Below are 1130224 nucleotides of genomic sequence, written 5' to 3'. Positions count from 1 at the left end.
GTGTTACTCTCTTTGCTTTGTTCTCATACATTCAGGACACGCATCATTACTGTGCTGTGAGATTATAGAAGTGAAGACGCTACCTCACCAAAGTCATCCCCCAAAGCTATTTTTATATAAAATTAAGCCTTTAAGATGGATGCAGACTTGAAAACAGCTGGTCATCAATGCACCAATACTCTATTTAACCACAAGCAAAATGTCAAGTGCAAATGTGCTAAAACATTTTCACAAGTTGCCTGGCTCCCTGCCAGCTCAGCTCTCAGGGCCATTGCCGTGGGCAGCCTGTCCATATAGACTGCAGCCACATGAAAGATTGTATTGCATTTTTCAGACTCTATCTCCATGACAACCCTCCCGAACAAACCCTACAGAGAACCAAGGGCCCTTGCAATACCCAGACTTTGCCAGGAGTCAGATACATGGCCATGCATGGGACCCGGAGGTCCTGGAACTGCTGATTTGAAACAAGCTTCAAGATGTGACCAAGGGAAAGTACCGTAATTCCATCAACTTTACTGCTACACAGCAAAATTGACAGCAGCAATCCTACTGGGTGAAAAGAACAGAAAGTATGAAAAAAAAAAAAAACCAACCACAAAAAGTAGTAGTAAAACTGACTGCTGAGAATGTACTAATTTTTTTCAAACTGGAACAAAAAAAAAGCTTAAAAAGCATACAGAAATTATAATGAAGCATAAACATGACTTCTGACTGATTCTATTTATGATAACCTTATTTTTAGTAGAGGCCTTATTTTTACATCTTCCCAGTGCAGGGTTGCACTTTTCCCAGAATTCCTTTTCCAGAGCTATCCCTTTAAATTTGGCAGAGGCTTTATTTCTACAGACGTTGTTTTACAGCTTTTTGTTATTTCTTGTCTCACTGGTAAGTACTCAAATTTTATTGCATTTACTCTTTTGGATTCCCAAGGAAATTGCATATTTTCATCAGGATTCATAACATAAGGGACCTCTTCTGTTTTCTGAAGCATTGCAGAATATTCTAATTAAAACTAGCTCTAAGACTAGCCATCAGTCTTCAGTGCAGTGCAATAGGCACCTCCCTCCAATGTAAGCCTTTGTATTTATTGTAACTATTTATATAAATTCTGCAGTCAGCTCTGAATTCACATAAACCTAACACCACTTAAATTAATTTTGTAAGACTTTTTGTGAGACACTGCTGAATAATTTAGTCAAATTCAAGTTGATTATAAATAGTTTCTCTTTACAATAACCAAGTTTGAAATCTGTGGTTTTAAGAGGCAATCCAGTTTATCTTGTAAAATGGGATGGAAATACTATGTTTCCAATACCCATAATCAGTTATATTTTAATCTGCGCAGGGATGTTTTCCTCCTCTGTTTGCCCCACCATTATTGGGCCTAATGGATTGAGTTAAAGGCAGCAATCTTCAAAATCCCACTCCTCTCTTTGAATGTTACTACACAAAACAGACTTCTGGCACCACCCTGGCTTCTGATGGGTTTCAGAAATAATTGTTGATGATACAGTAAATTTGTTTTCTATCCCTTGCGTTTAAATCCCAGTCTTACAAAAACACTCGTGCATTTGTTCAGTTTTATGCACGACTAAGTCTTTGGCGTTAATGAGACTGCTCATGTGCATAAAGTTAAGCATACGTGCAAGCATTGTATGATCAGGGTCTTAGGATGCCAATTTGCAGTAATAACAGATTTGCATAAACTCATGATCCCAAGCACTGGATTTCCTGCTCATTATCAATAGTGAAATTTGTTTAGCTATTTTTCATTCACTGATGTTATGAGCCTTTTTCTGTTTTTTAAAGTGAACTTAAAGTTGCTTTTCTTGCCACTCCTGAGCCATTGTTGATTTCATCTGTGTCTTCCTGAATGTATGTGGGGTTTTTCCCTCCTGATGACACACTTATAAATGCCCACCTTAACCATGTTAGTATCAGCTCATTTATGTTAATGATGAAAGATCGGGTCACACCACTTAAGCTGAAAATATGTTCCTTGTTGTGTAAGAGAGCTGCAGAAATACCATGTGCAAATAACTAGCTAGGACTCATCAAACTCCTGTGCACAAGTCATGGCTTTTGTCATCAAGGGGTTAGGCCCTAAATGAAATTAGTAGCAGCTGTAACCCATTTAGCATAGATGCCAGCTAAGGGAGAGGCAGCTTGTATACCTCTGTGGCAGGTGGGTTGCATGGAAGCAGAGAAAAGCAGAGTATAGCCTCACTGAAATTATAGTGCACGTCCTAGTGAAGGATAATCTCCCTTCTTATACTCAGCTCTGATTTGTCTTTGTTACTATTGGCACTTAATGCCTATAACATAACTCCTAAAGACTTTGGGGTTTGACACCTTGTTCTCAGAAGCAGTGGTTCATATTGTCCCTCTCTAAGTGGATGGGGCAGAGCCATGTACCCACCCTCCTCTGGCAGGTACTAACAAGGACATACCTAACCAGACACCCTCCTCTCCGTGGTTTACCCAGCACCCACAGCCTACCTGCAGTTGCCTTACAGCCCCCAGTATAACCACACAACTGAGGAGGCTGGAGTGCAGCATTTGGCTTTGCAGTGGGTAAGGGATCTCAGTGCTGCAATGGAGAGGCAGAAAAAGACAGAACTGGGATACAAAGGTAAAAATGGTGATACTTGGTGGGTAACAGAAACAAGACGTGAGTGTCTCCTAACCCAAATATGTAAAGTTTTCAAAGAGGGGAAAAAAAATTAATAAATTCTGGGACAAAATGGAAAGCTATCATCTAGCAAACCACATACTTCCCTGTCTGAATAACTGAACTTGACAAAAGAAAAGGGGAATAGTGGTGGGGAAGAGGAGGCGATAGCATTTAAAGGGGGGGGGGGGCAGGGGAAAACACCACCAGATTTATGGTTTATTGGGAAAATTAGAGAATCATCAAATAGTAACAGTTTGCAAGGATATCTTCCCTGAAGCTAAACAAAAGTGAAAAATTATCAACTGTATCCTAAAGTAACTCCCAATGATATCCTGTATGCTACCTTTTTAATGAATGATTTGCATGCAATATTTCTAGGCTAAAAATATTACAGGTAGTGAATCAGACAGCGTAATCCTGAAGAAACAGCAGGAAAAAGTTTACAATAAGAGACGAAAAGGGAAAGATCCTGTGGTTCTGCTCAGCTTCCATGAAACCATGTAAGCCTATGAGATCTGCTTATACTGTCACATGGCTTGAAGCGTCTTGTTTCATTTGTTTTTCTCCTTTAAAGATATTGCTTTCTTCAGAAAGAAATTGTGTTCATGGAATACATATGCTGTAAGCTACAAATGATTAGCAACCTTCTGGATCTGACAACCTTAGGGTGCCTTCATCTCAGAAATATTCTTCCCTGCATGTGTTGTATGTCTGTGCTGAGAAGGATGAACAGAAATATACTCTGTACTTATACATAATGTACAAGTTACATGAAAACATTTTTTAAAGTAAGCTGTCCTTTCAAGTGGTCAATGTAATCTTAACTATGTGAATGACCAAAAAGTTAGATTCTCTCTACTACCTACATCTACTTCAAGTCCATTCAGAAATGAACACATGTTGCATGGCTATTTTAGGCTTCCTCCCCCAGATCAAATTTCAGGCAATACTAATGGAGGATACCGTGTGTCTTCTGCACACAAGAGCTGCTGGTGAGGGGCTGTATGTAATGACAATGAACCAATAGTATCTCCTCCAGGCCTTGTACAGTGCCAATGCACCCTGACCTCAGAGGCTTTACCTGTCAGGTTCTACAGATGAGGGTTACAGGCTTGTTGCCAAAGCAAACATCCTCTCCAGGAGTGCAGCCATGTTTCAGATCTCCCCTTTCTATAGCAGGAAGAAAGGAGGGGAATTTGTAACAAAAGAATGCTCTCGATGTGGTTCTCAAGCATGCTGCATGGAGGTAATGAAAAAATCTGTCTGCTTTTGTGACAAAAGCAGTGGCTGAGACGGGTTCTGGTTCAGGTTACCTTAGGTGCCGGTTGAAATGAATGTACTGAAATAGCAGGGCTGATACCAGTACAGAATTAGTGCATGGCTCCAGCTGTACGAGGCAGGAGGCTGGCGCTGTGCTGTCGGGGATGGTGGGAGGCTTGCAGGAGTCAGCCCAGGAGAAGGCACTGCCAGGCCTGTCACCGGTGCATCCACCGCAGTGAGCCACCACACTGTGAGGCTCTGAGGGCTCCTCTTTAGGGAGCAGCAAAAAGCCAAGTGGGAGGCTCCCAAGGAAGGCTGCACTGGAAGTCTGAGATAAAGTGGAGGGGGAAAAGGAAAGTGATGTTGTTGGTAATAAAGTCTCTTGTTCAGCATTACGTGCGAGCATGTTTTCTGTGATCTGTACCACAGGCACATTTAAGAGTGCTTCTGCGGGTTCCTGGAATTTCACAATGCTTTACTTTACTGAACCTAAATTTCAAATTATAACTCCCACATCTGTCACTAATGAAGGCAGCAAAACTTTAGAGATTTCTGAAAGCCATCTGGAGCCACAGAGAGCAAAATCTCTGGAGGCCAGCCCAGGAGGAAGGTATTAACCCTCCTAGTGCTGGTGGAAAAGCAGGAAAGCCAGTTAATATTACTAAATAAATGAGTCTGTGTGTATCTCAAAGCCTTACTGTAATTATTTTCAGTGCAGCATGCTTTCTTTACCAGCCCAGGGCCCTTGAAACCATAATCATAAGGGGAGCACAAAGTGGCTCCACTGTCTCTTTGCATGTGTTGCAGACTGGAGCAACCTGAGGGTATCAAGTACAGGTCTGTCAGGGGTGGAAATGGCAGCGGGGAGTGTCCCACTGTGTCTGCCTTTTGAAAGACAGGAACTCCCCTTTCTCAAACAGCTCTGTTCCCCTACCAGAGGCTGCATCTGATTGCAGCTTCCAAGCCCTGGCTTGGCTCCTGCAGACGATATTCCTGTGACTGACAAGCCTGCTCCTCTGCCACTTATTTGTTCAAATGGGTTCAAAAGTTCTCAGCTTCCTGACAACTTTTTTTTTCTCCTTTTGTTTTATACCAATCAGTTAATTTGCTAACATCACCCTCCATATCTTCTGATCTTAGGCAAGCTGGCTGGGTTTACTGGTGCCTTTATCACCACATTACAGCCAGCAGTGAGGAATGCAGGTCAGAAGGGAAACAAGGAGGGACGGCTCTTTTGAAATGGGGAGGAACAAGGTCAGGGCGGTGGGGCAGAGGGAAGAGGGTGGAAGTGCAGAAAAGGGATGTACTTTAAAAACAAACTCATGCTGCACTAATCCAGCTGCTATTCAGTTTTATCCCACTTTGCTTATACGTTGCTAGAAATCTCTTTTTATCTTAGTCTCTTTTTTTCATTCTTATTCTGCCTGTTATAAAGTCTTCAGGACACAACCCTATTTTTCTTACATGTTTTATGAAGTGCTCCGTGTGTTTCACAACGTGCTTTTATTAACTTCTGATCAAGGAGTCTGTTTCAAACAGAAACATTGGAACTGATCAGAAATGGGAACATTTTTCACAAAAGGTGATGGTTGTTGTTTTGAGATCGCTTTATTTTTTAGTTAGAATTTCCGTCCTAACCAACCACAGAGCTTTTTTAGATCTCTTCCAGTTACTCCAGATTTACAGGAGTGTGAATGAAAACAGACTGCAACTTTTGTCTTTATTACAAAAGGGACAGAGATTTAGAAGGAAAAGATACATTGAGCAGTTTATTAGACTAAAATTATGCTGTTTGACTTTGGTAGCTTTACGCTTGTTTATATCAGTGGAATGATCAGAGATGCTCGTATTTGTTTTTTCCACTGGTCTGCATGTCCTAGGTGAACAGGACAGTCCTGCTTTATCTCTCACAACATTATTCCAGATCATGGTTGAGCACAGAGGCATGACCATGAGGAAACTTGCCTTTACTTCTGCTAGACGTATACCAGTCGATAAAGAGAAATCCATTTTCTTTCTACCTAGCACTAAAGTGGAAGAAGAAAGGGTCTCTCTCCTTTTTTTTTTTCCTTTTTTTTTTTGTGTGTGTGTATGTGTGCGTGTGCGCAGCAAAGCAAACAAAAGTTTAAAGTAAACTTTTTCAAATAACTCTTTTTCCTGGCAGAACTTTCTCTGCCTTCTGCTGGCTGAAGGGCATTGTACTTCATGAAATAAAAGAGGAAAAGATCTGCTGGTAGAGACTGTTTACTTTAAACTTCTGTTTGTTTTGCCTCCACTCTAGGAAAGAACGCAATATTTCTATGAGCTCTGTTAATTTTTTTATTATTTTTTTCTCCCTTTGACTGACTTGAGCACTGGTGAAAGCACTGTATTGACAAACAGGAAACCAAAGGACTTTCAATCCCTGTAGGACAGAGATAGCATGAACTGTTGCACCGCAAGCTTCTTTTAACTGATCCTCTTCATAAGTGAATGGGTGTTACCTGGTAATAACCCATGTACTTGGGCCGGAATTTTCAAACCAGTCTCCTAAGCAAAAACACTGGTACTGAAATCAATGGTGGTATTATTAAACCACTTCAGACACTAATTTTAAAGAAGAAAAAGGTATGCAAGTGCCAACCTATGGGTTTAATCAGTTGGTCACCGTTCGTGGAAATACTGCCACTTTGAAGAGCTGTGTTTCAGATCCAGTTTCCAGATCGATAGACCAGATGTGCTGATCTGGGAGTTGGTCTCCACACGGTGGGGAGGTCCCTGGGAAGTGAAAGCCCCGGGGTTATTGCAGGCCAGTAGCATCTGTTTGTGGTGCCTCATCACTTTGAAGGCAGCAGCTCATGAATTGCCCACCCTAAAGCAGCTGGAAACTGAGTTTCCAGCACAGGGTTTCCCTTGTCATCTGCTGTGGATTCTGTGTGTGTCTTAGCGTATGTGTGTGCTCTTCTTACTTGAGGAGGCTGAAGATGAGAACATGCAAAGGATCATATGGATAAAATACTCAGTCCAGAGTGATGTTTTTCAGGGTGGTGTGGTATCTGACATTTTGTACTATTTACTCATATATAAGAACAAGGTTGAAAAGGGAGGAGCAGGGGGATACACAAAGGTGATTGCTAGGAAGACAACTGCCATCGTATGTGCTGGATCCAGTGTTTCTGGGAGATGTTACTTACACCTAGTTTCTTAATAACAGAGCAAGGATTGTTTTTCCCCCTCTTAATTCATAGCCAACAACAATGGCGACACTGATCCACTTAATACCGAAGTGCCTAGTAACTGGGAGCAGTGGATCTGAATAGGGCATGCTCCAGCTCCTGTAAGGGTTCAAATCTACATCCCCTACCTGTCAGGAGCATTTTCCAGGCACCTGCTGATAAGCTGGGATTCAGCAGAGTAGGGGCACATTTTCCTGACAAATCTCACCTACTGAAAGCAAAACATCATGGGGCCAAGAGGAGCCTGAATGTCTGTCACTTTGGAAGTGCACTGAAACAGGAGGTGGAAGCCTGTGCTCTGACAGCTACTTCCATGACTTTTTTCCTGACATCCCTGCCCCCACCCCCCAACCATTTATACTGTCCAGCTGTTAGGGATGAGCAGGAAAAGAGCAGGAAGAGCAAGAGAACAGAAATAACCCTGAGACTAGAGACCAGAAGCCAGGACTTCTTCCTGCCACTGTCTCAACTGTGCGACGTTACTGCCAGAGTCAAGTGCTCCAGCTTTCTTATCTGCAAAGATGTGTCAGGGAAGGGAAAAGCAACTCTTCTCTTTCTTCTCTCATGTTAGGAGAGTAAAGTTGACACTATGGTGTTTTTGAGGCATTCTGCCTGATGGTCATAGGGTGTTTACTGGCCTCTGCCTTTGAACAATGCCACACAGCAGGCTTGGGTATCACTTGGGCACTGTATCACTACAGATCCCCATGTACCTGCTCTGCTCTGTGCAAAGTCACGGGCAGAGCTGGAGGCACCTGCACAGCTTGGGGTCAGACAGGGAGATAGCTGGGGTTGCAAGAGAGATGCTGAGAGCAGATCTGGGGGTCCTGATTTTGGTGGTTGGCCTTTAAAGAGCTCCTTGATGTACCTTGAGCTTCTATAAGATCTGACCCTAAATATTGATCTAGAAAGTGTTAGATTTATTTTAGCAATATGAGCTCCATTCCCAGGATGTTCAGGAACATAGATCTTCAGAGTAAGAAGGGATTAAAAACTTCACCTCCTGTGTAACAAAAAAACTAAGAACCTTATCTGAAAATGTCTGCCTCGAGCTCGTAGCTTATGATGAGATATTGCAAGACTCTTAAAATTCTAGGATCTCGAGAATTCTTGCCCATTCAGCCCCTTTCCCTTTCTCGAGTCTGCCGCACTTCTTGAATAAAAAGCTCCTGAAAATATGTATGTAAATGCAGGGCATTTTACAACATGCTTGTGAGGCAGGCAAATGGGTTAGGCCTTTGAGGAAGCATGAATAGGTTAGGATTATAATTCATTGTAATGTCATGGCAAGCTGCAATTTCAAAGGCATAAGTCCTCCATTTTGTAGCCAATAAAAAATTTAAAGGGACAACAACCCAATTTGCTTTATAATCAATAAAATGTACAACTTCTTTATCTTATTAGAAGAGGCTGTCAATTGCAGTCAACCATTGTCAACAGGCCGTTTGATCTATCAGTGAAACAAACCATTACAAGGAACACAGCGCTGCTGCTGTGGCTTTTGCGGTGTTTTTAATGAGGACTGGCAATACTTCTATTCCATTACAAGATTCAAAAGTGAATTTATTGGAGTCACACCCAGGCTTAAACTAGGAAAGTGGGGTTTAAAAATAATTAACTGCACTTTTCCAAGTATCTCAATAGATTAAGGAATCATTCAGAATAAAGCAACTCCCTGTCTCTCTGAATGGTATTTAAATCTAGGGTGGCATTATGTGCTGGTCTGCTTCAGCCTAACCTTGAGATTGTGCAGGATTAAAGAGCACACCTGGCTGCTCGCGAGTGGGCTAATCAAGGGGAGTGAAGAGTCTGGGCACTGATATGAAAAGAGACAGGAAGGAGAATAAAATATGACAGAGTAGGAGGGGGTTAGGGGCTGTTTGGCAGGTGTCTCCCACCATGGTTGTGGCAGTCTCTGTACAGAGTGGCCCTGAAGCTCATGCTGGCACCCAGTACTGTTGCATCCCTGCAGCATGTAAACTGGACAGTCCTGGAAAGGGAACCCTCCCTGCTATGCACACACTGCTGGCTCAGGCCCTCCACACCTGTCCTCTATGCTTCCATGTCCCCTTAGGTGTTGGGCCATATAATAAGATGATGAAGGTGACACAGGGCAGGCTGAAGCCTCGGCCATGGCTTCTGTAGACATGTTTCCCTATTAGGAGCCCCCCCAACCACATGGCATCCCTCCTGCAGTGCCATGACTACTCACCCAACTCAGCTGCTGACATATGAGGGTCAGGACAGGGTTTCCTTCCTCCCAGCCCTGGAGGAGGGATACTCTGGGATTAAATCTGATCTGAAGTTGAGATGATAAATGTGGGACAAAAGCTCCTACAAAAGGCATCTTCCTAATTCAAAGGTAATGCTAATGGAAGGCATACCCTTAGGTCATGTAATTTCTGAAATAAACTACAGAGTAGCCCAGTAAGTCAAGGAGAACTGATTTGCAGCTCCTCCTCCACCTCATACTGTGTCTTAGGCACTTAGCTCATAAGAAAGTAAATCTCATCCACCTGGCAAAATACAGGGGGCTGGGAACAGCAGCACCTCTGCTGAGTCTCGCCTATCGTTTGCACTTTGGGGTGCGAGTGCTCTTGGCAGAACAGGTAACTCTGCCCCTGGGAAAGGGTTATCCTGAAAAGTGTCTGTGGACAGTCAGCCTTGCCCTGACCACATCTCCCTGAGAAGCTGGGTTTGGGAATCCCCTCTGTGGCCTTTAGAGCCGCTTCAGAAGCCACTTGAAGCTGGATGGGACCCAGAATTGTCAACAAGCTGAATAGCCTCTTGCAGTCCTGCTGTGAACTGATTATCACATCTAACAAAATAATTTGCTGGAACAAGTAACACTTCAGACTCTGTTGTTTCAGGTGAAACTTAGTCCTAGTAAGTATAAATTTATAATAACAGCCACAGCATTATGAGTTTCCCGACAGTCAGGCTTAATTCAAATGCGTATTTCAGACCCTTACGGGGACACTCTCATCTTTGTACACTGGGATTTGGGGATTTACACACATAATTCCCATTAACACTAACAGGAGTTACAGTATGCACATATATTCCCCTCTCGATGCAGAGATTTCCCCCTGAGGATAATAACTATGTTTTAAATTCTCCTTCCACGGCGGTTTGCTGTGATATTACATATGCTCAGACGTAAGCCCCGGGTCCCTCCAGGAGGGGTGCACCTTGCAGCCCCCCCGGCCGCGCACCCACCCGGGGCTGTCCCTGACTTCCCCTGCGCGACACGGACGCGCTCACCGCACAGCAGATGCTGCTCATAATTAAAGCACAGAAAGCGCCGCTTTGCCTCTACCCCGGCGACGAAGCCCGCGTTGGCAAACACCCCCTCCCCGCCGCCGGCCCGCCCGGCGCGCCGCTGCCGAGGAGCCCGAGTGCCACCTGCCGGGGGCCGGCCCCGCCGCGGGCAGCGCCGGGCACAGCTGGGCACAGCTGGACACACACAGCTGGATACAGCGGGGCCCGGCGGAAAAGCCCAGCCCGAGGCGAACGGGGAGGCGGAGGGGCCGTACGGTTTGGGCCCGGTGCAGCCGGAGGCGCAAAAAGCCGTGCAGGTAAACGGTGATGGTGTCGCATCGGGGGATGTGGCACTTGGTGGGAGAGGGAGAAGGAAATAAATAGCTCCCTCTTAAGTCCACGCAGAATTCATGCGTCTGAAAAAAAAAAAAAAAAAAACCACAAAACAAACAAACAAACAAAAACCAACAAGAGTAAGGTTTCTTAGGGTGGTTAGCTGAAAAGGGGAAAGAAAATGAGAGCTGACTTCATTCTGTTTCCTGTCATTTTTTTCAGAGCTATTAAGAGCACTGCTGAAAAACTTCTATAAGGCACTTCACTTAAACAGGATTTAACCTGATGTTTAAATGAGCTGCCCAATCAAGGCCTGGAGGGTACTAGAATATCCTCTCTGGAAGTGTACTCATTATACTCTGTTGCATTTGTAATGTTTTGCAAATGCTTGCTTGTCTAACAAGATCTACTCGCATAAAATGCGTTTGTAGCATAACTGTAATGGGGAAAAAAGGTCATAAATATTGTACTGTGCCTGACCAAAACCTATTCATTGTGTCCCATTCTCTTTTTAGTGAGTGTGAAGTTGACCCTGTTGAAATTAATGGGTTGATTCTTTTACAAAGTGTGTGTGACAGATAAATCAAATTATGTAGAGGTTGACAGGGCAGTTGCTTTTGAGAGAGATTTTTGGGTTGGTTTTTTTGATGCCGATAGCTTCGATGTTATTCAGTGCACTGGTAGCTGCAGTGCTCCTCTGACAAACCCACTGTGTCTTTAGAGTAGGGTGGTCCCTGGCTCACACAGCGTAGAAGAGCCAAAGGCAGAGTCTCACTGATCCAGACAGCCCTGTGTTGCACCTAGAGCTGAGATGCTGACTTTTCTCTCATTGCTGAACTAGTCTTAGCCACAATTCCTCCATGAAATCAGAACTGTAGTTCTGTTGTATGTATGAATTTCTAACAAGAATTCGCCATCACACTATACGTAAAATGCAGGACCCAAGTTTATCTAGCAACAGAATGTGGAATGCCCAAATCACCTTTTTTAATAGTTGTGTTTTAGCCTAAACTGGACTGTAAAGCCACAACCATTTTGTCAGGTTTTTTCCAGGTCGTTCACAGACTTATCCTCATAGAACTACCAAGTGGCACATGGAAATGGTGTGTCCCCATGCCTGTGCACATACACCAGAGTTCTTCCCTTCATACATTAAGCTTCGCTGTTTCATGCAAGCTAAGAATTTGGCCTTCTGTGTATTTCTGTATCTGCAAACAGAAAATCTTTGTTAATATATGCTGTGAAATGCTGGAGGATCTCCCAGCTCATTGCAATTATGTGTATTTTAGATCAGAGAGGTGATGGCTTAGACTTGGAGGCTCTGCAGAGAGTGTTGCATGTTATGCTAGCGACACAGCTTTGGCTACGGGCCCTGATCCAATGCCAGTTGCAATCAAATAGTCAAAGGTCATGTCTACACAGCATAAAGAAATTGTAATTGTAGCTTGTCCTAGAATTACCCTTAGTAGTTTAAGCCAGCTAGCATGAGAAATAATAACACAAGCAAATGTATAGTTGAGAGCTACCAGATTACAAAGGTCTCTAATGTGGGTTGGTGGTGCCTTCTGGAAGCCACCTCCACACACACACTGGGACGGACCAAGTCTGTGTCATGTTTGTGGCCAGTGCTGGGCCACCAGTGTGCCCTGACACCTCCATTCCCCACATGGCAGCCCTGGTCAGAGGGGCAGCAGGACCTCCAGCCACCACCCTGCTCCCAGGACACTGTGGCCAGAACTGCCTCTTCCCTGCCCCAGCTCCCGCTGCAATTCCCCATGAATCACGTAAGTCCATGAGTGCCAGAACAGGTGTCCCAACTGCCCCTTGTCCCCAGATCAGGATAAGGCTGTCCACCTACCAGCTAAAAAAGGCCAGCTGCTGGAAAGCAGTGATTGCAGAGTGGTGCCTGCTGTGATTAGAGGGGAGAAAAGTCTAATCTTCATAGCCTGGGGGAGGGCAAAAGCTTGAGAACATTTTCAGAAAGAGACAGGAGGTACTTAAAAAGAGTAAAAAAATTATTATTCATATAAAGAGATAGATGTAATATATTTAGATGTCTCTATAAATATTTTGCAGTATTTGCATGATTTTTTTTTATGTTACCCTCCATATTTTAGGGTTCTGGATTATTATTTCAAAACATGTACCTTGTTTTAACAGCACAGGTTCTCTTCTTGCAATAGTGAGAAGCAGAAAGAAAAAGTTGGTGAACTGGACTTCTCCCATTCCAGTGTCCAGACTTTTCATCTTAGAGGAAAGTTACTTATTATCCTATCTTTAAGAAGTTAACTGTTCAGAGTGTATTTTATTGTCATTTTTTAATACCATGGGAATGGCTTTTTATATCATTATGCAAAAGCAAGGGGATCTCAAAGTACTACTTAAAAAAATACAGGAAAGGTCATATACTTCTGCAATACCTGCCTTAAAAATGAAGTGGTTTGCTATGAACACTGATTATTTTAGCTCAATATCTGTGAATGCTGTTGGGTCACCCTGAAATTGGGGTGGGGGGGAGGGGAGGGGAAGGAAAGAAAAGAAAGAGGTAGAAGAAAAGAAATGAGAAAGAAGCTTTACATTGCTGACCTTTCTTGAAGGCAGACTTTCAGCAGATCACTTTGACCTGTCTCTTGTCTACCTGTCAAGATGATTATTTGTTCTTTCACAGTGCCTAGAACAATTGCAGGATAAGGGTTTGTTTACTCTTTTGCATCATATTGAAATCATTTACTTTTGTAATTGTGGACAGCTGGAAAAGGAGTTAGGGAATAAGATAGGAACAAGAATTAAGAGAACTGGAGAGAAGATGAAGGATTTTAAGACAGGGCACCAACCAGTTTTAATGCTTAAAATCACATAGGAATCTCTTATTGAATACTGAAGACTACTATATAACTTCTGTAGATGAAAAGTAAATTACAGTTTTAACCAGATGTCGTTCTCTCACTAGAACAGTAATAAACATGAGCAGATATATTTCTCTGTTATCCACACTTTTGTCAGAATCAAAAACTTGGAGGAGGGAAAGAGTTACTATCATCTCATTTAAAATGCTCTGGTCTCTGCTCCTAGCCATTTTGTGTGTTCAGTCCCATGTAAGTCCTTGGAAAGCAAAACATAATACCCTGCCTGATTTTTAAAAGGAATAAGAGCTCTTTTGCAAATTCTCCTCTCCATTTTCCAGAGGCTTTTTTTAAAAGCCACTGTTTTTTTCTTAGTACACTGTTATTGTTTTTATCTTGTTGCATTGTTTTTTTGGAGAAGAGTGTTTTAAGGACAATAGCATAACGTTTAGGAATAATGACCCTACTGCCTCATGCTGGCACTGCTGTTCTTACTCACAAAGCCACATGTCCTGTCTGTGAGAATAACTAAAAGACAATAACTAAGAATAAGCTTCAGAACACAACAAGCATATATATTTTCTCAGTGTTGCCACCAGGGGCATTGGGTCTTTTTTGATCCAAGTGTGATAGTATCCAAGTAATCCAAGTATCAGCCTTAATGACTTTTTGTTTTAGAAGCTTTCTAATTAGTCATGTAAATTTTTCAATAGCCTTCAATTTTCAAACATTCAATAAAGAGGAATCTCCTTTTGTTTTGAAACTGCTACTTGCACTTTTGTTTGATTTGCCCCAGTTTTCTTATTAGAATACAAAGTCAGCAATTGTTTCCACTTGCTACCTGATCTTTCCATAATTAAAAAGTAATCGGACTGGTTTATGGATTTACTTTTTATAGGAAAAACAAAACTCCCCCATAATATACTTACAAGTATTTTGCCCAGATAATTTTTTCACAAGTTCCTATGCAAATATAGGTATAGCTGGGATATATACTTATATTGGAACACCTGTCTATCATGCTCCTTTAATTTAATCAGAATTACAGGCTCGCTAGGGTCCAGCATCAGAAAGTGCAATACTAACTTATGTCAAATGAATCTTTAGAGATTTTTTTCTAAGTGTTCATTCATATTTGGGTTGATTTTCCTCCTCTTCTACCCAAAAGGGAGGACTTTACAGTTCATGTCCATGCAATGCTGCTTGTCAGTAGTCCCCTCCTCCTAGCTCCTGACATGTTCCAATTTCTGGTCAGGTCCTTCAAAACTAATCACAAAAGTCTGCACAAATATTTCATTTACTTTATTCACAGAGCAGGTATATGAGAACACTAAAGCTATGTGCCCTTATTGATTGGGTTTTAGTGAAATCAGAGTAAAAATTCATGTACCAGATGATTTTCAGACAGCCGCTACCACTGAACATTTCAGTGATGGATGTCACCAAACAGGAGGTCACACCACAGCATATGCACTTGATTGTGTTGTGAAGTGACTTCATTTGTATGCAGCAAGGACGGTGAAGCATGGGGCTGCCTCTGGAGGGAACAGTCAATCCTGCAAACATTTATGACACTGCAGACTAGTCTGGTGAAGTTTACCTGGCCCTTGTCCATGTAAAATGTTTTGTCAATCAGGGTTATCTGGTCAGAGCTTTCCTGGAGTCTCAGTACTACCAGTTCATGGAGCAGAGGAGTGGAGGGACATCAAAAAGAGTCTTTATAGTGTGTCTTGGAATATTTTTTGGAAAACCACTGAACCAGGATTTGGGATTTCTGACCTCAGTTTCCAGGGACTGCTTTGGACAAAGAAAGCTTTAGCATTTCTGTGTATTGCCACAGCTTAAGAACCGGATGCAGATCTCTCTGCATTATGTGGAGTAAAGTCATTCCTTTAACGCTGTCTGGTGCACACGGGACTCTGATCTCAGCTAGGGTCTATAGCCATTATCTTGTAACATGCTATGTTACATGTAATGAACATGTAATCAAAGTGTTATTGAATGTTTGTCTGAATAAATTACATGAAGATAGGAAAGAAAAGCTAGATTAATGTCTGTACTGCAACTTGATAAAGGTGAAATCTGAGCCTGAGTTTTCCACATCCCAGGCCTTGTTCCTGCTCCAATTTGTGAAAGGCACCATCATTACTTGTTCCTCTCTTTCTTCAGTTTTAGCAGTGCTGCTTAAGTCCCTGTGAATCAAATCCTTTGTTTTCAAGTTCTTCTTATTTTATTTTTTTAAAGTCTCAGAAAACACCTCAAATCAAATTCAGGTAGAATGAAACATTTTTATTTAACCTCAAGCAATTTTTGTTTCAATTGTGAATAATTCTGAAAAAAAAACCACAAAACAACCCAAAACAAAACAAAACATTAGGTTCAGGTGGACATCAAATTACTTGGGGTTTTTTAAGAAATGTCAGTGGTGAATCAAAAAAATCAATTATTTCCACAGATCTTTTCTTAGCTCTTTATTCATACAACCTGCACATCTGTCATTTCTTTCTCTGCCGCTTTCATTTTTAATATCTTGTACCTGTTCCTCTTCTCCCAAGATCATTTGTAAGAAGAGTTATCTCAAGTTTGTATTTTCGGATGTACTGCTTGTTATCTTACAATCTGCAAACAAATAAAAATGTTTTGTATCTCCTCTATCCCAAGGAGGTCAAATGCTACAGAACTGAAGCCACAGCAGCTTCTCTTAAATATAGTTTCGATGACAAGGGTGAACTACTTATTTCCATCTTCATTTGTTGTTTTCCTGAGAAAGTAACAGTTCATTAAATTTTGTTGGATTTTGGTCACCAAAAAATGGGGTTTTTAATGAAAGACATTCAGATTTTTTTATTTTGGGGGGGTTTTTTTTGGCTCTACAGAGTGATATAACCAGCCATACTAAGTGCCATGATGCAACTGATCTAGAAATAAGTTTCTAATCAAAAGCAGCATATATAAGGAAATACAGGAAAAAAAAAAAAAAAAAAGGAAAAATATTACCAAAGCATCATAAATAGTTTGTGTGTGTATATATATGTGTCTCTTTTTTAAGACATGCACTAATTCACAGGTTTCAATTAGTACAGATCTAGTAGAAATGAGCTGAAAATCAGCCCCACATTTTAGAAATTACTTCTTATGTGGTGACATTAGTGATATTTTGCCAAGTGTGTAAATGTGCTCGGGTGTCCATAAAGTCAAAGGGGTTACTCCTGCGTGAAGTCTCTCTAGCACTGCCTGGGGTGGGCAACATCCCAGTGCAGGAGCTGTATGTGAGTGTGGGTACAGGTTGTAGCATACAGAGACAACAAATTTGGCTGGAGAGGAGCCACAACAGTGAAAGGCACATGTATACACATGCTTGTGGGGAGACTGAGCCAAAAAAAAGCTGGTAAAGAGGGAAAATGGACAGGTGGATTTCAAGAGAGGAGTCAGCAGTGGCTAGGAGAGGGACATGCCAGAGATAAGTTTTACCAGTGACTGAAAGCCAGCCATTACACCACATTTCAATTAGTTTAGCTCCACAACAGCTCTGGCTTCACAAGTTAGGCTGAAGTCCACATTCACAGCTTCCATTTTCTACATACGAGTTTTGTAGGCACACAGTTACACTAAGTCTGGGCATTTGGATGTCTGCCTGCCCAACTTTGTGTGTTTATTTCTCATCTGGGAATAGAAGCACTGGGTTCGCTCATGGAAAGAAGTGAATGAACTCATTTGCAGGTGCAATCTTAATGTATTCTTAAACTGCTGGCCTCTTTGCGTTTCCCAGTTCAGTTTTATAGTGCTGTTTTGGGGTTGGGATTTTTGGTGAGGTTTTTTTTCTTTTTTTAAATAAGTAGTCCAAAATGTCCCCTAACTGATCTCTCTTTGATCTCCCAGAATCTTTTTAACTGGACTTGCCCAATGCTTAACAATGGCAGGGGGAGGGGGAGAGCACAGAAGAAAGGTGCACAAGGATCATTTGACCATTGGCATTTGGTTCCAAACCTCAGAGTAAATGTCTATATTCTTTGTTCTTTCTAGTAATGTAACTTTCCAAACATGTAAAGTACAGTATGCCAGGAAACTTTGTAACAGTTAATTCATTTTTGTACAGTTCCCAACTGCCAGAAGTCAAGGGAGCAAACGAGAACATAGTGTAAGCCACAGTTCACATGGCTATGCTACAGACCACGAAGACCGTTGATTGATGCAGTGTGAGTTTACCCTCCAGGATACAGCTGAGGTTATTGGTGGGACAAGGAACTGAAGATTGTGTTGCAGCTATTGGCTTCATTCATGAATTGTTAATGTAGAAGAATAAAAGAATTCACTCAAGGCAATCAATTTCCCTTTAAAAATACAACAATTCACCCCAAAAGAGTGAAAGAAGGCTTAAGTGATAAATTGCAGGAATATTGCTTTCACATTTGACACCCATTAGCCCTGTTTTATATTGGGAAAATAGTATCATTAAGCAAAGTAGACAGTGCTTTACAACTATTAGCTTATGAAAAGATTCAGCTACTACATAAAGATAACTGTTATTAAATAGGAACATTTTGCAAAGCTTTTAAAGGATAAGAAGCAAGAAAAGTTGTCTTTGGTAGTATAGGTCTTTTTCTGCATGCTTTCACAAAAAAAGCACATCTCACATCTTTAAAGACAGAACAATGGGAGCTATTTGAGTTGAGAGGCACTTAATGGGAAGCTAGATTCCCTTAGCAATAAATGCATATGCCTGTATAAACTGAAGGAAGTTGCTGTCCTCCTCTGAAAGCACTGTGTGCTGAATTCCCTCAGTGAAATGGGGCAACTATTGTTCTGCCCCAGGAGAAACCATGGAGCAGATGTAGGGTGGTCGGTGTCCAGTTCTTCAGGGTTCTTCAGTTCTCAAGGGCCAAGCTAAATAGGACCTCCTTCATCGTTGCCAGCCTTTTCAGACATAAGCTGAAACCACTTTCCCCAGCAACTTGCACCCCGTAGTCCTTTTCCAACACAGATCATAAACACTCACTCAATTTTATAATACACTATCTTGTAAGCTGTTAAATAAAAAATATGTGACTGAGTTTCAAAACCCCTGCCAAACAAACCTTCATCCTAATGTCCAGAAAATGCTGTTCTTTTTATCTCCATGTCTAATTTGAGACAGATAAAAGTTTCTCACCATGCTTATCCATCTGTAACATGTCTTCCCACCACATTATACCCCAAACATCCCTTAGAGAAGGAAGAGTGTAAGGCTGATAGAGAGGGGGCAGTTCATTTTCTAACTTATGCCCTCTCCATTCTGAACTAAAAGCATGTACATCTATTGAAACCATTAGCTCACATCCCATGTGCCAGGTTATGTCCTAAAGCAAGGCACAGCAGTATTAGAGATGCAGGGATTTGTGACAGGAAAGGATGAGAGAAGTAGAATGGTGAAGACTGCATGAAGCATCAAACACAGGAACAAGGAGAAGAGAATTCAGAGCAAGGGTTAGTTTTTGCACTGAGTGCTAACTAGAATAAAAGACTTGGAGCTCTCACCCTTGCTGTTTCTCATGCTTTGTACCTGCTTTCTGAACTGTGGACACTTGACTATGTAATCAGGTTTTATTCCTTTTAATCATTACCCCTATATTTAGTTTATTTTTGAGGTGAAAACAACATTTTCTAATGCCCTGAGAACTTTCTATTCTAGCTAGTGCCAGACTATGAAGTGAAAATCACTTGGGATAAGCACTGATCCTTACTGACACTACACAAAAAAGACCTGGAAAGCCCTTGTTACTGGCTTGTAAACGTGTGGACATGGAAATGCTTTTCATACAGTGTGTGTGATTCACATGAGCCTTTGCCTATATTTTGCCAGCACCCTGTCTTCTGTTTCAATAGCATTACTTCAACCATCACTTGCCCAAAGACCTTCCCTGGTCTCAACAGCGGTCTTCAGGAGCAACTGCTTTTTCATCATCTGCCCACCAGAATATCATCACCAGCCCGTTTTCTTCCATCAGTTCCTCCTTCTTTCTGTTTTCCCTCACCTCTCTGGTTCATTTTTGTCTCTGCCAGCTTTCCTGATCTTCAGCACGCAAGAGCTGTCTGCCCTCAGCATCACAACAGAGCTAAGTGCAGAAGATCTGTGTACCCAGTCTCACATCTGAGATAAGCTCCAGCAACGAGAGGAGGTTGGAAAGAGACAGCAATATTTGTTTTGTTATTGTTCAGTATTTCTAATATAGGGATACCTCAGCCTCTCAGTCAAGATAGATATTTCTCTGAGGTAGGTGCTGAGTCTTCACCTAGTGAGAGATTTTCCCTGCCTTAAAACTTTTATAGTCCAATAGGCATGACATACTATCCACATTTTGTATTAAGAGTGATTTGCTCCAAAAGCAACATGGAACTATAAATTGAAACCAGTTCTTCTCAGGTTGTATCTACTGCCTCAACCACAAACCCAAGTTTTCTGACTCCTGCAGGCTATTTAGCAATTGGAACTCAGAAATATTTCACAGTCTCTTTCTCTTAGTACCTGTAAATTGGGTCTTACTGAAGCCAAAAGGGTTGTTTCATTCTAGCGATGTTTGTAACTTTGCTGTATTTTGTCATGTTTGAATTCAAGCCTATATACCACTACCACTTTTCTGTGCTAGATAAGAATGCCCTTTTTCCTCAGTACTAAACTATTAATAATGTTTAAAAAATCAAGTCCAGAAGTAAGCACACTCCTGCTTAAACTGTACTGCACCGAGTAACTCCAACATACTTTGCTTGCCTCCTTTTCATACCTACATCAGAAAAGTTAGTGCAGCATACATTATGATTGCTGACAGTTATTTTCAAGCGTGTCACTGTTTTGTATGAAGCTTTGTAGTAGAGCTTCTTGGTAATCAGGAAAGGTGCTACTTGGACTTTCAGATGCCTGACATATGCGTATCTAAAGTGATCCAAATTGTATCTCTGTATATTACAATTATGCTTAATGTCACCATTCTACCCCACATATTTCATTCCGGCCACTTGAATTCACTTGAAGTGAATGAGCAGCACTTCTTCCCCAGCCAAGCATTCATACAGCTGTGCTGTAAATTCGAACTCATATCCTTGTCATTTTCTCCTACACATTGCCCAAGTTTTATTCAAGTTATCCATAGATCGTTCTGTTCTTCCCAGATCAAGGGCATATATTATATTTGCAGTTGCCATTTGATTGGCAGCAAGGATACTATTAGGTGCTAAACAATCTGAAAAACTAGGTCACATAAATTTGCAGAGTGTAGTTCACTGAATACCTGTGGAGATTTACATATAGCACATTGTATGGATTTCTTCTGAGCATCCTTTGCCCACATTGTGCTTTAGAATGATGTGGTGGATGGGAATGTTCTAGCAAAACACCCTTCATACTTTCTATAGGACTATCCTGATGCTGGAGCTAGTGCTCCTTGACAGTTGAGCATGAGCTGGGAAGTGAGTATAAATGGAGCAAAGTGACTTGAGGGCCAAGAATATAATAAAGGTCATGGAAAGCAATACCAAAAAAGTACAGAAAAATAAGTGATTTCAGACTTAATTTATGCAACTTTTTGTCAAATGTATTTAAATGGAAGCCAGGAGTAACTCTGTCATCTCATCCTCTAAATACTTCCATAGTCCTCACAGCACATCAGTGTGAGCAATACAGAGGGCCACACTAAGCCCCGGACTAACACCACTAATGTAACTCCAAATTGTCAGGTTAGGTACAGGCAACATTGTGTAAAAATCTATAGCTTGTGTTACTGAGGCCCCTAGTTTAGGTACTGTAATGGTCTCTTTTGGCCTGTGAACCTTTGAAATAATCATTCTACTTTTTAAAGAAGACTCTTAAGCATCTTGAGGTCATTGCATTGGGTTACAATTGCAGCTATAAAATGACCAGTAACAAACCAAATACATTTCTTTTCTCTTTTCTGAAGCGTGCTTCTTATGTTGCAGACACTGCTTCTCTCACTCATTATAGTGAGATCCCTTATTGCCCAGTATTGTACTAACTCTGTCTGGTCTATTGTATTGTGATAACACTCCTTTGCCCATTGTATTAGGTTAGCACCTCCTTGGCTATAATAAGTATGAAAAAAAATTCAGGGTTTAACTTGTCAAATGGAACTTTTCAGTGACTTATTAAAAGAACCCCTGCGGTATTACAAAATGCAGGTTTTCTGTCATCTAACTAAAAGATCCCTTTAGAAACCTTCATTTTTTATGTGTGTAAAGACAATTTCTTCTAGTGAAACTGTTTGATTCTTCCCTGAATGAAATCAAGTGTTTTAAAACTTTTTGAGGTGCCCCAAAGGCTCACTTCTATGCCATGGAACGTGAAAGACTATGAACCTCTCACATAATCGTCACATAGACACTTTGCAGTGTGCTCCTGGCAGCAATCGTTCATTACATACTGCAGGCTTTCATAAAAAAAAAAAAAAAAAAAAAAAAAAAAACACCACCAAAAAAACCCTACCAAAACTGAATAAAATCAGGGAAGAGAAAACTATGAACTGTGTCTTTCTTGATCATGAGAATTTGGGGGAAGCAAAGCTGGAGAGAAAGCTGTTGTCAGAGATTGTTAATGAGGTTAAGATAAATTGTTACTGGAGAGTTCTTAGCTAATGAAATAGGGTAAGAAACAGAAATGTGGAGAGAGATGGCATCCCTGTTAACCTCCTTCAAGCAGATATACCTTAAGTGTTGTTGTCTTTTGTACTTCACAAGTAAACAGTAACATTTATTTGTACAAGTGGAGGTCATAAGTCAGCATTCTTTTCTCTCCCCCTACATCCCTGCATGGAGCACCTTCCTCCCACTACAGCACATGAATTAACTGCCAGAGAAGTAAGTTGCTGCAAGTGAATCAGGTCCTTTGACTGTCTTCATACATATTTGTTGTTTCTCCCTTTCTCTTTATCCCTTGTGCTGTAATGATGAGGTGAAGCTGGGCTTTTTTACCTTTCAGCATCCCTATGGCAGCCATTAACGTACATGGTAATCAACATAGCATATACACAAGCAAAACTGAGAACATTTTAGACAAATAACTCTGCTTTGGTCTTTTTGGTATTGTTTGGTTGGTTTTTTTGTGGGGTTTGGTTTGGTTTTTTTTGCTTATTTGTTTATTAGCAGCACCTGTGGTAAACATAAGACCAGTTTTGTGAGCAGTTTGGGAAGACAGTGCCTCCCACATCTTCCTGCAAGTGCACAAAGGAGGGAAGGGAAGAGACAAGGTTAGTGTCTGACTTGCTGTCAGAGTGGCATAGTCAGGGCACCGCAGGAGGAGGCAGCATCACCTAGAGGATGTTTTAAATGGAGCTCCCTTTCCATTCTCTGGACAGCTAAGAGTATTCATCAGTCTCTGGTTTTATTCAGTCTTCTTCATAGTATAGTTTAAGTCCTCTGGCGCAATGTAAATTAGTGAGAGATTTAGAGAACTGCAGCATGGGCTGTTTAAGAGATCAAGGATCCATCTTAGGGGTATTGTTGCACTGCGCTTCTCATTCCGCTTTGAGTTTGGGACAGTCACTGTGCCTATAGTGCCACAAAAAAAGAGGCAGGCTGAAAATGGTGAGATGTGTTAGCATAACTTTTCTAGATAAGAAAGAAAAGCAACTGGGAAAAACAGAACATATGAAATTCAGGGGTATTCCAGAATAGCAAGACTAAGAAAAAGAAAATACCTGAAGCTCTCTTATATTGTTCTGAAGGATCGAGGGAGGGATCAAAGAGAAAAAAAAAAAGTTTATCTTTGGTTCCTTTTTTTCTGCATTGTACACTTGCTCCTGGCTTCAGATAAGAGACTGAAGTAGACACCTTTTTCCAGCCTTCTCATCTGAAGAATTTTAAATGGACTTCAAAATGGAAAAGTAGAATTTTTTTTATATATATCTACTTTATTGTGTAGCTTCAAATTATTCTCATTTCTTTCCAGAGTAGTTTTTAGTGTGTTATTTATTTAAACTGTTTAAAACCTTTCTATCTTCTTTTGTTTACAAGGGCAAATCCAAATCATTTTCTCCCAAGACAGAGAGCCAAAAATAAACTACTTAATGCTGAGGTAATAAAATGGACAAAGTATCACCTGTGTGTTTCAGTTTAAATCCCTTTTCCCTCATGTTATTTCAATCTGCCGATTGAGGACACCTAAGAGTCTCTCTGTAAAAACAATAGGTTTCCAATTAAGTATCATTAGTGGGACAAAACATCTGTTTTGGGTCGAAGATCTTATAAGGCTCTAGAGCAAAATGAGTGACAGTGAGGCCAAAGTGCTATGACGAGAAATCGAACTGCTGCCTCCCTGGGAAGTCTGGCATCTCTTTCCTCTCTCCAGATCAATCTGAAAGTGTTGTCAGCTTCTTGTGTGCCTTGTGCTCTTTAGCAAAGTACGGCCCCCTTATCTCTCAGGGTTGGGGAATACCCTCATGAAAAACCTGGCTGCTTCCCTGAACCTGCCCTTTCACAGAGTTACCAAAAGTATTCTCCTCACCCTTTATACCACCTTTCATTGCAGGCAGCTCAAGCCCACTTTAGTGACTGTTCTTCCCCCGTTTATAAAGAAGCACACTGCCTCATTCTGCCTTTGGTCGTGGTCCTTGGCAGTTTATTTCTCACAGCTAAAGGTCCATGGGCTCAGCCCAGGTCCATTTTGAAGCTCTGTCCACAGGTCTCACCCTACCTGCGAGGAAGAGGCGATTTACCCATTAAATGGCAACAAATTCCCATTTGCTGTAAATTCAGGATGATAAGGCAGACTGTTTCAAGCCTATCACTAAATGGCTCCTTGAAGTCGGAGAAATGTCTCTAGAAATACCTTTAATGGTCTTCATTTCAATATACTTTGAACCTGCTGCTTCAGTAATTATCTTCTTCAGTGCTAAGGTTGGCTCACCTACCTGTGGTTCCACGTGTAGTGTAGACAGTTCTATAATTTTAGAGCCTATTAACCACTAACTTACAAGTCTATGGTAGTTTTATTTTGTGAATGCTTTGTGAAGCTTGAGCTGATAGCCTATTTGCTTGTTTTTCCTTTTTTCTTGTTTCCCAGGTGACTGGCCTGGCTTTTCAAACTGTACTGTGAGATCAGTTTCTTCTCCATGCTTCATTAAGACAGAGAATTTGTTACCCTCTTTTCAGATATTGCCTAAGTCGTGGTACATGCACTGCTGTCAGTCTCTTTTTATCTTTTTCTATACATTTCCCAACATGTTGGGTGAGTGGAAATTTACAGATGGAGCTGCTGATGTGCTTTCATGTAGAGCATATTTTCTTTTACAGCTGTATGTCTCATATTTTAATTTCCCTTTGTTGTTACCAGCAACTTTTATTCCTGTAAGACGAACTGTTCCCACATTCCTCCATAGCTGCTCCTAGCAACTTTTCTTTGTAGATTGGTAGGTGAGGAGAACTGAAAGGTTATAGGGCTGCTACCTTCCAGAAAGACACTGAATTATTTAGTATCAACACTTCTACCTAAAATTATAGCATCTTTTGACTCCAAGTTCAACAATGGCACTGCCATCATCTATTAGAACAATGGCTTCAGCCCACTGATACTACAGAAAGCCCAGGAGCTGTCTGGAGAGCCTAAACATGGCTTTCAAAAAATCTTTAATGCTTATGAGTAATAGTTACACTAAGAAAGAGATTTGAGCTTTATAAATACAAAAATCTTGTGTAAGGAGTCTTGGTGTTAATAGGCAGTGCTTCTGTAACTCGGTGTGAGATGGCAGCCTGCACTGAAGTTTAGATGCCCATGGTGACTAGACCAAAAATGCAAGTGGTATAGAATGTTTGCATAACTAGTTAGGAGTTAAAATAAATATATACGTTTAAATGCATATATTTATTATACCTTATAGGGTTATATGCTGCATGTATATATAAGTGTACAAGTACAGAATGGAGTGGTAAAGTTGACATTCACTTCAGAAAACTCACAGGTGTGTGAATCAAAATAGTTTTATTGGCTGTAGGAAAGGTCTTCAATCAATCTTTAAATTAAGAGGATGCCAAATTTCCATTTACTTTTAATTCTTCCACTCTTAATTTTAAGTGTCACAGTGTCCAGAAATTCTGGAAAAATTAATAAGAAAGTTTGAATTGTGTACTAGAGAATACTTATGGGTTTTGTGTTTTGCGGCATAAGTACTCAATTATTGGGTTCATGCACTAATAATCAGTTCAAACGAATTTAGTTGCTAGAAAGCCTCTGGAAAAATAAGAAGGTAGCATCAACAAACATCTTCCTATGTTAAAAAATGTAAAATAATGGGTTAGATACACAGCTGGGGTAAATTGACCCAATTCCATGTAATTTACTGAGCTACATTAGTTCATCCCAGAAGAAATGCAACCTTTGAATGAATCACAACTAAATTGTCAGAGGAGAAAGGAAAGCAAACAAGACAAAATCATAGAAAATGTATGTGGAATCTCTCTGGCTTCATTCCATTACCTTCCCTGAAGAATTAAAAACCTGGACAATTATGTCCAATTTCAGTTTTGAGACAAACGGTTTTTGTTGATCAGTGCAGGAATTCCTTGAAAATTAAATTCAGAAGTTGCTTTCCCAGTCATTTGCTTTTGAACACCAAGAAAATAACAATCTTCCTAATGTTTTCTCCAGAGATGAGGAAAAGGAAATGAATTTAGATATTGCTATAAAAAAATAAATCAATGAACAGTTAAGAAACTGAATGGTTTCTGAAATAAAGTCTTAAAGAACTTCTTAAAATGTTCTGAGAGGTACCTATGATAGAGCAGATTTTCAAGCCCTATTCCTATTGAGAACCATTTCATTTGAGTGTTTGCACTGAAGTTACAGTGATTACTCAAAGAACAAATTAGTGTCAGTATATACTAGATATAGCTCCAGTTAAACTCCGTGAACAGATACCATTACTTCCATGCGGCGTAGAAAGTGTAGTGAGCTAGAGTCTGCCTTTAACTTTTGCCTATATTCATACTAAAAAGCCTTGAAAATAGAATTTGAGCATTTTAACATTAAGGCTGTACATACCATGCTGGAGAACAGCATTTGTAGTGTTCTAGCCATGTTAAATTCTTCCTGCAGCAAAAGACAGTTTTTATCATAAAACTGTTAGAATTGTTCCCAGTCAGATGGGTAAGAAATTTTCTGCAAGATGGGAGAAAATGCAGTTGTGTAAGAGTGTAAGACACCAGTCAGCTGAAAATTGCAGGCCTGGATCTGCATCCAGATCCCACATCTCCTGGATACATGAATTTGTTCAGCCTTCATTCTTTATATTAGGGGGAAGAAATTAATTCTTCATAATCTTATCCAAAGGTGTGTTCAAGAGCTAGTTTGTCCTCTGATGTTTATGGGCAATGTGGAATCACAGCACTGTAGTCCTTGATAAGCAGATATGAACATCACTGCTCCATTTAATATTTTAAACTGTAACTGTCTTTTACAGAAAATGGGATTATGATTAATACATGTTGTAGTGGGAATAATCATGTAGCAACTTTCTTTTAAAGTAATGAAACATATGGTGCTCAATTTATTACTCAACTAAATTTCACAGTAACTTAAAACCAAAATTGTGTTCTTTTAATATTTGGAAGTCGTAGTCATTGATTAAATACTGGTAGGTGATTTTGCTTTTTTTTTTTGAGGGTAAAGTCAATGCCTGTTGTTTGAACTGGCAGAGTATTATCTGCTCCTTCGTTAAGAATAATACATTGCTTACCTTATCTGACCCATGACCTAATGTCACAGTGACCCAATGCTGTGAAACTAAGGTATCACACACATATATTCTGTACCAAGAACAAGTTCATATTGAGCTTCCTTCTGATACCATAAACTTATCTGATACTCTGACACTAGAAAGTGATGATCCAAATTCATCATGTTCTAGCAGTGGTTCTGTGGTATAAGGGAATGAGTCACTAAGGTGAAGGTCTATGAAACAGAAGAATAATCATCATTATACCTGAGAATATTGGCTTCTGGAGAAAAAAGTCAGTGCTTTCCCCTTCATTCATAAAGAATCCACTTTAGGTGGAACCACAAAATAAGTAGCAATTTTGAGAATTCATTATATATTTGTACAACTCCACACTTTTTTTAAAAAAAAAAAAACAAAAACAAAAAACACCACTTAATTCCTTTCTTAGGAGAGTCTGAAGTTTTGCAGCCGTAATACACTTAGCCTGATGTAAAGAAAAAGAAAGACTTGAGAATTTTCTTCTTTCTAAGATTCTCCCACCAGTGACTCAGGCTTTGTTCCTCCAAGAATAGAAAAGTATCCTCATGCAGGATTACAGAGGATCATGATCCTTTTCTGAATTGACAACTTTTTTATGTGCTCACAGTGCCTCCTGCAAAAGGGTTGTTGATGCTGAGTCTGCTAAACCAGATATGCTGCTTCTTCCTGCCACCGATCCTAAGGCACATGGGATGGCCTGGGATCTCCTCACTTCCCTGCAGCAGTGCCCACATTTTATGTAGTCGGAATACATCAGAATAAACATTACACAAGTATTTTTCCCTCTGGATAATTTACTAGCCATGATAGCTCTAACCAAGCATGCAATTACAACCAGTACCTCAGCCTATAGGAGAACAATGTTTAATGCAGCACACAGTGCTCTTCTTTGTCCTATATGTGCAGTCACCATTTCATCCCCAAAGTGACTGAGGTGGACACGTGACAAGGCTAAATTTCAGGGCTACCTGACTTCCCATCAGTACCAATGCCACAGCAGCTAATCACTCTGTGACCATGAAGTCTAAGTTAGGGTTAAGATAAACTTAGAGAAGTTATCTTCCAGTGCAATAGAATTACATAGCAAACACCCGTCCTCAAATATGACGTGACTCAAATCTCAGATGGCAAGTTGTCTAACATTTAACCCTACTGAATGACTTGGGAAAGAGTATATACTGAAAGGGGGGGAAAGTCCTGAAGCCACTGAATCAGTATGCTGGCTGATGAGCCAATGATGATAGCAAAGACGGTGGACTGTTAGGCTTCAGAATGTGTTTTCCATATTTGAATGAAAATAAAACCGTTTGAGTATCTTAGTAAAGCTAAGCTGTATCAAAACAGTCTGTTTGCAGATTGAGAATGTCAGAGTTGGATCCCACACTCTTTTTTTTTCTTAATTTCATTCTTTTCTCTGGAAATGATAGGCAAATCCATGCTAGGTGTCAAGAACAGTCCCACTGACTACTTCACTGAAATGCACAAAGACGCAGCTTTGGCTGAATAGCGTATATTAATGAAAAACAAATTTATCAAAACAAAATCCTACAGCTATATTATAAATCTAGACCAACAGCATCTTTCAAACCATGCATACTCCAAAAACTAGACAAAATATACATCACATTTCTACCTCTTTCATTTTGCAGACCTTGTATCCAATTCCCACAGTTATCACTCTGTTGGTAGTGTGCCAGAATCAAACTGGGATAGCAGCAGGGAATTGGACCTGTTGGTTTCTTTCTAGTAAAAGGAATGGAAGTCATAAAAAACCAAAAAGCACCTTTTAAAACAAGCTAATGTAACAAAATCCCTTTGTGAATGTACTGGAATCAGCATATGGCAATTTAGCCCAACCCAGAACACATTCTTATTCATTAGACAACGTCCAGAGTCTCTGGAGAGAATATCAAACATTATCTTCGAGGCTCTACTGCAATAGCAAATGCTGAATATTTTGAGAAAAAAAATTCAAGGAGTGAATGATAAATATGAAATAGGTGTGAAAATATTTTTTTAATAATTTTTAAAGTAATATTTCTTCATCTTTAGAAATAAGGAAAACTGAAAGCTAAAAATCACTTAGCTTAGCCAACTGATTATATCTATTTTAACCTGGTATGGTTGCTTGGGAGCTGTTTTGCTAATCCCTGCTTTGTTGTTAGGCTATATATTATCAGGATGGAAATGGCATCCCTGCACCATAATTCAGCAATGTGAATACAGAACAAGGAGAGTGCAGAGCTATCGGCGGCAGTACAACAGCAGATAATAAGACTCTGTTACTCAAGCAGAATGTGTTATGTAAAGACAATTGCAGTGTAGAAGCAATAGCTCTAATCAGGTTAATTAGGCCGTATTCATGTTTCATTTATGGTGCAAGTGGCCTGTAAATTCAAAGCAGTCTACCTCATCTTATTGAACTCCTTATACAGCCATCATGCTCACTGTAACACTCAACACCATATATTTTCTTCCTGAAAAGAAAAAAAATCACAAGATTTTTCCTGTTGCTTTTTAAGAATTCTGTTTCTTCATTCTTTATGGCTAAAAAGAAGAAAACAAGGAAAAGATAAAGGTTGTGTATAAAGCCCACATTAAAGTTCCTTCCTCTGCAACAAAATTAGGCACTTAGAAGTTGTTTGTGGAGGGCCTGTTTAATTGCATTTTATTTATCTTTCATGTATTTTCTTGCTCACTAACATGGCATGTTGACTGTTTAAGAAAAATCATATTGGCTTTAAAAAGTGTGGCTCTCAACTTTCCTCCTTTTATCCATTTCCTTAAAGTGATAGATTGCCTGTTTATTCCCTCAGAGCTAGCTGGAAGGACATGTCTGCTTTGGAGAAAGGATTAGAGCCCAGTGCTGTGACCCTCAAACTCTAGCTGTGTCTCCTCTCCATTTACTGAATTTATTAGGTTGTCCCTTTAAAGTAATAACGGGTACAACAATTCTGAGATCACTTTCTCCTCACCCCCAAGAAAACAAGGCTGGGTAGAGAGGACTTATTAAAAAGAGAGAGGACATGCTGCAGATGAAGAGAACACAGCAGCTTGCACAATCTTAGTTATTTTAGCTAACTGTCTAGTAATCAGGTGTCTACATGCTGGTTGTGAGCTTAGACTGAGTGTTCCTCATTAAAAAAAGAAATTCAGTATTTTCACTACCCAGTTAGAACAAATCTATTCATGTTACACCTTTATTATAAAGCCTTTTATTAAACTTGAAAAATGTTGTAGCTCCATTTTAATGTGTATGTGTCCCTTAGACATTATTTCAATATGCTGTTAATAACAGTGCTTAAATTAATAGTCTCACTTATATAGTTCTGTATATAACATATATAGTTTCTTATACATTTTGTCCTGTGGAATTGTGGCTAGTTAAGCACAATAGCACAATATTACTACAGAGGTCAAGCTGTGGCACTGATGAGCAGTGTCATAAAAGCAGGGAGACCGAAGCAGGAGAGTTTTGCATGTTACCACTTACAGTATTATACTGCTGCTGTGCATTTATTTCCATTCTGGCTGCAAAAAATGCGACTGTTTTTAAGGCATTTCTAACTACATTTGACAGCACATACATGCCAGACAAGGTATGCTGCTGAATTTCACAGGGTCCACCAGGGTGGTGCATATCTCACACAAGCTAGCACCCTAGAAGAAAACATCAGGAAAAATCCATTTTTTGCCATCTGAACCCACACTGAAACAACAACCCAATTATTAATGTCTTGTAACAGTTTATATGTCTATCGTATATTTTAAAATATTTTACTAGACACACATTTCATTTCAATGAAGGTCTGACTGCTCATCCAATTCTGTATCTTTCCCTTCATGAAAGAAAGCAGCAATATTAAAATTCTCAAGATTTCTGGAGATGCCGAAACAAGACAGCCTGTATTTGACTTCTGCCTTTCCCCTGTCTGTCTGGCTAGCACAGCTGTGGGAAGCAGCAGCAGAGTGGAGAGGCCATGCGGCTGCATCCCTGACTCCAGCTCAGGTGCACTGGCACCACAATAATAAACTTCATTATTCCTTAGTCAGGTGGCATCTCTCCAAGTAAATGAAGTAATTGTGCAAAGGGACTGTTTGATGGGGCCTGCAGTAAATATATTCTCAGGCCCAATGGTGGAGGCCTCAGGACCTGTGCTCTGGTTTCACCCTTCTCCTCCCTGATGAACAGCAACAGCCGAGAAAACCTTGTTTTCTTCTCAGAGGATAGAGTCTAACTGCCTGACTATGTGCATTACTTGCAGGTATGTTGTACCTTTCACAGCCTCAAGGAAATATGCATTCCTGAGCTCTCCTTCCTACCCCCTCAGTAACCCTTGTACCCAAGTGTTTTTTTACATGATATTTAATTTACCATTTGACCAAAAGACAAGCTTAAATTCAAAGTAAATATTATACATATTTTTTTTGTAGGTGTTTAACTGAGGTTAGGGAGCAAACTCCCTCCTGACTTAGTTTTGCTAAGGACTGGTCTAAATGTTATTCCTAAAAGTGGGAAATTCTGGATGTATTTTCCTAAGAGTAGCAGCAGCCAAAGCCCTGTGAGAACCCACTGAGAAGGACCCAACACTCCCAGCTTGCTGAGGTCCTTCTGGAAATGTAACTTGGTTTTTTATTAGATTCTTCTTATAAACAAACAAATTAATTTCCCTCCTATTTTCATAGCATAAACTTTGACCATTAGCCAGAAGATAATGTGAAGGTCATACTGACAAGATGTGTCTTCCCAGGTGTGGGTAACAAAGTATGCTTGCAAAGACAACCATGGTAGATACCATGGAAAGACAGTTTCTCATTGCACGTCTATGAGCTCTAAGGTATCTCAATCCTAAATCTACACAATCAATCACAAATTCTCCTCTAAAAGTAGAGTTTGAATGTGACAGAGCAAGGTGTGTCTCCAAAACTGTGACCCTCAGCAAGAACGAATTATCAGGAGGCTGAAGACATCATTGGAGAAAAGTTAATTATTTCAGTTATGATTGAGGAACTATTTTTATTTCATTTTAAATTTTAATTATTGCTTTACTAGACAACTATGATGTGGAGAAATTGGGGAAAAAATAGCAAGCAAGGTATTTTGAAAATAACTGTTTCACATAGAAAGTAAGTCAGTTGAAATCATGAGATGATTTGAAGTTTTCAGCATTCATGACCTCAGAAATGTTTATTTTTTGATTGATCAATACGCATTCTAAAATACGCTTATTTGTCAAACTAACATACCCAAAGAAACATGTGATAACATGTGCCTTTATAAAAGAGAACCCGGTATGTTCACCTTTACTTTATCCCCATCATGAGGGGTTTGATATTACCCCTGGTTTTAACCCTTGTGGGTAAGTAACTTAACTGCTTTGATGAATTTAAAATAATAGATTCAGGAAAAGGTTTCAGAATGTAAATATAGTTCACTTAAAAACATGAACTTTAGCATTTTATAGAAAAAATTATTTTCTGACTTTTTTTGTTGTTTAGGGAAAAAAGGCTTTTGGCTATGTGCTGAACTAGAAGTAAAGTTAATTAGAAAGAGTTATGCCATATGTACAAGATGAGATATAGCCTTTCATACTAAAATACATTAACATTTTGGGGTGGATTTTTTTCTTTGTCATTTCATTACCCTTTTTTTTTTCTCCTTCTCTTTCAGGGAGCCAGCATCTTAATTACCGTAAGTAATTTTCCTATCACCTAATATAATTATAATGAGTGAAATTCAAAATAGAATCTGAAAAGTATATCAATGTTTAATATAATTTTACAACAGCTAATTTTGTTCAGGTGCAATACAAAATGAGCAAATTCATCTTTTTTGTTCCATACATTCTCATACAGGTACTTTAATATGTTCTGTAGAGTCTCTATAATGTTTTATGGGAACCATTTCTTTGCAGAACCCGATTTCAGTGAAAACAAGGTTTATACATTTAATTATGAAAGTGTGCTTCTCAGTGGACTTCCAGAGAAAGGACTTGCACGAGCTGGAATAAGAATAAAAAGTAAAGTGGAAATTAGTGGTATTGGGCCCAAACTTTGTCTTATTAGGGTAAGATAATGTATTCAATTTGAAACATAAAATTCTCTTCATACTTGACTTCTTTTTTAAGCTTTTGGGAAGTAATCAAGTTTCATCATGTGTTGTGCTTACTCGGGGAGAATGTAACTAACACTATTATTTTTTATGCAGTGCCCTAAATTCTATTTGCACTTTGCCAGGTAATTCTCAGCTCAAGCCAACCTTGGGCCTGAACGATTTCTTCTGCTTTGTGGTCAGGGAGACAATGGAATGTAATTTGAAATGCACAATAATTTATTACTGGATCAATCCAATTGTTCCAAACTGTACAACCTAGGATTATTTAATCAACTGATTTCATAACCAGCAAACGAAAGGCAATAAAACATGCTACAGTAGCTGGATGTGATTCAATATTTAGCATAATTGTCATCTGGTGGCTTCTTTTTCTGCAGGGTCCCAAATGACATTCTTTGTCATCCTCAATTGTATATTTTTACTGCATGCTGAGTAATTACTAAGAGTTTTGATTATGTGAAAAACACTTTTGCCTTTAACAGAAGCCTATACGTGTTTCTAATGCATGTATTGAAACGCACCCCTCAATTGCTTTACACAAACTCCACTTAGTCTTCTGTATATGTGAAAGAAAAATGATCTTTTTGAAAGCTTTTATTTGGCAAATTGAAAACTGCAGATTAAAAAGACTGGTGACTGTCTGATAAATGCTTGCAAATGCTGTAGCCTTCCAGCCTGAATTAGCCTTCTGTTACTAGGTATTTTTGTAAGTTCAAATTATAATAGATATAGATGGGAAACATTGCTTTTCCATGACCTTTGCAAATAGCTGGATTTTTTTGCAAAAAAACCTAAGGAAATAAGAGAAACATATCGGCACTGGTGGGAAGAAGGCTTCCCTGGCAGAAAGGAGGCAGAAGCAGTCTTGTCCTCACCCCACATCCTCCGCCATTCCTGCCAAAACATGCCAAAACTCTTGATGTCCCAGGGTAAGTCTTCACCAAATGTGACTCCTGTTCCCTAAAACCTTCCAACACCATTTCAACTGCCCTAGTGCCTTTAGGAAAAAGTTTCTGTTTCAAAAATAAATACAGAAATCATTGCAGGCAAGAAAAAGAAGAGAAAAGAAAAAAATCAAGAGATTTTGGGGCAAGTTCTAAGCTAAAGGTAACAATACATTTATTCCCTTCTGCTCTGGGAAAAGTTTATTTTGCTGCTGTTATATTTAAATTAGACAGTTTGGAGGGATGGTTCAGGGAATTAATCTTTCATCTGTAGCCTACTAGTTCACGTTCAGCCCAAGCAAAAAGCTGTGTTCCCTGGGCAGTTCCCAGCTGACAATTTTTTCATTGTAAGAATTGCCAGCTGTGTTGAAAACCTAGCAGACAGCATAAGTCCTGACTGGGCTCCAAGGGCTGGGGAAAACTACCTTACCCTGACCCTGCAGAACAGTCCCAAACCTGACCGTATGCAATATGCCAGAAGCATGTCCAAGAGGCAGCATGAGGGATTTTCTGCGTAACAGTCTCCTCTGTAAGCTTCAGTTACTGGGGTTGGCAGTGATCTCCACCAACAATAACAAAAATAAATATGAAAGTGCAGTCTCCAGTGATTTGCTGTATGAGGATTTAGTTTGTGTGGCTTTTTGAGAAATTAATCCGCGTCTTGCATCACATCTCCAGCCTGAGGTGTCAGAGAAAAGTCTCTCTAAATTGTCAAAATATATTGAAGGGAAGAGTCCTCTGAGAAACTAAGCTAAACATGCCCCATTCCCATAGAGTAGAAATCATTTGAGTTATGCACAAGTTTAGCACAACTTTCTGCTTGCCTGGATGAGCCCCACGTTGAGGCTGGAGTGTGAAGTGCAGAGCAGGGTTGAGGCCAGTGCCTGAGCCTTAGGGTCCGCAGCAAAACATGTAGAGAAGGACAATTTTTGTAATCCGCTCTCCACTGCTCAAACTAATTATGACTATCTGACTGGCCCAGCAGCCATGTTTTTATTAGTTTCTGACTGCTGTCTGTGCTCTGTGACCCCAACGAAGGAGACGACGGAGTTCACAACAGGAGTTAATGATACTTTATGCAACATTAACTTTCTCCTGCAATTTCCTGCAGATCTTCCCTGCTACTTTTGGGGAGCAACCTGCTTCATGCAGCTCTTCTCTAGCTCATTTCTTCATACAAGTCAACCTTTGGCAATATGGGTTATCTATGAAACAGAACAGAGTGCAGTGACTGTGGAAATATCGCAGTCATTTGCATTACTCTTTCCTTTTATATGTGACAATATGCATATTGATACTATCTATGTTAAATGACAACTTTTAAGATTTCCGTTTGAAGAGGGTTTGTCTTATTTAAGTGTGACGTGAGTAAAGCTCTAGTTGCTTATGTGCATTGAAAAAAGTTAACTGAAAAAATTAAAGAGGAATTATATTCCCCCTTTGTTCTAGATTCACTCAATTGAAGCAGCAGAGTACAATGGTGTCTGGCCTACAAGCTCATTCTCTCGATCACTGAAACTGACCCAGGTACTAACTGGGCAACTTAGTAATCCTATCAAGTTTGAATATAGCAGTGGCCATGTTGGAAACCTTATGGCTCCTGATTCTGTCTCAGATGATGGCCTGAACATCTACAGAGGGATTCTGAATGTGCTGGAGCTAAGTATAAAGAAGATGCAGCATTCATACAGCTTACAGGAGGTGAGCTTTTGTTTTGGCTATTGTGGTTGCTTTGTAAATAAATAAACCTTCTCTTCAGATACTTCTACTGCATTTTTTTAATTCATCTTTGACATAAACTTCCCTATCAAGAAACCCCTAAGCTTGGGAAATCATGATTAAGTTGTTCTTATGGGACATTTGATGGAGCTGCAGCTAAACAGGACAACAGAATAGCAGATTTTTAATCTAGTTGATCAAAGTATTTCAGAAAACACATTTGCAGTATTAGACCCTTAAAAAATCTGGCTTGTGATTCAAGAGAAACTAAACTCCTGTGAAAGCTGAAGCCTACATAAAATTTGAATACTGTATTAAAACAAGCTTAAACATACAGCACAAGATTAAAGCTAAAATAACAGTAATTTGACTTTTTTACCAATCATATACACTTTAATCTCTTCTAGCTCCTCTTTTAGGAGGAAAACAGTATATATGCCATGACATTACTGTAATAGCTTTGACAGTTGCAGTGATGCTCTGTTGGAATTTCCACTGTTTTTCAGGTTTTAATATCTTAGTCAAGGTAAATCATCTGATATTACTATTCACCACAGAAATTACAATGTGTTTCGTTTTTGTGAAACCATATTTACATTGATTAGACTACATTCAATTCAGAGATCAGCAAAAACCTTGAAATTATTATACTTTCATGTTATTTTTATTGAAAATGCAGACTGGAGTAACCTGAATTTTTAAAAAGTTTATTTTTATGTAAGTAGAGTTGTTTCTGGAAAAGGAACTACATGATTTAATATTTTCATGCTGCTTGTTGCACATAAAAACCTGGGTGGTGGTGTCGCATATTCTGCAGTGCTATTTTCTCATATCTAGTTTTACATCTTCATTCTTTCTAATTCAGTTTAGCAATATGTCCTGCTCTCACTGCTGAGCAGTATATGTGACTTCACCTCTTCGAATCATTTCCAAGTTTTCTTTGCTTTTCTCAGATAGCAACTGATTAATGAGCGTTGGCACCTTTGCCTGGCAATCTCGAGTCACTCTGTAAAGGAAGTTAAGCGTTACTAGTCCTAAAATTTGAGCTACAGAGAGGTTTAAAGGACTAACCTGGGAAAGTCTACATCACATCCTGCAGGGTGCAGAGTAAGGGTATCCAAGCTAGCTGTGACCTGCACGCAGCTAGAAAGTACAGCTAGGCAGGAGGCTACTTCATCCCACTGAGCCTGGTGGGCTGGACTTTCCCATTTAAAGTCTAGATGTCTCTACCACACCCTGCAGTCTGCAGAGGAGCCCCACACCCATATTTGCAGTGTACAGGTCTTTCAGAAAGCTTGGGCAGTTTTTATTTCTAGCCCTTACCGAAGACACAGTGTCTTCAGGAATACTGTTAAGATGAAGATGAAGTGAGTATGTCTTGCCTCCTAACCACCACATGACCATTTCACTGTTCTGACATAGCCCAGAGCTGCTCTCTGGAATGACTATGCTATCAATAACAATAAAAAAATCATGAAAATAACCCTTCCTCCTAAAATGCAATCAAATATTTTCCTCTCCAAAATCTCCTCACTGACTGAGGAAATTTAAGAGCTCTTATAAATATATATGCTTGAAATATTATTGAAGATCTGAGCTAAAACTGCAAACTCAAGAAAACCAACTCTGCTATCCTGAAATTCTTTTTAATTATTGCTCTTCATATTGTGACAGATCATCTGATATTGCAAGGCCTGTTCCATAGGCATTTATAAGCTGTCTATAAAAGCAAATTTTAAGGGCAGAATGTCATCTCCAACCTTAAAATACTTTGCTGTTGAGATTTTATTTTGACTGATCAAATTATTTTGGCACTTTTTATTAATATTCCTCAAATCCTATTCCATAATCGGCAGCTCTAACTGGAAATTGTTACTCACCTTTTCTGAGACTCCAAATCTTGTCTCAGTGAAACTCGAGAATTTTAGTTCTTTCAGTGAAACTCTGATTTGGCTTACTGGAAACCTGTACATGTAAAAAAGAGGTGAAAGTAATGATCATCCCGATTTTTGCTTCTGGAGAGTACCATGAATAAAAACCCATTCATTTCTATCAGAAATTTTGAAAATACATAATTAAACAGGAAAGTCTATTGGGGAACTGATGAAGATTTGCATAAGAGTGAACTTCTCTGATAATGTTCTCATTTTTGCCAGGCTGGGATTGGAGGTATTTGTAACACAACGTATGCAATTCAGGAAAACAAGAAAGCAAGCCTAGCCTATGTGACCAAATCCAAGGACCTGAACAGTTGTGAAGAGAAAGTTCAAATGGTCACAGGTTCAGCATACACTCATCCATGCCAGACCTGCCAGCAGGTAGAGGGGTATTATGTATATGTATTTTATATTCTTATACAGAAAGCCATTTGGCATCCATGCTATCTCTTGCTTTGTAACACTTAGAATGAGAGAAGAGTCAGATCTGCTGTATCTAGTTATCAACATTTTCCTTCTGTATGAAAATCAGATCCACAGAGTAGCAGAGGTCTGTGCTGCAGACTGTCATGTACTGCAAGCACACTTCAGCTAGCTCAAACTAGCTGGCTTGGAAACCATTAATTGTCAGCATGAGTTAATTCACCTACTCTGTTGAGTAAAAAACATAGTCATGATGTCCAGTTTCTGCTATTCAAGATAGGTACTGATGCATCTTATTATAATCCCGTCTTTGAAATAAGAAATCATGTGGCTTATACTGCTGCTCTGCTCAGAAAACATGTCTCCTTCTCAAGGGAATAACCAATTACTTATATTTGGGAAAGGGAAAAACCGGCTAACACTTCTTAGCAGTAAAAGTAATGGAGCCAGGCAGTGTGCCTGACTTCTCCCATGGAAGTGTGTACACAGAATTCACATAAACCGCTCATGTGGCCAGTGAACAAAAAAGGCCCTGGAAAATAAGTGGGTTGAAGTGGGTGATGTAATAGCTTCTAGTCACAGACTTTAGAAGTTCAATGACTTTCTATTTTCTTTGTTTCTTTGCTTTTTTATATTATAAAGAGAAACAAGAATTCCCGGACAACTGCTACTTACAATTATAAAATTAAATATACACGTAATGAAGCTGTAATTACACAAGCTGATGTTGAGGAAATCCACCAGTTTGCACCCTTCAATGAGATAACAGGAGGAAATGCTATAGTAGAAGCAAGGTATTGTACATATGCCTTTAATTCAGCAACTAACTCAGCATCTCAGTAATCTGGTCAAACTCCATAACTGAAATAAATCCTTTACTTCCACAGCCTATTGTTTGCCAGTATTTAATTACATAAAATCCCAAACAGTTCATAAAAACAACCTTCACTGTTAGTTGTAAATCTGAAACATGCACATCACTATCCAAATTTTGTTAGCTAAACTTGGCAGGGTTTGACTATTTTATTTCTCAGGGATATTTGATTTATGTCATAAAAGCCAAAACAAATGTAATTCCATCTGAAAAATTGTGAACTAATATATTTGCAGTAAAATACTTTGAAAGACAGTTACTCTCTGAAAGAGAGTTCCCTGGAAAATAATAATGCAGTAAGAGACCCTGGAGACTAGTTCACAAGAAACCTAGATAGGACTTTGGATTCCAATATACTTCCTAAGTACACTGGGCTGCTTGAAAATCTCCCATCAAAACTTTTTCGTGGTAGGAAATTGGGGTTTATTGCAAAAAGATTGGGCACAAAGCATATAAAATGTATTTGATGTATTTTGCTTTTCCACAGCAAATTTTGCATATTTCTTAAACAGGTTTGGGGCAAAATGAGAATATGGTTGTCTAAGAAATTATACCCCAGCTCATTTTTAGCTCAAGCCCCCAAAATTTCAGTGTTTGAAAAGTTTTTCATCTGCATCAAAATGATCTATTGAAACAAATGTTAGTTACCTGCTTTAGTGATAGACTCTGCGGACAGGAGTACCCTAATGAAGAAGGAAGCTTTTAGCATAAAATTTGCTGTACAGAAGATATACTTCAGTCTTACTTTTCAACTGCTGTAATCTTGCGTTGCTCCATTAGCTTCTGCAGGAATCTATTGGTATAATATACAGTTTTGGAAACTGCAACATCAGAAAGTTCATGTCAATAAATCACTAATTAACATCATTAATATGAGGAACATGTTCAGTTTGGCTGACCAAAAACAAATAAAAGAACAGTAAAGGTGAAAGTGGCTTTACTATGTCATGCAATCAAGGTGAAGATAGATACAACTGCTCTGTTTAATCAAATTATAGGTTGTTGTGAGTGAGCATTAGTCTGGAGCCAATGGACTTTTGCTGATTTAAACTCTCCTTCTGCAAGCCCACATAGCCTGTCTTCCTTACTGTTCTTCCTCAGGTATTGAGCCCCCAGAAAGGCTACTGCCTTTACTTTTCCCATGTTCTCTGGTTCTTTTGCATTGCCCAACAGAAGGGGCCAAATATGATAAGTGGGAAGATGTGGATATGTCACCTAATTCTTCAGAAGTTATTTCTATAATGCACTGTGTTAAAAAAAGAAAACAAAAATCTAACATCAAGGACTTAAAACATTTGGAGCTGAGATTTCAGACCTGTTCATCATAAGCCTCTTGCAGCACCTATTGTTTCACCATTTTAATCCTATCTTTATATTGATTTGCTCTTCTCTTCAGAATATAACATTTTCCCATCTATCCTAGGCAGATATATCTCTTCCCAAAATGATGAAGATGAAGACATAATAGATTCATCATGTTCTGGAAGGAGGAGTTAAATCTGTCCAAGTGTACCTGACATTATACTTTCTGACCCAAATGCCCTTTCAATAATATTGTATAAAATTTTGAGAGAGTAAAATCTCTGCTGATTCTGTAGCGATTTCTATTCAAATTCCAGTGGCTTGTCTGCAAAAGCAGTTATATGCTATTTTCTGCAGCAGTTCTCTGCAATCCATATGGAAGGAGTGGATAGAAATGATACAGAAGATCATCACAGAGATTCCAAAATAAACACACCAATTTTCTACAGAGATTTTGAGATGCTGTGTATTACAGCAATATTGCTTTTGGAATGTTTTCAGTTGTTCGGTACAAATGCCTAACTTTATTATAATGTCCCAAATGACCTATTTTAAGCATAATTGGTGGAATAGGATGTATCCCTTTATCTGAATATGTAGCAAAGACAGCAAATGTTTACAAAGACAATCTCTCATTGGAATTATTCTTAATAACAAAGGATGATTTCAAGGTGCCTGTTGAAAAATTACCAAAAACTTGAGTACTTTTCCAAAGGCTAATCCTGAATTTATCTGGCCCTTTTTGTTTGGGAAATCCAATTTGAAACTTCATGAGAACCTTTTATCTTCTGCAGTCCCCAGGACATTCAGCTTGCCAGGCAAAATGGGAAGGGAATTGTAATAGTACATGTAAAAAGATTGTAGCATTTCTTATTACATCTAACAACTTTCAATTCCTTTTGAAGCTTCCAGGAGGCACAAACATTTAAAAGCTTTTATGAACTTCTTAAAATTTTTAAGTGATAATTTCTGACAAAGTTTCCCATCAGTTATTTTTCTATAATCCTTAATTTACTCCTTAAGACACAACACACCGTTCCTGTGATCGTTAGGCCACAGCTCCTCACCTCCCACTTCTTCCTTAAATTCTCAAGCCACGTTATTCCCAAAGGAAGGCAAAGGCTGCCTCTGATCTAAGCTCAGCTGTGTAAGTGCATACCTTCTCAGAGTACAGTTCTGAGCATCATGTCCAAATATATCTGTTTGTAAGTATCTTTGCCCCTCAATAACAAAACCCTTTTGAAACAGCTGTAGTTGCATTGCAATGCAGGGAGGCAGAATTGCTGTTTTCTTTTTAGTTTGTACCCTACATCTTGTGATGTTATCTCCCTGGGTTTCTCCATTCCAGGCAGAAACTTGTTTTGACTGATGTGCAGAAGCACATGGCAGAGGTCCCACCAAAAGAATTCCAGAATCGTGGGTCACTTCAGTACCAGTTTAGCAGTGAATTGCTTCAACTTCCTGTCCATTTATTCAGAATAAAAAATGTGGAAAGCCAGGTAAAGTTCAGCCACTGGATAGACTCTTTGTTGGAGGTTGGAATCTGTACATGTGGGAAACAGTGCATGTGAGCTTCCTGCATTTTAATCTTCCTGCAGATAGAGGAAAGCCTGCAAGACCTAGTAGAGACCACATCTGAACAGCTTCCCAGCGATGCACCAGCAAAAGCCCTCAAGATTTTGCACCTCCTCCGGGTAGCAAATGAGGAGAATTATGAGTCAGTGTGGAAGCAGTTCTCAAGTCGGCCAGCATACAGGTATAAGCAATACAAGTGGTGATTCTTCTGCTGATGAACTCTGTTGGACACCGTCTGGAATGCAGATCTGGAAAATGGTTCTTGCCTTTCCAATTATAGGCGCTACATTTTGGATATAATTCCTGCAGTTTCCAGTCACCGTGCACTCAGGTTCCTGAGACATAGAATGGAAAGGCAAGAACTCACCAACTGGGAAGCAGCTCAGACAGTACTTGTGGCTCTGCACTCAAGCACACCAACTCAGGATGTGATGGAGGAAGCAATGGTAGGATTCTCTAAACACTCTCAAATTGCTCCTTACTGATTTTAGCATCTGTTGTATTTATTCCTTTGACAAGATGGCAAAGGCTTTGAAAATATAAAGGTTTTATATCCTCTAGTGGGGTTAAAAGGAGTTTATTTCCTGACTATCTTAAGGGGAGGAGAATGCAAATCAAAGGGCAAAAATGTATCCAGAATAAAACAGGAAAGAAAGAGTAAAATACCTCTCAGGGACAGAGGGTATTGCTGCAAACAGTGGTTTCTAGTCTCCCTTTGTCCAAACAGACTTTATAGTTACATCAGATTAGATCTCTAACTGAGTATCTACAAAGACTAGGGAGTAAGAAATACGTATTTGTTGTATCCGTGTATTTGTCCTGATTGACCTAGCAGGATGGGTATAAATCAGTGCAGATCTATCAAAATCAAGGGAATTGTGCCAATGTGGAGACCACGTAGGAGAAAGTCTAATGATTTTTACAATTTTTTTCTCTTCTGCAGCATCTAATTCTAGTCTCAGATGCAGGAACTTATCTCTGCCTACCCTAGGTAGAGACCACAAATCTCAGTTTTGCCCCCTGTAAAAGCCGTGACAGCTCAGCTGTTAACTGTATGGTAATGCTCTGCTTCCCACTGAAGGAAGCAGTGGGCTGGTGCCTCCTGTCAGCTCCGATGTTTATACGAAATATTCCTGTCTGCCCAAAGCACTGAGGTCCATTCACAATTTATCTAAAGTATTTTGTACCTATAGCTGAGGCAATTATAAAACAATGATGAATGTTTCTTGAATAATGTGTGGTTTTCCATTCCATAACTAGGTGATTTCCTCCCTTTGGATTATAACCTATGCCAAATTTAAATCTGAAACACTATAAAAGCAACGGATCTGCCTTCCAGATGTTACTTGGAATTACTTTATGATTACATTGTCAAATACAGTAATATCCACTGATTAACTATAAATCCATTGATACAAAAATATCAAAAGCCTGCTTTTGTCTTGCATTTGGCAGAAACATATTGTTTCTCTTCATTAATGGTGGTAACAAGCAACTGCTTTCTCACCAGCTCATCATGAAAAAACATTGCCCACACTCAAGTACTGTACTTGGAAAGGTTTGCCATCTCAGCTATGCGTCATTGTGCCACAAACAGTGCTCTTCATCAGACTCCTGCTCTGAATGTCTCCAGGTAACCACATTGTTATTTATCGTTTAAAAGGAAAATTAAGCCTTGAATTCTTTCTTCATTATTCAGAAACCTGTATTTCACTTCTCTACAATGTTTCCTTTGGGGAAAGGAACCCCAGTTGGTTAAATGCAGCATTTTTATCTTTAGATTAACACACGAAAGAGAGTGAGAGGAAGAAGCATATAACTCATAGCACTTTCTATCTGAGTGTCTCTGAGTGCTTTATTGCCAATTATTAATGAAGTCCCATGGCACTGCTCTAAAATACTTTAAATATAGGTACTTATATACACTTATAAATAAACTAAGTGACACAAAAGCTCAGGTTTTTGCCCAAAGTCATGTAGCCCAGCCAGAAGCAGAGCCCAGTCATCCACATAGACTATAAGCTTTTAATAATAGTAATACCCTCACTGTTCTGCACTGCTTTTAATCAGTGGGCCTGAAAACAATTTAAATAGGCAGTAAATAACATTTCCTAGTTGTAGAGATGCATGTCACGGTTTACAGAGGTCAGCCACTCTGATAGTGATCAGTCTATCACAGTGATAGAGAGGAAAAGAGAAATAGGTGCTTTCAGTCTTAGACACTGGTCAGTTCACCATCCCCAGTAAGAGCAGGGGGTTCACAATACGTTGTGTGCCTGCCATGATTTTTTTCCTGTAGTACACAGACATGGCCTACATCTCCTGTGTTATGATTGCCGCCAATGCTCTAGGGCTAATTAAATCTGAGAAGCCCAGTGCCAGGGAAAGAAAATTCTTTCCCAAAACAAGTGATTGTATAAGCTTATTCAGTGCATTTCAAATGTCCATTCATTTGATTAGTAATATCAAATGGACTGTTTCTGCATCAACAATGGATCTCAAAAGTGATATTTTAAAGCACGGGAACTGTATTGAAATTATTCCATAACATATCAGTTTCTTTTTTTTAGAGCCATTTGTTAGCACTGAAAACAGTTATCTATTAGGATTTAGTTATTTTCTCATATTCAGCCTTCAGACAACTACTTCTAATCTCACCACATGACATAAGTGTGATCCAGTTGCTTATGATGAAGGCTGTAAAATGACCTGATGATTGCATTGGCAGCTATTAATCCACACTAAAAAGTGGCTGTCATAGCTGAAGTTAAGGGCACCACCACTAACCATATCTTCAGGAATCTTATTTAAGGGCCTGAAGAGTTTAACTGTATCTGCATTTTTGCATGTGCCTTCAACCATGAGACAGAGATATTCAAACAGCATTATTGCAGGGTTGCCGACTCACCCTGAAAGGCAGTGGGAACTAGCTGCTAGCCATTATTTTTTCCTTTAAAAATCTTACTTGATAACTGTAAGGTATAGTGATGAGAAAGCTTTTCATTGCAGCTTTCTTGGCTATGCTTGTTCTATGAATAAAATGTCCTATTCATGAGGACAAAAAGAATTTGAAAATATTTAAAATAAGTGAATTGAACAAACTGAAATTATCAAAGTCAAACCTCAGAATAGGCTGGGGGATGGGATATAGATAAGAGCTGGAATTGAACTCAACGGATTTGTTTTCTTTTTTCAGCTACTTCATGGCTTTGCAGGAGAAGCATTGAGCAAGTCTAACACAGAAGAAATTTTCCTGGCTTTGAAAGCCCTTGGGAATGTAGGACATCCAGCCAGCATCAAGCACATCAAGAAATTTTTGCCAGGATATGCAGCTGGTGCTTCAGATTTGCCACTCAAGGTCCATGCAACTGCTGTGATGGCCCTGAAAAACATAGGCATGAAAGACCCAAAAATGGTAAGGAGACAAAGCTGCTTCCTTTGCACTTGTGATAACCCAACACAAGGCTGCTAATTGATGATGGGTGATGAGGGGAAAGCAAACCTTTTTTTTCAAATATAGCTGTAATATGGGTTTTGTTTTAAAAATACTTAACCGTTCCTTAGTTGGCATGTCTTATTCCTTTTGACATTAACCTCTAGTATTTGAGACTGCAACAAAAATCCCATTAAAAGGATATATTCATTACCCTGTTGTCGAAGGTAAATCAGTATTTCCATTGCAAACATTTATTTTTCCAAGGACATTAGACAGAAAGCTAAATTATTGACCAAAATGTGTTTAGTGCTACTTCAACTTTGGTATGTGAGAGAACCACAAAACAAGGTTTTCAGAGAATTGACATTTAATACTAAGTGTCACATCTAATCGTAATTCAAGACCAGATCTTATTGTAAATAGATACTAGAGGTTTGCATCCTAATTACAAATTTACAGACATTGTGTGGGTTTAAGTCATAAACAGAACATTTACTAAATGTGACTTTTGTCCCTGAACAAGATAATGATTACATATCTCATACAATGGTTACACAGGCATACTCTCATCCACCACAAACATCACTACAATCATTTTCATCTTAGATCAATCTGCTTCTAAAAAGAAACCTTCCATTTTCAAGATTTTTTTTCCCAATATTGAAATTTTTTATTTATATAAGTCTATTCTTAATACAAAAAGTAAAATAAAAGCTTTCATTAACTATTCTCTTACTAATCTGTATCAGTTTTTCCATTATACTCACTTTTTGCATATGACTCCCAGTTTGAGTGCACTTATTGATCCACAGACAATAGTATGCTGCGATATGCTTTTAAGCAAAAGAATAAAGAAACAATTTACTAGAATGCAGGAGCTAGATGGGGAAAATCAGGGCAGGAAGAGAGAATAGCAAAGGTAGGAGTTAGGGTATTTGCTGGGGAAGAAAAAAAGCCAATTTAGTTTTTGAAAACAGTGCTGCGTCTCTGATTGCCCTTTGGCCTGGCTTTCTACATGTGACCCAGACCACTGTTTAGTTCCATTTTTTATGCATTTTCTTTGGGGAAAATTGATCTGAAGCACTTTAATGACTGTGACTGGATTTTTCATTGTTCAAAAACTAGTTTAATGCCTGGCTTGCAGATAGCTATGCGCCCATATTTGCATTAAACAGACTTAATACATGATCTGTCTTTTTTATTGTTCAATTTGAAAAGGTAGTTGCATTTAGAAACCACTGCATCCTTTTCACCACTTTTAGCTTGGTATTTGACAATCAACATGTTCATATTAATAAAACTAATCAGGGTGTTTCCAAAGTTTATTGAAGTTTTCTGGATCAGTTTTTTCATTAGAAAGTGTGGATGTGCACTGTCCCAAACAGGACAGGACTGTGCAGAGGGGCTGCCAGAATGGTGTTGCACCATTCACATCCATTTTGAAGTTGGGGTCAAAGGCTTCAGTGCAGCTCACAGAGACCGCAAAGGTTCCAGTACAAAATTGGTGTTGATACTGAATTGCTGAGGTCAAACACATCGGTCACAAGTAGTACTGTGGAAATTACATTTGTTGCATAAACTTTTGGTTTTAAGTTGTCTACAGTGGCATAGAGATTTCTGGTAGTAAACCAGATTTCATTTTTATTTTATTATTTAGCAGAAAGGGCCCCAGGAGATCAAATGATTAGAAATAAGGCATACCTGTATGGGTAGGGATAAGTGGTCACTGAAACCACTTCTTAGGTATGTAATGGATCCATGAAATCTCTTTCACCTAGAGTGGTTATGCTGCAGATATATTTTGCTATAGCTCAAAAAAGGATAATAGACTTGATATAGAAGTTATCCAGTGAAGTTCCTTCACTTTGATTGTGTAGGAAGTCAGACTACATTACCATAATGCCCCTTCCAGCCCTCAGTCTATGAAACCAGGAACCTGTTGCCATAATAATTAAATAATACAAATTTTTACCGTACTAGTGATGAAGAGATCATTCATCGGTGATGAATGGTTATTAGCAAAGTGTTCAAACATCCTGTAAATTTGAATGTATCTATTATTCTCAGGTCCAGGCTATTACCCTTGAGATTTTCCTGAATCGCAAAATTAATCCTCGGATCCGAATGTTAGCTGCAGTGGTTTTGCTTGAAACCAAGCCAGGTCTTCCAATAGTGATGACACTAGCTGATGCTGTGCTGAAGGAACCTAGCATGCAAGTGGCAAGTTTCATCTACTCCTACCTGAGAGCCCTGGGTAGGAGCACAGCTCCAGATCTTCAAGTGATGTAAGGAAAATATGGATCCCTTCCCTAGATAAAAAACTTGTTGCAAACTAATTGAGGTGTTAATGTGCTCACCAAATTTTTTCAGGGCTTCTGCTTGCAGAATGGCTATCAGAGTATTAAGTCCCAAATTTGACAAATCTGGATATCAGTTCAGCAAGGTTTTCCGCTTCAGTATGTTTAAAGGTAAGATTCAGAAGATTTTGTAGAGGAATATATACAGGTCAATGTGTGGAAAAAAAAATTGTTCAGTATGAGAACCCAATTCTCCTAGCCAGCTGGTTAGCTTCATGTTAGCTCCATATTCTCCTATGTTCAGTGAAAAAGAAAAAAAAAAATCTCAGGCTCTCCATTTGGAGAGTGTTTAGGTCCCTGTGTGTTTTGCATTTTACACTGCCAGCATGAAATTACCAGAGGGCTTGTGGGGCTCTAACCCTCCATTTTCATTAGTTGGTGAAGCACATGCTCCTGTATCAAATGCTGTAGTCTCAGTGGTGCTTAACAATTTCATACCATTGTTCAGCACCAAACAAACAGAAGGGACCTAAATTACTGCTGAAGTGGATTAATTTCTACTGGTGCTCAACACCTACAACTCTTGCTGAATTCAAATGTGATGCTAAATACACTTCACCCCAACAGTAGTGACCCGTGAAACAGTAAACTCTGAAAACATTCAGATGTGACAATTCATTGCACCCATAAGCAACTAATTCAGGCTTATTGTATAAAGATTTTTCTTGTATCTTCCTAACAGGATTCTTTACTGGAATGAGCAGATCCACACATGGGATCTGAAGGCTGGCCAGTTATATCAATGAGAGTTGCACACAAAAATGTAGTCAGAGCGGGGATGACCAGATTAGAAAACAGGTCTTGCTGGGCCAAATTGTTGCTATTTCTATTTTCCATGTATGTTATTTTTCTCAGTAGAGATTTTTTAAGCAACTCCCCTATGCAAATGACCATGACAGCCTCAGTGATTTGGCATATGTAGCTGGCAGACTAGGGAGATTATATCTACAAACACAGTTTCCTTACGCATGCTGTTTATCTAGGAGGACTTGGATGTTTTTAGCACTTTTGTTATTCACTGGTACATGTAAAGATTCTTTTCAATGTAATAAATAGAAAAAAGAGATTCTGAAACATCTGAAATCCACAGTGCTAAGTGTACTTTTGCCTTCTTTTTGGAGGGGGAGAGTGGTTTGAAAGACTTTTGTAGATCTTATTGTTTCTGTGCCTCTGTTGCATGGTTTTTGCATGACCATTTAATCCGCTCTATAATAAAAAAAAATGTAATACACACCACAGCAACCACAGTAATATATGACACACATGCTTGCTGCCTCAGAGGTAGACACAGAGAGTGCCCAAAGAAATAGTCACTAATACAGACTGTGTGAACTTTTGTACCATTTAAAATGGATTCAAGGAGAGATACATTTTCCAGTAATACACAGATATATGTTTCTAGTTTTAGGTACTTATTTTCTCCTCTTTACTTTTGCTTTTAAAATGAAGCTATCTGAATTTTCGCAGTGAGAAAAAAGGGTGCAGTACACATGAGGGTAGCTGGCAGAGGGCTATGTGAAGTGAATTATTTTGTTCTGGCTGTAGCCTGGAAATGCAGCACATTAGAGAATTGCTGTTAATTCTTGGTGAAGACCACTGTCAGAAATTTGGTTACCATGCATATGTAATATTTAAACCTCTCATCCTGAAGAATAGGAACAAGATCCTTTTCTCACACATGCTAATCTTAGACTTGGAGAACTCAGCTAAAGTCAATCCTCTATTACACTGGTGTGGGAGGAGGATCCATCCTCCAGCTTTCTGATTTGATTTGTTACCACTAGCCACAGGTGAAATGTGTTGCAGTGAGTCCATTATAGAGGAGTTACCATAGTGACGGCTGTAAGGCAGTACCTGTTTCCTTGCTAAAAACAAAAATGTGCCCTCAGCATCACAGATCTTTGTGGTGCTAATGCTGAATTTTTAATGACAGGCAATACTGTCAGATGAATCTATCACTAATCTGGAACCTGTTACACATGGCTCTACACATTGCTATGGAAATCAAAGGTATGACCCAGGTTCCGCTCAGTGTGAGGACTCTCAATATGCACAGATTCATATAGTTAAATATGTGTACTAATGTTCATAGGTACCAAAGACTGCTTTCTTTGATCACTGATTTTTCTTTCCCTCTTCTTTGGTGCAAGACATTTAGTCAGATATATGCAGGTGCCATCACACTCTAACAGTGGAGTGGCTACAGTGCATCATCTGACTGTGTCAGTAGAATTTTCCATTGGTAAATATTTTCTTAGAGCATTAGCACTGTGTAATGCCTGAGGTATGGAAAATATCCCTGCTCTCTTCAAGTCAATGAATTCTGTACAATCATTTAATGATTTATGAGCAACACTTCTTATTAAGTATCAATAAGTACCATGGGGTTTTTTAACTAACAGTTTTTGTAAGTTAGAACACCAAGAAAGAGCCTTAACAAATTCAGTAAAAGTACCATGCCTCATTCTAGTGTCCAATCCATGTAACACTTACATTCTCACTAAGCTCATTCAGAGAAAAACTAGTCTTCACATTTCCAAGTCTCAGGGCAGCTTATTAGTAATTTCCCAGTGTGGCATCACTTTGCTTTTTCTTTTCTATAGGATCAGCATTAAAATGTGGGTTTTTGTCATCTTTCCTTGCTATCTGCTGAAGGTTCTCCACTGATTCCTCTGCCACCAATGGGGTTGCATAAATATCTGTATTTTGATTGTAGGACCTGTTACTGAACCACATATGTTGTAGGTAGATAGTGCGTAGCGCTTTGGGTAGCACATGAGCTTCATATAGCAAAACAATGAAGGTAATGTAGTGAAATGCCAGTTCATACAGATTTAGTAGACTAAGTGGATTGCTTTTCCAACAGACTGTTTCTCAAATACATGAAAAGTTGGACTCTGTCCTGAGAAATTAGAAATCAAAATTAGTCCCAGTAATCTGGTACGAAAAAACTTAGCGTGAGGAGTAAATGAGGGTAAGGGACCATCAAGATCCCTGTCTGCATGCACAGATTCAGAAGAGAATGGGAAAATGTTGACTCACAAGTGAGATGTTATCTGAAACACCGAACGTGGCACTAAAGAAGTAATATGGGCATGGGTATTCATAACGCCCACATTTGTGAGCCAAGCAATAATATTTTCTTTAACTTTTGGCTAAATAATTTTGAGAATTTAAGCACTCCTTTTCTGGAAAGAGGTCAAAGACTCCCTCTCATAATGTTTGAAAATATATTTCCTACAACTCATCAATAATTTGTATAAAGGTATGAAAATTGTTGGTTTGGATCTTCCCGGGCTGTACTGGATTTCCAAAGCTGATTTCTGGTGGTGCTGCGATTTAATCAGTATATGGTGCCTTTGTCTAACATGAGGATGGCAGAAATTTAATGTAGAGGCTCCTAAAATACTTCCCTGTCCTCCAACTAATGTAGGAAGAGAAGAGAGAGGAAGAAAAGAAGCATGACAGGGATACCTATATATCATGTCATCCTGGTTCCTCTTGAAACCTAAAGGAAACTTAGAAAACCATTGGGGATTACTGTAACTCAGAAAACAGGACTGCATAGACCTGTGCCAATGTCGGGAAGAATACATGACTGTGCTCTGCACTGATTATCTGTATCTAAGAACATCATAGATTATAAATCTAAAGTAGAGAAAATAAGTAGACACAAAATATGTTTGCTCAAAGTTCACTCAGTAGTTAACAATTACTTAACAATTAGTGCATTTCATGTAAGAAATTACAGCATTTGGCACTAGATGTATTAAATTGCCTCTGAATCATTTGAGAGACAAATCTACACCTCACCATCTGTCCTTATAGGACATCTATATCACTTTCCCTAAACTATTAGCAAAGGATAGCAAATCTGTTTTCATTTCTGATCCCCTTTGTCAAGTTGCCCTAAATGATGTCTCACAAAAGCATTTCATAAGCTGAAGTTACGGAATCTGACTGAATGTAAATAATATAGCAGAAGCAATTGGAAAAAGAGCATAAGCACCATGCAGTGAGCAAGGGGCTTGTAATTTTGCCCATTAATAGTCTAAAAATGCAGAATATTCTGTTTATGACTGTTTTATAACATCAGTTTTATAGCTGAGTTTTCTGGTCTTTCTCATATCATGCTATATCAGTTGAATTATGCAATTAGTAAATTGATACAATCTTCACACCGTGGCTTTAAAAACTAACTGTGCCATCCTTTACTGCCTATTTCTCTTCAGAGTTCCTTATGAGTGGACTGGCAGCTAAATATTTGGTATTGAATAATGCAGGCAGTTTCATTCCAACGATGGCAATGTCCCAGCTGCGGACACATTTTCTTGGAAGAGTGGCTGATCCCTTGGAGGTAATTGGGTCTATCTGCAGTTTTCCCTCTCATCCCTTCTTACGACCATCATCCAATTGGCATTGACACTTTACTTCTTCCCACAGGTGGGAATAGTGGTTGAAGGACTGCAGGAGATGTTTGCTAAACGTTACTCTCCTGACAGGGACTGGGAGACGGACTACGACTTCAAGGAAATCCTAAAAACGGTAAATTCTCAGGGAAAAGAAAATCTCTAAGCTATTTCCTCCTCAAATGTTACAAAGAATTAGACTTTCTTCCTCTTCTCATGCAGCTCTCTGACTGGAAGGCATTCTCCAGTGACAAACCTTTTGCATCGGGCTACTTGAAGATGTTTGGCCAAGAGTTGTTCTTCGGTGGACTCGATAAAAATGCCATCCAAAATGCCTTGCAGGTATCATTTTGAAAACACCACCACCCAAGCATCAAAAGCTTTAAAACAGTGTTACTTTCACACATTTTCTCCCTTTTTTTAACTTTTTAATTCAAGAGGGTTTTTTGTCTTTAGTATTAATCAAGGCAAATAAGGTCAATCTTTGATCAGGATTAGCTATAATCATTGCTGGCAGACTTTCCCCTGAGGCATAGTTAATGACACAGATCATGATATTTAAGTTCTGCTTATTTAGACAAGTTGAACTCTGTAATTGCAGGCATGGTATGGACCTGACGAAAAAATCCCTTCGATAAGGAGACTAATCAGTAGCCTTCAAAGTGGTGTAGGGAAGCAGTGGACCAAGGCTTTACTGTCCTCTGAGATCCGTCGTATTGTGCCCACCTGCACTGGGTTCCCGACAGAGACCAGCTTCTATTACTCTTCTGTCACAAAAGTGGCAGGAAATGGTAACGTATTTCAAGACCTGAGCAATGCAAACATGCTTGTCAGGATTGGGGACGATGTTTAATGCTTTTTTTTCTTTCTTTGTAATAGTTCAAGCACAGATTACACCTTCTCCAAAGTCTGATTTCAGATTGCCTGAGTTACTAAATGCCAACATTAGGCTGCGATCCAAAATGAGTCTAAGGTAAATATTTAGTATAAAATAAGAATAATATTTCCAAGTGACAGAGGCCAGAAAAATTCAACAGCTGTTTGCTATCTGAACATAATTTTACCCTCATTCTACCTTTTCAGCATGGCTAAGGAGATGACCTTTGTAATGGGCATCAACACACACATGGTCCAGGCAGGGCTGGAAGCACACACGGAAGTGAATGCTCATGTACCTGTGAATGTTGTTGCCACTGTCCATATGAAGGAAAAAAATATCAAAGTTGAAATTCCACCATGTAAGGATGAGACTAACATAATTACTGTAAGGTAAGACAGAGCACATACTATCTTTCTATGCAGCAATGCAGACTCCTTCCAAATAAAACAGATCATTTGCTTAGAGATCTTGTCTTTGACTGACAGCTTGGGTAACTGGCGATGATTGGTGTAGTTTATTTCTTTTAAATGAAGTGACATGTACCAAAGCTTTGCTTGAAAATATGCATTACTTCATGTGGTCCTCACCTGAAAATCTTCTTTAGGACCATTTCTCAGTTGTTGAGACCCATAAGCTATTTGAAACAGAAATGGCACCAAATTTCTATCCCAATATGTGTATTTGGACTGGAGACACTAGGTAAGATTTAAACCAGCTGAATCCTATTAGTTATAGTGGATAACCTATATATATTTGCATTTGATGCCTTGAAGTGTAGAGGATTTGGTGTTTCTTGTGTTTTAACTTGTTTCCCTGTGGCTGCCATTTGGTTTTCTTACCTGTTAGGTCTACTTGATTTATTATCAGTGCATGCAATTACAATACACTCTGGAAAACTGTTGTAACCAGATGCCAAACAAATGAAAACAGATGGAAATACAAGCACAAAGAGAGGGAGGAAACAGAAAGAGTATGTCCAAGGAATCAAAGCAGTAGACCAAAGCTTAGAAAACCTTCACACACACATAAAAAAATACTGAGAAAGACAAGCCAAAAATTCATCACAAAGGAAAAAGCATCACTGACAACAGAAACCAGCTATTATACAATCAACAGAAATGTTAACAAGTTTCTGCTCTAGGAATACAGCCGTAACAAAAGAGCTCAGTTGCCTCATCCAGCTGCAATTAACATTCATGGCTGCTGGCCCAGAGAAGCTCTGCAGGTCTCCTCAGTTTAGCCACCAGTTAGGCTAATCATTATTCTCCCTTGCCCTTCAATGGGGATCTGGACATCTCATCCTCCTCCCTAAAATGATTCCTCCATTCCATCAAATGTGATTATAAACAGGTTCTCTGTGCAGAGAAGGGAGTCTTTTGGCAGCTCACAGAGCAAAAGTTAGCTGTGTGTAAGCTGCTGGGACACCACAGCCCAAAAGTTTTGTTCAGTTTCTTGTGAAGACCAGGACAATCTGCTCCCAAGGTCATCAGGGACAGCAGGCACCAGCTCTCACTAGCTCTAACTGTTGGCGAGGGTGAGGTGGATATTAATGAACTCAGTAAGGATGCTGAACTGAAATGAGAATATTGAACACTGATATGGAGTTTAGAGCCTCAAGCAGAGCTACGAATGTTAGCAGAAGGGTTCTCCCTGCAAAGCAACATAAAAAATATTTTGACTCCTTTGACTTAAGGGGAAATAAATCAGACACAAAAAGGGTTAAATGCATTGCCAGAAAGCATAAAGCAAGTCAGTATCAGACACAAGGGATTACAGCAGAGGAATCCATGAGTTCCAGCCCAAGCCCTGCTCTAGACCCTACAGCATTATCATTTATAAAGTGAAGTAGTCACTTGGAAATAGCTCTATAACACCAAGTATATGAGAAAGCTAATACTCACTAGCTAACTTTTAGCACCACCAATTTTTCTCCAAAAAGCATTCCCATTCACTGTTACAAAACAAATGGTCAGTGGAAACCACACAGAGCAATGAAACAGCAATGAGTACAAGTGAAGGCAAAGCAATAACTAGAGAATGTAGCACTGAACCACATCACTGAGGATATCAAAGACCAAGTAAAGTTAAAAGTATGAAGAGAAATAAGCAGGCATGATAGAGAGAGAAAGGACACATATATATTCTTTATAGAATGACTCAAAAATTTTAGTTTAACATAAGATTTTCTCTTCCTTTTGCATAGATCCATCAAAGAATAAAGAACCTACTGAATTCAATATTTTAGAGATATTCTGACACCTTCCCTTGTTAGCTTTAAATTCCCCATTTAAAGAAATGGTTCGAGAAACCTATTGCTCTTTCATTTGTTTGTGAGTTCTGTTCAAAATATTTTAGTATTGGGTATTTTGTCTTAATGGTCAGTGGGGTACCATGTCATTAAAGCTAGTCAGGATGCGATATTATTTTCCTCTTCATCTCTCACATTCAGATGCAGGAAGCAAACAGTCTTCAATAGCATTAAGTTCAGTTATATCCTACACACCATACAGGTTATAACCTGTCACAGCTGTGGGATTTATATAAATTTTCAGGAGCTGAAGAGAAACTCAGGTGAGCAATCACAGACTCTAAAGAAAAAAAATAATGAAAACTTCAGTGATAGAGAGATTCCATTCCCAAGACAGATCCGCACATTACCGACTCAACTTTCTTTATAGCAAAAATCAGATCAAAATAATCAATCATACCATGGAGAGAATATATAGCATGTGTTTCAATTCAGTCCTATCAAACTTAAATTTAATTAAAAATAATGGTTATTTTTAAGGCTCTTTTAACATAAATATTTAGTATACTACAGATGGCTACTTAAACATAATTTTAAATAAAATTTACAGGAAGAAGTAAAAATCAAATAAATTTCAGTGAAAATTAAAGCCCTGTGATTAAAGTATAAATATGGAGAGCTGCCAGAGAATGCACTTTGAAAATATATCACATATTCATAATGACAGGCTACTGAAGTATATACATAAGCTTGAATAGAGCTTGTATCATAGGGCTTTTTTCTTGCTTTAACTGTAGGATAAGCAGAAATTGCTTCACATGGGCATCTTATTTAAAAGATGAATTATGAAATTACAACACTGTGTACAACACGTATCCAGCATGTGTAGCAGAAGATGCAGAAGAGCCAGCGTATACTGTGAGCTCACAAGGCAGTGCAGTGTGTTCGGGGACAGAGAAGGGAAATGACTGGTGCTCCAAATCTCTGTTTTTATAACACCTTTGCATCAAGATCAGAAGGATGATGTGTAGGAAAGGCAGAAATTTTCATTTCACCACAACAGAAAGAGAGATAAAGATCTGGTTGGAGGATTGTCTCTTGCTTCTCATTTATTTAGATACAATGCCATGCTGTGCTTTAAAACCTGGGAAAATAGTTTTTCATTGATTTTTTTGTTTTAAACAGACATTGAGCTCTTCTGTCCTCATGTTAGGGATGTATGTAAGGCCACACTCACTGAAACATCAGTAGGCCCAACACAGCTGAATTGCTTGTCCCTTACCCCTGCAGTGAATTTGGCTTATACTATAGCACAGCTCTTCTCTTATCCAAAAAATACACTAATACATATTGGAAAATCTCCTTTTTATTTTTTCTCCCTTGTGTGGGATCAGAGAGAACAGATTCTTTCATACCATAGCTTTAGGCCTTCTTTGTGACTGTTTTTCTTGTTAAAGCACCAGAGCTCGCTCTTGTAGCCTATTTTTACTGTGCCGTGTGATTCTGCAGACATTGACATGTGTCACCTGTGATGCAGCTACATTTGTTGGCTCTCTGTGCTCAACAGGGAGGAATCGATCTTCCACTTTCATTAGGTGGCAGGAGTAGACTATTGGCATAAAAAATACTAAAAAAATTGGAAAAGAAACCCCAGGGCTTTCTGCTTGGAGACCCAGCCTGCAGTTCAGTGGTCATTTGAATTATTGAATGGGATTAAAATAAAAGCCATTTCCCTTTTTGTCCCTTTACCCAGATGAGCCATCTGAAATGCAAGTTGATTTGTATTTTCTTTTATCCCCTCAGCTTGTTAGGGAGAATATTTTATTTCAGATTCCATTCTTCAAGGTTCTCCTATCACCCAGCATGGAGCGTTGCTGTCATGTCCTTATCTAAAATAGAGAGAGATGCAAAAGAAAACAAAGCCCACAGGTGACACACGTTTTATTGAGGTGTTCCACATGAAGAGCAATTGTGTGCTTTACAGTGCACACAGCACGGTAGGAGCCTTCAAGACGAAGAGAGGCTATCAAATGAATACAGATTCATCTTTCAGATAGGTTAGATTGGAATTGCTCAGGCTACTACAGTGTGGACCATATTAAAATAGACACCATTTTGCAGACCATCTTTCCATTCACTGTCACAAAGGCCACCTCCATTAGTAGACCGCGATAGCCCCAGGACAAGCAGATCAACTTCATACGTGAGAAACAGCACGTGGGTAATTTTGAGCTGGATGTTAGCACTGATAAATGGCTAATAAGGTAGAGTTCATGTTAATAGCTGAGGGAAATAGGTTTTCATGTCTCAAAAGTGTTCAACATTCAAGATGTTTCTCTGACCCAAACCAAAACTCATAAGTTATCACAGCACTGTAGCAACTTCCACAAAGAATGTTGGGTATGGAGCTAGGGGATCAGAATATTTAACCATGAGAGTCTCAGTCTCATGCTGCACCTTATATCACTCATCCTAGATCCTGACTACTCTTAGAGTCCACAACACTGGAAACTATGTACTGAACACATTTATGTAAATAGGCTCTAAACCTTCCTATGTATCTCTCTATGATGTCTTGCCAAGCCATGAGTACCAGTCAATTTAGATCAAGCTGGATGATTTCAGACTCCTTTCTTTAATTCTGCTTTAACAAAAGTTGCATAGGAAATAGCATACAATAGCCACCAGTCCCTAGGTTGTTTTTGAAGTTACGACAGTATTTACGCAAATATATTGTGAAAGGAAATGAGAACTAGGTTTAGCAGTGAACACACAGAAGATGAGTTTAAGAATTTAAAAGTCCAGAAGATCAAAATAGGACACTCAGAAATATGTAATCCACAGCCAGGCTTCTAAGTGGGCTGTTCCTCAAGGTGTTAAGCATATGGAGATCACATCAACTGCAATGCTTTTAACCTGTACACATGATTCTAAAAACCTAACTGAGCTATCTGCCCCTGAGATTGGTCCCTGTCTTTATTCACTCTTAGCAGTCCTTGAAAATACAACTAACAGGAAAGATGCTGTAAATATCTGTAAAGCAATTTGCAAGTTATGATACTTGTTGCTGAGTACATGCTGCAAGACATTATTCAGGTCTTTTCCTCAGCGGTGCTTTATCGATACAGTTTCCTCTAATGTTTATTCTGCAGGTCTAAGACATTAGCTGTTACTCGAAATATTGGGGATTTGACTGCTGGTAAGACGACTCCAGTTCTTCTACCTGAAGCAGTGCCTGACATAATGAAGATGTCCTTCGATTCAGATTCTGCGTCAGACGAGACTGATAACAGGGTGAATGATGTAGTGTCTGACTATTCTTTTGGGGGCTTTTAATCAGTGGGAGGCCATTTATTTTCTCCATAGGAAAATGTACACTTCATCTCTGACCAATGCTACTTCGCTCAAATAAGTCAGGTTCAATCTAATAACACAAATAGCCCTATAGTAACAGTATTTTAAAATCTTGAGTGTAATACATTAGACTTGCAACACTTTTTCAAAAGCAAAAGCATTTTCTTTAGTAATTAATTTTACACTGCCATCTACAGGATAGGCCCACAATCTTTAAAATACTTTGCAAGCATTATGCAAGCATCACATTCCTGGGGCAGCCACAAATGTTCCACGAGACACTCTGTTGCTCAATTTGTAGAGCCAAATTTAATGCTTATAAGCATCCTGATTCAAGGATGGATGGCAGATTGTGTGTCAAGTCAAATGACTTCCTGATCTACAGTTTTCTATAAAAGCCAGTACAGACTTTCTATGGTAGGCAGCGTTGTGAAGGCATCGCCATGATAATTCACTCAGTGAAAGACTGACAGAGGTAAGGAATACACTGTCCTGTTCTGGTTTCATTGTTGTCCTGCAACTCTGAAGGGTTTTCAGATAAAATAAGAGACAAACAGAGGATGAGTACAGCACTTTCCTATGGAGAAGTCAATAGGCACACATACTGCCAGTGAGAGCAGTTTCCAATATTCTGGAACAAGCAAAGTTCTTCTGCTTTGTGCCTCTGTGCTGCCCTTCCTGAAAACTCAGCACTCCACAGTTATTCTTAAATGAATAACAACTGAAAAACGGCACTAACTGGAACATTTCACAGTATCATTAGAATTTCCTTTGGAAAGAAAATATTAGCATTAAAATTCCAGTTTTTCAGTGGGGTTCATACAAGTTTGGAATCTTGTGAGACAGGATAAACTGAGTACAAAAATAGTTGCAAACCTGTATTACATGTGAAATTGAAAGCTTACGATTATGTGTCTTTAGCTATTTGCTTCATCGCTCCAGGAAATCATAGTTTTCATTTAATGGATTTGATTCTAATTTTAATTCATTTTAATTTGTTCATCTGCAAGCAATGCTTATCACATGTATATTACATAGTTTTGAGTGGAAATTTCTCACATCTGATATGCTTTGACCAGCTAGTTGATATAGTCTCACATTCATGTTAGACCTTAACTGAGACAGAATTTTCATGAACACAGGTGAAGGTTCTGTTGTTTGACCCAATCAGAAATCAAAGGAAAGGACTCCAGTCAGTCTAGAGCACACTCAGATTTATCAAGAACCTGTTAAGAGTGTCTAATACTCCAGGAAAACAATATAAAATATTTAGAATTAATTTGTGATACAATTTTCCATTGTTATAGCCTGAAGCTCTTTTTACACTAGATAGTCTAATCAAGCCATTCAGTTGATAATTTTGTCCAATTGAAACCCAAGTTGTCTTATGTCATGGCCTTGCTATCTCAAATAAACTGGTTAATTCCTCCTGCGGATTACATGTAACTATTACTGAAACAGCACTCATAACAAGCAATTATTCCTCTTACTGTTGTCCAGTTTAACTTGACATGTGTATTATCTAATAGGACAGACAGTCTGCAGATGTTTCATCAGGAAATTCCTTTTACTTTGGACACTCTTCTTCCAGAAAAGAGCCATTTGTTCAGTCCTTGTGCTTCAATGCAAGTACATTTGGGGTTCAAGTGTGCATTGAGAGGAAAAGCATACATGCAGCATTTATCAAAAACGTGCCTCTTTATTACCTAGTTGGAGAGCATGCCCTTAGAATGAGCTTCAAGCCAGGTAAATACAACTGTACAAAAAAGAAAGTGATGGGTGGGTGGGTAGGGGTGTGTGTATATACCCATATATATTTGTACATGTACATATATATATTTTGTATCTTAAGTACCACTAAACTACCATAAGACCTATCAGCCCTACCAGTATTGGCAACAGACTATGCTTGTAGCAGGAATCCGTTTCTCCCCACCTCATCTGAGCAGCAATTTCCCAGCTCTCCCAGCAATGCCACTCAGCATGGCCAGCATCAAGCAGAGCTGATATGTGCCTGTAGAGTGTGTCTGATGCATCCTGAATCATTGGATTTGGGATGCAAGCACAGAGCAATTGGACATGGGCAACAGATCTGATGCAGTGTCCTGTAGCTACACTCTAAAAACGCAGACTCTTAAAGGGAATTATGGATTAACCCTGCCAGGATCTAGTCCTTAATGTCTTAATCCATGATCATAAGAAGTAAAAGCACAGCAGGCCACTGAATCTAGGTCTCCTAAGTATCAAACTAATGGCCTAACTATTGGGCCATTCTTTACAATTCAAGAGTTGAGCCTCCATTCATCTCTGATGCCTAATTCGCTATACCATACTGTTATCCAATTAATCAATCCAATTCACTTGACTTAAATCTGCTGATCATTCTGCTTATTGACTTGAAAAGAACCCAGTAGCATGCTAATATTTTAAAATTTGGCTATTGCCCGTATGTGATTTAGCTATTACATATTTTTTTTTAACAAAGTTGCTCAATACCAAAAATAATCTATGAGCATTTAAATTTTCATTTGAGGAAGAATGGCTAAACAAATTATAGCAAAAATTGGCTTATTCTATTATTCAGTTGCTAATGCTAACAGCAATACTAATTGTCATGCAATTTCAGTTTACACAGAAGCACTTGAAAAAATACAAGTCACAATTCAAGCAGGAGACCAAGCTCCTACAAAAATGGTACGTTTAGTAACATTTGAAGATCCAGAGGCACAAGTATCTTCCCGCAGAAAAGCAGTTAAAAGAGTGAAGAAAATCCTTGATGATACTGATGACCAGGTACTGCTGTAAAAATCCATCTCTAGATTTGTGGGAGACATTTAAAAAAGCTTAGTTATTTATATTTATTTTACTAAGCAGCTTCCTTTGTTTAGATAGTATACAAAAATTTGGAAAAAAAGACAGGCTTTTGGGTACACAAGTCTTTCTGCAGGTCTTTTGTTTTCATTCGTCTCTTCTGCAGGTGAAGGATGTTAGAAAGAGCAGGTTGGTTTTGTAGGTTTTTCTGAAAACCTCTTCTAAGACACAAAATAGCTGTTGTGTGCCCAAAAGGCAGTCTGTTCTTTCCAGCTACTGCAACTGTAGCAAAAAGCTCTGACACCTGCCTACACAATTTGCCCTGAGATAGTCACAGCTACAGCACTGTAATTACCAACATTAGTTACGTGTAATTTTATGATCAACAATTTCTACACATCTTCATTATCACAAAAGTGTTTGGAGTATTGTTCTACTTTTGTGTGGTTTTAACACATTATTATGAATTTGCCTTATTGTGATGTATTGCAAGAATGCTATCAGGCGTACATCTTGTCTTCTAAGGCAGCAGAGAGATTCATAGTATCTGTATCTCTCAGTAGTATCATTTCTGTATTTGGTTTTACTTACAGCCTTCTGCAGAAACACAGAAAAATAATTTTGTTTTTCCAATGGTACCATTGACTAGGGGACAAGAAAATCCAGAAGTTCATCGTCCAGTGCCAGCAGCACCAGTGGAAGTGCCAAGAGTACAGCAAGCAGTCCCTCCAGCAGCGACTCTGACAACAGAGCATCACAGGGAGGCACCCAGATAAATCTGAAAGCAAGAAGATCCAAAGTCGAAGGAAGGAAATTCTACCCCTTTGGGGACAGCGGCATTAGCAGCAGCAGCAGTAGCGGTGGCAGCAGCAGTAGCAGCAAAAGCAGTAGTAGTGGCAGCAGTAGTAGTAAGAGCAAAAGCAGTAGTAGTAGCAGCAGTAGTAGTAAGAGCAAAAGCAGTAGCAGCAGTAGTAGTAAGAGCAAAAGCAGTAGCAGTAGTGACAGCAGCAGTAGCAAAAGCAGTAGCAGTAGTAGCAGCAGCAGTAGCAAAAGCAGTAGCAGTAGTAGCAGCAGCAAGGGCAGCAGCAGTAGCAGCACAGGTAGCATCAACAGCAGCAGTAGCAAAGCATCTAGTATAAAGCATAAGGCTAAGCAGCAGTCCAAAACCACACCATTTTCATATGCGAGCGCTGCTGAAGGAGAGAGAAGTGTCCGTGAGCAGAAGCATAAAACACAGAGTAGCAGCAGCAGCAGAAGCACCAGCAGTGGCACCAACAGCAGCAGTGAAAGCAGTAGTGCTTCCTATCGCCACAGCAAATATGACAGACAAGCTGAGACGAAAAATGTCAAGTCCCAATTTAACAGTCACAGTAGTCACGACATTTCTACAGAACGGGTAAAATTTTCTGATGCTTTGGCTACTGCTAGGAGGTGATCCTTACTGAGCTGTAGGTAATAACTTCTTTTGGAATTTTGCAGGAATATCACCTTCCAAAAGTATACCAGCTCCGCTTCAGATCCGCTCATGTCTATTGGGTAGGTCCTTAATTCAAATGCACATTCCACATGGTGGCTATAGTTGATATGAATCAAGCATATTACTGAAGGGCTTTGTTTGGTTTACTTCACTTGAGCATTCCATACTGTCCAATTGACAATGGCCAAAATAAGCAGATTTATTACTAAAATACTGACTATTACACTACATCCTTCTGTTGTTGCAGCACTTGCAATCCTCAAATTTGGGTCAGGACACCTTTGGGCTAGATGCTGTACAATGCAACCAAAGCTAAGTTAACAAAGACCATGGGGGAATTATAAAACAGCAGGATCTTCCAATGGGAATAGCTGTGTCCACAGGTTTTAGGCTATCATGGCATAATCATCAGGTATGTGGATTGTATCAGAAACCAGGTTCAGTATGCATTATGGCACAGAGGTGTTTTAAGTATGTATTAGAAGGATGACAATGTAGCAGCATTTGTAGGTGTTACCTGTAAAGTTATTATGTATCCTGCTTGTGAAAGAGGAAGGTGATTTACAGTGTTTTTAATTAAATTGTTATCTCTTTTTTATATCTAAAAATATGGATATATTCGACCACTTATTAAGTGTCAGGTTTTATTTTCCCTAACATTAGACCTAGATAATGTGATGTTGCCATTTGCAATCACTGTGCATGTGGTCTTCCCATTGACAGAGAGGTCCAGATGGATCCAAGGCACATTCCTAGCTGATGTATTTCATGTGTGCATATGATAATAAAAAAAATATTCTACATATGTCTTAAGTCTGTTACCTATAGAGGGAGGCTGATAGCTCTGATTCTGATGTCTACACTGTAAAACTAGAGGCCATGTCATAACTTTTTAACCTATTTTTGCTTCATAGCATCCAGATCATAAGATATCAAGCAGCTCATCATCATCTTCCTCTGAGTTGGGAAGCAGCCACCGCAACAGCAGCAGTGGTGGCAGCAGCAGCAGAAGCAGTCACCCGAGCAGCAGAAGCAGCAGCAGCAGCAGTCACCACCATGGAGAAAATGCTGGCCACAACTCAAGGAGGAGCCCCGTAAGCAGAGGAGTCAGCAGCCACCACAGCCATGGTTCCAGCCTGACACATGAGGTACTACTGTCTGTGTGGTACAAGTGATCAGCTGGGCTTTGCTGACTGCAGAGCGGGAACTGTAGCTGTGGTGGCACTCTAACTGGTTGAGGGGGTTAAGCTCAGAAAGTACTCTCAAGTCAAATTTTTAAATTGAAAGTCACAGTCTGTTGAGATATTTTCCCCCATGAAAATATGTTTCCAAATTCCCTCGGCTTCAGGGGTTTGTTTGCTGGTTTCTTGGGTGTATTTTCCTTCATTTGTAAAGATTTTTGCAGTAAGTGAAAGCCTGGATTTGGAAATTATAAAAATTGAAGGGAATGGGGTGTAAGTTAAAGGAGAAAGAATTTTATTTTTCCTATAAAAGCCCAAAATGCAAAATAAACTGCATTAAGGTAAAAATGGGGAGGAAATAAATGGGTTTTATTTAAAGATTTTTTTAAACGTAATTAGGTTTAGATGTAGACCTGAGGTCATGAGTGCATGCAGAGTATAACTAAAATCAGACTCTCCATTGTCATTACTGATTGCTAAATGTAAGGTTCCATTAAGCACAGATAATCTCTATATTTATTACACACTTAGTATTCTATATTTGTACTAAGTAAAGGTACCTACATAATAATACAACAAATAGCTCTGCAAATGCAGGCAATGTCTATGGAAACTGTGCTGCTAAGGATTTCAAAATAATCAATTGGCTTGAAGGAGCTGTACTATAGTAAAATATGTTGTGAATGTGTGTATGCTATGAAGATATCTAGTATATATTGTAGTCAGCTATTTGAAATATTGAAATAATGAACAAAATCTTACTACATGCATAGATAGTTTGGAAGAGTCTTGGATCCCTCATCAAAACAATCACGTCTTTGAAAATTCCTGGTGGTAATGAAATAATCAAGATTCCAACCAAATTTATCCTTAAATATTGGGGATATACAAACATGTACCACAAACTAAACTGACAAAGGATGTGGGCTGCTTCCTGCTATCAGTACACATAAACTGGACTGCAGACTCTCCAGTGAATACACAGAAATACACAGATGGTTGGGGGTTGTTTTTCAGCGCAACTTCCTGGGAGACGTAATTCCACCTGGCGTTACGATTGTGGCACAGGCAGTAAGGAGTGACAACAGAAATCAAGGTTATCAAGCTACAGCATATGTTCGTCCTGATGCTGCCAAAGTTGATGTGCAACTAGTTGTGGTTCAGCTGGCTGAAACCAATTGGAAAGTGTGTGCTGATGCTGTAATACTGCCTCTGAAAGCACAGGTAAGCCCACAGGCAGCTTCACCTAGAGAGACATCTAAAAAGCCCAGAGTTTTTTTAATAAGCACAGAGCACCTGCTGATTAGCAGAACTAAACAGGAAAAACATACATATTTTGAAATGCTTCACAATGTTTGTGAAATTTCAGAAAATGTTGCTATCTTTCACCATTCTATTGAATTAAAAATAAAAAATAATAAAAAAAAATCAGCTGCTTCAAAATCTAGCAAAAAAATATATTGACTTTCAAGATACATCAAAATATGACCAGTAGAAGTATAAAAAATGTTTGAAAAATCGACTGCTTCATTACTACTTATTTATTGTTTGCTCTCCTCTGAGTTTGCTTGTCTGGGAATCTGGCTGGTTTTCTCTGTATAATTCATTTTACAAGACTCATAACTCAAATGCATTTGAAATGTTGTAATTCTTAGGATTTATATGAAAAGATGGAAAAAGTAAAGTTGGGTAATGGGTTGATGCCTGAGAAAGCATCATAAATAAAGAAACAGGTCTTTCCTTTTTTGTGTCTCCCTGTGCTGTGCTTCCCACGTGCCTTTTAATGCAAGAGACCTTTGTGTAACAATTTACAAAACTCTGCTTTTCGCAGTTGTGCTTAACAAATTCAGCATGATATTTCAGTATAGAAAAAAAGTGGGGTGGGGTTCAAATCAAGAGGTATTGGGGAAGACTAATAGAAATTATAGTACAGTCTTCCTCATAATCTATTGATTATGAAGTTACCAAGTCTAAAGAAATCTCAGGAAATTATGACAAACCTAATGTTTCAGGGGCTGCTTTGATATATGAAGATGTCTCAAAGACATGTACATGTAGTTCTGCACAGCCTAGCAAACTTTTTTTCTACTATGCCTCAGATTTTTCCAGATGTAGTCAAAATTTCTCTGTGAGCCTATTTAGAGCAAAAGAAAGACTTGGAAACATTAAGGATCAATGTGAAGTTTCAGCAAAGAAGAAAAACTTGCATTTTGAAATAGTCAAGGGTGGTTCTGTGATTCTTTTCTGAAATTTGGGTGACTGTTTCCTTGTTTGTAAAGGCCAGACTGAGGTGGGGCAAAGAGTGCCAGGACTACAGGATAGCGGCCATGGCTACCACGGGCCAACTGGCAAGGAAGCCAGCCGTGCAGCTGAAGGTGCAATGGGGAGATCTTCCATCCTGGATAAAAAAGACAAGTACAGCGTATGTAATTCGTTCTTTCCTAAATTGTTATTTTGCCTTTATTATGCTAGTGGACTTTATAAAAGCACTGAAAGAATTGGATGAAATTTTTCAATCCAAACATGTTTGGGGGTTTTTTATATGGAAAACACAAGTTCAGTGGCGCAGAAGTATTTTGTGAATGTGCTCTACTTTCTTCACTTGTTTCATATTAAAAGATATCCCCCAAATATTTAAAAACTTGACATGCTTAATTTCATTTTCCATATTAAATAATTTGATAGTTCAAAATGTCTTTTTTGTTTTGAAATGTTCTTCTATTCAGTCTCAAAAAATACTCATTTAAAATGAGCAAAATAAAACCAATGTGTTTCCTCTGGGTAAATCAACCATTTAATTTGACCCAAAGTATTATTTCTTTGACTTTTCAATTCTTCCATTGTTTCCCTTATTTTTCAGAACTGCCAGTAGTCCTCATCCTCCCCTGTCTGCTTTTGCTCATGTACCTGAGTTTGTCACATCTTGTTTATCTCTAGATTCATGCAATACGTTCCCGGTGCAGCACTCGTGTTGGGCTTCTCAGAAGTACATCAGAGAAATCCATCTCATGAATTTATAGTAAGGGCAGCTGCAACTTCTCCACGAACAATTGATACAGTAATTAAAGCTCCTGGGGTACGTGTCAATTTTTATTTTCCTTTTCCTTACCTTGAACAGATTTTCAACTAATAACATTTTGATACCTAATGTAAAGAATAAAAAGCAAAACATTCCCTTTTAGAGAAGCTGCTATATACCTGACTACATGACATGGGACTTGAAATACATACAAGAGTACTCTTGATTTTGTGCTGCTTTGGTGCAATGTAGCAATAAGTTGAAAATCAGACTCTAGTCAAATACCTTATTTCCATGCTGAGAACAGCAGTTAGGCCCAAATTGTCTCAAGTATGACTACTCTGCACTCACACCTTGATTCATGTTACCCAGTGTGACTAGTTCAGGAGGATATATAGGGGTCTCAGATAACGGAGGCCTTGAGAACACCTTGCACTCCATTGCAACCATGTATGGCATCTATCTTTGTTGTCACCCAGGTCCCACATCTGCAGTAACCATGCTTGATGGGGCAGGGCAGAGCAAGTTATGACAGCCACAAAAACAACTCTGCCTTAACCAAGCTGGAGCAGTTAGTTACACTCTCAGAACAGCTTGCACAGGCTGGATCTGCAGAATCCCACTGATTAATTGGTCCTTGTCCACCAAATCCCTATGCACCGCTTTGAAAAATTTCCCCTATGGATCTCTGGCAAATTAATAACAGCTAGCCATTCATACACAGAGAAATTAGTGTGTCTTTAACCTTCCATGGTGCTTCAGTATTGCAGGCTCTTTAATATATGATAATGAAGAAGTAGGCACACTAGGCATTAATTTGATTCTCTTGGTAAATGTAATTTGTAGCTACAGTGAGGGATCTTACCCCAATGCTCATCATGCCAGTTTTCAGCCTGTAATGGATGCTGTTCACTTTTCCAGACACATCCATCAACTTAGTCAGTTATTTAACTTGTTACCCTATTTTTTAAGAAGTTGCTTAATTATCACTTAAACTTCATATATGTCGATTACTTTCCAATATCCTTAGCAATGTCTCAAAAAGGCAAGAAGTATGACTAGAAGAGAAGACAATTATTCCTCACAAAAGCTTAAGGTTTGGGTACATCCTGGAGAGACTAACACAACTGCAATTGTATAAATGCACCTTCAAGATTTGTTTTTCAAGATAGGAGTCTTTTTTTGTTTGCAGTCATATCTTGAGCAATATGGTTCAATTTATCATAATGTATTTTCATTTCTGCTTTTTCAGATAACACTTTACTATCAGGCACTCCGAATGCCATTCACTCTGCCCTTAGGCCCATCTCCAACTTACAAGACTAGAGATATCACTGCCTGGAATTTATTTCCTGAAATAGCTTCGCAAATAGCACAAGAAGATCAATGTAAATATTACTTATATGCTTGTCTCATGAATAATCAATGCTTGTAGATCTGTCCTCTGCCATGACTGGGCCTTGCCCTTCCTTGTAGTGGTCTTCTAGGGAAGCATAGCATCTCTAACCCTGCTTTCTCAACAGCTCATTCCTTCACTTAAAAGCATGTTTGTTGGCAGGTGAATGAAGAGACATCAGACTGATGTAAAAATTCAGAGTTCAGGAATCCCTCCTGTCTGCAAGGACTAAAGGTTGTCCTTTGCGCCTTCTAAGAAGGTGCCATCTCTGCATTGAGAGGCATCAGATGATGGGTACAAGATAGATCATGTATTTTCTGCCCTGTTTATTTTCTTCAAAAAGGAGTCATGTGAGTCTTGGTTGGTGCCTAGCACTTCTGTGGGAAATGCGAACTACTTTTTATCATGGTTAGTTGCTATTTTTAGTTTCTCAATAATTTGGTACATTTTAGACCCTGTTAGCTTGAGTTCTGTGTTTAGCATGTAATCAAAATCAATACTAGTATAGGCTATATCTGGTAGTTATTCTGTAGTGCTATCCTGTCCTTACAGACTCTGGCAGCGTTGAATGCTTCTGCCAAGGAGATAATGAAGTTTTCTTCCTGTTCACTGGGTAGTTCAGTCTCATAGAGGTGGCTTTCAATACTTTGCAGAAACACATATGCCATTGTCACATCTGCCATTTCTTTTCTGGTTTTGTTTTGCAGCCACATGTGAAGTCAGCGAGGGAGATTTCAAAACATTCGATCACGTGAGCCATACATATTCTTTCAATAAAAGCTGCAACCTGATAGTGGTCCAAGACTGTACTGAACACCCAAAATTCATCATTACTACAAGAAAGGTTGATCCTCAGTCTTTCTCAAGAGAGGTTCACATAAATACAACCTCAGTGTAAGTGTGGTTTATCCTGAGGGCTCAGGAATTAGGTATAAAGTTTCAGGGAGTTAGTCTGGGGATGGGAGATGTCTAGCTCCTAGGTGAAACTGGTTTGCAATCAGATAGTAGGGGAAAGACAGGATTTCCAGAAGGAATCCTCATCTGAAACTCTATGGTTTAATTGCTCTTGTCTTCAATTTCACAGCCACTGTTATCTGATAATGTGCTTATTAAGTCCCCATGCTCTCTTTTCTTTAAAGTTTGAATCTCAAAACCCAAAGTCCCAATGAAGTTTGTACTTTGGAAAGAAAACAGCTCATTCATTCATTCAAAATTCAGATATTCAAGTTGGTTCTCTGCTAGCTTTGGTCACAAATATCTCTACTTTGCACATTTGAAATTAACCACTATTTTCTTCATATTTTCCTTTTTCTGAAGGAACATCACAATCTGTCCTGCCGCAAATTCATCTCTCCTTGTGGCATGCAATGAAGAACCAGTTCTATCACACAATGGAGTTTCTGAGTATGCAAAAGGTAAGCTGTGATACCCACTCTTCCAGGACTGACCTGGAAACTAAATATCAAGAAGTTTTTACAAACTCCACAGAAAAATCCCAATGTAAAAAAACCACAAGTGGGATTAATTAAAAAAAAATAAATAAATAGAGACTTTACTTTCTTAAGATTTGTATTGACTTACATCCCTGTTTCCTACAGTATATACACTCTTACTTTCCTCCAGCATAAATTGTATGTCCAGGTTGGTGATTGTTTAGAAAAAAAGTTCTTGTAGTCACAGTTAGATGCTTTGGTTCAGATATTTAGCTGGAGGACCACCAATATCATTATCATTTCAAGACTTAGCAGACTCAATACAAAAGTCAGTTCCAACTATAGGAAACACCAGTACCAAAATTTTTACAGATAAAGAGATAATTTCTTCTATTTTTGCTTTCTCTCTCCACCAAAAAAAAAAATCCAACTGTAGCAGCAAAATTATCGTGATGGAAAATACATTATGGTCTATTTTATGCTACTCAGTTTCTCCATTAATTTGAAATTAAGTAGATCACCTTATGATTCACTATCTTTTTACAGACAGTGTTAAAATTTATAGAAATGGAACAACAGTTATTGTGGAAGTTCCAACGCACGGACTGAAGAATGTGACTTTTGACGGCGTGATCCTTAAGGTATTGGGCTTTCAAGGTTACTACTTTCTTTCTGTTTTGTACCTTGGCAATGTAACAGACCAACACTTCAGTATTCACTACAAAGCTGTGCTATTTTATAGGTTACCGTTGCTTCATGGTTGAGAGGAAAGACCTGTGGAGTTTGTGGAAATAATGACAGAGAAAAGCACAATGAACTCCTAATGCCAAATCATAAGCTGGCACACAGCTGTTCTGCTTTTGTTCATTCATGGGTATTGCTAGAAGAAACTTGCTCTGGTGGTGAGTAGATCTGAAAACACTTTATGCTTGGGGAGAATACGATTTCACTTTTCCTCTGCCAATAGCTAGAAAAAAAAAAATTTAAAGCAGCAGATAACTTTTACTTAGAAAAGATAATGGCAATATATATCCATTTTAACTTCATTAACCACTGACTGTTTAAAACACTGCCTGCGAATAATGACACTATATACTATAGCAAAAGTCTTTGTCTTATGTGCAGTTCAGTAATTGATTCTACTATAATTTCTTACACTGAGTAGCTTTTTTCTTGGAGAGTCAAAATCAGGCCTAATCTTGCTCCCACTGAAATGAGTGTGATTTTGACCACTGAATGAAAGCAGTTTCAGCTGTTGTCTGCAGACTTAATTTAATCAAAGAAGTTGCAGACTATCAGTCAGATCTTAAGTTTATGTAAATTTTCAGAGTGCACAAAATTTTATTTTTGTTTTGCACCATCTGATGGTGCAATCTCAGGGAAATATTTAGAAATACTCCTAAAGTAAAAGAGCATCCTCTCACATGTATCTGGAAAAATAATGATGATGTCCCATAACATCAATACAGTTGTGTTCTGTAGGTCTCCATTTACCTTGGACCTGAGATAACTTTATTGAAGTTAATGGTTGTTTTCTCCTTGACTTCAGTGGCAGCAGAATTGTGCTTATCTGTGTGTCAGGAAACGGAGTCATAGCTGGGATCCTGTTAAGTTACATTATACCTTTCTAGTGAGATAATTGCAGCATTATAAAAATCATCCAATACAAAAATTATCCTTGATGTTATTATATAAATGCTGCCTTTTTTTTTAATCCATTCACTACAGTTGACATTTTTCCTAATGCAATGAAGTAGCCATTGTGCTTGCAGTATCTATTCTTAATAGCTTTCAGACATGAGAGGTTATTTTCTGTGTATTATGTAGTTCTAAAAAACTGGGTATACATGATTCCATTTGGATTATATTGTGCAATTAGATTTTAAAAATAGCTCCCCTTTCAGACTCTTTCCTCTATCCCCCAACTTATTATCATCCTATCTCGATAACCTCGCTACTGTGAAAATGGTTTGTCAGGCACCTGTGTTTTAATAAAAGCTGAAGAGAAAATATGGACCTTTATTATTACAAGGATCGATTGGGATTTATTTCTATAATTTTAACTACTTTTCCTTTTCCTCTTAGGGTGCAAGCTGCAGCGCAGTTATGTGAAGCTGAATCGAAATCCTACTATTGATGGAGAGGAATCTACGTGCTACTCTGTTGACCCAGTACTGAAATGTATGAAAGACTGTACTCCAATCGAAAAAGCTTCAGTTAAGGTTGGCTTCCACTGTTTCCCAAAAGGTATGATATTTTTCTCTCTCTGTCACGTACTGTAGGAGCTCTGCTGGAGCACTCAAAAGAACAAAACACAGCACAACCACGTACAGACCTGTATTGCTCTGGCTCCTCTCTGAGCTGCTGTTTTTAATCCCATTAGTGTTTGCTATAACCACTGACAGTACTGGCCAGCTAAAAGCTTGTTTAGATGATGGCAGGTAGCATCATCTGAGAAAAACATTTGAGGTGGTAAAAGGGACAGCAATGATCGATAATTTTTTTTTCACATTTTCAGGATCTCCATAAAGTTGAGATAAGCAACACTGAGTCCTTTTATGCACAGTACAGCCTGCAATTTTGTGTAGACCAGGGCAAGTAAGGCAATTGAAAGTCAGTCAAATAGTGTGACATGACTGCTGTGTTTAGGCTGCCATGCTATGCCACTGTGCAATACATCAGCAAAAAACACATTGATGAAATGTTCTCTAGATTGTTCCAAAAAATGGTTTGTTTTTGAAGGTATTTTATACACACACACTCGTGCCCCAGATTTTTAAAAATACTGGTCCTTTTTCTCCTTTCACTTATACCAATTTGTCATGGATGTGATGCATTATCTAATACAGGTCCACACTGAAGTTATATAAGCATGAGAGGAGAATCCAGCCTGGCACCTACAGATATTTCTGGTGCATCCCTTCCCAAATCTTGTAATGAATTACCTACCATTAGGGAGTATCTACAGAAGTGATCTGTTCTGTGTGTTAACCATTGTTGGCCAAATCCACTGGGATAGCTGGGAAAATCCTGTGAGTTTCACTGAAGCCAATGGACCCCTGTGTTGAGTAATACTGGGGAGGAACAGAGTATTTTATGTCTGATTTTAAACAACATCTCTGTAGAACTTTGCACTTTGCTTGTGTTACTAATATCGGCAACGTGCTGAATCAGCCCATGAAAGCAATGAGTATCTTTCTATAATAGTCAACCATCTCCAACAGTCTATTCAACAAGTAGCACAGAGAGAGTGATAATAGTTTTCTGACAGCTCCCTGAGATGTGAATAGATGCATCATTTTATGAAAAGAAAAACCCACCCTCAACAAAAAACCTTCCAAAATCTTGTCATATCCATGTTTCACAGATTTCTTTTGTGTGTCCAATCTGTATCTCTGAAATGTCATCACCCCAGGCCACTCACTGCCTCAGAATATTAGGCTATAATAAAGCTGTCTCATTCTCCCACAAAAATGTGTGAGAAAAGAGGAAAATCAGAAAGAAAGAAAAAAGATATATTAGTTGTCGCAGCCATTGCTGCTTTTACAGCATCTTCAGGCTTTCCTGGTTCATTTACTGAACCAGAGACGGGGAAGTCTGCTAGCAGCACTCCTAATCAAGGGCATTTTTATTTATTTATCCTGACAAGAAGGAGGAGAAAGGGGAGGAGGACGAGGAAGGAAAAAGATGCCATTTGCAATTTTTAGCAATATGATTGCTTTATCTTCACATTAAGGATCAATAGGAATACAAGGCAAGCCCTTAAAAATAGTTCTTTTTCTTTCTTTGTTTGATGACTTGGAGAAGCAGCAGAAGCAAAATCCTCATCTTTCTCAAGCTGAGAACATGTATTTGCATACACTGGACAAAGACATTTTCTCATCTCTTTATATGAAAACTCAGACCTGATAGTCTGCTGTTTCAAAAGAAGGGACTCCATCACTGTCACCAGTGGAGCAAGGATAAAATGAAGTACAGGGATGCAGAATTTCCCCTGTTGTGCTCAAATCAGTGAGACTGTAGTCTTAGGATCTTGACTGAGGCAGACATTGCTCCAAGTTTAAGTCCACATATTGGTTTACATTTCAAACATGCCACAAGCCCTACCCACAGGGACTGTAGTTACTCAGCCATGATCCAGTTTGCTGAGGAAACTATTTCCTACATGGATGTGAATGTGATCAGACCCACACTGTGCCCAAGAGTAAGAAACATAACAAGAATTAATGTACATAAAAAACAGAACTCAGACATTTTGTAGCATTTCTCATTTCACAGCTTGAAAATATTATATATTTTTAAAAAGCATCTCCAGCAACTTTCTAGGAAATATTTATTATCCAGTATATTATGCAAAACCTGCGCTCAGGTTGTACAGTAATTTAGCCAAGGGAGAGTGCTAGCATTTCAGGAGATAAGCGACTGATATAACCTGAACTCATACAGCGGTCTCCAGGTTTCTCTGTGATGAGAGATGGCATGTTATATATGTATTGTCCAACTAAGGGATAAAACAAATGGAGGTAAAATTATGAAAGCTTTACCCATTCTCATTATACAAACTTAATCTAAATGAATGTCCTAATATTGTTCCAGATGCAATGATAAACCTCCAACTAGCTAAGAATATTTATTGGGAGGATGAATATCATTATTCCATTTAGATTATTTCAGCATTAAGGGATATGGCTTATTCAAGCTGCTGTTGATAAAGCAGTGTGGTAAGGTTAATACTGCAACTGACAATGCTCTGCCAGATTTCACAATATATGGGAAACTTTAATTAGAAGTTTATGAACCTCTGAAAATTCTCCAAAGGGCTTATCCTTCAGAATGAACTTCGACAAATAGTCAGCTGAAATACGCAGTGATATGCAGCACTAACATAAAAAGGGATTGCTGATGTGTATTGGTACGTGGTGGTCTTACATTGACGGTGGCTACTTTCAGTACTTTTACAGCCTCCTGCCTGTTGTCTTTGTGCTTCATGAAATGTTATTCATTTTGCTTTTAGGGAAGTATTATAGTAATTATATCATGGATGAAAATCCTGCTCTAAGTCAATGAGTCAGTTAGATGTCAGTTGTGGGGGCAGGATTTTATTCTTTACTTGATGAGGGAGTTGGCAGCCATCAAAACAGTATTTCCTTGAAATGTGTTAATTTGCTTCATGTTAGTTAACAATGGCTTTGCTCTTCTGACAGATACTGCTGTAAGCCTGCTGGAATGGCAGAGAAGCAGCGATAAGAAATCTGCATCTGAGGATGTTGTGGAGTCTGTGGATGCTGACATTGATTGTACCTGCACTGGTGACTGTAGTTAAGCTAAACGCTTTAGTGTTGTGCTATAGACATACTATATGAATAATTGAATAGCTGGACAGATAAGAAGGGAACGTAATAGCTGTAGTAAAATATTAAGAAACGTGCTTGAAGAAAATAAGCCTACTGCATTGCATCCAAAGTCAAATGCATTATGTACAGTCTGCACTGCTTAATAAATATGTTGTTCATTAAATAAGTATTCATGTGGTCTCTCTCTTTATTTTTCCCTATCAACACAACAATCAGACCAACTATAATATTATCCAGAAATTCTGCTTCCTTTTATCTGAAATATAATTACAGCAGTCCTCTCTTAAAATTATGTTCACTAGGTGATGAAAGAAAAACATGATTACAGCTACTGCTAACATTCCATTGTGCAAAGAATTTCATATTTAGCATACTAAAGACACAGTAAGCATTTGTTTTCTTTTATGTTTTCTGGTAAAGAGCAAAGTCTGTTCTTGGAACTGTTCTGCAAAAAAATACATTTTACTCCCAGCAAGACCATTAGCCTTAGTACATTCTACAAAGGAATGAATTGGACTGCTAGACTCCCACTGTAGCTTTCCAGAGAGCTATAGTGTGTGACACAGTCCCCATTTTCATTTAAATTTCAATGGATGTGCTGTTGCTTCATGAGCTAAAAGTATGAATAGGAACTTTTTTTTATGGTTTACCATCTCCTATTGTATATCTATGAAAATGATGCCTTAAAAAACTTCAGGGAACAGTAATACATCAGGTAGCATTCCAAATACTCCAAAAAAGTAGTATGTAGAAAACTATATAAGATCAATAACATCATAAAGCTAAAATAAAGTACAAGCAAGACAGTTAGACTGTGTTTAACCAGGGGAGTGTCAATCTACTAGCTTTCACTAGGCCTATACAGGAAGGCAATTCCCTCCCACCCCAGGGTACCAGAAATAGGTGGCACCTTCAAACCCTGTGCAACGGCAGAATATCTCTTCACCTTGTACATGAATCAGCCATGCAGTGAACCATGATATGTTTTCTGTAACAGTCAATAGCAGCCAGCATGCTCTTCCAAGAGAAGCCTCAGCCTGGGCGAGGTACTGCAGAACCCAAATGCTGTCAGGAAACTGTCATTAAAGAAAATACTTTTCTTTCTACTAAAAACTGAGCTATCAGAAAGATGATTGAAGACTAAATAGCTGAACAATTACAGAATAACATTTCTCAGTGCTTTTCTTTCAAGAGCAGAAATATGAGTAATGTATAGTACTCCTCTCGGTCTCTCTCAAGTTGCAGCTTGACACCAACTAGAAATTAGAAAAGACCCAGTTTTAATCTGTGTACTGCACTTACTTCCTTCTGGAATTAAGGAAGTAAATTATTATGAGTTTCTTCAAACCAGGGCTCAGTGGGCTGAGCCCTGATGCCTGGTGCGTACGCTGTGGTACCATGTTTGCCTCTGGCCCTAAGCCTCTCTCCTGAGGATAACCTAATGTTGTGGGTTAAGCCCAGAGGGCAACCGACCCCCATGCAGCTGCTTGCTCACTCCTCACCCCACCTCGCAATCCTCCACACCCCCGATGGGATGAAGAAGAGAAAATACACCAAAAGGCTTGGGGATCGAGACAAGGACAAGGAGGGCTCACTCATCAATTATGGTCACAGGCAAAAAGCAGACTCGACTTGGGAAGAAAGAACATCAATTTAATTTGAACACCACCACCAATTTATCGATCAAATCAGAGTAGGACAGCGAGAAACACAACATCTTCAGATTCCTTCCCCCCACCCCTCCCTTCTTCCAGGGCTCAGCTTTGCTCCCAATTTCTCTACCTCCTCCCCACCAGGGGTGCAGGGAATGGGGGTTACGGTCAGTTCATCACCTGTTGTTTCTGCTGCTCCTTCCTCCTCCTCGGAGAACTCCTCACACTCTTCCCCTGCCCCAGCGTGGGGTCCCTCCCATGGGAGCTAGTCCTCCATGAACTTCTCTGACGTGAGTCCTTCCCATGGGCTGCAGCTCTTCATGAACTGCTCCAGCGTGGGTTCCTCCGTGGGCTGCAGGCAGATCTCTGCTCCACTGGTGACCTCCATAGGTGGCAGAGGACAGCCTGCCCTCTCACCAGGGGCTGCAGGATGTCTGGCACACCTCCCCCTCCTGCTCCTTCTTTCTTCAACTGACCTCAGTGTTTGCATAGGTATTTCTCTCACAGCTCTTCCTCCTCTCAGTTTCCCCTTCTCAAACATGCTATTACAGAGGTGCAGCTGCTGTCACTAATTGGCTCGGCCTTGGGCAGAGGTCAGAGTTGGGGCAGCTTCTAGCAGCTTCTCACAGGAACCACCTCTGTAGCCCCTCCCCTGCTACTAAAACCTCACCACACACAAACCCCATACACCTACAGAGAACAAAAGGGGATTACCCACCTCTTTCCCTTCCCCAACCTTAATTTAGTCTATATGTTGTATTTGAGAACCTTTGTGTGTACTGGGTCTATATGCAGTTAGCCAGTGCTCTATTCAACAGTATGTTCAAACTAAAGCCAGTAACATGAGTTCTTGTGCTATGTTTTTATTTGTAATAAAGCATTCACAAATTCCCTGTACAAAAGCTGTGTTTTGCTAACTCATCAGAAGTGCTACACTGCAAAAAAGGGTAGCCCCAGACAAGAGGGGAGATGAAGACCATTGCATTCCACTTTTCTTTAACGTATTTTTTTCCCTGTGGCTTATGGGAGATTTGCCATTGACTTTCATAGGATCAGACTGTCATCTTTAAAACAACACCTTTCTCTTTAATCCACTGTTTACAAAAGAGAAACTTTTGCGAGTCAACCACTTCAGATAAGACAAAGGTAGCAAAGAGATGTAGTGAGAGAAGAAAAATGAACTTTCATGCTCAACTACTAGAACAGGAATTTAGTAACAGCAAAGAGCCATTAGTAAGAGAAGTAATTCTGCTGGCAGTAAAACACAGTCATCTACACAGAAGCATGACACTAATTAACAATGATCAAGCTGGGATGTACAGTACAAAAAATACAAGCAGCTCATAAAGGCAAATGCCTTCTCCCAGAAACAATTTACAGACTGTTAAAGTCACTGGAAAAAACTTGAAGGCAGTGACTGTTCAGCAGTCCTAAATTAGTTTATTCTACAGTGATGATATATAATAATACTACATAATGTACAGCATTAAAAAACAGTAAGTGTGTCAGGTCAGGCCTCTCCCTGATGAAGCCCCACTTCGGATCCTGCACCAACGAGAAGGTACTTCCAGTTCCCCAATTAAAGGGAGCCACCAGAACAGCTACGCATCTCTTTCTGCTAAATTGTCATGCCTGGAAAAAGGTATTCTACCCATGCTAAAACCATACACGTGTGCCTTTCCCTAGCAGAAGCGCCTTGGTTAGCACTTTCCACTATCTGTGGTGTTCATGGACAACAGAGGTCCCAACAGCAAAATGTTGCATGTGATGGCTTGATCCCAGAAGTCCTAAAGAAACTCCTAGCTCACGTACTGCCCCAGACACAAGGAAAGAAAGGTAAAAATGCCCCACAATGTCAGAGCACAGCCAGGGGATTCGCTCACCATCACCCTACCAGTAACGCAGACCAGGCTAGGGTCCAGGCTCAGCCAGAGGGGAAAACCATCACTAGCAACACCCAGGCACATTGCTTTCACTGCTCTGCACAGGGCATGGGTGAGACATGGCTCTTATTATTTCCATTTCAAAGGGGCAGCTTTCATTTCTGTCCAGTTCATGTTCATTAGTGCCCTCTTGCTGAGACAGCTGAATGCCTTTGACTGACTGAAAGACTCCACTGATGTTGCAGCTGTAAAATCCAAATATAATGAAAGTTAGTAAAGCCTGAGGTTGGCAGTGGGCACAGCAAAGCAAAACACTTAGAACCAGCTCATTTTGCCAAAGGAATTAAGAGCATTAGCAGTACAAGTGTGAAAAAGCCCTTCTGGAGATTCTAATGCACCACACAGACATTTCCAACCCATCTGGGAGGATATCTGCAGTCCAGATTTAAACCTCATTTGGAAATCATGCCTGTCCTATCTTATAAAGCAAACCAAAGTTATATAGCCTACGGAGTATTAAAATGTGTACTTCGCAAGCTGAGGTTTTATGCACTCTACTTTTCATTCTTAGTGCTTTTCAATGATATGAATTAATGAACTCTGGATTTTACTGTAGTAATCAAGGAATATGACCTTGCAATTATAGTACTCCAGTATTGTTTAAAAAAAATGAGTGTCAGCAAAAAGATGCAGGCCTAAGCATCAGCCAGGCTTGAGTCCTAATCCTGCCTTTGCAGCTCTGTAATGTGGTTTTACATGAGTCTGGGGATTTCTGTGCCTCATTTTCTGCATCAGAAGGATATGACTACTCACCTAGTTGATGGAGTCAGAAATGCCTATGAATTTATAGTCCCGTATGTCTTTTGTAAGTTCTTCAGTGATTCTAGAGATGAAGAGTAAATTTTTCCACTAGACCTCCTAACCACATGAGTATATTTTATTGCTAAGTTGAAGGTTTTCATTTTCAAATTCATCCAACTGTAAAATAAGTATACGTTTGGAAAAAATCAAAACAACGTACTTAATTTGTTCATGGTCAACTTTGGTTAAACCTTAGTGGATTATTCATAAAAGCCTAGAATTGGATCCTGCTATTACAGTGGGATAGACAAAAGGCAATTGGAGACAGAGTCTTTTGTATCCTAGACAAAGACAACAAACCTTTTGTCCATCAGACTTGACTCTTTTGATTCACTAATTTTAAATGACACAGTGACTTTCAGGAAAGCATGGTCATTCTGCTCCAGAGAAAGGAGCTGCAGCATGATAGGAAAGGAGAAAACTGTTAATATCAGACCCCTCCTGGAAATGAAATGCCTGCTCCACAGCATGAGCATTGAAAAAAATAACATGTACAATTCTAACCCCACTGAAGTCAATGGTTAAACTCAACAGAGCTAGGCTTTTACTCAGCATGTTTGAATGAGTTATTAAATGAACTTTAGTTGTCCCTAAAAATAAATGTACTGTGTGGATCTAAGTGCAGCTGATGAATAAGAAACCTCGGGAATCTAGCAAATTCAGTAGTTGGGGCTAAAACCAGAGACAGCACAGAAGGTTGCAGAAGAGAGTAGCTATTAGGGCCATCTGAGCTTTATGTTGAATCTCAAGGTCTCTCATGCCACCTACTGGCGGCTTTGTTTACTAACAATGGTTTAAATCTTTTTTCTCCAGGTTTATTTATAGGTCTGATACATTCCAGGCAGTTTTATATAAATTCTAATCAAGGTTTGGGGTGTTTTTTTCCCCCTAACCTCCACACTTGATTACTATGTGTTTTTTTCCTGTAAGTACATTACAATTCTGTACCTTTCTGAACACCATTTCACATTGTCTCTGGAGGAAAAAGACATTGCCTAAGACATTCTCATTTCTGTTATTGCCGGATAGGCAGTAATTACATTGCAAGCAGGGCTGGGAGAACAGTTTAGTAAGAAAATCCAAAGCTGTTCGAAAATAGCACTTATGGTTCTTCTTCAATCAGTCTGAGAAGGTTGTTATTTTGGTACCTGAAAATGCTTTAATGTACAAAAAAATACCTGTTTTTCCCTCTTTTTTCCCTTGCAGTTCACTTAACTGTAATTCACATTGAACACTTACATGTCCTAATATTATTAAGTTTACTTTCAGATGGGTTTGGGGAAGCAGGAATTATATATAGACAGATCTGATCACAGCACTTCTCTTCATTATCTATAGCCTGTTTCTTCCTGACGTCCCAGTTTCCCTTCCCTATTTATCTGTGTCCACTGGCTTGTTCAGCTTCTCTTAGCAGGACAAATGTGACACAACAGCACACCTTCACCCAGTTCCTGGGGGGAGCAGGCAGCCCTGCAGCTGTGCACCACGCCCCATCTAGAAGCTATTCAGGCAGCTTCAAAATTCACATTGCACCCCATGTTAAAACATCAGCCTGATGAAGGTTTTGGAGCTTTACAAACTTGTGCTCACTCTTCTCTCTGTGCTTTATTTCTGCAGTATCTTTCACTCATCTATGATTACAAACAGGCTAAGGGACAGGGACACGTGTGACACAGCAGTTGTTGTAAAGGTGAGTTGTTGATGTTAGGCAAGGTTGGAGTTCAGGGCCCAGAAGGAGTTTGAACATCCAAGACCTTTGTGGATTATCCTGGCATACTCCAATTTCCATCTGCATAATAGAGGCAAAATTAAATCAAAATCTTTACCATAGCAGCTATTCATTAGGTTGTGCATACTGTTGGTTCAAATAGTTCAAATAAACTTGGGTCCAGTTACTGGATAGCCACATTCTCCATCATCTTTGATGCACTTTGTCTCTAGGTAAATTGTAAGTGCTTTGGAGAAAAATACTAATTGGAGATTTGCACCATCAAACCCCAAGTCCTCCATGAACTCTTCAAGGGTCACTATAACAAATATAGTGCTAAACCACGGTGCTGAAATAACAATCCTCAGGCTTTTGCCACATCTTTATTTTGTCTCACTGGGAAAAAGGATCAGTCTCTTTTCGTTCTGAAGCTTCAGGGCACTTTCATGACTCTTAAAATCTTCTTCTCAGTAATGAAATGAATTTCAAAACATAGTAAGTGGTGACAAATGCATGAAATGTTGTGACTAGCTCCCCTCAAACTTATCCCTATTATATTTTTACATTACTTCCTCCATGTACCATCTTAACCTTTGCAGGTACAAGTAACTCAACATTTTTCATAATTATATGAAACAATATTTAAGTGCCTTGTTTAATAGTGGTCATATCTGTCTCTCATGCGATTGAGAATTTACTCTAGCTAGAGCTGCTTTGATGCTTTCTTTTCTTGCCAGCCGTTAAAACGATAATTATAGAAAAAGAAATAAAGCCAAGAATTCGGGCTGAATAAGCTAACATGCTAGAATTCTACTTAGATTCCTGCTTATGTGGTCAAAACAAGACTATTAATATTCAAGATCTGTCCATGACCATGACACTTGGGGGATGGTATATACAGTAGATTCAATATTGGCATGAGAGATTGATGCAGGCTCAGGCTGAGGCTAGAACTGGCAGTCAAATGTTTATCTCATCGTGACACTAACCTGTTTACATTACTTCAGACTCAATGCAGATACACCGGTATCCCTGAATGTCGTTCCACCTTTGTGAAATGTGGCTATACCACTTCCATTTGATACTAACTTGGACGTCTCTACACCATCATCCATAGTGCCCTTATTGTCTCTGATATTACGATTCACTGTATTACCAGACCTGACTTTCATGTGTCTGAAGCCAGAGTACAATCTTCTCCCTAGAGTGATGTATTAAATTCCATATATTAAGGAGAGTTAAGCACTTTAGGTAGGATCTAAGGTATCTTCCCCCTCCAGTCTGATAGCTACCTAGACTATTCAATAGGAAATGCTGAAGAGGTCATCATACACATCCCATTCCCCAAGGCCCTAGGCTCCCTGGCAACAGGTTTCTGTACCTGAAATCATCTTCTGGGTTCTGGCAGCTACCTTGCCCCTTCTGAAACATAGCTGGGGGATGGTGGGGAGGGGGAGAAGTCTCACATCTCAGGTGACTGTTCAGCCCATTAAATCATTGTATGAAAATAGGTGGGAACCACAGTTGTATCACTGAATGAGCATAATCACAGATACTGTGCTTTTGTGGGGCTCAGTGATAGGATTAAGGGGTGTAGAGGAAAGAACATCTTGTGTGAGGCTTTTCATTCTTACATGTGAGAAGGGGCTGAGCCCTATGGCTTTTCCAGCACTTCTGAGCAGAGGCAAGGCTGTTCTTTAGGATGCTGGAGAGCTGCACAGATTGTGAAAATTAGGCACCAATAGACTTTGCTATTTAAAGGCATAGAAGGGAGTATTAAGGATTTCAGTCTTGCGTATAAGAACCTACATTTTATCTATGTCTTTTACTTTCCTTTGTGAAGTTGGACATCAGTCTCTACAATGCTATAGCTTCACATTGGAAAATCCTGATGCAACCAAACTGAAATGCTCCAGAGAAATTAATTGGTGACCTTGCCTGACAGACCAGAATAAATCTGGCAGACAGGTTGCCCCCTTTGCCAAGTCCTCAGATCCCCAGCTGCAGCCATACAGATTACACAGCTTCCTGGGCCAGGTAAGGTTGCCAGCTCCAAGTCCAGCAACCAGCCAGCTCCCCTGTGCTGCCTCCTGCCTTCAGCTTGGCTCTGCAGGCTCCAAAGCGTGCCCAGGGCCAGCTGGTTAGCACCAGGCAGACAGGGAACCTGGCACTCCCCCCACCTTTTGGCCAGCTGGTAGATCGACAAAATGGATTGCTCCACTCATGAGAAATGTTGGGATGCTGACCCCTCCCTCTTGTGCAGAGTGAGACGCAATGTGACAGCCTGAAACTCCCCTGAGATGCAGTTCCTTTTCGCAGTGCATACGGGCTGCTCTCTGCCTCATTTTCTTCACTTGTGCAGGGGATGGAGGAGCTTTTCAGGTGTGCTATGATGAGGTTATTTCATTTATATTTTTGAAAGGATCTGAAGCCCAAAGCACTAAATTTTTGTACATCATTTGGCATCCCATTCCAACTTTCTCTTGGTGGGTAGGCACAGACTAGCTGAATTAAAGGCCAAGGTTTAGGTTACTGACACAGGCAAAGCTCTGTGCTTTGTGTGCTACTCAGTCCTACCAAATCTGTAGCTTTACATGAACAAACACCTACAGAGAGAATCCTGGCCTGGCCAAGGCAGAGTCATAGCTCAGACTGTAGTATTGATTTATATCATGTCAATATAAATAAAAATACAATTAAGAAGGATTTCTCATATCTTTCAAAGCTTTCACCACCAATTCTAAGGTTAAATTCTTTATAGTAGAAACATTTGAATGTCACCTTCACTCAACTGCTGCACTTTTTCAGCATGGCACTGAGGAGTGGTTGAAATGCATAAGTTTTTGCTCCTCTTGAATCCTTGCCTTATCTTTAGCATCCTTTTGGACAATACTCCTTCCTTAAAAGTCTCATTTAAATGTTTTTTTTTCAATTATTTATATATGCAGCTGATTTGTTTTGAGATTAGGTGATCAGGACTGTATACCTGAACTGCTCCATGTATAACAGAAATATAAATATTTCCTGTAATCGTGTCAACCCCTTCACCGTTGTTCCAGTCGTCAAGTCCCCTTTTAACTGCAGCTCTATATTGAGCACAAGAGAAAGCATTACACTACCACAACAGCTTACATCTGCATAACCTCCAATAATTTCTGTGCTGTAGACAATGTGAGATTTTCACCACTGCTAGCTGTAAATGTATGTTTAGCCAAGCTGCCAAAACTCATATCTTAACACAGAAAATCCTTCATCCAATAAGGCTGTCATTACACTTCCACCATTCTACAAGTACTTCATCCTAAGGCAATCAAGATGGTAAAAAATAGTACTTTTTTAAAACCAACAAACTCAAGCAGGGGGTGTTTGGAATACAAAATGACGTGGGATCACCCAGGGTTGGCCCCCTCAGGAAGATACCTGATAATTTCCACATTACATCATCCTTGAACTTCAACCATTTCCTCAATAGTTACACTAATAGCACTGAAACCATTGAACCTCCCTGTTTCCTTCCACATCCACATTCACTCTAGGAAAAAACAAAGTTTCTTGTGCTGCAAATACGTTGGTAGATCTTTTAAAACAGTGTATGAGAAATAAAATATGTGTCATAGTCTGCCATACTATTCCAACGACTCAAGTCTGAAAACTGCAATATTTTTTTCTGAATGACAGACTGAGAGGTTGCTTATTTGGTTATCACACAGCAATTTCACAGCTACTGGCTTTCATTACCCCCTTCCTTCCCCAAAAGATTTCCTTCATATGAAAAGACCCTTCCTACTTTAAGTTCTTCTCTTTGCCTGAATACTTCATTATGCTATTTGTAGGGCTTATTTTTCCCTTGTTAGGCAGAAAGCAGGGTCATAACGAAAGCGCTACATAATCAAGTGTGTCTCAACAAGCTGAACAGATTCCTACAGCAAACCCCCAGGAAATCTAACTGGAGCCCCCTCCACTCCTACCAGCTGCTGCTGTGCTTATCTTCTAGGCAAGAGACTTGGTGAGCTCCTTTATGGCCTTGCCTTTGCGGGAATGGAGCAGCGGGAAAGCAGGCTTACTCACACTTCACCCTGACTTTTAGATGAGAAGAAGCCTTCCTTGTACAGTTATATGCTCACAGTAGAGGCTGATAAATAGACTGATCCATAAATCAAACCACAGAGTTAAATAAAAACCCATTAGCTATGTTCTCTGTAGAGGGCCCTTCTTGTCTGGCTCCTGGGGGTCCGTCGTTTGCAAACTCGCTGCCACTAGAGGGCAAACGTGACCAAGCCATTTAACAAAGGAAATATCTCTCTACATTAGTATATAATTAATTTTAATTATGGCTTATTGTGTGAGAAGAAGCCTCTTTGTCTAACTGTACTTTCAGAAAAGATACAGTAATTACATCTTTTACCAGACACACCAATATCAAACACACTAAAAGTATTCACAGTTGCAACTGTGCCAAACACATTGCCACTTCATTACATATGTCCTTAAAAACTGTATAAATATGCAGGTCAAACAGTCTTCTCAAATATTCAAGTAAAAATCTGGTATACATCTTGATATGATTCAAATCAATACAAGTGAAAACAAACTAGATACATTTCACCTTGTGGAAAATAATTATTTTGAAAAATATATTCACAGTAACCAGTCGGAAGGTTTCCAGAAAACTGTTGAGATCTCACTCTGGGAATCTCCTATTAAAGAAGGAGGTGATACAAGGAAACATCTAGACTGACTTCCTCTACAAGACACTTGTCTGGCTTTCACCTCATTCTGAATGAGCATTTTGGCAGTTCAAGTATCGTCCAATAGCTCTTTATAATGGCTTCAGGGTCTGCTTCTGGTGTTAGTCACTATCACATAATATGGGCATTTAGCTATTCAACATTAGTATACAGAAGGTAGTTTCTAGTGTAACAAAGTGAAAGGAAGGAAGTAAAAATGACACACAATGCCTGGGGAATAACTCAAGATGTAATTCAAAGTAGGAGGAGGAAATAATATTATTTGATAATTTCTTGAAAGGTTTGTGCAGGTGATTTTCCTAATGGAAAGAAATTATAGGTTTGGAAAGATCCTGCAGTCATACAAGCCTGCAGAATTGGTATCAAAGCTCAGAATCTAGCAAGTCCATTCTCCCCTTAACGTAAGCAAGGCAATATTTTTCTTCAAAAGGAGGTCCAGCTTCATAACTGCAATGAGATGCAATTCCACTGATGTCTCTGGAGTTGCATCTGCCTCTGGTAGCAGTAAGTGTGACCCCTCCAGCATCAGGATTTTATAAAGATTAGCCCAGCAAGCACATAAAATATCAAAAGCCACAGGAAATTTTCAGCATTTTCCTTCAGCTCCTGAGAAGGGAAGTTGTCAAAGTAGCTGTCTGCTAAACATATCATCTGCCTTACTATAGAAAGAAGGATGTCAACACTGCATGTCAAATCCAACCCTGAGATATATTTTTTAATGGGCAGGATCTGACTTAGACAGATCCCAAATCTCTCTGCAATTACCTGCATCTGTAGGAAAGGCACAAAAGGATTTATCTTAAAAGAGCTCTCAAACTATTTTCCAGTCTTGCTTTTTGTGACAGAAGCAAAGTAAAAATCTTAGGAAAATATTTTCAAAGACATTGTTTGAGGAGATTGTAAGTTTTAGTTGTTCCCATGCCTTCACACCAGCAATAGTACTACTTGAGTGCAGTTTAGCCAATGACAGTTTGCTCTCAGCCACCACCTCTCCCAGGGGTCTAGTGAACCTTCCCCCATGAGCTCCAGGCCTCTGTCAGCACCCAGGCACCATGACACACAATGGCTTTCAGGAAAGAGACTACTCAGAAGTGGGCTAATGCCACCAGAACTATTCACCTATTACTACAGCTTATTACCTTCAGAAAAAGTCTTTGAGATGATGCAATGTGAATTGAAATGACTGTCTATCTCTACACCCTTCCTTAGCCAGGGACCCTTCAAACATAGGAAGGGAGGGCACAGAAATACAAGAACATTAAGAGAAAGCTGGACACTTTCAAGATGTTTCAGCTTAACCAGTGCAATGTATCGAGTAAGCTGGCAGTCCCGTGACATGGCAATCAAGGGACATGCCATGGCAGTGGGAATGGACACCTCTTCTGGAAGCCAGTGTTCAAATGGGCACAAGAGGTGAATTAATTCATTCCTGCCAACATGGAGTACCATCTTTTCCCTGCTAGTCTTTCTTCTTGCTCAAAGCACATTTCAAACACAAGCAGTACTGTGACCTAAAGCCTAAACTCTGCTACAAGAACTCTAGCTTCCAGGAGCCCTTCCCACAGGTAAAGGGAAGTCATGTCAGCCAGGTATGAGAGTCACCACGTTTCATAGCTGGTTCCTCAGGTTCATTTTTCACATCCCACTGCAGATGGTCACTTCAGAGGTGTATCTAGACAATATAACTAATTAATTATGTTGTATTAGCCCTAGAGCAGATCTACAGATGCATATCACTAATGATAGCACTTTAGGATTATGACATCTGATCCTTTTTTTTGTCATTTTTACACCTACACAAAGTATGTACAGGAACCTAATGTGTCTTTTTACAAAAATTTCGTGAATGTTCACAGAGGGAAAAAAAAGGAGAACCAAGCCTTTATGGTTAAAGGGATTTTTTTTGCTTTTGTAACTAACCTTTATTCTCTCCTGAACTGATTCACTAAGCATACAGAAATGTGCTTTGGTGGACCAGGGAAGCAAATCTCTGGACAGGTTTTGCAAGTGCCCCTGTGGATTCTTAAGCAGAGCACAGAGGAACTGTTCATAGTTAAGCCAGCAGTGTGCAAGTATTAGGGGATGAGACAGCACATTGGCTGCTTAGCCAGCACACCTTAGTTCCTTCCTTTCTCCTTCTTTCCCTACTTAGACACGAGAATAAAAATGAAAAGGTGAGTGCTGTAGAAGGTGATTGTCTGAAACTATATGAACAAGATTTTCTCCCCTCTAGGGGAATTCTCAACTGAGTGGGTAAACTCCCACCATTCTGCATTGGACTGGTTGCAACAAGTCATCCTAGTCCTTATTTTTTCCTACATTTCTGGTATCTTTCTCTGTTATCATGAGCCAGTTTATTCTTTAAGGGATATGTATAATTTCAGCATATCTTAAATTTTTAGAAGGGGAAAAAAGACTTCGAAGTGTCACATGAATTTTCAGAGTATGGTGGTCCCTAATGGGACAACATTATGGCAGAAATGGAGTAACACTGCATTCTGCTTCTCAGCTGATGTGCTTCTTCAAAAGAAGGAAATGTTTTCTTCATTCTATAGAAAAGGATGTTCCAGTGCCAAACAAATGGGCAACCTTCTAGGAACTGCTCCCCAAGCAGTCTCTCTGCAATTGCTTCTGGTTGAAGACAGCACAAGAATTCAGTTTTTCACAAAGGCATTAGGTAGAAAAGCTTTAATTATTAAAGAGTGTGAATTAAGCAGATACTCTGCTGCACCTACAGTGCCTTGGTGAGAAGGCGCTCTGTAAACAGAATTATTATTTCATCAACACAGTAGACTCCTCACTTAATGGCTCACTAACTGGGCCAGAGATGAGATTCGATGTGAAGAAATCAATGACTCAAAGCAAGAGATTCAGCAAATATGAAACACCTAGTGCTTAGCTCTTAGGATTGCATATTGTCTCCTGTGGAAGTGACTCATATCATGCAGGGAGAAAATAACACTCCTGCTGCTGCATCCAACTGTATCCATAGGAGAAAAGACTGAACTGGTGCTTGCTAGCACTAGATTCCCATACTTTAGGGTTTTTTTATTTGCTTTTTGGTGTTCTCTTTCTGTGCTATAGCTGCTAAATAAATAAGCATTGCTACTTCATATTTCCAAAATGGTCTTAGTGACTTTTTTTGTTTTGTTTTGTAATTCATGACATCAAAGTCAGTATTTCTTAGCAGTGGTAGCCTTATTTTGGTGTCCACCAGATGTATACATCAATCACAATGACTGTGCTGCACCGCAGAGCAGAAGCACCAAAGGGCATCCTGCAAAATTAAATGGTGAGAATAATGAAGTCCTTCAAAATTCCTCTCTGTTCTAACCATTATAACAACTTGAGAGAGCAGAGAAGATTCTTTCAACATGTGGCTAGAGGTGCATGACACTTCTTCAGACAGCTGGCTAGAGGGTAAATGGCAGGAGCAATAAGTATCTATCTCTCCTCCCCAGGAATGAGCATGATTCATGGATGAAGAATATTTTATTTTCCTACTCAACAGCATACTGAGGCTTTACTGTGAAATTACTTCTTAAGTTTTCTCCTTCTTTTCAGTGCTAATTTAGGGATATAAAACTCACCACGCTGGCTCACTTTTCACTGAAGTGATTTCAGCTTCTCTTCCAGATTCTCAGGGAAAATCTCAGCTTTATATTCATCAGCTCCTAATGCAAAACAGAGAATCTGACTGCAGAGAAAGGTTCCTGGTGTGGCCGGGAGTATCTCTGCAAAGGGGGAGAGGCAACTTAAATTGCAGAGGAAATCCTTTATTAATAGTGCCAAAGGACTGTACAAAACCTAACTAAATCTCTGAAAGAAGGAGGGATTAATATCCCATTTTACAGGGAGAAAAGTGAGATAACAGAGCAAACACCCAGGAAAATTAACAGCCAGGATCACTGCAGCTGCAGATCCACATCCATTCCCATGGGTGGAGAGCCAAATTTGGGCAGAATCTCTTCTGCTGGTGTGGTATTTTATTTATTTGTGGCTATAGAAGGAACACCCCAGCAAAATTTCTCTCAAGCAATTTTCTTCAGAATATCCTGTTGCTTCTCATTTGGATTTTTTTCCTACTAACATGCACCTTTACCAAACAGGACAATTAACAACGTGACACAAAAAAAAAATATAAATTACACAGAACTGTGTTGAAATCAGACTGCCACCTTTCATATGTTTTTGAAGATAATCTGTCTTTCTGACACACCTTTCTGACTGCTTTTTGTCAGGGGGAATAATGCAACACAGAAATACACTGTTGAAAAATGGCAGCTTCCAATGCCTTCCTCAAAAACAGCAATGACCTTTTTCTACATGTAATTGCACTAAATTCACCAAAAGCACATAATGGACAGGAATACAAAATGAATCACAGCATTTCTATATGAAACAGCTGTTCCATGAGCTGGCCATGATGATTTTTGACTATATGACTGCATCTGTAGTTTGGAAACAATTAGCCAGAAGCAATTACTTATCTTGAGTTGTCACACTTGTTTTATCAGCTCTTTAGGGGGTTCTCATGTAATCATAGAACTTGCAGAGCTGAAAAAGCAGGATTTTCCTGCTCCAGTTGGACCAAGAAATCAAATGCAAATCAATGACAGCATGTTTAAATAAAATTTGTACGATCCGATTTCATCCATCATTTTCTTCTTTTCCTTGTTAAGACAAAAATATTACATGCTCTCAAAGACTCAGGAGATCTCAAAATATATTTAGTAGTCACACCAGTACACTGGAATCAGGAGAACGCAAATAAATCCCATCCTTCATTGCCTCATACTTTCCACTCCTCTAATTTGCAGTGGTAAATTTGAAATCTGAATAGTCTCATTTTTCAGAAAGCACTGAGCACTCCCCAGTGTCTTTTGCAGCCACTGGGACATGCAGTTGTGACAGTCAACACCTATGCAAATCTGGGCCGAGTTATCCGCAGTGAGACAACTAATGCAGCTGAGAAAAAGAGTTGCTTTGCCATCTCATAAGGGAATGAAATCTCTATAGTGAGATGCTGGCTCTGTTAGAGGTAACTCAACAACATTACAATAATGTAAGCAGCCTTAGGAATAGGCTAAAAGTCATTAGGAGGTTGGTTTTCAGAGCATATCAGGACGATATATGGCACTGTCATGCATTCAGGAAATCATGTTCAGGTTTTATAAACCACAAATGCAAATAAGGCCTGGCAAGCTTTATACTGTGAACACATAAATAGATTTAGCATATGTAAGCCATTGTGTAGCTCAACTGGAGAATACATACTGTCCAGGAAAAGATATGCCAGCATAGTAAGAAGTTTCTTAGTAGCATGAGGTGAACAGTACCCAGGACAGCCATGTCAAGCTTTCTAATTTCACATTTCTGAACAAGAACCAAGACACAAATGTCTCACCTACGCTGTTGATATTAGACATCATTTTCCAGGACATCCTGAGCAGTTAGACAAATGCAGCATAGCTGCACAAACGAACTTGCTGTTGCTTTTATTAAGTTATCTGGCTGCTTAGGTATAGGCCACAGCCCCTGGACAGTTGCTCTGAGCACTCGTTTTGCAAGCAATAAGCATCACTTTTCAGGAAACTAGTAAGGTTCAGACCTTAACTGCTCAAGTATGTATTAAAAGGCTATTTCCTTTCAGAGCTGAATTCAGAACACCCATTTGTGCTCATACAGTTCTTTTAAAACTAACTTCTTTATCTATAACCTTTCTTCGCCTTTTGTTTCAGAAGCAGCTTTTGAACACGCAAGCAGACTAGGAATCTGTTTGTGCTTTCCCTGTTGAAACATTCACCAGCCTCCTGTGCTGAATCCTGATTCACTGGGTCCTGCACACTGCCAGGCTCGTGTCCTCTAACAGTACTAGTGTGACTCCTGCTCTCAGTCCACTCCTGCTTTCTGGGCACAAAACCTTTTACAGAAATGGGGCTCTGGGGCTCAGCTGCTATAGGTGCACAGGACAGGCAAAGAGCTGAAATGCACCTCATCCTGAATGCCAAACACGAATACTCTGCCTCACAGCTCAGGGGGTAATGAAAACTGGAGACACAAAGGGATTTTGCACTAGATTTCTGAAAAATCCAAGCTGAGCTGACATTCTAAGCACTTCTCTGTCAACAAAGGCTGTTTGGGATTTACAAACTAGCTGTCCCTCCTGAAGAGTCTGATTTATTTGGTATGCTTTGAGCAGTCTTAATGCATGCCAAGTTTTTATTCACAGCCACGGCACTTTGCATAATACCCGAGTAGAGTATTTGCTTAGGAAGTGGTAGACCTGGATTCCAGGCTTTTCCCTGCTGAGGAGGGCTGACACTACGGCTTCCACCTCCTGCAGGAAAACGCAGGAGGGACTGGGCCAGGCAGAGCCTACAAAGAAGCACAAACCTAGATCCAAGTGGAAGAGATCTGGGACCCAGTTTCTGCTCTGTGGGATGTTCAAACATCTAACATTAGATGGCATCTGGATTAAAAAACAAATGCAAGCCAGAAATAATCAAGGACATAGAGAGTGGGACCAAGAATACATCACTCTTGGCCAAGCTCCATAATCACTAGGTTAGGTAATGATGCCAGTCCTCTTGGCAGACCTTATTTGCAATGTGCTGATGCAACTATATTATTTCAGTTCTGCAGCAGCTTGAATGCCACGAGGTATGTGTCTCTGTACATGACACAGTGCAGGCATATTTTTTTCTCTTTTATTGAAGCAGTTTGGTACAAACAACCTTACCATTCCCTGGGTCAGAGAGAAGTTATACATAATAGTCAGTAACGTTAATGTAACTACTACTGTTTCACTATTATTATGCATTTCTAAACTGGGATTGTATCTGTCCTTGGTATCCATGGTACTGCCTGCACATGGAGCAGGAATCTTTCCCATTTATTTTCAAAGATATTCCATGATTGCAGCAGTCATCCATTTAATTGGGGCATCATCCCTCTGTTTCAAGTAATATTTGATTAGGTTGCAGAAAAAGGAAAGCAAAATTGAGAACCCCCTATCCAGGAATGAATACCCTAAAGGATTTTAGAATAAATATCCTCAAGGATTTTAGAGTAAAGATGATTTGACAAGGAATAGTGAGATGTTATAATTCATCTGCCCTTGTCGTTATTAACACATCTCACCTTCCCTACAATGGGGATGACATTTGCTGGACAGCTGCATTTCCAGGACAGCACCCTAAGATCAGGGAGCATGCAAGAGACACTGCCTCATTCCTCCTCCCTGGATAAAGCCTTTGGTGTACAAAGACTTCTGCCTATAGCCCGGAGTTAAGTGCCTCTTGGATGGAAAGGACATTTCCCCCTGGCTTGTTGAAGTGGCTCTGAGCATAGCAGCTTTCATGAATCCTACCCTTGAGCCCTACCGATCCTATATGGTATCGGGGCATCTAAGAGTTAGATACCTTGACTCCGAGCATAAAATGTCTCGTATCTCCTTAGAACATTAGCCCTCGGTTTTACTCCATGCAATTTCCTATCTAACTGATAATATAAATTTATAAATGCATAGGTGCATTTAAACCTGCAAGGTACTCAGATTTCATAGAGATGGAGAGGTCCCTAAGATTCAAGTATCAAAGACAACTAGATGACCTTCTAGGAGAACATAACTCTACTTTAGCTAGTTCTCAAGATAAGCCACTTGCCCAACAATAGTCATGAGCAGTTGTTGCAAGGGTTAACTACCATGCAATTTGCCTTAGTGGAAATGTCAGACGCTTGCAAATAACCAGGAGATGTAGTAGTACAACATTAAAAATAGGTCATCACAGTTTCCACAAGAAACAGGTCTTTTTTTGACATTAACCTGCCTTTGACTCACAGTCTACAAAAGTTAGATCGTTTCCTAGGAAGTCTGCCACACTGAATGTGCAGTTTTTAAAACCTGATGTTATGGCTGTGCTATTATTGTGCAGCATACATTGCCTGCACAGCAAGATTAGAGATCCATTTCCAAAATTAGGGTCAAATTTATAAACCCGCATACAGTGCATTGTCTGTTACTGTAATAGGATTTTTTCCTTCATACTCTTTCCTGTTTAATGCAAAGTGAAATTCCATTTCATCTTTAGTAAACCTTTTAGCCAAAATATAATTTTGACTAATAAAACCTCCATAAACACAATCACTTTTATTATGTATGACTGCAACAGTCAGACCTTGATAATAACACTTGGCATGACTGGCAGCAGCAAGGTAACCATGGACACTGTTCTCATAACGAAGAGATAAAAAATTACATCCCAGTAATTTGGAGATACTTTTTTTTTCTTGAAACAGAAAGTGAAAAAAATGTGTATATTTACAGATACATTCCTTTGTCAGATGCCATGCCTATTACTGGTAACATTAATAATGTTATAGTTTTAACAGTGGTGCTTGGAAATACCAGCCTGAGGTCAGAGCTACTGAGGTTAGAGAGCTGCCCGAACAGAAATAATAGTCCTTGTCATCAAGGCCCAGAGTTGGAACAAACAAGACAAACAAGAGTAGAAGAAAATTTTTTTTACCTCCATTTTTCAGACAAAGGAAAAGAATCACAAGAAGACAATCTTTAACAAGTATAAATTAGTACAATCTCATGGACTTTGCTGTCTTTGGAGTGACTGTTTTTCTGTATCTATTAAGAATAGTAAAGGTCATCAAAAAGCATTGGACTAAAAGCATCAGTCCTGCACAAACAAAACTATATCCATGTCCTCACTAATCTTTTGCATTATGTATAAATTTTTATAGATATATTTTAAATAACAGTTTCTATAAAGACTGATCATAGAGCAGACTGTTTTACTGACATTTTTATTGTCTACAGAAACCTCTCGAGTTCTGGAATTCCAGCGCAAATTGCATCCCTTAAAGAGCACATCAATTTTATCTGTGCATTTTACTAGCCAACTTGCCTTCTCTTCTTTTTACATGGGTGTCATAAACTGGTATTTGGGTTGACTCAACTCAAACCAGCTGTTGGTTTTCTTGTTTGAATTATTTTTCTATCACACCCTGCTTGTGCCCTTTGCCTTTCTCCATACTGACAGCTTTGCCAGAGTAAATCTTTGCTGTTCAGCCAGATGCAAAAACAGCCTGCAAACAAGGTTAGTGTCCTTTTTTGGTTAGGTATGCCTAGCCCAGACTGCAAAGTCCTGACTAGTGTGCCAGACTGTTTTCACATTTCTTATTCTGTATTACTAAAAAGGTGTCTTTGAATCATTAGGTCATCTACCTCTAATGAGCCAAAAAATTGATAATGATGCTAAAAAAAAAAATCATGTGGCACGATGCATATACTCTGCCTCAAATATGTACAACATTACGTCCTCTCAGTCCCAGGTAATTTAAAAGAATCTTTCCAAGATTTTCTGAGTAGTCTGAATCCAGGCAGATTAAAAATTATACAAAAGATACAAAAGGCAATAAATCCGTAGCTCACCATAGCCCATGGAGTGCTCCCTAACACTTGTTGGTTTGAAATTTCTTCTGTTGCAGTGGCAAGCAACTGGCTGCACTTTCACCTGGAAACAAAGACTGAATTATTATCTCTGATGTCGAGGGAATGTTTAAATTTCTTGCGTTACAGTCACTTGAAAGTTCAGCACCTAGCCTGCAGATGGAGAGAGAGGGCTGTGGTTTACACGCTCGCTGGCGTTCCCCACAGAGTTACTCCCTTAACTTCATCCAAATCTCAGCACCGCGGTTCTCTCAGACAAGCAGGACGTGGACTAACAGTGTGGCATATGCATAATTGAACAAGTATTTCTAAGGGCACATTCTCATCTCAGCCATAGAGTTATAATTTGGGAATATGTTTTTGAACTTCTGAGTATATTAACTAGAAGCGTGTCAGACCAGGAACTTCTTACCTGATAGGAACTTCTGAGTGTTGATGCCATTGAATGAAGGAATTCAGAAAATAAAGTTATTTTCTTCTGGTTAGTGGCTGGTATCACCCCAGTGTTTTTATAGCACTGAAAATCTGCTCAATATCTCTGACATTTCTGTCATTCCCAAAGCCTGAGTCAGGTGGCTAAGAAATTCATGTTAAAAAGAGAACCTAATTTACTTTCCATTTTCTGATCACTTATAATTTTGAACACAAATATTGATGCAATAAAGCTATCATCAGAAGAAAGGAAAGATATTTCTGACACACAATTAGAATGGATTTATACACTAAACCTTCAAATTATTTTTCCAAATAATTCAGTGATAAAATATGTATTTGTATATAAGAAGAGAGATAATGAGCTATAAGTATCAGTATATGTATTCTTACCCCAAAAGCACTTTTATAGAGAATGTTTATTCTGTAATAAAGAGAAAAAATTGAACTCAATGCATTTACAGACAAATCCAACAGATAAGTAGAATGATCTGCTTGTTGAAGATTTCTTCATGTTACAGTTTAAGAAAAAAAAAAAAAAAAGATTGCTGTGAACTGAGGACATAGGCTCCACTGAAGTTAACAGAAATTCTCATATTGGGAGCAGAAATTCATCCTGTGAATATCAAGGTGACTGCTTCTTCACTCAACCACCACTCAGTCACCACTTGGCTACCACTCAGCTTCCACTAACCACCCCTCAGTGCCTTTGGCATGACACTGAAATGCTCAGTTAGGGATGTATTCAAAGTCTCATTGCCTTAACTTAATTTGAGTAACCTTCTGAGCAACATTTTTCCGACCTTGCTGAGATTTTAACAAAATAAATTAAAATATCCATATCTTAGGGATGCTTTGGCACAACCACTGTAATCACTGGTACAGTCCTGTCCTGTGCTTAACGAGAGGGACCACATATTCTGGTGGACACAGCACACTATGTGAAATGAGGAGTTTATAAACTGTTCTCTGAAAACCCAAGGAAATTATTTTCAAATATCTTTAGGCATGCTTGTTATTCAGTCCTTCTGAGTAAACAGATTTATACAAAGTTTTAGTGATCTCACTGTAGAAGATCTATAGATCAGCAAAACAAAAAAACAATAAGAAAAAAAGGAACACAAAAACAGAAAACAAAATAATAGTTTCTCGTAAATAGTTGCAGTGCGGAACAAGCAGCTTGCTGTATACTTATGCATTTGGTAGTACTGCTACGATCCTATAAAAATAGGATTTTGAATGAAGGAAAAGGCAGTAACTCTGCCCAGAATGAAACACATCAGGCTCATGATAGTGCTGTAAATACCTTCTATAAACATCGTTTCATAAATACAAGCATTGGATTCAGCCACTCATTGATAGGCCTCATTGTGTGTTTCTTGAAAATGTTCCTTTTAAGAAGTATTTCTTTGGAAAATTATGTTTCTTCATGCAATATTTGCATCTAAAGAAGTGTATTTTTCCACTCTGAGCAAACTGGGAGATGAAAAAAAAATCAGCTTCATTATGTCCCATCCCTTCTTAAAATTATCACTGGAGAAAGGATGGGATTTCAGTAAGATTTTAGGTGATTAGAGAATAAGATATATAGAAAACCTCCCTGAGATGGCTGAAAGGGTCTAGCAGTAACGCTAAGGATCCAATCACCAGTTCTATGCATATATACACACTCAAAAATATAAGTAGATTTTGAATCAACAGAATTCAAAGGTTCAGAGCCCATTCTTTTGTATTCGTAACAGGATTTAACCAGTATGAAATTTAAACCCAGCCCTTTCCACACCTATAGAGCGTCTATAGAAGTTCTCATATTGGAGGATAGAGAGAGAAGCCCCATCCATTCAGACCCCATCTCTCTCACAGCACCTCTACAAGATCAAATCAGCAAATGGGCAAATTAAACACTGATGTGACTTGTTTAGTCTGGAGAAAAGGAGGCTGAGGGGAGACTTTGTCACTCTCTACAGCTACCTGAAAGAAAGTTGTAGTGATGTCAGCCTCTTTCCCAAGTAACAAGTGAAAGGACAAGAGGAAATGGCCTTAAGTTGTGCCAGGGGAGGTTTAGATTGGATAGTAGGAAAAATTTCTTCACTGGAAGGGTTGTCAAGCATTGGAACAGGCTGCCCAGGGAAGCGGTGGTATTTAACCATCCCTGGAGGTGTTTAAAAGACATGTAGATGTGGCACTTAAGGACATAGTTTAGTGGGGGACTTGGCAGTGTTAGGTTAATGGTTGGACTCGATGATCTTAAAGGTCTTTTCCAACCTAATCGATTCTATGATTCAAACTGCTACAGTTGTGTGCTCACCAACAAATAAATCCTTGTCCTTGTCCTCTGCCAGTGCTTTGCTCTCATAAAACAGCTCTTGTAACAGGGATCAGGGAAGAGAAATTACATTCCTTTGTCTTCCCAAACTAATGTTCAAAGTGAGAAATAACAGGAAAGTCAGAAGTAAAACAAAAAAACACACAAAAAAACCTCACTTCATGCAAATGCATCTGGAATTCAGTGCTACCAGACATCAACCACTGAAATACTGCAGATAGTTCCAATGCTTACACAACATGGAAGCAAAGGCTAATCATAATTCATGCCATGCAATGTAAAATATCAGGGATGAGAGAATGATCTTTCTTTATTTTCTGTTTTGTGATGATAGGTGTAGCGCTTGGCGCAAGATAACTGCTTACCCTAAAGTGCATTGCATTGGTCACCTCCCAAAGATGTTACCAGGTTAGTGGTTTGAATAGACACAGTAGATCTCCTGCTGCGATACACAGCTCTCCAAGATATAACTATTAATATAAATTGTAAATTACAAATGTTCATTCCTAAAAATTTGCTTTAATTTCCACTATGTTCCATTCAAGTATATAATCCCAGCACACTGAGGATTATACTACACATCTCTAATGCTATTTTTTCTTTTTTGGAGCATGTCTTTTACCCAAAATACATGAAAGTAACATTGCCATTAATAGATTATGAACTACTAATGTAATTATCATTTTAAGCAGCAGCAAAAAATAGAATCTTTTTTTTTAAGTTACACTAATCCACTCATATATACCATTAGAAAGAATAACATCCTGCATCTTTTAACAAAATTTCTTAGAACTTCACTTTTCTGATTCTTAGTAATTTAAAGAAAAAAAAAAGATTCAAAATGGGGAAAATTATGGTTTAAAATATCTTTATTGTCTTCAATGCACTATAATTTTAGTTTAGATAATGTTATTCTACTAAACTTCAAATTGTGTTAATTTTTCTCTTTCTACTTCCACATTTTTTTCCTCAAGTACAGATCATGCATTTCCCCCATCTTTTGTTTCTACTTGAAGGTTGATTTTTCCTAGGAACAGCTTTGTTCAGCAACAAGCAGACAGTCATTTTAGCTTCTTTATTCCACTTACCCCTCATTCTCAGTTATATTCAGTATTTTGTGGATATAAAGGATACATCTAAGGTGAGTTGAGACACTATTCATAACATCTTTCTGCCCACCCCCACCACAATAACAATAATCAGAGACAAGGTGTCCTTGTTCTTTCCTTGCTACCAGAACATTCAGGATTGACAACTCTATACTGAGTTGCTCAGTTAATCATACATGTTCTGGTGGAAATTATTACCTTTATTACAAAGCTGTGTATAGATAGAACTAAATGCTCATCTTTGCAATAAAGAATGTGCTCTTGTGTAAAATAATTACTCCATTATCAGGTGTGCTTTAAGTATTGTGAAGTTGCTAGCCCTTTTTCCTATTCTGTGAGGATTATAAAAAAGAACTTGAATTTCCAAAGTACAGGATTTAAGACTATCAATTATTTCCTTCTAGGGTCCCTCCCTTTCCAAAAGAAAATAATCTCCTCTGAAGAAGGTGTCATTCTTATGACAACAGAGGGAGTGCAATATCACACATTCAGTGAGAACGTTAGACCTGATTCAAAGTCCAAAAATTTGAAGTACATGGAAAATATCCTATTAACATTAGCGAGCCGTTCATCAGCTCCACTGAACAAAAGCTTCCCCTCACTTAAGGTCCTGCTGATAGCTGTCAGGCCCTTGAAAATTTTGACATCCTGGTTCCAGTTGCATCAGCTCCCAGAGTAAGATTTATACAGTTTTTCTGCTCATCTTTACTGGTAAGGTATATTCAAGTCCTCCTTCCTTGCTTCAGAAGCATGTTTTATATAGATTAACTTTTAGATATTTACTTCAGCTTGTTAAAATGACAAGCATTATAGCAACCACGCTGGCATTAATACCCAAAGTCATATGTCTTTTAAGATACATAGATTTTTGAAACCAAAGAGTTTCCTCCATGCCTTGCAATCCATGCGATACTAAAACTTGAAAGAAATGACTGTTGTATAATTACAATTTCCTGCAAAAGACGACCACTAAAATAACTTACAACTCTGAATGTTAGATGTAGCCAAACTCATTTACGCCTTCAGAAACATCAGGAAGTTCTTTGATTCGATAAATACTCTTGAGAACTGATGGGCTAAACAAGGCTTCCCTGCCAGGTGTCCTCCTTCATAAAATAAAACATCACAGGAGCATGTCAAGCAAAAGCAAAATTAAGACACTTACAAGCACCAGGTGTAGACAGAAAAGAAATAAATACCCCAGGACAAGAACACAAAACAGGAAATCCAGCCAGGAAAATGACAGTTAGGTAACAGACCTTACAAATAAAGCAGATAAAGGAAAGAAAATAACATATGTATGTCATCAGGGAAAATGAGTTACATTCAATCCCCCACAATCCAACACAACTACTTCCATTTTTTTGCATCCAGAATTATCATTGTAAAGGTTTTTGATTTAGAAATGGAAGCTAAATGGAAATCACAGCTGAAAACAGAACTGCACTGGAAAATATCCCAGTCCAACTGAGTACTGAATACATATACCCCAGAGCAGAAAAAAGGCCTTAATGAAGACTAATCCCAAAACCACAAACTTTCAATACTCTCTGCTCAAAGGCAGCAAACAACAATAATTCAACCCGTATGAACCAAAGCTGAAATATTTTCTCTGCCCATGCCCAAAAAGATGAATCACAGTAAGAGATACCCAGCATTTTTCACTAAGGATTGATTTTTGGTTTACTACAATCTGTAAGTAATACTGCTGCAAGCTTCCCCCCACAACTCTCACCCCTGCAGCAGCACTACAGAAATGCAGTCAGAATTAGGATAAAATAGGTCATGTCAGCTGAACCCAGGAAAGCCAAACTGCAGAAGCAGCAACAGCTATAGCATTCATCCTCCCATTCCCATTCCCCACACAGGCCTGGTGACCTTGCCAGTGCAGTGGATTGGCCCATGCTATTGTGGCTGGCTCTTGTGTTTCCTGGTGCTGCACAGATGGGCAATGTAATATGTTGGTATGCCATTGCAGACAGCAGGAAACACTTCCGTCTTTTGGAGCGAGGGGTCTTTCTGGACACGTTGGCTATAGCATTTTCTGGATAGTCTCCATTACTTTGAAGGACACACTGATATTTTGATCCCAGATGAATGTGTTCTGCTCCTCCAGCTCATTAATGCCAATCTCTTCTACAATAAATAAGCTCAGTAGCTGGTCTTCACTGGCCTCTCCTGGATGATTTATGTCATCAGCTTGCAATAAGTCATGCTGAAGTTTCCCTGCCCTAGATTCACTCCAACATTGTAACTAGTTGGGCGACTTCTTTCCAGTCTTTCAAATCCATTATTCAGCAAGCCGGTGCTGATGATGCACTTTCAGCCAGGTTGCTTTCATCTTTCATTTTATTAAATGCAAATTGGATTTGAAAATGAAGGCGGACACTGCTGTAATCATACTGGCAGGTAACAGTGTTATTCAGCTGTCAACAGAATTCAGCCTAAATAGATCATGGCACAAGAAAGAAATTGTATCAATGACTTTTCTTTGCTTGTATTTAAATATTACATCAAACCTAGACTGTCACAGGGGACAGAAAGCGAGCACAAGTTGCAAACATAGCATTCTTATTCTACATCCTTTCTCTTTTCTCTTTCTTTTACTCCTTAGTAAATCCAAGGGGAGCTCTTAAAGTGTGAAATTTGTGCATTGTTTGCCAAAAATGTAGGAGGATGATAATAAACCAGACAGCACCAGTGCCACAGGGTCCCACTTTATATTACTGGTTTAGATATACTAAATAATTAAAATGTTAAGAGCATATTTTACACATAAATACTTCTACATTCCAGACAGCTAAAAGTAAATCAATAGAAAACACTAAATACAGATATATACCATTGATACCGATTTGCTGGTCTCTATGTTATTTGTAATAAATAACACGATGGTCTGCTTTTATCAAAGCATCTATTGATAATTAATCAATTGTATTAACATTTCTGAACTATATGTGATCATATCCTTATGTAAATTACAAACCAGCTGTGGCACAGTCAAAAATATCAATGAGTATTAACTAGATTTTAACAATGATTTTGATGAGGCCTGGTTCATGAATTGGACAGTGTTCATTTTTCCTATCTTTGCTAACATTTTAATACTAAGGAACATGTCAATACTCAATGTTCTTTGTTATTAATGCAAAAATATGCTGAGGCTTTCATTAGATAGTGTAGTAGATAGATGTTTGACTGTATTTTTTTGCAAATGAGGGATTATTCCCTACAAGGAGGAAGGCAATGAAGCTACAATCCCTCCAAAGAACAGACTAAACGCTCTGAAATGTCTCAGCACAGGACACAGCATTTAGCACAGTCACAGATGGGAAAATCTTGTTTCTTCTTTCAGTGGTGACATTTTATTAACAAGTGGCAATGCCATAAGAAGATGGGAGGGTTAAACATCTGGCCTGAGGTCTGGCAAGACGCACCCAAAGTTTTGAGTACAGCATCAGAATCATAACTGACATGTCTCATTTATTCTGTTCTTCTGTGCAAGCACCAAAGTCTGTTGTCAAGTGTCTAATTGTCTCATTTTGATTGCAGCAAGCAGCTTTCTCACCCACTAAAGAGCTATAATTTTGTGCACTCACCACTTACTACAAATGCTGTCAGAAATGGAAACGAACAAATGGGAGAAATACTTAAATCCTACCACCCCTCCAGCAAATGAAAAAGCAGAAGAGAGCAAATAATCCTGTTGGAGCAGTCAGAAAGGGGACTCAGCCTCTTGCCTTGCCTCTCTCCTAGCCAAGACAGAAAACTTAGCAGCGCAGCCCATTCACACCAAGGTCCCTTCATACCTAAAGGGTTTCAGAGGTGGCTGCTCTCCTACACTGGGCCACTAATTCCTGCATTCCTCTGTGCAGGTTCCCTGAGAAAAATGAAATCAGGTTTCCTCCATCTGCCAGAGAAAAGTCCAACTAGATAGACAAAAGTCATCATGAAGCCAAGTCCTGCAAATTGAGCTTGGACTCAAGTATCTTTACCCCTCCAAAAACTACAGAAGTATGTCAGAATGACCCCTCAAGGTCTTACAGACACCTATGCTGACAGAGTCCCAAGCAAGTTTGGACCCAGGTGTTTTGCAGTTCAAGGATCTTGGTTGTTTCGGGTGGAAAGCAGGGAATTTATAGCACTTTGCATATATGCATACATACATATATATTTTTGTGTGTGTGTGTGTGTGTGCACTTTCGTTTGAAAAGAGTCTGATTTATTTGAATCAATTCTAATCTGAATTTCCTAAATTTTTTTTAATTTTTATTTCTTACTAGACCATTCATGAATGTAAGAAAGCGTACTGTGTACACTACTTACGTACGTATGTCTGGTATGATTGCTTCCAGACTGTGTATTCCATCTCTAACAGAGTGCTTCAGTGTTTGTGTCACAAGAAAACTCACCAATATCTTTAATAAGGATGGTACTTGTATACTCTGACAGATGGAGATAAGAAATCATTTTGTTTTTTAAAAATACAAATTATTAAATACACTTTAATGCCAGAACTCACTCAGCTCACAGTCCCTTTTACTGTATCAAGGATTTCTTTGCACATAGACATACTTCAGTGTTGGGGACTGACCTACTGAGAAACACTTACTTTCCCAACTGACTACAGCAGACGGAGAGTTCTGCTGTGATTCAAATCATGTGTCTGCAGCAGAGGCCACTGTGAAAGTACCATATGCCACAGTCCTGCATAGAAAGAGCTGGAAAGGGAGAAGGGACATCCCCACAAGGGACATGGGTGACTCCTTTCCTGTTGCTTCTCTCATTTCCCCTCCTGGAAAGGTGACAGTGGTTCCCCCTCTGAGCAGGCATCCAGGAGGCAGTCTGGATTATCACACCATGCTTCTAAATACAAGGCCAACTGAATCTTTACTGAATAGCTGTTGTCAATGAAACCTCCTTCCAAGTGAAATGTCTCATGTGCTGGTTCATGACTAGTGTAGACAGCTCATCTCTCCAGACTCTGCAGCTGGTAGCACTGCTGAGAAGATGGATGGAGAGCTATAAATTCATGACTCTGGGAATCAGTACACACACTACCAGTGAATGACGCATGCCTGTACAACTGATGGATATGCCTGGTCCATAAAGTCTGCTTGGGACTTAACTTTCAAAAGATCCCTGGGAGAGACAACGTCGTTAAAACATGGCTTTTATAGTCAGTCATTTTCATTTGGAAGCTGAAGGCAGCTCTTCCCTGCTCTGCTTTTATATTCTGCACTATCAGATATTCCCAAACACCCTACAAAGTGGCTAAGCCTGCAGAGCTGAGATAGTGAATATTTACAGCAGTGCTCAGCAGCCAGCATCTCTGAATCTATCAACAGCTCCTTGCAGGAGGAATCAACCCTGTCTTTCTCCCTCTGCACAAGTACTTTAAAGAATAATTTTAGAAAGCAAATGAACCATTGCAGAACCATTAAAAGAATTAAATAATCCATAAGAAACAGTAAAACGGCACAATAAGGAACATTTAATGTTATTAGAAAAGTCAGTTGTGTGTGGACAAAGGCTGGCTGACAAATGAGAACAATATTTGTTCACTGTGACTGATCTACAGCAGACCTACAGCCAATGGTACCAGATGGTGGGGCTGGTTTTTTGTAAACACACCTCTTCTAGAATCAAAAAAGCCCGATTAATCGACCATGGATCATGGTCCTATAAACTAAGCAAAGCTGTGCCTGTCCAGCACTGTTGGCTGACATTTCCCATTGGGGAAGCATTAGAGAAAAGATCCTAGGTTCTTCGAGAGGCATCTGCATTGACTGGGAAGCACACACACACAAAAAAAAAAAAAAAAAAGGGGAAATGGAGTAATTTTGACTGTGAATCAGGTGATACAGAAAAGATCATATTCAGCCTTGCATGCCTGTGATGGAGAATTCATTTGATTTGAATGGGCAGGCTTCACTTTTAATCCAATATTTTTAGTCTTTCACCCAGAATACAGGTATATAGAGCTAAAGAACTGTGCAGCTGAGAAACCTATTGCACACAGAGTGGGTTAGTTGGATGATAACCATGAAAAGGATGTTGATTCTTGGTTTGAACTGTTATTTGACAATACTAATAGTGTTCTTAACTCTAGCACTATGATGGTATTTAATCCATGGATTTCAAAGAGCTTTTCTACAATATAGAGGATGAAATAAATTTCCAAAACAAATAGCCGTAAAATATTCATCGGGGGAAAACTGACTCTAGTTATTAGTCTGCAACAGCCTTCCCAACCCATTGCACACATTATTTTGTTCATTGGCACAGCATCACAGCTAACCCTGCTGTCAGTCACATGAGTATTAATGACTAGATTAATGACCAGCAGCAGAGCAGCTCCATTCAGTACAGTAGATCAGAATTACTAAGAATTACAATCTAGTATCTTCAGGTATAGAATAAATTTCTGGGAATATTTTTTTTTTCCTGTGCTCACAGAGAATAAACTTTCTCTGTCCACAAGATGGCCCTCATAGTATGTTGTCTGTGCTATCGTATACAGCATCCTTGCCTTGTTTATGATGCATAGCTTGTAATATTTTGGCTTCACTTTTTTGTTTTTTTTAAAATATATATATATATATATATATAAAGTCTATTTCTCCTCTTTTACCTTTTGCTAGCAGAAGACAAAGCAAAATTCCGAATCTGCCAGATTAATTCACAGGCTCTGGAGGAGCACCCACTGGCCCCAGCACAGCCACACATGGTCACACATCCCACAGCATAACTTTTGCATACCTATGACTACTGTGAAAGAGTCAGTTTTGTGTATCTGAAGAAAGGTCTTTTCCCTATCACAAGGGCTGGCTGCTGCAGGTCAGATGCCAAGAGAGCAGAGCTCCTCCTTGCTCTCCTATCTTGACGTTTTGCATCTCCTGCTTGTCATTGTTTTCTCAAGGATTCTTGGTATTCCTTCTGCAGGCATATTCGACCTGGCATTGTTTCATTTCCTGTGGTTTTGCCCCAATAGCCATATGATCAGGCACAGTGACATCAAGCAAGGAAACTAAATTGTTTCTTTCAGTCTCTGGCTTACACCGGACCCTCTGCAGGCTTTAGCTGTAGTGACAGGGCTCGGGTGTCTCTCTTTTAAGGCTGATGCCAATCTAGAATTGGGGAATTTCATAAGAGCACTTCCTGAAAGTTTACCTCAAGATGATTCAAAGCAGACCAAGGAATTAAAGACCTATATAGTCTTCTGCATAGAAATCTTCTCATTTCCTGTCTGAACGTGTTCAAAATTTTAAAATGGAAGTGCTACAACAAGGAGTGGCAGCAGGAGAAAGGACAACCCCATCTCAGCCCAGCTGAGAAGCTTTCTAAAACCATGAAAAACTGGGGTCGATTCATGACAATGTGATGCTGATTTGGTAAAGCGTGGGGCTATTCCAGAACAGACTGGGGTACCACTCACAGTTCAAACATATCTCTTGAATAAAAGAGCAGCAATAATTTATGCTCCAAATATTAGTCAGGTATACCTATTTCCCGTGTTATTCCAGCGCTCCAAAATGGTGAAAAGTACAATTAAAAAAAAAAAATCATTACAAATTCAGTTAAGAATGTATTGTTGTTTCTAATTCCACACAGTGGGGCAAACTTTAGGCAAGAAAAGAAGCTGAAAGTCTTTCCATCCTTTCTAGATGCATAGGGCTTAACAGGGGAAAGGAACTTGAGCACTGAGGTTTTGGGGATGCCAAACTTGCCAGCTTCACCCTCTCCAACTTCAGTCTGTCACTCACCTCTGATCTGTGCATGCAAACTAAAATGCAGATAACTCAGTCAGCAATGCTAGTCTCAAGCAATATATTTGTTAGCAACATCTGTGTAGCTGATTACTGATCATATATCATTCAGTATAATGAAAAGCTTATGTGAGGTATTAGAAAAAGCCCAATAATAAGACAGTTCTTTAAAGGATGAAAGATGCATCCTTGAGCAGTTCCAGAAAACTTTGCAAAAACATTGAAGATACACTGAAACAATTATTTCTTGATTATCATCCCAACACATGATTTGAACACAAAAGGAAAACACTGTATTCCATTAAACAGCAATAAATTTTGATCTGTAAAACCAGAAATAATTCTTTGTAGGTAGATAACCTGCCAAAACCAATTATAGTTAAATAGCACAGCTATCATTTAATGCAATCAGTGTACTTCTACATCTCCTTTAAACTGCTGAAGATGTTAACTGATGCCAATAATGCAAATTAAGAGTTGCTGTGAAACTCAATTCTCTCCTTCTCTAAGAAAAAAAAAAAAAAACATCATTTGTACAGCTTTGAGGAACCAATCCATGATGTTTACGTGGCATATCAGCTCTTAAATTTCTGACCTATAAAAGAGTTTGTAATACCAAAAGAAGCACAAGAATTAAACAACAGCCATATATCAGACCAAAGTCAGTTTAGCTCTGTATTGTCCCCTGAGTTAGTGACTACCCAGCAAAGGGTGGAAGAAGGGAGGAAGCATCCTCTTCTGCAGTTCTCTCCCAGCACTATTACTGCTGCTACTGGACCTACTGAACTCTTCTAGTACTGAATTCAAAACCAAACGCTGTGTATTTCTCTTACCATAATCAGTTAACACACACACATCAGTAGCAGGCTTCCACAGCCCTACGCAGAGGATGGCCATTGATTTACAAAGTGCAAACTCTCCTAGGAAATCTGGATCTAAAAGAAATTTCCCTTGATTTCATGACAAATCAAGGGGTTTTAAATTGCTTTTCTTTTAAAAAATGTTCTTGAAGTCCTTGCATGGATTTGTAAGACACAGTGAGTCAGGGTCTGTGACTGTTTGCATGAACACCAACTACACTGAAATGCAACACCCTCATATGCTTACAATCAGTAATCTGTCTTCTTGTCTTCAGTTTGGCAGAGTCTGTTTGAGCTTTTAGGTCCATCTAAATGCAAACTGCAGAGGGGGCAAAATTCAAAGCAAAAACATGTCAGCAAATCCCTACAGAAGCTGTGCTTCATTGGTTCATTCCAGTGTCAGCAAAATATGTCTGGATCTAGATCTGAACTGAGCTTGTTCACTATTGCAATGAAAATTTATTGATGACACTTTCACACTGTTCCCTATAATTGTCTTTTTTCTATATTCCATACACCATTCTGTTCCTCTTCTCTAAATTAATTTTTCTCTAAATTTGGCTCCCCACTTACTTTTCCTTCACCCTCTTGAGGGTGGACCCTCTTGATCAGGACGAAATTTTCTTTACTGTGAAGTTCTATGGACTTTATGTAATTTGCAGTTATGGATATATAAAATATTTTTAACATTGATCTCTATGTGATGTCTTTAGAACTAACTGCTAAGCAAACTCTTCAGTGTTTCATGTAAGCTTGAAAACAGGTATCACAGAGGAAAAAGCTTTAGGTATGAATAGCAAGAGCCCTTGCACAGTAATGTTCAAGGAGCCAACACACTATAAAGCAGCTGGGCAGAAGTGGCCCTACTGCTTCTGGCAACCCAGGTGGGATAGGAGGAGAAAGGAGATAAAGAGTGTCCAGCAGCTTTAAGACTCATATTAATTTTTCTTTCTCCTGAGAGAAATGAACACTTAGAAGTTTTTCCAGGGAACCATCCATCATGCTGAAAAATTTCATGAAAAAAGAACCGTATATCAGATTGTATCTCTTCTGCCCATAACGGGACCAAAGAAAAGAGACTGTGTACTGGGTCTGGCTGAGCCAGAATTGGTTTTCCCCTGTAGCAGCCCTCATGGTGCTGTGTTTTATGTTGGGAGCTGGCAGGGTGTTGATGGCACACTGGTGTTGTGGCTACTGCTGAGTAGTGCTTACACAGCACCAAGGCTCTTTCCAACATTTCCCTGCCCCAGTGGGACGGGGTGGGCAAGATCTTGGGAGGGGACACAACCAGGACAGCTGACCCGAACTGACCAAAGGGATATTCCACACCATATGATATCTGCTCAAGTATAAAGCGGGGAAAAAGGAGGAACGGGGTGGGGGGTCGGGTCACGCTTGGTCCTCTGAGGCAACCACTACACCTATTGGAGCCCTGCTTCCTGAGAAGGCCCGACATTGCCTGCTCATGGGAAGTAGAGAATAAATCTGTTTTCTTTTTTTGCTTCCACGCGCGGACCTTTGCTTCGCTTTGCTTATACTAAAACTGCTTTTGTTTTACCCATAAGGGTTGTTGGGGTTTTTTTTTCCTATCTTATTTTCTTTCGCCTCTTTGTCCTGTTGAGAAAAAAAGGGGGAAGGGGGGGGGAGTGATAGAGCGACTTGGTGGGTACCTGGCATTTAGCCAAGGTCAAACCACCACAGACTGAAAGGCATGAAAGTCTCCATGGGAAGAGATTTCCACTCTTCAAACATTTTGATACGCAAACAAATTGATACACTGGACACAGAAATCATGTTTTGTTTCTTTCTTTTGATGTCAGTGCAGTCTCCGTAACGCAGAAGAGGAGCCTGGACGTCACTGAAAAAAAACTTCTGCCTGCTGTGCACTTCCACGCTGCTCTTATGCACAATAAGTCACTGTGAAATATATCCAGACCAATTGATGTCACCGCACTGCCTCTGCTGCTTGGCTGCAGAGGCAGGTGTGTTAAAGAAGGAGCTTTGGCTTTATTTGCTCTTCATGATTTCCCAGACATCTGCTAAGAGGCAAAATAAATGGGCTCAGTCTCTGCATGCAAAATTAAGCAATAAGGGTGGGAAGATAATTTTATATAAAAGTACTTAACCAAAAGTAATATAAGCATGAGTCTCACTATCTCTGTGAACTATAGTGCTCAAACTGGACAATAAATCAAAGAAGGCCACAGAAAAGCATAATATTGGGTAAAACTAAAAACTGGTGCCAAATAATTTTTCATGGCCTTAGAAAGAAAAGATACGATTAAATCACTTCAGGCTTTTTTGAGACTAGTATTCATAAAGGTACCAGTATCAGGAAATAAACACCTGTTCTTTAAAATCTATTATTTCTTCTTTAAAATCCATTGTTTTTCTTTAAAATAAAAGATAATTTCAAACTTCTACCCAAGGTGAGATTCAGTTTTCAATGGGAAAGTGGGATGACCTGAAAGAACAACTTGTTTAGGGAAACTATTACATGATTTTCAGCCTATTTAAGACATGAGTTTCAATCATAAATTAAATTCCATCCCCAGGAACTTTGGCTAAAAAAAAAAGAAATCTTTAGGACAGCCTCTGCCATTGCTAGCAGCTTTCAGCATTCCAGATCCCACAGCTGCTGAAATAACACCATGAGTTATCCAAAATGATTGTCTAATACTCGCAGCTAAAGCTAGCATTTCCTTGAAGCTACTGAAATCCATGCCTTTTCATGATGACTTGAATGATACAAGATACTGTATCATATTGCACACATCAATATTTTGCAGATTATTTCTCTTAATGCTGATGTTTTTATCACAGGTCTTCTATTGACAGAAGAATATGTATCAACACAGAATTTCTCTATACCAACAGAGAAACACAGTACAAGGGAGAATTGGAAAGGAGGGAGGCTGGAGAATGTCCTGAATGTAAACCCTGCATCAGAGTACAGGTCAATAGGGAGAAACCAGGGCATAATATAGTACCTTCTCATCCTTGATCAACATTAAATGAAAACACTTTTTGAGTAATCTGTTATTCTTAATACACTCTCTCTCCTTAATCTTATGATAGTACAAATTGAGATTAATGCCACTAAAATTAATAAAAGTACATAAACAAAAACTAGCACTACCAACTTGGTAAAAATCAGAATGAAAATTGAGTAACTTGACTGAATCTTAAGTGGAGCCTATCAAATACTATATAACATCAATTACTATTGCCTTGTTCTGCTGTGATTATTGTTTTTTTCTGAGAAAAACATCACAGCTTTTCATAAACACTGAAATGTGTTAAAATTAAGGTCTGCATTTTAAAAATCTACACCATAATTTTACTTGTCCAGTTGGCCAGTTTGAAACAATACTACTTTGTGACTGTCTTTAAGGTCAGGTCTTGTAGAATGGCTAGCTCTTCAGGGAATCCTCCTTGAAAATTATTTGCACTGTTGTTCCCATATTCACTTCTCTGGAGAAATGTTTTATATATATATACATATATATATATATAAAATATATACTCACATGCATGTGTATATACATTTGTATACACATCCTCATATTCTGGGTTTGTATCATGGTCCTTTGTGGCTTGTGTCCATGGAAATGAACACTTGCATTCATTCCTGCAACATCCATCACAGAAATCCTTCTTGATGCTGTGAACAAATAAACCAGCGGCAGCTTTCCGGTACTCTGCCCCTGCACTTGGCACAGGTGTGGGAAGCAGCTAACAGTAGCAGTTACATGATTTACACACTCCCTCTACAGGGACCATAAGAGCCCCCTCAGAACCTGTAGCGCAAGCAAGCAAAGCTTAGGCACTGCTGGGGTTCCTTCAACTCAGATTTGAGGGTTTTGAACAAAATCAGGGACAGATTTTGTGCTTGTTGAAACAATTTGCTCCACTAAGCTCCAGAAAGGTGGTGCTCAGAGGAGGGCAGGGGGAAACATGCCATGAAAGAAAGGGATGTGTCCAGAGCACACAGAGCACCTTCCAGCAGAAATGTCCCTCTTGCCCAGCAGAAATGTCCTTTTGGGACAGCCATTCCTCAGAGCTGCCAGTCAGGAGCCTTTGACTATCACATATTAACAATGATAGTGCAAAAAAGCCTGCGCCAAGTGTGAGCTTATGACATGTGAAGAGTCAAAATTAAAACCTCGCAGATATCTGTATCTCTCTATGAAAAATATCTTCTTTTTCAATATTCCTGCAGCATCTATACTCATCAGTTATTTCCCTAATCTGTGCCTTAAAAAGGTAGCCATACAACTTCACTATAGCCCTAACACAATTTTCTGTTTCACTGAGTATTAGCTTTTTGCTTCTCCAGCAAATCTATTCCTCTGCAATGCTATCAGAGATGCTGCCAGGTGACAGACCAGTTTTGCATCTGCTTTAATGCTACCAGGCCATCAGAACAGATTACACACTTTTCTGGGAGCATAATTTGACATGCTGACCACTTATTACTGGCAATGAAACAGAAGTAAAGAACATGATTTGACTTCCAGGATGAAAAATGAATTTGCAAGGCTGGCACTTACAGAAGAAAAAAAAAAAAATCCTTTCATTTATATACTGAAGATGTTTGTCTTTAGTTCCTGGCACATAATTTGAATAGACCCCTGAAACACATTTGAGATCAAAATTAGGCTTTAACATGGATCAAATATGGGAGGCAGTGAACCCTCTGCTTTCAACATTTCAAAGATATACTTCCTAAATTGCAATAAATGTCAGTACTCACTTTCCAGACTAACCTTCAGGGTTCTCCTATTTAGACCCTCCTCAGACAGCAATTAGATAAAAGACACCCTTTTTTTGTGAATGTTCGATTCAACAAACTTCTTGGGCAAACTCCTTTGCCAAGCACTTCAGGAACGGTGAGAGTAAAACCCTGTAGAGCTCAGAGTCCAAGGACAACACACTCTACTTCATGACAGCAGATCTTCCTAGGGCGTGCTAAGCATTTCTTCATTGCGGTTGAGAAAATCAAAGTATCCCTGCATATAGCCATGCAATTTTGATTGCCATTATTGAGAAGGGAGAAGAAGAACCGGCCCAATTTCAGCAGTGAACAAAACATGCCAAAAATGGGCTCAGGGTGACCTCTTGGATACCTTGAGTTGGTGCAGCTAAACCAGCGGGGCTGCGGCCATGATGCTTGAAAATCATTTCTAGTGTTACATCTGGTTTATGTGGTCCTGTGAGATCCCTGAGACCTATCTATATAAAAAGGCACTATTTGCTCACCTCTGAAGACTGAAGGTAAAGATTAATTGACAGGAATTGGGGAAAGATTAATGGAAAAATTATGCCCCGTGCCAAACATGAGGTTCAGTTTCAGGCTGTTTTTTATTCTGTTCAATAAATTCATAGTCAAGAAGATTGAAAGAAACCAAACTTGAACAAGACATCAGAGTGTCACAGAATACTAAAAATCAAAAAAAAAGGAACATAATATTATTAACTGTATTAGGAAAGCTTAGTGGATATCCAAGTACTGTCATGTTTTACTTTGGATCCAGTATTTACAGTAAAGTGCACGGCACTTTACTGTATGATACCTCTTTAGAAACAAAGCTTCTCGCTTGTTCAGTAATATGACTTAATTATGCCAGAAAGTAAAAAGCACTTTGAAGATCCAATAGCTTGAAACACGCAGTTGCTATTTCCAGTTCTGACTTCTTTATTGTTAGAGACCAGAGTTTTAAAGCAAAATGGTTTGGGGTCAATATTTGGAAAAGCGCATGCCTCTGCTCCTGGCTCACTTTTTGAGTATATGCAGTACCATTCTTCACGGCTAAACAGCTACCCAAGAAGGATCATTATCACATCTATTTAATCACTGCTTTCAGGTACTTCCAGATATCTTATGGAATTAAGAATTTCAGAATGTTGTAAATTCTCAAAGTCTCTTCTCAGTACTTTCACTTATATCACTAAATGCTAATTCCATAGATTCCTTCCTGAACTTCCTAAACTACCTAGTAGGAAACCTTTTTATAAAGGGTAGTCTAGCTAGCCTGCAGCCTTGGACCCGATTCCTCCTCACCTCCTCAAGGATTTGTGGATTTTCTAGTGACAGAAAACAGGAGTCTTCAGAACAGAAGTCGAGGTTTTAGGGCATTTTCCTACCAAGAGCTCACAGGAACTTTGGACAAGATACTCATTCAACTATTACCTAGAACAAGAGACAATTGTATAGACTTATTTAAACACAGAGGTCTTAAGCCTGTAAACTAAACTGTGTGAAACTGAACTGTGTGACCTACACATTTACCCAGAGCAATGTCAGATGCCAGAGCAATCTATCTGGCATCTTGCTTCCAGTGCCAACATTGCTTTTACCACCTGGCACTGAAACTCTGTAAGATGTAGCAACATGTTTTGCAGAAGCTGTTTGTTTTCTGGCCGCATGGGCAATTCAACAGTTTAATTCATAGCATAAAATGAAACTTTGTCTAATTCTGGGTGGATGGTTTTAGTTTTATTCTCTTCAGTTCCTCATTTGCATGGGGTGTTTTAGGCATTATTTTCCCTTTGTACACTGACCAATGACAGCTACAGTGCCTGTCCCAGCAAGCTAGTTTTCCTCTTTACCTTCATTTTCCTAGTTGTATTTTTTTATGGTGAGTTCTGTGATGTTGACTAATGCGTCGCCCATCACACGTGTGGGGAAATCATCCCTCCCCCCTGCTCAGTATACATTTTAGCACTGTATTAAATTCTATTAATTTCTCGCTCAGAGATAATACCAAGAGTCCATTCACCCTCTCTTCTCAAGGTGCAGAGAGGAAGTGTTTCATGAGCACATCTCAGCCCCAAACATTTTTGAGATGACAGGGGAGTTTATGGTTTCTTTTTTCTTTTTTCTCATTTAAACATTTTAAGAAGGACCATAGGTCACAGTCGCATTAAAGTCTTTTTCTCTGGAAATGCTCTCGTTGCTACAGGAAGCACAATGGCTCATATGACTTAATTCTACCTGGAAAACTAACAAGTAAGTGATCATAGAATACCTGAATAGATTTTCAGTGATCAAACTGAGTCTTTTACCAGACAGGGTCTAACTTATGCAGCTTTCTTTTGTGTGTGAAAAATCCCATTTCTCTTTGTTCATTTAACAGGGAAAGTCACCAGTCCCAGGTTGTTACTGAGGCTGCTATTATATGCTTTAGGTTTAGAGCAGTGCTCTTAATACTGTGAAACTGAACCCTACCTCAACAAGCTTACCCATTTTCCTAGTAAGTGCCAAACAAATTGTGAGGGAAAAAGAAGAAAAGAAAAAAAAAGCACAGCTTGCAAGACAAGAATGACAAGAACATCATTCCCTATGGATTTTAAGGTTTTGGCATTTATTGATATTAAATCCCTTTTCCTAAAAGGAGAGATCCCTTATAAAACAGATTTATATAATTTGTGTGGTAATTTGTTCATACAGAGTGGAAGAGATCCACATTTAAGGGCCTGCTCTGCTCTTTAGGACTGGAATCTCATTCTTTCATAGACTACATAGCTGTCCACATTAGAGAAACTTTGGCAACTCTTTGCTCTCTAAAAATTATGGACTATTCCTATGTCCTGGTTTTGGCTGAATACAGTTAATTTTCTTCCTAGTAGCTAGTATAGTGTTGCGTTTTGGATTTAGGATGAGAATAATGTTGATAACACAGTGATGTTTTAGTTAGTATAAACACTGCTTAGTAACAAGTCAATGACTATTCAGCTTCTCATGCTGCCCTGCCAGTGGAGGCTGAGGGGCACAAGAACCTGGGAGGGGACACAGCAAGGACAGATGACCCAAACTGGCTAAAGGGGTATTCCATACTATAGGACGCCATGCCCAGTACATAAACTGGGGGGAGTTGACTGAGGGGCATTGCAGCTCAGCTGGGCATCAATCAGCAGTTGGTGACTAATTGTATTGTGCATCACTTGTCTTGTATATTCTATTATTATTTTTATTTTCCCTTCCTTTTCTGTCCTATTAAACTGTCTTTATCTCAAATCTTGAGTTTTACTTTTTTTTTTTCTGATTCTGTCCCCCATCCCACTGAGGGTGGGGGAAGTGAGCGAGCAGCTGCATGGTGCTTTATTGCTGGGTGGGATTGAACCACAACATCCTATCAAGCCTTTCCATGGAAAAATATTCTCAAATATTTGAGGCTATATAAGTACAAAAATATTCCAAATAGGAAAAACTTTTAAAAAAAAAAAAAAGGGGGGGGGGGGAAGCTTGATGAATGTTTTTAATTGAAAATTTGGCAAAAACAAGAACAACAGAAAAATTACATTTCCAGATTAATCTGCTCTTCCTAAATCTTGTCTGGGAAAGAGCCAGCATGAAAAAAATTGGAAAGTAATGAGACTACACGTTTCCCACAATACAGGTCACAGTAAAATTGAATGAGTTTCCTGATATAAGATTCTGAGTCCCATTCCTCACTGCACCCTGATGATGTAAAGGCCTCCCAGGACAAAAAGTGTGGAGAAAGAAGATTGTTTTCACAGAACCCTGCCCACTGCTAAAAAGAGCATCTAAAAACAAGGAACTCCAAAACAGATATAAGAAAATAAAATGTATGTGTTTTACCTTTGAAATTCACATCTTTTATTTTTCCTCAGATATATCCTGTGAGTTTGAAAGAAGAGATATCACAAAAAAAATATATTTTTAACATTTTTTAAAAATTAAGTTCTGTGTTTGAAGTTGTTCTGTCATCTTTTCCTTTATGGCAACACAGAAGCAGTGTATCAAGGTATAATCATTTAGGTATAAGGTATAATCATTTGCCTTAGTTCTTCTATAAGAGGTGTATTATCATAGCTTATTTTAGGAGAACTGTATGCATTAATGCAAATCTGCAGTAATTTAGTAGAAATAGGCATATTTAATCCAAATATGCTATACACAGTTTTCATATACACAAGTACTTACACAGCTAAAATGCGTGTCAAAGCAATTTTAGATGTGTAAATTTAGCCAGCAGAAATAAGCTCTGAATAGATTGTTCAGCTGGGCTAGACTCTTTTTTTCAGGAAGTAAATTAACTGCACTGAAATCTTTACAGACATGTGCACTAACAGTATATATTATTCAGAAAAAGAAAAAAAACCATATCCTAGTGGATTTTATTTTTAAAGTATTATATGGCAGTGTCCTACTATTCAGTCCATTTAACCTTATTTATGAGGTTAATTTCTGCCAGTGAAAAAGACAGAGATATTAGAATGTTCTTCAATGAATCAAAGTTATAACAAGATCCCTTTGAAACTGAAGTCACTAAAGTTCACACATTAAAGAGAATGTATGGTTGTATTGAGAAGTACTTCAAAATTGGCTTTTCACAATAATCTGGTATTAGTGGACTACACAGCAGCAGCACTGGTAAACTATTCATTAGTGATTAACTGATTCAATACTGATTATTCCTTTACAGGAAAACATCCCTTGTTTGAGTCCTGAGTACTACTTTCTCATCATGCCATTTGAGGTTACACAGCTATGAAAACCCAGTTGTTTTCTGAGGGCTGTCCTAAGCCACAGATTCATCACAGAAATCCCAACTTCGGTGACTATCTGAATGTTGAGTATTAAAGTGTTTAGGCTAAAATATATTAGGCCCAAGTCCTGCACCACAGAAATCAAACACTGACTTTAAAATTTCCATCCTTGACGATAATCAGATTTGACCGTGTAAGGTCCTAAGCAATCTGATCTAAAGCTAGACCTACTTAGACTGGTGGTTTGTATCAAATGAACTCTTGAGGTCTCTTCCTACTTAAATTATTCTGTGATTTCCTGGAAAAAAAATCAGTAGGTAAAATGAAAAACTGCGAAGCAGAACATAAGAGGTTTTCACAGTAACTACAACAGAATTGTTGAATAATATTGCTAGAAACAAGATTCTGAAGTGAAGAGACAGAAATAACAGCTGAAGAATATTTTGTTGAAGAGTTACTCAAGAGTTACTTAAAATGGTCAAGTGAGCCTTTCAAGGCACATGATAGCACAGGCTTTATAGACATAAATCCCCTTCCTTCTCCAGCATTTTAAAAAAACGGTTTAAATGTGCTACTTTTTCCCTTTCCACAGATATGGGGAAAAGGACTGCTCAGATCATCAGAATGAGTTAACTTCTTATTCTTTTTTCTTTTTTTGTTTTAATCAAACAGCAAAACTTCTAAAGGGTATGTCACAAACACTTTGAACTCAGGTGGAGTTGAAAGCACCAGGACAAACTAAATACCTCTCACTCTTAGCTGAGCACTAGGATGTGTGCAACAATTCAAGGTCTGAACTGAAAATTCAAAGCTTACAAGGGAATGGTAAGGAAAGTGCATGGAAACTTCTGGTTCAAATGTGTCAGACTTGGAACTTTCACCATCAAGTACAACAAACAGCAATACCATAAAATGCACTTCTTCACAGGGCAACACCTGCAAGCCTCAAAACAGAAAACATTAAAATGGTTACTGGCATGAAATATTGAGCTCTAAAGCACATAATTAAGGATAACTTTACCTGTCAGTATAAAAGAAACATTTTTTCAGGGATTGCCAGTGAGAATTTTTACTTATTAAAAAAAAAAAATCTATTGAAAACTTGGATGTGAACTGAAAGAAAACAATTGGCAGTTAATTGGGAAACTAAATTGTATTGTGGAAGTTCTGATTACAGAGACAGGCTGAAAATTGGATTTTTCTATAGAAATCCAGCTCTTCTGGAACAAAAAACCTTGAACTGAGAAAATAAGATGAAAGAGGGAAGAACTTTACTTTCACCTTTCTTTTCTGGCGAGCTACTTTTGCTCTTTTGTGTCAAAGTAGTTTCTTGTCTCATTAGAAGGTTTAAATTGGTTACTTTTTCCATGCTCCATTCTGTGTCACTGAGATTTGATGTTCAGACACTGATCCTGATGCAGAATCCAGTTACCAAGGCAAGAGAAGCAAAGGTTAAAACACTTGAGATGTATGAAAGCTGGATTCAGCCTTCAAAATTTTATTTCATTTGCAGCTATATGCACAGTCTCCTGAACACTGTGATGGATGTTTATTGTTGAGAAATATTTTCAGACTTTTGATCCCTAGCAAGACTAAGGGCAGCAGATGAGTTTGCTTGTACAGTACAAGGCAAGAGGACATTGAGATGAAAAAGGTGAAAAGCTAGAGATAGCACTGCACCAACTGTCTGAACCATCTTCTTCTCTACCATTTGACTTGCACCTGGGAAAGCACTATGGTTGTACCAGTGAAGAGAATATTACAAATATCTTTCAAAGGCATGTCCTTTGAACACAGCTCTTTTACCTCTCTATTAGCTTGGTCAAACAAGAGAACACAAGAGTTTTAACTCCAACACCCTCATTTTTTCTGTTTTCTGAGAAATAAGTCTTTCCCAGGGCATGTTAGTATATTCAAAGTCACAGCTCCCAATATATTTGAACTAACAACACTTTTATCACCACTCCTTCCTGCAAAAGCTTTTGGCTCAGCCACAGTAGGAGGGAATGGGATTATGAACAGGACTCATGCCACTTGCAAGGCCAAAGCTTACCATCTATTAGACATACATCACCAGTGTTTGAGAAAGAGGAAAAAAAGAATACATTGATCTTGTGAACTCACATTGAAGGACAGGCCAAAGAAAAGAGTCTAACTTGTATTAGATGTAAACTACAGTCACTGAACGACAATAAACATGAATGTTTCTTGACCTCATTATTTTCCTGTGCTGTACTACATTTCTGAAGTATCAGCCTGAGCCTAAGAACAGTCAGAGTCATTGTTAGACTGGCACTTCCGGGTAAAAAGCCATTTGGAACAGAATGAACATCAACACATGAAATAAACCAGTAAATAAGAAACTAGAAAGTCAGAAAAATGTAACAGATGACCTCACCTGAAATGTTCTTTAAGATAAATTACTATTCTGGAAAGACTAACAGCACAATTCCAAAGTAACACAACCAAATACACAACCAAATAACACTGGCCATGAAAAAAAAACCAAAACCAACAAACCAAAAAAACTATTACTTACAATTTATTGTAAATAAATAGATACAGCAATAAGGATTCATAGTAACACTATTATTGCAATCAAAGAAAGCAGATGATTAATACAGTCAATAACTGTTTGAAACATCCTGTGGTTTGGAAATGCTCACAGCTAAGTTTAGAAGCTAATCACATAGCACTGCCAAAACAAAGTCCAGAAGAGATGTCAGCAGCACCTTGCTCTCTCAAGCTCCAGAAAACCACCACTGAAGTACCTCAGAACCAGAAACAGTAAAAGCTTCAGCTATACCTACTGTGAAGTAGCAATCACAACCAAAAGGGAGAAAGAGAAACTCCTTGACTTTGACTTTTGGTTACAGTAACAACCGTGACTGAAATGGAAAAAGAAACACACAGAAACAAGGACAAGATTTGTGCCTTGGATTTTCCCCACAAGGGAGGACAGAGTCTCACAGCAGATCCATACTCACCTGTGTGAGGAATCTAGGTGCTCCCCACTTCTGCAGCCCCTTTACATGCACCCCTGACTTCAGAGTGAGCCAAACAAATCCCTCTCTCCCTTCACTCCCACTCACACCCTACTAGCTGAAACTCCTGATAAACTTGGATTTGAACTTGGATACCAGATTGTAGTCCAGAGCTCAGACACATTCTCTGTTTGTTCACTTGGAGTGAGGAACAGTGACATCTCAAGTCACATCAACTATCTGCCCAGTGAATATAAATAAGTCCTTATACCTGCTTAAATATAGAAAGTTACAGTCATCCATTATGACTTTAACATGACTCTAGAGGCCTTCAGAATGAAAAAACAGAACACTGAAGAAAATCTAAAGGGCCTTCTCTTGACTAAGGATAAAAACATCACTATGAAATGAAATGATCATTTGATACTACAATGCCACCACTTTTAATCATGCACTTCAAGCAGGTTTATAAAAACATTTTCAGGTTAAAAGGGAATTCCCTACCCAAGTAACAAAAGAGACTGCACTGGCTTATGAGTTCTCTAGACGTTCAGATGTTAGAAAGCAAGAAAATTACATATGCCATACATAATATCAAGTTTGGTGATAACATCACCCAAAAGAGAGCATGTCCCCACAGCCAATACAGATCAAACCCATTCCATCAGGATCCTAAGGTCAGAGTCCATGGCAATACATTTGCTTACTCTTGGTCCTTACACATTTTGCTACATCTTGCTATCAGCTCCTGAACACAACCTATGAACTATGGCATTTCCCTGATTCCATTGCAGGGAGCATTCCAAGCCCTTCAGCAGTATAACAGGCAATCCCAGTACCATACTGATTATTTTTTCCACCTTACTCCTAAGGGACTTTACACAAATAAGGAGAGAGACAGAATCTGTAGGCACAGTCTTTGGCCTTACCTATAGCTGAATCTGTACTTACAGACTGCTGCTCTGTGTGAAGTACAAGAGAGGAGTCAACTCACTGAAAAGTTTGTTAGGCCCAGTTACTGAACAGAATATATAAAGAAGTCACCAAGAGAGCAGGAGAGAAGATATCTGTGCCTGTCCATAGTGTGTGACTCATAAGTGAGATTATTTTAACAGTCTTTCCTTAAAAATTACACATGCATTCAACTATGTTTATAAACAGCAGATTCCCACTCAAATTTATGAAATGTCACATACCTTGTTTGAATTAAGTAGTCAGAAAAAAACAATGTAATTCCTTCATAAACAGGTATTTTTTGGAGGAACAGTCACATCAGAGCAGGGGAGAGCTCTGTGTCCCGCATTCCACAGTGGCTTACGCTGACTTCAGAACTGAGAGATGTTGCAATACACAGCCTGTCCTCCAAGGAAGTTCTCTGCTTCAGATTCTGCATGGACCGTTACATCAGCTACCACCAAAACTGAAGGTTTAGTGCTCTGCTCCACACTTGTGTGAAAATCCTACCATGTTGCTTGCTAAGCATGCCATGCAGGTATGTCATAGCACACACAGTTGGGTAAAAAAAAATTTTTTAAAAAAGATATTATTGCAGAAATTAAAGTTAGCATTTCCTGACTCTATTGCATTAATTTTTGAGATCATGTTTTGATAAGCTGTGTTTTTAGTTCCCCTTATGTGTATTTAAGAAACAATAAGAGAAATACAAATTATCAGATTTACTCTGAGGGGTTTGATAGGGAATTTAATAGCTGATGAAGGTGCAAGGGTTGTGGAAGTTAGTGGTTTTGTTTTGATTCCTTCAAGATCTTCCTAAGGCTCTGCACAGATGTCCAGAGACCATTTCCACTCCATCTTTTTATATAAATGACAGCATAGCAGAGAACTGGGGAATGTTCTGTTATCCTCCTTCCTGAGGATGCACATCAAACAAGATAGCTTTCCTGTTCAAAATCTATTTCTCCATTTTCAGAATTAAAAACATCTGGGTTTCCCATGTCAACTCATGACATCTTGAAACTATTCTGAAATAAATGAAAGATCATTTTTCCACTGCTCAATATTCTGACGAAGGCTGAGGAGTAATTTTACAGTAATTGGAAACAAAACATTATTGATTGTAAAAAAATATTTCAAAATGGAATTTTTTTATTAAGTCAAAATGTTTTTCAGCAGCAATACATGACATTAGTTTCCATAACGTTTCCAGAAAAGGTCAGCCATCTCAGTGTAACTGGGCTATTTCTGCACAGGGCACAGGACTGGGCCCCAGTAGAACCATATCCTATTTCCCATTTACTATTACTGACCTTCAGCACATTAGCCTCTCTCTGTGGACCAGGGATGCCGACTTGCAAAGGGCTTTGTAATAAGCAGGTGAAAAGCACTTATCACCTCTTAGTCTAAACCTTATTAATTAATGACAGAATAATTGGTTTGGTCTTCTTGCTCGTTAGGTTTTGATGTGTTAAATTGGTTTATCCTAATGGATAGATTGCTAATGGATCACTTCTGTGAGATGAATTTCCAGTCAATGAATAATACAAAAAAAGTGTTTTCTTACAGACATTTAAAGCATGTATGTAAGGCTGTATAACACAGGCTTCACAAATACAGTGTGAAGTACCAGGAAGCCTAATTTAATCTGCATCTAGTTAGTTCTTTCAGAGATGAGATGTGTGAACCTTGTTATCTCAATTCATTGACAGAGTGTAGGCGTCTCCAGCCATAATAAATCCTATCTTCCATTTCTCAAGCCAGTAATAAAGCATAGAATTCAATGAGTCTAGTTTCTTTAGAGTCCTTTGAATCATTCTTAAAACTCTATTATTTTGAAATGTTCCTCCTGCATAAATGATCTCAAATCAATGTTTTGCAAAGATACAGGAATTTGCTTCCCAACATGTAATAGAAGAAAACTGTCAGCTACAGAAACTGTTATTTTGTTAATAAATTGATAGCTTTTTTTCCCCCAAAATTATTTAGAACTACTAATTTTCTGTCCTGCCCTGATCCTGAGGAAGAGAGTATAAAAAGTGAAAAATTGTATCCTCCCACTGAATGTCCTTTCTGAAACAATTCATTACTTGCTGTTTTTAAGTGGGCATCACATATGACTCATGGTGTTAAGATATAGTTTGTCAGAGACCAAGGAACAAGAGATATCATTTAATTTCTATTCATCTTGAGATTATATGTACAGGGATTTGTGTGTGAGAAATAGGCTATTCCTTCAATTCTAAGTAAGCAAGAGATATTCAAATTAAGGTACAGTAGCCAGGGCCAGGAAGAGTCATTTTTCAATTCCAAATAAATGCTGTGCTTCCTTCTAATGCTTTTGCTTTGTCCACCTCCCCACATCAGTCAGCACAGCCACCACAGAAGCCAGAGCACCTCTTGATCTTTGCCCTCCCACCACAGCCTTGACACGACTTTCTTCTCTTCTCTAGTCCTTCCCCCTGCCTCAACTCATACTTGGTAAGGACAGAACTAGCTGGCAAGGTGAAAATACACAATTATATTTATACTGGGTCCTTTGATGCCCTCTGATTCTCGCCAATTAATAAGTTCCTTCTCATATTTTACTCTATTTTTCATTACTACAACAGTTAGACACCAGAATGCCCTAGACTGTTTTTTGTGTTTGCTGCCTACTTATCTTACGGGCAGTTCAAGTAGACCGACAGCAGTCCTGGAAATTTTGTCCAAACAATTTTTTTGTCTATGTAATCCTGAATTTCTTCCAATTCCTGTTAATTCATAGCAAAAAGAAAAGATCACTCTATGTTCTTGGAGACATTCTGAAGCAACTTTCATACATTTTAGAAGCATCTGCTATAACATATTGAATCACTGCCAGGCCAGAGCATTGAAATCAAAGATTAAAAACCAAAATTACTCATGCTTTTTTAATAATTAGAAGGAAGCAGGTGTTTTCATTGTTTCAGGACATTATTTCAGCACAGCACCATATTGCCCCATATTATCTGTTACAGAATTACCATAAACACTGTAACTATCTATCATGTCTATTAGAAATAACAAATACAGCAATAACTAATTAATTATAGTCAATATATTATTAATTATAAAACATAATGCATAGGAATTATTCCAAAATAACATGAAGTGAAAGCTGCATACCACTAAAGTAAAAAGTAACTGTTGTGAACACTAAGATCCAGAGTGTGCATTAATACCCAGGGAAATGCATGAACCTGGATCAGAGCAGAGTGAGAGTGAGAACTGACCATCAAGCTCACACCATTACAATGAGGAAGTCAGTATCTGACCAGTGAGTATATGTATTAAACACAAACATCTGGTATCAAACTACTGAAAGACCACTTTATCTTCTGTATCTATGTAATATATATATTAATTTTCTTTTCTCCTGCTCTGATCCTGAGGAAGAGAATTAAAAAAGTGAAAAATTAAATTTTTTTTTTATATATAAAAGTTATAGCATCTTTTTCTTCCTTCTTCTGTGGCTATCCTTTGGTCCTGAAGGACAATGTCTTCATACCTTCTACTGTAACACCTAAGAAAATGAAGCAAGGAAGAGGTGAGAGAGATACAATATGAAAGAGGACAAAGGAGAGAATAAGAGAGGAGATAAAATTAAATGGAGAGAAAAAAATTGTTTGTCTTGATGATTTTATTACTGAAGCTTCATTTCATTCTGGTCCCTAGCATAAATGAGAGAGATGCTAGCTGTGGAGAGGAAGAAGGAGGACAGCATGTTCACAGCTGATTGGAAGAAGTATTAGCTAGTTTCAGTTTACAAAGAGGAGCAAATATGCTTACTGAACCAGCCACACCAAACACATGAAATTTGCTTTTGAGAAAAGGCACACAGTGGAACTACTGGCATAGAAAAGCTCTCAGGAGAGATCTATGAAAGTGCTTGCACAAAATATAAGTTCTATCACCATAACAAAGCAAGCAAAGGGCAATTGTTCCAAACACCTGCGTTCTGCTCATCAATTTGTTGATCACACCCTTGTGATTCAATTTTGTTAGAAACCTGATGATCTCCCTGACAGCCTTTCATTAAGCAGTAAAAGCTCCACACCCAAACGTGTTAGTGTTATATTCATGCATTAGAAAACATATGGCACAAATTTGTAATTTGAGTTCTGTGCCATTGCTATTGCTGTTAGAGGCCACCTTTCTCCTCTAACCTCAGAAGGAGACAAGAAGTAAATACAGACTCAGTAATTTCCTGTTGGGCTTGCCTTGTTATGGTTTTACTAATTTATTTTGTCATGTAAACACTTTCACAGATGTGTCTGACAACCTCCTCTAGTTCTATTATACGCCTTTTCTCAACAGCAAATTACTTGTGCTGAGGATGGCTTGCTCAGTGTGAATGTTTTCTCTTTTTGGCATGAAGCACTCACAGACGTCAAGGTTGGTATAAATTTGTATCTTAAAGGCCAACTTCTCTCCCCATCTGTCAACCCATGTAACCCCATCTCCTCTGCACACTGAACAAAATCAAAATCACTGGCAGAAAACAAAGCAGAAGAAGAAAGCAGCAGAAGTCTGAGAAAGCAATAATAATGGCTTATCATTCATGGAGCCGCAGGAGTTCAATGAAGTGAAAGGGAAGTTGTAAGTTCACTTCTTAGATGGCACAGTGATTTGGAAACAGAGATAGGACTAAACTCCACCTTCTGTCCCTGCTAGACCACCAGGCAATTGGATCTCATCTTGTTATGACCTGAGCAAACATGTCAAAAGAGCATTACCTAGTTTCTCACAGTTTAAACTGCATATTTATTCATAAAGGACAGCTTGTGATCCATCTGATTGGATTGCCATACAGTATGCATTTGTTATCAGAGATTGCAACTAGAATACAATATTTTATTTAATTCTTTTACATATAGCTTCAGTAAGAAGGGAATTGAGAACTAGCTTTTCCTGCAGAATGACCATTATAATTTATTTAGATAAATACTGGCAAATTAATATAATCAAGAGACTGTCTCTACATCAGGCACCATTCAGTAGATTTGAGAATGACATGTCATCTTGCTGAAGGGATGAGCCAGATGTTCAACTTCTCTGTTCAGAGAACTTACTAAATAAAGACTGATAAGAGAAAGTGGCATGAGACAGCTGGGACTGGTTATGAAGAAGATGCTGTTGCTCAAGTGATACAGGAACTTAAAGACCCTTTGAAACAAACCTCCATCAGACCTGTGTGAAACTATGGAAAAACATATCACAGTAGGCAAAAGCAAGCTAAGACTTTTCTTTTTAAAAAAAGTCCCAGCAGCACTAACATACAAGGAAATAAGGGGACAGCAAAAGCAAAGATTGTATCAGCAAGCAATGGGAGTGAGCGAGAAGGAAGACAAGCAGAAGGTAGTTTTATTTCTGGATATTGCTAGTTCTGAAATAGTTTTCAGTAGGCCTTGGTCTGGTTAGACAGAGAAATAACTACAGTACTATATACTGACATATGACATATACCACACTAAAAATGACAAGAGACATTTAAACAAAGTATAAAAAGGGAGTAGAGTCTGTGACTATTTTAAAAGTAAAGAATTAGTCTCTGTGGAGCTGAGCTCTTTCAGGCTGTGTTACAGTTCAGATCTACAATAGAACATTCAGAAGGACTAGAAAACTTAGGAATTACATGTTGGCAAGCAAAAGGTAGTCAAATTTGAAGGCTGAATGTTATCCTGACACCAAGGACAAGGAAAAATTCAAAATAATGTGGGAGATAAAGACAGAAATGTGCACTTCAATCTTCAAGACTGCAAAACAAAACAGAAGGGTAAAATATCACTAAACAAACCCCTGTATTTGGGGAAAGATGCAAAAACTTCAAAAGATTCTATCACTTTGCAAGAATTTGGGAATATCAACAGAGTTTTCACAGCGTAAACACAAAGGATAAAAAGAGTAACAGTAACTCCAAGGAATTTTTCAGAGAACTGGCAAATATTACAGCAGAAGATAAATGGACTACATCTGAAAGGCAGTACAACATTTAAATTTAAAAGCATACATTCTTGGCTTCACTGTAAGTGGACTCAAATGCCCAAGCCAAAGGAATATTTCAAAGTGCCAAAAAGTTTTCATATCATGGCTGACCTTTGCCCATTTCTACCACCTCTGGTTTTATGGAATTCATAATATTTTTCCTGCACAATAAATATAAACAATTAAGTTGTCCACTGATGCGTTCTAGCAGATGGTTTTTCAAAACACTTTAAAGCCTCAATTAAAAACAGATTCAAACCTAGAAGACACTATAATGAAGTACTTTCCAGATCTGATAGCACACCATCATGTAGCAACATGGATTTAAGCAGTTTTCAGGAAAGTATGATTTGAGACATGTGTTACTCCAGCTCTCTGACAGAATTAGATGAACCATCTTTATTAACGTGCTAAAGCACACAGCTTTACAAACTGTAAAAAACTACAAAACTTTGTTCTAAAACAAACAATATCATTGGCTAAAGTCTTATTTAACTGAAAAAACAGGAGTACACTGTTTGAGAAGTCTGGTCACATTACTGAGAAAATGCAAATACAGAGGAAAAGGAACGCAACAATAAAGTCTAAATAATGGGGGTCTGCACTTTAAGCTGATAATACCGTGCTGGATATACTCTAGCAAACACTGTCAATGCAGATGGTAGCATAAGGTCCAGATAGACATGAGCAGATCAAAACTAGTTTTATTCCCAGAACTGAGAAAGAAGGAAGGAATGAATACTGATTTGGAGGTGGTGATCTCAAATGAGAAGAAACATACCGCATACTTAAACAACTGAGCAGAAGAACTAGGGGATTTATCTTCTCCTGACAGCTCTGAGGCTGTTTTAGGAACATCACAGTTCCTCCCACAAGGCAAGGCATCATAGACCATAACAGTACATTAACTGGTAATTTAGGTAATGGAGCGCTTGTAAGAAATTGAAATTGTGCCTTTAACTGTTGCTAGCCTTATGCATACCTAGAAAACAAAAATGTGAGGAATCACTCCTTTAAAGAACTGTTGGTGAGGAGCTGCGGGGCTGGCTATGGTGGGAAAACATGCATACGGGCAAAAGCACAAAACCAGTGCAAGTGCATACTGTTTGCGAGTTTCTACTGAACACCATTTACCAGCATTACTCATTAGAAAAGGTGCAAGAGAGGAAAATAAACTAAATTTTTAAAACATTTACTTCTATGAAGAATTTTTAGTCATAACATCTGCAAGGAAAATGAATACCACTTGAAAAAAAGAAACAGAGGTCTGAAACTATTCTTTTGAATGCCATGGAGCTTCTTTAAATTCAGAAATTGTTTAGGAGGGTAAAAGTATGCTTGGGAGCTCCAAGTAAAATATTTTGGCATTTGTTTCATATTCTTCAAGCTAGAAAATTTGATGTCTTTGCTTGTGGTGAACTATTGGCCTTACAAACAAGTCACACATCTCACCTACTTATGGACCTTGCTATCCTTAAAAGAGGAAAAAAAATGTTGAAAGTCATTAATAGTACATGGTCTTTCTTAACTCCTATTGCCAATATGCACAAATGTTAGACCCCTTACCACATGAATTATACAGGAATCCATGGAGATCATAATCCTTTGCTTTGTTTCATGTTTACCTTTCATTCTGGTTCTTCATTGTCCTTAAGTGAATTAAACCTACTATATGTGAAACTTGATCATTAGAAGGTATTGGGTTTAAGGTAGAAATTAATTTTAATCACAGTTTTTATTGTTTTTTCTTTGCTAGTAAAAAAATCAAACTTTTTCTCCCTCTTCTCCTCCTTTACAATCTTATGTTAAAAACCCATGATAAAACTGTTTCTTTTAAGAACATCAACAATTGAAGTTGCTCATTTATAGATACATAATAAGCTAGGAAATGAAAAGCTATTTGTACAGCATTACAGGTACAGTGTAATGGACCACAGTGGCCCAATATTTTCTTACACCTACTAATATGTTCCTTGACCTCTAAACTCATTCTTAAAAATGTGAACCACCTAGTCTGTGAACAAAATCAAGCATGTATCTCCCAGATGATAAAATTTTCATGTGCTGTTGCATGTGCAATTATTAGGTGATGCCTGAATATGTTTCAAATAGGAACTTTTATACTTTATTTCACAAATTATTATAGAGATTACATTGAAATTCAGCTGCAGAGCATTTCCAAATGCCTTGCTTTTGGACCAACACACCTGTACTTCACATACCACAGAGAACATACACATTCAAGAAATTAGAGACAGAAACAAAAATAAGGAAAGGCATTTGACATTTCCCAGTCAGATTTGCTCAATAATATTTGTGACAGGAATTATTCTCTAAAATGTCAAACTCGAAGGGGTATACAGTCAGCAAAGTTTTAGGTATTACATGACTACCCACACCCTACCTATTTTGCATTTGTCAGGAATATTATTATACAGATACTACACAAAGACAACATTATATTGGATACATAGTTTCCAGACTATGCAAAATAATCCCAAAATAAAATTAAATTAGGTCAAAGAAATTTCACGTTGGATTTTCCCATTCTATTTCAAAAAGGAAGAAAGTATTTCCTTACAGCTGCCCTGGTTCAGCTCTGTTTACATATTATGTCAAGTTTCCAAACCTTCCTTCATTTGATTTGTTGATACAGTGTCCAGTAAAATATTCTTGATCATTAACCAGGCCTAAATATTTTTTTCTGTTTTGTTTTACATAAACATGTGGTTGGTTGGTTTTATTTAATTCAGAACTTTTCAGTCATCCTAAAAATTATGAGGTTCTTAAGGCATACTTGAGGATAATTCCTCAAAGAGGGATTTTCCTGTTTTACATATTAAACCTGTGGATGAGATGGAAAGTATGACCAACAGCTTGTTTTCTCGTTCTGCTCTAGACCATTTCAGGACTTCAGAAAAAGCAGCTGATTTTCTCTTTTTAGATATCTGAGACACAGAGCACGTCTCCAGCTGTTCCTGGCATCACCTGGGCAGACTTCAGCTGCTCCTCTCCACATGAGGAATTTTACCACTGAAGCAAAATGAACAAGATGAACTGATGGTCCCACAAGAGCAGCAATTTGTGATTCCATCTTTCTTCACGGGTAACAAGTTTCTACCCCCTCTCTCCAGTTATCCATTGGGCTCTGGCTTCATGAGCCTTTGTGTCTTCCTTGTACAGGGTTTTAAGCACCCTGTCATAATTTCAAAATCTAACAGATGTAGTGATTAGCTTGTACTGACTCCATCTGTTCAGCTATGAACTTCTTCCTGCTGGGATTGTAAATGCAGATGGGAAAGAAAATTACACTTAATTGTTTTGGGGTTTGGGTTGGGGTTTTTTCATCTGTACAATCTTCTGGAAGCTGAAATACAAAACAACAAAAGAACACAAAAGACAAAAGCCCAGAGCAAACAAACGTAGCAGAATTATTGCCATCTAGGTCAAATAAATCTAAGGAGATAATCCACTTATGATAGTCCTGTGATATGGAATTTGAAAGGGAAAATAGTGTAAGCCATTAGTGGATGAAAGCTGTAACAAATATATAGTAACAAACTATCAGACATCATCTCTCATAAATGTATGCACTAAGTAATTTTTTTCTGTGCTTCATCACGTCTTTAGACAAAATCATTTAGATTTCATAAACAAAGATCTGACATTGATGAAAGAAAAGTAATTATTAGTATGACAAGTCCATTACTAAAACAGCTCAGTTAATGTCTAGCTCATAGGAATTCCATCCCCACTTTCTCACTCAGCCAGAACTTTAAAATGTGTTAATAAATCTGACTAAATCCCCTAAATAACTGATAGAGCCTAATAATTTTAGAAACTCTAATAAAAGTACTATTGAAAATCATTAATAATTCTATACCTTTATGAGCATAAACCAATTTCAGTCACAACATGAAGTACATTTCAAGAATGTACTTTGTAATACATTTTTCAGTGTAACACTAATAAAACTTACATCGCCCATCACATAAGCAAAAGTGTCTGATGCAAAGTGTCCTGTCTGGTGATCTTGATTATACACCAAGTCCCAAAAGCCCCAGGTACATAGAGAGGGAAAGAAGAACAGCAACTTAGGTGTAAAGCTCTTCTCTGCAGGGTAAACAGTATGGGAGCAGGGATCGTTTTACTGGAGCAGGACAGGAAGGGAACCCAGCATATAGGCTCTCTGCAGAGTACCTGCATAATTTTGAGAAGCATTTTACTGTGCCCCATGGGCAGAGACTGAATACTGGCCTGTGTAGCATCAGTAAGGCCCATGAACTTAATGGCACAGATAGGAAATAGAGTGGGTTTTGCCAGTAGTTTTATACACCTCTGCTTTCTGTTGCTCAACATGGTGCAATCCTGGCCAAGAATTGCACCTGTCTACTCTCAGAAATTGTCATATTTGCCCTTAAAGGGGGGCAAAGACTTTCAGGAGTCTCCTGAAAGACTACACAGAGATCCAAAAATGGATTTCAGTCATACAAATCGTGTCGCAATACTGAAAAACCCTTCACTTCACAAGGACACTCAGAAGCATCTCAGCTTTGGCAGAAAGATCTCTTTGGCCTCCAGCTGATGGATGAAGCTGATCATGTTTCAAAGCTCAGGCATTTTTCTACCCATGTCCCTCTCTGATCCCCTATGTAGCTTTATAGTATGCTCAATACAGAGGTACAGGATCAAACACCATGCAAGTATCTTGATACAACTTGAAGGAAGAGTTTCTTCTTCACTTATCCCACATCCCTTTACATAAAAAACCTCCACAGTGCAGCCTTCACCTAAGGGGAGGGAAACCCATCTTCATGCCCTTCTCTGTCTGACCAGTCCCAGACATTTTTCCTGGTGATATTGGTGCTCTTCAGGAAGGTGGAGGAATAAAGTTGGGAACCTCTCAAACAAAGCACAGAATCAGTTCTAGTTCCTCCATATCTGAAAGAAAGCTCTCAACAATTTAACAATTACAGTCTAACATACTAAATATTGCCTAGCTTGAAGGCAGGTCCATCTTTTCTCCCACTGCATTTTAGAAGAGTATCTTTGCTCAAAAGTCTGGATAAAGATGGGAGTATCGATCTTCCAAAGAGTGGCCTGGCAAAAGAAAAGTCCCTTTTCTCTTCTTCCTGCTGTGGAAAGCACCTGTGCTTAAAGGAGGGATGGGCTGAGTACAAGCTCTGACCTTAGCGGGACGTGACAGCAGGTGAACTCCCTTCAAGGTCCTTCAGGATCTTGCAGCAGACTGTGCCCTGATTGTTGGTCCCATTGTCTGAAGTCACCTCTCACAACTTTAATGGCAAACCAATGCCATCTGATTAGAGGTAGCTAGAAATCTATCAAATCAGAAAATATTGATTCAGAAAGAAAAAAAAAGAAAAAAGCAATAATTTTAATAAAATCTTTTTCAGAAAAAAACAGCTGAAATCGTGATCCCTCCTATGTCAAAAATAGGCAACACACCTTCAAACACAGCTGCTAGTGCAAGTTATTTGTATATGGGCTTATCTGTAAAAGAACGTTTATCTGAAAGAATGACACAATTACATGCAATGATTCAAAATGAATCAAAATTCCAATAAGACAAATGCATGGTGTTTTCAGTTGCAGCATTTTAAGGTTCTTTTTTTTGATAGTAAACAGCAAAATGGGAAACAAACAACTTCATTTAGAAATAGCAATAACAAAATTAATAAAGATCGGAGTGCATGGCATGGCAGGGGGAACTAGATGATCTTTAAGGTTCCTTCCAACCCAAACCATTCTATAATTAATTGATCACATTTTCCTGTGTATTTAAACTGACTTAGAACACTTCAATGCCTTGCAACACTATGGGCAACACTTAGTGTGACAGTAACAAGTGAAAGTATCACATTTTCCCATGTGGTTTGTTAATTATAGCTGAATAAGGTGATGGTCAATATTGCACACAATTAAATGATGAGTTAGGTAAATTGAAATCCATGCAGAGTTAAAACAACATTCCAAGATGATGTTACCACGTAATAAAATATTTCAGATGAGGATAATTATATGCCAGGCTAAAATGATGAAAATAATGATCCTTTCTACAGAGGATAGAAATGGTTTATTCTTCCCTCTGCACCAATAAGAGTACCAGTGTGACTTTTATATTGAATAGATGTATTTTATTTACACAGACTATTTTCACATAATTAATTGTTGCACACAGAATTTGTTCCTTCTCTTGATATACAAGCCATTTTAATAATTATAAAGGGAAGTGCAAGGTTTGGAGCTTTCTTCGATTCTTACAAATTAAAACCTTTATGCTGTGTTATACATACGTATGTGTGTGTGCACATCTGTTTATGTACAGACATACTCCTAGCAGAAAAGTAATGTGCAAATAATTTGACTCCACTACTTCAATATTGCTGTTATGTTTTCACATTGCATATTCGTTATTATTATTTGGAGTATGATGCCAAGCAAGCATATATTCTGTGGTAAAAATATGAACATCTACAAATACTTAAACAGATAGGATTAGTTTATTAGCAGTTACAAGACTAGCATCTTATGTGAAAGCAGATAAAGTTATGGGGTTTTTTAGTTTGAAACCATATTGTTGTTTCTAAAATTAAAGATTTCTATATATTCTTAAAATTTTGTATTCATATAATTAACTAAACTTGAATTCTGTAGAAGTAGGAAACAGAGGAATCAGGAAAATGTGTTACTTTTTAAGAGCTAATAAGTATTTCCTCTCCAAGAAAAAACGTTAGAAATTTTATGATGTTTTCATAGTCTTTTGTTCTCAAAAGTAAGTTTTATTTCCAAAAAACAAATTGCACTTTTGACTTAAAAATTTTTTTCTCCTAAAAGATACAAACCAGCTTACCTCTTCATTGTAACTGCATCCGTAGAGCAACTCAGTGATAGAGGCTCTCCTGTTAGCTACTATCATTTTCCAGTGTTGTAAGAAAGGTATTTTTACACCAGTCTGGAAGTTCAGGCTTCCTGCAAGTAGCACTCGAAGGACCAGGATCTGTGTGCAGCTCTTTAACATGTGCTCTACACCACCTCATTTCCCACATGAAACCTTTGTGCCTTCTCGCACAACCTGTCCCTTTCACGGGGACTTCATATATCATTCTCTTCATCAAAGGCAGGAATATGTTGCAATTCTGAAGGAATTCATAATGGATACACCCCAAAGAAAGACTTTCTGGCTGGTGAACACCTTCTCAATTTATTTCCGATGGGATTTTATATTTATCAAGGTAAGAAAGCAAGCTTCTCTATCACATATACAACTAATAAAAACCTTCATTAAAGATAAGGAGGTTTCAAAGTTAAGCACTTGGGAGTTAGAAAATGCCTAAATTAGTGTTCGTTTTGCAGCCAAAGTTTACACTGTATGTACATATGCACCACAGAACAACCCTTAGCTGTTTTTCCCACCGGCTGTGAGCCAAATAACATATCATTCCCTAGTCCCATCTCCACAGACAGCTGAACTGCTTCAGTTGAATTTTTTCCCAAAAAATTCCCTTCAGGAAGTCACCCAACATGACTTTTTCAAGCAAAAGGTTAATGTTTCAAAATTCAATAAATGTAACCGGTCATACTTTTAGTTCTCATGGAGTCTCACAGATGGTCCCATAGGCAAGATTGCCACCTCTTTGCAAACATGTATATAGACAATGAACATCCTTCTGGAGGATTCAAGGACACAGAATTCACTAGAAAATAAAAGGGTCCATCTGTTGCCCAACTCACCTACCCTCCCCTGCCATACAAGGAGCAGGAAAGGAATGGGATAGGTCATTATGAACATTACACTTAAGCCACATAGTTATTTCAGGACTGAGATCACATTGCATGAACCTGATCCATGCAGCTGTTCATGACACCACCTTGAATGACTATAACCCTACCTGCCCATATTGAGATCTGCCTCAGGTGCTATGAATCCCCATTCAGTTGTGCTGACCTGTCCCACAGTGTTCCATTTCCCACCTGATCTCAAGACAGAATCCATGTATCTGCTCAGCAAGCCTGGCTGCCATTATTTTATAATCTGTATTTCTGCTTGCTCTTTCCTTCCAGGTCGAGCATTCAATATTATACTACTGTTTCATATCCATAGCAAACTAATAACCAAAGACGGGCAGGTTTCTTCAGGCACTTGAGCTCGGAACATGATTTAAATTCCTGCCCCATGTAACATATACTAACAAGAGGTCTCTATTAGATTACATGAAAAGGACTTGCAGGTAAATCTTCTCTCTCTTGCAATTATTAAATTTACTATTAAGATTACTTACAACTGAGCATCATTTGTATGATACAACTATGATGTGTGATTACATATAACTCCAGCATTTTAATTCCACTAGAATATAGACCCAAACTGGCCAATTTGATTGTATACTTATTTCTTTCATCTTTATTTGAACCATGGGCATTTATCATGAGCCAATTTCCTGAATGAATGCAAGGCCATCACTTGAATTCCATTACAACATGCAAAGGTTCACGCTGCACTGACACTATTTCTGATATTCCTGCTACATTATTTGAAGTTAGATAAGGTATCACTCCACTGCACGCCGGAGCATGAAGTGTTGGCATATCCTTAAATTGTTTGGGGTGGTTTTCTTTTTCCATTACATGCTTTTTATTTCCATCACTGTGAGAATAGAATCAAATCCAAGACTGAATCTTTCTGCAGATTTAATCATGTTTCCCTTGTTTTAATTGCTATTTAAAAGCATATTAATACCTATCTACATACCTATCTTTATTGTACCAGCTCAAATTAAGTAATTTCTTGCCTTCAACAAATTATTTCAAAGCAGATGAAAAAAGTACAAGTCAATGCTTTAGAAAGCACAGCTGTGGCTGAGGTGTATGTACGCTCCTGGCAGCAGTCAGAGAGCATTTTGCTAATGACATCCAGATAGGGATTCTCTTTTAGCTCCTTATGGTTTTCACAATTTGAACTCTGAACTTTTATAAACTGCTGTTACACAAACTAGGCTCTTCCTCCCAAGAAACCACAACTTAAGCAATGAAGATACAGCCCTGAAATACATTCAAAAGATTTACCATCAAGGCATGAGAAATAAATACCGCTCTATTCACCAAACATACTTACTGTGTAGCACACAACTGCCACAGTTTGTGATGGTAACAAGGAGGGTAGCTTACTTTGATGAAAGTTGGATGTCAAAGAAGTTATCTGGCCTTTGGAGCCTTAAAAGTACAGCCCTACATTCTCTGGGGGCTTTTGCATTTCAGCTATAAAAGCTCATAGGGCTTTTTGTGGCTGAGTTTGAATCATATTTAAAAAATGAAAACCATGTGAGCCTCTTTCTCTATTTTTACTGCCGTACCATTAAACATCTGTAGACTGTCATAAGTGGGTTTACTGACATATAACTGAAAGCAAATCCCTTTATCTTCTCACCAAGAATAATGACATTAAGCTGAGGTGATCATCATTAAAAAAAGATCTCCATGGCTTCAGTGCCCAAATATATTCCTGAACATTCAAGAGAACCAAAAGTTCTGTTTCTCTGCAGATTTAAAAAAAAAAAAAAAAAAAAAAAAAAAAAAAGGGAGAAAAAAAAAGAGCATGGCATAAACACAGAGGACAGCACTTGAATTTCCACACCAAATAATAAATGGAAAAATAAAATAAACTGTATTTCAGCCCTCTTTGACTTCTAAAGTGTAACAGGAAGTTGGACTTCACATAAATCTTTATCACACCTTTCAGGTTATTTCAGCAAACTTTTTTCTATTAAAATATAATACAAATAAAAGAGAACTAGGTGTTAGTAAAATGAAATAATTCAAAAGAATTCTCACTAGCACCTTCTAAACTCTGTGTCTCACTCTACATCTACTGAGAATCCCAAGATCCCACAAGGAAAAAACAGCATGGATAGTTAGGGAACGTCCTGCACTTGGCATTTTACCGTGAGTGCTACAGTGATGCAATGAACAGGTTATATGACCATTAAAAACCGTAATAAATGAAACTTTTTCAGCTTACTAGTGAACACAAAACCTTATTATGTACTACTCAATTGTGACTGAATAACAATTTATGCCCATCCCTAATATTTCAAAGATAACCAGAGCTTGTTTTTCAGTAAAAATGTTTTCATTATTTTTCAAATTCTCTTAAGGCTGCCTAAAAAAATCTTCATTCTGTCTTGCTTTTTCTATCCACTCCACAATTCCAGCTTTTCCCTGTTTAGAATGCCATAACACTTTTAACTAGAATGATTTAGTTATATTTATCACGCAAAGAGTTTTGAGTAAATTGGAAAGGTAGGCAGTCTGGAGAAATGAAGCTGGCTGGAAGCTTTGGATGTTGGCATAACAACATGTAGTTTTGACACTGAGGGCGGAATCTGTATTTCTTTGTTGAGTGAAAGACAATAAAGCCTTCTGGTGGGTTAATTTATAGCCTTGGGATATTTTTAAAAAACCAAGTAGATACTTTTATGTTTTGTCATGATGTCTCAAGAAGACATTTGTCAGGTTAGTCCTTTAATGCATCAGGAATCTTGTTTACATATTAATAAATTTAGATTAACTGTAAAGATTTTGGTAAATATTTGTCAGGCCTTTGTGGATACATGTTAAATATAAATAAATTGAGTTCTATCCAGTCAAACAAACTGGGCAGATTCAAAGGGGCAGAGCTTCAAACTGCAAATGTACATTTTTAATAGCACATGAAGAAACAGCCAGGAAAGTGTGGAGCCTGTGCGCTATGACATTTTTTCCTGCAACCCCTGCATTGTTTTGCTAAATAGTTTGTTAAATAGTGGCATGTTGCCTCACACATGCAGCATTATTAGCTAACAGTGAACAAGTTTTGCATAAATTAATATATCGGGGGGGGGGGGGGGTGGGGGCGGTGGGGAAGGGAGGGATCTACTTATTCATCTTCCCCAGGTAAGTAGAAACTTTCCTCATAACCATAGATGGAATGGAGTCCTAACTAGTAAGGATGAGTCCCTCTCATGCAAGTTGAAGAAGTCACCCAGACCCTCCTTTCCTCCTGATGGCACAACTTGAACATACTGTCTTCAGCACAAGTGCCATTACTGAGCATCGTTATTTTAACCCTACTCACCCATCTATTATTATCTTAGGCAGGCCATGTGGTTGTGGACTGTCATGTTTACTTGAGGCATTAGAGTAGGACTAACAGATACATTGCACTCATGAAAAACTGCGATGTGAATCATTATTGCTTAGTAGCAGTAGAATCATTCACTGTAAGTATAACTCATCCCCACACCAGATCAAGCCACTCTGAACTGGCAGCAGTTATTTGTTAATACTGGGGTGGGGCTGGGGTGGGGGGGTGGTGTGGTGTTGGAGGGGGATGATTTAGCAAGCACATCATATAGAAGTCATGAAATGAGTAACACAGTCCTAGGTTCCCCTCATGTTCTCACTGTTGTTCCTTGCAGAGAAAGCAGGTAAGATGCAGCAGAGCTGGTCTGATTTCCTTGGCCAAGCAGACCCTCCTGGTAAGAGGATGGGGGCTACAGGTGCTGTTTGTGTCCCCTCAGAGTGTTAATTCTGTTCAGCATGTGCCCTCCAATCAGAAATTTTCTTTAAAAGGTGACAGTTACAATGCCTGTCCTTACTCGTTGGTTTGCACAACAGAAAGGCTGAGAGGATGGCAACTGTGAATTTGCAGTACTAACACTGTGTACTGCATTATACTCAGTCCTCTGCCACGTGCATTTGACTGACAGTGGTTCTCAGTTTATTTATTCTGTTGGAACTCAGTATTTTTGCATCACTTCTTGTTCTGAAAGATATTATACATTGATTTTGCTGCTAAGTACTTATGAACAAAACAGTGGAGGAGATAAGCATTTCTTAGTCCCGAACATAAGCAATAGAGATGGACAGCTGGGGGAAGGAACTGTGAAATAAAAGCATACCAGAATTGTAACAGTGTAAAATCTTGTTACTTCTACCATAAAACCCCACCACTGAGACAGAAAATACAAAGCAATTAGAAAGGGGAAGAAAGAGGCAGAAAAACTAGAGGAAAGATGAAAACCAGAAATTACAAGAGGGTTTGGCAATGAGAGTCCTGAATAAAGTGCTATAGGTAGGTTTTCCTCTCTCTATTGGTTTGTTTCCTAATAGTTTCTTCTGTAGTAGACTAGGATTACAGATTAAGCTATTTTTCCATGTGAGTAAAAATAATTGATTCAGTCTCAATGTGGGCACCACTTGAACTTAACAAATCTGCATTTGAAGGGGCAGTCCCACTTTCATACCAAATGAAATGAAAAACAAAGTTTCTTCCATATTGGGTAGTGGAACATAACACTAGAAATACCAGCAAAAATCATCCAGCCCTGCTTCAATTTCTCTTCCATTTCACAAAAGCAGCAGTATTACTTTCCATAGAAAATGCTAATATCCCTTGAGCATATTTAAACTTGTTAATCCTGTGTCCTCACCTCCCTCTGAGACTGCTACACACTAGGTGAATCCCTTGACATGGAATTACTACCACATTGCAGGTTGATTTTATTAAATCGCCCAGGGCAGGAAATCCAAGTGTCTCAAGCAAATGAAGAATTCCTGTTCTGCTCCTGAGAGCTGTACCTTCCACACAGTCTTGTTTGAGAGATTTCCTTGCTCTGACTGCACATAGTCGGCAAGGCCTGAGGTAAGTGGGAAAATTTATAATTAGTTACTGCTCTCATGTGACCTCAATCTCCCTGAGAAATCAGGATCCCGAGAAGAGTGCTTTATTGGAGCTGCCCTCTGGGTAGCATGTTCTCACAGAACTGTATTTCATGTGAAATGTTTTATTATTAAAAAATAATCTACCACACAACTGATTTTTTTCTCCTTTTTCACAATGAAAATAATCCATATTCATCTCACCGTCCCGGCTTCAAACCAACCTTTCTTGTACTGGCCAGAGTATAAATAAGAGATTTCACCTGCCTCAGAAATTGCGTAGTGGATGTGCTGATGCTGGAGGCTCGCAGGGTCTTTGGCTGCTCCACCCCACCTCCCTAGGGCGCCTGCACATCCTGGCCGCAGGGCTCAGCAGCAGCCCCTGGCTCCAAAGGGCTTCCACAGGCCACTTGCTGATACGGCTAAAGCATCACATGCCAGCCTCAGGAGTGTCACCCGGAAGGGGGGGAGCTCTGACAAGTGGGATTTATCTGGGGTCTTTCTGGAGTGACCTGCAGAGTAAAACAGACAGGGAAACATTACCACATCATCTTGCCTCTTGGCGAGAGCACGATCACAAAGAATGAGTCTTCTGGCTGGGATTCTGTTGGCATGTGTATGACACTATCATTTAACCCACTTTATACACTTTTCCTTGTCTCCAGCCAAGTTTTTTCCTTGTTTGGCAATATGGATTAAGATACAGAAATATGGACTAAGCTTATGCATTCAGGCCATGGTACTGGACTCTGTCAAAAGCTATTTTGAAATCCAAGGAGGCTACATCTGTAACTTTCTCCATCTGTTCTTTGCATAATTTCCCTGAAAATAAGTATACCAGACAACATCACACTTGAGATTTTTACATTTTATGAAGTTATACTGTCTCGGTTTTGTCATTCAGGATTTTTCCAGATGTTTTGTGATCTCACTTATAATTAACAAGATCCAAGTCTGACACTAGCACTGAGATCAGACTCAGACACGTACATTCAATAGTCTAACATAATTCTGATTTTATTTCTTTTTATTTACATCTCCCAATCCTTTTCTATGGAAGAAAATAAAAAATGCATCCAAATAACAACTTTGAATATCATCAGCAACTCCTAATAATCTTTTTAAAATTACTGCTTTATTAGATTTCAATGCTGAACATTCACACTGCAAAATTATTGTAATTCTGTATTTCTATGGAAAACATGTGGTGCACTGACACATACATCCTGGGTTGAGTCCCCTGTTATTTACTCCACAGTTCTGAAATTAAAGTGGCATTTTTAATTTTCTCAGCTGAGAAAGCAAAACGAACTAAGCAAAACGTGGCAGTATGTATGACTGTGCAACACTAATTACTACACTGGCAGAAGCCACCATCACTCACATGTAATCTTAAGAAGGATTTGTCTCAGGATGTTATTTTTCTACACATTAGCACTCTAAAGTCAGTCAATTTTCATGATCTACTGACATTTTAGCACTGGCAGGGCTATACGCAGCACAAACTGCTGAACAAAAATAAGTGGTTTATTGACGTAGTAGGTGATATTCTATTATTGGGATATCAGTATTATAGTAATTCATTTGGGCTTTTTTTTTTTTTTCTTTTTATCAAAATATCATCCTCTTAAATTAGTTACAGTGAGTTGGATAATTCTTAATAAAGAAGAGACACACAAGTTGGAAGAATCATCCCTGCTTAATTACAGCAAAAATCATAGTTCCTACTTGATGACCTAAAGTGTTTTAAAAAGGAAATTTTTATATATGAATGATACTTTCACTTGACAATTGTTTTTCCTTTGTTTGAAAACAGAAATATTTGAAAGAGTTTACAGAAGTTCAGGGGAGAAACCTGGTCCTCCTATATATATTTGCAAATCATCTAGTGCATTCCTTTCAGATCACTGAAAGCATATAAAAAATAAACTACTTCCCAAGAAGACACTCCTGTGAGCAGAAATACACCCACCAAACATGGTGAAATGTACACATTTATTTGGGAGTGAAATGAAGCGGTGAGGGATATGTTGTGGGATTAACTTGTGTCAAGTTGTGAGTTATTTCATGGAAGGAAGTAATTTAAAAACATATCAGTATTTCTTCAAGCACTGAATGATTTACTATAGCTCTGTCAAATCTTCTAGAACTGAAAACTGTTCCATCAAAGTCAATGTGAACTCTGACAGTGAATTCAAGAGAAGCAGGCTTGCACTAAGCATACCAAATAAAATGTAATATTAAACATCACAAACACTTTAAAAATCATTTTACTGGTTCTGTTGTACTGAACGAATAAAACACCACAGCAAGAATTATAGTCTCTCACTAAAATGGATTAATGATTTCTTGGAAGAGAAGATTACTGAAAAGTTATGAACAAAGACTGACATTTCTGTATAAAAATATAAACACTTCTTACATACATGAGAATAGTTTATTCAGCATTGAAGGTTAAATCATTCAAACCACTATCCTTCATTCTGGCCGCCAGCTCCTACTCATGCACAATATAGATGGGTCACCCAAAGAGTAAGTGCAGAGGAGATGTTGGTACAAGACACAAAGCATAGCCCTGGGCTGCAGCTATGATGCTTTGATTTGGCAGTCTTCAAACAGACAGCAGTAGAGAATGATGAGTTGTGATTTCTCTTATGCAGTTCATTTTAGAATTATTTTTTTAATTAAATAATTTTACTTTAAAAGTGACTGCATTTCTTTCTTGGGGATTTTTCTCCATTTCCCGAGAATCCTTGCCATTTCCACAACGTGAGGCCTTGCATAATGGTTGGGCAAAAGCGGGAGGCAGAGGATCACTGAAGTAGTAAGGGGTTATTTCTATCTTGTCAGATTCAGACATCTTAGACTTCTTAACTAAAGTGACAGAGGAATTTTTTATGCTTATTTTCTAAAGCTCATAGTAAGAAGAAAGTGTTGGGGTTTTTTTATTCCAGCTTTTTCCCAGAAAACACTTACCATTACCCTTCCATATGCGAGTTTCTGATTCTATGGACTGTAGTACAGCAGTAAAAACTATCTCCTGGTTTAATGTATTTGCAGAGAATCATATAATACGTGGCTGCATTTGGAGGAGATATATCCGAAGGAGACATTTTATTTTACATCATGTAAAATTTTATACTGCCATCACATTCTCTTAAAAATCACCCTTTCTCTTCTGGGAGATTATGTAAAACCATAAATAAGCAATTTTAATGTGTTCTGTTAAATTTTAAGAGCCAGGATGTGCAATCAAAGAGAGTTTTTTGTTTGGATTGCTTGAAGCTGAAATTAAAGGGGATCACTGCTGGTCTCCCACAGTAGCAGGCAACATGGGCTGGAAGAAGGGTAACTGCAAAGAACTTCCAACATCAGAAGTATAGAGTGCACTAAAGATTTTCTCAGAAGGCACAAGTCTGTTGACAGAGTAAGCCCAGCAACCAGAAATCCTGCTTCATCAGCAACAAATACTGATAAGAGAATAAGCTGTACTGATGACAAGCCTGACTTGGGACACATGGCTGAGAATTGTGCAATAAACATGAAATAATTTAAGTTGGAAGTGATCCTGCAGGTCATGTCCAACTCTGTTCCGAGCAAGGCAAGCCTTGAAGATGGGTATGACCTTCTGCTTTTGAAACTTGATGGTGCAGCTTCCTGGAGTTTGTCACCATGGAAAGAGAAATCTTGTCAACCATAGAAGGGCTGGTAACAGCCAAGATGGAACAGCCAAGGGCCTTAGATATTGTCACCACTACAGTAGAAAAACACTAGAGAAAGAAAACAGGAAGGTCACATCACGCACATACCAGATGAATGCATCAAGTTCAAGGTCTCATACTCATAAAGGGATTTGTTTGTCATGAGTTAAGCAACAATTGGACCCCAGGGCTCAGCGCAGTTTTCTGTTGAGGGGTGAGCACTCCAAACATGCATTGCAGAGTCATGCTCCTTCCCTGCTGGGGGGTCAGTCACATTGGTTTTTGCAAACCAGAATATCTTCAAGACAGATGACAGATGCCAAATTACTGTTTTAGGAAGTGGGGTTGAATAGCTTCAGGCAATCATGGGTTAAAGTTCTGCCTTCATCTTCCCCTCCTGGCTTGTGTTACACAGACTAGAAGGAGCAGCAGATAGCATGTGGTGTTTCAGGTACCTGGGGAACTTAATGGATGAAAATTAATGCACCCAAGAAATTACTAGAAGTCACTGCTCATCAGGATTTACAAAAATAAAAATTTTAATCCTGAATTGGAATTTAGACTTTATCACTTGTCCGTGCCATTGCAAAAGTTTATCTTTAAGCTACCAGGCTGCTTTGGCATGAACTATTGTAGGTTCTCCTGCTGGAGCCCTCACTTCCACACAGCTCTGCCTTCAGTGAGTGTGAAACAAAAATAGGACTGAAACATGTAATCCAGTGAAGAAATTGTTTCAGATTACAAATATCTGAATTTATAACTGATAATGGAATTTAAAGTATTTTTCCTCTGCTGGCTTCAGAAAAAATACACATACACACAAATTTTGCTGAGAATGGTAGCTACTTGGTAGCAATGTTTTACTGATAACATTTTTTTGCCTCAAGTATTTTAACTTGTCAACTTCCTACTGGCAGTAGATTTAAAAAAAAAAAAAAGTGAAGTGGATTTATATTTGCAAACTTTTGTAGCATGTATTTATTTTGCAACCATGGTGCTGAAATTAAACAGCTAGATAGATACATGTTTATATTTCTGCAACCACAGGACTTTTTTTTTAAGACTCCATGAATATGTTGATAAGAAACCAAGTCCTTAGTATGTCTATGTCACTCTTTAACTTATCCTAATTATAAATAATTTTTTTAATTGCATTGGAAATTATTTAATATTTAAACATTGTCCAGTCACTTCAGACATCATCACGTTTACAGGAGGCAGTAGAAAAAAGGGACAAGCGAGGCAAATAGATTTGTTTTCAAAGTATCATCATTGGGAATTGCTGAAATGTTCACAGGAAGCCTTTTTCCCCACACGAGGAGGGTCAGATCTGTTATGGCAAACAGTTGTGACTGACTAGACATCTGGTATTTTTGTGTTATTAATTCTTCCTATAACTTGCTGCAAATACTATGTTTATTTGTTTTCTTGTTTCTTATAAATAAGTTGTACTGAGTAAGACCTTATGTTTTAGGTTTTGCACAATTTTCAGGCTCTCTGATCAAATCCCTAGGTTTCCACCAATAGATATATTCCTCAATTGCACTGCCTACCCCTTCTAAACATAAACCACTTCTAAAAAGTCATCACACTACTACATTTCTCCAGAGCTGGATAGGACTTTTTCCTATGGTATTTCTCTCCTTTAAAATGAAAAAAAAAAAAAAAGTTAGATGGAAAAGGAAGACCTACTGAAAGAAGCATAGTGATCAGACCTGGAAATACTCACACCTACGTTCTCCTATTCTGCTAGGGTTGGATCCTTTCTGCACACTCCCTAACTCAGAAAGGGAAGCCTAATGTTAAGAATTTGTACTCAGCCATAGGGTTTAAGATACTTTATTCAGAAACTGTGGGTCACAGATGTATATTGTATCTATCTGCATAAAAGCAGAGCATCAGCTACATAAGGGTCAGACTGCAAATCTTTTTGATTTGCCAGACTATTAAAGTGAAACAAAAATGAGAAAAAATATGGATTACTACTTACCAGAGAAGAACAAATCACAGATGATAAAGAAAAAACCGCAACAGTCATTGCCTTTTTTGGCCTTCAAAAAAAAAAAAAAAAGTAATTGTGAACTAATTAGTTTAAATAACCAGGAAAGCTTGGAAAAGCCTGAAGAAAATATGAGTTAATGAATCTGTGAGTTACATTTAAGAATCCTATAACGATAGGCAAGTGTTGGTCCTGCTCACCAGCCTGATCTCCTCCAAGGGCATGAGTTCACAAAACAGCTGAGTAAAATTAACAGCTCCTCAGCAAGGGAGGTCTCATTGCCCTTGCCTTTGCTGATGTACTTCCCCTCATTCTCCCTTCACTTCACACTTGCAAAATTTCTGACACTGCAACTAGAGCAATTCAACTCGTTACACCTGTAAACAGCTACTCCCTCTTTTCCTGCACTCATTTTTTTTTGACATTTTTGCAAGTTCAGTCAACTCATGGTGCATTCAAACACCAAAACTGGTGCAAAGGCAGCAGCAAGAAAGAGCACGTGGCCAGACACACTGTCCTCCCAGCCATGGTTCAGCCAGCTCATTCCAAAAGCACCCCAGAAGCCCAAGAAGCTGATGTAACAGCAGCCTAGTGAACATTTTGGTGTAGAGGGGATTGTTTACTTGACAGTCTGAATTGTTGTATTTACAACAGAAAAAGGTCTCCTTCCAAAGCATCCAACTGGATGTACTAATGGTTATGAGAAAATGAGCCATGATAGTGGTTGTTCCATGTAGAGAATCAAACATGATATTTTTCCCATTGTTTACCCAGTTCCAGGGTCTGAGAGGAGACACACAATACACCACCGCTCCCCACATTGCTGCATCCACTGGTCACGAGCAACCCACTTTTGAAAAGTCATTTATATGACAATAAAAAGCATGCTGTTACTGAACCAATCAACATAGCACTAACATGAAATATTTTCTGAGATACACACTCAATACTATCTGATGGCCAACGGGTACTGGAACTCATAACTGTTTTTTTTCCTTGCAGCTATTCCTCATCACAAAGCAGTAAACTCAGGGTTATCTCAAGAACACAAAATGCAACTGCTTATATTAAATAGCCCCTCTTTTATCTCATCTTTGGAACAGCATTGCACTGTTAGTATTTAAGATTTCCTAGTAAGTATTAAAATTAGCTCACATTCAGAAGGAAAACATTGTCTGTTCAAGGAGTAAACACCTTCCTCAGTAAAATGCAGCAAGACTGAACTGAAAGTCATTGTTTACTGAAATCAAAGACCAGTTTTGCCATTTTTAATGGTGGCAGATCATAGAAGTTTAAATTGAAAAGCATCTGGGTTTTTTTAGGAAGCAACAAAAGTTAGAAATTCCCTTGGGATTTGAGTGCTTTTCTCAGAACTCAAGTATTGAGAATTAAATCTCATGCCAATCTATGCAGTTAATCAGCAGTGTGCTGTGCCACCAGTAACATCCTGGGGGAGTGTACCAGCAGGCAAAGCACGTCTGAAAGGTCCCAACACCTTGTCCTAAAAGGTGTCACCACAGCTAGAGAACTGGTACATATGTTCCTGAAATCATTCCTAACATATTCGACTAAAGTAATAAAAACACTTAAATACAAATATCAGAAAACAAACACACAAGGGAGACACTTTGCCTCAAGAATCAGATCAAAAAGACCTTGAACCTTGCTCTCCATCTTTGTATCTGGGTAACAAGCTACAGATATTTGCCTAATCCTCATGATGAGCAACACCTTACTGATGCTTTGCTTCAGCAGGTTGATTCAGCCCGGGCTAGGGCCTCAGTGCTTCCTTACGTAGCCTGCCATTGCTTAAGATCCCAATTAGACTAAAATATTCTCCCATCCTGAGGATTTCCTTGGTCATTAGTCAGAAATGAGATTCACTTTCTTCCCACCAGAATGCTTATTGCCCCTGTCTGCTCTGGAGACACTAATTACTGCCTAATAGTAAATAGACAGCTCGTGACTGCTCACATCATTAGCCAATCTCTAAAGAAATCCTCAGCACATTGCTAAGCAGACTGCCCTTTTCTCCCTGCCTGGACAATAACCTAGTATGAAGCTGTCCCACTGTTTTTTTTATAATCTCATATTCTATAAAACATATAATTTGCTAATCATACAACACAGCATATTGATGGCTCTCCTGTGAGGTGAAACACAAGGATAATCAAATCACTTTCAGTAGTAACAGATCCTTGGGTGACTGTATCCTGAGCCGCCACTGCAGGCTACCATGTCACTGGACAAGAAAAAATATTAACAGCAAAGCTCACTTTTTTGCAGGATTCATAGCGTATGTGAAACTAATGAGTCTGTGTAATCATGTTGACAGATATTTGGATAAAAACACTTTCATTCCAAACATGAAGCTCCCTCAGCTCCACTTTTATTTGCATTTTCTAAGCATGGATCATCAGAACTTGACCTTGTCTGCCTTAGACCACCAGCTGCACTGGGCTGCTCATGTGACAGTGAAGTTTACGAACACGCACCTCCTATCGAATTCTTGCTGTCCTCCTCTCTACCTTCACAACTGTTATCACACATGTGAACGGCAGTGGCTGGCTTGAATCCAGTGTGAGGTTTTTTGTCATAAGGATTACTTTTAACAGCTTCAGATCTCTTTTGTTATGCAAAAATATCATAACTCTCAAGATACAGTTTGATAACTTTAATGAGGCTTTGCAATTTACATTCAACATGTATTATTACACAAAATATAAGAAATCACATATACATATAAACTTTTCTTTGTTTGTTTTACAAGTCAACCAGTATGAACTACACAAGCTACATTTATTCACATAACAAAATGGATCATTGACGAGCTTCATTCACCGATCAAATATCTCAACAATTTACAAACCAACATTTTTTTGCAGCTGCTAAAACAACAATGTTCCATAAAGAACAAATAATTTATGTCAACAAATACACTGGCATCACATTCTATGAAACGAAAAAGCTGAACTGAGCACTGACTGAACGCTTCCAGATTTCAGCAGAACCAACATGAAGAAACAGTACGGAGCTTATACCAGCATCAAATCTGTCCACGGTTTATCAGCTCTGTGACTGAGAAAATAAATCACATATAGAAATTCTTTAGGGTGAATTAAACCGTTTCATTTCATTACAGGGTTATTTAACCCACTTATTTTTCAACCTTTTTAAAACAAAAAGGAAATAGCTTTTAAAGCAAAAAAATGAAATATTTAAACCTTTCGGGTTTTTATTTTCTGACTTAAACTATTCTCACATACAACATGAATTTTTAGCTTGTGAATAGTTTTGATCCCTCAGACTGTCTTCTTGGTGAATCAGTTTTTAACTACTTTGTCCAAATATAACAATTCACTAATGTAGTTATTTGAAGTAGGTAAAAATAGCAGAGACACTTCTATCTTAATCTCTCTGCTACAAAGTCTCTAATACTCTCATTTTTGCTTCTGAATACCATACAGTCACAAAAACCAAAGCTTCTTTTAGCAGCATTAAAGGTGAAGGGCCTCCTACGTAAAGTCCTGGAAACTTTCACGTACCTTCAAATATACTGAATGTCCTCAGCTCTTCAGACACAGACCCTGCAAAAACTGAGTGTGCAGTTTGTTTCCACAAACAAAACCATGCTCCCAGTGCAGTTCCCTGCAGAGGTGCTCATTTGGTCACCCACATTTTTCATGAGATGCGTGTGACCTTTTACAAATGAAGCGGATACACCTCATGAGCATTTCAATATATGCATTAGGGGAACAGTTCAAGAAACTTCCTTCAGTTTGGGGGGAAAAAAAAAACAACCTACTCTTTTTACAGACTGACAACAGCTTTATGCCGGTTACTTTCACAAAATTTGTTGAAAGGAGTAAAAATTCACCAATAGCTCTGAAAATGTAACTATAAGCAAGCTGAGCTGATCTGCTTCTGTGTTCCCACAGGGAACCTCATGTTTTGTCAGTGATTTCAAAGGAATGCTTACACTGATGAAGTCTGAAGCTCTCTCAAGAATTCATGGAACAGCAAATAATTAAGAAGTCAAGTCAATGAACCAAGCAAACTGGATCATTTAATAAGCTGGGCACAAGCTAAATATCATTTATATACCCAATTGAATACCCTTATAGAAAAGATGGTGGATTTTACCCTAGGAAACAGTGACTCTGCAAATGATTTGGGGGTATCACTGGTAGATAAAATCTGCTTCTTCTAACAATTACCTTGGAGATCACTTTCGCACTTGCATATGTTCTTAAGAAGCCTGCTAAGGTAAAGGATTTGGTGTGGCGTATTGTAAGGAACCCTGTCCACTTTAGTACCTATGATTTATCATTCTACTACCAGTTTTGGAAGGGATGTATTCTAAAGGGAATTAAAACATTCAAGTGCATCTTTTGGAGTAGCACTATCAAACCAGTAAGCAACAAGAGCAAACCACTCACAATTTAAAACAAATGCCAAACCACTGAGCCTTGGAATTCATTTGAAGGTATTGCCCGTGTATGAGCGTTGCCTCCCTCATCTCTTCATACGCTGTGTTTAACTTTATTGCCCCACAGAGCTGAGTGGCTGTAGGTTTATTTGTTTGGAACTTACTGGTGACTCAGATATTGCTGCAACCTTCAAAGAATTCTTGATGGAACTGAGTTCCCACATGTGTAAGTTTATGATGTGCACGCCACAACATCCCCTTGTGATCTTGTACAGGTTTTTAAGTACGGCTTTCCGGAGAAGAATGTACACCCAGGGATCTAGAATCTGGTTCCATGTTGCCATTCGGAGAGCAAAAAGTATAGTTTCACAGGTCTCCTTTGAACGACTCTCATTTATCCCAATTCTGGCCATTGTCACCTGAAAATGGAACATTTTAAAATTATACATCAAAAAGATACACCAAGAGAGCATGTAAATGAATGAAATCATTTCAACATTATCTCTAACCTTCACATGTTCACAGCATCAATGCATTCCAATTGCAAAGTAAATACTTTCATGCACATTTATAATCCTAGAAATCCTCTAATGTTTCACATAGGACGTGCATATGTCTTTGCTGAACTACTTCTGCTGAACCTTGAGCAGAGGATGGCAACCAGCCAGAGAATACCATCCAAAAAACAGGGATTGATTTGAGCGAGAAATGAAATTTAGCCAGAATTTCAGCTAACAATGAATGCCAAGACTGTTCCAGGGATTGATTTTTTCAAGTATATAGGCTACTGGTAGATCAGAACATTTTTACGAAAGGTATTTATTTTTTTCCATTTTCCAAATTCAAGTCTGCATAAGGAATACCAGCCCCTTGATTTCATCAAGAAGATTCACAGGTTTTAAGCTGCAACAGAACATAATTTATTGACACCAGAGGGTTTAGTGATTTCTAGGAAAATTTAAGCCATGGTGACAAAGGCCACTGAAACCCCTCCTCTTGCCAGTGGAGACACAGTTTCATTCACCTGTGTAGGTGCTGCACATGGACAGACCTCCACCAGTAATAACACTGCCAGAGCCAAGTTTCACATGGATGGAGGCATTAGTCTTCCAGTATAGCTCAGCAGGACTGCTTCTGGCAGAGGATACCCAAGAGCTACACCAGCCCTGTAAGTTGTGGCTGGCCTCTCCATTTTGCAGAGCTGCAGCCTAGGCTTTGAAACACCAGACCTAGTGAAACACATACCCTGGGGCTCCTGCCCAGCAGAGCCCTCCTTTACAGGCTTTCTGCCACTGAGGTTTTGTAACCTGAGTTCCTGTGTGAAGAAAGCCTGACTCTGCAAAGCCAGGAATCTGCCAGAGAGCGGTAAATTATCTCTCTCTATTATTAATGTTAAAAGCACATGAAGACTTTTTTGGTAGAAAGATGAAACACTGTAAGGCTTTCAGTTCCAAAGCCTTTAAAGTGATACAGTTATTTAACTAAGAAACAGGATATTTTACAACTGATGCTACAAGTACGCTGATTTATTGGGCGATGAGAGGCAGGGCCAGTCTGTCCGAGTGCAGAGAGTCGTATTTTCACAAAGATACATTGTAAAAAAAAAAAAAAAACAAAAAACAAAACAAAAAAAAACCACTAAAAAATAATAATGAATGAAGAGAGAAAACTACTGCTCAAGATTCCAGAAACCTATTTTACTCTTTTACTCCTTTTTAAATGTTTCTCTGTATTTCTGGGCCCTACCTATAGCTTGTGCAGGTCACCACATCTGAGTATAAACTTGAGTGGAACAGAGTGAACACATAAAAGGAGACTGTACTTGCTTGCTTAAGTGTTTGATGAAGCATTTCTGTACGGACATCTATGGGAGCTGCGAAGAGAGCCCCTAGGAACATTCCTAAGGAAGCTGGTAAAACTGGCAGAAGCACAGCTGGGAACTGGTGTGAGGAGGAGGAGGAATGTCTGAGCACCGAGCCAACGCAAACACTTACAAGTCAGTTCCCTGAATCTGCTTTTCACCCCACAAACGTTGGGCGCATTCCTCTCTGACATCAGCAGCCCACCCAAACTTGGACAACTCCTTTGGTTTCTGCACAGGATGTTTTCTCAGGACAGTCCTACATTTTATTTATTAGAGGTCCAATACCATAAGCCAAACTCAGACAGAATACTCTTTACTCATGCAAGTAGAACTGGGCAGCAAATGACAGCACAACAGAGCTCACAGAGCAACGTTCTTATCCGATATACCACATGCTTGACTTAATACAGAGATACAGTTTCCTAATCTGCTTCTTGATGTTCTTCAAAATTCCATTTGTTGTTCTTCTCTTGCATTCTACAAAGTTAATAAATGCCAAATCCAATGCAATTCCATGCCCGGAAAAGGAAGCAGTAGATGTTGCTATCTAGGAAAAGTAGATCCATCCAGATTTTGTAAAACTGTATTATCTTCTCACATGTTATCTAGCAAACTTGTGAGATGCCTTTCCACTTAGTAGTAATCACATCTAAGTGAATCCATTCGTTTGCTGTTCAACTTGCTGTCTCACCGTAAAGTACCTCTGTTTTGAGTATGAATTTACATAAAGTACATCAGGACAACAAGGAAATTTGGTACATAATTTTATGGATTCTGATACTTGGAGAAGCTTTATCCAGAACATATTAAGTTACCTCTTCTGAATACTGGATATACAAAAAATAATATATCTGAACTCACAAGCAACAAGTAGAGCTTATGTACATAGTTAAATGCTTAAGCAATTCAGCTGTGAATCCCTGTATTGAAAGTAATAAAGTCTACATTACCTACAAATTTTGTTTCATAAAATAAGAATTTTCTAGCCATATTACTTATTTCATTTGGGAATGTTATGCAGAAATTAAAAAATGCTTCCTTTTGTATCACTAAAACCAACATAAAATAATATCCCAACTTTTTGAAGGTCTGAGAGGCTGAGATTTCTGTATAGGCCTGCACTAAGAGAATCTCAGTCCACCCCCAAGCATGAGCAATTTTATCCTAAACATTTGTGGCAGAGCACCGGTAGTGACAGACATGTTATCATCACATTGTCTCCAAGTATGAAGTGAGATAGCTTCTCATTCCTCCACAGAGCCTGCACTGTACTGGGACCTCTTCCATGTCTTCTGAGAAAACATGTAAGAAAACTGCAAGCAACTGAAGCCAACTTCATCAAAAGACAGGGCAAAGGGGAAGCCATGTCCTGGCTACTGGAGCCTTTCTAAAGTCATCTGATGATTTCTAGAACAAGACCCTAAACTCCAGCTGAAGAAGGGTAGAATGGAGTGAGGCCAATATAAATTATTATTTCTATTAAATTTTCATGGTCAATTTTTAATTTAAATTTAAAATCTTAAAATACTATTCCAAAGTACTATTGAAATCATAAGTGACAAAAGGGCCTAATATGCTACCAGCTGTTTAATAAAGGATTTGTTTGAAGAAAAACATACAGACAGTCTATATTCACTCCCTAGGTGCAAGAAAGTCAAGTCACAGAACTGACACAAGTCACCATCTCAGAAACTGCAATCAGAGCTTGCTGCAGTGTTAAGCTGACTTCTGGGAGCAGGACCTCCTCTGCAGGCACAGAAAGACACTTCTTTCTTCTTATTTGACTAATACTGTTCAATAATTAGTTGAAAGTCAAGGAACCAATTCAAAGACTGACTTTTATTTCATCCCTGTAGATCCACCAAGTGACTATGATGAAGGAATTCTGTCTTCTGTAGCCAGCAGTACACAAGTGGGGAAGAGGCAACATGATTGCATCATACCTAGTTGCCTTTGATCTCCACAACTGAATTTAATATTCATGTAGATTCAGCAGTATGACTTGAAAATTAATCTTCAGCTGGTAAATAATAAACATCACTCATGACATTTTCTAACATATTTAGAAATGTAAAAATCCAAGTAGCATTTTGCTGAATTATACAATGTTTATCTATTAACACAGGTGTAGTACATGTCCTTGGTTTGCAAAAAAATTGAAAGTATCACATGATGTAACCAATACAATTCAAACTTTCTTTAGGAAAGTAACTACAAAAGCATAAATTTAAAAGCTACTTTTTAAACCAAGGCTGCCTACTTTTAAGATATAAAGTTACTCTGACTCGTATTAGTCCTTGATGGCTTAAGCAAAAACTTGAGAATTCCCTGACCCTAAAAAAAAATACAGAGAAATCAAATTTGCGTCAAGCAAGGACTTGACACAATACATTAAACTTCTCCATCCTTTTTGTCCAATTTTAGGCTTCACTAAAACCAAAGCTCACTCTGCAAGATCCAGAAATTTCGATGGAAAGGTTTTAAAAACATTTTGAAATTGGTGACTTCTACAATTTTGCATCTAGCAGACAGCATCTGTCCCTCTGGGACAAAGCTCACTGCAACAAACTGAAAAAAAATTGCTCCAAAGCTTTGCACCACTCTCCAAATATAAACAGCATCACTTTAATTTCCCTTCCAATTGGATCTCAATTATATGAGAACAACTAATAAGCTAAATGGCAGTGCTGCTTAGTCACATTCCTGTTAGTACTCAAGGACAGCTAGTCAAAACAAGAAGCAGACTTTACAGCTAGTTAGGAAATAAGACAAACTGTAATGCTATTTTGATGCATTTCACCACATCGGCTCTAAATCCAGGTTCTATCCTCGACTTCAGGAAACTGGATAAAAAACAGTTATCAAGAGACTGACATGGAAAGCAGAGCAGGCAAATATCAAAAATTCTCTTCCTCTGTAGCTCAGCCTTCAGGCTCCACTTCCTTGTGGGAACCTTGCAGACCCTCCCAAACCTCTTCCTCTTCCTTTGGATTTCATTACAAGCAGTTCTGAGAATTTCCATTAGTGGAAGAAAGTCCATGTTTTTTTCAGTATTTGCAGAGTACTTATATTTTATCACTGATAGTTCTGTTGAGTCCAGAGGTGCATATCCCCTTCTCACAGGACTCACAGTGGTATTCCACTGATTATATCCCACTCCATGGAAACAAAAAATACATAATTATTTTGAATTTCCAGAAGTTTTTGGAACTGCCGTATTTATACATGCTACAAATAAGCTGTAGTCTGCTACAGGCAAGAGCTGATAGAAGATGATACTTTGTAGTATGCTATAAACACAAACTTTAAGAAAAAAAAATGCAAAAGAGAGGGAGAGAGAAATCCAAATGTATTTATCTTCACATTTTATGTACCATTTTATGTCTCCTAAGAACAGCCATTACAAAAGAAACAGACAGCAAATTGCCTATATCATTGCTATATAGATATTGCAGTATATAAACTAAGCATTTGTTGCAACAAAGCTGAGTATGCTTCATTTTATTTTTTATGTGATTCTATATGTCAGCTTAAAAGCAAGAGCTTCCAAGAAAAATACGTAGCGCACCACTTCTGACATCGAAGTGTTAGTACACACACTGTACTACTTATGCCACATAATGCTTTTTATGTTCTAGATCTGCAACATGTTCTTCCCCTAATGTTTTCCTTTCCCTTTTTAAAAAAAGACAAGAACCATACCAGACGATCATTTGGTCTAGCAAGTAAATTTTAAGTGGGTATAGAGATTTTATAAAAACTGTGCATTTAAAAAGGAATTTAAGAAGACAAAATGCTTTAGCAAGTTTTCCTCCACATTAAAGTCCAGAGGGTACTTTTAAGAGGATATGTAATATTTCCATGTGTAAAGTTTTGCAGGATCAGCTCTTCACAAGTAGCAGCAAAATAAGGGAGTCCCCTTTTCTCACTTCTGTGAAGAAATAATAATGCCACTAAAAATTAACAATGAATCCACTGGCTCACTATTCAGTTGGGGAAAAATCTGCGTCTAACTCCCGAAATCAAGTTCTAGTCCAAAACAGGTAAATCAAGGCTGATAACTACTACCTGCCATGATACGCATCCCTAAACATGCAAGTTTACTTGTTACCTGTTTTACCTGTTAAAGGCAGCTAGTCTGAGAAAGACCTTTCCCCTATCAGGGTCGCGTTCTCTCTCAAGAAACACAGAACCCAAATGAGAAACAGAAAAGATTCAGATGACCGGAGGTACCTGAGGTTGCAAAGACATTTTGTAGAAGTTTATTTAGCCTCCATGTGCTCCATATTTACCCTTCTTAAAATGGAGCTGCGTAAACCTTTTGGAGGTACTGTAAAGCTAAAGTAAAGGTGCTCAGGGGTGTTCCTAAAGCACTACTGATGTGATAAAACTCAAAAAAGTATAGACAAAACAGGAAAACACAACATTTGCCACAAGGCAAATGAAAATAGTTCCTAATATTTCTTTCTCAGACACAGTAGATTCTGTGACCAGGCAATTTCTCACCAGGTGATGATGCTGCTTAATGAACATGGTACCATTCAGGATTCATGTGCCTTGTCTCATGTTAGCAAGATCAAAGCCTTGAAACAGAGTGTCCAAGCAGCCCTCTGAAATGGTAGGGCAGATCTCACATCAACTGAATGCCAAAGAAAGGACTGCAGTGTAGCAGCATATATACAACACTGCAGCCATGACATTAAATTAATGCTCTGTGGGTGTTTGTCACCCAGCAGCTCAGCTCCGTCTGACCTTGCTATATGATCCCTCCTTGCTGAGGCTGTTCAGTTCTTCTGAGCTTTCTGCTCTCCTCATGCAGACTCATGCAGAGGACTCACCGTCTATTGCACTCCATTACTGTGCCATTAGAGTCAAGAGTGACATTTTCACCATCTGTGGTTTTACAGTTTTATGCAAAGTATTTATGGATGGCAATACACTTTCTGAACAAACATTTGGAAACATCATTTGAAATGAGATTTTTATGTATGCAAGAATTTGTCAAAATTACTGAAAACAAATGTAAAGTGCCACAACATTATACTCACTGTTTATATTTTATTAAATGCCTTTGGCATTACCATGCTCTGTATAAGGCAGGAATAAAATTATGAAGTAAGCCTCATAAACAGAAGGATTTTTTTGTGTGCATAAACTTGCAAACATTAACTGAAAGTGAAGCTTTTATTTTCTGTCAACTTTCCAGAGAGGCTGTGGATGCCCCTTCCCTGGAAGGGTTCAAGGTCAAGTTGGACGGGGCTTTGAGCAACCTGGTCTAGTGGAAGGTGTGCCTGCCCATGGCAGGGGGGTTGGGACTAGGTGATCTTTAAGGTCCCTTCCAACCCAAACCATTCTATGATTCCCCTTAGACATTACCTATTTGCATCTGTTTTGCCATAACATAAATTCAGATTGGACTTGAATGAAGCATTCCAGGTCACCTCTCTTTTGTTCCTCAAAAAAAATCCAGATATTTCTAGCTTGGAATGAGTTTTTTCTTTCTTTCCTCTACTCCACGACAAAACTAGAAATGCTTTGGTTCAACTAGCTGGCAATGTAATTACTCTCACAGCTCAACTGATTAACTCATTTGAAAGGAAAGCAAAATGGATATGGATAGAGAAGATTTTTAGCATTGAAAACAGTAGATGACTCACTTCATAATGAAAAGACATAGTGTCCGTATCAAAGTCAAATAAACAACCTGTTTCCTGAGCAACATGTTTTAAAGTTACAAGAAAGCCTGCTTCCATTGAGCGAGGAACGTATTGTTGCCTAACAACAAGGCCTACAACAAAAACCTCTTGTACAAAAAAATCAATTTTACAGATAAAATTAAAATATTCTTTACCCAGAAATGCTGAGAGAAACTTCACAGGACAACTGCTAGACCTCTTGGGACCAGAAAACAATAAGTATTTCTAATACTGAATAATAAGGACCATCCTGAGAAGCACAAACAAATCAAATAAATAAGTATTTAGGGATGTAAGGACTATACATATTCAGGATCCATTTATTCCTCCATTAGGGTCAGTTGGGTAAAGCTTCAAACCCTGGGAATAGCCTATTACGTCTCTTTTCTTGCTCTCCTTTTTCAGGTTTTCACACTCATTTGGAAAACAATCACATTTTTATTGGTTAAATAAATATTCTCATGATTTAGGAGCAACACCACTTCTCTCACCAATACCCTACAAATACCCAAAGAAAGAGTGACAAATAACACATAATACTGGGGAGGAAGAGAACTGTCTGAATACAGAAAAAAAGAGACAATATACAGACAACCTGGAGCAAAAAGGAGCTGCAAAGGTCCATAATTATATTAACAAATTCAGCATTTAATTACTATTATGCCCAGGATCAAATCAATAGCTTAGAGGTGAACTGTCTTTTTAAACATCACCACGTTCATGCTGCTTCATTACTAAAGACATCCTCCACTGTATTTACATGTCTGAGGAGAGATACAATATAGCCTCAGCTACCAGAGGCAAATCCTCCACTTACATCTTTAAGAGCAAGAAAATGTTCTTCTACAGGGAATGCAGAATCTGCCAATTCTTACCTGGCCATTTTTTTAATTCTCCCAGATTTGTTACTTTTGTCTAAGAAACCAGGAATTAGGCTGAATTCTCTAAGGGTTCCTTGGACAGGTCACTCCCTGATTTCAGAGGAACAGCACATACGTGGAGGCTTTCAGGGCAAATACCACTGAATCCAGAGGTATCCATACATATTAGAAATGTTAAAAGAAGGGAGAAGAATTTCACAGTGAGTCAGTGATGATATATAGTGGCCTTTTCACCTCTTCTAGAATTCAGGAATGCAGATAGCTTTGATGTGTGAGGAGCCTGCAAGACCGAGTAACAACTCTAAAAAAGTAAAAAACCTGCTCTACTGTCTACCAATGGAGTCAGAACTTCAATTTAATTATTTGAGAAATTATGGAGTTTATTACATGGGTGTAGGGGGAAAATAAGGAGGGAAAAAAAAAAAAAGATGTATTAATTTGTAATTATATTTTATGTATGTTTATGCTTACCATGTATGCAACATACACAGTGGAAGAAACAAAATCTTTTTAAAGACGGATTGCAGTCATAGTCACCTAATGACTTGGTGCTATCTTGCAGTATTTTCAAATCTGCCTGGGGGCAAATGAAGATGTGATGTGTTCCTTTCATGTTATTTTTTTAAAAAACACCTTTAATAAAGTGACTTATTCTATACATCATTCTGAAGAAGTACACTAAGAAGCTATGAACGGAAATATCAAAGCTAATGAATTAGCAATATATTTACCAAGCTGGTATATATAATTTGCAATTTTTTTTTTTAATATTGGCAAATAAATTAAAAGGGACTTCTGTGCAGTTGGACCACCTTTTAGGTGGAGGAGGGAAGAGAAAAATCAGATCTCCATTTAAGAGTGATTTATTTCTCACTACTTCTGCAAATGCACGCTCCTGGTAAAATGGGAATTCAATTTTATTTCCAACACACTAATGAACTGTAAATCCTAAAACAAATTGCTACCGCTTACATGGATCCTCACGTCCTTCCTGCTTCACCTTCTGTTTTAACACCTTTCCATGCAGTAAGGCAGAAGAGAACACAGCTGGCCACATCCCTGCCAGCACAAGAGTCTTCCTCCCCGTGTCCTGATGTTTGTCATAACATGGGTGACGAGTTGCTCACAGGCAGATTCACAACATGCTTTACATCTCCCGTAACACTGGGGTGGCCACACAGCCATGCACAGCCAGCTTATGCCAGAGTTCAAGCCACCTGAGGCAGCTGGCAGCACACAGGTCTGGGACAGCAAGTAGGGGACCAGCTGGAGATCAGTCATTAACTTCATTTCTCCAATGACAAAGAAATCTTTGGTTTCTGTGAGTTTAGTATTGAGACCTAATTGTCTTACAAACCTCACTTCAGGACATTCCTTACTCAAATGCTCATCTTCAGACTTCTTTGGGAAACCTTGCAGAAAGACAACTCCAATGCCTTTCAAACCCGCCCTTAGCACATGTCTTTGAATAAGGTCTTCACAGGGCTCATTAAAGAGAAGAGCTAAGAGCGAGCTTACGAGCTGCTCTGCACTCCCTGCTCAGTCTGGAGTAGATAAGAGCAATCCTTCAGCAAGAGACAGTATATCACCTACAACGCAGCTCAGGCTCATTCAGTCGCTCAGCTATTTCACCTCATCCGATATGAGAATTAATCCAAAAGAATGAGTCGCAATTACTAAAACCTTACTGTAATTCCTGGTGTAAACCCTTTCTGTAGTGTTCTGCTACATGACTGTTACTATTTCTAAAAGCACATACACAGAACACACGACAGAATTGTGCTCCTGCTCTGCTGGGCACTGTGCACGCACACAGTAAACAGGCACCTTCCTCAGGGAGCTTGTAACCCAAGTTGCAATTGAGCAATTTCTGAATATTTTAATGTCAAATTTAAGTCTTAAGAGCACATGAAATAAGAATTATTGCTCTGTTTTAAATCTAAACAGCATATTTCCCAGAAGAGGATCCAAATAATGCGTTCTCTTAGACATGAGCTGATTCTACACCACTACTGAGACAAGTAACTTCTGCTAGAAAGCATTTATAACCACCATGAAAAACTTACAATTGTGAATTAACAACATACTAAATATCTCACAGAATATATGAACGTATATCACACCCTGATGTCTGTCGTGTTAAACCTGGTGAGGATGAAGGACTTCCTGGAGTTGTTCCATGTGAGTGTATTTGTCCCAGAGATTTCTCAGCAACAAGTTTACCATTTAAAGTCTTTAGACAGTCAGGAAAGAGAGCTTTCCTAAAATAACCATCCAACCATGGTTATGCCATGTATAATTTTCCAAAAATGGTTATGCAGTGTATGGTATTTTCAAGCAAGAAAGGTCTGAATAAGTGTAATATCTAGGAAATAGGAAGAATTCTCTCATTTCAAACAAAATTGGAGTGTATGTCAAATTGACTTGCTTTCTAATATCAAGCACAGAATCCAAAAACTTTACCAATTGAATAAATAAGGGGAGATTATGAATGGCAAATTTATTTGGCTGAAGTTTTCAGAATTTAATTTTTTGAGATGGCAACTTCAAAATTGAAAAAAAAAAAAGATTTTCTGTGAAAGTCACTGACATCTATTTGGAATGAAATAATCGTGTTTCAATTTATAGATCTTTATGGTTTAATTCTTACATATAATATAAATTTAAAAATCAAGCAGCAAGCAATTTTGCAGTAAACACAGGGCCACGTTGCTTTGAAAATGCAATGTTCTCACATGACTGGAAACTGCCTTCCTTACTTTTTCTCTCCCAAACAAACCAATCCCATTGCATTCTGATGGCACTGCATTTTCAGAAGAAGGCTTTACATAAGTTTTTCCAAACAGCACAAGTAAACGTAGATAACAAAAACTATAATTATGCTTCCGCAAAAGCCTTTGGTAAAGGACAATCTGTCAATCTCAGCTCTTTTTCCTTCCCTGGTTCACATCATTACTGCAGGACAGTATGCTGACCACCATCCATTTCTTCTCCAGAACTTCTTTCCCGTTGAGAGAGTATCTCAGTTGCTCAACTCCCTGACTTCTGTGACAGGAAGGTAAACACTTGAATTACAAATATAGCCATAATTAATATAGAGTTTCTAAGCACTCTATGATAAACTACGCCCTGGCCCACACTTAAAAACATTTTTTTTAAATGATTCATATTTCTCAGAAAGGCGAAGGCCTGTAAGATCTCTACAAGCTGTAAAAGATGAAAATAGGAACAGACTGATTCTGAACACAGAAGCAGTACCTTTGAAATCCAATATAACTTTAGGTGGGTATACTCTAAACCAATGCTCATTCCATTTCTCATGTAACCTGGTGGAAATTTGCCAGCTGGGCCTCTTAAGAATCCAAAATAAAAGAAAGGTCTCTACAACCAACTGTCACGTCCCGCTCAGATGAGGGAGACAAGTGACTCAGATTCGCAAATCCCCAACGGAGCAGACACTAAAACAAGACATGAACATCTTATCCAAGGGTTTCTAGCATCGTATAAACACATCTGAATAGGTAGATTTCATTTTTAAATGCATTGTATTAAACTTTGCTATTCTCTCTCTGCAAACACCTGCGATTTCTTTCCATGGAGTATTTTCATGGTGGCATCACAAGCACGCTCAAAATTGTCTGAGTTGCTGCTTAAACCTTATTCCACAGGAAACTAAGCTAAAAAGACATTTCTGTCTTGAGACTAACAAAAACTTCAATCAGAATGAGTGTTCTCTTTCCTCCTAACCCCTAAAATCAGCTATTTATTCTAAAATATCTTTTGGGCCATAATTTTAGGAATTACAGTAACATTTCAGCAATTTAACCTTGAGTATCAGAAGCTCATTCAGAGGAACTTAAGCAAGAATAGTAATTGAATTTGCAGAGATGTATTGAGAAACTCAGCAAGCACTTAAAAGGTCATGATATGAGGAAGAGTGAGAGCCCTTCTTCTAGTGTAGCTTGAAAGACAAGCAAACTCATATGAGATTTTTTTTCAGTTTCCAGAGGAACTCAGGGAGCATTTTATTCAGTCAAACAGCCGCTCCTGATCTGACCTCTTCTGACACAGCAAGGACTGGAAGAGAAGTAACAACCTGCAGTCAACAATAACCATTACTGTATTGATGCTTCAGGCTAGAGATAAAGAGATGTATCTAGAAGGCCTGCTAGCAAAAAGCTTTTTTCCTTTCCCTATGAAACTGGTTCATTTATTAAAAGCATTGTGGCAGAAATGGGCTCCTGAGATGGGTTTGCACCTGACTCAAGAGATGCAGTGACAACATCTAACAGGTACTTGCATGGGCGTCCTGCAGCAGGTCACCTCTCCTGTACCACTCAGTCTGCCACAGGCAGGGTGTGAGCGTAGCCCTGACCCAACTCAAACTACATCTTCCGTACTCTGACAACACAGTCCATTTTTGTATGGTGTCAACAGACAACTGTTCTAGCAAAACATGACAAGAATTCAATGACAAAAGCCAGCACAAACATAGTCATTATCATTGATTATGTCCTTTAAAATCTGAATCTTGAAAATGACAGACAAAGTGCATTTTTCCCTGTGAAAGTAACTTTTACAGCAGCATTCAAAGCTGCAAGGTTCACTAAACATGTTTAAGAGTATCTCCCTCAGTCTTCAGAAACAGACAACTGGAAATTGAAAGCCTAATTTATTCTTTTTCAACAGAAAAGATCACTTTCCTTGTTGACAGTGCCTGTGCAGGCACAACGAGCTCACAGAGGCTGCAGCTTTGACTAACGTGTTTTGATAGTGTAAGAGAATTCACTTGTGCAGAGCAGCCACCCATGAGATCTGGGGTGGCTGTACTGTGCATGGTGACAAGGGCCTCGCTGGCAAAGCACGGACCTGCATCTTGGGACGTCTTGTATCTGCTTTTCCTCAGTTGCATTTTCTGATTATGAAAATCACCAGTCATGAGAGCACAAGAGAAGGGACAATTTTTTAACTATTTTGTTGTAGGGACAATACAACTAGAAATATTTGAAGGCATAGAAACAGCATTAATAAAGCAACGAGCTCATATACATGATGCCCATTGCACGTGTAAGCATAATGTAGTATAACAGAAATTTAAACTGCCAGCTTAATAAAGAATACAGAAAACAGGAATGGAGGGAGGTGCTTCAAGGGTAACACAGGTATGAACTCCCAGCAAAGTGTCACTGTGCATGCATATACATGACTACACATACAAAAACACTAAAATGAGATGCACAGAGGATTGCCTTGTACAAAGCAGTACCTTATACTGTATGCAACTACATGGCCTAGAATTTAGTTAGTGTAAAACCTGCAACCTACTGACCTTCTTCAGCACATACCAACCATAAGTCTGTCTCAGCACCCGAAATACCTGGTGGAGCAACCAGGGTGGCATGGAATGGGGTTATTCCACCAAGAGCCTCCCTGTTAATGCACCACTGCCCTTCTCATCTTTTCCGGCAGCATATTCACTGAAAGGACCACTCAGACCAGCTCCAGAAGCTTCTAGGCTGGAGTGATTCAACAATTTGTAAGCTAAATGTAGCCCTAAGTGCACAAAAACCAACCATCAAGCCTTGTTGCATGAGACAATCTGAGGACAAGAAGAAGGCAGAGCAAATTCAGAGAGACACAATTAGCATAACAAATTGGAAAGGGAAGAGATTACATGAGAAGAGACTGCTAGAAATTAATCTAGGCAGTAAAAATCAACTGAGTAAGAGCTGATTTAATCATATGAAATAAAGAGCTGAGGTCTTTCAAAAAAACACCAGGAGTGGCTATTTTCTGCAGTAGAGGGGAGGTAAAACTGGAACGAAAGTAATCAGATAACTGCATGGAAAAAGATCTTAACAAGAATAATTTGAATGTAGAAGTATTTTTCTCAGGATAAGACTGTGTTCCATACATGAAAAAAATCAGACATTTCTCCATATCATAATTTGTTCCCATAGATAAATTCATTCTGAAATAAACTCCTCCTGTCCATAATTACAGGGAGTTCACTTTGCTACTCCAAAAACAAAATTTAAAATATGTTTATCCCTTGAGCCCCATAGAATCTGACGTACTGATCAGAATTTGCTCATAAGAACACAGCTCCAAAAACAAGCTGTTTCATGAGAGGCCAGACATCGTCACAGCCAAAAACCGCTTTATATAACAATCTATTTCATCAGAGATACTTATCACAAAATGCTCCAGCGCAACTATTTGCTTTGGGAATCCAACCCCTAGGCACCAAATTTATCCAACAAAATTCACATATCCCTAGCAAAGGGCTAAGACTTTAGCAAGCATGAAAAAAGGTGACTTACTACACCGAGAAATTGATGTTACTATCTTTGGAACATATTTTCCTGGAATGACCCATCACAAAGCAAAATTATTTGGACTGTCACAACAAATGTGCCTCTGCAAATCATTGACTACTTAGATTACCGAAAAACTCGTGAATTTCACATGTTGCTTTTTTTGTGAATTCCCTCCTGCTCTCATCTCTTCAAAAGGAGATAAATGTTCCCCTATAAGGGAAGAAGCAGGGAGTACTCCTCATTCTGGTACTTCATTAAGGAAAGATTCCCACACAGTGACAGAAAATTTGAAAAAGCTGCTCACTTTTGAGGAACAGATGAGATGGAGCTTCAGAAAAGAAATCAGAAGGAGGAAAAGAAATCAGAAGGAGGAAAAGAAATCAGAAGGAGGAAAAGAAATCAGAAGGAGGAAAAGAAATAATCAGAAGGAGGAAAAGAAATAATCAGAAGGAGGAAAAGAAATAATCAGAAGGAGGAAAAGAAATAATCAGAAGGAAGTCCCTGTCCAACAGCCCCAGGCAAAGCTCCACATGAGACACGCCATGGGCTCCGCTTCTGAAAAACTCTCCAGATCTGCAGGAGTCTTAAAACAGAGGTGGTGATTGATTATAATATTATATATTATTATATGTAATATTAAATGTTATATATATATACATTTATACACATATATAAAGGCAACAAAACAAGTTCACTACCACTGAGCAGGTGCAGAAGTCAGTTCCCCACCAGACAACATAAAGGATGATTCAGGGTCTTGTGCTTCTAATGTCACCTAAAGGTGATTTTAGCACAGGACAGTGACTGAAAATATTACTCCACTTGGGGGGGGGGGGGGGGGGGGAAGTCTACTAGTGAAGTAAATCTGCAGTTGGATTACAGTATTGGATAGACTTGATTTTGGTACATATGACAACTGACATAACACCAGACTAGATTAAAAACAGAAGAAAAATAAACAAAGCAAACCCCTCATCAGATGGAGAATCACACCAAATAAATCCGAACTCTTGTAACTGCAAACTACGTGTGGCATAAACTGCATCGTCTTCCTCTGCTTTCGCTTCCAAAGGTTTGTTTGGTTTCTAAGTGCTTTGGTTTATTCACTCTCAAGTAACATTTTGTTTTGTATACTCTTTGGGATAAAGAACATGAGTAAAATTCACAATTCAAAGATTGACACTGACTTCTAGATTTAACTTCAAGAAAAAATTAAACAAGCAAATGATTGCAAAATAACCATGTATTTAGCTACTTTACCAAATAATTTCACCTATGAACACCTGCTCATATTTATTTCAAAAAATACTTATTTTGATATATGCTGATTATATAATAGAATGTAAACCATTTGTTTCACAAATTAAAAGCCCTGAGAGGTTTCAGATAAATTGGACAAGTTGATTTGGATCAGCAATTCACCGTACATCACACGCCTTGATAAACCCTGGATCTCTTTATTGTAACACTTTAGCAGTACGTTCCTGGCAAAGCTTTATTCCACTGCATCTGTATGCTCCACCACAGTCCAATAAAGCTTGATAAATTAACACTGCACTTATAATTCTGCCTGTATTCAGTGAACAGAATATCAAAACAAAGATTGAGTAACTCAGATAATTAACTTTGATGTAAACTCTACAAACCTAATAGCTAAGAAAGGTAATGCCTACCAAAAGGATCCCATCCTATTGCCCTTCCCAGACTATCAAACTCTCTGGCTTAAACACTAATCGTTCACTTCCTTGAAGCTTTGTTCCAAGAACTAAATCCTACCTTACACTAATTTTTTTTAACTTCTTGTTTCTAACATAAATTTGTCCCTATTGCAGAACTATTTTCCATACTGCCAGGCTAATTTTGGTGATAGTTTGTCTGTTCTCATTTCAAAAGAGATCCAGAAGCAAAGCGTCACGAGCCCAGAACTCACAGAGACCACTGACAGATTTGCCACCCAATGAACCAGAATTGCTTGTGGATCACCTCCCTCTGCAACAGAGTCCCAAAAACTACCAAGTACAAAATTAAGCAAGAATCCATTCAGTGGTCTGCATCGCCAGCTGATGAAAACACCAAACTGAAAAGGCTCTGAAAAATTTTGCTGCTGAAATAACAATTCATTGTCAACTACAACTTAGATGAAGTTAAATACTTTAACAAAAGTAGTGCTGTGATTTCATTAAAGATTGTCAAGATTTTTTAATTATGTTTTTATAAGTAATAAAAATTGAAAAGCATAACAAAATTACGAACACTGAAAAAACAACCACAGTAGTTGCAATTTAGTGTTCCTTCACATGTTGAATAAACGAAGTATCTCTCTTGAATTAAAAAAGTCTATAGCTCTTTTGACACTCGAGGGCTTTTTAAAAATCACAGTAATTCCAACCTTTAAGGACAGTTACTTTATCTGAAAATAAACATCACCAGAGGGTAATATACTGTTTTTTCATTAAAAGTAAAGCCACAGTTGATTTTCTTGAAAACCATTCTGTGGCTTGCCCCAGACAAATTTCAGGAGGTGTCTGGAAGTAACTGGAAGGAAGTTCACTACAAAAGCGTGCTACGCTGTTCTGACAACTTTGTTTATAGCCTATACACTACAGCCATGACACTGACAAAACCCAACATGAATTTAAACTATGCTGCAGAGCAAGCCTCGAAAAACTCTGTGTGTGTGTGTGTTGAACAAAAGTAAAAGAGATTTTGTGCATTTCAGTGAATCAGAGATTTGTATCCAGACTCTCTCCTTGAAGCCTATTAATTCAATGCTACCTGCCAGATATACCCAACTGCTGCAGCTAATATCAGTATCTAATTTTGAACTAGTTCAGGTAACTCCATACTATACCATAGGCAGTGAGTAGATTAGATATAGCTGGATCTGATTCAGATCTCAGATTTAAATTTCTATATTTGTAAGCTCAAACCAAAATTTCTCCTCATTCGTATCAGTGGAAAACTATGGGACCTTGTTTCTAAGAAAGAAATTAAGATCTCATATTATTTGCAACTTAACCTCTCTCACCCTAGTAAAAAAATAAAATTTTCTTCAGTAAAAAGATTCACAGTTAATATCAGCTTTATAATGCCATCATACAACAGGAGCTGTCAAAATCCTTCCCCTATCATAATCCTGCTTCCTTTGACCCTGCTCGCTGACAGAGCACACGCTAACATGAGCAACACTTACCGCTTTGGAAGAGTCACAGCAGTTACCAGCAAGCAGACCTAAGTTACAGCCAGGACAGCTGAGAGAGCGCACCAACTGCACGCAGCAGTTTTCCTAGTATCTGTCCAGATTACAAACCCAGCTTGGTTAGGTCTAAACCAAATTTTTATTTTAACCCACTGCCAACCACTGGTTTTTAACATGACTCTAAAACCTTAATACCTTTAATACCCTGCTAATGGAGTAGAGGATTTTTATGTTCTTAACTGTTATCTTCCATAACACAGTAGCTGTAAACTGTAATAATAACAACAGAATACCATAAATAAAAAATTATATGAACCACAGTACAAACTAAGCAGACTTGCCACTCCAAAATTTCACTGAACTTTTGAACAAGCTCAGTATTTGCTCTGATTTATTCTAGCCCCCATTCTGCTACCACTGTCTGCTTCACAGCACGGGAAATACTGTCCTCACAGTCCCTACATATTTATCCTACTCAGTGTATTTTGCTTCTGATTAGAAGTGGAGAATAATTACCATTTTTGTTATAGATGCACAGGTACATATATTCTGGGCACTATGCTGTAAAATTAATACACAGAAGAGTGAATGGAGCTGTTATCGCAGCTAAAAGCACCTTAAAACCTGGAGATAAAAAAGTATTACTTTTATACAGTGATGTGCATTAAAAATTGGCAAACACATTAGGCTCTTACCAGGAATGGACTCCAGCAAATGCAAGAAACACACATTATAGCCAAGAGCTGAATGATCATTTCAAAATGATGAGATCTGCCTTGTCTTTGTTGACTTTTAAATTTGACTCTTAAGAGGGTAATTCCTGTGACAGCATTGCACAAGAATGAAATAGCAAGGGCCAGTAACCCAAGGCAAGAAAAAAGTAAGAGATAAAATCTGTCTTCCCAGTCCTCAACATGTTCTGTTTTATAGAAGCACCAGGTCCTCGATGCTTGAATTTGATAGGCTCTAAACCTAAGAATAGGCAGCAAAGCTATAAGAACAGCAAACAGACATACCATAGTCAACATCATTTTCACATGTTTAGAAGTCATTTTTGTAGAGTGAAATATTGGCTTAGTGACTCCAATGCACCGTTCAACAGCCATCACACTGCCCAGGAAGAGCGGGCACAAACCAAAGAAAACCATGCAGATGCCAAAAACACTGCAAAGAATGTTGGACTGGTTAAATCGAATCCAGTCTTTATCTGATGCATACACAAACACCGCAATGGCTCCATTGATGAGATGGCCGAAGAGATCTGTGACGACCAAACCACTAGCAAGAAGCAAAAAGGAGGCTTTTGATTTCTGTCTAAACCTCTGATATGCCTTCAGGAGAATTGCTATTGCAAGACTATTGGACAAAATTCCCACCGTCATGAAGATTATCGAAAAGAAAACTGAAATCTTCTTCTCCGTGTGGCAAGTTGTGTTTTTCAAGATTCCAAATCCAGCCAGCCCTGGTGATTTTGAACTGTTCATGGTTAGGAAAGGAGAGGCAGCCCTCAAAACATTTCAGCAGTCTTGCAATCAAAAGGCATCTGCAATATTAAAAACAAATATACACACACTGTAAAAGGCATACCACTGTTCAAATGACATTTGAAGCAGAAATTCCATAATATTAGTCTGTGGTACAAATCTAATTTCCCTTTTTTCTGAGTGATATGATATGGTGTCATATTTTAAGCACATCAGTCACAGGATAAAACAATTATCTGCATGCATTATACAATGCAGATATAGCGTACAGTATCTTTATAGTCTCTGCATATATAAGATATACAAAATAATGTATAAAATATAGAACGCTTATGTACATATAATCAGAGAAACCGTACAAAACATGCTGGTGGTTAAACTACATATATAAACAAATGCTTTTGCAACATACTCCTAGAATGAAAGTATTTATCAGCCCAACCACAGTCAAAAGTGAAATACTCTAACTGGAATGTTTTGAGATGATAATCACACTCCGTTTTTCTTCTCACTGTTAAGCATTTATTTTCAAAACAATGTCCTAACATCTTCCAAGTAATTTTCCTCTCACAATTCAATGTTCTAAAGCCTTAACCTAACCAACACTGAAGTCTCCAACTTCCCAGCTCCCTCTCTGAAGCACAAACTTAAATTTCAGACGCTCCCTTATTCAGAAGCCAATTCTACAAGTTTCTTTACACTTTATCTCCCGTCTATACTCTCAAGACACTCCTGCTGGCAAAAACTTCCCGTGCAGAAGGACGAGCAGCTTTAATAACGCATATTACAAAGAGCCGCCGAAGCCTCTCAATCACTGAGCTACATCAGACACGGCTACGCCGGGACCAGCCGGTACCTCCATCCTTCAGGACGGCAAAAGGGGAGCGGAGCCGGCAAACTCCCCGCACGGAACGCCCGCGCCCGCCTCCCCCTCCCCTCGCCTCCCCTCCCAGAGCGGACCCCGCGGCCGCGCGAGCACGTGGGCAGCCCCGGGGGAGCGCGCCCGAGCCCACGGGGCTCCCGACGGCCGCCGGCAGCGCCCTTAAGTGCCCGTCGCTGCCGCCGGGGGCGGGACGGGGCAAGCCCGCCGCGCCGGGCACAAGTGCCACCGGCCGGCACTGGTACCGGCCCCGACCCGCGGCTCCGCAGCGCTTCTGCCGCCTAGCCCCGCCGGCGCGCACCGCTCCCTCGGCCCCGGCCCCGGCCCGCCGCCGCTCACCTCCGCTTCGCTCTGCGGCGCCCGGGAGAGGCGCAGCCCCGCAGCGCGGTGCCCCGCTGGCCGCCGCCGCCCGGCCCGCCTCACACACACACCCCCCCCCCCCCCGCCTCCAACCCCCCGGCGCCGCCCGCCTCCCGCCCTCCCTTCGCCTCCCCCCTCGGCCTCCCGCCCTCCCTCCCCGCCGGCCGCCCCCGACCCCGGGGCCCGGCCACCCCCAGCGCCGGGGCCGCCGGGCTGCCCGTCGCCGTCCCCCCGGAGGGCCGTGCCGTCGCGCCGCGGGGGTCGCTGCTGCCCCCCGCGCTGCGCAGCGGGGGGGTCCGTGGGCGCCCGGGGACGCGGCACCTGCCCCCTCCGGCCCTTCTAGAGGGGGCTGCGGGGCAACTGGGGCAGCCCCGCGGGCGCTCGGCGTTGTCCCCGGGAGGTGAAGGCCCTGAGGTCAGGCCGCCCCCCGCCGCGGGAGCAGGTTGCGGCGCAGGGAGCTCGCCCCTCGCACGCCAGCGCGGAGCCTCCGGCCCCGCTGTGCCGGGGTGCCCAGAGGTGTCTCCGGCGGGGAGGGCCAGGCTGCCGTGTCACATCACGGCGCCGGGCGACGGGGCCACCCCAGCCGGGCAGGATGAGCTCTTGCCCCACGGTGCTGCAGCCACAGCAGTCGCACTCACGGGGCAACCGGGAGACCGCAGCCGTCCGCAGCCGCAGCCTCCCCCTGCACTTTCCGTGTGCTCCTGCCCGACCGCCCTCTCGGCCAGCACCGGGGAGCTCGGGCCGGGGTGGCCCCCAGGAGCGCTGCCCGCGGGGGCAGCTGTGCGCATCACCAGACACACGCCCCTCGCACCCCCCGGACCGTGCAGAGGTAACCGTGCGCCTTGGCCCGTTTCTCCACCGGAGCAACATGACAAGACCACGGCCAGAGGAGGAGTTAATGATACTACCGATAAGGCTCGAGATCCAAAGGTTCTTCGTTTCCCATCACATACTCAGGCTGTTACAACTTGAAGTTATAGATAACTTCTAAGTGCTTTCATCCATCAATGTCCAGGACTACCAAGCAGGCCTGAATGGGAATTTTTATTAAAAACTCTTACTACAGAAATAAACCAAAATATAAAATCAAGGTCAAAATATCAAACTGTAAAGTATTACAGAATTTGTCATGGGCAAGAATGATGGAGAGCTTGCATTTGTGTCCATTGACACAGCCTTGTGTTGTACTACTCCTAGCTCCACAAGGCAATTATTTAAAAATTAAAATACTCAAACCTGTTACACCTTTTACTTACCTTCATATCATGAAGACTATGGATATAATTTGCCTCTCCCTAATCCACCAGTGAAGTAATACAGGCGAGCTAAATCCATTCTTTCAAATAGTATCTCAAGTCACATACATAAACAGTTAAAAGCACCATGCAATGGCCACCTTCCTCAAAACACTCAGATTTTGGCATCTTATCATACAATGAGCAAAAATGGTCAATTTGGTCTGACTGGGACCTATAAATGCCCAGAAATTCTTTTTAAGACAACAATAAAATATAAAAACCTCTCAAAATATATTCTTGCCCATTAAAGTTCAGAGGAAAAGAGTATTTTATGTTTCCCTGCCCAGAAATAAATGGAGACGGAGATCTCAAACTACAAACAGCTTGCACTGTGCCCTTCCTTCCTAGCCAGATTTCTTCACCCATTCCCCCTGAAATGGGGGGCAATTCTGTTTGAAAAGAAGCAATGAAGCTGGTACTTAAAGACCCTGAAGTCTGGGAGGTAGAAGCTAAAATGCCATTATCAGGTAGATCAAGCCAAAGAAAAGAACAGAAAAACCTCAAGACAGATGTTTCAGTGTGCTTATAAAAATGTAGTTAGAGTAAGAAAGGAAAACTCCCTTGTAGAATGCATCCTGAGAAAAGCAGTGGTCTGCTAAAAGGAGGGAGAGTGACATTTCAATTGCTGCAGAGGTGGGGAAAAGAGAGCAAGAAATAGTGTTAGGAAAGTAAATATATAAACTTCCATCTCTCTTTTCAGACAACCTGTACAGCTACACAAAGTGCTACATCACAGTTTCGTACTGTTAGCAAAGCAGTAGGCATGTTAAGCATCAACATAAACAGGACAGATATGTCTGCAGCTCAGCCCTGAACACATTTGTGTGCTCCTGCTAAAGAATAACTGAAATAATGGCTACTCTAGAATTAGATGACTTTGTGGTCTTATGGCTAAGTAGGATGGTGACTTCAGAAGATGTTGGAGGAGTGAAAACTGGCAATGACACAAGCGTAACTAAGTTTTTCATAGTGACCAATGGTCAGCATTTTTAATTCCTGTAAACATCCAATTCCAAGTAAACATTTCAGTAGCAATATCAAAGGTGGTAGAATGCAAATATAAACAGTATCTCTTCCTCTTTTGTCATCTTCTCTTAAATTTCTTGTGCAGCCTTCAGGTTACTATATACTTTTACATTATTCACAGTTCTTGCTGCAAAACACTGAAAACTCTTTTTTTCTTTGTACATGACAACAGTAAATGTCATCTTTCCAACTAATCGCGTTTAGTGAAATATCAGTGATATAATAGTCTTTAAGAGACAAAAGTAGTAAATCAAAATAACTATATATGGAAATTAATAAAATAGGATCAGATTTGGGGCACCTCAGTCAAATAAAACTGTCAGTGAAAATCCTTCAGTTAAATGTCACATTGTTCAGGCCGTCATTGTTCAAGACAAGACTTCTGAGCTCACAGACATTGACAGAGAGTCCTACAGCACTCATTGCCATGAAGGGTTAGAGTTACTGTCTTCCACTTCTTCAAAATCAGCAGTCTTTCAGGACTTCCTTCTCCTCTGGAATTGGTGTTATCCCTGCCAACCCCATGGAGCAACTTCTATCAAAGATCTGACTATACAAGATGAATGAAGTATTCAAATGAAAAAGCAGGTATTCAGATGAAGATAAGAAAGGAGATTTAGAGTGGATGGGATTTACGTCAGGTGATATTATACATTTATGATGCATACACACCATTCTAAATATTGTATGACTGAGAAAAAAAAATTAAAAAATGAATGCAAATGATGAGCTTCAAGAGGCCAATAAACAATATGGAGAGGTGAGTTGGGCAGAGGCTTGCTCTGTTCTGAAGTTAGCAATAGGCAGACAGCAGAAACATGGAAATGAAAAAATCACTCCTGAAAGTCTGACTCACTCCTTAAGAACACTAGCATTACTAATTCTTCTTGTATTTTTAGTGGCATTATTCAGTATTCCCATTATTAGAAAATTAAGAATAATTTACATGTCTATTTGGAGGTTGTTGACTTGGTTTTACAGCAGATTTCTGAAGAGACTGTGATTTTAAATCACATATAAGTGAAGGACAATTCGCAATATCATTTCATGAAACAGTTAAGACTGATCAAGGCTGATTTTGCTTTAGAAATTAGTTGCACCTCATGTCTGGAAAATATAGGCAGAAAATTAGGTCAGTAATATGGAAGGTGATGATGTACATCATAAAAAGAAAAAAAGGGCACAATAAAGGATGTCACCAATTCTTAAGCATTTGAAGGCTCATGTAAATTAAACAAATAAAGCTTTCTTGAAAGCACTACATGACTGTCGTGTCCCCTTTCAAAATCAGGTATAGTTTCTGATTTATGTATTGGCTTAATAGCATTAAGAAAAACTGTGTAAGTTTCTGCCCAAGCTAGAAAATAGACATTTTATAAGAACACATGCACTATCATATTGGTGTGCAGTTAGACAGTGTAGGTACCTGAAGCAAGCAATGGAAGTTGCAATATGTCTCCTCAAAGATCTGGTCTCAGGATTCTGGGTTTCTTGATTCTTGAGGAGGGTGGATAAAATACAAACTTTCAGTATCCTGTCATATTCAAAGTACTCATTTTGAAATATATTGAAACGATTATCTGATTAAAAAAAGTATGGTTCAGCAGAACGTACTGAACAGCTCATCCATGGCTTTGTCATTCAGATAACTGCCACTCTGACCTTCATGCCTCACCATGAAGTAGTTCGTAAAGCAGTCACAAATTCTGGCATAAGTACTGCCTGAATTGGGACACTGGCCAATGCAGCTAAAGGAGGAAATTCCTAGGTAGTTAAATATAAATTAATGGTGTTTTGTAACAAGCCCCAAATCAGTTCAGGAGGTTAAAAACACCAACATGCCAGTAGGCATTCACTATCAGAGTGGAATAAAAACAAGAAAGGTCATCAGGAATCATAACAACAAACATTCATCCTTCTGCTGAGATTTCTACCTGCTGATATCTGAAAATGGACTGTTTGCTCTTACTGGAAGTACAGCTGTGGATAATGGTGTTTTATTTTCTAAACATCCCTATCAGCAAGGAAGTTCAATTCTTTGCTTCTTGATAATGAGACATGCCTCCTGGTAGATGAGGTAAGAGTTGCTGTAGACAGCACAAAGGCGAAATATTCACTGTTTCCTTATGAAGTTTGGGGGGGGGGCGGGGTGCAGAGTTTTGCTAGAATTTGTGATGTTCATATTTGCATTGTAGCTCTTTTCACTAGGAAGAGCAAAGACAGATTCTCTGTTTTAATATAGGTCTTGAGCCTGTCACAAGAAGAGTCCAAGAAGTCCCTTCAGAGGCATTCCTTTAGCCAAGGAATTTTGCTGCAAAATGGCTGATGACCTTATTGGTACCAAATAAACAGATTGTTTCTGAGATACCATCAGACCTGAAAAGCAATTCCTTGATGAGCAGACCAAAAACATCAGCTAAATTTCTGAAACAACTGAATTTGACCTAGTCGCTGTGGTCAAACCGTGTTAGCAGAGGAGAGAGCTCAAGCATCCATCATCCAGCTATCAAATACGCAGACAAAACTTTAAGTGGAAAAAGTTACTAAACCCAGAAGTTTCCAGTCTAAGTCAGAATATTTGCAATACACCCGGATATGCAATACAACAACAAAACGATTCTTTACTGCCTTATTCACATTTGTTCTTAGCAATGTTTGCATAAACATAAAAATGAAGATGCTGCTTATCCGTCAGATGATTCACTAACAGATCATGCCAACCAATGCTAAATATTAGAAGTGGCTAGTGAAGCCTTTCATTATGACAGTTTATTGTTTTGAATTTGTTCCTATTTAGTGATACACTTTCATCTTAATCACATACTGTCACTCTAAAATTATTTGATTACTACATACAATGCCTAACTTGGTTATAACAAAGAATTGGAGGACATTAATTCCCCTTCTTTCTTCTTCACTTGCAAACCTTGTGTATCTGGTACTTTCTTGATACCTTTTTTTTTCTGTTAAGTCACTACAAGGAATACACAGGAGATGGTTAGGATCCTTCTGCGTGTAGATTGATTCTTTCTTATATACAGTTTTTGCACTACCTCGTACAAGTATGCCCCTTAGAAATGAGGGAAGAGGAACAGAATAGCAGCAGGTTGTCTCTGAAACATCTTTTAACTACTTTTTAAATATTGACTATGAAATAATCTGAGGATGTTTTTCCTATAAATCCACAAATTTGCAAGCATTCCCTTCAAGAATTTAATGAAGAGTAGATTTAACAGTCAGAAATATATTTTTTAAAGTTCAATATGACGTTTCAGAATCAAGGGTTATCTCCTTTACAATTGTATAAAGTCCCCATTTTTTGTGCTACCATAGACACAAATCCTTAAATGGCCAGAGGAGCCACATATCGCCACTACTAACATGAATCTTGCCTGGTCAGGTGGGGATAATTTGCAGTGAGAGGGCTTAATCAAGACTGGAAGTACTGTTCTACCCATAACAATAACAGTGTAATTTTCTTTTGTTCATTTTAAATATGTGGGACAAAATGTTCTCTCTTATGACTCACCTCTTTAATATTCTGACACATGAGAACAAACAATCTACAAAGTGATACTAAATGCTGAGCCATATTAACTCCTTTTCTCTTCCATTCTCCAGAATGGAGACACTGCAAAATCAAGTCAGAAGAAATCTTTCATCAAGTATTCTCTTCAATCATTCTACTCAAGTCAAATTAAATAAAGAAATCATTTCCTTCAAATTGTCCTAACCTATTATATTTATGCCATGTGACATAATGGCCAAAATAAGTCCATTACACGAATAGATCTCATTAACAATATGCCCGCTGTATGCCTTCAACTTCTGTGGTGTTATTTGGTTTCTTTGCTTGTACACATGTTTAAGGATTTAATATGTGAAGTTTTGATAGATTAAGCACTTCTAAAGGATATTTTGAAACTAAAGGGTCATATTGTTCTATTGGTTGCAAACAGAATTTCTACAGTGACTTCAAAGAAATAATTTACTTAAAATCAATGCCCCTTAGTTCACTGGGTTCAATGCAAGTTCTAGTAGTCATGCCATATTACCTTACCACCTAGTTTCTGATCTAGCTGACAGGTAGAGAACTCTCCCTTCAGAATTCACCAGTTTCACAAACAAAAAAAAAATCATATTCTCTCAAATTTCAATAAATAGTTACAGAATTAAAACACCAAACAATGAATGCACTAGTTATGATCAGTGGTTTTAAAGAGACATTTTTCATTTCTCTTTTTAATTATGTGATTTTGAATTCCTTTCTTTGGGAGGTGTGGTCTATGTATTACTTTTAATTGTGGCTCAGAAGAAGGGTGAAATGCTGTTAAATGAAAAAAGTTTTCACTTAAGGAATATGGTAAAGGGTGATGTTATTGAGAAAGGTAACTCATCAAATTAGTTACTAATCCAGGATTCTTCTAATTAAGAAGTTAATTAAGAAGAGAGGCAAATCATATTTAAAATACTATTTTTTGTGGTTTTCTTTAAAAGGGGGAATTCTAATCCATTCTAAACCATTAACTTTGGCAGAAGGGTGGAAGGAAAATCTAACAATTTATTGCTAGGCAGGTTCAGTGGCCTGGAGACCTTTCACAGAGGTTTTAGTAGCCTCAACCCTGCAGGAGGCACAGCTGAAGGTCATAAGAGGCCTGTACAACTCCTCAAGAGCTGTGATCATGCCCCACACCTACTTGCATGTGAAGTAGTTTACATATTACAGCCTACATAGTACTCAGTCTGAAGTTCATCACTCATTGCTACTGCAGAGAAGCTGAAGGGTTTGGGGGAGGAGGTAGGGGAGGGATGCAGGTTACAGGAGAAAGCTTGTCAATACTGCGATGGTCTTTCACAGCCAGGGCACAGTCAGGATGGTATGAACAGTCACAGGACTGACCCTGCCCTGAAGAGTTTACAATCTGCGTAAGTAAATAGATACAAGAGGCTGAAACATTCTTCTCCCAAGAAACATAAAGCTCTTTTATAATTGTTTGGGGGATTATATAATGGGTTAAAATAAATGAGTATGAAACAAACATTTCTGAAAATGGTCATCCAGTTGTAAAGTCACTTTCCAAATACAGAAAATAAAATTGTGGTCATAACTGGAAAATTCCTATAAAAGTCAGTGGAAACGATGGAAGAGATTAATTTGGAATCAATCAGCATTGTAACCTTTACATTTTTATATCATTAGTTAAATTATTTTATCCTCTTCCTTCCAAAATGCAAATTTAACAACTATTTGGAATGGTGGAGGAATTATTTATATTTTAATAATGGGAAAAAAGGTTCTATCAAAATAATTATTACCCATCTGTTTTACAGTGCACAACACCAAGATTTCTGGCAGCATATACTTGGCAGAACTCTGCAGTTTTTGCAAGCTTTAGTCAAAGAGACTTCGACAACTTTACTTTCCTTAAAAAAGTAGAAAGATGTTAATAACCCAAAAATATTACTTCTTAACTGATGTAAGTTCTCACCAAGACAATTTTCACTGAACTATGCAGTAGTATTTTTGTGGATTTTTATTAAAGATGTTAACATAATCCCTTCAATTATAAAAGACGCTCAGTAGAGTCAGAACACTGGTATTTAATGTTAGTCACGTAGTGGCATATTCAGAACCCTTTTGCTCTGTTGTAACAGTGAAGAATGTATTTCACTACATCACAAAATCTTTAAAAGGAGCTTCTAATTATCAGTGAAATTTCCCCAAACAAGAATAGAAAACATTTCTTTACTGAGAGGGTGGTCAAACACTGGAACAGGCTTCCTAGAGAGGTGGTTGATGCCCCAAGCCTGTCAGTGTTTAAGAGACATTTGAACAATGCCCTTAATAACATGCTTTAACTTGGTCAGCCTTGAAGTGGTGAGGCATTTGGACTAGATGATCATTGTAAGTTCCTTACAACTGAAATAGTCTATTCTACTCTAATATATACTAGCAAGTAGGCAGGTTAGTTTTGATTTTCTGGGTTTTTTTCCTCTGATTCTCCTCTTATAATTTTTCATATTTTGAAGTAAAAATACCTCAGTGTTATTTTAAAGTATATCATAAGATACAAATCCAAAGTCCATTAAAAAGCAATAGGAAGATTTCAGTTAACATCAGGGGGCTTTGGGTTACAAACAATATAGATGCCAGCTGATTAGCAGAAAAAGCAGCCCTAGAATAGCCAACTATTATATTTCAGAGATACAGTTCTATCCCTGAGCCATGCCACCATAGCTAGAGATTGATAGAGATGCAGAAATACGTGATTGCTGCAGATAAATGATAAAAAGTTATCTCCATATCTTATCATCCAAATGTGAGAAAGAAATTTTGTTTACTATACACCAAAGTAAACTAAATGAAATTAGAATAAGGCAACAGCTTAGGCAAGTAAATCTAATTATAGAAAAAGCCTCATGTTTTCACAACATGTTTTTTTCCCTAGAATTGCTAGTATCTTAAAGCAAAGTGTGATCTTTAAATTTTAGACTCAACATCAAACCACAACCAGAAGCAGGAACTCAGCTTCAAGGCTTCCAACTGAGTGAAAGTATTTGGATTTCCTGGCAGAAGATAATTTTTAATGAAGAAATAAATTCATCTTAATGTAAAGAAAAAGCACTCATTTACGATGTGGATAAGTTTCTCTGTTGATATTTAATTAAGAATGATCTAATTTCTTTTAATAAGTAATTCTCACAGTGTTGGCTTACCTCAACTAATATCTATGCTAAAGAAAGGTGGTAAACAAGTTTATATCTTTAATTAGAAGAAATTTCATTTTCAGAGTGATAGGCAGCCATGTAACCATTCAGCTCTTACTAAATTAATACAATCTGTATAGATATAGCCTTAAGCCAAGCAGACAATTTACTTCCGAAATCTCAATAAACCAGTTGCTCTTGATAAACAGTGGGATTTGATAAACAGTGGACTAATGAAAGATAATGATATTTCCAGTAATAGCATTAGTGGAGTTTCACTGGAGAGAAGAGAGAACAAGAAGTTGTTCAGAGAGGAACTAGACCATCAAAGCCTTCAAGCATATTATGAAGGAAGAGAGCAAAAAGAAATTCACATCTAGTGCATGTCAACACACTGATTTTCTTTGGCTTTGTTTTCTGGAGGGCAGAGGGTTGGATTTCTAGGACAAAGAAAGTGTTCAAGTTTGGGAATGGACCTCTGCATGACTGGATTGACCAAGAAAATCTCAGATGCAAGGATTTAGTAACCAGTTTAAAGATAAACATTTAGTAATGTGTCCAAAGATACAGCAGCAGAGACAAAACAACTGTGAATTAGAGTTTTGCAGCCACACTCTCCAGGTACTGATGCTTGATGAGAAAGTTGAGGTTTACATACTCAAAACAGAAGCATGTTCAGAAGTGTCATAAAGGTTCTTAGAGAGCAGTCACACTCATTTATATATAGATATTAGATCACATATATAAGTGAGTACAAGCACAGAAAGACTGAATCTGACTTCTAATGTTTAAAGAATGGAAAACTCTGGGCTTTCTTCAGCAGCCTAAGTCCATTTATAATGCTACAAGGTTGTAAAAACATGATAAGGATTTTTATTTTTAAATCTTTAATTAGTAACAAATCAATTAGTAGCTTTTTAACATTCTGATTGCCTGAGGTCATAACTAGTTAATAATAAACCCAGAAATTATGTATCAGACTTCTACTTTCTAGTTTAGGAAACTGGAGTAGGCCTAGAGCTGTTTACTTAGTAGAAGTAAAACACATGAAAAATTAAGGAAATGGAAAAAAAAGGTACCAAATTAATCTGTAATACTAGCACTATGTAGCACTGCAGTGAAAACAAGAGAGCCTTTGAGTATCCTGATTTGGGTTAGAAAAGTGCTAAACAGGGGTTAGTCTGTAAGGCTGCTGGAGAAGTACCATTTCTGCTGAATTTTGACTAACTAATCAAATATCAGGACATTTATAAGAGGACATTTATAAGAGGACATTTTATCTCATCCTGAGTAACAGCTTTGATTCTTCTACTTTCTAACATTAAGTAATTGGCCAGTATGAGGTCAGATTTATTTCCTTCTGAGAATTACTTACCCCTTAGGATGAAGTACAAACATTGAGCTCTTATCACTTCAGGTCCTAGCGCACTTGAGCTGTACTTAAGAACTAAAAACTGCCAGTAAATTTCCATGTTTTCATTTTGAATGGCTCCTAGCCCTCTGGTTTATTTTTCAAGAGGATCAGTCTTTCCCATTATTTTTTCTTAGCTTTCATAGCTAATTATCCACTCTTTCTGAGGTCCTCTGAAGATCTCCATGATGTCTGATAAAAGCTGACTAGCAGAGAAATTGTCTAGGAAAATATGTTACTGTTTCTCATGGCTAGAAAAATTTAGATTGCTCAACCTTGCTACCATAGATGATGATGAGTTTGGAATGAATTAAATAAGAGGAAGGATTAAGGGGTTAGAATGTGAGTTTTGAGGAAATACTGTAAATAAATCAACACAGGCTGGCTAAACAGAAATTAAACAAGAGATATGATTACCTTCTACACGAGCATAAATATCAAAAACAAAAAAAGAGGAAAAGAAACTGTTTAGGGTGAAGCTGAAGGAGACAAAACTAGTGCTAACCGGACTAGATTGGGCAATGGAAAGCATCAGAAGAATGTACTAAAGGCGAGAGGTGGGTGGTTGTGAAGTGTTCTGGTAAGGGTGCTGGTGCAACCCTGAACAGGATAGCCAAACCTGACAGCCAGGTTCAACCACATAAATTTTATTTTATTTTATTTTATTCAGTGGGGGGTTTAATTTATTTATTTTATTTTTACATTTGAAGTGTTGGGGTTTTTATTTTGCTTTGTTTTGCCTTTATATGATTATTTTCATCCTAAAGACCAGAAGAAAGATGGTGAATCATTGAAGGCAAGATTTGCATGAGTAGATTTTTTTTTTTCCTATGGGACTGGAAATGTAACATTTACAGAAAGACAGTGTGATTTTTTGGAAAGATACTAGCAAACTGTGAAAGACAAGAAAAGAAATTTTAGTGTTTAAAAAAATATTTTTACTTAATATTTCCCACTTTCTAATAATAAACACTACAGTTTTTTAAAGTTCTACATCTTAAATAGTAACAGCTACATTCTAAATGTAAAATAGCACAAACATAGAGCTCAATTAGGAATATAGAAATCAACAATAATGATATTACACTTTTAGACTGATTACAGAACTTGTATTTTTTTCTAAGAGAGGATCAATTTAAAATTGTCTATCTAATATTTTTCCTTAGCAGCTACACTTTTCAGATGTATTGACTGATCAGAATGAATGAAATTATGTTTTTTATTTTTACTCCACTATTAAGTCCCAAGTTAACCTGGGACTGTACATGCCATGATAATATCATACTTGATACAGATCAATGTTCAATAATAACTTTTAAAAATTCCATACCTGAATGAAAAAGAAATAAAATTAGGAACTTGTGGCTGCATGAAATCACTGTCTCTTTCATGACACCTTCAGAGTCAGAAGGCCAGGAGAAGTTATTGTTTTTATACCTCATGCTTCCATGTTTCTCTTTGACAATTTTTTTTCATAATGTGAATGTGAAAACAGCATATGCCAGCAATCCCAGTAACCGCAGTAAATGTCACAGGCAGAGGAGCACATATCATAAGCAGCATACAGTATTAAAAAATAATAGGTCAAAGTGACTCAGAGGTTTTTTAAGAGTACTGAGCACAGTATCCTTTCTTTGCCAGAATCTACTCTTTGACAAAATTCAGTGTGATCTTGTATTTTTCATCAGCTGTGTACAGCAAGTTAGATTTAAGGTTTTGCTTAAGGTCTCTGTCCTTATATTTGCTAAGGTATATTGACAATAGAATAATAAACTGGAGATAAATTGCTGAGGACCTAATTAGCTATGTAGCAATTTAGATATATTCAGAGTTACCTGTGGATGGAATGCATCAATATCCATGAGCTCTTAATATATCCTTAAGATGTATGTTATCTTTTTGGGGAATATATTAATTGTAGCTGAATCCACAAAGAGATAAAAGTTTTTCTAACTGAACCAACATTTAAAAAAACCCAATAAAACAAAAACTAACAGTAACAGGTTATGGGACAATCTTCTTTTTTAAAAATTCAGATAGAAAAAAGTTAAATTTAAGAAAAAACTAATGATCCAAAACATGTTTTTGCTCTCTTCCTTCATCATCTTAAGCAAACAGCAAATTAGCCTGTACTTTCTATAAACAGTGTCCACAACTGGACCCTGCATTGACGCTGAGGCCTTTGGAGGACCAGCTTGTTTTGTGCTTGGCACAACCCTCTTGTTCACAAACTGTTGCACTGTCCCATTGCTGACCCAGGTTTTCAGGTTAACCACAGCAGTGTTGGATGTGCTAATAGGAAAAAAATAGGAGAAATATTAAAAATAATAAAATCTGTTAAAGAATCATTTTCCTTAGAATTAGTGGCTTTCTGATTCAGAGTAAAAATGAGTTACAGCTTGAAACACAGAATATAACGATGCAACAGTATCACTGTTGATTTAGGTTTTGCTAACTGAGCAATCAAGTTACTTACCGTTCCACAGTTCAGTTCTCACTGAAATAAAGGAAAATCATGGTACATTTCCCCAGAATGTTTGGGGACAAGCTGTACCCAAGAGTCTTGCTGGTGCAGAAGGTAAAAGAGAGAAACTATAGTTAAAAGTTGCTTCATTGAAACACTAGCAAAGAAGTCAGCCATGCTATTAAATTTCTGGTGTGGATATAGACAATAAAACAAGGTCTACAGAAATAATTTGGTTTAACAATACAGGACATCAACGACAGCTTTCTAACACCAGATAATTTAGATTAAGCAGTGAATCCGTGAAAAAAAATAAAGTATTATGGGTTACATAAAATTCATCTACATGCCCATGATTTCAGATTTAAAAGTTCCATTCCACTTTATTTTTGAAGAAAACAATTGCTTGGGATATTTAATGTGCAAGGTTTAAGAACTTAATCAGCTATCCTCTAGAAAAATGCTACTCCAAGCTAATGGATTTTGGCTAATGAAAATGATTCTGTAGCAGAGCAAATACTTTGTCACAGTTTTTTACGCTTTCATGTATAACCACAATGAGGTGGCTATATTTCAGTGCCCTGATAAACTACAGGATTGCAGAATATCAGGGTTTTTTGGCTAGATTTAGGACCAGGATTTCCCCAAGAATAGTGTTCCAGCTGTGCAGTTCAAATGACTCTTCCCTTGGCTTACATCCAGTCTCAGCCAATCCGTCTCCCAGCATCAGGTAGGTTTCACTCGGTATTTTGAACAGTACTAATTCAATACCACTGGTTCCAAAACTAGTTCTGACTCTCATTTGTTAAATGCACTCTTTTAGGATCAGAAAAAGAAAACTTCTTTACCTGCTTTGCAGCATAATAGTACTTAGAAACATTCCTTAAGGCAGGAGAGTGCAGGAATAGAAAAACAGGAACGATACAAGCATGGGGATCACACCTTGCTGCTTGATTTGACTGCCTGCAGCAAAACAGGTTTCTATGCAGACTCAGTGTATAGATCATCTAGGTTACATTTAGCTACCTCTGTTCCTATAGTTCTTAAAGTCATGCACTCTTAAATACCACTTATGTCATTGTTCAAGTTCTCCTGGTGACCATTTAGACAAAGTGGAAGGGCAAGCTACCAAGCCTGGGGACAATTATAATACTAAGAAACAATTTGTTTTTCATTTTGTAAGAGACTTCAGGCTTGAAGATCAGAAGAAAAAAAAATTTAAAATCACTTATATCAAGCAATACACCAAAACCCTTCCTCTGGCTAGAAAATTGATCTAAAAATTAGAGGGAGAAGATATATTACTTGCTTTAGTAAACTGTAAGTGCTAATTTGTCATGAAATATTATATCTAAATAAGCTCATACTATTTGCAATTATGCTGGAATACAGTTAACTCAAGCTCAGATTCATGCCACTACATATTTGTCCCATGTGTATAATGTTGACAGGATCATATCTCCATCAGAAATTGAATTTCTGCCTTTTATTTCCAGTGGGCCTGAATGTGAGTAATTTGCTCAGGAAGGAAGCAATTAAAATTCTAACAGTCTTAATTTTGCTGCAACCAGCTACTGTTACAGCTGACATTTATATTTCATGTTCCTTGTTTTCTCATACTTCACACAAAACCTTATCCATAGACTGCAAAGAACCTAAACATTTGAATCACATTCAGTATGTTTTGAATCAGGCACTCAACAGTCATTAATGAATTTGGAAAAAAGTAATTCCAACAGGTTTGAGCAGCAGTCATCTACATCTCATCCTATTTCCCTAAATTTTGATTAATTGTCATAAAGTGCATGATCTTTGGTGTTCTGTATTGATAATAAAATTAACCTTCATGGGGGTTCACAACTTGGCAGGCAGGGTTTTGCTGTCTCAATCATAACTTGTGAAAACAGACAGAACTATTTTTTTTAAACTGAATGTCTGCTACGTGAGTGACTGACATTCCTGCACCACTGCATTGTAAATGTTTGATTTTTCTCAGGTATGGGACATATCTAGGTCCCCTTCACAAAAGCCTAAATGCAAAAATGACTCTGTTGTGTTCAGTCTCACAGTTTTAACCAAGCTTAGTTCAAGCATAGATTTATCCCAGAAGCGTGAAAGAGATGGTTCCTGTAAGTAGAGAAGTTAAAGATGCTCAGTGCTTGCCTTTGGGCTTCTTCGAATCTGGGGTCAGCACCTTCCATCAATAAACATCAACAGTTCTTATGTGTTGCTTCTGAACCTTCTACCAATGGAACTGCAGGTCCTCTGGATCAAAAGCTGTTGTCTGGTTCTGTCCCTTCTGCTTTCCAGTTCCAGCCCAACCCGTCTGCAGCCAGCATTACTTTACAGGTTTTCCTGCCATACAGCAGAACTCTTGTATGAGCCGAGGTTTCAACATCAGTATCTTGGTTGATAAATAATCTTTGTAATGAGCACCAGTTTTGCCCTTATCAACAAAGAAAGATCTAAGAAAAAGGATTGAGAATGAACTCTAGTTTTGGTTTTGGTTTTTGTGGGGGTTTTTTCCACAGACAAAGGCACATCATTTCCATGCGGATGTTAGAATTATCACCTTTAAACACAGCAGAAGACTCATCTTGACAGATGCAGCAGCACTGTAAATTATTGGGAAGACTGATATAAAACAAGATGATGGATAAAATTGAGAAATAATGTTCTGGTATTGGAGCCTATTTTAGTCTTGGCGATTGATGATACATGTCCAGAATTCTTATTCTTTGTTGAAGGGCTGGGAGAGAGAAATTGTGCAAGTAGCAAAACTTGGAAACAGGTAAAACAGCTAGCCTAGAATAATTACCACTTACCTGCCAGAAGACAAAACAGTGTATTCTTTGGCCCAATACATCATCCTGCTTTCCCCAAAGGATTTGTGAGAACAGCTTTAAGATACTGGTCCCCTGCAATATGTTCTGTTGAAATACAAACAAACAAAAAAAAAATTTATGGACCCAAAAGCCTGGCAAAGAAAATCATTACCAAAAAAATTAGAAGAGGGAGTTAAGAGAAGAACAAGTGGATGCACTAATAGGATAGGAGGGAAGCACCTGGTGTTTAATTGAAGAGTAACAGAGACCAGGAAACATAGAGAAATATTTTGGTGAGAGGAACATAAAGGCAATAGCCAAACAGCACAGTCAATACATGATACGCTGTGAGAGGAAAAGTCAAGGAAAGCAATTGCTTCTTTGGGAAATCCAGATATCAGTCCATAGTGCCACAAAACAAAATCAATTAGAAACAACTGGGCTAATGAGAAGATATTTACACTAATAACCTTGAATGAGTTACTGAGCAACTGGAAGCAGATAGAAAGCTTCAGATAAATTCTGAAAAGCAGTATGCCTACAGAGGAGCAACTGGGAAGTCAACTACAGTCTGGTTAGCACAGGGACCAGCAAACCACCATGAGGGTGGTCCTGGCTTGGGGCAGGGCCAGTAAAGCAGACTACTGTGGGGCGCTTACTACAGCTTCACTCTTCACTACACGAGCTCTCTAGCCCTAAAGATGCTTACAAACTCCATATCTCCCTCTCCCTAATACAGACTTATGATAGCAAGATAAGTTCCAGTGTTGGGTAGGAAGGAATGTGTGCATGTGTAAAAGAAGTTTTATATTTGTATTTCCCTGATAGACATTAAATAAATATTTAATGTTCTTTTGGGAAGCAAGAGAAATTCAGACATTTCTTTTATAAGAGACATATGCTTTCATGACCGTGAGACAGCAGAAAAGGCCAAGGTGAAGTATTTTCACACATTTCTCTATACCTAAATTTTGGCTGCTGAATATTAGTCCTAAATAACACAAAAAAATGAAAAAGAAAATTGGTAAAATGTTTACGTAAAGAGGATTACCTTTCACTGTAGTCAATTTATGAACAAATCCCGTATTTGGACACATGCATATGTGATCACCATTGGACATCCACAAGACATATTCCCATCTCTACACATAAGCAGAGCTGACTGCATTACCAGCGATGCCAGCTTTGCAAACACATTCAGGCAAATACCTAGGCCTTACCTATTGTCACTGGGAACTTTCTGACACTCATTTGAGGCACAGACTGAAAGTCAAACCTCATGAAAGTCAGAGAACCCCCATCAACTTCAGCAGGGCAAGGACTGCATTCAGCTAAAGAAATGAATGGCTGTTCACTCACAGTCAAGATACAGACCAGACTGCATGTCTGTCATTAGAGCAAGAGCCATGGATGGTATAATACTGGAAACATGTAGACCTATATTTGGTGCAGCTAGAAAAGGCTTCATTAAAAATGAGGAAAACAGCAGAAAACATTTTGAAAGGGATATGATGATAACTGGAGTATATAAGTACCTAGGAAAAAAAGGAGATAGAAGACAGACTGAGTGTGTCTGTATGGTTACCATACCGAAACCATATGCCCAGGAACAGTAATAGACACAAGATCACAGAGCTGCTTGTCCTGGAGCTGAGGTACAGAATGCATTTTCTCCCTTAAAATGATTATCACTACAATGTATTGAAGGTGTTAAGCGATACTTATAATCTAGTAAGGATCCATAATGCTCAGCATAAACAATTTTCTTTTCTTTGTTTTTAAATACAGTTTTTTCCAGTTAATGACTTGAGCAATATCCTTTATGGAGAATAGCAGCTAGGCGACAGTTGGGTCTTGCAACAGTATGATGTCCACAAGTTTAAGAGTATTACACAGAATTTTTTTTTTTCTTAAGAAAGAAGTGGGAAATGAGGGAAGTGAGTAAGATTTTTAAGATTGGCAGATTATTTTCCTTTATGTAAACAGCCTCGGGGGATTTGTTGAGACACAGTATTCAAACAAGCAGATTTTATTTCATAATAAATTAGCTTTTAAATTATTCTGGCATATTCAATCACACAAACAAGTTTTCCCAATTCAGAAAAAAAATCTCAGACTTTGTTCAATTCCTTTTCCTTGCATCAGAAAACAACATTATTTTCTCCTCAGACAACTCTTACTTGCTTTTTTCCTGAATCTTGTGATCTCATTTTCATTTACATCACCAGCCATTCCTACCATTGGGATTTAGAAATTTATTAAACATTTCATGGTAATCTTGATAATGTATTTGTGATGTATTGAATCCAGTCCTAATGAAGGTTTGTTTTAAAGAAATGTAAACAAGAGAGACTTGTTCTCATCTAATGCAATTTGGCAGCAGAAACTCCCCTAGAGAGGAAATGAGCTGTCCCAAGGTTAGTGTACTGGTCTGGAACTCAGAAATTCCTGGTTTAGTTCCCTGTTCTGCTGTATACTTCCTGAATGACCTTAAATAAATCTTTCTCTGCCTCTGATCCCCATGCATAAAACAAAATAATACCTGCTTCCTGGTTAACAGATGAAGGCAAATGAAACACCGCTGAAAAGAACTCAATGCCTGTCAGCCCAGTTGAGCCATTCTTATTCAGATTGTCGATTTGCTCATGCTGCCACCTCATCTCTACAGTTTTCTTCTGCGAACAGACCATTTAGCAAATGCCTTTCCTGACCTTTATTCACCCCAGTAATCTTTTCCTGTCTTTCCTCTCCTCTATACATTCTTGACTGCCTGTTGCATGTGTCATCTTTCATCCCTGACCCAGCACCCATCATTGACACCTGTTTTCAGGTACAAAACCAGGTAATTTTATAGTCCAATAAAGGCAAATTATTCACTCTGTTCTTCTTCTTAAGCTTCTGGAAACTATAACATATATAAGACAAAATTAAATCCTTTAAACCACTCTCATAAATTCTACCTAAACTAATGCATATTTCATCCTGGATGCTTGGACCAGGGTGTTCTTTCAAGAGACAGCCCTGGACAGAGTACTTAGAAATCTGCAGCTCATAATGAACCATGATAAAATGTAAACCACAGAACTTGCACTTTAGAGTGATTTCTTTTAAACACTATTAACCATATATATGCTATTAATAAATATAGGACATTTTATAATATAAGAAGAATTCATATAAAATGTCAACACTGAGAGAAGATGAAAGAAAGATCCAGAATAATTAGCACTTTCAAAAGTATTCCTTGAGATAAATCAAAGGAGCTTTGCTAATTCAAACTACTGAAAACCAGACTGTTGATTTAAAAAAAAAAAAAAATGTTTACATTGTAACCAAATGTAATGCTATTATTTATAAACCCAGCTACTTTCAGTCTGTGGTTACTACGGAAATAAAACACACATTCTCCAACACCTATTTTGTAAAAAACAAATGGAAATCCAGACTCAAGAGATACGTATTTTGTTCTATTCTAGACTTGGATCCATGCGCCTGTATGACTAGTTTTTGGGGTGCTTCTTACATTCTTAATCCCAGCTTCAGAGTCATTGTATCTGTTAAATCTGTTGGCCAAATATGTAGCAAAGACTGTACATACAGTTACTGCCAATGGAATTCAGAATTATAGTGGAAAGCGATGACTCAGACCAATGGTTAATATTTCTAACAATCCTATTCCAACTCTTTGTCTCAGGATGATAACATTATTTTTACAGTATATTCTTGATGAGAAAAACCCAGGGAAACCTTAAGGATAATGCCTTCCAGAGTTTCAACAGTCACATTTAGAGGTGTGAATATAAATAAACATAGCTTACCAGCAGTCTGTTACAGTATCACCATTCTTATTTGCCTGCACTGTATATAAGGGCACATTGAGTTTTCCTGTTACCCTTTCCATAGGAATGACATATATAATAATTCTGTATTTCCATTCTGAAGTCATAGGTATTAATCTATTGGACATCATCACTCACCCTTTTTTGGTAAATGCAGTTCAGGATGCAATGCCATCCAAAAAAAAACCCCAAAATCCTAAATCAAGTTGTTTCATTGAATCAATATGAAAAAGAACAACTTCAGTTGCCTTACCTGGAGTGTCACACACAAAAAAGTCTCTGATTATTCCCTCTGCAAAGAAACATCAATTCTACTCTTAATCTCTCAATTTCCTGACTGAAATCCTGCTGTGCATATTTTGCACAGCTCACCGTAGTAGGCAGGAGGCTTATATTTGGTTCCACATTATTCTGCTCAAAGCAACATTTATACTCAATTTCTACTTTAGTACAGGATTAAAAGTTTGCTGCAGGAGGGAAAGTTTTTAAAGGAAACTATCCAAATTCAATTAAAAGTATTTGGCAATTATCTCTATTGCTTGCCCTTTAAGATATTACCTGCTTTAGACAACAGTTAGACGAACTATGAAGCTAGAAATTTATTTTGTTTTCTGTGTACTGAGAATAAAATTTACCGACAAGATGGAGAAATTATGATAGAATAGTCAGAGTATTCTCTTGACTTTTGATTAAAAATAGTACTGGAGCACTTAAAGAAAAGATACTGCAAGTATACTGGAAAAAAAAATCCCATATATTTATTCCCACTGCATCATGGTTGGCCTCCTAGTCATGATTTCACTTTTGTTTAACAGTGAAAATAGGAAATAAAGCAGAGACTGATAGACTACATTGAGTCACAGTAGCATGACTAGGGGAAAAAAAATATAAATTAATCACGTAATTTAATTTGAGGGTAGAAAGTTTTAGAATTAGGACTGGGTAAATCATAGCCAAGTAAAAGATGATGAGTTGGTATTACCACATTACCCTGCAAGTGTATTCTAATCCTGATCTGATCACCTCTAGAGAAGGGAGCTCAGTCCAATCCTTGCTGTCTTTTATAAAAATAACAATAAAGGTGTTAGGTACAACTAATACTAGTGAAAATTATTGCCAGCTGAAAACCAGAGTACAATAATCAAATGGAGGCCATTATATTTCACTCATATCCCAACTGTTGTTGGCAGTATCATTATAAAATCAATTTAACTACGGACAGGAGGGAAAAAAACTCCACAATTTCACAAATAACTGACCCAACTTTTTCCCAACCATTTCTTTTCTTTGATTCTCCTATATGGTGATATTTTATCTACCAAGAACTAGAGAAAGTAATTTATATAGTTGTTGTGGTTTAAACCCAGCCAGCAGCCAAACACCACACAGCTGCTCACTCACCCTCCCCTACCCGGGGGATAGGGGAAGGAATTGGAGAGAATTAGAGCAGTAAAGGGAGACTCATAAGTTGAGATAAAAACAGTTTAATAATTGAAATAGAATAAAACAATAACAGTAATAGAAAGGACAAACGGGTAATGCACAATGCAATTGCTCACCACCCACTGACTGACACCCAGCCCGTACCCAGCTAGTGATCCCGAAATACCAAGATCCTGCAATCACAGTCCTGGAAGCAAGAGAGAACCCCCTCATTCTCAGACAACCTTCCTTTATATACCGTGCAGGACACTACATAATACAGAATATTTCACTGGTCAATTGGGGTCCAGTGCTTTGGCTCTGCTCACTCCCAGCTTCTTGTACACCTGTGCACAGGCAGGACATGGGGAGTTGGAAGGTCCTTGATCTCTTAGCAACTGAAAACATTAGTGTATTATCAACATTCTTCTCATACCAAATCCCATACTGAATCCAAAACAGCACTATTCTAGCTACTATGAAGAAAAACTTACTCTATCCCAGCTGAAAACAAGACAGTCGTACATGTAGAGTGGGGTACATGACATTTGGTTGAGCTAGTCTTTCTGTCTTTATTTTCTTTTTTTAATAAAACTGTTTTCACAGGAGAGGCTAACAGAAAAATCTGGAGAAAAAGTATCAACTCAAGCCCTTAAGACAACCTTTTCTCTGTAACAAATAGCTTGCAGTAAAAAGTTTAAGTGGGGATTAGTTTGCAGGCAGTTTCAGAGGAGGAAAAGAAGTTTCTTCTCTCTGCGTGTCCAGCATAATTGTTGCAGTACCACTTTGTAACATAAGTATGGGAATGGGAAGGCAGATGGGAAGTGCATAATACTGTGTCAGGACCTCATATCTTACAGACTAAGAAGTATATACAAAGCTGGAGTTAATGCTGTGAAACCAACGCTTGCAAAAGAGTTTCAGCTCTGTATGTAGATCAGCAAACCCATCAGCACAGCCAGTGCAGGACATTAGGACATAGTCCAGCACTGGGAGCAAATATTGGCCACTAGCAGTACCTTCAAACAATTCAATATCATGATCAAATCAGCACCACAAAGCACCCCTTGTTTAGAGAAATTTCATTTCTCTACAGTATAATATTCTCTCAGCTAATTTCTTTTTTTTTTTTCTGAAAGGTTTCCCAGAAAGCATGACTACTGACTCACTCACTGTTTTCCACAGAACTTGTGCATCAGGTTTTGTTTTCTTTCAATCACATTCCAAACCCTCCTTGCTGTTAAGTAAACCTGGATGTGATCTGACACTCTGAACTTGAAGATGGGCATAAGTCAGTCTGCTGGGAAGTCTATATTATATTTTGCAGTGCTTCAGAAGTACAATTCAGACTGTTAAATTTTTCAGTGTAGCCTTTTCAAAGATATGCAGCATCCAGTCACGGCTTTTGGCTGTAATTCCTGTATACTAAAAAATAAAAAATGAAGTAAAACCTATAAAAATAACAATATTGATCATTTATCAAAAATGACCCCTGGACTGACCCTAATGATGTATCTAGCCTACCCAAAACATCCCTTCTTACTTTACTTCATATTCTTTACTGCGTTCTTCATATGAGCTAGTCTTGACAGATATGTTCCACTTAATCTAAGCTGAATTTACCGGGTAACTGCTTAAACATTTTTCCTGTGACTACAATGCAAAGCAACAGTATTTGTATGCATTTAATTTGGTTGCCAACGTATCAAGTGACAGCTTGAGATAGTGGAGGGCTTAAAGAGTAGGAGAAAGAATGGAGGGTGACTGCATCCATAACCAGTGCCTAACCAAGCTATTTCCATCTCTCCAATGCCACAGCAGATGAAGCAAATTGCAGTTATTTAATTTGTGCTTGGAGAAAGAAGAATGGATTTTTTAACTCCTTTAAAAATCCTTTAATTCTTTTTTTTTTTTTTTTTTGCCATCTGAGAACCAACCACTTCAGAAGTAAATGCACCATAAGGGGCAGAAGAAACCACAGCCTCTGATTGGCTCTATGGGAATGGTGACATGGGTTTTCCATCACAAATCTGACTCCTATCTGCAACAAGATACAGCCAATGCTCTCATTCATCTCCCTAAATCATATTTGTGTTGATAGTTTCTAACAGTGCTATTTCCATTTTTATTCACTACTACGTTATTGTAAGACAAGCATGAAAAATTATTTGTCTGTCTTTCATCCTGTCTCCTTCTCCACATTATATTTTACCTTCACTAGAGTTGTACCTGAGCTGGAAATCACAGCTGAAGACTCTGAAGCTCACACTGGCTGGAAGTTGTAACTCTGATGCTGTCTTAAAATATGAAGCCCTGGTCCAAAAAACTGCTGACTTTTAACAAGTTTAAAACCTGTCATAATGTTCTGATCTAAACCTGCTGCTCACAGTTTTTAATAAGTGAACATTATCCTGAACCAGAATGTGTGCATCACCTAGAAACAGACTAGGTTCGATATGCAGAACTGATCTTCTAGCTCTATTTTTATACACAATCAAAGGAAACCCTGAATCCCAAATGGAATCAGCTTTTAAGAGACTCCAATATGAATTCAGGTTGAATTCAAGTGTATCAGAAAGAAATATGTCTAAAACAGCAAAATACCCTCTCTTCTCTACCTTGGTCTCTTCTCTGAGCTTGCTTTGATTTTGATCCATAGCTTCACATTTTACGTTGATTTTCAGGTTCAAGAAAATGCATAATCCTACCAAGTTCCTCTGCAGATGATGTTAAAACAGAAACTGTAGATAATTGAATTTTTTTTGGTTTGGGAGCCAACAGAAAAAAAAAGTTAGTGGTTGTTGTTTTGGATCCATCCCAACTGAAATGTTTCCACACACTCAGCCAATTAAGACAGATCATTTGAAATTAAACAAAACATTTCATTCAAGCAGAAGCGAATCTGACATACTTAATAGTGCCAGCAAATCAGAGTCAGAAAGCAATCAAGAAAAAAAAGAAACACTTCATGTCCCTGACCCTGTGTACCAAAGGTGGTGATCCTGTTGCTCTTGGATTGCAGATGACTTGCAGGCGGTCCAGGGACCACTCCCATGCCAGGCTTGGGTACGTGAGGGAGCAGGGCTGCCTTTTGTGGGAACGTGCTGGCTGCGTCCTCTGAACCCTTCTCTACAAGAAAGGAGCCAGCTGTGGCCAACACTGCTTGCCTGGATCAGTGACATGTGACAGGGAACTGTTGTCAGCTCCTGCCTGTGAACTTCTTTCAGTTTCCTCTACTCAGCTTTTGAGTTATAGCTTTTTGCTCCTTGATTACATGGAATAAGGAACATGGCTCACAAAGACAAGTTTCACCTTTTTCTGTTGGAAAATCATTCAAAATATGTGTTACTTGAGCATTTAATACTGCCTTGTCCACACCAAGAAGAAATTTCACTCTAGGTCTTCATCCCATGAGTAGACCAGAGCAGTAGACCAGAACATCTTGAGACCAAACCCTGTTCAGCTGACTTCAGTTTTATGAATAGCATCCAAATCTCTTCATTAATAAAATTCAGGTATCAAATGTTTTTTGGAAATATTACAATAGTTTCCTGGGGTGTATTTTTTGTCATCTTGTATTGTCTGAAATAGTACATTTTAAGAAGTAATTTGTTCACCAAAAAAACCCAAAGTTAGTCAAAACTATTAAAAAAAAAAAAATCACACACATCTTTAATTCTGCTGGGGTTTAATGTAAACTAATGTGATAGTCTGGGGTTACTCAAATGTTTTTCAGAAGATATTTAAATTTCTAAATAATTTCATGCTTTTGCTTTTTTTGAAAACAAAATTGGATGATCACGTTGAAACTCCTCCTGAAAAAATAAAGTAAAACAATCTTTAAGCTTAAGTATAACTGTGAGACTGATCCTCCTTTTTTCTCTTCCTATACAACCTTTTTGTGAGAAGAAAAGCCTTGAATTTTAACATATAAATTAATGACCACATAGACAAAAAGTAAATTCAAGTTAGTGAGACCGGTAATGGAACCACCATTCACACAAAGTGTGCATGTGTGAGTCACCAAAAAAAGGAAAAACGTTATTACATCTGTTTTTTCAATACAATAAAAGACACTATTCGTTATTGTTCATTCCTTTTAGAAGTACTTCTGACAGCCAAGTTTAGTCAAACTGTTGAATTTAATAAAAACAGGGGAAATTGCATTTTCAAAGTTCACTTAACACTCAAAGTGAAATGCAGATGTTTAAATCACCACAAACATCAACATTTTGTTTATTTAACAAAGATCTTGAGGAGTTCATGTGCCTCTTCTGGAGACATGTTGTACACTCCTTTCCGAGACTACTCCCGGCTGATGTCAAACTCTCCTGGCTTGTAAATTTGGCTTGACACTAACTGCACTGCACTAATTGAGAGGAGGACTTTGAGGCTGCAGGCCCATGAATAAAACACAATATGCCTTCACATCCGCAGATAGCAGATTGCTGAAAAAATAACAGCGGGGAGATGAAGGAAAGAACTAGAATTTCTGCAGGAGTTTAAACATTCTTTTGCTGGTACAAAGAATAAATTAATTTTTCCTCTTCTGAAATAAAATTCAGTAGCAATTCAGAGTTGTATAATTAGAATTATCCAATATCAGGGTAAGTCAAAAGGCACAAAAAAAGGTGGCTGTTGTAAAAAAGGCAGGCAAATTTTTTATCACATTTCACCTATCAGAGTCTTTGTGACTCTGTTCTCCTATAGCTTTTTTCTTAAAACCTTATGTAGGAAAAACCAAGTCCTACTCACCCAGCTTCCTCTGGACAAACTGCTTCTGTTCTGAAGCCAAAAGTATATGAATCGCACACTGTACTTGTTTCTTTTATTTATTCCCCATGTCTATCTTCAGCCTCAAACCTTGAACTACCAAAAATAATACTAAGTCAGAGGAAAATGCTAGTGGGATTTTCATAATTTAAAATAAATTAATAAGGGTTCCCTGATCAGGACAGCCTTCAACTATGCAAAGTGTTTCTGCAGTTGTGTACCACACTGGTTGAATATCAAGCATCAATCCTCCTGAAATATATGAAAAACATTAACAAGGTGATGTCACTTCACAACTGTGAAGATCAATTACCAGGATTATGTTCTTAATTCATATTCACCTTACAAAGGAGCTGAGAGTAAAACAGATGAAGAACAGACTCTCAGTTACAGCAGCAAGTGAACGCACACTGGAACACTACAAGCTTTTGGTTTTGCTTTGCACATAATGGAAATGTTGCTTAAGACCTGTTGAGCAATCTCCTGTAAGGAAATCTGTGATTATGAGAAACCTTTTCCTAAGGGATTTTCTGTGTTTTGGAAGATGTTATGTGCTTTGATTTGTGAGGTGTTTGAACTTGAAAATGTTTGAGGGTGGGGGTATAGGCCTTTTTTTTTTTTTTTTTTCCCCCCTCTTTTGAGTGCTTAGTTATTTTATTTTGTTGTTTGGAAACAACAGTAAGCCCAGTAAACAGTTATTTCCTTACTTTTTTTATCCCCCAAAGAGAGGTAGCTTTTGTTTTGTTATGGCCTCCTGGACTGCACTGACAATCCAAAACCAAGCATAAGGTGCATATTTGTACATTGCACAATTTCAGGCACTTTTGGGATGCCACCAGACTGCAGCTGATTTGGAAACAAATTAAGTCACTGGGGACCTTTTCACTGACCTCACAAGGCTTTGGCAAGGCCTGTGAAGATCACTTCACTAATTTAGTAATTTCCCTTGTGAACATCACCAGGAAAGTTGAAGCACACAGGTATTAAGATTGCACACTAGAAATAATTACAGGTTCACTGTTAAAGGGTTAAGGAAACATGCCTCTGTCAGTCTTTCTGATCCTCTCTCCAGTTCCTCATGTTTTGGGAAGCTAATTCTTTTTTTGGGGTCTGGTTGGGTCTTTTTGTCACTACAGGGCAAAGTCCCATCTGGGAATTGTCCAGCATGAAAGTGTTTAAACAAACACACTTCTACTTAGTCTGACAAGTGCCTTCTCTCAATGTGGTTTATTCTCTGCTTGCCACATCGTAGAGGCAGTGTCCAATTAATAGCAATTTAATAAAAGTATGTTTACAGTTATGTTCACACAAAAACTGTAAAGCATTTTTTACCTCTCAAATTGTTTTAATCACTTCCTTTCCAATACGAAATAGCATCCATAGCATTCTTTCTTTCCAGTAACACAGTAGAGCTCACAAAACAGTAAATAAACTCAGTCTCTTTCTACCAAGTTCTACTTGGTAGAAAAAATTATTGGACTGCTGCCATCTTTTGGTTACACTCGATGATAATTGCCCTCAATTAGAGGTTGTTTTCTAAACCAAACACAGGAATAAAGTATTCTCAAGACACTTATGAGTTTGTTGTAATAAAGGGAATTCTCTAAATAAATACAAATCCAGGAGTATTTTCTCTGTAGTCACTAAAATTTCACAAACAACTTTAGTGTATTTATACAAGGATCTATAGGAAGGTTTGCTTGAGACAACAGAATTTCAGGACACTTGAGAACAGTAGATTTTAGATTTTTTTTAATTACAGACCCATCACTAGATAACTTGTGATCCTTATTTTTGTGTTTCATTCTTGGCTTTGTAAAACTATTTTATATTTCACTACTTCCATGAAAATATAGTTGTATTTTCTGAAGTCTTTACCAATTTGTCCTTATGATGTTTGGAACTTAATATACCCTCACAGACCTGGATTATCAGATGCTTTGAATTCTGACTTCTCTGATCCATCCAAGTTAAATGGCAACACGTGGGCAGAGTTAGAGACTATAGAGAGAGCAAGCACATGCTTCCCATTGGTTTTGCCTTTACGTCAGCTGATGAGCAAGGACTAAAACTGCAAGCTTCCATCACTGGTCCAGCTTTCTCAGATTGTAAATACATCCACAGCTGTTTCATTTAGGAGACCAGAACACAATCGATGCAAGGAATACAGTTTACAAACAATTTAGCAGCTGAATGACTATAGCTCACAAATTATCATGCCCAGCTGGAGTGTTTCAGAAAGCATTCAGGAAGACGTACACAAAACTACTTCTCTTAATTTCAGTGAGAAAACACGGTGAGAGCCTCCTACTTCCTGACAGTCCTTTGATAAACAGCAGAAGAGATAAAAAAAAGAAATTATTGCAACATAGCTGTGACTTCTCAAGATTCTGTGATAATTCCTCTAGTCCACACTATCTGCAGCTGGAATTTCACAATATAGGGATAGAACATGTCTTTTCATGCTCAAGGTGCAGAATATTTTCCACTTAGCCTTTAGGAATATGTAGTCCACCATGCACCCAGCAGGTAGCTCTGATTCACTTAGAAAGATACGTGTATGTGGTACCGATATCCTAGTTAGCTAGCTAAGATAGTATTGGCCCCAGTTAAATGTAGGCACATGTGGCCACCTGATACATCTTTTGCATCCAAAATCAGCAGAAGGACAAGTACGTTAACATCATTCAGTGTATAAAACCATTTATATCGTTATGGGGCAGTTCAAAAAAAACTGATCGATGCCAAAAGCATTTCAAAGCTACCTTTTTAGTGTGACTGGAATATAATGGAATTAGTTTTATTAATGTTATTAAATATATATGTTAAGTTAATGCTCAAAGGTACTAATTAATCAGTAGCGGAGATGCTTGGTTTTGGTAGTGCATAAACACAGGTTACCTATATTCTGCCAGGCTTACAGTCCATTTGATCAGGACATTTTTATTTTATTCATGAAGTTATAAAATGCAGTATATTAACTAAACCCTTATGTCACTGATGGGGAACCTGTGGCACACAGGTCAGAAATGGCAAACAGTGCTACAGTCAACGGTACACAAGCACAAATAAAATTGCCATAGCTGTGGAACAGCCTTTGGATGACAAAAGGAGCTGTCGGAGTTTAAACCCAGCCAGCAACTAAGCACCACGCAGCTGCTTGCTCACTCGTGCCCCCTCCCAGTGGGATGGGGAGGAGAATCAGAAAAAAAGTAAAATTTGTGGATTGAGATAATAACAGTTTAATAACTCAACTAAAATATAAGTGTTATTATAGTTATTATAATATATGATATATTATTATAATAAAAATTGTAATGAAAAGGAATATAATGAAGAAAGATAAATAAGACCCAAGAAAGGAAAAGTGATGCACAATGCAATTGATCGTTATCTGCCAACTGATGCCCAAGCAGTGATCCGCCCCTCCCAGCCAACTCCCCCCAGTTTATACACTGAGCATGATCTTCTATGGTATGGAATATCCCTTTGGCTAGTTCGGGTCAGCTGTCCTGGCCATGCTCCCTCCCAGCTTCTTGTACACCTGCTCCCTGGCAGAGCATGGGAAACTGAAAAATCCTTAACTTAGGATAAGAGCTACTTAGCAACTACTAAAACATCAGGGTGTTATCAATGTTATTCTCACACTAAATACAAAACACAGCACTGTACCAGCCACTAGGAAGAAAATTAACCGTACCCCAGCCAAAACCAGGACAGGAACAAAAGGTACAGAGGATGACCTGGAGGAATTAGCGTAAGAGGCAGGGGAGTATTTTGCACAGGCATAAAGAGTCTTCTCCATCACCAATTAATTCTCTTCCATCTATCTGGAAGCTTTCCCAAAACTGACATTTAATTTCAAGGCTCAGAAAATATGTTTCTTTCCAGGTAATTACTTTCTCTAGTAATAAAGTTAAATACAGCAAAAGATCTTTAAATATCCCACAAATTTAGTAAGAAGCAGGCTTTCATATATGGCTCTAGATACAAAGTACTGCTTATCCCAACCTGTGTGAAGATACAGAATGCACTCAAGGATAGGTGTTGCACAGAAAATGCCAGCATGTCTTTAGGAAAACACAGATTGAGAATATTTGCAATATATATAACAGTTCTATAATATGTTAGTTGAACTTATTTCAGTGTATATAAACTCATGTATTTAAAATACATAATCCACATGACCCATTTGATGGCTGCACCAAGTATACACGCAACATGCTCAGCCAGACCAAGGTGGTTGTTGGTGACACATAAACAGATGAGAATTCCAGATGTAGATGTCCATGCCCAGTAGTGACACCAGCTCTTAGAAAATAACATTGTTACCCTTTTGAACTGGGCAAAACATGTTGTATAACGATCAAGGAAATGAAATAAAGATATTTGCAGTGGAGATTTCAGTGCCACTTCTCAGGGTATAACCTGTGCTTTATATAGTTGAAAAGAGTTCTACCAGTGAAAGAACAGAAGGTTGATATAGCACCTTGTGACTTTACAAAGGAATAAACAGTCTACACTTGCTGTCAGGCTGCAGTATGTTATTACAGAGCACCACATTCAAAGAGCAGAAAGCAGACTTGTTATTAATTTCAAACTTATAGAAGGACAAGTTGAATTTCTCTCAATAAGGAATGAATGCTTTAATCATGATTTTCCTCTTTAATTTCAAGGTTCCAGGAAAGACTTCTATGAATTTTCATAGAAAAAAGAAGCCTTCTGATATCAAAGTGGCCCTTAAAGTATTATTTAAAGTATTACTCAGCCAGCACTGCAGAGACTATATTTGCTTTAATATAAGGGTGTGTGTGAATTTACCAGACTGTGTTGTGGATTTCCTCATAGTACACACCCGCCAGGCTCACGCTGGCCACAACTGATGCAATGGGCTGTGCCTTTAGCATGAAAATGAGCTTGATGTATGGTGAGTAATAGAAATTAAATAGTTCATAATACAATTTACTTTAGACTGTTCAAGTGTTGCTTACAACATCTCTTCTCCATAGGTTTATAATCAGTCACTGAGATGGCTTTGTGGTACATCTCCAAACATGGCAGGCTTAACCACTTTGTTTCAAGCAAGCTGACATTATTGAACTGGCATTACTGCTGAGGAGAAAAAGCTGGCCACATGCACAGCTGCAGGAAATGTTGAACAAAGTTTAGGATAAAATGGGGAAAACAGAAGAGCCATTTTCAGCTCTCAAATCTTTAATGTGGTCTACAGTCTGATTTGATGTAGTGGTCACATTCCTCTCCCTTATCCACCAATCCCAGACCTAGATGAGGAAAAACATGGTTTGGGCAAACTATTTTTGTTACTACTGTGTTAACTACCTGTCACCCCAGCTGAGAGGACCTGTCAAATTTCCAGATATCAGTGGTACAAAAGGACTGGCGGGGGCTCCCAAGCACATCTCAGGACTTTATAAAATAAAAAAAGCAAAGAAAAACATCCAAATACCCAACATTATCCTTCTCAGTATCTCCCACATTGATATCAGCTTCACCAAAAATAAAGATCTAGGCACAAGTGCACTGCTGCAAGTAGAGAGTGTTTTTTAGTCTACCACGACTCATGGTTTTCCTGCCAGTGACTGATCTAATGTAATCTGCTTAGCTGATACATAAGCACTAGTTCAGTTCCTTCCCCATCTACTTTCTTTCCTCTACATCTAGAATTCACAGATGCCCTTGAAGATTCTGGATCATTTGCCTACATTTCTAACAGAGCAAATACAAGTGTACATCAGTTATATGTATTTCATTTGAGAAATTCTCTTGCAAAGGGCATTTAAACCTGTAAAGTTTGAGTTCTTGGTAGAAAATCTCTTCTTAGATAAAGGAAGTTCAAAGTAAGAGCAAGATTTGACTCTTTGTAGCTTCAGATACTGGAGCTGGTTTCTTTCAGTTTTATTCTTTCCTACTGACCTGAGACAAATAAGAAGCAGCTTCAGAATCAAATCCAACTTGCAACAGTGTACAGCTGCAGAGCAAAACTGCTCATGTTGGTTGGTGGCCAAGAATAAAAAGAAAAATGGAAGTTACTCCACCTGTGTCCCTCAGAGTACTTAGTTTTTGTGGAAACGTTTTCCTATATGAGACTTTTTCTTCTGATTTACTGAGAGTAAACCACAAGCATCAGCAAAGTGATTTGTGCCATGCTGTGAAATCACAGTGATATACAATGGTCTAGGAACAAAAATTTGTCTAGGAACAAAAAGCATTATACAGAGTTCAGAGTTCTTTCTGACCACAAGTGAAAACCCACATTTCTTCCTAGTGACAGCAAGTGTTATGCATCAGTACTTACAGAATTGTGTAAGAAACAACTGTCAAATTTGTCTGACATTGAAGCAAACGCTTCCAAATATAAGGGTTGGGGAGGAACTTCAAAACATCTTTAACTCTTGAAAGTACAAGAAAAACCTCAGTTCTACATCCTCCTGAAATATGTGTCTGGTCTCCATTAATAGAAAAATAACAGGAAACGGAGCTCGGGAAGATCACAAGAGCCATCCACACCTTCACCCTGTGCACAAGCTCCATTGTGACTGGAGTGGTGTGTCTCATCTAGCAATGCTTTCCTGGCACATCCTGGAACAGATAGCTGCTTGCTAAAGATATTCCAGTCATGACCTAATTAGTTCTGAGCTTGCTAATTCTAAGATATTTTTGACTGAATTATTGAGCTATAAAGAGCAGAATTGCAGTTGTGAGCTGAATTATACCTACCTCCACCAAGCAATTACTTTTTTTCAATCCTCCATCTTTTAGAAGATGAGGGCCTGCCAACCTCGGGAAACCAGTTACGTCATAAAAATAGGAATGAAACCCTAAGAGTGCTAGTGAGCACAGCATGCAGCCCTTTCACAGTCAGAGTTGTCTCTTGAATCAACTTGAGTGACGGAGAGGCTTTTTTAACATAATCTTGTAAGCAAACTATACTGACAAATTCGAAATATCACAGAGAATGCCACTGTATCTAAAGGATGCTGTTAATATGGCACTACAAGAGTAAAGGAAAAGAAAGAAAATGAAGAAATAAAACTGTAAAACAGACAACAAAGGGATATGGAAGAAAATTACAGTCAGAGAATGAAGCACTTTGCATTAGTAGATCATGTTTGTTCCCACTTGCTTCTGAGCAAAGCAAGGTGGTCTGTGCTCTTTTCCAGCAGTGCCTGAAGAACCGCAATGCCTCTGCCAGAGCCAGGCTCCTTGAAGCTGTTCAGTATTTTGGGTGGGAACACAATGCAGCAGAAGGCAAAGGGGGGGATCACAGGAGCTGACCAAGCATCCTACACTACAGCAATTCAAGGCCTCTGAGCAACCCCAGGCTGACCCTTCATCTAACTCAGATCAAAGGCTGCAGCAGCTTCTGAAGCAGAATACAGAGAGTCAGAAACACCATTGGTATATTGTTACAGCAAACAATTATCATACACCTTCCAAAAGCACATATGGGGCTACTGCTCCCTCATGTGCACTCTCTCTCAGCACTGTGTAGCAGACTTACCGGTAACGGACCGAGAAAGGAAACTGCTCCAAAGACAGAACATTGCACAACAACATTTCACTTACGTGGTACTGATCAGATGCCAATTATGTATCATTTAGTATTGTGTTTGGATAGTAAATCGGGCAGACTCAGCTAAAATAACACAGCTTGTTTTACTAAGTCTTTATGTAAATAAAACTATTGTACTGTTCCTATTCCATACTTATTGCTTCTCCCTATGGGCCAGATTCTGCCTTTCCTCTACCCAGTAGAAACCAATTTCATAAGTTTTTCATTAGTTTCACAATATACATTTCACAACATACAATAGTCACAAATTTGACCTTTCTCCAGCCATTTTCTGCAAAACTTCTCTCATTCTCTGTGAGATACAACCATTTCTTCATCACTTTCCCTGAGGGCAGAATGAAAAAGACACAGTCATTTACATCTAGATACATGAAATATTTCCCCAACTCCTTAAATGTAATGCCATAACACATCAATGTTATGATGCTGTTGTGGTCTATCAAAGTGAACATGGAGTCCAAAGTCAGTGCAAGCTGTAGACACATGATATACTGACCAACTTAGTAACTGAACAATTAGACATCAATGGAAAACAAAATCCAAATAAATTTAAATTAGGAAGTCACTCACTAGTAACTATTACCAAAACAAGAAGGCACTCATACGTTCCCAAAAAATCAACAGGCACGGATATATAATGTCTGTACTAACCACTTTCTCCAAGTCTTGACCAAAGAATGAACATAGCTGGCTTTTTGGAGAGGCTGCCTTTATTTACACAGGTCAGTAGGTTGGATCAGCCAACCAGCACAGAACACGTCTTTTAACCAGGAGACTTGCCTATGCAGATTTCACTAAGTACTGCCAACAGCCAGTTAAGGAAGCGTGCATTATCTTGCAGAATTACGAAAGTCTTCAAGGAACACAGGGTACAGAAATCTAATATCAACTGACTGCAAACACTAACTCAAATTACATAGTTTGCACACCAAATAACCGTGAAGAACTTGCAAGTACAAATATTTCAGAAATATGTGTTGAAGAGACATAGGAGAAATAAATAAACATTGGATAAACATTTGTCTTACAGCATACAGAATGTTACTGAACATGTACCTACCTAGTGACTTTGATAACTGTTTATTTGTGTACAACAGATAATTAGCTTGTTGTGATAATTGTTGTGGTAATAAATAATTATCTTCTTACTGTATGGGCACAGGTTTCCAAAGTGAAATTTTCCTTTAAGGAGTCTGATGATGGAAGTGCAGGAGACTGATCACAAAACATACAGCAAAATCCTTCAGCATAAGCATAAATGCAAAACTGCAAACCAGGTGACCACTCTAGGAAATGAATGGGATTTGGCAAGAGTCACATTTATAGCTGTGTTGTAAAATTAGACCTCAGGCAGACTCTGCTTTATATCAAGAATCATTTCACATTTGTCCGCTGACAAAAATTGAAACAGAAGCATTGCATTAAGTTCACTCAATCTACTTATAAATCTCACAATACACAAAAAACAGAACCACATTTAGGCAAAATACTTGCCATTTAAGAGGTATATTGGGGTTTCTCCAACAGACCCTTGGATGTACTCTTCAAGCAGAAATGTGGGTATACATCCTGCATAAATATCGTTAGTGAACAGTACTGAAATCCCACAATAAACAGGCAATACACAAAGTTGGTCAGACTCATTGGAGATGCATGCCAAAAAGGAAGAGGTAGAGAAAATAAATGTTCATATGCTTTAAAATACCCATTTCCAAATCATCGTGCATCAGTTCAGATTGACCATTATCCAGGTGTAAGGTAATTACTTTAACACCTATCCCTTCTGCGTGTCTCCGTCTTGAACACTTTCCACTTTCCCAACCACCTTTCCTTTCACTTTCAAGTTCCTTCATATAACTAATTTTAAATTAATTTTCCATATAATTATGTTTTTACTTATATTCACCACTAACCAGCCTCTAATTTCTTTTTTTATGCTCCTCCTGTGTTTTAAAGTCTTGCATCACAAAAAGATGTGGCACTGTGTCACTTGTAAGACAGTAAACACCTCATCCAAATGCAACTTGAAAAGGAATAAAAAATTTTCAGCACATTTTAGAATTAACCTTTTGGACAAAAGAATCTTTCCTGAGAAAGCTTTGCACTACAAGTCAGGTCTTTAGGTCTCAGTCAAAGACCTTAAATGTGTGACTCTATTCAAGTCAAATTTATATCAAGTTAGGGGCTTGCATCATATTCAGGTGCACTTTCCTACATTTTTTGTATAGACAGCAATATTGACAGAGGAAGTGTAATGATTCTCAATTGCACTATTATGTCAGATAAAGAGACTGTCTTCTTGGCAGCTGCTCACAGTCCTAGATCAATTACAACAGTTCACATTGAGTAACAATTGAGATATTTCAAACTGTTCCTAAGTATATTTCCAGGTCATTTCAAGTATTTCCAATAGACCTGTTTAATTCTGGGTTGCTGCTAGAGATTTTAGCATACCCCATGCTCAGATGTAGTATTTCTAGCAGAGATAATGAAAGCATTTCATTTTAAAAAATAGTATTTCCGCATTTTGGATATTACTTGGTAGTCTGAACCACATTAAAGTAGAATACATGTTTTATTCAGGATTTGATTGACATGCTTGTCTCAAAAAGAGTAAAAACCCAAATAGCTTTCTAAACGTTTTCATGGACAATGAAGAAAATGGTTGTTCCAAATTGCAGGATGAAAAATGAGAAAAAATTATGAGATGAAATAAAAACAGAAAGGTCAAATTTAAATGTATCTAAGAAGTCAAAAGAAACTTTTAACAGCTATTTATGGCTACTGGATGTAAGTGATAAAGATAGCAAAACATCCGATACATTGGTAGATGCTAGAGAATACTTTTTCCCTGTAAAGACTCACCTGTATGCAACTGATATTACACTCATTTCCTGACATAGCATCCTGAGCATCATCCTGAGTAAACAGAGCAAATAACTTCTATCTAAAGTTTAATCAAAAACATGCTACAAGGCTTAAACATCTGGAAATATCTTCTGTCTTCTGTATCACAAATTTTATTCCAGGAGCCTACAGAGCACTGAAGAAGTCACCTGAGAGCAGAGCCAACATTTGCTGCAGGCAGCGACAGTATATCTATGGACCTTACTGGGCACCACATCTGCTTGCAGAGAAGCCAGTGCTGCTGGCTACATTGCTCAGAAACCTGGTGGCCAAGACTTTCTGAAGGTGGTATTGGGGGTGAAGAAATAACGTTGGTAGCTTTATCTGTAAGTTGGAGCTAATGGTACACACTGAGACTCTCTGTGAAGGAGCTCGTAAAGGCACATTGGCTGATGGTGGTAAACAGTTGAACTGGAAGGCAATAAAAAAGTAAAGGGCATTACTGTATTGCCCGACTTCCAGAGAGTTTTACCGAGGTTCTGCAGTGGTTAAAAACTCTTCTTGTAGACCTAGGCAAAGAACCCCAATTAGTGTTTGGAAAGAGTATCTGTCCTTTAAATATGTTTTCATTTTGTTTGACAAATATAATCCTCCTGCACTGTTTTGGTATAATGCACAGATTAAACTGGTGAAGCAGAAGGAGACTCTTTTCATTAGGAAACATGGAAAAAATTTCAGCTGGAAGAAAAAAAAAAAGTGTCATTTAGACAGCATAGTCAAAACCCATATTCAAAGGACAAATAAACCCAAGAAACTGAAAAGGTTAAAATGGAGTTAAAACCTAGCAGGAAAATTCAGCATCTCTACCTTTAGGACATGTATTAAATACATATAATATTCAAATGCATTTTTTAATGGCTTATATTAACTTTATGTGGGGAATTTTTTTTTTTTTTTTTTTTTTTTTAATGGAAGCATTTGTAAACAAAATCCCAGACTCAGCAAAAACATCCATCTGGATCCCATGCTGCACAAAACTGAAGCTGGATGGCTGGATGTTCATGGTTGTGTAGGTTTGTGCAGAACAGAAGGCAGCACCAGATAGCAATTGTATTCCTGAATTGTCCTTCTCAAATTAGACATTTGCTTCTAATCACAATTGTCAAACTGTAATAAAAGGAGAAAAATAACAGCTTTTAAACAATGTACTACAGCTGTGTACAATTTTTTTTCTTATAGAACCTTACCCTGAAATCCTACCAGGTAAGGAAAAGGAACCAGGACACCTGGACATTCTAGCTGCCTTCAGAATAATCAATTATGTAATTTTTCTACCATGTAAGTAATTTTTAAATTTGTGCCTCCATTCCCCAAGCTGAACATTCTCGCATAATTTTGTGACAGATCTCATGGGTTTCTTTAGCTTTGTGTTCTCATGTGCTGAAAAGTTTAGAGAGTTAGACTTCAACAACAGAAAAGAGGCACAAGAGCAACAAGCTCTTGGAGCTCTTTCATGGTGAAACTCACCAAGAAATTCACTCAGCAGTCAGAATCTATTACAACTGTTAAGCAGGTATTCTTTATTAGCAGCGCTGGGGTCGCCCTGGGAATTCTCCACCATAAGGGCTCCCCTGAACTAGCAAGGGACATCAGTTTACATATTCATTAGATTTCCTGGAAAGGGGTGTCTTATGATAATGAGTTCCCGGAATTCATTTACATAGTTCGAGCATGCGTAGTAAAAATAGAGTGAGGGTCTTCGGTGGTCGAGGGAAGAAATATGTGATCCTCTTCATGGTGTCTGCTCTTTCCAGAGCATGTGCTGTGAAGTAAAGTCCAGGTGCCTTCTTCCTAAATCAGCGAGATCATCCTCCCTAGATTGCATCTCTGTGTCCTTTTGTTCGAGTTCCTCTTATCTTAGATTGCCCAAGTGCCCGTTGAAGGCATTGAGTCTGCTATCAGTGAGTTATATAGGGAGCGTTTTGTTTTTGTCTAGACAGACAAAGAGGCCTAGGGAAAACAGTTGAGGAGTCCTTGGGAAACAAACACAAGCAAAACCTTCATGCATCACAGTTTAGCCTTAATCAGAGATTCATTTGTGTGAGCCCTTTCAATGGCCATGAAGAAGTACAGACCAATAAAATGGGAATTATGATTTCAAACTGAGCTACACTTTTTCTTTGGGCATCTCTTGCAATGAAAAGAATGAATGTAGCTTGGGACATTGCCATTCTGTCACCCTCTAGGAAGGGAAAAAAAAAGGGAAAAAAATTGTGTAAAGGTAATTCAAATATCAGGTGCAGGACTGAGAAAGAGCATGGTGATGTTTCTTCAGAAAGGCACTTGTAGCAGAGGAGAAGCTAGATCTCAGATCATTTGCTTTGCCTTGCGCTACTCACTTCCATGGCTTGTAACAGTAGAAGTGTTCATTCCACCAGGCACACTTTCTAGTACATGCAGCTTCTTACAATATCCTCACTGCAGCCACCTGAGGCATAAGTAACAACTTCCTCGAACATGAAACAATTGCAAATTAACATATAGTAGCCAAGCACAGCAGTAACCCACTAACTATCTGTTTCCCTGTCCCCCTTACTGAATTCCTGAGGGCAAGCAAAATAGCTTACAGCTGATGGAGGTCTGAAGGCTGCATATGAATCATTCCCTGTCTCTTGAGCATCCTGAGTCATCTTCATTGTGAACAAAACAATGTTATTTATTTATTGCCCATCACTGTAGCATCTGGGTGCCATGCAGGGTTTAAAATCAATATGCTGGCAGGCAGAGAAGTACAGCACAGGCTCTAGACTATGTCAGATGGTTGTTAGATGTCATTGTTGTTAGCACAGCTTTTTTTGCTTTGCTTTGTTTTTTCCTCCTGCTGCTGTCACTCTGGCAGTTGCAGTAAGTTGCTGAATTTTTCCTGGCTTTCCCATTGTTTGAGATTCTGGATGAAGTCAGTGACTATGCAGAGCTGAGAGCTCAGCCTTGCAGATAAGTAGAAAGCAAGAGCTGGACAAAATGTATGGGATTTGTTGGTAACATAGCTCCAAATGCTGTCATGTTATCAACTACCCTTTTTATATCAAAGCCAGTTTCTAGGGTTTTTTTTTATTTCTAGGTGTGTCATCCACATGTATTTTAATGGGAACAGAGTTTTCAGACAGTGATTTCCAATGCATTTACCTTTCACCAGATAATCCTGTTCTACATTTAGTCATTCACAGATTATGCAAGTAGAGAGCTGCTTTTTCTCTAAACAAATCCTTCTGCATTTCCTTTGGCAATGCTTCTCTCCTACATAAACAAAGAAAACCGTGTAGAGAACATTTTACTTACTAAAAAAAGTCAACACACTGTACCAGGAAGGGATTTCAGGACTTTTTCCCAATTTAACATTTTACTAATTTGTATTTGTTGGATTTAAGCTTCTCAGCCTTCAGATTTCAAGTCAGTTGAGATATATACTTCAGGGTAGAGATGTCTTTAACAAAACATGGTAAGTATCTGCAAAACACAGGCAGCAAAGAACAGAAGGAATCACTGAATCATAGAAACCTTTAGGTCAGAAAAGACCTTTAAGATCATTAAGTCCAACCATTAACCTCACACTGCCAAGTCAACCACCAAACTATATTCCTAAGTGTCACACCTACATATCTTTTAAATACCTCCAGGGATGGTGACTTAACCACTTCCCTGGGCACCCTGTTCCAATGCTTGACAACCCTTTCAGTGAAGAATTTTTCCAACTATCCAATATAATCCTCCCCTGGTGCAACTTGAGGCCATTTCCTCTTGTCCTAATGCTTGTTACATGGGAGAGAATACCAACACCCACCTCTCTACAACCTCCTTTCAAGGTAGCTGTAGAGAGCAGTAAGGTCTCCCCTGAGCCTCCTTTTCTCCAGGCTAAACAACCCCAGTTCCCTCAGCAGCTCCTCATAAGACTTGTGCTCCAGACCCTTCAGCAGCTTTGTTGCCCTTCTTTGGATATGCTCCAGCACCTCAATGTCTTTCTTGTAGTGAGTGGCCCAAAATTGAACACAGTATTCCAGGTGCAGATTCACCAATGCCAAGTACAGGGGGACAACCGCTTCCCTGTCCCTGCTGGCCACACTATTTCTGATACAAGCCAGGATGCTATCGGCCTTTTTGGCCACCTAGACACACTGCTGGCTCATATTCAGCTTGCTATCAACCAACACCCCCAGGTTCTTTTCCACCAGGCAGCTTTCCAACCACTCTTCCCCAAGCCTGCAGAGTTGCATGGGGTTGTTGTGACCCAAGTGCAGGACCCAGCACTTAGCCTAGTTGAACCTCATATAGTTGGCCTAGGCCCATTGATCCAGCCTGTCTAGATCCCTCTGTAGAGCCTTCCTACCCTCAAGCAGATCAGCATTCCCACCCAGCTTGGTGTCATCTGCAAACTTACTGATGGTGCACTCAATTCCCTTGTCCAGACAGTAACCTTTACAACATTTCTAATAGTTCTTGGCAAGTCTGAAACCTAATAATCTCACCAACTTTCAGTAGTTCACATACTTGGGGTATCTGACTTTTGGAGTGCTCTGCATGAATATTTATCATTTGTTTCCAGAACTTCTCAATCCTGCTGAGTTTAATGGAAATTCGTAAGTATTACATTCAAAGATGTCAACGGATATCCCAGTTAATCACACATACACACATTAAAAACTCAATATGCTCTAGACTGGAGGATACTCAAAAAAATTTGACATAAAGTCATCCAATCCTCAGAAGAGACACTGACAACCCACAAATATGAGGCCATTGGAAATGCTGTATATGCAAGTAATGATTCCCCACATAGAAAATGCAAGAAATCTTACTGACTGTTCTCTGTGACTTTGAAGCCTGGAAATCAAGCAACTATTTAGAACCATTGAGCAAAACCAAAATTTCAACAGCAAAAGAAAGAATCCTGTGAGATTCACAACAGGAATTTTTTTACATTTTTTCTTTTAATTTTCTTTTCCCCTTTCTTCCGTACTTTAAACAGCATAGCCCCCATTCTCATATGATTTATTACAAAAATCTAAGAGCCAAAGGGTTATTCTGGTTATCTTGGTTAAGACCTTTAAAAGGGCATCCAGAAAAATCACAGCTGGAGGGGCTCTGAAATTCCTGTGGAGAAATGGCAGCAATTTGGAAAGGGACTGCATTGGCAGATAGCTGCAATAAATCTCTAATTTCTCTTGCCCCATGAATACATCATTGTTTAACTTCTTCCACAGAGGGGAGTACAGGGCCCTAGTTGTAGGATTGATTTGTTTGAACAATGGCTTCTGTCTGTATTTAATTACGTTAGCACACAAAATGTACTATCACCTGAAGCAACTGTCACCCTATCTGTTGGTCCTAAAGGCAATATAGAGATAACTGGTTGGAAATAATTTTTTCTGCAACAAACTATTAGGCAAGGACATGAGAAATAGAGATTTCTCAAGAATACAGTTACATTGTACAGTCTCTTCCATCATTTCATCAATGTGTCTCACATGAAGGTAAAACAATACATAGAGAGCACATCAAATGAATATAATTTCAGAAGAGCCTTCTGACTTGCAACCAGTTGCTTCACACAGTGAATTCTCACCTATTGTCAGGCATCAAAGCAAGGGATACCACTATGACCCTAATGCCTGATGAGTAATGTCAGCAAGAAAAGCTTTGTCAGTATGTCAAAAAATTAAGCCATTCGAACTTCCATCAAGGGCGATGGGAGGGAAAAATTCTCTGATCTCTTTGCTAAAGATGCAACCACTCCATGTCCCTGCACTCCAAAGGTTGTCTAAGGAACTGGGGGAAATGGAACAAGTTAGAAAGCATGGTAACAGAATATGTATACAAAGAAAGAATAAGCTACATTTTCCTTAATGATTCCCACCAACTCTAACAGCATTCCCTTTCTACGCACAGCAGAGCACTATTCCTCTGCACATTTCCATCCACTAACTCCTTTTTCCTATCCAGGTGCTTGCAGCTTGGATCAGCAGTGACCAACACAGTTCAAGGGCTTCTGCGCACCTGGGGATCCAGTTCACAAGGGGATGAATGGATTGGTGCTACCGCATCATCCAGTTTCAGAGTTCATTAAGGAGCTGTGCAGACACAAAATCTCTAGAATATTCTCATTTCTGCTGCTCTCTTATCCATTATCTCTCAGGCTGAAGAGGATCTAAACCACTCCTCCCCCCCAGTCCAAAAAAAAAAAAAAAAAAGGAATCAAACATGCTTAGGGTCCTTCTGCAGAATTTGACGATTTCAAAATGACCAATTCATCATCTCCTTCAGCCTCTATAGTGCTCCAAGAGAACATTATCCTCAAAATCCAAGTACTTTAGATGATCCTACCAGAGGACTGTGCCTGGGCCTTGCTGCTAGCCATTCACACTGGTAACCCGTACAACACAGCCGTAGTAAGGTTTAAGGTCAGTCCTTGAAACCTACCATGAAGATAGGATCCAAAAAGAGCCAGACATCCATGGCAAACTTCAGCTCCTCAAATGTGGTGGATGGATCAACAGAGACAGAGGATGAACACCTAACATCTGAGTAGCAGTAAGGAATTACTTCATGGATGACCTCTCATCCAGACCTCTTTCTGCAAGAGCTGCCCTCTGTGCTCCTACAAAGTCAACCATCACCTTCAGTTCAAGCTAGAGGCAAGAATTTACACAGCCAATTTCTTTGCAGCCTTTCAGCAATGATTCAATGCTTCCTAACTGAGACATATGCCCAAAATATGCCTGATACTTTGGACCAGACAACAACTGGCCAGGAAGCTTTCTGGCCACAATTCATGGTCACAGTTCACAACTGAATTTAAAGGCAATCTTGCAATAAAAGTTTAACCTGTGCCTATGCTTTGCCCTTTTCAATAGAAGGAAGACTGAATTCTCTTGCATTTCAAGCCACTAGCAAAATTCAGAAGAAATCTGACAGATTATATATTATTTGCTGGAGTGTCATTTTTCTTCTCTTTAATACATCTTGAATTTTTTCTTGACTGTTTTTACATCATATTTTGAGTATAAAAACACCACAGTGCACAGAAAAAAATTACAGACACTGCAATTTAAATTTATCTATTAAGTTACTATAGTTTCAGAGCTCTATCACATTCTATTATATACACAGTAACAGACAAAAATTGAAACCAGTAATTCTGTGTAGTCTTCAGCCACCTAAAAAACAGTAGTAGGTGACTCGAACCAACAATTCAAAATTTATTGTCCATTTAGTTTCAAGTTCAGTTTAAGGAAATCTATTAGGAACATCACAAAGTAAATTTTATACTTTCTGAGAAAAGAACTTCCTCTGCATGTTAAAATAAAATAAATCCTGTTCCTGCAGTTTGGGGAAATTTTTCCTTACTGTCATATAAGAATGTGTTTTCTTTCAATTGTTTAATTATATTCAGAGGAACCACATTTTGGCAATTTTAATTCCCTGGTTTCTGGAGTAATTTCTTACATGGCATACCAAATAAGAGGAAAAAAAATTTAAAAAATACAAAACACACCAGTACCTGACAGAAGTTAATGCATAATAAAGGAAAGAATTGCAGCTGCACATGCTTATAAGTGAACCTAACCAAAGGCACAGACAGGAAAGTTAATGTAATAAGACATTATTAAAAAAGACAGATGATCCTCAAGAACTTAAAGACAGTTGGCAGCTCTTACTGATCTGAGGTGAATCTTCAAATGAAGCTTTATTGGGCAATTTCTTGGTGAAAAATTTGCAAGGGTCAGACAAGATAAGGCTTTTATGCTGATTTGTGAAGATAAACAAATGATTGGTCAGAAAAGTAGTTTTCCAATCATGTGAAACATGACAAAGTATCCTAAGAAAAGACAGCGAGGCAAAACAATATTTAATGTTTTGGGTTGATCTAAAATTTTCAGTTTCATTTTCATCTATTTATACTTGGCAATAAATTCTATCTTAACTGACGAAAACAAATCTAGAATTTCCATTTCAAAAATATTAAAAAAGTGGCAAGCAGCTACATTTCAAACTGTGAGTGCCACTGGATTTTTAATTACATGTAAATAAATGCAAAAATACCTCATTATCTGCATCTCTGAATAGAGTATGCAGTTTCTGGGAATGCATATGTATAGTAACTGTACATGGAAATGATCAAAGAGCTAAACAGCTCTATGGTAGAGTGACCAATTACTGACTGAAAAAGTGTGATGTAAATTGGGCTGTGTGAGCCACATGTACCAAGAGCTCGGCTCAGACCACATCTTCTGTTCAGGCACTGTTTGTACTGAAACATAATTAGTTTGTTATATTGTGCATCTTCTAAACACTGTGTGTCCATTACAGAGCCCTCTACACTCAATGTTCTCTTATCTGTTGTGCTCTTGTTCTTTATTGCCAAGTCCTGAGCACTCTATTCCATCTGTCAACACCAAATAGTATTTGTGTTATGTAAACCATAAAAGCAGGTTCAGTCCTTTCTACATTCCCTCTCTGTATTCAACTCATGATCTATGGATCCACTCAGAAATTAATTACTACTGACTAGGTTAGTTAGTGGTTTGTGCTGTAGCACCTATGATACCTTCCAGGGTGTCTGGATGGATATCTCAGTGTGTAATTTGCAAACATACATTATGATAGATTATGTAAGATAGATTTAAGCATATGGTGCTGGAAGTTGTTTATGCATAGAATTTTAGTATTTTATGTAAGATATTGTGTTGTTATAGAATGTCACTTTAAATTGCTTAGAAAGCTTAATTTTTATTTTTTTTAAATCCCTGAGTAATTTCAAAATTATTGTCCTTTGCTTCGTTTTAATATGAAAAGACAATAACTTTGACATAGTAACACATTAAAACCTTGATGGACAGCTTTGTAATGTGAAGGAAAGCATTTTTAGGAGGTTATAATTCTTCCTTATCTTTAATACTATAGATCTGAAGGTGCCAGATCACCTAAAACACAACCTCAACAAACAAAATAGAGTAGCAGATATAGAAAAAAAAGTAATACAAGGTCACATTTCTATTTGATTTATTCAAACCAACTTTAAAGTCACTTGACTTTCAGTCAACATGAGTAGGGCAGTGTATGGTCACTTAACTGCACAGAAGCTAAATAGATTAGCATTGGCAGTATTTGATTGTGAAATCAAGTCATGAAAAAACATTAGCCCTTGTTACATGTTCTTAAAGAAGAATAGTGGAAAAACAGTAGCAACAATGCAAATGCTGACAGAACCCAGGCAAAAATTTCAAGTGTATCATCAGCCTTTATAATACAAGGACTGTGCTATCTGGGAAGAGTAGCTAGTATTAGAAAGAAACAGTAAGTAAAGGTATACATCCTTCTATAAGACTGTTCTGCAGCACCTGTTTAGATATCTGCAAATAAAAGCCAAGTAGTCATGAAAAGTTGCTGCAAGGATATTTATGAAATTTGCCTGAAGCTGGTTCCTCGGTAATTGCGATAATAAAGGCAACTAAGAAAGCAATGAAAAAGGCATTTAGAAAGTGTATTAAAATTAAAAGTATTAATTAAAAACCTGGGGCTTCTCTGTAAATTTCCTAATTCAGTCAGACAAATTTCTAATAAAGGGAAATCTTCTGTATTACCATTCCCTGGCAGTCAAAGGTTACAAATAACACTGTGATACTGTTGTCCATTCGCTACTTCATTTTTCATTATTATTTCAGTTTAAACACACAAATCATTACTATATGCAGTAATAATAAAAAGATGTCTCTAAATTGTAAGGTAAGTTTCCCTTCAATGGAAAAATTCCATCTTCAACTCTAGCAATCCACGCTATGAAGGCCAGCTGCCCTGCAGCACCCTCTCCAGCCAGTCAGCACATCTTGCTCTTTCTCATGCTTGGTGGTTGTTGATTAAGCCATTATTCTATCTGATTAAAAGACTCCTTCAGCACTCAGCAGGCATCCCCCCAAACATGCTTCTGTTAGAAGAAAGCTTTTCTTTTTGTGCTAACCTTCCACCCCTGTGTCACAGTATCCAGGTTGCTCTTAAGATCAGTGTGCACCAGTTCTCCCACTGACGGAGGCTGCTACACTACACCACCAAGCCCTTCCTCAGGGCTGGTTCTCCAAACTCTGGCACTACCTTGGCACAAGTGAGTACAGCAAACCAGTGCTGACTACTACAGTGGCTGGAGAACTAGACACAGACGAGCTGAATATACCTGAGACGCCTGCAAAAATAGTTACATGCAGAAAAGAATAATTCTACAGCTGAGGATCCAGAGGAGGACCCATACTAACAGCATCCTGTGACTCCCAGCTCCCGGTACCGCTAGGACCAGTATGGTATATCTGACAGGATGTCTACAGCATTATACGGCACTGCCAGCCACTCTCAATCTATGAGGACTTCTCCTTCACAAGTACCAACTCGCAGACAAACATTTCAATTTGGACAGACTTTAGAAAGGAATTAAATCCAGAGCCTATGCAGGATGAACAATTACAGATTTCTTGGCTATTCACACGATTCTGCATCCAGGAATTCTCTGCAGGAGTAGATGATTTAAAACAGTGTTTTCATGAATAACACTGAACACAAGGAAAGCAAACAAAACCACAAGATGGACAGAAATCATTTGCTAGCTTAAAAATGCATGTGTCCCAGCTTGATTGGTTAAAGCTTCTTAGCTTCTGATGTATTTCTAAGTGACAAGGCATCAGTCTTTTTGTGTTAAAAGTGGGATTGTCAGGAGGAGAAGACAACCTCAGATTCATTCTTTTAATCAGTTTTGGACAGAGTACATTTCTGTAGCATGTTCTAACAGCTTTGAGTACAGCTGGGTAAATGACAGGGTGCTTGCTAATGAAAATTAATTCACACTGTATTCTGTACTTATGGCATCATTTCACTTGGAGAAAATATTTTCAATTAAGTTATCAACTTCTATATGTAAATATATTACAAATATTAATGTGTGTGCAGTTATTATTTTCATAACACTCTTTTACCATAAAAAGCCTTTTTTAAAAATGCCTTTTTGGACAACTTTCAAATATTGTTGTATGGTAAATAATTCATCATTTCTCTTTATTAACTATATTAATTTTAATTTATTTTTATAAATAGCTCTCTAATATATTACTAGCCTACTACTTAGTTGGTAGTAACACTGTGTTCTATAGCCCTGTCCCACAGAGCAAAATGAACTTTAAATATGAAAAAATGGTTGAAAAAAGTGAATGCAAGACAAAAAAAGTATTGCTGTTATGAAGGGAAATACAGACTTATCACTTTGCTTTTTAAAATCCTTTTTCTCAAACTTAAAATGTATTAGAACAGGGAATATACTAAACTAATTGAATTCACAGTGAGAGAGCAAGTAAAAGAAGCAATTCTTTCTGTTCACAGAAGAGACTGGGTATGAGACAAAACGATGTAGAAAGAAATTCAGGCAGGGCATACAGCAGGAGGATTGATATGCATTTAAAACAAAGCTTGGGAGTAGACCATATTTTCAAGAAGTGGAAGAGTAATTCATCTTATCATTTATTCTTTGCTAAGAATGAGGGTAATCAGAGTAATAACTACACATTTTCAGTAGAAGCAAAGAACGGTATTGTGTGCAAAAGGAACAATGTCTTGGAGACTTTTGTACCATGAGCGACAGCATTAAAAACAATTCCCCAAGCCTGTGGTTACAAAGGAAGCTTCCAAAATGCAAATAATTATGTGGACCTGAAATAATGATTCAGGACCAGTTCCTCATATGAGTGTCAGCAGAGAAATTTTTTCTTTCTTACTAAGAAATACATAAGAGAAGAACAACCCCTTTGTGTTTGTCTGTCCTGCCTATTGTGACTAGAATCCCACATCGGTGTCAAGAGTAGACAGAGCTCAGTTTGTTTGGAGCAGGAGAGTACAGTTTGGTTTACTATTTCAAAGTTGATCCATGGTCAGAGCAGTAGAAATTTGCATTGTCCCTACCTGTCATGTGTTTATGGTGAGTCTAGGACTAGGGATCAGGTGGGTTTTGGGCTAATACCTCAGATCACAAAAGCATATCCCTCTTAATTCAGTTAAGTACCTTTTATGATGGCAAGTGAGTGTCTTATCTTTGCTTGAAACTTTAAGTGATTAACATAGGTTTAAGCAATTTCAAAATGGAAGAAACAAGATGAAATGCTATGACAATTATGGAAAAAAGCCACTGACTAGTTCTTCAATCACACATTATAGCAAAAATGGGCATCACACAATCGTTCCAAAATATTCACATAAAACCCACATGGCAATGACATAGAGCTCAAGCCATGTGAAATCACAGGAACAAACCACAATAGATCATACACCATATAAAAAAATTCAAACCATTCTATTGGCTTCATCACTACTCAGAAAAACAGAGCTGACTTGTTTAGAATTGCTTAATCTAACTGTCACATCCCTGAAGATGTAGCCACAGCCATTAACATGTGCTGGCACCTCTTAGACAATATAAAGATCTCCGAGAGTATTGAATCCATACTGACACGTGGCAAAACATGGGTTACCACATCTCTGCTCTTACGTTGTAAGCCACGCTGATTAGATGAAACTACTTTGTGTACACAAAGTCTTTTTACCTCACTGGGTTTTACTGGGTAGACAGCTCCTCAGACTGATTATCTGTGGCTACACTGCCTGAAACAGTCACACCATCGAGTACTCCTTCCTTTTTGCCTGTAACAGACCCTATGTATACTCCTCGTATTATTAACTTTGCCCTTGCTAACAAGCAAAAGGAGGACAGCATCTGTGTGATGAGTAAGGACAGTGGAAAATTACCAAGTTGTTTACTGTTGTATCTCAACAAGCACTTGTTGGCTCTATTTTGGTTGGGAAAGGAAAGAAAAAAAAAAAAAAAAAAAAGAATTGCCTGATCCAAACATGAAATGTCACTATTTTATTTTATGCACAAGCTGTGGATGCCAGCAAATCAAAGAGGTTTGCAGACCCCAACCAGAACCATCTGATCAGAGCACCTTCGTCCTTCTGGACAACTTCACAAAGCTTGGCAGGAAAACAACAAAAAAAATAAGGATTTCACACACCACATTTTGGTGATATTAACAAGTCTTTTAAGTAGCAGATTCAGCTTCCACCTGCAAATGATATTCTGGAAGTGGAACAGGTGTAGTTTTACCACTTTATAATGTCTCTGGGAGAAGGATGATAATAGAGACATTTGCTTTGCACAGATGCCACCTCCTATAACAGAAGGACAATGATGGGATGGCAATCACTAGGCTAATATATGTTCCATGAAGTCCATTAACAGCTAAACAACTACCAATGCAGGCATCCTTAGGAGGCACTGCACTGGTTTCTGGAATGGGACCTAACGTCCAGAAAGCTTTATTAACAAATGGAACTACATATAAACGCTGGAGTGAATTCACCAACTGAGAACACTGTTAGAGTAACATGAAATATTAGATACTTCAGCTTTCTATCAATACCATTCAACATTTCTTATTTTTTCCTGACCTTTGCAATTGATTCTTTTAATCCCTGGACAATTTGCCTGTCTAGGTACAAATCAGATTACATCTCACTTCCACGTTATGTTCCCATCCCCTATCCAAAGGAAAGTATTCATCTCTGATTCAAAAACACAAATATTTCCTTTAGGATTTAAAACTTTTAGAGAAACATCTGCCTTTGATGCCTAAAATTCATGTCATATAACACAGTGCCCACCTTTTCCCAACAAAGACGAAGTTGTCGACTGAAAGGAAACCCTGCAAAACTGACACTTAGAAAATATCAAGTATTAACTTCTGTAGCTACCAGGTCAATGAGTTTCAGAAAAATAACGCTTCTTAAGGTCATAAACTTTCAGCACAATCCCAGCCATCACCCCAGGAGGCACTGTGACTCAGAGATGTGCCTATGACTCAAATCAACTCCTTGGCTTCCTTTTGCTCAGGCATGTGGCCGATTACTTGTAGCCCATCACTATCATCCTGCATTTTCCCAGCTCTTTGGTCAGTGAATTGAAAGATGTGTCAACTCAGCCCACATCCTTGAAATGCAGCTGTGTGCTTTAGCCCGTATGTCATCACCTTATTAGAGATTTAATAGCGTAAATATCTAGAGCTCACTGAATTTAACAAGACTGTAGCTATTGGTTTATCTGGACCTTGGGTGCAACTCCGAGATCTGTGGAACTCCCCAGTACAATAACTCAGTACTACATGTGGGACAATATAAAGTCAGTGTAATTACTGCGGGGTCCAGAAATCAATGAGTAAGTCTTTCCATTGTCATTTTGACAATGAGTCAGTTCTTTTCTATGGGAGCGGTTCCACAACCCAGGGTGGGATTGGTTCTGTAAGGCTGATAAAGGTTATACACACCAAAAACCTCACTTGCTCATTGAAATAAGCATCTGTGACCGAAAATGCTCGCAACAAGTAGAAAAATCATGCATCCTTTCCACACAGATACTTTTTAGAGTAGATGAAAAGTTTTGGAGTCCATACGCTTTCTACTTCTACTCTTACACAGCAGAACTCTGCAATACTTTGCCATGTCTTGGAAAATCCATACCCACCATAGCAACAGAGACATATCTTGCGATTCTTGCTGTCCTCGTAGATTTTCTTTCTTTTGTCTCTGACAAAATGTGAATGATGACTTAAATGGTCCAGTCAGCTGACTTGCCACCATTTCAATTTCTTTCCTCATACCAGTGAATGAAAACTGGTGGTGTTCCTTTTCAGACGTTCATACAATTTTTCTGTTTCCCAGGGTAAGTTAGGCAGTAGGTAACATAAATTCACATTTCAGAAGTGCAACTTTCAATACAGAGATTTGAAATGACAAGATAAGGACACCAGATCAAACTGTAAGTTACTACACAGCTTTAGTGAGCTGTACACAGTTTAGATCTATACACAGCAAACCCTAAGTAATTAGAAACTGGGTCCAGATTCCCTTCCCTATTTTGTAAACCTAGATCTTTTCAACAATTGTTATCTGACTTTGGAAATAATTTAAAAAAAAAAGTCCACCATCTTGCTTCATTAAAAACATTTTGACACAGTCATTCATACTGAAATATAAATAGTATACTCATGGCATATTAGACATTCAAGCCAGCATTAAAGTCTCCAACCAAAATCTCTGCATTCCTAATGGATTAAACTACATTATGTTGCAAAGTCTTTGAAATGAAATTGTACTGAGTAATTCTACTGTTCGCCAGTTATCAGCATTTCTTTGTGTTTGTTTGTGTCTACTGAAACTCCCTCAGTGTAGACCATATCCTGTAGCCAGGCATTTCCACCTGAAATTCCAATTAGAAAAACAATAAAAAGAAAAAAAGAGTTTACAGATCTGGATTCTGACAGACCGAGGACAGAAGCTGTGGGGACTCTATGGAAAGTTTTCAAATAGCTATTTTCTTTCTCAGACCAAGGAAGTTCCAAATCTCCATTTCCTGTTGTCAGTGGATCACTCCTGCCATTATTTCAATGAACAGATCCTACACGACTATTGGAAATACTGTATGCCAGGTTTCCTAAGTAATTCCTGAAGCTTTATCCTCATTTCTCCCTCAGTCCCTCCCTTTTCCCCACATAGTAAGGGAAGTGCTTAGCCTCTTTTGGGTTATGATTCATATTTGAATTACTGCATATGGCAATAACTTTTTTTTTTTCCCTAAATATAATGGCTCCTTGAAGCCATACTCAAAATATACCTCATCACTGGTCTAAAGTATTCCCCACAAAAGCTAAGTGTGGACTCTTACGGTCTCTCACAACTTCCTACTGCTTCATTTTTCCATCAAGTTCATTATTGATTCAACAATTATTTCTGTGTCACTCCTTGAATTGCATCCTTTCCCCTCTTCTTCAAAAAGTCTCATTCTATGCAAGTTTTAGACACTCTACATTTCCCCCTCCTTGACACCTTTGATGCTGTGGGCAAGGGAAGAAATCCTTCATGGAAGGTTTGTCACCACTTGTATTTCATAGTTTGATCTTCTGTTTCTGCTCTTCCTTTTGTTCCATCAGTTCCTCTTTCCACAGATCTTTCCTATTTCAGATCCTTTTGATTTAAGATCTTAGCAAATCATTCAAATGCCAAACTGGTATCTTCTCTTCCCGCCTCCTATTCCACCCACACCCCAGTTCTACGCTAACACCGGCATAAAGCAACTAGGAGACACGCTAATGTTAAGAATATAATTAAAAGCCATTAAGAGGTTTCGGCTGGCTTTCTTCCCAGTTTTCAAGAGTAAATCAGTACATTATGATAACAATATATTGCCTGTTTTTAAGATAAGTGCTTAGCTAAAATAAAACCATAGCCACAAGGATCTTAACACAACAATTTGACTATGCACACCATATTTATTATTCACAATAACATTGTCATACCATAATAAATGCAGTGGATGAATAATAAAAGAAATTCTAATATCTTCTGTATGATAACATGGGTACTAATAATTATTTGATCATTATGAATAATAAAATATAATATATTACACATCATTATTTTTCTTTATAAAGACTGTTTTTTTCTGTGAACTCTTGGAAAAATGACTTCGACTAGAAAATGAAGACCAGCATCATATTAAGATGAAAGCACAGAGCCTTCTCAGTTATATTAATACTTATCTTACAACAGTGCTTTGAAACTTCAATTTTGGCAGAGCTCTCTGACTACTTCAATATCAATAAATAAAACAGGTCAGGGAAGAGGATTAAGCCCTCACCCACAAACACTCATACTGTTGAACTCCTGGCATGCCCCCTGGCAGAGTTTTGACCTTCAAAAATTAATACCTTCCCAGACAGTGCATAAGTGCAGGAACAGCCACAGCCCACATCAGGGACCGTTCCTGATATGCAGCTTGGATACTGCCACCCTGTTATGAGAAGTAAGTCAAATTAAACACATGACATGATCTGTGCCACTTCAATTGGTCTCAGAGAATAGCCTGATTTTCTTCCTTGGAAAGATTCTGTCATGGTAGGTAAGATACATACACAGACCAAGAGATCACTAGGATAAACTCTCCTAGTTTAACTTAAATACAGAAAGCTCCGAATTATTTAGAAAGAAGCAGCATAACCCTCCATTTTAATGATCTCTTAATTTCTGGTCCAATGTTTTAATGGCAGAGCCATCTTTGATTTGTCTAATACTTTCCTTTGCTTGCAACTCTGTCAATGTCCAAGATTTTCCAATTTCTGTGTTTGACTCCGGCTTTTATATTTTTTATGTACATCTACATGCCTATACACACACATATGCATATATTTTCTTTATATGTAATATATTCATGCTTGATCCCACCAAGCACAAATCAAAAAAACAATCCATGAAGTCAAGGTCATTGGAAAACATCACTGAAATGAAGAGAGGTACGATACCTAGAACTAAATCTCGTACTTGGTGTGAAGTAGATTCAGCTGCGAGGGTTTCATTTTGTTTTCCTGTGCTATTGAAAAACAAATGAAGTGCTGGAAATAACTTCATCTCATTTGATTATATCTGTCATTAATACATTTAACAGTTTTCAACATTAATGAAGATATCTTAGGTAAAAAAGACAGGGAATACATAATCAGAAGGCTCAACAGCTCCCCTCATACGAGATGAGCTGTAGTTAAAGAATGTCTTATATGAAATTGAACTAAAATTAAAGAGCAATATTCTAATGCCAAGACTTTGATATACAAGTGATGGCTCTGAATTTGCCATCAGCCATTACAAGGAGAAACACAGACATTAAGATCTATTTGATCTATTTTCGTAGGAAAACATTAAAACATGATTTTCCCTGGTTTTTAATCCACTCTAGGATATACTAGTTATGGCCCAGATATTACCATGCCCACCTCAAAAAATAACATATAAAGGAATGCTCTAAGTTCACCAACCTTATATCATAGAATTATTTTAACAGGTGGTACTATTGTGGAAATTTTGCTAGGAAAAGTAACTACAATAGGACTGCCTTCTTCTAAACAGCAGAGGGAAATACATTTAAACAGAAATGCACAGCAAGGAACATTTAACAAAACTAATTATTTAGCAACACACAATTATCAAACTGAGTTTGTAAATTTACACTATACTAACAGAGAATTATCAAGATTTCAAATTTAGCAATACTATAAAAAAACAAAGTTATGAAAATAACTGATTTTTTTGGTTCACTGGTTAAAGCAAAGAAAAAAAGCTATTTTCCAGAATCAGTCTGATTATAAAAACAAATTATTTTTAGGTAATTCAAAACATTTAATTCTGTTCAAAGTGTTTCTTTGTCTTATGTTTAAGCCAATATTAAGCTTTGCAATTTTTCAAATAGCATGCCATTTCAAAACCAATAAATACTGAAATTATTAATGGTGGAGAATTTCAGAGAGAAGTAGAGAAATTTTTAGGAGCAGTGATCTGTGCCCATGTCTCTCACTACCAGGTGCTACCTTAATCACTAAACTATAATTTATGATTCTTTGCTACATGAATCTCTTCCCCCCCCCCCCCCAAAAAAAAAAATCTCATCTTTATAGAAAAATTAACTTTCTTAGAACACCTCCCAGGAAGCTTTTGGTTCAATTTCCTTTAGTCAAGAGAAAGAACTAAATCTAGGCTTCTTAATTTTTTATTAGCTGTTTGGTGTTGTACTACAGTACATTTTCAGTATCAGCAGTAGCAGGATGTGCTATACACACTCAGAAGAGGCAAGTCAGTAATTCAAATAACATTTGTATACTGGTTTTATGTAGCTGGCATTACAGAACAGCACTTTGTTGTGATCCTGCACCACCTTTTCATGCAGGATATTTTCAAAGACTGTTATCAAGAAAGCCTCAGAAATTATGCTAGCTTTCATCAGTTGAGAACTTCACCTATATACCTAGTTTATCTTCCATGATATAATAATAGCCTTAAATTAAGTCAGAAGCAGGTTAAAGTGAAATATCAGACTGCACATGGAATATTGACAGAATATATTTATTACCACAGACTGGAAATCTAGACAGCAGTAAAGATAGATTAAAATAGTACCTCTCTCAAAGAATAACAACAACATTGTGGTCATAAAACTTATGCAAGCAAGGAACAAGAGTTTTTGAACAAGTTACAGAAGGTAGCAACCAATGATTTTCACATGAACTACAAAAAAGATCAAGATTTTAAATGACTATAATCACTAAGAGTAACAAAATAAAGAATTGCATATTTTTTCTTCTCAAGCAAAATTGCCACTTAAATCAGTGGAAACATTCTCTAGGGAAAAACTTGAAGTACTGGAACAAATTGAGTACATATTTTTGAAAAGCTCATTGGGAAAGCAAGAAGAAATGATTTAGTATTTTCAAGGTACCAACAAAATCCTTACACAGAATTGTTTTGAAAGCTTCAAATTACTTTTTTTTATTCTCTTTGCACAGTTTACATAAGGACTTAACAAAATGAAAGCCATAATGACCAATTAAGTGAAGATTGAAGAATAAAAACAGCCTCAAAAACCTTTTATTCTCCAGTCTAAGTAGTATTTTAAATTAAGGACTCGCATCTGAATTCAAGCGTTGTTAAGGAAAAGTGAGGGCATTCCCCTGAAGCAGAGCTTTAAAATAAATTTGGCCCTGAAAAATGGTAAATTGAGTATTTCTGCAGAGTCCAGGCCACTGGACTGTGAGTGCAGGGACAGCAGGCAGTCAGTGCTGGGACACTTCTCCAGCTCTATACCCAAGTCAGCCACATGGCTCAACAGCCTCAGATAACCCAACTCATTATTGCCAGGTGGAGGCAAAGCAAAGGTTTCCATCCATCTTTTGAGGAAAGTGACTGTTATCAAACCGTGCCAGAAGTAGAGAAATAACTATAAGGCAGTTACACATTCACCCCTACTTTAAGCCCCTGCCCCAGCTTGGCCTGCAGCAGATTCCACCTCATCCCCAGACTAGTCAGCTGTGCTTCTTTCAGTCTCCATGCTCAAAATTTCAAGTTTTTAAGTTGTGCAGACTATAAAAAGCAAAACATTTGCCATGCATGGCTAAGGGAATCTATAGAAAGGGGCACTCTCCTCACTCCTTTTATTTTCTCGATTCACAGGCAACTCCACTGATGACTAACACTGTTATTTAGTTTCTGCTCTAAAGAGTACAGTTACTTACATTGCTCTTTACCCACTCACTCCAACAACAGTTGTGGTAGAATTACCACTTTAATACAGACAATTGCCCTGCATATTGCCTCTCTTCTTCCTCTATGGCTCAACCTTCAAGAGAATCACTAGAGTCTTAAGACTACAAAAGGACAAGGCAGCACAATAATTTGCTGTTAATAATTTTGTTCTAAATTCCTATTCTTGGCACAAAGCAGCAAAATTAAATCTAGATGCCTGGCACTACTTTTCTATTGAATACCCAGGAAACCTAACAAATTAAATGGAATTCTCTGATATCTTGCTGACCTCTCTTCACGTTTTCTCCAAGATTGAACTATTGCCACAAACCTGGGTAAATCCAAAGCTAAATAACTGCAACCAATAATAAATTCAAGCAATGAAAGGTAACCATTCCCTCTTGATTCAACACATATAGATATGAAACTAGGGGATTGACATTTATGAGTATGTTAAAGAAAAAGCAAAACAGAAAATCCCGCAAGAGTAAAACAAGGTGATTAAGATATGTAACACAGAGAATCCACCTCTAACTTACTGCTACTCATAACCCAACCTCAAAATGAGCTCCAACTTTTATTTTACACATGGCACAATTATCTTGTGTAACTAACCTCTGTAAGACATCATAAATATAAAGAGATGAGTAAGGCACACCAGTACTTTAACAAGGTACATGAAATTAAAATTTCAAGAATAACCACTGCCAAAGAGAATAAAAAAATTGCAAAATCTTCCCTAAGTCTTTAAGGCATACCTTGAATGAAATGTCCAACGTTGCAGCACCTGAGTCTTACAGGATCTCGGTGTGATGAAACCATGATTCTTTATCTGCTTCAATAAGTCATTTTTGATATTGAAGTCTTTCCCATTTTTTCATTGAAATCCCCATGGAAAAAAAAAAATGTAAAAGAGTTTACAAACTCATTTGTCTTCAAGCTATTAAAATCAATTCCTTATATGCCCAAGGTTAAGCACATACAAAATATTCGCAGGATTAGGGATTTAGAGAACCACTGGATAACTATAAAAATTGTTTTAACACTTAGTGAAAAATTAGTTTTAACAAGGTGAAAAGGAACATTCTAGATAATGGCTTGCTTTTTTGAAATAAGAGATGGTAATCCCCACTATCATTTTATGAGACAACAATCTCATTTTTTAGAGCATGGGCTTGACATTCTAGATCTGCATTATAAAGCCTCAACTGCTACAGCTGAGAATTTGCTCTCACTTCTTTTCCATTCCCATGTTTTTTAAAAATAAAAGACTACCAAAAACATTTAGCTATTAGACCATGTTACCAGCAAGTAATTTTTTTATCTTTTAATTTTTCCATGGAGCTGCAGTTTGATGGATACAGAATTTTTCTCCTGGGACATTTCAGAAGTACCAGTGGAAAGAATTACTGAATTCTTCAAGGGCTTAATAAATACTTTGCGAATTCAGTTTTTAAATGGTGACCTATCCAAACCATCTGCTCCAGCTGAGACAAATAACATCTTCTTGGTCCAGTTATGAATGCTCAAAATTACATTTGAACTCCATTATAATCACCCAATATTTGAGCTGTAAAATTCATCTTCTCATTCTCATTACTTACCATGAGCAAATCTTTAATCACTCCATTACATTAAATGGATACAGCTCACACGTGAAGACATTTTCATCACAAACAGTTGTGAAACAATATACATAGTAAGTCTGTAAATGAATAAAAGGTATTTTAACCAATTTTTAAAAATTAAATATCTGATAGCTTTGTATAGACAATACGTTACACAAGTATAGCTAGAATTAAAACATACTTTTGTAGTCAATGCTTAACAAAAAAAAAAAAAAAAAAGAAACAGTCAAATATCTGTCTGTGGAGCTATTTAAAATAATTGAGGATATTGTCTAAAGCTAGTCTCCTACCTAGCACCTCCTGATCTGTAATAGCAGGTTGAGTGAGCATTTCTTACCTGCTTCCCTGCAAAGACACCACAGCTTAAATCACCTTCAGCTGAACTTTAAAGGCTGATGAAGGGAAATTGAAGCAAAGCCAACTAAATTTGCACAGTAACAGGTGAGAAGCTTTCACACGATACCCTTGCCGAGGTCCGGTTAATAAGTGTGGTGATCTCCATCTGGCTGTTTTATACCATGGCAGATGTTTCTAAGCAATTGCTTTTTGTAGTTCCCCTTTACAAACTTACAACAAAATACTGTAACTACAGCAGTTATAATTTATACATTCTATTTTCACACTGCAAGTCTGCAGATAAACATTTAGTTCAGATTAACCTTTTGCAGTCCTTGTCCAGTTTAGTTTAGCACATTCAGAAATTAATTTATTATAGAATCAGATAGTACTTAGCCCAAAATAAGAAAATGTATGAATAATAACTGAATACATTAATCTAGTAAAAGTTTTTAAGGAGGACAATTACAAATATGTAAGAAAGTGATTATGTTGAGAACAGAAAATTCAGCAACTGCTTCAAGATACCACCCTACCTCTTCTTCAGCCATTAATCTTCTTCTCTTGGAGTTCATCATCTCTGCTGAAGATCTGCCAGACAAGCAGTGATCACACAAAGCACCCTTCTTCAGTACAACCAGTGAAGTTAGATAGCTTAGGCTGACCACCTATTCCACTCTCAGCTATTGCTGCAGCAGTCCTGCTTCTCTGGGTCGCTTCGACAAATTTTAAGCTTCGTACATCATTCTTGCAAAAAGTCATTCTACACTGTAATAGCACAAAGCAGCACAAAAATAACTACATATTGACTAATGTACTGAATCCATAGCTAGCACTAGCTAGATACAAAGCTAGGTATAAATAGGTATTAGTATGTTCACTATCTCAAATAAGACACATATTAGGATCACTGCCTGTTCAGCAAATACTGCCAGGTGGGGAAGGACAGGATACTGATTTTCTTTAAGACAGGCGGGGTCCTCCAGGTTACAGAATCATTGTTCTTATCCTAAGAAGGAAGAAAGCAGAGAATTCTTCCTTTCTTCTTAAAAATAAGGTTTATTGCATTTTCATGTCAGATCTTTTCCTCTTGAATCCTTGACCTATCTATGATATCTCCAAAATTACACTTACAGAATTTTACTTTTCTTACTTTGAATGGCTTTATCTCAAGTACTTTCTCCCTCCTTAACAAGAATTTTCCCATTATAACTGATCAGAGTTCACACAGCTGAGCCAAATTAAAAAGCCTTGAATCCCAGCTGAACCCCAAGGCTGAGAGTAGAGATGCTGGGGAGCTGACCCACAAACCTTTCTGGGAGGAAGCCTAGAAGCTAGTCCAGATCTCAGAAATATTTATGTCCCCTGCTGGTATCACCTGTGACTTTATCAAGACATTTTCAGTTCCCCTAGCTTCTGTATCACAATGAATCAGAGTAATGATATTTTAAGATCTGGAGCTGGAAAGCACAACTGAAGCCCTATTACTGACACCTGCCACTCTTCGCAGCATGAATTCAAAGTTTCCTGGAATAGCTCCATCTTCAAATATTTGTTTTTATGCACACCAGTGAAAAATCAATTATATCACTGAAACCCTTGATGAACAAAGGCATCACTAATTATCTCTGAGCTTTTTCAAGATCAAATGAACTTTTATTAAAGAAAGTTCTTTCTCAGAACTGGAAAGTTCAATTACATTTGTAAGAAACAGAGTTGTTTCAGCATCATTCCCCTCCTCCCATCTGTTTGCAATACCAGATGGAGATTTATTGGACATGAAGGGGTAGGGAGAGTGAGAGACAAGCTAAGGAGAAAGCAAGTAAAATTCAGTACATTTTTTAATACTGATAACATAGCTGCAGGCTGAACAGTTTATAGTAAACAACAGTATAGTAGTAAAAGTAGAATACAGTAGAAAAATAGGCAACATGCGTTTCTCCTTTGTTGCTGAAAAGAAACTAAATGTTTTGAAAAAATGTTTCTCCTCAATGGAGTTGAATTCAAACTTCCAGAATACACAGACCATAACTGCAGGCGTGATCCAGCCAGAAGTATGCAATTAATCATTGCAGTAATAACTGTATCACTGAATCTCCTTTACAGAATTTAAGTTCAAAAAACTGGGGTCTGGTAATATTTAATAATGCTAGTAATAATACTGCTTCATTTGTATTAACCATAGGCTAACTTTTTCCTTACTCAACCATATAGCCAAGATTCATGTTTTCCAGTTTCTCAATTATTTCATAAATAAAAACTAATGACTAATACTCTCGTTGATAGGAGTTGCACCTCTGACATCTTGCTGCCCATCCCAATATTGTGGGGCTGTCATCATTTCATACTCAGCACCTGTGATACTCAAGATGTCTTTCTGTGGCTACAGAGGCGTAGGATGGATGGATGGATGGATGGATAGATGGATGGATGGATGGATGGATGGATGGATGGATGGATGGATGGATGGATGGATGGATGGATGGATGTGCGTGCAGAATGTCCCTCAATGCAGGGGCAGAGACAACAAAATGATGCCCACCCAAGCCAAGGAAATAAACACAACAGATGGGGGACCAAACAAGGTCTAACCATAGCTAATATGTGTTTTCATGGGCCTTCCTCCATCAAAGCACCAAGTACACATTCATTTTAAGACACAGTCAAATGTACTCATGATGCTTTGATGAATTGACTTCATAATACAGAAAACAAGACTTTGGGACACTGTCCCCCAAGTTATCTGTCAAAGCTCTTTCCACAATCATGGAAAGAATTAGGCCTATCAGAGTGGATCCAAAACAACCAGCAAACTGTGAAACTGGCTTCTTGTGTCGCCAGGAGGAGTTCCAGGAAAGAGCCTCCAGAAAAACCTTCCCACGTGTGGACTGGATAATAAAATCCATTCAAAGGAAAGGAATTCTTAGGAACTGATGGTATTAAGAGCTCAAAGACTCAGACCTTTGGAAAACAGAATAAGGAGATGCAGACAGATTCGTGTCTTTTCAGAACACCCTTATCTCTCCTCCAACACTGATGCTGAGGACAAGGTACAACCAGGAGGGCTGTGTCAGGGTTCTGTGCAGGCAGTGACCATGAAGGAATAAATTGTGTTAAGAAAGCAGAGACTGTTGCATACTGAGGAGGACAAGAGGAACAGGAAGGGCAGCAGGTGAAGGCAGAGGTGACTGCTGGTCTGAGGAGAACAGCACATGAGGTACATACTCCTTTTACACAGACTCAGTTTTCTGTCAGACATCAGATTTGGTAAATTCTCCCAGAAGCTGCCCTAAATCAAATTCCAGGACACATCAGTAATGTCCTGCACTTGATGCAGCCAAGGTCCCTTGGAACCATGCCCTAAAGTTATTCCACATGTTATCTATCGAGTTTTGTATCCTGGAAAAGAAACAGTGCTACTTTATCTGTGGCTAATCAAACAAATATCTTCCAGAAATGATGGTCACCAGAAATGGATCTAGTACAGAGTGGCCAATGCTTCCTGTCTGATAAACTTGTGAAAGGAGGAAATTAAAAAATGCAAATATAAACATCTGCAGGTTCTGAAGTAGGGACCTAGATTCTACCTCAGTCCCTTTTTAGGAAGACAAACCTCTGTGGGGACTCATCTGTATTCCCTAACAGATCATAAAATACACATGATATTCCCCAGCACCAGCTGGCTCAGTAGGAATGTTCAGTGAAGCTTCTCCCAGACAAAAGCCAGCCATCCTCATTTGGCAGCATGAAAACGCTGAACACATTTGTGCAGAGTCTTCCCTCCAAATCAGTACACTGCAGACCCAGGTAGCTCGTGAGCCTTGTCCAGATGTGTGAAAATATTAGGTATTTGACACAACATCATCATATTTCTTCATCCTAAACAGTACTTTATAAAAACACTGGGTTTATACATTTTCCTTCAGCAGAGCTTAGATATAAGCTGCACTGCAGCAGGACAACATGCATGCTAACTTGAGACTGGTGTCCAATAGGCCATGAAATTACCAGAAATACTATCGTTCATCTCAAAGAAAGTGGAATCGTGATCATAAAACAGTATTTTAAACTGAAAGGCTCTAGGGGAAAACTTTTCAGAAATGCTTTACTGAACCTTAAAGTTCTCACGTTCAAACATAAACAGTACTTTCAACATGGCCCAGTAACAGCTTCTTGGAGCTAAACCCAGGCTCTTTCAGGCAGCAGACCACAGCAGCACTCTTCCTTGCACAATAGCTCTTGGACTAGATCAAATTCCAGCAGCACTGAGCTGCTCAGATTACAATATGGTGGCTAAGAAAATGCATCATTATACCTCACTGCAGAAAGTCATGGGTTGCCCCATTTAATTACTCAACATTTTGGCTAAGCTGCTCTTCCCCAGACAACTTTAATCTTTCCCTACCACTCAGATGTATTTATCACCTATGATAGCATCTGGGTTTTACAGCAGGAATGTTGCAACATCACTGAGGTCACAGCTGATAGAAACCCCTTCTTGCTCATTGAAGTCCTCCATGTTGGCTTCAGAGTGTAAGTCCAGGAATTTATTTTAATTATTAATTTTAAATAATTTTTAAAATGCAGAGGTTATTCTGAAAAAGCTACATACCAAGAATAATTTGTCTACCTTCATTTAGCAATGTATTTTCTTTCCAAAGCAGACCTTAATATTAAATAAGCAATGCACTAAAACCCAGTTTGAGGGGGAGCAGGTTTTACTAAGTTTTTTGGCTAAGATCTGGAATAAAAAAGTTGAATGGAAAAATTCTCATCGCAGTAATAATCTTCCTTGCTCAGAGGTACTGACAGAGAGAAGCCACCTCTGTTGTAAGTCCTTTGTTGTGTGATGCTTACTACTTAGTGACATGAAAATGGTATTTAACTATTCTGGTAATGCAGCAACAGAGAGCCACTACAAATATTCTTTTATTTTTCTGATTGTTAAACTTTGATTTTATTGATGATCTAGATGAGGGGTTCGAGTGCACCCTCAGTAAGTTTGCAGATGACACCAAGTTGGGTGGGAGTGTTGATCTGCTCGAGGGTAGGGAGGCTCTGCAGAGAAATCTGGACAGACTGGAGCGATGGGCTAAGGCCAACTGTAGGAGTTTCAATAAGGCCAAGTGCTGAGTTCTGCACTTCAGTCACAACAACCCCCAGCAGTGCTACAGGCTTGGGGAGGAGTGGCTGGAGAGCTGCTAGTCAGAGAGGGACCTGGGGGTGTTGATTGACAGCCAGCTTAACATGAGCCAGCAGTATGCCCAGGTGGCCAAGAGGGCCAATGGTATCCTGGCTTGCATCAGAAATAGCATGGCCAGCAGGGACAGGGAAGTGATCTTACCCCTGTACTCGGCACTACTGAGGCCGCACCTTGATTACTGTGTTCAGTTTTGGGCCCCTCACTACAAAAAGGACATTGAATTACTCGAGCGTGTCCAGAGCAGGGCAACGAAGCTGGTGAAGGGTCTGGAGTACGTGTCTTACGATGAGCGGCTGAGGGAACTGGGGTTGTTTAGTCTGGAGAAGAGGAGGCTGAGGGGACACCTCATCGCCCTCTACAGCTACCTGAAAGGAGGCTGCAGAGAGCTGGGGATGAGTCTCTTTAACCAAGTAACAAGCGATAGGACAAGAGGGAATGGCCTCAAGTTGCACCAGGGAAGGTTTAGACTGGATGTTAGGAAGTATTTCTTTCCAGAACGGGTTGTTGGGCGTTGGAATGGGCTGCCCAGGGAGGTGGTGGAGTCCCCATCCCTGGAGGTGTTTAAGAGTCAGGTTGACATAGCGCTTAGGGATATGGTGGAGTTGAGAACAGTCAGTAATAGGTTAATGGTTGAACTAGATGATCTTCAAGGTCTTTTCCAACCTAGATGATTCTGTGATTCTGTAATTCTGCAGCATGACTACTCTGTCATTTTCAATACACAGTTATGTTTCAGTCTGAGCATTTAATGTGAAATTACTTTTCATATTTTATTAGGACATTCCCAAAGCCATTATCATGCTCACCTAATGACAGCCTGAAATCTAAGAAGTTGGATCAATTCTTTGGATAACACATTTTTTAACTATAGAAAACGGGAATGACTTGGAGCAATGGGACAAATCTCTTTAGAGAGACACAGTATAGTAAGACATAAGAAGATCAACTTAAGCTATCATTATACAAATAAACCAGTGTTTTTCCCCATTGGGTTGGTCTTACAAGGACTTATTGACAAGGTCTGCAGTAGCCAAGGCTCAGACCAGACTACACTGAACTGCAGAGCATTGTCACTCTAGCCTGGTTAAACAAGGCTGCAAATTCAATTACCTTTTTTACAGCACCAGTCATGGTTCCACAGGTTAATGAGCAAAGAAGCTTGGAATTTGAAACACTGGAAGTCGTAGAAAAACCTTCTTAGCAAAATCCTCAATCGAGTTGCAAGAAAATAGCATAGATCTGTGTCCTGGTTTCTGCTGGGATAGAGCTAATTTTTCTTCTTAACAGATAGTGTTGTTCTGTGTTTTGGATTCAGTGTGGGATTTGATATGAGAAGAATGCTGATGATACACTGATGTTTTTAGCTCTTGATAAGAAATCAAGGACTTTTCAACTTCCCATGTCCTGCTAGTGTGCAGGGACACAAGAAGCTGGGAGGGAACAGAGCCAAAACAACAGACCCAAATTGGCCAATGGAATATTCCATATCATGTAACGTCATGCTCAGTATATAGATGAAGTTTGGCGAGGAAGCTTGCTCTCTCTTCCAGGATAGCAGGTTTGGAATTTTTCCCTCCTCTGAGATTGTCAGCCAGGAATGGGCTGGGCATTGGTCATTGGGTGGTGAGCAATCACATTGTGCACCACTCATTTGTATATTCTATTATTACTATTATTATAATTATTTTTTTTTATTTTATTTCAATTATTAAATTGTTTTTGTCTCAACCTACAAGTCTCCTTAGCTTTATCCCTCCAATTCTCTTCCCCATCCCCTGGGGCAAGGGGAGGATGAGCAGACGGCTGCATGGTGTTTGGCTGCTGGCTGGGTTTATACCACAACAACCTGCTATTTATGAGCACCTGAATTTGCACATTCCTGTAGGATAGGTATAATGTAGCTAACATTCACTGTGCTAAAGTAAAAGATAAGCATATAGACATGTTTTTGTAAGTATAGCTTGCATTTTGAATATAGAGTATTAGTTTCTCTTTAGTAATTTTACAGATGTCTGCCCTTAATCACTGGAGGTGAAGGATTGGCACCATTATGTTTCAGAAGCATCATCAGATCTTTAATGAAATCTTTTGTCCAAGGATTTTGCTGTTCTACATCTGAGCCAGAACAACAGGATCTCAAGCAGTCCTGCACTTCCTAATATCCTTCTGCTATAGCAACTCAACTGTACAAAATAAAGCAAGGCTGCAGTTTACACCACAGGAAACATCACTTCTTGCACGACCATTCTTCAAAGCATTTCATTTCACCTGAAGACCATTTAATTTGTGAGCTTTGGCTTAATCACAGTTCATGGCAAAAGGATAAAACAAAAATCCTTAAAAAAGGCTAAAGTCCTTAAGGATTAGTAGATGCTTTGTAGATTTGTAGATGCTCTGTTCAAATTAATCTGATTAAGTAGATGCAGTTTCACATGGACATCAGAAGAGAAGAGAAATCTTTTAAGTGATTTGCTTTTTTTTCTGTACTAGTTGCACCCCACCATGTTTAACAGCATCACTCCAAAGAAATTCAAACTGTTGAACCACAGAGGACTGGCACTTACAAAACCAGATGGAAATCCAAATACGTGTTTTGCACAGCAGCTTTGCAGTGCTAACCACTCACTAAGGGGTGAACAAGTCTTGCTTTCTTCTCCCTCTGAAATGTAAACATTCTTTTCTGTTTAAAGAGACACACACACAAAAACCAAACCAAAACAAAAAAGACCCCTTCACTGTAAAAAAAAATATTTCCCTTTCTTATCCGTGGTATGTCAGCACTCATTAGCTTTTGCCAATTATCATACGCTGCCTTTGAAATAGGTACCTCCTTTCGTGATGATTTGGAAATGCCAAAACAGAATCCTAAATGTAAAACCCAACAAGAATATATAGGAAACCAGACATGGCAGAATATCTGCTTTTCTACTCTTTTTCTTCAAGGAAAAGTTATTTTTTCCATGACTGAGGAAATAGAAGAGCTCTATCTATCTTCCAGTGTTCACTAAATAGATAAAAATTCTCTTCCCTACAGAGATACCAGAGAATGAAAGGATTAATCCACCTATGAAGCTGCAGCAGTGACTTCACCATAGCCCTTAGCCCTGCTGATCCCTTCTCCACTCCTGCTGGTTAACCCACAGCCCTAGGGAGGACATTTCTTAAATGCTGGACTCTGAGCGTGAATACTAGAAAGCCTTCATCTCTCCTCTCTCTTACCCATCTCTGTCCTACAAGGGACTTGGTTCTCTGGATGCAGACTAGGTCCCCAGAGGATAAGAGGAAAGATTTTCCTTTGTGATTACACTTTCTGCAAGTTATCTTGCTGAAAAACTTGAAGCTGAAAACATGTCCTTTCTTCATCCCCAGATGCCTCACATACACAATTTAATGAAAAAATCAACAACCTACTACATTTCACATTTCTGATCTCTTTTTTCTTAAAAGAAAGTAAAAGGCACATACTGTGGCTTTCAGGGCAAAAGAAAGCTATCAGTAACAACCATGCAGGGTATTATAGCCAAGGATTAGCCTATTTGAGGCTTTATCGGGAAACTACATGATAATTAATTGGCCACAACACTGAGTTTTGAAACAGAGGTTGGGTCATGTTACAAGAAGGAAAGCAGAGTTACTGCTCCAGAGAGCTCTTAAGTCAGTAGGAGACTTCAGATCCTTATTCCTTTAACATAAAACTGATTTCCCACAAGTTGTATATAAAGATATTCTGTGAAATTAGTGGTCAGTATTTATGTGACACACCGATATTTTCCAGATGTAGACTTTTATATTCTCAAGGAAAAAGGAAAAAACCCAGCTAATTCAGGGGATCCTCAAAGTAAACCTCAGTGCTGTTCATCTTCTAACATTGTATTCCTTTTGGCAATGTTAACTTAAAGTCATAAACAATAGGGTTGTATCCCAGAGAATGCAGCATGCCCTCAACCACAACTGAAAGCAATAGAGGCAGAGCATGCTGAGCACCTGGCAGGAAAAGTCCTTAATTAGCACCATTTGGAAAGCCATAATATGAGATCACTCACTCTTGGCTCTTAAGAAAGAATATGAGGTGGTCCAGAACAGAGAATGTACCCAAATCAAACACATGTGTTGACATATACCATTACCCTGCTGATTTAAATAAAAAGGGTAAGAATTTATTCTTAAAACCATTCTAGAATTGTCCTGTATTTTTGGTATGTGTAAATTTGTGTTTACCTATTAGCACAGATTCTGTGCAAACTACTTGTGTTCAGTTGTATGGATTGGAACCATGATAAAAATTGGTAATTGGGTCTCATTCAAAAGAAGCCATACTCAATTTGACATAACTGTCCTTTTAAACTTACACTGACACTGTTTATGCTCTTATGCAAATAAGAGCAAGAAATACAGAATCATTTGCAGAGTCACTCTTTGCATAAAATGAAATGACTCTTTCTTGTTAAAAAGAGAAAAAAAAATTGAAAGGAAGAAACAGTTTGAGGTAAACCATAAACAGACAATGTCTAGAATTTCTTCCTTGTAATCAGTATGCAATTGAAAACTTCACAGGCATGACAAGCTGCCTATATTCTGAAGAAGCCTCCTTCTCTCTAGTGTACGCTATATAATTCAGTGAAAGAAAATACCTTTGACAGTCTCTAACTCTCTCTTCTACCACTTCATCTTTGATTGTATTTTATTGGCATTGAGTAACCATTTTCCATCCTTTTGCTGAGATCATTTATCTCTCCTTTTAGTCAAAGCTCAACTTCTTCCTCAGGAATGCAGCACACCACAGAGCAGAAGTTATATGAAAGCATTTGTCATGCCAGTTTGAGTGTACCATGTTCAGTTCTAGCCAGAAAATTCCTACATTTCATTCAACTTATTAATGCATGTATGTTGTATGAAAAACAGTTAATATTTCTTCAAGGCTAAGAAAACTTACGTGATTCTAAAATCATGGAACAGAAAAAAAAAATCTGTGATTGCCTATGACTTTTAAAAAATTGAGCTGCAGTACTTGTAATTAATAACACCTCTCACTGACATAGAAGGGGGGTTTAGAAAAAAAGTTTCACATAGTTTTTTTGAATTACATTTTCTAAGCGGAAATAAAGGACAAAACAAAGCAACTCTAGCTGCTATTTTGTCTCCTTCAACTTTCAATACAACCATTCTACTGTGCCATGTTCCTGATTCTATGACCACCACTATCATGTGGATAATAAAATAATGTTACTTGAAGTAATGTGTTAATTTTTTCAATATGACTGCAGTCATATTAGATATTTTTCAATATGAATGCAGACTGCAAAAAAGCCAGTTTCTCTATAGACTACATGATGACTGGTTTTGTGCAATAATTAAATGATTCACTGGCGCTCTCTTCCTGAAGCAGCTAAATAAAAAAAAAGTTCATTTGCCAAAATAGCTTTTTCTATGCTATATATTATGTTTCATATTATCAATGTAAGAGTATAAATCTGACAAATTACATTGGCCACCTTGTCTAGATGCACCCAAATCGTACTCTTAGAAATGTTCTATTACAACTTCACATGATGCAGTGGAGTCAGCAGATCCAGACTCACATCTAAGCTTTTATCAGCTCTTCTCATTAATGTTGTCCAGAGACCATTTTGTTGCTAGTACTATGAAAAGACAGTGTAAATGCATACAGCATCATCTTTTAAAATAAAAATGCAAGTACAGATAAGTCAGTTCAGCAAACCATAATTTCAAAGTAGAAAATGTAACAATCTTAGCAAGCAGCCTGCTCCTGTAAAACCCTGAATCCATTCAACCTCCAGGATAACACCACTAAAAAATGCCATCTTAAGGATCCCAGAAAGAGGTTCCACATTCCTATTGAGAGGGTTTTTTGGATTTGTTGTGTTTGGTTTGGAAGTTTTTTGAAAAAATTATCAATAACTAAATACAGCATGATTCCAGTTCCAAACAGGAATACTTCTGTCATTAAATACAGTCTGGGAATGTATTTTTCATAAAAGTGCTTTTAACCATATTTGTCTTTGCCTTACTAACTCAGTTGACATCTACTGCATCAGCTACTGCAAAAGCAAGAATAAGGATGGACTCTCAACATCATCATCATCATCTTGGAAATCTCAATACTGCTTCATTGACTTACTACCATGAGCTAGTCACAGACCTACCTAAGAGTCAGCTAAACACTGAACATCCTAGGACACAGCACTGACAAGTCAGATTTAGTTCTGAAGACTATTTAAGAATGAGGAAAAGGGAGAGAACGGTACATATCAAAACTTATGTCATAAAAGAAAACAGTTACCAGATTTATAAAGTGATCTTACTGGAGAAGCGAGGACCCACTGTATTCACTTGATCTCTTCCAGAAGAAGGGTATGTGGGAAACAGAGTAAACAACTGGTTTATAAGAATTATTCACATTACTCTTGAAGTAAAAAAAAAAAAAAAAAATGTGGATAGTTGAAGAGCTGTGAATAGTAGAGTTTTGTGTATTATAGGTATGTTGCTGGACAACCATGACTCATCCAGCATCCTCCAGGCTATTTACTGAGCAATCCATTAATTGCTGCTAATTTTCATCTTGCAAATAAATTATTTTCCTATATAAAACAAGGATGCAATCATGCTTAGGACTGGAAAGACTAACACACACACACACACCATCTGGCTCTGTTAGTGTTTTAATTACGTGACTCACATGATCCTGACATTACTGTCATGGTAGAGTTCTATCAACCCCATACGAGGACCTCCCCAGCTTGTTTCCACCCTCACACTCATAGTATTCCACTCTCAATCATCACAACTGGGCCTTTCCCAGTATGAGAAGGAAGAATTATCGCACCATGAGATCATGATAACACAGCCACAAGGCAATGCCAGTACTCCTCCACTGCTATGATGTTTTAGACTAGGATGGATGTTTCCGATTTCAGAACTAGGGCCACTCAAGTCAACTGGACAGATGTTTCATGATTCCTTTTGGATAAGCGCCCGGATCAAACCTAAGCAGCCTAAAAGAAGAAACTTCTGTTTCCTTTTTTCCATTTTCTCCTTTTCTCCTTTTTTTTTTTTCTTTTTTTTTGTTTTTTTTTTTCTTTTTTTTTCTTTTTTTTCTTTTTTTTTTCTTTTTTAAGCGGAATGTCCTTTACCAGTGTATCCATTTTCCTAATTGGCTTTCTAATTATAAAAGTATTTGATCATAGTGCATATAAGCTGTGGTTAAAAACATCCCAACTATTTTAACCAAGTTGAAGTTTATGAGAATTCTTTCCAAAGCTGGCCTATATTTTTATTGACAAGGTAGTTATTGATCAGCCTTGTGTGGCAGAACACATATATTATGCTAAAAATTTAAATACTTGGAGCTCTAGCAAGAATTAAAATTTGCTGCACAACAGCATTGTTGGAAAGCAAAACAGCCCACAAAACCACAAGCAACTTGGAAGTTTGTAAAGATATGAAATAAAAAACATAGACAATTCAATGTCAAAATAAACCTCCAGAGCTTGTTTTTGCCAAATGCAAAGGCAAAACTCTAAAATACAACTAAAAGAGTCATAAGAGCGAATACCTCAGATGGCACAGGATGGGCTTTTCTCTCAGCTGAGCGCAGACACAAAATACAGTGCACTGGAACCTGTAGGTAGATGTAGATCAGACAGTTCTTGTCTCCAAAGCAAAAAGCAAGCAGAAGGGAACCAGAAAACCTCTGCAGTTTTACCCTAAAGGCAGCAGGAGCTCATCTTAAATTTTTTGCTTCATTTGAACGATCTTTTATTTCATTTGAGAGAGAACACATTAGAGATTTAACGTAACAGGAATAAACAGAATACTATTGCATGAAAACTAGACAGGAGCAAAGATTCAAAGAGCAAGTTAAAATTAAATTAATTAGCAACAATTATCATCTTCAAATCTCTTTCACTTAGTTCTTGATTACATAAATAAGTTTCTTCACTTGATTACAAATAGACAAAGTTGTTATAGAGTTAGAAATCAAGCAAATACATTTTTTAGCACTTTCATAACACTTTGAAAACTAAGTTTCAAACTGAGGAAATTTTTGCCAGGAGCTGCTAGGTAAACCAGAAGTTATAGCAAACAGCACTGGCAAAAAAAAAAAAAAAAATCCATAACCTAAGTGGAAAGGAAAATAATATTTTTAGATGCTAAAGCGTGAAATAATTCTGTGACTTCATATTTGATTTCCACCTACTGACCTTTTCCAAAGGGAATACAATCCAGTTTCTCTTTATCTCAGGAACTATCTCCAGACACTCTATTTTTAGCATCTGTCTTGCAGAGATCTTTTCCAATTGGAATAATTCATTAGAGAGGAGATTCAGCTTATAGCCAGGAAACCAAGACACTACACCTTAACTTCAGTTTGGTCTTTGGCAGATAATGAAAACTTGACAGCTTCAGTTATCCAGCCGTAAAACAGATTTTTTTTGAGGCCTTAGAGGAGAAGTGCGAGACATTGATTGTGTATATTGATTTATATCAGTGAAAAATAGGATTAGAACCTCTCCATTGAGCAACACAGCTTGTTTCCCCTACCTACTGAAAGGACCATTACCTTCTCTCCATCAATTCTCTCTTTCCCTCCTTTACCTCTTCAATCATCTGGAGGACTCACCCTTTCTCAGTTTTGTTCATTCTTCTGCCCTTCTTTCTGTAATAGTGAACAGTGATGATGATGTTTGCCTCTTGAAATGAGGAACAAAGGAAGGTACTTGCTGGGAATAATCTAGTCCTTATCTGCATGCATAGTAGTTGTGCCCTCAGTTTTCATCTGAAAATTATTTTGTCTGAAAACTCAGTCATCTTCCAGAGGTGATTCTGACATTTGTCCCTTCCTCCAGAGCAAAAATATTTCTTTTAGAAATATTCAGACAATCTCACGAAACAACTTGGAACTTGCCATGTTTCATAACAAATGACATGCATTTTCACTAACTATATGGGAATCTCTGCTTAAGGTGCTTGTAGTGAGCCTTCCTAAGGTAAATACGAGGTTTTGTGGAAAATTAACAAATTGACCTTTAAAAACATATTTAGAAAACAAGACAGCTTTTGAAATAAATCCAGTCTAGTTATACCATGATTTATTTAGCTGTATAACCTTGCAGTAGTGCACAGTATCCACTAGAACTGTGTGTATCTTTTCAGATATAATTGATAGGACTTTTCCTTCGCTTTACTGATGAATGTCCACTTTACAGCAGGTTTGCATTAATGCCTTCTTGATATAAATCAGGCCATCTTTTTTTTTTTTTTAAATAATATTTTCAGATTCCAGACCACTTTTCTGTAAAAACAACTGCAAAACAAAGCAACTTCTGCTCTGATACAAATCATCTAACATGACTCAGGCTTTCTTAAGTATCTTCAGGTCACCTTCCACAATCCATTCTCCCTGTTTGGCCTTATCCATTGTTTTCACTGTGTCCAGAAATACACTGGACAGTCAGTAGACTGTCTATTGGAAAAATCTCACCAAATATCACTTTACTCTCAAAACATTAGACCACTTCTCTTTTCCTCCAGTCTCAGGCACAAAGCAGCAGGAGGCAGCATAACAGCAAAGCCTCTTCAATAGCACAGTGTAAGAATTTGCACTTTGGTATTTGTTGCTCACACAGGTTTTCTGCTGTCATTGTAAAGATGAGCAGGTGTCAGTCAAGAGAGCAGGTGAAGAAAGGATGGAACCTCAGAAAAGTTATGTTTTTCCCTCAAACAACAGATGCTAGGCAAATCCTCGGGATCCATTTTTTTCTACTACTTGTGAAGTAAACTGGAGATGCTGTGGCAGAAACCAGTCTTTCCAGGCTTCACTCAGCAGTAAATTGTATCGTACTCAAACAGCTTTGCAAGCAGCGAAGCATAGCAAATGATAGAAAGAAAGAATTAATCTCCACCACTGCCAAAAATGTCGTGTCTTTGTTGCTATGGTTTTAATGCCTTAATAATGATGCCTCTGCACCTTCTCTAGTAACAGATTTGCCATTATGTATAGTACAGTACTTTTAGTTGTGAGTACAGACTACCTGATTCCTCCACAATACAGGCGCAATTTCCATACAACAAAGTTAGAGCTGCTGTCTGACCTGTGCTGCAGCTGTGAACTAGTATGCTGTGCAAAGCAAAACTTTCTTCCTAGGCATCCAATCACCATATCAATTCTTCCAAACTCACTGGATTAAGATCCCCCCAGTTTTTGACCTGGACAATATTGTCTATCAAACTTGTGCATATATGAACAGCTGAAAAACAACTTGATGACCTCAATAAAATTTGCATTGCTTTTAGAGAGCAAGAGACTGTGCATGTGAGACAGAATAAGCATGTTTACAATATGTTAAAATATAAGGTGTATTTCAGACTAGGACTGAAAATACAGATCAGTCAATAAGCTGCAAAAATACCACAGACAGAAAAAATGCCCCAAAAGTCAGGATTAATAACAATTATAATACCCAGTATTTATAAGACTTTCCTCAAGATGTGAGAGCATTTTAAAATAAGAATTTAGTTTCATTTCATATTGTTATTCCTAACTGGCAGAGAAATAGGCACCATATAGGTTATCAAATAGGATATAATTGGCACAGCTAGACAAAAACAAGCTCAGTGGATACAACTCATACAAAATTAAGTTTCTTCCAATAATTAAAAACACATTTTACTTCTAACTCATAGGAAAGTTAAGTTTATTCCTGGATTGTTTTCATTTTCTTCAGCCCTACTGACAGAGCCTCTGTGGTACCTGCTGTAAACAGATAATCACATAACATAATCCTATTCATAAATTCAAACTGTCTCCACAGCTGGTACCCATATTCCTGCTCTGGAACCTCAGTCAATGTCTTATTGCTGATTATCTATCTCCCACCATGCCTGTGCCCAGGGGAAGGTTTCAGCCATCTCTTCCTGCATGGATTTTTTAGATTTTGTTTCAGCTGTTCTCCCATCCTGGAACTGAAACTGTTCTGAAACACGTGAACAGAGCAGTCATATCCCCATTTCATCCTCACTTGTTATCTGAACAACTTGAAGTCTTTTAGTATAACTCATCAAATATTACCTCTTTTCCTGTAATCCAGTCCCAGTTTGAATGAATCTTTCTTAAGCAACTATTATTAAAGCAGCAGATACCATTATTATGTATTAACTGACACGTACAACTTGAATATTTCCTTGCCTTCACCAGTAATACTTTCCCAAGAACAACTTTTGTTTTTTCATGGCTGTATTACATTCTTGGTTGAGTAACTTTGCGAGTGAGGAATAGTCAAGTTTTCCTTTTCCTCTGCCACGAGTGTGTCCGGCTATTCTCACTTTATAGAGGACATACAAGTACACAAACTTTTGCTTTGCTCTATTAAATTTCTTCCTGTCTTTATTATCCCTATACTAAAGGACAACCAGTTCTTCTTTCATAATATTAGTGCTCTCTTATATATCTTTTATCTCTTTCTACTTCTCTTGGCTTTCAAAAATAGTTTTTAAACATGCATTAAAATAACAGAAACATGTCAGTAGTTGTCTTAGGCACCTTCTAGACCATAAGTCATATCTTATGTTTACCTTTTAGTTTTTACCTTTAGTTTAGCAGATTTATTTGAGAACCAGCAGATGTGCACATTAACATGCCACTTTTTCCTGTGTGCTGGGGAAGAGCTGGAATCACTATGCCATTCCTATAGATGAGCCTAAGGTTAGGGTTAGGAGAAAAAGAGTATGTATTTAGAAAGTACAACTCAAAGCAAACTAAAGGATGATGCTACTATTTCCTCTGAGCAGTGTTTAACCTCTCAACAGAGTGTGGTCCCTGACCTATAAATCAGCCTAGAGTTGAGGCTGAAAAAAAATAGAAGTCCAGAGATACATTTGTAATTGGGGATGGAAATGTGCTGCAAAATGAAACTGAGCTGCGAAAGTAATTCTGTGAAAAGAGACTGTCGCATTATCTTTGAATGCATTATCTCTGCATATTAAGTTCACACCTTGCTTCCAACTGCAGCAGCATCTGTACTCTTATTTTTGTCTTTCTCAACAGCATTCACCCTTTTGGCAGGGCTAACATAACTATCCCATCTTTATGAATTATGACCAAGACTAAGTCCCTTAGTCACATCCTAAGTGGATTAAAACAATGCAATTTACTTGGGCGTAAAGCCATCACTGTTTGCAAACTCTAGCTACTACAGGACACTGCAGCTGGTCTCCTCAACAACTGAAGCAATAGCAACATATCCTTCACAATCTACACTCATTTGTCATGGAAAAGAAACAAATTCTAGACCTGAGCTCTTCTACTAGACAGGGTCCAGACACTGGGTTTCCCAAAATAGCACCAAAAAAAAAAAAAAAAAAAAAAAAAAATCACTGAACATCTCAGAAAAGATATTTGAAAAGTGTTACTCCAGCTCCTCATTTTAAGATATTAGAAATACATGACCCTTTCCTGAGGCCAGTCTGTACCTGGAACCTGAAGCTGTCACAAACCTCACCATTCCTTACTCTAGTACAAAATACAGATTTCCAACTCACATTCTATAAAAAATACCCAGCAAAACTATATTGAAAAACTATAGATGTTATCCCTCAAGGGGGTGGCAAGAGAGAAAAAAAACCAACTATGCAACAGCTTAGCCATTTCTTTTAACAGGCTACTAGAAGCATCTGGTTACAGTGGTAGACACCTGATAAGTTACACAACTAAAAAGAGTCACTGTTCTTCCTCAAAAGGATATAGCCAAATTTAAGTGCATATGCACAAAATTAGCTTCATCTTTTTGAACTACAATGGTCAAAACCAAATCCCTTAAAGCCAATAAAGGCTCCACTCACTTTAGTCAATTTAACTTGTCCCTGGACTTCTCTTCCACAGTTTGTAAGCAAGTGGAAAAGAAAAATAGATGAGTACAAATCACATGGTTGTACTAAGTAGACTTCCAAGTCAGAACGAAAAGCTGTCTGTAATTAAAGAAAAGCAACAGATAAACTGGAACTTTTTTGGAGTCTGAAGGCTCCAAAATAGCAGGACAAAAATGCCTGGGGAATTAGAGAAAGAACAGCCTAATCCGACGTAGGGAAACTGTTCTTTCTGTACCAAGAATGCTAGACAGAGCTTATAAACCTGTCCAAGTCATTTTCTCATAGGACTACCAGTGCAGGCTAGGAGTTTTGGTTTGGTTTTGTTTTCTAACTGTAGGCAGATTAAGAAAAAGCTTTCTCTCAGTGTATTTTATTGAAGAAAAATTAAACTATTCTTCTTAACACACTAACATGGTATTTCAGAAACAAATGAGTAATTTTAGAAATAAGTGAGAAATCTTAGTTCATATTACAAAAGTGCGGAGTAATAAAACTGTGCAGAAGTTCTGGGATACGGTCTTCGTGAAGCCACTTGCTTTCAGAAGAAACTCAACCACAGTGATATGTTGAATAGAATTTTGTCTCTGGAAACAATCTTGCATGACACAGGTTAAACACATCCCTTGCCCTAGCCTGTTTCCCCTACTTGTACTTCCGTGTATGACATTACTAATACAGCTATCAAACAACTCAGGCAAGACAGTAGCCAAATGTTTTCTTTGGATTAGGCAATGGTAAGCTCTGAAAGTTTCAAGTATCATGCAGGTTCTCCACTGGTATTCACGCAAGCCTTAACTTAAAAATGGACACATAGCAATTTATCCAACTGAGAATTCAGACATGTTAGTTTGCATTTAATCTTCAGAACATGTTTGTCGACAGAAACATCAAGACAGAAATTAGCAGAGAGCATCAGAACAAAATCATGAAGTAAAGATGTGGAAGAGGTCAATATAGACACAAGCATTTATGTTGGAAGTTACTGTAACTTAGTTCTTCACTTCAGTTTACTGGAAAAAACTCTGAACTTCATTCAGGATAAACATTTGTTGTAACATAATTATCTTCCTTATTATGTGACAACAGTAGATGAGCTACCCACAAGAGAAAAAACAACATTACTGAGGTTGCAAAGCCAAACTGAAAAGTTAAGAAATACCAGATTTAAGGTTGCCTAATGCAACTTCTGTATTATGATACAAGCTTTGACTATGCAATTGCATTTTTTTCCTAGACGTCATGCACTGCACAGGATGGATAGCTCTTCTGCTGGAATTTCTTCACTACTATGTTTTATACATATTTTTTCCAACATCTTACCTCATGACTTTCCTCGATTATAAGGCCTTCAATGGATTCATGAAATAACGTTTACTGCACTCTAAAAAGAGAGATGTCATTTTACAATGACAGATACATTAAGAAAGGAAAGCAAAAAGATTAAACAGCAAAAGTCAGACCCAGAAAGTGATTTCATTCATTTAAGTAAATAGGAATTTAAGCAAGTAGACAACTCAAAATTAAATTAAGAAGTTATTTATTAAAAAAACAACAATTAAAAAAACTCAAAATAAATCAGACTATTTGGGGACTTAAAAATTAAAGTTAATTTTAAAAGATTACTTAAGGTGATTTATTCTAGCACATTTCTGGAAGAGAAACCACGTTATCTTGTTTTTAAAAGAGATGTATAGGAGCTGCCCTCCCAGTGCGATACAGTGCACAGGAGTAACATCATTAGTTTTGTCTGTGGACTGCTTCTGAGGGGTACTTCCCCTCTGTTTTGTCAGAAAAGTGACAGGTCTGAAGTATCAGGCAAGTTTAACAGGTGTTTTTCAGGCAGACCAAATGACCCTGTGATAGAATAGAAACTGCGCTGCTTTTCAGTTGAGATTTTGAATTTCCTTTATTTCTTTTTCCAGTGGTCAAATGTAGCCATATTTTGAACAATGCTTTGTACCTTCAACATTTAAATCTCTGTAGCCTTTAAAGACAAAGCCTGATGAGGCAGGAAGGGAGCCAATATTAGCCATCTGTTGAACTAGTGCTTCTGATTGAGAACAGCCCAGCTGATCAAACGCTGCAGAAAGTGGAGGCAGAGTGAGTGAGGATGAAGCAGTAATGAATTTGTCTCCTGAAAAAGCACATTAGATCCAGTCTCCATCCATTATTTTAGATCCATCTTACTTTTCACCTAAAAAAGCTTAGCAGAAGCAATTAAATACTACTATGTTAAGCATTTACAGTGAAAAAATAAGCCTTCAGAAAGTTATGCCACCTGCCAAGTTCTGATCTTTTTACTGGTCATGCAAGGTGAAGCAATGAAAGATGTTGGTGTTCATGGGAAGGTAAACGGCTCATTTGCCTTTCACAGTAGAGGCTCCCAAGGTAACCATATCCAAATTTTTGCCTTCAGTTCTAAAATCTTTGTATCTTATCAATCAAGGGAATGGAATGAAGCAAGAAAATGTAACTGGGAAAATTATAACTTAGAAGCACATTGGACAATAATTTGTGTGTATGCTCTGCTCTTGCAGGAACAAAATCAGAGGTAGTTCTGCCATTGCAGTACTGCATGCATGGCAAAAAAACCAAGAAAAATGTCATCTTCTGTTCTAAACAGTCAGCAGCTCTATTGGTTACTGATCTGATATTGACTGATCAGTCCATTGACTGTAAATGAGAGCCAAATGGGACTAGAAGGATGTTGCAGCACTGTGCTTGCACATGGCAAGAAGTGTGCTTTTCAGCCAAGAGGTCCCAGGGCAGAACAGCAGGCTATTGACAACTTTTTCCAGGGTCTGAAGTGTGGTGGGTTGTAATGACCACAGCTCCAGAGGGAAGCAAAAAGATCCACTAAGGCTGGGGGATATTAAATGGCTGTTTTACAAATCATTCTCAAAGCATACAGGTCCCACCATTTCTACCACGCTACTGAGAATTTTTATCTGGACTATGACCAGTCTGGACAGCAGTAACTCTTCTTTCTCAAGACTGACATATACAAGTCATAGGAAAGTAAGATCTTTTCCTTCAACCCAACTGTACTACTAAGCACCATGGCAAAAAGAAAAGCTATCCCAGCCTTCATTCTGCAGATCTCCTCCCCATCCATACAAGCACACTCTACACCTTCTCAAGTTCAGCAACAAATTCTGCAATGTCTCTCAACTGCCTCGCACTGAAGAGCTAGAAGATAATTCCCTGAGGGTAATACATCCCATTGACGGCCCCACCTCAGACCCCACACAGCCCCCTGAAGAGGGGGAGCTGGTGTTGACGGAGAGCTGGCAGGGTGAGTGTGAGATGCTGCATGCTGGGGCCTCCCGCAGCAGGGGCAGCTCCTCCAGTATGCTGCCAGAGCAAAACACAGAAGTATCATAAAGACAGCCAAATGGAGAACCTGGCTCTTCCAAGTAAATGAGTTAATCTCATGATAATGACTTCTTACTGTATCTGTATGGGTAAGGACGGGTATGGGTAAGGACGGATATGAAAAAAATAGCCTGCCAAGTCACAATTACACAGACAACTTTGCTTGTCCGTTCATACTGTTTAGAGGGCTAAATGTGACAGTCATTTAGCTTGGCTAATTAGCAATGAGATCTTACCTGAGTAACAAGTTGGGGATTTACATGGTCTTGTGCTTCCCTGGAAAAGTTTCAAAACCATATCTACATAAAAATGAGATGATAACTGCCAGTGCAAAGACAATGCTTTCCATTTTTTCTGGTAACAAAAATAATTTAAAACTGTTGAAGCAATGAACAAAAATAATGTGGCTTTGCCAAGTCTCAGCTAAAAAATAAGAAACCCACTGACAAAAATCCTGTTGAAGTAAAGCCCATCCAGTGAGGGCAAGAGAGCCTCACAGACCTATAAAATAAAATTTTACATCCCTCCATTTAGAAACGCTCTTCCTGCTAATTGTAGTGAGTCAGCCTGTGCACCTCTCTGTGTCACTTCAATTATTTATAAATAATTATTTTCTTTGCTCTTCAGGTAAATAAATTATATTTGCACACCTGACTAAATAGGAAGTCGGATTTACTGACTTTGTTGCTACATGAATATATGGTGACATTAAAAGAGGAAACTAAGAAAGTTAAGGAAAGAAGAACTATAATAAGATCAAGAAAGCCTCAGAGATATAAGCAAGGCCATTTTCTTTATACTAGAAAATTTTGTACAGTATTTAAAGGATGTGACACTGATTCAATATCATTGCCAAATTTAAATTATTATGCCTGTGAATCACCCATTTCAAAACATAATTCCTACTTACCTTGAAATGAAAAGAATGGAAAATCTAAACAAGGCCATGTGGTTTCCTGCTATTTTTCCATAACGTGCAATGCATTGGCACTCAAAGACATGCCAAAGCACAGGGACACAGAATTTAATACCACCTAAGAGAACTAAATTTCAAATGGGCGTGGAGGGTGCAGAGTATGTCAGCTATAACCACTTAGGAGAACACACGTCCTTAACACAAGACCTCTGAGACCCTGATATAATGGAATAACAACAAACTATAAGAAAACTCTCTTGCTCTGCAAGAGAATAGGCTGTTGTTCAGAGGGAAGGAAAGGCTGTTTTGTTCTTTTACGCAGAAGAGACAGGCTAACAGCTGGTAGAGGACTACTTTTAAGACAACACTTCTACAGATGTAAGAATTGTGGAACTCACCCTGAGACTGTTTCTGCTTCTGCTCAGCAGAGCAAAAATTGTTCAGCCTGGTGTCAGAAAAAATCTGGACAGCAGGAGTGGTTGGTTCATGATGTATTTCCTTTGAATCTGCTTGGATATTTTCTAATTATTATTTTATCTACTGGATGTCCAACTTAAAATTTATAAATAGTCCTAGGAGATAAGCCAGAACTCTTACTTGTTATATAAACCCTTTATATTCATTATATACACCACTATGTGAGATATTAGGAGGCATTGTCTTAGAGTGTCTAAACTGGGTTGCTCAAATTAGAAGATCAGGTTGTCGAAGTCAGATCTCTGTTTGAAATGGGTCTTTATAAGGCCCAGAAAGAATAGATGTTTACTAAGAGCACAGGAACAGATAGTATATAAGACAGGATGGAAAACAGAAAAGATAACAATCCCTTACATCTTGTTCAAATTGCAATGAAAATAATGAAAGAAGTTCTTTCATGTCAGTGGCATTGGGACCCAGATGCAAAGCATAGATGAGTCACCACTAATTGACAGAGGATCAGAAGAATATCCCTGACTTCCCCCCAGCCCTGCCCAAAATAAAGTCACCTGTTGTTCATTATTGGTTTCTTGTACAAAAGTTATGCATAGCTTTTAAAAAACAAATATAGGGTAAATTATGGTATTTGTCTGACCCGGTAAATAAATACTGCTTATTTCCTGACCGATTCCATCTACTAATACATAAAAACTTTAACTCATTTTCAAGACTAACACTTTTATTTGAGCTTGTGATTAACTAACCACATTGTTCAGTCTCTCTCTGTCCTGAGTCTACTCAGAAATAACCTACAGAAATGCTATAATAAACGTTATTCCCATTGCTTATCTTCAGATCTAGTTGATGAAAAATGCAATTTTCTAAGGGGGGGGCGGAGGAATGACACCAACCTCTAGGGAATGCCATTTAAAGAATTTCAGTCAGATGTTGACTGCTGCTCCACTCCCCCAAAAGAAAGTACATACCCAGGACACATTCACACCGCAGAGCCTCTACCAGTTTGTTCATGGCAAAGTTCCCTGTGAAAGACAGAGTTTGAATGGCCATATCACCTCCCTTAGTGAACCAAAAATAAAAATCTGAATAACTGTAGCTCCAGCACAAGCAACAATAACAAAAGATTTCAAACTGATCTTTTCAGTTCTGGACATTATCTGATTGCAGATTGAAATAATTTTTCAGTACTGTATAAATCTGCAATGAGTATAATGCAATTTTCTTCAAATACTTGTTCTATCACAGGTATGAAGTCTGAAAAGGATCAATATGCAGAAATTAAATATTGTTACTGTCTGGCCTGCTCCATCTAGAAAAAAAACAAGCAAGCCTCAAATTTCTCAAATTAAACGTCCACTCCAGTTAAGAAAAAATTATCTATAAGAAACATAAATGAAATCCAACATTCCTTGACAATGTGTGAAAAAATTACTGAGAACAATTTTACTGAACTCTTTTATCTCCCGATGTTTTCTTTTGTTTGTTTTAATGTCTAACAGCTATTATTAAATTCACCTCTAACTGCTGTGCTTTTCATGATAGCATTCGTTTTCACTCAGAGCTAGTTCAATGAAAGCAGCAAATATTAAGTATTTCTAACCAAATTACATTTATGACAGTCACATTTCTGAAGCAAAGGCCCAAGTGTCAGATCCTACAGTCTGGTGTCATTAAAACAGAGACTCAGACATGCTGATCCAGTCTAATTTCAGAACATTTTGCTTTCTAAAATTAGTGATGTTCAATCCACGTTTCAGATTGCCTCAACTCAATAAGGAGTCATACAATCATCTTTATTGACTATAAAACTTGCTAAAAGAGGTCAGGAATTGCTTCTTACTTCTTATTGCCACATAATTGCCTTAAGATGCATATGCAACATTAAAAAATATTATTATCCATTGGATTTATTAACTAATTCACATGAACCACAACTAAAATAAACTGAGTGTATTTCTAGAAATCTAAGTTAGGATTCCTGCTGTTTTTCATTATGGAAACTAGAGTCACAGTTTAAAGAACGTTCAAAAGATCTATATTAAAACTTACATACCTTATGACTGCTAAATGAACTACTTCATAAGAACTACCAGAGACCAGTTGCAAAGCAATCTCTATAAAGGGACAAGAAGATGTCTCTGCACTTATTCTTCTTTGACCCAGAAAAATTCTTTTAAAATATTAGTTTTAAAATCTAATCTTGATTTTAAAATGTAGAAGGAAGAATCCACCATATTTTTTGTCATAAGTGGTTAATTAACCTCAAAACTGCCAAGATACATTTTTATTTGAATTTGAATTGACTTTGATTAACTTTATTCTTCTCCCATTAAAAACCTATGTGTATTTTATCAAACTTAGACTAGCAAATCTGTTTTCTTTGTGATCAAATTAAAGGGTCTTCACTTCCTCTTTGATCTGCTGAGTAGGAGTTTCTAAACGTTTTAAACAGAGTAATGGAAGACAGGCACTCTCTTCTCAGATATTTGACAATCTCTAAAGTATTGAGAAAAGTAAACATGCAGTCCATGAATAATTTAATATTTCTTTTCAAAAGGAGCTAAAGATTACTTAAATAGAAATAAATTATTCAATGAAAAATTTCTCATTGCCAGCAATTGCAAATGTTGCAGACCTACAGCATGTGCATGCATTTGGTTCTCAGAAAACCTGTGAGTTTATGGTAACATGAACAGTTAGACAGGCAGCATTATACTAAACTCATGACAAACATACCTCTTCAAGCACTCACACTCTAGACTTTGTAGGTCATGGATTTACAAGCAACTAGTATAACAACAATTTAAGAAATCCAGGTGCATTTCATTTCAGATAAAATGGAAACAACTAGATCAATATCATATTTTGTGTGATTCCAATACACACAGCAATTGTGTCTGCTGCTTAATTACGACAGATAAAATTTAAGGGGCTGGTGTATACTCAAGCACTGACAGAGGACATCCCAGAGGAACTAGGCAGTTTCAATGTTAGACTGGACCTGACCTCAGTGAACACTAGGACTGATCTTTCAACCCAGTTCAAGAAAATGAAACTAAGAGACACTGCATGAAAAATTAATGAAGAGTACAGTCACACAATCTGCTCTAGGTATGTCAGCACCCAGGGTTAGTTGTCTTCCTCTATTTAGGGACTACAGGCTCCAAGTTTTGGTGTGTAACAAAATTAGCTATGTAAAGCTGGACAATCAAGCCAATGACCCCACAGGGAGCAAGCACAGAATAGCTGGACTGTTATGTACTCGCATCTGAGATTATTCCTATATTCTTTACGAGATGTTTATGTTTAGGTCTAAATAAATGTTACAAAAGAAAAGGGGTAGGTAAGGAATGTACCTAATCAAGGACAAAGTTTGTAGTCAGGAATAAACAGGGCATCTAGTTGCGATAAAACAGAAACCAGCAGCATTTCCAGCAGCTGCAGAAAAAAGTAACCTTCATCTGAAGGAATTCAAGACTGCAGAGAAAACAAGACTTCTGGTACTAAAAGCAAAGCAGTGAGCAGGAAGGCAACAGTTTTCTTGGGGGAGAAATGAAGAGAATTCCCTCTAGTTGTAGAATGCCTGGCAGCAATGTCTCCTGCATGCTGAAACGTGTGTAATTGAGAAAGTCTAGAAATATGCTAATAAGTAAGAGTCATTAAGATTAAATATTAGTTTTTAAAGCCACATGGGATAATGCTGATCTTTAGGAATTGCACTATACTGTGCTTGGAGTATCAAATGGAAGACATTTCAAGTAACTAAATTATGTCTATTTTTAACCATTAATTAACCTGTTCTAAATGACATTTCTCCAATAGTTTTTAACAATTATTTAGCATAACTCTTTTCCAAATTTGCCATGGTTTTCTCAGTTTAGCAGAAGTTTCTCTTAATATCATCTTCATTTGAACTCTGCAATAGCGTAGTTTATTTCTAGTAGCAATCTAGTTTTTGTATTCCAATAGAGCAAAGAAAGAAAGCAGAGAGGAGCAGCAATACGTTAACAAGGACTGAAATACCATGTACATTTGCATTCTGCTAGCTAACCCACAGCAGTGACCTATGCTTTCCCTATTACTTAGCGGTTTCTGGTGGTGGCTTGTGCAGGAAGAGCTCACGGACCAGCAGTTACCATTGCTCAAAAATGAGCTGTATGAAGCCACGCTTGTATCGTCTCAAGTCAAAAGCGCAATAATCCCACTGACGTGGATTTTTAAAATTGCAAAATGAATCTAATAATTGCCTTTTTCACTATTGTCTCATACTGGCTCAAGATACATGAGCAACATAAAACACATTAGCAGTTGTTAGCCTTATTAACCAATTCAGTGCAATAAAAACAAAAGAGTTAAGGCCACCATTTCTTTTAGTACACAAAAGAGGACTTGAGAGCTCTCTTAAATTGATCTCCTTTGGGTCTGCTGAAGAAATAATCCCTTCAACATAACGAAAGTGCACAGACCAACCACCGAGCATTTTTTTGCACAATAGAAGGATAGAATGGATTGTTATAATCTTCCAGTCTGACCTCCTGAATAAATTGGGCCATAAGACTTTTATGTATTCATCTTGTTTGAATTGGAGTATTTCCTTCAGAAAAGCATCCAGTTCAGATTTTAAAATGTCCAGTAAGGGGGAATTTATTACAATCCTTATTAAATCATTCCACTGGCAAATCACTCACACTGTTTAAGATGTGCCTGCTTGGAATCTAAATCACCTAGACTTAAATTTAATTGCATGGATCTCATTATACCTCTGCCAGCCAGACAAGAGAGCTGCTATTATCAAATCTCTGCTTCACATACGGTCAAGCTGCTCCTTTATCTTGTCCTTAATAAACTTTGCTGGATAAGACTGCAAAGACAGGTTTCCAAATCTTGGAGTTCCTCTCTTAGACCTCCCTGATTAATAAACTTCCAGACCTGCATGTGATATTCCAGTAACCATTGTACAGAGGGTAATTGCAGGTTGAGCAATTTTCTATTTTTCTATTCAGAGAGAAAAAAAATCACCTTTATAATGTTGCACTGGGAGCTCCCTCTGAGTCCTTTTCTCAGTCACTGCTTCCCAAGATGGCCTTTCCTCACAGAAAAAGCACTTCCCTGTTTTGTTTCCAGCAGCACGATTTTAGCTCTAACCATATTAAAACACATACTGTTTGGCTATACCCAGGGCAAAATGCAATCATTATGTGGCTGTGAGGTAGCAGTAGGCCCAGCTGTACAGCCATATACACATTACTCTATATCTGGGAGCATGCGTCACACTGTGCAATGAAAAAGCTGCTCAGGGAAGTCATGCAAGGATGAAACCACACCATCAAACAGTTCACATTATCCCAAACACCCGCCTCTTCAGTATTCACCATACTTTCAATCTTTGCGTAACCTCTGTTCATTATTATGTTTTTCTACCTAACCACTCCTGAAACGTGAGAACCAAGGACTAAGAAGCATCTTTGGGCTCATGCAGCCACTTGCTGGCAGTAACCCTCTACCAAGCATACTCTGAGAGCAGAGCACCAGCTGTTCTCCCAGTCTGTGCCGTGCTGGTTTCTCCTTTTGTTCCTATGGAAGGGGTGACTATATTACATCAGTTTTCCCTTGATGCGATTTACAGATGTAAATCTGCTGCACAAGAAAAGCAAGGAATACACCAAAAATTACTTGAGAAGCATGTCAGACCTGCAGCTTCCTAACTCTGCACCCAGGGGCCCAGCAGCGTGCTCGGGAGAAGAGGGTAGCTCCTGGGGAGCAAGGCAGGGGATCAGGAGGGAGCAGGGAAGGCAGCAGGCTTTCACATGTTATGGCTGTGGAAAACACACTTCTCCCAGTTCTTTCCCTAATGCTTTGGTGTAAGCCCAGCAGAAGGGAAAGTTCAGAGGGTTGGAAATCAATCTGATGAGTATGAGCGTATGAGTGTTAATTCATGACTGGAAACAGTATCTTATACAATTCTTGTATCTTATACAAGACTTCCTAAGTGGAATTTATTGTCCTGACAATGTTATACTGATACAAGATGATTTGGAAACAGCTGCAAAGCATTTACTAAAGATAAAGCCAAAACAAATAATTAACTAAAGCATGAGCTCACCAAGCTTTGTCTTCACAATTACAATCTTTAAAATGTAGTAGTCAACTGAAATACATTTCTGCAAATATGGGAAAATTTAGGGTGAGGTGAGAGGAAGAATTTGGAAAGAAACAAGTATCTGCAGTACATATTTTGCTGGCATTTTTGTTAATTACTAAATCTCAACTTATTTCAGAGTTTCAAATGTGTTCTGATTAATAAACTAGCACAAAGAACTTAGTCCTGATGTATTTATGAAATAGCTAAATACTCAGTTGCTCCCTTTAATTAATGGTCAGTATACTCACTGTTAAAGGTAAAGCTGCATTGCAGGTTAATGTATTTATATGCAGTTTTGCCTATTAACATATCTTTAAAAAAGAAAAGAAAAAAGACTGAAAACAGAAAATACAAGATTTATTGTCTTTAAACATAAAGGAGGGATATATAAAATGGGGTTAAGAAGTAATCGGAAATTTCTGCAGATTAAAATGCCTGGAATATGAAAAGACTTTCACTCTCTACTACCATTTCATTTAGCTTTTATACATATTCATTGTGTTGTAGATATCCACAACATAATTTTAGGGCCTGACAAGTACTGAAACTTAAAACACTCATCATAAGTAATGGAAATCATTCTGTGGAACAGAAATACAGCTCTAATATTTTTAATGGGGTTTTTTTTAAGTGTTGATTCTGAGAGAAAATATTTAAAATATTTTAAATCTTCAGACTTTCAAATAATGTCCAGCCTTTACATATATAGTCTTGGAAAAAAATAACAGGGATATGCATATCTGTGGGTATTTCTTGTGAGGACAGGGAGGAGAGTTCATATCCATAGTAAACAGAGCAGCTGTGGCCTAGAAATGATCACATGAAAATGTACATCAGGACATATATCCTCCAGCAAAAGAGTCTCCATATCACAAGGAGGCTGTGCAATAGTTAAGCAACACTGTATTCAAGATGCTGCTCTCCAGCCTTACTGGTAAGCATCCATCAGAGGCAGGGCAGGGCACCATTTGGCCCTCCTGCTTTCCTCCCTGCCAGGGGGATAAAAGGGAACGTTCAGCATGAGCATCAGTCATTTTTCCCAAGTATAATCTCACAGTCAGCACAAGAGAAGATGAGGTCCATTCGCTTTAACTCTTCAGAGACATAAACCCCATTTTGCCAGAGAAATGTACTGACTAATGACTATAAACAGAGGATCTGAACTTATTCAAGGTAAACTGCTGTTTAGCAGCTATGCCTGAATCAAGAGGTTCCTCTAAGAATCACTTGGCTGTTTTCCTTCTGATTTTTGATTTAGATTTGGATTGAGTAGTACATCTGATCTTGTTTTATTTAAACAAGACCAAGAACAAAGGCATAAAATAAACATCACGGATGTAGTTAGAAACATTCAATTCACATGTTCTGTTGAAAACAGTTGTAGTTATACTTCTGGGATACAGGAACAGGTATACATAAATGTAAGGCACCAAAATAGAAGCACTATTACTTTTAAATCATGAGACTTACACCAGTTTACGTAAGATAAAACTGGGGAAGACATTTCTCATAATAGGAAGAGCCACAAGGAAGCTTATGGCTAGGTCAAGAAACAGCACTTTTGTTTTTTGAGGTTATTTTTTTAATTGAAGATAATTGACCCATTAAAGAGCCTTACCTGGCAACACAGTAGATCCTTATCTCCTGAAGCCCTTTATATCACTATCCACACATTTCACAGATATGCTAAGAGTTCAGACACAAATTATGAGATGGATGTGGGAATTACTAGATCAGTACTAAGGTGTTATGCAAGAGGCTGGAATTGCCCAACTTTCAAAAATGATTGAAAGTCATTTTATTGCTCTGACTGGATCCTTGATAGTATTTCTGTTAAGTTGGTACATTCAATGAACCGAACTGGAAAAACTGACATTTTTTTCATTTCTTTTTTCTTTATATTTTGGCAAGCTCTCTGCTCTAATAAAAAACACACCTTTTTACACACATTTCTCTCTCAGAGGCTAATACAGATTACTCTGTATGGCAGTTCAATTTATCCAGCCATGTTATAAAATTTGTATGTGGTTCACTTTCACACATTTGGCAGATTGTCATTTTCCCAAACCATATTTTTCTAATTTTCCTTTGTGCTTTTGGTGCTTCATATCTTTCTAATCTTTCTCCTATTTTCCTTTCCCTTTGTCAATGGTTTGGGTCCCAGCCTCCGGCTGTAGCATGTTTCCAAAGCTGTTTCTCAGAAGATATCCTGATGTATTCCTGGGCTTTTGCCCACATAGTCTGCTTATATAGCTTCATAACAAGAGCTGGGTATGAAAATGTGTCCAAAAAAAGAGAAAGAAAATAAAAATTTTAATAGTATTTCTACTCTAAATTGAAACAACCCCAAAATCTTGTAAGGGAGACAATCACATATTCTACCAACTTTCGGGGGGGTATTTGCCAGGGATATGACCAGCCTGCCTCCAGACTTCCTTTTCCATGATTATGATTATGAAACTGAACCTCATTTTTCCACTTTGATTAAGTGCACATCTTAAGTCATTAGGCCTTCTACATAGATTGAGCTATTCTGGTTTTTACAAGTAATAAAATATTTATTTCATCAGCTTGACTGTGCACCTTGCCGTGAAGTGATTGGCTGTTCTCTGGCTGGAGGAGTGCATAACTCCCTGTATAAACAGAATACCTTCATCTATCAAACTGAATTAAGTCGTTTTAATCTGATTAATTCTGATTAATCTGATTAATCTGACAAATCAGATTTTTTCAACTTAAAAAAAAAGTCTATCAGACCAGATTTATCAAAAAAATAGATCTAGCTTACTGTAACCGTCTCAACCATTATCATTTCAGATAGGATGTACTGCAGCACTTAAGCATGTTTCAGATATCTTTCTAAATAGGTATTGCCACTTAAGAATATGGGGAATTTCACTTACAGTAAACACTAGTTATCTGCATGCATTTTAAGTATGTTGCTGCCTTCACATTTATAATCCATTTATAATTAATTTTTTCCTATTTCTAGCAATATATTAATAATTTGGCAGTAAAAAATCATGTTTTGCCTGCATAGAATAAAAGCAGCTTTGCCTCTGATTCACTCTGATTGCCTCTGTGAGACTGTTAGTAGGCCATTTACTCCATCAATGCCTCAGCTGCATGATGTGTAGAATAATGATAGTATACAGCAAGATTTACTATAGAAAAGGACTTTAAGATTTAATAGAGAAAACATTTTAGAGGGCAAATTGTATGAAGTATAAATTTACATAACTGTGTTAAATTACGCATTTGTATACAGCATGTAAAATTTTTGAGTCGTACTGCATTCATTCAACAATAAGAGAGGTGAATGAGAAAGCATTCCTCACCACACCAAAAAAAATGGTTTTTTGAACTTGAGTTGAAAAATACTGTTCCTCTACTGCCACGAGGCACTGCCAGAGAGCAGACTGCTCCATTAAAAAACAACACAAAGAAGACAGGGAGTACCTCAGCCTTTCCTGCATCCTCCACCTGCAGGCACTTCCCACAGCCCTGCCCTCCCTCAGGAGCAAGTGCAAGGTGTGCAAGTTGGTCAGGCCAGTGGCTCAAGGTGCCATCTTGTCTCCTGGAGGTCCCCATCACCACCACAGCACTGAGGCAGTCAATCCCCAGGCAGTGTCCCCAGGCTCGCAGCATGTCTTTTCACATCAACTGCTGCCTTAGCTGCCTCATCCCTGTTTGCACACCTGATGTACAGCTTGCTGGTGCTGGTGAATAGTAAGCAGGACACAAGCCTCTTCTCTACCATCCCACACCCCAACTGCCTTCCCAACTGGCTTTCACTTCCCAGATGCAATAGACTCACTGCATGAACGGTGATATGACTGCATGCATGGTCCTTTGTCCCCTGCCATGCCTCAAGCAGGAATCCTAGGCAGAAGCCCAACACAGATGCAAAAGCCCAACATTCACCCTGGTCTTACCAAATTAACATTTTCACTCAAAAACATCAAGGAGAATCAAATACATTAAATATTTTTATCAGAAGCTGGCCCTCCTTGCCACTACTCTAAGATCCTTGCAAGAGAGACTGCTTGATTTGACCAAAGCACACCTGCACGACAGCACCTTCTCTCAGGTGCTCTGAACAAGACCTTATAATGCTACCTCATGCTTTTCAGGCCATGTGAGAGCTGAAACCATGCCATTTGGGAGTCTGCTTGTCAAAAAAATAAAAAAGTACTCCAAAAGATCTCTATTGTGCAGATCAACCTACTATAAAGACTTGAGATTATTTTTTTTCCCCCTCCAGAAAAACAGATGTTACTAGTTTCTCCGTTTCATCAGCCTTATTTAAAATAGATTCAGGCAAAGAGGTAAAAAAGTTTTACTCTTGGGAGCATGAACTCTTAAAGAAATTAATAAATTCACAAAGAAACTAGAAGCAGGACTGGTATCTCTAGGAAAGGCAATAAGTGCAAATCAGGACACTGGAAGACACAGATGCCTCTTGCATTGAGACTAAAGCTCACAGGAAACATTCATACAGTGGCATACCTTATTTTAGCCATTTTTGTACTTTGTCATACAGGCTTCTTGAAAAAAGACAACTTTTTTATTATTATTTATTTGCTTTTAATAATGTTGTTTTACTCCTCTGCTCTGTCTGGAAGCAGAGCTGTAAAAACAAACTAAAAAAAGGACACTTAGAAAAGAAAGGTGAGATACCAGATAGAGGTTAAAATAAATGAGGCCCAGCTATGTCAGTGGAGATATTAGCCAAGTGATAACTGCAGATCAGCTCTAATGAGCTGAGATTTTTTCCTGCAGGGTATGAGTTACTCTGTGAGTCAAAGGAATATTTTTAAGTGGCAAATAAAATGCCACAGAGGAATTAATTGTTGCATTGTTAACTACTGATTACTCATACATATCACAATATGTGGCTGAGTGATGTCATCTTTTAAACTCCCATCCCACATGAATATAATGAGGAGATAATTACAAGAAGCTGGCTGGAAGTAATCTGAGGGAAGAGGCACGAAGCAGAAACTGATGAAAAGGTTATTTTAATCTTGACAGAGAAGAAAGTATCATTCCACATATTCCAGAAGAAATTATTTTACCTGCATCTCCATGAATTCTGACAAGCAGAGCTCATTTCTTTGTTCCCATATGTTTTTAAGCAAATATAATACTTTTTTTTTTCTTGTAAATCTTACTGACTAAGAGTTGATCATACAGAACTGAGGAAAAACAGAGTCTAGGGGAAAAACCACTCAGGGTGAACACAGATCCAAGTCATGTAGCTTGCTCTGTCCAACATGTTCTGTGAGACACCAGCAAAATGTTGAAAATCCTCCTTCCCCGAGGCATTTGGAAAAACTCTACTGTTAATCTCTAATTTTCAGTTCCCTAGTTATTGTATTATGTTTTTGTCTATACATAGCTAGTCTTGGATTATACACTTTTCAGGATTTGAGAGCAGATTTATTTACTTCCTCAGACAGTGGAAACCTGAGATGAAAATCCAGGTTTACTACACTACAAACAATAGAGAAACATTTTTTTGCCAGAAAAAGTAAATACATTCCTGTTTCATAAATTGAATTTTTTTTTTGCTTACTTAATCCTGTCATCAATCATCACCCCCTTATGAATAATCCACGGTGATGGGCTGTAGGAAAAACTGCTCAAATTCAGAAAAATCTGCATTGTCTGTCCACTTAAATGTATCACAGGACCTGTTTTCTATCTGCACAGTGACAGTATCAGGTATAAATGATTTCAGTTTGCTTTTTAATACTTTTGAGCCAGTTGCCATGGATTCTAAAGTACTTTCTGTGATTATTTTTGAGGGTAATGTTTTGAGAACTATTTATGACAGATGAGGATCTCTTACAACAATTCAACACTCCAGTCAAGCTTAATTTATTGATAATTTTTTCTACATGATGAGATTTAAGAAGGTAACTATTTCAGAAGATGCATAAAGAAACACTATGAAATCCTGATTATTATAATAAACAAATTTCTGTTACCCACCTCTGTTTCTATGTAAACTAGCAAACAGCAATTTGGCAAACAGGAAAGCCAAGGGATCTTGGATGTGAGATCATGGGAGATGGAGTGGCATTGGGGAGAAAGAAGATTGCAATCCTGCTATCAAGTTCACAGTCCAAATGGTTCAAGGGTATTCATTATTTCATTTATTCATTTATTCAAGTGTTCTCAGTAACAGCAGATTCAATTCTTTCTGCAGTAAAACAATTCAATAAAAAGGAGTTTAGTGCTAAGAATAAAATAGCAGAATTACGCACATAACACTACCTGACTCATACTAATCCTAGCTGGCTTTTTTGCTATTAGGACTTTTTATTCACTCTGGATAGGGGAATGAAGATTTAATAAAACTTCCCAAACCCCTACTTGCCTTCGAGCTGGAGCAGATAGTATAGCAGCATGGTAATTATTACTTTTTTAATCAGCCAACTTCCATGTCCAATATTGAGATGACTTTTGCTGTTGCATTTGTTATGGTAGAAATATTAATAGAACTAGGCAGTCTATCATTCGCACACAAGGAACAACATCTGTAAAAATAGTGTGATAAGACCATTCTTTCAGACTCATTGGCAGGAACAGTGAGGCCCCAAATACAAGATACGGCTGGAAAGAATAGAAAAATGAGCTGTAATGCAAAGTCTGACAAAAGCTAAACTGGGTGGAATAAGCAACCCCCTTATTGTTCAGTGTTGTTTGGCAAGCTTAAAGGCACAAAGGAGAAGAATGAAAGCTGTAAGCAAATGAAACTGTCAAGGGCATGATTCTGACACGGAGCAAAGATGAACAAAATAAAGCATGTTGGAGAAAGCACTTCGGAAACAATGAGCAAAGCAACTACCCCCCACCCTCAACCATCAAAATCAGGAATTTACACACTTCACTCATGCCATCACCATTTCTTTTCAAAATAATGCAGCAAAGCCGTAAATACGCATTCAGGCCCTTCTATGAACATTAACCAACTTCTTACTAAAACCAACACTGACTACAGGCTTGTTCATCAAGCTTATAAAGCCATATTTTTATGCAATGAAAACTGTCGTCATTAAGAAATACTGCAAAGTGGTCAGGCTGATTATCACACATTCCACCTGCAAGTAATAAAGCAGTATGCCTGCAACTCTACTCTCACATTTCCAAATGCCATATAAATAAGACATAATAATCATTTGCAACAAATCTTGAAAAATATTCTCTTCCCTATAAATACTATTGAGACAGGCTATTTTCTTGCATATGTATTAATGCATTTAATTGAAAACCCAAGGCAGCTGTTACACTGCTATTCATTTTATTATAGCCATAAAAATAATGGATGTTCAACACAGAGCTGAATACAGATTACAGCCAAAGCTATTTAGTAATTCCTTTTCCCCTGATCATTCAAGAGACTAACCACAAATTTGAAAGGCCAGAAATACAAGTGAAGAGAATATTGTAGTGAGTTTAGTAGGGTACAAATCCGAGACATTTTTGTATGTACTAAGGACTAGAAATCTAGACAATGGAGAAAATAGTGTTCCAAGCAGTCTGCAGCATAACCAATGGATGCTGTGTTGTCTACACCCTTTCTTTATTCAATCATAGCTAGAAGCTAAGCAGAACTTAGCTCTTCCCCCTCATATGTCCTGGGCAATTCAGTGCCTACACCTGAATATTGCTGAAGACCAGAACTTCTCTCAGCTGTTCCTGGGGATAGGATGAAACCATGGCAGACTCCTGTGCACTCAAAAGTTGTAGTGCTGTCTTTAAGCATAGGTCTAGGACAGCAAAATGATTGTAGTGCACCAAATCCATACAAAAATCAGGATCGGCTGTTAACACTGAAGGAAAAGTCAATAGGACCAGTAGCTACTGATGGAAATGATTCATCCCAAGCTCCTGTAGGAGTAGCAAGCTCAACGCTCCAGAAACATCTCCTTCCCTTCCTTGACACTGCTCCCCTTCTTTTGGCACACAGTAGAAAAGCCTTGACTTAGACATCTCCTTCCACACCTTTGGAGCACCAAAATCACCTACCCTGCTGAGAGACCTCAAGTGGACTTTGGCACTGCACTTCAAAAATGCAAGTTCCTCCACTCCAGTCTTAAACAACACTATAATCCTACCTACTTTTTCCAAATCTGTCCACATTTATATGAGCCTGGGAAAGTTCAAAACACCTGGTAATTCAACACAGCCAAAACAATTCTTGGAACTGGAAGGAACCTACTGGGGGATCACATCTTGTTTGCTGGTACTCCAGCAACTGTATCATATAACCCTGCTGTAAAACTGGGCTGTTTTCTGTCCCCATACTCTTCCGTTGCGCTGTTCCATTTGTGGTTAGAAATCTTTAGTGTTTCCAGACTGAAGGCAGTTCATGGCCACACAATACGCACGTATATTTTTGGCATGCAGTTGGTTAGCTTGAAGAACTCTTCTCTCCAAGATTTCCTCCATCCTAACATGCTACTTCGTTGTTTTTACTGTGCCAAAGAATGCAGGTTCTTCAGTTTGATCCTTAAAGATTCTTGTGATCACCTTATTCGGCCTTTTTTCTAAATCTGTCCAACGTTCAAACAAATGGGGAAAGCCCATACTGAGCACACTGTTGCAAATGAAAATCTTACCGTTAACCTGGATAACAACATTACCTCCCAGCTTCTCCTGGATTTCCTCCCTGTGACGCACACCACAGTCATTTTTTTCCTCAGATGCAGCCCTCTGGTGGCTTACGGTCATTCTATGAATGACTAAGTGCAACAAGGTATTTTTCATCCATCATCTCAAATGAAGAACTCTCAGTTACTGGTCCCTGAAGTTATGACCTTTCATTTTAAACAATTAAAATTCTATTAGACAAGTTTTAAAGGCCATCTTCTTGGACAATATTCCACTATTCTTTTTAGTCCTGTCATCTTTCCCAGTTTGTGTCATCAGCAACCTCATTAACCTAAGCTTATTCTTTGTGCCAAGGTTGTTGGTTTTTTTTTCTTTTAAAAAATTAAATCAGTCCCAAGATCAATTCTTGAGAAAGTCTTCTGGTAAACTCTCTAGCTCAATAGTTTGACGATTAGCACAACTCAAGAGAATAGATGTTTCCCTCTCAGGCAATGCTTTAGCTGCCTTGGACCTTATGGATCAAACCACAAATCTGAGCTGAGTTTCATGAATCTTTCCTTAGTGGCAATTCACTCCAGCTAAGAACCATGCCAAGAAAGTTGCACATTCAGTAGATAATACACAGTTCACTATGTTTGAACAGATAAGTAACATTAAACTTATATTCACTTATCTGTGATATTGAAAGGTAAGTATTACCTTATTCTTTACCAAATGAGAAAGCATTTGTACTGGTATCATGCTTATCTAGAGCTTCACCTCAATTCACAATGCTTCTGGTCCTGGAAAGAGGTTATTCTTGTAACTTCATAACATCTGTTTTGACCGTAGTTGGTCCCTTTCTGTCCTGGTTCACTTTATAGATAATGAAAACATATCAACCATGAAACAACATTCTGTTTTCTTAACATAGAAAGGACAAGGTCAACCTCTACTTTTGTAGTCCTACAATTAGAACCTGTTCAGTACCAAGATTCTTCATGCTAACGAGAAACATCCATTGGGCACTGCAGGTATTCTTACCAACAGAGCTGAAATTTCTGTCATTCTGTTGATCAGTTTCTGTATCCGATAATTAAAAATTTAGCTCACCTAGAGATACTTCAGAAAAGGCTTACTGGTTTCAAAACTTAAGCTCAGCAATTAAAATTATCAGTGAAAATACTCACTGGAAACAAAATCCACGTTGTGAAAATAAGGATGTTTCGAAAAGATGTGTGAAGGGTTTTGGTAGAGATTTCAATATTATGAATGCCTGGAGAATATGACTTGCAATGGATTTACCATGCTTGCTTTCCCATTTCAAGACAGAGAGAGTTTATATGTATGAAGTACAAATTGGTGCCTTTACTGGAAGAGTTGTCAAATGAAAGAATTAGACAAATAGTTGTTAGATCATCTGTGTTACAAGCACAACTTGTAACTGTAAGTCTGTCATTAAAAGTTTTTTCCACTAAACTAAAAGTTTTCCTCCCTGGCTTTTCACCATTCTGTAAACTTATTTCCTTATTAAAAGGACAAAGAAAAAGATTTGGGAATACTTAATAAAACAATCTTTTTAGTAAGCAGAAACTTGCATTCTTAGATGTTGCCAAGTATTGTGGTGCAATATGTTTCTCCAATTAGAGCTCATTTGAAATTCAAATATCTTATTTCTTTTATGTAGTTAATTAATGCAGTTCATGCTCCAAAAAGAAACATTAATAATAAAATATTTAACTATTCATCCCAAAAGAAGACAGGAAAAAACAAATCAATATAAAGCATAATTAGTAATAAAAATTTGAATATTATAGTGAATCTTGTTTTCATTCTCCCTGTCTTTGTGAAAAATTCAGACATGCAATGGCTAGAGAAACACAACAGAAAAGCTTTGGGGATCGTTGTTTGTAACCTTTAGGTTCAGACAAACCTACTTCACTCCAAAGAGAATAAAATTACAGTTAATTTCCAAAATAAAACACCCAGGCTTACAAAACTCATTGCCCATTGCCCATGCTACATCCAAGAGCCCACACTCCTAGTATACATTAACAGGGTAGGATAGTGGGTGCACCTTGGCAAACAGTCAAGGAACCATAGAAGCAGGTCTGCTGAGCAAAACTGTTGGGGCCGAGTACCCAACATCCACACTAATCCTGTGTCAGAGATTTGCTTTGAACTAGCTCTAGTCTGACCCATAGACTCAACCCCCCCTTTAGGAGCTGGAAAGGTTAGAAACTACACTATCCAGCCAGTGCTCTCCCATCTGTACTCCTTCATTTATACCCCACCCAGTCTGGTGGGTATGTTAGGAAACTGGCAAGAAGGAAGATAGGACCAGTTCCTTACATGTACCAACAATTATCCTCATAACTGCAATGGCACAGCACTTCATCCTATGCAAAGAAGTTCAATTTCCTTTTGTGATCCACTACCCTGTCTGCCTTGCTGTGAAATCCTGTGCTTTGCACATAGTTTCATCTATAAATTTCCAGAGACCACACTCAGCAAATATGACTATGATAGCAAGATTAAAGTACGTGAAACAAAGATTTGGGAAGGTTTGGATTTATTCCCATTGTCAGCCATGTTCGTGTGAGCTCTTGGAAAACTTCTACCTTATGCCACAAGCTGGGGTTACCTTTTGAGCTTTTGAATATCAGTTACTCTTTTTTCCCACAGTGATGATTTCCTAATAATTTACAAAGCATTCTTACTACATGGTGACTGTTTTGGCATGATTTTCAGACAAAAGATTTAACCAGATATCATCTTCCCTGTTACTCTTCAGCATCCTACATACTGGTCACTGCAGCAGAAGTACTGCAGTAATGACTAAAAGGTGGAACTGTCAGATACCCTTTAATTTCAAAGAAAAAGTAGACATTTATTTCTCCTTGGTTTTTACCTCTTTCAAATACTATATAGTAAAAATAAGTTTACAACAACTTGAAAATCTGTGTTAGTTCTCAGGGAACTGGGAGAACCCCACAGACTAATGATTCAAACTCAACAGCTACATTTTTCTGAAAGAGGTCTGACATGGCAATAGAGATTTAGGTAAGGACTGCCATTATTTAAAGAAAACTGAAAAAGGTGTTCACAACCTCTCTGTTTACAAGCAGCAAGAGCTGGGAGATAGAGCAGCCTAAACGCTTCAGGAAGTTGCTTCTGTTCAATCTACAGACCTTGTGTTGTTCTATTTAAAGCCAATTTCAATTAAAAAATATATATTTTCTTTATATTTATGCTGTCTCAATCTTTTTCTTCTTTCTAGTTGTCATTCCCTGAATCTCACACACTGAATATACCTTTTCTGAGGATAAAGTCTGTACTACAGGCTGCGTATTTCTTAATGAAAGACTGTTACTATTTACAAGTATCTTCCACAAACACTGAGGATTTTCCCTATCTTTGACTTCCAAGCCTGTAAATTTGTAAGGCAAAATGCCTTACAAATGTAGAGAGTCAGAGAATGGGAAAAGAAAACAATACTGATTATAAATTTCAGATTAAGCTCTTATTTCTAGAGTTGAGTTCTGAAGTTCATGGCAAACATGCATTTGATTTCCAAAGGGCAAATAGTCAACACCCTGACTTCTAATTGTTCTGAAAGATCTCCTGGCAGAAAGTAATATATCATTTTACTACAATATTCAGACTTTGGAACAGAAATTCTCAGAGCTGTTTTCATGAAAAACAATATGTAATTTGAAAAGTAGCAGAAGTTCACATTAAAAAGCAGAAAAAAAAAATCTACAATATGCTTTTTTGTCATCACAGACGGCACTTTAAAAACATTACACCCTGCTTTACATCTTGCCTGATAGCTTTTTCTTAAAATATTATAAAGAGGGCTTAACTTTAAGATTAATATTTCACCCTCGAATACAAAGAACAAGATTTTCAAAGCTTTATATTACATTTATCTAAAAAAATAATAAAAAGGAAATAGACAAATTGTGAACAAAATCATAGACAGAAATAAGAATATATGCATTATTCAAATCAAGGTGCAAAATCTGAATAGCAGGTTAGATTTTCCCAAATACACTGATTATATTAATAGCTATTTGAATAGCAACTGTATTATGAATAGGGTTAGACAAAATCAAATTTAACTGAAGCAACATCTGGCACACTAGAGGCATTGCAGAAGATATATCTGTAATTTGCAAAATTAGTTCCTTTAAAAGTGTGAAATATTCATCGCCCATCATATTTTTAAGATTATGAGCTCAGAACTTGATGAACACCAGATTTCATTAAATCCCCTTGTTGCATCTAAAGACTGTTGCTTACAGAGAAAAATAGTGGTGTGTTTTTCATCATCTTGAATTTAGCAGTAAGTCTGGAAGTAAAGGCACAAACAATTGCATATATCTGCCTGCGAATTGTGCACCAAATGATAAGAATAAGAAATCGGTTACTTTTAGAATAGCATTCAGGCTGAGTTACTACTTTCTCTCATTCCACCTCCAATTTTGAGAGGACTATTCACCAACATTCACCTCCACCTGCAACACACACTAACAAGATGTTTATAGTCCTACTCTGATCAGCACTTATATTAATTAGAACTAGTATTTCAAATGCATTTGGGAGATTTTTGTAGTTACATTTAATGACATTTTCACCCTACAAAGCATGCAAAGGCTTTAGTGTTATTACTGACTAGGTTTTAAAGGGATCTGCAGGCTGTATTTCATTAGTAAAACAACATTAATTTACTAGATTAATCCCACCACACAAGTATTTATCATACTTTATAAGGTTGTGCAATTTTCATGTGACATCTTATTCATGCATAGCTGGAAAATGCAAATAATCTATTAAATTGGGTAGTGGTACCATTATGTCTTATGTGCTGGAAATACCATATGTGTAAATGAGAACTCAGAAAAATTATTAAAATATATCAACATACTTTATTGCAGTAAATGCTAGTAAAATTACATCACTATTTAAATCTTAGTTGTGAAATAAACTCCACATTGATAGGCCACTATGACAAGAGACAGCTTTGTGCAGAATTAGAGCTTCGGAGATTATTTTTATCTTGCTATTTTATCAGTTTGAGACAAATTATCCTCTGAGAATAAATTGATTGAACAACATTAATATCTCAAAATAAAGTGAACAGCCAAAACACATGAGGGGTTATCTGCTACAGGTAACATTATGTATTATTTTATATACAGCTCCTCCATAGTACCTTTTTTTTTTTTCCTGTTTAAGCAGGAATTCTTAACTTTAATGTTAGTAACCAACATGCCACTGATTATAAAATCATGTACATAACCATTTCCACAAAGTTTGACATTTGAATTTGATATAAAACAATTAAAAACCAACAGGGAATTCTTGACATTTAATTTTTCTTTTTCACCTAAAAGAAGTTTAAAGAATAAATGAGAAGGCCCACAATACTTTAACTCTTCATTACCAAGAGTACGTTAGTTAAAGTAGCCCTGTGTAAGACAGAGCGTGCTCAACTGCAAGAGAAGATTGTGGGCAAAAATTTGCAATTATTAAATACAGAGAAGCACTATCCAATTTGTGCTCTCTGTCCTAAAATTACACTCCTTTTTCAAAAGAATACATCCTCATGACCCCAGTTGAGCAATGGGATGTATAAAATTTAACCACCTCCTTACAAAGTTTATTTTATTTTCAAGTTTTACTAAAGTTCAGATTTTTGTGTAAGATTATGTATTTTTACTTCTCATAACTTGAGAATTGTGTAAAGTTTTGTATCTCCATGTATTTCGACATACAGAAATTAATAATGATCACACCTGTTTGAAGATATAGATTTCATCCCACACTGGTGATATGAGACACTAGTATAATTAAGAGAAATTTTGACACCTTTGAACTTCTTAAATACAATGAAATGTATGACCTCCATGCCACTCTGTACTACTCATTTCATAAAACAAAATATATTATGTAAAAGCTTGTCCTTAAATGAAAGATATAAGAGCAAAATATTCACAACAGCATTTATAAAATGGACATTATCCCCACTGAAAGACCGCTCAACAATATTTATAAGACTTCATGCAATATTTCATAACTAGAAAAAAAAAAAATCACTTATTGTAACACGTGCAAAAGACTGAAGTGGAGTTTAGGAGCCTTCTTAAATAACACAGTAAAGAGAATGAGGACCTGTTCTCTCAAGATACTTCAAAGTGTCATAGTTTTAGACCAAAAAAAATCATTGACATAGAACATGTAAAATTATTGGCATAGTCTTTATTTTAAAAGAGATCTCTCCAAGACAGTGAAAGACATTTTTCTCAGAAGAAAAGTAAATAGGTAGTGATTGAGAAAAAACTTTTGTAATACCTATTATTTTACACGCTTACGCAAAGAACACCTTCCCAGGTCAGGCCCCACATTCTTGTTCAATTTCATTTTCAAGGACACTCATGACGTGTTATTTGGCTATAATAATCACTTGAAAGTAGCTTTTTCTAAACAAATGAGCAAATATCTGTCTTGATTAAAACGAAGCACAGTAAAAACTGATAAAGAATCTAGTTATGAGTAAAAACAAAACTTACTGCATTGCTTTTCTCTAAATACAAAGTGAACAGGAGGATAAATGCAGGCATAGCAGATGTGTTAAAATTTTTAATAATCTGAGATTTATTAGTAAAATATTCTCAGTTAAAATAAATGTTTATGTACAATATAATTGCAAATACTAACATCTAAAATTAGTTTAATGTATTTTTCAGGGTTTAGGCATGCATTTTCATCCAAACTGCGATTGTTTGTGACTTTACAATAATATCTTCCAGGTTTGAACACCAATGTCTCTCCTATGTTGCCATGTTGAAGAAAAGCAGATAAGAGGGGAACTCTGTAGGATCTCAGCAAATCATTTAGCATATGCAAAGATCAAATAAGCACTTTGTCATACACTATAGTCTCCAGTGCCAGATCACAGATACTATACAAATATATGAATAGCAATCAAAATTAACACTCTTTATTCCTATGCAGTTCCTATTGCAATAATATGGCATCTGAATAACAGCAGCAGATTCCTGGTTTAAGCATTTCTACCACACTTACTCATCTCAGTAATACCCAGACAGCATGCATTACAACCCAAATGAAAGCAAGCCTTTTTAATTCAAAGATCTTAGTTCTCTTGTTTCAGAGGAATTTTTTTTTTTTTCCTGAACTCAGGGTCTTCAGAAACAGGGTAGCTTCTTTCCAGGTCTGTCTACAGAAAAGACTACACCCAGGCCAGACTGTAAGAAAACCTAAGGTTTTATGTTTTCCACAGCTCTTTGTGTATGTGAACACATAAGGACAACAGAAGACCACAGGACTGCAGTGTGTAGCTAGGTAGTTTTTCAACAAGTTTATAAATATTTCTATAAGAAGAGATAAAATAATCCAAACTCTTTGTTGCATATGTCTAACATTCCTCAGAATATTGATATCAAAGTGTATGGACAATAAAAAAATCCTATTTTTCATAAAATGTCTGTATAAATATATCTCCTTGATGCACTCCTCAGTGATTTCTACATTTAAATTAAATGTTTGTTTTAAATGTGCAGTTGTCAGAACTTCGGGTTTATCTTCATATTTCTAGTACAAACCTTCCTTTGCAAAAGAAAGTCTCAGATAAGAATACTTATATAGAGCACCCTGGATTCATATCAATAAAAGTATTAAAATTCTGATATATGTATTTGAAAATAATTTTGTATTTTCAAATAGGTATTGATAAACTGCATAGTTCTCATTCCAGTCGTCCTTGCTTAGCATCACCTATTGCACCCCACACATCAAAGACAAACTCATCTGGAAATGCAAAGTCTCCAAGAGTTTCATCCAATGCCACTGCAAATTCATCTGGGTTTTTCTTGTCTCTTCCAGCTTCCACCATTGTTGCAGCTAAAAAGTAAAAAGATAATGCCATTATCATGAAAGTGACAGCTATGTATATGGCTAAGATAGTTTTTTAATGTCTATTTTCAAAACCAGTAAGGTCATCTTAGGGAGATTTAAAGCTTACCTACTGAATTTAGGACTCAATAGGAATTACATACTTAAATCTCCCCACACCAGCCACATTCTGCTCTGTTAAACAGGAGCACTTCCTTGAAGTGCTCATTACATATTCTTCTGTTTGTTTGGCAGAGGTTTAATTTTTAATTCAACAAACCTTCATTCTAATCTTATTAAATTATAGACTGTATTCATTACTGAAGGCACATGAAGCATGGATCTAAAAACAAGGTTAAGCACTATTCTGCAATAACAAAACCCACGCCAGTTCATCATCAACTTCAGTGAGTTTGATATGAGCTTGCTGATCTAAATCAGAAGATCAAAAGGCAAACCTGGGTGTTTTTCTCCTCTAAACAATGAAGAAAAGATCTCAACAAATCAGAGTTTAAACTGGTCAAGTTTTTCACAGAAAGCCAACAAGGGTTTGAATATGGAAAACAGCATACAGTCAGCATAATAGATATACACAACCAAGCTAGTATGGGTTTGCTAGCAACAACCCATGTCTTATGAGTTTAAACGTTGAGCATGACCTGCATTTAGAAAGGAGTAATGACAAATGCGCCTAGAGAAAACACTTGAATACCCTACTTCAGGAAACAAGAATTCAAATAGTAGGCTCAAATAACGTGTTGTGTGAAATACAGAGAAAATTAAAATCTATTTTGTTAGGTATTGGACACAGTATACTTGCAACTGCCTGAAAGAAGTTGTGCTCTCGAGAAACTACCACATGACCTCAATCAGATTTGCTTAATTTTCCATCTTAATTTTATTTAATTTTAATTAACTTTAGCTTTATTTTTTAACCCAAAAACCACCTCAAGGTAGTAAAGAGACCGAGGCATTTATTGTTAGCCATATTATTCTTCTGCTTGGATCTACATTTTTTTTCCATACCATCCAAACTAAAGAGTAACTAATTTCAGTGCATGAGTTTGCTTCAGTTATTATTACATTCAGCTCTGAAAAGCAAATCTTTAATTTCTAGCACCCTCAAGGCTGAGAAGGTTTGTGCTTATGCAACTAGAAAGTGAAAAAGATCAGTTATCCCTGGAAGCCTCAGCCAGGTGGTTCAAAACTGTGCAAAAGCAAGGGAAAGGCCTTGTTGCTGCGCACAATAAACTGGAGCCACCAAAGACTAGGAACATCTTGTATCCAGGAATTTAAAGCAGAGAGGTCTGATACAACAGAAGCCGACTGTGATATCTTGTGTACCCATGCTGTCCGGCATTTTCTCTTATTTAACACTTGGTATCAGAATTTATTCAGTTTTAGACTTTAGTTTGGAAATGGCTACACTACTCTGGGGTTGCTGCTTAGGACTCAGTCCTTAGCTGCTATGCTCATCCCTCACCTTTAGCCACTGCACAGTTTCTCAGATTCTGGGACAAATTACATGTCTATCACAAACAACAATGGATGCTGCCAACCTAGGGATATTAGAGCAAAACAAAACTCTGAGGGCTCAAACCTCTCTCAGTCATGGCACCTGCACCTCCCTGAAGGACAAAGTGTGTCAGCACAGGAGTATCTCCTGGTTAAGCTAGGCCAGAAGAATTACTGGCAGACTATCATGGTTTGAGGAAAGCAGAAGATGCTGTAAAACAGACTCAGCACAAACAGCACTGCTGTTTTCTGAGCTGTATCTCTGCTTCACAGTCTCTGTTCATATTGACAAGAAATTATGGTATTGTACAACAGATGAAACCCTCAAAGTCTGCTTCATTCTGTGATTACTTTAGACACCTGCCTCAAACTGCAAGATGTCCTCTATCTTTTGTTATACATCAAGTAACCACCACTGTCTTCTTGAGCATATCAAACTCAAGTGTCACACTGAAGGGTTTGATACCTTCTAGCCTTTTCTCATAGGAATATCCAAGTGGAAAACATATTACAGCACCTGAGAAAGGGAAGGAAATTCTAAGCCACTGAAGACCATCTTGACTGTGACAGTCTGCTGTGTACTGCAGGCACGGTGTTGTATCGACATAGCAAAATGTCTCTGCTAAAAAGGAAAATAAACTTCCCCTGCTCTGAAGTTTTATTAAATGTATTTAATATTATTTTGTTGACCTGAAACTCAGCTCAAGTTTATTGACAGTTATGAACTTCTGGCAAACAGTGTTTGCTGTTATGCAACTTCTAACAAGCTGTGAGCAAACCCGAGCCATATTCCACAATGGACATCAGCAACAGTAATTCTGAAGAAATTTGATGTTTGGGTTTTAACTATGTTCAGACGTGAGGCTCCAAACAGAATCACAGTGTGCCAAACGACACAAAACAGTCCAAGGAAAATTTACATAGATCTTGACAAACAAACTGTTGTGATTGAGACAGTTCAAGTGTAACCCAGCTTCCCAGGCACCGCTAGTGGTTCTCAAAGACTCTCAAGACCTGTTTCCCTGCCAGAAGAAACCCTGTCCCTGTTGCATTGATTCTTTCTGTGTCCCCTGTGAAGTTCCTGGGACACTGACTTGGAGGAATCTGGATGGGAAACAGACATTAAAGTGGGAACTCTTGTTCTTGACAAGCAGAAGACAAGTATTTGTCCTATCAACACCATCCTATATCCCCTGACACCATGGCAGAAGAAGGTACTTACAGAGGAGCAACTCTGGAGGTAATGAGGTGAAGGGTATGAACCAGGATATGAAGTTACTCTATACAGACACTGGGAGAGGGTTGAAGGCAGAAGAACTGTGCAAAGTGACACAAGAGCAAACGTGTCTAGTTACTTAAGATGTTAAAAAAAAGGTGCCATCAAGAGAGTAAGGACCTAGACAAGTGTTCCAGCAGAAAGAGTGGGAGCAAGGAATTTAGCCAGTTTTAAGACAAATTAGTCAAGATATATGAAAGAGCCATATGACACAGACTGCAGCGATAAAACAAAACAACACAGCATTATATTACAGTCCAATCACCCTAGTTGAAACCTCAGCATTACACAGTAATAAACTCCATCATCAACAGAAAACGTTACTTCAAACACAATTTTCTTTAAAGATTGAGCTTCCCAAATTATGAAGTAGAACCCTAAAAAGAGTTTATTATAGATTTACCAAATTTGAAAATAAAATCCAGTAAACTTAGATAATCAAGACAACTTTCATCCCAGCCAAGCAGGAGTCAGAATGTTACAGCTGTGCAAAAGCAGCAGCCTCAAATAAAAGTGTTTTCATCTGTACTGGGCAACTGTAATCAGCACTTCCAGGGTACATTTAATGCACTACATTTATTAAAGCACACTCCCCTTACGAGATTCACCCGATGTAATGAAATAAGCTTCTGTGGAGAGATCGCAGGATTGTCACTGCCGGCGTGTACGTTTTCGATAGCTTCGTGCTGACCTCTAGTGTCAGCAGAGTTGTATTACCGCACAGCAAATCCTGATGCAAGATGCAAGGCATCCATCCTTCCTGATTTTCTCACACAAATCGTACCACCGATATGTACAAATGTGAAAACCTGAACCCTGCTTCACTCCTTTCATACATACAGCCACACTAAAGCTGACCAGTCTTCTCTATCGCCCAGTGTACATACTCTTATTTCCCCAGGCAGTTAACACCACCATGGGATGGCATCCCCCTGGGCTGCACAGCTGTGCAGAACATGCATGTTTACACAGTGATATTTGCAATGCGTAATTCCCAAGGCAAATCAAAGACTACTGATTGCCAAGGCATTTAGGAGATACTTGCCAACTTGAAGAAAACTTTACTGGTTCTCAGAGGGTGACAGCTCCGTGCCAAATTGCCTCCGCTCCCCTCCCTTTTCCCCACTGCCTCTTGTAACAGCTGCACAGTAAGTGATTACAGGAATTTTATTCTAACAGAACATCTTTCCACATGCCAGATAGCCCCAATTGTTTTCACAGTTTATTATTTTTAAAAAAATCTCACTTCAGGCAATGCTCATACCTGAGAAATTTTTTACATAAAATGTGAAAAGTTCAGTAAACTTAAATGTGATGAAAGGAATTAGAAGTCTTCTCAAATTTAACTGAGAAGCTCAATATCAGGCTTCCCAGAATGTGAACAAAGAAGTATGTTGGCTTTTTAAACCTAGTCACTTTAAAATAACTTCAAACATGTTTCACAAAATCCTTATTTTCACTTTTGATAGACACATGCAGCACAAGCCATGAAAGCTACAATCTGCCTGCCACTACTACCCACCTTACACAGTGGTTTTGCTACCTATATCCAATCCTGTAACTTCTAAAAAGAACTCTTTCATAAGAACAGAAATTTCAGTATTTGTTTAGCTGTAATGCTATCAGAAGCTTTGCCTTCATCAAAAGGCAACAAATATTATTATTCTGGCCTGATACTTTAAAAGAGCTAAAATTCACATTCAGATTCCTTATGACATGACAGAAAATGAAGCGTGTCATTGTAGTTCCCAATGTTTAACATGACTTGGTTTTAGTTTCATGTTGAACATTGTCAGATCCAGCACTCAAGGAGCCATTAGAAATAATCTTTCTTCTTGTTTCTTTTTATCAAGTACTAATTCTTCTTGAAGTGGGGAAGTTTTCTTGTTTAACCAGACTTGCTACTTTTTCCTTCTTCACAACCTCCCATTATTCTCTCAGAGTAAATAAACAGTCATAAACAATATACCCCAGCATATATACAATAAAATCCTTTGGGAAAGGAAGTCTGGTGACAAAAGGCGCAGAAAACAACAGATTCAGGGAGAGTATCACTTTAGCCAAAGCATTTCAAGATAAAAACATCCATCCAATATTCCTGGGTTGGATTAGTGACCCAAGAGAAGAAGCTTGGATGACAAAAAGTTTAAACCTGTTAGGGCATTTTGACTAGAGGGTAAGTTTGAAAAATAAAGTCAAGAGTGGAGAAGCAGATTTGAAATTCTTCTAAACAGAGATAGAGAATATGCCAAAATATGTAATCTCTGGCAGTATTATAGGGAACAACAAAAAGGAAATAATCATCCAAAAGCATAAAAATAGAACAAAATAGGACAAAATATCAGTGGATGAAGAGCTGGCCAAAAGATGCTGAAAGAAAAAAGTTGGACAGGAAGCCCTTTTGGTCATCATTTTACCATCAGTAGCATTCTGGGACTGGATCCCATAGATCCAGGCTTCCTCCACCCAGAATCTTTGGGATCAAATACAGTCTATAACAATTCAAGCCTCATTGATTTTAAAAATAAATGCCACCAGTATTGTTTACTAACACTGCTTCCTGAGTCCCTCTTATTAATCAACTGTTCACATTCCTTTACCAGAAAGCACTGACAGGATTTAAAATAACCTGAATTATCTCTCAATGGTGCATTTATGTTTTAAAGAAGGCTGAAGTCAAGCCTCGGCCCAGTTTCTAATGTGCCCATAAAACAGCTGAGTAATATGTTTCCAGAGCCAAGTGTCCCTTCTGCAGATTAAGTCTGGTTTTCAGTAAAACAGAGTAAAGAGGTAAAAAGATAAAAGTGCATTCAAAAGCCAGGTATGTAAATCTCAACAGCATTTAGATCTCTGAAAATAAAAAAGGGTGCCAAAAAAAAAAAAAAAGTGTACACATTTCCATTAAATGATTTCCAAGCATTTTGCTCCAACTTAGCGATTTGTGTGTAGATTTAGTCAGCCATTCTTGAAACTGTCAAGATACTTAACTATGCAAAAATTAAGGGCTTTATCTCACCTTAATTCTGTCTGTAATTTTACATTATTTTTTCTTTCCTTTCTTTCTAACTTCTGGCTTAGAACTGGGGCACTGTTTTAGAATTCAATCACACCATGGAAGTGTCATTTTAATGGAGATGAAAGAGCAATATTAACTGACATCCAAAGCTTCTGACAAACAGAATTGCATGGGAGTGAGCAATGATTGAGATCTTAATCACTTGTCGGCTGTCGCATTGTGATGACTTGCATTTTCAACTAATCTGGCTTGAGTAATGAGTGAAATTTCTAGCTGAGTGGTGACTGGCATTCTCTGAATGAATCCTTTCCTCATATTTCATTTTCATGGGTGACTGATCACAGCCAGTATATGAAAAACTGACATGTGTTAATTGAACAGATTTGTGACAGGTGATTAGCTCTCCTTTCCTAAAGAGTCCTAGAGCTGTTTAATTGTATAAAAATGATAAAACTTTTTTTGTCATCACCATTGGTCCTTGACTCTAAGATTTCAGCTTTAGGAAATGGCTTCAAAGGTGCAAACTAAAGCTACATGAACCCTGTAGTCTCTGATTCCTGACAGTTTCTCTTTGTTTCACTGCCTTTTGGGGAGGAAGAGAAGGAAGAGGTGAAGGGCAAAACAACCTGGTTGGGAAGAAGAGTGTCTCTGAGGATAAAGACCTCTTCCTTCTTTGAGTATTTTTTTAAGGCACTCTTTGAAACTTTCCAAACTACATACTGAAAGATGAAGGACATTAGATCTTTTTGAAAAAAAAAATAATCAAGGAATTCATGGGAAAACTCTACCAGGTGCTTGGCAATCAGCTCAGCCACATATGCTGAAAGCTGAACTCCTCAGTCTACTGTACAAGAGTCATCCCGTTACAGTACTGAGAGTCAAAAACCCAGGGAACACCAGTTGCCACAGGAACTTACTTCCCTGACACAGAGCAGAGCATAGCACACCTCAACATCTCAAGAAACAATGCTCTAGTCTAGGATCTCAGAGTTCTGGACTATGGACACCAAAACCAGAAGATCTATAGCAGCTTATTCCTGCAGAGCCAGGAGCCTCGGGACCTTGGAGGTAACCTGCAAGGACAGAAGCCTCCAGAAGTCCGGCCTGAGCCGGGACTGCAACAGCTGCAGGACAAAAACAGCTCCCAGAGGGATGGCTGGCACAAGACTTGGAGCTTTGAAGCCCGAGCCAGAGACAGACTGAGCAGCGGAGCCTGCAGGAGAGCAACAGGACATGGGATCCTCCTTAACCTAAACAGAGGGTCAGCACCACAAAGGGCTCCCATGAGCATATTACATGGCAGGAGCATCACATATTGAGAGCTGCTGGGAACAGAATTTCCGAGAATTTTTAGTTTTCTGGAAATTGGAAAGTTTAGATAAGTTTAGATAACTACAGAACAGAACTCACAAGTTTTGGGCAGCTCCGCTCTCTCTTCTATGCCTTGAAGCCTACCCACAATTTTTCCTCTGAGAAAACTAGTGGAAGCTGCCAATCAGATACTTGCTGGTAGGAGCAGCCAACAAAGGACTTTTAGCTATTCAGATAATCACCTATTGTTCTCATTCCTCTGTGCTAACTGCTGCCTGTCCAACCCTCCTGCTTTGCCCTTAGCTTCATGCCAGACCTATTTTCTCTTCTGCTTTGCCTCCTCCACTTCTCTCTCTGAAAAGCTTTCTTTTCAAGTTCGCTTTCCTTTTAGCTTATCCTTTACTAATCCTTGGCTGACTTTTTCAGGTATTACCATAATGATAAACACCTTCCTCTTTGTCTCAGTATTAGCAGTTCCACAAGACAGTATGAGGACTACACAAGCCACAGCTGGCTACAGTGGCACTTATTCAGCTAGACTGCAGCTTCTTCCCATACAAACAGAAGCTCCTATTTAGTTGTTGTCAGACTAACAGAGAAGCAACAGCTGCAAGGACAAGTTTGGTGCAGTTGTAAGGAACTTATGACACTGGGCTTGGATAGTTTCTTTCATTACAAACTGATGATTGCGATAGCTAGTAAATATTCTGGAAAATTTTCCATGTTCTTCAGAGCACAGGCTTTAGAGAATTTGATACATTTGTGCAATTACTCGTCAGTTCCCTTGCTAAACACTTGCCCTTTCACTGATGATCTCAGATTGAAACTTTAGTGATCAACTTTGATGTTTCTAAGCCAAAGGGCAAAAGAGAAAAAAAGCAAACAGACATGCTTAGCCTTAACAATCCTTAAATGTGGTACACACAAGCTCCACTAGAAAATATATGCCAGAAAAAAATACAGTGATGACAGTTAATGGCAAACAACTAAATAATTCATGCAATAGTATATAGATAATGTGCAGGAAGAATAGAGGATTAATTAATTACATCATAACACTTGTAGTGAGAGATGCTTTCATTTATCAGACACACACATTTGCAGAAATACAGGCAAGTTTTTGAGACTGCACGCTGGACAAATTTTGCTTCGCTTACATCCAGAGACTAAAGTACTCAATAAATTGTAGACTACAGAAAATGAGAGATTATTTATCTTGTAGTAATGTACCTGTTAAAAACTCACCTAATTCAATATCTCTTATCCCCATGTATGTTTCAAGAAGCTCATCCACTTTTTTAATTGCTTTTTCTTCAACTTCAGTTGGCTTTGTTGAAATAAAAGGAGAAAAAGAGCAAAAGTATGATATATCCATGTAGATTTCAAAATAACCAGCAATTAGCCACTGATTATCCTCCCATCCTAGACACCTGGACTTACAAAACATACAAAAAAACCATATTATTCCACTCTCTTTCCCTCTTCTCACAAACCTGAACCTTCCTCCTAACATCAAGCCGCACAGCTCTCACATTCAAACTAAACAGGGGCCTTACATCTCCTGCCAATACAGATTTTCATCAAATCCTCATCATCTTTAGAGGAACCCAGAATAAATAATATTTCTTCTTCCTAATCCTGCTTTTACACATATTCATGTCAACTTACGTTATTAGCCTCTCCTAACAACAACCCTTACACCAGCCCAGTACACTTTGCAGTGTCAGACACAGAATCAACTCTTCGCCTGTTCCCCTGCTTTTTTTCCCCCACTTTCCTCTTTTCAACACTCCTTGGTCTAATCTACCTTAAATTCATCCATGTAATCCATAATATCTAAATATAGGCTCTCTGTTTCCAGATTCCTCAGCCCTAGTCTGCTAGACTATCCCTGCTAGTCTTTAACTTTTTATAAGCATTTCTTCCTGCAGAAGGCAGTCTTCTTAAGTCCCACAAGCTTTGTAACATCCAGATTTTTCCTTCCTACTTTACCTTATCAACCTTGTGGAAGAATAAATCAGATGTTAAATGATTAAACTATTGAAAGACCCCAAGACAACCATACCATTTCCTCCACAGTAGCAGGGCCTTTGGTCCTCAGCCGAAGTGTTTCTCTCCCTCTGGAGATTTTCGCCTCTGGCAGAGTTACGCCTTTGGACCTTGGTTCCAGCTTTTCTAAAGACAGAACAAACAACAACAACAACAAAAAGAAAATAATACCAAACAAAACTAAGTATATGGTTCATCAGAATATGATGTATCCTGCTTTGACTATTACATTACCCTCACTTTTTTTTTTCTAATCAATATCTAGACATATATAAAAATTAATTATAAATTAACTGTATTATAAGTATAGCTTTGCTGACAGGTTCTTGTCTTCAGACTTTGATATCTGCTTGACTGCACTGAAGCTAGAACTTCCAATGACCAATCCTTCTATGCAGGCCTACTGCATTCAACTTTGTATATGCACTCTGTGTAATTTTATTTCCCTATTCTACAGAAAAGTTGAAGTATTTATTATTTAATATTAGATAATGGCTGAAGTCATCAGCTAAATGCTCATTTATCCTGGTCTTTACAGGCAGACCATGTTGCAGGTTTTAGCACTGCAACACTTCTATCTTTCACTGCTGCAACGGTGCAAGCACTACTGCTAAACAGATCATGATGAGCCACGTTGGGCTGAGCTAACAACTTGATTACTAACAATCACATAGCTGAAACATCCGTAAGTGATCTGCAGGAGCTCTTCCACTGGTTTCACCAAGGTCACAATTTCACACCTGATAAATCTCTACTAAGAATATCTGGGTTCACCCAAAATTTTGGGGATTTACATAATTAATCTGGAAAGTGCTAGAAGAGAGGAAATAATTTTGCAGAACTGTTTTTAACTGTGCTATTTTCTCTACCAGATTATTCCTCCTCTTAACAGCATACCTTTCTAATAAACTCTCCTTGAGGGCAAGACTTTAACATGCTACATTAATTTTGCCCAGGTAGATTCCAATTCATCATTCTTACATAAGTAGTCAAAAATCCAGATTACTCTGCTGGCAAAGTCTTGAAAAGTAAATTTTAATTGCTTTTACTTTAACAAATAGATATGGCACAGTATCTTACATATATACTTAGGATCAACACTTTTCCTTAATCCTTTTATTGCTTCAAGGACAGTTTAAAACATCCTTAAGATTGTCATCATTTCTGCTAGACTTGTTTGAAAAAGTCATTCCTGATACAACATAAATATTTTTCTGGTTCTGCCATCATTAACACCTTAAAACTCATGATATGACAGAACCTTTATCTGCAGTACTTCAGACCAAAGCTCTCTGGCCATCACAGAAACTATTTTTAATATTCACATAATTTAAATATAGCATTTGTGTTATGCTGCCTTTACTTTGTTTCTATTAATTTTTCACCAATTCATAGAGGGACAGCTTGTGACTGGTAAGGACCAATCTTATTCAGACAAGTCTTTAATTCTGTGCTACAAGCCTTATCTAGAGTGGCTGAGGCAGCCTGTGTACACATGGTAGAAAGATATCCAACCAGTAAATTATACTTTTTTCACGTTCTGCTGAGAAGACGAAAAATAAAAGTTAGTAATTTCACACAGAGGTTTGTCTCTTATTCCCTCACAAACTTGCGTTGAAACTAACAGGAATTCAGCACCTACTTGTCCAGCAGGATCTGGATCTTATTTGTCATCTCCTTTGGGGCTATTCCAGCATACTACACCTTAAACACTATCTTGAATAAATTTGTGCCTGAAGCCTAACTGCACCTAAGGCTAGAGGAGGGATATGCTAATCTATTGGGTACTGCAAACTGTATTAATTTCTGTAGGGTGAAAAATAATATGCATCTTTCAAAAATCTGTCCAAAAATCTCTGATTGCCTCCTAATTTTCAGGTAAAAGGTATTGCCATGGAATTAGCAGGTTTCCTTCTCTACACCACAGGCAGACTGAAAGGTATCTTAATCATCTGACTGAAGTAATTACTACTAAATAATGACTGAAGTCAACAATCAAATGCTGATTTATCCTGGTCTTTACAATCAGACTATGTAACACATTTAGCACTGAATACAAATTATAGACCCATATTAAAAAGGTATTCCTGTATTACTAATTGCAATACTAATTGCAATTACTAATTACTATACATATGTAATACGACTTTAGCGTAAGGTATAACACGCACATTTACTTAACAGGAGTATCAATCTTATATCCAAACACATTAGAGATTAACTCACAACCCTCATTCTTCACAGAGGCACCAAAAGCAAAAGGAAATCTTTACATTTCTCTCATTTTCAATTTCTGCTGCTATTCTGACACCAAGTGTCAAGACTGGTGTATGACAGCAGTTCTAAACAGTATACTAAGTAAAAAAAGATTTGAAAAATAAACAGTTCAAATTTTTGCTGCTGTGGTGAAGATGGTGATTTTGAACTTGCTGTTAGTGCAGGTATGCACAAGGACTCCTACACACTTACAATTTAGTAGTATTGTGAAATTTTTATTATAGAAAAATGCTACATAGTTCGGGGAATAAAAATTAAAACTCAGTCTCTATTTTGACTCCCTGAGCTAAACCTACTTTGTTTTGTTTACCACATTTATAAAATTAATATACCTAAGGATTAGCAGTAGGTATTCATTCCTCCTACGTTAAGTATCACTTTCTCATAGTACGCAGCTGGTAGGTAGACACAGAGCTTTGCCATACTGCTTCCTTCCAATTCTGAGTATAGCTGCTGTATGATTAGAGATCCACAAAAAAGTTGGGGAGCGGGAGAGCTGGCAGGCATATAGCAAAGGAGATGCTCTAGGGAATCCCAAACTCTTTTCTGCAGCATCCTTCTGCATTAGAGAGCGGAGTCCTCAGTAAAGGGTACAGAAATAGAAAAATTTGACACACAGATGAACAGGGATTATGTATCAATAAAGGAAGAGAGGAGGTTTGAGGATCAGCACATTAGTGAAGTGATCCATGCTTTAAAACTGTATCTATATAAGTACAATTCCTGTACTTGTTTTGCATGATTGTGTAGTGGCAAAGGAATTGAGCAACTGAGACTCAGGCTGAGGCAGCCCACACTGGAATGACTGCTCGAGAAAGCAAAATGGAAGAAAATCCATTCATAAATTTTCCACTTCAAAGAAAAAAAACCAAATGTACTTTCTTGTAGCAGTTATGTTACCTTGGGTGGACACCTGGCTGCAATGGACACCTGGCTGCAATCTGAAAGCAAACTTGCAACGCAATGCAATGTTGGGATTTCAATATCCAATGAACAAGGTGGACAGTCAGGTCACTCACCAAATGCTTTCATAGGCTCTATCAACTCCAGCTTAAACATCTGACCTTTCTCCAGATCTTTTAGCATTTTGGCAACTTCATAATGCCGACAATCTGACACATTTTTTCCATTTATAGTCTCTATGTGATCACCCACGCAGATCACTTTGATTTGGTCCATAAGGCTACCTTCTTTGATCCGCTATTGTTTAAAGAAAAAAAAAAAACACACCACAATTACAAATATTTCTTTAAAAGGTAAAGAGGTGACACCACAGAGTTTCAAGAATCTCAGTTAACAACATTACCATTGAGCTTATATCAGCAGTGCATTCTGTTGATAAGATTTTCATAAAACATACTTTGGAAAGCATTCTTTTTCAAACTATTTTAATAAACATTGACTATAAAATCAATAGGAAAAAAGAAAAAAATGCAATCATACTTTAGAAATTACAGCTTCTCAATAAGCTACTATATTTATGCTTTAAAAGTGAACCCAAACATGTCAGTAATGTGAATGTTTAATTGAGGTTTGGGTTTTTATTTTGATTTAATAGCTTGACAAGAATAGGAACAGAACTTTTCTCAAGTTTGGTCCAAGGACATAAGAAAATGTGTGTGACAGACTAAAAAATTACATACAATAAAGGGCTAGTCTTAATAAGACCCATCTATAGTGATAAAACTTCTACTGTTTTCCTCATCAAGCTATACAGCTGCATGTTAAAGTATTTCCGCTGAAGTAACAATAAAGAATAAGAAATTCTTCTAGATGCCATCTCATGGAATACAAATGAAAATGATCTAAAGGTCATAAAACATAACAGAAGTTAGTGTTTATAGTTTTTGTGAAGTGGAATTTAAAAAGCGAGAAAAAAAATCTTTAAAAGATCTCTATGATTTATCAAGCCTACTAAAGGACACTTAAAATCTCAGTGATTCTGTTTATTGTTGTTATATGCTGTCATCTTTGTTTATCATGTGCTTAAGTCACGTAAGCCGTTATCCCATGGCTATTTAATAGAAAAGCTATGACATAGTAGAATATCTTCGATTTTGTAGAGATAGGAATTTCATTCTAGTATCTTCCCAAATAACATACTTTTCAATAAGGACTGATGTTGTTCAGGCTAACTTGGAGTGAAATAACAGTGGGACAAGGGAGACAAACATATTACCACCTACTGCTATAACACCTAGCCTAGCTGCATAACCATCTCAGAAACCTGCTTCTACTTTATGTGCGCATGTCTGAGCCCACATACATGCCTCCATCTGAGAGAGTCAGTGGGAAGTGTGATAGTGCTCAGTGTCCTATAATATGTTGCAACAATTTTTAGCTTCAGGCTGAGTTTAACTCTTTCTAGCACTTTTTTCTTTAACCTAGATTAAAACCAAAAAGAAGCCTCATGCTGAATGAAGAGGTAGGTATCGTACACACACCAGAAACCCAGTCCCAAAGTCTCTTCCCAGGTGCCAGGATTCAAAAGCGTGCCTATGAGACTTCAATTAAAGTTTATTCTATGTGTTGAATTAATTTTTATTTAGCTTTTCTTCTTCACTTGGATCCTAACACCACAACTGTTTAAGTAACATTCACTGGCTATGTTAATTGTGTCATATCAAACTTTTTTTTCATATGACTTCGTTTTTATCATCACTCCAAGTTAACTGACTAGAGACAACCAAGCTACATTGTCACAGTAATTAAGATGCAATTGAAATGCCTGTATTTCAAGTGCTCTAAAGTCCATTTAGAAGCTAGGATCTACATTTCCTATGCAATGCCTAAAATTAATTGCACCGCTCCATTTTATAATGTCTCCTTATACACCAGTCAGTCATGCTTGAAGTTCTACTGTTATTCTTTGAATGGCTAATTTGATTCCATAGTACATCTTCCCATCTGGCCATGTACCCAGAAAACAAATTTGTGAAAGTAGAATGATACCAAGTTCTGTTCTTAGTAAGGCAAAACAACATTAGATTTCATAGGAAAAGAACGTACAGTTCAGAGCGTCAGGTTTAAAAACAGGCCGAATTATATACCAAACCTAGGAACTGCCCTGTTATTCAAACTACAATAAAATGACTACAGCCCATAACAGCTTTTAACAACCCACAGATAGGTAAATTTAATATTGTTGATGGAACATAATAACAATTCTTCAAGGAAAATAAATATATAAACAAAAAGAATTACATCAAACTTTGAAGTAGAGACATTTACCTAGACAACCAAGTATAAAAGATGCAGCTTTTACTTTTGCATATTTATTTTCTACGCTACTTTAAAAAAATCCATTAGCTAAATAGACAACAGCAACAAAGCTCCTAGAAACCTCCTTTAAACTGATGCATTCCCACAAAGACTGCACCATCTTCATTATACTGCTTATTATTAGACCAGTACAAGGACAATGATCTATTTGTTCAGACAAGTTTTATATGATTTACTAGAAATTACAGCTTGTCTTGATAATGTGATGAGGGTTTTCCAGTCTACTCCAATTATGCAGTGGTCTATGTGATGGCTGTTCTCTCTCTCCGTATTACCAACCAAGCACAGATAGAGTAACCCTCTGTACAGTGCTGCACATGTGAACTTTAATCACTGAAGCACTGCTTTCAATGCCTTTTTTTAAAATGCCACATAAGCAGCAGCGTGACTGAATGTTACAGGCTGCATGGATGCTGCCACTAGAAATTCAGAGTTCTGTGTCTATAAACATAAAAAAATTAGGCTATGGTTTTGCCAAAATTCTTACTGAAACCTCCACTGCATCTCAGCTTTCCCAAGCATGATCTCAATCACATTTTTCCGTAACAAAGACAAGCAAACCTATTTCTAAACCACATCTTGTTTTATAACCATGGTAGCTAAGGAATGAATTAAGAATACAACCTCTCGATACAAGAAGCTCTGTTTATAATAGCAATGAGAACAGTGATTGGGACACGAGTAATCGAAGATAATTGCCAGTGCCTCACTAATAATGGATAATTGGAGTAGATTAGAGCAAAGCATCTAAAAAAGGCAGAAAATGTGATTAAGGATCCTAATACCTAGTCCAGCAAGAAGGGCAGCATCATTTCCTCAACGTTACTTGTCTCAAAACATACTATCTGGAGGTCATACAGAAGAGAAGGAGGAAAGCAATTATGATTAATATATTATACATGTTACTGCCCATAGTTGCAACTCAAATTAATTGTGGTAAATTGTGTTAATCCATATCCTTAGCACCTTTTAATTCACCCTACCTAAGGCAATGATACTGGAAAGCCAAAAAAGCACTACACTTGCACCTATTCTTATACAGCACAAAGGCTTCTGCCCTGTGAACAGTCATAAAGACTGAAAGAACATGATCTCATTATCACATGAGTGACAGAAGTTCTATAAGCACCTAATAAATGACATCAGAAAATCACTTAAAAAAAAGGAGGGGGCAGATGCAAGCAGTATCTAACACCTACTACTTCAGGGTAGGTCAGAAAATACAATGGTCACATTGTAAAGCTGATACACATTACAGAAGCAATGAACAAATGAACTAATTTTGAATGACATGAAGTACAGAAATAGCTGAACTGATTTTGAATTATGCACCTAAAGAAAAGCAACTTTATTTTTTACTTACCATATATATAATAAAAGATTTTATAGTTCTAAAGGATCATTAAAACAGCAATTAACCTGTTATAGTAACAGAAGCTTCTATAGAGCAAAGTATTCCACTGGTAATTACATTTACCTTTATAAACGGACAGCCTGTTCCATTGTCTGTAATGGTAAGCCCAAGTACATCATCAGTTTTAAGAATTTCCACTTCTTTTCGTTGTCCTTTTATGTGGGCAAATATGAAATCTTCAAGGCCAATTTGTGCACCTAAGAGCTTGTCCATATCAGCTTTATGAGTGTTCAAAGTGCAAAACATAATCTGTGCATGAGGAAAGCAAACACGTTATCTTTAACAGTATATTAGGTTTGGTGAGCTTGATAAGAAGATAAAAAGGAGAGCATAGTTCTGGCCTCTCTGACAGATCCATAGCTGAAATGATAACTCTCCTTCTCCAGCTGTCCCAGGTGAGGTAACAGTCTCCATCCACGCACATGACAGGAAGCATCAATAGCTCAAACTCTGCAGACAAGAGCTGGCAGGAAGCAAAGGAAAGACACATATCTGTGTGAGCAGCCTCTCCCGGCCTGTCTCAGCACACCAACTCTGACACTGGCATCTTGAGCTACAGCAGAACAGCTTGTTCCAGAGGTTACAGTGAGCAAACCGAAGAGCCACCACCATCTTTTGCTTTATCGTTCACCCACCTCAAATTCCACAGGATTCAAACATCACTAGGGACTGCTTTAAAACAGAACTGCTTGAAAGCAGTTGCATGGGGAAAAAAGAGAGCTTATCAAAACAAAAGGGTCATGAGAGAGCATGAAATGTTTTATATTGCTCCATGTGTTCCCCCATTAGCTCGGAGCACATCATCTCCGATGGGTTTGCTTAGTTTCCTAACCCTTCTCCAGCATAAATGGGGGTCATCTCTGTTCCAGCTTCGTAAAAGCAAGGCTTAAGAAAAAGGGCAAATTGGTTCTTTATAAATCAGCCTTTCTGAGGGATTTCCTTTCAGCACTGGGTGTTAGGCACTCCTTTTTCTCTCTACATGTATACTAGTGGTTCTTTATTTTCCTGGGCATAGGCAAGATGAGACTAACCCTACTGTACAGGGTTAGTCTCTGGGACAGAGATGATGCTTTTGCCACATGGTGCTGCATGGAGGAATGTGGCCAGTCTGGGCAGGCTTCAGGCTTTCTGCTTTTCAAGTACAGGCTGTACTGAACAGCCTAGCCAAAAAACAAAAAAACACAACCCAGTGCTCCCCCTCGCAGCTAGAGTAACTACTCCTCCCCAACTCCTTTCCAAGGTGTAGCTGGGGAGGAGTGAGGGGAGCCCCGCACAGCCTTCTCCTGGGCAGCACCCAAAATGGAGAAACTCTGCACTCCAAGAGAAACTTAGAGAATCCCTAAAATCTACTTCACTGAGGCAAAGAGCACCCCTAAAGACCATCTTTCACTTGCAGCTGGAAACAGGGGAAGAGGAGGAGACTTGCCACCCCATTTGGCCATCCAGCACAGGTGTCAAAGCCACAGCTGCAAACCATCAGGCTCTGCTGCCAGCAGTATGCACATGGCTCTGACAGGACAGGAGATAAAAGTAGATACTCTTCTACCCCCTGCCTGTATCTGCTGGACATTATTTTCCTTCAGAGCGCACCGTGGATCCCCTTGCAGCTCACTGCCCGCACAGCTCAAATTAAGAAGTACAAAAAGCAATGCCAACACATGAAAAGAAGAACACAGTGGGAAACCAGCCTAGCATTTGAGAAAAACAGCAGGAGGACGTCGCTCTGTGTCCTTTATGTTTGCTACCACTCCAGTGGCAGTACCTGGGGAGCAGTGGGCGAGGCCAGCTGCCCCAAAACCCAGACACAGACCTCTGCCCACAGCCTGCCAAACCCACCACTGCTTCACTGGAAGCGGGGGTCTCCTTCTGCCTTCCCGACTTCCCTCACTACACTTGGAAAAGTTACAAGGTTTTCTGCACCAGAACACTTCAACTGCCTTTTCTTTCCTTCCGGCACACTGGACAACAGCAGAAAAATTGAAATGAAAGTCACCAACCTATTCAAATCTATTTCAGGTCAAATGAGGGGCGAATACTTTTCCTAATGTATTTCACCAAGGGCATTTAAGTTTCTGAAGCTTTCTAGAACTTAGATTCTATAACTATTGGGGGTTTTGGTTTTAAACATTGAAAGTTTTGTAGTGAGATGGTGTTTCTTGATGAGAGGGGGGGCTTGTTATTAGTTTTAAAAAAACCAACCCAAACAGCTCTACTTCAAAGCCTAATTGCTTGTCTCATACAATCCATCAAACATCAACTGTGATCTAACAATTTAACAATGAGAGTCATAATAGCACAGCCTTAACAGACATTTGTTTTATTTTCTCAGGTAATGCAAAGTTTTTCAGCTAACCAATACTCGAGCAGTAATATCACCTAGAGGAATTCAGCTGGCTTTAAGTAGAAAACTAAATTTTAATTTATAAATAATCATCTCTAATCATCAGCTTTTTTTTAAACCAAGAAGGTTCAATTCAAACAGACTATATAAAGTTCACATATACATTTTCAGCTCTCTCTCATACATAACTTGGCCAGTTTACAACTGCAACTCAGTTCTTGTTCTTACAATGTACAACAAGCACTGTATCTTTACATTTTAGACATTAGCATCCTTCATCTGACCTTGTCAAACAGACAATCATCTAGTAACTACTGTCACACTTTTGAATAGATAAAATTGGCAACAGAGCAGAAATGTGATATTTAGAAACCCGATCCAGAGTTTCTCTTTTTAGACCTTCATCTGGATGGCATTCCTACTACAGCCTATAAGTCTGCAGAATTTTCTGTGAGTCAGTTCTGTGCTAACCACAAGGCTGAGAGAGCATCAGCCAGTCAAAAATAAAACTTAAATCATTCTTTATCCTCTTTAGTGAACAACTGCTTTTTCTCAGAACAGATATATGCAGAGTAATGTACTAAAGATGTACCTACCCAGGATAATATACAGTTACACCATCTATCAGTTACAGCACAGCTTTATTTGTACATGACTGAAATGTGTCAATTTAAAAAAAAAAAGTATTTTTTCATAGATTTTACTTACCTAATAACAGCTTATACACGTAAGTACTTAAACAACATCTACTATAGTACACCTTCCATTCACTGAAAGCTTGGTATATTTTTAATAATAATTTTCTTGCCCAGAAACGAAGCAGGAAAAAAATTCAATGTGCAATTTTCATTGTTAAGCCTTTTCTCTCTCTTTCTACCCTCAACCTTCATATGGATTCGATCTTTAACTCAGCATACCAGTGCTGTGACATTTCATGCCAACTTTAGCAAGATATTTTAAATCATAACTGTTACATCAGTCACGAAGTATCTAGGATACCTCCTTCAGCTGAGAGTTCTCTTGTGCAGCACACAGAACAAGGAAATTCCACTCAGCTGGCAGGGACCAGGGCTTATGCACAACCTTATAAAATAGATTTGTCAGATAAGATTACTAACAGATTATTCCCTGCCTCAGTATTTTCAATAGGAAGAGACTACATTAGCCAATAAAAAAAGGGTTACACTCCGTGTTATATAAAGGAACTGTATTAGCTAAGAAAGAGAGGGTTACGCTATGTGTTATATAAAGTATATATGCAGTAGCATATTGTATATGCTATATATTAATTACATTCTCATCTTCCATGTTAAGCCTACACCTTGAGAAGAACTCAAAAATAAGTTGACTGATAGATGGCATACTCAGAAGCTATTAAAAGTGCTTTTAAAATCAATAGATCTCAGATGACTTCACAGAGGAGATCATAATCACTTTCTGTATTTAAGAGATGGGGAAATGGTAATTCTACTTCTGAGCAAGATGTAACACCCACTGATATCCCTATATACATAGACGTCATTATATCAAGGAATCACCAACGCATTTTCTGGGCACCTTACTCACTTTATCCTCCCTGAGGAAAATGTGGGGACCTTGACTAGCTGCAGCAACAGCTAGAGTAACCAAGTCCTCCAAGTTCTAGTGTGCTTTTGGTACTCTATCAGGTATGCAACTTTGCCTGCCCGATACAGCACTAAAAAATAAGCATTCAATGTTTTACTGTTCTTTTTTTAAACCCAGAACACAGAAGAATTACAGTGTAAATTCTTCCACACAGCTCAAAAGTATTTCAAAAACAGATCATTATCAAAGCAAGCATCACACGTAATACGGGTGTGAAATTTAAGCACTGCTTAGGGGAACAGCAAGCAAACAATTGTTGCCATAGGGTTGGAAGGAGGTGGTCTGTAGGGAATGTTAAGTTGTTCATTTAAAGTCTTCAGTCTGTAGGCAAAATTGTGAACAATTTGTTTTGACAGATAAGCATATACCTTAAAACTTAGAACATTTTGGTGATGAGGATTTCACAAGCTGACCCTTTTCTCTAACCTCCTAAAATACACTTCGGATTTTTTCTTGTTATAAGGTCACTTTTATTCAGAAACCTAAGTTTCAGCAGTGGCTTATTTTTCAGTATTCTTTCATAAAAGTTTAAGTTGAACAGGTTTAAATCAAATACTTCTATGAAAGTTTAATGTGGCACAGCCTCACATTATACTTAACTCTTTAGCATGAGGAGACAAGGCCCATGGAACAACAGCCCAGACCCAAGCTCAGCAGTTGAACTCTTGTTACTGGAAGACACAGAGGGAGCTGCATTTCTGCCCTCAATGCTACTGGGAAGGTCTCCCTTTTCCTGTATTCCCCTTATGAAACAAAATTCCTTCCACTGTGAAATTAAACCCCAACCTCCATGAGCTCTTGACAGACACACCCACTAAGCATTCAACTTACCTCACCAGCCCCACCATACCTCACCTTCCAAAGCAAACAAAATAATCAAAAAGTGCAAATTATGAGTACACAAACCAAAAGTCGATATAGCTTCTGTGGTTTACAATTTCCTTCTCATCTGAACGAGAAATATAGTTGGACTTTCAATATCCACGTTCCCAGTGCCCGATTAGCTACTTTGAATACTGTAAAGCCCTGTGCTCCCACAGGAGCACACCACAACCACCACATACTTTAACAGACCCACATTGTCCTTTGGTCAGTGCTCATTCATTTATCATACAGGCTGCACTTAGCATTTTCTCTCTTACAGGGAGCATAACAGTCCCTGCTACATTTCCCAATAGTCACAATGGAGTAGTAATCCTAAATGGCCAAGACCATACATAAATACTTTTTCCAACTACTTTTCCTACTTCATCCTCTATAGAAAAAATCAGGGAGATATTTGTATTATTTATGCAAGTAGAAACATACACATAACTGTGGATGGGTAGTGTCGTTACTTAAGAATTGCATCTAATTTTTTTTAGCTCTGTGCTTCCTTGTTGAAACCCTGTTGAAGAAATAAAGTTAAATGTCAAGGCCAACGTGATCTACCTCAAACAGCACTCATATTAATGATACAGGCAATGCACTGCTAGAAGCTATCTTCACTCCTTCTCCCTGTGGAAAGAACATTCACGTTGAACAAGGAAAAGAAAAAATGCTGGTCATGGTAAAAGTCAGAGAGGTAGGCAGAGATGCAGGCTGAGTGTCAGGTTCAAAAGGGATAACTGATATATATATTCACCTAGGAAGATGGATGAAGAATGAAGTACCTAGACAAGAAAAGGTGAGTACAGGAAAAGCCTCAGAAAGCTGCTGTTATGGCTCACTCCTTCACAGACGCCTAGCAAACATCATAAGAGTGGAGGAGTGTCACCTCTGAAGCTATACCTGTCTTGTTCTGTCCCCATCCTACCCTACTCATGATCCAGGTCTGCACAGAAGTTTTTGTCAGTGTCTGTTCAACAAATACTGTGTTTTATACAAGCTTCTCTCTGTCACTGTTGGCAGTCAGTCACAAACCCTGGAAAGGATTCTCTAGCAGAAGCTAAACTCATCTGGTCCTGCAAGATGTGATACAAAGAGGAAATGAGGTGCTGTAACCATGCAGAGTCGAAAAGAGAAGCAACAGATGACAAGTATAGCTCATCCTGAACCATACTAGAACACTGAAGTACAAGAATCCATACCCTTGCCTATACTGCAGTAAACTCACATATCCTATTGAATATATTCACTTCTGCAACAGTTATCCAAATGCTCTCTACGCTGAGCTCTTCCCCTCACCCCACCCCCCGCTATTTTCCACCTCAGTCACTACAGGGCAGAGATCTCTCTGATAGTACTTGTTTCCGAAGGCATTCAGGTATCACACTGCCCATAGGCTTCAGCATAGCTAGGTCACAGAAACTTTCCTAGACAGGTAACACCTACAAATGGCATTTGAGTACCTCAGTGTCTTTCAGTTTGATGAGGTGTAGCTTCTGATGTTATTCTTTACACCAAAAGCAGCTTTAATAAATAGATAATACTATTTAAAATATCCAGTCTTTCCTTACTTTCAGCAAGTTCAGCAGTTGCTAATAAAGTCACATTTCATGGCACCCCTTGCCATTCACTGATCTATCCTATTTTATCTTGTCAATCCAAAATTTTGTGGCAAGACTCTGTTCCAGGTTCTTCACTCTGCTGTGACACCTTTATACCAGGAAGTATTTTGGATCCCTATTTTCACTTCATACAACTTAGTTTCCTAAAGCCAATTGAATTTCTTGAGTAAAAGATTTTAAGTTCAGTGCCTCCAGCAATAATTCTCCATCCATTTTTACCAATAAACCACGTTTTAAAAAAACCACAAGAAAACAAAAAACATTTGGTAATGTGACAGTAGAGAAAAAAAGAAAAGATACTTCTCTGGTTTAGAACAAGGCTGGCAATAGATGCACATGAACCATGTGGTGCTTCCTCTAAAACCTTTGGGGATGTCAGACTATACATCTAGCAGGAGAAATGGGAGCACACCATTCATACAAAATTGAATTTCCTGGTGAACCTGTTCTTTCTCAAGTTGGTGATGCCAAAAATCAGTAACAAAAGTTCAACAGTGGAAGAAAGAAAACTAAAATAGAAGATATTCTGACAATTATGAGAACTTGAGAGTAGAAGGTATAACTGAAGATGGAACAGAACCAAAGGGGAACAGCAGCTCAGTATGGAAAGAAAATGGAGAAGCAGAAGGTCAGAAGGCAGCTGGGAAGGTCCGGGACGTAGGTGCATTGGCTGGCAATGGTACTGGTACTTAATTACTTCATGCACCAGTGACTGGTTAAACTGTATTCACGGCTACTGCCACTTTTCTTTTACAATTTACTGTTTGAAATGGTGCTAGGTCAAGCCGCAGCAAACTCTCTGAACAAAGTCTATAGTAGTAGTCTTTACTACTTTAAAAGAGCCAGCTACAAATAAGAAAACAAGCTGTATAGCCCCATGCAGGCACAACGAAATGCTAGCACTTTGTTTCAATTTGCCACTCAGAGGTTAAGGTTCATAGAACCACGTAGGAAGAACTTGATATGGCCACTATCTTTTAACTAAGAGAAAACAACGCATTTACAAACACAAATGAATCATTATCCAAACAAATGTTTAAAACTTGGCTCAGAAAAAAAGATCAAAGAGGCAGCAGGGTTAAAAAATATCCTGTTACTGATTTAAATAACCTCACTTCAAGAGTGGGATTTTTAAAGTAATTACCTGGCAAACCAGAAAACTTTTCAAACGTCACATTCAGTTGGAATTTTAAAATGTAGCCAGATTTAAAACATTTATACCCCCTATTGCCTTCATTCTGGGTATTTACCCTTATGGATCCATTGTTGTGGTTGGGGTTTTTTAAACTGGAACGAATCGCTACAGTCAGTAATTCCTGCGCTGGAAATAACTCATCCGCTCAGCTGCGATACAAACGGTTTGACCCAGCGCTGAAGCGCCGTGTTAAACAGCAGGCTGGCAACAGGTTAACCCAGACACCAGAGATGTTTTGGGTAAAAGGGCCACCGCGTTTCCGTTTAAAAATATTAAATACAGTTATGCCTATATTCTTTCCCGTATGGTAACGCTCACATGGAAATAGAAAAAGGAATTTTTTCCCCCCCAAAGTGGAAAATACCCACGTCCGCAAAAAATTTGCAAAGCCACCTCCCACCGGCAGCCGCGGCGCAGAAGTTACCCGAGTCCCCCCGGGCGCTGCCGGCCGTACCTCGGCGGGGTGGATGTGGAACGCCTCGGCGATCTTGGCGTAGAGCTGGCGGGCGCTGCCGAAGCCCTCCACGCGGCCCGTGGGGCTGCCGTGCGCCAGCTGCGTGTGGAACTGCAGCCGCGACGCGCTCGCGGCCGGGGCCGGGTCCGGGGCCCCCGCGGGGGTGGGGGCCGGGGCCGGGGCCGGGGCCTCGCTCTCCACCAGCTTGAGGGTCTCCTTGGACTTGTCCTTCTTCTTGCTCCTCAGCCCCAGCGGCATCTTCCACGCCTGTAACGGGCTCCTGCCGCCGCCGGCCACCCGCGCTGGACTCTGCCCCCGGCGCCGCCCTAGCCATGCCGCCGGCAGGTGAGGCCCGGGCCCGGCGGCCGCCCCGCCCCGCCCCGCCCCGCCCGCTGCCCGGCTGTCCCCGGCGGGTCGGGGGGGCACCGGGGCTCTGCCCTGCCTGCGCCCCCACCCCGCCAGCCTCGGCCACAGCGGGACCCCCAAAGCCTCCCCCGCCTCCCCGCCGCCCACCGTGGAAGCCACAACCGGCCATGACTACAGCGGAGGCACACGGCCTTGGGACAGGAGCTACTGGCACAAATAAATAACCCTTCCTGCCCACGGCAGCGAACGGGGCTGCGCCAAGAATGCCGAGCTTGCCAAAGACTGGTACGGCCCATTATCTGGTCCCTGCAAAGATAGCTCTTCCACTTTTTTCTACTTGTGCATTATGTAAAGTGTATACTGTGAAGTGTACTTGCATACCTTTAATGTTTTTCCCTAAATTGTACACAAATCCAGACCATAAAAAGTTTACCCTCTTTCCACTCACTAGTTCAGGAATTTCTACTAATAAGGAAGTACTAAATATTGATCAGAATAGGTTTATATCCTCTCAGGATTAACAAAGCAACAGCCATATAAGCAAAGTTTAAGAGGCTTCCTATGGAACTGGGCAAAAGCTTTGTAATACTGAGATTTAACATATATATATTTGAAACGTGTATTTTCTAACATTTTGTAGATTTAAAATGTTTCCTTCTCCACCATGGAATAGGGACATGTATTTTATAGACTGAGATGTTCACATGTTACAGAAGACATCTGTGCTCCAATGTAACTACACTCACCTCAGTGGAATTGCTCCATTTTCACTGGTGTACTGAACCCACTCAAAATGTGAAGAGTGGAAATTTCATGAGGCAACATCCAGCACTTCCAAAGCAATCTGCTATAAAGCTGCAGAGGGAAGCAGCATTGCCTTACCACATCTTCTGACTCGCAGAATAGAAGAGACAAACCACTTTTGAAAGGAAAAAAAAAAAAAAAAAAAAGGATTCTGGCACATTGAGTTAGACCAGGTAAGCACAGGAGAAGTGAATTATTAGGAGGCAGCCCAGAGTCAAAAGTTCTTAGCATAGCTAATCAGAGAGTACCTAGAGCATCTCAGAAAATACATACAACTTCTAAACTGCTCACATGTAGGGAAAAATAGGTTTGAAGTCAGCTGGATTTCAGTCTTTGCAGCTAGCATGTGGTAAGATTTAACCAAATACTCAAAAATGCCTTTTACCCAATTCTAATCAAAGACAATTGGATTAAAGATTGTTATTCATTTTCTAGTCATTTCCACCAATAAAAAACACATTACAGAATAAACTTTCCATCACACTTCAATAGCTGACTTTCCAGTCCAGTTTGAAACCAGAAAACTTGAACTGAACATTTCTTTGAACTTGGAGAACTGTGTGTACTTTTTCCCATTATTGGAATGCAATTCAGACAGCACATTGGCGTAGATTGGATGAGATTGCTGTGAGATGAAATGGGATAAATAACAGTACCAAACTGTTTATGTTCATTCACATATTTAGGGGTTTTTGTTGTTTGGCAATTTTAAATGGGGAATTTCTTTTAAAACATGCCTTTTTCCATTTACTGAAATGTATTATAAAGGAATTGGTGACATCAACAAGTATTTATGTCTTGTCTCTGCCAACAGTGGTCTCTACCAACTCATTCCTCATCTTCTAAAAAGATAATTGGATCAATCTCAAAAAACAGTAAATACTGTTTACGGTCATCACTGATGTTACAATTTAGTTAATGTAAATTAAAACAGTCATGTTTCCATATAGCAACATACAGCAGTTGTGCAGATTTGTTTTATTTTAAAAACTCACAGATATTGACATATCCCTACACTTAGATATCTGTTGCAAAACTTTCTTCAATGACAGTGTTGATGTTTCCATGTTTCATATGGAGATGGATGGAAAAAGACAGCTGAAGTTGTACAAGAACTATGCTGATCCTACTTAAAGCCTGGGGCAACAGCATCAGTTTTTAACTGCAAAAGAAAAAATGATGAGACCAACAGAGCCGACTGAATAAACTGAAGATCACATCGTACTGTTTAATACAAACAGTATGGAGCATGTATATGCCATCATTACTTACATGATGTAACAGGTGATATTGAACTTTTTTGTTGTTTAAGTCAGAGGAAAATTGCACATATGCTAAATTATTCTCGAAAGCCAAACCTAGAGCAGCGTCTACATGAAACTGTCATAGCAGCCCGCAGCTTTGGCAAGAAACTGTAAAGAAGTGTTCAACACTCAGTTTCATCCATCCATTACTGCTACATGTCCTTATAGTTTATTAAGCTGCAAATGCTATTTATTAATATTGCTCTGATCATGCATTAGCAGCTTCAACCATTTAGTTTTAGTGAGCATAACACAGTGTTGACTGAGTGATCTGCAGAGCTAGAAATGAGTCAGACTGCTGAGAACCTTAAAAAATAGAAACCTATAATGGACACAAGACATCTTCTCCAACTACAACCAGTCCTGCTCTCAGGCTTCCTTGAATGTGTACCCACTAGGGAAACATCTGCCAACATTAATGAACACAAATTAAAACTAGATCATGAATCCAAAGAAGCCTCCAGCAATTCAGGATAGCTAGGATCCAAAAATTACTTACATTTCACTTTTTGTAAGTGACATTGTCAGAGAATTAACCATTTAAATAAAAATGTTAATAATCCATTATTAGCCTTGGTTTTAGAAGGAAAAATAAACCATGTACTAAGAAAAATAATGGAAAAATGGGTTTCAGTCCTTTTATCCTATGATTATATTGCACACTGCAGCTTATCACATTCTTCACTTTCTCAGCCATAGTACTTAGGTTGCAAGAATCGCAGCATGCAACATCCATAACGTTTGTGGAGAAATAAAACACAGCCATGTTACTGAATATGAAATGCCACAGCGCTATACTGCAAACTATCAGTATATAAAATTGTTTAACTACACATAAATTATATATATATATATATATGTACCTGTGAAGATCTTACCTGCAGCATATTACATCTTTCTGGTCATTCATGTTCCAAATTAATGTTCCAAACTGCTTAAAAGAATTACAAGTGTGACCACAAAATGAAGAGCTTTTCTAAGATATTTCAGGACCTTATCTTGTTTAATCTAGTGAAATTAAGACTGAGAAAAAATATAGCATGGTAGCATTACACTGATATAAATTATCTAAACAAAAGAATGTTGATAAAAATAAAATTGAAATTTCCTACTCATTAATAATGTTAAAAACTATTTTTAAAACCATCAGAGGATACTGCAAAACAAAGCCTTTCAATAAGATTGTATTTCCTCCAGAACTGCCTGTGACAGGAGGGGCCCAAACTCCATTCCCAAAACTTACTGATCTTCTGAGAGTTTGTTCATACTACATTAAGTATTGATATTTTGGCTTTGACACATAAAAAACATCAGCTAGTAAAACCATCCTCTGAAAGTCCATACAGCAGCAATAAACTCACTTTGCACACTGACTTCAATGTTGCAATTGTGACTCAATAGGGAGCAGAAGGGGATCCCAGAGATTTTTATCCTACTTCCTATTACTTTTAAAATCAGTTTGTTGGTATATGAGGAAAATAAAAATACATGGTGTTCCTGGATTGCTCCAAGAAGTGGTTGTAGGTCCTTATTACACTTGGCCACAGCTTTTCTGGCAAGGGCTGCTTCTCACTGAACCCAGTTTATCAACCTTTCTTTGGATACAAATACAAGCAGTTGAGACACTTTTTTAGAGCATGCCATAAAGTACTTATTGAGGGAAATGCTATACCATATTTCAGGAGCTGGCTGGGTAGGGATTGTTGTTTTTTTAATTACGTAGGGCAGCAGGAGTGTGAAGATGATAATTTGTCCTTGATGAAGCAATCAGGCATGACTAACAAGATTGTTACTGTATAGCTCCTCCCTTGAGTAAACCAGTAATTCCAGGGGAACAAAAGAAGCACAGGACAGTTACACCTTCTAGACCCAAGGGGAGCAACAGCAGACCTCTACTTTCACTCTTTAAATAACAGAACAATTAATTGGAGGAGCCTGAAGGAAACAAATCATGCCAGTAGTTCATTGCTGAGCAATTTGACAAATGAAAACCTGAGAATCTGTATTTCATGAGGAGACTTGTACTGCCATTTGCCCCGTTTGCATGCTAAACAGTAAGTGAATATATGAATATCCTGGTTCTATAGGATTTGTTCAGTAAGCAATATAGTAAGAACTATTAAATGTCAGCTGCAAAGGAGGACTAGCTTTTACTGACTGGAAAATTGTCTCTTAATGATATTTACAGTAGCATGTCCATGTTCCATATTTTTTAGTTCTAGCATATGTGCACAGTTTTACCCTGAATCATAGCAAGTTTCACTGGTGGGGTAAAACCTATTCTACCCCCAAAGTATGTCATCAGTGAGTCAGACTAGCACGCAAGATGCATGTACTAGAAAGAAATGGATTGCATTTAGTTTGTCAAGTTGTCTAGTGACCTCCAGACCTTCTTAGAAGCTTCATCAACTATATAAATTAATAAAGGGGGCCAGGTGTCAGCACAAGAGCTGCCATAACCACTATGACTTGGAACTCTGTAAGTGGATCCCTATGGGACTGATACTGTTGTAGTCAGGGAAAGTGACTAGATCTGACAGGGAGTGCTTCTCTGGCAGAGTGTGCTTTTCAAATGCAAGACTGACCATACTTCTGTTCTTCTCCACAATCACCCAAGTGTAGTGTCTTTCCCTTCCACTGTGCCTTTCATTCTTTGTTATCTGATACTACAGATACCATTCAGTCACGCACATCATTCTCTCAAACCCCTGTCTACGAAGCACTTGCTACTGGATAATCCTGTCAGCCAGACACACAGGTCATCATCAAGTATGCAAGTACCTAAAGCAGCGATGTAACAGTCTGTCATGACAGGATGAGACAGATATTAACCAGTCTAGCACTTTTTAGAATCAGTCAGCTGTCCATGAACAGAGCAAAGTCCTTACAAAGGCTATAGACTTCACTCCTTTAGCTCAGTAGCACCCCAGATATACAGTTCCTAGAATCACATTTTAGGACTGCATCACCACATTAGTGAGACCAAGTCATTGAGAAGTGGCAAAAGCATCATAAGGGCTTAAAGATTTGGGGTTTTCCAGGACTATTTTGAAAGACTCAAGGGTTATAGGGTGAAAATAAAAAAAAGATGTAAATATGTCTAGGATCATACAGCCTTAACTAAAAGCCAAGGAAAATAAGGTTTGGAAACCACTATTGTTTTCCTCTCTCAACAAAAACTAAATGCCAGCCAGTTGCACCCAGTACATCTCAAAAAAAAAAAAATTATTAACACAAAGCATGACTCATTAACAGGGGAAGTTTAGCTTATGCAAGCACAGGGCTAGTGGCACTTACCAGGAAGTAGAACTGATTCTTGGCCAAATACAACTCCCCTTCCAGGCTGCTGATTTATTTTGGAACAGGCCCTCAAAAAAAAAAATTTAAAAAAATCCACAACTAATAGCAAATTATCCAGTCAAGACAATGGTCTCCTCCAGTCTCTAAGCAACACTATGCAAGGTCAAGAATTTCATGGCACACTGATACCTGTGCACAGCTTACCCAGGGTCTTAAAAACCAAGCCAGGTACAGACTTTTTCTTCACCCATGCTTTGGCTCTTAGCATTGAAGGTACAACTGGTCCAAGAGCTTGATTCATTTACAGCACTATGCATCAACCTGATGGATGCCTCCTCCCTATGCTTGGACTGTTGAGAATCAGACATGGATACTGTTTTAAGCATTTACTAAAACTATCATATCTGAGAATTAGAACATTAATAATATCTGACTGATCATCATGATACATACTGCTCATCTTCAGCACTGTTTGTGAGGTTGGGACTGAAGGTCACAGTGAAAATAGGGGTGAATACTAGAAGAGGTCATACAAATGAAGAGAAAGCTTCCACCCTATGAAAAGGCAAATGGAAGTGAGTACATACAAAGTTACAAGAAGATGGTGGTAAGAACAACAGTGGAGACTCAACCCCAGTTCAAGAATCTGATACTTCCATGACAAAGTAAACAGGTTGGGACTCAAACCCAACCCAAAACCGCATCTGTTCAACACACCACAAATAGGCTTCAATCAGTTTCCAGCATAGATAATAAAAGAAAGGTGCAGTGGAAGAGTGGAATACTAATATCCTCATGACATCAGAAAGCCTGCTCTGGAGCAGAGTACCACCGCATGGCAGAAAGGAGAAATGGCTGTAATGTAGCTTGCCCTTCTCTTCCAATAGCTTGAGGTTATTCTAAAGCGTGATGTTGGGGAGATTAAAAAAATGTTCTTTAGAAGTAGAGGTTAACATAGACTTGTTGAATGAACTCCAAAGTAGTCAGATGACTTTTACTTTCTATGGCACTTAAGCAACCTTCAGGAGATCAAAATATCCTTCTCATCCCAACTTCATGAATGTCCATTTTATTTCCATGTATTTCAGTAGTTAGAGATACAGTAGGTGACTGAGTATTTGCTTCCTTCTCCCAAGCAGCCTTTATTAAAGTATTTTTTAAAACATAGCTTTTAAGCACATTTTTTGATTAGAAAAATATTAATTTTTGTGAATCCTAGATAGATATTAATGCTCCCTCTCATATTTTGAAGTAATTCCACATGCTATTTTCTGAAACATATAGTTTGTTACCTTTCCATAAGAAAAGAAATACAAGCATTTCATACCAGTCCTAAAGTTCTGTATTTTGAGCATGAAAACAGTTGGAAAAGTTTAGTTTGCTATACATATATATATACACCTCTAAATACACAATATACTGCAATTCCTCAATTTAACACTACTCCTCTTACCTGAATATGGTTACAAAAAATAGTCCTAATTGATGGTGTGGTTTTTTGGTTTTTGGGTTTTTTTTACAAGTTGGACTATGGTTACAAGATCCTGGATTACAAAGTGCTCAATCCATTAGCTTTTAAACTGACAAACAGGTATTTTAGGATGATATGCTTTTGAAGTCATGTAGCTTATAGCATCTGCCATCATAACAAAAGATAAGAGAAAGTTAAAAACCAACTTTACACTTTTTACTTAAAAACCACATAAGAAATGCAATGCGGAACATATTGAAATGGGAATTTTTTGAACAAACAATAATATATAGTGTTAACAATATGCATAAGCACTAAGTAGCAAATATTATCCCTTTGTGATACCGCTCCAGCAATTGTTAAGCTCCTTGTAGATTTAGGACTACAACTGACACTGTATGAAGAGATCTGCAGTTGAAAAATTGACTCGAACAGTATCTCCTAGAAGTTCTATTCCTTTGAGTAACAGAAATGGGATTCTTCTTGTGCTCATTAAAAAGTTATTGTAAATTAAATCCCAATTCCATATGATTTACTTTCCTGCAGAAAATCACATATATGAAGATAACACTGCTATTTAAGTTACCTAACAGAGTAGGTAACTACTAAATTTCCACAGGCAAAAAGCTGGCAGCAAATCTTACATATTTTCTTATGAAGAAAAAAAAAAAAGCAAACCAAAAAAAACCCCTTTGAAAGTGTTAAAGCACTGTAATATGGTTTTAAACTCAAGTAATAAAGCACGCCCACAAGGCATTTCTTTCACCAAAATCATGCCACAATCAAGGGAACCAGCCCTATTACTGTATTATAAAACTAGACTATTACAGAGGGCTCTCCATTTCCCTATGCACCTTTTAACTCTAAAGACAAGTAAGTCATATTTGTATTCAAAAAAGACTCAACTCAAGCATATGAAAGTTCATGGGCAACCCCTATTCCACCTTATGTCTTAAGCAAACTTTCCTTTAGCTAGGACCTGGGCTTCTCCTTCTTCTTCATGGGAGTATGGTTCAGCCTTTGAAAATAATGAATACTTGAGATCACCATGATCTTTAAATACTTGCACTAGCCAAATGCTTTCAGTGTTCTCTGTGCATCTTTCCACTCAAGCATAGACCTACTGCCCAGAGATTCAAGCTGTCACATCAGTACCACCCATCTTTGGGCTAAGCCACATTTGCAGAACATGGCCCATACCACTGTCTAGTGAAAAGTACTAAGTCCAAGTTCAAGTTCACAGAATCATTTAGTTTGGAAGGAACCTCTTGGGATCACGTAGTCCAAGACCCCTGCTCAAACACGGTCAGCTAGAGCAGGCTGTCCGAGACCATGTCCAGTCGGGTTTTGAGTATCTCCAGGAATAGTGACTCCTCGACCTCTCTGAGCAACCAGTTCCAGTGTTTGACCACCCTCACAATAAAAAGGTGTTTCCTTGTGTTCAGATGGAATCCCTTGTCTTTTAACTTGTGTCCATTGCCTTTTAGTCCTGTCACTGATAGCCAGTGAGAAGAGCCTGGCTCTCCCATCTTCATTCATTCCCATCAGGTGATATGCAGTGGTAAGATTCCCCCTCAAGCCTTTTCTTCCCCAGACTGAAGAGCTCCAGCTCTCTCAGACTCTCATACATCACCCTGTGCTAGACCCACTCCAGTAAATTTGTATCTTTCCTGCACTGGGGAGCCTAGAACTGGACACAGTACTCCAGGATCCATCCTCATCAGTGCTGAGGGTAGAGAATAAGGATGATCCCTCTCAGCCTGCTAGCAAAGCTTTGGCCTTTGCTGCCACAAGGGTGCATTGCTGGCTCACAGTCAGTTTTTTGTCCATCAGGACCCCAAGGTGTTTCTCGGCAAAGCTGCTTTCCAGCCAGTCAGCTCCCAGGGCATACTAGTGCCTTGGGTTATTCCTCAGGGAGCAAGACTTTGCATTCCCCTTTGTTGAACTTTGTGAGAATCCTCTGTCCAGTTCTCCAACCTGCTGAGGTCCCTTTGAAAGGCAGTACATCATCTGGTGTTACTAGCCACTCCTCCCAGTTTTATACTATTTGTAAACCTGCTGAGGATCCGCTCCATCCCATAACCCAGGTCATTAACAAAGATGTTGAATAGCATTGGCCCCAGTATTGAGCCACAGGGTATACCACTACTGACTTGCCTTCAACTGGACTTTGTGCCACTGATCATACCTTCCTGTGCCCACTCATTTGGCCAGTTTTTAATCCACCTCACTTTCCACTTATTTAACCTGTACTTTTATCAGTCTGTCTACTAAAGTCAAGGTAAACAACATGGACTGTTCTGTCATCCACAAAGCTAGTCATCTCACTGTAGAAGGCAATGAGGTTGGTCAAGCATGATTTCCCCTTTGTAAATGTATGCCAACTACTCCTGATCACCTTCTCTTTCATGTGTTTGGAAATGCTTTCTAGGAGGATTTTCTCCATCACCTTCCCAAGGATTGAGGTGAAGCTGACTGGGCCTGTAGCTCCCCAAACCTTCCTTCTTGTTTTTCTTGAAGGTACAAGGGATATTTGCTCTTTTCCAGTCTACCAGAACATCTCTCAATCTCCATGACCATTCAAGATAATTAAGAGTGGTCTTGCAATGGCATCAGCCAGCTCCCTCAACACTTTGGGGTGCAATTTGTCAGGTTCACAGACTTTAAGTTTAAGTGCACCCTAATCTGGTCCTTCACCACCGAGGTTCTAGACCTCCCCTCTGGTCTCAGGGGCCTGGAATTCCTGAAGGCTTGTTTTACTGGTAGAGACTGATGTAAAGAAGGCACTAAGTACCTCACCCCTTCTCCATGCCATTTGGCACCAGCTTCCCTGCCCCATTTGACAGCAGGCCCACCATTTGCTGTTTATGTACTTGTAGAATCCCTTCTTGCTGTTCTGCCTGAAGGCTGTCCTACAGCAAGCAGCTACTCTTGCTCCTCAAGCCACATGCCCTTTGCTAGACTCGCAGTGCAGTCCTCACACATTCTGGGGCAATAAAGAAAATGCTTTCATTTCACTGGGGGATGGTTCAGGAGTCCAAGCTGATTTTCCCAGTCTATGCTTTGTGCAGTGGAAGGCAACATACCAAAATGATAACTTTAATGTTTTCCTCTTCAAAATATTTATATATTTGTGTATTTCTACTACTATTTCCAATTTCTGTATAAATGGGTAACATTATAGATAGGGTAGGGATATAAGAAATAAAGTACTTGGAGGCTCAAGTACTGTATCAGAAATATGTGCTAACTTTGTAAAAACTGACTACAGTTTACATTAGGCAAAATAATGAAGAAACTTTTCTGATTAGGAAGATGTAAAATAAAATGAGTGGTTTTCTCTGTAAATTTTACTGCAGAAGTCACCTGTATGACTTGTACTTAACCCTTTTCTTCTCATGCAGCATTATTTCCCCCCCCACCCATCCCACAAAACAAAAGAAAAAAAAACAACAAATATTCCACTAGTTGTTACAGATTGCACTTTTAAAGCACAGACTTGCCAGTCTTCTGCATTTCCAGTGTCCTATTTAAACAGTTGACATACACAGTCTTCATTTTATGAAACTGGAAGATTTCGCCTAAGTACTTCTTTTGATGCTGGAGAAATGTTATCTGGGAAAATTACTTCAAACTCTATAATTAAGTCTCCACGTTGGTCAGGATTTTTGGGAAACGGCAAACCATATCCTATAATTCTTCTTCTCATCCCAGGCTTTACAACTTCATTTACTGTCATGGGTATGGTTCTTCCTTCTATCGTTGGCACATTGATCGAGCTGCCACACAAAGCCTAAAGAAAGATTGTATCATGGGAAAAAGAAATTGGTCAGAACTTTATTTATACCTACAACTGAATTTGGATTATTTAGAAAAGACTAGCATTCTAAACAGTATTTCCACTGTGCACTACTAAGATGTCAAAATTCAAATACAGTGTTCCTCTCTTAAAAAGTGAAGGCTTCAATTTGTCATTGAATATCACAGAATTTACCAATCTTACACAATGGCCACTGCAGGGTAACTGTACTTATATATCCTGCAAATACTTTACCAGATAATAGGGTAGTTGAGTACAGAGAGAACTCTTCACTCATACTTCTCTAGAGAAGTCCAGCTTCTCAGTTTGCAATGGAAATTGAGGTCTGTTCCATTTTTTGTTTGTTTACATTGCACAGGGGTTTACTCTAATACACTATCAACCTATATTACATCAAATTGCAGAACAACATTTAAGTGTCTATAAACAGAGGCGTACCAAATTACACAGCCATCTTAGGTGAGCATTGTGATGCTCAAAGAAGAGCAAACAACTATTTTGGTGCACCAAAACTAAAACATCACAGACCTTCTCTTGCTTTATCCAATAGTTTGTTTTCATTACTAGGATCTCTGATAATAACATTTTGATTCCTCCAGCTTCACCTGATTCAGCACACTTAGTCTATACTGATAATGCCCAATTTACATAACAATGCAATGAGTCTAAATTGGCTTTTATCTATGAAGGAACTATATTACCCACATCAACATTAAATACTGTCTTTTCTCCCTTCCTCCTCCTATTTTAGGCACTTCAGCTCTCTTCAGATGCATTTTTAGTTTTTCAGTTAAGAATCCTTTAAGGGAGCTCATAATGTGTGCAAAGAACTTACAATGCAAGCAAGAGTTTATTTCTCCACCTAATACTAATTAAGAAGAAAAATCACACCACACTCAGATACATTATCTTTTAAATGATGACCACGTCGAGGCTTCAGACCCTTAAGAACTCTGCTCAGTTGTCTTTCTGATTTTTCATTTTGAAAGCCAATGTGTTTTGACTTGGAATGGAATTTTAAAAAGCTGTACCATTTTTGTTGTTATATATAGCTCCTATAACACCTGTTCACAATAATTTATCCTCATGAAATCTATCTCTATGTACTTTGAAATCATACTGAAATAACTTATGACATAAAAAGGCAGACTTAGAATTTGTTGGCAGTGAAAATATTTAAGACATTTCTACTCTGTCCTACAGAAGTAAGCAATCGTATCCCAGCAGTAAGGAGCATACTATAGTGGATGTATTTGTTAACTGTATTTGTGTTTGTTACTTCAGCCTAATATATATTTAGCTAGAAAGATAGAGTATGAAGATTTAAAGACATATCAACCTTTATTCTTACCCTTCCACCTTCATTCTCTCCCACCTCTATAGTAAACAGATTGAAATAATATTCCATTTTTATCAAAACAACTATTGTGCTGTAAATAACTGTGCTTGCAGCCATGTTAACTTTACAAGTGAAACTTTTTAAAAAAAAACACCAAAACTTTACTGCTGCCATACAGTTCATGCAGCACAGTCATTGCATCATATTGTAACAGGTTTAAACATTTAGAGTTCTACCAAAAGAGAAACTTACCTCCCTTAAGCTGATCTTAACAGGATAGATAATATTTGATCCATCTCTCTTGAAGTGAGAGTGAGGTTTATCTTTAATGATAAAAACAATATCAGCTGGAATGGTGTTGGGTGTTTCATCACCTTCTTTTGGAAAAGTGATTTTGGTGCCTTCTTTCCATCCTCTTTTTATCTCAATCGTAAGAATTTTGTCCTCTGTTCGGACACTTCTACCATCTGGGTTAAGCCTTTTACGTGAAATCCTCATCCTTTTTGTGCAGCCATGATAGATCTCTTCCAAAGACACTTTAAGTTCATGGATTACAGGGGGATCTTGTTTACGACGTAATTGGCTACCAACTGTATTCCTTTCCCTTGGAAAACCATTCATACTAAAACTAGTGAAGGATCCAAATGGATCACCATCCACCTCCATGTCTTCAGTGTCTCTGCCACCAGGCATCCTCCTTCCAAAGAAGATCTCAAAAGGATTTGTGCCACCAAAAAAAGCTGCAAATGTAGCATGTGGGTCGCCATGGAAGGAGTACCGGAAGGTACCACCCTGTCCATCAGGTCCTCCAGCTCCTCCTTTCAGACCTATATAAGACAAATAAGCAAAATTAAAAATAAATCAAATATTACTATAAGCTTTCCTATTGTAGAGTACAATGATATAAGAACTGATAACTCGAAAAGGTCTTTGCAGTAGCGAAAGGTTGCCTTTTCAATGAGGACTCACCATCAGACTATGCAGTACCAACTAGTAATTCAATAGCTTGAACAGCAACAATGTTTTTTAAGTTCTAGAATGTCTTCTACTTCAGAAGAACGAGTATTCTGACACTGCCAATTTTATTTCATATGATTGAAGCCAGTGATTCAAAGAACTAGCATCTTAAAACAGAAGACAGGTCTGCCTGACTTGATTTTCTTCTTGTTCTGCAAACCCTGTTGGGAGCTGCATCCCTCTTCAAGATCACTTCTAGGGAAAATTATGCAGTATCATATGCAACATTTTCTATAGTCTCCATGGCTCAGCTTTAATGCAGTGTTAATTAGCTTTACCTCTGTTTTCCTGCAATTCAGTTTGAGTAAAATGTAACATGCCAATAGTCAAGCAGCCATATGCTTCCTTAATGTTTATTTTAGAATCCCAAACTTATTACAGCTTGTGTTCCTATGATATAAAATAGGTGAGAAACCTGGGAACTCTTTTCAATGCAGCCACAAAACATAGCTTGGAAGTTCCTAAGATCCATTTGGGTACAAAAAAAATCTTGTATATACTGTCACCATCTTTGTGCAAAAAATCATAACGTTCAAGTAGTTCTTTTTCTTCTACCTTCTACAAGGAGAGATCTACATCTTGTTTTTTTCTGATAAGATTGCCCTTATAATTCTCACTGGACAGTCCCTTGCACTTCCTGCTCTCTCATTCCAAACCCAGTTTTCTTAAATGCCTCTTTCCCAATAAGTGATCTCTAAGTATTTCCTCATAATAGTGCTCTCCCGCACTGACCATTTTAGGATACCCTCTCAAACCTCTAAAATGAAAGACTGGAAGTCTTCTTAAGAAAATTCTATTTCTAAACTTATAATGTTTGATTTTATTTTTTTTTCTTTTTCAGTCTTACAGCAGCTCAGCACTACAGCTGCTATCCTACTTCCATAGCCATAAAAATGTGAAGGCTTACATTAATGAAGCATACACTCCCTAAATTTGAAAGAGGGGTTTTGCTGGTTTTTGTTTTTGCGTTTTTTTTGGCTCAGTGTTTTAGACCTCCTATTCATAAGCTTAATACTGATTATCAACAGTAACCAAGTAAAACATTAGAATGAAACTGCTTTCCCCATCTCAATACCAGATCATATTAAAAGTTCTTAGCAACATGTAGTTCATCCTTCTGTCACAGTACTGTTAATGTCAAACAAGCAGATCAGTGGATTCAATCTATGATAGTAGGACACCTCCAGGAAGAACTAGCCAAAAGTTGTTGAAGGTACATCAAGTTCCTGGCTGTAAAAACACTGAGGTTTCCTCCTTCCTCTCACCTCCCCGCCCCCTGCCTTCCCTCTACCTTACAAGCTCAGATGAAACTGAAGAGCTCAGAGAGCAACTGAGGCATCAGGAGGTATTTCCAGATTCACCATTCTAAAAGTTCATACTCTGGTTTCATGTTATGCCCAAATAAACAGAAATCTACATTTTGAACCCCTGTCCAAGTATGCAGTACTAAGATGCCAAAGGCTGCACTGCTTTACATGCTTTACTTCAAGCTCTTTGGTAGAAGTGACTAAAATGGTATTTTGGGAAAGTAGTTAGGATGAGCTGCCGCACAGGAATCTAAAATGCAAATGAATCCACAGAGTAAATAGGCTTATAACGATATACAGAAAGGAGGCAGGGGGTGAGAAGGAAGAAGTGCAAGAAGGCAAAAGACCCAAGAGGCAACAAAGGCCTGTGGTATCTACATAAACACTTTTTTCCTAGAATGTTTCAGTAACAGCTAAAGCTTTGAACACTTTAGAACAAAAGACCAAAAAAACTGCATGCCTGCATCCTTTGCAGAATCTGAAGGTCTTCTACATGAATTTATGAATGTTAACAATTGTACTAAGTCCTATGGATGACAGAGGACCAAATTTTATTATGCATAAGAACACACAATTTCCTCTAAAGTACTGCTATTTAAGTGTCCTTCTTTATATTAGTTACAAACATGGCCCTGAGTGAATGGCAATGAGTGAGTGGACCTACTTACCACAACAGAAGTAATTATTTCTTGTGGAATTTCTGATACCATACATTTAAGGGGAGGGATGTTAATGACTTCCTCTGTTGCTCAATCACAAGACTGAAAGTCATATTGGTCAAAAATAAAAGTCATCCTCTCCAGATAACCATTTTAGGATAAATATGACATTTCTGAGGCCTCATTCTCTTGGCATGTTATCACTGTTTACAATTAAAGCTAAAAAATTGTTCTGGTATTTCATGACATCAGCCAAATTCTTTCCTCTCCAGGCAAGAAGCCAAGGACAACTACGGACTGGACACCTGGGCTTCTGCTCAGAAGGACTGCCCTGCCTAGATCAAGCAGACTGCCCTTCAGCAAAAATTTAAGAAAGAATACATCTCTTTTCAACTGCCCCTCAGAAAAGTGCTATGGCAAGGGAAGACATCAGTAAGAGATTCCAGAAAGCTATTTATGGGTCATACAAACTTTTTCAATTCAGTAACTTTTTGCCTGTCAAGTATTTGGGATTTTTAAAAAACATGAAAACACATTAAAATAAAAAATTAAAACTAGATCAGCATTAAAACTCTGCAATACATTTTACATTAAAAAAGCCATTGAGTCAAATTTCCAAGCAGTACAAATACATTGCCTAAAAATCAACACATATCATGTTGTTTTCATGAATCATCTATGTTTATTTTGCTTCATTAAACATAATGAAAGTGACCGATCAGAGTATAATAGAGACATACATACCTTCCTCCCCAAACTGATCATAAATGTCTCTCTTTTTGGGATCACTCAGCACTTCATAAGCTTCTGCAACCTCTTTGAATTTTTCCTCTGCGTGGGGAGATTTGTTCTTATCTGGATGCCATTTAAGTGCTTGTTTTCTGTAAGCCTTTTTGATATCCTCTTCAGAAGCCCCTTTTTCAATTCCCAGGATAGAATAATAATCTTTCCCCATCCTGAGTGTTGGAGGAATTCAGATCTTCCTTGCTCTTAAGAAAGCAGTGTCCAGTGTCTTAGCAACGTAGAGATGCTAGAGAAGGAAAAATAAAAATCAAATTTGGATTTGAAACAAACAACTGTTACAAATCAACAAAGTCTCCGATACATTAAAGAAATACTAGACAGCTTCTCCGTATTTCATTCCTTCCTCTGTTGCTCATTTATAAATAATTATACACACTGGACAAGACACAGCCCTCTTTAAAGTCCTCCCATCTACAGTACGTGTCTCCGCTCTTTCTAGAACGACAAATAATACAGGACGTCACTTCCCCGACTGCCCCAGCTGAACAGTCTGCACAGCTTTCACTCTCTCACACACACGCATGCGCGCACGCACACACACACACACACAAAATGCTGAACTTCTATTTCCTCCCTTCTTAAGCAACTAGAAAGTTTAAAGGTTTAATAGTGTGATACAGTGCCTTTCACCACCAGGGCTGAATCCAGTCAGCTCTAAAGACATAACTGCCCCAACAGAAATGCAGTCGTCCATATAAAATAATTACAGCGTTTTACTTCACAGTTTCTATAGAGACAGCCGTACATATAACTGTTTTCTAAATATATCAACATGGATTTGTACCCTTTCCAGCAAAGACTACGAAGTATTTTATACCCAAGTTAACTACAAAGCTTCAGAAATCACTCCTTCATTGCTTTGAAAATGAAATTAACCCACCATCAACCACAGTTGACTGCAGCCATGTACTACTAAGCAGTAAGAAATCAAATCTGAGTGAAAAATACCACTCACTTTACCACAACTCAAGCCACTCAATTAAAGCAGACCAAAACTGTTACCCCCTGCCCCGGCCTTCTTCTACACAAGAGGCAACACAAGACTATTATACAAGTAGAGCAATATAGCAAGCACGTATCTTTCATCTGATGAGATGTTAATAACAGAAAAATACCTGGTTCCTACACACCTGTTTTACAATACATAGTGCAAATTTTACTACTGAAGTATTTCTCATGCACTGCAGAGGGAACAGTATTAAGTTTCAGCCTGCAAGATTTCTTTTGGATCTTAGTTGAGAGCTATAGATCAAGAAATTACCCCTACTTGTCAGTATGGCAATAAACTTCAAGATTGCATAGCTTGAAAAGTAACTCCTCCCTGGAACAAAGTATTAAATAACACCAGTTTTGGTCATATCTAGAAGTTACCTGTATGAAGACATTTCTAGGCTCAATTATGAAGTTACTTGTATGAAGACAATTAGGCTCAATTGCCTTCCTTCTAATGGTAAAGAGTTAAAGAAAGGCAGCATATAGTAGCCAAGGGACCATTAAACTCAAGTGGAGAACACTAACCTTCTGATTCAGGGAGCATTATATTTGAAGCTGTTTTCCAGAACCTGCTCTAACTTAAAAGGGGGCTGATCAGAAGAGACAGAAAATTTCTCCTTAACCAGAGAGTACTGGAAAAAGATTTGGGGTTTGGGTTTGTTGTGGGGGGGTTTTTTGTTGTTTTTTGTTTTGTTTTGTTTTTTTAATGTGTCATCCCCCTATTCTTCACATCATATCTATTCTTTTCCAATTTCTGCAATAGAATTGACTAGATTTTGTCAATGTATCCAGGATTTTTTTTTTTTTTTTTTTTTTAACATTCCCCTTGGAATAGGGGTAGGAAAGATGAAGACAGAATAGAGATGAGATTTCATCACAGTATTTGAGAAAGCAAGAACTTTTGCAGACCTGTAGTTATATTTCAAATGTAACAGAGACCAAAGAGTATTGAAAGAAGGAATCAGACCCCCTTGCCACCAAATCTCTCAGGACTTACTTGCATTTTGGGAACACTGGGATCTACAAGGTTACAGAATCAATTACCTTTACAGCTGAAGGAGGAAGTGGTTGCTGAGCTCCACATGGAGTAAAGCTAGTCTTTTACTAACCACACACTTCTTTTTCTCTTTCTTTAAAATGTGCTGCTTCTGTTAATTTACGATTAGTATTTCAGATAAATTCTTGTAGACCTGTATCCTAAATTCAGCACTTTTTCCACTAGGGAGTTCTGAAAGCAGTAGGTACAATAGTTTGAATAAAAACAAGATTTCAATTGATTTCATCTAAGATATAATACCACTCCCTAAGAACCTACTTTACTTACATATGTTTTAGTGGGCAGTTTTAACCTTACTACGCTCAAGAAATCGTTGCAAATATGACAAATCACCATCCAAACCCAGCAGTGACGATACTCTGAACTACAACAGCAAACAAACTTCCATCACTATTGACAGAATAAGATTCAGAGCAGCCTTAAATTCTCTTGCAAAACTAGCTGTACAAGGGGTTACACTCAGCTGTGCTTCTATGGTATGGTTTGAGCAACCTCTGGTGGGGTCATAACTTCAGTCACTGGAAGTATTCCCACCCATGAGTGTCTGAGAAGGACCCTATGATATTTGTGTCACTGTGTTGTCACGTAATAGTCAGAACAGCAATAGCCCAGACTAGTTTCTGTATTTTTCATTACGTTTTCCAAAACCTCTGGTCAATCAAAGTGGCAGAGGGTGAGTATGCTAGTTTAAAAAACAAGGTATAAGACATCACCCCCTTTGAGAATATTATATTAAACACTTATTCGTCCCTTTGAATACCAAAAGAATACTCAAGGAGCTGCAATTAGCAAGGCTTAGCACTCCCCCCCACCCCCGCCTTTTGTAAAACATACTAATTAATTTCCCAGGTTTCAATAAAACACCCAATAGTCAGGATTTCTTCTTAAACCAAAAGTTTTTTTCCCCCCCAATATCAAAGCTTACAGAACAAATTCTGGAAACAACAAAAGTTACACTGGGACATTTTGCTGACAATCACAGTGAGTAAGTGTTCAGGCATCCGTTCTCTCCCTACAGAGGGGAACAGGCTATTCTGGCATAAGTGCCAAGTTATACCCTAATTAGGTAAGTTATTCCCTAAAAATGAAATTACTTAAGATTCTGAGAGAGATGTACAGCAATTACTACATTACTTCTACTTCCTGCCCTGCACAAAATCTTCATGTCAGAATGAATTTACAGACTGGAATTTCCTATCTTCAAAGAGTTGATGAGATAACTGGAGCTTCTCCTTCCAGAAAGCATGTTCCTTCTTAGACCTTCCTTTTATCATATAATCAGATATCTTTTGGAAATACTGCAGTTCCTCACATGCTTATTGAGTTCTTTAAACAATCTAATAGATTGAGAGATATGACTCTCAGAATTAGTGAAAAAAATTTTATTACTATTAATAAAAGACTAGCGTGCACAAGATTAATATCTAGTGATCATGCTAATAATCATTTGGGTACATCCGATCATACCAGCACTTCTTCAGACAGTGAAACCCATCTGGTAAGTGTGATAAGTTTTTACAACTTCTGATCTTCTAGTATTAGAGCAGTTTCAAGGACAGATAATAAATCATGGCTGCTAGATTTTTAGAACTCTGAAAATCTGATCTTTGCAATTCTTTATTGTTAATTTTGTTATTTTATCCCACATTCCTCTTCAGAGTTACTAAGAAAAGAAAGGAAAATCCATGCACTCTCTGCAACAAGGACTTGTGGCATTGCAGTTCCTTCAAATAAGCACAGATAAACAGAAAACAAAATAGCTTTTAAAGAAAAATAACTACATATTTAGTGTTACTGCTGTAGTCCTATCTTCCCTGTTGCCATATACACCTAAAAGTGGAAGTATTTAAAAAAACTCTTCTAGACTGTGAAAAGATTCCACTTCCAATATATTTAGATAAGATTATTATTTTTTGTTTAAATGCCTGAATAAGTGTCCCCCACAAAAAAATGGCTAGGGTCATCACCTAGTGTGCAAGAGATGAACTGATTTATGGGATTATTTTCTTCTTTACCAGTTTCTGCATTTCTACCTCAAGGTGGTCTTCTTTTGTAGTACGACTTAGAAACACCACAGAGCATTTCACCTGTAAGCCCACTTCCAGGAGTCCTTGCATTTCAGTCACCTCTTACTTCAGAGATTAATACCTTCTGTCCAAGCACCACGAGGCACCTGCACTGTATACACACCTGCTCACACACCGTACTAACTGCAGCATACTGGGATGCCTGCTCACCCTCTCCTTTGACTTTTACTTAAAGGAAGAGTGGTTGGTGTGATTTGATTTGTTTCAGAAGCATTAACAGCACATAACCCAATAGATACAATGTAACCAAGGCTGGCCTCAGCTGTGACAAGGCTGCAGTAATGCATCCTGCAACTTAGTCAAACCTCTCAGAGCAAGCCACTAAATTACGTATCTGTAAAATTAGTAAGGCCATAATCTAAGACTTTGATTAAGAGTGCTCCTGAATGAATGCTAAGCAACTTCTCAGACAGACAAATCTAGTAATGCACTTGGTTGTGATGCCACGTCAAAAACAATAGATCAGTAGATAGAAAAAAACCACTATCAATTAGCTACCTTTCTTCTTCATTCTACCACATCAACATTTCTGATATATCACATTATGAATATATCACATATATCTGATATATCACATTATGAATAAATTAACCATTTATATCATCAGTTCTTTGTTTACACAGTCTTCAAATACAACAGCTGCATTCCATTTCAGGCATACAGAGAAAAAAGTTTTTATCACCACTGTAGCATCAAAATGGTGTCTATGAAGCTTTTGCTTATAGTCGATCCTGTAAACCAATTTTCTGTCCAACTAGGCAGTCTCAGACGTGTCCTCCTGTTCTTATAAGCTACTTCTGGGTACTCTTATTGTGCACTGAGAAAGTTAGCAGCCTGTATTTGTTCAGCACTTCCTTACATCAGTGTTACTTGTTACAGTCCGAATTAAAAAACAAATACTCCTTTTGAAGTTGACTGGGGAAAGAAAATGGTACATCTTTAACTGTAACAAATTACTAAAAAGCCGAATAGACAATTTATTAAAAAAAATCTTATTCTCAGGAAGACTGAATAACATTTTGAAGCCATACTGAACTTGCCTAATATAAGCACACTCATCACCAGAGGATTTTCTATGTTCTTTGATCAAAAACAAGTGACATTGACTTTTGTAATACAAGATTTCCTTTTTTAATCTAAAACCATTTATGAAATATACACTAGAAAGCTGCAAATTGTTCCTTCAACAATTCACCTTCACTTCTGAGACTTGAGTTTGACTACTCATATGCAGCATTCCACTTAAGTTAGTATTCCAGTGAAATAATTGTTGCTTTAAAATATCCTTCCCATTATTCTCCCTGAACAACCATAGTTTAACTCATGTACATATGGACAAGTGCTACACATCAGAAGTTTGGCAGAACAGTGGGAGCAAGGTCATACCACTTCCAGGCCTTAGAACAGATGCACCGATAATGCTTTGAATTAGCTGCTTTCTTTAAAGAAGCCTTCATAAGAACAATTGAAATAAATTAAGGAAACATTCACAATAATAGGTACGCTGAACTCAAATTCTAGTTTAATCATAAATTAGCACCAGTATAAGGTTCTTTAAAGGAAAAGCTTCTAAGCAGAACAGTGCCATTCCCTGAAGTATCTGAAGTTGAATAAAAATGCTCATTAAATGGCCTTTAAATTAAACTGTTTCTTCTGCATTCCTCACCTATTAAACCTCAGAAACAAAACTGAAAAAGACAGGACTAGATCACCGAACAAGTTAAAGAGCAAACAAAACCACAAAGGCAAATTCCAGACAGATCACAACTATAAATACACATGTGCATGTAAATGTCAAGGCAGAGGAGCCAAATCCCTCCCCAGAAAAAGCTCTTTCACAATTAACTATCATAATATTTGCAAACCCACATTAATGAATAAATTGACATTCGTTTACAATGGTTTGAAGAAAGCACATCCATATACAACAAAATTTCCTGTAAGATCATCCATTACTTTCCCAGAGAAAAAAATTTTGACGATGACTTTTCACCCCACCATTTTTTTTAACTGTATGTAGTTGTTAACTGAGCTATGTTTATACTTTTGGACTGTGAATAAGGACTTGTACATGCAAAGACCATTCATTAATTCATTAGAGTTTCACTACAGAAATACTCAGTAGCTGGTCTCATATACAGAAATAAATTCTAGAGTTTACAAGACAAACAACAGATATAGTTGAAAATTTTTAATATATGTAACGGAAAATTCAAAGTGAAACCTGCAGAGCATAACAGTTCCTTCTAATCAGCCAATGGCCCTAAAAGAAAAGCTTCATTTAGTCATGCACTTCATATCCAAGTAACTACCCAAATTTATCAAAGGTTTACTTCAGCTCTCTGCAGAAACATGCTGCTACTGTGATGGAAGTAAAAAGTTCACTGTACATAAGGATTCTGGGGCTGATTTTACATCTAAATAAATAATCATAAAGTGAAATACCACATACAAACTTAAAAAAAAAATAAAGTTACAATAGACAGTGATGCTAACATTGTTAAACAACATACCTGAGAGTGACTAGGCACACTTATTTTGTATTTTTATATTGCATACATTGTCTCTTTGAGACACTCTACTTGTAAAAGATTCAAATTGAAATGCACCCCAAAGTATTTACCAGTTTACATACATGATAATTTCTTTCCTGAGGCACATGCATCAATGCAATTTAATGCAATTCACTGGCAATTGAAGCTTACATTAAAAAGACTTGTTGACTTTTGATTTCCTCACAGATTAAAAAGAAAGAAAGGTAGTGGAATAGGTACAGTCATGCTTTACAAAAATAGATATATCTCTAATGGAAGACAGATAAGTCACTGTGAAACAGTACTTCATAGGACACATATCTACTATACTTTCTATATTTAAAAGTCGATAGTATTGACCAGAAAGATCTGGTCTGCTTATTTTTGGTTCAAGATGAGATATTAAACAGAACTGTAGGATACAAAGTTATCCAAGACAATTAAATTCTTTAAGTTACACCAGCCCTAGCATCAACAAAAATATTCTCTATTTTATACTGGCAGTATCCGTTTCAGAACAGTGTTTATAATATTACTGGAATATATACTCCTGCCAATAGTCCAAAGGACGTGTTTTTAAGGTCTTCTGTGGGAAAGCTTACTTTAAATATACATTCTAGAGTCAACATGAATTTACAGCTCAAGTTCAAACGTTAAATCTCAAAATGCATACTGCTATCACCCAGAGATATACTGTTACCACTTCTGAACTTTCAAAATGAATTTTTAAGCCTGTGATTCATGCAGCCTTCAATTTTATTAGGAAAACCTACATGAGAAGACAGCAGTCACTGCTAGCATTTTTTTTTTAAATTACTTTTATTTTTGTTGCTTTTGTAACAACAGACCAAAAGCTAGAAGCACTATGCACAACTGAAAATGTCCATCATATTTTCACATTAAAACTTACTATTGTTTATTATATATTAAGTTATAGGGTTGGGTTCTTCAGAAAATTATTATTCCCACTATATATATTATGATCTATGTAGATGTACATACAATACTAGAAAAAAAGAAAAACTGATCTAAATCTCAAGTAGATTTTATATTAAATGTGGTTACACTTATCTTCAAAAACACAACTAGGACACTAGTAACACATGCACACTGATCCTTCACCACAACACAGCAAATTTATGTGCCATTAACATAACGAATTGTTTTCTCATACCTGATTTCTGTCTACTAAGTCACAATCTCTACTATAGCTGAAGAACAGAAATACACTTGGAAGAATTTTCCAAATTTAACTTTCCACAGCTGAGAGGAAGTGAACATCTTCTTGGAAGTAGGCAAAGTTCTTAGGACTCAGCTATGACGTACTGCATTGATGAAAACACAACTAAGTCCCCCTTACTTCACAATGGTGCTATTAACTACTTCAGTCAAGTATCAGTCTGCACTTAGAAAAACATAAGAAAACATCCAAGGTATGGTCACACAGTAACACATACACAAAGTATTTTCATCTACAGATTCAGGCTTCCCTCTTCTGAAGGAATAGATTCCACAAGTGCTTTTCAATTCCTTACTTAGACTTAGTGTCCATTTCAACTCCCACCCACATAAATTTCTGTAAAAGGACTCTTCTTCAAAACAAGTTGACTGGTCAACCAGGAAAAACGCCAGTCATGCAGAACATTTAACAGGTTCCCTCACAATACTGACTCACACTCGCTATTACAAACCTCAAGTAAGTTAACGACATTGTTGCCATACACTTGTGTAAACAACTATATGAAAAAGTGTACTGTGTTGGTAAGGAGAAATATCTTCTCACTGTTGTTACCAAAAAAAAAAAAAATCAAATTCATAAGGAAGCTGAAGTTCTGCTTCCTCCAAGAAAATGTTCTATTTTGACAAGTTCTGCACAATTTACTATTAAGTTCCCAGTTTGGGGCAAAGAAAGCAGAAAAATACAGTAGTGAAAGTTGTTCCCCCTTTCAGTTTTACATATAATAAGCCTGGATTTTTGTCTTTACTTTTGGCTCTGACTGCCATCACTCAGAAACTTATCCATGACTCAAGGAATTCTGTCCTGAAACAGCCCATATGCAAATGAAGAGTTAGACTTAATCATACATTTATCACACTGTACCAGTCAGGTTTCTGACTCCCATGCCACCAACCTTCCCATGGTGATTATATAACAAGTAAAGATATTGAATATGATGAACAGTTTAGGGCTTCATAATTGCTCAGCATTTCCCTTTAACATTAGTTGCTTATTATTTGATTGTATTAAGTTTTATAGCCTTTATGGTAATTGTTTTGAGAAAAAACATACTACTGTAATACAAGTCTCAGATTCTCAAGTGCTAACATACTCAGACCCTGAGTATGTTTTCAGTATTGTCACACAGGAGTATTTTATTGGTTATATCTACGCTTCACACATATGCCACAGGCTTCCATGTCACACTTCTCAGCATGAATAGTACGCCACATAACAAAACAGATACTGTTTATAAAGGGTAAAAAAAGTAATGATTAGCTCTGATCAGCGTCAAAAAGAATACAAGATTGCTTCGCAGCCAGGAAAAAAAACCAAATGAAGCGTTAGGAGGTAATAGCAAAGGAATAGAGAACAGAACAGAAAGCATTATTATACCTATACTATATATATATAAGATAATATATATAACAGAAAGCAAGTATCTGTTATATATATAAACAGAATGTTATATATAAACAAAGCATTAGTATATCTATATAGATATATAAAGCAAGTATCTGTTATATATGTTATAAACAGAATGTTATATCTATAAACAGAAATTATTATAGTAATATAATATGATATTTGCTTTCTGTAATTTATATGTACAGTACCAACTACACTGTAACACTGTGCAGTTCTGCTCCCCTCAACTGCCCAAAGCCAAGTTTATATTTTTTTAAATGTTCAGAGAAAGACTATAAAAGATGACCAAAGATACGCAAATGCTTCCACATGAGAAACAACTGAGGCTTGAGTTCTTCAGTCTGTAAAAAAAAAGACAGAAAGAAGTCACAGAGGTCTACAAGGTCTACAAATGATGGAGAAAGGAGGAGGCAGCATGAACTGTTCTACTCACATGTCTACTCATGGTCTACTCACATCCAAGCCAGAACCACTACATGAAACTAGCAGAAGCCAGTTTCAACCATAACATTAAGAAGTTCTACAAGTGATAGAATTCTCTGCCAAAGGACACTGGAAACTCAAAGATGGTTTCAGTGGGACACTGAAAAAATCCTATAGAAGAGATCCACTGCAACTTTCTCGACAGAGAAGCCAGAGCAGGAATTCCCTGAGCTGCAGTTATTTGGAAGTTAGGAAGGTGGAAAAGATGACTAAGTGTTTGCTTTATTCTAACATTCCCTGAAGCATCTACTTACGGCCACTTTCTAATGTAAATTGCTAGGCTAAACAGACCACTTAATGGACAAACCAGTTCAGCATTCTCTAGATGAGCACCCTCAGATTCATCAAAATCTCAATGAAATACAATTCAGCCACTTCCATGTCCATGCAGAATGAACACTTTCTAACACAGAACCTTAAAATGTCAGCACTGGCACTATGTAATCAACCTCAGTGACACACAAATGCTGTCCAAATATACAGGTTCAGCCAAGTGCTCCAACTAACACATTAGAAGAAAAGTGTTTGAGTACTCTTTATTCCTTGTCATGTAACTGGAGTATTGTTTTGTATATGCTTTCAAAAAAACACTCAACTCATAAGTACTGCCAAGGAGAGTTGGTGGGAGCTTTTTTCGTTTTGGGTTTTTCAGAGGTTGGTGTTTTGTTGGTTGTTGGCTTTGGGATTTTTTAAGATGTACATACATTAGAGCCATGTTACTTAAAACTAACTTGAAATTACAGTCCAGGGTACCACTCGCAACCACGCTGCCTCCTCTTTTCTCTCTGTCACCTCTCCATCTGTTTCTATGAAACAAAGTATCAGTTCCCTAAAAGCTCTCATACAATGCACAGACACACCTCCCCCTCAAAAAAATTAACTGAAGAAATGCGTAGACCTCTACTCTCATTTTCCTACCTGCTGATCTGTTTATTATAGAAACCTTGAAAAAGAAGCAATGAATATTAAGTATATCTGTATTGTTTTCCAGCTAAGTGAAATGAAGAGGGGTGTTGTTTACAATAAACAGACTTTTTTAAAAACAGGTATTTAGTAACACTTGTAAAGATGTTTCTATTATTCCTGTTTTCAGTAAGAGTGAGGCTTAACTCAACATTCCACGGATTCAGCCCCACTCTTGCAGCACAGAAGGGGCAGAGATCTCCCTACAAGTATAGAGACAGAATAGTCAGTTCATGTGCTACTCCTGCAGTCCAGCATTCTCCACCCCACGGAGCAGGGCCAGCTGGCACAAATCAAAGTAACATTTGCTCTGGGCTAGCTGAGACTGGACACAAGGCCAGCCAGCTCAGACCCTGGGAACCGTAACTGGCTCCCTACCAGTTCTTCCACCAAATGAATCCTGGTGTAGGAGAACTTCTGTGACCTAATAGTAGTGCTATGTACTGATTAACAGGAAAAGGACAATGGAAAAACAGTGCTAGTTTCCACAATAACCCTTGCTGACTTTCAAGAAATTGAAACGGAAAAAGATTTTTTTAAAAGCATTTTAAATGCATTTATTTCAATACCCTACATAGTTATCACAAGTACCTTATCAGCCAGGAAACATTAGGATGGTCAAACTGTTTTATTTAATACCTATTTCAGTGGAAGCAGTGTACAACAGCTCCTCTTTTAGCCCTTCTCCTGTAGAAAAGTGACGGTATCTGCCACCTATAACAATTTATTGGTGTTTACCTTAACTATGGTAGCAATTCCTTCATTCACAGCAAAGGAATCCTAAGGGGTTTCTTCCACCAAACAATATACTTAACCTGTTGCCTCAGCAAAGAGGCAGCAGCAAAGAATTCAGGGCACCTGTGGAATAAAGATAGTCCTTAGAAGTTAGCTGTTACTAAAAATCTCTGGGAAGCTGGCACTGGCATGACTCAGATGTGACCCAATCTGAACCTGAAATCTTTCTTTTCAATGGTTCTTAGCCCATCCCCACCACTAAGTATTATGGATTCATTCTATTAAAAAAAAAAAAAAAAAACAACAGCCCAACACACTGCCAGTTTGGAATATTAATTAGTGGAACATAACACATTACAGAATTATTTTCCTAATGGTGAAGATACTCTACAGGTTTATACTGAAGACTGATTAGGCTCATCTAGAGTTTTATCACTACTTCAGCCATGTTCCATAACTAAGGAACAGACAGAAGTCATGTCTGCAAGTTATTTTTTTCTTCTTGCAAAAGTATTAGATTTTTTCTGACATAATTAAAAACCTACCAATAAACAGAACAGCTGAGAGAAAAAAACCTAATAAACATGATACTGATCATAGTTATGGGTCACATTAAGAAGGGGGTGAAAGGTAGACGGAAGATGCTTGCACAATCCCTATCCATTCTCTACCTGGTTATTTTTTTACCTGTAATAATGACCAAAATTAATAGTTTCCAATATAAAATAAACTATTTTCTCGGTCTTGATGAAGAGAGGAACTGCAAAACAAAGAAATCCACTTGGAAGAGCAACTCAGCTACATGTATTGTTTTTAACTGCCATTATGCTCAAACAAGATGAAGGTTATTAATGCATTTCCAAATAAGGAACTGCACACATTTTTGCTGTGGACATGTGATCACACTGTTCTTACATAAGCAAACGGAGATGGTCACACTAGATGTTTTTTCCAGAGTGTGCTCGTCAAAATCCCACCCAGCTGCTCTGATTCACACAGCTAGTTTTACATGTAAGGCTGAAAACACACGCACTGAACTGTTGTATAAAGACAGGAATTTGAAAAGGAGATGTCAGAACAACTGTTAAACCTGAAAGGAGAGCATAGGTCAATAAGAATGTACTTCTGTTCACCTACAGAAGACAGAAGTACAAGCAGCCCTAGCTGTATTTATCAGAATCTGCTATAACAGAAGACAAAATAGTTGCTCATCAGTCTTTCAAATGTTTCAACCACATCCCATAGCTCAAATCAGGTTTCTTAGTTGTTTTTTCCCCCTTAGTCAACCTAGAAGAGTTTTAGGAAAAGATGGAAGGGGGGAGTTTAGTAGACCTACTTTGAAGTTAATCTCTTAAATGACTTTATTCCTCTAGAGTAAATGGTCCATGCCTAGCTAAGAGGTAAAGAATGTACAACATGGAAAGATGAACAATTAAGCAGAAAAATGTCTAGGTGTTCTAAAGCGATAATGCTTTAGAGCAGTAGCAAATTTCGGCATCTCTTCTACTAACAGACTACAGAAATTCTATAGTTCTATTATGAGTTTGGGGAAAAATTTTCACAGAAGTTCAAACTTCGTATGGTAGCAAGTCCTAGGAAGACACTTCACTGTAGAAGGTGACATATTTTCTTTTTAACCTTTTCTCTGGCCCTTCTGAAAAAATGCAATACAAAGAACAGTGATGAATTAGAGGACACCTGCAAATAAAATTTATCATTTACATGATATTTAATGAAAACATTACACAGAATCAGTTCACTCACAGGACATAATCCTAACAGACAACAACCTGTACAAAGGAAGTAAAAGCTCTCCTCTTCACATTCTCTGCAGAAGATACCAATCCATAGTCAAAAGGTTGACAGCTGTATGTTTTTTTGTTTAAGCTAAACTTACGGAACCTCCTATTTTCTCGCTCTTCACATCAAGTCATATCATGACACTCACATCACTGATTTTTGAGTGATATCTGAGATTAACCCAGCAACATTCATACCTTTTCAAGTCTATGCAGCTCATTTTAAATACAATTGGGATTTTGATGATTACACCAAGAAACTTTTAACCACTGATACTAAAGGGGCAGTTAAACTACAGCCTTCTCTAAGGTGCCTTTCGATATTGGTTTATCAAAGAAAAAATACCCTTACACATTCACAAACACAAACTGCAAACATTTTTGCCAAAGCATGCACGTAACCCTTACAATAAACTTTAAGAGGATTTTCAGTTTAGATAAGCTTGTCATAATCATGGTTTTATTGACTAAAGGGATTAGTCATTTAGAGCTTCTAAAACATCTCTTCAATTTTTTCTTCCTCACCCTCAGAAGAGGTTTACCTTTCTATGTTAGTTTTTTAATTGAAACTATGATATATGCACAATTTGGTTAAAAATAAGGTGCTCTGACTCACAAATTAAGAAATATGGTTGTTAACTAATTAAACAGTATCAGAAAGAATACTACTAGGGATCAGGCCTATATAATAGAGAAGTACACCAATCTCTTTAAAGTAATCAAGCTTTTTCCACTTCAAGATGAGAATTCTGAACATTACTGTCTTAATTCAACAAAATATGCATTTAACACACTTATTAACAGGACTCAAATGCACATTCTTCAGTGCTCTGCTGATAGAGGGATACAGTAGACACTTCCATCCTCTACAGCTACTATTGCATTATTTGTTCTCCCTCTCAAAGTCCCTCAGTCCTCATCTCTGCTCTTCTTAATCCCCATTCATATGCAACTTCCATGCTCCATCCACCAATTTACTTTAAGCAAGATCTTTCACACTTTTTCTCCCCCATCTGGGAGTTTTGCAGATGTTAACAGCAAACAAATTCTCTGGGCTCTCAAAGCTTTCCTTCCCATGACATCCACACAAAAACATCTAATCCCCTTGAAAAGTCCCACACTGAAGACTGATGACCACATTATCACGCTGACTAATATTATCCAGCTGCCTTTTTGCACTACAGTCTTCCCATATGGTACTCCGCACTGTCTCACTGCATACTTGTATGTATACTTGATGTATTTAAGGAAGAAGTGCATGTTCTCTGATTTATCCTTCAGTATTTGTCACACCTAACACATCAGTGACCTAATGCAATTTCCTAGCCTTCTGTACGCTAGTCAAAATTTTAGAGGTTAGGTCACATTTTCCTAAACTGTTCTGAAGACCAGAATCAAATCTACTGGTAAACCTCAACAGAAAACTTGGGGCAAAGACCCTTTCTTCCTTTTTATGTTTTACTATTAAATTTCCTTTCAGCAGCTTCAACCCACTTCTAGCTTTGAATCAAATACATACAAAATAAGATTCACAAGAGTAAAACATGCAAGACAAGTGGTCTAAAGAACCTACAGTATCTACAGATCTTTTCTTCAAATAATATAGTAAAACTTTTTTTTTGCTAAGAAAAGCAGTGGCTAAATGCAAGCCAAAAACCCCAAAGGTTTGGGGTTTTGGGGGTATAAAAGTTGATACACAGGGGACCAGACAGGGGCTTAGGGAGCAAATTCACTCTTGCCCTTCCCCAGAAGCCAAGAGGAAAGCTGTGTTATCATCACTGAGTGAAGGCAGATGTGACAGCAGCAGCAGAGCAGGCTGCCCTTCCTCTTCAACACTCCCATCCTCTCCCACAAACACTTTTTCCTACCCCCTCCAATTCCTCAGTACCAACCCATGAGTCTGCATTTGTCTGGAATGAAGCATAACAGGAATATTTGCTGACCAGGAAGACACAGCTGGCCATCCATCACTTGGATCATCCTGGGTAGATTAATTCTACACAGTAATCTTACTATTTCAGTCCTAAAAACCGTTCCTCTTGACCCTCATCTCTCTCAAACAAGAACTTATGTAGACAGTAATATTACATTTTTTCCACCAATGCATTTTCTTTCAGATCCAAATTGTGGATCTGAAGCTTGTAATTATACGTCAGTGCACAGGGAGTAAATATGAAAGCTCATGACAGACCAACAGTTGTTTGGATATAGAGCACATGCTGAATCTTCTCTCATTAGCTACTTAAGGGAGTTTTCTACTGATAACGTGGCAGATCCTGGACACCCTTTGCCAGTGCAGGAGCACCAGCTGACAGTTAGGATCTGAATCAGTTGATCTAAATCTCCCAAAGTGATGAAATCATCAGAAACCAATTGCAAATTTCCCCACACCAGCAATGACTTGCAGAAAGCACAGCAGGCAGATGTAAAGCCATCACAATGGTTATCCTCCTCTGATAGTTAGAAACCATAATCACTTTTCCTATATAGGTGTTTAATGTACTGAGGCAAAACTAAATAAAACGCACTATGCAGAGAGTTGCAGAGACAACTTCATAAGAAATGTAATCCTCTGATTTACGGCCCTGGAAGAGGTCTCCTTACCTGTATTAGAGAACCACTTCTTTCAGGACTGCCTTACCCTTTGGTCTGGTCACCACAGATCAAAGTTGAAGTCAATTGCTAAAGGGGAAAAAAACCGAACCACCCAACAACAGAACAGAACTCAATGCAAGCATGCACTGAAGTGTCTTAGCTTATGCAGAGGATCTGGGTCAGTTCCACCCTTCTACATCTATGCTTTTACAATACCTGAACTAGATAATTTAGAAATACCTTGAGTAGCTTTTGGTAAAAGTAGATTCCTTCATACACTTAATATTTGATTTAAAAAAAAAAAAAATGGTTTGTGTTTTTGTTTCCCAGAACTCTCCATTACTTAAATGTGTGACAATCCATACTACACAAAGTTTTCTGACTTGTCAGATTTTCCACTTAAACTAGCCATTTCTCAGTAATTACATCTACCAGAATGTTCTAGTCTGATGATTACTGAAAAAAAACAACTATGGCCTGAGAACCACGAGATATGTCATTATCTAACAAGCTTAGTTAAGGGATACACCTTCGTCCAGTCTCCAAAAGAAATACTGAAAGACATTTTAAAACTTCATATTCTCCTTAACCCCTTATGCTGTCTACTATAGAATTATTAAAATTCTGAAAGATATGTGGTAGATTTCTCTACTATGCATCCTTCTTTAATAAGAGTTACTATAGAAGTAAGGTTTATTTTACACAGCAAAACCAAAGTTCTCATGCTCTAGCAGCACAGTACTAATATTTGCTTACTAATCTACTACATTTAATTTCTTAGAAGGCAGATTTGAGAAAATGGGCAATGAGTAAGTTTTGCAAGTGAGAAAGCATAACAACCTGGTGTATGCTGTTGTAACAAGTCAGCAAAGCACTTTAAAGAATATTGCAGTTACCACTGTTAAGGGGTTATATCCTCACCCCACTCCATTACGAGATTAAAGAGAAGGAATTAATCCCATAGGATAATTTTCCCAACAGAAGTATCATTTAATAAAGGGAAATGGAGATACAGTGCTTGAGAGACATGGGTTTCTATGAGATAGGTTCTGAGTGCCATCATGGGAAATACAGATAGAAGCAACTCTAACTGTTGATAAAGGTCATTAGATCAATTTAAGAACAGTGAAAATAAGGCCAGAATATTTATAAAGTATACAATACTTAAGATCTTACTCCTCTATAAATTTGCTAAATTTCATGTTCTAGCTATCTGAAAGGCCTAAGAAATACAGTGACTTCGAGAATTTGGAAGACTGAGGAATCATACATATACTAAGTATCTCTCAGCTTTCAAATGAAGTGCCACATCAAACAGCAGTAAAAAGCTGATAAAAATACCAGAATTAACATTCACTTATCATCAGTTGTTTATGAATGTAACTAGAACACTTACAATACCAGACAGGAGTGTTTTCCTTAGCCCAAGGCATTGTAACTGCTTAAAAATATCACCAGCATTATACAGCTACTGGCTTGTCTCACAGAGCTTAGCAAAGAATCATTAGCCCATTTCGTTAACAATAAAAAGCAAAGTACATAGATGCTCCACATCTTCTATGAAGTGAAGAGTCATAAAAGACATAGCCAGTAGCCAGTATTAGCTTCAATGCATCATAGTCAACTACTATTGCTCAACTTACTTATTTGCATAGCCTGGCTAGTATACATAGCCAAATTCTCAGTAACAAAGGAAACGAAAAAATAGTTCAAGGTCAAATTATTGTTTAGAAATAGCAAGAAGTCAAGCATAAAAACGAAGTTCCCACTTTCCAAACCTATTTTTGGTTTCCCCCCACACCCCATTAACGTAGCTAACACAGCTACATTAATGAAAAGAATATGCTAATTCTTCTGAACAGCTTTTTCAGCAGAAGTACTTAAGCAGCAAGCTTCACCTAGCTCTAATTATACACTGTAATCTGCCTAGAAGCATGTAGGAATTGCAGTTTTGCGGAATATATTTACCTTAAAACCCTTTTGCATTATGCTACTTCAAAAGTTTTATAAAAGGAAAAAAAATCTAGCATGTATTTTCAGCTTCAGAATATGGAGTTATCTGGACTAGAGATCCGGGATAATCTGACTTCAGCAGCAGTACTGTATCTTAAGGTCCACTAAAATGATTCCATTTATAAACAGCCAGAACTGAAGGGGCCAATGAGAAACCAGGAACTTCTTAAGGCAGCATGAAACTACAAAGCTAGCCAAAAAAGAAGACAGCAAGATGCATTTTGACTTCAACACAGTTGCTCCCTCTCTGCATTTAGCCCCAAATTAGGCAAAGTCCAAAACAACAGTTTATTAAAAGTACTGACAACAGAGCAACGCAGACTCATTTAGGTTGGAAGAGACCTCCCACGCTTCAGTTTAAAACCACGTATGTTTAAAAAAACCCCATGATATTTATGTAACCCAGAAGCCCGTGAAGAAGCTACAGTTTGATGCATATAATTTATTAAAAATTGCAAAGCATTCTCTCAGAACAGTACAGAAAGCAGTTACACAGCTTAGTTTCCCTTCAGTATTATCTAGTCTCTACTGCTATGACAGCTAAGTAGATATTCTATGACCTTATCTAGATGTGAAGCCTTTGCAGCACTGTCATCCATATTCAGCGTGACAGTTCATCCCTATCAGGTCACAGGACCTAAACAGGGCCCAGATTAAAGCATTACCAGCTCCAATTTTTCATTAAAGCTTGTGCTTGCGCAACCAAGAAAAAAATCCCAACTGTAAAAACTGCACAGTAACAGTGACCGTTTACAACTAACAAATAAACAACCGTGGAGGCTGCAGGAGGCGGCAAGTGAAGCTGCTGGCAGGTGCCAGCCTGCCCCGTTTCGCGGGGCGGTGGCAGAGCCCAAGAGCCGTTCAAAACCGGCCTCGGGACGCGCCTGAAGGGACCCGGCGCGCAGAGCGCTGCGAGGAGCGCGGCGGGGGGGGTCAGGCCGGCGCCCCACCTCGCCGCAGCCCCTCGGCTCAACGGCTCTGCCTCTCCGCAGGGCTCGGGAGCCCGACGAGGCGCCCCAAGCCTCTCCCGCTACCGTCAAGCCTGCACCACCAAGCGCCAAGGTGCCTCCCCCCGAAACGGAGCTTGTACTAGTTTCCCCGGCCGTCCCGCGGCACAGGGCGGGCACACCGACGGCAGCCGCAGCACGGCACTACAAGTAGCCGCGCTAAGACGGGAAAAAGGCTCGGCTCCCCCCGCCGCTCAGCGCTACGGACAGCGCCGCTGTTACCCCCACTGCTCGCTCCTCCGCCAGCCCAGGAACCGGTCGGTTGGGAGCAGAGCCACCGGAGCGCCAAACGCCTCCCCAGGCGCAGTCTAACGCGGGCAGGCAGCCAAGCCGCAGCCGCAGCGCTGCCGGTTGCCCTCGGGCCCCCTTCCCTGACCGCACTCACCCGACTGACGCCGCCTCAGACACCCCCCGGGCCAACTTCGCTCCCGGCAGCCCCCGCGCCCCAGGAGCGGCTCCCACTCGCGCCCCCACAGCTCGACCCCAAATCACGCGAGATCCACCGACAGGGCCTCAAGCGTGGCCCCCCCCGCTCCCGCCTCTCCCCGCCCCTGCCCCCCGCACCACGTGACGCGTCCAGCCCTATCAGCGGCTGTCTCCCAGTCCTCGTGCCGCGGTGGAAACATCGCGAGCCACCTGTGCCGCTACCCGCCCCCCCCCCCCCGCTGAGGGGCGCCCCCGGAGACCCCGTTGCTCAGGGAGAGGCGGCGGCGGCGGCGGGGGGGGAGCGGACCTGGGCGAAACGCCGCGAGGTTTCTTCGTCGTTCTCCAGCACCCCCATGAAATCTCGCGCGAGGTCTCGCGAGGTTACGCTGCGTTCCCTCCCCCCTCCCCGAGCACGATGCCGCGCAGGAATGTGAAAGGCTCCCGCCCGCCGCCATTTTCTTTCTTTCTTGGCAGGCAGCGAGTGGGGCAGGAAGCGGTGGCTGAGCGAGTATGGCGGATTATTCCACGGTGCCCCCTCCTGCTTCGGGCGCGCCCGGGGGAGGCGGCGGCGGAGGTGGAGGAGTGAACGATGCCTTTAAAGACGCGCTGCAGAGGGCTAGGCAGGTGTGTGTGTAGCGTGGCTCTGCCAAATCAATGGGCCCTCGGGTCGCGGGGCCTGGAGGTAGCTGCTGACCAGGCCGCAGTGCCTGAGCCGCGGGAGGAGTTAGCGGGCTGCGCCCTGACGACGCTTGGCTCTAGGGAGACCTGAGGAGGGGAGTCCCTCCGCCGGTATGTGTCGGTGGAGCGGCGGGGGGGAGCTTTGTCCCATCCCCTCAACCCCTCCGCGCACGCCGTGGCGAGCGCCCGCGCCGCCCGCCCGCCTTCCTCGGGCGGTGAAAGGTTCTCCCAGTCTGTCCCCGGCTCCCTCCGCTCCGCCATTGCAGGTTGGGCGCCCGCAGTGCCCCGGCTCGGGCCGAAGCGATCCGCGCCATGGCGGCGGGGGGCGAGGGAAGCGGCGCTGTGGGTCCTTGCTGCCGGGTCCCTGCTGCCGGCCTACGGGGAGGCAGAATCTCGGCCGGCGACTAGCTGCGCGCCGCCTTATCGGGAGCCCGGCGCCTCGGCGGGCCGCTCGGGCGGGAGGGAGGGAGGGAGAGAAGGAGGGCGGCTCCGCCGCGCCGCCCGTATTGTGTTCCCTGAGGCGCCTTCGGTGCCCGCTAACCTGTTCAGACCGGTTGGGTCTGAGCGCTGCGGCCTGCGGAGTGAGGGCTGTCTTCTCGGAAGTTCTTTATCCTGAAGTTTTAGTTGCAGCTTTTGTAACACGGGCGATGTTTTCGTTATTTCTCGGGCAAATGTTTCACCTCGTCTGGTAATAACCGGTCGCGGGTTTAGCAATATTTGGAGACCCGGTGGAGTCGGGACTACCAAGGTTTGAAATAGTTTTAGCGGTCAGGCCCTCTGTGAGATACCGCAGTGTTTCGTGAAGAATCGGTAGAAAAGGAAAAACCCCTTTTAGAAAAAAGTTGCTGGTGTTTGAAGGGCAGGGTGTTTTTTAAACGGATGAAGAAAATATAGGAAGTTTTGCTGTTGAAGGATGAGGACATGTCTACTTGAAGACATTAAAAAATAAAATTTCTGCGAGCAGAACTGTTTCTAGCAGCAGCCTTCTCCTTACTTATTTGAGGTCGCTTTAATATGCATTATCTAAATCGCTCAAAATCGTTTAGAAGACCTGGAATAAATGAGGGCTGACTGAATTTTTATGTATTTATTTCTACTTGCCTTTACTTGCCTTTTGTTTAGATTGCAGCAAAAATTGGAGGAGATGCTGGCACATCAATGAATTCAAACGACTACGGTTACGGAGGACAAAAAAGACCTCTTGAGGATGGAGGTATGCACTCGTTACTGTTGCATTTATTTTTGTTGAGTATGGCCACGGTGCCAGAAAGATTGCAGGTGGTTTTTTTGTTTGTGGGTTGTTTTTGTTTTCCATAGCACAGCATAAAAACATTTTGTTCCCTTTATAGATCATGACATGTGTTTTCATTTTCAGTTTAATGGGGAAATTGTTTTAAACCATTGTGCTCTAACCTGAACTGAATGTAAGCCTGTTTTAAAATATTTTAAATGTGGTTTAAGTGCTGTGAAGAGGAAAAGGTATGCCGGGGAGGGGGGCAGATAAATTCGTGGTTGAGAAATGCTTACACAGGTATGTCATTTAAGCCTCTTGTTGAGTAGGACTGATACAGTTTGTAAATTACAATTAGGGTGGGAAGTGCTCACTCCTTAAATTCGATTGTTTCATATACTTTATTACTGCACATTTTCAAATAAAAGTATTAATGCATTTCATTGTAAAAGCATAGGACTTTAAAAAAAGGAAAATAAATTTTCTACCTTGTAGACACTTTTGCTTAGTCTGATATTTAAGTATGTAGCATGTGTGAACCCTGATAAGATCATACTTAAATCTTCTAACTTCTTGCAGCTTTTTGGATTTGCCTTATACTGCAGTAAAGTTTTCTCCTGAAATGTGTGTGTGTCGTCTTCTGTCTCTTACTAAGCAGCCAGTTTGAACTTAACAGGGTTTGATACGTATAATATACACACAAAATCCTGGCTAAATTGTGGAAAGAAATCTCTGAGCTTGTTGAAATGTTCTCATAGGTCTCACAAAAGAGCAATGCCTTTTTTTCTTTAAGAGGATTGAAACTCAGTCTACAGAATGTAACTAAGGCTTTATATCAGGAGTTCTTGTGTCCTGTAATAAAGTTTTTTTTTTCCTATTAACGGTGAGGTTTTTAATATACAAAAATGAGCTAATGATGCTTCAGATGATATATGTAATGTATTCTTTTTATTTTATGTGTAGATGGCTCTTGGACAAGTCCGAGCAGTACAACACACTGGGAGGGAATGCCCTCTCCTTTTAAAGGCAGGAATTTTTATTTATTACCTGTGTTTAGTATGTAAACATGACATAAACTAGTGGATCTTTCTGGATTGACACAAATATTTCTTGGAATATGTGTCTTGAGTTTTTGCTGCACATAAATTATGGTTGTTCATATAACCTTTATTTTGGGGTGGGAAGGAAGCATCTGAAGTCTATCTTTTCAGATAGAGGTTAATTATGCCTTTTATTCCTTTACTGTACAGAGAGGATTTGGATGGTAGTGATGTAGTTGCTTTGACTCTGCTTTTTTTTGAAGTTTTATGCTATGAAATGCTTGATATTTGGATAGGAATTTCATACCGACATTCAGATTGAGATTGCATTGCCATGTGATACTGTTGTATTTTCAGATGTTTGATCTAGATTTGTGGTCATTGTCAGAAATTTTTTTCTTTAAATCATTGTTGATTTTTGTATGGATTTGATTTTTTTTTTCTTTTTTACTATAGAAGCATCATTAGCTTGAGCAACCAACAGAGCTAAACTTTGTTCCTTGTCTTAGTTAAGTTTCAGTGACTGGGTATCTATGAGCAATCTACAGTGTGTTCTGAAAACTGCCTTTTGTTAAACTACTGAATAGATACATGGAAAAACCTAACATCTTTTCAGCTATACTAACCAAGTGCTGAGTGTTCGTGAGATTCTTTCTTTTATTCAGATGATCAACTCCCTGAAAATGGAGGAAAAAAAAAAAAAAGAAAGAAAAGGAAAAAAAAAGGAAAAGGGGGACTAAAATACACTGGAAAGTTACAATTCACACTAAAAGGTGTAAACACTTCTTGAATTTCTTGGCAAAAAAATTAAAAAAATCTTAATTTTGCAGATCAACCAGATGCTAAGAAAGTTGCTCCTCAGAATGACTGTAAGTAATTTTTATTTTGTTGCCAAAAAAACCCTAAACAAGTGTAACATTATCAGAACAAGAATTTGAAACAGTGTTCTGGTAGGTGATACTTGAATCAGTAAGATCAAAAGAATGACTGGGGGGTTACGTTTTACTTCCTTGAAGCACTGTGGGTCTGCTTTTTAAAACTCACGATGTTGTTAGCAACAGTTGAGAATCTTTTTAGCTGTTTTTAAACCTCTTGATAACACTTTAAACTTCAACTTGGAAAAAATTAAGGATATAATTAAGTTTTATTATCAAAGGAGAAGCTTAGTTGTAAATTATACTACTTGTTTTAAATTTAATTTTAACTATTTGTTTATAGCTTTTGGAAACCAGCTACCACCGATGCATCAACAACAAAGGTAGGAGTTACATTACATCTTCAGTAGAGTTTTCCTTTTTACTGAAAGAAAGCAGTTTCAAGAAATTTTTCTGAAAAAGTGATATCCATGCATAAAGCAATTGTTTTGTATTTGTGTGATCTGTTGAAATTTAGCTTCAGCAAGTCCCAAGCCAAACACTTAAAATGCATCTACATTGCTGTCTCCCTCTTCGTTTTTGCAGCCTAAACTGTGCATCAAGCTTAGTAAAAGGAAAATGCATTGCTCTTTTTTACTACTTGAGTGTAGGTAGCATAACCAGAAGTTAGAAGCAGATCTGAAGGGGAAGGGGTTGACACTATCCTGTAAACAAAAAGGAAAACAGATTTTTTAAAAAGAAACAGATTTAACACAGCATATTGCTCAGTCAGCTGTATTTGCTACAATAGTAGTTTTCTCTGCTCATTTCCTCCCTAAACAACCCCATCCAACTATTACGCTTTGGCTGGTTTTGGTAGATGAGATGCTGAAATTTGTGTATTTTCAGCATACTTTGATCAATATACAGATGAAACTTAAAATGCTACACTGGCTTTTTCTGTACCCCGCATCTCTTCATAGTAAAGAGGATGAAGGAAAACATAGATTAAATCATATGATACTTGAACTTGTTGTGGTCGCTTTTGTATATTGTCAGTTTACTTAGTACTGAGCTTGCATAATGACTTCTGAAGTTAATGGGAGGCAAGTAAGCCAGTGTGGTAGTGGGGGCACTAGCTTTCTTTAATGGAAGAATATATATAATCTTAATGCCAATTTGGTCTCTGGATGGTCATTGTCTTTTGTTTGATTTAACATTCTCTGTAGGTCTGTGATGACAGAGGAGTACAAAGTTCCAGATGGGATGGTTGGATTCAGTAAGTAGTATGGATGTGGTGTTGGAGTGAGGGATGTTAGCAGATGCTGTTCATGCAAATAATCTTTCTATATTTTCTTTCTTGAAGTAATTGGCAGAGGTGGAGAGCAGATCTCACGCATACAGCAAGAGTCTGGCTGTAAAATACAGATTGCACCAGGTAACTTCTTGTGGGTTTTTTTAGTTTGTTTATTTTGGTGACGGTTTTTGGTAGACAGTTCAGAAGGCTAATCATTGCTTCTAATTGCCTGAACCTTCATTTAAGGTACATTTTAATGTTTTGTGTAATTGCGATTATCGCAGTCTGAAGAAATGCAAAATGTTGTGATACACTGATTATTCTACTTCAGTGAAGTTCCAGTAATTTGCATATTATGTTTAATTTCATAATCTCTCTCTTACTTAACATTACTGCTAAATTGGTTTTGGTTTTTGACCATAGATAGTGGAGGCTTGCCTGAAAGATCGTGTATGCTAACTGGAACACCAGAGTCTGTTCAGTAAGTAAAACAAATTCCATGTGTTCATATATAACTGTGCAATACGCTTCATTTTTTTTAGATCTAAATATAATATCTAGACAGTACGTTTATAATATTACAGTTTTCCTCTATTGAAGAGGCAGTCTGGTGACAATTAAATGTATGTAGATCCCTCAGCATACTTGGAATTTTCCAAGACAAAAGTATGGAACTTGAACTTTTTCAAGTGCAAATCTTGTTGTAAATAATACTTCTCTAACTATGCACTGATTTCAGCTTGAGAATGAGGTGTGGGAATGTATACTAAAAAGAAATGTATGCTGAAAGCAAACTGGTAACCATAACTAGGAAGATCACAGGGAAAAAGTGGCAAATCGGTTATGTGTAAGAGTAGGAGTTACTCAAAGTCCATCTTCAGAGCAGATCTTAAGTGTAGTAGTATATTTGGTATTCTCTCATTTATGTTAGCTGCTCCCGCTTCATGTTTGCAGGTAAGGCCTGCAGCTACATGTTTTCCTTCGGGAAGGTAGTATGGCATTCTCCTCTTATGTTGCAGCCAAGCAAGCTGCTGTTCATGAAGCCATTCCTTTATGGGAATTTTCTTTCTAATTATAGTTTACTCTGCTCACATATTAGAGGGAAGAGTTTTTAACTGATGTTAGTACTGTAATCATGATTTTACTCTGATTGCAGCTGACTTACATGTGTGGTGAATACATACTTGCTTTTGTCCACTATCCTGGTAATGGTTAGAAGTACAGGTGTCCTTACTTTGCATGCTGAATCATGCAACAGATACCATGGTGTTAAAGCTAGGTTTATCTTACAGTCTGGGATTTTTTGCCTTTTCATAAAACTTAACATAAAATAGATCTACCTTAAGATTGGCTGTTAGTAGATTGAAGAAAAATTACTGTCAAATGAGAGGTTACCTGAATTACTACTGGAATTAAGCAAAGTTAGAAAAGCTTTCTCTGAAATTTTTTTCATAAATGCACTAGAAGAGGTAAATTGTAACAATTTCAAAACTTCTAATGAACACAGTTTGGGTTTTTTTTTTTACATTTTAAAGGACAAGGTTTTTTGTTCTGAATTAAGGTCTGATCAGTGTAACTGTATTCAGGGGTGATGGTCATGTTTGAGGAGGTAACTTTTACTTATGTGTGTTTGGTAAAGAGCCACTTTTTGTATTCTGACATTGAGGTGGTTTTAGGTCTACCACATTATCTTGCGATTAGTTTCTTAAGTTACTGTTACAGTTTTACTGAGTTTGCCTCATATTTCTTAGTGATAGTAATTATATTTCCTCTGCAGAAACTTTTCAAATTAAAAAAAATAAAAATTTCCAAGCAGAATAGGTGTGGGCAAGTGATGCTTGTAGGAATAAGTGTACTTAGGAATGTGTATGTTCCTTCACAGATCAGCAAAAAGACTACTTGATCAGATAGTTGAAAAGGGAAGACCTGCACCTGGCTTTCATCATGGTGATGGACCTGGAAATGCAGTCCAAGAAATTATGATTCCAGCAAGTAAAGCGGGATTAGTTATTGGAAAAGGTGGAGAGACAATTAAACAATTACAGGTATACGTGTATCTTCTTTTAAACGTGATAATATTGAATCTGGATTTGAGTGGATATTGACATCCCTGTTGTCAAATAGGAGCGGGCAGGTGTGAAAATGGTCATGATTCAAGACGGTCCACAGAACACTGGTGCAGACAAGCCCCTTAGGATAACTGGAGACCCTTATAAAGTTCAAGTAAGGAATCCTTCATAATTCAGAGCATTTTTAGATCTGTTCTGATGTTGCAGTACCTAAATAACTTGTATTCTTTTTTTAGCAAGCCAAGGAAATGGTGCTGGAGTTAATTCGTGATCAAGGTGGCTTTAGAGAGGTGCGCAACGAATATGGGTCAAGAATAGGAGGAAATGAAGGGATAGACGTAAGCATGGTTGAAAAACTTGTTCACTGTATTTTGAGATGTTCACGTTAAATTGTTAAACTGGGTTATACCACTGAAAGCTCTTAACCAGATTCCAAAAGTGGTTGTGGCTTGTAAGTATTACTTGTTGGTTGCTGAAATTATGACTTTAAATGGTGTGCAGCATTCACTTTAAATTACCAGCAGTTCTGAACAGTTTCAGCTAGCTGGAGATTTTTATCAAATAAGTAAGTTTTATGGCTAAGTATATAATGTCATTATAGAAATTGGAGTTTGGCCTTTGCAGAAGGATATTTAAGTCCACCTATTATGCAAGTCATGAGCTTGTAACTGTTCATCATAGGTGAGGTTGGTAGTTTCATCTGCTACAACCCACATTTTAGGCCTGTTACAACTTTTGTTCTTTGAGAAGCATAATATCCACTGAAATTGCTGCCACTATGAGAACTTGTAGTGCATAGGGTGTCTTTCTTTTTGATACTTTCATCCAGTACTTGCTAGGCTTGTGACTTGATATTAAAAAATTCACACTTCAGAAAGCCTCAAGTGGCATTGGGCTGACCCTAGTTTACCATTCTAATATGTGACCCTTTAATTGTGTGAATTTGGTAGAAATATTTGCATCCTCGACATCTTGAAATTTTTGTTTCTCTTTAAGGTTCCAATACCACGATTTGCTGTAGGTATTGTAATTGGAAGAAATGGAGAGATGATAAAAAAGATACAGAATGATGCTGGTGTTAGGATCCAATTTAAGCCAGGTAGGTGGTATGTCCATAAGTTTCTGTGAAGTGATTGTAAATTTACTGGATTACATATACTGGAATAGTTCATTTTTATTCCAGATGATGGAACAACTCCAGATAGAATAGCCCAAATCACAGGGCCTCCTGACAGATGTCAGCATGCTGCAGAAATTATTACAGATCTCCTTCGAAGTGTTCAGGTTGGGTACTATGTTGTTTACCATTTAAAATCTCCTGCCTGACTTTTGGAAAGACTTAAAAATTTTAAAATGAGTGTGTAACTAAAGAAAATAATGCCATTTGAATCTACTTCAAAGTTCAGTCTGGAATATGAATGTTTTTGCTTTTACAGTTACAGTTTTATAAGTTTAAGGATGATCATGATAATACTGATTCAAAGTCATGGCAGTTCTTGATCTGGCTGGTTTGAGCTGCTGCTTCTGTTGCCTTGTATTAATAGCTGATACGTTGTCATTTTGGGTTGTAATGGGTGTTTAAAAGATGGTTCAAATGCTTATTGTTAGATGAGCCACCCCACTGCATTTACAGAAGGCACACAGAAATTATATCTTTGTGCATGTGAAACTTTCTGCTTTCTTCTATATCCTTTCCTTCTTCATCTTTCATATGCAGAGTTGTACAGAACATCTTCTAAAATGTAATTTAGGTCTTCTGGAAAAGATACTACTTAAACTATCAAAACTATTTGAGTAGTAAATCAGTTTTTTCTTAATAAGTTATGTGATGTAACCAGATGGTATTAATAGTTTGTTTGCAGTAATTTTTGTAGAACATGCTAATTTTTTGCTTTTTCGTTTTAGGCTGGTAACCCTGGTGGACCAGGACCTGGTGGTCGAGGAAGGGGTAGAGGCCAAGGCAACTGGAACATGGGGCCTCCTGGTGGATTACAGGAATTCAATTTTATTGTTCCCACTGGCAAAACTGGATTAATCATTGGCAAAGGCAATATATCTTATATATATGTGTATCTATATGTAGTTAAAAAAGCTCTTAGCTTTTCTATTTGTACAAATAGCCATACTAGAGAGATGTTTCAAGGGAAGCCTTTGCGAATGTTTTCATGTACGGTAGAGCACCGTAATGCTGCTAAATCGTAACACTCCTAATATTCTTTTCAGATTTTCCTTACCAAAACACATACTGCAGTAGTTTAAGAGTGAAGAACCAATCAATTTATCTAACCCATTTTTTTTAAAGTAATAAGTACTGAGTTACATTGGTAGTGTTTGGTAGATTCTTAGAGAATGTATCTTATAATTAACTTGCATTTGATACTGCTTGATTAGCCTAGTGTTACTGCATCTGTAACTCACTCTTAAAACTAATTTTCACATATTCCAGTGAAGATCTTTTACAGTGGAATCCTGTAACAATTTCTTCTGTGTGTGTTTATTAAAATAATTACTTCTCAAAGAATTTTGTTTTACAAATAATTTACTGTATGCTTCTAAATGAAACACTTAATCTTTTGTTTGTAATGTGTTTTTCAGACACAACAAATAGGCTGACATAGTTCAGTTCTTGACCTGGATTGATATATTTTGTTGGGGTTTTTTAAATGCCAAATGATCCATATTTTGAAAACTTTGTGCCTGCTAATGATATAAGTAACTTCTCAGGATCCTATAAGAAGAGGAACTAGTTTAGGGGATTTAACTTTCTGGTTTTAGTGTACTGCAAAAAATGTGGACTTTACCATCTGGTCAGCTTCTGGGTGGTGTTTTTTGTCATCTGTGCTTGCCTGCTGCTTCATAGGGAGGTTATGCTTTAAGGCTGCATTTATTGATAACTGTGGGTATCTGTTGTTGTTCATGTCTAATCTTACATCTTTACATAAATGGAAAAAAACCACGACAATGTTGTAGGAATTTTTTGCTGTTCTTTCTGAGTAATGACATTGTGGTCTTTAAAAAACACTTTTACTAGTTCATTGCAATCAAAGCTCTGTACTATGCTGAAGACTTTTTTTACTTGTTGTTAGAATGTTCTTGTATGGCTCATAAGGATAGGTATCTTTCTACTTCTTTATCTTCAGCTCCCATGCAGTTGACTTTCTCTGATTTGAATCTTAGTATTTTTGCTTTATTGCATGTCATAAAAGCTGTATGTTGCATTGTAGGTGGTGAAACTATTAAAAGTATAAGCCAGCAGTCTGGTGCTAGAATAGAACTTCAACGGAATCCTCCACCTAACGCGGATCCAAACATGAAGATGTTTACTATCCGTGGAACACCCCAGCAAATAGATTATGCACGACAACTTATAGAAGAGAAGATTGGAGTGAGTGTATAACTATTACTTGGTTTACTACTAGAATAGGAAGCGAGACTCCTTTGTGGAGACTTTTTTTCCATTTCACTTCCAAATTACTTAAGTGTATAATAAATTGATAATAGTAAATGGTAATCTGAGTTTAAAGTAGTACAAACATGATGCACCAAAAGAAGCAAAAACTTGAAATGGAAAGAAATGGTTGCTTGCTTCAGTGTAGTACAGTGTATTTTTTAATGATGTGTTCTTGAAGATGCCCACTTTCTGCATAATGAAAAATTTTACTATTTCAAAGATATCCTTGATATTCTTAAAGCTCCTAAACTGTGTTTAGTTTTTCAGTCTCAGTATGTTTAAGTAGACTTTCAATCCAAGCTTACACTCTTTGAGTGTTTTGTTTGCATGTGTATGCATGTAATCAGATTTACTGCCTGTTTTTTGTACCTGATTGTACAGACAGATTTAATTAGCTGTACCAGTTTATTTTAAAACACTGATAGTCTTGGTTTAGCTTGTGGGGTTTTTTTAATGGAACTTGTGGAAAAATCCATTTTTACTGGTATAATTCTTATTTCTTCAAGAAAGAACTGAAATAAATGCAGCTTTTTAGTTGCAGTTACTACTGTGGCTGCTTTTAGCTCTCTTCTTTAACTAGCCATAAGCCTAATTAATCTTCAAAAAGACTGTTCTCTCCAGGGAAATGTCCGTCTTTAAAAACAATCAAACCTTTTAGATGATATTCTTAGTGTTCAGATTTATGCTTCTAAACTGCTGGAAAATGGGGAACTTCAAGATTTATTTTTGTCTGTGTGCTACTCTTGTTACAGGGTCCAGTAAATCCATTGGGTCCACCTGTTCCCCATGGACCCCATGGTGTTGTTCCTGGCCCACATGGACCTCCTGGGCCACCAGGTCCTGGTGCTCCCATGGGACCATATAACCCAGCTCCTTATAATCCAGGGCCTCCTGGCCCTGCACCTCAGTAAGTACTGCTTCATCTACCTTCCTTTTTTGTAGGGTGACCCTGGGACTGGCTTTCACTGTATATGCATGACTTGATCTTTTGTAGTGGTCCTCCAGCTCCATATGCTCCACAGGGATGGGGAAATGCTTATCCACACTGGCAGCCACCAAATCCACCAGATCCAGGTAAGAAATGTCACAGTTGTACTGTAGTGTGGATATACTTTGAGTACATCTATTTTGTCCTTACAAGTACGCACATTCCAAAGTTCGTGAGTGTTGCACTGGTAAATCTAATAGAGCTCCTGTTCAGGCTTTTCTTTACTGATTGTCAGTTTACGTATGTTTTGTGCTTCCCACATGTGGCTTGTGAGATGTTGAAATTTAGTTGTTACAGTTGGAATATACTCTTTACTAAATGTTATTGATACTGCATTCCAATTTATTATAATTTTTGCAAGACTCTTCGTTAACTGATTGCGTGCAAATCAGTTCATTTTTCTTACAACAGATGTTTTTACATAAATTTCTTCAATGAGGATGTTTTCTTTCTGTAATAGGCAGTGACTTTGTATTTTATTTTGAGCAGTGCCCCTTACAATCTCACTGATCCTGACTTTGCACAGTTTATGCTATATATTTCTAGCTTTTGTTGACCTATGTGAGGATTGATTCTCAGCGTCTTGATACAAATAGATTTTGTTCAGTCTTTTTTGAGGGATAAAATTTCTGTTGAATGCTGTTAATACAGTAAAACTAATTAGGATTGTGGATTTTGAGCCTTTGCTTGTAATAGTATTGTATTTTCTTCTGAAACCCATCTTTGTAGAATCTGTTTCTTCTGTTTCTGTTCATCTTTGTCAAGACCGGAAGTTTTTACTTAATTACGACTTCCCAAAGTTGTAGTATCCTGCTTTTCTTTAATTTATATCCTTTGGTTGGACTAGAGCATATGGGGAAATGGAACTGCAGTCACAGAAGGTATGGTAAGGCTAGATGCTTGAGTCACTTGTACCTCATTTGTTTGAGGTAGAGCTTCTTGAGAACTTCAGCCAAAAGATCTCAATTTTATTTTTGTTATAAACGGAATAAATATTTTCTGATATCCACTGGTCCTGACACAAGTTCTGTTAGTGAAATAGGAGAGGGCTTTGGAGGATGTTAGAATCTACAGAGAGTTCTGTTTATGTTCAAGTCTTTTATACATCCTTTCTTGGCAAAGAGCCATCTCTGGTTTCAGTTCTGAAACTTATAGAAGGTAGCTCTGCATGCATTCAGTTTATTATTTTAAAAATGCCTATTGTCATTATTTAAAAGTAAAATGTTTCAAAGGGACTTGACTTAAAGCTTCAGCATACTAAAAAGTGTCATTTAATCCAAAGCCACTGCTGAAATGTTACAGCTTTTTTCATACCACCTTTTTTTATAAAGTAATTTATCTACATAAATATCTGTAAGAAAAATGGCAAGTACCTTGATGTCATCTTGATGATGGTTTTATAACCATTTTTTGGGTAAATACTTCTCTTAAAAATCTCAAGTTTTCCTACATGCAGCTGGAAGTTGGTGTTTCTTTCGATTAGCATTTATTTGGATGAGTTTTGTACAGTTTTCCACTCAGTTGCTCATTTCAGTGTAACAAATGGGTTATTTTAGTATCTTTTTCAGAGGTGCTTTCTCCAGAACCATGCTTGCCTCTTGTCACGTGAGAGTGGAGCTAGTTACTACAGTCAGATTTCTTTGGAAATTTAATGAATCCTCCTCTGTGGTGTTCTATTCTAGAGAAGTAGCTACTAATGGGAATGAGGGGGGAAACCGAGTAATGGCTTATTTGATATTTGAAGGTAACCTTAGAATACAGTACATGTTAGTTTAAATCCACTGTTGCTGGTGGAAGCAGTGTAATTTTAAAATGAAGCAAGCAGCGTGTTTACATTGTTGACTGTATGCTGATACTACTGTGTACATTTCAAGTGGTTTCATCTGACTTTAATGCTAAATGAAATACTGCAAGAAATTTGTTGTGTTGTGGATTTCTTCTCCCTGAATGCCTTTTCCGGTGGATTTATTCTTTCTCTTCCATTAGTCACTCACTACCTTCCCTATTTTTTGTTGGGGGGAATATATTTCCATTCCCATGTGTAGTTATTCTAAAATATCTGTTGTGTCTATGTCCTTATGTGAAGTTCTCTCCTCAGTTGGCTGCATTTATTTGCAGATGTTTTTATTTTTTAAGGATGCAAATCATGTCAAAGGACGCTGGTTGTGTTACAGAGCATTATGTTCTCTAACAGTAAATTTGCAGTTTTTGTGGATTGCCAATTTGGTAATGTAATAAATCACTGTGATTCAGGAAAAATAAGCCATTCCTAAAGTCTGTATGTGAAAAACAGAGAGATAAGGCTCTAGGAAGCAGCATTGTTGGCCTGCCTAGATGTAGTTAAAAATAAGGGAAGCATGGAGATAGCTGCTGAAGATACAAATGTTGCTATTATTTGTTATACTAAAAAGCTGTAAGTAGATAGTCATGCTTTATAGCCATATGTTGGGTTTCATGTTTGTAGAGTACTATGTGTTTCTGTATTTTACCTTAAAGTTTAATTGACAAGCATTGCAAACACCTAGTAAGATCTGTCGTCTTCTATTTCAGAAATATGTATTTGACATGCCTCCTCCACCTGTGTCAGTGTCATTAGTGTGAGGTTGTAACAAAAGTAAAACCTCTGATGTTGTTTGGTGCTAGAATGATTCGTTGTTGCTACCATTTAGTAACATGACTGTTAAATTAATTTGAAAATCCTCTTCTGTTCATCACATTTAAAAATTAATAAATGACATTGTAGTAGTGAGGTTTCTCTCTGAAAGAATAGTTTGTACAATACACTTGTCTGAAACCTGACCAAAAGTTTGTGCTAGAAAGAAAAGGTACTTACAGGATGTACGTGGTTACTTTGTTCAGATGGATTTTTCTTTGGAGGAAAATATAAGTGCTTAGGACAGGGTTAACTTAGGGGACAGCATTCTGTTCATACTACTTTTATAAATGCTTGGTTTGTTTTCATAGGTAAGCCAGGAACAGATCCCAACTCAGCAGCGTGGGCAGCTTATTATGCTCACTACTATCAGCAGCAAGCACAGCCACCACCTGCAGCCCCTCCTGGTGGACCAGCTACAACCCAAACTAATGGACAAGGTATCTGTTTAGTAAAATGGATTCATTTTTCATTGCTGGTGGTGTAGATGTCTCATTGTTTTTTTTATTGTTGTCTTCATATATTGGGTAATTTTATTGTAAGGTAGCTGGTTTTCTTGGAAAACGTGCTGATGGCCTTCAACATCACTTTTTTTAATTTCAGCAGTAATGAGGGTAATGTATTTATCTTATATACTCCAAAGAGAATTTGCTGCAACTGGGGTTGACTTAATTATGCCTACATAGTGCAGTCAGTCGTATGTAAATCTGGAATGAGCCAAACTGCTGTCATTTGCTTAAACAGTTGCATCACTTCCAGTGGTTTTAGAACAATTATGGTTGTAACATTTAGTTGTACTAGTGTAATTGTTGTGCCTGGATGAGGCTTACCACTCAAATTTTGTACTGTGACTGGTGTGCATTTCCTGAATCTTGAAAAGATGCTGAACGCTTTAAAGAATGCTCTGTTTCTTTGTGGTGTCTTTTAGTAATTGCTTATATTTGTAGTAGCTTGTACCACATAGGTTTATAGTGTCAGATTTCAGTGATGTTACTTGGGATTGTTACTGAAAAGTTCCAACTGATTATTTGTAAATTGTGTTATGTATGAAACAAAACCCAATAGTTTTGACTTTTTAATGTAATTCAGGAGATCAGCCAAATCCAGCACCAGCAGGGCAGGTTGACTATACGAAGGCCTGGGAGGAGTACTACAAAAAAATGGGTACGTGTGCATGTGTTTTTCTGTTGCATAGTAGAGTGTTTTAGGAGACTTGCGTGTCTGATTTGAGATGGGGTTTTTTACACCCAAAAAATGAAAATGCACAGTCATGTGTTTGGAAACATATCCTGCTCTAGGGGCCTTGAACCCTGCAGAACAATGGACTTAAAAATTCATGTTGTGTTTTAGGGCATTTACTGGTACTTATGCTAGTAGTTAGCTTTGTAGAAATACTTCATACCTAATGTGATGTCTATATTTGATCACTGGGAAACAACATCTTTTAAATACTTAAATCTGAGTATTCTTAAGTATATTTTAAAAGGGTATTTTTTAAGTATTGCAGTTCAACTTTGATTAACTTTATGAAGCTGTTGTTTGTCTTGTTCGGTATTTGTTTCCTGATGCTCTTAAGATTACAGATACATTTTATTTTTTTTCTTGTAACTTGTTTTCTCTGTTCCAGGTTATTAAAGCATCGTAACTAGCTTTCATTTATACTGTGCCCTTTTTTAAATAGTATTTGATTTGCAGAGCTTAAGAGCTCTGTTTAAACTGCAGGTTATATGTTGTTGCTCTTTCAAAATACTTTGCTTGAGCTGGCTTATAAAACTAAAATGTATTTGTTTAAGTTGATGATTTCATCATTTGCTGAATAAGGAAGGAGTATGTGGTCTTGATGCATTGGCAGAAGGTGCTGTTATCTTTTAAATCATGGGAATATCTTGCAGGTCAGTGTTTTGTCCACAGTGTTGTCCCGTGGATATTGCAGTTGATGTAGGTTTGTATACTGAGGACTAGCGGGCTTATGAGTGCCAGTGCTTCCCTGATGCCTCTGTTTGACCATACATACAGCAGCATCTAGTTTGGATATTTCTGTTTGTTTGGGTGGGAGGTTTTGAGATTTTTGCACTCTTTCAACTGCATTGTTTTCTCCTGGAATATTAAAAAGCATTTGGAGTTAAGATTAATAGTGTGTTTAATTCATCCTAAACATTCTGTCAGGTTGATCTCAAATTATTTGACAAGACATAACTACCTTTATTCTTTTTTATTTTGGCATAGCATAAGCAATGAAATGAAACAGAAAATATATAATGATGATTTACTTCAAGAATTGTGTATCAGACTAAGAAAATTGCAACAGAATTCCCAAACACGTGATTTTTAAGATGTGATGGGCCTTTCCATTTTTCCTCTTCCTGTTTCATTTAACTACTTTTTTTCCAATTTACTGTCTCTGTTGGTTCAGCTCACATTCTTCAATGCAAAGTTGTGGGGTTTTTCACTGCCTTTTTAAGAATAATGTAATTTGGCTTGACTCTGCCATCTTCCGATTTTCTGTCTCTGGAAGGCAAAGTCTGGGTTGCACTAGTCTTGAATTTGCTCTAATTAAATAACAGGTAGTTTCAGGTGTTGGGATAGAGTTTGTGTGGGCGCAAGTCCAAAGAGGAGTGTGAACCCAAAAAAAGATAGACGCTGGAAGATGGAAAGAATTGCTCTTACAATGCAAAATGAAAAAATCCCAAGACAACAGTCAGATAAGAGGAAAAACAGAAGGGCAGTTCTGATCTTCATTTCTTTTTCTAGTTCAAGCTGAGTTCTTTGCTGGAAGGAGTACTTTGGATATCTGGACCTGTGTAACTTGACTGTGTAAATCATGAGAACTTTTTGTTTCTTCAGCATGTTAAAAATCTTTATATGGAAAATACCATTTTATAAGATCCACTTAGAAAAGAGGAAGAACTGACCAAGTGAAGTTGAAGGGCAGAGAATTAACATAGAGTTGATTTTAGTACTAAATGGAGGTGTTTTTCCCTGCCTCCTTAACAGTGTTAAGACGACAAACAAGGAAGGCTGTCCATCAGCCAAGTTCCTGTGATCTCCAGGCTCTTACGTACAGCTGCTACTGTTAGTGATTCCTACAGTACTGTAATGCTTCTGTCCCCATCAACCTGTGTGGAAGGGAGAAGGCAGGCATTAGTCACTCACTCTCTGACTCTTCTTTTAGATTTTTGGCAGTACAGATAATTACACAAACAGCTGTTTTGCAGAAATGAACTGAAACTTGGGACTTGCTGAGCCCAAGCAGTTTTAGTTTTGATGCTGAAGAAAATTACTTTGATAATCCATGTGGCAAGGGTGACAGTACTGAGCTGAACAAGTTGGATGTGGTACTGCAATTGGTGCTCTGGATTTTCCCATGCTTTAAGTATGAGTGATCTGAGAACTCTAAAGCACTTCTGAATATTCCCATCAAAACCATAATATTGTTTTCCAAAGTGGCTTCCTACTGGTGCAGTAGGACTTGGCTAATCACAGAGAATACTTTCCAATTTTTTTTTAAGCGTATAGAACAGTGACTTGAAAATAACCATTTCCAACTCACAAATATAGTGGCAAAGTCCCATCTCCTTTTTTAGACTCTTGTTTTAGTCAGGGCCTATTGCTTTAAGTAGCAAATACAATTACTAATAAGATTGATAAACTAGCAAAATTACTCTTGCACACTGGTAAGCCACTGTACCTGAATCTTACAGGTAAGCCAGACCATCTATTTGGTACCCTACTTCATAAATTCAGAAAACTTGTTTTAAATTTCCCTCTAGTATTACCAGGTAACAAGACAGTAGTTTAGCTTTTGAAGATATGTAGACTCTGTTATCTTGGAGACATAGTATTTTTATTTTTCCTGTACAAGAGCTGAATTAAAGATTTGTGTAACTGGGCCCTAAAAAATCTCCCAAGGATAAGAGTTCCCTCTAAACATGAAGTCGTATTTTAGTAAATGATCTATATGTCTCCACAGGAGTCTGTAAATTTATCATTTAAAGTCATTCTAATATATTGTGGGCTTGCTTTATAGTTAAGGGATTCCATAATAAAACAGTGGAACTGTTCTTTAATGATTCCTTACCACTGCAGCAGGAAAGAGGACAAAGAACAGCTTTCTCTTACTAGAATCACCCATGATGATTTGAATAGTGGAAGAACTGTAGAATCATCTGGCATTTTCTTTCTTAGCCTTCCTTAATGGGGGAGGTATTCTCTGTTTCTTGTATTTCTCTGTATGTAGTTTATCAGTCTTGTTTGTGTTACAGTTGAATCTGGATATTAATGAGCATGTACGTTTCAGTGCATTTCTGTACACTGAAAGGAAATTTTGACTAAACTGCTGGATTCCATGTGTAGGTTCAGAATTACTTACAGTACTTAGTAGAGGAACGATGCAGCTAAAATACTTCAAATTTTTACTAATCCATTTCAGGACAGAAGTCCAGTTTGACATCTTTGAGTAGATGTTAAACTTCCTATATTTTCATTTATTATTTGAATTTCAACATTGCCTTGGGATAGCTGGCTGAATGTCAGAACATTCTTGGGTCATCATGCACAAAAAATGCCTTAGCTTTGACGTTCAACTGTGCTGACAGCTATGACATAACTAAATAATTTGTAAGTAGAGTTATTATCTCATAAATTAATAGTTGTCTTGGTTTTGGCTGGGATAGAGCTAATTTTTTGTCCTCCTTAGTAGCTAGAGTAGTTCTGTGTTTTGGATTCAGTATGGGATTTGATTTGAGAAGAATGTTGGTAATACACTGATGCCTTTAGTTGTTGCTAAGAAATCAAGGACTCTTCAACTTCCCATGTCCTGCCCATGCGCAGAGGCAGCACAGCCAGAGCAACGGACCCAAATTGGCCAATGATTCCATATCATACAATGTCATGCTCAGCATATAGATAAGGGTTGACCAGGAACCTCACTCAGGCTTCCAGGATTGTGGTTTCAGGGTTCTCTTTTCTGGGATCGCTAGCCGGGAACAGGCTGGGCATCAGTCAGTCAGGTGGTGAGCAATCACATCGTGCATTACTCGTTCGTATTTCTATTATTACTATTATCATTATTATTTCAATTATTAAACTGCTTTTATCTCAACCTTAGGAGTCTTCTTACCCTTACCTCTCCAACTCTCTCCCTATTCCCCGGGGTGGGGGAGGGTGAGCAAGCAGCTGCGTAGTGTTTGGCTGCTGGCCAGGTTTAAACCATGATAATAGGGAACTTGCAAAAAGTATATCCTGGGATAATTTATAACCATATTAAAGATCATTTTGGTTAAAATAATTGATCAAAAGTGTAAGTTGTGGTAAATTGCAAGTATAAATTGTAAAATGTGATTTCAGCTCTTAAGATTTGAGGACATTTAAGTTTTTCTAGGAAAATAATTGCTTTACTGTACAACCCAAAAAGTGATGAAGATGTTTTTTAAATATATCTACAGTGTAAGTGGAAAAACTATATGTAAGTTATATAGAGGGTTGGAAAGCGGAAGATTGTATTCTGAAGACATTCAGGATAGTGGTTTGCCAAATGTTCAGATCTCCTGCTCACACTTAATGCTTTTGAGAGGATTGGGGGAATACACATATGTAAGAAGAGTGTGGATAGCTGGTATTCTTCATGTGAATTTCCTATGTAAAGGTATTTTAAAAACAAAACAACCCAACCTTCTATCTGATACCCTAGAAGACAGTTCATTAGAATCTTTGATACTCGTGTTCCCCAGAAGGTTGCTCAGTGGTCTTGTATCCAAATAAAAGGTGAGGTGGTTTCAGGTAGGGTTGACGAACTTTGAGGCCTCATCTTGTGGAAACTACACTTTTTTTCTTGAAAGGAGAACACAAGATTAGGTAAATGTGGAAATGTACAGGGTGCAGGCTTGCATTTTGTTTGTATTTATTTGATGTCGTATGGTTGGATGTGATGTTTTGTGTTGATTTTTTTTTTCCTGGTGGCTTTTCAGTAGTATCCTAATTCTGATTGTAAAACTTTGATTTGAAAAAATAACCCTTTAAGAATGTAGATCACAAAAATGTCATGTCACAATGGTAATAGTTTTGTTGGAAGTTCAAGAAACTTAAAATGAAGCACTCCATATGAAACCCTTCTGTCTGGATACATGCAAGTGTGAGGACAGATGACTAAATAGAGGATAGAGTGTGGTGTTCTCCTTACAGTCAGCAACATTCTGCAGTGTTAACTGTAAAAGCACCTTTGAGATAAAAAATTGTAAAGCAGATAGTGGTAATAAGTGGAGTGTGTTTATCTTCCTGGAATAAGAGAAGGGAAAAAGGAAGTAAAGATGTCTGCAACAAACCTACCTTGGAAGAACAGCATAATGGAGGTCCTAAAAAGTTGGCTGAAATTTTTTTTTTTTTAATACACCAGAGGCCTTGTGTATTAATCTGTCGCCTTTATAGAGTTTCTAAGCTGCAAGTTGATTTTGTTGGAAGGATGGGTAGGTCTCAGCTGTAAGTTTGGGGGAGCATGTGTGTGTACACGCCGTTATTTCTAGAGGATTGAAACTTATGCAAAGATCGGAACAAGTTTCAGGACTATATTCTGTGGTGGAGTAAATGTTTTCAAAAATGAATGCTCTTTTTGAAAAAATGCAATATGCAGTAATTTAGCAATTGGATTAAGGAGGCCAAAGCTGGAGGACTGAATGAATTGTCATCTGGTGAATTAATTAATGCAGTCTGTACAATCAGATAAAGTCAGTCTAGGTGGATTACAAAAAGTAATCTTGCCTGTTGACCTGTACTTTAATTTAAATGCTACCAGTTGTTCAGATCAGTTTAGGTCAGCAGGCTTTAAAGACTTTTGCTCTGGAACATGATTCAAGAAATGGGGAAAAAACCTGTCCTTACGGTTCCTGAATTTTGCTTCACATGGGAATCATTACGTTAAAATAATAAATAGGATGAGTGATTAAGTAAAAAGGAAAGCAGCCACAAAATTATTCAGAAGCCTTGGAGGAATACTGCAAGAAGCTAGGTGACGTTTCTTAGGCGGTGAGATTTTGAAATTTTCTCATTTCTATTGCAGCAACAAAGCTATATAATTTTAATTACTTGCAGGTCAAGCAGTTCCTGCCCCTGCTGGGGCTCCGCCAGGTGGTCAGCCAGATTACAGTGCAGCATGGGCTGAGTACTACAGGCAGCAGGCAGCATACTATGCCCAGACAAGTCCACAGGGAATGCCACAGCATCCTCCAGCACCGCAGGTATAAAGTTTAAGTGTTTTTTGGCTGCCTTCCGTTTCAGTGGTTGTAGATATCTTTTTGCATGTCTCCTGCTTTGTTACCTTTGGAGTATGCATCTTTTTTTCTAGCGAAATAACTATCAGAATAATTAATAGATGACTTTGTTTACCTGATAACTTCAGTTCTGTATCTATCCATATGTTTGGTGATTGTTTTTTTTAAAGAAAAAAGAAAAACTTTCTCCTCCCAGGGTTTTGAAAACCATGCAAGAAGCCACCACCATTTACATTAACCAATTTTTCTTTCTTAAAGGCTTCACTCCTGAGTTAGCTCGATTTAAAGGATTTTCTTTAACTTTTTGTGTATCTCTTATGTATCTCTTCTGCACAGGGCCAATAATAAGAAGTGGACAATACAGTATTTGCTTCATTGTGTGGGGGAAAAAACCTTTGTTAAATGTATGGATGCAGACGCCTTGATGAAGATCTTAATTTTGTTTGGTTAAAAAAAATAGTGTTTTTGAAAATGTACAAAATATCTATCACTACTGATAGGAGGTAATATTTCTGTGTAGAAATGAAAAATGGTTTGTTTTTAGTATTAGTGTAGATGTACACATTCCAGCAAATGTATTTGCAATTACGTGGTCAATGCTTTGTGATATAAATGTACTTTTTCAATGTATACTTTATCACTTTTAAAATGCCTGTTTTGTGCTTTACAATAAATAATATGAAACCTCCTGTGTCGGTAAGTTGGATATGTGGGTATATAAAGAACTATAGGATTGATTTGCAACGCTGAATCAAGGTACCTGTACACAAATGAGATTTTTTTTTTTTTCCCCCCATGAAACCTTGTTGAGTTTAAAAACTTGTTGTTAGCATGTTTTTCCCCTCTTGCAGAATAGTTGTAGATGGAGGATTTCTTTCATTCATTGTATTTTGCTGCCTAGCACCAGTAATCTTGATACCTTAATTTTCTTTCTATTTGATTAAAACTGCATGTGTTTAAGAAGGTGATCTTTTGGCATACTTCCATTGCATTAACAGTGAAATTTCCTTTTATACATGACCACTGTTTCAGACCTGTGCAGCTGTTACAACAGATAACTCTTGTTCTTAATTGAATAATTCAAAACTGTTCCTGCATATAACTATTTTATGGATTTTTTCAGACTAGTTATAAAATTTATTTTAAGTGTAATGTGCTTAAGCCTTCAGTTTAAAGTAGTCCACTTCAAAATTCAGTGTAGAAAAGTCAATGTGGTATGCATAGTAGTTACAAAAATTGCATCTGTCCTTAAAACGCTGTTTTGTTTGAGTGATGGGGAGTGGTTGAGAACTTCCTGCAGAGCAGATAACTTCTGTTTTTGTAAATACTCAAGTATTTGAATCAATTGATTATTTTTTTTATATATACTTGAAACTTCTTGTTGCTCTAATGCTCATACTAAAAATCTGATTCTCTTGAAATCCTATGTTTGCTCTTTGCATATTTATTGGCTCTTTGCATATATTAGACTACATGCAATACAGTCTGTCTTGCCATTGTCTGTTGAAGTGCAGGTTTGATCCAGCCAGTATAGAACTAGCTCTATAGGGGTGAGGAGGACTGTGCTGTGTATCATCCTTGATTGTTCCTTCAAGGAGCATTGCACTGTAAGTACATCAGAATGACAAATTGATGAACTGCAACAGTATCTTTTTGTCAATGTTCCACATAATGAAAATGCCATACTTGTGTGACTATTATGTTGGAATACAGTGCTGATATCTTAGGAAATCATAATTGCTTCTTAATTCAGAAACATAGGTTTGCATATATATATACATACACATAATATGAGTTTTGTGGGTAAGTATTCCTGAAACGTTTAGCAATAGCTAAAGAAAATCATGTTTCTGTTTATCTGAGTAATAGGTTTTTTTTATTAGTACTCCTAAGACAGCTGTATCATTCAGTGTTTTAAAGTATGCATATCGTAACATTGAAGTCTTTGGAACCACTTGTTAGACAGAAGTTGTCTTTTGTCTTCAGATAGTTTGCAGATACATAGTGATGTAGGTATGTTTTAAATCTGTAACTGTTACTTGCTTTATCTTTTGGAACACCATATTGTTGCTTTGAGAATAAATTTTTTTAGGGTGGCTGCACAGAGAACTAAAAGTTAAGGCTTGAAAATTGAAGTAGTTTATTCAGGTAATTAGCAATGTATGTATTGTGCTGTAGCAATAGAAGGAATTATTTTTATCCCTTTTAAAATTAGGAATTATTCTGGTAGCTTAAAAAAGGTTAGGACAGTATTTGCTATCTTTAGTGTAGGGTATAAAGTTTAATAGTTCAGGTATTTTGCATGGTATTTTGTAGATAACCTTATAGAATGGTGCATTTATTATGTACTAAACTGAGCAAAATTAAATTCACTGGATTCTTTATCATTCACAAAATGGAGGCTGTTGATTTTGATTCATTTAAGGTATAAAATCTTTATTAATTGCAAACAGTGCAATTATTTATACTTCACAGTGCCTTCCCAGACCTTCCACCTTAGGTTCTGCTGCAAAAAAGCAACAGGTAAGCACAACCTAAGGAAGTATATAAATTAATATATTTCAGTACATTAATGTTGTCCCTGTGAGATCTTTGTGGTTGTGTATTGAAAAGCAATCTGCTGCTTCCCCAGATGCATTGTTACTCACGGTTCCATTTCAGTGGAAAGTCTTTTAAGTTTTTAAACAACTGTTTATATTTCTAGGTAAATATGTATATCTCTTTTTTTAGGAAAGACAAGTAGATTGCAGTAATTAAACTTGATCAGAATAAGTAATTTCTGTTATTTTTCCTCAAATAGCTAATTGTTGGAATTAAAGAATCAAAACCTTTAAAATATGCAGGAATTACTTTGGTTAGAAACGTCAACAGCCTTCACAACTGTTTTTTATAATAGGGCACTATTCCCACTCAAACCCGTAAGACCTAAGTATAAAGAATATGACTTCATGTTGTTATCACTGAACTTGATAACTTGTCTTACAGTTTTAGTGTGTTAGTGGAATTTTTGGATAACTTAGTTTGCTTTTCATACTTGACATGGTAGGAAAACAGATGCTGGAGTTTCAGAGATTAGTATGTTTTAACTGAAAAAGCATGTGCACCAATTAAATGTTAACAGTACAGCAAATAATTTTATCTATATAGCAGTCAGTGTATCCTGTTTCTTGATACCTTAACTGAATTGCTGTATCTTTTGATAGTTTAAAATGTTTGTATGTCTTATAGATGGTCTGGTACAGGTTTTTGTTTCTGGTTTTTGTTGGGTTTGTTTTTTTAGCTTGAAGTAAAGCAGCATCTATTTGGTTTTTGTTGATTATTCTGTTTCTAAAATGTGCTGCTCCTCTTTCAAAAGTCCTGCTTATCTGTACATCAAAGAAAAATATTCAAAAATACTGCCTTCATTTTCACACACAGTGCTGAAGATGCTGCAAGCACCAAATCATAGCTCATAGAATCAGGTCCTGAGATAGTTACTACCAGTAAAGAGGAATCCTTTGAGTGTATGCCATTGGTGAGCCGATGAGCATGGACCATAGAAGGGCTCCATGTAGAAGGTAAAATTGGCAAAAACATAACAGATTTGAAATGTATCCCATACATAATGGTGTAGGGTATAATTTTTGTTTTGATCACTTTTCATTCTTTAAAGTATTATTTGTTTGACCATAAATGTTCCATAATGTTAAGTTTTTTAAACTGTGATTTAATAATATAAACCATCTATTTTAATTTGTATTTTTCTAAACAGCCAGGCTTAGATATATTGAATTTTTGAACTAAATAGTTGTGCTTCAGTTTCTCAAGCCACTTAGTATTTCATCTGTAGTTTAATATGTAACTTCATTTTTGACGTGAGAAAAGGTTAGGTGTGTACCGTTTGGATTTTGATACTGTGAATTTAGTGTTGGGGTGAGTCATTTGTTCACTTCCTTTTACATGATGATACTTTTTTCTTCAACTGTTGTTCCTAAAATATCTTGAACAGTCTTTCAGTTGTAAATTTAGCCAGTGGGAGGAGATAGAGAAGAAAAAGCCAGTCTATTGGAATGTTACTAGTGTGTGGAAGATGAGATGTTCTTGTGTGTAGCATTTGAGGTGTACTGACTTCCAGCTTTCTCACTGCTGGGCTTACAGGCATGCTATTTTGTGTTTATTTTTTCAACTCTGTCTCCAAACTCATAGTTCTTAGGAGAACAGAAAATTATTGGTCTTACCCTGATCCAAAAAGATAACTGGACTTCCTCAGAAATGTAATGAACTTGCCCAAAAGGTGTCTTTAAACGTTCCCTGCTTTTGTCCCCTCCCCCTTAGAGTGCCACAGATTAAGTAGAATGTGAAGAGTACAAAAAGTTTAAAAAGGAAGCATAATGTTTGAAATAGGAAAAGCATTTTTGTGTCCCTTTCTGCAGCCTATACTTTAACAGGACATGAAATGTCAGGTAGATAATCTCCAGTCTGGCGTGATTGCGAGTCATCTATTTCAGTTGTCCAGGTAGACAGGATCACTACTTGCACAGCCTATCTTGAAATATTTCATCTTTTTACTAGTTGTATTTTATTGGGTGATAGAAACTGTCTCTCCCCTGTTCTCTTCCAAAGTAATTTTTAAGTTTTCCATTGCATGCTAAAAGCTTTTTATTTTGCTTTTTTCTGGAAGTGGGGGGAGGAAGGGAGGACTGGGCTTTTCAGAAAAGCATACAGTTGACAGGATTCCCTCTTCCCTAGTAATAGCTTATAAAATTCTTATGTATGCACAAATATTTCTCTTGCGTGCATGTGAAATGCCTTTTCGTCCTGAGAAAAGTGTTCTCTGCAGAAACTACCCGTGTGTAAAAAGAAGATTGGCTTTAAAAGGCAACTGTGATGGGAACAGTGTCTTAGGGAGATGCAGCTTGGACTTGAGGTAAATTGAATGCTTTACAAAAATGTGGTTTTGAGCTTGCATTGACATTGTATGTAATATGGGTACACGTTAACTGTATAATGTTTTTTGTATGGTTTTTTCTCAATAAATGTAAACTGATGGATAATAATAGCAATGTTTTTGTCTTTTTTATGCTCCTATCCCTGCCTTTGTTAGTTTCAGAGGAAAGATATTGCAGCAGCTAGTACTTCTGTGAATGAACATCACCCACATGAATGAAGTAAAATGTATTTATATGGCTATTAGGATAAATATTAATTCAAAACATCATGCAGCTTATTACCATTTTTTCCAAGATGCTCTGAACTTATAACTATTTTATTGAGGCAAAAGAGTGACTTCCAATAGGTAACTGTACAAAGAGCAGTCAGCAGATGCAACCACAGGAAGATTTCTTTTTGAAATGACTGCATAAATCTAATTTGCTGCAGCTTACCTTGTCTTTATGTGAAGGCTTATACACATTCTTTAATTTAAATTGTGACTATTGTTTGTAAAATTACTCCTACAGAAGCTTAAGCTGAACAATTCAGATGGTGTTAGCACAATGACATTAGTGTTGATACCAAGAGGTCTTAGAGAAAAATAGTACAATAGCCTTAAGAAGACAGTGTTCAGAGATGCAGCAGTAAATTTATTGCATTAAGAGAGAACAGAAATTGAGAAGTCAGGCACTTTCTGAAAATATTTTTCTTGCTTCCTACCAACTTAGCTATGATAGGCTCATATTTTGTCACCAACTGTTCCTGTATCATTTAAGCAGTGAAAAATTTATAAGTTTTACAAGCAAATGTTTGTACTGTAAAAGACTACTACAAGCCTTGCTGAGGTTGTTTTTACTTTTGGATTATCAACTGCATAGATTGATAAAAGCATAACAGTTTAAAGGCAAGCCCATTTTAAAATGAACTAATGCTCTTTGAAACAAAACAACAAAAGTGAGCAGTTACGTAATCTTTTATTCTTTAAAAATAGTACACTGGGGTTTTTGAAAATCGTCAATAAGTATTTCCTTTTGCCAGTTCAATGCCTCTGGGATAGAGTAAAGTAAAACAGCTTAAATATTCAGTGTTCATGCAAAATATACCCAATAGATTTATACTACTATACCAGTTTCCAGATTGTGTATTTAGCTTTATACTGTTACACAACTGTTGGTCTTCAAATGTGGGAGTACTATTATAATTCAGCTTTTTCCTTTAGTTGATCTTTCATACATTGATTCCTTCTTTTTAGCCTTCAATACCAATTTTTGTATTGAGCAAGAAACCTGTACACTCACAATTTGAAGGTTATTCTTATCTGATGCAGGAATGACAAATCAATGCATATCCTTGCTTTCTTTAGTTGACCCCATCAGAGAAAGAGATGATGCAATAAGAAAGTTTTGAGGGGAAGAAAGATTCCAGCTAAAGTAGAGCATTAGTAGTCATCAGCTAGAAAATAAAAGGGTTAAGAGAAACAGATAATTAGATTTTCATAATAGGAAAGATGCAAGAAGAATATTTGAGAATTAAAGCAAACTAAAACGCTAACTCTTACTTTCAATGGTGAGAATACAGGTGCTAGCAGATGTGCCTCTGTTGTTGACTGCTTTACACATATATTCCCCTTCATCTTCTGGGAAGGTTTCTGGCAAGTAAAGGCAATAGGTTTCTCCTCTTTCAATATATTGATAGTCCTCAGAGTCCTGCAACATTTCCCCCTCAAACCACCATGTAACTTCAGGTTTTGGTTCTCCAGTAATTTTAACTGTAAATCTCACTGGCTCGCCATCAACAACAGATGTGTTTTTCAGTGACTTCTTAAACCAGGGAGCTCCAGATCGAGCTTGATCCTCCTCATCTTCGCAAGTAGAACCATTAATAATACTTCCCTCTTCTTCTTCTTCTTCTTCCCTTTTCTGTTTTAAAATAAGTCGATTTAGAATATTGAAAGTGGCAATAGCAGTATGACTGCTAGTGATATGTATTTTCTCAGAAACATAGTTTCTGTAATCAGGGGAAATGCCACACCTGTCCTCACTAGATAACATAATGCACTGAATCTGGATACGAAACAGGCAGTAAAATGGATTTTAATGAGGCCAGAACCTCAGGGTAAAATACAGGCATGAATGCAGATTCCATTTTAAGACTATTCAAAAGGATACAATGAACTTTCTTTGCAGTATTTCTCTCATACTCTTCAAGAATATGTGAAAACACCAAAAGCAATTTTACATTATTGCAGCAATTCACAGCAGCTGTTAAGTATAATGTTCCTTTTATACCTTTGGCAGTGGTGCCAGCAGTGGTAATCGGATGCTAAGTTAAAGGACACTTAGGACTGAAGAAAAGGTATTTTCTAATTTATACCTTCTGTAACGCAGCATCAATTTCCTTTTGTTCAAACTGCATGCGTAGTAATTTCTGTTCTTCAATTCTCCTCTGCTCCTCTTCTTCCCTGGCTCTTGCCATTTGCTCAAAACGGGCTTTCATGTTTACTTTATGAGTAAATGGAGCCTCAGATTTCTTGGCTGGTCTCACATCTACCTCCTCATCCTTGGGAAAAAAAAAAATTTATACGATTTACTACCTTTTAAATGTGTATGATAATAAAACTAGTATTGTAGAGCAGTAATTCTTAACTGAGCAAAGCCACCCAGTCCTGTTTTTCTCAGAAGTTTGTTTAATGTTGGGTTTGAGATCAAGTCTCGTAACAATTTATCCCAGGGATAGGGCAAAATACTTGCAGAAGTAATTTCAAAAAAGTTATGTAGAAAAATACTTCTGAAAACTTATTTTCATACAGAAGTTAAATAACATCTTGTGTCAATGGTAAAACCTTAGTGACTTGACTTTCATGCCATGATATTATAGTAGCTTCAACTCCTAATGCAGGTTGACCTTACAGAAACATAATTGCAGTGTCAGTCGTTAAAAGCTCAAAAACAAAAGATAGGCTTTGAGCTGATACTGAAGTGACTGACTGCTGTGGATAACAACCTTAGAATGAGACTCAGATCAGGCTTATTGACTGGCACTACCACATGATTATGTCATGAAAGCTCACATCAGTGTTTTGGGTCATAGAGCATAGTGTTGATTTACTGGTTAGACTGATAGCTTCATTTCTTGTTTTTCCCCTCTGAAAAAATGTGAGAGGTTCCACTCTGAAGCATAGATAAGTAGACATCCTTCTCTGCTCTACCCTGAGAAATTAGTGAAGAAGATAAGACTCTATCTTCAAACTGTTTTGTTTGGATCTTTTTTCTTAATTCATAGAGTGGAGAATGAGTTAGAGTTCAGGAGGAGAAGCAATTCATGTGATGCTTAATTCTCAAACGTGAATGTTTCAAACCCACAGGCTGGTAGGTTTCAGCTTGTTACCATGCTGAATTGAGAACTTTGAGCAAAAAAAAAAACCAGATCTCTGCTTGACCAGATGACTGATAATAAACTGGTGCTGTTTCCTTTAGGGATGCTGAGGTGAGGCCCCCTCATGCATCCAAAGGAGGGAACAGGAAAGAAGGGAGAAAATTTTGAAAATACAGCAAACTTTGCTGAAAGCAGCAGCACTGTCCCCTCCTGGATCATTAGTGTGCTAGCTGGGTATATCATTAACACACACACAATGCAACTTACCTCTTGAAATTTTTCAGCTTCTCTTTCTCTTATTTCTTCATCCATTGCTCTTCTCTTAGCTCGCTCTTCTTCAATCTTCTTCTGTATTTCTTCTTGAGACAGTTGTCCTATTTTTTCAAACTTGCTTTTTAAGTTCTTTGCCTGAATAGAACCACTTCTTTTTAGCTTTATTAATTCTTCATATTCTTTGCTTAGCTCAAAAGTTTCAGACTCTTCTTCCAGCTGTTCAGAAATTACAGAATGTGTAAGATGGAAAATGCCCTAGTTATTTTTATTACCTGTTCTTCCCACAGATAGGTGTAACTTAATACACTTGAAGGTCTCAGCTATTTGAAACCAGCACAGAGACCTTTTCCCTCTAATTTTTTTTTTTCCCCCGTTATTCTCAGGATTACTGCGTTTGTATTGCATCTTAACTAGGTACAGATTTCAGAATACCTTGCTTGAATGTACCCTTTGTTTAAGTATTGCTGTCAATAAACCACAAACTCAGAAAACCAGGCACCTAGCAATACAAAATACTTAGGATCTGTAATTTACCTCTTTGCTTTACTTGCAATATGATATGAAATAACTTTCTAAAATACAGCTACTTTGTTAAACAGAAAATTATTACTTTTTTTAAATTCAGTAAAAAGCAAATGAGATTCCAGGATGTCATGGCTGGAAAAGAAATGGCAGTTCTGAATCCTGTAGTCAAACCACATCTGAAGCTGTAATTGTTGATACTTTACTCCCTCCTTTTATGACCTCTGACAGCAAAGATGTATGTGCATTTTAGCTGGATGTCCCCATCTCGCCCTTCTTCCTCAGGATGTGTAATACAAAATTTACTTACAGGGTAAAAGCTAGAGCCTTTATTACTCACTCCAGCTTTGCTTAACAAAAATAAATAGATATATATATAAATTATATAAGTAAATTACACAAATATATATAAATAAATTACAAAAGTAAATAAATGTAGTCCTCTAACATTCAAAAGGGAATAATAAAGAATTGCCACCCACAGATCAAATTGAAGTGTAAAGTTCACAAACATGTTTTAGACATCTGGTATGCAAAGCAAATTTTGTGTGTGATTTTTAAAATCAGCTGTGACAGTCTTCAAACCCTTGATACACTGGTTAGAAATAAGTTGAGGCCACCGTAACTCTTTCCTAATTAACACAGCATTCCCTTGAGGAAAAGCAAGAATTTTGCGCTCTCCTACTTTCCATTTTTGTATTTTCATTTGGGAACTAGGTGTTTCTGTTCTGTATTATAAATATTACATAATCATTTTAGTAATACTGTAGAATTTTCAGAAGTGACTAAAATGAAATTAAAAATTTGAAATTGTGTTTTTAAGGGTGGCAAAGGATAAAAGCATTTTAGTGGTAGATTAGTGATGAAAATGTATCTTACTAGACACAATGTTACGTTTTAAAAATGTATTTTTCTATTTTTCATTTTCACATAAAGTATTGATTTAAAATTCCTTTTGAAGGAATCTTCAGTTACAGTCTTAAACTTTGAGATTTTAGTAATTAACTGAAATGATCTATTATATTTTTTATTCAGAACACGCTTAGCATATCCTTAGATATACAGACCTCTCCCATTTCTTGTCTTAACTGTTGAAATTCTTGCTTTTCCATTTCCAACTTTTGCCTACGCTCTTCTTCTGTGCGTCTCTTTTCTTCTTCCATTTTTTGTCTCAGCAACTCCTCAAAATTAATTTCCAGTTTGCCAGGTATGAGGGATTCTTGAGAAACTGTTTTAAACATTTCTGGTGATTCATCATCCAGCACCTGCTGGGAATTCAGAGTATTAATGATACATCCTAAAGGTACCTGTGATGAAATCTCAGCATTGCTCAGACAAAGATAACCAAATATTTTGCCACATCTGCCACAGTATAGTAAGATGCAATATGACATGTGGGTATTCCTCTAATTTTTGGGAGGGATTGTGTTTGGGGCGTTTGTGTTTGACTTTCGCTCTTTATTATTGCAATGCTAAACTTTCATAATGAAGATGATGTTAATTAAAATGCAGTCTTTTTTGCAAGATGATGGAGGTGATTTGCAAGATGATGTTCTCAAAATGCAGTTTGGGGACCTGAAACAGTTCATTCCTGTTTATTTCACAGAATATCATTAGACAAAGTACTTGTGTTTAACTGTCATTGCTCTTAACACTGAAGTACATATATCTGTAATATTTTTTGAAGCAAACGAATTATATTCCTGTTATTAAGCAATATTAGTATTCCCAGTAAGGATAACTGAACAGAACTTTCTACAGGAAACTTTCCTTCTGCACAAATTGGTTATGCTAGGTTATGTTGCCAGTTCATTGCTTTGTACAACCCAACAGCAAGGGCTTCCTCCTCTCCCAGTCCTTTTCTCAGGCTTCACAGTAGGGTTGGGCTTTGGTCATTCATGAACAGTTTGCTTATTCTGTAGACTAATTCACAGAAGATGGAAGGGCCTAGGAAAGGCAGTTTTCATTACTTCCAAAAGCAGGAAGTGTAAGAACAAACATTTTGTCAGACTGAATTTGTTGAAGCAAAGCATGACTAAAATATGAAACTGTATGATACAAAAATGGCCAGGTAGCATGACAGTCTTGAGTTATGCAGGAAGATTTTAAAATAACTTTTTGATAAAACCTATATAAATGTATGTTTGTTAATAAATTTACATAGTTACATGCACAGAGGTTGTTTCAGCAGGAATGTTCTGTAGATAAATGCGTGAGTTGGGCTCAGATACTGATCTAGAACTGTGTGGTGATGTGGCGTTTGGCACTATTTAATTGGGGCATGTTTGAAAAGCCTTGTGGCAAACATGGAAGAGCCCAATGTGCCTTAGACTGTGTAGGCATTCGCAAAGTAGTAATTGGTCAAGTGCTAGAAAGCATTAGAGAAGCAAAACTTTGAGAAATTGTTTTGACTAACTATATAAAGAAACAGAAAATAAACGTATTTTTTAAAAGATTCTTTGGCACTCCCTTTTCATTCACTTACTGCTGTTGTAACTTACACCTTTCACTGCTGTTTGTGCCGTCTTAGTTTGTAACACTGTCTTGACTTACTTTGCCCATATCCTTTTTATTTGTCACTGCTCTTTCAATAGTTTTTTTGGCCCGATCCCACTCAAATACTGCTATTCACTGTAGATGTCCTTCAGGTTTTCCCTCTGAGTAAGCTTACAGTTGGACTTCAGCTCCACCATTCCTTCCATTCTTCATTCGTTTTACATAATGTGAGCGTATTTGTTGAAATTGTATTACAGAGAAGTGGAGTCAAAAAACAAAGCTGTAGACTATTTCCTTTAATGAAAACAATGCATAGCCACATAGTTTTCAGAGGCTAGCCACAGCTAAAGTAGCAAAGAAATGTGAAAGTCTCTTGCTTGTGATGCATTAGTTCATATGCTTATCACTTCAAAAAGATATAGAAACTAAGTGAATATGAGAAGCATTGATTCAAAATTTACCAATGCATGCATGTATAAACTTTAAAAAGCTGTCTATGTGAGCAAACTAGCAGCTGTCTATTCTGTATTTTCAAATCGGTAAGTTATGAAAAGACAGTATGCCAACTTATTCCTGGTTAAAAAACACAGAAAAAAATTCAGCTGAAGTGTGGGATGCACAAAACCCTTGTGGTTAGTTCAGTAAATATTTTAGCCCTATTTTGTGAAGTGAGGCCATACTTTTTTTTTTTTCTGCAGAGTGGGAACAGATGGTAGTGAGAAACAGTCCTGTAACAACCATAGTTTGCAGCACAGTCAATCAGTTTTCAGTGGGCAATGACTGATACAAAGTAGAAGATTTCTTTTGTTAATGCTAAGACAGGTTCTTTATGCAGTCTCCAATGGAAAGAGACTGACAGGACTGAAAGATGAATGCTTCATTCTGAAAGCGATCACATTGATAATGGGAAGCATGGAAGTATAAATGTGAAATAGGGAGATCCTTCCAAAAGGAGGTGACATTTGTGTTTTCCAGCAACAATATTACTACTTCCATGTCTGTATACTTTGAAAGCGAAATTAAAATTACTAATCATGAAAAAGGTTCTAAAATAACTACTTAATTTAAATGCTTAAATAAAAATTGAATGTGAGGTTTTACTGCTTCTGAAAGATGACTAATGTTCTTAAAATGTTTAAAAGCACATCCACATTGTGTAGCTGTGGAAAGTAGAGGAAGCACAGGCTTACATTTTCTGTTACAATGGAAAATGTGGTGTTCATGTTCAGGATGCTAATTAACAGAAAACTTTCAAACATGTATATGCTGAAAATACATTTTCAGTTAGTTTTTTTTAATTACTGTCTTCACTGTCTGCAGTTACAATGCAATCATAGACTCTGTGCTGCATCTAATGGATTAAACCCTGTTTAATCTGTGAGATTTTTCTTGCCTGGACACTTGAGTTTAGGTTCTTGCTACACTGAGGCAGAAGAAAGCGATTCTTAAGAAAGCAGGAAAAAGCAGAAGACAGCACCTACTTTCTTTGCTTTCCTTTAGTTGTCTGCTAACTTTTCATAAAAATTGTAATGGCAGAAGTCCAGTAGCACTCATTTTTTTTTTTTTTTCTAGTGGCTTTAGCTTCTTTTTTCTCACTTTGGAGGTATGGACAGACATTATTTTCCATAATTGCTTACCAGTTGCAGTACGAATTTACATTGTAGTTTCTCTAGGTAGTCTTTCAGTGTAGAGGTCTTTGGCCCAGTTTTCAGGCAGAGGGAGCACTGCTAGCAATATTAGTAGTCATACAAAGTTTTAATTTGTCTCACAAGCAGTGCTTTGAATGGTGAGGAGAATTTTATTAGGCATATGCTGTTGGTCTTTCCTAATAAAACCACAGAGGGGAATGTAGGAAGACGCTGCTAGTTGAGTGGGTTATTCCACAGTTCTGTATGGCATGTCTTGTCCTTCCTTTTGAAATGAACAATACTTAGTTTTAGTTGATATTTGTGTATTTTAATACTGTATTTCCTAACATCCACCAATAAGTAACTGGCTTATACCCAAAAGCCTGCTGAATCTTGAAGCTATTGGAATAAGCATGAAGAATACAGTGAAAAGCTCCACGCTAGTTATTTTTTGTAAACAATGTTGTTGCCACCCTCTGAAATTGGGCATCTTTCTCTGCTTTCAGGTAGTGTCAGTATGTCAATCCTAGGTCCCTGAAAATTTATCTTCAGTATAATCTTCCCTCAAATTTTGGAAGTCATTGCATATCACAGAAATCTGTATTTCTCTAAGGAAGTTCCGTGTTACAAATTTTTCTAATGGTAAATGTCACAAGTTACTTTTCTGTTTCTCTGAACAAGCAATGAAATACAATGAAAACATCAATTAGCAGAGTTTGGCCTCCTTAATTTTTCCTTCCTAAAGGGCCACAGATGACTAAAATTTGTACTTGCAGTGAGCACTTTTCTATTATGCCATTAATGCTGTTTTAGCTAGTAAGAGCTGGTTGGTGGACACCCTGTAAAGGTAGGAAGATAAACTTGGAGGAGTAAAAGGAATTGGTGAAAACTTTTTGCTTTCCAAGTTTGTTGCATCTAGCCTATTAATACCCATTGGACACAATATCTGGTTTTTACTAGACTATTTAAAATCCTTTCTAGGCTTGCTGTGAGGAGGGATTGTTCTGTGATGATTTTTGGTAAATGATTGATTAGTTTACTACCTTCTAATAAGTAGTGAGGTGAACTAATTAATGAAGGACTTTAGGCATGCATTCCTATCTGTATTTAAAGTTTTTTTGCAGAGCTGCTTTCCAGTTCAGTTGAGACTTAGGTAAAAATTAACTATATACTAAACAAAAATGCCATACCATGTTCTTCCTTGCTTCAGCAAATGCTCTTTTCTCCTCTTCTATGCGTCGTCTTGCATCTTCTTCTGCTTTCTTCTTTTCCTCTTCTCTCCTCTGTCTTTCTATTTCCTCAAAACTGAGTCTGAGTTTACCAGGACGGAATTCTTTAACAGAATTTTCAGATTCTTCATCGCCACCTTCATTTATCTTCAGAGAAGAGGGAGAGGAAAAAATAGAAAGGACTTACCCAAACATAAAAATATTCTTTATAATAAATAAATACTCCGTTAATTTCTTTCTGATCTTTTTATTAGTGTTTCTTTCTCCTGGGAAAAAATAAATCAAGAGTTTCATTCCTTTAAGAAACATTTTAGTCTTGGCTTTAGCCAGGGGAGGGAGAAAAGAAGCATATTTCAGCATCCTATATATAGCTTCTATAATTCTTAAAAATCTGTTAAGTGTAATTTAAAGAACAATGTGTTATCAGGGAATGGCTGAACATATTTTATGGTCTCAGGTTGGATCATTTACTGTAAATCACTCCCTATTCACTTTCTTTACATCACTTTCATAGACCTTTATACCATCAAGTCTTTTTGTTTGCATATAAATTGTTTTCACCAATGCACTCACCAGTTAAAAAAATGCTGTAGAGTTTTATAGCAAAACTAAATCAATTAACATTTTGCTATTACTCCAGACTGAGATTCTTGTTTCTTTTCTTTGTAGACATTTAATCATCACTGAAGAATGGGAATTGAGATACTCTGATCTATTCAGTATTGCTTGTCTCCAGTGAACACTCATCTGCTAAGAGAAGCCTGTGGTTTGCAAACTGCAATCAAGAACAAAAGAACGAACCATCCTCAGAAGACATCTCAGAGTGCTTTATTTGTTAATGGAGGAACTGGACTGAGAACTGTCAGAGTATTGATAATCCAGATTTCTGTATACTGCAAGCAGCCCTGGGACTGGTATGTGGGGTAGCCAGTTAAGGGAATTACAGAAATCTTTTCTTTGGAATTTATAGGGAAAAAAGAAAGAATTGAAGGAAATTGACTGCTGAAGTCTTCCTTTAAGAAAACTTTGACTTTAAATTTTGACAACCACTGATACCAGATCAAACTGCATGTTAGAAAATTTCTTTTGAGGTAGAGAATTTGTAAATTACTTTATATTACTTAATAAATGCATATACATAAGGGTGGGAGACGTGAACAAAACTTCAGTTAGAATGACTGGTAACACCATGAAGTTCTCTCTCCTTCATTTTCTTCCCTTCTCTCCTTCACCGGTATCCCCGGCCCAACCCCAAATAAAAAGAAAAAAGTGCATTATTGATATAATGTCAAGGTGATTGGTGTGGAAAGGTTAAGTGATTTGTTGAAGGTGGGGGTGGAGAAGTAAACGACAATTTGGGTGTCTGCCTAAACCTAGAACCGTCTCAATTTGGAGCAGTCGGGAATTTCAGTGTTTCAGCTTTCTGGAGGTTCTGTGGTAGGGTTTTTTTCCTAGAGAATATAAACTTCTTGCATGTTTTTGAAATATAGTCAATATAGTGATCCTGAGCTGTTTGTCCAAGAATGTTCATTCATAATTATACTCTGTTTAAGTTAGTAAATTCCTAGAAATAATATTTTCAAAGATTTCATGTAAGATTAAAAATTCATTTCTCATTAATCATCTTTGTATGTGAATTAACAGTCATAATGATCATGATTGTACAGGGGAAAGATACTTAAATACAGAACTTAAACAATGCTTTTGGAAATGGAGTACAGTAAAGTGAGGAAATATAGAACTAAGCTATCTGGTATATCTATGTTAATACTAAGGGTATGATTCCTTTAGTATGATTGAAGAACAAACTATAGTGAGGTCTGCTTATAGTTGATCTAAAATAAGTCTGGCTTATGATAAAGAACACATGGAGGCAGTTTTACAAGTAATATAAAATAGGAAAGATGAGCTGCATTTCTGAAAATTTGGGGCTTAATCTAGTAATTTCTAGTATATTGTTGTTTATGTCAATACATACAAGAGAGCTGACCTGTCTTTTTTCATAAGACAGAAGTTGTAACTGATGTATTTATCTATCATATTTATAAATAAATATGAGAATAAGAAATAGCATTCTGTTACTACAGAATGTTTTCATCAAAAACTGGTAACTGAAACATCTTGAAGCACTATTTAAGAACAAAACAGACAACTAATTATCTTCTTGAGGACTTACGGCTTTAAGGTACTACAAAGTGTAGCTCTAAAACCTGTTAAGATTGCTGATAAATTTAAAACACCAATGGTTTTACTAAAAGAATGGTTTTACTAAAAGAATGTCTAAAGCGTTATGCCACGGTGGTAACTGAGTTAGACCTAAGGTTAAAAATACATCTTTCAAAAATTAATTTTCAGACACTTAACAGCTTGAAATATAGTTAAAGGAATAAGAAAAAAGAAGGATCAGATACAGGAAAATGTAAAAGCACATCCTATGTGAAAATTCTGTAACAACATGAACAAAACACATATCTACCATTTGCTGTCTAGCTTCTTCAAAGGCACGTCTTTCCTCTTCTAAACGCTGTCTTGCTTCTTCCTCTGCTTGCCGCCTTTGATTTTCCTGTCTTTGTCTTTCAAGTTCTTCAAATGTTACTTTCAGCTTACCAGGAGACAGTGGCTCTTGTTCATTGTCTTCATTTTCACCCTGTGCCAGAAAAATGAAATAGTCATATCTTAAATAATAGATATTTATTTCTTAGTTTTGTTTTTTTTTTTTTTTTAGATGAGTGGTTTACCATGACAAACGAAAGGCACTTGGTTTCCTTAAGGGATTGGTTTTGTTCCTCATGTTTTAGCTTCATTTCTTCATCATGTCTCTCTTGTGGTTCTGCTCTCTCTTTTTCTGTGTTCTCAAAGTTTATTTTCATCTTCCCAGGTGTTTTGGTGGGTTTTACGGGCACTACTGTAACTAGCAGTGAATCATCCCCTTCCTGTCCAAAAAGATAATTATATTTTCATAATGCTTGACTTCTAAATAGAGTAATCTCTTAATGAAACTGCTGTTTTCACCTGTGAGCACAAAAGCTTCCAAAAGAATTACCTGTATTGAGTATTAACCACAAGAATAAACCCATCTGCCTATGGCAGTCACTAGTTTTCTCATGCCTTAAGAGCATCAAGACTGAATTATTATATTTTAAACATAACTACTGGTAAACTCCTTAATTTCTTTACATATTTTCATTAACTGTTAGTTGTAAATATTCATGGTTTGGAGAAAAACAGGTAAAAGTTTGAATACATAGCAGTTGTAGCCACACTGATTCCAGTCTTATATTTACTACATAAAGGATATACTGCAGTTGGAATAAGCTAGTAGTTCTAGAGATCAGTATGTCATTTGTCAGGCAGAGTAATTTTTTTGAAGAATGTTGCTGCTTCAAAGCTATTTTCACAACTTACTTGCCAAAATACATTTTACCCGTTTTTTTTTTTCCACAAAATACCATGATTAACAGGGATACTGTCAAATAACTTACAACTAATGGGTTTTGGGTGGAGTGTTTTTTTCTTCTCTCCAAAACTGTAGTAGGAATGTGATTTTCTTGTGTTAGTGACAGACAATAGGACCTTTGGACCTAGCTTTTTGAAATTAAACATTTATTTGCAATACTTAAAATCCAAACCCATATGTAAATTAGTCAATTATAAAAAAAAAAAAAAGCTAAGGTGTTTGAACATCTGTATATTGACAGAATCCCCTTTTAATTTCAAGTTTAAGGCAAAGAGCTTTTAAGATGATACTTTCCAAAGCCAGAGGACTTAGAGTACCATTACCAGTATACCTCAAATCATTCTGGTGGCTTTGAGTATATATATTTTAGATGTTTGTAACTAACCACAAAGTATTCACAGTGCAGACTCTATTTCAAACTTAAATAAACTGACTTAAAGTACAGACATATATTTCCATATACTTTAAAAATTTGTTAGCTCCTTGGTTGAATTTTAGTTAAGTATTTGTGTGCCATTTTCTAAGTCTTCCCAGCCCAAATTACAATTACAAAACAAAGTGAATAAAAATGTAAGTGAGCATTTCTTTAAAAAAATCTGATTACCTCAGCTGCTGATTCAGTTCCCGTATTGTTAAAGTCATCAATCTATTAAATGAGAATTTCATATGATTACATTACTTCGGCTCTTTGCCTTAGATTTGCAAACACAGAACTGGAAATTCTTTTTGTATCAGTGATACGTGTGTAGCACTTAAATTCACAGAGGTGATAAAGATTGAACCTTTGTTGGAATACTTCAGATAGGTTAGCTTGTTGAGGAGGAGGGAACGTGACATAAAACATCATACAGAAAGTACACTAAAGCATTCTTGACACTTCAGTGATGAACTGAGAAGAGTACTTTAGATGTCCGTCCTTTATTTAAGCATTCCAGAATTGTGTAAAAAGAAAAAAAAAGCTAAAGCAAGCTCATTGATTATTATCTGATTCAAGTGATGTTGTCTTCCCCTGAACTCCTGCAAAAAGCCTATTGCTGTACTTGCATCATATGGTGTGTTTACTTGTTACTGTCTAAAACTAACATGCTTTCTAAAATTCTACATCATATGTACTTCTGCCTTTCAGAGTAGATTAAACATATGCTAGATATATTTCCAGTTAAAAGTACAGATTTAACAGTGTTAAAAGTCTTAGTAAAAAATACTATCCAAGTCCTTGTTGAAAACTGACGACTCCTATAGCACTGTTTTTCCTTTCTTACAACAAAAACAAACCTAAATTAAGGTTAAACAAAAATTTCCTGATGGTTCTAGTCCATCATTTAGACATTCACTCTCACTGAAATATTTGCAGCACTGAAGAAAACTTGCAAAAGGAATTAAATATGATATGCCAATGCAAAATACTGCAGAAGACAGTATTTGCTTCATTGGCATCAACAGAAGCTAGAATCCGTTCATATATATATATATATATATGCAATAAAGATTCGCAAAGTGGCAAAGGAATAAAACATGATCTGGATCTTCATGATTAATGGTTTTTACTGCATTAGTATCTTCTCATTTTTGCCTGCCAGTGGCATTTTCTTATTTCTTCTTGCTTGCCTTAGTTCATCTGTCACTGAACTGTATTCACTAACATATACGTAAAAATTGTCTGAAGGTTGATAAAATGTAAGAAACATTGTCAAATTAGTAAATTCTATAAACTCTTGTATGCATATGACACCAAAATTTCTGCCTGACTCACATTTCTACCAGGTTTATGCCTACCTGGTTTCATCTGTAACTCAAAGTTTAGTGCTTAAAAAAATTGGTACTGTAAAGAAATGAAGATGAAGATACTCTGAACATTATTCCCCGCTTGTAAATCACTACTTTCAGAAATCTTAAGATCAAATCTTTCTGATCAATGCAAAACTTTGTGTCGATTGTTTACAATTACATCCTGACTACTGTGATCAGATGAACATACCTCCTGTGCTTTTTTTGCTAATTCTCTTTGAATTTTTCTTTTCTCAATCATATCTTGTTCAATTCTGCGCTTTCTTTCTTCTTCCATTCTTTTTCTTTCTTCTTCTTGCCTTTGCTTCTCCATTTCTGCAAACTTGCCTTTAACAGTTCCTGTGAATATGAAATACACAGTTCAGTAGTTACATCTAATACTTACCTAGTGAATTATGTGGCCTTATTATGAATTATGTCGGGCCTCTCTTACCTATTAGCTTTGGAACATAACCTTTTTCTATTTTAGATGATTTTGTGTCATCTTCTTCATCAGATCCAAGCAGTTCTTTCATCTAGTTGATGAAACACAAAGTAAACTGTCTTTATACCTTAAATAAAATTCCAATATTATTGTCTTAATGTGAAAAGATTTTCACATATTAAATTGAATATTAAAATAACACAAAATATTTGCAAAGAAAATAACCTCCTGCTTTCTCCTGTTCCATTCTCTCTCTCTAACATATTGTTCTTTTCTTCTTTGCTTTTCATCTCTAGATCTCCTTTGATTCCTTTCTTCCCTTGCTTTCTGCATAGCTTCAAATTTATCCTTTACATCACCCTTGTGAAGCTTGGGCACATAGGATTTTTGGACGGGTTTAGATGAAGAAAGCAGAATCTTGGTGAAGATATAGAAGAAATGAAGATAAGAAAAAGAAGGTTGAAACAGATGGACAGAAATATTCTGATCGGATTAGAAAGAATGTAAGAACATAAAACAGAAATGCATTTGGGATTATGAACTTTGTGCCACTAGCCATCATCGATTAAGCATCATTGTATTTGTTCACACATACTAATAAATACTAAAATATCAAAAACAACATTTAGCATTGTATTACACTTAGACTATAAGTGATTGTAAGGAATAGCTACATACCTAAGTATATGAGCGTACATTTTCAATAACTATGGCTTTAAAAATGAGATACAGATTTGTATTGTTGCTTTCAATCATAAGCAGTCACCAAAGAGCCTCTCTACCCCTAACATTTAAAATAAAGACATAGACATATAATACAATATGTATTTCTTTTGCAACACTTCAACAGCCATATATGGTTTTAAAACAAATAGTATTTGTTCATTTAAAACTTCCAATACATTATATACTTATTTTTTAATATTTAGAGAAGCTCGGAAGTCTGGTGATTTCATGATATGAAGTGCCAAGATCACTGGACTTACAGGACTCTGATACAGCTGATGGACGCTTCTTTGCCAATGCTTACTCTGTGAGTGTCCAAACAGTAAGAGAAGTTCCCACCTATCAACTACTGTGAAGTTTTCTCTCTTTTTACTGTAAAGACTATAGGAATGCTCTTAATACAGTAATGCTGAAAAAAATGGCTGAAAACATTCCATGTTTCATGTTTTCCACCTAAGCCAATAGTTTTTGTTCCTGTTGGTCAGTGAGTCTATGTAGAACTATTTGAAGTAGCCTAATATTTACATTTTAGAATTAGATGTGAATGCTGCCCTGAATTTCCCCCCCAACATTTAAAGTTTCTTCATATCTTGTTACCTTTATTCTACCTTCCTCTTTCATGTTTTTTTTAATAACAGTAAGAACATATTTCACAGATTCCATCAAACTAGATAGTTTCCTTAAGCTACTTTCAAGTGCCCTTCCATTGTCTTAAAATAACAGCAATACCAGCAGACTTTTTTGTTTGTCTTTTACAATGGTTTGTAATTACTCTTTTTGCAAGCATCAGTTGTAAATGACTACATTACTTTGATTACTTTAAAATTGGTACATACCTCAGTTTTCTGTGCAATGTCATTCATGGCTACTGTATTGTGCTCTGCACCTGGTATGTTTAAGATTGCTTTCAGTTTCTACCTGAAAGAAACAGTTGTAGTTATATTCCTTTCTTTTCCTTTTAAATGATGCTTTAACCATCTTCCTGTAAATAAGTTTGCATAGGCTGAAATCGATGTATCACAATTTCATTTGGTCCTTTGAGGCTTTTGAAGACATCAATAGGTTCTAAGTATGCAACGCTAATTAAAAGAACAAGCTTATGATTCACTATTCATGCTCATAACTCCTCTATATAGTCCTTGATATTGGTTTTTAATTTCCATTAAAAAAAAAAAAAAACAACCCAACAAAAAAAAACCAAAACACAAAACCTTGGAGCCAAGCTCTGGCTGCCCTGGCTGGTTGCGAAACTGTTTTTCTCAATACTCATGCTAGCAGAAAGGAATGTGCTCTGCACCTCCGCCGCTCTGCTTCAGCCTACGGTATGAGCCAGTCAGCTCAGGCTGCATGAGGTTTGTGGAGTGCTCAGGCCAAAACCCCACAGCCTCCTGGAGACGCTGCTGGCGGGGGAAAGGGCCTGGTGGCTGGGGGAACCTACCTGCGCCTCAGAGACGCAGCTGGATCTCCTGCCCGGGTGAAGGCTCTTGCCTGAGTCTCAGCCGGGCTGGCAGCTCTCGCAGCTCTTCACCCAATACGTGAATACAAAATAATGCTTTCCTTTCTCCTAGGACTATTCTAGGAAAAACTAGTTCTAAAAACTATGAAATGAGTTAGATAAGCCACATACATACCTTAGAGAAAGTATTTATATCCTTTAATTGTGGGCTGGAAATTGCACTGCATTTTTTAAGAGAAAAGCGTTACAAATTTTAAATTATACTATATTTATTAGGAACCTAACTGAATGCACAGTTCAGGGCAAGCCTGTTCCTTTTTTTTTTTCTTTCTTTTTCCTTTTTTTTTTTTTAAATCATCGGGTCTATCAGAGGTTGTGGGAGGAAGGAAATCACGACGTGACTCCAGCACCACTGCTGTCTGTACTGTACCAATGCCCTGAGTCCCAGGCAAGCCTAGAAGCTCAGTGTGCTAAACGGTGCAAACAAACGGACTTAAAGGCTCGAAGTAAAAAGGCTGGAAAAGTAGCTTACTGCTGGAAGGGACTTCTCAGTCATGGTTTAGAGGAACTGAAGTCAGGGCATTTCATGATACAGAAAGTTAAGTTCTTACTAGGTCTTAGCCTTTAAGTTCTCTAATTCTTAATTATAAACATAATAAACATGGGAATTTTTATGTGGTGCTAAAAATAAAGAACATTAAGTGTTATTTTCATATAAGCTTTTCAAAAATACACCAATGTCATCAATGCTCACTGGTGCTGCTGTAGCTATACAGATTGAGTGAGATTCTTGGATGTCTTGGGATGTTTTTCCCAATGAAAGCAGTCACAACATATGAAACAAATAAGAGCATTTAGCTACCAATCCCTGCTCAGATTTACAAATTCCAAACTCTTCAGCTTCAACAGAGATGTTCTGGAGAACATTTGGGTGTTCCTTTTCAACAAATGGGTATGGAAAGTCATTCCCCTCCAAATCAGAGTTGACAAATACCTCATTTGCAGACTGACAGAAGTCTAAAGCATTTCAGTTTGTCACTTGTGAACACATGAACGTAAAATTACTAAGTGCTAGTTCCTATTTAGACTGTTTCAGATTAGCAGTAGCATGTTAAAATTCTGTTGTGTCTAGAAAGGCAGATAATTTCACTAGCATTCTTGTGGTGTCAAGGTCCCTATATACTTTATTATGCATATGTATATTCTGCAGCTGAGTTTGCACTTTGTAAGCTTTAGCTTCATGCACTTAAGTAAAATCTACATTGTGATGAGTATAACCTTAAAACTAGTTAAAATTTTCTGACTTCCTCATTTTTCTAAGGAGGTCTTAGACAAGTTCTTCTCTGTTCTCTTCTTTTGCTACTCTGCTTTTTAAATTTCTTCTTCCCTACTTGTGGCTGATAGCCTTTAGCCTTGTACTTCAAATACAGAAGCTGAATAAAAGGTCTACTGCATGAACCCATCAGAAGACAAAGGAGCGTCGTGCACTGGTACAATTCATGCACTGAAGTAGCCTGAGATGTAGAGACCTTCTACCCTTCATACAGGGCTAGTATGTTTGTAAGGCCCAAAAGTTAAGTAAGGCCCAAAGATAACCTTTCACAAGGAATTCCACTTCACCTAAACACCTCAAGTGAAGGCTACTACTAACCTTCACTACAGCAACATACCCTTATCTATATGGCTTCATCTTAAAGTCATTTGAAAACTCACTATTCTAAAGTCTGATTTGCTTATGTGCAATTAATTGTAGGAAGATTATGTTTACAAGTCTGAGAACACACTTCAGCTTTTGAGCTTTTAGATCAACTTTGTCTTGACCCTTTCTGATAGCTCCAACTACCTGAACCCCCTGACAATGTCACTAAGATTGCTGACAGCAGTGAGACCTACCTTCAAATAATAAATCTGAAATTTTCTTTAAAAGTGAAAAAGTTGGAAGACATTTCCTTAGCAAATTCCTGCTGTCTGAACATCTAAAAATGTGCCAGTCCAACAGGTTGTGGGCCTTCAAGATGGGAGATAAGTTTCTGCCATTTGGAATACTGCCATATCTGCTATTACTTTAGGCTACCTTTCAGTTCTTTGGCATCACTAACTCTTAATATGCTTGAAGGTTAGCCAGCTGGCTCTAAGACATTTTGCATCTGCAAGTCATCCTACCTCCACCTTTGATGCTAAAAGATATGGATATAAAGCAGTAGGGCATTAGTAAACATGATACCACCCATGTTTGCACTTTCATCCTTCCCCATGGCAGTTAAACCTTGAGCAGGAACAGCAGCAGGACCCCACCTCAGGCACCCCTCAAGGCAGATGAGTAACTTCCAATAAAGACAATCCAGAATCTTTAAGAAAAAAAAAAAAGCACCCCTTGAGTTTTGGCTTCGGTCTGTGAGGCAGTGACCACTGCTTCAGAACAACAGCGGATTGAAACTCCTTTGTATCTGCCTTACGTATTGTTGCTGAGAAAACAGAAGCAGCTAAACCAAGAAGTCCTGACACCTACAAATCACAGAAGAACAGTGCCTTCATCATCTGGAGAGCTTTGCAAAAGTATGCGGTGATAAACTTCCCAACCCAAGAAACCTTGACCTACTGATTCTCTTGTTAGGGAATGAACTAGTTATATTTTTAAGTTGTGTGTATATATATATTCTTGTTTTGTAGTATGAATTTTCCCACAGAATTCATCTAATATAAGTAATGTTTATTCTTTGAGGCAACAAGAGTCTACTTGTATATGCACTTACTTCAGAAGAGATTTGTTCTATTATGAAGCTGACCAGTCTTAAGATTCAATATCATCTTTTATTTCCTGAGATCAACTTATCTCATGAAAAGCTGTAAGAGCTCCTCATTGAAGCTTCCCACTCAGAAAAATCCCAGATTATAATGTCAAACATAGCCATGATCAAAAAATGCATTCAGCTTGTTACCAGGCTTTTCTTTGCCTATCCAGTCTCATCACTTTAGCGTTCACCTGACGCTAGTCTATTTATTTTTTCTCTCCACATTTTTACCTTCTTATGATTAGAAGAAATATCTCAGGAAATGTTAGTCTGGTGTTATAATGTTTATACTGAAAGTACTAGACTGCAGTTCCACTTTCAAAGGAGGTCTACATTGAGATTTTTCCTAGAAGTGAAATTTAACCTCCATGCTTTGATCAGTATTCCTACCTCTGGAACTGAATGGAAGAGAACATGCCATTGCTAGAATAAACTGACTGGCTGTAATGCTGAGAGTGATCTCGAAGAAGTTTCAATTGAAAATGTAATACAAAACCAATAATGTGTAGGCAACTAGGCAATAGATTAAAAATACGCTGTAAAAAAAAAAATTCAACTGTTTTCAAGCATCTTGTTTGCTGTAAATGGGTAAGCTATCACCTCTGATATGTCTTGATTTGTTATGATCATAGCACTTTTTCAACTTTTCACGCAGATTCCCTAAAACCTTACTTTAGGCAAAATAATCAAAGTGAACAAAGAAAACCATTAAGGGGACACAGAAGGTTTGATGGCTCACAAGTCCCAAAATCCATCTCCTTAAATTCAGTTAATTTCCATTTCCGGAAGGAGGTCGGAGTCCTCAGTTGATCAAAAAGTGTTGTGCAGCTTTAACCAGACAAAAAACCTCCCATAAATAATATAATTCCCCTTCATTAGAAAACACAGAAGTTCTTGCTTTTCAGTGGCGTGATTAACATCCTCACATGAGACACAGGAAAACACCAGCATGTTCCTGAACTAAATATTACATTTTACAGTAGGAGTACAAAGCCAGGACTTTAAAAAAAGTCTAGTTCCTCTGTGATTCCTCCTTTCGGGAGGCCCCCCTGCTGTCCTACGGCTACTGTGAGTTATAAATAAGCCCTTCACGGCACAGTCTAAGTTACGTTTACCATCTGTCTCTTCTTTGTGATCTACTTGCAGGGAAGACTCCATTATATAAGAAAACCATATTGTGAAAGTTGGAAACTCACTACTTGCAGCCAAAGCACTCAGCAGAGGAAAACACAGTCCACAGTGTTAAAATATTTAATGAAATACTAAATAGAACTGGAAAGAGGAGGAGAAAGAGAGCAATGTTCAGCATTTATGTCCTTACTGTAACTTGTCTGGAATGACACTGCCAGTTGTTGTACTAAATTACAGATACTAAAGTAGCTACTAAAATTATCGTGCATAGGGGAAGATCCTGAACTGGCATAAACCGTCAGCTCCACTGAAGCCAATGAGCTATGACAATTAACACCAGCAGTCTAAACTTCACGTTTTGTAAAATACAAAACTACTCCCACTTGCTTGTATTTCCTTCATTAAGTCTTCATAATGAAAGACTAGAATGCTTACCAACAATTGACCCAGATAATTCAATTTCATACACAATCTTTTCCTCAATCTTTGAGTTTATTGCACTTCATCATCTATTGAGAGTCTCATATTAGGGTAGAATAGTCCTTGCAGATACAATATTATTCATAAAAATGTATTTATTATAAAGGATTTTGTCTATGTCTGTTTATATAACATAATAAATGCTCTTAATGTGACAGTGCCATGGAGTCCAACTGCTGTGTTAAAAAAATAAAATCACCCTTCTCTGTAGAAAGATCTGTCTGTTAATTCCTTACTCTCTTCAGGTACTATTATGGGGTACATAGGCTTGAGAGCAAACGTAGTTGGGGCTGAGAGGCTGCTGTGCTATGGGGGAAGCCCTGCTGAGATCTTCTGGCCCATGATTTCATGTTCCAAGATATCTGCTGATCCTAATCAGGAGTGGCAGTAAATTGTGAACCGAGGTCCGCAAGAGAATAATCAGCGTATTTTGCCCCATGCCATGGTTCTTCCAATTCCCGCTGTGTCACAGCGGAAGAGAAGCAGTATGGTTTGAGCTCAACTCCTGTTGACTTCACTGACAGGACTTTAGAGAGCAAGGTACTGAAATGTGCGATACAATACTGGACATGAAGCACTACTGCAATTTGCTTCTTCCCTTCTCCGATGACAGGACCAGCCTATCTGCCTCTTCTCTGAAATCCTCACAGTCAACTCAGACTGACCACGGTGGTGGTCACTGTGCCCGTGCCATGCCTCTGCCCCAGAGGAGAGGTCTCCTGCCTTCGAGGAGATAAGCTGCTGTTTCCACTTGACCAGCGCTGCTCCGCTGGTAGTGCTGGTGCCAGTAAAAACCAGATAGCGTGTAATCCCTTCATGTGAGCGGTGCAGCTGCCTTCAGCACACAGCAAAGGGTCACTCCTATTGCTTCCTGAACTGCTCTTCCCCCGTCATTAACCTCCACCTCCGTTTCCCCACAGCGAGCTTCCAGAGGGCTCACCATGGCACTGTTCCTTGTTAAAGGAGTTTCAAAGCTGAATATCCAAGTATGGTAAATGACAGATTGTCTGACTTCTCTCACTGAGGAAACTACTCATTTAAAATATTCCAGAGGCACTTAGAGAAGGTATTTCTTAGACATGTCTTAAACCATCTACCCAGTTCTTGTATTTCACCAGACTGCGCCTTCTGCATATACTACACATACTCTCATACTTCTGTATGTTCCTTAATACACTTGGCCCTCTTATAAGACTAATGATTATTTTACAATTTCATTTCATTAGACATTTTTCTAAGAGCTCTAAGGTCTCTTAAGACCTGAGATCTAAGACTGAGTACTCTGTCTCCTAGCATGCAGCTACTTGCTGATTAATTTTCAAAAAATACTACTACGTTTCATTAAACATGCTTTTTTCGCAGATACTCATTGTGCTAGCAGAAGCTCTTATTTACCTAAAACAAACTTGATAGCAAATCGCTCGTAAGCTGTCACGGAAGCCCAATATTTTCTTCCAAGCCCTGGCCGTCAGAGTCATCGCCTCAGGGTGAAGCAGAACCTACAAACGCACACAGTCCGACCGCACCAAGCAAGCCGAACTCCTCTTTATGTAGAGACATGTGGCTTATGAACAGGAGCGATTTTCAAACAACTTTTATTAAACGCACATCCCTGAGAGGAGGCACCTTCCAAGGGAGCCCGCACGGCACGGCCCCGCTCCCAGGCTGCCCGACGGCGGCTCCGGCTCCCCGGCGGGATTCCCCGGCGGGATTCCCCGGCGGGCACAAGCTCTCCCTCCCTGCAGCGATCGCATTTAAACGCGGCTACGAGTCGCCGCCGCGGCGGGTGCCGCGCCGTTCCGCTGGCCACCGGCCGCCGAGCCCCGGCCGTGCGGGGACCCCCGCGCCGCCGCCCCGGGGAGCCCCCGCAAGCCTCGCCCGGCGCATCCCGCCTCCTCCTTCCGCGGCGCTGCCCCGCCGGCCGCCACCCCCAGCCCAGGGGCGCCTTGGGGGAGGCCCTCGACCCCCGCCGCGCCCTCCCCGGTGCGAAGGGGGCTGATTCTCCCGAGAGAGCTCCGGGGGGCAACCGGCCGGCGGGGCTGGGAAGGGGGGGGGGCGGCGGGGCGGGCTCCGCGGCGGCGGACGGAGGCGCCGCGGCCGCAGCGGGTCCCTCCGAAGGGCGGGGGGTGTGTGTGGGGTGTGGGGGTGCAGCCCGGGCCCGGCCAGCCCGGGCCCCGCCGCACAGCGAGGGAGCGGGGCAGCGGAGGGGGGCGAGCGCGGGGCGGGCCGGGCTGGGCTGTGCGCGGCGGGGGAGCCCGCCCGAGCCCTCCGTCCCCCCCGCGGCGGCGGAGCCGCTCTTACCTGCGAGCGCTGCCCCGGCGCTGCGGCTGGGCGCGGTGCCGGCGGGCGGGAGCGGAGCGGAGCGGAGCGGCCCTTGGCTGCGCCCGCCGCTCCGCCGCGCCGAGTTTCCATAAAAGTCGCGACGCGCGGCCGGCGCCCGCATTCCAGGCGAGCCCCGCGCCGCGGCAGCTGTCCCGGCCCCGGCCCGCCATGCCCGGCCCCTCGCCGCGGCGGGGGGCGCAAGCCCGGCCGCGCCGACAGGCCCCCGCACCCCCCCGGACAGCCGCCCGGGCCAACAGGCTTATTTTGGGCTGGAAGCACCACGGAGCTATAAATAACCGGGGGAGGGAGGCAGCCCCTCGGCCGCCTCCAGCCCGCGCGCTCCCGGCCGGGCAGGGCACCGGGCCAGCGGCGGGCGAGGGCTCCGCGGAGGGGCCGGGGACCCGCCGCCCGCCCGCCCGCCCTTGAGCTGCCCGCGGCTGAGGCGGCGGCGCCGCGGCTGCTCCACGGCCACTTCCCCGGAGCTCAGCGCCTGCCGTAACGGCCGGGAGCCGCCACCCCGGCGGCCAAGGGTCACCGCGCACCTACCGCAGCCTCCGCGCTCCCTCCCTGCCCGCACCGGCGCCGCCGGCAGCCGCTGGGCCGTGCTCGGCCCGCGGGGAGGCTTTATAGCCGCGGCCGGCGGGTTACGGCCCAGGGAGAGCCACCGACTAAGAATAGCGGTGTGACAGCCAGCTGGGGCAGCGGGAGGAATCTCGCTGTGCCGGACCTGTGAGACGGAGAGTGCGTTGGGCTCACAGCAGCGCCTTTCTCTGGAAACTTTACAAAGCAGAGGCAGAAACATGACTTTATTACATCTGAATACATTCCTTTTCCTGCCTAAAGATGACTGGTTTCCTGCACGTTCCACGGCAAGGTCTCCAGTGCAGAACTCTCCCCTTCCTATCGCACCCGAATTGTGTCTGCCGCACTGGAGCCCAACTTTCAGCTGGATTATAAATATTAGGATGATAACCACATGACCTTAGGCTTTGCAAATCTGAGCAACGGCTAGCAAAGTCAAAACATAAAATCTGTTTGTTGAAGGACAGTGCAGAACTTTGCCCCAGTACCACCCTCAAAAGCACTGCACTCATATTTCTGAAGCAAAGGCACAAGATTTCAGCTTTCAACTCTCAGTAAAATAACAGTTTTCAGCAGATAAACACATACATAACACATATATAACACATATAACCAAATTCGGGCAGATCAAAGCATATATACATTGCCCTTCTACAGCAGTAAGGATTAGACACTTTATATTCTTTGTTTCATGATTTATATTACCCCACAAAAGAAGTCTTATTCCACAACTGGAGCTCACTGTAGCAGTTTGGTTTGGAAATAATCCTGAAAAAACTCATCTCCTAAAAGCAAGAAAAGAGGCAACAGGCACAGAGAGATGAATGCAACTGAACCATTCTGGTGAGAACCATCAGCAGGGATCGGGCCCGCTGCCCCCCCACGGCCCGTGTCACACCACTTACATCTGCTTCGCCTGCGTCATGCCTGCAAGCCACGACAGCCAGCCCGAGGTTGGGGGTTTCTTCATTCATTAAGGTGTCCAGCCAAATCACTTTGTGACTTCCAAGACTAGAAACAGCAATATCTGGCTTTTTGGAGATTCACTGGCCTATGTGTTGAAAATTTATCAATGCTGTGGACCATTTAATAGAAGCAAAATTAAACAGGTTGACAAAATCAGTTTAAAGTAGACAGCTCAAAAGATGTTCCCATTTCATTTTTTTTCCCATGTATATAACAAATTTCGTAATAGCTGTTTTTTGTTGGATTTCAGGGAGCGACTGCCAATTTCAAGATGACTAACTGGTCTCAAAACTCCTGCCATATTAAATAATTTTGCATTAGATTTCAAGAGTTGTGCAAATTCAAGACTTCAATACAGTTATATGAGCAACAGTTGTTTCACTGAAATATTTTATTTAATATACACAGCTGCAGTTCATTTAGGCAATAGAAAGTTCACAAATACGCTTACTCTGACACTTGATTTGACACGTTTAGTTTGATATAAACCAAAGACTACAAAAGTGAAGTATAATAATCATTAAGAACACATTAAAAATGAGATTATTATTACAGCTAAATTACAAATGATATAAATATTTGAATCTTGCATAATCCCTACACATTCAACATTTCCAATTTCAGGAGTACAGTTATGGCAGCAGAGGATGGCTTTTAAATTTAGCTTGGTCTGATTAGCATGGAAAGTGGCATTCCAAACTGTTTTTAAAATTTGGAGATTATAAACTAAATTCTGATTTTGATTATGAATTCACTGAAGTAGAATTGCATCATACTGTCATTGCTCTGGTGCAGCTCTGGCACTCGCGTTGTCAAAGATGGTGGACCTTTGACATTCTTGAGCCATACGGCTGGTTATCAACAGATACTCCTTAGATGACTTCAAACTAAGGTGTATAAACCTTAGGTTATGAAAGAACTGATTACAGTTCTGTGTTACAAGAAGACAGCTATCTCCCATTTAAATTTATATCTCTGTCTCTGGAGTTAGGAAGGACAGAATATATGAATGCTTTTTGGGAAAAGGTCCAAAAAGACCCAGAGGTGATCAAAAGCCTACCCCACATGTACCTGCACATTTCCCTCTTCTTCTCTCTTTTTCTCCCTTCCTTCCTCCCTCTCTCTTTCCTTCTTCCTTTCTTAACTGTTTCTGAATCAAATATTTGTTGGTGGTATCTTACACCAACGAGATACTGTAATTCTTATTTCGGATGGGAAATACATCAGTTCAATTGCCAACCCGATTCTATGGACTTTTGAGAGCTGTACGAGTGCATGGAAGTGCTCTGGATTTAAAGGGATACATTTGTTTAAGCCAGATATTATCAGGCTTAAACATCTTCCCCATTTTCGAAACATTTTGGTGCTTCATTAGACCTTTTTCATTCTTCTGTTTAAAAAAATCCTTTCTGTTTTGACAGAAGACCAACTTTTAAATTATCTGGAAACATTTATAATCTCATGTGCCATGCTGTTGCACTTTCTTCAGAAGCTTTTTATAAATAATATGAAAATGGCTCACTTCAATATACATTTACTTCTGTGAAAAAGTACATTTCTGTCTTTCTGTGATGAATGTTAAGGTGTAATTTTCTTTATATCATTTTATTAGACCAGGCAAACCACAGCAGACAGTTTCCTTTGACACACTGCAACCTCTAGGTAGTATATCTGCTGTGGATATGCCATTTACTCTGTTACTTCTATTTCCAGCTATTCCTATTGATTCTGAACCCAACAAGACACCTTACTGTTCCATATAATTTCATTCACAGACTTGCAAAAAGCTGCCAAAATACAGATACTTTTGAGCAGATAAGTATGTTTAAGCTAAGCAAGATGGGTGAAAAAAAGTCACATTCCGACGCTGAAGATACACTTTGCGCATGGAGCATGGTGCCAAGTCCAGTGACTTGAATGGTGGAAATAGGCCAACAGCAGCATTTGGGATTTCTGTTCTATTACACACAGAAGTATACTTTTTTTAATAACCTATAATCAGTTGGCATTTCACAGAAGTCATATGACACATTTTCATAATTTTTATATTTATCAAATGCGTACAACAAAGGAGAAAAATGTCAGCTTCAGTAAAATCTACGGAACTACACAGGCCCTCCTTTTCTAGTATCATCATTTTGGGTTGTGTTTGCAACAAAAGTTGAAATATTTCTAATTGAAGTTTGTTTCAATATGCTAGATTTGAACAGCATGCTTCTCAAGTATCTGACTATTTAGAATTACTCCATCCTTACTTGATATTACTTGACACAGGATAGATTCCTGTGGGCAGGCTTTGGGTGGCAAAGCATATATAAATGTAGTTTAAGAGCCTAAGCTAACTATGAAACATTGTTTCAGTTTACACACATTCAAAGATTATAGATCATCCTTACTGATTACTTCTAGCACAGAAAAAAAACATTACTGCAAATTCCCTCATGCCCTCTTACTGTGCTGTGCTCCTGTCTAAAGCTCAGGATTCCATATCCTGAGCCACAGTTTTGCATTGCACATAGATGGCCACAATTGCTTAAATTTCCTCTTAAATAGACACCTGACTTCCTACAAGGAAGGGGGGAAGACAGAAATGCTCTTAAATTATAAAACACCACCTTCATTTCTGTTTCATGATTAACAAATCTCATCATACATCTTTATGTAAAAATATATTTTGAAATGCTACATATGAACTGAGAATGGTATTGGTTTCTTTACCACCACTACATAAAGTAGTAAGAGTTTGAGAAAAAGGAAAAGTTTTAAATTAATTGGTGAAGCTAGCATAGCTTTTCGAATATAAGTAAGTGCTTTCAACCACCTTGATGATGTTTAGACATTTTAAAACAAAATAAAGTAAAAAATACATACTGGAAGTCATTCCTGCCCAAAAGGTGCCTGCATTTCCTGCATCGCTTTTTTACACTGTAGTACAAAATGACTGCTTACACCCACACAAATGTAATTTCATGGCAGTGGCAACATCTTCAGTTTTGTGAGTGCGATTACTTTATTGCATGTTCACATGAATCAGAGACTGCATATACCCCAGTCAAAACACCTTCTAGATCTAGACACACAATGATTTGGAGACTCTGTAATGAACATTCTGTACTATAAGCCTTTAAAGGAAACAACTCCATCAGCTTCACTTACAAATTATCTGTGCAAAAGTACAGTATTTCATAAATAAACTTTACCCAAACATTACGGAAAAAAGCTTTGGGATACATTAAGTATAAATACAGTGACAGCTGAGCTGCAAAATTAATTTAGGTAAATACAGTAATATGCTCACCAGTTCTTCTCACAGATGTACATTTAACCTCCCTGAGTCCTCTTCCATACTTAGCGACATGATACGTTTTCAGACGCTTGCTCAGTAACAGCAATGATAGCTTCGGCGTTAGAGAAAAAGGTGCGAAGGAGTACATCAAAGTGCACTCCCATCTCGTTTGTCATGGATTTCAAGCTTACTGTACTTTTGCTTCTAAAAGCCCACTGGTCATGACATGCCCATGACCACTTACGCAAGCACTGACATGTCTCAGTGAATCTGCTCCAAGATAGGCCATTAAAAGTTCAGTGTGTCGGATTAATAGTTGCATAAGATCTTCAGCCAAACTCTCCATAGTTGAGTATCTCACCTTTTCAAAATCAAAAATGTCTTTGAGGAAGAAAAGCACTTGATCCTAGTAGGGAAAAAAAAGGAAAAACCTGTATTCACTTACAAGAAGAAAAAAAGTATGCAATGTTAGCTATTTCTTTTACATGTTTCCTAAAAACATCCATTTATGTATTCTTTTGGTACTGAGGTAAAAGTGCACTAAAATAGACCTTGCAAAACAGTTCTAGGCTTTAAAAAAAATTTTAATATGAAAATATTTATTTTCGTGGTTTCTTACTATTAGTCTTAAACTTAGGAAAATGCAAATGTATGCCTATAAATAAGATCCTAATTTCTTTTAATCTGGAAGATTTTTTTAAAAATGAAGATAAGTGGTAATTAAAAAAAAAGTTGCAAACCTTGAAGAAGCAGCATAGGTCATAAAGGGAATTTCTAGGCCCCAAGAAGCCCCACGCCAAAACAGGGCTGATATGTTCACATATAGCATAGAAATGTGCAAAAAATCCATCAGGCACCTAGTGATGTAAAAATTGTAGACAAAAGTTACACAGTAAATTTAGTATAAATCTCTATTATATAAAATTAAGTCTTCAGAAAAGCCTAAAACACCTACTATTTCAGGGCTGTAGTAACTTCAACTCCTTTAAGTTATAGGGCAACTGTGCCAACCAAGTGTCATGATTTTTTAGAAAAAGTTTTTACTTCAGTGGTACCTTTGTATTTTAAATATTTTAAGATTAATAGGCGTAAGCCCAGAAAGATCGTGAACAATCTACTCTGACTCCCATACAACGGATGAGATAATTTTATTCAGTTATTCCTGTTTAAGCCCCTATACACTATGTATAGCTGAAACCTGCAAAAAGGTAAGCAAACTGCAGTTCTGACTGGAAAAAATGTACACCTTACAAGAATCCATGTTTAAGTCTAAAGAAAAACATGAAGTATCTGTGAATGTCCATCCTGTTGTTACTTTTACAACCTAGAGGCACTCAAAAAATATAGTATAAATTTATGTCATATATGAATGTACAGTTTATTTTATATACTCATATATTTATAATTTTACATCAGCTAATTTATAAACTAATAAAAATAGAAATTAATCATAAAGTAAAACATAAAATACCACATAAAGAACTGTCTGTAAGTAAATTTAAGTTCTCTCCCTTACAAAGACTTCCATGGTGCTTCACTTTATCCACTTCTGAATGACTCCAGCAGCACTGATGAACTAGGCCCAAGGAGTAAAGTTACTCACACATTTACAAACTTAAAATATTGAGCCTTTGGTATACAAAGGAACTACAGAGTAAGGTAGTTGTGCAGTGCAATAATGATGAAGATAATAGGTTACTAAGACATCTATTTTGGAGATATAATCCCTTTATATAAAACTAGTGTAGAAAAGATCTATTCATATAAAATATAATATATATATACACACATAAAGGGATGCAACATCTCATATCTTAAGACATAATGGTAGCTGAGGACCTTTTACAAAATACCAACTGCCACTTGAAGCTACTTTTTTTATGATTAAATACGTCTTTAGCAGTTAGGAGTCACGTAAATAGCTATTCTTAGAATCAGAGAAAGGTGTCAGTGCCAATCACCTGAGCAGAGGTTCCTCACCTGATGTAGGCAAAACCACTTCTAATGACTAGGGGTGTCCTGCAGCAAGCCTCAACTCTGCTGTTGGACTGGCTATCACAGAGGTGGGGCATTTGCCTCCTAGGTCTAGTAAAATCCTCCAAAGGTCGAAGTAAGGAGCTGCTGGCGCAGAGGAGTTCTACTTCGAAACCTGCAGAGTTCCTTCACTGAGAGCTCAGGATGTGGAAGGGGGCTGAGGGAGGCTGCAATAGAGTTCCTGTCACTGGCAAGGAAGATAGTACTTCAGGTAGGTAAAGGGACAGGACTGAATTTTATTTAGGTGTGGAGATGATGCAGGGAGACGTAGCGTAAGCAGGTGAGATACAAGATTGATGACCTTGGTCCGCAAAAATCCGAGGTACATGTGTGGGGCCATAAGTCAGAGAAATTACTGTCACCACTGCTGAAGGGACCTAAACTTGGTTGAAAAATACTTCAGCTAAGACTTTTTGCTAAAAAACTGGTGTTAGGGCCCCATGAGCTAAAATTCTACAATTAGCAGCCTCTTGTCTAAACTAACATGATTACAGGATTATGGGTTGATCTGTAATTTGTTTTGCCAAACCTACAAACAGAACTTCAAATTCTTAGGAGCTGATCAGTAATTTTGGTCCACATAATTTGCAAGGCAACTTAGGTGACTTACCTTCATTTGCTGTCTTTTCTGCTTCAGTACTGACCAACAGCTTGAAGCCACAGCCTAAATGTTAAAAAAAAAAAAAAAAAAAAAAAAAAAAAAAGCCCCAAATCCTCTGTAACTTCACTATAAGAGAAATCAGTTTTCATCTCAAAAGAAGTGATCTGCAGAATACTGTATTTCTGTATTTTGGGGGTATATATTTTCTTCAGTTTCAATGTGATAACACTATGTTTAAGACTATAAAATATCAGCTGATACAAATAACTAGTTTTATATGTAGTTCATATTTGTTATTTTCAGATCTAACTTTGCAACATTTTCTTTAGTTTAATTCAAATGTGATTTGGCATCCTTGACTGATTTTACAGTTGCAACAGTTAGCAACATTCACTGGGTTTAACTGAGGACCACTCTTATATACCAAAGTGTGTGCTCAGACATAAGTAACTATTTTAGATATTAAGTAGTATGTGAACACATTGAAATGTCCTTTTTCATTTTAGCAAAAACATTCCTGCAATAGCTTCAGATTCAGCTAGGGAGTTTTGTCCAAATATGGACCTGTGAAATACAATATACCAATATCAGTACTAGGCTTTTTCCCCTCATAGCCTGTAACTATCTTCATCTAATTCTCCTTCAGTACTGCAAGATCATTTACTACTCACAAACCAGAATGTTATCACATAACTACAAAAATAAATATGTGCAGGTTACCTTTTTTTTTTTCCCTCTAGAGGGAATATTTCAATTGAAAGACAAAAATAAAAGGAAAACTGGCAGTTTATAGATATAAATGAAAGAAATGGCAGTAGTAGCTCTACCAGCTGACCGTGGCAGTAGCCTGTATGTCTGTAGCAGAGGGATGAGATCTATCTCACAAATAAACAGGCACATCTGAAAAAGTTGAAATGTTATCAACATTTGAATGCCTGTATTATATTTACGTACTTTTGTTTGCTTGCAACTTTGTGCCTTATTGCTAAAACTCTGGTATATGAACAAAAACCTGTATCTAATATCTAAGATGTGGCTAACAGAAAGTTCCCTTCTAAAATTCTGCTTCCTCAGAGAAAACTCATTTTTGCAGGACAAACAAGTTAAAGTATTTTCTCCAATACATTCAATCATTCCATATATTTTGGGCCCGGGCTTGTAGCTTTTTTAATTGCTATCTTGAAAAACCTGGTAATAAAATCTGTTTATTTTTTCTGAGGAATATTTCAGGTACATATTCAGTTGTACTGGAAGCTGAGTTAGATTTTACAGCGATGGACGGTGTAGTTTCTTTGCTTCAAAATGCTGTTATCAAGGAAATACACACTGTCTTTATCCTGCAGTTTGATTTATTCTTGTTTTTATATTGTGCTTTAAAAATATAAAGCACAGATCACTGGAAGAACAGTTTCAGCATATACAGAAGTTTTATATCAGAATGCTGACACCAATGTTATATTTACTTATTGTAATGTACTACAGAACAACGATTATGAAAATTACACATAAATACTTACCGTTTCTTTAAAAGAGGAATTTAGCCAGCGGTTATTTACTACATTCTGTATAGATATTGGTGGATTTTCTAAATCTTCAAATGAATCCATTAATATGAAGTCCAGAACAACATCATAAAAATTCAGGTTTTTCACCTATATTAAATCAGAACATGGTCTAAGTAACCTAGTTTCTCTTTCAGCAGTGGAATTCAGCATGCACCATATTCTAACTCTGTATTAACATGCAGATGTGTAATTGTTTTTAATGACTATTAAAGACACTTTGTCAGTAAAGGAGAAGTTAAAAAAAATATTATGTGCTTTCTGGTACTAAACTGCAGTGGAGGATGCCATTTCTCTAAATCAGCAGTGTAAACAAAAAAAGAGTTGCCTTTCCCACAGTTCTGAACTGTAAAAATTTATTTTTAGATGCTACAGTTTGCATAATTAAGGGTAAAAGCACTTTTCAGAAATTCAGACTCACTCCTCTAGCAGCAAGTTCCATTTCAGTATTATCCCAGTGATCCGTTTGTTCCAAAAAATGTATCATTTCATCAAAGACATCTTCAAATTTCTTTGGATTCTGTAAAGTAAAAGCAATGACTATCAAGCAAACATAACAAGAGAGATGGTTTATTTACAGTGCAAAGTGAATTCTGGTAGAAGTAACATTAACAGTAAAACATTAGTTAAAAAAGGCTTTTACCTTTCGTGCTCTCACAATTAAAGCAGACAAAATTTTTCTTCCACTTTCAGCAAGAAATACTCTGTTTGCTGTTTCTGAAAGAATTACCTAGAAAAGGTTTCAGAAAATATAGACATATTCATTCACAGGTTATACTAAGTGACCTTAAACACTTCAATCAAATTTAACATAGTTATAACCACTAGTATAGTAGGCAAGTTCCTAATAAGCTTTCAGTGCAAAGGTTCCAAAGCTAATCACAAAATTGGGACTCCTCTGCAAATATGTCCCATTTTCAAATTACAGAAATGTAAAAGCAACAAGGAAATATTTAATTACAGAACATGCTATGAAAATGCTTGCACAGGTAGAGCATTGATAGTTTCAATGACACATACTTTAGGCTTAACCAGGCAATCACTCTCCTTACTATTTACCTGAAAAGCTTGTCGAATACAATGAAGCTTAGCAAGGAAGTCACTGTCTCCTAGGCATTCAAACATTTCAGTCCTATAAAAAATAGAAAAGTTTTCAAAGACCATTAAAAAAAGCACAAGAAAATTCACCTAAGTCTAATTCCTAGAAAAAACAACTAGTACAAGTAGCTTCTAAAAAACAGTTCTATATAGAATATTTAACTTCAATTCTTGCTTTTCTTGGAAATAATTAAGTAGACATAAATCAGTACCTTAACACTCGTGAATAAATTTTGCCTTCTTCTGCTAGGTGCATCGCTTCTTCATACAATGGGCAATGGCAAAGGGAATCTAGACCATACGTATTACGAATCTCTCTGTGCTCCGTAAGCTGAAAAATATTTTCTTTTAAGTTAATTAAAGAACTCGCTAACATAATTTTTGTAAAGATAAACCAAATTAAAGCAGTTTTCCTCATATTCTACTGAAAGATGTATCCTTTTCTGCATCTGCTTAAAACAAAGGCACAACACTCAACTAGTAAACAGAAGAGAAACACCACACTATTAACAAGACTTACTTTCTAGCTTTTAAAATCTGAAAGCTACAGTTTCAGGTTTCAAGATTCAAATGTTTAATTAATACAATGGAGGCAGTCTTAGTTTTGTTTTTAATTTGCCTAGTTAAGTTTTTTAATTTGCCTAGTTAAATCTAAAGGGTCTCAAAGCTGTTAAAAAAAAATGTCAGGATACAGAGTACAGAATGATTGCATCATGCAAATCTTTAGGAAGCTGGAAATAGTAACATCCTCCCACCCTTGTTTTTGTTTTGCTGGTAAATGTCTGCTCGTTACCAAAGCATATTGTATGAAGTATGAGCATCCAGCATTTTACTACCAGCTCCCAAAAATTTTAATTATCTGCAGTTTTAATTTTGTGGTTATTACATAAATTAACGTGAACTCATAGACATTTTTAGAGAAAAAAAACCCAAAACAGATTAAGAAATCAAAGCACATGAATAACACAGAGAACTCTTGTTTACAGGGTATCATATTTAATCCACAAAACAATGGCTAGCTACAATTTCCACGACAAACATTACATCATATTATTAATGATCCAGAAAAAAAAAAAAAAATCAGAGGCTTACACATCCTTTGGTTTAGTTAATGACCAGAAAATGAATTCTAACTTTTTTTTCAATCAATTTTTTCTTTTTTTTAATATCTTGCGTGGGGGAAACAAACATGTGCTTCTAGGCTATAAAAACAGAGCCTAGAAACATCTTTAGAAAATAATTCTCACAGTAATTGAACTATATAAAATTAGTTACCCTATATCTTAGATAATTTAAAAAAATCATATTAAAATATAACTTTATGTTAAACTTCCATTCAAATTTTTAAGTAAATATATGCTGAAAAGCTTTTCCTGCCACTGAAGACCTACAGGCAAGTGCTGGTATGAGCCTTCATAACAACATTAAGAACTATGCTTCCACTGTGTCTTCTCCACAGACTTTAGTTGAGCCAATTACAGCAACCATAATTTGGCCAAGAAGACTTGCCTGCTAAAGGGAAGAATATTATCATGTGCCAATACCTATTTTTGTTCATGTAAACATTAAAGCACACCAATAAGATGATCAGTAAGAGATTTCAGTACGGGGTTGGTGTTCTGACAAGCATCACATACTGTTTAGATAGTATATATTTGTTGGAACTTACACTGATGATTTGAATCACTCATACCAGTATTCTTTTACTGTAAGCAAATACATATAATTAAGTTCATAAAATTGTCAGGTTCCATTTTAAATTGATTTTTTTGAGTTAAAAAATTTTAAAAAATTCTCTATTCCTATACAGATTTCTATAGTTCTCGAATTGAGACTCAAATGACAAGACGATAGGGAATAAGTAAAGAAATAAAAGTTTTAAGGTCAACAAAATGTTGTGAGCAATGTACACTTTCAGAATTCATCTAGCTTGAAAGTATTTCCATTTTAAAAGTATGTATTTGTTTATCAGCTGTTTTGCTTGGAAGAACAGAGTAGAATATGCTGACTTCCTAAAAAAGATTTACAGCTATTAAGACCAAAATTTAACAGTATTAATCATAGCACCAAACTGTGTTTTGTATCTGACAATTCAAAAACCCCACCTAAAAATTTGTGTTCTTATTAAACAAAGGAAGCCACACAGCTTTGAACTGAAAATATATAAGAAGGAATAATATAACCAACTGGAAGAAACAGGAATATATTTATTTCTTTCATCTGAAAGAAATCAATACACATACAGACACATACACACACATATACACACACATGTATATATAGTGTAATAGTTAGAACAGGTATGCACAAGAAAAAGTGAAAAATCTTTACTCCAGAATTTGGTTTTCTATATTTTGATTAAGAAAGTATTAGCTGTGGAACAATATATACATATTTTCCAAAATAATGACCAAAATAGAACACAAATAAGTATACCAATTTATTTCTTACCTGATCCAGCTATTACTGAAGCCATAAAACATTCCATTTACTTTATTTCATTTGCAAAGCATGAGAAGAAATGGGTTGTGAACACATATGCACTTTGTAAACAGCAACCCCTCTCCTGGAGGTTATAATTTCTGTGGTAAAAGGGATTATATTAGTTTTCTCTAGTGAACTTCAGGCAAATCACCTTCTTCAGATACTTAGGCAAACTGACTGACTCATGTGAATTAGGACTCATGTGATTTCTCCAGGTAGATGCAGGTAATCGCCATCTGCTGCCAGCAAGCCTGAGATGGTAATATCTTTAACACGTGAAGATGCCAGATCATAGCCTTTGTGGTTACAGATTAGCATAGAATCTGATATAGAAAAAATTAGCATCAAATCTGGGAGTTGGGTGAGGCCTTTGATAATATTAAGCCCGTTTTTTTTTAAACTTCCTCTCATGCTAGCAGATGAAATAAAATTGCTGTGTTACTGTTGTAATGCATATTATTGAGCTCAAATGAAGAAAGCAGTTTAATCAACCAGCTACTAAGCAGGAGAGAAGGGTATTCTTCCGCTGAGAAGATGGTTTTGATTACAGATTGGAGTCAGTTCCAACCAACATTTGGAAAGGGGGTGCAAATTCCTCTATCACTGACTTCTCTTAGCATGCAAAAAGAAGAGAGGAGAAAAAACCAAAACAAACTGAAAACCAGAAACTAAAATGACCTCTAAGTTTAACTAGAAAAGGTGATTTCCAGACAAGCTCTGATGCTGCATCGTAATGCTCCTGGAGTCATCATGGATTTTCTTTTGATGCTTTCTAGTATTTAAAAATATATTTATATATAAATATTTTATAAGCAGATGTAAACAATACAAATATGTATATATATGTAACATACGGTATTATATTTTAAATGGTCTTGCAAAGATTCAGTAATGGCCATTCTTTTTGAGATTAAATAAGTGAAAGCTTGCCTATGTAAACATCCTGGTTCAAAATAAAATTAGGGGAAGATGCTCTGAACACGCATCCAAGTTTCTAACATAGCAGAGTTCAGCTATTAGAAAAATGGACAAATCATATACAATGTTTAACATGCAGAGTACAGAACATTTTCTAGATAAGAACTCAGGCTGACATCAAAAGGAAAACTAATTCTTTGTTGTAAAAGTCCAAAGACTTGTTACCTTTGAGGAAAAAAGCGGAGAGAAAGGTTAGTTTTAAATGAGATGGTTCACTATAACTACCTTATGTGATTGGCATGCATTTATGATATGTATTTAAGTACACCTGCTTTTTACCCCACTACGTACCCCTATGCACCATGTATTTTTCCTCAACAGTGGTTCGGTATTTATCAGAAGTTAGCAGAAGGCCCCAGCACCCCACATCTTGACATCACAAGTTGGACTCTTGAAAGCTCAAGTCCTTTCTTGCCACTCCATATGAACAGTTTTTGCATAGCCACTGCCATTTTGAAACCCTTAACAGACCACTGAGGATGAAAAAGTACTCCATGCACAGCTGCCAAAAGTGCTGGCAGTTGTAACGCAGAGGCCTGTGATGATGGACCTGACATGCCAGCCCCTAAATGTCTGCTATTTCCTCAGTGTCATGTGGAGTTACATGAAGAAGAATATGAAAATGCAGACAAAGAAGAGATAAAAAGATGAATCACCCTATAGCAGCAATCTAATCTTGTAATGCTTTACTTCTATCCATTGTTGTTGATGACCACTGCACTGGACATTTATGATGACCTGCACTGGATACCTAACATCATTATGCTGAAATAATATATACACACCTTCAAAACTCCAAAGCTTGTAGTGATAACTGGTGTTTCTACACACAGTGCTGCAAAGCAGCCTCTGAAGATTACACCATGGATTATTTTTGTTCAGATGCTAATCGGTTTTCTCTACACAGATCAGCTTTGAGGCTGCATCTGCTAGTAAAGAGATGCTGAAACTCTTGTTGTAGAGCATCAAACCTCTAGAACTTGCAGTAGTTTTTAAGCCTGGGATTCCCTGACTGCTTCAGTCTAATGTACTGACTCAGTACTCTTATTTGCCACCACCAAGTTGTGTTTTAATAGATAGAAAAAATTCTCAACTGCGCAGCAAGACCTTGTTGACTACCAAAATAATCACCTGCATGAACGTAACAAAAATAAAAAATGCTAGACCTTTTAAGAATTCTTGCTTGCTTCCCCTAATAAAAAGGTCAATTTACTGGCACAGTCAGCATTCCTTAAATTCTGAGAAACTCTGCTTATCCTATATTAAAAAGGTTGATGATGATCTCTTCCTCTGGATATTTTTATCTTTTAAAATATTTTTTTTTAAAGATGTAAGTAGCTGCAGGATGAGCGTGAAACATGTTTTGGGAGTCAGAAGATGTGATGGTGATTACCAACTAAAACATTTGAGATGGTACTTTAACAAACTGAAATGATAAAGTGGTACATTCTTCCTAATACCTGGAAGAAAACAGGAAAGAAGTTCATGTATTTTCAGGAACTCCTTCTATACTTACTCGTATATATTATAAAACACCTGATACATTTTCTTTGAAGAAAACACACATTCAGAATATGATTTTATCAGAATAATTGTTGCAACTTTATTACTTTTAAGCATAATGACGAATGTGAATGCACTGTGTTGTGTGCATCAGTGGTAGTACTACTCCTTGCCGAGCAGAATAATCCCAAGGCTACGTTCTGTGTCTGGTATATAGATTTTTGCCTACATAATACCTACATGGAGGTATTATGGTACAAAAATTAGTTCAGTGCTAATATATGGGATTTGTAACAAATCTTACATATATTTCCTAAGAATTAAAAACTGTATAGTATTAGCAGTCAGTATATAGGAACACACTGGCTATTAGACGAAACTCCTCCTTGTCCTAGAAGTGAAAACATTTAATACTCTATGCAAATATCATACATAGCTAAGGTTTCTGTTAGAGGACAAGGATCAACCCCAGATTTTTTAATTATTATTTTTAAAGCTTTTAGAGCACCATTTAATGACTTGTTGGCCTAAGTTTTCCTATTCATAGCCACACAGTAAGCAACCACAGTTGTCCTTGGAAGGAATCAACGGAATCTGGCTCCCATTGACTACTCTTCATTGCCACATGGAAAACTTTTCCCCACAATGGAATCTTTTTAACTGGGGCTACATCTACTAGGATGTGTAAGGCAAATAATGGAAAGAAAAGCCACAAAAAACCCAACACAAATGAAGCATGAAGTTTGAGGAATTTATTAGAAAAGACATAGGAACAGGAAGTGTTTCAAAGTGGAACAGAACTTTCCCATTGCCTACAACACCACTGACATTTATTGGGAGGTGGAAAGCTTCTGATGGTGATATGAATAGAGAAGTTTTATTACTGGATAATGTGCTTCACTGGACACCATGCCCAAAGTAGTAGGCAGAGGTTAGCAGTACTTCAGGTACAGGTTCTTCAAAGAAATAATATTACTGTTAGCAGAATGAAAGACTTCAGCCATTAATTATTTCCTCTCTTTCTCCATGTTTTAAGACTATAAATATGAGGCACACATTAAAGTTGTCAGAATAGGGAGCTCCTTATAATTTGCTACCCAGGGCATGCTAGTCTACAGGACTGCTATACTACATTTGTTTTTGAGGTAAGACAATAGTCTACATCAAACTGGACTGATGACATGAACATGGGTGAAGTGACCAGGATGAGAACAATATGGCCTGAGAAGATCATCAGATTAGCAGTGATTATCGTCACACGTCTGAAGGCAGTCAGAACACAGGAAGGCACCTCTCTGATTTTTGTGGTGAAACAGGAAAAAAACCCCAAACCTAATATCCCACTTATAAATGCTGTAGGAATACACCTTACTGTTACTTGTCAACATTATTCCCTCTGGTATTCCGTATTTCAGGAAAGGAATAAAATATCTATCTGGAAACCAGGAAAAAGGTAACCCTACCTTTCAGTGACAGGGCTCTTTTTGAGCATTTTCTCAATCTAAAACTCAATTTCAGTCACTCTGAAGGTTTGGATGCCATATACAAATAATTACAGGCATACAGAAACTGGTGTTCTTTCCCTGTTGTCAAAGCCTGTTCCTTCCTGCACTGCTTTGTTTTCATAGATTTGAACTGAGAAAAAGACAACCTTTGTACAGAAATTACTGATTAAAAAAGAGCAGCTAAGGCTTTATTCACAAGTGTAAAAAAATCTCCTAAGCTTTGGACTAAGTCAACATTTTAATAAAGCAAGCAAAGTGTATTTGATAATAGAACTACAGATTCAGTTCTAGTCAAGATATGAAAATAAGACATGATAAATGCATGTGCACTGACAAAAAAGAGGCAGCGATGAAGCTCACTGTCAGGGAGAGCAGGAAAGAGCTTCTATTGGAAAGATGGAAAAGAAGCCAGGAAAGAGAGGGTGGAGACCTTTATCTGGCACACTCACTGCTGTATTCTTGCCAAAGGTGGTAGCTATTTTGATCACTCAGTAGGTGAGATAGCAAGAATATGAAAAGGATACTAAACACAAGCTGATGGCAGACGGTCTCAAATGGGGAAGAAAATACCATTATTTATCACAGTATATACTATCATTAACTTAAGGCAAATGGTTGTGCTTACTATCCCTTCTGCAGTGCTTCTGAAAGCCTATGTGTGTTTAGGAACAGAAGTCTGTCTGGGCTTGGGGATGGCAACTGTCTGTCTAAATCATCTTCGTAAGGATCCAGCACCTGTGTATTGTAGGTGTCCAGACTGGCACAATACTGTATGAGAAGTTGTCAAATGCATGATCCTCAGCATCCTCTTGATTATCAGCCATAGCCAAGATGAAGTTCTGGCATACCCTACTGCTATCCTGTAGAGCTCATCAAAAGGGCATGTGATTTAAACTCTGCCAACTGTCCCAGTTTTGTACAGTTCTTTTCTTGAAAGCCATCTTCCTATGTTTTGTCCTAATATAATACAGCACAACATCTTTGTTGCCTCCTAAGCAGTATCCCTATCAATTTCCATCAAAACATCTATCTATGTCTTATTTCAGAATTCCCTGTATCTTTGCTGTTGTCTCTCCTAAGGGCAGTGAACTAAATCTGACTTGACTGTGTGTCAGCACTGAAACATGAAAATAGCTTCCAGTCTCTGAAACTGGAGTCACACAAAATACTTAGTCCTGCTCTTTGGGACAGGATGCAATGTAGAAGATGAATAACTGTCAACATACAGCTTGTAGCATGATGTGACCACAAAAAATGATGTTACTTTGTAATTTCCTGGCAGATGAAATTACTAATGATTCCAGTGAAGAGGGGCAGGGAATAAAAATCACACAGCAGGATACACACATATATGAATTTCAGATTTAAAAACTTGCTAAACATTTGTATCAGCACACAGTTTAGGATAGTTACTGAAATTGTAACTGCAATCGGGTAGCACAGGATGAAAGAACAACTGCCTATTTGCCCATTAGCTGAGACAAATCCAAAGCTGGAAAAGCCTCAGACTTCTTAGCCTAAAACATTCCACTTTTTTACAAGTGCAAGAATTAAAAAAATGAAAGAAGTAGGTAAGCAAGAAGCAGCTACCTGACATCATCATATCTAGAATAAAAAAATCTGGTATGTCAATTCTAATCCAGTTACATCAAAGTGTTACTATTCTATACTAATAGCTGAAATACACTGGAAAGTAGTTATTACTCCTTCTCATTACCATAGTTATTTGCAGTACAAATTTAAAGCATTTTTCCCCCAGAGGGTGGACAAAACCTTACATCAAGGTAACACTATTCGTAAGAGAAGACCAATTCACAGTTTTATTTTACCTGCACCACACGGTGATGCCCCAGTAGCTACTAGGAGAGAGCTAACTGACCCTGTAGTTTAAGCCTAGTGGCTGATATTTAATCCAGAATTTTGATGGTGTTCCAGTTTGAACACCAAACGTCAAGTTGTTTATGGCTTTGTTAATCTTCAAGACTCCTATCAGCTGAGAATTTTAACAGATTCTTCATTAAATCTGAGAAAGGAGATTGGAGAGCTTGTTCTATTGGCTAGAACAACTGGAAAGAGAAGGTCTTCATAAATTTGTTCTGGAAGAAAGAGTTGACAGAAGTGGCTTTGAGGTATCAAAATGTGAAGAATATTTTCAGGATATGTAAAGACAATTCTGTTGCCAATTTTGACTCAAATATTTCTTTCCCAAATACTGAGACAACTTGGCTTCAGGATAGGTTGGTTATTCCACTGAGGTGATACATTGTGGGTTTTTTGGTGTCTTTTTTTTTTTTTTTTTTTTTTAAGCCAAGCAACACAGATGAGCATAATGGACTATTCCCATCTTCACATATTTGCAAAAACACTAGGAAAGTTCATTGGGGAGAAGAAAAAAATGAAGTGTACATACTATAATGGTTTACAGCTCCTCTTCAGAGCTGACAGAGTTGAGGCAAGCTTGAATTTTGGTCTTGTCTAATTTACAGGAAAGAGTAACCAGTCTCCATAGACACAATCTTAGTTAGCAATGAATGCTAGGCATACTATCACAACTTAATGTGAAGTACTAAATCAAGGTAATCACAATTTAATGTGAATTACTAAACCAATGCAATTGGTGTTATGGAAAAGAAACTGAACAATAGGCAGTCAAAATGATAATTGCAAAGAATGTGTATGCAATTCTCTCCCTTTTTACAACTGTGAGTTTAGTAGCTCGGTTGTAGTGCATATATGATAGCAATATCTAACACAGAATGTATCTATTGAGACCAATTGCCTTTCCTGTAATTTGGAGAAGAGTACTATTCAAGATCACTTCAGCTCCTGAGAGACCGTAAAAGGAGATACTCCTCACTCAAATAAGGGTGTCGCTGTATATAAAATTCTTTCAGATACTTCAAGGGAACTGCAGCAGATTTCAGCTAATAGACAATGCCCTGTTATCCAAAGATTATTTCTTTATGTAATCTTTGTGGTCTTATCCAAGAAGATTAGGGAAAGTTAGATGAAGTGTATTATATTGTGCATGGGATGTACTACAATAGGTAGCTGTCAATTTCTAATAATTTCCTCTCCAAAAAAACCCAGCTCCAAAAATGACAGTCTTCTTCATACATCTTTATATTAGAGTAAGGGAATAGGGGGGAAAAAAAAAAAAAAGAGAATAGAAAAATGCAATTCATGGTGAAAGGAACTACTATAGCCTCAACTGATGGTGATTCTTCACTCATGAAAATCCGATATATTTTTCAAAAGCAACTTCTTTTTAGAAGGAGTTGGCGAAACATTCTGCCAACGCACAAAAAAAATTTAAAATTACTAGAATTCCTAGGAAGCTGGTTACAACTAAGCAAGGAAACCGCCTTTTTTTCCCCATAAGAGAAATACACTCTGCTTACAATAATTAACAAAAAAATAAGATTCTTCTGTTCACTGTTCAAATAGATCAATGAATCTTTAAAGAAGCAATCTTTAAGAGTCTTACCTCAGCTGTGGAAACAAAGGAGTCTGTTGATGCAATGCTTAATGTATCTCGAAGGCAGAAATCATCTGTATTATCCTTTACGGTAATGTCTGTATTTTTATCTTTAAAATAAAATTTAAAAACAACAACCAAAAAACTGATTATTAGACTATCAGAAAGTTCCATTTAAGTCTTGAAAGTGTGTTTCATGTATACTTCAATGTAGTACTTCAGTTGGAAGGTACGACATTGTAATACTATGAGAGTAAATTCTCCTATGACCCACTAACATATATAAAGGTTTTTTCTGTCTTTAAAGTGGACTTACAAACATTATCTGCAATGAACAGAGAGAAGAAAAAATATTTCCCCAGGGGTTTGGCCTTTTCTTTGGTAGACTTCTGAAGATCTATCTAAAGATATTACTTTGCTATATTGATCTAAACCCTCTGTTAAGTTTTTAACTTGGCTATGTTATATAACAAATGCTCAATGCTTTAGTAACCAAGAAATAATGTTCTAAATAAAAGTCCATTAATAAAAAACAGGTTTCAGCTTCACTTGAATGAATTTCATCTTCTACTTCTCATGCCTTTTTTCATTTGCTGGTTCTTCAGGAGTACAAGTGAAGTTTTTAATCTTCACTGTATCCTCTTTCCCCAAAAAGCTTTTCCACTGAAATAACACATCCTGAAGTATTTCCTATAGTACTAGAATTCTTAAAGCATTTAAAGTAACTGATATTTTTTGCTTAAAATAATCTGCAATACAGTTTCTCTCAGTTTTCCTTTATTTTATTCTCAGATTTCAACTGTTGCACATATTACTAGCATGCGTGGCTTCGTTTTCACCATACAGAAACACTTTCACAGAAGGATTAAATTCACAAGTCAGTAAGTCAGACTTTGGCTTTATGTACCCCATACTACACTCTCAGTAGAGCACAGGCATTTATTTTGGGTTACTTTACCTTCAGACATTACACATGTGTTTCTAAAAGTCTGTTTTATTTCCAACAGTCACCAGCAACCAGCTACCCAATGTCATCCAGATCTGTTGCTACGGCAATACTTCATAAACACTGTTACATAGCAAAATGGCCAAATGCCAGTATACTGGAATGGTTTACTCATCAATTGAAATGCTACAAATCCACATAACTTTACTATTATTTCAGTGGTTGTTATGGTTTTATTAGTTATGGACTTGGAATGACAGCTCAAAAATTGCACATAACAATAAATTTCTGTCTTTGAAACTATCCACTGAGAGGAAAAAATTATTAAAAGTTTGGACAAAGATTTTACTAGATTGAGTTAGGCAGATTCCTACTTGTAATCACACCACCAATATTCATATTAGCATCTCTGATTTTTTCAGATCATTCTTAATAGTTTGTTCTTTCTTTTGACCTCTTAAAATCAAGAGGAAAAGTACAGCAGCATCCAAGCTGGTTGAGAAACAATCACATACTGGAATCTGAAGAGCTGGAACAGAAAACCAAACTGTGGTTTGTAAAGCATTTGCTTGGTCTGGTAAGAGCAGATGGGTAACGTGATGTTTCCTTATTTCTAGCTCATAATTTGCATTAATCCCCTTCTAATATTACATGAAATGCTTTTCTAATATAACTTTTTCACAGAAGCAGTTGCTGAAACTGCAATAGTACTGTTAAACATAGGATGTACAAGGATGTATAGCCTGCTTGCAGATTTTTCCACTGAACCTCTCCTTTTGGCTAAGTTGTTTTCCATAATAGATTTGCAATTAAAACAAAAGTTTCTACATCTCACAGCCAGAAAAGCCCTCCAGCACCTGGTTCAAGTGCCATTTTCTGATCCTCCCAGTCTGTAGGCAACATGCAGCACTTACTTCATGAGAAGTAAACAGCTATATTCACAAGTAGCAATGCAAATTACAAACTCCTACAAGAGTAAAGCGTAGGCCATACTTATAAAGATCTTACTGATGGCTTTAATGAAGATGTTAAGGTAAGGACCCAATGCTTATGTACACAAAATGCAGCTGTCAAGTAGTCTCATATATCAACTTAGTCACAATCCAAGAAGGTCTCCACCACCCTCACAGGGAAGTCCCAACTATACCATGGACTGAAGACTCAAAGTCTTTGGATACTGTCTGATAATTTCTGTGCTGTTGGTGTTATATGTGAGTTTATAGCTCAATGACAACAATATATCCCCAAACTGACACTGAAGTATTTAACACTGGGCTATGTCATTGATTACATATAAATGGGAATAATGATATTTAACTAAAATTTATTCTGCATATATGTAAAAAAATAATTGGTGTAAATGAAGGAACCATAGAGTTTCCAGCCCAGAATACTACAGAATCAGAGATTCCTCTCTAAAGTTTGCATTCAGCCTGCTACAGATTACGTGAAGCTCTAAAGATAATAAGATTTTGAATACATCTATATTTGCTGAAGAAGTCATAATTCCAAGTCTTCTAATATGGGCCTAAAACTGTCACCTAACATGTTAGTTGAATATGGAATATCTCTGTTTTCACTCAAAGAAAATTCTCACTACTACAAAAGAAGGCACAAAACTGGCATGTTATGACAAAAAAAAAGATGGAAAAAAGGTTGGTAATGCTGAGTGAAATAATACCTTTGGCAAGTGATATGTGCATACAAAGCACAGCCTCCCCAAAGAAAACAAAACAGCCTTGTCAGCTATTTCCAACTTTCTGGCCACCACCACGCCAAGACCCTAAAATACCATTAGCCAAGCAGGTGCTTATCAATACCCATGCTGTGCAGAGAGCACACGATTATGAAAACGCTAGAGTGGAAATTAAGTTACAGCTGAAGTACATACCATGCAAGTACCAGGAGAACATTCTTGGACACAAGAACATGAAAAAAAGAAGAGACAGCAGCACAACGAGACTCCTGGAATGAACAGCTGCAAGAGGAACTCACCCACCAGCGGCTGCAACTGCTCATACACTCATCCCTGGTTCTTACGCAGTCTAATACCTTCAGGAAAGGAATACTAGCGAGTATGTGAACTTCAAATATATTTTACTTATGTGAGAAGCCAGGGAGTTATTTTGGGTTCATTTATATTTGTAAAGAGGATGAAGTAGAGTTTCAGACATGATACTGACAACAGTAACTGCCATCAAGACTCTTGGTTGTAGTGCCTTAAGATGCATACGTGGTTCTAAAGTTAGATTAAGGGTATCAAAAAAAATCCTAGCTTTACAAGATTTTGCAAACAAGTATCTATTTGAAACTAAGCAAGTTAAAAAAACCCAAACCAGAACAAAACTACTTCCACATCTATTCACAGAGTACTAATCTAGAATATTTATTTGTCTTTGCTCTGGTAGGTTCATGTGGTAAGACAGACCACAAAACTAACCCTCTAAACTCTCAGAGAAAAATCTGACCTTTGAGATGGAACTGCACATAAATTAACTTTTTAGCATTCAGTTGGGAAACATTCACCTTCACATAATGTTTTAAAATTCTGAAAACTGTTTACATGTTATCTTTCCTCCAACCCTGAATGAAACATGGCATGAGTTCTCAAGTGTATTTGGCACTTACGTGCAGAGGTTAAAAAAGGAAAGCACTTACCCACTGGCAAAGAACCCACTGGGAGTTAAGGAATTTAGTTCCATAGTTTAGCCATGGCTTCCTATTCTCCCCAGCCCTCCCACTTCAGTGAAACATCAGTGCAGTAATACACCACAAGCAGGAAGACAGGTGAGAGAGACTTGATAGACTCTGAAGAGGAAAAAACATTGTAAAGGAATCCACTTATGAAAAGTCAGGGTGCCCCAAGAGTAGCAGGGTCCCAGTATTCTGCCAGGCTACCACACAGACAGTCACTGTGTTGTGTGCTAATCAGGGCCCTTAGATGTGTGGCTTCATGCCTAGAGAAAGGAATTACAATAATCAAGTTCAGAGAGCACAGAAGCATGAATTACTACATAATTCAGTTTCAAGAGAATGTGTCACAGTCTTCTAGTTAGTCACAAGAGGCACAGTGGTTTGTCACCACTTACTGAAGCATCCAAAAGCAGCTTTATTTACATTTAGAAATAGTCATAACTCTGAGAGTGTTGACTGAATATTCATTAAAAAAATCATCAGTCCTGCCAAGTAGCTACTAATGTATCACATGAAGTCTTACAGGATGCACCTAGAAAGCAGTGACTTTTACTTTATGTGGTTTTTTATGAAAAGAAAACAATCCCAACCTTCAGATAGCACCTTCTGATGACTGGGTCATACAGCTACAGGTTAAAAAAAGGCAAGTCAATAATGGAGCAGGGTGTCCACACAGATCATTCTGAATTTAACAGTTATTGTTAAATTATGTGTTTACATTCTCCAGTAACACAAATATCTGGGTTCAAGAAAGTGCCTATAGCTGGAGGAATCTCACCTCACTGCATATAAACAAAGCTGTTATTGACTTCAGCATAAAAATATATTTCAGGTCAGGGTTTTTTGAAAATATCTAATCAAATCTACCAGTATGTTAGCATGTCTCATGGTTCTTTGTTGGGACCACTCTGATGCAAACTGAAGCGACAGATTCCTTAAAAAAAAAAAAAAAAAAAAACAACACTCCTCCCACTCCCACTAAACCCACAAAAAGACACTTCAGTGCTGTACAATCATCCAGCCTGGCTGTCAGTATGTGCTCACACCTCAAGTAGGTCCCCATTGTGAACACACAGCTTCTGCTCACCAGTACTGGACTAGGAAACTCGCCAACTGAAGCAGTAGTCTAATGGAAAGGAACAACTGAGGAAAACTGAGTATAGGACAGCACCAAGGACTTAGTATTTGCAATTTCACCCTCCTCCTAGTACTCACAGACCTATTTGAAGGTAAGATTTGGCTGAGCTAACTGCTGAGCCTTCAAATTACATCCTTAACAAAAAGCTTACTAGTTTTCATGCAGTGAATAATCTTCTGGTTTTGTGCAAATAGAAGGCCAAATCTTACTTCCTCAGTAAAAGTTGACTCAGCAGAGCTTTCATAATTGTTTCCAAATACAGCTATAATCTTCAAGGTCCACATAAAAGTCTTCTACTACAATACTCTCACACAGGTATACAAAGGCCCATTTTCCAAGACACTGAATGCTCACCTGATCATCATTATACAAAATACAAGATGGTCTTCATTCACTCTGTGTTCTGTATTTCTTACTTTGATGTTATTCTTAAGACAAAAGGAGTCCAGCTAATTAAAAGCTGAATGTGTACAGATGACAGTAATAAATTCTTCATGCTTAAATATAAACGAGTAGAGAATGCATATAAAAATTGAATAGTACAATCCATTAAGTTTATATACATAAGCAATAAAACCCACCTGAAAACTGAGATGTACTGATTTGCAATATTTGTCATCTGGAAAAAGATGAACTTGCCCAAAATAACCTTATCATCCTCAAGAGATTTTTCACATACTTTGGAAAGAAATAATAGCAATTTCTGGAATGTTTATAATAATTTGGTTATTTTCAGACCTTCAAGATACTGACTTTGTCCATAAAGTTATTTTATCTGCTGAGTACCACAGGTTTAATGATGTATAAAACAAAACAATATGGCTACTGCTCTTATATTATAAAACAGCAAAACCAAGCACCTTGAATGCTCTAATCCAGCAAAGACAGCACAAAGTGCTTGTGCATAAGTAGTCATTTTAGCCTCTACAAGTAAAAATCAAATATACCTAAGAAAGGAATTTAAATATAATTTATTTCCTGTGATCCATAGACACAGGTACATTAAATAACTCAAGAGTATTAGGAAATATTATATAGCTTTGGTACTCTGGAATAGTGATAAATCTTCTTTCAAGATTTAAATCTGCTGAACAACTTTTCCATAAATTTGATAACTGAACTGGAATACTTTCTGATAGTTGCAAATTTTTTTTTAAGCAAAGAAATTATCAAAAGGCTAGAAATATCACTGTGTTATAGAGAATGTGACCTATGAAAGCTGTCCCTGAATCATCGTGGCATGCTTTATTGTAAAATCAAAATCTCAAAATAGAAAGACCTCACCATGAGGAACTCTGCAATTCAAATCTCAAGGAAGAGGCAGAATAAACACATATGGTGCTAGATTGCCGAAATCTGAATTTTAAGAAAATAAAGCATCATCTAATGTGTATTTTATAACCTGAACTAACACATCATATGTGCTGACAGCTGAGAAATCAGCTTAGTAAACACAAAATAAATGTATGCGTATGTTCACTTCTCTGGTCTACTGCTCTGACTCTCTGCATGACATAGACTTCTGATCCTGAAACAGATTTGAGATTTATATCCTGTGTAAACTATGTGTCACTGTTAGGTCTCTCCCTGTCATACAGCTTTTCGTTTCTTTGAACATGTAAACTTTGATTATTCATAACTGCACATTACAAGTTTCTACATTCACACAGGGTTACAGTTTTCTGCAACTTATTTTCTTTACCCTGAAGCTAAAAATCAGTGGATCTTCCCCGATTTTAAGGTTTAAATCTCTCACAGAAGAATTTAATTTCTGATCACCCTCCCATTTTCAAGTCTAATAGTTTAGACAACAGTTTCTATACTTGCACTTGATTTGAGAGGGAAGATCTTGCAATCAAGTTTGCTCAGCTGTCTAATCTGGACAGAGTCTATTTAGATAGATATGCAACACAAAGTTGTCACTGTTTCCTCTTCATTGGCATACTCATTCTCCTGTAGTTCAGAAAACATCACATCTATTTTGTCCACAGCAGTCTAGTTTGAATTCCAGGGCTGCTTATTTTAAGATGTAGGCTGTCCACTGGGGATTTATAGCACAGCACTGTGAGGACTGCCAGATACCTTAGTCATCAGATTTGAGCGTCACTGCCTTGTCTTAGTTCTTCACATTCTAAAAACAAGCGCAACCTACCGCTATTTTTGCACAGACACTTTCTAGTGACAATGGAATGGTCTGTTCAACCACATTCAGTGTGATAGTATGTTAACTCATTGTGATGCAAAGCAGATTCAAAATGCAATGTTATATTTACAGAAGGAAGTACAAGGTTAACTTGAAGGCTTACACATCTCCAATTAGCTCCTTTAATACCCTTCCTACACTAGAGGCCTCCATAAGTAAGTTAGGTAGAAAAGTCTTCTCACCAGACTTGAGAGAGGAGTCTCACAAGTGAACTTATATCCCTTTTGCCTCAGTTCTACTACACCTGTGCAAGTCTACTAAAATCAGTGGGTACTTAAAGCAAGATGTTTACACAAGTGTATTACTAGCAGTATCCCTTGTTTCTTTGCAAGGTAGTTGTTCACTGTTACCTTCTTGGCTTTCCTACCATGCATCTTTTCACAGTAGAGCAGATAGTAGCACACCCAGGGATTAAAAATGACAAGAATAACCAGCAACTGTTGCTCAGCTCCTGAAACTTGTTGCTTTACAAAGTTTCCTAATTTGTTATACATAAAAAAGAAAGAGTAACCAGTTCAGTATGCTAGCATATAGACTATTTTGCTGGCCACAGCACAGGGCTATCCAACCAACCACAGGGACCATCCAACACATTCTCTTAAAAGAAGATTTTAAACACAAGATTGCTGGAAAGGTTTTTCTTTAGCCAGTATATTAGGCTTCAGGGATGTTGACATTTCAAAGCAAGTGAGACAGACTGACAAAAGGAACCCACATATTCATTTGTTCTTCCATTAAAAGAAAAATATATTGTCTAGCAGTTGGCAATTCCACTTACATGTATGAAGACAGTATCAGAAAAGAAAGATTGATACCTTTCTATCCCCAGAATTAACAGAAAAATAGAAAGACAGAACCAACTATCTAACTGGTGGTCCTCAGTGAAATAAGCATCAAAAGATGCAAATATATATATTTGATTTGGACTAACATTTGGATTCTGTATTCAGAATGAAGACTCTAGCATATCTGACACAGGCAAACTCTTCAGGGAGAGCACAATAACCCTAGCCTTCACTTGAACTTCAGGGCATAACTGTCTTACAGAATTCTGCAGTAAAACTACTCGGGAACGTGACTGGCTTCTGCAAACCCAGCTGCACACAGCATACAGTTTAAGAACCTAAATTGGCAAGACACATGCTTAACTTTAAACAATAAAGCTTAAAGAATATCTTAAGTGCCCAACTGATTGGGGCCTGCTTGCATTCCACTTGCACCAGAGAGTAGGAAAGAATGAGGTAAGAATCCTCAAAAAAATTGTACTGGATGAAGAGTTCTTCCTCTGGACCTTTAGTTTACTAACTAACACCAGTTACAAAACTCAAATTAAAAAAAACAAACAAACCACAATACTATAAGGTTGCTAAATGCATTAGTAACAACATATTAATACTTGAATTATAATGTAAGTAAAGATTAGTGCAACCTGACCCTAGAATATAGCTTGACACTGATTAGCAGCTACTCAAACAGAAGTAGTTAAAGCTGCTATCTAGTCAATATAATGGTTATCTGTCGTAAACTTAAGTAAAATAAAGAAAAGCTTGAATAATAAATGTGCATAATTTAGGCTATCTGGAAATATGTATCTGTTTACTTTTAAATACTTGCAGCATATCTGCATGTAGAACAAGGGCAGCTTTAAATAGCAGTAGAGAGAATAAAGCCTGGTGTGACAGACATGTGCTCTTGAATCAGCTACACTACAGCACTTTGCTACAAACAGGATTGCGAGGTACGGTGGGACATAGTGCACAGACCAGATATCCCACAAAGAATTAGAGAACTAACAGTAATTTATTTTTAAAAAGTTTAGCCTGAGCTGTCAAAAGGGAAATAAAACACATCTTAATTTTTTATTTAAAACACATCTTAAGTTTTTGTAAGTTTTAGTAATTAACTGCATAAATATATGCATGAGAGAAAAATGACACATAAATAATAAATTTTACTCCCTTGTTATTGTTCACAGAAACTTTTGCTATAACTTTCCACAAAAATGGATTTACTCCCACATATAGGTTAAACTTTGAAACATTTCAAGCTGAAACAAAAGTTTAAGAAAATTCTAAGATATAAAAAGGCCTTTAGGAATGATACTTACATAAGCTACTTGTGCCTCCCATACATTATAGGGTAAACTTATGTAAATGAACGTGTATTGTTGTAGCAATGGGGTATGGCTAGTACTAAATAACAAGCCTAGTAAACAACTGCTATGAGGATATGCTACAACCATTTATGTCAGGCTGATGGGTCAGAGACTTTGACTTAAACAGCAGCAAGATTTAAACATAGTAGACACATCAGTTAAGAAAGGTTGTTTGCTTTTGCATGTGTGCACACAGACACATTTTCATTTTAAGACCTTGGAAATAAATTACAGACAGAAGTTCATCTATTTTAGTCCTAACTGAACTAATGAATTAGTAAAGGAACTATAGTGTAGAGAGCTACACTTGCTGATTTTATACAATTCTGTCAATATTCCATTTTGATATTGTGCTCAAAAGCAATCAGAAATGTTCAAAATGTTGTTTCTGCACTTTCAAGATTAAGCTGCAAAGCTAAGAGAGCTGATTACCTTTGAAGTTTTTTCAAACTCGAAGCTATCACTGTCTATATCTCCCCCACCCCGTTCTGGCTCCCCTTCCATCATTTTGCCCAAGAATGTTTCAGACAAGCCTCTCTTAAAAACAGACTTTAATGCAAGAATAAATTGTTTTAGTAGAAGTTCTAAAACAGGAATTAGCCCTATGGGCCAAAACATGTTCTTGATCATCAGTTTATATAACCTCACACTGTGATACTCCAGCCAGAAAAATAAACACTTATCCCGTCCTCACTACTTGCCATCTGTCTGGTATGATTTTTCCTGCCTCTGGAACATTTATATTCACAATGTATATAAACACATAGAAGTTAAGTGTATGTACATCCTTTTTAGTAAGAAAAAGAATTTCTAAACTATAACTTGTTAAGAACATACCATAAGAACATGTGAGAGGAGTTAAAAAAAAAAAAAAAGCAGTAACTTTCTGCCTTTGGAAGACTGTTTCCACTTATTCTACACACCACTTTTCAGAAGTGTTCAAAATGAAGACAAGTGGTTATTAAATCAAGCCCTGATGTGTGGGGAAAATGATCAGTTTTCTTTACACAAAAAGAAGGTAAATACGTGTACTTTTTTAAAAGGTTTGGAAAAAAAAAAAACAAAACAAAAACAAAACCAGGAGAAGCTATTGACTAAAACTAAGCACTAGAATGGCCAACAAAAAAGATGCAAAAAGAATGCTCAAAAAATATGCCTTTAAAGTAGCGTTAGTCATGTGTGTTTGCTGTTGTGGGGTACGTTATAAACACATAGATAATACAGCACATGTTAAAACTAGTCCTAGTTGAGTAATATTGTGGGGTATTAACTGCATAAACTGCTGTACAAATGGTCCTTACTCATGTACGGAACTGGAACAGCTTCATTCTACTTCCCCCTTTTTATCAGGGATTTAAAATTGATGGGCAGAGAAGAAAGGAAAAAGAAGGTGGTAATCAGAGTTTGCCCGGGTAACTATGTGGAACGAGGAAGCTCATGCTAAGAAGAGATCTGGGGAAAGAGACGACTGCAGCTGCTCAAATGTTGTAAGGAACAAGCAGAAACAGTTGAAAAACAGCAGATGGATTTTGTGTTAGGAGGACTGATCAGGGAAGCACAGGAACAGCTAACTGAACAAAGGTTGGGGAACTAAATCAGGTAGTTGGACTGTGGCTCAATTATGAGCAGCCTTTAGAGCTAAAAGGAGGAATAGCTTGTGTTTCATTTGGAGAAGCTCCTGAGGGAGATAGCTTAAGCAAAAGAAATAATCTGGTCAGAAGAATGAGTAAAGGTGATTTTTATAAACAACAGTTAAGTCCATGTGAGAGAAGCAAGTTTTAAATGGACAAGGCAAGACATGAGAACACGTCAGGAGTCAAGAAGTGAGAGAGACAAGGGCTTCAATAGGAGTTTTGGTGTGGAGAGAAAGAAGACAGGTTTCAGGGATGCCATTTAAGGAAAAGCAACCAAGTGTATAAATAGCCTGCATGGTTGGATTTAAGAGCAAAGCTGATGGGCAAATGGTAACAAGGGTCCTCAAAAATCAGAAATGGACTCTTTCTGATCTATTGGAAGTGTTTTTGGAAATTTCTATGCGTATCACCCCCCAAGCTAACATACAGCAAGTGACCTTGAGTTCTCCAATGTTGTTGGTTCAGTGTACAGTAAAACAGATTATTTTGAGACACTGCTGAAAAGACTTCAGCTAATCTGTTTCACTACGCAATGAAACTTCAGCTTTTAAGATAAACACAAACATACACTCCAGGTTATCAAATACCAACATAAAGATACAGATTATCAAATACTAATCTTTTTCAGTACCAGTAACTTCACTGCAGGTCTATTCAAAGCTATTTTGAGTTTTTAGTACAGTATTGCCAAAATTAAGAGTATCACTGAGAAAGCCAAGCATTATAATCTTTTCATAGACACATTTGGAGAAATATTTTTGTTTACAGTTTTAATTGAACTTTTAACTACTAATCTTACTCTACTATTCAACATTGTGCTTAGGTGCTTTCTGGTAAAGAATTTTGTTGAAGGCAATTTAGAAAGGAAGCACAATTTATATTGGGCAAATATGCCTTTAAATGAAAGTCCTAAATACTATTCACAGCAGAAGACATACTATCCAATTCAAACATCTGCCCTTTAAGTATCTATTGTGAGTCAGAAATAAGGAGTTGCAGCAATAAGTTGCAATACAAGAGACCTCACAGTGAAACGCAGTAAGCTTCAGCAGTTACTGAACTTCCATAAACTCTAAGAACTAAATTATGTTCAAAATATGAATTATGTTTTTAAAAATAGGTTTGGAATAACTTTTCTGGGCTTTTCCTCAGACCTAATAATAATTTTCTTTCTTTTATAAGAGCATTTCTTGGGATGAATATATTTCCACACTTAAAGAAAAAGCTATTGTTTTCTTTTGTTTTGATTTCAATTCTCTTTCAGCCACTAGAAAGATGTCTTCTCCTTCTCCAAGAAATTAAGATATCACTTAATTTAAAATTATCTTCAAGGAACACAAAGCAAGCAAACGTTTTCAAACTATCATAAAAAGTTATGCTGCTTTGAAATTATTTCACAGTATGTACTACTAGAGCACACCTATATGAATTATTACGAATTGCTCAGCCCCTCATTGGAGCCTGAGAATTAGAAACATTTCTTGTGCATATAAAACATAATATTCTCAAACAAATTTTTCCATTAACATTTCAGAGGCAGGAAGGAGAATACAGGCCCTAGATATTCATCTGTGGACAGTAAAACATTATAGAAGTCTGTATTAATAAAATATATAAAAACGAGCTTTCAACAGCTTCACTGATTATGCAAAGATTTTTTTGTTTTAAGAGCAGCTGGAGAAAAGGTTTCTAATATGCAAATATGTTTTCCAAAGAGTTTTGTCACTAGGTTAAAGGCTGTGCTTATTCTCTCCAAAATGCCAAGCATATCTTTGAGTGTGAGAAGAAAATTAAAAAAAGAAACAGACAAACCTTCCAAGAGAATCATCCAACAACACAGACCTTTGTGAGAGATCTTTTACTGCAGTGGCTCAAACAATTAATTTGTTTTAAATTATATAATTAATACAAAAAGTAAATGTTTTTTTAAAATAAAAAAGTAACCAATGCATAGGTATTAATGTTATTATCAAAAAGTTTAAGGGCCAGTGTACAGAAGTCACCATTAGTTTGAGTGCCAGCATTTCTTTTTACAGTAGAAGTCAAAATAATAATATGAAGTATTATGAATTCAGTACTGACAAGGAGCCCTACAATTTGAGAATTTTCCCCTCTGACCTGCAATTCTGCTAGTAAGTAAAGCTATTGTTTCTTTCCTAACTCTTTGCATTCCTCCCAAGTTAGCTCAACTAACATTTCAGTCTGCTAGAAAAGATCTAAAAAGGAAAAAAAAAAAAAAAAAGAACTTTCTTCAAGGACAGACTGCAGGAAGTATTGTAAGCTTTTAACCCTCTAGCCCCTCACTTTCACCCCTTGGAAATAACAAGACGAATATTTTGTTTCACAGTTTTCTGCCAATTGCCTCCTTCTTGATTCAGAGCAGCTTATAGCCTGCCTCAGGAAAGCCTGTTTCTAGGCTTCCCATGTTGTTTCACAGTCCTAAGAGGATCAGCACAAAACCAGCAGCAGTTCAGCCCTACATATTTGTTTTAATTTCATGTCCAGAAATATTTCTGCTATAGAAATCCTATTTTAGCTTGCTGTTTTATATGATAATGCTAGAAGTCCAGTGGAGAATGCAACAAAAAGGAACATAATTGCATTCCGTTATTTTGTCTATTTAAAATGCAAGTCTTTTCCAGGGCTATATTTATTGTTTATCACTCAACAATAGCTTACAGAGTTGAAAATTATTATTTGCAATTACTTTTAATATTACTATTAATAGAATTCTACCCACAAGGAGAAAAGGTATTTATTTATACCTGTATCTTCTGCACTGCTGGAAGTTAAATATTCAGAAATATCTGGAAGAGAGAATATTTAATTTACATATAACTAAGAAACAAAAGAAACACTTGGAGGTGCTCATTTACACAAGAACAGCATGCAACCACTTCAAGTGATGATTGCTGGCTCTGACAAGCTACCTTTTACCTGTCATAGCAGACAGAAGAGAAGCACTTTCAGCCACATCATGAAAGACAGTGGTTACAGTGACAAGCTGTTGTATTGTATGTTGTATGTTACCATGGTCTCCTCCAGAAAGCTGTTTCTCAAAGCTGGTTGGCAAATTGTTTATCATGTCAACCAACTTGAACCAGTAAGTGAGATCACAAAATGAAAAGCAAGTCTGTGGTATGATTGATCAATGGCAGCACTAAGATCTTAATTTGATTAGGGAGACGGAAATGATGGTCTGGGAAGCAATACATTTAAAGGTTCTGGGAAGGAGCAACATCTGTGACTAGTAGACAAGTAGGGGAGAGTGTGGTTTCAGGAGCCCCAGAAGTCTGACATAAGATTTTAGAGAGAAAGCTGAAAACCAGAAATTGATGGAAATTTTTACCTTTGAAAGTTTCCTTCCTGACCAAATTTGGAGTTCATTATAACCCAGGGTTTCTGAATAAGAAGTGCTAGTCAGACATTTGTGTAGCAAGTCTTTTGATAACACTTGATAGCATTTGTCCAACTGTCAGAGCCCTGTCTCCAGCTGTGGCTAATCACAAATGCTTCAGATGCAGAAAATGGAAGAAAAATCCACAAACTATATCTAACCATCATGTGTATAAGAGAAAAAACAAAGCAAATAATTTTGATTACTCTTGTGAGTCAACAGTTGAAACCCTGAAGCTTAAAAGCTGGTTATAAGCATTCTAACAACAAGCTACAAGTGTTATGATCCTATTAAGGACAACAAAAGTTTTTTCTTGTTCACTCCAAGGCCCACAAAAGAAGAAAAAAGAGCAGTAGTAAGGGGAAATGCTTAAATACCAGAAAGACCACAATGACCATTTACCCCCAAGTCCATCTCTTCCTCTCAAAGAGGAATAAAAATATCCCTCAAAACAGCATCCAAAAAAAAAATCTTTATCTAAAACACTGAAATACCCTCAATATGCCTCAGAGGCAACTTACTTCAGAACTTAACTTGTTTCACTTGAACAACCAGAAACTGGATCTGGTTATGACTTTGACAACAAGGTCTACAAAACCCCCAGCACCACATACCTTTTCCATGTGTAAGTAGCTATTCAGAACAAGTAAGTCACCTCTCAGTATTTTCTTCAATAAGGAGCTGGACATATGCAACTTAAACCACATATTAGCTTGCTTTTCCAAAACATGGATCATTTTTATGGCTTGTTTTGAGCTGTCTAGTATTTCCATATCTTCTGAAACATGAACAACAGAACTGGACACAGTATTCTAAAAACATAGAAAAACAAGATTGTATCTCTGTCTCTATGCTCATGCTGTCCTTTTCAAACAGCCAAAGATTAGCAGTGGTGTTTTTTCTACAGCACTGTGCTAAGAACTTACACTGACTGTGATGCATAATTTTCCTAATGCATTCCAAGAGTGTTTCTCTATTATTTTTCTTTTAAAATCTCTCACATGTATGTACAATCCATACTTTCCTGGATTCAAATTAATTTGTTAAGATTGTAACCATTTAAACAAATAATTCAGATCAATATTACTAAACTTTCCTTTTCATTAATTCAATGCTTTCAATGTCTTAAATGATTTTTTAAAATCAATTTCCAGCTCTACAAATGATTTTATCAGCTATGTAGTTGATAAAGTTACAATGTTTGACCAAACATCTTCGCTAAAAAGAAAACTTTTCCCTTAACAGTGGACAGAAGTATAAACAAACGTTCATGTCCATGAGCTATTATCATCTAACGTGTGCTATATCAATCCCCCAAATTGCAGATCTCTCAAAAATCTACAGTCCAAGAAAAACTACCTACCCTGAAACCATACCAGCTGGCACTAATTACACCTTTTATTATGTTGTCTGTGGTAACAGAACTGCAGATTAGCAACACTATTTCACAGGCATGTTGCTTAACTTGGGTGTTGGAGCTCTAGGGTGGTTTGCTTTTTAAGATTTGGAACTAAACTGGCGATTTCCCAATCATTTGGAACATTTTGCACCTTCCAAGATTAGTGAATAGTAAACGATGGATTAGGGTGCTTTCTTTATCTAGCTTCTTTAACAAATTTTGGATATAAATTGTCCAGGACTACTGATTCAGATTTACCAGATGCTGCCTCTTCTGACACAAATGATACACATTCCTACTACAGAGCAGAGGCACCTTCATTTCTGTTTCTGTTCAGAACTGTCATTTGTATTCTGCAGTAGGATATTATTCTTAGTAGTGTAAAGAATACTGTACTATCTTTATTTGTTTTGGTCACTGGGATTTCATAATTTTCTTGGACTTGCTTTTTCTTGTGGCTCTTGAACCCTTACATCCCTGTTGTTGTTAATACCTGCACATGTGTACACACATACACACACAAAAAGGAAAACAAGTGATCGATGTTTATACTAGCCTACTTCCTAGAAGAGTAATACAAAGCTTTCAATAGAAGTGAAACAAAATAAGTATTACATGTTAACATGCACATTTTTGTGTAGTAAAGGAAAGTCTGTTGACAGCAGCTTTCATTTTCTTTCACTAGATTACCAAATTAAAAAAAAAAAAAAAATTAAAAAAAGGGAGGGGGGAATAAACCCACAAGAGAGCATCTAGGATTCTCCCAAACATACTTTTCTGTCCCTTCCAGGAAAGTTACTAAAAAACTGTCAATCTCAAAAACGTCCTACTTCAAACATTCATACACTACACTCAGTATCATATCCCACAGGAAAGTAAACTAAGAAATTTTGAGTGAATAAATGTTTTTATATTGAGTATTGAACAAAATCATCCTCTGTATTAAATCTTCCAAGCACCACAGTGCTTGGAAGCAGATGATGTTCTTCTGGTTTTGTTCTGAAAAATTCTGAAAAAGTGAAACATTCTCTAATATATTACTTGCTGTTCAAGCCACAAATCCAAGATAATGCTGAAAAAGCCCCAAATCCTGAACAGTGAAAACACTACTCACTAAACCACTTCTTTACTTGTTTTCCTCACTCATTTGGGCCAGCACAAATAAAATTCATAATAAAGTAACAGGCATCTACTCAAGAGATCACAAATGTTTTCTACAAAGAACACTTGGAAGGAATTCAATTCTCGGAATATTCGTGATAAACAAGAATCCAGTTATCACATCTTAAAAAAATAAAATACAAATTTTCCAGGGTAACCAAGCAAAACAATAATTAAACACATTGAACATCACATTGAGTCCTTTGAATACCATTTTATTAATTTTGCCTGAAGACAGAAATTACAAATAAACTTGTAATTTAATAATGGATATACAATGCAACTTTATTTAGGGCTTATGGTTTCAGACACCAAAATAAAACATTCAAACTCTTTTCTGCTTTAAGAATTACATTAACAGGTGTGTGCAGATATGTCAGAAAGCCAACTCTGACCTAAATTTAATTTCCACCTTACTCAGAGCTGTATTTAGTAACATGAGGGCTAAGAGATGAGAGTACTGCCACCTCGTGTCAGTCAAGCTGAAGCCTAACAAACAAGACCACTGACTAAAACTAATCCCAGAACATGTTCCGCCTTTAAAGTCTAACAGCTGAGTTCAGATGCTTGATCTTGAATTATGAAAGAGCATAACAGTATCAGCCTTTAAGAACATCTTAAACTAATTCTTTAAATAATCAAACTATCTGTACTTAATCAACATGTCTGGCAGCAGCTACTCATTATATTTGTCATTTTAACATCCTGGTTTTAGTCACTCATAACCGTGAAAAATTTCAGTCACCAGGGAGAAGAGCTTTGGTAACAGATATCTGTTTCAGACTCAGTCATTCTGGTTTGGTTTTGGTTTTTTATAAAAAAATTATGACAAACCAAAAAAAGAAAAAGTACATGCATACAGAGTTTGACAGTTCAAAAAAGACGTATGTCTTTTGAAACACTCTAATACACCCATGCTATAAAAAGGGTCATATATTCTTACTGCATAAATATTTAAATACCCAAGTAAATATAAACTTTAGAAAGTGGAGAAGTATTATGAAAATTCTCAAGTATACTGACAAGACACAAAGAAGAAAATTTCTTCTCAGTCCATTCTTATCTAAAATACAAGCACTACATCAAATATTAAATAATGTAAAGAACCTGGGGGTTTTTTTTGTTTATTTACTGATAAATGTATTTCTGCTCAGTGGATATTTCAGTGACTTCCCCACCCCAGGAGTCATTATTACAAGCAATATTAATGTAAAATAGGAGTACTCACCAATATCATTAGCTAGAGAAGCAGGATCAGAGGCCCCAAGGGTGGCTTCAAACTCCTCTTGAAGACGATAAGCTCTTTGAAGAAGGGATTCAAGCTTATGAATGAATTCAGCACTAATGATATCCTGCAAGAAGACAGGCATTAGAAGATTTTCTATTTGTTTGCAGTCTGTAAGATTCCTTTGTAAAATCTAAGAATATTAAGCCTTCAAAGAGCAAACTGTGCCACATCAATTTCCTACAAACCGCACAAGGACACTGTCAGATGAATACTTCAACATCCAACGTATACACACATATTTTATTTAGTGTAATAAAAATAAAATCTAAATTTTAAAATACTTTTGAATGATCCATGATGTTTACTGCACTAGAAATAATGAAAGCCACACAGGTGTATGTTTATTTCAAAATTTAGTTCATAAGAACAAAGGAATACAAATAAAGTTCAAGCATATTATTTGTGAATATTCATAAATGGATCATCTTTCCCAAGACCTTTATCTTTGCTAAGCAGATATCCTCTCACGTGGTCATAAAAGAAAGGGATGACCCAAGGGATTTTGTGCATAGAACTAGTATATTTGGTATCTCGATAATACCATCCAGAAGCAAACACTGATGCAACAGCAATTACCAAAAAATAAATAAAGCTAATTCCCTTCCCTCCCCCTCCTCCAAATAACCAACCAAAAAAACCAAAAGGAACAAAGTTAGGTGTCCGTTAAATGCAATAACACTAAATTGGAAATTTGAATTCATTCTCAGTTTTGGTAATTGAATTAGAAGTTAAAAAGATTCAGGTAACAAAATGCTACGAATTTGTCAGGGCAGCAACAGTAGATTACAGATTGAATATACTCACTTCTACACTTTCTTCTGCAATTGCATCTCCTGCTCCCAGCTTAATGGAACCACAACTTGCTTCATCTTCAACTTGCCTGTTACGGAAAGTCAGTGCCTGCTCCCATCGACGCAGTGCTTCTTCAAAAAGCTCCATACCTAGGGGAGATCAGGAATACCTCCATTCCATCAAACACACAGCTTCCATATGTATTCACGTTTTAGAGTCACAGGAAACTATGTAGCTAATAAGCACGATTATAGCAGGGATGTAAGTTTTTAAAACAGTAATTCCCAGTCTAACAAAAAAAAGATATCTGCCTTTTTAATAAGATAAAGAAGTTCACAATATGATTAAAGCAACAATGTTCAATGTATTTTTTCCTATTGACTTTTAAAAATAATTTTATGGATTACTACTACAAATAAAGGAATTTAAAAAATACATATTTTGAAAAACTAACTCTAGATCAAGATTTCATTATCTTATGGAAAAGTTCTTAGACACATGCCAACAGGACACTGCGAAAGAACACCACAGTAATATTGTGCAAGTGTCACTTTGCCACAAAACCAAGAAATTATTTACATTCATTGTTGGTAGATGCTGAATATGCTTATTATAACTTACCCATCAAATATAAATTTTCAGGTGTGGTCACTGGAATATTGACAAGTTTAATATCATCTTCATCTGCTTTATCCCAGGAATTAGAATTGGCACAAGCACAACTGTGACAAGAGGTGGCACTCTGAACCTTAAAAAAAAATGAACAAATTCTCAAGTGTTATTATACAGAGTATCCTTAAAACTACATTCCTACCAGAGTACTTTACACCCAAGCCATCTGCCTAGAAACTCTTTTTACTATACAGTAAGTACCATGGCCTTCTCAGCATCACCTTCTGCGCAGTTTGTTCAGGAAAGTTGTTTCAGCTCAGTGAAACCATCAGGTGCATATTCAGTGCAAGTTAACAGATATTCAAGAGCCTTAAAACACTTTTACGTACCGAGGCCAGGCTTTGAACTGAACCGGAGTATTTACTGAAAAGTCCTCCATTTGCATAGATACAAGACTGAGATCCTTTTTCCTTGGCAGAGCTCAGAGAAAGAGTCAAGTTTTGACGACTACTGGAACAACTAGAACCTAAGAGATACAGTGATTTTAAAGCTGCTGCAAACTCAAAACGTTGTATCTTTCGTTAGCAAGATCTATTAAGAACTATACCTATTCTTTTCAATAAAATCCAGTTTAGAAGCAACAACAATTATTTTTTTTTACAGTTCTACATGAGAAACTACAAATTAGAACAGTCAATATCTATGACAATAAACATGCATTTGAGCATATTTTCCCATCCCATAAAAAATTAACTCTGCTTTTCTCACTACTGACATATGTCCACAAGAACAGCAAACCCCATTGTTAATACACCATTGATAAAAAAAGTTTTAATCCAAATTCGTGATGGAAGCTTCACCTTTGAGAACAAGACCAGCTTATTTATAAACACACTGTAATTTTGTTCCTAATTTGCACAGTTTTTACTTTAATAATTCAAACCTACTCAGCATTAAAGGAAAGTAATTTGTTTTACTACTGCACGCCCATCCCCTCACACCCCTCTTCTTCCCCTCTAAGAAAACAAAAAAAGAGACCTTGGGGGTTCTTTCACATACCTTTTTCTGATGCAGCTGCTTTGGTACACTCTAATACTAGATGACTTGGTTCCCATGGTGGCACTTTCTTGTTTTTCTTTCCACGTCTTCTTTTAAAGTGATGGGCCAGAAAAATAACAGATATTGCACTCACTGCTGTTACCGTGAAAAGCTTCTTTAACCCAGGGGAAAGCTTTATCTGAAAATAAGAGAGTATGACTTCATTGGAAATATACACTCCTTAACTCCCACCTTTCCTCCTCCCTCCTTTTGGTGTGTTCAACCTAGGCTACAGCTTATCTGAGGGAGATCAGAGATGCTGCTCTCACACAGCCTGAGAAACAACCAACTCTGAGTAAGGACATAGACTAACCGCTTCTCAAAATTTGCGATGACCAGTAGGTGAGAGAGTTTACAAAGGGGTTGGTGCAACAAAGTGAGTGGCTGCACTGAGAGGCATATTGCAGCACCAAGAACCATAAGGTATATTGGAAATCCACAAACTGCTGGGATCTAAGGAAATTACTTCCAGACAAACTTCTTTTTAATGCCAGGACCATATAGGGCTTCAACTGATTCTTCTAACAGCAAAAAAGTACTGAGAAGGAACCCACCCTTCACAACTAGACTATTTCTTGCACTGTGAAAGAATGAAAGATCCAAAAGCTAATATTTGCACGGTGTTTCAATTTGTGAAGAACATGTATTTAAACATATTTCTCTAAATAAAACTTTTTTTTTTAATTGTAACATTTTATTTTTGATACTCATCAGTTGCAGGTTTACAGATATTTAAATTAGCAAAAATTCATAGAATCACAGAATGGTTTGGGTTGGAAGGGACCTTAAAGCTCATCTAGTCCCAACCCCCCGGCCATGGGCAGGGACACCTTCCACTAGACCAGGTTGCTCAAAGCCCCGTCCAACCTGGCCTTGAACGCTCCCAGGGAGGGGGCAGCCGCAGCTTCTTTGGGCAACCTCTTCCTGTGTCACCACCCTCACCGTAAAGAATTTCTTTCTTAGGTCTAATCTAAATCTTCTCTCTTTCAGTTTAAAATCATTACCCTCCATCCTATCCCTACACTCCCTGATAAAGAGTCCCTCCCCATCTTTCCTGTAGCCCCCTTTAAGTACTGGAAGGCCGCTAGAAGGTCTCCCTGGAGCCTTCTCTTCTCCAGGCTGAACAACCCCAACTCTCTCAGCCTGTCCTCACAGGGGAGGTGCTCCAGCCCCCTGATCATCTTTGTGGCCTCCTCCGGAGCCGCTGGAGCAGGTCCATGTCCTTCTTATGTTGGGGGCCTCAGAGCTGGACACAGCACTGCAGGTGGGGTCTCATGAGAGTGAAGTAGAAGGGGAGAATAACCACCCTTGACCACACTTCTCGTGATGCAGCCCAGGATGAGGTTGGCTTTCTGGGCTGCGAGCGCACATTGCTGGCTCACAGTCAGTTTTCCCTCCACTAATATCCCCAAGTCCTTGTCCTCAGGGTTGCTCTCAATCCACTCATTGCCCAGCCTGTATTTGTGCATGGGATTGCCTCGGCTCATGTTCAGGACCTTGCACTTGGCCTTCTTGAACTTCATGAGGTTCACACAGGCTCGCCTCTCAAGCCTGTCCAGGTCCCTCTGGATGCCATCCCTTCCCTCCAGCGTGTCGACTGCACCACACAGCTTGGTGTCATCAGTGAACTTGCCGACGGTCCACTCAATCCCACTGTCCATGTCTCCGACAAAGACGTTAAACAGCGCTGGTCCCAACACTGACCCCTGAGGAACACCACTCATCACTGCTCTCCATTTGGACATTGAGCCACTGACAGCAACTCTTTGAGTGGGACCATTCAGCCAATTCCTTATCCACTGAGTGGTCCATCCATCAAATCATGTGTCCTCAATTTAGAGACAAGGACGTCATGCAAGACAGTGTCAAACGCTTTTCACAATTCCAGGTAGATGACGTCAGTTGCTCTTCCCTTATCCACCAACACTGTAATCCCATTGTAAAAGGCCACCAAACTTGTCAGGCACTATTTGCCCTTAGTGAAGCCATGTTGGCTGTCACCAATCACCTCCTTATTTCCCATGTGCCCTAGCGTTAGTTTCCAGGAGGATCCACTCCATGACCTTGTAGGGCACAGAGGTGAGACTGACTGGCCTGTAGTTCCCCAGGTCTTCCTTTTTTCCCTTTTTAAAAATGGGGGTTATGTTTCCCCTTTTCCACTCAGCGGGAACTTCACTGGACTGCCACAACTTCTCAAATATGATGGATAGTGGCTTAGACACTTCATCCGCCACCTTCCTCAGGACCCGTGGATGCATCTCATCAGGTCCCATGGACTTGTGCACCTTGAGGTTCCTGAGATGGTCTCGAACCTGATCTTCTCCTACAGTGAGTGGTTCTTCATTCTCCCAGTCCGTGCCTTTGCCTTCTGTGACTTGGGTGGTGTGGCTGGAGCATTTGCTGGTGAAGACTGAGGCAAAAAAGTTGTTGAGTACTTTGGCCTTCTCCATATCTTGTGTAAACACCAAGTCTCTCGTTTCCTTCTGGAGAGGGCCCACATTTTGCCTAGTCTTCCTTTTATCACCAACATACCTACAGAAGCTTTTCTTGTTGCTCTTGATGTCCCTAGCCAGATTTAATTCTATCAGGGCTTTAGCTTTCCTAACACCACATGTACAAGCAACTCGAATTAAAAGCCATTAACATAGTTCATAAAAATTCAAAGTGACAAGATAGACAAAGAAAAGAGCCATTTAACTGGAAACTAGAGTTCACATTCTTGAAATCTTGAGGAAATCTATGCTGCTTGAGAAACAGACTGCTGGGAGAAAAACAGATCTGCAGTCCTTAGGGATAATAGTGTTTCTGTAACATGTTTCCTCATACAAGAGACAGCTGCCCACACATAGTACCATGGCACTCTGGCAGTCCCTGGTTGCTGTGCTATTGGTTCATATCATCAGAGCTGTGTAATTTAAAGAAGCATTCATTGAAATCTTTGCTCTGCACTGAGTTTGTAATCAACAAGTCAAACACCTTTCGACTTGAGAACCCTGTCCTTAGTGGTACTGTATCCTGAAGTAGTACTGTCTCTTGACCAAGGCCGAAAGCCTAGCACTGTAGTCTGTGAGGAAAAGGAAATCCCTGAAACAGCACAAACACATTCTTACAAAAGACTATTGTATTTCACAGAAAAGAGTTAATAACCAAGTAACGGAGATGAAAACCTTGAAGCTTTAAGAATTAAGCTTGAAGCTTGAAGAATTAAATGCTAGAACTAAAGCTTCAAAGAACTGTAAGTGGTTTTTTTTTTAAATTTGTCTGTTCCTACAAACATGATCATAAATAAATTAACAGTGAAATGAAAACCTCTAAGGAAAGTTAATAGACGCACATAATAGAGTTGCACATGGTATTTAAAAAGGATATGAACATGCTGCAACATAAAAAATAAATCAGTGATCTTGCAGCGTGAATTTTAAAGTATATTAAATACCAAAAAGATGTGAAAATAATAAGAGGCAGCTAGACTGAGAATATCTCATTCTGGTTTATATGCAGTAAAACTTCAAAAAGTATTTACATGCAAATATGAAAAATGACATAGCTTTTGCTTACAAGCATCTAATTCACTAAAAATAAAATACAGTCATATTAAAGACATGGGTTTTAAAAGCAGAACTTTATTAGGACCTGATAATATCTATTTTTTAAAAAGTATTGACATTCCTAATTTCAAACAATTTTTTTCTTTTAGTTATCCTTGTCAATGATTCAGCATACACAGAATGAAAAAAAATCTACTGGACTGCATTTTGTACAGCCAACTAGAAACTTTTTTTCTCCTGTGTATTATGGCATCAGAATATGGCTCACTCTTCAAGAAATTTATTCTCTGAAGGATACAACTGAAGCCTTAATATTTTCTCCAGTCATTCTGATTTATTTCACTCTATCATTTATCACATATGTAGCTATCAGCAACTAACACCTCTTTCTCTGATTCTCTACAACACAATTACAGCTCCTCCTCCCTGTCTTTGACATGAAGGTGCTCTAGGGACAAATTTTACAGTTCCCTGCAGATAAGTAGTATCAGCTTCACAATACTTCCAGCTTTTGTCAGCCTGAAAACTAAGATCATAATGTACTCTCCAGCCAGATCTGAGTGACCGCTATCCATGTTGATAGTGAAAACTAGCCTATAGTATCAATGAAAGAAAATAAAAATAAATGACTCCAGGGCCATCTGTAAAAGGAAATACTGTGATGAATAGAACCTTCAGATTTTATTTGAAGGTCTTTCCACAGGTACAACAAAATAAAGCCAGCAAAAAACCTGAACAGGTTTAAAAAATAGCCTGCTTTTGAAGAATCACTGCCTTGTTTCAGCTATGTGCCACTTAAACACAAGTGACTTGAAAACTAGAACACGGATTTTTGATTTCCATTAATGAATTATCACTCAGGTTAATTTGGTGAATGGTACTGGCAATCTAGAAAGTATTTCAGACCACACTCAACACTATTATTCAAAATTTAATGACAGTTACGTTTAGTTTTTAAATACCTAAAAAATTCTACCAAAAAAAAGACAACTTGAGGATTCTGATATTTGATTTGATGAGAATCATTGTGCTGTTGCAAAATGAAGACATACAGACATTGCAGACAAAGCAGTCTCCTCAGTCAGAGATATGATGATATACTAAGTGTTTATTGGCAGAAAAAGACAAAAAAAACCCCGATTATTTTAGTTCAGTGTTCTAAATGCACTAAAAATCAAGATATTCTGTATAAGTTTAATTCACATTAAGCTCGGAAGTACAGCATTTCCATCAAACTTCTCAATGTATATCAAAAGTGACAATATTTAGATAATGTATATATTACCTGGTTTAGAGAATAATACCAAGAAAGGGGAAGATTAAATACCCGTAAAGCTACTGTCTTCAGAGAAAATCGTGCCTCAGTAACAGCTTCTTCTGACATGGCTCCTTCTCTCCCATAACCTCATAAAGTGGAACTACCTTGAAAACAGTCACAGATGGTCTCTGGAATACTCTGTCAAATGAAGGATACACACTAAATCATGCAATTGAAGTCCAGGACAGCTTTCCTCTACAAGCTCGAAGCTCTTACATAACAAGTACAGGACTTGTTTGACTGATGTTTCTGAGTAGAGATAAGACTTGTACTTAAATGAGAAGACAGCAAATTTGCTGGCTCAGCTTAGGCCCCATTCCTTCCAACTGCTCTGTGCAGAGACCTGTGTGTGTACAAGCAGGATCTACAGAGGACTCAGTCTGCTTTCATTAGCTGGCAGCTCACTTTTTATATCCTCCAAATCATATATGGCAACAACCCTTTTTCTGACATCACTACTGCTGAAAGAAGATATTTGCCAGCTAAAGAGTTAAAAGATTTGAAGGCAGACAGAAAAAAGTTTATCTCATTCAGAGCTTCAATTTTTTTGCAGACACACGATGAAGCAATACTACAGCCTGATGTAATCTCCCCCATGAAAAAGGGACATCCCCCTCAGTCCCTGACGCTAAACCCAAGGCCAAGTGTGTGACATCCAGGACCGAGGTGCTAGAAAAGGGCGGGCCCACAGGCCGAGGGAGCGGTCAGCTTTACTCACCGGCCGTTTTCCCTCCGCCGATGCCTCCGGCCGGGCTGTGCTGCGCCGGAGACGTTTCCTCAGGGCAGGAGCTTCTGCCCGCCGCGGGACGCGGAGCGGGGCCCGGCCTGCCTCGGAGGGACAGCGAGCCCCACCCCTGTCACCGGCCCCGTTAGGGACAGAAGCCACCTCCGCCCGGCGCTGCCGAGCCCTCCCCAAGCAAGACAGCCCCCGCACCGCGGGCGGGCGTGCCCGAGCCTTGCGGCGCCTCGGGCAGGCGACGGACAGCGCCGGGGTACCAGCGCCGGGGTACCGGCTCCGCGCGCCCCGCCGCCCGCGCCCCGCCGCACACAGGCCCGGGCCGGGTCCCGCTGCGCGGCGGCCCTACGGTTGCCGCCCCCGGTTACCTGCCGAACGCCGCGGCAGCGGCCACGGCCCCTCGCGGGCGGCTCCCTCCCCGCACCGGCGGCTGCTAGGAGACCGGCAGGGGATCTGCTTCCGGGACAGCGAGAAGCGGCCGGGGTCGCCCGGGAGGCAGCTCCTGTCACTGCCACGTGAGAGTGACCCGCTCCGTTAGGAGTCCGCGTCAGCCATCTTTACAGAGGGCAGCCGCCTGCTACGGACGACCAGACAAGCTAGGGTGAGAGCCTGGCGCCGCCATCTTTGTGTGGGGCGGCACTCATGTGAGCGGCGGAGACGCTTCGCGCGGCCATCTTTGTGCGGGGCGCGTCGCACGGGTGGTGGTGCCGCAGCCGCGGCCGGTGGGCGTCTGTCCGTGAGCCGAGGCGCTGGCGGAGCCGCGGCCTGGGCGCGCGTCTTCGCCACGGCGGCCTTCTGCACCGCTGCGTCCCGGGCGGGGCAGCGCCGCCCGCCCGCTCGCTAGGGTCGCTGTCCGCGGAGGTTGCGGTTCGCCATCGGTGTAAGCTGCGGGGCTGGCCGCGGCCCGGCTCAGCTCCGGGCTCCGCGCCCGGTGCATCCTCCCGGCTGCTCCGGTAAGAGGGGGAGAGTCCCGCCGGCGGCGGGGAAGGCGGGTAGGGCCCGGCATCCACGAGTGGGGAGAGCAGCGCGGCGGGCGGTTTCTCCGGCCGGTCTCAAAGTCCAGGGCGGCTCGGCCAGCTGGACGTGTCGGCACGGTGATGGCCGCCGCCGGTAGGAGCCGGCTCGTCGGCCGGGGCGCCGCGCCCCCGGGGGGCTGGGCGGGGGCCGGCGGCGGTGCGCGGCCTGCCTGCCTCCCCCGTCGGGCCGAGCTGCGGGGCGGTGGGTCGGCGGCGCGGGCCGCCCGCTCCGAGCCAGCGGTTCGCCGTGCGGGGCGGTCGGCAGGCGGGGTGGGCGCGCCGGCCTGCCTGCCGGCCTACCGGCCTGCCAGCCGGGAGCGGCCGAGGAGCGTTGAGTCCATCTACGCAAATACCTGCCAGAGTTGAAGCCATGCGGCGACGGTGCTGTAGATACGATGCAATTCCTAAAAACAATGCCTGTAAATTACGCTGCTCGTTCCCTGAGGTATTCACACGCTTAGATCACCGTGTACGAGGGATGAAATAAACTGGAGAAAAAAGGCTGGTGTAGCACCCAGTGGAAAATCACTGTCGGCTTCTGTGCACAGGCAAAGCCAGAGTTAGGAAAATCCTCTTAGAAGCATAAAGGTCAGCTGATGGGTTTCAGAGTTAGGATTTAAAGTGGTGGAAGAAAGAAATGAATAGACAATCTATATACCCTAAAAGGCAATTGTAAAATGAAAAATATCTAACCCTGTAAGAGGATATTCGCTCAACTCAGGCACTTTAATGTCCTTTCTCTTTGGAAACAATGCTTCATGACAGAAAAAAATCTAATGAAAGTGTCTTAAAAAAAATTATGCCTTGCTTGAGTGGATAGCTCTTGGTGCCTGAAGAGAAGGACCAGATACCTTTCATCAGCTTACGCAGCCTTCTTTTGTCATTTACTGGGAAAATACCAGGTTTTATCCTAAGTAGATAAAGTAAGTTTTCTACCAGAGTTAGGACTGATGGTGTCATTTTTTTTCCAAGAAAATGGGATACTCTTGTTTAGAGTTGATAGATTAGAAAAAGGTAGAAATAGGGAGGGGTGGGAGATGAAGATCAAAACCACCTACTGATTAACAGAATATAAAGGAAATCAGGGTGTGAAATTAAGGTTAATCTTCCGTATTTCTTGATCTAAGAAGACTATTCTCAAATTTGGTAACAATATTGTTCACATACATTGTTATGCTGAAGTAATTTCTGTAATAAATTCTCAAAAGGATCCAGTAAAGTTTTTAAAGAGCAACACAGTTATTTAGAAAATGGATAAAAAATTACACATCTTAAAAATCTGAATACATATGTCTAGGGCATGTATAGTTTGGAGTGAGTGCTGGTGGTTTTTTTCTGAAGTGTGAAAAATATCTACATGGCAAGTAATCAGGGAAGTTCCAGAGATCTTTAGTATTCTAAGTAATTAAATGTTCAGATACAAAGTTGCGCCCCTGTGTCACCCTTACTTTGTTGCCATAAAATGAAAATAAATGTTAAATGCGATTGTTCCAGTGCATCACTAGTAAAATAACTGTGAGTGCAAGTAAGAATCCTGAACTTAGACCTTACTGGTTTGATATGCTGTTACTCAGAAGTTATACAGGCACTATAATAAAAGCCTGTAATGAAGATACGATTACTAGTTTAGGTAATTGCTGTCTTCAGAATAATCCTTTTATTCTTAAAATCTTCTACCATTATTCCCTTACTGAACCCTGTAAATGATCTGATAAAATGGCTCCATATTTCAGAACATCAGTGGAATGAAGATGTGTATTTGTTTACTTCAACACCTGTTGAAGTGTTAACTACTATAACTAGGCAGATGAAAACATTAAGTTTAATTCAAAACATTTTTGAGAGAATGTAAAATCTATTATATTTCTTTAGGAAATATTAGGCTCCCTGTGTGAGCTTAAGATAATTTTCAGGATCAGTTGGAATTCTCTTAGCTTTTGGGATTTTTCTGTGTGTGTAGATAGATCTTCCATGGTAGGCATCACACAAGTCTGTGATGCCAAGGAATTCTGCTGAATAATAAATAGTCATGATGCTTTAAATTATGGTTCACATTTCTTTGATGGCTCATGTGAACAAATGGTTTTTTTTTAGTGAATACAAAGAATAAACAGGAACAGAAAAAAAGACTGCGAGTTCAAGATAAGTGTTACGGGCTTCTTTTTTTTCTTTGAAGTATGACTCTATGCAAGCACTAAGCAAAAATGTATTAACAAGTTCTTTTGAACAATACATGGTTCACTTAGTTGAAAGATGTAGTATGATGCATTGAGATAGGTGGGCTGAAACAAACCTTTTAGTGGAAACAATGGAGACAGCAATAAACTGTGAAGTTCTCCCCCAAATATATGGGGAGCATTTGATGAGAATCTCATTGCATGAATATGATCAGGAACAATTAGTATGAAAACTTGAGTTGTACTCCCAGTTAATTAATTTTTAACCTCATAGTGAAACAAAGATACTTCTTGTATCTTGTATATGGAGGTCCATAGTTTTCAGCTTGTGATTTTTCTAAGGTTCCTGTGAGACCACGGAATACTTCTGAAGGGTCCATAAAGGTGACAGAAATAGTCTTGTTACCACTGGACACATGATTGCTGTCTAAGAATTCCTGTCTCAGTAATATTTTTTTTAGAGTTCTGCGACATGAGGAAGGCTGATACAGATCCAGATCCTTTCCAGAGCCTTTTAGTGTTTATCTAATATATAAACTTTTGGTTCCTATGAGCTGTTCATATGAGGTATCCAGGTACTTTCCCAGTACAAACTATCACATATCACTGGGGGCATTAAGTAGGGAGATACTCCAGCTTTAGAACAGAGGTATACAATGGAATGTAAGAGAAGCTACAAATTAGTGGTTAATTACTGAAAATGTGAAGAATTGGCTTTTGGATGAGGTCAGCACAATGCAGAAGCTTGTGAAAAAGCAGATGTGTTACTGAGATACGTCAGTAGAGAAAGATAAGCAATCTTTCCAGATAGAGTAGGAAGCGGTGAAATAAAGGAAGGGCAGTGAGTGAGGGAGGGGCTACCCTGGGCTTGCTGGGACTTAGATGAAGGATGAATCATGGTTTTGAAATTAATTTTACAGTTTTAGACTTTAACATAAAATTTTACAAAATGTGTTACTGCAGCTAAGTATATTAAGCTACCAAGGTTATGGCAGTGCAGTGTTATCATGGTTGCTACAGGATGGAAGGAGGTGTATAAGAATTTTGTTAACAAAAGGTGAAAGGCCATTTGGCTTTGCCCATATAATAACATAATAATCTATAACATTAACTAGACTTCTACAAGGGATGCTTTCCATATGGACAGGAATAGGAATCACATCCATAGGTACACGAGTTTCAACATGCTTTGGTCTTTTTGATGATTATTCTGAGAAGATGCAGATTGCACCAAGAAACAGAATCTGACATGAGCAGAACTCCTCGCTTTGTTCAGGACTGGAGGTTTCGATTTGTGCAGTTCCAGGTGTGAAAAGTAGCTATTAAATACAAATCTGGTAGGGTGAGGTGAAGTCTCCACTTCATTCATTGCTTTGTATTATTACTTGGAATAATGCATTCAGAAAGCTTCTTCAATAAAAAAAAAAAATAAGCCTAAAGCTTTACTAATCCATTATACCTGTCTTTCTAAAGCATTTGTTAAATCAGCATTAATTCACACTGATTTTTTTTTAAGGTTGTTCAGGCTTTATTTGAAACTCACTTGACTCTTTTTAATGCTTTAACAGACCTTGCAAAATGTACAAGATGAAACATACATTCACGTTTCCATTTCTGGTCTGAAAAGGAACTTTACAGTTCAAAGCAGAATTGCTCATATGACTGAAATTGAGGTTTGGCCTGAAGAAGTATCATTTTTGTATTTGAAGTGTCTTTCAACAATTACAAATAGACACTGAACTGAGGACATCTCCAGATGCAGCTTATATTTGAGAGTAATGCTTTTTAAATGTCATGCCATTGGTGTAGGAAGAGAATTTACACCTCATCTTGAAAAAAAATCCTGAATTATTAATTTACTGTAGTATTTCCAGTCTTGTGAGATAAGTTCTTAAATATTTTATTGAACAGCTGTTAACATGACATTCAAAAAGACTGATAGATGCACATAGCGAGTATATGCATGCATGTTATATAAAAAATATCTTGTGTATTATTTATAAATAATTGTTTATATATAAATAAAGTACATCTAAGTATATATACGCAGGTATATACATGCATGTATGTCATAAATTATGTAAAGTATTATTCCTATACAAATAATACTTTAATAATATTACTTGTATAGGAATGCTTATAGGAATAATATAGACTATTTATACACGTGCACACACACACACACATATAAAACCCCTTTGATAACCAAAGGGAACTGAAATGACTCTTGATTCAAAGGGATCTTATTGCAAGGCAGTGGAAGTAAAGACTAAGTCAAAGGTAACAAGCTGAAAGTTTACTAGGAGTTGTGTCTGAGATGCCTGTCAGGCAAGGTTTGTTTTCCTCCGTGCTGTCAAAGCCCTAGGTTACTTAATATTCAAAGGAGTGATTGGTCATATAGCGGAAGAAACAAACCTAAAGTTACCAAAGCCAACAGGCAAAGTGGAAAGAGATGTTGATAACAGTGCTAAAGGCTGCGAACAGATCAAGGAGTGTGCGTCACTGAGTTAGGATGGAAGCTTATTTGCAAGTCTTGATAAGGGAATGCTAGACTGGACAGATAATGGTTGGGCAAAGAAAGCTTAAAATTTCTTGGTCTTTGGAGAGATGGAGGCTTCAATAGTAATTGTTTAAGTGACAAAACCGTAACAAAGCTCTTGGTTCTTATCTGCGTGAGTCAGTTGGAGGACTTGTATAATAAGAATGTTACTGAGTTCATTTTGTTTATTTTCGTTCTGTAGAACATCATAGCTTTCTGTGCAACCATCAAAATAATAATGCCAAAGTGACTCTATTTAGCATTCTTTATTTCTGTTAAGTTTCTGTGTCTGCATCAGAGACCTTGGATGGACAGAGAGAACTCAAGAGAAAAGCTTGCTGAGTGTCCAGTACTACATGTGAGTTACAAGTTTCAGTTTGCTTTTGATACATAATATGCTTCAATCTAGAATGTGTCTTTGTAAATAAATAAAACCAAGATAAAGTTTCCTTCTCCTTTGACAAACAAGTTGTGTGCTCCTGCATTTTATCCTTCACAGCTTCAGCACACTTCAGCAGTGTTGCATAAGATCCTTTTCAGAATATACAAAGACACCATCAGTTCTGTGTAGGCTTGAAAATTGTAATTCTTAGGTCGTTGGGGTGCCATGGTAGAGGCCAGGAAGTTAAATAATTAATCCAAACCATCTTTGCTCCACTCAGCATTTTGTTAGTTTATGCCCTAAAAGTCAGAAGCTTTCTTTTTAGAAGTCAGCTGTGTTTAATTTGGACTATTGGATTCTCTTAACTGTTAATAATTAAGTTATTTATACTAACTTACTTTAAAAAGGCACATTCTTTTAAAAGTTATGTATATGTTGCATATTAGATACCTAATATTGCTGCCAGCTGTAAGGAATTGGATTTTACTCATTCTTTTTTCTGTCGACAAGTGATTCCCTGGTCTTGAAGATCCTGGCTACAGGATCTCAGAAAGTACAGCTTCTGAAATGTCATCGCCTGGCAGCAATTGCCCACACTTGGAATCAGTTGGTGAGATAACAAAAGAGGAATTGATACAGAAATCTCATGTGAGTTGCTGCAGCTTACTTTCTTCCTATCACAGTTAACTCTGGTCACTTATTTTAGCTACATGTCATGTATAAGACACATTTAAGTGTTAAGCACAGATAAAATCTTCTGTAGTGGAATAGTAAGGTTTAAACAAAGTATGGGAAGAATTACGGACTTGATAAAACTGAAAAACTATTTTTCAGTACTTAACACTTAGTGTACCTTTCCCAGCAGTGTTTTCCAAAGCAAGTGAAGTTTTGATGGAAATATTAGTTAAAAGAGTTCGCATAACACCAAGTTTGAACTTTTCAGACACTGCCATTGTAGCAGTTAGTTATTTGGAATGTTAATGTAATATAGTATAACTGACTTCAAGTAGAAACTAACAAAGAAATTTATCCTTAAGTTTTTCTCGCATAACAGTTCACTTTTTGATGGAGGAGCCACTGTTTGAGAAACTGTCCCTACCTGAACTCTTGGTTTCCAGCTACTATTAATAAATAGAACAAAGAAAGACGTTGTAACCCATTTTAGTAGCTGGAAGGTGATGAAAAGCCAACCCTCTTCTGTCCATGGTGCTAAATTTCTTTATCTGAAATGTGTAACTGTTAATTTGCTGCTGAGGGCTATAATGTTTCTCTGATGTTGCATCTTTTTTTGTAAACCTTTGAAGGTAGTGTTGACTGTTCACAAACAGGAATTTGTAGTTATTACAAGTTCTGTCACTTTCATTTCCTATAAATTTAACATAAAAAGAAAATCCAATTTTGAGGATTTTTATAATAATATGATATTGATACATGTTTATGTTTTATTTAGTAGAACAATTTTTGGTTTAAGATAAAAACTTGGAGAGAGATTCAGGGTTTTACTAGGAAAAATATTCTGATTTTAAGATTAAAAGTGGGTTGGTTATCAACACATACTTTTTTTGTTCTAAAATTATTCAGCTGATACTGAGCTTTACAGTATTTTTTCGCATTTTTGTCTCAAATTTGTTTTTACTGGTGAAAGTAAATGGTGAAAGTAACTGGTTTACTGGTGAAAGTAAATGAAATAATACTTTGCTTGTGTGTTTAACTTTAATAGGGCACTTGTCAGGACTGTAAAGTCAGAGGACCCAACCTTTGGGCGTGCTTAGAGGTAAGTTGTTCTGTTGTTCCATAGTAGGGTCCTTTTCTAGTAATTTGTAGATAAAGTTGGTAGTATTTTTTTGAGGAAACAACTATAATGAAGTTCTTTAAGTTAGTTTCCTCAAGTTTTTATTTAAAAGCAAAACCTCATGTGCAGTTTTTCTATTTTTAAAATTATTTACCGTTTATCAGGTACATATTTCTTGTAATTTAAGAATAATGTGTTTAAAATGAGATTTTTTTTTTATAAGAAGTTGGCATATTAAGGTTTCTTCTTGAGTTATGATATCTTTTAGCTCAAGATTTTTTAAAAATCTGTTCCCCAGGTCTGTAGATCTGAAAAATAATGTTATTCCTGAATTAAATTATTTTTTATAAGCCTCTCTTAGCATTTGTACTAATAACATCTAGCAGTGAATGCTGACTTTTTACAGCATAAAAATGCATACTCGACTTTTTTGTTCTTAAGCAAAACAAAGAAAAGACTTATTTTGAAACTTGTAAAAGCTTGTATAAACGTTCTACAAACTTGGTACAACTTTTGTACATTCTTTACCTTGGTTATAGTTCTTCCTTAAATATGCTTTTGTCTTGCTCTTCTTGCTGTCTACAAAAAACGTAATTTTCAGTGTATTTTTAAGAAAAAAAAGACTCTGAAAATGTTGCTTCTCATTGATCTGTGATATCAACAGGAAAATATGTAGCTAATTTAGTTTTTAAAACATCTTGTGAGTTCTTCAGACATACAGCTGTTTCCAGAGATTGAAATGTTACTCTGTAGGCTTGAATTAATTTCTTGGCAAATTTTGTCTAAGTCCTGTCAGGAAGATATCTAGGCTGAGATACCAACTTTTAGGTGTATGTATGAGTATTTTTAAAAATCTACTTCATTAGTTTTCTTTTAAGTGAATTATGGTAACAGTTAAGAGATCAGATTATTTTGCTCCTTCTATCAATAAGAGATAGAAATGAAGGGGGAAAGAAACAGTCTTGAATGTCTTTTTGTTAGATGGCTTGGAGTTTAATTATATATAAAAACCCTCTTGGGAGTAGGAAGAGGTGTTCAGGGATGCATCAGTCTGGCAGGTGGGGAAATACTGTGAAGCTTAAAACATGTTTTTTATTTCTCACTTGAAGCTCTTAAACTGTTATTGAAAAACTCAATTTCATACCAACATTTCCATAGGAGAGTATTGTAATTGCAGTAGGACACTTAGCATCATGCTGTGATGTATCTCCTCTTGGATGAATTGGCATCTTGCCTTCACCTTTTTCAGTAGAAAAACATGGTGAGATCCCAGCATGTTAACTATCTGTAACTTAACAAGTATCTGTGATTATTTAATATAGAAAATTGACTGTGTTCAGCTGCTATTTGATTGTATAAATTAACGTGCTTAAAGAGTTATACAGATAACATGCTGTACCCTTTTATGTGATTGTCTTGACTCATGCAAATGAGGAATTAATGAAAATTGCTTGAAGATTGGCAGCTGCAAGATTCCACACTCAACTCAGCCAAATATGTTTTGCAATTAGCACAACTAAAATCCACAGTTATTTTGCATGTTATAACTATAATGTAGTAAGTACTTAACCATAGAGTGCTGGAAGCTCTTGTGAAATAATACTTTGATAAATAGGCGCTGCAGATAGGGGCATACGGGCATTTTTGTCAAGATGTGTCATGTTCTGAGGTTGTTGCAATTCAGTATTTTAGACACTGGGCTAACTTCTACCAAATCATGAATTGTAAAAAATACATGTTGACTTTAATCTGAATAAATATATCAAAATCGCCAAAAAATTATATTCCAAACATATTAAAAGTCTTAACACTGCCCACCAGTGAGAGGAGTTGAGTCAAATCTTGCAGCATTCTTATTTGCTTTAGGTGATATTTATTTTAACACCATGCATGTCTCTTGTTTTGTGTAGGACTCTGCAAATTTGAAATTTGAGTGAATTTTAAAGGGACTTGCAGTATATTCTTATTCTGTAAACCTGTTTGACACTGCTTTTTAATTCTGTATAATTCTCTTCTTCATATCTGCTCAACAGAATAGATGTACATATGTTGGCTGTGGTGAATCCCATGTTGATCACAGTACCACCCATTCCCAGGTATGTGTATTTGGTAGTAATAAAGTTACTTGAAGCAGTGAAGTAGAGTTAGAGAACATTTTTTACTGATTTAAGTGAAGTCAGTAACCTGTGTTAGCATAACTGTTTGGAAATCTGATTAACTATGGTTGTTTTTCATCTATAGAAGCAAGTCTTACTAAGTTAGGAGTATGTGAGTTTACAGTCTTTATGCAGCTGCATAATTACTTCTGTAATTCTGACATTATTGTGCTCAAAAGAACATGGTGAGACTTAAAAAAAGCAACAGGTACTGATGATTTTCAAGATGCATGGACAAAAGATTTTTTGAGTACTTTAGCTGATATGTAGTGCTTCACTACTTCAGTCTAATTTAGGATTGTGGCTGCTTGATGGATAAGAGGAGGGAAGTTGGATTAATGAAGATAAGAGCTGAACAAGTGTAAGATGGGAAGTATCAATAACCAGAAACAGGTGCTTTGTTTCTGCATTATGCTCCCTGATCAGTGGCTACAGATGAAGAACCTGTAGACTGAGCTGAGCGTATCCTTTCCTGCGATGTCCTGATTTTGGATTCAGCTTGGTAGGAGCAGTGGAGTGTGTGCACTGTGTTCCCCAGCAGGCTAAGTTTTTTTGCAAGGTTGGACAGCTTGTGTGCATCTGTTTGGGTCTTAAACTCACTGTCTGTTCTGTGCACACACATGTGCAAGTGGAATGCTTGCCAAAATGAAGCAAATGAGATACATCATTCTCTCTTACCAAATATATGGAGGACAGAGGGATGGCGGTTTTATTAACATGTTATTTCAGAATTGCTGACTTCCCGATTAAGTGACGTTCTTGGCACCAATTTACAATTCATCTGTCAGAAAATACACCTAAGGTTTCCCACTGAGCAATTTTTGGTCCCTAAAAATACTAAAAAAACCCCCTGGTGAATATTAAAATGAAAAAATAGTATATACCAGGGTTTTACAAGAAGCACCACCACTCCTGATTTTTTTTTTTTTTTTTTTTTTTTTTGGAAGCAGGGCCTTGAAGAGTTCATATTTATACAAATCAATAGTGCTTTAATATAAATTATATAAATACTGAGTTTTTTTGCCAGCTCTTTAAGCTGAATCACAGTTCTAAAGCCTTTGCAAAAGATACACGAATGGGAGGCTTGTAGTGCAACTGGGGAACAGATGGTCCCTGAATTTGTTGTCTATAATTTCATACCTCTTGGCTTTCTGTGGTAGTTTATTCCTGCTTTACATGCTGTTTTAGCAATGTTATGTACCTGCCAGGTAAAAGAAAGGGAATAGATAGTTTGCTTGCTGTCAGTGACATCCTTGTATTGATTTTCTTGTTACTTAATTTTGATTTCTGGATAGTAAGCCCTCTTCTGGGTTTTTTTTTTTTCAGTAAAAATCTCAAACTCACTAAAATGAGAGAAGCAAAGTTGACATGAATCAGTTTATTTCTGCTCACTCCAGTTTCTACCGGCAAGGCTCCCTGTACTGCAGATAATCATGTTCATTGTGTCCACTTCAAGAAAATTAATAAGCTGTTGCTCTGGAGACTTGTAATTATTTATGCAGCTCAAACTGCAAAACAAATATATGCTCGTGATTAAAATTGTCTGAGATACTTACATCATCAGATGTTTCTGATGTTTTTTAGTAGGGGGAGGGCCTAATGAAATGGTAGCCTACAGCTTATATTAAAAACATTGTACTTGTACAAGGCCTTAGTAAATGAGGGGAGGAGGAATTTAGGCCTCCTGCAGCAGTTGTATTTTTTAACTAATTTGTAGCAAATCCCTCATTGTCTATAAACCTGACTGGTGCTGATGTATAAGGAAGAAATACAGGAAGGATTGGTGGAAATATTTGGAGGATGATAGCAACTGTGTACACAATCATACAGTAAGCAAAGAGGTTAAAGAAAGAAAGATGAAGATTAGAACAGTAAAAATATTCTCCATCTGTCAAATTTTTATATTGCTTTATGGTATGAAGCTGTCAACAGAATTAATTGAGTCTAGAATGTTTGTTTTGATCTGAGCACCTCTTGCTGTAACTGAACTAAAAATTTTATCTTACTCTTCTGACTGATTGTTAAATAGCTTGAATTTCCTGCAGTAAACCAGTAGAAATAGACACTGCCCTTACTGTAGAGGAGGCAGCTGCCATTATGACCAACAGCAGACATTCCTGGAAAATTGGTTTGTTGTGAATTGTAACATGTCTGATGATAGGCTTTCTTATCTTTGTAATTACACAGAGGCATATCAGATATGACAGTGGCTTAAGTTCTGATTGTACCTTGTTGCTAATTTGAGTGGCTTGTACTAAAAATGAGTGTTGGATAGTTTGTGCTAAAATTTCAGTAATTGAATGGGTGTTTTGTAATATTCTAACATACATATTTGTTTCACTATTGAAAGAGCTAAAATTTTAATACTTCTGTTCTAGCTTGCATGTAACAGTATTTAATTATTCTGAAATTTCTGAATTGCAGTTCTGGTTTTTGTTCTGTTTTAGGAGACAAAACACTGTCTAACCGTCAACCTTACTACACTCCGTGTTTGGTGTTATGCCTGTAGTAAGGAAGTATTCCTGGATAGAAAATTAAGATCTCATTCTCCACTACCAAATGCAAGACTGTCTCACCAAGCACAAGATAATAGTGTTCAGGTATTTTTTTAACCTAATGAAACAAAGGCAGCTGTAGCTTTGGAGTAAACATTGTGTCTTCTCTCAAGCGAGAGACTGACTTTTCCTTCTTTCTTGTGGCTGAACTTTCTATTAATTTCTAGTTTTATAAAATTTCTTTAAAAAGACAGTGCCCAGCTTCTATGTTCTGTCTCTGTGTACTGCATGCTTCTGAAGAATGCTCTTTTCATCTTATTGTCTTGTTTGTAATCTACAATAAACTGTAAGGTACAGAAAAAGCACAGGGTTAAATCTGAGGTTACAAGATTGGAATAGTTCACCTGTGCTTCCCCATTCTGTCACCTCTTGAAAATGTTATTTACAAAGCTCATTACAGTAATTGCTGGCTAACTTTCAGGGAGGTGCAGAATGCCTTAGCATATGTTTATGGATACTTGCCTGAGATTTTTTCATACAAGCACAGTACTTTTAGAGAAATACATGCTAATTGTTAACCTCATTGAGCTAGTAATATAAGACACTTAAAGGGATTCTATAACTTAGTTTCTGAGGTTTAAACATGTCTAGTTTTCAGTTTTGATAAATGCCTGAAAAGGTCTTGATTTTTGTGTATGTATACGTGTGTGGGAAAATTTTTCCAGTGGAGTGGTATACACACAAACACTTCTGAATAGTTAAGAATGTAACTACTACGCAAGAGTTTGCTAAGAAGGCAGTAGTAACCTGTGTATATTCTATATATGTGAGTAATTTTGGTGTAGAATGACAAACATATTGTGTTAGATGCATGTGGAAAAATATGTATGAAACTAGAAATCAGGAGAATGCTATTAGTGTTCTATGGCAGTTAGCATTGCCAGGGAGTATAAATATGCCAAGGAGTAAAAATATGGCCAGTATCTGGAAAGTTCATATTGGTCGAGTAAAACACAGGCTTAAGACTGTAGTGTTTTATATGACTATGATGTCAGTGACAAGACTTTGTAAAAGTGCTTAGCTTTTTAACTCCACATTTATTAACAATTAACATAGTAGCTGAAGAGTAAGATAATGAATTAAGCATTAGCTAGTATTGGAGACAAGTTAGAGGAGAAAATGAGCAAAGCAGACATTATACAGAGAAGTTTGAAATATGCTATTTTCTTGTCCTTCAATTTCAACAAGGTTTGTTTAGGTTTGGATTGTTGTTTTGTTATCTTCTGGTTACATTAGTCTTTACTGGCATCAGTACTATTCACTCTGATAATCTTTTTTTCTAGATAAGTGTTGTCTTGGAGAAAGTTATACTGTAATTTCTTAAGTATAATTGTTTGGTATCATGCATGTATCTGAAAAAGTGTTATTTATTGCATATTTAATGTACTTATATAAAAATGACAACTCAGGTAAAACTGACACAAGTACAAGTACAGTATTTCTAAAATTGCTTTGCTTGAGGCAGAGAGCTATGGAAGAGATACCATAATGCACAGGTTGGGCAGAAAGATGGTCAGTTCTGGTGCATAGAGAGGAAATATCCTTTAGTATTTTCACATAAAAGTTTAATATTTAATATGAATGTAATCTGAGAATTTTCTCATAAAATTCCAGCAGCTCAATTGGAATAGTACCCTTGCAATATTTTTTTTTAAACATTTCTGTTGTCTAGAAATTCTTGTGACTTGATACAAAGCTGGGTTCAGACCTCTGAACTTCTGTTCTATTATACTTAACCTGGTTTAATCTTCCAAGAAAATGGGGATAGTATACAGAAAAATCAGTAGAATTTGTAAAGTCTGTCAAACATTTTGGTTAGAATTTTTATTTATGCACTCACAAAAAGAGCTTGTCATAGAATAAATGTCTGCCTGCTAATACTTTGTTTCTCTGTACATTTTGCTTCCAGCAGTTTAATTTGTCTTTGTTAAATGTAGTGAGCCATCTGGTGGCATATCAAAAACATGTACACTAACACTACTGTGTTAGCTTTCAGTGATGGCTTACTGTTTGTTATCCAAGGGAAAGAAATACTATAACTTGCCTTTTTTGATTTTTCAGCTGTTGTCATAAAATCATGCACTCTTGTCACTGCTAATCAGAAAGCAAAAACGTGGGGTTTTTCTTAGTAAACTTTATCAGGGTAGCTGTGGAATTCTATTATTCTTTATGTGCAGTGAGATTTCAAAATGTGTTCACATAATCTTCAGTTCCTAGATTTGTTGGAGAAATTATACATAAGTTTAAGAGGAAAATTGATAAATATAAGTCAATATTGTTTTTCTTTTTATTCTTATAAGGATTTTAAAATACCTAGTAATCCCACGCTGAAGATTCCTTTAGCAGCTGTATTTGATGACTTAGATATAGAAGTGGAAGAAGATGAGTTAAAGACTAGAGGTAATAAAAGCAATATTGCCCTTTATCGCATGTGTATGTCTCCAAATCTGTTCTCCAGGTATATAGTAGTTCTCTTCTAAGTGGAATTCTGCTCCAACTAAGACCTTTATTTTTAGTTTCACCTTTATTGCAGCAATCTTTATTTCCCTTTAGAGCAGAGGCTGCAGTGATAAATGTACTGCACCCATGCAAGCACCAACAAAAATAAGAAAGCGCACTGGAGTACTGTTTAGTCTAGCTGGTGTCATAGCCACTCTGGTAAAAGTATTTTTTTCTAAAATCTGTTCCAGTGTTTTCTCCTGTTCTAAAAGGTTCCTGATTTGAATGCTTTCCTGCATTTTGGGTAACCCTTTTCTGAGCCTGTAGTATGGGGTTTTAGTTTTTTGTTTTCTTCTTTTCAGTAATGGATTTCATGCACTGCCAAACTTTCTGGTATAAAAAGTTACCCTACCCTAGTATTAAACTGTTGTGAAGATGAAAATGAGAGTGTATGAAACCACAAACAGCGAAGCCTTAATTTTTCATTTCATGAGATAACTGTTATTTCTTACAAGTCTCAAACTGGTATTGATCATTTTAAAAAGGATATGTGTATTTGTTAGTAAAGAAAATATTTCTAACTACCATTTTCTTAGAAAAACCTGACCAGCAGATTGTTAAGCTATTGTTTTTGAGATGCCAGTGCATATGCCAAGGCAGTTAGTTTTCCATCAGTGATGATAAAAGAATTGTTCTAATTTATGGATCTCATACTTCTCCTTTAATCATCTAGTACCAGCTTTCCCTCTCCTAAGTCTGCTGGCATTGGCCAGAAAACCTACTTTGCCCCTTCTGTTGTCTGGCATGGTCTTTCTGGATATGTCACCACCCCACTAATTTTCCATCTGCCCTTAAATCATTAAACCATGTGTTTTATTCCCAGTTAGTTTCTCTTGCCAATGTGTGCATTTGTATATCTTCTTGTCCTGTTCATATTTTTGGGAATGTAAGTTGTATAGAAGTAATATACAAGTAGAATTGCATTAAAGTTTCCAGTAATATTGATGTGACTGTGTTAATATGCTTCTCAAAGTTAAAGGAAAAACTTCTTTAGCTCCTTTGTTCTTAAAATTTCTTAATTTTGTTTCTTAAAATTTTAAGAACTTTGTTCTTAAAATTTCTTTTGAAATGCTTTTGATGAAGCAAACATTAGAATATATCTTTGCAAGAAAATAAAGTCTATTCAAAAACTTCATTTGCAACACTGCAGGCTGGAAAAGTGCAGTGAGAGTATCTTCCTGATATATTTTCTGCTGTTAAAAAAATAAAATTAAAAAAAAATACTTAAAAAATCTATGACTGTTCTTACTTGCCAATTTCAGTAAGAATGATCGTCCTTTTCTGTAGCAGAAATTGGAAGGGCAGAGTGCAGGTTCAGATGTGGGAAGCAGGACTTTATTTCCATTCAGAGAGACAGAAAAACCTGTTAAAAATAAAGTTCTGAGTTCTGTGTATTAGAAAATTCAACTGAAGTAAACAAACTTTTTTAGAAGTAAAAGGATGTTCTTAATTTTTATTTTTCTGTCACAGACTAAAATGATTGGCGTAGTTATACTTCAAGGATTGCATAGAGCTAATGGTGTTGATTGCTGAATATTTAAAGTTTTCTGGTCGTCTTGATTGTTTGCTTATAAATGTTACCATTTTCTCATACAAAAGCAATTTTACGTTGAAATTAATTACTTCATTAATTTAACACTAAGAATAGCAAATGTTTCAGATTATTATTTTTAATTGGGATACTATGATAATTACTACTTGTTTAAATAGCCTCTCCTCAAATATTTAGAGAGTGTTTTTCATAACTCCATAATCACTGAAAGAATATATGTTAATTGTAACTTATGCATGTGGAAAAACTATAGGTGGATGTCTGCAAAGCTAGTAAACAATCTGGGCTTCAAAATAAAATCTGTGGGGAAGTCTAAACTGAGTGGTCTGTCCATAAAAATAAGGGCATATAATTGACATAGAAAAAGACTGATCGTAATTATAATTTTGATTCTGGGATAATCACATGCTGAGTAGATTTTGAGTGTTCACCGTAATCTGACTACTAGCATGAACTTGAGACAGAAGAGTAAAATCTTCCTTGAGAATCTTTTGGTAATATTAACGGTTATGGATGCAGCATAGCAACAATTTAACTGAGCAGGTAAATCTTTAAGATCAAGTAAAACAAATATTGATAATAATTTTTTAAATTACAATCTACAGCTGTCATAAAACATCAACAGTTAGTAAGATAAAATACAGTCTACTTGTCTCAAGTGTTTTAGTCAGCCAAAATCAAAACACTTAATTACTACTTCTAGTTGGATTAGTACTCCTTTAGGAGTCCTATGTTTCTTTTAGTTACAACTCTGCATTATAATTGGCATCAGAAGTGTTACATAAGTATTTTAATTAGTACATATTTTCTATGAAGTATTTTCCTTAATATGTCTTGTATCGGATTAATAGACTATTGGAATAACAGACTATTCATTCTGTTTTTCAGGTCTAACAGGATTAAAAAATATTGGAAACACTTGTTACATGAATGCAGCTTTGCAAGCTCTTTCCAACTGGTAAGCAAAATGATTGTAAATGTAATTTTTTATTTGCTTATACATGCATTTTCTCAAGATGGACTTGAGGACTTTGTAGGTCTGCGCTACCATGGAAGAAGACATATATTTGTTAAATCTGTCTTATATACTACAAACAATTCTGTCACTGATAGGAGAAAAAAAAAAAGTATTATGGTATACAGGCTACTCAGGTTTTTCCCTATTTCATTCTAATTCCTCACTGTCCTAAATAAAAAAATATGCAGTTCTAGGAATTAGAAGAAAAATCTGATAAAAGTTATTAAATTTGTGCGTTGTTTTTTTCTCAAAGGAAATGAATAAGAATAAACTCTAATGAAAAAAAGAGACATGTTAAAATCAAAAGGTCCAAATTCAGTCCTTACAAACAATGCATCTGGGACGTTCTATGCTAAATCATCCTAGGAATGGCTAGAATAGAAAATCTTGTCCTCGCATGGGGATACCAGACAACTTCACGAAGGAGAAACCTACAGAAGTTGAAGAGATAAAACCACTATCCAATTCTAAAGTTTCTTGCACTAGAAATGGTTAGGTGGGGACAGTACTTGAGCATATATCATATATGCTTGCTGTATGCATCTGCTTTTGGCTGCAACCCAAGACAGGATACAGGGCTGAATAGAAGTCACTGAGATCCTTTGTTGAGGGAGAGGAGAACTGAGGCAAATCTCTCTAGAAGGTAAGGAAGTGGACAAGGCATCTAATCATGAGGAAATGATTCTGTTGAGAAATGCTAAATTTTGCATGTATGTTAGGATATCTGCTTTCTTGGGTGAAAATAGGTCCAATCCATATGACGGATTGTGACTTCAAAAGGGAGACTGAAGGGAGAGAAGTGAAAGAGCATATGAGTTGACAACACTGCATGAAGTAAACATAATCATTTAAGTATAAATTATTTATCAATAAACATCATGTGGCACTATTGGATTCTAGAGAAAAGAAGACCTAAGATGCTACTTAAGGACTAGGCTTCTGGTGATTGTTGCTGTAGGGGTACATGAGTACTTCTGTGATGGCTAATAGCAATTGCCTTAAGTTTTAATCCCATCAGACAATGGTGGTGCTTTAACAAATGTCAGGATATGTTTGAGGAGCAGTGTTGCTGTACTGCTGAAGTTATCCTACAAGGAGATGTTTGGTTGCGGCATTTAAGGATGTAGGAAATGGAATTGTTCAATTACATAATAGAAATACTATTTTTTTTAATAATCTTGTATGAAATGGGGTTTCCTCTTGTATTTTAACAATCTGAAAAAATACTATTTTCTTTTAATCAGCCCACCTTTGACGCACTTTTTTCTTGACTGCGGAGGCTTAGCCCGAACAGATAAGAAACCGGCAATTTGTAAAAGTTACCTCAAGCTGATGACAGAACTCTGGCACAAAAGCAGGTATTGCATAATTTTGGTGATAAAACGATTATAAATAAACTCCAGAGTCATGAAGGGATGCATTAATCTGTCCTAGGTTTCTAATTTTTATTTTGTGTGTATCACAGAATTACTCTTAAAAATAAGGAAGAAAAGACTAATGTACAGGATTTAAACACTCCTTATAAGCTGTTCTTTTTCCATATCTACCAAAGATAGGAAAAATAATTGATGTAAATTGTAGTAAGGAAGATCTGACAAGAAATAGATGATAAACGTTATACAAAGTAGCATTAAGCTTTTAAAACTAAGTTTATATCTGCCAGAAATAAATCTAAAATGTTTAACTACTTTATTCTCTCTGTGTCGGTCATTCTGTATCAATGTTTTGTCAGTTTCTCTTACTTCCTTATATGGAATTTCTGTTATCTCTGTCTAAGAAAATACTTCAAAATATAAGTATAAAGGTAAAAAAAACGTAATTGTGCACAGTGCCAAGAGTACATCTGATTCGTCATCTGATTCTCTGACAAGAAATGTGGCATAAAAGGCCTGATACAGTCTCTATTTCTGTTGGATGACAGATTTTAAAAAAATTATATAGTTAATAATTCAATACCAATATTATGTTTGGTTAAGATGAATATTATTGGTGTTAGATGTGTTATAGCTGACTTGCAGGTAAAATTATGATCCCAGTAAAGATAGAAGATTCCACTTAAATGCTTGCTTTTTTATGTATAGTTATATATTTAAAACTTTTTTTCTTTAGGCCTGGTTCTGTTGTTCCTACGGGTTTATTTCAAGGAATTAAAACTGTTAATCCAACATTTCGAGGCTACTCTCAACAGGTAAAACTTTCTGATGTCTTTTAACTCTGCCTAAGCCATAAAGTCATCTCTTATTTTTAAATCTAATGCTTAAGATACCATGCTTCCTTTATTTGTTTAAAGCAAATGCAATATAAACTTTAGTTTATATGCTTCAAATATAGATCATCTGAAATGGAGCCATTAACAGTTAAGTCAGGTTTTATGTATGTTTGTATCAAATACTTGAAAGGCCTTCAACTTCTGAGACTAATTCCTTTTACCATTTTTCAGGAAAATTAAAATAATACATATCTAAAACTTTTCCTTTCTGTCAAATAAGGCTGCTAATATTTGAGCAGTCCCAGAAAACAAAAATAAAGATGTTCAAAGATAAAAAAGAATGTAATAGATTTTTTTAATATTCATCCACCAGTTATGTTTTTTAAAAAATTAAATATGCAGTATCCAATTTTCATTTAGTGTCTTTGAAAAAAAACTCCACTGCCATGTGTTTCATAAGTGGTGTTGTGGGAACTGTTAAGTTGGTAATTTATTAAATAAGCATGGATTATTATGTAGTAAAGGCATTCTTCAGTTGATCCTTCATACAGGATCTTGTTGCATTCATACAGTTTGCAGTACTTTATTAAAAGCTTCTGTGCTGGAGAAAAAATTTAAACGCTGTAATTAGAAAAGCTTACTAATATCTTCCAGGAATCTGGTGTTATTCAAAGGAATTTTGCTGCTTCAGTTAACATGTTTCATATTTGTGGACTGGAGGATTAGAACATATGATTTAATGTTCAAATGCTGTATGTAGCTGTAAAGTAAATGTTTAAATAGTAATCTCAATGTTTTTTAATTTACTCATGAATTTCTGAATAGCCACATGAATTTCTGGAAAAGTAGAAAATCAGTCTTGATAACCAAAAAGAAACTGTATGGAAACTTGCTTCTCACAGCTTTGAACACTGATGATAATGTCTTTTTCCATGCAGAGCAACACTTAATGAAAACCTTTTTAGGTTCTTCCTGGATCACACTTCAGTTGTATGTTTAGTAGTTTTCATGGCAACAATTAAAACAAAGCAGGTCTTTCATAACCAACACTCTCCTATTGCCCAGTCTCACAAGTTGGGCAGCCATGTCCCATCTTCAGGGAGAAAAAGGAATTCTTTTGCTCAGTGAAGAATGTTTATCAGTTAATCTGTGTCTTAAGGTTTGCGTCTTCTTTTTTTTTTATGTAAAGGGAATACCAGCAAATAGGCATATTAGATTTTTTTCATTACCCAAACCTCAAATCTGATAGTTGTAGATTTTAAGAAAAAGAGTGTTTTCTAGTCAGCAGTTGTGAGCTTAATAAGTAATTGCTGTGATGGATGGGAATGTTGAGCAGCAAAAATTACTATTATGAACAACCAAAATACAAAAAGGAAAATAGAAGAAAATAGAAACAGTAGTAGTTGGCAAGAAGAGGCTATTGTTTTCTCCCATGCTTGCTTTATTATATATTCTCTAATTCTCTAAAGCTACTGTGTGGATTGTTGAAATTTAGTGGCTTTTAAGATACTTCCAAACATGGGTTGTAATACTCGACAGCTCATTGTGGGAACACTGATAGTTGAGGAATCTTGTCTGGGCTTGAGAAGAATGATTAAAATCTTGTTGACAGTATGATGCAATTGGAAAGATGGGCTAAGTACATCATAATATTTTTTAATAAAGTACTTCCATACCCAGTGAAAGCAAGGCTCTGGTTGCTTTGCTGAAGATGCTGCATAAGGTTTTAAAAAACTGTCCCTAAAACATTCCATTACCAGCAAAGCTGGAGTCTGACCATACTGTTGGTAGTTGCTTGAGCTACATCTATCATTTGTGTAAGCTATGGCAGTATTTTTGTTCAAGGTGTTGATAGAAACTTTTTGGGATTCAAAGTGTTTTGGATGAAACTTGTATGATAAGATTACTTGTGACATGCAAGAAATGGATGCAGGAAACAAATATGTAGTATGGAAATGAAATTTCTTTTGAACATTGGACCTGGGACAGAGGAGCTTACCTTATTCTTTAACAGCCAGCTGTAACTTTTGCTTCAGTTATCTGTATCTTTTCCTGATAGATTTTAGTGTCTTCCAAATAGAATGGAATAATATTGTAAAACTTGTTTAAAATTCTAGGATGCACAAGAATTTTTGCGTTGTCTTATGGATTTGCTTCATGAAGAACTTAAAGAACCAGTTGTAGAACTGGAAGATGCCCAGCCTATGAGTGTTGAAGAGAGTATGGAAGAAGACAAGAGTCAGTCAGATGTAGGCTTTCAGCCCTGTGAATCCTGTGGTACCTGTGATAAAACAGAAAATGATGCTATTTTCAAACCTGTCTTAGAGGATCCTGCGGAGACAACCATGTTAATTCAGGATGATGATAACAACTCAATCACATCCAAAGACTGGCAGAAAGAAAAAATATCAAGCAACAAGCTTAAACGAGCAAATTCTATGGAAGACTTGGAAAAAGACACAAACACTACTTCAGAGACTACTGAATTTTTAAATAATCAAGGAACTGTCAAAGTACAGATACACAGCAGATTCTCAGGTAGTACTTTACTAATGTGCATTTGAAATAGTCAAATTCTTAGCCAGAATATCTATGTGAATTCAAGTGAGTTGTAGAATACAGTAAAGAGATATAGGCTGAGTAGCGTAGGTGGATTCACTTGTGAACAATGCACCTTCTCAGTTTATTTTTTCAGTTTAGGTGTTCTGAATTCAGTTTGAATTCGTTTGAAAAGCTAAAGATCTGTAGTGGGTAAGATTTCAAATAACCCAGAAGAGTGAGGTTTTTTGGTTTTGTTCTTAACTTAAAAGCTATGGGAATTGAAATGGTGCTTCATTCCTAGATGTTCAGTGACCTGACAGTGTGGTTAAATAAATGACATAAGCATTGTGTCTGTTCATTTGGCAGTAAATTTTTTTTGGGTAGAAGTTATGAAATAATGCAGATATTAATTACAGAGTACATCAGTGATGTCCACATGAATGATATATCTGCAGCCCACACCCCATCATCAAATGAAGGGATGAACACACGCTTATCAAACAGTCCTCCAAAATCATTCTCATCATGCTCTTCGCTGGCACCAGTCCACAAAAAAGGTATAGGCCCTTTATTTTCTTCCTCCTGGTGCTGAATTGCTCTGCATTACAGTTTTAATAGTGGTGTTTCTTGTGTCTTGCGCAGCAATGCAGTGTTGTTTTTAAGGTTTTGGGTTTCTTTATGCCCTATCCCTAGTGGGGACAGTGAGCATTATCTAAGCTGGACATATGGTAAGACTCCCTTCTGTAAAATTCTGATTCTTTTGACGTGTGAATAGTATTTGCCTCTGCTTTGGGAGGATGGAATAACATTTTTAGGCAACTTTCTCAACTGCACTGGTTTGGTGAGAGGGGAAACATGTGAGAACTTAGTACCCCCCTTAAAGGTAATGCTTTCCAGAGAACAAGCACATTGAATCTTCAGCAGAAGTTCCGTAAGTCCACATTTTAGTCTGTTAAGGTTTAAGGAGCCATGTGTACTTGTGCTGTAGATAGACTTGTAAATGCTAGATGCTTTCTGGTTGTTACTGTCTGTGGTGTAGAGTATTTCTTTTGGCACCTTCCACAGAATGATGTGTTTATCAGCATCCAGAGTGTTTAGACTTTTACTGCCTTTAGATATAAGACAGTGCAGCTTTAGGGCACAGGGAACAATATATAAATATTTTTTCCCTTATTTTTGTAATAGCAGACTATTTTAATAAAAGCTTGTTTTGTGGAACATGTATTTAAGGCTAGCATTAAACCAAACCAAAAAACTCCCACAACTTTAATATTGTGATCCTCTTTTATTCAACAGGCTGTCCGGGATAAGTTCTGTAAGCATTAATGTTACCCTTTTAATGCTTTAGCACTGATGTCAAATGACAACGATTTAAGGGACTTAAATCATTGACCTCCTTGGTTCATTTGTTCAGCAGTTTTGACACTGCATCTGTACTCTGTCTCCAGTTTTGGCTTCACTATTACAGGAGGGTTTTAGATAAGCTGAAGCGAGTCTATCAGAAGAGGTATTAGGTGGCTGGAGCCTGTCATGTACAAGGAGAGGCTGAGAGAGCTGGGTTTGTTCAGTCTGGAGAATGAAAGGCTAGAGGAGAACTGTTGCTGTCATCAGCATTATGGGTGGTTATAGAGAAGGCAGAGCCAGACTTTGCTTGAAGCCATGCAGCAAATAGAAATGGAAGCAAGTTGCACAAAGTAAATTTCTATTAAATGGAAGGGAAAAAAATCTTTCCAATGAGTGGCTGAATACTGGAACAGGGATGGGAGCCCAAAGGTACCCTGAGATTCTTGAAGATGGATATTCCAAAGTTCAACTAGAGCGGCTTTGAACAGACTATACCAGATAATATCCAAAGGTCTCTTCCTATGTAGATTACTGATTTTTGTCACTTCTTAATAATTTAACTTTGGTCGTCTTTACTGAGTATTGAGGAAACAGATATGTATGCAGTAGAACTGACAAGGGGAATAGTGTGGCAGCCATTTGCAAGCTCTCAAGTTGTTGGTTTTTTAATTCCCTATAATACTAGGGAAATTCCCTAGTGTGCTAAGACTTGTGTCTGGGGACTAATACCTAATTACAACACACCTATTGCCGCCTTTTTAATTTCCCCCTTGTTGAAAGTACATGGAGTATGTCAGGTGCCACAACCTTAAGATGCCCCTGCTTGTCAGTATCTTCCACTTCTTCCTGCTGTTTGTTAGCGTGGATAAATACAGCACATCCTCCATATCACTGATCAATAAAGACTTCAGAACCATTTTAAAGCTGTTTAGTGACAAAATAAGTGATTGGAAGGAACCTTAGAGAATTCTGGGCAAGAGGCTCTATGATGCAGTTTGCATCCATAATAAATAAAATATATCTGATGCATTGCGAAAAAGTGGGTTTTTCAGATTACTTCTAGTGGCCATTCTTTCTGCTGGAGATACTTTGGAGTTCAGACTTTTTTATTATTTTAGACATCTTTCTAGGTATGGGATGATACAGAGACAATATAACGCTACTGGATGGTAAAAAGACAAGAGTACTGCTTATGGGCAAACTCTTCATGTACAAAGGAGGTTGTGTTCTGTGTGAAAGATTTATTGGAGTAATTCGGTTTCCTTCTCACTGTAATTATTTCCATGTTTCACTGCCTATTTCGTTACTGGCTGTCAGCATTTTGGCAGAGTTTGCCTTTGACTCCTACAAGACTTTTGACTCATCTTTTGGGTGATATACTGACTCCAGAAGAGGTTTTGTGGTCTTCATTTTAGCCTACCATTCCAGTAATCTACAGAGCCCAAGAGACTGCTCTGGTGTGTTTACCTAATTAGTAGTGGGTTTGGGTGGGGAGCGCATGTTACTGGCTTGGGGCTTCAGATTTTTTTTAATAAGCCGCTGCTAGGCTGGACTCTAGAAGTACATTTAGCCTACTTCAGCCAACTGTCATCAGTGCTGTCATACAGTAAGCTTTTGTATGAGCTCTTCAGCCCAACACGGTTAAAACTTCCTGCAAAGATGTAATCAAATTAAATGCCAGATAGAATGTGCCTTTTTAAATTTATGCCTTTGGGGATTCCTGCCAAGATGAATCTTGTAGCAGTAGGCTGTAGATTTCAAGACTGGCAGTTTGAGTTTTACTTAAACAGAGGCAAAAGTTTCTGGTGTTTGGCCCCCATAAACTGCTTGAGGAACCTATGTGAATTGCCTGGTACTAGCAGTAATCTGGTTGTGTAATTTCTAAGAAATACTCAATAAATAGAAAACAGGGCTTGGCTCATAATTTGATCCTAAATATGTGTGATCTCTAATTATATTATGCAAAGCTGAAGGAAATTGGAATGCGCTGTATCTTGATTTACTTTCAGCATTTTATTTTTGTCACTTTATAGTTTCAACTGTATCATCACCGAAAAGGAAGAAGCGCAAGAAGTACAGGAGTGTTATCTCTGATATATTTGATGGGACTATAATAAGCTCAGTACAGTGCTTGACTTGTGATCGGGTGAGTAACGAGGGGAAGTTCTAGCTTTTAATTTATTTTTTTTTTTTCCCCTCCCCCGCCCCAGTACAAATACTAACAGCTTTATGAATACAGTCACACTCTGGTAACTTTATTCTTTTGTAGCAGGTTGTTTCATACTTGTTTACTTAAATAGTAATAGCAGCTACTACCAGCACATTGTGTTTAGACTAGCTTGCATTCATTGAGCTGGATATTTACTCAGAGCTGAAAAATAACATTTTGAGAATCGGACAGCAAGGATGGAGAAAGAGGCTTGTTCTTCAACTTCAGTTAAATATGATTAGTTTTTAGTAATGTTCTGAATATCCTAATGCATACCTCCTATTGTAAGTTCTCAGGTAGACAATGTTACAAAGAAAAGTAAAAGACAGTAGTCTAATCATACTGCTATAACAGTCTTATTAGGTAGATTAAGGATAAGAAAACTCCTGTCTTTCAGAAAATCCAAGTGAAGACACTTACTTTTACAGGTGATATGAATCATTAACTACTTTCTTAAATTGTCCTCTATTGCAAGATGTGGTACAACTCAGAACAGTTGATTTTTTTTTTTCTCTACTATTTGCTCATAAAATTACTTAGAACAGCACACGTGATCATTTTAAAAAAGTCAATTATCTAAATATGTCTAGTCGGACCACTTCAGTTTCAAAGCAATAGTATTCAAAGCTTCAGTATCAAAGCAAAATATCCAAATCTTTGCATTGGGGACAAGTTTCTTAATGTAAGGTTTAAACCTAACCCTGATGCAATTGCATGCCCTTACTGCTTCCCTTGTTTTAGATCTAAGAATGCAGAGACCTCAGGGTAATCTGGTGAGCAAGTTCAAAAAACAAATAAGAATTTTTAAAGTTTGCTTGATGTTTTACTCTGCAGCTGTGATCACTAAATCCAGCATGGGAGAAAGAAAATGCCCAGTTGGATGTCTTTTGCAGCAGCTCCAGTTACATCAGGTCAAGATAATGTCAAATACTGACAAAACAATGGGCTGAAGCTTTCTGAAACTAGTTTGTATAACAGGAGCCTGAGGCAAAAATCATAGTGCTTTGTATGACTAGTAGGAAGACAACAATTAATTAATAACACATTTAAAAAAAGCTTCAGTGATAACAATCTGCAACTTCTCTCTAAATTTTTTTTTCTTCCTCTTTTTTAGAAAATGAATTCTTACATTTCCTTATTCATAGTTATTTTGCTACCTAGTAGAATTTTCAGCTGCAGAGTGACTTAGTAGTTATGGGTGAACTTTACAGAATTCAGTTTAATTGCTGTTTCTCTTAAAGGTTAACTCTTATTTTGTTTCATTTGTTTTCTTCTTTAGCTGTCTGTAACCCTGGAGACCTTTCAGGATCTGTCCTTGCCTATTCCAGGTAAGGAAGATCTTGCTAAACTCCATTCTGCAAGTCATCAGACATCTCTAGTCAAAGCAGGGTCATGTGGAGAAGCATATGCCCCCCAGGGATGGATAGCTTTTTTTATGGAATATTTCAAAAGGTAACTAATATTTACCTTGTTTTATTTACTTATCTATCCTGAAATTCCAGTTTCTGCTCTTCTGGCAGAACATTTGTTGGTTTTCTTTCTTTTCTGTCAATGATGTTTCAGGTTTGTTGTCTCATGTGTTCCTAGCTGGTTTTGGGGTCCAGTTGTAACCTTACAAGATTGTCTTGCTGCCTTTTTCGCCAGAGATGAGCTCAAGGGTAAGAGGTTAATTACATGAACATCTCTTCTGTTTTTTTTTCCTCCTATCGCAATAAGATGATTAATATCTTCTTAACTTCACACAATTAAGCAAAGGCCACCTGTTACTGTAATACAGTCACTCCTTGCTCTTACGGGATCATTCATTTCAAAAAGGTAAGCTTCTCACTCAACTGAATATTTGAGGCAAGAAATGCCCATGAAAGTAGCTTTAGAAATGTCAATCTGAATTTGGTTTAATGAAATGGTATTAACTGAAAGTACATAAAAATTTCAAAACCTGCTATATTAATACTCATTCTCACAACCTTAATTTGGACTTAGTGAATTATTTCCCTTTTGAATTATATAGCATCGTCTCTTCAGATTATGCTGTATTGCTTCATAGTTGAAAGCATAAAACCTGAGAACCTTTCTGTTTAGTTGCTATGTCAGCACTCTTATGGCTTAAATATTGAATGCAACCTGAATTCCCTTGAAACTTTTATATATCAAATATATGTGCTTGAAGGATAACTAGTTGGATTTAGAGAATAATGGCTGGTTTTCTTCTTGATATTTGCAGGTGATAACATGTATAGCTGTGGAAGGTGTAAAAAGTAAGCTGGCTTTTACCTTTGTTTTAACTTGTCTAATTTGAGTGCTTTAATGCTTCTGTTATTCAAGGGGCATTTATTTCTGTTGAATATGTCACAGTACTATTAATCTTTTGATACTACCTTGTGTTCTGGCTGTCAGAAATTTAGTATTACAAAGGTGCAGGAGTCAGGAAGCACTGACTCACCGTACCATACTGCAAACCAAATGTACTTAACTCTTTTTCATGTTCCTTACAATTTTAGACTTTCTGATTTTTTTTGATGGATAAAATAAGAGCTTTTAGCCCTCTATATTACTAGCAGGTTTTCATTGATATGCACTAGGTCACTTCAGTGTGTTAAAAATAAACAAACTATGGCTTTAAATACTAAAGAACCAAGAAACAGAAGTGGTCTGAAGACTGCTCAAAGCCCTTTATGGAAAGGGAGTGTTATTCCTTGCTATATAACTGGTGATCTGCTGTAGCTAGTTTCTTAAAAATAAACTTAGTTGTTTTCTTTTTTCTCTTTTGCTGAATAATCAGCTTTCATGAAACATAAAGTTCTTTTCTTTCTGCTAAGAGAAACTGTTAGCTAGATGGATCTTGATTATATTCACTTGCTGCTCTGAATTTTTCACCAGTACACATTGTTTTTTCTTCTAAAGTGTCATTGTTTGTATCATTTTGGCTACTCTGTCTAGCCTACATTCCAGAAATATTTGGGGTTTACTAATGTAACGTTCAGCTTAGACTTTTGCTGATGTAGCACAAGAAAATAAAACTTTTTCAGATCTAAGTATTGGTTGTTATGTTTTGGTTTGTTTTTCTTCTTTCCTTAGGTTAAGAAATGGAGTGAAATTCTGCAAAGTGCAAAAATTTCCTGAGGTACTGTTACTACATGCACTTTAAAGCACTTTTTCTGCATGATTAGGAATGTGGTAAGACTAATGAGTTGCATGGAGTAAATTGTGTTTATGTTATATGATGAAAGAGTATCTTCATATTGGCATTTGTTTTAATAATGTCAGCAACATTTGATTATTCACCCTGTAAGAAAGTGAACCTTGTACATGAAAAGTAAAGTTGCAAGAATGGAGTTTTTCTATATTGTTGTCAGCCTGCAGAACTTACTTATACTGTATATCATAGAATTAAATACCGTAGCCAGACTGGAAATCTTTTCTGTAAGTCATGCTTGTAACTTTACATTTTAAAAGTAATCCAGTCTTACGCTTCAAAATATGAGTTGATGGCTGCAATAATCAGGAGGAATTAATGTCCCTCGTGACAAGATTGTGCAATAGATGCATTGTGGAAGAGTAAAGGTATGTTGTTCATTGCTGCATCAGTGTCAGTAACTGTTCAGGACTGGTTTTTTTTATACTGTCAGTAAAATAAGTTCATTTCTAACTCCTTGAGCTGCAGTTGATTTAAAAATAAATAAATCTGTGGAACACAGAGGTTGTGATAGTTGCCTCAGGCCACAGAGAAAAGTGATCCTTTTGGGATGAAAAAAGGAAAAGATGACATGCCCAGTGTAGTTATTAAATATCAAATAGTAGCATGTATGGTTCTTGAGTGAATCTGTTGATCCTTCTTACAGATACTGTGCATACATCTCAAAAGATTTAGACATGAACTTATGTTTTCCACAAAAATTGGGACCCATGTGTCCTTTCCCTTGGAAGGCCTTGATCTTCAGCCTTTCCTGGCAAAGGACAGTCCAGCTCAAATAGTGACTTACGATCTTCTGTCTGTCATCTGCCATCATGGAACTGCCAGCAGTAAGTATAAGATTGTTTTGTCTTTGCAGTTGATACTCACATCAGCACTTCTGTTTAAGGATGACATCCATACACTGAAGGGTAAATAGATGAGCATTGGTAATTATAATGTGAAAGATAAATGTTGTGATTTTTACCTTGAACCGTAAGATGGCTTGCTGTTAAAGAGGTGACACATCTTTAAAATTGTATGGCACACCTAAATAAAACCGTAGGTGGAAAAAAATTAACAGATCCTGGAATACTAAGTAAAAAAACCATATGCACTATTGAAAGTGAACAGTATAAATGTACAAATAAAGTTACATGCCAGCCGATGACCCATTGATTGACTCTTCTGCACAGCTGCTGTTTGTCTACAGTTTTGATGCATTGCATGCCTTACTTTTTTGGACAGAGTTCACAAAGCACCACAACAATGCCAGTATTTTTTAAAAAATATGTTCTCTTGGATGATTGCTGGCAATTAACAACAAAACAGGCCGTAACTGCTATTTATAGGTAGTGATGAGTAGCTGAATAAACATCTTACTGCTGTGTGTTAAGCTTGTTTCTGCATAGGTGCTTTCAGTATTTATAAGATTTGGAAAATAGGGGAAAGTAAAGTTTGAAGCCAGAAAATTCATAGATTTTTATAGAAGTTACTCACCCCTTCATACTCTCCATTTGTTTAGATTAAGTTGTTTCCATTTTTTCTGGATGCTTTTTCATCTTCCCCTTAGTGCTTGCTGAATGATGCTTCTCATAATCAATTTTATAGATATTTGATTATTTAAAGACTGGCAGTTGAATACGTGTTTAAAAATAGTAATAATTTAAAATATATTATGAATAGTCTTCAAAACACAGTTAAGTATGGTCTTGATATCATGTAGCCATTACATATCTATGCTGATTTCTATTATAAAGGCTACAAAGGTTTGAGAAGAGTTCATTGTGGAAGCTAATAAGGATAAATTGTTCAGACAGTCTTACTCTGATTTGAATATTATGGTTCAAAAGTGTCTTAGACAACAAGCTGCTTGAAGAGTTCAAGAACAGGCTGAAAGCAGTGTCCAACTTTCCACTAGCTGGTAGAAATTTTTTTAAAAAAGCTGATTCTGAGTTTGAGAGAAGTTAGTATCCAGGTTGTGTCTGCTAACTTCCCTTTCATGTATTGCAGAGTGAAATGGGCAGCTCTGGACACTTTTTAATAACTCTTGCTTCTAACACTCTAGGTGGACATTATATAGCTTATTGTCGCAACAACTTAAATAATTTGTGGTATGAATTTGATGACCAAAGTGTCACAGAAGTATCAGAATCCACAGTGCAAAATGCAGAAGCGTATGTTCTCTTCTACAGGTAAGAAATTAAAAGTACAATCATACTCATACAAGTCAGGTATGTAAATAACTTTCTAAGCAGTTGGGCAGCTTTTAGAAATCAGCTGCCCCACAGAATTATAATGGAAGAAAACCTGTTCTGGAGAGAGACTTAATTCTTCAGTTTTGTCCTTAACACTTGCTCTGTCACTGCTAAAACATGTGTGGAACTTTAAAATGTAAATTAAGTAAAGCATAAATAAAGCATAGTAAGATGACTAGAAAGATAGCTTTAAGCAACTGTTAGAACTAGTCACCAATTACCTCATTTTCAATTAGAGGAAAGGAATTCTGCACAAGGTGGGTTTTGCACACAGAGTCTTAACTGTAGAGCTCTAAAGGGAATTGTGGAAAGTCTTTGGGAGATGGGATGTGGAACAACAGAGCTTTTACTGTGTTGTAATTTAATTTCAGGGAATTTATAGGCTGGTCTTTTCCTGAAAGTTCAAATGAAAGGCAAGAAGTCATGTTGTTATCATCTTCAGTCTAAGGATTCTTTGTACTTGAAATAATAAAAACAATTTAACTCAATTTTCAAATCGTAAATTTCTGGTACTAAGATCAGATTTCCACTAAAATTTGACTGCAAAATAGATTGTCTCAGAGTTGCATAGGGAATGAGATGTATTCTGAGAACGTTTTAACTTTCATTAGGAGCACTTGTAGCTGCCACTGTCTGAGCTAAGCCTCTGAGTCTGACTCAGGACATCTTTTAAAAATGTAGAAGTCATGCTGTATTGCCAAGAATGAACACTGTACCTAATTGTGGGTAAACATGTTTAAATAATAAAAGAATAATATTAATAAAATTTGGTTTTAAAAAAAGAATATACCCACAAAACACTACCACACACACAAAATAGATATTATTTGAGCACAGTTTAGAAAGCTTAGTGGAGATATGTATGCATTTTTAAATTACGGCTGGAAAGTGAACTTTTACCTACTTGAATTTCATTTGCAGACTTTAAAGGTTTTTGTTAAATAATTTTGATCTGAATTTAAACAAGTAATGTATTTTAATTGGGTTCATAGCGTTTGATTTTTTTCCTATTCTTTTAGTCTTGTTTTGCTATGCTATAAATAACCTTGTTGCTATAGTTGTTAGGTCTACCTGCAGCTTTTCTGTCAGCTATTTGAGTCAACTTCCACTCTGTAAATGAACTGAGGTGGCCCAGCTTTTGTGTGATGCTGAGTCAAGTTTCAGGTCAGAGTTCTGGAGAACGGAATGAATGGTTCAAACCTGCTTTTGGAGAAGAGACATTCTATTCAAGCTAAAAACAGGAGAGCAGAGATACTTCCAGTTGGACAGCAGCAGCAGCCTCAGTGAGAAAAGTTAGGGAGATACAGGAAAAATAGGGGAATACCCCATCTGCTTACTGTTCAACCTTACTACTGAAGGTACGTAAGGAGCATCTGCCCCAGGAGTACAACTTGCAAAGCTCAAAAGATGCTTAGAGGAAATGGGCAGATGAGCAGAGCCTTATCTCTTTCTCCTGTGGTAGTAATCACCTCTGCAGTATAGTCCGCTGTCTCTGTTACAGTCAGCTGTTTGCTTTCTCAGGCTGGTAGGTTGAATGGGAACTCTCAGGAGTCTCTGAGTTGTTGAACTAAGCAGGCAAAAGTTTTCTTGTCAGCATGATACCACCTGTGCCATGGCTTGTCACAACTAAGGACAAGGATAGGTTTAACAGAGCAAGGATTCTTCGCCGCCCTTCCCACTCTTTCCTGACTCTTGTAACACATGGTTCTGTAACGTGACAGTCTAGGATCCTGCCACACATTTAGATGGTGGCTCTGGCTGTGCATAAAAGGTACAAATTTTTTTTATATGCTAAGTCAACTACTTCATGCCATAGACATGGCCCAGGTAATTTACTTGAAAGTACAGTTTTCTTTTCACAAAGTAAATTTATCTGCGCTGTACACAAAGATGTATATTTATTTAACTATTTCTATTTGTGTAATAGAAAGAGCAGTGAAGAAGCACAGAGAGAGAGGCGGAGGATATCAGGTCTACTGAATATGATGGAACCAAGTCTTCTGCAGTTCTATGTTTCCAGACAGTGGTTAAATAAATTCAAGACTTTTGCAGAGCCAGGACCAATTTCAAATAATGACTTTCTCTGTGTGCATGGAGGTGAGACTGTAACTGAGTATCATTTAAAAAGAATTTGTCTGTCAACTTGTAGCTATACAGGGATGTATGCTTGTTTTAATTAAAGGAATCTGAATATAGTAATTTCATATTGCAACTTCTATAACTTCTTAGGTAAATTAGAACTATAACTTTTAAGGAAATTATTTCTCTCATTTTAGGAGCTGACTAGTTGGAAATGATACTGTGTGAAGTTCCAATATTTTTTTTCTTATCTCTGAACATTTAAATTTGTTTATAAGCTTTTTTGATTCTTGAAGAGAAACAGTTTGGCTTACCTGATTGCTTCCTAAACATGTATATTCCCATTTTGAAAAATCCTGTCACTTTATCATCATCCTTAATACTTTGGTCTGTCAATCTAAATATTTTTCTCAGCTATGTGCTGTAAGCAACAAGAAGGTTTGAAAGCTGCAGAACAAGAAATTGGTCTGATGCAGAGTATCTAGTGCATAGCAGTGTGAAAATAGAGTAGTTATTCTGTATATTTTGTATAGGAGTGTAAAAATTTTACTTTGTGATAAATGTTAATAATAATGAGAGAATTACATTAAGCAAAACATATTTGGGGAAATACCCATATTTGAGTGCTAACATTCCAAGAAATCATTACTGTGTGGTGGTGTTATACCTACTTTCTAGTAAAAAATACATCTATATTAGATTAGCAGTTAGAGGTGCTGCCCCTGCTGCTGAACTAAACTTTTAATGTAGGAATATTGTGCCCCTGTAGTGCTTTGCAGGTGTACATGTGAGCCCTTGTGGCTGTGGCTTTCCTTTTGTAGGGCTACAGAAATGACTCCTGTACGAGTGCCCAAACTACTAGATTTTCCCTATTCAGAAGAATTCCTGCATAACACGTTACTGCTCACTATGTGCTTCAACTCAATGCTTCTTATTGTGCAAGCCCCTCTATCTCTGGCTCCCTCAAAATTTCACTACTTTCAAGCATTCATGTTGTTTGAAGTAATTCAAAAAGGTCTACAGCAAATAAGTGGATTTTGAATAGACTGTTAATGTGTTTACATGCATAAACAAAATGTTAAATATTTTAATTGTATACCTTAAGAAGCATTTCACGATCAGTATCCAGAAAGGATTCTAGCCCTTTGATTTTCATCTTTCATGTTTGCTTCTGTTATTTATAAACTGTTCAGCCTCATAGAAGACTAAAATTAGAGTGGTCTCTTTAAATACAGTAATAGATTATACTATGGTCAGACTTGTTTCACATGGTTTCTCTGAATTCATTGAAAGGTTGTTTGTTTTGTTTTTTTTTTATTTAGAGACCACTAACATAGTCTCCCCCCCAGAAACCTGCAAGTCTCTTTTTTGTTGGTTTTGTTTGTTTGCTTTTGTTCCTTCTGCAGGTGTTCCTCCACACAAAGCTAACTTCATAGAGGACCTAGTTGTAATGCTACCTCAAAATATATGGGATAATCTGTATAGCAGGTAAGTTTTGTACTGTAACTGGAAAAAATCCAGTGATACGGTTTGAGAGCAAATACGTGCCAAGCAGCAACACCAGACTTCAGAATTAGTGGCTCAGAAAAAATTATATATACTCTAGGCACAAAGCAAAGTGAGAAAATTGCAAATGGCCAATTTATATAGTTTAGTTGTGCAAAGTAATGCTAAAAGACTACATAAAGTAGTGTGTTAGTGGGATAATACTATTAAACCAATAAACATGTATGGTATGTACAAAATGACACAAAGTAGGTCTGCAAAACTATGCTTTGCAAGAGGTATTTTGAAAGAGCTCTCTGTATCGGCTTCCTGTTCTCTTGTTGGCTGGAGACAGCTTTTGTTTTATGTTGGCATTGAATCCATAGCCTCAGTTGCCAGTACTGCTTCAAAATAACTTACATATAAGCTTTCAGTATAACTACTCCACACTTCTTAACGTAGGTCAGCTTTAAGTGCTTGCTTATAAAGGAGGGATTCTTACAAGATGTGTCTCCTTTTAAAGTAACAAAAAGCTGCAGAAGAGCTTTGCTGATCACCTTAAGAACACTGTATTGCACTTGCATTAAGTATTTTTAGCTGTTAATTTCCTGCCATCTAAGCACTATAGCTATGTTTTAAAGTTTCAGTGGACACAAGGGAAAAATAGGAACAATACTGTTTCCAGCCTATTTCCACTTTCCTAGATGTATTGAATTTTTCTTCCAACCAGCAAAGGCATTATCCATTTTCTGTATGCAGAAATATTTGTTAACTCTGAAGGAAGATGTTTTTAAGCTTCTCATTAATTTCCTTTCTCTGTAAACTTTTTTAACAAGATGTTAAACTTCAATCATTTAATAGAAAGATAGAGGGCCAGAGATGATACGGTCCTCCAGATTTCGAGAGTAATCTGCTAGGTAGAAAGGAGGCATAAATTGTTATTGCTAAATATTTGTGTGTTCTGTCTGGCTTCCTGACTGGTGCATGCACCCTTCAACACAGAGTAGCTCTGAAGCAACCATGTTTTGCTTTTTGTCTTGCTGTTATCTCAGAATTATGTGAGAGTACAGTGGCGGCAGTGGGTGACAATTTAGGGTGAGGAAGCTAATTATGGTGGAAGCTGACTTTTACTGAGAATAGTATTAAGGAAAAGGAGATATTCATCTAGGATGCCAATTGACAATCCATGCCCCAGACATACTTACTTTGCTGCTCATGTGGCACTACTCCTATTCAATTGCAAATACTTTGGGGTCAGACTTGCTTCAAGAAAACATAGTATAATCCATACTTGACTCATTTCAGTTAAAAACTTGTGAACTGATCAATGCAGTCTGAAGATGAAGTGTCATCTTCAGAGGTGCAATTTAAGTGGTGGGTGACCATTTTATTAAACACATGTTATGTTGGGATGATTGAGTATATACAGAAAAACTTTTATGGACAAGTGCTGTTGCACTGAAGTAATGCTTTAATTTTCAGTTAAAATACAACACTTCTGTATTGGGGGAAGAAAAATTGTACCCCAAATTATTTTTATGGACTGACAACCATACCAGTCTAAAAGGGGAAAAAGAAGCAATGCCTTCCATGGCAGATTTTAAAATTTTATTCACTAAGTAAACAAAGTTATTTTTCACTCTTGCTTAAGAGTACATATTTTGAACTTGTAATTCATGTTGCTATACTTAAGAGCGCTCTTTTATGTCACTTAATGTAAGATTCTTGGAATAAATCTGAAGTTTTAGAAGAGAAAATTGGACGAGAACACAGCTCTGACAAAAATAATTATTCAGCTATAAAGTAGAACCTGGAATATTCTTATGTCAGTGCATATTTTAATTTTAACCTTTCTGTTGTAGTAAATGCATCTCTTAAGGCTGCTAGTTATTCAAGAATATTTTATCAGGCTTGCAGCTTCCAGGCTAGCAAATGCTGCCCATGTTCATAATGATACATATATATACACAGAGAGAGGGGGGGGTATCTTCTGTGCTTCTCAGTAACAGTGCCCCTGAGAACTTCATCTATGTAGTTTCACACAAGGAACATATGGAGAGGAGGGTCATGGAGAACAACTTTTTAAGAACAAAACAATAAACAAGTTTAGAGGCTGATGTCAGGGAAGTAGCAAACTGATGAGTCTGCAGTGGAATGGAGGAACCTGTTTAAGATAGAAATGGCTGCAACATTTCCAATAAGCTGTTTCTTAGAGGCCTTTAATTTCAGAATATTTGCTCACTGACATGTTCTTCCCATAGTAACACCTTTTGAAGGATGTGATACAGCAGAGTTTGAGATCGTTTACACTGGCTGTAGGCAGTCAGAACTTGGAAGATGATTATGTCTTAGGATAGAGTACAAAATATTACTAGGAAAATAAATGATGACGTTTGTGGATCTGTATGACTGGCATATATCCGACTTCTGTTACATATTATAAGAAGGTGACAGTTGTGATGCCTACAGGTGCATGATCTTTTTACATGGTATTTTCCACAAGGTTAATGTTTTTTTTACTTTTACTGCAGGTATGGAGGAGGACCAGCTGTTAACCATTTGTATGTTTGTCACACCTGCCAAATAGAGTCTGAAAGAATTGAAAAAAGAAGGAAAAATGAATTGGAAATGTTTATTCGGGTAAAAAAGTAAACACTTATTCATTCTACTTTTTGACATCACCTGATATTCATGAGTTGACCCAAGGGATTACCAGAAGTGCATAGGTGATTCCTGTAACAAACGGACTTTATTAAATATCTGTATACCTATATAGAATCCCTTCTTTCCTGTAGGCAACAGTAATGGTCTTGTGATATCCCAGGTAACTCTTTATATGGAAATCTACTTAGAGAAAATATGTAATGTGTTTCTTAAATTGCTTTTTTATAGTATGGAAACTTTTACAGTTTCCATACTATAAAAGAGTGCAGTCACATGGGCAGTTGTTCTTTATACTGCCAGTGATCTGATCTGTGCAGTAATACTATGCCAGCAAAAAGTTAATCGTAATCTTTATCTCTAGTTCTTATTTTAAAAATAACATTAGAGACATAAATAAACAAATAATTCCATGTGAAGTAAATACCTTAGTATTGTAATAGTTCTGTAATACTAATACCAAGCAGCTACAGTATTTGCCATGAGTTAGAGACTATGTGCATCAGTGGTGAAATAACTAGTAGTAATGACTTTGTAGTTCTTAAACCAAAAATATGTTTTGAAGTTTTCAGTGAAAATAAATGCAGAACTATTGGAGTCCCGTTTCTGCAATCTTAATTCATGAGCAGGAGTACAACAGAATTGCAGCTGTTCTTTCAGTTCTGTCTGTGCTTTAATCACACTTCAGAGGTTGTGTCAGCTTTTCCATGTTTTAACTGCGTTTGAACTTTTCAGTAATTATTTTTTTCTTTAGTCTGGTTTACCACTGAATAGTAATTATTATTAACAACATTGAGTCAACTTCAGTTGCTTTAGCTATCAGCATCTTTCCAGTATAAACAATGATTATATGTGCACTGTTGTGCAAGTATTGTTACTGGTTAGCAGACAGAAAATTATGTTATCCTCTGTAAAGATTGCTTTAGGGAATGATTGCAAAACTTATTCTATCTGAAACTTTTAAGAAGTTGTGTTGATGCTTTAGGTTCATGGCTTCAAGGGGGAAATATAGCTATATTATTACAGAGCTAAGAGATATAATGGTTTTAAAGGTTTAAGTGACTTTTTGCATATTTCTTAATAACATGAAAACATCTGTAGCCTCTGAAAAAGAATAAAATGTTAAACTTCCTAAAATCTTAATTAGAAAAAAAAATACATTTTTTTTGATAGAAACAAATTTAGTTAAATGCAACTGAAACTCTTTACTTAGTTGGTTTTTGTAATTTATACAGTCATTCACATTGTCTTGCAACAGAAACTCAGAAGACCAGGATGTGGATTTTTTTTTTTTTTTAAATTCTAAAATAGTAGAAACAAAAAATATTTCATGTTTTTTAAACTGAAGCAAAGAAAAGTCATGAGAAGTCCCATTGCATTTGTTCACCATGCCTTGCTTGGGATCATACTGGCATGTGTTCAAAATATTATGGGGAAAACAAACACAGACAGTTCATCACACAAAGAACATTCCATAAAATTATGGAGCAAATATTTCAAAACACTGTTTTATTTTATTTTACAAAAATAAGTTTTCTGCTTTCTTTTGCTACTTGAAAGTTCAGCCTTCACAGTAATTATCCAGTAGTGTTTGGTAGGTAAGCACTTGTACTTAAGAAGAACTTGTTGCTGTTTTCAGGAAAAAATAAATAAATTCTCAAGTAAAGAATAAATCATCTTTTAATATGAAGGCTACAACTACATCAGAATCTCACCATGAGAATTCACCAGGTGTTTACTGTTCTGATGTCAAGTAGTTCTTTACAGTGTTCTGTAGCAGTGTAATATTATGCTGTAATATTATACAGTACCTAAAAGAATTCAGTAGTTTAAAGTAAAAAAACTCAGAAAAACATGGATTCTTTTTCCTTTCAGCTTAATAGAGCATTCCGAGAAAAAGGATCTCCATCGACGTTTTACTGCATCAGTATGCAATGGTTCAGAGAATGGGAAGGATTTGTAAAGGGTAAAGACAGTGGTAAGTTGCGCTCCCATTTTAAAATATGGGCAATTTTTTCCTTTTTCTCCTCATGTAGTGGTACTGTTTTGTTTTAAGTAGATTGTTTCTGCTTTGGTAGAAGACTGTAGGAAGAACAGATAGAGAAGGTGGCAAAAGCTCTTAAAACAAACATCTAAGACAGGTTTTATAGGTTACAAATTTATCCAGAAACCAAATTACAGAACAGTCAAATAATTCACAAGAATGGATAATGGGATAGTTGTGGAAAGAATGTTGCTTGTTTGCAGGGGGTCTGCTGTTAGCAGCAGCAGGAAAATTGGATCTGAGTACAAGAGGGCCATGGATTTTGCTGTGCAAACTGATCGATAATGCTACAGCTTCTGGAGGAAAGGTGACCTCACTGTCAGAGCCTAAACTCATAGAGAACTGAGTAACAACTATAATAATATCATTTTAGCCTCCTTTATGTGCCTCTAAAGTTTTGAAAGGAAAACACTCATAAAATGTTCTACAGTCTTGTCTGAGTCTGCTCCAGGACAACTTTGCTAGTGGTAAGAATTAGGATTAATTTGTGTTTTACATTGCTTGAAGACTTACTGTAATCATGAATGCTTTGAAAAACTTGCTCTTAATTGAAATTCTGATTAGCTTTTAACAACTTAGAACATACTGTTAAGCAGTACAAGAACAAGCAGTAAACAAACGAGCTATTTCTCCTTCCATTTGAAAATAGAACTTCCAACCTGCTGTTTGTTTTCAGCTCTCCTGATTTTAATCATCTCTCTGTCACACTAGATCCTCCTGGTCCTATTGATAACGCTAAGATTGCAGTAACAAAATGTGGAAATGCTGTGCTAAGACAAGGTAGGTGTCCAATATTGCTGCAGCTTTGGGCTCCTTATGATCTATTTGTTGAAGTTTCAAAAAATTATTATGAATTTTTTTTTAACTGCTACTGTAAAGTGGCAATTCCTAGTGAATCTGTGTTGTGCCCATTGTGGGGGGACCAGCTTATTCTTAAAATAAAGAATTACTATCTGTAATAGACTAATCCAAGTGCAGATGAGAGTGTAGAATGAGGCGCAGAGTAACTTTAAAATGGTGAAAGTATGCTTTTCCTTTGAATCACTTGGTTTGATTTGGGGTTTCTTAATGTGAATTGGGAGATGCTTGGCTTTTAGACTGCCATATATCTGTATGCAGTTATTTGAATCTTGAAACCTAATTTGAATTGAGAGCTACTTCTCAGAGGGAAACAAACCACAGTAAGTAAATGCTATTGCTCAGTGGCATTCCTCAGGGTTGGTATTGGGACTGGCGCTGTTTAACGTCTTCGTTGGCGACGTGGACAGTGGGATTGAGTGCACCCTCAGCGAGTTTGTTGACAACACCAAGCTGTGTGGTGCGGTCGACACGCTGGAGAGCAGGGATGCCATCCAAAGGGACCTTGACAGGCTTGAGAGGTGAGCCTGTGCAAACCTCATGAAGTTCAAGAAGGCCAAGTGCAAGGTCCTGAACATGGGCCGAGGCAATCCCATGCACAAATACAGGCTGGGTGATGAGGGGATTGAGAGCAACCCTGAGGACAAGGACTTGGGGATATTAGTGGAGGGAAAACTGACTGTGAGCCAGCAATGTGTGCTCAGAGCTCAGAAAGCCAACCGTGTCCTGGGCTGCATCAAGAGAAGCATGACCAACAGGTTGAGGGACGTGGCTCTCCCCCTCTGCTCTCATGAGACCCCACCTGCAGTGCTGTGTCCGGCTCTGGGGCCCCCAACATAAGAAGGACATGGACCTGCTCCAGCGGCTCCGGAGGAGGCCACGAAGATGATCAGGGGGCTGGAGCACCTCCCCTGTGAGGACAGGCTGAGAGAGTTGGGGATGTTCAGCCTGGAGAAGAGAAGGCTCTGGGCAGACCTTCTAGTGGCCTTCTAGTCCTAAGGGGGGCCTACAGGAAAGATGAGGAGGGACACTTTATCGGGGAGTGTAGTGATAGGATGAGGGGTACAGTTTTAAACTGAAAGAAGGCAGATTTAGATTAGATAATAAGAAAGAAATTCTCTACTGTGAAGGTGGTGAGACACTGGATGAAATGGCCCCGAGAAGTTGTGGCTGCCCCCTCCCTGGAAGTGTTCAAGGCCAGGTTGGACGGGGCTTTGAGCAACCTGGTCTAGCGGAAGGTGTCCCTGTCCATGGCAGGGGGGCTGGGACTAGGTGATCTTTAAGGTCCCGTCCAACCCAAACCATTCTATGATTCTATGATTTTTCTGCAAGTTACTTGCCACTGTACATTGCAAAAACTTCTGGAGCACACAAAGATAAATATTTCTTTGTTATTTTTCAGTCAGATGCGTAATACCATTTATTTGAAATTCGTAAGTACGGATAAAAAAAATTTAATATGGCCTGCTTTATGAAGACTTTATAATTCCTATGAATATATAAATTAATTGTAGCTCAGCTTAAAAAAAATGCAGCATTAAGATTAACATTTATTTAACTGGGTTTTTTCCCAATTTAACTTAATGTCTCAGCATACAGTGGACCTACCAGTGGCAGTTCACTGGAGGCCACTAGGCCCTGCATAAACCTCACCAGTTGTAAAATGTCAAGAGTATATTTAAAAAGAATGAGTTCTTGCACTCATGAGTTTTGCAGTACCTTTTAATGATTTAAGTGCTAATGTAGAATTTAAATACAAGGTATAAAGCATCTGACTGACATGTAGCCAGAAAAAAAAAAAAATCATTTTACAATCGATAATTGATAGCAAATTAACCACTTGTTGACTTACCTTCAGCTATATTGATTCAAATTAGAACTTGGGTAAAAATGAAGACAAATAGTCTGTGGAAAATTTGTCTTTTAAGTCATGAGAGAAGAGGTGGGAGTGCCACTAAATAGTGTAGAGTATTACATATTTCTGTGATCCAGTGTCCTGATCCCAGTGCCTTAGTTCACTGTGCCTGTTCAGTTAAACCTGACTGTTAGAAGAGCTGGAATCTGGATAAGCATCTACTCCTGGGCCTACAGAGGTGGAGATGTTATTTTGAGAACATGAACCTAAATGAGTAAAACCGAGGCGTAATATCATTAGTACTGGCATAGGATGTGCTTCATGACTTCCAGATGAAGCTTTGCATGATTGAGTTAGCGTAGGTAAACAAATGTGCAGCTCTTTGTATCCTTCCTCTTTGGAAAATTTTTATACATCAAGTACAGTAGTAGGCCTGTTGAATCAGGTGGTGAGGACAGAAAAGTATAGGCAGTAGTGGGAGAAGAATAGTATCTAATAAGGGTATTGGAAACTTGCTGTGGGGCAGATTTTTCATGAGTTGCTTAAAGAAGAGGGGGTTTATTCTGGTAGAGTAGGAAATTTGTCTTCTCTGCCTAGGTTAGTGTGAAGAAGTCACTTCAACTGTATCAGACAGGATCCTTGTATTGAAGGGGCGATGTGTTGATGGTCCCTTGCCCTTTGCCACTATAAAAGGTTACGGAAAATCAGAAACGATTGTTGGATGCAGACTTGAGACAGGAGAAGGACCTCTAGCCAAAGGAATGGAATCATAAGCAAAGATTGTAATCTGTGGACTAAAAAGTCAGCCTGACCCATCAGTGCTACATACAAGGAGCATTAGTGGGGCTGTTAATGGCCTAACAGTGGTTTCTCTCTGGGGTTCTGAGACTTCCACTGTGGTTCTCTCGCTCTTATTCTTTACAATCGATATTAATTTCTTTGGTGAAACAAGAATCTTGAGTCCTTGAACTTTACTGTGTAATTGACAGGACTGCATGTCCTTATATTAATATGAATCATTGTTTCCTGTGTACCAAAAGCTACTAGTTGTCAGCTGGATTCATAAATATCAGATAAGGTGTTTATCGCAGAACCTTCATGTGTTTTATGCTTGAGGTATGTTAACTACTGGATAATTTAAAGCAGGTAGTTGTAAGGATCTAGAAGTATAAAAGTAACACAAAGTATGTCATTGGGTTTGGCAGTTGGTGCAAGATAAAGTACAAATTCAGCTTAGGGTTTTAAATTTGAATCTATATTCTTTTTTTCTTTTTGTCTTTGTTATGGACTTCAAAGAAATCATGAAAGAATTATTCTAAATAGTAATTAAAACTTTAAAAATGTTTTCAGGTGCAGATTCTGGACAAATATCTGAAGGAACATGGAATTTTCTTCAGTCAATCTATGGTGGAGGTCCAGAGATTATACTCAGACCACCTGTTCCTCCAGTAGAACCCGATATCTTGCAAACAGAGGAGAAGATTGAATTAGAAACTCATGGTCTGTAGCTATTGAGAAAAAGATGAACTTGTAAGGAATCCACCTTCCTTACAAAATGCCCAAAATACATTCCTAAAAATTTTATTCTCTTATGTCTGTTGGAGGCACAACTCACTGGGCATTACATTAACTACAGAATAGTAAGTTGAAATATGTATTACAATTTGTTTAAATAGAGGCTGTTTCTCTGTTTTGGAAGACATGTGGTTTGTACATTTTGAGTGTTTGGTCAATGGAAAAAAAGTAATTTCTGAAGTTTTTGGTATATTTGGTCAAAATCCTGTTATATCCTTAAACTTGAAAAATGGGGACAAATTTTAGAGATGTTCAATAACCCTTCTGATTCTGAATTGGGCTTCTGATATCTACAAACTTTTGCCTGTCTTCACTGTACAGTCTTGACAAGCCTAGGCATATGGGGAGTATATTTTAAATGGATTGCAATCAATTTAAAGAAAAAGGATTTTCATTTCCTAAATGCTCAGGAAAAAATTCTCACTTATTTTGCACTGTAAGTATATGAAATGGGTAGTATATAACATCCAAATACTTACTGTATTTGAATGGATCAAACATTAATGTAGACTGAATATTGTTTTAGTCAGCAAATGTCATAACTTATTACCTACTAAATTTTACATCTTATTATAGTCTTCTGTAACTCTATAAACCTGGCTAGTGTCTTTAATAGTATATGTGACAAAAAGATTTAGTCTTCTCTAGGGTAATGTTTGAGAGCATGAAGTGTGAAATGTAAAATGATTATGGACATGAGTGATATAAATTTCAGAAATTAAATTGTCTGGTCTCTTGAATTACATTCATAAACAGTTCCATTTGAAGGATTTTATTGTATTGTTAAAAATTTTCATTGGCATGATGACCTATAATGTCAGAAGCTGGATAAAATGTATATATTGCAAAACTTTACTGAATGATTCATATTGGAATGCAGAATGGCACTTGCTCTTGGTTTTGCCTGATATTGTTACCAAATAAGCAGCACTATTCAAGGCTGGATCAATTAAAAAAAAAAAATTAAACTGTGGAAGAGGGGGGAAAAAAGCTTTCTTAAACGCTTTTCATTTATTACATCAATACAAAAACTTCTGAAGTAATGCTGTGGTACTGCTCTCACACCATATAACTGTATTTCTTCACCACTTTATGTTTAGGCAATGATGATGACAGTTCTAGCTCCAAAGTAAGAAAATGCTGACATAACATTCTTCTGGATAATTTTGTATCTAGCATAAAATTAAACTGGTTTTGAACTTTGTAAAACACTTAAAGCCCTTCTGGTTAAAAAGCCACCTATAAGAGCCCTAGAAAAAGTGTCCTCCAACCATAAGTACTTGCTAATGTGCTGTGTGGGAGGAGTCAGTTCTGTCTGAATGTTAATCCCAGTATTTTCCTCAGCCTGCCTGAGAAGAACTAGAGCTAAAAGCACAGCAATGCAAATAAGAGAGGTAAATGGACAGCAGTATGAAGCCAATAACTATGTGGCTGGTACATAAGGAAAACATTTTTCAATTTTAAACTGTATTGCAGGTAACTCTTGGCCAGCCTGTTAAGTTTCTGAACTTTTATGTAAGTGTTCTTTAAATTCCGGGGGAGGTTATGGGACATCAGGACATCAGCAGCTGAGAAGCCTTGCATGTATATAGGTGTGAATGTAAGGAAACATTGAGCAGAGACTTTCAGTATTTGACAGTGCATTTGGACAATTTTATATTAGCAGATAAGGCAACTGAAGTTAATATCAAGTTATGTCTGTATGTAAGGTAAATACATTAGTTACTACTACAGACTTGTCTTACTGATAAAGTTAATTTTCTTACAAACAGTCAATAGTAACTTGCTGATCTTGGCCTGTGGAAGGATGTTCTAACTTCCAACCTCCATTTTTTGTCCTTTTTTTTCCATATTGGGGTAACTAAACTAAGCTGGATTTATACCGTTTTTTTTTTTTTTTTCCTAAGATTTTACCTCATTTAAGCTATTTGTAAGGTTCTCTAACATACTAAAGCTAAATAACAACAAATAGGTCTGCATACTTTAGGAGTAATTTTTCCTACATGGTGTTCTTAGTTGGAAACTTGGGAAATGTTTTCTTGGTTAAAGCACTGTATGGTGATCAGATTTACCAGTTTATTCAGTGTTTTCATTAATAATCTGGATGATGGAACAGACTGCCCCTGTAAAACTTGCAAGAGAAGAATGCATGGAGTGTTAGGGACATCGGCTTGACAGGGGAATGAAGTAGTTCTGTGCTAAGTGTTCTGGGTATTATAGCAGGTCAGACTAAGAGTTAAAATCCAGGGATACCAAAACAAAACCTGTTCTGGGTAATAGTAACAAAAGCATCAGATGTGAGGCACAGGAGGTAATTATTCTGCTCTACTTGGTGCTGTGCTTGTTGTGAGATCTGCTCTGTACTGTTCCCAATTTTGGATGCTATGTGATGATAAAATAGAAGTTGAGGAGAGGTTATTTCAGAGAAGAGCAACAAGACTTGATGTTGAAAATGAAGTTGTTCTGTTGCTTAAAAGAATGCTGAAGATGCAAGAGTTCCAATATGGAAATAATAGCTGGATAATAGTGAACAATTTTTCCTAGATGAGTAGGGATATTTGCCTCAGCTTTAGCAATGGTGACCTGTGCTGGGCTTACGTAGCCTATTAGAAACCTAGAAATCTAGCAGTTTTGTCAGTCATTTCCACTGGGTGTCTGGGAATCCATAGTCAAACATAATCTTAAACTGTGATGCACACAGACCAGGAATGAGACACTTTTAAACTAGCAGAGTTTGTGAAATGCCTCTGTCACTGCAGTAAAAGGCATCTTCACACTACAACTGTTTGTCATGCTTAAAAAAAACCCCAAGTTTGCAGAGATGAAATAGATGTGTTTGTGTTCCAAAGGGATGACTGTCTTGCTTTTAGCCCTTTGAGAGCTCTACAAGAGATTTCATGCCACAGAAATGGAAGTAGCCTTTTAAAGTAAGAGTGTGGGAGAACTCCAGATGGATGGCTTGTGTATGCTGGAGGGAAGGCAACAATTCAGAGAGTAGGTAAAGGAGAAGCCTTTACTGTGAAGAGCTGTCTGATTCACAGCAAAGAAAGAATGCATCTCAAGAAGGGACTGTGGAAATAATTTTTTTCCATAAGCCTTTCACCAGACTATTTGGATTCTTTGTTCATTTGTTTCTAGTTGAGGAAACACAGCAATGTGTTTGGGTGCCAGGGAAGCTGTCATTTCAAGAAGGGAAAAATCCATCGGAGTCCTTGTTTCAGGCCTGGAAATCTAGATTTGAGCTGTTAAAAGCCTGCTGTTCAGTCTGGTAACTTTAAGCCTCTCTTCTGGAGAAAACTGTGTGGGTGGTGTGGGGGACTTACCAGCTCAAAGGTTGATTTCTCTGAACTTACGAATTTTTTTGCTAGTAGTATAGCTAATTGTTCATCTAAACCCCCACCATTGAGGAGAGTGCTTCAGATACTGTGTGATGTAGCTGAACAGTACAACTGGAGGGAAAAAGATTAGCAGAAGAGCTATTGAATTACTCAGTAGTAAAATAAGGCACTTTCATAGTATGCTTCAGAGGTGAGAGCTAAGTAGTCTCTCTGCTTAATAAAGCAAATAAAAATGACCTGCTTGTTAGCTGTAAAATTATCCCATGTTATACTGACTTAAAGGCCAGTTTCTTCCTTTCCTGTGGCTGGAACATTAGGAAATGAACGAAGTTCTGAAGACAATTCTGTGATGCAAATTCATTATTTAGCTTGAGTAGTCCAGAAAGCTGTTTCTGCAAGTATAATCTAAATTAGTCCTGTGTCTAGGGATAGATATATATAGAGATAGATATAAATGCACATAATCTATTTCTCCAGTCTCTTAACTGAACTGTGGCTGGAGGCACTACAGTAATTATTTTTGGTTCTATGTTGGAGTAGTGATCTTGATTAGGTACATCCAATAAAGGTTGGTTTTTGTTTTCAAATAAAGAAATGACACGCAATTGACTGCTGTAATGGGTGTCAGTCTTCCCATCAGTAATGGCCTGAAGGTTGCTAGGGAAGTTAAAGTCTTCATTCACTGTTCAAAAGCTGTATCAAGATAAGATGAAAAGGGGCAATAGCTATTTTTATTAATTCATATCAGACAAACTCAGAACCATTTTGATAACTCTGCATATTTTATTTGAATGCTGTCATTGTCAGCTGTTGAGCTGCCTGAATGCAGCAAAAACATGTTTTAAGGTATCCCCTAATATCTATTTGACAAAAACTGCTGTAGGGTAAGCTCTCTGTGGTGAGACGCTACAAACCTGCCAAATCTGAATTTAAGGGAGAACGGCCACATCCATTGTTGCTACATGTCCCTGACAGTGGTAAAGAGATCTTGCATTTGAATTTTACAGCTCTGTCTAGATATTGTACTGTGATTTGCAAACCTACTGTGTGCAGCTGGCTCAATGGAAGATAATTTATTTAGGATTTTTTTATTTAATTATACTGTTTCTTCTCCTTGATGATATCATATTTGATGTGAAAGTCTGTTTAGCTTTGCTTGGGAATCACATAGTCATGTGAGAATGCTTAGTGTTCTGTTGACAGAGCTATGCTGGTAGGAATTAACTTCTGATGAAGCTATCCAAGTAGAGATGTCAGAAGACTGGAGCTAACAAGTAATAATGCTTTAGTCCCTATTCTGGAGGCTAGATGATAATGTACTCCTAGAAATCTGTCCTTCCAGCAGAGTGCAACACTCAGTGACATCTGAAAATTTATATTTAGAGCCTTTTGTAAATTTGTATGGACCTGTATCTTGGTAAAGAGATCCCCAGAGCAGGGTTATTTCATGTATCTGTTGAGTTAGAGGTATGTCTCACTGACAGTGGGATATCAGCATAAGGTGTTAGCAATATGTTTGGCTATAAAATATATTCCGTGGATGAAGCAGTTTTCATTTGTGGAGTAAAAGTTAAATATGCCTATCTAGACCTGACTTTTTCTTCTGAAATCTGGTGTAATTTGATGTGCTACGCTATTGCATTATCTAAGAAACCTGCTTCTCGGATTCGAAACTTATATAGTGATTGGCTAGGATGTCCTAGGTTTTCTTAAAAGGACTAAAGCCAAGAAATTTCTTTCAAGTTAGTATTATAGGCATTTATTTATAATGATACTGCTAACATTTGATTTTTTTTTTCTTTTCCTTGATTGATAGATTATCCTGTTGTTCATCCTGTAAGTTCATTCGGAAAAGCAAACCTGAGATTTGGAAAATTTACAGGAAAATTTACAGATTATCTGCTTAAAGGGGCAAGTGGTTTCTTCATATTTGCTATACAACTATTTTATACTGAACTAAGAAAAATCTGTTCCATTTATTCCTTTTGAATTCCCCATATACATCTGGCTTAGTGCAGTCTAAGCAGTTTTCTCACTGAAAACCTTTCAGCTCTTCATTTTGCCCAGGAAATGAGTAAAACAACTAGGCTTTTTCATTCTTCCAAACAGATGGCTTTTCTGGCTTCCCTCTATACTTAAGCCATCCAGAGCTGACAATTAGTAGCAGGAAGCAAAATAAGAGTTCTAGATTTCTGAAGTGTCATAAAGAAAGACAAATCACTTTCAGCATTATTTCACAGAAATTATCTGGTTGCAAACAAACTTCGTTTATATTAGCCTTCAAAATCTTAGCAGATTAGAAAATAGCCTGTTCAGTAAAAAATTTTAAAAGTGCTATTCTCCCTAACAGTGAAAAGTATAACTTGTTTTCTTGAATATATTCTATAATATATATAGCTGTTTAAAACATGTGACTTGTCTTAAGAATAGCTTCAGCCTAGCTTTCAGCCATTTAACAAGGTGACAAAGCTGTTTCTCCATAAAAAACAGTTTGAACACTGCGAGACAACAAGATAAAATTGTCATCTGTTTATAATACATTTAATATTCTAGATGTTTGCTTACAATAGCAGAGTCATGTTTTTCACAGAAAGCTGGTATTATTTACTCTGTCACAAAACTTGTGTCTTCTAAATGTGTGTCAGCTGAGGCATGCAGCTAGAAGAAGAGGGTCCATTTGTGAGAAATGTGACACTGTCTGATAGGTTTTATGGGTTGTTAATGATACTACATGCCAGGTCACTTGATGATAAGTTTCCTTATAAGGGTTGTAGATGGGTATATGTGTGAATTTAAGAAAATGCAGTAGGAACTTGATCACTCAGGGTGTTTATAAGATGAATAAGCAAGAAATTTAATTTTCTGACTTGTTCAAGAATGAGTTGATTAGCTAAATCAGGGTAAAATGCAGGTTCTGGTTGTTGAAGTGAGTGGACCCGAGGAAATACACTTGACTCTTGTCTTACTGATTATATACCATTACGAAATCAACCGTCAGTAAAAAAATAAAATTGGAACAGTAGGAATACACTGGTTATTTCTGCAGTTTTGATACACCTTTGTTCAATGCTAGTGAATTTCAAATCACTTGTTTTTCTTACTAGTTATTTGTTCAGCAGCATGGGAAGTGCAAAAATAAAGCAGTCACCATCCACAAAATGTTTTCATAACATAGATGAAGTTGAGAAGATATCATTTCCAGATACGTTCCTTCTTTCTCACATGGAACTCACAAAGAACTTATTATACCTTAAGAACTTTAGTGAGATCCATTTTTGGAATAACTTACCACATGAGAAAGTAAATCTTAAAGTACTTTGAGAAGAATAAAAAGGGCAGAGATTTGATTCTTACAAGTAAGAAAAAAACTTTGCTCACAATAGTCAGCTGTCAAAAATGAAAAATAGCTATTTTTGTCTCTTACCTCACAGGGCAATGCCAAGACCTTTTCATTTTAATTGTTTGTGAATAGTTTTGCCCAGAAATGAATATTTTCCTAGGCAACTAATTTTGTTCTGTCCAGTGTGTTTTTTAATGTACATGCTAAAACAAGATGTCCTGGTTACCATGGTGATACATTGCTTTTTTTCCCCCTCCCCTTCCCCCGGGTGTCTGTTAAAATGCCAAACCCAAATGAACAGAGATGCAGCACTTGCTCATGCTGTGAATGCGTGTTTGTTCCCACCAATGCACACACCTTCTCTTTAGGACCAGAAGTAAGATTACTTTGAGATTTTCAGCTATAACAAAAGAAATGCACTCATGCATATGAAAATGCTAATTGATCGGTGGCTATTAATTCAGTTAGACAATCTTTTCAATTAAATTCCTAGTCCAGTACTGAGGTTTTTATATTTAGACTGACTTTACAATTTAACTGTAGAAGCAAGAAATAAGGCATTTATTTAGCTATGAACTCTTCTTTGGTATCTCATCGTCTAAATAATTTTTAGTAAGAGAAATGTACTCTCTCTTAGCTTGTTTGTAGTGTAATTAATCTCCTTTCCAATCAACCAGAGTAAGTGGAGGTAATTTGTCTCTTAAACTAGATGAGTAGCAATCTGTACTTTATGTGTGACCTTGACTTTGCACACTCAAGTGCAGAGGCTAGTCTTCCTGGGATCTTCCTGTAGATACTGAAAAAGTTATAGGTAACGGAGGCACTTTCTGGGCTTCTGCTCTGCAAGCCTCCTCCAGAAGATGTTAAGTTTCCTGGTCACGCTGTTAACCTAAATCTGAAAAGTGCCTACTCTCTACTCTGGATTTGAGCCCTGAACAGGGATCTCTCCTTAAACTGTCAGTGGTGCTGGTGTCTACTCCTATGTGATGGCGATTAGGTTTAAATAAAACTTCAATCATTCACATCCTGTATGAGATCACAAGCTAATCACAAGCAAGGCTTGTCTTTAAAAAACTTTTCTGTTTGGAAAAACTTGCCTAAAGCTAGGCAGAAATGTGCCAGGTCTTTTTTTTCTTTGTGATTTAGACACCTACATCTTACTTAAAGTTTGTATTTTTCTGGTTTACATTGAACATACTACATGCTGTTCAGTTTGAGTAACAATAGAGCCCTTTATTGTGGTCTAGGACCTGAAGGAATATGCAAGGTAGTCAAAACAGTAACGGGGATATTCCATGACCTCACATGTCTTTCTGTAGCTTGTACATAATTCAAAGTATTAATGCAGAACCACTAATACCTGAGAGTGCTCCATACATGTAATAAAGGGAAGTTTCTAAAGGAGAGGGGAAGATAAAAGTGATTGTTTGGATAGGAATTTGTAACATCTGTAAAGGGTAAAACTCCTAGAGTAAGCTAACTAATTCTTAAAGTCAGTGCTGATGTGAACATTCCAGTAATGTAACTATTAATATGAACTTCAGTTTTTTAGTAGCCTTAGGCAAAAACACCTGTGCCCACATAGGTCCAGCTCCCATTCTAATCCCATTTAGTCAAAACTTCCCTGTCTCACATACATGAGATCTTCCAGACCTGGAAGTCTCTGGACTGTTGTTTTCTTGAAGCCTGAGTTAAAGTGTATACACTAGAATAATAACATGTTCAAAATAACTGAAATAAAGCAAATTACAAAATACAGTTGATTGAAATATTTCAGACACCAATATTTCAGTTTTGAAATATAAAACTTCACCCTTGAGCATTAAAAACTAGGAAGTAGAATACATTCTGAAAAACAAGGAGCTTCCTTCTTAGTATACTGCTTTTATGTTTAATGAGTTCCAATCTGCAATATTTTTTTTAATAATACACTACAGTCTAGCTATCATTTCATACCTACTGAAATTAGAAAAAGCATTTAAATGGGCATACCTCATGTGCAAGTGGTGTACATTGTACTGAATATAGTCATCAATTTATTTATTAAAAATAAGTATCATATTTTCTTAACTGCAACTTTTTAGACCAATTTTGATTAGACTGCCCTTACTTTAAATATACAGGCATAAAATGGAAATGAACTAACAACCTCCTAAATGCATTTAACTTTTGTAATTAGCAACTTGCTTTTCAACATGAAATATGACCTCTTTCAGTAACCAGCGTCAACTCTGCAGTAATCTGTGTGGCTTGTAAAACTCCTAAATTGTCTGATGTACATATCCTTTATCAATGACTGGAGATCATTCTGTTTCATAAAGAGCTACAATTTTGATTTCCCCCTGCCTTGTTCCCACCAAAAAAAAACCAAAAAACAACCCCAAAAACAGGCATTCTGAGTTTATGGCTGAAGTGGAGTAGATTTTAGACCAGATGACCACTTACAATTGTGCGCAATTTACCACAATTGCGTATCTTTTCAATTGTGACTTTAGTCAATTTTATTATTTTTGAGATGCTGACTTTCATAACTACTGTAAAGTCTTTGTCCAAGTAGTATTTGAAGTAGTGGAAATATTATTAAAGCCATGCATTTTGTTACTATGTTACTGAATTGGTAATACTGTAAATTTTAATACAAGTGGCAGAAAGCCTGTACAGTCTCTGATGTAAATTGGCTGCTGAAGGCACACCTAAATGAGTCAGTAGAGTATGCTTTCAGGCAGAATTTTTTTCTTTAAAGTTTAGGCACAAACCAGTTTTGTTTATCTAAAGCATTTTGCTTCAGGTAAAACCACTGAAAATGCTTTGGTTTTGATGATGATCTTAAGGGAAATCTAGCCTTTCTCATATTTGTTCTTTACATATGGTAGCATGAATGAGTTAAAAAAAAAAAAAAAAATAGAATTTAGGGCTCTCCATGGAATACAGTGGGCAGAACTGAGCAGCCTAACAGAAGACCTATAACAAAATAGGAAGTGATTCTGTGTAAGGATGCACATTTAAGCAGAAAATGGTCTTAACACTTTTAAAAGTGGTTTGGGTTTTTTTTAGCTCAACAAAAACTTCCCTTTTATAACTTTTATTTTCTATAACTATGTATTGTTGGAATGCTTTTTTTCTTTTAGATATATGTAATTACAAAATCCAAAATGCCACCTATAAAGTACCTACAAACAAAATTATCGAGATGGTAAAGTAATTAGTGCAGATACTTCTGAGTGTTGCGCTGAGCCAACTTGCGTCCAGTCCAGGAAGGTTTATTAGATTTGGGCCGTACTGTGGAAGTTGACCCTACTGAACCGAAGCTGGCTTTAGAAGAATGCTCTTGTCCAGGGCTTACTGTGCAGCCACCCAAGTAAATCCATATAACCAGCCAGTCCACTATGACCTCCCTTGAGTCAGAACAAATAAGCCTGAGCTGAACTCAGGAGATGAATTCAGCTATAATCTTCTTCATCCTACATGCCCTGTTTAAGAGCTAGGGTAGATCTAGAGCTGTAGCCAAGAACATAAGCCCTGTTTTAACTGCAGTGTTGGGTGGCTAATGCTGTTCTTGGGGCATGGTGTAAAGATAGCAGAATAGTTGTCACAGAACTAACCTAGATGTCCTTAGGATCAACTTCTCAATTGTGCCGAGTTGTAAAGAGTGAACTTTCATCAAATCTGGACAGTGTGGTCTTAGGCAGTTCTTTATGCACAAACATGAACTGAGGTTTCAGTGACATGGTGGGATATAAAGCATCTCAGCTCCTGATTTTGTAGAAGGTACTGATTTAGGGGGAGGGGGTGCTGATTTTTTTTTTTTAGCTTGTCCCATTGTAACATGCTGAAAAGCTGTCATTATTTTCCCTTGATCAGAATAGTGGGTTGTTTGGGGGGTTTTGGGGTGGGTTTTTTTGCTACCAACATTGATGAGGTCAGAGAAATTGTTATTATGAGTAATACTCAAGGCTGCCCATAATAAATACAAGTACCAATTATTGGTACAAGACAGATGTGGTAGCACAGAGGAAACTGCAGCCACAAGACTTAGGAATGTGATATAGTTTGGGTAGGGTATATGAGGAGCAAGAGAGACTGACTGGAAGTGAACATGTATTGGAGAAAGCAGTGTGGTGCTGCTAGGCAGGACCATATTCCTTTTATATGTAGGAATTATTTAAAAGCGGCTATAGGATACTGTGGGGAAGGGGCTGCAGGATAGCATGAGTGGATGACAAAAGATTTTGAATTGTAGGAACAACAGAGTGGATGTAGAGCCCCGGCCAGCTTCAAACAAAGCAGGTTTCTCCAGGTTTAAATGTAAATTCTCTTGGGTGGAGGTCTTAGTAAGGACTGAGATGAAGCAGGTTTACTACACATGGACTGCTTTTTTCTTCTTTGGATACTGTTAATTTTCCTCTGGAAGGTTAGCTGAGCCAAACTACCCTGTAGATACACAATGGCTGGATTAAATGAAGGGAAAAGCAGGGGGCATGTAGAAGTGGGGTAAGAGCCTCCGGACTATCCCTTTTATTAGCAGGAACCATTACCTGAAACATCACACCAGTCGCAACAGTTGGTCTTTGTTATCATCCCATCACTAGACATTATTGCTTCTTAGGCAAGATGGCAGAACATAATATTTAAGTCCTCCTCAGTGAATTCAAGGCAAACCCTGGTGTAGGGTGTGGTTAGACAATACAGTTTGACTGGTTTAATCCTGTTGCCAAAAAGTTACAGCTGCCAAAAGAGGATTGTCTTGTTCCTCCCCTCTACTGGCAACACTCCCTCGCCCCCATCTCGCATGCTGGCTCTCATTGGTCTCCACGGTGAGCCAATGCAGCTTATTTTGTAGCTGAAAACTAACACACCAGAAACAGGAACAGTTTCTTGGTGCTTTAGGAAGTATGACTGGTTTACTATGTGTATAGATGAGCACCAGAGTGGGCAGCGGGAAAGACTGGGGGGCAGGGAAGATGGGGGCAAGAGGGCTACCTTGTGTGTCAGCAGGCCATCAGATTACGTCAGCTGTTGCTCAGCTGCACCCTTAAACGGCCATGGGAATTCAAAAAAAAGTAATCAACCCAATCAATTTTGCACTGAAGCAGCTGAGAAGAACCCTCGGTTCTACTTTAAACACTTGTCTGAAATGCAATAATATTGTCAGCCACTGCAGCTGTTTATCTAACTGAACATATTTCTAAATGGATTGCAATTCACAACATTTTAGTGCTTACAGGTGCTCCTACAATAAACAGAAAAAGCACCATTCCTCTTTCAGCTTTGGGCACACTGACAGAAGACTGACTCCATGAGAACAGTGGCAAAGATTCAAGAAAAAAATTTTCTTCCCTCTCTTGTGGGATTTCAGTTGTTTTGAATCTGATCACAGGAGAAGACTTCCAAGTCAGCAATACGCAGGGAAAAGTAAGAACTGCTTGGGAAAGTGGAAAAGCTACTGAGGTTTTTCTGCAGACTCTGGCATTGCAGAATGAGGGTCTGTATGACTAGATGCACAATTTGGGCAATTAGGATTTTATTAAATCTGCTTTCTTTGCAAAAGTATCAATCAGTTAAATTACAGTAGCTACTTTCAAAAGCAATTGAAAATATTCTTCAGTACTTTGTCTTCTGTTACAGAAAATGTTTTAGTTCAGGATTTTCTAGTAATTTGGAAAGTTGTAAATTGCTCTTAATTGAAAGGTTCTTGAATTTCCTAAACCTTTAACAGAAGACTTTTGTGTTTCTTGGCTACATGAAACTCTTCCAAATGCACTATAACTGTGGTATATCAGGAAAAAAACAATGAGAGGTTACAAGGAGGGCAAGAGATAACACAGTAGTTCCTCTCCCTCTGTAGTACAGAGGTAAATAATCTATTAGAGCAGGCTGCGTGCATTAAATAGTAACTGTTGGTGATCACATACACGTCGGTAGAGAACCAGGCGGCACCAAAAATAATAAATTTGAAAGCGCGATTGGTTAATTTTTAGTCATAACCCAGAGGGCTGGACTACCCCACGGTGCCTGTTCCGAGGCGCTGCTCGAAGCGAGCGAGCCAGGAGCGAGCGCTGTCGATTGTTCAGGAGCCGCGAGCAGCCCAGCCCCGCTTCTGGGGCACAGAGGCGGCCGTGGCGGCAGGCGCGGGGACGGGCAGAGGCAGGCACTGCCTCGTACGAGCTGGGAAGCAGCACTGCCAGGCAGCAGAACGCTGCCCGCAGCCGCGCTCCCCCTTCCCTTCCCAACCGCAGCAAACCTGCAAGTCACCCGGCGCTGGCCGGCTGCTGCCGGCGGCGGCGCGGCTCGGCGCCAGAGCGGCCCGCCGGAGGGGGCGGCAGGCGGGACGGCCGCGGCGCTGGCCGGCACGGCGGGGAGCACCGCGGCCGCCGCTCGGGGCCGCGCCGCCTTCTGCCTCCGCCCGCCTCGGCCGCCCGCCCTGGGCGGGCCCGCGGAGCTCCGTCCCCGTCGCTCAGGGCGCCCGGCCAGACACCTGCCCCAGCGCAGAGGGGCGCGTCCCCTCCCCCCGCCGCCTGGCAGGGCCGCCCCCCCTCGGGGCATGCCGGAGCGCGGCGCCGCTCGGCCCCCCGCCACCTCCAGCCCCGCCCGGGGAGGGGGCAGCGGGCCGCCCCCCGGCCGCTGGTCGCGGGCAGGCCGGGCCGGCCGCCTCCGCCCTCTGCCAGCAGGCGGAGCTGCAGGGAGCGGGTCCCCGCCGCAGCGGCTGGAGGGGGAGGGGAAGGAAGCGGAAGGAGCCGCCGCCGCGCTGAGGGGAGCAGGCGCTGTGCGGAGCCGCTGCCGCCGCCGCCGCCGCCGCCGCCTGGTGCGGGCAGCACGGAGGGAGCGAGCCGCGCACGGGGCTGCGCGGGCCGGCCGCGCCGAGGAGCGGGCGCCAGGTGAGGGCTCGGGCCCGGGCGCGGGCCCGGCCCCGGGGGAAGGGGGGACCCGGATGGTGCCGAGTTCGGAACCCGCGAGGGGAGGGGGAAGGAGGGGAGGAGGAGGAGGAGGAGGGAATGCGAGGGGGGAAGCCCCCACGTGACCAGCGCGTGCGGGGAGGAGGTGGCGGCTCGCGCGCCCTGTTCGAATCAGCTGGCCCGCAGCGGCGCCTCGCGCGCGTGCGCGGCGGCCCCGCCTCCTCCTTTCCCCCCTCCCAGCGTTACGTGTGCGTAGGGGTGTCCGTGCGCGCGCCCGGGCTGACACGGCGCGGCCGGACGCACGTGCGCGGCGCCGCGGCCGCCATGTTGGGTCTGAGCTGAGCGCGGGTGGTGCGCGTGCGCGCGAGCGGGGCCGGGCCGGGTCGAGCCGCGGGGCGGGGGGGGGGCGAAAATCTCGCGAGGTCGCGCGGTCCCTGCGGGAGCGGGCCGGCTGCGGGATGGCGGCGCAGCGCTGGGCGTGCTGGGTAATGGTAACGGGGGCCCGGGGGGCGGGGACCCTGGGACCAGCCTCCTCCCCGCCATCGTGCCCCGGGCCACACGGGGAGCGGGGCGGGGTTGGGCGCCCCGGGGAAGCGCGACTGGCTCCGCTCCGCTCCCTCCTCCCCCCCGCCCCGGCCCTGCCCCGCCTCACCTCAGATCACCTCACGCCTGCCCCTCGCAGTGCCCGGGCCGCGCCGCGGCAGCCCCCCCCCCGCCTTCCCCTGGCTTCTGGCTCTCCAGAGGAGCGCCGGCTGCAGCGGTGTGGCCCGCGCCCCGTCCCGCTGCCTGCTCCGCGCCTCTCCTCTCGCACCGCCGCTGCCCTTGCGGCCGGGGCCCTCCTGCCACGGGTGCCGGGCTCGCGGGCTGTGCTGCTGGCGCCGACCCGGGGTGGGCGGTGTGCCCCTTGGTTGTCCCCCGCTGTGCTGCCGTATCGCCTGCTGGACAGGGCGCCCAACTCCACAGCGCGAACTTGGCTGTGCCTCTGAGGGCTCCAGTGCTGCTCTCAGAGCTTCCAGTCAGTGTTAACGTCCAGAGGTCCTTTGGCCCTTCCTCGAGCAGCGTGCAGTCTTGGGCCATACCCTTGCCCCCGACAAGCGCCTGCTGGTGTTTTTGCTGTCTCGGCTTGTGTTTCAACACCTGTCCCACGCTGTTGCTTCTGTACTCGTTTAGGTTTCTGCTGTTGAACCCAAACTGCTCCTGCCCTGTAGAAACGCCAATGTTTAAGGATGCAGGGGTCCAAAAAGAAAGATATTTAACATAACAAATCTGATCTCTCTTGGGGCTATGATACATGTACCATTATATCCCAAATTTGTAATGTACGTTTCTGTTTTCTCTAGTATTTGGAAAAATAATTTCAGTAGTATCCAAGCATCCCAGCTCGACAATATCCCCTTTGTCTCCTAGTCCTGATCTCTCTTAAGGGAGAGCATATGGTTCTGCTTCTTCCTTATGGTGTCTTGTCTTCCATCCCTGATTATCCAGGAACACTGGCAGTTTTTGTAGTCCTGGAGTATAACTCTGCATTTTACTAATCGGGTTTTAGGCTGCCACATAACTGATACAAAATTTTTTATAAAAGAATATGTTCTTTGGGCTTTGAAGTTGTAAGCTTTATTTTGGAAATATGTTTGCGGTTATTATTAAACAAATTGTAGCTCTTCAGTGGTTGTACATGTATTTGCATGTTTTCCACTGATATTGCCGTAATTACTGTACCGATAACATAGTGATCATTTACTGAGGCTTTTAATGTGAAGCTCTAGGTGTACTCTATATTTCATATAAATACTAAATTGTGCAACCTTTTGAGAATATGCTTTTTGGGTGTGTTTCTAACCTATGGTTAGATATTATGCTTCTCCCCCCTTCCTAGCTGCTACAAGGGCTGGTGATTGAGTAGGGACTAGTAGGTTTGGGGTTAGCAAAATTTGATTCTTTTCAGAAGCAAGTATAACTTTTCAGAAAATAAGATGACAAGTTACTGTTGTGGTTTGTTTTCGAGTATCTTTAAATCTTACGGTACTGTCTTTCAGATTAATAATATTAGCATTTGCTTAATCAGAAGTGGAAAAAAGTTTAAGGAAAAAAAAAGAGGTGGTGTGTGTTAAACAGTAGGAGAGAAAAATGCAGTTCTTTCAAAATATAAAGAGTATGTGGTAAAATGTTCAAACAAGTAGCTATCGGGTGAAATTTTCACCCAGTTGAAGTTACTCATGAAATTCCCATTGCCTTAGAAAGGGTTAGCAGTTAGTAATTTACTTTAACATGTGACTTCTAGCAAGTCATTCAGAACCTGAACAGCTGTGGTTGCAGACTTTCCCCAGCACTGTCATAGTTACTTCATAAAAACAACCATTCTATGTCTTGAATTTACAGTAAGGCTTTTTGTGAAGGACTGTTACACAGTATGACCATGTGTGTCAGTAAGGAGCAGCAATTATGACCTTAAATTGAAATACTGCTGATAATTTATGTGTCTTGTTATTTAGTCCAATATAGGTAGTTCTTGAAATTCTCAGTTGTACCACTATTAACTGAAACAGTTTTTCCTTTGCATTGCATACTCCAAGTGTATAATTACTAAGGAGATAGGCTGTATTAAATAGCTTAGTTACTAAGCTATTTAGTAATGAAGTTCAATCGTATGTTTTGTCTCATAATCTTTAACACTTCTTGAAAAAGAGAAATAGCAAATAGGATTTTTTGAGCTTAGCGTTATTACAGATCTAATGTGTAGAAATAACTAGATCTCTATTTCACAAAATTTGAGCTTCTGTTCTACAGCTGAACAGCACATGACTGTTCTATCAGTGTTTCTAACATACTTATGTAGTGAGATTCTAGAATGAAGGCTTTACTCTTCCAATATTTCCAAGAGACTTAGAGATTTGTTTTGGTTTTGGTTCTTCCCAGATCATTCTAGATACTTTAAGTTGACTTCTGGTCAGTAAGAGTTGTCTGGTTGATACAAGGTGGAAAGACTTTCACTCCACTCTTTTACCACCTTGTTGGAGAAGGGAATAAGAAAAGTTTTCTTAATGTTTCTAAAAGTACTCAGGAAGTTGGAACAAAAGTCTTTACAGTCTGCCCTACTGCCAGTTATGGGGTTCTTCTTGGTTTTTAAATTAGTCTTTCACATTTGAAAAGCTCTCTTTAAAGTCTTTAGGGCTAATCTATTGTGGTTTGCTTTGTCTTGGTTTTCCCAAAAATGGAAGTCTTTGCATTGTGTGGGAACTGATGATACAGGTTTCTCCAGTCATAAAGAACCATATTTGCAAGAGATAACTTATTTTTCAAGTATTCAGCACTTGCTTATATCCATATATTTACATTGCACTCACACTTCTAGAAATGCGGTACTGTAAGACCTATTGCTCCCTTTCTTTAGGGTTGGTTTAAATGTACTTAGATTATTCCAGACAGATATTTGTAGAACTTGTCCTTAAAAACCTTGAACAAGAAAAATTCTGCCACCTCTGTAGGCGGGAGTGAAGTTGCAGAAAGTGAGAAACTTTCTCACTTCTGTAGTGAGGAAGGTGGGTTTTTTTTTAGTTTCCAAATTAAGTGTTCTTTGCTGGAAATGAGGCTACTGATTATAAGAACTGGCTTTTGGTAAACTTACACTCTAACACTTAAGGGTATATTGTTCTAGTCTTCAGAACATTGTAAATATGGTTTCTGCTTCAAAAACTGCCTTGGTTGTAGAAGAACCGTCGTGCGAGTTTATTTTAGTTCTTGTGAAACCCTTTCTGTTTGAGTAACTTGTAAAACACACTTAAGAAATGCAGAATTGAACATTAAATAGTGTGTTCTCTTATTGGACAGTGTTTTTCAAACAAAAGGCTTGAAAAGATTCTCTGATTAAGTGCAGCTTTGTAATCAAATACTTGGTTTTGTAGCATAGTAGGTTGATAATTTGTACAGTTTGTGTTCAAAATTTGGGTATTAGTTTAACAGTTTGCATCTACTTTCTCTTATACAGTTTGTCATACAAGAGGTTTTTTATATCTTCAGACTAAAAGCTTAGTAGCTTAATTTACAATAACTGTTCTTTAAAGTTACTTTAATGCTTATAATTAATTGTAGAAATACAGAAAGGTCAGCTAGGCCAATCCTCTGCCCTTTGGAGGTGTACTGAAATCATTCCCTCTGCTGACAAAGTTCCCCTTTGTGTTGCTTGTTTCAGCAGCTCATCACCCCATGGTGAAAGTTTTACCTGATACTCAATTTAAATATTTTTGCTTTGCATTAGGCTGATTGCTTTGTGTCTTGTTGCCTCAGAAAATGGTTGAATTTCCTGGTAACGATGTTTTGTCTATTAGATTGCCATTAGCTCCTCTCCCATTTTTTCTTGTCTATTTAACATCATCATAGGACATAGGAATATGAATGTTGGCAAGACAGACAATTTGATTGTCCACAATTTTAAACATGTTTTTAATAGTTCAGATTTAAATACAGTATTTAAACACAAATATTTGTGTTGATTAGTGGGTGCACGTGTGCCAGACAAACTAGAGGTAAGAAGCGTAAAAGCTTTCTTTTCAGAGAATAGGTCAGTAGTAGAGCAGTTTTGTCAGTTTCTTACAGCTTTGCCATGAGAAATGCCTGATTTGTGTCCCTAAAATGTAGCGATTTGAACTTTAAAACACTTATTTTATGTAGAAAATTTAAAAGTCAAAAAGGAAATGAGTGTTCTTGAGAGTTTGCCTGTTGGCACATAAGTGGTAAAATCCTGCGCTTTTTTGTTGTTTTTGTTTTATTGGCGTATATATATGTACATAAGATTTGAATTTTTCGGAGCTAGTGGGTTTTTTTTTGTGAATTGAAGTGTCTCTGTAGTATCTCTAGTATAGGAGAGAAAAACAGGGATATAGCCCAAATTAAAAATTGGAGGAGCTATGCAACTGGGTTACTGTGCCACATACAAATACATTAAAGGAGGAGGAGAGTGGCAAAGCCTCCCCTGTATATTTGTGTTTGAAAGATACTCTGCCTGTACAGTAGTGTTGAAGTTAGGAATTTTATCTCCACAGCTAAAGAATCTAGAAACACCAAAAATAGATACCGTCAGAGAAGATTTACCATGCCGGTTAGTTACTTATTAATTAAATGCTTTAAGGGTACTTCAGATTGAAGGCGTGCATTGAGTGGAATTGTGCAGGTGTATTTTCTGAATTTAATCCTGTTTAGTCTTTCAATTTGTGACCTGGATGATAGAACAAAGCAGATTTACTAACTGTCCGGACAGTACAAATCTGGGAGGGAATACAAGCATTAGAGTGTGAAATGATCTTGACAAATGGGATGAATGACCTGAACTATATGGGATGCAGTTCAGTAAAGAGAAACAAAAAATAATACATTTGAGTAGCAACAGTAAACTTAAACATGAGAAACAACTGGCTGGGCAACAGTTCTGCAAATAAGCAGCTGTATCACAAAATGAACACAAAGGAATCATGAGAGTTCTATAAAAAAGCGAGTCATACTGGGATATATGAACAGGATTGGTTTTGTGTGTTAGATACGAAATTCTTCTGCAGTACGCAGAGTAAGGCCTCAGACGGTGTACTGACTCCATTTGTGTTACTTCAAACAGATTTGGATCAACTGAAGGGTATTTAGAGAAGAGTTGCAATAATGACCTTCAAGGAAGGACTGGAAGAATTGCACTTATTTAGTCTATAGCAGAGATGGGGAGACGTAATAATAGACTTCAAGTATGGTAAAGATTGCTACAGAGAAGAATGTAGTAAACTGTCCTCTATAGGTAGAATAAGAAATAATGGTCCTAAAAAGCACGAAAGGAGATTTTGATGTTAGGAAAAACTTTACCGCTCTGTGGATAGATGATCACAGGGATAAATATCTGAGGGAGGTAATGGGATATCTATTGCTGAAAGTGCTCTAGAAAATGTTAAATAACCTCCTTTTAGAGGTGTTTTAGTTAGTATAGTTGATCTGTCCTTGGCACAGGAGGTAGGATGACTTGTCAGCATTACATCTCTCCACATTTTTATGATTTTTGTAGTTTTGCTGGTCATGATTTTAAAAAAAACCCAAACTTCATGGTTGAGGAAAAAAAATAGTGATGTGACAGTTTGTAAGATTCATTTCTTTTTAAAAAATCATCAAATATATTAATTAAAGGCTTTTTTTATAAAGCATTTATTAAAGCCTTCTGTAATTTAATATTAAAAATAACTAATAGAGTACTAATTGTAGATTTAATATCATTGACTTAACCTTTAGCTAGAGTTGAAGTCTTTGAGAAGACTTCATTGAAGAGAAACAAAGTTCAAAAGATTAAGTCTGGGGAGCCAGGGAATCAGGTGCATTTCAGGATCTGGAACAGAACAAATCATGAAACTTCACCTTCTTTCTGTAAAATAGAGAGAACAGTTATTATCTGGATGTGTTTTGAGGGAGAATCATCACTTATAAAGTATCTTCAGGTTCCTGAAGAGTTTATTGTATAAATATGATGTTACTTAAAGTTGTTTTGTGTTCCATGAATTAAAAACAGATTTCAGTCTTTCATGCCCATTGCTGTGTGATAGTCACAATATGAAAAAACCTGAATAGAAATGTATCCTTTCTACTACATACACTAGTTTTAAAGAAGATTTCTCCTTTGAGATTTTTTTAGGTGATGTAAAAATATTTTATTAAATTGGAAGAACTAACCTTGACACAAATGAGTTGTTAAAGCTTTTTAGGGTTAAAAGTACTGGGCAATTGAATAAAACTGTGTTTTGAACCAAATTCAGTTTAATAAGTTATTCTGGACTTTTTCTATTCAAAATCAACTGCCTACATTCCATGTGACCTTGTTGAAGGAAATTTCTGATTTTTGAAATTTGACAAAGCTGCCTTGGGCTTAATGACGAATGAAGGATAGGCTCTGTGTCACATATGTTTGTGCTCTGTAATTAGGAAAAGGGTTAAAGTGAAACAAATTCTGTCACATTCTTAACGTTTAAAAGAGTGTAGAGGATTAGATAAAATAATGCTTTCAATCTATTACTGCCTAATTTTAATTAGGCTTTTAGGGCATTTTGCCATCTCACCAATGGTATGGATTAAACTTTACATATACTTTAACTTCACAGGGTATCATCCTTCTGTTTGTTGTAATTGATGGGAAATCGGTCATTAAACCACTGAGAAACAAAGTGTTGGTAACTGACATGGCAGGACATGGTGGAAGTTAATTCTAACAGTTTTGTATACTTTTCAGTTAAATAAATGTGATCTCAAACCTGTTAATGAGAATCCTATTTCTAAAAATTGATAAAGGAAGAATGGAAACACTGTTCACTACATTAGAGTGATGTCAGAAAAGGAATTTGTTCTTTTCCTCAAATATTTTAAGTCTTCCAGGGATTTTCCTTCTATGTATCACTGCAGTACAGAGGCTTTTTTGTAGAGTATTATAAAGGGGTCACAGTGTCTCATGCAGTAAGGGCACAAAGGCTTAAGTCTTAGGCAGAGACAGATGCACCTACTCCCTAAGCTCCACCTGAAGAGCTGTAACTGAGAAGAAATTGTCAGACAGAACTATCTGAAAAAGGCTGTTTTAATCTGGAGTTTGGAGAAGCATTGCTTGCAGAGTGAACTGGGGGAGTGTATAGGCAGTGACTGACTGAAAGACTTGGAGTGGGAATCTATTAGCGTTACAACAGATGCTGGGGTTTGTTTGGTTGGTTTTTTTCTGTTTCCAAGTGTATAAAGTTTTTCGGCAATTTTAAAAATTGTATTTTATTAATCATTCTAAAGTTAGAATATATTGGTATATGTTTTCCACCCACTACCTTCTTTTCATTTACTTGCGCTTCCTCTGTACATGTCTCTGAAAGTCAAAGTAGCAGTGAGTTTTATTGGTTAGGTATACATGATTATACTGCTTTTGTTAGTAACTACTCTAAATTGTCACTTGAAAATATTTGACAATGTTTCTGTTCTTTGCTGTGCTGCCAGTGCTGTTCTTTGAGTGTTTCCTGAAAAACTAGGCTTCAGTAAAAAGGAAGCTAACCAGATGTTCTTAGTTCTTTTCAATCCCCAGTCTGCAACTTTTTTTTTTTTTTAATTGTCCAGGAAAAACAGGCAAAATAAAAAGCCACTAAAGCTTATGATTTTTTTTTTTTTAAACTAGTTTTCTATTTTTAGCAAAATCATGGTGTTTGTTGCATCAGTTTTCTGGAAATTCTGCTATATGCAATGCATTGCAAAAAATGCAGCAAGGCTGAAAAAAGCATTCACAGTTTCATTGTGGAGGCTGCAGTAATGTAATTATTTTTCATACATGCTTGCATAGTTTTAAATCCATCTGTGAGGAAGTGGTTTGTGACAAAACAAAGTGTAGTTACCTCATTTCTCTTCAGTGTGATCAGCTGAGAATTTATCTGGATCATATAGTTGGGAATCCACTGATCCTTTGTTAAGAGGATTCCTAAGATACTTCAGATGGGGAAGGTTCTTCACATAGGTGCCATCTCAGAGCCAGTGCTGAAAAGGACAATGAGAAACATTTATTCTTTGTATGATGTCCTAGTGCAAATAAAGCTTCCTACTCCTCCCTCCCCCAAAGTGAAGTCTTTTTCAGTTTTCTTTTCCTACTTTACAGTTCATTTCAAGGCTTTTTAGATCCTAAGTCTTACCTCAGTGTGGTTCTTGACACGTAGTTTGAAGGTCTTAGCTGTTGTTGAACCAAAGAGGATTTGCAAAATTCTCTATCTTTTATTCCCATAAATGTATTGCTTTATGGAGTACAGTTTGCTGTCAGGACCATTCAAATAATCCAGGTGTGTAAGCGTAAAGGAACAGATTTCTTGATGTTAGTATCTAGACAGTCTTTTTGTTGTTGTTGTTTTATGACTACCCCTCAGAAAAACACCACACCGACAGTACAGGTAATTAATTTCTTTTTAATATTTGTGAATTTCAGTTATGTCCCTCATGATCTGAAAATATCACTCGTTAATTACAGCCCAGAAGTGATTTTATTGAAACTTACTGTATTGCAGTGAAGGGTTATTTTTTTTCTCTTATCAGAATTCTGAACGTAGAGAGGGAATCTTTTGCAGGGATATGGAGGTAAAGGCAGGCTGGTTAATGTCATTTTATCCAGCGTGACTCATGTCTCATTGATTTTCCACTTGAGAGGTAACTCTGGTGATCAGACCGTTGGTGTCCTGCTTTTTGGGTATAGCTCATAATTGAATTTAGTTGCTTTTAGATCAACTGCCTTTTTCAAAAAACTCTGGTTAGATTCTTGTATGACTGTATTTACTTGGTCCAATAAATTCTCCCCAATAAACCACTCCAAACAAAGGTCAGGAGGTTGTCCATGAGAAACAGGAGAGGCTTAATGTGTTCTTGGTACCATTTTCAGTTTTGATTTGTGTGTCGCTATAGTTTTGTTATATGACTTGTACCAAATAATCGTGTGGATGTTTCTTCTCATCCTGTATATTCTGTCAGTAGGCTTGATTTGCAGAAGTGGCATGAGCTAGAATCTGTTTGCTTATCCTCCCTTAAATGTGTCCTTTACCACTCCTGGGCTATAGTTACAGCTTCCCTAGTTGGTTAGCTCTTGCTACTACTTTGTGTCATGGTTTAAGCCCAACCGGCAACTGAGCACTGTGTGGCCGCTTGCTCACGCCTCCTGCACACCCCCACCCCCCAGTGGGATGGGGAGGAGAATCAGAAGAAAAAGGTAAAACCTCGTTGTTGAGATAAGGACAGTTTAATAGGACAACACAAGGAGAGAAGAAGTAATAACAACAATAACACTAATAAAAGAATGTATAAAGTAAGTGATGCAGTGCAATTGCCCACCACCCAGAAACTGATGCTCAGCCTCAACTGTGATCCCTCCTCCCCCCCAGCCAGCTCCCCCAGTTATATACTGAGCATGGTGTTACATGGTATGGAATATCCCCTTGGCTAGTTCGCGTCAGCTATCCTGGCCGTGCCCCCTCCCAGCTTCTTGTGAACGTTAACTGTATCCCAGCTGAACCCAGGACACTCTGAAACAAAACTCTGCTTTTCTTAGAAATTAAGTTTTGTTGAAATCTGGACAACTGTTTCTGTTTGACTTTCACTGACTATATTTTCCATAATGAGAAGATGTCAAAGAGAGCCCAAGGGTTTGAATCAGTAACAAATCAGAATATAGAAAGTCTATTTTTTTTTCTCTGATGCCTTTTTTGTGCCTCAGGTTCTGTCAGTGAAGACATGCATCAACTGGATTTCAGTTAAATTTTCAATAGAATTTTAACAGTTTTATATTTGAGTGAACAGTAAAACAGAATGAAAATAAAGTAAAACATGATGCTATGACCCCTGTTTTGCAGAAGCAGACATGAAAAATGTTTCCCCCAAGGAGTTCACAATTCCAGTATAATATAGGTTTTAACTGGGCAATGCAGATGGAAACAAACAGTAAGATGATTGAATTATTTCCTGTGCATGAGTTATAAAATATTTTTATCCTCATCGTGGAAGATTAAGAGTTCCAAGTTAAAAGAAGTAACTGTGTTTCTTATGCTTACAGAGCATAAGCAAGAGCCTGAGAGTAAGGCTTCACATTACAGCTAACCTGATCCAATGGCTATCTGTCACCAAAATACATAGTTGTGACCCCTGCTTTCCACTGGCACCTGTGCTTATTTGAGTATTACAGTAAGCCTGTTTAGGGAGCTAAACCAGCTGAAAAATAATGGCTCTTTTGTAGGGGTTTGTATTTTCTAAATCAGCTCATTGTGAGATTGGATTGAACACTAAAGCAAATGCATGGGAAAAATCAGGATGATGCACCCGAGAGTTACAAGGGAGTGGGATTGCTCCTTTTTGTAGATTAAATCACTTAACTGTAAAATGAAACCTCACCTGGGAAGTCTTGTTGCAAAATTAAAGAGAGAATGATTGAAGGCTCACCAGAGTGTGAATCAACCCTGTTGATAAGATGATAGATGGGTGTGGCTTGCTTTGCCCTTTTAGAAACATATGGGGAAAGTCATGCCTTGGACAAAGCAATAAACTAAGGAAATGCTCTTTGGAGAAATATCTAAATGGATATAAGTGGAGCAGGGGTAGAGAAAAGAGCAATGTGGTAGTTAGGATGCAAAATGACAAGATCCTCATGAGAGTTACCTCCTTGGGGTAACAGTGGAAAACTTTCTAAATCAAGCCAGCTGCTGAAAGAGGGTTCAATCACTAAAAAAGGTGTTTGTCATTGGGTCTTCATAACCTTTATTGTCAGTGAATGTGTAACATTAAACATAGACTCCTGGACTGGCACAACGTACTATTAATTATGATTCTGTTAACTCACACATGGATTTACAGTTTTATTTCCTTAGTGGCTGTTTAAATACACAGACATTGTGGAGTTGCTCTTTCTCACCACTAAGAGTGAATAAAAAATAGTTTTTAATGTTTTCCTCAACTGAGCAACAATAATCCAAACTGTATGCATGCAGAACTCCAGAAAAGTAGTGCCCACTTTAGCTGGCACATGATTTAAGATGGGGATTTTCAGTCAAAATAGACAGGTGTTTTAAATGTTAGAAGATGGTCAGAGTTAATTTCAATCAAATATTTACAAGGTAGTGATATTTTCATAAAATTATTTCAGTGATTGCAGAAAAAACCCACCTCTACTCTGATAAGAGTTTAGAGATTATACAAATCTGAAGACTTTTTACCACTGTCTTGAGTCAGAGTTGTAGAAGAATCTTGCAAAACTGAGCAAATGGGTGATAAAATAGAAGCAAAAACTAATTTTCAGAAATGTGAAGTAATGCATGAGAATAAAATAACTTTATGCAAAAAAACCCCAACCCTGACTTTAAATCAGCTATTACTGTTCAGGAAAGTGTCTGATAGACATTTCTGTAAAAACATCAACTCAGTTTTCACTAGCTGTCAAAAAAAGTAAATAGTGTTAAATATTATTAGAAAGGGGTCATAACATAAAACATTACTATTCTGTGGTAAAAATCCATGACACACATAGACCAGGCTTTGAATATGATTATCCCTCACTGATCTGTCTGCTAGACTTAGTACAGAAAAAGGCAACAAGAATAATCAAAGGTTTGGGATTGCTTCTCTATGCAGAACACCAAGGAGATAAGCCAAATAAAATATCCATTAATTCTGGGAGTGTACAGCAAAGTTATGTTCTCAGGTCTGTCATGCCATACATAGTCACTGTATTTCAGTCCTTTTTTTTGTTTCTAGATACAGTGAAACTAATTTTTAAAGGTACGGAGCTTTTAACTAATTTTTTTTTTCTCCTGTTATCAAGAAAAGAATGTGTTTAATTGCTTACTGCCCTAGGACAGATAATATATCATTGAGTTATGAGGGCTTTGTATAGTCAAGATACAGCGAAGGCTGCTTAGGGGCTATATTCTTACTGTATTTATTATTCTTTTATGGCTACAGCATTATGCTGTGGGTAGTACAGTTCATAGCAGAATAATTTCATATTTTTATACAAATTTTAGATGTTCTCTAAGAGAACTGACAATCAGATATTTTTTAATAATATTTTTTAAAAAGTTAAGCAGTTTTATGGATGGCATGTAAATTACATTTGTCAAGTTAATCCTTACTTAATACTTGATGTCAGCTCTTCAGAGGACTTATTCCTAAGGAAGCAATAAGCATAGCACTTGGTTTGACATAGCACTGTTAAATTCCTTAGAATAGTTTGAAAAAACTGCCTTAGAAAGGGTCAGTAAGGCTTTTTTAGGACATCACTGGCAAACAGTAAGTGATTTACTATTAAGAAAAGCTATGTAGTCTTCTGCTTGATATCTTTATAAATGCAAATGTGCATATGACAGAGTGAATTAATGTAATTTCTAACTTTGTAACTGCTTGTATTATTTTGAAATACATACTGTAAAGATTCCAAACTGTATCTGTGGCAAATTCAGAAAGCTACTGGTCAAATTCGTTTTGGTTTTGTAAGAAATAAGCATTTGGAGTAATGAAATCTCTATAACTGAATGTTTCAGAGGGATAAAAATCAGAAAAAAATCCATTTATTTGTGTAAGTCAATATGTAAGTCCGTAGGAAATAACTTAGCCATTTAGTCTAAGCTTTATCTCATATCTTCAAATTAGAAGTTTTTAAATGTGTTGTCACTTGATACAGTGTGGACAATCTGGTGTGCATTTCAGAGGCAAGGCCCATGCTTGTGAAGAGCGAGAACTTCACTGCAAGTGCGGATTTTGTACTGCTGTGGTGGGTTAGCCATTTAGGAAACTGTCTGAACTCTGGCAATCTGCTCATGTTTGCTTAGGGTAGGTGCGGAAACTATATAATTCACACTCTCTGACCCAGCTTCTGGCAGCTCCTTCCTGTTGCCTGAATCTGTGGTAAAATATGCCAAAGGTAGATGGTAGCTCTCTTTTCCTTTGTTCCTGTGCTTTGAGAAATTCTCTAGTGGCTGAACCTGAAACTTGAATAGCCTTTTAATGTTTCTTCAGTCCTTTTACCTTCTATTACAGGGTAATTGCAAGGAATGGTAGGATGAACATCTCCTTTTTATTTTTGGAAACAGATATTGTTAAGAATTTTAGATACCATAGCCAGACATATTTTTACATAAAAGGTTAAATGTTGTTATGTATTAAAATGCGGTCATAGTTTGCACTGTTACTGAATTAATAGCTGATGAAGTATTAAATCAGTGAAATACTATTGTAGTCATGAGTTGTACCATCTTGAGACAAAGGGTGAAAGTCAAAACTGTCAGAAATTACTTCAGTTTCAGAAAATTAAAATGAGAAAAGGCAAGATGCTATTTAAAACCTTCAAGTCTCATATGTTTTATTAGGGTAGATAAAAATGCAAACATATACCTAGGTTACTAGTACTGAGTGTATCCGTTTGAAACATCTATGATGTAGTTAAAAAGGCATACTTTCTTTATGCAGTAGCTTTCCATCATTGATAATACCATGGATCTTTTTTTTATTCTGCCAGTAAAAAAAAATACAATTGAAAGCATTAAGGAGAAAGAGTTAAAACTCTTGAGAAGTTGCTGTGAGATTTGCATTGGGTATCTAACCTTGCAGCCTTTCCTTTTTGCCAGGCTATGGGTCTTTATACCCATTTGTAAAAATGAAAAATTAGAATTCTCTTTTACAAACACATCAGTGGGAAGCTCAAGGGATGACAGGGAAAATTCATGGAAGAGAAATCCATTCAAGATTAGTAAATAGAAATCACATAAGACTTAAGAGGACCCTGAACTAAAAATAATTGGAAGCTGGAGAGGTATTGTATACAGCAGCTCTTCCATAGCCATCTGCTTATGGCTGCTGTTGGAGACAAAGTACTGACTGGATAGACCTTTTGTCAATGTGAGAAAAGAGGTTTGATGTAGTTTAAAAAAAATTGATTTGCTGTTAAAGTTAATGAGAAAGAAGTTTTGAAAATGGATAGTCAGTTAACTTACAAAGGGAGTTGAGTGCATGTGTGCATAGGTGACAGATACATTCATGTGCTTAGGTGGTAATAGGTAAGTACCTTTTGCTCTGTAAATGTGCAACATCTCAGTATCTGGAGCATGAAACATTTAGAAAGTGCTTGATACAGTATTCAGCAAGTGAGAAGGGATAATACAATCAGAATGAGTTTTTCACTTTGTAGGCAGTCTTTCATTTTATGCTTGAAACAGTGAGCATAGTTTTGAAAATGGATTGTCTCCTGTAAGTGCAGGAAATCATAAACTGAGTATTGCAAAACAAAATAACCCTGAAGAACATTAATAATCAAAGCAGAATAGCTGGGTGTTCCTTATATTGCAGAGTTGAGTAAAGGAGGTAAAAAGAGAAGCATACAGAGGGTAAACTGTAATTGTATTTCAGCAGTGTGTTGACAGGTTAATGGTAGGTTTAGAGTAACAGTGTAAAATCTCAGAAATTCTTCAAAATGCATTTTAAATCTATAAAATACGTATATTCAACAAGTTAATAAGATACCTGGAGAAGAAACAGCTGATGCATAGCTGTACTGTGTGAAAAGTTTTGCTCTTCTGGCTGAATCTTTCAAGGTAATTCATTTGTGACTTTGAAAGATTAAGAAAGTGTGAATCAGACTGGTCTGAGTTTTTACTGTGCCAGGGGCTGTAGAAACTGCAAAACTGATGAGCAAGCCTGCATCTAGATGAAAAATGTATGTGAAATGAGCCTAAAGATCATTTATCAGTGATCACAAGAAAAGCAAAGACCTGTGGTTATGGTAGAAAAAAACCCCAACCCTTCTGGGGTTTTTTTGCAGGATGATAATGACATTTTATGCCAAAGTGTTCAAATGAAAAAAATGTTCATATTGAGAAAGTAAGCAGCAACTGGAAGGCTGAGATTTTAAATGTAAATGCAGGCAAACAGAACTTTCTTTGTATTTCCAGTTAGTACTGTAAGCATAGGCAAGGGAGAACACAGAAAACCCAGGAAATCAAATGCAGCATATTGTTTATTAGTGAGTGTACTGGCCTACAAAGACTTTCTGAGCAGAGCAAGAGAAGAAAGCAAAATAGCAATCAAGCAAAACAAAATTATACATGATGCAATCATAGTCCTATTTGAATTGTATATATTCAAATAAAAAAGGAAAATAGACTACCATTGTACTGTTAAGGAAATTCTGGCCAGTTATCCTATCTGGAAGTAGTTGGATATAGACAGAAGCAGCTAGAAAAAGTAATATACTAGTTGAACTGGGACGACACAGTAAAGTTTGTGGTTTTTTAAAATCGAGGCCTCTATTACCAGTAGGTATGCTGTGATTAAAAGGAAAATGTGTGCAATAATGCTCATACTGAAAGTTTTGTTTTCTGAGCCTGGAGACAGGACAGCAATCGAACAGAAAGTGGCTGGTCACTGTTACTTCAAGAGCTTTTAAAAAATGCAGTTGCTAATGCACTTAAAACAGCTTCAATACTTGCCAGTTGAAACTTCAGGAATCCAAGTAGACTGAAATATGCATAATGGTCTTCTTATTCAGAACACTTAAATAGAGACTGAACAAAGAGTGAGAATATGAAACTATAGAGGGGTATGAAACCTCTCTGCTTAACAAGCCCCATGTCAGTTGCAAAGCAGAATTTGGAAAGAATCTAAGAATAAATTGTTTGTAAGTGCTGATATCTGTGGTTTGTCAGGATGCCCAAGCACTGAGAGAAAATTTCTGTCTGCTTTAAGTACTCCTGGGGAGTGTAGATGATGCTGAAATCCAGCTCACAGAGCAGGAATGTGCTCAAAACTGCTTTGAAAGACTATCTGCAATGGGAAAACTATCATGTGTGGCTAAATGTAGCTACCAGTTGTGCTGTGTATTAGAGCAAACAGCAAAAAGAGACAATGAAAATAACCAATATGGAAGGCTGGAACAAAAAGTAGGGATCGGTCTTTTTGCCACAAATCACTTATTTTGAGAACTGCAACAATGTTAAGGTTCTAGCATAGAGGTATATCAGTGAAACATTTTCAACAGCTGTAGTATCTCAGACTGTTTCTGCAGAAAATAGATGTTTCTCTGCTGGCTGTTTGCCAGAGACTTGACTCCATATAACAAAGTCAGTTGTGCTATACAATTTTATTAATATATCAAAGTCAGTCATAACACAGCCACATGAGCATTTAAAAGAGCTAGGGCTTTTAAAAATAACTGCCAATCAAAAAGGCAAGTAATTTATGGTTATACTCGATGATCTTAAGGGTCTTTTCCAACCTAAATGATTCTGTGTTTCTATGGTAGCAGGCTACTACAGTATTTAAATTCAAGGTTAAAATATAGTTTTATAAGCTAGTCCAGTACTTTCTAGAGCCCCTAAGCATGTGAGAACACATCTGTTTGGTTACGTGGTGAGTGGTGCTGCAATTGCATGTGCAGTATCAGCTCATGTGGCAAGGGATGCCTGTAATTCTGGGAGCATGAAAATGCATCTGGTCAGAAGACACAGCAGGGCCACAGCATAACTGTGACAAGCTTCATTTCTTTTGTTCTTAGATACCAGGATAGTTCTGGATTCCCTCCCTGCCCCCAGTCAGTCCAGAATGTGTTTTAAGCATTTAAAGCCGTAATTTAGATCAACCCTTTAGTTTAGGCAAAAAGGTGTCCCTCTATTTGTTTACTATTACCATATAACATTTCAACCCCTTGGCCAATTTGGCAATGTGCCTAAATTTAACTGAGAGTGAAGATCTCAGAAGTGTAAAAAGTTTGCAGATTTCATGGAAGTTGGAGTCCCCATTTTAAAGAGGATTGCAGTTTGAGCCCAGCAGTTAGTTGCCTGTTGTACGTGCTTTGCTAGCAATCTAGTCAGTGCATGTGTAGATGGGAATTGGCCACATCATCCTGGAGTTTTGGAGATGGCCAGAGGGACGAACATGAAGTTTTTCAGAATGTTAGAGATGAGGTGGGATATCTGTCAGAACTGGGTTGCATTTAGGACTACAAAAAGCCAGCTCATAGGAAAGCAGTGTTGCCAGTCTGCTTATAGAATAACATGCTTATCTCCTAGATTGAGTGAAAAGTATTATCAGGTGGTTAAAACATTTTCCACAAATGGAGATAACTGGAAAAACATACTTCCTTCTAATTTTTGTTTGGGTTTTTTTTTTTCTTTGGGGACAGAGGAATATTTTAAATTTTCATGAAAAATTGAGAACAAATCCATTTTAATTCTGATACAACACTCAAAATATTTTACAGGAACAATTGCCTGTAAAAAAAAAAAAATATGCTCCCATTTTCCAAACTCTCTCGTTTGGCACTTTCTTTAGTACCCGTGCAACAGCAGTTCCAAGTACAAACCATGCATAATACCTGGTTGTGTGTATGTAGTACTGCTCTATCTTGTACATCTGTGTTTGTCATTATGATAGCCTTCTGAGGCTTATGTAGCTGATGCTGTAATTTTGCATATAAAGAAGTATATTAATTGGTGTATTTCAAATGCATGCCCTTGACTGAAAATCATCTGGGGTAAAAATACATTCTATACAGTGTTTGATACAATATGCCCATTACAGTATACTTCATAGGGTAGCATGTTTGCAGTCACTGTTCCGAAAGTAAATCAGACAGAGTAGATATTTCCAGTGTAGTATTCTACAAAAATGAACAGACTGGTTTATCTTAGGGCTTTTAAGAAAGTAAAGGAGTGCTGTTTTTCTTCATCAACTTCCTTTTCATCTGTAAGCTGTTAGCAGGGTTATTAAGCTCTTGATGACCCCTTACAGTTGCAGCCTACCTGTAGGAAAAAAGAAATGTCTTTTTATGCTTGATATTTTCTGCATATTGCAATAATAACTTCATTAAGAAATAAATAATATTTTTCCTATTTACTGGTGTAAAACTATGTTCTAGCTGTGGTTAAGAGATTAAATACTATTGGAGTCTGTTCTGCTAGAATAACATTTTGATAAATGGTTACTGTAATCAAGTTAGTGTAATTAATTTTATAATGAGCTTTTCAAGAACCTGTGTAATTTAATGTATCTCAAAGATGTTAGTTACATGTTTTCATAATCCTGCACAGGAGATGTTCTTTGGATAACAGCAGAGCTATTTAGCAGCTGAATGATTTCACATGAAAAAGGCATATTATAATTTAGAGTGGGATTTTCACCTAGGATGATACAGTGAAGTGAGCAGGTGGGTAGAGAAGGATATAGAGTGATGGCCAATAACTGAGGTTAAGCATGATTTTTTGAAGTGGGACATGGAAGTTATTTGTGTAGTCTGTTTTTAGTTTTCTTGGTAAGTTAAATTTTATCAGACTACAGTAACTTTAGTGACTGATTAGTAACTTCAGTAAGGACGTTTAGTTAAGGCTACTGTCTTTATTCGTGCTAAATGCAGTTTATATTAAATGATGTCACAGTAATTGATTGTTTTCTGCATTTTTCTAATAAGATGAAGCAGTACTAGGTGGTGTGCTGAAGTGTGGAATGTAGTTTATTGTTCTTAGGGCTGTGGTACCATCTTACAAAGTTCACATCTTCACCTTTGGTTCTGGCCACATGATCCCACGCTTGTACTGCAGCACACTGTCCTTTAATATGACCCACAGGAGAAATTGATCCAGCTGGACCCATCTGAAAAGAAAACCAGAAGAGGTGATGTTTTTGTCTCAGACCTAGTTGTAGATTCATTTTGTAGCATAGTTCCACAAATATTTGTGTTGACAGAGTTGTCACAAGTATTTGTGACAGATAATTGGGATGGGTGCTGCGTTGATGTGTATAGATTAGTTGTGACTAGGTAAAATCCCAGATTTTGCCTGTCTGCTGCTACACATTATTCCCAGTTCCTGTTTCCCTCTTTCACAGTTGTGATCCTTCTGTCTTCTAGCAGTTCTTCAGGATTTCCAGTCTGTCTCTTTCTCTAGTAAGCATCCATCCATTTTGCTAATGTAGCTGCTTTCCTTATCTTATCTTGGAATGTTTGGCTGGAAAAGGGGTGATGCGTCTATCGTACCCATCCTCCCGATAAATTTCCTCATGTAGGTAGCACAGAAGAGTGAGAAATATCAGTGCAGTCAGCTGTTTTGATAACCTGCTGCTGACTGTAAGGAATACAAAGGAATAGATGTACATTGCTAGTCATTGTCATATAACTCGCTCGTTTGACCTTTTTCTTTATTTCGTGGTTTATAGAGAAAGAGGAGTCAATGTAAGGCAGTGATGAAGAGGAGGAGGTTAAGCTTTTGTTTTCACATTCTATTATTTAAGTACCAGATTCAGCTTACTTGCTTACTCGTCCGTTACTTTTTTTTTCCCTCAGAAAGAGATAGAAACAATTTTTTCTATAGGAAGATTATTTCTAAAGATTTTTTTTTTTTCCCTCTCTTATGTAAGAATAGATTTGTCTGGCCTGGTGAACCCATCTATTTTAAGGAAGAAAATGAGCATATTGAACTATCTGTTCCATTTCTTTGCCAGTTTTAGTTTTTGATAAAGCATGTCCCTTGCTAGTTTGCTAGCTTTTAAAACCTGATGATAATTTTTTCCTACTATTCTAAATTTTTCTTTATTTCATCTTGCTTTCTTATATGTAAGATAAAGTAAATATAAGTAGTCCCATTCTGACAAACTGTATTTTTACTGTATGTAATATAATCTTACTGTGTCAGAGATAGCTGAAATCTCCCAAGTATTTCCAGACCATGGAGCCTTATAATATTTATTTATTTTTACTTTTATTGCATTTAAACTTTCATTACAGCTTTAAGCTGCTTATTGTTACATATTATTTCAAGTAAAGTCTTTGTAATGTCTTTTGGTGGAAGTTGTTTTTATCATTTGAAAGTATTGCTTATTTTGATGTAATGTAAAATCAGAAAAATATAGTGCCTTCTCCAGAAAATAATTTCTTGTTAATGTAGTTATGCTAAGCTCTGTATGTGTGGGAAGAGATGCTGGCATACTCTAGATGTGATAGACTGGTGAATATAATTTGTTAAATGGAATTCATCCCTAATTTAGTAATACTACTTTGCTAGGAAGTGATATGATTTATATGTGGAGATAAACTAGAGTCCTGATAAACTGATGTCTGTGCAGGTTCTCTTCTGTTCAGAGATGATAATTTTTTTGTCTTGGGCAAATACTGTTGTAAGGTATTAGATTCTGTTTACATTAACAGCTTTTGCAGTCTTCATTTTATACAATAAACTTTCAATTTCAAGAACAATACTGTTTTAAATAACATGCTGCTGCTCTGCAGAGAATTTAGGAATTGCTGTTTTATACCACAGAGATACACCAGTTTTATTTATTAATTTGTCATCTATGCATATTCTTTTCTTTTGAGATACACACTTAAGCACAACTATGTATGCTTAAAATGTATAAAGTCTAATTGGTTTTTTCTGTGTCACTGAAATAATGTGGTCTGGAGTGTGTAGCTGATAAGAAGAAAGATAATGGTGTAATGATCAGGATGTCTCTAGGCAATCAGAACACAAAAGCTTATTCAAGATACATTTGGTGTAATTCTCCATGGAAAATGCAAAACCAGAAGATGTAATTTTGTGCCCACCTGCCAAGGGCCATAGCATGAAGCATATACTGGGTCCTGCTATGATTAAAGATTGTGTGCATGCATGCTTAGTCAATGGGTGCAGTAATTGGTTAAAAATTTATTACATGCTCATAATAGAAGGTAATGACAAACAGGAGTTTCATGATAAATGTTATGCTTTTTCTTTGTTAAACCACTTTAATGTAGAAGACTGAGTTACAGGGTCAGGTCAGACTCAGGTTCTGTCAACTCTGACTGAGTCTTGAGAGAAGTGGAATTTAGAAAGAGGCTTGAGAAAAGCCAATTTTGGCCATCGGTTTTATATCTGCACTGAGATAGACCAGTAGTAAGTTCCCAGTGAACTGCTCTTTCCTAAAATGTAAATAGTGGCCAGTGGCTCAGGTGATTTCTGAGAGGTTCTGAAGGAAACAGACAACAATTATAGTTTCAGAAATATGGTGGACTTTGCTATATTCTTATGCAAAAGTCACAGTTATTTTAATAGAGTTATATTACCGCCATTGTAATAGCAGTCTAGAAAATCATTAGGTCAATGGAAGCAGGATTTCAGAATTTAAAAAATAGTTTGGGATGAGACATAGAATAACTGAGTGTACACTGTTTCAAACTACCTAAATTGTGCACAGTTTTACAATCTGAAATCACACCCTATTACTGTCATTGATACAGATTTGTTTTGATTTGTTTTCTTTCCCAGAAAATGTTCTGCTTTTTAGTATTAGAAAGATGTGTGTAAAAGTAATGTTTCTTCTGAAGTGTTACAGTTTGAAAAAGATAATGTAAAATCTGACACAGATTTTTAAAAGAATAAAATACAAAGTTTTAAAAAAAGAATATACATTAAGGATTCTCAAGTTCTGGTGACAGAAATAAGATCTATCAAAGAGCGATATGACTGAAATAAAACATTCTGCAATGTTCCTTTCAGCCAGAGGCAGGCAAGGTCCCATAGATCTTAGAGCAGAATGAAAATGAAACAGAAGAGGGCAATTAGATATGTGTCACATTTGATCTTGTAAATGGTAACTGCACCAATGACAGATACTGTTTCTGAAGTAATTTGGGGATTTTCTGCAGTGCGGGACTAGAGAGTGCTGCTGCTATCAGGTGTCCACAGTTGCAATATCTGAACACTGGAAAAAGTTTTAATCTTTATCAGCATGCAGTATTATCATTGAGCATGAATGGAAACTGATTGTTAGATGAGGCTCAGAACAACAGGGAGAGAACAGATTATTTCTCTTCAATAAGATGATTCATTATACTCTAGATGAGATGAACAAACTATTCTCTTTTCTAGGGCTGAAATACTGTGGAAGGCTGTAGCTGTTGTCCATTTTCATAAATTAGTGACATCAAATAACTATTGGGAGATTTCTTCCTGTTGCAAGACTCTGTTCTCCCCTCTCCCTTCCAAATACACGATTTTGTTTGTTTAATGTTGTATGTAATGTTAATATATACATTGTAAGTACCATATATATAAAAAGCACCACCACACAATTACGGTGGAGGCTTCCGTTGCTTTGCTGCTTTCAGATCCTCTGTGGTGATACACCCAGTATATTCATATATTGACCTCTTTACTATTTCTTTCCTAGCTTAGGGCCATATTGAACATACTTTTAACTATGTACATGTTTCTTAATTCTTGGAGTTCCTATAAACAATCAACTTGAACTTGCTTCCCAGGTAGCCAGCATTGGCTTAACCCAGTGAAGAAATTGGTTTTTCTGCATATTTAGGAAGGAGTTTCCTCATCCTGCTGTCTTTAACTGTTGGTTTCCATCTCTGTATAAATTTGTTTTCTCTGTTGCTGGAAGTTTTCACACACATAGTTCAACATCCACTAGCTTTGCTAAATAGGCTCCTGGTTAAGTTAAATTAAAATTCAAGTGTAATTATCTGGCTGTGGTGTGTATCAGTAGAGTCTGCCTAAAGCTATGTAACACTTTAAGGAGTTCTCAAATGAAACTCCATGCTACATTGCCGTCAGATTTTTGATTGTATGTAAGATGTACAGACAATTTCTGTAAGCAGCTGAACTTCAGTCTCATTCTGAAGCAGTTCCATACTGATTAATGTATGCCCATTCCCTATAAGGTTTTAGCATCAGCACTTACTCGCTGACTTCTTATGCACCCCCAAGAGACAAATCCAGATTCCCTTTCTTACATTCTACTTTCACTTCTAACTTCTTCATTTTTAGTGGGCTTTGCAAACCGGCTTCAGGTCTTTATTGCAATATTCTCTTTTTTAAATGTTGATGTGGTTCCCTGAAGAATGACTTAGACTTAAAAGCATCTTCAGTTTCCCTTGCCCTCCTTATTCCAACTCATAAATATCTTCTAAAATGAGTGGTGTCCAAAACATACTAGTCTTCCATTGAATTTCTCTGCCATGGAAGAAGTGGTTGTTCTAGGTGAAAAAAGTTGTTCTAATTGGTTATGAAATGTTAAAAAATAATAGTTTCTTTTCAAGACAATTTTTCCAAGGAAACTTCTGGGAGAAATTATTTAATTGTTCACTTAATAAGCTCTTGTGAATGTTGTTTTCTAGTTTTTAAGCAGTAATTAAGGTGCAGTCATTTCTTTTTTTCTTAAAAAAAAAAAAAAAAATCCTGACCAGGTCAAACTTTTTTCCCCCACCTTGGTTTTTCCTCTTGTGATATGTACACATTCTAAAATGCTCTTGCTTTCCCCAAAAGTGACTAGGCACAGCAGGGGTTGTGTCTTTCCTGCTGTGTGTAAAATAGGGTTCTTTTGGGGAAAATAAAATTAGGGGAAATAAAGTGTACAAATCTGAGGAAAGACTGATATTACTATTTCAGTTGTTCCTGAAACAACTTGTGCAAATACTCTTTACTTATGGACTGGTAAAGTAATTAAAAAATTTGACATTAGGCCTCCTTCTGATTGACTCATATTTTATTTCAGGCTTTCTTCTGTATTTTTGTGTTTTACCAAAGTTGCTGTGTTACGGGATTTTTGTTGGGGTGTGTTGTTTCAATTTTGCAAAAATCTGTCAGAATCTCTCGTTACTTTTGATGTCTACATATGTGTCTTTCCTGTCAGTTAAAGGAATCTATAGGAAAGGAGACAATATAGGTTTAAGTAACTGAGAGCGTACCAGAATATTTAAAACAGAAGAAACTTGATGGCGGGGGAGACAGGTGGACACAGGCTGAAGTCACTTGATATTGGAGCTCTTTATGGAGTTCATCTCTCACTGTTTCTGGTTCCATTCCTGGTACGGCTGAGTAGCAACTGTTCCTTTTTGCTAATTCCTTACAGTCATTTACCTCTTGCATTTTCAAGTGTTTTTCCTTGCCTCCTTGTTTTCCATTCTTTATTTGTCTTCTATTATGACAGTTCTCTGCTGTTTGTTAAATTAAGAAATTCCACCGAATAATTGAAATCTAATTTGATTTAGTTATCCATATAATAGAATTTATGATACTTCATGTAACATCATTGTAGAAATATTTTTCATTATTGAATGTCACTGTAACTAGACATAATTAATCTCTTCTCCTATTTGGTTCAGTTTATATTTTGAATTGTCAACTTAATGGAGAATTCTTTTTCTGCTCTTACCAGTATGAAATCATAAGTAGGTTGAAAGTAAAGAAGACAATTTCCAAAGGCTTTGGACGTATATAATCTAACTACAATAACTGTGTATAAGGAAAAATGTGGCAAAACCTCTCAGCTTGTGTTCTGCATCATGAAGTTTCTGAATTGTCAATATGAAAATAAGTTCACACTTGTGAAGTCAACAGAATATGAAGAAAAATTCAGTAATCATTATTCTATAGTGATTTTTGGTGCCTCCCTAGTACTAGATATTCTTAAATTAAATGTGATCCCTGGTATGTTTTTTCAAGTAATAGCTGTTGGGAATTTGCACTGATGCCCAAACTCTGGAGACAACTGAAAGCATTGTGTGGCTTGGATCCATAGATTTATTTCTGTCTTTCAATATCAAATTGGTTCACCTCCACTATAAACAAGGTAGTAAACAAATTGTTTTCCTTGGGTGAAGAATAGGTTTAATGTGAACTCTCAAAAGCATTTCACTCCTATTGTGTAGATGAAGATTATTCAGGGATTTGGAGCCGTTGTAAGTTTTGAGTTCTGCTCAGTTGATGAAAATTAAATAACAGAAATAATTGTTTTTCACTATGTATCTAATTCTAAAATATATTTGACAGTGCGTTACGTAATTCATTAGTTGTAGTAATATCTTTCACTGCTTGTTTTCCTGTGTCTCTTCAAATATCTTGAAGTCGTTATCCCACTCAGCGCTTGTCAGGCCAGACCTGGAATATTGTGTTCAGTTTTGGTCCCCGCTATACAAAAAAAGATGTGGACAGACTGGAGAAGGTCCAGAGGAGGACCAGAAAGATGCTCAAGGGGCTGGGAAGCCTACCAGATGAGGAAAGGCTGGGAGAATTGGGTTTGCTCAGCCTTGAGAAGAGAAGGCTAAGGGGAAACCTTATCACCATGTTCCCGTATTTAAAGGGTGCCTACAAAGCACATGGAGACTCCCTTTTTACAAGGAGTCTCATAGGAGAGACAATGGAAAATAGGTACAAGTTACTCCTGGGGAGGTCCCGATTGGACACAAGAGGAAAATTTTTCACAATGAGAACAATCAGCCACTGGAATAATCTCCACAGGGAAGTGGTGGATTCCCCCAATACTGGACACTTCCAAGATCCAGGTGGACAGGGTGCTGGGCCATCTTGTCTCGACCGTACTTTTGCCAGAAAGGTTGGACCAGATGGTCCTTGAGGTCCCCTGCAGCATGGTATTTTATGATTCTGAGGTTTGAACACCCTAACACATGACTCTGCTGTGAATTCATTTGCTTGCACATCTTCAGTGTGATACAGTGAATCGCTTAAAAATAACCAAGAAAGATATTTTACATTTGAAACCTAACTTAGCATTTCTCATGCTAATTTCATACCATTCTTTATGTAGGAGACTTGTAAAATTAATAATTGTTTCTTAAAAACCCTTGTTACTCTTTATATGTCCTTTTGCATTCTTCTTAATTTTTAATGAAACAATTTAGATGTTTTATTGATGTCTTTGTCTTTTTCTCCACAGTTTTCAAAATCTTGTTAATGTGATGGCATAAAGTAGTAAAAAGGCATTTGGATTACATTATGGATATCAGCAATGGTGATTGATATTATTTGAGTGGCACAGTAAGAGCTGCTGTATGAAATGTCAGAAGTTTATATTTCTTCTAGTTTTGCAACGGTAAGTTTTTTACATTTTGTACTAAGTAAATATTAGCTTTTTAACTTATGTATGGTGTATTTCTTTAGAAAGTAACATACCATAACATATAAAGTAACATATTTCTGTCTTATTATTTCTAATGTCTGTCGAGTTCAGCAGTAATTACTCACCCAAGTGTACATTGAAATTTGGTTTAATTTATTTTATTGGTATCCATTTGAAGTGTCAGTTACTCATCCTTAATGTGTGCTAGCCTTAATTAGAACAACTTAGGTGAAATGGAATATCTAAATGACCCTGTTTTTCATGTTTGGTTTCAACCCCAAATGAGATCACTTTTCAGAAGGTATTGAGCTTGTGTGTAAAAGGGGAGAATATACAGGCGAGTTTATCCATGTGGAAAATAGGTATAAACAGCCATTACAGACAACACAGTTACATGGGTTTTTTCTCTCCAACTCAGTTACTGATGTTTGCCTATTTGCTGTTTGTTGTATTATTTATATTTTCTCTTAAGACAGAGTTCACTGGACACCTCACACTTTGTCCTGCATTGTTACTTTTAAATGGACAGAGTGGAAGTTAGTACAATAGCAGTTCTTTATCCATAGCTCCAGGAATACCAACAGTGCACCTTTCCAGACATTCAAGTAAGGCAGTGGGAATAGCTAACAAGCAGGAGAGTTGTAGCAGCACAAATACAACAGTTTTAAGAACATTTGAAACTTCCACTTTGTAATTGTCTTTTCTTTGTTACACAAAATGATGTGCTAGCTCATACAGTTGTATCTAGAGCTATACCGCAGTTACACAAAATGATGTGCTTTCTTATGCAGTTGTATCTAGAACTATACCAAGCAATACTTTTAGGATATATTACTTTCCTTAAGAAATACTACTTGCATTATGAATACCTGAACAGACAATATCATAATTACTGTTAACTGTCAAATAGAATTGTATTACTTAAGAGGTGTACTGGTCTTGTCCCATTCTCTGTTTTCTGCTCTAGGACCATCTGACACCTAAATAGTACATTTGTGAGAATTTATGCTCTTTTTTTTCCCTCTCCTTTGCTGAAGATGAAACCACCTATTGAAACAATTTTCACCATTTGTCATTTTCAGCCTTTCTAAATAACATGTAAAAGGTTTGATTCCATATTTAAAATTTTAAGTCTTCACATCATATGTCACTTGAACAGGTTTGTATAATCTGGAATTTGGGTAGATGGAAAAGGGAAGGTATGCCATTATGTACAAATGTGAATCTATTCATTATCATGGATATTATGACAGGTTTGTGGTGATACGCAGTTTGACACATTGAATGTTTAAAGATGAAAGGAATAGAAGGATAAGACTGAACTGATTTCTATTAAAAATGTTATTTTGAGATTCGGCAAGCTGAGTACTCTTACATTTCACCCTGAAGTCTGAAATACAGACAGTCAAACTGGATGTTTTAAACTTAGCTTTGAGTCTGAATTTACTTAAATCCAGTGTAGGTGATGATTCATCTCACCCAACTATATGAAAAGTTTAAAAATGGCGAAGGCTTGGGAAACAGCTTTCTAGTACCACAGAGGAGATTACTGAGAAGATAGAGCCAGGTTTTTTGTTGACGTAAATGATGCAGAAATAGGGGCAGCCCTGCCTGGGTATAAGAAGACATATTTTCACTGTATGGACAATTAAACACTGGAACAGGTTGCCCAGAGAAGTTGTGGAATATCTGCACTTGGACGTTTTCAAGACCCAGTTGGACAGTGTCCTGTGTAACTAAATCTGAATTTAGTCTTGATGTTCATTAGAGCAGGAGGTTGGACTAGATTGCCTCCCAAAGTCCTTTCCAACTTGGATGATTTTATGATTCTCATTCAGGCATTTTGTTTTATTTAATTTCTACTATTAATGACTGTAACTAGTTTTTGCCTGGTGTGATTTATTTTTTTTTAATCTCCTGTTAAATTAGAATTGCAATCCTGTTTTCTTATTTATGAGCAATTTGGTTTTATTTTAAGCAATAAGTGAGCAAGCAAGCAAATACAATTTTAATGGTTTCCATCTTAGTATGTGAAACCATGTAACTGGAAACTGGGACATTAAGAATGTGAGTTGATACCTCTCATTTGACCAGCCAAACTTAAATAATAATACCAATATATTATATCATATGTACAATACATAAAAATAGTGTATTTTAGTAACTAGAGCCTAACTGGAACATTCCAGCCTTACATAAGGCATAAATATGAGCAGCATTCACACACAAGTACTAAAGCCAGAACAACCGCAAATATCGAGTCAGCTACTTTGTAGCTTAGATGGAAAAGTTTTTTAATGCCCTAAAAGAATACCACAGAAAGAAGTGATACTAATACATTGCATAGGCATATTCGGTTTTACATTAGATACACTTTTGACAATATATTCTTCAGATTTGCTGTGTCTGTAGGTGTATTTTAAATATTTTTTTCTGATTGTTTTGTTTACTTTTTTTTTAAGGTTTCCCAATGAGTGGATCATGATGAACATACTTTAGGGACTTGCCATAGTATGGCTGCTTCTCGATCTACTCGTGTTACAAGATCTACAGTGGGTTTAAATGGTTTGGATGAAAACTTTTGTGGTAGAACATTAAGAAACCGTAGTATTGCTCATCCAGAGGAAGTTTCACCCCATCCTCAAATACGATCAAGGTCACCAAAGAAGAGGCCAGAGTCTGTGCAAACTCAGAAGGGAAGCAGCGGTGGAAGAACTACTGATTTGAAACAACAGAGTGCTCGGGAATCATGGGTGAGCCCTAGAAAGAGGGGGCTGTCTGCTTCAGAAAAAGATAATGTTGATAAACAAACTGTGGAAAATTGTGAAAAAAAACAAGCAGAACCTGTTTCACCAGTCTTGAAAAGAATTAAGCGCTGTCTACGTTCAGAGGCACCCAACAGTTCAGAAGAAGACTTGCCTACTAAAACAGAGAAGGAATCATTGGAGCATAAAAGCTTAGTGTCGGACAATGATGCAGTCTCCACAGGGACTAAGCAAGCTTGTCGATGTCTTATATTGGATGATTGTGACAAAAGGGAAGTTAAAAAGGTGAATGTCTGTGCAGAAGGATTTAATAATTCTGCAATAGTTGACGAGATTGCAGGCTATCAGACTGTCAATGGAGTTGGTGAGAGAGACTCAAATTCTCTTAACTGTGATGACTGTCAGCTTGATGGGAACACTAAGCAAAACAGTGCTGGTTCCTGCATGCCCAAGGACAAAACAGTAGCAGAAAATGGAAACTCATTTGCCCATTCTTCGTTGTTGCTTAATAGCAGCAAGGAGGACAGTGTTGTAGACCATTATGTGCCTTGCACAAACTCCCAAGAACAGGTAAAGTTAGAGGACCACAAAATAATAAATGACTGCTTGCCTGAGGAGCATGCTAGTCAGGCATATGAGCCAGCTACAAGGTCCTTTTCTGAAATCCAGTCATCTTTGTTAAGGGATTCGGAGGAGGAGGTAGATGTTGTAGGAGATAGTAGTGCCTCTAAGGAACAGTGTGCTGAAAACACCAATAGCAACCCGAATACTCATCATGACAGTGCATCAATCTCAGGTGAACCTGAACCACATTCTTCAGTGCTGGACTGTGTTTCGGCTCAAATGACATCTATGTCGGAACTTCAAGAACACAGATATACATTGAGAACTTCACCACGGAGGGCTGCCCCTGCCAGAAGTAGCCCTACTAAAAATAACTCTCCTTGTAGAGAAAATGGACAGGTTGAGGAAAATAAACTTAGTCCCACTGAAAAGAATGTACCTGTAGGTATTAATAATATCAATGGATCTCCCAAAAAGTCTGAAGAAATTAAACAGAATGAAAAAGAGAGAAATTGTAATACGGGAGATCATGGGAGTGATGGACTAAGAAAGCCACTTTCTGAGGCTAGGCTTGTTGCTGGATATGTACCATCTGCCAAAGAGAGTGCCAACATCCACACTGCAGAGGATGATGAGGAAGAGCCTGATGTGTATTACTTTGAATCAGATCATGTGGCATTGAAACACAACAAAGAGTATGTGTAACTATGGTAACCATGAATTCTGCTTTTGTTTCTTACCAAAAATATATGAATTAATACGTATTTAAAGTACTTTGACAAAAATCTAAGTGCTTTATAATTTTCATACTCTTCAGTCTTCATTTTTCTTCCTTGTTTCTACCTCAAACAAAATTAAACTCTATTTAATATGCAGTATGGTACAGCAATGTGGTTTATACATTTCTAGCAATATGAATTCTTTAGCCAGAACTTGTTTTTTTTAAAAAACCACATCTGTTATTTTATCTAAAAAACTAGCTGAAAACAAATCCAAAGGAATTACAACCTTTAATCAGAGTTCAGTTACTTATCAGCATATCCAGTAGGCACAGCACATACAGCTTATGAAACGAGCATTCTGTTGTAGAATTTAAGCTTAGATACCTATTTTCAGAGTGTCATGGGAGAGATCTATCATTATTCGGTTAAGGAAGATAAATTGATCAAATGCAGCAATTTGAGAGCTTTCTCCAGAGTAAATTATATCTACATTGCTGTTTATGTTCATTAAATGTAAATATATATGTTCTAATTATTATTACAAAAGAACACTATCTTGTTTTCGTATTTCTCATCTGAATGTCTGTAAGTAGAACTGTGGTAATCATACATTTGTGGTAACTCTGAAAGAGGTTCTTGAAACAAAAGGGCAATTTTCTCAATGAAGAAAGTTTATCTGGAGAAAATTTGTCTTCAAGTGATAGATTGGGCCAGAGTTTTTATTGCACAGTCTTTGTAACATTGTTTCGACTTCTGTGTTTTGCTGTTTATTAGATGTTCTACATTTTGTTGTGAGTACTGAAAGGCCAAATGCAGATGATCTTCAGTTTGCTTCATATGAAGAATTAAACCATTGCTAGTAGTTTCTGTAAATGATCACAGCGCAATTATGAATATGGGTCACAAAGCACAGATGATTAAGCCAGCAGAAGTTTGACTGGGTTTTTTGGTATTAGAGTTGCATTATTTTTATAATGAAATCTTGCTCAGTATTGGATATGAATAAATTACTTTAATCAGAGAAAATAGTGAATTAGAGCATGGTTCAGACAAACTATGATTTCAAAATAATGATCGAATATCTGCAGCTTTAGCCATCGGCCCAAAGTGTATGGACACTTTTCCTGGTAGATAGAAAGAAGATTGCTGTTTCCTAAATTATAAATGGGACTGTTGTCTTTTGACGTTTTTTGGATCTTTTTATATCTGTATGTAGGGTGACTTTAGTAGTTATGTTTGTACAAAGATACATTAGCAATGTATCTTTTTGGTATTTATTAGGAAAAGAATGGTAAAGATAATACCACATTTTTAGATGTAGCCTCAATTTTTACTTTTCAAATTAAACGTGTCCGAAATGCACAGTTTTTAAAAATCAAAATCTGCAATTGAATGTAAATGCTGTAAAAATAACAGTAGTTTTTTCTATTCTTACAATTAAACACAGATCTAAGTTGTTCTTGAAAAATTCTGGGAACGTGCCCTAGCGTTGGCTTTTGAATATATACAATTGCTTTGAAGATACGACTAACTGTTGTTCAGATTGGCAGCCCGATTGTGAGAGCTTGTTAGGGGAGCTTTTGAAATTGCAACTAGGACTTGGTAGTTCGCTACCAACTTACTGCCTGAATGCAGAATTCCAAAATAAATTGCTGTTATTTTTATGCTGTCGTATATTTCACTGATTTTTGGTGGCGAGGTAAAAGCTAGAATTCTCTTCTAGCTCAAGAAAGAATAATTTCTACTTTTCAGAAGGGAAGCATGGTACAGAAGGTAGTGTTAGCTGGAATTTTTTTTCCCTTTAAAAAAATGTGGATATAATTGGAAAATTATGGGCAGTCTTGTTGTTGTTTATATTTGCAAGAAAGTAAATGTAGTATTCTGATGGTTCCTCATGGTAACAGGATCTTTCTAAAGAACTTAAGTCTATAGTTTGATATTTGAGTGCATTTGTCCTTTATCTGGAACTTTGTAGTTCAAGAGTTAATCAAATATGGTGCACTACATCCTTTTTCAAATTTTAAAAATACCAAAGCTCATTAGAGGATACACCTAATTCATGTGTTACAAGTCTTGAATAGTGTCTTAATTATACCCTTGTTTAATCTCATTTGGTGCTTATTTTCTAAAGTGTTAAAGAAAAAAAGTTTTTAGCAGAGATGTTCTCTCTGATGAGTCAGATGCAAAGAAATCCAGGGTTCCCATGCTGCCAGGTAAAGGCTATTCACTTTGCCTGTGATATTTCTGGCTAAGCACAGTATGCTGGTCTTCTGCTTACCAGATCTTCAAATGGTACGCAGCTTCGTTTTTCTGTCCTTCATCAGTTTGTGATTAAACTTGTGGATGATTTTTTCTTTGGTTTATATTTCTATTATCTTTTAAAAGCAAATTCGGAGAAACGTTAGCATCTTGGCTAGGTTGAGGAGGCAGATATCTCCAAGAAGGCATTAATATCATTCTTTGGATGTTCCACAGTGGAAAAAAAAGCTGTTTTCTTCTGTGCTGTAGAAGCAATTTGATGTATCTGTAAACTTAGGTTATTTCTTGTTATATTACATAGCTTGATGACATAGACATTTATACAGCTGATTTTCCCTCTCCAAAAAATTATTGTAACATTGATAAAATATGAATATACCGAAACATTCAACAGCTGTTGTTAAGACTTGCTGTAAGAAAAATAACTAGATGTATACTGTGGTATTTTTGTATTAATTTTGATGCTTTTTAAATGTTGTCATGTTCACATATTTCTGGGAAAACTGGATGATACAATAATCATCCCAGAAAGCAAATTACAGAATATTATTCAGAGAGAAGGCTGAAATGATGGATATTCCACAACCTCTTTCATAAAATAGATCTCTCCTACAAAGACAGATCGAGGATCTCTAAACAGAAGTTTTATTGCAACATAGACATTCATGTAGATAATAACAGACTGATCTAGGGGGTTGCATAATTGTAGAGTATTGTTAATGTTAATTTTTCTGTTATTACACAATTTGAATTTTTGTGTATTACAATTCCTCTCAGAAAAATATGGTTTGGTGCATATTTGAGAAATTTGCTTCTGTGTTCTAGCTCAGAAACCTTTGCATTTTCTCTTGAGATATTTTCATCAAAACTGAACTTGTTGATTTAAATCTTTTTACACTGTGTAATTTTATATGCTGTGCTTAGTGTTTTGCATATGTCTTTCCTCAGGAGCGTCTCATATCTCTTTGTACCTTTTTATAGTTTAATTCTTTCTTATAGTGCAGTAGCTTACTTGAATTTTTTATCTCATGCAATATTTTATTCTCAGTACATTTTCCCTTTTGCCCAGTGTTTCATTTAGTGCACTCTTTTCTTTTGTTGTTCTTCCTCTCTACTTACTGTCTTCAGAGATTTGCAATGTTTGGCAGGTACTAGGTTGCATGTTAAACTTTTGTTTAACACTTAGCTCTGAGTTCTAGATGAAAATGTAATTGAGGAATTGAGTTTTGATGTGCATATAATGCATTATACAGTGTATTTCTAGGATCCTGTAAACTGTGGTTAGCTTTATAGGAACCACTTAGGCCTGTAGGAAAGCTCAGTGAAATATAAGAATTATATATAAGCACTTGCCAGTAGACATTCAGCTGCAAGAGTTAGGACCTTACGTTTGTTCAGTAAATAGATATTTTAATGTATCTTTGGTTTCATTTATTACTTTATAATATTTAAAATCATAATAGCTGTACTGACATTTAAAGTGAAGACAGATTAAAATGAAATATTTTGATACATCTGTTAAAACCCAGTCTTGTGGATTCTTACCTACTGTGGGTTGTGTTGTTGCAGAGGCCTTGGAAAGACAGAGGGCTATGTAGGATCATACAATCAGATGTAATATATAATTGACAATCCATAATAATACTGTTGATGTCTTTGGATGCACTTTTAATATTATATGAATGTGAAAAAGAAAAGAAGCATCTGTGGCATTTCCTGTTGGTAGAGCTTTATTCAGTCACAAATGTTTCTGCCTAATGAATTAGATTAAAACAGTTCTTTATAAAAGTTCATCTTACTGCACTTGACTTGTTAGAATCGGGTCTGGTGCACCTTGTTATACCAATTATTTGAGAACTGCCTTAAACAGAATCTTAAATTGTAACTCTAACATAATCCTGTAGGAGTCTTTTTCACTAAGGTGAACTTCTATTTTTACCTGCACCATGTTTTTTCCTTAACTGGATGACAACTGGTATTAAAAATTAAACTACTTTTCAATAATATATTTTAAGATAAAATCTCCATGTCTGTCTTCATATATATTGGGTAAGAATAAAAATACTACATCGTTTTGTAATTTATCCCCATATAGTCAGATATATGTCTCAGAATTAAGGTCACATTTATCACACAGTATAGATTTATTTTAATGTACAGATAAGTCAGATAATCTAATGTTCCTGTGTAGTGGTGTCATGTAGCTATGAGTAGCTAATACTATAGAACAAATTATCCTCCTATATTATTTTTAAGGACACCTTTGTCTTTGATTTTCCTATGAGACATACAATTTTAGTCTCAGAAGACTTTGATTGTTATGTTGTTTCATCTTAAAGAATAAAGGGAATTGTTATAAATCAAGTAAGTTACTTTTTGTAGTAGCAGTTTTAATCCATATTGGGGTCAAGAATGTTAGAGACAGCGACTATTCTGTAAGCATGTAACCTCTGAGTACTTTACAGAATATATCATCAACATAAAAGAATTGATGAAGTATGCATTTTTAGTGTTCAAGAATAATAGAAGTTAATTCTTTTAAAATGCATATATGCCATATATATTAGATTACAGTGTGTTTTAATTCATCCTTTGTTCCACACAGGAGCGGTGTGGCATACAGTGATATTTTTCTTAAACTACCTACTAAATATAAAACTTAAACATACGGACAATTGGTACTTTTTTCAAAGAGTAGTTTCTACTGTCTAGTAGACTGGTCTGTGTTCTTAGTAAGTAACAAAATTAAATCTACTTTAAGTAAAATTCTCATTTCATCTAGGAGTTGAATGCTGCAATTAGTTAATCTGCAAAACAGAAATATCAAGGAAATCAGAAACTTCTGAGTTTCTGATCAACTGGAGTTTGGTATTGCAGATAATTGCGTTACTAAAACATTGTGATAGTGGGCTGATAATGGACATACAACCACATTTATTAATTAAATCCTTGTTATATTTTACAACAGCTTAAAATGTTAAGTATTTTGAGAATTTTTTACTGCCAGCATTATTATTTTATCATGTTTTATAAGATCATTTCTATCTGTAAGTACTTCTCAATGGAAAAGTTAGAAGTTATACAAAATTATTGTGGGACTAAAGATTAAGATTTTAATTACATGAGCTATTCAATAAACACTAAATAATAGAGTTCTTCATTTCCAAGAGAGAATGCCTTGGGCATGTGCTGCATCTGCTTTTCTCTGTCTGGTAATAGGCTTACTCTAGGAGCCATTAAATGTCAAGTACATTTGTCAAATTCGTTTTTCTTTCTCTGAACATAGTTATCTTACTGTCAACTGCAGCACAATCCTAGCGAACAGCACTGTCAAACATAGTGAAATCCTCATTTAAAGAATGCATCCTGTGGAAAACGAAGCTTGACTTCTTTCGGATTTGTGTCCTTTGCTCCTTGAATTCTCTTCTCTCCTGATTTGCCTGATACCTGCTTTTCTTTTTCTGCCTGTGCTCTCACCTCCAAGAGTCCTCTGTTGCAGCATCTTGTTCTGGAAGAGAGTGCGAACTCTCCAGCGCAGAGCTGCTTCCCTCCTGGCTGGCTTGGTAGTACATGTGGATATGTGTGCTCATGGATTGGCCGGAGAATGTGAAGAGTAACAGTTGAATTCTGCTTGCCTTTCTCTTGTGGAGACGGTAGTTACGGTGTCTTCCCCTTTCCAAACTGCCTGTTTGTAGAAAACATACAGAAACTCAACTTGTCTTTCCAACTTATCAGCATGGATCAGAAATCATGGGGGAGAAATGCACAAATTTTATGATAATAATAAACACAAACTTACTATTTTAATACAGAAAAAGGTAGAAACTTATTTTCATACCCATTCATTTGGAAATGCTTACCATTTCTAAGGATCCTCGTTAGTAAATTCATCTAAACTGGAAAATTAAGTATTAGTAAATAATAAAAATCATTTTGAGGTGTAGGAAATATCAGTTGAAAAAAAAAATGCCATAGGAAATTCATGGTCCAGATTTAAAAAAAAAAGAGAAACCCAAGAAAAGTAATGTATTCACCCAACACAGCTGTGTGGAGAGTAATGCTCTGGCTGTGTTTTTGGCTATGCACACAGGGGACACTTAACAAAAGCAGTAGTAGTAAAGTGTGGTTATACCAGTTATACCGATGTAAAGTATGTCTGGTGGGACAGGAAACAAATTTTATTACCATAATTGCCTGCTTGGTAGGGAGGTACAAGTATTTCACTAAAATACTAGTAAGCATAATGATGCCACCAAGAAAAGGACAGTGACTGGCACATGGTGTGAGAGTGCAGGTATCTCTACTCTTCAGTTTTAACTAACCTAGCTCGAAATAACTCCATTACCAGTTTTAAGTATTTGTTCTGGTCTTACATGAAGTTTTCACAGCATCATGAACTACAAAACTCACTGGCAGTATCTTTTAGAAAGGAATTGCATGAGCAGTATGTATTAATGTTTGTTTTAGTCTCAGCAATAAGTTCTAATCAAGATAGGTGTTTCTTTGGTACTAGAAAGTACTTACATGCTATTTTGAGAGGAGGAAAGATCCTAATTTTGGTTTCCTTTACTTTTTGTTCTTGGTAGGAATAGCAAGCTGATTCATAATTTTTCATTATTGCACATCTTTATTTTGTTCTGCATGGTCCAAGGTGAAGATGTGCTGTTGTTCTGTATAACAACTTTTGAAAGTTTTATGCTTTCTAAGCCAAGGATCAACTCTGTGTGTCCATGGTATATTATCATAGTGAGTACTAATAAAAAAAACCATTTTACTAATTTTCTGCTGTATTTCTAACTTCTCTTCCCGTTCTCTAGCCAAAAAAAATTCAGTGATTCTTTGTGTTGCTGTTAGAACAGTCAGCTTCTCATGATTGCATATCATGTTCTTGTAATTCAATTATAGTCTTCGATATTACTATAACAGAATACTTGAGGGAATATGTTAATTTGCTCCTACAGCAAGGATATACACCTGAATAATCAGGGGGCTTCTTCCTTGGGTTTTAATGAAAACCTGTATAAACTAACATCGAGTGAGTCAAAGAAGTCCAGTAGTCAGTGTTGCCAACTTTCTCTGATTTTTTTGTTCACAGGATTTCTGTACAGTTGGGTCAGTTTTATGGTAACAGGGGTTGCCCCTATTTTTTTCCTGAAAGAAAGCTCCTTCTGAATGGTTGCTTTCCCCAACATCTTTTTAGAGAAGAATACCTAAGCAGAGATACTTGGAGGAATCTTTGTGGTATTTTCTCTCAGTAAAGGAGTTGGGACCATTCTCATTAGAGATGATGAGAAGGGAGGAGAAAGAGTTGGGGATGTACTGTCAGTCTTCCTTTCTGTGCCCTTTCTGAGGAAAACAATTTTACTGCCATTTCCTCGTGTCACTCCAAGCCTTGAAAATAGAGGAATGACAGGGACCTATATCTTCTTCCTTACCAAATGTGACTGTCCTGCAGGCAAATACTTTAGAAAGTGCTGTTAAAGGAAGATCAAAAGACTATATTAAAATGTGTTAACTGGGAGAGGATTGATGGATGATGTTTTAAACTTTCATGTTGACAGGACTGAAGCAAGTTACATGTTTGTTTAGAGGCACAGAGATGTAATTGCTACTAAAAATTTTGAAAACTTGCTGGAAATGTGGATATTTGATACAGGTGCTTTTGCACAGCTAATATTAAATCCTGGTGAGTGTGGTGGACAGCTCTTGACAAGAATGAAGCCTATAGAAATATATGAGTGGGCATTCTGTTTCTGGGGCAGCTAAGGAATTAAGAAAGAAAAGGACATCACAAGTTCATAACCAATAAAATACTGTTCAGATGCTTGAAATATAGTTTGGAGCTGTGAAAGTTAGAAGGAAGGTGAAATTAGAGTGAAAAATGGCTCTTTTGCATCCACGTAAAAGACACTAGTAGGGTTTTCTGTTTTGGTTTAGCATTTGTTGGCTTTTTAAGATGTCCTTTAAAAAAAAAAAAAAAAAGCGCTTTTTGGCTTAATTCTGCTTTGTTTTAAATATTTATGTATTATAGCCTGAGGCTGGCATTCAGAAATAGCGCTTTTTGTTCACTGGAGAAGTCACTTAATGTATACTTTAGTTGTTTCATGTATAAAATGGAAATGCAGTTTAATTACTTATCTCAGAAGTCTTTTCAAAGATCTGAAGTATGAGTATTAAATATGGATAAAGTGCAGTAAATTATGTGTAAAGAGGTTAAGCTAGAGTGGAAAACAATTTCATAATGAGTTGCAGAATTGGCTATAAGTAGATTACCTTGGTCATAGTATCTAAGCATTAGGTACGTAAAATCCTACCATATGCTGCTTTCTTCAGGCAGAGGTGTTTTGTAAGTCCTGACAGGAGTTGATATATGCCCTTAAACTCTTTTCTGTTTCTGAAGGGAAATCAAAGAAGGGCCGCTCTTCCCTAGTGCAGTAACAGATTTTTTTTAAAGCTCAGATGCACATTGGAGTACTTTGAGAGAAACTCTACAGTGTCAAAATTCCTGTATCATGACACTGGCAAAGATTTCAGGCCAAGCTTAAAAGCTGGAAGCATTATCTGGTATTTATGAACTGAAACAAACAAACCCACAAACAAAACAGAACAAACCACTACTTTTAAATGAGAAGATTGTGTTTGATCTGATTTAAAGATTTCTCCAGGAAGCCAGTCTCTTATTACAGCTGCCTTGGATTGACTAGGAAATCCTAAGTGCAATTAATGTTTACCTTTTCCTACAGTAGTTTGCACTCTTATATTGTAACATGTTTAATATCCAATACTTTCTTAGCTTAGCATCTAATAAGGGGGTTTTTTTTGAGTTGCTGTTAGTAGACCAAAATCCAGAGTGATAAATGACTTGAGAGCAGGTTTTAATCTGTACTTTGCTAGAGTGCCAGTAGATGGCAATAAAACAAAGACTTGCTCAAATCCTCACGGTTACTGATACATACCGATTTTGTGTCACAGCTCTTGGAAATACAAAAAATAGCTTTTCTTTATAAAGTAGATATTTTTTCTACATATATCTTAGCCGTATTTTGTTATGAGAAGTGTATACTCCTTCACTTAAATCCTACCTGCTCAAGAAATAATCAGTATTTTTAATATAAAATTAAATTATAGTACACAGGTTTTTACCTTCTAATCCCCAAAATTGATGTTACTGTACTTTTTATCATATGTGAACTGTAGATGTGCTGTTAGTCTTGGGAGTAGAAAGTGATGACCACCAGCTGCACAGCATTTTATCAGTTGGGATGATAAGTTTCTTCTTTTTAATTAGGCACTAAAGTATATGTTTTTGCAAGGTACTAAATGATCATTGTAAGGCAAGTATAGTTGACAAAGTAACTTCTTATATTTTAAGTAATTTCTGTGAGCATCCAAACAATTACAGGGAACTCTGCTGATTTTATTACATAAATTGCAAATAATTTCTTTCTAGTTTTCCATTGTTAATCAGTGTCACCTCTGTCACCTGTTAGCTTTATAGAAGTACTTTACGTATTCTCAACTTTTACAAAATACTGAATAGAGTTGCATTAGTGATCTAACAATGATAAATATTTAAATAAAGGGGAAAATTATCATTGTGATAATAATGCAAGTGTTCTAGATCTGTATATGATTCATGCTAAAAGCAAATAATAAACATTAAGCTCTGTGTTTATAAGATTGAATACTATGTGAAAATTTGAGGCAGTCAAAGTTGCATGAGTTTTCATATATGTAAAAGTAAATGTGAAAATATTCATTATATCATTACTTCAGAGGTGATTATGTAAATTTGAAAAAGATTATGTAAGGACTAAACTTTCAACTGGCAAGGGCCTCCTTCCATTTATTTTCATTTGAGGAGAGAGTAGAAGTGATACTGCTTCAAAGGTGAGAAAATGCCTTATAATTATGTTGGAATGTTAGATAAGTCCAACAAATAGTGCACAGTACTGTTTTGAGATACCTCTTGCTCATTTCAAGTTTGCGTGTAAATGTACTTTGGATGAAGACACTTAAGATGAAAATTCTTCTTTTTTATGGATAAGACCAGTGGCAGAAAATTTTCTCATGTGTTCCTAAATGTTTGAGCATTAAGACTTTGTAGGGGGCTTATCTTTAGAGGAGGCTTGGCATTTTTGTGGTGTTTGGTTAATGTTACCAACAGCCACTTATATGTCTGCCCCTTACATTGTCCACTAGGACAAAACTGATGCTTCACATTTATTTACCAGAATTTAACTGAAAAACTTCACTTATTTATTTTATTCCATCCACTAATTTGAATTAGCTACCCAAAAGTTAAAATCTTCATTTTGTAGTATCAGTTTCTCACTTCGCTCATTCACTTAAGGTTCAAAGTACAGTACATTGTTCTTTCGAAGGGAGAAGAAACCTTCAGAAACCACAGAGGGACTAGCCTCTGTGACTGAATCAGTCTTACTGTAATACTGAGATGAATTTATTTTAAAATGCTGAATGACATGGCCTCTTGTACAGGCTAGTGTTAAGTCATTTAATCTAAAAAAATAAGAGCAAACTTAAGAAATACCCCGTTCTTAAGCCAGATTGACTCCATATATATATATCTATCTCGCTTTCTAAAGCTTGTGGTTAGTTCCTGATGCAAAGAACATAAAACCTGTGATGTAACTGTGTACTTAGATCTGGAAATGTAAATAGTGTTATGACAGGACAGAAAGATTGAGGGGGGAAAAAAGCATCTTGAAAGTAGATCTCAGAAAACTGGATCAAAATGGAAATCAGTCACATTAAGGTACTAGCTGTGCTGTTTTCGAGCTTTATCATAGACAAGAGAGGAGGCTGTTGTGTCCCTAATCACTATTAGAACAAGGTTCATGGTAATGAATAGTGTAATAAATAATTGCTTATGGCAGGACTTCAGAAATACGACTCTGCTATGTGATAATTATTTTATGGAGCAATCCAAAAGAGTGGAGTAGTTATCACTGCAGCAGAAGAACTGAATCAGCAGGAATCCCTGCTGATCAGTATCAATCTTTAAAAAGTGGCTTTCCTTTTTTTAAATATTGGTCCCTCAGAAATCCATGTTAATGGAGGTTTTTCAGCATAGAGATACCGAAACTGTTTCTGTACTGTACTGAATTATTCAAGTGTTCTTCTGGAAGATTCCTGGCAATTAAGATGATTTAAGAAATTACAAGAAATTGCAATACTGGGACTGTAGAAACAAGGAAATACTTACTGTAGAATGAAAATTTTCCTGAAAAGAAAACTGCTTTGGGTTTTGTATGTGCTAACAATTTAGTAGTTAGAACTGAGAAAAGTGTAACTTCAGTCAGTGCAAGAGATATGACTGACTATGAGTTTACTCAAATTACGCATTTTTAGTTGTAGGAGTTTGTTTTGTTTTGGCAGAGGATGTGAGATAACTTTCCTTGGTAATTCCCCACAGATCTTACAGAGAAAATTATGTAACTGTAGCTGGATAATTTTGAGGTGGTTGTTCTTTGATTGCCTCATTGAAGGATGGAGCCAGTTTTGCAGCATAGTGAGTGAGGTTCCAGTTACTTTCTCTTTACCTTCATAAGACTTTTTCAGTTTTGGAGAATGTTAGCACAACTGCAGGACGTAGTTTGAATCATGATTGCTGTGCTTATTTACAAAAAACCTTGGAAGAGGGATGATAAAATGGTTAGCCACTTTTTTTTTTCTTTAATAGCCCTGGAAATTATGCACAGTGTCTTTTGCTTAATGCGGCAGAAGTATTATGTTACTGTTTGAGACTAAGAAGACAGAACAGACAGAGACTTTGAGAAAGTGCTCAACGTGTGTGTTGTTACTTGGCTTACTGCTTTTTCAGAGAAATACTTGGCTTTATTACACTCATGTAGGGCCAGAGAACTAAAAGTCTTGTACAAACCTGTGAAAACATCAGTGGTTCAAAACTTGAAAGAACATATGCAGACAGATTATAATATAGTTAGTTGTAAAGTCATGTAGGAATTTGAAAGAATGTGCAATGGTTTGGAGAGAATGCAGTACTGCAGCAAATGTGAAGTACCTGAATATGGACTATGCAAACTGTATTTCAGGATTAGTTTTTTCAATTTTTTCTTTGCACTGAAAGACCCCAAAATGCACGTTTTTGTGCGTTTCAATGCTTCTGATACTCACTTGATAAAATTGCAACCTTCTTCCTGGACTTCAGAATATATTCATTCATAAAAACCGAATATGGAAGTTAGAGTAAATATCTCCAAGCTAATATATTTCTTTAGCAGAGGTACAAAAAATGTACCAGAAACCTTTTTGTCTAAACAGCTTGCTCAAAACTCCCTTTTTCTCTCATGAATTATTTCATTAAAATAGTGCTATATAGCCACAGATCAACATCACATGACATATTTTTGAATGATCCTGACATGCTTGTAATATTTAACATATTTCCATGAAGACCAGAGTTACCATTTCTGAACCATTTATTTTCACTTCCATGATCACTTTAGTGAGGTCAGATGAATGTTTTAACAAGGGAAGTAATTGGAGTTCAATGTTCTTGGTTTGTTTGTTCTTTTTCCCCAAATGTAATTTCTTCTCTTTCCATTCAGACTTAATTATGTAAGGCCACCTCATTAATATGGTTTCTTCCCTCACTTTACACATGTGAATCATCATTAAATTAGCACTTCATCTAAATCTCCGACATTTGGTTGCTTTCTTTCTTCTATGTATGTAAATGTTTTAAATGAGATTATTATTTGCTTTCAATTTCATTTGGAAAAACAATCACTTAAATACAATTTGAATAAATGAGGTAAAATGGCTCAGGAAATAAAGGCAGGTATTTACTGAACATCTTCTTAGATGCAAATTTTTGTGCACACTACTGAGCCTCTGTTATTGTGATTAGAGTTAACTCCAGAGTCTTGTGTAGAAGTTTTGGCACGTGCTGATAGAAAAAGGCTTTCTGTTGTCTGGGTTAAATCATCTCCGCAGATGTCATTAAGCTCTTCTGTGGTGTTACAGCTGCATCTACATCAAACACGTTAGCAGCCTGCCTATGTTTCATTTCTCTGGAGCATGCAGGGCAGGCTTCTGCATAAGAAGTGCTGTCAGTCCACCTGAGTGTGGACAGAAGTTGCCCAACGCAAAGGTGGCAATAATCAGATGCTATTTGTAAAAACTAAGATCTTAATTCCACATATGATGATTCCTGTAACAATCTGAACTGTGGTATTGTCTCAGGCCAATTCTGATGTGCTGTCACTACTTTTGTAAGTTATTTCTGAAGTTCGTTTTTCACCTCTTCAAGAATAGCCCCATTAATTGTCTTTATGCAAAGTTGTTTTGTTTAGAAGAAATAGGAGCACTTTTCCATTAGTGAAAATACTCCACTACTGTTCCAGTATCAATGGCCTGTTTAACAAGCATTTTAGGTCTTAGTTGCATATAAACCTGAATACGTGCAGACAAATTGAAATAATAATAAATTCATAACAGAATTGTATCCTACTGTTTTTAAATAAGTTCAGTATTTTAGTTTCAAACTTCAGAATGTATGGCTGTATCTTATGTTTTCAAGTATTACATTTGAGTCAAAGGAAAATTACCCTTTTTCAAGGGGAGGCAGTAGTTTAATGTGTAGGTAGAAACTTAAATGTTTGATGGTACAAAGCCTGTATTTTGCCTTGAGGCTGTTTAATTCCCTCCACTTAAAGCCGTGCCCAATTACCAGTGCAGTCAATTGAAAAACTTACATTAGCTCAGTAACGTCTGGATTTTTTCTGTAATAAATGTGGAATTCATTGTGTTAGGCTTGTCTTTGTTTTAGCAATAAGGGAATAGAAAGAAAATTTACTGAAATACTGTAGTAGTGAATAGATCTTACCTGATTTTAATATACATTATGTTGCATTTTGTGCTGAACTAAGATACAGTTGTAGTATTAAATGTCAGAAAATATTTTCATGAAAAAAGTGAAGTTGATACATAACAATTTGCAACAACAGCGGCCATGGGTAACTACATGATTCAGAAACTGAAGTGGACAGCTGTAACTTTAAAGTTAATAAAGGTTTTAAAAGTAGTTACCCATTTTTTTAAAGGCTGTGTCACAATATTGTATGATTTCCTGACTCTGAGTTAGCTTTATAGAAAACAGTTTGGGAATTATATGTTATTTGGTACAGGCATGATAGTCACACACTCTCAAATATATTTGTTAAATAGACAGTCAAAATTGTACGTGAATCTGGGACTGCAAGTTTGAGGGAATGCTGACATTTTCATTCAACTTCTGTATTCTTAGAGGAATCTGTTTTGTATGTACTTATTTTGTACATTACTTGTTCCTTGGTTTATTGTTATATTTCGTGATTCCCATATTCTGCTATAAGGTGAGGCTTCTATGAAATGTTTAGATACAGTTTCTAAGCCCTTCCACTCCACCCTGTGAGTGGTTGAGCTTCATTTGTATTGGTGTGGAACAAAGCTGATTTTGAAGTGGAAGAGAAATTAAGTAATTTTGTTTCTGTTTTTTTAACTTTGTAAGCAAAGCTTGTTGGTCATAGCTACTGAGAATACAAATAGGTTGTCCCTGATACCATATTGTTTCAGCTAGTAGAGAATTTACATTTAAAAGAAATCACTGGGGGGATTTTTTTAATGGGTTTATATAAATTCATCTACTACTTAAAATAGATTTGATACATTTTTTTATATAGTGCAGCAAAAATGCCTATGAACTGTTTCAGATAAGCTATGAAATCTGGTAGATACTAATAGATAATCATGGCTAGTGTTTAGATTGGGGGGGCCACTTTTAAAGACAAATTTAGTGAGATGTTTTCCTTTGTCTCTGTAGTTATCAGAGACTGTTACAGACGATTGCTGTACTCGAGGCTCAACGTACTCAAGCAGTTCAAGACCTTGAAAGTTTAGGCAGACACCAGAGAGAAGCACTGAAAGATCCTATTGGATTTGTGGAAAGACTCCAGAAGAAGGTATTTCAATGGGCTTTTCTTAAGTGTTACTTGCATTTTTTTTTAAATAACTAGTAATTCATCATCTGTAGAAATCAGAGAATTATATATATACTTGCATGAACATTATGAGTTTAAAATCCTTTATCTGCTGAGCAAAAATGGCCCTTTGTTTTCTTATTAAATCTGTAAGACATAGGTCTTCAATGATTTTATTTTATATGCTTTCTTTCCTTTTTTTGGTATGTAGAAATGTAATCTTTAAATTTCTAATTGTAATTGTATTTTAAGACAACCTGAAATCTACAGGTGGCTGAAAGTAATTCATAGTAAGGCATCAGATCAAGAATTCATAACTTTTTTCACTAGAGAAATGAAATTTTGTGCTGGGAGTGAATTTGGTAGGGTACTTTTTAAAGAGCAGGAAACGCGATTCATAGCCTAAAACCAAAATGAACACCAGAAAATACGCCTGAGTTCTGGGTAACATCATTAGAATATTGTCGATGGAGGAGAATTAATTTTGATAAGGAAACATTTTCTTTTCAAACTTAAAAAATTGTAGTAACAGGCATACTGAAAAAAATGTTTAAAGCTTGAATACTTTCTTGCTGCCACATCTACCAGTGGCAAACACTTGACCTTCTAGTCTGGTAGGAACACATATTTCAGTGAAGAATGGAGTAGGTATTTTATGGTGCTCTTTTCCTAGGTTTGTAGAGACCTAGGATTGAAGAGAGGTGTGATGTAAGCCCATTGGTTTCAGTAGTTGTCTTTCCATTAAATTTTCAGATGAATTAATAGCATGCATGATGTAATAGTGTTGCATTTGATAATCTTTGTATAGGGACATACTAACGATAGTTGAAAGTATCTGGTGTAATTTTGTCTTCAAACCAAGGGAATGATACTCTTAAGGTTGACCTTTAAATAAAGTGGTCAGCTTTGTAACAATTGTGTTCTAGGTAAAGGACAGCAAAATTGGTGCAAAATATACATTGATTTCTTTGATGGGAGGTGTTTAGGTTTATCAGATGATAAAACTCTGAATCTTTTAGTTTCCTGTGTTAAGAAAGGGTACAGATCTTGGGAAGACAGACAGTAACGGAGTATTGAAGTCAGAAACACCTGATTTCAGCTGCAAAATGCATGCTTTAAAGTTTTACGCTCAATAAGCCATCATTGACCGTGCCGCTGCATATTTTAAATGCACTGTTGTGTATTATTCTTGAAAGATATCTTACCTTAAAAAGACTGTGTGCTGCGTGGCACTTCAGAAATTCTGACTTTTATTTCTGCTGTTAGCTAAAAAGCAGTATCAGGTTTTCATAACTTTTCAGGATTTGTGATTTTTTGTTTGGATATACAGTAATTGCATTAAATACTGCTTTTCACTTTTCATTCCTGTTTTTTCAGGTTGATATGGGTCTTCCGTATCCTCAGAGAGTTGTTCAGCTCCCTGAGATTGCCTGGGACCAATACACCACTAGCCTTGGAAACTTTGAGAGAGAATTCAAAAATCGAAAACGTAACAGTAGGAGAGTGAAGCTGATTTTTGACAAAGGTAAAAGGAAAGTGGGCATATGTTACAAGAAAGAAGTGACCAGTGTGGAGGTTTAATAATTCCTTTTTTGTGTTGCTTACAGTAGGTATACCTGCAAGACCAAAAAGTCCTTTGGATCCCAAGAAGGACGGAGAGTCTGTTTCGTACTCTGTCTTGCCTTTAAGTGATGGTCCAGAAGGTTCTACAAACAGTCGCCCACAGGTAGTTGTTACAAAAGGAAAGATCAAATTTTACAAAATAGTAATGAATTTTTTTCTTTTTTAATACGGGTATGTGGATAATCTAAACTGTTACTTCAGATGTTAGTGTTGGTGATGACGTGTCATTCATGTACTGAAATCAGGGAACTTATTTTTGGTTTAGGCAAATTTTACTTCAGATTTTCATGAATTTCTTTGGTTTGATTTTAGGTGGGAAAAGCATTAAAAATCCTAATCCTAACTGTACTTTTTCTAAACATGTATTCCATTTTATGTACTGTGTTTGAGCAGATGATAAGAGGGCGACTTTGTGATGAGACCAAACCTGAAACTTTTAACCAGCTGTGGACTGTAGAGGAACAGGTAATGGGAAACTCTTCCATTTTGTAGCTGTGGTAACATACATGAGATCAAAAGCAAATTGTGTGATAATGTTTAAAGCATTTAGAAGTTCAGAGTCACATGTATGTAGATACTTATCTTTTGACAGCTCATACCTCTACTAGGAAAGATGGATTTATTTTTTTTCCCTCTTGATTTAGAAAAAACTTGAGCAATTGCTTTTGAAGTATCCACCAGAGGAAGTAGAGTCCCGACGGTGGCAGAAGATAGCTGATGAACTGGGAAATAGAACAGCAAAGCAGGTAACAAGTAAAACACTTTGTGAAGTAATCCCTTTCCTTGACTTTTTTTTTCTGTATTTTAAGCTTTTTAGGAAGCACTAATAAGAGATTGTATCCAAGTTTCCCTTCAACACTTAAGTCATTTATTTCTAATCTGAGGAGGTTTTCTGTAAAAAAAACCCCAATTCGTAAACTGAGGGATTAAAAAAAGAGGGTTTGTTTTCTATAATGTTCATAATTAAAGCAATAAAATTAATTTTGCTAGAAGAGAAATTTGACATCACTGTTTGAGTGCTTGTGCTGTGGTAGTAGTGACTGCATCTTAGCAGTTGATAAAGATTCACAGAAGATTTATTTGTAGATGTTGAAGATTTATTTTTGAAGGATCAATAAATAAAATCCTATATGCTTTCAGTTATCACTTTTTCTTAAAAATGTAACATCAGGGCTTGCATTTCACTAATAACAATACAGCTGTTATTCTCGACCTCAAATATAGAATTTTAAAAGTGCCTCAAAGCTCATGGTAAAGCTGCCAGACCTAGTTGCTAATTAGGTTTTGACAGCCTGCATTTAATTCTATATAGCAAGCATAGCAACACCAACAGTTCTCAGGCTGGAGTGCTGAATTTCCTACACCTCAGTACTGTAGAATGGGCAGACACTCACAGACAGAAGAATTAGTTCTGTACTGGGGCTGAGATCCACAAAAGGACACAGATATGGAGACACTGAGTATTTCTGCATCTGACTTGTTGGGATTTTTCCCCTAAAATGACACCATTTCTCCATTTTGACCAGAAGTAGAAATACTGATGTTCTGTTTACAGTATTTTAATTTTTCCTATTTCAGTTGTGTGCTTTCAGGCAAAAGTATAATTAATTATTTCAATATACAAGATTACATCATCTCTGATCATATGTATACTTATAGGTACATTTCTCCATACCTGAAAAAATTAAAACATACGCTTACTTATTTCATAAATAAAATGTAGAGGTACTTTCTGTATGCTAACTATACATAATTTATATGTCATTGTTAAGAAAGAGTAAGTTTAGCTTCAGCAGGTCACAAACTACTAAAATTTTTTCCTTTCTATCACAATTTTTGCTAGATTTCCTGTCTACATTTAAACAATGGTAGTGTCTTTTATCTGAAAGCCTTTGAAGTGTCTGGAAATACTACAAATGCTGCATTGCAAGATAGGTAACGGTTAGAGTAGTTGTTGCAAAATAGAAAATGAGGATTTCTTGTCCTGAACCAATGTAGCATTGCTGGGAAAACTTTGAAGTGAAGGCCTGTTACATTTCATTTGACATTTAATTGTTGCATGTTGTTTTTCCTAGGTTGCCAGTAGAGTGCAAAAATATTTTATTAAACTGACTAAAGCTGGTATTCCAGTTCCAGGAAGAACTCCAAACTTATATTTATATTCCAAAAAGGTGAGACAATGTTCCAGCAGAAATTCAGTATTTCTGTTTGCATATATGTGCAAATTGAGTCTCAATCATTAATATTTTCAATAGATTTAAGTCTTGATTAGTGCTTTCTTACTAACTAGCTCTACCTTGCATGTATTTCTTACTTAATAAAGTAATATTTTTCTTTTGCCACTAGCACTGTAGTGTGAGTTGAGTGTTATTTTAGTTTTACATCAACATCTGTTAATTGCATCTCTACCAGATAATCTCGGGGACATGAAGTGTCAGAAAAGAGAACATAGCAGTCAGATTGCAGGCTGAACTAACAGGGTTGAATGATTGGTCTTGGGATACTTTCTCCTCATTTGTAGGTTTACTGTAGTTGATCTAGAAGAGGATAATGAGAACCTGGTTGGAAGAGGACAAGGAGCCTTATAATTCATATTGTACAGTCATCTTCTAATTAACAAAAACATAGAAAATTATTTATAACTGAGCATATTGAACTAGCACAAGCATAGGCTTAGGACTGAAATGACATGTTTAATCTTGATTTGCAACATATCTGATGATTAAAATAGAATGGTCATATAAATGACCATTAAAATATGGTGCTTTTCCTGATCTTGGAATGGATGAGAAAAGAACATAGTTCTGAGAAATCTTCTTAATTCGCAAAAGAAAGTTACTGCAAATGTTAAGTGCTCGTATCAGAGGCTTTCCAGTTTGCCATCCATCATGGTGATGCCATTTTACTTTCACCAATATTTTAGTCTACTATTCTGCTCTATAAACAGAGGCAGGGAAGGTGCAGACGTGACTCTGTCTGCCGCCTTGTCTATTGGAAAAGTGCTTTCTGGCAGTGTAACCAAAAAAAACAGCTGGAAACATTGATACGTCAAATACTATGGCAAGATTCATCTGTCAGAACTCTGTTTACCATACTGTGGGGTTGAAAATTTAGTTCAGAAAATTATAATGCTTTGAGTTCTTTGTCACCTTACCATTTTAGATGACCTTAGTCACATGTCTTTTCTTCTTTTCTCATAGTTTTATTTGGAAAGACTTACTACAGAATGTGATCAGTGCTGCCACCAGCAGATCACTGTATTTGATAACTAGTGGGAATACTTAATCAGTACGTGTGTGACATTTTTAACCGTATTTTTCACTAATTTGAACAGTGATCCATAGAGTTCTTTAACCCCACTGCTCTGTGTACACAGTATAACCAAGAGTGAAGCATACTTTGTTATAAAATTCTTAACATTCTCATCCTACAGTGGTAATGCTACCATCCTACAGATTTTTCTTAAGCTCATATGTAGAACAAATCTAATACTTATGTCTGCTTTCACAGTATGATTGATACGCTTATTACGAGGCCATAGGAGTAAGGTCATTGTGCCCTGGTTTGTATTAAGTTAGTGTCTCCATTTTATATTGGTATTCCACATAAGAAATACAGCAGATGAAAAAATCAAACCAATAGCATATGTGGGGGAATTGAGTTCTCAGTCTGTTAATATAGCTGTCTACTTAGAGTACAGATTGACAACACTGTACCAGGCTGTAGTTATTCCCAAGTCTCCAATGGAGATAACATAATGTGGCAGAAAGGAGATGCAAGGGGTATTGGAAGCCTGGGTCGTGCTTATGCTGTGCTTGTCCTCATTTTGATATTGAGCATGCACATACGCTATAAACTGCAGTATCTGCTTTATTGCCAACAATAGAAGTATGAAAATTGGATGCTGATACTTAAAGCACGTATCTATGGGAGAATAAAAAGCATAGATATATGTAATGTAAATGATTGTGTCAAAAGGGATGCTTCACAAGAAGGTAACTGCCTTTCTCCGTGGGGATTGCCCAGGATGCTTTTTCTTAAATGGTTACTGGGGAGGTGAGAAGCCTATTCTGTTCTTGAACATCTTGTTGAAGTTACTGTGTCCTCATACGACATAATGTCTCTTCTGATAAGAAATACAGGAAATTAAACAGGAGGCATCAGTTTATTTTCCTGTATAACCAGTATCTACTACTGGTGAAAATAAAACTGAATCAGAGATTTAGGACTGTTTAGTATTCAGTTCTTCAATTACGGCTTATCATTTTCAATGTAATGCTTATATATATCATTAGTGCACCTGCTTTTAAGCTTAATCCAAAGGATACATTTCCCACAGGAAAAACGATTTTTTAAGGGTGTGCTTTTATGTAGTATTTTAGTTCATTCTTCACCAGAAGTAGAATCATGTTAAAAAGAGAATTGAAATCCTCAGTTAAATTCCTAGGTCATAACTGTATGCATAGCAGCGCTATTATTTAAGCGTAGACACAGTTTTCCTTTCCTGATTTCCAGATCTAGTACTGAATGCGGATCTGTTTTCTATTAACAGAAAATTTAAATCACTGTGTCAGTTCAAGATGAAATACCGTCTAACCTTATAAATGGAAGTATTTTGGGGGGGTTGAAATCTTAAAGAAAATGAGAAAAGCAGCAAAACATAGGAAGTCATTGATCGTAAGGCAGAAGGTGGAAAAATTCAATGCAATGGATAGTACATTAGTCTTAGATCAAAATGTTCATTTTTATTTTGTGCACTGTAGTTCTTCTGCAGATCTGAGGTACCAGCTTCCAATCATTACTACAGACTTCATCTCTTCCCTCAAGATTGAATGAAGCTAGTCTCACTTCGTTGTTATACTTCTGTCTGCATAGCTACATTCCATATAATTTCTGTGATCTTTGCTTTTACTTTTTAAACTGTGCACAACTGCAAAATAATGCTAGATCCCTCTTTAGACATTGAATCCCTCTTTAGAAATAAATGGTTATAGTATTACAGGTTTGTAACTGATATAGGAATCTTTGGCATAAAAAGTCTTGCATAAAAAGAAGCTATTATGAACTATATATGTAAATATTCCTTATGCTTTATCTGTATGGCAGAAGCTAGACTCAGTATAAGACAATCCTCTCTTACGATTATTTAAAAAAACACTTTTCATACTTCTGGTTTTTGATTCACACTGTTTTCTTTAAATTGAGGAATGTAAAATTTGACATTTAAGATGTCAAAATGCTGGTTTGGAAAGTAGCTAAGTAAAAAGTTGAGTCAGTTTCCTTCACCCTAAATTCTTCCTTTTTGATATTTAATATTCTTCCATGGGGAATAAGTAATAGGGGCTGAGTGCCTTTAAGTAATCTATTTTAAAACTGCCATGTATTCTACACCTTCAGACAGCATTAAAGTTGAAAGCTTTTAGATATACACTAATGGAGTAATTTATCTCATCTAACATTTTTTAGGTTCCTTTTCCAGTCAGTGGCAATGAAAAAGAACCTTCAGAGAGCAATTCTTTCTAATTCTTAGAAACCTCTTTTATGTTGTAATGAACTGCCTTTTCTCTCTCTGGACAAGGAAAGATATCTGGACAATTAGCTTAGACTTAAATTTTCTAAGGCAGAAATTAATACAAGTTGATAAGTGTCAAGCATGGACTGGTCTCTTGGATGTTGGACCGGTGCAAAACTACTTTTTTATTTAGCCTCACACCATTCATGACTCTTGGAAGTCTTTTAGTATCTCTGCACTTCAGTTCTCAGTCCTCAAAATTGTAACAGCTTTGTTTTCTGTTCTTCTGTTGTTGTCAGTCTCATCTATTTAGGTGGTAGGGTTTTTATGGTAAGGGCTCTTTCTTACGCATTCTTACCAAAGAAGTATTGCACTGTTCATCTGATTTCACTTGTTATAGGGGAGAAAAACTCCCAACTGTACGAGGCTCTGATGTAGAGATTTAAGTAAAAATAATTGGAAAGATGATAGACTCTTCAGTGCAAAAGAGCAAATTTCAGGCAAGGTTTTATCGGTGAAGATTACTTAAATAATAGTCAAGGAATGTTTTTAAAAATATATCATTTTTTCACTGTAGTCATCAAGTAGACGGCAGCATCCTTTAAATAAACATCTTTTCAAACCTTCAACTTTCATGACATCTCATGAACCTCCAGTTTATATGGATGAAGATGATGACAGATCCAGTTTTCACAGCCATATGGATACTGCAGCAGAAGAGGAAGTATCGGTATGTCATTTAAATCAGTCAGAGAATGTCTTGCTCACTGTCATTTTAACCTTGTTTAATGAATAATATGAGAATAAAGCATCTTTGCCATAAAATAAGTATCATCAAGTAAATTAAATTGTGGTAAGATTCATGAACCATTTTGAATTATAAAACATCATTAATATAAAGGCCTCTAATTGCAGAAAATTTTGACCAAATCAGGAACGTAGGTATGTAAAAGAAGTAATAAAACAGGTTTCTCTTGAAACAGCTCTAAAAGGTTTTAGTTGTATATTTTCAAAAAGTGATGACATGAGATGAGTTTGAAAATCATATAAACTATATAGTTATGATTCTGGTTAAAGATGTGTTTTAGAAAAGTTACATAGAACTCTGGTAGAATTTGAATGCTGTTGGCATCATTGCTTTTGTCTTCCTTCACTGGCTGAGTTAATTATGGATTTTTTTTAAATGTACTTCAAAGCATGAACAGACTGAGTTGTCCAAAAGGCAAATTTATGTGTTTTTTAGAGTCAGATTGTGGTAGACATCTTAACCCAATGTATTATTACATCATGTAGTGTTCCACTTTCTTAACTTATCACATGCAATAATACTACAAGAATTTAGACATATGTCTTTCCCACTTCCATATAGAATCAGAGAAGGACTGTATCCTACTGCTAGGATTCTGGACAAGTTTCACAGCTGGTGTGAATCACTGTGGCTTTACTGTGCTTAGACTGAAGAACCTGACTTGTTAATTTAATTTTTTTTTTTTTTTGTGGGCCTAGTGACATCTTGTGTGTGAAAAGCTTGTTACATAACAGAAGTATTAAGGCCACCTAGTATAAGTCTATTCATTTTCTTTATTGACTTTTTTATATGCACTGCATAATCTTCCTTAAATTATTAAATTTGTTCATCTATTACTCGGTCTTAAATCCCATCTTCACTCATGTTCTGTATTCTCTCTCTGATGGTGTTTTGGTTCATCTACAGACATTCCTGATAACTTTGCATATTACAATAAGAGCCTTAAAAGGCCTGGAAAGAAAAATGCATATTAGAAGAGATGCAGATTACCGTTATTGATCTCAATGGAACTGGTTTTGAGCAAACATTCTTTTGTTCTGTATTCTCTTTAAATACATATTTTCTAAATGATCTGAATATTTTCCTGAAACATTTTGCTTTTGCCATGGTGTCCTAACTAATAAATGTGGGCACCATAAATCAACTGGGATTTATTAATTTGGATAGAAGTTGCTGGTTTGTATTTTTGCAGTGATAATGGTGGACTTGTGCCCCCTCCCTTTTTTTTTTTAAATTTGTCTTAAATTTTTTCTTTCTTCGCTAGTGCATCATTTCCAGATGGATATATTTCTGGCTTGCAGTAATGTAGAAAGGCACAGGTGAGCTCAGTTACCAAAAAGATCCCCATTATCAGTGCAAAATAGAAGCAATTTGGAAGAAAAAAGAGATCGTGAACTATATTCAAAATGAATGTACAGGATTCTGTTCTAATGTTAAAAGTCAGGTGTCTTAGTGACAGTCACTGTCTTGGAGAAGAATGCTTTGCATCAGCATGGTGAAGAGATTCAGTGTAGCAAGAAAATTATAGGAAAGGTTTTCTTCAACTTCTTTACAATGGAAGTACAAGGTGCTCTTCCCTTGTAAAAATTAAGGGTTTTGCCTGGATATTACCAGTCAACTTGACTGGCATAACCATTCCTGAAAAATTATTTTACTATTAATGAGTTATTCCCAAGTGAAGACCCTCTATTCCCAACAGAGTGAATTTACTTTTCAGTTATGATTTCTTCATTTTGTGAGTAGTCTTAATTATTCTAGAACACAACTACTTACTGTTCCAGAATGAAGTGTCCACAGAGGGAGCTATTATAGAATAGTTTATTCAAGATACAGTTATATTGTGCCAGGCACAAAATTTTTTGAGATTTGCATGGAAGGTGAATCCCTGTTTTATGTTAAGAGAATGTAGCTTTTCACCACATATTTAATCATGTCATTTAACCTTGACTTTTTGCAGTCTAGTCCTTTATATAGGTTCATAATTAAATAATTGATAAGGCCTTTAGAAATTTAACACTGAAAAGCAAGCCTCTTTCCCTCAATTCCTTTAATAAACTTACTAAATAATACAGACTCATTAATCTTCACGGGTTCATAGAAAGAAATTGAAATTATGTATGTAGGCTACCTTACAATAATTTTTAATATTATCTTGTAGTTGTTTTTCATAACTGAATGTTCCTATCAGTATAGGATCTGAAAACTGCTCTATATCAATAAAGACTTGTCATCTTTGAAAACAGCTGACATCTACCAAGTACAGCTGCTACAGTTAAATAGCCATCTTGAAACAGGCATCTGAATTAGAATGAGAGCTTCTGCCTTCTCATAACATAGAGGTCCTCAATTTTTGTTGAAGAAAATCGGATGAGAAAAACCAGAAATAGTGTGTTTCTTTAAAAAGCGAGAACCATTTGTTATAAATATCTATCAAAGTGGTATGCACCAGCCTGTAGGGAGACAAACTTTTTCATAATTTAGGAAAAATAGCAGTCTATTTTCTTAAGCTATTAATAGACAGCATGAAGTAAAGGGATGAAGGAGCTGGATAACTATGAAACTTCTACTCTACCAGTCATGTAATGATGCTTCTCATTACTTTTTATTCTTACAGGTAAAGGTGAGAAGTTAATACTGTTAAGATTGACTGTCTTCAAATAAAAAATACATATAGTGGAAGCTTGGTACTGTCTTGATTTATGGGTCTTTTAAAAATCTGAGTTTGTGCAAAAATTCTTAGAACTGTAAAAAGTTTTTGGGTGTCATTTGTTTTTATTATTTTCACAGCTTTGGAATTACTTCAGAACAGTGATCGTAACTATCCTTAGAATAGTATTATTCCATGCCATTCCACAGAATAGTAAAGAGAAAGATCAATTAATTTGAGGAAACTGACTTGAATAGCAGTTGCCAAGTATTTAAAACAAGAATAAACTAGGTTTGCCTTAAAAGCAAAGTCTTCTACTGCAGCTGCCATTTTGGTCACAGCATGTGGACAAGTGGATTATATGCAAATTGCAGTTAGGCATCTAAGATGAGAAAAAACCTAGGAAATAAAGTTAGGTACTGCTTTCTGCTTTATACTACAGCTAAGCTCTTCACCAGAAGAAACTTCTTGGTAGGATAATGTGGGTTTTGTTTTAATGCAAATAGTAAAGTATAAATAATAGAAAATAAAATATAAGTTAGCTGTATGCGCCATTTTGTTCTATGTTTTTAAAAATAATTTCCCAGTATGTTTCTTAGAATATATTGCCAGAATTTTCTCAAAGGTTTTTAATCATACATTGTGATTTATGGAATATATGTCTTGGTAGTTATTCTATTCCTAAAGTAAAGAATTCCTCTCTCTCTTTTTTTTAACCATGAACAGGATGAAGAGAGTATTCCAATAACATATCGAGAGTTGCCTGAATACAAAGAACTGTTAGAGTTTAAAAAATTGAAGAAACAGAAACTCCAGCAGATGCATGCAGAAAGTGGATTTGTGCAGCATGTGGGATTCAAGGTGAATTTAAGAGATGTTTTTCTGTTACTCAGTGGATTGTAGAAGTTTTCAAAGATAATATGGTTTGGATTTCTTTGTTTAATCTAGCAAGTTTGGTTCCGTAGTTCTTGTTCACTGTGTCTGCTTTCCCTCATCTTCCTTAATAAAAACAACCCAAGTAATTCACTCTTTCCAATAGTTCAGATTTCACTAATACTGATATTGTATGAAAATTAATAAGCATAGTCTTTTCCTCATTCATATTATGAAAATACAGCTCTAGAGCCTTGTTAAATCACTGTAGAATTCCATTTGACACTACACTCTGTTTTGACAATGGTTCATTGATGATAGTTCTCTGATTATGAATTTGGAGTCGTTTGGCTTCCACCTGAGGCCAAAGAAGGCACAAAGGTTTTGAATGAGAACAGTAATAGATTAATAATTTTTTTTGTTTTGTAGCAACTTCCCAATCCTATTAAGTAATAACTCGCAGAAGTTGAAGCGAGGACACAAAACAGTAGTTACATGAAATGAAGAAAATAAACATTAAGTTAAACTAATATGTTGTCCCAGTATCAACCATTAATAGTCAATAAGAAAGGACATCTTCTCAGTTATATTTTCTGGTTTGCAAGGCATTTTCTGTGTAACTAGTTTCTATGTTGGAACAGTTTCTTCACCTTGTTTAGTGTTATGCAGCTAGATTTATTTTCTAATACCTATCTATGTAAATGCAAAGATTGTCAGTTTTAAAGTTCAGTTCAAAATGACTGGAAAATTAAGACAGCCTTGACAGTTGACATTGACAGACTTACTTGTTAGTCCACCAAGACGCTTTTTATTTTTTGCTACTTTTTTAAAGTTAGCATGGTGTGTCTGGTTTTTGGTTTGGGGTTTTTTTGTTTGTTTGTTTTTAAGTTGGTAATTTCTTCCCCAAAAAATCAAAACTTTGATCAGGCAGGCAGACCAGACTTCTAGGTAATAAACTAGTTGCTTTTTCTACATAAAATGAAGAGTAAATTGGCATTATGCAGTGTCAAGCATTTGAAGTTTAAAAGTTTCTTTGCAATATGAATTTGATTTTATTATGTATTATAATAAGCTGTGAAATTACGTGATTATATACTATTTTCTCTCAGGAGTGCTACCTCGCTCAGTGAATGGGCTGGACGGAGCTCACCTAATAAGCAACCATTCAGATCCCTTTTAGTTGTGCATGGCCTTCAGCCTCATTTATTGCACGTTATTCAAACTGTACTTTGAATATTGAATTATTGAATCCCTTGTGGGCTTTTTATGGCTTTCATTGCTATAATATCAGAGCACTTTGCAAATACTTTTTTTCTTAGGAAATGAAAGGGATGGTATTATTTCTGTTTCACAGGGGAGAGGGAAGCTGGAGCACAGAAATTAAGGTCAAGGGTTTCTACTATCTTGGTTCTCAAATTGAGACAACTGGAACCAATTTATAATTTTAAAGTATTTAGCATTATTCTGAACTTGATCTTTCCAGAGAACAGCTCTGAGTATGCTTAGTCCCTCCTCATCAGCCCTCAAACTCTGAAAGCCATCTGTGGAAGGAAGGGATACAGCTGTGGCAAATCTGTTTGCAAGGTGTAAGATGTTTGTAACCCTCAGTGGATTAGTTGTGGCCAGCAATGTGTTGCTGTGTGAGTGGGTTTCACAGATGCTGTGAGAGAACTTCAGGTTCTGAAGGAGGATGAGCTATGGAAGCACAGGCTTGTTTCCCACATTTTTTCCCTTTTCAATTCTGTCTCTGCAGTACTCTTTACAGTTTAGATTTTTGAAAAGTTCTCCTTTTCTCGTTTTGAAAAGTTCTTCATTTCCCAGGTTTCCTTTTTTTATCAAATATTATTACATTTCTGCCCCCCTTCTCTACCATCATCCATTTTTCATCCAGTCTTGATGTTTCCGTTGTACTTTGTTTCCTCCTCTTCATGCCACACTCTTCTTGTACGTACCTGCTGTTGTATTGTCCCTGATTCCTGTCAGGGTATTAGTTCTTGTCTTCTTGCTCAGTCTGAGTTTTAGACTTCTGTTCCCTTCCATGAACGTGTTGTCTGTCCCACTTCCTTCCCAGCCACGTGGGTTTTAGTTCCAGCCCACCTATAATGTGTTACTGTATTTCCTGAGTTTGAAAGTGCATCTGTCTGACCTGTCATGTCCTGATCTACAGCCCATCAACAGCCTCCCAAAAAGCTCTACTGATCTAGTCTTACTGCTTTCTTCTGCCATGGGAAGTGGATCTCTATTTAGACACTTCATATGGTTGGACTTAAGCTATAGAAACATCACGTTCATGTATTGTGTCGCAGCAGTTCTTGTAGCCATGTGAGGATGAGCAGTGACTGCAGGCAGGACTAGGTATGCTTTTGTTGAGCAGGAGGATAATGTCAACATGGACCGTTTAAGGAGTGCGAAGCAAAGCGAGAGAAAGATTTGTCAATCCTCAGGGTTCTGGAGGGCCTCTCCTAGAGGATGAGGACTTCTTTATCCATGAATACATTATGGTCTGTGGTGAGAAGAATTCAGCTGTGTGGGCTAGCAGTAATCAACCTACATATCTGTCTTTCTATATGGGATATTGGTATATACTGTTAGTAACATAAGTGGTTATAGTTGCCGGTTTTTAAGTGCTCTTTCATCCGCTTCACAGTGTGATAACTGCGGAATTGAACCTATCCAGGGTGTTCGGTGGCACTGCCAAGACTGCCCCCAAGAAATGTCCTTGGATTTCTGCGATTCTTGTTCTGACTGGTGAGCAGCATATGCTTCTACTCGTTACTTGTAATTAGCTTGAATCTCTATGTAGCTTAATTGCTGTGTGTGTTGGAAATCTGCTCCAGCATAGGACACACATTCTGTGTTGGTTAAAGTGGAAGTTACTTTAGTGTATATTTGTGGGAGACGTATTTTGTAAGCATGTTCTGGATGTATAGAATTTTTCTTCTTAATACAGTGGACACATAGGTTTGGTACTGTTAAATAGCAGGGGAAATGATTAATTAATTGGTATCAAATTTGGTATGAATCTGTTAATATGATCACTGTTTCTGAAAGTTAAAAATAAGGAAAATATTTGACTTTTAAACTGTTATCTTTTTCTTTCCCTTGCAGTCTGCATGAAACAGAGATTCATAAGGAAGATCATCAGTTAGAACCTATTTACAGAGCAGAGACATTTTTAGACAGAGACTACTGCATGTCCCAGGGCACCAGTTACAATTATCTTGACCCAAACTACTTTCCAGCAAATAGATGACATGGGAAGCAGATCTACCATCTTGGGCTTACTATCCTCTTTGAAAAATAACAATGGCACCATTGTTAATTCTGTGCACATTTTGGAAAGACTCTGCTTTCCCTGAAATGTCGCTCACAGCATGACAGCTTCCTGGGTGTACTTGTCAAACTACAGCTTTGAGCTGTCATGGTTCTAGATCACTGAACAGCAGCTGAACATTCCTAGTGTGCAGAAGGTTTCACTGGGAGACTTTTCTTTCACCACATTAGTCATTTTTAGGTGGTGAATCTAAACACAAAAGCAAAACATACAAAAGGGTGAGCCAGAAATGAGAGCACACATTAAAGATAGAGTAAATTCCAGAGGCTTTGAAGAACTTGGTTATGATGAGATCCAGAGGAGATGAAGTATTTATATAAAAACAGTTTAGTAGCTTGCAGTTTTGTTGTGAAATAGTTTTCAGCACAGTAACTGACTTCTTTAGGCGAGGTTTTAACCAATGACAGTGTTTGCTTCTAGGACATACTCTAAAAAATACTGTCTCAGCAAGGGTTGGTTACAGGCCTTTATTAAATTGGAGCTGCTTAATCACATTGACTTTCAATTTCTTTAATTTTTTTTAATTTTTTTTTTTAAACCACGATGAACTCTATTTACCAACAGTGAAGCACTACAGGGGGCAACTGTGGCATTGCTTCCTTAACCAGCTCATGGTGTGTGAATGTTATAAAATTGTCACTCAGATATATTTTTTAAATGTAATGTTATATAAGATGATCATGTGATGTGTACAAAATATGGTGAAAAGTGCCAGTGGTAGTAACTGTGTAAAGTCTCTAATACTCAACATTAACTCCTTTAAAATAAAATACACAGCCTTCTGCCTCTGTATTTGGAGTTGTTAGTGCAACTCATCAAAGAAAACTGCCTAATATAAATCATATATATGGTAATAATTTTTCCTCTTTTGTAGTCTGCACAAGATCCATGAAAGATTGTATTTTTATTACTATTTAAACAGTGATTAAATTTAGCCTGAGCAGTGAGCAAGGGTTCACATGCATTCTTTTATACTGCTGGATTTTGTTGTGCATCATTTAAAACATTTTGTATGTTTCTTCTTATCTGTGTATACAGTATGTTCTTAAATAATGTTCAATTGTCAGGAGAACTGTGAGAAATAAACTATGTGGATACAGTCTGTTTATATATAGAATGCTTGCTGTGACTTCCTTTCTGTGTAGTTCTGACTTTTTAACTGAGATGGAAAACATTAAAAGGACATTTTAATACGTCATACAGATATCACTATGCAGACCTGCAAGATGCCCAGCGCCTTCCTCTGCTTTTCATTTTAATGGGAACTGATGGTGCTCTGCGCCTCCTAAAATATGCTTTGCCTTTTGCAGGATTAGCATTTTAGTTTTCTCGTATCTTACTCACAGACTGTTCTTTTTCAGATTGCAGAAAATTCAGATTTTAGTAGCCTTGGTACACTGTATACCATTGTCTGAGAAATTTTGTAATTATTGTGACATATTTTAGTTAATATATTTTCTATTGAAATGTACAGCTTGTGATTCGGAAACACTTGATTATTTTATAACTGTAACAGACTTCCAGTTGCTTTGAAACTTGAATACTCGGAATAATTAGCTAGAAAAGAAACTAATTCGGCTTTAAAAGATGGCAATAAGAAGGGTAATTGGCTGGCTGCACCTAATAACTTTAATTATAAACTGATCAGTATTAAGTTTTGCAATAACTTTAGGTGTAGTTACTTTTTGCTTCAGAAAAAAATCCCAATTTTAAGCATTTAATCTATTTAGAAGGTAATATAGTACAGTTATTAAAACACTGAGCAAGTCTCATATGTAAACATCTCACCTATCTAGTATACTTAGATAAATTTTAAAAACCTTAAAAAAAACAACACAAAAATTCACATTATGTATTTTAGTTTTTAATTGGAAAAGATAGTGCTCTGAAGGGCTCTCCAAGACCATAAAAAATGTGCTTTCCACATCATTCATGCTGTTGATAGGAAGCTAGAGTTGGTGAAGGTGTATTATCAGGGAGAGAATCTGTGGTAAGATTTGTTTCCTGTTGATATCCTGAAAAAATTATTGGAAGAACATAACAAAAGTACATTAGTGAAAGTATTCAGTCATTGATTCAGGATAGCTTGGGAAGAACAAAAAGCCATGGTATAATTTGAATGAGATTGGAAGCAGAAGGAGAATCTCAAGTCTGAATCACCCAAGAAAGAAGTGTCTTGGATAAGTCCTCTTTTTATTGAATATGTATAAATATTATATTTCCATATGCATGCATATACAGCTCTTTCTCTTGCATACATTATGAACATAGGCAAACCGGTATCTAATGCACATACACCAAATCAAGCATGGGAATTTTTTGTTTTGTTCCACAGAAAAGACCAGAAGAAGCAGAAAGAAAAATTAAACTGAAACTGTATGTTAAATAATTTTTGTAACTTAAAAAAAAAAAAATTAGCAGCTGATTGTTGCCTTTGTTCCCACCTGCACAAGTATGATACTCCGTACTTTTTAACTTACATTGTAATTAGGAGTAATAAAAAATACTCCAGGAAACCTACCCAGATGAATTTGTAACTTCATGGTAACTCCAGAATATTTAACTTTTTTTTGGAAAAATACTACGCCAGACAGCTGCTAGTGCTTCAAGGCTTGGTTTAGAAAAACCTGCCTTCTCAAGCTGCTGCATTCTGAAAGTCTCTTGCTTAAAGCTGTTGTACTGCAGATGTTACTGGTCACTTAATGGCACTGGGCTGGAGCTGGAACAGCACTTCCTAGAGCATCAGATGTAAAATGTAGGCTATGAAAGGACCCAGGAAAGAAGGAACAGCCAGGATATGAAGGATAAGAACATCTAAATGTAAATCTAAAACAGTCCCTTAAAAATAACTGAATTAGCATTTACAGGGCAAATGCCAAGGAAGAAAAAGAAAACAGAAGAATCTGCCCTGAATGGAAAAAGGACATGTTCTGTAAGCATGCTGATTTGAGCTATATTTTCAAGTCATGTACTGTGCTTTAAAAAGGATTAAACCCACATATACTGTAACAGAAGTCATTACTGCTCATTTATTGTACATGTTTTATTTGTATTATGTCTTCATTACAAGAAAGGTAACTTTAAAAATCCAAATCTGACGCATAAAGTACAACTTTGACAGTAAGAGCAATCATGCAACTCACTTCAACTGTGAATTCATCCAGTAGTTCCAGTAAGAGGATGCAGTTACGTTACAGGAATGTCAAACAAGCTTTTACTTAGCTATCAGAATACCAAAGAAACTCCACAATATTTTGGTTAACCTAATGGAAATACGGTATGATTTTTACAGACTTTTCTGCAGATATTACAGATAAATGGCTTACTAAAGATGCAAGCAATATGAATCAAATAATCCCTGACATTTTCCTTCTCTTCCCCCGCCCCCCTCCCCAAGTTTTGGCAATGCCAGTATGAGCCAACAGATGATGATCTGAATTTTGCATTTGAAATACTTCCGAAGTATGATTAAAAGACATCTTCATACATTCTGGCTTACAGTCAGCTTTATACGTAGACTTTAATTAATATAGTAAAACTGCTGTTAATATGGAAAATCAATGGATTGCACATTTAACTATACAATACAATCATCATTTTCACCTCAGCTCCCAAAACTGGGAAGTCGTCATTTATAATATCCTACAATTCCCGCCAGAAGACAAGGCTGTCTCAAAAAACGATGTCTGCTCCACAATAATGGATTGACAGACTTCCACAATATTCAACCGTATCTTCACCTTCAATTTTTCTGCTTCTTGTTGTAATAGTGTTCTGTGGACATGTGAAAAGTTAACTTGACTAATTCCAGCTGTTTTACAGCTGCATGTAACAGAACAGATTTTGGTCACTAAAGCCCAAGAACAATATAAGTGATACCGCAAAAATTGTTAATTAGAAGAAAATAATCAATGGGGAACTTGTACGCAGTAATCTTAAAGTTAATATGCTAAATGGTGAATGGTGTGGTTGAAGAGCTCACTGCTGGCCAGGCACTGTTTGATTTCCCATCGAATGTATGAGACCATGAAATACATATCAGAGCTGCTGTTGACTGTGCCGCTTTTAACCTGTGAAGGGCAAACAACCAATAAACAAGATACGGTTCCTAGAGTTAGCATACAGACCACTTTCTACTGAGTGTATTGTCAGAACAGAGAAAAAACATTGCATCTAAAATAACATACCACATGCACAAATTCCAGATACCTCTCAAGAAAGCAGTATTGCTTTGAACAGCATTTTAACCATGACTGTCAAGTGCATGTGAGGTGAGGCTCTGTACACACCATTACTGCGTTTCTGTTGAGAAAGAAAATGCTGCCTCTTCCTTTTACAGAAAAGAGTCAATTGTTTTGCAGACTTCCAGAAATACATCCTCCTGTGTTCCTTCTGCATCAACCTGTGAAACGGGCAAAAAACATTAGTTTTGATTGTTACAAAGATTTATCTCAGAATCTAAACACTGGCACAAAAAAATGGTCTGATATAAAATAGAAGTTGTTCTGTTTCATGTTATAAGCATTCTAACATAGAGGAGCAGCTTCCATAAACCAAATTATTCACTGTGTTTCCACAGATTTATATGAGAAGGTTCTGTAGGCTCCATCATCTGGAGCAAAGTACGTTAATCAAATGAGGGAGCTTATGCTCTTTCTCCTAAGTAGTCATGTTTTAAAATAAAATTACACCTTTGGTATACAGAACAGTTTCCAGAGATATTTAGAAACTATTTTAACATGTAATACCCTCCAAAGGAAGCCTAACAGAGTAACTTTTGATATCATACTGTTAATGAGATGAACAACACTGACTTGTTAATTTCTTTCTTGTCATCTAAAGTGTCAGGGTATGTAATGCTATGACTAACCTAAAACTTTTCAAACAGCAGTAACTTAGCAAGGTTGTGTGTTTCTGTGCACGGGTATATGCAAGCTTGGTGGATTGGTTCTGATGTTACGGTGACCTTTGGGCAACGCATGTTTTATAGCAGCACTGGTTTTGTTGTACAAGAACTCACTTTCATTGAAGAATTTTTTTCTTTAACACCCCAAAGATTCTGTTTTGGCCAGAGGTTGTCCCAGCTGTTCAAGTTATTTTTCATAACTGGACTTCAAGAAAAACAAGACCAATTTATTCTCCTATGCTGAAGAAGAGAGCAGGGCATTTTAGCAAAGAGGAATGATGTTTGTAGCCAGTAATACTTCTGAGTGTTCCCTAGAAAACATAATGTAGCACCGAGCTTTTCTGAGTGATGAGTTTCATCTCCATCCCATGCAGTGAGTGTAATGCAGGTCATTCCTTGAGGAAGGAGAGCTGTCTTTTGCCTTCACAGTAGTGACAGAAGAAGCTTTCATGACGGCTGTGTACACCACACAGATTGCATCCGATGATTATTCAATTCCTCTCAAATGCCTGGTGACAGCCTTGATTCTCTACTCAAAAGCAAGCTTCCTCTCTGCTTCTCCACGCTTAGTCTTTCATGCATGCATGCCATGGAGTTTGCCCACATTTAAATGGGCCCATGACAATGTTGCTAAAGCCTCTTTTTCTGAACTTTGTGCTGCATTTTAATCTCCAAGTTGCTGACCAGGATGCCAGACAACTGTAATGTTTGAGGACATTCCTGACCATCATACTTTCTGCCACCTCTTTATTCTGCAGGAGAATAAAAGGAGTTTCAAACTCCAAAAAATATATTTTTGAAATAGGCCATGAAATTCTTGTCAGATGCAGTGCTGGCTTGCGGACAGCTCCTGTACAGTCTGACTGCACTCAATGTACATTTACGTCCCCCTGTGCTAAGTCTTGTGTGGGAGTCAGCAGCTGCTCCTTGCAGAGATCCAGCAAGGGATCGCATTCACGCTCTGTAGCTTGGTTTTGCTCTTGGTGGCATCTGCAGATGCTGCCACGTTTGGTCCCTTGTTGCATCCTGTCAGAAGTGCTGGCACATTCAGCCAGCCCACCTCCACACACAGCAGTTCCAGCACTGGAAACGACCAGCCTGGCCAACCTTTAAGGAACCGGCCCAGTCCCCTTGACTCACTGCAAGGGTATCTTAAGTCTGAGCTGAACTACCCTCTCCCCTTCTGTGAAGCTTTCAGAAGCACAGTTCTCTTGCTTCCCTTGCTCTCTGTCATCTTGGTGTTTGCTGACACTGCTGTATTTATGTAATGCTGAAGCACTCATGTGCTGCAATAGTTTGTGAAGCAGCAGGTGGTGCCTTAAAAAGGTCAGTTCCCAAACAAGGGCAGCATGTCTTTCAGAAGTTTTCTATACCACAGAAACAAAGGGTTTAGGAGGGGGTTACTCACTAGTAGCAAAGAGAAAAGGGGAATGGTGAACCATTCTGGACCAAATGCCTACCTTCCCCAGTTACAATAAAGCTAGCAACTCGCATCTCAGCTGCTATAAAGCAGCTTGTTTTGTGTGTCTCAGCTGCCGAGACACCTATTTTCATATGACTATTCCACGGGAAATACATGTCCCACAGGGTGAAGGCCACGGCCATTTTAAAGCTCTCTTGTCTTAATATGTATTTTAATGATCTCTTTATTCCATAAATACATCTGCTCTGGCTAGCCAATCTAACCTAATCAGCACAGCTGATTGCCATTGGCTTTTCAGCAACCTCTTCTAGAATGGGCACCGATACTCAGGTCTAGATCTAGGCACTTGTGATGAAGAATGAGGTTTGTAAGCATGGAAATTGCTGCCCCTTTATGAATGGCTGGAACGCTGACTTCCTAACAGTCACAGTAAAATATGGATGAGCGTGACTAATGACAGCCCCATGCTTCCCATGCTGGCCTCCTAAATGACAAAGGTCCAATTCATAAAACTAACTTAAAGTCGTGGCACAAAACTAACTTAATGTGACAATAATTCACAGCTAGTACCACAGTAATTCAGTGACACTCTCTGCAGCTCCAGGAGAGAAAACTGCGTATTTCTCTTTCTCAGATTATAACAAACCCCATAAATGAGGACTGTTTTCAAGGTTATTCAAGGCTACTGTCTTCTCATAAAAGCAAGACCCAGATACAGTTTTCCATAGTGCTTGCAGTTTTGAAATGCCACTACGGCTTTAGGTAACTTCAAATACAGAGAAATTTAATGAGCTCATATGAAAAATGACTGGAGTAATCATCTCCATAGTACAATGTTGCTCCTTTTGGCATTAAAATCAGTCAACTAAATTTTCTGTCATCAAATCTCCATTTGTTGTAGGTTTGGGAATTTAGACCCCTAAACACATACTGCCACTGAGAAAAAACAACTGTCTGTAGAAAGGATGGCTGAGGACCACCATTTTCAGAAAGACAGACAGAGACTCTGGAATAAACTCACTAGTTAGAAGCTTCATATCAAACGTCAGTTGTCACTAACATTTGTATCTTTGTCATCAAAAAGAGTGTTAAAAACCTTGCTGAGACAGTGTAGTACTTGGTTCCCAGAGCAATGGCTCAAGCTGCCTGGAAATCCAGTGGAAACATGCTGCCCCAATACCTATTCACATCTGGCATGAATTTACCGCTGTGTTTTATCTATAATCCCCTGCTAATGATTCTGATGTATCTTTCTAGACTGGTGTCTCATCTAATGGGTCACAAGCCACCAAGGGCGGTGACACAGAAACACTTGTTCCTTTGTTCCCCACCTACTTACCTACCAGGGTTAATGATTCTCTGACAACCTTTCAAAAGACAGAAATAAATTACATACCTGCTATCACTATTACTATTGATTATCCCTTCTCTAAAGGGAAAAGCACACATTTGTCCCTCCCCAGAGGCACTTCTAACAGGGGATCAGCATGAGAAGGCTCAGAAGTGGAAGATCGTGAGAGGGTAGATGGTCACTTGTTCTTTCATAATGGTTATTGAAAATGTCTGTGATAAGAATCTAAAAACTACTGCTTACCCATCATGTGATTTCAACTGATTTTAGAAAAAAACAGTAGAACACTGTGAAAAAAGAATAAAAAGAAAAATGCATTTTGGTTGAACTTTGTAGGCTAGCTTCCATGGCATGTGATCTGAAACAGTGAAGGTTTTCGGACATCCTTGAAAATCCTCTGCTCTGGACTGCCTGCCTTATTTGTTATACTCATGCCCCTTTTCCTCAGATGACTTCGAATAGGGAACTTAAGACACCTACTAGGTGCTTTACGTTACCTAGACAGAATCAGTTTTGTCTTGCTTGACTACCAATGTATTGCTCTTCTCTATTACTTATTACCCTCCTACATACTGTCACCTGAAAAAAAGCTTTAAAGGATGAGTCAGATATTAAAAACAATCAGGTTTTTTTCTCCCTTTCTTAATTGCCAGAGGGCCATATATTCAAAGGTATTTACATTTCGCCATGTTAAAACACAAGTAGGTGTCTACTAAATTTTCAGATGCACTTTTCTGTGCAGCTGCCTTGGAAATCACTGAGAAATAAATTTAAAAACAACAGTATCTACCTGCTTACTACAGCTACCATTGTGCATTTCATTTCATTTCATTTCATTTCATTTCATTTCATTTCATTTCATTTCATTCTATTTCATTCATCTGAAATACCCAATTCCCACAGAATCAGGCAGCTTGCAACTGTTGGTTGTGTGAGTAGGGCTTTCAGTCCTTGCATTTCCAGTATGAGGTCTTTGTTAAAAAGCACCCACTTGCTGTCCTTAGAGGCAGGTGGGTGTTCTGTAACTGACTATGAAAGAAATTACAGAATATTAAACTATATCCCCAGAACATGATTTTTTAAAAATTAATTGGAAAATTTCTAACTTATTGTTACACCTACTTTACCTTCCAGAACACAATTTAGAAACTCAATGCCTTAGTAGGAAAGTGATCAGAGGACCCTGTCATTCTTCACCCTTCATTCTTCAGTCAGTTTATCTTCCCTTGTAAATACATCCCCGTGAGTTACATCACAGTTCTTCATCTCAGCCAGGTGGCTGGAAGGATCACTATTCTTTATTCCTGTCAGGTTCACAGATGTTTCATCGGCACCCAAAGTCTCCACCCTTTGTGCATGCCTCATGCTTCCACCACTGAGCAGAAACACTGACAGGTAATCTTGGTCAAAGGGAAATTTCAGAGTCCTGATCTTTTGGCAGCTTCATCAGGTCACTGTTCTTGTTTAGAGCTCAGTGGAATGGATGTTCCATTTCCAAACAGCATATTAGTTATTTATGAATGCATCTGCGCACAATAACTCGAGGTTTAGAGGTCATAAAATTCTCACTGATTAAAATGGGAATGCTGTTACAACCATACACCTTTGTCTCTTCTGTGCAAGTAAAGCAAAGAGAGAATTCCTAATGACTGCAGAGGAAGCTAGGTCAGACTTGAGTTCTTCTGTCTCTACTGTGTTTATTAGGCTCCTACCATCCGTGATGTAACATCTGTTCCAATCCAGAGAATAGGAAAGCTAATTTGACAATGTAGTCTCAAGTACACCTTGATACGGCGTGACAGGTCAGTTCCTCCTCCACTGAGAGCTCATCCAACATCTAATTCCCACACCAGACTTTTTGCTGGCCTTATGCCCAGGACTGAATTTTACTTTGCATATTTAATCTGCCTGTTTTAGGACTGAAAACTTTTAGGCTTGATAGGACAAGTTAAACACATACCACCATTGCCATGTGCTGTTCCAAATCTGGGAAAAACTTTGCTCAGTCCTAAGTAGACTTAAAATGGAGAAATCAAACAATACCAATATGGCGACCCTATTTTCTTGTTTTCTATTTAACAATTCTGATTTTCTTTCCTGTGGCAAGGCAGGGACTGCGTGCTACTGCTAAACTCTGCAAGACAGGATCACTTATACAATTAAACACTGTTTCACCTACAATTATTAGTGGTGCTTAGTCACATCACTGCAGTAAGCTGGCTAGAAAAGGTTACTGTTGAATCTTCATGGCAGTTAGGTGGGATTTAGACTCTAATATTCCTCTTAAAATCCAAAATCCACTCCTCTGAATTCTTAAGAAAGTGCATGACTGGAATCTCAAGGGACGTAAAGCTCACATGGGCCTTCCAGTGAAGAGCTGCTTCTGTTGAAAAAACTAGCCTGGGCAGGAATAACTCTCCAGAAGAAGGCAACTAAGGATTCTTTTAAAACCTTCTCTTCCTCGCTTAAATAGCTTCTCTTCAGATGCTTTGGCCATTGCCTATCCTGGGATCACAGACTGATCTGGATCTGTAAATAGCACCTTTGGGTAAGACATCACTTCCCTGAAGCTATTGGATCCCACCAGCTTTGACTGAGAATAAGAGTGCACAAGCCTCTGGTCTGTAGTTACTACCTTTGGTGGCTTTGCCTAAAATGGATTAGGAAACACATACACAGTTCTTTCAGTGAGCAGAATTATAGAGGCGGCAGCATCTTAATGGAGCATTAACATCTTCAGCCAGCACTGGTCAATGCTGGAGGGTAATAAAACCCACTTAGGAATGAACAGATTTCCAAAGCTGAAAACATGTGGTGTTATAATTAAAATCAGGAAGAAAAAATTAAACATGTTAAACTGCCTCTAGGTAAAGTCTCAGTCTTCTGTGTATATATATGATATTACAAATAACAAAAGCCAACAACTATTTTAGCCTAGCCCACACAAAAAAAAAAATGCAGTCGGAAGTATTACTGATAAGTTTTTCTGTTTTCCATCTGAATTTCCTTTCTTCATTCGGATAACATCAGAGTGGCTGCTAATGTCAATGCTTAACAGTCTGTAAAATAGGCTGCTATAAATAAGAAACTAACTCTGCGTCCTGGGAATTGCAAACTTCCCCTTTACTCTCTGCTTTCTTCAATACATGCAGCTTAAACATATTCACCGCTGAAATAGTTTTAAAACCGTAAACCTAAATGTCTATTTTCTCTTAATTTCCCACGTATCTAAGTTACACATTTTGTGTTATCTAGTTCTCTTCGTTTCAAAACAGCTGTTGATCAAGTCTTACCTGTTTTGGCTTTGTCTTTATTCTTCAAATTGTTGAGCCAAATAATGTATGTGTTTGTAAAATGTGTATTTACAGGACAATAATACAGGTTGGAAGGAACCCCAGTGGGTCATCTAGTCCAATATCCTGTACAAAGCAGGACTGGGCACGGGAAGGATGCCACTATGCCAGTCACTATGTTTGAGCTGTGTCATGGACCACATCAGACTGTATGATTAAACACATTGAGTTCACTTATCCAGGAAAACTGACTATAAAAATTTCCTATACAAGCATTCCTTCCAGAAAATAAATTATTTTGTTTCGCAGTATTTGGTGTTTTCCAAAATGGAATGGTTTTTTTTATTACAGAACTGTCCACTGCAGAACTGATAGGGAATATCTGGATCAGAATAGCTATTGAAGTCAACTGCCCTGTGCAAAAAAGTGTTCAGACCTACTTTTCAAATTTCACTATAGGTGCAAAGTAAACTTTAAAATAGATTCCCACAACTGTTCAACAATGCTTGGTCAAAAAAATCACTTCTCTCACCCATGAACAATAAAACATTAACATGCTTCTTGTATGAAAACCACATTTGTTCTGCTCCTTGCCGTACAGGCACCAGGGCTGCAGGCTTGTACCCGAGGCTGGCTGAGGAAGACAAGGATAGCCTTGGGAGCATTAATTTTAAAAGCCTACCTCTGCTGCGTATTTTGGCAGCATTCTCTAAATGCTGATAAACAACTGAACATGTACTTGTCTACATCATAAGGGTGGAGGGGGGGCATCTCCCTACTTAAATCCATAACAGAATCACATCTTTGATAGTAGATGTGTATTTTATCAGTTTAGTAAAAAGCAGATGAGGTAGACATTTCAAGTACCTGTGTTCAGGAAAAATAGAACACGTTTTTCAACCTCAAAAGGACATTTTACATGATAATGTTTATAAAGCTGATTTTACAGAGCTTTCATAGCCAATAGTTCCACCCAGAAGATGGAAGTACGTTGAACACCTACATTCATCAGAAGGAAGTACAGACAATGTACAGACATTGTAAGAAAAACAGTGTAAGCACTGTTCAAGCAATGCACGAATATTTTCTAACATACAAACACACAATGTCAGTTTCCCCCAAAACTAATGATAAAAGAGTGCAAAGCACATATCCAGTTCTGATCTATAGACTAGGCAAGTCCCTTAAGGAGCTAATGAGCTATAAGCTTTCAAGAAAAGACTGCATGTTTTGCCATTGCATAGATTGCATAGGAGATGGAGCAGAAACACAGCAGAAGTATTAAGTGATGCCTGCTAGCTGATGTCTGCAAGCAGTTGGTGCCTGCAAGTTGAGGCCTGTAACAATAAAGTGATCCATTATACCTTAAATATTAAGAAATTCTTTTACCAAACAATGTTTAACTTTGTATTTAACAAGGCCTGAGTGATTAAAATGTACAGAGAAAATATCCTAACCTTGAGAATAGATACATCCTGGCAGAAATGCTCAAACAAGGTGGCTAAGAAAGAACATCTTGGCCAGACAACAGAGTTGGGAAATATCCAAGGAGAAGAAATTGTCCTCAAAAGACTTGTGACCATAAAACGGAAAAAGGAGTAGGGGGCTAACTCCCTGAACGACCACCAATGACCACCCGAGACCCCCGCGAATGCGTAGTGTAGTTTTGCAACACCAGCATTATGTAAATGTAATAGATAGGCAGAAAGGTGGAGACTTCTTGGAAAATGTATGCATATTCATGTCTTCAAGGTATATAAAGGATGAACTTTTGTTTTAGTGTATGCACATTAGGTGGAATGATCCCCCGTGCATACAGCGCTGCAATACAGAATGCCTGCCTTCTAAAGCTTCAAACTAAGTCTAAGAGGGTTCTTTTGAGACTGAATTTACAGTAACATAAGGAAGGGCAAGGAGAGTCCACATCAAGTGAAATAAGGCAGACCATGAATGCAACAACTTTGTGAAAGTATTTAGTATAGTTTAATTCTCCCTGGGGCTGTCACTTGCCTGATGCTTCAAAAAGGGAAACACTGTGGTAGGCACAGCTCACTGGAATAAGATCTTAAGAGACACAGAGAACTCCATTTTCCTCTGCATTGCACTGTGTTGGTGTATTGTACTGAATTCTTAGTTAGATGCATCCTTGCAATGTTGGCAAGGTAGGTTTTAAAAGAAAATACAAATAAAACCAGATAATCATTCTTAAGCTTAAATAAGAAAAGTAATTGGGGATTTTCTTTTCTGCCACTCTAGAGTTTGCCTTCTGCACTTATTGTGGGGTTAGCAAAGGACACAAATCAGGACTCTCCCTTTGAGTATCATTTTTCTCAGAACTACATCATTTACTCTATTCTCAGGTCAGGACATGGGTGCATAAATTATCTGCATGTATCTCTTTTGGGAACTTTGCAGAGGAGAAGGGTTTGGGATATGTGATTTTCATATTTGCTACAGCCTCTAGAAAAAAGCTCCCATAATATTTCCAGAAACTATTATTGGATTATTTCCCTTTTAGGACAAGAAGGATCAGTAGGACTGGATATTTCTGTAGCTGAACATAAGGGACAGTTTGCCATGACAGAGAAGAGAAATATATAAAAAGAAATATAAACAACCCATGTAAATGGGTTTACAGATGTGCCAGCATATACACCAGTTAACTGCATTGATGGAATTTTTCTTACTTCTCTGTAAAGTATTGATTAGAGAATAAAAAGAATGCTTTAAATATCACTTCCTGAGCAGGTGCAAACTGAGGTAATTCACTGAAATTCATCTAACTATGCCATTTATTCCAGCAGAAAGATCTTTCCTGTGTGCAGATCTGTTTTATTTCAGGATATATACTGTCAGTTTTGTAAATTTAACTAAAGGGGTTTGGATTAACATAATCTTTCATCCTAATTCTGAAAGCCCTTATAGAGGAATAAATCCTAATACTTAAAGAAAAGCTTTCCAGCATTAACATTTAATAAGAGATTCTATACAGATGAGGTAGTGGTTCAGGATATGTTCTCAGACTCAGGATAAACCTGTGGTTTTATTCTTTCAAATTGTACTGCAGAACTCAGAAATTTGTAGAAGCTGCAACAAACCAGGAAAGCGTAAGATAAGAACCAACTGTAAAGTGCAGAAACTAATACAGTTCATAAATGGTGTTGTGTCAGTATTTTCCAAATATTGCTCATATAATGGAACTAAAAAGCAATAATTTAATTAAAAAGGTCAAGCAATTTACCTTGCATAACTGTGTCTTCCTTTCATAGTATGCGATCACAGGTCTTGATGCTTGGTAATAGCTTTCGATTCCTTCCCTGATGGTTTCAGCATTATCAGAGTGCTGACTGCACTGATTTCTCATCAGAAGGCGACTGCTCATGGTTTCTGCAGAGCAGTCCAGGCAGAACACAAGTTTTGGTTCCCCAATCTACAAAGAAAAACAGTAAGTATTCAAACCACTGGCCTGGTAAAACTGATTTGGTTTGGAAAATTTTAAAAAGAAATGTTACCAAAGGAGTCATCAAGGAATTTATTAGCAAATTACTTTTCTATTTGTCTATGCAGAAATTATGCTTATTAACGAACACCTTGTAGCAGCACTTAAGAGATCCCAATATTCAGGATCAAGGCTGTGCTTGATTGGGCTCTACACACACAGAGAAAAAGAGATATGATCTGAAAAATACTGGGTAATTGGATTGAAGATCATCAGTTTGTTCATTATTTGCAACTGTTTGCTAAAAGCCTGATGCAAACAGCACTGGACTCATGGAATGCTTTACAGTTATTTTTCTAGCCTTTGCTTTGTTCAAGCTGTGAAAAGTAAATTTTCATTCAGGGAGTGGTAAACTATAGCTTAGAATTTCAAGAGGCAATAGAAGGAAATGTCCAAATTAAAGTGTGCCCACCTGAAACAGAAATGAATATTGACAAACAGGCTCAGGAACACCATCAAATGCTTCTTATTGGACATAGACACAGAAATACATCCTATGAATTACTTTACATCACACACTATTTTATGTCAATATTTGCAGTGTAACTCTACATCATTACTACGTGTGGTATAAAGGAAGGATGTGATCTATTTCTCTTTATTTTCAAATAGGTAATTCCCAAATTCTATGAGAAACCCACCATTTAGTGCTTTTTGACTAGTGCCAAACTAGTCATAAGGGAGAGTCTGCCCTTTTCTATAAAGAAAATACATATGGATTTATTTACTTTTATTCCCAGGTGTTGGCAAATATAATAAATAATTGTCTCTATCTACATTTGACTGTAGATATTGCAGCACTTTATGGGTGAAAAAGAACTGGCAAGAAAGAGCAAAATGTTCCTTGTGTTTTAGGAGAGAGCCAAAAGTTCTAAACAAAAATTCCCATCGTTCTTTCCCCAAGATACTGAAAAATATGTGTGTCATTTAGCATAAATCTTGCAATATACTCTGTCATGCACCCTGCTCAGGCACAGCTCTCTCTGACACAAGGTTTTGTCTGAGCAATGACTGTTGGGCTGAGTCTAAAGGGATAAACTCCACTCTATCAAGTAAAATAAAGATGTTAAAGGATCAGAGAAAAGTAATGTGACAATTTTTCCATGCAGTTCTGTATTAAATCCTTCAATGATGCTCTCGGGCTTTTTCCCATTCTTTCCCTTTCCAGAAGGGATTTGGAGAACACCTTTTAGGAAAGAGTGAGAAGTCCTGAGAAAAGACAATTGTTCTTCACACTAGTGACCATTAGAAATTCATGCTTTTACCATGGCTACAGCAAAGAAAGTCTAAAGGACTGATATATAAAAATTGCCATTGCTACCTCTGTTGACAGCTCTTAAAGGAAGAAATATTCCAAAGGTAAATATTTTATGTTAGGCCTTCTGCATTTGACTGAGGTTGTCTGGACTATGTTGACCTTTCTACTACCTTAATGACTTTCTAAGAGACAGCTGAAGCCAAGGGATTATGTCGGACAGTTCAATGACAGGCTTTTATCCATCCATTTTTTCCACACAGCTCAGAAAACACTAATGCTATTAGAAGCAGCAGTATTGGGTTTGGGGATTAAAAAGCCAAAGAGGCAGTTTTAACAGACTTAGATAGAAAAGTTAAAAAAGATGTGGGCTTAATCAATGATTTAAACAAATGTCTTTTTTGTATAATCAGACTAGGATGGTGAGAAGCTATTTCATCCAAGCTCCACATGAGGAATTCCATGGTCTATTCTAAATTATAATAGAATAAATGAGGAATGATTGCTTTCATCAGTTATAGTCATATCATCACCTGACAATGAGGATATGAAGGAGTCTACTGAGTGGTAGAATCAGATAACAGTATCCTGTTTGATAGACCAGGCCTGATTTGCTTTTGAAAAATCTATATGGTTCTCTTTAAAGGTTCAATGTTGCTATTCTCTGGAATTCAAAATGTTACAGAAATGTCATTCGTCTGAGTTAAAAATTGCAGAAAAGTAAACGTAATGCCCCTATCAGATAGTACAGCAATTTTACTACTGTGTTGTTGGGGTTTTTTTAAATTACAGTTTTCCTGACAGAATTTAGCTTAAATAATGCATGCCGTGGGAACAGCTGCAGGAAGCCAAACAAGTCTAGTGTACTGGGTCTTTACTCTGTCTTATTGGGTATCTTCCACCTGGTGATGTGGAACTTATAATTTAATATTGTTTTCTACTTATCACGTAGCAGAAAGACCGAGGAGGGAACAGAGACATGTGCTTCTCTAGAATTACAGCTAGGTAAAAGTACAATTATATAACAGAAAGGAATTGGGCAAAATTGGCTGGAGAATAACGTGGTTTTACATAGCTGATTCTATTGAGGGCTGTCAAGCTTTTAAGTATAAGCACTATTCCCAATGTCTTCTAAAGAGAAGAAGCTCTTTGTTAACAATTATGCTTTTTACACATCATGTAGATATGTAGCATTATTCATTTGCACTTCGCTGACATTAATTAATAAAGCCTGATGTTCACCTCTTTTCATTCAATTATAATGTAGGAAGAAATTCTCATCGCCCTTTAGAAAAAACTGAAAAGCATTATGTCAGTAATGACTCATTTAAAAAAACGTCACAGACTTACCAAGTAGCTTACAGCCAGCCAAGTTCACCCTGTGAAAACTGAAGTGGATACATGGATACAACAGGGATGACTTAGCACATTCAAAATTATCAGCTGGGGGTCCTTGTATTTTATTCCAAATGTGAAAGGCAGCTCAGGACTACAGGATCTTTTGCTGCTGCAGTGTCTACAGGATCTGAAAGGGGCTCTGTTTTTGCACTGTATGCATCAAGACTTGTTTGCTTGGCAATGCCTCAGTCCAGGACACTCCAATCTCTAAGTCCTACTTTATAGCATACACCAAGACAGGACACGTATGCCTGCCAGAAAAGCAGCACTGCTGAAATAGTTTTTCCTTCTACACAAAAGGAAACAAATCTCCAAAGTCTTTTTAATAGTCTGTTGCACTTTAGTAAAGGAACTAACAGATCAACACTTCCATGTATGGCTTCTATAGCAAATCCTATTGCCCACTACTTTGTCCACCTTCTGATACCTAAATCTTGCTAGGCTTTTGTGGTAATCAACTAAACAAAGCAGCTAAAGATTCAGGGAGAAAACAGATGATTTCATTAAAGTTTTTATTGCCTTTCAAACTTGTATAGGACATTTGTGGAGTGTAATATGATCGAATAGATACTTAACTATTTCCCCTAGTTCACCACTTCTTTTCTCCTAAACCCTGGCAAATTCATTCATAGGCCTTATATAGAGTATTTTCTGCAGATTGAGAAATGTACAGCTGAGACTTCTCAGTAGGTCTTAGCACATGCTGCGGAAATCAATAACTCTCTGAACTGCCACGCAGTCACTTGCAAAACGCTCTTTTTATGGCTACGCCACCTGTTACTCATCACAAAAATTAAATCTGTGTTTTGCTGTTTCTAAGTGGCAGCAAGCTTTAGCAGAGCCAGCTCAATAGTAAGAGATATTAACTGTGAAGATATATGTTTTCATGAACCTACATCAAATAGTGCTTGATGAGATTTCATGAGAAGTATAGCAGCCATCCACTAAAATTAGAAAACAGATTCTAAAAATGGTGCTTTCCACTAAATGTGAATTGTTCCTGGTTTATATTAAATTTGGGTAAAATCAGCCTTTACTTCTCCTGGTATTACAGAGTCTGTGTAGGTGAAGGCAAAACCTAGAGTTGCTACAATGATGGGGTGCCAAAGTTTCAGTGATCAGCAGCACAACACCGTTGGATTGGCTCTTTACACATCCCCGTTACAATCAGCTGAAGATGGGGACCCAAGCAGCATCAGAAGTACAGTCGTATCTTAATAGGAGTTATAACAGCATTACAATTATATGGTCACCTTGTTCTCAAACTCTTCTGCTTCCTTCAGCTCCCGGGGATACCCATCGATCAGGAATCCTTTTGTGTCCCCTAACTTGGAAACCATGGCTTCCTTCAGCAGCTCTAGGACAATACCCTGCATTGGAAAGAAAGGGAGTTACTTGCTTAATTAATAAGAAAGACTGATACCTTTGTTTGTTACACTGACTTCAGTCCTACACCCTTGAGAACTGGTTTTGCTAAAAGCAGGTCCTGTGAATGCAGGTGTTCTTCCTGTCCTGCAGGTAGCTGCACACCCTACTTTTTCTTCTCTCGGGACCAGCTATATGCTACACAAATCTAGTGTTGCAACCTATCCAAGAGTTCCCAAAGTGATCTCTAGATAGCTGGGAATATTTCACAGTTTCAAAATTAATGTGAATACCTGTGAAGCTTTGGAGTACTGCTGCAGCATTTTCCAATCTGAGTGCATTTTGCTATGTCATTGATATAATTATATTACATGGAAAGTGGTAAGAGACACCATCTGACCAAACACACCGAAGAACAAAGCAATCACAATCAAGCCTCAGCACAGCTTTTAGTTTCCCCTGAGCAGCACTTCCCAGTATCTTTCATTAACTAACACATCCTACGATCTAGCTGCACTTGCTGAAGACCTGCCAAGAGTTGGGGCTGCAGACCTGCCATGTAAAAGCCAAGTCCAGCTGAGAACAACAAACTCTGTCTTCATAGTCTCCATTAAACTTTAGTCCAGCTACTCCGGGATGTCAGCCAGATCTGCAGGGAACTGCCGCAGGTATTGTAAATCAGAATAGCTGCCAGGAAGACCAGCTCTGAATCTGAAATGTGAAGCTATAAAATGGACATAAAGTTTCTGTTTCCCATACCTATTCTTACATTTTGCAATGCGTAACACAGCACCTGTCTCACTGGATTTCATGACTAATTTGTTGCCTATTTGAGTCTGAAATGTAAAGAAATGCTGGCATAGAAAGGGGAAAGAAGTGCCACAGATCTGGTAAGGAGGAAACTTCTCCCTCAAGTTGCAGATTGATTTTACTTAAATGGGAATCATCAGTTCTAGTCTATTATTTTCACCCTTTTACACAATCTACCTACCACTGCCTTGTTTAACGATTAGGACCCCAAATAAAACCATTGCTTACGCCAGGCACAGGTTCACCACATTCCATGATGTCTTTGATCAATTTACTTCTCTCCGATAATGACAATAACTCATTTTGGAGAAGGTCACCAGTGGACAGGTGAGTAAATCCATATTTCTTGGCTAACTGTTCGCATTGGCTACCTTTGCCAGAGCCAGGCCCACCTTTGTGAGGGAAAAATATCTAGAATTAGAAAAGAAGAAGTATCTACCTTTTCTCAAACTATAGCAACCAAGAAAATGGGAGGAAATTGATGAGACTGCTTATTTTTTTTCGCAAAGACACTCTATACAGTAGAAAAAGTTATATATTTCCCTTCTAATACACTACACCGCTGACTCAAAAATGCATACTGAAGTCAAAGGAGTCACAACAGTGTGAAATCTCTTGCAGAAGAGAACCTGTTCCTAAAACACCACTACTATGTAAAGGAAAAACATGAAACAGACAGCCAGTAGGGAAGGGTATTTGACTCAGTATACGTTCAGCTTGATAGCTGCAACAAATATTAGCAAACTAATGTTCTCTGCATCCTTGCGAGGGAAATATTTTGCCCCCATTTATGGAATAGAAAGGAAATGCAAAGAGATAGTGAAACCTGCCTCTGTTATGTGGGATGGATGTAGGTGTCCCAGTAACTAAACCCTCCTGCACTGTGGTAAACGTAAGAGCAAAATTTCACCATGCTTGCACCCTCTCCCTTTGAGATGGAAAGCTCACATGATGGTATGTCTGCTGATAACTGAGAGCCAGGTGTTGAAGCTGCTGAATGCTGAGGAAGGCTCAGTCATGCCATTCCCTGCAGCTGTGGTACTGCCTTGCTCTTCATGTGTGCTGCAGGGCAGTGCAAGAGGAAAGTGCTCAGCAACAAAGGGCACAGGGAGGCCTTGTCACCACCCGCTCTTCTACATCCACAACTGTACTCAGCTGGAAAAACACCTCTGAATCAGGCCGAGAGTCAAACAACCAGAGGGATGAAGGGCAGTTTCAGCCCACAGGGTGCTCAGGTGAAGCTGCTCAAGGGATTTTTCCCCCAGGCTGAAGAGAGGGCACCGGCAGCTGGCCCCTCAGCTCACCACAGCTGCAGGCTGGGTGCCCCCATTTCCTGAGTGCCTGTGGGGAGACAGAGATGGCAGGAGAGGAAGGGCAGCAACTCAGGCGAGTGCTGCAGGTGTTCTCCTGTCAGAAATGGCACCTCAAGCTTCCCTCTGTCCTTTGACAGGAGAGCTGCCACCACCTCAAGAGTCCCAGAACTCTGCCTCTCTTGGATGTCTCTCTGGCAAGCACCCTTTTTCTGGGGCTATCTCAGAGGTTCTGGACACGGCCTTGCTCTGCAGGTTGCCCTGTTCCACCTCCTCAGTGGAGGTGGCTGCTTTTCCTTCCTCACCCTGAAGGCTGACCATGTGAAACAGCAAATGTCTCTTCAGCCGCTTGCTGAGTGGCAGCTGCCACTCCAGCCCACCTGGAGAGATGGGAAGACCACAGAAATTGCTGGAAGCTACTTCTCAAGGATCCTGCTCCTACGGCTGTGACTTCTAGAGCTGCTGGCAGGGCTGAGGTGAGCACCCTGTGAGGGCTGAATGGGCTGGGGAGGGCTGAGGGGCCATGTTGGTGCTAGGGGTGGGGGAAGCCAGGAAAGCAAATTTTTGTTGTGACAATATCAGGATTTGGGGAGAAATTTCAAGGTGTGTAGCAGCATTTTTACAGTCTTTGATGGATCTGTTCAGAAGATCTACTGCAGCAGGAGGTAATTACACCCCTGTAGGGAGACAGTGTTGAAAAATCAAAAGAAGAGGCAAGGCCAAAATAAAAAACCCAACCTTTTTACGGTGAAGGTTTTTAAGCATGTGACTTCTGTATTTATCAATTGTTGGGACTTACACAGCTCTATTATGTGGATTTAAGATGCTAGAAAATGTGATTTTTCTTTTTTTATTCCTGTATTTGTTCATAGAAAGATAAACAAGTTCACAATAGAGTGAATTTGACACCATCTCCTCCTGACTTGAACTTTCTTTTAACTTTTGAATTTAATTTAAGAAATAATTGCTCTGAGCATATAATTTTCTGAAAAGTTGCAGTACTGTAGCTGAGAATAAAAATTGGGTCATAAGGCAGCAGTGTTAAAGGAATGATTTTGTCTACTGTAACCTGGAGTCTTTTATTTCAGCTTCACAAAGACAATTATCAGCCCACGGTGTGAGAATCACACTTGTGCTACAATTTTAGCTAGAAATATCTTTGTCACAGTCTCATTTTCTTGCCAATGTGGGTTGCATGTTGTTTTTCTATTGCTTTAATAAAGCACTTTTCTTTTGTAAAAGCACTGATGGAAAGAAAACAAAGAGTAAATAAGAGGGGCTACAGAGAAATAGATGCAGAGAAATTATAGGCAAATTATCTATAATGAGACTATTAAATATCTGTAGTGGCAATTAATTTTATTTCTGGTCTATTTTGGTTTTTTGGATTAGTGAGTTTGTGTGTGCACGTGCTTGTTTACACATTCTGTCTCCTGGCCCTGAATATACTAGAAGTGTGGTAATTTAATCCTATTTATTTGGTGTATATACACAGTATTAGAAAAAAAACAGCTATAAATATAACTTTATTCTGTTTCTTATATAACTGTTTCTCCTCTGAATGTAGAGCCGAAACAGAAATTTCATAATGTCCCTTCATATGCTAAATAAAACTTTTTAGAAATAACAATACAGGACAATTTTTGGTTGTTTAGCAGGTAAATATTCAGAAAAGTTGATGTGTAGTATTCTAAAAGAGAACACTGTCAGAATAATGCAATATGGAGGGCATACACCATAATGAGAATTACTGTGCCTTCAAAACATTAATTAAAATTGACCATGTTTATTTTGCATAGAAGAGTTCCAACAAAGCTGAGATTAAAATGCTGAGCCTTTTAAATAGGAAAAAACATAATTAAATAAGTTATGTGTTGAAAATGGTAATTTTTATGGCCACTGCTCTTAATTTAGTATCCCTTGATGAGTAGCAAAGCATCCGCCTGCTTGACAAATGTGTATGACCCACTTTATCAAGTCTTGTGGTTTCTTACAAATGAATGAGACTGCAGTTCTTGCTTGGCCTGATCTGTGAATAGGCTGAATGATGCTGGGAAATTCAGCATTGAGGGTCAAACACATACTCAGCATTTATGCCAGTATTAATTTACATGCCTGAAGTTCAAGTATTAGTTAATGTCTTGTCTCCCTCTGAAGGCCAGTATTTAATGTGACTGAAAAAAGAGCTATTTAGCTGGGAAAAAATGTGAAAGTACATTTCCTTACTAATTAGATACTTCCTTCCTGCTCAGGGTATATAGTTATAGGACTGCTATGTAAGCATTTTTAACAACAAATTAACCCTGCAGTCATGAGGCTTACTATAAATTTGTAGTGTTGAAAAAACTGTATTTAGTTCTTTTAGGGTCTCATTTATGAACTCTAAAAAAACCTTTAAAAAATGAGAAAAATTTAATGTACTTGGCAAAGTTTATAAGGAACAACAGCTGCATGTAAAATATAACAAAAGCTAGCACAAAAATATTTTCAGTTAAGAAGGCTTCACTGCAATTTGTTATGCTGTTCTTCAAACAGAAAAAACTTGAGGCATTGAAAAAGGTAGTGAAGTTTTCCCAATGGCTCAATTGTTAAGAGGAGGAAAATATGTCCCCACTTTGGTTGTGAAGGCGTAAAATTCTTTGTGAACATTTGTCATTTTTTCTGTATGCTGTCATCTTTTATTCTGCCTACATTTATTTTGGAAAAAAAGATTGTGTTAACCAGTGACAGACTTATTCACAGTAACCTGTTGTTCAGATTAATCATATTGTCTTGTGACTTTCATGTATGACATGAAGGTAAAGAGTTAAAGCCTAGAAAATGGCCACAGGAATTATGAGTGTGCTGTAACTTGTAGGAGAATGTAGAAGAACTACCAGCAGTTCTTCAATGTTAGCATGCTTTTGTATCATGCTAGTATTGCTAAGTGCAGTACATCTTCCTTTAAAGATCATTCATTAACTTAATAACAAATGGCAGACTAAGAAATTAAGCACATTGTATCAGTCAGTGAGATTATTCTTGGAAACTGAATCCTTTGGTGTCCCTTTGTGCTTCCTGACACGAACAGGAAGCAAGTATCTGAAAGTATCCGGAACCAGGGTACTAGACAGAGCACAGAAATCAAATGCAGGTCTGTATATGACAACTGCCCAAGCAGCACTTCTGAATGTCTAACTGCAGCCTGCCTCAGATCAGTGAAAGATCTTAGCTTAAGAAATTGAGTCTCTTACACCTGCTCTCCCTCATGCCCCAGTCCCCCCCCAGACTATGAAAGACCATAAGCCTAGGCATGTGATTCAAATGTACCCATCTGGCCTAGAGCACATCATCACAAGCAGATGAATTAATGATGCTAGAGGGAGCTAGGACTGCCGCTGCGAGCGAGCAGGGACAGGAACAAGCAATATGAGCAGTTCATGAACCAGCTTTGCTGCCAGAAATATTAATAAAGCAGAAGTGTCATACAGACAGACTGGGATGTCTCTATTTTAAACTTGCCAAATCTTATGAGTTTATCATATACCAAAATACCATGATCATTTACATAAAATGTCAGCAGCAGGATTTACAACAGAGTCCCACCATTCATTTTAAAATGTTTCAATTTCTAGACCTTATTTTCATAATAAGTATTATTCCTGTATCATGGAAAAGTGCTTGCAGGGGAAACTTAGCTGTACAATGGAACCTCAGAAGTCAGAATTGAAATCAAAATAACCCCAGTCAAGCTATCCTTATATTCAAGCTATGATTTTGGAGGACTTGATCAATTTGGCAATCCTATCAATGTTACTTGGATGATGTATACATCTAGAAATAAGCCTTAGCTTCAGAATATGGCATTTGAAGGCTTCTCAGTAGCACCTCATCTGTTCAAGTATGACTTTAGTCTGAGTGAAACCATATAGGAATGATGCTGTTACTTAAACACAACAACAAGAAAATACCCTCAACACTTTTTTTTTTTTTTCCCCCCTGAAAGATTATTTTAATCAGAAAACAACCTGGAACACATGTTGGCAGAGTGATGTGATGTTCTGGGACATCACTAAGTTTCTGTCCCTCTTAAAGAAAACATGGAGTTCATTTCATAGAAAGTCAGAGAAAGCAGCCTTCTTCAGCTTTAGAGTTAGTGCTTGGATTGATTGGGTTTTTAATTATCAGCGCTGCTCATCCTAGGTCTATCTGATTGTAGAAAGAGCTATATCTAATACAGGTATTGTAGCATAATTGAGGTTGGAAGGGACCTCATATGATAAAACCCTCTACCAGAGCAGGGTTAAATTCAAAGTTAGATCAAGTCGTTCAATGTCTGACATACCTTGAACAAATAAAGAGTTTTGGGTTTTGTGATGTAGTTTAGGGGTTTTTTTGTATGCACAAGAAGCTAGTGTCTGCAGCTGATACTGTTTTACCTGTAAGTGTAGGTGGTAATAATATCTTCAGAGTGTCAGTTGAAAAGCTGGTCTTGTTCACATTGAGCTTAAACCCTTATCAGCTTTGGTACATCAGCCAGAATATGACAAGGATTCTGCAGAGGAAATTGGTTACACTGACTAAGCTTTAAACACCACATTTAAGATTAAGTAGGGAGCTGGTCTCTGATTCAAAGTGCAGAAAGATTCCCGAAAAACTTTCTGCTTCGGTTTCAGCCCCAACAAAAGCCAAGTATGGCTATGTTTTATGAAACTTCCGTAGAGGATAGGGTGGAATAATGCTCCCAGTAATTTTGTTATGTATGACAATTCTCTGGATGTGATACAGGGTATCACATTAGTTAAGAATGATAAAATCATACATTGTGATTAAGATTTTACTTTTCATGTTGCTCTGATTAAAAAGGGTTTTTTTTGGTTGGTGGGGATTTTTTTGTGTGGTGTTTTTTTAGTGACTGGCAATAATTATCTAAGTTTTGGATATTGGAACATCCCCCAAATTTATCTTTGCATCTGTTTTTTATTTTTCTCTTTAACTTTATAGGCCAAATTTAACTTGGCTTTGCCTCTTTTATTACCCTGCTGTTATCTCCCATATTTTTGACTTGCTGGTTCTATGTCTCCACTTTGCTGTCTGGATAAAACATTGACATTGTTGTTTAATTAATCCAAGTTGACTGTTATTCCAATTAATTCCTACATTAGCTCTAATGTAAATCTTTGCTAATTAGATTTTTTTTTTTCTTTCCCTCTTTGGACAATTTTCAAGGGAAAATTGTGGGGGAGGGGACTGTCTGCTTTTTTTCCCCTTTGTCTTATAAACAGTATCTCCTCAGCTATGGCAGATGGTGTATTTATTTCAATTAGTTTGTAAACTAGTTCAGATGCACATCTTTAGAACTCTAGTTTTAAAACATCTTTATAAGCATCTTATTATTTCCTCATAAATACATTTATGTAATGAATAAACATTCCTAATGACACCTGAGCCCAAGACAGTTTTTCCTGTTCAAGTATCTACAGCAGCATGCTCCAACCCATCTTCTCTGCTTTCTTTCTAGTCAAGGTATCATAGGCTGAACGTTTCTAGTGCTGTCCACTGCAATGGCATACTTAGCCACTGAGAATTTGTGGTGCTGCTTTTTTTCTTTCCCTCCCACCTGCCACAGTTTTGTTCTGCTCCTGTGAAGCTTCTTCAAAGTTTTCTTTTGTCCTTGTACAATTCAGCGATCAGACTTCAGCTCGACTGACATGTGAGACAGCCTTACTGCCTAGGCAAATGGTATGCATTTGGCTAGTGTGTATAATGTTAAACCTGGGGTGCATGTGGGTCAACAGGTGGTTCAGGCAGACTTACCTGCCTGAAAAGACCATAAGGAAAGAGAGCTTGTGGCCACTCCAACCTAGCACCAGCAAGAAATCTCTCTCTGGGAAATACCATTTACTTTCACTACCTAGATGGAGTAAAATCAAGATTTTGCAGCCAAATAAGCAACTGTGAAGATCTCATGTTGGTCACAAAAAACCCCCCAAACAAACCAAAAGAACCCCACAGAAAAAAATATACCCTCACTCTTCACATCAGATTTAAAGAAGCTTTTCAGTAGTGGGAGGATGGCGGGTGCGGATGGGGGTATTTTGGGGAAAAGTATAAATTATTCTATGTAATTTGTTGAGAAGTAACTCATGATTGGACGTAGTCAAACTTTTCATTAGAACATTTTCACCAAAGAAAACTTAAGACTTTTGATTAAGCAGAATTTTCCTCTGTTCCTAGAAAGCATTTACTAGAAAGCCTGAGATGGATTTAAGATCAGGCATAAATAGGGAAAAGGTGTGGTTTTGGTTTTAAGCTGTAAGATGGCTAGTAGTAAAATAATAAATGAAAATTAAAAACCTCTCTTTGCAAAAGAAAAAGCAGTCTAGAGGTAAATGAAAGCTATGCCTTACCATGGACAATTTCAGAAGCAAAATTCCTTGAGTGTATTCACTTTTTAAAAAAAAAAAATCTGTGTTTGTACAAGCACAAACGTAACTTTCCAATAAGATATGTGAGGCAGAGAGAAGGAAAATTTGTCACTGTAGCAAGCAGCAGGAAGATATACTTCAGTAAGCATGGAATTACAGTTTGCTTAAAGACTGAAAATTGTTATGCATCTTTCCCTTAAGCAAAGTATCCAATGAACTCTTCAGTAACCTAATTTTACTTTTCAAACACGTAACATTCACCATAGGCTTTCAATAAATTGAGTCAACTTGTATTTGGTATAAGATAGGGCGAGATAAAAGTACAACACACAAACATGCTTTTTTTTCACCAAATCCTCTAGGTTGGAAGGAACCTCTTGGGATCATCTAGTCCAACAACAATGTTACACCAGGGTCAGTTAGAGTAGGTTGTTCGGGACTGTGTCCAGCTGGGTTTTGAGCATCTCTAGGGATGGAGACTCTACAGTCTCTCTGGGCAACCTGTTGCAGTGTTTGACAACCTTTGCAGTAAAAAAGTGTTTTCCTGTGTTCAGATGGAATTTAATGTATTTTAAGTTACCCCCATTTTCTCTTGTCCTGTCACTGGGCACTACTTAGAAGATTCTGGCTCCCTCATCTTCATTCCCTCCCATCAGGTACTTACACATATTGGTAAGATCCCCTGGACCCTTGTCCAGGCTGAAGAATCCCAGTTCTTTCAGCCTCTCATCATATGAAAGATGCTCCTGTCCCTTAAACATCTTTGTGGTCCTGCACTGGACTCACTCCAGTAAGTCATCATCTTTCTTGTACTGGGGGGCCCAAACTGGACGCAGTACTCCAGATGCAGCCTTACCAGTGCTAAATAGGAAGGAAGGATCACTTCCCTCAACCTGCTGGTATTTTTTGATGCCTCCTGAATTCGGAATGAAACTTCCACTCATTTATACCTGATTTCAGAAGTCACTTTTTTTCCTTTAAGAAAAAGAATACAGAGTGACTTACCCAAACATGGGTAATTTTATGTTAAAGTATCTATGCTCAGGTACTTGGTACTTGAAAATGTGCTCTGTATCGTAAAGCAGTTCTGAAAAACTCTTCTTGATACAAACCCAATTATTCTTTCCAAGTTACCAGTATTGAGCTTTAAACTGAAGCTTGTAAATCTTCTGGTTATAATTTGTTTAAAAAGGCTGTTCAAAGTTTATGCTAATTACATTAGTCACACTTATATAATATTGGATATTAACATGGCACTTTTCCTCTGTGGATTTCCAGGAAGCAAATATAAAGTAAACCTTGAACCTGCAAAGCCTCGGTGCATGCTAAGTATCATGAATGGTGACTAACCCATTGACTTTTTAATAGCATGTTGACACATGCAGAATTGCAACCTGTATCTACAAAAGTTGTTTCACAAATGAAGAGGTGAAGAGACTCGATTTTTTTTTTTTATCTCAAAATTTCAACCTTTTTATAAACCTCAAAATTCTGAATTATAAATCCAATCTGGTCATATCTTAACTAATGCTGGTGAGGCAGCTTTCTGTGGGAGATCATGCAATGCCACTGTAACTACAAAGGAACTAAGGTGATTTTCAATGTGTTCACACTTAAATATAACTCCTGCTCTGAGTTGTACACAACTGTTGTTAGCATGATCAGACTGAGGTTAATAACAAGATATGAAATCCTAACTCTCTTTCAAAAAACTAAACCACCACTGTAGTGTAAATACTCTTAACCAAATTGTTCTGCTAAACTTTAAAAGAAATCATATAATCAAAACTAAATAACATGGAGATTTTCAAATGTAGCAGCTAAATTAGGAATCCTACTTACCGACAACAAAAATTATGTTTGACTTCTTCAGATCTTCTGAAAAGTCTAAAATGAAAATAAAGTCTTTAGTTGGCAAGAGCTACTAATTTTAATTTGAGCTACTTTCTACACTGAACTGTGTAATACTCATGCAAGGTGATCTCATTTTACTAGATTTACTTTCTACTATAATGCTTTGCATTCCAAAAGGAGCTATTATCTACAAACCTGTTTATCTCCCAGTTCTGTAGCTCTCACTGCAGAGATGATAAAAATATTTTACCTGAAAATTAGACCTTGCACATACACATCAGTTCTTTAAAAAAAGAGAAGGGGGGGTGGGGGGGGACGACGATGACAAGAAGCAGATGCATCTTGATGTAATAATGTGCCTCCTGAGCCATTGCATTTTTATCTGACTACGTTATTACGTTATAATTGCTATGGAAGTTTGTCCACATCCCATTCAGATTTTGTATTTGGTGCACTACGTCTGAGATGTAGTCTTAAATTCCCCCGAGCCTCTAATTCAGCCAAATAATAATAATCTTAACTGAAATCCAGGTATTACTGTCGCTTTAGCACCAAAACTACTGTGTGTTCTACAGCTTTGCCTTTTACTGAAATTGTATGTTTTAAAAAAGCAGTTCCTTCTAGTCTGAGTCCCAGTCATTAGCCTGATTATACCAGTACTGAAGGCGACCTTGCACCATCTAAGCCTGCTGGAATTTTATTATGCTTTGACTTAATCGCCTACAAGACACATTAATTTACCGCACATAATTTTGTTTTTTTATTGTGATGTGTACATCTCTTATTACACAACGTCACTAGCCATAAAAGGTTTTGATTAATCCTTTCATTTCTCTTAGACTCTTAGCAGCCCATACTTTCCAACAAGCTTTTTGTAACCGCTGATTTCTGAAAACACCGATGAGATCTGATGCGCAGATTAACAGTAATATTTTCTAATAATTTTCAATCTACTGGCCTAGAGAGCGTAGAAGTATCTTTTACAAGCTTTAATTTGCATTCAAAGAGAACGAAGATAATAAAATTCTTTGAGGCATGACTTTCACAATATAAACCTGAATTCACTTTACCTTCTAAGTAACTACTTAAATACAAGGGAAAATCAAAGGTTTGAAAATTAAATGACAAATGACACTGAAAAAGAGACTCACCTCCTGTGCTCTCATAACCAGAAAAACTTGACTGATCCTCCTCCTGTTAATTAAGCAATTGACAAATTGAAATGGATATTCTGCACAGTTTGCATTTCTTCCTATATCTGCTTATCTGTGTATCTTTATCTTCTCTATATTCTAACCTCTTGGTTTTAATCTATGTTGAGATATGGTTAACAATGTCACAGAAATGCGGTTAGTACTGTTTCAGTTGGTAGAACATGAGCATGAAGAACCCAAGATAACTTGAGATGATTAACTGGCCCATATTATTTTTGCAAGGAACAGCTTTTTCAGTGTCCAACTGCACCATTAGAGCACAATATTTAAAACCAGTGTGCATGCTGAATTGCTTCCAAACTGAATATAGTATGATAAGCTGTTAGTAGTGGAAAGGCAATATTGGAGTAAGTTCTAGAAGTGAGCCACAGCATAAAGATGAAATTAGTCTTTGGTCTAGAACAACTTGAATGTGTTTACATTCAGAATGCAACACAAACTACAAGTTGTTACAAAGGCTGCTGAACTACAAAGAGGGATTACACCTGGCAAATGGGGAACTTGGCCTGATACTTCCCTGATACTTGTGCACTCTGAATTATTTTGTCACATATGGTATAGTACAACCAATGAGGAATTACAAATACTGGCCAGCAAGAGTGTCAGAGTGGGAATTCTTCGTTGTTCTTATAAATCAGAATTATATATATGCAGGACACAGTCTAGGTTACGTAGTGTCAATATACTCATACCATCAGTGCTTTAGTCTATAAAACGTCAGTAATAGCACTGACAGTAACATGCTCATATTACATCATCAGTGTGTAGTATCAACACAATACACTATGCTAGTCCGCTCAAATAGCACAGGGGTATCAAGCTGTAGTCTCTTACAGTTCTGCTTCACTATGCTGTCAAAAATAGCTACTGTTAGAAATTTGTATAGCTGCATGGATAGATGAAGTGAAACAAACAGCATGGTGAATAGAACTGGTAAACTACTGGCCACTGTAATTTGCAAAGCTCTTGCACAGCCGACCCTTGCAGGTTTCTCCTTGTGTTCCCATTATCACTGAAACAGAAGCACTCTTCATTAGGCTGAAGTACCATTACATTGGCTACACAGAACATTTTCCTTTTTTTGATTCACAGTAATTCTCAGCCTATTACACTGCAGCAGGAGAACTGCCATCTTAAAAAAAAAAAAAAAAAAAAAAAAAAAAAAAAGGCAAAATTAGAAAAAACAACTGGACTCACTAAGCTTGCAGGAGAGTATTTCAGGAAAAACTTTTTTTAAATAAGACATTAATCTCTTTCCTACAATTCAAGTGACAGTATTAAGCCTACACGCTTTTTCTTTGATGTAATCATACAATAAAATCTTTTACCCTGCAAAGGTTATATTACATATAAAAGGCCCGGTTTTAGATTCAACTTCTTATCGTGCCTTTGAAGGTTTATGGATCAAAATAATTTTAGGCACAGAGTTTAGAGTTAAGTTTCTTTAAAAATCAAGATCACAGTTACAAGTTTACAATCAAATGAAAGAGGCATTACTTCTTTCAAGTACTGCTCTTTGTTCTCCCCTGTAATTGCAGAACAAAACTGACTCTGTAACCCTGGTGGGCTGCTCAGAGCAGCAGGTGATAATAAAGGTCAGTTCAAGTCAGGAACAGCTCTAATTTTTTAGAGCTGAGATACATAAAAACTAGACACAGAACTGAAGCTAAATAAGCTATCAGTTGCTTTTATTTGACCAACCATATCTGCTTTAATAGAACAACATGTTAGCTAACCAACAAGCCATGTTTGCATAAGGAACAACTGCTATGAAAAGCCATTAAAATGAGTTCTAATCACTACTCAGAAGCAGGTAAATAGGAAGTGTGACAGTGACATTGATCAGAACCCAGAACATCAAAATAATGAATTCTGTTTATATCTGTAACTGCTCACTTTTCAGGTGCGGAAATATTATTTTCAAACGAATTGCTTTTTTTGGCCACATTTTCTTTTTAAAGTTTCTGTTTCATGATTCTGTAAGACAACTCAGCACACAGCTTGATACGAGCGCGACCACCAGCCCTGCTGAACATCCATGATAAAAGAAGCTTCCCCATGTTTCAGAGAATAAGTTATTCCATAAATACACTTTTTTCAGACAGAATTGAACAGCATCCAGCCGGGGTGGAAAGAGGTCCTGAAAGCCTAGTCTCTAAGGGAGCTGTAAGAAGTCAGGAGGAACAAATTAGAACAGTTGGGCTACAATTAATTTGGCTTTGACAAGGTATTTCTACACAGTTTTCACTATTCCATACTTCAACTCAACTTAGAACCATTTACCTTCATCCCTTTCCTCCCAATCTCCTCAAAAGTGCAACCAGTTCTTCTGCTGATCTTGGTGAGCAGCTAGATTTGCTCTTCGGTTTCTAGTCCCTTGAGACAGTGGCAGAGACTGGCATGCTGGTTAATGCCAGTCCCCTCATACTTATGTTTGACAATACCTACTTCTGATTGTGTCTTTCTATCAAGTAGGTCTCTAAATGGTGAATGGCAGGTTACCAAAGTGCTTTGGAAGATAACTTGAATTTAGCAAGTGATCACATAAGGAAAAGTCCCACCAACTACTAGATTGCTAACAGTATTTTACACCACATTGCCATCAGGAATGCTAGGTTGTGAAGTAATTTCCATAATTAAAAAAACCTGACAGTAAGTCACAGCAAATAAGGAAATGATAAAGAATTCTCCAGATCTTTGAGTTTTGTTGCTAATGAACTAGGACTCTTAAGTCATATAACTTTAAAGAAAGCAGAATTATTTTTTTTTTTTTAAGGATGGGACATTTTCTTCATTAGGATTTAGTGACAAACTGTTAATGTTAACTGTTACCTGATGAAAAGCAAAAGCTTTTCTGTTACCCATCAATAACCTCTGTTCCAGTCCTTGGGGCTTTTTTTTGTAACATGGAAAAGAAAAAAGTTCTCTTATCACCTTGTTGTTACTTGAATGTTTCCTGAAAATAATGGTGAGAAGTGACTGCTACATTTTATTCAGATTTCTAACAGATATAACTCAGAGTTCCTCCTAGAAATTTACTGGAGAGGATAAATAATCATGGATTAAGGAGAAAAGATGCGGTAGAGCTAGTTTAAAATACAGCATGATTGCTGCCTAAAATTATGCTCAATTTTCAAGATTGAATTTGAGAATGTAAATATTCAAAGGAACATGTCAGGCACAAATTATTTAAACAAATAAAAACTACATGTTTCTCTGCCTAAAAATATTGAGAGTCGAACTTAATGTGTAAGAAAAAAAAGCAGCAGAGACAAACATAACTTTAATACAGAATGACATAATGTATACAGTAGAAAGTACAGGCAGGAACTGACTATGTAGTTTTATCATGGTGATCTCATCAGCATTCCTTTGGGAATGTAGGTATATAACCACCGATTTCTCAGCACACTGTAGTTATATAATTCTCCCTTTGCTGTTTGTTGCTAGGTATGCAAAACACTTATGTACTCCTGTAGCATTTTATTTCTTCAAATATCACTACAGTTCCACATAAATCTTCCCTGTACTTCCTTTGGGAACAGAAGCAAGGGCATTATTTCCATTTTGGCAGAGATATTAGGTGACTTGTCAATGTAAACACAGTTATATATGGAAGCAGAACTAGATTTAGGACTTCGATTTCCACTTTCACATCTTTAGCCTGTAGTAGATTTACTTTGAATTCTAGTCCTTAATAAAGTAATATTAAATGAAATCTCAAATGTTTGCAGATGATGCTTCTACATCTAGTACCCTTAAAATCAGCTTTAGCTCTCAATTAAATAAACTCACTGATTAAGAATAGTTTAAGGAATCAGAAAGCAGTATGAGATGTCTGTTGAGCACTGTCTGGGTATACAATTTGTCTGCTTCAGCACAGTCCAGTCTGTCGCAACCTCTGTGGTTCTGGAGTTTGACATGTGTTTGCAACTGGATTTAATAGGCATATACCTAATCACAGAGGATAGTCTTTCAGATTGTATGTATGCAGCCCCTATTTATAAAAATGTAGTTATCACTAAGTGGCGTCCTTACATATTTTGCAAAATGTGAAGACCCCAAGCAAGCTTTATCTAGGCGAAGTTAAGCATCAGAAGAAATTGGGGCTAGTCAGAGCTCAGCTATGGAATTTGTCTTCTAAATTCCTGTTCTCAGGTTTTATGTATGGGCAATTGTTCCTTGGGAATGGATCATACGAGCCATACAGTTGCTTGCCATTAAATTTGCTTTATCATTCAAATAGCTTTTTGAGGCTGAGCTGCTTTCTGCAAGCTGAGTGTTAAAGTATGCCTCTGGAAAGCAGGGGTGGCTGTGCTCTGACCTCCTCTGGTCCAGAACTAATGAATATGTGTAAATAAGATAAGATACGTTCAGACTTCAAGGCTTTTTTTTCCCAGAAGAGTTATTTGTGTCAAAAAGGACTAGCGGTAATTAAGATGACAGAAGGGTGCTAATGTTATTTGGGGTGATCTTTGTTGGGAGTACATACAACTGGAAAATGCAAAAAAAATCAGTGTTTATAATAGCATCTACAAAACGCTGACAGATTATTAGATCACTATGATACCCTTTTACTTCTGGGTTTCTAGCAAAGACATGAATTTCTGACATTCTTTTAAAATAAACCTAATTATCAGTTCTGAAAATAAAACAAATTTATATCTATACAGAGGTAGAGATTAACTCACTTTAAACACTTGTAAACCAAGATCAAGTTATCTAGCTTTTAAAGATATGCAAGATTTTTTTCAGATTTTTCATTCTTGTTCTTCAATAGCATATAGAATAATACCTATCAGTACTTTAGAGGGGGAAAATCACAGTCTGTTTGCTATAGTGTGTGGGGGTTGGGTTTTTGTTAACTTCTGTAGGTTTTTTTAATGACAAGAAATGCATGTGATGATTAAGCATGAAAATGAAAGCAAAATTTATTTAGTTTCATACTGATTTCCAGACACTGGAAAACTGGAAAGAATTTGAAAGAAAATAACTTTTAAGGGCAAACTTACCAACCAAGGTATGCAATAAGAACACCCCTCCCAGCAGGGTAACAGCATTTTGCATGATCGGAGCAGCCTAAGAGTGTTCTGGTAAACCAAACACTTCATTTGCAATTTTTATATTAGGTTTAAAAGGCTGAACTAGAGGAGACAGCATTGTATCTAACTTGAAGAACAATTGGGACTTGATTTTTAAATATCTTTGTGTTTTGAAGACATTTGACACCTGTATTGTCTGTGCACAGTTATTATCTATTGCTCATTTTAAAATACTTCTGTCACATACAGTGTTGTTACTTTTCAGTAGATCTATATTTACAGAAAGTTCCCACTGCCTACAAAATTCTTCCCAGAAGTTATTGCTGTTTTTCCTTTAGTGTTCTTCTTTTCTGTAAATCGCCATCACTCCTTAAACGATTCTTCTCTATGTAGAGTATTTATGCTGTTTGGTATAAATTCTCCCAGGGGCTTTTTGTTACATCAAGCTACTGCAGCAGGGAACCTTGAGTGCATTTGAACCACAAACTCAGAGCTGCTTAGCTCCTTTTCTTGGACTGCTAATGACAATCTGAATGAATGGATCCCTCAAATCATACACCATTGGCACTATATGCAGAGTCCCTCTGTCCTGAACTGTTCCTTTGCCTTCTGAGACTTGGATTTCAGTGGGGTGTTGGTGTGGTTTTTTTTTTTTGTTTGGGTGGTTGGTTGGTTGGGTTTTTTAACTTTAGATGAAAAAGGTTTTTTTGCAGGCCAGTCTCAATTCAATTTCCAAAAAGAAAACGATCTTGCCAAGAGAAGGACGAGAATAGGGTGTTATAAAAATAAGACCAGTATGTGGTCTCAGATCTCATGATTTGCTGCTATTAAAAGTTGACAGCTGTGCTCAAATTTTACATCTCAAAGACCACCTCTGCTTAATGTTTGACCAAGCATATTCTAGGTTTACTAAAACACTTATTTATGTTTTATTAGGTAGTTTTATAACTTTCAATAAGGAACTTTTACAGTATTTATAAAGAACTTCTCTATTAAGAAGGAATTTAACTGTGGGAAGAAACAGTCAACTGATCTGAGATGAACTATTGTGAAGGAATTCTAAAACTAGGCCACTTCTCACTCCTTATGACTAGTATTTAAGCCCAGATTGACTAAAGTTGACTGCACAATCACGGGATACATAAGGAGTAAAAAGACACCAAATAGGAAACATATGGCTTCCTGAAAATACATAGAGGGTTTTTTTCCAATATACCCAGAGAAGCCACTCTTCTGCTTCAACACAATACAAATAAGTTATTTAAAGAGCAGTTTGTATCCCATACAGTAAAATAGCATCCTTGCAATCACTGCAGTTTAATTAATGTCAGTGTAACAATCTATAGTATGTACTTTGACAGTGATTAAGAACTATTAATATGTTTTATAAAAAGCTGATTCTTCTTCAGTGCTTTAAAATATAGGAATTGTTGCTATAAATATTTTTAAGGAAGGGCTTTGGTAGCTGTCTTTAGGTATGCTGGGCTATGTGAACAGAACTGGTCCACAGCTCTGAATAAGGTGTCTAAATCTAGGAGGCGGAGAGGAGGGGATTTAAAATACACCTTTGCATTTCTTTATCAGCTTTAGGTGCAATATAAAATGTTCTGATGTGGATCCTATTTGTATCAACTGTGTGGGATGCCTGATATTCCCCAAGAATTATGCCGTTTCTCTGGGCTATAAAGGTAGACATGTAAAATGCAGAACTCATAAATTTAGCTGTGAAGTTGTATTTTGTGCATGAAAGGATAAGGCCTCATTTTGCCAGCTGAAGGGCAAGCTGGTGTGAGGAAAGGAGGTACATTATCCTAGTGCTATTGCCTAGAAAAATGAGGGTGAGATACTGTAAATTGTAACACTTTTTCTACAGACACCTTCCACAAGCCACAGAGAAGAGCCTCCTAAGTTACTGCAAAAGTATTCAGTGGAGCATAAATGCAGCATATCTTGAAGAATTATGCTGTCACTGTTGTTTAAATCTCCAGTAACTCAGATGAGCTCACCATCCTTGTAACAGAATCCTTGCGCTCTGTACTGCCCACCAGAGCTGCAGGCAACAACTGGTTCAAAATCAGAAAAGAAATGGGGTGCAAAGACTTCAACTAACTTTGGCAGTTCAGTCTGCCCTAAAATATGTATCACCAGAAAGTAAAGCCAAATAATGTCTGTGAAAGGAGGAGCAAACAACTGTTTCTGACATTCCAAAGAAAAAAAAATGCAGACTGAGTCTACAGCAATTTTTTTTTCCCATTTCACTATGGTCTGCATGGGGGAAAATCGAGCAGTAGGCTTTCTTTTGCATGCCTTTACTACAGTGTACAATGGTGATTTTGAAAGAGAAAAATAATTCAAGTTTACAAAATTATATAGAAGCACCAAAATACAATTGGTTTGAGCTTATTAAGGGAGCACTTTGTAACAGGCAAACTGTAGTACTTTGTTTCTAGAACTGATTTTTTTTTAAAAGCATTTAATAGGATAGTTTCCATGGCAACTTGAACTGAACAGATTGTTCATTGACTTCAGTACATTTCTATTAAACATCTTTTCTCTGTAGTTAGGCCTGCCTCTCCAGCTCTTTCATCTCTTTGGATGCTTGTTCATTACCTCTTTTTGCAGATATCCTTAAACTAGATTGGACTCCACCTTTCTGTGCTCTTTAATAAAAACAAATGTTGAGGGAACAGAGTTTCACAGTCATTCTCTGAGTTTCCCAGAGCCCATTTTCTTTTCTATGGCGTACTCCTGTTTTAATCCATTTCCCTGTAGAGTCAAAATCTGTAATTCAAATTGATACCGTAGCCTATCAGTAAAAGAGAAATGGACACCACAGAAATGTTCAGCATTAAAAGCCCAAACGGCTTCTGGATACTCTTGGTTGTTTTACGAAGACCTGTAACGATTAATGCTGCACAGCATATATGAATAAAACTGTTATACCAGAAGTTCCTTATGTTCTCAAGTAAAGAGAAAGCATATGATTAATATAGTACATTCTAGATGTGACCCCTTAAATAATTTCATTAATGTTTATCTAATTTTGAAAGGTAGCTTTAGAAGTCTAAATGAAAATTTCTCCTGCTAATGGAGATGTGCGGTTTGCTCTTTGTCATATTATAATGTACTGGAGTACTGGGTCTGAAGGGTTAAATAAATTACTTAGATTGAATCTTTGATGTAGAGAAAATGGAGTCAAAATACGGTGATAACTGATATGAAACACGGTAAATGAAGGAAAACGGTCTTTAGTTAAATGAGGCTTTCAATCTGCTGTTGCCCATCAGTTTTAGGAATATTTGTGTTCTGCACTGAAAAAAAACTTTCAGGGCCTTTTCATTTTCTCTCTTGAATATTTAAGTTTCAAGCTATGATAATCAGTCAGGCCGAAAATGTTGTTATAGTCTTGGTAGCAATGGAGTCTGCTTTTCATCAGTTCACCTAAAGCCTTCCTCCTGCTCCCCTAAAGCCTGGATTCGTATGTGCTCAGGGTGGGAAATGACAGCAAGCTGTAAGAAGAATTGTCACTACATGGCAACAACTTTTAATCAAGATCTTGTTTCCTCTCCTTAGAATGAGAGCAAGTCTCTTTGAGGGCTTTTTTCCTCCACTTCGTTTTGGTTTTGCTTGTTGCTTTTCAAGTGATCTGTCACATTTTCTAATTATAAAACATTCTGCACTTGCAGCAAAGATTGGGTTATGCAATTTTCTTAATTCAATAGATTGCCTGTCGCTGCTGAACAGAAAACCTTTTATCATCTTCCAGTCTTTTACATCTACTTTTCCTAGGTCTTTGACACACTTGAGGGGAAAAAAAGAAAGGCAATCTGTCCTTTGCAAGTGCCATTGCATTTACCTAATTGCATAAGTAAATGCAGTCTGACACTGGAAGGACATGGAAATGCCTTGGTTATGGACTGGTAACTTCCTCTGAGGCACAAAAATGCATTTCCATGTTTTGTGGATGTGAAATGTATTTCCCCTGCCCCAAATATTAGAAGAGGCTAAGTATATTTTTAAGGTTTTTACTTGAAGTTTATCTGTTTTTCATATTTCCCAAATTTTACAGTTATCAATTCTATAAGTACTTGTTCAGGAGTGTATTCACTCTACAATTGTATGACTTTGTTTTAACTTTTTCTCTAAGTTGTCTAAATATTCCTCAGACTAACTAAGCTAAGGTTGTCTTGAAAGTCTTGTTCTCCCAAGAAAATAATTGGATGCTTTTTCTTCTGGAAGTCTTTGATAGGATTCACCGATGCCAATTTTTCAATACTCCCTTTTGACCTGAATGCACTTGAAATAAGCCAAATGGTAGATTTCTAATTAAAAATCCAATTCTTAAAGATAAACTTGTCTGATCCCTGGAAACAAGTGGCATTATATTGACAGCCTCTCCGGCAAAGTTGACAAATTGAATCACAAGTATAAATGAACACAGTGAGCAGTGAAAACCTGTATCACACTTAAGAACATTCCAGCAGCAAAAGACAATCCTTATTAAACCAGACACTAGTCACGATAGTGAGTTCTGCAAATTGAGGATTTTCTATAAAGCGCAAGTCTTCCCTCATTAGAAGCTATGCTGTTGCACCCAAAAATGAGTGGCCCAAAACATATTCCTGATGTCTTAATATGGGTGACAATACCTGAACCTTATCAGTTTACTGTGCTTTTATGTTTTTCAATCAAGTTATGAGTAGTGTAATCCATTACTCCAGAAAAGGCTGTAGAGATTGCTACCGCACAAAACTTTGACTGGTTCTTCCACAAGGCATTCTCAAAGAGAGGTACTGTCTGCTTTTATTTTTTGGAAGAATCAATTTTGGGCTGTCATTCTAAAAGCTTAGATTATTCCTTCTGTAATACAGGATCTGACAGCTACAGATCTGAGAACAGAAAAATAGTTATTAGTGATTTGGAGAAAATAGGGTGGGGTTTTTGGGTTTGTGGTGGTTTTTTTTTTTTTAAGTGGGTATTTCCCTCCTGTCTTTCAGTGCTGTAAGGACTTAGTGATTACAAGTGCTCTAGTTCTTGAAACATCCATGCATAGTGAGTAGGAAACAATCAGCTTGCTTTTAATTTAGTTACATGAATTTAACCGAACATTCATTTATAAAATGTACAGTATAAAGCTCAAGCTTTTTCTGAGTTATTTTTAATACAATTTCTCCTGTGTAAGCTTCCAGAAAATTCAGATCTTAGCTTGCGTTAGTGTTGCTTTGCACTGTTTCAACAACAGGTACCAAGTGTTTCTTGAAGCACTCTGCTGTATTTTGCAGCACTCCTAGATGAGCTGATGACTACATCAGTAGTTGGAACCACACCACTCATTCTCCTTATTCCTGCCTGCCAGTAAGAGGTTATTCAGGAAGAAGTAGTGTACATCCGAAGAACTCGGATACTTCTTTGTTGGCTTAGTTTACACTGGAGATTTTCCTGGCTCATTCCAAGACTGAGAAAATGCAAAGGTATCTGTGTATGTCCATTTCAGTTGTGCCAAGTGATACTCATCACCAGCTGTGGCTTTGTCTTCAGTATGTGTTGTGTTCTGCTCTAACCCCCAACTTCTCTTGTTCAGTGACTACTAAGATGTTCTGCTAAAATTCAGCCATTTTTAGCAGCTCAGCTGTGTAAGGTTGCTTAGAAACCAGCCTTCTTATCCCCCACATTCTCATGACAGATTTCCTATGCAGTAACATCACTGCATGACACATTTGTATCCAGACACGTGTTCCTTTTCCACTTGAGATTCTCTAAGTAAAGGTTGTTGGTGCTTCGTGCAATTCATAAACAGCATGTGGTAAATCACTGGAGTATTAAATCACTGCCACAGTCAAAATGAGCTCAAGTTTCGAATGCAAGCAGTTCCTCACTCCTGAGTTTAGTTATTGATCATTTCTTCCTGAGAGTAATTTCTAATTTTGTTTTTCAGACTGGGTAGCTAAATGGTATTATGATTTTATGGTAATCTCCACTCCCTTCTTTGCTTCTGTATATAATACTTGCTTGCATCCTTTCAAAATTTAGATGGTAAGGGCTTTTGGTTGCAATTGCTTTCTCCTTTATATTTGTATAAGGCATCTCATATGAACTGGGTATATAAAATATTTCTAAGTAATAGAAATATTTACATTATTTAAAATGTGACTGATAAAGATATCAACTTGCAGTTGAAGGGAATCATTGTCAGCTGCTTCATATTTATGTATCTCTCTTTTGACTGAAGGGTTTTTAGCGCTGTTTTTACTTCATTTCTCCTCTGTTTGATAACAGTATTCCACTCTTGCCAGAATGGCAATGTGTTGGTCTGGCAAAATAATGAGAAAAACTAACCACCACATCTGGCAGAAAGAATATTTGCTATTGACAAAGACAATAAGGTCCCATCGTAGTTGCCCTGTTTAGTCTCACATAAGAACCACAGGCAACTTCATTCAAAACTACAGTCAGTGCTTTTATATGGACTGTGCAATATATCATCAGTGAACCATACAGTTGGAAATTATAAATTACTATCATTTTCATATATTTTTTCTGTTAATTTTATTTTGTAACTACAAAACTTATTATTTGAACAGCATTTCAAACATTATGAACCAAGAGTATAATTTCTTTAGTGTTCATACTCTGCCAAAAGAACCTATTTAGAATGTCATTAAAATGCAAAATTTAACATCAACATAATCCAAACATGATTTAAATATACATTCTGCTTTATAAGGCATAAAGGCCTAAACCCTGCAATAAAGAAGTAGTACAGTTGTGACACAGATGATGAGAAATTTAAGAGTTTCCTGGGGTAGAGAATGTTTTAAGTAGTATTTATGAAAGAATGGGATTTAAAATGGGATTTGGAGACAGAGGTGAGCTGTCTGCTTGAAAAGAGCCAAACTGAAATAATCGAGCTAAAAAGAACAGTAAAAGGATCATAAATTAACAGAAATGAGTAGGGATAGAATATATAACATGTTGCAGGTGAGGATAAAGTGTTGCCCGGAGTACTGTGAAAGAACCCAATGAATGAACAGATGACACTGAATGAAAATTCAGTTCTGTTGGTCCTGATTTTGTCACTAGCTTTAAAATTTCACAAGAAAAGATATCTTCTGCGAATAATGAGGAAAGAGGTGAGAACATTCACAACTGCATTTAGTTGAATGATAACAGAAACACAAAATAACATTCTTTGCCAAGCTGCTGCTTACAAATCTAGAGAAGTGTTTGTGGTATTTGTGAAGAAAATGCAAACAGAGTTGTGCAAAAGTGAAAGGCAGAAAACAAAACATACAAAAACACCACCCTTAAGTATGGCGATGTGATAGGCAGATGGCTTTAAAATGTTGGGGGTTTTTTTAATCCTTCTTTTAATACTTGTCCACAGTGCATTAACAAGAATAGTAACACTTATCCTTAGCACAGTATTTAAGCCACAGAAACCTTCCATATTTCAGTTTGTGCCCATTGCCTCGTCTGGTCACTGGACACCACTAAAAAGAGCCTGACTCCATCTTCTTTGCACCCTCCCTTCAGATTTCTGTAGACATTGATAAGATCCCCCCTGAGCCCTTTTCCAGGTTGAACACTGCCAGCTCTCTCAGCCATTCCTCATAGAAGAGATGGCCCAGTCCCTTAATCACCTTAGTGGCCCTTCACTGGACTCTCTTAAGTAGCTCCATACGTTGTACCAGTGAGCCTAGAACTGGACACAGTACTCCAGATGTTAATCTTACCAGTGCTGAGGTGAAGATTAGAGAAAAGATGTATACAATGTTTTTTCCCCTCTCTAGCCTCCTTTCTTCCTATGTACATGGAAAACACCATCAAAATTTAGTTTTTAGATGTGGATAGAATGGGATCAGTAGAAAGATTGGTTACAACACACTGTAAGCATTCGTTATTGTTTTAGTCTTAAAAACACTCTCCTTTTTTGAGGGGAGAATGTTTGATTTGGTTTAAGTTACATTTCACACTTTTTTTGTACTTACATGCCTCTCCTTTGAAAAGTGTTTTACTCTTCCTTCTTAAATATACAGTAGACTTACGGTGCGTTTCAACAATTCTATTTGCCAGCATTTTAAAATTTGTGGAGGAAACTCAGCAATATATAGCGATGGAAGATATGGGCTTTTAATACCATGGTAATAATCACTCTTTTCCCATAACCAGAAAGCAACCTCTGTGTATCACAAATTTACTTATATGGCACTTTGGCTCAGGTACCCTTAAAGTTCCACCACCTTGTTCAGACAAACTGTATAGCACAGTATGTACATAAACTAGAAAACTGTCTAGAGAGAGACCATAAATACATAAAATTACCTGGTCTTCAAAGTCAAATTCTGTATAAACAGTATCTCCAGAATCCATTATCAGACTGCAATCAAGTTCATTTGGCCCTAAAATGGGAAAGAAAATTAGACTTCAGAAATGGATTGGAAATTTTCACTTTGTGATGGAACACTAATATTTCCAATTGTTCATATGTATGCAAAAACTGTGATCTGAGGAACCATTCAGATGTCCTAGAGTACCCAGGTGAATGGTATGGCTTTAATAAAGCCTTCAAAGCATCCATAAAACTACCACAAAAAATAATAAGGAATGGTTATCCTAAAAGGTTAATTGTTTCAGCTAGACTGCAGACTTATTGGGCAGGGTGTTTTGTGTGCCATGACTTGCAATTGTAAAATTGTCACAGGGATCTTGGCTCAGGAGAGAATACAAACCATGTTTAGGAAAGAGAAAAGAAATAACTGGGGATTAGCAGATAAGCATCCTGGAGTGATGTTGATGGGCAACCAAAGCAGCCATACTTCCAGCAGCAATAGTATCATTCCTATCCTACACTACCCCTTTCTAAGGTGACAGTGTGGCTCTGCCCCTTCTCCCCATCATCTTCCTGTGACAGGATCAGCAAGTCATGCAGTCTCTTGCACTTGGGATGACAAAATTCAGTTGCTGAGAAGCCTTGACCTGGCTGAGCTTTACAGTTTAGCTTCAGCTGAACTGAAGGTGCAGGCTAAAAGAAATTGGGCTTGGTATTTCAAGAAGTCGTGTTGGGGTGGTAGTTGCTGCTAAACCAGAATGGGAGGATAAACCACTAATCACCTTTCTATATAAACAAAGGAAGGGTGCAGCATGGATATCGTATTCTGGCATTATCAACCCATTCAGATTATCTCACTCCTGGGCAGTGAGGAAGAAAACAGTCTCCTGTGCCTTCTAGATGATGAAGGCCTAAACCAAATCCTGCACGTATTCAACATACATTAAAATGTCAATAGGCATGTGACTACAGGAGTACTTTTCACAGCATTAGTAACATGAGAATAACAAAAACACTGTAATAACACAGAGATCTAAAAAATGTAACCAGCCAGTAGCTACAGGTGAGTCCAATCACTGTCTTCATGTGGGGAGCAACAGGTAAACCAGGGGAAGTACAAGAGATGTGCTTTGTTTGGTGCTCTCATGTCCCCAGCCAGACAAGATCACTGATGAGGAAGAATACAACTCCTTCCCTCCTGGGTTACTGGTGTCTCTACCTGGTATGATGTTCCTGCAAGCAATGGCATTGAGGATACATAGTTTTAAGACTATTGCTGACCTGGAGTTGTTTTCTCACCATCAGAGATGTTTGTACGGGTGGCTCTTTGTAACAAGCACTATCAGTAACAGATTTTGCAGTTCAATTTCTGCCAGATGCATTTATGTATTATCTGCTTTTGTTTGCTTTTAAAGTTTACATAGTAATAATCTATGTGCGTGGTGAGCTAAACATCACTAAGAGAAAGAACAGAGGAGAGGAACTGAATGTCATGATGACTAAAACCATAACTGCTTGGTAGAGATGATGATTCCAGGGTGTCTTCGTTTGCAATCCATATTACAATTACTGCCAAATTCATCTTTGATGCAACTCTTTGGACTACGTAAGAGATACCAGGGAAAGACTTGGCTCTACCATCTGCTGGTGTTTTTCTGCCCCCCCCCCCCCATGTTCATGTATACTTTATCAGATTGATATAAAAAAAAAATGACAGGGATTCTACTCTTGCTACTGTAGAATGTCACACGTGTATATGCAGCATGCTCTCTGGCATATACACTTTACCGTCTTTTGAAAATACCTGTCTGTAAAAGATATACACAACCAAATGGATTTACAACTGCTGAGACAATCCTAATTTTTTGATTTATTTTACACAGCTGACATCTCACTCTTAACACTGTGTCATTGTTGGTAATATAATTTAACTGAGCCTTAGTTGTCACCAGCACTGGCCTACCTTGACACATCAATCACTTTTAAAGGCGCTTGTGTGCAACTATTTGATTAACTGTCACTTAACTACCAAGAGCAGTATGTATTCTTAGCTAGAAACGTTAATATGAAATATGGTGCTGCAAACTTAAATGTAAAGGTCAGGCTGAAAATGAACATTCATGCATAATGTATCTTAAGTGATAAAAGCCGTAATGGTTATACAATTTTAATATGGTCAGGCATCTTATGGCCTTTTTTCTTGAACTAGGGCACCAGTTTCCTTAGGGAAGCATAGCTCCTTTCTAGCGTATATTCCAGGAAGGTCAGGAAAATTGAAAATATGTGTCTGTCTTGGTTTCATGAAAACTAACAAAACCCATAACCATCTATCACTGAACAGTATACAGACTTCTCTACCCTTCTCAAATTGCCTAAAGACAAACCTACCAGAAATGAATTGAAACAAATGGCTACTCTCAGGACAAGATAAAGTAATGAGGGGACATATAAGTGTACTTGTGATATTTCTGGTGCAGTACGAATAAGCATGAGTAGTTTGCTATCATCCAGCTCAGTCTGTTGCTGGAGGGAGCGTATTTTGCTGAGTTTGGACTGAATCTTGCTAAAACAGGTCTTCTAGGGGAGGAGAACAGGCTTGCTAGCTAATCACTAGTAAACGTGGCAGCAGAAGCGTAACAGGCAGCCACTCAGCAAGGTACTGGGAGTCAGTAATCCTGGTGGTAGGCAAAGCTACTGACAGGCTAAGCCAAGGGGAAAGTGTGAGAAAGAGTGGATAATTCAAAACTCAGCTCAGGTTTTCTAAGCCCAAGTTTCAATCAGCAACATTTTACGTAAAACTTGTGGCAATGTTCAGCTATCAAAGGAGAAACACAAAATATTGGCTTAAGGAAAAGAGGATTGGTTAAAGTGTTTGGAAGCAAACATGCCCTGCTGCTTTCAGGGAGTCTGCAGGCTGCACATCTCATGTTCTGACAACAAAACAACTGATCATAAGTAAGTTTCATTGCCTTTTTTGAGTAAGTTGAGTTGTTTATCCTTTGGTAAGTTGGTACACTGAGAACTAGGCCTTAAAAAAAAATGCATACTTGTTTACCATTGGGGTAAGATTTTACAGTCTGAACTGTCCTAATTTCTTTCTAAAGGATGCCCCATTCCACCAGATAATCTCGGCTCTTGATTAACTTAGACCCTTTGTGTGCTTGTATGAATCTGTTGCAAACAATCTGAGTAACTGTTGAGCTTCCCCTTTTGAAATTAACACAGTTAAAAAAAAAAAAATAAATTAAGAAATGCATGAAAACTCTACTGCCATGGAGAAATAGTTCGCAAGCACCTGAGATGAAAAGGTACTCTTATGACTTAAAATATGCTTCCTCAATTTCAGTGCATGCATGAAGTTGAGGTAAGGGAAACCTGGTTATTTTCATGTGCCCTGTTTTCCTTAGGGGAAAAAACAGAGAGGATTTTATTAGGTACAGTACTGCACAATTAAAAAATAAATCAGTTGAAGTTTTTATTAAATCCCCGTTAACTAAATAATCAGCTCTCGGGGGGTGGGGAGCAGGCTGCTGAAAACAGGAACAGCAGATCAGCTAGAATGCATTCCTTTTTTTGCTAGGCTTTGTATCTTGACACCAAAGGCATCATTCATAAAGATTTGTCTTGCCATGAACCCAAGAGGATCCAATGACACAGAACTGAGGGATGAGTTGAATTAACGGGTGGTTGCAGTTGTCAGCACACCCTTGTACAAGAGCTACCACTGCCAGGTCTGACAGTCTGGGAAAATGCACAGAGGGGTGCTCAGTCAATTCCTTCACCATGAGGCTGTACTTTTAAATTTTATGCTGCATCTTACATATTGTCTGTTGCTCCTAAGCTGAATTGCAGAGGATTGGTCATGGAAAGCTGAAAGGGTATGGCTGTTACATGCAGGTGTATGATTCCTACCACAGAAATGTACCCCAGAACCAGGGGCATCATGGCTGTGTAAATGTCGCTGGTCCTATAAAACACTTCAGTGTTCTGAGCCTGGGTGGATGTCACTTTCTCTGCAAGTGTGTTCATCCTTAAGTTTTCATGAATGTAAATGTCAAGCATTGCTTTTCCACAATTTACTAAATTAATTTATACAATGAAACTAAATTGTACTGATCTGCAGTTGATTTAACTTCCCATTACAAGGTAGCTATACCCCATCATGTGAGTTAATTAAGTCTGCTCCTTGGACCATTTGTGTTTTGGCAAATCAGCTAATAGATGTCCAACCCTTGCTTAAAGCCATTACTTATTTCAAATCCTGGTAGCAATTCTATTCAGTATGGTTCATTGGCTCAAATATGCCTATACTCATATTTTAACTACTATAGTATTTGCACCGTTCATTATCCTATGAAACATGTTGCTTCTTTTAATAGCGTGTTTAAGCTCAGTAAAATAAAAATGACTTTATGTTATGGAACATGCTCTGAAGCACCGTTGAATAACTCAATACATGTTGCATATAAGTATCTGGGCAAAACAAATGCTTAGAAGAGAATTTTTTTATTTTATTGCAACCTTACACTGTTGAGCTTCATGACAGGTTGTTGCTCTTGGCAACAGCCTTAATATGTCATAGAAGGCAGTGAGAAAATTGTATTTTAATCTATAAAAATATCCAGTTGTTTTCTTTCAGCATATATTGTTACACAGTTGATTACGACTGGATTTTACAGGTGTAACATGAATTAGATTGATATGAATGCATGAAAATATTAGAAATACTATGTTTGTTTGCCACCAGGAACCAAAATATATTGGAATATCACTAATAGGATTAAAAGACAAGAAGTGAGATCAAGGCAATGCTGGAATTGTGACCTCCAGAAATTAAATATCTGGTCTCACAGGATCTCTAGAAATCTTACTCTCAGTCTTGTTACTATTATTGGTACTCAAGCACCAATTAGATGATGGTGGCATGGCTTCTGATAAAGCTCATAGCTCTCCAATTATTTTGGTTAGGAATTTATTAAGTAGATCAGACTTCCAAGGAACTGACTGGAACTCATCCAGAATCACAACCAATTTGTGCAAATTGTTTAGCTTTCATCAATCAGTCAGAGCTAGCACCTTTATGTCGCTTCTTTTGTCTTCTTGCTTTCAGTACTTAGCTCATTTAATTAGGGTATCCAGAGGTAATTATCAATACAATGCTATACAGTGAGAATGACAGTTTTGGAATCAATCTCTTGCCTCTAGGAATACAGCTAAGCACAAAAGAGGTAAGGGTGCTACTTAACAGAGAAAGCTAGTAGTTTTTATTCCTGTGTGCAGCTTATCTTGAGGCTGACCACTAAAAACCTGGGGTTTTTTAGCTAATGCACTTTTTATCATTCTCAAACCCCCTACCCCTGGCACCTCCCCCCCCCCCCCCCCCCCCCCCCGCTTGATCATTCATCTTTATCTCATTTTGAACATTACCAAATAGCCTTATGGGTGGGGTTTGTAGGCTAGCTAGCTTGGGAACTCCCTTTCAGATCTTCAAAATATGACCTAACCTTTCTCTCTGAAGTACTGCTCTATAAAATGTCTTGCTAGTAGAACAAAGTAATACCCCCTTTGTCAAAAAGAGATAATAGATGTATAGCTACTACTAGACTTCACTGTGCTTCATCAATTTCTTCTGCCTTGGCAGCCCCCAGACGACTGAAGCTATGCTGTCTGACGATTTATGGTAGATGAGTTTTCCGTTAAACAGAGGAGAGATCAGATACACGATCTTCTCTACTATACATATCTAATCTTTGTCTTAATAAAACTAGTACATTTTACAGGAAAATATTTCACCTAGAATTTTCTTCTTGTGTGCTGTTTCACAAGACATTTATGACCTTATCTACCTATATAACCCTCATGGTCTATTTGGAAGGCGGCCAGGGATGCCATCTGTAAAAAGAAAAAGTTGTGAAGTTACCAAGGAACATTTTCCTGTTCTCCTCAAGCAAAATATTTCTGACAGATGTTATGGATTTTCAGTGCTTTGATTCTTAGCTTCAATTCTCTTGCAGTCCTTTGTCCCTCAAAGGCTTTTTCTTTGAAGACATTCAAGCCTCAGTAAGCACAAATAATAAATATATAAATAAATAAACCCCCCAAACGCCTGACTTATATTCACACACAGTTTCAGAATTAGTACCAATTATTAAGGAGGAACTATTATCATTAATCTCATAGGACTGGTTTTCTGTTGAACACTGAGGTATCATCTGGAACTGAAACAGTTAGCAAGTGGAATCAATCAACTTACGAAGTTTTTGTATTAATAATACAGTTTAGTGGAATAGCCATAGTATTTTAAGGTGCGCTTGTAGATAAACAAGATGTTAGGTGGTTTGTATGAAGTTTTCAAGTGTAAAGCAATTTTTTTGCCCTTGGTTGTGCAAATGTTTGAGATTGGGCAAGACTTTGCTACAGTACGTATCTCCATACTTGAGGAATATGAGAAAGGCATCCCACCAATGTCAAATGCAGTATAAAAAATGTGGTTCTCTAAATCTTACATTAACTCACCTGCTGCAGCCTCTTTGTTTGCAAATAGTTTATTGTCAACTGCCGAACTTATGTCAAAGAACACTTCTTCTTCATCTCTGTCTGCATCAAACTAAAAAAAAAAAAAAAAGACGACTGCTTACTACTTGGCTGAACATCAACATGTAATATGATTTCTCACCCCAAGCCTTCTTGATAAAAAAATTTTCAGCAACTTCTGAATTGTCTGAAACCAATTTTTGTGACATGTATGTGTGTAAAATTTCTTCAAGTAGTTGAGCAAAATTCTTAGCAAAAAGGTTTTCTTGAAAGTCCCCTATTATATAGAAAAGAAAGCTTTCCTTGCTCTCGCACTAGCAGAAAATGTATTAGCTCAATGATAAACTAATAAAATCAGGAAAGCAATGTCCTTTAAAATTCAAATAATGTATTACCATTTTAAACTTTTTTTGTTTATTGTATCTTTTGCCTGAATTCTGATACTGATTCTCCCAAGTTTTTTCTCAGCTCTGACAGGTTTCTTTTAATGGCCAGGTGACATGCTTGACAGTGCGTTTGTGTTTTATCTTATCACGTTTATCAAGCTTCATTCATTTAGATGATCACTTATTGAAGCCTCCTTTGGAAAAAAGACTAGGACACTTTATTACTGTTGCCCTGGACTTTTTCTTATTTCTTGAATTGAGGCCAGGCATGTTACTATGGAAGAAGGGAATACTGTAACCTCGAGTTACAGGAGCAAGCAAATAATGGTCACATCATACGGCTGTCATTCAGTGCATGCCACCCTGTATAACAGTCACTATTTTCAATCGTTCTGTATCTTCAGTGTAATGTTTTAACATGCAGAATGAGTCCCAGGGCAAAAAGCATTACACTAGTGATGCAAGCTCATGAACTTCAGTGGGCTCTTTCTTCCAAGACTCTTAAGCACCTTTTCAGATGTCTCATCAATACCTGCCTGTCTCATGGCTTTTCACTACCTATTATTTTTACCATGGAGAAAGAAGTTGAAACCCTACTAGGAATGTTGCTGCAGAAGCTAACATTTATAGAGATGAAGTTGTTTTGGAATATCTATCTCAGACTATAGTATGATAGTGAGTTAATTTTAGAGAGATACTGAATTACTTGTCTAACACCCATCACTGCAAAATCAGTATCACTCTTTTCATTATGCCTTATGATGACTTATGTATTATCTATATTACTTAAGCTGTTCAGTTGCTGGTAATGAAATTCACTTTCTTATGGAATTTTCTGTCATCAACTCAAGGTAAACTCAGAGGGAAGTATCAGCCCAAAAATAATTATTTAGAGTGGCAAATGTCAGAAATAGTTCAAAACTAGGGAAAGAACATCAAAGAGACAAAGAAAGATTCTACAAACTGAGTCTATGTGAACGAAAGAAAATGGAAGCTTGTGGGAGGCCAGAGTATACTAGAGAGAGGCAACCATTGTAGAAAGTTTCCTGCCAACAAGCTTAACTCTCAACACCTGTCTGAGTGCTCAAATCCTAATTGATTTAGTCCTGATTTAACTCTTTAAGGTCTTAATATTTATGCTTAGCTCAGCTCTAGAGTTCATTTCCATCACAGACAAGCCTACTATAACTATCAATACACGGAGGTTTCTGACTGGTTCTTGAAATGGAGTTTCTGGCTCTGACCTGAGGACCACTCGGATTCATTCTGTGATGCAGCACCGTTGTCCACCTGTCTGGGCAGACATTTAGCTATTCTTGAGGAGTTCTTTTGCCATTCAGTGTTAACCAAAACTCAAAGCATTATTTTTTATTTATAAAGCAGAAATTTGTGTTTATCTATTAGAAAGACTACACCTTAACTTGTGTCAAAACTGAGGCTTGTGGAAGAACAGGTCTTAAATGAAGCTGTTGCACTGCTGTTGGACAATTTATTATCCATGCAAAAAGAGCAGCTTTGGAATGTGTGTCTCCAAGGAAGTGTGGGGATATGCTTTTCTTCTGTCACTTCTCAGCAAAAAATGTACGCATTTCATTAGATATGCTAGGGAAGACATATCATATAATATGATGTTTGCAGGTATGTGTACGCATAAAAACGAGTAAATTGTAATCAGGTCATGTCTGATTGTTACTGTGTAGGTCACACCACACTTGAAGAGATGACAGGCTTGCTTTCTCATTAGTAGCATTCCTCTGAATAATCCAGTTTACCATGAAAAAACACATGATCAATCTCAAAATGTTCTGAAGGTTCCAAGAATTTGAAACATCAACCTCCTCCATTCAAAGAACACCAGCTGTGCTTCAGTACTCTGAAAAATCTGGGCTTTGTAATGAAAGCCTATGTTGTCACCCAAAGAAGACCAATTATTTGAAGCTTGCGCACAGACTCAGTTTTCCACTCACTAAATGAGAATTGTAATACCCTGAGCTACAGGAAGGCAAGGCAGCTTTCACAGAGAAATTATTTTTGAAAGTAACCATGTGAGTTCTGTACCTCACTGAATTGCTAAACATTTTAAAATTAAATCCTTTGATAATTATTGGAGGCTTGAATAAAACATAAAAGGTACTCAAACAAACCTATTCACAAAGAACAAACAGTAAAACTCTACTTTTAGCAGAACATGTCTCAATCAATTGGTTGCTTTCCCTACTGAAAACAAATCCCTACTTGCTTCAAAACACAGCTCTTTGCAACTAAATTATCTACTGGTATCTTTATGGATGGCTCAATTTAATTATAGCCAAGGCCTATGTTTTATAGAAATATAATTTTATTAAACATGCCACTGAAAGCATTTGCAATACATAAGACATGTTAACTGTATTGTTGTCTGAATTGACATAATCTTTACCGGTGATCCAGGAAGAAGCAAAGTATTTCTTCCCTGTGAAGTCAGTGGTGTCTGAGGTCTGAACTCACTCTACAGTGTTTCCCTCAATGAGGCACTAATGGGGTTTTTTTGTACTTGGCTATCTCGGTTTTATTGCGGCAAGAAAAGATGAGGGAGGACCTCTGAGGACAAGAGAATCACATTTCTTTAAGAAACCAGCCTAAATCTCTGAGCCAAGACAGGTTTCACAGACCTTTCTGAAGCACATTTGGGGGCTATGCTTGGTAAAAATCCAGTAAAGTCCTTTTCCTGCCCAACATATACATGTGAAAGCTGCAGGGCAGCAATCCACATCACTTCTATGAGTGGTCCTGCTTCCAAGATTTATCTCCCTGTGATGAAGGAAAGTACGAGAAGCTTTTTCTACCTTCTTTCTCCTGTCAGTTAATAATGGTGTTTCTGCAGGAGGAAGAGTTAATACAGCATCATGTGGGAGGATGTGAATTTACCACACTCACATGCTGTAGTTAACAGTACACACTGTTCTGCTCCCACCTGATTTGGGGGAACACATCCCAAGGATTAAAGCAGGAACAAGAACAGATCCCTGAAGTCTCCAAGATTTCTTTTACTTGAGTTTCAGATAGTTTTGCTTTGCTCTGACACTATGATTTAGTAAAGAAATGACTAGTAGAAGTCATGTACTTCAGTGTAGATTGATTTTATTATTTTTTTAAATCAATGATGACCGGCATAATGATGAATTTTCTGGAAAGTTTATCCCAGTTTCACATGAACATTGTTGAATTGGAGGATTTGATGCTGGCACAGTGCTATATATAAAAATGATGGAAAATATTTTCTAGATCTTCTTCATAGTAAATTATTGTTCTAGGGAAAGCAGGATATACTTGCTGCTCTCAGGGAGAAAATGATTAGTGTTTCTGAATAAGTAGCCAACAAATCCTAGCAGGAGCTTCACAGAAAAACTGTCCAAGTTGTTGAACGTTGCAAATTTCCCTGGTCAATGATGATAAATGGAGGTTTGGTAATACCACATATTGAGTTGAAGAAAAAAGTGCACAGCTCTTTCCTCATGTCTGTGTCAAGCATCAAGAAAACTGAAGTTAACTAGAATTTTGGGTGAGGGTGAAGTCATTCAGCCTTGCACTGCCCCCCACAGACTGATTCACCCCCAGTGACACTGCTGGTCTTTGCAGGTGGTTTGTCCAAAATAACAGCCTCAAAATAGGGGATCATAATAGCCTTTCAAATTGGAGTACAGAAAAACTAGAAATAAATCTGGTTGCAGCAGATTCACAAGGAATTCTTGTCTGTGCACTTTGAAATAAAGTTAGAAATGGAGAAAGCATAAATAAATCCCAAGCAAATAGATGTAGTTAAAAGCATTTGCAACAGTAGATGAAAATGTCCTCTATTTTAGAACATGATGGATGTCAATGAAAACAAAATAAGCCATGTCCAAATTAAAATAACAACACTGGGCTAATTGCTCTATGGCAATATTTCCATCCACCTCAAAATCAAACAGGATTACAGGAATTGGATGATGAATGCTCTATTTGCTCTCTTTGCAGGCAAAAACTTCAACAATATCTGCAATTCATAGACGTCTGAGTGTTTTCTCTGTCACTGAAACATGTCACTTGAAGAAATGCCCAAAATACTGTACATTCAAAGGTACAGGTGATCTGATTATCAGACCCACTTGCTACAAGTAAGATGGTATTCATATGTGCTCTTTGGATCTCTTGGTCTTGTCTCAGTAGGAAGTTACTTGTCACTGGTCTTCAAGAGCAGAAGTGAGTACAGTGTGCTGAGCCTCTGACCATTGCAGTCAGCGCTAGTCAGGAAAAAAAAAACAACAGAGTTGCTTTGAGTTGTTCTTTTAAGTCACATCCTCAGGTACAGACCTTCTTGTGATGTTTGACTAATTTTTGGCTGTGGAAAATAGGCCATCAGACCTCCAGTCATAAATAGGATAGGGGTTTTTTTTTCGCAGACAAAGCAATTTCTGAAGGGAGATTTATAGTGAACAATTAAGTGAACAGGAGTTTGGTTGTGCTGCTTAGTCAGAGGGTCTAATTAGATGTATCAGCAGGAATGCTGAATGTAAGCCAAGTATTAACATTGCGGTGTTTGGCTCAGGGGTGATAGCTCCTGGATGCTCAGTGCAGTGCTAATATCCACAGCTGATGAACTGGAGGGAATTCCAGATGGGCTCTGAGAATGATTATTTGACTATCATGTCTAATAAGTGAAGGATTAGGGCTGAGATCAAAGGCTGAAAAATTAATGTTTCCTGTACCTTTCCACAGGAAAGAGAAATTTTAGAAAAAGTTGTTATATCCAGTAGACGAACTTGTAAGATGCAAGGATGAAGAGCAAGTGAGACAAATCCAGAACTGAAGCAAGCAGCAAAATTTATTCTGCTGCCAGTTTCTTTTCTGCTTAATTAATCATAACTGGCAACGGATTACCTATGATTTGAATGTTTTAAAGATTGTTCCTAAAAAGAAAAATAGTAATAAATTCAAATAGGAATTAACTCAGGAAAGTCTGCAGTCTAAAAATTGCTCTACATAGCCATAGCTGTCACTTCTGGCTTTATAATCTATTAACCAGCTATACATGGAAGTGAAACACAATTGTTTAGGAAGTGGACAAATCATCCATATATTATCACCTGCAACAGAAGAATTTCTTTTTAAATAAAAAAAGAAAAGCATAGTAAGCCACAGAAAAGAAATCATGGCTTCTGGTATCACAGTTATCCCATGCTTTTAAGAGATACCTAGTTTAGAAGTCAGATTGTACCACTCTTCTTGAAGCATTGGTATTTTTTGGTTGAAAAGTTGACAATCCTTTAGCTAGTAACATAAAGAGATTTGTAAGATTGAGCAAGTTATAATGATTTTCAGGTGGCAGTGGCTACAAATGTGACAAAAACAGCTCACTATTTTTATTCAAACTGGTTTAGGCATGGGTTTGCTCCTGAAGGACTGAAAACAAGTAAGACTAGTTTTATTTTACCCTTGGTAATACTAAAAGGTGAAGTGAGACACACACTTCGAATGTGTAGGTGCTGCTTTATAATTTTCAGACACCCACACAGAAATCCCTTTATTTTTCCATCCCTAGTCTGCTTTTCTTAATCATTACAAGCTAATTGACTTGTGCAGTTACTTCTAGAGAACTGTGGAAAATGCAAAAGAAAAAAAATCAGCAACATGGGAAAACAGCAAAGAAATACGTGAGGTAAAACATATAAGGTAGGATAATAACCACTGGGAAGGGAGGACAAGAAAAAAATTGAAGCCTTGTACAGGTAAAATAATAAGCAGAGGAACAGAAGAACGGAACTAGAATATGCAGACTGGGAGATCAGGGAATATTTCCCTATTATAAACTACTTTTAATGATACTCTTTCAAAAAAAACCACAAACAAAAAACCTTCAAACGTAAAATGAAGGGGAGAGGACATAGGGGAGATAGATTTCTCTGTAATCCATTCTCTAGTTCTAATATTATCTTACTTTTATATCAAATACTCTGAAATCTTATATTGTATCACAAAAGAAAAACTACAACTGAAATTACAGTAGAGCTCACCAGTGATTTATAAAAAATTATGCAGTTAGCAGAGGTAATAAATTGGTGTAAAACAGAAATTTAGAAAAGAAACTGAATCGGAGATTTTACCACCATTATTAAAATCCTAAGGAGTACTGCGGGTTTTCTAAAATAAACCACTTAACACCTTATTTTTTTACCTCAGGAGTTCCACAGAGGATTCATAAATCACCGCAGAGTCCCCATACTTCTATCACTAGAGTTTCTCAAGTTCCACTTGTCATGCAAGTGTCTATTGCTATGAGTGCTACTTGTAAACAAGCATGAGGGTGAATGTTCACCAGCCCTGAGTGGAGCTGACAGTTCTGTAGGGGCTGCTGCTAGCTTTTGTATGTCCCAAATTCATTTACTCAAAATAGGTGCAATGTGAAGCCACTAACTACATAATTTTTGAACACATTAGGTGCACAGAAGAAATCTAGTATGATATGAAAAAATTAAAATTAAACCATCAAATTCAAATAACATCTTCCAGTAACATTAGCGAGAACTGAAATGACCCCCAAAAAGTAAAATACACAGTTACAATGGAAACTTAACAGCTAATTTAACTGCCTTATACCACAAAATGTGAAAATATGAACATTCACACCCATGCACACAGACAGATCAAACCTGCTCTGCTCATCTAGAAACAAAGAGATGGACCCCGAATAGATTTAGGAATTTTGTTACAGCTGATATGAAATGCAAAAATGTCAGAATCTGGCCCATTCCCATCTTAGTATGAAAGAGGATATCTTGGGACACTTGCAGTTTGATTGCTGATCACCTCCCTTTTCTATTAATTTGGCAGTATATAAATAATGCAGTTACTACAAAAGAGAGGCTTTGGGGTTTTTTTGTTCTTAAAGTGATTTTCTGTTATTTCATGCTAAACTCAAGAACTTAGTGCTATGGCACACAAGTGTGGAAATGTTCTGACAGTTTAATTCCTTTCACAGTAAAACTCTGTTAAGCCAGCATCCATACTTGTATTATGGAACAGTATGACACCAAGTAAATGGTATGTCTTATCTGAAGAAACAATTAACAGTAAGCAGAAGTAATAGCCTGTCTTTGTAGGTTTATGTGGAGTAATAGCTTTTGATAGGCAGAAAGAGGGAGAAGTTCTATCGTTATGCTGTGATCATGTTGAGCAACACCCTGACTTACATCAGTTTTCAGCTGTTAAAAATGAGCGCCTCAGGCAATGTGGTGTTCGGAGTTGATGGGAAAGTCACCATGCAATTATGGGCCCTTGTAGACCAGAAAATGGGCAAATTGAAGGAGAGCTAGATTTGATTGGGGGTGAGGGGAGAAACCAATAATTTGGTGGCATGGTAGGTAGAAAATTAATGAACAGGGGCAGGGGGGCAGAAGGCAATTACTTGTTTGGTAGGGAAGCTGATGGAGGGAGAGTGGTGCCACAGGTGGAACATACATACTTTCCATAACACTAAGATGCAAAGCCCTTCTGTCTGAGCAGATACTTAAGAGCACTCGCTGTTTTTTTCTTCCCAATAAGGATATTCATCTGGATGGCTGGTGACTGTTATGTGGAAAGCAAATATATTGCTGTTTTATTTCTAAAATCACTTTTGTATCATGTTTTTCCATTTCCTCAGAGGGGCTCTGAGCTTCCAATAGGCGTTGTCCTCCACTATATATATGTATCTCTTTAACTTTTTAAAGCTGAAGTCAATTTAACATAGTGATAATTCAAAATGTTTCGACCATTTCTCTACACTACTGTGACTCCTACAATAAATATTCTATTTCTCTCTGAAGTTGTCGTCAGGAATCGGAACTGAATTAGGCAGCATATGCGTGAGTTCACATAGTATTTAAGGGACATGATCTGCATGTTTGTTTTGGGTTATCTGACTTGTCGACTTCAAGTAACTTTTCAAGCTATAAATACAGCCACCATCTCTACATATCAACTCTCTAAGCATATTCACTTTACCAATGATTGAGAACTTGCACCTTGACATGTATTACATCTGTCCACCAGCCTCTACAGCACAGTCAACTATATTAATTATTTTTGAAGATTAATTAAAGACAAAGAGATGCTTTAGCAAATGCACATATAGAGACCTTTTCTACCTTGAAAGCACAAACACTTTTTCTCATTTTAAAAAATATGCATTCCACTGTTAGAGTAATTTGCACTATGCGTTTACTTTTTGAAGGAAATTGCCTTTAAAGAGGCAAATGGTATTACAAAGAACGAGAGCAGTGGTGTCAAGCATCAAGACAGATCACTACTGAAGAGCCTGAATGGAAAACTGAATTACAGTCTGAGTTAGGAGATGCTCCATGATTTACTTGTTACTCTGTTCCTGTAGAACCCAGGAAAAAATTCAGCCTGAGGGAGAGATCATCTTATTCTCACCTCCACCGGGTCTAGAATAAATTGTTTGATTTTTTACTTTAATGCACCTAACCCTAAAGGAAGGGGAAAGACATTACTGATTACAGTCAGGTATGACTGGATGCCGTCCAAATCTTCATACGGCTTTAACAGCCCTCTGTGTCTTAGGTTGCAATATCTTTTCTTTCCTCTTATATTACTGGAGCTCACAGTGATGTTGCAAATCATGAAGCATTAATGTAAAATTCAGTGTTTTGAAACATAGACAAAGGACAGAGCAGTACAAACAAGTTGCATGAAACTCAGTCAATAACAGCTGTATTTGTCAGTTTGCTACACACAGCTCAGTGACATTACAGGAAGATCTAGAACGACCCAACTCTTTCCCATATGCCTTTGTTTTTTCATTCCACAGCAATAATGCTTGTCCTCCAGTAGTTTTTCTTCCATCTTTATGTGGGAAGACTTCTGATAGGGCTTGGATGTGTCCTTTGTTTTTTAGAAGTTCATGGGAGCTCAGCCTATTTCATAAAAACCAAGAAACTCTTTGGGAATAAACCAGTTAAGGACCAGTTGATACAGCGTAATTCCCCTACTTCCTCCAATACCATGAGATGAGTACTGGAATGTTCCCATTCCCAGAGCACCCAGTTCAGTGAAACAGATCTGATTACTAGTATGTTCAAATAAATGCTTTCCTCAATACCTTTAATTTTTAATATTGAGTGCAACAGTACTTTTCAGAAGGAATGATCCCTAAAGCTACAAGACATTAACCAGTATGTTTGTGTGTAGAGAGACTTTTCCTGAATTAAGTTTAAAACATATGTTTTCCTCTGCCTATAGTGCTCCTGGAGCTCCTGTGTCACTGTCCCTTTTGTTTAAAACAAAACCAAATCATTTTCTAGCATCAACTTCCACAGCACATACAGATCGCAGACAGGCACCCAAAATAAATATATAGCAACACTGGTTTCCCAGAAAAGGTCCATGCAAGCAGCAACTGTAATTCAAATAAGGCAACTAAAACAAATTTTAGAAGAACTCGGAAATAAAAGACATTTCTTCCTATAAATATTATTTTCCTCCAGTGATAGTTTGCACTTTGCTTCAATTAAAAGAATTGATACTGCTGCCAAATACACCTAATATTGCCCTTTCAAGATCAATAGTATTTCTCCTGTTGGCTTTTGTGGCAGAAACTCTAAATGAAAAATACTAAAATATTGTAGGTCTTTGTACTGGGTCTGGCTGAGCCAGAATTGGTTTTCCCCTGTAGCAGCCCTCATGGTGCTGTGTTTTATGTTGGGAGCTGGCAGGGTGTTGATGGCACACTGGTGTTGTGGCTACTGCTGAGTAGTGCTTACACAGCACCAAGGCTCTTTCCAACATTTTCTCCCCCGCAGTGGGACGGGGTGGGCAAGATCTTGGGAGGGGACACAACCAGGACAGCTGACCCGAACTGACCAAAGGGATATTCCACACCATATGATATCTGCTCAAGTATAAAGCGGGGAAAAAGGAGGGAAGGGGGGGGGGGTCGGGTCACCCTTGGTCCTCTGAGGTAACCACTATGCATATTGGAGCCCTGCTTCCTGAGAAGGCCCGACATCGCCTGCTCATGGGAAGTAGAGAATAAATCTGTTTTCTTTTTCTGCTTCCACGTGTGGACCTTTGCTTCGCTTTGCTTATATTAAAACTGCTTTTGTTTTACCCACAAGGGTTGTTTTAGTTTTTTTTTTCCTATCTTATTTTATTTCCCCTCTTTGCCCTGTTGAGAAAAAAGGTGGAAGGGGAGGAAATGATAGAGCGACTTGGTGGGTACCTGGCATTTAGCCAAGGTCAAACCACCACAGTCCTTTACAACATCATCTAATGGTAACACCTATTACCAAAAATATGATTTTTGCCTTTGTATCATCACAGTTTTCTAAGGCAGAATGCTACCAACTGAAAGCTAACAAGAAAAGGGCTGCATTAAATTCAACTGCAAATTTAGCTACTTAATAAAGCACGAGAACTAATGACTCAGATGCAAGAAAAAGCACAGGGTATACCATAGGCTTAAACATTAGCTGCTGTGGGGTTTTAATATGCAAAATCTACTTTTAATTCAGTAAATAATTTAACATTTGTATGTGTCTAACACCTCAGCATATAGGTTGTTTCATCTGCAATAGTTGTAGTTCTCTGAAGTGGAATTTCAGACTGTAAGAACTAGGACATTTGAAAATTATTAGCTTTTCTACTTTCCTTGGAAGACAAACATTACTTCCCAGCTAAACAGTTGCTGTGTATTTACATTAATTCTGACCCAGAATAAGCAGTGTTTCCAGTGGTGGTTTCTATATCAATAAATGTCATAAATGGCATTGGAATCCTTGATAATAAGCCTTTCTTTGGTCATCTTGAGCTGAACAGTGCTAAATTTCAATGAATTATTTATCTCTAGAAGCATGACTCATGCCAAACTCAGGATAATATTCAGCAAATGTCAGTTTGATTTCAGGATGGGTTCATAAAACCAACTTCCAATTTCGCTGCCTCAGGAAGGACCTGAATTTGTTTCCTGCAGCAAGAAGTGAGCACACTGCTATTTTAATTTCTGTACCAGAAAGTTCTGTTTAGCTGTCTAAATTATTGGAGCGTGTTGCTTCAGAGCACAAAGGAGACTATTTGATTTATAAATGAAAGCTGGCAAGCTAAGAAGATACTGACAAACACTATTGCTTTAGTCATCACAGAATATGACGTTCTTACATCTAGCATGTATTTTTTGAAAACAAATGTAGGACAAAAGCCCACGTGATTATGTAGGCTGAAAGCATTTTTTAAATATAACAAAAAAGTGGATGAAGTGGAACTGATTGACATAATTTATTTAACTTTCAAAAGCTTTTGACAATATTTCTACCCAGAAGCTATTAAATGAAACATAATTTTAGGGAAGCACTAAATAATATAATGGGTTTATTAAAAAAAAAAAAAAAAAGCATGAGAAATGTCCAAGGGATGTCTTGACAACAACTAGTACAGAGAATGCCCAGTATATTGATCAAGGAAATAGAAAGTAAAAATCAGAGAATTAGAGTAGCTCACCTACTCTGATTAGGGAAATGAAGTCTGAGAACCAATAGTGTCAAGAAATGCGTGTAATGCGACGGTAGTGTGTGTTGCTGAAGATGAAAAAAAAAAAAAACTCAAGAAAGATCAAAATGAAGCCTCCATAATCTTTCTTTTAATATTATTTCATAACTTTACCTTTGGCTGTCCACTACCTGTTTGTTTGAGCTAAGTGAATTACAGAATACCTGAAATTCTAACACTTGAGGTCTAACGCCACAGTATTAATACATTGTTGAGGTATCAATAATCTATTGCAAAAACAAGCCAAACAACCTATATGGAGTATCTATACAACACTATCTATAAAAATGCTATAACTGGCCATTGCTTCAATTTAGACAGAAAATTAGAACTTCTGATATAAAGGAGAATCCACTACTTTACACTTACTAAACAGTAATTATTTTATAAACTGGGGGTTTTCTCTGTATTAAAGTAGCTTCTGGCTATTCTCCACCACCACAGCTCCCTACACCATTGCTATATTTTTCTCTTGGATAAGACTACATCGTGGCACTTCTCACACCATGGCTGTTTTCAATGTCACTTTGTGAAACGGCATACAACTGCAGCTTCTACCCTTCCATTTCCTGCCTAGTGCCAGCATGGGGTTTTTTTCTGATTGTTTCAACCCTTGATTATTTTAGCAGAATAATCTCAATCTTACAGCTGTACAGTGATACTAATTTCTACTGGGATCCTGGCAAAACATAGGCAGCAAATTACAAAATTAAGTGTTTTTTTGTAAATTGTCTGCTTTTTGTAACGTAAGTCAGCTCAAAGTGTACGGAAGGTTGAAAAAAAAAGTAGTACACCTTCACCACTGTTGTAGTACTGACTAGAACTCAAGTGGTGACTCGACATAATAGCTATTTAGCTATAATTTAAGAATTATCAGTTGTTTTTTATTTACCTTAATATAACAGATGTTCAATTTGTTTGCTTTTATTATTAAAATTTTACTATTGATAACATTATTATTAAAACCATTCACATTATCCAGACAGAGTGGATAGCATAGGCTCCATCACACTTATAGACCCTGGAAAACAGGTTTGGTTTGGATTCAGGATAGGCTTTAGGAGAAAATATTGATTTGATTTGATTTTCTGCTTCTCAACAGTTAAGAAACAGCTATACAATTATGACTAAGAATTAATGTATGCTTATGTTAGCAACTGAAAATTACTTCAGTATAAGCTTATGGAAGCACTGTTAAAAGCAGCTCAGTGTAAACGGGTACTCTTGCATGCTTCTAAGACACAAAAATGTAAGAAATGAGATATATATGACAAATTCTAAAATTATCTATATTTCATATTGGTCATGATACTCTGAAAAGTTGTAATGTGAATGAGTATAAGCAATACAGTATTTTTACTCAGTAAATGAATGAAGTCTTAAGATGCAATTTATAAGGGTAGAACAAATTCATCATTAAGTGTTGTGATGTTTAGCTTCAATTCATTTGATACTAGGCTTAAAGATATCTTCTACTGCTTTTTTTCTGTTTAAGATTCTACTTAAACAGAAGACATCCAAGAAACTGAAGATTTCTTTACCTTTGCAGTGAAATTACTTAAAATGGAAAAAAAAAGACAGCGTGAATACATCCCAATTTTTTTTGCTTACAAAAGGAATTGGGGGAGGATTTGAGGTTCCCATTCTCCTTTAACTTGGTTTAAGCTGTAGTAAGATAGAACACAAATTATTTTAAATTTTCTCCTTCTATTTTTTTTGGTTTTAATTCTGAATACAATGACTTGGTTAATCTGACAGTAAAGATCATTTTAAACAAGAAATAATTTCAGATAGTCTTAAACATGAACCTGTTATATTTAACTCAGTTTTCTGGCATTCTTTGGCTACCTGTCCCATTTTTAAGTAATACAATATATGGCATTGTACTGTGCAGATAGTCAAATTATGTTCATGTGTCCCATCAAGCATATCCTAATTACTCATCATTAATACAATTCCAATTCCTTCCTTTTGCATATCATAAACGTTATTAGATCTTCTAACTCTTATGGAATATTACATCAAAGATAAATTATTTTTCTCATACTAAGGGACACGGTCTTCTCCAATGAGCACAATAAATGTATTGTGCAAGAAGCATCAATACTCAGACTCACTCCAAGTGGATTTGTGATAATTTATAGAACGAAGACAAGATTTGCAGAGTTTTCAAGACAGTTCAGACATGCTAGTTCTTAAAACTACTTTGTAAAATCTTAAGTTGAAACAACGACTGCATTCCATACAGTCATTATTACTAAGGAGGGAAGGAAAATTTCCTTTAGCTTGAATTTGAGTCTTCTAGCTCCCAGAAACTTTTGGAAGTCACTGTCCAAACTTCAAGAGAACTGTAATCTCTTATTTGATTCTATTAGTTTTGAGAGTAGTAAAAGAAGAAAAATAATTTAGAGGCAGATTCTAATTATTTGTAAAGCTTACTCTGTATTAAAATTATGCCAAGGGAGTAGGTGAACTGAATAAATACAAATACCCCAATAAACAAAAGTTCATTTGGACCAGTCTACACTGAACAAACTAGATCTCATTTCCATTAAAAGCCCTCCATTGGGTCTTAGGATGTTGTTGACGTCCTCCTTCCAGCGTGGAAGGCAAGAGTCTACATAGAGACCATTTATACATGCTGGCTCTACAAGCAATTGATTTTTCACACCAGCTAATTTTTAACTGATTCCCTGATGTGACCTCAACACTCTCGTACCTCATGTAATGAAGATTCTGGGTACTTGCCTGTGATTTCATTTGCAAAAGGTTTCCTAATACCCTTCTCTGAGCTGTACAACTGTTGTAAATACATAAATACTCACTGAGGTAGAGTGACTCTCTCTACATACTTATGTTCCATCCCTGCTCCAGTGAATAAATTATCACAAGCTTCTATCCCTGCTTAAGACTCTTCTGTTTGTCCTTTTTCATCCTTAAGCCAAATCATGCACTTGAAAAAGGTTACATTCAGGTCTTGTTTCATGCCTCAAGTGTCAGTCATTTTCTAGTAAATCTTCTTCCAGGGCTTTTTTTTTTCATCAGCAAAGTTCACCATGCTTGTGTAATTCATGGGGAAAAAAGGAATTTTTCAATTTTGTCTGAACTTGATCAATGTGAAAAGAGCAACTGTAACCTTTAACTTAAAGAATAATTAATATTTACAAAGTATGTCATCAGAATGGGGTTATAATAAATCGTTGTGCAGCCTTAACAAGAAGCTATCAAATAAATTCTATTGAAAGTTTTCTATAACATAACTGCTTGTTAAGCTAAGGGTTTCAGTAGAGACATCTTCCAAAGAAACACTGACATGATTTCTGTTAACAAGTCCTAATCTAACCTATGAAATATCTAGATATGTTTAGCTTACTGTGTATTACACTCACTTTACTAAATTTAGTGATTTTTCTGAGGAGTGGTCTCCTGACTGTAGGTCAATGATATAATGAATAGTTCTTAAAACCAAACTTATTTCAGAATTCACATGGCTCCTGACCCTCTTTCTAAAGTTCAAGAGATATGAGAGAACATGAATTGCATAAATGAAGAAAAGCTTCCTTCAAGCTCTGTTCACAGTACTGGAATTGAGCTCATTTGTGTCTTGCACCCCATGAACAAGGTCAGAGATGAAAGCTAAAGTACCCACAAAACCTTTAATGGCTATTACAGCAGACTGAGGTGACATACATAGCCTGAAGGACAGCAGAAATAATGTCCCTGTAAAAGAAACTGAAAAGAGCTGCCTTGAGTTTGTGTGAATCTATATTACGTAGAATCTATATAGTTAAATTCTTGCAATAGGTGAAGATACAAAGCGGATTATTGGCAATTTTTTCAGTGTATTAAGGACTGATAAATTTAATAAGCAACTTGACTAAAAACTGTATTGCCCACATTCTAGGTTCCCTTGTGGTAAGGACTCTGCGTTTACACAGAAGTCTGTTCTTTTCAGTAGAGCAGACCAAAACAGCACAGAAGGCAGGAAACAGTAGGAAACTAGTGAAAAGTATATTTTTAAATTGCCTAATTGGCATCTTGCAGTGGCGAGGGAAATGACCTTGGCATTACAAAAACTGTATTATTACCAAAACACAATGGATGGTAGAATGCAAGAAAAGACAAGACCTAACATGCTAGACAGAGCAGAGAATTTTGAAGTACTGGTATTGAAACATGAATGTGAAGCTTCAATTTGACATTCTGTTTAAAAGACAGGAGGAGAAATCCAGTGGAGGACATAATGAAAAAATGTTAAGATTTGCCTAAAATCAACATAATTTTAGCAATTATATTTTTAACAAACCGGATCAATGAGTAATATATGTATGAACAATCCTAAATATATAAATAACTGATCATAACAAGTTACAGTGAAAAGATGCCACATTTTACACATCAAGTCCTCTATCTGCTATACTGTGACTGGCATGAATGGCCACATTGTTGGCATAAAAATAGATTAACCATTGAGAATGGAGACCACAGTTCTCCCTTCACAGAAAATTACAATGATAATTGTGATTTCAGTGTTGTAGTCATGTCTGGTAAGGTTTCTTTCCCCATTTTATTATTTAAGTAGACTACTGGATTGTAGAATGTGATATGGTGACAACAAAGTGAACAGATAGTTATATTCACTGGCCATTAATGAAGCAAACTGCAGTCCCGTATCAGATGTAAAGGTACAAATGTTAACCCTGGGAGTAGGAAGAATGATAATTGTGCAAGAGGATAAAGGAAACGTGCTTAGTTATAATAAAGACAAACTGCAGAGGATTCACAAGAGAGTCTTTGCCAAGAATTTTAGGTTATGTCTACATGATACAAGGCTACGCTGTGCAGAGATGTTTGTGCTAACACTAAATGATGTACCACAGTTACAAGGAAAAAAGTAGCCATATTAGTGGCTACCTGATGTGTAATTATCAGTGAATTTAAGACACAAGGATATATGACTTCAGTGAAGTGCTGAGTTAACACAATAGCAGTGTTTCCTAATTCTGAAGTATTTCATACAGTTCTTCAAAGTACTGTTTGGTAGATATTCTTTAGTTGTGCTAGGAAAAAAAAAAAAAATCCTCCAAAGAGCTACCAGAAACATTCAAAAGGATATTCTGCAAAGGGGAAGAGGTACTAAGGGAAGATAGTTCTCACTTCAGTACTGTGTACTGTAGTGTGCTGTGTTCCCTGAGTCACACAACACATTAGTAGCCCTGCAGTTTTCTCAGTTCTCCACCAACACTGTAGCTGCATCTAACCCTGTCTTCAGCCTAAATGCTGAAATAAGACTCCAGAAGGCTAGAGAAAAATGCCAGAACCAGGTCCAGAAGATGAACTGCATCAGACTTACTGTGGACAGTCTGAGCATCTCTTCTCCATTTTGACACTTAAATGGCTTCCAACATTAAAATAACTGAGCGTTCACAAATGTGAATCAATTTAGTGTAATCTTTTATGTCTCCCCTCTCTTTCATACAGCAAAGGAAGAACAGGAGCAAACGCTCAAATAATTACAGGATGATACTAGATTGCGTGACTAGAGGCCAGTCCACGCAGACTCATTTCACCCATTTGATTCAGTTGAGTATGGCTGATATTAGAACAAACATTCAGTTGCCATGTGTGTAAGGAAGCAGAAATATTTAACAACAGCTAATGATAAGAACTTAAGATTTGGGAAATAAGGATGTTAAATACTGGAATTGTAGGACACGAGCCACTAGATGTAGTAACATTTTAATAGGACTGTGAGAGTGAGAGCTGAAAGACCATCCTATTTCTACTGATGTAGCAACTTGCATGAGTTGATATCCAAAATATTTCCACCAAATGGCAGCAAAATGGCTTTGCTGTAAAATGGGAAGTCACTGACTATAAACTTTTCACAGGAAAGATCCACCAGTGATAGTCAGAGCTGGAAAACACTAATGGAACTTTTGGTAAGAAAGCGGTATTTTAACATTTACAGCAAAGCATGGCTGAAATGCAGCTTTGGTTCTTCTGCTGGATGTTCACAAAATCAGGTATGGTTTAGGAAAGGAAAGGTTGCTTATGAATGCCATACTCAATACAAAAGGACTCCCAGAGAAGAGGTATTTTTTCCAAGCTGGTTTCTTAATGTCTCCTCTAAATAAGAAGAATTAATCTTCTTTAAGCCTCACTTTAACTACAAAAAGGAAATTAGAAGGTAATATTCATCCAAAGGACACAGCTTAATTACCTTAAGATGAACTGTTTAAATTAACTTGAAGAATATGTAGGGCATGTTATTTTAAATATCTCTTACAGTTCATTTCTCTGCATGATAACTTGGCTTAATTACTTATCTCAGCTTTAGCTTCAGCTCTGTAAAAAAACCTCTGTTAATTTTAAACATGTATCAGCTTTCACAGTGCCAGAAATGGATAAAATCTGGGATAGTATGGCTGTCAGAAACAGCATTCCCTCTCCTTCTGGAGTTCTAAATCAGCTTGTCCCATGCACTCATCAATGGCTAATTCTATAGCCACAATTGTCAAAGCTTATTTCTTTTTTCAAAGTCTACTTCATTCAAGCTACTGGGTGTACAGGGGGCAGGGCAGATTTCAAAAAGCTGGTATTTATTTAAATCATAATGCTTCCGAAGTTAGAAAAGAACATAGTGTTGCACCAATGCTACTGATCTCAGCAAAAAATTTCCACCCTCAAGGTTTCTCTGCATGCTTGCATGTACACAGATGGCAAGTTTCCAAGCTTGGTCATTCTCTGGCAGACATTAGTATTTCTGATATACTTAACTTGTTGACATAAATCATATAATCAGAGGTTGAAAATATTCTGAGGCTTGGAAAGTGTATATAGTGCACATACTTCTACATATACACAAATTACTCATCTATCTTTCCCATATAAAATATGAATATATTTACAAAGTTTGTTTAGACACATTTCTACATAAATTTCATTTATATACTTCTTTTGTAGTTCTTCAAAATATCTCACAAAGCAGTAACGCATAAAAAGTGTTGAGACACAGTGTAAAACCTAGCAGTGATGAGAGCATGCATAAACTTTCTCTAGTTCAGCAGTTCCACAGGAAACAGGTCCAGGTTCTTTCTCATATCCCAGTTTTTCTGCCAAAGATCTATCAAACATAGGAGAGACACAGAGACCTTTAATTTGCAATGACAGCTAGCTCACTTTCTGAGTCTGCAGAGATCTGGTTACCCGTTCTCAGCTTCAACTTACCTTTTACTGCTTTGAATCACCAAAAACTGAAAAACTGAAAAGTAATAGTAATTACCTCCCATCCCACATCTCATTTTCTCTGTATAGTAATTTTTTTCATTATTATATAAGCATATATATTCATGGAGCCAGATAAAGATTTAGGAACCATGCAGCAAAACAGAGGAAGACTCCTGAATCTCAAACAAAACCTCTGGTCTCCAGGTTCCCACAAATAGCTGCCTATATGCCTTGTTTGATTTGAAAAGTTCCCGAAACACTGAAGTTTTTCTCCAGCTGACATTCAAAGCTATCTGGGTTCTTCTTTGCACCCCACCCTTGGTAATGACCAAGAAACAAGTCCCCTGAAGAGCCAGGGGGGTAGAAGTCATGTTAAAAGCACATCTAATGTGATCCTGCAAGACTGTGCTCATGACTGCTGTATTTTTAAAACACCTGAGAGGCATTTGAAAATACATTGGTGGCATTGGGCCAATCAATGGGAAATCTCAGTTCAGTACCATCTACAAAGCAGAGCAAGTTCAAACCCACATCTATGACTTATGGGGAGAAAGGCTACGCTCAGATACAAGCAAGGCTAGGTTCGAGTGAACCATTCCTGACAAGTCTGTATCACTTTGCAGCCAAAAATGCAAGATCCAAGGCATCAGATGACATGTAAATGAGATCCTGAGCCTGCAGTGGAGAAGTGAGAGCACCCGGGGGAGGTGGTGGCTAACAGTCTCTATTCCTAGCATTACTTCAGGGAAGGGGGGGGGGGGGAATATATTTTTTTTCTTTTTAAGGATTGTTTAGTGCAAAACTGCATGGATGAGAGCAAGTATCACCACCATAAAATCAAGAACAGCTAGTCATTCTGCATTCTGCCAAACCAGATGCATGTTCCTCCACTGGGGTGAAGATTCTTGGAGCTGCATTCTGGTTTGAGAGAGGTGCCTGGCAGTGGCTGCCATCAGGACCTGGAAGCAGGCTGGAGGTTCAGATCATGCCTTTGTGTAACAGTTTGCTATGATAGCACTAAAACTTTAGAAATGGATTATAACTGATATTTTTGTCAGTGTATTGGTAAGTCACAGCCTGGAGCTAAAGTTCATGTCAGTGTGCAATGCTATAGCAAAACCCCCTTTTTTAACCAAATCAAGAGAAAATTTTATGTAACGCAGTTCTGTGGGGAATTTTTCTGTGACAGTTGACAGCCATTAGGCTTGTTTGATGCTAATGAGGGCAGACAGCTACATAAGGTATTTCCCTCACTAGCAACTATTTAACTTCTAAATTTGTGCTCAAAATCCATTTCCAGCTTCAGCTGCTTTTTCTGGGTTTTCTTTACTTCTCTGACTAATCTGAATGTCATTTTAATGTTTTGCATAGGCATGGTAAATTCCCTAAAAGGACAAGTGAGATAATGAAGATATCAGTGAAATCAGCATTTTATGCCAGAGGATGCTGTCCCATTCTGGCTGTTTAAATAAGGTCCAGAACCTTCTTCGAATGTTTAGCATTTCTGTCTCAATAATGGCAGTCTTTTTTTTTTTTTTTTAAAATACACACAGACTTACTAACATAACAAGCTTGACACCATAGAATTATTATAAATAAGGCAGACTGCCTAATCCTGTCTCCAGTAAGAGAAACTTCCACTCCTACAACGATGAGCTCTGTAAAATTTTTTTTCTGTCTAGACCAAGAGATACGTTCTACAAAGAACAGTTAAGCTCTCTGAGAACAGCTTTAAAAACTGTGACAGATTTTTGTAACCCAGTGATCTCCTCCCCAATGACTATACCAATATCTATACCAGATTACAGTCCAGATAAAGTGGAGATTTAGAGACCCTTTTCAAAATAGCCAGTAGCTGAGCGATGGGTATCACTAGGGTAGGAATAGCAAAGATTTAAAATTCATCTGAACAAGGCAGAGCAGAGACCTGCAGTTGAATTCTCTCTTCCTTTCTACCCAACTCCTCCTCTATCCTACCATCTTCCCACAACTAGTTTTGGTTTGATACAAATAACTAGTTTCTGAAATACAGATTATCTGGAGATACAAATCCTGCATATTATCTTGCCATCCTCACCTCTGATAACTTTTTTCTCTGATAAAAACATAACAGCAACAACCATAGCATGATCAAAATTTTTACTTTACTGAATATGGCTGATTGTCACCAAGGGCTTCATTTTATAAAAATGAGTAGCCATAATTTTTTCTTGCATATTCCTCAGTGAATTAGTAAAAAAAGTACAACTCTGGTATTTTTCACTGTGTGGGCACCATCTACTATCTGAATTTTCACTCCTTTCTCTCCAGAATATCACTTGTCCCTATGACTGAGAACAACTTAACCAAGTCAGTTGAGCAGAAAAAAAAAACCATTTCTTGTAGGCAAAGAGGCTGCTTTCTGTGGGAGATTTTGTTTATGACTTAGAGTTAGGGACATTATGATACAAGTGCTACAACAGTGTGTTCATGATGGTCTACCAAGCTGTATTGTGTTCTCTAAACTTCCCTGCAGTAGGATGAATTACATCTGATGGGATGTAAATGAAAGAGTTTCCTACTCAGAATAATTATATACGGTAGTAATTTACTCAAAGGTCAATGAATGTGATTTCCTTGAGCTTTATCCTACAGATCTTAAGGGCTGGGTCATTCATAGCAGCAGGCCTAATAATAATGAAACATCAGTATAATATCTAAAAGAGAAACATATCTTAAAATTAACAAAACAATAAAACAGTTTTCACTTGAAGTTTCCAGCTGATTCTTAAGGAACTCTTTAATAGTAATTCTCTTTAACAGGAAGTTCTCACCAGACAACAAAAATGTGATGGACTAGACCTTCAGTTAACCAGTTTTCTCCTGACACACAGTTTATCTAGGCTGGGGTGCCAAGGGTGGGGGTAGGGAGAAAGATTAATTTTTATTATTTGTAATTCACAGCACATTTTATCAGAGCAAGCTAGATATCTTTCAGGACAGCAACCACATTAAAAGCTTAAAGGACATTACTTACATAGGGATTAGGGTTTTTTTCTTTCTTTGCCTTACTTTTTCATTATTATCTAATTAAAAAAAGAGGGAAATCCTTATAAATCAGTGTTAGAAAGTGAAATGATACCATACTATATCTCTAGGAGTACTGTAGTCAAAAGAAGAAAGTACCTAACAATGATTCTCATAGGTGAATGGTATGAACCATGTAAGTATTTTTAATTGAACAGCGAGGACTGTCTAGAAGTTTGGATACACAGACCCTTTCATTTTGAAGTTCTCTCTCATGACCACACCTCAGCAGTAGCCTTGGCTTACTGGGCATGGCTGTGTACACATACCAATTATCATGTCAGCACCTGAGACTAAATATAATAATACTCTAACATACTTAAATAATTGCTAGATGGCAGGAAGGATATGGGAATGGATTAAACTGCATTCAGAACTGAAGTCCTCTGCTAAACATTAGAGTACTTGCAGATCATCTAGGCATTTACATTTTCTCCCTTTTATAATTTAATCTAACACCTTCCCCCTCAGTAATTTGTACCTTAGTTACTGTCTAGATAAACAATATATAATGTTCTAAGATTTTTTAAAAGTTACTGATACAATAAATGTCAGTATATGCATCTATTTATATAATCCATGTCCAACACTGTGATATCTATTACTATTGTCTTGATACCTTCTGAAATCAAATTGGACTTAAGTAAAGCCAGGTTTTGATTTGTTCGACCTACTGACAGATTGCTAAAAAGAATTTTAAACAGACTGTGTGTTCATTAAAATATCAGATATTTACTTCTCTTTCTTAATTGTAATGAAGTTTACAGATCTGTTTGATCTAAACAATAATCCAAACTGTTGGATATTCCAATTTAATTATTGCAAAGAAGGCGCTTTTCATAAAGGATAGAGTTACATCTTCCTGTTTCTTAGAAGTACTGTAGGTGGGGCCCTCACTTCCTTGAAAACAGAAACCAGGATCAGCCTCTGAGAGCAGGGATACCATGCACAGACTGAAAACTTAAGACATACAGAGCAGCAAACAAGTACAAGTTATGTACTGTATCAAATTATCAGAGATCAAAAGACAAAAAAAAAAAAAGATGAAGGGAAAGAATTACACCTAAGCAACCTAATCAATAAGATTTAAATGAAGAACATGTTTTATAATTCTATTAACTTAATGAAAATATGTTAAAAACAGTACGGAATAACTGTTAGAGCAGGAAAAGTAATATTGTTTGGGAATTTGGATTTTTATTTTCTTGCTCATACAGTGTCTAACAGTAGATATAATTATATCAAATGTCTGCTCATTAATGATATTCAGTTATTTCAGTGAATTTTTCTTTTCTCTTTTGGTCTGTTTGTTGATGAAGAACAACACATTTAAGTAGATGTTTAAAATTTGAGTTGTGGTTCTAAAATCTACATAAGACAAATGGTTTTGTTTCTTTTCCCTGAGTAGAATTCTGATGCTGGGTAGAAGAAATGTCTGAGATTTAGAGCTTTTAATAGCAGTGACAAGGTGCAGGTAGAGATTTAAGAAAAATATAAATCTTTTTTTTTCCTCCTGGTCAACAATGACCTTGCCTGACCTTGCTGCAAGGATTCACTCCTCTAGGAATTAGGCTAGTGTAATTCTATTTTATGCAGTTCTAGTTCTTACACTGCTCTCATCCGTGTAATATTTCAGTGCCTTCCAGGTTCAATATTATAATCAGCAGGATGAATGCAATTTTTTTTCTTCCTTCCTTCTTCTGTAGGGAAGTAGCATGCACAAGTGCATCAAATGTATGTAGAAGTGTTAATATTACATGTGTATTATACAGATACATACTAGTAAAGGCAAGCTGAAGATCCAACGCTTCCAATAGGAGAAGGTGATGATGAAGACAGCAATGATTCTTGGATCCTATGGCTTTCTAAGAAAACTCTGTCTTTCCCACTGATGGAAGGCTATGGCTATGAAAAATTGTATGATTTATTTATTTTCCAAAACAAAAAAAATAAAACTCATCAGTGAAGAAGAAATAGAATCAATGCCATGTGGAGTAAGAAAACATTTGTTATCTCCACTGCTGTTTACTTAAAGGAATAGGACAGGAAATTGGCAGAAACATATTTAGATTTCCCATTGGACAAGTGAATTTCCACAAAATGAACATGTGAAAAGAAATTACATTGTCAGAAGAATCTCAAAACTATAGATAATGCTGATCTATAAATTGAACACTAAGAAAAGGAACAAATGGTGACAAAATAACCATTTTATAAAAACACTTATTTTAAAATTTACAACTTGCTGTAATAGTACATAATTTTCCATGTTTCCTCTGTTTCAAGATCATGTGGTTTTAAAAAATGCCCTTTTGTAGAAATTTTCAGTGGTTTACTTGCTCTGGAGTATGCATGCTTAATCTCTTTTTATTACTCTCTTCCTAGCTACTCCTTTTTCTCATTTATCCCCCACCAACTTAGTTGCCTTAGGCAACTGCAAAAATTTCATTCCATATGCAATGAAATGCTGTGGAAATCAGGTCTGCCATATATATTCTCTTTAGCATCTATAGAAAGAGATCCTTTTATCCACTGGCCATGAACTTACTCATGCATCTAACTCTCGGGGCTTGGCTTTACTAATGCATCCTTGCTTTGCAACAAGGGAAACGCAACTGCATTGTAGCAGCTCTGATGATAGGTGAACAAGAGAGTCTCCCTTAATTCTCTTCACTTCTACACCGATGTAAATCTAGAGTAATTTCTAGATCTCTGTGAAATTATATTAACACACTTTGAGTAGATACCATATAGTTAAGGAGTAAATTCAAATATTACAGATTTTTTTCATATTAAAGACTTCTTTGACATGTTGCCAAGTCAGCATTTTCTGCCCATGCTGTTTCCTTGTCCTATAGTGGACAGTAATATAACATTCACATGCCATGTTACCATTTCCATATCCATCAAAAACGTATCTAAGGTGACATCTAAGGCGAACTTTGCAATTTAAATTATCTTTAGAACTCTCAAGAAACAGAGCTAAAAAGCAGAAGACGAAACCTCTACAGGACAAACATCTCCTGTTTTACAGGTCTCATCACAGAAAAGGAATTCTATCCAGATGCCCCACATGCTTTATCTACAAAGGCACGTTCTCCCTGAAGCAGCTAACTATGCTTTCTATAGGAGGACCGCTTGTTAAGGCTATAGAAATGTCACAAAATACACACTTCCTCAGTAATGAAGAGCAACTTCCAAGAATTCCAGTCCTCTCATCTTTCCAGAGTTAATCAAAATCCTAAACTGAACAGATACTCTCCGGAGAAAACAATGTAATGATTTCCTGGGATTTTCATTTTGAAATTCAGAAAGATGCTGAAGCGCGTTATTAAGGCTACCAACATCATTAGATGACTTTGCAATTAAGGATGCTTTGGCCCATCATGAATCTGACCAGCACATAGAATTAGTCATATTTGCTGTGATGAGAACGTACCATTGTGAACTACCTAGGTTACTTAGGCTTTCAAAAGAAACAAAATAGGCCATCTGTGCTCTCATGGTACCATATGTGTACCAAGCACTGTGTGCTATTACAACCAAACACAGTATGTAAATTAGAACATGTAAATAATTGAACCGGTGTCAACTGCTCATTGAATTCGTCATCATTAAGCACTTATATACTTCAGCAGTACTTGCCAGCCCTACTTCCATAAAGTATTCCTGGCTTTATTTATGAACGCAGCTTTCAGTATGTTCTGTGTTTATAGCTCCTCTTGCCCCAGATATTGCAGGAATCAGTACTCTTACTGGTGTCCAAGTGGTCTATTTACATTGCAATTTTCTTGTCATGAAAATTCTTATCTGAAACATTGATGCTTGTAGGAGACCACATAATAAGGCATATTTAAACCATGATAAGATAATCTAAGGACTTTTTATTTACTGAGTCAGTCAGCAGCCAGATATATTTATTCCTTGGAGAACCTGTATTGATTTAATCCAACTCAAGATATGCTTTCTGTTAAAATGTAATGTTTTTCTGCTTTCCTCCCCTTTCAAGACAGTCATCCAAAAAACACATGACTATTTGTAAGGGATGAAATTGCTGGCACTGGCATACCAATCAGTGTTTCAAAGCAAGCTCTTCGTTCATGCAAGTAATTTCTGAGCAAAGGGTTTGCAACCAGTTGTTGAAGGAATTTATGCTTGCAGCAAAGAATTGACATGGTGCTTACCATGTCATCTACACGCACAAGAAATTTGCTCTGTGTTACTGCATTTTGCAGAAAATACTCTCAGCAAACTGAAAGCTTGCTTTCATTATCCATGGTGTATACCTAAAACATAATTTGACTTATCTAGCTTACCTTAAAGCAACTAAGAAGCCAAGTATAACCACAACAACAATTAAGGTTTCAGAGGCATATACTAAAGGACTTACTGTGATGATTAGCCCTTTTTCCTGGAAATATTTAACCAATGGGACGGCATTCTGCTTGAAATTCATTAGTCTTCTTTGAGTGGCTTTCAGGTTATCATCAGGTCTCCCTTGCTGTTCAGCACGCTTCAGTAACCTTTCTTTCAGCCTTTGACTGGAACATGCCAGAAACACCACCAAATCTGGGGTACAGATCTGTGGAAAGAGCAATTCAAGAAGTCTGTGATTAAGTTGACTACCCAGCACTTACAGGCTTAGATATGCTACATTTTTGTAAGTTGGAACTTGATGAAGTCATTCATTTTCTGGGTTTTTTTAAGGGAAATTTGTAGGCTTAAGGAGGGGCTTTTTTGTCTTATGTGAAGGTTAGTCAATTTGTTTCATCTGAAATGTTAAGGAAAAAGTTTCATGAAAAATGCCTACCTCACCCCAGAAACCTTCTTTAGACTATATTCATCATTTGTATTACCAGAAGGTTTCCCTAGCTAAAATTAAAATTTTTAAAAAGAGCAAAACATAAATGTCTCATTTCTTCAGGAAAATGCTTGTATGGTTTCCATCTAAAAAGCCTTTAAGTAAGGTGGTATTTAAAATCGAGCAGCCACTATGAAGCTCACTGATGCCTAGGACCAGGCAAAAAGAGATCTGTTCCAAGATCCACAGTTTCTTATAACACTTTCTCTGTATCTCACCCAAGCTTCAGTGTACTCTTCAAGAGGTTGGGTGTGGTAGCTAAGAGGATTTTAATTTCTCCCATCCTTTTGGTGTGTGTGGTGACACTGTTTTATGTCACACCCATCCCCACACTAAAGGTCAGAAACTACAACCTTACGGCAATAAGAAAAAAATTCTTGGAAGTTTAGCTCTTTCCTAGTTAAATTCAAGTTGTCCTTATGGCTTTCAGTGTTCTTCATAATTTCGGTTACCCATGCTATCAAACAGTTATAGAAGAGATACCTCTGGTGTGTGAGGTGGAGAAAGCAATGACAGCCCCGCTTTCTTAGGAATGCTGCTACAATGTTCACAGGCAATCTTTGGAGGTCACCACTATTTAGTAGATGTGATGGAAAAAACAGAAGTCAGAATCGCAGAATGATTTAGGTTGGAAAAGACCTTTAAGATCATCGGGTCCAACCACAAACCTAACATTGCCCCTTCCACCACTAAACCATGGCCCTAAGTGCCACATCTAGAGTCTTTTAATTACCTCCAGGGATGGTGACACAACCACTTCCCTGGGCAGCCTGTTCCAATGTTTGATAACCCTTTCTGTGAAGAAATTTTTCCTAATATCCGATCTATACCTCCCCTGGTGCAACTTGAGGCCGCTTCTTCTCGTCCTAAAGTAGCTCAGACACCTGAATTCACGGGATTTTAAAAATGGGTCTACAAGTGTACATTAACCATATTAATAAGATCTGATTTTGTTCTTTCCTCTACCTGGTTGTTAAAAAGAAATCTACCTCTTTTAAAGACTCACCTAAAAATGCTTTTTTTCACTAGCTTAGTGTTGCCTTTTAAACATATTAGAATTCTCTGTAAGAAAGATTTGAGGTAAAACCAAAGCCTATTGTACTGTGCAAGTTTTTATCCAATTACAGATTAGAAAGGGTTTATTTGTTCTCACATACAAGCACAAAGTCATTTCTGCTGTCTGTATTTACCTGAACAAAAAAGATCATACTTTATTTTTAACTAATATTAGCAAAAAAAATAGCTTACTATTCTATAAATGACATCATCTAGTTATGTTACAAATGATGGTGGATGATCAAGAATGCTAAATAAACAACTTTCTCATGATGTTTCCTATCTTCAGAATAATTTTGACTTTGTTCAGCTTGATACTATGTAAATTTGATAGTCAAATTCGAGCTATACAAAAGTATCACCAAAACATCTACATGTATTCTAACTACTACTCGGTAGAGAATGAACTGATTTATACCTTTATGTTCATTATATGGTCATTATTAATACATCACTATTGAGGGCCAGAACAAGCCAATTATGCTTCTGAATAATCTCTATATCTAGGTCCTACTATCCAAGGATGTTAAATTGCCTAAAGGCAACCATATACCAGACTGAATAGTCAAGACTTCACAGGTGGACAATCTGGAAAATTAATAACTAAGTTCAAAAAAAAAAATCCTGTCTAGCTGAGTTTGTGTCATTTAAGGGAATACAACCTGAAGTACAGTCTGGCCTTTTCTCCTGGACATCTGAGCACAAGAAAAGTTTCTCCTAAAGTCAAAAGAAACAAACACAACTTTTCGAAACTGAGGCAATGGTCATTAGCCTTTACAAAGGAGGTCACTGACAGAGTGGGATATGGAGATGAGGAAGTAGAAAGTGCCTAAAAACCAGAGCCATTTTCAAACAATAAAGGACAATCTGATAAGCAGCACCAGCAAGCAGGTTGGTGGCCTCTCTCATTACAGAAAATTGAATAGGGTTTTAAAGAAAATCAAATTCTTTTTTATGTACATTGTAGATGATTGGACACATGAGGAAAAAACCATAAACCAAACTCCAAAAATACTAATTCTGGTAATTTTTAATGAGTATCTATTAGATTTTGAAACAATTACCTTGTAATCTATCTTTTTTTAGAATAACTGCCAGTGGGAGAGAAGCATTCTCCTTCCTCTAACACATGTACCTCAATGTCAACTTTCCTCCCCTTTTCAGACTATTCTAAATACATAATTGACAGAGTTATTCTGTCCTTTCATGGGATGAATTAATTATGACAGCTAATTTTACTACCACATAATAGCTTTAAGGCACATAATTATTCACATGAAAGACTATGAAAGTAAAGTTTCTGTGTTAGACTTTCATGCAATATGGACATTATTAAAAGTAGCTCTGTTAAATTACGATGGCTTCATTAGTAGTAGAAGCATAATGAGGAACTTGGGAATTTAAAGAGCACACTGTAGTAAAGAAATCCAAATTATGACACAGATTCTGAAAAATTTCAAAGCCTTTTAAGTCATGGAACACTACTTCCTGAAAGGGAATGGCTGATGCATGTTGCAGCAGACTCAGCGAAGAGACACCTGAAGTCCCGATATGGATGTCCAGCTGATTGTAGCTTCCTAACATACATTACACAGGGACTCAGAAATTATAACTGCAAAGCAGGGATCTAGTGAAATGAAGGACAAAAGGAGTTCATATGAGTGAGTAGTTTTATTTAGTATTTCCATTTCTGTGCATCCTAATAATAGTGAAGAAAGATGGTAAGAAATCTTTAGATGCTCCAAACTGTAGCTGGCCTTCTTACTTTCAACGCTCGCTCACGAACATCTTCAGGACTAGCAGTTCTGTGAAGTCATACCAGACCTCCTCAAGTGTAGGACTTCAGCTTTTGCGTATCACATAACTTCACATATAGCATCAAACTTTGCAGAGAATACATAGAATAAATAGATTGCTCATGAAATTAGCCCTAAAGGAGAAAGAAGGAGGAGGCAAAGGGAAGGTCTCCTTCTGTTTCACACAAACATCGGAGTACAGCTTTCCACAGTCAATCAGTTCTTTAAAGAAACCGTGGCTGAGTGAGTGCAGCCCCATAGCTAGGGAAGGATCTGAATGCCACCATGATGCCATCACGTGTGCAGGTTCTCATCTGCTCGGTCCCCATAAACTGCCCTGGCTTCAGAGGTCAGTTCCTTTTTAAGAAAATGGGAAAGCACTCCCTAGGCCTAATTTTCTTTTTTTTCCTAATTGTAAAATGAGGATAATAATGAGATACAACACAGTAATTACTGTGGAAAATTAATTAATTAGGTTTTAATTATTTCCTACTGCTTTTTAAAATGGAATGTTCTCTACAGGAGGTGAGTACTGTTGTTGTTCTTAGTTTTTTGACTACTAACAGCAACAATACAAAAGACAGTATCAGAATCCCAGGAACTAGAACTATTTTTTCTGACACTGGCTTTTGTAATTTGAAATACATTCCACTCACAGAAATAAAACGTCATTGAAAACAATGGTTTAAAATTTTCAGTTCAAGAAGCCTACTTTCAAATGAAGTATCGTCTAAAATGTTTTTTGAAGTGGAAAAAAAAGCAATTCAAGCATATTTGAGGTAGGAATACAAAGCGGATTCTGATTATGTGATGCCTCTATGAATTCATCTTTTACCTGCAGAATATGCATCTTTATCATCAGAAAGTAGCTGAAAAGCATTTATTAAACACAAGCCTCTGCTTGGTTTTAGATGCACAAAAACGTAACATCTCTTCTATATCCATAGGTATACAGACCTAATAGCACTTAATATATTTCTCCTACATGCATTTACAACCTTCAGGGTTAAACCCTTGAAATGCTATTGATATTTCACTCCTGTTCTGATGAACCACTCTGCTTCCACTCATCTCAACTGCACCTGCCTGCAAGACATGCTTATAAATACTTCAAGTTGGAATCTAACAGGCTAGTGTGATCATATGGACATCTGGGATTACTCCTCTAGAAACATATCTAGTTCTCCTACGTAAATATGAGTACAAATTTTTCTAACAAAGGAAAAGGGGTTTTTATGACTCATTTGAAAACAAACCTATTTTTTAAACTCAGAACTAACTGTTGTTGAGTTTTATGACTAGGGAATAAGTTTTATTTTGAGACTCAGCTTGTAGAAAAGGTGTACAGAACCAGCACAGACAGAAGAACTGGATTCCTTAATGCTGATTTCCCGTAACACACTCAACTTGTGGTAAAGGCAGAGGGTCTTACTCATGTCCAGAAATGCATGCGAGGAAGGACTGCGGGGCTCAGGGAAGTGAATTTGACTACTTTACTAACTGGAACTCAGCAGAAGGGAGAATCTTTGCCTATGGGAACAGACAGGTTTCTGTTTATTCACAACCTCCTGAATTTTAAATAAGACAAAGAGCGTATGGCATCAACTCAGAATAAAACTGGTGGGTACATCCTCTCATTTTTTAGAATAGTATTTACTAGTAAGTAAATCCTACTCTCTTCGGGTCTGAATCTCCTTCCTAAACTGGAACAAGGAGTAAATTGAGAGCAATTCCATGCAAGTTGTGGTGTTACTGACATAAAGCAGTATAACTGGAAAGATGCTCTCTTCTCTCTAGGAATATTTTCTACATCTCCTCTTGTTAGTGAGAGTAGTGTGGTTGTTTGCTAGACATTACATGATTACACTCTCATTATTCCTCATTAGGCAAAAGACGAAAATGCTCTGTTTCTTAATTCCTGGTATATTCTACTAGATACTCCTGAGGAAACTTAACTGACAGCTCATGAACAATTGTCATTAACTTAATAGTGTGTTTTATCCTAATTGGTCAAGGTTACTAACAAGCTAGTTTATGTCCATTGTATGGGTGCTCTCCCTTGTAATTACTGATTTGCTTTTTATAGTTTCATCTTGCTGGGTTACTAGACTGTTTGCATAGTTTTTTCTTGTTTTAGAAAAGCAAAATCATGAATCATGTTGTCAAAGAACAAATCCTGCTGGTAGAATTTTTTTCTGGTAACTGCATTTGAACCATATTCACACTGCCCAAGAAACAAGCTTCCAGCAAATTACCCAGACTACATAATTAGGCTTCCTAATAATTGATTGAGAAAGCCAGGTGTCTTTAGGGAGAACTGATTCAGATTTTCACCTGTGTAGGGCAGCTAGTCAATAGGAATCCCTATCTGTAAACACTAATGCTACAAAGAAAGGTCTAAGCAGACCTCTGGTTCAGAACCGCTCAGCAGGCATCCCCACCCAGTCTGAATTCAGAACATCAGGTCCTCTCCTGAGGGTTAAGGACCAGCAATGGATGAGCTCTCCTTTGGCTAGTCTGGCTAGCAGAGAAGAGCCCTTGTCCAGAAAAACAGGAAACCTGAGGTCTAGGGTCTCTTACCCAGCAGAAAATTGAACCACTGCTTGCCTTTCCCATGAGAGTGCTCTGGTTTCCAGGGGAGAAGACAGACAATGATAAAACCATTCCACAGGCTTCCTGCTCAGGCTTGGCTTTAAGAAAGCAACGTAAAACTCACAGGGCCAAAGAAAATGAATGAGAGGAACCACAGCGATTCAGACTCCTGACATGCCAGCCCTCCCACTCCTCATACAGATGACTGGGTACATAGATCCAGTAGAGAACTGTATCTGAGGCTCATCAGCCTGGAACAATGAAGTGGAGATTTGGGAGAAGGGAGATAGAAAATGAGAAGGGAATGAAGACCTATAGACCATGATGCAGAAAAAATACCTTTACCAGAACAAAAACCTATTGCAATGAACAGATCCTTTCCTCTTAAGATTCGCAGAAAGGTTGCATTCATTTTCCTAGTTGTTCTGGAGCCCACGACTCTTGGCCGGCGACAGAGCAGGTCTTCTATGAGAAGCTCTTTGCAGAGCAAGAGCTTGGCAGTTGGACCACCACAGGTCAGGTGGCCACAAACACCTATGTCAAATGTTAAGGAACTGCAGATATCATTTCTGCTTGGAGGTTTAAGTATTGGACTTGGAGGAACAGTACTGCTGTCCTTAGCCTGTGAGGCTGTGAGAGGATGAGTCAGTTTTTCCCAGCACCCTATGTTGTGCCATCTACATAGTTTGTTCTACTTTAGCACAATTAATTCCCATAATAATTTTCATAAGGAATATATTTGGCAGCTAAAAAGTTAACTCAAATCACAGCCAAGATGAACTAGTTATTCTTTGTAGGTGTAGTGCACTTATGAATATTCTTAAGGGGACATTACAAACAAAGAATCAGATAAAATTTACTGCCCCTGTTTATTATTTAAATTAAGATTTTACTTCTTCGAATATAGTCTTGTCACCCAGGCCATGTAACAGAAAAATAGTTTTAAGATAATGTCTACAAAAACAGTCTTTCTCTTTTGTCAAGGAATTAAATTACATTCATTAATGAATATTCATTAATTCTAATACCTGCTCCACATTTCATTTCACTATTAACAAACTTACAATTAATATATTTTAAGCAAACTTCATCTGTACTCAGTCTATTGAAACTAACAAGGCTAATGTTGAAGGAATTACTGAAATCAGAAGGAACGTTATGCATGAATGACTGAAAGTGGGGAAAAAAAAAAAAACAAACCAGAGCAGTAACTGAAATTAACTGGAAAATACTGAAGTGCGGAACTGTTTCTCCTGGGAAGGGTAAAAACTTATTGCCATGTGAGAGATTACACTGAAAGTCAAACTGCAGTTTCTTCTTCAGAAGTCATTTGAGTTCAATACACTAGTCAGAGGCATTTCATTACAGTGTTACTGGAGAGGAAGATATTTAGCATGCTTGAGCATGCTGGTACTGTAGGTGACTCGCTGAATTTCAAGCTGACAGGTTAATGGTAAATAAACCATTTTCTCCTTGGCATTTTCGAATGTGTGCTTGGAATCTAAACACCTTTCTACTATTTGCACTCAGCAGAGGTCATGGATACCTTAGAAATCTGTGGTTCAGGATAGCTTTATGCCTAGGCACAAACTGAAAGGCTGAATAAATCAGTATTAAATCTGCGCTACTATGCAGAAGGATTTCAAAGTGATCCAAGCCCAGAAATTATCATATATTTAAAACAAATACATAAACTGGAAGTTCTATTTGCTCTTAAGACATTAAATTTCATGCTTTCATTTTTTTTCCACAACCATGACTGCTTGGAAGTTTGTTTTAAAGTGGGAGATGAGATTCTCAGTCACACGACTTCAGGTCTTTATTAAAAGTCCCCCTATCAAAAGTGTTGGCAGTATTGACTCTGCTCTCTGGAATTATGAAATGGGAGTCAGGATTTGGCAGCAATCCAAGACTTCCAATGAGAGAATTTATATGTCATGTATTCAGTTTTCAAAGAGAAAAATACAAACCTTGTTTCAACTAAGACAAGAAGTTCAAAGAAAACTGAAACTCCGAGAAAACTGCAGTGCTCATGGCTACGAGTTCTCACAGGCTGCAATGAGTCTGCAATGAGTAGCTGACCATTAAGAAATGAAGCTGGTGTAAATGACCAGAATGGCAGAGTTGCTGCTGGCTGGCAAGCACTGCTGAAAATTGATATTAACAAAACTTGATAAAAGAGAGGAGAAAAAAAGCTTTAATTCAAATGTAAAATTCCTTAGATGTGTAAAATGCTTTTTAGTCCACTTATTCTAGATTGACATTATTGCTTGGAAGCAGCGTTTGTTACATCTGGTTTCTAGATCTGAGCGAAAAAACTGTGATTGCTGCAAATGATTGCTTTATCTTAAGGCGCTTTAGTCACTGAGATGCAATGTGTTTTCATACAATCCTGCCTAGCAACACGTTGAGAACTTACTGTCCACGTGAGTCTGGCAACATAATAAGGAAGAAATTGTCATCTTTTAGCTATACCTATGTTTGGGAATGTTAGCATAAATTGGTTTGCTTTGACTCATTTACTAAAAATAACTTTTTCCCACAGAAAAGTTCAGCTTCTGGATTAGTCAAAGGGATAAAAATGTTCTGGTAGTACCAAGAGCAATTACAAGCAAAGTTCAAAAATAATTCATTATCATTGTGTATGTATTTCTACACTAGAACTTTATGCAGGACAGGTACTGTAACTAGAGTTCAGACATACATGTATCCATCTGATTTTTTCACAAAATGATGAGATTATGAAAGCTTAAATAGTGTCAAGTCTCAGTAACAGCCCTGTGAGCCATAAAACCAAAGGAATTACTTTAGCATAAATGTGTTACATTAAAGATGTCTGCAAACACAGCACAGTTAGATTTTACATGTGCTTGCAAGAGAAACCAGGCACCTGAGCTGACCTTCTCCTTTTCCGCTACTAATACGGTAAACCATTTCCAATATAAATTAGCTTATCTTTACAATAACACAGCACAGTTCTTACTCGTGAAGGCCATGTAATAATATACACAAAAAGGTTCAGTAAACAGCATTCAGGGAATTATAATGTTAGTGTTTGGGAGCAAGACACATTTTATGCCCTTTGTGCCTTGCCTTTCAGTTGTTCATCACCTACTGTCCACAACATGCACTAGTGGAGAAAGGGGAGGTGACGTGGCTTAGACCAAAAGCCATATAGGCTCTGTCCTGGTCCACCTTTCACTGACCACTGTGGCCAGCTCACATCTAGATCAAGTTTTGACTTCCTGCCCCTTTATGTGACATGGGGTCTAGATACTTTCTTGATCCCACTGCATCATGCCTCACAAAGAAGAACAATATATGGGTAACAAAACAATATAGACTTCTTATAATCAATAAAGACCAGACATGCTTTCTTGAACTACAATAATGTTAGGGTTTTGTAGCCATTTTGTTAATAGATCCCCTATTTTCCTCACACTTGTTCAGTCTCTGTTTCAGCCTTACCTAGTCTCTCAATATCTTGTATTACTCACCTCTATTTCCATTCAGTTTAATAATTTGTCTTTCACATTCTCCCCCCACAATTTATTTTAGCTATTACTACATATGTTCTTGGAGTTTGTTTCTCTTCTGTGTAAACAATGGCAAAGGAGAAAGGCTGGCTATACAGTGGAAAATGCCACTTTTAAAATGAATGCTTCTTTGCTTATTTCAAGCTTCCATGGGATTACAGATGAATACGCATCCCAACATATTCAAATGATGAAGGATAAATGAACAGTCACCCTTGCCCCTTCCGCTCATTCATCCCACTGGCATCTACTCTATATCCTATATGGCTGAAAGAACTGAGAAAGCCAGCATACACTATTTACCTTTATACAAACCTACCATCATTATTTTAATTTACATTGTAAAATCCAAAAGCGTTCTAGCTGCTTTATAGACCAAATAATAATGTAAAGTCACTGTTCAAAAGCACGCAATTGCATTTTAAAACCCTTGTAATCAAAACAATTAACAGCTGTGAAGGGATCATGAATGAGGGAAAAGAGTTAAATAAATAGTAACTCCTACTTCATGCATCTTTTGGCAGTTCCCCTAAATTTAACCTTTAAAATGGCTTGTGTCATACAACCTTTTCCACTGTTTTCAGGTATGTAAGCATGCAGTGGTCTTAAAGGGACCATCTGTAAGAATAAGTATTCACCCATGACAAAATTCATGATAACAGTAAGAACTAGTTCTCATTCAGAACTTTTTATCAACAGATCTCAGTGTTCTACAGGGGATGTCTTTGTAAGAACGAGGCATATGTATTACAAAATAATGTGATTTCGCTATTTGCGTTTTGTGGGATTTCACTATTTTCTTCAGAAGGATGTTCCATTGCTTAATTGATCTAATTATAAAATGTCTTACTATTTAATCAAAACTTTCTTTGCTGAAATTTCAACTAATTATTTCTCATCTTGTCATTTTTGGCTAATGAGAACAATTCTGTTCTGTTCTTCTACACACTGCTAGCAAGAAAGCTATAACTTTTCTAAGCTGTGGAAAACACCTGTAGCATCTCCAACTGCACACCTACACAAATTATCACAACAGTTAATTACTGAATTCTCCACAACTCAATTACACTTCCCATTAAGGGATCTCTGAGTGCCTTAAAAATCTTAGCACGTTTAATGTAAATAACCTGACATGCTACAAATTACTGTCAGCCTCATCCTGTGAAGGAAGATGGGTACCACAACTGCTGATAGTCCCCTTTCCTTACCATAGGACCTTGCTACTCACGTGTGGCATTATGGCTTACTAAACAGAGAATTTTAAACAAATAACAAGCATATTTTATTTCTTTAAAATATAAATCCAAGATAAAACACTGAATATATCCCACTGGATTAAACAGATGTGGTATGTTGAAATATATACATCCCTTCTACATTTATTTTCATGGCCTTAGATATGCTCATATAAGAGGTAAGCTGCAAAGAAAGTTGAAAAAGGGGGAGTCTAAACAGACCGAATTTTCTCTCCTATGCTCCTATAAAAGCTCTACGATTCCTTCTTTCCTTTTCAATATTTATTTTAGAATAGCTAAGATTGAAAGGTGGCCCTATGTGAAGTGCTCAGGGATTTTTTCAGAGGCTCAGATAGCCATCTGTCTTTCAGGAAGAAATAGGCCTTGAGGAGTATGATTTAGCAAATCCCATTAGACTGAAAATGAAGGAACTCTCTGAGAATATAGTCAGGTCTAAAATTACTAAATCCATCCTCTCTTCTCTAAAAAAATAAAAGACCAATCTACAGCATCCTTGAGGCAATAGCACATACCAAAAAAGGAGACAAAGTTAGGAGTTCTATCATCTGTCGTTCTATCAGTCCTTTTTCCATGTAGTTTTCTAGAGTCAACAAGAGCTAACCAGGCTGGTGGTGGGGAATATTTCAATTGAAATGAGGAGATAATATAAAAGCATATTAGAATGGTGCAAATGGAATGTTCACAGAATCATAGAATGGTTTGGGTTGGAAGGGACCTTAAAGATCACCTAGTCCCAACGCCCCTGCCATGGGCAGGGACACCTTCCACTAGACCAGGTTGCTCAAAGCCCCGTCCAACCTGGCCTTGAACACTGCCAGGAAGGGGGCAGCCACAGCTTCGCTGGGCAGCCTGTTCCTGTGTCTCACCACCTGCACAGTAAAGAATTTCTTCCTTATATCTAATCTAAATCTACCCTCTCTCAGTTTAAAACCATGACCCTTCATCCTATCCCTACACTCCCTTATAAAGAGTCCCTCCCCATCTTTCCTGTAGCCCCCTTTAAGTACTGGAAGGCTGCTATAAGGTCTCCCTGGAGCCTTCTCTTCTCCAGGCTGAACATCCCCAACTCTCTCAGCCTGTCCTCACAGGGGAGGTGCTCCAGTCCCCTGATCATCTTCGTGGCCTCCTCTGGACCCGCTTGAGCAGGTCCGTGTCCTTCTTATGTTGGGGGCTCCAGAGCTGGACACAGCACTGCAGGTGGGGTCTCATGAGAGCAGAATAGAGGGGGAGAATCACCTCCCCGGACATGCTGGTCAGACTTCTCTTGATGCAGCCCAGGATACCATTGGCTTTCTGGGCTGAGAGCGCACATTGCTGGCTCACAGTCAGTTTTCCATCCACTAATATCCCCAAGTCCTTGTCCTCAGGGTTGCTCTCAATCCACTCATCACCCAGTCTGTATTTGTGCTTGGGATTGTCTTGACCCATGTTCAGGACCTTGCACTTGGCCTTCTTGAACTTCATGAGGTTTGCACAGGCTAATCTCTCAAGGTCCCTCTAGATGGCAAACTTATATGAAACATAGCGTTCATCTTTCTCCCCTTCTACAGCACAGTACTGCCTGTGCCTTTTCTATTACCTCCAGGACTCCATTTCTTAGTGGCATTACTAATGGACCCTGTGATGGGTGTTGAAGTGTTGTTTAACTGGTTTTCATTTGTAGAAGGAGAATCTGACCCTAGGATAACTCAAAACAATTTAACTCCTGCCAGTTCTACCAGTTTCACATCTCCTATTCTTTCATCAGACACATCATCAGCACAAAACTATAGAACCAAGAAATACACTCAAGTCACACTACCACACAATATACTGGACAAAAAAATGAGGCAAGGAAATGACCATTAAGCCTAAATTTCTCCTGTTTCATTTATAAAATAGTCAATCTTCTCTTTTGTTAATTATAAGGAGATATAGCTGGCAGTCATTGGCTATCTTCTGTAATAACTATTTTGTCTGTTTCCTTTCAATTCATTCTTCTAAATTTTGCCCAGAATAATACCTTATAAAAGCACACTAATGAAATGCCTCATTAGCTGCTTTCTTTTGTTACTCTGTCTTGGCAATGCCACTTAGAATTCAAAGTACCAAAATGGTAGTACGCCAGCAATTGTGAAGGACTTTGAGATGCTCTTCATGAAGGGCACTCTAAAATTCAGCACTGAAACTGCAACCTTTGCTTGTGACCGTAACTGTTACGCTAACAGCGCTTGATCAGAAAATGACACATGCTGTTTGTTTTTCCACTGAATTTAGGTATTTTGAGATTAGTTTAAAATACATACATGAAAACAACATGTGAACAGCACTCAGGAATACAGTTTTAGCTGACTAAACCTTAGAATTGTAGTTTAGAATAACCAAAATTATCTAAATTTCTAAAAAAAGATTTTTTGGTTTTTTGGTGTACGAAAACTTGCAAAATGTGGACAATTTTAACCCTTATTTTATTCCAGTATCTTCAATGTACTGTAATAAACTTGAGATTAAAAGCATTGTGAAGATATGCATTGATTTAAGTATGTTTCTGTTAACATAGATTAAATTGAACAAATAAATATAGAAATATGTCTTCCCCCTTTCTAAATCACTAAGATACAAAAAAATATTAATTGTTAGATTTGATGTTATTTTCTTCTTTATCTTGAAAGGATTTTCATTACTGAGATAAGAGGCTTGGAGTATTGGCTATATTATCAATCATCTTTTTATAAAATATTCTGTCTTCAGACGGGACATAATACAACGTAAACCAAAAGAATAACCCCTCGTCAACCTATAATTACGTACTTGCAAAGATTTAAAGAGCAATGCTCAGTTAGAAATAACATCTAGTCTTTCTCGGAATCTGACTGACAATTTCAAGAAGCTTAACTGTTGTAGAGATATGTAAGTTATTTTAAGAATAAAAACAGTCTCTTACTTGGTCCTCAAAGGAGATTGCCTGGGCAACATCTCTGGGAAATCCATCAATCACTATACCCTCTTCATCAGGGATCTGCATTAATCTCTGCTTTATCTCAGTTATGGTTGTTTCCTTTCACAGAGAAAAGAAGTTATTTATTTAATATTGCAAGGGAGGTTTTCTTCATGGTGCACATTAATACAGCATGTACAAATCCTTTGAAAGTAAACACTAACACAGGACACGCTGTACCTGAGGGGCCAGTTCTCCAGTAGTAATTATTTTGGCAATTAGACTCCATTTTCTATTGCTGCTTGTGCTGTGGATCTTCTTCCTTAACAATTCACCAACTGATATGTAGTTAAATCCATAACGTTCTGCTATTTTCAAACTCTGTGTTCCTTTACCACTTCCTGGGCCACCTATTGTTAATTATAAGCAAAACATCAAATTAACCTTTCATCGGAAGTACCCAATCACATGTGAAATCTTTGCTATCAGCACCAATTTTCCAACCATTATTAGAGCAAATCTTGCAGCTAGTTACTTGTTACTAGACATTAGAAATAGGTCTCATTTACCTGATCATAAAGGTAACAGCTTGTAAAATTACATAAAAAAAACCAAAAAACCAAACCAAATCTACCTGTGAATTAAAAATAAACACACTCTTTTAGGCTTGACCTCATTCTAAACCCGTTCCTGGAAAGGAATTTTTCTTGATTTGTAGTAGAGGAACAGACAAATGAACCAGTCCCTTCTTGAACTCTGTGAATCCAAAGATAGAGTCAGATAGTCTGAAGCAGATTCATGTCAGAAAGAATCACACTTGGTTAAATAAGCCAGTTAGATCAATGGACTAGTCATGAAATGGTACTAATAAAATATGCTTCTAAATATGTTTGCATGAATTTCTGAGGTTTTCTAATTTTAAAATACAGAAAAATATTAAATAATCAGCTGAGATGTTTCCATAGTGATTTGGTACAAGGACTTTTATTGAACCACACATACTTCTCGTATTGAGGCTTGAAGCATCTGATAGAGAAGCAATTAGTTAGGTTCAGCTTGCTGGACAACTTGAAGAATAAAGAGACCCTTCAATATAGCATAGGCAGAATAGGTATCAAAATCACAGAAAACAGCTACGTTACAGAGCAGGGAATGCAGAAGTGAAGGTCAGCTGGACAGCAGAAGCAAGAATGCACGTAAAAAAGAAATCAGACTATGTCTGAACTAAAAAGACACATCATGATGTGAAGAAAAGAAAAACTGGAATCTGGTATGTAAAAATAAGGAATTGTTTTGACAAAAATAAATGTTTACATATAGAAAAGTGTATGTTACTGAATAGTATAACAAAGCAAAACCAAAACAAATGTTTTGATACTAAATCCCAACATTAATTAGCTATGTTTTGGGGAATTGTGTGTAAGAACATTGAATTTTATTTCAATGGAGAAAGAATTAAGATTTATTAAAAATATACATTTTCTATGAACTTCAAAAAATACAGCAATGCAATGGAAGTAAATAATAATACAATGAGCTTCTTGTTAATAATCATACAACTCTTGTATATTACCTGTATTATTCCCATAAATAGCTTTTAGGCATTTATATAATTAATACAGATGTGACTGCAGGATAAGCTTTAGAGTACTTCTTCATATAAGGTTATGACACTCTCTGCATAACCATGTTCAAACCTGTGCCCCAATATTGCATGTCAGAGAGCTTTCAGTGTCACCAGTAGGGCCTAGGAACTCTTCTGTACCCCTGACGCTGTGATGGTAACTCTCCACCTGGCCTTTGTAACTCACACTGGGACCCACTGGAAGGGAATGCACAGGGAAGCTTGTGTATTGTTAAGGTGTTCCTATACCCTGCCCACAGTTTAGTTATACCTTTGGGGAGAGAAAGGTTTTATCATTATCCAATTAGTTTAAATAATGCTTAAATCAAGCCAGGTTAAGATAAATGCAAATACAAGCATTTATCCATAACACCCAATGAGTCAATACAGCTATGAATGTTCATAAAACACACAAGCAAAGCAATGGAAGAAAAACTGTATCTTATCTCTGTACAGTCAGGTTACAACTGAAAAATATTTTTCCCTCATTCAGTTCGCTTGCTGTTTCCTAAAAAGGCACACGCTTTCTCTCTTCTTTTGGCAGATTATGCTAGGTTTTACAGCTATTCTTCCATTTCAGATCTTCTAGGTGATCCAAATGGGCTTAGTTTTTCAGCTTGAACTCTTTCTTTCATAGGCTGTTTAGCTATCCTTTTCATTAGAATACAGGATGTTTCTCTTTTGTAGATATGCAAGCATCTGATATACTAGGAACCGCCTTCTCCACCAAAGCGGCTACAAAGCAATTCCGCTTTGGCCCTCCCCGCTCCCTTCGATGGCATGCTCAGCCCTCCCCCTGACAAACGCATTTCACCAAACCTTACGCTGTGCTTCACTCCTGTATCAAAATCATACCTGATACAAGTGTTCAAACAAGATAATTCTAGTTTATTACAGGCTCTTGGTAATCTGGAATAGTAGGTTTGGAGTAAGTGATTCCCAGTGTCTTTTTGCTTACATAGATGAAAACAACAGCACAAGGAAGGGCAGCTAATTGTTCAGTGATTGCTGCCAGTTTGTATGGAGCAGATTCTGCCAGATGAATGAATAGGATTATTACTGGTTACTGGAATGTCTTATTAACTCTGTGCAAAAATTTCCATAAGCAACCCTCTCTCTATATATAAAGCCACATATTGCAATCTAATGAGCATAACATAAATACTGTATCTTATATATGTGTGTGTTCATACACATGTGTAACATTTACTACTATGAATTTATGTGGCTTTATTTACTCACAATAATCCTAGCTACTGGAAACAAGGGCACTAGGTTGTGACTGTGCTTCGAAGCAAAGGGTTTATAAAACATACTGGAGCCAATGCTGTGCTTAATTCCTGCAGATACAAAACCTCCAAGGAAGGAAATTCCGTTTATTTCCCTGGAGACTCAGGACAAGTTTGAAAGAGACTGTGTTGCACCCCAGAAACAATAAAGATGCAAAGCATATATAGGTAACATGTAGAAACAGAAAATTTGACACAAAGGAAAACAGTATCCACATTCCAGCACAGAAAAGATGCCAGAAAACCAGAACTGTTACTTCAAGAAACATCAGTCTCTGTAAAACCGTAACATAGCTGAAAAAAATCTTTTTGAAACCAAGTAGACAGACTTTACAGTCCTGCTAGGCAGAGCTTTGCTTTGCCATTAAAGAGAAGCAGAAAAAAAAAAAAAAGTAGTTTGGCACTTCTGTTTTTCAATTTGAATTGTAAGCAGGAAAAAGTAATAAAGTATTTGCTTTAATGTGCATAAACTTCTCATATATTTTGTTTTTCTCAATCTAAAAATATCCCTTTATAGCAAGCTGAGATTACCCATTTACAGTCTAAGGGGAAACATTCAGGTAATAAAGAGAAAGTGATAGGACAAAATTACTTCCCACAGCAAATCATTGTAATTTATTGAACTACGTATCCATTCCTGACTCTTTGATAAATCATACTGACAAATTGTTCACAAGAAAGGAAAATCAAATCACTTTTGTTTTTCATTCTTTTCACTTATTCTGAGATTATACATTATTCAAGAAAAGCATGATTATTTTACATATTTCTTAGAAGATGTCTAGACTAAGGAACATTTGTTACATCTAAAATTATGTTTGCTAACTGGTTTCAAGTGAAGATTTGTATGCCCAAAAAAGTTTTACTAAAGCAGTTGTTTTAATTCAGTTCTGTCAATGGAAGTTCAAAATTCCAATTTTGCTTATATTGTTGCAAATTCAGAATAAAGTCATGTAATAATAAGATTTCTGAAATGACTTATGATTTTAAAAGCTAGCTGTGGACTGGATTTAACAAATCAATGGGCCAGCCCCCTGCTGACAGTGCTATCTTTGATCTATCCTTTAAAGTTTGATTATAAAAGGAAAACGTATTCTTTTATTATTAACTAATATTTTTAGTTAAATGCAGCTTAAAAACATACTGAACTATGAGGCTAATGACAGCAGGTAATTAATTTTTTAAGATCCTTGTATTCAGGCAGTATTAACAGTAAAAATGTGTTTGTCAAAATATGTTAGGAAGCACATTTTTAAACACAATCTAGTTTCTTAGTGTTATAACGCCTTAGAAACTTAATTTTCCAGTGATTCACATGTGTGCCATCTTGGTTGGTACCATCCAATTTTTCTAAAATCCAGTCACATACTCACTTTGCAGCTTTATAGCTTTACACTTCACTGGAAGACTTTTCTGCAAACACAGAAAAAGAACAAAACCCTCACCTTTATAAGCAAGTTCTCTTTTGCCTTGGAGCTACCTGGTTCATTATAAGCATGATAGATTTTATAAAGCAAAGAAGTTGTAAAAACCTTTATGGAAGCATTAAAAAGATCTTGGGCTAATGCATTATTAAAGAAAAGTTCACCTAATTTGCAAAGCAGAAGACAGGTCTTTAGCTTCTATTCATTTCAGCCCCCAACAATGAATGGGACCAGTACTATCTGAGCTAGGCAGTATGGTTAGTCATCACTAGTTAGACATAAATATGCTTAATGGAAGTTTTCGCCAGCATTTTATGCAAACTGAAAAATATGCAACGCATCTTCTGTGTACAATATTTGTCTCTCGAAATTAATAGTACACTTTTTTCCATTTTCTCTCTTTCCTTCAGTATGTTAGTTATTCTTTTGTTCTTTCCAGTATGTGTTTTTATGTGCTATATCAATAGAAAGTTGAACTTGTGAGAAATTTTCTTGAGACTGTACAAAATTGGAGAATAGCTGCTAAGCTACATATAGTATTGTGTTTCTATCAGATCACACTATAATAGACAGATTCAGAGAAACTCAGTTGGAAAATAAACCTGAAATAGCTTTTGTGGAATGTTTACAATGTTCCCTATATAAATGGATGAAAAGAAAAGCTCTGTAAAATCCATGGTCTGTCCAGTATATCCTGGCATTCAAGGATTTCACTTCAAATACTCCTGCACTCAGTTCCAGAGGTGAAAGCCAATCTCTCTTCATCTCACCTAGATCAAATCTTCATTCATCACTCTACCGCAATAGAGCTACATGGATTTCAATGCATTAAGAGCCTTCTGTGGTCACTGAAAAGGAGCCAGTTTTCTCCTTTATGAAAAGGAAGGCTAGCTACTTAATTAAGATGAAGAAAAGGCATGTGTTATTTCTCCATCTAATGCAAGCTTTATAGTTCAACGGTGCATGGAGAGATTTGCATGTTGAGATTTGTAATTTCGAAACAAAAGATTAAGAAAAATCAAATGCCTAAGGAATTCTTTTGGCATACCACAAATATCTAGAAAAATTACTGGTTTTCTGTTTTCAATATATTCCAGTATCACACTTCTGAGAACTGCTGGATGCAGAGCCTAGAGGACATGCTGTTCTTGGAGATCCCACTCTATAATACAGAGAAGACATCTCTATTCTCTCTTACTATACTATATATTCTGTTATGGAAACAATATCTCTCTTTAATATAAGTAAGGCTTTATAGACTAAAAATGTGATTCACCATCACCTGGCACCTGTGCTGTAACTATTTAAACTGTCCAGAGAATTAGACCTGGCAGTAAAATTTTGAAATCCCAGATGAAAAGGAAAACAGTTCAAAGAACTTGTATTCAGAACCAGGATAAAACATTGATTTAGACCCAAACTGCAGCTATTTCTTAATAGACAGTATGCTTGTCTGAGGCTGGAAAGTATGAGTTACTTAGAAAGGACACTGAAGAGCACACAACTGAGAACTTGTGGAGAGAGCACAATTAAGTAATGCTAACTGATCGCTCACTCTCCCTGAGGTTGGCACAGGATTCACTTGTCAAATAGATGTAGGGATTAATTTATCAATTCAGTGGACTAGTGACCATGTATGCTCACTCCAGCTGGACGTACCGATCAGTTTTCAAGGTTCTAAATACAGAGAACAATAGTCACCTATCACCTCTTTGAGCTATCTTATCCAATATTTTTAAATATCTTTTTCTGTGAGCAGCTTTGAGTACATCTACAATAGTGTTTTAGTCCAGATCTGGAGCGTGCTTTGGAAGAGCACTTCGGTTCACACTGTGGAGCTGTCTCGAAATGCATGAGCTGGGTTTTAGATTAAATCAAACTGGCAAATGTGCTCCATAAGCAAACCATGAGCTCTCCAGCTGCTAACAGGCATCTTAGTCTATAGAACATGACCACAGGTGCTCACTGTAGCCCCTAAAATGCTTACAGTTGGGATCCTATATGCTCAGCACTAACAACTGCACTTTCTGATATACTCTAACTGGACTGCACCACTTGCTATGGAAGATGGAAAAACTGTATTTAAATACATATAGACATTCAATGTATTTGCAGTACAAATAAAAAGGCAAAGTAACAAAGATAAAATCCTGTCAAAATGACTCTGCCTTCATACCTATGACAAGGATAATTTTTGGTCGAGGTCTTGCAGGATCAAATACATCGTACTCCTCAATTAGCTCAGCAGTTTCGGAGAGGTCAGTGTCGCTTTCTATTGAAAACTGTTGGATTGGAGGCAGTCGGTCGTACCGTCGGTATGGGAAGTTAGAATTATCAGGCATCACTGTAAAACAGTGAGATAAACTGGGAATTGTGGAAATACACAGAAACTCAAAATCTATTGTGTACACAGATTTAAATAAGTATAATAAATGAAGTATAAATATCTCCTAATTTTACAATGCGCTTGCTGTTACAATATTATATATTCCTTGCCTCTATTTAGCTGATTTATTACATTGGAACCACTAGGAGTCAGTTTTCTTTGGTGTTTCTTTACAAGCACATCAGCTTTTCTGTGAAAAGCTGTCCATAGCACCCAGAGTTTGGCACTGGCTTCGGAGAAGAAAAACCTTGTGTTGTACTATTAAACAGAACTCTTTTGGTGATACATGTTGTACACAGAGACACAGATAGTATTCTTGCTAATTAGTTTAATGAAATGCTGGATGGCAAGGAAAAATAACTATGGCAACTGAAAGATGAGCTAATTACTCTTTGTTAACATTACAAATAAAATAATTACAGGTATTGGTATGACATATGCTTAGATTTTATGAGACGTACCTTTTTCTGAGAGCTTATCATTTACACTGTATTTAGTAAATTAGCATATAGCTCCAATATAAACTAGAAAAACAAGTGTAACTGCATGGAAGTTACTATGTACGTCATCCATAAGGACCAACTAAAAATATAAGCCAAGTGCGCTGAGTCAACTTTGCCCCTATCTTTGCAAATGTTTTAGGTAGGATACAAGAAATCTCTGCACTAACGTGTTAAAACATTTACACAGCAAACATCCATCATTAGGCTGCAAAATGATCACAATTTCCTCTCCTGCATAGCATCTATTATGCGAGGAGCAAAACAAATGCCAAAACACAAGGAAACAGAATCCTAGAGTCGTTTGCCTAAGGAAAATCCGAATGAGGCATGATCTGGTATAGAATTAAGTATAAAACCATTCAGTAGTGGATGTAAAGTTCTTGTACAGTACAACAAATACAATCATTTCTATACTTAATACATTACCATTCCTGAAAAAAGACCTCCTGGATTGTCCTCCATTGAGTGGAGGCAGGGTCTTCTTTTCTGGGCTGACAAAAGTGTCCCATTTCACTTTTTCTGATCCTCCAAGCTCTTTCACTTTCTGCAAACAGCTTTCCAAATATTCAATTGGGTCATCGGGTTTGTAACACATTAATCCATTCAACAGACTCTGCAACATAAGATCAGAAATACATACTATAATGATAGATGGCAGGAAAAAACACTTTTACGTTGAATTTTACTTTACACGGAGAAAGTCCATATTCCTTTTATATTCAGACTCTCCACTTCAAGCCAATGTGTGAGAGTGAGGCCTGCAAAAATCGTATGATTTTGGTTTGCCAATGTCACAAAAATGATTCAGAACAGGAAGCTTCTGGCTTTGTATTTGTATTTGTCTGTTTGCACTGTAATAAAAACTGAAAATAGTAAAAAAATTCCCCACATTTTTCTTAGAACTACCACTGGCAAATATACGCAGAGCAACGGACTAGCTAGCCCCAAAAGTTACATATTCTGAGTCACCTATTAGATCACTAAAATGTATCTTTTCCTTAAAGACCAGTGCACCCACAAGCATCTTATCCGTATTGAGTCAACGCTTACACAAATAATGAAAAAAGGATTTTTAAAAATCACGAGAAATACTCAAAATATCATCTTGATCAATATTGGAAATAAACCCCAAACCAAGTTCATAGGTGCGTCCAGATTTAACTGACCAGAAATTCCCAGCCATTAGAAAGCTCCTGCCCACAGTATTAATTCTGCACCCATCGTACCTATGAGCATTATTGGGAGCATGGAAGAAGGAATGCCAGGCCCTCCTCTGACGCACGGTAATTGATTTTCCTTGACAAAGTGGTACATAAGTCATCATCTCACCTCTCCACAAGACAACTGCATCCAACCTTCTCTTAACAATAAATGTCTTTCAGGATAATTTCTGTTCCTTTGTGCTTTTCCTAATTTTTGTGCAAATAAACTTGAGGATCACAGCTGGTATCAGTAATAAACATAAATAATGCCAATTCAGGATTTGCTCAGTTGTTTATTATCTACAGTTTATACAATAATTGTTATTTACACACATCTGAATTTATAAAATAGGGTATCATCTATGGATATCTAAATAGGATATGCATCTATGCCCTTATACTGCTTAACCGATCACAGCAACTAGACACGTATTTTTGCAGAAGATATGCACCAATTTTTAAAAATTGCTAGCTCAAGCTTTGAGCCTCTACAGAAAAACAGTTTTGCCTGCATCTCTTGTTGGACCATTGACATTCTAAACGTGTTAGTAAAACATTAGCACGGTCTATGTCCTGTCATTTTCAAATACACAAAAAATTACTAGCTTCAGAATAGAGCTGGGAAAATACATACGCGTCTGTGTGTGTGTTTTATATAGATGGCAGGATGCCTGATTCAGGAAAAAAAAAAAATTCCACACTGCACAGAGAAGTAATTATCAACCATTAGTAGCAGGTAAGTTGTAGGAAGCTAAACAAAACCTCACTAAGCAGTTGCGGATTTTCCTCTCCCAGACCGATGAGAATCTGGAGAAAACCTGGAGGATAACCCCGCCTGAATTCCTCGGCAGAGCGGCCCCGGGGGTCCTCTGCCCTGCGGACACACAAGTTCGCTCCCTCCCCGGCCGCCTGAAGGAAGGCAGGCGCGGCCGTCCGCAGCGCCGCGGAGGGGCGCGGCCGCCTGCGCGCCCGCGGAGCCTCACGGCAGGTGGGCAGCGGCTCCACCGCCGGCAGCTCCCACCCCGACCCGCTGCCGGGCGGCCCCGCCAGCCGCGGTCGCCCGGCAGCACCCCCCGGCCCGGGGCCAGCCCTCCGCGGCACGGCTTCCCGCGCAAGGTACGCGCGCCGCAGCCTCTGCCGGCTCCGTCCTTCCAGCCACCTTCAGCCCGCCGCGGGGTCCCAGCGCGGAGCACCCCCCGACGGGGCGGAAAACGCTCCCCCTCCCGCTCCGCTCCGCCTCGCCTACCTCGAAAAGCTGCGGGATCTCCCTGCGGGCCAGATACTCCTTCGCCTCGCCGGCGCTCATGCCGCCAGCCGGGGACGGGGGCGCCGGCGGGGCGCGGGTGGGCAGCGCCGAGCCCCGCGCACGGCAACGGCGCGGCACGGCGGTGCAATGCGGGCGCCTCGGCGAGGCTTCCGCGGGCGGGCGAGCCGGGGCGGGGGGGAGGAGGGAGGCAGGAGGCAGGCTGCCCGCCTCCCCGTCCCCGCCGCACGGAGGGAGCGAGAGCACGCTTTCCCCGGCGGGGAGGAAGAGCGTGCGCAGGCTGCCGGGGAAAGTTTCGGGGGGTGCCTGCGGCGAGCCCCCGGGCGGGGCGGGGCGGGGCTGTGCCTGGCCGGGAGCCGCGGGCAGGGTGCCCCGGGGGAGAGCCGAGCCCAGCTCCCCGGGAGGCGCCGTCCGCTCTGGCCGTCCTCAGGCGCGCCCCGCAGGCTGGGAGGGCTGTGGCAGGGCTGCGGGGAGGGCTGTGCACGGGTGGAGCGCTGAGGTGGTGGAAGCTTCCCGGTATACCGCGGTCTCTGCCCTTGGCGTCGTTTTTTGCCGCTTTGAAGAGCGAGACATTCCATACGCCGTGGGCTATGAACTGTCATGGCTCATGAGCACCCATGATCTGTGATCCTCAGGTCACAGGAAGAGACCTGAAGACGTCTCTGGTCCAACCTCCCACTCAGAGCAAGGGCAGGTTGTTCAGGGCTTTCTCTAGTCTCATCTCGCGAAACCTCCAAGGATGGAGACTGCATAGCCTCCCTGGGCAACCTGTGCTTGGCTGGCCTCGTGGTGGAAAAGGGGTTTCTTCTATTCAGTTAACACCTCCCTTATCCTAATTTGTCTGTTGCCCACCATCACACCATTGTGAAGAGCCTGGCTCCATCTTCGTGGGAGCATTGGAGAGCTGCTATTATGTCCCCTCTAAGCCCGCCACAGGCTGAACAAGCCCAGTTCCCTCTACTCTCCTCAAGGGGAAGTGCTCTCCTCCCTGCCCATCTTCGTGGCTGTCCACTCCACTCACTCCAGTTTATCAACATCTCTCTTTTACTGGGAAGCCCCAAACGGGATGCATTCTTCTAGATGTGTTCTGAAGAGTGCTAGGTAGGGGGTAGCTTCTGTGATATTCTGTAGCATACTGGAAGTCAGAGTGGATTATTTCCGTTCCTTAATTGTCCTATATCAAGTCTGATGTTCCAATTAGATTTTAATTTTGTTGATTATCTTTTCTAACACAACTTCCATGTAGTTACACTGATGCATGAAATAGGTTACATAAGTGGAAGCTTATGAACAACAGTGAGCAACTGCTTTCTGTATCTCAGTATTTTTCAGACATGGGATAGGTCTTCTTTAGGAGTCTTTTAAGAAGCTTCTCCCCCTTGTGTGTGATTTGTGGATCACTATCAGTTTTACAAGTTTCTCCCTCTCAGGTGCAGCCATGTTCCTTGTTTGGCTGCTTCTACTGTTAAACTGCCCTCTTTTTCCTCTGCCCTGTGTCCAGCTTTTTACGTAGACACTTCCCTTTCTTCTGGAGAGGCTTCCAGTTCTCATTCATTCCTGAGCTGCTAAACACTGCCCCAGAGGCAGTCCCATGATCTGCTGACAAATGGGACTGGAAAGTTTTCCAAGTTATCCAGCTACTCCCAGCAGCTTCCACTTGAAGGGCAGCCACTAACTTCCCTTCGCAGCAGTCGACTAATGGATGGCCTGTTCTCCACTTCAGCTGAGGTATTGCTGGAAAGTAGTTTGGATTAGACAGTTTAAGATCCTTTCCAGCTCCATTTCCTATGAATCCAGCAGTGTCCACTTAGGGAAGCTGCAGTAATGTCACTGAATGGGCACTTCTCATATGTTTAAGGAGGACCTTAGCCTTTGCTGGAGAGTTTAATCAGCATTCATCTGCAGTCTTTCTCATCTTCCCACAAACTCTGGATGTGGCTTTAACCCTACTTTCTCTTGCTAAGATTTTAATACATTCAAATGTCAATTCCTTGAAAAGCACAGTATTGTAATTTGGATTGAGTGAAAAATAGAGTAGGCTTCAATGTCCTAATCAAAAGATAGGAAATATAATTGCTTTTAAAAGACCTTAAATGAAGCTTGACAAGGGGAAGACTGAATTAAATTAAATAGATATTTTCTTAAAATAAGATCTTTCCTAAGGAGGGCTAATGGAAGATGCCATTCTATTTTGGAAGACAGAGCTGTGGTTTTGGCATTTTGTGAGGTGTTTTTTTTTTTAGTTTATACAAAAATTTCAGTTGTATTATCATTGTCTCAGACAAATTCCATTTATAGGCTTTCAGGCATATATATCTTTATATATTAAACATCTATGGGTAAATTAGTATATCATCCAGTGTCCTGGATTGATAGAGAAAAATCTTTCCTTTCACATGCTTTCCATGGCATCTTCTTCAGGAACGTGAAAATTTTTTGTGTAAAGTCTTGTCTGAGATGTTTGTTTTTAACTGTAGGCTTACAGGCATTTTGCTCAGTTAGATAATGCTAACAGAAAAAAATTCTGACTTCTGCCATAAAACTATTATCATTATGCACATCTAAATTATTGTTCAAAAAAAATTTCGAGCTAATCTGATTTTTGTTGCACAAAATCAAATTCTGTGTTGCAGAAATTACCACCTCAGAAAAAATCTGGCCATTTAGGAAATCCATCAGACTGAATGTGGGAAATGTATCTGGAAAGGATTTTTTGGATCTAATAATATGGTACCTCCTTCTAGAAGTAATTTGTTATGCGTTTGCCTTTGGCAAAATCCCCATACTGACACAGGGTCACAGGTGGATGCTTCTCAAAGGCTCTGAAGAACATCAGCAGCAAAAGATTAATAATATGTTAACTAAATGGGCATACAGAGCTGGGTTATTTGTCATTTCAGGTATGTAGGTAGCATAAAGGCAGCTTTAGAAGGTTAGCTGTTTGTCATTTAACTGTGTCTGATCAAGAGCATGGATGAAAATGAAGTGGTCTTACTGCCTTAGAAAATAACACAGGATGCAAAAAAAGTTCGCAGAAATGGGAACATGGATTTGCACTCCAGAGCACTGCCCATTCCTGAAAGTATGGATGGGCAGCTCTTCATGGTACTGGGGTGAGGCTGAAGGATCACTTTGGTTATACTTCTGCCACTTCCTACCTCTTCTGGAGGGGAAGAAGCTACAGTAGAAAGAACACAATTTTGCTATCAAAATGATAACACTTCTGGAAATTAATCTTGAAAATTTCTTATGGATCCTATCATTAGGCTGATTCCATTCTCATTCTTGTTGGTTCCTCCATTAACTACACAAAGCTGAACTAATATGAAATTAGCATGGGATCAACTTGAATATGCTGTTCTGGGTCTTCTCTTCCTCTTGGTTAAACCAATTACCTGACACCCATAGCCTTCAGTCAAAGCTTAATTAGGTTCGATGTTTTCAAATATCACTTTAGAATCCCCCAGTATTTTGTAAGAGTCTTCTAATTTTCTGTCTAGTGCCTGTTCAAGCACTAGTGACTGGCATTTTTCACATAAGCTATTGCTCTGCTAGATGTCTTTATTAAATCAGAACCAATGTCCTTGGATTGTGCTTATACAGGCTGGTGCAACATATGTGGACAGTTTGCATTTGTAGATTCTGTAAGTAAAAAAATTACGTGTAGCCTTTTTAATAGAATATGCTAACTTATATATGCTTCTGATCTAGAAATAATATGATTTTAATGTAAATGCAAAACTTATTTGCAGTTCCCTATTGTGCCTAGTATCGTGTAAATTAATCTAATTTATCTAATATATCTAATATATCTAATTAATTTAATGAGAAACCTCTTTCTGAACTCTTTTGCTACAGTGTTGTTAACGTGTTTTTAAAACCAGTTGTTTCCCCCTCCCCTTTCTTTTCCACTTTGCTAAACTGTTTTTTCTTTTCTACTGATACCTAAACAGGTTACTTAACTGAATTAAATTACTAATTGAAAGGTAGTGAAAAATCTACCTAGAAAAATCTAATCTCTGGATCTAATTTTCACTGAGTCCCAGAACTGCCATTTTATGTAACTTTTGGGGACACCAAGATGAATAAAACCTGGGAGGGAAGAAATAAGATTGTGCCACTTAGAAGTCTGAGGATGGATATTTCAATCCGCTGAGAAAAAAAAATTTAAAAAAGCTATGACCAAGTCAGTCTTTAACCTTTGTTTTGATAAACTAAATAGCTGTAGCTTTTATTTTTGAATTACAGTGTAATTATTCTTGTAACCCTTCCCTGAACTCTTTCCAATTTATCATCAGGCATCTTCAGCGAAGACATCAAACAGGACACACTGTTCCAGAAATGGTCACACCAGTGCCAGGTACTGATGTGATTCAGCCTGCCTGTAACAGCCTCACAGTCCTCATTCTGTTGTTTTCACACCAATGGCCTGAATTTGTGCACTGGCCTTACTGTTGCAACGGGGTTCACCTGTAGCTGGTTATCTAGCAGACTCCCAGCAGCTCTGCGTTCCACTCTGTTTTCTCACATAGATTCCTCCACTCTAGGATCAACACCTACTCTTTATTCTTTGCTATATGACTTCATATATTTACTTGCAGCATATTTACCAAGCAATCAGTGTGCTCAGTACCGATGAGCTCTCTGTCCCCTTTGTGCGTTATCACTTCCCTAGTCTTTGTTATCTGCCAGTGGTACCAGTGATTTTTTTTTTTTTTTGGTTATCAATAAAACTGTTACACAGCACATGGCCAAAACACAGTTCCCATGGAACCAAACCAGAAATTCACTTAATATTTCCCATTTACAATTCACTTTTGAGACCAGTCAATTAGTCATTAAATATATGTGCATTAATTTTGATTGTTTCAGGTATCTTAAACAAAATATCCCGCAGCACTAAATAAATGCTATCAGATCAGCACCTTTTTTCTTCATCAGCCAAAACAAACCTTGAACAAGTATCTGTGGATAGATCCGAGGATCTATTTTTCAAAAACTGGCATTGACTAGCATTAATTAAATTTCATATAAACTATATTCTGGTATGTTCTTACCAGTTCTGTTTTTTCACTAAGTTCCATGTTAGGTGGACAGGCCTATAATTCCCTATGCCACCACCCTTTTAAAGTACTGGTCTAACATATTCCCAGAATGCAAATATTTCATGGGTTCTTAGAGGCCCAAAATGTCCTTTCCAGCTGTTTTAAAACTCTGATACAATTTATCCAAATATGCAGATTTACTCAGTTGTTTTTAGTGGCTACTATTTATAAAATTTACCTGATTACAATTGTAATGGAGACTGTTTTATCATCATCCCATGGTATAATTACATTATTTCTCTATATACAGAACAGAAATATTTAGTGGAGTCTTTCAATAGCTTTTGTTATATCTGTGCAAGCATATTCCACTAATATTGTTAGGATCCTTTTCTTTCTTCTATTTAGAAAAACAGCTATTGTAAATGCTGTTCCACCAATCTGACCACTGGGCTTTAGGTCATTTTGTTTCCCTTCTCATTTTTTTTACAGTTCTTAAATCTCTCACATATATTTCTTGCAGCTTCTAGTATTTGCTATAGAAGTTATTCTTATGTATCTTTATTTTCAAGCCAAATTGCTTTTTAATTAGTGCTGTCTTCTTTTTTTTTTCCAGTCATAGGTTGTTGGTGTTTTGGCTGTTTTGCTAGCATTTCTTAAATAATTCCCAATTATGATGCATATTTTTCTATTTAACTCCTTATCCTTGATCTGGTTCATAATAATTAGATAGTATGAGGATATTGTACAGGCATTATGTAACTTAATAAATTCAAGGTTACCACCTCAGGAAGTCCTTAAGCCTCTGCGAGATGGAAGGCAGGAGATCCTGTAGAGGTTTTCCTTGTTCTTAACTCAGTCCCTAAGATGGCTGGTCACCATTGGTGAGAACACAGACTGGGGGCTTACACAGACTTTCAGTCTGATCCATTACAGCTTCTTGATGCCTTTTGCTTTTATTTATTTCACTTACACTGAAATTCTGCCCTCCTCCCCGCAATGTTACAGAAATTGCTTTTTGGGAGGATTATTTTGTTTTCCTCAGTTACCATTTCTCAGTAACTGAATAATAAACACTTCAAATCATTTGATACTGAATTTTCAATGACTTGGAAGTGCTGTGTTATTTTTTTTCCAATAAAGTCTTAATTTCTTCGCCTTTTCATTCTAAGGATCCAACCACAGATTTGAAGGTTCTAATCTATGAATTGTCCCCAAATAGATACTGACAGTAAAGCAATTGCAGTTCATCTTATTTACTTTTTATGAACTAAGGAAATCTGGGTAGCTGTAATAATAAAAAAAAAAAACAAAACCCCAAACCACAAAGAAACACAGCAAAATTCAGTTAATAAAATAGGCTTGAACTGAATAATGACTTGTGGGTGGTGGTGCTGGGAATAGAAAAGAATTCAAGCATGGCTATTAGACTTCGACTTGGGAACACTGTAGAGCATAAGACTGTTAGAAAGTATGAGTCCCTGCTACTTATCATTTGGGTTTTACTTCAGTGGTATAATGGACCAATGCCTTAGGACATTATTTCTATAACCTGTTATTCAATCATAGAGTGAAACTCTTCCCTTGATACAAAGTACAGCTCTTGAAAAGATAATTTATTTTTTTTTAAATAGAAAGCAAAATGAATTGAAAGTAATGCCAACTCCCTATATGAAGGGCTTAGAAGAGTCATATCATGATTTCAGGGATTCCTCATGCTGAAAAACCGTCTATATTTTTTGATACTTATATCTTTACAGTGGCACAACACATTGTGTTGTCAAGTCATAAAGAAAAAAGCACAAGGTAACTTGATAGTTTTTTTTTACCTAGGGTCAAGAGGGATTCCTGACTGGACTTTTTTCAAGTAGGAAAGGACCCATAGGATATTTACAAATAAAGATTTTTGTTTCGCTGTAGTCAAACCAAAGTACTATTAATTTTGGTCAGGTTGTACATGTATGCCAAAGAATAAATGTTAGGAAAAATAATCTTTTGTGACATGGCAATCTTCTTATAATTAGGATTCACAACGGAATAACGTTGGCATGTGCTCTTGTTGAGAGTGATCATGGCAATAACTGTAGTGTTCCGGTAAAAAGTGAAGAGTCACCTATTTCCATATTCAGTGTGTATTCAGTATTCACCACAAAGGAGTAGCTGTCAAAATGTCGGTCAGCCACTGGTGTTTGTTGTTAAAGAACTTAGTTTCTTTAGAACTAAAGCTCTGTTTGTTTTTCATATTTCATAATAAAGTGGGAAATGACTGTCCAAACCCTCTTTCTAAACCCAGGAAGGCTGCAATTTAGGCAGGTATTGGCTCACAACTCTGAAATCTATTGTACGGAACACATTTTTTGTGGGGGCAATTTTAATTTTGATTGAGGTAAGTAATTTTTTAACAATCTAAAGTTCTTGAACTCATCTGTATAACTTTTTGTTCTTGCACTGCAATGAATATAATGCAGTATATAGAGATTAAAATATGCATGTTACATAATACTGAGATAACAATCAGAATATAGAACAATGGCAAGATAAAGAAATTGCATCTTAAAATACAATGAGTTGAGAGACATGAGAGAAATTGGCAAATGTTCTAACCATGGAAATGTTTTAATGTTAATTCGAAATTCATCCTGACTTTCTGCTGACGTACAAGAACATTGCCTGAATTTAGTCACCAACTTCAGTGAATGCTTTCAGTATAACAAATGAGAACTGGATCAAACACCTGTTTTCAGTAGAAGATGACACCCTGCCAGATGGCTTATTAGCAAAGATAACAGAACAGTTGATGAAAATGTCGTATGATGGTTGAACTTGAACTCAGATTCAACAAAGCATGGGTTGAAAACTTTTGGCTAAATAGAAGGAAAGATTTTAGCCTGAGATTGGATAGAGTCCGATACCGAATAGTTTTTAACATTTGAAATTACTAATAATCATCAGCACTTCTCGAATCACCAAGGCTTTTTTTTCCCTGTCATGCTATCCAAGTAGCTGTTCAACTGCGGTGCTGGACAGGACCCTTAGCCCTGTCTTACTAATACAGGAGATGAGGCAATTGTGTTCTGGAAAGCAAATAAACGCTGGCTGGGTGTTGGAGTCATGACACAAGGCAGGGCTCAGGAGAAGCTTGTTAAGAATAGCTGTTTTCAGGAGAACTTACAAAGTTCTGCTCCTCTGTGAACTTGTCTCAAGAGGCAGGTCACTATAAAATGACACAGCTGTACAAGTGACAAAGTCTGTGGCTGCGGCTTTCAGATTTATTCATAAATGTTCAGGAAAAATTTGTTTAAAATATTATTTTGACTCATGTATTTGAAAAAGTGATCGCTTGCTTCCAATGTTTTTCTTTGTATATTCTGGATCTTAGTGGGTTCCTGAAGCAAGCCTTGTCAGTATGTTTTATTTCCTTTTATTCAAGTTATCTTATAAAACTGGAATAACTAATATGTTCCTTGTCCTGATTTATTAAAAAATTTGAAAGTATGGCTGTCTCGAAGTTTGCAGTCTTAAAAATGTCTTTCAGAGCTCTCAGACTACACTGGGACAGGAAGAAACTAACTTTATTTGGTTATTAACTTTACACATGGTTATTAACTTTACCATGTGTTTCAATACTTTGTATCTGATAAATCAGAAATGAATTTATTAACAGTAACACCAAGCAAGTAATTTTTTTTTTTTTTTTTCCCTCCTGTAATGGGTACATTCTATCTAACAAATGGATCAGATTCAGGCATTTTGCTACAGTCTTTACTGTTTCTTTTGTTGCTGGCTTACAGATGAGTTGGTACTATTTGGAAAAGATTTGCATATTCAAAGATCTCTTAAATTACTTCTTTCTCTGCATTATAGAGCTAAATCACCTCCACATCAGTTTTCAACAGAATTTTTAAAATTACCCTGTAGTGTAGCTGACATTTTATTGTTCTGTATAAGTTGATTGACAATGACATTCTACAGCATTTTCCTGGCTTTCTGCTGAAACTTTTTATTCCCTCAGCCTCTAGGCTAGGGAAAAGAGAATCAAGACTTGTAGAGGTAGACTGTAGAGCTTTCCTAGCTGACTTCTCTTATGGAAACAGCATTATGAGCAATTTCTGGGAAAAAGACTGATTTTACCATTCAGTATTACTAATACATACACAGACAATACTCCCTTTCCAAAACAAATTTTTCACTTATGAACCTATGAAGATCTCCTCTGAGAGAGAAAATACATTTAGTTTCTAGAATTCTGGGCACATAAATAGCCTAATGGATGAATTTATTTCACAAAAGGATTTGAAAACCAATATGGCAATTTTAGATCACCATAACTAGATATAGAATTACTGAAGGAAATGGAAAAGATGGATTATACTATTCTGGTTCCTAGATGAGGATATAAGGCAGGCCAAATATGTTCGGTCTCCTTAATTTTAAATACTTTTTGAATCTTGTGATAAAAATCCATCCATGGAAAAGAATCTGTATTAAAAATGCTTCTCATAACATGGTAATATATAACAATCTAAAAAAATGGAAATTGTTTTCCTTATTTTGCAGAAATATGCAGGCAAACAGAACCAGATGAAAGAGCAAAAATTAATATATAGTAGCAGCACCCAAAATTTTTGAATAGGTTTAAAGTGTCCTGGTTTCAAGATGACATGAAATTAACACCGAATGCTCTCAGATCCTTCAGTAAGAGGTGCTGCACAGATGCAAAGCATTTATTATTTTTATATTTAACAAAGTCAAATGATTATAATCTTTTTTCCAAAGCTAAGTAGCAAGTAAAGTTATGTACCCTTGACCTCCTACAATGATTTTGATGGTATTATTCTGAAAAGGATAATCTTAATTTGTTCTTTTTAAGGTCCTGTTTGTGCAACTTCAATCTGGAATTCTTGCAGTCCACAAATAGAGCATACACTTCTGTACCCGGTAAATATACACTTTTCTTGAGATATATATTTAATATGAACATGCAGCTAAAGTGCAAGAATTTTTTTTTCAGCATTTACATCATGTTATAATGAGAAATTTTGTTTAAGGAAATCCTTGATAATATCAGAGAGTTAAAGTGCAGGAAGGCGATTATTGCTGAGAGAATACTTTTGCAAATGCATCCATTAAGGCACTGATTAGTTGAAACTGATTGACTGATTGGTGTCTTTTCTCCATATAAAGATCAATCACCTCGAATGAACATGTAAATTTGAATGCCTATCTTAAAATGTAAAAGGTCATTAGCTGCAGTAATTGTAGCTTTTACATTTTCATGTAATATATATTTAGCAGCTAAAACAATTAGTTCGGGTCATAGAACAGCACAGATACATAGAAATGACAGGCATGTATTCATGTAGTGATAATTCCTGTTATCACTAGGACTTTTGCTTGACAGTCTCTTTCAGTTAGAAAAATCTCATCAGGACACAAAGATAAAGACAGATAAAAAGAAAGTGTTAGGATTTTTTTTTTACACGAGAGAGTTGCAGAACAATCTAGAAAAACTTCCATAGATTTCATAACTGTATACATTCTCATTTGGGCAGTTCTCCTCGGTTTGCACAATATCATGATCAACTTAGGCCACACAAGTTGGCTTTTAAGAAAGAATTTGGGGGATTGCCTAGTCACTGGTTTGCTTTCTTGCTGAATGTGTTATTTGGTTTCATCCAGACTTTCTGCTTAGTAATAGCCCATTTGATTTTTTAAGTAAAATTCCACCTTGCACTGAGTGCCAGCACTGTAATGGTGAAAAGGCCTCTTTCTGACCTTCTGCACAGAAGGAAATTTCAACAAGACTGCATTTTTATAAATCATAGCAAAATCTGGCTCCCAAGCATTATGATTTCAATTTATGAAGTCATTCTGGCATTTCTACGTGGGAACAGTTTCCAGTAAATACGCTCAAAGAAATAGGTACTTTTCATTTCAAAGACCACGGAGTTAGAATTTATAGTATGTTGAAGGATACTCCATGCTTAGTTCAGCATGAGTACTTCCCACCTGATCCATAACCGCTTTTATGGTATCCTGCTAAATGAAGCTAAAGAGGGAACCAAACGCTCTGCTTTACACAGTTTGAGTACTCAGGGAAATTTTTAAGGTTTGCTGATCCACTGCCACTTTTGTTCACAGCCTAGCAGCTCCTCTAAAAAGTACACATGAGCTTTTGTCTAAAATCTTTTGGGGCTGTTTTGATCTACTCTACTGCATAACTCCTGGAAAAACAGAAATAATCATGCATATTTTCATTTTTAAAAATTAAATTATTCCTTCCGTTGAGAGTATTTCTTTAAATTTCTTAAAGGTCTATTTTTGGATTTGTCTTAAATTTTGCTTCTTGAGTGCAATCTGCCACTAATCAGTTCTAATAACATTTCAGTACTCATCACACAGTGATCTACATAACCTTTTCTGGCAATTTACTGGGTTCAGTTTTAGTCACTGTCCAAATATTTAATGTTAATCAATGTTATTGTACTTGGTGTATGAGTAACCTTTTTTAAAGTTGACTCAGTCCTCACTGTAGATCTTATTTCTAATACAATTTTCATAATATCAAATCTAATATTTTTTCAGGTGAAGCTGATGTGCACTCAGCCTTTAATTTTCAAAACTTTTGTGTTTGTTTTCTCATATAGCTGATGAGTAGTCCTCAATGGAGTAAAAAATGAAGACAATTACTTGGAAGACAAAAGGATATATTTAGATTGCAGTCTGTAGAGTAGTCTAAGAATACACACAATAGCTTTAAGTAATGGTTTGGGAGCTAAAATGAGTCCATCAGCAACACAGCCCTTTATTTGAGTCAATTTAACCAGCAGAGCTGAGACTACTTCAGCTCAATCACTACAGGGAGGACTTTCCTGAGACATTCAGATTCTTGGTGTGTTTGGGACACGTGACAGATTTATCATAAAGATGTCAGAACTAGTAGTGAAATAAAAATGATGTCTTCTTAATGATTCTAAGTGTTATATCCACTGCTTGAAATCAAGAGTAAAACTATGGTTATAAACTTTGCTTTATTTAGGGCAATTTAATTAAGATTCCTATCTTGTTCCTAATTAAGGAATCCATGAATTTTCTATGGGAGAATGAACCTTTTTGAAATATTAATGAAAAAATACAATGGAGAGGGTAGTTTTAAAAAGTGGGGTTTTTTTCTGCTGCTGTATTTTTCACGTATTTTATTAAATGAGAATGTTTTGACAAAAGCTTTCAGCATTGTTTTCTATTGAGAAAAATATTGATGCATTGAGACCAAATGTGGTGTGCATTCATATTTCATGACTGCCATTATACCTAACAAACTATGTAAAACTGTTTTTTCATATTTTGTTTTCTCATATTTTACTTATTTTAACAAGTTGTTGGAATGGTTTGTAACCTCATGTCTTCTGAACATGAAATACTGGATTATTACACAATTCAACATTATGGAAACTCCATGCCTGGTGATATTTGTGTCATCAATAACAGTACAGAATTGATGACAAGGTAGATGGTTAATTTATTTAGAACACATCAACTGAATTTCATTGTAGGTTTCAAGGTTTTTGCCTGTGTTCTATTCTGCAGAAGCACTGTAAAAAAATGATGTCTATAATCTTACTTTGTAAGTAACAGTAAAAAATATTGTCTAGTTTGATTCTGATGTAGAGGTAAGCAACCTGATGCTATGGATGAACAAAAGTCTAGGTTCTGCTGTGTTTACTCAGTGTTCAAAGAGAATCTATTGATAAACACAGTTCAGTACAATTGTTTCCGCTTGACAATATCAGAAGCAAGACTTCTTCCAAGTTACTTTCCTTGGGAAGTTCTGTATCTATTACTCTCACCATATTCTTTTTGCATATTTTTTATCAGTATTACTTTGCTTTTGTAAATCTTTTCAAAGTACAAACATTCTGTAGTCAAGCCAGTCTTCCACTAACAGAAATGGAAAAAACCCCAAATGAATAAGATCAATCACTAATTTGATTACTGTTGTTTCCTTCAGGTTCCGTATTTGAAGATAGCCATTTTATCAGCTCAGATACCAAACTGTAGTAGATTTGTTTGGTCAGTACAAATTTTTTAATCTATTGTATTGACAGTCAAAATGAGGAAAGTAATAAATCTGCATTTTTTTAGTGAGATAATACAGTTGAGCTATTATTGATGATTCTTTAAAAATCAGTCTTGTCAACTTACTTCATTGCAAGAGTTCCTTTTCATTTTTCTTTTGGAAGCATAATAAATACAGCCAAAGATATGTTTCTTTATCTTCTATGGTAGAAAATTATGAGGCAGTACATGCAAGTCTGATAAAAAAAGAAACACCGAACAAGGATCAAGAGTATAGAAGAAGGAAGGGATACACTATGATACATATAGGTAATATAATCAAGGTTAATACCAACAAAATTAAAAATATTTAATTGGTGGTTTTGGTATAGAAAAAAAAAGTTAGTGGTCAAAAAGTGTCAGGTAAACTGTAGCAGGCACAAATCCCTGTTTTAGGAGCTTACAGCATTATCCTTGGGATTGCTGCCTCTCCTCAGAGGAAGGCTAGGTTGGTTTGCTCCATGCTGGACAGGAGCAAACTGACAGATGGCTCTTAGAGGGCAATTTCTGGAGGGTATAGATTAGAGGATTAGGGCCTGAGCAGCCTGCTGGAGGAGGAAAGAATCTGAAAGGGCACCAGGATGTGCACCAAGCTGCAGTTATAGCAGCTTTTTAAACAGTTGGTTTAATTACAAATAATTTTGGGATACGCATCTGCTGTCCATTCTAGTTACTCAGCATGAGGTACAAGAAACATTGTGGCAAAGGTCAAGCTAAAGAGACTCAGAGCATGAAAAATACTGTGATTAGCATGAAAACAAAGCAGAATGAAGAAACAGGAGCAGTCAGCACAGAGCTTAATTTCTAAACAAAAAAATCCTGTACAGGCACAGAAGCAAACACCAAGTCTGTACTGAGAGCTGCCTAAGGGAATAAAGATGAAAAAAATGAAGGCAAAGCTTTTGGTACTATCTTGCTGGGGAAAAAAATAAGTGATACCACCTCCAGGAATAATGCCTGAAGCACTGGCACACTCATGTGTGTCTGATGAATACTAAAGCATATGAAAGACTGAGACTGTAAAGAAATAAAAGCCAGAAGTAGAAGAAATAGATCCATTACAAAATGCACTCAAGCAGGCTAAGGGAATCTAGAAGGCAAACCAGAGACCAATCTAAAAAAGTGAACCATGCTCTGTATTACATGGCATATAAATCGGAGGGAATAACAGACATTCTTTTGGAATATTCCAATGAGCTTGTGAAACTGAGTTTACCCTAACTCAGTGCTGTCTCTGCCCTGGGACGGAAAGGCTGCAATATGACCTGAACACCTACAATCAAAGAGTAACACCGGCAGTGTAACTGTAAGTTGATCTAAACATTGCCCACACACTGCAGCAGACAGCATGTGACACAAGACTGATGAGTTTGCAGCTCTGCTTTTACATCAAGAACCAGCTAAACCTTCCTGTAGATTACAGAACCAACTACATACAACCCATGAGAAATAGCAGCAATATTGACTGGCCAGTGTGCTTAAACTATTCTGACTATTGGTGAAACCTAGTATTTTACACGTCTCATCCCCTAGAAGTGATCTTTCATGTAAGGAAAATTTGCTACAGTTAATTGCTCAGCACAAGTAGCAGATGTCTGCTTGTACAGTCCATAGGTGATAACCTGTGTTTACATCATTCCAATGCTACATGACAGATTTTTTTTTTCCATTTCCTTTTCTCTTATGTAGCAAATCATACACGGTGACCTTAAAAGAACGTTATTAAAACTACAAAGTTAAGTATTCCAGAGAATGACAAAATTAAGGTCACCTGTCATAAAAATTTCAGAAGGTTCAGGAGTTTTTAAGTTAATAGGATGCTTTTAAGTTTTATTCACAGAAAAGATGTTCATTACTTCTCATGTCAGGAATGTTTCTTGGTAAGCTGAAGTTATCTTTCAGTAACATTTGACCTAAGTTTTCATTCAGTACGAACATTGGGACTTATGCCTGGTTCAGAGACGCATCATCAGGATACAGCTGATGACATTGTTTCCATGGGAAAAGCTGTTGACCAAAATGCATGATACCAAAGGATGAATATTAGTAATAAATGCAAAGAGCAAAGAACTAAGCTTAACAGAAAGAAGTTCAAAGTTGAGACCTTCTGTCACGTGTTATCTGACCATTTGCACATGTGAGCTGAAAGGTAATGAGAAGCTATCCAAGTGCATTAAATCAACTCACCAGTTTGTAAAACTACATGTGAGTACATGCTCCAAAGGATAGCTGCCTATCCTTTACAATTACTGACACATCTTGAACACATCTGAGAATGATCAGACCTAAGTGGAAACATTTGAAAGGGCAAGGAAAAAGCTTAAGCTTGGCCCTAGTCTTAAATTCCTTTAGTTTTCTGGAGCCAGAAGATGAACAGTGCAGCTGACAAGCAGGCACCAAGGGACACATGTCCACAGCACTTCTCAGTAGGTTCATAACAGGCTCACACAGAAGAGGTGTTCAGGCACAACAGGAGCTGGTGGTTATAGTCTTCAAAAGGAGTAAGTTCATTAGCTTTAGGCACAAAAAGAAAAGGCCATCTAAGTACAGGTGATTATTTTTATCGAGGAAACCAGTGATGCTTTCAAACAGCAAACGTGATGTTATTGAAATTCTAACATCAGTATGTTCAGATCCCCCTCTCATCCCCACCAAAGGTGGTCCCCCTCCACAGCTCTCCGCTTCCCAAGGCAGCTCTGCCCTGCAGCCACCAAGGCCTGAGGCCACCCTCAGCCCACAGCTCAGCACGCCCCCCCTGCCCTTGTAGTAACTTCAACAAAGCCCAGTGGTTTCAGCATATTTTGGGTAGGCAGTTGAGAGAAACGTCTGTTGTTACACCCCCAGGAGCCTCCCACGCTAAAGGCGAGAAGTGAGACCAGTGTTTTCTCCTGCAGAGAGCTGGGGATGAGTCTCTTTAACGAAGTAAAAAGCGATAAGACAAGAGGGAATGGCCTCAAGTTGCACCAGGGCAGGGTTAGACTGGCTATTAGTGAGATAATACAGGAAGTATTTCTTTCCAGAATGGGTTGTTGGGCGTTGGAATGGGCTGCCCAGGGAGGTGGTGGAGTCCCCATCCCTGGAAGGGTTGAAGAGTCGGGCTGACCCAGCGCTGAGGGATCTGGTGGAGTTGGGAACGGTCGGGGTGAGGTTAATGGTTGGACTGGATGATCTTCAAGGGCTTTTCCAACCGAGATGATTCTGGGATTTTGTGATTCTACCGCCAGCCGCGCCTGTCCAGGGGACGGGTGAGGTCAGGGTCGGGCTGCATCACACCTCACGACAGAGCCACCACGAACGCGTACGCTCAAGGCAATGGTGAGATCTGCTACCGTTGCCGCCTCAGCTCTGTAAAAACCGAATTTAAAGCAAGCTCCGATACGTGGCTCCGAGCGGGGCCACTATTCCCCCCAGCGCCGGGAGAATGACAGGCGGCAGCGCGGAGCATGCGCAGCGGCCGCTTCCCCCCTTCCGGCAGTTGCGGCGGCCGGCGCCTCGCGGAGGAGGCGGGGTAAGATGGCGGCGGCGGTGCCCGGTGCCTGCTGGGTCCGCGCCGTCGCAGCCGCCCTGCTCCTGGGGTGCTGCGGCGCAGCGCTCGCCGGCGGCGTCCAGGTACGAAGGGAGCGGCCGGCGGGGAGTAGAGGGCGGGCGGCGGCGGGTCGTGCTGCTGGCTCCCCTCGGCGGGCACAGCCCGCGCCCGCCGCCGCCCGGCTGCCCGCCCCGCCGGCGGAGCTGCCCCGCGGCGCTTACGGCGCTCTGGGAGGGGCGGTGCTGGCGTCGGCGGGCGCAGCCCCTGCGCGGCGGAGCGGAGGGCGCCGGCCGCGCTGCCGGCCCCGGGCGGCCCCTCGGCGGCCCCGCCCCGGCGCTGCCCGCGTTCTGTCCGCTGCGGGGCGGAACGTCCTGGGCTCCGCGGGGCTCGCCCCGCACGTGCAGCGTGTTTAAAGTTAAAAAAGCCTTTTAATGGGTTTGTGGATCTCGGTCTCTCTTCAGCTGCGCCGTGTAACTGCCAGCAGCCGGTGGTGTCCGGCCGTGCGCCGGCGGAGCGCCTGTGGGGAGCTTCCCGGTTAAAAACCAGGGCGGGGGCTGGGCGCTGTCCCGGGCTCAGCTGGGCTTGATTGCCGTGTGCCCTTCTCGCAGGGGTGAGGCATGGACACACGGAAGGACCTACTATTCTTTTTCTCAAGTGGGAGTAATTTCATATTTCAGTAATTACGCTTTTTGCACAGTGCCCGCACTACATTTGGAGTAGTGTTTGCGTTTCAATTCTTCTTTATTAACGAACTGTTATACTCGAAATTAATTACAAATAGGACACAAAATAGCCAATAGAAATATTTTTAGAGTCCTTGGGTTACTAATTAAACTGTAAATAGTTTGCTACTTGAAGTACAGCATGCTTTACGTACATTTTAACAGACTTTTTTTTGTTCCTGTGTGTTTTGTATGAGACCACAGGCATCAGCCCAGTACCCCTCAGAGAGTTACAGAGTCTGACTAAGAATCAGCAAATCTGCATCCTTGTCCTCTGAGACTCGTTCCCTTACCTCTGGGATGTGTTATGCCCTTTCTGTGTCCTGATTTATACTGTTAAAAATATAGGGCCCTCTACTCTGCAAAGCATGGTAGGAACTATGGATAACACAGATTATAGAGAAGGTGGTTGTCATAACTCCTGACTTTGGAAGATAAATGTAACTACCTGGAATTTAAAATGGGTTAAAATTGCAGATTCACTTACCTGCTTTTGAAAAGATGAGGAGGACAATGAAAACAAATTAATTCAAGCTCCTTTTCTCATTAAGGAAGAAACTGTAGGTCAATACCTCATTTTGTTTTGTTCTCAGAGTGTCCTTTCAAATAGAGATGTGTGGGGCTTTTGTTTTAACTAAGCTGCAAGTGACTACTAATTCTTTCTCCTTTGTTATTTAGCAAGTTTTGGGGAAGGATTTGGAGCAATTAAGTTGCATGAAATGTGCAAAATGGAATAAGAAAAACTACCTTTCTTGAAGCTTTTGTCAGGTTTATTCAGTGTTAATGTGAGGTAAACAGATGCACTGGACACTTTTGTGGAAACAACAAAATTATGAGTGGTCATTTCTTATTGCTGAAGAAATCTAATAATTTCTCCATCTTTCAGGATCAAGCAGAACAGTTCTTTAGAAGTGGACATACAAATAACTGGGCAGTTTTGGTAAGCGTGGTCCAGGTTGTTTTCTTCCAATAAAGTTGACAGTTTTTCATCAGGAGCCGTAATTGTACCAGTCACTCAAGAATTCTGTTCATTTGAAAGAAATGTAAAGATAAAGACTTGGAAACGAATAAATTTGAAATTGTGCCTGCAGTTTTATTACACTATAACAAAATTATCCTTTCAGTATGACTGCATTTCAAGCGCTCAAACATCTAGCTGCATGGCAGGATTTATAAAACAAAAGTTCTGTCAGCATTAAAACAGTTAAATTACCATACTGCATATTGAACAAAATTCTAATTCTCATATCAGAGAAGTATATCTCTTTGACCGGGAAGGAACCATTTATTTCTGATTTTTGTTCTTACTCAATCTGTTAACTTGTGATAACAAGCTTAGAATAAAATAAATTCAGGCAACATAATGTTTAGATCAACTGTTCTTATCCTATTTTTTTTCTTTGCCATGAATCTTTTATTAGCTTTGAATCATGCTGCACAATTAGTTCTTATTCACAATTCAGATCTTAATGACTAATTTGTTTCAGAACACTATTGTAATTACTCAGTAGCAGCTGTTTGTTTTCCAGATACTAAATTTGAGCAATATAAAAGGAAAGTTAACAGTAATTAATTGAATTAGAAGGAATAATTTCTATATTCTACAATGTGCAAACTTGAAACTATTAAAACATCAAGTACTACTTTAATACTACTAACAAATAGGTGCTTTTATTAGTACCCATAAAAACACACAAGGTGGAAAATTAGGTCCAAGGAGCTGTACTTTCTATCCTCAACAGATTCTCTGCTGGTTATACATTTTCAGGAGTTAATGACTAAGGTTTATAACAATTGCTGCTAATTTTTTAAGCAGGAATATAGGATTTTGCTGCTATCAGGCACCTCAGGCCTGGGAACATACCACAATCCTACCTCATCTGTAGTATGAGTTAATGTGCTGCAGTGTGAATAGCTATATTTAAAGCATAGACACATTTTTCACTGTGTTGTAAGGTAATGGAGGAAAGGGACGGACAATAATACCTTGAAATGTCACAGCTAGATTGGCCACAGTTAGTTTTCAGAGCTTTAAATCTTGCTGAAGGGCAAATGTTCTCATGGGCTGATTCCTGTGGGTTGTTTTTTTTTTTAAATTCCTAACTGATGGGATGATTGAGACACAAGGGGATCCTTTCAGGCTGAATTTTTATTATTATTTAGGCTACTACTCATTTCTTTTTATGAAAAGGCTAGAGAAAAAGATGTTATATAGTGTAACTTAAAGATGTTTCTATTTAAATTAGAGCTGTACATTTAAAGCTGAAAAATTAAAAAACTGTCTTTAATGCTTGTCCCTGCTTCTCTGGTTTTGTGATGCTAAAGTCACCTCTTCTAAAATGCTTCTTCCTTTGTCTGTTTGAAAGACTTGTAAAAGCAAAGGAAATTTGTTTCCAAAGGAGAATTGCTGTCCATGGTGTGGAACAAACAAAAAGTAGTGAACTGAGGTTAAACACAAGGACAATGATAGTAAGGAACTCCACCAGATTGCCTCTGAAGGTTTTTGAAATCTCATTGGTTTGAGGTTTTTGGGGACAGACTAAATGATATCTGACCTAGGGAATAGTTTAAGTACAGGAATGGCTGATCCCCAAACTTTTGCCTGTTAGAACAGTAGAACCTGAACTCCTTTGAGATTTTTGAGAATTTGCATTTAGATTTTGGTTAGAGCTCACTTAGCTCTTTATTATATTTGACTCCTTAAGTCCAAATGTCCTCAGTGTATTTTCCCCTGTGTGTGGCTTCTGCTTGAATTCACTTATGCCTTTGTGCAAGAATGCTCCCAGAATGGGTTTGCTATTGAGATGAGAGCTCTTCCTTTGATTTTTTTTTTCTTCCATTTGATATGGAGAAACCAAATTAAAAACTTTAGCTTATCCACTTACTATTGCTGAATTACTCCCTAAAGTGCCACTTTCTATACTTAGTTGGGTTTTATGACAATTTTTTCATGAGTCAGTATGTTAAGAACTTTTTTTTTTAACTTTTATTTTCAGCATTTGTTGCTTTGGTACAGCAAAGATTTATATAGCTTATCACGAGTTTCTTGGTGTTGCTATGTTCTTTCTGATTTGTTACTAGTTTGTTGATATTCCTGTCATCATGGTCTGATGCAATGTGCCAGGCCCATTTGTATCTTTTACACTATTTAATAGGCCTTGTTGTTTTTTCTTTTTTCCAAGGTGTGTACATCTCGATTCTGGTTTAATTATCGTCATGTGGCAAATACTCTTTCAGTATACAGAAGTGTCAAGAGACTGGGCATTCCTGATAGGTGAGGGAATCTTGGTGAATAAATTCCTTGCAAATGTGCTATTAAAGTTCTCTTGTTGTCTGAAGCAGTATAAAAATTTCTCTTCCCAGTTCAACTGGATAAAAGTAAAAAGGAGGGATATGATCACATCAGTGTATTGAAAGGTGGCGCAATATTGTTTAGAAGGAAAAGCAACAAGTTATATAATAAACCTTCCAGTTGGAATTGGCTAATTAGATTAAAAACATGAGGTGCTATCTGGCCACTAAAATGTACCACTTAGTAAATTGGTGAAAGCATAATGTGAAGATTGATAACTGCATTCAGCAGTGACAGTACTACTCTGAGATATGGCTTTTGCTGTACTTTAATTTTCTTTCAGCATGGAGACATTAGTAACCTTAACTGCATTAAAATGTAAGACTTCTGCAATTACACTGAGAGTCTCTAAACTAAAGGCCCTGAACAAAGCAGCTCCTACATATTGAAAGTAGCCTTGAAAAATCCATTTTGTGTGATGTTTTCAGAGAAACCAGAAGCTTCGTCCATACAAATTGTACTTCTCTAGTGGTAGCATAATGGTTAAAATAGTATCCCTTCTTTGACAACAGGATTAGGAAGGTGAGCAAACTGTTCTGAAGTGCTTTTTAGTTGTGTTCCTAATGAAAGTTCTAGGGGTATTAGCACAGTTCCATCCAGCTGTTTTGGAATGCAGTTTACTTGTACCAGAACTGTGGAAGTGAATTTTAGGCACCAACATCCATTGAATAATAGGCTATATGTATCCATAGGCTCCTATGGAAATCCTGTTTTTTAATGATAATTTATAGGACTGGTAGTTTCTCCAGCATACCTGCCTAAAGATGTATGGCCCACTTCATCATTGCAAAATGCATATTCCACTGGATTAAATTTGTACTGCGTTTTTGTCCAAGTCCAAAATTCTAGTATCAGGAATCCCCACTTAGCTTCCGCTCAACTGTGAATGCAATGGAAGTATCATCCTGTATCCTGTGTTTATTTTTAAAAATAAAAAGAGGGACTTCTTGGTTTTTGAAAGATGAAATGGGATGTTGAAGCCTAATTCTTGGAGGCTACACATCCAAGGGAAAGTACTGCCTGAGCACTGTGGGCTAAAAGCCACAGAAATATGGCATCTTTTTTTGCACATCTCATTCAGAAGCATCTGTCCTCTCTCCTATATAGCCTTTGAAGCATAGGCACCCTAGGCACTACCTTAGAAATTCCTTCACTAGTTCTGCCCTTACCCGAGAACTTTCATCTTCTGTGCGTCCATCCATCTTTACCATTAAGGTCATAGTAGGTGGCAGTTTTAGAAATACTGCAAAAACTACAGCATGGCTGGAGATTTTTGTTGTTCAGTAGCCTGATCCATTTCTTATCCATACCCAAAGATCTGGAAATTCATCTCAAAAAGTCAGCAATGCTTTAGACTAAGGTCAAGAATAAGACATTGAAGAAGATCTAGCGAGAGAGAGAGCCTATTTCTTCTCATTTGCAGCAGTTTTTATATGGATTTCTGTGGGTTTTTTCCCTTAGACAAACTTCTTCCTCTACCTGTTTGGTTTTTTTTTTTTTCTTTGCTGCAAAACTTCATTAAAAATCTTGGTAAGACTCAAAAAACAAACCCCAAATCACCTCTTAAAAATAAACATTTATCATGATTATTGAGGTTGGTTGTTTTTGGAGGGGTTTGTACATAGTCTCATTTTGAATGGAACTGTGTCAGTTTGGAGATTTAAATAGATTTGTCCTTCAACAAGAGAACTCATTAGGAAAATGATTTGTGGTTTTATAACTGTAAGTTGCTCTGGATTGTTGACATGTGGGCACAATGCTCTAATTCGTAAAAGAAAATTTTTGCTAAAATCCAAAATTAATCTAGAAATTCTCTTTGATTCCATTATTCATTATTTGGTAAAAGTTTTATGTCATGAAAATGGCATTAATGTATTATGTGGTTAGATTGCTTTGGTTTAACAGTTAAGCTTCAAGTTAACAACTAGATTGTTTTGCTGCATGTACAAACCACTTGTACACAGTGGTTCTGTTTAACCACAGGATATTTCATACGCTTTTAAGAATGCCATACAGTATATAAACTTTGCATGTTTGTGCTCACCTGTCTGTACTACTACTGTGCAGAACCTTTTACTGAGTGTGTGTGATTATTAATTTTTTTTTTTAGTAGACACATTCCTAGCAAAAATACAATGCTAAACTGTAGGCCTAGTGATGGCTTAGTCTGGAATATTTGCTTTTGAGTATAGTACAAAAAAATGGATTTACATCTGACTATCTCAGTAAATCTGCAAGATGTATTTTCAACACTTGCTTCCAACTAATTCTCTTTTAATCGTATTCTTTTATAAAAATAGTTTTGCACTGCTGTGCATGTATGGAGAAAAGAAACTCGATTTCTCTTCTGTAGTTGTTCTCCTCTGGCTTCTGTCATTACAGCTTCATATTTATGCCAGCATTTTATTCCCACTGAAATAATTTGATTATTCTTGAGGATTTATGCTTATGTTATTTTGGACAGCATATCTCTCTCTTTTTGCTTCCTATTTTTTTGTGTGTGCTGTGTGGAGTGATCAGCACTTGATAAAGAATAACTTTACTCTTAAAGTGCTCATGAAGAGATACAGGTGAATGATGACAAGCACAGGGATGGTGGGACACAGTTTAGTTTATAACCGGGTGCTTGAGAATCTGAATTAACAGCATTCTTTGCAGGATACAGAGCTTTCCTTTTGTAAGCATTGTTTGGGAGAACACAAAGATCACTGTCCAGGAGAAACTATGTTCAAGACAAGGTTATCCAAGGAAAGGACTGACTTCACCTTGTTCCAGATGTCTCTGGCACATTCTTCCCAGTGCTAAGTCTCCAGTGACTACTTGTTTATTTCATATGTTGACCCAAACCTGACCCTGACAGGTGAATTACAGATAGTTGGCTGCATGCAAGTTGGAACAGCTTTATAATGTGCTGGGGTGTTTTTCTTGGTACTATGAAATGCTGGTTTGTTTTTTTTCTTGGTACTATGAAGAAGACAATGTCTTGTGTCAGCCTATTTGTGTTCTTCAGGAAAATTCCATTAACACAGATAATCATAGAGTAGTGTATCAGATGTAGTATAATGGTTTGAGAAATGTTCGGGAGCTCCTCAAATTTTATTAAAAATTGTCATAATGTTTTTAATTGATCTGTCTGAGAAGGTGCAAACAGGCTGGGATTTCTTCAGTTGAGCTGCATGAAATGATTTAGTGCCCCATCAAAATCTCCAGATTTTTTATAAAGAGTTCTGCCAGTCTAGGTCCAGGCAAGTCTGTATCATGAAGTTGCTAATGTCAGCTACTTTCATGCTCATTTTTGGCCTAACTTAATCCTGCAGGTAAATAACAGATAGCTGCATTTCCATGTGGGGTATCTTTATAGTAGTGAGGATGTGCATAAGGAAATAGCCTATAACAAAACAAAATTTCACTTACAATTCCAGGAATCTTCTTAATGTTTTAAGCTATTGCTGTAATTGTGGTACAATGTTGTAATTTCTGTTTGACTGTTATGTGAAAGTAGAATGGCTGAAATGTTTTTGTCTTATTTTCCGTAGTCACATTGTCCTGATGCTGGCAGATGATATGGCATGTAATCCCAGGAATCCCAAGCCAGCTACTGTGTTTAGTCATAAAAACATGGAGCTAAATGTCTATGGAGACGATGTGGAGGTGGATTACAGAAGTTATGAGGTGACTACACTTTAATTAAATCACTGGGTCTTTGATTTTGGGCTGGGCTTTTATTATCAACTGATAGGTTAAAATGCACCCCCCCCTTGTTTTTTTTATTTGAAGTTTATTATACTAGAAACATCTTGTGTATTGCTGTTTTAAATAATGGAATCTCCACAGTTAAAATAATATATGGAACTCCTTGTATGTGTTAGGAATACACACATATTACTGAAATTTCTTTTTGGAAATGACTGTTTAGGGTCTCATCTTGCAAACAACACCACCGTGAAACTTTTGGTGTGCAACTGAAACGCGTATTAGGGAGACCTACTTAAATTTCTAATCTTAAGTATATACTTTTATCAAAATAAAACAAAAGCCATAACCTAATAATTACTGTACTTACTATATAGAAATCTGCATTCTATCACCTTTTCATTTTTGTGTAATATTCCTTCAGACAGTGTCTTTACCAGTTGATCTCAGATTGGACATCAGTTGCATGGTTTAATAGTGCTATATAATCATTACTAAAGGTTTATAGGAACATATTTAAGTATATAGTAGATGTTTTAGTTCTCTGAAGCTTTGTATAAAGAGATGAAGATACAACACTGAGATAGAGTTATGTTCTTTTTATCATGTTTTTTCCCAAGTATGGGTTTGTTGTTAGCATTTGAGCTGTGTATATCTGCATGAAGAGGAAGTGGTGTTTTATGTGATGTTTTACAATCACTATCCAGATGGGTCTTACCTGATCACTCAGACTTACATAACCAAAATTGATCTTTTTCTTTCCCTGAGTTGCAGAGGGAATTTAAACTTTTATTTTTCCATGGTAACACACACTAATGTTGGAGCATTTTGTGAGTACATGAGCAGCTTTGGCAGAATAAAGCTGTATGCTGGCAGGTTTTCAGATCAGTGAAAATGTATTTAGAAATTATAATGGTGGTAGACTTACTGGATATAATAAAGCAACAGGCTGATGTTAATGGAATAAAGTAGAAGGTACCATATGATTGTGAACCTGCAGTAAAACATTAAACAGAAAATGTCTGTTTATGCAGTTTATACTGTGCAATCTTATGTCTGGTTAGATACACTGCATATATAAGTGTTCCATTAGTTAATTCATGTAACCCAGCCTAGAGTTGTTAATCAATATTTTTCTCTTTAGAAAATTACTTTATGCTTCTATTCATAGGTCACTGTCGAAAATTTCTTGCGTGTATTAACGGGAAGAATCCCACCAAGCACACCACGATCTAAACGTCTTCTTTCTGATGACAGAAGCAATATTCTAATATACATGACAGGTGATTACAGGTTTCTGTATACAGTTTATTGGTGTTTGTTGTTCAGTTGGATGAGCCTGTTTGGAAGTGTGAAATCCCATCAGGAGTCCAGACAAACAAAAGGATCAACAAAAGGATTTTTTTTTCTTTTTTTAGCATGTCATACTAATTAAGAAAAAACCTGTAAGGCAATAGTTAGCAAGTACAGTTTCCAGTTTGAATGACATATCTGTACTATTCTTACTGTATTAATATTTTCTTTTGCTGAAGTCTGTTTGGAGAAAGAATTGTTTGCCTTTTTTTAGAAAAATGGTAAACCAGGCTGAATATCTCCCTTTAAACTACATACTTGCCTAGCTTCTGATTTTTCTGTCAGGCCATGGTGGAAATGGTTTCCTGAAATTTCAAGATTCTGAAGAAATCACAAATGTAGAACTTGCTGATGCCTTTGAACAAATGTGGCAGAAAAGAAGGTAAGAAAAAAACATTATTTAGAGGTTAAATACTGTATTTCATGAACATGCCCAAAGTCTTACCGGTAGGCCTCACCTTCAGCATGATACTATCTGTTGTCCATAAAATTGCATGGAAGCCTGCATTCAGAAAGAAGAGTTTTAATTTTTGTTTTCAGTTTCCTGCAGTTACAGCTGCTCAAATGTATTGCTTTGACTAAACCCACATCTTACAGTCAATCAGTGTGAACTCTTCTGTCCCTTAGGTACCTAGCAGCTGTCCCAGAAACTAAAAAGCAGAAGTATGTATATGTTGTTTAAAGAGAGATGGGTAAGGAGGCTCTTTTATTTCTTTCAGGTACAATGAATTATTGTTTATTATTGATACTTGTCAAGGAGCATCCATGTATGAACGATTTTATTCACCTAATATAATGGCCTTGGCTAGTAGCCAAGTAGGAGAAGATTCATTATCAGTAAGTAGATTTTTGTGATCCTGAGGACAATTTTCAGAACGCTTGAGTTAAAAGCACAGGTCCTATTGGCTTTTAACTAGAAATTTCTCTTCTAATTGCTGAATGTGTAAGATACTTAGTTACAAAATGTGATTTTGACAAAACTTGTAAGTGTACTTTTTCTGCTTGTTTTTGTGCACTGACCCAAAGAACCACACTAATGATGGATTTCTGTGCTTGTTGGCCAATTTATGCGTTGGCTAGGATAGGAAGAAATTTTATGGGAAGACTGCTGAGAGATGTGTGGGGAATATTCAGTCTAGGACTTCTTACACTTGATATACAAAACAATAGCCACTACCTTTCACCTGCTGTAATTAGATCCCAGTTGAATTACAGAAGGAGTGATGAGAGGGATCCTAGCCAGACCAAAACCAGCATGTCAGGGTTATCTAACCTGTGCAGTGCTGTAAAATAAGCTGTCTCTTCCAGCCCTGTTTTCCAAGTCCTGAGAAGCTTGGGGCAGCCCACAATTCTGTACTGGACCACTGAGAAGGAGTTCCCTGCTTTTTGGCAAACATGTAGATTACCAGGGTATAGTCTAGAAAAATGAAGAGAAACTGTATTGGTCAGCTTGCCAGCAGTATGTTTCTTCACAGCTAGTCATTTTCTTTGCATAATTTGCCTAAGAACAAAAAGCCATTATGCTTAACTTTTGTAACATGCTATTACATTCTGTTCCCTCTCCTAAATACCAAGTCCAATAACTGCTGTGTGTTGTTTTTAAGCATCAACCTGATCTTGGGATTGGCGTTCATCTTATGGACAGATACACATTCTATGTGCTAGAGTTCTTGGAAGAAATTCATCCAGCTAGTCAGACAAATATGAATGACCTAGTAAGTAGAATACTCAACGTTCATGAATATGCTAATGACTTTAACAGTTTCAAAACTAATTTATTTTGTCCACAGCGTTCTCCAAATGCTTTCTGTTATCCTGCTGTTTCTCTCGGAAGCAGCTTTGGAAGGAGGGTCTTTTTGCCATTATTGAATGTAGTTGTAGTGTAGCACTTCAAGGATTGTCCTCAGTGTGGAAGTGGTTTGCTGGCTACAGAAAAAAATTAACCAAAATTAGCCAATTTTTTTTATTCACTGAAAAATGAATAAAGTACTCATTAAATATTCATTTCAATAGAACAAAGTATTCGCACATGAAAAATGATAGTAGGAAGCTTCTAAAATCATCTTAATGGATAGCAGACACTTTGTACATGTGGGAAGGCAAGCATTGATATTGTTTTGCAAAGGTGATTAAATGGTTAAAATTCTAATTGTGCACTCACAAATGCCTGCAGAGACTAATTTCTCCATATATCTGCTTAGATTCCAGAGCAAAATACGTCCAAATTCATCAATGTTTGGAGTTAATTATATCTTAGGCAAATATTAATTGTAGCTTTCGGGGATGAGGCAGGCGGAAAAAAAACCACAACCATATAACCTATGGCGAAATTTATAAAAATGCCTGTACAACAGTTAGATGTATACACTGGTGAGATGACATAAAAAGTAATCATATTTTATTTACTCTATTAACCCTTTATACCTGTTCCAATGCTAGTTTCATTGTGGTAATATATTATGCTTTGGTGCCTTGTAGCTGTAAATCCTGACAGGCTGTGTCAGTGATCTGAGAGCCACCGCTTACAGAACACATTGTCTTTGATTCATTTTTGTGAAAGGAGCAGCTGCTGAAAAGTTTTATGCCACCCTCTGTCTACAGAGGATGGTGTTAGCCTGGCTGCTAGATGTGTAGTGGAATTCACTCTAAACAGCCCACACTTGACAGATTTTTATGTTGATATAGAATTGATTCAGTGACTAAGATTCAAGATTCTTTTACTACCATGGGAATGAAATTCTGTCCTGTAATCTAAAATCTTCTGATCATGGCATACAGATAACTTTAAAATAAATCTTGTTAAAGAAGAATATGCAAGTTCTTTATTGATTAAGTATCTTCTTCTAGCCAGTTCATTCAGACAGCACTTTAGAATTCTATTCTGTAAACCAGAAAATGAATTGATGTTTTAAAAAAAAGTCATAAAAAATGAACAGTGGTTTCTACCGAGTAAGACACCATCTGGGAAGTGGTATAACTGGTCTAGCCAGCTAGATATTAATCCAGTTGTTGGGAAAGTGTAGAAAACTTGTTAGCTGGCCAAGTAGTTTACCTTTTAAGCTCTTTGTTTAGGTATCTTCTCCGTTCTCCCTTGTGTTCTTGTTTTTGCTTATATGCTGAATACTCAGGAAGAGCTGTGGGAAGTTATCCCATACTGGTAAATTCCTTACATCATGTAAGTCGTCTTATCATATGTTGATCTGCTTATTGCTGCTTTGGGAAGGGAAGAGAACGGACCCAAATATATAATGGTTTGTGATGATCACGTACTGAGTCATAATATGCATGTATTTCAGCAAACATGACCTTTTGATTTCGAGCTGGTGCTTTTCAGGGCTTCATCTAAGAGTTCCAAAATGACATATGGTTAGTCCATGGTAAGGATATAAGACCATTTATTTGCCAGCAGTTACAGGGGATACTTTGGCACTGGAATGCCTGTTAGTGTTGTGCTGGTTTGAGAACAAGGACCTACTGCTCATCCAAGTCTGATTTTTTTTTTTTTTTTTTAAATTAACACTTTCCAAACTCAGGATAACATATTAAGTGGCTCGCTAAATAGTTTTAAAATTATTAGCTGATGTTTAGTTGTTTGATCTTCTGATGTGTTAAATGTGTTCTTTTTTAGAAGTACTGTGCATTTGTTACACTGCTTCTATCCCAACACCCCTTTACTTTTCTCCAACCACTCTTAAAGCAGCTTCCCTTCACATCCACCTAAGATTTGGATATTGCATTCCTGCAAAGAATGAGACATCTTTTTTCATAATCCACTCCACCTACTCCCCACCTGCTCCATCTGTGTTGCTAAGGGATAGCATAAAGCTGTGCAAATGACTGGCTTTCAGTTTGATCACAATTCCAAAAAAGTAAAGACTAAATTGAAATGTCACACATTTGAACTTTTAAAATAAGATTCAAATAAATTTCGAAATGAGATCTCATTTGTCATAAAATAGCTAAAAATTTTGTTAAGAAAAGTCAAGATAACAAAGTTTCTGTTCTGCGGAATTGTTTAGCTTTTTGAATAGTATCTTATTTAAAAAAAATTGGAAAAATCGACACATGAACAAATAGGTTTCATTTAGCCTTTTTTTGTCAGAAAACCTCAGTTATTAGTGTTAGTCTGCTGTGGTGTAATTGCTTTGCAGCCCTTTTCTCACACTCGTAGTGGATAGGTAGATTTTTATACTGAAGTCATCTTTTTGGTGCCATTACATGTTTTTGTTCATGATTCATCTAAACATGGTAGTGAGTTGTGGGACAGGTAAGAAATAGTTGGGTGCAGTATCAATTTCCCACTTTTAGTGCTGATGCAGTTTTTTGGGACATTTACACTCTTGAGAGCTTGGAGGAGAGAATGGTATAACTGCAGCATAGCTTTATGTATCAAATAGTGGGATTAAAACAAATACTCAGCTGTTATAGCTTACTTCAGAGACTTAGTTTTTATGTTTGTGCCCTTAGTTGGAGCAGAGCTGAGGAAAATTGATTGCATTTTGGTGAAACTGAGACTTAAGAGGGTTTGTGCACACTGACAAGTGGCTTTGTATGAGAGGCGTGATGCTGATGAGTCTAGTTCATTTTCACTTCACAGGGAGGATAACAGAGATTTGATCTGCTCCTGTCTTTTCTTTAGCAGCAGCCTAATGCCATATGCTTACAGGCTCAGACAAAAAAAAGACAAGGTATGAAAGGGAAACTGTAATGGAGCAGAGGAGAGGAATGGGGAGATAGAATTTGTCCTCTATGAAGAAAAGCCAGGTACGTTGTTTCCTCTCTGAGAAGGTTTTTAAATGTAGGGCTCTGTTGTCCTAAGAGGAGGAGCTGCACAAGCCCATGCGTTTTCTGTCAGGCTGAGCACAGAATTTCTGCTAGAAGTACGGACTGAAACTCACAAGTTTTGTCAGTCATAATCTGAGATAATTGAGGTTGTATCTGCATTGAGCTAATTAGGACCTGTGATTTTGTCCTAAGAATGCAACCTTCTAAGAGCTGACCCGTGATGTAATTAGCGATAATGAGTGCTAGATCCAGTGACTGATGGACCTGTTTGTGAAAATCACTTGGAGAATTTAAGATTAATGAAGATGAGCACCTATGTGGAGAGTGTCCATCATAGTCCTGTACGCTAATCTGTTCTGTTAAATGTTCTTTGTTGTTGGAACATACAAGGACTCACATCACTGTTACCAGGTGGTCTGCGGTTTGCCTATGAAATGAATGAATGGACAGCAACATTTGCTCATAAAACTGTCCGGAGCACTGTTGAGCTACCTACCGTCTCTGTCTAGCAGGAATGTGTGTCTAGCTCCCATATCTAGTAGGGTTGTGTGCTTGGTTGTAATGATTGAAACATGAACTCAGCTTTCCAAACTCATCAAGGAGGCCAAAGAGAGTGAGGCCTTGGGTTGCATTTCATGGCACTTTAAGCTATGTAGCATTATTAATAAAAATACAAATAAATTATTATTTATTATTTTACATTTTGTGCATTACAAGATCTCTTGAAATGGGGAATCTGTCCAGATGTGAAATTAGAGACTTTTGTGGTGAGTGTGGTAGGACTTGTGCAAACCAGCATTATGTCCAAAATGCACTGGTTTTGCCTTGAATATCTGCTGGATATGTAACAATTTTGTTATTTAATAGGCATGCTGTCTTGTCATATATTCTAAATGTTACAACAAATCTGACACTGTTATGTCTACGTATTTTCTGCAAATGTACCTTTATACAGAACTGAATCCCTTGAAAACAGTTTTTTAGTGCTGTTCTTGTCTTCCGGGTGTTTCAATGTGTGCTGGTTATAGTGGATCTGATACGTAGATAAAATATATAGGTAAAATAAACAATAAGGTGTATAGCTAATTTTTGTAGGTTTTACAGTATGTCTCTGTGAACTAAATGTACATAAAACACCTTTGATATTTGAAGATCCTAATTCTGCATTAATTTGCAGGCTATAAACTGGAAATAAGACTAAGATTTTTTCTTTTCAGTCAAAAGAAAAAGGCTTCTTTATGAAGCCTTTACTATTAGCTACTTATCACCGCTTGTTTAATCTCGCCTGCCTCCCTTTGGTAAATAAGAAGAATTTATTACCCACTTGTGTGTTTTGGAAGGTTATAGCAGTGTTGCTGCATCTATATTCAGAAATACATTTGTGCAATTTAATTTAATCAATTAGATGTAACTGATGACTGGCTTTCACAGAAGCATTTCTAAACACAAATGGCATAATTGTGAGGATAAAGATTTTCTGAAATGCATAATGAAGATGTTTATGCCTTTTTAATGTTTTTGTTCAGTCATTTTTGTCAGCTGTGGAGCTTGTACTGAATGCAAGTAAGTTATGTGTGGCATTTATCTTTCTTTTTATAGTGATTTCATTTTGGAAGGTGTATGTAGAGACTATTGATGAATGAAGGGCAGGATATGATTGTTCATCTTGGTTTTCAGTTTCAGGTCTGTCCAAAAAGTTTGTGTGTTTCCACGCCTGGGCACCGAACTGATCTCTTTCAGCGTGACCCACAAAATGTTCTGATAACAGACTTCTTCGGCAGTGTGAGAAAGGTGGAAATTACAACAGAGACAGTTTCTTTGGACAATGACTTAGCTGGTTTTGAAAGCAAGTAAGTAGTCATTATTTAGACTTGATTTGTATAGCTCTGTGCCACAGAAACAAAATAGTTATGTAACTGCCAAGGAAAGAAGAACTGTGATTTTCTGTCATTTCTTACAAAGAATCAGGGAGTTAGTATGGATCTGCTACTAATGATAAAGTTGGGGTTTGTCAGCTGAAAACTTGGTTTAAAAATACCCCTTTATTCAGGCTTGTAAATAAATGAATGACCAAGATGTGGACGTCAACAACAAAAAAATTAGTCTAAAATTTTCTTTCTTCATTAACATTTCTTCTTTAATGTGTAGAAACATTTTGTTCCTGTAAATTCCTGCTTGTAATAGTTTACTCCCTCAGATAAGCTCTGAGTATAAGCCATCAGTTAGTTGTTTCATAACAACTAGCTTTTTAAGAAACGCTTTGTTTCTGTTCTGTGAATTCTCTGGCTTTTGACATTAACTGTCGTGAGAATTTCTGTTGCTCAGATGCAACAATTCATTTGAATAAAATTGCTGGTGCAAGTTCATTGATAGAAGTTGTAACGGGGCTTTCATTACTTTGTGGACTGAAGAAAGAATTATAAACTAGTTTGTATTTTTGGTATTCTGTTGCCACCTATTGGGAACATGTAAAGGAAGATGTGCTTGTACTGCAGAATTTATTTAGCATTGTGCTTCCATTTCTGTTGCATCTTTTATGTTTCATGATACTGTCCTCTAGGACAGAAAAAAAGGCATTGAAATAGTTTGCTGTACCAGGGATGAAATCTTTTTCAACCCATAAATTTATGTAAATTATTGTCTACCTTCTTTGATCTGAGCAACAGTAAACAAGAAGTTAGTGAATAGCAGTTTTATTAATTTTAAAGTACTCGGGGGAGGTTTGAACTGAATATTAGGAAGCATTTCTTTACCGAGAGGGTGGTCAAACACTGGAACAGGCTTCCTAGACAACTCCTCAATGCCTCAAGCCTGTCAGTGTATAAGAGGCATTTGGACAGTGCCCTGAACAACATGCTTGGACTTTTGGTCGGCCCTGAATTGGTCAGGCAGTTGGACTAGATGATCCCTGTAGGTCCCTTCCAACTGAAGGGACTGTTCTATTCTAAAGATAACAGTAACTCTGGTCCTCATAATTAAAAACATCCTACATGATTTAGTATATTTCATATTTTGTTTTTATACTGTATTTTTATCTGTATCATGCGCATTAGTACTAACCATATATTTCTTAAGCTAATTTTGTGACTCCTTAGTTTAGAATAGTATTTAGTGACACTAAATTTGTTTTTTCTCTGAAGAATAAAAAAGCTTTTTGCAAATAACAGATATTTTGCCAGTCAAAAACCATGATGAAAAATTACCTATGTGGGTTTCTAATTTGTGAACAATTAAAAGGTGAAATAGGTTTTGGATGACTTTACTGTTCTGAAACAGGAAATAACTGGGATTTTCAGCTTTATTTTTGAGTTGGTTTAGTGCCAATATATGAGGTTTTTTTAGGTATCTGATATTCAGCTGAATTGGACACATGGAAGCAATGTTGAGAAATGGGCAGCCATGCACAGAGAAGAATATTATCCTTGTGAAATGTTCTGATATTTAATGAAAGCTCTATTACATTATCATGGCAATTCCAGTTAACTTAAGTCTGTGAAATTGGAAGAGATTGGAAGGAACATGCTGGTTTAATAGCTAAATAGTTTGCCTTTAGCTTGGAAGGGTCTTTGGGAATGTGTATGCCTCAGAATGGAAGCACACAGCAGTAGCTCACGGAATACTGCCTCATGTCTGTAACGTGTATGACCATTTTTAAGTGATCCTGTGTAAAACTAAGTTATTCATTGCACTATATTCAGATACAGTTTTCCAAAAAAAGGACTTCAGTTCGCAGTTTCTTGTTACCACTTTGGAAGAGTTTACAGAGAGTGTGTTTTTAATGGAGAAGAAAGCATGGACCTTGTAGAAAAGTGCTGGAAAATTGTATTATAGCTGCGTAGATAGTGATGCGGCGTGCTTAATAAATACCCTACACAGAATTCTGAAGTCAGTACCTCTTGGTATGACAGAGATCTGTTTTGCTACAGCAAATCTAGGAATTATAGCTTGAAGTGAATTTATTAATTGAAAATGTTAATGCTTTTAAAAATGCAGTTTTGGAGGGTCTGCTCTGCAAGAACTATTTTTTTTAAAGAATGTTATAAACATTACACACATCTATTTCTGAGGGTGTTAAGAAGTTAGAACACTTCACAAATTATGTGATCTTTGAATAGATAGTACCCCAATTGTCCCAAATTAATATAAGAATGAATCTTGAATGAAAGAATGTGAGTGCGTATTTGTAACCTTCTCAGTGTTAGTTAAACCATTCTGTGCTTTTTGGGAATGTCGTGGCTGTTGACACCCCAGATTGCACTCTTAAGTAAAACAGCTAGGGAAAGACTGGGCTAGCACAGCCTGATTTATTCTTTTTGGTATCATTGGGAGAGATCTAAACCAAACTTGTTAAAAATGAATAATCTTTCTAATTAGTCATGAATAATCTTGTTCATGCCTAATACTGTTTTAAAAGCCTTTGTGAAGAGGAAAAAAGTCATGTAGAATTGAACTCGTGCCCCTTAAGGGTTTGCAAGAAGTATTTACCAGGAACTATCTGATAGATCACAAATGTATACCACCAATACAAATTTTTACGTTTTACATTGGCTACTGAGTGTGCAGATTTTTTTTTATTCTGACAAAATCTATGCAGAATCTTAAGTATTTTCCTTTTTTCTGTATTGCATTCCAGTTACACTTTTTTCCTAAAAGATAATTTGCAGAGGTTTTATTGGTTTAATATTTGATATAGTCTCTTGGCTTCATTTCTTTATGAATCATTTCCTCTTTGTTTTCTTCTTCCCTCAGTATTAGCTTGATACCTTTTTCCTTTTCCTTTCACACACTGGTGGCAGTAGAATGCTACAGAATATTCGTGTTACTAAGCATAACCAGAAACTGAAATACAGACCTCAGCTCTGACACAGTCTTAAGTAGTCTGTGTTAGATCTGATTTGTTTTAAAGTTGCAAGTGTCATATGTGCAGATAAGGGCATTAAAAAACAAATGAACAAAAGAGATAAATCATTGATTACGCAGATAATGAGTAAAGAAGATGCCATCACGTGAGGCATGAACAGGTATTGGGATCATACTGCTGGCAGACTGTTCAAGTTTTCATCTAACCCACTGCTGTGACTTTGCCAAATCTTTTCAATAGAAGTTTGTTCTTTGTTACACAATTGCTTAGCAATTACTTCGTAATACGGATCCACTCCCAAGCTCAGTGTGAGCTATAGCTGTGCAACCAGATCAGAACTGGCAGTTTCATGTTGAGCACAAGCCGTGACATTTGATGAGTGAGGCCTTTGAAGTTTCCTTTGGCTTTGGCTGGGACTTGTACAAAGAACAACTACTAATTAACCAAAAGAAGAGGCTTTCTTTCTATCCACATAGTAGTAGGTGAATATTTGTCAGTAAAAGCTTTTAAAAAATAAAAAGAAAAATCCTCTGCTGTTTCCTTTCTTCATAGCAGTTTCAATCTAAGCTACGTTCACTTCAAAGGGCTTGTTCTGCAGCTGCCGCAGGCCTGGCTGGGTTTGTAGCTGCCAATTTTAGCAGAAGACCTGACAGTGTAGGGGTTCTGGGCCTTCAGCTGATTATATTTTGTCTAAATCCCCATGAAAGAGCAAAAAGTAAACATTAAGGAGTAGAAGAAATCCTGCAGCTTTGGAGAAGGAGCCTTGCAGAGTTTAGTACATCTAATAAATTAGGAGTGCGTCTCTTAAACTTGGATTGTAACTCTACAGCCAGTTGGAACACTTTCTCGTTTTCAGCTCCTATCATGAGGAAAAGATGTGTATCAGCGGAAAGCGTTGGTAAAAATTGGGATGAATATTTCTCTTGAGGGTAGTAAGAAGTGAATTAAAGACAGTGTCATATAAAACCATCCTAGTTTCATTGCTTTTGAGAATTGGGCTTCATATTTAATACTTCTCTTAAGAAGAATTGTGGTACTACGGGCAGTGACTGTTTTCCTAAAAATAAATAAATTGGCCACTTGTGTTAGGAAGGATGCTTGTGTAACAGGGAATAATTGTGAGTAATTGGTTCATTTGCAGTATGTTAATAGGTAATGTTCTCTCAATATTTTTTTTTTTGGCGTCTCTCTTCTGTCTTTTCTTCTTTTCCACCAGTTATTTTCAGTTTGATGTGCTTAATAAGTAAAGCCGTTGTTGGGTGTTCCTGAATCCATGGGGATCCAGTTAGTGAACCAATAGGTAATTTTTTTAGCAAGTAGAAGCTGTTCAGCTCAATGGGCTTTTCTTAAAATAAAAAAGGCTGAGTTTGTTCTGAGACCACTGTTCATTTTTTACCAGATGCCTCAGATCTGTAATTATTCTAAGTTTTATAAATCATTTTAAGGACTAATTCTGAAAGCTCTTGTTCTGTGAGAAATCCCAGTTCTCATTTGCATCCTGATTTGCTGTTACATCAGTGATAAATTCACATCACCTTCCCCCCCCCCTTGTATTTTCCACCTATTCTTTATGCGGAGGCTGTGAAGGACAAAAGTTGCTGTATTTGTTCTGGTGACCGCAGGTGCCCTGCGTTGCAGGAGTGGGTTTGGGCTGCCCTCCCCATAGTGCAGGAGGTGCCTTCCGCTGAGCCCCCCCCGCTACGGCACAACGGAGAGGGGAGCGGCTCCGATCCCCGGGGGCGGGGGGCGGTACCGGGGGGGGCGGCCGTGCCCGGTGGGTGCCCGGTCGGTGGCCGGCAGGTGGCAGCATTGGAACGGGCGATCGCCCGCCACTGGCCCCGGCCCGGGGAGCGGGCTCGGGGGGGGGCACAGGGCGTCAGCGGTTTTTAATGATCTTGAATGTGGAAAGGGAGTCGGGGTTGTGGTGGGGTTGTGTGGTTCCCACCCCCTCGCCCCCCTTTACATGATCAGTCTGAAAGTACTGTAGATAGGGAGGGAAGGAGGAGTTGAACTTTTTTGTCGTTTGTTGTGAGTTTGAGAGGATAACAAGATTTTTGTTTTATTTTCCACTTTTCCCACTGAACAGCAACCTTGTGGAGATGTAATGTGTTTCAGTTTGAGTAATATATAAATAAAAAAAGTACTTACAAATTAGCAGGCCTCCACTGGTCTGTATTGAATTGACACTGAGATTATGAAGCTGTGAGTTCCAGGTAGCACTGTTTTTATGGAAACATCTTCAGATGGATTTCATAATTTATGAAACATGCTAATCAGCTACACATGTAGCGTATTTTCTTCTAATGTCTTACCATTATAATAGAATAAACTTGTAAGTGTGGATTTTCTGATTCATGTGTGTTTTAATAGCCTACAAGTAATTTAAAAAAATGGATGAACCAATGCTTGGTGTTAATATTATTGCTATATTTCTTAAAGTATTTTGTAAATATATTTGAGTTTTCTTTGCTTGCTTAAAGATATACATATGCACATATACATATGCTCCTACACCTGCTAGTGTAAAAGAAGTTTTCAAGGTAATACAACTAAAATTAGTATGAAGGCTGTAGTAGGAAAAATTCTGTAGGAGGGTACAATTGCACTAGTATAACATTAGTATAAAATAAGGATGGCTGACAATAACAAAAGGAACTGCAGGTATAAATTGTGTTAGGGAGACTTTAAATACATTGAAGTGCTATGTTCGGTAATTATAGTCCCTGTTTAGCAAGATATTTTAAAAAGCAGCTTTGAACAATATATTATTTGTTCATTTGAAAGGGTGGGGGGTTTTTTTGGCCATGCCTTTTGCCAGATTTTGCTGTTTTGTAAAAAATGTTTTATTGCAAAACTATAGTGCTTGAGTCAGTTTTTCTTTGGTCTTGCATGATTTTTTCCTTCTTCCTCCAACTTTTAGTGGGATTTTTGTGTGGCATCCTGCATTTCTTCTATGAGGAACCCTCAACTATTAGTACCAGATTCTGCTTCTATCATTTCATGTTGTTTTCAGTAGAACGCTACTTTGCTGAACCTACATATACTTACTTACTCCCATGTATATTTTTAATAGGTATTGACATCAAAACAAACCTCTTGGTCTGTAGAGGTGCTGTAAAGCACATACAAGTCAATGGCAATATTTTTATTAACTTTAGCTACATGTTCTTCATAAGTGACTTGCATATGTTAATTGACTTGTACGCATCAAAGTGTTAAGTAACGGACAGGTCATGTCTAAAATTGTTGCATGGCAGGTTTAGAGGGAGGTCTTAAGTAAATCTAGTAGATAGCTGAGAATATCCAGAAATCATAGGACATTCAGACTAGGTTTTTTATTTCATTTTCCTTTGCCCAGTCCTTTTTACACCTTTCCTATGTAGCATTCTTACTTTGTCGTCTTCACCTCTTCTCCCTTGTGTGATCTTTACCTGCTATTATTTTTGCAGTTGAGTCGACTGCTCTATAATTCTAGTCTCCTGAAGCACTTGTTAGTTTTTCTAGTGCTCTTTATATGGAGCACTAGAAAGACTTTATATGGAGGTCCTGGTTTGATCTTGCTTTGCTGTCCAGGTGCTAAGTACAAATTCATGTCTGTCCTTAGAGGTGCTTATGTAGTTATGTACTGTATGTTGCTGCTCAAGAAGACCATGCAGACAGCTGTAGTATTTGGCATAAGTCTGACCAGGAAATATTTTCCTGTAATTTTGGCATATTTTCAGCACTTTGAGATAGCATGATGATTTAAATAAAATTCTATTACTATTATTAACTTCCTGTCAAAAGTACCAGAGCTGCTGTTGATGTTTGTTAGGATACGCTTTTTATGTGATTAAGAAGAAAATTTCTAGGAGGTAGAAAAATTGGGGGCAAAGAGCAAACAGGCAGCGTGAAGCAGTGTCTACGGGACTGTTAGGTCTTTGGAATTTAGTGACCAAGTATACATTAGCATTCCTTATGCTCCAGAAGTGAATCTAGGCACGTAACTATTAAGTCTCCAGGACTCAAGCAACATTACTGGGGTTTTTTTTAATATGGTATTAAGGCATATGCAAATGCTCTTAGTCTTTCCCTGTTTTGATATTGTGAAAAAGCTTACACTTGTTTTTTGAGTGCCTGAGGGATTACCTTCCAGATGGTCAGAGATTTCTGCCACTGAAAATTCATGTCTTGTCCAAAGCTGTGGGGGAGAAAGAGGCATTCTGCCTTCACAACACATTTATATAACTGATAGCTAAAAGACCATAAAATGATCTCTATCTGCTTCTCCCAGCCCTCCAAATAGGAGAGACTCTTCTCAAGTCAGGTATTTGGTGGACCAAAGCTCTTGTCATAGAGCTATTAAATTTGTTACTTAAATGCAAGTCCTTGAAATGCTATCGTTCATGTTGGTAAACTGCACAACGGTCTGGAAGATAGTAAGATACTGCCTTGCACTGCTTATTTCTGAAGGCTCTGTTAGACTCAGAGAAGTTATGCTTCATAGTGAGCATACTAAGGGCCCTAGTTCTTTAAAAAAGTGAAATGTGAGTTGTGAGAGGCGAAGAGCTGAGCTCCAAAAAAACCATTGCATTGTTGCAAGGCATTTCTTTTTTATCTGGTGAGCTGTTTGAATAGGCCAGTGCGAATTTCTGGCAACGGGAGAGCAAGGAAGTCACAATTGCATCAAAGGATGGAAAGAAAACTAGAGGTGATTACGTAAGGTGATTCTGATCACATAAAGAAATGGATTTACAGATGGCTTGCTGAACGCTGTTTAATATTAGTTTACAAAATGAGATTGTTTTATGTGCTTGGTCAAGGGTATCAGAAATCTATAGAAACTGTGGGAGGGGAAATAACAGATGCTGAATACGTCTACCAAAGTGCCCAAGCTACTGCTAAGATTATTGTACAAAATTTGTAGGACAGCAGAATATTATCTGTGTGGAAAAGAAAGTAATTCTGTAAACAAAGAAACTTACTGCAAAATGGGATTTATTCAGCATTTTTTCAGGCAGAAGACCATGATTACATGAAAGGTTGCTATTGGTAAATACTAGGAGAAACAAACAAAAAGTAATGAAACACAATAGTGTTCTGCATCCCGTGAAGGCAGAAAAAAAAAGAAAAAGAGAAAAGTGAGATACAAAGGGAGTTGGAGGAATAGCTGTTGAAGGGTTGGATATGTTGTGTCTTTTGAATTCTAGTAAATTTAATTCACTTGGCTTCAGTTACTATTTAGAGGTTCCTGGAGCTGCAAGGGAGTATAGTGGCAACTGTGGATGTTCAGCTTTCATAGAATGGTGACAGCCCATCTCCACTGTGTCAGTTACTATTAAAAAAGCAAGACTAAATTGGCCTCAACTTCACATAATATTGAAAAAGAATTAAAAAGCATTAAAACACCTTAGTCATCTGCCTAGAGGTCAGATCTAACTTAAAGACAGGCAGGATTTCTCTTTCACAAAATGAACTGGAATTTCCTACTGTGTGTATATGTGTAGAGGTGTTTTCATGTTTTGTAATATAGCACCAGAATTTATTACCACTGAAAGCAGTATATTCTCATATCATAAATGGAACAAACATATTTTCATTGCAAACTGAAATTGCTAGGTTTTTATATAACCAAACTATATTTATGTTTCTTATGGATGCAGGAATGGTTCAAATCATTGGATGACCAAAAACCATAAATTGAAACCACAAGTATTGTTTAGGGAATTCCACTTTCACTTTGTACATACTATATGGAATTAGTGAGAGCGCAGCATGACCTGCATGGTGTTCTGGTGACAGGCAGGAGAGAGGATTTAGAAGCAAATTTGAAGATGGAGAATATGCCTTCCTCCCACCTCTGCCAAGTGTTTGGGCACAAATAGTTTAATCCAGTAGTTCCAAAGAGAAGGCAAGACCACAATGGAGGCTAGGATTTCCTGTTCTGTGGGGAAGGGAAGAATAAATGTTGAGTGTTGGTATTCACAGTTGCTTTAGCATGAGTTCCTTGAGTTATTTGATAGCTATTTTAAGTTTCTATTCCTACTGGTTAAAAAAAAAATTGTTGCTGAAGTCTAGCTGATGTATACATTTGTTCTAGTAGTAAGGGAATGGTTGATCAGAAACTGAAGCAATTGTGTTGCACCTTCTTCCTGCCTCTTGTTGCTGAATTTTTAATTTTACAGTAGTATTTTCTGTGTAATTGCTATGTAAAAAATATTTTAAAAATGAATTCCTCAGGGACCAGATGCAGAGGAAAGACTGAATAATACTAACCATGTGTTGGTACATTTTTAGACAGATTGATGATAAGGAAATACGCTGCTAATCTTTCAGAATAATCTTCAACAGATCATAATCTTTAAATTGATGATATGTTTTCAGCCTTTCAGTATTTTAAAAAATGTTTATTAGATTATTGGTTTTTCAGTGATGAATGATAAATGACACGTTTGGATTCATACAGGTTCAGAAGGTATGTGGACAGGTACTTTGTTGAAGTGGGCTACATCTTGTACTTACTCTGCAAAAAGTTTGAATTCACATTTAACATTAGGAATCTGAGTATGCCCATGAAGTTAACTATTACTGAAAGTGGTTTTGCTGGCCTGGGACGTTGCATATTCTTAAGCCAAAGCTTGGCTCATTTATTCTGCTATGGGTTAATCAGAGTAAGCCAGTAAAATGCATATCCCACATTATGTATCCATACTGTAGCTGGTCCCAGGTACTTTGTTAGTGTGTTTAACTTGCACTGCGCTGGCATAGCAGAGCCTGCTGCCCTCGCTGGGAGGGAGATTAACTGCAAGGAGAGAACAGATGGTCTTTCTGCTCCTCACTGAGGAGGGGGCAGAACTAATCTGTGGCTAGGACATGCTAGCCAGCGTGGCTGAAGGCGGCTTGCTGGATGGCAGGACTTGCTTTTCAGTTTGCGCAGACCCCATATGGGCTCTTAGAAGGACAGGAGGGCTGGGGCTGCCTGGTGCCAATATGTTTTCCCCATGGCTGCCTTCCTGGAACTGCAGTCCAGGGCGATGGTTCTGCTGGCAGAAGCTTTCCTAAACTAGGGACAAATGTGGCTTGCAGATTATACATCTGAATTTCCTCCTGAGCAGCATGGCACTCTGAAGGATATGAATGGTTAGATTTTCTATGCAATCGGAAAGATTACCAAAGTATAATTTAAATTTGACAGGTGGGACAGTGTGTATAATATTATAATAGTGTTAAATAACTCAAATGAGATAAAGATCAGAAAGGGTTACTTGTATTCCTGGATGATTTCTGGTCCTGTGTTACGTGCAAGTGAGACATGTTGCCATAGGCATGTTTCAACCACTCTAAAATTTCAGTAATATTTTTCTGTTTGAAATAGTAGGATGAAAGTTACATCTCTACCTATTTAGCAATTTATGATTCATTTTAGTTTGTGAGAATATAATGAACCCTGTAGTTACTGTAAGGTTTATCTCAATTTAACTGTAGCATAATATTTAAGCTTCATGGCTCCCCACTGACTAGTATTTTTTTTTTTTCCATTGGTTACTTAAGAGTCTGAACCATGACTTCCCGCTAGAATAAAATAAGAATGAAGACTTCTTGCTGTAGGTCTAAATTTTATCTGGGGAATTGGAGCAGAACAGCCACTAAGTGAAACTGCTCTAAATCTCAGACATAGAGGACGTAACCTCTGTTTCTTCTTTAGCTGTCAAATGAGTGCCCTAGTTCCTTTTTCTTTTGTTTGTGGTTTTCCTCTGATACAGTTTTTACTAATAGGTACTTTATTACAAAATATTCTGAGCTGACTTCTATCTTACTAGATGCTTAGGAGCTTTTACAAATGTCTCCATAAAAATATATGGTGTATCTGTAAAATGGATAAATCTGCACTCTGCTGTAATGTTTTAAAACTGGAAACTGTATGTGCACAAAAAATATGGTTAGATGGAAAATTGTCCTTAGACTATTTCTATGTGGTTTGCAAATCTAATGGCACTATTGAAAAATATTAGACTGCATATTAATATGTGGGTTTAAAAAGTAATTTAGGGAGGATAGGAGAAAGTACTATGCTAGCTGTGGCAGGAAGACTCCTCATGCCATAGATTCAAAGGTGGTTTATGTCAGTGGTCACTCTAAATATTTTATAGTAATAATTGCATACAAGTGATGTGTGTTTGTTCAGTTACTAATGAGCAAACATCTGAGAAGCTCCATGAAAGCAGCTTTCCCAGTTGCCATTCTCAGGGATGCTTCCAGGAGCACTGGTGGCTTTTGAAAGGCTATGGGGAGGGAAATGTTTTCAGTTTGGTGATGGAGGTTGGGGGGAAGAAAAAAAAGAAGTACTGGTGGTGTACATACTCTGCAAACAGAGGGCTTCCATTACTGCTCACAAAATTCTTATTATATTGCACTATCAGGGTTTTATGCAAACATAATTATTTCTTTAACACCATGAGAGAGTATGCATGAGTCATTTGGTAATTATGTGCCAAATTATGACTGTTCTTAAATTCAGCTAATACTAAATATAAAGCATTTAAAATTACAGTGCAGTTCTTAAAAGATTATCATTATCACTGTATTGAATTTTGTATACACCTATGTGAGTTTTATCGCTGGTAATAATAGATGCCAGAGATGCCTTAGAATAATAGTGATTAGTAACGTGACATGGAATTTATTTATGGTAGTATATCACCCAAGAGGGAAGTTGAGTTTTTAGATACCCTAGATAATTGTTTCTTACTGGTTTCTAACTGTTTCTTTTTCCTGTCTCTGGATGTAAAATGAAGTTCTTTACAAGACATATTGAGACTGCAAGAAAAAAAAAAGGGAGGGAGAGCTCATTTTACATGTCAGTGATTTTCTCATAAAATGCAGCTATGGAATAGACCTAATCGCTATGTGACTGTTGCCTATATCTGGCTGTGAGCATAAGAGAAAGCTGTAGAAACTATGGCTGACTAGATATCATTAGAAAGGAAATCCCACCTACTGAGGAAATCCCCCCATCTTTTAATGTGCCAAATGAATATGCAACCTGCACATGGTAACAGACTGAAGTCTCTGTAAAGCTAGTGTACTATAAATTGAAACAGGGAATAATTAATGTATTAATGCATTTTGTGCCTACTGTGCTCATCTAGTAATCAGATTATTTTGTTAAATGTAATCAGAAGAGTACAAAAGAATAATTATGTAATAAAGCTAACTTCACCAAAAATTTGAAGAGAAACAAAACTGCTGAAATGAAGCAAATTGTAAATTATTTATTCTTACTGGTAATTATCCTTGTAAAATAAGAGTAATTTTTAGGTATGCTTCTTTTCAAACTGAATTGAAAATAATAGGAGAAGAGGGAATCAGGAAATCAATATAATCAGAAATAACAGCAAAGTACATGTTAGTTGTCTACCCAAGTAAAAAAATGTGTTTCTGGTTATAAAACCTGAAATTAAGGAAAATTTCCATATCCATAATATATGATGAAAAGGTGAATTATTATTGAGGCAAATGGATATTGAATGCAACCCACCCCAAACAGACGCAAAATGCATTTGCAACAAATGCAAAATCATTCTCAGAGTTTAATTCTATGACATAGTAATTTTCTTAGTTTGTAAAGCCTTTCTATTTTTTGTGTATATTATTGATATTGCTTAAAAGGACAACAAAATTAAAGGTGAATTAATTTTACCAGAGGTTGTTCCAGTAGCCTACTCTACCGAACTGGACCGAGCTGTCTCCAGCATGGCCCTGTCATTTCAGAGTAAAGCTAGGGGCCAGATTCAGGAAACCATATTCAAGTAAAACTTTAGTCCAGGAATACTACTTTTGGACCTTATTTAGTGAGTGAAGTAGTTAATCTGTTTGTTGCTAATAGTTTGGTGTGGATTTATGTTTCTAATGCTCAGTCCTGTATGTTGGATGAGTTTTGTGTAATTGTTTAATCGGCTCCTTTTGACTGAATCCCTGTGTTTGAGTTACTTTCCATGAGTAAGGTGTGAAGTACTCATGAGGGGTGCTTGCTATCTGGAGCAGAAAAAGATGACATTGTCCTGTAGAAAATGTCAAGAGAGCATCTCCTTTGCATTAATTCAAGGAAAAGCAAAACTTCAAATCTGCATTGAAGAATTTAGCCCTAAGCTTAAATATTTTTTGAAAAATAGTTTTAAAATAGAATCTTAGTGAAGAGTGTTTGGAAATGGCTCAAGCCTTTGCACATACTTCATCTGTTTGTTGGCATATGGAGTTTGTTTCCTGTAGGTTATAGACCAACTTGACAACAGACTATGTGCTAATCTTAAGAAATATTTTATTAAAGTGACCAGAAGTATTTTTTTCAGTGACAGGGAGATTTGAGCTGATTGAGTAAATCTGTGATGGTAGTGCAGAAAATAACTCCATTCTCATTTTGTTTAGTTGTGTCCTCCTTAGTTTATGTGAAACAGTGATTAGTTTTCTTTCAGAAAAAAAAAAGTTACTACACAAGGTCTTTTGTTCTTTAAGCATTACTGTTTTAAAAAATTGCTTTATCTTATATTAACTGGTGTGTTAATTAGTATATTTTACCTGCATAATATTCAGATTAAAAGAAAGAAATGTACTCAGAGGTTTAAAAAACAAACAAAACCCCTAAAAACCCCCACTTCAATTGCTAGTTTTCAGAATTTAGCAGAACTTATCATTTTTTCCAGTTACTACTGTGAAATACCAGGATTCTCATCTGGTACAGTATACAGCACCTTAGTCAAGGAACTATTGTTATAGAGCAGATAAGATTTAAAAAAGTCATTGGGTTTGATGAAAACCTGCATGAACAGTGGGGAAAAAAGCCAAAGTTACCATAGCAACCACCAGTCCTTTAGACAGAAGCTAAGTAAAAAGAGGAGAAATGTAACGGAAAATATGAGGGCCGTTTCATAAAGCATTAAAAAATAAAAATGAAATTTTAAGGCAAATATGATTAATACTCAGCTTTTATAACTTAGAAATCCCTGATAAGAAGCAGATTGTCTTTAAAATAAAAATATGAGGACCACTATTGATAAAGAAGTTTTAGTGTTGGAGTCTCTTAAACCCTATTAAGGAGATAATTCTGTGAATTTGGTGAAAAATGGGTAAAAGTTTTATGAGTTGGGGTTTTTTTGTTTTCTGAGTAACTGCAGTCGTAACCTGTGTGGTAGAATAAGCTCTGAAAATGCCTTGCATAATATAAACATGACCAAAAGTCTTACTAATAAACGTGGTCCTACAGTGGGAATACTGTGAGTTCTTCATGGGATGTTACCTTGGGTCAGCTGTCCACGTCACGCTCCCTTAAGTGCAGGAGTGGCAAAGGCAGCTTTAAAATTCTTGAACATCGAGATTTCAAGAAGGAGCAATGTTGGTAAATTTAGGGGTGCGAGTTGTCCATACATAACAGGTTTATGTAAAATAATGTGTAAAGTCAGTTGCCTGTGCCTTTGTGTCTGAACTGATGTTCTGATATCAGTGATTAATTTAAAGGCTGAGCTTTTATACACCTTTTTGAATGGAGTCAGCATTCTGCAGTGATTTGATATTGGGTGTTTTGCCTATATATTGCTTCACAGTTGTGCAGAATTAGATTTTATGTGGGTGAACATCAGATGCACATGGGATAAAATTGCAAGCGTAATTTCTTTTCTACTTCCTATGCAGCTGTTAAGTCTTAAATTTGATCTTAATCCTCATAGAGCAAAACAGGCCATGTTGGAACCTTAAGCAAATAAGAAGACTATGAAAAATGCACTTTAATGTTCTACCCTGAAAGAGCGCTTTGGATGAGTATTGAAACAATCTAAAAGTTTGAGTACAAAAGGGGAAACAAAACCCACTTTATCCTTTCTTCAAAATACAGTCTGACTCACTTCTTGCTTTCTCTTCAAAGGACTGTGGTGGTGTCTGCTTGGTTGCAGCACAGTTATCCTCTGACATTGTTAGAATATAATTCTATTGTATAGTAGTAGATAGTACTTACTGTCCTAGACAGTACTGTAGCCTGGGGCTTTGCATACATATCAGTGTAGTTGTTACTAGTGTCTGTTTCCTCTGGGGAAAAAAAGGCATTGTTTTTGAATAAACAGATTTTGGTTGTTTTATAAATCACTGTGAAATGAAAATGTTTTCCTCTTTTCTCATATAGAAGTTTATAGAAGGATAAAAAGTTTTGCATTATTCCTCAAAGTCTTCCTGTGAATCCAAGTGAAACACTTGTGATGAGTTCCTTATTGTAAAGTGGGCATAGTATTTTTTTCTCCTCTGATATTGTATGAGTTACAAATATGTGTCTAAATTGAAGTGAGAACTGAAACTGATTAAGCTGAAATCATGACCTAACAACTGTTGTAAAAAAGAAAGGTGGTGTTTATTTCTGTAAATGCTTAAGGTCCCTATTCTGGAAACTTCAGGTGAGAGCTGTAGAAGCAAACTTTGGCACTGATCTCTTGTTTATTTAATTGCCTCATCTGAAAGCCATTCTGTAGAGCCTCTATAGCATGATTTCTTCTCCAGATGAAATGCAACAGACTTCTTACCACAGGGTGTGAATCTTTCCTTAGGAATAACTATGAGAAAAATGTATTCTGAATCCATTCAGTGTTTAAATATGAGTCCTAAATGGCATATTTAATTAATTCTTGTCTATTATCAGGTTGGGATTTGACCTGAGAAAAGAACTTTTTCAGTGTGGCTGGACTTCATGTTGTAAAGTTTTGTGCTGGGGCAGTGCATTATAAAGCAGCCAGTTTATAAGCACAAACTGGAGTGGAACAACCAGGAACTGTGATGGCAAAGGCTGTGTAGGTGCTTGTTCCTGCTGCAGTTGGACTTTATTACAGGGGATTGCTGCTCCCTGATGATAATTCTTTCCTGCAGACACTGCCCTTGGTGCCATTTGCCTGCCTCTGCCAGAGGTTTCATTCAAAAGTCCTGTAGAAATCTTCCAAATCTCAGTGTGCAGCCTTGTTATCACAGAACACAGTCTGTTAAGGCTGTTGAGATTAGATATGGTACACTCTGACAAGGTGCTGTTGACATGTACTTCAAATTAGAAACTCATAAACATTACATTGTGAAACAGTTTTCTATGACATCTCTGTTGAGTTCCTCCAGAACTTAATACAAGCAAAATAGGTATTGTTTTCTTGCAATTTTTTGTGCTGTCTTGTTGTAGATGTGTGGAAACTTAGAATTGTAGTGCTGTTAGTGGGTCATGCTGGCTTGAAATATTAAGCATGTTGTGAGAAAATGCAGTCTGTCACTAATGTCATGAGGTAGGAACACGACTGAGCTCTATTTTGGTAGATTAAACTAAACCCCACTAGGTGGTGCAAGCAAATAAATCACCTTGCAAAATACTTCTCTCCAGATGAATAAATTTTGGGATAGGATGTCTTTCACTAAATTAAAATACAGTCTTTGGTTTTTCATTTGTGATTACATACAATAGATATTAACATTTAACATTTAACTCTGTCTTAGACTGCTTTTCCACATAAAAGAAAAAAAATGCACTCTGGTTTTGACTTAGACTTGCATACCTGCCTTTCTTATAGTGTAGGCTGGTGTCACGATGCTGTGTTCATAACTGGGGTGGTGGCTGACATAGGAGGTAGCAGAGGACTTCTACTGTGTTTTGCTGTGCTATCAGAAGCGGCTGCTGTGAAATAATATCCTTCCTAGGGACTTACTGAGACATTTTCAGACTTACCATCTGCTTGGAGGAAAAAAAAATCTCTCAGGATCTCTCTTGTTGCAGTTTATCCTCTGCCAGTTTCACTTGGATTTGCTTACCTTTACAGCAATATTGTGTACATACAATTAAAACTCTTGTTTATGAGAAAAACAAATTTCAAACAGTAAGTTACAATAGTCTACTGTCAATTTACTGTCCTGATAGAAGTAGAGTCAATTTCCAGTAGAAAATAATTTTTGAAATATAATGTATGTGGTTGGTCTTTAAGGGTTAATGTAGTATGTCAAATAGATCAGTGGTTCTATTATGTTTTGGTTTAAAAAAAACTAAACCAGAAAACCACAAAACAAAACCCCAAACCTGGCAACACTCCTTCATTGTACTCCTGGAGGTGATTATAACGTTATCAGTTTGTGTTGCACTGGTCATTGTCTTGAATTCAGACTATATAATCTCTCAATAACTCATTTTTTAACTATGTTTTCCTCCTCCTCCTCCCCATTGAAAAGACCTCTTGCATAATGGTGGTTTTACTAAAGATGCACTGACCCATAGCTGGTCAACGTCTTTTTATAGCCATGAGATCAGTAGCAAAAATATTTGAGTAACAAAAAACCCCCATGTTCTTGAGATAAATAGAAATTCCCGGGGTCTTCCACTTATGGAGGGCCATCAGCACTGTCTTTCTCTTGTCATAAATCCTATTTTACAGGAGTTTATATGGCTTCCCAGCAGACCCCAGTCTGCCGTTTTGAGAAGGTGATGGCACCATGGTTCTGCCATGATACTGAGGAAACCACTGCCTCTCCTAAAGGGCAAGTGCTGCAGTGAAAATGTTTTTGGCTGCTTAGCAGTAAGCTTGTTATTCTTATGGCTGTTTTGCCTACTCTGTGTCTTTCAGGCCTTTGTCTCTCAATGAATACAGTGCATCAGTAAATATTATGTTATCACATTTCAGTCCAGAACTCTGTAATAAGACAGTAACTGCAGTCACTAAGCAGCTCTCCAGTGAAAATTCAATACTTTACAGTGCGGTATATTTACTGAAATGTAAATTTTTCATTTTAAAGTGACTTATATATTCATTGGTGGGGATGGGTGTTTTTGCCACATTCAGCCTAGTCATGATAAATGCAGCAGAAGCAGGTTTTTGGTTTGTGGGGTTTGGGTTTGCTTTGGTTTGGTGGGGTTTTTTTAGGAAATAAGGCAGGGAGATGTTGAAGTATAAAAAGCCTGTGTCCATGAAATCTCAGTTGACCAGCAGCCATAAAGAATACATATACTAGCCACAAGTAGTCAACACATACTCCCAAGTTTTACAATAAGACTTTGTTAGAATGTATAGCCTCTGTAGGGTAGATGTAGAAAAATTACTGCAGAGGTATTAGACTTAAAATGCAGAAAGAAAGTTGTTTTTTTCTTAATTTCCTTAGTTAGAGGACCAGCATACTTGATTGCCATCATATACTTTTGGTTATCATTAATTCCAAAACCAGAGTAGAATTACATGATGATGAAAGTAGAAGGGCTTCATAGTATGTATATTAAAATAGTTTGATATTCCTGCTGAAAAAAATCACTGCCTATTGTTTTGGTTACTTGTATCACAATAGTGTGTGGGAGTCCCACTCATGAGTGAGATCCACCGTAGCTGAGCAATGAACATATGCAAGAAGGATACACACCTGCCACCATGGTGCTTACATTCAAAGTACTCTAACAGTTTTGGTGACAGGTATGTCATGACCGACATTCATGAAAATATGAGAGAATATGGATGATTTAGAAATCAAGTTTGTTTTCCACAATACTTGTAAAATATGAAGTTAAAAGGTGTAGGACAGAATGTATTTACTAGACTTCATGTATTTGATAAGATGTAGCATGCAAAATTTTGTAGGAAGAAATCTTTTGGCTATTGCATGTCTTTGTGATTCCCTCACTTTGGATTTTTTTTCTTGAGCATATTACTGTGCAATTGGAGTTGTTCCATTGTTTCTATAACTGTTAGTTATTCCATTTGCTGGTGGCAAAAGAGAAATCTGGCCTCATTATCTATAGTAAATGAACTAAGAAACTTTTACTTCTTGTCTTAGTTTCATAGTTGCCTTTTATGTATATGTACAGAGACACATATATATTTATATATAGGGTTGTGAAGGACCTTGGCAGCATTGAAGATTTTGTCCTTTTATGTAAGGTGTATTGAGAGCCTGACTAAAAGCTGAGTGACAGATTGGCATTGTGATGTTTTCTGCTTTACACAGTCTCTTGCTGGTAGTTTCTACTGATAAAGTATACTTAACATTCAGATTTGCTGATACAATGTTCTGTAGATTGTAAACATTTGCAGGAAATTACTTTCAAATAATGGTTAAATAATGGAAGAACCTACCATTGGAATGAGATAAAGACCGAGATTAGGTTAATAACAGTAGGACTTCAATCTTAGTTAAAACTGCAAATCATTTTAATGTAAACCCTTACATTTGTTTAAAAAAATAATAACATGAACTCTAACAAAAGAGTGAAGCGGATTTTTCTTTTTCCTGTGTTTTGTTTTGGAAAGTAAAACCAGATCAACCCATTTAATATGTACTCTACTGCCATAAGACAGTCTTAGAAAGTGATGGTCAACTTAAGTTTGGGCATGTTCTGGCTGAATACTGAAGGTTTAATTTCAAAAGTTAAAGTCCCCTTAAATTTAGTATTAGTCTGTTAGACATTTTTGTTAGCATAATAATTTTACTGACTCATTAATTATTTTTTACTGTGGGTGAGGTCCAACTCATAGGTGTTCTTGAAAAATGTACTTCTTAATTTTTTAGGAACTTAACATTTCATAGAAGTAGCTTTTGCTTTATTACATTATAAAGAAGATCTTTGATTGCTTAAATGTTGCTTAGCATTTTTCATGTTGATGGTTAAGACGTTGCAGAATTCATATCAACATAGGTATGGATATAAACTGAAACTTCTGTAAAAAAAGCTTCTTTGCACTAAATGGTTTTATCTCTTTACTTTTGCAGCAAGACAAATAAAAGACTACAGAGAATTTAAGGTAGTTGAGAAGGAGAGATGGGGAGGGACATGCCTGTAGCCCTCAGAGCTGCTTCTGTTCCTGCTTTAGCTTTGTCCCTTGGAGACTGCATAGAGAAAGGGAGCTGATAGCTTGTGGCACACTCGGAGCTACTGGATCTGTCCCTTCCCAGAAAGGAGAGAGTGAGGTAATCGGAAATTCAGATTTTGACAGGTGTCTGAGATGCTGGATTTCGTGTCTAATATTTGGATTAGAAATCACTTTGGAATGTTAGAAATCTGGCTTGTCCAGCCTACTGTTTGATTATTCCTGGTATTAACCAGGAATAACTTGCAAATCCAGGCATATGTCTCGTACAGGTATAGCTGGCAGATGCTGAAACTACTGGAACATTGAATTGAGTGGAAGGAGATGGTGTCCCTCTCTGTCCCACAGACCTCAGACGTAGTGACTTGCCTGGATGGGCAGGGGAATTCCCAAGTTTGTATGCCTGTTGGGAGGTTGGCAGTGGTGTGCCATGTACTTGACCCATGGAAAGTATGACTTGCCGCTGCTGCTTTTGTTCCCCGGAGTGGACCACTAAAATCATTTGAGCTTAAAGGCTGTAAAGTTTGTAAAGTCACTGAGCTTAATATGGGGCATTCTGGTTAATATGCAGTGGTCTGTGGTGGACAGGAGATAAGTCCTTTCTAGTCCTAATACTGTGAAATAAGTGAGGATAGAAAGGCAGACCATAAAATACCAATATGAAGAAAAAGGATGACTGCTTTACAGGGTCAAACATTAATAGATTCATTGTTCAACATCAGCAGACTCGGTAACCTGCAGTACCTTGGCCTTAGAGAATATAATCTAGCTAAGTGTTTGTATTTGAACTTGAGGTTTCATCTGCCATTAACAAGAACGAACAAAACCAGAATCCAGACAAAAAAAGTGCAGAAGTCATCTATAAATAACAGAAAATCACAGTCTAGAAGATAAGACTGATAAAAAGCTTAAGAGTTGCAGACATTCTGTGCAGCTTTCTGTGAAGAAAAGCCCTCCTAATGTGCTTGGCAATCTAATTTTACCTAGGTACGTGCATTGACAGGAGTTCTAAAGCAATTACTGCTAGTTGGTTGGAATGCTACTCAGTTCTGTCTGCTGTGGCCACCCTTAGAGTTGACTATAGAGAGGAACAGTACTAGTAAAAGAAGGGAAAGCAGTTGGTTAAGTTTTGTGGTATAGCATTTTGCAGTTCTTGGTGTATCTTGGTTGTTTGCTTTATGGAAATGTGTTACTGATCATGTTGTATCCAAAAAGATCAAATGCAACATCTAGTGTTCAGAGGAGACTTGATTGCACAGTAAACCATTTCTCAAAAGTCCAGAACTGTAATTTTCTGAATGCCCAGTGTAGAGCATGTTTCTTTCAAGAACATCTGGGTCTATTATTGGTACCAATATATGCTCTTTTATACACTTGTAGAAAGAAGTTCCATTGGTGTCTTTTCTTGTTCTTGTCTTTTCATATCAGTAGGGACTGGAAGCTGACAGGCTGATTAGCAGCCCTGCTGTAAAGGATCTGGAGGCGGTGGTGGACACCAGGTTGGAAGTGCCGTCATCAGTAAGGCAAGCTGCCTACTGAGCTACACGAGGAGGAATATGATTAGCAGATTGAGCAATATTGCATTTATTTCTCTTTGATGCTGGTGAAGCCCCACCTGAAATACTGTGTCTAGGTTTTGGCCTACCCCTTCAAGAGAGATGCTGAGACAGTGGACAGGGTTGCTAAAATGGTCAGGGCCTAGAGCACACAACCTGTGAGAGGTGGTGGAGAGATCTGGGCTTGCTTAGCCTTGAAAAGATGGGAAATGTAATAGCAGGCTGCAACTGTTAGAGATGCAGTTGCGGAGATGTTTAAGGTAAACTCTTTTGGTAACAAGGGGCATTGGCTGTGGCTTGGGAGGTTCCGGTTGCACGTTAGGAGAAATCTTTTTGCAAAGAGGATAAAGTAGCATTTGAGCATGTTACACAGAGGGGTTGTGGAGGTTTTGAAGACTTGGCTAGAAAAAGCCATGGCTGACCTGATCTGGTTGTTGGGAGGCTAAAACAGATGATCTCAAGGTCTGTTAGAAAAAACATTTCTGTAATTCTGTGTAGTTATCTACACTGATTAATTGGAGTAAAGGGGCAAAAAAAAATAGAGTAGGAAGCTTGAAATGGAGGGCGTAAGGTAGAAGGTCTGAGGGTGATGTGGGACCCAGAACAGAGGTTGCCACTGCTACTTTGACAGATTCTTGTAGTGAACTAAGCAGTCTCATGAGAAATTATGTCTGGATGGTGCATTACGTGACTCATGAACTGAAAAAATAGAAATATGTACCGTAGGTGTAGAAATATTGGGACCGAAAATGTGTGCATTACAGGGTTTCAAAAGGTGCTTGCTGAAAAGTGTAACTATAAACAAATGCAGATACATTGTTTAATTTGAACATATGCAGGAAGGAACAGTGTTATTAAACAAAAAATGAACCTCAGTGTAAAGCTAATTGTGGCCACTAAATAATGGAATTGCTATCCTGGCACATTTCCCATGTTAATTCTTTGTTTTAAAAATGTCTTCCTGCTGGTTTTTCTGACTTTCTGTGCACTGGCAGGTGGTGTTGAATTGGTCAAAGTAAAGATTAGGCACTGCTGATAAACTTTCAGTTATGAAAAATGAACAAGCCAGCTTTATCCAGCTGAAAGTATAATTCTAACATGTACTGATAGTAGTATTTAAAGTGCATGTGCGATGTGGTGGCAGGGGAGGGTTTGGTCTTTTTCTTTGAGATTCCTGTGAAATTCAGTCACGGGTTTCCAAACTACTAGCATAGAGCAATAATAACCTGTGGGGTTTTTTACCACTTTTTTAAAACATTTTTCCGTGCAATTAGGAAGGACTGGGTCCAAGGGGGAAATTTGCAGCCTCAGTTACTAGATACAGCACATACGCACTTCAAACTAGATTTAACGTTTGCTCAGCTAGGTGATGTTCTTTTCTGACTGGTTTGGACCATCAGTAGAAGCTCCTCTGATAATTGCTGGACTTGTCTATATAAACATGCCCAGAGTTTGGGAAATTTGAGAGAGACACTCGTTCTCTCTTTTTTTTTTTTTCCCCCCTCCCCAAATCCTGCCTGCTGTGAGGAAGAATTAACATTAAGCAATGAGTACCTACTTTTAGCTGTGGACTCAAATGGTGATTTTCAGTGATAGAGGAGAGATTTAGCTGGTCTTTTTATCTCCAATTTTTGATTAGCATTTTGTGCTTCAGCAGCATCATCATGTTGAAGTTTGAATTAATTCAAAAGAGATTTTCTAATTTACCTAAAATGTGGAATATTTGAGATAACAAAATGAAGCCCTACAGGTCATGTGTTTTCCTGTAGCAGCAAAATCAGTCCTGCTTACTTAAGCTAATATTCTTTTTAATTCCTGTCCTGTGTCTTGCCTAAGTATAAAAATAGTAGCAGGAAGAACAGAGAGTCCTTTCAGGAACTAAATATATTATGGCAAAAGTCATTGGCTAGAAAAGAGCAGAGACAATATTGGTCAACCTGTTTTGAAACAAAATATTAGACTTCTATTACCACTTTTTAGGATCTTGGGACGGTTAAGAATATGTGGCTTGACAAAGGTTAATCACCTGAGATTCTTTAGATAAGAAATTATGTGTGGATCACAGAAAGGCAGAGGAAACATTTCTTACAGTCTAGTTTTATCCAGTTCATGAAGCAACAGATTGTAATTCAATGTGTCTGGCAGACTCTGGGAACGCCAGCAGACCTGTTTATGATCAGGTCCAACAGAAACCACTGTGCATTCAGAGACTGTAGGTATTTTTTTTAACTCCAGGAATAAGTCTGTATGACTAGTTTGGGACAAAATCTTTCACATTTATTTGAAAAGAAATGAACAGATTACAGAAAGTTATTTTGCATTTCTAAACCATAAGATCCTCTGCTGCTTTATTCTACAGGAATATCTCTCTGTAAAGGCCAGCACACTGAAGTAAAATAATTTTTCTTTTCAATGCAAGTCAGTAGCTTCCTTCTTCGGATAATTATAAATCTGATTGTTTCTAACATTTAGTTTTTCATTGCATCAGAGATAATTTTCACCTTCAATTTGTTTTTTTTCCTTTATCTCCATATTGTATTGTTCATTTTTGTGCAATCATCTTTTAAAGCCATCTTTGATAGTATGCCACCTGCTGCCTTAGGTTCTGCATGCATCATGAAGTGGAGGTCACAGCATTTGTGGACCAAAGAATGTTGGTGTGCTTGGCTGTACTTGTGAAATGCCTGTGTATTTCCACTGTAGACATAGCTCCCTCCTTTCCTCATCTTTGAATATGCATTAATTGCTTACCCATTCAAAGACATGACTTTCAGACTCCACAGCAATGAACTGCAAAAGGTGCCTATTAGCATTCTGCTAGACAGTCCTGCAAGGTCTCCCAAGGTAAGCTGCCAGCTGTCCAGCTTACCAAAGCTCAGTAGTATGGTAGTGTATGAAGTTGTTTGCATTATTAGGTATAACAGGTTTTTAGAGAGGGACATCCACACTCATCTGAGCAAAGGTTGCAGCAAAAAAGTGTACACTGAATGCTTTCCTAAGTAGCTGAAAGACTTGTTTACACCCTTTAACTGAAGAAACCGATGCCATGAAGGAGATGATGTGAGGAAGTTCCCTAGAATGATTATGCTTCTCTTCTTTGTGACTATCCATGTGGTAAACATGCTTGTAGGCAAATCTTGCATTCCCTTAAAAAGATAAGAAAAGGATTGATTAGCACACCTTTTGGGGAAGAGCAGAGTTAACCACGAGCTCATCTTTCCAGGCACTGGCATTTTCCATGTACATCGGTGCTTCTGTTGTTTAAACGTACCCTATTCTTAAATATGTGTGAAGTTAGGATTTAGCAGATAGATCAAGTACCTGGAATTAATCCAAGGCCTAATTCTTAATCTTCTGTAGTATGGACATGGTAGATAAATTTCTCAATGGCCAATTTTAAAAACTATTCACTCAAACCCGACATAGCCCATTTCAGCCTCTCTTTAATAGGAAACCTAATAACTTTTTCTGATGTGGTGCATAAAGCTCTGGTATTTTGTTTTCTTTTTATTGCCAGATGCAAGTGAGTTCGTGTATTTACAGTCAATAAACCTATCAGTGCTATATACAGGTTTAGATTAATAATTTCAACCTTTCAGTCTGGGGTGTCTCATTTAGGCCACTGCTGTGTTACTTGTGTCCTTTGGTCACATACTGACTGTCCTATCAGTTGCAGTATTGCTGCTTTTGAGCCACTTTTAGAAGTGGGATAATCTGTTCCAGTATTTTTATTCATACTATTCAGAAGTTGTCAAACAAAACAGGCTGCTCTTTAGGAGCAGTGTGAGTTGTGTACATCTACAGCAAATAAAAAAGGTAATCCCCAAACCCCTTTTTCCATAATGCACTTTTGTCTCTGATATCCTCCTCTTTACCCTGTTCACACTCTGACTTTGATTTTGTGTAATTTCCAAGAGAGGTGGTTATATATTAGGACTTACCATCAAAGAACAATAGTTTTAAAGAGGTGTGGTTTTACCTATGTATGGGTCATATACGTGAAAGAATGTGTGAGCTGTCCAAGCCATCAAATCTAGAGACTGTATAGGAAGGAAGAAATATTGGCGATAGTTCTGTTGCCTCATTTAATTAGTGAATGTTTATATTTGCCCAGACAGACAGGTTTTATGGCTTGTCCTGTTACCTAGACTCTTCTCTCTCTTCAAGTGTTTTAACAGCCCATTTCTGCCATGAGCAAACCAGTTAGTGATCAGATGTTGCTCTTTTTTTTTCCTGTATTTTTGTAATACTTGCATGAGATAAAATATATCTCTGCCCTAAAGCCACTGCAGCTATTCTGTGTAGCAGACCATAGGCTGGATTAGCATTTGTGGCAAAATGTGCCACCTCTTGATGCTAGGGATTTATTTTTCTTTAGCACACGTTGACTCTCTCAGGATTTTTCCCATAAGACCAAGCATGCAAATATAAATAACAAATAAGATTTTCCACTAAATATCTTGACACATTTTACTGGATTTAGATTCACTTTCCACAGTTTCTGTTTCATGCTTACTTTCCTTCATCTAAGAGCAGTGACAGTGGCAATATAAAAATAACTTTTAAATTGAATTTTTCGAGATCCTCCTCTTCTGCTATCTCTTACTGCTTCCCACTTCTCTTCTGATTTTATGTTTCTTTCTAGTCTTCTCCCTGAAAATCAAGATCTCCTTATGCTTTGCATTACCAGCTGTCAGGCGTGATGCTGTATATGCTGATATGCCACTGTGTTAGCTTGCTTTGGCACTGTTGGCAGCACTCTGCTGTCATGCTCAATTGAGACAGAAAGGACCATTTCTTACTGCAAAATGAATTAATGAAAAACTACTTTTGTTTTTGTAATGGAATAGTTTTGAAATAAATTAAACATACAAAGAAATTAGTATTATAACAAATTAGCCCTTAATTTTATAAAGCTTTAAGTGTCAAATATAAACGAACTAAACAGCGAGGCCAACTAATTTTGTGAAAATACAGCCTCAAATTGCCACACGTGATTTCAGCATAAATTCCATCAACTGAGATTTTTTTGTATTTGTTCTTTTTCCTGACATACCTGGTTTTGAGCAAAAGTGAATGTCACCCCAGGCATCTGGAAATTATCTCTGGAAGGAGAGTAGTAACCAATTTACTTTTGTCCCTCTGTGAAAGGGAGAGGCAAGGTCAGGATGATTGTAATGGAGATGATCTTTCTCATGACCTGTTTTCTTCTTTCACCCTGCAAAAGAGGAGGAAGTAGAACATCCTCTCCTGTGTTGACCACCTTCTCCTCTCTAGTCACGGCCTTCCTATCCCTTATGCTTCTTAGAGGATTGCCTTTTACAGGTATTTCTGCTAGTTTAGGAGGCCCAGTGTTAGTGGGCTGCTAATCTTGGGGCTAGTGTAAAATGAAGTAGCAGTTTTGCAGCAAGTTTCTTTCTCCTTGGTACTAACTGTCCGGATTGTGGCTCTTCTTTGATCCACTTGCAAAACTGACCAAGCTAACAAATGTAATTTTCTTAGAGACAGAGTATGATGCAGCTTCTGTGCTTGTGAATTAGACAGACTGATGTACTGTCTTGTGATCATATATGTGATGTTTAATTGTAGCATGGTCCCTGATACTATTTTGGCTCATGTCACCTAGCACTGTCCTGGACAATGCTTGCACGTGGTTCAGGGCATAACATGTGTCCAGAGTAGCCAGTTTTGGATTCAGTCCCCACTTTGGGGGAGAGAATTCAGCCATGTAGTTGTGAGCTGCATCACGTTGCTTGATCTTACTGGCAATGAGCTGTCTCTTCTTATTTAAAACACGATTTAAAATAGAGCCTCTGTGCCCACTTACAGGGGATTTTAGGCTCCAGTAGCTGTTTCTGGCCTTTTCTCAGGACAGAGAAGTCTGACTTTACTCCTGTTCTTGGAGCTTTCAGGATGGATGCTGTCTCATGGAAGCCTTTTGTATATAGTATTTCATCCTCTGTGCTGCTTATAAAGGATAGCAATTTCTTGTTGCATCATCCAGTTTTCACCTTTGTTAGAAGGAATGATTGCAAAACAGGTTTTGTTGGTAAGAAAAGAAACAAAAAGAAATTTAGAGGAAGTTGCCTTATACCTGTTATACAAACGTTTAGACCAGTAAACTGGTGCTTGCTCTTGAGAAATGAAAATGAGATCTGTGGAGCCTTCATAAGTAATACAGTTCTCTTCAGAGGAGTTTATATTGCTTATAGCTGTTAAAATGAGTACTGAAAGTGGTATGGTTAACTTGACATAGTTATACTGGTAAAACAGCATGCTGGACACTTTGAAGCACTTGGAAGCATTTTCCAAACTGACTGTATGTAAGGTGTACTGACTGTATGAAAGTACCTCTGTCATAAAGTTCAATTACTGTCACAGGTATCATCACTTGATGGGAAAATTAGAAAGCTAAATCAGCAAAACATGGTTTTCTCACAAAATTTTTACTTTTTATTTGCTTAAAATACAACATAACTTTTAGGGGTAATTCCCTTTTTTGGCTAAAAAGAACATCACTAGTATTAGATGCTTTTAATTTTTCAATGTGTAAGGTACTATGAACAGTGATCTGAGCCTTGGTCAGAACCATGAGTAGAAGCAGATGAAAGTAACCCTAGAAAAATGAGTTGAAATATTCTGATAGTTGATCAAAGAAGAGAAAAGAGCTGGGAACAAAGTGTTCAGGAAAACCTTTGTGAAGCCATATATATGCTTATGAATTTAGGCCAAAAAAAAGTTAAAAATCAGTCATGGTCAGTAAAAACTTGTTGATGTTTTAGGTTGGCTCAATAATCTGCAGATCCTTCTCACAATTTATTTTTGTTAGCTGGATCTGAGTGTATGATACTAGGAGGAGGTGGTATGTTCTTTCACTTGACAAAATGCCATGCAGTGACATTAGATGAGAGCACTGCGGTATCATAGTAATGAAGACTACACTATTATTGTCAAATTTGCAAAGATCGTTTACTCTGAGTTATTCTTGCACTTTATTTAGTAACCTCAAAGGCCCAAAGTTTATTGATACACTGCCTTATCATACCTGCTAGCTCAAGTTAATGACTTGCTCCAGGTAGAGGATATAGTTGGGCAATATTTCATACAGCTTTTTTGTCAAGAGTTTTGAGCTTCCATGGTTTAATTTATGTAGTTTCATATAAAAGATTGAGATACATGTTCATCCGGTTGAGAGGCTTATCTGTAGGAGAGAAGAATCAAAACTCTTTTGTAGACTTGACAGCTAGTACATCACTGAGTACATATACAAGACGTTCATGGCACTTAAGCAAAAATTTTGAGAGAACAGTTCAGAACTTTTCTTCCAAAATACCTGTGTGCATGCATTTTTACATATTATTGTGTGGGTGTGTATATACATAGACACATATATGTATCTATATTATAAAGTGCACCTACCTATCCTGTACCTATATACATAATCTATAATTTGTATATATATAAAATGTAGTGTAGTTCAATTGATTTCTTTCAGAAAGTAAATTAGAAAAAGCTAAAAAATAGTCTTTCTTGATGTTGAAAGGCTCCTATTAGCCTAATTTCAATTTAAATCTAATTGCTTTAAAATACATGTTTATACTATTCTCCCCTCCCTATTTTTTTTAGTAAAGCTTCCTAAGGCTCAAAACTATCATGATAATTTTTCTCTATCTTTTTTAATCCTTTGACATTTGAAGAAAGGTCTTTTTTTTCTGCAGTTGACAAGGAGGGTGTTTGACTATGCAAGGGAATGCTGACTCTGTCTAGACGGAAAACATTGCCAAATGTACAAAGTCCTTGATAGAACAGACAAGCCCTTTTTTTTTTTCCCCCCTAACATTCCGTTTATAGTAATTTTAGCTGTTACTTGCAGCTTCAAGTTTTAATTTTGGGATTTGAAATACTGGGGGTTTTTTCCAGATTTGCAGTGTCCCTGTAAAGACTGTAGAGATATTGATGAATATTTTGTTCTGTGTACAGTGGTTTCCTATCTAGAACTATGGCTAAGAAATGGGTTTATGTAACTGGTATCCATAAATCAAGGTGATGTGTCAGCTGACAGGCTCCCAGTAGAACAGAAGTCATCTCAAATTCACACTGACTGTGGGTAGCTAAATAGTGGTATGTTTGCCAGTCAGGACTCCACAAATGATAGAAATTAGAAAGGAAAGGAGTGGAAAGGTTTCTTCTGCACAGTGCAGTAGAGTTGTTGAGCCCACTCTAAGCTCTGATGGTTGTATTGGGCTATAACAGCAGTATATTTCATGTTGCGAGTACAAATTCATCATTGCTGTAATAGTCTAAAAACTCTAAAAACCATATAAGTAAATGAGCTCTTTCAGTAGACAAGTTTCAGTAGTTGAGAGCTTGCTTACTTCATTTTTCTTAAGCACATTAAATGGTTCTAGACAGGCTGTTGCTGTGATCTTTGAAATATTACCACGTTTCTTTCATTCTCTGCTTTTAAATTTCTTATACAGTAACACTTTTATACTTCATCGTACTCTTCATTACAAATTTCTCGGTATTCAGGCTCTATTTGGAGCTTAAAAGCATTTCAAACCACCCCAGAAAGTCAGAAATGGACGAGGGAAGAGATGTGCATTTATTGTCCTCTCTTTTACCATAGCGTGTTGACTCCCAGTGCAAAGATCAGGCCTGCAGTTTCTGGCTCTTACCCAGCAGCCGATCCGCAGGTAAATTAACCCAGCAAGCATGTATCATTTTTAACTAGAACGGGTATAAGGTAGTAATTTGAACCTGGAAAATAATGTCTTGGCCACAGTTTTTGTCTGAAGTAATTCTGCTTTAGCTTTAGAGAAAGACCTTGTTTTTGTAGGGATATTTTTTTTTCCCCTTCATTTCTTGTCATATTACTCAAATTCCTATATTAGAACTCTTCAGAAAGATTGAGGAATGACTGATGAAAACCTTGAATGATACTTTGAAAATGTAGCACATGCTGTGCAGTTCCAGTAGATAAAAGCGGTATGGTTGAAGGGTTTAAAATATGCTTTCATATTAATTTACTATCATTTCAATATTCTTTTAAGAGACTGCTATGGGTTCTGAATTTTCAGTTGCAACTACAGTTTATTCGAAGTTTAAAGGGATATGATGCATTTTCTTTGTGAAGTATTCTACTCTTTGTTCATGCTAGTTCTTTGGCTTTTTGAAACCAGTAGTACACACTACTGTCCTGTCAAATGCACGAATGTTTGGGTGTTGAACTTCTACCACAGCTGAACACTGATGTGTACTTGCAGCAAAAAATGGGAAACTGTGAATAATCCCTCTTGCCTTTTGAAATGGGCAGGATTGAGTGAAAAAGCTTGTGTTGTTAACAGTGCTGAATCTGCTCTGTAAATACATAAACCTTTTTTTCTGCAGGGATTTCAATCCAGCTTTCACCAGCATTTTGTTCACCTAAAACTACATTTAAAGGTGGTTTTTTTTTTTTTAGGGTTCTGCTGCTAAATTTGTGTTTTATGTGCTTTGGTCAGGGAAAAACCCACAATGTTACATACATTTCTGTTTACTATAAACTTATTATTTCGCTCAACTTTGTAAGAAATATATTCAATTAAGGTGTTAGGGTACGCTTTTTCTACATCTTAACCAAAATAATCTCCCAGATACCATGCCTTTTAAAGTAATGTAGTTGAAACTTAAATTTCAGTAATTTAACTTGGTAAACATTGTACTACCTTTGATAAATGTTAACTTAATTTCTTCCCAGCCTTCCAAAGGATGAGTTGGCAACAGAACCACTAAAATATGCTGAACAACTTCCTGTAGCTCAGATAATACACCAGGTATGTGTTTATATTTTAAATATTTTCTTTGGGAATAAACAACATCTGTAATATTCAGACTGCTTTTCTAGGTCACACAGAATCAATATCCCCATGTTGGAAGTATGTATAAACAACATACTCTTGTTTAGATTAGAACTATTAAATGATAAAAGTCTTACTCTGGCAATGAAAAGATGCTTGCTGTATGACACAGTTAACACTTCAGAGGTGCTGTTAAAATTGTTGTCTACTGATATAAAATAAAAAAAACAACATTAATTTTTCGAATTTGCATCTTGACCTAAATCATATTCCCCTTCCTGAAAAAGCAGCTGAAGTACAGAATCATTATTGTGGAATAATTGTCATGGTGAGTTGAGTAGGAAACACAATCTCCTTTCCTAATACAGTTCTGAACTAGCGCTATTTCTACCTATACCAGTGTCATCATACTTTTGGCTTTGCATGGGGTTTTTTGTTTGCTTTTTGGTTTGCACAATAAAAAAAACAGAGATTGAGATTTCACCCAGATTGTGCCTTTTAATTGTGTCTTTATTTAAAATCAATACTCTTCTATTGATTTAAGTAAACAAGTGAGGGATGATGTGGACATCTGAGCTGGGATTGAATAGAAGGCAACAGTTTTTATTATGGCATGTCTTTCCCTGCCCCCCCCCCCCCAATGTGTGGCAAGGAGAAAGAAGAGATTTTTTTCTGTGCAGAAGATTCTATACTCCCTTTTTGCTCTTTTGTCAAAGTTCAAGGTCTGGTTCTCAACCCGTCCTGCTGGTAGATTAGATGCCCAGTCTGCATTCACGTCTTCACATTCTTCACTGTTAGCCACAGTGTCTCTGCCTATTTTGTGGAAACACTCAATCCAAATAACATACATAAAGCTTGTTATACACTGTAAAACATGAGTATTGAGACTTAGCATCTCCCTTCTTGATGATGCTTTAAAGAAAGCAAAAAGACCTACTCTGTTGCAGTCATTTGGAATTTTCTCCAAAAAAAGGTTATTTTTAACTTGATGCATGTGGAGTCCTGCTTCAGGGACAGGTAACTATAGTTTTCCTAAGTCATGACTGAATAGGTCAGGTTACTGTTTTCCTAATGGTACCTGGGCAGTATGGAATCTTTCACGTGATGAGGTATACTCTGAAAAATTGACCTGAAAGTTAGGGAGGATAATAACAGTTCATCACAGGAGACAAAATGGTACAGTCCATTCACTGCCTTGAGATAAGGAAAACTTCCAACATGAAAATTTGGTGTTGGTCAAAGTAGCGATAAGCCAGATAGACAATGTTAGCTAAAGCTGTGGTTTCAGGCTGAGCTTTTCTTGATTGCTTAAAGATCAACAGGAACAAATAAAAGTCCACTAAATGTCGAAGTTGCTTACAAAATCTCCCTATTAGTATTAATTATTATTGTAGATCTTTCCAAATACCTTTGTCAATCAGTGTTTTTAAGCAGTTGAGTCACACACTGCAGGCAGTGCTGGTTTTACCTTAAAGGAAACATAAGCTTTATTTTAAAACTTTAAAGTGTACAAGTCATTTCTGCGAGATGTAAACACAAGGGATTTAAAACTTTTGGCTGAAATCTGCACCTCCGGGAAGAATCTCTGATGTGTTCAGAACATGGAAGATTGGAAATCAGGACCAGTTTGTATGTCAGGAACTCCCTGGTGTTGTCAGAGCTTTAAATGACCCAACAGCCTGCAAATGTCACATTTAAAATTCTGTCTTCATGCCTGACTCTCAGCATAAATGAATTAAACAGCAGAGCAGGCAGCCAGTCAATATGTTCTTAACAGTGAGAGTGAGCAATGAAACAGTTTGGGGGTTGTTTGGAATCAGTAAATAGAAAGTGCACGGAATGGCTCACCTAGAGGAAAATCTCAAATAGGAAACAGAATTAACCTTTAAGATGGTCGACCAGACAAAATGTCATAGTAATATTTTTACAACATTAGGTGGGTAATAACCACGGAGGGTTCATTTGGCTACTGTGTGTTATACTGCAATAGAGTATTGCACTGTGGAAAGGCAGAAATCTGTTTTTTATGTGCTTTTATCTGTTTGCTGTAACAAATTTACCGGTAGTATAGAGTAGTGGTCCACAGAAGGCAGCAAAACAGACCCAACAGAACTGCAGATGTCTTTGATGTAGAGAAACAGAATAAAATTACTATTGTTTAGCTATCATGTCAGGGAGTCAGGCATAACGCTCTGGTTTTGTAGGATGGCAATGCCCTTTTTGAGCCTCTAGGAGCTGTAATCAGCTAAGCATACTCTGCACCAGTGTCCTGGTGAATTAGCACTGCAAAGATTATAATGTATTGTTTCTGAGGGAGCCGGGACACGTAGTGCAAGGTCCATGTTAAGTTTATATGAACAAATATTGTTTTACTTGAAGAAAAAAGAAATTGTAAGAAATAAAAAATTAGTAAAACCAGTTAATAGTAATTGTGATGTTATGATGCTTTATCCAAATGTGTGATCACTGGTTTAGTATGGGCCTTTGTTGTTGGTTCTGTATCACATGTAAGATTTCTCTCACGTTAACTCATGTTTTGTTTACCTCTAGGCAGAAATAAAGGCATCAGTAATGTATATTTATAGCATAAATATACATTAAAATTTCACAGTGGTAGACAGGTATCCTAAATCAGTATAATGCCTAAATCAGTATAATTCCAAAATATATTTTAATTATAGTTAGTAGCCAACATGGCTATCCAAATTTCACTGTAAATTCATTCTCCTGAACACTACTAAGAGTCTACATATTTTCCTTTGGTACTTACATGTGATTTCTAACATTCTCTTCAGTACTTAATCTCTGGTATTTTAAAAAGTATTATACTAATGAACAGAAACTACCTTTTGATTTCTAATCTGATTATTCCACAAGAAAATTTCAGACTTGGTACATCCTAAACTATTTAATGAAAGGACACCCAGAATCTTATTCTGGGATTAATCTTAAACTTTATGGCACTAGTGATTATTTATTATTATAGCAGTATAAAAACAAAAGAATAACAACCCTATAAATTTCACAGTTCCAATTCTCAGAAATGTGTTATATTTAATGCATTAGATCATGGTTGATTAAAAAGACATATGTGAAGAAATGAACATGAATAGCAGAATGAAAACAAATACCAACATTTAAGCCACTAGTTTTTAGATATGAACCAAAATCAGACATCTGTAAATAAAGTAGCTTTCTCCATTTTCAAAAACAAAAAGGAAAATGTGCTTTTAACTGAAATAAAACCCACTAGTGCTTGGTAAAGGAATGCAGTCATTAATATAAACTTCTAAAATGGCAAAAGTTAAGCTTTTCGAGGAATACCCACATAACACAACCTTTTTAATGAGGTTCTTTGTGTACAGTCGTGCATACAATGCTGCTACTTAGACTAAGTTTATGAATAGTAAGGCAAAAAAAAAAAGGGCAGGTGGGGAGAAAGAGGAGAGACTACTTTAATTCTGCACTTGTCTTTAGTTGTAACAGGTCTGGTGAAAGAACAGGGAAAACTGCGTTTGAGAAGATTGTTTTCATTTATCATAAAGGATATTCATTGCTGGCCTTCCAATTCAGCAAGGTATTTTAATAAAAGTACCTAACTTCAGTGCCAGTGCTCATGCTCTGAATGTCACTATGTGTTAATATATTTTGCCTAACTGGGATTTAGGATATTGAAGAGATTTAAATTGTTACAGGTGTCTTACTGATTGAAGAATGTTTTATTGATGAAAGGCACATTTCAGTGGATAAATGGCAGATCTCCTGATGTTGTTATAATTGAAACCAAAATGAAACAGCAAATTCAGACCATGATCAACTTGTATACTTATTTTTAGGCCATTGTAAAATATTAAGCAGATAAATTAATGTGCTGTTAAAACAGGATGGTATTTCATGAAAATAACTTCCAGCCCATAGTGTCAATTGCACAATTTACTTAAAATTCTACATGGCTTACAGTTGCACATTTACTTAAAATAAAGAGTTCCTAGGTGTTTTCTCATGTAGGAGAATGCATGGGGGAATGTTAGGTATAATTTCTGATTAAATTAGATTGAGTTTCCTTTTGAAGGTATGTGTTAAATTTGTTTTGTAGAGTTTTTAACCAGTGTGTTTCTTTAGTCTGTGTGGAAGCCTCAGTGGAAAGTGCCTTCTGTAATCTCAGGAGATTACTGGGAGATCACACTAACCCTGTTAAGTGAATAGGTCTATTCCAGATTCTAGTTGAGCAACTCATGTGAGCACCATTAGCTTTGCTGAGTTTAGACTCAGAGGATGTTAGGAAGTTGCCACATCCAGTCTAGTTTGAGGGTATTGACTGCAGTCCACAATAAGGGAAATTAAATAATTTAAAATAGATGGGAGGGGGATCTCCAGAATTAGAAATGCACAGGCTGATGGCCATCAAAGATGACCGTGGAGTTGCAGTTTCATATTAAGTCTTGCAAGAAGGTCTTTGTTTCCGTAATTTCTGTGCTGCTTTAATGAGTTTGCCTCCCGCCCTGCCCCAATCTTTTTGCTTTGAAATTTAGTTTTTATTCATTCTAGGGATCTTACTCTCACATAGTAGAGGGGTGTTAGTTTATTGCATTTGTTGATGTTATTCCTGTTTCACGCTGATTTAATTGAGAGAGGTTTTCTTTAGCAGCATTGGGCAGAAATTGTTGAAACAGTATTAAGAAAATAGAACACACCAAGTTGTATAGATTTTTTTGAAGTTTTTTTTGATTATAACAACAATTTTAGGTCTCAAACTGAAATGTTTTCACAAACACTAAAGTGGTTTTATGTGGCTTATGAGCTTTGTGAAATGCTCGATATGAAAATTAACCCATCAAATGCTGATACAGTCTTGAAAGCATAACTTTAAAATTCAGGGATCACACTCGTGCCTTGACCATTGCCTTATAGCTGCCCTTTGGCAGTTGTTACGTTTCAAGAGGTCCTCTTGCACTCAGTCCACATCTGTCCTGACATTGGAGTCTCTCTGGAGTTCCTATTTATGTCTTATAAAAAACATCAGTTGTGTTCACAACTTTGGTCAAGTATGCAAGGTGTTTAATAGCACAGCAGTAGCCTGGATTTTTTTTTTTTTTTTTTTTGATGCAGACAGTAATTTTGGTTTACGTATAATAATTTATTAAAAGTTTTATTAAAGTACTTTAAGTGATACTTGCATTTTACTGTGTCTTTACAAGAGGTTCAAAAGCAAGTTGTGATGTTTTAGATGTGTCAAGTTGGATGTGTAACGTTTTAGACATGGCTATTTATACATTCTCTGAAAATCCATTCCTGTAGCTGTGTTTGAAAATAACTGTAAAGCATAGCTTGCTTTTTAAAACTCTTGTCATAGTATTCATCTAGATGATGTCAGAGATAAAATACGACCTTTCACCAAAAGGTCCAAATTTTGCTCCACCTGTTAGCACAGACAGGTCTTTTCAGGAATGCTTTTCTTTTTCAGAACTGAATTTTTTCAGGATGATTTAAAATTTAATTTTTCATATCAAGGATTAGAAAGTACTCTCACTTCAGAATTCAGTTTTATTTTAACAAAATGCATTACGTGGCTACACAACAAAAAGCCTTGTGTCATGTCACCTTGCACTAGGACACCTGCCTGGTCAGGCTTTATTTTGGCAACTCTGAGCAACGTACTGAAGACGGTGTTGTCACCCCCTTACTGCTGCCACTTCTTGTGGCCATTTTGGAATATATGGAGAACAGCAGCCTGTTCTGGCAGTGTTCATTTTTGTCTGTTCCAGACTAGAGGTGACAAAAGCTGTTTCTGATGCATTTCATGGAAATCTGTCGACATCCTCTTCCTTACCCGGTGGCCTGAAGTCCTTTTTGGGGCTCAGGCATTCAGACTATATTCATGTGCAGATCTAAACCCAGGTGTGTTGTACACCTTTTGCTGAACCAGCCTTTATTCATCTAGGGCATTTGGGATGTATAGAAGTTAGAAATTAATGTGTTTTACTGAGAATTTTTTTTTTCAGTTCCTTTTCTATATTAAACATATGTTTGTGAATTGTGTAACCTAGAGGTGGTTTGCCTGCATTTTATAACTAGTGGAAGTGGTCTCAAGTAGAATCACAACTGGATGTTATCTAGTAAATTAAGAACTTGCTGGTTTCCCTGAATTATATACATTATGTGGATTTAATTTCTCTCACTGTCACTTAAGTTATCTAAATTGAATACTACCTAGTAGAAAATTTGGTGCTCAAAAGGGGCAAAACAAACTTTCTGTGGAAATTTTTACTACTATTTTTATTTCTATTACTGCACAGTTTTGCCAACGACCAAATCAAATATGTTACAGAGCAGGAAAGATATTCCTGCCAACACTGTGTGCCTCTTGGTGCATATAGGTGCTTTGAGGTTCACTCCCTAATATTTCTTCTAATATTAAGGTTGACTTAAAAAATTGTGAGTAGCAGTCTTGCTGTGTGTGAGTCATGTCATATATATGCAGTGTGTACCTTTAAATGTAGAGAATGAGTGCTTAATTATTCTGATAGTACTGTTTTCTATAAATAATAAATTTAGAATGGAATAGTCCCCTGTTTCTCTGACTCACTCCAAGAAATCACCAAACACATTCTTAACTTGGTTGTAGATGGTACAGGTCTTTACTGGCAAAACATTCAACCAGAAACATTTTCAGGCATTTTTTTATCCAGTGAGGTACTGCAGTCAGTGATGGTATTCAGGGCCTTCATATGTAAGCTGGTCTACACAGGCAATAAAGTTGTCCTTTTTTTTTTCTTATTCAGAACTTTAGTAGCATGTTAGGCTAATGAAATCTCATAAGCAACATTCCTGAAATAGAGTATATTTCTGAGGGTAGCATAGAGCATTTTTGTAAAAGATTTAAACTGTAATTTTTTTGATTTGCTGTTGTTTTTCTCATCAGTTCTTTCCAATCACAGAATACAATGATGTGGAGTTAGCATATTTTACTGATGATCTGTTTTTACAGACAAGGCGCAGCTGCTTTTATTTTGTTGTTTTTCATCTGAGTGTGAGGGAAACCCTCTGGAGTCAGAGACCTAGTAAAGCAGTCTCTTTTATTCCATCTTCCCATTAAAAGACTGTTGTGTGTGATCACTCTCTGCCTATCCAGGATCATTATTTTTACAGTTTCTCAACCACAGGGAAAGATCCATTTCTTTATATCTTTAAGTTGAAATATTAGATGGAAGGTCTTCTCTTAGTCTTCAAGACACAATAAAGATAAGTGTCTGAGAATGGTTTTTCTTTCAAATCCTGCCTCCTAAATCTTAAAAATTTAGCAGTAATTATGAGGAACTTCATTTCCATAAGGCTAGACTACCAAAATATTCATGCATGGGGAATTCTTCTTTTGTCTTCACACAACACTGCTCAGCAGTGTCATGGATGGAGTGAGGCACTTCACTTGTAAGAGAGAAGTAGCAATATGTTTATTGATATAAAACAGTGATTTAATAAAGTTTGATAGTAAATGCAACAGTGGTTTAACAAGATTTGATGGCAAAGGTTCACTTGATACTTACTGCATAGAGGACAGGGTCAGACACAACTGTCAGGGAGACCCTCCTGTTGAGTCATGAGGTTCAGAATGGACCCCCTTGCTTCCTAAACTCCTCCTGAGAGAGGAGTCTAGGTGCAGCTGGATCCACTCTTAGTCCCAGACTTGACCAGTGGTTTATGTTAAAAGGATTATCTGCGCACAATCAATCTTTTGTATCACCTAGCTAAGATTTCAAAGTTTTAGCATTAGTTTCCTCCCCGAATCCACTTTGAGTGGGATGCCACCATCATGACCAGACACATCCATTACAATTGCCATTGGTGGTTATCACTTGAATGGGGATACAGGAAATGCAGGTCAGGTTGGGGAGGGGGAGAAGCGCACCACCACAGGCAGAGCCAGAAAAGAAGCATGAGTGGGTTGTGTTGCTGACCAAGCATTACAGGGGGACTAAATGTAGTATTAAATTCTTCCAATTATAACTGGATACAATAGATTGAATAACTAAAGGCATTGAAAGATATCTTTCATGAGGAACCTGAACAGTCAGTTGTGGGGTGGTTCTTTTGAACCATTTCCTACTAGAAATACCACACTGGACATTTTCTGTAAGCCAAGAAGGGGAAACTTTGCAATGGCCTGTTCCAGCTGTCCAAAGACATTGGAGATGGAGGATGGTGGCTTTTTCTTGTCAGAAATGTTGCTTGCATGTCTATCCTTTCTTCCCTGTTTATGCATTAAAACATGTAGCTTCACCTCCTTCCTTGCATTTTTTAAAAATGAAACCAAAGTATATTTTGTAAACAATAAACGAATTATCGTTTTTTTCTTATTACGCAGCTGTGTTAAGAACAGTTAGTTCAGCAGTTATCAAAATATTCTGTTCAATGTACATTATTAGCTTGTTTGGGCATCAGTAGGCTCCAGTCTCTGCTGTCATGTCTTGAAATGTGAATTTATTGCTTCTTCACAGAAGTGGCACCCAGAAAGGTGACAATAACCCCTAGACCATGCTCTCCCTCAAAGATAGTCACCTCTTCAGGGAGATGCAATAGGAGAAATGGATGCAACGGATGCAGTGTTTTCAAAATTACTATTTTAGGCTGTATAGCCTCTGCAGTTTGAACAAAGAAGTGTAGCATTGAACTGTTCAGTTTTCAGCAGTCATGTCTCTTTTCTCCTTCCCTGACCTATGAAAACCCTTACATTTAAAGATTGGCATTGTATCTTCATTCTTTTTTGGTAGAGGATGGGAGATCAGTTTGACAGGCAGCTTGGAGTAATTTAACTAGGGGCTGCCCCTCAAGTGGCCACACTCCACTCTCCCCCATTCTGGTTAGAGTCCTGTGCTCGTTAAGCACAGCAGTGAGCTGAAAACTACTGCCTAAAAAAAAAGGGGCACTTTTCAGCCTGGCTGGGAGTGTGACTACAGGATTTCTAAAGCCTACTAGAATAGATAGTATCAGCCAAAATTCATAAAGTGTATGTATATTCCCTGAAAATTCTTGTTTATATTTCTCATGAGCAGGTGAGAGTGAGTGAAAATAATTGTTACTTTGGAAAGTTGAAATGGAAGTAAGTTTAAGGCTTTTGTGGATGTCATGGGAGTGCTCAGTCTGCCCTTGAGAATACTGGTAATGAGAGGCATTATATGTGAATGTAGTGTCATCCATTTCACGGATTATGAGACATCAGTTTCATACCCACCAGCATATAGAATTGTCAGACGTACTATTAAAAAATATATGAAAAGATACCCTGGCTCTATAGTAGCTATAATTGTTAGAGGTGCCATGTTGGATTTGCAGCTTTTTTAAGAGGTAATTCCTGTAATAGTTTCTTTTTTAATAAGCACTATCTAAGATGTAAAATGAAGGAAGAGGTTCAGGAAGTGACTTTAACATGTCAGGCTTTATAGAGTGCTGTAGATCTTTGTGGTTTACTCATTTGAACTTCAAATAACTGCATTTGAAGGGTCAGTAGTAGCTGTATGACCATGAACTCTAAAAATTACTATATTTCATATATTAAAAAAAATTTTGCCTTTTTTCAGCTGAATCAGCCATGTGTTTGAACATCCTGTACGCACAAACCTTTCAATATGCACTATTGATCTTTTTATGTCTTTGTTTTGGCTTTGGACTGATTGTAACATGATGTCCTTTTCTTGTGGTTTACAACCTGCTCACAACTATGATTTTAAGACTGTGGTTACTGTTTCTATTGTGCTGTAGCTATGCTCAGAGCTTTACAGAGAGAGACAGGTTCAAAAATGCTTACAGCTTAAAGTAAACTTCACATAGCATGTTGGCAAAAAGCAAAACAAGGTTAAGAGTGAGAGATTCTGATTTGTAGGCCATGAAGGACTGTAATGTTAATCACTTCTGACTCTGCACAAAGTACATGGATACTTTATTTATATTCTCCCTTCTTTCTGAGTATATTGAAATCAGGAAGGATAACTAGACAAAACGAGTGAGCAGAGGTTAGTAGATGTTTAATCAAAATATTGTAATTACAGGGGGAATATAAATGAGGAGGACAATTACAGCATGTTAGGACATGTACGTGACTATAGAAGGTATGCACAATATTACAGCTGTTTCTGAAGAAGCCATATTTACATGTCCCATGGGTTTCAGTTGCTACTGTCATGTGAATTGTTGCAGTGCTGTAGATAAAATATCAATAGCTATCTCGCTTTGTTTTGGGCAGCTGATATTAGAACTGCTGCTGTCACTGCAAATGTAAGGAGGTTATTTTTGAGTGAGTTCTGTGATTTGAGACTCTTTTCTCTCCTTTGTGGTCATAATAATCTTGGCTAATGCCTGAGCTTTTTTGCTAAAATTACCTCTCCGGCCATTTTCACTCTCAACACTGTAGTCCTCTATTAAGAATATAATTCACTTTTTTCATCATTCTTTGCTTCCGTGAGATTTTTTTGTGATACACTGGTCTGCATTCATTTGCATTTGTCATTTATAAGCCTGGACTCTTAGATGTTCTAAGTCTTTTTGGATTTGTCTGCACTGAGTCCCATTTATTTCCTGTTCCTTCAAATATTGGAAAAGTGAATACTATTTAGGTCACTGTGGTGAGTTGTCTCCAGTGGGGATAATTTAATAGGTTTTTCAGTGCATAATGGTATGCAAATAATATACCTCTGCCTCATGTGGGAATAGACTAAATATATGCACAAGCTTTCTGTGACCTTAATAGGTTTGTAGGCATCATAATACACCATGTGCTGCTGTAGCATAGTATCTGGTGTACAAATACTTCAACTGTGGTTCAGGGCAAAGAAATGTATGAAATAACTCTGTGGATTTAGTATGTGATCCACGCACCTTACTGTGTATGGAAGTGTATATTGGCGATATAACTGATTTACTTTGTAACATAAGCAGTAGGTTTTAATAATAGTCACCATTAATAAAACAGAAGATGCTTAATGTCTTAGACTTAGAACATGCTAATTCATTACACTGCACGATGCAAGATGAAACTGAAAAATATACAGTAAAATGATAAATAAGTTACTCTGTTAGACTGTTTTTATGTTTATGATGTTTCACATGTTAAAGTACCTTTTAAAATTTTTGCTTCTTTTTAGTTTATTTTTATTACAGGTTCTAGAGCAATTCAGGGAACAGATGCTGCATTTTAAAAAAGCTTTGCTTTAGTAAAGCTTTCTGTGCAAGAGAGTGCATTCTTCCTAAAACTTCATTTTACTTAAATTAACTTGTATTTCCACTGAGGATGGCTTATATTAAGCACAAAGGGAGGCTTAGCGGTTTAGGCTTCCATCAAATAAACTGCATAACTAAAAAGAGAAGATGCCAAGCCTCACACTCTTGTACTTGAAAGTATTGTGTTCTCTCTCTTGGGAGCTCGAGATTAGAGAAATTATAAAGGCTTTGCATAAAAACAGGGAGTTAGAATTAATTTTTGCTTAAGCAGGGAAGTGTCAAAAGCCTATTATGGTAATTTTTCAATTTTGTCTTAACTCTTCACACATTTTAAAATAGTTGTACAATTGAGTGGAGGCATAATTGATGTGTTGTGGTTTCTTTTTTTTTCCTTGGGCCATCATAAAACGTAGCTTAGGTGCACTTAGGAAGAAGTTGGTGTGCTAATTAAGTAGATGAAAATCTTCGTATCATAGTGAGAAAATTTGCCTAATGGATTGGAATAGTATTCGAAGAATGATTCCCCTATTATTAATTACATCCAAGTACCAAATATCAATATTACATGAAGACAATTAAACCACAGAAACCTTAGTGAGAAAGCGTAATTCCTAGGAGTAGAATTTTGGGGTTGCAGAGACTATCATGTTCATTATTATAGTAAACAAAACAGTAGCAGTAAAAGTCTACGTTTAAAAAAAAAAGTTACTTTATTCATGGTCATTTAATGTAAATTAAAAACTGAAAATATCATTGAATGAAGAGCTACTGCTACATTTATTTTGTTAATCTTTATTGAATTAAAAAATTATAAATCTTGTCTGTATCATAACAGCCTATGAAGTGCTAGTGTAGTAATCTAAAATTTATGCTTGACCTAAAATAATTTTAGGACTTTCCTAATTAAAGGAAAACTGATTTATCAAAACCTTTTAATGGTAAATTAAATCACTTTTTCTTTTAGCAAATACAGTATTTAACAGAAGAAGTACTGTTCCAGAGTTGCTTTCAGTTTGGTGATTGGTTTTGCTGTTCCATAGGAGGAGTCCTTAGTGGAACAAGCTTTGTGCTTGGAATGAGACTTACTGGCAGATGTGAAAGTAAGCATGTTGTGGCTTAACCCCAGCCAGCAACTAAGCCCCACACAGCCACTCGCTCACTCCCCCCCTGCTGGGATAGGGAAGAAAATTGGAAGAGTAAAAGAGAAAACTCGTGCGTTGAGATAAAGACAGTTCAATAAGTAAAGCAAAAGCTGCGCACACAAGAAAAGCAAAGCAAAACAAAGAATTAATTCACCACCTCTCATCAGCTGACAGGTGTTCAGCCATCTCCAGGAAGGCGACTCCATCACGTCTAACAGTTACTTGAGAAGACAAAATGCCATAACTCTGAATGTCCCCCCCTTCCTCCTTCTTCCCCCAGCTTTATAAGCAGAGCATGCCGCCATATGGTGTGGGATATCCCTGGGGTAAGTTGGGGTCAGCTGTCCCGGCTGTGTCCCCTCCCAACTTCTTGTGCACCCCCAGTCTCCTCGCTGGTGGGGTGAGAGGCAGAAGAGCCCTTGGCTCTGTGTCAGCACTGCCTAGCAATAATGAAAACATCCCTGTGTTATCAACACTTTCCAGCACAAATCCAAACCATAGCCTCATACTAGCTACTGTGAAGAAAATTAACTCTACCCCAGCCAAAACCAGTACAAAGCAATACTCCAAAGTGATCACTGATTAGTAAGACTTTTGTTTTTATATGCAGAGAAGGGGCCTCTTTCCTGGATTTCAGCTTATTTTTCTGCAGAAGCCTCTTTGGGCCACAGAAGAGCTGCGTTTGGCATCTCCAAATTATGCCCAACTTGTTGAGAATTTTTCTGGCTTTGTCTACAATAGAAACTGGCAAAAAGACAGAGGTGTATTCTGCTTTATCACCTTTCCTGACACTGCTGAATGGCTTCTGTCAAGGCCAGCTGTTGTTTTCTCTTGATGTGTACTTTACAGCGGTCTGATTCTTCCTTAGCTCTTCTCTCCCCAAAAGCTGTGAATGGGAACTACCTGACTAAAAGTACAATATGGTTGTGCAGTTTTTGTGAGATGAGGCCTGGATAGGAGGGTTCTGGCTTATAAATTAGTTCTCCAGTCTGCAGGTTTTTGGTGTTTTGTATTTGTGTCCCTGGATTAATAATGCCAGGAATAACAAAGCCAAGTGCATGCATAGATATGTGCGTGTGGAGTGGAGGGAAAGGAGGGGGTATGCTGTTAGATCCTTAGGCAAAGGTCAAAGTATTTCTTAGTCTTTATTCCTTACTTTATTGCTTAATACTGATTGCACTGGGCATAGAAACAACATTAGTGTGTGTGTAAGCACATGTGTCATTTGAGTGTAAGACTAAATTCTTGACTTTGTGTCACCTGTCACTAAATATATGCAGGATCAGGACCTTTCTATATAAAGATTACTGAAGTATGTTATAGTAGGTTGTCCAAGATGCAAGATTTAATTCAGTTTTCTGGTGTCAGGTCACTGTTCTGTAACATTTTCATTTCTCACATAAACTTGTACAGTTTTTATTTAATCATCACTTTTTTATTGTTTACACATGGAAGCTTCTCTGATAGTGTTTATTTAAGTGGTATTTCAGTGAGTAGTAAAATTAGCAGTAACAGTTTTCCTAGGTTTTTTTTCTTCTAGCTACTATATTTCTTCTGGGCTTATGCAGCATAAAAAGTAGCTGTTACCAATAAGCTCACATTGATAAGGAAGAAATATAAATGTTATCAATCTTAGCTTAATGTATTTTGCAGTGCTGTGATGGCAGATACCTTTAGGAACACTTTCCCTCAGGTGAAGGCACTGTTAGCTCCAAATATATCCACACATTTATCCCACTTAACCGTGTAAACTTAGTGGGGCGTTATTGGTGATTTTTTTGTGTTAAGTTAATTATATTTTGTTTACCCTTCAGTAGCATGCCGTGAGGAGCACAGCAATGTAACTCACAAGCTCTTGACAGGTCTGATGAATGGCCAGAGATAGAGATATTGGCAGGCTGCTCTCTAGTGCTCTGTCTAGAATTGTTTTCCTAAATAATTCAGAGGGTTGAAATTTGATGAAATCATTTCCATTTGAAGAATGAATGGAAGGGGTAAATGAATGAAGACTCCAGTAACGGAGGAGTTGTATTCATACTGCTGGACAGACAAGACAGCACCCTGCATTGTCGTTCCTGTGCAAATTTGTTGCATGAGGTTGTGATTCAGCTTTGTGCAAGCGATTACTTCTGTGGTGACGGGCTTTCTTGCTCAGTGTGTGGCACCTGCCATAGCCAGTGCTCTCCTCCCCTCAGCCTACCCCCAGGGTGAGAGGCCCTGCACACTGCTAGCAGTCTCCTCTGGCTCGGTGTTCCTGGAGAAGCCCAGCTCCAGTGGTGGGGCTCAGTGAATTAGGGAGTGATCATATATTTTCAGGAGGGAGTGCTTATCACAAAAGACCATCTACAAGTACATGGCTGACAGATGATGAATAGTACTTACAGGGGACTGAGTGACAACATGACATCAATAGGTTAGTAACCTGTAGTTAGTTTAGATGGTAGGCAGGAAAGGTGCAACTGGTTTGCCACTAGATCAAACTATCTGTGGGCTTATCTTTTTTTAAAGACTTACCCTTTTGGAAAGATGTTGATACTTGTTTACATGTAGCAGTCTGGGAGGGTGTATACTCAGCTACACTCATTCTTCCAGAAAGATGGTCTTTGTTGAGCCCCACGTAGCGTTCAACTGATGAACAGAGTGTCATGCAGATGTCATATGGGAACAGTGAATATTTATGATACCATAAATCTGCCTTTCTTTCTTAATGGCAGCTGCCTACAAAAACTCTTTGCAGGAATGTATCTACTCTTCGGGGCTCCTTGTTCTTTGACATACCAAGCGTAACAGAAGTGGTTTTCTGGTGTAGGTGTAATTATGTGCAGCCACTAAATAAGTGTCTGTATTACTTACTGCTGTGCCCATGTTTTATGATTTGTTTTCAAAGTTGTATAGCCAAATCTAGAATAGCCAGAAGTATTAGGCTGGTATTTCAGAATATTCTTTTTCCTTTTCCTTTTTTTCTGCTCACGTAGAAAGCACGTGCAACATAAACATGGGTGAGAGTACTTGTCTGGCTTATGAGTGCAAAACTACTGAATACAGCAATTGCCTTTAGAAGCTGGGTGGTGGTGGGAAACAAACTGATCTATCACTAGCTGTAATATACTGATTTCTCACTGAAAATGTAAATGTTTTTCAATAAAAACACATCCATATTTGATCTTGTTCATATAAATCTGCAGGCACCTTTTGCCTCAGCTTTGCTTCTCCCTCCATCCATTTTTTCATGCCTGCCTCTTAAATGTAATGCTGTTTTGAGTTGTGCAGCTGGAGCTAGAAAGTGTGGAGCTCTACTGCACACACAGATAGTGTAGCACACAGCTCAGGGCAAAGGAGAACTTTTTAAATTATAGTTGTAGATATTAAAAAAAATAACAGTAAAAACTACATAAATAAGGAATATTTATTTGGATTCCAGTTTCTTAAAATGGCTGTTGAGATATTTTATTAGTTCTTGTACTCAATATAGCATATTGAGTATAAGATCTAGTGCTGTCTAACATCTGGTGTTAATACAGGCTGTCACCTGGAAATAAATGAATAGGTACTTATGGGATATCAAAAAAAAAAAGTGTGGTTAAAAGCATCACTACTATTTTGAAACGAATAGCATAATAATTTATGAACATCATGGTTTCTCTATATAAACAGAAACAACTTTGTTTGAATTTGAATGATCAAAATTATGTTTCATAATAGAAGTTCTAAGACATACAATTAATTTTACGAGATTAAGAAAAAGACCTGCCTTAGAGCATATTGATCTAAAAGCATTTGAATGGACTCACCTTGTGGCCCAGAGAGACACTATGGGAAATCCAAGTTAGATTTCCAAGGAGGAAGCGGGAGTGCTGTGCCCCTTGGAAAGGTTGGGCTGGGTGAGGCTGGTACTTGGAGGAATCATTGCAGACTAGAACAGGTAGGAGACCACGCATGCATGTACTGCCTTGTCTCTGTGGAGCTGAGAGGTTGGTTCTGGTTCTGCTCCCACTGGCAACGTGACGTTGTATTTGTATGGACAAGATCGGCACCGTAGAAGACTTGGAGATAATCTTTTCCCAGGGGAACGTGACGAATACGTGCTTCTTGGAAGAATAGTGCTCTGAGAATAGCTTGGCCCTACTTACACAATTGTATTTTTGTGAATACAAAATATCTTTGTCCCTCTAGCAGCCTCTACACCCCCCTTTCACCTTTGTTCTTTGCAGCTGCTGCTGCTGTTTGCTTAACCCAAAGTTGTGGTAGCAGCGAGCTGCTTTTATATCTGATCATATTTAGAGGTCCTCTCAGCTGGGGTCTGTCTGCCTCACTAGTGAATATTTTTGCCATTTTCTGACCCCCTCCAGTGTAAGGATCTCAAGGAGTTTATCTCTCCGTTTGTGGCATGGCACTGTGCACTGAGTGCCTTTAGTCTTGTTTTTGCTAATAATCCTCATCTTGTTTAATTAAATATAAACATTAAAAAAAAGGATGCTTCTCAAGGTAGTGGTGGCCAAGTTTTGAATACCAAGTCTACTTAATTAAGCTGCTCATCTTATATTTTTGCATGCTTCAGTTGGCATGAAGCTTTGTGTTTGGGAATGTAATTCATATATTTGCTGTGGACTTAGTTGCCCTTTTATGAAAAATCATGATCATGGCTTCATATAAGAGTATGAATTTGATTATAATTTAAAAAATAGTTTGTTTACCATACCTTAAATAGATGTAGTTGGGTTGGGTTTTTTTTCTAAATACAACTTTATATTATGACTTTTTTCACCTTTACCCTAAAGCATACGTGAGTTCCGTAATGTAACTCATTGGTAGCTGAGCAGGTAAGAGCTCAGCCCTTGTACCTCAGCAGAGGTAAGGGCTCTGCTCTGACAGGCTGTCAAAGGCAGATACGAGTGGTTACTGCTTCCAGTACAGAGATGTGTGTGTTAGCTTTGGATGTAGCACATCACATGCCTTGATTTGGAGGCCCCCTGGTACAGTCCCTATTGTGTTTGCCAGGTGGGCATCATTCATCTGAGCGCTGGCTTGTCCAGGAATTAAACTGCACTGGGTCCCAGGTGCTGGGAAAGCTCCCTTTGATTAGAAGAAGTATATTATGTGTTGTGTCACAGGTTGGAAGATTAATGAATAATTGTTAAACCGCTAAAAGCACTTTAAAGTGCTATGAAATGCTGAGAGATAACACTGAAAGTAGAGAATAATACGTAGAAGTTCATTTCTAAAAAGCCCTTATAGATTACATATTTTGGAAGGAAATGAAAAACTAAAGCTATCATAACAGTATTGTAGTTCATATTATGGTGATTATACAGTTTTCAAAGTAAATATTTAAAATGCAGTTGTTGGCATTGATATGTTAATTTAGTTTAAGTGCTGTTCTTTCCCATATCCTTCATGAGTTTTTGTTGTTGATGAGTGAACTTTCTTCATTATTTTGTTAATATTGGAGATATCAGTAATCACAGCACTGTGGTTAATAAATAAAACCTGGGAGATTAGACAAAAGTGCTTTAAATTGTTTTGCAGATTAACAGGCGCCATTTATGTTGGAGTTCTCTTATTACTTTAATCTTGCTGTGGGCACAAAAGAGGATTAAACTATTACTAGATGGCTGGGGTTATTTGATTTCTCCCACCCCCCTGCAAGGACCCCAAATCCAAACTGTAACTGACAAATTAGAAGTGCACACTTCCCCTAAAAGCTTTGAGGACATACTTTATGCTGTGATTTGCTTGTGATACATATAAGTTCATTCTGAAATTAAACTTTGTTATGTGCTTTGTTGTAAGAATTGAGAGGATTACCCAGTTTGAAATTTTAAATTGCAAGTAAACCTGAATTGTTGTGGAGTGCCTCTTGGAAATACATAATGTGCTCTTGGCACGGTACACCATATAGTAGAATTTGGCTTTTCCAAGGAGTTTCCTGGTCCTTCAGTTTGAGATCAGTGGGTTTTTTTTCTGTGATGAGAAGCAGGCGCGGGTTGTTTTAGTTTTGGATCTGAGGTTGGCCTTGGTTTTCAAAGACCTGTTTTGAAATGTGAATCTTTCTTTTTTCAAATTTCAATACTGGTCTTTAGCACAGATCCTAACATTACATTAGGTATCTTGAGAAACGAGAAAGAAAACCTTTAGTATTGCAATGGAAGAAATAGAAATGTTCGTTTAAATGGAGAACGACCAAGAAGAAAACTTGGAAATTTACACCCCAAAATACATAAAATTCACCCCAGTGATCTAATAATGATGGCGAGTACCACACAGACAGGCAGCAAGCGTACTTCACTTCCCTGCGAGTGCTTGCTCACCCCAAGACTGGTAGAGGTGGAGAACTTCACAGAGGGGCATGCACTGGATTTCCCCCCAGTGCTGTCACTGCTGCTGTTTGACAGGCAGCCCCAGAACCCGGGGTGATATTTTATACCACATGTGCTGCAATAATTAGGACAAAACTGGGTACAGGGCACTCTGCACTGAAACTCCAGAGAGAATTAAGCAGGGATTAATTTGAAATACGATAGCTGCCACTTTAATGGACTTGTTGGAACACAGCACTTAGAATGTTTTATGTTTGTGCAGTTACATATGGATATTTTGCACTCATGGTACAAACACACACCATCTGCCTTAGGTTGGGAAGAACATCCCCCATAACAAGGGTGATGTGCACATTCATTTTTAAGGTTTTGCCCACTTTTTTAAAGCCCTGTTTGGAATAAGAGGAGACTGAAGAATTTGCGTATCCCTTTTCCATTTGGGAATTACTCCATTCCTGGCTGTATGCACTGACTCTGCTGCTATCGCCCAAATGCAGATTCTGGGTTTAACCCAAAGCTTGCTGTATGAATGTTTTTGTCCTTATTGAGGACACTAATGCAAAGGGAGTTCTGTTAGAAGACGACTGTAGAGTTGGATTATAATGATATTTAACACAGTGTTTTCTATGTGAAATGTTAATACATGATGTTTTAAATCTTATTCCTGTTCTGATGTAACATTTTAAAATTAAACCATTCTTAATCTAATTACCACTTCAGCTTTAATACTTTTTTATTATTTTTTGCATAAAACTCATTTTAATTGGAGTAAGAAGTATTGCATGTGTTATGAAACACCTTCATTGAAAGTCTTGGATACTTTCCATTTGGGTCCCTACAGACCCATCCAGTCTGAAAATACACTGTTTTATCCTCTCCTTAATTACAGTACTTGGAGCAACTCTCTGTTAACTGTTGTTAAGTTCCACAGGATAATGAGTCTACCAGAACTGGAGAGCATACAACAGAAAACTGTTCACAGGAGGAAGCTTGCTGTTGCTTAGCTACCTATCTTTTTAATTTGGAATCTCCAGCAATTCGATAATGACTAGCCCTTAAGCTGCTAAATGTATTTGTTCATGACACACTGTACCATTTTATACGTGCATTTCACCAATGTGTTACTGCTGCTGTTGTAGAGATAAAGAGGGCATTTATAATGGGGTTGTATTGTGGCGTAAATCACAAAACCTAATATCAGTTACATAAGCAGAACTTGGTATACTAAGTTCTTAGGTGGGTCTGCTACAACAATGAAATTCAGAATAACTTGAGCCAAAAGAGCTGTTGTCTCTGCTCCTCCATATCAGTCCCAAATATGAGATAGTTATGCATAATTTGTAAGTACTGCAACCAATCTATAGTCTTTTAATAGTACACATTCTCACATCAATTTAGGCATAATAAAGATACATAATTAATTGCAAATTAAAAGACTGCAACACTTAACATTTTTTTGTCCATGTAGCATTTTCTTGCAAGGGAGAAAATGCCTGACTTTCAAAAATTGCCTGACTTTCACAGAAATTTGCTGGAGTAAGACTCTGCACTAGGCAATGTTCACAGGATAAATACTGAATTATGGTTTTTTTAGAAATCTGTGAAAAACTTTATATTCACTAATGCTTTCTGATCAGTCCTAAAATTGATATAAAGGGGTAGTTTATCTAGGGATTGCTTATGGCCACAGAACTGGTATAAGCATAGAAAGAAATTCTGTCTTTTCTAAATCTTTTTCTAGTATGTAGGTCTAAAAAGGAAACTTTTTCCTTTGCTGTTAAAGTGATTCTTGCTTACTTTAATAGTTTTTCCCATTAGGAGAGATCTCTGTGACTCTTTCCGCCTGCCTGCACAAAATAGTCAAAGCAGCTTCTGCAGCAATACAGCTGAGACTAACGTATGTTTATAGAAGGACATTCTGCCTTGGCCTCTGACTTCATTACACAACGCTGCTGGCGTAGCTGTGACAGCTCGGAGTGATCCGCGCTTCCTCACTGGCATAGGTACACTGGCAGTGCTTTTGGCAGTGACACAGCTGTGCCAAGAGCAAAGAATTGCTGGGTTTGCAGTTACAGTGGTGCCGGCTGAAAGCTCTCTACCAGTCTATGTTACAAGTACAAATTGCTGACATAATTTATGGAAGCAGCGACACTATCTTACCTGTAAATGGGTGTGATTCACAGGCGCAAAATGCAGCTTTTTGTAAAGGAACTTCAGTGCTATTTGCTGCTTAGCTGACATGCCCAGCTGGATGAAGATTTGTTACTGAAGTTTTCTATGTTGTATTTGTTATGATTTTAGAAGGATGAACTTGTCAGTTTGACAGCTAATTAAATTTTTAATTCAGTAATGAACTTTCTTGGGAATCTGTGATCAAGTTAATTTAAAGAAAATTACATATTTCAGCTCCTCCAGATATAGTTTGTAGGTTTAAACATGAATCTGTATAATCCAGTTTTAGGTATTCATAAGGTTTTGATGTCTGTGTGCCCCTAGTGGAAAATACTGGCATATTTAGTATAATTTTGTGCTCAATTAACCTCAGTATTGACTTACAGATGTACAACAGAGTTGCATCTCTTTGCCCTTTTATTGTGGTTTAATATTTATGTGTAGATTTCAGTTTTTGGGTGTGTAAATCTTTCTCATCAAGATAATTTAGTTTTACGTTTACTAAGAATGTAGCTCTTGTATGGCTTCATATGTATTTTTTGTCATGCCTTCATGTTTTTAATATTTCACATTTTAACATTGCATCCCATGGCTTTAAACCAACTATATGTATGTCCTTGATTTCCCAGCGCGGATCCACAGCCGCACTGGTCTCCTTTTCCTTGTGGAATTCCATGGAGGCTTCAGTACATGGCATGACAAAATGTAAAACCATACTCATAGATCACCTTATAAATATTTATTCATATAAATTCTTTAAAGAAATTAAATTACGTGTTCTATACAAAATAGGAGAGAGAGGCTTTTAGTGTCACTGTCTGCAAATTGAAGTCATTTGTCTAGAAGGGTCAGGTGCCACTTTGTGGTAAGGAATTTGTCTGAGATCCAAGAAGGGAAAGATTGATAGTACAAAGAGATTGATGAAACAGGCACTGCAATATGCATACGAAGTTACGGGTTAATTAGGAGGATTTAAACAAGAAAGTTCCTTTGTGTGGAGAAGTGTCATGAGCTGTTACTTTCAGAAGCGAGGTGTGCTGGCAGCCTTTTTGAACATGCAGACTTGATTTTCTGAGATGTTTATATGGAGATGTGTGATTGTGAATATCAGCGAGGTGGCAGATTACCAACAGCAAGTACACTGCAGCTGCTGAGTGCTTCTTAGGAAATTGGGTGGTTTGCATATAAAGACACCAGCTCTGCTCATATCTTTGGTTTTGTTGTTGTTGATGTAAATTATAATGCTGGTTCTGTGATTCCTGTATCAGAGTAAAATCATTAATATTTCAGAATGCCAAGTTCTTCAGGTGTCTCAAGTGACATGACTATTTGTTGTACTTTTTAATTACAAGCATGGTACTTAAAGAAAAATCCTAAAGCTAAAACTATGTAGCTTAGAAAATGGGAGCTGAGCAATCAACAAACATTGTTTTCCTGTTGATAGGAAAGCTGTTTTGAAAGAACAGACGCTGCAAACTGTTCCTTATTGCATTAAAGTTCACCAGCCACCTGGTACATTTAGTGGAGAACGACAAGCTTCCATACACAGATTAATGCAGAAATTGAAACAGTACCATCTTTTGTAATAGTTACTCACATGGCAGAAAGAGAATTTTAAATTTGACTTAGATGCAACAAAACCAAAATACTCTATGCCCCTTGTGTCTCATTCTATACACGGACAAAATAGTGCAAGTCTTTCACCAAGGCAGGAATAAAAAGCTCAGCAAGCACTTCAGTATTTATTATTGTAATAGTAAATCATCTCTGTCTGCCTAGAAGATCTGTAAAACATACCTGCTGAGGGCAGGAGTAAGCACAGGCATGAGGGACTGAGTTATGCTTCTAAATACTGTAATTCTGATATTTTTGTTATGATAGTCTTAACTAAAATTTTGCATTCATATAGCTTCACCTTATTCTTAGCCCCAGAGACAGATTTTGGGGCACATAGCAGCTCTTATCTTCTACAAGCTATTTCTCACTGAATATGGAGTAGCTAAATTTTTTTTAAATAAGAGGAGGAAGAGGACAGACAAGTTTTATCCTGTCTTACTGCTAAGTGTGAGATAGAAAAGGCCTAAACAAATTGCAGTGTATTGCTTTTTACTGAAGATGAAAAAGTTGTTGAAAGGACAGGTATTTGAATTGCAGAATATATTCCTACATTAAGGAAAGGCAGTTAGACTCAATGAGGCCCCTGGGAAATGTGATTGACATTAAAAACAATCCTATTTTGTTTTATGATATTCCTATAATAATGAATCTTAGCTTCTTATGTGGTTAGATATCTGTTTATTCACATAATTCTGAGTACAAAAGGAGCTGTAGAAAACATTCTAGGTAGTGGAAAAACAACACCATCTTTTCTCTTTCACATTTTCACTTGTAGGAACTGTTTTTCATACTCACAGCATTTTTCTTTTGTATTAACGTGAGACCAGATATGAGAAATTCTGTCCAAACAAATGAGTTTGAACATGTCCCACAACGCTGATGCGCACCGTCGAAGTGGTGTCTCGGGCACAGTTCTAGTGGCCTGCTTGTGGTACTTAACCTCCCTGCTTGAGTGGCAGCTTACCTCCCCATCGGCCTTTCCACCACATCAAGAAGAAAGATGCTTCTACTTTATGAAGAAATACAGCTTATTGGTATTTTTCTCTACTGCAGGGATTTTTTTTTTTTTGCACTTGATAAACACAGTGCCTGTTTAATGTGAAAACTGAATATGAATTCTTTGTTTTTTTCTTTGTTTGGTTTTTCTTTTTTTCAGAAACCAAAACAAAAGGACTGGCATCCTCCTGGAGGATTTATTTTAGGACTCTGGGCATTGATCATCATGGTTTTCTTCAAAACATATGGAATCAAGCACATGAAACACATCTTCTGAATTTGAGCAGGATGATTGCATTGACTGCTACTTTGGATTCACTGGTGTCATCCGCGTTCTCTGTGTGTGTTATGGTTGTAGTGAAAAAGTGTTGAGATCTCGCTTGTGAAGGTTCTTCTGAAGTCATCTCTTCTGCCCCTTTTTCTGAAGAGAGTCTATAACAAATGTTCTTAATATTAGACTCTTGTTTTACTTTGTCTTGTTTTAAACATATTTTAATGCTTTTCAGAGCAATTTTTCTTTCCGGTTAAACTTAAAAAAGAGGAGGGACCTAAACACAGGAACAGAATTTCTGAGGTTGATTGTGAATTGTAAATGGGCAAATTTTTTCCCCTGTACTTCATAGTAAATCTTAGAAGTAGTCAGCCTATCACTAAAGAACTAGACATTGGGCAGAACGTTATTTAAGATGTCATTTTATCAATAAAAACTTAAGCTACTTTACAGACTTTGGCATGACGTATTGAAAGCTTTCTTCACAAAAATAAAAATACTCTAGAATATATTGATTTTTTTTCTTTTCCTTTTTTCTTCCCTGTTAAGTACAACCCTTAGATCAGTCCTTTCAACTTAGGCAGTTTTGAGTCTAGGATTCTAGGAGTTGGTGAAAGTGAAACAAAAATATACGATGACCTCACTGAATCTACTTCAAAAAATACCAAAAAAAGGTGAAACTATGACTTCACTGTGTCCATTAAAACTCTTTATAGGTGTTGTATTTTTACTCTATACAATATGGAGTTGGATGCTTTCAGCATTTTCAGTGCACTGGATTTTTACACAGAAGAAAATCGACTCTGGCATCAGGATGAAAAATGTTATAAATTGTACTACTGTATTGTGTAGTTTCTGAGCCCTTGGAAAAATGAGCTTTATCACCTCGGTTTTGTAAATTCTGTTTTGGTATATTGATTTGTTGTTCTTGAACATTTACTGATGAATGTATGCTAAAAGGGTTTTGTCTGTATAATACACTGATATTAGTGAAGAGCAAATTTGTGCATGTATAGAAACAAGTCTGTCAGCAAGGAGAAGCTTTTGCAGCTTGCTTTTGGAACCTGTTCTCTAGCTTAATCATAATAAAGCCTGCACCATGTACACATCATGTAAGTGCTAGATACATATCTCTAAAAGTTATTAGGAATTATCTGTAATCACACATAATATTAGAGTCAATATATTTTTCTTAGAATATGTCATTGAGTGTTTTGATATTGCATAGAACATACACATCTGAGCACATAAACATTTTTGTCCTTTTTTCTTCTCTTTCAGATTGATTGTGGAATCATAGCCTTGGGTTAGGGATAGTGAACTTAAGAGCTGTGCGAATACACTGAGAGGGAGGGCTACAGAGAAGGCAGCCATTGAGGCTTCCAGCTGTTTTTAAGGGCTGATGCCAGAGAACAATAAAACCAGCAGTGTAGTACATCTCTTGAGCATTAAAACCTTATTTTTTATTCTCCATACATCTTCTAGGCTTGGAGAGGATAAAGGTACAGAATGATCCCTTATCAGGAGGTAAACACTTGCCTGCTACACCTCTTTGTTGTGCTTTTTCTGTGAACAGCAGGAGTTGTTTTTAGTAGCATGCACTAAGCACCAGGAAGAGGAATTAATCTGTATTTAAAACAAAAGCATTCCTACACCACTGTCCTTACAGTTCGGTAAACAGATATTCTGTGATAAATAATACTAGATTTCTTCCCAGTTTGCTGATGAGAAGTTTTTGTATAACTGATGGACAGGTATTGCCTGCCAACAACAATGCAACTTAATGTGAGAAATGAAAGCTCTGGTTGCTGCAGGTGCCTCCGTTGGAGAGGGAGGAGTTGAAGGGCTCAGAGCAGCATTCCTAGTGCTGGATCTCTGGATCTCCTCACAATGTGTTGGGTTTTGGGGCTGTTTTTTTGGATAGCACCCTTCATAAGCAATGACTTTGTGTCCAAAATCTGCTACAATGGTGACTTTTCTTAAAATCAGAAAACCTTTCCCTGCCCCACCTTCAGCTATTTGTAGTGCGACAGTCAACCAAGATCTGTTGTAGACAGACTGTATGGAAATGCAGAGGGACACACTATAGAAATGAATCCTACAGAATTTCTTAGAGGATTTGCTTGGCTTTCATTTTTTTAATTCAGCCTTTGATACTGTTTTTCAATTGTAATTAATATTTTTAATTATTTTATAGGCAAGTTGTCACACTTTAAGAAGTGGCAAAAATGAAGTTGATAGAGCTTTGTGCCTTGCTTCAGTTACAATTACACTTACTCAGACTCCTCAGGCCTTATTCAATTTTTCTCTTTCCCTCTTTCAGCCACCTTTTGCAGGAAGTGATAGAAACATCTACAGAACTCAGCTGAATTTTGGAAGTAGCAGAAGATACCAAAGATGCTGTCTTTTTAAAAGCTTATCTGCTTGGGGAAAAGGAGGCAATTAGGTGGGTTATTAAAATGCAATTTATGAATAGAAGCACTCAGTAAGTGTGCCTGTGAAGGTGATTAATTTGAAGAGAGAACAACAATTTGACTGGAATGCAGCAAACTATGCTTCAGGCATTTCTAACATTTTTATATGCACAAAGTGAGTTGAAATAGATCATTCTCAGTGTCACCATAAAGTTGCCTGTGCTACACTTACAAGACAGTATTTTCTATACTGTGCTAACTTTTATTCCTTGAATAGTTGTAGTCTGAAAGGAAGTATAGAAATGTCAAAGAATGTCAAAAAATTGTATGTAAATGTGTTTTGTTTGTTTATTTATTTGAAGTTAGTAATCTTTTAATTCTCCCTGAAAGCCCTTCAAACTCGGTTTGGGATCTGGGCTCTGGGAACCAGCCAGCTCGTTCTCACTCACAAACCATTTGTGTTTTACAGGACAAACAATGTGCTTGTGCAGTATAGATGCTTCCTCCATTGTGCACAGATTATCTTTATAATGGAATCCAGAAAACAAGCCAGATGGCGGTTTCTTGATGTTTCTTTGCATAGAAACTTCTAGAGCAGAATTAAATTTCAGCATTTTGAGTCTACATAGATAGGTCTGTGAACCAAGCATGCCATGCTTGAAAAATACTGTACGTTCATGTTTGTACTGTGTAACTGCATTGACAGGTCTTACAATGGGTTTCATAGACACTGTTTTGAATGCTCATGGATGATAAAAATATAAGTTGTTTCAGTTTTTCAGCTCTCTTTCAGGATCATGTATTGAAATGCATTACTGTTATTGAACTGAAGAAATGGTAAGTTAAGAGTAGGGTTATACTTACATACACATTCTTTCATTTTTCTGCACTTCATTTGATTTCTGAACTGTCTATGAAATGCAGTACATATTTGGGAATGCTGTTTTGTATGACCATGCCTAAATGTTTACACAACTGTATGACTTTCAGCTACGCTTCCGTAACAGACTGAAAAGTGAGATTCCTACAAAAATCAGTGGAGAAAGAAGCCTGAGCAGTGATGAGACAATCAGCGTTTCATTGGTCTATGCCAGCTGAATCTTTTTATATTTATGTGACTCTCACCATGAAAATGCTGTCATCTTAGCATAAGCAAAGATCATAGACTGTTCAAAAGTATCTTCACAAATACCATTAGCGATAGTGCATCTAGAGAGTGGACTTTTTTTTTTTCCAGTTGTTTTTTCCCCCTAAAAGCTGGTCTACGTTACTGATTACAGAAAAGCAAATGTAATCTGGTTCTAATTCTGTTGCTGAGTGTCTGAAAATTGAGCCCATTTCCACCTCTTGTTTCAGCAGTCAGGGATGTCCATTCTCTGGTACCACATCCATGAAACGTTCTGGAAGTGAATGGATCTCGTGGCCTAATGTGCCTTCAGGTGGGCATCATCGCATGCTAAAGCAGGGCTGCGTTGCACATAGTACTAAATCAGTGATTTGTGAAAGAACAAAGACCAGATTCAGCTGTGAATTTATCATGGGTGGAGAGGATTTGCAAAGTGATAAGGACAGGGAGGTGTTGTACTTTATTCCTGTAAAAGAGTTTTGGAGGACTAACTGTCCTGCTGAGACACAAGTGAAGTCTGCAGCCCTGGCAATCCTGATAGCAACAGCATGTCATTCAAGGTTTCTTTGAAGCTTGAGAGCTGCTTCTTTCTCTTCTCCGATGGATGCTTAGAGGGGAGGAATAAAAAGTTGTTTCTGGGCTGAAGACTTACAAAAACTGAGCCAATTAGCCCTTCAATATAGATGGAGAAATGAGATGCTGCCAGTTGCTGGTAAATACATTTGATCCAGTATGTTGTGTTGTGAGCTGAAAAGCTTCTACAAGTTCAGGATTATATGGACTTGATAAAAATAGATGAAGTGGAAGGCAATTCATGAAGTGGAATGGTGTATTTCACAGAGTCTGTGGCATTTGGAGAGAAGACAACCTTTGTATATGGTACAATATGGGGCCAACGATTGGCGGCGGCAGAAAACTAGGTGTCCCTGTGTGCAGATCTTCCAGCTCTGTCTGTGTCAGAGCTGTGTGTGACCTGGTGGAATCTTACCATGCTTCCAGACTAATTCACCTTTAGACTGAGGATGAGCATAAAATATGTCACCCAAGAGACTAATCATCCATAAAGTTATGAACTACAGAAAATAGCAGTGTATATAATGAAAGTGTATTCTCAACCATCTAGCTATATTCCCCTGGAATATGAAGATCGAAGTCAGGCTGAAGCTGACAGAGTGGAAAGTTGTGGGTCAGTCACAATGGCTGTCCTGCAGAAGTTTCATTTCAATATTCTACAAATCAATCACATGTGCCACAAAAACTCTTCTCAACCATCACTTCCACACTTCTGTACAATAATGAGCATAATAGTTTTTGTATTTTTTAAGTGGTGAAAGGCAAATTTAAAAAAACCCCAAAACAACAGAGAAAACTGTTTCTCATGGAAGATAATATCCTCTGCTGTGTGCACTCTGCTATTATTTTTGCTTTCTCTCTTTCTGTGAACTTTTAAAAATAATATGCTATAGTGAAATGCATCTTGAAAGCATTGGTGTTTTATGATGAAAACTTGCATAGGCTGTATAATGTACTCTGAAATCAGTATTTTATAGCACTAATTTAATTTGCAAGTTCTTCAAAATGAGTTACTTTTTTTCCCTTAATATTTCTGCCTGATTTAGTCATTAAATTGATAGCGTTTAAGGTTTCAGTTCAAAGTTTATGAAGACATACATCTATTAATGTTTGATTGTGCCATGTCATCTTCCCTGTGCAAATTTTAACTTTTTTTGTCTTTCCTTTCTTTTAATGTATATGCACAAAGAACACTGAAGCCTTGTCCAAAACTGAGCCGGTTTTGCTGCTCTGGCCAACAGGCTTAATAGAGATGTGACTCGTATCAGCAGAAGTTTGTTTACAGCAACCTGTTGAACAGAACAAGCTATATCAGGAACAGACTCTTTCAGTAGTCTAATGGCATTGCTGGCAAAGCTCTAGCATAGATGCTATTTCTTATGAAATGACTTTTTTTCATACTGATGACTGCTACATAGCTTTGGTGACACAACATACTACGTAGTTCTGCAGAGACCAGGCCACTGGGCTGTGGTTTATCTGGGAGGTATGTGGCATGTCATACTAGTCCCTATGTCAAAGTTGACTAATTTGAAATAGCAAATATATTTCCTTTCTTGCCTGCAACAGGCCTTACCAGAATAATGCTGTCATATATTATATGCTTGACCAGTTCCACTGGTTTTGCCTGCAGTGGGCATTTTAAGCTTAGGCTCTGTACTTTATATCAAGTTCCAATATAATGGTACTTACTCTCTTTGTCAGATGCTTCGATATTTACTAGTGAAGAGCATCACTAAGCATTAGTTTGTTTTTCATTAAGTTACTTTTTCTGTACTGGTTTTCCTGCCCAGGTTAAGTTTGTAGCTCAAAATATCATGGCTCAAATTGTGATAATTTTAGGGTCCCCTTACCTCCTTTGGTCTTTATAATGCAAGTAGAATGGCAAATAGGGCCATCAGTGTATCATTGCAATGTATGTTTGTATTTTGTACAGTTGTTTTACATACCCTTCTCTGCAGTAGTCCCTATCTTTGATTTTTTTTTTTGTGTGTGTGTGTACAGGTTTTCTGCACTTGCTTTTCTTGCTCATTTCTGTATATCTGCTCTTTCTCTGCAATATCATTTGCAGTGGAGTGACAAGGAATAGCTTTTTAGTGTTTCATGTAATGCTCATCTACAGATGTATAGCCATATTAAAAAAAATTTGCTGTATTGGGAAATGTTCCAATTTTGTCCAACACAAATGAACAGCCCCACAGAATACCAGTAACCTCTTTCAGTTCAGGCTTTGTGTGCAGCTTGGTTACAGCAAGGATGCAATGTGGGGAAGCAGATCCTCAGAGGTTATAAATCTGTTCACTTTTGCCTTTTTTGTTAAAACATAAACCTAACTTAAGCTCTTGCGTTAAACTCAGCCACACCAAATGGTTCCCTTCAGAATTCCCTTCCTTTTACTATTAACAGACTTGCATCATGCTTTATGTTTGGATCCTAAGTAATATGCTTTGACTGATCCGATAGCCAAAGTGAGGTCAGCAAAGTCATAAAACGCGTTGCTAAATATACATTATTCTCTTTATCCTTCCTGTACTTCAGGAAGTATCTAATGTCCTAAAAGCTACTGATGTTATCTTAACAGTTGTCCAGGATATGTAAAGAAGCTGGCAGATTTAAATATTGCTAGGCATCTCCTAAAGGAGATAAACCTGTTCTGAGAAACCAAATTATTAAGATGACTTTCCTTGGCTGTTAAAAAGGGTCCAGTCTTGCTCTCCATCTGAGCTAGACGCTTTGACATCGCTTTCAGTAAGATGAGAATGCAGTTACTGTTGTTGGATCTTGTGGCTGCCTGGCACATTGTCAGTATGGCAAGACTGTAACTGGGCTCTAGTGTACAAGTTGATGTTCACTGGGTACAATACCTTTTTTTGTATTTTTTTATTTATCTATTTTTTTGGACAGAGTCCAGCTCATGTATCCAGTGGCTAAGAGTTACCTATGGTAGGTGCCAAGGGAAGAGTACAGAAAAGCAGAGAAAATACATTGTGACATTTTCCTGTGGAATTCTGCTTGTAGCCTTAGGCTGATGATGCATCCTCTTAGCCTTATTTCCTGTGCTCAGATGAGTTCCATAGGTGAGGATCTTCTCTTTTACCCTGTGGTACCATAGCTTCTTTGGAAGTCTTTTAAGAGACACCTTGCAAAACCAGTTGTGGAACTCCCAAGTGGATTCATCACCTGGATCTTCTTGTCCACTTGCTTCAGAGAACTTTGAAGAATTCTGGATTTGCCAGGCATGACTTTTCTTACAAAAGCTGTATTACACCTTAGCCAGTGTATCTTCTTTGTGACTGCTAATTCTGTTGTTACAATTTTCCACCTACTTGTCTGGGTTGTTGGGGTTGCTTGTCTGCTGTTTCCTGTGTTTTCTGTCTTCCTGACAACTCCCGAAGTACTCCACAGTCAACAAGGACACCATGCGTTCACCACCTGCTGAGTAGTTTCTCTGGCTTGGTCTGGTATTCAACAACAGACAACAGGAAGAGATGTCTTCCTTTTGTGCTGGCAGGGCAGGAGTGTGTCCTGTGACAGCGGGTGCTCTCTTGCTGGCACCCCTGGGAGGGTGCCACAGAAGGGAAGGAGATGCTGGTTCACGGTCTCTTTCCGCACATCTGCATTTGCCGTGGAGCCTGTGCTACAGTCAGCCACGATAAAGGCACCATCTTTGTTTCCACTGTGATACTGAAAGTCCATCCACAGGTTACTCAAAGGGTATCATTTGACATTTCATGTTTTGTTGTTATTTTCAGTGTAGAAAACATTAACACTCTAGTAGTTTTAATGGTATTTAGCATAAGGAGAGCCATTTTACAGCCATTTTATAAAACATCTTTTTGAGTTTTATACTTTTCTGCTTCAGTACAAAGAAATTTCTCACCACCTTAGGCTCTTGCCCTTTCATATTTCCTAGTTTTTTTTAAAGGAGATTGTCCTTAATTTTTTTTTTCTTCTCCTTTCTCCCTATAAAATCTTAATACTTGTGATATGCAAGGTGTGCTTTGGCAGTAGGCATCTGGAAACTCAAAGTGATCAGTATTAACTGATGTACCAGGAAAGATGGAATATTAATACCTGTAAGGTTTCTGTACTTTATTCTCTTGCACTACGTTTCACTGTCTTACAAGTACTGTTTCACTATATAACCGCTTCTTTATGTTTCTTTTATCCCTAAGCTATGTTTTAATTGAACTAGAAATTGCATCTCCTCGCATCAAATAAAATAATTAACTTTCATTAGTCAGAGGTGATTATCAGAATTTTTCAAAGAGTTTTTGTGGCACATGTGATCAATTTGTAGAATATTGAAAAGAAACTTCTGCAGGACAGCCATTGTGACTGACCCACAACTTTCCACTCTGTCAGCTCCAGCCTGACTTCGATCTTCATATTCCAGGGGAATATAGCTAGATAGTGCAAACCGCTTTTTATTCCTTACTCTTTAGATTCCCTGCACCCCATCCCCCAGTGTTTTTTCAGCTATTTTTAGATTATTGTGTCCTTGCCTTCTTATTTTGGGTAAAAATCACTTAATTTCCTATGAAGTTTACTTGATAAGTACTGCAGGATAAGACCCAGGTAAGCACCTCTTGCAGAATTTTATCAATTTAAACTGTTTGTGTGTATGTATATGTAATACATGGAATTGTCATTGTGTGTTCTACAGGGCAGAGCCAGGAGTAGCTGTCAGCAGACCCGAATCTCTCCAAAATCTAGTTCTAAGGCTGTAACTTGGTCTTAGTAAGTTTCTTAACCTCCTCTTTGCTCAGTGTCCTTACCCAGGAATAATTAGCTGGTCTTTCTGAGGTGTTTTAACACTGGGTGGAAGGTTTTCTCAAACTGTGTCGTGCTTTTGCTTTGTGTCATGATGCTGTTTGTTAGCTGGGCATCTTGCAACCACTGTGCCAAAACAACAGAAGGCAATAGTTGCATTTTTCTGTTGTTAGTTGCAGAGGTATTTTCTTAACCATTCTCAATTTCAGTTGCACATATCACGGCATAAGAGCTATGGTTCTTCAAGATGAAAAATAGCTGCTCTGATGAAGCCAAGCATAAAAGCATAAGGTATGCAAGGAGTTCAGAACTACAGTAACATAGATCTTAAAATTGCTGATGTCTGTAAACACTGTTTTGCAACTGTTTTTAATGTGTGAAATGATGCGTGCTGAAGATCATGAATCGATCAAATTACAGTGAAGAGTGCAAGATGACAGCATAAACCAGAGAATGGCAGCAGTGCCTAGTTTGTACTACTTATCTCAGGTCTGACAGCATTTTCTCTCATAAATCTGTTTGTTTTATAACTAGGCCATAAAACCTTACTTCAGGCTGAAATGTAGCAGAATATACTGTAGTTCAAAAACTGCTTTTGTAGAAAAATACATCAGTAATTTGTAAATTAAAATTGCAGCACTTTAAAAATTATTTACATTTCTTTTGCACTCTGATAACTTGTGCTTTTTGGACTGGATTTATATTCTGTATAAATCTGTGTGATCAATCCTCTTTAAAACTTGCTGTCTGCTTGGCTCCATCAAATGCCTTTTGCAGTGAGTTTTATATATGCAGGTGTGACTTACTCGTAGAAAATACTCTTTCATACTTTTTGTAGTTAGATGGGGGAACTTGCTGAAACTTCACAGGAGGTCGATGAGACTAAAGTGAGTTTGGGGTTTGTTTTGTTTAAAAGCCTGGATGTGTGTAAGGGTAACAAAAACACATAGTTTTTATTAACAGAAACTGAAGAAGCAATATTTAGAATCCTTAGCTTCACTCTGTTAGAAGTTAGGAGATTTAGTGTCAGTTTAGCCCATGTCTCTTTTTCACATTCTTAATGCTTCATCTGAGCTACTTGGTATTGAACAGTCTTGCAGACAGGAAACAAGCATGTGGAGCACAATGGAGTCTGGCAAGTCCCCATGTTTCTACTGTATACTAAAAGTAGATCAGTGTAATCTATTTTAAAATGATCTGGTTTTAACAATAACGTAACTAAACATTTAGCATACGTATCCTGCAGCCCTTGACTAATGGAAAAACTAAGAGCTCTATTTTAGAATGACAAGATCTTTTATTATTATATCACTAATAAAATAACAAAAGTATGGTGGCATCAGAGGACCTCCTGTGATCTGTACCATCTCTTGCAGTCACATTAGAAATGATCTGTAAATCAGTTTGACAGAGTTCATCAATTTGAGCAATATATGCCGGATACACGCCCCAGTACACATGCTGAAAGGGATGTTCAAATTACCATTAGTTCAAAATTCATTCTGTTTTTTGTAGAATGTTGTGAAATCAAGTGGAAGGAGTAAAACGCAATCAGTGAAAGAGGAAGAGTTAAACACCAGCTGACAAGAGACAGGTTACAAGCAATTGGCAATAGTAGAGCTTTGCATTCAGTTTGTATGCTGAGTGGTGTGCACCAGGAAGAACACAAAAAGAAAGCTTTTAAGGCAAAATAGGTTATGGTTTCTTGCTCTTTGATAGTGGGGAGGGCTGCAGCAAGGAGAGTGGCTCGTGAAGGCCTGCTCTTCAGGTCCAGGCAGTGCTAACACTGTTTTGCCCCTGACAGGGCAGTCACTTTGTCCCCAGAGAATCGGGGTATCTGTAGAGCAGCTGCAGCTCTTGCTGTCCAGTTTTGGAAAGAGGAAGACTCTGTGTTGTAAGTGGGTTTACATGATAGTGAGTTTGGTCGCAGTTCTGCGTGTCACCTCTGAGGTCATCTTCTTGGATTTATACTTTTTAAGGTAATATCTTTGTTCTAGCTTTAGTATTTGTCTATGAGAGACACCTGTTGCCACCTGAGGTATGTTTCATGCAATAGTTACTCCTACTGATTACTTTGAAGAAATTAGAGATTTAATATTTGTGAGGCGAAAGGAAAAATAATACTGTAACTGAAATCTTCTTTATTCACAAGCCAAATGTAACCCAGTAATTCACACTGTGAGGTTCCATATACAGCACTAGCACTGTCCATCCCCTTGCTTTGCAGGGACTCGCCCTGCATGTGTACTTCACAAAAAAACTGCCAAGTGTCACTTTGCTCTTTTGAAGGAGCCGGTTTTGTACTCGTGGAACTATTAACATCCCAACTCTAATGCTGTCCAGGATCTCTGAGATAGTGATGATCTGGGAACAGTGGAAGGCAGAGATTTTTGCAGGTGGAGTGTTGTAATCTTTTTGGCTACTATGGCTGGTATTGTCGTACCTGGTAGTTTAACTTCTTGATTGCAGAAATTTGGTCATGTTGTTCCAAGCAGTTGTTGCCTGGTGTGTAGTCTGTTGTCTCAGACTGGGTGCTCCTTCAGCCTCTTGCAGGACTACAAGAGGCAAAACAGAACACAACCCCTCCAGCCTTAGCCTTTTCTCTTCACTGAAAAGCATGCTGCTATAGCCAGTGATTTTTTTTGGATAAACTTTGCCCTCCTTCCTCCCACCCCTAATTAAAAAACCAGCAGCTTGATAGCACAGCAGCAAATGCACATTAATATCAAACAGAATTTTCACTACCGTTTTCATATTAACATGAGATGTCAGAATGTAAAGTTAGCTAGATCTGCACATGGGACCATTCTTGCTGTTAAAGGCTTTAGGCTGGAACAGAGCCCAAAATTTTTAAAAGAAATGCAACATTTCCAGATCAAATATTAATTACATGCTATATAGAATCATATTTTCCCAACAAATTTTATAAATAAAAAGCTAGGCCTTTCAAACCATCAGCAATATTAATTTTGGATTTGAAAGATTATGAAAGATAAACAACCATGTAACTGTGAATTAGAAAAATACTGGCCTAGGTTGCATAAAAACCTCCATTAAATAAATACTTAAGTTTTCACTATGAAAATTCAGTGGCATTGTACTTTAAAAAACCATAATGAATTAACAATCTGTTAATGATACTCAGGTTGTTTTTCACAAATCACATACACATACAGGAAGTCAGATGGCCAGAAGAGGCTATATACTGGATTAATACACAGTTCGACAGAAAGTACTCTTGATACGCTCTGCTCCTTCATCATAACTTCCTGACTGCTGTTGCAGTTATCGGCTGCAAATCCTGTTACCCTTCTCCTCTAGGTTGCCTTGCTGTCCCAGAAGGTCCAACACCCCCAAGGCTGACACAGTAGGTGGCTGTGGTTGCGGCCTTGTGCACTCATCCCTCAGACCACTGGTTTAATCTCGGGGTGATTTACAGCGAGTGGTTCTGGTTTCCAGTCTGGTTGGAAAAAGTGAATATTGAATGTCCGTGCCCAGTTCTCAAACACTCGTTTCTCTGTGATGAAACGATGATGACTGCCCTTTCGTCCCCGCTCGTGTGAAATGTACATTGTGCATTCATCAGGTCCCAAAGGTTCATAATAATGATAAGGTACTGAAAGATGATTAGGATCCCTGTGGAAGAAAGAAAATAGATGGAAGCCCAGGATGTTCTCTTTTACTGATTGAAATGATGCTATCTTTAATAAACAGATGGGCTCAAATCCACCTTTTCTCCCAGTTAAACCAAATTTCTAGGTAGCTGTATTTTTCTTGCATATTTAATACATCAGAATGGGAAAAAGGTGTTTTCTTTGCACTTTCTATTACTTTTGTTTAATCCTCTCCTCCTAGTTAAATAAAGGACAGCAGTAGCTCAAAAACAAGCAAGAGTGCTGCAGGGCTGTGTTACTACTCTGAAATTTGAAACAAACTGCTTAAGAGATTTATATCTAGATTGTGATTTGTAAAAAGCCTTGCAGAGGTATTTACTGAACTGGGGGAAGAAAGGGAAGGGGAAGATAGAGGGGAGGTGGTTATCTGTGTCACATCAGCTCAGCTGAACGTTCCCAGCATGGTGCACGAGGTTCTGAGTGCACAACTTCAATGGGTGTATCTGCATGCCAGGTCACTGATAGTCGCTGGGCTTATAATCAAACATCTGAGGTAGAAATTAGTTCTTTTTCATTTTACAATGGCAGCTTTCATGTGTCTAAGCTAAAAATTAAAACTGTTCACCCATAGCGTCTTGTGTCCTTGTGAGCTCATCGGCATTAACCAGCAAGAGGCAAGTACTCATGTGGGGACACACAGGATATGCCAAAGACCAGTTAGATACTTCAGATAAAGTTTGTTTTAGCAGTTCTAACCTCGATGTTTTAATGTTACATTCGTAAAAAGCAATCTCTGTTATAGTAAGCCAAAGTGATTAATTCTCCTTTTGTTTTATTTTCTACGTTAAACTGTACCCAATACATTTTTACTTTGGGCACAGGCATTTTGGGCTGACAAGAACTCATACAGTGTCTCTGTCATAAATTCAAAGAGAGATAGCTGTCCCAGACAGAATAACCCAATTGTTCCCATCTCCACAGTTGCTACCAACAAACTATTTTGTAGTGGCAGAAAAGTTAATGCAAATACTACCATTTAGCCAAGCCTTGGGACTGTTCTATGTTAAAGCCTGAGCTGAACAGGCCCTTAGTACAAGAGCAAGAAATCTCATGCAGATTCCGGGCTGTCAGCTCTAATACAGAGTTGATTATTTCCATTTTGAAGAGCTAATATTTAAGCTCACTTTCAACTGAATGCATCCACTATCTGTCAGTATTCTGTCCTGGTCATTATTTTTACTGTGTAATTCTGTCACCTATGAAATTCTCTTAATTTTTCTTATTTTACCATTATCCATATTGTCTGTGCAGTGGTAATATATGACATTGCTGATGCCTTCCATTTGCACCTTAGATTAATGCTTTAATTCAATCAATCTAGCTTCCTGGTAACACAACACGGTGATCAATCTTACAAGACCAGAATAACAATAAAATTACATTTCTAGCATTAGATGGATTCTAAATTTACTGTATATATTCTCACTGGAATATGTAAAAAAAAAAATCCTTCAATACCTCACCTACAGAAAACATTTGTAAAGTAAAAAATACCCTTTGTATAGAAATTTAATGTTCTGTTTGTTTTTTTTTTTAGCTACAACTATTAGATCTCAATCTTCAATTAATTTTTCACATACTTTTTTGATACATTGGTCGTCTTATTATAATCTCTTAAATGAATCATTTGTATGGTTACTGTAAATCTAACAGGATACATTTTAATGTGATTCATTTTTTCTTAAGAACTACTGAACAAATAGGCATCTGCCTCTCATTAAGACTGCTCTTCCTTTCTGCAGTGAAGCTGGATTTTACTCTTGTGTTCTTGAGGGTAAACCTATATTGCTTGATGTAAATTTCCTGCTTTAAAGTTAGGATTAGTAAAGTTGAAATCGTATCTCCAACAGACTTTGAACAAGTGCAGTGGAAATAAGTTAACTAACTGCTGAGGGCCCCGTACTGCAAAGTGAGCCTGCAGGGCTGCTGGCCCCGATACCTCCGGGTACATTTGGTTGGGATCCTCCCTCTGCTGCCCCACCCCACCCCATTTTTTATGAAGGCCTGAGTTGGGTTTGTAGAAGATGACCTGGAAGAGCAAAAAGCAGGAAATTAATGCTGTATGTCTCTTCCCTGTTCCTTCGCTGTACACTGAAGTTAGCAATGGATGATGGTGATAACCGTAATCAGATTTCTCATGGAGATCTATAGAAATGCTGGTCATTTTTTTTTTCTCCACACAAACCCCAAAGTATACAGGTGGATCAGGTGCAGAGAGGAAGGAGAGAAGGCTTGATAGTGGTCCTCTTTCTTCTCCCTCACTCTGATAACTTAGTATTTACCTAGGGTTACGCTCTTCTGTTGCCTCTTTGAAGCCAGTTTTGAAGCCTGTACCTCCCAGTAAGTACTTTATCACTCATGTTATCAGTATTCTACCAGTGGATATTTTAGCAATGGATTTCCCTTTTGAAGACAGGGATTCCACAGTGCATCAGAGGCTCTGAAGCTAACATGAAGAGTATCTTAAGTGGATGTCCTTAGCTCTAGGTTGTAACAGGGCACTGTATTTTGTGCAGTGTCCTGTCAGAAACAGTCCAGGAACAGCAGCTGCATAGGGCCTGGCAGGCAAGAGAGGCAGAGGAGCATGGTCTGGGCACCCTGCTGGGTTCAGGCATTACCTGATGGGTGCTGTCTGATGGGTGGAGGTCTGCTGGCTGAACTGGAGATGAATGCAATGCAAAAATAAAAATGCTCGTGGCTTTAGACCTCTCCAAGACTACTCTGCAGCTGACAGGCTTTGAGGCTAAGTTCCAAATGTTCTGTTTCAGATTTAGGAACTCTGAAAGGCAGCTGGATACCTAGGACATTTTGTCTGAAGTCTTCACCTTTCGTGGGAGTTCTGGATTCCCCTAGATTGCATGCTAGTAAGGTTTGGATTTGAACTCTGGCTTGAGTAACTACACCATAACCCAAATTAACTGTACTGTGTTATCTTCTAACTCTGCAATTAGCTTGTGTCACCAGCAAATGAAATGCATGAGTAATTTCTATACGGAAATTGCTTGCCACCTCATTTATTAACATTAAAACAGATGCTGTTTTATCACTGACTGATACTGGACATTAATCAGTATTTTGTCAGACTTTGCATGCATATTAATATCACAGCTGGGAGGAATCTAGGAAAGTTCCTCTGTAAAATACACTATACTTCCTGCCTAATAGCCTGCCAGCACAGCAACTGTGTAAGTGCCTGTACCCAATGTCAGTCATCTACTGTTTGCCACTTCAGTGCACATTTTCCTACAGATGGTATCCACCCACAGTGAAAGCTGAAAATACAGCAGTGTTTGCCTCAAAAGAAACAAGGCAGAAAAACAAGGCCATCCCATCTCACATTCTGGTCAACCTCTTCCTTTACAAATGAAGAGCCATTATAAATCAACCCACTAAAACTGTATGTACTCACATGCTTTGTAAAATAATTCATATTTTGAAGGGTGAATAAAGTGTCATTAATATGTTGAGTGATGGGCAAGCTTCTGTGCCAGGACTGTGAAGATTTCTGGGTAATTTTTTGCCTTCTATTCCCAGAATCCCATTTCCTTGACCTCCATACTAGCCCTGTTTTCCAAACCATTAATGAATTTTGTTATTAAGGTAACGAGGTGCGATTCAGGCATATGGACCAAAGGGCATAACTATCTCCCGTATAGCTCACAGTCCTGTGAGTACCCCTTCTTCCATTAAGCCCCTTGTAAGACCCGGGAACTGTAGCTAGCAACAACTGCTTCTTTGCACTTGATTTAAAGCAACTGAAAAGTGAAGAGAGGGAGGTAAGAAAACACTAGATTTAAAAGCTATACCCAAAGGAATAAATTAAAGGATTTAAAATGCCAATTTTCAGGCAAATTATCACAGATGGGAAATGGCCTGGCAGTCAAATGAGGATTCTTATAGGAAAATTATCTGGCTCCATAATTGGAGCAAAAATTATTCATATGAGTTAAAATAAGGCTCAAAATGAAGCTTTAAGTTTCTCTGAGTTCCAGAAGGCCCATGAAGAGGCAGGGGGTTAAAGAGGGCTCTTCTCACTAACACCGTTAGTTTTCCTTGTGTGCTTGAGTACCCAGAGATACCTGCAAGGAACCAACCTCTCACTGGAGTTACTACAGACTGCATTCAGGCTTGTCTGTGTCCTTCCCACCGATGCTGCTGAGCAGCCACCAAGAAAAGCAGCAGCACTGCAGTGCCTTCAGGAATGGTGGTGCTGTCTGTCTGTGCACCACAGTCTGGCTGCTGGGCTAGAGAGGCAGGAGGAAAATCCCTCATGTCCCAGTTCAGGACGCTGCCAAAGGGAGCTCAGAGAGGGACATGTTTCCCGGCTGGGCTGCTAGTTTGCTCCAGCAAAGGCTAGGAGTGGATCCCAGCACACTGGAAAAAATGCAAGATGGCTTGTCTTTCTTGTGACAAAAGAGAGCGGTGCACACACTCTCCAAAATCTTTGCCATGTGCATGGCAGCACAAGCTTTCATCTTCTAGAATGTGCAAGTCAGATGTATTTAACAGTATGAGAGCAGAATAAAAGCCATTAACCCTTACTACAGCATAAATCTGTAGCAAAGGGATTCGGTATTACATATAGCTTTGCTGTAAAGTACTAACAATTTTTAATAATCAGGTCACCAATTCCAGTTCAGCTATAAAAATTAATGTCCAGTGAAAGTAAATAGAAATGAAACTAAAACACGTTGTTGCAATTAATAGTGACAAATCTTTTAGTCTGTACTCCAGACTCCTTCCTTCACTAGACTATTTTCCCTGCACGGGTGGGAAGCAATTTGGTTAATGATCTTAGGCTAATAATCTGTAGCAGAATCAACAGTATGATATTCACAATACCTTTGAGATGTCCTTCACGTTACAGATGTGATACTAATTTAGTTCCATGACTCTGATCACCCACACTCATTACTTACTCCACAAATTAATACTTTAAAAGTAATGGGTATCTGCTGAAGTTGTAAATTTGGTGATACTAACTCTGAATAGAAATAGGAGTATTAATTTTTTTTTTAAATCTTAATGATTTTTTTAGTTGCACAGCAACTAAAGTACCTATACCATCGTGCACACATGAGACAAGGTGGGTTTTTTTGTTGATTGGGTTTTGGTTTTTTAAATGGTAATTTGTATTTTGTCTGACTGAAACCCAGTAAATATGGCTTAAAATTACAGAATATTTCCTTCTTTCTGCTATTCTGTTGTCTTATTTCTTTGAAAGGAAGCACTGTTTAACTTCATAATGAGTGGCTGAAGAGCAAACTAAGAAGGTTAACTGTATTTATGGGAAGAGGTTCCTTTCATAGCTGGTCATGTGTCTTCCAGTCATGGCAACTACAGTTTTCCCCTTCATCATCTGGGGGATAAACCTGAAGTAAAAAGACACTTTATATTCTTTTGACCTTTTCCCTTTTTACAACCAGGTGAGTGTACCTTTGTTAAGATTTTTTTTATGCAGGCTGTAAGCATTATTCCATCTGTCAATGGTAGGATTGGTTACAGCCTTTGCTGTGTTACAATTTAATATATCGATTTGATTTCAGCGTATCAATTCTGCGAAAGCCTTTCATATGGTCTCAGTGACTATTTTAGCCTCTCTTTTTAAGAGTTTGGGTTTTTTTTAATTAAGTGTATGTATCTAAGCTAATCTGAATTCACCTGAGAAGTTAGGATTGAGCATTGCTTTGCAGTGAATTCCTGTCTTCTGCATTTTTAGATCATTGGTTTATTTAAGAATTAGTTCTGTGTGCCACTGGAATACAGCCACTCCTGGAGTAAGAGAGACCAGCCACTTACAGAAACTGAAGAAGTGTGTTTTGGCCAACTGAAATGACAGGGGAACTGAAATGCTGCAGTGTGGAAGGTATTTATGTCGTCTGGAACATCTGATCTAGTTTGTTACTTTCCTTGGAGAATTCATGATGAAATCTGGCAGTACCTCACAGCGTTTATCATCAGTGTTTTGTTATAATTTGTAGAAATTCTCACAAAGTGGAATTCAGTGTTGACATTTTATACTGTAATTTCTTCAGGGATTTCTACAAATGCATATTCCTGAATGATCCTTTTCAGTGCTCAGAAGAAAGTCAAAGCAGTCCTGTTCTTTGATAGATGAGCTAACCTGTCACTGCAGCCTTGGTCCCTTTGCCCCTGAAAGGCATCTTGAATTAGTCAATGAACTAGACTTCAGTGAAATCATTAAATTTGCAACCAAAAAAAATCAAGCAAGTACTTCTCAGTGAAAGGGATTCATGTGCAGGAGATGAAACGTTACACTGATGCCCTCGTTCCAGACTGCCAGTACCCGCTCTGTGCACTGCTGGGTCACCTAATGGTGCAAATGGGATCAGGGCTGGGTGTGGGCACAGAACCACATTTTTCTAAAAGGCCAGAGTGCGAGGCCTACTAATGGACGGACAGGTGATACTTAAGTCAGTGTAAGGATTGCTGGTGTAAACCAAGTTTGTATGAATTTATACTGGATCAGTGCTTTGCATCATGTGGCTAACGTGATTTTGGTCCAGTACCAGAAGTCCTGAAGACTGTTTTCCTCTATCACTGATCCACAGCGGGAAACCTTAACCAGCACCTCGGGTCTGAGTCCCAAATATAGCTGGAGGCACAATGCAGCCACAAAATGTACAGAAGCTGTTAATTTATAAACAGCATGAAGGGGTCACATAGCTTCCACTGACAGAATTTGTGTGCTGCTTCTACCGCTTGTGGCCCACACAGATGACCAAAATGATTGTATCTTCTGTGGGTCCAAATTCTGTGGTTGTTTTTGGTGAGGATTATTCAGAAAGATAGTTTACTGGAAGACTGGGATTCATGTGACAGAGATACAACAATCTTAATTTGAGTTGCATAGAAAGTTCAATCTGGAAACTAGTCACTGTGAGAACTCCGTTCCTCTATTAACTGGGGGGAAACTTTAAAAACAAATTAAAAGTAATGTTTCCCAGTACTCCTTTTTTCAGATTAATTTCATGCCAATTATTGCATTACTTTTAGCTGATAAATATTCAGAGACTAAAAGAAACCAACAAGATGGATTAATTCTCCCACACTACAAACAAAATTTTTAAATATTTTATATAACATAATTAAATGCTGTTTGTTGTTTTCAGAATCAGATCTGGGGACATGTTAATTAATTGCTTTAAGACAACTGAAGACATGTTGCAGAGAAAAAAAAAATTAAAAGATTCATATTTATCTGTAACATTCAACCTTGTTGGCTAATAATGGTTCCAAAATAAATCCTACCTGCAGAAATCCGGTGGCACCATGCCGTAAACATTTATCCTGTCACAGAGCTCTAATGCGATACTCATTGTGAACCAGCCCGTGCTAAGCCAAGTGTTGGATATCTTCCTGAAAGCAAAAACATAATTAAGTTTCTCGGCTGACAAATAATTCTTGAGTTATCTGAAGCAATTTCTGGGCTTTTTTTTCATTCTTGTGAAACGTTATGAAAATTGGGCAACCAAGACTACTTTGCTTGTTCATCTTTTAATGATTTTGCTAGTGTCTTCTGTCAGTGGACTAATCTATGCAGAAACTGCCCTTGCTGTAATTAATTTTGGGCACAGCAGTGTTAATATTTAGCTGACCTTTTGGTAAGTTTACTTTAAATGACTGAAACTTTATGTCCTATATTTATATTCTTCTGCTAGTAATCTATACACATCTATAATCACCTAATGGAGCTTACCCACTAAGTGCTCAGGAAGATGCATCACAGGGTCGAGAAGAGGGCTGCTTAAAATGCTGCCTCCCACAGCATGCAGAGGAGCCTGTCTGCTGGAGTGAGATCTGGCCTCAAGTGCTCAGTCTAACCATCCTTCCTCCCATCCCATCCATGATTTTGTTTCCATGACTGCTGGTAGGAAACTCTTCGTTAGCTGCAGCTATGCCTGTCCCTTAGCCAGCCTGGGAAACCTTCATCCTAAGTGCAACCCCTCTGCCTGCCCTGAGTCCCATCCCTGTCTGGTGGGACCTTTGAATATGAATGACAGTGCTGCAAGGGAGCCCTCTAAGACAGCTCCTTTCCTGGCCACCTCTGCAGGCTGGGAGAAATCCTTAGAAGCAGCACAACTGACCCCAGCATTATTTATGCAAAATGGGAGCTATCTCCATGTAACTGCTTGAGATTTCAAGCTGTGCTTAAATTTTGCTGTATCACAGATTCTGATCTGCAAAATGGCAACAGTAATGTTTCCACTTCCTAGCATTTGCTTGTCATGGCTGTTTAGTGTGTGAGAGCTGGGTACTATACAGTTACTGGTTGCCTGGCACATGCACTGGAAGTCCCAGTCCTGTGTTAAGTTCCTGCACTGTCCCTACGCTGGCAGTCTTGTAACAGGAGGGCCAGTGAAACCAGCACGTCTTAAAGGTGTCGTAAAAGCGTATTTAGGGACAGTACTTTAGTACTTCACAGGACCAAGTCAGGCACCTCTCAGAAACTGAGTCACATGAAGTTGGGTATTTGCTCCAGAGAAAACAAGTTCACTGAAAGATTCTCCTTTCAAATACTGTTAAAGAAGGAGACAGCAGATCTCTCTAATGGCTCCACACTCAGCTAGAAAAGTCCCGCAGGAAGAAGTTCAAGCTTGTGTCATTTGTGACCCAAAAAGGCCTCAGATTCCTGATGACAGCCTGTCACAGTGACTGGCTCTTCTTTCATCTCCTACTAAAGCTGAGGCGCTGTGAGAGCAAGTGCAGGCTCCTGGATGACTTCTGCACTGTGTCAGATTGTACTAATATGGAAACTACATTAACCCCAATCCACAACACCTCTATCTGCCTGACACCTGCAAAATTTTGTGACACCCCCCACCCCCCCCACCCCCCCCGCAAAAGCACAGTTGAGAACATGAGGCTCTCTCAGAGCAGTCACCTGGGAATCCCAGGTCCTGACCCCAGTTCCAAGGCCATCTTTTAGAGTTTACCCAGTGATAGTGGAGTGCACAACAGTCCTGGAAGCAGGGACCTGAAGTCACAACAGCCACTGCAGGTGCCAGCAATCACTAATATGTAATTCAGCAGGCAGGAGCCTACCATGCAGCTTCCCAAGCTAATGCTGAACAAGCTGGTTCCAAGTAGGTCACCTACGGGGCAGTAGGAGGGAGATGTTTTGAGCACCGTGAGATTGAGGAATGCCTTGTACCAAGGTTTCCCGTTTCCTCAGTGAATTAGACTATTGCAAAGAAAAAGAAAAGAGGTGGTATCAGTGCTGGCTGGTTAAAAGGCACTTCTAAATGTAAGAGAATTCTTTAACCAAAAATGCCTGAAAGATGCTGGGGAACCCAGGTAATTTGTCCTGTCCTTTGTAGGTCACCTGGTAATGTATGAACTCCTGAAACGTTAAGTTTTTCACTGCTCCTAACATAGACTTTCAGGCTAAGCTAGCATTTGGAGAATAACATGATTTAAGCATCTCATTAGTTCTAATTAAGGGGCCTTATTTATTTTCTGAATTTGCACTTAAGCTTGGGGGGGTGCAATTTTTCACAATGTCATAGCTGGGTCATAAGCTGAGCAGAGGCCTTCAGGCACTGCAACAATACAAAACAGGAAATAATTTTTGGCTCAAAATTATTAGGAAAGGGAAAGATAGGGAAAAGCCTAAAATAGTTGCTTTCCTGCGACTCGAGAGTTTCTGAGCCTAGGAATCGCTAGGTAATTCAGGAACATATTCAGGCTAAAAGTACTTTGGAGCTTGCACAAGGCCACTGTTCTAGGTGCCTAAGACGTTACATTCCAAATTCCAAATGACGGAGCAATAACGCATGACTGAAGTGGCTGGGCTTTGCACAGGTCAGGCAACCTAGCTAGGCTGTCTGCTGAGTTAGTTTTCTTTTTGCTTACTCACACTTATGCTGTAAATTAGTGTTTCCAATAAATAGGAGAAAACTGAATTTAAATAAACTAGCTTAAAAGCTAAACAATGAAATAAAGATTTTGAAACTTATTCAAGTCTCACTTTGGCATCTTTAAATGCCATGTCTATAAGACAGCAATATAGAAACAGGGTTACAGTGTCTTGCCTTTTCATAAAAGATCTGAACAAGAGTCCCACAAAAGAATACTGTTTTTATACCTAATCAGCTTTAATGAAAGAATATGAAGAACTGTCATGTGCTTATTAGGGCAAATTATCAGATATTCTTTTATATGATGAACTAACACACTGTGCTGATAATTCTGTAGTGCACACTAAATTACAATTAAAGGCCTTTCTGCTCCACCAAAATCTCATTTATAATCTCTATGGAAATACTCTTCCTGCAGTTACTTCATTTATGCTTCCTTTATCTAATTACTATAATATTGGTTCTGAATCATATTTTCTTAATGTACCCTTATTCAATTATAAAGTTATTTTCAAGTGCAGTTACTTTATAATACCAAGTATATTGCTCTGCAGCCTTTGTCATTCACCATACTATTTAACTGGCAATGTTTTCTGAAGGTTTCCCTTCATTTCAATATCAGAGGTTTTTTTTAAAAGCACAATACTCCCAATTACCTTTTTTCTCATCATTTTCAAGACAGAAATGAATGGTTTGATTATTGCAACTTTGCAATCAGCCTTCTCTCTCGCTCCTTTGTTTTTTGCAGGCACTAATGTCAAGAGCTTAGCAGAAACCTCCCAGGGAACAGCAACATTCTGGGCTGAACAATGTTCTGCTCCTGCCCCCACAGCTACATAAATTTCCTTCCCTTACAAATTCCTTCCTACCCTTGTTCCTTTTCATCTTCCCTCTCTTTTTCCGTGCTGACTATTCATTTATTTTCATCTCCCATTTTAATCTTCTTAGTCCTTCACATATGCTGTATGTGCCCTCTAAAGCAGCGGTTCATACACGGCAGAGCCTGCAATTTCTTAAAAGCAACAGGACCTGTTCATGAGGCTGAATTTTGCTAGCATCCAGGTGCCCTTGATTCACACTGGGAGCGCAGGGTGCCCATATAACCGAGTCCACTATAAACTTGTTATAATGTCATTAATGTCTCAGATGCCTTGAGAATATTTCAGGAGCCAAGACTGAGCCTGGTGCCTGTGCAGAAAAAGAAATGCTTTCATCACATGCACAGCTATAGGCCTCTTGCTCCGGATGGGTGATGCAGAACCAGAAAGAGCAGCTTGCCTGAAAGTGCACAGCAAGTGTCAGGGGAGGAATGGGACCCTGGCTCTCCATGGCAGAACTGGCCAGACTGAAGCAGAGGAGGTCAAGTGTTCCTCAAAACTGGGGACTGCATGTGGTCTGACACTGAAAAAGTAACCCAGGCAGGGAGGTGGCAGTGTGCATTCCTCTTGAACAGGGTCTGATCCTCAGGGCTGAGGGTAGCCCATGTTACAGTCCAACTACAGCTTTGTTAACTTTCATGCCTTTGTAAATACTGGACATACAGAGGATCCTTTTCACTTTTCCTGAAGGGTTCAAATGCTCAATTCACCTGCTTACTTCACTCTACTCTGGGTGAAAAAACCTGGAAAAGACCATAACACATCAGAACTGGCAGGGTACCTCCCCTTGTTTTCCTTCCTTCTTGTTCTGGCAGAGGCAGGGTCTCTGGCAGAGAATCACAAGCACTGATTTGAGGATGAAGTGAAAAGGACCTTTAACAGTAATAAACTGACCGAGTTGCTGTATGCTCTAGTCAGCTGCTGTGAGTCAGTCAAGAACTTAGATGTGTAGTTTGATCCACTACAGCTGAACAGAGCCCTGCAAGCAAACCATGTGGGCTGTGACAAAGGCAGCAAATGCCAAGCAAAGATACAATCACCATCAGCTAAGAGGATGTAAGAGTTTCCTTTAACACTGGTTCTGCCTTTGTTGTGCAGCCCCGAAAACAAAGTCCGTGCTCTTGAGTCCTCCCTGTCTACAAGAGGATCGAGCCAGCTCCAAGCTCTGGTGTGTACGTACAGTATTTATGAAGCTAAAAAATCTCACCATGAGTTACTGCACAATAAACCTACCTCTTTATTTGTACCTAAGTGGGGACCCTGTTCCATTTTTACAGCAGCGTATTTAATAAGTAAAAAATAGGAATTCATTAAAAATAAATGTGTTTCTTGCTAGAAAGTCTTTGGTTTAAATGCCGCTTTTCAAACATTATGTGTGAAAATGCTCAAGTCCTGCAGTGGGTCACTTACTAAAAATTTGATTTGACGATCAGCCTACAAGTCATAAACAGTCTCATAAAGATGTAACTATCATAATAACTTTCCTTTTCCCAGTTGGAAATGTAAGATGAACTGTTCTGAAGCACCTAATGTATGACTAATGTTTATTTGTTTTACAAGAAGCTTTACAGCTGCAATGTTCCAAGAATGCTTAAATTCAATAAACAGCTATTATAATTCACTGAATGGTGGCATTTCCTCTATAAGAAAACATAATCTATCCATTCTGATTTTTCAGAATCAGTAAAAAAACTTTCAGGTATATTACCCCAAAGTGAGATTTAAACAGCTCCTGCCTCCTTGGCTGTATAAATAGTACATCCAGATTCTGGTATTCTAAGTTGATGAGGCAATATTCCATACAAATTATTTTGATGCATATTTTTTACTTATGTTACAAGTGATGTTATTTGGCATGTCGTACCATATTAAACTCATGAGGCAGAGGATTTAATGGGTATGATGGTCTCTCTGAGCAGGTCTTAAATTGGTATATATAAACTACATTATTTTACTACTGTATGACATCCCCCAAATGTAGCCACATAAGTTCTCACCTGTCTTTCCCAGTTTCCCGTTTAAAAAGGTCATCAAATTGAAGCATCTTGTGGCGAGAAATCATATATGCTTTTAACTGAGGCAGTATCTGATTCATCAGCTGCAGGTTATTATATACCAAGCCTTTACCATCTCTCCTCATGTAGCTGCTGGGACCCCAGAAGATAAACACAGCACCGTGGCTCATATTTAAGAGTTCATTGCGATTTCGCAGAATCCTCTGAATACTGGAGTGTGCAATGACTCGAAGGCTCGTTTTGTTTCCAACATCTTTTCCATAACCTCGAGTAGGTGCATCATTCATTCGTATTACGCACTCTGTCTCGTCGATTCTGTCACCTTGTTTACTTCCCAGAAGGTGTCCAGAGCTGGTTACCAACGCACAACTCTTGCAGTGCATTTTTAAAGGCTGCAAAGACATACATACTTCAAAATTAGCTGTAGACATCTTCCCATTCATTACACGATAACTGTATTTTACATTACGTGGCCTATTTTACAGCAAAAATCTCAGAGTACATAAATCTCTCCCAGCAGTCTTACCAAATAACTGGGGACACATTACCTGTACATTTTGTAGATAGGGAAAATGTGGTGTAGCCCTTAAAGGTCCTCTGTGGAGTTAAGACGACCACTGTTTAAATCCTCCTTTCCACTGCTGCTTCATATACAATAATCACAACAGTTTCTATACTGTTCCCAGCTGCTTAGGATTGTACTTCTTCCACTTATCATAAATGAGCTGTAATTGGAGTATTTTTCATTTTTCCAGGAAATAATCAATTGTAAGTCCTCATAAGCACAGGTGTGAATAGCTTTTCAACCTTGGGGTCAAGACATTTTGCTAAGGGAAGAGAATTATACCTTGGTGCAATCCTTCCACGCTATTTCGAAGTTGGTGCATCACCACTGCAGGGCTCTCGTACCTCCTTTGTGGTTCAACAGTCAGAGCAGGTCATTAATGTCTTTGTGTATTTTACATGACAGTGAGTTAGTACACTGAACTTTTTCTAGCTTATCAGGTCATGTTTAAAAGTTACACAGTAAAATGGAACAGGAGGTGCCTGTTCAGCGCGTGGCTGACCTAATGAAATCAGGAGAGTAAAACAAGCTTTCAGGAAAATGAAAATGAATGATAAATCATATTACTGAAGTATGTCACCAATATAGGTATCAATAAGAGGAGTATCTAAGTGTATCTGCTGCTCAGCATGAGAACTAAAAAGGGGCAAAGGGTTAACAGTATCCCCACAGTGCTGCTTTTTAACAAGAATACAATAAACTGGGAGATAAAGACTGTTTGAAGGTGTGCCTTGGTGGCCCTCCATGAACAGTATCTTGCAGCATTTAAGACCAGTAACATCAATTACAGAACATACACAGTATCTTACACTTTCTTTGCAAAAAAAAAAAAAAAAAAAAAAAAAGGCAAACAGACTGAACTGTGATTGCTCACTAGTCTGAGGTTCCTTGGAAGGCCATTTTGGTTCATGACCATTTTGATCTACTGATCTTCTTCCCTAAGGATGTCCATCAGAATTTTATTTTCATCGTTAACCATAAAGGATGGCATTCCAATACCTTCCTGGTGAGTAATAGGCTTGTTTAATTCCAGAGGCTCCAAATCAGACACACAACATGCTGAGAGCAGTCGTCTCCTGCACTGTGGCACTGGCCTGATCCTGTAGTATAGCAAGGAGGTGACAGTATTCATTGGCTCTGAAGAGCGCTATAGCAACCTAAACCCATGTTTGACAATGAGGGCCTCAGCACCTCGAGATCCAACCCTGTGGCTCTCCATGGCAGCTTGTTGTTCACACCATTACAAACATGGCTAGCATGTCTCCAGGTGTAAACCTGGTGGGTTTATTAGCAATGAGAAGAAGTTATGGTGAGATATAATTACACTTAGTATCAACCACTTGGATATAGGAATCAAATGACTAAATCAGTGAGGCACAGCTTAAAACTCTAAAGCTGAAAAGAAGACATAACCTAGGTTTGAGACAACCTCAATCCCCTGTTTGAAAATGCTTAGGCCCCTAGTATTTAAAGGGGGTATATTTTACTTAAGTAACTTGGTTTTAATTTTGCAGGTAATAAGTGGTTGCAGTCTGAGTTTTTTTTCTATGAGAATAGCTAATAAACGATGAAGTGCTTTTTAATTAAAAAGAAAATAACTAAACTATACAATTTGCATAATGATACAACCAGTGAGCTTTGTATCTCCATCTTCCCCAAACAACAAAGTTCCTTTCACATATATGGATTGTAATCCAGAGCTAATGATATGGGTAGAAATGTTCATGCCTTTGTGAGCCAAGGTTCCTAATGCAGTATTTACATGCATTTTCCTTTAAGCTTTCATCTGCCACTTTGATGAATTGCCTAGCAAAAGGCTCTAAGGTGAACTAGCTGCTCCACCATCATGCTTGGAAAAGCAAGATGAAGTGCTAATGAGGTTAAAGGAAATGTAGTCAGCACCAATGTTAACTCACATGGGTTTGAATATCCACATAGCAAGACATTTTCACCTAAACAATCTCTGCTGGTTTCTGGCCTACTGAGCTACAACTTACTTGTTTCTTTGAAAAGTCTGACAGAGAATTCATCAATTGTTAGGAAACAAGGGCAACCATCAGTGGAGCTGTGGAAACTTGGGGAGGGGGTTGAGGGAACGAGATGTCAACATCTGCTAGATGATAAACATTAACACCCCCCAAAACATCTGTCTCAGATCTTGTTTGAAAACTGTTCCTTCCGGGAAAAAGTCTTTAGACTGAAACATTCAGGTATTGCCTAGCTACTTCTTGAATGATGCATGGGGGCTGAGCCTGCTGCTCCGGGCAAGTAATTTTCAGTCACCTCACTCAGATTCTTTTAGTCGAAGTCTACAAAACCCGCACCTAAAAATTGTCAGAGGAATTCACAGCCAACAGCCACGACATTCTCGTACCAGCTGTTTATAATGCTTTGACAATATTGAAAGCAAGGGGGAAAAAAGCTATTGGCTGTAATATCATCTCATCGGGAGGCAGCGGTTGCACCAGAAATGTCATCTACTTAAGCAATAATAATGGAGGCACAAGGCAGTTCTTTGGGATTGATGACCAGCTGAGAAAAGTTGATGGCCTGAGAATAACCAGGGGCCATTAAGCCAGAAGAACATTAACTCCACAGAAAGCTCTCTGTTACGGTAATTATTACAGTGATATCTGGGAAAAAAGCAAACCAAAAAAAAAGCAAACCCATGACATATGAGTTATATTTTAGGTAGGCAATGCAACCCTTACTTGATGAGCCTTGCTTCAAAATGCCCAGAAAAGGGATAGGGCAAGAGGCAGTGAGTTTTATGGCATCTGTATTAATTACCATGAAAGGTAACATACCATGCATGTAAAAGCGGCTGACATTTAATTGTATCCATTGTCAATAAGCAGCCACAGTTTCATGTGCACCTGAACTATACGTACAGCACCGTGCACGACATGGCAGAGCATGTGGCTACTTCTACAACACAAGTCAGCCAAATCAAACTACCTCTTGGTTCCAGTCACCTAAAATACATATGGGGAGAGGGAGAACGGAGGAACCCCAGAAGACAGCAAAATCAGCTGGTGCTTTTCGGGAATAGATGGGCTATTCCAAGGGAATGAAGGGAGCAGGTGAACCTTGCTAGGTTCTGGTAAGCCCCATGATAGCACCTTAGCGGCCATAACAAATGAGTGCTGCCTTGCACTGCTGTAAATACCACAGGCAAACTGACTCTGGGCAACTTTCACTTACGCAGATCATAGCCCAGTAAGTACATCTAATCTGTTTAATACCAACCAACAGACAAACAGAAACAAAAAGCAGTGCCACAGTTGTTTCTGTATTTTCCAATTTGAAGCAATCTGCTGTTATTGACTTTTAAATCCATGTTGTCCAATGACAGAAAAATGTTATTTTCAGACACTTTATTGCTCAAAAGAAAAAAAAAAAAAATCAATGAAAAAATACTATTCCTGATTCAAAATATGTTCTGCTTAGATATAATTATTTTCTTTGTGATGAAATCAAATGACCGATTTTTTTTTTTTTTTTGCTTATAGAAGTCTTTTGATTTTAAAGCCAAGATTTAGAAAACAAGACAATTCCCTCCAGTAAAATCAGGAACACTGAAAAACACACATTTTTTTCTTATACTGAGTACTTAATGACGTACCTTCAAGCCCCCTGTGTTCAGATCACTCCATGATCAGTAGTATAAAAGTTTCCCTTCTATAAATAAATAAATAAATAAATAAAAGTATTTTATCTTGGCAACGATGAACACACAATCAAAAGACGAAAAAGATCTTCTGGAGTGACAAACAGCTCATTACTGAGTTCAGCAGAAAAAGACCACCTGTCAGTTCATGAACACCAGCATTCCTCATAGATACATTTGGAAATATTACAGATGATTTCAAAGTGTATTGGAAGAGAGCAAGAGAGACTGAGAAAGGTTAAAGAATATCCAAATTCATTTTGGATGAATGACCTTTAACTAAGCATCTGAGACTGAAAGTGTAAAATATCAATAAGTTACTTGACAGCTATGTTCTTCTCTTGCACTGCAACACCTCTACAGCATTTTGTTAGCCAGCACCAGCATGCTTGTCTGTTTGATCTGGAATGAAAAGCTACAGAGCTTCTTCACTCTATATTAACTACCCGAACCATATTACTGGACCAACCACCTCCTCTGCAAGAGGTCCCAAACTGACCGCTAAAGTAAAAGCAGTGGTAGAAGTAAGAAGACTGATGTACCGGAAAGCAAAACTGTTCATATTTTCAATTGAATTAATGCAGTATAGGACTATATTAATGGTTGAAAAAGCACACATAAACACTACAAGAGACAGTTGTACTGGTTCAGGACAAAGTGAGCTTATTTCAGAGCAGTCTACCTTTCTCCTTTTGTTATAAAGCAGATAATTTCACTGGTAGGAGTTTCACGTCTCCCCTGCCTAGTGCCCACTGTGCCTGCCCTAAGCACAACAGCCAGCTTATGACACTCACTGTATGTTACCTCAGTATTTGCTCTTTATGTTCTTTGCTATGTGCACAGAACTTAATCAGTGTTTCATATGTGATGTTAATAAACCCTGTGTTCACCCCATGTTCAGTGTAATTTATTACTTATGGCTTGTTCTCGATTGCTGGGTCATCAGCCACCGGCAACAACACTAAGTAATTAATGCATTCCCAGTAATACAATATTTTGTCCTGCAGTTTCAGTTCTAACTTTTACTTTCTTGTAGCTTTGAGGTTTCTCACAAGCTGCTGGCTCAGGACCACTGCTCCCCTAGGCTGGCTGCTCCTTCCTAGTTCTCCTCTCCCAGAGGCTTTGAGGACAATCCCCCTGTCACAATGGGCTCCCCAACCTCTGCAGGAGCTACAGGCATCCCCAAGGCATTGCTGGCACATCACAAACAGCTGCTCCAGCTCTTGTGAGCCTGTCACTCAGCACTGCTCCAGGTATAAAGCTTCTATTGCCATTATATCCATCCCTCATAAGCAAGCGATACATATTGTTTCTATCAGTGTGCCTTCTTCCTTTATATTTTCGCTAGAAGACTGATGATTGTAAGGCCAAACCTGCTTTTCTTTGAGAAATTCCCAACAATTACCTTAAAGTAGAATAGAAACCCTGAAGCTTCACATTTGCAAAGTAACTTCTGTTCTGTAACTCAATGCAGCAAGCTGTGGGGCTTAAGCTGTCTCATTAGTGAAGTACAGCTGTGCACTTCAGAAGTGATTTCCACAATGCAAGTACTCTGGGAGACATGATCCTGTGAAAATAATGCAAGTTCCCTGATAATTTTTGCTTTGTAATATATTAATGTTGGAACAGTGCTTTCAGAATAATATGAAAAGAACCAAAAATGAAAAAACATTCAAGCACAAAGAGTTTACTTTGGTATTTTTCAAGTCCCATCTACCTGACACACTATAAAATGATGCTCTCAAACTAGTCTTCTCTGAGCAGTAAAAATAATTCAGATGCATACTGGGATATTTTAGGTAACACTTCTGTGTATAAAAAGCTGGAACAAAAAACCAGACTGAAACACTTAAAGCGTGAAGAGAGTATTGAACTTCAACCAACTTCAACTTGCTGTGGTACACGCCCTTTTCAAGTCTCTGGCTGCTTCAATTTTGTGGTGCCAAGTTCTGATCTAAGAGATGATTTTGCTTTGACCATGACATTTTCACACGTATGTTCAGATAAGGAATGTAGCTCAATTTCTACACTCTGCATGCCAGCTCAGACTTTCCCCTCAAGTTTCATAAATTTTCATTCTTTAACCCTTATGCTAAGAGAGCTCTTAAAGAGGGGAACAGAAGTCCTCTGAGCAAATACATTTATAATTTTTGTTGAACTAGACTTGTGAAATGTTAGAGAATCTGCCGTGAAAACAAACTCCATTATCCACTGAACTAAAAGCACTGATTGCTTTGAAAACTGTATCCCAGTGACTGATATCACACAAGTAAACAGAAAGGGTTAGAAGATACCACTTGCCCAACATTGTTAATCCTTATGCAAATCCAAACAACAAGCATTTGCAGCAAAACTTTGCAATTCAAAAAAGGTCTGGCAAGTCTGTTCATAAAGATAAATGCATGTCTGTTTAAAAAGATAAAAGATAAAACAAATGAATTTCTTATTACTTCTCTTTGTTTCTTGGGCTGTGGAGCTTGAATATGCAAATGTCATAGAAACATTAGCATCTTCATTTCCCATTGATTCTTCAGAATTAATTATATAACTGGACTCTGCCTTCAGACATTTGATAAGTAGAAACAGTGAAACAGCCAAACTTCAGCAAATGCATTCATCACACTAGTGATCACAGTGCCCTAGGTTTTATTCCTCCAAGGAATGGAATATTTTTGTTTTCCACGATACTATACTGATGGGCATCTGCAAAACCTGTAGTAAAAATATAATTCTATTTTCAAAAGGTCCCTAGACATATCTAATTCAATTTCAAAACATGAGGCTATATTATGAAAAGAAAAATAGAAAAACAAATGCTCTCCATAAAGCTTTCACTGGGATAATTTTCTTAGAAAAAGTACCGTTAAGCACATTAGTCAATGAAGAGTCTTCTGCTTGTGTGAAGTGTTTTCCGGCACATTAACTCTTTTTCAGGGGACTGCCTGCTAGTCAAAGCTTCCATTAGATTAATTAAAATATGGCTCCTCTCACTGGAAAGAAAAGGCATGAGTTTGGTTACAGGACATTGACCACCTATAGAAACTGAGCCCTTTCTAGTTACATAAAATACAAGCAGAAATAGCACAGGAGACTGAACAACAAGGCAACTTTTAGTATATGGAGCGTATTTCTCTTCTTATTTGGAAGCATGATTACCAGTTGCTGATGTTTTCCCCTAAGCCACCTGAAGTGAATATAAGGTGCAACCTTGCAAATTGTCAGCACATATAAAACTAAGATTTAGAGAGTAGTTTCCATCCTGCATCCTATAAATATGTCCCATGAGGAAGATTAGTATCAATCATAGGCTTATTGGAGAGGGAGATAGGATACAATGATAACCTGAAGCTATCAACTAGAGTAATGGTCTAAGAAGAAAAAGCAATCTAAGAGAAAGGAAAGAATATCCTCAATGAAAGACAGAACTGGAAAATCAGGCACGAATGTATCATGTTGATGAACATGAGCTGTTATACAAGAGAGAGAATCATATGAACAATATACAGGCTCTAAAGAAATGGTTATTGCCTAATGTTTATCTTAAAAGGAGTGCAAATAGACATCCATATTACATCAAACTGCTTTTCTTTCATTCTGCACTAAAATGCAGTAAAGCCACAGGCATGGTGCCTTAACTATGCAAATTGTTATCACTGAAGTGTCAGAAAAACAGGAATTACTTCAATGGTCTACAGAAAAGGTATTGGACAGTTTGGATTTTTGCTTCAGAAAGTTTTCGCATCAACTTTTCTCATCTGCTTTGGTACATTTTGGCAATTCTTTCCAGTTTAAATGCTTCATGGAAATATGCCCTCAGCTGCTCTCTCTGCACCTGTCATGGCTGTGCAAGATTTTTTTTTTGAGCTTCAAGTTTTACAGGGTCACTTTTTTTGTCTAACCTAGCTTTAAAGCTAAGCATCACTGATTCTTAAAGTCTGTGTCTGAGTTTAAATTCAAGCACTTGTTTCCTTCTGTGACACTATTTGGCTCATCCAAATGAATCTAAACTCTCACTACAACTATTATCACAACAAGACAATAATATGATAGCAATTGCAAGGACACAGGTGAGCCTTTCCAATGGCATCCAGTTTTAACATAACTTCAACACAGCATGCAGAGTCCCTAGAACAGTCCAGATGAAATTTAAGACCAAATGTCTACCTAGAAAGTTACTGACCCCCATAGAGAATTTTCTCTAACATATATTTTGTCTTGTATTTCTTTATCTTGTTGAAGTAGAGTGAAATAAAAAACAAGGCTACTCGTTCCTTTGAAAGGTCTTTGTTCAAAAATTTTGTTCAAAGGTCATTGTTTCAAGAACTCAAAAATGTTCAGCCTCATGGTGTTCTCTGAGGCCTTTCAATTTTCATGTAGCTAGCTCTGTGTAGTCTTCATCAGTTTATTTTATATTAACCCACACTGCTCTATACACTCTTACTTCTGTCCCTCTGAGTTAACAGCACATCAGAAATTAGTGAACAAAAGCAGATTTTTTTTTTCCAGAAGATACTGCATCTGAGTTTAAAATGTTTCTCTGAGGAGGTATCAGGTTCAGCAATACACCAAGTTGTACCACCTCTGCAGCAGGATCCCAAGGTAGCCTCCATAATCACTGGCATATTGACACTAAGGACAGATGATGGAAACAGGTCCTGGCAGCAAAACTGGTCAAAACATCCATTTCATTCAATAGCTACAAGATGCAGAAAGTCACCGGGAATTTCTCCCATGCACATATATACAGAAGAAAAAGAGAATGTGTTTTGGGCTAAAATATTTGTATATTCAGTTTTGGACTAAACCAGATGAAAAGAAACCACCCTGAAGACATGTTTAAAAATCTGTATCTATAGCTGCAACTATACACCATTATAATTTTAACTGGTTTTGTACTACAACTGAATTTGAAAAATAATCCTTTGGATTCAGGGGTCAGCTCTGAGTTTTTTGCGGGTTTTTTTAAGGGTCTTAAGCATTCCAAACACATCTCTCCAATTGTTAACTATTATCACAGTCCTGATCAGGAGACAAAAATAAATGAATAAACACATTTATCCAACCAGGATGTTTGTATCATGTCTATTTGTCAGCTGCGGGTTGAAATGAAATTAAACACTTGGTGGATGGAAATATATAGCACTGAAATGCACCTACCACTGAGAGTTAATTAGACAGTCAAGTACAAGGGATGGTACTCTATCTGCCAACGTGGCATTGCTTCTCCAAAGAGATGCTCTTCAATTTGTAGCAGAACATCAAAACTATCTTCTGAATAAGTTAGGGATAAGTAAGTTCAGGTGAAAAAAATGAGGCTAACCAGAATCTCTGGAGGAACCAGAGGAAAAGACTGGCTGGAGAGAAAGGAAGGTCTCTCTCAAAGGAAGGTACCCTGAGCTACAAGGCAAATGAGAAGAGGGAGTCCTTGAAAAACTGAGCCAGGAAAGAGCTGATAGCAAGTCAGCTAATTACAGCGAGAGAGGGGGTTTGACCTTGCTAGAAGTAGCGTTATGTCTATTTCCATATCTATGTATTTCACAGACATTTATAACTGTGCCATCTCTTGTGGCTGTGGCACATAAATGCTTTTATTTATGTTTTACCGTGAAGTACAATCCCAGGCACTTGGCTAACACTCTTCAGTAATATTCCTTGCTTAAAGATGTAGCTTCTATATAACTGGGGAGATGATGTAACTTAAATCCACAGTTACCCAATGCATTTGCTCAAGAAATTTGAAGTGTAGAAGGGTGTGCTACAGAGAGGATGCAAGAGGTAGGTTTCAGAACAGATACCACAGGAATCAGGAAAAAAGGAGTCATCTTTTAGTGAGCAGCAGTAGAGACAAAACCTTCCCGCAAAGAGGTGAAACGCAGAGTCCCAGGGGATTTGTGGGTGCTTTACACACTTTATCTGCTTTTTATTTTACATTACTAGTCCTAAATTGTACCCCTTGGATGTGATGTAGGTATCATTTGAAGTGCATTTTACCTGGTAGTGACATTAAACAATTCCTGCTCGCTTCTTCCTGGGTTGGGGGGGTGGGGAGTATATTTCACAATGGATCCATTTCACAATGGGAACAGGAGGCAAGAGAAGTACAAACAAGGCAGAAAAAAAAAGAAGATAGGTGGACAGCATTGCTTTCTTTTGTGATACAATGCACATAAAATTCAGCCCCAAATGTTTTGGGGCCACTCCTGTTTAACATCTTTATTGATGATCTAGACGAGGGATCGAGTGCACCCTCAGTAAGTTTGCAGATGACACCAAGTTGGGTGGGAGTGTTGATCTGCTCGAGGGTAGGGAGGCTCTGCAGAGAGATCTGGACAGGCTGGAGCGATGGGCTAAGGCCAACTGTAGGAGTTTCAATAAGGCCAAATGCCGGGTGCTTCACTTCGGCCACAACAACCCCCAGCAGCCGGCTGAACATGAGCCAGCAGTGTGTCCAGGTGGCCAAGAAGGCCAATGGTATCCTGGCTTGCATCAGAAATAGTGTGTCCAGCAGGGACAGGGAAGTGATCTTACCCCTGTACTCGGCACGGGTGAGGCCGCACCTCGATTACTGTGTTCAGTTTTGGGCCCCTCACTACAAAAAGGACATTGAATTACTCGAGCGTGTCCAGAGAAGGGCAACGAAGCTGGTGAAGGGTCTAGATGACAGGTCTTACGAGGAGCAGCTGAGGGAACTGGGGTGGTTTAGTCTGGAGAAGAGGAGGCTGAGGGGACACCTCATCGCCCTCTACAACTCCCTGAATGGAGGTTGCAGAGAGCTGGGGATGAGCCTCTTTAATCAAGTAACAAGCAATAGGACAAGAGGGAATGGCCTCAAGTTGCGCCAGGGAAGGTTTAGGCTGGATATTAGGAAGTATTTCTTTACAGAACGGGTTGTTGGGCGTTGGAATGGGCTGCCCAGGGAAGAGGTGGAGTTCCCATCCCTGGAGGTGTTCAAGAGTCGGGTTGACATAGCGCGTAGGGATATGGTGGAGTTGAGAACTGTCAGTGTGAGGTTAATGGTTGGACTGGATGATCTTCAAGGTCTTTTCCAACCTAGATGATTCTGTGATTCTGTGAAAATGCTAAGATAAGATGGGTGATGGTGGTGGTGGTCATGGAAGACTGAAAATGAGAACATGGCAGCATGACCAAGAAGTGCTAGGCTGCAGAGCTTTTTCAAAGTTATCTCTTACTCTTTCGTTGTTTCAAATCACCATTACTACATACCCTGACATAAAACTGGTACCTGTCAGCAGGAAATTTTAAATTCTGTAACCAGTGCTTGCTTTTTAGGTCTCTGTACCATGCCTGGCTGCAGCCCAGGATTCTTCTTTCATGTGAATGAACTTATGTCAAACAGTTTCTTCACAGCAATAGGCATATTATAAAGTAGTTTTTCTGCACTGGACATGTAGGTCATCTTTCCAGCTTTACTGCCCCAAATAATGCTCACCCACCTAAACAGGATTTCTGACAAACCTGGACCTCTCTAGAGCCACAATTTCAACTCTCAGGAGAGATGGCAGGGTATTTTCTTCTTCTAGGGGAGAAACACTGACATGTTGGGTTTTTTGTACGGGAATCTTTCAGTAAAGAATTAAAAAGAGGAAGACCAGCTACTCATCAAGTGTAACTGCTTCACTCCACTGAACAAAGATGTGATCAGGTGGTTCATCCTGTCTTTACTGCATGGCCCCTGGGTTGCCCTCAGGGGCTGCTTCACCCTGCAGCAGAATGGGCCAGGAGACTCTGCCTGCAGCTGCCCCAACCCCACCGCCTCACTGGCAGGGCGAAGTGGTTCTGCTGCCCACATGTCCACGTATATCAGGAGGTTCTCTGGAACTGCCTGATGTTTCACGTTCTCGTCACACCCTCAGAGCCCACCTTACTGCACCCACCCTGCGCAGGTGTAACATCTGACCCTCGCAGCCTGCAGCACCCCAGCAGGGCTCTGCGCAGTGTCCCCATACCTGCGCCGTCCTCTCCGATCCCCCACTGTGCCCACACAAGGCCACCTGCAGCCCCACTGGCTTTCACACTGATCTCACAGGGCTGGCACGCTGTGACAAATACATCTGCTGAGGACAGGGCAGGGCAGAAGGGACACAGACAGCACAGGAGAGGCAAACACAGTGAGAATCTGCCAGGAGATGGCACGAGAGCATAATCCTGACTCGGCCTGCCTGGTGGCAGGCATGGTGAGACCATGAGTGTCCAAACCGCTGGCAAGGAGAGCCCTTGAGGACAGCTGGCACCCTGACATCCTGAAAGCCAGTGTGAACAAAGTGGGAATTTCACCTGGAGCATGGCAATGTCTGCACTGTGTCAGGCCTGCCTGTTTCCCAGATTTGCACATCCGAGGAGAAAACAACACGTCCTCCCAGGAGAAACCGTTGCTCCTGTTAGCACAGTACAGCTGGGAGGAGCCTTTGTCCTGGAAATCCACATTTGAAGAAACCAGCAGCCAAACTCCACTGACATGACAGCATTTAATTACAGCTGGAGTGTGGTTCAAATCTTTCCCTTTCTGTCATGTGTTCTGCTTCCCAAAACACAAAAAACCAGCAACACTGCAGGATTTCTACCCCTCAAAAATAATAATCACGCTACAGCCCTACTATTATAATTAAACAGAAATTAATTACATTCTATAGAAGGGGACAGGTTCTGAAGGCTTAGCTGGTTTCCTTTTTAATTATTGTATAACATTGTGAACACAGCAAAAATCTTCTTTTTAACATGCTAAACGTGCTGAGGGTTTTGTTTGCTTTAACAGACTGCAATGGATGCTACATTTGCATTTAATTAAAAAATAAAGTTATTAAAATAGTTTATTTTGGTTCAATATGTATTTGTTTAGCAGCTGGATGATTTCGCATCAGAAATGAGTTTTTTTTTTTTCAATCAGAATTGAGCAATACTGGAAATCTGGGAAAGCAAATAAAAAGAACAGATCAATGTATTTTCAAAAGAAAGCTCGTTAACGCAAAAACATTTGGTCCTGTCACAACTAGATTATTTTTGAATATTCACCATTTCCAAAGGAATCAATCCCTATCCCAAAAGCTAAATAGTACGTTACCTTTTTGACAGGAACAAAATAATACAACCCCAGAAACTATAATGCGTGCAAAAACCTCACACCCAGTAGCTCTGCCCTCTAGACAACAGTGATATGAAGAAACAACTTCTGTGGGTAGATGACACCATCCCTTCAGCTAAGTCTCCCGGGGCATGGCTGGCTGTATGAATGTAGGGTGGGTCTGCTGAACCAGGCAGAGCATTTGGGAGAAAGAAATTCTAATTTCCAGGTCCTGAGCAGCCTTATACAGGAATCAGGCAAAGATTTTGGCAGATGCAGAAAAAGAAGTGTAGGCATCCAGTTCACTTGAAATTCAAATGAGGAAACAGTGAGTTGGTTTATGTGCTTTCAGGGTTAGGCAGCAGCTAAGCAAAGAATTTTTTAAACCGCATTTTTACGTTTAGGTTTAGGAGTGGAGTTTTAATTGGGTTAAGTCTCGCTTTACACACCAGAGCTCTTCATAGGATCTAACTCTGTGTTCCTCTATTAAATAAAAGTCCTAGGGAGCCACTTCTTTGAAGCCACATACCTGATTCATCACTCTTTGGAAGGCTACAATAAATCTGTCATGGAAGCCTACTAATTGCTAGTAAATCACCAAAGTTGGAAGAGTCACAAGCATATCCAAAAAGAGTAAAAGTGAAGAGCCGAACATTCAAAGAGCTCTGGGGTGAAATTCTGTCACTTTACAGATGAACCTGTAATCTATGTGAAAATAAATGATGTATAATGATTACTAAATTTGAAATCAAATCTTCACATGGGGACAATTCAATAAGGTTAGGTGATTATAGGACTATGCAGCAGCATCAATTATAGAGCCAGAAATAGTTTCATGTCCCTCAGAGGCTACAAAAATTCTGCATTGCTTTATTCACCAACATCAGAGGACATTCACTGTCACCAAATAGTCTGGGGGTTCTCGTTTGGAAGAAAAAAAAAAGAAAGAAAAAACAAAAGGCATGAGACCAAAAATGACTGGCAATGATCCTAACTTATCATCTGAACTACCATTTGCTCTGCCAATTGATGGGAAATGAAGTGTGATCAATTCTAGTCCACTGTACATCATTCCCATTGACTGACCTGCCAAATCCTTGATTGAATAATTAGTTAAGATATCAATATCTGCCATTTTGCACAATGCTCACAAGACAAAGCCCTAAAGTTTTCACAAAATGGACAATTACAGTGTTATCTGTAACTTTACATTTTCTTTCACATATATGACTAAGCCTTGATATTGCCAAAATGTGGAATAAAAATAATAAGGGTACGTAAGTAGTAAAATCCAGAAGCATGAAATCTAGAGATCAGTGCAACCCCTGAAGTAATACAACATACATTTTTAATCTTACAGATGGATAATAAGCCATATCAGAAAGGATTAAATCTGTGCTCCTCATTTACAATAGTTCACTTTAAGTAGCAACCTGTCTATTTTTCATTCTGAATATCAAGGGAAACAGCACTAACTCAGGTACTCGGTGGTGACTGACAGCAATGCTGACATTTTAATAGCAGCTACTGTTTAAGAGCACTATCACCATCCTGTGATTCTTAGATAAAGATTTAATCTACTTTTGATGCAGCAGAGCTCTGCAACCCAGGCAATCTGCTGTTAGGGCACATGAAAAGGTGGGGGTTTCTTTACTCCCACCACCCAGTCCCACACCGGGTGTGTAACAAGCTGTTCCAAAGCCATAAATTAGACAAGGCGAGGCACTGCCCGACATTATACTTTACATTAGAGTCCTAAGTCTGAACCGCTAGCAACAAGGACACTACATTTACTTTTCCATCTCAGACACAAATGGTGTTAACTGCAAATACAAATCAGTTATTCAGTGCAAAAATTACACATGACTTGTAAACCGGGCCCTTTTGTAAGTACCTTGGCATTTCTATGTTTAGTTCACACGCATGGATGTAGTTTCCAAGTATCCAGATGCCATAGCAGCATCTAAAGACACCACTTCTCCCCAAACCATTCTGCTGCAGCTTTGGGTGTGCTCACCACCTTTCCCCTTAATTCTCTTATCTATTCCCCTCTTATCTGACAATGAAGAGCAAAACCAGAAAGGGAAATGTACAAACCGAAAATGCAAATCTATCATCTAAAATGCAGGAAAGTGCTAGTGGGTTACAAGGCAAAACGGAGAAACCATGTGAAAGAGAAAATATTCTACTCCACATCATGGATGACTAATTTCTTCCCACACTATGTTGTAATAAATCCTAGCCTTTGCTAACACAAGAATAGGAAAGCTCTTTCCCAGAGCTAATAAAGACATGCCCTGCTTAGTGCTCACTTTAGTGTGCATAAATGGAAGACATTTCTGGTTTGCCAGGTAGTGGCACCTCAAATAATCCCAAGAAAACAGATTCATCTTTTCTTCTGGGCTGACAGCAGGTTGAAAGCATAATGCCATAGCTTGGTATCCACAACAGGCTTCCCTTGGACATTACACCAACCCTATCCTAGGTCTTTATCTTTCAATTGCCAGACAATATTGCACCAGTGCGATCCTAGCGCTTGCTGGGTGATTGTTTTTTCAATCCCTGAACTCGACAGGTGTGTGTAATAGCTGGGACATGCTGCGGTATATTGCTATGGCTGCTGCTGTAGTGCAGTAGTTTGCATAACACTTTGAAGCGAATGTTTCTTAAGAGAGGAAATCTGCATTACAGAGGCAGCACTTGTATCACAGACAAACTATATATTCAAGTTCAATGCGTATTTTTTTATGTCAAACCAGCTTTCTTGTGCAACTCTCCATCAACAGGACTTTCAAATTAGAGAAGTGACACAAGTTGCACTGATCGCCACCCTGAATTGTTTCAACAGTATTTGCCTATGAAGTATAGGCTATGCAAGCTCTGTGCAGTGTGCAAACTCTTACTATGGAAATGTGAATTACATATATATTTACTATTTGCAGATGAATATAGTCTGAAGCAATCTGGTTCTGTGCATTTTGCATGTTGAAACAGCCTTCTCTCACATTCTGAATGAGGCCTTTTAAACCTATTTGAAGACCAGTTATCCAACATAATCTCACAATATTTTAAAATGTGTTTGTCCCTCCTGAGTAAAAGACTGGAATGACCAACTCGAGCCCACAGACAGACAAAATGTTAACACACCAACTTCATCATAAATAACTGCATATTTCCTATGTTACCCATGGCAAGTTGGGTCTTAGTAGTTGGTCAGCCCTCCTCTTCTTTTCAAGAACAAAGAACCTTACCTGCGTTTTTCTACAGGGCTTAGCTCTGGTATTAATTAAGCACTGTGAGTATCACAGTAAAAAAATGCCTCCTTTCTCCCTGATAGCAAGAATAGTAGCAGGGGGTATATAAAATATAAAATAAAATATTCTCCCCTTTTCAGATTAGCCCAAAGCACAAACAAGTACTAGCATTCTCTTTGTTCTTCTTACCCAGAGCAAATGCTACATCGAGTTCGAGAAAGACAGTTGCATCTTGAGCAAATTGGCTCCAGGAATCAATCAACTTATCTCATCCAAGAAGAGGTAGGATGTCTAGACTTTTACATTTGTGGAAATGGTTACTAGGCATTCAGTAATAACGACAACATGATGGGCTGACAAGACTTTATTTTCCTCTGAGATTGGAAAATTCTGATTCTGCTTGGCAATAAATGTAAATTATTTACAGTGTAAAGATTTGGTAGATACCATGCAGTTTACTGCACATGGGTGTATGTAATTCTTATATACCATAATTGTGCACTATATATGCATTGATAAAATTAATAGAACTGCAGGCACAATGTTTCTACCTTGAATAATTTTCCACATAATAACCATTCACCTTAATACCATGCCTTTTCTTATCTGATCATTTTATTAAGAATTGGTAGGGGTTTTAATTCAGCTAAAGCTTACTGAATGAAGGAAAATTTGCAGTTGTTTAGCAGGTGAAGTAAAAAGTGGATAAAGAAGCCTCAGTACTGCATAAGATGCCAACACCCTCCAAAATAACATTTACTAAACAGATTTTCACAAGCAGCAATTTCTATTTACTAAAGCAGTAAATGGAGTCTTGCAGTATCTGAAAGAATTACACATTCTCTGTGAAAATTAGCCATACAGCATCACAGGAGGTTCCCCTTTATCCAGCATCAGTTAAATTTTGCTGTCTTCTAAGAAGGAGATTAAATTTCCCCTTTACAACTCTGTTTCCAACTGTCTAATATACTTCAGCAAGCTTTCAAAAGCAGGCGGCATCACTGAATTCTCTCTCATATCTAGGCTGCTTCCTTTGCACCAAGCTTCTCCACTCACTATTTTTTCGGTGTTTTTTCCTTTCTTTCATGGTTGTTCACTCCCCAGTATATCTTTATTTTCTAGGCTAAAATCTCTATGCCACATGTATGCCATTGCAGTGATACAACATACATGAAGCATGTATGGTAAATTAAGAACACGTTTGAAACATCCCTGAAATTCATTCTGAAGGATGAAGGGAGCACATCAAAAATTGAGGATGTGAATGTGAATTTTAGGAAGTTCTAGAAATCAGCTGGGCACACTATAGATTTCAGTCTTTTTCCTATTTCTTTCATATTTACTATCAGCATAGGGTTACTAAAAACTTTGTATGGATAAACTGCAGCCTATGGACAGTTTATAAAATGTGTTTTCTGTATGTATTTGTCACTTGTTAAAAACATACAGCTGTTACTGTAATAAAGCATATTTTGGTAACTTCAATATATTTACAAGTTCAGGGTCTACACTCTGGGTATTTTTTTCTCTTGGGAATACCGTGACAGTTGCTTATGACTTAAACCTGCAATTAACAGCATTTCTGGACCTTAGCAGACAACTTTCCTTCTAGCAACCTAATAAAGCTTTTCCTGACTCAGGCATCACCAATTGAGAAGGATGAATTACTGCATATAGTAGTCTTAGATTGATGATCTGTTTACTCTTCTTACCATATTGCCGATTGTTACAATTTTATTATATATTTAATAATATTACATGTTTTTCTTAAATCTCCAGCTCCCAGAGTGATGGGATTAGAAGAGAACAAGTTTCTCAGAGTGGCAGAGAAACTGGAAAGTGTAACATTAAGTACACAATGAAACTTCAAAAGTAAAGGAAAAAACCTCCAAATGTAGTATTAGTATTTACAGCTTATGATTTTTAAACCTATATATTAGTTGGACAGAATTTCTGATTGTTTGACTCTGATTATCCAGAGCTATGACATCTAGGCAACGTGTGAAGAATAGTCATATAAACTCACTTCTGTAGTTATCCCAACTGAGACACTGCTACTTAATCTGTATCTACTCTCTGCCCAGAAGTTTTGAGTAGTCCTAACTGTAAAGTGTTGCATCATACTCTCCTCTGTAACCCTGTTAGTGTCAGGATTCCTACCAGGGGTTGGGAGAACAGTGCTTCAGTTGCTCTGCCTCCAACTACGCCCAGCACTTCCTCTGAGTCAGTTTAATATGTTCTCCTTCCCAAAATCAGTTTTGCAGCAAAACCTGAACATTTCCTGTATACTCAAATCTTCTGCAGGGTAACATGCCTTCAGCAACACATCAACTCCTCTCTGCTTGGCCACTTGCTGCTGGCTCCATCCCTGTACTCCAGGATATGCCACATAGGTTTCAGCAAGTCTACTCCTACTCCCCCCCCCCTCAAACAGATGCACTGGAGCCTCTATTTGCTTTATTCTTCCCACTTTAACAAAAGACTCTATTGTGCTGCTTCCCCTCCACTCTCCCTGAAGAACAGGCCACTAAGGAGTCTCCTGCCATATGTCCTGGTAAAAACAGTTAGGTCATTTGGACCACTCTGCTCTTGCCTTCCTCTCGAAAAAAACCCGTCAACTCATTCTTGCAGCCAAAATTTCTGCTCACCCTGGGAGAGCAAATTTCTCACGTTTCAGTCTCTCTGACCAGTTCTGGGCACTCACATACACCTCTGAGTGACAATGTGAATGAAAGGAAATTTTTTTAAAAAAAAAAATTGAGTGAGATTGTAATTGTCTCATTGAAACACTCGGCAAAATCCTTCATGCCCAATGAGAAAGATGTTACAAGCTGCCTTAAAAATTGATCCCGAATGAATGAGTCACCTTTTTAGCAAGTAAGACTTGGCAGCACTGATTTGCATCACAAAGCCACCACTGCCTTCTGGCATCCTGAAGGCATTGTCAGTGAAAAAGCCAAGGACTGAACGGATATAGTTGCAGACCAGAATCACTCCTAGGGCAGGCTTTAGCTGCAGAGCTGGCGTGAACTACTGCTCCCTACCACTTTCCTACACACACAGGAAAGCTTATGATCTGTCTAGAGGACGCTTTCAGCTTGTGTTAAGAGTACAGGCCTGAGTCCTGACGTTGGCTCTCTTCAGGCTGGCAAGGTACCTACTTACATGCAACACAGAGGCCCATCAATCATATATGCTATTATTTCCCAAGCGTTACTGGACAGTTCACTTAGGATGAGATGCTGTTGTTCTCTGGCACAAATCCTACATCTTCTACAGTGAACCATGATCATCAAGAGTTGATGGAACAAAGATATGCCATGAAAGTGCACCATGGCTTTCACCCATGTAACTTCATTTTGGCATAAAAGAGCAAGGATCTTCTAAAAAGCTCTTCCTTGCTTAGCAGTAAATACATAATATTGTAATTTATCACCAACAATCCCATTATTACACTGAAACTAACTCAATTTAAAGAACTTTCAACCCCTAAAGGGTTTCAAGCAATTCCCAGTAAATTTCAATGTCTAGATATGTCAATAAATTCAGTCTCTTAAGCAGCAAGAATAATCCACCATGGGAATAATACTGCATTTACCAAATGTATGCAAATAAATCTAACAACAAATATCAGTTTGAAAACAAAAAGACAAATACTATTTGTATTTATCAGTATTAAGGCACAATTTTGCCCCATTTCCTTTGTTTTGTACCAGACAAATTGCAAAAGTGTGATTCCTTCACAACCAATAATCCTGCTGAGCTTCACCTTTTACCCCAGTCTCTTCACGAAATTTGTTCCAGCTGCCGAGTGTGACAGGTATGCACGCTTGGTGATGAGCATTTGTGACAGCATTTAAGCTGACCCAGTTTTCAAGGTAGTTTATGTATCTTAGTGGAAAAAAAAATCCAGATCAATGAATAGGATAGAAATGCTATTATTACATTATTGTCTCTACTGACCCCTCCCAAACAGAGAGACACTCTTCCTCTGTATTCAGCTTTTCCCATTCTTAGGTCCTTTTTATTCTAGAGGCATGTTATTGTTAGAGTAAAACAAGTATATTATGCCAAAAAAGCAGTCCTAGCAGTTATACAGCTATATGGTAAAGAAGTGCTTTGTATACCCCCCCTCACAATCAAGAGAAATTCTACCAGATTTATGGGTACAAATGCTTCTACATTACAGTTTCTTCCAAAACAACTGTGCTGGTCCATGATCACACCTCCTCTCGTCTCTCAACACCTACAGGGCTCCTTAGCATAGGACCAGCATCTGATTTCCTCCCTTCACCATCAACAGTAGCACAGACAAAGTTATTCCCATTATCCACATCCTAAAGAAGCCAACAACCTCCTCTGTCATTTCAATAAGGCATTCCCCTCAAAAGATCTAGAAATTCCTATTTCTTTAGGCTTTATTTTTGGCAAACAACTACACCTGGTCCTCCCACTGAACAACTACAAAATCATACTGACCAGTCATGCTTTGAAAGCTTCCTTTGTTCACTTCTCTGCTTGGCTGTCACATGGGCACGCTTGCTTGCTTACTATTAAATAGGAATTTCATCTTGCTATTTGCAGTCCTGCTTCTTAAGTGCTTTTTACAAGCAAGAATAATGGTAGTTTATTGCTCCTGAGCCAAGTATTCTCTGGTCAAAACCAGAAAAGCAAATATAAAATCCCTCTTCCCTCTCTTCTACATCAGATTTGTTTAATAAAAAGGCCATTTTGTTTTTCTCTCATGTGTCTCTGAGCACCTGGGATCCAAATGTTGAGTTAAGTTCTTTCTCTTTCTCAAATCACAGAGAGTAATTAGGATACTGCACTCTCTGCCAGTTGGCAACTTGGTTGATGAGGAGTTAGGCAGAAAAAGAATTCGAAGTTCAATACTTCTTTCCATCATTTAATGCAGAAATCAGCCAAAGGAAAAGAAAATCTAATGTGAATAATAAGAATAAATGGTGAACAGAGACTGTACAACATGCCTGCCTGAAGGCTAAAGAAGCTAGTCAATGCCCCCAGGACTTTCATGATTTCTATGTAAAATGGTCATTAGGTAATATGCAAAAAGAGGAGTAGGGGTTGAACCAAGCTCTTCTCAGCATTTGGCTTGCTCTCCCACTTGCTCAGTTTGAAGTACTCTGACCCCCACATTAGTTTGTAGTTTAAGGTTGTATCCTTACAGAAATAACTGTAAATCACCTCTGACCAAGGAAGACATGAAGGTTTTGCCTTCTGCATTCTAGATAAGCATTCTAACCTCCAGGCTACTCTTCAGGGCAAAGCAGAGGACTTTCTTGTTTAATCAAGGACAAGATGTTTTTTTGCAAAGATGATCTTGATCTCTGATTTTTGAGAAAAGGGCGAAGGAACTTATTTCAGGATCAGCATTTAGGACAGCATGAAGGAAAGTGTTTCTTTAGAGCCATGAATAAGCATTAAGACAGGATATTTAAGACATAACCCTTCACTCATTGTTTTCTGTTATCTCTTGGTTTTTATTTTTGTTGGTTTTTTTTTCCCCCCCAGATAATTGTATACTGTCTGAAACATACATTAATGGTTATATATTTACTAAATACTGCATAAATCAAGGAGATTTGACATTTTATGTGCATACCCAGTTATACCTCCAAGGCTTAAACAGTATCTACTGAAATACTTAGGATGTTCAAATATATTATTGTTTTACACATTTGATTCACAGACATTTCTGAATGTAATACAAACTCTTCTTTTCAATAAAGAGGAGATGTTATATCCTGCAACCCAAGTCCAGTGCAAAGCATGACAGTGGTTATATAACTTGTTTTTGTGTTTGTTCCATGCATTTTTATCTACATCACTAATTTGGTAATTTCAAGTAAATCCCAATGTATATCTCCTGTGAGAATATGAAACACTGTCTTCCCTTCACATTTACAGAGAAGCATAGATACTGCACTATTTTTCTTGAACATAGATTTGAGCATGTTCTTGAAAGAGAAATGCCCACCTTATTGATTCAAACAATATCTGAGAGGCATCAAAACTGCAGCAATAGTTAAGCTAACATGAATCACAAACTCTTCTTCAGCGCATTTGAACTGGGATCTTATTGCCCTGAACACTGATACATAAATAGTTATCTGACATAATGTAATTTCAGAGCAAAATCACATCAGTGCATTGACTTAATACCAGGTTCTATATGAGAATCTCATATACTTGCCTGATTACTTAGAAAGTGCAGCCTAAACAAGGAAAAAATATCTAACCTATAGAAAATAAGATTAATAAACTTTTTGGACAGATGCACTCCGAGATTTTAATTCTGCTTCAATTCCTGTTTAGCAGAAGTTCATTAAACTCCTACATCATGAGTCTGACCTAGAAAAGCAAATAAGTACTCTGTTATTCCCTTTAGAGCCCTGAGTTACTAATAAGGAATTATAAATCTCCAGTCACTTTGTCAAGCAGCCAAATACATCCCAGTGAAACCCAACTGCAAAGTTCATAAAAATGAGACCAACTAAAATGCAAGACTAAAAATGTGATTTTGTTTTATAGACCATGAATTAATACCACACTGTTTCCACTTTTGTGAACTACAACTATGGACAAGTAGGAATGCAGAGAATACATCCACCTTCACCCACCCAAGACAACTCTTCCACTGGCCCTTGTTAGTCTCCTCCTTGAAAACATCAAGTTATTGCACTTATATAGCACTATTCATCACAGATGTTTAAGCTTTTTATGAAGACAGATAGGTAGTTTAGATGTGGAGAGACTTGGGAATCATAAACATTCACACGTGCCTCAGCCAAAGTCACCACACAAGCCAGTGATGGATTTGGTAATGGGACCATAGTACTCTGGATCAACCTCCAGCTGTAAAACCCATAGCGTATCATGGGCACTGCTCCAGCAAAATGATAGGCATATACATTACTGGAAATTTATGAAGGGTAGTACTGAAGATGTTTTCTGAAACAAAGCCACAGTCCTTCTATGCATAGGGTGAAGTCTGGGCTCTGCTGGAAAACCTGACTCACTGACAACAGTTCTCTTGGCTTCAGCAGGTCTAAAACTTTCCATTCCTTTCTAAATGTTTCTTGAAAATCTGCTTTGGATGTGTTGATTCATTTGTTGGGTGACCTCAGTTATACTATCCAGGCTATGTTAAATTTAGTAGCTTGAATTGTCATTACCTACAGCGATTAAGCCTATAATTAGATCCCCTTCAATGTCTTCTTGACTTGCAAATGCGTGCCTTTAACCTTGCCTGATGATGTTTTACCATTTGACCCTGGAATATCTCTGGTTGCTTTCCTGGTGCAATAGTTCCAAAGTCCTCTGAAGTAATCTGGCCAAAAAAGCTGAATGCTAGTTTTAATAGTATAATGAGATTTATCTCTAATCAAGTTTCCTCTGACTGACTACAAAAGACCTAAGGCTCATTTACAAATCATCCTACTGCAGTTTATCCTACTGCTTTTGCAGCTGTCCACCAGAGCACAGCTTCGCCTGTAGAGCATTCTGAATGCTGCTGAAACTTCAAAATATGTAATTGTACATGTAAACATTGGCTTGGGCAGGAATTTGGTTATATTAATAAGACTGGTGAGGTCAACTCTTCACCATTCGAGGCTCACTCAGTTCACCATGAGGAAACCCTCCTAATGAGGCCACAAAAGCCATGAAGTCCTGCCTGCTCCCAGACTGAAGATGGCATGTCTTATTCACAACAGTCATGTTCTGGCCATGACTGAACCTTCCCAAGTCAGATATTGTCCACGTGGCTGCTGCCTTCTGAGGACAGAGTGGTCTGTAGTATGTATATTTTACATATACTCTGTAAAGCAGTTTGGGACTCTGCAGTACGAAAATTATTTAATTTATAACATGGTTTCACAATTTGAATTCAACCTGATGTATTTGTCATGCTTATTTTTAATTCTCTATCCACCTCTAAAGCTGAGATGGCACCATTAATTACATAGCTGGAACACTGTACCTGTATAAAAATGTGAATGAAATCGCTAAATTAAGATTGCCTCCAAGAAACTGTTGCTTAGTCTCATTAGCAATACAAAAGTGCAGTAATTGAAATGCATGCAAGAAGCTGTTTATTCAACTGGCCAAGAAACCTGACAGTTACTAAAGGCAATCTTAATCTACACAAAGAGAGGGTTAATTAAAGATATGCAAATAATTTGTTTTCCTGTGTTTCAAGTAGGAAGTAGCTACCTACTGCCCATTTAAATAGGTGATGAGAAGACAATGGATCCTCTGGAAGATACAATGAGATTTGGAAAGGTGTTTAAAAATCATGTGCTAAAAATACAATGTACTAGGAACACAGAAATTAAAATCTTGTACACTTGGCCCAATTTGCATGTATTTTAGCATCCCACTGGGTAAACAAACATGTTTTGTAACTACTGACACCTTCACATCAAATTCAGAGACCAAAGTCACTGAGGGGGTTTTCCAGCCACACACAGTGTTTCAAAGACAGCATGTCACGGTCTTTCCAGCTCTGACAGAAAAAGACAGACATGGCTTTGGGCTGTGAGAGAGTCCGTGTTTTACTGTTATATGGTTAACACCAGCTAAAAATCCACCAATTATTCTGTAAACTGAAGAGTAATGCTAGCAACTGGACAGTCTGTGTTTCCACTTCAGGCAATTTAATATCTCCTATCTTTTATTTTCCTTTTCTCTCTATTCCATAAAATGCCAATAAATCCTCCTTTTCTTTAATCTAAGCTTAATTGGGTTTTTGGCTGTTATCTGGGGAAATTACTTTTTCGCATTCCTGAGGGAAACAGAACAGTGTCCTCAGGAGAGCTGAGCATAACAGTCAGCCTACTGGTCAAGGGCAGGGGAAAAACTGTTATCTCTTTTTCAAGGAATTGCCTCAGAGGGGTCAGTGGTATCATTATGAACAGAGAAAGGGCTAAACTGAGGATACAATGCACCATCAGGGACTTAGATACATGTAATAGACTACTGGTAGTGAGAGGTAGGATTATAGACAAATATACTAGGAATAAGATATCTTCAAAAATATTTCAAAAGCAATGAATTCACTGAAATATAGAGCACATGCGGAAGTCGTATCATTTTAGTTATAAAAGTATAATTAAAACAGTACAATTGTCTTAATATGGATGCAGACTTAGAGGTATAAAGGTATTTGTTCCATGATAAGCTAGTCTTGGAAAACAAGAATAAAAGGCATTTCTGGGATAAGGCATCTTGACACTATACGTCTATGCCCATGGCAGAAGACAACTATTTCCATTAGGGATGTGAACATAATTGAATAGAAACTGTACATAGACCAGTCACAACAAAGAGGGCACTTTTAAACAAAAATGGGGAAAACAGGGTTCTTGATAAAAAAAAGCATAAAAAAGCAGTTATCTTTTGTTTGTACATCAAAGGCACACCATTATCAACAGAAAGGAAACTTTGCTTCTCATTGATGCTGTCCTGAGGGTTTGCACATACAGACTTTCCACTAATAGTTTTCCACATTGTGTAATTATAGAAGATGGAAATAGACCCACAGTTATGAAGTACATTCAATGGAGTCATCTCTTTGCAAGTCTGAGCCTAGCATTTTTATTATTTTTGTTGCTTTGTATCACTGTGCTGCTTGAAACATTTATTCAGAGTATTTGTGTTCCAAATATTTCCATTTTCAGAATACAATTTAACGTATAGACAGAGCAGCAAACTGTCTGCTTCCTGACAGGGCTGATAAGAACCAAAATGTTTACAACGTAAAACTGTCTGAGAAGCAAAGCAACAGACCTCTGCAGGACAGGTGCTCAGACAGGAATATCTACTAGTAAATCCGAAATGTCTCACACTGACAGAACCATCCTACCTGCTATCCAGAAATGTTCCTCTGAAATACCAAAGTAACTCATGAATACAACCCAAACTATTTTTAATGTAAAAATACTACATCTTCCCTACTGTGGCCAGATACATTCTGGCCACCAACATATTCAAAACATTTTGCTGTGACACCAGCATACATGTAGGTTTTTTTCCTCCTAGCTCAAACCGTATGCTTCTGAACAGTCTGTGATGTGCTAGGATGAACATACATACTGTCTTATGCTGCTTGGACTTCTTCAACAACTCTACAGAGCATGGAAACTTATGTTAACAGTTGTGTTGCCCCAAGCACTGAGCACTGTTATCTCCAGCTGCATTCTTAGGCAATGCCTCCTGCAATCCTAATTTGCACCCGTGATCTACTAAACCGCTGTCCAGTATCAAGTTGCCCTCCTGGTACAATTGTACAAGTAATTCGCAGAAAGATCACAGCATCCATAACTCTGCTACGGCTACTTTGTGAGAGGGCTTAGGAGGAAATAAATAGCCCTGAAACATACTCTGCTTTATGAATTATTCTGATGCAAATTCATAGTCTAAAGCATTTCTCTTGTGCTAGAAGAAAGGAATATAAACAACCGAGAATATATTTTTATATTTGGATTTACAAGGGCCATTATGAAAAATTGATTAACTGTAACAAACCTCCAAACAAATCCTAATTTAAAGAGTTAGGTGAGAACCACAGCAGTGATGAACAGCTAACCAACACATTCACCTAAGACTAAGTCACAGACAAAAGATGTTAACTTCCATTATTTCTATTTAATGTTGTGGATTTTAAAATATTTTGCCCTAGATCTTTAAAACACATAGACACTTAAATATGTTTGAAATGAATGAGAATTTTCATCAAACTACTTTTGAAGAACTGGGCCTCTGGATTTCTCAGGGTATTATCATCACAGTTAATGTATTCACATAGGAAAGAAATTGGCTTAGTCATGCAAACCATCAGCTGAGGTTTGCAGCACCCTCCTCACTGAAGAAAATAATCTCGTATTAAAATTTTTAACATTTTCAAACTCTTTCAAACACTAATATTGTTCTGCGCAGCCTGATCCCTTCCTAGCACAATGGCTAATATGCTGGTATCACTGTAAAATCGGGGTTCTAAATCCACGAAATACTGAATTATACTAAAACTACTAGGCGCTGATCCCACCACGCATCGTGGCACATGTGTACCAGTGAGGTCCAGCAGCTCCCTGGGGTGCAGGACTCCCCAGGGAGCCAGCAGGGCAGAGCCTCACCATCCCAGCCAGGGAGTAGGACAGCTGCAGGGCAGCCCCAGCCCTGGGCAACACGCACCTCTGCCTGGACAGGGATGTGCTGAGGCCAGGCCAGGATGTCAGCCTGTGAGTTGGGCCCAGCTCAGCAGGGCTGGGCAGAGCTGGAGGCCGGCACTCCTACTGTGTTGGTCTTACTGGGGCAGGGACTCATGGCCTTGGGCTGGGCTGAAATGGGGCTCCTGGGCCCACAGGAGCAGTGGACAGAGCTGCTCACATCCTTCTCCAAAGCAAAACCAGAGCTGCTATGCAACTCAAAAAGTATCTGTAGGTTTTGAGGAGAACACAGGTGAAGAAGACAGCTGTGCACGGAAAGGGTCCTGTCATAAAGGAAAGGCTGGGCAGGAAGGTCCCAGCATCCATTTGTGCTGCAGTATCCAGCCCACAGCAATGTCAGTTTCAGATCTCATGATCTGAAATTAGGCATTAAAGAAAGAATAGATACGTCAAATAGTATTTATTAATATTAATAATATTTATGGGTACCAGGCAAAACATTTAGATGGCATTGCCCATCACTCCTAGGTACAATGATTCCATGCTCGTGTGGCTAGACCAAGCCACACTAACCAACTGACATCATTTACAATTTTACCAGTCTAAGGCATGTCAGGATAAGACACCAGGCTATGATCTTTCTCCCATATGTATCACTCTGATGAGTTTTACAAAATGCCAGATTTTAAACCTGGTGTCATTATTTTATAATAAGAGATAAGATCTTTCCATTTAAGAGCCCTAAATGTGAGATATTGAGTTCAACACCAGAAATAATCAACTAGTATCAATTCAGGACAGCTTGTGTCCAACCAACCAACATACAGTTAATTGCAAACAGCCCTCCTTTAATTTCTAAAACCAACTTGTGACCAGTCTTTCAAAAAAGTCACTATGAAATTCACTTTGGAGAATCTTTTTTTTTTCATCTCTTCCTAATGCAGCTTTAAATTAACATGTTCAATAAAGCAAGCAACACTCCAACTCTAATAGCCAGAATCAGTCTTGACCCTCATTTTATCTTAGCTGGAGATAATTACTTGATACTAATGTAGAGTGCCAAAAACATTCCTGAATTTCACTGAATTATTAGACAGATTTTGGTTCAAATCACTCAGCATAACACTACATAGCTGTATGTATCAGTTCATTTTGTAGTATTCTTGCTTGCTTGCAAATGAAGGTCACAAACCTTGACTGTACTTTCAAGTAAATCCACAGGCTTCAGGACCAATCCCATAATCTGATACATGCAAGTAATCACATCAGTTGGTTTGTACAAATCCTTCTCAAACAGAAAAGTGCATACTTGTTTCCCTGAACCATGTTAAGTGCATTTATTACAGGCGTAATGCATGGAGTATTATATTCCGAATAGGGTATCGTACGTGTCATACATCAGCTATGTAGCAAGTACTCGCTGCTTTTTGTGGAGGTGTCACATGAGCTGTCAATAGAGTTTGTCATGCAGTACCTTGAAATTCAGTTATATCTCAGTGGATGACTGGTTAATTTTATGGAGTCTAGACGGAAAGTCTGAAAATTAACATGCATAAATTTGAATCAATCATTCCTGTGCATTTAGCAGTCACTGCACTAGTGGTATCTATGGAAAAATGACCAGAGCTCTCTGGAATATCAATAAGAAACCCCTCAATAGGTGGTTAACTGTCAACAAATACTGAAGTATCTACATAATCACAATTCTACATTTGAAAGGATATACGATCTCTCTAAATGAGGCGATCATGCCCTTAGCAGCTATTAGCATTAAGTAATGGTCAGTCACAGCGGAAAACCTCGATGAATCAGCCTTAGTGTATAGCACAGTGTTATGTGTCACATGAGCAAAGACTGGCTAGATTTTCACTAATCAGTTCTGAGAGTGCCAAAGACTCACTGATTGTTTCATCAACTCAGGTTTATTCCAAGTATAGCTCATCAGATCACAAGTCTGACAGATGCTGAAGTACCTTACAGTGTTACACAGCTGATGAGCAGTGTCACAACAGCAAACCAAAATGAGGCAGAATCTTTCTTTCAAAATATATTCTACAAAATATTAAGCTTTCTTCTTCAGAATATACTTCAAAAATTAACTGCATCATGCCAAAATTCTTTAATATTCAGGTGCCACTACTTAACTGCATACACCAAAATATCCTACTTTCACTGTGTGTTTGCAGTGATGCTTCTACACACGTTGGAGTAATATGAAAAATGTGGCCTTTTGTATTCTTAATGGATCAGAACCAATACAAGGACACAAGATGGTTGATCTGAGAAAGCAACAGGTACACAGACATTAATTGAACAATGTACCTGATATATGAGGTAATCCCCACAGTGGATGTCTCACATGCATCAGATACGTTGCTTTGATACCAGTGCTCTAAAGAAATATTTCAACCTTCCTCTGCAGCCTAGTAAACAGTTAATAATCTTAATCTCATCTAGTACATTTTTAAACCCAGTAAAACGTTTGGTTCTGTTTTATCTACCATACACAGTCAGCCTAACCAGGAGTGACACACACAGGCATATATCCTCACACTTGTATTGAGAACCCCATTTCTGCTAACAGACAGATGACTTGGATCACAGGAGTTTAGAGCCTTCAAAACATTTTGCAGTACTGTTGTAACCTTCTACTGCAGTGGCATTTACAAGAAGCACAGAATTTTGTAGGTAATTCAGTTACTTATTTTATCCTGTGATGCTTCAACTTTCTTGAGTTTTTTCTGGTGTTTGATACAGCGACATTATTTATTTAAGTTACTATATAACTGTACCAATATGAGATAAACAATGACTGTAACACTTTAGCATTTACAAAAACTTCTCATAGTTCAGATGCAAGTGTAGTGTAAGTCATTTGACTGTTACTTTATGCTTTACCCTGCACTTTTTGCCTTACCTACTGCCTTTTATCTTACTTAGTCCTCAAATTCTTTATGTCTGGTAATTGATCTATTTATTACAAGTTTGTAGAGTTCCTGGCACATTTAGGCTTGGTTCCCTACCTGTGCCTTAAAATACATACACAGTAACAGAAAAGGTTCCCTACTGGAATTCCCTAGGGACATTGCTCACCAACAACGCCTCAGTTCTCGTTTCTTTCTAGTTCTCTGGCCAAAAGCAATGCAAATTTGTACATTCCACTCAACAGAAAACTACTCCATCTAAGAAAGAGCAGTTCAGCGCAGCTTGACGCATACAGCCAAATGTAGTAAGTAGAATTTAACCATCCTTAAAAAAAACCCCCAAAACGCTCTATAATCTATGATTTGTAGGATTCGTGGAGTCTGTGCTGATTTAGACAGGGTAACAATTGATCTCTCCGGTAGAACCAACAGATATTGTCCTTTATTGTGATCTTTTTCAAACAGACTCTCACCATAAATGCACAAAAATCCATGAATTTTCATACCGTTAAGGTACAACATTAAACTGGGGGAGAAGGAGCCCTTTTTATGCCAAGGGCTTCAGTTCTGGATACAAAAGCACTAACACCACTTTTATGGATTGCATCATGTTGATAGTAACTAATCAAAAGCTACCCATGTGCAGATTTAAGTAGCCACACATTCCTAAAGATACCAGATCCCTTCATGAGAGGCCATCACTTCCAGAAGCCACTGACAACATTTACATGCACCAGGAGAAGCCAACACCACTTTGGAATCAGACTAGGATAAGCAGGAGTCCAGCACTAACTACTAAAGCCTTCACTAGCATGATAGTTAAGCATGTGCTTAAATGTTTAATTATTCTTACTGAAGTAAGAGACGAACTTACATGCTTAAATACCTCACTGAAATACAGCTGTAATTATGGCCTATTCTTCCTGACAGTATCTTTCAATATTACTAAATAAAGATTCCTCAAAGCATGTGGACATTTCTGGAGTAAGACTTAGAACAGTGGCTAAGAGGAGGGGGCCTCAACAGCAGAGTCACTGAACAGTTTCTCAGTTAGAACTTGCATGCTGCTCTATCCCATACATGAGATATCCCCAAGTATTCAGATAGCCAATGCAGTGATGCTTCTAAAATACAGTAACATGCATTATTTGACTAAACATTATGCCTCCCCAAGGGCCTGTGAAGCAATAGAAAGCCAAAGCAAGTTAGGCATTTAAATAGGCATTAAAACTGATTCTGAAGTAGCCTTTCCTAAAATCTACTAGACTGAACAAAAAAAAATTGAATAAAATCTTCATCCTAGTAAATAATTCATGATAAATACAATCTCTGGAATTTGAACACATAATTAAATGCTGCCATCATCAAACATTTATAAAGTTTGAAAAGTATGGTACAGTTGAAAATACCAAATTTGTTAGTTACAGAGAAATGTGCCTTGCCCTGATTATTCACTGAACCCCTGACATGCTATAACACACAGCTCTGATGTTGGAACTTGGAACTTGCATTACTGCATTCGATGTTTGTTCATAACAATGTTACAGACTACAAAGGAAGTTTGGGGGTTTGGGGGGGTTTGTTTTCTTTTAAGAATCTGAAGTTGTACAGTGAAAGTCACTAACAGGGTGAGTGGGAACTGCTTGAAGGGAGCTAGATGAGTCCTGGCCTTACAAATTTACAGATGTAGGCAAATATTTCAGTTATATATTTAATGGTCAAACTTACAACTTTGTAACAGCACTGTGAAAGGCAATGAATGATCTGGCATAACTTTACCCCTCAAACTAATATCACACCATAACCATACTAACTGATTCCTTTAGAAGAAAAGCAAAATACTGCTAGCCACCATTTGAACATAGATTCTCTTCACAGAAAACCTTTCAAAACACTTGTGCTTTGAAAAAAAATTTTTTTTTCAAAAAAGACCCCTAAGCTTTCTGAAAAGTGTTTTTCCCTCAGTATTAGGTTTACTTAGTTCTACTAAAATGCAATTTTTCATTTTTAAATGCAACATAGTTTTAAAAAAATACAGAGTTTTCCAGATATCAAAATATAAAATATGAAAATCTGGTTTTGAAATATCTAAAATGAAAAAACCTTAATATAGTTTTAAAAAATGCTTTCATTTTCTGGTAGGTTCTCCCTCAGAAAGAAGACAGATATACTGATATCACAGTACTTCTTTAAGACTGGCCCCTTTATATACAGCACATATGGAAGAACGGTGAAACTCACCCTCTCATCACTATTATAATATGGCTCATTGGTAAATACATAAAGTATATGAACTATATGTAACATTTTCAGATCCATTCCATTAACTTAAAAACAACTGAAGAAACACTCTTACCATGCAAATTATTTGATATTAAATCAGTAATTAAAATAAATTTAATTTCACTTGGGATTCCTTTTTATCTTAGAGCAAAATAAGTAAATAGATCCTATTTGTCTTCATGTTTATGCTTTCTTTGATCATCAAAATACAGGGAAATACACTGCATATTAAAGTAATTTTGTATACTCAATATAATTAATTCCTTTGCAAACTACAGTTACCAAACCACAGCCTCATTTTAGGACAGCATATAGCAATGCTCAAGATTACCTTTCTCCCATAGGTTACTTATGAATGTCCATTAAAAAATTTACCCAATAAATAGCTAAAATAACATTTGTTATATCCTTCAATATTCCTGACACATCATATCACTAGGTTTTTAGAAGGCAAGTTTTATTCTCCATGCCATCATCTACATAGGAAAAATGAATGTTCACAGCTGTCAGAACATACCTACAACTGTATTTAAACAAACAAGCTATTAATAAAACCACCTGATACATAATAACAAAGAATATTTACAGCTGCAAATAACTAACCATATAGGATACCTTTTATTTAGTAACTAATACAAAGATTTGGGTGCCTGGCATCAAATTTAACTTCACTTTTATTACAATGTAGTTTGGGAAGGTAACTAACCATAAATTTGTTCAATGCTTAAATTCAAACCACCTTTTTTTAGGATTAAGGCTTTCTATGACAAAAGAAATGCACCTGCAGAAACACAATTTAAAGACAAGACAGACCTGCATAATTAAATATGACTGAGAAATTCTGCACAGTTCCAGGCTGGATGCCTGCCTGGATTTACTCCAAAGAAGCACAACTTTTTTGAGCTCTGAATGTCAGGAAATTTGAAGTGGTTGCAGAGGAGCTACGGCCCTCCAAATCCCCATCTGTTTCCAAACAGGTAAGCTGTCTGCAGTAGTTTGGCTATGGACATGTCTAGCATTAGCTAGAGTTATGGGGCTCAAACCTAATTCCTGTTTAAAGATATGGAAGTCTGAGGTGGAATCAAGCTGAGGTATCGATCCTTACATGTAATAGGCAAAACAAGCATCGTAAGCCCTGACTAGTACCATAAGCCTCCAACATGTACTCAGCACAAAGATACAACTGAAGTCTGGGAAAATTGAAAGGCAGAAGTAAAACAAAACATGAAACAGGATTAACTAAGCAAGCAGGAAGTAGAAAGTAGAAAGCAAAGAAGAAGAAAGGGCTAAAGGCAAGAAAATGTGAAATTTCATGAAGAGCGTTACACTGTAATATGAAAGAAGAAAACTACACTTATGGAGTAGGTAAAAGTCAAAAGTCTCAAAGAGAGCACTAGAAAATATAACTGATAATGACATGGGACAATTTTTAAAGAAAATTTCTTCAGTAAGTGGGAACACAACTCGTGCGCCTTCAAACACATCTCACAATTGTAACTGGTATTCAGAGAGGATCAGAAAAAGCAGCACTCATCAACTTTCTTCCTGACACCGAAACCTGGTTAAGAAAGGTGATCAAAAGCACACTCCACCTACCAGCCAACCAGATAATACAGTGCGAGGTGCTTATGGGACAGGAAGCACCTGAGGGAGGGGGGCTGGGTCACACTAACTCCACACAGGACCACTCCACAGTGAACTGCAAGCACAGTGGTCTGCAGCATGATGATAAGCACAGAGGTCTTCCTAAGGGGCTGACCCGCTGCACTGACTTTCAACCTACAGCTATAGGGAGGAAAATTTCAATCCCCATCTTCTACAATACAAAACCATCAGTGGATAAATGAGCTATTAGAAGTAATGAAACTACACTTGTTGATTAAAATGTTCTTGGATTACATTCTATTTCTCCAATCTGTGCATAAAACCAGACCCTGTATCACACTTCTGTATGGAGAGTTAAAATATTAAGAACTAAATTAGCACAAGGGCACACCACCTCTTCAGAGACACACTTGCATAACAACCAGGAAATCTTGCAGAGAATACTTAAGAACATTGAAAAGGGCTTTCCTTACACCCGAAGTGAAAGACCTAACTTATGAAGAAATGGGAACTGTGTTAGTTCCAGGCACATGCAGATAGTAGAAATCATTTGACCAATATTGTATAAGTGTTCAAAAGACTGAATGATACCAGACTGTGTACAGACCAGTTGAGAACTTAAACTGAAATCTTGGGGGGGGGGGGGAGTTTTATTCCAAAAGGAAGGAAAACTACAAAACCTCAAACATTTTCTGGTTTCAAAAAGCCAGAGATTATTATGTTAATGAATGTACAGGATGGGAGAAAGGCAATGCACTTTGCATTTAATCAATTCACTTAAAAGCTGTGAGTAGATGGTATATGAACAAGTCAAGTTTCTAATTCAAGAACCCCTACGCTAGAGTGTTAAGATTCATGACACAAGTTCCTCTGTATTTCAGGTTTTCTCACATTCCAGGAATCAAAATAGTTTTCAGTGTGCAAATTACAATAATGTATTATATGATCACATATAATATGTATATCCTCATATAGCTAGCTCTCCAGTGAAAATACATTCCACCATAGAGTCTGTTACAGCTCAAGCTAGAGCAGTTCAGGCCTTTAGCTCCTACTACAGCATCCTTTGGTTTTAAATCTGCAGACCTGCAGTATAAGCTCTGATGTCTGTCACATACATTACCAAATAAAATACTGATACACCTATTAGAACAGCTCAACATCTGAACTTACATGCTGGAAGGACTGTGGCTTTCAATTCTACATAACTGGAAGTTCCTGGGAAACGAAGCAAAAGGAAATGTATCTCCTAGCTTCCTTGAGACAACAGACTGCCTGTCCCAAAATGAAGAAACTTTTTTGGGGGGGTCAATGCCAAGAATAATAGAAAGCTATCGCAGAATATGTTTCAGTATTTATTATTATCCCTTAAGTTGCCCCATAGAAGTCACTGATGAATTTGGTATTGACTCTGGAACATCACAATCCAACACAAGACATATTCATTTAATAAATTCTGACCAAGTACAAGATGAAAGTGCTGTCTACATTCCCAGAATGCCTAATATGCTCACCACACTGGGCTACCTGACATTCAGGACGAAAACCAAGATAACCCTAAGGAAGAACTAGTCATTAACATTCCAGAAGACACAACCACTACTGAAGGATGCATTTGAGCAGACAGTTTGTTAAAGCACTGAATTTTAGAGGACCATCTCACCGGAGGTGGAACAAGGGGGTAGAATACAGCACCATATGCATTCCTATCAAAAGAGGTGAATAACTAAGGTACCTACAGGCCAACAGTTTTCCAGAGTGTGACAAGATAAAGCTTTGCAAAAGGGCAAGGAGAAAGAGTAGGTTTAAGACTGTAACTCTCCAAGTAAGGATATAGTTCTCTATAACCTGATGGACAAGTTAAATAAGCATCTTTCCTTCTGGAGAGGAGTGCACAGTCAGTAACTATTCAAATTCAAGGTGGTGGTACTATAACCCTAGGATTACTGGTTGCCCTTCCTCTCATTTCTTAATATGGCTCATCTTCTACCATAAATCTCTTAGATGACATATATATAGGAAGTCTTCACACTGTCTGCCATGGACCTCTAAAGACTGTTGCTTCACTACCTACAGCACAACCGAGTTTTCCACAGCAAGACTCAAAGTGAGTAGATCAAACTCATGTTAATACACATGTGAAACCCCTTCATCATCACCACCACTCTCTAAACACATATGTATGAGATATATATATATGTGTGACAGGACAAAATGAGGGAGAGGAAGGGGAGGAAAGACAAGACATGACATGACATGGTATACCTATCAGAAATGCTGCTACAGCAAATTATTCCATTCTCAGTGCTAATTTACCTGGTAAGTTTTAAGGGTAACTGCAGTACACATAAAAATACACTTTTGGTTATAAATCTCTAGCAGCTCTAAATAACCAAGACATTACAATAAATGAGCATGGTGAATAGTCACATATCCATTTCTCACTAATTTCAATGGGATTCAATGTACCATATCTGATAAATTATACTGCGCAGTTGATAAAACACATACAGCATTACATGAATAATAATCGGTATTTCTCTTTTTTAACTCATAATTCTATAAATAGTACTTGTGTATTTTATATTGATTTTAGGGCACATATAGTACATTATGTCCCATTAGAATCAATGAGGAGTGAAAATACAAGTACTGGAAATAATTTGGATTAAAATAAATATGATTGACCTTTTAGCCTTTTTCCATGTTTTCAACAAAACAGTCTGAGAAACAAATTTAAGATGACATTTACATTTAAGAGCAGCACAAAGGGATAAGAGACTTGTGACATCCAGAAGCATGGGACAGACCTACCAATCAGACGGTAAAATTGCTCAGGTGAATAACAAATACATGAAGAGTTGATCTGACATTTTTCTTACCACTTGCTTCTTGTCTGTGCCCTATCAAACTTAATTTTCTATCTAAATCAAACACTGAAATCAACAGCACTTTTCTTTCAAAAACCAGAATTTAGATTCTATAGCATATGCTTAATCTTCTGGAAAACAGCATTAACACAAGCACGGGCAATTATATGAGAATACCAAATAAATGGATTTAACAGACTTTCGCAAAAACCACATAGATGAACTTATCAGTCAAATTTAAAGGCTTGAATAAAACAATAACGCTACTTACTAAACATGTCTGTGAAGAGCTGATAGATTCTGTAGTTGCCAAGAGTAGCAACACACACCTAAGAATAATCATAAACAGTGTAGCTAAAAACAAAAACAGTTGCCAACTCCTCTCACTAAGGGTAGGAAAATAAACAGCATAAAACAATATTGACAGCAAGGCAAATTACAAATGGAAAAAAATATATCAACATGTCATTTTGTAGTTGTATCACAAACATACTAATGCAAATTACTAAGTTTTCTCATGCAGGACACAGGCAAATTAACTTCAGAATCAAATACTCTTCCATTGTCTTCCAGAACATTAATACTGAACTAGCATAAGTGTATTGTTACCTCAAAAGAAACATTTTCCTTCCAATTTCTACAAACTTAATCATGTCTCTTCTAGTTCTTGCTTTTTTAAAGCACCCAAGTGCTATGGGGTGGTTCTTTCAAACTAATGAGATTAGAGACTTACATTATCACTATCTACTAGTAAAAGGGAAAATGTGTCTCACTGGACTTTAGAGCAGAGGCTTTCAGTATTATATATCTTAATGGTGTATTTCATTTGAATGCACAGCAACAGACTGCACTGAGATGAGGAAATAACACAAAGGAAAAAGAACTTAAAAAAAAAAAAAGTCACACTGAGATGATATATGAAGTACAATCAGCATTTTTGAGACTACTGTTCTTCCAATACAGGATTAACCTTTACTGAAAGAAGACCAAGGAGCTAGTTTCTCTGACTTGAGAACAAATGTTTCACTACATTCCACTTTAGCACTGGAGTCTCAAAATAATTTGAGGTAAACACAGCTATGATGTAACTAAAAATTACTTATATTGTCATCACTGGGCTTTAAAGCACAAACCTTTTCTTTTTTTAAACCAAATCCACCATGTATCACAAATTCACTACAGGTAAAATACATATTCTATCTGTATCCCATCCCATATCCCATCCCTATCCTCACTTTTACTGCAGGTAAGAAGATGAACCATTCTGAAACTCAAATCTGAGCTGGCACAACTGAGCCATTTCAAAAGCTAGAAGAATCTTTCCAAGAGCTTTATTAGTGAGAAAATACTGAATCTGGTGTCCCCTCCATCATATCTTCAAAAATAGTGATTTCAAATACACAATTGGATTAAATGGCAAAGGCGGCAAAGAATGCCTGCTACTTTTGCAGTTAGATATGCTACACAGGGTAAAATAAAAATTAACACCATTGAACCATTCCACAGAAAAAAGAACATGACAATTGCATGCAAAATACAGACACCAGGTTCTGATGCTTTCTGGCTGGATGGCCGGGCCCAAAGAGTTGTGGTTAATGGAGTTAAATCCGGTTGGCGGCCGGTCACGAGTGGTGTCCCCCAGGGCTCGGTTTTGGGGCCACTCCTGTTTAACATCTTTATTGATGATCTAGATGAGGGGATCGAGTGCACCCTCAGTAAGTTTGCAGATGACACCAAGTTGGGTGGGAGTGTTGATCTGCTCGAGGGTAGGGAGGCTCTGCAGAGAGACCTGGACAGGCTGGAGCGATGGGCTAAGGCCAACTGTAGGAGTTTCAATAAGGCCAAATGCCAGGTTCTTCACTTTGGCCACAACAACCCCCAGCAGAATTACAGGCTTGGGGACGAGTGGCTGGAGACCTATCAGTCAGAGAGGGACCTGGGGGTGTTGATTGACAGCTGGCTGAACAGGAGCCAGCAGTATGCCCATGTGGCCAAGAGGGCCAATGGTATCCTGGCTTGCATCAGAAATAGTGTGTCCAGCAGGGACAGGGAAGTGATCTTACCCCTGTACTTGGCACTACTGAGGCCGCACCTCGATTACTGTGTTCAGTTTTGGGCCCCTCACTACAAAAAGGACATTGAATTACTCGAGCGTGTCCAGAGAAGGGCAACGAAGCTGGTGAAGGGTCTGGAGCACGTGTCTTACGATGAGCGGCTGAGGGAACTGGGGTTGTTTAGTCTGGAGAAGAGGAGGCTGAGGGGACACCTCATCGCCCTCTACAGCTACCTGAAAGGAGGTTGCAGAGAGCTGGGGATGAGCCTCTTTAATCAAGTAACAAGCAATAGGACAAGAGGGAATGGCCTCAAGTTGCGCCACGGAAGGTTTAGGCTGGATATTAGGAAGTATTTCCTTACAGAACGGGTTGTTGGGCGTTGGAATGGGCTGCCCAGGGAGGTGGTGGAGTTCCCATCCCTGGAGGTGTTTAAGAGTCGGGTTGACATAGCGCTTAGGGATCTGGTGTAGTTGGGAACGGTCAGTGTGAGGTTAATGGTTGGACTGGATGATCTTCAAGGTCTTTTCCAACCTAGATGATTCTGTGATTCTGTGTATAGTTTTCTAAGGATGAGGACATTTCACCTGGATTCAGCACCTAATACTTGAGTTATGCAACTCTGTAGGACAAATGCTTAACACAAAAGTGATAACACACAATTTCACTCTCTATCCCATTTAATGGTTGCAAACAACGCAGGCTGACTTTCAGTCTAAGCAGCAGCCCTGTGGATCACTTCGAACCCACAATCTGCCTAGTTTATAGTGAAATTATCACTTTGAATTTTGTCTTTAAAATGAGAGTCATAACACTGATCCATTCTTTAGCCTAAGGGCTCAAAGCACTTTAGGAAGAGCTATGCAAGTGCTAGGTATATCATGTTAAAAGAACAATCAATAGAATGGGATTGTCTCCTTGCCCTGTGTTTGAAAGCACCTGGCACCTTAGAGCCTGCTCTGCAAGAAGGCTTAAAGGAATAATGTTAACATAAATAAACACCTTATTCTGTAACCGTGTCCGGTCTGCACTGCCCTTGGAACCAATTGGTCCATTACGAGGAACAATAGCAAGGTCTGTTCACAGCAGACTACTTCTTGTACAGCCTTGAATAAACAGTTTCTCACATACTGTCATACTATTTTCATTTCTGTATTAAGAAAGCAAATGAACCGCCAAACATCACTCACTAAAGCCAATTGTAATTTGCTTTCTTTAAATGCTGCTTTCAATACAAAGCATTAGGTAAACACCATTTCATTGGTGGTGTGACCTGTAGAAAGCATCACTCCTAGAAGAATACATCCGCAGTGAGTGTTTAGAGAAATGTTTGAACAATTTGCTTAGCACAGGAAAATGCACTCCTTGGGTTTCTTGAATTTGCGGTCAGATGAGGATGCTGATAGCATTTGTTCTGTATCTTCGCTGTTTCTCAACAGCCTCTGTAGGAATGAGAGTTGAGTGTTTATAAAGTGGGAGCTAGAGCAAAGGTTAGGAGACATGGAGCTTTCACCACCACTGTTTCAGCCCTCACCTAAAATATACTGCTAATGCCTTCTACAAAGTTATCAACCATATGCCTCACTGATGGAAAGACTGTAACATCTCAGGATGTGGAGCCTTAATTTTCTTGGGAGTGGGCACCCTCTCTGAAACCTGGGGCACATCCAGACACAAGAGAGATTCATCCTGAAATGCTGGGGTTTTAATATCCAAAGATTTCAAACTAAGACTAGTTAGCCTGGTTCTATTTTACACTAAGCCTATTTCATACATTTAAAATATTATATAAGAGTGTTCAAGTGAGCAGACATTGTGAAGTGTCCAAGAGTGGCTTCACACAAAGCTTTCCCTTAGCCATTAGTTTAGGCTGCAGCAAGAACTACAGAATTGAACTATTCTGTTTACCATAACAAAGGATAATACCAAAAGGAGAGAATAAATTTAGAGATAGCACAGAGCTGCTCTAACTCTCACCAGGGGCCAAGAGAGATACATTCCAGCTCCGGAAATATTTTGCTGTTTGAATTTCTCTTCCAGTCTCAACTACAGCACTAAACCAGAAGCCAGTTGCAGTGTAGTAATATTTACAAACAGGATTTATATTTAAAATAGTAAATCCCTCAAAAAAGAATACAAAAGTATAAGCCCGCATTCTATTTTTGCATTCATAAAGGGTTTCTGTACCTGTATCTCCAGTTTCAAGTTGCATGACACATCCTTCAATCTCATCAGACAAACAGGTTTTTTGTTTGTTTTCCTAGCCCTTTTAATACATACAAGTGCTCTTCTCCATTTCCTCAGATTTAGAATAACAAATTTAAAAGGCATTCAGGACTCACATTAACATCTAAGCAGCAGCAAAAACTGTCACTTCTATTTTATCCCTCTTAGCTCCCTGATTACAAAGTTCTATTAACTGAAAGACAGCACCAGTTCACAAAGATAATCAAGAAAGGTCAGTGGTTTATGAAAGGAAGTTCTGGCCTTTCAGGGCACCGCTGGGACTTGAGCTCAGTGCTAGCTTTGAGAATGAAAAGACAGAGATTCAGTGTCTCTCAATAGTATAATCCTGGCACCACTCATAAAACCATATAGATTTCCTCAGATCTGAGGATGACCACTGAAACATCAACCCTCAAATGAGAATTCCCTATAAATGGTCATTGCACAGACACTGTCAGAGTAACACGTAACAATAAGGATTGCGGAAGTCTGTACTTTATTAAAACCTAGACCTGTTGATAGGAAAACAAGCGTCACCTTCTACCGCTGTCACCCTTTTAACGCAGAGAATCCTAAAAAATGTTTTAAATAATATAATTATTTCCCCACTCCCATTTCTGTATTAACACTATGGCTCCAATGTCTTCTGCAGCATCCTAAGTTCTCATGCTCCTTTAATAACGAGACCCATATACAAAGATTTTTAGAAACATTCGGTGTAGGAAGTATTTGGGACCTAACAATTATTAGCCCTAGACTGCAGCCTCCCACTCTTTTCCCTAATTTGCATGAATCTGACAAAGAAGGCCCGACCCTGCATGCTACTTGTCCTTTCTGTCTTCAAATTCTATTGATCTATAGATTTCAACACTTCAAAGCAGAACCAGGAAATAGTCTATGCACCAACGTAAGAGAGGTGCTCTATTAGGTCATCAGCAGCTGACGCTTAACATCTTGCAGGCCTGCACCCGCAGCCTCTACTAATAACAATTGATTGGGCTGCAGACCTGGGTACTAATCCTGCTTCCACTGATTTCCAGGGAGAATTCCACAGAGTTTTAGCAGAAGCAAGATCGGGCTCTCTGAATAATGGTATTTCATTCGTAGCATTTCCTGACCTTGTGTGCCTTCTCCTATCTCTGCAAAGCAGCATGTGGGAATGGCCTCAGTCACCCAATGCTATGCTTTTTTTTGTTCTCCCAAGAAATACAAAGAGAAAGAAACTTTCAAGAATGTCTGCCAATATAAGACCTAGGAGATGCACAACAAGAAGTGATGGATTATAATAAAGAAAAAAAAAAAGTTGTTTAAGGCTGCTTTCCCTGACAGAGTCTCAACATCACTTGATGGATTATTTGTCAGGGTCCACCATTTGTGAGTCATGTATCTAGCTTAAGCTACAACACTGTGGCAGGAATATGAGTATTTCAGTGTCTAATCAGAATGGTCTGGTTTGTACACCTTCACTCTGAAAGTTGTGCAGTGCAGCTTTTATTGCAGTTTTATTATCCATGATAACAGGATTCACTACTTGCAGTTCTCCAACTTTCCTCATTTAAATGAGAACAGGATTGTCTTATCTTTATTTTTACCCTTTGAAAGGGAAGAGAAAAATATTTACTCCTAATCCATAGAAAGCAAAGAAGACTGAGGTCACTTAGACTTCAGCTGCGTGATGTTAAGCCTGAAAGACGACCTCCATTTTTTTCTAAAGATGATACTCCATAAATCCTGTATTTCTGTACCCAGTTGCTCATATCTCACTACTGCTATACAGAAAATAACTGAAACTTTTTGTATCTGTATTGTTGTATTTACAATTTCTGTACATGCTCTTTAGACTGCAAATTTTAGGCAAAGAAAACATGGGTTATCTGAACACTAAGCATACAGTGGATGCCCTTACAGTCTATGGAATTTCAGGAGACCTACCATTTTCATCTACTAGATCAAATGCAATCACACCACAAGTGATTCTGCCACAACTCAATGCACAAGGAAACTCTGGATCAGCAGTCATAAAGAGGTTAAGGACTGAGCTGCCAGTCTGAAGACTACTTCTACCTTTGCTCTTAGAGATGATCTTTCCAGGTATATGGTAAGATTTTTCCTGTTCTTCCCAAACTGTTCTTGTTTCACAGGATTGTGATAGACTTCATATTGCAAAACTATCCGTCAGGTACTTTATACAAGCACATTTATATACAAATCATTTTAAATCATCTTATTTGTTGATCTTCTGCAGTCAGGCAAGGATTTTATTTTCTTTACACAAGATTACTTGAATATGCAAAACAAAGTCTGAGATGTGCTATCATGATTCTTCTCCCCATCAATGAAATTCATGTATTTGGTTTTTAAACAGAATATATTTTAGTATGTTATATAGTGGATACCAAATGCACACTATAATACAATATAAAATATATACCAAATATTTTTAAGGCATAATAAATTAATGAACTTTGTATAAGTAGTTGGTGCCAGTATGATGAATACACTGTTTCCCTAAGGACCTGAGGGTGCCTGTTTAACACTGTTCAGTGCCTGCATTTGCATGCCCCGTTAAAGTTTATTAGAGCCCAAAATGACTGTGGAGCCCTGGTGCACATATCAAATACCATGCTTAAAGAGTTAACCTGCCCTAAGTCACCAGAGTTGTTGCAAAATGCATGTGGTTCAACAGGCTATGAAAATCAGGTCACTTATTTTAGTGCCTGTGTACTAACTTAGAGTGAGAGCTCAGTGTCTCAGACATAGTTGATGACACTTTGACAGAACCTGAAAGCCAAAACCAGAAGTGTGGTCTTCAAAAGCCCTGTTCAGCCACTATCTAAATCTGTGCTTAAGACTGCTCTTTCTGTGTGTCTGAATATGATCTGACAGGGGCTCAATCTGGCAGCCTCCCAGGACATCTAACACTGCCACACATTATGAAGTTGGGGGAGTTACACAGTTCGGTAAAACAGATTAGAAAGCTCCTTGGAAAGTTACAAGGTAATGCTATAATCTCCAATTTATGTGCTTCTCAAAATATGTGCTTTAGCAGCTTTTGGAGCAAGAAGTCAAATGCTTTACATGCCGTTTCCATGTACAATCCCCAATTCAAGACCACAAATTGCATTCTCTTTTCTTATCTTTTATCTGGGCTAAACCATCCTCAACCATGATTCTGTCCAAGCAGAAAGGCTGGACTGAAAGTTCACTTAAGCATTTTTCTGTTGGGCAGCTCTTCACAGCAGAAGAGGTACCTCGAATCCATTTCAGGTGCGTAACTTTCCCAATCCACTGTAAATAACTTCAGTGTTATATAGAACGAGATCTGAAATTTCACTTCCAAGCCATGCATGAAAGTCAGGTATCTCAAGTGATTGCTTATGCATCTATCCTGAGGTTGAATCTCCTCAGTTTTCAACACTTCAGCACTTTTCAAACTCCTACCTGAAATTCCTTGTTGGACACTCAAGGTCAAAACTGTGGTTTGAACTTTTTTGTTTCACTATTCCCCTATGTCATAAGGAATTAATACTCCTGTACTTTAAAGCAGGAGTCTCCATTTAATGCTTCTACAGCATTTGGAGATCCTCAGAAACAAGGTGATATGTAACACAAAGCATTATTATTTAATGAGTTGAGGTAAAGAACCTCTTGTTTCAGAAAATGGGAAGGCTATATGTGGGTAAAATACAAAAACAGCCACTTGAAACTGTATTTGAAGAAGAATGCAAAAGAAAATTACTTGTTAAGCATTTCTTTTCCCATTATTTCAAAAAATATAGTCTGATTAGAAAAGTACAATTTAGGCATCTACCACCCTCAAAAGCTTCTCTGTAGTATATTTTACCTACTGCTTCAACATACAACCTGTATCACTTCACTGGATGATTATGTTACCACTTTGAATGAATATTTGCACAAATTGCACTAGTTGGCTATTATCAGATAATTATTAAAAAATTCCTCTTCACAAGTTTTAGCTAGAACAACGTTAATTAAATGGTACAGACACCCACAGTGAAATGTAAACCTTTGCTACCTATAGCACAACAGTGTGGCTCCTTACCACCAGTTTTATACCCTGTTAGGGCTAAAATATTAGCTTCAATCTTTCATAATGAGTTTAACTTTGCCTCCCAGCTTCACCATTCTTTTCATACAGTTCTGTTTCAAGTCTTGCCTTGTCTAAGTATGCTGCAACTGTAGCACATTTCTTCTTTTGTGACTTAATGTTTTAATTTGAAAGGAAAATGTAAGAGTAATTACTGATGTAATAAAACATGAACATACTGTAGACAACTCTACGGAATTTTAATTAGGAAATGTAGGTTCACAAAATTTCCCCTGTCCTCCTTTCAATGAGCTGTCACCCACTGCACATCTTATTTTCACAAATTTAATATTTTGAACACTGTCAACTTTGACTTTATATTTCACAAGCATAAACATAAAGCAAATTATGATGCTGCTAAATAGGAGCCTGAAATGCAATCTTCTTACAGAAATATGTACGCCTAACACAGCTACTCTTTTTATTGATGGCTCTGTGCAAAAATATGAAGGCATAAATACTAGGACAGTTGGTTCGTTTTAATTTTTTTGCACTTAAGACGTGGCCTCAGTCTAAAGAAGGATCTAACCAGACTCTGACAGTTAAAAGATTAACAGTCCTGCCATACCAACAGGCTTGACAAAGGAGCTTAACTTAATCCTTAAGGCAGTATAAGATGTCTTATGTGTATTACTGCATAGGAGCACAACTTTAATAAACACAGCGTAATGTAATTTTCAGTAGTTTTACTGATGTAAAGAACGGGATAGGAAAAAAAATAGATTGACAGATCTATTTGTTTTCCAAGGAAAACAAAAAGGAACTAGAAAACTTAGCTTTTTTTTTAAAGATTACTTTTATTTTGAATTTCAAAGTCTCAGTGCTTTGCACAGACTGATACACAAAAAAGCAATTCCAATAAAAAAAAAAAAAAAGACAAGCAGATGCAACCTCATCATCTACAATCAAGAGGCAATGGGACTACAATTTCAGCTCAACTGGCTCACACGCTGCTCTGTTATAGCTGGTTTTAATACTGATCTCAGTCACAAGGTTTTCATGCACTTCCCGTGAGCAATGCACTCAATTTTAAAAAGTCTTGAGAACTTAAATTGGTCCTTGAACTTAGTATGACATGGCTGAAATCACCTCTTGCACCTTCGAGTGGAATTAATCTTTTTTTATTTGCATAGACCATGAAAATTAACCATCATACCTGAAAGTTCAAATGTTAGGACACTAATTGTCATGTTAAAACGATTTTTTTCACATTATGCACTACAAATAGGATATGTCACCTTCATAACACACTGAAAAATATCCCTAGGAAGTGGCATAATTATAAAAAATCATTTCTGAGAAACTTTAATAAAGCTGATGCATCTTATCATCAATCAGTTTATTCTATATGTGTCTGAGAGCACTGATAATGGCTCTGTCTGGTTTTAGCATAAACTCTTAAGGTGCTCCTAATGCAGCTGTTTCACTGTATTTCATATCAATATGAAACCTCAAAGACAGGTTTTCAGGTTCTTGTCTCAAATCTAGATTTGATCTGAAGATACGTGCTATTACAGATTACATGTATATGTATGTATAGGATATGTTGTTATTCCATCTTAACAGCAGTGAAAGCTCTGGGGGGAAGACAGAGCCAGCTGCACCTCCTGCTGAAGCTCAGGATGCTGCACATCCAATGTCTTTCATGAGAGCAGAAACATGATCCCCACACACTTACAGGTGGTAACAAGCTGTGAGAAGTTTCAAATCAGCACAGCTGGGAGTGAAAGGTGATTCTAAAGCCTCATTTCACTTTCCAGGCCAAAATGTCCACAGACATAATTAAAGATACCCTGAAAGCTGTTGTGTATTACACAAATTGCTGCAGATCAAAAGGGATCACTGTGCTGGAAGAAGTCAGACACATTAATACCAGAGATACCCTCCTGGCCCTGATATCCCTCCTCCACATCTACCAGCTGCACAAAGTACCTCATTTAACCATCAAGTGATACAGCAACACTACTCCAGAGAAAGAATATTCAGCATATCTATAACTAGGTTCATTGCTTCTTTGCGTTACTACTGAGACATAAAGCAGATACAACAAAAGTGAAGAATCTAGCTCTAGTTTTGATTCCACTTGTTAAAAAAACAAGAGCTTTTGGCTATTCATAAAAATTAAAAGATAAATCAAAATTAGATCTATTAATATGAGAATTGCATACGGAAAGAGTAACATTAAGGCTCAGCAGTCTTACGTAAGTTATTAAATATCCTATCAGCAAAAATTCCTCATTGACTGAAATTAAGATACACTCATCAACATTTCCGAAGAAATATACATGGTAAGAATACCAGAATACACAAATATTACAAATCAAATAACCTATGTACATAGAAATAGCCATGTCAGAAGCAAAACCAACTCAGCTTCATTCACAAACATGATTTTCTAAAGCAAAGCAATTAAAATATTTTCTTTGATAAATATGTGCCCAGTGAAAACAGCAGATTTTGTCATAAATGGCAACTTAGATGACTAAATCATGATCTGTGAGCTTAATTTAGGGTCTCATTTCAAAATTTGAAAACCTGATCCACAACATCATCTATCATAATAGGCTGCTGTACAAAAGAGAAATGCTGAAAAATAGTCTTTTCTGTTAAGTGCACTAAACATGTGGCAATCTAATGACCAAAATTTAAGTACCAAGAGTACCGTGAGGTATGTAAGTCTTCCAACTGAACACTGAGAAGTACACAATTGTACAATAAATCTGTAGGTTGTAGTTATATTCTCCAATCGCATTAGGTAGGAAATTCTTGGTGGTGTGGCAGAGGACTGAAAATGCTCCTCTGGAGCAGGGTTAGGAAACCATTAGGATATGGACTAGCAGGGTTTTGCAAGGAGATGCAAGCAAATACTGACCATGCTCTGCACAACCAACCACAATCAAGCTCTGCCCACACATCGAGATTGTAGGACACAGAGAAGCTCTATGGTGTAAGCTACATAACACTAAACATGCTGCTGAGCCCAAGATAATAAACCCTGCCTCTCAGTCAAGCTTGTTAGTTCTGGCTTAGCAACATGCTAACTGCAGTTACTCAGCTGCCAGAGCAGAGCCAGTGCAACTCCAACCAGCTCAAAAGGAGGGCAGAGCATGCTCTCGTCTGCTGGCAAAATCCCATATAGACATATGCTTAGACATCATGTCAGCTGGCACTCGGCAAGAAGGGGAAACCCTTACTGAAGTGCTGGTTATTATGTATAGTCCCATTCATGTCCGAGGTAGTTCTCATGCATAATGTGAGCAATATTATAACAAACTGTCTCAGTCTTCGTAAGGCTCATGAATCACTATTAAAAACAGAAGGAAATCTGGAGCAGTGTTACAAGGAGAATATATAAGTAGATGAACAAATGAAAATAGCAGTGACTTTGTCACAGGTTTGTAGTTTGTAAAATGTATTTTGGATAGTCATCAATAATATCAATAATGACCATTTTATGGAATGTAAGCATTAAGAAAGAAATTATCTAAATAAAACACAAAGTGTTTTGTTATGTTTTGTTTTTAAAAAAAGAGGAGTTCACCTACAGTTATCCAGGCACAGGCAGATGAGCTGAGGAAGGACAGGCAGTATTAACTCTGCATCACTCTGGCAGCTGCAGTCAGACCACTGGTTGTATTTTGAGGTTTTATGTTCTTATTTTAGAGTCAACCAATATGCTGAGATGTGTAAAACTAACCTTTTTACAGTAGCATTAGGAATAAAATGGACAGCAACAAAATTTAGGAGCACATTTGACATTATTCTAATCTCCAGGGATAAAATTCAGCCAAGTGTCTGAAGGACTGACCCAAAGATGGCACACTGAAAGCTAGAGCGGAGCAGGGAAGGGACATCACAGGTTGTACAACAGCACATACTCCCCGTGAGCCTCCACACTCTGCATAAAGACTGAGGATAAGGTTGGCAGAGCACTGCTTCCATGCATTTGGCCAAAAGCTTTCTCATAAGGGCCACGGACAAGTCTTGGAAATCATGTTTTCTAAACATACCTTTGCTGTGGCCAAATGTTCAGTCTCTGCAAATACAAGGTGTATATAGTTTGGATGGCTGAAGTTAAAGAACAGCTAGCATTTCAAATGCAGTTTCAGTCCTTCAGAATTGTCCAGAAATGTTTTGGGCATGTCTGTATCACCGTTCCCCAGGCACCCTGTGTGGCTTCAGCCTATCCCGACCCTGACTGCCACAGAAAGCACAGTGCAGAGCCAGCCCAGCTCCAGAAGAAATGCACCTGCCCAAGATCAGGATTTACTTGCTCAGATACAGTGTGACTATTCTGCTTTCAAATTCAAGCTAACAAGCCTGTCTTGAACTACACTTACATAGACTTACTGACCCAGCCTCCACTAGCTTTGGGATCTCTGAATCACACTTTATTAGTCCGTAACCACGTGGTACCTTCCTGTCAGTTGCCTCAATTATGTGCTTCCTCAGATGCTTATGTTTCGTACAAGTCACAAGGGTGAATTTCACTGAAACAGAATAGAAATGTCTATCCACAGAGAATGAAATGCAGGCGAGAAAGTTTAGAAGGTAATGAGCCTGAATGTAACTCACGTCACTATCTAGAAAACACAGTCTAGTGTGTCAAACTGGGAGAAAAGGTTTTAACATCATGCAGGCAAACTGGTAAGTAGCATATACTCAGTGATGAATGCAGTCTCTAGAAGCCTATTTCTCAGCAAACCACTTCTTAAGCGTAACAATAGTCCTTTAGCTTTCCTGTGCACAAAGCCTGATACAGATACACATTTGCACAAACTTGCACTGCTGAATTTTTCTTTTCCTTAGAGATAACTTTTAGACTGATGCTCTGCTGAATGTTATTACATCTACTTTTATGACCTGCTATAGCTGAGGGCAAGATATATTCTAATTTAATACTGTCCAACAGTACAAAATTTACAGAATATTTTGTTTCAGCAATATTAACATCATGTCAATACCTGAGGATGCTAATAACACACTAAAATCAAAATATAATATTTGCTAAACAAAAATGTATATTCCAAATATATTGACTGTTTACTGAGAAATATTTGCCTCCTCCTTTCCACGTTATTTCTTACTAAGCTGTGCATTCTGTAATGGAAATTTTTCTACAGCTGCAATAAATTTTTAATGTGTTGTATTCGATGATGAAGAACACATTTATACATTCTTGTTCTATGTTACTTAGAACAGTCCAGATTATTAAATCTGAATTAAGAAAACCTGATCTATGCTGCCTGTATACCATATGAACCCATTACTGTTCCCTTTTCCTGGACAACAAATATTTTGCACTAGTTCACTGTCATTGTGAAAAAATACTCTAGTAATCTATTAAGTATAGTCATTTGCCCCTCCGTACTTTAAAACAGCCCAATCTTATTCTGAAGTTTTCTTACAAGGTTCCAGTAAGAAACTAGTATTTATTATTGCACTTAATATACACATTGTGCTTCTCTTACATTGTATGTCTCTCTGAATACAGTCCAGGCACTAACAGTATTACCAGATTTGCCTAAACTCAGTTCAGATGTGGTATATTCTCCATACGGATGTGTACATGTCTCAGCACCCAATTCTGTCTTTCATATAACACCATCAAGGAGCACCTCAGAGCTCCACTTCTTCATTTGTATTTTGCACTTCTGTTGCAAACAGACTCTCTGAAGGTAGAAGGTTTCAGCTTTGACTTGTCCCCTCACCTCCTATGTGGCTTATTCTTAACCATATTTGGATATTTTCAGAATAACAATGGAAAACAATTAATAGCAGTTTCTGAACTGAAAATATTTGCTTTTCCAGCTGATAGCAAACTTCAGTAATTAACCTGGTCTTAAAACTTTAAGCTTTAACTATTAGAGCAAAAGAGTGATGACTAATGGAGATTGCTTAGGGATGAGGTGAAGCATCATGATGTTTCACCTCACCTTCAAAGCAGCTTTTGTGCTGTCACATCTGCTTGTATCAGCACCAAACGACTGCTGATTTGATCATAATTGCCCTAATTAGAAGTCCAATTAATACACTGAGTTCTTATCAATGCCACCTCAGCATCAATGATGTGCATACGGAGCGTTACTGAGCAATACAGGTTAAACTAATAAGGAAGGTCACCAGAAAAAGGAAAGTACCTGCAGTCTATTGTTCGGAGGATATCACATAGTTAGGATGACACTCAATATCCACTTATGCCCCAGGACAAGCAGAAAGGGAGAACTTAAGGAACTCTATTGAGAGATATCCATCAGCTGTGAACAAAAATTACATTTCCTGTCATTGAAAATCTCATTTAGTTCAGACTTGCTTCCACTAAGGATTAAAGCCCTTCAGAAGAACACTTTGTCTTCACAGGAAGATGAAAATAGCTTAAAATGCTCACAGTGAAAGACTGTGCGAAAAAAGTGCACAATATGGTAACTTTAAATGGTTATCAAATATAACACACTTCAGTACATACTAGAAATATAACTGTGGTCACTGAAACTAATGATGAAAATGAAAAGAAAAAAGTAGTAAAGGGTTTTGCACGAGGGACAGGCAAATCTCACTAACAAAGTGTCACCAATTCCCTGCCTCGAAGTATTTTGCATATCCATCGAATGAAGAATTTTGCATGTTCACAAAAGAAGACAGGAAAGCAGAAAAGGGAAACAGCACCCACTTATTACAATATGATGCACAGGATATTCATAAAACAGGAAAGAGCATATTTACTCATTCTTCACTTTTCACAATTCAGGATAAAGGCTATAATCCAGAATCAATCAAAAACCAGAAGCGCAAAATAAAATAATCTTCTTGCTTCTGCAATTTTTCTTCTACGAAGAAAAAAAAAAAGGAAAAAAAGAACTTTGTCTTAGTCAGTTGTAAAAACAAGGTAACATATTATGGCCAATTTCATGGTATCAGATATTGCTGAGAGATGTGACTTTTTCAAATAGTGAGAAAATTAAAACACAATTCTGCATTAACTGTCTTGACCTGACCATCTACCCACTATTTATGTTTGTACTGAAATCAATCATCAAGATTTTGTGATACAGTTTCTGAAATTACCTTTCTGCTTCAGTTTCTAAGAAAGAATAAAGCTGTATCACAAAATGTCACAAATTGCAAGGGGCAAGATCTCCACCTGGTATAATGACAATGATTTACTCTCCTTTATCTTCTCGATAACCAGGAAATTATCAGAACACAGCTATGTGGTTGGGTAGGTTTTTATGCATCACGTACATGAATGAATGTAATAATACCATGTATTAGATGCATGCCAAACATCCTTCAATTTTCGGGGACATCTGAATATTTAATAGCACCTGTACTCCTTTCAGACAATTCTTTTAAGTAACAGGTCCTGACCTCTGCTCGGAGTCACTATCTCTACTAGTAAGATTTCATCTTTAATGGCACTTATTTTAGAAAGAATTAGGCAATACTGACAACCGTAAAATATTACTTGTTTTTATTATCCCAATAGCTAACATTTGTGTCCTCTCTCAAGCAGACCCTGAAGTCAGAATTCTATAAAAATTTGTCCAACTACAGAATATGGGCTTTTTCATAAAATAAATGCATAAGCTGCACAGCTAACTGATACCTATATGTAAACATCTGAAAATATTTCAAGATACTCTAAGTTGAAACAGTGCCAGGCTAGGACTACTGGTTCTTTGCAGAGGTGCCAAGCAACCTGGAAAACAGGAAAATGTACCATCATTTCCTGTCATTGTTGTGTGCTCTGTATTGCACACTAGGTATTGTCATCTAGTGCACACAGAAGCTGCTAAAAATCTTAGACAAGGGTCATCAAAATGAATGAATCCAGTATTACGATTTGTTAGACTGAAAAAGCACACTACTGCAGTTGCTCAAAAGCAAGAAAATATAAAGCACAAGATAGTCATTATTCAATTGTTGGGTAAATCTAGTAAAACAATAGTCTCTGCTCTGTGAGTGTGGATATTCAACTACATTCTCTGATTGTCATGGTCCTAATTTTTTTTTTTTTTTTACTCTGTCAACTGTAGGTTTTAATAAACCTACAGTTTATCAGCATAAAAGGTAACTACAGTACCTCAAAATTTTAAAAAAGCCAACAAAACACTGAACAAGGGGCTTTTTGGACTCCTATCTTGCCTAGATCTCTGACAGATGGAAGTGTCCCCCAACAAGGTTATTCTAGAATAAAGTCTCCCCCTTGTGGATCTCTCACATAATAAAAGCTCCATCCAATAATTGCATAATAAAGTCTGTGCTCCTTCCTTTGCAGCTAAGAATATCAGAGGCAAATAAGAACATGTAACAAAATCATGGTACATGGTTTACTTCAACTCAGTGGGCTCAATCCCACCTCAGGCAAGACAAGCTGTTTTGTTGTAAAATACCTTATGATTCCGTGATAAACTCATCTGAAAGACACAGACACCCGCAGAATAATTTCTTCTCACCTCCACATAAATTAGTTATGAAGGTTGGCTTAGTGACCTCCTACAAACTATTCAGCCCAGAACCATCAATGGTTTAACTAGGTAAAAATTCAAATTCCAACTATTTTCTATCCAATATTATTAAAAAGAATATAAAAAATAGCAAGATTTCCACCCACCCCCATTTTAAGTGCACAAAGTTTACTATTCTAGAGAAAGTAATTTCATCCCAGAACAATTTATTGTGTCTCAGAGATTAAGGAGCTATGGCACTATTTGCGGAATGACTCTTCCTCAAACACTCCATTAACTACACTATTCTCTGCATTAATTTAAAAGGATCACAAAGATTTCTTTGCATATGATAATTTATATTATCATAAATTAAGAAATCATTGTGATCACTTAAATTATCATGTTGATCTCAACGCTCTCTTAAGGTATTTAAACATGATTCTAATGAATCATACATTTTGTCTGCAAGACTGATTTTGATACGGGGTTTTTTATTTTCTAAGAAACAAAATCCTTGATGGCTTGAAATATTATTCAATTACATACATGACAAACTCATATTTTATTTGCAGTATCAACTGTTGAGTCAATACTGGGTAAAAAGCTTTCTAACTATCCAGAGACATGTTTTCACATTCATTTCAGAACAGTAATATAATGGTTAAATATTTATTCCTTGCAAGTTCTGGAATTGCACTAGGTTTCCTACTGTCATTAACAGTCTCTTATTTGTATGCAGTAATTGCTTTAAAAATATTAGCATTGTAATTTCTTGCTAGCACTGTGATAAATCAACAGAAAGTCTTATCCCCATGCCTCCCCATGGAAGAGCATAATTCTGCTTCCCTCGATGCCAGTGACAAAACCTCAGGATTATACTCAAAGAATTCATGAAAGATGTTAGTTTGACAGTCTGAAACTCTTGTCCTTTCTAACTGCAGAACAGATGTAATAGCTAAGCAGTGCTACGCTCTGCCAATGTGCCTCTGTAAGAAACAACAGCTCCTCGAAGTAGAAGGGTAGCTGCTACTTCTCCACTCCGTTTCAGTCCTTGACCTCTCAACAGCAACTATCAGAAAACCATGTTTTCTGTTATAAATGTGAGAGTCTTTAGAATATAAACATCTGGCTATTGGGAACAAAAAAAGATACCATTCATTCATTTCAAACATCCATCAACAATGACTGTCAACTGCTGTTGCTCTGGGACATGCAGAGGCAAAATGCCAAGAACCAATCTCTGAATCCACTGTATTTCTGAATTTTCTTGTTTTAAGAGTTCAGCTCATCAAAAACAAAGTTTGCACTGCTAAACTGCAAAAGGCTGCTAAAGCTAAGAACATGGGTTCTGATCTCTGCTGCTTGATGCAGGGAAAAATGGGCTTACAGAAACCAGGAAGGCAAAGCACTAAGAAACAAAACATCACAAATCTGACCAAGTGACAACAGACTCCTGCAAAAAGACTCTTCAACTCCATAAAAAGCATATTATGTATTTTAGCTGTATTCTCAGAGACTGCCTGCTTATCTTGACAGGATGGATGAGGAACTACAATTCTTACTGAATATAAAAGAAGGAAAATAATTGGTAATTACAATATTGCAAGCCATATTTCAAAATCATTGGTACTTTACTAAGTACCTTGATTTTCTGGCAAATAGTCTCCATACATGATCACCCAGCACTATTAAATGAGGTGTATTGCTACTAGTCACAGACATTTGTAATACATATTTCACAATGTGGACAATTGTTAAATTTTATCCCTGAAGAGAAATGTCTATACTGCTATATAACATACCTTCTGTACGTGTCAATACTCATTGTAATTATGGATTAATAATAACTTCAGTACTTATCATATAGCTTCTACATATATGTGAGTATTTACTCTCATTAAATGCATTAGAATGGGTACACCACCACAAAGATGAAACTAGGTTTTGCCATTAAAGCAAACTATGGGATCCAGAAACAAAGTCTTTATAAAGTTAAGAATATGTTTCAGCTCCTAGATCTGAATGATCTAGACATTTAGACTACTACTAACTGTCATTCATGCATGAACACATACCAAGGATGAATTTCGTATAACGGTCATTCAGCTTGAGGTCATTCAACCTGACAAATAATCCCAAGATTCTACATGGGAAATTAAGGAAACTGTACTGTGAAAAGTCTACTACCCATGGTCATTTCACACTGTCACCTCTGTGCCACCAAAACAACATGTACCATTGGTGAAAGTCATTCCTCCCCTACCTTTGCAAGCCTGTTGTCCTCATACAACAGGTACTTTTCATCTCCTTCCAGGCCTCCCTGTCTCTTCGAATATCATGTCCTTCTCACAGCTACAGAATTTTATCTTGCTCTCTTCTTGCAGCTCTCCTAATATTCCGTAAACCTCCCCGATTCCTTCATTTTCTCCTCCTTTGGGCTGGACTTTCATGCTGCTTGCTATTCAAGCTGTCTCCTCTGCAGTCTCCAGTGTCCCACCCAAAAACCATGTTCTCTAAAAATTTTTCACAGTTTCTCAGTTCTTGCAACCTCTCTCCCTACACTCATCATCACCAATCCCGCACCCTTCTTTTTCCAAACCATTAATTCCTGTGATCTTTTACATTCTCCTTGTTTTATTCTGCAGGAAACCTATGTATTCTGGGATTGTAAATCCATGTTAAATATATGGGTCTGTTAAATTACTAATACAAATACACTACCAAGAGTTAAAGCTCTTCTCTCCCCCATCACCTTCTTATGGTAATACAGTGTCCTCACTGCTCTGTATACCACAGTGGCACAGCTCTCTTCATGATCTCATGTGCATTAAAATAAGACAAAGCAAGCTGGGAACACAGCAGGGACTGCACAATCTTCTTATGGACCCACACAAGTTATGTGAAAAAGTTATTAAACCTTCAGCAGATTATTACTGTGAGGCATGAGCTATGTGAAATGAAATTCAGAAATGAAGTATCTGTGGGTTTTGGGCCATATTACAATATATTAAAAAAGCCAGAGGATCATTTTTTTCCAAAACACAGGGAAACATTAAAATTACTCTGGAAAATAATAAACACTGAATAGTGATTTTAAGTACGTTCTATTAATGAGGGGTCGTTGAGAGTCAGGAGAAACCAATGTAAGGGGTTACCAGTGTCAGAGGGCTACTCACATATACACCCTAAAAAAACCACAGATGCTTTTTCAATTATTACTGCTTACCAAAATCATGTGCATATATATCTACACCTCATCACTACAGTCATGTTCAAGAAGAACAAAAGAATTACAAGAGAACACTTCACACAGCAGGAAGCCCCATGGCCAAACTTGCTTTTTCTATACAGACATTACATTTGAGAATTTCCAGAAGAACCATGTAAGAAAGCAAATAAAGCCTACAAGGGACCATCATGAGCTATTTTTCTGCGTTAAGAGCCCTACAGATAACTCTTGCATAGAAAGTGAAGCCAGAAGGAACAATAAAAACCTCCGTATATCAAAGTCACTAGTCTTCACACACAATACCTCTAAACTGAGCCCAGTAACTTGTTTGGTAACATATCTTTCAGAAAGATGTCAGTCTGGATGTGAAAATATGAGAAAGTTGAGAACCCTCACTTCCCTTGCTTATTTTTACAGTAAATTTTAACTGCAAGAAGTATTAAAAATACTAAACATTATCTGGGGTTTTGGCAGAGGGTCCTTGGAGTTTCCAGGTAAATACAACAAACTGAACACTGCACAAGAAGAATCTGCTTCTGAGAAAATTACTGAAGCTCAAGTATCTCTTCAGCATGGATGTGCCATCTTGCTCAGTTTATGTCATTACATCTGTCCTGTGAGCTATCAAAGCTTCGTCTGCCTATCTGTGGTAAACCGGTATTACAGTCTGACAATCCAGCCTGGTAATTCCTGTGTCAAGGGGAGGGACATCATTTTATTCACCATTAAAGAGGTGTCCCCAATTTCTAGAATGGAGACTATGGTTGACAACTTCTGCTTCCCAGGAGGAGGATGAAAAGGTCATTTGTGCAGGAGATACAGTTCTCTTCAGTTTCTCAAGATGAAATGAGCTAAGAATAAACACCTACCTATTGACTTTTCCTTCCAGTAACTAAACTTCGGTCTTTAACCCTTCCTAATATCATCATAAACACACATTTGTGCTGTGCCTCTAGCATCCAACACCAGAAACAAAACACTTCAGCCCCCCATCTTCTACTGGGCAAGGGAAGAGATAACTGACACTCCACAAAGGCCTAACTGCAGGCTGGACACCGGGTCCTGACCCCGTTAATCCACAGAGGCACTGGGGTCCAGGTGGCACAGCCCCTCGAGGGCTGCCGAAGCCAGCCCCGACAGCGAGGCAGCCAGGGTCCCGCCGGGGCGGGGGGTGTGCGGCCATCTCGGCGCGGGCAGGAGGAGCTCTGCAGGTTACGGTGGTGTCGGGTGCCCCCTTGGGGGGACAGGGCACCGCGGGGGTCCCGGCTACCCCAAGGGCCGGGTGCGAGGGGCGGCCCCGCGGCCGGAGGCTCACCTTGTGCTCCAGGACGCTGATGTAGCCCTCCAGGAGGCCGGCCCCGATGGGGAGCGCTGGGTGGTGCTGGCCGCGTCCCGGCGGGGGGCTGGGCACCGCCGCCACCTGCTGCTGCTGCTGCTGCTGCCGCCGCCGCGGCTCCGGGTGGCCCCCGCCGCCGCCGATGCCGCCGTACATGAGCAACAAGCTGGTGCACATGGTGGTGAGCGCCAAGCAGACGGCCAGCCCGTGGCGCTGCAGGGGGCAGAGAGAGGCGGCTCAGCGCCGCGGGGCAGCGGGCTCCCCCCGCCGCCGGGCCCTGCGGGGCGCACCGCTCCCCCCCCCGCCGCACTCGCGGCGCCCGCAAGTTTCACGCCGCCAGAGGCCCGGCAAAAGTGCGAGGAGAGAACAGGGGAACCCCCTCCTCCCTCCTCCTCCTCCTGCCCCCTCGCCGGCCCGCTTTCCTGCTTCTCTCCCTCTTCCAGCCCTTCCTTGCCCCTTCTCCCCTCTGTGTGCCCGGCTCCCCCGCGCCTCTCGTTCCCACGCAGCTGTCCCCCTTTGGGCATCTCATTCGTGCATTTTAACGAGTGTTGGGGACTGTAAGGCTCCCCCCGCACCCGCGCGGCTACCTCCAGCCTCGTCCTTTAAGCAGATCGGTTTTCTATACGCTCCTTAAAACGCGCACACACACACACACACCCCGCACACCCCCCACCAAACCACGAGCAACACGAATAAAAGAAAGCAGGCGGAAAGTTCTTGGCCGCCGCCGCCGCGGTTTTGCTCGCCTTCGCGCGATCCCCACGAGCCGCGGGGCTGCAGCCCGGGGAAGGCTGGAGCGGGTGGAGGGTGCCCGGGGCAGCCCCGCGCCGCGCCGCTCCGCTCCTCCCCGCCGCCGGAGCCGGGATGAGCAGTGCCGGCAATGCACTTACCATCAGGGTCTTCATTTTGGACGCCTCCCGGCCGCCAGTCCTCCCGCTCCCCGCTAGGCTCGGCATGGCGGGGAAGCCGCAGACATGGCTCGGCCAGGGAAGCGCCGCCGTGGCGGGGATTAGGGGGGAATTACACCCGGCCGGACCCTCGGAGCCTGCCAGAGCCGGGTCCTCGGCTGCCCCGCCTGCCTCCGCCTCCGCCTCCGCCTCCTCCCGCCGGCGCAGCGGCGGCTCCAGGGCAGGTGGAAGTTAACTTCTGCCTCCCCCTCGGTCGCGCTGCTCCGCCGGCGAGTCCGCGCCTCGGCGGCGCGGGGGGGCGGCGGGCGGGCAGCGGGCGGACGCGCCTCTCCGGCCCGCGGTGGGCGCCGGCCGAGCGGGCAGGGGCTGCCTCCCTCGGCCCAGGCTTCTGTCCTGCTTGTGGCACCGGGGCGCGACCCTCACGTTACATTATCTGTATTTTTCCCCAGCGGAAAATTCCTCATTCTCCCACCGCTAGCTGGGTTTCCTGAAGCTGGCAGCAGTCAGGCAATACTTCAAATTCACGTTAGTAAAAAAATCGACGCCCTCAACTCCCTGTGCGGCACTAACACCACCCTCTCTCACACTGTCTTTCCCAAGCCCTAAAACCCAGTTTCAAAACCTTTTGACAGAAGACTTCTCAATTTTTATTTTTTTTTTAAAGTAAATCTCACGGGCTTGCTCCCCACGCTGTCCTGGTTTCTGAAGACAGACATTTTCCCACTCTCATAAGCAGCCTTCTAAAGTTTTTTATTATTTCTTTCTTTGTGTTAACAGTGTACCGTTCAGTCGTGAAAACTTTATTAACAGACCTCAAATTACATAGATTTCTTGCTCTGGGAATTCCACATTTATAAATGTGCCACTTCAAAATAAGCCATTTTAAGGTTGATTTCTTATGAAGTTATTAAACTGACAGCATAGCATTTAAAAAAAAAATCTATCTCCTAATCATGAAGATATTTCTCTTGAAACTACTCATGGAAATAATAGTTCTAATATACGGCTTCACATCTAACCTATAGCTATATAACATTAAAGATTACATTAAGGAGAAAACGATCAGCAGGCTAACTCAACCATGGTCACAATAGCAGCTTTCTCAAGGCTGGAATTGTCATTGAAATTCATTTTTTATCTTTACTAATTCACTGCAGGACGAACAGTGAAACAAATGCCATCTCTAGCATTGGTACAGCATGCAGCATTTAGTGCCTTTTAAGAAAGTAAAAAAGAAACAAGAATGTATGGTACATCAGCGGATAGCACAGTAAACATGCTTTATCATTTCAAAGAAGAATGCCATATTGCACGCATGCTTGCTATTTATTCAGTTTGTGGGTTTGGTTTCAATAGTACCAGTTGTTAAGACAAACGAAGCAATATAAGAAGAATCTTATCAGGTCTTGGTAATTCTTTATTATGTGGTTGCACTTGACACTCAAATTAGTGAAACAAAGGGCCAACTTGATGAATCATTGAAAGCAAATTATCTGTGGCTCTCCAAGGCTTCCTGCAAGAGACTACAAAAGGCAGCTCATGCATTTTACAGTGCTGTTTCTCAACTATCAGCAAGCAGGTTGCTGGTGACTGACCTTTCTAAGCTTTTCTAATATATTTTGCCATGCCAAACTGAAGCATCATTTTTATGATTTAGGCTCATGGCTGTATGTTAGACATCTGTTACACAGTATGTCTGACCAAATTCATTAAACTTAGGGGTTTTGGTAGAATAGGCTGATTTAAAAATCTACTGATAAAGGAGACAAACTAAATTTTCTAATTTAATGCTGAGCTTGACTTGAATAATGTCCAGCTTTCTGCTCGTCAAATATTTAATTAGATTGCCATGATGGTCATAGACAGTATTCTTGGCAGTCAAATGCTCACTGAAACAAATACAGTAGTGTAATGTAAATCCTATGGAGGTTTTTATGTGTAAGCATGGGAACTTTAGAAATCATCTGGAAAACAGCCCAGCTAGTTAATTTAATTTTAAATTCTTATGAATTAATAGTTCTAGCTATGTTTTTTTTAACACACTTGGACTCTACATACATGTAGATATGCATCTGTATACCCAACAGTTAGACTTGCCAAGAGAAGAGCATAGGCTGAACTCATAAGCATTTAATCAACTTGGAAACGAGTCAATACGGAGAACATCTTAAAGTCCATCTGACTTCCTGCTTCAACCAATTTATTTTCAATATGCAAGGGATACTGAACTGTCCATGCATTTCCATTCCTCTCTAGAGCTAGGGGTAAAGACAGATTAAAACATAAACAGCTGCTTTCCCTAGCCGAGGAGAAAAAGTAACAGAGCCTGGTTAGGTTTTTCAACAAAGTTTGACTGAGGAGAGCTTTTCATCTGTGTGGAAGGAACTGGATTGTCCCCTCTTCCAATTTACCTTTCTCACTTTCACCTTTCTGGTAGCTACAGGCTGACAACACAGTCACATGATATAAAAATCTGCTTGTGGCAGCTTCAGGAGGACCTAAGACACAAATGACAAAATAAAAATCTATGTACAGTGAGAAATCCATGTATGGATCATACTGATGCAGATGGAAACAAACTTCTCAAAAACTGTCAATGGACTTGGCACAACAGAGCTCTTTCACCAATTCCTAAATAAACCTGCCCAAACAGCAACTTTCCCTGAGTTGTCTGGATGAATGAAATAACAATTTTTTTATAATGCATTTTAACCCAGGTTGTCTTTCAGAGATTTCCTTGTATAGATATAAAACACCCTTTCAAACTATGGTTGATTCATCATGAAGTCCATAGAGAGAAAAGACAGCATAATCTCCACCTTAACAGAAGGAACAATTATAAACATACTTTCCACATTATGGTTGGTCTGGAATGAGTACTCAAGTGGAGGAGCCTCCTACTTTTCATCTATGCCAGTGCATCTCAGCCAAAATATTCAGTGCAAGTTAGAGTGAGGGCAATGGCTACTATTTCTGCTGATGACCCAGATGTTGTTTGCCAGGATGTTTTCCCTGAGCGCACTGGCTACTACCTGGGTGACTCCAGCAAACCCTGCTCTGGACCTTGCTGTCCCTCTCTCCTTTCCACCATAATTGGAGGTAGGGTGTTTGTGCGTGCAGTCAGTATGAATGCCTCCAAACTGGAAGCTGCAGCTACTCTTCAGCCCTGTCACCTCCTCAGAATGAAAGCCCTGACAGTCTTAAATGTTGGTGACTCACTGATGGCAGTGTGGCTCCTTTGCTGCAAAAAAGATAATATTTTAGAGAACTGATTTAGATCTCTGCCCAGTTTTAAAGAGAGTAAGAAAATGAAGGTTTTGTTTATCTCTACCTTTCACAAAAGAGTGAGAAGATCTGGTGTGATACAAGTAGTTAAACTCTGTGTGAGTTCTGCATGTTACTCTGCAGGAGTGCTGAAAGCACTTACATTCCCACCACACTATCTGTATGAAGATATTTTTCAGAAAAATATTGGTGATAGAAGTGCTTAAAATAGATTGGAAGGGGCAGGTTAATTATATCAGGACCACTTTGATATCCTTACGCCTTTGAAATGAAGAATCTGAGTTACTAAGATTCTACAGGTGGCTAAGCATGAGAAAATACTTGTTAAAAATATAAAATTAATCTAAAAGTGACTCCTGTTAAAATTGCATCATTTTCTAATTTCCATTATATTCCATGGTCTGTGAAGCCTTGGATCTATCTCCTCAAGAGTAAAATCCTGGCCCCACTGAAATTAACTCCTATACATCTTTTATCCCTCTTTGCTTGCTGGGACAAGGAGCTCACTAGCAAGTATAAAGCTCCCACTTCTAGCTCTGCAGCCTCATGAGGTATGAGCTTAAACCATGATCATTAGCGTAGAATAGAATATTGCTTGTCCTGGGCCTCCAGCCAGTGACATTTGGGAGGATGGCTGGGAGTGCCACATTTCAGGGGGCAGAAGTAACCATTTTTTGACTAGAAACATTTTTAGCTAGAAAAATGAGACTAAAGGTGCTAAGGAGGTTGGAATATGATGAAAGTTTGTGTGGATTAATGGACAGAGGGGCAGTCAAAGGTATACAGGAAATGAAATACATCACACTGGTATCACCTCTGCATGTTATTTTATATTTATGCATATATGAAATGTTAACCTGAAAGATGTGTTTGCATTGCAAACACAACCAACGGAAAACATTCAGCAGCCAGCAAATAATGAGCTTACACTATAGATTTTTCAAACTGCCCAGTGATTCATGAAATGCTTTCCAAAACTGGAAATACACGTTGAGTATTGGTCAAAAAAAAAGTAGAAACAATATTCCAGATCAGTCAATACTGTCTCTCCTTTATGAAAGCAGGCTGCCTTTGAACTTCTGACAGAAGCAAACAGTGATAGATACATTAAAAAAATGAAATACTGCATGGAAATAGAAGTGCAAATAAAAACAGAAGGGGGGAAATACTGAGATAAGATCTGCTGAATCTGCTGTTTTTTTCTTTTCTATTTCTTAGTTTTCTCCCCAATCTACGAAGCATAAATAAAGGTATTGGATGTTTCAGAAACAGTCTGTCTAGCTCACCTGAATGGACTTATCTGCTTTAAGACCAGATGCAAAATGCTGTGCTTCATTCTAATCACTTTGGGTGGGGAGAAGTTAAACAAGGCACATCTTGGAATATGCAGCATACTCAAAATTCTACGTCTAAAGTCAGAAACTTTGAGGGTTAAGAAATTAGCACAGGAGGCTGCAGATGAAGTGTACCCAGTACCACTTGTGGAGGCCAAGAGGCATGACTAGAAACTGTTCTTCATGGCCTTTTGTTTTACCATCCACCACCAAAAAAAAAGAACGAAGACATCATCTCTGTAAACAAAGCACAGATTTAACACATGGACTAAAGCAACTGAGGACATAATTACTACAATGTGGTAAGAGATTGGATACCTTTGAATATTCTGGGGGTATCTTTGCTGTAATATAACAGATCTCAACAGGATCCTGAACGGCTCAGCTTTCAGTGTACGCGTGTCTGTTCCTTTGCAGAGAAAAACTACACCAACAAGAAGTCAAAGTGTTAAATGGAACAGAATTTCTGAACTTTCAAAAATTTACCAAGCAAATATCAGAAATGAGGCATTAGAGCAAAAAATGAAGCAAAGAAGGGTAAGTGCTCATTATGGATTGGTTTGCAGTTCTTCATGTATTATTAGAGAGCCAATAGAAAACTCTCCTGCTATTACTAACGCAAACACAAACATCACTTATGATGAGAGGCTGAACAACAACTATGGCAACAAGGGGATCCATTACCATCAAACTGAAAAGGCACAGTCACAGAATCGAGTAAAGTCCTTCAGTGGCCAAGCTATATAGATCTTATTTTGGTAATAGCTACTGTTCTTATCTACGGGTTTATAGAAACCACCTTTACTATTTACACAGTATATCACTATATAAGCATATATGCAAATTAAGAGCAATAAATAAGTTCATGTACAGTGTGAGAATAGCTGCCAGTGACTCCCGTCATAGCTCAGCAATTTCATGCTTGTGTCCCATGTGATTCTGAAATTACGTAGTGGCCGCCTTTATTATGTACGAATTTCTTCCATTTACTCAGCATACTCCAGACACAACTACCTAAATAAAGTCTTGGGGATTTGAGCTTACTGCTGAGTGGTGCTGAGTACTCTTGTTTCCCAGGGAAGTCAATAAAAATTGAAGGAGGGTCTCTGCATTCTAGTGAGCTGCTTGTTAAAGACAGTGTTGGTTCCAACCATTTGCAGATTCAGATGGGGATAGATTTCTACTAGGAGATAGCAGAGATCATGGGCCCAGGGTGCAGTCACTTTAAAGGTATGGAGATAGTGACCACGTTTATGTAGCTTGCTTAGTTAATTGCAATTGAACGTGGAATCTGGACCTACAAGAGAGTACAGAATGGCTATAAAAATATTTCCTATGTCTAAATCTGGTACTGCAAACTACCCTAGACAACTATTCTAGACAGGATGAATAGGCGTTGTAGGAACTAGCCTGAAACTGTGGGAGAGTTTCTTCACTGCAATAGATACCTAACTGAATGCTTCAAAGCAGCTGCTAGAACAGATGGATTGTCTTCCTTTGCGATGTGCTGGGTCCTTGTTTAAACATTTCTGACATATTATTGATATTTGTCACTCTTAAACGAATACAGAAAACAAGTCTTCTCTGTTTCATACAGGATAGATATCTTGGGTGTCTACTGGCATCCTCAAATCATGGATTAGAGCAAATCCATGGCTATATACACTCATTTTTCTTTCTTACACTTCAGGGCAGAGGACCAAGTTCAGCTCAGCTGCAGAGCTGGATCCAACATTTCCTGCAGCAGCTGTACTCTCCTTTCTTTGAACTGCTATTAATACTTGTTATCACATTTCCTAGCCTTTGTCACCACCACCACCTGCCTCATGCTTTTGATTCAAGTGACAGAACTTTAAAAAATCCTGTACTTTTCCCAATCATGGTAAATATTTTATTCATGGTGATGATTATATATCTATTCTCTCCCATAAACTACAGTGCCAGGAACATACTGACTCAAGTTTTGCTGCAGTACTTTTACTGCCTTCTAATGATTTCCTTGGTGGGAATTGCATTTGGCCTTTTGTTTTGCTGAATTTCTCCAGCAACCAAAGCATTCTTATCAAACACTCACATTCATCTAAATCCTTTATTTTTCCTTTTTGTTTCTGATTTATTTCAGTTTAGAAGTGATTATTTTGATGTCTTCTTTCTCTACAATAGTTTTTTTTGTATGGTAAGTAGCTAATTTTATTTGTTACAAAAAGCCCCCAAATTCTGTAAGGTTTGTTCAGTTTTTCTTGTGATCAGTACTTGAAATGTGAAGCTAAGCTCTGTAGGGCATGTGCTGTTTCTGTCCTGAGTTCAAATAAATGAGGCCTTAGGCCATTTATGGTTTAGACCATAAATTCAGATGTCAAAGGAACAGGTGGTAACGTGACACAAGCTGTTCTTGCTCATTGTATGAGTTTCCTCTGCTCAGTCTCCTACTGCTTCATCTCTGTCACAATCCCGAATCACTCTCCAACAATGGCAACTCCATTTTGGCGGGTTCAGTTTCTGTCCATTGATAAATGAGAGCTTCTCTGCTTCTAAACAATATCAGTCAGGAAATTGTGGAGCTTGGAATCTGAAAGCGTGTCTATACTGGCACATTAACTCAGGCACAGAACCGCATTACTGTGAATAAAGCCTTCTGGGATAAAGCTGGCTCACATCGCCCAGCTTGAAGCCTGTGCTCAGGTCCATCTGCACATCAGCTCTGACTCACTAGCAGTCTGCTACGTTGAAGCACTGTGGGTTGTAGTTCAAGAACTTGCAAATAGTAAAGAACAACAAAAGCTTACCAAAGAAGTGAAAACAATGGGCATGATCCATTAGTACAAAATAATGAAATAGTTGCTCAGTTACTAGTTGTTAGTATATATATTTTTTATATATATGTTTTAATAGTTGTTCAGTCACTATTTTGGAGATTTTTTTGGTATATTACTTGATATCCTGCTGGTGAGCAAGTGTAGACAGTGTTGGACTTTCTTCCCAAGTGAGGAGAGAAGGAATTATCTGCCAGTCTTGTTTGGGTAGCTGGCTCAATTATTTTAATCGAAGAAACTGGTGACTTTGTCAATTTCTTTATGATCCTCAAAAAATTTTATTCTAAGCACTATTCATCTTCAAGCATGGTCTACACACTAACTAGTCCTCACAAAATCCATGTGGCTTCATCGCTACTTACAGAAGATAGTTGTGTAGTGAAGGTAAGGAATGCTGCTCACTCAACCTATGAATATTTAGTACCTTGGGTACCGAAGCCCACAAAGCCTAAAGCTGGGCACTGAAAATTAGAAGCCTCTTTTGGAAATCTGAACCTTCTTAACTTCTCAAAACCATGAGTTCTTATTTCTCAGCATCACTTGAGGATTGCTGCAATAGCAACATCTCCCATCTCAGCTTGTAGTTAAAAAAGTTTCAAGCAGAATTGCACAGAAAGTGACCTCATACAAATGCTAGCTTGGAACATGACTTGATTCTCTGATTCTGCACACTGCTAGCTACCATAAGTTACGGAACATGACAGTCTCTCCTGAATTACTATCAGCAGTTATCAAAAGCTGATGAGACACATTGGAGACTAATGGGTCATCGGAAAAAAATGTGTTCTCTTCAGTCTTCCCCAAAAGGCAAAGATGGACTATGCACAGGCTCATTTCATGAGAAACTGGGCCAGCCTCTCTTAGCATATGTGCCAGACATATGGTCCAACTCTGGTTTTCAGTTTCCTTTTCTCAGCTTCTGCAGGGTACTTTGCTCAGCCCTTTTTGCTTTGCACTACCTCTCTAGCCAGCAAGGCACAAGGACCTACAAGAAACTACACAGAGCTGAACCAGGACTGTGCAGGAGCCTATGGTCACTACAGTACTTTCAAATTACTCTGTACTGATTGTCCCAACACATTACACCTGCAACTAACACCTGACACAAATTTTCTCAAATCTCCCTACCCTCATCTTCAACTAGAACCACCTGCATTCATTATTTTTAACTGTCTCTTGTCCAGCCATTGAGTATCTAGACTGGGTCCTCCCTAGCTACTCTTTTGTACCACTTACTCCACCATGTACTTACCCAGTCCATGCAGAGCTCCAGGATGTAACTAATGATGGGGCTGCTTGGCAAGCTGCTTTTCAACAGAGCACTGGGTGATTGCTAGCACAGCTACTTATCTGTAGCTATATTATTACAGAATGGGGTTTTTGATTAATTAAAAATGCATCACTGTAAGTTTTAGTTTCACAGTCTGGATATTAGTAACTAACGTGCAGAAGAAAGTGCCCTTTTTGCAGCTTTACATATCTGATGGTGAGAGAGGAAGGGGAAGGGATTAGAGTGAGGCAGAAAGAGTATATGCAGCAAATATAGGTACAGTGCAGGGTGGGAAGCACTTTGGGGGTTATATCAGGAATAAACAAGGTGTTAAGACATCATCACAAATAGTCAAGAAGTCAAAAGAGATATTAAGAAAAGTATTAAGTCTGATCTGCATGGTTGCACTCACACAAACAGAAAAGAAAGGTCTGGGGCCTAAAGGCTGCTGACATTTCAAGCCAGCTAATTAGGATTTAGCAAAGAAAGTAGAAGACAGTATACAGAGAAAGCATGGTATGCAATGGCTGCTCTCTGACCATACCAAATATAAGGGAAACATAATTTCTGAATTTTAATAAAGAAGTTGTGTAAAGGGCAATAACATCTCTGCCTCACCTTGTTTGGAGCTCAAGATCTATGAAGAAGGAGACTATGTATTCAAATCTGGGTGATTATAAAGTATATTCCTAAACTCAAACCTAAATATTTCTGTATAAGGATGTTACTTAGAATTCTGTGCTGTCTTGAAAATAGAGCTCTGGATCTAAACTGGATCTTCGTCTTATCTTTCATCTCGCCCAAAGCTGCTTAGTCTTTGTGTACACGTGGACTGACCTTTAGCTTTTCCAGTCTATTGCTATTGAATTGTTCATAAATCTTGTAATCATTAGACAAGGTTAGCCTTCATATTTCAGAAAGGGAACATCTTTTTTTTGCAAGCTGATGTTGGCTGGTTTTTGCGTCTTTGTAACAGTAGATTATGCAAACCAGGTGCTGACCCACAGATACTTCACAGACTGCAGGGTGCTGATTGTGACAACATTGAAACAGACTAAAACATATAGGAATATGGGTTACATAGATCCATTTTATTTCTAAATGCAGGTATTAACAAATTGGCAAAGTTATTGGCCAATTGACTCAAAGTATAAGCATTAAAATAATTCATCCTGAACAATGCGTGGGTTTATTTTATGTTTAGTACAGTAGGCTCACCTGCATGAATTTGCTGTGCTTATTTAATATCCTCTTTAAGATGAAAAATGATGCCAGTCCTGTGGTAATAGCATCTTTTGACGCTGAGAAAGCGTTTCACTGGATTGAATGGCAGTTTCTCTTTACTATGATGGAAATTTTAAAATTTGCTGTAAATATATTGCATCAGTTACACTATTCTGAGCAAGGATGCATACTAATGTCACAATACTATCTCAATTTTGACTTTCGAGGGAGACTAGTCAAGGGTGCCCACTTTCAGTGCTATTTTTGCTAATGGAAGCAAACCAGTCTTTAAAAGACTAGGGAGATTGGGTGGAGACTCTAAAATAGAATGCATTAGAGCTGAGAGCTTGTATTTGCAGAACTGCCCTTAAAACGGGTGTCCCATTTTGTTATACATTAGTCACCCTTTGGAGACTCTAAAACAGATTCTGCAGGGAGCTACAGTTCCTAAACAACCTCCCAGATATGCAGGCAATTAGGATTCAGTCAAAGATTTTGGAGCTGAAGTGATGATAGCTGTGGAACTGCTGTGAGTCACTTGTTACTCATTAAATTCAAAACTCACAAGTCTGAGGACCTTCACAGTGGCCTGCATGGGGTACAGTGGGGCTTCAAATGAAAAACACTTTACTCCAGGTTTGGATTTTCACATGATTTTATGAAGGAAGAACTCTTTAGAAGCACTATGGACTGTTCTCCCATGCTGTGATCACTGGGGTGATGTAAGGAAGAAGTGTCTCCTGCCCTTGCAGCAAAGCATGTCACTATGAAGAAAAAGAGAAAATCCTTATGAATTCTCAAAAGGCTATACAATTTCTTTATTACTTTTCCTCAGTGTTCTGAAAGAGTCAGACAGAAGTATGCCAAGCAGTATTTGAATGAATAAGCCTTTGCCTCTACAAACAGAAAGAAAATACCTTCAGTCAAACTAGGCATCATATGAGCAAATGTGGTACAAACTCTTGCTCCATTTCCTGGCTTCCTGCTTCCCTCACATTAAATGTCAGAACCCTCTTCTATGATATTTTAGACTTTTCTTGTACTGCTTTCCTACATTATGTTCACATTAATAATGCTGAGAGAACATCCTCCTACACTGGTGCACACATCAACCCTTACTTGAGTCTTTCCCATCCCTAGTTTCTGTTACTGTTCTCTTAGACACCAGATGAGCTTGGAGCTTCTTGCAGATTGGTGTTGGCAAAGATCCTTCCACTGCCAGCTCACTCAGAGCTGTAACCTGTAACCTCCACACCAGCCTCAATGCTACAGATTTGGAAAGCTAGAATTAGTCCCTATGGCAACAGAGAAATCAGCAAAGTACAGGTTAAATGGTGAGAGGTACCCGATGAAACTAACTAAACAGCTGGTTCCAATTTGTCACAGGCTTCTGCAATTAAGTGTAATCAGATCATCATTCCCACTATGAAAAAGATTGCAGATACTGCATGGCCAATGAAATACATTTCTTGGGTGGAATGTGATCCTTACGGTAGGACACAGGAGAACCAGTGAAGGTGATGAGATGTTTAGTTGTCCCTGAAATCAGCAATATCTAACTGCAACTAGTTCTTGGCAACCCTTGCCTTTCAGTAACATGGTAAACTGAGGTATCTACAGAGGGAAAACTAATCTAAAATCCTTAAATACTAATTTTCCATTTTTACACCTGAAAGAATGTTGCAACTGAAGGAACTTTTTGGAAATTCATTACTCTTATTCTCCTCTTAAGTTATTTGTAATTATAGACTTGTAACAGGTCTAAATATGTGGTGATGTAAATTAAATGCACATCAAATCAAACATTTAGAAATAAAGCTCTCTAGTTACAAAAACTGAGATTTCACTAAGTGCTTAAAGTTAAATACAACATCAGTAAATAAAGTTTAACAAAGGTAAATTGAAAGGCAAAATGAACTCACTCTGATGAGTTAATGTAATTCCCTTATGGAATGCTAGTTTCCCTACTATAATTAATTTTAAACACTAAACCAGTATGTCTGTTTTTTGATAATTATAAAAATGCATTCATCCATGTCCTTGCAAATTATTAATATTTATCATAAGGAATATCTGTAGACATTAAGAATCAAGGGAGACACGAGTTTTTAGCAAATTCTTACACAACTTCACTAAAACAATAATGGAGTTTTACATACCTATGAGTCCAAAGCAAAGAGACACATAGGGCTAAGTCCTCAAGCCTCCTTCCTAGCATCTACCTCACAAACCACTCAGACAAAACTTGCACTGAACCTCAAAATCAAAGATTTCAGGACTGCAAGTGTGTGAGACTGCCAAGTATCCTATCTTACATGCCCACTTCATTCGTGTTCCACTCCTGGGAGCCAAGAGTATCAAGTGTTCTAAAAGGATGAAGCCATAATGATGTTATAAAAAGATTATTAAAGCCCCTGTAGTTCCCCTCCATTTCATGGATAACTTCAGTGACAAGGAAGCTGCCTCATGACACTTTTGAGTTACTTCTGTGACATTTCAGCAACACTGATTATCAGTAGTTCTGTTCATGGATACTTTCAAGCCTCCCAGCACATTTGGAGGTAAAGCTTCACACTTATAGGAATTCAAACTCATCATCAGTAGCAATAAGAAGCTTCCCTTAAGCAGGAGTCAATGGGGATTCTGCTTGCATATAAGCTGCTGAATCAGATGCATGTGATCTAGTTATATGTTGGCTTACTGGTTATGATAAACATGAAAAGCAGAAACTGGAACCAAATATAAGGCATAACATTTTTCAGTTTCAAAAATTAGGTTCCACCTAACTTTTTTTTTCCATTAAAAAAACCAAACCCCACATATCTCACTAATTTGACCAGAATGTGCAAAATATACCCCAATTCAGAGGTAGGACACAGAACAATTTCATAGAATAGCTGATTCTAACATACACACGTGTGTGTGTATATATTTATACATACATGAGTATACACATTAAAACTTCCTTGGGTGATAGGTTAGCTCTTAAACTTTAGATACTCTAATTTGTTTGAGTGAGGAAGCAGAAACTCACCCACAGTAGCAGCAATGATTACAACTGGATCAGTAAAACCCACTGTCCCCTTCCAAAACTATAAGCAAACATCAGTTTACATGTTCATGAATTAGTGGACAAGTATCATCTTCACAAATTAGGAAAAGGGAGCTGAATGTTGGTGAGAATATCAGGAAGTATTTGCAACCTTTTTGTGGCTAGTTCCTGCAACAGACTGAAGGAGCTGGGTTTCCAGAAGATACCCTGAGTTTTTCTTTTTTCATTTTGCTGAAGCTGAGCAGCTCAGCTCTGTTTGTGATAGGGACTGTGAAAACACAAAGGAGAAGATGAGACAGAGCTAGATAAGAAAAGATGTGTATTCCTTGCCCTATCTCTACTCAATAACTAAAGGAGGCAGGAACCACAGCAATGTCAGTACAGGCAGATGTGCATTACTCCCTGCGCAGAGTGATGATGCAGCAACCTGCGCTCTTACGATGCAAATTAACTTACTGCTGTTTAATGTACCAATGGAAAGACTTAAACCAGCAATTTAGGTAACATGCTAAATATACCTGTAGGCTGACCAAAAAAATTATTAGATTTAGACTAATCCAAAAGTATGAGAAGTATACAGGACAACCATCGTAGTGTAAGACAGATGGGACAGCTAATGGTGTTTTAAGGATGAATAGTTCTTGCCTCTGAAAGTGAAGAGTTTTGTGCTCTCGAACTTTGATCTGACATTCCCAATTTTGTTCACCTTGCTGACCACCGAGAGGAGTGAAGAGACTTAAGAGTGTGTGATTGTAGGGTTCTATTTTTTATGTCAGCATTCTTCATTATTGAGTTGGCTGTTTATGCTGCTGATGCGTAATGTTGTGAAGCAGATGAGCTGGTAAAGTATGAAGGGTATTCTATAACCTTTGCTGTACTTTCAGTTACCTTACAGTAACTTAGAATTCAGGAAGGCTTCTCCGAGCAAAATCAAAATACAATAAGATAAACTCCATTAGGAACTGAAGCACTAGGGCTGTTGTTGAAGGAGGGCAAAACGGTCTAATTAATAGTTATTGCATCAAACTCACGCAGCAGTTGCAGTAATGACACTGATGATATTGATGGCATTGAAGATGGAGTTTAGTTCAGAATGGAAATGAGCAGAGTATTCATCTTCCAACTGCATATTGCTGTAGGCAGTGGAAGGCCTCAGAGCTTCTTTGTTTTGTTGTTCTGTTGTTCAGCTGGTTTTCTTTGATAGTGCAGCTCCAAGCGATTAATATATATATTTACACAAGACGGAGCATGTTCATTTCATTGGAGCCCCATGGCTGACACTTGGCCATACTGAAGAATAAGCATTTATTGGTTTTTATTCCTGCTGTCTGGTTTTTCAGTGACAGCTACATGTAGGTGGATAGTTATCTAAGGGGGTCTCCCAACTTCTTTATAATTTTTATAAAACATTTCTCTCTCTTCTTTGGTTTGTGAAAGCTGTTGGCAGCAGGGAATGCCAGCTCCTGCATCCTGAGATAAGGTTTCATTCTCATCAGTATTTGGTTTCCGTTCAGACTCCTGTTGATATGTTTTCTTTCTTTCACTTCACTGATGTATCTGTTTGGCTTGTATTATTGTTCAGAAATAAACACATCACAAAGTCTTCCAGTAAGCAAACTGATTTATGTAAGTAGATGAGGTCTTCATCAAATGTCAGGGTCAGTAAAGCTCCTACCCACTCTGATATTAATGTCCACTGTCTTGCAAACACAGTTTATTAATATGAAATGCCAAATCCCAGAACTGGAACAAAAATCAGTGAATAGGACCAAAAGCTAACAAGGGAATCCAGAGCTTGGAATATACCTCAGGAATTCATCACAATAACTGATGCCCATAACAGTAGCGCTTTGATTCTGAATGGGTCATGCCATACAACTAAGCTCAAGAGAGCCCTGTGATCAAAAGAAGAGAGTCAGTGACATATACTGGATAAAATATTTTTCCAGTACCATTGAATTTGATGGCAAAATTATTCCTGACTTCAGCAGAGAGAAAGATTTATTTCCTTGCCTCTATCCAGATTTCACTCAGCTGCCATGTAAACTTCAAGGTTGCAAGTGCAGTCCCAGGTGGGACAGAGGTGCAGCCAAGCATCCTAGGAGTTTACTCAGGTAAGCAATGCTCAAATGCCCAGATGGACAAAAGTCTACCACATAAAGAGCATGCCAGGCCTCCAGATACACTGTACAAAACAGCTATAGCACCTGTTTAGCTAGACACCTGCAGATTCTGCTAATTAAAGAATAGTCCTCTGGTGAAGATCTGGTGTAACAGCTCTGAACTACCCACTTCGGAAGAACCTCTTAAGAAAATGGTATCCACTCTAAATACCTCCCTGGCTTCAGGAATGGCCACTTGTGATAGAGGCCATCCCTCTGGCTGTGTACTTTACCTTCTGCCTCCCTCAGCAGCAGTAAAATGCTGGGTCACTTGGTGTTGAAACTTCTCCAAGCGAGTCTTATCTGTTGCCTCAGGAGCAGACTTACTACTTGCTTTCTTTATGTTTTAATTTACTTTCCCTAAAGATAACATTTCAAAGCAGCAGCTAATGTTCTGTAACCTCTTTACTGGTCCATCTTAACACCTGTTCATCCATTTACAAAGAGAAACTCTGTCTGTGCAGGAGGAAGAATGTAAATATAGGAAGTATTGTAGAGGCCTGGACATATTCCCAGGCTTTACCATTAATTTGCATGTTTAGCATTAGGAACAATTGCAGGTTTCAGTCATTCTAATTTGTGAATTTGTACAATGCCTTAAATGAGTTATACAACTTGTTCTTGATGCTGCACATCATAAAAAATCCACAATCCTTTAGTCCAGAGCTGCTGATAGCACAGCAAACTGCTCCATTTTAACAGATATACATGTGACAGAGCCTGAAAATTCACCTTTCCCAGGACCTTTCTCCATCATTCCCTGGCTTTTGTCATGAAAATGTTTTCATGCATTGGCAAGGTTTGTCCAACCATTGGCATAGATCAAAAGCAGTTATGACTGTTGCTGAGAGCATAACACAGCAGTAGAAGCAGAGACGCAGAAAACGTTCATTTCCAAATAGCCATGATTTCCATGGTTGTCTTGGTTTGTAACATCCAGTCCCAAATTACTGAGTACAGGAGAACCTCTATCTCAGACTCTCAGCAAATGTCAATTCCCATAAGGCCATCAACCCCAGAGTGGCTACTGAAGCAAACCATAGAGAGGATTTTGCTCTTCACTTTTGCAAGAATAGAAAAGGCTTGTTTTTCATGAGCATTTCTGTTAGTACCTCGTCTCAGCATATATAGTCTTACACTGATGTGTTAGTACGTGGTCATCTGTTCATCATTTGGATTAGGAGTGGCTGGCAGGTGTCCAGTCTGGATTCCCCCATTCCTACTGAGAAAAAGTTATCAGCTTTGTTGTTCCACTAGGTGAGAAGGACATAGACCTGTTGGAGTGAGTCCAGAGGAGGCCATGAAGATTATCAGGGGGCTGGAGCACCTCCCCTGTGAGGACAGGCTGAGAGAGTTGGGGTTGTTCAGCCTGGAGAAGAGAAGGCTCCAGGGAGACCTTATAGCAGCCTTCCAGTACTTAAAGGGGGCTACAGGAAAGATGGGGAGGGACTCTTTATCAGGGAGCGTAGGGATAGGACAAGGGGTCATGGTTTTAAACTGAGAGAGGGTAGATTTAGATTAGATATAAGGAAGAAATTCTTTACTGTGAGGGTGGTGAGGCACTGGAATAGGTTGCCCAGAGAAGTTGTGGCTGTCCCCTCCCTGGAAGGGTTCAAGGCCAGGTTGGACGGGGCTTTGAGCAACCTGGTCTAGTGGAAGGTGTCCCTGCCCATGGCCGGGGTATTGGAACTAGGTGATCTTTAAGGTCCCTTCCAACCCAAACCATTCTATGATTCTATGATTTATAGGATTACAACTGAAATCAGACCTGGATCCAGGGAGTTTTATTGTCTCTGATCAACAAGTAATGAACAGGGCTAATATTGTTCATGTAATATGGGCACAATATGTCCATAGGATATGGGAACAGCATTCAAACAAGGGGTCCCAAACCTAGTTTACTGAGTAATTTCATTTACTAAGGAAACACTGAACCAGGACTGAAGAGATTCTGTTCAGTTCTTCTGCTCAACCAAACATTTAGTATCTGAGTGGGGACAAATCCTCTCACCTGCTCTGCATAAATGGGAATGATATTTTGCTTGGTACAGGCTTTACAGAATAATAATACCTTATACTGGCTAAGACAAAGTTTATGAAAGCCAAAGAAGTATTTAATAGATAATGTTAGACCTTTATAGATCTATTTTCTCCCTCAAGACCTGCGCAGAAGAGGTGCTGAAATTTGGCCTCCTGCCCTAACATGTTGTGACTGAAGTAACCTTCAAACTCTCCAAAGCTTCTCTTATGTGGGACTCAGCAGAAGAGAAATATTCTTGCCTTTTTAACAGAAAGCTTCATTACATGAATTTTATTAACTGGTTATTAAATAGCTTGCGCTAACCCTTCCTTTCAAGTCTACATCTGCTCTCATTTATCACCATTTCTTAGTATTTTATGCAGTATTTACTTTCTTTTTTTTTTTTAGTGGGTATCCAACACACCTAAGGCTATTTTGCTGTACACACTCTTGCTTCACTGTTTTTTCCTTTTCTGTGAACTAGAGAACATTTGTTTGCAGAATAAGCTTCATGGGTGAGTTGCCGCATTCAACAATATTTTCCCCCTCTCTTCTGCTACCACATGCAGGGTGGCCATTCTGTCTGGCTAAAGTAAATGCAGCAAAGCCAAGGCTGCCAGCTAGCAATTTGTGTTTCGTTTGGCACTGCTGGAGCAAGTGGTGATGTGTGTTATCTACATATTAAGAGCACCCTTCAGGGTCAAAAACTGGCTGTTAGAAAGCAAGGATGAGTAAGAATGCACAAAAGTTATCCCAAAGTCAAATGCTTTCTAAAACTGCATCAGCTTTAATAAGAAATGGCAGCTCCAGGCGCCACACACATATTTTTATACTGTCAAACATAAATGCACACATGATTAGCAAGTAGAACCACCAGATCTGCCAAGAAATTTGTGCATCTTGCCAAATAAACGCCAGTACAGTTAGGCAGTACAGACACTGACTCTGGCCTGGGCACCTCTGAGCAGTAAACCTTTGTCCTGCTAATAATTGGTAAAGCACAATGGCACTTTGGTTCACCAGCATACGGTCAGGAACAGCAATATCTCAAGTCCTTGGAAAGAAGACTCACACCTCTTTTTACTTCTCCATTCTTCTCCAATATTTCCCTCAGTTTTTAGAAAAATAATTTCATGTTCTTCTCCCTACCCAGCCAGTAGTATGCTCCTCTGTTACCAGTCATGAGCGATATTCTGTGCACTGGAGTGCACAACCCATTTTAATGAGCTTTGGCAGAACATCAGATTCATTCCCCCTCCCCCTGTCTAATTACAGTGTGCCATTTGTGTCATTCTGGTTCAGGATCTATTAGCAGATCTATTAGAAACACCTATTTCTAGGGATTTATAAATAAGCAATAATAATGGGCTTAAAAATGATTGAAGAATGGTATGCAGCTGCAATATTTTTGAATCCTTTTTACACTGTTTACCCAGTTGGTTTAATATGTTTTTGAGGTCTTACAGCCCTGTGTAAAGAGTGAAGTTTCCTGCAATTAACACATGCTGTACATCAAATCATTTTGGTACTTGAAGGTGTTTCATAAACTCTTGTAAAACAATTCAGTGACAAAACTGAATTTGCAAAGTTTCACCCATGGTTCAAAGCCCTCATCCTGCAAGGACAAATACACATATTTTAGTTTTTGAAATTTAGCATACATGTTTATATCTAAAGGATGACTGATGTGCTTAGACTGAAGCCTGGCGAAAGTCTTCAGCATACATAGATCTGCAGTAACAGGATGAAGCTACTTTTGGCCCCTAAATATTGATAAATTACTTTAGAACAAAGCATTTGAAAATTACTTTTAGTTTTACTCATTTGCCAGCCTTGGTTTTCTCAGGACTCAGATCCTGGCAGAAAGATAACGGATATATCTAAGAGTCTTGCACGTGGACCAGCCAGGGACATAAATTGCTGCAGTGCAATGTTTGATATTCTGATGATTAAGGACAAAACGTTGCCATCCTTGCTCAGTTCTTCTGAACCAAACAGGAATTTTGCTTGAATAAAATCTGCATACAAGCTGATCAACACAGTGCTCAAGCTGCTTTTGAATTTTCTTAAGTTTTATGGATTGAAATACATACACAGACATACAGATGTGTGTACGAAAAATTGCTGGTTTGATTTTCTAAGCTGTCGGTCATTCTCTAGTAACTGTAGACTGTAATCCAGGACAAGTCAGAACAAACCCTTCCTGCCTATAGAGATGGATCCTAAAGTTTTTTAGGGTTATAAAGTCATCAGCTTACACACTAATCAGATCTTACAATTTTTACTGTCTGCTTAGTAGGTTTGATTTAGGGTCCATTCAAGAGATTTGGAAAATAAAGGTATCTATCTTCAGAATTGTTTTCTTGCTTTAATACAGGAATTGGCTGGATGGTCCCACCCAAAGAGTTGTGGTCAACAGCTCAACGTTCAAGTGGAGAGCAGTGACAAGTGGCATATTGGGACTGGTGCTGTTTAACATCTTTGTTGGCAACACAGACAGTGTGACTGAGTGCATCCTCAGCAAGCTTGTTGACAACACCAAACTGTGTGGTGCGGTCGACACACTGGAGAGCGGGGATGCCATCCAGAGGGACCTTGACAGGCTTGAGAGGTGAGCCTGTGCAAACCTCATGAAGTTCAAGAAGGCCAAGTGCAAGGTTCTGAACATGGGTCAAGACAATCCCAAGCACAAATACAGGCTGGGTGATGAGTGGATTTGAGCAACCCTGAGGAGAAGGACTTGGGGATATTAGTGGATGGAAAACTGACTGTGAGCCAGCAATGTGCACTCAGCCCAGAAAGCCAACTATATCCTGTGCTGCATCAAGAGAAATGAGACCAGCAGGTCAAGGGAGGTGATTCTCCCCCTCTATTCTGCTCTCGTGAGACCCCACCTGCAGTGCTGTGTCCAGCTCTGAGGCCCCCAACATAAGAAGGACATGGACCTGCTCCAGCGGGTCTGGAGGAGGCCATGAAGACGATCAGGGGACTGGAGCACCTCCCCTGTGAGGACAGGCTGAGAGAGTTGGGGTTGTTCAGCCTGGAGAAGAGAAGGCTCCAGGGAGACCTTATAGCAGCCTTCCAGTACTTAAAGGGGGCTACAGGAAAGATGGGGAGGGACTCTTTATCAGGGAGCGTAGGGATAGGACAAGGGGTCATGGTTTTAAACTGAGAGAGGGTAGATTTAGATTAGATATAAGGAAGAAATTCTTTACTGTGAGGGTGGTGAGGCACTGGAATAGGTTGCCCAGAGAAGTTGTGGCTGTCCCCTCCCTGGAAGGGTTCAAGGCCAGGTTGGACGGGGCTTTGAGCAACCTGGTCTAGTGGAAGGTGTCCCTACCCATGGCAGGGGCGTTGGGACTAGGTGATCTTTAAGGTCCCTTCCAACCCAAACCATTCTGTGAGTCTGTGGATGAGTCCAGTACTTTGCCCATCCCTGTAGTAGGATACATGTTCAACTTTCCTATAAATCAGTCTCAACTTCACCTAGTGACTAAGCAGGCAACTGCAATATCTTTTTTATTAGTCCACTTTCATGACAATTCTGCAATATGAACCCCAATCTGGAGCTCCCATCAGGCCCCAGGAAGGAAACCCAGCTGTGAAGTATGATATCTAGCCTGGCTCCTTAGAAGAAAGTCACTGGGTGATCTACAGAGCTCACAAGCTGTAGATCTGGAAAGAACAGGTCAAACATAGCCGTGAGGATGGTCAGAAAAGTGTCCCTCCCCAGTCAGCTCCTTCACCCAATTTCATGACCCAGCTAAATGTAAGTTAATATTTTCACAAATAATTTTTTTTCTGCCTGGGATCTCCTTCCAGTGCGCTGAACAACTTCAGGGTTGAGAATACAAAAAAAGATAATAGCTAAAATGAATGGCCAAGACAGAGTGCTATAATAGAGACAGAGGCCTAAGGCTTGGGGAGCAGTAAGACAGGAATAGGAAAAAGGGAACTCCTTAAACCCAGATGTATAGTATTCCCTGTGACCGTACTGAAACAATCCACATGTTATGTAATTCCATGCTCCATCATTCCTGTGTAGCTCCCTGAGCATCTGAAAGACTCCATGGAAAGTGACTCTATATCCCTTTACCCTTCCAATTCAAAACCTAGAGCGATCTCTGCACTAGCTCCCCATGTCACTGTACATGAAATCACTTTAATTTAAAAATAACAGGAACCCACGGGCTCTACATTTAGCCGTAGATGGTTCTGAATTTGTAATATACTAAGAATCAATTCTCATCTTCAGGCACCTGATATTTCAGTCATATGTATGAGTGAACAGATAAAACATGTAAGAGCTAATGCAGATCTGCAATTCCCACTACTCACTCATGTCTGGCTTGACTGGATGGTCTAAGTACCATTGCAATGCAAAGAAAAATAAATGCAATAGTTCATTTAAACACACCTGTTATTTCCTTCCTGTTACACTGAGTGCACAATAAAGACAGCAGTTTCTCTTTTTTCTTTCTACATACAGAATTATCAATACAGCAAAGTGGATAATCTGAAGAAAGAGGTGCTCTATAGGAGGTCACAAATGCACAGCAATTTTTATTACTGCAGGTTCACTTAACTCCATACAACTATTTAACATGCTTTTTGCTTTGTTGCTGTATTGCATTTTCCAGTCTCAGCTTTGTCCTCTGAACACTGAATGTCATGGCTCATGAGCTGACTTTGTCATCCTTTGCCCACTATCTCCTGCTTTCATCTGCATAGCTCTTTCTGGCCACATCATCTGTAACATGTTTCTCAAGAGCTACTTTAAAAGTGGATGATGAGGCATTACTTCCCTTATCCAACACACATGGATTTTCCCATAAGACAATGCACAGGCAGTATCTTTCCTGTTTGCCAGTCTTTCTTTGCTTTTGTAAAGCAAGAATGTAATACAGTTCATAACTTTTTCCCTTGTATGCCTAATTACATTTCTACAGCTTAATAACTTCCATAAATCAAAAGGTTCGGGGGCATTTTCAAGGCTGACAAGTTCCAAAAGTGGCTACTGTCCTACACGCAAAGGCTGCAACAGCTGTAAAATCCCAAGAAGTACTACATGTATTAAGTTTGCAGACAGTGGTATAATGTGTAAACACAAATGTAGTAAGAAGTGCGTAAAAAGCGAAGTAGAGCAGCTCCATCCAGTACCTGATGACATATACCTCTGCATCTTATGGTTTCACCTTTCCTGCTGCCTGTCTTTTCACAGATCCCTAGGGCAAGTAAAAACTTTACTCTCTAAACCACTCAGTCATGAACTTCTGTATCTACAGTTCCAACAAATTCCAGGTTTTATTAGCTGGGACTAGGTCCTGTTTTCTGCAGACTGACTGACATTGTTTCATTAAAGGGACAGCAGGTGCTAAAAAGGTGGTGTTTCAAAACAAAGTTGAAGACATTCAGAATGTGTTGATTTTGTCAACCTTCATTTTTCAGTTTCATTACAATTATCAGTAGAAGCCACCTGCTGCTTCTTGTGGGGATGGAAGTACGACCCACAGTCACCACATCCAATTAAATGTTTTTGTTGTATTTAAAAGTTATTTAATTCCATCTTCAGGTATTTTAGCTCTCAATAATCTAAAGTAACATAAAATGTATTAGATATGTCATCGCTTTGTGGCTAAGTTAGGGTTCCTATAGACCTGGGATTTGCTGCAGAACTTTATGACTTTAAGCATGACATTTATCTGGCACTCAGGTTTTCTATTTAGAAAGCAATAACAGTGGCTTCATGAGAATGGTGTGTGGATAGACAAATTTAATGGCTGTGAGACACTCCAGCACTGTTGAGAGGTGGCCATAGAAGAATTCAGGTAAAATCTGTAATGGAGTGATGCAATGAGGGTTATAGTAACGATATACATAAACACTTCAAGCTGGCCAAACACTTCTGGATGACTAGTGCAAATTTATGACCAGCCTTGGTTCTCCATTTGGTTCTCTGATTTCTCTTCATTGGAGAAAATGAGTGTGAAAAATGCAAAGAGGGGTTCACACTTTCCCTGTCTGGTAGCTGGCTGAGGGCTATTTCTTCATACTGCTTTAACCTGAATCTCATTACCCACATCAACAAAATAGTGACAGTTAAAATGAGCTGCAGTGTGGTTTTGGAATATCTCTCTCCTGACCTTCTCTATTTACAGGTAATATTTTCTAGGGCTTGGTTGTAGTTCCTGAATATATATATAAGGATATATAGAGCCTGGATATAGCTCCCTTGTATTTGCAAGGTGGCAAAAATAATTAAAAAACTGGCCTCATGGAGTTTCACTCTGAATCTGAAAATTAAATTATACAAAAGACAATTTCATGAGTCATAAAAGTAAAGATTCCAGACAAAGAATGTTCATCATGGATCTAACTTTCACTAGAATAGTTTTTCATGCTATGAACTGGTTTTAAATAATAGGGATGCTCCCTAGTAGTGTCCATTAGTCCTTTGGTGCATGCTAAAGAATGGATTCACAGAGTGGTAAGATATTGAAGTTCAAGGATGCTTTCTGACACAAAAATGCAAGAAGCTCTCAGACTCCTGAAAGGTATCAGAATACAATATAATCCTGCTGATAAAGGAAAATGCCAAGCAGACAGTACAACTTCCCAAATGTCTACTCAAAGAATGGAGGGCAGAGAGAATGTTCTGGAAACGGAGAGTTTTATATATAAATGAGCAGAGCTGGAGAAAGATAAGAGCAACCGAAAGTGCACTGAGGTAATTTTAGTTAAAGAAGAAACAGTGAATAAAAGAAGATTTGAAGACATCAAGAAGAAAAAATACGTTAATGAGGAATTAGACCAGTTAATGAATGATCAGGAGGATTACCTTACTAATGATTCAAAAAATTACTAAGCTGCCTGCACTGTGGGTTTGGTTTGTTTTAAAATTTGGTATGTAAAAAAGATAAATAAGAAAAGGTGGTATGGACAGTTAGTAACAAAGAAAACTGTTATCTCCATGTGGCTGGCTGAGGAGCCCAAAGCTTTACCACCCTTCTCTAGACCAGACTCACCTGGAGGCAGGCATGTCTTCCCCAGGTCTCTACCATCACTTCAGGGAAAGTTTGCTGAACCCAAAAAGTTTCAATGAATTCTTACCAGTGAAATTTGAATTCCCTGTATTTCTACAACAAGCTACACTAACATTTGCAAGAGGGGTCTTGAGCCTGGCTGGGGCATAAAATAAAGAGTTTGTATCAAGTCAGACCTCTCTGACAGTTTGTATTGCTTTAATTCTGAGAGATGGGAACAGAACAGCACATAGAGAAATATGAAGATATGGAACTAGACACGGCTTAAGGAGGAGTTCTCCTTGCTTTGAGACTGGATCAGGAATAGTTAGCCTATTTTCCTTTTCACAAAATTTTCTGGGAAAAGCTTGCAAAACTTTCAGAGGTAGCCTGCTCCCAACCTTTCATTCTATAAATTGAAAGGTTTTTCTAATATCAGAACAACACTATGTAAGTAGACACAGAAATAAAAAACCTGTATCACTGTCCTCTTCATGACATTTCTCACAGCTGATTATTACATTCAGCTGCCTTCTTTAGCAATTAGCTCTATCCACCTTTCATTTCTCAACCTTGTATTGTTCTTGCTAGCATTTTCTCTCAGCTTTCTCAGAATTGTCCACATGTTTAGGTGTGAGGTTGCAAATGGAGTACAGTGGTCCTGGAGAGCCCTAGCAGTGCTAAAAATCATGGCATAATTAGATCACACTCCTGTTCCACACTTCAGAATGGCATTTGCTTTTTTCATCCAGCACCACATTTGTTCAGTGACTCCTATTCAGTTTATGGCCAGATAATTACCTGAAGTGATTTTGCATAGCTAATCATTTCACAGTGTGTTGGTGTTTCCATCTAGAGATTGGTCTGTACTGGATGTCACCTTACTGATTTCAGAATGCTTTTCCAATTTATCATCACCATTTTCAGTTCTAATCTTCCCCTTGCAGATCCTCCCAACCTTTTAGCCTCATCTAAATTTTTTTTTTTTACCCTGTTTCACAATCTCAATCAATAGTGAAATGCTTATACAACCAGACATAGGAAAGATCCTTGTGGGATTCCATTTGTTATGTCTTCAGAGTTCGATATACCAACAGATTTAGCAAAACATCTCTCACAAAATCTTATTAAAAATGTATTGAAATTATCTTGGATATAATCACTGTCTTAGCAACAGGATGCAAGCAAAAATTGCTATGAACAGGAGGCTAGCATGCTTTATCTACAAGAGTGACAATTTAAAGGAAGTAGAAAACACATATTTTGTATATCAGCATATCATTTCATAATAAATTTGGCACTTTTATATTCTAGTCAAAGACAGAGAAATCATACAAAAAACCTCTTAAATGTTAGAAATAAAAGTAAAAATAATAAGAATTAAATTCTTTCTCCAAAAATCAAAGTCATGCTTTGTTATGCTTTGAAGCAGTGCAATTCTATAGAAAGGACATACTGGAAAGTCCAGAGAGACAGCCAAGCATGGCAAATTAAAGCTTACAGTGAAGAGCTGAAGCAGCCAAAACAGCAACTGACTGGGTTGTAGAAATATTGTATCACAGCCCAATGAGGTGATCATCTTTCTCCTTGCGGCTTTGGTGAGACTACACGTAGAATTCTGTACATAGCTTCTGGCACTCTAATACTGGAAAGGTGTCAGTGAACTAAACATAATTCAGAAAAAAATCTGAGAGATTATGTGTAGACTAGAGAGCATGCTGCTGTTGAAGAAGGATTAAAATAAATAAATTAAGATTTCTAAGGAATGACTATAGGGAATATTATAACATCTGCAAATATTTGACATGGAAGAAGTGAAATTTTTCAGAGTTATACAATGGATCATAACAATGAGCTACAAAATGAAGGCAAAAAAGTAAACATAACCGGTATACTAGGAGAAGCTTCCTAAATCCGTGGCCAAGATACACGTCTACCAGGAATTAATGAAACCCCCTTTAGCAGCAGTAGCAGAACTTCCTCAAGAAACTTGACAAAAGCCAGGAAATGGATGTCACCTTAATGAACTTTCTGAGCATATGACAGAGTGTTATTTAACTTCCATCTAACTTTCTATCTCACTTAACCATATCAGAAACTAGACTCCAGATTCAATTTGGAGTATGGAGTTTGAAAAATAGGATCTCTTAGTAAACCTTTCCATAAGGCAGTGAAAGATGATCAAGTCAGGCAAAACTGCTATTTAAGATGTCTCTCAGACTTAATGAATAATCATTGCTCACTACCATTAAGAGACAAATAGAATGTTTAGTTCTGTTCTTGTCTGAGCAACTGATCAGCAAAGGGAGGAAGTTACTAAAGGAAAAAAAGAGTGTCCTGGTCACATGGATGACAAGACTAGATCACATTCAGTTGGATTACTGGGAATCATGGAAAGATCAGGACCCCTCTCTTAGATGACTCCCACAGCTGCATTCATAGTAATGATCCTGCTTTTTAGACTTCACTGAGAATTTCTCTTAACTCCATCCTTCTTTAGGAGATTTCCTATTTTCAAAATGTCTTACTTATCTAGAACTACAACACACACTGCTAACAAGCATGATGCGGCAATGGAACTAAAACCTGCTGGAATTTCTACATACAGAATTATATGTTTAGCTTGTGAAATATTCCGCTTATTTGAGGCAAAAGCTGCAAATGGTACTTTCACTGGAAGAGAACAAGTTCATACTTGTATCAGGTGAGCTCAGATACTTCAACCTGAAATAAAAAACATCCTACCAAACAAATGAGAAATGGAATTTTAAATCTATGTATTATACCCCTTTCCTTCTCCATAAGTGATCCTCCCTTATAAGTGAGATGGAGGTCAACTGGTGCATGCCATGTATTTTAATGTCCATTATGTCTTTAATTACTGCACCCTAAGAGTGTCAGGTGCTTTGTAAACAAATAAGGGGACAAGACCTGAGGAACTGACAATCTAAACAGGTTACAAGTGTTAAGGTGATCCCTAGCAAAGCAGCCAGAGGTACTAAGTAGAGAGATTGACCACATAAAACACAACAGCCCAGTTGATTTTAAGAGAAAGAATGGACTTTACATGAGTATGCATTTAGTATCACTGTCATTTTAGTCTAGGTAATAGGGTGCAGCCTGTTGGACCACTCTCACTGGGAATACAACATTTGCAAGTTTAAGTTTGCATGTTAAAGGCATAGGAGCAGGCCATCCCCATGTGCCAAAAGTCAAGCCAGTGGGGAGGATGACCTGCCTGGCTGGACAGAGAGTCTGGCTGAAACTCAGGAAAAAAAGGAGAGTTTACAACCTTTGGAAGAAGGGGCAGGCAACTCAGGAGGACTGCAAGGATATTGTGAGCTTACGCCCGGAGAAAATTAGAAGGGCCAAAGCCCAACTAGAACTTAATGTGGCCACTGCTGTAAAAGGCAATGAAAAATGGTTCTATAAATGCATTAGCAGCAAAAGGAGGGCTAAGAGAATCTCCATCCTTTACTGGATGCAGGTGGAAACATAGTGACAGAGGATGATGAAAAGGCTGAGGTAACTAGTGCCTTCTTTGCCTCAGTCCTTAATAGTAAGACCAGTTGTTCTCCAGGTACCCACCCCCCTGAACTGGGAGACAGGGATGGGGAGCAGAATGAATCCCCCATAATCCAAGGGGAAATGGTTAGTGACCTGCTATACCACTTAGACTCACACAGGTCTATGTGACCACATGGGATCCACCCAAGGGTACTGAGGGAGCTGGCAGAAGTGCTCACCAAGCCACTTTCAATTATTTATCAGCAGTCCTGGCTAACCCAGAGGTCCCAGTTGACTGGAAGTTAGCAATTGTGACATCCATCTACAAGAAGGGCCAGAAGGAGGATCTGGGGAACTACACACCTGTCTGACCTCAGTGCCAGGGAATGTTATGGAGCAGATCATCCTGAGTGCCATCACATGGCACCTACAGGACAACTGGGTGATCAGACCCAGTTCAGCATGGGTTTCTGACAGGCAGGTCCTGCTTGACTAACCTGATCTCCTTCTATGACAAGATGACCCGCTTAGTGGATGAGGGAAAGGCTGCGGATGTTGTCTACCTAGGCTCTAGTAAAGCCTTTGACACTGTTTCCCACAGCATTCTCCTGGAGAAACTGGCTGCTTATGGCTTGGGTAGGTGTATTCTTCGCTGGGTAAAAAACTGGCTGGATGGCCAAGCCCAAAGAGTGGTGGTGAATGGAGTTAAATCCAGTTGGCAGCCGGTCACAAGTGGTGTTCCCCTGGGTTCAGTACGGGACCAGTTCTGTTTAATACCTTTATCAGTGATCTGGATGAGGGGTTTAAATGCACCCTCAGAAAGTTTGCAGATGATACCAAGCTGGGTGGGACCGCTGGTTTGCTTGAGGGTAGGAAGGCTCTATAGAAGGATCTGGCGCTGAGGCCAGCTGTATAAGGTTCAACCAGGCTAAGTGCTGGGTCCTGCACATGGGTCACAACAACCCCATGCAACACTACAGGCCTGAGAAAGAGTGGCTGGAAAGCTGCCTGGTGGAAAAGGACCTGGGGGTGTTGGTTGACAGCCAGCTGAATATGAATCTTTTAATCTGTTTATGAGATTTCACTGAGTTATATTAAATTGGCTACATCAAAATCCAGAGACTGCTATCTGTCTCTGACAAAGTTATCAAAATCAGATGAAAGAAAGCTGTGCTACAATTGTTAGGCAGGAAGCCTGGCCAGGTTTTCTGCCATACTTTCTGGTGAAACAAAAGCTATAGTTTGTAGAGAACAACTGAGTATTTCCACATGTTATGCCAGTAATAGCTTTCCCTGTAGAGGAGTGTCTCTTGCTTCCAGCTAACAGCAATGCTAGCTACCTAAAATCTGACAAATGGACTGTGTTCAAAGTTGGCTAATTGGAATCTCAGTAGTGTGGACGTGACTTTCGTTGCTTAAAGCTATCACAGTTCATCTGTTCTCAGTGGTAACTTAAATAGAAAACACAGACTATTCTTTTGTCATTCATTGCTATATAGTTACAAGTGCTTGCTGTCACAATTATCAATATATGCAAAACAGAATTACTGTGAAAATAGTTTCCATGAATTCTTGAAGAATTTGAGCTGATTCAAAAAAGCCTCTCAAACATGAAGATAAAATAGTATGTTAAACCAGCTTCTATAATATCGTTCTTGAAGCCTAAAAAGAAAATAAAATTAAATGAAACTGGTAGATTTAGGATTTGGGATTGTCAGAAGTATGCAGTAATTTCAATTATTTTTGATTCTTAAATACAACTTGTACTTTTGCAGAAAGGTAAGATATGGAGGAGCCACATTTAATTACTCCATTCAATACTATATTTTCTATATTCATTCTAAATGTTTCATATTTCATATTTCATTCTAAAATGTGATAAATGCTGTCAATAACTGATTGTTTACATCGATTTTAGACTAGGCCGAATGTTCACTTCCCTGACTGCTTTCAGATGGAAATGTATAATGGCAAATTAGCAGACAGCACACTCATCTGGATTACGCATGTTGCACATGACAAGGAATCCTCATTAACATTTGGGAAAAGCATATTTACAGTCCACAGCATAATAAACACTAAAAACACACCCCAGTAAGCTTGATTCTGTTCTCGGTATTACTTCAATTAGGCGGTGTACTTAGTACATAGTTTAAACAGGTAAATGAGCAATATCTTTGATTTAAGGGCTCCATTTGAATGCCTGCAGTTTGTTATTTGCTTACATCAGACAAAGGAAGATGTAGGAAACAGCTGTAGGAATCCTACAGACAACATTTGGACTTCAGATAGTCTGATCTATAAACTAAAGATATGAGATCATGGGTATGTATGTTTTCAGGATCAGCATCTTTCTATTGGTTAACTCCATTGAAGTCAATAGAGTTGAAGCAACTAAAATGAAGATGTGAACTGCTATTTTCTTCTTGTAGCTTACATCGGTTTCTTTAGTAAATCTCAGATGCCAGTCTGTTAAATTCAAAATGTTCAGAAAATGGAAAAAAAACCTCCAACCTTTTTTTAAATGTAATTTTTACAGCCATTTTAAGTGTTCTACAAATTAGTTATAGCAGAATTCCCAAAACTTTAGAAGAAAAGATGGGATAAACATGGCAAGAGACTCTTACTGTCTATTGAAACTGAGATCCCCTCAGAGACCTTACAAATCTTTTCCGTAAATACATTTTTTTATCCAGTGCTATGGCAAATCATTGCTGAATGTATTAACAATTCCAGTAACCACTTACATATGCGAGTTCATTTTCATATGACTCATCACTATCAATATATCTCAAAAATGAAACAGAGAATAAAAAAGATTGAGTTGATTTGTAATTCATAAGTCAGTCAGAAATAACTTTTTTAAAAACAGATTGTGAAACAGTAGAATTTGTCATAGTCTCAAACCAAAAAACCTTCACCTCATTCTAAAAAGCATAAGTAAAATAAAAATAAAAATTCTGTATTTTAAAGGATTATCTTGGCAAGCAGTGACTGAATAAAATAAACTTATTTTACTAAGTCTTCACTATTTCAAGGTAGTAATTTCCACTCTATGTTCAGCCACCTCTGACTGCAGGACTAGTCAAAAACAAATCAGTCCCAGGATTTGACAAAAAGGGTACAGCAGTATTTCCTCCAGTTTCTCTGCGCTGGCTTGCAGTAGTCTGAACTACTATTAGGTCTGAACGTGACCTAATACATGCCAAGGTAGATCTCTTTTTATCCTATCATCTTGTTACTGTCTTTGCACTAGAGACTAAAGACTAGATTCACTTCTAGAGTAGTCCAATTTCCCTCAGCATCTCTCAAGAAGCCAAACCACTGGTGATAAAAAGGCCATGTGAGGCAAAGCACTATGTCTAGGCTGTTTGTGAGTGTGTTTGAGTTACATGCTTGAGGAATACTGTAAAAGTGACCTGGCAAAGCTGCTGAGGATTATCATCACCCTTGTGCATCTATGCTGATTAAATTCTGAAAGGCACTCGTGTTTGCAGAAAGCTCAGTCCTGTATATATGAATGTATGTATGTGTGTGTCCCCATATGTAGGGATTAATTTCAGAGATCACTGGCATATAAAATACAAGTTTATATTAATTGTCCACTCTCTTATAATACTTGTATGCATTTACACCTGTGATCTAAAGTAAAGGTATGTGAAAGTACTGGGTCTGATTCTCATTTGCACTAAGGTAATTGTACCTGCTTTTGACCATGTTATGGGGCTGTAAATGGGGGGTAAATCTCAGCTAAGCAAATCTTTTTAAAGACTCCTTTTCATTGCTCAACAGGTGTCCAAGACTTCATGTAAATTAGAATCAGGCCCCACCAAAAACCAGGACTGTACATATTCAGATAACTACCATGGTCAACATCCATATGGAGATAAACTCGTAATTAAAACCGTTCAGAAATTCAGAAAGTGAAACACTATATTTGCAGTTTGAGTCACAGTAAACCAGATTAGTGTTATTTTTCTCATCTCACAGAAAACCTTATTTATATTTTTTGAAGAAGTGTCTACACAAGCATATTTTTTGTATAGTTCATGAAAATAACAGATGAGTAAGGCCATTTATTAACTGGAATCTGACAGCATGTACAGACGTCGTCTTATTTGCATAATAATTCCATTTAACTTCAGTGGAACTACAGACATGAGCAAGCAGCTCATGTCTTTAAAAGTTCATAGGAACAGCCTGTGTCTGTTTTTCTCCTTGAGTATTGTTAAATTTGGCCCAGTGTAACTACACATGAGTACTGGGCTGCATAAGTATAAATGAAGGGCAGATGTTCCTTCACATACTGGTTTATACTGTAAAATAATCTTTATGAACTTACAAAAATTCAAGAAAGAATGATCCTAGGCATGGTATTTTCATTACATTAAAAATCTAACCAAAAAAAAAATCCATTTTAAAAATAAAGTAAGAATATGTCACTCAGTTAAATTCCACCATAGTGATATGGTAAGGTAATGGAAAAAAGCAGTGCTTCTGTATGTAGAAGTTACTATCCTGCAAGTAATTTTTGATATTTTTGCTATTATTTTGCTATTTATTCTCTAGAATTTAGATTAGAAAATTTTCATTTTTATTCTTTTACACTGTCCTAAAGAAAATCTGACATGCGTCTCCTGCAGTGAAGATATACACAGTATACAGGACTTCCATTTTGCTTTTTTTATTTAACTAATACTATCAGAGAAACTTTTTAGCTTTGGATGAAAAATCACATCTCAATGACTTTACAGAATGTCAAGAACTGTTAGGTTAATATAACAGATATTTAGCTGCTTGCTTTTATTCTCCTGCGTATAGCTCTCACTACCCCTATTTTCCTTCATTTGATCATAAGACTAGTAATAAAACTTCACTTCACCTTAATAAAATGGAGTCAAAGCATCTCATTTCATATATTTCTATTTTATTTTAAATAGACACTGATTACTGATCTGAAAGCATACCATCCTATACTGTTGTACCTTTCTGCCTCATTTTTCCATTTATATCCATTGTTGACTGTGATGGAATTATACCAGCAAAACAACATGATCCCAGCCTTGAGAAGATGTCTCTCTGCTAGGTCAAACGATTTGCCATAATGAAAATTGCAAAAAGAAAATAAGTGCATTCACTAAGCAGCTGAGAACACTGGCCTTTCTTCTCCATGCCTCATGATAACAGATTGGCCTTGCCAATTTCCATCACGAAAACATTTTAATCTGTAGAAGATCTTATAATTCTTGTTTTGAGTGATTGCTTTTAGATGACACATAGCAATAAATATGAACTTTATTTTATTTAGTGACCAGTGCTTCTGAAAGACTGCAAGCCAACTAGAGCAGCAGAATATTGAATACATAAAGCTGCTATTAAAGAAGGTTAAGGCTGTGTCATAAACTATCTAAAATGTTATTATTATTTCAGGCTCAAGCTGATATGTTGGTGTACTGTTAGGAGAAAAGAAAAGGATAGAATAGCAGGAGTGAAAGCACAGTCACAGTCAGAAAAAGTCGCTGTAATAATGACTTTGGGATGACTTCAATACAAACAAGAGCAGATCCACTGTGGGTTACACAGTCTACACCAATGATACCATATCAAAGTCATTCAACTCCCAAGCCACAGGAGAGGTTTTTTCAACTAACTGTCTAGAAGATGCAAGGACTGGCCTCGTTTACAATGATTACAATGTGAACCAGAGCCGTAATTTGGGAACTGAAAGTTAAACTACATTTCCTCTGTCTCTTCTATCTCCATTACTAACGAATTTACAGCTGGAATGTAGTTGATGGTGTTCATGCAGGAAGGTCCTATTAAGTCCACAGATAGATAATTCAGTTGCATTAACAAGTACAAATTGTATTAACAAGTACAACATGTTATACAACTTTACCATTCAACTAACAGAATTCCTATGTACAGACGCACTCCCCTCCCGCTCCCCAGCAGCATGCTAAAGCACAGCTTTTTCAGGGTTCTTTGGCTCTTAAAGCCAAGAATCAGTGTCACAGAAGCATGTTCCCAGACCACTGCTGTGTGTATCTTCGTTTGCCCCCATGAAGATATGCCCATTTACCCCATCTCTGCTTTTCAATACTGACTTCAGCACTAGCTGGTAGGAAAATATGCATTGTTTACCTCTTCCACAAAGTCAAGGAGAAGCCTTTTCCACAGGCAGAAGCCTTCATACTTTCAAAGAGCTTGGCCAGAATAGAGCCTACCCTAGACATTTTTCCTAGCACATTTTAAAGATTGTGATAATACAAATCCCCATCCAGAATTTAAATTCCAAAGACACAGCACTCTGCTCCTCACCTTCAGTAGCATTTTGCCTTCACATTTATCTTGTGAATGGTCCTACTGTTTCAGTGAAATTTGACCAATGAACTGTTCACTTGAGCCTTAAACAACAGGAACTTTTTAATTCATGTGTGAAAAAACAGTGCAAAATCTTTGCCATACTTTTCAGATTATGCTACAAACTAATCTGCCAACCTCATAAACCTACCTACCACTTAAAGGTGTTAGAAGAAGCCTAAAGAGCAGGGGCAGATTTATGGGCTGCACAGCCAGCCAGGAGGAGTTTCAGGGTGTGCAGCCTCTTCTTGCTAGGACTGCTGAGTTCAGCATACAGCTGACTCTGTTGAGAGTTAAAAAACCAAAGTAGGTAATTCCACACAGGATTGGAAAAGTGCTATCCCTTTTTTGGAGCATTCATAGCCATTACCTGATGGATAACATGGGAAGTGTGCTAATCTCAAAGGACATCAACAGAACTTAAACTTTTAACAGCTAGACAGCTTTCTGGACTTTCAGCAAAGAGGAGGCACCATTCTGGGGTGGATATTTAGAGGAAAGAAGACTCAAATTTTGACCTTGAAGTGGAGTCAGATATGGCAGCAACCAGCTTTCTTCATCAGCTTGTTTGTTTTTCTGCTTTGCTCCAGAAATTGATTTCAATTCCATTCCCTGTCACTTGTGAGGATGTCTGATGGTGAAACATAGCAAAAGAAAAGCCAATATTCAAAGGTTGGGTTTCCAGAATAGATTACACTTGTAAAAAAATCCAAAGACATTGATCAGGTGACTGCAGTTAATATTACACAATTAATGAACACAACAATGAAGGTCTTCTGTACCAAGTTATTTAATCTATATCCATTTTATGAAACTTTATGCTCACAGGGAGAAAAAATGTCTCATTTTCCTTAGCTGGCTTTGGTCATTAATGTAACTTAAAACAATCTCATGGGCTTTATTTAGTCAATTCATCAACTTCTGGAGTCCAAGCAGAGTGAAGGCATTGCACTCAGAGTTCCCAAATATACTATTTCTAGAAACCTCTCCAGACAGTCAGAATCATAACTGAACTCCTCATCCACTGGACTTGATAATGACCCTTCAGGAGCATTTGTGATTTAATCCGCCTTTTCCAGAAACCTCCACAGGAAGATATCCACTCATCCAGTTTACAGAAAAGTTACATGGTAAACATAACTCACAATGATTTTGTAAAACACTTCTGAAAACACTGTCTCTTTAATTTGACAGCATAAGAAATGTTCAGATTTGTGTTCAAAAATATTGTTGTATGCATTTCACTGTTCGCTTTCTCACTACTGGCTGGGATAAAGCCCAGTGGAGTAACCCATGATCTTTCTATGACCATGGAGCTTTTTCAGCCTATCTTGCTTAGTACCCTTTGCTGGTCCTGCAGCTAAAACCTATTTTAGCAATTGTGTACTCACTCATATTTCCAAATAAAATATAGCAATTTTATACCTTCACTATATTTTTGAAACTACATAATTCTCCAACCAGTCATAGATACAAGTTTCTCCATTAATGTTGATCGGCACCGGCTCAAACATTGAAAGATCACTGAAAGAATCAAACAGATGATTTCTACACCATAGTGCTGTTGTAGCCATGATGGTTTGTGGGTATAATAGAGAAGATGATGATACTTGCAACTACTGTTACCAAAAATGTAAATGAGAATTATTTCTAGCCTGTGTGAAATACAAACTATATTTATTAACTAAGTTATATGGCTTGCAGAATGACTTATGATTTATGTGTGAATCGTACATCTGGTTGAAATATTTGGAATTCACAATCTGATAATCTGCTGACTGTGAAACTCAGTTTTGGCTTGGATTGTGAATAAAGAATATGTTTCATTTTTCTTCTACCCAATGCCCCAAAGAGCTGAAAACAGCATAAAATTAATTGAATAAATATTTTCTGCTATTTGCTTAGTTAACACTAATCACATTGTAAAGTTTGGTTTGGGTTTTTTTTTTTTCCAGTTTACTAGGTGGTGGATTTTTTTCTCTCTGCTTTTGTATCTCCTTGAATTTTACAATCCAGGGATCCTGGAAAGTGAAGCCTGTTCTGTAGCTGTAAAACTGACATTTACAGTAGAAATTTGCTATATCTACTTTGCTCAAAAAGACTCCCCCATAAGAGAACAGAACATCTGAATGGCATCTTTAACACCTTGGCATATCTAGTGTAACTGTAATCTAGTGCCAGACACTGAAAGAATTAATTACCCAGTACCTCAGTACTGAAAACATGATTATAACAAGCAGATAAATGTCATGCACACAGACATGATGTGGTAACAATTTTCTACTTTGATAACGATGTAGATTTGAACTGCAATGTAGAGGTAGAGATTATGATGGTTTTTCTTTGCCTTCCTCTGTGGAAAGTCTACCTTCATACAGAAGAAAAACAAGCTAATTTTTTTTTTTTGGTGACCTCTTTTCTTTTGGTTTCTATCTTCAGTATGTGTTCAACAATATGGGAAGGAATCTGGATGAGAAAAATGTTTCTCTTTAAAAGTACTTCAATAAAAATCTCTGTTTTCTGTAAATCAAAGATCTTTATCACCATATTATTTTTGTTATAATGTATGAGGTGGAAAATATGAAATACTGCATATACTGATACAAAATGCTGCAATTTTAGGTTAATCACTGAAAAAAATTATAGCTTTATAATAAGGTTAAGAATGAAAATGTGGTATATAAAAAACGCTTATGTGATATACGTTTCAAATGCAGTTTTAATCAACCCCTTATGGAGGAGTGTGAAATCTAAGTAATAAAAATGACATACTGCCTATGAGAGTATTTTAAAGTGACATGAAGTTATATCCTTAAAAGAGGCTGGATAACCTCATGAATAGGGTTGTTGGGCATGGGATATCAACTTTCCCAGGAAATTGATTGGGGCTGACAATTGGTACCAGCAATTTCCAGAACAGCTCCTCCATGCTCATCAGCAACAAACTAATGCAAGTGTTAGCATATGTGTCTTAAAATAATTTTTCAGTGTCATTATTAAAAGACTAATTGGGACTGGGTAGCATACACAAACTAGATAGATCATGAGTGTCTTATGAAAGAAAGAGAATTACTAATGATTATAGACAGAGTGCTAACTGTAAGGGCTTTTACTTATTTTTAATAAAGCTTATATATCAGGTCCAAATGTAACATTTCAAATCAACAAGTCCCTCTCACACAAATAAGTAGTAAACCCTAGCATACTTATTAACTTATCTAGAAATGTCAAGTAATGAAGCCAGGGGCATTAAATAGACCATTTTATTACCATGATTGTAGCTAACACAAGGAGTGAGGCTTCTTTTACAACAAAGAAAAAGCCCAACAAATTTAACATGACAAAAGATAAATCAGTGCTCTCAAAAAGCTATTAAGCCATAAGTGTTAATTTCCCTTAGTTAAATCTTTGCTCCATCACCTTGTTATATATGAATCATTTCATAAAAGTGAAAAAATGGTGCTTTAGAAATATTAAAGTCACAGCTTTATGTCTTCTTGAATAGGTCAGGTTCTTAAACTTTCAGTAAAGGGTACCTAAATGCAGCTATCTTTGAAAAAGCTAAAAAAAGACGACACACATAGTGCAGTGGAGAGAATCTGTGAAAAATCAAGAATACAGACGTATCTCAAATAGATCTCATTGACTTTTAGAAACACTTTGAACAACAGCTGTAGCCACTGGGGTGCTGTAATGACATACCCCATTATAAAATGTAACACTAAGTAAATGTAGGAGTGGAAATTTAACAATTGGACGTTTAATGGCTGCAATTATGGCAAAAGAATAATGAACCTATTAGATAGAAGAACTGGCAATTACTCTAAGGCTTATTGCAATACAGCTGTGAAAAAAGTAATACAGAAGCATGCTTAAAAATGGTTATTAAAGGGGGATAATGCATTCTGTTTACCTTGACAGAAGCAATTTTTCTTCTGAAATGAAATGGAGCTTTTTGGCTATCAGACATGGGAGCTCAGATGTGATGGATCCCGCTATTTGAAGGTAATGTATTTTCAGATATGCTTTTCTAGGTATAAATGATGTCTACACTAAGACTATAACAGCTAGATTTATCAGCCAACAAACAGACAGAAGAAGATGTTTAAGAACACACATAAATGAAAAATAAATAGCATGCAAAAATTTAAGGTACCCTCTAAGCAGTTTAAATAGCTACTCTTCATGAATGGAAATGTTAAATGTTAGTTGTCTCCTATCAAGACGGATTAGGTGCCAGACCCATTAGGCACCTTACAAAATTCCCACATTGGGATTCAGATATAATTTATTTGGCTTGCCTAATTTTCATCTCTGCACATCCCAGGGAGGGTATAAGCGAATGGAAAGAAGTAAAGTATATTAAAGATGAAAGAAGGAAGACTGTAGAAGAAAGCCTCAATTGTCTTGTATGGAAGTGTAATATTTGATTAAAGCAGGACATAATTTTTTAAAATTTCAGTTTCCTTTAGATAGCCAGAGTCAACAACTAAGGGCAGAAAGTCCATGAAAGTGTTAGTAAATGAAACAGGGTATGTTGCTTGTCCACATAATTAGCAATCTGACAGAAATTCAGAGGATAACCATGTCAACCTTGGCCCGGTTAATGATTTAACTGGTGGCTCTACGTTAAGCATCGTGGAAAGTTAAACGTTCCACACCAGTCATGGCAGTGTTCCTAAAACATATGTCTCAAGCCCGACTAATAATCAATCTGTGTTCACCAGCCTTCTACTTCATTCAGTGTCTCATAAGGGATTTATTAAAGACACTGCAGCTCTCAGCCATACGTTCCCACAAAAGAACTCAAAACTTTAAAACAGATCTAAATTTGGGTGGCACTGAGTACAACTAAAGAAATGGCCTCAGGGCCCATATCTTATCATTTGCTGCAGAGGGTTAGAAAGAAATGAAGACTTGCCCTTAAAAGGCAATGAAAATAGGATCAAATAATTGAGAAATAGAGTCTTAGAAGACAAAAACCACAGTGCCTTATGAATGGCTTCATAAGGCCAGGAACAAAAGTAATCAAAAAGTTATGCACTAGTAAAATTCTCATCAAGGGCTTTGCCATAAGCTTGCTTACATCACAAAAATTAATATATACAAAAATAGGTTTACTCTTGGCTTAAACAGCAGAACTAGAAATCTGTGTATTTGGTTCAGGTTCTGGGACTGGCTTTGGCTGCTTTACACAGCTGGAAAACTGCTATAAGGGACCATAAAAATGTTCCAGTTTGCTCTAAATTATTCAATAGGTCATTTAGGCCCAAGGCCAGTACATGAACATGAGTACGGAAAAGCGGCTTTGAGCTATGGCTATCAGCTTCCTGCTATGGGAATTAATTTTGAGAATGAAAGGGATGATGTTGAAATTTGACCTACTGACTTAAAGATGTTTCTGTTTAAGAGCAACATGAAATGAAAATCAAGCTACTCATAATGTGTATCAAATATCCACCTTGCACTGTGGCACTTTTTTGTTACATATTTTGGCTACTCTATGGAACTAACTCAATAGTATACATATTCCCTGCATACTTTCCTCTGAAAGTGTCAGTACCTGAAAATGAGTTCCCTAGATCACTGTGGGAGCAGGAGGGCTATCAGTCTAGAAGAAACAGGCTTTTGAAGCTTGGGAGAGGGGGCCATATAGGCTATGGAGAAACACATTACAGACAGAAGCAGAGAAGACTACTAAGGAAGGAGTTCAGCGGTAACCATAACCTTGTATTACTTGTCCAGAGTCAGAACTCCATTACTTCTGAAATGCAGGCTGTTTATTTGTTCTTAAAATACATAAATATATATATTTTTACAGATGACTTGTGGGTGCTATAGTGTGAAAATACAGTATAATAATTCCCCTGAAAAATATACACTTTTTACTTTAAAGTATACCCTGAAGTTAGTGAAACTTATACCATCATTCCTTAAGCATGCCTGCCAGACAAAATGTCATGATACTATAAATGATGTCTCTTTTCCCACATACACTTCCTCCTTGCTTCCCTCATCTTTGCCCAAGACACTGCTGTAGAGGTTTTAGACCATACTTACACCAGCAGTGTATTGCATCAGCATGCAAATTACATCTTTTGACATGCAAGTGGCCATTTTACCAGTGTCTAAATTATTAGGCTTCTCTTTAGACTGCAACGTATCAGTGGCACCTCTGGCTGGCAAGGTAGTGTTTTCACACATTCAACCCAAGCATGACTAAGAATGTAGCTTTAAAAGCACAGCCTGTTTGATTAGTGTTGATGCATGCATCAGAAACCAGTAACAAACAGAAAATCCAAGAAGGTGAGTATGAAGGAAAGTGGAAAAAACCATGCCATGAAAAACTGCCATTAAAGCAGGATGTTATCCTCAGTTGTCATCTGCTGAGAATATATTTGTTCACCAAGTAATAAATAAACATATCCTCAGATTCTCTGCTTTGAAATGATGCTACAGAAATGCACATTCCTACTATAATCAAGTTTAGGCTATCGTTTTTGGTTTATGGCAAATAGATGGTATTAGTTAACTATCTCTGGAAGGAATGATTCATTGCAGAAGGAGGAGCAGTATTTTGAAGACCTCCCTTCAAACTTCTCAGCTCCCCAGAGATGAAGCATATTACATGAGACTAAAGAAGAATAGAGACTGTCTTTGAAGAAGCATTAACATGCAGTGCCATCTTTTAAATGTTTTAATTGCTGGTATTCAGCATTTGTATGAGTAAGACAGTCTGTTTATATCAAATTTCTCTTTCTTGTTAACTTCCTTGTTCCTCAGAAATTGCTGAGAGGAGTTTGTGCTTTTTCTCTACAAGCTGTACATATTCATCTGGGTGCCCCTGTGCTCATTCTCCTTCAGAGAGAAAGCCCTTACTCTTCTACTTTCTGAAAGTTCTTACAATGTGTGCTTTTTGCAACATGGTTATCTTTCAAATATTACAGAAAGTCACTATTAAAAAAAATATAGGTACTGTGCAGGAGGATAAAGCCAGACTGGTTAATTTTGAATCTTCTTGAACATGGTGATATAATTGATTTCCTGAATTCTAAAAATTGCCATTCAGATAGTCAATACACTAGGCACAGACACTCAGGATAATTTTGAAGACCTCCCTTCGGTTACTCAGGATAATGATTATCCTATACAGCTTCTACAGCTTCCCCCCTGCCCTTTTTTTTTTTTTGTTGTTTTATTCTCATGCTACATCAGACCTTTTTTAATGAGTTGTAGGTTTTCCTGGTTCATTTAGCTCCATCTGTCTGCTTCAAATATGGTTTTATTATGTGGTAGACTGTCTACAAGTGTCTTCTTTCCACAGTAACCTTTTAAATTAAATATGTTAGCAGAGTCTAAGATTTTTCTAACCAAGGATTTGTCCTGTTTTCCTGAGAAGTTCCTCAAAGAAAAATTCTCTTTTCACAAAAAAAAAAAAAAAAAAATGCAGAAATGCTGCTTACTGTGATGGGGCCTGTCAACTCTGTGCAGTGAAATACAGGACAAGTCTCCATATTAGTGGCGATGCAAGGCTGATAGCAGCACCATATAGATGTAGTAGCTTGGATCTGGAAGCAGAATAGTGTTGATCAAGTGGCCCTGTGACCAAGCTAAGAATCCCTGCTGTGATACTGAGGGGATGAGATATTTTGGATCCAATCTGCTTTGTGAACACCAATGTAGGTGTTTCTAAGATGTAGGCCAGAAACTCTACAATGTAAGATACATCAGTCAACATGGCTAAAAATGCATCCAAAGGTGTTATCTGTGAAGACCACAGCACTTACTGAAGAAATGCTTTAAATGGGCTAAGTGGAATATCCACAGTATTCTTGCCATTAACTACTCAGTAAGATGAGTGGGGAACATCAGCTCAAACAGCACTGACTGTGTGACACACTCTCAGGTCTGGTCCATAAGAAGTTAAACATTCCTGACACCAGACTATGGCATAAAATTCCTAACTGGAATAACTTATAAATGTGTGAATTCTGACTACTGGGGGGAAATAAATATGAATAATTAGCTCACATTTTTAATGATTGTCTGGGTTTTGCAGACAGTAGAAGGTAACTATGCTCAGTTACATTTCTTGAGAGTGCAACTAGGCTGTATTATTTATAAAACAAGGACAGTACTTGCTTAGCTTTTGGAAATCTGTGCTTTAGAACTGGACTGGGATTGTCATAGTCAGCACTGAGATGTTGTTGTTTAAAAGAAAAAACAAATCATGCCTCCCAAAGACTCACAAACTTGAAGTACATCTGCAAACATCAGAAAACGTTTAGAAAGTTTGGGTAAACTCAAATTTCATGAGAATTGTTCATCCTTAATTTGCATGCATGAGTCATGTAATTGTCAATGAGTGATGAAACAGGGAAGCAGGTGGCAATGTCTGCACACTGGGTTATAAGTGGAGCGTTCTGAGGCAGGATGTGTTTCAGTCTGTAGGAGAGTTACTGGGAAACGTGTCAGACTCAGTTCTTTCGGCTACTGGACAAACAGAATAGATCTGAAAAAGCAGTTTAACAGGCCAGGAAGACAGATGCTCTGGCTATGTTAGAAAGTCTGTTACAAGAAAAGAAAGATGATTTCTCGGATGATAGATGTGAAAATATTGCAGGCTCAAAAAATACAAAGCACTCTGAGGGTTCCTATTATAACTAGCTCATCCAAAGATAAGAGAATAAGGAAGATCAGAGAGATATATTTGCATTGAGGGAAAAAAAAAAGTTACACCCTTTTTATTCTGCTCAATGGCCTCATTAAAAAAACCAAACTACCTTGTTATAAAATTGAGATCCACTGTCTGTGTTCTCCGCTCTAGCACAGGCTGTCATATTGCATGACATTTGCATATTCCCATCAAATTTATACTGCTTGCAGATCTTTCTAAACAGCATTATGCCACAAAAAGTAATGTACTAAATATCCAGTAATACAGCATCCTTTGGACTAAAGACAAGAAAGGGAAAGAAAAACAGGTATATATTCCAAAATATTGTTTTGGAAACTGTTAAGACTATATAACTATGCTGTACTTCTGGAGTATTTCTAACCACTAGTTTTTACATGCTGCTATTTTGGCTGCTAAAAGATCCAAAAAAGCCAAGACCAATGAGATGGAAGTTCAGCTTCTCCAGTTCAGCTCAGGATTGGTTCAGAAATTAACAGCAGCATGATAACTGGACATGGGTACACACATGATGTAGTTGTAAATCCTGGGAAAACACTGCACTGTATTTACAGCATAAAATTCTCCGCCTGTCATAAACGAAGCAATCCTGTAGACTTGTGGACAGCCACACCACATTTCAGATTACAGTGGACAGAACTAAAGTTCTCTTAATTGCTGGTTCACTAAAGCAGAATAATGAAAATTAGTAGCAGCATCGCTAACTGCAAAAAACGTTCAGAAGTACTCTGACATTGAGATCGGCATTTCTGACTTGTCCATTTTGAAAGATGATAGCTCTGTACTGAAAGCTAAAGGCAAATGTTTTGTCATTGGCTTGTTGCATTACAAGCTCCATTTAGGACTAAACCATCCATACTGTGCTGGGAGATAGAAACCATGTAAACCACTACAAACTTGAGCGTCATTGTGGGATCTCAACTGTATGTCTCTTCCTCACTGAAATACAGTTTCATAGTAGTAAAGTCTCTGAACAGACTCTGGAAAGAAACCTGCATGGGAAAGAAGTGAAATTCTCCAGTGGTTTCCTCTGAAAGCTGCAGTTTGTCTACCTGAACACTTAGCTTGAGGAGCTGTCCGAAAAGTGAAAGCCATTTTAGTGCAACTAGTAAGCAGAACTAGCTGGAAGAAGAAAAGGCAGGAGGTATCTATTCAGACAAAGGGTGCTAAGCAGAATGAGAATCAAAGGTGAAGCAAGATCTATCAAAGAGACTTTTCTTGTTTTCAGATTTTCAGTGCTCTAAGCTCTTTGAGATAAAATGTCCCTAGGATGAAGAAATGCTTTGCCACACATGTTTTTGTCATTATTGCCTCAGTACCAAGTAATGAACATACTGAAGTTGCCAGGCTCTCTGGTTCTGTCATGTCTTTCAGTGCATTAGCAGATCAGTGCAAAGCAAATTAAGTCCTGTTCTTTGCTTTATATGTTCATATGTCTGTTAGTGAACAGGTTAACAAAGCTAATTCATATCCAACAAAGAACAGCCTAACAAATTCTAGCATTTGTGAAGTGTCAAGTAAATTTGTGTGCTCACAGAATCCAGAGCATATTTCTAGACATTGTAATTCCTCCAGGCTTGGAAAATAAGTAGGATCACAACAGCAATAGGCTTTAGGCAAACAGACAGAAAACCCACACTCCTGTGGTGGTTATAAGTCTCCAGTACCATACCTGCCAACCTAAGTAGCATTCTTCTGCCACTGTTTGCTTAACTTATGCATACATTCATCTAGGAAATATAAGCCTGGAAAATAACCTGGATGGAATGAGAATTCATACAAAACACCAAATTACTAACCATCAATGTTCAATCATCTGCTCTGATCCTTTATTTCTGATTTCTTCATGGATAGACTGCTAGATCAACATAAGTAAAAGCTATTATAACCGTGTCTGCAGGATGAGCAGCACTTGGCAAATAAAACATTCCTTGAGACAAGGTGGTTGTAAAATTGCATACTAGGTCTATAGTCTTCCGCTCTTCACTACTGCTTAGAAATAGTTCTCTTTGGCTAAATTAATTTCTTAATGACAGTGAATTATGATAGTTGTTGCTGGTTTATATTACATTTTGCAGATTTCCAGTTTAGTGCCACTGAGATGTAAACTTCCTGACCTTCAATACATTAAGCTAATGTTCTAGCACATTAATGTAATCAGATGATCACAGCACTTCCCACCATCTGCGATTTACTTTTACAGTGATCGGTGTATAAGCCATCATCTTTCAGTTGTGTTATCCACTATAATAACAATCTCCTTGCTATGTAGTTTTTAGTTCATTATTATAGCGCAGTCACATTTTTCACAAAAAAGCTGGTGGCTATGAGAAAATTTAACTTGCTGAATACAAAAGGAAAGTCAGCTTGTATGAAAAATGTAAATTTGACATGCTAGGGAGAGGTGATACCTTCTATTATACAGGTAAATACAGTAAGGACAAATGGACCAGCTTTGGGTGCACAAAGCCTTCTTCAGGTGAGGGTTTTTTTCCCCTCAACAATTATAATAGCTGTTGTAATAATGTATATGACTTTTTCTTGAAAACCTTGCCTTATTTATATTCTTAGACCATCATAGCAACAACAATTTTTCAGTATATGTGTATACAAAATTGAAACCCTAGGGATCTCTAAATTATTTGCATTTTTTTTCCTGTATGTTGTAGTGTTTATGCACCTTTAAACCATAAACAGTTTCTGCATGGAGACATAGGTGTGCAACAAAAACTGCATCGCAAATACTTGATACAGGAAAATAAGAAGTTTCCTTTCTTAGAACTAGCAGAAAGAATTAGGTTGGAATGCGATGATTACAAGAATTGAAAACTTAATATTTTTCCAAAACTATGAATGAGGTCACACAGGAGAGGAAACCCTAAAGAGGGCTCACCGCATGTCAGAACTTGTTCAGTAGTGTAACAGAATCAAGTACTAGCTCCAACAGTCTTTAGGCATCTAGGCTTGGTTTGGAGGCATGTGCTCCCTCCAGCAATGGAGGTGACAGAGCACTGCAAACAGGAAATGCATAATAAATCTGCATACCTTATAAAACTCATAAGCTTATCTTACATGATATATTCTCTTTGAAAACGTTATAGATAAACTTGTGCCAGCCACAGTCCATCAATTTTATGAAATTATATTTAATGAATGCAGCAGATTCCTATAGCATAGGAATAACTACAGAACCATTATGAATAATGAACATAATGAAAGAAATATACCTCCAAGCACAGAACAAACTACTGACTGCATCATCAGATTAAAAAAAGAAGGTGACTTAAATAGTTATTTGCAAATATCATTCTGTAAACAAATTTGAATATAAAAGCCACACGGAGTTTGTTATTCTTCAAATTGTATAAAGGATTTGTCATCTCTGAAATGACAATCCATTCAAAGTACAAAGGCAAATGTGCTAAAGGTGCCAGTTTGACTTACCAAAACCACTAGGAAATAGGGCAGAATACAGCTGAGCATAAATTCCTACCAAAAGTTATCCTCAACTGAGTAATCACCAGGGAGTAAAACACTTGTGCCCCCACTTCATAGAGATATTGGGAACAACAGTGCACTTATCACTAATCAGTACCATTGCCACTGTACTCCAGAAAATTGTATTTACAGAGGTTTATTGCTTCCTTTATTTTACTGTCCCCAAATATAAGACAGACTTGGATCAAAAATGGTTCTCACCTCTCCCCAAGCAGAAATAAAAATACACACAAAAAAATCCCCAGATCACTTGCCTCCCCATTCAGATGACAGTTTGAAAATAAAAAGAGATGGATCTTCCTTTTTTTCCAGTGTACTGCATACCATATTCAGGCTGGTATCACATATTGAAAGATTAGATAGTTGACAGTGTGATCACCTGACAGAGATGGCCGAAGGATAACTCTAAAGCCTGTATTTACTGCCCAGCTCAGGTTGTCCCCCTTTAGCAGTTTTCAATCTGAGCCTAACAAAAGGAGGGTCTGAGACTGAACCTGCCAGTTTAAGCCTTCTTGGCAAAATGTAGTTTTCTCTATCATCTTGCTGCATTTAGCATCTCCCTGCCTGCCTGCACTGCTCCTCATTAAAGGGGAAGTGAACTCACAGAAAGGAGGAGGGAGAAACAAACATCCAAAATGGGTTGACAGCTTTCAAAATACTTTACAGGTGGGGGAGAGGCAACTCTCACAGCAGAGACTGGCTGAGAGTAGCCCTTAAACTTCATTCCAAAAGTTAGCTGTGTAGCCTCACTTCAGTGTCAATGTAAATAACCACCTGGGCAGGGCAGGTGAAAGGAGTCTGGGTTTATCTCCTCCATCTTCTGAACTAAACAGGAGCTGTGCTTCAGTGGGAATCTGAGATGGGGAAGTTCCTCCCTTATGCATTACAGCACCATAAGTAGCAATTTTTGTTATATAAAAAATGGTAAACAAAACAGTAAAGACTTATCCTAAAAATTCTGGATCTCACTGTACTGCTGTTCTCAAAGATAATTAGTAAAAACTTGGCAAAAGCAGAAAAAGCACCCGTATGGTCCTGTGTCTGCTATGAAGTTTAGACATCCAGAATTTTATAGAGGGTGGTTACATCTCAGTTAATAAGTCTATTCAGTTGGTCACAGACATAGTAAGGGAAAAGAAACTGACTTTATTTGAAAGCTACTGTCTCCTGTGCACAAGAATTATCAAGGAGAAGGTATGAACTTATGAGTGACACCAAGATAAAATGGAAAAATTGGCAGAGAAGATGAAGGAATATAAAGAAGAAAGTAGGAAGCAAAATACTACTAAATGAGTGATGCGGATGTTAATTTGAATACAGAAATGTTTGCATTTTTAGGGTGACTAAGATGTGTTTTAAGGGATCTCAGAATTAATCAGAGGCTTATTCATGCAAAGCAGTGGTATGCATGGGGCCCAGTATCAGTAACTCTGCTTCTCACTGGCTTTTTTTTAATGTTTCAGGAAGCCAATTAAAAAACCACAATTATAAGCAATCTGGTTATGTCATTGCATTTCCCGGATGGTAAGTCTGTAAAATGATGCTTGGACTTTGTATAATTGGGCCCACAGATGTCTCCCAGAGGAGCTGAAATGTACGTAGAAAAGATACATGGGTTTTTGTCTGGGTTCATTTGGAAGGAAAAGGCACAGCCCTACTGCAAAGCATATTTGTGAAGCTGGGGAAAAAAAATAAATGTGGTTGTTGCCATCTGGCTCTTTCAAAATGATCCCTACATAGATCCGTCTCTGTCTATTTATACCGTAGCCATTGTCATCGTATCTGACCGTCCTGTGAGACGGTACTCTGGACAAGAAATATATAGGACGAGACTCTGAAAATTATGGATATGATTCTCAGTGAAAATCAGCATAGCAAGATTAATGAACGAAGTACACAGTTTACACCAAATGAGAATCTGCCCTTATGAATGACTTGCCTGTTGTTAAAATATTTTAGAAATACACTTGTCAGGGCTGTTCTCGGTGTGCTCATCCTGCCTCAGAGACTGGGGACAAGGTAAAATGGCTTTTTGCTTTACTCTTCTGACAAGCATTTCTATGTATGTACAAATGTAGTCTCACTCACACTAGTATTCATCAACCCCCTATAAGTGTATTCACACATAAATACATATTATATCAGAAAAGCTTATATATCCACCTCTGACATTCTCTGTAAGAAGCAAGGCTAATAGGACCTTGGAGGGGCACTGAAGAAAGAACAATTAAAGATATCTGTAAGATAAAAGTATCTGTAAGTTAAATACAGCTACTATATAGCTATTTCATATCTAATATTCAGGAATACAAACAGAATGTTGTGCTCCTCTGAAAGCTCTTCCATTTTTAGCTTTTGCCTGTGTATCTCCAGCTGCGCTTTCCCTTTATACTGCTGTCTCTCCTTTTTTAAGGCAATAAACCCCCTAACAGGCCCTACACAAGGCTCACTTTCTGATTAAAAGCATTGTGGGCATCCACTCAAGGAACAGGGCCATGTGATATAGACATCCATTCATACCATTCAAATGTTAATTATTCACAGTAAAAAGTCCATGAGGAGGGCACAAGAAAATGTGTTAACAGTATCTCAACAACAAAAGATACTTACCTGATTTGGAGGGAGCTGGTTTCAACAATTAAAAGGGGGCCACATTCAGCCAATCAGTTTCTCCTTTCCTAACTTCATATCCCACCCAAACGATAAAACTGTTCAAAATATTTGAACAGCCAGGGGGAAAAAAACACATGAACTCCATTGAGTTTCTTGGTACAGCATAAGAAATGCTGTAAACATCAAGGGTTTATAAGTAGTGTTATATAAGTCTTTGTAAATTGTACCACTGAGACTCTCAAAAAACCCAACAACCCAACCTCAAAAAACCCCTGACATAAACTTTAAAACTAAAAAAGAGTTCTGAAATCTTGTTCTTTCTTATCAAATCCAGTCTAACCCAAGGCAGAAGGCACAGGCAATTGCATTACTCACATACAGCATACTTCCCCACATCCTACCCTCCCAATAAAGGGTCTCTCAGCTTTTAACTGTTTAATGATTTCTGAAAACTTTCATAATGTTTTCCATCTAATATCATAGATCTACATTACTGCTACTTACGCATGTAAAGACAGCATAAACAGTGCTGGTTTAAGTTTCCATAACATGCCCTAACCCCCTGCTCACTGCTGGCCCATCACTGCTGCTAGTTCTCTTGGCAAAACACTGCTACAGAAATCCTTGCTAAGGTACAGGAACTTGCACTGGGGTAAAAGACAGGTGGGAATGCAAACACCCTGATAGTATCTTTACTGAACCCTTCCTGGGCTCCACCCCACAGCAAATGGTCTGATTCTGATGCACTTCTTAGCATAAAAGGGTATGAAATTTAAATCAAAATCAGTCATAAGATTTTCTCCTAGTGGCAAATCCACTCAACCGTATTTGAAGTAGGAGGCATTCCTAATTAATCCACTAGGATTTTCACCCTAACCACAGCTGCCAATTTAAATAAAAACACAACCTAGTTCAGGGAGTATGAAATAAGGTAACAGTGATAGCTGATACAGGTGAACACCAGGTTAGTGTTAAAATCTTCACAGAACCTACTCATGGAAAGGCTGTGAAATGTGAATATTTATCTGAGCCTGAATACACAGTACACAGCAAGTCTCTAGTATATTAATTTTTCTTCAGCATTTTGCTATGAGTAGCTCCTCTAGAGAAGCCTGGTAGCTGCTTCTTTCCCTATCTTTCAGCCACCTCTTAGAAGAGCTTCTATTTTCCACTCTTTAGGGATCACTTTTATATCTTTTCTTCTAATCACATCTAGCTCCTTTGCTGGAGGTTGAGTTTTCCTTCATGTTTTTTTCTTCAAGAGAAATATCATTTTTCTAACTACAACCTTTTGTTCCTCTCTCTTCAAGTCACACAACTATTATTCTGCAGCTTCCTCTAAAAAACCTTTTATTTTATATAATTACTCGTAGATCAAAATAGCAGAAAATGTCTTTCCTACTGTAGTTTTTTAGAGTGCTTCTGATAACTGTATGAGAAAAGGCTTTGCACTATACTTCTCTTGTGTCCTAGATGGATATTACTTGTATTTAGATCTTGACATAACAAGAGCTTGAAATTAATTTTCATGAATATTTGTTGTAAAATGAAGACCTATTTGAAATTATAATATTTGAATTCTATTAAGGTGCAATTGACCAGCTTGCAGACAGCAGAACAGAGGCTCAGAAAAAATTACCTAAGATCCCTGTAGGACTCAACATTCAGGGCCAGATCCTCTGTTTGGCTTCAATGGAGCAACGCCGCTGTACTCCCACACACAATCTGGCCTTGTTCTCTGCAGTGCTATTGCACCCAGGACTTTTTTTTTTTTTTTAACAGGTTTGCCTTTGTCCGATTCTAAGATTTTGTTCATATTCAAACAACTTTATTTAAAAAAAACAACTCTGTGTTTAAAAGCTCTAAAATGCAACCAATGAACTCTGTGTCAGGCTCTTGGCTTGCTAATTTTTGATTCAGTCTCCATGTGCAAACTCAAAGACCTTCAATACCTATTTCCTTTCTGATGCATCTCCCACAGATGCATAATATTCCCTGGAAACTCTTCCAGAGAAAAATGTGCTGAAATTTCACTGTGTAGGGGTAAAATATTACATTATGTACTATTGAATTTTAGTCTCATATCAAAGATTTTCATCTGGAGATATTATATCACCCAAAATGTAATATTCCAACTTCTGTATTCAAGCGTCAAGTATTTAACTGCCAAATAAACGCTCTGTCAGCTTCCAGTGATATCTGGAGCTCATCAGACAATTCTCAGAAAATTTTTTTCCCCGGGAACTTCTTGGGGAAGTATGTCAAGCTAGACTGTGCCTATGTAAAAGCAGCAGTCCAAAAGTAAAACAGTGCTTGCATCCCACATGCCTAGATAAAACATCTTCATGGGTTTATTGTCGAACATTCTGCAGTAACAGATATGAATGGCAGGCAAACCCCAGAAATTAGTAAGATCCTTTCATGCACTTGTCTACAGGGAGTCTTCATTAACATTAAAGTTGAACTCTAAAGAGACGACGAGACATTCTGCATGGCACTCCTCCTGGCCCTTTACTTATAGTATTTTATTAGCATCGACACCGAGATATTACTTACGTAATAAGAGTTTATGACAGCACAAGTGCCTGTATGAGAGGACTGCACTTCATTAGAACATATTTTCCAACATTGTGCATTCTTCATTAACTTTTAAACATTTTACTAATTAGGTTTCACTTTGTGAAATGGACACTAAGGAGGATGGCTTTTATCCTGGCTCCTACTCAGTGAAAAATTATGGGATTGTGGGCAGCAAACGTTAATTGAATATACAGCAGTAGCTGAGTTCTGCTGCTGCCCTTCTCTTCCTGCTGCCCTTTTCGAGACTGAAGGCTGCCATTATTGTTTCATTCCTTTAACCTCTTATAAGGGCAGCACAGAAAGGTCAGGCTGCTCTTTTCTTTCCTCTCCTTCAGATCAGCCAGCAGACCAGACCTCTTCAAATCTCTTCCCATAGTTTTCTATTACACAACATCTCCCTGCACACTTCTATTCTTACCTCCGATTTATTGTTCTAGTACTAATACATCAAAAATTAGGCACCTTTAGCTCCCCAGGCACCCAGACAACCTCTTAAAAAACAAATGACTAACACTTGCCATATGATCAGATAGGAGCAAGACACACACCTAAAGCAAAATGTGATACAATCCTCCAGCAGTTTTACCAAAATTCTCTTGCTGCCTCCTCTCAGCCCATCTATCCCTGTGACCAAAGGGGAACCAAGCAATCTGCCTCGCAACTGGTCCTGAAGGTTAACAAGGATGTCCACAGGAATTGTGAGTCACTGCCTCTGTCTTCCCACTTATTTTTCTTTAACCCTAATGTCCCAATGCAATCAAAGCTTATGTGATCACAGACACTGCTTGCTTGCAAGTCTGTCTACTTCTGCCTAGTAACTTTGGATTTCACTGGATAATTTAAAACTAATTTCAGAGAAAAGCAAGTTTCAAATATAAACACACGTTTCATGAAGTTCAGCAGCCAGTTAATGGGAGAGACCCCCTACTAGCACTCTGAATGAAGGAAAGGCAGGAAGAGTTTAAATCGTCTCTCTTTGGTTCAGTTTGCCCAGAGGTTGGGAGGAAGTACCAAACAGGTGAGTCAGTACACATTTATTAAATGGACCAGAAGTCTACACATAACTTTAAACCAAGCAAAGTATGTTTTCTTTTGACCACCAGACAGGGCAGAGGTTAGTAAAGAATATGGAAAAGAGCTCTGAGGCCACCTTAACTTGAGAAGTTACTGCAACAGAAAGTGCATCTGGGGACACAAGAAGGGGATAGGGGTAGTATGGAAAAAGGCAGAGAACCCACAGATATCACAGAGTATGAGGATTTTTAAGGGACATGGGGGAATCCAGAGTTGAATCAATGGAGAAATGCAGACTATTAAGGACAAATCCATTGCTAACCAGAATTCATTACTCCCAGAACTAGTAACAGGGCTATGGCTTATGTCCCTTCACTGTCAACAAGTACAGCAACCATATCAGACAGAGCTTCTAAGGATTCACTCAGATCGTTTAGCTTTCTAGATCAAAGTCAACAGCTTCAAATGAATCTGGAAGACAATGGCATGAATGGCCTTATGGGCTAACAAGAAACTTCAGCTTCTACTGATATCAGTGAAATAAGATCAATAATTGCAGTCACATAACCTTCAAAAGCTCAGGCAAGTCTAGTTAATTAATTATAAATGAGTGTATCAGCACTTGCTCTGTTCGGGTGTCAACATTTTTAGCTTGAGATAATATACAGAATTTACTGGTAAAATTTTTACTGTGTTCTCTTTCTAAATAGCCTGAATACAGTATTTGTGCTGTTGTCTGAAAGCACAGGGCTTCCAGAGGACCCTTGCCCAGGCCTGATAAAGGCATTTGTAAAACTGTCCATAGAAATCTCTGCATATAGAATCAGGCTGATCCTGGACAGCAATGGCAATGTCCTTATTAATTCAAACATTTTCTTATTAAGAGATTTTAGTACTCTCATTAACATTAATAGCAGAAGAGCAGTATCTTGTTAAAAGGAAATACAGTAACGGAAGGAAGAATACTTGAGAGAGGAAGATTTCCATGGGGCTTAAAGATCCTTGGCACAGGATACAAATGAGAGTGACTTCTGCGTCTCAGAAAAGTTACCTCATTTTGCCACCAGACGAAGCACGGCTGACTCTGAGTTCAATTAAATATTGCCCCCAGGCTTGATTCCTATAGCCAATGAGTTTGATGTTAGCTATTCCTTATGCATTACAAGTTATGAATGTACTGATTTTGTATAACTTGGATGTGAGTACCACTGCTTTGGAAAATCCAAAGCAAACATGTTGTCTGGATTTCTCAAATACCTGAATACACTTTGCAAACTTGTTGAACAGAAACAGATACATGTGGAATAAAACTCTAGGAAAAATTATAGGCTCCTTACTTGTCCATCTCCCAGTTCACAAGCATTTTCAGGCAAAATATTATTGAGTTAAATTACACAAGTAAATTTGGATCATCAAAGTAAGAAGACAAGCTTAATCTATCCTGAATCACCTTTTTGTTTCCATAAGTTTGAAACCTTTAATATTGGGGGAAAAAAGTATACTCAGCAACAGGCATACTGGGGCCTGATGCCATCTAATCTGTGCCTGTTGTGCCCATACCAAACATGACTCTAAGCATACTCAAAGGTGTGGCATGGGAGAAATTAAACTTATTCTTTCATGTCTTCATAGCTAATACCTAGTTAGTATGTAAGCTGATCACAGGAAGAGAGTTTAAGTACTTGGTGACTTGTCACACAGGGGCCTTCAACTGTTTGAAACAGTAGATTATTTTCAGACAGTTGCTGCTGTTCAATTATGCATTTTTGTTTTGCGATGCATATAATCAGTCAGCATATTCACAAATTCAAGATCTCCCAGTGGGAAGAGTTTTAAAGATAGGACTTCTATTGCTTTCAAGCTTTATCAAAATGGAGGCAAGCAACACATGTTTTTAGCAACAAATATCTTGGGAAATATACAAAGGGCTCAATCCTGCTGTTCTCAGAAGTTTTAGGATTTAGTGCTACCGATAGAATAATTAAGGCAGTATGCTAAGCCCAACTCTATTCCGCATTCCAGATGGAAAACTGTTTTGAGGGAAAAAACAGGTAGGCTATCAAATTCCAGACCAAAAGAGTAATACATATGTCAAAAAATTTACTCAAAAGAATTAATGTTTGTTTCTTCGGTTTACACGTTATCAACCACTTCTGTAACCAAAACAGAAACAAAAACCTGTAACCAGGGCTAAAAAATCTCTTCCTAAGCACTGGAAGAACCTCTTCCCGGTCAGGAGGCATGGACAGTTTTGCAGCTGTCCTGTTCAGCATCTGAATATCCAAGACTGTGACAAGTCATCAGCACTAGCTCCAGACAAATGCAAATGGTTGCACGACTCCTCTGGCAAACAACTGACCTTGGTGCCTGCACATACCTTCTTTTGCCCCTGACAAATCTTTTGCATTTTATATGAAGTAAAAAGGACACCATTTGCAGGAAATCCACCTAGATTTTCCCCATGCATTCCACTACAAGCTTAGATTCTTTTGATATATTAAAAGCAGAAATACATTAAGTCACTGACAGACTGAAACATAATTCTTGATATGGAGATGTACAGTGATGTAACATCACTGAGGCCCAGATAGTTTTGAAATGCGAATGCAAATCATAGGCCACTTAGCTTGCTAGATGTGGCCAAAACTATCTAAGATTTCAAACCTTACAGAATTTAAGGGAAAAGAATACCAAACTACAGATCCCAGCTTTGTCTGGTACATCCACCTCTATTGTGTGGGAATATTCCCACAGGATGAGGAGTATGTCAAAGATAAGCCAGCTTTGCTTATGCATCATTGCCCAGAGAAGAAGGGCATCAACAGTTTCTACATTTCAAATCTTTGTTTTGCTTAACATCAAAGTTATTTCCAGAGCCCCACTGTGAGAATCGAGACATCATTACCCTGGGTGTTGAACAGACAGTATATAGCCTGATTCTGGCCTGATTCTTCCCTTCCCAGACAAGATATATGTAGCCAACTTTGACAATAACATTTTGTGCAGTTCTTTTTGATTAGAAATGTGCTCAGGAAATAGTCCATTAAAACTGAAAGGTCAAAGCTCCATTTGGGTAATTAGGTTGTTTTCAAGAGTGATCAGAGAGAACTATGGCAACATATTGTGGATTAGTATCTGCCACCATATGGCACTTCAAAATAACAAAGAGGAACAATGCATATACTTTGTTAAAGAAGTAAATTGTAAGCCATTTTAAAAACTGTTTTACAAAATCAAATCTTGATATTAAATACAAGAAACCTGTGGGATATTTTGTTGTGCTCATTGCTGCTCAGGTACAGAAGTATCCAAGACCATCAAGTCCTGGGCAATTCCTTTTCTACTTCTGATTATTTTAGACTTTTTTCATTTGTATTATCTAAGAAATCTCTAAAGTACCTCTAGCCCTAAGGAAACGTTAGAGTTGCTTAAATACATGCTTAAAAAGTGAAGCAAAGACAACCAAGTACCAAGGTTGAGTACTTAGTCCTATTAAACTCAACAGAATAAAAAATCCTAGCTATTTAAATAGTTTTCAAATCAGGATTCCTGCCAGAAAAACACCCCAAATTGTTCCTCCTCCCCACTGCTTCCCCTTTCTGCAAAACATGAGATAGGCTTAAAAATTAAGAATACAAAAAAAAAAAAAAATCTTTTTTTTTTTTTTTACCTCTTTCTTTCAAACTGCTGAAATGTACACAAATCAGTTCTGAGCTTTTTCTGCAAGATGAACTACAGGTTTTCTGTGGGTTTTTTGTTTTGAAAGAGAGTTCTCATGTGAACCAGGTCTTCAGGAAAAAAAAAAAAAAAATCACATCTTGTGAAATATGATGTCTTCAAGAGCTCAGAGCCATGTGCAATGGTGGGCCTTGGCAGGCCTGGACAATGCCCATCTGGAAACTCTGAGATCCTGCTGCCAGGAGATGTTGAGCAGAGATGGCAGCTCTTTGGCACACAGGTTTGAAGAATGAGTTTTACAAGGGTGCCATGTTCCCAGCATCATCTCTCCCAGCTGTGCCCAGGCCAGGAAAGCGCTCTCAGGGCAACAGGTGGCCCTTGGCCTGCAGCCACTCCACATGGAGCTCCAGGGTAGAAATGGCTGACAAGAACTCTCCAGAACAACCTCTAGTGCCCCGTGGGCTGTAAACACACCTATAGCAAGCCCTGGGCACCACCTGGTCCACGTCAGCTACCAGAAGCTGGATCAGAGCTGCTACTGCCATCAGCCACCACAGCGCCCATCTTGTCTGCCCTCTGCTAAGGGACCTGTCTCCCTCTTCAGAACCACCTCCTCCAATGACAGGCTGGTGACAAACAGCCAATCCTTTGCCTTTCTTGGAGAGTGACACTCCTCTTCTCCAATGAAAGCCCACCTCTCTGTCTGGCAGAGAATGTCCCGCCCCAAAGCCAGCTGGCCAAGGGCAAGGTGGGGGGGCTGCCTCATGCCTCAGCCTTTTGGCGGGAACGTGCCTGCCTGCTTCAAGCTTTGCCTCTCAGGCTGGGATGAAATAACTGAGACAGACAGAAACTTTCCCCAAACAAAACAAACAGCTGTTTTGATCAAAATACTGCAGAAACAAACTGTGCGAACAATCACATGGAAATCATTCAGCATCTCTCCTACCTTATCATTTCAATTACATTCTCCTAATCTACAAAATTGAAAGGTAATGAGCAGTATTTCCTTAAACCACATTAAATAACACTGTCAAAATGCAAATTTATTCATTAAGTATAAATGAGTGTGTTAAATATTCATGAATTGTTGCTTGCAGTATATAATTAATCCCATGGTCTGTGTGTCCAAAAGCATTTAGGAGACAGAGTTGAGAAGACGGTGCTGTAGAATGATAAGATTTAAAGCATGTTTTCAAAAGCAAAGGTTGCAAGCCCTTTGGATCCTGAACTATTACCAGTGCTTATAATTCACTGTAATACCTCTTCAGCATGTACACACGTTTTCATGATTCGAGGTTTGTATCCTCAACCCTTGCCGTCTAATAATCTATTCAAGGAAAGAAATACTTGAGAGCGGAAGGTGCTACTAAATTATCCCATTCACTACCGATGCACTCAAATTAATACAGTACTTTCCACATTTTAAAATTCCCAAGGATTGCAAAGCTGCCCTTGAAAAATGATGCAGTTTGACTCCCTGGCCCTCCTTTTTCTGAAAAAAGTGCATTCTGACACTAACTTGAACTGTCACTAAGGCTGGTTGCCATTTCAAGTATCATGAAAGATAAAACAAAGGCTTCAGCATCAGAAAGGCTGGCTTCTTTTTTTCTGTGCTTTATAGCCATTTGTGGATACAAAGGAAAAACCTCAAATCCTGTACTAAGCTTTAAGTCGGTGCTCCCATTGATGCCAATGAGAAGTGCAGCATATAAAACGCTGGGATGTTATGGCTCAATATCCTTAGCTTAAGTATTCACTCTTTTCTCTGCCTTTCTTAAATTCCCACTGCTTCCTTTCATGTAATCGAAACCACTTTCAGAAACTCTTTGTCAGTCTGATTCATACTTTTTTTGGGGAAGAATCTTCGAGCTATTAATGAAAAGAACGGATTTTTTCAAGATAGCATGAAAAAATAACAAAAAATAAAATCATTATAGTGTTCATCGTAATTCCCTCCACAATCACTTGATGATCTCAAGTTGCTTACTATATACAGATTTAGCTGGTTGTGCAAGTGTAAACTCTGCAGTCTCCCCTTCCTTCCACACCACTTTCAGAAAAAAAGTACATGGCAGTGACTTGATCTATGACGTTTTAGCGTATGAGATTTCTACCATGTCATTTTGTGTGTGTATGTGAATTAATCAACACAATACCAAAAGTGATTCACAATTCCAAGTAATTCAACCTGTTGTTCACACCACAGGCCACAGAAACTAGGTATTTAAGAAGAGCTGTGAGGCTGTGCTCTATCAATTTTTTTTCATGTTTTTCCTTGCAAAAATGTAACAAAGGGCATGTTATGTGTGTGCAGACATGTTTTGTTCATTCAGAGCCAGCAAGAGTATCTCTGCATGGCATGGGCTTGTACTTTGCCATGTGGACATATCCTGCTGGAGGATTTCATCATATCATTAAACAGGTAAGTCACCAAACCCCATGGCCTGGCAGCTGCAATCCAAACACTGTTGACACTCAGTTTACAAGACATTTTTGATAAGTGCTTTTGTTGTAATTAAAAAGCTGTGGAAGTCTACCCAGATGTGTCGTAACCAGTACCTTATCTCCTGTACCAAGATGAGAACAGACCTCACCTGTCAAAGACAATTAATTTACATAGCTCTCCTCTGAAAAGGAGAAGAGTTAATCGAAAATTCTCTTGTAGAATGTTTTGCTTTTTCCAGTGAAGAATGCTAGTTGTCATTTAAATCTCCCATAGAAAGACACAGATTTTGATCAATCTTCTGACAAAATAAGCCAGTTCTTAATCTATTTCATTTTTTGACAGTTCCTCTGCTCACTTTACATATTGTCTCAGAATCTAGACTCCATAGTTCCCAAATTCTGCCGATCCAGAGGAAAGACAGGAGCTACTAGCCCAGGGACTGGGCCGCCCACAGGTTTCTTTGTGGAACAATAAAAATAAGGGTCCAAGCAGATGTGCTAGAACAGCCTACATTTTCATTTGAAAACAGCTTTCTCCCATCTCTGATTCACCACTGCCCAAATCTCAGAATCCTCTAGAGGCAAATGTTTTTCAGAAACGGACAGTTAGGGATCATATGTAGACAAACCAATCTGGGGAAAAGTCTGGAGATACAAAGATGATTGGAAAGACTGTTTTGCAAAGGAAAAGTGGATAACAGTACAGTGTTCCTGCACAGCCTGGATGCAAGGTATGTCTTTTAAGATTGAACAGACATCCAGTGTCAGAGAGCAAGGATCATCAGTGATTACACATTAAGCATCAGTGACCCTACTTCATAGCGGGTTGTCTCACAGATCTTAGAAAAGTTCAGAAAATCCTGAACATTGCTGAAGGAGAAGAATGCCTGCATGATCCTCTAGGATATTATCCTTGGCTGGCAAATGATTCTGAACATGGAGCATCTGTCTTTTCATGCAGATGAAAGGATGGCACTGTTTGGGTGGTGTCCTGTTCAGTAAAAAGGCAAATGGCCTGCTAGGGAAGAGGCCAAAAATGAGTGCTAAAAGAGGAATTGATAAAGAAACCCAAATCCAAACAAACAAAAACCCAAGTGAGTCCTCATCTAGCATGAAATCAAGATGACAAAACCAAAATTAATCAAGGATGTACAAGTAGTAGATTTCCTATAAACTAATACTAAAGAGTCTGGGTAAAAAATGAAAGGAATCAGAATGACCTATTTATAAATTCAGTGTAGCTGGTGTTACTGACACTAAATGGGAAGAACTGCATGACCAGAACATTAAAATCAATGGTTATAACCTATTTTGGAAAGATCAAGTAGAGAGAAGGGGAAGAAGAGTAGAACTCTATGGAAAAAACGTCTGTTTTCAGGACACTGGCAGGTCAGCAGCGAATGATCTTGAATGCAACGGATCAATACTCTAACAGATAAAACACTAGATGGGATAGTAGCTGCTGTCTGCAAATCACCAAATCATAGAAGACAGTGGGATGACTGGATGCCTTTGCACCTTCTGTAATGTGTAAGAGCAAAAAAGCTGCACTATCATCTGAGATTTCAGTGTGCCTGACATATGCCTAAAGTTTCATGATGCTGGTACAAAAACCTCTGCAGAATTTTTGAACATTATATATGAACATTTCTTAAAGCAAAAAGGGAAACTCCAAAAATGAGTAAATAATGAAAAGAGATCAGAGGAGTTGATAAGAGAACTAAGTATTACTGGCTATGATGATAGCTTGGTTGCTCTTTATGGCCATAAAGAGAATGAAGCCCAAACAGTAATATGGATGGTACAGCCTTGTTACCAAACTGAAAATTATTGTAAAGGAGAATCAGCTAGGACAGAGGACTGATCAATAACTTGATCTTTTTTAATAGCTGCAAAATTAGGAAAAAAATCTGTATGTTTTTAAAAAATACCTAGCACAAAGGGTTAATGAAAGCCCCTACGTGGTTTTAAATTAATGGCATGAAGAAAGAAAGTTGATAACATTGAATATAGAGTAGAAATAAGGAATTACATAAATAATTGCTCCAATAAGTGTAGCCAAGTTGTAAGAAGAAATTTATGGCCAGAGAATTAAGGACAGTATTTTTTAAATACATTAGAAATCCCGATAATGGTACCAATTTTTTATCAGATTGAAGTGTAAGATTTGTTAAGAGTAATGAAGACAAGAAAGAAGTGTTCAATAAATATTTGTGTTCGGTATTTAAGGAAAAGGCAGACATGCTCTATGAGGATGATGAACTACCGGGCAACAACAAAAAACCCAAAGAAAAACATTAAATGGAAGCTACTGAAGTAATAAATATTTGCATAGGAAACTTCAGATAACTTGTATCCAAGAGTTGTTGAAGAGCTGACAGAAGAATCTCTATTGTTATTACTACTTTTTGCTAAGTCTTGGAACAATTGAGAAAGTTCCAGAAAGCTGGAAGAAAACTTATGTTGTGTTAATATTTAAGAAGGATAAACTTAATGACCTAGATAATTACAGTCCTGTCAGTCTGAAATTGATCTGGAGCAAAGTAATGGAATGGCTGACAGGGGACTCAATTACTAACTAATTAAAGAGGAGAAATATGGTAAATGCCAATCTAAGTGCAATATGGAAAATAGATACTGCCGAACACATTTGCTGTCTTTTTTTCCAATTGTGACTACAAGCAAAACACAACACTGTTGATATACTTTGATTCTATATGACATTTGATGTGGTATTCATGACATTAGAGTTAAGAAATCATGATAATACAAGATTGATATGTCGCACATTAAATGAATCAAAAACTGGTTAACTGACATTTCAAAATGTGAATTTAAATGGGGAATGATCACAGAATAGGTATTCTGCTGGGATAGCTTCCTGGGTATACTCTAGTTAATATTTTTATCAACAATTCAGAAGAAAACCCAAAGGTTTGCAGAAGACAGTCATTAAGGAAGAAGTTGGTAATAAAAAGAAAAGAACACTGAGACTAGTTGGCAAGGATTACCAGGTGATCTGGTGCAAACTGATATATTAAGATGCAAATGTAAAGCCACAGGAACAAAAACTTCAGGGGGATAGGCTATTCTATACGGGTTTGAAAAGGTCTAAGGGGGATAATTCAATAATTAAACTATTTTTTTACCTGAGTATCTGGTTCTATGACAAATCATCAAATAAATTCTCATTCATATCCCATGCCACTACTATTAAGTATGAATGTACTTCAAGAGCAATATACAAACCCAACTGTCCTGAATGGAAAAAGGGTGAAATGAATCCATATTACAGCATGCTATTAATATGCATTCACAGCTCACACTGTAATGATTCTGAAGGGAACATTATGGTATATTCAGAGAGTATGTCTGAAAAATAACACACAAATTCTTAACAAGCCCCTTGGCAGCATATCAAATTTGAAGGACCCTCAAAGCTGAGCATGTGAATCGCATTTCTTCCCTTTATTTAGTTTTAGTCTAACCGCAGAAATTCTCTTTTTCCTTCCCCTCCTTCTGGTGGCTGACAAAATAGCCCAGTTTGTAAAGGAAACAAATCTTTGTGCCGTGAGTACCTAAGTACCAGAATCTGGACCAAAATTAGATGTTAACAGTTGCTGCATTATATATGCCAGTGCTGCCAAACACACCTGGAATCTCCAGGCCTTTCACAAACCCAGTTGGTCTATACGTGTTTAATTCAGCACATATGGCCCAAGTTAAAATTTATACATTGAAGCCTGTTGCTTTTTAATCATGTTCTTAGCTGGGCAATAAAAAAGGAAAATCAGAGGCTAGTTAGAGGCTAGAGGACTTCTCGTTCCTTCCCCCTTTTAGCACCATGGGGTCCACTGCATGATGGAAGAGATGTTCTGTAGGTCCTCCTCATACTCTTGTCAATATTGTAGGTGCAAGTAGAGGTTCACACCTTTTCATGAGATGAGATATCTCCCACAGCCCTTCAGTCTTACACAGCTCCCTCAAGCATATGCTGAATGTCCACTCCTAGGGGTTTCAGTGACTTGACTTCCGAGAGTGCTATGCTCCAAGAGAGTGCTTGAAGGATGTACCCTGTATGGTAGGATCCAATGTACCTTTCCTACAAATCTCCATTTCTGTGTGCATGTGTGTGCACAACATGTGTTTTAACACACAGGAAAAAAAAAAAAAAGTTATTGTAAGTGTAGGTTTTGTGGCTGAGTTTACAATTCACAACATTACTGGATATGTTTAGGATAGATGCCTTAAAATGTCTTTAAAGTCAATTAAGAAGTAATTCAGGCATAGTTTATGTTTGTGCGCAGCAGATTATACTACTTTCTAGAACAGAGATCTTTGTTTCTTTGAGTTCAGTGAACTGTCAGGTATTATAGTGGCATATACATAAACAAGAATAAAAGTGTTTAGCACTAAATCATGTATAAATTATGTCACACAATTGGAAAATTGTATACATTTATTCATATTTTAAAATAACCCAGGCACAATTTTGCAAGTACATAGAAGCACATTCTCCAAATGGGAGTAAAAACAAAGCATATAGCAAGAAAACACATGGCAGAACATCTAAAATAAGTATAGATAGTATGAAAGTTTTCTAAGTCTACAGTGATATCTACTATGAATACACTTGTCAGCATTACAAAAAGGCAACCAAAGAGTACATGTAATAAATAACATAACATGAACTTTCCAAATAAGTTTATGTTAGCAGCATATAGTAGCAACTGTCTAGGAACAGAAGAATACTTGCACACTGTGTATACATGCGCATATGCACATGTATACAGATACAACTGGAAGGCCACAAGAACAAAAATACCCTGGGAAAATGATGAAGGGAATTTTTATGTGTGATGCAGTATATAAAAACAATGCATGCATTAGCAAGCATCCAGCATGTTCGTGACAAAAACACAACCCCAAGCAGAATCACAGTTAACTCTTCATCAAACTAAGCACTTTCCATGCTGGATTACTCTATCCTATCCCACATTCCTGACACCACATTTGGATGCTAATTTCAGGAGGAGTCAGGAGCCCTTGATTCCCATGATCTGACAGAAGGAATCAGATGTCAGATTTGAAAGAAAAATACCTACGCAGAAAAATACCCATGCAAAGCCTGAGCGGGGAAAAAAGCAACAAAGGGCTTCTATTTAACCAAAAGATAGGCTAACAGGAATTTCACTTTCCTGTGGGGCAGTCCAGCATAGTGGCCTCACTTAACAAGCTTTAGTTTGCATGATGGAGTGTTCCTGAGGATGTGAACTAGATTCCTTTTGGATGAAACTAAAAGATGTTCTCCAAGCACTAGTGGCATTCAGCCCACGGGACCAAACTAGAGACTGTGTATGGTGTGGAGATCAGGTCCTTAGCACCAACAGTTTCAGGCTACAGATCTGATCCAGCTGAGCTAATTCCTCGCTAACGTAGACATAATGTAGACGTGAATCAACAAGTACTATAACCTATATTTATGATGTAAATTAGTCTTATTTGTTCTTACTTGCCACCATCTGGAAAAAGACGACTTTCCCTATAGACACTCTGCATTTGCAGATGTGAGTGTATGAGGAGGGGATAGATGAACAACCAACAGAGCAGTGAGCACACAATTGTTTTTTCCTCAGAAATAATATTTTCAGCAGCAATATGAAAAAACTACAGGCATCTTAGCCAATCTTCTACATGTGCAGTTCCTGTTAAAAAGATACTCCCATAAATGTAAAAAATTTGTGATCGCTGCCCTGCCAACATCTTGACACTATCCATGTCAGTAAAGTTATTCGTGATGTTACACTGAGATGTGAGATTTCCTTAGAACATAGAATTGTGACTGTGAGCACCTGAGTAGGTTCACAAAAGCAAGTTTAACTATTTCTCATATTTCAAGGAAAAATGTCAAATTTAGTAAATATTTCCTGACTGGTTTCAACAATTTGTTTGCTGCCAGTTGCTAATGGCACTTACAGAGCTCCAGCAAAGTGCTCTGGGCAACACATGATATGAGAGAAAGAAAAAGCACTACTTCTGCTGCTTAAACTAAGTTTACACACAACTTACATTATTTATTATAGTGCGAGAATAGGATGTGTAACATGCTATCATGCATAATACATGGTAAGAACATGCATTAGTTCAAGTTTACATTCTCTTTATGGCCAGTAAATCAGAACAGCAGTGCCAGATGCTGACAGCTGCATATCTTGAGGAATTCCCAGAAATAGCAGCAAGCAATGCAAAAAAGATGCAAAATCAGCTGTTTAAGACACCCATAAAATGGCAACTCTTTGTGAGTTAATCACACAAACAATAACAAAACCCAGTGATATCTTTCTGACCATGTTCAAAGAAACTGAGTTCAGCACCTGAGGTGAGACTGTGCCCCAAGCAAGATCATGCTGTTGACTTGAGGGAGCATCCCTGCTCTGACACCAGTCACTCCTCACTCCCAAATTTGCATCACCACTCCCCTGGCCCCACAGAAGCGGAGGATGGGGCAGAATTTGTGCAGCTCACAGGCTGCATAAGCCAGCTGGAGAACATGCTTCATCCAGGGGGGCTGGAAAGGGCCCAAAGCTGCGGCTGGGTGTGGAGCCGATGAAAGCTGGGGAGCAGGCCCAGGTATGCCTCGCAGATTATTATGGCTTCCACAGAAGCCCTGTCTTTCAATGGGGAGAGACCCTCTCTTTCTCCTTCAGCCCCTTTCTGGAGGGTTTGCCTAGGAGACTCCACTCCAGAACAGACACATGAGACTCCTGCAGATCATGTGATACAAGGTTTACAAAAAGCTTGCTTTTCTCTATGTCATTAGCTATACATCACAGCAATAGCCAGAAAAATACATAAGAATCTGGTGGTTGGCTATTTACCATATCATTCTTCACTCCCCCATGGTTAAGTCACATTCCTCTGCATCCTCTCGGGAAAGAATGAACAGAATGAGACAGATCTGCTGAAAATGAAACACTTTTTCCTCAAAGGAACTATGCCTACTCAGGAAAAACAGGCCTTTTTTAGTAAAAACATGAGTCTCTGTTGTACACAGTACATCACAATGCCCACAGACAGCTCCTATGTGATCCTTTGGCACTAACGCAGAGTTACACTCTTGTGGGTACCCTAACATTCATCATAAACCCCAGACTTGCTCGAGCACAACAAAAGACATATGCTATTTCTGAGATACATGCAGAAGAAAAATGTCAGCAAAATACAAGCATCAATATGTAAAGTGCTTCTCATTTTCTACTTACTAAGGGCACCATCCAGTTATAATTCATGAGTTATCACTTACTTAATTCCTACTTACCTGGACATGTCCTCTGGTTGAGCATCTGTGCTCTGCTGCCAGTTATCTTTGTGTGGGGTCCCACTTTTGTCCAGCCCACGAACAGGTGAATAAAGACCATCTGTATCAACCCTCCAAGTGCTGGATGGCCTCCTCGTCATTAACTACAGAACTCATTATGTGCACATGGTACTTCTCAGACAAAACACTGCTTACCTTAGCACCCAGGAGTGCAAAGATTTTACTAGGATGGCTGCTGTATTCATGAACTTGCCAAAGTGATTTCCATTAGTTTTGAATTGAGCCCTCAGAGATTCCTAAATCAGTGAGTCTTCAGATAATTTGTGTCAGGCTGACTTCTTCATCCCTGGTGTTATTTATACAGAAATCTTTAACAACACAGAATTTGCCTCTACTTCTTCCTGTAAAGGGCATGTTTTCCCATTGCTGGTAATTCCTACTGGAGAGAGTAGGACAATAGTTCTACACAGGAGCTAAAGGCATTTGAAGAAACAGAATAATTCAGTAAAGTATTTCCAGGAGAGATCAATTGGTACTCCTCTCTTAAAGCACTTAAGGGGCATTTTTTAGAAGTTGGAACACCATCTGCTCCTAACTAGAACTCTTCCTCAGTCCTTCCCGCTTACTGATGGAACCGATACGAGCAGTCTGCAGATGGAACCTCCCAGCCCAGATGGAAAGGGAATTTGGCTAGATACATAGACTACTTTTTTCTTTCTGTGAAGAGGCCTTGGTATAAGCAGAGGGATGTGATCCGGACATCTAGTGGGGATGAAAAGGTTGGGATCATGTCTGCTGTGTCTGTTTGGAAAAACAAAAACCATTTTTTAATGTTATTTAGATAACTACCTGTGAATTAGTAATTAGCCAGTGAAAAAGATTTTTTTTTTTCCTTAGGAAAACGTCTGCTCCTATTTAAAACTTTTTTTCCTTGGAAAAAACATTAAATCAGAAGGTAATGCAACATAAAATGTATTAAAATTTAAAGTTTTATTAAAACCAAGCCTGCAGCAAGCCAAACAATAAATGCCTTTTTTTCCTTCAAAAAGTATATTTTAGAAAACTAAATTATAAAACAAAACATTTGGTGATTACTTAGCTGACTGATGGCAAAAAAAAAGGGCCAAATTATTAGTGAGTATTCCTGTATTAGCAGCACTGAAGACCTATTTTGAAAACCTCAGGTAAACTCCCTGCTTGTTTTATACACGAGTGGTTGATTAAAATAGGACTGCTTGAATGAATAAGCAATTAGGATCTGATTACATTCAGGTAAACTGTAGTAGGCTTTATTTTAAAGAATTAATAAATGATTCTCAGCTGATGTCTTAACTGCTCTCAGAAGGTGAATCATCAAGGTCTCTTACTACACAGCCAAGTACTGAAATTCTTTCTTCAGTACCACAGTGATGATTTTTAACAGATTTCAACAAAGTAATTTCTTTGTAGAATCATCTTTAACACAGTGGTCACAGTTCCTTACTCATATAATAAAAATCATGCAAATATGTGTTTAGTTTATGCTAAAGACAGGCTCATTTAAATAAGGGAACTGATGTTCATTTACTCTAGTGTGAATGAAGCCTGCCGCAATGTTTCTAAAAGTGGATCTGCTCTTACTGCAAATCCAAGCAGAGAGCAACACTTATACTTTGCTCTGTGACAACTGTACTCTAATGATGTTGTCAATTTTGCTGTACATTTAGCTGTTCTTAGAGCTGTATTTTTCTTAGCTAGCCTTTGCATGAGATATTGTTTCATACAACATGCAAGAACTCTACAAGGAGATTCAGTATGAAGCACATATTTTACAACAGATTTATGGTGATTTAGCAAGTCTTAATTATCTTAAAAACTTTTTTAGGCTTAAAAACCGCCTTGCATGTGAACACAACTCAGGCAGAATCCTTATGCAGTGCTTGCTGGGGAGAAAGACTACGCTTCAGGAGGACACTTCTCATGTAAGTCTGTCCAGCCCAACTGCGCTTCCATGTGCAGCACTTTCATAGTAACTTTCTATTAACTTGAAGTCTTTCTAAATACAAGTTCAATTTGACTGACATTCTCCTTTTCAGTTCCTCTTCCCACAAGGGAGCTATAGGCTTTCCCAGGCTGCCCTGTACAATATATGTGGAACATTCTCCCTAGTTCTGCGTGTCCTGCATTCTTCAAACACTGCATTACAATTTTTTTATTAGCTTTCCGTCTATCCAGCCATCCATCTGAACTGAAAAGATGCATATGGCGATAAAACTAGCTCACTGTCTTTTGTTACTACAACTCTTCATCCATCCATGACCCTTCCCCCTCTTGATTTCATCCCATGCTATATTAGCCTACAACTGATTTTAAACTCCAGGGACAAGAAGCAGCCACTTTAAATTATTTTTGTATTACAGCATTGCCTGTAGCCTGCAGACACTTTGGACACCTCTTCTGCAAGGCATTATATAAATACATTGCAAATGAGAATATCCATCTCAAGAGCTTACAAGAAAGTCAGTCAAGACAGGGAGTAGAAAGACACTATTGTTTTCCTTTTCCAAGCAGGAAGGTCAGGCATCAAGTGACGCAAGAAGTCTGGGACAGAGCCTGTTTTTGAATATAGATGTTTATCCAGGATCATAAGCATGGCCCCAGCCTTTGTCTGACAACCAGCATGAACACTTACAGCACTAAAGTAAGCAGTGAAAGCTGAGCTGTATTAAAAATAAAACCAGAAAGCTGCATTTACAGTAGCAAATAGAAGGGGCAAGAGAGAAGATACCCTGGCATCACCTACCAACAGGAACAAGAAACCAATGATCAGAGGAGGAGCACTGGTACAGAAATCTCCTCCCCATCCTACGAGTTGCAGCTGCTGATGGGAGAATATATATGCCATGAACATATAAAATATAGATTTATATATACAAATATACAATAGGAAATAGTCAGTATACAAATACTTACATGTAAAAATAGCTTTTTACTTTCCCCTTTTCATGATTTACAAAAGCATACAAAGTTTCCTGTTGGTTAATGTTTAAGTAGTGTGAGTAAACCCTGTGTGTCACGTTCCACACATGATTCTTTCAAGTGTTCACAGTATTGGCTATTACAGTGTTGAATCTGACATTCCAAATGTTAAAATAATTGTAGGACACATTCTAAACTTAAAGCATTAATTTAAATACAGTTTAAATAAAACTCACAGGTGTAGTTGAATTATGGTCATATTACAAATAAGTCTGCTGCAGTTGAAAACTTTCCATGAGAGTAAGCTTGGAAATACATATTTCAACTAGAGATGAGTACATTTTAAAATTCTTGAACTGCCTCTTGATGTGCAGATAATACTGCGAGGTGGTGAGTTCTTTCAACTTCATATGAAGCAATACAAGCTGAGAGAACTCAGTATTACTAATTATCCTCAGTAGGAATGTGGATGCACAGAACAACTTGCCATCAGATCCAGACATGATGTCACTTTCTTCATATACCCAACAGACAAGAATAAATGACAGGTACCATTGGTTTTGTGTTAAGAACAAATGCTGTATAGCATTGTTCATCAGGAAAGTGCTTTATGGACTTAAATTAATCCTCACAACTCCCTTGTGAGGTAGATAAATACTATCACTGGTTTTAAAGATGGAGAAACTAGAGACGTAAAATAAATTATGATGGCTGCATGGGAAATACTGTCAAAATGCTGGTATTGGGATGTTGGAGAAACTCAAAGGCACAACCAGAGTAAATGTTGCTGTTCATGAGACAACTTTGCACTAACCAGGTTGGGTACTGATAGCAGGCTTGGTACAACAGCCAAAGGTCCAGCATGGGCTGCAAAACACAGTCTTTGCTAAGTGCCATGATGCTGGAGCTAAACTGTGGGACAACAGCCTCAAAAAGTACATAACACATCATCCAAGATGATGCAGTCTAACCAGGGTGGAAGGAAGCTGCACTTCAGAAGTTATGAATTAATCAGGAGCTTCGAGTAAAGACTCATGAAACAGTTGTGTACAGTTCAAGAACCATGTTTAGCTCATCTCTAATTTTACCATATATGCAAGTGCTCACATGTTTCAATGTTTTTGAGTGTTTTTTAAAATTTACTCTCATAGACCTTAGAGGTCTATATTTTTCCTCATATCTCTTTTGTGGAAAATTTCTACTAGTACCGCAAATGGAACTAGTGCTGTAGTACTGCAAATTAATTAACTAAGGTGATGGACAAGTTTCAAAGGACCACCATGTTCTCTGTGTGCACCTGTATATACAGGAAATCTCATCTCTCTTTAACTGCTACTGCCTTGAAGTAAAATCCAGTTAAAGTATAAAGTGCATTGTGTGGAGTAAAACCCTAAGAAATAAACAATGTGCCTGCCTTCCACAGATGATTAATTTTGCTTAACAGCTGAACCATCACCCTCTTTGTCTTCCAGTTTTTAGTTTAGTGTTACCTAGGCTGAGAAAGGCCAGCCACATGTAAGCAAAATTACTGTAAACTCAGACATTTTTGTAATATGATGTTAAGGGAGAGTTAAGAAAACCAGTATCAAGACACTGTCCAGTTGGGGTGTGTAAATATTATTGTGTGTTTTTTGGCCCATTTAGCAAATACTTTCTTTTCCGTGATAAACCTATGGCCTCCATATGGAGCATTTTCGTGCAGAAAGTATTCCTCACACTCATCTCTTCCTGGCTCGTAATAGTGGTAGGGAACTTTACGAAAACCTTCTGACCTAGGGAAAAAAAAGAAACACTTAAGTATTATTTCCAAGAAAAACATTAATATATACTATACCTGAATTATCTGAAATCCTTTTCATGTGTCAGCACCTGAGCTCCTTTGCTAAATTGTAGAAAGGCTTTCATTACAGCATGATTTGTATGAATTTTCCTACAGAAAATAAAACTAAGTGTATCTCTCAACACACACTGATCTTATCAGTCAGTAAGAAGCTGATGGGCTGGCTCTTATGTGTACTGCATGTTTTGCTTAACCTGGAGGACTCAGTCCATAAGGCTCCATCTCTAAGCAAAGTCTTCTCATTGGATAGTCCCAACTCTTGAAACTGGTTCTTGAACTGGCTGCATAAGGCAGTTACAAGAATAATACACATTATAAGTAGGTAATGCAGTCAGAATTGCAGCTTTAATCCTTCTCTGCTGTCAACAGACTGAAGTAATATCATGCTGTTTACTGGTTTTACATCAGGGCTATGCAATGCCAGCTTGGCTGAACTCCGTGAGGACAACTTTAGTCCTGTCACCCCTCATCTCAGGGCACCCACTGTGTTTTCATAAACAAAGAACAACATATGTTCGTTCCATCTGGATGACTCAATCAGTGAGATCTGCAAGTTCTAAAAAGTCAGCCTTTAATGTTAAGATACCCTAATTAAACAGCTGTGACTCAAATTCCTCTTTTTTTTTTTTTTTTCTTTTTTTTTTTTTAGGGTCTGCCAAGAATGCATCCCACACTAGAGTAACACAGAATGTGGAATGAGTGTCTGCACAAAGACTTTACTCTAGGAGCTGAGGACCCACTGGACTGGTTACATGCAAGAATTGAACCAGCCTAGGTACAGGAGAATAGATTTGTACTAGTATCATACATTGATTATGACATTTTCTGGTTTCTGAATGAGCAATAATTTTATTTTATATTTTTCTACCATACACTATAGATTAAAGCATTTAACGTGCTTTAATTGTATTTAGAGTTATACTTCTGACAATACGATTAATCCATTGTCACTGTAAGGTCACTAACAGTAGTTGGTTGGAATTTATGTCAGTTTACTGTGATAAAGCTCACAGGACTTGTTTTATTATCTAATTAGAAACCCCCTACTACTCAAAGGAAGCCATATATAACCTAGAAAGTTCAAGTAGGTTGCTCAGTGGTGGTGAAATGTAATTTCAGGTAACTATCCTGGGCTAATCAGTTTCTTTCACTTCCAGGTGTATTTGGTATTCAGAGATCTAATATATTAGTATTTCCTCTATAGATTTGTTTTAGCACTAGAAGTAAGTACATTTTGTCAGAGGAGTATGAACATACTTTGTTTGCAGCTAATTCAGAAACTGCAAAAGATCTTTGATTAAAAATAGTTCCATGTGACATCTGATGTTAGATTTTGTAAATGTTTTTATTTTATCAACAGCAAATGACATATCAGGACTAAATATGCTGACAATAGTGTCACATCGAAAACACTGGGAAATGACTGCCTGATCCATTTTTTGGATTTATGATATTAAAATCAGTTGTGAAATTTTGACAAGACAGCAGAATTGTAGATGTATGAAAATAATTTCCTGTGATCTTACTTGCAATAGGTGTCATTTATCATCCCATAGACGTGAATTCCATAGCAGGCATCCATAGCCAAAATTAAGGTAAACCAACCCGTACTGAGATATGAACCTGACTGGACTCTGTAAAAATACAACATACACAAAACAAATTGCAATGAGAAATTATCAACACTTTATCAAAGAAATATAATCTATTACCTGGGACAAAAGGCATTAAACAGCTTGACAATCTGTCAAAACCATACAATTATTTTGAATTATTTATATATGTGCTTTCATTCTTCCCAGCCTGGGGCCATTGTCCACAGAAAAAAATACCATGTTAAATATCTGAAGTTAAATAATGCATCTCCCATGAGACAGAAAATAATTTATTTTTACATCCAAAAGATAGCCATTGGTAGACTGTGCAAAATGAGATAAAGTTCACCAAAAAACAAACTATTGGCAGAGTTTGTGCTGTGTGCATATGAGTATGCACCACCTTCTTCCACAAGCGAAATCTTAATCTGCAGTGTGCTATCCTCAGCTTGAAAATACACACAGCAATGAAACTTTCAAGGACACATTGGTAGAAAACCATCTAATACAAGGCTTTGAAAACCAAAATTCTGTACATATCCCTTTACATAAGTTTGTCTTATCATTCTTTAAGGTAACATAACAGAGAGAAAAACACAAGATGACAGTGCCCAGATTGATAACCTTTGCTCATTTGCATTAAATCACTCCAAAAGTATTACTTGCATTTGTGAGACCAAACGACATGTGTAAGGATTTGGCTCACACAGTGGCTATGTGAGCAAATGTATGCATTGTTAATTACAGACCAAATCCTGTTCACTCTCTCATGCAGGTGTTACCAATGGGGGACTAGGAGTCAGTAGAGATACCCATATAACCTGGGCAAGCAAGACTTACTGCTTTAAAACCTCATAAGTAGTAAGAACACGCTTAGGCCTCACTGCTTACAAACTGGTTGATGTCCAGCTTTGTGCATGTATTACTTTCAGTTTGACTAAAATAAATGAAAATAATTACCTTAAAATTATAAATAATTTGTCCAATTTCCAAAGAAAGATATCAAAAAAGTCATAAAAACATCTTAATAGAGCCCCAACTTTGGCTCAGTTTGAGAGAGTTGGGTGTGAGTGAGAGGAGGGGATAATTTGTGCCACGTATTTTAGCACTTAGCTTTTGGGTACAGCAGGGAGCAGTCTGTTCTCCATCATAAGTTAAAGTAGCCTAAGGTTTGCACACAATTAAGTTTTGCAGCAACAGAACTCCCAAGTATGCCTATGTGCGACTCAGTTATCCCCATCAACAAAATCTTCTGAAAACATTTTCATCCTGGAATAAAGCTTTCATGTGGAAAAAAAATATCATATAGCAACTTATCCAGCCCATAAACCCTAACTTTCCTGCAAGACAGAAGAACCAACCTCAGGTGTTTCTTCCTGATTCAGAGCAATACTACCGTCTCCTGCCTTCCAGGTAAATCTGCCAATCAGTGGCTTTTGGCTGAGATTCTGTGTTACTTCCTTGCTTGCTCTTGTTGAAGTTTGACTAAATACTAATTAAGATGATGGGTGAAAAAGTAGTTGTATAACCTTTATAATGACATTTACCTGACCCACACAGGACTGAGACTCAAACTCCTCTGATGAATACCTTTTACTATGCATGGTAGAAAAGCTCCAAAAGCTTTACATTCCTAAAGAAACTCCAGTACACTCCAGTTTAAACAAATCTTTTTTTCTTTTAGTGAAAAACAATTACCTCAACTCCCACAGAGTTTCATTGTACTCAAGAACACTGAAAGTAGTTTGGGCTACATCTTCTCTTCCTTGCCCTTGTCTATCATCCTTCATTGGCTAGCTGGTGTGAACTTCTATCTCTACCTTTGCTGAAGCATCCATTTCCTTGGGAAAACTCCTAAATATCTGTTTAGTTCCTTTTGTAAAGGACCATTCTAGAAACAGTAAGTAAAGGGTTAACTTAGCACTGAAGAATGACAAGTGGGAACAAAAAGCAGGGTGTCAAATACCTGTGTTTCATTAGGTGGACACCAACTATAATTGTGCTTCTTGATGCCTTTATAGTCATGAAACTGTACATCTGTTTATCTGTCCTGTTAGGTTCTTCATTTCTTCAAACAGAATGTTCTGCCACTGTCTAGCAAAGAGAATTCCCAATCCAATTCATGTTATTTCAGAGTAACATTCTGCCATGATAAAAAGCTGCATTGCTTCTAGCTTGCTTTCTGCTCTTGCACCAGAAGAACACTAGCCTTGAGCTTTTAAAGCCATTTAGAATCATAATAACCATTTATAAGAACACTATGAATATCAGGACCCTTCCGATAATGGAGGTTTATTGGAGAGTACTACATTGACAGTAGCATCTGAAGTTTGCTATACTCAGGAGGAAAAAGGAATTTTAAAAAAGAATTAATCAATATTTCATGCCTTGTTTTAACACCATTGGACCTTAGTCCTCTCATCTATATACTACACTGGCAGGATAAATAAAAAGAGCAGAGTGAGTTCCCAGATACCTTCCCTGGGAGATGAAGTACATGACAGCATACAGATTATATACTTTAAAACAAAGCACTTACATTCCTCCCATTTTTTTCTCTGAAGATACATAGGGATACAGGGGAATATACTTAAGCAGTGGGGATTCTGGATGTTTTGGTAACACCTTAGAATACAATCTGATACTGTAAACATACTTTCAACATTGTAATGAAAGCAATATTAGAACTGTGAAAACAGTTTTAGCTGTCCCTAAAAAGTCATAAATCTCTGAATGCCTTTTAAAATATCATCCCATAAAACTGTAGTGCAAAGCAATGTCAGCCCTTGCTATTATGCTAACACTGTGCACTTAATTCCTTTCTCTACAGGAGAGTTTTACATGTTTTCTGACCAGGGCTTTTTGAGACTCATTAGAAAGAGTTCCTCTTGTTACTGTAATTGCATTCAAATTTCAAATTTTACACACTGAAAAGAATCCTCCATTTATGTGTAGCACAAGGCTACGGTACTGCAAAGATCTGAGGGAAGGAGGACATTAATCCCAAAACAGGGAAAACCGGAGTTTCTTAAACATGAGCCATAGAACTACTATAGGCAAATCTATTGTAATATATATGTGTGTGCTAATCCAAAATTGTTCCCTATGGCTCACAGTGACTGTTTCTTATACTGTAAAATTAATGGGGCACCAGAACTAGGCAGGAAATTGTCTCAACAGCTCAGGAGAAAATAATGCACTATTTTTCAAAAAATGCATTTAAAAAGATGGTTTTGCGTTCAAGACATGATTTACAGCTGGATGCAGCAATAAAAAGGCAATGCTCACAAAAAGTTGCTTTGTCTGTTTATCTTGAAAATGAAAGCTTATTTTGCATTCTTCCTACATTATTAGGATTCTTAAAGAAATGTTAGTTATTGGGATGTAATTCATCCTCCTAAATACCATCCAGCATTTCAGAAAAGTACATAGGCATATGCTTAACATTAAACACATGAAAAGACCAATGGAATCAACTTAATTAAGATGCTTGAAACAAAGTATATGCTTGCCTATCTTGCTCTTAGTGAAGGTTTAAGTGCTTAAAATGTCATTATTTCATCTCAGAATATAAAAGTAAGCTCCAAGATTAACAGTTACTTGCAAGTTTCAAGTCTCAAAACATAGAATTTGCATTTTTAGTAATGCTTTCCATAAACTCCAGTAGAAAAAATGGACTATAGTTTCCCCACACCACCTTAAAAAGGAGACTTGCCTTATATATTTTAGAAGGAAATGGTAAAAAACATGTTTAGGATTGCTAGAATTGTAATGTGTGATACATAAAGCTTTAATTTAAAAATAATTAAAAATAAAAGCAATTAGACAGGGTTCTTTAGCCTTAGCTTTCTGATATTCTACAAAAAGCATAAGAAATTGATATAAAAAAGATGGAATAGAGAGTGCCCCATAAAAATGTTGGTGACTGAAATTCATCTTTTTTGACATCTATAACCATGCTTTGATGTAGGCTAAATGAAGGGAAAACTAGTTCCTTCTCTCATCAGGGGAAAATGGAGGAACATCAAATATTTTCTTAATGATCAAGGGCAGGAGAGTTCAAATTGGATAAAAGTTTTGTTGTCACTTGAGTTCTGATTTTACCATAGAATTCCAGAAAGGTCTTTGCTTTGTTCAGTTGTTCCCGTATTTTTATGTGCACAATCAATTCTAGCTCTATGGTTCAATGGACTGTAATTTCCAGTGGGGACTTCAGTGGTAAAAAAATAAAAATGGGAAAAAAAGTTTGTTAAGGCGGAGATGATCTGTAGACTAGTAATTTCATGTCAATCTGATTGCAGAAAAGAATTTAGAAGCCTATTCTTTAATTCTTTACTGGGAGAAATTAGAGAGCACAGAAGGTCAATTAAAAGTCTTAATTAAGATGAAAAACGAAGAAATTTAGGACTTCAAGAAGCTATTAAGTAAGAGAGAGCTTGCCAAAAGCATTAGCTAGACAATTTTCCTTTTTTGCTTCATTTCAAAATATTGCAGTAAAATAAAATTCAACAATGACAGATTGAAATGACAAGATTCTCCAGGCCAATTAATTGACAAAAAATTTTATCTTTTCATAAAGGCTGTTTACAGACTCTAATCCTCAGATGACCCTCCTACCAAACTACTGAATCAGCAGCAGCTCTATTTGCAGCAGCTTGTCAGGCCCCTTGATTAATAAAGAAGTATAAATAAGGGTATTGGTCTAAACAAACAAAGAGACCTGTAATCCACAGAGTGGAGGTTCATAATGTGAGATGTCCTTCCAACATGCTCAGAGATTTGTAAAAATTATTCAAAATAACTAGAAATATTTTCAAGAACTGTGTCAAGATTAGCTTAGGCTATGTTCAGGTAGAGGTATCTCTGGTCCTTATTTGTATCCGCAGTGCATCAAGACACCGTTAATCCTCTGAGAGGGGGTCAGTATACTCTGGTTTTGCTTGGTTCTCTGCTACTGGCCCTGTGTCAGCCTCATCTCTGACTGACCCTCAGCAATGAGAGTAGAAGGTACATGTCTCCTCCACACTCTCTTGTTGAAGACAACTAGCTCTTTTTCTCCATGGGTTACTGTAGGTTTTTGCATTGCTGAATAACAGAATGTTTCCCTACAACTAAAAATATGGAATATTTATCGACCAGCACAAACTGGTGGTCCATTACTTAATTCTATACTACCCAAATTAATGTTACCGTTGTACTTATGTTGACTGAGATTTCTCTTTTTTTCTGAGGAAGCATCTCTGAATATAGCTGCTGAACAACTCTTCTTTGCCAAATTAAACACCCACATTCCTCAAGTCACAGGTTTGGTCTATGCCTTCCTCTTCATATCAACAGTAGATTTGTAAATGACAGATTAGAATGAACTGACAGAAAAATGCCCCCACCTCTGAGAGAACAGCAAGGCTCATTTTCCTAGCACCTCTCCTTTGAGGAGCACATATACTTCTCATGACAGCAAGCTGTTTTCTTCAGAGGAAAAAAGGAAGTACATTTGGTACAGGAGAAGGATAAGACTCTAAATGCTGAAGAGTATTAGTAGTAGCCTAAATTTAATTCTGTTTTCTCTAAGACTCGGTGCTTTGTTGCTAATAATTTCATTATATACTTTCTGCAGAAAAAATAGCACAAGAGCAATGAAGATGCAAGCACAGAGAATTGATTTCACCTGGTTAAAATGGTTGCTATTTCTGCATTATAAAGATACCTGTTAGGCAGTTGTTTATCATAATTATTCATTCATTTGTACGTGTGCGTGTGCACACATGTGCTTGCTTTGCATTCCATAATGATGCAGGACATCTAATAATAAACACCCATGCCCCTCTAGCAGTGAGCAGACTGTCTCACACATTCAAAACCCCACGCAGTGCTTCAGGTCATTCTGAAAAGTGAAACATTTATATATGGACAGATGTTTTATTATCCATCATGTATGGTTTTATGCAAAGCTTAAACAAGTGGAATGCATTACGAACAGCACAGACCACATTCCAGATTCAGACAGTGGCTGTGCCCGGCAAGATGTACCTGGGAATGGAGAAGTGATGCACTTCTGCCAGCCCAAACTCTTGGTAGATCATCCTTACTATGAATCCTGAAAATAAATGGCAGTCAGGTGGCATACTGTCCAATTAACCTCCAGAAATATAGGCTTTCTATCTATATTAATACCACACCAATGGAACACAGAGGATGAGAGTCCATTTCAGTTGAGTTTGCTACAATCCCACAGTAAAGGCTACTCCTAGGTCACAAACTAGCCCATGAGAATCTCCCCTCACAATGTGATGTAAAAAGAGATGTAACAATTAATAAATCCTATGTCAAAATGGCCTTGAAAAAAAGACAGGAAGGACACTTCTAAATGATCACAAAAGGGAACAGAGAAATTATGGCTTTGTATTTAACTGCATCTAATTAAAAAAAAAACCCACAAAAATCCCTATTTGACTTACTATTTACAATTTTTGGCAAGACAGGCAAAACCAATATTAGAAATAAGGAAGAATCTGTTACTGCAATTACTGAAATCCATGTGGCATCTGTTTGGGTATGTAATTTATGCATATAGTTCCAATCTTTGTGTTGTGTATGTATTTTTTTTTATTTATTTCCTCTCTTTCTGTGCTCTATTCAATACATGCATGGAAACCTGAAACAAAGGGGGGGCAAAAAAACCCTGCAGCTTAAAAGAAATTGACTTCTACTGCACAGGCTTCAATAGTTTCCTTATTTCTGATTCCTTGACCTGACTTTGATGCATCTCAGCTCAGTCGTGAACTCAGGCAACAAGAGAAGGAAGTTATTTCATCTGGGCAGGGAGGGCTCCTTCAGATGCCTGTGCTGCTAAGCTCAGAAAAGAAAAGGAGAATTCCTGTTTATCAAGAGCAATCATAGATGTCCAGCTTTCTGCAAAGTACAGAGAAGAGTAACAAGACTAAAGAATGATAATTGTAAACCCTGCCTTCCAGCTGAGATAGACACACACACACATATATATGTATTATTTTGAGGTGATTCTTGTGCAGGAAAACCTGTGCTAATCTTTTCAAGCTGAATGGCATCCCCCACAGAGAACAAGAGATGCTAGCTTCTTACAGCTATTTGGCTTCTGCAGCTTGCACTGAGTATTCAGATACAAACTGTGCTCTTGGTGCAAACCGTTTACACCACAGTAAATCCCAATCCCAATCTTTTTTCTTCCCCACTCTCTTCCCTAATCCTCCCGTTTCCAGAAATATATATTCTCTTGAATCAAGAATTTTTCATTTCCCTTTCTTAAGTACAAACTGTGGTCTGAAGCACAGCCCATGCTATTGCATGTGCTCAGGTTATTAGTAAAAGATGCCTTTTGTAAGCGCCCCGGTTGCAGTCGCCACCTGGGATCTGAAGTCAAGCAGTTTATGCATGATTACCTTGACCCACTGGAGGTGCACTGTGCAGAAAGTGAAGGGTATGGCTCCACACATCTCCATTTGCACTTGGATTTCATTGATGAGCAAATGGATGTTTAAATTGGAAGAGGATCCACAGAAGTGTCAACCATTACAACCATGCTATTATGTTTGGAATGAAGGGAAACTAAATTCACATAATCAGATTTGAGGGCTAAGCTGCTGGCATCTTTACACAGTCATTTTTCTCTTTAAAAATCACCTGAGTAAAATTCACTCCACCCTTAGGAAGACTGAGTTTATCAGGAAATGCAACTCTTCTGGTCCATGCCAGCATCGCACTTGCTCCACAGTACAGTTACTTATGCTTGCAGTGGCTGAAGCAAATGGGAGGTAATGCCGAATCTGCTTTCCCTGGACAGTATTCAAGCCTGGAATTTAGCTCTGGCACCATGATATACTTTTATCCCACCATTCTCCACTTTCCATTGGCCTATGGTAGGTCAAAGATTTACTGCAATCCCTGATGGCTGTGACAAAGGGAGTGATGGCTGAAACCTTGGCGCAGGTTTCACAACTTGTCCCACAGGCCTCTGTAGGGCAGCGTTATGCACTCTTCACCAGTAGCTGCATGCAGTTTGTTGAGTGCTGGTTCCACATTTTCCCACAGCATGAGAGGGAGTTGAGAGGGATTTAGATTTTCATCCTTGAACCAAAAATGAATCAAAACTCAAAAGTGTGCCAAATGGAAGAAAAAAAAGAAAAGACAACGGTGACTTTTTCCTGCATCTTCCCTTAAATCAATACTTGCTGTCTGGGGTCTGCACATTTTTCTCCAGGGAGGATGTAAACTAAACAGAGCTGCAGTTAATTCAGGATCCCCAAAGAGACTTAATTAAGCAGGCTTTCCCACCCTTTTCTTTTGGTATTAAAGGGCACTTACTACTCCTAGCTGCATATTTTAGTGAAATCTATTGTCAGTGAATACAAGAGAAATTTCTTGATTAGCTCTTACCTTGTCAAGACAAGATACTGAAGGGAGTTCATCTAACCTTGGCTGAAAGCTGCTTAAATTTTTCATAAAAACATTTTCTATTAGTTTGGGGGGTTTTTTATGTTTAAAGCAAAAGTATGAGACAACTTTCTAAAGGTGAACATTGTATGTCTGTGACATTAGAGATGTGAGCAGAGACTTTTATAAAGGTATTTTGTTTTACTGCTATGGTGAAAATGAAAGAACAGCTAGCACGAGATTGTACCCTAACTCTGTTCATTTGAGTGGGGAGAACACTGGGCCAAATACTCAGCTGATAGAAACCACAGCGACGTACACCAGCTGATATCCTTTCAAATTTTCTGCAATCTGCAGTCATTGTGTTAGTTCAATCACTACCTCTTTGATGTTAACATGGAAGGGAAGGCAATGTTACATTTTTCTTCCTACATTTCACATTTATCTCAGAACTTTGCTTTTCATGAGGATGGATGCTCATCCAAAAAAACCTTATGGAGGGCCAGCCATAACATTAATGGGAAGTTTCATTTCCAAAAGGAAACTATTCACTGAAGAAAAGAGAACTCAAACCCCATAGATAAGGCCTTCATTGATGCACATCCCTCTATCAACAACTTGTCTCTCCCCAGCTATGGTATTCATAAGAGTGTTTCCAGGTATTCTAAAATTAATTCCTCATTTGTTGATAAATTACTCACTGATTATTTACATTACAGTAGCACTGCAAATTCTCACTGTGGAAGGCACTATATGCTCACATACTACAGTCCTTGACCCAAAGAGCTTAACTGTCAAATAATCAAGAGAAACAGATTCTTTGGAGAACATACGTATCCGTACCCCTAGTTCTCACATACTGAGAACTGATGCATACTGAGATTTCCTTCCTTACATTTAAGGCAGGTATATAAGTAGTAATTTAACATGCATGCAAAAGTCTCTCCACCAAGTATAGCAGGTAGAATGGAATAAAATAAATGCAAGATATTCTAGTTCTGTTCCACAGAAACGTCCTACAATACTGCATTCTGTTATAAATCCACATTTTCCAAAAGTGAATCCGGAGCCACAGTGCTCTTCTCTACACTGCCTATTTGCACAAACCAAAAGTTCATTTTAGATTATGGAACATCAATATTTTTAGCAAAAATGAAATCTTAAATCCAGACAAATTATTCTGATGTGGAAAAATGGAGGTAAAAATAGAAATTGCGTGGGTCTGAATTTTAATTCAAATGCAAGAGGCCATAATATAACCCATCAGTCAAGCTTTGAAGATGAACTGCTAATTAATACAGATGTTGCCTTCCCTTTTACTACTGTAACTTCCTCCAGATTAACTTTTCCTTAAAGTAAAAAAGGAACAAAACATTTCTCTTTTCTTTTATTATTTTGACATACAATTTAATGAAACACACACACACATATATAGGTATCATATTACTGTTTAGTATCAATATTAGGGTCTTGCTGACTCTCTATATTCCATCCAAATGTTTCTAGTCTTTCACTGCTTTCTTAATTATCTCACCTCTGTCCAGCTATCTAGAAAGAAGCAAATAATCCTAGCCTCTGAGCTACTGAAACTTCCCCTATCTTCTCCATTGTTCTGTTCACGTTGTAGCTGGCTTTCTGATGGGCACCTCTTGCTCATGTGCATTGTGGACAGAAGAGGCTGAGGTCTACTTAAAGCCCCACTTGAAATACAGGGTCCCAAATCATCAGGACATGCAAAATTAGCTTTTGTCTTTCCCCTTCTGTTTACTAAGAGCCACTACATTTATGCGTCAGGGTCTTCTGAAGGCCAGATGCCTGCAGCCACCAACACAAATACTTACACTGAAGGCAGCACCTTGACTGCAGTCAGACATATTCAGCAGAACAGACAAAGAATGGTTCATTTTCTCCTCTCAGATGGCAGTCTTTAGAAAAAAGTGCGATACAGCAAACAATTTAGAAAAGCAGAAGACTGCCACAGAGAAGCTCATACAAGGAGAAACTATGGATCAGAGTATATTCCCTTCTAGCCCACTGCGCAGTTCCTTCAACACTGGACAATTTCAGAGTATTTTCTTCCCATATTCATTGAATGGACTGCAGGAGGGTAATTGTATGAATGGAAGCTGGGAGAAAAATCTCCATACTTATTAGAATGGCAGTGAAATGCTCTAAAGGAGAATTTTTATGGCTTCCCTGCTATCAGCTGAAGTAGCAAATTAGTTAATTTTCCAAGTCTTTCACAATCCAACTCTTTGAGAATAGAAAACTCAAGAATTATTAGACTAATCATCTAGCCAGCTCACTGTCAGTGTAAGCTAATGCCTAGTTATCAAGTATGGTGAAGAATTCAGTTAGCTTCAGGGATCCGGTATTTCCAGTGAACCAAAGTTATTAGAACACATTCATGAAGCAGGACAGTGTGCTCTGATTTCTCCGCCACATACTATATTGCTCTTAGTGACATCATCTTTTCAGTGATTCCCAGTATCAGATAGTTAAGACTTGGAAATGTTGCCAATGAAGCTCTGCAGGCAAGCAGCTTTTTAGAAGGCCACACATCTGACAGCATACATCAGAGGAGGCTGTTGCTGCTCCCTAGACATCTAAGTTCAGAACATCACAGTTAACTGAATTCTTATCTATAAGATTTGCATAACAAACATTAAAACAAGCTCATTCATCACATTAGAAACTACAGCCCACTTGTTACAATGTAGATGACTCAAGACTACATTTTTTGGCACCAAATTGTAAAATTTAACACTGCCAAAAATCTGTCATATAGTTACTACAGAGAACCGCAGGTAACACTAGTAGCTACATTGCTGGAAGGAATACCAGATTAAAAAATTAAGAGTTCAATCACACACAATACCAGAGATAGCATCACAATTAGCTTTACAAAACAACATCATTCTTTATGAGGCTTTTTCTTTGCCTCTTCATGCTATTTGCCTGATAAGCCCTTGCCAAGAAAGACATTATACTAATTACAATTAGTTATACAAAGTGTGGGACAACTGAAATGATTTATTGATTTTTTCCTCACAAAATAAACCTTATTTTGAATTCCAAATATACAGTAAGAAAAATAAAGCAGAAGCCCCAGATGGCATGTTTACTCCAGACATGTATGAATGTGAATATACTTACAGAGACACTCAATCCATTTAAAACTTTAATCTTACAGTAGTTGTTTGGAAAACTCAGTGCAGAGTAGGTTTTATGCAATTAAATTCCTTTTCCCCTCAGCAGAGACATTTAAGGTACAAAGCCAAGAGCCGAGCTGTTTTCAAAAAAACTTAGAACTAAGAGTATCTTCCAACAATAGTTTAAAAAAAAGTGTCCAGCCCAACAAATAAAAGTATGCACATTTGTCATGCAATATTAATGCGGCACTATGTTTGCATTTGATATAATCTATTACCTACATGCAATCTGAAGAGATGAAAGAATATGAAGCTGTGTTAAATATCTTTCTGTGTTAAAAATCAATCTGTGCTATCTACCACTTTGTATCTAGGCTTGAAAATAATTAAGGAATCTTCACTTTTTTGGGGAACTCATTCTAAGCATTTCTACAAGACATTTGTCCTCCATGCTGCAACATCATGAATGCTCCTCAAATCATACTGAGAATTTGCTCAACCTATTAACATCCCCGGTGTTCAAATGTATTTCCATGAAGGATGTGCATGGACTGAGAGTCTGAGCAGAATACAGCTCTTAATCCTTCATGGGGACCCTCCTCACAAGTCTGTATCTTAAATTCCTTTGAAGTTACAAAAAAATACCTAGACTTACTGAAAAACAAATAGCTGATCCAATTCAATGTTCTCCCAGTCCTTTTTATATGCTCCATCTCTGGAGCTCCAACTCCCTCGAGCACTTACATATGAACCTTCCATAATACAGACAATGAATACATACAAATAAATAGGCTTAGGTGTAACAGCCACACTCACAAACCAGCAGGTTTAGTCCCTGATGTCTACAGTGCCGTTTGCCACTACACTAGCCATCTTGTCCTCAGTCTTGGCAAGAGAACGCATAGCGCTTAGGCAAAATACATTTCTTCTCTTTTTTCTGGTCTGCAAGTCAGCATTATCTGATTAGGTCTACTTCCTACAGCTTGTTCAGTCTCGCTTATCAGACACACTGGAAAATATTTCCAATAATAAGCCACCAGAAATCTGCCTTCATATCTGGTGTCAGGCTACATATAACAGAAATCTTTTCATTTTAGTTTTAAAGTATTGCTTCATTCAACAAGCCGACTGCTGGCTGACACACAATCTAACCTAAAGGCTATGGATCAGCAGGTAAATGCAGAAATTCTATTAGTTTTCAGACCTGAGGTTTACGCCTTTCATTTCAAATGAAATCAAAATCCTACACATGAATAGGTAAAGCACAGAGTAAAGATCCTTTCTTAAAACCATCCATTACCTATTACATGAGTGCAAGGAAGAAAGCAGTTTCTGCATCTTGTAGATACTGAATTTCTTGTGCTCAATGACTCTGGCAAGGATGGTAAATAGCAGACATAAAAGAGATCCATTTTGAGGAAAAATTAAAACCATGATGAACATTATATTAGGCAACATGAAATCCTGCAAAGGTACAAAGACAGGCATATTCAGATATGCGTGGTATTAACAAAACCTCTCCAAGCTTTTATAAATGGGATTTTCTTACCCAAATCCAAATTTAAAAGTCATGGCAAACTTGTCTATGCTTTAGAGGTTTTGGAAACGGGCATACTCATTTAGCACCAGAGGAAGGAAATAGTGCAAAAGTGCATATTACAAGTATCCAGAATATTTATGAAAATATTTCTTTTTCCAAACTGAAAGAAAGAACATCAACAAAGAGAGATTTTATTCCTTTGTTCCTTCTATAAGTGTACAAACTTTTGATATGTAATCAGATTTCCTACCCAGCTTCATATATAAATAAAAGAGATTTATGAAGGATTGACACCTCACTTCATTTTACCTTTTGCTCTGAAGACCTATGTTCACTGGAAGTTCTCAGACCACATGCATCAACATTTTGACACAGTATATGGACTGAATCCCCAAATTAATAGCAGTGAGTGTAATTCACTTCTGGTGTGGTCAGGCAGAACTTCACTGAAGTCACTGGAGCTACTTCTGCCAGAGTTGAATTTCTCTGTGAGACTGGTCTATTGCCTGGTATGCAGGCAGAAGTACCTTTTGGAGATAAGGCCCCTAATATGAGGCCCACCCTAAACCTGTGGTAAGAACACATCTAGATTCTAGCTTTGTGGCTCAGAAATTTCTTTATTATATACACAGTTCCTGTATAGTTATGCCACACACTGTTTTCCTTCAAAACAGTGGATGATGATTGTCTTAGAACAAGAAAATCAACTGTCATTACCTAATCACAATTATGATCACATTAATAGAGGTTTTTCTGCATGTCTTGTTCCGTGCATTCAGTTAAAGAAATTCTTCCATAGTTTTGATATTTATTCAGGAAAAAACACAGAAGAAAAGCATGACTTTTTGTTCTTTGAAAAATTAGCTGTAATATTTGTCTTTGGAGTATGGCATTAAACAGTAAAGAAACTACTCAGTTTGTTGGGCTCCTGTCTCATTATGCAAGCTTACTCACATCTTTCATTTGTTTTTTGTGTTTATTTGTATTTAATCTGTATTATCCTCTGGCAATAGATTTGATAGCCTCTTGTTTCACTTTGCACTGATTCTATCTTATAGCTTGATGATTACAAGTGAGTTGGTGTTCTTTACCATAGCTCTTAGCTATTATAATATTCAGTCCTCACGTATGGATTTCCCATACATTTTCTCCAAGAGAGGTAGAATTGTAGCTGTTACACAAAACTGAGAAGAAACAGAAGTCTACAAAGTGTGAGATTTCACTTTGTGTTCACTCGGATCAAGACATGTTTTGTCAACTGGCTTAGAGTAAAAGTAAATGGAAACCTCAAGATGCAATGTCCAGGTCCAGCTCTCAGTTAAGTCCAATAAGCCAATTAAATCACATCTTACAAAGGAACAAAGAATAGCCATCATCAGTCTGTTTTATCTCACAGAAGATGATAATAGAAATGCTTGCCCTTCTGACAGGTACATGCCAGCACTTCTCCTGATTCTGCGTAAGAACTTTTGAAAAGCAAACAGTGCTCTGTACACTCCAGTCAAAGACTGACCTAAATGGTGCTTCAAAACTGACTTTCTTCTGGGATATACTGACATTCTTTTGGGCTGCAGAAAGCTAATATAAAATATAGTGTCTGAGCTGGCACCATTGCTTATGTAATACCTTTCATTTCAAAAGGTTCTTGGTAGACCACATACACACTGGCAAATGCAGCCACCACTTGTGGGGGAATGTGGAAGGTGTTGAACAGCATGGCAATGATAAAGGACAATTTAGGATGAGGGTGATGAACATGTATCAAGTAAACTCCCCAACAGCATGGGAGATGCTTGTTCAGTGCTGGCAAGAGAGGAATACTGATATGGAGCAGTTTCCTAATGCATTCTTGAATTATCTTGGAAATCGCTCATCTAACTATTGGCCGGATCTGACTACATTTAACTTGTTTGATCCGATGAGATCAGGTTGTATGGCTGCAAGTTTGTGATAAGAAGCCAGTGTTAGAAAGAAACTGCAGATCTCAGAAAAGCAAAGCAAGAAAACTCACAACCCTAAACCATTCATATGGAAATTACTCAATATAAACAGGTAATTTCTTCCTGAACTGCTCATATCCATCTATCATTATGAAAACTACATGGATACACAGATTATTACCGTATGAAACAATGCAGACATTGTACGCCTCCTCATAGGTTTACTAACATTGCTCAGGGCTTTGCTATTTTAGAGTAATAGCATTATCCTTTATGCTGTATAGTATTGTCCTCCACTGTGCAGTATTCATTATTACACACTTTGTCATGACTACCTCTGCAGATGTATATAATAGGCACAGATGAAGCTAACTGATTTACTAATACCATAGACATACATTGCACTTAGATCTATCACAGGTTTTCCTTATGATTACAGACAAAACATATGAGTTATCTTTTATATACTAGAGGATCACTCTTTGTAAATACTGAATGATTTTAGTGGTGACATTATGACTTTGTTTTCCTTCAATTTGTTCCTAAGAGGATGTAAGAAATAAAAATTTACTGGTAGGGGGAAGGAATATAAATTAAACTCTTTTATGAAGACCGTTCCTTAAAATTACTCAGACTACAATTTCAGCAATTGTTCAAGAGCAAAAGCTTTTGTAAGTACCTGAAAACAACAATACAGGTGGAGGAAGAAGAGAGAACATCTTTAATTGAGATCATTCAAGTTTGCCGTTTACTTGTACCAGCATAACCAGAGAGCTGCTCTTCAAATAGGGAACTGTCACTTCTCCTCTAGACCTTGAGTGATGTTTTGCTCTTGTTTTACCTTGTATTTTTATTTGGTTTCTTTAGTGCATGCAAAGTTTGAAATGATCCTTGTTTTCACACACCGTGGAATGAGTTGCCCATTTCTAACTTGCAAGCTACAACGTAGACTAGACAGCCTCCATAACATTTAAACAGATTTTATAGAGGCTGTAAGAAGCAGCTGGAGTGGAAGTGGTTTGTACAGAGCAGTGTTTGAAAAGATGCTACATATTATCTCCCTCAGTCCTCAAATACCACAGTAAATGAACACATAAGAGAAACCTCATTTCTCCCAGGAAGGGTTTTTTTAACTTTCCTAGAGATTTCTGGAGTTTCCCTTTATGAAGAGAGTCCGGGATGAAGGCATAACAAATACAAAATTACGTCTTTTTGATAACTTATTTCACTAGTGCATAAATTGCATAAAATGCAATTCTGTATTGCATGAATGCGTGAAACTTAACCATAGGAAAAATGCATTTTCCACTGCAATCCAGAACTGAAATATACATTGCCAACATGCTTCTTTCTAAGCACTTTAATACTGCAAGTAAACGAGACTTCACAGTGTTATGAAAGGTATGCAAGGACAAATATTACCAACAAGCAGAAAAGCTAAGGCTTGGGTGGACAAAGCTAGGTCTATACAGCTCAGTTAAATCTATGCTGAGCTTATGTACCATCTTCACTCATGTTCAGCAGCCTGTCAGACACTGCCCTGAATCTAGCTGTGTGGTAGATGATGTTACAGCCTGTCAAACACTGCCTGAATCGAGCTGTGTGGTAGATGATGTTACTGCTCCAACTGTTAATCACCAGCAAACAACTGGAGGTTACTGATCCCACAGTTCAGCAGCACATGATGCAGGTCTCTAACCCGCTTCAAGCAAAATAACGAGACCAGACCAACTCATGTACATCAGAAGCACAACATCAGATAGCTGACTTGGCACTGGGGAGTTAGGAAGTGGCTGTGTCTTAAAACAGTCCAGCCAGGAGTATGTATCTTGACCCTCTGGGAATGTGCATTCATGAGCCTTGACAGAGCTGCTTCCTAGAATTTTCTATTAATAGGAAAATGGGAAAATAAACAAATCTGAGGAGAGCAAAATATCTGATATTTTGATTACAGACAAGTAAGTAGCTTCAAAAGACTTTGTGCCTATAAAGACAACTATCGGAAGCGCATCTTTTTCAAGCCTGTATCAAAGCATGCCTAGTATCCACATACAAAGATCATCGTTGTAATGGTAATTGCTTTGCCACTCCAGGAGTCCACTCCAGGAGCCTGAATAGCAGACACAGTTATGATTAGATATCATTCAATTCACCTCTTTGTATCTTTTACCTGGCACCACATTGTTATTTAGGTGAACAGTGGTTATAAACCCCCACAACTCGAATGTTATACAATGCAACAGAATATTGCCAACTTGAGACAAGACCACTAGTGAAGTACTCCTCCCTAAGCAAATAATGGTGAGAGCTTTTCAGTACTTTGCCTTAGGTGCTTAACTTTGTTCAAAAATAATCACAAGGAGAGGCAGAAAAGATATTCGATAGAGTGTTTAGGTGGAGGTTTACATTACTAGGGATTTTCATTCAGTAGCAACAGGTAGAAGATGAGTTCAATGCACCTTCTAGAAAATGATCTATCCTTTCTTTCCTCCTATTTGTTTTTAAAAAAAGTTTCAATCCAAATTAATTTTTTTCACAATGCCATAAAAATGAAGGTGTAAGATTATTTATGTTCTTTGTGATCTCTTTTGGTTTTTGTTCTGACATTACATTGTACTGTACTCATATCCAAATGACTTTGTGGATAAAGGGCCTCAGCTGCCCAAGTGCTAAGAATTAGCATTTGCACAAAGTTGTACTGAATTATTAGGTTGCCTTCACATTTTTGAGTGCTCCAAAATAAATAGCAGTCTTTCAGTTTCTGTTCAAAATACTTCCTGAAAACAAAATGAATTAAACTATTAGCACACCTGTAAATTAAGTATGCATTCTGACTTATTAACAGAAGATAAGTGAGATATCCAAATGGCTTGCTCTTGCTCCCACTGAAACCACCAGAAGTACTCTGGTCAGAGTCATAGGATCAAGCCCAGAGTAAGCAGCAAATTGACAAAACATAAATCTAATTCTCAACCAATTGCATTAACAACGCATAGTAGACTATAGGACAACAGGAAGACAATGTGCCTGGCAAACACAAGTTGCACAAAACAACAGCTAATATGCCATATCCCACAGGGGGTAAGCAGGCATTTGCTACATGACTACCTGTACACATTTTTTCCCAGCAGTTCCTGAATGTCTCTCTCAGGTAGGCAATGTGCCAGTAATCATGCAATTGTGATGGAAAAGCAATTGGAGGTCCATTTAAAAAGTGAAAACCCCTGTCTGCTCCTGCCCCTGAATCTCAAGCAGACCTGATAAACCTGATGACTCCCTATTAGGAAAAACATTTTCCACAAATTATGATAAATAACTGAGATATATATGCTAGTTTTTGCATGCAAAGAAAAACCTTCATCCTGGCTTGAATGCATGGAGAACTTTTCAAAGTACAGAATTTCAAACAAGATTAAACCCCAGTAAATCCTCTTTCATTGTGCTTCGCTGTGCAGACTGTCCTTTCACTGAACACAGGTTTGAAATATAGGTAAGCTGATTTCCCAGAGTGCCATCCTTCATTGGCTCAAATTCTCAGAGGTTTGTTTTCTCAGCCAACTCTGCACATTCCTCCCACCACCAAACGCAACTGTACTACAAAACAGACATCAAAATGACTGCCATGCCACAGAATCCAGGATCCTACAAACAGGAAATAGAAAAGAGCCAGATATTGTTCAACCCCCATCTCCAAAATGGTGCAGAATTCCCGTCAATAAATTGACCTCATGGTCTTGGTGGTTTTGTACTTCTTGTTCTCCATCTTTTCCCAAATGTCCTTTTCAATAAAGTTTGAATATAACTTCAAAAATAAATGAACTGCACTGGAAAGGGTAAGCAATCAGCTTTGAAGCCAAAGGAAAATAACCACTTTTCATTACAGAGTTTATATATCATTCAGAAACAGTATCTTAATTTTAACATATATGGTGTCCACAAACGAGCTTCGACCTCACCTGAAATGAACAAAATCTTGCTGAAAGAAAAAATGTACCCATAGCCTTTTCCAAAGTTCCAGCTTTGAAGTTAGAAAAGACAGGAATTATTTAGAAGAAAAACAGTGCAACTATTGTAAATATTGCAAATATTTCTTTGGTATGAAGCAGAAATTATTTTCTAGCTTCCCTGTGAGGAACTGTGAAACCCATTTTCTTATCCTGCAAACAGAAGTAAAAATCTTCTGAAAGTCTATAACTATTACACTCTAAAATATGTATTAGTCACAGAGATAAACTCTCCTAAGAAAACAGTAAGAAAAAAATTTAGTCAAAAGTTTCTAATCATGAAACAGTACAACATTACCCTTCTGGTTTCTTCTGGAATAAAAATAAGTATCACAGTAAGTGCAGAGGAATAAAATCCTTAAAATCCCAGATGTATTCCCATGGGTTTTGCTGAGCCATTTTACACCTTCTCAGACATCTGCCAAGAAAAGGTCAGTTGAACTAATCCGTGCTTACACCTTGGCATCTCCATTGAAACATGTCATCTCTCCACTGTAGAGTTATTACTTGCTGCCTGTGACACTAAGTCTCAGAAACAGGCTAGACTTGATCCTGAATGGAGGTGTGACTGATGTGTCTTTCATAAGCCAAAGAAATCTATACACTGGGTGTCTCAGGAGACTAATAGTCCGACTTCCTTTGGAGTATTTTCCTCTTCTGACTGGCTTTCAGAGCACTCCTTTTCCTCAGACAGTAACTACAGAGTAGAAGAGGAACCATCGATAAAAAATTCAACATCAAACGATTAACTTTGTGGGACAAAACTCAAAGGAAAGTCAAATGTATTTGCTTATATTCATTTACTCAAAAACCAGGGCTTAAACATTCACTACTAGTGAATTCATCTTCTCTAACTGTGAAACCACAGCTTCCCTGGTTGGTCTCACAGGCTTTTCCCACACAAAGCCATCTCTTCATAAATTGGGAATCCTAAAATCTCACAGTGAATGCCTGGCAGCAAACAAACAAATGAAACAACACATCACAGAATAAAAGCAGCCATAAAAAAACCCTCATGTATAAAAATTAGTTGTCAGATAGCTGACAACTCCATTCTGTCTTCCTGTAGCTTATAATACCCAGGAAACAACCCTCTCACATTTATCACTATTTACCAATACTACTCTCTCAGGTCTCAGAGCTTGGACCAGCTACAATTGCCACCCACTCCATATTCATGGTATCCATCTCCTTCTCATGCCATCTGTTCTTTGTCCTGGACTAATCATGATATATAGGGCAATATGATTGCTACCTGCTCTGAACGCTGCTCCTAGTATCTTACCATAGGTTTCAACACAATCACAACTATGAGGCTATGTGTATTGTCTCTAAACCCCTGGTGTAAAACCACTGGAGCAGAGAGGCAAGTTTTAGGACTAGCACTTCTTCCTGAGCTGTTATCACTCCTTGTTCAGTTTCGGAGGAGAGATTCTCTCTGATTTCTTACCACTACTATCCTTCAAAGCTACATATGTTGCAAACAAATCTAGTTGATAATGGCCTCTGTAGGATAACACAGGATCATGTTTTGAAATTGGACTTTGAAAGGACTCTAAGATTTACCTCTAAAAATTAGTCTTTGGTTGGTCTATTTGGGAGTGAGGCTGGTTATCAGTGATAACACATGCGCTTAGACTCTTAAAGAAACCTGACAGGTGACAGACATAAGAAATTATCATTTTCCTCTGTGAGTCTGGCTCCATTACACACATGTTCAGATCCCATTTTTGTTAGCCAGAGCCCTGTTTAAAAAATAATTTTACAGGTTTTAAGAAGCCTGTAGTAATTTATTCAGAATTTTTCCTTTTTATTTCAGTCAGATATTAATAGAACAGCAAAGAAAAATGTTCCTCTGGTTTAAAGAACACATTTTTCTCTATATCTGCCTCTGCTTACACGTGAGGCTCTGATAATCTACAGTACAAGCAGGAAAGGTGACAAGGGAAAACTTATCTTTTAAAATGCTTTCCTGTTTTACTCCAGGTGAAACAGGCAGTTAATATGCTAGAGGCTGTTTTCTGTGTAGCCTGGAACACTAAAGAGAAGCAGCATGCTAAGTATCATATATAGAGCCTGCATCATAACATAGCAACTTAGTTACTATAGGAAAATCTGTGATAACTTGAGATGGATGGACATGAATAAAAGTTTAACCAATTTTGATGTAATAAGTAAAATACCAGTAAAAATGTTTCTTACTATCTGCCCAATATTAACACTAAATAATTTGAAAAACTACAGTGAGGGTAATATATGCAGCAAACCACACAAGACTTTACCCTTGCAAACAGAGTTTGGAAGCATTTTTGCTCACAGGAAAAGCATCTTAGTTTGAATTTGTATGATAAGTAAATATTCCCACTTCTCTGCTGGTTTGGAAGAGAGGTTAATAGAGGTGAAACATACAACCAACATCTCTAACATACACATTTTTCTGTGCAATAAATCGTTATTATTCCCGCTTCATGATTTTATCAGCCTGGATGTAAGATCTGCAAAATGGAGGAAGGTTTACAAAACATAAAAATGACTTTTAGAGCAAAATAGAATTGTATATTTATGTTTCTGGTCAGAAAGTAAGCTAGGGCAGTCACTTCATTGAATAAACAAAGACCAAGTCATCACCTCTCTTTGCTGCAGTCGAAGTTGGGATTTGCAATCTCATCCACTGAGACTTGGATCTTCAGACCTATCCAGGCTGGTAAGATTCAATCCAAGCAGTAGTAATATTTAAGTGGATTCTATTTCTGTTCTGCTTGAATTAACTGTCTGAAAGATTCATTACTTACATTGTTCAAGGCTCTGAACAAATCTGAATTAACTTCAGTGGTTCATATTCATAGGACAGAGTTAGTTTGTACGCAAGTGCGATCTGGATTTTATCAGTGACTTAGGCTGGTTTGATATGGATGGGACAAAAAAACCTCTAAGGTACTTGAGTATGTTAGAACCTGGTTTCCTTAATTCACATTAAAACCAAATGTGTAGAGTATTGTAGTTTAAAAAATCTTTGATGTTAATAGCACAAGTGATAAAATATGGGTCTAATCAAAATGACTCAGTATTGCACATTAAACCCTGCAGTACCCAATTACTCATTGCTGTTTCTGGTGAGAAATGTGATATTCAAGGGTATAACCTAACCTGCAGCCATAAATAACACATATATTAAAAAGAACAGGTTGATGGCAGGGCTACTAAATGCTGTTCTTTTACTGCATGATCTCAGCTTTGAATCCATCGGTAGTAGTGGTAGAACAGTAGTTACATGGTACAGTTTTATTTAAAAGCAATCAAGTCCACAGACTCAGCAAAACCATAAAGTGGTTGTGCTTGTCAGAAAGCAATATTAATAAGGTTGGGCTTGGTATGGGGATGATCTTCCTTTAAAAAAAAGGACACACATGTTTTGTTTTGAACTTGTCACTTTGATTTGTCTGGGAGTCTCTTCTTGATTTGCCTTGAAAAACCTTACGAGGGACAAAGAGAGACCTTTATGGGACGTCTTGTCACATGAAAAGGCTTTATCTTACTGTCCACCCAGTTTGCTAAATAAGCAACCTGTCATGCTTGTATTAATTCACTCAGGCCAAAGCTGAAATTCATTTTGAAGCTTGTATTTCAGCATTTTTCTTCTTGAATCTATTGAGCTTGTTGTGTACAAACACAAAGCTGTCTGTCACGGAAAGGGAAAACAAGGGGAAAAAAAATAAGAAAAAAAATTTGTCATATGCTTTGGGTTCGTTTTTTCCCCCTTTCAGTTCAAACAAGTGTCTGTTTTGTGCTGCAGAGATTGGTACACCACCTCATCCATTTCAAAAGAGACACTGCTTTATGAACTCATGGAAAACGGTTATTTTATACAGCAACTTGCAGATATGATCCTCTGACAAGCAGCGCTCGTTAAAAGAGCATCAGCTGGCTCAAGAAGTAGTCTTGGTCGTTATTGAAGTAAGTCAGACACTTGGGGATTTTAACACCATTTGTTCAACAAACAGTCTCATTCTGTCCAGCTGTAAAAAAAAAAAATCCAATTTAAAAATAAATCTTTTGTAATGGGCTCAAGGAAATGTATGGTATGGGAGGATTGAGAAGTTATCTATTATACAGGCATTCTGTTCACATCCAAGATGATTCTGCCTTGATAAACGAACAGTGACACTATTGGCAAACCTGGGATTTGAAGTAATGGTTCATTAATGCAACTGCACACTAAGTAATGTACTTGGGTGTCAGCATTCTGCTAGGTTTTCTTCCTCATTGTAATGCTCTTTTTCCTCCTGGATATGCTTAAAAAATATCCTGGCACTCCTGTCAATATATTAGTTTGAAAAATGTCACCATGGGCCTGGAACTGTTGTGTGTATATGTAACTGTGCATTGACACATGCATTGGCTTGACGCATTCTGGTGATGCGAGTTCAGTCTCCTGTAGAGATCCAAATTATGATACGATTGCACTGAGCTTACAGACTTCTCTCATGCTGGGATGGAGATGGTGTGAGGAACTAAATTCACAAAACAGAGCAACGTGCTTATACTGCATGGTTTGAATAGCTCTTCCAGCTGCACACAGCACACATCTCGCTTTTCTTTAGAGGAGTGCGGAGATTAGATATGGCTGAGCTGGGGATGCGAGGTATTCAGTTCTTCCCCTTCACTAACACAATCCTTCTCCTTCTGATCCGAGCTTCCACCATTCCTTCCTTCCCTCTTCTTTTTTTTTTTTTTTTAATAATATTCAACAGTTGCCACATCTACCTGTCAGGGACCAGATGTCTAATACAATGGCTTGTATAGCCCATGGCTCTGTTCCAACAGGGTGAGTGCTCAAAGGCCCTGGCAAGAATATTTTAATGTGTCATTTAGGGTTTAGGATCTATTTGAAAAAGACAATTGGAATCGGTACTGTTGGTAAAACAAGGTTTTAAAGTGCATATAGAGTAGGGGAGGATTCAATATCAAGGGGAATGATATCCAAAAGGGACGGATTTAGTAATTCCTTCTGTCTGTAACGTATAGATGACAGAAAGTTGATTAAGCCATCTTTGTGCTATCAGAGGGGAAAAACACATTTTCAGCACAATTATGTAGCATCATATTTAAGTATTATCATATTTGTCAGCAAGAATTGTTAGTCATTGGATGGCTTACATAAATTTATTGTGTGAAGAACTCAGAAAAGGTGTGTGTAATTGTTTCAAACATGTTTCATTAGATTTTAATTTGTAGACTGATGTGTCTGGTGCAGAATAAAGTGACCTCATGCTTCCTGCCCCAGGAAATTCTTGGAAATTAGATATTTCAAGTCAGTGGGATTCACATTGCAATGTATTTTAAATGACAGGAACTGATTTTTTTGCTTGCTGTTGTCCATCTGCGTTATATTCTTTGATTTACTCCTATACACAGAATGTATAGATTGCTTCTTATCTACACAGCTTAGTGCATCTTACACAGAAAAATCAGAAAGGAAATCTCAAAGGTAATTATGTTGGAATTAAACAGCTGCAAGGAATCATCAAATGCATTCTGGCCAGACCCAGTGGGAGTGTTTGAAATAGTTTGAGTTCATGTGAAAACTCACCTCACATGGACTTTCTGAAGGAAGATACAAGTCTCTGGTCAGGATTTTTTGAAATTTTACAGAACTGCTCAGTCTTTCCCAGTCCTATGAAGACATTACTAACAGTCAGCTGAGCTCTCCTTTGCTTGTGGCTACTGATTGTAATCCCTTTCCCCCGCCCCCACAGGTAGGGAATGTGAACAAATATCCACTGCAGTTAATGGGATCATCTTAAATCCTTCAGAGGCAACTATCCTACTCCATTAACCCACCGGGGACTGGTTGTAACAGAGGCCAGAGTGTGGTTCAATTCCTAACCTATCTCAATTGCCACAATATTTCTTAGGGCGCCATTTACGAATGCATCTTTGCACACAAATGAGGCCGAATGCACTGAACCAATGAAGATTACCTACTGTTCAAACGGTAAAGCACATCAAGGAGCATGCCTAACTAATTCCACCACTAGGCTAAGATCATGCTGTATATTTGACAGTAAGCACAGTCTTTCCAGCTTGCCCAAGGGAACCTCCACTCTTATCATTTTGGCTTTTGATGTGCAGCACCTACGGAACAAAAATACTTAGCAAGTTGCAAACATTAAGGGTGCACTTGAAAACTTCTTGTTCCAAGCCCACATATCTGATATTGAACCTGCCCGTTAGCACATTCCAAGCAAGAGCAATTTTAAAAACTAAACCGAACATACTATTATTGATCTGATTTTGTCTGCTGTGTAAGGTGCAGTCTTTCCCCCTGAGGTACCCATGCAGTTCACACGGCTGAAGGCCACTGAACTAGAGAACAAGCTGATTGATTTCCTATTTGTGTCCAACAGCACTTCAGTGGCATTAAATATTATTTAATGGCACTGATTACATTTTAATGAAATTATCAAAAAAACCTCAACCAAAAATAACAACAACCACCTCTCCCCTAACCAGTAGCATTGTTCTGTCTCTGAAGCAAGCACACTGTCTGGTTGTATTGGAGGGTCACATCTTGATTAAGCAGAGTGTCAAGAGTATTGATAGCATCTTTTCAGTATTCTGGGGAGCAGCCATCAATAAAACCCTAACAGAGTACAATGACTTCTACTCTCTTTTTATTAATCATGAAAATATATTTACAGTTGGAGCAGAAGTGCATTGTACAGAAGCATCAGTCCTCTCTGCTCACATCCACATTGCAATCCCCTTTCATTTTATAGGAATTGAAGTCTAAAATGGAAGTCAGGTCACATGAATCTTCCTGTTGCAAACAATTATTGTTACCAGAAATCTTCAAGGAAAATCAAAACAAAGCTCACAGGCAAATCAAAATGACAAGTTCAAAACAAAAGCACATTAAAGCTTAAGAAAAAAAATAGATCTATTTCCTTTACCGACTACAACTTAATAAAGAAGATTCTGACAAACACAGTCCTGTTATATATACAGCTGCCTGAGTCCACATTCCCGATTGTTTTATATGAAATGGTGACAAGAAACTACCCTTTCAATAGTACTAAATGGGAAACATCTCAAGTGTATTTACTTTAAAAATGAAATGCAGGTGAACAGAACACTAGTTTAATTTCTTTTCTATGGTAAAATTCCTCTCTCATTTCTGGGCTGCAGCTGTCGGTTTGTTTGCTGATTGTTTGACTTGTCCAGAGGTTGCAGAACGTGGACAGAATCTCAAATTTTCAGGGCAGAGCAGAGGGGAGAAGTTTTCTCCTGCAGATCAATGGTATGTGGTGTGGGTCAGATAGGCAAGTTTGCCTGTTCATGGAAGCCATGCAAATAAAAATCTTTCCCCTAACTATACGGAGAAAACCTTTCTGGAAAGAATTCACTGCAACCCCTCACTGCCTGATCTCTGAGTTACTTGTTTTACCAATCCCAAGAGCTGCAAATCATCTCCTGGGATATGTCAAACTGCTCACGTCCCACTAGGGTATGCAGCTCCTCATGGGAAATATTCAGCATCTCACATGATTTGGCCCTTAACACACAGAGGCAAAAAAAGAAGAATAAAACTAAAATACTTGCATGGTTCATGTACATGAAACAGGGAATCCTGAACACATACTGCAGAGGGTGGGCAGCTAGTGAGGTGGAGCTGCTACCTAGAAAGGGAAAAAACATTCTATTTCCTATGTCAATCCCATGGCAAATATTTGCAAGGACTAAGCAAGCATACTTAATTGGCTACTCTTTTTGTAAGCAGAAGCCACAGAAGATGTTTATCTTCAAATCTGATTTCATACCTTAGCTGTCACTGAGGAAATTAAACATGCAGCAAGTCACTCTCTCTGTCAAATATGGAGACACTTGGCAAATGTAGGCCATAAAGCTAGAGATTAATTACTGGCTGTATGAATTGTTGCAGTTTTCCTCTGTCAATTACGTCATGTTTAATCATGGAGTGAACTCCTGAGAGTTTTCTATCATTCCTTCCTGCATTTTTTACAAATAAAAAATAAACAAATGTAACCAGAGGTCATTCTAAGCTCTCTCTATCCACTGGCAGGAAAAAGTTCTGGGAGTTGCAGCGTATCTCTCCATGAAGATTAATTTAAACGTTTTAATTTCACAAGATGACTTAAAACTAACAGATCAAGACATGTCATGATTTATTTTATGAATTTGAAGAATATTTATGCACACATTTACTTCTTGTAAAAAATTTTCTGGTTACTATTTGGAGGCGTTTCTTGCTCTTTTGGGCTCAGAATTGTTTACATTGGGCTACCTAAGACTTGTCATAAATGGTCCAGAGCAGAGTGAAGTAAAAGAGAAGAACGGAAGGAATATATACAGTGTAGGTCAGTCACCTTAGTCATAATTACTGAGCTAAGTATTTCTCCCTGTGAGGCCACTCTGGGCTGGGTTTCCACCAGAAGGATCAGCTATATCAGATAAAAGTTAAATTTAATAAAAAGGTAGAAATATGATTTACTATTAAAAAAGGCAATATATCTGCCTATGTTGGTCAGCCAGCCACATATCAGTATTCCTCTAGCACTTTGGAAAAGACAAGCGTCCCAGTTTGCTCCACGGGTTTTTTTTAGAAAATGCATTATTACAGTTGAATTCATTAAATAAACCTAGATATCAACATTAGCCAATATCTACACAGAATTTCCCACAGGAGACTAGATAAAAAGAATATTGTAAAAATGTCATTAAGGTACATGGATAGTTGAGGGAATGAAATCTTCACAAGTACTAATGTAGGACACTAGAAGCACAGTTTGAAATAAGTTTGCCTTGAATTGCAAGGACAGTCTAATCCAATTCCCATATGAGTTAAGGAGTCTCCTTCCATCAACTTTGACACATCCACCGTAAGCAGATACAGAAGGAAACTATTCAAACCGGTTAGTGTTACCCATCAGTTCTTTCCTCCCTACAGTTAGTTATGGTCACACTGTAATTAGCACAATGTCTATCAATACTCCTCAAGATATAATGCTTGTAAGCACTATTCTCACTTCTACCTTACAGATCCATAAATACCTTCACAGGAGTATTTTCTTCCTTTCATCTGACACTAAGGAATAGTAAGTTAAAAAACCTGCTCTCAATCAAATGACAAGTCTTGCTGACAGAACCAAAGAAAGACCTTAATAATTTTGATTTCAAATACAGGAAAGCCCTATGTACTACACTTCACTTTAAAAATTGTTAAGACTGTGCATTAAGTAAGAAAAACATGACAATTGCATATAATTACATGATCAAAATTATCTTTAAATGCGGTAGTTGGTTATGGTTTGCACTTGGCACTGCTCAGTGATATAGCATGGGTATAAACAGCAGTCTTCACACCGTTCTGTGTCAGAACAAGCCATTTGTATAATTTGAATCATTTGAATTGACTAAGATAACAGCGTCTCAGTCTTATACTGGAAAGACTAGCAATGTGTGAGATAAACAAGACATGCTGCTCAGATAAAGAATAAAAGCTAGCAATTATTGAGGGGTTGTTATTTGAGTTTGCTAGACATAAAACTGATTAAGAGCACCACCATCTTTCTTTTCTGCATCATAGAAGCTGACTGGTGTAAGATGTCTGTTGTTTCTTGTCTACCAGTCCAGGGATATTGCATTTCCAAACAGTTGTGGGAATAGAGGCCAGCATTCATCTGGAAGGTGAATGTACTGGAATATCTTAAACATGTAAGGCTGTTACAAAGGTTATGCAAGTTCTGCTGGGGGGAGGAAGAGGTTTTAGGAAAGAGGCGACTTTCTTTGCATAAACATATAGAAGAAAGAGGCTCAAAAACTAACAAAATACTTGCTAAGTTCAGACACAGATTTGCCATAGTACACAAACCCCGTGTTTTGCTACCTATGTTTCAGTTCAGCTCCTTGTCATCTGTCTAGCCAGCTCCCCTGCGCTCTGTGGGACTCAGCAGCTATGGTTCTGGCACTTGTTTTCACTGAAGGGCATCGTGATCTGACATGAACCTCCTTTTCATACGTACTTTCTTTATGTGATTACAATTAGATCTAAATCTCCCTGCAGCTGGTTTAGAAATTCAAACCTTAATATAGATATTCAAAACTTATACATAATCTTTTGCTAAAGACTGTAATTCCTGTCTCTATAAAGATTGATAACCTCAACTTACAGATACATACATTTTAAAGAATATAATGAATTTAATTCTTCACTAGAGTTACTGATAACTGAACAAACAATGGGTAATAGTGCATTTGGAGTAAAGAGGCCATATTCTGGGCAGTGAGGGATATTATGACATCCAGCCACTCCTGTGAACTGCATATCCCCAATTTGGCATGGCAGGAAGTATGTGTCATTTGGGCTACAACCAAATGAAGATTGGAGTATTCCCGTGCATGCTGTTATGACTGTAAAAATAATTAATTGCTCATTAACCTGCAAAGGATTATTTTGAACCAATAGCTGGACTTGAGCCATTTGATTACTTACTACTTCTGTTTACAGGGAATTGAGGACTACTGCTACTTACCCTATCAGTCATTATGAGAAAATTACTTTTCCAATCAGGCTATTATGGTTACATGGTTGTACCTTTTCTATTTACTGATACTATGAATTACTATAATATTGACATAAATAGAATACTTTTTTTTGGTCTTATTTTAACAATTGGGCAAGCTTTCAGGTTTGGCCATAGGGCTGTTAAAATTAACTGCAATATGACAATAGATGTCATGGAATGGCATGAAAAGACCAAAAGCAAAACACAGTAATATTGGATAATAAGGCTGAATTATTGTAGTGGTAAATTTGTATCATATACAATCTGAAAGTGATACCTGGCTGGTTACATTCCTGACAGGCTTATACATAACAAATCTTCAGTCCATGGTGGAGAGAGGTACACTGGTTATTTCTAATTCATTTCTAATTCTGAACTAGATCCATGCAATTATTTGCAAACTGTGTCTGCAATAAGCTGATTGTTTCAGCACCTATTTCTTAGACAGCAAAAAAGGGATGAAAAAAAGAAACAACATAGAAGTGACAATTTGATGGGATTGCAAGCTTACTCAGCCATCACTGGGATGCCTGAAAGGCCAGGCACTTAGCTTTCCTTGGTACAGATTAATTAGCCAGCTGTGACTCCTAGATCTCTATTTTTAAATAATAACTTGCATAAATCTCTGGAGACAAGAATTTACCACTGCTACATTACACACAACCATGGCTGCAAGGTATTACTACCAGTGGAAATTCAGGTTTGCAGGAAACTGATGTAATGTTTTCCCATGAAGAGTAAGAAAGTTAACCCTGACACCTATATAATTCCACTTGGGCTCACCTCGATTTCTGATATAACACTACAGTAAATTGCATCCTCATACTTCTTATACAACCATGGAATTGGTAATACTAAAAAATCTGGAAAGGTCCCTGTGTTTTAGCTAGAATTAATACTTCTGAAAAGGGAAAAGCTTGGGAAATGTTGCAGTAAGAAATGGCAGGTGAATTTGTCCCAAGGCTCATGAAAACTACATTACATACATTCATACATGGATACTTATACCTTCAATGAAGGTAAGCAGAACTATTTTGCCATTATTCAGATTGTTTTTGTATACTTGTGCTTATTACCATTGGGCTCACAACTCTCATTCTGAGCAGATGCACTGAAGTGGGTTTAACTACCTGCAGGTTTTAGATAAGAGTTGTTCCTTTTTCCAACTCAGGTTTGAATTCCCTCAATTCATGTAAAATTTCTGTCTGCAGTCATGGTAAAGACAAAGTGCAGGATAAAAGGAATAGCTGCCTGCAGAGTGATCCTCGATAACTGCATACCACAGAATATTGTCGCCAGCTGGAGTAGCATTCAGGATTCAGGTGTCATTCATAAACGTGATTTTTAACAAAATGATAGTCAATTGCCATAACACTACAGTGGGGAGAGGGAGAAGACATGAAACACTCTAGAGCTGATCTATGCTGCAATACTAAGTGAATTACCAACATTTTGCAGTAGGTTTGTCTCAAGGAATACAAAAATAACTCAGCTTTGAAACATCCCAGTAGTTATTTAATAGGTGCAAAAGATCAACAGATAATTACAGTGTATTTTGGTAATTACAGTGGATATGATTTATGGTATATTTTAATTACCACAGAGAGCCTAGCATGAAGGATGAACACTTAAAAGTCAAGATAAATATATGAATACGTCGCCTATAAAAATAAATCCATTAAGTAACATGTACTTTACTGATATTTGCAAGAAACTGCAAAGCTACATAAGAATAGCCCTTTTCCATTTGTTATGTAAATGGCTGATGAGTTACAGGACCATCTCTCACTGTTTGCCAGATTCAGTAAGACAAGTTATGTTCCCCATCTTGAGCATATACCTTTAAGAAGTCCAAAGGAAAGAAAACACCTAGTGCTTCAGTTTAAATAGGTGACACCAAATGCTATTTTCTTAGCATTATTTCAGCCTTATGCTAATGAATTCCAACACTGTTGTAGGTGAGCTTCTCCTCAATTATGCAAACTTTGGTCTTTAGTGTAGAGGTCATTATGTGACACACAAAAATTGTATAGTAATGAGGTTATTCACATTCTGTTACAGTGCGTAAGAATTGAAAACCAAAAGTGAAATTAACTTTTTTCCTGGTCTTTTTTGTCTTCATAGATTTAGGCTAATAACACAGTGGTATGGTATGACTGGGATACGAATATTTCAGAACACAGCATCGTACCAGTATCACAAAGCAAACATCATAGCAGGGAGTATTGCATTAACACCCCGCTTCTGAGCTCTATGAGATGAATTTCATATATAATACAGTGTGATGTTTACCAATTCATTACAATGACCTGGCTTGCTACTTCGTCAGAAAACTGCAAAAATGAAAATGTCACACATATTTGCATTCAGAAGGTTACTGTGTATCACTGCACACTTCTCATGCTGTCTAAACAAAAGTCTGTTTTCTGCTGTCAGTCTAATGGCTTAGCTGCTAACCCAATCTGAACTGCCTTTGGGAGGCATCAGGGGACTCAAGATGCTGGTAGCTTGAGGCATGAAGAAGATGAGGCACTTTGTTCCCTAAAGAAAGAGAAAAGCTACTGTCAGGACAGCCCATGTGCCACAGGATTTTCTTCTGGAAGTTATTGGAATAGGCTGGAAGCGTGACTACAAGCAAGGAGAGGTGGCAGAGGATGGCGGGCATGGGAAGCAGGAACTAGCTTGTGCATAGGAAAGAGGTTTGAATTGATAAGAACAGGATTTCAGATTAGGAAATTTCCTTAGCTCAAACTGGTGCAGAACACATCTTCAAGGGCAAAAGACCATATTTGGTACATGCATGGATAAGGACAGCCACATGCTGGTATCTCAGCTTAAACTCTCTTCTTCTGACTCACTATTTTATTGGATCTTTTTATACCTAAAAGAATAACTTTATAAAATGTGTGTATAACACGTGGTCCTGGTGTCTTTAAAACCCTTCTTACTCTCTAGCTATCAGAGTAACTTGATTAAGACAAAAATAGGTTTGGGGTTTTTTCCCCCCTAAATGCCCAGCAAAGATCGCAACTCTACTTCATAGTGACATTCCAGTCTGGACAAGGCAAACTGCCCAGCACCCTCATTTTGTGGAATATCAAGAGTGATGTAGAACACTTAGTTCCCAGAAGAAAGAGAAGAGCTATGGTCAGGCTAGCTCATAGCCTACAAGGTGTCTTTCTGGGAGTGATAAGTATGTGCTGGAACAAAAAGACAGGGCCTGAACTCGATTTCCATTTTATGGGAATTTTTGACAGACCGAAATTCAATTTCATTACAAACTAATAAAGCTAATTTCCAAAGCAGAACTCTACAAGCTGTGTCATCAGCTTTTTTTATCCTTAAATTTCCATTTCAAAATGAGTTTTGAATTTTCATTTATTATTTTTCCAGTAAAACGGCAGTAATATCTGCTATGCACTATTTTGAGTGTAATGCAAATATGACCTATAAGAATCATGCTATATTCAGAAAATGGATATGGCTGATTAATACTCAGTATTCCACTGCTTTTCTGAATGAAGCATACACCTGTTCAGCACAAAGCAGTGCAATGCAAAATATAGATACTCTAGCTAGAGGAGTGAAGTGTGAACAAGCTCTATGTCTCTTGTCTGCATAATAATAAAAGAGTGCAAGAAATGTCTATCCAAGTGGCCTGACCTTCTAAAGTAATAAATACCCAGCAGCTACCAGTGAAGTTGCTGTACCTCAGAATTCATTTGAACTAAAGCTATTATTAAGGGGAAGCTTTTCACAAGGAAAACATGCAGTTATGGGAATAGAAATGCCACATGTACCTTGGGAAATCTCATCACTCTCACTCTGGAGTGACCATCTAACTTTTGGTACCTAAGTGTGCAAATCTTAGTTATATTTTCACTGTGTTTTATACACAATGGCTAACAAATGAAAAGTAATTATTAATTTGTTGTGACAGTAACTCTTCTGGGCAATGCTGAAGTCAGAACTCCTAATCCAGCATTTATTCTCTCCCCAGTTTTCCCTCTTCTCCTTTTGCAGGGGATCTGTGGCCCTGCCAGTGTGTGTATAAAATGTCATGACGTAATCCTGTTACATAAAGCATTCTTTAAAAATCAGTTCTTCCAAAACAATCTCTTTTGTGACTTTCTAGGAGTCACAAGGGGAAGAATCCCATCATGTCTTAATGTGCCTTCCAGCATTTCTCAGCTTTTGGGAAATAATAGATGTTCTCCGACTCCTTTGTGTGAAACGCCAACATATTTATGTTGAGATCCAGGGTCTGAGGTTGAAGCATTATTACAAAAGCGCGAAGTAGCAACAAGTTCTAAATGCAATTTTCTGTGAGACAGAAGTACATTCTGTTCCACGTTTACATTCAATGATCTTTACATGCTGAATGCAATACCATTATCACATCTATTTGAATTCTTTTTCTGCTATGGCACAAAAGAAATAATTCTTAATCACACAGCCAGCCTAGACTTGCAAGTCATTAGAAGACCAAAGTTTCCTTCTGAGCTGAAAGGACTGCATCGTGAGAGATGCGGAGGTGAAAGGGCTGCATCATGAGAGATGCGGAGGTGAAGGAGAGCTATTGTTTAGCTGCAGGACAAATCCTGTATTTTACACTCTGCAGACTGGCAGAGTGCCCAGCACTGGGCTGCTCTGCTCACATGATCAGTTCCATATAGCTTCAACCTGAAAGAATTACTCTGGATCCAGAAAAAGAAACTTCCTGTTAAGACTGTGCCAGTTGTTTAGCATCTTGCCAATGGTGCTGAATGTGCCACTAGTGAGTACTTGAGGTCTGGAACAACAGTGTATGAATGAAGATACAAAATTAGTTGTCTCACTTGACTGTATTCTTTACCTTTACTTGGCCCAGGCAGGTTAGAGGAGGAGTCTACCTGTTGTATTTGCAAGAAAGGATCAGTTTCCATTAGGAAATAATGTCTGAGATTGGCAAGCCTGTTTGCTCAGGTGCAGGTGCAGCTGAAATTTGGAAATGAGAGAATGCATTCTAATTGCATCCAACACTGAGGGAGGGGCTTCCAGGGAAACCTCTGCCTGTGCTTCTCTTTCCAGGTGGGAAGCAGCAGAGACTACAACCAGTGCTTCTCATTGCTCTCATCCCTGAGGATTTTTGTGCAGCAGTTGGAGAAGGCATAGGGTCTCAGTTCTGCACAGAGAAGCAAACATAACTTCACTAGGACAAAATCCGGGTATAAACATGCTTTGCTGTAAAAAGTAACTTGGATCAATGTGGCTTTCTGTACTGTCAAATACCAGCAGTACTGCATTGCACCATTTTCTCTGGGTGATCCAGCACAGGCCAGATGCTATTTCAGTACTACTAGAGGTAGAACTAAAGCTAATGGGCCATACTGGTATTGTGGAGGGAGGTGAAACAGTGGGGACAGGGAGGCCCCATAATGAGCAGCTTCAGGGCTTCTGGACTTAAATGATCCTTTCCTGAGTCCAGGGGACTGGGAGGTGCAAAACTCTCTACTCAGAAATTAAGGTACCTTCCTTGTAACAGAACTGAGTTATATATTATGTATTCAGTGACTCCTCGGCTGCAGTCCATCAAAGATACTTCCCATTCCCCTCCTATACCTAGTTCTAAAGCTTCAGCCTTATGTTTTCCTTAATTACAGTTTTGGGGCGAATGGCCTTAGTAGCTCCTGAGCTTAAAAAACTCTTAGTTCAAACTATGTCTCAAACTTTCCTAGTCATTCACTTTGTCGTTCAAATACACATATATATGTGTATGTAATCTGAAACATTTCTTCTGCAAATAACTGTGATGAGATTTCCAGTATCTTCATTACAATTAAAGAAGCTCTAATTTATTCCATCACACAAGAAAGGAAAGACTCCACACTGCAAACATGCACCCTCTCTTCTCAAGATCATGTTTGTGGGGCAGTTTCACTACATGGTTATGAGTACAATCTTGAAACCTCTGAGACGAACTTTTTCCCCTCAATTCTGAATTCTACCCCACTAGTGGCATTAACATGCAAAAAATCTGCAGGAACATGCAATTTTTATCACATCTATTAATGAAATGCAACATCATAAACAATGAAGTTTAATTAGTAACTAAAGTGTCTATGGCAATTAAATAAGAAGGAAGTGTTCTGGAACACAGCAGGATGGATTATACTTTGAGTCATTTACATTGCAAATCGATTTTAAAGATGTTATTGATGGAAGTTTGGGGGAAATTAAGATTTTTAGAAAATAAGACATTGACTCTATGACACTCAGATGCATAACTTGGCTTAACATGAACTTGGTAACTGGAACTGCAGGTGGAACTAATGGGAGAAGCTAATAATATGAAGTGCACTGAAGAAACATTAAAAAAGCTTAGGAGAATCAAGTGCAATGACATGATTCATTAGTGTCAGGTCAAAATAGCACTTAAAATTAAAGAATACATGTTCAGTTATACAGTAAGGAAAAATGTTAATGTATTTCATGCCTGAGTATTAGAAACTGAACACAGCTGCTTACTATATAGTCATAACTCTACCCGAACCACTGTAATCATTTAAGATTCAGAGCAAAGGTCCTATTTCAAGACAATTTGTGAATAACTTAAGTGGACAAGTAGTGAAACACTGTCTACTTGTTTCAACTCATAGTTCATTCCACCTGAATTATTCAACCTACAACAGCAAAGCTGGATAATCATCAGGAGAAGGCTAGGTAAGAACAAAAATAAAGAGGAAAAGAGCCAGGGAGCTCTGACTTGAGGCCAAGATTTCTCCTCTGTGACAGGAAGGTAAAGAAAGCATTAGTGTTCGGTCTTTTGCAGAAAAAGTCAGTGAAAGCTAGATGGGGAAAGAATTATCACTGGCTGATTCTCTAGGAAAGTGAATTTTCAGCTTTGCACAGGCTGCCCTGAAAGCAAGTGAATACTCTTGGGTTTGTAAGAGGACAGGTCACCTCCAAACCTGGCTTGTCCTCATGCACCTTGCTACCCAGTCTGCATGAAGACTCAGTGTGATCGCCCTGGGAACGGGCACTCAAGCATGCTGAAACATTGCTGGTCTTGGTACAGTGACTGACTGTGCAAGCTGCACCTTCGAGCCTCACAGAGGCTACCCAGCTTTGGAGCTATCCATCAGGATATATTTAGGAAGAGGCAATTTTGGGTTCATCATCTGCAGGGTACACGAATTTGAATTGTTCCCACTGACAGTAGCTATAATATGAGCGGTTGAAGATTCATTTTTATGACAGTAAAATGGAAAAATACTGGGTTTTCATTCTTTCCTTTCACAGGTTTCAATGAACTTGAAAAGTTTTACTTTTCCAACCAATCTAATCTTTAAAACACTGTCTGCCATGTCTAATTGCCCTTTGTTCAGGGTTTTTTCTGTTGTTTTCTCATGTCTCCTCCACTATCCCATACTCAACATATCAATCTTAGTGAAATTTAAGAGACAAAATTCCAGGCTTTGGTGCTATATTAGAATTTCAGTTGGTTTTATAACAACCCTTGGCGTTATCTACTTCCTCCTTAAGAGAAGAGGTGAGTAAACAGAGAAAAAGGTATTTGTCAATAGCCTCATAAATAAAATCCCTTGACACTTCTGCTCCTACTCTCATCCCTCTTTGTTTGCATATTTACAAACATCCCAGCATCAAAAGAGAGGATTTTCAAAAGCATTCAGGTGATTGTTTACTTTGCTGCTCGTGGAAGAGGAGGTAAAAGTGCCCCTTACCTAATGGGAGCCCTGATAAGCCTTTGCTGATAGTAAATCCCATCTCCAAGGTTTTTCTTCTCAAGAATGTTTGTGGAATAAGCACCATAAGAAGCTCATATCTTAGCCACGGGGATATGTGCTCTACAGGATAGATTCTCCCTGGAATGTCTGCTGCTCTCCAGTGAAACACAGAGAGGGTTGTTTCTGCTACACAGCCTTGGCAGGTGACAAACTTCTCTTTCTCTTCCTCCTCAGTATTACAAGGAGACACTGCCAGTAGCTTTCTTCTGTTCTGAGGTATAGTGGGCAAAGTGAATAGCCACATATACTTCTGAGAACTGCTCAGCACTCCAACACTCCCATCTGTGCAACATGAAAGCAATGCAAAGGCATAAAACCAGTGAAAGCAAAAAATCCGAATGTGCTATTCAAAGGCTTGAATTTTTTGCTTTATGCTATTCTAATAGCTCTGAAATGAAATGACACTAGATCTTTTTAACTGTGTGCAGAAAATCTGATCTTGCAAGTGCTGGCTGCTCCCCTCCTGGTGCTCCATGCTTCCCCTATTGCTTTAGAACTCCGGAGCTCAATGCACGTGCTTCGTACCTGCGGGACCAATCTCATCATTTATATTTTTACTATTGCAAGGTGAAAGAAAAAATGGAACTCTCAGAGTTTGTATTGTTAACGCGTAGAGTGGCCATGGAGCTGACTTCTGGAGCAAAGCTTAGCAACTGGAGGGCACATGCAAATGTCTGCATACTAAGAGGCTGAGAGATTGTTTTTCCTTGAACTCAAACTTCAGTCAAATGACATGACATATGCAAATGGATCCTTCAGGATTGGCTCATTAGTGCTCTTAAGACCTCTGATTCACCTACCATTTTAAATGCAGAAACTCCCGTAAGTTTTGTAAATATTAAGATAATGGTGTGCGCACAGATGTATGGGCAGGTTTTCAGAGAGCTTGGTTAAAAAACACTCTGTGTTTATTGCCACAAAAAAGCACCTTTTTTCCTCTGTGAATGTCAACTTTGTTGTGGGTTGTGGTGAATTCTGATATCCAGAGACCAGTATGTGCTTAGTCAGGCCTGTGTGGATGAGGAAAAACAGCAACATATGAGACCTAAACCAGGAAACATTCACATTTTGCAAAGGCTCTTGGATATTTAAAATGAGCCAAATCTAAATCCCAACTCTGAAAAACACCTTTGAGATATTTGTTAACAGGTATGCTCAGATCAGAGGTCTACAGTTGGATTTTTTTGTTCCCGATACCTGGGCTTCTTCCCTATGCATAACAATGCAACAACAAATAGGGAAGAAAGGCTGCCTTATAATTAGAGCACAAGACACAGCATGGGGAGAGAGGATATTCACACAGCTTAATTGAGACAGTTTTCCCCAGGCTTTTCCAGCCATTGAAGAGAGAGAACTTCAGAAGGCAACTCAGAGTGCCTAAGTAGGCCTCTATTTTTAATCACCTCTCTCTCCGATGACTCTTGAAAGGACTCCCATAGCTGTGAAAAGAGGCTTTCTCTCCAATGAATACAGAAGGAGCAAGAAAGCCAAATCTCCTAATGTAGGTTTCTGAGTAGGAGTTTAAATCTCTGTTTTTGCTTATTCCACAACTGTGCCTGACAAAAAGCGGATGCCTCAGTTTTCCCATCTACAAAATGGGTGAGCTGGTGCTCCTTCCACCCATCAGCTTCAGGGCTGTGAGGCTAATGTTGAAGCCTGTAAAGCACTGTGGTAGTGCAATAGGACTGGAAAAGCCAGAACAAACAGGATGTGACGTTTCACATCGCAGCACACCAGATTCTGTCCTAACAGCAGATCTTCACAGACAACGTAACTAGAAGGAAGGTGGCACTACCAATCCTTCACTACTATGTACATAAATTGGAATATGAAGAGAGGTGCTGATATAAAATCTGTGTGTTGTATAGAGAGGCAGTTTTCCCAACAGTAGTGCTATCCTGGATGTAGTGGAGCTATTTTAAAATGTTTTATGATTTTAAAGCATCATAAAGGTCAAAGTTTAATAACTGTGGCGTATAATTCCCTCTACCTTTAGCTCTACCTCTAGCGTTATTAACTTATCCACAGTCTAGACATAATATGCAGTGCAGCAGTTTGAGCAATGCTCTGCCAAGCTGACAGGATCAGATTCTCAAGGGATGTAAGGGTAATTCACCTTCCAACTTTTCTGAATCCTCTTTGGACCAAAACCTGCTAGTTGAACAAAAGTTGCCACAATGTGTCATATGCTACAGCATATAAGAGATGTGAGATGTGGCGAACATTTGTAATTGAAAACACACAGTAGAGTGCAAGAAGCAGCTAGCTGTATTTCAGAAAATGAATGGGATGGTTCCACATGTATAAATAGCAGTTTTCACTAATGTTATCCAGCTCCTAAGAATAAAAGGCTTGCTTTTTTTTTCCACTGGAAGCAGATTCAGGCTCTAAATTGATTACAGTAGCCACATTTCTTGGATTACTGTAAGAGCAAAATGCAGCCCAAGTCAACGTGTCACTGTGGAGGAATCCACATTCTCACAGCATCAACACAATCAGTCCCCCAAATTCAATTAAAATAACAATTTATTCCATTAACTTGGTCTTTTTTTCCTAGCTATGGATTTTCTCAACTGCATCCATGAGGACACTGATCTAAAACACACCCAAGCCAACAAGTGACTACTTCTGGCTTCAACAGCTTTAGATCAGCATGTGTTTAAATGAACTTAGACAGACTTTTGCGCTAAGAATTGATCACAAATATTTAGTAATAAAAAGCCCAGCATTTTTAAGTTGTTATGTAACAAAAGTGATTATTCATATAGGTCAGAGAAACTTGTGTCTGGCCCACAAGTAGGCCATGAATTTTTCTGCATTCAAAATTAAAACTCTGTTCCTACCAAAACTCATACATGAAATATTGAAATTTACTTTCTGCAAACGTTTATACCAGATGTGATTGCTTGACTGTTTGCAGAGTTAATGTGAGAGAGTGAAGTAAATTAATTTTAAAATTAAAATGAATATTCATAGAAGTTTTTAGTTCACATTATTCATCCAGCTCTGTTTAATACAGAGGCCAAGGAACGAACGTGCATGAAGGCAAGAACATAACACCAGTTTCCTTCCCTTTGCCCCAGTCTTTTACACTTTCTGGGCATAGCCTGCTACTCTCCAGTTCTCACAGTCAGAAAACCTTCATTAGTAATAACTTTTATATCAAAAAAGAAAATAACTTCATTTTGCCCATCCTAAGACACAAATATGGAAAAAAATGTGGCATTTCTTCACTGTATAAACATTGTACTGGGGATAACATTCCTTCCTGTGCTTGAGTCTATCTTCAGAATTAGTATTAATGCCATGACACCATGAAACAGACATATGGAACTGTTATTTGTTTCTCATTTAGCAAACAGATAAGAATATGGAAATAGTTTCAGTCCATTTGTTTGATGAGCTTCCTAAGCCAGTAATAAACAAATCAATACAATTAGTTTTGGCTCATCATCATTAGAAACCTTCACTACTGGGATACAATTTAATTATACCTCTTGTTCCACAGCAAAGGAAAGCCTTTGAAAATGGACTACTTTGCCAACTATCGAACCAGGAGGGAGGAGCGAGAGGATACATCAGTGATGGAGAAGTTATTATCTAAGCAGGGTGTACAACATATAAAGCATATTGTGCAATACAATTTCCCTGATTGCAAGTCTAAAATATTCCTGCTATTAAGTGCTTATGAGCAACGCAATGTGAAATCCAGCTGTAAAATGACTGTGTATATGACATGCTTCATGTGAATGTTGCAATTAATATAGCATGCATCAATCACTCTTGGACTTGATTACAAACTGCACTAATCCTAATTGATTAATTAAGCTGCAAAGTTACATACAGTAATGTAGGTTAAAAAATCCTCACCATATGTGTGCTAATGTCCCAAAATACATTTTCATTGTGGAGATTAATGCTGTTACTTTGCTTGTGGCTGTGCATCTAGTCTAACAAGAAGGCCTGCACTAAACATGGATATCCCCAAAACTAGAAATTCTTCAGTATAGGAATGCAGCTAGCTATAACTGACGTAAGGGAAATAAACATTTACATTCAAACCCTCAGAAATACTTTTGGGAGGAAAGGGCTGAAATCTAAACCTGACTTTCCTGAAGAACTCCTGAACCACAGTTCTGCTGCAGCAATTCCTGCTGCAGAACAGTCCTCACCTTGGGGTGTGGGGGGGTGGGTAACAGAAAATCTCAAGTTTTAGGTATACTGATGCACACTTAGAGTGGCAACTCTCCAACACCGTCAATCAATGCCTCAAGATTTTAATTGGTATTTGCACACCATCTCTTCTGCCACAGTTGCAGTCACTCTTCCCTAAACCATGTCTGACAGGCTTGAAAGTGAAAATTACTCCAGAGAGGGGGCAGCTGGGGTAGAACGGTGCCATCCTGTGTAGAGAGAGGGGCCCAGATAACCTGTAGCTGGAGATGAAAGAGATACACAGGAGAGGAAAGAAACCTCTAGCGATCTCCCCATCGTGTCACCTTATCAAAGGCTAGGTTTGCCAGGTTTTTATTTGCCATGGTTTCAATCCTCCAGGGAAAATATCTTTGTGAAATCTAAGGTAACTCAATACATAAATAATGCAATTGGGATCACTCAAAAAACATTACATTTGCTGCACATCCAGTGCAAAGCTCACTATTGTATTTATAACAATACATCTTTGGATGACACATTTTAGATCGACTTATAGGAACTTTTTACACAATCAATAAATGTTATCTCCAAATTAATTGCTTAGATGTTTAAAAGTCTATTTCTGCTCAGTACCCAGCACCAGGCACTGGTAATCAATGCACTCCACTGTATAATTATCATCCTAATTTTAATGTTATTTTTGAATGACACTAAAAGAAAAAAAATCATGTTTTTAAAATGCAGAAACTGCTGCATGTGTACTTTGAAAAACTTTTTTTAGGTTTCTATATGCAGACTTAAGATGCTAACTTCAGACAGCCCTTTTTTAGGTATCTTGCTGTAAACTGACACATAAAAATTACAGTAGGTTGTTTTAGCTGAAATTCAAGTAAGTATCACAATGACAATATGAGCCCTGTAAGCCACTGAGATGCAATCTATCTAAGGCTCTGTTTTCAAAGTATGTGAAGTTGGTTTTTGGTTTCAGCTCGTCTCCAGTGTATTCAGAAAGGACCAATTCATCCTGGAAGGTAGGTTAGAAAGGAAAATTACCCTACAGTTTCCCAGTAATGCCAAAGTGACACTGCCAATTCAGTATCGCAGCAGTACAGTCCCAGAGAGAGCATCTGAAGATTTCCAGAAAATAACAGGATTTTTTAAAAGCCTCTTACACAGGCCTCCACATTTTGCTTGGCAAAGTCTGTGAAAAATAATACGGTCTGTTTCATGTTTGTTTATGGTTACCTTTGTCATTAGGATGTGATGCAGTAATGTATTTTGACTGCATACATGTATGCATTTGCCCTTCCTAAGGTTTAACACTTTAGCTTCTCTTTCATCAGGTCTCTGGATAATGATCTAGTATCACTTTAAATTGTCATCTGAGTACAAAGCCATTAAACACAGCTGAGCTGATAAAAGGAAAGAAGCTACTACTGGTGAAATGTATTGATGGCTGAGCTCTATAATAAATTTATCAGTTTCTTCCATAATGTATTATCACTAGTAAGTGGTGTGGCAGAGTGGAGAGGGCACCGTGTTGTTGGAGCAAGTAAAATCCCATTTTTTCCTGAGGAGTTTGCACTGTTTGGATTGAAGTGTTCTGCTTCGCTCTGTTGTCTTCGTAACACCTTCCTCAGCCTGCCAGGACACGACACTGGCTGCAAGCCAATAAAGCAAATCATACAAGAGGCTACAGTTAAGATGAAAGAGATGTGAGCTTGGGGGAGGAAATGCAAATTTATTAGCATAGTCATGCCTGAAGAGCATGGGGAGTTGAACCTTTGGCACTGTTCAAGGATCTCTCAACAGGCCTGTGCCTGTCTCACTCATTGCCTCTGCTGAGAGTCCAGAGGAAAAGCCAGCAGTAACCTTAACCCAAATGAATCTACAGCAAAAAAAGGAAAGTTAATCAAATATGGGCTGTCATGTTAAAAACACAGCAAAACAATTTTCCAGGATGTCTTATCCTCTACAGTACAATAAACCATCCACATGAATATAGCAAAACTTGATCCAAACATCCTTTGCTTTGATGGCAAGATGCCATGCTGTAAGATCTCACAACTTTATTTTAAGTTTTACAATATTTATCATTCTTTGAGTCCTGCTTTCTGGAATCAATTGACTAGATGGGAGGTGCCACTTTTGCTAAAACAGAAGACATTTTCTAGCCATCATGATTTCAGAGAACAGCTGGAAAACATAAACTCTGGAAGCCCAAGAACAGGAACACAAATTATTAATAGAATTCCGTGTTTATCCTTCTGAAATCTCATAATTTTGGGAGGCTCAGCTGCAGCCTTGAACACCTGGGAATGGTGGTATTAAGACACTTACTGACACCTCAAACAAACTCCTGTTCCTGGCCCAGAATCTACACAGGGACTCAGAGGAGAAGCTCCACAGTATGTGTCAACGCAGATGTGATGATGAGCACATGTGCCATTTCCAAAGAGACACCTTCTTGCAGCATCTGGTGTTTTTTTCCCAACAGTACTGTTTCACTGCACCAAAAAGCCAAAGTTCAAAATGCAAGAAAACCAACACACTTTGGGACTTGAAGGTAAGACAGCTGACTGAAGCGGTGACCTTGCATGCCAGTGAAAAAATATAAGGCTTATTTCAACATGTCTAGAAACTCTTTCTGAAAAGAAAACACAAGTGCATTTATTTCAGTGGGCATTCATTCAAAAGAGTGCACACACTTTGTGCATTTATCTCAACATCTGATTATATACATGCAAAACAATATTTGATTCTGTCATCAAGTGGGCAATTTTGTTGTTTTATTGTTTCTTTTAAAACAGATAATAGCTGCAAACAGTGCAAAATCAGGCTAAAAGCTTTAAATGCACAAAAGCTTACCTACGCATTTTCTATGGTGCATCGCTATCTGACAGCTCTTCACTGACTGAGTCATTCAGATCCACAGTTACAATGTCCATTAGGATCTTGCAGTGAATTCTACTATCTGCTTGTTCTAACATTCTAAGAGGATAAAGCAGTATGGCCAAATTCTCTATTTCTAGAATGCAGTTATAATAATGGGCTCGTAACTCCTACTACAGCAACCACTTAGCAATATTCAAATGCTGTAAAATACTGTAGCTGTGAAATCTAACAGTCATAACTTTGAGACCCCTCAAAATTGCTCTGTTTTCCATGATTTAGTTGAGCTTATCTGGGAAATTCATGCCAATGGGAATCATACATGTTAATCTGCAGAAGTTAGTTCAAAGGACAAATCTTATGATTTCAGAATATATTCTTCCATCTTAATTGAACCCAGGATGTTGAAAGCATGCTGTAAAACTCAGTCCCTTTCCAGTGTCATTATTTCCTCCAAAACTGAGTGGTCTGGTTGATTGTTATGGAAATGAATGAAAAAAGTCAAGAGATTCTGAATTTCGAGTGTTCTGCTCCTGATATCAGATCAGACTGTATTGTAATATGTAATTAATGGTGTATCTGCCCACAGTGTACTCAATTACACTGCTATTATAAACTGAAATAAATATTTCTTGTATGTATACACCCAGATAGTTGACTTACATTAGCTGTATGACCCATAACTTTGAATAGCTCTATATGCAGTTAAAATCTCAAGCATACTGCTCCATCACCATAGTTTCTTGAATTTAATATGATAAGCAAGTCACTTAAAAAACATTTGAGATGAGATAAAACAAACAGTAAGAATTTCACCTAATCTAAATATCCAGTAACAAGGGAAACTGTGGGTTTATAATCTTGCTTCAGAAGAGAAAGTCTTTCACATAATCACTTGAAATTTTAATTTCTGTGCACAGAATGAAATTCCAAATGGTTTTTGACAGTCGTAACTCTTATGCAAACCTATTTCATTTTAGTAGCTGAACATCAATTCATACCATAATGAAAAGCAAATCTTCAAATTATTCTCTCTCTCTCTCTTCCCTGGCATTTAATACAAATCAATGACACAACGTGACCGCTATCACAACATCTCTCCTTGCAGATTATTTTCTTAGTTAGCTTCACACATTTAATCAACGATGCTAAGATACTAAAATCACTTTGCTGCCTTTTTTCAATTTATCAAGACTCAGTCTCCCTCCAACTTTCAGTCAGCATGTAAGTTATACTGGTTGAATGTGGATTGATTCGAGGGTAATAGTTATATATGAAATAGCATATACTTTATTTAAATTTAGTGATCTAATTTAAGCAGAGGAATTTTTGAGTACGTGTATCACAGATGGTGTGGCAGTTTATCTTTCATAGGTCTCCTGTTATAAACTGTAAACTTCACTCAACAAGCTCAGTAAAACATTTTATATATATAAACTGACTCCTAATTGTGTGCTGACATTTGTAATAGTGCAACAATCCCACGGATTTTTCTATTTTATTTGGCAAAGTGCTCTTTACAATATCATTCGCTCTCTTTCTCTCTTGAGATATATAAAGGTTTAACTGGAGCTCCAGGATACACTGCACACGGTCAGAGAATTCATCAACAGCTAGCCAACCTCTTTATTACTCCTTCATTCCCTAGGTTTATGAAAAGGGCTGTTAATTCAGTAGGCAGCACTCCTACCTCTGTCCTGGTGCTGCTGGAGTGGGCCCCGATTGCACTTGCACTGTTCTAAGTCTGCAATAATTCCAGTGAAATCATCAGTAAAACTGTGAGAGGAAAACTAAGCCCTTTATCTTTCAGAGAGTACATGTTCTTTCTTACTGTAAAATAAGTGCTTTTTCTGTATTGAAGCTATTAAAAATGTCAGAGTGCATCTTGCAAGGCTACAGACATTTTACTTTTATGACCAAATTCCAGTTTGAATAATTATAAGAGCCAGTTAAAGATATGTTTTCAACAAAAAGGGGCAACATTTTCATGAAAACATTTTCCTTCCATGGTGCATTTCCCCCTCCCGTGTCAAATGCACATTTGTTGTTTCCTTTCATTCCTAAATGTCTATACGCTGTTTAGCAGCCATTGCACTTCATCCTAGAGGTGGCTGCATTTCACAGTGGATAAGAGAGACCCTTTTATAAATAGTAAAGTTAATTATTTCATCTTATTTCTTCATTTCCACCAAGATTAGCTGTTATAAATAAATACATTTACAGTCATCAAATACTACTGTCTAATTTCCCATTAGATTCTTTCTCTACACTTCTTTTTCATAAAATCAGACTCAGCTTTTTTCATACAAAGAGGGCACATGATTTTTAATTCCACTAGGATTATGTCTTTGGGTCAAAGCATAATTGCCTACAATAAATAGAAGCATAAAAGAGTGACTTGGAAATGGAAAGACAATATGCTGGACCTGTTTAAAAGACATCTGGTGTCCCAATTCACTGACAGCAATGCTGAAGGGCATTTGTTTTCCCCTGCTATGTGAAAATTCAATTTCCTTTGAACTAGGGGAAAATCATATTTTTATCGATTAAAGGGAATGAAAAAAAGCAGACAGATACCCAATTTTGTGGGTATCACACAGAGCATCTCTGGCCTTGCATATGGTATACTACTGCTTTAAATAAAATATTGTTGGTCTTAACTTCTTTAGACATCGGCCACATCTAGGAAGTCAAGTGCACATCTGTGGGAAGACCAATGGAGAAACAATTCCAAATCTTTACCTTTAGAGTTAGCCTCAGACTCTAACTATTATTCAGTAGAGCAGCTTGGCAGGGAAGGTATATAATGTTTTGTAAGGTAAGAAAGGGTGTCCATTCCCCACCCTGGCACCAGATGGAACTAATGAAACTACAATTAAAGTAATGTTTGCTCCATTCACAGATGAACTGACAGACTAAAAACTACAGGGGATGTATGCTCAGTATTGCTCTGGAAAGGAGGTGCAAACAGAGCTTTCAAAATCCTAATAGTTGTGTCCTAGGTAACCTCTTCACCCCTGTCACCAGCTCTAAATTTTCCTGAACTGCTGCAGCTACCTGCCAGCCCCGAAAACACCGCCAAGAAGCTCTTCTCAATGCCAGCATCCTCACAATGGCTCCTGGACACACATCTGGCACTGACTGTATGTGCTTTGCACAATTGACTTTCTGATCCCTCAAGGTTATTCACATGAGGGGAGTAAATGCCTTTTAAATCAGATGTAGAGCAGCTGTGAACAGCTGGAACAATGAAAGAAGCCTGCTAGAGCTGGATCCCCTCCATTCAACTACCCTACCACTGTGGCAACACCTGAAGCTCCCAAAAGCATGGGAAGGTGATGGAGATTCAAGTATCCCCAACTACTGTGGGGCAGCTGCCATCTGCTGGGCTGTTACAACCCAGCAATGGCTCTTTGTTATGAGGGATGAGCAGCAGGGGGTCCTGGGCCCACGTGCAGAGAAGGCAGCAATGTCACAAGGATTTACTGCAAACCCGTCCTGAGGCCTCAGCCTGGCCAGTGGGCACACTCTTGTTAACAGCTTTAGCACTAGTGAGCAGCAGGAAACATCGGAATAGTAACATTCAGAACTAAAATCTGCTCGTGACAGATGGGAAAGTTAATTCACTCCTGGACGGCAGACGCCACAAAAGATTAGTTGTACACACATAGGTCTGAACAGGCAATGTAAATACAATTGAGCACCAAGGTAAGGTATCTTGCACTTTGCAAAGAGAGTTTCTTTTCTACCATCCCCTCCAGGGGGTTCACTACTCTGCCCTTGGTCACACACCCCACAGGGAAACAGGTAATAGCATTAAGTGTTAGGTAGAGTCACACAACAGTCTACAGACAAGTCTGACCCAGCTACATCTCTATAGGTCCCATACGGTAAGATTACAAGGTCAGGAGAGAATGTGCTACAGAGAAAGCAAGCTGCGTCCACACTCATGTTGCTAAATTATCAACCTACTGGTGCACTAAAGGCTTACAATGTGAGTTCCCGAACAAACACGCACCTCTCAGTGCAGATACTTCAGTCTACCTGTTACAAAGAAAAGGCATTCTCCCAAACAAACACAATTAGCTTTTCCCCCTTCTCTTAAAAAAGAAAATGCAGATGTAGTGAAAAATAGTTTGTGTCCAATCAATGCTTTAAGAACTGAGAAGACCAAATGTTATTGCACCAATGGGAGGAATGAACTTCAGAAGGAAAGGCAGTCAACTAAAACTGCCAACCATACTCACATACTTAAGCCCACAGTACTGTTGGCTTGGATGTCCCAGCTGAGTTTAGTCACTACAGAACTAGAACAAGCTATTTCAGCCATTTCTAAACTCAATTTTGGTACTGGAAGGATTCCAGATAACTTTAGACAGTAATCTCACTGCAGTGAGATATGTCAAGAGTTTTCTACATCAAAGTGAACTCTAATACATCTAGCACATTTTTAGGACTTCTGTATAACAATTAAAAGCTTCCCCATATTGTTCACTATAACGACTTCCATGAAAATATACTTAACAGTTATTCCTACACACCAGCTATCTGGCTAAACTTCTCCCTTTTTTCTGGTACCTCTCTCCCTCACTTTTCTATGTCATTTTTTTCCTCTGTCCCAGGGTGGAGTTAATTTTCAAACCCAGTTTTATGTTGCCAGAAATATTCTTAAGAACCAGGATGGCAACCAGACCCAAAAGAGTATGATATAGCAGATAAACTTTCTGCTGTACTAAGAATATGAAAGATACCACCTCTGTCCTACCTTTACCAAAATCTTGAGCTAAATACAACAGCATGCTAAACAACGACACGTACCCATTAGAAGCTATAACACATAATCATAAGACACTTAACCACTATCTACCTCACCTTCCTTTGCTAATGAAGAGTTAAGTCTCTAGGCCAGGCATCTAGACTCTCTTTAGTCAACAGAGAAGGGGCAGAAAAGTTGCTTCGCCTATCTTTAGACAACTTTTTTAGAAAAATACTTTTCAGAGATGCTTACTGGAAAGTGCCTGAAGGGAGGTGAGGGAACTACCTAAACCAAATGCCTATCCTCCACACTGCCACAGCGGCCCACTGAAAGTCTACCTGCATTAGGGATTTTACATCTCAACCTTATGTCACTTCAGTGAAGTTCTCTCTATTTTATATTTAATATGTTAAGAATACAAATTCAGTCAGTAAACTATGTTTAATGCAAGCCTTTGGTTTTTGCTGGGTTGGGAGCTCTTGCCTGGAGTAGCTATCTCCTTTTACATTAGCATTCTGTGTCAAGAAGCTGCACCCTATGACATTAAGGGTCTAAAAGTTTTATGACGGTATTCTGTAGCACTAAAATCAAAGAATCCAAATCAATGCTACAGATCACAGAACGCATCACTGGGAGTTTCTCACCATTAAAAAAACATGTCTCATATCTATGTTGTAAATACACACTCAATCAATTTTTAAAACATATATTGCTCTGAGTGTGTAGTGATGGTAATGGGAATGGCAAGGATGTCACTGAGATATTCCTGCCCAAATGTCTCCCCTGAGTGGAAGATGTTTTATTGAACTGATATGTGAAACTATCAACACAGTTGTTACAAATATAGATACACACAGTTTGTTAGTTACAGCCAGACTCTTTTGTAGAACTGACAGCCAAAGTTATAGCCACTAATAATGCTAAAAACTGATTCTGTAAGGCCAGTACTTTGATAATCCATAATGGTGCAGATCACATGATGAGATACAACTTATCTTCATATAATCTTCCACACAGAGGCTTATGAATACATTTTTCTTCTGATAGATAATGTAATGATTCAGCAGAATTCTAACATGCTCCTGAAAATTTATTCAATCAATGATGAAAATCAGGCTATTGTATTAGCTTTGATATTACATGGGTGATTACAGGTAATTTTTTCAGGAATCAGACAAGAAAGCAGAAAAGAAAAACCAACCCATAAGCCAGTCTGTATGAAAGCAAACCATACCATTTCGAATTCTCCTGTTCTGCTGCCGTGCACAGGAACATAAGAAATTAGAACATCTGTTAAGTACAAGGTGGGAAAGGCTGCTGATCAGACTACTTAGCACGAAACAAAGTGAGACGGTCTAAACTTTCTGCATGCATGTGCAGCCCACTCAGTACCACTCAGTGCTAGACTGACACAACTTCTTAAACTCTAACATTGTAAGGTAATTTGGAGTTCAATTGTACTTTAAATAGAGAGGGCTCCTCTAGGAATTAGAGGAATGAATTACTGCATATTAGACACAGCAGATATAACTTGTGTGAGCCTTTAATTTGAAACCAATAGATTTGGTCCTCAGTAGAAAAGCATGCACTTTGTAACTTCGACTTTAAACAGTATTTTCTCAGAAGTTTTTCAGCTGAGACTCTCTGTATCACATTGCCTTCCTACCCACTCCTTTCAATTCATTGCTTTTGCACATCAGAGACCGATTTACACTTTGGAGTCTTTCACTTTTAAAGCAATGGCTGAACTGTATACATTGCTACTGCAGATTTCTTTAAAATGTTTAAAGATACTACAAAACAATAAATCTTTACATTGTTTTTTTTATACCAGTTTTTTTACTCTAGAGACAGAGACTTAAGGTCAAATCTATAGCAGACAAACTGGTGTAACCTCATAGTTTCACCAGTCCATAGTAGTGCTTCATGCACATAGTAAAAGACCAGTTTACAGTAGTTGCACCAGCAATCTTTGCTCAGGAGAGAAGCCAAGGCCTGGGACAGCAGTGTTACAGTGAATGGGGTCTGACACAAACTCACAGGATCGGAAAGGTTTTAGCAGGTTCTGGCATATGACGTTATTCTGTCACTGTTAATGGGCACTCAAATTATTCAATCTATTTACACATAAACTAAGATTTTCAGAAGGTAAGAAGGATACAACCTGCCAAAGCAGATCAGGAATCTAATCCCAGTTTACAGGGACAGAAAGTCATTATTTCTAGATGGCTGATTGCATGTAAGATGAATTGTCTGACCTCCTGACTTTGGTGGGGAATGTGCATGTTGAAAACCCCATTAAAGATCTGCTGTTCAGACCAGGCTTGGATTTACAGGGATTTGGTGGCAGTGAGGAGACGGGAAGAAGGTGGTAATGCCTGGCTGAGAAAGCTGTAACACTCTTCAATTCACAGTGCAGGTGAAGGGAAATCTGCAGCGCACAGCAAGCACAGCTTTTCCACCTTTCCTGAAATGAAAGTTTGCATCAGGTTCTATTAACGCTATCTGGGTGCCACTGCAAAGTCATCTGAGCTCACAGTTTACCATGTTGAGTAGGAAGAATAGCAGCATATTGTGGACTATTTTCATCAGGTTTTCTCCAGCTAATCTCATTCCTCTCATGCTATAGATCACTCATAGCAGCTCAGAAACGCCTAATGAAAGGAGAAATAGTGTATCTGATTCCAGACATGCTGTTCTAAGGGAATTAAACGGAGTCATCATTACCTTAAACACTTCCATTCAAAGTGGGTTTTATGATGAGCTCAAGAAAAGTAAATGCTGTTTCAAATAGGAACCTCTATATATTAAATCAAATAAATGAATGATAAAGTACTGGCACTTTTTGGCTGTAATCCTGTTATTGCTTAGAGCCATTTCTAATGCAAATGAAGAATGGTGTAGCAGAGCTATTTAGCAATTTTCTTTGATGGGCAGTGCTGACTGCTGGAAAGTGGCAGGAATGCAACTGTTCAGATGTGGAGTGCTCCAACATCCCTTGTAAGATCGCTCCCCAAATCTAATGATCACCCCTCCCTCCTGCAAAATGTGATCTTTAAACAAAGCTCAGCTGAGCAATACAAGCCTATCTTTGCACAGAGGCCAAGACACAAGAGCTGGGTCTAGTCACACAGAATTTTAGGAAATGTGCAATTTCAAGTGAATTCACTTAGGAAGTTCCACTTCTGTCTGTTCATAAAAAAAATCCACTTGATATGGATTTGATCATCACTTGGTCATCCAGGACTCCCTCCCAGGTAAGCATGAACTTACATAGGCAAGAATACATTCTTGTGCTTTCTGAATGTCAGGGTAGTGCATCAGGGGCCGTTTGGGAACCCTGACTGAAGGATATCTTCATAGCTCTTCCATAGACTTGCAGCACGATACCTGTGCACAACTTGACAAATGACTCCCTACATGAGTTTTACAAGGGGAAATTAAAGCTGATTTAACGTCCTGTGGTGCTTTAAGGTCTGTGGATGATAAGCACTATGAAATGCTAAATATTATTAATGAAATCTAAGTGGAGGAAGAACACTAACTTCAATCTTGGGAAGGAAGATGGGCTTGGGAACTGTCCCTCTATTTAATAAAACATTGCATAAGGCCAGTAGGAGGTTGTCATCAAGTAAGAACATACATATAAAATGTGGTAGATTATATGTCTACTGTAAATTCAAGCACAGAAAACTCCTTTAGAGGCTGCAAACTATCTGGACAATGTGAAATGGTGCATAAACATCAGCTTTACAATGGAATAGCATGTGCTCCCTTCAGGATATATATGGGAAAAGAATAAGCCACAGCTAACCTCAATTTTTTGGGCTTTGATGTTTGTGTCTCATGAATGTGGGATGTGGCACTGACTGGAAACCCCAAGCTACCAAGATGCAACACTGCTGGCTGCAGCCCAGATCTCAGACCTTCAGACCCAATAACACAACATCAGAAGAGGCAAAGTGTTGCAAAGAGGTAGTGAGGAAGAAAGACCAGACCCCCATGTCTGCAGTAGCCACCCCCAAACACAGAACAGCCATCCTGCTAACAATAGCACAAAGTAGACATAGTCTTTTGTAGAGTGTGTGGCTGGGGGCACTCTGAGAGAGGCCCAAAAGTACCTTCCCCAGCCCTTAGCAAACACTGCTACACACAGGTGAAGCAAAGCTATGTATACTGCTGTATTCTAGGGAAAAGTGATGCATGGTATCCTGAAGTGAATGAAAACATCAATAAAACCACTTTCACTAGGATAGCAGAAGGTCTGGAAAACTGGGCAGACCTTACTGAAGGAAATGGCCAGGAAAAAACCCAAAGAAAGCTGTTTTCCAGTCAAACTGACCAGGTTTGAAGGACACTACCTAGCATTTTTGCAACAATATTTCACTATGTTTTTGCTCAGACTTTTCCACCTGAGGAATGACTTTGGAAATGAAGAAGCAGGGCTTGCTGAGATCCATATGTTGTGGTGAGAAGAGGTGTAACTCCAAGCTTTTTCCACAAGACTGGGCAGGGCAATCTGTCCTCAAAGGGCATATTTACAGGAAATCATCAAAGATAAATTTGTGGTTTCCACTTTCCTGATTGGGGCGGATGGTACCATATGATTGCTATTCCAGGTTCTCAGGTTTCCTGCTGTTTTCAATAGTTTGCACTTTAAACTGTCTTACAACTGACTTTAGTCTTTTTTATTTATTTATTTAGTACAAAACACATCCATTTAACTAGTTAATGCTTTCACAGCCCTCTGAAGAGGTAAAGCACCACAAATTTAGAAAATGTTGTTAATAATCATTTGGACAAATGTATCCAGAAAATTGCATATTGATGGAAGGAGTTTATGTTCTTTGCAGTCAAATATTTCCTCACTCATTTCATGCAAAATTGCTTGGCCAAACAGATTTTCCCAAGGCTCTCTCAATAATGAATGTAACTTTCTTTTGTTTCTTGCTCTTCTCTGAACCCATCAGGAAAGGGTAAAGCATAATGACACAGGTCTGTTGTCTCCTGTAACCCTCTGGGACTGTTTTCTCTAATGTGATTGTTTGAAAATCAGCAGTTTTCTGCCAGGAAACAAAACAACCCATTTTCCTTCCAAGTAACACTGAAAAAATCTGAATGCCACAGAGCCTGCTCACTCATGCAACATTAATTTTTAAAAGAATCAATTTTGTAATCTTTCAATTATGGTTTATTATAATGATAATAATCACTGAGAAATCAGGTTTTTTTCTACTGCTAGTGCTGGTAGCTGTCATCAAACCACTTTCAGCAATGCTGAAAACACCTGCACTAATAAACCAGGCATTATTTATTTATACTTTAGTTTTACTTATTTAGAAACATATTAAACATCAATTCCCTTAGCAGTTGGTGATGTTACAAAAACTAAAAGCAAATAAATCATATCTGTAGCACATAAAGACCTAAAAGTCACTGCTAGTCTGGCTATCTTGTACTGTCACAACTGAAAAATACTTACAAAAAGCCAAAATAAACCACATGGACCTCGCTCATTGCTAACACTATGGAACACATGAAGTGAGCCTCTGTGTGAACACCTCTTGTGCTGGAAGCTCACAGAAAGGCTGTCCTAGCTCCAGCTGGGCAGCTGCATACCAGATCCCTTCTCTTTTCACACTGAAATCACACTGTGCTGGGTGTTTGGTACACTTGAGCACCGATATGAAGCATTTGTGATAGCTCATATATACATATATATGAGTTGTCATATATCAGCTCCAAGCCTTTATCAATGCTTGCATATACAGAGCTACATACTCGTGTAACAGGGAACACGCATTGTTCATACAGCAGGTCATGCCAGAGCTTAGCATTTAACAGCATGAGCACAATGGGTTTATATTATGTTCACATTTTACAATAAAAAGTGTACAGAAAAATCACTTGGTTTCTGATCAAAATCTGAGCTCCCTGCTGTTTTAATTCCTGTAACCAACAACCATCAATAAATAATCATGCACAGCTTCTACATCCCGCTGTGATATTTTGTTTTTGTTTTAAGTACTGGATGTGCTGAGTTGGGATCTGCAATTCCAGATCAGACTTTCAGGTGTTCTGCTCCAGGATTCAAGTGAAAGAGCAAGCACACGTGCAAGGGCAAGGGCACAGAGGGGAGAGATGTTCTTCATCAGATACCTTGCAGGTCTGTGAGCTGTTTTAAATGAGACTGTGCTGAAAACAGGAGGTGTGTTCGAGGCAATGTGTTTTACAATAAAAGGACAAAAGTCTGAAAGAAGAAAGCTATATAGATGACAGTTACAAACAATGAGGCAGGGAATCAAAGAGGAAAAAAATGTGGAAAATATCAGTAAACTAATGATAGAGAAGGAAAAAATATTTGAAGGAAAGCAAGAAACATGTCAAATGGAAACAAGTATCCCATTAAAGAGAAACACGAACAAAGAAGGTTTCTGACCAAGTACAGTGACAACATTACAGCCTGTGATTTGAGTTAGCTAATCCAAATGGAAGAGTCTGAGATGGGCGTAAGGAGAAGGCACAAATGTTGAAATGCTTCAGGAACTGGTTGGAGCCAGGCCTCACAGACAACATATGCCTTAGTCTGTACTGAGCTCTCCGGGCATCCGAACAAAGACTCAGACAGTAACCAGGCTCTGAACACCACCATACAACCATGTACACTGTGGCTCACAAATTCAACCCACCATTTAGCCGACTGGAACAGAAAATTAAACCCTACCTTTGCAAAGACACAAGAACTGTCACCTGCTAGGAGACAATCTGGTAGGTGGATGCACCAAATAACTCAGCTAGCCTCCAGCCTTACTCTCCTCTGTAGCACTCCCACCCCAGCAGCCTGGAGATGCCTTAGCATTCCCATCAGCTATGGTCAAGAGCAGCAGGGAATGTTGTAGAAAGGTCAAAGTCCACAATCCCCTCCTCTCGACAGAAAAGGCTTCTCTAGCTCCTTGGCAGGGAGGCCAGGCTGCCGTGGACTTCTGGCAGTGGTGACGAGGGCAGCTTTATCCGTGGCTCTCCTCACCCTCTTCTATCACCATCTTTACCATCCAGTCAGATCTAGAGCACTCCCCGGGTATATAGGGGATAGGACACTGGGCAGTGGAGAAATAGCAGAAGGCCAAGTCATTCATTCATTCCTTGAATAAAAAAAACAAGCCATTTGTTTCTGAAATGTAGGCAATTAACATAGACTAATTAAATATCACACTGTTAGACCAAAGACATTTTCTATTCATGTCATTTGGTATAATACCTAGAAAAATCAGTGCAATTATATTTTTAATGCCTAGTTCATAACTGCTTAATTCGTATCTCTTAATTCTGTTTTGGACTGAAATGGATTAGGATGATATAATTCCCACTTCCATGAGTTTGACATTTAAAGGTAACATTCAACCATGCCATTATGTCTAGAAAATATGCAAAGTATTGAAAACTGGAGGACAATTTTACTGCATCTTTAAAAATCAGCGTGGTCTGATCTGGATATACAAATACCAATATGTCTTAATTCTAATTAATTTTGTTGCCATTAAGATAATTTGGGAGCTCTATCTATGTATTCCTGAACTAAACACTTTTAACTTTGAGCTCAATATCCCAACAAATTAGAGGCTTCTCTATCCATGTCAAGGTACTGTTTTTCTATTTGTTCTTGCTGGTTCCACCTCTGGATACAACAGAAAAGGAACTTGCTCACATGCCTGACAATACCACTCAGTTGTAGAAACTACTAAAACAAAAGCACCACAGATGAAAATGCATACATTAACATTTCTCATTCACCTAAAGAGAGATGTTATTCTACTGACTGACTCAGTGTCAAACCAACTTCATTTTGCTAACACATCAAACCTGAAAGACCTAAAATTATTTCAAAATTTTTGTTCAATGCAGCCATGTTGCAAGATTTGACTACCTCTGATAACTTAATTTAAAAAATGTTCTTTGTGAAGACTGTATGTACCGTTTGATAAAAACAACTTGTAACCACTGGTTTTAAAATAGTCATATTTTGAAGTACATAGAGAGTGGACACAAACTTTACTGAAGCATGCAAATCTACAATTATGTGCAAAATGTCCTCTTTACAGGAAGTGCAATAGTATTGTAAACTGTAATTAGATATAATCTTCTCTAATTAGCTATTAACATTATGTAAAGATAAACTAAAGCATAATGAGTCTTTTCATTATCACATAATTGTTATTTTAATGGTTACATTACAAGCAATATAATACTATACATACTTCCACCTCTCATATTAGTGGGCAATTATTTCAAAACTTTCTATTATAATCTACCCACAAGAGACCAGTGTATTAATGCCACCAGTTTAGTATAATGATGACCATGGTTTTGAAATCAATATGATAGCCTCAGGGAAGAATGTAAAGTAATAATGAAGAAAATATTTATATTATATGCCAGTTTCAGTCCTGGTACACATAAGAAGTTTAAGGAAAACGTGGAGTTGCTCTTGCTACTGCTATCCTGAAACTGGTCAAATACATATGAAACCAGTGGTTATTATTTCAAAAACAGAGGAAAACTTTTAAGTGATCCAGAATTAAAAGCTTGGAAGTGAAACTGGAATAAGCCTTCCCTGAATATATCATCTCTGAGTACCATCCTAAACCATATCCAGAAATAGTGCCCAAAATACTCTATTTCCCACTGATAAACAATGAACTGGTCTTAGTTACTTGTCCATTCATTGCCTTTCTCCTAACCAAGCAAAGCAATGTAGCTTGGCAGGAAGCCACTGGTGCTTAGACAGGTCTAAGCAGTATATAAAGCTTGAGGATATACTGAGAATATCCTATATGAAGTTAAATGGAGTGTCATACCCGCAAGGCACTCCATGAGCGAGACCCAAAATACCTCGAGGAGTGAGGAGGCTCTGGGATGCCACTGCAGCTGAGAGTTCCTGGCAGGATCTGTACAGTGGAGCTGAAACCCAACTCCCTTGAATGCTGTGCTTTCTTGGAAGAGGAGGCAAAGGCAATTTAAGACCATGAAATAAGCCCAGAGAAGTTAAGGACTGCTGCTTTCTTCTATGCCAAATATGAAACATATTTCAACAGCATCATCACGAACATAAAATCAGAGCAGCACAGAGAGCACGCAAAAATCCACAACTACTAAGCTCCAGCAAAGACACAATTTTCCCTTGATAAAAGAAAAAGCTACACATGACAAACGCTAGTCACATTTCTTAATGGGCTGGAGGAAGGTGTGGAAACAATGCCAAGATGGATGGACACAGGACAGGAAAGCAAATAATACTTGAAAAAAATTGAAACTAAAATCCTTGTTTTAGAGGAATACTGCTTTGCAAATACTGTTCAGATTATGTTCTTTCCCTAATATTTTGATTGATTATAAAATGTCAAGAGACTACTGCTAATTTCACGTAGAAGGGAGCGCTGGAACCTCACCATGTTTGGCTGAAAACAGGTTATAGAGCAGCAGAAATTGGTTCCATTTTGCAGTTCCAGACCATTCCAACCCAAAATTAGCACTGTAAGAGACTGATATGCCTTCATGGTAAGCATACAACATTCAAAAAGCCCTATGGGCATGAATTTCTGCAAAGCAATAGCTCCTGCTTTCCCCCAGTGTCCTTTTCTCAGGGAAGTCAAGTTGTAAAAAGGAGATAAATATTCCTTGCCTCACAAAGGTATTTTGAGGCTTAAGTGATATCTGCAATATTTTCAGAAATGCTCTCACAGAAAATTTTTGGGATGCTCCTTGGAGATGGGAGCACTAGCATCTCTAATGAACGTACTTCAAGGAAAACTCTGAAACAACATATGGAGAGCAAACTCAACACAGAGCACATATTTCTGACATTTATCTTTGTTTTTACTGTTAAGATAAAAGCATGCTGTTTGTTTCTTAGGATTTCATCTGCTATCATTTTCTTTCCTTTCTCTGTGTCTAGTGACGTCATCTGTAGCAATTTTTAAAGTTTTGCAGCAAATCCTGTGCTTTGGAAGTTTTAATGAGTCGCGTAGAGAATGTTATTAGACAGGGAGTTCATGATTCCTTTCTGTAACCAGTATGACTCTATCAGAGAGGATATGCTTGCTGAGATAACTGACTTTTAAAAATAAAAACCAAGAAAAACAAGTCTCCAAAGATTGGGATGGGATAGCAACAGCAAACTTGCAAAGAACAAATATGGGCATTTAGAAACCTTTTTTTCTATTGCAGTTGCATATTTACTGAATACTAACGTGCTGGATAGGGTTGCTCAGGTTCTGAGATGACTGGTGTCTCTGGTATGCGGTCCCAAATGTACTGAATGCTACGACAAACAAGAATTGCTTACAAAATCTTGAAAATAGAATGGTTGAATCTTTGAACATTTGCATAAGAAAGTATTCCCCTTCACACCCAAACTAAGCTACATGCTGATCAATATCCAAGATGTCAGGCAAACTATTTGAGGACACTCCTCAAGATTCATAATAAATCCCCACAGTTATAGTTATGTTTTTCCAAACTGTTACAGCTCTCAAAACCTGCTGAAGATGTGAATGCATGAGAAAAATTGTATATGCTGCTCTCGTGCATGCCACTCTTTAAATGCATAGCTGCCTCACTGTTAAAAGCTCAGAGAATTTGAGTATCATAGGAACTGTATAGGATGTAGTCAGCGATTGTTTGCTAAACGCAGGTTGTAGCATATCCCAATAGCACATCAAGTTCTCTGAGAAGCGTGGCTGTGAATCCTGAGTTACCTTCAAAGATGTATGCTATAAATCCATTTGTGCACACATATATATATCTGTACAGTTTCAGTGTTCCGAAATTGCAGCCTGAATTCTTTATATGGGATATATGATAACAAATATATAAATAAACCAATGTAGAGGTTCTGTTTTGGTTTTGTATGGGTAAAAATACATATCAAAGATGTGCATAAGCAAGTGCCTAGTTAACACCGAGTTCTAAATTAATTTAATGAGACACAAAATTTCATCATTTTCCCCCAATTTTCCTCCCACCTAAGTGTATGAGGTCTCACACAGGCTTGATTTCTTACCAATTAAATTTTCAGTGCAATATTTGTTTACTAATCTTTCTACATTTTAAGGTACAATACTCCAACATCAGGTCAAGCTAAACTGTTCCTACTTTCAGTTTTTCTTTTGCTGTGTTGCCTTATTGTTCAAAGCTTTGAGAAGACAATCTTTTCTAGAAATCATTCAGTGACATATTTGAAATTAGTTCTCATACACCTTTTCTTATAAAATCTTTTCTAGTAAGTTTTACTAGCTAGTGGGTAGACAGATGTACATAAACTCTCCTCTATCTGAAGCACCAAATCACTGTAGCTTTTTATTCCCTACCTCCTAAAGTTGCTATCCTCACCTGAACACCAACTCTATAACACAAAATCTCCCAGTGCATCTCATGCAGTTTGACTGCAGTACATTGTCTTTTGCTAAACACTGTAAATATGGCTCAGTGCACTTTAGGGAGCTTCCATTAGAAAACACAGTTATCAGTAACCAACAGGTATCATACTAAAGTAATAGAAATACTGCATTTATTTTCTAATCTATTTAATATATCTTAGAAAAGCATTGCTGTGTGACAATTGGTGATAAGTACAGACTTCAAAGGTAATCTGTGTTTTTAAAGACAGCTGGCAGCAAGGTTGACTTAAGAGAATGGATTAATTTCTTGACTTCTAAAAAATTAGTTCTGTTTCTTTAAAATTTTAAGCTCTTTTATAAAAATCAAGGTCTATTTTAAACACTACGATCTGAAAAATCAAAAACATTGAACTATGGAAGATGATCCAGTGAAGTTTCTATGAACACCAAAGGCTTCATTCAAAATCTATGCCTCTTCTAATTTTTCCCTCCAAGACTTCTGCCTTTGCAAAAGGCCCTTGCAAATATCTTCACCACCAGCAGCAAAACTGGAACCACTGTGATGCACAGTGTTACCAGGACTGCTAGTATATGACTCACTGACTTACATAATCCTTTGAAAATGTTCACGGGATGCAAGAAAAGTCGAAGTAGAATCTCATCTGCATGTGCAATCCCAGTGTTGCTCATGAGAGATATCAGCAATACTCTCATGACCATAAAAGCTGCAGAATACTTAAAGGACAAGATGGAAAAGGTGTGTGTGTAATTACAATACCAAACACTGTATAAAGATTAGCATATGGCTCATCAGGAGCAGAAAACAGATCAGTGTCACTTAAAGAAGATGTAATAAATTAAAAGCAATAGATGTTGGATTAATTCAAAGAACATGTGAAAATGCTCAAAGATAAAGTAGATCCTGATTATGTATTTCTTGACTTGTATCATTAGGTGAAAAGAAATCACTCTATGGCCAAAGTCAGCAACCACCACAGAATCAATAGGTCTCTGAGCCCACACCAATCTATATGCAGCCACAGTTTTATCACAAAATACTAGTTAATATTGATATTTTTAATAAAGTTTCACTTCACTATGTAATTAGTGTAATGAAGTAGGAGCTGTGTTTCTTAACAAAAGTGCTGGTGCTTTGTACAGCATTTACTGGCACGTTAATAAAAATCGGACTTTTTCTATTGAGTTCCATCTGCCTAATAGAGAAAAATGTTCATCTTAATTAGGAAAATCTTCATAAAGAAATATAAATGCAGTTACTAATGGGCTGCAGGGAATAAATCTAGGACACTCAGGAACAACTGGTGTTTTACCAGGAAATAGAAGAGTGAATATAAACCCCAAAACAGTTGTTAGCTGTCTGCTGATTGACCACAAATAGCAATAGATGTTGAGGTTTTAAGTGTTTTATAATGAAAAATCTATTTATTTCATTAAGGTTTCATGCTTTAGACCCTTGTTTTTTCAGGTAATAAAGCGGTCTTAGCTGGCAATGAAACTATTTAAACCCTCTATGAATTAAGATGGACAAATCAATTACCACTTTTTGAAGGAATTACTTTATAAAAAGAAAAAATGGAAGTGCCAAGCAATGGTTCAAGAAAGATCCACCATCAAGCACTTGAAAAAGGGTCACTATATTAAACATATATTTTAGGGTTTGCTGTGATGCTCACAGGCAGTTGAAAACTTTTTGCTGACTTTATTGGTGTAGCAGCAGACGCTACATCATCGTGCTAAAGACTATATCAACATGTAAACTACAATTCATTTTTGTCCAACAGGCATTATACATTTCCTCTGTCAGTCTGAATCAGTTTTTCCATTATTTTCTTCCAAGACTCCTGTAATTTAAAGATGCTGATATTTCCTAACTCAAAGTCATTTTGAAAGGAAAATGAGCAAACTTTTACTCATCTTCCAGAAGTGGGATTTTTTTAGAAAAAGCATGTTAATACAAAGCACTGATGGGAAGTACTTCCCAAGTCCCCAAATCTAACTCTCTGAGCTAGATTCAGTGTCAATGTTCACAGCTTCCCAATGAAAAACTGCTTTCTGCAAATATTATCTAACACTAGCTAAGATTTTATATTTTCTCTGAATGGCCTTGATAGGGAAAATAATACGTATATGTAAGCAAGTGCAAAAGTGAAAATAGCATTACCATAATATTTCATTCAAGCTAACAACCAGAAATATGGCATAAAACTGACGTTCTGGCCACTGACAGATTTATTACCTCAATTCACAGAGGATATCACCAAACAATAGAAGTTGCAACTACTTGAGCCTCAGAGAATGTAATTTCATTTATTCATTTCAATGACATTTTTACTAGACTACAGCTTCATGCAGATTAGTCAGACATCAAAAACCACATATTAGCTGAGGTGAAGCTGTGATGACTGCAGTTGTCTAACAGTGTCAATCCAAACTTTAGATTAATATAATTTGCTAGCTCTAAATGACAGAGATATAATATAGATCTCATATATCTCCAAAGTAATAAATAATTAGTGAGCAGAACTGAGTAAAATAGCAGGTTGAGCACACCCCCAAATTTTGGATCTTGATTCAGAAGTCAGTGATCAGAACGATCCATCTTTCTGCCTCGAATGATAAAACAGCTTTCTCACAACCTAACACATAGCACCATCTGGCACAAACAGAGGAAACGAAGAACTTCTGGAAGAGAAGCACAAAAGCAATTTAGTTTCTTCAGAATTGTTCCAAGATATTAACAAAAATCCTCCAGAAACAGCCATCTGACTGCAAATGTGGTTCAGTGAACCTGTCTCCTGTAGACATGCTCGTATAGCTAATAATCTCGATAAAATGTTGTTGAATTGAACTGAACTGTTTGGGTATGGGATGGGTATTGTCAGAGTTAGGACAGCGTGTGTGGAAAGTCAAGTGTCTACTGAACTGGCTGGGTTTCAGAAGATTATCTCATGTCTCTCAATGGGAATTTTAGAAGCTCAGAATACATGTCCACAGCAAAGCTCAGCAGGCTCTTTCGGTAGTTATTTATAAGAGGAGTGACTACAAACACCAAGTTAAGCTGTGCTTTGAGCGGTATCAGCACATGCATTACTGGCTGTTTGCTGGGGCTCAACGTCCTCCATGTGCAGTGGGACAGGAGGGGTCTGACCACACCGTCAGCCCACAGGGGGGGAAGTGGAGCTGTGCCATCAGAGGCACTACTCTGATGTACAGTGCTGAGCGGTTAGCCTGAGATGCTTGTAGTATAAACACAAATGGAGTCTGCAGTCTGGATGACATTATACTCTTTCACTGATATTAGCACAGATTTATTCTATCATTGCTTTTTGAAAGTGACTTTTAATGCAGGCTGTTTTCTAAATGATCCTTAAAAGACACTCCTTTCTTCCTCATCACCTTCACCTAAGGCAATAACATCCAGTAGCATTGATCTATTTGCTGCTAGTTTTCATTAATTTTACCCTCCCTAAGGGTGGTGCAGCTTTGGTGCCAGCTAATTAAAACCTATTTAGGGCTGTTCAGTGCACTTTATCAGACCAGAATTAGCTCTGCTGCTTTAATGAAGACTACAGTTTTCTCTATTATTACCAATTAAATGTTGTTATATCATATTGCATTTTATTTCTAATGCACGGCAAAGATATAGATGGCTTTAGAACCATTTACCTGGATTGAGGTACATGCAAAGATGCCACATTTAGTAATTACCTAATGTTTCTTTAAACCCTTACACTTGACTCAATACATATAATATACCAAAACATTAGTGAAGTACTGGAAGAAGCTGCCAGCTTTATGCTCCCTCTAGGGAAGTACCAAGTAAAATGCATTAATGAAAAATTGTGAATGTCTGGTAATGAATATTATTTATGTACAACGATTATTCAAAGTGGATGAACATTCACCGCCTTGAACTCAAATGCTTCACTAATGAAGACTCCCAGAAAGAACATATGTCCCCCAGATTCATAACACCACATGCAAGGTTAATTCTCCAGTGGATAGCCCATATCAGAGAGTATTTTGTACTGCTGTAGAATTAAAAAATGCTTCACTGCAAAATAAACAAATGTCTTTGTTGGAAGTTATTTAGAGGCAATTCTTGTTTCTTCTTGTTTCTTCCATGAACCAATAATAAATCATTTGTCAATACCAAAGCTATGGGTTTTGAACCTGTGCTCAGTGAAGTCAGGGATGAAGGTCCCACATCAGTGGTGCAGGACCAGAGCTTTCCTGCAGTAGAGAAGTGACTGTAGCACATACCTGTTAGCTGCTTCTCATAACATCTTTTAAAACTTGAGCACCACTAGGGTGAAACTACTGAAAAGACCCACTAATCACCTAAAAAGATGGTACAAAGAGTAGAAATAGAAAGCTCATTAAAGGCTTGACAGACTAGAAATCTGTTGCAATCTTACTATGCATTAGTAACATACACTGTACATAAGGACAGTATTTTAGGATTAAGCTAAAATAGATGTGGTTACAATCCACTGAGTACATTCTAAAATATGAGTTGAACTTGGTTTCCTTCCAGAATTTTTGCTGGGAACATGCTGAAACAGACCTCTGTTCAGTCTAATATTGCAAGCAAGAGTTGATGTTTCTCTGAGGAACTGAAGGAATATTTGGCTGAAGAACCCGAGTCTGTCTCAGCATCATAATAGTCTGGCACAACACATGAAACTATTTTCATCACCTACAAATCTCTTGTGCTCTCCCTTTACTCCTTCCACAAATGCCACATACCTCTAACAGCCTCATGACCCTCCCTAGAAACAGCAGTTGGGTCCTGTGAATTGAAGATGTAACAGAAAATGGAAAATGAAACAGTTTCCAAACTGAGGTCCCCTGATTAGTAGGGAACTGCAGGATGTTTCCTTGTGATATAGGTGTTGGCTGGTGACAAGTCGCTTGTTTCCCTTGTTTCTGGCTGACAAGTGCACTAAATGATGTTAAAAACACCACTTAGTATTTGATGTGGAAAAGTAGGACTAAAATTGAAAGTTGCAGTAGATACAAGGATGTTATCATATTGCCACTGTGAGAAGTGGTGAGGGTTTTTTCACAGTCTTACATGTGCAAACGCAATGTGATGTGGGTCAGCGGCAGGCTCTTTACAATTTGCTGATGTTCGCAATGTGAAAATTTCAGTTTTAACAGCTTAAGGAGAAAGAAATTGCTTAAGAACTTTGTTCATAAGCACTGGGAGAATAGAAGTTCAATCTGCCTTTGACACGAAAAGAAGAATTTGAGTTAATTGTGTAATAATAAAATCTTGAAATGTGTTAATTTGTTGAAGAGGAATACATTAGGCTGGAGATGAGGGTACTCTGACATTGGATGATGAGACTTTTTGATATAATATACTAAGGTCTGGTGTCACAATAAGGATTCTGATAAAGTATTGTAAAGTCACTGTAACCTGACTGACTGTTACCATGGAATAGTCATAAATAAATTTATGTTTAGCAATGCAATAATGTACCCATGATCATATTTAGCTTGATTCATATGTAAACTGGATTACTTGGATTATTAGAGGTAATTTTTGAAGAACAGATCTTGTGTATTTTCTCTATTAGCCTCTGTTCATCAGCTTGTTCAGTTAAACTAAAAAAGCCATGATAACCTTGACACCTTTATGACATATAGCAGCTCCCTCTGATTTCAGAATTGCAGCAGCAATGTGCACACATGGTGAACAAGATGAGGGGCAAGTTCTTCCCTATGTTTCAATAATTTAAAAAAAAAGGAAAAATCAACTCTAACCAAGTTTTGATGGTTTAATAACAAAGTGAATCAAGGATGTTTAAGACAACAAGTGCTTCTACTTCAAAAGCTAAGTCAAAAGTTCCGACCAATTTAAACTGTGAATATCTGTATTTTTAATTTGGTCAGAATAGCTACAGTCCTTCACAGCTGCAAATTCATGATTTGCAAATTCAAAAATTAATACTAAGGCACAGCAGTGATCTGGAAACTCTTTCCTAGTTAGCTCCAGTGTGCATGCGTGACAGGTGCTCTTTCACACCAAAACACAGATGATCAGAATTTTTGCAGCTCAGTTACAAAATCCTGCAATTTGTGGTCTTAATTCCACAAATCCAATTTCTGCTCTGAACATGCTAGCCAAAACAGCTAGCCCTCACACTGTCATCTCCTTTCAGCCCCCACTCAAGCTGCATATACACATGTTCTCAGGCATGGAAAATAGAATTTCAGCATAATTCTGGTGAAAACCTAAATCTATTACAGTATCACTGATAATCCATTTTCACCAAGAAATAGAAATAATGCATAACCCTGAGGTTTGTGTTTGAAGAAAAGATACAGTGAATCTCAACAGAGAAGAAAAGACAATATCTAGTTATCCTGAGGTTGTGAATTTGGAAATGTTGTTTGTGTAGGATTATCCTCTTCAAATAAAATGTCAATTTAATCAATAGTAAATTGAGCTGAAAACAACACACAGCTTTGAAAACGTTTCAGGAAGACATCCAATATTTTTGGGACTCAAGCCAACAGAAATGGAAAGAACAGAAGGTAGCGTAGGTGGGGTAAATGGGGCCTAGCTGCTGCCTCATCAAGTGCTTATAACAGTCAAAACCATATAACAATCCATTAAAAACCTATCTGGGGACTCATTTAGAAGCTGGCATCCGGCATGGACTTCTCTCATGTATCTTTTGTCAAACATTATAATTGTTCTTCACATTTAGGTCTTACCGGTCTTTTCCTGTCTCCTTCTTAAATACTGCATCACAGTAACTCATGCGCTTTTCTGTTGTCACATAGATTTTGGCAGTTGGGTAGCTGTCAACAGTTTTCTTCAGCATGTTGTACACAATGCCATTTCCATCCTTCCTCATGTTTCGAAAAGGTCCCCAAATCACGTAAACAGTGTTGTTAGTTTCTTTGAAAAAGTACTCGGAATTCTTGAGTAGGAGAGGCACGCTTGTGTGAGAGACCACTCTTACGGTTGTCCTCTTCCCAACATCCTCCTCATAGCCCTTTGTGGGAGCATTGTTCATCCTCCATATGCAGGAGGACTTGTCTATCTCGGCTCCCACCTTCTGGCCAGCCATCTGTCCCGAGTTTGAAACAATGGCACAGAGGTCACAGTCAAGTTGTAGAGGCTGGAAGAAAGAAAACAAAAATATATGGCAAGTCTTTCTCTGTAAAACATGAAGACTGAAAATTCAGTTAAAAGAAAGATGGGCACAGTCCGACAAATTGATTGCAATGCTTCTCTTTAAAAACAACTAACAATCCCCATGTGGTAGAGCTGGAAGAAAACCCTACCACTGCAAAGCTCTGAATGCAATCCTTTTTAGTGAAATAGGCAGTTCCAATCTTTTCCTTTGTTCTCCACCTTACAAAGTCAACCAGAAAAATAATAATTCTCTTTTTTTCCTCTAAATGTTACTCTTTCCACTAGAAAACAATGAAAGAAAGAAGCAGCAGAAAGCAATATTTAGATCAATGCTGCCTTCTAACAAGGTGTTGTCAGCAATAGGAAAAAAGTACAGAAAAAGTAATGCTGGAAATTTAACTATACACTGTTTCAGTGTCTGAATTAATAGTTCCCAAATTTGTGATAGAAGTCAGACATGAGATAAACTCTAAAAAGCAGTGCAGTATTATGAAAATCCTGCAGTTGGAAAGGAGATGTAGACAGAGGAATACGTTGTTCTCTCCAGAGAACGGTTATGACCCATGAAAAATGAGAGGCAGATGGACTGGTGACACGTGAACTTAATCCTGGGCAAACTGAAGTCAAAGACAGTATTTCCTGAGCACATTCTAGGGTATTATTTCTCCAGTATGAATTGAAAATAGGAACAGTTATCTGTCTAACAGAGATATAGGAACCTATCTGATGTTCTGTTTGTCAGAGTATAAACGGTAAACACTTTTTGGTTCTTTTGTACCGACAGACTAAAAGGAAATGCCCTGTATTTAAGTTGGATTGTATGAGAAGTTTGGTTAGAAATCTAAACCAAATGAAAACTAGATCCAACAAAAAAAGCCTGCAGAAGACAGTTCAGGCCACAGATTATCTACAATTTTTTGTATGGTCACAGACTTGATCTTCTGTTATGCTCCCAGTTGGGAGCCAGTGCCTTCAGTTTAACGTTTGTTAGGAATAATTTCCTTCATGTTCTTCAGACGTTAGCCTGAAAGGATGCTAGGTGCTTTTCTCATCAGACTTGTGGTTATTTCCCTTCAAAATCACACCTCATTTAACTGGTGTGGATGAATACCCTGGCTACATTTGACCACTATAACCTTAGGACATGGTGGCTGACAAAACATCAAATTTCTTTGATAACAGCTATATCTCATCTTTGGGTGACAAACATTGTACTGAGCTAAGCTGCATCCTGCGAGACTTCTGCAATAAATCTCACAATTGCAAAGGTTTGATTTCTCTATGTGAGTGGTTCATGAAAACATTCTTTCCTCATTTTATCAGGACTTAAAGATGCCTGACTGCACGCAAAAGCATTGGCAATGTTTCCTTTACAGAACACCATGTATTTTTTTATAGCTGATGTAGTTTTAGAGAGCTGTCCTGCATAGTGCTCTGACAGCAGGGATGAAATCCCAGGAGATGCAGCTGAACACAACAGTCTTTCTGTTTACCGCTTAGTTAGAGAAATCCTCTCTAAGATACATTATGAGGACATGGCTGGGTGACCTAAACAAATCCATAAGCATAACTCATATCCTAACATGAAGTGAATTGTTAAAGTCCCAGAAGATTAATTTATACTTTCACGGTGAGCTTTCAAACTAACAAATGCTGAATATGAAACTGCTAGATAGGAAAAGCCAGTTTGGTCAAGAATCTGGTCCCATTTAAATCTGTCTCAATCTCAGTGGTTTTTTTTTGTTGTGGGGTTGTTGTTTTGTTTTTTTTTTCAGAATATTCTTCCTTCACCATTAAAATGGAGCTGCTCTCTTAAATTTGGAATTGTTTGATTTTCTGACCTTAGTTAGAAATGCATTGCACATTTTCTATTCACTGAGTGTAACTGTTCTGCTCGAATAAACTGAGTACACTCACTCCTGCAATTGTGTCCCCTGGTTTTCTAGCTCTTTTTGTTGTGATTCATTTATCTTGTTCCAATTTATAAAGTGCTTTCATAATATTGAATGCCTGCAATAGGTCAACATATAATCTGCTCTTCTTCAATAGAGGCAGAGGCTTAACCCCTCCCAGCCCTATCTCAGAATAAATATTTTTTACAATGTAGAGAAATTTTACATGTCCTAATATGCATATTTCCTAACGGAGATCCCAGAGGGAGTTGATACTGACTGACCCGTGACAGACATTCCACTGACTCCAGAGTCATCCATTGACTTCAGTCACTTTTTGCATCATATCTTCCTCAATGTATGAGAAAACACACATGAATAGTCATTTGTTGAACCGCCATATGGAGACAGGCTTGAGGTGTTGGTTTATAAGTGTCACAGACAAAAGGGGCAGTTTCAGTAATCCACATGCAACACCTTTCTCATTTTCCTTATTTAACATGACATTCCCGTTTGTTATTACACCCTAGCTCAGGTATGGCAGTCCCATCACTTTAAGACTCAAAAGCTGCTCAAATGTAGCTCCTCTGTCAGGCGGCTACCATAGGAGCTATTCAGGCACAGGGATTTGGGTACTCGAGGAGCCAGCACTGGGAAGTACCTGGGTAGTTTTGACTGCTACTTATGTTACTGAACTAGGACACAGCTGACAGCTCCCTATGAACCTTGAGGAGTTGGGGTGATGTGCTGTTGTTCCCCCTCACCCCATACTCTGGGGTCCTACGTCCCTCACACCCTTTTCCCACATGCAGATTTTTGTCTGCAAGGTTGCTCACAATAGCCCTAACCTGTAAGAGAAACTATCACTTTTCCATTTAACTTGCTGTATTGTTCATATTAAGGATGAACAGAAGCAGAGAGACAATTCTTACACACAGAAATGGGAATACAGAGAGATGAAAACTGGAGAATTAGAGAAAATGTGCCTTCTTGGTGATCTGTTTTGCAGTTAACAGTAACTGTTTACAGGTGTCCACATCACAAACACCAGGATAGCAATTAAACACTAACTCAGCAGCAGCAGCCTTATCAGAAAAACCAAAAGTGGGTCTGGCAGACAGTCCAGGCTGCCCTCTCATCTGTAGGGATGGTCCAGCAGCAATGGGATTGATACAGATCGGCAGGACCGTAGAGAAACCTGTGCTGTTACTGTTTATGCTCTCTGGACCAACGTTCTGGTTTTGGCTGGGATAGAGTTAATTTTCTCCTTAGCAGCTGGTACAGTGCTGTGTTTTAGATATAGTATGAATATAACGTTGATAGCAACAACTAAAACATCAGTGTGTTAAGTAGTGTTTATCCTTAATCAAGGATTTTTCAGTTTCCCACGCTCTGCCAGAGATCAGGTGCACAGAAAGCCAGGAGGGAGGATGGCCAGGACAGCTGACCCAAACTAGCCAAAAGGATATTCCATACCAGAGAACGTCATGCTCAGCGTATAAACTGGGGGAAGTCGGCTGCGAGGGTGGGACTGCTGCTCAGGCTTTGGTCAACAGGTGGTAAGCAATTGCACTGTGCATCACTTGTTTTTCTTGGGCTTTATTTCTTTCTCTTTTTTCATCATTATTATTATTACTAGTTATTTCAATTATTAAACTGTTCTTATCTCAACCCACAAGTTTTACTTTTTTTCTCTGATTCTCCTCCCCATCCCACTGGGGCTGGGGGGAGGAGTGAGTGAGGAGCTGTGTGGTGCTTAGTTGCCAGCTGGGGTTAAACCACGACAACCAAGAACATCAGTTATAGGTTTACCTGTACCTTTCACAAGATCTTCTTTCACTTGCATTGTAGATATATGAGCTAAAGGAAAAAACATAGACAATCATTCACCTTTTCTTCTCTTTTCATGTATTTAGACACGTATTTCACCTCTACACACCATGGGGGCTGAGCTATTATTGCTTCTAGAAAATTATTCATTTTGTCGCTGACCAGAAGGATGTGGAAGTTCTCAGCAGAGCAGCTGGGCATGATTCTGACAAATTGTCCCATCTTCTTCCTGAATGATACATTGTAACTGTTGAGGAGCACTTATATTTTAATCAGTAAAGAAAATGAAATGTCTGACCTTTCCATTTCCTGTGCAAGCTTACAGACAATAGAAAAGATAATTAAAACTGTGAATTAGAACTTGCAAAACAGTGCCGTTTCTCTAGCAAAGAGAAATAGCTGTGTAATAAAGGTCACTTATCAAACAGTTCTAGTTATTAAATCTTTGCATTTAGCACTGAAGTGGCTTCACAGAATCAAAGGTCAAATCATTAAATAACAAAACCAGCCAGAATTAGAAAAGGTCACAAGCAAATCTAACTAGAAGTAGGTCACAAAACATGATTCTCTTTCACAGAGGATTTCAATATTTGGAAAATTGGTTACTTTCCAATTTGAAACAACTCCCCCATCATTTCAAATGTCTCCACTAAGAGACTGAAACTCCAGCTACAGGATCATTTGCATGGGTGGGTTTCCCAATGGCACAGATCCTGGATCGCCAAGTTTCCCAACCACAGACCTGTAGGTCTGCTGAAGTCCCAAGTGATCTCAGTGATCTCAGGCCAGGTCTCTTAACCTATTGGCCAAAACTTCAGCACAACTCAGTGGAACTTAACAAAACGATGTCTTGACAGACCAGTCACATGCCAAGCTCCCATCTCAGCAGAGACTGCCAGATTCACTCTTCAGTTGGACCGAATCTAGCTCAGGACCTATACAGATGTAATTTATACTAATGAAAAGCTGAATTTCTCTTGTGACTTCTTAGCATTATAGGCTGGTGGTGCGCTGGAGAGCTCACTCCAACCACCAACTCTGCTTCACTCTGTGAATCCCACAACTAATCATACAGATAGTTAGGAAATTCAGATTAAACTTTCCCAATTGTTACTTTGACAATATGATTGTAATTTTGTAAATTGGATGCAATGCCCATTCACTACATAATGAGGCAATTATTAGCAACTCACCACATATTAATTTGCTCCTTTAATGTTGAAACAAATGAGATCTTTTCTTATAATCATCCTATTTGAGTGAATTCTAACAAAGCCGATTGAACAAAGCTCCAGAGAGACTTTCTTTATTTCAATGCCATTTATTCTTCTACTCTTCTTGGATGTCTTTAGAGTTTTAGAGGATACAACATTTATAATGATGCCAGTAGGGAATAGATTTTGCCTTTATTCTTCTTGATGTTCATTTGAGGTCTTTGAAATGAAAGGTACAAGAGAGGCATTAACCGTCTGGCATTGTTTTTATTGCTTTCCTCTACTTTACAAGCAAAAAATGTATTTTAATTTTTCCTGTGTTTCAGTGATGATTAACCAGACTGGTTTTATCTACACTTACTCACTTTCTTCAGACCTCTGACTGGGAGGAAAGACTTGCCAGGCTTCTCTAAGACAAAATTCAGCACATTTAAAGAAAAGAAAGATAGTGCTTGTGTGTTCACCCAGCAAGAGCTATCAATTTAATATAGCACTCAGAAGCACTGTATATAAATCACATTATATAGCTAACATCAAGCAATAAAACCAAAAATGATAAAAAAAACACAGGTCTGATTACCCTGAGTTTGTGATTGTTCCCCCTTCCCTCCTGTGGTAGTGCTGTCTGTGGTTTTTAAATCTTCAGGAGTTGATTTTGGTCCCAGCCCTTGGCATCACTTCCCAGTACACATCTTTGTCTTCATAAAATTTAATGTTAAGATTTCATAAAGATTTTAACATTTTGACATTATTTTGAAATAAGCCCTTTGTCAACATGCATCCCATTTCCAAATAAATAGAATATGATCTGCCTCTTCATAAGACTGTTCCTGAGACTCAAATGCCTGGGATATTTTCTTTAGATGACTGTCACAGATATGTACATACATGCTAGCAGGAAGTTTTTATTTAAATTGAATGAATTAGAAGGGAATGCATAGGAGCCACATAATGAGACTAATCTTGCAGTAAGAGACTGAATAAATAACCATCACTGAAATTCTTTCTATATACACTGACCTAGTTGTTACAGAACTGCTATTTGATTTGCAGCTCATGTTACAGTGGCTTAAAATGGTTGTATCAGCCCTTTGCTTGAACAAGTTCCTTGTGGATTCCTGATGTCAGTGGTAAAGAGACAGAAAAGGGAAGGAAGCTCGGACTTTGGGTGGGGGTTGAAACTTGCATGCCAGCATCTTCAGTACCATCTAAACTTTCATTCAGCAGGTGTATTTTTGAAACATTTTAGCTTACTTTCTCACAGAAAGGAAAAAAAAACCCCACAAACCCAAACCTTCCGAGCACGAACCACAGTGCAAAGTGATGCAGTGTCATCTTTCTCACTTTCAAGACAGCTCCAGTTACTCCATGCCAGCTCATACTGTTTTGAAGATAGAGCAAATGCTCACCAGAATGTTGTTGATTTTGCTGCTGCTATTGGGAACAATATAGGCAGATTTGGAACAAGGCAAGAATCAAGTACATTTCATGATACTGAGAACTGAAAAGTAAATAAATGCCTCAAGTATATTTGAGAAAACTCTGAGTAGCAACAGAGTCAAGTGTATGACCTATAAAGAAGAAAACCAGGTCTTTTTATGTATTGTCCTCTATTCTAATATAAAACTAAAATTGAAAAGTCAAAGATAGTACCCCTCTTCATAAATCCCATAAAATAAAATTCAAGCAAAACCAGGTCCAGATCAAAATATTTTAACTTTCTATTATTTAAAAATAATATTCAACTAGCTTTTTAAAATAGAATTTAAATGTTCCTTCGGTTGAACATTTTTCTACATTATGAAAAGGCATGGTAGTTCACATTAACAGAACAGTCCCTTTCATTTTTTCCTGATTTCCAGCTGAAACTTCATTGAAATGGACACCTTTTAAATAGGCCTACACTAGTACTTTCTTCTGGAATAATAAACTGTTGAAAGAATCCTGATAGCTCTATTTGTAAAAAAGACTTAAAAATAGAAAGGTGGTGGAGAGTAAATAGAGAGCAGGACAAATTGTTCTGTCTCTACATGGAGGGTTAATGAAGGAAAGAAGCTGCCCGATTCAGTGTTTCAAGGACAACAGATAGACCCAGCCGAGGCAGAGCACTGGAGGACTGATGGTCAACAGCCTTGCGGGACTTTGAGCACTGAGAGAATGGCAGGTGAAGAAAGTTTTGCCCTAAGGCATTGCCTGAAGGATATGTGAGGACCTGTCCTGCGCATGCAACTCTCGGTTGGTAGAAGCCGCATTTTTGTTTGCGTCTCAGGTGGTTGGTAAATTTTCCTCTCCCAAGGTAGAATGGCAGAAGGGACGTGCTCTTATTAACATGAATGAATATGTTACAAAAGAGGAAGGAAATACATGGAAGCAGGATACCAAAAGAGAAGAGAGAACAGAAAAAGTTTCAGAGAAGAACTGAAACAGGCTATGAAAAGGTAGAATATTGTTTAGTGTTTAAAAGAGAAACGTGTAAGGGGAAAGAGGATTTGAGAAAAAGTCAAATACTGATATATAGCCAGTAATATAAACCATGATGTTTGGGAATGAAATCTAGCAAAAGAGAAGAAGAAAAACACCTAAAGATATTTGTAAAGGTATAAACTAACTGTTGTGAAGAAAGCTTTATCAGACATGTCAATCTAATAACTCAGCATTAGGCAGAGAGAATAGCTTTTTTCCTTTAAACTGCAACTACCCAAGCAGAAAACTGATGGAAACAGATACATTCAATGCAGCATATAGCACTACAGCTTGTAGGTAACCAGAAACCCTGACATCTGTAGACACACAGACATCTACAGTTCCAGATCCACATAATTAACATCTCTGAAGGGAAGAGGGGGCAGGGAGGAGAAAAGCAGAATCTTCTTGGCATATAAAATATCAGGATAAAAATACAAATATGTCCAAGAACACATGTGGAAATGTTCATGTCTAACACAGTTGAGGATCGAATGCCTAATTGTTATGGGAGGGAGGCAAACTCCATCAGGCACACCCTATACCGCAAGTTCACAAGGTAGGCACTAAAATAACATTCACTCTAACAAACAGGCTACGAGAAAATTAATTCTGCAGTTGTTCAAAACTGAAAACCAAACTACATTAGTTCTAGAGTACTCTTAACTTCATCCCAGTGGTTTAGCTGATGATCATAAATAACCAGAATGTTTGTGACACTCCATCTATCACTCATTTGCAAATGTACAGCCTTTGAAATATCATGGCTTTGTAACAATTCAAAAGCCAGGAATACTTCCAACCAAATGCTGCTTGCTGAATGCTGAATCCAATTAAGTCATTTATCTTCACATCCACCACATTGTTCACTGGCCCTCATTAGCACGTGATGACTCTTGAATTTTGTGCACAAAAGTTACTGGAGTAACGCAATTTAAGCCAGACACTGTCCACCAAATTTCATAAACAATTCCAAACACAACACAATCAGCAGATCTTAACTATGACACCCCTTTTGTCAGTCTGCTGCAAAACTGTATTTGCAACAGTGTGTTGGCTATCAGCAAAAAATGTCATCACTTGATCCAACAAGTTATTGGTATCGTAATAGTTAGGTTTACCTTATCTCCTGCAATTCTCTGTTTATATTGCATTTCTTTTCTGGTTTTTGTATGTAGGAAGATAAAATTTGTTTCTTCTCTACACAGGCATATTTGTTTGGCAAACGATACAAAACATAAGGAGGTAAAGTGTCACTTACAACTCAAGAAGACATAAAAGGGGGGCGTGTACTATTAGCACACAGACTGAATAGTGAATGAATCACAGTACAAAAAGACAAAAACAATTTCTCACATCCAATACCGTGTATGGCAGTAGAGCACAGGTAACGTATAACACATAAACCTTCCTCACAAAGTTGACTTTAGAATAACACCCTTGAAAGCAACCAAGGCCAGAAGGACTCTCTCCACAAAAGCTGTTTTATCTTTGCAAATAATAATATGTATCTGTGCAAAAAAAATAATAAGAATTCTTCACTATGAAGTTGCCTACTATAAGACTATGTCTAAGGAATTCTTTGTCACATGTGCAAAATACTGGTTACTCTGTAACCACTGACTTTAATTTGTATTTATTATAAATACCCACAGATGGCGGTAAAGTATATAATGTATACGGCAGATTTGTTCCAAGTTTGCTTTCTCTAATAACCTCCTATTATCAGCACTCACCATTAATCATGGGCCATTATCTAGGAACTTATTTGGCTGAATCACAGATGCAGGAATGCCTGTTAGGCCTCTAATCTAAATACATTTGAAAAAATTACACTCACAAATAAATTATGGGACTTCTAATATGAAGTTTACATCTTATTTCAGGTCAATTTATTTGGGATCTGATATGGGGAAATTATATTGAGGTAAGCAGCAAAAACTGTCAGAAAAACTACCTCGTGTTTCCCCCCTTTTTTTTCCCATGAAAATCCACCTAACAGGCTGGAAGCCTAACCTCTAATTTATTTTGGTTCCATGCTGTCTAGACCTATTATTTAATTTTGTCTCTCTTGGTGGTCTATCTGTCAAATTATTTGTATGCGTGGAAGGAAAGTGATAAGCTAAAATGCTAATTATCCATTTTTCTGAAATTAAAAAAAAAATCCATGCCAGGAATAACAATAAGGTTTATAACAATAGCATTAAAACCAGTGGCATTTTTCATTTGACAAAATAAGCCTTAAGAAGCTTTCTGAGTCCAGTGTTTTTAATTGCAGGATGCCTTATCTAAAAGAGAATACATACTTGCTTCTGGCCACATTAATTTCTTTTCCCCTCATTGGTATATCAGGAATATTTACTGTACCACTTTATGACTGTCAGCTTTACAAATCTTTAAAATCTAAAAATGTCATTTCAGGTTAAAACTTCACTTACAAGGTCCTAGTCCAAAAATTAAATTGTTTTAAGTATCTTTTATTTTAAGATATTTAAATCACTTTAGTTGCAGTAAGATACAAGAGTAAATCACCATTTTTCAGATATCTGAACTTTCAAACACTATGGCACTGGGCACTCAGACAGAAATTTAAACTGGATTGGAGAGTTCTGCTTAAATAATTAGGAAGATTTATTTTAAGGTGGTTTAAGTCATTAATGGAAGCTGTTGAAGCATAGCTGAATATTTTAAAACTCTGAATTAAAAGGTCTGATTCAAACGAAATAAATGTTGTACATATACTCTCTTCTGATTGCTTTTACATCATTGCCTCAGTGTGTATGTCCACTAACCAAATTTTAATCAGTGCAGGTTTCATTGCAGGCACTAGATTATATCATGGGCTAACACTACCTGCAATAACTTTGTAAGCACTCTCTAGTGGGAACTACTGGGTTAAATGATTTTTAAATAATTCAAAGGTCTTTCTGTATCAGTTCTCCTTCCTTACAGAGCTCGATGGTGTAGCTTCTGCTACTACCATGGCCCACACCAGCCCAATTTCCCCCTCACTTAAAAGCCTTTGCTAAAGAAAAGCCCCTGAGCACAGTGGTCTCTGCCAAATCTTACTGAAGTCAGCAGGGCCTCGCACAGGTCTGTGCGTGATCACTATGGAGCTCAGAACAAGATCAAGGCCTGAGGAGGCATTGAATAACACACACACAAATGAGGTGGTATGTTATGAGGTGAAGCATATTAGAAGTAATTGCAAAACAAAATCTTATTAAAAAATGAAAATAATAAACTCTATCAATCTTTTCTCCACTATATAGCCTGGCCTGACAATGATACAGTTGCAAAATATAAACAACACTACCTCAAAAATGGGTAGTTATAATCACATAGCTCTTCTACCTATAATTTACATTTTTAAGAGAGAAATTGATTTTTAGTCCTTCATACACCTTAAGGGGAAAAATACCACTGTAATGTACCTATATGCTGACTTTCCAGGAAAATCTATGGCACATTCATACCCTCCATTACAGCCAAAAGCAAAACTCCCACTGAGATCACTGGAACCATGACTTCACTTAATCTCTGAATTTTGGAAAGAGAAATTTGGATTCTTAGTTCACAGATGGAAAAGCATTCCATCTGTAAAGAGATTCAGCTCAGCAGCAAGAGAAACAGCAAGGAAACTTCTCATGTGAGATGTCCAGCTTGGGGTGAGAATCTGTGCAGGGCTGGGCTCAACAAGACATACTCTACTCTGAAAAATAAATTTAGACATGGGACTATAAAATGAAATAACTCAGAAAAAAAATGTTCTAGGCATAATATTTGCCTGGGCATCAGTAGAGGCCTCTGAGCTATGATTCTGCTTCAACCTGTGAAAAGGATGCAGGGTATTTTCTTGATGTAAGCTATCTACTCACAAAGCCAGATGACAGTCTTCCTTCTTTGTATGTGAGCATGCATACTGATGTTCTGTGCTATACGGACTTACCTGGTGACTACTGAAACTATTTCCCCTCTAAGTCTCTTTCTGGGATGGAAACCTAGGAGGCCATGTTAGCTTCCTGTTCTTGCTGGCATCAAATGGGTTAAGACAGAGTCTACCTTTCAATCCTGGTTGTGAGTGCACAGGGTTTCTTTAGGGTTTTTTTTTGTTTTTTAAATGTGTTGACTTTAATGAAGCTTTTGATTCCTTGTTTCCAAGGACTGTAATGACAGCAGGATCTTTATTGTCTGACAACTTGAAAAGCAATCTTAAAGGTCAACACCAAAGCTCATCAGCTGCTCTGTAACTCCAACTGATACACCAATGACTACCGTAGTTCTGACAGAACAAGTTCTTGGGGACGGCACTAAGGAGGGAAACTTGGTGCTCTCCAATAGTATGTACCTGCTGACCACTTCGGCTTGCTGGCACTATGAATATGGCGAAATACATGTCAATTAATGGCCTAGCAAGCGAAGAGATAATGGAAGACTGACAACTGCCTTCTACAGCAAACAGGTTATACCACTCTTCTCCTCTTTCCAGAACAATGCTGCTCCGTGCTACAGGCTCTGTTGGACCTCTAGCTATCAATAGCTCACAACCACTGTGAGAGACTGAAATGTCATATGACTGTCTCAAAGCTTGCTTGTGTCTGTCCAAACCTCCAAGACAAGCTGCTTCGGCCTGTGAATTGGTCTGGGGAATGTCTGGGGAATGTCACCCAGGGAAGCAGGAGTGTATTGAAGGATGCACCCCCCCACTTCTTTGCGGTTGCATTGTCGGACTCCTTAGACAAGCCTCAAAGGGGCAGACGTGTGCTGAGCTGGCCCCATCATGTAGCCATTTGTGGCTCTATTGTGTAGGCCAGACTCCATGCATGCATTGCTAACGAACTGATAAGAGGCAAACGTTTCTGCCCAGAAGCTGGATGCAACAAAACCTGTGGGACCAGAGAAAAAAAAAACTAAAGGTGGGCAGATATGCTAATCAGCAGATATGATGAACTTAAAAAGGCAACAGAAACTTTACTCCGTGTGCATCCACCATAGAAGCCAGATCCATGTGCACCCACCACCAAAGAACTGAAGACTGAGGACCAAGGGGACGCCATGGGATCCATGGTGGTGACTATTCTTGCAGCCCTGTCCCACATCCTTGCTTTATTTCTGTCTTTTCCTTCCATTCTGTCCTATCGCTACCCCTCTTCACTTTTTAAATAATAAAAACCTGTTTTGGTTATACAGCATTTGATCTCGTTTGTGTCTTAATCTCTCTCTTGGGATCATATCGAAACCTCCCCCGACATTGCATCGGGACAACCACACATTGGGAACTGGAGAGGCTAAGTTCCACCTCACTGCCACAAAGAAGGTCTGAGGGACTATAGTATGCAGCTAAGTAAAAAAAAAAAAAAAAAAAAAAAAAATTCCACTGAAGTCATCAACTAATTATAAAATAATCATCCAAAAGAAATGCCTACCCAGGTTACAGCTGATGTTGAGGGAAAAGCCCAGAGGACAGCAATGAACCTTGGCTTGCATAGAAATAGCATTTCTTCATTTCCATTAACAGTATATATTGGAAAACTTTTCTATAGTCATATTAATTCTATGTTCTCCTGTCTGCTTAGTGCCTTTAAAAAAAGCATATATATATATGCATTAACAAAACTAAAAGCAGCGAGAGATAGATATGGACTTTAAATTAAGTATTAATTTCCTTATAAGAAAATATTTACAAAGCAAATGTGAAAGCTTTGGCATCTCTCTCTGAGTCATACTACTGAGAATTATAGATGCAGTATGAAGAAAAATGTGTGTGTGTCTGTCTGTGTTCAGCTACTCCATCATACGTGGTCTCAGACATGCACAGTGTTCCTTATGGCTAAAAAGGACCAATGGAGATGAGCTAATGAAGGAATACTGATGGGCTACATCTGTCCCAGAAGAAAAGATCTCTTTTTTCAGGGAATGCACCTTTGTAACAGAGGGCAATTAAGCTTTGGAACAGGTGCCCAGAAGATTCTAGAGGTTTCCAAAGCTTGATGAGATACAGACCTGACCTAACCTTGATGTTTGTCCTATTTATAGATGATGTTGGACAGGATGGATTCCAGAGGTTCTTTGCAACCTATTCTTTTCAATAATTCTATAATTCTATCACTTTAAGAGCCAAGGGGAAGTTGAATGAATTTTAATGAAGAAGACAACACACATTTTTAATAGTGAAGACTATTCATCACTGAGGGAAATAAACCCAACAAAATAAAAACAAAAACACAATGAAAGATTGAAAGTTGAATAATTAATACAGCAGGTGAGAGAAACATTCCTAAAATGAAAATGGGATAAGATTTGATATCACAATCCCACACAGAACCTACACCTAATAAATCTTATTCCTGATAAAACATTACTAGGCACAGTTACAAGACTGGAATCCAGACTGACCTAAGATCATAACCACCAGTGCACTCCAGCTGGTGTAGCACAGGGTATGGGCAGGCAACACAGTGCAATTTCCTTCCTGGCATATGTGAACTAGCTCCAGGACTGCTAAACTGGCTGTTTCAAACAGCTTAGGTTCATTACTTCATAGGATATTTGTAGTGACTGTAAATTTTAGTTGAGTCCTCATCATAGGTCTTCTTTTTAAGGTTTGTTAGCAATGAATATGAGGTGATATATACCATGTCATGCCTGGGAACCAATACTGTGAGTTCTTGTTACTACTTTTAGCTCTACTAACAGTGGTGCCTCTGCCAGTACTGGAACATGGCCAAGATGCAGAAGTGGTAGCTCTAATGGACGCTGGGGTTAGGAGAGGGGTAAAACGAAGGAAGAAACTCTACTGATCCAGAATGAATAAATCTGTTCCAAAACAGAAGTCAAGACTGCTGTCATGTACTAGTGACCACTGAGCAGTAAGCTGTAGCTTCACAGGTGGGACAGAGGGAGAAGAAGAGGTATGTTTCAAGAAGTCAAATGCACATTGCATTCTAGAAAAATGGAAAAAACTCCCATACAATCAGACCTGCAAAGCTCCAACTATAACACAGCAGAATTATAGCGGCTACAAAATGTAGGATGATGAAAATCAATTCTGAAAAAGTATATCACAAGTGAATACTGTACTTATCCCCTCCCCCTGGAATAACCCCACTGTAGCAGCAAAACCATTGCTAGTTCTGTCACAAGATCCTTGCAAAAATCCTGCAGACCCTGTTTTTCAAAAGAGCAATAATGAAAAAATAAAGTCCTGTGGTGCTTTTCCTCTATCAGCCCTGTTTATGAATTCATAGCACAGCATGAAGGTTATTAAAATCCCATATGTGAGAACCACACACAGCACAAGGAGATATGAATTGGCATTCCACAGAGATAATGCTATCTAATGGGCAAAACAAGTAGCATAGTTTCATTCTTATTCAGAGTACATTTGGAAAGGGCAAAGCATCTGGCTGCTGCTCATGGATAGCTGACCAGACACAAACCATTTCTTCTTACCTGTTGATTAATAAGTTAAATGTAAAGAGCATGGCTGTTATCTTGCTGGGCCTTGATACTCCCAGGACACCCTTTTACCCACAAACCATTTGACGTGGGGTGGATTAAATGCTATTTGGGCAACCCAGATACAGTAACTATTAAACACATTGCTGTTCCACATACACGCATTTTAAATCAAAATGTAATTAACTGTGGAGATAACCAATACACTTCACAAATTAATTCCAGAGTTCTGCCTATCTAATAATTTAATTATTTTCCAAAATTATTCATTTATTTCCCACTTTATTGTTGAAACAAAACAGTTAATGCTGTGTTTTATTTTGCTGCCAGGAATGTTTTGATCCCAAGTAGCACAGAGCTATTTTGAACAGTACCAGCAGCTGGAAAAACTTCAAGAAAAAAAAAAAAAAAACCACAACTGTTTGGAAAAAAGGTTTATGAAAAAAACCAACAAAGTAACAACCCATAGACATGCACAAAAAGTTTCCCCAGTTTACAAATACTCTGAAACTTTTGTTAAAGAGAAAGCAATCCCCAGTCCATGATTCTAAAAACCTTGAGTCAAATTTAAAAACATACTCTAGTTAAGGACAATGATCAAAGATTTGCAAGGCTCTTTTTCTGTCTTGCATGTATGATCAAACAGCCATTGCAGTGAGACCACAGGTGTCTGATGGTAGTCACCACTAATGACACAGACAGAAAACACTCCAAAATTGGAAAAGCAGGATCTGCCATGATGCAACATGAGACAAAACTGTCTTCTGGCAGGTTTAAAATCCATGTGCTTGCTTGGTACTCTGCTATGTTGCTGAGGAAAGGTTTCCTTCTCATCCATATCTCTAGGATCACACACTGCTCTCAGTCTCCCCTGCTTGAACAATCAGTGCTGAAATTCAGAACTGGGATGATGCTGTGAAGCCTGTGTTCAGATATGAACTTTCTGTAATTTCAGGAGTGTTCAGACTCAAGATTCTCATTTATACCAAATTATACACTCTCAGCTGCATCTTCCAATCTTGTCACTATGTGATAGGCCCCATCACAATATTACACCATCTGTTTCAGCTGTTGGATACTACTTACATGCTACAATCAACATCACTGTCAGAAATTATAATCTGTATCAATATTTTACAGTCAAAGGAGGGAAGACGGTGAAAAGACATTAAGTTTCATAACTAAAATGAAAAATCCTTTCCCTCTAATGACTCCTGCCTTCTAAACTGTCTTTCTTTATGTATGAGACAATTTGACTTGGGATTTTCTACCTGACTAGGATTAGCTACATACTTTGGAACAGGAGCCCCACAATGAGAAATACATAAAACATAACAATAATTTTCTGTAGCATACCTTTCCAAATAGAGACAGTTAACCTTACTATCACCCTCACAACTAAAGCTACAGTCAGGTATTTAATACTGTTCCACAATCAAGAGCTCTTTGGCTTGTATTCAGCATGCAAACATGAGACTACTGGCTAAATACTTCAGGATCTTTGTTAGCAGCCAATTCCTTCTGTTGTTGGTTGGTTTTGGAGTATTTTTGTTGGGTTGTTTCTGTTGGTTTTTTTTCAAATAATGGGGAATAACAGATCTCAGGCAAGAGCTGGATAACATTTTTGTTTGCTCTTGAGTGCCAAGATGAGCTTTTTAGATGCCTCCATGATCTTAGAGCATCGCCTCATCATCTCACAAATGCTGATATATCTAAGGCCAATCTGAAAAGAAATTTAGGTGATCTTTATGTGACAAATCAAAAAATGCAAACCCTTATGATACCCACTACCTAGCACACGTTCAGCCTTAGACACAAGGTGTCTTCTATTTTAGACTGAAATGTTTTTTTGGTAGCTGAAGTTTCACATGACACCCAGGATCTTCCTGTGGCACCAATCCAAAACCTCCATCCCAATGACATCCAGGAATGAGACACTGTTGTAAAAAAATTGAGTCCAGCAAATGAGAACAGAGAAGCGCTGTCAGAGTAAAAATTGACCATTTGTCTTTATTTTTGATTTCCTATCACATTACCAGCTAACTTGCAGGATAAACTTCCTTGTTATGCTGAGACATTTCGTTTTCTTCCGAATCTTCAGAATTCTTAAATAAAAAAACTTCTGATTGTGGTGAACATTTATTTTTAATTCATCAGTTTGTTTTAAATGCCTTCTGATATTGCTTTCTTTGGAAGGATGGGGGTTTTTTGCTAGAACAGTTTATGACTGTTCTGAACCTCTGATGTGGATACTGATTAGTATTTAGAGCACTGTCTGAAGAGTAACAGCTGACATATGCAAACACAGGAGACCTGCTGATACTGGAGCTCAGGAACACAGTTCCATGGGCATTTCCAAGCCTTACAGAAGCATTCAAGATGCAAAGTGGATTTCTTGCCACACGACATGATAAATGAGACATCTAGTTTGACCTTAGTGTCAAAGGAAAACATGTTTATATCTGTAAATATGTCAACCTGAATTTCAGTCTTGCTACATTTTTAATGTGGACACCAGAACTTCACTGCTCAACACAGAAACTTATGTACACTTGCACCTTTAGGACATGCTTCTTTATTTCATTATTTTTACTATTCCCACCTTATAACAGACTGCATGTTTTTGTTACCATGAAGTATTCTGTGGTTTCTCCAGCGACAAATCATTGGCTATGATACAGGGGAATTCAGAGCCCAAATGCTGGGGCTTTGTATTCTTACAAAATAGTCAGGAACACAGAGCTAAGTCTTCAACTGTCTTGAAGGGAGAAAAAAAGAGGGGAAAGCAACTACACCTAATCCTGGCTGCAGATAAGAATGGTCCAGCTTCACCTGGAAATTGGAACAGCTCAACAGAAACTTAACTTCTGAAGATTTCTGGTAGGGAAACCAATTAGCGACAGCTATCTGGAATGCTTGCCTAGGAATATGCATTTACTCCATAGGAATATCAAAATTTTATTGCCCAAACATGAAATGAAAAGGCTGATAGTAGTTTTTTGGGTTTTTTTTCAGATTCATAAAGGAATAATTTGTGGTTTTGAAAAGGCACAGGTACAGTGTAATTGCATTGTACAATGAGAGATCCTGCACTCTGGAGGAGGTAGAAGGTTAGGTCACTTTCCAGCACAGTGCAAACAACCCTTTTGAAAGAACTGGATGAAGAAACACATTCTTCAGGGTTGGGAAGACTTTCTATAGGCCATTACCTTCAGGTTTGAGTTCAGCTCTGAGGATACTCTGTCTCTGCGCAATACTTTTGGGTGATCCCACAGCAAGTCATGTCAGTTTAAGGTTCTGATGCTGCAAAATACTTAAGGTCAGCTGTTCTTTTTCTTATACTGTTGGATTATTTTTGCTTTAATCACAAGCTCACAGTTTTGTTCTTTGCTGAAAATAAGAACCCATCCTTGTATTTTTTTCACTGCCACTACCATTACAAAACATGAGGAAAATAACTCCATTTTACTTTTGCCTGGGATCCTCAAAAGAAGTCTCACTGCATCTCTAACAAATCAGAAGAAAAAACAAAAAAAAAAAAAAAAGAGGAGAAAAACTGACTTTTGTTCTTCTGACCTTGGGAAATAAAAATTCACTAGAGCTTCCCTTCATCTTCCCACTTCATTTCTGCCAAGTCACAGAACAAAATAAATATCCAACAAAAAAAATATCTTCTATCAGTCTTTTGAATACTTTCGGGACAGAAATCACTTAGAAGTGATGTGTCAGGGCACCTTGTCTGTTTCTTCCTCTCCCTTTCTCAGTCTAAGGATGGTATTGAAAAAGCAAAAGCACTTATAAGTGCTGTTTGGGGCATAAAATCCCCTGCCATCCATCTCTCACTAGGACAAATTTTGAAAAGAAAAGCACTTAGAAGTCTCTTTTTGTCTCCATCTACATTATTCCCTTTCTTAGATGTGTTTTGAAATAAAAATAGAAATGAAATGCTATTTTCACTGTTTTGATGTTCAAATGAGGCATGTCTCCTCTAATTTCTTCCTTTTGCATTTGCTCTGTAACAAATATCAGTTTTGGTGTATATTTCATTCCATTTCTCTCTCTTTTTAATCTCAACATCCCCCTCCCAATTCAAGTAATGAGATTATGATGCTATAATCTTACTCTGAGCATGACCTTTGATTTCTATGGATTTCTATTCCATAAAAAATACATATGTTTTGCTGGCCAGATGACAGCAATATAAACATTTAGCTAATTTAATTGATGCATTAACTTTCTAAAGTGGGTCAACCTTCACTGACAACAGCAGTCATCTCCTGAGCTACAAGTCACAAAAGTGTGCTCAGGCAGCAAAATCATCAATACAGTTTTTAGTAACTAAAAAAGCAAACATAATCCTGAGACATACATAAAGGGTTTTGAAATGATCTTTTCACTCTATTCAGCAGCAATGATAGTAAAGTCAGTCTGGGCATTTGACTTCAGCACAGATTTGGATCAGCTGCTGAAAGGCTGTAAAAAGCAAAAAGAATCATCCATGCCCTAGAAAACTTAACCAGCAATGGAAGAACTGGGTTAGTGCAGAGAAGAGAAGGGTAAATGGAGGAGATGTGATAAATGTTTCCAAATATGTAAAACATTCTGCAAAGGATTCTCCACGTCTGTTCTACATGAGCTGGGTGGTAGCAAGAGAGATTTGGGTTAGACTTTAAGCAGCTTTCTAGCAAGTGATACACTGAAACATAGTTATAAACAATCTTGCCAGAGGCACAATTACAAACTAGATAACTCCTGACGTCCTTTCTTACCCTATTTTCTGTGATTCAGTGAGTTTTAGTAGGCTGATATACATACAGCACTTCACAATTTAGCCTTCTTGGGAGACACTAAAGAAAGAAGGTGATACTCTATGCTGTATAGTAGCAGTCTCTAGCTCAGCACTGTGCTCTGCACTACATGGAAAAGTAACTATCCAGGTATCCTTAGCAAAAAGGTAGCTGGGCAGATGTGTGTGCGCGCGTGCATGTATGCAACTCATACACAGGCAAAGCAACCTGCAATTTGACAAACCCTAATCCCCAGATAGAGAAATCAGTAAAATGAGAACAAATCTAGTTCTCCATAATGTAGTAGCAGTAATAATAACAATTTCCAACTTTCTAGAAAGCCAAGAATATTTTGCTAAATATTAATGGTTGTTTTAAAACACTGTCACGTGCCTCTGACTTTCAGTTACAAGTTACAGCAAAATGAAACTGAAATGGAGGTATTCACTAGCCCATCACCTTTTAAGATTTCTGCTGAAATCCTGCTTAAATGCAACAGAAGAGTTGCAGTCAACCTTTCTTTCCTCTAAATCTATTCAAATGTTACCTGAAGTATTCCTAGCAAATCCCTGCTTCCTGACAACAGGAGATACAAAGCTGTCTTTGAGTAAAAGCTGTACTACTTCTTAGTTTATGATAGCTTTAGACTTGCTATCCCTTTTTTTTTCCTCAGTGAAAAGAATAGGAGTAACTGTGGAATAAAGTACCACTCATTGTAAGTAAGGATGTCAAATTCTGTTCTATTGTAAGCCCTGTCAAAAGATAAGCAATTAGATCCTGCTTTTGAGGTCACTTAAATAAATAATATTTTGAATGAGTTACTTTTCAAAAACTGCCTAATGTACATACCACAGTCTGGAATAGTGATATGTCTATACTGACAGTGGTGTTAAATGCATATTTCAAATATAAGAATTTCTATCTGTGCAAAAAAAATGTTGTTTTTAAAGTCAATGTGAGGGTGTGCATTTTCACATGTTTCTGATCAGCTCTTCACTGTCGCTTTTCCAAAACTTTGCCATATTGTCAGCATCATCTTCATATATAGCTGCCAGCGCAAAATGGATCAGACACTACAAATCGCTCAAGGACAATGAAGCCTTGAAAGAACCTTCTGCAGAAAGTTCCTGAACACAGAGCCTAAGCCTGCTGTTGTCTAGATTTCCTTGGCAGGATTCTCCCATGAAGGCAAACATTTGTTTACTGCAGAGGCAGCAAACAAGTCCTATGGTGAAGACATTCTAGTTTGTGGCCACTACATTCAATAACTTATTCAAGAAAAATATAGCTATGAATGCTATAAAAACATTGCTAAGTGACTGAGCCTACTGACCTACAATACACAAATTAAACCTGCATTTCATGTGTTGCTTGGTTCCAAGCTTTTGCAAGCCTACATGCTAACCAAGTAACTGTTCCACTTGAAAAAAACAGAGAATGGGGTTCCAGTGGCAATAACCCGTATAAAACATGAGTGTATTGTGTGCAATCTTTGATGCTCCCTGCATCAGAGAGGTATTGTAAATCAGTGACATTCAGTTTACCATCACAGACAACCCATCACTTGTGGAAACATGTAGAGATTCTGCTGCAGTAGATTTCCACATCCATCACTACAGCTGAACTTGTCCAGTGAACTACAGATTGGCCTCAATATATGCAAATCAGTTTAAGTACTGAACAACTGTCTCTGACAGAGATCAGTCTGCCTACTCCATTTCCCATACAGAAAACATATTCTGCAGTCACACAGAGCTCACTGGAGACAGAACCACTTCCACACAGCTACACAGCAGAGGGGCTCTGCCACAATAGGAAGAAAAGGTTATAAAGCAAAATAAGGACTCCAGGCTTGAGAAAGGCAGACTGTAAAAGCTGATGTGCTTTAATTATTGGCACTGGGATGCGAGAGCCAGCTTCCTAATAATTTTTTTGTGCTCTCTTTGACTTTACACTTGTTAAATATTAAATGTAATAACCCAACAAGGTCACTCTCTATTCAGCACAATGATGCTGAGATTTTCTCTACGATGCAGCCTTTGGACCACTACTATTCTATTTATTTACTTACTGCTTCAGCAGGATTACTCATATGGCCAGAAAGAGCTAGATTTATACCACTGGTAATTAAAAAAAAAAAAAAAAATCCCAATTTTGTACGAGTCTGCTAATGCACACAATTTCATTGCAGTGTAAAGGAACAGAGGACCTCATTCTCCTTTCACACTAACATAAACCTGAAATCCTGGGTAAGCCATTTATGCCACTGGTGGAAATAAGAAACATGCCCTGCGAATTGTAAACCACTACAGAGAGATCTAAACAAAGGAATGTAAAGAGACTGCACAAGTTTCTGCTGAAAAACTGCTGTGTTGAGGGAAGATACTGCTTCTGGTTTATAATTGTACTTTTTATTTTCGACCTTGTTGCTGAGCACAAAAAATACCAATTCTGTTCCCCAAAAGCATGATACATGAGAAATAATAATGAACAGAGATATCCGAGATTGCCTTGTTTAAAAGACCTTTGTTATAAATAGGTGGTATTGTTAAAGGGATATGTAGGAGTACAGATGAAGGGTAATTAGGAGGGTAATGAAACAACCCCTGTGAAGAAGCAATAAACATCATGGAGTGGAAAAGCTTGAGTCTGCCTGTGGGTGCATTTTCAAACTTAAGAGTCTGAACTTTGGCAGCCATAGCCATTTCTGAACTTCTAAATTGGTGGGGTGGCCATCAGGGCTACTTCTAATATCAAGTTATTTCTCAGAGAAATATAATTTTTTCTAGTCTTGGAGCAAATGCATAACAAATGGTGTATGACTCACACTACCTTGGACTTTAAGCTCAATAATGTCACCTTAAATAGTGCTTCCTTCTGAATAGTCCTTCTACAGTCAACAGCATTACTCCTCGAGTGAGCTATTGCTTATGTTCACCAGACCCCAGAATATTGCAGTTTGAGGCAACATTCGTTTTTACACAGTTTTGTTTGTGCTGTGTAACATTTGCTCTCTCCTATGGGGAGACTCCACAGACAGATGCAGGAAGGAAGAAATGGGAACGGAAGTTTAACAAGGCAAAAAAAAGGCAGGGACAGCAGAGTCCACATAGAGCCAAAGTCTAAAAGACAGTTAACAATATATACCTTGTGGATCCTGGCCAAGGGGAGCAAATCTGAACTGACAACTTTTAATGGCAAGACCAAGACTTTGTTCTGTTTAAGGATATGGTATAAATACCTGATAGGGGTGGGTGAGAGTTAGGAAAGTAGAACTCTTCTCAGTGGTGTCCAGTGACAGGACAAGATACGATGGGCATGAACAGAAATACAGGAAATTCTGTTCAAACATATAAAAACTGTGGAATCACCATCCGTGGAGATATTCAAACGCAACTGGACAAAGCCTTGAGCAACTTGCTCTAGCTGACTCTGTTTTGAAGAGGGAGGTTGGACTAGACGATCTCCAGAGTTTCCAAACCCAGAGGCAAATATCTTGATCAACCCCAGCTGAGCTATGTTTACAGGAAAGATCAGTCACAAGAGCTTTTTTTTGTTGTTAAAAAAAAAAAAAAAGGAAGGCTGTGTGTAAAAAAACTTGCTTGAAATCCTCTCACTGTTCAGCAAAGAAAAAGGTGTAAGGCTGGACATATTTTTTCTGGATCTCAAAAAATGATTTGATACTGCTTCATCCAACAGATTGATTTCTAAAGTGGGAAAGCATGGCATTGAGAAAGACAGAACACAGAGCGGGTTATAAATCTTTCCACAGAGAAGAAAACAAGGATGTCTATAAAAGGAACATTTCAAGGTTTTAGTGTAGAGAATGTGTAGTGCCATACGGGTACCTACTAGAACCACTTAAGCTTTTTTTATACCATTTGTCACCATTACAAAGAAAATGAATCAGAGCATCTAACGTAGGTCAAACATAAAAATAGAAAAGGATAGTAAAAATTTTCTGCTGAGGAGAAACAAATGAACTGCAACATACTACGTCAGTCAGTGGGTCTTTCTTAGACACAGCGGGGTAATTTCCAGTCTAACATGTAGTTTCTGTCAATGATCGGCAATATATATCTTAGATATGCAAATAACACATAAATTATAAATAAAAGTCTTCACTACATATTACAGTTTCTGCTACATGTATTCTGCTGCTTTTTATTGTTTGCATAGAACTAGCAATAAGCTGTGTCTTTACAGAAAGTTGGAGAGGAAGATTCAGGTCCACAGGAGCTGATCTGAGTTGGCTGATTTTAAATGCAAGACCACTGAGAGCTGAAATCATAGTTTCAGACAAAATGTCAGTAAGCTCTACACAATCACTAGGCAACACTGGCAAAGTGTTATAGTGCCAAAATCCAAATAGTATCATCTTCTCTGTATCCACATTGTAGATAATTACACCAAAACAATGAAGAATGAGGGGTAACAGTTTATACAGATTGACCTCTATTACTTTGTTTTGTGGTTGGGTTTTTTTTTAATTTACAGTTATGTATAGGTATCAGCCCACATTCTGATGAACTAACCCAGGAATAAAAATATGTAAAGACCACACATATCCAGGTTCATTTTGACAGATTAAACCCATGTGTTACAAAAGGGTTCAGCAAGAATGGTATGGTGAAGTGTGAGCTCCTGAGATGGAATGGTAGTAAAAAATCATATAGACTAAATCATAAAAGGAAGGAATGAACAGTACAACACCCAGAATAAGGAAAGGATTTGGAGGTGATGATAAATTATACACTGAGCCACCTGTGCAGAATATCTTCAATTGATGTCACTTTCTGAAACTATCAGAGAATAGGACCACATTAGAAATACTTTAGTAAGCAGCTGGAGCTCTGTTATTTGCAAGAAGGAAGTTTACTGTGGATGAAAAATACAGCAGGAAATCAAACAAAATCATGGGTTTCTGTGGTAGAAGCAAATTGTTTTTAAAAAAAGGAAAAGAAAGAGAATTAAGAGAATTGTGGGAATATCCTCATGTAGTATAAATGTCTCTTAGCTTCACTGCCTTCACTGTACACCCATTGACAATCTCCCTTTAAAATTTTATCTATTACAAATTGGAGGTAATTCAGCCAATACAGAATTTAGCATGTGCTTAAATGCTTTGGGAGCCATTCCAAAACACATGAAAAATCATTGTCTTTATTTGGTTTTGGATGAGGCCCCTGTTAAATATATCTGGTGCTAAGCATGAGCTAAAGTGTTTTGCTAAACAAGTATCAGAGAGATAGATCTCACAGAGGTCATTTATGCCTGTATATAAACACTTAAATGCTACTAGTCTGCCTGAGATACCAAGTTTTACACAATGTAAGGTAAAAACATTTGGACACTTCATGAACAGCTTCTTGAAGAAGCCTAAATGTAGCAGGAGAAGATTTTATAAGTTCTGGATAAGCACTGAGCTTCGCATGTCCTTTGACTTGACCTGTCATCCTTATTTTTTATCATCTGATCATCTATGTTCTCCGTGTTTCTGATTTTAATTCACATGAACAGGGTGCTACAGGAAATTGTGACTCCTTAACTAGAACTTAGAAAAGTGAAAAATGTGTCACAAAATTCAGACATGGAGCTCAAAATAACAAAGGATCTGAAAAGCTTCTGTAATTTACATATATTCCAAGACTGTCAGAGTCTGTACCAACCTAAGTCTTAAAAAAAGATTTCAAATGACTTCACAATATGAGATAAAACAATAATTTTAGGCTATGCTATAACATAATTCATTGCCAAATGATTTCCATACAGTTTCTAAAAGAGGGAGCTTTATAAGAATAGAAAGCTTCTTAAAAGTCTGGCAAAATTGATATAAAAACTGCAATAAAAGACTCAATATAATTTCAGAGTTAGCCATCTATTTTCACTACTACTTTAGGTATTTTGTGAAAGGCTTTCATGGTCTTAGAGATTTTTTTTTAATGCACCATTCCTGAATGCTAAACAATCAAAAGAAAAAAGATTTAACTAAAGACAATTCCAATGGAAAACTAAAATAAATATTAAGTACTAAGTGCAAGTAAAAGGTCACTTGCAGCTTATTTTCTGTCATAAAAAAAAAAAAACAACTTATGCTATGCTTCTTTTGTTCCACTACTATACTAAAATACATTTCCTTAAAGGAGAAAAAACTCACCCCTTCATTCCTGTGCATCGATGTTTAATTATAGAACATTTGACTTTAAGTCCAAGAACTACTGGTTCTGGAAAAAATACAAATAGTGCTTTAAAGATGATGTCTGCATGACTTAATACATAATGTAGACACCTCCACTCATGATTTCTTGTCCCCATGATGACAGCTTTTTATTTCAGGTAAAATCTTAGAAAAGGGAAGGAAAATAATTGCATTATAAGTCTGTGAAGAGAGCAGGATGAAAAAAGGCTGAGTTTTTCAGGCTTTCTAATCCTTAACCTATCACCTGAGTTTGTATTTTGATACTATTACTAATGCTGAAGATTATCCACCAACACCAGATGTCCCTTTGGTATGAAGATAGATTTAGCATGAGTAAGAATATAAGGATGTAGTTTTACAAGGAAATGGGACTGCTTTAGCCCTGCAAGCTCTTAGACTGTGAAGGTGGACATGTACTGGAGCAAAGGAGGTGCCTTTAGGAACACATGCTGGCAAAGGAGGCTCTAACTCAGATGTCATTACATTCCAATATCCTCCTTTTCACCCCTTGGCTCTGAGAGGTAGGTAAAGGGGACCTGGTGTCTTGACAACAGCAATTTAGACATCCAGGCATCTCACCTCAACCAAGAAGCATAGGGAACAAAGCCCTTGCTCAACCCCTGGCCATATTCATATTCAAGTGAGGACATATTTCAGAATAATGGCATCCTACTTCAAGTAGACTAGTTACAGGGCAACTGTAGAGGCATAGCTCAGGAGAGCAGCATCCCTGAAGCACTGAAATAATTTATTTGCATGCACAAGGCAAATTCTGGATAAACCTTCTTTGCTTTTGTCTCCATCATTCTCCTGTCCCAGTCTCTCCATTTTTCCATTTTTATGTTTATTGTTCTTAAGTTATATTCTGAAAAGTTCCAAATCACACAAGCAGTTAATGCCAATTAGAAAGCTGCACTTTAGAACCAGAATATCTGGCTCCAGATAATATTTTTCCAAAAGGAGAAATAGATGAAACAACATTATCTTCTAAAATGAGGGCCATAGATAAAAACTGCTCACACTCAAGGGAGAAGAGTCTTAGGAATACAATTCTCATTAAAAAGATGTTTCATCCACACCATCATCAGTAAGCCGTGAAGAATAAACGTAGAAGCAGAAATAGAAATAATGTAACGTAGTGTGTAAGAAAAGACACTGCACTGAAAACATAACTAACTTCTTAAAAATAATTAAGCAAAGAAACCAAATTCACCACCACTGATGTAAACCTTCAAAGCTCTGACAGCCTGAAGTTTCCTGCTCTGCAGTATGATATCCAAGGTTCATTGCAAACCCCTGTTTATCCAACTAACTGCATTTCTCAGTAGTTCTACCTAATTAACAGTTTGGCAATGAAGGAGGCAATGGGGAGCATATATATGTAAATACACCAAAAATATGCTAGGGAACATTAAATGTGTAAAATCAAGCACTGAAAATTTAGGGAAGTGTCAGAATTAAGGTTGCTGTGCAGCCCTAATTGGGCAACCTTGTGTGCATGCATTATGATACTGTCTTTAATTACCCGACCACCTACTATTTTTTCCACTGGACCCCTGCCTGCACTGACTGACATAATGAGCAGCTACTCAATGCCTTTGTTTTCTTGTTATTAGTCAATGTGTCCCCATGCCTCATTTATTGAGCGCTATTCACACCCTGCTCTGAGACTTATTAATTTCTTCCTGGGCTGTCATAGAGTACTTATATTATAGTAGCTCCTCACTTCTCAAATACCATTCTAAAGAAAGACAGGAAAAGATTGTATTAGCCCTCTTCAGCAGAAGGGGTCTGAGAAATTAAGGTGAAAGTTCTAAATTAAATTAAGCAGCATACACTCACTGACACACAGAATCTGGAGCAATTAGAATTCTTTGGTAATTTGTATATTCAAATAATTTTCATTGACTTGAGCTATCTCTGCGAAAGATCAGCGCTTCATAAATCAGACCCAAGGGTGTCAAACTAAGCATTCAGAAAGTAAATAACATACAATTAGTAAAAAATATGGCTTGATTAGATCAGAATCACACAAATTCTGTAACAGAGGCAAGAACAGAATCTAGCAGCTAGCATTAATACTTAACAATCACAGCCTTGCCTTCCATTCCTGCAACATCCCAACTCACACCTTGCCATTTCTTCAGCAAATGAGGCTGCAGTCCTAGCAATCTTCCTTATACAGTTCCAGATGGCACTAGAAATGGTAAAATCTGGACAATGAATGAGCCTGAAGTCATCCCACTATGCACAGCCATGAATACATCAAAGAAGTCTGAATGAAAAGCCTACAGGTGATTTCAATTATGGCATTTCCCAGTTCCTGCACCTTGACTTTGCAACCCTACTAGTATTATGTCAGCTTCAAAGGTACGTTAAGCATACCAAAAAACCCAAGAAATCTGCCCACAGCACAAGACTGACACCTGTGTTGTCCATGGCAGGGCCAGAACCTTGCTACTCACCGCACAGATTTCAGTCAGTTGAACAAACATAGCAATAGTGGCAACAGCAGAATACCACTCTCTACTTCAGCAGCCACACTATTTTTCTTTTTTAACTATAACATCAGGATTGTTATTGGGAAAATATTTTTCCAGTCAGCTGCAGTGAAAACAATGTATTTTCCCCTGACCAACAAATACGTCATTAAGAAATAAAATATTCATATTAAAGAAGAATCCAAAATTTTGAGTCTAACAGGCATTTGTATTCCAAAATTCATTATGTAAACTAATGAAGAGGTATTTAACAAGACTGTGTTCTAAATTGGTTTTTGTGTCTTTCACCCACCAGTTCTCCTTTAGGGAAAATAAATTATTCACTGGACATACAAGCCTACCGCCCCACAAGCATATCAAAATAAAAGTCTAGAGGTCAGAACAGTGACCTTGGACTCAGGAAAGCCTGAGCCCTGGTCTGGCCTGTTACTGACCTGCTTTGTCATCTCAAGTAAATGACAACATCAATGTCTCACTTTCCCAATCTGCAAAACGGGATCAATACTTGATCTCAAAAAGAACTGCGTGAACTTGTTATATTACTGTTACTGGAAAAAAACCTCCCTACCTCAAACCTCTCCACATGTAAAACTGTGTGTGAAGACGAAGTGTTTAGCATGGTCCATTTAGTTAGAGAATTATCAAGTATCCTGCAAAACCCCCGTTTGGTCCCTGTGCATGGAGATCAGTGGAGTTACGCCTTCAACCTTCCAGGTGTCACCCTGCAGGTACTGGAGAAGAGATGGGCAGATCAGCTCCAGGGAAGCACAGCAGGGGAAACTGGAGGCACTGGCATGCACTCCATCAGTCAAATTTAAAATGAATTAAAATATCTTTTTACAAAGTCCTCTTAACTTGTTGTGGATTTAACTACTGGTCAGCTCTAGACATGATGCAAGTAAATGCAAGGATCCTACAAGAGAATGATGGACAAAGTCTTTCTCAGGTGCTCACTTCCTGTGCACAGCAGTTGTTCAGATTTTAGAACTGAAAATTTAAAATAATAAGATCTAAAACTCTATGTAAATATATGTTCTAGAGGAATGATTTCAACTGACTATTCAAAAGTATAAAGAGGTCACCTCACTGCTAGTAAAACATAATTAGCAGAGTGACATAGCTTTTACTTATTAACTCTATTTCTTTTGTACTACACAGGAACTGCAGCAAAAAAAAATTATAATCAGCAAAAATCTTTTCTGATGACAGTTTTTTTCTCCTATTAGCTCTGCAAAACCCATTAATCCCAAAAGAATGATATTTCCTTTCAGTTTTGCATAGCAGTGTGTACAAATAAAAATGTTAACCGCCAGGACATAATTTTCAGTATGCTTGTCTTACTTCAGATGTGTGTTTTCTATTTGGAGCACAGCTGTTCATATTTCCCAACATGAGCTTCAGTGCTGTAAATATCTTCTCTATTGAGGGCTACGTTCCCAAAGTACCACACAGGGGCCACATGTACAAATTGTGTTAGTGCTAATGTAAGCTGTGTGCATGAAAATCCATGTACAGTACTTAGAAAATGTGGACCACAGACCCTGACCCCACCACTTTGCCACTGAACCAGAATTGCTCTACTTAATGCTGTGACTGTGACATAAATCAGGTTTTTCAAAAGGCTTTTATTCAGCTAAAAGACCTCGTTCTGGGATAAAATTTAAATAGATCGTGCTGCAGAACTGCATTAATGAAGCAAATTACTCCCAGCAACCTGGAAAACAAGATAATTTGAAAACTGAAGGTAAGATTGTCTGGGGTTTATTGCCACATTTTTTTCAACAGGAGAAGTCTGTGTTGTCTTTAGCTCAATTTCTTTACTTCTGTATTTCAAAACCAGGTCCTTTGCCTGTCAGCATAACACAGCTGGCAGCACTATTGCCTCTGTGCTAGAAGGTCAGAGATGCACATCTCTGACTGAGACGTGGGCTTGTATCCAATGCTGACGCTGCAACAGAGCGTTTGGGGGATGTCGTTGCACAGTTAGAGCTGCCTGCGTTCAGATGAGACATTAAATCAAGGTCACTTCTGCCCATCAGTGGGGACCACCTGGGTGAAAGGTAACAATCCCATGGCAATTTTCACAACAGTAGGACATAAGCACGACGGTCTTAACAATATTTGCTCCTAACAAATAGCTTCTGTTATCTGAGATTCTTTGGAAGCTATTGTTAAGCAAAATAATAGAAATCCATGGGACTACCCAAACCATGTCAATGATATTGACCTCCTTATTTTGCAAAGCTTTCTTTCTCTGTTTAGGAGGAAGGGTAGCCTACTTCTAAGCACTATGAGAGTACTGAGTCCAAGCACACATTAAAACATTTTGTACAGATGTAGCATATACTTCTAAGTTTTTAGAAACATGGGTTCATGAATTTCCAGTTTCCTGAAGGCAAATTTGCAACAATTATCAAATTAGGTTAGTATCATTCAGTCAGTCTGCTGCTTTAGGAAAAAGGGAAAAATGCAAGAAACATAAGAGTATGGGAAATAAAAGTTATTTCTGCACCATTTTCCTCTGAGCTCAGCAGCTGAATTTATTCTACAGCTGGTGACAAAAGTGGTGGTTGGTGGCCATCTATCTACCCTCTCTGTGCCCCAGCTTTGTTGACCACAGGGAGAAAATCTAACGGACAGACATGGGCATTTTTTAGCTTTCATAAGATCAATCTATATTGTAAGATCAAGAGCAGAAAGAAAGAATGGTACAACTACTGATGGATGTCAGCCTGTTGCTCTGAAAGTGGTGAAATATCACATCTTTTAATAAGAGCTAGAACAATACAGAGATAACGTAACAGGATGGCATGGAAGCGTGGTGTACCGACTTGGGCTGTTGCAGAAATCTCCCATTCTGATCAAGGATTTCACTATTCTTCATGGACCATAATCAAGCAAGAAGATTTTTTAAATTTTTTTTTTTAATAACCAGATACTGTCTGAACCAAAGATGAGGGGGAATCACAAACCTATACAGAAACCTTTGGGTACAGCATGAGATTTGATAAAAAAAAAAAAAAAAAGGAATCTGAATTGATTTGCAGGCAAAAAATTATAAAGCATGTTTTTCATTCCAAGGAAGCCCTCAAAAGGAAATTGAGAGGACTTGCATCATTTCAGGTATTGATAAAATAGGGCTCTTCATTGTGTTAATTTGAACAATCCTAGGCAGGTTTCAAGGAAGGAAATATGTCGCTTTATTCCTTCAGGTGATAGGGGAAATAAGAATGGAATAATAGCAGACGAAGAGCCGAACTGGACTAAAGTTATCTTTGACCACAACTGAAAAGGAGAAGCAAAACCTAACATATACATAGTAGATAGTGAAATAAAATTAAGCATACAAATAAAAATGCTGTTTCTATAAAAATAAGAAATACACATATACTTAACATCCATCATGGGAAAAATTTCACTGAAGTTACAATTAGATTTTGAGAGTAATTTCAGTAGCAACCTATTTCATTTCTATAACACGATAATGATTTCATCAGTAACAAATTCTCTAGGTAGTATCACAGTGGAAGGTTTAAGGATGGCACCATTAAATAGCATCCATAATTGTTACAATCAAATGCATATTACACAAAAGGGTGCATTTGTGGATGACAGTTAATGTACCAATTTGCCAGATTAGCATTTTGCTGATAGTAAGACTGAGCCTTCAAGAACCTATTACCTATGAACCAAAGCTCATGTCAAGTCCATTTTCTGCTGCAAAATAAAACTTGGCATCCTTTTGCAGTAGAACTTACATTACAGCCACAGATGTTACTGATTACCATGAAAAGCTCAGGTACGATGGGGCAAAACACGGGTTTTTAAAATGCCACTGAGCACAGGGCTCGGTATTAACAGCTGTTGATATCCAGATGTTTCCTCACCTTGTTTCAGTCTCCTTTGCTCTAAACTATTGCAGGAAACTGTGACCAGAGCTTTGCAAAGGGCAACAGAATTTGGGTTGTGAACCTGACAAAACACCAAATCTATTTAACAGGAAGAGTGTCTTGAAGACACACACACACCCAGGTTCCACACAGCATGAGAACCTGAGATTTCATTTACAGTGATACTGGGAGCAAACCTAAACAAGCAATCTAGAAACACATTTGCCTTCCCAAATCACCTAGATCATTAAATAATAGACCCTACCTCTATGGAGAACACTTTTTAAAGATTATCTTATCTTAAATACAAAAAAGTACTAGAAATCTAGGACATCCTTAGTTAAACAAATACTTCACTACATTCAGAAATAACTAATGGTTATATATAGAGATACCCATATTGGAAAGAAACAAAAATGCTACATTCATGAATCCTCTAGCAATTTAAAAATTCAAACAGATTTTAAGACATATTATGCAATGATATCTACTCACTCACATTTAACATAGAAATGCCTGTTAGTGATATGTAGTTGGTAAAATTATATTTATGTTTATAAAGATCTTGCCAGACAAACTAGATTTTTCATAGAAAAATGACATGCTTAGTGAGTGAAGGGAAATTACTAGAGGCATTTTTGCATTTAGTAAAGACTGATAAAAAGACTGATTTTCAGGAATTCAGAATACAACTTCCTAGATAATTGTACAATTAATCTGAATGTACAAGAACTAAAAATGTATATACAAATCAGGTGTTTTGAGCATAAAATGAACTCCTAATTTCTTAACAGATCTGGCACATTCCATTATGAAAGCTGTTCCTCTAATGAGCACATTTAAACTGCAAGAACACTACTGCAGACTGAATGGAAAAAATGATGGCCAAAAATCCTTTTTCCAAGAATAACTCAAACCGCTATAAGATTTCTCACATGGCCTGAAACAAAAAGAAAAAAACCCAACCCACAAACCAAAACCAAACAGTTTAGTTTAGTTCTAAACCTTTTTTAATTGGCCTCATATAACACACATCTTTGTGATCTTTTCCTTGTTAAATCTGCCTTATCTTTACAAACAATCTTCAGAAGAAAATAAATAGTATTTGCAGAAAGAGCGGAAAAGCATGAGGAAAGTAACAAGCTGGGCATTATCTTGGGAAACCATGAAGTGATTCATCTCATGAAAAAACATCCAAGACATTTTAGGGAAAATGGCAATTTGATATCTAGCAGCAGAAGTAACCTGTTATGTCATCTCATTTCTTCCATTACAGCTGAATCCCATGGCAAGTTCTAGCAAACTGAGACAGCGAGAAGTGAGGAGGGGATGGGCTTTTGCTATGGATTAATTAGGAAAAATAAGGAAAAGTTTTGCTTGATAACATGGTGATAAAGGTGGAGCTACATGTGCCTGTAATACACTCAAAGAAAGAAGAGAATGAGAAGTGGAAATATTTAAGATATGTAATATTTCCCATATCTCAGTCTGAGGAAAAACTGAAGTGGTGAACTATTAGTCCACCGCGTGATCTTCCAAGGGATGTGGGCAAAGGCCCAAGAATTGCAAATATAAAAGCAGACAGGTTAAAACATGAGTTAATGTGGAATATGGGTCAATCACGTACTAGCAGGGAGATGAGCAGCCAATTGGTTTTTTTCAGCTCTAGATTTTATTTTTTGTATATTTAGCACACACTGAAACTAGCAGAAAAATATATGCATTATTCATGCTATTCATGGTAGACATGCACTGTAGTTTCAGTGAACAGGACTGGAAGTAATACCAGAGGAAATAGGGGCCTTAAAGGAAGACACTAATCTCAGAAACCTCAGAGTGTCACTGTAATTTTTTTTTAAGGATTCTGTTATGATAATAGTTAGGTTTGCAGAAAATGATTTCTGCGCTATTCAGATAAACGACCTCACAGAAGGCCATTTCTTCTCCAGGAAATGAAGAGTGGATAACACCCACCAGAATGGAAGCAACCCATTTAAGAGCAAGCGGAGGGAGCTCCACAATTCTGGTTCCTATGTGATTATCAACAGCCTGAACATAACAAATGTTTTAGATTTCATGACAGAATTTACCTTGCGTTGTGGCTAGCAGAGGTGGCAACTCATTTTAAACAGGAAACAATATCACCCCCATCCATTGCTTGAAAATGACTTCTCATCTACAATTATCTGTCAGTTTTGCCTTCTCATTTTCAGCTATCACCAGCCTCCATACCCACGAAAGTCCATTTCTCCTTGATTCTTGTGCTCAGCTTCAAAATAATTTATTAGGAGTTACACATGCTTATCAAAGACAGACAGAATTCATGCAGAAATTAATGACAGTCTATGGAAGTTGCTATACATCATTATATAATACATGTCAACACTGCTGTCACAGTACCTGGATCGCCTCGTCCTTTGTCAATCAGAATAAAGCGTTAGTATAGTGCAAAGATTATTTTTGTTGTTGTTCTGACAATGAAGTTCTGGCTGTAATACAACAGTAATAAGTGATAATTTATCAGGGATAGTAGATCCCCAATCATTTTATGACAGTCAATCCGACTGCCCCCATTTTACTTTTGAACATCACCAGAAGTGACTTGATCCAAAAATGTTACTAGCTCTTTATAAACATGAATCCTTTACAAACATGATGAACCTGAAGCAATGAACAGTACTTTGGTCAATGCAGCATGGACCAATGACAAAACTGAGGCTAGTTTGTAAGAGTTCCAGCCTGTTCCTCTGTCCATTCTCTTCTGACTAAAAGATCAACACCAATCATCATTATTTGCCTTACAATAATGTCATCAGCTCCATCAGTTATCACTGATACTGGTGATGACAAGGCACATCCAACACCAAGGACCAAGTGCAGCTGAAATTAACAGGAAAGCTCCAGAGTGGACTCACCTGAATGGGGGATCCCACAGGACAGTCCCTGTACCTCCAAAGCACTCTCTGGTGTGGGACTTCCTGAAGGTCTGCCATTGAGAGAATTAATGAAGAAACACCATCTACTATGTGTTTGAGAAAATTACATTTCTCTGGCTTCTAACTAGAGAGACTGTTTAGCCTCAAAAACATTGAAAAGTGCCTGTACTCAGCCATGCCAGTGTCTTCCAAAGGCTGCAAATAAACTTTGTAGGAACTCACTCCATTTGAGAAAGAAGTTATGCTTGTAAAGACATCAGAAAGAAACTTAAAAATGTATGTGAGCTCTGACCTCAGACACAACTTTGTTATAGGTTCTTCTGGTTTGAAATCTATTCCCAGTTGCTTTTCCAAAGCCTGTCACCAGAAGATTGGATCAATATAATGCATCGTCTTGGGGCTACATCTTGAATCCATTCAGGAACCAAACCTTGTGCAGAATGCACAAGGCTTAAACTGCCTTAAGAACAGCCTCTCATCTCCTAAATCTCCAGGCTATCTATGCCTTCAAAGCTGTCCTAAATGGTAGTATATTTTTGGAGAAGAGGTAATCTGATGATCTAGTGAAAGAAATTTTGGGCAGTGAAGGGCAAGCCAAATAGGAGAGGAGGCTGAAGAAAGAAATCAGCAGTTTTGGACAACATGCACTGGATCTAAAAAAGAAGACCTAACAGGGAATAGAATAGACATTACAAATCTTTTACATGCTAGAAATATGATGACATGAAAACTGTATTGTAAGCTAGGAAATGTTAATAAATCAATAAAAGTAATTACACAAAAAACACCTGAGAACAAAATTGTCAGTCATTGATCATTTCCGTAATATACTGTATATCATCAAATATAAACTTTATTCTTCGCCTTGGTGTTTAATTTCTGTTGTAGGATATTTGCCAGTGCTGATCTAAGCTTTCAGTGTACTGCCCTGGAACTACTTTGGGGTAACTCCTGTGCACGCAGTCAGGCATTTTGTAGGAGTCTGAAGGCATCAGAAGAAAAGCTTAGAAAAATACTTTTTCAACTCAATGCACTCCAGAAATTTTATTTTCTTTTTACAAACATGAATCCTAGGCACCAGTACTCAAAAAGGCAGAAGGGAGGGAGGGTGGTAGCATTAGTGAACTAGAACCAGGAAATCAACACAAACCAACTTGCACTTTACCTGGTGTAATATTAACATGAGGCCCTTGATCATTCTTTGCAGCCTCTAACTGGAGCAAGCAGGTTCTGCCCCCTGGAGAAATATTGATCTAAGACCTGTGGCATTTCCATCAATTTCAAATCCAAAACACTGGGTCCTAACTACAAGAGACTCTTAAAGACAAATTCAAGAAGCTGTACTCCAAAAAATGATGCTATTACTTGCGGAAAAGAGGACTGGACTAGTACGAACAAGGTAAAGGCAGTAATGCGCACCCCTGGGGTTGGGTATAAAAATGGAGGATGAATTGTTGTTATTAAGTGAACAATCCCAAAATCACTCTAGTAATTTCTCTGCACTCATTTTTGGAATTTCATTTAACACTGTATTTATTCATCTAATGCACATGCCAACCGCTTTTCTGACAGGAAACAACAGATTACTGTAATCTCCCACTAGCTGAATATGAAAGATACATCAAATGGAAAGAAGAAAAAATAAAGATGGAAGAAAGAAATACTGCATATAACACAGAGCTTCGTTTTTTCGCACCCCTGCCCAGACTGAATTGGTTTTCAATTTACCATGAACTTTTCAACGCTGGTGGTAATATCACTTATTGGTTTAGAGGTAGTTAAAAAATGATTTATGACGAGTAGACAAAATTTACAGCTACACCCACAGAAATGTCGCTCCCTGTTACAGATACTGTAACTTTATCAAGTAGAGCTCTAAGATGCACACACTGCCAGCACGATAATGCCAGTAAGGGGCATGAGGCTTTTGATACGACAGTCACACAGTCCCTCTTACAGACCAAATAACACGTATTTGGTAGTATGGATTAATGTATTCAGCCAGACAAGAGAGACTATCCCAAGAAAAGCAATTACTGATGGTGCAATCTGCATCTGCTCTAAGAGGGTCTCTGAGCTCATTTCTCTCTATGCAGCAGTTACAGCAGTCCACCTGTTCCAGCCTGGTCTGAGAGCAGATAGCACAGATTAACAGCTCAAAAATGCATTTAAGGTTCACATTTTAATCTAACAAAAAGCCTAAGAGAAAAGGCTCACACGGTTGAAACTTTCCACCAACTCAGAGAACAATAAAAAAGACAAAACTATGTATTCAATCCACAGAGCTTTGCAGCAGAACCTGAAGCTGCCAAACGCAGGCTATGACAGATGGACATGGGAGCAAACTTGGAAAGCAAAGGCTTTCAAGGAAGATGGCTGTGCCTTTAAAACTAACTAGTAATTGGCATGATTGTCAGTGTTAGGAGTCTGTCTCTTGAGCAAGTTATATCTGCTGTGTTTATGTGCACACCCATGCACGTATGTGTGACTGTGTGTGTGCGGCTGGCACGCTGCTTCCCTGCAGGGAAGTATTAATAGCCTCGGGTCAGCTCAGTGCTGCGCATCTCTGCCAGAATAGCTATGCTGGGCAAGAGCTCAAAGAGCTAAAATCGCTGATTGCCACAGCCAGCAGAAACCCCTTGTGTAGAAACAATTATATGAGCAAAATTCCATTTTCACTGGCTCTTTTTACTCTGGTGTATTTTATATACCAGTACAAAGTGTACCTTAGCCATCATCACTGCATCCAAAACTAGCAACACTTTGCTGCAAAGGATACCCTGAATCTCTATGAGAAATAAGACTCCAGGTATAAACTCAGGAGGGTGACACTGAATTTAAGATGGAGGCATCTTAATTTTTAAACAGCAGTAGTGGGAGGATATTCAGTGAGTAAATGATAGGGCACTGCTCTCCCAACTGATGAAACATAACACCAAGACGACACCTTGGTTGCTATTAATGCAAACCAGCTCATCCTTCATTTAGCAACTCTTACTGACAAAAGCTGAAACCACATCATGGTAACAGAATTCACTTCTCATTCAGAGTAAGAGCAGTAAGTTCCTCCATCCTCCCCTTGATGACAAGACTCACTCTCATCTGTTCTTTTTCACTAGTGAGCCCACCTTTCCTAAATTCCCCAGTGGTTTGGTTTCATTCAAGAAGCTATTACACCAAACCTCTGCTCTTTTCTTTACCAGTCCAAAGAGTACTCCATTCACTTTGGTCCATCTGCCATTTAACTAAAACAAAATTTTACTGATCTCAGTTTATCTATCAAGCTGGCTAACTGTAAAACTTAGGTTTGTCTCTGTTTTCCAAATGGTCTCAAGTCAATTTTCATGGTGTCATATCTATCATTTGGAGAGGCATTGTTCGCACGTCTTACATGGAAAACATAACTGGCACCTTCTCGTAGGGAGTCTAACATTATCTAATATAAACCTTCCCTTCACTAGCAGTAAAAAAATCCTCAAGAAGGTGGGAGAAATCTCTGGAAATTACATATAACCAAGGTGGATGACAAATCGATGACACCAGGCACCTTTCCCAGTATAACCTGTAAGCTCCGTTCAACAGATCAATCCAGCCCATGACTGTGCATCATAGACATTTATTTCTATCAGCCCAGATTCTTTAGGGATTGACTTTAGATGGCACAGCTCACTGGCTGATAATAATCTCTTCTCAAGTCCCTTAGTCTTTTTTTAAAAAAGCAGAGCTGCCACACAGGCAGCACTGCTTGACTCATCACATTCAGGCTCTGTGTGGAGCAGATTTAATTCCTTTGTATAGAATACTTGATATATTTATCCTGGCACTTGACTTTTTCCTCATGAGACACCACCAGAGTTGTGGCAGCTTTAAAAACCTAAGCTAATTCCATATATACAGAAGGAAAAAGGCTGAGCTGGCAGGATTTACTCTACCGAGGACACACATCATCTGTGCTCCCTTCTCTCCTGTAGGTTCGTAACAGCCTGAGTAGTTTCAAGTGGACCTTGCAGCTTATTCTGATGGTCCTCTCTTCTCCCAGGCAAAAAGGGGGTTGGAAAGAGGAAGAGGGCAGTGGGGACTCTGGTAATAATTTGTTTAGTGAGGTCTATTTCTGTACTATATGTGCTCCTGGAGTTGCTCATTTGGTGGTTAAAGTCTTCAGAGTGTTTGCCTATGGCTCCCAGAGCCAGGAATGGAAACTCTGGTATAATTAGCAAACACAGAGAGGTGGGTGGACGGGAACCAACATCCCACCATAGAAGTTGGTCTCAGAAGTGTAACAAGCAATGTGATTGTCATTAAAAGTGTTTTAAAAACCAATCCTTCTGTAGTAGTTCCAAGAAAAGTTGTTCCAGAAAATTTATACAGCAGAAGTAAAAAAATAGCCAGAAGAATATATGATATGTTTAGTTTTACTTCATTATTACTATTATTATTATCAAGTGATTATTAAGGCTGAAATAATCTAACTGAGCAACTGATATAAAATTGTGTCTTAGAAGGGATATAAATGATAAATGACTATGAAACAGATGACCTTTTCTTAACAAAATATCCTATGAATTCTTAAGCTGTAACAATGAATAAGATCCCAGAGGAAAAGACAGGATGGAAGTCATGAATGTGTCAGACTAAAGCAACTTTCTGTCACAGTGAGTTCCGGTTGATGCAGCTTTTTAGTCTCTCTAGGACCCAGTTCCTCCCAGCAAGAGTGTAAAACAAACATCTCTGAAGTTAGCTGAATACACCAGGCAAGTTCACAGTCTGGTACCTTCTGTTTTGACAGGAAGCCCAGTGCTATTCTCCAAGTTTCTCTTCATAGTGTCATTCTGCATCCATCACTAACCAAGGCAAAACTTAAACCTTCCCAGGTTGATCGCTAGGTTTACTTATTTTCAGTCCTTTTAAAATTTTCTCTCACTTCCCATATCTGGAAAGAAACCAATATCAAAACATCCATCACATTCTTTGCTTTCTTTGGGCATTTTTTAATTTCATTATCCAACTTCTATAAGAACATGGTCTCTCATGATTGGTACGGGTCCTTCCTATGATTACTCCTAACATGTTTGACAACTATGCTTTTGCTGTTGTTGAAATGGTACGTGCCTTATCTTACTGTCAGACGGCACTTCACATTGCCTGTATTTCTGCATTTTAGTTTTCCTCTGTACTTCAGGTGCTGTTGTTATTTTAACAGAATAAAGTAATTGCATTAAAAAAGAAAAAGGACTACACAAATATGTATAACATCCGTAGCCTCCTCCTATTTTTATTCATATCTGGCATATTTCATTTGTGGAAACCTCCACTTGTTTCAGCTCAGATCTACAACAGAAATTCTGGCAAAAAGAAGAAAAAGAAACAAGACTTAGGCTGTATGTTCACACATATATATGGCTGTGTGTGCCACAGCTGGCAAGCAATTAATGCTTGTATAGTAGTTTGTTCAGGTTATGGGACAAAATGGTATGTGATAATATGATCCAAATTTATTTCTTCAATAGCAACACAGTATTCATAAGTTTTTCACTTACAACAGAATTTTAAAAAAAAATTTAAGTGCTACAATGCAGTCCTTTTATCTGGTGCTCATCACTATACTATGAGATTCTTCAATGTTCATGACACAAAGGCTCTTCTCTCCCTCAGAATTCATTTTAGATTAAGCCATTAGATCTCACAGTTGCAGTTTAATGTAGGGATTTTAGGTCATCTCAGAACTTACCCTTTTCCAAGAACACTTTTAATCTTTGTATAGTACTTGAATATACTTCTTATAATTATGTTTCAAGTGTTATTGCAGCTATATTTCAGATTTTACGTATGTAAGAAAATGCTATATTATTTTAATACTGACAGTAGAGTAAAAATCTATTCAATATTCACCTTTCAGGAAGCACAATCAAATATCCAAGAACACTATTAGACTTGCCTAGCATAAAGTTTCAAACTGCTAATGGGTTTTAAATCGATGTCATAATGCTGCAATTTAAAGACATGATGTTCATTAATTTTGCCAGAAGTCTTTGGAGAGTGGGAGTGGTACGAAAGAAGGAAGGTTATATTTTCTACACCTGCTTCTTTTTATCTGCTTGCCCATTTTTGATACACAAGAAAATTCATTACATCAGCTTGGTTTACTCAAAAGACAATAGATTTCAATTAGGTAACCACTGTAGAATTGTATCATAGTCATATTTTCTATGAAAAAATACCAGGAATAGGATAAAGGTAACTAACACATGATAGACATGACATTTCTTAAAGATTAGTTTCATGGGACTTATCACCAAAAATCCATAAGTGCAAAGTGGAGGAAATAAGGGACAGAAAGGTCATCTTGCCCATACACCTCCTTTTCAGTGAAAGGTCAAAATACATGTACTTGAGAAAGAGAGCAATACTGCAAAACAGGCAGGCATAGCCTCTTGCAAATCTCAGGGAGTCCCCTCAAATGTGAGCACTGAAAAAGGAAAAGAGACCACATTGTGGAGGACTACTAACGGATCCTCTTCTCTTGAAGGGAGGGAGAGTGGGCATTGGATACAAATTTTCTAGGTGAAGAATCATCTATTTCAGAAATATCTCAAAAGTCAAACTAAAATGTGTCTAGACATAATGAGCCAGTATAGTACAACACTTCACATCTATTTATATTTCAAATATAGTATGTTTACTGTACATAAAGTCAGTTTTTCCAAAATTGTTGCTATAGCTACAAATCAAGGAAACCATAGCAACAATCCTGTATTATGTACAGCATTAATTAGAGATTAAGCTATGTCTCTCTTTGCATTTTATATTAAATACTCCCATACAATCCAGTTACAGTAATCTTTTTTTTTTCCAGACTTTTTAATAATAAAAATTCCATAGTATTATACACCTTTGAAATATGTCTTTATGGCATTATTCTGATCATACCTAATAATACACGTCACTGTTTTTTACGTGAGAGAAACACAAATTTTCATATCACCGTATTTCCTGATCTTCTTTAATACAAATCATTGATTACTTCAGACTTAACCACCAAGTAATTGATTTTCCATCAACTCATAAGGTTTTCAAGTCTCATCCCACTCAGCCTTACCCCAAAAGAATCCTCCTAACTTCAACTTTTTTCGTATGGATTAAAGTCTTGGGTTTTTTTTTTTTTTCCTTTTTCCTCAGAAAGTAAGTATGCAAGGGGGGGACAGGAAAGATAGAATAGTAGTTCATCTAGATTTTCTAGCTTCCCTGTCACGTTAGATGACTGACTGAGTTGGTGGTAAATTACTCTTCTCTGCTTTGTTGACCTTGTATATGTACTATTTAAGCACACTAAAAAATTGGGATTAGAGAGCCCTGGCATACTGCATGCAGCCAGGCCTCAGAGTGGAGACTGAGAGGAACAGGTAAAGGAGAACAGAGAACAAATGTGAAGAAAAGAAGGAGAAGGATGTTGGAAGTGGTTGAGGAACAGGAAAGAGTGCTATCAGACAGCAGGAGACATGTAGGAAGCAGTGGGGTGACAGGCTTCAAAGGACACTCTAGAAGACTGTGAACAGATTCAACAGGTGTACAAAGATTCTCTCAACAAAAGAGCAAAGAGAAAGTCAAAGTTTTTGTCTTTAAAAGCCTTCTCACCTATCTTCCCTTCCATCATATAATTTTCTGGTAATTCATTGTGGTATAGTTTCCTCACCTTTTAGTCCTTGCCCATTGATGAGATGGCATGCGTCCCATTTTGCAAAAACCTTGGTCACATTTGTTAATGGCATTAGCTGCACTCACAGACTGGACCTTCTACTTATCTTACATACCATAGCAGCTTAAAAAACTAGAAAAGAATATCTTAATTCTATGAAATTAGCATAAATTCAATGTATTTGGAACTTATACAGAAATGAGAGATCTTTGGTTTTAATCTCTATGAACAATTGAGAATTGCTGGCCATTTTAATACAAATAGTACACATAGGCTTATTTTATAAAGCAATCCATGTTATAAAAATTGTAGTGTGAGAAAGTTATAAGTGAGAGTTAGGAAAATGAGCTGTGTAAAAGCTTTTCACATGGGCAGCACAATAAAATTTCCCTCACACAGGGAATAATTAAGTCAGAAGATAGTGCGTTCACAATTAGCAAGGCATGTTCAGTTTCTTCATTATCATTTTAATTAGCAAATATTAATGTAATCTGCAAATACAAGGGGGAAAACAACTAAAATTACTAAGTTTAAGAAGTCCTTCATGACCTAAGCTAAATTGAGATAAATGTCTTACTAATCGATACTGGTCACCAACTTTCGGGACATTCATTTCCATTTATTGTTAGAACTTCCAACTGTGTTACCAAATTTAAGAATGAATTAAGGCTCGCACAAGCTATATCTAACCTCTGATGAAAGCAATGGTGAATAAAAATAGATTAGCATGCTCCTCTCCTCTCCAGTTATCAGTTCAGACTGATAGTGATCAAGTGACCGTGGCAGGTCTACCTCATTCAGATTCCATGCCTGCCACTGTGGCAATAACTCAGGGACATGCAGAACACACTGCCCTCTCATTTTTAGTGGGTTCCTTGTCCTTTTGTATTTAAGATATGCTGGATGGAGCCTTAGCCCTTTTGAACTCAACAGCAGCTCCCATTCATTTTACTGGGACTAGGATTCACACCCTGACTCCAACAGATTTCTTTTCAGGTGTTTGCCCTTTTTCTGCTCTGTAGATAATGCACTTTGGACTCCAATATACTCAATGCTGCATTGTACTTGGACAACAATTAAAAGCTACAGAAGTTTAAAAGAAGCTGCCTCCTAAAAACTATAACCCTCTCTCCTGATTTTCATATTTAACACACTAAAGATAAAATAATAACTAACTTTTCCCATACACCTATAGGACTGAATATCATGAAGTGGTAAAGTATTTTCATTCTCTGTGAAAGCCATTATGTGAATGAATTTCATTAATAAGCTAATTGCAATTTTATAAAGAAATAAGTAGCAGGAAGTGTAAGCCTGACAGCATTTCTCATGACTGACAGTGCTATAACTGCTCAGAAACAACTTTTAGAATGAGTTAATTTTTTTATGTTAGGTTTTTTTTTTTATGTTAGCTTATTTTGCAAGTTTCTACTATATAAACAGTACAGAGAGAGAGAGAGGAAGGGTCTGGGGAAAAAGCACCACTACCACCAAAACCCAACAATGTCATTAGGTATTTTGCAAACTAAGACAGTTTAAAGCAGGAGTCCCTGTAAAATCTAGTTTTATCACACAGCAAGTACTTTGCAAAGCAGATAAAGGCCAAAGCATTTTAAAATACAGACTGGAATACATACCTGGCTTTCCAATAGCTACCAAGTGTTAATGTGATAGTTTCAGAAAAATCCAGTAAACCTCTAGCTTTGTAAGTTTTCTACACTCACATATATTCATTTCACAAATCATTCCCTTTTCTCCTTCCATGCACATACAAATAAACTACTTCTTCCTTGGGTATCCCAGGCAAAATTAAACTTTTTTAGGACTTTATTACAAACTCATACAAGAAAATTTCCCTTTGAGTTAAAGGGACCAAAGGCTTGAAATTAATCTGAAAAATTCTCTTGCTTGTATATATATTGGTTTTCACCACAACCAAGCATGATTTTGAGGCCAGCCCACTGCTCTCTCCACATGTCTCTCCAGACATGAGAGAAATTTAAAAAATTCAATGGTCATTTAAATGGTAACACGCTTTTAAAAAGGACACTTTGCTCAGAAACACTGCTTGCTTTAGTTTTTACGCTGAGCAGGTGGGTTGAAAAGCAATTATGTGGGATCAGAGAAAGAAGTCTACTGTTTTGCTGTGCTCTTGATATCAGGTCTTACCTCTTGTGTTTTCACATTTATATATCCATAATGAGTTCTCAGAGGCTGCCTTTGCCCATTAGAAAATGGTATCCATTTGAAGCTGGTTTGTCCAAAGCAGTTTAGGATCAAAGGGAAAGTTACTTCATTTGTGAGACGAATGATGATCAGACAGAGGAATGCTGCAATGAAACTCACAGCAACAATGGACTTTCTCTGTAACGAAAAGAAAGAAAATAAATACATTATTAAAATTAAGAATTGGTTTTAACAAAAAATATGTATATCTTTTGTAGGATGAAGGAAAAACACTTTAGAAAGCTTTATGTGAAATTATTTTTATGGTAGTCATCTTGCTGCAGGAGCACAAGGAGACAGGTGACTGGATCATTTTGTTTTGATAAGTTTTCATTTCAGAGGATTTGAGAGTTTCCTTTAGAACTGGTTGAAAATTAATCAGTTTTGCTCAAAAAAAAAAAATTTTTTTTTTTGAGTTTCAAAAAACATCTATTGGTTTTAAATTTTATTTATATTTGGAATAAAGATTTTATGTAAACATCCACACCAAAGTCTCCATTCAAAATCATCAGTGTTCTAGACACACGACAAATACACAAAGTGACAATGCCATCTGAAGCCATGCCACACCAAATTTATTGTGAAGATGATTACTACAGATTGTATTTATTGTGCTTTAATTTTAAATCATTCCTGTGCAACAGAACTCATACTCTAACCTTAAATATTTTAGAATAAATTGGTGAAGTCAGCACAACATTCTGCGTTATTCCAAGTTCATGAATTTACACTTTGTAAATTATTATTATCTCAGCATTATTATCTCAGACAAGATGACCTCCATTGTTAATAATGTAACAGATCTGAAGCCTGTATTTAATTAGCCCTTGCTTTCCACCTCTAACCTATCCAGTTGGTTGGACTGGTGAATGTAACCACAGAAAGATACCGACTTTTTCCCTGGATAACTCCCCAGTCTGAAGGAGAAAAACTTACAAGAAATAGGATGCTCCCCTAATTTTTAGCTATTTTTTAAATACTGCAGTCAATTACTTCTAGACAAGTTAAAGACAAAACATGTTAGTTTGCATATGTAAAGATTCTAGGTATGATACTCTATTGTAAAGGTTATATTTAATTTTTCCCTGAGGGAATGGAACAACGATCATTTACATGTGTTTATACAGTACTTTAATTACATTCTAGCTTACCTAATTTGCCACAGTTTAATCACCCTACTGAATGTAATTCTATTCCTCTAAACAGTAATACATGCAAAAAATAGAGGTGAAAATATTATTTGCCTAAGGGTAACAATGCTGGATGACCAAACCTGGTCACCCCAATTCCTGCCTACAAATACCACCAACTGACAGGAACCAGCAGAGTACACATTTAAGACCACTTTTGTACATGATGGCAATAAGATCACACGTGCTGCAATAGTGATGGAGGAGTGAAAGGCAAGCTCTGATTGCAACCGTCTAAGATGAATGTGTTCTTTGCCTAAAGGTTTAGTTTTAGCAGAAACTAAAATTCAAAATGTTGAGCAGAAGAAGCAACAACATTTACACAGCAGACATACTGGGAAAGACAGAGACAAAGTTTTACTGAACATGAGCACACAAGGCCTACGTGCCCATGCACAAGGCCTGCAGGCACTGCTGACATGCTTTGGCATAGTTTCTGAACACAGAAAACAGTGAGAAACACAAAGAGCAGACAGCAAATATGAAGGGATATTACTGCATTCCCGCACAAAAGAGTTAACAAAATACTACGTTATAGGGGTCAATTGTATGGTTCTATCTGTTTTGACGCATTAGGAGGTTGCAATTTCTAAGATAAAAGCAGCAAAAGACCAAGATGGAAAATGTGGGTGAACGAGGTCACTGTGAGGAGAAAGGGAAGAGGATGATGAAGAAGAAAAGTACAGTGGCAACATGATTCAGTGAGGAATCTTCGTCAGCTAATGGCTGTGCAATGTAAAATTAAACCCAGCAAATCATCAGAGGGCAACGCAGCCACCAAAACCCGATCAGAGCTTTCAGAATTCAAGGAAGCCACTGCACTTTTCATCAGTTGCATTATAACAGATTTACATTAAATTGCAATAAACTGGCTGGGGAGCACTTCTGCATCACCTCTCTTTGTACCAGATGGAGTCAGAAATGTTTAGCTATATATTAGGGCCTTTTAAGTGGTAAGAGCAGTCAAGATGTGCAGTGCAAGTGATAATCATAAAGTAACGAGAAGGAGTGTGGATTAGTCATACTATTTATTGCAAATCAGAATTAAAATATTGCAAATATTTAGAGAGGAATCTAGAGTCTCCTTCTACTACATAAGCATGCTTCAATCAAAATGTCCACAGCAGGAGCAGCAGTACTGCCCTGTATGATGCTCCTACCTGATTTCCACATCTTCCCAGTTTGTTGAATACCATTTTTTACTTCCTTTATTTTGTGCAGATATGTTCTAAATTTGAAAACACTGCAGTCACTTTTGTGTGCTTCTCACAGAGAGCCTCTGCCCTGAGAAGAATTCAGATTGCGTAGCTAGATTTCTTGGCCTTCATTAGGATGCCACTTGATTGTTATATTCATTCTCTTTAAATACAATGTACTACAGGAGGAAAGAAAAAAGTGTGGCCTTCTTTTGTTTTCTTATGTAAGAAAATATTGTTTGAAAAAGAAAACAGCAAAGATTTTCCTGTGTGTGTTGCTTAGCCAGAAAGAACCTGCACTAACTAGAATAATACAATGAGAGAAAGGAATTTTTACAACAGAAAGGAATCAAGGCATCTGTTATAATTGTTTTGGAAAAAAAAAATAATCTAGACATATGCAAACACAATGTCCACTTATCAACTTGTACAAAGGAAGCTTGTGTTAAGGATTCGGTTCCCCTGTAATTTTTGTTAAAGGCATGAGATCCAACAATATGCATTCTCTGAGGGAAAGGCAAATTGTAATTTCAGTGGCTCTACAAATTTCACTGTAAAAATATTGAAAAACAACAAAGCACCTACTTATTCTAATTTTTGCCTTCTTAAGCATCAAGTAAGGCAGTCTGCTCAGTGGCCAAGAGTATTCTAAAGGGCGCCTCTAAAAGTAATTTATTCCCCTTAAGTTCCTCCCTCCCTACCTGCTCAAGAAAAAAAATAAATAAATACAGGTGCTATTTGTCAGTAAGTGCTTCTTGTAAAATCTCCCTTTCTGCAGATAAATGGATTTTGTTATCTTTACTCTGATAGAACTTAAAATTTAGCATTGGAGACTCCAGGAATTCTACATGACATTAAGATACGACAGAGAAGTAAGAAGCTATATACAGGGATGAATACCAGACTCTAATTTGTCTGCATCAACATTTCAAATACTTACACATCCTACCATTTGGGAGAGCTAAACCAATGTTAATTAGCCAGTCTGCACAGAAAACAAATCTTACTCCTTCTTAGTTTTCAGTTCTCATGAATGCAAATAGTTTCTTAACAAAAGAAATGTTTCTCTAACATGGAAACATTCCCTGTATAAATCTCAATCTTTATATTTTCCCAGCTAATTTAATGCAGATATTTTGATGTTGCCAACATTTAAATAAAAAATGTATATTCAGTTATAAACATGCTTTATACATACTCAGTGAAGAGTAAACAATAAGACATATTTTAAACAGTTTCCTAGCTGGATGACTTGCACGGTATATTAGCTTTTGTAACATTTTATTTCATTCACTGTAGTACATGACTAGTCTAGATGACAGTTGCAAGAAGAAAATTACCATACTTATGAATACAGGATCTTATAGCAGAAGATTGATAGAGTTTACTATTTGTTAATGACACAAAGTCTAAGAGCCTGCTCATTCATGGTTTTAAAAAGAAAAAAAAAAAAAAAAAAGAGAGAGGGAGAAATAAAAGTGGACATGCTTCAGATCAGAGTACATGTACTGCAATAGCTGGGGCCTCACCGGGCAGAAAGTGCACACTAGAACCGAGCAGTTTCTTCTCAACTCTTTTTACTCAATCCCCACAAAAATATAATCCCAGTTTTGGTTTCAGTTATTTCTCAGACACCAGGTTCATTCTATTGTATATATCAAAATCAATAAACACTTCTAAGGCTTCAATTTATATTAACATTGTTAAAATAAGAATTGAAATAAAAAAAAGAGTGTCATACTACTATGCTGGTTAGGATTTCATTAAAAACTTCATGGATATAAAACAATAACAACAGTACTTTTATGGTTGTGTATATATACACACGTATATATTTGGCAACATGGTCCCTAACACTATTTATAACCTTCATATCACCTGGTTTTGGCTATTTACCAGTGCCAGAATGATTCATTAGCTTCAGTTTGGCAAGAACTTGACAGTCTAAACAAGTTTTAGTCATTTTTTCTTTCATAATGTGTTAAGAAGTTTGAGATGACAATACCATTTTTTAGAATTCAATAATGCCTGATAGAATAATAAGACAAACTCTTTTTGTGTTGTATGCAGTTGTCTAGCAGGGAGAAAGAAAGGAAATATTTTCAGCATAAGAAGAGAATTTAATAAATTGTGAATTTTACTGAGGTATGTACTAAGTATCTTTATACTACTTTCTAGCCCAAGAGCAACTGCCTGCCGCTTAGAATGTATAATATGGCACAGGCTATCAAACCATTTTACAAGCAGTAATAAATCCCCATCCTAGTCAGCTTAACAGCAAAAACCCATTTCACAGATGCATAAACTGGGGCCGAAAGCGACTTCCCTAAGATCACAAAGAAATCAACAGAAGCTACTCCTAAATTTTTATTCTAGAACTATGTTGGTTTCTCAGGTCTATTGTTTCTATTATAGCTAACTGCCTGAACTTGTTAAGTGCTGAAGTTGAATATGATATTATGGAAGACTCTAGTAAAGAACACTTGGAACCAGTGAAGTTCCATGTTCCCAAACAGTAATTGAAAATAAACCCTTTTTCAGAAATTGATTTTTTACAGTATTCATTTTTTCCATTATTTTCATGGATACATGATAACACTGCACTTGGAAGGACAAATCAAAGGTAAAGACTTATGTGAGGGCTTTGAGTCTCTTAGATGACACAATACACAGTAATATTGTATTAGCTTCACAATGCCTACCTTTATGAGCATACTGAACAACTCAATCACTTTTTTGATATCTCTGTACATTATACTACTTTTATTATAGGACTGATGAGGCTTTTAGGTTTTTTACTCAAGTATAATACCAACTGAAAACAATAATGGCTACACTTACTGAATTTGTTTCATTTCGTAGACCACTATATGTAAAAAATAGTTTTATTTAATTTTCTCTTTTATAGTCTTGAGCATCCCTTTCAAATGCTACTTTCTGTTACAACAGAGCATAAAATGAAATTCTTTCAGCACACTAGTTCAAGTATACCTTACTGATTTCACTGGTATTGGAAATAAATATGCCTTCCAGCTATTTCTTTTGTCCTGAAACTCCCTTTAACAGGGCTGCTGGAGGGATACTCAGGCAGGGGTCCTAGAAGTTTTCAAAGAGGGAACAAGACTATATAGCAAAGATCCTTTTAGAAATAGACATGTGTCAAACAACATTTGCATAAAATCAGTAGCTGAAGATTTACTTTCTTCTCCTCCAGAAGTTAAAGTTAACCTGAATATGTTCAAAGGCTCCACAGGAGATGGCTGTCAATGTTTCTCTCTCAGGATAAGAGAACAAAGAAGGTAAGGGTTCTACGAATGTACCCTGAATCAGGACTGTGTTCATAGCTTATGATGTTTAAGAAGGCATGAATAGAAGACACATTACTTCTTGCATGCCTCCTCTGTAGGAGCTCTGGCCTTTTTTATAGCTAAGGCAGCTAAAGAGCTCTCAAGAACACAGCTCATTGTACCTTTTTTATTGTTGTTATTTGTTGAAAACTTGTTACATAAGTCAGTTTTCACCATGATTCACAATGCAGTCCCATACGAATGGTGATGTATCTAGATTCATAACAGCTCGACATAGTGTTTTTCACAGGAAAATAAAACATATTCAAACATCTCCTTCATTAAAGCCAAAAATCTGCAGAGAGTGCTCAGGCTTACTGGGATAAGACCTGAGCCATGAACAAAAACAGGAATCAGCACAGTATTGTCCAAACAATTGATGTAGCAGCAGCTGTCTATATTAAAAGCCTTCACAGCTTACATAGAGGAGGATTATCGCTATTGACATTTAGTCTCAGGTAACTGCATAACGTTATTACATGCAGCATTCCCATCAGAAATAGCACACATTTGGGTAATAATATGAGATTATGTAAGGTCAAGAACTCCAAAGTTTCAAGGAGTAACTGTTGAAGTATTTTGAAAGTCTCCCATTTGCTATCATGCATAAGAAGTTACTACATTTGAAAACTCCCAGTGATTCTGAGCCCTTCAAATTGCAAAGTGTTGCCAGATCTCAGGAATTAATCTGTGTGACTATTCCCTCTTGCCCTAAACTCAAAGCCTGATAAGAGGGAGCATTTTTTTTATCTGGAGATATTTTTATCCCTTCAAGTGATTTCAGGCTTCCCAGCACTTTGCGTTCTCCATATCCTATAGCGATTGTTTCTCCCACTCCTTTCCTCCTTACTCAAAGCTGAATTTGTATTTCCTTCAGCAGTCTACTTCTGGCCTAGGGTTTCCTATACAAACAGCCTCTCTCCCAACAAGGCACAAACACATCATTAGCACAGCTCCAACCTTCACAAACCACAAAGTCACAGCACCACCAAGCCATGTTAAACTTCTGAGGCAGGCATGCCTTTGGCCAGTCTGCTACTTCATTTTATACTGCAACTGAAAGCTGTCCAGTAGCTTAAAAGATCTAGCCCCTTAAAATGCCCATGGCAGAGAAGCACACTTTAAATAAAATTGTTGATTTTTCGTTCTGTAAGATCTGTTAAGAATATTTAGTCTCAAACTGCTGTTACCAATTCATTGATGTCCTTCACAACTAGGGCAAACCTCATCAGTAGCTGTAGATGCATATTATATAAATACTAATGTAGTCTCTGCATGATAAAGTAGTATTAAAAAGGAAGAAAAAAAGCCTCTACAGTACAGCTCTGAAATGGTGCTTTTTTTTTTTCTTTTTCTTTCTTTTTTTTTTTTACACTCTGGATTATTGCCCAGCTCTTCTTATCAATAGCTTGGCAAGCCTTCAGACACACACACAGGCTGACGTACGCTTCCCTATAATAGAACTGCTGGTACAAGATTTTGTGATCTTTCAACCTGGCAGTTGGTTGTTACTACTTACTGAAGTACCACCTGATTGTAGCTATTTTTCACCTGCTGAGAAAAAGTTCAAAGAAAAAAACACCCACCTGTAAGTATTAACTCTCACTCTGCCAGATACACCTCACATAGATGACCTCTCTCTCCCCTTTATAGAAATATATTCATGATAGGCAACATCGTAAGAATGAATCCCTAATTGAGCAGTTTTCACAAGCATTCTGAAAGACACCCTATAGCTGCCAACATTTTCATGAAAAATCCCTTTCAGAAAGTTGATTCTTTCAACCAGAAATAGACTCAAAAATGCATAAAGCAGAAGAAAAGCAACAACAAAAAGCCCCACAGATGCATAAAGATTCTTAGAAAACAATAAAATACCAGCAGACCTCTGGTCTGCAGATCTCTAGATATGAAAAAAATGTTTAGTTATTAAAAGCTTATTGCATTTCTTTGTTATTTTATAGGCAATATCAGAAATACTAAATTTCTAGTTCCAAAAACTCACAGGAAAGGGAATGTGATGGCTTCTAAAGTGAAAGCGTGATAAATTCAATTTCTGCTCCTAGCAGTAAAATCATCAGTGCATTTGGTACGCAGCAGGAGGAATGGATGTTAATCACATACCTATATGTTTAGCAAACCTAAACTGGGATGTAACCTCTGGAAGTACTAACTTCTAGATAAGGAAAAAAAAAGCAGACAAATAAAATTAAACATATGACAGCAGTCCAGGGGCAGAAGTAAAGGAAGTAAGTAAAATGTTATAACAACCCCATATTCTCAGTATTCTCAGGCTGCATATCTGTGAAGAAAATGCCTTTTGCTGGAAACCTTCACTTGCCTGCAGCTCACTTCTACCTCCAGGGGAAAGTTTATGCTACAGAGCAAAAACTGTATAACCAGAAATTCACACAAGTGAAATGTAATTGCCTGCCACCATCTGGACAAGCCCAAACTCCCATTTTCCTCTGTAAAGATCCCTGACTGCCATGCTGGACTTGAAGCTAACAAAAATTGGCCACATGCCTCAGTTTCCATCTAAAGGCCAGATAACACTGGAAGACAAAAGACATCTTGCCCAGTCTGTCACTTGGCAGAACTCTTGCTCTGGCCCTTCAAACCAGTTTCATCCCATACTGTTCTCTGAGAGGTCAGCACTTTTGGAAAGTTGCTCTGGATGCTGTCTCTGGCATGGTGTACGCAGCACACCTGCTATTCAGAAGCATGAAAAGGAAAACAGAAGCAGGTGGTCATTATTCATTTTAGTCTTGTGTTAGGCACCCTCAGACAGACAGTGCACCCTAACACAATGCAGATTAATGTCTTGTTGCAGCCACAGGGATGCAAACAGTGTTCAGTGTGAGGAGGCATATAGGCTCTTTCAAGGTCTGGCTGAATGGTTGGCTCTGCTCTGAAATATAAGATACAAGTAGTGAATATAAGGGTTAGAGACCCTCTTTACAGCTACCAGGCAAAGATTCAAATTCAGAGAGCAGAAACACAAGTTTTTTCAAACTCCTCTTCCCATAAAAAAGGAGGACCACTGTGAATTAGGAGGAAGCTATTCTTAAGTGGAGATGATGTTCTTCAGCCAGCCTTGAGTTGTGTAGTTGGGTTTTTTGGGGGGTTTTTTGTTGTTTTTTCATTTTGGGGTTTTTTTTGCATTTGATCGTAAGACTCCCCAGCACAGCTGTCCTGGGTTGGCAGGACGCACGAACAGCCTCTATGGACAGCCTTTTACGTAAACAAAGTAAAACTGTGCTCTAAATTGTTTTGGCAAGGCCCTTTCCCTTCATCAAACACAGAAATCTCCCTGTTTCCTTTGGATAAACCTGCTCTAGCCTACCTCATCCATACATAGTTGCCACATATGTCATCAGAAAAGTAAAATGTATTATTCAATGCCTCCAAGCATTGTCTGTTTCTGGCACGTGAAGTAACATTTCAATAGACATAATCATTTATAGCTAATAAAAAGCAAGGTCTAATTGCCGAGAAGTCTAGGCTGAGACCTGCTATTTCATAACACGAATTTTTAATTTTCTGCCATGTAGCTAGGAAAATACTACTTTTAGTGAAGAAAACACTGCCTAATTCTTGTTCTTTTCTTTATGCTGTTTTCTCTATTGGAAGCTTAGAAAAAAGAGGTTTTGGGAAAAAAAAAATAAAAAAAAAATGATTGATTGATAAAGAAGCTACACACCAGCACGGCAGTATCATCTCTTCAGAGATCTTCAAAGTCAAGATTTAGATGCAGACATTAAACTATTTCTGTGGCATACAACCCTTCAGGACAGCAAACTTTTAAGCAAATAGAGGCATGTGAAGGATGTATTTGCTGGGATGGTCACATCAGGGTTCATTCTATCCAACGAGTTCATTTTCCAGTGCAAGAGCAACATGCCCTCTGTAGAAAGGTAAGCCAAAACGTCTTGCTAACAGTGAATTCATTTCTAGGGTGGGTTTTTAGGGGGTTGGTTTTGGATGAAGATATGCAGAACGCAGCAAGGCACTTTTTATAGTATACATTAACAATCATATTATTATCACAGCACTACAGCATAGAGCTTTCTATCTAGGATGCAGATCAACTGTGTTAAATACTGTACACGCATAGCAGCGGATCCAACAATTTGATGATCCAAATGAAAAATAGAAGACAGGTCTACATTTTAAATCTTGTTTGTAGGAGAGGCTGCAATGAGCAATGCAACATCTGTACCAACACAGAGGGGCAAATGGCCTGTACATTTTTGGCAGAGACTTTCCTTTCAAGTACTGGCATGATCTGACCCCACTTTACTTGCTTCTACTGATAGAATCGCAGGAAAATGTTGCAAACCAGCAGAAACTTAAAACAAAATTTCTTGCCTGTTGAGTACAATTGTATTCCTTCCACATGTAGGAGTCTGTTCTTTATTCATCCTCGGATAACATGAGCAAGAGGTTATCAGAAGCTGCAACAAGGGAGGCTCTCCAGATAGCAAAGAATATGCAGCAGTATAGTTACAGAATATAATGACTGCTCACATACTGCTAAAGAAGTTGATGACATATCCCTCAGTTGAGTAGGGAGCTCCTTAAATCAGGGCACTGAAACTCAGTAAAAGCACTGATCAAAGCAGTGGCCTCAATTTAATGATGAGTTTTATTGATCATGTCTTCTCTTTATTAAAAAAAAAATTATATTAAAACAAGAAGGGAAAAGAAAGGTGTCCATGAAGCACTGAGCTTGTGGCAAGGCCTGGTGGGACACTGCAGAACAGACTCCTTGGCTGTTCTGACAAATATCTAGTGGACATTCTTTGCCTTCTGTGCTGGCCTCTCACTTCTAGGAATTAAGAAAATAATTTTATGTGAACTAGTTTTCATCAGAAGGAAGCAAAATACAATTTTACATTTACAATAAAATCCATGATCTGAGACCTATTTTGTGAATACACAGTTGAATGGTATACCTGCAGTGGAATAGCACCCAAAAGCCACAATCAGAAGCCAATCTCCATTGTGCTAAAAGCTATAAATTCTTTGGATTCATTATTTCTGCAGAGTTTCTCAATAGGAGCTAGAGGAAATCATAAAAATTGATAGTTTTCCAAAAGAAATTCTTCCAAGCAGTAAAGTTTAATCTCTCACTGATCTGTTATCCTGATAGAATAGTACAGGGACAGTAACATATATATCCTACCCAAACACACATTCTATCATCATATCACACTCCTCTCATGCTGGGTGAGCTAACTGAATTGAACTTGACCTTCAAAGCCCTTGGAATGCAACAAAATATCTCTCTTTTCTGACATTTATGTGTGGCTTTTCTGCATGGCTGCTTTTATTGCCTTGAAAATAATGGTGAAAGCTGTGTGTACAAACCTACTATAAACACTGACAAATCACATGAAAGGAAGACAGATTTATTCAGTGTAGATTACTCCAGAGCTAATCTAATCAAATCCAAGATTTACATTTTTAAAGCAGATCAAAAATTCATAGAGTTAGCATTTCGATACAATAGATATATATTACAGTTTTATTTTAATCTGCAAGTGTAATTGAACTGATTTGGATTTTCTGTGCTTTTATTTTTGCTTAAAAAGGCTTTACGTTTTTCATATGAAGATTCATCACTGAACTAGCACATACACAATGAAAACCCTATGGAAAATTCATACAGAAGATTATCAATCTCTGACTAATAAAGCTTAGATAAAAGTACATTTGGACATGAATCTACATTAAAAACTAAAAGTGCCAGATGTGAAAAGGCAAATATATCCTATTTGTGGCTTTCTTAAAAGAGAGCACTCCTAGCCACTCTACCAGAGCTGATCCAGAACATTTTGATGGAAGAAATGACACATAATGTCCACCTAGCACAGATTTCCATCCTTTAGTCCATGAAATAGAGAGGGACTGTCAGATGCCAAAATTATTCCAAACCCCTGTTCCCTTCATACAAATTTTACTTATTTACATGCAAGAAAAACAAAAGTAGTAAAAAACCCCAAAACATTCAAATTATGGTTAATTTTTGTATGGTTGTAAATGAAAATGACAGTGGTGACAGTGCCTCATTCAGTCTGTGGACTGCTCTCTAGAAGGCAAGATGGGCTCCCCATACAAAGGATGCACCTCTACTACGGGACAGACACAGATGGCTCTTGTTCTGCTGCCTGACCTTGGGCAAGTCACTGCTACTCTGTTCCTCATTTTCACTGTCTGTATAAGTAACCTAACATCCACCAGGGCATATTGTTTCCAAACACGAGCAACGCTTGACCCCATTAGAAACAAGTATTTTCACCAAATATTTTAGTCAAAGACATAATCTACTGTCTGGGTACTCGGTTCTATGGCAGCATATCTAGCTACCTGCACTGAACAAAACCAACTGTCAAATCCTGTTCCTCCTTCATTTAAAGATATCTCTAACTGATTTACAGGAGAGCAAGAGAAAGACAGAAGCACAATTAAATTTGAAAAAATATCATTATAAAATTTTATTCTTATTCCTTCCCAGCGCCTTTGCGTATCAGTTACTTGATTTGCAAACTCAGGATCCCTCAACTGCCATTTGTGTCAAGTCCGGCATCACAAACCCAGCTCCTGAATGCTCTTGGTGAGGTCTGTGGGACTGAATACTGTGTCTTTGTAGCTTACAGCCATAAGGAAACTTCCTTAACTGCCAGCTGTGCAAGCCTTGACCTGGATATGAAAAACAAGTTCTCATCTTCAGTTTTGCTGCTGATGCAGGAAGCAGGTTCTGCCCGCAAGCTTTCTGTAGGATATAAATGTCACCCACACACTAACAGCCCAGAGGCCATTTATTTTCAATTCTCTTTACCACCACTCTGGTCTAAAGCAATAGAATAAGGCCACTCAGACCCTAATTAACTCATCACAATGTCCCAGGCATTAAAAAAGGGTGTTTTCCTTTCCATCAGGGAAGCTGCCAGAGACACCAGTGAAATCAAATAATGCACCCCGAGACCCTTTGGAAGTACTAGGCAAAGCTGAGTTTTCCTAAAGTTCATTTAGAATCAGATTCATACCCAGTTATTTCTAAAAAAGAAGCATTACTTTTAATGTTGGAGTGTCTAGGATCTATGATATTCAAAAAACATGTATAATGAATGCAGTGATGGTACTCTTACATTTACTGTTTCGTCTGTTTTCAATATTTTCCATTATTTTTCTCAAAGGTTTTCATTTTTAGGTAGCAGTTATCAATTTTTAGCTCTAGTTTTACCCCACTGCTGTTTAAACAGCAGTTATCAATAAAGGAATTAATCTGGACAGGACAGAGTACTCCACAGTTCTGTGGCCACATGTGACCCACCACCATTCATGGTGCCAATGTTCTCTGTCAGAATATTTGGGTTTGTAGTAGTTTGTACAGTCATTACAAGTTATGAGAGTTTACAATCTGTTCCAATCACTACAAGTCATAAAAATTATCCCAGTGCTCTGAAAAGAGCAGCAAAAGATTCTCTCAGTGAACTTCTAAGTCTTTTGGCCATAAATCTCAACAAATAATGTTATTCATTTAGTTTAACACTGCTATACAGATTAATGAGACAAGTTGTCCACCAGTCAGGGGAGGAACACAAAGATCCATCCTAACTTATTTCATTTTCGGGTTTATTCATTGTAAGTGTTATATAATTTGACATTCACACATTACTGAAGAAGTTAAAAGAACAAAATGCACATCACTAATCAGCTGATCATTTTTCATTTGATTTTAGATGCCAACATTAATGATGACCTTCCTTTTTCATTAGATCCCTTTTTATATACTTTGTTTCATTAAATCAGAAACTGAATATGTGAGCAATCAGAATATTTCTCTGCAATTTCCTTGCTTTTGCACATGTAACTAACCCCACATTGCTAGAAAATAGATTTAATCAGTTTAAGCCCTAGGTCTGTTGGGACCCCAACAACTTTTTTGGCTAGAAGATCCAACTTCAGATGTTAATGTTCCAAGACATTAAAACCTGATACTTTCAGTTTCTCATTCTTAGTTATTCATCATTCAGCACAAATGTCACCAGTCCATTTTCAGCTGGTCTTATTCCATTTCCTCCTGCCTGAAAGTTTATTATGTGCAAAGCATTTGACACTGTCTCACATGACATCCTTGTCTCTAAATTGAGACACATGGATTTGATGGATGGACCACTCAGTGGATAAGGAATTGGCTCGATGGTCCAACTCAAAGAGTTGCGGTCAACAGCTCAAGGTCCAAGTGGAGAGCAGTGGCATTCCTCAGGGGTTGGTACTGGGACCGGTGCTATTTATCATCTTTGTTGGCGATATGGATAGTGGGACTGAGTGCACCCTCAGCAAGTTTACCAATGACACCAAGCTGTGTGTTGTGGTCAACACGCTGGAGGGAAGGGATGTCATCCACAGGGACCTGGACAAGCTCGAGAGGTGAGCCCGTGCAAACCTCATGAAGTCCAACAAGGCCAAGGGCAAGGTCCTGAACACGGGCCGAGGCAATCCCATGCACAGATGCAGGCTAGGCAATGAGTGGATTGAGAGTAGCCCTGAGGAGAATGACTTGGGGATATTAGTGGATGGAAAACCAACTGTGAGTCAGTAATGTGTACTCACAGCCCAGAAAGCCAACCATGTCCTGGGCTGTGAGAGAAGTGTGGCCAGCAGGTTGGGGGAGGTGATTCTCCCCCTCTGCTATACTCTCATGAGACCCCACCTGCAGTGCTGTGTCCAGCTCTGGGGCCCCCAACATAAGAAGGACATGGACCTGCTCGAGAGGGTCCAGAGGAAGCCACGAAAATGATAAGGGGGCTGGAGCACCTCCCCTGTGAGGACAGACTGAGAGAGTTGGGGTTGTTCAGCCTGGAGAAGAGAAGGCTCTGGGCAGACCTTATAGTGGCCTTCTAGTACCTAAGGGGGGCCTACAGGAAAGACGGGGAGGGACTCTTTATCAGGGAGTGTAGGGATAGGACAAGGGGTCATGGTTTTAAACTGAAAGAAGGTAGATTTAGGTTACATATAAGGAAGAAATTCTTTACTGTGAGGGTAGTGAGACACTGGATGAGGTTTCCCAGAGAAGTTGTGGCTGTCCCCTCCCTGGGAAGTGAGCACCAGTGGAAGGTGTCCCTGTCCATGGCAGGGGGGTTGGAACTAGATGATCTTTAAGGTCCCTTCCAGTCCAAACCATTCTATGATTACCTCACTGAATGTTACAACATCTTATTTTATACCCTCTGACCATTCTTAGATACTCTAATTCTCAAAAAAGTCACATAGTACTCCCCATTTTGCTGCGCTGGATAGTGCCTCTGCTTCAGCAAGTTCTTGCTACCCAGCAATACAGTTTTCACATTCTCCTCTTTTATTGACCTTAAGGAATTGCCATCTTTAATTCTTTAATCCCAGTTATGCCCCAGCTTCCCATTTAAGTTTGAAACCTTCCTGACAGTTTCTCCTTTCATAATTGTTTTTAGGAGTCTTGTACTTAACCATTTCTCATTTATATATACTCCTCTGTCTAGCTGACTAATTCCATTCTAAATTCACTCTCAGTTAATCATCTTTTATCTCCTATTAATTCTTATTTTTATCATATTAAATATCCTTTCTCTTTCTGGAAACAGAGACACTTTCCTTCTGCAGACCAATACATCTGTTTCTTTTTCCTGTGGTTTAGCTTTTGCTTTTCTGTTATGATACCACTCCTGTGGTTGCTGTAATAATCATGGGCTGCTGTATTTCAGCCCTGTTAATATTTTTAAGCCTTTATTACCGAGATTGTTGCTGTATTAAGAAACAGAAAGTACTGTTCCACTTAGGCCCCATGAAGAGCCCTCTCGTGGCAAGAAGTATGCAGTTAGAAGTATATAACACTATAGGGAAAGAATGTGCTTTTGGGGATTATTGGGGGCACCACCTTTCCATGATGTATTTGCCTAGAAAGTATTAATTTAGATGAAAGGCCAGTAGACTAGAAGCAGTTTTCTCAATGACAGACTGCATTTAATGTATCTAATTAGTCCTACCCATTCTCAGAAATTTACCTTTGATGTATCTCCTCTCAACTTGTTTTAGCAAGCTAACTGAACCAAATTCTCCTTGTGTCTTCCAATAAGCAGGTCCTCCACTCTCCTGATACACTAGTTTCTCAACCCCTGTTCTTCTGTTTTCAGATCATCTTCCTTGACTGTAGGTATTGCATTCAGTCTTTCAAAAGGGATCTCACTAGTGGGCATGTATCAGCTATAAAACTTCCCTGAACTAAGGTTCGTTCAATTTTATTTAGATTCCTGATCATCTTGTGAGCATACCCATAATGACATCTGTTTCCAACTGATGAGCTGCCAGTATATCAAGCACAGTGGCTGCTTGATTCCATTGTTTTTTTAGGGCTTGTCTAATTGATAATTTTTAATTTTTTTTTTTTACCTTGCAGAATATCCCTGGAGTCTTTTGTAACTATAGCTTTGGTATTAACTGTAGGAACCAAACGACCTCCAGAAAGCTTTTACAAAAAGACTTTCAGAAAAGCTCAGGTCTCAGTAATGCTGGGCAGGACAGAAGAAGCTACAGCAGCTAGAATAATAGAAGCTGTTGGGTTTAGGGTCAGATTTTTGGAAAGCGATCTCCATTTTCTGTATGAGAAGTTACAGAAATGGGTCTTGAAAACAGCATCTCAATCTATTTTAAGTCTTTAGACACTACTTCAAAAACAGTTTGCAATGGCCAGTCTTAACTCACATTACTTAGGAAGTATCTCAAGGAAACACCTTGTGCACAGGCTGTACCATAACAGAAAACCTACCACAGTCAAGTCACTTTACATAAGAATATTAACTATCCATTTTAACAGAGTTAAGAGGAAGTTTCTCACTAAATGATTTAGCTTCTCAAATTTTGATCAAGATTTTACCAAGGAATGTCATACGTTGTCCACTGAAGAATAAAAGTGTACAAAACATTAGAGGATGAAGTAAACCACTAAGGTCACGAACATTTCAGTTCATCCTTCCACCTTTTTTATTGAGCACCAGAGCTGTCATCTGCTAAAAGCCTCATACTGTCACCTCAAAGAGACAGCAGCTGACACGTGCCTTTAAAGTGAAAAAAAAAAAAAAAAAAAAGATTTTGTGACGTCATAAAACCAGGGATGATAAAATCAGTTTAAATAACAATAAGTACAGAAAGATATTTGCTGGTCATCTTTCACTTTTATCTCTTCTTCTTGTTATTGGATGCTCACAGAAATGGAGAAGTAATGCAGCTTCCTCTCTTACACCCAAAGTATTTCCCTTTGGTGATCCAAAGACTACTGAAATCTATAGGAAAGCTCTGCATTGGTTAAAAATCTCAGAGTTTTCAGTCTTCCCTGACCACAGGATAGATTGCCTACATGACATTTATACATAGAAAAATCATGGATAAATTACTGGACTATTTTACTGCACAGGGAGATAGGAGAAAGGAGAATCAGAGAGGTTTTGACAAATCAAGTAGGCAGAAAAGAAAAAAAAAAAGGCAATCAAACAATCAGTCCTGGTACACAAGCTCAGTTAGAGACTCTCCTCTGCACCACAAAAAAAATAAAGACCTTAAAAGACACCCTTCACCACCTGCAGCAGAAGCATGCCACTACAGACTACACTGCTGACTAGAGTGAAATGTTGTTATTCTATTATATAGGGGTAAATGGTTTGCTCTTGTTTTAACCACATTGTAAACCCAATACAAGTGCAAACAAAGCTGCTCTTAAGAATCAACAAGGTCAATAAGCTGAACTAAAAGCCCTTAAAAATTGCATCGGAGGGAAAGAAATGATACAATAATAGTCCACTGAAGTACAAATTAAAAATCAGTCTGATCAAAACACGAAGCAGTTCAAAATTTGTCAGTTACTCAAACTATCTAAGATTCAAACCAGGTAAGGTAATCACATCAGTAAGAGAGCAAAATTTGATTTTTTAAATTATGCTATTGTCTGGTAATGAATAAATTAAGTTTGATTCATTTTATTCTCTCCTCCTATGCAGCACAATTACAACAGTACTGGAATGAGAATTTTTAAAAAATTACCATTTCATCAAAGGTTTTTAATACCCATCTATGATTTAATTTGATCACCAAATTTGATCTATAAAGATATTAATAGATAGAAAAATCCATAGTAGAGTCCATTATTGTTGAACTTTATCATCTTTTTAGAAACTACAATAGTAAAATTATCTATTAATTAGATTAATTTCAAGGAAGTGTAAATCATCCTGACCCATGATACTTGCTTGCAAAGCTATTGTGAGAGAATAATTAATAGGCAATAGTCCAGGAATATTATTCTGAGCAGGCATGAACCTTGAACTTCCACTCACTAGATTTAAATTCTAACTAAGAATACATCATTTTATGGAAACTCCAACATCCTGGAGTGTTCTAAGAAGGAGGAGAAGGAAAAATAACTTAAGTAGATTGTTGTGTTATATATAGTCCACATTATTGCTTAACATGACCATGAAGTAAAAGTGGATACAAGTAAAAATCTCTGAATTTTAGAACTTCAAGGTGAGAAGGACTGTGTGGCTCAAATAATGGAGCTCTACATAAAGAGAACATCTTACAAGTCATTTCATTTGTAACCTACTCTGTTGGCAAACTGTATAGCCTTGGGCAAGTATTTAACCCTAAACAGTAGCTGGCAGTAAACATATACAGTAAGCAAGACAAATAAAACACTTAAGCATAGGTTTGCAATTTTTCCTCACCTTTCCATCACGTGAAATCAATTTTTACAGATTCTGGATTAGATCTGGCTCAAACATATGTCTGATTCCTAGGTCCTAGGTTTAAAATGTAGTTGTAAAGTCTTTATGGCAGCAATAGCATCCACTAAACAATGAATGGGAAGCAATCAAGGCTAGAATCTTGTATTCACATGTAAATTTTCAATGGAAATTAGTCACTGTATTTTCTGATGAGCTATATGTCACATTGCACTATCTGTCTAACAAACTGTAAAATGTTTTCAGTTGTGATGGATGAAGCTCTTATCTGTAAAACCTCTTTATAATATATTGAGAGGCTACCAAAATGTTGTTTCAAGAGCTGAAGAAATGACAGAATTGTTTTCATACACACACAGACTCCCAGGAACATGCTGTAAGCACGGAGGGATGGAAAGCGCTATTCTGCTCTGCAATGAAGTTCCCCCACGTGATGATTCCTGTATCGTGTTTTATAACATCTAGGCTTTTAACACAGACTCTGTGCAGAACAAAAGCAGACCACTGAACTGAAAAACCTAGAAGCATGCATCCCAAGACTTTACTAAAGATCAAAATGAATGGATGTACATTTTTAGTATTGTGACTAAAAAGGAAAAGGTGGATAGAAGACAGAGAAAGAACCTTCTTCCCATTCCTTGAATTCCCAGTTAAACTCTTATGTAGTGCAACGTATTGAGTAACAGAACATGATCAACACCACTGCTTTTTTATGACAGCTTATAGCACCAAGCAATAACACTTTTTCTTGGGAAAATACTGCATGTTTCTGACAGACTATTTGGCAGATGCTAAATGTGCTGAATTCAAATGAAACGTGTGCATCAGAGGGTCAGTGGAAGAAGGACCTCACAGTATGGCCCTTGATCCCCAGTCCGAAGTATTTGGTGTGGCAGTCTGTAAGGTGTGGAGTTCTTTTATTATAAAGCTTCAAGAATAAACTCCACCAAAAACACATCCCATACTGCTACTATCTTTCTGGGAAATCTAGTGAAGTGAAATTGATTTTCTTTTTTATTAGCAAGGCTATTAAGCATGAGGCACCAAGAGATGAATGGAGAGCAAGCCACATAAAGAGATAGAAGCATCTGAAAATGCCTTTTATTTGTTGCACAGTTGCTTTTTGAGAAGAAATACCTGCATGGGTGGAAGATCAATCTCTATCCAGACTCCACTGGCAACACAGAGTGACTCTAGGAGCCTGCATGCATCCAGACATCTGCAGGTGCAGTAAGAGGCCACTGCAGAAATCTGATCCTAAATTTGTCAAAAGAACAAGAACATTTCTCCTAACTTCTGAGAGACATTGTAGCTCACTAGAGACTGTTCCAGTAAAAGCCACGTATTGCTGATAGTCCACTTTGACTGTTCATTATAAAGAAATTTGAAACAGGGGCTTGCAGATGAGGTTTAAAAAACTCATGAACCACACCTCCCCCCTTTCCATCCTCTTCTTTTAAACTCATATCCTTATTGCTTTTTCTTTTATTTTCTCCTTCTTTGATCATGCAGAGCTCACAATATGGATTTGTTCCCTAAGTCATCTTTCAACAGAAGCAGAAGTGGTAGGAGAGCTGCAAAACAGACCTAAAAGGTGTTGCATAGCAGCACATTGCTGCTGTAAAACAATGGGCCCTTATTCAAGTAATGAGATCAGCTCTGGGGCCCCCAACATAAGAAGGAACCAGACCTGTTGGAGCGAGTCCAGAGCACGAAGATGATCAGGGGGCTGGAGCACCTCCCCTGTGAGGACAGGCTGAGTTGGGGTCGTTCAGCCTAGAGAAGACTCCAGGTAGACCTTATAGCAGCCTTCCAGTATTTAAAGGGGGCTACAAGAAAGATGAGGAGGGACTCTTTATCAGGGAGTGTAGGAATAGGACAAGGGGTCATGGTTTTAAACTGAGAGAGGGTAGATTTAGATTAGATATAAGGAAGAAGTTCTTCACTATAAGCATGGTGAGACACTGGATGAAGTTGCCCTGTGGCTGCCCCCTCCCTGGAAGTGTTCAAGGCCAGGTTGGACGGGGCTTGTAGCAACCTGGTCTAGTGGAAGGTGTCCCTGCCCGTTGCAGGGCGGGGTGGAACTAGATGATCTTAAAGGTCTCTTCCAATCCAAACCATTCTATGATTCTATGAGTCTGATTTTGTTTCTTCCCAATGCACTGGTTTCCTGGCTAGTCTTTTAGACAGCATGACAAAAATACTGAAGGCATAATGTTTCATTTTCTGGTAGTAGAACAGTTTGGCATAAAGTGACAAAGGGAACAAAGGAGGATACCCCCCCCCCCATACATGCACATTTTAAATGCACTTATGGTCCTATGAGAGCAGAATGGATTCCTACAAGCAGAATTAATAGGATACCTTATTCTTTAACATCTGAAGGAGACAGAAGTAAAAGAAAAATGAACTTAAAGTGTCTTTTATTTCAAACAAAAGGAGGATTATTTAAACAGGAGAGTCTCATGGGAAAGATTTTGTATCACTACAAACAGCACACTTGTTCAGAATATAACGGCAATGATAACATTACTAATGGAAGTAAGCCGTCCTCTCAATTTTCACGTGGATTGCAAATTAGAGAAACACATACGAGAGCTAAGATATCCATGTATGCATGTGCACATGCGTGCACACGTACACCACTCACCCTTTGCAATTATTTAATTGTAATGTCAGATCAAAAATAGTCAGAGTACAAATGGATGATTTTTCATCTGCATCTAGGTGTGGTCTTTGTTTGTCATTGGGCCTAGGCGATAGCATGAAGCAATATTACACTCATTAGTCCCTGGAGGTTTCTGCAGTTTATGATCAAACAGAGATGAGTTTTCCATCTTCCCACTGCTTGTATATCATTTAGCATTACAAGATGTTCCATGAATAATGGAAATAATGAAACTACATCCTCTAAGACACTCTCCCCAGGCCAGAGACAGCATACACTGTAGTTACTAGCAAATTATATACGCATTGATTAGCTGGCAGCTGCCGCCCAGCAGAGTGTGTATTACAGCTCAGCTCTGACTGCCTTTCCTTCACCTGGGATGTCACTTTGCATCCTCTTCTTCAAAATGGTCACTAATGTTCACAAAACTTTTAGGAATGTAAATAGCTCTGAGATGATCAGGAAGTGCAGAAGTTATTTGGAGAAGAGAACCAGACAGACAGATGAACAGGCAGATAAGCACCATGGCTGTATAAGTATTATTTCTGATAAAACTTAAATAGTGACTGTTCTTCTAGTTATTTCCTTATGGTTCTTGAACATCATAATTTTAAAATAAATAATAAGTAAAGACAGACTGAACAACTTTTAAAGTATGGGTTTTTCTCATTTATCTACAAACTCCACCTGTTCTTCATAGGCATTTACTAGCATTTCTTGGCAGCCTTCATTTCTTGGGAACAGTAAGACAGGATCCAACTGAGTGTTGAATAATTTTTTTGTAGTACTGAAGTACACTGTAACAGCAAAGGTCCTTAGAGACTTATTTAGTAAAGTAGGCTGGAACACTCTAATTCTGGATCCATGCTGGCTTTAGTAAATTCTATAATAAATCCAGGGTCATGCAGGAATTCACAGTTGTAACTATATTGAGCAGCATGGCCAGCAAAACACTTTAAAGCAGCTAAGGTGGAATTTAATCCTTCCGAGCCACAAAGGATTTTTCTTGAATTGTTGCCAAAAATTAGTGCATTTTACACTCGAATTTTAATTGGAAGCATATCAACGTTAACTAGTTCATATAGATCACTAGGATCTGTAGGAAGTAAATATCTTTAATATAAGAACTCACTGCTGAAAACATGCTAACATCGGGGGTTTTGGGTGGGTTTTGTTTGGTTTTGGGTTGGGGTTTTTTTTGTTAATACCTTGAACGTGACTTATCTGTCTGCTATCCCTCCTTTCTGGCCCTAGTAACCGAGGTGTGCATTTGCAAATTTCAACAAAATCAGAGTGGTAGGCTTGTTTCTTATCTCAGAGGTAACTAAATTCCTGAGAGAAAAAACAGCAGTTGATCAGATCAGCACCCAGACTTGAGGTCAGATAGGCACGACTCAGCTATTCAGCTTTTTGCTTGACATTTTGCTGGCTGACCACCGTATGCATGCAGCTCCAGACTTGACAGATCGTTTGCTTCTTGCATGCCAAGAGTACAGCAAGAGAGAGCAGGTGAGCAGGAGGGTACAAGGAGGATAAAGGGCACATTAGATCACCACTCCTGGAGAAAAACTTGCTTACTCAAATATCACCGATCTTGTAAAGAGATTCTAAAACTCCCTCAGTACTTCATTCAGACATGAGTAGCTGAAGTTAGAAGAACCCTATGTGCCATTACACATGCAGACCTCAAATTTACTTCAGAAGATGCTTTAACGCAACAATGCTGGAAAATGCAAATATTTGTTAAATCATGCAAGACAAATAATTCCACAACCACACTGCACTGACAGAGCCTGATTTTCTCTTCATACACACCAGCCAACGTGATGTATCACAATTCATGTCAATTGAACTATTCCTGATTTTCATCAATGTGAAAAGAATTCAGTTCAAGGTTAAGGAATAATTAATTTTTTTAAATCCCATGAACTAAATGAGAGGCTGAAAGATGCATATACTAGGGCTTTAGTAAGTCACTGATCTTTATTAGACTGTGTTATCTTTTATAGCAATGGTAAAAGTTACAAACTGATAAACAGACCAAAATACTTTGTTAGACAATCATACTATTCCAGCATCTCACTAAAGATGAAGAGCAAAATACATTGCATAAGGTTTGGGTGCATGAGAGGCTTATACAAAAAGCTAAGAATGGGGTGGAGGTGAACAAAAGAAAAAAAAAAAAAAGTCTTGAAATTTAGGGATATACAATGCATGTGGATATAACTACACAACTTCTATTCCCAGGGATGCACTTAAATACCTCCTCAAGGCAGCAATGTGATTACAATGAATTGCTGCATTGAAATGTTCTGAGAAAGGAAGCTGATCCAGTTCAAACAAGTAAGAAATGAGGATGCTACAATGTTGAATATTTAATTAACGAAAGAAAAACAGAGAAGATTCACTAGAGACAACTGTTCTGCATTCCCAGGCTTTGGCTAGCTGACTTGAGAAACATTTCCATTGTTAAACTCAAGTTAAAGAAAGGAAAAGAGATAGAGGCATGCAAGAATCTGATACTGTTCCGTTCAAATTTTGGTTTAAGATTTTAACAATGTCTAGGAAAATGTCTGCTCCTGACTGGTTTGTCATGTTCTGGAAATGCTGTCTGATTATACCTCAGCCCAGAAGATCGAGAAAGCTATCTTAAAGGTTTACAACCTAAGGACTTACATTTCTGATTTGTACAACTGCTGGAGGACATCGGTGAGTGAAAGCATTTTGTGAGGGTATCGTACAGAACGTGCCTCTCAAGTGTTTTACACACATGAATTCAGCAAACCTGCCTTCCTGAACAGCAGTAAATCAAGGACCCAAGCATCTTAGGAAGGAAAAGGGGAGACTAATACATTATATATTTTTTCTCTATTTTGTCCTGTGAACACACTCTTCTGATAGTGCAGAGGTCTGGTTGGATAAAACAATTTGATTGATAACAACTGTGCCATTCCTCTGAAGAGTCCACAGGAGTATCTCCGATGGTGAGATAACTTGCTGTAATTTTCTCTCAAAGAAGACTGAATCAGGCTTTCAGCCTACATAGCAGTCAATAATTTCCCATAAAGTTCACTAAAAGAGGTGTTTTTTCTTCTAGGTAGAGAAAGAATTTTGTACTTGCACTTCTCAGATTTCTATTACCCCAGCATCCATGTCTCTACTGCGATGCTCGAATGTGCATACACTCAGCATGTTGAATACTTCTGCCCTGGTGATTCTGAGTGCACATGTAAGGCTAATGTCAGATTTTAACAGTGATAAAGTAGTAGGGGGGGAAGCAAAAGGGGAAAGCAAAAAGGAAAAAAAAAACAGGCATAAATAATACTGAACTACAAGTGACCTAACTGAGATGCCCGAAAGACTATAGAACTGAGGGTCTAGTCTAGTAATCAGTTTGTAATATCTTTACATTATACTGTACTAGCTGGGTAATGCAGTGTCATTGTGTCCTGCTACTCAGAGCCTAACTAGAATAACTGGACTCAATTACATTTAGAGTGGATTCGTGGAGTGAGGCATCTACAAATAAGCCAACTGTATTTCACTATACCAAAGGCTTAGATAAATTGAAAAAAGTCAAGTACAGCATTTCTATGATCTGAGCTACTCAACTGCAGCTATCCCTTAATGTTTTAAGGAGTTTTTACCAAATACACTGATCACAGAATGGATAAGCACAGAAGAAACTGTCAATTTGCAGGTGCACTATGGACTGTAAGGATGTACAGGAGTGTCCCATAACATCTAACTAGAAACACTGACAAATATGGGCCCTCAAATTACGTACCACTCTGGATCTCAGACAGCCTTCTGCTTTAAGAAGATTTTATTCCTAGCTCTCTAATAACCAGCCCTTCCTGTTTCATCTATAATATCCAACATAAGGCAAGGTTACATCAAGCCAACCTTCTATTTCCAGTGACTCTCTACATTTTCTAAACTGTCAAAAGGCAAAAAGACTGTCTAGCCACTGACTGAAAAAACAGCACAGCTGGATTCTAACATCTCACTGGACTTGGGTACTTACCGTGGTGAGGGAACACTATACCAACATTCATAGCTAGTCTGGGTTTGTACTTGGGAAATAAATAAAACATAACGCAGTTCTTGTAACTCAAATGCTGTAGTACCCTTGCTCCCATGAATCTTATCGTTTCCCCGGATAGCACAAAACTTGGGAGTGCTGAAATCTGCCTGCCAGCGTTTGTCTCACAGGTATATCCCTCTGCTGCCTCTTCAGGTTTCCCACATGCTCCCTCTTCACACAGAACCCTAAAAGCATTTCCACTGACAGCATTCTTGGAATATGGACAAAACTGTCTGCTTGTCTGCAAGCCTCCTTCCTCTGCCATTGCGTCAGCAATCTGTCTGAAGAGCCTGCTTTAATTCCAACTCTCACACTTTTCATTTAGCTGGCATTTAGTTCCGATCTCGATGGCTTGCCTCTGGAGAGTTCTTTCCCTCGGGAAGAAATGCTGCAGCTTCACTGATCGGCCCCTGCTCTGCGTATAGCAATTTCACAAGAGTGGACTATATTGCTTGAACTCCATGGCACAATTTCCATTGTTTTGCAACAGCTTTAGGGCTCTCAAGATGGTGTCATCAGCAACACGATTATCTGTTTAAAAGGCTGCACTGCTCTTTGAGTACTGTCATTCAGTACACCCACCTGTGCTGAATGGAATAGCATCCTTGTTGCAAGTTGAGATCATATTTTGGGTCTTGAAAAACAAACAATGATTCAACTCAAATATAGAGCTCCAACTAAACCACCAAGGCATCTTTTTAGCCCTTGCTGCTTTTGATTGTAGCTGATGAAATGCCATCTAAATATTTTTTCCTGGTAATACTGCCTGGGAATTTTCTTCCACATTGGAAAGTTTGAAATAGTTTCTGCTACAACTAACTCCTGCACAGAATCCCATTCAAACTAAGATGATTAGCTTTCTTGACTATTTCCTATGCTAATCTCACTTTCAAATTCGTGGACCAAATTTTTTTAAATGTGCTCTTTGGATAAGGAATTGTCAATCTATAATTTTAAATTCCTTAAAGATTCTGTTCCCAGGAGTGGAAATATCCAATCTTTCACAGAAGGCTGGCTTTTAATTTCCTTCCTGCTTTCCTGCAGTTATATTTCAGACACCTTTTTTATAACACTGTTTCTGAATTGTCTGTTTTTTACTTGTGTGAAGTACTTGTACTGAATCTTCTATGGCAGCTGCAGCCAGCTATAGCCTATAGGTAGATTTTTTTGAAAGGTCAGATATTCACATTTAGCCTTTTCTGCCTGTTGTTTTTTTGGTTTGTGGTACACCATATTACGAGGGTTACACTCCCATGCCCACGAGAAATATATTGAAGTTAGTATCCAAAATAACGACACAGCAATAATAATTGTTTGCAAAACAACGCAAAAGGTAAATTACTATTTCAACAGGAATGACACTGACCAACTTGATATTATTTAAATGAGCAACACACGGTGGGCCACTCCCAACATTTCTGTAGCTTCAGTTACAGCAAATTTCAATGACAGAAAAATTTTGATTACCACTGGTAGAAAATTGGCCAGCTGTGCTTTGAACCCCTTCCACAAATGGTAAGTTCGGAGCATTTTTAACAAGTCAGAAAGAAAGAGTTAAACTTCGACCTCTTGACATCAAGATATATAGGATAAAATATGCAAGCAAATAACATTAACTGTTAACTGGATCATCAGCAGCATCTATCTGTAACTGTAATCACTGTATTAGATGTAGCTGTATGTGAAGAGCAAAAGTATAACCTGACTGGAACAGCAACACAAGCGACCTGCAGCCTCGCCTCTGTGCAGCCATTCATGTCACCCAACCACAGAAATTCACAATCCTGAAGGATCAGAGGCATCCAACTGCCTCATGTCCCTGGCATGGCAGAATGGTCTCCTTCCTACAGAGCATCACTTAAAGGTAGACTGAATGAATAGACTTTGATAGCAACGTACACATGAAACAAGCGAATTGCAGATTTTAACAAGCACTTTGTGCATTCCATGGAGCAGGCAGACCCTTGCTCAACACTGTGCAAGTACAGCCCCAGTGTGCCTTATGAGGATCTTGGGGACCTTTCAAAGAGAACACCATTAGAGTACCACTGACACATACCAGCTCTCTGTTTCCTGCTTGTGGATCTTAAGTTTTGTCACATCAGTCTGGGAAGGCAAGAGACACCATTCAGCAACTTCAATCTGGTTAATAAAGTTTTCTCTCATTACAGTTGAGTGGTTTTGTTTCTAAGACAAAAAAGTTCTCATAAGAGTTGGGAACCATGTACACAACTGTGCTGAGGAGGTAGTTAATTGACCACCTGTTCAAGCATTCCCCATTCCAAACAAAATGGTTTGGCACACTTGTAGCATGACTATTTAAGTCCTACACAGAAGCACAGGGCTTTCCCAGAGGCTTGTCCACAAGGTGAAAGACCTTATATCCCCTGAGAAGGGCACTGCCTAGACTCGGACACTAGGGATGTCTGGCTTCTACATTCCTATGAGTGTCTGTCTCCTGATGCTACCTATATGCAATGATCCAGTTTGTTATTAGTATTTTCTAAATCCTAGCCAACAGTTTTATCTCTGCAGATATAGAATAAAGGAGTTCTTAAGAAATGTACTTATTAAAAAGTCAGAAACTGTGCCACCAAAATCTGTGTGAGTAGGGAAACATCACCCATCATGCAAGCTCAAGTTTTTCCCAGGTTACTCATTAGGAGCACAAAATAATTCTATTTCATATTGCTACCTAGAAGCTCCATCCTTTGAGCCCAGTTCTTGTTGCTAACAATAATGGCTGACAGGGAGATGGAGGTTATAACGGCTCCATTATAAAGGAAACCCAAAAGAATACAGAGTTAAAGGTTTCACAGCTCACCGACTCTGTCACTGCCTAATGTTTTGGCTTTTGAATTCTTATCTTTGCATCTTCCTTTTAACATTTTTATACGAATTTCTAGCTGGACTACCTATTAAAACAGCTGTGTTACTTGCTGGATAAAAATCTAACAAAAGAGCTCTCTCTTTAAAACAAATAAAAATAAATGCAAGAAATGTGTAGTTCTACTCTTGCCCTATTGATTTCAAATCCCACAGGAGTTTCACTATTGTATCACCATTTACATGGTAACTCTGGGTAGAAATTGTTCAGTGAAACGCACTGAGGTTCACCTTGGGACCTGACTCAAGTTGGGTTCCATCCTCCTGCATTTTCGTTTTGCCTTCAAGTTAAGTATTCGTTTTTAAACTGCACCAAAGCGTACATATGGCTCATGATAAAATTCTCAAGAGGAGGCCCACTAGTTTTAGGAACAACAGTGGAAAGAATACAAATAGAGCTGTGAGAAAAGAAATCTCAGCAAGGCTCTGCCCGATTGAAGTCTCTTCTGCATTCAACATTTGAATTTTCTGCATTATTTATTGCCACCATCAAAAGTTTAATCCTTAAGGCATCATTCTGCATTCAGTTGCCTTATAAGCACATGAAACCCTAGGTAGCTTAATTCCAATACAGTTATATAAATTATTAACCTCATCTCCAAATATGATGTGCATTTCATCTGAGGAATTGTCTGAGATCGAGAACTTTAGTGTGGAGACCAAATTTCTTATATTCAAGCTCATTTTCAAGAGCTCTGTTAAATGATCTTTCGCTTGAAGATTATACTGTAGACAAGCGCCATTTTGTAAACTGCAAGTAGGACCAAGCAAATATCTCCAAATCCAAACATTTACCTAATGGCATCCTATTTTCAATCTACGTTTCTGAATTTTTCTCTCCAGCTGACCAGACAAACATTCCCCCACCCCACTAAAAATTCCAGGCAGATTAACCTACAGTTGTGGCTAATTATAAGGTACCTTGAGGTAACTTACTACTCTGAGCGCATCAAACATGATAACTTAGGACGTGACAAATCTCACAAGAGAAAACTCTCTGCAAGCACCACTTCTATTATTCATTCCCTACTGTCACCCTGAGTGTTCTCAGAAGAGTTCTCAAATGTCACCTTCCCACTAACTTTCACATAGCTACATGCATGCAGCTAGAAATACAGTTTCAAGTATATCCCAGTGTAAACGTTCAGTTTCCACATACACAGAAAATGCATTAGTTTGTTCTAAAGAAAAAAAATAGGGAAAAGAAGAAGAAAAAAAACAAAAAACCAAGTTGTGTCCACAGAGCCAGTACATCCTTCTATGTTATCCTCAAAACTAAAAGTAGATAGAATGAATAGTTATTTTTAACATCAGCAGAACTGTAAAGAGCCTCCTCCAAGGGTCACTGAAGTACACAGGAAGGCACAGGCTGACTCTTCTGCAGCGGTCCTGACCTTGCAATTCAGTCCATGACTGCCTGCTCAGTTTGCCTGTATTAATGATTCAGTTGGTATTTCCAGTATTTCCCTCCAAAATTTGTATCTGAGAAACAGAAACACTTTGTGCAAATATCTATTCTCTTGTACATGAGGAAATATGTATTCTTTGTTAATATTAGTTTTTATTTCTACTTGAGAAGTTTTAGCCATCTAGTTAAGAAAAAAACCAAAATAAAATAAGCAGTTGTCAAGTAGAATACATCAAGCAAGGGACTATTTGGCTAAACTACTGGTAAGTACCACTGATAAATCAGCACAGACCAGAATTCACTGTTTCCCCAAAATGGGAAGAAAAAGCTTTGTATTTTGTACAAGTGAAAGAAAGCAACTGCAATGTATAAATATATTCTGTAAATACCCTCAGATCTGTTAAGTGGAAAGAGAGAAAGCATTTTAAGATTCGAGAATGAAAATGCTGATAATAGCTGAACCCATTTTAGGATCTGATCCAAAACTCAGTAAATAAAGACATAGTGAGTTTCCATAGGGCATTAAGCTGTTGTTTCTATAGGCAATCACCAATAACATTGCTGCTAGTAAAGAAGGAGTGGTTGTGAAGCAGGCAATACATATCCAGAAATTGCACTGCCAATATGTGCATTTAATTTTTTATTGTATCATACCCTTTGGACATAAGGAGTTTTGAGAATCCGAACATTACAAGCATTTTAAGTGGACTTCTGGGTTTCCTGAGCTAGCCTATTACAACAGTAGTCTCTGAAATACTAGATCCCTTGAAGTCAATGAGTTTATCCTGCCTGAGTAAAATGGTCCTCCACTGATTTCTTTTTACCTTTGTCTTGAGAGAAAATCTCAGATTCTCTCAGTAGCTTCCACTGTCCAGATCTTTACTACATTTAAAAGTATTTATACTGTCTGGCAAGGTAAAAAACGCTTCCTGCAACCAAAGCCTTTATGAACATTTTTAATTGTGTTCCATTCCAGTCCTAGTGATGTGGCTATATATATTACAATCTGAATTTTGAAATGAGGGAAACTAATGCAGATATGTTAAGTAATCCAGACAAGGGTGGACATCTGAATACACCAGATTCAGCACACAAATCACAAGAGCCATTACAGTTTATTAGCTTAACTGTTTTCAGCACAGCCTTAGCTACAAAACTGTCTTGCAAAAGTAATGCAAACACCACTGATTTCTCTTGCATACTTTCTTACTTAAAAAAAAGTAAAAATACCTTTTTCCTTAGAGTGTAAAAGAAGTATGTTTCTTCGACTTTGCCTTTCATTAGAAATCAGGAGTAGTATCAACCTTCCTTCAAATTACCTTTAGAGGCCACATTTGGTTAGTTTAATTCTTCAAAGATTTCCTTGCTCTGTCTCCTTGGCTCTTTTTTCTCTGTCATACATTGGCTCATTTTATGTCCGACAGTTCTTTTATTACCAGATTTCATTTTGAATCCGATTTCCCCCCTGTCTCATTACTTCTGTCATGCTCTCCGTTTGCTCTCTTTTTCTTTTCCTGTCTGACAATTCTTTTATTAGTGGATTTGGTTTTGCTTTTGTTTCATGCTTTCTGGTTTTATACTCTTGTGTCTTATTTTTGCTTTTTTATTTATTTTTCTCCTGTCAAGGCCTCATTTTCTTTCTGCCTGTTTTCTCAAAAGGTATATACTTAGCTTTTGTTTAACATTACTGGATTTCAGCATGTTGTGGAGTTGGTTTATTGTTAGATATTGCCATGCAGAAGGAACCAGGTTTAAATCTTGGGTCCTTCAGCTGTTTGGTCTAAGAGCACAATCACTAATCTAAGTATTTATACAGCCATTAGCTCAGCTTCTCAGCTACTACAACATGCCCAAGATCTAAACTTACTGGGTTAAGAGCAAGGACACTGCTCTTAAATTCATTACTTTCTGTCAGCATTCTCCAGAAGACATTAGGTTCCCTCCAGTTAGTACAGAGGAAAGGTGACACACAAGCCATGCCTTTGCTCTGCTCCTCACGGGTTCTCCTAACATGATTGCTACAGCAAATGAATACTTTCCTGAAGCACGTGAACAGGCACAACCAACATTACTCACAATTCCTTGTGTCTCAGCTCCTCCGCAGGGAAACAGTTGTGTGTGCACATCATGCAGTCTTGCTGTAAGACATTTCAGAGTGAAAGTGAGAGCTTTTGTGTGCTTCATTGGGGAAAAGGTGGAAATGCTGCTATTAGTGAGCTTCACCCAGCTGGTCTCCTAATCCTTTAAAGAACTCGCTGTACCACTAGGATTGCATGTGTCCTAGAGGCTAGCAAGCGCCCACTGGAGCAGAGTGACCATTTCCAAGTAGTCAGGGCCCTGAGTGAAAGACCTTGCTTGTTTGCCACCTGGATTGCTAATGTGTTTCCAGTGCCAGAACTTGAGGCTGGACCAAGAAAGCACTACTGGGACCAGGGGTTGATCTGAAAGGAGATGCTTGGCCTGTACTAATACTTGGGGATCCACTTATCAATGGTATATTTATTTTTACAGGAGTAGAAAACACAGTTGGGTGAACTTGCTGCCATTTACTACAAGAAGGAGAATATTGTCTCACTGCCCCTTCATATTGTTGTTCTGGTGTTTTTCAAATTAAAACAGAAATATTGCAGTCATAAATTTTTTCCTCCGTGCTTATGGATGGAGAATTTCTGCTTCCAAAGGCACCAAGGCAAGGAGTTTTACTAGATTTCTGGGTGAGAGCTCAAACTGATTTATTATTTGTCAAGAGACACATTAAATAAACTTGGCCTTTTTTGCTGTCATCAGCTGTCTGAAAGACAAGCTACAAGCATCAGAGTTTCTTTTAATGCTACAGCACTTATGTTAGAGAAAGCACAGTTGAAGCATCTTATATTTGGAAGGAAGGTGTGATGTCAGGGATAAGTATTACTTGCTGGGGCTGTTTGTTCCTCAGTGGGGAACTAGCTCCTGGGCAGTGTCTCCTGTACATGTTTACAGTGGGGGTGAACAAAGTAGTAAATCGACTTTGGTCAAAATTTGGTGAATCAAGAGGAGGATGAAGTGCCATGTCATTTTCATAGACTATAAAGAGGATCTCCATTAAGTGACTCAGCATTCCTTTAAAGGTCATTACTGCCCAAGTGCAAGGAGCACACTTCCATTCAGTTATTTTCAGAACACAGCCCCTCTATTGCCACCAAAGAAATTTTCAGGTCATTTTTTTGTTGACAGGTCACAGGACTGGACTTTCTCACAGTTTCCAGTTCTGCAGACTTAAAAATCATAAGCAGTACTCTATACACAGCAGTGCAGACCATCAAGACAACGATTTCTGCTTTAGCCTCTGAAAACTAAAGAAAAAGCAAACTGTGTGCCATGCACTGTGGTCTGGGCATACTAGCACCCTGTTCCATTTGCTAATGAAAGCTAAGAAATCAAAAGGATATAATGCATACAATGATATGGGGCAGTGCAACATAAAATATAAAGGCATGCAGCCATGCAGCATTATTTGCTGTATTTAAATCCTGTGGACATACTAAAAACTGCAGCTGTGTGAACCAGATACCAACCCTTCCTTGCTAGGCACAAATTCTGTATGCTTGGACCAGTATCAGATTCAAACTGAGTCCAGGATGAGAATAATAAAGAAAATAGAGAAAATGCTCAGAAACATTCTGTTGGTGGGGCAAGGTGTTTTTTGGTTTTTTTTTCTTAAACAGACACATCTGCGCCAATTTCTCAGACCATAGCAAAGATGATCTGCTGAAGGAAGACCATCTCTGTTCCTGCAAACCCTACTCTTCTCCATATGACTTAAGTTTCCTACCTTGTGATTTAAATAGAATTGGGACTAGATTGCACACCCTTGGTACAGAAGTCCCACTAACATTTCAGTAACTGTTCACCACTATAAATAAAAGCTCCTATTAGTGGTCTTTAAGTGCTGCTGAATCTGACATAGCATTAAACTGCAGCAAGCAGACTGGGATTAGAAATTTCAAAGCCATTTAGATGCCTTAAAGATGCACTGTCGTAATTTGCCTTTGGGAATGATCTGCCCTCATAGAAAAAGCTAGCGTGTTAGCAACATACTCCAATTCCCACAGGCTCTTCTGCAGCCTAGTTATAGCTACCATAAAACTCATTTCAGCATTCTCCACTATCTATGCTGGATTTAATCACAATAAGCACCCCAGGTACCCTTCCCAGGACAGCCAGAATCAGGTATTTGTAGACACAAGCTGCTTTTAAACTAAAACTACATGGCAGAGCTTCCCTTTTCTCCAGCATCTTGAGAAATGGAGCAAAGACAAATAAATTTCAAAATAAAGTCAAACCTGCACCCCATAGAAGAGGCTGATCTGTATTCAAATGCAAGACAAACTCTGTAGGCCAGCCCATAACTCTACTGTACCTGTTAGTCTCCTACTCCAAACTGAGACTGGGAAGAAACACCAATATTTGCCTGTGCACCTCAATTATTGGAAAAATCCAAACAATCCCAAATGGAAGATTCATAAAGGATCCTGGGTCCTCAGTTTCTCAACCTTTGTGGCTTGAATTCAGGCCAAAGTAGCGACTGTTTTGAATCTGAATGCTGATCTGGAGACACGAACTGCTCCTAAGTTTCTGCCTGAAGCCCATCTATACCACGTTCAGAGTCACTGCGCATTCCAGAACCATCACGGACCCTGTGCACTTCTGCCAAAACTCTATCTACTTCACTGGAACTTAACAGCAACTTGTTATAAATTTGCTGGGAACTATCCCCTAGTAGTTTATCAGCAGAAAGACAAAATTTTAAAATACAGTTTATATTTTCCAATGCCAAGAATCACTGGCTTTATAGTAACACTGTCAACTTGCAAATAAACAGTAAAAAGGAGGGTAAAAATCTATTATGCAGGATAATATGAGTATTTACGAGAAGGATATCTACCTAGCAAATAGAGAGCAAGCAAGGCTTCTGAACCACTTACACTTCAATTGTTCAGAGAAACCCTTGGACATTGTTAGCAGATAATAAGTTGTTAAATTAATATCCTTTCATTTCCCTTTCACTTCCTTCACATTACTTGAGATAAATTACCTCAAATGCATCTCTTCTCAAAAAACCCAAGAATAAATTTCCATACCCTTAAAACATACATATTTTCAGTTTACATTCTTCTCTTCAACTTCTGCCAAAGATGCACACAGTACCACTATTTTCCCTCCTGTCCTCACGAAAAGCCTATGTTATACAGAAAGCAAGTGTCAAACAAGGACAAGGTTTGGGCCAAATCTACTGGTTTTTCACCATCCACTTCACCATATTTTCCACAGAGTTCTGAAGTATTTAGATGCAAGTGTCAAGGTAATGCACATGAACAGAATACTTCAAGCAAAAAGGGAAAGCAACCTATGGGTAAAACACAGTATTGAAATACATACATATTTCAAGACCATACTTCAGGAAAGCTCCCCCTCATAAAGCTTTGAGTTTGTCAGTAAAAACCGCATCCAGCAAGTAAGCAAACTCAACTATTTCAGAAGGCAAAGACCAACTCACTGCCAGTTTCATAGCCTGGTAACTCCCAACCAGGAACTCTCATGACTGAAATACTTTGTTAATTGATAGTGAGTATTTTTCTACTATAGAAGCACTTCATCTACACAAACATGAGGCGAGCACAGGAGGCTGACTCTGAAGATGTCACCTTTAAATGAGTTGACTCAGGTAGGTGTCCCTTCCAACTTCACACCACCAGGTTTCATCATTCTGGTGTTAAAAGATGTTCCAAAACTTTACTGGTTTGGTAATACATACTAAGAGACAGAAATCGCAAAGTGGGAAAGGCTACACTATTCCTATAAGGCAAGATAAATTGAAGTCAAAACTATGGTCTGACTGGTTTTTATACTCTTACTATTTTCAAACAAAAACCTCATTCTTTTGTGGAAGATAATTTCTGATCAATTGGTTCTAATCAATTGTTTCAAACCCAATGATTGAATTTTGTACAAACCATGGGAAGATTGCCAGTGAAGCCTATGCCTCACCCCTTGTAAAGCTGTTTTATGAGCTGTCATATTCCGCAAATCTCATCTAAAACTGAGCTCTGCCTCTGAACTATTTAACAATTAGATGAAATGTTTTGCTACAGTTTCAATTGAGATGAGGGTTTAAGTGAAACAAAACTTCCATGCCATTTGTACCCATCCTTATATTGCTTAAAATACCCAAGACCACTTCCAGCAAAAATTTCAATTGCCGCAAAAACTTAATGGGCCTTAACATTCATATACCACAGAGCCAAACACAGACAAACTACAGGTTGATGTTATTTAGAATACTGTAGGACACCAAAAGAGCACTCCAGGGTAAAAAGCTCCCTGCTGCTAATGGTCTATGTTTGAGCTGACAGCAGTGACATACATATACAGGGTGAGAATTCCTGGGGGCAAAGTCATGATACAAATGAAACACTGTCTTCAGAAGGGGGAGGCACAGATTCACTGGTAATGCCTATTGTGAATTTGCACACGTACATGCAAATAAAAAAATGGTTAAAAAGCAAACTAAGCTGAAAGTTAGCTTGAATAATAAGGAAGCTGAAGTCTGAATTTAGGATACCATCAGAAAACAGAGAAGGAAATACATGCATACAGAGGGGAGAAGTAAGAGGTGCCCAGAGAGAGGGACAACCATTACTTGGCCAGTTGGTGGATGTGTCATTATATTCACACTTGACCCAGTTGCTTAAATACAAAGAAAACTCGTGAGTCCTACCTAGCCCTGCCCTTTCTACGAAAACATCAGTTACAAAAACAAGTCTGTCACTACAACCTTGACTAGTACAGAAGGCTCTTCATACTTGCACAAAACAAACAGGAACTGACTGATTCTGCACTAACACACGAGATTCAGCTGATGGGCCACTAGAAGTGGTGAGCAGCATCGCATTTTTTTTTCCGGCATCTTCCCTCTCATTTGTTATTTTTAGCTGGCTATTCTAAGAAAAGAAGCCACAGACAACTATATCCTGACTGTCCGTCCACCATGTTCAATAATTGCATTTCCTTACAAGTTTTGTGAAAATCTGCTTCACAGGGAATACTCAGAAGTTATCCATACTCATTGCACTTCTGGTCCATACCAATACACACAGACTAGCCAGCTACCTGGGGCTCTTGTAGCTTAGGATGTGTCAGAGCACTGATTTGAGAGTCCTGTTACTAAGGAAAAGAGCTAGACAACACAGAGGGAAAAAAAATCAGAGGTACTGCAAGGAGACGCCATTTCACAAAGGCTGAAGGGAAGCAGCCAGAAGCAAGAGATATTGTGAGGGAAGAATACAATGACATAAGATCCCCACCGGAGGCAACCAGGTTGTATGAATTCCACTACTGATGGAATGACTTTTTACTCATTAAGAAACTCACTTTAGATAGTCTGTTGGTGTCTGTTCTGATTGTTTCCAGGACAGACAGATTTGTTAAGAGGTTAGATAACAATATGTCCATAAGACAAATGAGTCAATGTAAAGGTGTTTCAATGTCTGCATAAGGTCACAAGTAAAGCACTCAGACTTCTATCAGCAGTGCAATAGCTGTTCAACATTGCCCACTGTAAAGCAAGTTCCAGTGGCACCATGTGCATAAAGCAGTCAAATTCAGGGCTTATCATGGCCCTGCACAAGTCAGACAAGACTACTAGGGCTTTTACATAAATACATTACCTATTATCAGGAAACAAAATACTTCCATGGGAAAAGTGTAGAGATTTTTGCTTACAGCAACCCTAAGACATGAGAGCAAATTCACAGAACTCATATTTGTGATAACCCTTTTTGACAGAATTCATTAGCCAACTCAGGAGTCCTGCAGTTTATTTTGATTAGGATGAGAAATTTATGATAAAACCAACTATCTCATTCAATTCTGTTTGCTAACAAAAAATTTCTAAAAATACAGACTTGCCTTGTATGCAACAGAAATTAAAGTAAAAGGAGATATTTTCTTTATTCACACAGTATCAAACTTTTTTCTGACATTGAATCCAGAAGGATTTTTTGGCTTTTCCTCTGGACTAGACTGCCAAGGACTTTGTGACTCCATCCAATGCTTTAAATACAGCCCTCTCATTGCTCTCGTACTCCTTCTACCTTCTCTCACCCATATATCCAAGCCTTCATAAAATCATATGCAATGAAACCTTCTGCCCACACACACCCCGTGCTTGCTCATGTTTGAAGTGGAAGCTGCTATCACTCTGCCATCTGTTCTGTAAAAGAGCATCTCTGTTTCGTAACGGTTTTCCCAGATGAAGGGCAACTACTGTTTCCCCATTGGTAGCAATAGTTTTAGTCCAATTCAGAACAATATCTAGTAGCAAAAATACAGGGCAAAAATACTGCATGACAACCTAAAAAGAAAAAAAGTTTAAATAAAGTTGCCTGGAGAGCAACCCAGAAGATTCTGAAGAAACTAAGGATAGACAGCAACATTACACTGAAGTGTGTGTGTCTGCTCCATTTCAAACCCTTTAAATGCAACCTTTTTGATGCTAAAGAAAAGCAATAGCATGAAAGCGTTTATGGTAAAAGGCCAGTTTAAAATGTCCTTGGCTCAAAGGCCATCCAAGGCCACCTGTCTTTGCCTTTTTTAAACATAGATCTCCACACTTCGTTCATTTCTTTTCAAAGCATAACTGGAAGTGCAACATGGTTGTGATAATCTGGGAATAAATTTAGTTTTATGAAAGTGTTTCAGTTTTGAGTGTCTGATCCTACAACTTTAGCCCTATATCAAACAATCAATTAAGGAGGTCCTATTTTTTTTCCTACAAAACAACTGCTCTTCAGTACAGTGTTGTGGTGTTTCACGCCCATATGACCATTTTTCTCTCTTGTTCAGGCCAATATCTCTGTTTAGCCTCAGTAGCTTTCCTCTCTGATCCATGAGCAGATATTATGGATTCCTTGCACTGTGCATTTGTATTCTTTGGTCCCTAGCTATAGACATTGGATTTTTTCTTTTTAAAATTTTCTTTGAAAAATTCTGGTTTGCTGTCCATTTTTAAGGTCAGGCTTACAAAACATGCACAACCTACCTGTGCTTGATATAGCTTGTTAAATATTTTATTTTATTTGTGTTTTTATTAGCTGGATACAGCCCTCTGGGGCACTTTTATGAAGGATGCTTTTGAAATGTAAATGTGATTGATTTGATATTACAGCTTATATTATTCTACTTGCACAGTGCCTTTGGGAACAAGAGAATGGAGTTTCTCTTTTTACTGATGAACAGGTCCTATGGTAGGTATTTTCCTCTCTTCTACACACAAACACAAAAAGCCTACTAATTCCTAAAAAAGTTAGCAGTGTTCATATGCTCATGTCAACCAACTTTTTGTGCTTCTTCCATTTTCTGAACTGTTTTGGATAATAAAAACAATAAATACTCCCATTTAAGAGGAAAGTTCAAATTTACATGTGATGCAGACACAGCTCCACCTTTAACAAACTGAATAGTACAAACCATACCATTCTTATCACAGTTTCTAATGAAAAGTGCATAAAGCAGTACAGCTAAGTGGTCTAGAACATGCTGCTGTGTGTGCCGTCACAAGAGAAAAGGTGTAAGAGCAAAAGAAAAGTGATTACTATGATTACTTGCTCATGTTGTGAGAATGACTTGACTACCTTTAAAAAGTAGTTAAATAAATGGCCAATTCCTTTATGTAACACCAAGTCCTTTAAGAATAAGGTATTCCAGGAGAATATACAAACATCTGGAAATTATGGGCTAGCACATTTCCATTTGAAACATTGTGTTCCACTTCCCCCTGCCTGCAAGGGGGTGGAATGGACATACCAAATATATTTTCTGTAATGAAATCTTCTCTGGTTTCAAAGGAAGCATGTTTGTATAACTTCTACAACTTACAACACACTTTTGACTGTAATAAACAATGGAAACCATTTCAAAATAGTGATGTATTGTCTGGGGAGATATTAAAAGTAAAGCAAGTAACTAAGAAGCTATCTGCATCTCACACGCACAGTGTTAAAATACACCCACAAGAACAAAAGGCATTTGAGTAAAATTTAAGCAATATTAAGCGTGCAGTTTTTCCAATGAATTGGTAAAGCTCAGAAGATGTAACTAATTAGAACAGAAGGCTGCAACAGTTAGACTATTTCAGAAAGAATAGTTAAGGTACGTTGCCATATGGTTCTGAAAATTCATTTAATGCAATCCAAATAGAAGAACATGTGCATATACCCCTGTGAGTTGCCCAAGCATTAATACTGCCTTTTAACTCAGCCATTTAGTACCAGCACAACTGTTACTGAGCTGCATGACTTTAGACAGTGAAGGTAAAATTAAACTGGAAAAAGATTACAAAAGCTGCAAAAGCAGTATAAATCAAAACAAATCAAATATTCACCTATGTGTTATAAGACATATGATTTTCCATTCTGCTGAAACAGATCGCAGTGTATAGCAAGAAACTCTATAACTTCAAAGGAGCGACCATATCTTTGCACAAGCTCACACAGTGGTTAGGACAGCATAGTCATACAGTGGATCCTGAGGTAACAGACGTAATCTATATAATATCTAAATTGCAAAGCTACATGCTCAAAATACAGAAAGAGCCACAGCTAAAAATCACTTATAGAAAAAGCCTTCATGTTTGAAAGTATCAGGTGCCATCTGTTCCTATTCAAGTGTGCTCCTTGAGAAAAATCAAGAAGAAAATTTTTGCATTTAAGAAAGAAGCTGGCATTACATTTACAAATCTAAGAAAGAAGTAGAATTAGAATTTGAGAAGATAACATTTAAGACCTTGACCAACAAAATTTGGTTGTCATTCACTTATGTGAAACCGTAAACTCTTTTTTATTAATGAGGAACCAGCATTGTTGAAAGTTAGTCTTGCCTTTAACTAGGATGCTGCACTATTGATATTGATCCAGAAATAACACCAAAACCAGAACTTTGGCTCTTCCTCTGTCAAACTTTGAGAAAGTCTGGACCCCGTTTAAATATCGAGGTTTAGTTCACTGCCTAACAAATAAACTGTTCATCATAGTATCCTGGAAAAAAAAAATTTACAAGAACAAGTAGTTTGAAAACCTTATTCTGTCTTCTGCTGGAGCTATTCTCACCTGCTGTGTCAAGATCTATCATTGTATAAACTCTTTGAGTGCTACTTACTTTTCCCATTGCATTTACCATGTCTTGGGCATCAAATAATACATAAAATAAGCCCTTTTACTGAATCCAAAAGAAGAATGGAAGACTATTTTTGCTATTGTTTAACGAATAAAACTGTCTCACATCCATAATCCCTGGCTCATCCCTTTGGAGGCAGAATATAATCCCCTGGGAGGTTTCAGTAAAAATGGAACTGTGCTCCAGTTCTGTAACTGGTAATTGCCTTCCACAAGCTCTGTGCTGATGCAAGGACACTGTGCACAGGAATAGCTGTTCTGCTCACACTATCAGTGATAGGATAATGGCCCTGTATTCATACCTGTTCCAGTTCCTGAATCTTAATCACCTGGGGGCTGAAGACACTCCCTTAATTGTGTGTATTTTACAACCAGTCAATGCAAAATTAATTACTAACTCTCCCAGTCCTCCAAGACATTTTAAAAGATTTTTAGATCCATACATTTTTAAAGAGCGTCCTCCATTGATCTATGTCTCTGCCATAGATCTGCGTGCTGCTTTCTGTTCTCTTCAATCCGAGTCTTGAAAACAAGGTACCTTTTCTGAATCCCAATGCCTAAATGTATTCATTGACATTTAGTAATATGTTTTACTACTCTGCCCTTTGAGTATGTTGTATTGCAACTGCCTGGTCATCCCATAGTTTCCCCACAGGTCAACGATACTTATAAGGATGGAATAAGCAGAATGCTATTTGAGCTGATGGTTATCACTTTCTTATTGAGATGCCTTTGAGTTAAAAGTGGTGAATAACAGTAACAACACAAGGCAGCTCATTGCTTTTGGTGTCAGCCCCCTTCAGAAACTACCTTATTGCTACCAATGAGGCCACACTCACAACAATGGACCACAGAAGAAAGCTGCTTTGCCAGTGCTTTTAAGGAGACAATAGATTTTGCAGAAAGTTGATTCTGAAAATAATGTAGTTGTAAACAAGATTTTCTGAAAGCTGCAGCACTTATTTTGAAGAAATCTATGTCAGACAGAACACACAGGGAAACTGCAAAGAGCTTAAGAATCATTCTTTTATGTCAGTTCTCTGATTGGTAACATTTAGCTAGTGTGAAAAATGGCTATTTAAAAACCCATACTTAAATGTGTAACACAGATATTCAGATTTTTCATTATTCCAAACACTGAAGATTCTTACTAGTAGAACTCTGCATCACTGAGCAGTCTTCCAAGACAACAACATAAATATTATACACAAATTTATGATTTATCTTTACCCCACTGCTTTAGAGACTATATTCTTATAGCATATTGAAATCTAGCCATCTCTATAACAGAGAAACTAGTCATCCAGTGCCCCAAACCAGCACATGTTGGGAGAAAGCAGACAGAAAAGGCGCCAGAGCAAACATTTGAAAAAAAGGTGTCATAGGGATGTCAATTCTGTAAAGAGAAAGATATACGTATAAAGGTCTTATCTGAAAGCCTCCGGTTTTATGGGAACAGATTCAACAAAAATATGCCATGAGGGCACACATCAGAGCAAGGGCCAGACTTCTTAATTCTAGGTAGGTAGTTTATATATACAGTGATCAAAGCTTTCTTCCTTGAAATTAGCAGGAGAACTCCTATTGATTTCCATGAGGACTGTGTTTTCCTTCCCATAGCTATGTTTCAATAGGGGAGACCTTAAGGAAGGGTGAAAAAAACCCTGTTTCTAAGAGGAAAATGCCTCTTTTGAAAATAATTATTAAAGGCCGTTCTTTGTTCTTATACCCTTTTCTTTCCCCCTCCACAGAAGAAATCAAAATCTGTTTTTCCATCTTCTCAGATCAACATTGCCTGTTGTTGCAACTGTACCAAAGTGGACTGATTAGGTTTGATTTTTCAGTCAGCTATTTCCCATTAAGAGTCTGTGATTTTTGTTCTGAAAAATACTCTAGACAAATCAGCTGGACATCAGCTGCCTAAACACATGTGTCTACCACCATTTTACGAGCCTTAATCTCTAGCTGACTTTCCAGGAAGGCTGCGTCATACCTACCAGTTGAGTGTGCATGCTTTTGTGGTCCCAGAACACGTGCAATGGTGTTAGACACTTATGTTGAAGTGACTGAATCTGTTTGTTCAGTACAGACCTTTCCGAAGCAGGAAATATTATATCAGTCTGATAAGACCTATTCCAAATTCAGCACCTGGATCAGGACAGAGGAAGAGGAACCTCAGAGCCTGAGGTACTTTTGTATACATTTTAATTCCACTGTTCTCTTAAAGGACAGATTCCCCAAAGACCATATCAAATTTACAGATTTAAGAGTAGTGTATCCTATAAATTCAGTGTGCACTTGGGTTTACATATTAGTCACTGCTATTTTGTAACAGTAGATGGTTATAATAATAGTATTTCATGTTGTTTCACAGTTAGGGAAGATAGAATAATCATTTGGGAATCCACGGGGGGCCAGTGAAAGCAAGTAAATGTTTTGCTATTCAAATTGTGGCGTGAAAGAAAATTTTTCATCAAAACTGCTGGTATAGATTTTTCAAAATCTCTTTAAATACCTTTCCTACAAACTCTATCATAATACATAATAATGTGTTCTGCTGACTCCCAATCATGAAATTAATCACTGAATTACCTAATGATTTCTCAGAAATCTTTATGATGCTTAGCACATTCTTTCTACACCTGATTTGCCTTTGTGTTCTATAAGCAAGTGACTGCAAGGAAATACTTTAAAACATACATTACTTAAGAATAACAAATGATCACTTTCTGCTAGCAGGAAAACACTGCAACAAGTTGCAATAGTTTGACTGAAAGCTGAAGTGAAGTTTGTATGACAATATTCTGAGTAAGTAGAAGAAAGCTGGGTGAATTAGAAAAGAAGGGAACACTAAATGTCTGGGAAGAAGTCAGGGAGTTTCTTAATCTCCTGATCAGAAGTAAGCTTGGCAGCTCCTTGAAATTTGAATGTATGTTTACACTAAGCACCAAATTACAATTTGTCATGTGTGTTTTAGGACCAAAAAACTCCAGCAAATTTCTCTAGAAGAGAAATGTGTTAAATCATATTTCAAAATATTTCAAAATCTCTGTTCTGTTAGACTAGGGAGACCCTGGTGCTTTGTACTACTAGTCTTGGTGCAATTGATTTACTTCCACAGAAATCACTCATCTATCAGCACAGAAAACATAAATGTCAAAGCAGCTATAATATACATGTACCAATAATCCGTTACGCTTTCCTTTAAAAAAAAAAAACAAACCCAAACCAGCAAATAGAAAAAGGCTTTATTAACCTTCACCAGAATTAAACATGAATTTTTAAAACAAAAGATCGCTGAGTGACTTCTACCCAGGAGACCTTCAGAGGGGAGCATGAGCCTAAGGTGCAGGCCAGCTACCAGAAACTGCCAATACCTTTTCTGGCCTTGGCGCTATCATTTAAACTTCCTTGTCTCAGTTTCTTAATACAGGATCATAAATAAGAGTATCATAATGCTGATAATCTATGAGGTCAACTTATTACCACAGCTAATACCATCAGTAAATTTCGCTATAAAGTAGTTCGAAGGGAATTATATATACGAAGAAACATACACACACATATCCTGGGAGAACAGACAATCCACAAAGCAGCACAAGTCACTCACTTTCTCCATTTTTTCTAGCTGCTCCCAAATCACTTTATATAATTTGTTCAAGCATCTCCAATTCATTTTCCCCTTTAGCTAGTTTGACTAGATTAAAAGAAACAAATCAAAAAAACCCCAAAGTGACACACACAAAGAAGACCCTGCAAAGCAAAAAAAAAAAAAAAAGGGAAGGAAAAAACCCATACCCCAAATACAGTAGCTCTGTGTGATGAGTTGAGAGACAAAGTTAGAAAGCAATAAAGAAATCCACCCTCTGACTAAGTCATAAGAATGTGGCTCTAGCAAGGGCTCATCAACCATGCTCCACACCATTAGGTGTTCCAGTAGCAGTCGCACGCTGAAAGGCAGGAAACTTGGAAAAGGAAAACAATATGATGTAACCACTTCTGACAGTAATATGACTGAAAAGTGCCTAAGAGCAATGGAAGTTCATGTTCCTTCAGGAAAGACCCCATCGACCCACTCTTGTTCACCACCACACACATGAAACACTACCTTTGTAAACTGGTGACATCACAGGCCTAGCACAAACCCTTGGCAGAACCCCATGAGGAGGGTCTGTAAGATTATGTCCCATGTTTAGTTTTAGTTCTTGTTCACCAACTGAAAACAAAAGATAGACCAAAAGATGAGGCACACAGTAGGAATGCAAGACTAACAATATTTTAGAAGTGATCTAGAGTTGAAAATTTCAGAACAAAAAAAAATTTTTTAAATCTGAATGAGGAATCTTTACCAACATTCAAAAAGTTAGACAGCAATGTATGGTGAACAAAAGGACCCCACTCCAGAAAAATATTTTAATATCAAAGTTCCATTTATACCTGTGTGAGTTAAATAACTCTATATTTTTGGTCCCGTGTGTTTACTATTAAACAATGTCGTAATGACAATTCAATTTATTCCAGGATCAGTGGTGCTTGTAAAATTCTTAACTGGTAGGGATCTCAAATTTTATAGTAGACATACACATCTGTGTAATACAACAGATGTTAAAGAGAACATATTCATACAAAACAGGTATAGCACAGGCCAGAATATTTATATGCTGCAAAATAAAGCAAATCTATTATTTTGCAGAAGACATTCCAACTTTCTCCTACATATCCCCTCTTGGTGCTCAGACCAAGAGGCTTCATGCCCAGGCAAGGGAGCCTCAGGACAGAACATGAAAATCCTACTGCAGGCTAGGGAGAAGGAGTACAAAGGCATCAGAGATCTGTAGTACAAACATTAAATATCACAAGTTGTTACATGGAATTTATTCAATGCTATGATACTGTTCTCTTAAATTTTCACTCCTTTACACCACCATGGCACTTTAATGTCGATTCAGAATGTCCAGGAAGTATTTTTGCAACTTTTGTAAAGTTTTGGTGGGGATAAGACCCCACTAACTCCAAGGTAAAACCCACCCCCCTGTCTGGGACACAAAGTATAGAGAAAAATGGTAAGTTTAAATACATCTTCCACAAGTGAAAATAGATTTTTAAACAGCTTTAGCAAATATGACAAAGTTCACTAAGGCTAATCCTGTTCCAACCTAATTTAGTATTCAAAATCCACTTACTTTAGCAGTTTAAGAACTAGTGGCTTTTTCAACACTATCAGTTCTTTTTGGTATGCAGCTTCAGGAAAGCTCTATTGCATCCCAAAAGATCATACCAAAAAAGTGGCTTGATGTATCACAGCCACATATACAAGAAAATGCAAGGCATAATGTAACAAGGTATTTTAAATATCTAACTTTTTTCTCAAAGGATCCTCTCAGAATATAGTTTCTGCTCTGGAATACCATACATCCACTGCAACACATTATGGCTCTCTAAGACCGATACAATATTGGTGAGATTTTTTTTTTCTTTCATTGTCTCAAACTAAACTCTTATGGACCTCTTTATTGCCGACAAAGAAAACGGGTCCAAGTCACTGTAAGGTTAATCTTTCTTCATGGCTATCTCTTATCCCTACAAAGCCTACACTAAACATCTTCCAAACAACAAAAAAAAGACAGACATGAAAAATACAGGTTCTTCCTTTAGAACATCAAGAACAGGAATTTTAATTTTGTATCCAATGCCTACACATTGCGGCTTACAGAAACATTAAAAATGTATAAACAGAATTTGAAATAGCTTGAAGAACCACAGAATAACACATTTGTTAACCAAATTGAAAGTATCTGAAAAATTAAAGAGGTTGTGGACATTATTTGTTTTATTCTTTTGCATTGCACACAATCATTATGTGTTCTTCTCTTCTAATTGAGTCCTCTAAGCTATAAGAGTTTAAACAAACACAAGTGTCCAGCCATAATGTCTGTTTATATCAGTCTTTGATCAAGCCTAACTGCAACAAATTAGGAAGGGTCTTTAAGTAGTAATTAGCAGCATTATTACAAAAGAGAAACAAAATACTTGCATAACATATTTCTCTCAGACCAAAGCTACCATCAGTAGTGAGAGGATGGTCTTAAACTGCTTTGAAGACCTCACAGTATATAAGAGCATGAATTGACTTAGATAAGTACCAGGATAAGAAATGTTACATGCTAAGACTTACACAAAACCAAACCATTTTTGACGATGAAGGTGTTCTTCATGTAGCGTTTCCTAATCTATGTTGAGGAGGAGAGAAGGATGGGCATGAGGTCAGCAAGAAAAGGAAACTTAGTGTAACCACAAAGGAAATATAGGAGGAGGGGAACGTCTTCAGCATAATTGGACTGCCTTTAATTTGCATTAATAACATGCATAACACTACTCTCCTGCCTCCCTGAAAAACAAAACCAAAAAAACCCAAAACCCAACCTACATTGCAAAGCACATTTTACTGTTTGCATAGGCTCCATTTGGAGGTTGTCAATACACTGAAAGAATCCACAAGAAAATTAATGTGATACTGCAAACCAATGAGAAAGGTGTATTTTTCTTCTATGTCTTGTTCTACTTCATTAGCCAGCAGGAGTAAAGTCTTGGAGCGTGCAACTGAACAATTTGTCTGTTGTCTCAGAAACATACCAAACATATTTGATATGCTGGAGGAAAAAAAAATGAAGAAAAAAAATTTCTCTCCTTGACTTCCTTATTATTAATCCGCATCTGAGATGTCATGCAGTTTTCATGCATCTGTACCCAAACAGCCAACACAAGTGAGAAAACTAGATGTCTATGTTCTTTGGTGATATAACTAAGTCTTTCCATTATTTAAAAAAAAAAAATAAAATAAAATTAAAAACAGTCTAGAATCAGGCCATGGATCAAGGAAAAGATAATCAGTCTTTTCTATAGCACATTACCATTTCACAACTAAGGCTAAGACAGACACTACCACTTCATAAAAGAGCAGATAATTTATTTCACTACTACCAGAATTTCTAGAAAGAGCTCTATTTTTACTTCTTCAATGCCATTAAAATATGTCTAAAGCCAATCCTTATTCAGAGCTAAAGGTAGTTTTTAAATTACCAGTTATGATGTTAATTCTTTGCTAACAAGATTTGTGATTTATATAGCAAGCACACAACTTAATGTAACTATAATTTGCCCTCCTGCTGCTAATTGATGACAAAGCACTACATACTTTCTTTAAACTTTAAAGAAAAATTAAACATAATTTTCTAGTGCATTATTGACCTTTATTGTACACAAATTGCTTTAAATAATAATGTTATGATGGTCTACAAACCAGTTCTAGATTACCTTTAACTTCTATTCCCTGAATACCTCTGTTACAGACCATCAACCAATTAACATAATCTCTTTCTTTGCAATGTGAGTATTAGTGGAGGAAAATGGAGAATAATAAAGTGTACAACCAGAATAATGTGGGTTTTAACACATTTTCCAACTTTGAAACTTTGTTATTTGTAATTTTGGAAAAAATTACACTGCTACACATGCACATATAATAAATATAAAACAAGCCTTATTTTTTTTAAAAAAAAAATCTATTTCCTTTCAGTTAGTTTACAGAGATTTCCACTTCCCTTAAAGCACTGCTTTTTATTTTAGCTAGCAGAAATTCTGGTAAAGGTAACCAATGTTTGTTCCCTGACATTTCTGCTGAGAAGAAAAACAAGGATTTGCTCATCGTGCACTCTGAATCCACAGTACATGTGTGAGAAATAATCAATAGATCTCAGTTAATACTGCAGAATATTACTGCAAATAATCACTGCAGTTGTAATACTTGGGCCCATAGTCAGGGGGTCATCTTTGACTCTTCCATCTCAAGTAACCTTTTCAGTGTCTCAAAGCTACTTCCTATATAACATTTCCAAATCACATTCTTGTGTAGTGGGCACATCAGTACAAACTAATTTGGGTCCCTATTACTTCATTTTTGACTATTTTTGCTTCACACAGCTGCTAGAAATTTATTCATTTCAAATGTCCCCAAAAAGCTGCTGCCAAATTATCTTCCAGTTTCCACAAAGTTTTTATTACTTTGATTTCCATTGGATCCCCTTCCACCCAAATAAAAAAGAACCTATTGTTACACCCTGCAGAACTCAACTTCATTCTGTCCTTGCAATGTCCACCTCAGCTTTTCTTTTAGAAACCCTGCTGGCAGCTAACTCTGTCCCTTACCACTTCATCTGACCATTGCTTCATTCTCTTCAGGACTCCATGCAACTTTGAGGCCTACAAAGCCTTGTCTGATAGAAATGAAGTAAAACACCTTCCTTCTCTTTCCAATACTCCCAAGTTCCTTGATCTGCCTTTACACAGAGGTCAAATACTAAAAATAATCACCCTCTAACTCCCCCCACGTAATTAAGTTAGGCCAGCTCTTCACAGCTTTCAATTGTAATAAGACCATTTCAGCCACACTTGGCCTCCCTTTGGCTCTTCTGCTTTGTGTCAGCATTTCAGAGATTGTCTTTATTCACAGAAATTTTAACCAAAAAACCACATAAAACTGCAGTTTTCAAGGCTGCTTATAACAAACAGCCTTTGTACAATCCATGGAATGCTCAAATCGTCATAGGGAGGGAGAACGAAAGTGACGGCACATAACTCTTCTGACAACATAAGCAAGCTATAGATCAAACCTGAAAATACTGTCTTCCATATTAAATGCTTGTACAGAACTAAGTGATCTAGTCCAGGGAATATTCTTTAGTAGGCATGAACTGATTTTTTCTCTATCAAGCCAAAAAAAAAAACCCAAAAAAACCCAAACACAGTAAAACCCATTATGGAGCTCCTCCTCTTTGGAAAATATTTTTCATAGAAGCCTAACATTAGTATACCTCTGAAGAGAACTTTGCTAAGAAATTCATATTGTCACTTTACAGTTTATATCCATTTTTTAATTAACATAAGTACATAAAATTTGCTGTTAAGTTTCCAGGAACACGCACTGCACTTCTTGCTCTTTATTTGAAGACCAACTTGAACAAGAGGTTCTTGTCCTTAATTAAGCTTCCTAAGGTTCTAGAGTAAAACATAATTTTTAATACCACCTCAGTTTAGATAGATAAAGCCTTAGCATAATGAAAATAGTAGAGAATTTCACCCTACAATCCAGAATACAAAGACAATACCTTTAAAATATAATACTTCATGTAGTACACAGTGGGAGAAACCTAGAAAATTATGAATGACGTTTTCATGTTTGCAGCTACGTATAAATTTTGCAAGCCACAATCAGTCAGTTAGGCTTTTTAACTAAGACATCTTTACAAAACACAGGTACTTACTTAACAAGGTAAGGTTAAAGCAAATGTCTTCAGTGAAAAAGAAGACAATCCCAGTTTATTTCTAACACGCTACTGAAGATACTATTTAAAATTAGGGGGATACCTATCTAGAAGGGTACTAAGTCATGATACCCAGATCATTCATACAATTCAGAAGAGAGATTTTTGTAAACAGGCTCAGGCCAAGGAAGTTAGTGACAAGTGTAATTCTATCACACAAGCTTACCTGTATGCATCAGGGAACCACAGAGTACTTAAATTAAGGGAGAGTGCTCTCTTAAGATCAAAAAGAAGAACAACAAAATTGAATTTGCTTGATTAAAATAAATTTGATGTATTTCCAGGAGGAAAAAAAAAGCTCCTCTCTGATCAATTGAGATTCTTTGAGGATACTGCCAAGATGAAAATCTCAGCATAGATCAACCTATTCATTTTTAACAAAAAAAGGAAAAGGAAGCACATCTCTGAGGTGAGAGCTTAATTACAAGGATAGAGAATTATCTTTAGGAGTAACTAACTAAAATTTGAAGAATGGCCAAAGGTTACAGAATAAGTAAACTTTTAGTAAAAACAACATCTCTTCCTTTCCAATTTCTGATCATGACCACAAGTGGAAGAGGACCTATAAAGACTCAGCCCTGCTCAGTGGGAAACAATGGGGATCGGGCAGCCAAGTAAGGTTTAGTACAGGAAGGCAGAGATACAGCATCCCCTCCCCACCTGCTGCACTGTGATCAGGGCCTCTGCACATGGAACACACACTTTGGGCCATATCCTCCAGCAAAAGCTGTCTATCTTCCATTGTATGTTGCAATTGTTATGAAAAATGTCTTGCCCTCATTCAACAGGGCACAAGGATCCATGGCAAACAGCTTCTGTAATCCACAGGGTCACCTCAGCCTTCAATCCAAGGAAGTGCAGAAGCTAAAAATCAGTCAGAGCTCTGGGTGGAACACAGAGAAGGCTCAGTGCCTGGGAACTACTGGTGACAGGGCAGGGGACAGCCTGAAGGCAGGACACTAGGGATCCTGGGGCCCAGCCAAGAGAAGAGAACACAGACACTGGAAGAGACTCCAACTTTATGCTCACGTAAATTGCTGGGGAAAGTTTGGACCTTTCTAGAGATTAACCTACGCACAACATGATCCAGCAGTTCTATGGAATTAGGATCAATACTGTCAAGTGGGATATCAGTGTTAAACAGGTAACAGGTAGAAGATTTGACTTTTCAAATACTCAGTGGTTATAAATAAGTGAGCACCGCAAATTATATCAAACACAAAAGGCAGCAGATCATTTAAGAGCAGGTGCACAGGCTAACACGTAGTAAAGCAGTTCAATACCGATAAGCTTCAACCAATATATCTTACAGTAAATGGAGAAGAAATTCTTGCAAAAATCTGTCCATAAACAGATGATAAAGAGGCAGAAATGTACCTCTAACATCCCTAAGCCAGCGATGGTGGATGTTGGGGATTACAAGGGAGTGCTGCTGCTATTGGAACAGAATGATGGGCTACATAGACCATTGGTCTAACTAAGCAACATATTTATGTTCTTTGAAAAAATGCAAGCTGTTGAGACTGTTGTGTGCAGAGAGGAAAGTACAGGAGAGGAGGGGAAACAGCTCAGTGTGCAGCTGCAATAATAAAGCTGAGTGTGAACAAAGACAGCCATCACTACCACCAATTTCGCAGTTCAATCAAGTTTTTCATTCACAAGTCTCCAAGGATTATACAAATGTTCATTAATGAGGTAACCAATCTCTTTCCAACTCATTTTCAAATGAGTTAACTAAAAAAAAAAAGATAATAAAAGCTAGTTTCCCAAGCTTGCTGGTTTACGATTATACTGCTCCCCAACAGGAGATTTTATGGCATATTCACATATAAAGCAACATCTAGAGATCTCTGCATTTAAAAAGTGCTTGATGAGATGGGATAATACACGAACAGAAAGGAAAAAAGCTCAAGTTTTAGACTCCTTGGCTCCATCTCCTTTTATTCTTCTGCAGCGAACTTGGTGACAGAAAGGATTTAGCTCCTTCAGATACCTAATATCAGAAGCTAAGAATACTGAATCTTCCTCCTGCACACACACAAAGAGCCAGCAATGATCATGGCAATGTACCAGAGTCCTGTCCCTGAGCAGACAGACATGAAAAGGATTTAGTTAGAAATTGGAAATCCTTCTGATCACAATGAAAAATTGCAGTGAAGCTAGACAGAGAGAACTAGAATAAGGGCAGCAACATTATCATCTGTAATGGGCAATGGCTGCCACAGGCTACAAACAGCATTTGGATTTTTCAGCACAAACCAGCAGGATTTATATAAAATTTTAGAAGCATTTTCAATCCACAACATCCATCATACGCCAACAAAGCATAATAATGAATTTGAAGAAAAAACAGATTGGTAGGTTGCCAATCTGCATGAAACAGTCAATTCACACTATTATGAAATCTTAAAAAGATGAACTAATGTGCAATAGATTAATAAGGTGAAATAAAAATACAGGAAACAAATAAGAAGACTCAGGAACTCTATTAAGACCTACAGATACATGCAAAGGTAGCAAGCAAGGCCACATTTAAACAGAGATAATGTGTGATACAGGCTTAGAGTCCATTCATCCAGTACCTCAGAAGGTAAGCAAGAAAGCAAAAAGCAAATGCACAAGTACAAAACACAGATGACCTTAATACAAAGACATGTGGGAATCAGGAAGAAAAATACCCAAGATAAAGCAATGTTTTGTATAAGGGGTCATTGCACTAACTGTGGTAAAGGGAATAATTATGTCACAGCTTCCAGACAAGAAAATAATGCACCATATTGAAGTAAGGAGCAACAGGGTCAGTGGCTTGGAAGATAACATTTTGCATGTATAACATTAATACAGTGCCCCATTTGCAAAGCAAAGACAACACTAGGTACAGAGAAAGAGGTGCACATACACAAAGTCCAAACAATTAAATGCGATATGAACATTAGTCCATGTAATACACCAAGCAAATTTCCTCAGAATTATGCAGTAAAATAATGCAAAGCTACTATCAGACAAGCCAAACTAAATAATTGTGAAACTGAAGTACACAGGTTACAATTATATACTAAAACACCAAAGAATAAATATACACACTGAAGTTTCAGGAAGTAGAGACAGCACAATCCCTGCCTTCAGTTAAAACAAGTGAATGGGTGCTCCTAGCAATGCTAAAACAAGCAAAATATTCCTATGAGAGATGCAGCAGATGCAAAATAAAGATGCAGCCTGAATATGTCTCTCTCAGCTTGATACAGTCATCAGAGGTAGTATGAAGCTTATTACCAATCATCCCACCTTGAATCACTACGTGAATGAAAAAGCAATCTTACAATATGATGTCAGTGAGATGGGGCTTGAAGGACCATTCCGGTAAGAGGGACAGTCAGTACCTTGTGTGTGAAGGTCACTATCACCACAGGAAAAATATACACCTGATTGAAAAGAAATGTCTTGCAGTAGTGTTTGCATGTGAAAAGTTTGGTTCAAGGACAGGAAACCATTCTAGTGGAAAGGGATCATAAATCACCAGAGCGCTGCTTTTTTTTAAAAAAAAAAAAAATGTAATGACAAGAAAAAAAAAAAAGACTGAGATATACATAACTGACTTCCCATCCAGTACAACCTTGCAGCATTAAAATATGGCAGTTCAACAGTAATATTAACTCCTCAGTTTGACAGACTCAGCTGAAACAGTTTTATGCCCATATCAAGGATATCAAGGGAGATACTAGAATGAATCAAAGAAATAATGAAAAACAAAAGTTTACTCAGTCTTTCATCCAGTATCTTTTCAGGATGATGTTCCTTCCCAATAATACAAGTTCCCAAGAACAGAACAACCTTCCTTCCCTGCATATCAGAGCTATGAGGTAAGGGTACAAGGCATAATTAGATGTGGTGGTAGCTGAATCTCGGTGAGAAATTATTATTGAGCAAAGAAATTCTCTAAATATTAATTCACACATCTTTTGTAATATGAACAATGGATGCTACACAGACCTCAGGCATGACAAAAGATACCTGACCCAGTGAACAGCAATAACTCATATAATGGTGTCCAGTCTAAGCAGAAGGAAAAACATTAGCACAATGTAGAAAGAGCCCTACAGATTGCTGGCTAAATGGTCAGACATTGTAAAATTACTCCATACTTGGCACGCAGCAAAACCAGAAGTTGAAATTTAGAACAAAAATATATATTTTGTTTTGCATTCCTTTGTTTAAAGGCATTATGTTGAATGTCAGCCCTTAAAGGAGAAGGCCTAACTTCAACTACCTTTGAAGACAGAGTCAGTCATTCAGGGCAAATCACACAACAGCAAATCTACATCTGTTTAACAGACATTAACTTATTTGTAAATAAATTGCAGAGGACTGGGATATATTTCACAAAAAAGCAAGTAAATTTATTCATGACAAACCAAGACACAACTGGGAACGCTGAAGAGAACAAAATATGCTCTTGAGACTTGATCAGCAGATCACAAAAGAAAATGGCAAAGTTTTCTAAAATCCTATTCTATCAAGAATTTCTTCTTGTCTGAAAGGGAAGAGTCAGACTTGTTTTAAAAAAAAAAAAAAAAGGTTTTTTTTTTAAAAAAAAAAATGGGCCACTAGCAGTGTGAAAGATTAACACATTCAAAATCAGATAGGTTTCCAGCCATTAAAGCACCAATTTGTTTTGCCTTTCCTTCACTTGCATTTATTATATAAGTATCCAGACACATTTTAAAAGTGTAATTAAGACAAAATGAATGATGCATTTTTTTCAGCACTGCCATTTCAGATAAAACAGAAGGGCAGGACAGGTTCCCAAGAGAGACTGTTGTAGTAGGATAGTATGGCTGTATTCCCAGCAGGGTACAGGGATCCATTCCCCAGTCAGGGTTCAATGATGGAAAAGCATAAAACCTGGCTAAGTACATGGTCTTGCCAATCAGTGTATCACCACTGTAGGTTGCAGATCACTGGTGCCACCACACCTCTCTTTGCAGCACGGGTCTCAAGTGCAGTTCCATCCTCTGCTGTTGTCAGGAGTTAGAGGTTACAGCTCTCTACTGCTAGAGGAACTTCTCTTTTGCTTGAATTACATAGACGGTGCTTTGGGTGCCAGAGGTCCCACTTCAGTCCCTGCTGACTCACATCATGTCTTTAAGCAGTTATGGTTCATTACTCATCAGTCTGCAGGGTTCTCCTGTTCACATCTCTGACTAACTATTAAAGCACACTAATATGGAAAATTTACAAGAAAATGGACTTCACTGCCTTGAATAAAAACAGTATTAATCATGCAAAGATCTTCTCTGTGCATTTGTAAATGTTGTGGGGAAACCAAGAAGTCTGGCTGTGTCCCAAGAATGTGCTTATAGCACTAGTTATCTAGTTTAAAATCTCACGTTCTAAGTACAAGATTAAATAAATATTGCAGCCCACAAGTGGAGAAATTTGAAGTATTTTCCAAAGCTCTTTTATAACATTAAAATGTCATTTATTATGCAAGAAACCTTGAGTCTGTGGAAGACCAAGTAAAGAAAAAAAAAATCACCTTGTCATACTTCCCAAATGTACCCAAATAAGACAGTTTAAGTAAAACAATGAGTTGAAGCAGAAGTAGCTTCCAGTAAGTCCTCCAGCTTCTGCATGCAGCACAACTGCAAGAAAGGACTAGGTTTGAGAGCTTTAACACAGCAGAAGCTGCAACTGTCATGTTTTCTATCCCTTTAATATTATTATAGTGTTAGAAGATCCTCCTCCTGTTGAAGCAATTTGGTTCTCATCCACTCAAAATTGCTTCTGCAGTGCTGGAAGAAAAGTCCAACTTCAGAAGCAATGTGGAATGAGTAAGACATGGTTTTCTATTTGAAAAAGTTAAATAGCTTTCTCAGCCTCTTTGGTTGCTAATTTAATCCCTCTGTTGGCAGATATTTTTGGTTAAGTTGCTGGAAGAATTGTTCTGCTTTACAGTCAGGTAGAAAACAATTCTTTGAAGACATCTCAGTCTGAAGAAAACAGGCAAAACATTAACTTTGTCCTTGGAATCATGTTAAGGATTGGACATAGGGGGCTACTTGAGGGAGACTAATTTCACTTATCTGAACACTGAGAGTCAGACTTGTAAAACATTAAAATTCTTTTCGCATAGCAAGGCACACATCTTATTTGGCCAGGGCAAAGCTGATCCTTTCTGACCTCCGATCTAGTCTGACCTTTATGTCATATACAACTATGTTTCAGCCAAATAACCTATATCAAGCTGAAAGACTTGAGTTATGCATTTTAATTTAGGAGTGAAACACTTAGTCTACTATAACTACAGAAAGAAAAAGCCAAAGCACCAGTGTTACACAAAGCTTTTGCAATGGCCAGGAGCTAATGAGCAGAAGGAAGTCCAGACAGTTCCAAAAGCCAACCACACCTCTGTAGCACGAAGTTGAAACACTCCCAGAGCTCCTGCCAGGCTAAGCCAAAGGAAAAACCTGAATGATCACAGACCTGCAAGCAAATCACTGCTGAGACACACAAGGGAATTCTCTGCACCAGCTTCCTGGAGATTACGCTGACCTGACCTACTTATTATCCAGATGCCAGCCACGACCTGGTTTTGATGCTCACAAGGAACACTGCTTTCACCAAAGTTGAAATATGTAAAGGGAACAGGCAGAGTGCAGGAGAGAAATTCATTCCTGGCAGGCAATTAGCAGAAACCCTGATGCATGAAATATAATATAATCATCATATTAATGCAGAGTTCTATGTAATAAAAGCTACCCCTAATTCCTTTCAGGGTTCACTGAAGGCAAGAAACAGGCCAAGGCACCTTAAATTCCATACCTCCAGTACATACAGATGAAAGAGCATCTCCCAAAACTGGAGCAAAGGAGGTATTTCAATAGAAGCAGCCAATTTCTCCTTGAAAACTCACAGTGATGCAAGTCCATTGCCTCCCCTAGGGCACTCTTCCAACGCTCCATCCCTTGAGTGCAGTGAAAACTAACAAGAGTCACTAATGACATGTTTGCTACAAAGGCTAGGTCTGTTCTTGGTAATATTACTAGACTTATTAGCAGCATTTATTACTGTTCAGTAGATCCCGCTGCATTGCTGAGTAGTGGTGATCAGTTATGTATGGATAGTTTTGTTCAGAATTGGCTGCAGTCTTGCTTTTAGTTGGTGAAAGTGAATTCATTCTCTCACTTTACTGGGTTTATGCACATAGCTCACTTCTCCCCACATGGATTTTAAGGCCTCAGGGCAGGACATATTTCTTTTATGACTTTTACTTGTTCTACATGAATTCATATGCATACTAGTAAAGTGTATGAGAGATGAATATATAAACACATTATCTAGTAAACTATGTGAGTGCTAGCAAACGATGAGCAACCCAACTGAAAGGTGGCAGCTCTGACAAGTATCAGATACATATGACACAACCTTCCCAAAGTCGTGTCTCATTTAGTTTTCCATCTCTGCTTTCCTCCTTTTATTCTGCCACTAAATTGCCTCACTTCAACTCCCACTCTCAAATCCTCCAGCTCTTTCTCCTCCTCTCTCAGAGTCAACCAAAAGGCCACCTACCTAACTCATGTAGTGGGCTCACAGCCTTGTATTGCCTTTCACGTTTCTGATGCATCAATTATCACTCAATCTCCGCAAGGATCAACAGTACCAAAAGCAACTAAAATGAGAAAAAAAAAAAAGAAAAAAAAAAACAACCAAAAAAAGGAAAAAAGGATGATATAACAGCCCCTGTTTTTATGTGAAACATAAGGCAGCTAAACTCAGCACTGTGACATAAAATCAGAATGTGTGGTCTAATCTCCACTGGAATCCCTAGTACTTAATCTGTCAGTCACCACACACAGATTTAGTATTATTAATACAACTAAGAAAACATATTTTTGATCAACTCTTTTCACAGAGATGTCCTACCTTGGTTTAATTAGTAAAAAAGCAGCCCTATTGACTAAAAGTTTAATCTTACCCTAAGTATTTTGCCACTGTAACCACAGAAATATCTCTGAACCAGACTCAAATATGAGGCTAATTTCTCATTAAGAACAAAACCAAAATAAGCCTCCCAAAGTGGCAGATTAGAACCAAATCTCTTTTTCTGTAAGTGTTAGGGGACTTCAGCGGGGTAATTTCTGGGAAGGTTTTCCACCTGTGGACCATACCACCTTCTCTAGTTCAGAACAGCCTTGAATTTTTACTCTCTGCGTTCCCTACTCTGGATGTAGATGATGAGTTATAACAAGAGAGTGTGCTCCTTAGCCACATCATGCAGGTGAGCATTCATCCCAAGCATTTGCAAAACAAAGGTTTCTCTTTCCTTCCTACTGTTGTTTTCCTTTTAGAAGGTGGAAGAGTAAGTAAAATAGATGGCTGTACAAAGGAAAAAACAGGGAAGGATTATTCCCTTTAAAAAGGACAGAAAACAGTTACTCTGAAACAAAAGTAAATAATTACCTCCAGTCTCCAGTTCCTACAAGAGAGATCTAAATTGGATACAGTTCAAAGGGTTTCTTTGCTTTACTGTTACTAGTGTCATACAAATATTGGGCCAGAGGCCCCATTCCTCCACCGCACTAGTGAAGCATCAACTATATTGAGACTGTGATGCACTGAGCACAGCTCACTGGAGCCCACTTGCAAGAACTTTGGTAAAAATACTGGCAGCCCATGACTGTGTGATTGATAGCAAGAGAAAAACTTCCAGGACCATCACCATATTCAGATCTCCTAATTTCTAGGATGACTTTCCTTAGTATTGTTCTGGACTATTCATAGCATATTTTGAATATGCTATATAGTCTACACTATACTGGCATTTCAGTACAAGGGTTTTGAAACTTCCATAAAGTAACTCATAAAAGTAACTTTATTTTATGGCTGCATCCCTCATTAGACAATTTAGCACTGATTGCCACTGGTCATCAAATTTCTTCCTCCTTCATTCACATTGTCAAGGCAGAGATCACAAGGAATTACATCCCAGAATATAGCAGTTCCTTCATTTACTAAGGCAGTCTCATATGTTTTATTCTACTGAAGTCAAACGTCTTCTCTACCTTCTCATTTCAAAAGGTACAAACAGACAATAAGCGTTTTCCAGCCAATTCTTGGCAGAGCTCCTTTAAACACTACAAAGTCGTTCTGCCTGCCAACTCATCTACCAAATACTTTCTTTGGAATTGGAATGACCCTCACTGCAGTAAATTTTTAAATGTAAATGTAGTAGACAGACTGCCTGTATTTGCCAAACTAAGAGCTATATATTTATGAATACTTCTGTTCAAGTAAGCAGAGAATGCAAGACTAGGTGTTATTTTATTTTTATTGACAATAATGTTTCTGTCTGATGGAAGGCTAAAAGCTTAAATAAAAAGTCTCCTTGAAGTGAAGGTCAGCACAATCAGATACTTAGAACTCAAGGTTTAATTCACCATATGAAGATTAGTAAAGGAAACCATCAGAGACTACTTTGCACAATGTTACTAATGCAGAAAGGCTAGCATACCAATTGCAGCAACAGATTTTTATATAGGGTTGCTGAAACATTTAGAATGTCAACACAGGATCAATTTAACTGTCCAGCATCCAAACAATTATAAAGAGCAAGACTGCTTGTTATTTGTGAGCTAACAGAACCTCATCACTGGATCCAGGCAAACAGACCTTTATCACTAGAGAAACAAGAGGGAGTGCTGTAATCTTAGTGCCTACTGAGGAAATATTTGTCTTGTGCTAGACTGGTATTTAAAAAACAAATGCATTTAAAAAATTATAAAATACAAACAAAATTACTGTATAAGAACTACAAGCATGAACTCAGTAAATGCTATATTGAAAGGTTTCCTTCAAACACCCTACACTTTCAAATCAAATAAAAAAGTTACATGCTTAATTCTACTCTGAAAACATTCAAAAATCATTATCAACTGTATGCAAGCTAGATTTTCACAAACCCAGGCTAGTACCGTACATAACCAGTGTACTTTCGCCTGGAATAGCAAAGATAAATAACAATGCTGTGCTTCAAGATGTCCCAGGACTTAGTTACAAATTAAATAATACATCACCTTCTTCAAGGAGAAATCATGTAGCTAGAACTCCATGAAATGTTTGATCTAGCCACAGACTAACTGCAGATAGACATCTCTACAGTGTTATTGTTATTGACAAAACTTCCACAACAGGGACACAACCTAATAAACTAGAAGGATCAATTATTTCTGCACTACATTCTTTACCATCTCAGTTCTCCAAGCCCTTTAAGTAATTTCCTTAGGAGTTATTCAAAGCAATGGCAAAGAGTCCTTGGAAAAATGTTTTTATCAGACTTCTGGAGACTTCTATGAGCTGAGATCTGGTATTTATCAGTATATTCTGTAGTCTGTATAGCACATGCTTACATTAAGTACTAGTTTCTTTTCTCAGCAATTCTTATATGAAAACACTTTTCTTTTGATGACATGGGATTATTTCAGCATCCCAGGAGAACAGCATTCCCTCCTCCTCCACATCCTCCCCACTGCTTACATCCTCAGAAGCTGGCTCCTGCAGAAACACAGCCCCAGTGCATCCCATGCATCAACTGGTAGGAACAATAGGTCCCAGATTCAACTGCTTCAGACACTGTTCCTGCATCAGCATGCGGATGCGTTACCTCATTGAGAGCTCCTTCAAAAGCAAAGCACTGATAAAATACCAGCAGTATGTCATTAAAAACCTGTCTTCATAAAGGTATCTGATCCTACATATATAAAATGCTTGCCATTTTGCCCCAGCATGTGCTGGTTACTCCAAACACTTCATTAGAAATACAAAACTATTTGAAAAAATTTCATTTACAAATCCTTTCTTGCACAGTGACCAATTCAGATCACAGTTCTCTTAAACATTATTTTTTATCAGTGCACTAACTTTATGGCTTTTTTTAACAAATAAAATATGGAGGCCCTCTAGACACTGTGTCTTTGCTGACTCTCACAGAAGACAGTACAGTCAACAAAATTTTCTGGTTTATCTGAAATTATTGTGAATTTTGTCAACCTACCAATGAAAGTAGAGCTGCTTGGAGCAGACCACCTCCCATGCTTCAGATCTGAACACTAGAACATCCACCCAACACATGCAGCAAAATAGCACACTTGGAAAGACTGGAATCAGGAAACAAGTTGAACACCATACACACAATGGATTCTTGCAGACACCCTTCTGGATGGTGTGAAACTGCAGCAACACTGTTTCTGATCTTTGTAAACCCCATAGGGAGAATCCAGTACCAACACATATTAATTAAAACCTTAAAGGCATCAAATTTGCATTTCTTTAACCAGTAAGCCAAAGTGGGTATCTAGTGATGAAAGTGTTAGGTATTTGATACTCCTCAGAATTACAAGCTTAGATCCTATCAGCAATCTAGTAAATATGCTCAACTTCTTGAAATTTACTACAAGAAATCTTTCAATAGAATCAAAAAAATAAAAAGGGGAGGAGCACCAGGAAGGTAGTTATAGAAGGTAGGAAAGTATGTTTGCCAAATTTTACCCAGCTTAAACCACCATTCTACTCACATTGATATAGAAATTAAATAATTGATCATCTTCCTAACAATGCCCAAGAATTATATTGATTGTTCCATTTGAAGAGACAAAACAAAAAAAAGCCATCTTAATTCTTACAGTGAACATAAAGAAGGAGTAATTACAGAACTACTGCATGGAAAACAATCACAGTATTTTAGTTAAAGAAGCTGAGACTAAGTAGTATAATGTACTCATCTGTTGTCTGTCATAATGAAGGCAGTAATTTGTTCCATACCATTTAAGTATCTTAAATCATTTGGAATGCATGGTAAACTTCACAACAGCATTGCAAACATTTAAAAAGCTATAATTTTGTTGGGAATCTGAGTTCAGGATTCGGGTGGCAACAACAGGGTGTGATTAAAGTGAGACACTTCACTTTCAAAATTTCCAGGAGGGGTTCAGGGGTATGGGAGGGGATGCTGTTTCCTTGGAAACTAGTCTACATGTACAGTTGCAGTGTTTAATATGGATTAGATGGCATAGTTACTACAAAGCAAATGTAATTATTCTTCTTTAAACTGAACAAGTCTAGAATACAAAAATTTCCAATCTCAAAGAAACATAAAAGGATGCTCAATACGAAAGATCAAACAGCAACAGTGCACAAACAGAGCATAAGAGAACAGTCACCAGTGTCCAGGCTGTAAAAGTAATAATAAGAATAAATTCCATGTATGTCCTCCTTTGTGATGAATGACTGCCACAAGCACAGTTCAATCTTTTATTTGTTTGTTCTCCCTAGTCATTATTGGTAGGATACATTTCACTTGGCATAGGTCTTAGAAACAGGCTGCATTTCAGGAGAGGAAACTCATTGAAAAGCTTTATAAGGGACACACACAAGATATTTACCAAGAAGCAAACTTTCAGGGGGCAAAAAAAGTATTTATAAAATACTGGCCAGTCATCTCTGTTTTAGCTTAGCTAATATTTTACGGGTATTCTGGAAGCCCAAGGCCCTCTGCACTTGAGTGATCAGCTAGGCTGGACTGCTCATGTGATAACTTTCAAGTGGTTTTTAGACAGAATTTCCTGAGTGGCCATAAGACCTTCCATAAGATACAGCTACAGAAGGTGTATATTTTAACTGGATATATTTTAGCCCCCAGAAACATCTGGTCCTGACCTGGAACACACTTATGAATGCCCTTGATTTTATGATCACTAGGGATCTCTAACGTCAGCAGAAGTACTGCAGCAGTCACTTGCCCTGCAGACATCCATGCACATGGTTAAGTCTTTGAATATGTACTCAACACAATCTCCACATGGAAATCAGCTGAAACTAAAGGCTATAGCTAAAGGCAAAAAAAAAAATCTCATAGAGCTTACACTGAAGTCAACCACTGAAAAATCATTAAAAAAAAAGTCTGCAGTTTTCATCATTTCACCTCCACTGTTGAATTACAGGAACCAACAAAAAGATTAGGACAAAGAGAATATTTAAATCACTGTGGTTTTTTTAAGCACCTGAAACTATTATAACATCCATGAAAAAAAAATTATAGACAGATAAAGCTGTTCAGGTTTTAAGTCAGAGACAGATCAAAGTCAGCCCTGGATTGAAAGTCTATTTAAATCGGTTGTTGATACAATAAATTAAATTTTCAGATGTAGAGTGTAAAAATCCAATAGAAAAATTGATCTACAGAACTAGATCTGTTACATGAAACATTCCCTGATTACAAGGCACCTAAATAGCTGTCAACTCTCCTAACAACTCCATGTTAAAAGATATACACTCATGACAGAACAAAACCACCACCATCAAATTAAATCCAAGTTATAGGCCTGTATGCAATTAGTGCCTTGCTATTCCCCTTCTTTTTTTAAGGCATACAGTTATTTAGTAGAAGGTATTTGATAAGGAAATACTGAATAAATATTACAAACAAATAGTTGGTGAGAGTTTGTTCACATTTTCAATGTGGGGTGGGGTTTTTTTGTTTTTACTGATCAACAAAGTACTGTATTTTAGTGCACTCTATTAATGGTGACAAATTTCATTAGACTGTGAAATCTGAAACCCACTTCTCCTTATGCAAGAAACTCCATGAAAGAACATAAGCAGTATACCTCATGATTTGGAAAATATTCTCCATAGTCTACTAAAATTTGTAGTTTCCTATCACAAGTAAAAAAAGAAAGACAAAACCAAACTACAACCTTTATTAAAAAAGTGTGCTGACAGAAAATAAAATACTAATTTAAAATTAGTTCTCAATAATCACAGGATTCATCAGTAAACATTTAGATGTACTTTTAAAAATTGCTAGCTTTTAAGCATACTAAATACTGAAATCTAAATGCAGCCAGATAAATATTAGACTTATATAATATCAAGAAACACTTCGGCATCATTTAAAGCAGCTGCCTGGGAACAGAGGCATATCAGTAGGAAAACTATATTTTAAACACAATCTAGATAGGGTTATTGTCCAGTTTATTTATTAATGTTACCATGATATAGGGTAGTATGACGATTGTCCTAGTACAATGGAGTTGTCATACTACTAAAGAAAAACATAATTTATAGTAACTACACATTTCGCATTTCTAGTGGTGATCTAGGACAAAGTCTTACTAGAGTATAATTCTTGCAAAATACAGCACTGTTGATGCCAAAATCTAATGCAGAAGTTGCCAGTGATTTAAACTTAGGTCTCAGACGGCATTGAGTAAAGAGCTCTAAATAAACTGAACACTCCTCTTAAATATCTATCGTTTAAAGAACAAGATCAAAAAGAGGAGGAAAAACCCCAAGATTTACCACAGGTAAATGGGCTTTAGATTGCTTCAAATACTCTTCGTGCTAGAAAGACACCACCAAGTTGGAGATGTCATATATAAAAACAGTGTTGTTATTTATAGTTGCTCCTTCTCTAAATTTAAAGCCTAACCTTCCAATGCAGAGTTGCCATTTTTCCTCTTGTATGGAGACTAGAAAGAATAAAAAAAATGAACCTGCACTGAACATGTGCCTTTAACAGTTCTCTTGCTTTGACATGCCCATGCCCACTGGTTAAATCCTCTACCACCAAAACAACAGCTGACATCTCCGCTGCTGGAACAAGAGCTGCACTTCAACAGCAATTTATTTAGTCCATATATAGATCATCTGATTATCCCTCAGGATAATTAACAAAATTCAAGAGGCATTTTAAAATATAAAGTCACAAAGACAGTAAATCTGAGCAAGATATCACTTGCTCACAATTATATAGTAAATTAGTAGAAAAGACAGTATTTCTGGCAATAGGTGGAAAAGCTTGTCAAAAGGACCACATAAACTCAACTTTCATTTCCTCCTCATTCTTAAAACATCTCTGTTTTCTGAGAACAAAGTGGTGAAGATAAACAGAAGTTACTAGAGGTATATAACCCATTACAAATGGATTTGTCAGCCACATTTAAGCTTTTATTATTTACATATATGTAGATATAAAAAGTCAGTTCTATGAAATTGTTGTATCTTAGGTTTCAAAACTTCTAGAAGTATTTCCTACTATTCTGGTTTAGCATCTTACCACACCTCACTGTGCATCAGTCTGTACTAAAGTTGTTCCGATTCAAACGTCGTAGTAGTAAAATTGCGCAAGTCTACTAAATTAAAGCAATTATCAAAAATAAAGGTAACTAAACCACTGTAATTTATAGGTACACACTGAATACAGAGTAACTTGCTACCTGAAAAAAAAACAAACAAACTAATCTATCAGTCAATAGTAATCCATCGGGTTTGTTCTCTTGTGTTTTTGGTACTGTCAAAAGCATTTAGGAATAAATCCAGTGATGAAACCAGAGGAAACCCTTCCAACTTGTCTGTGTCTGTCTAGTGAACACATCTCAAGTAGTAGCAACCAAAAACTTGCACAGACAGTTTAATTTGAGTTCAAAAAGCACGTAAAAGTAATAGTCAAACAATGGACGGAGGAAAACAAACAGAACAACAATCACTCAGAGGATGTTCCTTATACCTTACTAGCTCATGATGAAAATAATAGGTTTTTCTGACTGCTGGGAGCCAGACATGGAGAACCAGAAGGCCCCTAAATAAAGCCTAATAGAGATGGAAATTATATTTTTTGTTTGTCTGCAACTTCATGTTTTCTTTAGATACCTTGTCTCTAGTTCAAATATTTATGGGCTTTCAGTTTATAAAATTGGAAGAAAATTTCTAAATGAGGACATTTCAAAAATAAAAAGCTTCTTGCAAAATTTGACTTTTTGTGGGTACATTTTAGTGCCATGTCCCCTCCTATCCCCCATTTCATCATCCCACACCCATTTGGGAAAACACATACAAGCTCATGAGTTAATTCACTGTCATTAAATCTGTAGTTTTCAATGAAAAGTCAGGTTTCGACATTCCCTAAAGGGAGCTACAATTGCAGGGAGTTCCAGATATGCAGAGAAATCCCTGTTCTTGCAATCTTTGTCTATAAGCGAGGTAGGTTCCTCACTGGTGCCAGGGAATACAAAATGCTTCACCTTATGATACTTCAAGTAAAATTTGAGGTCGTGCCTCTGCTTATGCCTATTCTCTTCACTGCTCTTACTTCAGCAAACCTCCCACTGGAGTCAATTAGAATTTTGCTTGAGTAAGCACTGCAGGGTACAGCCTGTTGGCATTAAATAAGTCATCATTTTTAATTGGCATTTTAAGTTCCATCAAACTACAGACTATACCTCACACTGCCTTAGTAAATGTTTGCACAGGGTAACAATTTGGATCATGTTAATATTCACAAGTGATCCAAATATACACTGTACAAATACTGACATTAGGTGAGTTATTTCAGGACAAAAGATATCTAGATCTATTCTTCTTAAATTAGTATGTATTTTGAAAGTCGTAAGACAGTCCAGTTATCTATTTTAGGGCATGCACATATTTCTTTTAGATCATTTGGTCCAGTGCCAGTAAGTACTGTGTATACTGAAGACCTTATAAAAGCTTGTTTTATCAGTAAATTCATCCTAAGCCTCTTTTTAAGTGTAACATTATTCATCTTGAAAAGGCTGTAACAGCATGCTGACCACTTTTCATGATTACACTAGCTGCTATCAGAACACCCCAAAATCTCTCATTATTGGGATTTCTTGTTAGGACTTTTCCCTGATATCACTCCTCCTCCCCCTTCAAAAGGGACATTCAAACAAGCTTTTGGTTTGTTGTGTTAGCTGTATTAAACACTCAGGATGTCTATTCTTTGAAGCACTTCAGGACTAGAATTTGTATGAACCTCAACAGATGTTGTAGAACATAACATCAGATTATTTTTTTTTTTAGGATCCTAAACCACTTAGCATAATATTATTCTGGATATGTGAAGGACAAACTTTACACTGATGAACAGCCTGTCTCACAATTCCTATTCAGACGTATGCTTCTGTTAGCTTCTACAGAAATACATGTAGGACCCTAAACTACTCTAACCTTCAAAACCTAGTTTTTCCCCCAGTTCCTTCAAAGAAACACAGAGATTTTTAGAGTCTTATGACATATATTTCAATCCAGAAAGCATTTTTTTTCCTGCCTTCTTAACGCTTTTGCAAGCCTAAATCATACTTACTTGGGGGGGCGGGAGGAAGGAAGTCCCCATCTCTTGGAGCACTGATTTATTTCAGACATCCCCATGCTCAATTCCTGATGCATCTTCAGGATTAATGACAGCTAAAATACAGAAAATACTGAGCTTGTGTAAAATTAAGTCATGCTTATAGAGAAATGGGTAACTAGAAACTCAAAGGAACATGTGAGCTTATGTAAACTATGCTTATGTACAGGCAGACCAAAAGTGAAAACACTTTAAGAGCCAAATCAAGTGGATTGTGTCTGTAGTATCCTAGAGTTAAAAGGCAAATTACAATCAGTCCCTCAGTAAAATTGAATTTGACACCTCTTTTCTATTGAGATTAGGAATTATCATCTTGCAAACCTGCACTTCGGAGCATCAGTGTCAACCTGTCTGGAATGCAATTTAGATTTTTCAGTAACATAAAATGCCTACTCTTCTGTAGTCATTAGTGCCTGGCATAAACAGTCTGACAGTATTATAAATGAAGGCCCCAACAGTTTGCAACACTAATTCAATATTTTGCCAGTAGCTCTAGAGCTCTGAGAGGCGGGGGGGAAACGGCACCTCTTTAATCAGAATCTCTTTTTTTGATTCTTGAACTGATGGTTTGGAAATCTTTTTGTGGGACCAACCTGATTTCTGTTGAAGAGCTATAAAACACGCAGTGAAGTTCAGAATTACAAACATTTATGCACATGCTTAATGTTCTTATAAAAAAGATGAGCTAGTATAGATTAGCAGTTATTTCTTAGAGATGAATCTAAAACGAATGAGGAAAAAAAACCCCACGTTTCTTTTTCAATGGAAACAGTCCGGGATCTCTCTTTCCCTCTAGTGGCCACTGAAGCTTAGACACCGGATTCAAGAATGCATGTGAACTGCATCCTTTTATTTGATACATGTAACTAGACTGAGCTCTGCCGTGATGTCGCATTTTAAGTGGAACTCCCTGAAGAAATCAATGGGGAATTCTGCTTAAAAACCGGTGGCATATTATGGCCTATAGTTGCCTACGGAAGATTTCTTCCCATCAGGGACAAAAATGAAGGTCATTCTCTAGGAAGAGAGAACACTAGGGCTGGACTTAAAGTAATTGAAAATTACATTAACATTTTGATTGTTTCTCATGTGTTGCGCTTGCCTGGGCCTCAGATCAGAAAATATAAAACAAAGATTCAGGAAATATGAAACAAGAGAGAACTGATGCAATTGATGGTGAAAGCAGGTAATGTAAAACAAACAGGAAAAGGCAAGCTGCTTTTTAACAAGATCCACTTTGATCTGACAGATCAAGAAGCTGGAAAACCTTCTGTCTCCTCCTCCTTAAAACATAGATTTTTAATTTTGTTTTTGTGCTTATTACTGTATTTAAAACACCATTGAAATGGAAGAACACTCATCTAAGTAAAGAGTAGAGCAGCAACATGTGAATGTAGCATCTAATTATTTAGGTTAAGCAAAGGAAGATAGCTAGGTACTACAGAAATTTCAGTCATGAACTCGATACTCCCCATCAAGATGAAGGTAAATTTTGAGGAGTGTAACATATGCAGAAAAGAGTAATTCAAACTATTATTGGTAGCTTCGAGGTTAACTACAACCACTGAGGGCAAAAAACCAAAACAAAATCCTGGATTTTACAGTTCCTGTTCATGGTGGATTAACGATTAAAGATAGATAAAATTATCAATTTACATTGTGCAAGGAGTGAGAATTACAGAAACTATTAAGATGCTATTAAACTGACAGAAAATGGTACAAAGTCAGTTCTGATATCCCCATTTTAGAACAAAGATAAGAATTGAATTTCTATGACTGGAGCACATATAACTGATTGAGAAATTTGCGATTAGCTGATTTATAAAGGAAACCTAAATCTAGACTCATCAGACTGGCAGTTTGATTAAGAGCATGAAAACAGCAAAACTAGAATAAACTTCTATTAAAGGTCCAAAGATTATTTTGGAATTTAAAATGCCTCTGCCTTGAAGGAAAAAAAAAAAAAAAAAAAGGAGTAAACATCATATAGCATCTCTATGCAGAAGTATCTACAAAATACTTTTGTTCTACTGCGAGACTGTAAAATATCAGTTAAAACACCATTCTCACTTCTGAGCATCACACATCAAAAAACCAGAAATGAAATGCGGAATCCAGACACGATCAGCAATGAGAATAATCAGATCAGAGATTTCAAAAAAACGTATGAGGAAAGGCTAAGCTAAATACTTCAATTAATTCAAAGGAGAGATAACAATGTAATATATGCTTCAAATACATAAAAAGCTACTCTTCTTCATGCCAGCTGGACAGTATAACCAGTAAAGGGATTAAGTTGCAGCAAGACAAGGACAACATTTTCAAATACTAATGAAATACAGTAGTTTAGCCTGCAAGGTCTGCCTTGTTGAAGGTGTTAAGAACTAGTTAAGACAATCATCCTTCCAAAAGGACCAATATAGCTGATCCTGCCTTAGGGCAAGGTCACAGAGGTGATCACAGAGGTTCTTTTCAGACCTGTAAGTCTATGAACAGGGGAAGAACAAGACCAGCCACTGAATCTGAAAGACAGAAGATAAGAAGCAAAACAAGTGAATTAACAGCAAATACTCTTTAACACATTAGCTTACTAGGCCACAGAACTCATTACCAGGGAAAAATAGAGGTTGAATGTTAAATACCTTACTACAAGCAATCATTTATTTTTATAGACACTGAAAAATATCCTCAAACTTACCAGGACTGTGCAGCTGTAGCACTAGTAATGTGATTATTTATGGCTGTTTACATGGTAATTTTGCAATACAAAGAATAGTTCGCTTGGAAGGTAAGTGAGGATGAGACTGATCCCTCCACAATTTCCTGTCCTAAAAGACAGGGAACCAAACTACATGCCCAGACATTAAGAAAAATATTGCCTGTCACAAGAGGCCCAGAATAATACTGCATTCCAAAACTGATGCATTAACATCTGTTTTACTATGGTTTGTACACTGCTTAGCAAATGTTCTCCCTTTAAAAACTGTTCAGGTAGGAGGTAAGAAACTCATGGGAAAGGGCATTTCTGGAAAAGTGGAAGAACCTGCTCCCATAAGCTCCAAAAAGCTAGAACCTGATTTAACACATTTGTCTTCCCAGAAAGTTGGCATTCTCTCACCAACATTTAACATTTCTTACCATGGAAACCAGATATCAGAGGTCGATGCTAATGACCTACACTGCCTTTCAGCTTCATGTCATCCAGTTTGAATCATAACCAGGCTAGTAAGCATTCAAAAATCATCATAATTAAGTGACAACAGATGAGATTAACTCAGTAGGAAATGGAATTTCCACCTTTCACAAACGTATCACCGTACTTTATGATTGCATTGCAAGTTCTTCAACTACAGGCCAGATCTTCTACCCTGTTTTGACTATACCCAAGACAGTGATCTTGGCTGAACACACTACATAAGTTTAAAAAAAAAAAAAAAATTAAAAAAAAAAATCCTTACAGAACAACCCTCACGCTCTGATTTTCTGCAGATATTCTGGTTTCTTTTTTTTTCTTTTTTTTACATTAGCCTAAAAGCAGGTGCTTTTCTCCAAGTACTAGAAATGTAACAATACTTTGCCAATACAAGGATTTGCTTTGTCAGTAAACTAAAAGTGGGTCATATTTCTGACTGACACTATTCAACTATTACAATCTTATGCAAGAGTGATCACCCACTATTTACATAGCTGTTATCAAAATCTACATGGTTATGCTGTTCATATTTGTTGCAAATCATCCCTTCTCACTGAGTGGATTTAGTGGTTCAAAGTTGCAATACGAATAGTTATTTATATTAATCATTGTGAAGGTAAATATAGAAGGGAGACACCACCTTCTAAGGTTCTGAGACAGAACCTTAGTAAATCATGATAGTTCTGAAATGGCATATTAAAATATACATGCACGTAAAAAAGGCCCTAATAGAGCCTAATATTTCTTTTAAAATTCCAAGAGCGCCCTCTTGTGTGAAAACTGACAGACATTACGCCGTATGCAATGGTGAAACACGTAAAACGATGTTTTAAAGCCTACAACATAATTACATTCCCTCTTATCACCTCGTAACTTTGCCTGTTTCTGACATGTAATTTTTTTCTCTTCCAAGCTGTTTCACTGAATTTCTATTCTCATGGACACATGAGCAGGCGAAGTCAAACCCAAATCAGTGCAAAATAATCTATTCCTTATCTTGTCTCATAAACAGTTTCCTCCAGTGTTTCCCTACTCAGCTCTGCAGGAGTGATACTTCCTTCAGGCTGCAACACTGACAAATACCAGACCCTAATAAAAAAATAATAAGAAAATATCAGCCAACAATTTCAAGCTGATAGGAGAAAACTGAAAAAACGTAACTAGAACTGTGAGAGGTGAGTGAGCAGGGGACTCAGCTTGATTTTCATTGTCCATCTTCAAATCTGACAGTTTGCAGTGGGAAATTTCCAGAAAATAATGGCCTATTTACACTGGAACGTCAGTAGGAAAGCATCATTTGGCACAGAGGAACGTGAAAACTGAAAGGCATCACAGACACTTGCCCGGAGGTAACATATTGACTAATGCCACAGATTTCAAACTGACAGGTGCTGATTAAAAGCCACAAATGCAAGCAGCCAGGGTGAAGCCAGATTTACTAGGGAAAATGGCACATGTTGCCTTTTAAAGCTGCCATAATCACCAAAAGTAGAGCAGACCCAGAGCTACTGAGGAAGAGTGGGTAAAAGCAAACAGGGACAGGGGCAGATGGAAAGACTAAAGCAAAGGTAGAAATGAAAGAAGAAAGGGAGAGGAAAGGAGTTACAAGTTGAATCCACACAGAACATGAAACCCTCGTCACTTGGGTTACTCATTCTTTTAATTTTGTGCTTGCCTTCCCCTAGCAATTAAACTGAATGTCCTTGACAGTCTGTCTTCTGTAGCAGCACAGAACTGAAACAAGACATCAGCTTCAGTCCTTTATGGTCCCCCTAGTATTTTAATTTTCTAAATTGAAGATTTATGGAAATGCTGACATTCATATCTCGGTTAAAATGCTAGCATGTTGCTTACAAACACAGACTTTTTCTCCTTTTAGCTAGAAGGTTGACAAGAAAGGCTTAGCTGCTTTCTAATCATTATCCTGCACATGATGGGCTGTGAATTTTATGAGCTTTATCATCTTACTGCTTACATCTCTAAAAGCTCTGGTCACAGACATGCTTTTGCTCTCTGTATTCTTTAAACAACAGTGGTAATAATTAGCAACTGTGAGCAGTATGATTATCATATGAATGGAGAAACAACTGAAAATGCAGAAGAATTATGACCCATCAAACATCTAAGTCTTCAAAATTACAGAATCTTTAGCAACAGATGTCATTCAAAAGTTCACCTTCCACCACACCATTACCTTAAATACTATTAACAGTAGGCTCTAAATTGCACCACAAGACTTCAGATTTGATCGAAGAGACTTCACAGTATTGATGATCTCGTTTCCTATGTAGACACTTAATAAGGGGACCTGAAGTCCCGAGGTTAGTATGTTTCCAGCAGACTTACTTATTATTATTTCTAAAACTATATGCTTTTTTCTCTTAGATAGCTTTCTTTTTTGTCTCTTCTCAGATACCAGAAAGTAAAATGTGATTAGTTCGGCATATACATTGACAAAACAACTAAAAAAACCTTGATGTGATTGAGAATCTACTGTTATTAGAAACATCACTGTCCGTAAAAGTGAAAGAGGAGTGACAACCAATCATTTCTTGTATCTTAAAGAAAGTTCTTAAGACACATCAACTAGAATGCTAAGCTGTCCTACTGAAATGGCAACTACCTTTATTTCTGCCTTGTGCTTGAAGGAGCTTCTACAGAAGAAAGTTTTTAAAAAGGCAAAACTGCTCATAAAACCAAATATGAAACATCACTACTTTTAACTCTGCTTTAATTATCCTCAACAGAGTTAAATGGAGTGTCATGCTGCAGAACACTGGTAAAGGGTTAAGAAAGGCTAAAAGAAAATGCAAGGTCTCTGATTGTCAACATTCACCTTCATAAAAAGGCAATGAAACCATACCAAGAAACAAAATCACTGCACAGACACCCTTTCATGCAAGAGGCTAACTGTGAAAATTAGATGGAAGACAACTGCAACTGAGTATGGGCTCTTCTACATCAGAATGAACATGCCAAATAACGATCAGCTACAGCCAACAGTGTACACAGACTGGATCTAATGAAAAATAATGCACAGCTTCCCCAGAATATGTTGTGATATGGGCATGTCTGTCAACAGCGGGATTCCCAGAGAGAAAATACTACACATAAACACCAAGGTGCGTTAAGAGCTATTTATAACAAAAGGTGTTATCTATTTTACAAGTGTCTCCATATGCCAGACCCACTCACTGCCTTTCCAGAGTCCTACTTTAATAACACGAAATTTCATTAAATCTTCCAGTAACTGCTGGCACTGCTGGCCATAAGCCAAGGCACTAAGACATTCCTCTCATCCTGCTAAGGAATGAATCCTAATCGAGCATGTGTGCAATTGTTAACCCATCAACAGTCTTTCCTCTGTACCCACATCCTCAGTGTTGTAAGCAAGCCAGAAGTAGGCTGGGATCAGTCAAAAGTATTTCCCTACCTTTCTCTCTTACATATATCCTTCCTCCTTTACTACATGCTTGTCTTCCAGACCATGGTAATATTTACATTCAGTGTTCCCTTTGTGAACACCAAGAGGCAGATAATAGCATATGGAAATTATTTGTCAGAAACAATGAAACTTTATTTTTTTATTAGTAAATTCATCATCTTGCTTTTTCCCACAAGTCAGAAGTTCAATCCGTTTACCAAACTATAAATCATGACCTCAGAACTTTCAAATTTTATTTGCAGAGGTAGTCACCCAAGAGCCATAGCAATATTTTAATATACCTCTGAAAATGGCTTCCCGCTTTTGCTTACTGAGCCAAAAGACAACAGCAAAAAAAGAAAAACACACTCAAAAAAAAGAAAAAAGGGCAAAAAGAAACACAGTGGTTTCCCACATATGGTAGTTTGTGACTTAGTTTCAGCTGCCGAGTGTTCTCATTCCCCTCACAGCTTCAGCAGTAGAAAAAGGAAGGGAAGAAGAAAAAAGAAAAAACAAACTCTTCAACACACAGCATTTCCTGAATGTGTACAAATCCATGATAACATTCCTCCAGGACTTTGGGGATCAACAGACAGCACACTGCAAGCAGCACCCACCGCTTTTTTCTCTAACATTTTTAAAGCCCAGCAGCGCCACTGTCACCCGTTAACATCCCAGTTGCCTGAAGAATAATTTCCCTGGCCTCTGGTCTCCTGCAGCACAAGGCACAGAGCTGTCACATCTCTCGTAGGTTTGCTGCCTCAGCAAATCCAGTTTAAACTTTTATTTGTTTATTTTATAAGTGAAATGCAAGCTGGATCACTTCCCCAGGAAGAAAAACTGATGTTAAAAACCACCTGAATTTGTCCCTCCTGACAATACTCTAAACAAGGAGTTAAGAAATAATTTTCCTTTTATAAAAATGAGGGAATTTAAGGCTTTAGTAGACAGCAGTTTAGATCATCCCAACAATCAATCCCAACCAGCAAAATGTAGGTCAGTGAAACTGAATGGAAGTTAGAAGGCTCCAAAGAATGAAATATTCAGTTGTTAAGAATTACAGAAAAAGTCTGAGATCTGGTTAGGACAAAGGTCATATTAAAGTTGCCAAGTGGAAATACAAAAGTTATTTGGAAAATTACCTCCTTCCAAATCCTACATGCAACAAACTACTAAGAGAGTTTGTCTTGAAACAACAAAAATGAGACTTTGCAAGGGAAAAATAAATAAATGCAGCCATCTTGGAGCTTTAAGTACATATTTATTGCAGTGATCACAGGCTTCACCAAGACCTTCTCTGATATCACCTCAAGATTAATAGAATTAGATCCAGTATTTTACAGTTATGAAATTTCTAGTAGGACAGAAAATAGCTGTTGTTACAGACAGGTCTCCCTGGCCTTACAAACGGCTAGAAGCAGTGTAAGACTTAAAGTTAAGACACGTTACAGTAAATGAAAGTAATACGCATTACTTCATTTTCCTTCCTGCTGCTCCAGGAATGTGAAACCTTCCAATTCTGTTTCACATAAAGGATTACAGACCACTCTGTGGAACTGCTCCAAAGAGTTTCTGCTAACTTCCCTGAATACAAAGCTCTAGCTGACCTACAAATCCACACAGATATTGCATATCTCACACTGATCACAAGTTCAGAAATCAGAGCTGCTAACAGGACTGTTGACAGAACATCAGCTACTAGAATTCTGTTAGTGCTCTGAGTACCATTAAGGATTCCCTGTCCTGGAAGGTGAACTGAATTAAGTAACTAAACATCCCAGTTATTTAGAAGTGTTCTAACTGGTGCCTACAGCCCTTTAATAATTCTTAAGCATGATATGGAAACAATGCCACACCCACCATTCCAACACTCCCCAATTAAACCTACAAGTTACAGCTAATTACTTATGTGTGGTTGGAGGGGGACGGGAACGACACCCATTTACAGCTATCTTTTAAATTTTGCTAATAGAAAAATGGTACCTCAAAAGCCACTCCCTGCAACAGGAACAAAACTCTGAACTCCGAGCACAATAGGTACAAAGACTCGTGGATTGTCAGCATGGAGTTTGCTCTGCTTGGAAGCAAAACCATAAAGACTGTTGTGCTCCTTGAGTTTCTTTACAGTACAAAACAGAATCCTGCTGACTATTGCTCACCTGAAGACCTGTGACATCTCCAGAACCCCTCCAAAAGGGATCTGCATTGCAAGGACAGGTTGAAGGGCAACTTTTCTTGAACCCTCATTTTACATGGTGCAGAGAAAAGCTTTGGTGTAGGCAAGAAGTGAGAAATCTAGGTCATGCCTTGCAATGAAAAGTTTTAGACATTTAAGTGATAGACTTTGATGTGTTCCACACTATTTTAAACCATGCCTTCTGTGAAAAAGATCTTTAGCCTGCTCACAAGCAAGATAGAAAGAAGCTATTACTTTGCACTGATCTTGCACTATTCTCTCAAAACTTCTCAGACATTTGTTTGGGGTTTGGTTTTTGGGGTGGTTATGTTGGTTTTTGTGGGTTTTGGTTTTTTTTTTTTTTTTCAGCTGAGCATTGTCCTCCAGGAAGGACAGAAGACAAAAATTTGAGACCAAGAAAGGTGAAGTCACCTGTCCATCCACAGAGAAGGGAATGGAGGACACCTCTCCTTGGTCCAGAGCTAGGTTTTAATAAACCTTAACTTGCCATGGCATCAAAACGAACGCATAGCTATACATCAAACTGGAATGGAGAACACTTGTTGTGGACAAGGGAGCTTCAAAAAGTATATGGACAGATGTTCAGTTAACTACAGCCCTATTTCAGACACATCATCCTTGTTTCTGGACTGTATTTTTCATCAACAAAACTCTTCTGCCAGGGATGTGATCCAATACTAGTGGGTATAGTACTAAAGATTGATTTCACAGCAGAGTTTAATTTCCTTATATGCCCAATAATGTCTATGTGCCGTCTGGAAAGCTTAAGGGTTTGGAATGCTTAGAAAAAGATCAGAAACTCAGACTTTAAGGGGCAAGAAAATACATTTTCTAGACAACAGGAGGCTATGAACCACTGCTCACAAGCAACAGATATTGATGTTTATCTCTTTATTTATTACATCCGGCACTGAAGCACTTAAACCATTAGATGCCACAATTTCATCTTCCTAACAAAAATGGGACTTGAAAAGACAGCTTGAAGGTTGTAGACACTACTTGCAAAAGTGTTCAACAGAATAATACCTTTTAAATCTAATATACTGCCTATGCAGCGCTCTATTATTTACTATAAGGTCTTCTTAACACAGGCATGCATGCAAATAATTTAACATCAGCATTATCAAAAATACTAACATTTAAAAATAAACAAAAAAAATAGGAATAGCAAACTTACTTAAGGAATGCTCTTACATGTTTACAAAATGCTGGCTGGTTGATTCTCATAGTAAAAGAAAATATTATTCTTTAAACAGTATTTTAATTTTTCTAAAAGCGAGAAAAGTGAATACAAGCACATTGGCTCACATTTGGGAAAACAACCTGAATAAGGATTAAAATGCAGAAATTCCCATCTCCCAACCAGTTCAGGTAATCAGAATACGGGTTACTAACACAGCAACAAACAAACTTCACATCTCTAATGGCCACATCTATGGCTCTGGAGAGCAACAACCTCTTTAAACATAACAGATCTACATAGCATCTAGAGATGTTATCCAAATAAGTGCTATATTTAATCATATGTAACACTACAGTACTGTTTTCTACAGTCAAAGTTTCTAAACTGTTATGTCTTTTACCAAAAGAGAAACTTCATTTCATGTAATGGTAGGCTTCTCTGGACTGTGCTGAAAGACTATGCTGAATATCTTCCTTCCCCAAGTAGCCGGGGAAATAGTATTTGCAGTGGTATGGAGAAGCTGAAGGGGGGTAATTTTCCCTTGTGCCTTTCAAGAAAAGAAACAGGGGCCATCAAGCAAAATTAGAGGTGCTTTCTGTGCATGTGGTTTATTTAAACTGTGGCACTCCTTGCCACAGTACACAATAAAACTATGTGGGTTCATGAGAAGACTGCAAAAGTTCACGAAAGAAGTTTTCATTAAGGGCTATGGAGTAAACAGAAACCATTGCTGGCTCAGGGGGCCTCCCCTCCCAAACTGTGGGGAGCTGGAAGAGAGCAGGGGAAGCATCATCTGATGCTTGCTTTGGTCTTTTACTTCTGCCAAGGTCTCACCTTTCACCAGTCTTATATGTGCATTAGTACAATTTACATCCTTATTGTTACAATGATATTCAAAAGTCCTTATGAGGATCGGAGCATCATGTTGGAGGAGCACCGGCCTAGAACCACTTACGACATGAAAGGGATCAATACCTTGCTGGTAGCCCTAAAGCACCTGCACAGAAGTGGGAATGGGAGGGTTCAAATGTCCACATCTCACTGCTCAGATCACCCCACACAGCAGCTGTAAAATGCTTCGTCATATCTACATGTACCTGTTTAAACCATCTCCTTCAAATAAACACCACTTCAGGTAAGATACTTTGAAAACAACTCAGAGGTCTTGCAATCCTTACAAAATAACACAGAGACTCCTATGACCTAAATTCTCACTGATACCAAAGAAACAAAAATCAGGCACCAAGTCTACTTCTTACTGTGTGCCCAAATGCTTAAAGTGCTTTTCAAAAATGAGACTGAGTCCCAACAATCCTGTAAAAAAAAAAAAAACAACCCAAAAACCACTTTAAATCCTGGGTATGATAAGCTTTTGAAATGTTACCCTTTGGGCCAATATGATGCCATCTCCAATATTTTATGCCCAGCCTTATCAGTCCTGGCAGGGACCCCGTTTCACAGCTTGAAAATCTGTGCAGAGACAAACATCTGGCAACAATCTGGATGTGGCTTCTCTTCAGCTGCCTGATTAACAGCGCATGCTGGGTTTGGATAGCCACTATCTCAGACACCTCCTTATGCCTCTAAACAAACTCCTTGAAGGAGAACCACAAAAAACATATCCATAGAGTAGCCTCTGGAACCGATTTGTCTTTTTGGTCAATATTCTTAATTCATAAGATTCAAGGCCTGGATTCCAGGTCTTCTGACAGCAACAGATGCGTGACTGGCAGAAGCAGGTTCACAAAGAAGGAAAAAAACCAAACCTGTTTCCCTCCACTCTCCCCACAACTCCCTTCATTCATTACCTGCTATCAAGACTCTCTGGCAAAAATAGCTGACAGATTACTGGAGGAAAAACAAAAACAAACAAGCAAACAAAAACCCAACACAACAAAACCCAGAAATTGCAGTTGCTATGAGATGTGTCTTACATAACCCAAAAAGACTAACACCACTGCCAGCCATCTTCTGGGCCATTCCATAGCAGAAGGGAAGCTGTTGTGACACAGATACACATCTACTAGAAACTGGACAGACAGGAACAACGCAAATTTTACCATTATACTGTACAGAGTGGGACCCAAGAGCTTTCACACGATGGATGTCATCACGCTCCTGTGTGGTCTCTGCCATCAGGAACCAAAGAGCCTTTTCTCCAAGTCATCACCAACCTGGTTAATTCTCACATTCTGGGTTTTGGTTTGGGTTTGTTTTTTTGGGGGGTGGGGGGAGTAGTTGTGGTGTGGGGTTTTTTACTTGTTTGTCTGGTTTTGGTAGAAACATGGCAAGTAATAGACAAATCAGGTCCAGGGAAAAGATCAGAGTGACTGAAAAATCAAATTGAAAGTGAGAACAGCTGCAGGACAGATAGGTCTGTAGCAAATAGGAAGCTTATTGCAATGTCTGTCAATACCACACAGTCTTAAAAAGGGGAGAAAGCATGGCAGAGGCATAAAATAAGGATCAGAGGCTTCTGAGATGGATGCAAAGAAATTAATATAAGGCACCTGGCTAAATCTAACCCAAATAATGCATCGAGAAGAATGGCGCACACACAGTAGCGCTGATACTGCCTAAAACACAAGATGACAAATCTCCTAATATATTAGGCACAAATATTTTCTCATGCAATATCAGACATGCATGACTTCTTATCCCATCGATTTCATTCCCTTTTCTGCTAGGAAAAGGATTGAATTAAGATCCAGTCCAGTCAATAAGCTTCTTTCCATTGACTTTTGTGAGCTCTGGCTCAAGCCCATACTTGTCAAGGCCAACACACAGTATACAGTATTTGTCTTGTCACTGTCCAAAGAGAAAATTATTTCAGTGTTTTGCATATCCATTTGCTGAATCAGAGAGAAAGCAGATTTTGCTAACAGCAGTAGAAAATAGCTGGGAGGAGAAGAGACAGAATTAATTTTGGACCTTAACAAGCCAAATTACTGTGCTATTCAGTCAGTAATTGACATGTTGGAATATAATAAGGGGTCCTAAAGACTCTGAATGGACTCAAGTCACCTACATAGCCTTTACATTCCAGTGGGAGGGGCAGGGGGAACGGGGTCACAACAGAACAAGCCAGCCTTGCACATGCATAACCAGGCTTGGTATCAGACTCTTTTGAAGGCTGGACATTTTGCTTTAGTGTACCAGGATGTCATGTATTAATTCAAATTATGACTAAGACAAATGACAACAGGTCTAATAATTTCCCATGTGCTTACAGAGCCACAAAGCGAGTGGGCGTCATAGTGCAGCTAAACTAGAATTTAGAGGTCTGCGCAAGAGAATTTCTCCTCTATGCTTGAGCTAACTCATTAACTTAGAAGAGGAATCCAGTCTTTTACAACGTTATTGTACCTAAAGCACTTTTCTGTATGTAGATTTCAGGCCATCACAGTTTAGAGTCATTAGTTTAACAAGGGTGGAGAAAATCTGTACTAGCAACACTGTACAGCAACTGCTTACTTGTCGGAAATGCAAAAGAGAAGGAAAATTAAAGGAGAGCAAAAGCTACTGAAGAAGCTCCTACAAACACACGGTGATTAGTGGATGGAATTATAAGGGAGTTAGTTTGTTCGGTTTTAGAGCTTTTTAAGTAACCACAGGATGGAGGCAAAAATCTCCAATACCTCATTATTCAGCTTAATTTAAGGATTGTAGACCACTTTTTGAACACTGAATGGTGTTCAGAAATAGATTCATCTCGCCTACCTGTGCTTTGTAGTCTAACATAACCTGCTAATACAAGCATCTTCACTTTTATCTGAAGGAGTGAGCAACCTCCTGCTCTTCCATACTCTCTTTCTCAGTAATAACAGTGCAACACATGATGCTTCCAACATTATCACTGTCTGCTGCCTCCCTCTTCTTCCAAGGCACAGTTAAAGAGAAAATATTTCTCATGTTTACTCATTTCTTGTCATGCACACAGTATAGCATCTTACACTTCCAATTTTGTATGCTCTCTCCAGATATAGTCCTTGAGAAAGTATTTTGACATTTGTTTATGTTTCCATACTACAACTCTGAATGACTTTTCATCATATTTTGTTTTTTTTAAAAACAAAACAACAAGGGAGACAATCTGCATGCAGCCACACATTCTGAGGATACTTTCAGCTAAGCTTTACAATTATATTAATTATTTAAGTGTGATATACCACCATTTTGCAGAACAACAATCAAAATAGAAAAGTGATTTTTTTTCTATTTTACAGGCTGCTTAAAAATATCCATACTTGGCTCTGTAGCCCCTTATCCTTGTCTCAGTCAAAGCCTTTCAGTGGGTTTTATGATGACCACAAAAATGATTTTTTGCATCCGCAGTATGCTTAACAGCTCTATTTCAGATGCCAGCCCCACATACAAAATCCCATTCACGGAGCTTTAATCAGACACAGTTAGCCTCCACAGTGAGATAAGGGCACACTGGCATGGTGATGAGACCAACTGCCCGAGAACCAAAATGGTTTGAGAGTCAGCCAAGGAAAGTAAAAATTGAACATGTTATTTCATGACATTGCTGGAAAAAGAAAGCCATGAGTGCTAGAAAAGAATAAGGACCTTGGCCCAAAGCAGTCACCGGGCAGCTCACAGTCCCATTTTTCCTTGTGTTTCTATAGGTAGTTTCTCTTGTGTCTATAGGTAGTTTCTCTGTTCCAGGTTCTTGTTTCCTTCACCAGTATAATTCTGCCAGACAAACTAGCTATTTCGATATTCACAGCCCAGCTATCAGTAATACTAGCAACAACCATGGTCATCAGTTTTAATGTAGGAATATGTCCTATTTATTCTTTCTCTAACTAAAGATTTCTCCCGCCATTAAAGCAGAAAAAACTGTTTTCTTTGCTGACAGGCATGCTATACAAAAAAAAAAAAAAAAAGAAAACGATTCTCAGAGAAAGGTAACAACCCACTTCCAAATCCGAGTCTTAAAAAGTATCAAGCACCCATCTTAGGCTGGAATATAAGGCAGAATAACTTTCAAAATGTCATAGTGCCACACGCATTGTTTTCCTAGATGGATGGCCCCTATGAAGTAGGTTTTACAGTCATCTTTTCCATATGCAGTGTTGAATTCACTGTTGCTGCCTAAGAAAACAATACTATAGTATATGGGACAAATCCCCACAAACTGCTTTTACCAATACATGTGACTTACAGAAAGAACCATACTCTATAGACTGAATGTAATGTTTTAAAAGTCATCTATGATGACTTCTAAAGAGCTGTGTCTAAATAAGCATTTTCTGATGGTGTTTCAGTAACTTATAAACACTGCTCAATTTACAGTGTTAGCAATTCCAAGCCCTACTAGCAATGCATTCATTTTGAGACTAAACTGGTTTACATATGTTCAATAAATCATTTATAATGAACTGTAAAACCCTTAGAAAAAATAAATACAATAAATTAAGTTCATTTGGTAAATGCAGCTATTGACTATTTAATAAAGCACTCATAACAGACCATATGAAGCACCTGTCTATAGCACCACGTGCTTACTATTCACCACTGAAATAGGCAACTTTTAATAAAAAAACCATTAAATTTAATTCTAAATATTATTGACCTGCTCTAGTTGTTGAACACATCATTCATAACATTTAATTAAATTTATTCCAAGTTATGCAGCCCTCAAAACAAACACATTTACACAGCTGTTGAAATAGCATCATTCGTTTATGCAGTAACTACTTCATAGTTTATGACAAATGTATTAACAATTTATAGGCTATCCTGAGTAAATACAAAAAATATTAGAGAGGACATGCATTTGACTATTGAGCAGAACTGAACAACAGGCACAGAGAAACATCACATGAACACCATGCCCCTGGGGACTTCCCGAGTAAAATCCATGCTTTCTTTGGTCCTTCAAGGATCCTCTAAAACATAGGGCTGGTTCTTACATGTCTTTGAACTTTTGCAACTACCTTAAGACTTGCTAGTTTCACCTGTAGATTTTCAAAGCTTACCTTCTGTTTCTACGACGTATTTATGCCTTAGCAGTGAGCAGTGTTTTGGACTCAGTGTGAGAAAGGGAGTTGGTGTAGTACCTTTATATAGGACACTTACATTACAGTTAAAAGGTCAAGATCTCAGCACTTTCAAGCAGCTTAAAAAGTTAACAAGGAAAACCATTTTTCTTCATCAAGCAAGGCAAAATTAAACACCTTTTCCCTGTTTTGTAAAATTATGATTTGCCTGTAATAATTTGATTCTTCTTTATTCAAATGTCCCCAAATTAAAGATGCAGGTGCAAGGACTGCTACATTTCCTGACTACTGACCACCACCCAACCTTGGCCTTGGGACATGGCTTTGTCACTACATCTGATTTCAATTAAGCTATGCTTTTTTCCTTGGAAATGCTCTACAGAGCATTAGCTTGTTACTTTGCAGCCTCAATAATGGAAAAGCCCTGTGGAATTCAATTCTGCTCTTTCTTACTCCAGTGAACCCTTGCTGATATTCATGAAGTTGTTTCACTTTACCCAGAAATCTGGTTATTGGTAGCAGATAAAATATATAAAGCAACAAAGTTTATCTCCCACATTTTTAAGGAGCTCTGTGCTGCATCATTTATACCATGGAAACATGTGCTGGTTTATAGACACACCCAAGCCTGTTTGCAACACCTCTGCAGAGTGACTCAGTACTGCTCAAAATGCCTGACATATTTATTTCTCTGGCCCAGCACCGTTCTGTCCTTATTCTTTTCCTATGTCCAAAAAAATTTTTTACTCTGTTTTCTGGAGAACGCAGTTTACTTCAAAAGCAAAACAACAACATAAAATGGCTTCAAACTCCTGCATGGCTAGTAAAATGCTTAAGGGAAACCAAATTCCCTACACCAGGACCACTACTACTCTCATTACTAAAACTAAAGAATCCTTCATATACTGCCCTGGAAAGTCATTGCTACAGTAAGACAATCCTGATGATTCAACAATTTTGAAGAAGAGTCATCAGATCAACGATTTTTTAAACTTTTTTTTTTTTTTTAAACTAATAGCACTGCTCTGTTATGATACTCCTATAAAAAGCAGTGCTTAAGAAAGAAGTAAGATCCTTTCTTCTGGGCAGTATAGGTCAAGCCTCACAGAAAACAGACTAATTAATCCCATTTGAGTGCAGTCAGAGCTGACCTCACACAAGTTTCACAGAAATACGCAAAAGCCTAAACAAGAAAAATGCAGATTAATAGAAGAGACTAAGACTTCAAATTCTTGTGGCTGATCAGAAGTTTCTTTTGTTATATCATTCTGCAGTGAAAAAAATGTAAATAAAATATCTACAGTCTCCTATTTTCCTAGATTCTAAATTTAACTAGATGGCTCAGAAAGCAGCAGATTATTCAAAAAGACCCTTCTGAGATACTGTCCTTTACTGCCAAGTTAGACTTGCACTTAAATACAACCACTTGGCAAATTACACCAAAGTGTTGTTTTGCTTAGACAAAAACCAAGAGACAATAAACTGGATTTAAGACAGGGCATTATTCTGATTTATGTCCAGTCTCTGCTTATAATTTGGTCAGATTTGGTTTAGTAATTATCCCTTAAAATACCAGAGGGTTCTGAAAGAGACAACAGTATTGTTCAATCCGGTTGTAAGCTAATAATGACAACAGAGCTGTTTCAGTTGTCCTTTGGTTTACATCCTTTACTAAAAGGAGATATAAAAAGATTCTAGAGAGAGGAAAAACAGTATCAAAATCTCTGGCTATAGCTCCTGAGGAGAGTAACCAACAGGGAGTTTTGCCTTAAGCCAGAGCAGAAAAAAATTCTGATCCGCTAAGCACAGTAACAGCAACTAAACCAACAAACCTACAGAAAGGACTGTTTATTTACAGCTTCTGTAAGGTGGAACACAGACCTTTCAGTTGAAAAAGCTGGAATATTCTCTTGCTTTTGAATATGGAGGTCTGAACTGCTGAAAATAAAGCTTTATTCTAGTCATGCATAGTAATTCACTTATGAACTCCAGTCTATCAAACTCCAAAAATATTAAATATATTGTGTCTATATCAGACAATGTTTAAGAAAGAAAATTAGGAACTGGGAAAAGTATTGAAAAGCCAGAAACTACAAACAAAAAGAGGATATGAGATAAAGTCAGCAGTTTACATTTGTGCTTACCCCCTGTCCACCAGAACGCGGACATACATGCAAACACACGCATTCTAGGCCAGTCTTGCAAACAGCAATCTATTTAAAACTGTGCATATTTGCCACTGATAGTGGCAATGATAGCCTGCAATAATATTCCCTGTAATAAAATCAATTCTGGGACTGTGAAATGCTTGCAATAAAGTCTAGAACTTGTGTGTTTGTTTTCCATGTTCAAACCAAAGCAAAAAAATGTAATTTACTTCAGGAGTCAGAGGATCCAAAGCATACTGACATCTACCATGTCCACAGTTTGGCTGAGAACCTGGACTAAGTTTAGCCTTGAATTCAAAAAGATGAAATGTGGCAGCATATTAGACATAGGGTGGTCATTTGAACCTCTCCAGATGACGTTATTTGTCATATTTGTACTGCTAGCAGGAGGGCCAAAACCACACCGAAGTAAAGAATTGTGACCATGACATTAGAATTAATTCACTTTACAGGCACCAGTGGATTGACCTTTGTTTCCTACAAACATGCCAGAGTAATTTTACCAGTAGGCATTCTAGCAGGTAGTTGATTTTAAGCTATAGAAAACAAGTGGCAAATAGAAAAAAAGAAGAAAAAAGTTTGACAATACATTTGCATCATAATCCTCAAGAAAAAGGTAAGATGACAACAAAGTAAAGCATCTCTCTGACTCCTCTGAAACCTGTAAGACTAGGTTTGGGCATGTTTAGCAGATGTTGTCCATGAACAACATTGTACATTCTACCATTCCAGTAAAAATAATGTTGTGAAATACAAATAGCACAGTCTTACCATTCACAGTTCAGCTGAGCAGAACTCATGACTGCACTACAACTCTTGAGAAACAAGGGAAGGTGTGGATTTCAGCAGAAACAGACAGCTGGAATAAATCACCCCTGTTCATCATACTTAGCTCTATTAAAGGCATATGTATCAAACATTCCCTCACTTATCCTTAATACCAAAAAAACCCCACGGAATTTTCATATCAGTAAGCCATAAACCTCATTCCAGGTAGTCTCTCTTGTATAATTACATAAAGCTTACTTTCTTGGTGAAAAAGTTAATAACCCTGAATATAGGTTTTAAATAGGGCCTTTGGGAAAAACAGGGCAAAATGAGTCAGTGAACTGCAGAAAGAGCTGAAAAGAGATGGACTGAGTTTGCACTCACTCTCTCACAAACCATCAAATTACTAGAAGCTTATCGGTTTGGCTAGATTTTCCGGTCTAGTTGAACACAAGCAGAAAAAGAAGAGTTACACTCCACATTCAGAAAATTCTCAGCTGAGTGCATTAAGCATCAACAAATTAAATTTAGGCTCTAGGACACAAAAAAAACCTGCCACATTAAAGTTTTCTGCCAAATACAATCCTTCAGGCTTTCTTAAGAGTACTGCAAACTGTAATTCCTTTCAAGAGAAGCCTTCACTTAATTGCAGAGACCTTAACTCAAGCCCAAGAATGCTACATTCAGGATAACCAGTCAATAATTTATTCATGTCCTAAGCTGACTGGTAAAGAGTTCCTCTACTTCATGACTGAAGGGCCACCATTTCCAGATCTTCAATCTACCTCCCTACATGTAAAATAATTAAATTTTCTATGTTTTTACCTTCTGGAGGTAACACTATGCTACCTCAGCAAGATTAAAGAGAAAACCAAAGATGCTTGACCTGCCCATAGGTGAGGATGATTCTGTTAACACAGCTATTAGACATGTTTCAGTAAACCTGCTACATATGGTATACTACAATTAACATTATGAATAGCAGCAGCAGCATTATAGAAATCATAAAGTCACAGAATAATTAAGACTGGAAGACCTCTAGAGATCACCTAGTCAAACCTCCTGCCTAAAGCAGGCCTAATTTCAAAGTTACATCAGGTTGCCCAGTGCCTTGTCTTGTTGAGTTCTGAATATTTCCAAGGCTGTTTATGCCAGGGCCCTGTGCCAGTATTATTCCAGTCTTAGTGTAAATTTTTTTGTCCTTATATTTAGTTTGAATTTCACTCATTGCAACTTGTGGCTGCTGACTCTTTCCACTATGCTCCTCTGAGAAAAGCCTGTCTCTATCTTCTCTAACGCTTCTGGAGGTAGAAGACTACTAGAAGCTACTCCCTAGGTCTTTGCTTTTCCAGGCTAAGCAAACCCAGCTCCTTCAGACTCTCCTCATAAGATTTTTCTTTTCTAACAACTAGGACATCAGTGGGTGGTTATCTGCCTCCTGCTATTTTTGCAAAGGAGAAACCTCAGACTTTGGGATTTTTCAGTTTTAATTTTAGTTCCTACAGAAAGAAAGCATGCACACACCAACGTCCCATACACACACAGACATACTTGCTATTTGTTCTAGAGGATGAGGACAGAGGACAAACTTGCCTAGCAGCTGATACAAGAAATCCTTTCCATCTGCTTTATCACATTTCAGAATTACTCTCAGCCTGTGACAGAAAAAGAACAGGGACACAAGTCCTGATCTCCACTGGGTGCCTACATTTACCAGGGAAGAGACAAACTTTAGAAATCCATACAATAGTTAAAGACCTCTCTTTTGAAGAGAGACCTTAATTAAGCCAGATGACAGGCTGTCTTTACATTAAATGCCTTCAGGCACCCCACTTAGCCAGCCAGCCCAGGTGCAATCCATTGTTGGCTTTCAGAGTCAGCAATACCCCCATGGTCCTGCTCCCATGTCAAAGGAGCACTACTGCAGCAGATCCCTTAGCACGGCCACAGCTCGGGAGGCAATCATGTGATGCCACACAACCAGCCCTCCCACAGCTGGCTTTCATGGAACAATGTTTCTCTCAGCTGAGCAAGAAACAAAACAAACAAAATGTTTGGATCCTTTTTTTGGTCACACACCACACATAAACAAACAAAAAAATTCTAGTGTCAAAACACAGAAAGGAGAAGCCAACTTTTTGTTCCTCTCACAAGGAAAAAAGATCAGAAACAGCTGGTGATGCAGCCTATTGTACTATGCATACATTGCCATAAAATCCCCACCTGTGGCATGAATTACCAACACTCTAAGATACAAATTAACCTCAAGAAAACAGTCAGAAGTGCAGTCCCTTTCCCAGTTCTGCAGTAAATTTTACTCTCCTGACCCACACTTGTTTAGTGCTTCAGTAGCAACAATGACATTAAAGCAGAAAAAAGTCTGGACTACCATTCCGTTATTTCTTCCTCATGGTAGACATCTTCCAGTATGTAGCTAATCACTTTTTACCACTTCAGTGCTGGAAAGTCTATCTCCCCATCCGTATACAGCCAGGGACAGCCCCTGCTTTCTTCTCTGTTCCTACCACCACGTTGAGCCCATCAGCACATCAATCATCAGCCAAATTCAGAGAGAGATGGTTGTCTTTCACAGCTCTTACTCCTATATTTTTCACCATTGTGAGTCTGGGAAGAAAGGGATATACTCACACCTAGCTACTCTGGAATTTGACAGAGCAGTTAGTCAGTTGAGATATTTGACATCTTTTATTTAGAATCATTGTGCAGGTGGAAAGAAATTAACAATTCTGAAGCACTAAAGAGTAAGAAAACAACATTTCAGATCTATGTTTAAGGTTTTCCTGTTTGAATCAGTGCTGCAAATAAATAAAGCATGTGCAGTGTAAAAGCTAACTTTATCTTACCTGGGTTTCATGCAAATTTCATATTCAGTCCCCTACACAACAGCAACCCATATCTTTTCCTATTTATTGAAGAAATAATCCTGATTTAAACTCCTGATGTAAAACTGACAGAACCTTTAAAATCCATAATATTACAGTACAAAATTCAAGAAATCTTATACCTGCTCAAGTAACATTTCTAAATACAATGTAATTTGATTTCAGAACTATTGATATAGTTTTTCCTATAATTTCCAACTGAGGGCTTACTTACCACAGCTAATGATGAAGTTGCCATCATAAACTACCTTCAGGGCTAGCCCTGGCTAATTCCCAGTTCTATTGCAATTGTCTGATTCAGACAACACTTAAGGTATTTCATTTCTGACTGGCAAAGTGTAATAAATTAGGAAGCAGAAGTGACATCCCTTATCAAAACTTATCCCAAGTGTCTATTATTAGACCTGATCTCCAGACTCAGGTTTCAGAAGACAGTTTCATATCACTTTATTTAAATAATGGTAATACTTATCTGTTTGCAGGCTAGCATTTCAAAGCACGCATTGCCTAAATCTGCTTTGAATTTGTCCTTTGCATCTGCTATGATACTTCAAAGAAATTACTTCAATTAAGTTTAATTACTTCCTTCCATAGCTTTGGATACAGCCCTTATTATATTTCATTTGCCTTTCCTCATGGACTGCACAGAAAATAGAGGACTAATAAAAGCACAAAAACAAAGAAACTATTAAGCAAGTACATTACATATACATAAAAATACTGTACATGTATCACACTAATTAAGTTATTATCATAGTCTGCAATCTCATAAATGGAATAATAGGAGGGAACTTTTCACACAAGATCAGCAAAACCAGCCTCATTCTCTGAAGTTTTTAATACCTTTGTTACCTAATTCATAAATAGCTTCAAGTTCCTGAAAGGAAACAAGCCCATTAAAGCACAAAAATAGTTTATAGTTTTTACTCAAGAGTACATTAAAGAACATCATCCAGGAAGTGAGTCGGTCACCAATTACATTCCTCTGTACTCTGCCTGTCTAGTAGTTACAGAAGCATGCAAAATAGCTCTATCCTTTCTAGTCATCTGGAATGCCATACCCATGATTCGATATGGATCCTATGATCTCACTTTTTTTCCAACTACAGATGGTAGAAAACATGAGGTAAAGCAGTGGTAGTGCTATGCAGTAAAGCAATTCTTCCCATTTCGTTTGGATGAGGTCTCAAATATTTACTTGAGAAACAAAGCATAACTCATTTATATAAAATTGTTAATGACTATTTTGAACCCGGTTTAAAACAATCCTGTGTCCACTAAAGGGAAACACTAGATGAATATTATCATACCATTTCTGGCTCAAGCAATGTGATAACATTTAAAGGTCCCTTCCAACCCAAACCATACTATGAAAACAGACTTTTTGTTGTTGTTAGTAATAAAATACTGATAAACAATATAACTAACAATAAAGTGCACAGCTGTTTATGGAACCCTCTAGTGAGTAAAGAAACATATGACTACTCATCACACAGGTTGCTAGAGCTGCAGACCTTGAAGACTGAACAATTTCAAAACTCATTTTTGTTTGGTACAAAATAAGTATGTTTCCTCCCAGTAAATAATTTTGAAATCAATTGGATGTTAAAATTTTTATTAAACTTCAGTTCCACACACACCCCAACCAAGCAGACTTCCCGCAGTGTTATCTAAACTACTGATGAGTTTTCCATTTTCCTTCATACAAGGATGTTTATTTCCATAAATGGATTACGTTTTCCCATAAATTGCTTTACAGCACTTTCATGCAATGCTTCAGAAGACACTTTATAAATACAACAACAGTGGCTTAATGGTGCCATTAACAAATCATGACAAGCCACGGTACCTTGCCTTGAGGCCCAGAAGGAAATTCAACTCTCTGGCCTTATTAATAAGGGGCTGAGGACTTCCTTTTGAGAGCAAGATTTGGCAAACAGACAGAAAAAACTAAAAGGGAGCAAGTCTGTCAAATTCAATTTTCTTTTCAGTGTCACTGATAATGTTTTCCTGCAGATTTTGAAGATAAAAGCAGCTACAAACCATTTCCATATGTCTGTGACCTGCATGATATCTGCCTTTTGGGGGATGCACTGTTCGCTGTACAATCGTTCCTCACTGCAATGGCCTCAGGCAGATTTGAAACTGATGATCAGAGGTAAAAGGTAAAATAAGAGTTTGTAGCTCTAACAGCTCTTGCAGTTTGCATTCAGAACAAGTACACCAAAGTCAGCTTCTCCCACTGGAATCAATGAATGGTAAGCAGTAATAAAGTCTCATGCAAGACCTCAGTGGGGAAAAAACACAGTCAATCTTCTGGTTAATTCATAAGTGACATCAAGCATAACATTAGTTTTAGCAAATACTGAAAGCTGAATTTTCAGAAACATTCATTCTCCAACCCTCACCTAAAATACCAGACACACCAAGAGGCAAAGAAAGCCATGCAAGCAAAGCTTTAATGAAATGCCGGATGAGCTTCACCTCACATACCTCAAAAGCACAAGCACCCCCAGGAGACGGCAGATGAACTAACACACTGCCCCAGGAGACAGCAGATGAACTAACACACATCCTTCCAGACACATGGTCAAACTTGGAATACCTATGGGATTTAGTAAAACAACAGGAAACAAAATATCTGCAGAGGCCAGCAAGATGCATGACCACAAGCAATTTTAATATTCTTTCTTTATTTGACAGACATTCAGTATCACTCTTTCAATAAAGACCAACTACAGTGCAGTCACTGTTGTCTCTTGCTCCTGTAGGATCCAGCAAGGAAAAATTTAGTCTTATTTGGCCACATTATACAACAAACTGAAGTAGAGTGGACTTCAAATGGCTTCTTCAAGATCTCTGACTGATACAATTATTGGTAATCATTCTTTTAATTCAAAAAATTCATCTGTAGGACACAGTGATAGAAATAAAATCTATGATCTTCAGGTATACAAAGCAGAAAAGAACCAAAAACATTTTAGGAATATAGATTATATATACACCCATATGCTGAATAAGAGACCAATTCTGAAGAAATAACGGGCCTAAAAGCATAAATCCAAGAGACATGGTCACTAACTGTCTATTAGGCTGTTTGAGTACAATTACTATCTAAAACTATAGCATTAGTGCTATTAGAATACACTCCTGCTTCCTGAATAATTCAGATCTACCTACAGTCAAATGTAAATGTTAAGCAATGCAATTATTTTGTGGTACCTGGAGTTTGTTTAGGACTGCAGGTGGGCAGGTGGTGGCATATACAGACAGGGAGATGGCCCAGGGGAATTGTTCAAAGGTAGCAAAGCTAGATAGCATGCAGCCAGCTCAGCTGATCATAACTGGGAAAAGTTACAGAGGTATCTACATGTTTGGGACAAACAGTGATCTCCGTCAGGACTAGATGAAGTATGGAACAACTCCCTTTCTCCTTTCTAGGCTCACTAAAACCATATTCCAGTGCTCAGAAGGCACCAATTTATCAGACTGGACAAGGGGACTTGACGCCTCTCTAACTCAGGGCAGCAGGGCACGGACATATTAAAGCTGCATTTTTGCTACAGAGCTTCCCATTTAGTTTCTCTTCCCATTTAAACAGCAAATAGATCTAGGCTAGCCTTATTGCCTATACATTAGTAAGCAGCCTCCTACTGAAGGGCAGACAATTAAAGTATGGACTACTACTACTGCAGGAAATTTTTTGGTAGTAGTACCTACATAAAGATTTCCTGACCCCTTGCAGGCTACTCTCATGCTTACACCACCTCCTCAGCTGGGCCCAACGCAATCTCTGCAATACTCAAGAAACTAATTAATCTCAAAAATAACCCTCTGGAAAGCAAAAAGAGTTATTCTAATCCAGCTCCATTTTCTGCTTACGTTACCACAGCCCCACATACAGCTATGCTGGCACAACAGAGGGGAGAGCGAGTAGCTGTAGGTGGCTCTTCAGAGGTGCCAGTCTCTGAAGCCAGAGTTACACTGAGGAAAAGGCGAGAGGCGTTGTTCCCTGGGACAGCGACCACACGTTGATTATCTGGCTCTTGGATTACACATTTGGCCCTGGGATCTGGGTCTGTTCTTGCGGTTAAGGCAGCGGTTACAGGCAAGGAGACCAAGTACCTATATTTAGTAATCTCAAGAGGAAGTGTGGTTAGATGGGGGAAGCTTCTATGGCATTTCAACGTCCTCAGTTCTCCAATTTCATCTGAAGTGACCTGGTAAAACCACTAAGATATATTTCATTAAACCAATTAAGGTGAGTGGGCAAGTGGCAGCAAACACGAAGGAAAAACATAGTATGAATGGCATTTCATAATAAGGGTTGTGAACTGCAGAGACAGACTGCCAGGTCTCAGTAACAGATACAGATACTCAGGTACAGAGCAGAGTATGAGAGAACATGCACACTAAAGTAAGGATACAGTTCAAGAAGTACTCCTAAAGATGCCATTTCTTTTATCTTGTTTGAAATGTCCAGTGGCTCTTTTCCCATTTCCCTACTCAAAAAAACCATTTAGTAGGGTTAAACTAATTTTTCTGTAAAAATATTTTATGCCCTGTGGAAGGAAATTAAAAAAAGATAGAAGAGGGATAGAAAGACATGCAGAGACAGCTGTCTGAAATTCTCTCATTAATCATATGAAAAAAAAGTTACAAAAGTTTTTCTTTTGGCAAAATTTCCATATTCCAATTACAAAAGATGTGTCTCCAACCAGTTTTTTTCCCCCACGCTACACATTCCACAGCTCCCAAGGATCCCACAGGAGAATGAGTCAGTCTCATTCTTCATTCCTTTTTTTGAAATGCGAAGGCTTCTTTTTTTGTCTCCACGTAAGAAGCACTAATAGAAAGCTCTCTTCTGTTAACAGTTATTACCTGACTAGCTTGCCACAGATAAACGCAAACACAGGAAAATTACAATATATCAGCTGACATGCAGTAACTTGTAAATAACTTATTCACATGGCTGAGAGGACCAATCTAGAAAAGTTTAGTAAAACTGTAATGAATTTTAATAATCACATAAGCCCCAGCAGGGATACAAGTAAACTGGAATTAGAATCTTTATTTCTCTGCCAAATCAGAACAAACAAAATCATATAGAAACTTTTTTCAAGTGTAACTGCATCCCACGGCAGAACACAGCACATTAAAACATGAAAGCCTTCTAGCCTTTTTGGATTAATCCAAAAAATAAAGTGACTTCCACTCATGAAGAAGGGCCAGATCTTAGGAATTTAGAGGAGTACATACATAAACCACAAGCACATAATTTCATAATCTAATGTAAAATAATAATTATTAAAAGTACACCAGGTGGTGTTCTACTGGCCTCAATAGGTTTGTAATAATACCGATATGTATACTAAAGAGCTAATGAATACACATTGTTATTTCTTAAATGTACTACCATCCCATCATTCCAAGAAGAAAATTATGTTCAAATCTGAGTAAACAATAGATTTGGAAGAAACTAAAAACTGATGATTAACAAAAGGTTGTGAAACTTGCAAGGAAAAAAAGTGGTTTCTGGCTTTTCCTATTTCAAATTAAAACACCAAACCTCATGGAATGACATCTCATGTCGTTACATGCTCAGGAGGGCATTTCCTTTGCCAAAGACCAGGCAAACTTTTGCTAGTATTGAGATTATATATAATTTTAAGGAAGAAAAATTTAGAAAGAGACAGAAGATACCTAATCTTACACCAAACCAACATGCAAGGAATGCATCATTAGAAGAGACAGGATCTATAAATAATTCATTCTGCATTTCTTCTGTACAAATTGCTATTCCCATGAAATAAACATGTTTTTCTGATTACTTCCAACTGCTCCACACCTGCATCTTACCTGCCTAGGCTAGCATTCCACTGCCTATTGTTAATGCAAATTGCTGCAAAATATACCTTTCATAAGAAGCTACTGCTTCATTTAATTATTAGCAAGTGTGGTGCTCCCATGTTAATTTTAAAATGTCATACATGCTGTACAGATATACAAGAACTGCTTAATAGGACTGCCTTTAGACGACACAAGCCATTACTCCTGAACCTCATCACTTACAAGATTTCATCTCTCAAACCCTTCCATTCCAGTTCCTGCCTCACCTTTGTTCTTCTCAATAGCAAAGATGAAAAAGGACATCCAGCATGGTATTTTATCCAATTTCAAATACATAAACTGAGAATTACCATGTTTTCCAGGTGCTTCTGCTAAAACGATCAGAGGCAAAATAACTGTCATTATTTTAAATACAAACTCCATTTATATAAATTTTGTACTGATAACAAAATTTCAGTTGGTTGACTGATTTTAAAAAATAAAGAAAAATAGTACAGCTATACGGCTCTTGAAAAGCATATGAACGCACCAATATATCTTACTTGATAAAACTTGTGACACTACTGTCAAAATCATATTTGTAATAGTGTAAAGGCAATATTTGCATAAATATTGGGTGTTCTTGAAGGGGGGAGGAGTGCAGAGAAGATTCAGTTCAATATTTAACATTGTCTGAGATGACACAGAGCAATTCACACCTCATCCAGCCATGTTTTATTCTGTCCTCAGGCTCAGAAACACAACATGCAATACAATCACATCTCCTTTTTTAGGCAAAGTTCCCATTCTGCAGAAACCAATAAATCCACTGGAAAAGTGGTGGTCTTCCTTATCTCAGCAGTGCATGGGTTATTTACAAGAACCACCACACAAAATGCAGTAGATGCAGTTTTTTTCTCCAACAGGAATAGCAAATTCATCCCATGAGTGTTGATGCTGACAACAGTGAGGCAACTGCTCCCTCAGCTTTAAGAGATGATAGTGCCCAAGGCAGAGTTTTACCTTATTTCTTGGGAATACATCCAATAAATGGAGTCGCCTTTACCCACCTTATTTACAGATCCCCACAAAGATCAATTCTTCCTAGCTCCTGGAGAGAAGTCTCAAATACTACCAAGATAAAATACACCTTCACCTCTTCTTTGTTACGTACGTGCACACTTCTATGCTATGAATCAGACCATGGATGGAGAGCAACTGGTAGGCAGAAGAAAGTATTGAGAAAGCGTCATGGATAACAACCACAAAATAAACCATCAGTTTAATATCTGAAAGTCAAACTAGAAATCTAGAATAAATTGACAATCAATAATTTAATTTTTCTTGCACAGAATAGCTCTTTATTTTACGGTGAAAGCTGTTCTGGGGAGGAGATTGGTCCAAAAATTATATTCATCCAATAACCACCAGGAAGATAAAGAAATTTACTTTCCATTCCATGTGTGAGCATTTGACCTTTCCCTTCCTAACAAATACACAGAAAACTTTTTTTCCTCCCCTTTAAGCCACACACAAAAAAATCCCTCTTAAAAAAGTCAACCTGCTGCATAGATATTGCTTCCTTTGGAAAAGATGAAAGAATAAACCCTGGACTCCAATACTACACTTCTGGAAGATGCATAGATACTGCTGGAATGAAACATGGCAAAGGGAAAGAAAAAAAGCTGAAAGCTCCACCTTTTCAAATTAACTGCACAGATGTTGTGATTATTATGACTAAAACCTAAAAAATAAAATAAGAAATGGGATATTTTAAGCTGCATTTCAGACCCCCTTAAAGTAACCATGAATGTTTAGTTACTGCCAGAAAACAAGGTATGCTTTCCTTTTGGCTTCCATCTTACCAGAAATAAGTAAGAACGCATCTGTCCTATATCTCCAGGGGGTTGATATGTTACATCAATGTATAAGAATTTGTCGCTTCCTATGATGTTTTATGTCACACTATGACATGCCAAGTTATCTGGCATTCATACATGTCAAAATCAAAACTGAAAAAAATGAGCAAGACAAAACACTGAAGCTCACACACAAGTCTACAAAGAAGCTGAATTTTGATAAGATTACCTTTAACATGCAATTCCATACCTGTGATAATGTGCACAACAACTGTGTATCCCTGGCGGGGGGGAAGCCTAAAACATCTGGATGGCACATGCTTCATTGCTTAAAGATGAACTGCAGAACAAAAACCTTTTCCCCATTACTGCTTTATCACACAACTACTTAGATGTAAAACTCTGAGACAGTTCCTAATTTCATGCTGGTTTTGTGGTTTTAATTTTTACACCTCTAATGAATTCAGACAGGAAACTCCAGTTTTAAATCAACTGAAGCGTGCTTACACTGGAGATTGTTTTGGTTTAGCTACATGGACATCAAAATTCAACCAAAGCAAGTCCTCTTGTAGGACTAGACTGCTGTCTCCTTCTGCTTGGGTGGGGGCTATTATATTATCTTTAATGTATAATTAGTTTAAGATCATTGCAAGCAAGAATGAAAACTGGTTTTATACTTAGAATTTCATTTTCCTTACATTTTCAGTAAGTCAACATAATAAAAAACACATTACAAAATTCCATGTACTACACTCCATAAAATCTTACATGGTAGTTAAGCACCACTGGACCACGGTACAGCAAATCCTAGCCCTGAACATTGCCGGATTCATTAATTCATCTTCATTCACTCTGGAGCAATTTAGAGGTAAACAATGTAGAGCAACAAAACCCAAGCCTTTTATTTAGAAACAGAATCATTTTTAGAAATGTATTTAAAATAGAAATATCCAATGTAGAAGGAGCATCAGAAAGAATTAACTATGGAGTTTTGCTAGGTAAGGGGGAGGAGGAGGCAAAAAATCAGTCATAGCAAATAAGGATGGAGTGATCCAACAAGAAACCTGTTTACTGCCTCAGAAATCCTGATTCTTTTCTGTAATTCCTTGTTGCATCTGCCTGTTACTTTCCAACTCATTGGTGCATACCTCGTAAGGGGCACCTTTGCATATTTACACCTTCCATCCCTAGAGATATAACCACATGCTCCTAGGAATTACCCCAGTTACAGCAGAAATACCACAGCCCACAAAACCGTTGATCATCAGGTTAAGACAGGCCTAGAAGAGAGTTTGCATTACAGTGAACCTGCAGCAAATTTAGATGTTGCTGTGAAATGACCCATCAGATGGGCATCTTCCCATGATGAGGGGAGGTCACCTTTTTTCCTTTCCATAGGATCTCTCCATCTCTTGTCATGTCAGAGGAAATAGCACAGCATGAGAATCAAACAGGATCCAGGTACAATCCTCAGCACAGGAAACTGGATGGATGCCATGCATAAACATTGCTGCAGTCAATTTAACAGTCAAAGCAGTATGTGAATTATCTTGGACCCCATTCAAGCAGGATATAGGGGTCATCTCTATGGAAGGCCTTGCATCCTGCAAATCACTAGCAGCAAATGGAATTATGGTGAGACACAAAGCCTACCCTGCAAAACAGAGCATAACTGAAACAAGGAATGTGCTTCTGATCACGTAGAAACTTGGGACGAAATAGCTACAATCTCCATCACGTACGTAGGGGTTTAAAAAAAAAATGAATTAATAACTTAAGTATCCAAAATGACAAACATCCAAACACCACGATCAGATCCTTTTAGACCTTCTGCCTCTCCCCTCTGAACAGCTACTTGCCAGGGTGGAAAATTTGATATAATGAGATCAGCTTTGCTATTTTAGTCTCAAAAGTGCAGATGGAGCATATGCCTGCAGATAGTAATGTTATCTGTATTACTGCAGTGTTTGAGGACCCCAGTCAGACGCAGGCCGTTGAACACTCAGAGAAAACTCAAAGAAAATGCATGCCAAAACCAGTTTACCATGTGAACTAAGGGGAAAATGCAATCTGTGGATTTAATTAAACCAGCTGAGATAATCCCAGAGAGGGAACATGCAAAACAATCATAGGTGAATGCATAGGTATGGTCAACTTTGACAGCATCCTACAGAAAACTGTTACAAGCATGTGCTGAAGGGTTTTGTTTGGTTGAAACCTGTAAGTTACACTTTGCAAAACTGTTATTTCGATCTACTTAGAGGAAAAAAAAATATTAAAGAAGCCACAGGTTTTAATTGGCCACCTGATTACTGTGCAAGAAGAACCCACAATCAGCTGTGATAATAAGAACATTGCCTCACATTATACAAATACTATTAGACCACAGAATTTCACCGAAGGTTTCAACTCACTTGTGATCTCTGCTGGTAGAAGTTCATGTCCATTTTATAGGCACATGAAAACTCTTTTGTTCACTGCATTGTAAATACACAGCACACAAAACAGAAGGAAACCTATCTAGATTTCACATTTAGTCGTCACTGTATGGGCTCATCACACATGGACTTTTTTTATTAAATTCCAACACATTAAGCCTACACAGTTAAAATTGTACATGATGACAACATAATCCACCTCCACCATCTTCTTCAAAACGTCCATTTAAAAAAAAGAGTTCGTAAAAAGGGGAAGACATAATCCCATGCAAAGGGAAGCATATGTGAACTAAGTTACCTGTTCTATTTGCTTTAAAATATCATGATCCAGTCCTCAGTGGGGGATATCAACATTTTAGAGAATATCATTATCCTTCATAGTGTAAGACAATAGGTACACTGAAGTATCATTTTGCAGTTATGTAAAAACTTTGTTTCTTTGAAGTAATGAATAACATCTCTCATCATTTAAAGGGTTAATGGTTGATACAGTGTAAGTTAGGGAGTTCAACATCTTTAGGGATAATAGTGACTACATAAATAGTAATCACTGTTAATCTAGTAATCAGCAAGGTGGCACATAGCTACCATAGTAACAAGCATAAAATCAACTGCTTCCAAGGAATGCCTACACTTCACTCAGCTACTCTGCCCTGATTTTTAATGACATGATGGAAAAATAAAAACGCATCCTGCATCTTAGAACTTGCCTCTTTCCCTGCATTTCCTCAACAGAAGAAAGAATTTGCAGAAGAGAGTTTCACTGGTTTTAATAAGAATGTCCCACTACTGATTGGGAGACAAAGTTTCTGAAGCCATGATCAGCAACAGCCCCACCAGTCTTACCTAGGGAGAGTGAACGACAAACACCACAGAAACGGCACGCACCCTAGGAAGAATCACCTTCCCAAATATTTCTACAAGGGCTAGTATTGCAGCAGTCATAGTAAAAGAAGGTCTTGGTATCTAAAGATTATACACTTTTTCTAATATGCTCTAACCATTGTAACTCCGATTAATTATTAATAGCCACCTCAGTTCTTTGCATTTTATAGACATGTCTATCCAATGTCATTTATATTAATATCTCACACATACAGAACTCCAACATTCCACAAGTGTCGGTATCGGGGGGGGGGGGGCATGTATTTAAAAATCTAGGAACAGAGGCAGGGCAACCCAGAAGGCAGAGCCAGAGAGGCACTCAGGGCTGAAGTGGCAAGGATGCACAGTGATTCTGGCTTCCTACCTACACTGTGCCACCACCTAGTTAATATCTATACCTATAGCACAGATTATTTTTTGTGTGTGTGTTTCCATACAGGCTACTGACTGAATAAAGAAGATAGGACAAACATAAGGAAGAAGGGTGTAACTAACAGGTTTGTATTTTCAGTAAAGAATTAGGCTGGCCTCACATCAAATATGCATATTATTCTGAATTTCCTTGTTATGGTAAAAGCTTGAGTACCTGTAGGCATTACGTTAAAAACTTATACACCGTTAAGTATCTTGATCTAGACATTTAAATTACTCCTGTGGGATGTCTGTCCAGCCTGCCTTATGGCAAAGCTAATCTTCACATATCTATTTCACTTTTTATCCTTGCACCTGCCTGTATTAACAAGATTAAGAATTAAGCTGGCAGAGGGCTGGCTGTCAAGGAATACCAATTTATCTATTGATTTAATCATCAGAATTACAACCAAATGGAGCTCAAGGCCTGGGCAAAAGGAAGGTGCTTATTGTGTTATAATTCAAACTCTAAAAGGAAGGCCCTGCAGAAGTCATCCTTGTGGCAGGCTGTGTCACCAGACTGTGCAGAGGTAACAAGTGGGAGGGGGAAAGAGACACTGGAGTTTTATTGTAAAAGGATATTCTTATTTAACTGTTAGGGACAGTTTTGCATGTGATCTCTCCACATAGTCAAAAAAAAAAAAAAAAAAAGAAATTCCATCTTCTGGATCACTTGCAGATCCAAGTAAAATTATTCAGGGAGCGTTTAAAAAGGAGTACACATGCTTATCTTTGTGAAGCCAGGCTCCATTCACAGAGCTCATATCTCCTTATCCCAAGTCACAACTTAACTCTGAATTGCGTCAGTGCTGTCTGCTTAAAGGAGTTTGTACCACCTATCTCCAAGCAGAACCTGCTAGTTCAGGGAAGTTTCTGCACTTGAGGCAGACTTTGCCATATTTATTAATATAAGCTGCCACAACCTACATTCTCACAAAAGAAAATTCAAAGAACATCCATGTATCACAGACCCACTAGTAGAGAATGAATTGAAAGGGAAAAACAGTGCAGCAAAATAAGTCGCTTTTAAAGTTGAACACCCAAAAAAAGTTATAAGAATTAGATTCAAGGAGACACATGAATGTTTATTATTTGGGGACCGCTTTGAAGCTTTGCAATTTATCCATTTTGCTGATATGTGAAGGCAACTGCTATGAGAGGCCATCCCAAAGTTTGAGATAATCAACCCTTTGTTAGAAGATCAGACTGAAAATAACAAAGCATTCACAGATCAGTTTTATTTACTAAAGGAACAGAGCACAAATGTATTCAAAATATACACAGAAAGGAGCAAGGCAGATAGCAAACAAATCTGAAACAAACCACTTTCAAACCAAGCACAGGAGAGTGACTCCCTGCATGTGACAGCACTGTAAGGAAACAAACGCTGTTTGTTCTCAACTGACTGCACTTCCGCCTCCTCCCCTTTCATTCAATACTTAGTGCTAGTGATGCTCCCTCCATCTCCACGACATGCTTGTTGCAAATACTTTTATCTTGGTGAGGAAAGCAGGCTGGAGAAGGCATATGATCACACGGTAAGTTTACGCTTATATTTGCTGGCGTCAAGGGGAAAATCCCTCCATCAAATATGCCACTTAATTAGCAAATGCGATTATATGCTAAGTATAATTGTGTGGAGCATGTGGATTTTGGGTAAATTCAGCAGAGGAGTGTGTGCTTAAGGAGCAACTGGGACAGCTGTGTACATCTGCAACCTTTGCTTTAAAAGCAGTAAATGCTGCACGGTCAGAAAAAAAAAAATAACTTCCCCCGTTTTGTCCTTTGTACTGGAAGTCTGTTGCCCGAATGCTATTGCTCCTGAAGGAATTCAGCTCAAAGTCAGCTGAAACAACCAGAGCCCCTCACCCCCTCCTATTATTCGGTACACTGTTTCCTTCCCGCTAGCTCGCAGTTCTGACAATGCAGGGAAAAAGGAAAAGAATGGCAGAGGGAAGCAGAGCACAGCTATACGTTGCAGAATCTCTCCATATTCATTTGCCAGACAAAGCCAGTATTCAAAAAGACAATGAAGATGCAATAGGACCACACTGAATCCATGCCTCTGAACAGCGAGGGGCTCTCTAACAATGCATTCAAGCAACAGATAGAGATTTACCTTCAAAATGCAGGCCATGTTCTTTCTCTATCCTTCCTACCACAGAGCAGCAGGATTCTACTTTGTGAGCAGCAGTTCCAGTGTCAGGCAAAAGGCTGGTAGAGCTGCAGAACTGCTAGAGCCTACATTCCTGTAGATCCAAATAAGGGTACCACGCATCCAGGATCCGTTAGTCATATTAGTCTTTTTATGCCCCGTTTGTTCCACCCATCAGCTCCTGCCACTGGCTGGGAGCCAGCCCGGTACCTCCCCTCTGTCACATGACCCAGTTTGATTCATGGCTCCAGCATGTTTTTTTGTAAGCTCCAGGACGCTCTCGCACAATACTATACGTACGAATAGCAATCTATACCTAGCAGATGTTTTGCAATGGTTGGAAATCAAGCTGTGCGTTTATAATTAATCCCTGTGCAACTCTCTAAATGTTCTCAGGAGACAGTTGCTGCCAGTTGGTCAGAAAAGTCCAAACTCTCTCTATTATTTGGGCTCTAAAAATCCTTACACTGCTTGTTAGTGTGACGTATCGTTTTATGTTCAACCCTTTTCATTGTACAGCGGGCTTTCCTTTGTCTGAAGGCTGCAACTGCTTCCCTATGAGAGATAATCATTCTCAGCAACCAACGCAAATATCTCACCAGAGGTGCTTGAGTCGTGCTGCACATGCCTTTTTGTGTAAAGGGCTGACATACATCACAGGGAATGGAGAGTGGGGGTTGGTTTGGCGTTTTTTTTTTTTTTATTCGTGCAACTCTGATAAAGGCTCGCTGAACTTTCTTTGGACTTTCCTACACTCCAGTGAGATTAACTGCAGGTTAATACATTCAGCTGTTGAAGAAATCTTTCACTTTACATCACCTCACCAAATTCAGATTCCTCTCTTACATATCATACTCTATATATTATAAAGGTTTCACTTAATATCTGTTGCTTCTGCAGTTTCTTTCTCCCCGTTACACTTTCCCAGTACTTCTTATTACTACATCTTGGAACCCTTTGCATTTTCTGTACTTGGCACCTTCCCTATATTCCTTGTGTGCTACATTGCTTCATTCCTGCTGCTTTAATATACACCAAAGCTCTCCCTCTTTTCCTTGTATTGGATGTCTTCATCCTCTTTGCAGCGACTCAGGGTACCTGGTAACATGCAGCCAATACACTCCAGTTAATGTTATGGCTTACTGCGGAGCTCCTAATATGTGGAATCCAGAAAGGGTTAGTACTGTGCCACACATTTAATAACCAATACTGTTCCTGGCCTGGCAAGCCTTTCCTATCCAGGTACAATCCCTCAAGACAGTAAGTAGGTTGAAACTAAAGGAATTAGCTGTCCTCATTTCTATACAGGGGCAAATCATCCCCAGGAGCAGAACAGAAAAGGACTGGGGAGGCTTTCTCCAGCTCACACTCCTTGGCTGCCTTCCTGCACACTTCCAAAGATGATACCAATTTGTGTTTGGCCTTTGCATTACCCCTCCAGAGCACTGTAGTTTTACACAGGTCCTGCAAACTCCTCAGCACCTCTCACCACTGGAAATTCACCTCTTTGCTCAACTACAGCCGCAAGCCAAAGCTCTTGAGCTGAAAACCATAGTATTGTTGGGGAGACTAATGAAAAAAACTTAGTGAAGTTTCTAACTATGAGTTGTCTATCATAAGGAAATATCTAAGCAACAAATCAGTGGAAGAAGCTTTTGGGGGCAGGACCTAGGGTCTTTTTTTGTTAGAAGCTACGACCAACCAGTGTTACATCATTCCGGACTGCAGTTTATGCCTCTCTAAGGACTAGTTATTCATAAGGAGTTATGTAACAAAGCTCTGTTTTCTAATAAGATACAAAAATATTTTTTTTCCAATTAAAAAAATAAATTGCGTATTTCTCTCTCCAGTGGTCAAGCATCTATTTTTTCTGGGACTGAAACTATTCCTTCCATTTGCATGGTGGGCATGAGAAAAGTTTCCAATTAAGACAAATGAAAAATATTCCATCCCCTTCCCACCCCTCACCTTTACTCTGTAAAGAACAAAAGGAATGAGGCTTGGAGAGAAACTGTCATGAAAAGGTCAACCATTTCAATACATCCAAAGCACCGAGGAATTTACAGTGAATTATATTGCTTAAGGAAAGGCAGAGATGGGGGTAGGCGTCTTGTTTTAAGCATTTCTCTTACATTCTTTGATTCTAAACACCACATCAGACAAAATATGATAATCTTTAACTTTTAGACTTTTTCTATACGGAAATTTATCTTAAAGACACTTCATCATTACATCACTCCAGCAACAGCCATCCTTCCCTCCCTCCCTCTGTGACTCACCACATATTCACCTGCCTGCTGGGATGCTTGTATGACATCTTTTTAAGGGCATAACAAAAGTAATTTCTTCAATTGTCCAACAGGCAGCTACAGCCCCTCTAAATTTTCTTAGGTAAGTGAAATACAGTCATATAGATTTTCTGGAATACTAGAAGTGCTCTAAGTGCCCATGAGTTTCTCACAGTGTACAGCAGGTCCCACAGCTCCTGCTGGCCATTCCCAGCCAACAGGGACCCCTGCAGCAGCAGCAGATGCTCTGCTGGTGCTTGTAAGTGAGCCACATGAAACTGTTCTCTGCAAATGCAGGCGAAGCCTGAATTTTTTCTTCCAGAACTTAATTTAGAGAAAACCTAAACCCATGCCTTTCAGACAAATACACACTTCTCTTTAAGGAGAGATATGAGATTCCACTTTATTTGCCCCTAGGGACAAGAACTGAAGGTGTGACTCTAGCTGAGATCACCGTGAACAGCAGCAGAAAGCCCAGCCTTAGGCTGAGCTAATTTCACCTCAGAGAAACTACATAAAGAAATGCATCCACCAAATGATAAAAGCAAATAAATATTGCAAGCACATCTTTTCCATGAGCCTTAAGAAGTGTTTTACTTGAACTTAAAATGCTCTTGAAATCAGCTTTAGGTCAAACATAGCTCGTGCAAATTTCAGTCATGCCTGCAAATTTCTGTCCAAAATTAACATGGTTGTTGCCTGGCAGGGATGTCAAAGGCAGTATGGAACTGTCTTACAAGTCTGAATCATTGTGACAGGCCAAAGTCACTAATTCTAGTTCTGATGACAAAGACCTTGCAGATTAGCCATCTAGTTCAAACCCTTCCAATACATTCCTATGGAGATGCAACCTTGGGGAAAATATGGTTGTTTGGGCAGCAACCCTTTTAAATTTTAGGTCTTAAAAACTAATTCTGTCATAAGAAGTCAAACCTTTGTGGAGAAGGCTGATTAAACCTTAATTTGCAAAGATTAATGCAGCTACATAATACCAGCGTCAAGTAAGAGTTTCTCTGTACTGGCAATGCAGCTAGTTGTGCTGGGGTAGGCTGTGCCATGAATATTGCTCAACTGTTTGTTAGGTGAATGAACATCATGTAGCTGATGAAGCTGTGCTTTCACCTATGATAAGAGCTTCAAAGTCAAAACCTCACAAATAGGTAACAGACTTAAACATTATGTTAATTTGTTAGTTCCATACTCTGTATTTTAAAAGTGCATGCTTAGAGAAAGTCTGAAAACTATCATCTTCTAACTGTTGAAATCAGACACTGGCTCATCTAGTGAAATGAGCCAAAGAGGGATAAACTGTTTTTACGCTTGCTGCCACTACTAAGTTTTATCAGACAGGGATGACACAAGATGGCATTTCTCACCCTTCAGGTGCAACCTGAGTCAATGGTGGAGTAATAGATCTGCTCTATTGTTATCCAGGCATCTCATCTTCCCAACATTCTGTATCAATTTTTCCTTACCTCATGTAACTCACTATTAGAGGTAAGCAATATAAGCTACTCAGCAGGCCAATGGCATGGCAGAGGTAGAAGATCAGATGATAGAAAGACAGCAGGCTATGACTGAACAGGAATTCTTACCAGGTTATCCAAATGTTACATGTAATTTTAATTTAAGCCTTTTCATAAGCCTGAATTTTCAGGTAAGAAAAAAGGATAAATCAAGCTAGTGTGCTGCATTTCAGAGGTGTAACCCTGCTACACTTTGTCTGGATTCCGGAACCTGAGGAGAACACATGGGGCTTGATACAGCCTGAATTCTACCTTTACTTTTCAGAAAATCCTTACAGCTTAAAACAAACATGCCATATATACAGTAGTGGAAGAGCCCAGGAGTATATATTGCCCTACCCAGTTTCCTTCTCAACACAATTCATCTCTACCTTATTCAGCTGCAGGACAACCATGCCGCATTTAAGGGAGAAGAAAAAAAAAAAAAAGGTTTAGTTGTGGAATACTTCTGCATATTTTACTGGCAGAAGACAAGGATTGCTCGGCACCATCAATGCTATTAGAAATTCAGCTCATCACCTCACTATTATTCAGTGTCATGGTAACAATTTAGCCTAGCTGCACAGCACTTTCAGACCTTGCATGTTCTTGAGCTCCCCCCATCCCGGCCTCTTTCTAATACACACATAGAAACACATTCAAATCCATGCCTCCCAACTTTCTTTCAACTAAATATTCTTAAAAAAAAAAAACCAAAACAACCAACCAAAAGTTTTTTAAAAAGAGTTTTAAAAAAAGATATAATCAAGTGTTGGCCAGACCTAACAGTTTGAGGAAAAAAATTTCCATTTATTCTCTAACACAAGACAAATCTTTGATTAAGGTAAACTCTGTGTTATTTTATATCTACAGAATATAAAGGATATAGTTTATCATATATCTGTAGTATATGGCTTTTATACAAAGCACACAACGTTGTCAAAAAATATTTATGACTTAAAAGAAAATAAAACCCCCACAATATTTTTAAATGCATGAATATTCAGAGATTAAAACACAAAGGTCTGTAGAAGTCCCTGGAAGCAGAACAAAGCAAACCCTACAAATTAGTAATCTTTTCAGAATGTTGTCATTTTATTTGCAATCCAAACTCATCTGAGAACTTCAGGTTTCTGTTTTTGCAGTTGCTTATTAAGTAGTGGTCATTTTACACTGAACTACAGATTGTTCTATTTTATATTAAAAGTGTATGTCATATCTGTTACTTGTAAATTTGTTTTAAGAGAACAAAGGGAATTTAAAATGCAACCAAAAAAAAGTGCTCAGACAAGAACTCTGTCCATCTTCCAGGCAGCCTTCCTCTAATTAAAACAGACTAAGCAACTCTGAAGAGTGCAAGAGTGCTGTGTCCACTTATGCCACCAGCTGTTTTACCTGTATAAAAATAGTAAGATAAACAAACATATAACTTACTGCAGTCTCCAGGAGAAGAAAACCCACCAATAATATTCTGAAGGGCATTCAAAAGCTAAATGATGTGTTTGAAAATGCACTGTCATTTAAAAGTAATGTTGCTGACTACAGAATATGGCTGGTTGATAGGCATTTCTTCCAAGTTCTTCAGCCAAGGACATATTTGATTGACTATTAACTTTTTACATTCTTTGCTCCTATTATCAATGCCTTACACTCCCACTATTTTTATAACATTTAATTCTAGCATCACAAAAACATTAACGTTATTTCACACTTAGATACGTCCATGTCAATTTGCCCTCTAACAAGACTTCATCTTGGAGAATACAGCTGTTCACACAAAAGGAACCAGGGATGACTTCAATCACAGTATTGAAGGCCCTAAATTGGAACAGAAAATTTAAATCCAGCATTTCAATTTAGGAGAATACCTTCTCCTGAACTGCAGAAGCAGAGACTGTCCCCTGCTGTGCTTCCTCTGAAGATCCAGTCAGCTACTTGTTTTATGGGCTAAGCTCTCTCATTATCCAAACTGCCTGTCTTTTGAAAAAAAACCTATCCCTATTGCTTCCTCAGGCTTTATCTAATCTTTCTTTACACTTGAAAGGAAAAACTTAAAAGCACAGCAGTAAAGATAGGTTTATTTAATACAGGAGTGAATTCATTTTGTTTGGGGGTAGGGGGATGGGTGTTGATTGCTCACATGTAACATATCTAGAGGGGCTCAGCCCCAGCACTATCAGGTCTGAGGCACCTTGCTCAACAACATCCTGCTACACATCATACCATCACAAAACTCTGAATCCCAAAGCCCTAGCTTGGTCTTGAATGAAGACTTGTCCTCCAGGGAAAATAAGTAAATAAATCAATTCATCTGTACTCTGGGAATGAGATGGGAACTTGAGAATCCTGTTTTGCCAGGGAGGGGCAAGATCATGAAGAACAGGAACCCATGTCTACTTCAAAAGCTGGAAAATAGGGAAACAGGGAAAGGACAGCTCCTTACACTCATCTTGCCTACGCAGTGTCCCATACATTACCCTTTTAGGCACCCTGTAGACCCCATCACTATCAGCATCCTCTGAAGGTTCTCGGAGGTCTTCCCTGCTCTGGTTGGCACCAACAGGGCTCTAAGTGGGGACAGCTGCTGCTCAACAGGCTCTGCTCTGCCATGAAGAGAAAGCTGGAGGAACATGCCATGCCGTGAGGGTCAACAGTTTTTCTGCCCTACATCTTCTTAAGAGACAAAGGGAGCAGCATGACAGCCAGGATATGACATGGCTGGAGTCCAGAAAAATAAGATCCTGAAGGCTATTTAGCCTATGGTCCAGAACTTTCTATTTCTAATTAAAACCAGCACACCAGCAAGACAAAAGCAGTCAAAGGATTCTTTTCTAATCAGTCTCAGGTTTTACAATTCTTTGTAGTTACAGGCTTTCAACAGAAAAACAGAGAAATGTAATCAGAAGGGTCCAATTCTGCAACAATTTATCACCTGCACCAACTCTACCAAAGCTAGCAGCATGTTCAGGATATAAATTAGCACCAAGTGTAACTTGTGGTCTTGTTTCACTGAGCTTTATGAATTAGAATTATTTTAGCATGCTATAAATGGATCTGTAACATGATGACAGTAATTTTAGGAAGAAAAAAGTGTTTCACAGATTTTTTTCTCTCTTGGATAGATTTTATTCAGTTATGACCCCAATGTTTAGACATGCATCAAAAAATATGATTAATATACCAAAAAACTAAGCAACATTTTCTTGTTAACAGATGTGTCGTATAGAGAGAATTACAGAGACAGTCAGAAAGTCACTAAAACCCACGTATTCCTGTTTTTAAACCTCATTCTGTACTTGATTGCCGAGTTATGAAACCAATCAAACTATCATACCAAAATCCAATTCTACTCCTTTCATTAAAATTCTCGCAATAAAATTCCCTTCTTGGCATGTTCAAAGTCTTACTTAACCACAGCTTGAGGAACGGAAATAGTAAAAGCTGCTTACAGATCTTGAATCATGAGCTTTACTCCTCTGAATCCAAAGAAACTGATACCCTACTCCCCTATTAAATCCACACTCTTCTTGAAGCCTTTAGCGACACTAGCCAACCATCATGCTGCATCCTAACGTCAACAGACTTTGCTCCACTGGGTCTAAAGAGAAGAAAATATCTACCTTGTTATTAAAGCTACTTTCACCCGTGAAAACTGACAGTAGCAAAACTTTGCTGTACTTTGAAGAGTCCATCTCAAACTATAAACATACATTCTCAAGAAAAAGGCCTTTATATCTTCTGAAACATCTGATAGCTATCATACCAGACTTCTAACAAAATATATTCCAAGCAATGCTTTTAATTAACAGAGACAATGTTACAAGTTTATAACTGACAGCAAGCTTGCTTCTTGACAGTTTTCTACACTGCTGTGTAATGGTGAACTAGAAGACAAAAATACGCAGTTATAAGGGCATTTAAGGTGCTTAGTGAGTTAGGTAACTTTTGGATATTGCCTTTCTTAGAACAATCAGCAACCCTAACTTTAAAGTTTTAGGGTTCCAAACACAAAAATTGAATTACACACAAATTATATTATTGAAAATGTGCAATTAAAATTGTAGAATTGAACACAAGAATAAAGAAAAACAGGAATTCGGCCTGGGTATACAGTTTTCAGAATTTTTAAGTGACAGGATCACACAATTCTTTCCCCAAAGGAAGTTTTGGGGGTTTTGTTTGGGTTGAGGGTTTGGGGTTTTTTGGAGGGGTCTTTTGTTTGGGGGATTTTTTTTCATTTTTCCTCCCTTTTTTAGTTCAAAAGATGGAACTTGCAAAAGATGTGAGTGAATCAGCATAACATGAATATGGTGTTTCCAACAGGATCACTGCTTCACTTACTGGAAAAAATTAAAAATTATATAATGAATGAGAAATGGTTTTAAGGAAAAACTGCAGAAGTAGTCTGATGATTTAAATCATTGAAAGCAGCTGTGAAGAGGCAGATTCTGAACTTGTCTCAAAGAAATCCTCTGTAATGCTCTCTGAATTAATAGTTAGGCACTAGTATTATTTTGCCTCATTTTCTGGACTCCCAATTTGAAACCATAAGGGCTTATTCACCGATGCACTGGGTACTTGCAGCTGCAACTGAAAGTAATAGGAGTTATATTTTGAGCATATTAATTGATACATAATGCTAAGTACTCTGAAAAAAGTAAATCTTAGGCATCCTATACTGGACAGCAGCATAAATGGACACTTTAACTATTTTTTCTGTGATTCACTTTCTTTCCTATAAAACAGTAATAATTTTTAACGTGGATATGTCATATTATAGCGAATGGCATAAGAGTGTCCATTAAGAAATTAGGCAGCCGGCCTTCAGGAAATGCTTTCATTGTCATGAAGTAACATGTGGCACAGGGCCACACTTGGGCAAGGAGGAGCAAACAGAATATTAAATAGCTGCTCTCCACCAACCTGTGCACATACACAAGTCAGGAGCATTAGAACAAAAACCATATTATTGATCATGTTATTTAAAACTATGCATAATATTTAGGAGATAATTTGACCAAATTTAGACTACAGAGGTAATCAGCTTGGCATTTTGAACTTTTGATTGCCTAGGTTTGTTATTTAATACTATTTTTATTTTAGTACCCCAGAAATCAGAGGCACAAATTCCATCTCCTGCCATTACAGTGCCACTCAACAGGGTTGCCAGTAAATTTTCCTAAATTCCAGGACCATTCAGGACACCACTCCTCAGAAACCAACAACTCACACAAAAGCAGTCACTTCTAGACCTAGAGTACAAGACACAACCTTTTCCTGATACGTGGTAGCAGCAAAGAAAGACAAGATCCTGTCCTGTGACAAACCCCAATATAGTTAATACTGGCTGCTGAATCTACCAGCTCTGCCATTTAATGGGATACCACTTAAGTCATTGCTATCAATGTATCCTCAGTTAGAAGCTACAGAAACAATGTATGTCATTGTTATGCTTTGAGAAGAAGAAAAAAAAACCAACCCCCCCCACAAAAAACTAAACAACCCACATTATTTTAAGTGTTCAAATAACTTGAGAAACAAGAAGTCTCAGAGTAAGTCCATTTAATGGTCCAAATAAAGTCCATACAATCATCCCTAGACAATTAGAAAAGTAATGTGTTTGTTATTTTTGATGATTTATGACTTCTGGTAATCCTGATATTTTCTTAAAAGTCACTTTAAACTTTTCAAAAAGGCATTAAGTCGTCTGTTAACAGTTTTCCCAGACTGAAAGTGGAAGATGCATTCATCCATTATAGTGGTAAAACACAAAAATTTGGTGGTCTGATTATTTTTAAAAAGCCAATTTTTGGAGCAATTTAATCATGCCTTACACTCTAAGCAAGTGAGGGACTTTATTGACTCATTGGCTTTTGGCATAAAATGCCAGGTTTTGAAAAGATAATTCAATTTGCAAAGTTTTCACTGGAAGCAAGTTGTGTATCTCCAGGAGAAATTTACCATGTCTTCAATCACACAATCATTTACAAACTTTCATAAGTATCATTCCTCCCTCATTACAATTTAAAGAACTCTGTAAAAATATTCTCAGCAGTTTCAGTACATATTCATTAATATTGCCCTATAGTCACAGCCTATGTCCCAGTAGCAAAGGAATCAGAAATTGGAGCCAAAAACATTTGAGAATGTCTAAGTGAAACGTGTTCATAATGCAAATTTTTAATATTAATGTGCAAGACAAGTAAAGAGCTTTCCTGCCCCTACATTTTCAAGATGATTATCAGCATGCCATTTTTCTATGTCTGTTCTTATTACTGATAGCATAGCCATTAGTGTTTGCAAATCACATAACACCCTGATTCCCTTGCAACAAAAGTGCAAGTAATCTTGTATGTGAACACCAAGGAGGGAATGAAATAAATATAAATGAAATAAATATAAAGAGACATATTTTAAATAGAAAACATTTTGGAAAGAAAATAATTTTGATCATCTTCAGGTGGATAACACTCCTTATTCCATATTCCCCCAGAGATTTATTACTAGAATTAATGCTAATCTCAATAAAACTACAGTATTTCTGTTAATCCACCAGCAAGTATCAAAGTTAAAAATAGCCTGTGATTTATCATGCACACCATAATATGGTTTTATAACATTTTTATTATTTTCAAAGCCTTCTAGGATTTTCTTTATCAAGATGTGACAGAAGTCTTCCCATAGCTCAGCTGTCTCTTTAAAATGCTGCAGTACATGATAAAGAATATACTTTATAGTTGGAGATAAACTTACTGTGTCTGGCTTTCCATTTTAATAAAATTTACAACAGCATTTGGAGAAACTGCAGCACCAGATTTCATTGACTCTGGAACTAGGAACTAAGATTGACTTTATGCCCATTTAGTCATTTTGTATAGCAGTCACAGAAGCAAGGAGTTGTCAGGACAAGGTAAATTAAGGATTTTAAGGACTGGTTCGATTTAAATTCTGGAGTCCACATGCAAGCAGGATTGCTGCTAGCATCAGAAAGTGTCAGCATACATGGGTAGCCTAGATTTTTTTATGTGAGACTAAATGCAACACCTATCTGCAGACACAGAGCTCCTCCATTATATTAATCAGAAACAAAGTTATCTTTTGCAGTTAAAGGATCCTAAAGTAGACGTGCATAATTTTGGAGTTGGGGAGTAGGGAGAGATTTAATTATATTGAACTAATCCTACCTTTTGGGTCCTATCCTTTAGGAAGTATTGTTTCAGAAGTGGACACCACAGAAGAAATAGTCAGATTCACTGTACTTTGCCCAGGACCATATTTATGTCCTTCTTGGTAGAAATAGCAATCCTTAGAGAGTTTTCCTTAGAAGAAAGATACAAACCTGACTGTTAGGTGAGGTCATGAACAACTCAGAGGCAACTCGTTCAGAAGTGCAGGAAGGACAGCTTTTTAAGTCATAGCTCTATCATATCCTTTGTATTCTTGGAAATTTGCTTTGCAAGTTAACATTTATCTATCTTCTCCTGATAAGACTAAAGAGAACTGTACATTGTTGCAGTCCTGTAAAAATCTTAGTCTAATATAATAGCAATCAGTAAGGAGTTCCCCTTTTGGAAAAATCAAGGACATCAGGCTTTGCAGTCACACTTCCCTTCTGTGAACCACACAGTTGCTTTTGCTGCTGTAGTCTAAAGGCTGTAATATTAATAAGGTTTCAGTCAAGACTAAAGGTCTTGGGATAATATGGGGCAGGGGAGGGTGGAAGGAATACAGAAAAATGGCAGTCAGACAGGAAATTAGCCCTATTGCAACTCTGAGAGCATTTCCTTCCTTCCTTCCTTCCCCTGGTTACTATTATTAAACCCCACAAAACGAAGCACCAGCTATGTCTCCAAGGGGACAGCAGCTTGGTATTGGAAAGGGAAAGCCATGAGGCCGCTGACTGGCATAGTTAAATAGACTGGCATCAGGGCTGGGTAAAGAGCTCTCAGCTTGGTGTTTAATTCTGTTTTCACAAGTAGAAATGGAAACTGTTTTTCTAAAGTGAAATTCTCTCCCCTTAACACAGCCTCCCAAACATAAGCCCTGGGTAAGTGAGAGCAAATTTGTGAATTTGCAAAGCAGTATCTTAAACCCACTTGAGATTTTAGTGACATTTACATTTCTACAGTGTGCCCAGTTTATTTCTATCTGGGTTTCAGAAGGCAGCCATTATTTGCATTGCTTGAAGCTTTTCTCATGCACAGTCAAAACAAATACTGTTACACAAAATAAGTTCAATGGAGGGGCAAGAGAATTTAGCTTTGAATACATTTCAGACAGTAGCTCTGCTTTGCTTTGAACAAAGCTTTTGGAGTTTTATTACAGTATTCTGTCTCTCCTTGAGAATAGCTGCAGAGGGAGATGTGGGATTCTTCCCCCTCCCTCCTGCTTTCCTTCATTCACACTTCCCTCTCTCCAAACCAGCTCAAAGCAGTAGCAAGGATGACTGACCACAGCCAAGCTAGAACAACATTGGAGATTGTCCACATAGTATCATATCAATGTACTTAGGTAAATAAGTGCTGGAAAATAGTAATTTGGATACAGCAAGGGAAAATGGCTTGTCAGAGGAAATTATTTCAGCTGGAAAGCAAGCAACAATCTCCAAAAGCCAACTCTTCTTCTTTACTGTTTGCATGCTACAGCTCATGAAAATAGTGAAAATGAAGCTGGACCAGGACTCTGCAAGACTGAGAGGAAGAACCTGAGAGAGGGAAGACCAAGAGACAAAGCTGTTAACACCCAGATCTCACCATGACACAGATGGAAATTTAAAGCTTTAAATCTTTTCTATATTCATTTATTTTTCATTTCCAGGAGGCATTTGCTCAAATGTTTAGCTCACATTTGCAGTGTCCTTCTAAAATCATGCAAGACTTTTCAATAATGTGTGAGAATCACCAGAAAATGTTCTCAAACAAAACATGAGTCTATTTACACGAACAGTGTAAATTCATCATTCCAAGAGTGGTTAGAAAGTTTCCTAATTATGGCTGAAATGCAAGTAAACACTATCATGATTAACTCCACCGAGAAAGAAAACACCAAGAACTGCTCAAGAAGTTGCTAAACATGCTATAAAGTGGTATGACTACTCACAGAAGTCAGGATCTGCTCTCAAACTGTTTAGGGACATAGGATACTACATATAATGACTGATTATACCACATGTGATGAAATCACAAAAAAGATATCTTAGAGCTTGGGTTTATATTGGCTCTTTCAGTTTGTGCTTCAGGCTGCAGTGTCAGTACTGGAACATTTGATTCCAAAAGTACAGACAAATTATCTACCCATTGAAAAAATAAGCCCCACCAGGTGGTCATGTCACCCACCCCTTTCACTGTAAGTACATGCATTCTTAGTGAGGTAAAAGACAAATGAATCTAGCAGTCAGCACTGCTAGAACAGAATTCTCTCATAAGAAAAAGTTATTTAACCACCTTCTATGCCAAACCTGTGCTGTTACTTGTGACTGACTATTCCAGACATGGCTGAAAAGCAGACTGAGGTGCAAACTAGTTACCCTTCACAGCATCATGAAGCAATTTAAGCAATGGCGGCAAATACTTTCACAGACACCAGAGTATACTTTGTGTAAGGGTCAATAGTTTTACTAAGTGTATGGTTGGTAGGGTCGGTTACTACAAAAAGTTCTTAATTATATTATCATCAGGAGAGACACTTGTCTTCAGCAGCAAGTACCCCCATTAAGAGATTCTTGTTTCCCGTTTCTTGCACATAGTACTGCCAATAATTAGTTATAAATAGAACCACTAATTTTAAAGATAGATAGAGGTATTTTAAAAAACCAAACCAAAACAAACACCATGCTGCTGATCCAAGCCATCTCTACTTGTCATTACACCAACAACTGCAAAGATGAACAGTGAAAGCAAAGAACCACACTGCTCATCCTCTTCCTCTCCAACATCAAGGTGGTTGTAGCCTTTGGGATCCAGGCTTTCCCTGGGCTGGGATGACCGACGTATAGTGTCTGGGAGACCTGGCAGCTAATAGAACTGTTCCCTCTGTTCTGACAGACACCTTCACAATGGGAGACATCTTAATACAATTCTAGGACAGGGAAGACTCCTGAACTCAGGTAATGCCATCAATAAGAGCAGCACCAGCTGCTGTCTGCTCAGCTCTTTGGGTGGCATTCATGCTGTTTTGTAACCTCAGCAGTGAAACACTTAACTCTGCTGCTGGACAGTGCTTGGAGGGGAACAATGGCACAGGGTAAGCAGTGAAGGTGCCAACTCTCCTCTGTTTTCAAAAAGTGTCAGAAGGAAATCGTTCCTGTATGCATACAAAATCAGAGAACATTTTTTTTTTAATAGAGAACAACAGGTATGGATTAGAGTCCTGTTCCAGGCCTGTGGACACAAAAGAGGTACTGGAAAGCCCTTGGAGGTTGAAGTAAAGAACACAGACCTGCAGAAAGGAAACATACCAGAAAGAGCAGCTGCACCATGTACCAAGTTTCACATTTGAATGGGAGAACGGGAAGATGTATCTTTAAAAAAAGATAAATCTATTTCCTATCCAAAAGTTGTATTTACTGTAAATAGCTCTCTTCAGTAATAGAGACAGTAGACTGGCAAACTGCATGAAACTGTCCTCCCATACATACAAGATGAACCAACTTCATTACAGGTTTTTATAGGGACAATCAAACCATGGCTCTGTTACAGCTTGAACTAATCTCAACTCTTTCCTCTTCAGGATTAATTTTCAGCAAGATCAGCTCCAGGAGCTGGCACCTGGTTGCATAAGCGCTACTGCTAGTGAAGGAAAAAACATGTGTGTGTGTGTGTGTGCATGCATGTGTAAGGGACATTGAATAAAGGCTGCGGGGACAGGACAGTGACTGTTTAGATTTGTTTAAATTTCCATGAATCCTTAGAATGACCACAAAAGTTTTTAATCAAGAAATAAGCAAAGCTCAAGGCTCATGTCCCAAGTGAAGAACATAAATAAAGCAGAGAATTTACAAAATATAACAAACCACAGAAAGAACAAAAATGAAGAGGAAAAAAATGAATAGCAAATAGAACGTAGAATAGGAGGGAAACCTAAATGCAGGGTAGCACTCATGGGAATTATAGAGAGAACTGTGGTAATGGAAAGTGTTCTGAGTACAGGGTCACCTGAGCTACAGGTGATAAGGGGAGTAAGAGTGCCATATAAAGGAGTTGCACAATAATTCAATAGATGACATTCTGCACGTAAGAGAAGAGCACACAGTGCAAGCCAGCAAAATACATTTAATGCTCAGATTAGGACCAAGACATGACCTTAACAGACAAATAGGAAACTGGATGCAAAACAGACATGAAGGCATCAGGGAACGTGATAATAGCTACAAAGGCTTTCCCAGCGTCATGCAAAAGAAGGAAGCAAAGTCATCCAACCAGGATAAATGCTGACACGATTGTTAAACCACATGTAAATTACAAAGAAAAAAAAAATATACTGGCCTAAATGTCAGTTATTCTCAGTTCTAGTAGACTGTTATCAGCCAACACTACTGGATAACATTGTCCACTTTCAAAAATAAGTGGAACACATTTTACTATTAAGCTTATACTGGGATCACAGCAACATGACCAAGATGGTGATTTGCCTCACAAGACTCAGCATCATGCAAAATAAAATTTTGGCGTATGGATTTAAGAGAACAAGAAAGAAACTGTAACACAATCACAGTTAAAATCCCATCTGTCATCTGGAAAGAGCTAGGAAAATAATTGTAAAATAAAAATGAAGTGGCATTATAATAGGTTTTTGATCTGCTATGAAATACTTGGGGCACAGCGCAGGGAGTCCTGACCAGAGGCTGAACAGGCTGCTATGGCTTTGTGATGCAACACAGTACACGGCAGATACACTAAACAAAGCTCCAAAAGCTTGACATTTACATTTACACAACACTGCAGCTGGTGTTGTTCTGCAAACAGAAAGAGAAGTATGGAAGAAAAGATGGTATAAACCTTTTATTTTTTTAAATTAAAGATATCTTGAAATTTGAAATACAGATGAGACAATCACATAACAGAAATATTACTAGGTACAGGTCATGACAAGCTAGAAGGGTTTCTTTTGTCGCCTTGGACTGGCACAATTCACATTATATATTCCTATATGGACATTGCCACCCAAGAATCCAAAAGAGTCAAGCTTATTAAATGATCTTCAACATAATTAGCCACCAGTGTGGGTACATATATATATATGTGCCTGTGTGCATCTGTGGGTGCATGTATACAAAATCCTCATATTATTAGCTTCTTTTCTGTGGCTGTGAACACGTTTCAATTTCCTCACATTAGCCATCAGAACTATTTTACGGTATTTGTCTTACAGACTTTAATGGCTTAGTTATCTAGTGAAGAAAGAACTTTAATAGTGAACACTTAGACTTGTTTGTGTTGGGAAGTATGAGAGTAGAAACCTTCCTGAAAGTATAATAAACAGAATTTGTAGTCAACCAGCACTCGAGCAATAACAGAGCACAATAACAATACTAGAGTCTGGCATTAATGACCTCCAAGTCAGATTGTTTGTGATGCGGTTATGCTGTGCTTTTAGAGTGCTCTAACACAAATTCCTATACCCATGGCCTTCCTCTTGCGGGTTCAAAGACAAACCACTGCCACGGAAAAGAAGTACTACGTTTTGGTCAAGATTTCAGAAAAGGGCAATGAAACATAAAATAACATTGGAGATAAACTTGTTGGCATCAAACCCTCCAATTCCCACTGATGACTTTTGCTTAGGAGCATGCATGCGGTAGTATTCAGAGAATGTACACTTTTAAAGTGACAAATTCAGTAGGCACCCAAGCACATACACTGACCTCCCTTCCCCTTCATGGTATTTGGTTGGGTACAACAGCTCACTGCAGTTCTTAAATACCATTCAGAACTACAACAGTGCAATTCATAGCTTGTACTTAACAGACACGCTCCAGGTGAGAAGATTGAATTACTTTTCCAAGTCAGAGCTTTCTAACTTGCCCTTAGTAACCTTGCTGCTCTCCTTTCCTTTCTACTAGCCTCAAGCACAGCATTCTGATAGCACAGATGTGAACCCATCCTGATTTCTCCATATGTATTTTTATATTTTCAAATAGTTGCACAAATCTAGAGAATGATAATAATTAAATCAGACATTGCATTTGTATTCCTATATTACCTGTGGCCCAACCAATTTATTTTTATTTTAAAAAAAAAAGAAAGGCATTCAGCGGTATGGACCAGGTTATGTTATATAGCTAGAAAATCATAGAGCAAAATCTGCCTGGGACACAGTGAGGTGAGCAGGATCACCTAGGCCTGTGTTGTCTTTCTTTGAAATCAGTTTCAAGAGGAAAAGGAATAAAGGAAAACAGATATCAGGCATCCTAGAGCAAAAACCAGTAGCATGTTGAACATGGATCAAGAGCCAGTCTACTATTTCTTGTTGGAATTAAATAATGGAGTGGGCTTGTCTATCTGACTTTTCCACTTCTGTTAACAGTTGGAAATTAGCTGATGTTGCCCACTAAAGTATTCACAGTTATTAGGAGATAAACCACAGAAAAATGGATGTGTTTAAAATAAATAAATAAGCCTTCTATGCTCAGAGTCATGCTTCAGACTGGATCCTTTAGTTTCTGAAGGATGATGGTCTTTTTCGCAGAGGTGGGGGGGGGGGGGGGGGGAATACAAAACATGGCAATACTATTGCCTGTGACTAGCCAGACATGATGCAAGACGAGCAGGAAAGGAGGTACCACCCCTTTGTAATGCTCTAGTCTGGCTCCTCACACTAAGGAGGCATTTATATTGTCTCCATAAGTTTTCTATTTCATTTTCAAAATTTCCTTGAGTTGATCTATTGTATCATTTTGACTTAATATCTACTATCGCCCACGGTCCTGGTGTGGCAGCAGTTCATAATGTACAAACAGGTAAGCCCTTGGAGAAGAGTGAATTACTTCACTGGAATTGTTGTTCTTTGGAACTAGTTATCTTTTTGTCATCTTCCCTGAGATTTTTGAGAAGAATACTGCCTCTCTTTCCCCCATTGCTGTCCCTCACACCCTGGTGAGTGAAACCTGAAATCAATTGAAGATTTCTGTCCTCTTAAGAAACAGACCAGAAATAGACTGTCATTGATGGGCATTTTCAGATTTGTGATCTGTGTCTTCCCATTGCTTGCCAGAGACCCTCCATGTGATTGCTCTCTGAAGCTATGAGCTCACAAGTGTCCCTTACAAACTGATAAAAGCAAACCAAACAAACAAGCCTTTGAGCCATGCTGGATGGACTCTGTTTACAGCATACTCCCTGTAGGAAAAGAATAGTCATGTATGCTTATATAACTAATCTAATTACTTCCAGAATTTCTTTCCCCCAGCTCAACACTCATAACCTCATAGGGAAGTGTTTGACACAATTTATTTCTTTGGAAAAATTACAACCTTCACCTAATATAGCTCTTATGCTCCTCAGTAATCAAGACACCCTTACCTAAGAGCAAAGCCTCAGACTGAATCCTAGCACTTTATCTTTCCTACTACTGAATTTCATGGTAATATTTTATATCAGTTACACATTTTCCTGCTATTTTGAGAGGTTGTGCAGCCTTGAATTGAGAGATGTCAGTCTCCAGTATGAACACGGAATGGGACGGTGATTATTGCAGGAATCAACGTGCTTCTGTTGTACTTCTTAAACGAGCCCCCCACTCCTAACTAAAATAATGTCTTCAGCTTGCTACAAAACTTCATAAACCACGTCTTTGAAGATCTCATACAAGCATTTTCTGTAGTGACAGAATATGTTTTCACCACTCCAAATCCAGCATTGCTCTGCCAAGAGCAGATACTTACAACTTTTCTTGTAAAAATCTCTTTCATTAGAAACATGGGAAGGAGAGGTATTGCTGCCTACTTCCTGCATAATAGCCAGCTACAGAAGTCTGCTAGGGAATAGGAGACCTTTGTTCGATTTCCTCCTCAGCCAGGTTATGTGAACTTTCAAAGAGGACATACAAGTAACCCTTGCTTTAAGGTATTCTTCAGTAGGGTCATCCTCCGTCTCACATGCTGAACTTGGCCACTGTGTGGCAGGGACAACAGTGGAGACCAGTGAAGGTGCCATCTGCCAGAGAGGGGTCCCTGCTCACGTTGGCTGGGCTTACAGGTAACATAGGAATACAAATGCAAAATAATGTTCATATGTCTCAAGGACAGTGCAGGTCAAAAAAGTGCTCTGACCCAGCTCTACACTAGTCACCAGAACACCAAAGGTCGCTGGCTTTCACTACTGCAGCTACACCATTGTCAGTTACATCAAGTGCCAGGCCAGGTCTGTCAACACAGGCTGACAGGGGCTCAGTGTACACTCAAGCTCCCTGTGACTCTGTACCAGCACTTTCAACTAAACCCCTGGAGTTGAAGGCTGATCAGCTCTGAAGTCTATAAAAGCTATTGACAACTCAATTTTTTACCTTAATACCTTCTTTTTAATTTAGGGCCATCCATCACTAAAGCAATTTATAGAGTACTTTACACCCAGGATTACAAGCAATTGCATGGCATTCCATATAGGTGTACACCTGTAACATTCCTCTTTAGTATAAAGTCTCTCAATTTCAAATCAAACCGAGGCTGGCTTCTGGTTGTCACCATTCATCTGTTCCCTTTTCCCAGTAGTCTAGGAGATGGGATTTCGCAATAAATTATCTTTTCTCAGTCTTGCCATTAGACAACATCTGTTATATACATTTAACTCTGACGAGTCTTCACCATACCAATCTCAATGCATTATTTTTTGACATGAATCAGAACATAAATATTTGTACAAATGAGTCTACAAGCTGTGATGTGACTGCATACAGGGCTAAGTAGTTACCTAAACATATTAATGTGAATACAGATAGCTAAAATTCATGTGCATCAATTTAATGGCACAGTGTTGTCTACTGGTCATCATGCAACATGGTGTTGAAAAGTAAATAACAATGGCTTGAATTGGAATAAGCAAATGAACAGAAGAAATCAAAATTCACCCTCTCTTCCTAACTACTGTGCTTCTTTGTACCATATTAAGGTGGTTAGGTGTTCCTGCAGACTTTTTTAAATTAGAAATTCTAATTCTGCAGAATTTTTTGAAGTGAGTTTGAAACTTACCTGCTTTACTCTGAAAAGCTAAACTAGGATGTGTATAAAAGTCACCCACATGCATCAGTGAAGCTTGGACAGTGTTCTCCTCCAAGTACTTCCAATAGGAGCTTTTATTGTTGGCTCCAG

General features: G+C 37.9%; 13 protein-coding genes and 1 long non-coding RNA gene across 58 annotated transcripts; 6 read left to right on the top strand and 8 right to left on the bottom strand.

The window, feature by feature from the left end:
* The first annotated feature begins 32642 nt into the window (after positions 1–32642).
* On the top strand, positions 32643–75535 carry LOC141926828 (vitellogenin-1-like). The gene is made up of 35 exons (XM_074833238.1): positions 32643–32682; positions 32994–33014; positions 33238–33389; positions 35831–36082; positions 38257–38418; positions 39103–39254; positions 41985–42135; positions 42235–42392; positions 42492–42657; positions 43722–43844; positions 45408–45626; positions 47715–47932; positions 48018–48115; positions 52237–52361; positions 52448–52549; positions 52636–52755; positions 53015–53204; positions 53293–53386; positions 53497–53682; positions 58694–58835; positions 60425–60641; positions 61522–61688; positions 62356–63102; positions 63186–63242; positions 64098–64331; positions 65382–65588; positions 66644–66786; positions 67302–67440; positions 68636–68771; positions 69487–69673; positions 70097–70194; positions 70759–70853; positions 70955–71114; positions 72298–72459; positions 75417–75535. Exons 1-35 carry the CDS (start codon positions 32643–32645, stop codon positions 75533–75535), a joined length of 5739 nt encoding a protein of 1912 aa, XP_074689339.1.
* Positions 75536–148916: 73381 nt separating this feature from the next.
* On the bottom strand, positions 148917–171410 carry PTGFR (prostaglandin F receptor). Of its 4 annotated transcripts, none has more exons than XM_074833234.1 (3): positions 171350–171410; positions 169342–170189; positions 148917–151105 (listed from the first exon to the last, which is right to left on the bottom strand). In XM_074833234.1, exons 2-3 carry the CDS (start codon positions 170128–170130, stop codon positions 150800–150802), a joined length of 1095 nt encoding a protein of 364 aa, XP_074689335.1. In that variant the 5' UTR covers positions 170131–170189; positions 171350–171410; the 3' UTR covers positions 148917–150799. The 4 variants fall into 4 exon arrangements, with proteins under 4 accessions (XP_074689335.1, XP_074689336.1, XP_074689334.1 ...); XM_074833235.1 differs by lacking the exon at positions 171350–171410 and having other exon boundaries at positions 148917–149335; positions 150851–151105; positions 169342–170190; XM_074833233.1 differs by lacking the exon at positions 171350–171410 and having other exon boundaries at positions 169342–170190.
* A 4140-nt stretch (positions 171411–175550) lies between these two features.
* LOC141926826 (uncharacterized) lies at positions 175551–177418 on the top strand. Its single transcript, XR_012624214.1, has 2 exons — positions 175551–175771; positions 177316–177418. It is a non-coding gene; the product is annotated as an uncharacterized LOC141926826 (long non-coding RNA).
* A 94787-nt stretch (positions 177419–272205) lies between these two features.
* Positions 272206–301220, bottom strand: GIPC2 (GIPC PDZ domain containing family member 2). The gene is made up of 7 exons (XM_074832347.1): positions 300575–301220; positions 299463–299788; positions 291421–291606; positions 287681–287861; positions 284401–284510; positions 283581–283662; positions 272206–275226 (listed from the first exon to the last, which is right to left on the bottom strand). The coding sequence occupies exons 2-7, from the start codon at positions 299718–299720 to the stop codon at positions 275072–275074; spliced, it is 972 nt and encodes a 323-aa protein (XP_074688448.1). The 5' UTR covers positions 299721–299788; positions 300575–301220; the 3' UTR covers positions 272206–275071.
* Positions 301221–306351: 5131 nt separating this feature from the next.
* On the bottom strand, positions 306352–335341 carry DNAJB4 (DnaJ heat shock protein family (Hsp40) member B4). 4 transcript variants are annotated; one of them, XM_074832345.1, is made up of 4 exons: positions 335300–335341; positions 315594–315879; positions 312119–312693; positions 306352–310500 (listed from the first exon to the last, which is right to left on the bottom strand). In XM_074832345.1, exons 2-4 carry the CDS (start codon positions 315802–315804, stop codon positions 310267–310269), a joined length of 1020 nt encoding a protein of 339 aa, XP_074688446.1. In that variant the 5' UTR covers positions 315805–315879; positions 335300–335341; the 3' UTR covers positions 306352–310266. The 4 variants fall into 4 exon arrangements, with proteins under 4 accessions (XP_074688446.1, XP_074688447.1, XP_074688443.1 ...); XM_074832346.1 differs by lacking the exon at positions 335300–335341 and adding an exon at positions 335131–335150; XM_074832342.1 differs by lacking the exon at positions 335300–335341 and adding an exon at positions 334952–335103.
* Positions 335342–335362: 21 nt separating this feature from the next.
* Positions 335363–372650, top strand: FUBP1 (far upstream element binding protein 1). 9 transcript variants are annotated; one of them, XR_012624134.1, is made up of 22 exons: positions 335363–335616; positions 336793–336883; positions 337865–337927; positions 338772–338810; positions 339160–339199; positions 340025–340074; positions 340162–340233; positions 340516–340573; positions 341975–342137; positions 342217–342315; positions 342398–342499; positions 343158–343260; positions 343345–343445; positions 344067–344208; positions 345386–345546; positions 346365–346519; positions 346607–346686; positions 349565–349693; positions 350343–350417; positions 356337–356482; positions 358991–360072; positions 371619–372650. XR_012624134.1 is itself a non-coding variant. In XM_074832336.1 (22 exons), the coding sequence occupies exons 1-22, from the start codon at positions 335503–335505 to the stop codon at positions 371634–371636; spliced, it is 2001 nt and encodes a 666-aa protein (XP_074688437.1). In that variant the 5' UTR covers positions 335363–335502; the 3' UTR covers positions 371637–372650. The 9 variants fall into 9 exon arrangements, 7 of the variants coding, with proteins under 7 accessions (XP_074688437.1, XP_074688434.1, XP_074688435.1 ...); XR_012624133.1 differs by lacking the exon at positions 371619–372650 and adding an exon at positions 361335–361551; XM_074832336.1 differs by having other exon boundaries at positions 342398–342451; positions 358991–359038.
* NEXN (nexilin F-actin binding protein) lies at positions 362738–386125 on the bottom strand. 13 transcript variants are annotated; one of them, XM_074832325.1, is made up of 14 exons: positions 386072–386125; positions 378181–378262; positions 376844–377035; positions 376628–376709; positions 376385–376533; positions 375011–375052; positions 373688–373882; positions 373426–373596; positions 370911–371096; positions 366664–366864; positions 365069–365290; positions 363800–363985; positions 362985–363345; positions 362738–362878 (listed from the first exon to the last, which is right to left on the bottom strand). In XM_074832325.1, the coding sequence occupies exons 2-14, from the start codon at positions 378205–378207 to the stop codon at positions 362865–362867; spliced, it is 2028 nt and encodes a 675-aa protein (XP_074688426.1). In that variant the 5' UTR covers positions 378208–378262; positions 386072–386125; the 3' UTR covers positions 362738–362864. The 13 variants fall into 13 exon arrangements, with proteins under 13 accessions (XP_074688426.1, XP_074688428.1, XP_074688419.1 ...); XM_074832327.1 differs by having other exon boundaries at positions 378181–378258; positions 386072–386093; XM_074832318.1 differs by lacking the exon at positions 386072–386125 and adding an exon at positions 385505–385765 and having other exon boundaries at positions 378181–378258.
* A 1321-nt stretch (positions 386126–387446) lies between these two features.
* Positions 387447–432028, bottom strand: MIGA1 (mitoguardin 1). The gene is made up of 15 exons (XM_074832341.1): positions 430953–432028; positions 426081–426258; positions 425411–425547; positions 425031–425157; positions 424422–424558; positions 423558–423681; positions 405612–405712; positions 395867–395985; positions 395616–395688; positions 395200–395286; positions 394978–395076; positions 394512–394646; positions 393004–393057; positions 391100–391216; positions 387447–390765 (listed from the first exon to the last, which is right to left on the bottom strand). Exons 1-15 carry the CDS (start codon positions 431049–431051, stop codon positions 390547–390549), a joined length of 1806 nt encoding a protein of 601 aa, XP_074688442.1. The 5' UTR covers positions 431052–432028; the 3' UTR covers positions 387447–390546.
* Positions 432029–432178: 150 nt separating this feature from the next.
* USP33 (ubiquitin specific peptidase 33) lies at positions 432179–476420 on the top strand. 7 transcript variants are annotated; one of them, XM_074832313.1, is made up of 25 exons: positions 432179–432322; positions 437734–437811; positions 438346–438483; positions 439556–439609; positions 441661–441723; positions 444231–444383; positions 446639–446738; positions 449278–449347; positions 450652–450765; positions 451517–451595; positions 453734–454154; positions 454574–454714; positions 457535–457647; positions 458990–459162; positions 459265–459368; positions 459935–459968; positions 460789–460834; positions 461553–461733; positions 462951–463077; positions 465068–465237; positions 466626–466707; positions 469236–469344; positions 471241–471343; positions 472121–472189; positions 475473–476420. In XM_074832313.1, the coding sequence occupies exons 3-25, from the start codon at positions 438403–438405 to the stop codon at positions 475628–475630; spliced, it is 2745 nt and encodes a 914-aa protein (XP_074688414.1). In that variant the 5' UTR covers positions 432179–432322; positions 437734–437811; positions 438346–438402; the 3' UTR covers positions 475631–476420. The 7 variants fall into 7 exon arrangements, 6 of the variants coding, with proteins under 6 accessions (XP_074688414.1, XP_074688418.1, XP_074688417.1 ...); XR_012624132.1 differs by lacking the exon at positions 432179–432322 and adding an exon at positions 432414–432674 and having other exon boundaries at positions 469236–469352; positions 475473–475576; XM_074832317.1 differs by lacking the exon at positions 432179–432322 and adding an exon at positions 432415–432674 and having other exon boundaries at positions 459298–459368.
* Positions 476421–488988: 12568 nt separating this feature from the next.
* ZZZ3 (zinc finger ZZ-type containing 3) lies at positions 488989–550881 on the top strand. Of its 4 annotated transcripts, none has more exons than XM_074832306.1 (13): positions 488989–489250; positions 515471–515626; positions 518116–519677; positions 534811–534949; positions 536345–536492; positions 536575–536693; positions 536984–537055; positions 537235–537336; positions 538666–538761; positions 542680–542832; positions 546284–546418; positions 549078–549178; positions 549539–550881. In XM_074832306.1, the coding sequence occupies exons 3-13, from the start codon at positions 518167–518169 to the stop codon at positions 549681–549683; spliced, it is 2721 nt and encodes a 906-aa protein (XP_074688407.1). In that variant the 5' UTR covers positions 488989–489250; positions 515471–515626; positions 518116–518166; the 3' UTR covers positions 549684–550881. The 4 variants fall into 4 exon arrangements, with proteins under 4 accessions (XP_074688407.1, XP_074688408.1, XP_074688409.1 ...); XM_074832307.1 differs by lacking the exon at positions 488989–489250 and adding an exon at positions 489676–489753; XM_074832308.1 differs by lacking the exon at positions 488989–489250 and adding an exon at positions 489694–489759.
* A 1884-nt stretch (positions 550882–552765) lies between these two features.
* On the bottom strand, positions 552766–650102 carry AK5 (adenylate kinase 5). Its single transcript, XM_074832311.1, has 14 exons — positions 649684–650102; positions 647662–647848; positions 646523–646690; positions 640250–640419; positions 640016–640129; positions 626386–626577; positions 599737–599827; positions 593214–593290; positions 579787–579829; positions 578624–578668; positions 569293–569456; positions 568143–568259; positions 563979–564167; positions 552766–554166 (listed from the first exon to the last, which is right to left on the bottom strand). The coding sequence occupies exons 1-14, from the start codon at positions 649741–649743 to the stop codon at positions 554098–554100; spliced, it is 1686 nt and encodes a 561-aa protein (XP_074688412.1). The 5' UTR covers positions 649744–650102; the 3' UTR covers positions 552766–554097.
* A 16235-nt stretch (positions 650103–666337) lies between these two features.
* PIGK (phosphatidylinositol glycan anchor biosynthesis class K) lies at positions 666338–738211 on the top strand. Of its 2 annotated transcripts, XR_012624131.1 has the most exons (12): positions 666338–666470; positions 667996–668049; positions 670292–670383; positions 673998–674133; positions 675326–675437; positions 675793–675889; positions 676227–676344; positions 677112–677222; positions 681970–682142; positions 713275–713350; positions 716852–716951; positions 736990–738211. XR_012624131.1 is itself a non-coding variant. In XM_074832303.1 (11 exons), the coding sequence occupies exons 1-11, from the start codon at positions 666375–666377 to the stop codon at positions 737104–737106; spliced, it is 1182 nt and encodes a 393-aa protein (XP_074688404.1). In that variant the 5' UTR covers positions 666338–666374; the 3' UTR covers positions 737107–738211. The 2 variants fall into 2 exon arrangements, 1 of the variants encoding a protein (XP_074688404.1); XM_074832303.1 differs by lacking the exon at positions 716852–716951.
* Positions 705905–822416, bottom strand: ST6GALNAC5 (ST6 N-acetylgalactosaminide alpha-2,6-sialyltransferase 5). Of its 2 annotated transcripts, none has more exons than XM_074832305.1 (5): positions 822164–822416; positions 821253–821486; positions 762417–762826; positions 756933–757040; positions 705905–706681 (listed from the first exon to the last, which is right to left on the bottom strand). In XM_074832305.1, the coding sequence occupies exons 1-5, from the start codon at positions 822227–822229 to the stop codon at positions 706639–706641; spliced, it is 861 nt and encodes a 286-aa protein (XP_074688406.1). In that variant the 5' UTR covers positions 822230–822416; the 3' UTR covers positions 705905–706638. The 2 variants fall into 2 exon arrangements, with proteins under 2 accessions (XP_074688406.1, XP_074688405.1); XM_074832304.1 differs by lacking the exon at positions 705905–706681 and adding an exon at positions 747262–749622.
* Positions 822417–885197: 62781 nt separating this feature from the next.
* On the bottom strand, positions 885198–1110300 carry ST6GALNAC3 (ST6 N-acetylgalactosaminide alpha-2,6-sialyltransferase 3). Of its 8 annotated transcripts, none has more exons than XR_012624130.1 (7): positions 1065071–1065573; positions 1038988–1039049; positions 1007294–1007488; positions 961835–962244; positions 894399–894506; positions 887635–892804; positions 885198–887520 (listed from the first exon to the last, which is right to left on the bottom strand). XR_012624130.1 is itself a non-coding variant. In XM_074832294.1 (7 exons), exons 3-7 carry the CDS (start codon positions 1074690–1074692, stop codon positions 892618–892620), a joined length of 930 nt encoding a protein of 309 aa, XP_074688395.1. In that variant the 5' UTR covers positions 1074693–1074763; positions 1077186–1077229; positions 1110093–1110300; the 3' UTR covers positions 885198–892617. The 8 variants fall into 8 exon arrangements, 7 of the variants coding, with proteins under 7 accessions (XP_074688395.1, XP_074688396.1, XP_074688394.1 ...); XM_074832294.1 differs by lacking the exons at positions 1038988–1039049; positions 1065071–1065573 and adding exons at positions 1074663–1074763; positions 1077186–1077229; positions 1110093–1110300 and having other exon boundaries at positions 885198–892804; XM_074832295.1 differs by lacking the exons at positions 1038988–1039049; positions 1065071–1065573 and adding exons at positions 1074663–1074763; positions 1110093–1110300 and having other exon boundaries at positions 885198–892804.
* Positions 1110301–1130224: the final 19924 nt, after the last annotated feature.

The sequence above is a fragment of the Strix aluco genome, chromosome 8, assembly GCF_031877795.1.
Source record: "Strix aluco isolate bStrAlu1 chromosome 8, bStrAlu1.hap1, whole genome shotgun sequence".
Lineage (NCBI taxonomy): Eukaryota > Metazoa > Chordata > Aves > Strigiformes > Strigidae > Strix > Strix aluco.
This window is presented reverse-complemented; position numbering and strand designations above follow the sequence as displayed.

Bases quoted from the DNA above. Each gene is read 5' to 3' on its own strand.
- LOC141926828 (XM_074833238.1), top strand. From the start codon at position 32,643: ATGAGGGGTTTGATATTACCCCTGGTTTTAACCCTTGTGG. The intron at 39,255-41,984 runs GTATTGTACATA...TCTCCATTCCAG, and splicing joins AATGCTATAGTAGAAGCAAG to GCAGAAACTTGTTTTGACTG. The intron at 70,854-70,954 runs GTATTGGGCTTT...GCTATTTTATAG, and splicing joins TTGACGGCGTGATCCTTAAG to GTTACCGTTGCTTCATGGTT.
- PTGFR (XM_074833234.1), bottom strand. From the start codon at position 170,130: ATGAACAGTTCAAAATCACCAGGGCTGGCTGGATTTGGAATCTTGAAA. The intron at 151,106-169,341 runs GTAAGAGCCTAA...TTCCATTTTCAG, and splicing joins TTTGCTGGAGTCCATTCCTG to GTGACAATGGCCAGAATTGG.
- GIPC2 (XM_074832347.1), bottom strand. From the start codon at position 299,720: ATGCCGCTGGGGCTGAGGAGCAAGAAGAAGGACAAGTCCAAGGAGACC. The intron at 284,511-287,680 runs GTGAGTGACCTG...TTCTGTCTTTAG, and splicing joins AGAGCCTATGAAAGCATTTG to AAAAGCTGGAACCAAGGTCC. The intron at 283,663-284,400 runs GTATGGTTGTCT...ATTTCAACAAAG, and splicing joins CTGCTACTGTGGAGGAAATG to CCAACTGAAGTTGAAGAAAA.
- DNAJB4 (XM_074832345.1), bottom strand. From the start codon at position 315,804: ATGGGGAAAGATTATTATTCTATCCTGGGAATTGAAAAAGGGGCTTCT. The intron at 312,694-315,593 runs GTATGTATGTCT...TGTCTTATATAG, and splicing joins TGATCAGTTTGGGGAGGAAG to GTCTGAAAGGAGGAGCTGGA. The intron at 310,501-312,118 runs GTAAGTTTCTCT...ATCTTTCTTTAG, and splicing joins TTAAGATCAGCTTAAGGGAG to GCTTTGTGTGGCAGCTCGAT.
- FUBP1 (XM_074832333.1), top strand. From the start codon at position 335,503: ATGGCGGATTATTCCACGGTGCCCCCTCCTGCTTCGGGCGCGCCCGGG. The intron at 335,617-336,792 runs GTGTGTGTGTAG...CCTTTTGTTTAG, and splicing joins CGCTGCAGAGGGCTAGGCAG to ATTGCAGCAAAAATTGGAGG. The intron at 346,520-346,606 runs GTAAGTACTGCT...GATCTTTTGTAG, and splicing joins CCTCCTGGCCCTGCACCTCA to TGGTCCTCCAGCTCCATATG.
- NEXN (XM_074832318.1), bottom strand. From the start codon at position 385,615: ATGGAAACTCGGCGCGGCGGAGCGGCGGGCGCAGCCAAGGGCCGCTCC. The intron at 375,053-376,384 runs GTATGTTCATCT...CTCATTTAATAG, and splicing joins TAGCAAAAAAAGCACAGGAG to ATTGATGACTTTAACAATAC. The intron at 366,865-370,910 runs GTATGGCATTTT...CTGAATTCCCAG, and splicing joins CTGAAGCAAGGAAGAACATG to CAGGTGCTGGATGATGAATC.
- MIGA1 (XM_074832341.1), bottom strand. From the start codon at position 431,051: ATGTCAGAAGAAGCTGTTACTGAGGCACGATTTTCTCTGAAGACAGTA. The intron at 395,689-395,866 runs GTACTGATTTAT...TATTTTTTATAG, and splicing joins ATTTATTCACGAGTGTTAAG to GACTGAAATGTTTGAATGCC. The intron at 395,287-395,615 runs GTAAATAGTAAG...AACCTTTTCTAG, and splicing joins GTATTCGACAAGCTTTTCAG to GTAATTCTTTCAGAAACAGC.
- USP33 (XM_074832313.1), top strand. From the start codon at position 438,403: ATGTCATCGCCTGGCAGCAATTGCCCACACTTGGAATCAGTTGGTGAG. The intron at 459,163-459,264 runs GTAACTAATATT...TTTCTGTCAATG, and splicing joins TTTATGGAATATTTCAAAAG to ATGTTTCAGGTTTGTTGTCT. The intron at 463,078-465,067 runs GTAAGAAATTAA...TTTGTGTAATAG, and splicing joins GCGTATGTTCTCTTCTACAG to AAAGAGCAGTGAAGAAGCAC.
- ZZZ3 (XM_074832306.1), top strand. From the start codon at position 518,167: ATGGCTGCTTCTCGATCTACTCGTGTTACAAGATCTACAGTGGGTTTA. The intron at 519,678-534,810 runs GTATGTGTAACT...TTGTCTCTGTAG, and splicing joins GCATTGAAACACAACAAAGA to TTATCAGAGACTGTTACAGA. The intron at 546,419-549,077 runs GTGAATTTAAGA...TCCGCTTCACAG, and splicing joins TGCAGCATGTGGGATTCAAG to TGTGATAACTGCGGAATTGA.
- AK5 (XM_074832311.1), bottom strand. From the start codon at position 649,743: ATGAGCGCCGGCGAGGCGAAGGAGTATCTGGCCCGCAGGGAGATCCCG. The intron at 568,260-569,292 runs GTAAGCAATGGT...TTTCCAATGCAG, and splicing joins GTGGTGAACCTGTGCCTGGC to GGTATTGTCCTAGAGCTGCT. The intron at 564,168-568,142 runs GTGACCATATAA...TTTTCTTTGTAG, and splicing joins CAGAAGAGTTTGAGAACAAG to ATTGGGGAACCAAAACTTGT.
- PIGK (XM_074832303.1), top strand. From the start codon at position 666,375: ATGGCGGCGGCGGTGCCCGGTGCCTGCTGGGTCCGCGCCGTCGCAGCC. The intron at 674,134-675,325 runs GTGACTACACTT...TTCTATTCATAG, and splicing joins TGGATTACAGAAGTTATGAG to GTCACTGTCGAAAATTTCTT. The intron at 675,890-676,226 runs GTAAGAAAAAAA...TATTTCTTTCAG, and splicing joins CAAATGTGGCAGAAAAGAAG to GTACAATGAATTATTGTTTA.
- ST6GALNAC5 (XM_074832304.1), bottom strand. From the start codon at position 822,229: ATGCCGAGCCTAGCGGGGAGCGGGAGGACTGGCGGCCGGGAGGCGTCC. The intron at 821,487-822,163 runs GTAAGTGCATTG...TGCCCCCTGCAG, and splicing joins CCAAAATGAAGACCCTGATG to CGCCACGGGCTGGCCGTCTG. The intron at 749,623-756,932 runs GTAGGATTTATT...TTTCTTCCACAG, and splicing joins GTGCCACCGGATTTCTGCAG to GGATCCTAATCATCTTTCAG.
- ST6GALNAC3 (XM_074832293.1), bottom strand. From the start codon at position 1,065,125: ATGCATCAGAAACGTGAAAGGCAATACAAGGCTGTGAGCCCACTACAT. The intron at 1,039,050-1,065,070 runs GTAGGTGGCCTT...AATGTCTTACAG, and splicing joins GAGCCCACTACATGAGTTAG to CAAGACTGCATGATGTGCAC. The intron at 894,507-961,834 runs GTAAGACCTAAA...GTATTTTTACAG, and splicing joins AAGGAGACAGGAAAAGACCG to AGTCCAGTCAGGTTCATATC.